This window comes from Chlamydotis macqueenii, chromosome 1 (assembly GCF_036417535.1).
Source record: "Chlamydotis macqueenii isolate bChlMac1 chromosome 1, bChlMac1.mat, whole genome shotgun sequence".
NCBI classification, from domain to species: domain Eukaryota; kingdom Metazoa; phylum Chordata; class Aves; order Otidiformes; family Otididae; genus Chlamydotis; species Chlamydotis macqueenii.
The window spans coordinates 160,892,096-161,924,014 of NC_141556.1; the positions used below are offsets into that span (position 1 = coordinate 160,892,096).

A 1,031,919-nucleotide genomic window follows, 5' to 3' on the forward strand; every position below is an offset into this window, starting at 1 on the left:
GAACAAGAGGGGGAAAGAAGTAATATTTTCCTTGATAAAAATGCACAAAAGGGAAGATGAACTTTGTTCTTTTTCTCTTTCTACTCTCCTCTCTCTTTCTGCTTTTCGCCTCGCAGCACGCCAGCCTAAGCTGAGAGCTGTAATGTCATTAAATTGCAAATGCTTTTTCATTTCCGACACACACTGTTTACTTATCTGGCAAAAACATATGTTGGAAGGAATCCGTTAAATTCTGCCCATTGCCTTGGGTAAAAGTGCAATGGAAACGGACCCACTGAGCTTCTTCTTTCTTCTTCTTTTAGCACTTCCCTTATCTACAAGACTGCTTCGCAGAAAACTGGCTAGTTCAATGAAAAATGAAGATACAGCAGGAGATTAGAGAAGAACACTGAGCAAAAAATTCCTGGAGAGAGGGTCACTCCATTGCAAATGATTTCACTCCTCTAGATCTGCATAAATTACTATTTTTAAGGCATCTCCAAAGTCTGTATATTTTTCTCACTCTGTCAAACATTTAATTTCACGCCCCGTGTTCTGAATATGCTAAAATGCATATCTCTGATGCACCTTTAAGCCAGAAAAACGAATGCAAAATTGAAGATAAAATGATGTGATTTGCACTACAAGCCTATTACTTGAGGTATTTACATATAGTTTACCTCTGCAGTTCTGAGAATGATTTATTAAAAAAAAAATCTGGATTAAGCTCATATAAATATGTATAAATCTTTGTTTAGAAAATAGATTTTGCAGCTGTTGTGTCAAAAAGTTCTTTAAGATTCTGTGAAGAATTTTCTTTTTAGCTTGCTTAAAAAAAAAAAAGGGGGGGGGGGGGAAGGACAGTATTTGACATCCTGCTTTGGCAGGAAGGAAAACACACACGCGCGCATTCAGGATTTTTCTAAAGGCTCGTGGTTTGTTGTTTTTTTTTTTTTTTAATTTTAATTTTATTTTTTCTTTATTTCACACTTTTCGTCCCAAACTTCTCCGGTTCCCTTCCTCTCTCCCTCGGCTCGTTCGCTGGGACTCGACACCAGCCGCACTCCGGGTTTTCCCGAGCGTGCCACGCAGCGGGGCAGCTGCATCAGCACTGCTGTAGGCTGGGGGGGGGGGGGGGGCGGGGGGGCGACGACGACACGGGACCCAAACCCGAGTCCTAGGGGGAAGGAACAGGAACTCGGGTGGGGTGGGGGCTGCTCGCCCAGCCCGGCTGGGCCCGTGTCCCGTGCCACGGCCCGGAGGAGGCTCAGCCCACTCCGCGCCGGGCCGGGCACAGGAGCTGCGGCAAGGCCAGGCCAGGGCGGGCCGGCCCAAGCCGAGTCAGGCCAGGTCGGGTCGGCTCGGGTCAGGCCGGGTCGGGCCAAGCAGGGCCGAACCGAGCTGAGCCGTGCCGTGCCGTGCCGTGCCGTGCCAAGCCGAGCCGAGCCGTGCCGTGCCGTGCCGTGCCGAGCCGGGCAGGCCCGGGTCGGGTCAAGCCGGGCCAGGCTGGGCCGGGCCGGGCGGAGCCGACCCCGAGCGGAACCCTCGATGCCCGGCCGGTGCGCGTCCCCCCACCACGTCCCGGGGGCCGGTGGTGCCGGGCCCGCGCGCAGCCCTTTGCGCGGGGCGGGGCGGTGCGCAGCGGGCCAAGTGCCCCCTCTGGCGGCGCCGCCCCTGCCCCGCGTCCCTCCGCGGCTTCCCCGCCATGGAGAAGTCGGAGCAGTGCTGGCGCCCGCAGCTTCTCGTCCCGGCCCCCGGTCTACTTCCCCGAAGGAGAGGCGGGGGTCCGGCCGCAGAGAGGAAGCGCTGCCGGTGCAGCCCGGCGCAGCGCGGCCCGGGTCGGCAGTCGCCAGCCCCGACGGGGCACGGCCCCGTCTCTCCCCGCCGTCGTCGCGCCGAGGAGGGGTGCGGATCCTTAGGGGCCCTCCGCTGTCACGGTCGCGCTTCACGAATGGAGCCAAGTGCGCTGCTAAAAGCACTTCCGACGGCGCTGCTTGGCGTCCCTTCCTGTAAGAGCCGCGGCTGGCGGGTGAGGGTCGGCCGTAAGGGCACTCGCCCGGGACAACCACACGCGCAACGGGGAAGAGGAAACTTCCCAGATAACTTCAAGGCTGATTCAAGACCAGGCTGCAAAATCTCGACTTTGAATAATACATTAATTGCAACGATTCCACCAGGATACGGTGCCCGGGAGGCAATTTTTTCCCTCCCTGCTCTGGTCCTATCATCCTACCTTCATCTCCAGAACAGAAGCCCCAGATCTGCCGCTGCCCCTGTCAAAGAAACACGTTATCGCATGATGTGACAAAGTCACTCGCCATGGTGCGATCCGTGTATACACGCCGCTGGTAACAGACCTCAGAGATAAGAAATCGAAACTCACAGTCTACATGGCACAAACTCAAGTGGTAGAAAACTCTCTTTTAATTTTTTTTTTTAATTTTTTTTTTCTTTTAAGGCGGTCAACTCTTCAGGTAACCACACGTCTGTTCCCATCTTGCAGAAATAGATCGAGCTGATGGCAGCTGTCAGCTCCTCTCCTGTTGCTGGTTCAAGGCTTCGTGCTTCGTCCGTCTGTCAGCCCCGGGGTGACTCAGGCCATCGGCAGAGTGCCAGCACCAACACAGCTTGCTGCCTTGGAGGGGTGGGGACCAGGGTCTGAGCTCGCCCCTTGCCCCACAAAAGGTAAGAAGGAAGGAAAAATTAAATTCTTCTTGAGGATAAGCAGCAACGATCCTCATGCACTGATGACATCAGTGACAATGGCGTGGCAGTGGAGATTCCTGACGGCCATCACTTTGCATTTAAACAGGAGAAAAGTGGAGACGTGAGGTAAATTAAGCCAGCCTTGGGAAGAGCTTTATTTTGGACAACAGAAGCTCATCTCACAGATTTCTCAGAAGCAGGCCCGCCAACAATCAGGCTGCAAAATCTGTTGCTTGTGACAGGCAGCAGGATGAAGCCAAGACGTACAGAGGGCAACCAAGCCTCACATGCTGTGTAACTCTTAAAATACTTTGTGGAGGACAGAAGCAGGGTCTCCCCGCTGCGACAGCAGAACAATTGCCCCTCTGCAACAGGCGTTGCATGAAGGACATCTGGGCAGGGACCTCTCTTCAGACAGGGCCAGTTTGCCAAATCTCGACAGGCTGGACAGCCCAGTGAAACCTTGTATTCCATCACCTCCACACCGTTTCAAAGGCATTAATTCCCTTCTAACAACTCGCTGGCATATTCTGCTTTTCATGCACCACGACTTGGGGTCTGCACCATCATTACAACACTGAGATTTGTGTTCTGAGGGTCCTAACCCTAAGCTGGTCTAAAACCAACTGGGAGAGCTACAGTTTGTCAGGGCAGGGGTGTAAGTAAGTAAGGTTGTTGTTTGAAATTGCTGTTTATTCCATCAAAACTCACCACCACGCAAGCTGCCTTTGCGCTGGAGGAACAGGCGCAGATGCTGGCGCTCTGCACTGAAGGGACAGCTGCACACGTGCGTATGGAGAAACTTCCAAGAACCAAAGCAGCTCTACAGGAAAGGACAGGCAAGTGACCAGATCATGGTACCAAACGTACATTTGTAAAACTGTTGCATGTACCAGAGACCCGAAAGGCACAAATACAGCTCCGGGCACTCCAAGGGGACGCATCAGGGACAGATGCTCTCTGTCCCCCTACCACTTGGCTAATGAAAACAGAGTGACGGATGACCGTGATGATTGTCAGTTTAAGGCACAGTCTCATTCCATCCCTCACCAGGTGGAGGATCAGAGCTGATTTACTCTAGGGAGCTTGTCACTGCTTCCCTGCTCTTCCAGGAAAGAGCAGAGGCTTCTTCCCGTTGGCATGAAGGCTAGGGACGAGAAGCTACCAGGGAAAGGCTGGAGACATGATAGCATGGGAACCAAGGGTCAGGAGGAAGGGGTAGTGAAGGTCAAGTATCCATAGCTCTAGGTGATGAAATATTTTAAAAGTATCTGTTGGTACTGCTCACCTTTACGTCTTGTACAATATAGATCCCATATAAATTGTCTCCCTTCCCCAAATTCCAGGCCCGGAACTACCTCCAAGCAATTTTATTTCCTTTCTACAAAAAAGGAGCAATGCAGCCCCATCACTGTGAACTTCCCATATCTTACACACCAAACACGTTACCCTGCATTGTTTCTACACAGTTACTATCCGAATGCGTACGTTAAAATTCCTGACCTGACTGGATCCTGCGTAGCTAGTGTAGTCTGTCGCAGGAATACGTATCTGGGTGCTGGGTAGCGTTGCCATATGCAGCGCAGGGAACCTTCCATATGTTTTCTGAAAAGTGGTTACAGCACACGTGCACCAGGCACTTTTCAAAGTAAAACAGATCTGTTCATTTTTTATTTTCAAAATACCAAAGCAGTAAAATCATGTAATTGAGTAATCACTTGCCAAATTTCCTTTTTTAATCTAATCTATTTTGAGTTACATCAGAGCCAAAATGCAAATTAAACTGGTAAGGTTCCAAGATTTTTTTTTTCTCCCTTTTAAAAAACACAATTTAAGGTACTCATAAGTAAGGAAATTTTAAAAACCATTTGTTTTGTATGCTGTAAACTTTGGAAAACAAGTTTCAGCCTGAAGTAAATTTTCATAGGCAATAGGTTAAATAGAAGTCTTATGTAAATTTTGATCTCTTCTTAACAATGCCAATGTTCATTTTATAAAATTTGATTTGAAAACAATGCCATTGTTTTAAAAGAGGCTCAAAGGGTCAGAAACCAGGCAAAAAAAGTTATCTACTGTAATGAGGCACATGTACAGTCTTTGGGCTCTAACTACTGTATAAAAAAAAGGAGAGATTCCTCAGATTGCTCGTTTGTAGTCTCCATCAGTCAAAGGGATTTTTTGGGGGGGCAGGGGTGGGGAGGTGTTGTGGAACCAGCATTAAAAGCCAAACTCACTCACCAGCCTGGGCAAAACTCCTCAGCACTTGACCGTGAGGCGAGACAGATCCTGGCCATCCTACCACCGCCTCACGAAGTCACAGGTCTCAGCAGATTAACAAACCGATAGATAAAAACGGCCTTCCAGGGCACCCGCTGCTGGAAACCTTTGCTTTTTGGGTTGCAGTTGTTCTGATGGAGTCTCTCCCTGCTCGCAGGCAGACCCTGTCAAAAGCTGGGTGACCTCCTTGGGTGCCTTCTGCCATCTTGTGAAGAACTGGCACCCACTGTCGGTCATGGCTGTTTTCATGGTGCTTGTCTTTCTCTCCCCTCAAAACTCCTTCCTCAACTGGGGGCTGCTTGTGATGCCTCCTGGTCCCTTTTGTAAGGCTGCAAAGGCACAACTGACTCTGTTCATTTTAAAAAACTTTAAAGTCTTTTTTTTTTTTTTAAATTCCTCTGACACTAGTTTTGCAAAAGAGCTGTTAAGGGAAGGGACAGGCCAATCCTTAGTATGCAAAGTGCAGCAGAAGACGTACAGGAGAGAGCGCGATGGAGGAGTTACAACGCTCATCAATGGTTTGTAGAAGATGTACTGACCTTGCAGCTGCCCTTCTGAAGGGGGTCTTGACCCTCTTTGATGTGCCTTTTCTACCCCCTCCCCAGTGGTGCCACCAGTACTCATCAGATCCTGATGATCTGGTTTGGTGAGCTAAAACCACTGAGAACTGTTTTTTCTTCTTCTGCTGCTAAAGGCTGAGTTTTCTACCAGTTTAATGCCTCAGCTCCACCTCACTCAAACTGCTAGGTGACAGCCAGTTTCAGTTAAAGGGAAGCAAGAACAGCGTGCAGCCAGGGGAACAGGGACACTTTTTTGGCAGCTAACAGTTGGCCCAAATTAGCTGCCATGTCAAACCACACCCTCAGGTCTCTGATGGCTAGGGAGACTAAAGACATGGTAGAGAGGGCAAAGGAGAGACAGGAAAAGCGTGAAATCAAAACAGACCGAGGATAAAGAGAATACGCATACTAGATGCAAAGTAGGGGCTGGACTGCGAGTGTTGATCGTGGGAACAGATGGAGAGATAGAGAGAGAAATGACACCCATTACACTAAAAATCATACGTGTGAGAGAGGGGGAGAGGAGAGGGGAGAGAGACAGAGCACAGTGGGAGAGATGGAATTTGCAACACAGGAAAAAGATGTGCAGAAAATTATGTTCTAAAAAAAAATTGAATCGGAACTTACTGTTCACCGGAAAATCACAGTCTAGTTGTATCAGTGCGGTTAGAAAAGAACAATCCTTTGAAAATAGCTCAGGATTTTCAACGTTTTGACACTTACCCTTTGTACATTACATAGTCACACAAACAGGGTTAAAAGCATAACATCAGCTTGGCCAGTCCAATAAACATTTACTGTATTCTCTAAAAAGTATCAGCTAGAGGCATAACATTGCACAGAATAAACTAGAGCCAAATCAAATAAAATGTTCTTCCAGCTATGTCGAGGACGGAGATGCAAACAGAGTTTGATACTTCCATGCTCTCCATTGGCATAGGAACCAGAAAGGAATATTCGTTAGATCCGACTAGAAATGTTTGTCTCGTGTGGGAGGTCTTAGTATAGTAATATGTATTAGAAACTTGATATTTTTCCAATCAAGCCTTTCCACTTCCATTTACATATACTTAATTGTAAATATTCATTTTCCTACCTGAAGCACTTTAAATAAATGTACAATAAATGCATTCTACGCAGCAGGGCAGCGAATAGCTTAGGGGACTTGTGTTCCAGCCTCCGCATTGCTGGTTGGGAGCAATGCAAGATGATTCCCTCCTCACAGCTTGTGGGGGGTCTCGTAGACAGAGTTGGTGATCTCACCCTAATTTCTCCTAAACTGGGATCCTCCCCCACAACCAATACATCATAATTGACGCAAACTGGCATCTGTGCCAGTAGAAAAGGCGATGGCTGGCAAGGAGATGCCCTCTCACACAGAGAAGAGGATTTCTGTAGAGCACAGCTGACTTCAGTTTGCAGTCGTGTCAATATACACTTATCTTTTTCGAGCACCGAAATACACGGGGAATAGAATCAGTATACTCTGTAATTGCAGCTTTATTTAAAAGAGAACTGCCTGATGCACAGAAACTCTCAAGTGAGATGTCACCATTTGACCTCAACTAAACAGTGCTGTTGAGGTGGCAGCGCTGGCTTCAGGGGGAACATGCTTCAGCCCCTTGCAGCAGTGAGGCGGCAGGGAGCCTGGGGCTGCTGTAGCCCTCCCCAAGAATTCCCCAGGTACGCAACAGCTTCCAGCGGGCAAACTCACACTGCTTACACACCAGGGCTACGGGCGTACCGAAGGAGTGCTTTTGTCAATGGCTGTCACTTCATGCATAACTGATGTAGGGTGCATCGTGAGTTCCTCAGATGTATGCAAGATCCCCACTTTGTCACAGAAAACTTTTTTTTTTTTTGGTAATGGAAAGCATGTTTTAGAAGAAGAGAAAGAAAGTTTTCCAGGCAGGATGCACTGATCAAAGACAACTGAAAGAAGGCTGGAAGCTATTCTTTAAAAATGAGGTTATGAAATCAAATTGATAAAATGGGTAACTGTGAGTAAGCATGAAAAAAGCAAGGTCTTATCAGCTGGTCTCACAGAAGATGTAAGTTAGCATGAAGAGAGGCTTTCATATAGTCAAACCACTCTTCAGGCATGATCCAGAGGCCGTGAGCTGCAAGCTGGAGTACAGGCAAGTACAAAGCTTTGTAAGTTAGTCATACTTGGAGACTTCCCCCAAAGATATCCTGTCCCAAATTAACTGACATCTTGAATGTTACTGCAGTCATACTCACCTACTGCTGCAGTACACATTAATGATCTAATAACAGAAAATTGGTGAGTGTTGGTTATAAAACAATGCTTATACCTGGGCAGAAATGCATGTCCTTTATACTGCTTACCATGAGAAAGAGCTATTGCATCGCTACACTTAAATTAATAGCAAAATTAAAATTTTATTTTCAAATCATTGGATTTGATGCCAAACTGAGAGGCTAATGGTACCTGTTGATTTACAGAGTAATCTGGAAAAGATTAAGAGACAACATCTTAATCTTCATATTTACACTCAGATTGACTATGAATTCATTTTATGAATTGTTGTAGGGTATATTTATATGGTGAAATGAAGGCATAATTTACCTTAATACTGACAGACTGAAGCCAGAGGACTACAGGAAGGAAGAAAATACTTCCGGAGAATAAAAGAGTGCCTCTTCCCAAAGTCACATACAGTTTTTTCTACATAAATTAGAACTTTTATCATGATGGATCATAAACTGTAAAATAGTTCTTGTGTTTATCAGAAAATTCTATTTTATGCATGAATTTCATGTCTTATACATGAGGACAGATAGAACTCCTTTACAGCATTATTGGAGACTTATCAAAACCAGGATGCTTTTTTCTTGAGAAGATGAAAAGTACAGAGATAAGCAGGGAAATAAAGACTGAAGTTTTAACCAATAATATTTTTGTGTGGTTATCAGAGGAATGTAATAATTAATCTTTTAATCATTATGAAGATTGTGTGAAATCATAATATCTCATCTTTTCCAGCCTCAACCTGCCATTCTTGATCTGAATTACAAACAATAAGAAAGGAGATGATTTAATGAGCAACTTTGTCATGTTGCCATTTTGCCTTAGTCAAAGGCAAATGACTAGTTTTGCCTCTAAACTAAAATGGAATAGGCTTGTGTTTTAACTATGCTCACAACTGAGGCAAATGTGAATGGAAAAGTTAGGGCTACTTTAAAGCTAGAACCCTGGTATCTTGACATTTTTGTAGATAAATAATTAAATAAAAACTGCTAAGAAGCAGCAAACATTTCTTTTCTAGAAAATAAAATCCTTGTTGTGAAGAAACACACATGTATGAAAATAAGTCTAAAATTCAACAAAGAGTAAACTAAATGCAAAAAGAAATATTTCAGTCACAATGGCAATAGGTATGTTCTTTTTACGAAGGAAAAAAAAAACCGTCAGCATGATTTAATCATACTCAATAAATAGGCACTTCAGTAAAGTATATATTTACACTGGCTTTCTGAATGTTAGGGCATCACAAAGTAGTATGGCTTTATTACAATGGATGGAAGATGGCAACTACTTAGAACCCAGTGCCAACATGGATTATAACAAATCCAGTGAGTATTTTGTTTTTCAATTATTCATAGAAAATTTAATCCTGATTAAGTATCCTTGGGCAGGAATTCATGGGTAGTTGATGACTGAAACCAACATTTATTTGAAATGCTTCTGTTAATTTAATCTGTGTATATGGCTTAATTATGATTGAATCCTCAATGTAACAGAAATGAATTATATCAGGATTAAAATTCTAGTACCACATCACCCATTCCATTTTCTTTGCCTTTTTTTTCCCCCTTTAAAAGATGTGAGCCTGCTGTTTTAATTACCTTTATGTTGCTATGTTTTCTAAGCCTCAAATACTGGTTTAGACCTTCATTACTGGACGAAATTTTTAGTTACATTTATTTCAAAAAAAGGCAGATATAAACCCTATTTTCATTCCCATTAAAATTTTAACCAGTATGAACATTAGTTACAAAAAAGGTTTTTCTTTTACACCAATAATAAAGGAAAGTTTCTCGCAGTCAGTTGTGAACATTTTACATGTGTTTTCTAGAGGAATCTCCCTCTTTTGTTTCCCCTTCTTTTATACTTATACTTAAAATGCATTTTCACTAAAGCATGAAAATAAAAGAACTTGCACTCATCGTTATGCATCACACTAATTTCACAACTGGCCTATTTCAGACTTGTTTGAGCTTGTAGATGTTTTAACAACTGCATTTTATAAGACCTTCAAATTTAGTATTGATAGAAATTAAAGACTTTTTTATGGCTGTGAGTGGGAGAGAAAAGATTCATTGTATTTTTCTGTGATACAGCTCAGCATCACATGCCATACAAACAATATTTATAAAATAATTCAAGTTATGGATTTTTCTACTCCACAATACTTTTAATAGATTAATCTAGGGACCTTGTCAGACCAAAGGTCTGTGAAGTGCTCTGATATTATAATTGTTTTCCAGTGAAACCAATGTATCACACACCTGTGACAAAAATACCTGTATATTTAGGTCATTATTGCACATTTATTACATAATGTATTCATCCTAAACATCTCAGAAGTGATGTCGAGTTTTATGTCCAGAGGATACTGTTAGCGGTAATGTCACCGATGACAGTGAAGATACTTCCCAGTATAGACTATGAGATAAAAAAAGTCTGTAGAGGATAACCATGGAGATGCACTGACAGAGGATAACACCTATGGTAACAATCTAGAGACAAAAAAAAGAGAGAAAAGGAAAAGTAAGTAAAAAACTCTGCACCAAACAGCTCAAAATACATTTATATCAGCATACTGTGCAAGTGCTTGAGGTTTAACTTTAAGCCTTTTAATATTGCTGCAGCTACAAAAGATTTGAACATGAATCTCAAGTCCAAGACTCAGACTCTCACACCTGGGTGTTTTTAAATCAGTAGATAGCCCTGGGCAAGTCACATAACCCTCCTGGCGGTCTCTGTTCTGGGGAATTTCAGACTTGCAATTCACCACCCATGCAGCTTCACAAGCAGAGGTGATGTTTAGATATTCTTTCTTACAACAGACACAACAAGAAAAAAGAACAAAACAACAAAACCAGTAATGCTTTCCACTAGCACAACCATGGAGCTGTGAGGATAGTGATTTATCAGTCTCACTTAGCCAGACCTCTTTTCAGTGCAAGCCTCTTCATCTGTAAAAAGATGCGTAAGGCAAATGCATAAAGGTAACTACCATTTCTGAGAAAGCAAAAGTCAAAGTTTTTTGTACAAAAGAGTCTTAAAATAGCTGTTTTTTTCTTAAACAAATATGGTATTTCTTGATCATTCATTTTGTTATTATACTGAAGTGCATTTAAAGAAGGAGACACAGCTAGATTAACATAATGTAGGAACTGCAGCTGCACACAATGGTTAAACTTGCCCAAACACAAGACCAGAGCAACTGTAGTCTCCCTTCAGTAAGCTAAAAATCTCAAAATATTGCAAGTTTCCTTTTGCAATATTGATCCTACCTCTAGAGACTGTCCCCCTGCCCTGACGATGTTTTCATCAAGCAACAACAAAAAGTGTCTAGCTTTAGAGGAGTCTTTTTTTCCTCCCTCAATTTCTTTTTCAAGTCAAACGTCGTATTTGGTTTACTATATGTTTTTAGTGGAACCTTTTTTTCCCCCTAACATATTCGCTGCACAAATAAAAGCTTAATTTCCAGAAGTGCACAGGTAGTTATAACCACAAAGAAAAGAAGGAAACTCTACCCTGGAATGAGGTAGTCAATCTCCTGAGAACAGCAGTGCACTTCATCTGAACGTGGCAGGCCCCACACACTAGTTCTCTAGTTCTCAATATGTTTAAGCAACTGAGAAAACCAAGTGAGTCCAACTTTGTTTTCAACTGTTTAGAGCTTACAAACCAAAATACATATTTGGACAGAATCCTTAATCTAAAGAATACAGTTCAGCTACAGGTTCCCTGACCTATTTAGCCACAAAAAGCTTTTAAACGAAGACTAAAAAGCAAACAACAAAAAAGAAATTCACTGATTTATCTTTCTACTAGCTTTGTTAAAAGAATCCCCAAGGTGTTTTTAATTAAAAAACAAACAAGCAAACAATAAAACAAAACACCCCCTCCACATTTTCCTTTGACTTAACAGTCCCGTCCCCCCCGCCCTTAACCTAGGAATGATTATTATCCTTAGATGATTCAAACCCTATATGCCTTTGTAAAATATGACTCACAGTAGCATCAATGAGAGCTGTGTGACTAAGACTTTTCAAGTTGCTTTGGGGTCATAAGATTAACAGCCTAAGAGCATGAGTTTGCTAACAAACACTGAACATGAAGAACAACTACTATTCAAATTCCATCTCTTTTATCTTGTCTGTACATACCTTTTCTCTTTGATATTCTCTGAATATTACCGAAATGGTTGCAAGACATGGGTGGCACAAAAACCAGAGAATGCAGGCCTGAAAGAGAAGATGAGTGTAAGTTATACAATTACTACATGCCAGTTTAGAAGAAAGAGATGACAGTTAGAGGAACTGCATTTGCATTTCTGTCTATTTTATGAACCCATTGTTTAATTTTCAATCAACAGAACAAAAACCACACAATGAAAGGTGGGATTTCTGTTTAAAAAAGCTCTATACTCCTTGTAAAATTAAAATGACTACTCAGAGTATGATGACAGGGTGCAATTTAATCAAATCAGACACTTAAACATTAGCTTTCTTATGGAGGAAAATAGTTTAGCACTTCAGTCAACTGCATGCCACAATGATATTTACAGCAGAAGGGATTAGATTCCTTGATGTAACTCATACTTTGGAAAAGGTGATATAGAACTCCCTTTTCAGCGTGCTTCTCTCCACTGTGATGATCTGGTAAAGACCACCAGCCAGTGACAAAGCTAGGCAAACTCTGAGGCCAATGAGCAGTCCACTTGCTAAGCCATGGTGTGAATGGTAGCTGTGGTGGTTCGTATCTTCAAACTGCTCCCAAATTAATAAAAAGCTCTGGAAAGGAACAACAACAGCAAAGTACATTTAGAATAAACAAGGTTATGCTAAACCTCAATTAATCTTCCCATCACAGATTAAATTATCCGCACCAATGATCATGCTCCACTCTGCTTGTTGGAGACCGCCATGTTACACACAAAAAAAACCACCCTAGCCTGAACTGCTTTTTGGCACTACCTATTACTCCAAGTGCAACTGGCAGGAACAGAGTCTCACCTCTTGCATTCCATAACTTTTAGAAAGTTTGAAAAGTAAAGCTTCCTCTGATTTGGATAGCAGGAATGTGGCACCTTAGCATAAGATACAAAATAATCACCTAGTTAAACAGTTGGCCTACTCAGCAGGAAGCCCACAGAAATGATTCTGCAGAGCTACAGGGAGGTGTCTGCTTCCACTTGGGATCCACAACCTGTAAAGCTTGTTTCAAAGGCAGGCGACTACGCCTTTTCTTTCAAAATCCTAACAGGATTCACTTTTATTTTTAAAGATGGGGAAGTAAGAGGGTGTTGCTGCTGCCCCTTTTATACAATAGCCTAAAGGCTCACACATTCACCCAGGTTGAACTTGCATCTCCCAGAATTCCCTTCTTTGCCTAAAGGATATCACATCTCCCACCTCCTTGGAGAGTGCCCCAACTGCCAGGCTATAGGCTGCTCTTGGGTGGGCCACTCTCCACCCCTTCTATTGAAGCTGTGCCATTGCGGAGAAAGGAATTCAAACATCAGCTAGGTCAGGAACTGTGAGTGAGCTTGACTCTGCAAGCAACTGGCTCGGAAACCTCCTAGGGTCTGGGAAACAGAGCATCACGGGTTCCAAATGCTGTTCCAACATCTGGACAAATGCTCTAGCCAACAGATAACTACACAAAACACAGTAATCCTCTGTAACGCTCAGCACTGTATCCATTTGCTGGAGAATCCAGTCTTCTAGGAGCACTGCGAGAAAGAATATTGATAGATTCTCTAAGGAAAAACACATGAAGTAGTGCCTAGTTTCTGAACCTTTGTTGGGTAGAAGGCAGGCGCCTACTTGTTGCATAAAAACTGGGTCTTGCTGAAGAACACCTTTTTAAGACTTTGGGAATATTAACGTTATAAATTAGAATACCCATAAAGTTTAGATTCTCCCAGCATCATGTAGCAGCTGAATGTCATTTTAAGACTTGCATATACACTGAAATCCGGTCCACCTACTGCACACATCTAACTTGCACTTAGGTCTCAGGTGTCTAATGAAGCAGGCTTTCTGAAGAAAGGTAGGCAAATTTGATTTATGAGTGAGGTAGGTCTGAAGGTCTTCAGAAGCAGACATTGTATACCTCAATTTAGAAACCTCATTTAGTCAGATTCCTTTCTGAACACATTCAAAGGCTTTCTCAGTACATTAACTACATAAAGACAGGTTACTGACACTAAATTTTTTTTTTTAAATGTGTAATCCACCTGTGCCTTCCAAAGGTGGGTGTCCTTGGGTCTCTCAGTCCAGATAAGGATCATTTTTTTTGCTTAGAATATCATTAGAGAGCACTCTCGCTTTTCCCCTCCCTTACCCAGACCATGACATTGCAGACATGACTGCTGTCATTTCAGTCACTCCTCAACTACCTGGATGGAAAATGGAAGGATGGATGGGAGAGGGACAGACATGAAGCATGCAGGTCTGGAACATCACCAAAATGCTTCAAAAGTTCCCAAAATAACACTTGACTTCTGAGTAACTCCAAGCAAACATCTTCAAATTACCAAATTACTTGCCTGAGAATTCTGTCAAGGAGTAAGACTGAAATAAGACTAAATGGCTCCCAAAACCCCGAGATACAGCACAGTGTTTGGTAAAATTGTGTCTACAGCACTAGTTTTGGCATGAAATCGATGAATTCCTATCACAGGTTTTTCAGTCCAGGTAGAACATGCTCAGGCAACAAACAAGGGTTCTACCAGTTACAAAAATCACTGCAGTCTTGTACAGTGCATTTTCCTTTTTGATATTTACACTTGGGAATAATCAAAGTATTTAACTTTTCTGGACTGGACATACAAAAATCCACTTATGTATAGGATCTTCCTGACTAAAGCAGGCATCTGGGGGAAAGAAATACAGGCTGATAGAGATGGAACTGTGATACTGCTTTAAGAAGAAACTAGGTAGATTCCAAGGATAGCTTAAACCTTAAAGAATACAGCTCACGAGGGTTTGAATTTTCCTTGATCTACACCAACAGTAACAGCAATGAAGGAAGTCACTTTCATGAGAAGATGAGAAAGAGCTGGAGTAAAGGAATAATGAGAATAAAGTCCAAATCCTCATGGGAAAATAATGTCTGACAGTAGGGTATGCTCCGGACCAGCCCTTTAAAGAGTGTAAACTGTGTCAACAACACAGGAATCAGTTGATCAAAGACTATGTAGTGACAGCAATGTAAGATCACAGAAGTGATCCAGCTTCCTTCAGTTTCATTAGATTATTCCAAAATAAGCAGAAGGCAGAGGCATCAGAGGCAGAGGTGGAACTGTCAGTGCAATGCACTGGAAACTCGGACAAGGTGCATATGTGTCATTACTCTTACTGTGAGCCAGGACTGCTCTCACTCACCAGAGAATAGCAGAATCCTATAAAAGAAATCTGTGCTGCAGAGTGCTTCTAGGTTACAATGGATTAGGCAATCTGCTCACAAAATAGGAAGAGCTTTCATAGACAAGCATGACCTTGAAGTAAAAATCTCTTCGGCTGGCTATGCCTGAGAGATTAAGGTAAATAAACCCTGAACCCTTACCTTGACCACAGAAAGGCATACATCAGCTCACTTAGCTGCGATATCAGGAACAAGCTGAAAAATCACCCAAATGTCAACTTGCTGAAGTGGATGTCAGAGACATTGTTTTGTTGGCAGTGAGCAGAACTATGTTTCAGCTCTGAGAAGAATTCAGGGGGAAAATCCTAATTGGTATACAGAAGAACTACTCTGCTTAGGCTGTAGACAAAAGAACTGGATGAGCTAGGCAGCTAAAGAGCTGACTTGCACTAAAGTCACAACTGCTTCTTTGTAAAGTAAAGGAGAATGGCCATCTCCCTGTTTACATAACACACTGTTCAAAATGCCTGACTTCACCTGCACATACTTCTGACCTATCTTGGTTCACAGTGGACGTGAACCACTGTCCAGTACTGGTCATCTTTTTCAACTGCTAGAAGAGTGTTTGCCATGGACACCATCCTGATGTTCCAGATAAACAAGCTGAACCTCCATATCCATACAATGACTCCTTTTTTGTCATGAGGAAAGAATTATAGTAGAACCCCTCCTCCCTTTTGCTATGCCAACACTGACTTATAGTAAGCCAAGATAACGTATCAATCTCCAGTAAAGGCAAGTTCTCATGGGACAGATAATCTTTGGGAGGCAAGGGGAAGGGGGAAGCAAAAGCAAAATAAAAAGTAGGAGCAAGGCAATGTGGATTAACTAACTGCTTCTAATCGTATCTACAACTTGGGCATCTGATGTCATGCAATGCCAGAACAATAAAAAATGGTTTAGATCTAAGGTCAGAGGCAGAGCTCACTCTGAGCACACCTTTGGCGTGTACCTAAAAACCCCTGTGAAGCATGCTGTCTAATGCAGTGAGGCTCTAGTCATTTTGATCAAATTCAGTGATCACCTGTCTTTCTAGAATCACTGCCTCCACTCAGATCAGCCCTGAAAGCTGAAGCTGCTCAGGTCTATGTGATGGGAAAGGCCTGCAATCAAGAAAAAGTTTTGAAGAAGGCTTGTGTCTCAGCAGCCAAGTGGAACCTTTCATGAATACAGAGTGGCCTGGGAATCTTTTGTTCTAGGCTTAAATAAAGAACAAGTTAAGGCAAAGGAAGACGCTGAGTGGCAGACTTGTCCCTCCTTTGAGATGCTACCTCTTTGCAGCTGCAAAGACCACAAGAGATTTGCTGACTGGGAGACTGTGTCCACCCTACACTGATGGCAACCTGTAAACACAGACTGGGAAATTGCTGGTGTTTCTGAAAGAACAAAAAGAAAGAATTCACAGCATCAGTACAAAGAGGAGAAAAAACTCTGAAAATTTGCTGAGTAATTTGAACTAGTAGCAGGCAAATAGGGTTACACAGTTTGCCAGTCAAAACCGCAGTTAAGTTGAAGAATAACATTTTCCCAGGCTCTCCACTTGCTTGACTTCCCTGAAGATAGGTAGTGCAGAACATCAATAAAACTAACGTGGTTCAATCTCTATCTGCTGTGTTAGGGTAATGCATGTGGTTTCTAGCACCCTTTGCAGCAAGTCCTCAGAACATCTGATTATCCACATAAGTCTCTGCAGCCTCTGTCATGGAAGGAAGCTGGCTCTCCCACAAGAATCTCTGTCACAAACAGCAAGACAGAAAGGAGGTAATTCTAGGATTTTAATCATTAAAACTGCTCATCGATTGCCCTGTTACAGCAGGTCCAACACCCACATCAATCTAGACAGACCAGTGAACAACAGACTAATCCAGAGAATGAAGTTTTGAGCTCACCACCCTTGACAGAGGTGATGCACTCTGGATCCTGCTCTGCTGAGCTCAACAGCCACATTCTCCATTAAGGAGAAGAATTCTGGCAGAAGGTATATTTTGTGTGTACCGAACTATGAGATAGAAAACATCCTCTCCAGAAAAGGCAAGGATACTCTTGGTGTCAGGGAACTTTTGCTGGAGACAGTAGATAGGGGTGAGAGATAGGGGTGCAAAACCACCCAGACAATGACATGCTCTGATATCTGTATTCTGTTCCTACAAGACTCCTACCAAGCTTAACACTCACAATGGTACCAGAAGGAGAGATGTGGTAGGGCTATGCCTTCATGGTGAAAAGTAAGATAGCCAACTTTGTGCCAGTGCTCCGGTGGTGCTCGAAGAGCGAACACAACTGTGTAATAGACCAGCATTGCGGGAAGCAGCATACATATGTGATACCTGTCCCAATTTTTACCACAAGTAACAACAACAACAAAAAAAAAGATCAAGCTGATGACACTGAGTGTTCTTTCTATGTATAATAAACAGGAAACAACAACAAAAAACTTTCCAGTCTCAAGTGACAGAGTACTAACACACCCATACATATGTACAAGTAGAGAAGCACGAATAAAATTAAACACTTCAGAAGTCTTCTTTACTACCAGCATGTAAAATTTCTGGTGCTAGGTGGGTGTTAAAGTAAGGTGGAATGAACCTATCTTTAAATTTCAACAGTCCCATTGACCTCAATAGCCTTTGGTTTATATTCTTAATTAGCAAGAAATGTCAGCTTCAAACTACTCTAAAAGTTTTAGCAGTCCACTTAGTTTGGAAGCAGCACTAATTACAGATACTAATCAAAAGGCACAAAATCTTCAGTATAATCTCTTCCTCGTTACCGTCTCCAGTTTCTCTCTGCTCTTCTCTTTCTCAATGGCTTTCAGATTCTCTTGTCTTTATGCTGTGATTTAAAAAAATTTGTTTACAAAAGGCACCACCAAGGTTGGATGATCTCCATTACAATTTACTTTTAAGGTACTGGTTTACTTGACTTTCTAATTTATACTAATGGAAACTATTTGAATTAAATTATGTGTCAGACCATTTGTATATTTGCAAGACCAATCCTGCACATGAACCTTTCAAGAATTCCCTTACATCAATTGAAGAGACCATTAGACATCCTATTTCAGTGGTTCTAAAAGGACACTGAGGATTTTTTTTTTTTTGGTGACAGAAAGAATTTCTCACAGCAGTTTTTCTTGTCTTTCCTCTTATGCTGCTTGTTGTCACTCTCCACAAGGTAGTTCACAACCCTTCAGTTCTACTGATTACAACTATTTATAGGACCACAATATAAAGCCGATCAGTGAAAAGACTGTACTGAAATTCCCCCCCCACCGCCCTCCAATGTGGATCATCCCACTGATCTAGTTTAGAGTATAACGCTACAAACAATTGGTACAATCAGGAGTTTGGAAAACTGTGGGAACTTCTTAAGTGGTTTTACTGCTGAACAAAAACATACTGTGGAGCTGCACCTTAAGCTGTTAAAGTAAAGTGAAGGTGTTACCTATTAGCCATACTGGGTGCACATTATGCTGTGGAGTTTTTTTTTTTTTCAGTCTTGATACTTCCTCCCTCATAAAATATTGAAATTAGTTGGTTCTTGGTTCTGTCATACTTAATAGCAGCTGTATATTTCAGTATAAGAATGAATATAAGATACAAACCTGTGTAACAACAACTACTACAGCAATGCCAGTAGACGTTGGGGTGGAATCCCACTGAAGAGGTCTGCTATGAGATTTCTTCATTCTTCCTATTGTCCAACCCATACACAGACTCAACAATAAATACAGCATTTGTATCTGTGACACTATATCACACACTATTGAAAATAAAAAGAAAATAAATAGTCAAAACAAAAATAGAGTTTTTTTCCAAAGCAAAACCAAATGTTGCATATACCCACAAATGAAGGATAGACATATATGCCTCTGTATCACCTTTTGTCATAATTTTGATGATAGTTTGACTAGCTGAGGTTGCTTTGCCACTAAATGTGAATATTTTGAGTAGTTTCCAATGACTAAACAGATTACTATCAGCTTTCCTCTAGTTATGCTGCAGTTCTGCAACAAGAACATGGTGCCACATCCTTCCAGATCCACTCTTGTGTCAAAGTCATCTGGGCTCAGGAGTCCATCTGCATAAATAGGCTTATAAACACTGAAGAAAATCACACTGCAAATATGAAACATGATGAAAAAAAAAAAAAAAAAACAAAAAACTTTCTTTGCTCTGAAAACCTTTTGTTCAAAAATCAGATAGTTGCATTGTACTTTAAATTAATTGCACTTTGTCTTAAGGATGCAGTAGCTTGCAACAGAAAGCACAAATATTTGGGACAAATTCCACTCTCAGATACTTAAAGGGGAAAATATAATGAATAACCCTAACATAAACTTCATTTGGAGCAACAACTTGTCTGTATTTCATTTTAATAAATGCAAACTACCTTTGCCTCATTTTGCTATGCCCATTTTTTTCCCTGTTTGGGGACAATTAACACAAACTCCATAAAGTTACATCATTAATCAGTGTCTCAAACCTGTGTTTGAAGCTGTATCTGAATAAAGAAAACTTCAAGCTAGAATATATTAAAGCATTTACTAGTTAGCCTTGCTGAAGTACTACTGACAGCAGAAAGAACTGAAGATTTCTTTCTGGATGATTGTTAGCTTTAGACGCTGTATGTTTTTGACTGAAACTTACTGAACAATTTTTAAGTTGGTGTTTGGACTTGAGAGTAAACTGGCTCATTGTACTAGCGTAGCAGAGATGTACAAGAAAAAAAATGATTCTTACATTATGTAAACTGCAAATTTCATTCAGAAACTAAACTGCGCACTACACACAACATCACCTTTTTCACTCGACGAATATTTTAGTTCAATTAAATTTGTTACTTATTTGTAATTTTCACTTACACTATCAGGTACAAGAAAAATATTTTTATGTCACAAAAGCAAACTTCTATTTTTATACAGCTGAACTGTATTACAAAAGATAAATGTACTTCCACATTTACTAAAAATATTGGCACAGAAAACCTTGCCACTGTACAGATTAATATGCACACAAATGAAGCGTGGCAAATGAAGATCAGCTACAATACTTCCCTGACACTCAGCAATACTAGCAAAATATGGACACAAACCATACTTCAACATGCTATTCCTGGGATATATTTGGTATTCTCACAGTTTACATGCTTAAATGCTTCATAATGTATTCAGACACCTTTGCTGTTCAAGAAGTGTCAAGAGCTTCTGGTAAATACAAACTTGCTCATTCTGTAATGAAATAAACTGGCACTGATTTTGGGCAAAATAATCTTGGAATTATTTTAGAATGCTAGCTATGGAGACATAGTACACATCAGAAAAAATCGTTATGTGAACTCAAGGCATGCCAAACCAGTGTCACAAATCCAAGCTAGAGAAACGACTGAACAAATCTGGATGTTCTAGAGAACATTTTATTTTCTGTCACTCCTTAAGATAACTTGCCCTATAAGGTATAGCCAGATATCATCTCTCAATTACATCTTGGATATAGATATTGCTCTGCTTCGGTGTGGCAACAATTCAAGTGGCTTCCCACACAAAACAGTATAAGACAAAAATTCAGTACCAGTTTTAATCTTTGAAATCTCATACACCTTGCCAGAAAGTAAGAAGGTCAAGAGAAATTTCTAAAATTACAATAATCCCATGATATCCAGGGTCAGTGTAAAGTCATATGCTACTGAGCTGATACTACGTTTGTCTGATTTCACCACAATTAATCTTTTTTTTAACTGTTCAACAGGCATAATATTCTCTGACTTTTCACATTTTGATCTTATGAAAAGTTAAGAGATCACTATTTGCGGTGCTTTTGAGTAATAGCATTATTTATCGGATTTATGTGATAAATTTAGGTAATAAATTAGACTGTGGGTCAGGTCTTTATGGTAGGAAAAGTATAGTTGCTTGGGATAGTATCTGAACAGGTTTCTAGACAGAAATTCTGGCCCCACTGAAGTCAACGGAAATTCTATGGTTTACTTTTAATTTGGATTTCTGTTCTGATAATAGGAAAAATGGTAGCACCTTCCAAACTATACTACTTGCTATCAGCCATTCTTCAGAATTGTAATTGACACTGAAGCTTTCCACGCTCCTATTACTTCTGCTCTTTTACTGTTTTAGGAACCATGAATCTTAAGAACAGGAGGAAAGGAAAACTCTTAGCTGAATTTGTTAAATTCAGATATTGATTCAAAACCTATTATTTTACTCTTAATAACCTTTGCTTTAAGCAAATAAAAGTGGGCTCTTCACTGTACTACCTACACAAAAAAATCTAACATGCAGCTCTGAAGTTCTGGCTGTGTAGTTAACACTGGGTTTCTCACTGTGGAGGAGTTACGACTGCCTCCATATTCTCTATTTAATTTCATTTCAGGAGATGAGTTTAATCTCCTGAATTAAACTGTTTAATAATACAGTTGCTGGACAGGCTGCAAGAAGCTGCCGAGTCAAATGGTTAAAACAAGAAAGATGCAATTACTGTGGTGCCAAGTGCCATCAAGAGGCTGTTAATTCCAACTGCAAGCTTCTAAGTGAACTCTAGGAAAGGAAATATTTTTATATATAGGCTGTTACTCTCCAGTGCTATCCCACTACCACAGTACTACTTTCTTGGGGTGCTTCAAGCCAATCAAAAGGCAATGTATTCACTTAGAAAGAACCCTCAATGCTTCAAATGTGAACTACAGAAAAACACTCCAACAATGTTTAACCCTAAACAAACCAGTAGGAGTACATTATTACATTTTGGGAAAGGATGATACAGGAAGTAAGTTCCAATGAGAACTCAGAATATCTATACAGAGTGGAGAAAAATGCTTTGTTAAATAAATTCTTTACAGAAGCATTTTTTTGGCATCACTCTAATTGCATTACTTACGCTGTAAAACACTTTTTCATTATAATAAATGTTAAATTTGCTAGTGAAATTACATATTCCACAATTATGATTGTTTCCTAAAAAGCTCCGCTAGTCTAGATCACGTAAAATCTGCAAAACCTTTCAATGTATTGAAACATTTACTCATATGATAAACATGTATTTAAGTGTTCGTAGGATGGACTCTTCAGACAAGAAAATATTTTTTAAAATTGTAAACAATATCACAACTGTATAACTTAAAACACAGTTATTGTAAACATCCAGAATAAAACCTGGTTTTCAGAAGAGCAACTTTTACAATTTTCTATTTAAAATCTAGTAGTATGGTCCAAGATCATAATACAATCCAACAGCAGCATTTGCTAATGTATTATATAGATTAATGTGTAGGAATATGTAAGAAACAGTAGACAAGCATACTCACGTTCTGCCAGACTTCCCATAAAAGGTGCTCCTATTCCATCTCTAGAATAACTGATAAAAGAATAAAAGGTGATATTTTAAAGTGAGTGAGTCTTAAATGTGTGTTCTCTCTTAAAAGTACATTTAGGCAATGACATAGTTCTAAAAAGTCCGTCCTATGTTTTGTCACAATCACCACAGGAAAGATCATGTACTGATCTTTACAACACAGTGTTCTTCAAGTCTTAAGACTGAAAGCAAAAATAAGCAAAGATACCTTGAGAAATGCAGGTAGTTGGCAAAAGCTGAACCAGCTTGCAACAGCAAGGCAACTGTCAACACCTTTAATACAGTATGCATAGGTCCACGCTTCTTAATTGTTTGCCATAGGGACTGTGCATATATGCAAGCGGTTACGAAGTATGCTAGGACAAGCAGGAAAAAGAATTCATGTAATCCTGTGAAAAAAAGAAATACAGCTTAGTTTTTACAAAGAAACGTTGCCACTAGCAGTAAATAACTAAAACAAAATATGTTTATGTTATCACAGGGAAATACTTAGTAACTGTGACCCAAAAGTGGTAGTAATGAGTAAATCAGAACCTATTTTATCCAAGAAAGTAAGTGAATTTTTTCAGAGAGCTGATTATTGTTTGATCTGACAAAGTGTTTTTTTTTTATTCAACAATACCTTTTCTGAGGGTAGAAGACATTCTGTTCAAATATGACTAGTTTTGTAGCAATTACTGAAATTTTATGAAGTGGTATACAGTTCCTTGATAAAAAGAAAATAATTATAGCCCATTTGATAAGTCAGAAGCATATTTATTAAATAACTCATTTTTAGCTTTTTTTTTGCTTCAATTTTTAAAGCCACTATCTGAGAGGAGACAAACCCAGGACAGACTTCTGTTGAATCTATTTAACCACTGGGTGTCACTCTTCCTCCACCTAAAGGAGTCAGCCCAAGAAGCACAGTTGACCAAAACAGAGAACTTTTAGATAAAGGAAAAATTGAAAGAAAAATAGCACAGAGAACAACAGTAAGTTTGCAAAGTGGATTTTTTTTTTCTTTCTGTACCAATCTGAAAAAATGCCCAAAGTTTTATTTACAAAACAGAAGTCCTCTAATTTTCAGTTTAGCAGTAGCCTGGTGAAATGCTTCCCTGAAGATGTGGATTCTGGAAGTCTTTTCTATTGCCCAGAAGCTTTGGAACCCATCATACGAGCTCCCAAAGGGTCAAAGTCAGTGAGCTATAAACAAAACTGAGTAAACAGAAATTTCTTACAAAAAACCTTATGTTTTTCTGCTCCAACCTTCCTTGAAACTAAGTGGTGCCCACAGAATCAGTTTCTAAACAATGTTTTTCCTCCAGCAGCAAACGAATTCTGCTAAAAACTTCAACCAGCTCCACCCAGAAATTAGAAACAGAGCAATTACACACATTTCAATATCCAAGTCGAAAACATTAGAACTAGATGAGTTCTGAATAGTTGCTAGTACTATAGTTTCTATGGCTAAAATTAATCAGCTTGGACATACATACAGTGAAACAGGAGAAAGAGCACAGGGTAGTAAAGATCCATAAAACAAAAATTTCAGGGCCACTCTGCTTCTCTTATATACCTACAGAAAAGTATGATTTATGACTGACAAAAATACACATTTTAGATCAAATCTCTTACTCTTCCTTTCACTCTTTATCTTTCTGCTTCAAAAGACACCCATTGAAGTTGGCAAGTATTCTGTACATAAATTATTTCCCACCATGACAAGTACACATGGAAAACTCCTTAGGAAGATCCCCTAGCTTTTAATAAATACTAAAACACTTAGGATAGAGAACTCCTTCCAACCAAAGACAGATATTGTATGATTGGCTTGAGACCAAAAGGATTTAAGAGAAAGTCACACTGAAATACAACTATTAAAGAAACCCAGAAGAGTAATTTTCAACTAGTCTTTTTGAAGTTTCCTGACTTTCAAGTAATCTAGAGTTGACAGAGAAAATAAAACATATCTACCTTAATCTGAAATACGTAACTTCAAAGATCTTCAAAATGCTGTCTACCTGGTCAGCGGCCCTTAGAAACTAGTGTTAGGTTAATGGCTGGACTTGATCTTGGAGGTATTTTCCAACCTTAAAGATTCTATGATTCTGTGAAGTCCTACATTCCAGTAGTACCATGTCTTCCATAAAAAAAAAAAAAAACCCTAACATATAAAGTGATAAAACATTATTTGCTAGGGTTCAGAAGCCAGAGATGCATTAAAAAAGGAAAAAAAAAAAAAAAAAAGAAAAAAAGAAAGAAAGAAGGAGAAGAAATGCTCATCAGTTCTTTGAAAGTAGACACAGACAGGTAACTTCAGGATTCACAGTAGTGTTGCAGGTTTTAATTATGAATAAACAGGGGTGTTCCTCTGCAACCATGGAAGATATGGCATATAAAGCTCATCCTGTTTCCTACTCATTAGCTCTAAATATGTGCATCCAACACATTTACACACCTCCTTACTCAACATGCAAGCTGTTCAGAGTCTGCTTCCAAGTGCTCAAAAGTCTTCCGACAAAATTAAAATAGAGCTGAGATGTGTCTCTAGGAGGTCCGTACACCACTTTTAAGGGCCACATGATATCTTACAGCTGCTTTGCCCCTTGATTTAGCAAAAGTATGCTGCTACTACTGCTTTTTGAGAATAAGTAAATTAACTTAGAATTCACTTCTGGATACGAAATTCACCAAATAAAAACTGCCAACTAAGTGTGTAGCACAATTAAGAAGTTAAAAAGACAGGTAGGTCAACTTATAAGCCTTGAGAAACACATGATTTACAGATTCTGCTACATGTTTCAGCGAATATTCTCTTCCCTTCAAAAAGAAAGTGCCTTTGTTCCTCTCAAGACCAAGAACGACAGCAGGGCATATGATTCTGAGCATAGCAATTAGGCTCATTTTGGGTGTGTAGGTTAAATCTATATAGGAAGGCAGACTAAACCCATCGGGCTCTTCCCTTGCAACAGGCCTAGGTCAGAGATATGTTGATGAGGCCTCCCAGAGCAGTGATGCTAAGCACTGCCATGAAGCACACATTATGCTGGTTTGGATTGTCCAAAGCATATAGTTTTATGTAGGCATTTCTTCAGCTGCTGTCTTGAGTTACTTCTAGAAGTTTTTCTTTGCAGGTTTAAAGACTTAAAACTGCATTTCTTAAACAAAATAAAATCAAGACTGACAAATATCTCACCTAATCTATGGCCTGTGACTAAGATACTTAGAAAGACCTAAACATCGAAGTGAAATTGTATTGGCAAAAATGTTATATTGTGCATGTAGTCGTGTTGCACAGAGTCAAGTTTTACACAGCTAAGGAATTACACAAATTAAATAAGCAAATTCATTAAAATTAGGGATTAAATTCACATTCAAGTGGAATCTTACAATTTCAACAGGGGAAAAATACCTATCAGCAAAGATGTCAACACTATCTTTCCTTGTGCATCTATGCTTCCAGTTAGGCAAGTTTTGGAAAGTCAGTCTAGAGAAAGGGAAGGATTTTTTTATGTAATGGCATGAAAACAAAGTAAAGTTTACTCTCTGTGAGAAAGTAGAATCTGAAATATAAGAGACTGCTATCCATTCCCCAGTGCCACACTTTTCCAAGCATAATAAGTACTGATTTCTTTGGGTGATCAGATCCTTAACTTATAAATCTAATTTTAAGGAAAAAAAAAAAAAAAATCTTACCAGATTCCCCTGCGCTAAAGTGATCTAATGGATTCCCTTCTGCATCTGGGTTTAGTAAGACCATTTCAAACTGAATATCCTCGGATTCAGAATAATTCTCCTCGCAGGTAAATTTGTCTACATAAAACACATACCATGTTTCCGGATAAGGAATCTGCGAGACTGTCAGATTTTGCTCTGTGTGGTTCACAGTCACTTTGGAAGAAAACAAACAAACATAAAAAGGAGTAAATACCCAACTAGTTTGTTTTTAGAAAAGTAATCTTTGAATGAAGATAAAATTTAAATCCACAACATCATATACTAGTTATAAACTACATACAGTACAAAACAGTCTTTGTTTTCAAAGTTAGCCATAACACCAGAGACCAGACTTCCAACCTCATCTTTTGTTTCAAACAGGTGCAGGCAAAAGTTGGTGAGGATGCGTACCATGCTCCATTTCTCAGCTTTTGGATTCGCTGGGAAGCTCCCCTTCTGCCAGAAGCCAGTAACTGTATCTCTTAAGCTTAGCACATTTCCATCCTCTAGCACCACATTGATGGGACTAGCTATTTTGTATTAGCCAACAGATACTTCTACAGTGTGAAAAATACTTTTGTGAAATTTATCCTACTCTATTTTCAAAGACATTTAGAGCACTGAACTTGAACAGCCACATGTGAGATTGATAAACAATAGCGTGCATGCTTTCAAGATGTAACTTAGCATATTTTACAACATCTTCCCCAAACCATAATAGATTGGATTTCAATTGACAGCTAAGGCTAGAGACCATTGTCTAATGAAATTCTGTATTTCAAATCAGATTACATTTAAAACCAACTATGTAACAGACAAGTTTCACCTGCTCACTGGTCTTACTGCTATTTTTCCTAAGAGCAACTGTTAAACAAGCACAATCCCTCCAAAATAAACATTTCCTGCAAACGAAATCTGTGGCTCTATATGTTTGGGTGAAACTGCAAGAACTGTAAGTACTCTTACATGGATTACTGAACTTGAGTGCTAATAAGCTCAACCATAAATGAAAACCATCTCTGTAGAAAAAAACCCAGCAATATAATGACTAGACTGAAGACTAATGCACCGTAACAGTTTAAGATGACAATGGCTAAGGATGAGGAAAGAGAGAAGTTTCATTAAAAAAAAAAGTCTACAAAACAAGCTGTATCTGTTTTTTATGCAAAGGCCTTTCTAAATGAAAAACCTGCAAACATACATACAAAACAACCCTTAGCAAACTCATTATCCCTAAATATTTTGTAGACAAAATTTAGAACTCATTTCTACCTTTAAGCCTACTTGTGAAAAACATTTATGCAATTTAAATACTTGTTTCAGTGCAAAGAAGTTATTTTTCTGTCCTCTTAAGGCATGAACTGATCAGCATCAGGAGCCAGGAAGAAACATACAATACATTTCTTTGCAGCAATTGTAATGAAGTTCAGATTCAGACAAAACACATAAATCAGAAACAAGTGTTCTAACACTTGTAGCTAACGGTAAGCGTGCCTTCCACTCTGGAGCTACAATCAAATGGACACAGTGCGACAGCTCCCTTAAACTGAGATTTTTTAAAACATGGTTTTAGTATTTCATATGTGCTTAATCTAAATGAAAGGCAAACTGCAGCTGACAGCAGTGGCTTTACTCTCCAACTGGATTCTCAAATGAGTTCTGACAGTGTGATTTGCACGAAAACTAAGGATCACACAGAGCACGCTTAATCAGTTTTCCATCAAATCTGCAAGCTAACTCACAGGAAATGAAGTAAAATAAAAGTGTAATTGATTTTGCCCAAGATCAGCAAACAGATCCAACTCATCCTGCAGTCATATGATTCCTAACCACTGTAGAAAACAGGGAGTACACTGCTGGGACAGACAGGAGTGATGGACCAGCTGCTAGTTATTTCAGCAGCACTTCATGTTCAGCTCAGCTCAAGTGTAAGGGAACTACATCCTTAGAAGTGACATCTGTATAAGATTTTGTTATGACAATGTTCCAGGGGATCAATTTGTTACTCTAGCTATTCTGGCCGCACAGAGGAAATGTATTTTAAAAAGAAGCTGTATTCACTTAAGATCTACTTGAATGAAGTTTCTAATAGTAATTGAATTTCTTAAAGGGAAATGTACGCTGTAAGTATGTTTTGTAATATTATGATCAATAAACAGTGCAAAAATTATTTCAGTTTGTTTGTCTTCCAGTTACGTAACGCTTCAGTGTTTTACTGTTCTTTTACATTTAGACAGATACTCAAATTAAGCTTTCTCCTCATTAGCGCATCTTTGACACTGTATCAAAAATTTTCTAACATGTTTTGTACATCAAAGCATGACAGGTTTGTGCTACCATGTAAATGAAAATATAATTTTATTTTTGTTTTCTCATCTTTCAAAAATGCCATTTCCACAGAACCGGAGAGCAGGAGCCTCCTGACAAATGAGAAATGTTCCTCCATAAACAAAAGACAACAAGATAACCTACATATTCTCTACTGGTATAATTCTCAGCTCAAATATTAAAAACGTTTGAACGTGAGATTCAGCAAGGAATACCAAATCACAAAACTAAAGGGTGAAAGAACATTAACTGAGAATACAGGCAAGTTATAAAGTAAGGCAGCAGAATTAGATTAATTTTTGCAGATGACCTCACAGCCAGAACAAACAAATAAAAAAAACAAAAAAAAAAACAAAAAAAAAAAAAAAGGGAAAACTAATGATTATGAGCTTCTGAAAGAGAAAAAAAACCAAACAGAGACAAGAGCTTTGCAGGTACAAAATTACCCTTTTACTGTGTACTTGGACTACACAGTCTCATCTTACAAGCATTCACTTCAGAAGTTTAGGGGTAACTGCAGCAGGCTCCACCAATTTGCCTCTAATTTTCTTCATTCCACTGCAATAAAAGTCACAATTCAAACTGTACATTTGACTGTCCCAAACATTTAAATTCTCAAGTTCTTCAGTTACAAATTACAATGGTATTCTCTGTAAATTATTTGAAATACTCAACAATCTTTTTTATGGAAAAGTTTGAGGTATAAAAAGGAAGACTTTCAGTCCAAGCAGAGTTAAAGAAAATCTCTGTACTGAATGACAAAATGAAAACTTCAGCCAAACGTGTGCCCTTTCTGAGCTGTGTACAAGTGAGAGCATGAGAATAGAACTGGTCATAAAGTTTGGCTGTTGGCATTAAAGTCATTATTTGTCAAGGATTGTTCATTTTCCAGCAGTATACTAAATCATAACTTGCAGACAAAGTCTTCTGAAGTGATGCAAACAAAGCAATTTTATTCCCTTGTAATAATTTTTAATTACAGAAGGCCAAAGTCCTACTTTTACTTAAGTTGATGCAAAGTCCAAATTCACGGAAATAAATATTCTAAATACAGAGATAACCTAACAGGGTTATAAATACACAGATAACAATTTATAAGGGGAAAAAAGTAGCAACTCACTTGTCAGTTGAGCTTTAGAGAACTTCTCGGTACAGCTGTGATCTTGTATAGTATTCTGCAGCTTCTGCCATTCCTGTGCTTGAAACAGGTGAAGTCTAGCTGCTTTTCTCACAGCTACTGCTACATTCTTGATTCTGACACACAGAACAGCATGGTCACCTTGATATTTAAAAAATAAAATCAACTACTCTGCGTTGATATCAGTTACAAATAAAAAGCTAGTGTGGCACAGATTTTTTTATTAGCAGCACTAAAGCTTCACTTTGTTTCTTGAATTTTCAGCACTACTTCCTATAAAAGTCTTTACACTCTTTCAGAAACAATTTCTATACATCTTATTAACACAATACTGCATGCACAATTCTCCATGATGGTACTTAGATCTTCACCATAACCCAAATGTCATTAGCCTTCCCTACTACAAATAGCCTTCCTCTCCCCTTTTTTTTAACTAGACTTCCAGATAACCTTTTTTTTTTCCTTGGCTTCCTCCTACTCCAAAATTTTATCTTCTCAAGTTCAAGTAAAGAGAGTGCCTCAATCAGTCTCAATAACTAGTTCAAAATCTAGTATTTTATGATCTTTGTAGCATGATTATGAGCATCATAGTGTAGCTCTTCAGTCTAATACCAGAAGAACTTACATAAATGGACCTTCATGTTATGGATTGATTAGAGCTAAACCATTCAATTACAGATGACAGACATCAGACTGATACAAAGAAAATCAAACTTCAAAAGTGCTCTCTAATGTATCAGTCTACCTACAGGCTGCATCTTGACATAGAGAAATACTTTAGCCATTTCAGAACTAGCTCATTTGACACAATTTATCTTGTCTGGGTAATTCTACAATCTTCAAACTTATTTTGATAAATTCTTTCATTACATATTGCCATAGACATCTTTAATGTAACAGTATCCTAAATTAAAAGATAGGATTTCATAGAGAAGAGAAATAAATCAGTACTGCAAGAGCACAAACTCATTCAAATTTAAGCAAGATTTTACGTGGTGTTTTTTTTTTTTTTTAAACTGTTACAGCAATTTCCTTTCCCACCTAACCTAAGCACCAGTTGGATGTGAGTCAATAGACTACTACCAGCTTAAAACAAAGCTTTGTCAGGAAGGTTTGCCTGTTCAGAGCCAGCTGCGTGATAGCAGTCCTACAATAAAACCTCAAAAAATGTAACCTCCTGGGATCTGTAAAATGTTATACGGACTACAGTTTACCTAAGTTGGTAATAAAATATTTTGAAATTAACAAAAAGTTCTTAAAAAGCCCATATGGTTTCACTAAGACTCAAAATACGTACAGCTGTGAGTATTCATGCAGAAAGAGAAATATTTCCAACGAAACACGCAACAGCAACTTGTAGAATAAATTATATCTGAACACCTAAACCACTCATCTTGAATCTTAACATTCTTTTCTCAGATTTAAGCATTGCACTTTTTTTTCCCCCTTTAGATCTATTTAGAGTGCTTCTACAATTATCTTCTGGGACAGTGATAATGAACCATTTTCAAGTCACACCACAAGCTATCCCTACCTTATCATCTCTCATTCAGTGCTGGAAGGTCACATTCCAACTCTTCTTGGCTTATGTCACATTTTCCTTCATCCCATTACATTTTTTTCTTGAAAACATTTTTGTTTTCCTCTCACGCTACTCCTCCATTCTGGGAAGAAGCCTGCGTGTGTATTATCTTCACGGCTGTCTTTTGAAATATTTTGCAGAACTCTTCTGCCATGAGGCTAACTCAGAAAGAAAATAGTCTAAGCTACCAAAATGCTGAGCAAATAGGAAACACTTAAGGTCAGGCTGAATGAGGCTCTGAGCAACCGGATCTAGTTGAGGATGTCCCTGGTCCTTGCAGGGGGGTTGGACTAGATGGCCTTTAAAGATCCCTTCCAACCCAAAATATTCTAAGATTCTATGAAAAGCAGAGTGACCAGCACAGCCTCATTGTATATGGCACTCACCATGCTCACATCTATCTCTTTTTGCAAAGTAAAACTTCTTGTAGCAAGCAGAGTAATTTCCAACCTGTATTTCTGCAGAGGCCATTCTAACAGGATTCTAGCACATTGCTAGGCCTCTTAGCTACCAGGCAGGAATTATCACTAACCAGGAATTAAGAACACAGGGAAGAAAAGCCACTGGGAATAACCAGGTGAGAATTTCCATCCTGATGCACGGTGACACCGAAAGCACCCAGTGACGTGGAAAAGACACGCACAACGTCAAGCATCCTTCCCATTCGGTGGAGCTCCGTGAGCGATGCACGTGGAAGTTACAACGCCTCTGCTCTCCCAGACACCCCTGCCATGTCAGGATGCGGGACACGAGTCGGGGGGCGGACACAGCGCCGAGCACCCCCCCGCAGCACGTCACCGTTCTCTGATCCGTACCCACGGCGTTCCTATCGCGGGACGGGCTGCTACTGGCTCCCCGCTCCCGTCTCCACCGCCCCGCCCCGGCCCGGCCCGGCCCAGCCCAGCGGGGTCCCTCTTTCGGCCGATCTCCCCGTTACCCCTCCGGCCGCCGCCCTAACGGCTCCCCCCGCGCACCGCCCCGAGGCGCCCCAACGGCTCCTCGCGCGCCCCTCCCCGCGCCGTTTCAGGACGGCGGACAGGGACGGCGCGGCCGGGCCGTGTTCCCGCTCCCTCCCACTCTTCCCTCGGGCACCCACCGTGGAACTGGAATCGTGCCACGGGCCGCCACGGCTCCAGCCGGGCGGCGGCGCTGGAGAAGCCGCCCCGCAGCGTCTTGCCCCCGGCGCCCCACCAGCCAGCGGCGCAGAGCAGCCACAGCAGCCGCCACCTCATCCCCGCTGCCCCGCCAGCGCCGCCCCGGGTCCGGGCCCAGGCCCACGCCGCCGCCTCACGTGACCCTCCCCCCCCAGCCCCCGCCCCGGGTTTACAAGCGGGCGCGGGACAGCCGGAGCGGAAAAACAGCCAATGGGAGCCGCGCGCGAGGGAGCCCGCCCACCCTGGGGAGGCGGGACCGAAACAGCCGGCCCCGCCCCTGCCACCGTGCCGCGCTGGTCTGAGCCCCCCCCAGCTACGTGTCCGTTGCTCGGTTCGGCCGTAAGTTGAGACCCCAGCGTCGTAAAAGACGACGGTCTCCGTTGAAGCGGGAGGCAAAGCCTTGGTCTCTTCGCGCGGTGTGCCCGTGCCGCTCGCTTCAGAGGCGGCGAGCTCCGTTGTTCGGGCGCGCGGGGAAGGGGGAAGGCGTGTTTTCACGCAGGCTCGTGCAGTCCCTGCGGTTCCGGCTGTGAAACCGCCGGGAGAACAAGGGCTTCGGTCCTGTGCTGTGCGCATGCGCACCGTGAGGTCGCGGCGCAAGGCAGCGGAGGCGGTGAGTGCTGCCGCCGTAAAGCGCGGACGATGTCGGGGCTGCCGGGTCCCGCGGAGCAGTCGGTCTTCGAGAAGCGGCTGCTGGTGACGGGCGGCGCGGGGTTCATGTGAGTGGCGGCCGCCGCCGTGCCCCGAGCGCGACCTCGCCTCTCCGCTGGGCCGGGCGAGGGCTGCCGGCCTCCTCCCTTGGGGTGCGGCTGACACGGTGGGGGACCAGGCCAGGTCCTGCGGTGCCGCCCCGCTTGCCCGGCCTGTCCCGGGCCGGTTCCGAGCCCTCAGGCGCAGGCTGCGGCGGGCGCGGGCGTTTCTGCAGAAGCAGGTTCGCCTCGGAGGCTGCCTGTGGCTCCCCCATGTCGTAGAATTTGAGGTGGGGAGCGAGCTGGGCCACCGCCCGGCTGTCCTCCGGAGAAGGTCCTCGGGGAAGGGACCTCCCAGCGCAGACGGCGGCAGTCGGTGCTCAGCCTCACCCGGCGTGGGGTAGGGGGGCGGCCGTGCTTTGAACCAGCTGCTGTTTCTCGCCTCCGCTCCCCCAGTGCTGTCGGCCCTGCTTGGGGTAGGGAAAGATCTGGTCCATCTTAAGCTTCAGCCCGTCTGCGTGCCCAGAGGCTGAAGCTGTGAGAGGACTAGATTTCTGTGTGCACTCCCTAGCTTAGGGGCTGGAGGTGTGAATGAGCCCTGCTAAACCTGGACTCTCAGGGGGAGCTTCTCTTACGCAAGACTCTACCAAAGAGAAATGCCACCTGGTAGTCAGCCTGTCATTTCCTCTTACGCGTAGCAGCAGTGTCAGAGAATTGAGTGTCAGTTTTGCAAATTAGGAGAGATTACTGTCTAGTTCTCCCTAATACGTGATGTGTAATCTTAAGAGTATTTTAGAAAGGCAGTTGAATATAGCATATAATAGTTGGTTTAGGTTTTTTTAGGTGGCTGTGAGCAGTACTGCTTTCTTTTGTTATAGCATGAACTTTTAATCTGATTTTCAGTTTCATAACAGTATGTAGTTATGGGCATTATCAATAGACTAATATTGTCGTATCTTAAAATATATCTGTGAATTCCTTTTTCTCTTGAGTACAGCCCCTTTTTCCCCCAAAGCTTTTTGATCTTGCTAAACATATTTGTAATTTGTCATCTCTTTATTACCTCAAAGCTAACTATGTAATTGTAAAATGTGTTTTTCTTCTGTCCTACAGTGCTTCACATGTAGTTGTTTCCCTTGTGAAAAACTATCCAAACTATTTGATTATAAATCTAGATAAGGTAAGTAGCTTGTTTTCTTTCTTGGCATGGAAAACTGTTTTAAATTAGTGTCTTGAAATTTCTATGGCTTATTGTTATTTATTAAACTTTTGTTTGATTATCAGTTTGTTCCTACGCAAAAAAATAAATTCTACTGTTGTTCGTGCTTACAGTCCTGTTCTCATCACAAATAATTATTTGAAAGAAAAAAACCAGCAAAATGAAGGAAGCTTTAGAAGCTCTAAATGTATGTTTAAGAATTTTTGCAGTTAGAATCTCTTTCAGAGTTATGTGTTTTTAAAGCTTCATCATGTATGCTTGCAAAATAGCTTTTTTTTAAAAGAAGTTTTTACTTTGTTCTCAGACTTTCTAATGATTAGGTTGGATCTGAGTTAGCTTATTTTACTTTCATGAAGCCCACTTAATGATATTGTGTGGATGTTTCTCTTTAGCTTGACTACTGTGCAAGCCTGAAGAATCTTGAAACTGTCTCTGAGAAGGAAAACTACAAGTTCATCCAGGTGATAAAGCCTTCTCTTATAGGAAACTTGACTTTAACTGATTCTTATGCATTTATATCATGGTAATGTGGTCTCCAGAGCTCCCCAAACTAGAAGCCACTGCTTTAATTTATGGTAAAGTTGAAACTACTTCTACTAATTCATTGTCAAGAATGAGTCAGTGTATGTAATATGCCAATGTATGTGACAATCAGATGGACATAATAGCATTTACTTCATCTGTTTCCCTTATTAATAGACTTCATATTTCACCCATAGAGGTCTGTGACAGTATGCAGTATGTTCTGTCTCTTATTTGAAGTAGTCTTTTGAAAGTTGATGTATTTTATTGTATAATAAAGGTACAGAATTAGTAAAAGCCTAATTATGGAGATGATTGTTTCACTTTTCATAGGTGGTATGGAAAAGATGGACTCGGATTCGGCTCCTCCATGCTTCTCTGATGCTATTTTACATTTTGCACCTTCAAACCCTGTTGCTTGTTGTATTCCGTGGTGTGCAACACGTGCTTTCTCCTTCTGTTAGCACTAGTCATCAGGCTACATTCTTGCTTTTGCTGCTGTTGATACTCTGTAGTTCATAGTTGTTTTGGAACAGGGTCTCATTGTGTGACTTTTCTTTTTAAAACTTTGCCAATTAAATTAGCTTACTGTTTCCACAGTTTCACTTTCGGACAGGAGACGGATTTGCATTTATTATTCAGATAAACATCATAACTGCGGGCTTTGTGTGCTGAGGTTTTTCCCCCGTATGAAAGTCAGTACTGATGCTGATCTCTCTGTCTAGCTGGGCTTCCCAAGGTTGCATCAAAGAAATGCGTGTAGTTTAATTTTCTGAAATAGCAACTTCGGGGCAACTTTGTCAGAAGTAGTAGATGTAAGTTAAACATACATCTTACATTCAGGCAGGGTTGGGAATTGAACTTGTCGTCACCTGTTTGGTGACCCCCGTGGCTGTTTACTTTTTTGTGAACCTGTCTCTCTATTTCAGTAAGTGATTATCTCCCAGCTGTTGGGATAAAAGTTGTATGAGGGGAAAGGTGTTATCTACTAAGCAAATGCCCAAACTGAGTTTTTTGTTATTTTTCCAAATGTTTTTGACAGTTTCCAGTATGTGATATGAAATATATGAATGCTGTAGAAAAGCCTCGTTACCTGGATGTATATTAACATTTAGTTGCTGGGGACAGCATGGAGTTCTAGAAGGCATCCTGTAAACAAGCAGATCCCTATGTGAAGCAGAGGGATAGTAACAGGGAATGATGTAGCTGTACTGCTTCTGAACTAGAGTAGGAATATGTTCTCACCAAACTTACACTAGTAGAATGAATTCCAACTTTTCTGTTTGTTTTTCTGTTTTGTTTTTTTGGAAGGAAGGTTGATCAGAGCTTATATGCAGTTGGTATGCAGCTGAGCAGTTTACACTGGAAAGACAGACTCTCTGATGGACAGCCCCTATGATTAGAACTGTAACACTATTACTGATCTTAAGAGAGTGCAGGAGGGATAAAAGTTCTAGTGGTGCTGTAGAAAAGAAGCCCATTTTGAAAGGCAGAGAAGTAAAAGTTTAGAAAATTTGCATACAGGGCTGTAAGAAAGATACAGTTTTATCACAATTTCTATTGTTGTTCAGCATAGATGTATCAAGTTTCAATTTCAGTTTTAGAAAAGAGTCAATAATTGTAACTGTTCAGTTCAAAATAATGTATGAGCCTGAAGTGTATTTACTGGCATGTTTCAGTTTTGTTCTGGTGTGAGAAACAGGAAAATCAGTTAATCTTCCTCGCGTTTCTGACATACAGTACTACTTTGAAGCTGCTGTTCAGAATTGTTGCTTGAGAACTTCTTAAAATGTAGGTGCATTTGAACTGTTTTTAGTTAATTGCCTAGTTATTGAAAAGACAAAAGTCTTCCTGCCAAAGACACCTGTTCTCAGATGCTATCTTGTTTAAGTTGAGACAACAGATAAATATCAAAAGCTTTTTCTCAGCTTGCACTTAACTTTTGGTAGCTGCTGTTGCCCCTATGTCAAACTAAAGGATGGCTTGTTTGTTGATGCCTGACCTTTTTTTTTTTTTTTTTTTTTTAATTTTTCAATGGATGTGTTTAGAAACAGAAAAAGTTACCAGAACAAAACCCAAAAGTCTTGCAAGACATTCAACCATCTGTTTTGACAGAAGTGAAAATCCACTTCACCTTTTATAATGCCACTAGATGTCACTGTCTGTTAGCCGGATTCCAGTAGCTCTTATTCGCTGTGAGAACTTGTCGTTTCAACCTCAGTGTTCAAGCTACACGCTATACTTCTGTTATGCATATTCTGGGGGTGATGCTGTTTCTGATGTTAAATAATAATATAAATCGTGGAATAAGTTTCATTGAGGCTGTTGCTCAAAATGTGTGAAGTCTATATCTGGTCTTATTTTAGACGTGGCATTGATAATTGCCCAAAACTCAGTTGGTAGTGCTGTTTGTATCCCGTGCTTCCTTTGTAATGGTTTGTTATGTGACATTTGGTACAAATGAAAGCTTACTATTTTCTATCAAAAATAAGTTGTTAATGTGTTTTTTTTTTTTTTTTTTTCTCTCTCCTGTTTAGGGAGATATTTGTGAACCTGATTTTATAAAACAGCTCTTTGAAACTGAGAAAATAGATATAGTACTTCATTTTGCAGCCCAAACGCATGTAGGTGAGCACTGTTGCATGTTTTGGTAATATTTTCCGTAAGTTTATTTGTTTGAAATGTATAGTGATATTTTTTTGTGTTTTCCCTTTGTACAAACTACACTATTTGATATCTAATGGCGTTTTTAACTTAAAGGCTTTCACAGCCTTAATTTAAATAAGTGTGTCATCTGACTTGCATATTTTCATTGCACATAACTGGTAATGCCCTTTTTTAAACTATATTTTTGAATTTTGTTGAGACACACATGTAACTGACAGTGTACTGGTGGAGTTGCGAACACAATAGAAAAAGAGTTTATACATTGTCTTAAGTTTTTACTTGATTGACGCCAGCTTTGCAGGAAAAAACACAGTGTGGAAGCTGAAGGATTAGGCATAGCACCCTTCAGAATATTGTCTGGATTGTAAAAAGAGAGAATGAATTACACCTTAAAAGTGCTTATTTCAGTTTACCACTCTTTCCGTAACACTGTTAATGAGAACGATCCCTAACATACTCCTTTCATCATGAGAAGAAAGCCTCAAAGAATTCTCAAGGAAAACACTTCTCAAAATTGTCAAATTTAATATGCACAAAGTCATTAGGTCAGTGGGACAATTCTAAGGATTAAAACAGGTACTAATTAATTAACAGTAATAGGTATATATTAATGCATGTTGCAACTGTCTTTGAATGATACTTTTCTTACTGAACTTGGCCTTTCCTAGTAGAGAGGGAAAGCAATTATGCTGCTGCTTAAATAAAGGTAGATAATGCTATTTCAAATGGAACAATCCATAGCCAATAAGTTTTTGATCCTGATTCCTGCCTCTTGTTGAGAGCAAGGATTTTGTCTTCAGGTAAGTGTAGAAGATGGCAGAAGTGTAGATGATCTGACAATCAAAGAACTGGTCATAAAGTCCCAGTCCCTACTGCAGCCTCTAATATTATGGTTCGATACGAAGCAATGTCTTGCCTCAATTTAATCATAGTTGTCTGATTTTTTTCATGTAGATCTTTCATTTTGGCATGCTCTGGAATTCACCTATGTGAATGTTTATGGCACTAATGTGCTGGTTGCTGCTGCGTATGAAGCCAATGTGGAGAAATTTGTCTATGTTAGTACAGATGAAGTATATGGAGGTAGCACTGATGAGGTGAGTTTGAAAGTGCAGGAGGATTTCTCTATCTTTACTTGCTTTTAACAGTGAAAACCAGATGAGTCTAACTTTCCTTGGCCTCTGTAAGTGTATGACTTTCGAACTTTTTCTGACAATACTGGAACTTGTAAATGAGCATTGGTTGTTTCTAGAAAGCCAAATATCAAAACTGTCCTGAATTTTCTCTCTAGTGTGTTTTGTACTGAATGTGTATTTGTGGTGGGTTGACCCTGTCTGGATGCCAGATGCCCACCAAAGCTGCTCTATATCACTCCCCCTCCTCAACTGGGCAGGGGAGAGAAAATATTACGAAAGGCTTATGGGTTGAGATAAGGACAGGGAGAGACCACTCACCAATTACTATTGTGAATGAAATGGACTCGACTTGGGGAAATTAGTTTAATTTATTACCAATCAAATCAGAGTAAGATAATGAGAAATAAAGCCAAATCTTAAAACACCTTCTCCCCACCTCTTCCTTCTTCCTGTGCGCAATTTCACTCCCAAATTCTCTAACTCTTTCCCACCAGTGGCAAAGGGGGACAGGGAATGATGATTGCGGTCAGTTCATCACATGCTGTCTCTGCTGCACCCTCCTCCTCAGAGGAAGGACACTTCACACTCTTCCCCTGCTCCAGCCAGAGACAGTCCTCCATGAACTTATCCAGTATGAGTCCTTTCCCGTGGGCTGCTCTTCTTCATGAACTGCTCCAGCGTGCATCCTTTCCGTGGAGTGCAGTCCTTCAGGAACAGACCGCTCCAGTGCGGGTCTCCCATGGGGTCAAAAGCTCAGCTAGCAAACCTGCTCCAGTGTGGGCCCTTTCCACAGGGTGCAGTCCTTCAGGAGCAGGCTGCCTTAGTGTCGGCTTCCTATGGAGCCACAGCCTCCTTTCAGGTGCATCCGCCTGTCCCAGCATGGGGTCCTCCATGGGCTGCAGGGGGACAGCCTGCCTCACCATGGGCTGCACCATGGGCTGCAGGGGAAACTCTGCTTTGGCACCTGGAGCAACCTCCTTTCTCTCCTTCACTGACCTTGATGTCTGCAGAGTTGTTTTTCTCACGTATTCTCACTCCTCTCTTCTGCCTGCAGTTGCTGTTGCACAGCAACTTTCCCCCCATCTTAACTATGTTATCCCAGGGGTGCTACCGCTGTCACTGACGGGCTCGGCCTTGGCCAGTGGCAGTTCCGTCTTGGAGCTGGCTGGCATTGGCTCTGTCAGACAGGGGGAAGCTTCTACCTGCTTCTTGCAGAAGCCACCCCTGTAGCCCCTTTCACTACCAAAACCTGGCCATGCAAACCAAATATAGTATTACCGAAAGCAGAGAAATTGTGGTCATTAACCACATGTGAATATCAAAGGAATGTGAATATTCCTCAGAGATAGTATCAAAGGACTGTATTCTACAAATTGTGGTTTGGAGCATTCAATACTTCAGCAATGCACACAGTATGTTGTCTTTTTTTTTTTTTTTTTTTCTTTTACTTTTTAAATTTTTTTCTGCTCTGCCTTGACTGTGAACTTGACAGGCAGAGAACTGTTTTATACTCTAGCTAAGATACTAAGAGAAGTGTAGATACTGACAGTTCAAACAGGAAACAGCTCCTGTACTACTGGAAGAAATATGCAGATGTTTGTTGTTGTTCTGTGGAAATCCTTTTGATTCTTGCCAATTTATGCCTGACCTTAATTCAGAAAATGTATTTTAGCACAGTAAAAGACAAATTATGCATGTGCAAGGCGTAAATAATGGCCAAGGAATCTTGTACCATAATCCATGAAAATACTAATGTATTTCAGAAAAGTAATGTGCACTTATTGTTGCAATGTCTTTATCAGTTCCTTCAACACAACTTCAATCTGTAGACTTTTATGATACCCAGCGATGTTGTTTTCCTGGATATAGACCAGTGGTTTGGCTGAGATGACTTCAAGTGAACTTCTGCCTCTGGGCCTTGAAAAGAGCACTTTCATTCAGTCTGTTTTTTGTTCTCTTTGTTAATGATAGCAGAAATTCTTGAAGACATGGGTTTTTTTTTCTGGGGGTGAAGGGGGGGTGAGAGGTCAAATAGTAAACTGAGGTCAGTTAATTGCATTGAGTCTTTTAATCGTGTGTTAAGGTGATTGTTATCAGTTGCACTTCTGGCGGGTGTAGAATCTCCTCTTTCTTTGGTTCGTTATTCTGGTGTTGGTTGTTTTTTGGCTGTGTATGTCGGGTTTTTTTTGTGTGTGGTGGGTGCTGGGCTTTTTGGTGTGGGTTGGTTTTTTTTTTTTTTTTTTTTTCTTCTCTCTCCTCTCCCCCATCTCCCCCTCCCCGCCCAAGTGAGAGGTGTAAGAGTTGATGTTCTTCTTTTCTTGTAGAAATAAAAATTATAGGAAAGGGAGAATGGACTCCTTTTATGTAGGACTGAAAAGTCAATTTGCTAGCTGTTGGTGTAATAGCACTCTGAGAGACTACAAGCCTGAAAAGGATTGCACCTCCCTGTGGTAACAGTGATTATTTTACAAGATAAAAATCTAGGCATCTGCTACTGTGAGGTACTCTGCTAGAAGTATAAAAATATTACCGCTGGTATTCTAGCTGCCTCCTGTGTTTGATAAATAGACTGTCTTTTGCTATTGATCTTCTGCTGTAAGTGGAAGGGTGACTTTCTCAGACTGGTGTGCTTGGATATTTAGGGATTTTTATTTCGGGTGCAACTGCAGCTTTTGTAACTTTAAGACTTACCTGAGCAAAAGAAATTGAGTAATGCAAATTTTAATTTTCATTTTAGGAATTTGATGAATCCTCACCAAAACGTCCAACAAATCCCTATGCCTCCTCCAAAGCAGCTGCAGAGTGTTTTGTTCAGTCTTACTGGGAAAGGTACCAAGTAAGTTAACGTAGGCTTCAAAAACTTGGAAACCCATACTTAAGTGTCTGTATTATGTATATAAGAGTATAAGAGAAGAATCGGTACTAGTCCACACAGTACCACCTCTTTTCGTGATTGTTGATCTTATCAGAGATACATTTGACTTCTCCCCACTGTCTTGTAGTGTATTTAAACTTTTTTGGAAAATCTGAATTGCAATGTCTGAAACTGTTCTTTGATAAATGGTCAAAGAGAACATTAGCAATTTAAAAAAACAGTGTTAAGCTTGAAGGAAATCCGTTTATACAGAAGTAGAGTGTGCAAAGTTCAAATTGTATTAAGATGAGGATTATAGTGAAAGCAAAAAAAAAAAAACCACCCCAAAAAACCCCACTCCTATTACTTTAAGCAAAAATATTTTAAATTTTGAATACTTGAGTCTTTTGTTCTTGCCATGGCTTTCTGCAGTGTTGTTTTTGACATAAAGCTGGCTTGAATAAGATGTTAAAGACTGTAAAACATTTTATTGGAATAAGTAGTACTAAGCCGCTCTTTAGTCAACCAGATACATGTATGTAATGTCCTATATTGATTCCATGGCAAGACTGAGAGATTACAAACATTTGTCACTTGTGCTTTGAGCAGACTGAGAAAGCTGGAGGGCCTTGCCTATTTGATAGAAGTATGGTTAACTTGGTTCATTAGTGTCTGTAAGGCTTGCAGATTTTTGAATAAGCACTGTGAGTGTGTCAGTTTGTTTATTGATCACCAAGAAGCCTACAGACTTCTACTGATATGTATTTTCTTACATAATCACATGCATATTTTTTGTTCTTTTAAGTTCCCCGTTGTTATCACACGAAGCAGTAATGTTTATGGACCACACCAGTACCCAGAAAAAGTAAGTTAAACTTATACTTCACTCTGAGCTTCAGTGTGCCATAGTTCAGGGTTGTAGTGCTGTTACTTTTTTCTAGTAAGAGTGGACTGACTTCTGTACAAAAGCACTGTTTTGCAAGTATATTTGTCCACACTTACCTGTGATTATATATTTTGATCTCACACTAACACATGTTATCAACACAATGAACACATGTTTTTTGGTTGTCAGTAAAGCATCTGTTACAGATTTCTAGTTATTTGCATGAATTTTGCTACGGTGACTTTGTTTTGTAGTTTTTTCCATTTTTCAAAATATAGTTAACTGCCCTGTGTCTGGGAGGGTTCCCCTATAAATTACGTTAACTCACATGTCATGTGCTGTAATGAGGAATGTTTAATAACTAAGGTAAACTTTGCAAAAAGTGAACTGTGAGAAAGCAGTATGTCTGATATAGAAAGATGTTCCAACCTGTGCAGAAAATAGGCAAGATGAAAATATAGCAGTCAAATATAAGAGACAGGTAGCGCAAAGTGACTTGTTCTTTGCGTGTGTCCATCCGTACCTTGTGGGGTAACTATTTAAAACAGTTTTTAGTAAGAGGGAGTTGCCTTTCTAGGCAGTACCAAGATCTGCTGTGCTAGTGAATGGAAATACACTGATGCAACAACAGTGATAATCATAGGTACTCTTTGGAGTTCAGAGCTTGTGTGAAACATAGCTGTATTTTGCAGTTCTAGTGAGGTATTTTAAAATTTGAATTGCTTTTTACATGTTGGGATTTTCTGCAAATAAATTTATTTTTTGATACATTATTGCAGATTAAGCAGTGTTTTTTGAAATACATTTTTCACAGATCTATGGCTTGGGAAATGTCTGGCTACAGGTGGCATGATATTGGGAGTATATTCAGAGGATGTATCACTATTTACTTGTTTTCGGCTTATATATATTATTCCTTCAAGTATCCACTTTTAGTTACTGCTAAGAACACAATACTAGGCTAGATGGATCTTTAATTTTACCTTGTATGTCTACTCTTGTGCTTAGAATAGTGAGTTAACAAAACTAAAAGAATTGGAATAGTTTTCTATTGGCTTCAGTTTAAAAACTTTAACAGTGGGGCCAACTGTTACGAAATTTCTGGGCCATTATGAATGGATCTAAGCTTGTAGCTGAATGTAATATTGTAAATCTTTATGCTACAAACTAGTGGCTGTCACTTCATTCATGTTTAGTTATCTTGAAATTCTCTATTGGGTCTCTTCCAAAATTTAGCTGTTTGAATGACTCTTACTTTTCGACTAGAGATTTACTGCAACTTACTGGATGCCTAAACCATGTTCTAAACTGTTTGCCATAGTTATCCCTAGCTAGACTGTAGTGCAGTTCTGTGTGCAAAATGTAATGGCACCATCTTCTTTTGTAAAAAATGTTACATTTGTAACTACTGATTTGTAATGGTTGACCAGAAAGATAAGATTTACGACACAATAGAGGCATCTATTCTTAAGAAAGGAAGAAAGAAAGAAGACTTAAGGAAACTTAAAACTATTCAAAGGATCTTAATAAAATACTTAATGATGCTTACTGATGAAGCCCCATGTTCTTTGCAGAATAACAGCTTCTAAAATAGTGGAGTAATAGTTTTTGTTCAATTCTTTAGGTTATTCCGAAGTTTATATCTTTGTTGCAACAGAACAGAAAATGGTATGTAATTTGTTTTATTGTTTGTGGTATTTGTGCTGTGAAACTGTAATTAGCTATAAATGTGTGGTATAGTTTCTAAAATGATAATTTCGTAACTAAATTGTTAATGGCTTATTTTAATAAAAGGATTTCCTTAAACTAAAGGATTGTTTGCATGTCAGCTACTTAAGGTACTTAAGCTAATGGACAACAGTGAAACTGCTTAAAACACAGTCTAATAAATTGAATGCTTCTGTTTAAGGATTAACAAAAATTTATTGCATTTTTCCTGGTTTTAAGCTGTATTCATGGTTCTGGACTTCAAAGAAGGAATTTCCTTTATGCAACTGATGTGGTAGAAGCATTCCTTACTGTCCTGAAGGAGGGGAAGCCAGGTGAAATTTATAACATTGGAACTAACTTTGAGATGTCCATTGCCCAGCTTGCTAAGGAGTTAATCCGTTTAGTGAGTAAACAGTTACGATGCTTTTCTTTACTTGTCATTGCACGTATGAACATTTCTAATACAAACCTTTTGTAGCTCCAAGAGAGCTTAGGCTTGCAGAGGATCTTAGAAGAGAATTGTAGCAGAACGATGTGCTACCCTTTCTGTGGCAGCTGTACTATGTAAGTTTGCAGTACAGGCTATTGTGCATTGCATGGCTGCATTGGTTTTCCTGATTCAGACATAACTGGCATAATGATTAAATGGTGGGTTTTTTTTTTTTTTTTTTTTTTTCATGCTGGCTGCTTCAGGTTTGGTCTGAGAATGTGGCACTGTTAAAATCTAACAGTTTGATTGTGAATGGTTGGGCAGTGCTCAGATGAAGGAGAAGTGTTGGAACTGTTTTAAATAGTTTTGATAATTTCAGTAGTTTGAAAACTCAGTTTAGACAAAAGACCACTTCTGTTAAAAAATCTGTTCAAAAATGTGTGTTAAGACTGCAAAATGTGTGGGGGTGATCTTTGTTTCTCTTCTTGCAGATAAAGAAGACCAGTTCGGAATCTGAAATGGAGCACTGGATGGATTATGTCAAAGACAGGTAAGAAAACAGTGAAGCACATGCAGGATAGTTTTATTCTGAAGGTTTCTGGGAATCTTCCTAAATAGTTTTTTTTTTTTTTTTTTTTTTTGTGAAAGTGCTTTTACTCTGTAGGCAAGAAAACTTTTGAGAGAGCAAGACCTGTTTTGCTTTCTAAATTTTTTTTTTTTTTTTTTGCTAGTGGGTTTGACATCTGATTTGTACAGAACACTGTATAGAAAAAGAGAATTTCCATTTATTATTTGGATCTTTAGGTCAGAATATCTGTCTTGAAAGAGAATGTGCAATGCTAATCTACCTGTCTTCAAACTTGCTTCAGACTTCTCTCTACTGAGGTGTGCTCTGGGAAAAGGCCAGGTTTTACACAGTAGCTAAATCTTTTCTTAAGGGTAGTTTAGATAGTTTATTCAGTACTTTGTATTCAGCGTCACTTGAGTGAGATGAATCCCATCGTCTCTCATCTAGTTCTAGTATTTTGACGTTAATGTGACTAGTTCAGTCTTAAATGTGCTTTGTAGGTAAGACCCACTCTCTATGGGAAGAAATGCGCACCTATGGAGCGTAGTTAACTTTAGATTCCTATCTTAAACTGAAATTGCTGTCTCAAAAGTAGAAGTAAAACTCTGAGGTGCCAAAATAAGGGCGGTGGCAGAAATTGATAGCTTTTATAAATATGCTTTTGCTTTTGTGTTTCCGTCCTTAATTTCAGGCTTGGTTTGGCTCTGTTCTTTTATCCCCACTTCTTTTCTGCAGCAACAATGAGTCTCTGCTTGCTTTAGATATCACTCTCTGCAGAGTGATTAGAAATGACGTATCTGCTGATAGCAGTTAAGTATTATTATGACCTTTAGAATTCTCACTTTCTGTTCACATTTGGATTGTTATCATGGCAACTGAAGTGTCTTTAAATATACTACTTTTTGTTTCTAAAAGGAAGTGTTCTTCAGAATCCTATCTGAGCGTATCACAGGATTTTGAAGAAATTGCCTTTGGCTCACATGATGTGAGTCTTTGCTAGATCTCAGTGTAATTCAGATGGATTCGTGTGTATTGGGCCCTGTCTGCTAATGTTTAAACATAAATGGGCTTGGGAAAACTAACCACACAGGAATACATGTTTCAAAGAATGTTGAGGTCTTATAAAAGATTCTTAAGGTACCAAACTAATGATTATTTAATTCCATAATGAGTGACTTAAAGGTCATGGGGGTTACATGCCGTGGAAAAATTAGTTCTGCTTCTGCTTGAGATTAGCATGTTTTAATAACAGTGATAAGTAGCTGGTTTCTGTCTGCACATGTAACTTAACTATTCAGTATGCTAGTGCCAGTAATTCAGGAGTGCTAGACTGGACTACCTAACTATCAGATTATGGAAGTAAAAATTTGTGCCATGCTTAGATGTAGGGAATCTTTTCCTGTGTTTTCTTGCAGCCTGGGATTCTACATATTCAGTGTTACGAAGTTTGTGTAGCTAATGAGGCACTGTAATGACAATGCTTTGGAAGTCTATGTATTTCAGATCTGAAATATGTGAAAATTTGTGAGCTTTCAGGATGAAAAATTTGAATGCTGATATTAGAAAACACTGGCTTGTGTAGTGACTATCTAAAGAGTTGAAAGTGTACTGATTTGCACAATTGCATTGGCAGTGGTTTGAGTTTTGCATTCATTTTTGTGCCAATAAGATATTAATTCATATTTATTATAGTCAATTTCAGGTAGTTGACTGTACAAACTGAATTGTATTGTTGTAGCTGCACTCAGCTGGTGCATATTTTTGAATGCAGCTTAATCTGGTAATTTTGATGGGATTTTCAAAATAGAAGCATGGCTAAAATTGGTTTGAAGACATTGGGGGATACTGCATCTCTAATGAAAAAGTCTAATCAAATTGTTTTCCATGTGCATTTTATACTTCATCAGACCCACCAATGACCTGAGATACCCAATGAATTCAGAAAAAATGCACAATTTAGGATGGAGACCTAAAGTGCCTTGGAAAGAAGGAATAAAGAAAACAAGTAAGATTGATTGTCTTTTGTACTAGTTGATTTAGAAGTGATGGGAGGAGGAAAAGGGAAGGGAGTGACATTGAGTATATGGGTTAGTTAATGAGAAGCTAAAGAGAACGAATTTAACACTTCAATTTTACAGAAAATTGGCTGCTTTTTAAATGGTGAATTTACCTGACTAAAAAAAAAAGTTAATCACAATAAAGTAGCATCAGCTACTAGAATGAATTACTTTTTAAAGCTAGAATAAGTCTTGCATAAAGAATTTATGAAATCTAAACTATATTTTTAAAATATTATAGGTTAAAATTTTACATAATGTACTATTAGCATGTTGTTAGTCTTATGATATCTGTGGAATATTTGAGTTTCCTTGTTATCTCTGGTCAGCTTGACTCATCAACATTCTCTTCATATGTAGTTGAATGGTACAAAGAAAACTTTCACAACTGGAAAAACTCAGAGAAAGCTTTGGAGCCCTTTCCTGTGCCAGAGCCGTTTGCACAGCTCAGTGGTCCATAGGGTGGTGGAGAACCTGAAGGAGTTTATTCTACCTCATACAGTCTTTTCTTCGAAGACTGCGATCACGTGGCCACACTGAACTCTTGATGTATTCAAGATACGTGAACCATGATGAATACAGAACGACAGTACAGCACAACTTCGGAAGGGTTTCAGCACTTTATTAGTTGAACCTGTTAATTTCAGCTTCTGGTGCAATACTATATTCTCACTAGGTATTGATTTTAAAGAACTGTACAGGGTGAAGAATATTTATAATACTATAAATTAGTGTAACTGAAGTCAAATCTGCCTTATTAATGAAGAATAATTAATTGCAGTTACAGCTTTTGGACTTTCAATTAAATTTGTTTTAGTTCTGGAATCATTCATCTGTATTAATTTGTTCTTACAGTGTAATATATAATTTTTGTCACTTTTAAAGAGTTGCATTTTATTTTTAATCAAGGGGAAAAATGCTATATTTTCTGGAGAGTTGATAAATCAGTTGATAAAAGCTAGATATGGCACCCATATGGTTCAGTTCTTTTATCTGTTGGTGCATTATTAACCTGTTGGTGACTGATTAAACTGTTACCTACTCGTAACTTTAAATGCCCCTTTTTTAAGGGAGGTGAGTGGGGAAAAGGTATCAAGAAGTAGCAGGTGTTCTTGCTGAGATTTCCAGAAGCATTTTCTTAAACTTTGCTCTTTTTTAGATGTCATATTTTTACTGTATTAGTCTCTTACATGTTAATTTGCTTTACTTAACTGTAATTGGAACAAACTTGAAATACTTGTAACACAGTTAACATTCCAGTGATGGTATTTCCTGTGAGATGAAGGTATTTATGGAGAAAAATTTTAAACACTTGTTTTCCTATGAATTGTGGGTTGGCAGACCTTATTCAATGCAGTGTTTCACAGTTTTTTGTGACAAATATGTTAAAGATGAAACAATATTTGAATTTTAATGTAAAGTTTGTGAGGAAACTTCAATTCTAGAAATATGTCAATGAGTCTTTTTCAAAATTGATTTAGTAATAAAAGTTACAGTGTAACTGGTTTCTCGTAATGAAGTAAACATGATGCAAAAGTAGATTATGGTGGTTTGTGTGGTGGTGTTGTGTTGTTTGGTTTTGGTTTTTTTTTTCTTTTTTTTTTTTTTTTTTTGAAGTATTTCATATTTTTTTCAGGATACAGGAAGAACTATCTTAACTTTTTTGGCTTTGAGGTGGCAAACACAGAAGGGAAGCAAACATAGAAGGGAAAACTCTTCTTGGGTACTTGGCACAATCCCAGACCCTTCTGTTGCCCCTGGGTGGAGCTGCAGAAGTATAGAACTGGGATACTATGGTGTACTCAAATTGATGCAACTTGTAGACTTTCTCAGAAATTGGGAGTTAACAGAAGTCCTTTCCTCATCACCTTAAGTGCAGGAAGAATGGACCTTGGGACATTTGCCTTAGCTTTGCCCCTGCTAGAGTTTCAGTAGTGAGTGAACATACAGCTTAACGGTACTGACCCTGATAGCCTACAGGTAGTGCTGCCTTTGGACCCACAATGCTCCCAACTTCATAACACCTCTTGTATGTTGCGTGGTGCTGTTGATAAAATACCACTCTTGGTAAGAGTAATCCTGAAAGAAGGCTAACCAGTAAGCATCTAGGCTTGCCTTAGCACCAAGTATGTGTTCTAAAGTCTAAGAATGTGTGACTGAAGGTGAGTTTTCTGTGACAAACCGGGATAATAATACTGTGCTAGAATTGTGTTGCACTTTGTATTTTTTTGCATTTCCGATACTTGATTTGGTAGTCAAAACCTCCATTTGGGAAGGACAGAAGTGACAGCACTTAGTATGTACTAGTCTATTGGAATATTTGGTTTACCAGATATTTAAAGTTAAACTTCTACTGATGAATCACTTAAATTTAATTGTCAAACACACATTGCTGGTAATATTAAAATATTTTCTTATTTTTTAGTATTTTCTTGAGATACAGTTTCCTTACAATATACAGAGTTACTTGTCATTCTTGCTGTTATGTATTTTACAAAAATCAATACCAGAAATAGCTGAAGTACTGCAAAGATCTGTTTTAGCTGTAGTTATGCTTACTGTGGCAGATGCTCTGAGTGAGTTGCATGAAAGTAAGCATCCTTCACATCTGCTTATGCTGGAATCCTGGTTATGTGGTGTGCCTTTAATTTTAGGAATAGAGATTATAGATTACTAAATTATTATTTTAAACCTTACAAATAGGTACAGTGTCTTTGGAATTAAAATTTGGGATTTAAAAATCAATTAACTTGTGATAGTGTTACTTCATCAGAAATACACAGAAGAAAGCCGTCGTGTGTGATTGGTTTACTGAATAGTTCTTTTGAAAGTTGTATTGGATGTTTAGATGCTGAAGATGCAAGCTTTGACATTTATGTGACTGTCCAAGCAAGTGATGTTACTGGGAGTGGATTGTCGGAGGGCTGGAGCACCTCTCCTCTGAGGACTGGCTGAGAGAGTTGGGGCTGTTCAGCCTGGAGGAGAGAAGGCTCCGAGGAGACCTTACTGCAACCTTTCAGTACTGAAAGGGAGCTTATAGCAAAGATAAGGAGAAACTCTTTAGCAGGGCCTGTTGTCACAGGACAAGGGGTCATGGTTTTAAAATAGAGGGAGGTAGATTCAGACTGGACATAAGGAAAAATTTTTTTACACTGAGGGTGGTGGAACACTGGAACAGGTTACCCAGAGAGGTGGCGGATGCCTCATCCCTGGAAACATTCCAGACCAGGTTGGATGGGGCTCTGAGCAACCTGATCTGGTTGGAGATGTCCCCGCTCCTTGCAGTGGGGGATTGAACTAGATGTCCTTAAAGGTCCCTTCCAACCCTAACCATTCTGTGATTCTATGATTTCTCAAAAGGATCTACGAATTTTTAGTGGAAGCTGTTCTAGTTTATTTAAATGCTTTTTAAGATTTAATCCTTTCAAGTGTTTGAGATTTTTGTCTTAGTGTTCCTACTTTTATTTTTTATATATATAAATAAATATATACATGCACATTTAAAAATATATGAATGTATTTGTATTAAAAAAAATAATCTGGGAGGCTTTTGCTTTGAGCTATTTTGCTGTAGACCAAGTTGCCTTAGCAGGTGAGTGCTCTGGTAGGAGCATTCCTTTCACAGGGAAAAGTCTTTTTACTGTTAAAGAAAAGAGCTTATTTTGCCATTATCCACCTGGCTTCTGGAGGAGGAGGAGGACAAAAGAGCAGCTAGTGTACTGTTAATGTGGAGAAGTGTAACACTTTTTATTTCTCACTGTTTTTACTTGGAAGGCATGAAGAAGCATTTCTGCAGAAGGCAAAGGCAGTGATGTAAAATACTGTGAAGACAACAATCTTTCAGTCCACTTTTCTCAAGGTTTGTGTCACAGAACAAATTGAGGTTACACCTGTAAAAGAACAAATGAAGTAAATGTGTATGTCACTTAAATTGCTAAAGCTTTCTAAAGAAGGGCAGGCCTCTGGCAAAGGGTTTGTATCCAGCTTTGATGGTTGGATGAGAGGCTCAGACTTGGGAAATTATTTGGGGATACCTGTCAGTTCTGGGGTTACGGTTGTGGGTTGGACTAGATATTCAGGAAGCAGCTCCTGAAATCCCCTGTGTATTGGGGAAAACCAATGTTGCTACCCCATTGGCTTGGTGTACCAGGCCTGCCGTTCAGCACATCCCTTGCAAGCAGCAAGTGAAAGAATTTGGAAGGTGGTGAAGCGGGCAGCTGAGGCAGGGCTGTCCCCAGTCCATCTGCCCTGAGAGTTATGGGCTTTGTGTGTGTATCTGTCCCAGTTTGTGTGGTGGAGATAACTCTGGATTTCTCCGAGGCTTTCTCTGGTTTGAACTTGGCACCTGCTTGCTTACATTTGCGTGCTGCTTGGCAGTAAAGGGTGCCAGCTCTCAATGAGGCTGGTTTAGATTATCGTAGTATGATAGACTAGAAAGTAGCTTTTCTTTGTCCACCCTGTCCTTTATTAGATATAGGAGGAGGTTATGGGAGAAAAAAAGTGAGGTTTTTAGGTGGTTTTTTTTTTTTTTTTTTGGTTGTTGTTGTTGTTTTCTTTTTTTTCCTCCCCTTTCCAATCCCTATTCTGGATGGGTACAAAATAGCATAGATTTGGTTTCCCATTAGGAGAAAGCTGTGAATATCTTCAGCTGGACTCAGAATGCTCCATTTTGTTAAAAGTGTGTTTTAGTGCTTTTTAAATAGCTATGAAATGCTAATATGTTTCTACTTTTCAGTAAGAGGAACTTTTGTACAAATCCCCAAATTTTGTTGGGGGAAAACTGGCTGTTTTATTAAATACAGTATATCTGAGACTGAATCATCCTTTTCTTTTCTTTTTGTTTCATTTTGTTTTGCATTACCTTTAGTTTTTATTTCCATTTCACCTGGCAAAACAAATGTTTCTAGGAATAATAAAAATCAGAATAACCTGTTGGTCCATAGCAGCTCTGATTGTGTGGTAATGTATGAAAACTCTAAAGTCAATAGTGTTTTGACTTCTACACATGTCATCACGCATTTGGAGCTTATCTGCCCCAAAGATCACAAGATTATGTTAGCTGCATCAGTAGGAGACACGCTCATTAAGTGATTACATTCATCATTTTGCAGCAGAACAGTGCCAGTCACAATGGAAAATCATGAGAATATGAGATTTTGTATCAGTATGGTGTTAGCACACCTTTTCAGTACAATGGTGTGGATTTTTTTCTTTAACCTTTTCCTAACTGAAACTTTTTGTTAAAGATTTTTTTAAATTTCAGTCCCTAGATTGCTGGATCAGTCAGCAGCATTTTGACTTCCAAAAACGTCTTTGACTTGTGAAAATATGAACTGTGATTGTTCACAAAAGACTTTCCACAACTGGAGCACCTTGAGGAAAAATATACTCTGAAAGTAAATGGCAATATGGGGGTGTATGTCACCTGTTCACAGGGCTAGTTTGGGAAAAGGGTGCTGCTTCTGCCCTAGAAAAAAGAGGGATTTGTTGAACTTCTCTGTTATTGTGGAAGACAGAGAGAGGTTTGTTTGCCTTTTTTTGATTAAGAGGAGGGAGAAGCAGTGGACAATCTTGCAAAACAGCATTTCTCCCCACAGAGCATGCAGGGGGCATGAATAGGGGATGCTCTCACAGACAGCTTTTTCTAGAGCCATGGGATGTACAAAAAAAGACAAACTTGAGCTGTGAGTGTCTAGCACTAGTGCCCAATATGCTTCTGTGTGCACTTGGGTGCATCCTTTACCTTCAACCTGTGGCCACAGGAGTGTGGTAGCAGTCGCCTGTTGAAATAAATGCCTGATCGACCATGTGAGAAAAACCTATTTTTTCTTATAACTGTGCTTAACCAGGGTTTGCGGTTTACGCAGACACAGAGAGCTTCTCCTGTGGAACGTGCATCTCCGAGCAAGACCACAGAAGAATGAGGATGGAGGTGCTGGTTCTGTTGACGTCTATTTGTGGTACAGCAGCTCTGCATGGAATTTGTCAGACTTCATTTTAAAGTCCCTGAAAACTGAAGCAAAAATACTACCAATTTAACACTCCTGAATCCCACAGGATACTCGAGTTCCTGTTACCCTCCAGATAATCTGGGGAGCTGCAGCTGAAGCCCTTTTATCCTGATACTAAATGCATGTAGGTTATGTATTGTGCGTAGAGGCACACATACAGTTTTGTGTTATTGCTGCATTTGTCTTTGCCTTAAGGAAGAATTTTGTTGGCAAAGACCCGTCATCTTTCGTTCATCGTGTTGATGGTATCCAGCAACGTGGGACGAGTAGCATCTGCCTCATTTTAAATCATCATACACAAATACCGGGTGGAGGAAAACGATTTAGGAGGCCACCGGAAAAGCTGCTACACGCCAGCCGAAATAGCTCAGTTGGGAGAGCGTTAGACTGAAGATCTAAAGGTCCCTGGTTCGATCCCGGGTTTCGGCAGTAGCATTTTTTTTTTTTCTTCCCCTTTTCTTTTTCTTCTTCCTTTTCTCCGTCCCTTTCTCGCTGTGGCGGGCGTCTCCTGCCGCCGCCCCGCGGGCTCTGACCGCTGCGAACGGCCCGGCCCGACGTGGCCCGGCTCTGCCTCTTCCTGCCCGTTCGGCTCGGCACCCAGGCGTTGTACGGGGCAGCAGGCCCCGGAGCTGCTGTGTGGAGCTGATAGCAGCCGAGCCGCCGATGACGCAACGTTTGTGAGGGTTCTCGTCACATCAGAAGTGTCATTCGTGGCACAACGTGTCATTCGTTGCCATTCGGGCCGAGCTGGTGGCAGGGTACTGTGTCAGTGGCCCCACCCGGGTGGCTCTGCCAGGGCTTTCAGCTGCTGGGCCTGAAAGCTCCCGCTGCCTTCGTCAGCTGGCTTGTTTGGTTTATTTTAAAAAGCGGTGGGGGCATTTCCAGTGGTGAGATTCATGGAAACGATGCCATTATACCTCTGCTAAAAGTGTGTGCGTTGACGCTTGCCAGGCCGTGGCATGAATGCCCAGGCACCGCTCTGCAGAGCCGCGGGTACAAACAATCCATAGCAGCCTGGCAAAGCGGTGGCCTTTGGCACGCCCGTGTTTCGTATGTGTGGCCTGCACAGTGAAAAGTCCACACAGAGGCGATTTGCAAGGGAGGTGGGAATGAGCTTCCCCGTCTTCTCTTCTAGCACTTCGTGCTGCAGAAGAGAGTAGGCCGTGCTGCAAAGCAAACCATGGAATCGCAGAAACGTCACGCAGCTCACACCAACCCAAAGCTGCTCACATCGACCCAAAGCTGCGTGTGCCTGCCATCCTCCTTGGCAACTGGAAGTGGAGCATCTGGGAGGGTTTGCCTGCTGGTTTATCTTTTTAGCTCTTCTAAGTTTAAGCTTTTTACTTAGGATGGAAGAACTGAAAGCAATAAGCTTTATTCCTGGTCCCTTCTCTGCCTTCCAGTGCCTCCCGCTATAGATGAAGGGAGGAGCACTAAAAGGAAGATGGCAACAGAGGCAGAGGCAGAAGGATTAGAGATTGCTTCTTGCCAAAATCTGCAGCAGAGTTTAAAATTCCTGGACCTCATTATTCCTCTGCTTGTCAACAGATAGCTGAAACTACTTCTGGTTCACAGGAAGGTGAAGGAATAGCTTCAAGGCCAGAAACTCTGGTAATTCACGTCATCTAGTCTATACCATTCATGTATTTCCTCCTAATCCTTTACTTTTAAGCTGGGAAAAATCACTTGGATTTTTACTAAGCATATTTTTAAGGAGGGCATCTGTTTTTGGTTTGAAGACATGAAGAGGTGGAAAATTAATTCGTTCTCTTTGTAATTTGTTGCAACTGTTCCAAATATATTCCTGACTTTAATTTGCACCTGTCCTGTGTTAAATTCTAGCTATTATTTCTTTTAAGCCTTTTCTCTATTAAATCAAAGATCTTCTCAGTACCTGGCATTTGGTCATCATGAAGCAGTCAAGTCAACACCCAGCTTTGTTTTGATAAACCAAAGAAATCAAAGTCTTTGAGTCTCTGATGTTAAGACATTTTCTTCTGCTTTCAGGTAATTTTTGGTAACCTTTTTAATACACTGACACCAGAACAACACACAGAAAAAAGGCCTTTCAGTATTGGTGTCACCAGTGCAAAACACAGCAGTAAATCAGCTCCTTTCTTCTATTCAGCATCTTTCATCTGTTAGTGAAAAGGGATCACTGGTCCTTTTTTAATTACAGCATCACATCAAGCATTGCTGTTGAATGGCTTGTCTGACACACGGAGCGCTCGCTGCTGATGAATATCCTATTAGTACAAGCAGGAGAAGCGTTACTTAGACTCCTACTAATAAGACAGGTAAGGGATAGTATAACTGCTTATATTACTATTTTTCCTAAAGATTTTTTAAGCTTTTGAAATGATATTAAAGCTGCACACTCGAGTACTGAGGGATAGTAAGAAGTGTGAAAATGAAGATTACTTGTGACTTCTCATCTGTACTTTTGAGCACGTGATATCAGAAATGAATACTTTTTTTTTTTTTCTAAAATACTTTTAATTATTAATCAAACACTTTAACGGTGCTTTGGAAGTTGATTAGGAAGGTCTTAATTTTCTGCAAATGTGTAATCAAAGAGGCAAAAGAGAGAATGACTACTTACTTTTTTACCTTTTCCATACTGCTGAATAAAAGTCATGGAGCAAGCTTGGATGTTGGACCTCTGACTACTTGGCTTGTGCATTAGGGCCCTGATAGCCAACTCTTTCCAAGACTTGCTATGGAGGGGCCAGCCCCACACAGTGCAGACACCAGCCAGTCAGTGCCACTCAGCTGGGGGGCCAGGATGTGGCCCCAAGACTGCTTTTAGGCAGCAGTCTGGCCATATGATATCAATGCTGCACCAGAGTTTTGGGTTCCCTCTGTTGTGGAGTTCCTCAAGGACCAGGGAAGGTGTGGGTCACTCTTGGCCTCTCCAAGTGTCTGATTTTCAGTTGGGGTACCCAGGCACTCGGATGTATGACAGTTATGTGCTGTGGTAGTGTCTGAAATGTCTATTTTTAAATGAAGGATAATATTACTGTTAACAGCCATTCCTTTCTCAGAGCTTTTGTGATGTTCAACAGAAATTTTGTGGAGCACTGAAATACTAAGGGTGATAGCCATGGGGACATTAAAAAGACAATCTAATTTTTGTCCATTACAGGATTTGGATAGCATGCATTGAATAAGGCCTGAGGTCTTATGTGGACAAAGAGGATAAAATTAAGAGATAACCTTAATTCTGATTTTTTTTTAAACTTCCGTCTGTTTCATTTACATGCTTGGTGCAGGTTTCTAATGTGATTTGGCAGGTTGGGGGAAAATAACCCCGAGTGTTGTTGCTTTATTGCTTTTATGTCACCCAGCATTCAGGCATTTTTCATTCAGCTTTGTCATCTTTACACTATCTTTTTGCTAACATTGCTGCTTTTTAGGTTTCTTCTTTCCAGCAAACATCTCCATTTCCATTTATTTTTCTATTAGCTTGCTCCCTCAAGATGAACCCCTTGCTAGGAAGCAGATCCAGGTTACTTTCATCTCTGTCTAACTAAGCCTTTATGTGTTAGACTCAAGGCTTCTCTGCAACTGGGAAACTTCTCTGCCACTACCAATGTGGTTACATGTGTTTTTTCAAATGACCATCGAATACTGAAGTTGATGCCTCACAGGGATTTAGAAGAAAAAAAATTGCATCTTACAGTGTTGTTTCAGCCTTACTCAAATATTCAAAATCCAATGGATTTGGTTCACATGCTTTTTCCGTGACCGTACTTGGCTACTGAGTCGCTGTTTTAAGTGAAGGAAAACTGGAGCAGAAGAAGCGGCTCAGTGAGAGGTGTACCCCACATCCTAGCTCTGCTGCAAGCTGCAACAACTTGCAACCACAGAACACGACAAATAATAAAGAAGCTTAAAGCTTTACTTTGAAATACATCTATTTGGTATTTCTAACAGTGGTGGGACTAACTTGCTGTGACTGCCATTTTCTGCAGGCTTTCTAAGGGATTTTACAAGTTTAGGTGTTCCTTGGATGAGATGCTCCTCCTCCTCCTTCATGTCCCCAGAAGTCCTGTCCTTGTCGCTGCAGGCAGTTTCTGCACCTGATGTTTGTTAGTGTCTTGCCTGCCTCTCAGCAGGGAATAAATGTTCCACAATCTTACACGTAGTAAAATTTCCTTCTCTTTGGACTGAAAATTTGGTTTGCTGATAGAAAAGATTTGTTTCTTTCTCTTGATTAAAAGATTTCTGACTTTGTCTGCTGCACATTCAGTAAACCTCATTTAGTTATGCAATATGATCAACACAAAGGATTTAGAACACCTAAGTCAGAACTCACATTTAATTTTTATGATTTATGGATATTTTTAATAGCAAATCTTAGTTATTTTCTATGTGGTGTCTGGTCCTGTAGAAGAAACTATAATTGTGTTTTTCAACTTCCTGGGAAAGAAATACATTTGAAAAGAAAACCAGAATTTTCAGCTGATGATGCATTTCTAGAATCTAGCACTCCACATTCAAGTTTTCCCTGTGAGTAAGGAAGTTAGGAGAGCTTTATCCTGTTTGAGTTCAGCACAGGAACCCCCTGTAAGGAGGCTTTTCCTGATCCAGTTCCTTGGGAGTTGTTTTTTTTTTTTAATTTTTTATTTTTCTCCAGCAATATATCCCAGGGTTCCTGCTTTGTGCTTTTGTAGGAATATAGAACTCATATTCCATAGCAGTGCAGAAATATAGAATTTATAGTATAGTTAACAAGACAGATTTGTGTCAGTTAAGTGAAACCTTAACCTTCAGTCCTGCTATGGTTATCAATGTTTTCTTTGTTCCTCAGTGAACCTCGGGGAATACATATTTTTGTTTGGATGTACATACACATACTTGCTTAAAGCAAGGGAGCATTCATGACTTTGCCCAACAATGTGCTTGGGATTCAGCCCACATGACATGAGGGATTAATATCTTTTGTTCCATTTTGTATTTTCCATTTGGCTAAGTAGTAGCTGTAGTATTTTGAATAAAAATTGTGAGAGAAGAGTACCTTCTGAAACTGTCTCTTGAAGGACTAATGTAAGGTCAAGGCTTCAGAGTTCAAATACTGTGTTTGTACTGTCTTTCAGATTTTTTTTTCTTTTAATGTGGTACAGAGCCAGGTCTGGATTTCCTTCTTCGTATTTCTTTCCCTGTAACTGGGACAATTTGTTTCATTGCTGAATTGTCGAGGTGAGTGCCTCTGTCTTACCCCTTCCATGCTGCTCATGAGGTCCTTGGCTCACACCTTCCTGACCGTGTCCTGAATGATGAGCTCCAAAGGCAGCCTGCATACTAGCGGGGCTGCAGGCTTCTTAGAGGTTTTGCACAACAACTGTAAAGCTCCGCATGTGACAAAACTAGGGTATTAAAACTGCTTACATCTCACTTCACTTTTTTGTCAACCAGTATGAGTCTTTTCTGCGTGAATCAGGCCCCCTCCTACCGCAGCCATTTGGAGTCGGATTGATCTCACTTTACTTTAGACATTTAAAAGTTCGTTGCCTGTCTTAAGTTTGAACTAGTCACTCTCACTTCCTTTTTAGGTCAGGCAGAGAAATTAAGACAGAGAGAGGTCATCTGACCTTGCCAAGATGCCTGTCTGACGATGGAATGAGTCATCCTGTGGAGGTGCTTCTTTCCCTTCATAGACTGTTGGGGAACCACAGGGTAACTGAGGTCTGGATTCCTTAAAGGAATCATACCTTATATTCTAATACTGCCTTTATAGTTAGCCCAGGCTAATAAATTTCATCAGCCCTAGCTGATGAAACAACTCCAGAGAGAAAGTTGTCTTTGGACCACTTGTGGGCAGATGGTCGCCACAGCAGTAGTGCAGAGGCAGATACAGAGAGGCTCAGGAGTGGAAGATCTCTTTGACATTATTTACACATCTTTTGCCAGCTGAAGATGCTGAGATAAATGGTGTTGCTCACTCAGGCTGGTTTCATCTGCCAGTCAGGATTGTAGTTATCTAAAGTATAAGTAGCTTAAGGTTTCATCCATGTTCCTGCATATAATAGACACTGGATAAAATATGCTTGTTTAAGTATAAAGTGACATGGTGCTGAGTCTCGTTAGCCTAATGATGATAACATTTTGTTTCCTCTGGAGAGGTTTCTCAGACATGTTAAATGAGGGAATAGGACAGAAGAAAGATCTTACAAAGGAAATGGAAGTGCTTATACATTATCTCTGACAGAAATGAATAAAACTACACAGAGGCAATACCTGACTTAAAACTATGAAAATGTGTCAGCAGTTTCTAAATGAAGGCTGTGGAAAGATCTAGCAGAGTTGACACAGGCATCCACTGTACTAAAGCAGTGTGTGATTTTAGGACCTTTCTAAACAATTTGTGTATATGACATGCTTCAGCTAATGTGTTCTTGGAGAGGTGAGAAACAAAGTGCCATCAGATTTGGAGCTTTGGAAGTGGATGTCTTTAAGCAATGGGGATTTCCGATTGCAGTTTACTCCAGGTTTGTGGGAGGTAAGTTAAGCCGGACCACAAGGTCCAGTGAGGAATCAGTGAGGAATCCAAGGGGGTTTCATCTGTCTAAATGTGGACCTCTCATACGTATTGAGTACCACTGAACCCTCGGCTTCCCTTACAATAAGTAAATGGAGAAGGCTGGGCCTTTGTGTGATGCAATTCATCCCCTCTTAATGTGGGTACAGAAAACAGGCCAAATGAATTGCAACTTAAAAATATCTCTTTCTCTCCATTAAGAGACGACCTATAAGGGAATCCCTGGTTGACCAGTTAAGTGTATCTACCTGCGATCAATAGATGTCTAACATCAGATGAGATATATTTCATCCTCTGTCACAAGGAAGCCTGCAGGTAAAGCCATGGAAAGACTGAGGAGTGGAATTGGTGACATGAGGAAAGCTTGAGTAATCCAGTGTCCAGACTGATGGGGGGTGAGCACGGCAGACTTGCGGCTGTCAAGGAAACAAAACTCGCCTTAGACTGTGAAGCTGTCTTTGACTCCGGCTGAATTCCTGGCTGCAGTCTTGTGTGTTTTCTGTGAGACCTGACTAGATTACTCTTGCCTGAGTTGCTCTTCTGTTCTAACAAAGTGAATATGTTGTAGCATGTAAATTGGTTTTCAGGAAAAGAAGTCAACAAATCAGAAAGGAACTGGATAAATAATGTAAATATGAGAAAATAGGAGCTGATGAGACTGTTCATATGAAGAGGGATATTGTGCAAGGACAGGATCATGAGATCTCCAGAGCTCCTGCGTATGCCCAAAATGTGGCCTCATTCTCCCCACTACAGGACAGGGAGACAAAGAGTAATGTGGTGAAAGGGCAGTGGTCTGTGTTGGAGGAAAGAAGAGAGAAGACATGAATGAATAAGAGTCTGTGTAAGAAGGGAAAAGCAGAATGGGATGGGAGGAGAAAGAAAGGAGAAAAGATTCAAGAGAGTCTACTCTTAAGGAGGGTGGGAGAGAGCAGAGATGAGCAGGTAAGTAGCAATGTAAAAAAGAAGGAAATTCCAGCATAGAGGTAGGAATCAAAAAGCCTAAGTAGAAGGATGCCAAAGTTTGAAGAATTATCATCGCACTTACTAGAAATTAAAGATAATCTTGCAAGCATAAGGAAACCTACATGGGTAGCGGATGAACAAAGGAGACAACAGAGTGGCAACTACTTTTTTCTTTTTAGGTCATCCTCTATTGCAATTTATGGAAAATTTAAAAATACTAGATAAACTTTTTCTGAGATGTACTGCTTTGAGATGTAAGCCTAAGAGAGCAAAGATCATTTCTGCAACTGTTGAGGCTTTTTTCCAGATCTAAGGACTTAAAAGATTTTGTATAGATCTGGTTGCACTTGGGTAACTCAGAGTCTCAAGTGAAAACAAGATCAACAGATGCAGGTAACCCTTTCATCCCATGGATTTCTGTTTGGTGGCTGTTTTTAGTATTTAGGAGTTTTTTTTTTTTTCAGGTGCAAGTTTTTATTTTGTCAGGTCAATTAAAATGGCTCACTGTGGAGCCAAATGGCTTACTTGTGTAGCCTCTGATGTCTAGTAATGCATAATCTCACACTAAAGTCTTTACTTCTACTGGGACACTTAACAGTGCTCTCTTCTACTTGCCATCTAGTGTATTCTAGGTTTCCTGAATCTCTTAGGAAATGTATGTCTTTGAGATCTCTCTCTTCCAGGTGAGTTACTCTTTACACTCCATCAACAATAGTGATTAAGATGTCTATTTGCCATTATGGGAACTTTAAAGACATGTAGCTCCTAGATAGATGCATGTGTAGTTGATGCATAATGATATCTTTATCTTAGTCTTGAATTGACTTCCACCTTGTATAATGAATAGCTTTGCTTTACACATTTTCCAACAAGAGACTTCCGTAAGTGTTCAAGTAGTACATTCCTGGTGGCAGTGTTGGAAAAACACGCCTTAGATCATGCTTCTTACTCTATGAAATCTGTAGCACATAAATTCACAACAGTTAAAATCAGCAGCCAAAGTATTTTCCTGTCACTTAAAATAGAAACAAAAAGGTGGTTTTGTTTAAGCTTTGGGTAAAGGCTAGCATGAGTTCATTTCCATTCAGAATGTTCTTATTGTTGCCAGTTTCATGTCATGCGTAAGATAAAGTTATATTACATGATCTCTGGAGCAGTGAAAAATGTACTAGAGTAGTATAATTTGAATTTTTTGCTAAGTCCTTTTTGCCCAGCCTTGAAATTTTGCTTGACAGAAGTAGAATCTGTTCTTTCTCAGATGAGGTTTATGACAATGTAAATAGCCCTAAGCTAATGTAAAGGTAGTTTGGCAGAACAAGGAACCAGAGGTATAATATTTTCTTAAAAAAAAAGAAAGAGAAAAATAATCACAATGGCCAAAATTTCCAGAAGTGCTCATCACTTTTGGGTACTCAACTTGAGGTAGCATGGATTCACTTGGCTAGGAGTTTACTTTTTATCATATGGTGAGGTTTGTTTTTTTTTTTTTAATTTGAAAATTCTTTTGTCTATGGAGCAGATGCTTGGGTATTGCTCATCCTGTCTCTTTTCTTTTCATTATGACCTTGATCTTTTACTAGTTTGCAGTTTTCCTTGTAGAATTATCTTTTTTCTTGTTATCTCCAGAATTATCACCTGTTGTTATGGATTATCATGTGGTTTATTCTTTCTATTGATATATTGATTTCTGTATACATTTATATGTAGAATGTTGTCTTTTGGCCAAAATTATTTCCAGAATTCCAAAGGCTAAATACTTTTCTGGCTTGATTCTAATCTGTGCTTGAGTACAGTAGGAGGAGCCTGAGAAACAATACTGTCATTGAGAAAAAACATGTGAACCCACTGCTTATGTACTGCTCAGGAATTCTGTATTACTCGGGTGAGTGGTGTTTAGTGATTTCTTTGCCTGTATCTTTGAGTATTCTTTTTCTTTACTCCCTCTCTTGACAAAAAAAATTTACGTGAATGTGTTAAGCCCAAAAAGGCGTTGGCATCCGTATATATATATTTGTTTGCCGCCCTTTAATAGGCTGGGGAAGTTTGGTATTAGGGGTGAACCTGGGCATGAATCCATACTACAAGGTAGCTGAAATACTGTGTTCTTCTACTTTCAGAGTAAAGCCTAAATACTTCAACTAATAAATTTAACACAGTTTCAGGTGTGGCAGCCTGACCTGGTAGCTCAGAAGTGTAGACAAGGCAGCGTGGTCACAGTTTGGATCAAGGGGTATTTGGCCACTGCTTGTGTGCTCAGATTTGCTGCCTGAAAAGTCCTTTGATAGCTGCAGGCAAGGAGTTCTGGGCGGTAGTGCCAACACACAGCACTACACATTTTTCAACAGATAGTAAAACCTCGTAGTAAATCAAAAGTCATTCAGCATGCTATTTTGTAAACTGATATAGTGCTAATATTGTGCAGCCCTGACAACGCTCCTTTATTTGAGCGCAGTAGCCAAGAGGAAGCTGCAGGAATCTCTGAACAGCGAGACACTAGGGAACGGACGGTGCCTGCCCTTTTCCTGATGACTAATTGAAAGACAACTGTCTTTTTGTGATTTTTTTTTGTGTCTTCCACACAGTGTGTCATGCAGCGGCATGCGGCTGCTGATACTGGTAGGTCTGCAACAGGCACTGACACAGGGACGCCAGGATGTGGAATTTGTCCGTCCTTTTTTCTGTCCATCCCGGTGCTCCCCTCTGGCCCTGGAGGGCACTCCTATAATGTTGATGTGTTACTGAGGAACAGAGGCTAGCGCTACATCTATACTAGTACTGCATGCTGTAGCATGCTCCCAGTTGTGTAAAATTATGTAGTTGTAATGGAGGGAAGCAATCATAAGAAAAGCCACTCTTTCACTCACAGTTTTTTTTCCCCCTGCTAGCTAGATAATCTCCATATTATCATCTATCCACTCTTCCTTTTCTGCACACTCTGACCTCTCTGGAAACGACAGATTTCTCCTTCCTCATTATTAGAAGCAGTTTCCCTTGCCTTACCTCGCCTTGCCTGTCTCAGCACCTCACCTTAGTCTGTGCTTTCTCTTTCTGTCTCTTATAGGCTCTCAGATGGCAGTCGCTGCCTTCCTCTGGGTGTCTCAATTGAGCTGGCTTTGATTGTAATGGTTGCATAGGCACACGTTTTACATATATTTGATAGCATAAGGGATAATGGTTTTAAAATAGAGGGAGGTAGATTTAGACTGGACATAAGGAAAAATTTTTCTACACTGAGGGATGGTGGAACACTGGAACAGGTTGCCCAGAGAGGTGATGGATGCCTCATCCCTGGAAACATTCAAGGCCAGGTTGGATGAGGCTCTGAGCAACCTGATCTGGTTGGAGATGTCCCTGCTCCTTGCAGGGGGGTTGGACTAGATGACCTTTGAAGGTCCCTTCCAACCCAGACAATTCCATGATTCTATGACAGAGACACCTCCATTCAGGGGTTTAGTCAGCTAGCTGAATCCTGTTCATATTTTTTGGTGTTTTTTTTTTTTTTGTTGATGCTGATAAATGTATATTCACTTTAATTGGTCTCAGATGGTATGTTGGTAACTTTGGGTCAAGACATTGTCTAACCTAGATTCAAGGACTGATCTTTTCCCACACAAGGGAGGTGGGTTCAAGTGCTGCGTAGTGTAGAGAGGTGCATTGTTCAGAGTGTTTTTGAATTACTTCCTCCATATATAACTCCTGAGCTTCTTCAATATATTTTTCCAGCAACTAGTCTTACTTTCTCTCTTTTTCACATGTTGTGTTGAGAGCAGCAGGCAAAAGCCGGTTCCAAGTAAATTGAATCCTAAGGGAGATGAGTTGAAACCCATTTCAGACTATGTGGTATTACTAATTGGCCTTGTGCTTCCATAAATGAAGTACAATCATATTTTAGTTTGCCTGACAAGTAATAATTTTTTTTATATATAAAGACTGAAGAACCTGAAAGTGCTGATGATAGTGTCTGCAGTGCGGATGAACTCCTTAGCTGCATGACGGCAATAAGTTTGCTGCATAGATAATAGACTTCTTGTGCCAGAATGGCATGGTTGAACATCCATGGAAATATTGAACAGCAGAGACACAACCACAGCTGTTTTCATTATATATACTTACAAAAATGGCTAAACAATAGAGGTGTGCGGGAGGGAGGTAGAGAAAGCTTTCAGTGAAGCAGAGGGAGTTGCCACTTTTTGTTCAGTATGGTGGAACTGAACTGATAGCTACTGCTCCAGTCTCCTCGCATGACCTATCACTATTTTATTTTGATTTATTCCTTTTACTCCTCTAGCCCATAGGAGTTGCACTGTGGGCAAGAACTGCTGCATGCTAGGAGCTTCTTAAAGTAATTTTTGTTGATGTCCTGAACAAAACCACTTGTCTGCATGTCTGGTGAGTGTATTGATCTTACAGACTGTCTCCTGCCAGGTGGGCAATAAATGCTCAACTCTGACAGTTCTGAAAGCCTAGAAGCCAGACCAGTCCCAAAACAATCTCTGGTGTAATGATGAGGAAAGGATTAGAGAGAAAACAAGAACCACTCACCCTTTAAAAACAATTAAATAATTTATTTTGCATGCAAAAAGGCTATTAAAAAGGGTACCCTTCTCCACTTGCCACTCAGATGTCTATAGTACAAGCACTGGAGTTCTTCAGTCAGCAGGTGGAGTCTCCATCCCAAACTGTTACTACCAGGTTTATTAATTTTTGTTAATGATGCACTTATATCCTCCGCTCTTCCAGTTCATTTTTTTTTTACCGCTACTGCTTTAGTGCAAAGTATTACCTTGCAGTGAATGAACTGAAAAGAGAAGGGATTTCCTCTTCTATTTGTCATCTGTTTACAGGGTTTTGATTAAAAGAAGAAACCTGTTTCTCCAGCAACCTCAGCTAAAATAAGACCATCAGTTTCTCAAAGCTCATGAAAGGCCTGGAGAAATAAATCCGAGGCATTCACCCTCCTGACAAGCGGCCAGAGCTCACCGAACTTGCTCTCACACTGGTGTCTTTTCTACCCTTGATGTCATGTGCAAAACACGAGGATTTGTGCTGTGCTAATCCCGCTAATGAGGGCTTCTCCCAACCTCTATATAAACCCTGCTGAAAGCCGTGGCTGCTGGGCAGGCACCGCAAAGCCAAAGCTCTTGTCTTTTGAACCGCATTCAAGGCAATTAGAGAGCAGGATTAAACAAACACCCCACACCAGCATCCTCAGCAGTGAGAGGGATTATCCCGGTCAGTCGGGGCATGAAGCCGTGACGAGGCCAGGTTGTCCCACGGTGGAGAACTCCAAGCTCTCCTCACTCAAGTCCAACAGAGAGGCAGAGCCTGCACCCAGCCGTAATGGGTGCCTTGAGGTGGCTCTTCTGGGCTGGGCTGGGCTACCTGAGCTGCTGCTGTCCCCCCGGCGTGCAGGCGCAATTCCCCCGTGCCTGCATGACAGTGGAGGCCCTTCGCTTGAAGCGCTGCTGCCCAGCCTTGGGGATGGAGCCAGGCAACGTCTGCGGGTCCCTGCAGGGCAGAGGACAGTGTCAGGAGGTGCAGGTGGACACTCAGCCCTGGAGCGGCCCCTACACCCTTCGAAATGTGGATGACCGGGAACGATGGCCCCTCAAGTTCTTCAACCAAAGTTGTCGGTGCACAGGTGAGAGGGGTGCTAGGGATTGGGAATGGATGGGTTTGCTTACCTTGCTACAAAGGCCAGAAACATCCTTGATGGCATAAGGCATCAAGAAGGCTTCAAATATTATCAGTTTCCTAAAAATACTATCATGTTCATGATGCTTTCTGCACTTTTTCAGAGCATCAGAGTTCTGTCATGCAAACTTTTGAGTTTTCCTCTTTGCCCTGGAATTGTCCCTGTAAGCCACCCGTCACCTTTCTCCAGAGGGTTTTGGACATTTGAGTGCTGCATCCAAACCTCTGTTACTGCTAATCGTGGTGCAGTGAACCTGGATCAGTTTGCATTGATCAGAGAGTTATTCCTCCTGGAGTCGTACCTTGCAGCATGATATACCCCTGTGCATTTAAAATGTGTGGATATCTGACCAGGGTGTTTCCCAGGGTCATTAACTACGTCTATAACTCACTCTGATCTGAAATGGGTCTGTACAACCACCATCCTGTTCTTTTCCTCCCTATATCCAGCCACTCCTTCCCATGGTGACTTTACGTGGGCCTCTGTGTTCACCTGCTGGAGGCAAAATGAATCAGGCAGGAGATGTGCTTGAAGACTAACCAGGCTAAAAGGATCAGGTTTTAATAAGACCAGTTCACTAGTGCTGGCAGGAGGGAGGGAGGGAGTAGGAAGATGAAGGTCAGGGCAGGGTAAGGCAGCAGCAGGCCTGGTTGAAGAAGGGGTGAAATGAGGAGGAAATGCAGCCTCAGCCCAGGCTGCTTTGCAGCGCTGGCAGGAGATGGTACCAGCAGCCTGGCAAAAGGCGTATCTCAAGCACTGAAGTCACTTGCTTGGCAGATTTAAAATGCAGCCTGGGATTTCTTGTTGGAAACATCAAGTTGTTTGGATTTTCTAACATGGAAAGAATAGCCTGCTTTCCTTCAACTTGATTCTTAGAACTAGCTGAACCATTTTGTCTAGAATACACCTTGGCTCTTACCATCAAAAAAGATCAACCAGATCAACCTTGAGAAAGAAGCATTGCAGAAAATTTCAGCCCACGAGGTTAAGTTTTGCAACGCTGTTATCAACTGAAGGCAGAGAGGTAGTGGCAGATGAGTCAAATGGATACCTGGCATTACTGAAGCTCCTCAAAATAATAACAATAGACTTCAGGGTATAAATAAATTTTTATCTCTTTCTTTGACTAGCTTTCAAATGCTTGTGTGGAAGTGCTTTTCCAGACACTTTACCAAAAAAAAAAAAAAAAGGATGTATTTTTTTTTCATTTTTAAGGTTCTTATATACTTCTAAAACTAAAGTTGAGTATCAGAGGCAAGCACAGACCCTCAGTCAGAAGAGCACTGAAGCACATGGGCATACCTCAATATTTATGCAGTCTGAGTAATTAGGGCATTGAAACCTGGGAGTAGATTGAAGAGCAGTATAGACAGATGTGGTCTGCATTGGCAGACGTTAATTTGCTTTTCCAAGTAGAGGTAAGTGCTGGTATTTGATATTTGCAGGGCTGGGTCCCAAGTTACGTGACCAGAATGTAATGTCATTTCATTCGGCCTTCCTTCTGCTGAGCTGTCCGCTCTCCTCGGCTCTTTAAATCTGGCTTCTTGCTCTGTGTTTTTATTTCACTTGCATTCCTGTTTCTCCTTGCAGTCTTTGTTATCTAAATATACGTGTGATAAAACATTAAGGTGGCAGGCATCCTTAAGGATGATTTTTCAGAAAGATTTTCTGGACTCTGCTCTGCTGTGGTCAGTTTGGTGCTGCATGCAAAGGCATTTCTAGAACACCAAGAAGTTCACAGCTGCATGGGATTTTAATTAAATTTGATGCTTTTACAATGCTGGTGATCACGTGTCTATGTCTATTAGTATTTTGCTGTATTTTTTTACTCTGTTTTATAGATTGGTTGGTGGTCTGCACACTAGAGTTTTAGGTGATGTGATCTTTATTAGGCATCTAGGGCTGTGGTACCTATAGTAGTAAATTAAATATGGTCATTCAAAGGGACGTGGAAGAGTGCACATCTCTACTATTAAGGTATCTTATTTTCCAAATGAGTGTTATGTTCAAACTGCCTATTTGAAATGGTTCCTGGCTTGTGTAAACTCCAATCCATGCCAAGGCTCTTTCTGGTCGTGTTCCAGTGCCATCTTGGCACTGTTTAATTTATAGATTAGACATGGCATAAACGATAGCTATGGGAACCCTAACTGCCAAGTAGCTGATTATCTTCGGTTAGACAGTGCCATTTAAATGTGTCGTGTAGCTGATGGCTGCACAGTATGAAACCTGGAGGAGCTGTGAGGAACAGGGGCCAGAATTTTCCAAAGGGGGGATTCTGGACTTCTTGCAATAAAGGACTCCATTTGAGCTTTCTGCTAAAAAACTTAATGGCTAAGGATAAAAGGAACTCTGATTATTTGGCCTTTGTTGTCGCTGTTCACTGAGGAAAAATGTCTTAAAATCGTATCAATATAGGTCTGGGTGCTCAACATTTCTGAAAAAAAAAAGGGAAAAAAAAGAAAAAAAAGGAGAAAATCCCAAACATAAACAAATATTGATGATTGGTTATTGTGGGGTCAGATTATTTTAATATTTTTTTTTCTCAAATTCATGTAATTTTTCTAAGGAAAAGAAAAAAAAACCATATTTCTTTTCCATTTCTGGGCTTTAGCAGATAATATGCATTAGTCTAGCTGAGGACAAATACAACAGAATAAGATTAGTACAACAGAAAACCCAACTTTACTTCCTACTTTTTGTAAAAAGAGCCATGGTCAAAAAGACAATTCCAAGTCTGTTGTCAGGATGCTGCTTGCTGCATGTTTCACTCAATGTGTGGTGGCAGCAAAAATATAATCTCTCTCAAAAAAAGAGATATGCTTATGGCTTGAATGTAGCTGGGAAGTACCAAAGAGTTTTTAGTTCCTGCTTAATTTCAGTTTTGAATCCATTGTATGTGTTCTACAATTGGTTTGAGTTCACCTACTATTAATTTAATTTATATAAATTCATAAACTGAAATGACCTGATGACAGTTCCTGACAGCATGCAGTACTATGTGAAGGGGAAATGGTCATTTGTATTTCAATAAGGCGTATGTGTTGGATTAGACAAAATGTTGGATGCACTAGTCTAACTCTGAAAATTGACACTTGTAGTTAATTATACAACAAAGTAGTATTTCAGTGGGACAGTTAAATTTTGTTTAGAAGAATACTGTTTTAGAAGATTTATGAACTAAATGCTATTTTGAGTTCTAAAGGATAAAATTGTTCTAATGGGATACAGATCTAGTATAGCATTAAAAAAAATCAGTACAGAAGATTATTGTGAAAAAACCACTGCAGTCGATCATGTGGTTGCTAGTATAGATTGTGACAGTAATGAAACAAAGACGTATTTTGAGTTTACAGAGGAGTTAAAAATAATTATAATTCATTTTTTTTTCCTGCCACTTTCCAAGGTTGACATGTGGACATGTGCTGAACATTACTCTATTTTATTTTTCCATAGAAGTTTTTTGAGGAAAAAAAATTATTAAATCTTTTCACATTCCTGTGCAATATATAATCAAGCTGAGGACAGAAGATTAAATTTTATTGTTTCGGTGTAAGCAAATTCCCAGTTAAGCCATGTTGCTGATATGACGGCCCTCCCATCAGGTAAAAAATGAGCTTTTGAAGTAGTTATAAAATACAGTTACTTTAGTTATTGTAAGGTGATATGGCTGCAGGATAATACCTTGATGACCCTGTTAGAGCCTGTGCTAGGTACAGATCTTCCACATCCTACAGCCTAGCAGTTATGTCCAAATGAAGAGCTAGAAGAGACAGAAGAGCTAATCATTTGTCTCACATGGTAGCAATCCTGATCCTATCCTTAGGATCCTGTTTTAATGCAATGGCTCAAGAAGTCTGAAAAGGGGTCCTTTCTCCCCTTCTGATAAATAATGTGTATTAAGCTGGTCTCTGTGGAAGGAAGAGGCATGGCAGCTGCTCTTTTTTCATCTTGGTACAACAAAACAAGGCAGAAGATGATGAGTGTTGAATGGGCTCATTTTACTGAGGAAAAGACACTGAGTTGATAGAGTTGGTAATTTGTGTTATGCTCAGTGTCTGAAGGCTAACCACATGGTATGACTCTGTTCATAGAGTATGATTCTGTTCATTTTTTCAGGTAGAAAAATCCCTATCTGTGAGCTCAGGCAATCACTGGGGTTGAGAAGGAGCTACAGTGGTACATCATAACTGGTGTTAGCATACACCAGTGAGGTGTATGAACACATACCAAGTGTCATGTCATAAGACATGTCACTTTCTCAGTGCCATGCCCATGGATTGACCCAACGGGAGAAGTAGCATGGCCATAGTGCTTACAGAAACAGCCAGATTCACCTAACTTGACTGGGAAAGAGCACCATTAATGATGATGAGATTAGGCATGGAAGAAGATGGCTCCCAAGGGATGTGATCCCATCTCCAGAAAAAAAGTTTAGTGGGGAAGACAGTCTAGATGATTTTTTTTTTGCCCACCAGCAGTATGATGGCTGTTCCTGAAAGCAGTGGAACAAGCAGGGAGCATCTGGACCCCATTCATGACATGATCTCCCATCTGTGTGCCAGAATGACCTTCCACACTATGTTTTCTAGGAACCAGAAGAAGTGAGAATAACCTCTGTTGTCCCTGGCATAGCCTCAGAGAGCTAGTACACTGAGTACTGAAGTAAAAAAAAGTAATTTAGTCACTGAAGGAAAAAAAATGCTAAGGCTTGAATCCTTATGTGTTCCTATGGTCCCTGTGTTCAAAAGGATCTTGAAAGTGTCTCTCTGTCTACTGTGTGCTATATCCTGGTAATAGGAGATTACTTTTCTTGCTCTCCTAGAGCTGTACCATTGAAGTCCACCATCACTAGCGTAGCAGATATTGAAGTTAAGTTGTAAGAGAATGGGACATATATTTCACAGTGCTATCATGTGGGACGTCCACAAGGCAGTAAAAGAACTTTCTGAAAACATCAATGCATCATTTCCAGACGAGTGGCGTGGTAGAGAGCTTTACAAACAAAAGCTGAAAAAGTGGCTTGAGTGGAACATAAAAAATCCGGGTCCGTTTACTGCAGTCATTCCTGTTTGCAGTGTGGGAAATCCCACAGACCTCCATCAGCTTCTCACCATTTCAGCTACTGCATAGCGACAGTCCTGTGATGCATGGAGATGACAAAAGAAAAATGACAAAAAGCAGCTTTCAATTTCATGAAGTGTTGTTATTGTGTGCATTTCTGGCAAGAGAACATTGCCAAATAGACCTGAGGACATTACAAAAATGTCCAACACAATCAGCAGGAACACTGCAGTATGAAATACGACTTTCCCTGGAGACTGGCTCCTCCTGTTTGCCAGTCTCTTCTTCACTGCAGTGCTCTTTCTCACTCAGTAAAACCTCATGTACCATTGAAAAGTGTCTGATAAAGTGGTGGAAAGAGTAGACCCCTTGGATCACTTCATAGATTGGGCAGTTAAGGGTGAAAATCCTGCAGAGCACCAGTTGGGTATAATTAGCACCTGCCCAGGGGAAGCAGGTGAGGATTCACGCTGGAAGGGAGGGATGCCATCCAGAGGGACCTTGACAGGCTGGAGAGGTGGGCCCATGCCAACCTCATGAAGTTCAACCAGGCCAAGTGCAAGGTCCTGCACCGGGGTCGTGGCAATCCCAGGCACAAATACAGGCTGGGCGGAGAATGGATTGAGAGCAGCCCTGAGGAGAAGGACTTGGGAGTGCTGGTGGACGAGAAGCTCAACATGAGCTGGCAATGTGCTCTTGCAGCCCAGAAAGCCAACCGCATCCTGGGCTGCATCAAGAGAAGTGTGGCCAGCAGGTCGAGGGAGGTGATTCTCCCCCTCTACTCTGCCCTGGTGAGACCCCACCTGGAGTACTGTGTCCAGTTCTGGAGCCCCCAACAGAATAAGGACATGGACCAGTTGGAGAAGGTCCAGAGGAGGGCCACAAAGATGATCAGAGGGCTGGAGCACCTTTCCTGTGAGGACAGGCTGAGAGAGTTGGGGCTGTTCAGCCTGGAGAAGAGGAGGCTCCAGGGAGACCTGATAGTGGTCTTCCAGTACCTCAAGGGGGCCTACAAGAAAGATGGGGAGAGGCTGTTTAGTAGGGCCTGTTGTGATAGGACGAGGGGTAATGGGTTTAAAATAGAGGGAGGTAGATTTAGATTGGATATTAGGAAAACATTTTTTACAATGCGAGTTATAGGACACTGGAACAGGTTGCCCAGAGAGGTGATGGATGCCCCATCCCTGGAAACATTCAAGGCCAGGCTGGATGAGGCTCTGAGCAACCGGATCAAGCTGGAGATGTCCCTGCTTCTTGCAGGGGGGTTAGACTAGATGACCTTTGAAGGTCCTTTCCTACTGTAACCATTCTATGATTCTATGATTCATTGGTCCACCTGGCTCCAGATGCCATACAGGTGGAGAACAGCTTTTTTTCCCACCAAGGTGACTCATCATTTCAGGCTTTTGCAGATCTCTTTTCATAGCCTGAGGAGGTGCATAAAATATACCTAAAACAGGGATGTTGTCTGATAAAATGATCTCAGGCATCAAGAGCTGTGTAGATTCAAAGAGCCCTCACTGAGAGAGCAATAGGCGTGATCAGAGTCTCAACAAGTGACTGGTGGAATCTTGTTCTGCTACCAAGACCAGACAGGACAAACCTGGTCCTACACCAACTCTGTTTCTGTTAGTGCTATATTTCTATGTGATGCTTACCCAGCGCTGTGGGTTATTTGACTTACTGGAAGGGTCACCATCAATCTCACAAAAGGTTATTGACAGATCTTTTCACGGTTAATTCCTGCTTTGCCGCTCTTCTCTTATAAAGGATTGAACTGTGCCTTTGGATGGGAGGGGGCAAGAGCTGCTTTCCAGAACTTCATGGTCCAGGTACTGAAACTTGTCCAATATATGTGGCATAATAAGGCAGTGTTGCAAGATATTCCTGATATTTGTCATCTGGTCAGTACAGGCTTGAGTACGTGATGGGCCCTAATAGCTAGGCTGAGTTGTGAAGAATAAGCAAGTATACAGGTAGTGGAGTACACCAAACTCACAACAGCAATTGTGTTCTTCTGATGGGATTTTCAGGATATCAGATAAAATCAACCTTCCATGTTGATTCCCTCCCATCTTAATCTTTGCCCTTATCAATAATAACATATCCATGCAATCTTCTTTCTTTCATAAAACTATAAACTATTTGCTTTTTCTGACATAAGTCTTCATCCGCATAAACCAATGCAGACCTCTGGTTTTGGGTGCCTTCTGTCCTAGCTGGAACATGGTGGCTGAGCCCAGATGCTCGTACCTGCATTGGGATGAAACGCAAGCCATACACCTGGAAACTGTCCTCATGGTATGCTGTCGGGCTGTGCATGATCCAAAACCTAACTGAGGTCTTTACCCTTGTGGTCCCTAACCTTAGCACTGGTCCTAAGCTTCATGATAGCAAATAAACCTATAGATCTTGGAGCCTCTGAAATAACCATAAGCTCTCCAAACCTACAGTTATGAGTCCTCATGCCCTCTTGGCAAGTCTCACAGGAGTCTGTCACAAATGTTTAGAGCTCAGTAGCCCTTATCCTAGAGCTCGCCATAACTACACAGCCTTCTTGGTAACAGCCCTTGTAACCCTGGGGGTCTTAGAAGCTGGTAATAAGCCCTGTAGCCCCTGGCAATCTCAAATCTTGCTTCAGTGTTAACTGTTGTTCTGCTCATAGACTCAACCGTACATCTTAGGAATGTCTGCCTAGCCAGGACACTTCATAAGCCACTTCCCCTTCTCTGTGTTAGCCAGAAGCCTGTCCTGGGTCTAGCAGCACCGATATGTGCGGGAGCAGTGAGATTTTGTGGCCGTTTGGAAAAAACTTCTTGTGGAGTGAGCGTGTACCTGGGGTTGGAGGGCCAATGGGGTTAGGGAGTCTCAGTCCAGATTTTGAGAACTGAGGGGAGATCCCAGAGAAGCCCTGCTTGCCCCTCCACTCCCTCCTTCCCCTGGCAGCCGTGCCCACTGCCCTACACGCCGCTAGGCCAGCAGCCTGCCTGCCTGCGGGCGGGAGGCGGATCTCCGCTGCAGGAGATCCCCGTCTCCCCCGGCAAAGGCAGAGCAAGCTACAGCGGGGCTTTTCTGCTGCTGCTGGCAGTCTGCCACGGTGGGCGAGAGGCCACGCTTACGGCAAGCTCTGCTTTCCTGGGCTCTTCCACCCCGTTAGAGAGTTTGAGCTAATAGCCTAGAGCAGACCTTGTTGCTTGCCTTAGGAACAATGCTAGCGGGGAACGATGGTACTACTGCATTTCTCAGGCTGTTATTGCAGCACCATTTAATAATGCTTAAAGCATGACCTGCAGGACCCCTGGTGCTTGTCCTGGATCGTGTTGGGCCCCAGATACACTGTTAACAGGCGTTAGTTTTTCCTAAGTTTTGTCCTTAAGAGAACTGTTTTGTTTGGGGATTTTTTTTTTCTGTGCTTAAGGATTCATGTGAGCTGACTTTTTTTTGGGTTTGATCCTGGAAGTCTGGAAGTACTTGAGAGCCAGCTGAGCAAAGCACTTCATCACATGCTTAACCTGAAGTGCTCAGCCCTCTGTTTGGTGGGACTCCTCATCTGCCTGAGGGCTTCACAGAGCTCTGGGCACCCTGGGGCATCACCTCCATTACCCAGTGCTTCACCTCCCCAACCGGCTGAGTGTGATTCTTGGCCCTGCCGTGACTCTGGACGTGAGCCGTCCTTCTGCTTAGGCAATTGGCAAAGCTGCCAGTCTGCTCAGCTGCTGTCTCTTCTAGGAACTGGTGTCTCTGGGGAAAAAGAGCGCTAATTCTTAATTCTTCTGCATTTCACTGTTAGTTTCCCCTGGTTCATAATGCCATGACTGCTTTTTCTCTCTTAATGCAGGAAACTTTGCTGGCTATAACTGTGGCGACTGCAAGTTTGGCTGGACCGGTCCCGACTGCAATGTGAGGAAGCCACTGGTTGTCAGGAAGGATGTCCACTCCCTGACGGCAGAGGAGAGGGAGCAGTTCTTCGATGCTCTAGACCGTGCAAAGACAACCATTCACCCAGACTATGTAATTGCAACTCAGCACTGGCTAAGTCTGCTTGGTCCCACCGGAGAGGAACCGCAAATTGCCAACTGCAGTATTTATAACTACTTTGTTTGGCTTCATTACTACTCAGTCAGAGACACGCTATTAGGTTAGTGCTTTTCTTACCCAAGGGGCTCTGCAGGTAAAGGGAAGGGTGAAAAGTATCATTGCTGAAGAAAAGTAAGTGTGCTTAACACAGTTGCGTTACTTTAGTGAGCAGTGAGTCCCAGTAGGAATGGATCTGTGGAGTGAAACAGTTGGTGGTGACAAGCCAGTGGCCGCTTGCAGCTGAGGGAGGCCTGCATCAGACCTGCTGCAGCCTGGTCCCTGTGACTGAACATCCTGTGGTGGCTGGAGCACACCAGCCGCACTCCTGGTACATCTTCCGTCTGACAGGGAGACAGTTCATGGGCTCCACTGTTGGGTGAACTGAAGAGTGGTCAGGTAGTGATTCACTTCAAAAAGATGTTCCTAGCCCACAGGACAAGGCAGATGCAGCAGCAGTGGGAAAGGGGCTCTGCAGTTGGGAAAGCAGAGTCCATGCAGAGGTGTTAGGGACCAGAGGGCTACTGCTTTCTGCTCCCTTCAGCAAGTCACTAAGGATGGGATTTGCCTGAATAACCACATCCAGCTTTTAAAACCAAACCAGGTTAGAGGCTTGGGTGTCTAACTCCATGTGGGAAGGTAAAGAGGCAACTTCCAGTGCTGCTGCAGTGATAAATAAATTTGATTCTGGGTTGAAGTTTGTTTCAGTGATAAACAAATCCATATGTGGTTTGAAGCCCCTAGCCTTTGAGTGTCTTAGTTCTCATATTTGATAAAAAGGGCACAATACAAGAAATAACAAGCACAATTTGAAGAAAATTTACTGATTTACTGTTGGTAGGTTGTGGAAAATGCTCAGGTTCTCTTAATAGATACACAGTGTAACTCCTGCCACTGAGCAAGAGAATGAGATAATATGATACACAGTGTCCAGCTTTTGGGGGAATGTGAAGTTTTGAGGAGCACCGAAGTGAACATCCACAGAGGAGTTTGTTTCACTTGTCCCGTGTAAGTGTTGTAGCTTCTGTTATGTGCGGTCTTTCCAAAGGTGCAGAGCTGCAGGTTTTTGTTTAACTCCACTCCAGGCAATAGAAGAAGGTGCTCTCTTTCTCTTGAGCCTCATTTGTTGCCTAAGTGCTTATTTTATCTTCCCTTTGTAGGACCTGGCCGCCCCTTCACAGGTATCGATTTCTCCCATCAAGGACCTGCCTTTGTTACATGGCATAGGTACCATTTGCTGTTGCTGGAGAGAGACCTGCAGGTTAGCTGAACAGCCTTTCTCTTTCCTCATGCAGCTTCTCTGTTTTGCTGTGTGACTTTGTCGAGGCAGCCAAGGGTAAGCTATTTCCTAGGATAGGTTCTTACCCAAACTCCCAGGAGTGTTTGCTCATTGATCCTTTTTTCTTTAAAGTGAAATAAGTGCTTTCAAGATACTGAGGACTGAACGGTTTCTGACTGTGAACAATGATGTGAAGGTTATCATGGAGATTTTTTTTCTTCATCTCCACAAGAGAGGACAGAAGATGTGAAGTAACAGTATTTATTAATAAAATCAAAGCAACACTTAGACGTAAAACTTGGTAACAGATATTGTCTGCTAGTGTTGAAAATAACCATCTTAAAGAAAGCAACTCTCAATATTGCCCCCTTTAAATGTCCCTTGCTGTACATTTAATACATGCATATATTTAGCAATAATACATCTTTTAAAGAAACATATGTTAACGTGTGCCCGACAGTCAGTTGCTGAAGCATGGACTCATTTCAATGCGCATTACTTCTCCATTGGCAATGTTACTGTATTTTGACCTGGCAGATCTCTGATGAAAATGGTTGGTATCAAAATAGCTGCAGGACTGCTAGCATGAAATCGTATGTAACAAGCCAGCACAAGCAAATGCACTGTGTTGCTCTGTTAATACAAGTTCAGATTCTTCCCCAGGGCTAGCCTTTCTGGAGCGAAAGCAAACCACATGCTCCATTTTACCCATTACCCACTTACGTCAGTCAGAAAGCCTCTTAGTTCCTTAAGGCTTGATTCGTCTCTGCTCCTGCTCTTCTATCTGGTCTCTGAGTTAGTAGAAAGCCTAACATGAACAAAAGAAGTGCAGGCAAACAGCCGAGTAACTAGTGACGGTGTCTTTGCTAGGACTGACCTAATACCCCAATCTTTTGAAAGGAGTTGGAGCAGCACTGTGAAGTGCGTGCAGTTGAAATGCAGAATGAAAACCAGAATATCCAGTGAAATAGCCAGTGAATAGCCAGTGAACCAACTTGCAGGAGTCCCTTTCTGTCTCTTTCCTTTGAAGGTGATTCCCTACTAATGCGTTTCTGTCCCTTGCAGCGACTGATGGGCAACGACTCCTTCGCGCTGCCCTACTGGAACTTTGCCACGGGTAGAAATGAGTGCGACATCTGCACGGACCAGCTCTTTGGAGCATCGCGGCCGGAGGACCCGGGGCTGATCAGCCTGAGCTCCAGGTTCTCCCGGTGGCAAATAGTTTGCAACAGGTATGAGAATATCTAGGGCAAACTTGCACACTGACCAAACCTTGTTTTCATTCAGTATTGACAGCGCAGTCTGCTCTCTCAGTGTGAGTGAGTGGCAGGAAAAGAGCTGAGACATCTTTTTTAAAACTGGGAATCACAGTCGGTTTGTGTGTAGATGGTGTGGTGTAAACCTTCCCCCCCTGGTATTATGGAAGTATATTTTTAAAATATGATTCTTTTGGTACAGGATTTTTAGTCAATTCAGCCATTGAGACTGCCAACAGTCTGAAGGGTTTGCACATTGGCAAGTATCTTTTTAAAGAAGAAATGCCTGCGTGTCAGTTCTTTGTAATGTCAACTAATCACCCAGCTGATTTTGGCAGCAGAAACATAAAACTGTTTTGGCATCTAGGAAGCTAGAGATAGGCTGAAAAATCTGTTCCCTCGTATTCGGTGAGATCTTAACCCTGATATATTTAGTGCAGTTTGGGGATTGGCTTCAAAGTGGCTGAGATTTCTCATGGAAAACAACACAGAGACAGCCCTGTGCTTGCTGCCAGCTGTCTGTAGGCATGTACTGATTGGGGTGAGGGCAGGACTTTGACGTGCAGGATTGGGGCGCTACGACATGAGGTGCTGCTAGTCACAGTACTGATAAAATCTTTTGTCAGCTCCGGGGCAGCGTGCAGCCAGTCAGACGGAGGTACTGAGAGCTCAGGGCTTTTCAAAAGACTCTTTTCTCTGTATACCTAAAGAACTACTTGAAATTCTAGCTTTAGGCACCCATTGTCTTTAAATCTCACCCCTTCTTTTTCTCTATGATAAATAGGATTTTGTTTTTTCTTGGAAAATGAAATGACTAAACTTTTGCCTCGACGAGGTCAAGCAGAGAAGGGCTTTTGTTTACTTCAGGAGTTTCTGAAAATTCTGTTTCTTTTTATAGTGAATACCCCAGATTTTTTTCAGAAGTGTTACACTGTTTTTCTCCTTCTCCTTCCCTCTTTCTCTCCCAGATATAAAGGACTTGCTTCCCATTAGCTAGTGGGTAACCCCTGCAAAAGCAGGATGTCCTCCAGACCCTGAAAAAGAGGATGCAATGCATTGCAGTTGCTTTTCTTCTAAAGGGGATGAGGGATGGAAAATGAAATCCTGTTTACTGTCATTCCTTGCATTTTCTTAGCCCACCCTGCAGTGAGACTTTCCTGGTTTTTTTTCCTCTTTGTTAAGAGTAAAAAAAATTAGTCCTTACTCAGGACTGAAAATTTTTCAATTCAAAATTCAGATGCTCTTAGATTGTCTGGCAAAACCTGTTCTTCCAAAGCCCTCGGGAGGGGAGAAGGTGTGAAGGGAGTTGTGCTTGCCTCTCGGTGGAGTCTTAGTCCACATGACTGATGGTCCGCAGAGGCCACAAAGCCACAGAAAGTCATGGCATGGTGGCAGTCCTGCAATAACTTCAGCTCCCAGGCAATGGGAGGTGAACCAAGATGCCCCAGGAGGTGTCAGTCCCTGAACCTCTGCTCTCTCTCACATGCAGCCAAGGCCTCTTTTATACTACAGGAGAAAAAGCCAACAAGCCAGGTGTCATCACTTTCTTCTAACTTGTGCCTGTTTGTGTTTCATGTTCAGCTTGGATGACTACAACCGCCTGGTCACACTGTGCAATGGGAGTGATGAAGGGCCACTGCAGCGGAGGCCGCCCAGGGATTCCAGTGAGCAGCTGCCCACCATGGAGGACGTCAGGAGGTGCCTTTCCATGCAGGAGTTTGATAGCCCCCCTTTTTTCCGTAATTCCAGTTTCAGCTTCAGGTTTGTGCTCCTCCAGAGCCAGCTGAGTCACGGGTTTTCTTTACATGCACATTTATCAGCAAAATATAGTTACTTGATGCTGCTTTTACCCATCCACAGGAATGCACTGGAGGGCTTTGATAAACCAGGTGGAGCCCGTAACTCGCCAATGCTGAGCCTTCATAATTTGGCTCACTCTTTCCTGAATGGGACCAGTGTTCTCCCTCACGCAGCCGCCAACGATCCCATCTTTGTGGTATGTCTTTTTCCCCCAGCCTGAGTGGCAGTGGCTGTAGCTCAAAGGCAGCTGTGTCACCAGATACTTGCAGAACAGAAGTAAAGTGAATTCCCTAAAAATAAGTCCTTTAAATAGAAAAGGATAAATCTTTTTTTTTTTTTTTCCACGAACACTGCCACCCCTGCATAATGGTCAAATAAAGAGAGAAGAAAGCTCAGGGTGATTTGTAAATATAAAATAAGTTTCTAGAGAGAAGAGCTGTTATTCTAAGTCATGTTGTCCTGAATCCATTCACTAGGTGGTACCTGAATTTGATGGCTTGTACCAGGCAATTTTACAGCAACAAGAAAGTGGGCTAGTTGTTTTAGAGTAGTAGACTGAGTAGTTTGTTTCTTTGTTTCAAAATTCACAAGATAAAAGGAAGCGCATCTAATTTCAGAGTCTTGGGGAATAGAAATAATGTGATTTTGCTGGTGCGTTGGTACAGTGCTGCACTGCAATGAGGAGCACAAACAGTAATGTGCCAATAAAAAGCTAACAATTGACTCTACTTACATATCTTTCTCTCATAATAAATTTATTCCAATTTCTTTTCTTTTTTGTTAGATTAAGCCACAGTGAATATATAGAGAAATTCTAATACAATTAATTTCTTTCTTACCTTTATTTTAAGTTTGCAATCTTTTGTTGGAGAAAGTAGTCCAAATACATATGTAGTGGTTCTACAGCCTATTTCCTTAATAATTCTTGGATTTCTACATTAATTTCTTTCTTATACAATGAAATCTTAATTTCACTATGCAAGATTATTTTCTATAGGATATTTTCTAAGTTTTTCTAAGTTTTTTAGGTTGTAATTTAAAAACATGAGTACATCAGAAATTAGTTTGAATTAACACAGACGTTTGTAATAGTTGTCTGAAACAACTTTCCTGTATTAGTGCTTTATAGACAGATAAACTCACTGAACAAGACCTGATCAAATTCATGGGTACCTGGAGCTCTAAATTGAACATGAAGGAATCCAATTTCCCGCAATTTTCCATACCTGTTCAGACGGGAGAGATTAAAATACCTCTGAGAGGCACATTCAGCAAAATGAGCTCAGTGGGTCCTCACCTGAGAGGACAGAACTGCCCATTCAGTGCCAGCTGATATTAAATTGTCTGGAGAAAGAGCTTATTATGAACAAGCAGCAACAAGGACATGTACAGCAAACTATCCCATGCAGGAGATCAATTTACTGCATTCTCATGAGTTTTCCATTCTGTAAATCTCACCTACATTATACTACCCTCTTCCCTTTCTTTCAAAAGCTGCTGCCACCTTAGGTATGAGTGTTTTAAATGCTGTTGAGTTCTGAAAGAGCTTAATAAATGTGCGTGCCCATGCCTGGATTTGCAGGTTCTTCACTCCTTTACTGATGCCATCTTTGATGAGTGGATGAAGCGGTTTAGCCCCCATGCTGATGCTTGGCCTGAGGAGCTGGCCCCCATCGGTCACAACAGACTGTACAACATGGTCCCTTTTTTCCCTCCTGTGACCAATGATGAGCTCTTCCAAACTGCGGAGCAGCTCGGCTACAGCTATGCCATTGACCTGCCAGGTACGTCTCAGAGGTGTGGATGCTGTTCCAGGCCAAGAGATGAGACAGTTCACATTTTCAATGACAGAAACATTTGGAAAATAAGGCAGTTTTCACAAAACACTTGAGTCTATTCACCTGCTCGCTAGCAATCACATATTGTAACACAGGTAGTTACAACTCACCAGGTAAGCCATGGTTAACTGCAAGTATGCAGATACTTAGTTTGTTCTGCTGCAACGTGGATCAACTTGAACTGCTCTGGCATTGGCAGTGGTGCTCCTTTGGGGTTGAGCAGTCTTTGATTTTGGCTCCTGCACCCTGCACTGTTTATGCCTGTTATAGGGTCCTGTAAACTGACAGAGGTCAAGCGCTCTGCCAGGGATCTCATCTGGCTAATGCTGGTCATTAGAAAATACTTGTTTTGCACAGGGCCCCGAATCTGCACTGTGAATCTCATTAGAGATGAACTCCATTAATCTTCCTGTACCCTGTAGAGATGTACCTGGGTGTTCTGCGTTATAAAACCCCTATTTTAAAGATTTTCCATGTGCATAGGTGTGATGTGCCTTAGGGTTTTGCCTATTCGTTTGAAATTACCTTTGACACAAATCAGATAAAGACAAAAAAAACAAGAAAGCAAAGTATTTATGGATAAAATAAAATAAAAAATTTGCAACAGGAGTCACAAATATTTGTCGACGGCGCAAGAGTAAGAAATGCAGGAAAGACACGCTTCAGATGCTTTACCACAGATAAATCTGGGCAGTTGTTTTCTCCACCTCAGTATTCCTTAGAGAGGCAGTAGGTGCTTATCTAACCTATGTGGCCAAGAATTTTTTCTAAATGCTTACCATGTATCTGTGGTATTAATCTGTGGAGACTGTTTAAAAGTCTGTATACTGCAAAAGATTGAAACCCTCGTCCCCAGGCTGCATTCATGCCGGGGAGCCCTGACTTATGGAGGCATGCTAGCTGCTTCTGCAGTGCTTTTCTCAAGGGTGTCCCTAGAATTTTCAATACAATTTAAACTTCCCATTTTATGGAGTTTAAGTTCTCCTCCCTCTGGACCACTGTGCCTGCTTCTCCTTTGGAAATGCTGCTGCCACTTGGGCATGAGGTACCCAGAGAAGAAAAAAGGCAACTTGTGATTCTGCAGCTTCTCAACTCCCATTTAAATAAGTTGTTAGCTCGCTGTGAAGCAGCATATCTAACCCTGTCTGCATGGTCAGTGTTCAGATAATAAAGTTTTTACATTCAAACTCTTCTCTTTTATCTAAATTCATAATTCACTAATGCTACTTCATGTAACCACATTAGAAATCAACATATGTAATACATTGCTGGCTCTTACTTGAGAGATGGTAAAGTGGTAAACAATTCATTCTGGGACCTTACTGAACTTGGGCGTGATTGCCCTCAACTCTTTTGTTGATAGAGACCGCAGATTGGGGCACACAACTTTTCATTGCTTTTATAGTCAGCGTGACATCTCCTTGAGCCATCTGCATTTAAGACCATTAGTCTAAGTACCTTCTAAATATCTTAAGCTTTTTGAGATTTTTTTTTCTGAATATTTAAGCAAATGTAGTTATTGCCGTCTTGGTATATGCCGCATTTTTCAGAACAGGACAGCAGGCAATTTTTGCTTCCGAAAGCATAAATCAAAACACAAAGTTATTCAGTCAAGTGGAGCAGCGTTACTGTAAGAATGCGCAACATTATCTTAGAAAACCTCAGAAGTGATTCAAAATCAGAAAATGTGATCTGAAGTCGGTCGGCAGAACCATACTAAGTAGTGTTTTCAATTAAAAGTTTAACAATAGGCTGCTTTATGGTCTATGAGAATATTTGAGGGTTTTCTCTTGACCAAAATAGCTTGGAAACAGCTATGTTGAAATGTCATTATAGAAAGAATTGCTTAACTCATTCATAATTTTGGCCAAATTAAATAAGAGAATGATCATTTTATCTTACCACTAGTAAATCTTTCCCATTCTCCACACTTTAATTTGTATGAAAAGTTGAAGTTTAAATTCAGCTGTAGACTTCTCTGGCAGGAAACGTATCTGGCTCTGGTATGTCTGTTGCTTACATGATGCATTACCTGCTTCCCTTGTGGCCAGTGGGTTACACAAGTAATCATAATTACCAGGCTGTGTGATATTTTCTTTCTTCCCTGTGATTTGAGAAACAAAATTATGGGCTGTCTTTACTTCAGACATTTTGTATTTCCAGATTCACTTGAGGAAACCCAAGCGTGGGCTGCCATGGTTGGATCCACAATTGGAGGAGCACTCATAGCTCTGGCTGTGCTTGTTCTGCTGCTTGTACTTTTCCAGCACCGAAGGCAGAGAAGAGGTTTTGAACCACTGATGAATGTGAGCTTCAGCTCCAAAAAGTACATGGAAGAGGCCTAACGACCTTGCTTTGTTTCTTTGCTTATTCTTGTAGGAAGTGACCTTGATTGCCTTATTGAGATCTTAGCTGAGACTTTATCACACACTCCTTCGGCAGCTGACTACATTGCTCTCATTCAGGTTTTCCTGTTATCTTGTGAATTGTAATATATGAAGTCTCTGGGTGCATATGTGCACGGCCCAAGACAGGCCAGACTTTTCTCCTTACCAAATATTATCTGGAGTGTGTGACACTTGTAAGTCATCCTCTATAGATTTAGATCAAGACAGCTGAGAATCCAAATAGAAGAAAACCAACTTGAATAACCAAGATAATTTTTCACCTCACTGTGTTTTTTATTTCATTTAGCAGCTCAGAGATGTGCTAAAAGTTATTAACTCTACATACATATTTGAATAACATATTATTTTACAGTTATCAATAAATATGCTGAATAACATAGTCTTTTTTTAAGGTTCAAAATGTTTAATACTGTTTGACAAAATACTATAGGAACTCCATGGTTGATCAATTGATCAAAGCATGATCAAGTCCATATGTTATTTACAATCAAGCTGATGTTAGCACTCCAAACTCAAATTCTCCTAAAATTTAAGAGCAAGAGTTCCTTGACACCTAGGTATACACTTGTGTTTTACCTCTGTGTTAGAGACCTGTGACAGAAGTTGAAAATGATGCTTGTCCTTCACTATTTTGGCTCTGCTGCCAAATGTAGACTTAAATTTCCAAAGTCTGGGACCCAGGACTCAAAGTAACATGACTGAGATTTTACCCAGGTCTGCAGGTGGGTGATCAGGTTTGGATGTGGCACTTCCTAGACCCGATCTTAAGTATTCCTTTATATATTCCATATTTATTCCTTTACTTAGACATAGATTTGGACCATATTTAGGTGGCTCTCCTATGTTATTGTCACACAGCAAATGAAGTCCTGAAAAGATTGTGTCAGCTTTGGTGCTTATATATTACATTAATGGAGTGCTCAGATTTTGCTTTTTGTGAAGCCCCAAGTCTTAGAAAATCTCTGCTTTTGTAACCTTGAATAAAAAACTCCAGTTAGTAACAGTTTCTGATGTTTCTTCTAGGCCTGCTCAATACTAGCCATGTGGACTAGAAAGAAGATCTCAATAGGTCTTCACATATACTTAGCTTTGAACACGTGTAACTCACAAACCTCTAAAATGTGGACTTTTTGGAGCAAAGAAAAGCTCACCACACATTCAGATAGCTCTTGCTGCCTCAGGTGGACAATGATCTGCTGCCAATCTGTGTTCCGCTTTGGGGGGTCCCAGCGTACTTATTCCTGGCTCGTGCCCAGGATGCCAATGATTGGAGCACTTTTTGTACAACCGCTCAGCCCAGTACCCTAGATCCCAGTTCAGGTTGCCTTTTGGGGGATTTTTACCATGTAGGGACCAGTGTTACTCAGTGCTAAGGATATCAGCTGAGGTCTCCAGAGACCTGGCTTGGGCATGTATCAGATCAGTTGGACCCTGATCAGTCTCAGTTTGTGGTGAGGTCGGAGGTGTCCGCCTGCCCTTCTCAAGGAGGAGATGGCAGCCAATTTCCAGCACTGCAAGACTATGAGTCTTCACATGCCTTCTCTCTAAATCTCTAGCATCTTCCTGCTAAATACTGGTGTAGAGAGATGCTGTTGGATGGAGACTGACACCTTTTTGTCCTTCATGTAACGTGAATGCTAAAATTTAGGAGACAGGCTAGCTGCTCCTTCCCAGGGTGAATGAGATTTTTCCTTTGCCTCACAGGGCATAGTATGTGCCTAACTAGCTTCACCCCCTCGGAGGTTTGGAGACTGCTGTCCCAAGTGTTTGTTTGCAAGCCGCTCTGCTTATAGGCAAGTGGCAGTGGCGATGGAGTACAGGAAGGAGAGAGCCTTACCACCTGTAGCATAGCACCTGACTCATTAGAGCTGATTTTGCCTAAGAGCGGATGGGTAAAACAGGGGAGAGTTGCTCGGTTCTCACTTGTAAATAGAGTAGAAAGGTATTTTCCTTTCCAGAAGAAAAGCAGCGAGGGCATTAGGTTGATACTAAGCACGTAAAAAAAATGCTAGCATCAAAGATCCGCGTGTTGCTTTTTTTCCCCCCCCGCTCTCTGGGCCTTAGTTTGATAATTGGGGCTGTAAAACTGTGACGGCTCTGCACAGTTGCGTGTGAGTCTGGCTGAGGCAAGCTGTAGAGAGAGCACGGCCCGCCCTCTCGCGGCTCGCTGGAGAATTGCCTGGTGACACCAAAAAGCCGTTTTCCTCCCTTTTTTAAAAAGCACAGCCTCGGTCCAGCAACCAAGGGAAGTCGTGTCCTTGGTGAAAGGAAGAAGTACGGGTAAACTTTATGTGAAATGGTTAAAAAGGAAGAAAGTTGAGCACAGGCACATTACAAAACTGTTGGAGGAAATCCTGTAGCAAGTCTGATTGTAAAGGTTGGTTTTACATGTTTTAACGTTCCACTTACCCCAAACTGTAGAAAAGGCATTTTTTATTGCTGGTTTATAGAGGTGTTAGTAAATACCTGCAACCTATTGTTGGATAAAGTGTACTGAAGCTGTTACTGCCAGGGTGAGATGAAAAGGGACTCTTCTGTCTCATAACCAGAGGCAAAGACTCCCACAGACTCTGAAACTGAAGGAAACAGTGCTGAAAACACACCATCCCCAATCTCCACAGAGTCCTACAAATCAGTGCGAAGGGTGACCTCAGCTCCTGGACTCAGTGTGGAGTGGGAGCATGGAGTGGTGCCTGCTGGGGTGCCCTGCCTTTGCCCTGCTGGCAGTGCTGGGCTCAGTGCAGGCACCGAAATGAGACAAGGAGGGCAGTGCCCACCTGGGACAGGGGTCACTGGTGCCCATGGACCACCTCTGCCCATCACTTTTTCCTCTTACGTTCATAACTGAGCAGTCACCCAGCCCAGGGAGGAAGGATGAGAGACCAGCACATCCATCTCTGTGGTCACTTTTTACTCAAGACACTTTGCTGGCGGATGGGAAGTGCACTCCTGATTGACTTCAATCTAAGATGAATGTAATCATCATTATTCCCCTTCCCTTAAAAATATTTCCTGCTAAATTGTTGCTTTCCTAGAATCATAGAATCGTAGAATGGTTAGGGTTGGAAGGGACATTCAAAGGTCATCTAGTCCAACCCCCCTGCAAGGAGCAGGGACATCTCCAACTGGATCAGGTTGCTCAGAGACCCCTCCAACCTGGCCTTGAATGTTTCCAGGGATGGGGCATTTACCACCTCTCTGGGCAACCTGCTCCAGTGGTCCATCACCCTAATTGTAAAAAATTTCTTATGTCTAGTCTAAATCTACCCTTTTTTATTTTAAAACCATTAGCCCTCATCCTATCACAACAGGCCCTGCTAAAGAATTTCCTCTTCGTCTTTCCTATAAGCCCCCTTTAGGTACTGGAAGGCTGCTTTAAGGTCTTAAGGTTTTCCTGGAGCCTCCTCTTCTCCAGGCTGAAAAGCCCCAACTCTCTCAGTCTGTCCTCACAGGAGAGGTGACAAGGCTCAGAATCACACAGGAGCATGTAATACACAGCTGCAAATGAGATGTTTAAGCTCCAGAGAGGGAGAAGTGCTCGAAAAATCCCTTTCTCAGTCTTTTTATTAGCTAGACCTATACAGCTTCCAGCTCTGCGTGTAGGGCTTGTGTGTGGATTATCTTTCTGAGGAGTTTAATTCTCTCTAGTCACTAGTTAATTGCTCTCTCAATTGGCTGTACTGGATCCGTGGGCAGCTAATACCTCTTTCTGAGTCACCCAGCAGGTCAGGAGCCTAATTTTTTTTGACTCCAGTAAGCTGGTGGCAGCCACATCACCTCTGTCAGTCATGGCCTGTGCCTTTGTGCAAATGATTATCATGAAAATTCTCTGAAGGAATTAGTGAGAACCTGTTTTCGGGATTAAATGAAATCTCATTGCTGGCTGTTTGGCTGAATGCTTGAAAAGGAGCCTGTTCTGATTCTGCCTCTGATTTAGGAAAGAAGCAATGTAAAGCTACCACATCTCATGGCTATTATTGTAGAATTGGAAGTTGCAATCCCGTTAGTAACCTTCTGCTTCTATTGACTGCTTGCTTTGCTTTTGGGAGAGATGTTGTGTGCCTGTGCTTGTGATGGGAAGAGAAGTGAATAGAAGCAGATTCAAAGATTATCAGCTAAATTCAGCAGTGAAGATGCATGCTTGCAGAACCAGGCATGTAGGCTGATGGCAACTAGGAAGGAAACTGAGTTTCCTGAAATACCCCCTGCTTGGGCCCTTTACGCTGTGCTTGAAGCCAGTTAAGTGACCTACTCACCACTGTCTGGAGAAAGTCATGTTACGAACAAGGCTGCGTCTATGATCCTGCTCTGCTTCAGCACTCCTGGAGCTGGGACCCAGCAGATATCCACTGCTCAGAGCTCTTTGCTAAAGCTAGGCTTTCCAAGACCTGGGTGGGCCAGATGCAATGGTACTAGTGCTGGCCATCTTTTTACATACCAGGGCTCTCTTTTTGTGAGGGGGCATCTGCCTCCTCTCCTAAAGGCTGAAGAACCATGGATACCAGCAGTTACCTCTGCACTGGGTTTCAGATTAAGCAAATGTACAAGCAATTATATAGAATTAAAATTGTACTCTGATACTAGCAGGAGGGCCTACAAGGAAAAAACATGAAAAGAAAATGTGACCCTCAACCTATCACTTAATAGGGCTCCGGGTATGCACTGAACTGCAGTGCCCACAGGCCTGGTTCACTTTGCCTGTCCTGATCATCTTCACCGATCCTGTTTGCACTCATGGTCATGTCACCATCTCCATGTATTTCCCATGCAAAGAGTCCTGAGGCCACCCTTGTGCCAGGACAGATGGGATTTGCAGATAGCAACTAAGCTAATAAGTGAGAAACCTGAACATACCAAGCTATTCAGCAGAGAGGGAACACATGGTCAGGTCTCTTCCACAACAGATGATGCCTCCCTGTTTGTCTCTCTGCCTTACTGTCTCTGGCCTGTTGACAAACCCATGAACCCTGGAGCAACCTCAGCAGGCAGGATGGAAGGAAAGCCGTGGGCTGACTCCAAGCATTGCCCTTGGCAGCACTTCCAAGTGCCTGGATAAAGGAGGTGCTCACTTGATCTCCAGCTCAAACGAAGTCTTTTCAGCCCTTATCTCTGCCCGCAGGCTTTCTCAGAAACTGGACTACAAAGTTCCTTTTCAGCACGGTGGTTCTGCCTGTGGTAGGTCTCCTTCTGTGGTTCCTGATTTTCTTCTGTCACATAGCAGAGAGCTCAGCTGTCTGTTTTGGATATGATGAATGGATGCTTGGGAGACAGGTGCTTAAACATTCAGTAGTGTGCCCACAAATTCCCCTGTTGCAGCTTCCTTCCTGTGGTGATTTCGTTGCTGCATCCCAGGCTGCTTCCAGGCCCGTTTCCCTGCCATCCATCTCTGAGAGTTTGGTCTGTCTTGTCTCTTCGCACATTTTTTTTTTCATTTCTGCCTTAGATGAAGGTCTCCTGAGGTTTCACCAGGTTTTTTTTTTTTTTTTTTTGGTGCCTTTTGCTTGAAAATGTCTTTCAGCAGCTTCATTTTTATGTGGAGGCGTTACTGCTCAAATATCTGTAACATTTTCACAGCTGACTCCTCTGCATGAGTTAACTGAAAAGCTACTAAACACATTAAATGCTCAGAAGCTTTTATTGATGGGAATAAGGCTGATGACTGGCTTCTTTTGGGCTAGTTGCCACCAATTTCAGATAAAGCCTGAAGTGCTTATTAAACCCTTTTCCTTGGGTTTCTTTTTCATTTTAACAGGTCACTTTCAAACTCCACCCTGGCTTTTATCAACAAATTCTTCCACTTTCTTTCATGCTGCCATGTCCTACCACCCCATGGTCAGTAACTGCTCAGGAGACCTTGCCAAAAGGCTGCTTCTTTCTTTGTTGCTCTAGTTGGCTGCACACAGCAAGAGCATTGCGAGGAGAGCTGGTGTGCTCTGCCCTTCAGGTGCACGTCAAATTTACTTGCAGTCCTTAGGATCTACATCAACAACTGGCACGTGCACTCTTGCTTGGTGTGCTATGCTCTCGCTGGTCCCCTTGACATAGCTGTCCAGCCAAGATGCGAACAAGTGGCACCTCTGAGACCGTTCCGATTCATGTCACATCCCAAGGTGGCTGCATCTCCTCCCCATGCCTGGAGACAGGAGCTTCGATGAGATGTAGGAAGCCTGCTTCTTCTGCAGATGTGTACGCCCACTCAGTGTGCCAAACCCTATGGATTTAGAATTCAGCTCAGAGCTTTGAAAAATACCATTTGTGAAGGCAAAGCACAATCTTTCCTGAGAAAAGGAAAAGCTGGATTTTTAACAGAGGGAAAAATCATCCTTTTATTCGGGCCTCCTTTTATTCCTACCTCCTTTTCTTTTCTCTCCAACTCTTTCCATATGTAATCTTAGGATAAGACCTTCGGTTTTGCAAAAACAATGAAGGCATGTTTTTAATGTAGCATTTGTTGTTTTTAAATACAACCTCCCAGCTAAAAAAAAACTGATCAGGGACATGACATATGGAGAGGAGACGACAGAGCTCAGTGCTCATTTATGCTGTGTCTATCTGCTGGTAAGAAAGCAGTATACCCTGATGGCTTTTCTAGGACAGACAAGCAGGAAGATAAAAGGTATATTTTTACTTAAAACTGAACAGGGAAGGAAAAAAAGATACTTTTCATTTCACTCTTGCCTGTATCTAAATTTTTTAGTTTGGTCTGCGGGGATTGCCTAGTCATGTTTTTCTGATGTATAGTTAATTGCGTGATTCAGACAGATGAATTTGTGTCAGCTCATCACAACAGCCTGTCTCATGCTCATTTTTGCTTAGTTGCTGTCAGTCCTTCAATATCAGTATAGCTGCTATCCAGAAAACACATCTCTAGTAGCACAGTGCAAAATTGCTCCCTCTTCTTTTCTCTAATATTCCACGATTTATTTCACTTGGAAGAAAAGTAAGGGCAGGTTTTACAGAGCAAGGTGAATGGGAATGGAAATTTATTGAACAACAAAATGACTATTTGGAATATTGCCTTTGCCTGACAAGTTGCAGTAAATTCATTTTGCAGCCAGGGAATGTCAGACTTTTTTCCTTCCACGTTTCACAGAGTGTGTAGCAGAGCAGCTTTCTCTAATAGAAATCCCTTAGTTTTCAGTTGTGGCTGTGGCATGGTTAAGGAACTTTGAAATTGTTTTAGGGAGGGGTCCCCCAAACATTTCAACATTTCAGGGCACTGTAACTGCACATACAGCAAGAATTACCAAATTGGGAAACAAAGTTTTCCAAGCTTCACAACAGCTGGGAAAAGAAAAAAAAGTCTGTCTGAATTTCCTATGTGTTTCCGTTGCAGTGCAGAGTTGTCCCAGCTCTATGTTTTCTGCTGGGAGGTGCCCAGAGATTTCACATCTTTTGGTTCCTCTGGAGACTTCTCCAGTTTCCCTCCTCTTTTCCACATTGCTTGCCTTGTCCTTTTGGGTCTTTCTGCCTTGCTGTACAAATATATCTATTTCATCCTCCTCTAACTTACCTATTAATATTTATAATAGTGGGAGAAGTTAGAATGAGGCTTCAACTTAGCTGTATTTTTAAAAAGCACTATAAAATGTGGTGGTTACTACATGTTCTCCCATGTAGTAACCATTTGTATTGTATGTACTCTCAGCTGTTTCAAGTATAGTCAGGGTTACAGTTAAAAGATTGATGTTTTTAACACCTAATTAAGATTTTGTGAGGAATTTCTGTATTTATATTAATTTTCTTGATTGTTTTGTATTGCTTAATGTCTGTGTCAAAACTGAATAAATACATAATTGATGAAAATCATTAACCAGAAAAAAAAAAGCCAAGAAAGAGAAACTTAATCCCAAAAAATAAAATCAGAAGCCGTACTTGGCATCTTTATCTATTTCACATGCCCCATCCCTGGAAACGTTCAAGGCCAGGTTGGATGAGGCTCTGAGCAACCTGATCCAGTTGGAGATGTCCCTGCTTCTTGCAGGGGGTTTTGACTAGATGACCTTTGAAGGTCCCTTCCAACCCTAACCATTCTATGATTAAGGATATTTTTTTACTGATACTCAGCTCAAATTTTGCCTCTTAATTTTATTCTTTTGTGGCTCCTGGATTTCTCCTGTTTTCATCTCCCCTCTCCCTTACTCACCATCTTATCAAATAATTTTTTTACAGCAATTAAAAGCACCAAAGCTGGCTTGTTGCAGTAGGCTAGTCCCTTCTCCAAGCCCCTGATATTTTTAATGCTCTCTCATTGCCCCGTCCCCAGAGCCCCTGGCTGTGTGGGCTGCCCAGCCCTGTGCTCCCTCCCGTGGGTCGCGCGTGGTCAGGTAAAGCTGATCTCAGAAGTGAGCCTCCATCACGTGCAGCTGCACAAAACTGGGCTATTGTCTCCCTGCTTATAAGACAACATCATTCCTCATGCAGATCCCGATTCCAGGGGAGATTTTTCTTGCGTTTACATCATATTGCAAATACTTGACACCTGCACACTTTTTATATTAGGTTGACATCTGTATTTGATGGCTCTCTGTATGGCTGAGCTTAGCAATGCAACATTTTCTTAGGCCACAGTTTTTCTTGGATTAGTGACAATGGTTGATTTGATTTATTAATGTTTGCCGTCAATACTATCCAAACATTCAAGTGAGTGCATACGTGTCTCACAGATGCAAATATGGCATTACATTCAATAGTGTATTAAAACAAGCGTGTGCTAATAAATTCAGCAAAGCCCCAGACTTTAGTATACCAATATAATCTCAGTACTAAAGCTGGTTTCCAAATATAATCTCTAACAGGTAAAAGAACAGACCTGAACCTTTACTTGCCATTCAAATAAAAGCAATCTGTTGTTTTCAAACAGTTAGCTAGTTATATTGTCACTTTTAAAATACTTTCTCACATTTCATTCTCCTTGAATTTTATTTGCATTCTGATGAGACAAAAAAATCATAATGGATGGCGGTATTTCATAGAGTCACAAAACAAATATCAGAAATCTGGCAGAGAAAATGATCATCCTAGTATTTCTAGAATAGAGGGATTCAGTGGTGTTTGAACAGGCAGCTAGATTTTGGACACTTAACTGAATCAAATCTCTAGCAATTCACATTTTCATTCTGTTCCAGCAGGATTTAAAGCAAGGCACCATTAATTAATAGAACCTTATGGCAGGTGCTGGAGAAAAGAATAATAATTAAAAGGAGTTATTAATTGTTAGATTTTCCATGATTCACAGAAGACTGTATGCACCGTTGCAGGTAATGTCTCTTCAGGCAAGTAGCAGAATTTTAAACCGGTAGTTCCACTAAGCTCTTCTATGATATGCATTTTTTTTGGCCTCCTTGTAGAGCATGAAGCATGCACAGAAGGTTTGCCTTGCTTTAAGAAAGTACAGAATACTGCAAAATTAGTAGAACCTGGAAATAATTTTTTCAGAGGCTTAAAGTGGTAAAATATTATTTTTGAAATATTTCAAATATTATTTTCAAAACTAATTTTTTTTTGGTCTAGAATGGGGAGCACAGCAGTCCACTCTAATTAAGTGAGTGCGTTCCCAACCCTGCTCAAACAATTTGTTCGCAAATACTGTTTTAAAGTGAGCTGATCTCTCTCAATTCAGCGACAGACACTCCCAGAAGGTAGCAGGCTTCATCCATCTCAGCCACCTAGAGTGGGGACCCATGGAGAGGTAATATAGTGCCATTGGAGATGCTTAGCGGTGCCATGCATTGGTTCCAGCCTCTACCCCAGAAAGGTGTGAGTTTCTTGCTGCTCTGTGTATTTGCCAGCTACACACAGATTTCTTGGATGCAATACAAACTGTGACTCAAGGAGCCCCACGAAAGTGTCCAATGCCATTTGAGATAGCCTAGAAAATCCAAGGTATAATGAGTAGAACTAGAAGATGTAGACACAAGATATACAACAGATCCGGGGGGCAGCTGAACCGAACCCTGCAGTGCCCAGAATGGCAATGATGCCTCTGTTTAGACAACCAAAACCTGCCTCAGGATGAGATTCAGTTTGCTGAAGTCTAGGCTTGTACCAGGTAAGGGTGGGATTCAGCTCACCTAAATTTAGGAAATTTATTCTGTTGTCTAAACTTAGGCTGTTAGTTTCATTTGAGGCTCTTGAGACCATCCCACCTGGACATTCAGCTGCAAATCTGGATGGGTGCAGGGGCCCTGCAGGTCCTGTGTCACTGCTGGCTCTGGGCAGATGTCTTGGCTAACCTAAGCCGTTACAAGTGATGCCAGACAGCAACATGTAGGCAGCTGAACAAAACCCTTAAACTTAGAACTGAATTAATAGAAGAATTTTAAGGAGGCTGTATTGGCAGTTTAAAGACCTAGTATGAAATCTTTGACTCCACGGCAGAAATTAGAATAAGTCAAATTAAAATGGAGAAACAGACCCCTCTTGTTCACCAGATCCCACATTTTTTAAAGAACGAGATTGATTTACATTTTAAGACTCCTATCTCATGGGCAGTCTTGTGTAAAACAGAAAAGTGGTGTTCAATAATTGCAATAAAATGCTACCATTAAATTAGCTCTCAATTTGATTGACTCAGAACGAATAAATAAGTCAGAATAACAATTGAGTATCATTTTTAAAACTATCTTACTTATAGTCATGGAAAGCTCTCACCTTTTGCAAGAGAATAAATAAATAACTCCTGCCTGAAATGTCATCCTTAGATATCATGACTTTTGACACTTCCACAATGTTCTTCACTCCTCTGACAGATTTTAGGGGAACATTGCTGGCACATAAATATAGCTGGAAAAAGAATGCTGTAGAATGAACTCTCATAAATTATTTTAAAGATTAATTTTAACCTCGCTATTCTCCAGTAGCTGACAATCATGGGATTAACATTGCTGGCCTGCAGAGAGCACTTTTCATTTTGCAGCCAAGAAACCACAAGACACGAGGCAGGTACTTACTTCAGATATTTATTGTAGTCCATCAGAGAATATCAAATCCCTGTTTTCAAACCACCAATATACATTGCCTTCATGGTGTGAGTGAAGGGTGATGAGAATGAGAAGAACTGATGAACATGATTTAGATTTGTTAACATATCTTGGATAAAAATTAATTGGACAATTTTAAGTCAGAGCAGTTATAGTTTTATTCTTTATATGGTAAAGCAATCTAACAAAACCAATACCATAAAAATAACTAGAATGAATAAGGCATGTCAAAGTCTTCACTGAGGTGTCAAGTATATATATATACATACAGTACTGAATATTAAGCAACAGTGTAAAATATCGCCCCACACTTTATTACTGTTGTAATTATGAACTAATAAAGTAAGTGTCATAGGTGTTGTTTGAGAGACAGACACTGAGGATAGAAGCGCAAATTTAAATGGTTAGTATCAGACTTGTTAGATAGGCTTCTCCTGGTACTGGAGCTGATGGCAAACTCTCACTAGCTTCAGTGGGAGGAGGACCAGAGCAGCTGGGGAATGTGTTTCTGGTCCTCCTTTGCATAGTCCTCACACAGCATAGATTACATTGTCCAGATTGCTATAACACTTTTACACTTTGGATTGACAGGAGAAGTCACATTAAGGAGTCCTTATCCATAAACCTTGGGGGTAGTTACCAAAAATGACTAGTTCTGATCACTTATCTTTAATACTTGGGCTAACGATCTGTGTGCAAATCACCCACGATGGCATTGTGCATGTCTACAATGGTTGCTAAGCTGAAGATGGTCATGAATCATTCACGCAGCTTATTACACCATTGATGCCAGACCAAGGATCCTCTGTACTGTCAACAGAGAGAAGTAGGAGCAACATATCCTATATGCACCTACCGCAGGTGGAAAGAATGTTTCCCTATTTCTGTCCGTTCATAGCGTAGACAGTCGAGATCTCATGGCATTGGGTGGCAGGTTGTCTGACTCCCTCACTGCTTTCTTGACGCTGCATGCCATGGTAGCTGCTGCAATGGGATACCTATAGTAGGCGGTCTGCATATGACTCTGTGTGTTGCATCAGTAAGACTTTCCTGACAAGCAATCCAGTTTTTTTTTAGCTGAGATACTGCGCTCTCTGCGCAGTGGATTCCGTATTTGAATGCTTTACTATTCCAATTACAGCAAGATTAATATAAAGGTCAATATATCTTCTTGTTTAACTGAGAAAAATATCTTTATTTCTCATTAAGAAGATAACTGGAAAAACTGTGTTTTCTAACATTTTTAAACACAGCGCTTTTGTAGAGATTCACTGATAAAGAGTTTGCTGTGATTTTGAAAAGAATATCCTTAAGATCTAAAATCAGAATTAAACTTTCATGTAATGATCAGACTTTTATGTAATGGTGTCTTAACAAAAAGAAAACTTTGGCTAGTAATCAGTGACAATCAATTAGACTTACCAACAAGCCATTGCAAATTTAAAATATGCACATGAATAAACAGTAGAATAACACTATGAGAGAAATAACTTGCCTTACACTGTCGTCGATGAAAATACGTATTCATTAATATATGCATACTGTGAAGCAGGGAAACTAACAAGATACAATCTGTCTGAAAAGCATTATGTAGATAACATTTGCAGGCAAAAGGCAGGGCAATAAAATTAATCTTCAAGAATGCTAGCTATTGTCTCAGTCTGTTACCAAACATTGCAATCTTATCCTAACTCTCAAATGTGTTGTAAGCACTAAAAAAATGATTTTTCGGTAGGCAGCAAAAGAAAGTATTGATTTAGAAAATAAAATGTATGGCCTTTTTCAAATGCCTTTGTCTAGTAACATAATATTGCACCAGGCAAAATTGCCTTGGCTGAGCAGCAAGGTCTTATGCCTATATTTCAGGAAGATGCATTACAAAAAATGAGTTTAATAGGAGGTCATTCATTACCTGGCAGTAATTTTAAGGTACACGAAAGAAGCAGGCGCAGCACTACAAATATATATATATATATATGTAAATTACTGTTAGTACAACCCTTCCAACAAAATATCCCTGCAGTCAAACTTTTCTTACTAATGGACAGGAACACAGCAGTTTATGGTTTAACTGTTCTCTTATATCCAATATCATCTTTAACATCCTTGACATGACAAATTGTGAAAGAAACAAGCTTAAGAAACACAGAATTCATTATAAGTCTTAAGGGAAGAAATGGTATTTACATTACTGATCACTGCTTTGTGAAAACCACATTAACTGTTGTGCACTGGACTTAGGAAAGACTCAAGTGCAAATGGAAAAGCAATGGGCCGAACAGTACCGTCTGAGATTGTCTTGAAAATGTCAGACACTTCCCTTTTTATCCACAGGGAAATCTGAATGCATTTCTACTAATCAAAACTTTCTGCAGGAAAGTGTGTGGAAGGGAAAGACGTGATGAAAAAGACCCAGTGGCTATGGGGGTAATCCATTGGGTATTGTTGTGTCATGTAATTCTTGGGTGATGGAGAGTGGCAGTATGATTATAAATCTGTAATTCAGTTAAGAGAAGGAGTATCAGATGGTACTATTAGAAGTAAGAACAACTTTATGTGGATTGTGAACTTCATTTTTTAAAAAAACACCAAATAGGATCACAGTTTTGATCATCAGTGTTTTACCCAATTCATTTTTAAAGAATATATTTTCATAAATATAGAAAAGTTATCATTTAACAATTATTGTAGCCTCAAAGGAAGATGGTAGGGGTTCTGAAAAGCTTGGTGAGCTTTGATAAGTTTTTTTTGTCTTCAAATAAAAACCAAGAAAGTATGAAATTCATAACAGTAAAGCCCCAAAATACTGTGAACGAGATACCATCTAGGTTGCTATTTTAATCTGGATAGTTGTCTTTTTTTTTCACATTTTCCTTTGTAGTACCAGCAAATGTTGCCAAATAATATCTGCATATTCACCCTTTTCCACAATTATTTCAGAAAATTGCAACAATGCTTACAAAGACACAAGCTATAATCATCTCTAAAGCAGAAGTCCTTGCCTGGGACTCTCGTTGTGTCAAGTATTGTGGTAAATTGAGTCCTTCCAGTACTCTTTTATAGCATATGCACTTGAAATTTACTGGCCTGTGTTTATATAGATATATAGGTGCGTATACATGTAAATAAATGTGTATACAGGGAGAGTGATGCACACTCACATATGCTATGTGAGTGTGCCATTCTCAGAAATGCAAAAAGGAAAACAAAGTGTAAGAGCAGGAGACCTAGAAATTCAGACACTGAATGGGTGCTTTACAGCTAGGGCTTTTGGTTTCTGCCACATTTCAAGTATCAACCCCCAGAAAGCAGGCTGGGCAATGGAAAAGGATTTCCTCATTATGGAGTCCCAAGAGAGGGCAGGGGATATAGAGGAAGCTGCACATAATTATTTTCAGTCATAACAATCACCTATTTTGCAAGAGATGTGTTAGCTGTTTGTCAGCATTATCCTGTGTATATTAACCTTGCTGTCTCTACTGACCTCTTAGAAAATGTGTATTATCCTTTCATTGATGCAGCAAGAGCTGAGACTGACAAACGAGTAAGTGCATTAATGATTAGACCCGAAGGGTATCTTTATCGCAGCTTTCACTCTTGAGGCACTGTATTAATCTGCTTTCTGCCCTTTGGTGATGTGCACCTTACTCCTCGCTAACCCTCTGAGCTGACTTGAGCCCTTCACACTGCTTTCACCAGCCTTGGAAAAGCATCTAGGATTTCAGGAGAGATCTGTTGAGCTCCGTCCCTTGTGCATATGTGCATTGAAGGCAGTCACATTGCATGTTCGTGGCTAGGGTAGTTGACAGATTCGAATGTCTTATGAGGAAGAATATAAACATGACAGCATTGGGAAGCGTTCAGAACAACAAATGTTGGTTGCATGTCTAGTTACATCAGGGATGGTTTGGCCCAGAAATGAAGTCATTATACTATGACTTTCCCAAATGGGTTGCCTCTCCAGGCCCCTCACTCCTGCATTGACATAAAGAAGAGGCACCATTGCGCCGATAAGGAGAAGGACAAGAAAGAGTCTGGGTGAAGCCTGGATCCCTCTGGCCTCTGTAGTGACATCTACCTCCAGGCACTTAAGTGAGGTGCCTAAATGACAAGCCTTGTCATCCCAGGTTGTCTGTGCAGGGAAGAGAGGTAAGACCCTTCCCAGATATGGAGGTGCCTGTCTCTTTTGACTAACTGCAGAGACCTAGAAAGACAACCCTTCTGAGCAGCCTGCTCCCTGAAGCCCCTAATGCTAGGTGGGATGACCCGAGGCCCTAAGACACAGCCAGTTTTCATGAAGACAGATGGAGTGAGAGGAAAAAGAGTTGGTGGGAAAGGATTTCAAGCCTGAGACAATGTAGGGATTGCCCATCAAGAAGGTCTCAGTGCTCTTGGCATTGTCACCTCTTCTTGCATCCAAGCTCTAAGTCTACAAGTGGACCAAAAGTGCATTTACAGCTAATAAAGCAGAGCTTTCATTGTCTAGTGTAGTCATAAGGCTGTATATGATTGCAGTGGAAAGAAAAGTCTAGTGTTGCATCCGAAGTTGTTATTACAAAAGGCTATATACAGAAACGAATTCAATTGCGTTAGCCCTACAGAAAGTGTTTTAAGGCATTTGACACAAAAAATACCGGGCTCTGTGAAACCTGTTTCACAAATGTATCAAAACAATGGTATATATTTTTCTATTTCTGTCCATGGTACATTACTTCTCTGAAGTTATAAAGCTATAAAGAATCTTTTCCTTAGAAGTTCAAACTCTGCCGTGCTACATTGCTATATATATATACACACTGCCATATGCTGCTAAATACTGTATCTTTGTAAGTAGCGTTTGGAGATCGGAGAACTTGGGATTTTTCTTTAAATTTCATTTTGATGGGAACTCTCCCAAAAGTGAACCTGTACCATTTAGTATCAGATATTATCTATAGACAGGGTTGTTTTTTTTTTTTTTTTGTGTCAGATTAGGTTGGAATACTAAAATCAGATCTGTAGAAAAGCAGGTTTAATGTTTAATGAGATTTTTTTTCAACCCAACGCTATTTCTGGCTAAAAGGAAATTTATTCTAAACTTAACTTGCATTCAAATACTGCCCCTATCAATTCACATTTAACTATGCCAAATACTAATCTAGAATTACAGCATCAAACCCAGAGCTAACAATTTGCATGCTTTCAAGCAATGTTCATACGTCTGGAGTCGTAAAAGTTTAACAAGCAAGTGTAAATGTCAATTGATACCCAAATCAAGACATCTGACCTACTTAAACAACACACTTTCTTTGCATTTGCTAACTGTAACAAAATTGCTGTTGGAAATTAAATGATATTGCTTACCAACAGAACAAAGTAACCTGGGAGGAGTTGGTATATAAATGTCCATCAGTTTACGTAGTTTGACAGCCCTGAACATCTGAATGCAAACCCTTCATTTGTAAAATTGTGTTCAGATTAGGTAGAAGTTGAAAACAAGCTTCAAAATACTTTGGAGATGCAACTGCTCCCTTCTCCCCCCTCAAGTACATGCGCATATTCACAAATTATTTACAAAACATTTTCGCAGCCTCAAACTCAACTAATAGCATAAAGCTGAAATCTGAACTCCTCCAACTTCTCTTTGGGCAGATTTTAAAGAATGATTACCATTCCGTAGCTCTTAGAAGCAGACTGAGATTGACTGACTACTTAAAGTTAGTCTGCGTTATCTAAAGACTGAAACAGTGCATCTGTAATTACGTTACATGCATATAATGTAATACACATATGGCCAATGTGAAAGCCAATAAAACGAAGCTCAGAATGTTAAAATAAAAAAAAAAAACAAACGTCAAAATAATCAGTTACAGAACTGATGTGAAATGTTTCTTGATGTTGTTACCTGTTTAGTTAACCTTGGCATTGCTGGCTCATCAGCATTGCAAACGATAACAAAACACAAACTCTATGCAATAGTTACGAAGAAGAATCAGAATTTTGCCACAACCAAATGAATGAGCCAAAACATAGTCTATAAGCTCTGATAATACACTAGATTGAAAAAAAGGGTCATCAGAATTTTTGTCAGATGATCAAGAACGTACACCTGGCAGAATATGTTTAGAATAGAGAATAAAAGCTAAAGGTAGGGTCTGATAAAACCTGGAGAAAAACGAAAAATAAGTGGACCAAATCTCTTTGCTGCTACGTCCCTGTCTGCAAAGAGAAGCATTAAGTGCTACCAAAGGCACAGAGATCTGAGGAAAGGAGACAGAAAATCCAGTGAGCTAAAAATGTCTGAAAAGCCTGGAGAAGCAAACGGTCATAGGGACACTGGTGACTCAAAGACAGATGGGATGTGTAGCATACAGAAGGAGGAGAGGCAGAGAGGAAGCTTTAGTTAGAAATGTTCATAATCCGGAAATTCTGGAATGACCTAGCTTTGACAAAACTTTAGTTTTGGAAGATTTTTCAGGCCCAGGGTGATACTTTGAGGTGAGGAGTAAGGAAAGGAGTGGAGAGAAAGAGCACAGCCCACTTCTAACCTGGTATTTGGGATATTTAGCAGAATGTGGGAGACCTCTATGAAAGCTTGGCTGAATGACTGGGGTTTGGGCTTTCTCCAAAGTCCCTGCGTGTGACCTCTTCAGGCTTGAGAAGAAAATTCACTAGATGTGTAGTGGAACTGAGTAATTTCTGTGAGAGATATGAAGGACTTTTATACTTAAATAATGCATATTCTTAGGAAAGAGAACACCCAGAAATCTGGTTTAGGTAGTAAGTTCTTCCTCGCACATTGAAAGATACAGAATTAGCCAGAGTACCTGGAAACCAAGAGGAGAGGGAGAAACCTTGCAGCAGACAACAGAAACGTCACTGACTTGTGAAGCAATATTTGGGCCTTTCCCATGTACAGGAGTGGATGGTTATAATTAGATTATGCAGGAAATTCACAGACAGTAGGTTGAAAGGAGGAGCTGGACAGCAGTGAGAAGCACCAGCAGTCCCTTGTGTGATTTTATTGTTAATCCCTCATGGTCATACACCTGCTGGGTCACACTGTGAAGTTGCTGCTCCCCTCACCCATTCCTCAATTGTCTCTCTGACCATCTTGGAAGAGCAAGCTCCACCATCGGCAGGGACAACTTGAGTGCCCAGGAGGCTCCTTGCTTCAAGTGACCTGCATGGGAGCTGAGCAGAGCCCTGGAGAGGTGTAAAAGCAGTTGCAAGAGTTGAGAGCAGCAGAACTGTCTAAATGGCTGCAGAAGGAAAATTTCTTTCCAACTTCCTCAACACCTGGAATTGAAAGCCATATACTTTGTATTTTTTTTTTTTAAGGAAGAAAATCATACTGATTTCTATTTTAGAAGAAGTAGTTTTGTCTTCCCTGGAAATTTGGCTTTAAAAAGTCTTCAGAGATACTGACCCCACTATACCTAAGATACCCCACTATATCTAAGATAAATAGTTGCCATTCTGTACCTTTTTTTTTTCACTAATGATAAATGGATACTCCCTTTCCCTAATCCCTCTCAAGAAAAAAGACAACTTCTGTTGGTAATGCAGCTCTTCTTAGTTTAATAAACAAACTACACCACTGGATGCTGCTTAGTGCTTAAAGTAGTAAGCCTCACAGATTTCCTGGTGCCAGAATAAAGGAGCAAAAGCGAGAAGAAATCTTTTTTCTAGTGCACCATGAGAAAAAAAAAAGCCTATAATGCATGTTGGTCTGTTAAATATCCACACTACATAATTAAAAATAAAGGTGAAATGAGAAACTCTTGGACAGTTCAGAGACCTCAGCGGTGGGAAGCCTGGCAGAAAGACTGCAACTGCTTTGGAGTAAAATTTTGAAACTTACAGGTGAGGATGCTAATGTAATTTCTTTTATGGATGATGTTGCTGTTCTGTTGAGAGTCAGAAAGAAATAAAATATGAACAACTTCCAGAAAAAAGGACTTACTTTTTTCCCCCTGATCATAGTCAAAATCCTTGTTAATGACGAAGTTCTCATTTGCTTTGTCTCGAGGACAGGATTTCACTCAGGTGCAATGCACAGGTTTGTTACATGCACAGATGTGATGCACAAACAGAATTGTAAACTACGTAGTCAGTTCAGTAGAAAAAGTAGTAAGTACTGTAAGCGAACACTTCATGTTATATTGGCAAATCACCCTCAAGTTTGGTTGTATTTGTCAGCAGATTTAATAGGATAGACTGTTGGAAAATGTTCTGACTGAATTCATTTGAGACTCTCTCTCTTGCTGGCTGCTAGAAGTCTATTTTAAAAGCCATTTTCAAAGTTCTTGGTTTTCCATTAGATGTCCTATGCTGTTTAACAAATGAGAAAATGTTTATTATCATATTGTTTATCTTTCATGTACCCTATTACCATAGTAGTCTGGTCTTTATAATCATTTTATCAAAAAAGAGTCATAATTACACATGTTAATATGATTCTCACAGTCCATGTGAGTAGCTTTAATGGAAACATTGCCCTGTTCAGTGCATCACTTGCCCTAATTTTCTTTGAAGCATTCATTGCTGCGTCTATTGTGTTTTGGCAACATATTTTCAGCCTCACAGCCACGTCTTAAGCCTTTGACTGTTAACTTTCCCTTTGAAATTGGGGTTTTTACAACTCTATATGGCATTCCACTCTATTAACTCTATTTTTTCTCATCCAGCAGGTTTGAAAATTTATAGGTTAATATAGTAAGTATAGCTTTGTGATCTTTGAAATGTGGATTTCTTCTTAGTATCTGAAGTCTGTCCAGACACTTGTTTCCATAATGAGATCTGTAGAAACCTGATTTTCCTGGTAGAATCATTCCATAATTTTCTGTACTCAATTTTAATGGATTATCTTTGGATATAAATTAAAAACAAAACCACAACTTGCATCAGTGCTGTAATTTATTTTTCATGTTGAAGTAATAAAAAATCTTGGTGAATAAGTATAGTTACATTTGATAATGATTCAGGGTTGGTTAGTAAACTTAAGACAGCTGCTGCCTGCTGAGACACTGCACGCGCAGCCCACCTCCCAAGAACAGTTCTAGCTCACAGACATTTTGCATGGAAGCAGCTCAAACTGGATCACACAGCTGTGGGATGCACAGGTGTTTGTTGTCCTTCCTAAAAATCATGCAGAATTGGGGTGATTTGTATGAGTGCGACTCAGATTTTGGGAGCTTTCCATAGAGAGAGCTCTGCAATGCCTCTTAGGGAATTGGGATAGATCAACCCATACCAGAGCCCTGAGGAACAGGTTTCTCTGCTCTTCCTCTTTAGGAGGCAAGCTCTACCCCCTCTTTTCAATTCTTTCTGATTCTCCTTTTGGAATGCCCAAGTTTAGCCAGAGTTCGTATAGTCCGCACTGCAGTTACAATAGCGTATACCGAGTCGTCAGTAGAAGAATCTGAGGTATGATGAACACTAAAAATTTGGGGACAATGTAAAATCAATTTAATTAATACTAAAATTTAAAACCTCACAGGGGTCTACAGCACTGGTGATGTTATTCATTGCATCTAATTTTTTAAGAGCCTCCACTGTAAAAGGACATAAAATAGCAAGAACTTCCAGACTGCAGAGCATAAAGGGTTTACACAATCAAAGGATTTTTTCCTTAGGACTTAAGTCCTCTTTCTTGAATGGGCAATTGTCTTCTTTATCATTTCTTACTTTACCAGCTGCTAATAGAAGAGAAATATTTAAATTGTGTTGTACCAAAAAAATTACCTTAGAAGAAGAGTTATTGGATGTAAAGGATGTGCAAATAGAAGCATTGGAAATTATGTAGATTCTCGCATTTATGAACATGAATGCTCTTTCTTTTCTTTCCTTCATTCCCAATTTCATTTGCTCTGTCAATTTAATACCTCTCTTAATCTCAGAAAAATGCAATGTATGAAGAAACTATTCAACCTTTAGGGACTACTAAAGAAATGTATGCCTAATACCTCACACAAAGGCATCTCCATCTCCTGACAAGAGATCACCATGCATAGTAGGGAAATAAGAGGAGAAATAATATGAAGAACACAAATTTCTGGCAGAACTCGCACAAGATAATAACATTTTGTCAAAGATTAGTCTGGTTTGTTGTTTCACTAGCAGTTTGTAAGATCCAGTCCAAGCAGAGCAGGGCCCCTCCTGCAGCCTTCAGCAAACCCCATAGTTGTTAGGCATCCTTCCTACTCCTTGCCTGCGAGTCCATGGAGGTCTACAAATAGCTGAGAACACCCTGGACACCCAGTTTGGCTGCACCAGCTGAAAACAGCAATCATATCACCTAAATGGGGGCTGAGGCTAGCACAAAGACCCTAGGAGTCCATCAGCTCCTTAATGAGCAGTGTGGAGCAGGGACAACAGAAGACCTGCCTCAGAGGGCTTGGGCTTTGTTACCCATCAATAAGCTTCCAGACCCAGAATAACCTGGTGGAAATAGTATCAGTTACCACTGAATAAATGCACAATGGGATAAATCAAAATGACACTCAATTTGTCCTGAAACAAGGTTGCTGAAGAGGAGACGCATAAAAAGGTGTGTGTATATGGGTAGAAAGAGATGGACTGGGGAGAATTTTAAAGGGCTCTCCTTACAGGAAGCTGCATATGCAAGTTCAGGAAAAAAAATAATCAAAGAAAAGATCCTCTGCTTGGTACCTGCTGTACCAAGGCCAGTGAAAAGCCCTGTGAGAACTGGCTTAAACTCTGAAGCCATTAAGTGCTGAATCGCAAGATCCGCTCTAGAGTGACCCATCCGAGCAGCAGGAAGCACTGCTGGTGTGAGAGGTGTGTGATCTGAACACCTACCTAGCAGCTCCTGCACACCAGGCTGGGCCCAGAAGAATAGATCATTACACTTTGAAGTAAACAAACAAATGGGAAAAAAAAAAAGAACAGAATACAAGCGGCTCAAAACCTATGCTTTTTCTTATTAGACATACTATATAGATAGTTTGTAAATACTTTTTGGTAAAAGTGCTTAAGTATACTTTATCCTAACGTGCTGTGTGTTTTCTACTTTAATTTCATGCCTAAATTGATAGCTAATTATAATTTGACAAGAAAAAGAGATTGCAATGGATATGATCTACCTGCTCTGCTGTTAAATTGTAATGTGGTTGGCTGGCTTTACAGTGTCTCCACAATTTGTCTGTACCATTTCCAGAGTCACTGTAAGAATCAGGAAATAAATTTCAACACCACACAGAACTGTCCCAGAAGCCCTTTGTCTGTGGCTGATGGAAGAGGGAAGATTTTGATGTCTAATTGTTGACACTCATTTGTCCAGGATTTAAACAGCTTCCATCTTGGGTCTTACGACCAGATGCAAATTAGGGAAATTCTATCCAGGACCATGGTCATTTAGTCAATGATTATTAAAGCAATGTATCCTTGAAGAATCTGAGAGTACAATTGTCCTCACAAATAACATCCGTGTCCTTCTCTAAGCCTATCACACAAACCCACATGCCCCCCACAAATACACACATATGAGAGAGATTTTCTCCCCCCGTCCTGCAAACCTGTTAAGAAATGGACAACTGGATATGTAAAAAAAGTCTCTTCTTTGATTTTCATGCTCACCAGTCATTAAAGGATTACTTTTCAGAGCAGCACAAAAAAAAGAAGAGCTGGTTGACCAAATATTTTTTTTTCTTACAAAGAAGTGTCAACCCTGAGCTTGTAATTAAGAAGTTAAAATCTGTGATTTATATATATTTATATATATAAAAATAGATGATCATACTAAGACTAAAAAAGTGAAAGAAATCTCCATGTCGGTACTATATATTTGTTTGTTCTGAAATTTTGTAGAAGAAATCCTTGTGATACTGAAATTAACTGATATGAGAGATGTAGTTAGATGTGAAACACACTATTGATCCAGTCAGTGTTAGTCCATTAGAGAATTGCCATCTTGGTAGGATAACGAACATAGTAGCAGAAAATCCTAATGGATGTCAGACCAGTGACAAAAGGAAAGAGATTATATCACAAGAGATTATTTTCTGTCCAAACCCTTGAGGAGAGATTTGTCAGGAGCGTTGTTTAGCATTACCACCATGGCTGATGGCGAGCTAAGTGGAAATCTGTGCCAATTGTATAACATGGATAAATACTAAAAGAAGCTAGGTGAAATCATGCTACTACTCAATTTTTTACTGGGCATTAAGATTTAAATCCTAAACAACTGTAATATGATATTCTGAAGCTAGTGGAGTTACTATCATACTAAAAAATAAACTTAGTTTTCAGCTTCTCTACCTTCATACCAATCTGATGTGGTTGATAGGTGGAGTGCAAGACATTCACCGTTGAGACATACTTTTGTGTTGGAAAAAAATCCAGACTTCCTCCCTACAGCAATGATCATTCTGATGACCTGAATCACTCTACAGAAGTTCCTAAAGGAAACCTGGCTGTCAGTGAATAACGGTTGCATTATTTCGTTCCTTTCTTGTCTTTTTATTTTGTTTTGTTGATATTCTGTTGAGATGCAGCAGCCTTGAGTCAGGCCTGATTCAGAAAGAAAACTGTTTTCTTGGTTTCTCCCCCCCTTCTCTTTTCTCATTAGGGAAAAACACACACTGTAAGATCCTTTTACTTTTGCAGCATAAAAGGAAATGAAGCTCAGAAAGTGTTTTGTAATAAAGGTTTGAGAAAGAATTCTCTCAGGAGTGGACATCATCTTCAGAGATATCTGAAAAAAGGAAGCAGTTCAGTCTGGCACCTGGTACTCTTTGGGAAAACAAAAAAGGGAAGCAGGTTGCAGTACTGCTCTCTTCTCATAGAAAACTGCAAGTGTTTGTGGCATGGTCCGTTGTCCAAGAGTATAAGAAAAGAAGCAAGTTGGCTGTTTCTGTAGCTAAAACACAGTTTCTCTGACCAGATCCAGGATTATCTCCACTGTCTCTGCAGTACGAGAGTGATGAAGACGACAAGCAACGTCTGCAATGATGGGCCAGGTTGCGTGGCTGAAGCGTCCACCTCCCTCCTGTTGGAGTCAACTGGTGGTGCTTCGGTGGTGACGAAATCAAACTCGGTGGGACAGATGTCATCGGTACAGCCGCTTCCACTGCCCGAGCCACTGGTTTCGTCACCTGGCACAAGGGAGTGAGGGAGACAATGTGAGGGTCACTTGTTACAGCGCTTGTCCCTTTTCTCCATTCCCGTTCCACCCAGCACCCTGGTGGGGATGAACACTTTGGGAATGGAAAAGTGTTGGTGGTGCTAACTTTCATTCAGTAAAACATCCAAATGAAAGCCACTGTGATTTAATTAGGTTCTTAAATGCCCTTCTGAAAAAGGAGTAGACTGCTGGCATTATGGAAATCCGTCAGTGTCTTGTTGCATTTGACGTGAAGATAAGAAAGAGAAGCAATAGAAACAAATATGCAACCGGAATTTCATGGGACAGAAAAAGACTGATTTTTATGTTGTCAGCAGCACAGAGCACAAAGACCAGGGAAAGCCATTCCAATGGAACCGATTTATAAATGTGTTCCAAAAAATATACTTATTTAATGACAGTTAATGGTTTCTTACTTGTATCCTGGAAGTTGACATCATTTCCATTATACGCATTCTTCAGTTTGTTAGTCATGACACGTAAGGCCATGATTTGTTGTCGAATGAAGGTGTCTGGCCTCGTGATGTCCACATCTACTTCTGGATTGTTGATCTGGTTGGTCAAGCCATCGTTCATAATCTCAGGCAAGTACCTGTGTAGCAGGATAAATGATAAGTTTAAAATGCAATAAGTTTCAGAAATAAAAGACTGTACAGTAAGTGCTGTGCTAAGCAATTTGACACTGATAAAGATTACACAGTCCTTAAACAGCTCCAGTGAAAGCATTTAAAAAATACAGTTTTTAATTTTACAGACTCTAAAGGCTCTTTTTTAGTAGCTCAGCTGCATGGAGAGCAGAAAGGATTTATGCTCTCCAAGCTCCTAACTCTCCACACGTACACTGGCTCTGTGAGCTATGGAATATGTTCACCAGCCAAGAGTAAGTCACTGCATGTTCAGATCCTCTACTGAGGAATGTATTCTTCAATTTTTGTTTCTTTCTGCTTAAAAACTATGAACTCCTTTGTTATGTGTAGCATATTTGCTTTTATGAGATAGTTTAAAAGGCTATCTTGAGGCATTATGGCTCTCCTTGTTTAAAGGAAGCACTTAATTAATTTTCTTCTCCAGTTCTTCCTTGCATCCCTTTTTTGACCATTGTGAACAACGTCTCCAGCCCGTCTGACATCCAGGCTCATAAACGACATTGTGAGTTTACCAGACTCCAGTATTCTCTTTGATTTGGTCCTTATTCCTTACAAACAGGCTATACTTGCATCTCCCATGTGCTTTGTGCATAACATGTTTAAGGTATGGCATTTCCTGTCCCTCCACATATCTGATTTTTTTTTTCAGGCTCTTAGCTTATAATTTCTTGATTACTGCAACATTCCCTTCTTTGACCTTGGCAAATGCAGTCTTAGGCTACTCACAGGCAGCAAGTGTGCTTTTGCAGGTACCTCTTCCCTACAAAAGTCAGTCCATGCCTCCAATCATCCTATGGTAAAAGTCTTCATCGTCTTTTGTTAAATATGCACACTTTGTCCCCTGCTGTTCTTTGTCCTCAGGAAACTCTCCTTATAGGCATCTGCGAAGCCATCTTTTTGCCTGCTTCAAATCTCCGTTAAAAATTATCTGTGCATTTTACAGCTGCTAGGCTGATAAAGGGCTGACATTATTTCTCCATGCTGGCATGGTATCCTCAGAAAATAGTGTATCACTGCTTCCCCGTTCTCTCTCATATGTCTTTATTTACCTACTATCTTGGTCTCATATTTAAACTGCAAGGGATTCGGGGCAGATCTAGCCTTTGTTCATGTTCTTTATCACAATATGATCTATTTTGTAATTAGTTTGCACACCAGGCTGTCCTACTGATGTTTGTGGGACTCCTCGTGTGGGTATGTGCTCAGCCAGCAATAATAGCACAGTCTACGGTAAACTTTTATAATGTCTGGTACCAAATATAGTTTAAGAGTATTTTACTTCACTCTTACTTGTGCCAGCCCAATTCTCTATCAATATTCAAATTTGGTGCTGGTGCCAGTGTTATGTTCATATTGGTCTGTAAAATAAATCCATCCCTTAAAAATAAATGCGAAAGTAAGGAAGAAAAAAGGACTTTCTCTGCTGAAGTCTTGGATAAGGGAAAATAAGTTTTGCATTGCTTCTGGAGGTTCACAAATGATGACTGCTTTACTGCACCAGAGAAGGCTTTAGTCTCATCATAATAGGTACTCATTTTACAAGATGAGACTTATTTGTCATCAGTGGCCTTTGAGAGGTTACATGAGAATAATCCTGGGGGAGTGTGTACATATGAGAACAAAGCATGACTGCCAAAAATACCCAGCCTCAGTCTGCGTGTCCTCTTGTTTCACCAGTACCATAACAAGAAACAAAAACGCTGCAGGGATCCCATCCAGACTCCTGTGGTCCAGGCTTAACTACAGTGAGAACAGACCCCCCCTCCCCTAGTACGGAAGACTGCAGACCACGGTGTTATGAATCACCAAAGATAGAAATTGGAAATAATTCTGCAGATCTGCCTGGAGGCAGCAGGACAGAGACCTTGGCAGGCAAGGAAGCTCTGGGCTGCAAAGGAACAGCACCTCCATCTGTCACACGTCTCTACAAATGAAATGGCTGCTGTGGATAAATTACTCAGTCTAGAAGTAAATCAGCAATTTCAAGGTGCAGTTGATTAAAAGAAAAGTAAGAATGTAAGAATCGCCCTACTGGCTTAGAGAGGATGTCCATCTTGCCCAGGATCTTGTCCATGACAATGGCCATAGCTGTTAGCATCTAGAAGGGATTTGAAATTGCTGAGCATTCACATGGATTGTGCTCCTTGTTTATGAAGGGTTAGCTGCTCTTTATTGCAAGCCATCCATGAGAAGCTATGGCTAGCTCTGAGCAGCAGTTCACAGGCTTTCTTTGACTGATTTATGTTTGATTTAATCTTGTCTTATTGTCAATAATAAAATAAGAATGTACTGACTTCTTAGTGAGCTTTTATATGGAGAGAATATGAGTTAGTTTGGAGATTTAAAGCAGTTAGAGTGCTCTAGTGTGGGCTTTTTATTGAGGTTCATATTCTGCTCTGTGATCAGTGGGGATCTAATGTCCTCCTGAAGACCATCTAACTTAAAATGGGCCAGTCCACTCAGTTGTAGGAAGTGATTCAGTCAATCTGTCACATGCCCCCAAGTATCTGCCTCAGAATCTGGTGATCCCCAAACCATTCCTGGCATGGAGGGGTTAACGTCTCAGGAGAATGGTCCAGTGCACCTCACCTAAACGTGTAAGGGAGCCATACTGGATGTGGGTCACAAGAAATCCATTACCTTATGATCGCCTAAAGGTTAGGTGGATACTTAAATTCCCAGACGAATAAGCCTCTTGGCATTTAGGGCATGAGAGTAAAAGCACTGGAGAGGCTGAGGATTCATCTTCGGGTTTATACAGACACCAAAAATTGCATGTCAAAATGCAGAGTCCCACTCTCGCCAGATCTAGTCAACACAAGATCTAGCCAAAACTAGTCAGGAGCTTATTTGTCAGTGGAGCAGGGACAGCTGTTGAAGTCCCACGTGCCTTTGGCCAGATGATTAGTTCATTAGGTTTCATCTGCTGGGGTTTAGTTGCACAAACATAGACATCTGGTGCCATTTGAATGCTCTTAGTTATTCCTTCTCTTCTCATTACTAGCCCAGTGGCTTCCCCATAGGTCTGGCATCACGTCTACAAGCTTGAGGGGAAGATCTTGTACATCTGGGGCACCTAAAATTATATGTCTTTCTCTAGGCAGCTGAATTGAGTCCTGAGTGCCATTTTTTGCCACCACGGGACATGCTGCTTGGTGTCCTGCTGCCACTCCAGTATGGTTTGAATATCCCGTAGATCCAGTGTCTTGCCAGCTCCAAGAATGTGTCTTGACTATTCAGACCATCTTCCATATCAGTAGGTAAGCGTGTTTAGGCAGATGAAAATTGCCTCATTGACTACACTGACAGGATATTTGGGCTCTCTTCAGACACCTTAACATTGGTGATTTTTAAAATACTCTAGGAGTTCTTGCCCAGGCTCTGGCCCAGATGGGAGGTAGTGTCCTGTGTTATACTCATCTCAGATATGCCGGAGAGTCTCAAATGACCCTACTCTTGCGTGGGCAGCACAAATGACTTCTTATTGTCTTACCCATAGACATCGATATTTAAATGCGTGAATTTAGGTGTCTGAATGTGAAGCTGAATTCTGCCCTCATTGCCGAACAAGTTCACCTGCTTCCTCGGAGTGGAGTAAAAAAAGGCAGAAAAGCCTATATTGAATGTAAGTATCTTTGAATTGTTTTCCTCTCTTTAAAGGACTGGTACAGATATAGGAACACGCAGCCCAAGGTGTTTTGTGAGTGACAGCTTCTGAGAGGCAGCCCAGCACATGTTCTGACAAATGTGTTTTGATGTGTGTGGGCTAGGGTTAAGTCACACCGAATGGGAAGCCATGTCTTGGGACCACTTTTTGACAGAAGATTTGTTGCCGGCTGGGCAAAGTTGTTGAACACAGCTGCTTTTGCTGCAGTTCTGTTAAGTGGAGACACCCCTGTGAATTTTAAGCTTTGCTGCTGCTTCTGCTCTCGTTAATGATCTCTTTGTATGCCTGACCATTACAAGAACTATACGCCCATTATAAATGAAAAGAAGTGCCAACCTGAATCACTCTCTGTTCTTTGCATCCTCTGAGCAAAAATAAAAAATCAACTTTCTTAGCCCTCTGAGTATAGAGAAACTGAACAACGCTGTTTGCTTTCTGCTGTTTGCTCCTTGCTCAGCTATGTCAGGATTTTAGTGTAATTTACATTGTTTTCTAAAATATTAATGCCTTCTGTTCTTCTTAGCCTTTCTACAGTTCTTGCTTGTCTCAGCAGACACAACAAAGATGTCTTTTGGTACATCATAGCCAAGCACCACAAAGCCTATTTAAAACCACGTTTTTTTTTTTTTTTTTTTTTTTTTTAAAGTATCCAGTTAATGTTCCAGGGTGTCTGCTTTGTTTTTCAAGTCTGAAAAGGACTGATGAATCTTTCAGGTCATTTATAAAAAGGCTATATCTATGAAATAAAAAACAACAAAAAAGGAGGAATCTTTCGGTTTTTAAAAGATATCTGCCTTAAAGGGCAGCGTTCTCCGTATTTTGCTGCCGTAGCAGCAGCTGCTTACAGTATAACTGGAGCATCCTACCTAGGCAGTACTGGAGTTTTTCCAGGTGCACGGAATTGTAGGCAATGGAGTACAAAGTACAGTCTAGGCTTACTCAGGCTGTGCTGAGGGTAGGTAGTCACATCTTGTGCAGAAAGATAAGTGCAGTGGAAAATTGGCTTGTTTGGCTAACTAGATCTCCATGTCTGATTCTCTTTGCTCAGGAGGTAATCCCCAAAGCATATGGGGATTACCCCATAGCTTGGGTTTTTTTTTTTTTTTGCTCTATCTTGGAGAAATGCTTGAGGAGACAGAAGGAGAGGGAGAAAATGGCTCATCTGCCAGTTTATTGGAAGGAAGAAGCTGAAAAAATAGACCAGAGCCATCAATTAAGAATAGGCAGTTTTTGCATTTATTGAGAAATGGTTTATTCACACTTTCACTGGTGGTGCTAAATAGTTATCTTCGCCCACCTCCAGGTGAAGGACATTCAACTCATTCTCATTGCAAGCCTTGTTGGTCTGCAATGAACCACCTTCCCAGGGCAAGCACTCATCTGATGAGTCTTTCTTCCCTGAATTTTACTAGGAATTAAAGGCTCTCTGCTGGGGAAGCAGGCACTCATCTCCCTATGGCAAGACAAGAAAATTTCAAGCCAGCTGCGACTCTATCCTCTGTTCGTTTTGGTTGAATACCTTGTAGTTTTGAGTTAGATGTTGAAAATTACAGTGTTTATTTTTCCTTTTATTCCTTACCTTTCTCTAATTTTTTTCCCCTGTTCATAATTACTGTCTCATATGTAATTCTATTTCTTTTTTATTGTACTCAGAGGAGTGATAGGTTCCTCATGGAAAGGAATGCAGGTCTCATCTCTTCCATAGATCACAGCCTTCCAGAGCTAAGACGTGTTAGTAGGTCTACAGTCCTAGTGAACATGAGCACCAGGATGACAGTGCATGAACATAGTGAATATGAGTTGGTTGAAATGAGTTGGCTGAGTTGACTGGAGCAATACTAGGTTCTTCTGACCACCAGAGTGGCTGCAGATTTGGCTACGGTTCTCATTTCAGTAGAAGTCAAGGGCTAATACCTTGGATTTGGTTTAACTCCTAAAGCCTGAATTCCATCAGTCTTGGGAGAATTACTTAATTTCTGGAGAACAGTGAAAAAGTTATCAGCTGTTGCTACAAATTTGTCTGCAGATAGGGAAGGAGCTAAACTTTTGAAGTTTGGTCTTAATGATGTTTTTTAGATCCTAAAAATCTTTAAAAAATCTATCTCTGTCCATCTGGCAGATGACATTGATTCTTTAAGCACAAAATTATGTGCAAGTTCTTTTGTGAATACCGATATGATGAGGAAGTCCTGTTGGGGAACTCTCTAAAGGGCACTTTCTCTGAAGTAGCTATTATTATTATTATTTTTAATATGGATTAAAAAAAAAAAGAGATTCATCCACCTAATAAATGTTTTCCCATTTCCACAGCACTTGGTTTCTACCTGATGTGACCTGATTAAAACCATTCTTCATACAGGATCAGCAACGAGTCAAGTGCACCCTTCCAGAACACCAAATGGATGACTCTGTTACCCCATGAGTATTCGCGAATTGGTGACCTTCATTTGGCGACCTAGTGTCACTGTAAATTAATCATGGTAGCAAAGCGATATCTGGGGAGTGTAATAACCACAAGTGACCTTGGTGTAATACCTCTCTCAGGAGAAAGCCTAGCTTTCATTTTCTGTGATCTCAGATTTGTAACTCTTTTCCTCTGTAAAAGCAGCACCGAAAGGTGATGTGTAAAATGAAACATGAGGCGTAATGTTTGTCTGGCAGTTAAAAGTTTTTAAGTCTTTATATCACCACAGGATCTGATCAAAACCCAGCAACAATCTCCTTTCCCAACAGTAGCCAACACCATGATGTCTTCTTATTTGTAGGATTAATGTCTAGGAAAGCAGGAGGTGGCTAAATTTCTTTTTTTTTTTCTGCCATGAGCTGTTGTCATAGTCTCGAATTCAAAATGCAACTCCTCATATAGCACAGGGGTTCTTATGACGAGTGACACAGTGAACACAAATAGATACATGTATATTGACCAGATTTTGGCACCTTTGCCTTGTGAACTAGCATTTATATCAGATACTAATCAGTATGATTAAGGAAATATTTATGTTTTTTCTTTATGCTGCAGTAAATGTCCTTGTTCACCAGCCAAGAGGTCATCTTGCATCTAAAGCTAGTTATTTTCAATATCTTCAATATTATTTCATAGACAGGCCGTGGCATTCTATGACATCTCTCTCATTTATTACCATTTTCTTCCCCTGAAGCATTTATTGAATTAAGTCTATGACTATACATTTCCTTTGTGAATGGATATGAAATAGAAACTGGATGGAGGAGCAGTGGCTGGGCCTGCTGAGATCGTATTTTCAGGTGATTCTTTAAAGTTGTGATTTCACATCCAGTGAAATGTCTGTGTCAAATTAATCAAGGACATTACCAGCAGAGGATAGCTTTTCTCAATGGCTCCAGAACATTAATCTCACAAGGCATCATGAAAATAACCAGGCTTCTCATAAGATAAATACTGCAAAAGGAGAGGGAAAAACAATGTGCATAAAACGCAACTCCATAACTCCCAACAGATATAGAATTTGTGCCAGATCCTTCAGTGCAGGAGCAGAAGGCAGCTGAAAAGTATTGCCCAGACGTGGTACAAACCCTAGCATTGGTGGTGGAAACTGGGAAGGGTATTAGCAGGTTTGTTTGACTGCTCTTTTGTAGAAAGAGGAGCATAGATCTCTTATTAATGCTGCATCCTAATGTGATGCATGGCATCCAGCTGGGAGGCCTGTAAACTCCTTTTAACTGCTGCAGCATATCGACCTGGGGTCACATCTTCCAAAGTCCATCAACAAGAAGAGATATTATAGAGGAAAAGAAAACCACATTTTTATTTCTCTCTTCATGCTGTTCCCTTGTGATGAGTCCTGTAATAGCCAGATGCTCCTCCTAGCTGCCTTTCTCAGAGTCCCAGGGGCTTTCTCTGGATCTGGGACTTAAGGACTGAGTGGTGACCCATGCTTTTGGACAGATTTGTTCATGTGCATCTCAAAGAGGGTTCAGTGGGCTAGCAGCATCCCCAACAGCCCTCTGCTCTCATCTGTAAAATTAATTCTTTTGAGCATTATGTAGTAAGGCTAGGAGAAAGGGCGTGCATTCAGCTCATAATCTACCCCTGTAAAGTGTGTGCCTTATAAAAATGGTTAGATGATGGGGTGGGTGTAATCTATCTATGTATCTGTCTGTCCATCCATGCAAAATGACATTTAACAGATTTGTAAGTTGTCTTACATTCACTGAGTTTTTATATTTTATAGGCTTGTCTCACTTTTTTTTTTTTTATTGTGAGGGGTTTTTTTTTTTTTTTTCTTTTTTTTTTTTTTTGTTATCAGCTGATTTTTTAATTCTGGCTTCATTTGTATCATCAGGTAAAAGGAAAATAGAGATTCCCATCCCTGAGTGCCAGAACATATCACTGCTCTTCAGGTTCAGCACTCACCAGACACTCAACCTCTCCACTCCTGTCTCTGCAAAAGCACAGGCTTCTGCTGCAGACCTGAAACCTGACTGCCCCTGGTGCAGTCCTTGAGCCAATTCCTCTCTCTCTTTCTCAGCAGTGATAATCAGATCCTCTCCTCTGTCAGCTGATGAATCTACACGGGGACCTTTGGAGACACCTGCTCATCTGCCAGCTCCAGCCCTGCCACAGCCAGAGCCAAGCAAACTTCAAAATTAAAACTCTCAGAAAACTCATCACAAACAAGGGCAGATGACCACAGTATCTCTGATGAAGTAACATAAGGTCAAGCCTTCTACACAAGATAAGTAGGAGTGTTACGTTTATTCTCTGCTGGCTATTTTTCAGGGTTGTTTTTTTTTTTCTCCAGCAAATAGCCCTAAGCTTTTCCAGCCAATAGCAAAAAGAGCTGAAATTCCAATTTCTGTTTCATCCCAGTATGATATCCCGAGAGTGCAATTGCTTCACAAGCTGTCAGTCCCAACACAGGGATGCTAAATGGAGCTAAAGAGCTCTTTTAAATCTCGGTATAAATTATCCTTCTGGAGCTGAACCAATGAACATTTTCTGTGTTCACAAGCTGACATGCTGTGCACATTTACCCTAACTCACACTCTGGCTTTAATGGCACCTTGATAGTAAGTAATCTCGGCTACAAGCACGGACAATTATTTGTTCTCCCCATTTCCATTTCACTCTTATAAACAGGGTTGTGAAATGCCTCCGGTTTCATGATTGCTTCAGGCCGGATGGGGATTTGGACTGAGTGCAGTGGAGAGGGGCCCACCTCACCTCGCCTTGGTGTGGCCATTCCAGCAGTCCTCCTCAACTGATGGACCGGCTGTCACTCGCTCGTCCTTGCAGATGGTGTAGGGTAATGTTGACCAGAACTTTTTAGAGAGCTTTAGTTTTTCTTTAATGTCTGTTACCTGATTAAGAGACAACCAAAGGGAAAAAAGGTTAAAAACACCAGCCATGCCAACTATCCTGTTAAATAATAGGTTGCTGAATTCCATAATGGTGATGATGGCGAAGGTTAAAAGGGCTGAAGGTACTAGAACCTAAATTCCTGTATTTACAAGCAAGGCATTCAGCATTTGGGTTCAGAGAGTACAAATAAGCAAAGTCACCTTTTTTTCCACAGGCAAGACATTAATAAGAAGTGTGTTACATCTTGCTCTAATCTCCATTCGTCTAAGGTTTTCTAAATATACATCTTTCTGAGAATTAATATGCCTCACAGTCTGCTGAATGTAAATTATGTTAAACAGTGTACATCAGACAAAATGTCTCACCCACCAACTTGGTCATGCCTTAGATAAACATTATATTTAGAGCTACATGTGCAGGTTTCGAAAAAAAAACTCTGCAGTGCTGAGCTGATGTTGGACTGATTTAAGATACACAGGCTGAATACATTGCAGTACATTTGGATCTCAGTAAAAGCAAGACGTTTGTGTATATACATACATGCAGAGACTATATCCATCTTTGCTCTTAGGTGTGGATAAATATCTGTAGCTGGATACAGACTTCACGTTCAAGAAATGTTGGGACAGTATTGAAACAGTTTCTTTATGTTATAAACTCCTTGAACAATAATTTATTTTGGCATGATTCAGGCAGCAAGCAGGAACAAACTGAATTTCCAGCATCAACTTAATAAATAAATGGCTAAAATGTTATCAGTTCTTGTTTTGCGCTTGGTTTACTAGAGTGGAAAAATCTACAAGAATAGACAGAAAACACAACAAAGGACAGACTACAAAAGATGAACGGTGCCACTGTTGTTCTTATGGAAACAGACGCATTTCACATTAAGTTGTAATAGGATTTAGGGGAGCTTGTTGAATAGCTTTCAAAGGAAATCGCTGAGCTTTATTCTTTAAAAAACCAAGAAATAAAAGCTCTCCATTCTTCCATTCAGTTCTGAGATTGGCTTTCAGGTTGTTGAGGTACAATATTGTACTTGGCTATTTATCTCTTTTATCTTTTGTTCTGAAGACATGATAGCTCTCTGAGCAAATGGTCCACGCTGCTTTGCTGTGCTTAAACTCTGTGGAATGTCACTTTATAAGCCAGGAGATAGAAACAGCCAAGGATGTTATTTCAGAAGCACCGTCTGCATTTTTGTCCCTAAGAAATAAGTAGGGCAGTATTTGGCTACATGAGTTGTTGACAGTGTTTCTTGCCATGATAGACACCTTATAAATCTCCTCCACACCCCTGGCCAAGCCCTAGCTGCTTTGTTTTCATATGAGATACTAGCAGCATTTGCAAGCCTTTAAAGTCTCAATAGGGGAGCCCTGTCAAGCCAAAAATTAAATTCCAGTTTACAGACCGTGGGCAAACCTTCCACAGAAGTAGGGATGGTCTCAGGATGCTTGCCCTTTCTGATGTCTTTGGTCCATGGGACGAGGGTCTTTGGACAGACAGCAGCCTCTCCTCTTCCCCTTCTGCCCACGGACCCCCGGGTCCGTACTGGTACAGGTAACCAGCACAAGTGACTCAGTTAAACAGCCCAGTGTTCACGGAGAGAGGTGTGTGAATTCCTGTTAGGTCACTGTGCAGTAATTAGATAGAGAAATCCCATAGGAAATGTAGGTGGGGGATGTTATAGGGAGGAGGGTCCATTCATGTTATTGGGGAACACGAGAGTCAACGGGACAGATTTTCTCCTTTATTGCTTGTGCCTGCGTAATTATTTACACAAGCAATCTGATTGATACTGGTGATGAGTAATTCGTTTTCAGAGCAGTAACTTCATTGCAATCTGGAAGTTATTTTAAGCTATTCAAAACTCAGATGTTTAGAGTTATATTCAGGTTCCTACCATAATCAAATTACAGCTGGTTCTCAAGGACTGCAGACTTCTGTTTTGAACCACAAGTGAGTCAACACCCCTTGTGAGGGCTGTAATTTGGAGTACAAACCTTGTGTTTTCATAGAAGTCCACAAAAGAATGGAGAGAAGTTCTCACAGCTCACACAGGCTCTCCAGATACTCCCTGAAAATCAAAACGAGGACTCCCATGCCCCAGTCACTTCTGAAGATATTAAATGATGTTTTTATACTCTATATATGTATTGCATCTAGACAACAAATAATTAATTTCCTAACAATAAAGTTTTGGGTTTTTTTTTTGCATTCCAGAAGTGTACCTGGTAAAGTAAGATGCTCTTGCTTTACCCAGGATTGTTGATAAATGACAGCTAATTAAATCTCACAGACATCCCCCTGAGGTGTCATTCCCATTTTTAGAACCTGGTGGGGAGGGAGACATTTACATAACTCACGAAAAGCAGCAACAGCAAAAACGAATACAGCTTAGGGACAGGTTACCATTTGCAGCCCTCTCTAGACGCCTCCGGTTCAGGTGCATTTTAACACTTTTTATCTCTCTCAGATATTTCCTTTCATAGCTATCCTTCCCTCCCCATTGCATTATTTAACCTTTAAACAACTTGGGGACTCAGCCTATGAAGTCTTGGTCTTTTCTGCTGTGCGACAGGACCTCTGTTAACCCTCTCAGCTTTTGGCAGTGGAGGTTACACATCTACCTAAAGAGTTCCTTGAACCTGACCCTGAAACTGGTCTTCTGGAAGTGCAGTGTGGTTTCTGACAGCCTCGAAAGAGGAATTAGGAATACCAAGTGATTCACCTCCTCTTTCAGGGAGCAGCCTGATGGCCACATTCACTTCTGCATGATGGATGTTCAGGCAGGCAACGACTTTGGAGTGCTTTTAATGTAACTTTAAATGCAGAATAGAATTAGGTGATGTAATGCCTGCCGTGACATGTAAAACTTTTGCCTGTGGGTTTCATTTGCTTCAGTTCTGGGATCTCCTCAAGCAGGACCACAGAAAGTCTCTTATTAGTCCTCATGGTTGTGCATGTTCCCCCATACATCATTTTGATCACTGCCAGCATTTAAAAAAAAGTGTAACAGATGTGCAGTCCCTTGAAAACGAGATAAAAGCCACTAAGAATTCAGTTAAAATCACTTGCTTGTGATTTACAAAGTCAGACTACTGTATCCCTCTAATGACCTGTGGCCTTGTAAATGATTCCTTGGTATTTCCTATTCTTTGAATTAAGGATTAACTTTCAAGCTCAATTAGACTTCTGTGGAAATATTTAAACACGAGACATATGCAATTTTGATATTTTACATATTTCCTTTCCACTTTCTCTAGCAGAGATTTATTTGGATTAAGTCAGTCAGATCTCTTTGGCTGTAGTGAGCCTGACTTTCTCTAGCTGTCTTCCTGACGTAGCCCTGATATTATACTGAACTACTTTTTTTCAGCTGCTTTGAAGGCACTGAATTTGTTTTGAATTGCAATACTTTCTCTCTCATAAGAAAAAGGATATAGCAAAAGCCATGCAAAAAGTTACATTTTTAATTTATTGAGGGATATATAGAAATGAATATTAAAATAACCTGGCCTTCATCTGTAATTGCTAACAGAAGAAAGACATTACTGTGTAAGTGAGAAAAGTTAAATATTTGCATCATAAAGATGCAAAGAGAAATTAATATTCAGAGTTATGGAAATGGTATAGTTACATGCCCTGCATTGAGAAAGACAGTTCATTTCTTATTTCTGCCACTGACTTCTTGTGTGACGGAGGCAGTCACTTATGTCATGCAGTTCCTCAGCAGAACTTGGAACAGCTCAGTTCCAGTCCTACCAGCGTAGGCTCGGTTATAAAGCAGGTAAATAAAGCTGACCAAAGTTTCTATCATCTTCTATACTCACCTTGCAATCCAAAGTAATGAAGTGAGCCAAAATGCAAGCCCATTAGTTCAGCAGGAATTAGAGCTTAGCATTCCTTGTTTTAATGCAGGACATCTGGATAAATCAAAAGACTCACTAGGATAATCCAAAAAAGCATTGAAAATTCCATGCAAAACTAAAAGTGAGATGACTACCTTTTATAAGGTATGAAAGATCCCAAAAAGATGCTTGTGAAGTGGGCAACCAATTGCCCATGGAATCCACTTTGGTTTAATTTCTGATGGAAATGCACTTTTTTGGCAGAGGGATAATGTGTGCTTAGAAGCAATGGGGCAATGCTTAGAAGCAAAAAATAATTTTTAAAAAGTAAACTCCCCTTTTTCCTCCTCCTCCTCTGTCAAGTCCTCCCCTGGTAAGTCCATCTTATAGTCCTTCTAGATTTATCTTCCCCACCAATATAATCGCTACTTTCGCAAATAGAGAAATATCAGAAGATGCTAAAATAGTGTTCAAAGATGGAATGCATCCAAAACTGACCCAGATTGAATGCAATAAATGAAACAAAATAATACAGAGTCTTACTTATGTTAAGAAGAAATGGTTTTCATTAATCTTCTTTTCTTCTTCCTGATGTTTTTGCATAACATTTTTTTTCCTTGTTTATTCTGCATTTTAGGAAGTTTTTCCTTTTGAAATGCAAGCTGAATATTCAGCTTGCCTTTCTGTCGATACCTTCTCCCTGAGGATGCTCAGAAACACCTCAATGTAAAGTCCCATTGAGACCTAAGATGGAAAAAATGTACAAATGTTTCTGGCTGCTCACTGGACCAGGGTGCCATTCTGGATGTGGGTTGGTACATGGCAGCGTAGCCACTTGGAAGATGTTTTAAGTGGATGCTTGTGATGAGGTGCAGAAATTTCAGGGACTTCAGGCTGGGTAAGTACAGTGTATTCCATCGCTGAGCTGCACTTACAGAATAGCTACAGACCGTGAGTAGCAAGAGGACTGGGGTTTTGTCTTAGAGAACAGACATGAAAGTAGCCATCACAAGCCACGCTGCTGTCTGTGTAGTTTCTTTAGTCATGTACTCCTTTGCCCTTTAATTCACAAGCAACATTTAACTAATGCCACTTCTTCATGCTACATTATTTCCAGGTGAAAAGACAGACAGTTTTCTGCTGCCTACTGCTTGCTTTCCCCTAGACGTGCCTAACATATCCAGCCACCCACCCAACACCCTTGCAGTCTTTATTAAAAATGATGTAGGCCTTGTGTAATGACGGGCAGCTTGATAACAGATTTATGGACATGGTGCTTGACCACCTGAGCCGCGCGTGGGATTGTGAAGAGCATGCCCTTCATCACGGGCACGGCCAGGTACAAACAGATCATCACCATCTGATTTGTGTTTTGCCGTACCAGCGGAAAACTGCGCCAGGCTTTCATACATCCATCACTATTTATGTCCATTAAGGATTTAATCTGAAAGCATTCTAGGACTAATGGCCAACAGTTTGTTTAAAAGGGCTAGGCCAGCACGTGTTATATACTGCTTCTAGCTGGTTGCTGTGTTTATGTCTGTGCTACCTGTGGGTGTCACATTCAGCGCAAGAATCCCATGTCAAAAGCAGGTAGTACGGGACAGCTGGGTATTTTAATCGACACACAGTTTTCCTTGTGAACTGGGCTTAATGAAAAGCAGTTAACTCGGACCCCTAAGCTTTAGGGGCTACCCCTCAAGAAAGATGTGTCTCCCATATGTCCTTTCGCACATCTGACAGCATCTTATAGGTGTCTCAGAGGCACTAGGCATTTCTGTATAAGCAACTGAAACAGGGTCCCTCTATCTCACCCAGATGTTTGAATTTAGCTAAAGAGGATCTCTTTCTCTCAAAGGCTTTTTTTTTTTTTTTTGTTTTAAGGCACTTTCATTTCTCCACTGATTAGAAATAGGGCACGTAGGTGCAAATTTTTGGTTAAAGCACTCATTAGGTGCCCAGAATATCAATGCACATTAGGTACCTCAGTGAGGATGCCCTGCTTTGATTCGGAGCAAGCGCCGCAGAACTTTATTTGCTCCATATGGAGAACATTTTTTTCATACATTATGCATTCCCGCACTTTCTCTCAAAATAAATTTAAACTCCAAGCCGCTGCCGGACTGCTGCACACTTGACCGTGCCTTATTTTTCAGCCTTTTTTTACAAAGCGAAGTGTGCAGGGGCCGGATTCGGCGGGGTTCGAGCGTCGCTTGGCCAGCTGCCGGGGAGCACCCCGGATGTGGGGGCTCCTCGAGATGGCGGTGTTGCCCAGGCGGTGCTGAGCTGCTGCCAGCCCCATGATGCGCACCCGCCGTGGTTCCCAGAGAACAAGACCGTAGATTGTTCCACTGAATATAAAGCTGACAAGCCTGTTATTTTAAACGGGAAAGTGACAGGCTGTTATTTTAATGAGGTCTGCTGGTGCCAAGGTTAACCAAAGCTTTATTTCCCCTACAAAATGTTAAGGCTGCGCTTCTAAAAAAGGAGGGGCTCTGAAATTTTACAGTTATTGATACTTTCTCAGCACAGATAAGTGCTAAGAATTTCACCCGACCCTTTTTGAGCAACAAATGCTTTTGTTTTTCCACCTCTCTTTTTTCTTTTTTTCCTAAATTTGACTTTGCGACTTTAAATGGTCCACAGCTCTGCCCATAACCGCCTGCTCGTGATTCATGTTTCTGCACAGAAAAGCAGATGACAGCTCTTCTAATCGAGAACTAACACCGAATCCCAGTTATAAAGCACAAATGGGCGCTTGGGTAATTTGTGAACAAATGAGCTAGGCGACTTTCCAAAGCAAGACTTTTCTCACCAGAGTATTTTAAAATGAAATGAAAGGATTTTTTTTTTTTTTTCTGTCATTGTCTCTAAGGGCTATCCACATCTTTGACAAGTGAAAAGTTAAGGCCTTTAATAACAGTAAGTAAAGAACGACTATTGGCCCTACTGAATTCCCTGACTAACAGATATATATAACTTTGGAGAGTTAGAGTGTATTCAGCTCCCATACTAACTCTCCTACACTTATGTATCTCCATTTGCAGTATGGTCCACAGCAACGTGGTGTTAACCTTTAACTCACTTAAGTTTCTAGTGCCATTTGAGATGCCTGCAGAGAGCTGGGCAAATCTCCTATAGGTATTATGTGACCTCCCAGTGTACTGTCTTGGATGACCTACTTGCATTTTGTTTCATCCAGCTTTGATCTGAAACGGGCGTTGTAAAGCAAGCCAGGTTGCCTATTGCATGTGTTTTAAGGAAAATAGTTTACAGGTCTGCATGAGTGCTGACATGCGCTTGCAGAAGTCTCCTTGACATCTGTGGCCTGGCAATGTTTGTGCCACAACGTCGCACATTGGCTGGCTCCAGGGACAAGTGCCATTGCTGATCTAAGGGGCTGGACTCTCACTGCTTGGAGCTGTTCAAAAACAATACGAGCAAAACGAGCGTGTTCCTTATGAGACTGCCATATTTTTGTCTTAACCTTCACCTGTAGGTCCTACCTCCAGCACTCTCCAAAGCTCTGCAGAGAGCTTAGCACTGCCTTACATCATCAAATGGAGACTTTTTAAAATAAAAGTATTGACATTATTGCTTACAGGCAGGTAGATCCTGACACCAAACTCTTCCCACATTCAACATTCCTTTTGGCTGGGGAGAGAGGAAAGGGAGAAGTCTGTCAAATAGTGGAGCAGCTTGGGCTAAACTTCTGCTCCTTTCCGTAAATGTGTCCATTTACCCTCGTCCTTGCTCTTGGCTTGATTTGCACAACCAATACACCTCCTGAAGTAGGTTTGTCAGGCCAAGTTCACTGCACTTGGCTCCCCAGTAAACAAAAACATTGCTTTTGGAAAGTGGAAGTTACTGGAAATGTCAGTGCCCTGAAATCTGTAGGAACTTGAAGCAGCTTTCCCCTTTCATGTAATACCTGGGAACAGCACTAAAAACTGGCCTATAAATCTGATTCAAGCAAATCCAAAGCACTTGGAGGAATCAGCTTTTTATTGCAGATAAGTATAGAAGTAGCACCAGAAATATGCTGGAATCTTAAAGATAAAATGCCAGAGGCTTTTCTGTGGCAAGGCTTAGCTGTTAAGCACTGATTCTCTGTGAACAGTCCTTCATCTCTCCAAGCAAAATTGTTAATAGCTCATGTAAACAATTACTGATAGGGTATTTCAAGCTTCTACAGACTTTCATTTGTCCTGGAAATGTTCATCGGGTACCAGCAGTGAAGTGGCTGTTTCTTCTCTTAAAACTCAAGGGTTTACAGGGAACCACACGTGTTATAATAGACAAGTAGTTCAAGCCTCCCAACAGCTGTGAGAAGCGTATGATTTCTAAGGGCAGTGAGAGCTGGGATACATCCTTTCATAACAGAACCAGAAGGATAATTGTACTTCATACTTGAAGTAGCCTTACATTTAACTTCATTTTTTCTAGTGGTTACTTCTTGACATAGCTCCATTGCCTTCCAAGCTGAAGAAGCTCTCAGTGGGCTCTCAATGCCTTGAAAGAACTCAAAATTCAGCAATAAGATGATGGCTACCTTGGCAGCAACTTCTGGACTTCTGACCTTCCTCTCCCTCAACCATGAGTGGCATATCCAGCTGTTTACCCAGAGTAGAGCGAGCCGCAGAGAAAAGGCTGTGCTAAGGTGGCCAAAAATGCACAAAGCAAAGAAATAAGTAAAACCTGAGTGTGCAAATGAGAGTTTTGATGAAGGATCCACCTTAAGATTACTGTACACTGTCATAAAATATCTGAGACGTCTTCTATACAATGTAAAAACCAGTACAGTTTCGTGGCCTGGTAACCATCACAATATTCAAACCCTCTCATATTGGCGGGAACGTCAGGCCCCACAGGCTCAGCCCAAGTGAGGGCGGTTGCGACGAGTAAGAAATTAGAGCTGACAAAATGCATTTCTCTGCATCATAACCTGTAGTGGTGTTTTACCAGAACGCCTCAAACTTGCAACCATGGCATGCAAACTCCCGCTTCCTTTGATACTACATTTTCATTTCATCCAGAATCAATGTTTGTTAGGTTTCCTTCCCCTCGGGGTTCTGATTGCCAATCATTCAGTTTAACTGAAACTAGAGCTTGATTTCAATGGCCTGGATGTTTGCATTCTGCATTTTTTTAATCCTGATGCACAAATCTCAATTATCATATCCAGTTGAGAGAGAATTAAAAGTCAGCGTACAGGCTTTGTGGCCTTGCATGTGGTGATGTGGAGTTCCGTATTTATTTATTGCTAAATTTTCTTTACAGACTCTCTGAGGAAGATGCACCATTTCATTTTCAGAGTGGCTTCAGAGGGGAGAGAGGATACAACAAATTGGTGTTATAACACATGCAAATATAATTTGTTAAAATCTGTCCTGGTTTTGGCTAGGATGGAGTTAACCTTCACCTGAGCTGGGAGAACAGGAGCTGGTGGCCCCTGTGGCTGGGGCACCAGCTGGGATAGTTTACTAATTAGCCAACATTGGGGATAGTTTACCCAAATTAGCCCGAGGGCTATTCCATACCCTGTGACATCATGCTCAGTATGTAAGTGAGGAGGGTAGTAAGAGGAGCCTCCTGCTACTTGGGAGGAAACTGGGCATTGGGATTTGCTGTGAGCTATTGTACTGTATTTGTTTTCCCTCTCTGTTTTGTTTTCTTCTGTTATCTCTCTTAAATTTTTTTTTTTTGTTTCATCTTTTGATTACCAATTCTCCCTTCCGTCCCACTGGAGGGCAGGGGGAAATGAGTGAGAGAGAGACTGCGTAGCTTGGTCCTGAGCAGGGCTAAACTACAACAACATCTAAGCCCAAAATAAAAATCACAAAAGATTTAGAATGAAAACAATAATATTGTTAGAGGCACAAAGGCTTATCAAAGGATGTTTCTAGTGAGGCAAGTAGGCTCAGCAGTAAAAGCACTTATCAGGAAAACAATCTGAGTCAGAGAGAGCCTTGTACTGTAAATCTACTGTGTCAATATACTAATGACTTTCATTACCTTCCTACTGAGGAGAGGGTGGGTTATCCTCCGCTGATGTGGAGTTGCACTCTCTTGTCCTTTCATGATAGGGTTAAGTGCTCCAATTACTGGACCCTAACAGAACAACCGCACAGCTTCCTCAGGGCTGCCGGAGACTCAGACAGATGTTGGCGGGAGACACAGAGGCTGTGTATGGGTCCAGCTACTGCTAATGCTTAAGGATCACTCCAGAAGAGGGGAAAAAAAAAATTAAGTCCAGTTTGAAGTACAGGAAAGTAATGAGGCGTTCTCATAAGATTTTATCCTAAAGCAGTGAAAATCCGATGAGACTAATTGATTTCCTATTTTCTGCCATGGCCAGGTGGAAAGTAATGAGTTGAGATATTCCTGCAAGATTAGTGTTCAATCTAATCCCGAATTAGGAAATGGACCCCTTCTAGTTTTTGATTCACTTTGAAGCTAAAAGTGCTAGGACATGCTTCTGTCTGGAGCCTGAGCCCCGTGACTGGGTGAGCAGCACGAATTCAAGGTGCACTGCTCACCTCTGCCATAAACTTGATGTGCTCTGCAAGACCCGTTTGTGGAATCTAATCTGGACAATCTAAAGAGCAAACACTGAGAGAGAAATTTTGTATGGGTAAGAATGAGCAGAGTAGCAAGCACTTGAGGCATACTGTGTGAATCTGAATGAGAAAGTGTCTGTCTGAAAGAGTTTTCATTCCAAATAGGAAAAAAAAGAGCAGAAAGGAATATCCCTATTTTATATATATATATATATATATATGAAACATAATTGTATGTGAAGAAAATTACTTGAAATCAAACACGGAGTCACTGGATAAACAAAGCATTACTCCTACATCTCTAGCATCTTCTTCATAATGAAAAGTCTGTTTTCCCTCTGTGGGTATTGCTTTGGGTAAAAAGCCTCCCCACTGCTCCAGGAATATGTCTACCTAACAGTCATGACAATATAGTATAGTTCAAGCTGTATTTAAATCAAGCAGGTAAATACAGCATGCAACTAGACTTGGTGTTACTGCTGGAGGATTTATTGTGGCTCTTGGGCCAGGTTTGTAGGTTGCCATCCATCTCCCTGCCACCGCAAGTGTGCTGCTGGCATCTGGACACTCTTTCGTTGCTGCATTGCTGAGGGGCATATGCTGCTTTCTAGGCTCTGCCAAGTGAATGGGCCTGAGTCAGGCAGCTGCGTGTGTGAAGCTAATTTTGCCTCCCAAGAACGAAAGGCGAGCACCAACCCAGGGCCGGATGGGAAGGCAAACAAGAGAGAGCTGGGAAGAGCTGGAGGAGGTGAAGGTGTGGCTGCTGCTTCTGACGGCCTGGGAAAGGAGAGGCAGCTCTGGCTACTGCCCCGCATGTGCTGGGCAGTGACACGAGGCCAAGCCTGCCTTCTACTACAGGCACAGGAGGCAACAGGCACTGACCATCTTGCTGTGCCTGCCCCTTCCTCTTACTTTTAGTGCTAACGCAAGAGGCCCCTGCGTCACAGAGGCTATAGAGGGAGTGCAGGCACACGATCCCAGCCGGCTGCGTGGCTCTCTGGTGTCAAGGATGCTGTCACTAGGTTACGCGGGGCCCTAATGGGACCTCGGAAGAAGGTGATCTGCATCTTCTGGTGAGGGCAGAGTGGGTGGGGAAAGCAAAGCTACAGGACCTGAAGCAATTGTGCTGCAATGGGTACCTAGGGAGTCACTTCCCAAAGAACAGTAAAATATTCTTGTCTCATTCTTCCCTCAAAGCCTGGGCCATCCCTTGCCTGCTGTCTGTGAGCACAAACAGGTAAAGCTGAGTGTTGCCTGCTGCAGAGCTGCCTACAGTTGGCAGGCAGCATCCTGTCAGCTGCCCCTCTTGATGGAGGCGTGTAGCTGGACAGAAGATCGATGCTTGCTCCTCGCGCTTCGGCAGCTTAAAAGCAGCCTAGCCTCTGTGCCAGCACCCCCAGGACTGAGGCTGCTGCACACTCGTTATTTATTTGTCTCTTTTTCAAAGTGCTTTCCCCGCCTTAGCCCACTGCTGCATTTCAGGAAGGATTCATACAAGGCCACGCCAGGCATTCGGTGATCACAGGCTGTGTTCCCACGGTCGTGAGCCTATCATGAAAATAATGACATCAGAAAAGTAATAAGTGCTGCAGTTTGTTTTCCTCCAAAATCCAGAAGCTTTAGAATTCATGTTTTGGGGGATTTAGTAATAGTCACAAAGGCTGGAAAATTTGATTTATTTTACCATAATAGTGAAGACTGCAGATATTAAGAAAAGCAGTTTCGCATGACAGGGGGTGAAAATCTAGAAAATTTGCAGTTTACAAAAACTAAATCCAAACTTATTTACAAGGTAGAAGAAACTCAAAATGGAAAAAATACAACCTCAAAAAGGGTAGAGTCACAAATGAGATAAAGATAATAATAGAAACATTAATATTTTCTGTCTATTTTAGCTATAAAAACAGTGATATTTTCCAGTCAGGAACTCTTCACCAGACAGAAGAGATTACCCTCACTGAGTCAAAGCTACCGCTGACACTGAATGCATAAAATGTAGGCCACTGCCTGAAGTATATTTTCAGGAGCATCCCATAAGGATGCTGAGCTTCACAAATGCTTTCATTTCTTATCCTCTTAATTGGAGTATTTCAAGAATGCCATTTGGAAAGCCTGGAATTTGGTGACACGGAGTAGAAAAGGACCAGCAAGGTACTGACACAGGGTACCAGAGTCCTAGCTAACCCTCCCACCCCCACCCATAGGAGTTGATATGGATATGTGATGAAAGACCAAAACCTGCCGTCTCTGAATTACCTGTGAGAGAAAAGGCACAACATTGACAGAAAATAAATGTGATTTTCAGCATGGGAGTTGGAAAATTCCCCTTCTGACATCTTTTCCTCCAAAGGTCTCAGAGCAGTTTGAGAAGCTAAACTATAAGGAAAAATTATGAAGACTCACCTGAAATATAAACTCAGTTAATTGTTTTAGCATGAAATTGTTAAGCAGCAGTGATTATGCTGTAATTTATAACTCATTTTTTAGTCACTGCAAATTTACTTCAGTACTTCCCTGAAAATTCCCTGACAGTAATTTATGCAGGCCAAAGTCATATTCTGTCAAGCGTGTCTCTGGCTATCATACTTCATCTGTCCATCAAAGCCAATAACTGTAGATGCAGGGAATTTCAGGAAAAAAAAAGTAAAAGAAAAAAAAGAAGTAGAGGAACAGAAATCTTTTACAATGAGTGAGATAATGCTTGACATTAAAAAAAAAAGGATGAGAATGGGTTTCAGAAACACTGTGCTGCTGCTATCCACTGCTCTTAAATCTTTGCATACAAGAACAGAAGGTTCCTAGAGGGGACCTGACGTTTGCGGAGGAAAGGGAGCAAATGTACTGTTGTTCTCAACTATACAAATGCTCAGAGAGGGGTAGCTTGAAAAAAATTAAAAGCCCTGTAGAAAGAACAGACCAGCACCATTTTTTCTTTATTTAATTCCTATGTACAATAGAAGAAAGAACATGAAGCAAATACAATGTTCAAGGGAAAAAAAAAAGGAAAATTATACTTATTAGCATGCCTTTTTATTCTGCGCTGTTAACATCTTGCTGTTGTGTAAAAAGATTGCCACAAGGAAGAACAAGAAGCAGGAGAAGCATAGAATCCTAATTGAGATTTCCATCCTAAGCAAACACCGTGATGATTGCTCATTCATCTGGCATTCCTCCTCTCCCTTAGTCAGCACTCTGAATGGCGATGTCCTCCTGTGATATTTCTGATTAATGGCCTGACCTACTGGTCACTTGCCAGCAGAACTAACAGTTGTTGACTACTCAGCCCTAAATATCAAGCAAGTAGTTACATTCTCTCTAGTTCATATTCTCAGTCACAAAAGGGCACATACAAGGAGGAACAGTCATGCAGCGTTGGTCATATGAATTCAGCAGCTATGGGATAGGGTGATGAGGTTCAACATTTTTGTCACAGCAGTAATAATTTGCCATTAAGTACAATGAAAAATCCATTACTTCTCATTTAATTGGCTCTCTTCTTTTTTTTTTTTCTCCTATTTCATCTCTCTCTCTCCTTTACTTTCTCCTTTATGCAGAACAGAATCTCCCTCTTCAGCTCTCTCAGAGCTCATGGCTGGGATACGCTGAGGTTGTGATCTGGCTTGCTAACCACCTCCCAGGGTTATGGTAGCTCCAACTTTTGTCTGTAAACACTTGCAGGGGAGCTTGACCCACTGGGTGAGACAGGATAGCCTCCCATGCTCTATGAGTCTGGAGGACGATCCCCTGCACTGTGGCTGGGCACAAGAGAAGGGAAACAGGAACAAGTTCCACCACCACCCTTCAGCCAGTGAGTGCTGCCTCCTGTTTGTACCCAGCCACTTGCATGTGCACCCGCTGTTCCTGTGAGATCTTAAAGAGGTTGTCTCAATACCAGTGAATTCATGCAGGCACAAAGAGATGGGATGTGGCTTAAGAAACTCTTCCTTGGCACCTCCAAGCTATGAGCCTGCTAGTGTGAGCACAACTACGGGGCAGGAGATTCGTTGGGTCAAAACACTGTGTACAGGGCTAAACCAAGCGTGCAATGTAAACATGTGTTTTTGTTGGGCTATTGTTTTAGCATACTGTCCTGGTTTCAGCAGGGATGGAGTTAATTTTCCTCCCAGTAGCCAGTGTGTTTTGGGTTTTGGATGTGAAGAATGTTGATAAACACACTGATGATATGAGTTTTTGCTAATGAGACCAAGGACACTGTCCAGCTTTCTAGGTCTTGCTAACATGCAGGTGCAGGAAGCTGGGAGGGGTATAGCCAGAACAGATGACCCAAACTGGCCAAAGAGAGTATTCCACGCCATAAACATCATGCTCAGTATGTAAGTGGAGGTTACCTGGAGGTGCATAGCTCTCTCTCTCTTGGTCCTTTGCTTGCTGCTCGGTTTCATTTCTGTGATCACTGCTCGGTACGGGCTGTATCAGTCATTGGGACATCAGGTGGTGAGAAATTGTGCGTTGTTCATTTTGTATATTTTAGTATCCTTGTATTTTGTTATTATCGTAATTTTCCTTTGCTCTTCCAGTAAACTGTCTTCATCTCAACCCATGAGTTTTCCTTTCTTCCCAATTCTCTCTCCCATTCCGCTGGGGAGCACGAGCGAGAAACTATGTGGTGACTAGGGCTAAACCACAACACATAACCATTTCTGAAGACCACCAGGTCATTCTAGATATGTACATAAACATATACCTCCCTACAATTAACTACTGCTGCATGCCACGGTGTGTCCTGTGACCCCTAAATCAGGTACTACTGGAGACCTATGATTCCCATCCAGTCCTTATACCTGAATTTCCTTTCCCAGAAACCAGGAATTACACACGTTTTGGGTGGTGTGTACTTGAGTCTTGACAGTCTGGAGCTGGGACTCAAGCCAGAGGAGTTACCCCAGCCTGAGGATCCAGAGCAGCTGGAAGCTGTCATATAGTCTCCACTTTGCTGGTGGAGACTAAGTGGAGCAACGCACTTCTAGATATATCAAGTCAGCATGCAAGAGGTTAAAGCATATTAAAAAAGGTTTCAAGAAACTTTCCCTAGAAACTAATGTTGCCTGTAGTCATAGAGCAGATGTACTTCTGTGGAGAAGCTATAAATCCTGTGAGTACCCTAATAAAAACACGACACATTCATTGGAACAATGTGCCCCATGGATTTAAACTGCATCTTATAACTTTTTCCTGAAAATAATTATCACACCTATTAGAGGCTATATTTGGGATTTTTAGCTTTATACATACATCTGCTTTCCTCTCTCTAGACAGATATTCTGCCATGAAGGACATGTGCACTAGCAGCCTGATTTTCTCCCCAAAGAACAGAAATAACCCTGTGACTATACACTGGGGCACCGGTTACAGTTTAAATCAAGGTGCCCTTGAATACGGCTTGAAGATACAGGCACTGAAAATCCTACTTTTAAACTGTTCCAGGAGCAACATAAACCTTTTTGCACAAAATACATTTAAAAGTGTCTATGTTCATATCAGTCCATTGGATGATCATGCTGTATTCATAAAAAAAAAAGCAGAGGAACAAGAATTTCAGAGCAATGTAATCTTGGTGATATTTCTCTTAAGTGGTTTTCCAAAACACCATGGTTGTCACAGTTGTTGCTTTGGAATAACCTTCTGAAAAAATATCTTCATTGCAAAACAAAGCCAAATGAAACCTCTATAACTTCATTCTTTTTAAGGAGTTGACAAGTTAGATTCAATGATGCTGCCTAGGCTGGCTTCAGATTCTAGGCGTGTTTTGTAGCTTATTTCATTTTTCCTTCAAAATCAGACAACAGGCAAGTATCAGTGCTAGGATCTTATTTTTCTGTGAAATTCAAAAGGAATTCAGTAGGTAGAAAGCACAAAAAAAAAAACCAACCCAGAAAAATAGACTGAACGACTCCCTCTGAGGATAGCACAGATTTAAGAAAAACCTACAGAGCATTCTTACCAGAAAGAGAAACAAGAAGTTATAATAATGAGGAGGGGGCAAACAATGCACAGGGACAAGTCAAGCGAGCCCAATAGGCAAACTGAAAATAAATTCAATTACAGAAAGAAAGACATGCTTGATAACTCCAGGAATAGAACTAAAATTTCATTTTGTTGAATGTACAGTGGATACATGTAGTCCTATACAATGAATAACAAAATTATTTTGTGCAGATTAAGCTGACAGTGTGCTGAAGTGACTCCTTCTCACATTAATTTGACTCCAAACACCAAAAGCTGGTCTTGCTCTAACATGATGAGTGGTAGCCTGCATTACAGCTCTAACCAACCTTATTTTCATCACAAACAGAATTTGGCCAATACAGTACTGGGAGCAGATAGCTCTGGTTGTCATCCTTAGGGACAGCAAGCTAACCTACTTTCTCTCAGTAGACGGATGATTTCTAGGTGTTTACCTCAGCAAAGAAAAAGTACTACTGAAAAAAAAAACAATGCACACTTGGGGACTAAAGTATCCTAGAAAATCCAGGTGATATTTCCTCATAACATGTGCAAAATACTCACAATGCACACTGAAGTCCTGGAGACATTTGTGGATGAGATGCTTCACATGCAAAAGTAATGGTACTGGGAAAGCCACAAATACTCAGGTTTGCTGACGGGAGCTTGCCGTACAGTAGTCACAAAATGATCTGTATATCCACTTATAAAAAGAAAACTTATTTATGAGAAGCAAAGCCTTATGAAATCATGGCTTCTCTACCAGCAGCAATATTAATGAAATTTATTTTGAGCTGATATGGAAATGCATCATATATGAATTACCTATGATTTTCAATGTTTAACATTTAAAAAATAACAGCAAATGTAAGGCATATTCCCCCCTCGTCCTGCCCTGAGAAATCAAAACAGAAGTGCTAACAACTTTCTAATGAACCACTGTTTTGTTTGTCTAGAATCCCAACAACAACACACACCGGCTGAGAGTCAGCATAACCCACTTTGTTGCAAGAAACCTAAATAAGAACTGATATTAAATCAATGTCCGGCTAATTTGCTTCCCCAGAGCCCTCTCATTCCCCACAACAGGAAAGCCACTAAAACTTAAAGTAGTGGTGCCTTGCAGTGCTGATTTGGATTAGCTTTATTGCAGCCAGGAGCAGATTTTGGCCAGTATTAAGTGCTTAATTCTCATTGACTATTGTTTTTTTGGGGGCATACCCATTATCCACAGACCATCTACTCTCTGTGGGATGTGGGTTACATCAGTGACTATACTGATCTCACACATCTTAGGCAGGAATGCTATTGAACGTGGTGCTTTGTATGGTGAACTAAGGGAGCTGGCATGCAAAGCTACAGGAAGACCCAGCAGAATTGCTCATCCAGATCCTTTTGTCCAAGCCAGACACAGTCATTTTAGTGCAAAACAATATCAAATTTTCAAGCACACCCTACTTATGTTTCTCCTATATTTGAAAAGTTGTAAATGTTAGTATATTTGTAAAGGCATGCGTTTTTAACCCTGGAGTCAAGGATATTAACCGCTAGACACTGAAGGTAGATCTACATTGCTAAATAAAAGCAGGAGAAGGCACAAGCATGAAACCTCAAATGGTTCATGGTACTAAATTGTTAAATTGTTCCCTGGTACTGCGTTGGATCACTCCAAGTGCTTAGTCCATCACAGTGTCCTAGAATGGCTTGGGAAGAGTTCATTCCAGGGACTGTTCCGAGCAGGCAATGCACGTGAGATTGTGTATTTGTGATACCTTCTGCCTTCTACAGCTCTCTCATGCCATCCTGGCAGGCTTTGCTTTCTCTTGTACAATCATATACCTGCGTGCCATATTCAAGGACATACAACACATATGCTCAGTTTCATGGTTCCACACTGATGGACTGCAGGACAGCTCTCACATGATTTCAGATTGTTTGAACTGGAAACACACACACACACAGTGTTTTCTAAGACTACAGCGACACAGTGTGAGACCTACAGGAGATCCAAGACCAAGTGGTGTGGTCCGTGGATGCAGGCAGTTGCTTCTGTGGAAACTAGTCCTCAGCAATGTGAACAAGGCACAGTTTACATTGTAGAGCCTCAAGATGCCAGGATCATATCCTAGCTCTCTTCCTATTTAGTGGTATTGATGTACCCTTATAGCCTAGGCTGCCATTTCCACTACCTGTGGAAACTCCTTTGCCTAACTTGATGGACATGGTCCAATTGCCCAAAGGTAGGCTGCCATTGATGTTGGAGAACTCTGCCTGACTTTAAGCTGTCGTTTCCAAACGGTGTGTGCCTGCTATCATGCTGAAGCACTGCTGTGACACATATCTTGTGTTATGTGTGCTAGCCCCATGCATATGCCTCATGTAATCTACATAATTTCAAATGGAGGTAGGTACCATACCTAGGCAAATGCATTGAGCTCTGACAGCTAAAACATTAGGTGCATACTAAATGCTAGAACATCCCTTTGTAGTTGAAAGAAGAATTGAACCTACGTATCTCATGCTTATCTGACATTGATGTACAGCATCTGGGAGGTGTTCCTCTTCCAGGAACTCAGAAGAGATGGTCTATCAGTTGGATACAGACTACAGAAGGGCACACTTAGGAGACCTGTATCCCTAGGCAGCCATGGAGTTCAGAGAGAGTTGGAAATTGTAAATGGTACATAAATCATGCTTACTTAAGGCAAAGTTGGATGAAAATTTAATTGCTGGTATATTTTAAGTTGAAAGGGCTAGTGCTAGGGAAAAAAAGTATCTGTGAACAGAATGCATTTATTATTTTTGTTTATGCCTTGGAGGGGTTCACATTTAGACTGGAACTAGTTCTAAGCTATGACTTTATCCTCTGAACACCTACAGAATTTGCCTCATGACTCTCACTCAAGACCTAAGAAAATGAACAGAAATTTTCCCATTTACTTCACCGGACTTCACTATTTTCTATATACAGTTTGATTTGTGAACATTATGCCCAGGTTTGGTTTAAGAGGGTATTTGAGTTAGTCTGTTATGTCCACACTTAGGCTTTTTGGAGTAATGAGCAGATGCTTCCTGCAAAATCACTGGAACAGTCTGGGTGCTCAGACCTGAAGAAAAACAAGGCCACTTGCTGAAAAAGCTCAGTATGGTGTTATTAGTCTAACTGAGGGCTCTAGTAAAGGAACATGATGTCTTGTATTAAAACTTATTCTGTACTTCCTATTTACCTGGGACAAGAGTTTCCTAGTTTGCTCACTGTGATTCCAAACTCAGCTAACATCATTCTAGAAAAGACAGTCCAAACTAGCTGAAAAGATTTCAAGTATATAGACCAAAAAAGATGCTTGCTCTAACATGAGTGTAGTTTCGTTGTCTTCAGTGAAACTACTGTTCCAAGCAACATGAGAATCAGAGAAGTTACTGCGTCATTAGAGGCAACCATGAAAGAGACCACACATCTGGTGTCACTGCTATAAAACAGCAGGCTGTCCTTATTACAGAAAGCAATTTATAGTTCAAAGCTCCTCATGGAGGGTTAAATGCTTTAAATACTTATCAGTGATGCCATAATGGCAGAATCAGTAATAGTCTAAATGACCTCATCTTAGTGTTCCTCAAAACTGAAGGCATTCCAAAATGACAGGTACTGTAAAATTACAATTTGTCAAAAATGATGATTGAATTTTTATGCTGCAGTTCTGCATCTTTTCTACCTATCATTAGTTCTAATAGAATAGACAACACTGATGATGCATTCACAATTTAGTAACATATTTCAGCTTCCCTCCAAGTCCAAACAAATAAGAAACTTTATAGGCAAGATTTAATATCCTTTAATTACAACACTGAAACAATTGGTGTTCCACAGATAAAAAGTAAAAGACTGCTGTGTTGACAGTCAAAGGATGACTTGCCATGTGAGACTGAAAAGTTCTTTACTCAGAGATGTGGAAGAAAAAACCAGAAGTAAACCTTCAGCAGAGAAGAAGAAGAACAGCTGCCCAAATACCCCGAGGTGAGACTCACTAGGAAAGAGACATCAATTCAAAGAGAGGAACAATCTCTGTTTTCATGTTGTCTCTGAAACTCCTTGGTAAAACTCAGCATTCAGATTTGTCTCTCTTGCTGTGCTGTATTTTTCCATACCGCATCTGAAAGGAGTGGTAGTAAAATATGTATAATCTGCCTCTAAGGATTGCTTGAGCCATCAGTTCTTACATCAAGTGCAAACAAAGCTGTTGGCACAGAGACCAGCAACCAATGTACAGTGGTAAATTGAAATGAGGGGAAGTCACCTCAGTGACACACTAACGGGCACTGGGAAGGTTGTGAGATTTCTAATCACTGCACTTCACAGCCAGGCTCAGTCACACTCCCCTAAGACATTTTGATGTCTTTCCTGCACGCTACTGAATTCAGCCGGAAGGATGTTCTTGTGCCAGGATGGACAATAGGTGATGAATAAGACCCTTTCTAGGAAGGTGGGAGGTTGGAGTCTCTTCAGCCAGGGAAAGGAATTAAACCCAGATTTTCCATGTGCCAGTGAATGCTGTGACAATGAGCTCTGTGACGCTTGATGTCCATTTTGGAAGACGACATTTGCTTGGTGGTTCAAGGTGATAGCTGTGCCAAACATACATAGATATATGATCCTGGCTATATGTGGAGGTGTTTCCTGGTACTGATGAGTAAATTACAGAACATGTCAAGAAAGTAAAGATCTAAAATGTCTGCCCTAAGCGTTGACTGGCTATCTCTAGGCTAGTGGCTCCCAAACTTTTTGGCCAACAAATCACTGCTAAGTTTTAAACTTTCCCCTGGGTAACTCTGCTTCCTAAAAAACACTTTACTGAAAACACTATAAATAGTACTGCTTTATATGTTTCCAAGACCAAGCCTGCACAGTGCTGGTTTAAGTTCTGGAATTTGTTTTGCCTCTCACAACGAGCCACAAAACTGTCCCCTGATATGATACAAGTAGCACTAAGTGCCTGACTCAAAGATTTGAATGCAGCTCGGGGCTCACTCAATGCATCCATTCTTTTTGCATCTAGCCCTAAAAGACCCGATTCAAAATTCACTGACAGCAGCAGGAAGATTGCTATTGATACTGGGCCATGTCCTAATGAAGAGATAGATACACACAGCCCAAAATTGTCATTCAAATTTGTATCACTGGTGTTTCCATTGAACTGCACTGATGAGCTAAATTACAAAAAGGATAAACATTTACTTTTCATAACAAAGACTTCAATACCTCATTGTTTGAGAGGAAAAGAAAGAATATAAATTGGGAGAGAGAGGACATAACCTCAGTAAAGGAGGAGTTTCAGCTAAGAGTTAAATAAAAGATGTGATTTGTTTTTAAAACTTGCTATTTGTATTTGCCCTCTTTTTAGTTAAAAGGAAAGGCATTACTGTGAAGACTTTTTTTTTTTTAATAAGGGAATATTTAGGCCTCATCCCCTGGCCTTCTGCCAAGCAGCTGTCTGCGTTGGGCCCTGCCTGGCCTGGTGGAGCAGAGAGAAGAGAAGAGAGGAGCGGGGATATGTGAGAAAAAACAGCTCTGCAAATTCCCAGGTCACTGAAGAAGGAGGGGGAGGAGGTGCTCCAGCCATTGGAGCAGAGATTCCCCTGCAGCCCGTGGAGGACCCCACGTCGGGGCAGCCCATGGTGGAACAGGCTGTCTCCCTGCAGCCCATGGAGGACCCCACGTCGGGGCAGGTGGATGCCTGAAGGAGGCTGTGACCCCATAGGAAGCCAGCAATGAGGCAGCTTGCTCCTGAAGGACTGCACTCTGCGGAAAAGGACACAGACTGGAGCTGTTCATGAAGAACTGCAGCCTGTGGGAAGAAGTTAACTGCAGAAGTTAACGGACAACTGACTCTCGTGGGAGGGACCCCATGCTGGAGCAGGGGAAGAGTGTGAGGAGTCCTCCCCTTGAGGAGGAAGGAGCGTCAGCGACAACGTGTGATGAACTGACTGCAATCCCCATTCCCTGTCCCCCTGTGCCACTGGTGGGAAGGAGATAGAGAATTTAGGAGTAAAGTTAAGCCCAGGAAGAGGGGAGAGATGGGGGAAAGGTGTTCTTAAGATTTGGTTTTGTCTCTCAGTGTCTACTCTGGTTGGATTGTTAATAAATTGAATTAGGTTTCTCGAAGTTGAGTCTGTTTTGCCCATGACAATAACTGCTGAATGATCTCTCCCTGTCCTTATCTCGACCCTTGAGCTTTTTGTTGTATTTTCTCTCCCCCTTCGGGGAGGATGCGTGAGCAGCTGTGTAGTGTTTAGCTCCCAGTTGGGGCTAAACCATGACACCTCCCCACCTCCAAACCCAACACTAGAGACAGATGAAGATATGACGGTGACAAAGACAGCTAATGTTTTTCTGAATATTTTGTGCCTGATGTTTGTCTCCTTTGTGAGGAAGCAAGAGACTGAGAAAATAGCTCCTCTGCCACCTTTCATGTCAGTATGAAAAGTGATATCATTGAAGTGAGAGCTAATGGTCAGAATCCTTTAAATAGCTCTGTCAGGCATGCTTGAGCTATCTGACTGATTTTTATTTTGGCTTTTTGACTCATTTGTCCATAATGGTTTGCTTTTGCATCCAGGAGGAATGTGATGCTCAATTAGGACTCAATCATGCAGTGTGCTAAGAGGAAAGTTACTTACCTGTTCGGTAATTGGAGGTCTTTGACATGTGTTATCTCTGTACTCATTTTGCTCTGCACGTGGGGCTGTGCATGCACCTACTCACTGGAGACTCCTTCCCAGCAGTGCCTGCTTGGCAGAGGAGAGCAACAGCAGTAGTGACGTATGAATAGCAGTGAGTGAAATGGGTTTCACGTTCCTCTTGTTTTAAGCAAGAAACAGTTAATTTGAATGGGAGTTGGTTCCCCTGCATATCCATTCGGAAGCAGAGAAGGCATATTTTGGGGCCTCACAGGACCAACTGAGGGGTCAGGCGCTTTGTGGGCAAGATGGTTTTGAGTTCCACACTGGAGGAACTGGTTGTTCTGTCCCATCTGATTTTCCCAAGAGCTCTCAGCAGTGTGGAAACCACTGAGGATGCAGACATTAATTGACCTGACAGAGCGTTAAAAAGACATTCTGGCTCTGATGTTCCTTGAGCAAAATTTGACACATCTTGCTTGTGCTGCCAACTGAGAGGTTCACAGCTAAACACCCCCATGTCTGAAAAACGAACAGAATAAATCAAACTTCAGAGCTCCCATTCACGATCTGTGGAGAAAATGCTTCTGGAGATTTCCAGCTGGCGTTCTCCATGGGCAGCATGTCCACTACTGAGAGAGTGCTCTTCCAGTCCATATGCTGTTATTAAAGCATTGGCTTTGGTGTAAAACTAAGAAGATTGGGTTTTGCTTTTGCTTTTGTCTATGAATACACTATTTCCATGCAGTCCAGTGTTAAGATAAGGGCTGATTTGATGGATGAGGAGGGAAATCTGCTTGTGCTGGGTACTGAAATGCTGCTGTGAGACAATGACTCTTGGGGAATTTGTGGTCTTTTTCACATGCCCAGCCAAATGGGTTCTCTGTCCTAGTAGCAATCCATTCATTGACTGCTGTTTTCACTGGCATGGGAAGGAAGAAGGGAGTTCCTATACAAACCTCTAACTACTTCTAACTACAAGATAGTCAAGGGGTTGGAGCATATGATGTATGAGGAGAGGAGAGCTCCATTTTTTCAAACTAAAGAAAATAAAGCAAAGAGGGGATCTTAATTCTGCCTTAAACTGCCTAATGGGAGGTTACAAAGAAGATGGAACCAGACTCTTGAAGGTTCACAGCCTAAGAATGAGAAACAGCAGACACAAGCATCAACATAGGAAAATCCAAGTAGATGTTAGGAAATTTTTTTTGCACAGTGAAAGTGGCTCAACAGACTGTTGACACAGTCTGTGGTATCTCCATCTCTGGAAATATTCAAAACTTGACTGAGGCAAGGCCCTGAGCAACCTGATCTAACTCGAAGACAGGCCTGTGTATTTGAAGTTGTCCCTACTTTGAACCGAATAGGGATATGAAGGGGAGGTGGGGGGTGGACCAGATGACCTGCAGAAGTTCCTTCTAATCTAAATTATTCTATAAGTATGCAATTCTACTTTCCATCTGCTGTGAGTTATTTAGATCTTTTAAGGAACAAAGACTGGCATCTCTGAGCTGTGCCTAGATGATGTAAATATCCTCAGGCATGCCTACAAACAATAAAGGTCAGTTCTCACGTTGTGTGTGATGTTATGTGACCCAGAAGAAACAGAAGAGCGGCTGGTGACATTTAAGGATTTGATCAAAGTCTTTGTAGAGGTTAATATATGCACAGTGTCCAAGGATTAAGCATTGCTCCAATGCCTTTTAGAGTTTTACAAACTTTTCGTTTACCATGAGGGAAAATTTGAAAATGTCTATTTATTTATTGCTAATGCTCCTTATATGGACCCTTTTAAATGATAAAAGAATTCTAAGTCTTGTGAAGTACCGGTGGGCCACAAGCACCAGCAGACACAAGTGCAGATGTCTACACAAATAATACCAAAAGCATTTACATCTATCTGAAAACGTGCACCTTTGAGGTCAAGAGCTCCAAATCAAACTCTTTGATCTGGCAGAAGAATTGCTTAGTGAGTAATCTGAATCTCAAACAGTGAATCAAAGTACTTAGTGTCTGAAATACAAAGTGGTGTCAACTCCTCTTTCTTCCTGAGGAGAAGGAAATTGGTGGGTAACGGGGACAGATGACAAGGATGTAGCTCAGTTATATCCTTTTAGAGGAAAGACCACACTCTCCATGTCAGAAACCTAAAAACGGCATAGGAAAATTAAAGGAATAGATATTACTCGATATTGCTTTCTGAAATTTGATGCAAATATACTTACTATGGAGTGAAAATGCAGGGAATGAGAGCTGTATCTCAGAATTTTTTTTCACAAATTTTTCTGACAAAATTCTGGAGTGATTCTGACAAAAAGGAGGTCCAGTGCATGAGCTTGCAATGCCAGAAGAGCTGGATAAACATTAAAGACCACCTATCTCTTGCACTTCCTGACATTTTCATCTTAGTGCATGAAAGTTAAAGGCAAATCATGGAGTGAAGAGTTTTCTGTCACTAGCATGATCATACACTGCCTGACAATTTTTCATGTAGACATAGAATCCTCTTAAAAAGGATGCACAGTTTTTAACATGTAGTAGGAACTGTCTGACTTCTCTCTGAAAAGATTTGCTATTGGCAAGTATGTATTCTTCTTGTCACCTGTACTTCTGATGATGTCTTAATATGGTCACTGTTACATAGTCTATGTCAGTGAGAAATTAGTGTTGAAGAAATTCAAAGCTATTTGGCATGAAGATCTCACCAACAGCTTTTAGTGTGATTGTGATGATTTTGTTCACTGTTCTCCTAAGGTTGTTGTAACTGAGATTGTTAATTTGTCATACTTAATGAATTTACATTTGGCCATGAGCAAATTGGTAATTTGAAACAGGAACTTGAAAATCCACTAACAAGTCATATGTGTTTCCAAAGCAGTCCAAGTACTAGAAGATTATAATGTTTGAGTGGTACTTATATTTCCTATACCTGTATGTAGCCACTATGATGATAAAAAATATGGTACAGAAGAAGTGTGTAGAGGCTTTATGTCCTCACACAGAGTTATAGTTTTCTTTGATGTGGGAATAGTAATGGTATAATAATCATCCTCTTGTCTTTTACCCCCCTGGAAATTAAATATGAAAAGAAAAAAAAAAAATCATCTAACTTACTGTTGTCAGTATTTTTCAACTAGACCCATGAATGAAATGGATTTCATGTGTGGAGGTAATGCCTTCTGGAGAATTACAGCACCCAGGTGCTTTATAAACATGAAAAGTTGACAATTTTCTATTCTCTGTGTAAGCTATTTTTTTGAAGCCTTGGAAGAGGGAAGAGGCTGGGCCGCAGTGCTTGCAGGGCTGGGAGAGAGCTCCCTGAGAGCAATTAGTGAGTCTGTAGGCTTCTGTCCTAGACAAGACAAGATGTGTTAATGCCTTAGTGGCAACTGAGGCATTTAGGGGCAGAAACAGAGCTGCAGCAGCCCATGCGTTTAGAAACATAGTGGCAGCCAAACCAAGCCAAATGCACCTTAATATATACTGCCATATCCTGCATTAATCACTAGGATGAGACAGGCATTGTTAGAAGGGTTTAGAGTCTGTAGCTTTTTTTTTTTTATTAAAAAGGGCAAAGGAAGTTTCTCTTTTGTTGTGAATCTTACATGAAAATTCTGCTGCTAATGATCCCGTTCTGAGAGAACTGAAGCCCTGTGGGGGAGTTGCTGGGTAGAGATAGCTCAGCAGGGTGGTGGTTGTGACCAGCAGATTGTACAGCAAACACAGCTGGTGGCAGCAGCTATAAAAAATAAATCCAGCCCAAATCTGCAATATTTATTCTTCTGTGATGTACACAAGATTGCCTAGATGTGTAAGAAGATTGTTGGGACAAGGTAGAGGGTAAAGAACAGGAAAAAACTCTCTCTCTGGTACAAGATGTCTGTGTGCCCATGCAGAAGCCTCAGTGTCATGGGTCCTGAGGAGCAGGTCAGGCTGGAGCCTCCAGAAACCCTCCACTCTCTCTGTATGGGGGCAGTTGGACTGCCGCTGGATAGGAGTCCTCCTGCCTCTTCTGAAACGTGCTACCAATAGGACTGGGAGGGAGTAGCTTTGCCCTAGGTATCTGTGCGTGTTATCAGTGTGATGGATCTTCATATGTTGCTTGGTGTGCTTCGAAATATGATGATTAAGCATTGTGTTTGGTTCTGATGATAAATCATTGAAAAGAAGAGCTCAGAGTCTCTCTCAGCTTTACAAAAATAAAGATTTGTAAGTCATTCCCTTCTCCTAAAGCACTAATGGTGCATCTTTTTTTTTTTGTCAGCTGCTGATGAATTTATTTTTAAAAAGCAGTGGGGCTGATTACTGCTGGGACCAGCCCAAATACCTGCCAGCAGCAAACATTGCATAAGTGTCAGTGGTTGCCATCACTACCCTAAGCTGTTCAAACACAGAGCTTACTAAATGCTATCCTACTGCTTATAGAAGAAATTCTTAATTACACCCCTTTAGCCCTCATTTTCTTTTCAGTGCATAGAGTTATGACGACCTTCTCTTCTCAGATGGCCGCTATATAAAACCTGAGTCTTCATTCATATTTAGCTGAAAGGATTTTCATCTAGCACTGTGCAACAAATCAAAACCCAGCAGCAACCTGCAGATATTTTATAGTCAATCTAGCAAGACTCTGCAGTTTTCATATGGAGCAATAATATATGACCTAGACAAGACCCAGACAAGGGCTTGTGAGAAAGACCGTGCTGCTTTAAAATGATTGCTTTGAATGTAGGAAAGAAATACGGGTAATCACTGGCATCCCCTGACCCAGGGTAGTCTTCTGAGAGATAAGTATGCAGCAGGAGACAAAGAACATCTGGGAGTTGGCAGGTTTTGCAGCTAGGTCATACCACTTGAAACTGAGATTTAAGCTGATGTACATATAAATAAAACTTCTGAACGTTGCCCTGAGTGGGGATGGGGGGGGGGGTGGGGTGGGTGGCTTGTTGTCCCTCCTGGGACAAAGAATTTTAAGTGTTGCCAGAAGAGAAGTGTCAGGAGACAGTGTCTACCTTTCAGGCTCCACTTAGCCTAAATAGCTTCAAAAGTAAAGTCTTTAAAAATCAAAAGAAAGCTTTGGATTGTTCCAAGGTGTTACAGCATGCTGTAACTGGGAGAAATTTACCTCATTGCCCAGATTTTTTGAGACCTTACATGGAGGAAAGCTGACTTTGCATGGGGTATGTGTGACAGGAGGCTACTGATGGCCAAAATAACCTGTGAGATACAGTACAACCACCCTGTATGTCCTGCACTTATATCCCTTCTGCTGCTCATGGGTGAATGGAAAGTGGGTCCTGGGCCTGGAGTTGAGGTGTGAGGGAGAATAATCTTCAGCAAGACACTAATCTATCTTGTATTGTTTAGTACTGCTGTTCAGAAATAGTTCAAGGTCGGGTTAAAAAGAGGCATAGTCACCCTAGAAGGAACTTTTACATGCATCTGGATGAGGATCAGCGTGGCTGCATTGCTGTTTCCATTGTAACACTACAAACCCTGATAGTTGCCTGACCCCAGAAGGTGAGTGAAAGAGCTGGACTGAGGCAGTGTGATTGCAGTACACAAATCAGCACAGTCAGGTGCATCTCAAGGGCTACCCTAAAATCCTGTCTGTGAAAGGGGGAGCCACCTAAACCTAACCAACTAGAAATGTGGGCACAGTGGGTATGTTTCCACTCAAGGCATGCTTGAGCAGTTGTTAGTATATTTTTATATACTGAGGTGTGTGGTCACTACGACAAAGTGGCACTTGTATTTGGAGCAGAAACAGTGGGCCCTGATGTACATTTCTGCCCTAGGAAGATATAAAGTAAGGTAGGCTTGGATATACTCCAGTGCTTAAATTTTCTGTTACTTGTTAATGCACTTTCACCACCTACCCAGCACACATATTTTAAATCATACTTCTGAGCTTCTTTGCCTTCCTATGCCAATCCATTTGCCTCCATGTTTTGGTGTCAACAGTGGGATCCAGCTGCTTGGAAGTTTAGTGTAGTGCGACATAACTTGCAAGTACCCGAGTCCCTGATTTGAATCAGCCCTTGGTGACCACAGAGGAGATGACTTTTTCAGATGGCATCTGATTTCCCTGCACTTAGTTGGTATTCCTATATGCCCACAACACTGCAGGTGGTTTGTATAAAATTAGGCCATAAATAAAGCATGAAAAACATCTCTTTAACAATGACATCATAAAGTTCTGTGGTTATTGCTTCTCAGTGGTTTCAAAATCAGATTTGCTTTCTATATAAATAAACTGGTGTGAGATTTTTACCTAATTAGCAGCCCTCCCTTGAAATATGAAAGTCAAGTACTTTATTTCTAGCTTGGGGATTTTTTCCAGCTCCGAATGAATTGCATTACAAGCACAATAAAGAACTGCGCTAGCTCAAAGTGAAACTGTGGGAGTCTGTAGATGGCATGGGGGGGCTGCACACAGCATGTTGATGAAACTTTATGTATCTGATCCATTGGTTCCAGTTGGTGCAATGAGCCAACTGAGTACCCCCGTGAACGAGACAGCCAGAAGACAATTAGCTGTCTGCAGATATATCGCAGATCACCTGAGACAATCTGAGTGAACTGGGAAGAGCAGATGTGAATGCTATCAAATATTACATCAGCATCAAAACTGAAAGAGTGTGACTGCACTCTGGGAGGTGGCAAGTGGCCATTCAGATGTGTTGTAAGATCTTAAGAATCTTCTGCATGACTAACTGGCAACTATAGCCCCAAATAATATTTCCATCTTTGCCTGAAAAGGCAAACACAACCTCTTCACTCCAATAAAACCTTGCCACATACCTTTGTCAACTCAAGACTAGATGACTGTAATGCGCTCTATCTGGAGTGACCTATTGAATTAGCTTGGAAAATGGAGTAGGCATGGACTATAGCCAGTAAGCTTCACTGCTTACTAAGCTGTATGCTATGCCAAGAACACATTACACCTCTCTTATGAGGACAGGCTGAGAGAGTTGGGGTTGTTCAGCCTGGAGAAGAGGAGGCTCTGGGGAGACCCGATAGCGGTCTTCCAGTACCTCAAGGGGGCCTACAAGAAAGATGGGGAAAGGCTGTTTAGTAGGGCCTGTTGCAATAGGACGAGGGGTAATGGTTTTAAAATAGAGGGGGGTAGATTTAGATTAGAAATTAGGAAAACATTTTTTACGATGCGAGTTATAGAACACTGGAACAGGTTGCCCAGAAAGGTGGTGGAGGCCCCATCTCTGGAAACGTTCAAGGCCAGGCTGGATGAGGCTCTGAGCAACCTGATCTAGTGGGGGATGTCCCTGCTCCTTGCAGGGGGGTTGGACTAGATGGCCTTTGAAGGTCCCTTCCAACCCTAACCATTCTATGATTCTATGATTCTATGATTCTACACATTGCTTTGGGATCTGCTGTACTAATATATAAGCAGTGAACCTTTCATTGAGATATATTTTAAAAGTTTTATTCATTCTACTGGAAGGAATATATTTGGTTAACTCTTTATTTACTGAATTAACAGCCCTAGTTTTGTTGATGTTGCGGACAGACAGAACCCAGTCTTAATCTCTTGCAAAAGGACTTTCACCCATTGCCCCTGCATTTGACTAAAGATGCAAAATGACCAGAAAATGATAGAGGGAGAACCCACTGTTCCCTGCTAGAGTCTGCTCATGTAGTTAGTCATCCTCACTGTTAAACCAAATGCCTCTTTCCAAAGGTACATTTTTCTAACTTCACCATCCAACCACAGGCCCGTATTATTTCTTGTTTAGATTATTTTTTTTAGTATTTGGGCTTTTTCCATTGAAGACACATACATACAAACACCAAGTCACTTGATCTTTTCTGATAACCTAAGAGGAGAAGTTTTAAGTCTTTTGTTGCAAGGTATTTTTCTAGCCTTTAAGTATGGTTCATACTGTTCTGAGTTTTCATCATCCTTGTTAAAACCTGCATTTAAAAATATATATACCTCTTTCTAGAAATTATCTCAGGAGTTTGGCCCTGATACCAAGAAGCAGAAACTCCCCGCATCTGTTCTACACAGCACTTGGCCCAGGGTTTCCCGTGGCCCATGTGTTACATGCCCTGAGGTGTGCCAGGTATCTGGGCAAAGTATTCTCAGGGTGATACTGTGCTAGCAGATGCAAGATAGTGTTGGAGGAATATGCTGGACTGAGGAGGTCAAAAGTGGGTTGCCTTTATGGCGCAATTACTGCCTTTTGGGAATCGTTCCTGATATCCTTCAAACTGTGTCTGTGTTCTGGAGGGTATTTATTGATGTGGGCCAAAACTGTGACAGGGAATGAATTAACATGTAAGCAGTGTGGCTGATCAATGGTCCAGCCCTTGATCAGACCCTAGTCCTTTCTTATTCAGTGACATAAGTAGATCCATCCGTTCCATATTCAGATAAAGACAAAAATCCTTAGTATTCCTCACCATTGGATGTGTGATGGCTAGTCTTTTTTGCTGCAGCAACTGGAAGTTTTTGCCTCATCTTTTCCTTTTATCTCCTCAGTTCTCTTAAGTCTATCCTTTGCAGGATAGACTTTGCAATCTTATATTTTTTTTTAGGTCTGGCAAGTGGTCATTGTTCCCGCATACATGACCTTGTATAGGGCTCTATAAAAACATGTTTTATCTAAATGAACTAAAATAATAAATGACTTAGATCACTCTCTTGGGCTGTCCTATTCTAGAAAATATTTATTATGTGACCAATCTGTACTACCTGCAAAACTCATACTGAATTCTACCAGTAAAATCACTGAATGCTGCAAGACCTCTCACTGGTATGCACAGAGTCCCTCGGGAAGATATGGTTATATAGAGGACCACCTTGTGTGGAAACACACTATTCTGATGGGGAATCCCTCTATTTGCTGAGATCAGTCAGCCAGCTAGTCAGGCCAGATACTTGTTCTGGAAACTAAAGGACAGGAAGAGCCAATATATAATTAAAAATCTGTCTCCATTCTTAATGTTTTTAATGTCAGTTTTCTCTCTGTAAGTTTTACAGAGGAAGATTTTAAAACAGGATGTTGATTATTGTCGCTTCAAATAACAGGGATGTGTTACTAAGCTATGTTTGGTAACTGATTGATTACCTCTGTGAAAAACAATAGCAGGTAGAGATCTTCTGTGTTGTCACCTGCAAACTATTGCCTTCACAGCATCATTCTTATGGGCTTTTTTAGTAGTGACTTGCACAAGATTTTTGCATTTTCTACCAGGTTGTCCTTGAACTGTAAGTTCTGTATAGGGATTCTGACTATGGAAGTAACTCTGTTGCTTAAATGGCATCACACTATTGCTGTACTGTTGCTGTATTTCTTTTTTAGAAGTGACTTCTAATGACGCAGTAATTTCTAGTACATATTTCAATGTCAAATCAGCCTCTGTCAATAACTATTTTGGGTTACTTAATTTCATAAGTTTAATACTGTAATTTTAGTTTCTTGTCCATGTCAATCCTCTTTGGATTTACATAATTGAGCCATATATTCAGAAATAATTTAATTTTAATTTTTATTTTAGCAGTCAAAACTCTTAGTTGCCTACTTTAGCTTGGGAGAAAATTCAGTGACTTTTTCAAAAGTTCCCAGTACATTTACTTTTCTCACTCTTTATCTGATAACCTATTATATGCTCTCCACTACTTTGATAGAACTGGGCTAAACCTGCTTTTTCAAAATCACCAGATATCTGACCCTCTGCAATTTTATTTTTTGAGTGACTCCGATACTGTTCACACTAGAGAGAGCATTGCTGCTCTCTCCTCATTTCACTACAACTGTGGACTAAGATCCCTGGATACTGTCTGCATCTACAGATAGTTGTTTTGTTGGGTTTCTTGCTTGCTTGTTTGGTCTTTTTTTTTTTTTAAGAAGAGGAAACACGAGACAGAGAAAGCATCACTGATGCATGAGTGTCCTGGTTCTGGCCGGGATAGAGTTAATATTTACCTGAGCTTGGTGGAGAACTGAAGCTGGTAGCCCCTATGGCTGGGATAGCTAACTAATTAGCTAACAGCTGGGGTTAATTTACCCAAATTAGCCAAAGGGCTATTCCATCCCATCTGACATCATGCTCAGTATATAAGTGAGGAGGGTGCTGAAGGGAGGCTCCCTGCTACTTGGAAGAGACTGGATGTGGAGATCTGTTGTGAGCTATTGTACTGTATTTGTGTTCCATCACTGTCTTGTTTTCTTCTGTCATTACTGTTAAATTTACTTTTTGTTCAATCTCAACCCGCGTGTTTGTTTTTTTTTCTGGTTTTCTTTTGTTTGTCAAATCTCCTCCTATTCTCTTGGAGAGTGGGGGGAGTGAGAGAGAGACTGCGTAGTCTGGTCCCCGTTGGGGCTGAACTACGACAATGAGGGATCCAACAACACGCTTCACTGCACCTACATGCTGTGGCATAGCCTATTAGGGCTTTTTTTTTTGCAATAAGTGGAGAACACCAGTAACACTCCTGGACCCACTGGAAATTTATTGTCCATACAGCTAAACTGTGAGATCAGCCCCAGGAAGAGTTTTGGCATGGGCCAACTCCCCAGAACAATTTTTTGGCATAGTTCAGGAATTATGATAGACCGGGCACCATGCCTAAAACCAGTTTTCACAAGGTCACCAAGCTTGGGAAGATAAGATATTTATCATGGTTGCTCCAACTCCTCAGCTCATTACATTTCTACAGGGGTCTTCCCAAGTCAGCAACTCATATTTCAGACTATGGAAAGAGCCAGCCTGTTGATGATGCCCACACCATGGCAAGTGGAGGCAGCTGGCTGCAGTACCAGTGAAGAGTCCCAACTGTCATGAAGACAGCAACACAGCTGCAGCCATCCTACCTCTACAGGCACTGTTTAGAGGACTAAGGCATTTAAAGAACCAATATTTGGTTTTGTATGCTATTGCTATTCACTACAAGCAGCATTCATCTCACCTAAGTCTACTCACCCAAAAAGTAAAAATTTAGGCTAGCCTACTTGTCTGGATTCACACTGTCTTCATTTCTAGAGGACAGTTCAACCTATCCCAAGAAAGTACATGGACTGGATAGGTGTGGGATATGCCTTCGCTGACTTTACAGGGAGTCTAGCTGCCTAGCTTGGGCTTAACTTTATGTTTTATGTTGCTGAAGTGATGTTCATTTGTAGTTTACACATCAAACTGGATGTGACAAAACCAGGCCCTGGACAATACAGATTGGGGTGCGGATCCGCCCGCTAACAGACAACCTCAACAGGAGAGACAAAAGCCATAAACAGGAGAAAGAATTGACACAGAAAGCCCTGTGCTATCTGGAGAGGAATGAATGGCGAAGAAGACGGACAAGGGGAGCAGCTACGTCACGGCAGTCAGAGATCCTTGAGCTAACTGCAGCCAAGCTCATTACAAACCAGGGGACTGGATGGCAGTGCCAGGCAGGTCAAGAGATGCAGAATGGTGCTAAAATATCTCTGTTGCCTCTAGGACCCAAGCTGGCAGCTTCTCACGGTGAGGCACAGTGCTGGGTGGTGGAGATACACCAGCTCACCCAGAGCTGCCTTCTGAATTTTTAGCCTGTGTTACTGCAGAGCACAGAGCTGACCTATAACATATTTTTAATTGTAGAGTTCAAAGCTGGAGGGAAAAGAGCAGCGGTATCTCCTTGAGTGATCAGAAAGTATTAAAGACTTTGCATAAGGAGAGGGGGAAAAAAAAAGAGACTTGAAAGGGATGGCAACTTGCCACTGGGTTACTCATGGGCAGTAATAACAAGTAGGCCCACAGGGATAAAACAGTGGCCACAGGGTGAAGTCTTGTCTTAGAAAGACTCTGCTTTACTCAGATGAGAGCCTCGGGGTCTGCCCCTCTTCTACACTGTGCAGCTTTTAGGCATATTCTTATTTCAATAAGGTATCATGGAAATGAACTGGAAATTAGTCAGTCTCATTCTTTCTTCTCAGCTCTCCCTGTTTCACAGTACAATGAACTGTGCAAATTCCCAAGGCAGACAAGTCTTCTCCTTGTTTTTTTTTTTTTTTTTGCTCCCTGGCAGTTATAAGCCTCTTAATTAGCTGGTGGCCACAGGCATACCACGGTTCCCGGAGGGCAGCTCCCCCAGCCACCATTTGGGAACACATACCCTGAAGGATGGAGCCTGTCTTCCCATCAGAAATCAGGGTGATTCTGATCCTGCCGAGACAAAAGCTCCTGATGCAATTTTTATGAGTGACTATGAATCCTGGGATTTCAGCCCTCAAGTGCAGGGTGATGTGGTTGAGTACTGACAATGAGATGATACACAGCTTTGGCCTTAAGTGAGATTTATGGCTAGGGCTGTTCATGATCCAAAGAGTTTACCACTGTCAAAAGAAAGAGAGAAAACAGGCTCTGTCCATTTTAAACAGTTGATTGTAGAGGTTGTTCTCTGTTGAATGGAGGTACAGGCATGGGATGTTCAAAATTTCCTTTCCTGGGTGCTCAAAACATCTCTGTTTAGATTGTGAGGTTTTGAGTCTAGAAGTCTGAAAAGCTCAGCTATATGTATACATGACATACCTACATGATATAAATATACATATAAATGTATACCTTTATCACATGAAAACATTCAGATAAAGACATCCCAGCTGCTCCAGATGCCTTTGATTTAACATAACATCTTGCATAAAAATAATGCTCCAGCACAGAGGTGGTGGTGCATCACAAATGAAGAGCTTGTATTAATCCCTCAATGCTGATCTCCCAGACAACGTATTTCAGTTTTTATTAGTACAGGTAGACAGGAACTTAAATTTGCAGAGGGTGATATGTTAAATATACTTTTTCTCTGGAAAAAAATTCAAGAGATAACAGACTTTTTGATGTGCCATATATGCTATTCGCCCACACTAGATCACTTTTTTTTTCTCAGTTCAAGTACAATTTAATGGGAAAATTCCTCAATTGTTAGATAATGATTTTGAATAAAAATGTGTTCAAGCCAGTTTGAATGTAAATGTTTGGTGTGTGAAAAAATGTACACTTTTGGTAAAATGAAGTACTCACAACTTTTGTATCTGTAGAGGAATGAGTACAGATGGATTTAATCTTAGTACTAGCCCTTTCACTTTGACACATCACTTACACCCTCTGTATAACAACAACCAGGAAATCTAGATACTACTAACGAGGAAATGCTAGCATCACTTTTCTAGCATTCCATGACAGGTGGCATAGAAAAATGTTTTCATTTAAAATACGATTTGCACCAGTTTCCTTTTGCACAAATCAGCTAAGTTCTCTAAGTGAGAAAAAACTTGGATTTTATTTTAACCAGATTCATAACCCTTGAATAAATTACTACCTTGTAACACTGTAAGAAATCAATCTCGTTCTGTGTCAACCAGCTGCTCATATACAGAGAGCTCCCTGTGCAAACACACTCCAGTGAAGTCGATGTCTACTTGCAGCGTGAAATCCAGAAGAGCCATGGGCTGGCAGTTGAGCACCCTTGTGCTTCAGAGAAACAATAATAAGAAAATGTTGTTGAATTTCTTGAGGTGTGTGGTGAATAACAGCACACAGTGCTGCTTTTCTTTGGGGAATATGACAAGATTCAGAGTTGCCTTGCCCCAGCAGAGAGATAATTGCTATAATTCATTAGAGAGGCTCATTTCCATTTTTCATTACTGGAGCAAAACTTTATAAACTGTGTTGAAGGGAACGGGAGCTTTTATTTCCTGAGGCTGCATATACAATCATTTTAATTCAAATAAACATTCGAAAGCCTATACTGGTCATTACATTTCCTGTCTTCTTCCTGTCATTTTGTAGTTTAATTTCTTCATCAACTTGCTCCTAGTTTTACATGCTCTTTCAATTTCTCTGTCTCGAGGCATACATTCTGTCTCGAATGAACTAAACTCAATCGCGGTGATAAGTTAGCACAGTTTCTACGGGCTCCTTTTTAGAATAATCTAGCCAACATCTAACATCAATCCTACATCATTTATGTTTCAGCTGTACAAAGAGAATACTTTCACACTGGGAATGACTTTAAACTATGTCCTATTTTAAGATAAGACTATTTATTTTCCCTCTGCCCTTGCCACATTTGCTGATCAAAGGCACTTACATCTAAACAAGTTTTGTTTCTTGCAGATGCTTTGCCTGTCTTATTTTATTCTACAGTACAACTGCTCATGAAGCTGGATTTATAACTCAGCTATGGTATGCATAGCTACAGCCTGTGATGGAAGAAACAAATGGTTTGAACTCCACTGCAGGTTCAAGAGGAAGGCAAAGCTGTGTCAAAAGACATACAAAAGGGAAAAAAAAAAAAAACAATGAAGAAGACCACAGGTTACATCATTAAAATCCAGGAGAACTTTACCATTGTGACTACAACTTCTTTAAGATTTGGCTTACAGTATGCAAGAAGACAAACTGAAAGCTGTTATTCAAACAGTAGAAATACAGAAGAACTGGAAAAGTGCAAAGCACCACAGTAATCAGTAGCCTGCTCTCAGAGCAACCCTTCTGCAGGTTTGTCTCTAACTGGGAGTGATCTCCTCCAGGACTCTTGCCTGGGCTATGCAGACCTACAGATGTGTTCCAGCTTCTGCAGTGTTATGCATCAAAACAAAGAGACACCTAGCTATGATTTTTTTTTCTCTTTTTTCAAGCTCCACATCAGAATGCAGTTCAGAACCACCCCAAACTGGAGTACTTAATTTTTCTGAACCTTTGAAATCTGTAAAATACAGCTGTGATAGGAGATTAGGTCAGAATCTTACGGTACTTAATTTATTTGCTTATTTCTGTTTCTAGTCCTGACCAAAACTGGATAAAGAAGAAACAGACAAGAATTATCTACCTTATTCATATCTCCTGCTTGCTTTTCAAACGAAATGCGATTTGATGGCCAAGAGCTGGGGTGGTCAGGATCCGAATGAATTTCTGACTCAAGTTCTTGGTGCAAAAGATATGTATTTTACAGTTCTTAGATTAACAGATCCTTCATCTTGTCAGAAACCCTAAAAAGGATTGTATCCTTAAAAATAAATAAGAGCAAATTCCCATGATTTTTTCAATGCATGAAATGTTTGAATTCAGTCAGGTGTGGGAGTAAAGGTAGAATCACTTTTTGTTTTATCTGAACTGGCTTACCCATCCTCCTTTTATGTTGATATCCTTCTTGGGTTCAATTATTTTCAGAAGATATAACTTGCCTCACATTATCCCACAGATGGCTTCCAGCCCTTTAAGAAATGTACTATGCAAGCCAAATCTCTGCCATGTTTACACTTCCTTTCAAAGTGGTTTTAGTAATTTTATCTCATTTTATTTTCCTACTTAGTAAAACCTGGCAAAATACCAAAAGAAAAATGTGCAGATAAGTGCTCTTCATGGAAACTAGATGGTTGCTTAGTACCTTCCCAAGCCAGACTAACCTTGGGCTTTCTGATTAGCTTGTTGAAATTCAAATTTGTTTGATGCCCGTGGATCCTTTCAGGATTAGCACCTCTTCTGATGAAGAGCAAAGTTAGCTCAAGCTGTCTTGTATGATGCACCCCAAAGGCTAAAAGCTGGTGATTCTTTTGGTGAAAAGCACCTCTTGGCTTTCATTCTGTATTCATAAGTGAGCTACCCAGGGCTCATGATTTTGGCCTCCCTCCTCTGAATTTGCAGTGCAGAGTAGCAGCGTACGCCCACGGCGGCAGCCAGCATGGCGTGCTCCGCGCTCAAAGCTGTTGTGTATCTTTACCAGGCTGCAGCGTTATGCTGCCATCCCTTATCATGTAGGCCACTATAGCCGGGGCATTAGGCACCTTCTTGCACTGGCCGTATCGTCATGTCCTTTCACACACAAAGCCTACAGGTAAATTAAAGACTGTACATATAGGAAAAAGAAAAATCTTTACTGCTTGCCTACTTTGGCTGCTGGGGATAGGAGACAAGAACAAACTTTGCATTCCCAAGCAAAGACCTCAAGAGCTTTGATGTTCCCTGAATGTGCACATGAGCATATAGCCAATTCCTAGAACCAAAATTCCTGATCACCTCGAACCTCCCTGCCTGCATACTCACAACACAGGGAAACCTGTTCAGGCCTCTCCGTACTTTCCCCCTCCTCCCCATGCTCCAGGACACCCTCAGTTGAAAATCCAGCACTGTTCTCTGTATCACTTTCTTGGTTGCTGTCACACTCCATGAAACAAGTTTTTTGCTAGTCTAGCATGGGTCCCCACATCGGCCTGTGAAAATCATGTTACCTTTCTCATTCACAAATCACCACCCAGCCATAGACATGTACTGTAAAAGAAAGTGAGGGTAGGTTTCTGGAAGTTATAAGTGATGGCATATGAAATAGAATTAGGACAACTGGATTTTCTTACGCTGGGATGACCCCCATAAGACTGAATAGAGAATATAGAGCAAATTGGATAATGTAGTCACATAAGGAGTGGAGTAAACCATATGGAATATCAGAATCTTATTTAAATAAGCATACTTTCTAAACCAGAAAAACATTTAAATATTAGCAATAAAAATTTAAAACACTCTTTGCTCTGCCTCGTCTCCTCATTTTCCTCTGTAAATCTTTTATACCAACATATTATGCCAACGATTTCTGTCTGACACACCCTTTCCCTATTCACCTCTAGCTGAACTTCAATCTGACTTCTAACAGCTGCCTAAAGATCCATAGTTGGGATTCTTTGCTCTGTCTGGTTTCTGATAACAGGCAAAGCTTGATTAACTTATCCTGATAAGTTACTATGGCAACTTCTGCCAGTGCAGTGAGAATGAAGCATTCACAGGTATGTTCTTATCACTTGCACATTTCCCCTGACTGTGCAATTTAATCCATTAAAATTAAATGGTGAAGTTTGCAAATGAAGACTGAGCCTCGGAATTCTTGCTGGAAATTTGTCATTAGCCTGGATTATACTGTGAGTATTTATTTCTTTGTTAGAAAACACTTCAGCAAGCCAACAGCTAGTGGAATAAGGTGTCAGAACCAGATAACATTGCATTCAGAGGTGCAATAAATCCTAAAGAGAACCCTAGTGTTGATAATCCTGTTATTTGTCAGTATTAATAGTGAAAAATGACAAAAAAATCCTGGCTAGTTTAGGGCATGGCTACCTGAACAACTGCAAAGCAAACTTGGAGTTTCTAAGCATAAGACACTCTAGTGCTTCAAATGGGGAAAAAATACGTAGGTGTGGGTCTAAACTCAGCTGCGTGGTCAACATGCATCAGCTGAGCCCTTCCTAGAAGCCCAGTAAGTTCACTTGCATTTGCTGGAGAGCTTCCAGAGTGCGTGTGGGCAGCTGCTAGGGTGCAAAGTTCAGCAACTTGCTCGTGTCCTTAGCGTCCACTGAGTACTAGCAGGGTACGGCTTATGTCCCGGAGTAAGAGGGCAGCCTTGGTCATTTGGTCCAGGAGGCCAGAGTTAAATTTTTAGCTGGTTATAAGACACAGAAATATCTTGGTCACATCTTCTTTCTTACTATGATGCGCTTTTAATCTCTGTTTTCTCCCTGGTAAAGTGAAGAACTGAGAGAGGCAAAAGAATGTTTTAGCATGGAGATCAGTGGCCTTGAAGTGATTATGGTGCCTTTGCCGTGGGGAGACATTAAGGAACAAACGACATTGAAGAATATGTCCCTATATATCATTAACTATTTTCCAGGTTTCTGAAAGTGTTTGCCAGCCATGTTATTTCACATTTTAGCACAGAAATAAATCAGTATTACAACCTGTGGGAAATAGGATTTTTTAAAAAGTGCTTCCACAACTAGCTTGAGAATTCCAGGGGTTTTGTCCCAGGACATTACCAACTCAATTAGCAGCTGGTCACATTCCTGAGTAAGCTGCTGCACGTTTCACAGGCAGTATTTTTTCTCCCATCAACCCCTCTCCTATCTGTCTACATCCAGCTGATTTAATTACAAAAGACGTTTTTAAGGGACTCGGTTTTCCCGCACTGATTTTTATCAAGCAGGGGATGACTTGATGAAAAGTGTGATGACACCGGGCCTCTCTCTGCAGGCGACTAAGTATTTGGAGTAGTAATATGGGGGCATTTTCCATCCAACAGCAAAGGTCTTTACCTGGGTGAACTCAGACTGGCCTGGGAACAAGGAACTGTGCTAGTACGTGAGTGGCCTTTGTGACAGCCAGGTGGGATTCAAGCCAGGACCTGTCCTCCTCTTTCCCAACAAGGTAGGCATCGCAAGCCGGGAGAGACAGCTTGCAGATGAAGCCAGCCATGGTTTCCCTGTCCTGCCACTACTTGAGAAAGTGCTCTATACCTCATGAAAAGAAGGGTATTCACAATCTCCAGCAGACCTGTACCCTGGACAGCATTGCTCCTTTACTACTCTGCACTTGGAGGTGTAATCTGAACTGAATTGCCTGAGCAAAGTGACAAGAGGAAGACTACATCAACTTTCTCCTCTCTTCCTTGTGGGGCAAACAGATTACTGATTCAGACTTTGTTAACTTGGATATTATGAAGATCATGCTTTGCAGAAACAGGTGATTAATTCTTCTAGGTCACTCCATTCCCATAGTGCAAATGCATGGTTAGAAAATTGTATAGAGACAATAAACAATGACTGCAAACCCTGCATCTTCTGCCTCAGAAGAAAAGAACAACTGAAAAGAAGATCTCATTAAGGTATTCAAGACAGGAACATATTTTTAATACGTGTTCAATGCCTAGCACAGGGTGACCCCTTGTTGCCAAAACAAATGAAGTAGAAATACCGTCAAGGTGTATGATAGTAATTTCACAGTCTATCCAGGTTTGTAGACCGTGAGCTCCTTAAGAAAGAGTCTGAGAATTAAATTAATCTCATGGGACACCAGCATCCATGTCCGAGCTATGAACTCTTCTTCTGTAGTCAATAGTGAGAAACAGGAACTGAAGGGTGCAAGTGTGTCTTAATCCAGTAGAGATTTTAGAAGTAACTCAGATCAACTGTGCCCTGAAAGGGCCTATTTCTTTCAGTTGACAGTAAAGGATACATTATTTACCTAGCTCTAGGGTTAGATACCTCCATTTAGTCAACTAGTTTTCATCTGAATGAATGAATAACAGCTGAAAGGATTTTTATATACATATTAAGATTATAGATGTTCTCTGATTTTTAAGCTCATTAATGTTCATTGAAAGATCATGAAAAAAGGAAGTTTCTTTCAGGTTCATTTATTATGCACTGATTTTTTTTTTCTATAAGTGATCACTGCTTTTTTCAGCGTAACAGAGGCATTCCTGTTATTTCTGCATATATATCACACTTCTAATATATAAGCACTGTAGGTATGTTATATTAAAAAAGGCAATGCACTTCAAGCAATTAGCTTTCTACTTTAGTCACTGTAGCAGTTATTTAGGTAACACAATTATTATTATTTACAGGAAATTTTTATGAGCTTGAATGTTTAAGAAGAAAAACACTTTTCATTCCGATCTGTTTTCATTTGGGTTCCTATATAATATTTATGCTGTCCAAATATATAACGGGAAAGCAAAATTCCCAGCACTTTAAAGCAAAGGCAATGTGATTGGCTCCCATACGAACGAATAGCAATGTCAGCTGTCCATCAGGCTCTGGCAGTGAGTTAGTCTTGCCTGAATGTAAAAGTTCTCAGTGTGGGTGTTGACATGTGAGCTGGATGTCCAAGCCCCACTGCAGACAGTGGAGTCCTGGAGTGGGATTCAGTTGCCTGCACACAGGTATCCACTGCCTTTAGAGGCCTTTCCGCTCTTCCACAGGCCAGTACAGATCTCCACAGGTCCTGCACCATATCAGAGACCCTCATGTAAAGGCCCTAAATGCCTCTTCTCTCTTGACAGTCTGTTGACTGCTTGGTCAGTGGAGTCTAGGGAGTTATTCAGGTGGCCAGCTGCCTAATTTTGGTCTAATTTAGGATCTTTTGAGTAGCTCCTAGATCCCTCATTCAATACAGAAATAAATCAGTCTAACGGCATTTTGGACTCCTCTGGAGCATCCAGAAGAACTCCTGTAAGGCCCTTATCACATCTGTTAGCTCCTTGTAGATGTCTAGAGAATACAGAGCATCTCACTTAGCATGAGTCATTTGTGTTTCAGCAAGTTAATTCTGCCTGTTATTGACCACCTTTCCATTTCTACCATGTCAGATTAATAAACTTGGCTCCGCATAGCACCTGGACTTTAAACATTGAATAAGACACAGTGAATTCCACTTCTTATATAACAGAAATTACATGTACATGACATACATTCAGTGCAGAAGAAGCAAACCCCAAGAAAACCAACAAAGACATGTAGATGAAGGTCATTTATAATTGCTGCCACTGGATTGCAAAGCCACGAGAACATGGTGAACTTGTAAGCGTCTACTCTGTCCTCAGTAAATCATACACCTAAGTCCTAAATTCTAATAGCTTCAGTCATGTTCACTTTGGTAGGGCTATCTGTGGAGAAGTCAGGTATTGACTGCTCAGCAGGGCTTCACCTAACTCAGCTCTAGCCCTCTGTAAGCTAAATATCTTGTCAAGCCTCAAGTTCTTCGTAGTAGACAGAGAAACATTGGCGCTTCCAGGGAGCTATTAATATGAACTCTGGCAGATGTCTACATTAGACTGTGGGAATTACGCTCTGAAAATGCCTGTGTTTTAAACCAGCTGTGGAGGGAGTCCATACTACTAACTTCTACTCCTGTAGCTGGAATTCTCTGTTACTGTGTACCTCAGTACATGCCAGTGTCCGGAGTGGGATCTGCTGAAGAATCTTGCAGATGTTCTCCTATTTTCCATGGTGACTAAGTATCTGGAGTGGTAATATGGGGGCTATGTGTTTTTCCCTAGTGTGAAGCTGCGATGCTTGTAGGACCTTCACCTAGACCTAGGATCCAAAAAGTGCTGCTGGGTCTGCCAGCAGATGCACAACCTTAGACTACTCCTTAGTTGATGACGGATAAAATTATATAGAATGAATCCTTTCCTTCTCCCTTCCCCAGTATTATTAAAGATCTTGGCTTTCCCATCACTGAATATCTGTAACTAGCCACTCAAGCTTTGCTGTTTACTGGCGGCTGCATTATAGAAGTGTCCTGTAATGCTGTCCCAACACCTAGATTGATACATTGATATGATTGGGAGATGGGAAATAAAAGCAGGAGGAAACTATAGGAAATCTTTCAAAATGTAAAATATTTGTTTTTGACTGAAGAAAGTTCACAAAAGGGTCACTATTTGTATCAAGGTAAACCTTTTTAGTCCTTGTATTTTACCTCCCCTCTAACTACTAGTAATACACATAAAAGTCCATAAAGTGTCAATTTCTGTCTGTTACAACGAAAGAAAAATGTATGAGATGCTTGGCTTGGGAAATCAGTTTTCAGTCTGCTGCAACCTACTATTTGTTATAAGTGGAGTCCTGCATTGCACACTCCTGTTATGAGTTCACAATATATCTGTGTGCTGCAGTCTAGCAAAATAAAAACAACTGCAAAAGGCTGGAGAAAACTAATTGCCAGTAAAGTATAACATATATTTTTCTTTGGAGAGTGAGAATCACCATTTGCAATTAATTCAGAAATTACCCAAAACTTTAATTTCTCTATTGGTATCCACACTTGTACAAAACTAACTGTTGCTGAAAAGACATCTTATGGTCTGTAATCACAAAAGGACCCTCTAATTCTCTAGTGGTAAATGAACAGGTGATATATTACAAAATCTATTTTTTTTTATGGAAGCTTAGAACTTGTTGGTTGTCCTCATACTAACAATGCAAGAATTCATCACAGTGTAACACCTTCCAGGCAGGCGGTCATCATTGTTCCTGTCATGTTACTTGGAACCATCTAAATGAGCATGGTCTATGCACTGCAAGTGGGGACACACGCCCTGCTGCCAATTTCTAAACCTTATTTTTTCTTTTAATATCATGTCAAAATACTAAAATGCAGAGGATATTTATGTAGTCACTGTCTTTCTTTAGCATTAACAAGAACATTAAGAATTCACTTTTCCTTCTGCACAGATTCAAGCCCAAACACGTGAAATGTGATCTTTCAGCTGAAAGAGCACTGCTGATGTATTTCCTGCTTAGATTCATCTTCCAGAGGCTGACAAAACAAACTTTCTGTGTATTGGAAAAAAACTCTTGTCCTTACTGAGTAGAGGCTGAAACATCAAATGGAAGCATGTGGATTTTAATCCAGATTTAAAAGGGGGAATTGCCATTGAATAAAACTTGTGCAGCCTCTGGAATGAACTATTTTTGTTGGAGCTGAGCGATCCTTCTAGGTACATGATGACACCATGAAAATGAGTATGGTTAGAAGTATGATTAGAAGTATCTATCAATATATTTTATAGGCCAAAATCTCCTTTGTGTGCATTTGATTCATAGACCCCAACTCCAAAGTCCAGCATTACAGTTACATTTAGAAATCTATAAATTGGATGTCTGAGCTAATCATCCAGATTCTCTTCATACTCAGTGGAGAGAAATGGATAATTCAGAGGGTAATTCAGGTTCTTGTCATCTCCAAATGAGTATCTTAAGCAAGGTCTGGACGTGCCTAATTCTCTCCACTGATTAATAAAGGAATGAGGTGATAGGTCAGACTTTGATAGCAACATTAGAAACAAGAAAAAATAGGGCAAATAAATCCCACTTTATCTTTGTCTAGTTTGATATGGCACAGATCCGCAAACTTTAGCCTACTCATTTTGCTTTTTAAAATCCTAATATCCAAGCTCAGGAATCACATAATTTCTCAGTGTACAACAACTGAAGACCCATGACTATGCCATTTCTTCATCTTAATATGCGCAGACAAAGCTAGTAATTGTAGAATCATATAATAGTTTGGGTTGGAAGGGATCTTTAAAGGTCATCTAGTCCAACCCCCCTGCAAGAAGCAGGGACATCCCTGACTAGATCAGGTTGCTCAGAGCCTCATCCAGCCTGGCCTTGAACGTTTCCAGGGATGGGGCATCTACCACCTTTTTGGGCAACCTGTTCCAGTGTTCACCACCCTCAGTGTAAAAAATTTTTTCCTAATGTCCAGTCTGAATCTACCTCCCTTTAGTTTAAAACCATTATCCCTCATCCTATCACAACAGGCCCTGCTAAAGAGTTTCTCCCTGTCTTTCCTATAAGCCCCCTTTAGGTACTGGAAGGCTGCTATAAGGTCTCCCTGGAGCCTCTTCTTCTCCAGGCTGAACAGCTCCAACTCTCTCAGCCTATCCTCATAGGAGAGGAGCTCCATGAGTGGATTCCATCATGAGTGGATTCTGCATACACATTTTGTATTTCACATCTCTCTAACAGGGATATATACTACTGTTCATACCCCTAAGACATTCCTGGAAATGAGATGATGACTCTCTCTGGGTCTTCACACCCATCAGTTAAAGGAAGTTCAACCAGTACTAACAAGTACATTTTTAGAAGATGTTCAAGCAGGCACTGTGTTCAATGAGATAGGCAACACATCACTATTCAGGCAAGGCAGACACTGGATGGTAATCAAGACTGTGCTTTTTTTTTTACACTTAATTAAGATAGAGAGCTGTCTTTCCTGTTACTGCTGGAAAATGGTCTTTCCTTGCTCATACTAAGCAGGGTTTGAACAGCAGGCAGACCCATACCACCTGAAGACAGAGGCAACCAGAGTAATAAAGCTCATTCTTAGTAACTGCCTCACGCGCATTAGGAATGCAATGCATCAAATACCGCAGCATGCAGAATCGTTCAGCTGGGGGATGGAATAATATCGCTGTTTTTAAAAACAGGACTCTGGCAGGTCTGCCAGGAGGGTTCTGACAGCCACCATAAGTCATCTGCCTTTGCCACCTGAAACTAGTATTAACCATGAGGGAAAAAGTGATTGCACAGACTTAAACTTCCTTAGATATTGCTGTGACACAGAAACTGAGAATAAACAAAACCTGACACTAAGCAAACATCTGTTTTTGGAGAACCAAGCAAAACCTAAATCTGACACCAAATGACCACAACAAATGCTGTAAAATATATTTATTCATTGTGCACATTGTATCCAGACAGCTAATAAGAAACAAGACTCTCTTTAAACATGCAAACCCGAAAACTGGAGGAGCTGTACACCTTATGTTCTACAGGAGTTATGTGCTGATTAACATCACACAGGGTGAAACGGAGTGTCCAACAGCACAGCATCTAAGGGTTTGAGGAGAGTAGCCTGTGGGAAGTCAACAGGATTCTAAAACATATGCATGAGCCTGTCATCTTCACTTTTAAGAGTGTGGCAAATACCTTCCGAGCTATGAGGCCTTTTACAGGCTCATTGTTTGTATCTTCTCCTATGGCCTCTGTACGCAGAAGGTGTTTGAAAAATTGTCAGTATTTTAAACCCTCTAAGAGTTATACCTACTGGATTTTATTATAGGGCCTCTTGAGAAATAAAATGTTGAGAATAAACATCCTATCTCAGGAAAATTGTGCTATCATTGCATATATTTAACATTTCTAGACTCTGGACTAAAGGGATTCTAACAAAACTGAAACATGAACTCCACTTTCAGGAGTGCCCCAGAGGATTTCCTGGGCAATTCAGATCAATATCTTAATAGTATACTGTTCTGTTAATTTTAGTCTTTTTTAGCTAAAATGCAAAGCAGATTAATTTTTTTTTTAAATCATATTTTCTACTTCATGTAGTTTTGGAGCTCTGGGAAGGAATTGTTCACAACAGATTTGTTAGGTTACTATTGCAATTTTTTTTTATTGTAACAAAAATCATTACGCAATGGAATAAAAAAACCCATTAAAAATATGACTGAATTGACACTTAAAATACATCCCACTCTATTCCTAAAAAAAGTTTTTTCAGGATCTTTTGCTCATGGAAATGGAGACTTTATTTACTCATATTTTAAGGAAAGCAGGAGGGAAGATAAAAGAACATTTTCCTACAAAGTGTGACATAATATATTCCCCTCCTCAGGGTAAAGAGCATGAAGGGTTTTCTTTTGCAGACTGATGCACGCTCATCCACTTATCTATGCAGCCACTATACTGTAGTTGAATGTAAATCATTCGCAAAATGCCATGGCCAATTTCTCAGTTGCCTATCTCAGTAGTATGCATGTGCATTATGCATTATACAGTTAATAGTGCATCAGCTCCCTTATGGAAAATGAAGAAAGCTTCCCTGTTCTCCTGAGAGAAAATGTGGAATTATTTTACACACGTCCAGCCAGGTCAGGCTGCAGCACGTTCTCGGGAGAAATTTGGGCCAAATTAAGGCAGCACTGTGCTGTACGGTGATGCGGTGGATACAGAGGTACTTGAGGCAGCTCAAATGCAGGAGGTAGTACGTCTATATCAGCACGGTACTCTCTGTAGACTGATTAGTCCTGCTAAGAAGCAGGATATAATAGTCCAAGATAAATGCTTTGGCGTACTTCACAAGTGAGATGATGCAGATCTGCGCGGTGCTGTGCTCCTGCCTTTCCCTTGGGCTGCGCTGAACCCTGCTGAGATGGCCTTCTCTCTGAAAAGCAGGGACCTCTAACATTTACAAAGCTTAAAAAGCTGGAAAGCCTAAGGGAACTTACTTTATCAAACTCCTCTGGAGGAGCTCAGTGTTTTTTTCAAGACTGGATGGCAAGACAGGGTCAATCCTAGGGAGAGAGCCCAGGAGCCCTGGGAGCTTGCTTCCCTTGCTCCAGTGCTATCTCAAGGCACAGGTCCCAGAGCCAAATGCCACCGCAGTGTCTGCATTGCTGCACATGAATCTGTGGGGTCTGAGACCATGGGGATCCTTATGCCAGCTTTTAGCTCTCTGAGGGAATACATACACTCCTTTCCGAGCATGAGGCATAATTCTTGAAGTGGGAGAAAAATACTGGAAGGGAACATGCTCTGAGCATTGGGAAGAATTAAATCAGCCAGAATGCAAAATTTCAGAAAGAACTGCTATCATTTTAGCCTACAAGACACACACAAAGTAAAGATGGTGAAGATGAAACTTAAAGAAGTGTTTTGCCCAGCATTGTACAAAGACAAATGGGAATGAAGGTGAAGAATAAGAATACCAAAGCTTACACCATGTTGCATTGTCCTCCAGATAGTCCTCTGGGAAGCAAAAGGGAAACAGATTCAGGGAACAGAAAAACAAAACAAAACAAAATAAACCACAGGTTATACCAAACAGGCAACCACAGAGAAGATAACGAGTCTTTATAAGCAGTTGTTTTTAAATGAGAAATCTTAGATCATGCTCTACAGAAGCAGCTGAGCTCAGCGGTTAAAATTATTTAATTTCTGACAGTATTTATCTTACTGAACTTCAGGTATAATTGCTAGATGCCTAGACTAAAGTTGTCACTTCTGGGCACTTTGTAATAGAGGGATATGGAATGATTTATCTGAGCTGCTTAAACCTATACTTTAGGATGAGACGAGTCATGCTTTAGAAATACTTGGTCTCAATTCAATGGCCTAAACCTATGTTTAGACAACTGAACAAAGACTTTTATTTCTCTCTGTTAACAGTAAAAACTACAGTCACCTAGACTTCAAATCTAGATAGCTGGTTATAGCTATCTACACTATGGATCTCTAGGTTGAATCAGAAAAGTCCTCATTTTTGCTCCTGTTATAGTCAGTAGAGAAATAGGGTGGAATCCAGTTACCTAAATATAGGCATAGAAAGTGAATTTAGTAGCTCTGGGGTATTCCATCTTACTTCCAGCCAGGTCTCCTGTAACTTTGCTTTCACGTTTGGACATCTTGAAGACCATAAGCATCTCAAATAGCATCAGGTGACTATGTTTATGTAGCTGAATTTCATCGAGAGGGACCTGCAGAGAACAGCTGGGGCTCAGTTCTGTTCTCCAAGTTGGACACCACTTAGCAGGCCTCCTCTAGGGTGTTATACCCGGCCTCCAACTGCCAGTCCAGGGGGGCATGAGCATCCCAAATTACTGTCCTATCTGCCAGCTCAGTCAGATGTCTTAGGTACTCCGCGGCATCTCAGTGTTGCCTATTTGCATCTGGGTATTTCAGTTGAGCCTTTCATTTCCCAGTCTGTGGGAGGTGTCTGTGACAGATGGGGTGAATCGCTCTCCAAAGATGTGTGTCTCTCTCCATTGACTTCAGAAGGAGCCTGACTTCTAGGTCCTGTGCTGTGAAGACATGATTGAATTGCCTGAGCATAGGTATCTTGAATTGCTTGAGATGCTGCAGCACATTCTACCCAGCTTCCCACTGCTGCTCCAGAAGTATATTGGTCTCCTCTAGTCCTGTGCTGTATCTACTGGCTCCATGTCTCAGATACTCTGGGATGTCTCAGATGGTGCTTTACATCCGTGCTTAGACAACTCTTTCAAGCTCTGCATAACTTCCTAAAGACACCTGATGCATTTTTAAACAAGTTTTACCACTGCTTTTGGGGGATATTTAATTTTTTTTCACATTTCTCACAATTTATTTTGATGTAGTTCTTATTAGTAAGCCTTACTGGTTACAGCTATGACAATAACACAGGGAAACCACTTTCACTTCTCTTGGAATGGAGTGGCTGGATTAATCACACAAGTTCAGGCAAGGATGAAGGAGCACTTTCTCAGACGGGTTCAACACTCGGTGATTTCAGTGTAGGCTTCTTATATGGGCTGCTTTGTGCAACATACCTGATAAAATACGCTCAACTGAATTAAGTTTATAAATGGGGATATGAGCAGGAGTTAAAAAAAATTATTCAGCTATGCTACATGTTTGTATAAGATTGAGGTGCAGAGGAAATATTTTCTAAACTTGGTTCCTTCTGAGGACATGCTGTCAAAGACAGATGAAAGCAGAATTGTTTGTCACTTCTTTTGAAGTTTACATAGCCGCATGTTTGGACTTTGTGATGACAGTTTAAAATTAAGTGGTCTGGCAGCGTTTTATGAATACAAACTCCAGAACAGATTTCTAAAAGCACTAATGAAAGACTGAAGAGTCAGCTGACCCACAAGGAAAGATTTGTTTCTTATATCTATAATAATCAAAAGGGGCTTGAACTGCTTGACAGTGCTGTCAAAATACCAGTATTATTGCAGGTTTGTATTAAGCAAGCAATGGAAAATGATCAGTGTGCAGACTGGAAAACTGCTGGGAGTGGGGTCCTCCTTATGTCCTGTTAGCATTGCAAGGGTGAGGAGGATCTAACTGAAGCTGGTCCTCCAGGCTCTGTCTATAGTTAATGAAGAGAGATACGTGATTCAGAGAATGATTCAGCACATTGAACACTGAAGATCTCATGCAGGCAGCTTGAATGGTGTTCCTGGCGAGGCAGGAGTGCAGCATTTATATCCTTCTGGATATAATTACCCAAATTGGTGTGAGATGCAGGCAGTGACCTTTCCTAAGTGCTGCTAAGGGATTATAGCTCTGACACAAGGCCTTCTGCTCTAATCCACATAAACAGTCCTTCCTTGCTCCAGCTGAGGTCAGTGGCCATCTCTAACATGAGGGATTGTTGGTCTCAGCCCAAAAGGAGATAACTTGTGCATCACTGCCATTTGGAGATGGATTTGATACCAACACTCATCACCAACAGGCCATGAATAGTTATTGTTTTAAATATGAGCAGCAAGAAAAACAAATAGGTATTTGGCTCTAATGCTTTTTAAAGTAACAGTAGCGATGCTAAGCTCCTTGTTTTTTTTTCTGAAATAATGTGTGAACAAACCTAGCTAAATCATATGGAGACAAGCTCCCTTTTGAAAGTCTACAAGTTATTATGAGTTATAAAGGATTGTCTGCATTGGCAATTTTCATTAGTTAGAGCCTTTAAAGGCCAGCAGCATATGACATATTTCTGGTTTATTCAGGATGCTGCTCAGTATTTTGCAAGTTTGTAGTTTAAACAAGATATGAATGTGTTTAGAAGTATTCTTCTTATGTGAATATGAAATGTCCCTTAAACCTGTCTTTTCATTGCAAAAAAATACTTGAACTGTTCTTACAACATAAGAGTAATCCAAGCTGAACTATGCTACCAGCCTTCCTTCTTATCCTCTTCCTCCCACTACCTCTGTGTGTAACCTTTAACTTTGATGGAGCATGACTGAAACCTACAGGCTTTGGTGACCTTTGACTTCACCTTGGCCAATTCTAGATTAAAATCCAGGCCTCTGCACTGAGCGATGCACAATGGCTGGTTCTTTGAATCAAAAGCAGAAAGATAAAATTAAAATAAGGATTGAGTATTACCAGCCAGATTTTTAGCCTGAGATGCTACACTGAATCTGCTGTGTTAGAAAGACCTACGTCTACAATGGAGGTAAACATCTTATTTTCTGCTTCTCCTTTTGGATAACCAGGCTGCACTATTTCCAGAAGAACAGAGAACTAACACATTGCTTTTTGCTGCAGGGTAGTCCCATGTCTTGACTAGAAGACTATGTTATTTTCCAGTTGAATTGCCATGAAGATTGACAGAATACAGCAGATGGATAGAATACAGCATAGACAGAGGCAATTGGTAAGTCTTGGCACTGTGGAAGACAGCTGTGATCATCAGAGGAATTTGCAGAATGATGGTATCAAGGAGATACCCAGGTCCTTTTCTGAATTGGTGTATTTGGGTTCCTGCTCAGCTATATAAGCTGCATATCAGAGAAACGTCTAGACAACTTAGGCTTGTGATCAGAACTGTAGCAAGACATTTTGGTGTTTTTGTGCAGCCAGCACCTGCAGGAGTGCCGGTCACCAAAACCTCATACCCCAGCTAACAGTGGCTGTTCCCAGCCAAGCTCTCCTCTCCCCTCCCTCTTGCTACAGCCCTGAGCACAATTCTTTTCTGTAAGACACGCCAACGCTGTGCTGCAAGTGTTCAGCAATAAGCTCGGCAAGCGGAAGGTATGAGATCCAGTCTGTTTGGATTCAGATGCTTTACAACTCTTCAATTTAGCTCATTGGCTTTACCTCAAGATGATTGCTGAGGCAGTATTAACAGCTATAATAATTAGCCCACTATAAATCTATAGATGTATAAATAGCAAGAGTATTGAAGTCTGAAATGTGAATCCAATGACTGGTAGTAAAGAGAATAATCTTATGTTAAAGTCTTGTTTTCAAAACGATTGCATAAATAAAGCAAGATTAATGATCACTGAAGTTTTAGCTGATAAAAGTCAATTTTTGAGATGGATGGAAATAAAGTAGTGGTAATTTTATAATTAAGTAAAGAAGTGGAACAAATTGATGTGCCTTTGCAAGAGTATATGTTAAAGAACTAGCTGCTAAAAATTGCTCTAATACATAAAAGCATTTTAAATAAAATAAAAAAATATTGCTGTAGATTACTTTTCAAAGAGAATTTATACTGCAAAGCACCTGTCATGACTCATCTGTTTCTTAGCCTGCAGAAAAGAGCTTATTGTCTTCTAACGTTTCTAATACATAAAACCTGAGTCATATTGTTCTCCTACAATGCAATTCTGTACCATCTCCAATGGAGAAAAAAAAGATTTACTGAATGCTGGAATAGCTGGCATAGAAAAACTATATAAACTGACTATGAAATTATTAAGAAAAATTGTCAGGAGATTATAACTCTTCTACTATATTACCAAGCCATTTCTACTAATTTGAAAATGGAATATATTCTGCCTTACCAGCCTATCCAAACTTGTACCAGCAGCAGTTGTAGGTTGCTCCTCTGGGTTATATGGTCTAAACCGAGTATTAAAGTTTTCAGGGACAGAACGGGAAGATCTCAGGGCAGGTGCTGGTTTAGGTTGGCCACATCCTTGGAAAACCTGAAAGAGACATTGTAGGTTATATGACAATCATAGAAAAAGGGAAGATAGGATTTTACAGTCTGTTTATTATCTCTTTCATATATTTGAAACCAGCTTTGACTGAAATTTTGATAATAGTGCATTGAGCATTTGCCCTGCATTAAAACTCAAATTAAAAATTAAGCATTATAAATGACTCAGTGAAGGTATAAAAACATATAGAGACCTTAAGAAAATCTTAATTTAGGAAGGTGATTATTCTAATTAGTTAACATCTGAGAGCATCTTAATTGCTATCTTTCCAGACAGAGATATGAGCTAAAGGAAGTCCTTTGTGGCAGGACTTAGTCGGTAATTGTTTTAGTTTTTGATAAAATGTGGTATTTACCCAGAATCACAGCTCATTCATAATCCCTGCCCACATCCCTTCCTACCTGGTAATTTTGTTCGTAGTCTCAGAGAAAAAGGTCAATGATTAAATAGTCTTATAACTGGATTACTTTCTTATTCCCTAGCAAGTCTCTTCCCTGAAGAGGGGTGAGTGGGCAATAGCGAGAATTACTTTCTGCTAGTGTGTTTATTCTCTAGGTATAAAAAAATAATGTTCAGGGTTATGAAATTTTTCATATACTTCCATTTCAAAAAAAGTTTGAGTAGCATATCTTGTGGATACTAAAGTACACAGAGGATACTTTTGACTACTAGATATCAAGTATATATCCCAGAGGAACTCTCACAGAAGTTGCTCAGTTGAAAGGGGGTAGGATATTCACAGAGTTAAATCTTTCAAGTGCTCTGATGAAGTAGGAGGCTAGCGTTTGCCTTCATACCAACTTTTTCAGTTCTGGAATCATCTTTCTTCTTTGTGACCATTATATTTTGGCTACTTCAACATTTTGCCTCCATTTGGAAAAAAAAAAGAAAGTAAATGTCAAAATGTCTTGTAAGATACATTTTACAAAACCCTAATGCCAGGGTTCAGACAAACTATCTGTCTGAATCAGCTCTGTGGGGGTAAAAAGTCTTATGTGTGGGCTGTGTTTTGTTTGTAGGAACAGATTATTCCGTTTCATGTGGCAAATAAGATAACAGCTGTGTTGTGAGCCAGCGATCAAAAAGACTCATGTTTCATTTTCAGGCTTTTGGATTTTCTGCCTTGAGTGGTTCCCTCTGAAGTAGCTATGGATGTTGTGACTTTGGGTGCATTCAGGATACATTACAATTGGCTCAATTGGCTCTTAGTTAGATTTGCTGATGTTAATTTAAAGGCCCTGAATGATTAAAAATTTGCTGAAAGAAACTGATTCATTAAATTCACTAAATTTATGTCCAATTATCAGGTCTGTTTTGGCTCAAAGTCCAGCAATTCAGCTGTTGTATGGCCATGGGGATTTTCAATTTATGTTATGGAATACTGCTTGGTCTGGTTTGAGAATATCTGTAAGACTTTTTAATAGTTTCTAGCCTCCCTAGTCATGAGGAATGTTGGACAAAAAAATTTGTTTAATCAAATGGGAAAGATTATTTTAGCTTGTAAAGTTCTAAATTTTTCAGCAGGAAAGAATCTTATTTTTCCTCTATGATGAAAATTTGACTAAAATTAATGTTCAGTATTTATACATGATTGTGTATGATACTGTAAATTTTAAAGGACCAAATATATATGTTGGGAGCATCAGATATACTTACAAAATTTTACTTATATTTCTTTTGACTGAAGATAAATTATGTGCAGAAAACATAACAATTTATTTAGATATCTATGAAATCCCATTTAGTCAATGAAGCAATTAGGTATTTTCTTACAAAGACAAATGACAATTATCCAAAATATGCAACTTAACTCTCAGGGGAAAGGAAAGTGAGGGTACTGAATCTTCTCCTTAAGGTTTACAGTGTGTGACTGCTAGGCTACTTGTACAACCATGTGGTAACTGAGAGTCTACATAATTTATATTTCATTTTTCTTATGACAAACTAAAAAAAAAAACCCCAACATAGACTTTGTCGCATTTAGCTTCATACAGTAGTTGTAGCAATGAGTTTTATATGAACAAATTACATACAGTCAGACATAATAGAGATGGAAATTAGATAGCAATTTCTACCTCACAGAAGAAGAAATAATTAAAATGACCTGATAGAAATGCAGTAAGGATACAAGATTCAGTAACTGATTTTTGGGTGCAAAAGAGACATTTTCTATTTTGTGTCCAAGTATTAACTGAGAAAACATAAAATGTAAAGACGATACCTGAAATTAACAAATGCTTCCTAAGAAGCAGCACATGAAATACTTTCTTCACAATGCTAGTCAGAGATACTGAGCAATTTCTGGAAAAATATGCAAGTGTTTCATTAGGCATGCATGTGAATTGGCAGCAATAAGCCACTCTCTTAAAAAAAATGCATTTTATATAGAATTGGTGTAGGCCATTTCATCTAAATTTAGAGAAGGGGTTTAATTTGAAATTAAGAAACCTAAATTTAGATGTGTACATATAGGCATCTATATTTAAGCTAAACATCTAAGCTCCCATTTTAGACAGTGGAGATCAAAATTTCCCTTCAGTCGCTCTCACATCAGCATCTATAGTTTGTGATATCCTGGGATATCTGAGGCATCTGTTAAGACTGTCTTAACACAAGATCATTCCTCCTTGAACTGCAGCTAAAGCTCAAACGGGATATCCTACAGTGTCACAAAGAGCACCAGACCCTATGGTCAGGGATGTGAACCAAGCCAGGAGATCAAGTCAATAGAGCCAGTGAAGCTGGCTAGATGGAGGTATCTATGTCAGGACTGGAAAGCAGGTACTGTAAAAAAAGAGTCCTTTTCCCAGGAGAACTTGAGGTTTTGAATCCCAGCACATAGAGTTTGTTCTCTGTGAAGCCTTGAGTCATACTGTTATTTATACATGTGCTAGTGCTCAGTGTTTGTTTCCTATTGAGTGTCTCTATATGACTCTGCTCTGTTGACTTTCTCATCTTCAAATAGAATAGCATTGATTTTTTCCCGAAATACCATTATATTTTTCCTGCACTGGTCTCTGGAAAGAATACAGATAAATGAAGAGGTTTTGTTAATATGAAACTTGGGGGCTATTTTAAGAAGAACCTTGGATGTAGTTTTATGAAGATTTCCTCCTTATAAATAATGCATAGGTAGTCTGCTATGTCATGGAGCTCATTCATCCTTTTAGCTGAAGTAATTGCCGAAAAGGAACATATATCTATAGGTTAAAAAGGCATATCCATCAGCTTAGACAAAAGTGGATTTAAGACTTACTAAAGGGTGACTCAGTTATAGAATAGCCTTTATGAAGGGGGAAAAATCTTGGCATGGCAGCCAAATGACACTTACAGCAATCAAACATAACTGTACACAAGCAGACTCTTTAAAATGCAGAAAATAGCCCAGTACATTGTGTTTTGAGTGGCAATGAAGATAAAACTATGCTGATGCAACCAGATGAGGAATTTTCTAAATTTTGAAGAAAAATGGATGTTATAACATATTTTCTGCTTTTTTTTTTTTTTTTGAGTTTTCCTCCACTTCTTGTGAACGAGTAGTTTCTGCAGATGTCAACTACTAAACATCCATATTGTTAAAATGGAACAGATGTGGAATTTACTTTTTGACTTGAAGCAGGAATCAAAAGTAACGGTACTGACAATGTTACGGAAAGATTGTTAAAGCCCCCAAAACACTTTCATTTTGGACAGGATTGAAATGAGCATTTATACTTCATGGTTCTCTGAATATGATTCCCTGAATTACCTCAGAGGGGATGAGAATAAGAATAAGGTAAATATATGCTATGACTAAGTCTTGGATACCAACAGAGCCATGGGAAACAGTATACAGAATATGAAACGTTTACCTAAGAAATAATCAAGCTGTTTGAGCACTAAATTTGGCACTATAAAGTTCAAATACCAAAGAGGTGGCACTGGCAAATAGCAAAGATATTTCAATAATGAAGATAATGTGTCTCAGACATTATCAGGAGAAAATCAAGGTAAAAAGTGCCGATGTCTTCGGAGGCATCTCAAACAACCCAGACTGATTGTTTGTGCACATTATGTGGTTTGATTTGCAGAAGGTACTCTGTCAGAATGGCTGCAGGTGTTAGATGATGAAGCTATGGAGGCTGGTTTTGACGATCTTCAGTCCTTGCCTTTTTTTTGGAGAATGGAAACTCAGGTCTGATTCAGACCACGTAGATCCCTCTAGCAGAGAGGCCTTGGGACCTGACTTTCTAGACCATTGCTCCTTTTTCAAAAGCATCTCCAGATATTGCAGCTACCAGGAATGTGACTTTCCCTGAGGTAAAATAAGGACCTCATGTGGCTGTCATTCAGGGACATGACAGCCACAGAAGGTGAGCAGCATATGAAGCCTAGAGATTTGTGGGCAGCCTTTCTAGGCAGCCAGTGCTGAATATAGACTGCAGAGAAATATCAAGAAAACAGAGAAAGATTCCAGCCTCAGGATGAATTGAAGGATCTAAACATAATATTAGTACTTGCTAATATGAACTGTGCTAAAAGAATCACCGACAATCAGCACACAAACAAGAAAAGTTAATGGTCTAGGAGCAGAAATGCTCAATTTTATGCGGTGACAGGTAGTGGGATACGGCCAAGTCTGCATGTTCTTGGTTGGAAGTACAAAGATAGAAGAGGTACATGTAGCACCTCTATAATTCTCTGTCTCGATATTGATGTGCACCCATCAAGAGTGGAAGACAGAGGGTTTGTGTCTTCTAAGGAAATGAAAGACAAGGTGTGAACTTAAGCAATAAGTCCTGACTGTCTGAACTGATTAATTGTTAACTCATTGGCTTTTTCTTGGGCGGCTCCAACTTGCTCTTCACAGAATGAAACAGCTCCAGAGAAGGTAGCTCTCAGCACTACAGAAACGAATCAGGCTGTGACACTTTGGCATCAAGATCAAGCACTGGTCCTTGTCCCCCTTTTATTTATTAGTATAACTGTAACCATGAAGATTATTTCTCAGAAAAATAGTGCTGAACAGGAGGTGCATATTTATAGGAAAAAGATATTGGACAAAACCTTTAGTACTGTATCAAGTGAAGAATTGAGGAACAAACCATAAAAACAGAGGCTTAGGAAGTTCATGATGTATTTTTCTGCTGATGTCTAGAACTAAAGACTTTATAATTCACATAAGAGCATGCATTCTTACTTATTTTTATACACTTATATTGAAAAGTGTACATTGTTGCTCACTTAATTTTGCCTCCATATGCACAGTAATGTAGTCGATGTGTTATATCAAACATATTTCTATTTTTCTCAAATAAATTTCAATATATAATTGCAGCTTGTATAATACAAAACACCATTTTGTGATACAAAGACAAAATGATAGTGCAATTTAATGCAAATGACTTGTGGAATAGGGCAATTTTATATAAACATTTGAAACAGGAGAGGGATGGATTTTGGATTAAATGAACTCTGGGTCTTCCATCCACAAAGAAGATGAGATTAGTGAGAGATCCTTGAGGAAGAAACTGTTTGTTTTCATTTGTTCCACCGCTTTTAAAAGAGAAACAACATTATATGAAATGATCCAATATTCTACTGAATACAGCATAGAGCCTCCTCCCAAACATCAATCAGATTTTTAGGTAGAAAGAGCTACATGTCAGTGGTGAAGAACAATCTATGTGTATGTGGGTGTTGCAGGCATAACATTATTAGTGCATCATCATTTTCCCATTGTAAAAATGTGCTGACTGACTTGTGGAAAAATAGCTGTGATTCCTAGTCATCACATTTTCAGTGGGTACAGTCAAATGAAAGATACAAAATTGTTTGAAGAAAGGGAAAATAGCGTGATTTTGGCACCCTGCCTGAAGCTTTCCGAGTAGCGTCTCAGAATAATTGACAAGAGTGGCTTTTCTCCTACATTGGGTCTGCAATTGCATTCCATGCACCTCATTACATCCGGCAAGGTATCTGTCATTTTCACTGAAGCTCTAAGTGGTCAGTATGTATAAGAGGGAAAAAATTAGACAATAGATGACTGATTCAAAGTCCGCTCGTATATAATCTCTACAGATCTGACATTACATCAGAGAACACAGCACTAAACTCAAAGCCTTTGCCTTTGTATACTTTTCTTTAAGAATAAAGCATTTCCATGTGTTAGGATCTGAAAAAAAATTGATATAGCCTGGAAAAACAAGGAAATCACATTTCAGGAGAATAATGATCTACACAGAAATATACAAAGGCCTCTCAAGGATAGATAGCTCTGTTATCTATGAAAATATAATAAAATAAATTTCACTGATATAATCTGGTTTCTGTTTCTCAAGATTTAAAAAAAATATTGGCTAAGATTTCTCTTAGAACAAAAACTTTACATTGCAAATGTAATTGCTGTGATTTTTTAGTTTTTGCAGCAAATAAAATATTTCTGAGGAAGAGGAGAAACACTGCTTTTCTACAAACGAGCAGTGTGATAAGCTTGTGCCAAGGTGATGTCATTGGACTGTGGCAGGGGGTGCAGCTTCCTGACTAATGGAAAACTTGTGAGAATTAAGCAAGTAAAAAGGAAAAGGAAATACACCTGAGCCTTGGGTGAGTCTTCAGTGAAAATATTTTTGATTCTTTTTTGGTGGTAAGGGCTGAATTTGCTGAAGCTAGCCTTTAATTTCCCAAATATTTTAGAGAATTTGTCAGTTAAACGCCTTGATCACTCCTGCCAGAACAAAATATTGTGCAGGATGTAGACTGCTTTTAAAATCCAAGTAACTTCATGTAGGTTGAAAGTAAAAAGCATCTTGAAGGAAATCCTTTGCAACCTGCAGCACTGGGGCTATAAAAAGCATCTAATTTTGGGTTGGTGGGAAGAATATTAACCTCAGCCTCCTGCCTTTTGTCCCCACAATTTTCCAAGATACAGTACTTTCCTTCCAAGCAATGGAAATTCACTGGGTCGAATGGCAGTCTAGCCAGCACCTAACTGATTACTGAGAGATCAATGGGAGGTAGAAACTCCTAATGCAGAGAACCTGGCAAACTGTTGACTTGAGATTTTGAGCCACAGTGGATTGATGGAAAAGCCACTAATTGTTGCCCATTGGCTGAACAGCACCTGCTACTGAATTTGAAGGATCTTATTAACATGAGGTTCAGAGATGGTGGTGATCTACAGACTAAAAATGGAAAGGAGGAAGCTGGTGTCATTAACTCTGTTTATCTTCATGTCAGAATCCAGACAAAACTCTATCAAACTGAGATCTGGTCATCAGAGGCTGTCCAATGTAACGATATTGCCCTTGAGTGGCTGTTAAAGGAGGTTAAAAGGAACATTTTGTGTATTCACCTCAAACACATTGTACTTCTGTCTGACCTAGGCAGATCAAAACGTGTTTGGAAGTTAATATGGAGAATCACAGATGAGACACGAACGGAAGCTACCAAACGTACTTAGCAGGATATTGCTTACAGAGTTCCCACTAATTTTCAGCACTCTCTGTTTTCCTTAAATCTCTTACAGTGGGTAGTTTGGAGTTTACTAAATGGTGCATTTGTCCCTGCCACTCCCTTTTGAAAACTTGAAGCTTGAACTTGATGAAGGATTCAAAGGCAGTTCAGTGAATTGCTGAATGAGCAAAAGCAATTTCTAGTGGTTTGGACAATCTTTCTGAAAGTCTGGACAGAAGTATGGTGGAGGTTTTCTTCCCCCTGCTTGTGACATTCAGCAACAGAGAAGGCGCGACTCACACAGTACCTTTGCCGACACTTGCATGCTGTTTTCTTGCATGTTCATGATGGCTTCAGAAATCTTGACATCAATAGGATCCATGACTGATTCAATGTTGAATGGTCCCTCTAATCTCTCCGCTACCAGAAGCATAGCATCTGTTAAAACACAAAGCAGCCATTCCCTTAAAGAGGGGATACCTTCGGGTGCCTCAGGCGGACCAGCGTCGCCAGCCGGAGGAGTGGGTACCGAGTGCTCCCGAGCAGGAACCTGTGGGCACGTGTGGCAGTGGGACCGTGAAGCCTGCAGGGCAGCTTCCCAGCTGTCAAAAATATCTTCCTCTACTGCTGCCAGCACAGAAAGAGGACTAAAGACTGTAAAAGTCAGATTAATAATAGTTGCCATAGCATTATTGAGCTTGGGGTAGAATTATTTTACACAGCATCGCACCACTTGAAGCAGCCAGTGCTCTGGAGTGTACTTACATAGTTTCCTTCCCAAGAAAAAGCAGAATGATATAAATGAATCCCTGGAGTATGTTCTTAGAGTTTGTGTGAGATGATGAAAACTTTGATATGATGTATCAGGGTGTTATAATTAAAGCAGCTGTTCTTTCTGACCTTAATTATCTCATTTTCTTGCAATACGAACAGCAGATGAATATTGGATTTCTGCCATAGCATATAGGTATAAACCATGTTTGCCTTGCTACATTTTCAAAACATTCCTGAAAGTTGTATGCAGAAAAACAATGTATTCTTTGTATGTTTTGGATGTCAGAAACAATGATTTACTTAATTTATGTTGGAGCTCCTCTCCAAAATAATTTTAGATTTTTGTGCTCATTAACAAGTAAAAACCAAGCAACCCAACAGAAATTAATAACAGTAAAAAGGCTTTACCATAAACCACATACGTTTGTCTATGCACAGACACAGATTCATCACAGTTTCTGTGGCAAGAGCCGTGCAATAAACTGGATTTATACTATACCTTTGAATATCATATTTGATCCTTGTCTCATATGTTAGCATTTACAATTTTCAGCATCTAATTAGCCTTAAACAGATGCCACTTGCAATTTTAACATGATAAATATGTTCACACGCTCTCTTCTTTCTCACTCAGACTTAGGTTCCAAAAGGTACGAACCAGACTCCCTTTCAAAACAGACTCCACTCGTGCTTTGCTGTTGCAAGCACCAGTCCCACGGCAGCTCTGTGGAGAAGGCACGGAGCATCCCATAGCCCTGACGGCAGGGTTAGTGCCGCGCTTGGCTGTGGTGTCCTGGGGCTTCTTTCCAGCCTTCATTGCCATCTTCTCCCTCCTCACAGAAGCACGTGTGTGTGGATTTATGGGAAGAAGAGGCTGGCATTTCACCCCAGCAGTTGAGACACAGACTCCCATGCACAGCCTGACCTGAGGGCTACAGTATGTTTTTTTACAATTAGTCAATACATTTCTAAAAATCCCACTGAAGCTGAGATTACTTGGCATGTAGCACCTAACAACGTTTGGAAATTTGGGTCTAATATTTCAGGGTACTGTTAGGCTGCAAAGAGTGTGATGCTGGTTATTTGGAATGGGGTGTACAGCACTTGTTGCTAACTGTAAGAAGTGGTGAGATGATAGGAATGCAGTTTCAAACAGAGGTGTTATTTTGGCTGTGCATTATTTTAAAATTCTTTATTTTAAACCCTTTCCAGTGGGAAACTCAGTGGAAACAGGACCTAGCTCTGCTAGAGGAAACAAAACATTTTGCATACACACAAAGATACACACTCACACATGTACACATGCACTTAAAAATTCCTGCAATAAGTTAGCAATTTTTCCACATACAAAGAGAACTTACAAGTGTGGTCTAGTACAAAGGATTTTCTTCCTCATACATCTGGAATAGCTTCTATGAAACTTTCATACCTTTGTAATTTGTGAGTAATACGCTCAGCCTAAATCCTTGCCGCCACAACCAGTACTAGGCATTGTTAGGGTACAGGTCTTGGTGGCTGGGTTTTGGTGGTTTAATTCAGGATAAGGGTGAAGATTAGGGTTAATGCATAAAACAGTCATAAGGTTGTGGGTTTGGTTGTTGGGTTGTTTTTTTTTTCTTTTGGTAAAAGTAGCCCACAGCTAAAGTTAAGGACAGGGTGCCTCCTTGTATAAGCACACTTTAATTTGGGAACTGGCAGTTTGGACAAGCCTAGTGCTAAGCTCAAGTACATATTTGGGATAATGGACTGCGTTGAAGTGGATTTTGGTAAACAGGTAATTGCTGGAGAGCCCTCATGACAATGGGTGGTGGCTTGAGTCTACTTGTTTCTTCTGATGGCATGGGGCACTAGCTCTGAACTAAATCTTGAAGTGAGGACTCAGCTATGTGGCAGAAAAGTACATCATCCTTAACTGAACAAGAACCACAGCTTTAATTGTAAGAATGGCCTTTCCCTAAGCAAAGGACCTTCAAGTTCAAAATTAATAGTTCTTGGAGATGCAGACCGAAGATCTGTTCCTGGCTTAGACAGCTAGAATCTTTAGAAAAGAAACATCCTTTAGTTCATCACCTTCTGTTTTCTTAAACTTAGTCTTTTGTTAGTCTTTACACTGTGGGCAGAGGCTGAGAAATGTGGGCAATTCTTGGCTGCCAGAGGTCTCTTCTGTGAGTTTTTTGCCTTGTTGACCTTCCTTGTTTGATACAGGATGGCACAGGTCTGATGGTGGTTGGGTTCAAGTTTATGTTTCAATCACATGGGCTATAGTTTTATGCTAAAAAAAAAAGGAAAGAAAAGGAAAAAAAAAGTTTCCAGTTTGTCCTTATTCTTTAATTGCTATTCCCTTCTCTGGCTTGGAATGACTCTGAACCACTCCAGACAGCTATTCACAACACAAATCTGCAGAGCAGCTAGCCTGAAGCAATAAGGCTGTGAGCTAACAGTATCGCTTGACATTGGAGCCCTGCAATCTTTTATTTCGTTAACACTACAGGGATATGACTAGGGACCAACGGGGTAAGGAAAAAGCTTAATTTGAAATATCCACACCTTTATTGATGGCAGATACATCTTTATATCAGCAGTTTGTGTTTTTGTTATGGAGCTAGAATGCAGGGCAGGACTGGTGTTAAACTAGAGGCCTCTACAGGGACATACTTGAAGAGGAAGAGTTTGAGAAACGGATTAAATGCTGGGATGAGAGAAGCTTGAAGGGTTGAGGTAAAACAGATGCCTCCTGAAACATTATTTCTGAGGCTGAAACAAGTTGTGCTTCCAGTTAAGACTCATTTTAGGGCTCAGCTCAGACTAGAAGTCTTGGGCAATTGCACAGTTCAAATGAGCTCTTGCATAAGTGGAAAACTAATGTTGTTTGAGGCCTCATTTTATCTTCTTCAGTTTCAGCAGGTGTGTGGGGCCATGGCTGATTTAGCAGTGACTGGACTGCTGGGTTTCTCCTGTCTCCTTCTGGTAGAAGTACTAGAAGCTCAGTTGAGCAAAAGAGGATGAGCAAGTGCCACTTCTATGAACTCTAAAATGATTTTCTTAGCCTCTAACTGAGCTCTTCCTTCTACTTTTTCCCTAACTGTCCCTAATATTAAGTCAAACCTATCCATGCAATTGAATGAAATAAAAGCTGTTAGGTTGACTACAGTGAAAATCAGATGAAATTTAATGATCTGAGATTTATGATAGGGCAGTCACAACGACGTAATGGTCCTTCCCAGGCTGTAGCTCTTCAACTCAATAATTACATAACAACAAACACAACACTCTATTGTTCCAATTCTTTTTTTTTTTAATTCTAAAAATGTTATGAATATTACAGAAGATGGAAAGCTTTCACAATGAAGTTAAGAAAATCTATATGCCTCAGTCTTGAAATATTAATTCTCAAGAACAGACCTTTGAACTCAAAGAAAGCCCAATTTAGTTCAGTGGGACTCTGTGTGGGTTTAATTATTTCTCAGTCAGTTCAAATATTAGATATTGGGAGCTATAAAAAAAATGGAAAACTGATTGATTAATTCACTACCTGTTTTTTTTATGTTGTTAATACACTTGGACTGTATTGTTCAATTACATATGTTCTTTATTTTTCCCTCTTTTGTGTTTTTCAAAATCTGCTTTGCTTAGGCTAAGTACACGTCTTCCCCCTCCATATACTAGAGCACTTGGCAAAAAGCTGGCAGTAGCTGCCGGGTGAGTGGATCAAGAACTCAGTTTAGGTAAGCCATTCTTGCATTGCAGATTTGTTAGTGACTTGGAAACCGTAAACATGACTAACTGCTCACTTGAGGATGTGGGCTTGCAAAACAATTTTGAGAAAGTGAGGAGCATATGGCACGCTAGATTCACTGTCAGTGTGCTGCTGCTCTCGACCTCTCCTGTTAGATGCGTGTTGCTCAAAACAGGAGAGGGGACCTTCCTGATGCAGTAAAAAAGCCCAAGTCTACTGGAGTCCCAGAGTGTAGTCTCAGGGGCCCCAAAATGTCTCTGCTGGCTGAGCGCAGCAGCTCTGTTTAACTGCTTTATCTTCCTTTGGTCCACACCAAGAAATACCATAGATATTTTACAGCAGCTCTTAGAAGAACATTGTTTCATTTAAAGCAGTATATAAGAAAGAGATCCTGCAGAAATTTTTGGTTTAGTTCACAGATTTTTTTTTTTTTTAAGTTTTATAGGTGCCATTTTAACGAGAAGCACAAGACAAAACCGATCACCATGCTAAGTCATTTATTGTGTAACTTAAAAATTCAGAAGGCCACCTGTGAACTTCAATATACAATGATATTTTGTGAACCCTGAGCATCTTCAGACAAAATAATGGACAGACTAATAATATAAATAGACAAGAATGGGCCTTTGTTTCCTAGGAACTGCATCAAGCCAGTACCTTTTTTACTTATCTTGATACCACAAGCGATGTCTTCCTGTTTATGTTACCTTTCCTTCAGGGCAGGTTTCCAGAAAATTTCATAGTAAATCCCAGATCGAAACAAAAGGAGCAAGGACGAGGACACTGATTTATGAGACATTTGACAAGTGAAACCCCCCCAAAGTTGACTGAAATACAAAGTTCAAATTCAAAGTTTTACAAAGGTAAAAACAATCAGTGCCTCCTTTTTCTTGCCACCTTTGTATCATCAAGAAAAAGCAAGGAAAGTTTGATAAGGAAGACTCAGACAGCTGATAGAGAAGACTCATGGAGCTGATAAGGGAAGGTATTTTTCTGAGTCTGTGTTAGTTTGGCTGTGACATCAGTTTTTCCTTTCACGCACACTTTGTTGTTCTTCTGCTTTTAAATTATCAGCAGTAGCTGAGCTTTCCCCAGAGAAATCCAGAAAAAGCATATATGGATGAAGTCTTTGAAAATATTGTTTCTTCAGGGAGGCAAAGAATGGTAAAATACTAAATTGCATGTCCTCTGCAAAATCTTAAGGTATATTTTGTTTTGGGAAAAGAGGGAGGAAGATCTTATCTTAAATTTCCTATCAGTAGGTTTCTATTTTTTTTACTTCCATATATGTGGTCTAACACATATTTATGAAGAACTGTGAAGTGCCTCTTCACAGAGTTGCTTGTGAAAGAATGTAAAATTTTTATTTGGGAAGATTCAAAGGATTTGTCTACTGAGAAGTCTACGGATTGAAGAGAGATGAATCAGTTGTAAACAGATTTGTAGTTGACTATGACCTTGAGAGAGGCAATGATAGTTTTGGAAAATGATACAACTGTTAACATGCTGGGCTGCAAAGCACTGCTCATTTGGTAGCTTCCCAACCTTCTGACCAAGGGCAAGGGGACACGGGAGTTTGGGCTGTATTTACTACGTCAGGTAGGAAAATCTCAGTGAGTTTTCCATCATGACGCTAAATATAAACAGTGGTCATAAAATCTTGAGAGCATTAGATGGTAAATTAATGAAACAAAGTAAAAAATAAAAATTGAAAAGTGAAATATTGGTACATATTGACTTTTTAGAAATATAATAACAGTGGAAATGCATCCCTGTAATACTCTGCCAAAAATTTTACTGCTAGATTATGATTTACTTAAAAAATTCAAGAAGAGGAAAGTAAAACTCCCCCTCATGTTTAATGAGGTGCTGAGAACTCTTTTCTCAGGAAATCACAGTAAGGCATGGCAGTGACTCCAAAATTGCTGTTTTTCTTAGTGTCCATAGTCCTCTTTTCACATTATTATTCATATGAGAACACTGTACAGTTCTATTCTGATTATGCTTAATTGACAGATTTCCTCTCTGACTATCATTAAGGTCCATGTATTTATTGGCATAATAACATTATAATTCTCTACATCCTGCTCTTTTTTTTTTTTTTTTTTGTGAGGGAAGGTACTTTTCTTAAAACTTATATTTGCACCTGTGTAAAGTGGATCTCGGTACTCCTTATTTGGATATTCAGTTATCAATATCCAGTTAATATTACCTGTTAAGGTATGCAGGCAAATGACTAGTCCTTGCCTGAGGTTTAGGTAAGTGAGAAAAACATGAGAAATCGCTGGACATGGCGTGAGGTTTTCCTGGAGGTAACAGGTAACAGGTTAGGCAGCTGATCAAAAGTCACAGCACCATGAAGAACGGCAGGATTTCACAGATGGTTAACAAACCAGTGAGCAATGGGGGAAAAGTACCTGAGGTGGATATTTACATAGTAGAAAGAAAGGGCAAAGAAAGAGATGGATTAAGATGAGCTGGGGAACAAGCGTGGGAAAATGGTTAGAAGAAGACATATGAAAGAGGTCATCCATGTGGAAGCACTGCTGGTCAGAAAAATTGTTAGCTGCCTGATCCCTGCAGTCTGCTCTATATTCTTAGTAAACTCTATTCCTAACCATTTTCTGGTTGAGAATGATAGTAGGGGTGTGCAGCGTATTCTCTGTGTGTGTGCATGATATCCTGCTAGCAAACTTCAAGCTGGACTACCTGGTGAGTAGGAGGAGACCAGCAGCTGGAAAGATGCAAGGTGTAAGCTGGACATTTGGTGAAGCGTCCAGGTCTGGGTGCAGAGTCTGGATGATATCGAGGTCCAGGCTGTGGTTCAAGGAAGCTGGTTCAAAATCATAGAATCACAGCATAGTTTGGGTTGGAAGGGACCTTTAGAGGCCATCTAGTCCAACTCCCCTGCAAGGAGCAGGGACATCTCCAGCCAGATCAGGTTGCTCAGAGCCTCATCCAGACTGGCCTTGAATGTTTCCAGGGATGGGGCATCTACGTGTGCATGTGAATAAAGGGGTCTACATGCGTTCCTCTAGTGATCTGCCACAGTGGCAGAATGCCATCTTTATCTGTGTAATGGAGCTGTTTTCTGGTCAAACACTGGCAATGCCCACGGCAAAAGTCAGACACTATAGAAACTTCAGGTCAGTTTTAAATGCTTTCTAAAGCTTAATAACACTTCATGGCAGTATGACAGAGATCCGTTAGCCCTCTCAGCCCTCTGAGCCAATTGTTTCTGTAGCAATTGTTTCCTAGAGCATGGACTTCTTCAAAAGAGTAGTGAAGAAGAATTCAGTCCTGAAGGTGCCTCCCTTTACACAGTACAACCAAGATGTGGGAGACTCCATTTCCATTTTTTTTTTGCCTGCTGTGAGGAGGCTTAAAACTGTACCTGCTGGAAAAACACCCTAATCACCTCTGCTATTCTTATGTGCCTGACAGCTCTCCTTTCAAAGCAGTTTCTATGGAATACTTAGCTATTCACCTGGACAGAAAGATTGGTCTCTATCTTAGTGTTTAAGGCACACAGTTACGAAGGGGTGAATCCAGTTTTCTGGCTTATGCTTGTAGGGCTGATGTCCAGAGGCTGATGTAATGAAAAGTACATCATAAGTTCTCGCAGGAGACACTGGAATCCAGAATTGTCCCTGCTAGATTAATTACCAATTAATTAAAAAGGCAAACTTTAAAAACGTGTGTAGGTATCAGATCTAGTTATTAATTATCTGTGTTTAATTTCAATTGTAAGAATTTGCAGATTTAAGAATTATAATGTGTTTTTGATATTTCTGATCAGCTATGTAGCCATGTTGATTGATAACAATATCACTTACTCTTCCCTCAAAAAAAGGAAAAAAAAATTGTCAACTGTATGAATAAGCTACAGTTTTCCATATCCAATCCTGTAATAAAGGGGAATTTTTTATCACTCCTGCTGGGTTTGTCTCTATCCGTCTCCTTTATGTAAAGCAGCTCAAGAAATTGGTGTGATATCATGTACAATATATGTATGCAAAAGTCATTGACACACAGTTGTCATCTTATTGCAGCTGATAGCAACAAAATAAATTATTTTAGAGTGAACTGCAGCTTCACTAGAATTTTTTGAGCATTTCGTGTAGCATGCATTTTTGCTTTTCCATGTCTTTCTATAATTTTGAGCAATTCTAAATAATTTAGTGCACTGTTTTTAGATTATATCTTTTGTACACATATGCAAAAAGAAAGTCGCAAAGACTAGGTAAAATGCTAACCCTTGTCTGCTATTATTATTCTTCCACTACCTTATGGGAGCTAAATGCAAGATGTTCTTCTGGACTAGACTTTTAGCAAATGTTATTACCAAATGTTGAGGATTCTGCCTGAATGTTTAACATGAATCAATTAATAAAATGCAATACATGTGTAAAATCTTTGTCTTGTTGCTTTTTCCATATGCCAAAAGATGTTGAAACAGTCTCATCATCAGTCACAGAAAATACTGTTAGTAAATAAAATAGCCCTCATTGATGCATGCCTGTATGCTATCTGCTACAGTCTGTTTTTTTTTTTAAATTTGTATTAACTTAGACTAGTGTGCATAATTCTTTCAAGATATGTGGGATTTGGAACACTGAAAAAAGTCAATCTTTCTGACTCTTCTTTGATGAGATATGCTCAAATGGTTGAAAACAGCAAATTATATCCTGATATTTTGTATTTAATGCATCCTTTCCTCAGTAAAAATCTCCCAAGTACATAGCTCGCATTATCTTGGTACAGTCACAGATGTTAGAGCCCCATATACCTTTTCAGCCATTTCACTGCCCATGTAGAGTTACTACTCATGGTATACATTCCCTAGTGTATCTGTCCAGTCCAATTTTAAAATAGCTTAATTATGTTCTTCCCACTTTTTAAAAGAAAGCTATTTCATTATCTACTGTACATCCCTATTAGAAAATTCATCCAGCTATATGGTATATTTTTTCTGCTGCTTAATTTCACTCAACTATTTCTAATAAGCTACCTCATATAATCTTAAACAGTCCTACTCTTTTCTTTGTTTTTACATCCCTCAGAAATTTGTAGACATCTATCATACTCTCCTTTAGTTTGTGCTCAGTCACACTTTCCATGCTAATTTTATTACTCTGTTTTCATAAGTGATTTCCTTAAGCCTTTTGCTATTTTCTTTTATTTATTTTCAAAGAGTTCTCTGGTATTGTGGTGTCTAGAACTGACTAAACTTTTAAAATTGGATCTCATTAGTGTGGTTTTGCAGAGGCCCTTTTTGGCCTGTATTTCTGACTCAGAAAACTGTCTTGATTCCCTTGATGCATCTGATTTCCTTATCCTCTTCATCACAACTGATTTATAATTTGTATTTCCCATGTCAGTCCTAACATTTTTTCAAGTGTCTCTTCATATGCAGAATTTACAGCGATTATACTTTCTGCACTGGTTTTTATTTCATCCCCTAATTATATTTCTAATTTTTGTGCAAAGTTTTTCCAACTTTGATAGAATTTATGGCACACTTTTGTAAACGTAATTAATTGAGTTGTCCATTATCTCTTCTTGAGAAGTGATACATAATTTACTTTTATAGCAGTTTGTTTCAATAAATTCTTTGGTTATTTCAAGACTAACTTCACCCTTTAGCAGCATCTAATCTACACATAATCTTTCTACTAGTAAGTGTGGTGGTACCTATGAATTAATGTCATCTTCTGTAAAAATCCAGTTTAAACCTAACAAACAGACTTGCCATTCTTATTGGAAGTATACTGAGAATTACTTACAGAAGGACATAGGTCCTTCTTCAATTTTTTCTTTTCCTTGAATATTTTTTTCTGTTCCACAGTCTCTCTCTACTGCTGGATGTAGTGCATCTTCAGTACTGCACTAAGATTAATGACTAATTTTTAGCCCGTTCTTTGGGTTAAAAGGGTCCAGTGGATGGCCATCTAGATGATGAGAGAGTTGGAGAACTTAACAGATACAGAAAGGTTGAATGAACTGGGTTTGTTCAGCCTACAAAAGGCAGGCTTGGGGGAGATCTCATCAGTCTTCAGTGCTGAAAGAGTAGGCACAGAGAAGATGGGGAAACTGTCTTTGCAGGGATGCAGAGTGGCAGGACAAGACACAATGGGCACAGGTTCTGTTTGGGTATAAGAAAAAAAAAATCACCACATCAACAATTAAATGCTGGAATAGGTTGGCCAGGGATGTGGTGGAATCTCTCTCACTGAAAATATTCAGACTTGGTTTGGCAGACCAAATCTCATCTAAAGCCCTGCCTTCAGCTGAAGGTTGGACACTAGAGGCTCTCCACAGGTTCCTTCCTAATCTAGACATTTCCTGTGATTCTGCGGTTGGGCTTCAACTCATTTCACCTATCTAGAAGTTAGACTTACAATCTGACTTAGTTGTAGAAAGCTTAGGTTGGGGTAATTTTTGTTCCACAGACATTTTTAACAGATTCCACAGGACTCTGCTTAAGACTTTGCTGTTGTAACCTTTTCATAAATGATCTGCCAACGGGGTTAAACAGTGAGGTGAAAAAGCACACTGGTGTTACTGTTCAGGAGAGTAAAGATAAAGATTGTCCCAGAAAATCGGACAAGGAACTCATGATACTGAATGACTGAGACATAAAATGGAATCAAGTGACGCGTATAAGAAAAAATAATTCCAACATTTTTTAGGCCATGAAGGGCTCTGAGATGACTACTGTCACTCAAAATCAAGCTTTTCAGTTCATGCTACCATAACATTGGTTTAGCAATCATCAGAAAACCCCATACTGACTATTGGGAATAACTAGGGAAGGAACAGAGCACCAAAGAAGACATATTTAAATTTATTAATAAATCTACAGTGAAATAACATCTCTGATGCTGCATTGCAGAAGAAGTTATAAATGCAGGCTTTCAAATATGGCACAAGTTGTAATATGATATTCTACAGTCTTGAATTAGAAGAATTACTGGAGGAAGTAATAGAGGCCAGTCAAACTGTGGGTGATGTGGGAAAGTGTTAAGTTTCATTGTCTAGTCCAGTATTGGAAGGTGGATGTAGAATATGAAATTAGAGGATCACATTTTATTAATTTTTTAATGTTACAATATGGATACCTTGCTAATTCCAAGAGTATGTGGTAAATTTCTTAGTGTTACCATGACTATTAGGGGACATCTGGATGCTCCTTAGTTCCTTTGGTAAATTCAGCCTTTTTTTTTTCTTCTGAATCAAAGAAAAGAATTCCTGTTTTATGTGGGAACCCACAATTGTTATTAAGATCTGAAATACATATTTCCCAGGTTTTTGAACAGATATCCTATAAGTAACATCTTTCCTGCTACTTTGACACTAAGCTGACTTTATGCCTTTCCTTGCCATAAATAAACAAACAACCTACGGCCAGCTTGGCTGGCATGAATCCATCCCAATGGTATGGCTCTTAGGGAGGTGTCGCACACAGTTGCACAGACAAAATTGATTTTTGCCTTTCATCTTATTGATTAATATGGAAATGTACTGCAGATATCTCACTGTGTTTAAAAGCCTGCCACTATGCAGAGAATTGGAAAATGCCTAACAGCATTTTCTCCCAGTGAGCCCCAATGCAGCAAACAAAAACGATGGTTTTCTTTTTTCCCCTTAGATAAATGTTTGAATCCCAAACAATTGCACATGTCAAGGCTGTCACAATCAATACAGTTAGCATGAATGATCTATTTATTGTTTTGACATTCTTCTTGAAAGGAAAGAGCAATTTCTGTATGTTTGCCTAGTTGCACTAACTATATTATGGGGATGAAACAGAAAGAATCAATAGGATAGGGGCAATGTGGTATAATCCTACACTTGAGCTCCCTAATTCTTCTAAATTATCTGTGTCCTATCTTTTAAATGATTGGAAGATAAAGAGTAAAACTGTTCATCCAGTCTACAGAAGGTCAAAGTAATATAAAAAGCTCATGTTCATCACGGAAGGCCACTTGTCTGATATGTTGTAATTATTATAAATATTAATAACAACACACAGACCAGTGTAGGCCAGAAAATAAAACATCTATTCCCACTAAAACTTTCACAGCAGGAAAGAAATAGTTTTAACTGAGGGTGGAAAATTTAAAAATGGAACATTTTTCACAGCAAGACTGTTGGCTGGCTGCATATCGGTGAAGCCTCCAGGCCAGTGGCCAGGGAACCATTGTATTAATTTTGATTTTCTAAAATGACCATTTTCCAACAGAAGAAAAAAAAAATCCACTCAGCTCCAGCTTCATCCAAGAGACATTTATGAATATGTATTAACTATGTTTCCCCATGAGTGCTCAATGTCATAAAAACAGACTAGGGAACCTAGAGAGGTATGGGGATGCTTTGGGATCAGTTCTCCATTAACTTTGAGTTTTAACCTGTTCCTACAATTCTAATCACTTAATGGAACAGTCCTCCCTGATTCTCTGTACATTGAATGAAGAGATGTGGTCAGCTCTGGAGATCTCTAGAGGGAGATCCCATCCACCCATTTTATTTAAGGATTAAGTTTGTTGTGAAATCAAACCTCTTTACCAGCTGTCCTAAGAGCATCAGGTTCATGTCTCTGCATTGAAGCCTCTGCGCAGCTTTGTCCCACCTTCTTTACCCACCTGAGCGCCTCCTCTGCTACTGACCTGTACTTGAGGCTAGTTTTCATGCAATTCCTAAACTTTGTGCACATGCACTTAATCCAGCTCCTCTGCTTACCAGAATAACAAATGTTGGTGAACTTCTGCTGTCACTAACCTGGCTATAGCTCTGGGATAAACATATTTCTAAACTAAAACATATTTCATTGTATAGAATCACAGAATCATAGAATCATTAAGGCTGGAAAAGACCTCCAAGATCATCAAGTCCAACCATCGACCCAATACTACCATGCCTACTAAACCATGTCCCAAAGTGCCACGTCTGCACGTTTTTTGAACAACTTCAGGGATGGGGATTCCACCACTTCTCTGGGCAGCCTGTTCCAATACTTGACCACTCTTTCAGTAAAGAAATTTTTCCTAATAGCCAATCTAAACCTTCCCTGACACAACTTGAGGCCGTTTCATCTCGTCCTATTACTAGTCACTTGGGAGAAGAGACCAACACCCACCTCACTACAACCTCTTTTCAGATGTTACCAAGAGAATACCTGGCCTCATACGGCCTACAGACTATTATCTGTTACTGGTCTTTCATGTGGGGGCCAGCGACACAGCTAGCAGCAGCCTAAGAAACATCAAAAGGGATTTCAGAGCCCTGGGTTCTACAGTCAAAGACTCTGGGGCTCAAGTGGTATTCTCCTCTATCCTCCCGGTCGAAGGGCAGGGGCCTGAAAGGGCCAGGCGTATCTGGCAAGTCAACTCGTGGCTCAGGGAGTGGTGTTACAGCCAGGGCTTTGGGTATCTTGACCATGGGGCGTGCTTTGAGAAGCCCGGGCTGCTAGGGCCGGATGGCGTACACCTAAACGAGAATGGGAAGAGTGTGCTTGGACGTAGGCTTGCCAGACTTGTCCGGAGGGCTTTAAACTAGTGTTGCTGGGGGAGGGGGAGCACAGTTCAGCCCACGGCTATCGGCATGGTGCCAGTGCCAGCACCAAGCGCCCAGAAGTCAGGGAAGGATCGCAGGTAGGTGCAAATAAACCTAATCTGCGATACAAAAGAACACCTGTCACTCCAGCCAGCAAGTCCGTTTTATCGGGGGCCCTGCTGAAGTGTTTCTATGCCAACGCACGCAGCATGGGAAATAAACAGGAAGAACTGGAGATGCGTGCACACGAGCAGGGCTATGACCTTGTTGTCATCACGGAGACGTGGTGGGACGACTCTTACAACTGGAGCGTCAACATGGAGGGGTACAGGCTTTTTAGAAAAGACAGGCAGGGAAGACGAGGAGGGGGTGTCGCTCTCTATGTCAGCAACCGGCTGGAGTGCGTGGAGCTCTGCCTGGGGATGGGGGAGGAGCTGACAGAGAGCTAATGGGTTAAGATCAGAGGACAGGGACGGACGGGGGATGTTACGGTGGGGGTCTGTTACAGGCCGCCTGGCCAGGAAGACAGAGCGGACGAGGCGCTCTATAGCCAGATAGGAGCAGCCTCACAGCGGTCACGAGCCCTGGTCCTCATGGGGGACTTCAACCACCCTGACATCTGTTGGAGAGACAACACGGCAGGGCACAGGCAGTCCAGGAGGTCCCTGGAATGCGTGGATGATAACTTCCTCCTGCAGGCGATAGAGGAGCCGACAAGGAGGGGTGCCATGCTGGACCTTGTGCTCACCAACAGGGAGGGGCTGGTGGGGGACGTGAAACTAAAGGACAGCCTTGGCTGCAGTGACCATGACGCGGTGGAGTTCAAGATCCACGGGGCAGCAAGGAAACTGCACAGTAAGCTCTCTGCCCTAGATTTCAGGAAGGCGGACTTCGGCCTCTTCAGGAACCTCATGGGCAAAGTGCCATGGGAGGCGGCCCTGGAGGGAAGAGGGGCCCAGGAAAGTTGGTCCATATTTAAGGAGCACCTCCTCCAAGCTCAGCAGAGGTGCATCCCGATGAAGAAAAAGTCGGGCAAAAAGGCCAGGTGGCCAGCGTGGATGAGCAAGGAGATCCTGGACCAACTGAAAGTGAAGAGGAAAGCCTATAGAGGGTGGAAGCTGGGACAGGTAGCCTGGGAGGACTACCGAGTGACTGTGCGAGCGGCCAGGGATAGGGTGAGGAAGGCTAAAGCCCTGATGGAATCAAATCTGGCCAGGGATATAAAAAGTAACAAGAAAAGCTTTTACAGGTATGTAGGGGACAAAAGAAAATCCAAGGAGAATGTAGGCCCCCTCCGGAAGGTAACGGGTGTCGTGGTTACCCGGGATGTGGAGAAGGCTGAGGTACTCAATGACTTTTTTGCCTCAGTCTTCACTGATAAGAACTCTTGTCTCCCCACCCAAGCTGTGGAAGGCACAGGCAGGGACTGCAAGGATGAAGAACCGCCCACAGTGCTCGAAGAGCAGGTTCGAGATCATTTAAGGAACTTGAAGGTGCACAAGTCCATGGGGCCTGATGAGATCCATCCGCGCGTCCTGAGGGAACTGGCGGATGAAGTTGCCAAGCCACTGGCCATCATATTTGAGAAATTGTGGTGGTCTGGTGAGGTCCCCGATGACTGGAAGAGAGGAAACATAACCCCCATTTTTAAAAAGGGGAGTAAGGAAGACCTGGGCAACTACAGGCCGGTCAGCCTCACCTCCATGCCTGGCAAGGTCATGGAGCAGATTCTTCTGGAAACCATGCTAAGGCACATGGTGAGCAAGGAGGCGGTTGGTGACAGCCAACATGGCTTCACCAAGGGCAGATCGTGCCTGACCAATTTGATGGCCTTTTATGACGGGGTAACAGCATCGGTGGACAAGGGACGGGCAACGGATATCATTTACCTGGACTTGTGCAAGGCATTTGACACTGTCCCGCACAACATCCTTCTCTCTAAACTAGAGAGGCACGGGTTCGATGGATGGACCACTCGGTGGATAAGGAGTTGGCTGGATGGCCGCACTCAGAGAGTGGTGGTCAACGGCTCAATGTCCAAGTGGAGACCGGTCACCAGTGGCGTCCCTCAGGGGTCCGTGCTGGGCCTGGCCCTGTTCAACATCTTTGTCGGCGGCATGGACAGTGGGATAGAGTGCACCCTCAGCAAGTTCGCCGATGACACCAAGCTGTGTGGTGCTGTCGACTCGCTGGAAGGGAGGGATGCCATCCAGAGGGACCTGGACAGGCTGGAGAGGTGGGCCCGTGCCAACCTCATGAAGTTCAACCAGGCCAAGTGCAAGGTCCTGCATCTGGGTCGTGGCAATCCCAAGCACAAATACAGGCTGGGCGGGGATTGGATCGAGAGCAGCCCCGAGGAGAAAGACCTGGGAGTGTTGGTAGATGAGAGGTTCAACATGAGTGGGCAATGCGCCCTTGCGGCCCAGAAGGCCAACCGCATCCTGGGCTGCATCAAGAGGAGCGTGGCCAGCAGGTCGAGGGAGGTGATTCTGCCCCTCTACTCTGCCCTGGTGAGACCCCACCTGGAGTACTGCGTCCAGTTCTGGAGTCCCCAACACAAGAAGGACATGGACCAGTTGGAAAGGGTCCAGAGGAGGGCCACAGAGATGATCAGAGGGCTGGAGCACCTCTCCTATGAGGACAGGCTGAGAGAGTTGGGGCTGTTCAGCCTGGAGAAGAGGAGGCTCCGGGGAGACCTGATAGCAGTCTTCCAGTACCTCAAGGGGGCCTACAGGAAAGATGGGGAGAAGCTGTTCAGTAGGGCCTGTTGTGATAGAACAAGGGGTAATGGGTTTAAATTAGAAGGAGGTAGGTTTAGATTAGATATTAGAAAAAAATTTTTTACAATGAGAGTTGTAGAGCACTGGAACAGGTTGCCCAGAGAGGTGGTGGATGCCCCATCCCTGGAATCGTTCAAGGCCAGGCTGGATGAGGCTCTGAGCAACCTGATCTAGTGGGGGATGTCCCTGCTTCTTGCAGGGGGGTTGGACTAGATGACCGTTGAAGGTCCCTTCCAACTCTAACTATTCTATGATTCTATGATTCTATAGTTCTAGAGAGTGGCAAGGTCTCCTCTCAGCCTCCTCTTCTCCAGACTAAACAATCTCAGTTCCCTCAGCCACTCCTCATAAGACTTGCTCTCCAGACCCTTCACCAGCTTTGTTGCCTTTCTCTCGACATACTTCAGCAACTCAACGTCCTTCTTGTACTAAGGGGCCCAAAACCGAACACAGTATTGGAGGTGTGGCCTCACCAGTGCCAAACACAGGGATACGATCACATCCCTACTCCTACTGGCCTCACTATTCCTAATAGAAGGCAGGGTTGTGTTGGCCTTCTTGGCCCCTGAGCACACTGCTGGCTCACACTCAGCTGGCTATCAACCAGCACTTCCAGGTCCCTTTCCACTGGCCAGCTTTCCAGCCACTGTTCCCCAAGCTTGTAGTGTTGCATGGGGTTGTTGTGACGGAAGTGCAGGACTCGGCACATGGCCTTGTTAAATCTCTTAAAATTGACCTTGGCCCATCGATCCAGCCTGTCCAGATCCCTCTGCAGAGCCTTTCTACCCTCGAGCTGATTAGCACTCTGGCCGAGGTTGGTGCCATCTGCAAACTTGCTGAGGGAGCACTCAATCCCCTCATCCATGTCATTGATAAATACAATAAAGAAGAATGGCCCCAAAACTGAGCCCTGGGGAACACTGCTTGTGACCAGCCACAAACTGGATTTAACTCTGTTCACCACTACTCTCTGGGCTCAGACATCTAGCCAGATTTTTACCCAGGGAAGAGTAAACATGTCTAAGCCGTGAGCCACCAGCTTCTCTAGGAGAATACTGTGGGAGATAGTGTCAAAGGCTTTACTGAAGTCCAGGTAGATAACATCAACAGTTTTTTCCCTCATCCACTAGACGGGTCATCTGGTCACAGAAGGAGATCAGGTTGGTCAAGCAGGACCTGCCTTTCACATGCTGGCTGAGTCTGTTCCCCTGTTTTTCCTGCACATGCCTTATGAGCGCCCTCACAATGAACTGCTCCATAATCTTCACTGGTGCTGAGGTCAGGCTGACTGTAGTTCCCTGGATCCTCCTTCTGGCCCTTCTTGTAGATGGGCATCACATTGTAGCTCTTCCTGTTCCATACAGGCATAAGGAAGAACAGTGTGCATCCACTGGCACACGGAGGAAGAAGAAACATTAGGTTCTAACCTCTTCTGTTTTACCCATGGTTTATTGCTATCAAAAATAACACTGATTTCAGATTTTCTGAATGCGAAAGTGTAAAAGCAAAGATATAATCTTTAAACATTATAGCTTTTAATGAAGACACTAAGGTTATTATTAATACTTATATCTGCCAAGCAAATAGGATGTGATCCAAGGCCTAAAGTCATAAAGCATCTTTTTAACAATTTGGTTTGGAGGAGGCTGTCTGTTCCTATTCTCAGGTTTTGCAGAAAAGATCCAATTTTGTTTCCCCTTGTTTGAGTGGATGGCAACAAGTGAACAACTATTTCTGGTGCTGTACTGATATCTATGGACAGTGCTGTACAGAAATAAACATGTTTTGCCACGACAGGACTAGGTGGTAATTAAGTTGATATATTTGTTCCTATTAAACAAAATAAGCCATGTCAGTTTTGGCTCCACTCAAAACATGGGACAGAAAAAAATCAATGTTTGTCAAATGGAATAAGACTGCATCTATGGGGGAAATTGTTTTTCACATTTTCGAAATACAGTAAAAGTGAGGAGACAGAAAAAGAATAGTAAATACTATTCTAAAAATTGATACAGTGATGTCTACTTTCTTAAAATGCTGCTTACAGTTGTAATACATTTTTTCAAGGAGAAAAATAGGAAAAATGACATCATCTGACACTGATGTGCTGCACTGGATACTGGACCCTGTCTGCTAACAGGGGAAACCTGTTCACAGGCACTTAATATTGCTGACTTTCCGTATCTAAAAAAGATGTCTAAAGACATGTCAACTGAGTTCCACCTTAGTAAAGGAAAATTTAAGACACGTTTTTTTGTCCTTACCTTTTCCCACAAGCTCTACACAGAAAGATAACCGTTAATAATATAAATAATATGATTAACTTGGTAATGCTATGTTCCTCTCCCAAACAGGAAAGAATACCAAAAGGCTTTTGTAGTACTTACATATCAGCCTAGTAACATCCTTTCTCCTAAAGCAGATAGATACCATATATATTTTATTTTAGAAAAGCAAGTTAGAAAATCTACTCTTTCAAAGCCGAGTTGCACAAATGGAACTGGAACAAGTCTGTCCTTTTGGTGATATTCACTCAAACCATGGAACAGAAATACTTATTTTAATTATTTCAAACATTTCTCACTCTCTTTCGATATATATGAAAACATAACAGCCATTAAATTAAACTCATCCCTTGCACTGACTGTATTGCTTATTTTTTAAAAAATTGTCTATTTTTCCGCAAATACTTGTGTGCTGTGTTTACACAAATATCTGTAGAGGAGTTTTTATTCATGAACAAATTATTGTGTGTGTGTTTCAGTCGAGTTTGTTCAGCCTTGTCACACATCCCAGCCCACAATTTCTTGACAGACATATGACACAGAAAATGTTTCACTAGAACATCAGTTACTTACATGTAAAAAGGCAGTATGTGAAAATACAGTTCTTATTTTTCTCTTTCCGTTGATAAGAAGGAATCTCATTAATTTGAAATGAAAAGGCTCTAGCAAGGAAAGAATATGAAGTATGTACATACCTCTATTACACCTCTTACTACAAAGCTTTTCCTTCCTTCTTTCCTATGGGAAGGCTATAACAGCTAATCAAGGCCTGGAAATCCATTTTCTGTGAACTGAGTGGCTAGTTACAAAAAAAACATGCCAAATTGGCTATAATTCATACTTGTTTCCTTTTGTGTACATGGTTCCGTAGAACTGAAAATCCACCTATCATAGAATAGTTTGGGTTGGAAGGGACCTTTAAAGGTCATCTAGTCTAACCCTCCTGCAGCGAACAGGGACATTTTGAACTAGATCAGATTGCTCTGAGCCCCATCCCACCTGGCCTTGAATGTTTCCAGGGATGCGACATCTACCACCTCTCTGGGCAATCTGTTCCAGTGCTTCACCACCTTCATTGTAAAAAATTTATTCCTTATGTCTAGTGTAAGTCTATGCTCTTTTAGCTTAAAATCATTACCCCTTGTCTTGTTGCTACAGGCCCTGCTAAAAAGTTTGTCCCCATCTTTCTAAGCCCCCTTTAGGTACTGGAAGACCGCTATAAGGTCTCCCTGGAGACTCCTCCAGGCTGAACAACCCCAACTCTCTCAGCCTGTCTTTGTAGGAGAGGTGCTCCAGCCCTCTGATCACCTTCGTGGCCCTCCTCTGGATCCTCTCCAACAGGTCCACGTCTTTCCTGTGCTGAGGGCTCCAGAGCTGGATGCAGTACTCCAGGTGGGGTCTCATGAGAGCAGAGAAGAGTGGTAGAATCACCTCCCTCGACCTGCTGGCCACGCTTCTTTTGATGCAGCCCACGATGTGATTTGCCTTCCAGGCTGCAAGTGCACACTGCTGGCTCATGTCTGGCTTTTCATCCACCTGTATCCCCAAGTCTTTCTTGGCAAGGCTGCACTCAATCCCTTCATCCCCCATTTTGTATTGGTACCAGAGGCTGTCCTGGGCCAGGTGCAGGACCTTGCACTTGGCCTTGTTGAACCTTATGAGGTTCACATGGGCCCAATTCTTGAGCTTGTCCAGGCCCCTCTGGATGGTATCCTGTTCCTCAGGCATATTGGCTGCACCACTCAGGTTGGTGTCATCTGCAAACTTACTGAGGGTGCACTTGATACCACTGTCTATGTCATTGATGAAGATGTTAAATAGTGCTGGTCCCCATATGGACCCTTGAGGGACACAACTTGTCACTGGCTTCCATCTGGATATTGAGCCATTGACCACTATGCTTTTGATGTGACCATCCAACCAATTCCTCATCCACCGAACAGCCCACCTGTCGAATCCATACGTCTCCAATTTAGAGAGAAGGATGTTGTGGGAGACCATGTCAAAGGCCTTATATTTATAAAACTTGTTACTTGAAATGTAGCAAATAATGATTGCAGTCATGACATAACTGCATGCTTCTCAATAGCTGCCTGAAGGAACGATGAGGTACACAACAGTGTTAATGTGTCTCCTTAGGCACTTTCTCCTGTCCTCCTGCTATACTGGATGCATGATACAGCCTGAAAATCTACATGGAGTACTGAAAAGAGGACATAGGTGTAATGTATGGATGAAATAACTTCCAAGAGATAGTCTAGAAATGAGAAACCAGTGGCAGAAGACTGGCCAACTGTGCCTACCCAGCTCAGGGTGCAGTCACACAACCTGTTTAAGTCAATTGAAAAAGTTACTTCTTCTCTCCCACACCACTGAGGACGAAATGTTATCCTGCTCCATGCCAGCACTGGTGCTTAGGGAGTGCAGAGGCAGCTTCAGGGAAGGATGGAGCTGGTTGGAAACAGAATTCCTTTTTCAAGCGGGTTAATTTTCAGTAGGGTGTGACTGACTGCCAAGCAGCCAAAAATGATGATGGGAATCATTGCATTAGGGTGGCTTTTACAGATAATCAAACTAGTGCTGCCATCTGCTTCAGGATCTCAAGTGTTGCCCACCATCCTAGGTGTTTGCAGGAAGAGGTGACTGCAGGGCTAGACGATGGGTGCACCCAGAGGCAGGCTGTGTGGGTTGGAAGGTTGCGATCATGGCACGGAGGTACCAGTACCAGACCTTCTCTGTAGCAGCAGTAAGAGCTTCAGAACCGGATGTGCACACTGCAGGAAAAAATATTTCCGCAAGGATGGAGTGGGAACAGCTTATTGGTGAGAGGCTGCTTTGCTGAGGTCGAAATAGGGGACTGCCATGGTGCTCGAAACTGTAGCCAAAGCCCAAACTGCTACAGTGATCTGAAGCAGCAGCAAAAGGTGGGCACAAGGGCACTGTGAAAACAGCACCATGAACAAAGTTCTGCCCAACTTAGACCTTTTTTATTCTACAGTAACCACTATGTGCTTGGAAAGCACTTAGGAAGCTTTGAATGCCTCTGCAGAATACACTAAAAAGAAAACATCAACAGTTAAATGCCATCTTGATATGGCAAGACATATATGCCTTTTAGTGAATGCCTGATATAAAAATTAATTGTTCCTAAAACAGAAAGTGCCCATAAATCAATCTTGTTTTAAACAGTAAGTGGTTTTTAGTCCTTTGTATGTTCTGGAGAAGTGGGAAGGTGTAACAACAGGGACCCCACACTGAAATGGGGAATAAGTCTGAGAAGTTCTCCCTCTGAGGAGGAAGGAGTGGCAGAGACAACGTGTGATGAACTGATCACAACCCCTAACCCTGCACCAATTGGGGAAAGGAGGCAGAGAATTCAGGAGTGAAATTGAGCCAGAGAAAAAGTGTGTGTGTGTGGAGGGAGGTGTTTTAAGACTTGGTTTTATTTCTCATTACCCTACTCTGATTTGATTGGTAGTAAATTAAACTAATCTCCCCAAGTCAAATCTACTTTGCCCATGATGGTAACTGCTGAATGGTCTCTCCCTGTCCTTATCTCGACCCACAAGCTTTTTGTTCTATTTTCTCTCCACTTTCGGGAGGTTGAGAGAGTGGCTGCATAGCGTTTTGCTACTGACTTGGGCTAAACCACGACACTGTGGCTGAGAAAATGGTAAGCAGGTTGTGACAGCAGATTGAGAGATTCTTCTGGCTGATTAGAAAAAAAAAATCTGCTGTAGAAGGAAAGAATGGGGGATCTCAGTTCTTCCCACACTGAAGAACAGAACAATTATTCATGGGGTCAGAGGCCACATATTTGTTCTGAACACTTTTTAAAATTCATTTAAAGATGGATTTTTATTGTCATTTGATACATCTAAGGGCTTTTAAAGTGTGGTTGCTCATAGAGCTTTGTGTTATTTGAAAGAATCTAATCTGTTAGATAAACACTGTCATTACAGTTATTTATCCTTTTACCATTAGGGCATTCTCTTTGATTAGTAGTTTTGTGGATTTGCTTACAAAAGAGATTGCACTGTGTTGTGCGCATTCTTGACAATCAGATAAAATACTCTTGTTCACATTCAGCTTAGTTGTTTCGCACTTGGCTAGTCGGTTTATATCAATCGCTTGCTCACACTCGTCATGAACTCTTAGATGAGTCACCAATAAAAACACATGAGCCTTTGCATGATTTGTATTTCTTTCATTTCTCTCAAGAGCGGACAGTATTCTGTACGGATATCTCCAATCCCACCTTATCCAAAACAGTGCTTGATGGCACGGAAAATAAGATAATGACAGCCCAATCTGAAATGTACAGCACCTTGTCTGTTCCTACTGGTTTCCTGCAGTAAGCAGCAGATCGTGTCAGTGTAGCTTAGAGGAAAGAAAAAAGTCCCTGATGGCACTTGCATTTTTTTTTTCCTCTTGGTTCATGCATTGAAAAAATTCCCAGATATCACTGGAAGGTTTACAATGCATTTAATTTTGTTAGAAAATTAACTGTAATTTCCTTCACATCCCATTTTGCCCCAAGTATCATGCACAAATTGGATGCAGTCACCAGAAAGACATTTTATTTACCAAGAGTTTAACTGAGTTTGAAGTAAAAGAAAAAATAGACATTTCTTTTATTCCAGATAGTGGAGAAGTATAAGAGACCGCATATCCAAGGCTACTGAATTTCTAGCTTAACGTGTTTGTTTTCATACCAAATTGTCAGAAAAGACAGGTGTCTTCCACCCCTTAAGCTTTCTATAAAAGGCCTCTCTACAGCGCACTCCAAGGCCTGCGGATGACAAATCTTTCTCTACTGCAGCTAAAGCAGGATAAAGGCACATCCAAGAGAGGGAGGGCCACCCAAAGTGCCTCACATCAGCTTCATCTCCTGGAAAAGAGCCATTCCACTATTGTCAAGTATTGCCAGCAGAGGAGCCAAGGACTTAGCTGGAAAATGGAGCAGACTGCATACATCAGACTAGGAAAGAGAACATGGAGTAGGGCTGTGTTATGGGGATAAATGTCTTGCAGCTGTTAAGCAAGGCATCCCTCTAGCCAGAGCTGATGAATCCTGCAGGACAGAGCTGCAGAGCAGAGGGCTTCACCCAAGTAACGATCCATCTGTCTTGTAACGGTTTAAAAAAACCTAACGCCTTTGTTTGAACGCTTTTCTTGTTTCATGTTTCACGCTATCCCCAATGCACTATTAACGGCACATGTAATGAGATCCTTCCTCCAGCTGTCATTATTTTAGAATTTTAATTGCAAAGTCCTCTCTGATTCATCTGTTACTTAACGTTGAAATGCACATGGAGGTAGGGTAAAACAGTTCTTTCTTTGCATTGACTTCAGTGAGACCTATTTTTACCATTCAGATTACTGAGGATTTGGCTATTTCTATAAAGAAGATTGGCTTTTTACCGATTTGGAGGTAGATGCACTTGTATTTTGTAGGCCTGTCCTTTATGTGTGTGTGACTGTATACACACACGTGTGCGCACACACATACATCCGCCAGCATGCATACAAATTTCATAATTGAAAGTGCAAGTAAATAAACCTTTTAGACACACAGATACATATCTGGCTGCAAACACCAGTATCTATTTGCTACTTGCCAATACCAAGTTATGGCAAATAAGTTCAAAAGCTACAATACATTTACGAATTTTAGCAGAAACTTCCAAAATTGTGAAAATACAGGCCCAAAAAGCCACTTGGTGACTTTTTATTGCTGTTCACAGTTTGGCTTGGATCTATTTGATCTATTGGGTCGTTAGGAAATCTAATGAAATTTATTCTTCCATTCTTTTGCTAAATTTATGATAGAGACTGGATGAAGTCCTTCAAGGATGAAGGACAGGACAAGACAAGACAGTTTGATTCACACGAAATGTTAATGGCATATTCTGTGCATTTGCAGGGCCTGATTATTTACACTGCTTAAAACTGACCAGCACATGAGTCCAGCAAAGAAACTGGGCAGAGAGCTTGGCAAAATATAGTATTTCTATCCCTGAAAAATTCAAGCATTTTGCAATGCATTTTTTTTTTGCTTCTGCATTATTATGATTTACAACTGCTACCCACAAAAAGGGGAGAACATTACAGAAAATAACGAGATAAATTATTTAATGGTTTCAGCTTCATAATTTGTAAAATGGAGCAATTATCTGCTCCAGTTCCTGAGGACTCCACACATTACAGTATGGGGTGGTGAGAAATCTCTCCAGCTGAGTGGCAGAACATCCCCTACCTCATGATGGAGAAGCTGTAATATCTTGTCAACCACCTGCTTAGAGGTGGGAGATCCTAAGGTGTCTGGACCTGAGTAAAGATCAGGAGCTGCAGGAGTGTGGAGATCTCCATGTGAGTTGTTTGCGTGGCAGGGCTGAGCCAAATAAGCTGTATGAGATTTATGTGCAGGCTGGCAAATGTGCATGTGTGCATATATGTGTGCATATGTGTATGTGTGTATGAAAACTGTCCTGCACACATAAAGCAGAACCCCTCAGAATGAAATACATGTATATCTGCATCCAAATGGGTAAAACTTATGGAGATGAAATGGTGTGAAGCAGGTGATTAAAGGGTTTTGTTTTGACAAACTGATGTTTTCCATAGAGGCCCTTTTTGTCAACACTTTTGTGACTCAGTCTAGTTGGGAGCTGATCAACACTCTGCTGCCCAACGCATACCTCTTGAGAGACCATGTCCAAATGTGCATAAAAATTAAGCCACTCACTGAGTCCTTACGGATTTTAATCAGTGGGTACACTGGCAGGGAAGCAAGAATTCCTCACCTAACTTCTCCTGCTCACAGAAGTTTTCAGGATGCGGAGTTCTGCATTTTTTTTCCCCTTCAGGGGGTTTTCAATGAAAAAAATACTGTAATGTAAGTGGTGAGTCAAGCAATGAACCCTTGTGGCTGAGTTCTGGTATGTACCAGTGCATGGATGGACGGGCATGCATTTGTCTCCAACAGTCCTCCTCTGCTGCAGAGGGAATGCAGTGGTTGTTTTATGTGATAGCAAAATATCAGAACCTGAACTATATAGTATGACCTTGATTAAAAACTAGTTACAGGTCTGGTATATTGGAATAATTCCAGAAATAACTCCACAATTTTTTAGAAAAGCTGAGGACAAAACGTAATGCATCAATTCTGCCTATGATAAGCAATTTAGGGCCCTGAGAGTGCCCATACGGAATAGATTCAAGCACTGATGGATTGCTTGTGCATTATCCCTACTGATTACCGAATACTGCATCTGGATAAGCACTTTCTCTCTGATTGAAGATATAAGGTGCAGACTTTGATCAAAATGAATTAAATGGCCACTCTGCAACACTTTTCCAACCAGGCACATCGTTAACTGCAGGTAGTAGACAATGCAAGCAGGAGCTGAAATTGTGACCCACGTACAATGGGAAGGAAGAGTAGGACTCAATGATCTTAAGGGTCTTTTCCAACCTAAATGATTCTATGATTCTATAAAGACAAAAGAGGATCAGTGTCAACAACACAAATGTCAAACTGATTCAATGGTAATACAAGATTTCTTCTATTTGCACTTTAAAGTCACTAATATTAAATAAATACGTATTTTCTTCTAATGCTATGATGGTGTAGACACAGAGTAAGTAGACTTTCTTTAGGAACAAAATGAGAATTAGTATCTTGGGCCAGTACAAGCTGCTTATGGATGTTTCCCTGTGATGCACCACACTAGCGGCCCAGTTACAGGGCGGCATCCAAAAAGCCAGGAGACCTGGACAGTAGTTACTTCTGACTAATCCTGCCCACCGGCCTGAAAAGCAAGTGGCTTCCTGCTGCCAGTGGGCAATGTGTATAATGTTGGGCAATTCTTCACACCATCCTCTCCCTCATTGGCCTTCCCATGTGCATCGGGGCTGCAAGCTCAATCATGGCAGCTCTATCAGAGTGCTGGACGCAGTGAGATCCCAGCTCTTCCTTGGTGGGATCATGGGAACCGCTCAGCGTTTCTCACATTCTGCTTGTGACCCTCCTGGGCCCCAGAAGCTCAAGCACATCTCTGCACCTCTCCAGAGCGGCCCTTCCCCGCTGTGACTCGGAGCTTAGCAACACTGCAGCTTTGCAGTGGCCCCACGGCAATCGCCCATCCACGACATGGAGAGGACACAGTGAGCCTCCGCAAATCCCACACCGATAGCTGACATACAGTGCTTCCCTGCAAACGCCTGCTGAGTCCAGACCCATCACACTTCCTCCTCCCTTCCCTGTCATCTCTGGCTTTCTGTTCTGCTTCGATTATCCTGCTTAAACCTGTGCACTGGACTGAAGTACCTGGGTTTGAAGCTGGACTACCTCAGCGTGTGCATTCACTGTCACCAATGACTGCATGGAGCTATTTTCCTTTTATTTTAGTGGTCAACATTTATCACTCATGCCTGACTTCACAAATAAACCAAGTGCTGCACCTATTTGAGCTGCGTTGGCTGGAGAGAAGTACAGAGAGAGCGCTGTGACAATGGGCTGCTCAGGGAGGCAGTGGCAAGCAGAAAGTCAGCTGCCTTCTTGATGTTTTCCTCTTAAATCACATCTTTACTCATAGCCTAGTCAGTTCTGCAAATTGTCAAGTAAGACCCCAGTTTGAAAATAATATGTGCCCTCCTTTCATCAGGTTAGTTCCCTCTTAAAAAAAAACTACAGATTTTTTTTTTTGTTCAGAAGAAACAGCTGCTTCTGTGGAAGAGCTACACCCTCTGGGTTTCTAATATTTTCAGGTTTAACTCTCTTTCCTTCATTTTTCTCTCCTTCTGTTATCTGTTAATTAAACTGAGGCTAGGTAGAGAATAAAGAAAAAGTGTTGCAAAGTAATTTGTCACATACTACCTCGCTTTTCTGCTGTAGATTCAGCTGCCTCCTGAAACTCTTTGAAAGAGAGAAAGCTTCTGGTTTTTTTTCTTTTTTTTTCATGTTGTCCCCAGGAAAAGGACAAACATCATATATTATTATCTTTAAAAGTGTAAAATTGGCCTGCCTTGAACATGTTATTAGAATGATTGTTTTTGAAGGAGGATATAAGGAGCAGAGGCTTTGACTAGAAGAAATGGAGGGAACATAAGGACAACATAGTACAAGGATGTTTCCTTTCAAAATGGATGTACTGCAAAATGTAGGAGATAATTTCTAAAAAAAAATACATAAAACCACTACAGTAGCATACTGTAAAATGGGCATGGAAATTGTTCCATTGCTGACTGCAGGTAATTTTGTTTGATCAGACACTACATGCAATTTTGGTACTCCTTTCCTTAGACAATGAAATAAAGGCATCTGAAAAACGTTACAAAAAGAGAGAAGATTATATTCTAGGAAAAAAAAAATAATGAGAAGGAGAAGCCCAGTCTCTTTAGCTCTTTGAAATTTCAACCACAACAAGTTTAGTTTTGAACACATAAATGAAATGCTGTCCTAAGTTAGGTATCCAGCTTGCACAGAAAGTTTAGCTGTCCAACAAAACAGTTCAACTACAGTGTGTACTTATATATTAGCATTTTAGTTCAGATCAAGACGATTCTTTTTTAAGTGCATTCCTTGCCTGTCCTCACTTAGTGGTTCACTTTGCAGTGTGGGCTCACGGCACACAAACCGGATCCTTTTGGATGGAAGCTGCATGGGAAGATGTACTCCAGGATCACATCCACTGCCTTCTCAGAGTCACTGGGCATCGGTGCTCAGGACCAGAGGAGAGCTCTGAAATGCATACACTGTGGATGTCAGGTCCTCAGTAGCCACTGGTTTGCTTTGCAGACCTTCCCCTATTTCTTTCGTCAATGGTGAGTGGTAGCTGCAGCGCCCTCCAGAAGATCTCTGTCTTCCTAAGCCGAGGCAGCATAACCTGTCTGTCAAGATTTCTCCTGGGAAGTTTTCAGAGCTGCCTTCTCACCGTCTGGATAAGGAATATAATTGTTTACACTAGGAGCTAAGTCACTACCTGAAGTTTGGGTGCAAGTCCTAATAAAGCACAGCTCAGACTGACTGACTGTTGGCAGCCCTACTTTTGTACTCTCTTTAATCAATTAATTATTTTGACCAGACATGTAGATTGATCATTTTCTTAAAAATATTAATATGTTGATTTGCCCCGTAACTTTTCTTTTACATGTACAATGAAACAATATTATTACTGAGATTCTTTACTTTCTAAAAGAAAAAGTAATGAACTAGAACTTCCTTTAGTATGTATCAATGTTCATAAAACTATTTTCAAAGGGTGTAAGATCTGACTTTGATTTATACTTATTTTTTATAAAAAAATTAAATATGTTGCATTTTTAAAGTTTTCCTCAGATACTCTCTTTCTATTTCTGTAATGTCCTACTTCTCTCTCTCTCTCTGTCTCTCTCTTTTTTATATGTACATATAAATATTTTATAGAAAACAGATGGTCTGGTAAAGTTGCTATCCACTAAAAAGGCAGAAGATGAAACAGAATGGATCATATTATTCCCTAACTTATGCTCATAAAACAATTCTAATAACATCAAAGTGGGCATTCAAAGCTGAGGGACTTACCTCTATGTATTGAAGTGAATTTCCTACACACAGCCCAAAACATAATTATTTTCCCTGTACTTAACCATGGAAGCCCTGTAAGAAGAAAACAGTGTGCAGCCAAATGGTGTTTATACAGGATTAAAGGGAATAAATATCCATTGAAAGGGACACTATCTTTCTCTTCCTCAGCCTGTTCATCAAAAGATGGTGACCTTTCATTCTGCATATTGAAATGGCTTTCAAGTTGGTGAATCTTAGGAGTGCAGATCTGTGTTGCTCCTGCTTCGATCAGAGAATGATGGGGGCTTGCAAGCCAACTTTCAAGCTCCTGGCATTTCAATAAAAAATGGTCTAAGGTAATAAATGATCAAACATTTGTTTCTTTTCTCTATAAACAGCTAGTGTATCTTTTGTTGGTTCTAATCTGAGGAGCTACCCCGAGGGTGATTCAGTCTCTCTTTTCCCTGTGCAATACCAACTGGGTCCCCTAAAGACCAGGAGAAGTTTGATAATTCACTGTCAGAGAGGTGCCTCTGAAAGCAGGGCACATAACAAGAAATCATCACTATAATAAATTAAGTCAGTATTTATTCCATGGTCAACTCAATGTTGCTTAAATTTGAATTTTCCATCAACTAACTCTGCAGAAGTCCATCAGAAATGATCAGGGAAAGGATGGACATTGTTCTTTTAAACAAAAGAGTTTCTCACCATATCCTGATTTCAGCACAGAGACAAATGGAATTGACTTTTCAGATGGAATATTTTGAGTATTTTAGTATAACATCAGAAGCTGAGCAAACTCCTTTTTAATCCTTTTAAACTTCTGGATGAAACAATTTTTTTTTTTTTTAACTCTTGTGTGCTTTTCATACTGAAGTTGGTTTTCTCTTTTAACGAGGGAAAATATATGGGATGCTACTATTGTAACTCTTCCTAAAGTCCAGGAACTAAAGTTAGATGTATGTTTTCTGACCTATCTGTTGAGCTGGCAGACTGTACATTGCCAATTCTCTTTGTTTGTTTGTTCAATATATATAAAGATCCAGTTCAGTATGTATGGTAGCTATTTAAGATTTTGATTCAGACATGCTGTTGACAATTTACAACAGTACTGACCATACACATATTAAACAGCTGAGACTACAGTTTAATCTGGCTGCAAGTCATCTTTTACAGTCTTAGGCAGAAGTGGTTTTCTAACTTAAGATTATAATCTTTAAAAATAGGTGGTTATATGTTATTATGTTCATATGTTATTTCATAATTTAAAAATGTCTTTCTAATAAAAACCTGCAAGCACTTTAAATTTGTGTTCTAAATGCAAAAAAAAAAATGTAGTGCTTGCAGTGTTTTGAATCTATGATTCATTTCGTGCTGATTATTTGAATGCATTGCACTAGTGTTCCTCAGACATTTACAAGCTAGGAGTCCATAAAACTTTTAAAGTCAAGGCAATTTCTCTGCAAAATATGGATTTTTTGTGTCATTAAAAAATGCTTTACAAGCTCTCTCAGGCCACCACTGCTGGAAAAAAAGTCCTGTTGTTAATCTTAGTGTCAATGCCAACATATTTAGAGAGTCACAACATTGACTTCTGGGAGGGGAATTGTAAATGCAGATATATATTGGATGATGTGATGAGAATTGGTGATGTGTGTGTGCATGTACAACACTGGGGTGGGAAATATTTTATTTTAGTTGGACTGTAAGAAAATAAATAGGGAGAAATTCTGCCAGTTGCTGTTATAATTTAAATTGAGGTCTAAACGAAACATTGTCTTATGAAAGAGGTTTTTGAAGGATGAACGGGATAGTCAGTCCTCTATAAAAAAAGAGGTTAATAAGAAAAAAGCTGGTCTATCCAATCAAAGGAATCTGCTTGCACTAGAGATATTTTTCTGCCTTTAAAATGATGCTGTTTGAAGCTCTTCTGCACACATTTATCTGAACTGCTTGGCTCTCTACTTCCTCCCTGTGTACTCACTCATAAGCAAAAACAGTAATTTGTATAAGCATGCAATCATGTTTTTCTACGGAAACATCTGTATGCAAATAGTTTTGACTCACTTTGAAAAACACTTAAAAAAGTTATTTTTAATGAAAAGAACCTAGCAAGGGCTTCTTATTAGAACTAGCACTTTATGAAAAGGACAGGGCAACTTTACTTGAAAAAGTGCACATCATAAATACAACAAATAGCATAATTTTGTTTGGAATAGAGGGTTTCTTATAAAGTGTCAATATGACAAGTAGCATAATGGGAGAACACCAAGAACACAGGAGAAGAGACAAGATTTGAACTACTATCAGCAATAAGCTATGAAGGAGGTGAAGCAAAGGGCTGTTCTGCATGGCTGGAGAGGAAAAGGAAAAAGTTCTTGGAACAGGTCTGGGAAGATTGTACAAAAGGAGATTAGTAATACTGCATAATACTGCGTATGGAGCAAGTCAACAAGATAGCTTGGATGGGATTTGCTAAGGTCTGAAAAGAAGATGACAGTTCTGAAGAGAGATTTGATGGGAGTTACTTTTGATTCTGAGAAGCAGTAAAGCAAGAACAGAAATACAGTTTTTGGGGGTGACTGCTCTAACCTGCTCTATATTTACATCACAAAACAGCAGCTGCCACTGCAGATATTCTCCCAGAACGAAATCTGCCTCTGCTAAAACGAATAGCTAAACTCTTCTTGATTTCAAGAAAGTTAGTGTTTCAATTCTGGATAATATACGTGTGTAATAAGAGCAAGAGATTGTTATCCATATATCACAATTAACCACACAGGACTGTTTTTATTTATTTTGCCAGGCAATCTAGGATAAATTGTAAACTTTGGAAACAACAAAAAAAAAAAGAGTAAACCAGAATGTTCTTTATCCTGTAGCCTCTGCTTGTGTCATGAGATTAAAAACTACTATTTAAAATAATGAAGTCATATGTTATTATTTTGTTTGTCTTGCAGTTTAATTATCACAAGACATTTAAAAATCCTTTCACTACAAATGTAAATTTACATGACAGTGTGCATTTTATAAGAGTGAGATAAGCAAAACCCAAAGGTAAATAATGACACTAAGTACAGTTTTTTTAATTACCTAATGTCTTTTAAGCTTTCCTTTGTTTCTTTTAACAGACAGTTCATAATAAAAACAAATTAAAAAGTAAGATTAAAAAAATGTATTGCATCTAATACACTTATAATGCATTGTTACTATCATTTCATTCCACAATATTTTTTCTATGATTTAAAAAAATCCAAACAAACATTTTAGGAGAAAGGATGAACACTTTATAAAACCATATATATTAAAATAAAAATTCTTTCACATACTGTTTTCCAAACACGGGCTTAAAAGGTTTTTGAAAATATTTTTTAATGGCAAAACTGAAACAGACAATTTCTACTTTACTACTTTTAAAAACTGATATTTGAAAATCGTTTTCCCCTGTCTCTTAAATTATCAAGTAAAACATACACATCTTGAAAGTCTCAGTCTACCTACTCAATTCATGTTGAAGTCACCTGCCTAAATGATTAGCTATTTTATCTTTGTCTGGAAGATAACTGTTACATTCAGAGAAGGCTGATGCTAATTATAGGAAAAGACAAGACAACAAATTTGGTTTGAATAGTATCTAGGTCATTGAAAGTTAAATGTCCAATAAATGTCACAGATTGGCTACACTAAACCTGTATGTAAGGAAAAGGTATATTTTATTTGAGGAAATAACACACATCCTAATGTCAGTGTGCTTGGCTACCTCAGATACCTCCTGTATCAGTTTTTCCTTGCAGATGTCATGTTAAATGGCAGATGAAATACGAGCATTTTAAAAATTGTTCTCGGATTCTTTCTTCATTGTTGCACAGCTTGCTTTCCTACAGGAACACTTCAGATAATTTAGACCCACAAACTCCTCATCAAGTTTTCCTTTTATGTAAGTACTTTATTATAAAGTCAGTCTTTTTGACCTTGGCAAAGCTTTAAAAACAATACGTTGATTTCAGTTGGGGAATGGAGAAAAGCATAATGTTTCCTCCATTGGCTGTAAACCAGTGTTTTGCTAGAGCATTTTACTTTTGTACCAAAAAAAAAAAAAAAAAGAAATAATGTTGCCAGTATTAGAAAGAAAACCAAATGCTTTATATATATAGTAAAAATGATGAACTAAAATAACAAAGAACAAGATCTGCAAAAGGAACTGACATATGAATTTCATAATGTGAGATTTATAACTCTTTATTTAGTGTCTTTCCTCAGCCTAGATCCTGTCTAAAGTGTTTAAATTTATATGGATAACCACAGTGTGGTCTTTATATATGTATAAAGACATTGCCAATTAAGAAAACAAAAAAAAAAAAAAAAGAAAAAAGTCCTACTTAACTTACATGAGAATATGAAAAAATAAAAAAGTCTTTCATTCCTGGTGCCTATAAAATTAAGGTCATGTTGTTTTGCTTAAAGGGAGGTCTAGGACACCCTTACAGTTCTGATGTGGGCAGACCCAAGCTCCATCTGCCAGAACTACAAAACGAAGACAGGGTACACCAGCTCCATGCGGTGCCATGTTAGCACAGGCATGCATCACCAGATGGGCAAGCGCTCTGGTCAGTCTGCACCAGTCCGGGTAGGCATGCCTACAGGTGGCCTCTTGTTGCACAGGTTACAAAATACCTCTAATTCTTTGATTGAAAAGTAAGCCTTGCCTGAAATCAAGATGTTTCTCGGATTCTGCATCTTACTTCTGTAATTTTGGTTCTGCACCCTATGGCTGTACCCCAGGACAAACCTCAGACTTGCATTTGGCAAGTCTCTCTTTGCTAGTTTGCATGGAAAATAATTCAAAGATGTGGTGAAATGGGAGCCATGGTGCCTTCCCACAGGTCCCCAGTCAGGACGACCAACTAACTGAGACACCTGCTTGCACTGGCATGGTACGGCTTTGTTCAAGGGCTGATCCACAAGGTCAAGCTCCTGTGCAGCTGCCCAGGGTGCCTGCGTGCCACAGAAACTACCAAGAATGTCCTTGGAAAGCACAAGTTAGAACAGGTATTCCATAAAAGGTATTCCAGTCAAATACCTAGAAAATGGGACTTCGGTGTCTACTTTATTTCAATGGTTGCTAACAGAACTACTATGTTGCAATATTAACACGGCCGTCCATTTCACAGCAGCAAGAAACAGAAATATATGAAGTTCTGTACTGCTTACTTCCTTTGGTATGCTTCAGTACACCAACACAGGATGCTGATGAAGTTGTCTGTGTTTCACCTCACATTTCTTACTCTGAGAAGCTCTTGGTTTTCAGACTCATTTGAGAAACACTGTTAAAACAGAGAGTTTAAAAGCTCTCCTTGGTGCACTGCGCTCTTGACCTGCAGCAGACTTTACTCTTCCATCAAGGTTGTGTGGTACTTTTAGGATCCCCACTAACATTCACTATTGCACAGCTTGACACTGCTTATTCATGCCTGCATGGGACAAGTGGAATTTGAACCCATGTTTCTAGAGGTGAAGAGTTAAAGCACATTCTGCAGCTCCATTTGTGACCTCCCCTACTCTCTCCTTCTGCCATAATTTTCAAAAACTAGATAACACTAAGTGAAATCATTAATGCTGAATTCCAGCCAGACTAAATCAATCTGTAATTAACACTTTATAGGTTTACGTCACAGTTTGGTAATGCCATATTATTCTTCACAATAAGAGGCTGTGGGGGCCTATTATTCTATACACACACATAAGGATTTACATCGTTGTTTCCCACTATTATTAACGGAAGCAGCCACATCTGGTTAAGTAATACAGAAATAGAAAACAGGATTGAATATAATGGAAGAGAGTAACTAAGTTTCATGCAAGTGAAAGCTGATATAAAAATATTGTTTATCACTATATACAACACATATTTGCTACACTGATTTATGTAGCATTAAATAAATAAGTAGGTGGTTTAAATTTTGTGGATGTTTAAGGCATTTTTAGGAGCTATAAGTGGCTGTATCAGGTCAGACCAAAGGTTCACATAATTCACTAATATCTGACAGTGACTAGTAACAGATGTCTAGGAAAGCATGGAAGAGCAGGTCAGGCACATACTGAAATGCCTCTGAAGCACCATACAGCCAGAGGAGTATCTTTATGTTTGAAAGCCCTTACCCAATTTTTCTTTTGTGTGTTCACTTAACGCCTTTTCTAAATCCATGTAAACTTCTCTGGCAACCACACCACCATCTGGCACTGAGATTTGAGGCTTAACCATGCCATGTGCAGAAAAGCACTTCCTTCTGCTGAGTCCACAGAGTCATTCCTAGCACAGAAGAATTTCTATTTCTTTGTTCATCCTCTTTGCTCTGTTCTATATCACATTTAGTTTTACTCAAGCTTTTCCAAGATGGAGAAGCTAAAGCTTCACAGAGTATTTAACATCAGTCAATATTACAGTTTAAAGGGTGTCATGGTTTAACCCAGTAGGCAGCTAAACACCATACAGCTGTTTGCTCACTTCCCCTGCTCCAGTGGGATGGGGAAGAGAATCAGAAAAAAAAAAAAAAAAGTATAACTTATGCATTGAGATAAAGACAGTTTAATAGGACAGAAAAGGAAAGGAAAACAATAGTAATGATGATAAAAGAAAACAAAAAGCAAGTGATGCCCAGTGCAATTTTTCACTACCCACTGACTGATGCTCAGCCAGTCCTCAAGCAGTGATTCCCCCCTGCCTCAGCCAACTCCTTGCAATTTTTTTTTCATTCAGCATGATGTCATATGGTGTGGAATATTCCTTTGGCCAGTTTGGGTCAGCTGTCCTGGCTGTGTCCCTTCCCAGCTTCTTGTGCACCCCCAGCCTCCTCGCTGGTGCGGCAGTATGAGAAGCTAAAAAGTCCTTGACTTGGTGTAAGCACTGCCCAGCAGCAATGAAAGCATCAGTGTGTTATCAACATTATTCTCATCCTAAATCCAAAACATTGCTCTATACCAGCTACCAGGAAGAAAATTGACTCTATCCCAGCTAAAATCAGGATGGATGCAGAGCTGAGTGATAACTTCTGAACATGTATCTGCTTTAGCACGGAGAGCATAGAGACATAACGTAATTACTTTTTTTTTTGGCACTTGGGTAGCATTAGAGCTCTTAGAGTCATTTTATGTGAGTAGCTGTAGTTTGCATCTAAAGCTTTTTGTGGCCTGAGTCATGAATTATAAGTTTGATGAAACACATCACACCTTAAGTGTGGTTCAATATTTTATTTTTTATTTTATTCTTGATGTTTTATTTAACTACATATTATCAAAAAGATTTTATCCTGTGTGAAACAACTCAACATTGTCTGTTCATACTCTGAAAAGATGTTCTGTTATCCAGGTTCATAAGAGGGAGATGACATGCTTGTTCAGGAAATGTATGGCCATTACTCAGATATTTTCAGAAGACCTTTCACATGACAGATTTTTGTTTTTTTTTTTTTTTTTTTGTCATCCTTGAATGTGAAGGGATATAAGAGTGATAAAAACACAACTACATTTGATTCAGGCTGATGTTTAAATCTAGGGACAGCTAACCTGAATGCTCTGAATTATCTCGGTGACTGTACTACTACAGACACAGCCAGAATACAGAAAATGTGAATAAATAACATCTTGTGGCATATGATAGCCCTGTTTTCTCCAAGGGGACGCTGTGGGATTGTTCTGCAAGCGATATGCTACATTGTGTTGCACTTTAAGTTTTCTTTTGTCCAGAGAGCTTCTCTCATCTCACCTGCAACACTTCAGCTTGAGACCACACTGGAGAAGAACAAAACACAAAACTACCCCGGTCTAATAAAAATAGTGTATGCAGGTTGACCGCTTCCACACAGATTTAAATGATCTCCCAGTCTACTGGAGTGTTATTCACCAATTTCTTGATAGTTACAATTTCTGTTCAAATTGATTTTGATTTTTACATGTTTCAATGCCATGTATGCACATCAACACTTTGTATGCCATCTGTCTCACTGGGACTAGCACAGCCATGAGAACAGCTAGACCACTTAGATTGAAAGACCCTTGATTTGAGCACCAGGGAGTAGTATCAATGCTCAGGACATGTCTCTAGTTCTTTCAACTGATCTGAGAGCATTGGAGAGTGCAGGAATGATTAAAGCATAAAAGAGAGTCAGGCTTGCTTCCATGGGGAGAAGGAACTGGGAGGCTGCACACCACAGCCAAGGTGACTGATGTCCCAGGCTTTGAACTGACTGATCGAAGAAATGGGTAGCAACTATTTCTATTAACATTTCTTTAACTGGTGTTAGACTAACAACAGCAATGATGAATAGGTTTGATACTTATACATGTTAAAAAAAAAAGTGGAGGTCTTGATTATAGGTTCTACTCCAAAATTGTCATAGAATAAAAAAAGTCACATTGAATTTTTTAAAGAAAAATTGTTTCAATATGCACATGCATCTTACTATCCTATTTATTATTCATATAAAACAGACCTTAAAATACCATTAGCTGATGCTCAGTGGTATCAGACACAATTATGATTAACTGAGACTGATTTACCACCTAAGTTCCTCAGATTCAGATGTTTCACATTACCATATTTATTTACTTCAATTGAGCATTTATCTACTTAACATACAGCTACAGAAAAGTCAGACTATAAACTATATGAACATGAGTTTATCTGCCAGTATAATTTAACTCTCATAATCGCTATTTCTCTCTCTCTTTTTAAGAGCTAGTCATTACTTTTGTATATGATGTTCCACTCTCCAAACAGAGGCCATCATGAAGTGCGATATTCAGATGTTAGTCTCAGTTGGACTGTGTTCATGAGTACTTGAATCCTAGGGCTTGAGTCAAGCTTATCTACAAATGATCAAGTTCCTCTCCGGAAACTGAGATTCCTGCCTCCACGACAGGATGACTTGTCATTCTGATGATATTTACTAGGCTAATTTTACCAATACATTTCTTTGCATGGATGCTCTTATTTCTGAATAATTTCTGAATTTCTCCTGTTTTAGTGAGTTATGCTTTTCCTACGATGGCAGTGTAATTATGCTTCTGCATTTCACCACAGAAGCAAATGCTAAGCTTCATTACCAATCTGCAGTAAGTATGTGCTATTGTTTTTTCATGAATTTTTAAGAGGCAGTGAGACGTATCTGTATTTATTTAAGAAAAAGAAAGAACAATAAAACTTTTCAGACTTGGTTCTTTTGTGTAATATAGCCCTCTTTTACCATTCCAGTGACTATGAAGGTTGAACAAGTGGCTTTAAGCCGCTTTCCCAGAGTACTGCAGTAGAAGATAACGTTGTTATCTCTGTCCCGCCAAAGACTCTACATTAAATGAAAAGTCCTCATCAAGTGAGTGAGAAACTGTCCTATACCTGCAGAAATCACACGGTTTTTGAAATATTTGAGTCTTAAATAGCTCTGAATTGCAGTTGGGCTAGAAGTGCCACTAAAAAGGTGCAAGGGTGGTCCAAGCACAGGTCCAACCTGTGCTCTGGCTCCTTGAAAAAGAAGGCATGGTAAATCCGCATGGGTTTGGGTTTCCCCCCCATCCTCCCTCCCAAATTTTCAGATCTTTGCATAGATGAACACAACAGTTAAGAGCAAAATGCTGTCAAAGTAATTTCAGCAGATCCCTACTGGGATGTCTGAAATCTTTCATTCAAATTCAGCATTCAACATCTCTGCATGCTGAACAGACAATCTAACTAATGAGACTGAAGGATACCTTATAACCTTACTGTCAGTGGAGCTCTGCGGATTGATCAAAGACTGGCACACTCACACCTGGTAAGATGCTGGGTTGCAATTAGCACATGCATTCTCATTCATTTTTGTCTCTTTAATCCCCTTTCCTTATTTTTTTTTATTTTTTTAAATCAATATGAGGAGACTTTCAAAGATGAAAATTTTCTCTGTGTTTATTTCCCTACAGATGAAAATAAGCCTCTAACAGTAACCTGTGTTTAAATCCAGGAGAAATATGCTATTTCTAAAATACGAATAAGCTCTCCACGGTATTCTGTATCATGGAAACAGTGTCAGTATATAAGCAAAAGAAGAGAAAACATTCATGTTATTCAAGAAGCATCTACCTTCTCCTCCAACTGAGCCTGGACAGATTTGAAGAGACATGAAAGCACCACATGTTCAGCACTATTTAGGTTTGTTTGTTTATCCCTTTTGCCATTCGAAGGGATTCCCATGCTTATTATAAAAGTTTACTCTAGAGTATCCTAGCAAAAACCAACCTTACTCTGATTTTTCCTGGTATATACAAACACATAAAATCAGCAATCTAAAATCATAGAATAGTTTGGGTTGAAAGGGACCTTTAAAAGTCATCTAGTCCAACCTCCCTGCAAGAAGCAGGGACATCTCCAACCAGATCAGGTTGCTCAGAGCCTCATCCAGCCTGACCTTGAATGTTTCCAGGGATGGGGCATCCACCACCTCTCTGGGCAACCTGCTCCAGTGGTTGATCACTCTCACTCTTAAAACATTTTTTCCTTGTGTTCAGTCTTAATCTGCTTCCCTCTATTTTAAAACCATTACCTCTCATCCAATCACAACAGGCCCTGCTAAAGAGCTTCTCCCAATCTTTCCTATAAGACCCCTTCAGGTACTCGAAGACCACTAGAAGGTCTCCCCGGAGCCTCCTCTTCTCCAGGCTGAACAGCCCCAAATTCAAAACCTGTAAGGTCCATGCAAGCAATTAACCAAAATTCCTCTGGCCTTTCTTGCCCTACTGAGACAGACCATACACATATTTTTATCCTCACTTTCTCCTGCAATGAATAATTTTTAAATAGTGGTAGCCAAAACCTAGGCTATGGGGATTTAAACTCTCCTTGACTACCTTCCTGAATTCCCTCTTAGACAAATAGCACATGAAGGAAATTTTTACTTGGTCACCCAGCCATCTTTCAATGATTTCACTTGCAGTGCTGAGCTGTTTGGAGAACATTGTGAAAACAGGGCTGTTAAAGACAAACATTGACAATGATTTCATGCATTGTATAATAATATAAAAAAAAAAAAGGACTGGAAAAACGTAAGAATAAAATTTCAGTGAGAATTAATATTGTCATTTCTGTAACAACATGCATTTTAACACCAAATGGAAGATGCCTTGGTAGCAAGGAAAGAGATCTCTCTTTAAAGTTATATGGTTAACAAGTTATAAAGAATGGATGCTAACTAGGCAGAAAAGATGATTTCTATTAGCAAAGTAACAATCACCAATGAAATATAGCAATCCACATTTTTTTTTTCCTATAAGCAGTTCAGCAAGTTTTCTTGCTTATTCACCTTTGTTCACACAGTACACACAGTAACTACTTTATGAAGGCTAAATCAAAATTGACACAAGATCAAACCATTTCTGACTATTTTAGCAGCTTGGTAGAACGCGAAGAAATCACATTTTCTGAGCAGCACTTGACACGCACCCTCCACGAAACCACACGTACCCCCCGTTAAAGGTAAACCAGTACAGAATGAATACAACAGTTGTGCTACTCCTCTTTCCCCTTTCCAAAAACTGATGCCTTATTGCCTAAATGATATAATTGCCCAAGTGTTTCAAGAAGTTTAATTAAATGTATCACTTCCAATAAATTCCTTGGGCAAACAGACTACCATAGGGGCACATAAAGAATGTGAACATTAATTGCATTTGAGATTAGCTTTGTTGAATTGAATTCTCACACACTGATACTCTTTGTACTTAAGCTATAAATATCAGGCATTTATACATCCAGCTATTGGCAGGTTTACTGTAAAGTAATATTCCCACTAGACCTCAGCCTGCACAGGAAAATGTTCCCGCTAACAGGAGTACCTGCTTACAAATGACCAGTGAGACAGAACCTCTCTTTTGATACTCTTTATAAATGAGATGTTTCTGTTCAATATTATTTCATTAACAACCCCTGCATTAGAGAATTGTAGACGAAGAAAATCCTATAGTTATATAAACCGCCAAAAATTTCTGGTGGAAAAAAAAAAAAAAAAAAAACCTCCCCCAAAAAAAACCCCAAAGCAAGGACACCTAATGAAAAATCCAATTTGCTGATAAATTAATTAAATTCCCTACTGACCCAACCCTGACTGAACATGCCTCATGCAGGAGAGACTGAAAGACAAATTTGCTAATTAACGTTAATGCAGAGATTGTAACAATTAGAAGAACAGGCTCACAGCAGAGCATCGCTCCTTAACTCAGGGAGTACAGGCATGGTAACTAAATCTTCACATTTGCTAGAGCTATTGTGAATTTAACAATTCCGTTACACACAACACAAGTAATAATATCGCAGTCCCCTCGTGGAGGGAAATGTAAACCAAGGGAGGAATAGATGTTCTTTCTGGGTTTACATTTAATCACGTCCCAATATCTCGAGTACCATGTGAAAAGCTTAAGGGACTGGTACTGCTGTGGCACTTCAAATAGACTAAAAGATTATCACGTCTGAACATAGGCATGTTCTAATAGAGACTTTTAACTATTTGTAATTAATTGATGATTATAATTGTATTTCAGTGAATATAGCTGTAAAATAGAAAAGTGGATAAACTCACCTGTATGATATTACAGACTAATGAGAGACGGGAAAGCTCCAGATAGCTCAAATTAAAAGTGGCTGAATTCCTTTTACCAGTGCTTACTTTCAACACTGATAAAGTTCATTTTTACAACGAGTAGATGAAGACTGCATACATGGTGGTGACTTGCCTGACTCCTTCCTAGTTTTAATAGCTCTGTTTTAAAAATTAATTCTGGATGAAGTAAGCTTCTCAGCCTACACAAGGGAATCTCATAATATCAGTTACAATTTTATTGCGTTTATTGGTTTCTACATGAAAGCAAAAATAGTCCAAAAGACATTTCCCAGTTCCTGATGTTTTTACCATTTCTATAAATTACTTATTTAGGATTATTTTTGATATATTTCCATTTTGCCACGACACTATCTCTTAATTACTGATCAATATGACTCTAAATATAGATCTACTCAAATGGTAGACTACAAGGAGCCATAATGGACTACTGGGTAACTAATGCCTGTTTTAACAAGTCCATAACCATGTATTTGCTATCAGAGATACTTTACTATGGCTCCAAAGGAGCTATTACAAGCTATTGACTCCGAGCACATTCCTACCCATCTAATTATGTATTAATGCTGCTGCTGTTACTATCACAACAGAGAGAAAACTGAAGCAAGACAGAAAGTTGAGAAGTGAAGTAAATGCAAATTTATTTAGCATTGGAAATTCTAAATGAAATGTTTCTTTTCTGCTGTTTACATGTTTCTTGGTAGAAACATAAAATTGGTGAGCAGTTGAAAGGAAGAGGGATGACTATTAGAGCTTTCTAACACTCAGTGGATTTGGTTATTAGAAAGTTAGACAGTTGTTTTGTTTCATCCTGCATTCCTGAACAGAGGTATCCCACAAATCTATCTTTTAATACTGAGCCGAGTGAAAGAAACAAGTTTGGTTTCTTTTCACATCTGTACCATGGCTCTCCACATGATTTTCACGCTAAATCCTTACCAAGAAGGGAGATTCATTCATTTCTTTATCTGGATTCAATTTTCAATTATGTAACGAAACATCAAGCGAGGAAAATTCCATTTGTTTCTTCATTTTATAATGAAGAATATGCACAGCTTCAGTCCTGGCAGCATGGAAAAAGCAAAGAAATAGACGAGGGATGTAATGATGTCTTCTAACAGGGAAGCAAAGCTAAAATGCAGGAACAACTCTCTACAGATAAGCTAAGTGTCTTTCCACCTCCCCAAAGGACAGCAAGATCTTGAGCTACAGTCCTAGCCTTCCTCCATTCAGGGGTTTGACTGGATTCACATTTACAGAAAGAACAAGTATTGAAGACTGATAGCGGTAAAGAGAGTGGGTGTATCTGATGGTGCAATCAAAGACAAGCCAGGGGCAGTATCATTTTGGAAAACAGCCAGTTTCTAAGCCTGTCACATTAAGATTCTCTAAGGAGTCCCACAACTACATGCATAATACGCAATCAATCCATACCTGGACATCTTGCTTTTCAAACAGATAGCAGATATAACCCATTAAGTGAATCAAAAGCAGAGTCCTTTCCTAAATTCCTGCTGAAAAGCTTCATCAGAAGCCTGGAATGCAGAGTGCAGAATATTTTTCCTTTAAATAGAAAAAGTAAAAGTCTCTGACTCTGTTCTTCGGTAGTGTGTTCAGTCTTCAACACCTCTAAATCAAGACCTTTTCTCAAAACATGCAACAGCCCTTATGCCCCAGGTGAGAGAATGGGAAATAGAATTTTTCAGCAAAATTGCTCTTGGACATGATTTGCTATGGTCTCCAACCAAAGTCTTCCTGAACTCAGAATGAATCACCTTAGCAGTTACAGAAAACTAAGCAGTAGAGGCTTAGAAATGTCCACAGAATATATATTTTCCCAAGCCACATGATTCTAAACATTACCCAAAATCTTAGATAGAATCCATCTCACTTAACTTCAGGCATCTGTGCTGTAGATGTTTAGAGCTGAGTTAATCAATTACTCTAAGCAACTTCTGATGTAATTTGACAGAAGTGACTTTGAAAGCACAAATAATTTGATGTATTTCAGCCATCTCTACCAGAATGAGGTGATCTACACTCTAATATAATTATTAAAAACAAGCCTAAGACACTAAGCTTAGCTACGTAGTAATCCATATTTAGTTTGATTAATTCCCCTTCTTAAAACAAAGTTTAAGGAGCACAAGATGGCACAAGTTACATACCTGAAGGAAGTACACAAAGGAATGGGTAAGATCTAGAGCTTTTCAAGTCTCCTTCAGCAGCATCTCATCATTAATTACACTAAAAGTTACAGCCCACAGATAGTTTTTTTTTAAAAAAACCCCAAAACATATCCAAGTACAGTACACCTAAGAATAGTCCTGAACCATCACAGCTTGACTTTCCCTCAAATTTGAGAGTTTTAGCAAACCAGCTCTCCAGAGAAAGTTGCTTAAAGCACAAGCTATGTATATAGGATTAAGACTATCACCTGTTAATTTTAATGGAGGTCATTAGGGCTAACTTCGAGGACAGATTCCACTTCAAAGGTGGACCAGGTTGCTTAGGGCTAAGCCCCTTTTAGTTCTGAGTACCTCAAGAATGGAGAATCCACAGAATCTCTGGGCCACCTGTTCCAGTGTTTGACTATCCTCTGTGAAATTTTTTTCCTAAAAAGGTAAAAAATCCCTTGCAACTGCAAACATTACAAGATGTGGTGAAAAACTAATAACATTGCTGTTGGAAACAACAATAACAGTGCTGTTAGCAATAATATTCCTTCATTTAACAGTGTGGTGGTTTAGCTGAAACCAGGACAAACAGGTAGCATTCAACATGAGAAAGAAGGAGAGGAAGCATGTATGTACACTACCTCCTAGAGAGAAACCTAACAACCTGTTAATTATTTCCTTGGCCTAGTTTAGTAAACTACTTAATTAGATTTAGTGTTATAATATATTTAGTTTTTGCAGTTCTACTTTTTAAAGAAAAAAGATACTAAAAAGAAGAGATTTCTTCTTTCAAGAAATCCGAGGACAAGAGAGGCTACAGTCTTTTTTTTGATCGTTTTGCTAAAATAATCTGCTGAGCAATGGGTGCTACTGGTGCTCAATTATGCCTAATTGACAGCCAGTAGCTAGCAATAGCTAACAGCTCAGGTTATAGACATATATGCTGTCGTAGTTCAGCCCCGATCGGGACCAGACTACACAGTCTCTCTCTCGCTCCCCCCACCCTCCGAGAGAATAGGGGGAGATGATATAAGAAAAACAGCTCAAGGTTTGAGATAAGGACGGGGAGAAATCCTTAAAGTTACCGTCACGGGCAAAACAGACTCAACTTGGGGAAAACTGTTCATTTATTTCTAAAATTAGCAGGAGAATGAGACAGGGAACAAGATAACCTCCCCCCACCCCTCCCTCTTCCCGGGCTTAACATTATCTGTACTACCTTCCCCTCCCGAGCGGCACGGGGGGGGGAAAAGGGAATGGGGGTCGCGGTCAGTTCATCACGCGTTGTTTTTACGCCGCTGTATCATCGTCAGGGGAAGAACTCCTCACATTCCTCCTCTGCTCCAGCGTGGGGTCTCTCCCACGGGCCACAGTCCTTCGTGAAACTGCTCCGGCGTGGGTCATCTCTTCCACGGGGTGTAGTCCCTCTAGAACAGCTGTCCCAGCGGGCCCTCCACGGGCCACAGCCTCCTTCAGGCCTCCACCTGCTCTGGCGTGGGGTCCTCCACGGGCTGCAGGTGGATCTCTGCCCCTCCGTGGACCTCCATGGGCTGCAGGGGGACAACCCGCTCCACCATGGTCTTCACCACGAGTTGCAGAGGAATCTTGGCCAGAAGCCGTATTACTCCTCCCCCTCCTTCTTCACTGACCTTGGCGTCTGCAGCCGTTCCTCACAACAGGCTGGCAGACGTCTCTCAGGATCCTTTTTACATCTTATTCACTTCTCATCTCCTCTCCACTTCTTGCAGCCAGGCCGGGCCGAGTCGGGCCCAGTTGGCTGCCCGGCGGGAGGCCAGAGGGTGAGGCCTGCAAGGCCCATGAGGCTCGCGCCTCCCCCTCTCTGCCCCCCGCTCAGCTGCTTCACATCTTCTCCTCCTCTTTTTCCTGTTTTCCCCTACTTAAATACGTTATCGCAGAGGCGTTATCACGGGACATTCTGCTACCAATTGGCTCGGCCTTGGCCAGCAGCGGGTCCGCCCTAGGCCCGGCCGAGTCCACTGAACAAAGGGGAGCGACTTCTAGCAGTTTCCTACAGAAGCTACCACCTTAGGCCCCCCCTCACTAACAAAACCAGAACGTATGCTCTCTATTCTGGGTGTCCCCAGCTCAGTTTTAAGCCACCCTGGCTGCTATAACTATATTTTATTTTCATTTCATAGAAGAAGTCTGCATTGCAAGTGAAAGAACAGGAAAGAATGAGGAATCGTGGCTTAGCTGCATATCTGGAACAGCCTCAAAGAAATTCCAGACATTGTAAGCATAAAATCACTGACTGAATTAATTAACTAATGAAATGTCATTTCTCAGTTCTCTCCTTCTGCATTGTAATATTGTGTGCCCTTGAACTGCTGCCTGGACTCACTCACAAGTCTTTTTTTTTGGGAAAAAGGTCAATAAGACACACGAATATGTACTTTCTATTATATATGTTATGGACTATTCCAAATTATGCCAAATAGTCTGAATAGGGTTGCAAAAATGCTGCAAAAGCAACATTGATGTATATAATTCAGGAGCAGGAAGCATTTTTGCAGTACCATCAAAACTATCTCCAAGCTGGTGGGTATAGGTATAGTCATATCTTTATTCTATACAGTAGAACGCTCCATTGCAGCTCTTGCTTTCCGCTATATATTCTGAAGTGAAAATCAGGGCAGTTAGGCATGGGCTTACTAGGGCAGGTAATATCGCCAGCAAGCCAATCAAACCAGAAGGATTTGGCCTTCATTAAGACAACTGAACCTTGTAACTGCCCCTTTCAGAAGAGTAAGATAAAGACACCAAATAGTGGTAGATGTCCGTGTGCTTCATTTCCCCCCTCCTTTTAGCTCATAAGAAGCCATTTGAACAGTTACAGCTTTGAGGTGATGAGATGCTGTAGGCAGAGCGGAACAGTCCTACGCTGGAGCTTGTGACCCCCATTACACTGGAGCGTGCACGCTGTGGGGATTACGAAAGGCATCCTGGTTGCACAGGACTGCCACCTCATCTATTTTAGATACTAATGTTAGGATGTGATGCATCACACCCCTGAAGTGTATATTTCTCTTCCACTAACAGAAGGGCAGCGCAGTGAAAATGGCACTGCTGTTTGCACAGGAGACACCTGCCGTAACAGAAAGTGGAGGAAATCTCGGCCAGGCAGTGATGGGACCTACTTGAGAACCAGTGTTTCTGGGCTGGAAATTGTGTCTTTCCAGTGGCAGTGTCATGACCAGAACCTGCAGATGGCAATTATTAGCGGCTGTCGAGGAGCTGGCAGCTCTGGGACTGGGGAACGACCCTGCCTCACTTGGCGAGTGCATGGTGCAATGCTGGGGAGTGTGGGAATTGGGTTTGGAGTACAGGGAGGAAGTGGAGGTGGAATCTAAGGGGAAAAGGGAAACAAGGCTGGTTTCCTGGTCTAGAGAAGCTGAGGAAAAATGAAGGAAGTGTGTGCCTGTGGGATCCTGGGTTGAGGTGCTGAGAAGGACAAGGGCCATGGAGATGTCAGGTTGAAGATGGGCTTTGGGCAGCCTGTCAAGACGGTGAGGAGGCAGCTAATTATGCTGTGTTTGAAAAATGTGGGACCACTCTAAACTTTTTTTCTCATCTTCCCATTATTTTAGGCCGTATTTAATAATACATTTTTTTTCTACCCTGTGAGGATAGGATGTGAGACCAGGCCTCTGTCATGCTGTGAGCTGGAGTAGTCAACAGATCCTGGGATGTCATCCCTGTTGAAGGGCTGAGAGATAAATTCCTGAATAATGCTCCTGAAGTACAGGCAAATGCAAATACAGAAAAATAAGAGATGAAAATTAAACTGAAAGAGAAGACAATTTATAAAGAATGAGAGGATGGTTCAGAACCAAGGAATAAAATACATCCCCTGTGTGCATCTCACCCCCCGTTCCCCCACCCCATTTCTACTGCCTTCTGTTATATTTTCTGTTCAATTTAAGCCAGTATCAAGAATTCACAGAAGATTGAATTAAATCGCTTCCTTTAGAAAACAAATTACAAAGGACGACCTATTAAAAGCAGTGTCTTTAGAAATGGATAGTAAATGGCAAAATTAATATCCAGTCTGAACTGAGAATAATTCAAGTTTCTGTTTGAAGCAGTAGGAATTCAAGAGCCCAAAGGAATTTGGAAAAAATAACAGCAGCTAAACTCAATGAGGGCTTAGCAAAACTATTGAAGAAGTAGATAGAAGTTCTTAGAAATCAAATATTAAGGCTGCAAAGGCAGCTTTCTTTTTCAAATCCTTTCTCCTAATTCAAACCAAAGAGCTTTTTAAGACACTTGCCTTACTTCATACGCCTCCTTTCAAGTGCTGATGTTTTTTCTGATCAAGTAAAACTCCACAATGGCAAGGATCATGTTGTAAAGTGTTATAAGTCAGTGAAGTAACTCATCAGAACTGAATTTATAGTAATTCATGGTTGCATGTTGTTCTGTTCTTCCAGATCACCAAGATATCAGTAACAGTATTGCCAGTAGGTGTAAAAGTGCGAAGAGCTGTACATAAATGATGTTTCCCAGAGCTCATATGAAAGTTATTGTTGTGGTTTTGTTTAGTGAGGGGGGGCCTAAGGTGCTTCTGTAGGAAACTGCTAGAAGTTGCTCCCCTTTGTTCAGTGGACTCAGCCAGGCCTAGGGCGGACCCGCTGCTGGCCAAGGCTGAGCCAATTAGTAGCAGAATGTCCTGTGATAACGCCTCTGCGATAACGTATTTAAGAAGGGGAAAACAGGAAAAAAAAAAGAGATGTGAAGCAGCTGAGCGGGGGCAGAGAAGGGGAGGCGCTAGCCTTGTGGGCCTTGCAGGCCTCACCCTCTGGCCTCTCGCCGGATGGCCGACTGGGCCCAACTCAGCCCAGTTCGGCTGCAAGAAGTGGAGAGGAGATGAGAAGTGAATAAGACGTAAAAAGGATCCTGAGAGGCGTCTGCCAGCCTGTTGTGAGGAACGGCTGCAGACACCAAGGTCAGTGAAGAAGGAGGGGGAGGAGTAATGCGGCTCCTGGCCAAGATTCCCCTGCAGCCTGTGGTGATGACCATGGTGGAGCAGGTTGTCCCCCTGCAGCCCATGGAGGTCCACGGAGGAGCAGAGATTCACCTGCAGCCTGTGGAGGACCCCACGCCGGAGCAGGTGGAGGCCTGAAGGAGGATGTGGCCCGTGGAGGGCCCACTGGGGCAGCCATTCTGGAGAGACTGCACTCCATGGAAGAGATGACCCACACCGGAGCAGTTTCACAAAGGACTGTGGCCCATGGGAGGGACCCCACGAAGGAGCAGGGGAGGAATGTGAGGAGTTCTTCCCCTGATGATGAAGCAGCGGCATGAAACAACGTGTGATGAACTGACCGCGACCCCCATTCCCTCTTCCCCCTTGTTCCACTTGGGAGGTGGAGGGGCGTGGGGAAGGTAGTAGAGATAATATTAAGCCTGGGAAGAGGGAGGGGTGGGGGGAGGTTATCATGTTCCCTGTCTCATTATCCTGCTAGTTTTAGAAATAAATGAATAGTTTTCCCCAAGTTGAGTCTGTTTTGCCCGTGACAGTAACTTTAAGGATTTCTCCCCGTCCTTATCTCAAACCTTGAGACATTTTTCCTTATATCATCTCCCTCTATTCTCTCGGAGGGTGGGGGGAGCGAGAGAGAGACTGCGTAGTCTGGGGCTGAACTACAACAGTCATGACACCTTTGCTAGAGGAACTGCTGGGATAAAAAATGGCCCTTTCCTGGTTCTCATATTCAAACTGAAAAATAATTTTCTGGTGAGTCAAACTGGCTTTTCCCGATTATCTCTTAATCTAATTTTGTGTGGTTTCACAGAAACGTTCCCAGCCAGTGGCAGCATTTTCTAAACACAAAGCTGCATCATGCTGCTGTCTTGTACACAGAATCCAAAGGTTTAGCTTTTAGTGTCAGCATGTGTGAGAAAAAGAATTTTCACAGTTGCTTTGAGCTGTATTTCTTAAGAGATATGGTTTTGCTTGTTCATTATTGCTTTAAAATAACTACATCTTTTGTACATTAATACTGGGTTTTCACTGTGGTTTTTTTTCCCCTCCTGCACTGAAATGCTGAGCACTGCTTCATTTGCCAAAAACCAGATGCTTCTTCCTGCTACTCTTGTAGCCAAATGTTTGATTCGGATGGGGTTTTGCATCTGTTATATCAGTTATGGGAATTGCAGGAACTCATTAGCACTCAAGCCCTATGTCAGCAGACTTCCTTCGGGAAAGAGGAAAATGAGTACCCCACAAATAATCCACAGCAGGAGGTTCCATCCCTTCAGAGATATCAAGAGAGGTATCTCTAGTTCTGCAGCTATTTCTATAGATATTTCTACAATACCTACTTTTTCTTCATAAATATGCTTAAATTATCTGCTGCCAATGAGTGAGTCTGACCACTGACTTCACTGGGAATAGAAATACCGGAAAAAAAAAAAGAGTAATTTATTTTTAGGTGACCTCTTATGGATTGGATTTTCTTTAACATAAGCAATCCGTGTCCTGCAGATACTTCTAAAATAAACTTTGCATGCTGCTTTTCCAAGTTTTACCATATGTACTGGCAAAGCTCTACTTAGATTTATTTTTCCTTTTTATTGGCACCTTCACAGGACAACACCTTGCTGGCCTAAGAATACACTCAACTCCTCTCCCCCCTGCTAACAGTGGCTTTTTGTTAGAATGGATACTGTCCAGGAACATAATGTAATGGAATGCTTGTTTCAACTTTATCACTTCTTTTCAGGACAGATATTTTTAAGTAGCGTGGCAAAACGAGAAAAGGAATATGTTGTTTTCTTTAGCTTTCTCTGGAATTTCTTTAGGGCACAAAGGTGTTGCCATTTGGATGCTTTAAAGTATAAGCAATATCTTTGTGCTGAATGAACAGACCAAGCCCCTGTGAAATGTCAGATATATTCTTAGCAGCTGAGCTATTCCTCATGAAGGATCAGCAAACTTAAGGATTTTTTTTCTTATTTATAATTAGCAGTTTTGCCTTTCCAATCAATTATTTTCTGTATCTTAACATCCCAGAAGTTCTCTTCTATTCCCTTTGAGGTCTGTTGCCTGACACATACAAGATAATGTTTTCATTTCGGTACCATATCCCCATGGAAACAGGAATTAGACTGCCATTTATTGAGTGTTTTTGAGAACAGTTGCCCAGCCACCACCTCTTAAAAATCAGTTGGCTAGTTATGCCACACCAAGTCGGGCTTGCCAATGGGTACTATGAAAAGTATGCATGTTCCCTGTTCTAAGATGAAAGACGCTGCAAAGCACTTAAATACAGTATTGAGAATGGAAAACACCACCACTGAAGACTGATTGGTTATTTTCATATACATGCAAAAATGACATAACTGAGTGATTGTGTAAAGCAGCTCTGCTGAGCAGAGAAGGCTGTTCAGTAATAAATTCAAGAATTGTTTTCAGACTTCTGCTGTTAAATGAGTGGCAGCATTTGGTCAGATTATTTTTGGTTTGACAGTTGTGATAATTAATCCACTTTGTTCTAGTCCTTGTAGTAAGTTTCTTCCACTTATCCCAACCAAAGAAGCCGCACAGAAAATGACCAGATATAATTCATACCACAGCCTATGAGCACAGCTGCTTGTTTAATTTCCAAAACCATCCTGCTTCATGTATTATTCCTGCAATTTAATGTAATGGCTTTCTTAATGTTTCACTTGGATTCACTTCAGTAAAATGGCCTTTACCTTTCCTCCCTCCCCCCAGTTTCCTGCTTAGAAATTGCAGATTAATGAGAATTTACATGGACGAAATGAATTATTTGTGGGTGGTTTACAAGTTGCGGGTTAGTAGAACTGCAGATGCAGAGACATTGAACTGGCTCCTTGCAGAGCCAGGTCGGGTCTGGCAGGCCTTGTGTGCCAATGGGAAGATGACTCTAGAGTTTCCAGAATCAAGTTGGCCCAGAAGCGGTTCAGACACTTTACAGAGCATAAACTAATACCACTCAGTCTCCCTGCACTGTGGAGAATCAACCAAACGGCTCTGCATGGAGCTAGTCCAAGTCTGGCACGGCTGGCTTGGAGAGGAGGTAAAGAGTTTGACTGGTTGACTGGCACAGCGTGATAGCTCATAGAGCTTTCTTTCTCCATGTCTCTGTGGTGTTTTCCAGCAGCACTCCTGGTCCAAGGGATTATTGCTAAGAGGCAGAATGGAACTAATGTACAGAGCCAGCATGGGTCTTGTGCCGTGCCCGAGCGGATACACACTCCCACTGGAGTGGGAGCCTGGGACAGAGACAACTGAATGGCTCTGCCGAAGTCAGCTGGGGTCTACCTGCCTTGTTGGCTCTGCAAGCCATGCTGGTCATCACCTGTCTTTGTCTCATGCCCGTTCAATTCTTTTGGATATCTCAGGTATCCATGTCCTCCTTACGTGTGGCCAGCTGATGCTAAATTCCTTTCTGAAAGAAGGCTAGGTTTTGGGGATTCTTATCAACTAACATTTGGGAAAGAAATGCTTTTCCTCAGTGAAAAACCTCATTTCTGGGTAAAATATATCTATTTGCTCAATGGATGCATTGTTCTGGTGTAAGAATAACAAGAACATTTAGTTTTTCTTAAAACGGCTTTTAATCATGTTACAAATTTCCATTCCAACAGATGTAGATTAGAATAGAATAGACTTAACTATTTCAGTTGGAAGGGACCTATGATGATCATCTAGTCCAACTGCCTGACCATGTCAGGGCTGACCAAAAATTAAAACATATTATTAAGGGCATTGTCTAAATGCCTCTTAAACATTGATAGGCATGTCCCACAGGAATGTTTTAGCCCTTCTTCTGATTTTAACTGTGGAAATTTCCTAAAGAAGAAACACTTAATAAAACAAATTGTTGTGGAGAGACACTGATATCCCTCCTAAGGGAGGGAGTGCTTGCTTGCAGGCACTGCTCAGACCTATGCCTCTCCCTCTGGAGCTGGGCACTGCAGCAGTCATCTCCATGGGAGGTGCCTGCCTAAAGGATGAAGGAGGCTAGTACCTCCAGCAAGCACTCCTGACTGTGTAGCAGACGCCTGCCTGGAAGCACATAGGGGTCTGATTTTCCCCAAACTCCTGGACACCTGACTTAAGGGTCTGACTGCCAGGACATTGAAACACCCTCTTTATGTAACCGGGCAGTAGGACCAGCCAGCACAGCATGGGCTGCATCAAGGCTTTCCTTTATGGTCGCATGCAAATCGGGAAAAGTTTCTGGAGCTTATCACCCAAATCCTGCCAGGGAATTGCATGGGAGAGTGCTTGTTAGCACAGACCAAAGGGGTCCAGACTTACTACTGTAGACAGTGATGTTTCTTGCCTGGGAATATTTGCCTAGCATAAGGGTAACCTGAGAAGGGTTACATAAAATATCTGGCTTTCAAGGGAGCTAGTCATTACTGGTCTGGAGTCTCTACAAAGAGAGCCTCCTGGTTGCCAGCTCCACAGCAGGCAGCCTGCGTTCCTCCATCTCAGACATGCTGTACAGCAAGGCTGCTCAAGAGCCATTAAAATCTCTCTAAATTATAGTGTTCCTTTTCAACAATGATCTTGAAATGGTTTTGAAGAGAAGCATATGACAGGAGGTCCTTACTTTATACTGTTTCTGGAAATGAAAGGGTTGTAGCAGAGCGCCTGGTGCTCTCTGACTACCAATGAGCATTACTGCCCATTTAGGAGTACAGGAACCAAAGACAAACTAAATTATTTACTGCACATGCTTGAAAAGAATCTTAAAGATTACATCTTATTGCATGAAACTCTTTTTTTTTTTTTCAAACTCCACCTCAACAGCCATGAATGTATTAATTTTGAATTTGATGCAGCTTTTAATTGGGTCAGGGATCTGGCTTAGCTCCTGAGTGGACTTCTTGAGCTTTTGTATTGAGAAACTTGTTCTTGTGCTTCATTTTTCTAATGCTGTCTATTTTCTGATAGGTTCTTCTTGTTCCTGATGCAACACTGATCTCCCTACAAACTTCTTGAGAGATCTGAGATCTAAAATGTGCTGCAGGACATTATTTCTCTTTGTACCACATATATGTGACCTTAGAAAATATCTCTCTTTAAGAACATATCTTCTTTTTCTTTTCTTTTTTTAATTGAGGAAAGTTTCTTTTGTATTCATTCATGTTATGTATAGCAAGCTTTTTCCTTTGATGTGAGTATATCTTCAATTTTCTTTAGAGTAAAACTTATACGCCTTGAAACTGATGCATCCTAGTGCAAAGAAAAGACTTCTAGAAGCATTATCCACTCCTGATGATTTTAGGTTTCTGGAATTATCTGTTTTAGAGAAACAGAGATTCAGGGAAAACTCAAAATTAAGAAATGCCTTTGTAACTGATTTTTCAGCCTTATTCTTCCAGCTGTCGACAAAAGAGAGAGTGATCCCCTCTTAACATGTAATTCTCATGCTGATTGCGAAGAAGTAGCAAAATCAAAGCGAACATCTGCTCAAGGTACTCTCAATGAAAAGAAGAATGAATTGATTCTTTTGTCAGATGCTTCACCCAGTCTTTGTGCTCTGCAAAGGGGGGCACCAAAGGGTGCCAGGGTGCAAATTCCAGTTTCTCTCATTCCTTTCAGCACATATTTTCCAAAGCTGTGACGATACCTAGCACCTCAGAGCAGATAGAAGTATTAATCCAGGGAAAGCAACGAGGAGAATCTAATTCAGAGATATTTTATGTAGCTTTTTTTAAAGAAATATTTCTTGTGAGTACTTATCAAGCAGAAGGGAATCCCAGGGCAAAGATTGTTGTATTCCATTTCAATCAGAGTGATGATCTTATTGTCCTGTTTTTGAATACGGTAGGAATAGATTTTCTCTTGGTATTACAATGCCCTTTTCTAAGGAAGCAGCAGTAAGCTTTATCTGAAGCATATTAATGAAGCCTTTCGACAGAAGCCAGACTTCACAGGAAATTCCCACCTCACTTTAATTCAACTCTCAAAAACAAGGGGATGAAGAGCTGTACAGCCTTTTTTAACTTTGCAAAGTACTTTTTAAAATTTTACTTTTTAAAAATACAGAAAACATGAAAAATATGGACAACTCCTGCCATCTGTGGAGTTTGTTCAGTTTGGCTGTCAGGTTTTGCTCACAAAACAGCCCTTCCTCCAATTGTTCTCTTACAGTGTGATACCCCATTAGAACAGCTTATAAATTATATGTTTCATCACCTCCCTTTGAAAAGACAGAAAGGAGTCACTGAGGAATGAGGACACTGTCAGAGAGCTTAAGGAGTAGTTTAGAAGTGTCTCTCTCTGCAGTGAGGAGTGGGTATTTCAATCTTCTGCAGAAGAGACTCTAAATTGCTTCAGCCTATTGCAACTACTGTAAATAGATTGAGTGCACAGAATGAAGTTGTCTAGAACCACTGGAGACAAATTGCACACTTCAGAAGATAAAAGAAGCTGGTTTCCATCCCTGTTTTGAGATGGGAATCAAAGAGGAGATGTGACTGGGTGGACTATCTCAAGGAGCATCTTGCTCCATGCTATTTCTGCATCAGCTGCCTGGAAGTGGACTTCGCTCATGCACTGGCTAGGAAGGAAGTTCCTTTGCTCTTTTGCCTTTAGATGATATCTGACCTGCAGTCCTTGCAGAAATACCTAAACACATTTTAAATTATTGGCAGACTGTAGCAGCAGGGAGCCCAGTGCATGCTAACTGACAGACTATTATACTTTTCTTCATGGGTGGCTTTTCCCACACTTTCCTGAGCTGTGCTACCTCAGCTAAACAGCCACTAGTGTTTGAGATAACAGATATAAAGTAGCTTAGCTACTTCCAAAGTACTTGCAGACATTGTGTTTCAGATTTACTGTTTGTTTATCATTCTTGAAGAGAAAAGAGAGTAAAAGCAATTTTTGGATGTTAATATATTTCTTTTTTAAAAACCTTCTCCAAAAAAACAGAAACCAAAGGATTGGAAGAGATGTGGGTCACTGAGATTTGATATTTCAAGACTCTTATGATACAATGCTTTTCATAAAATTATCAGGCAGCACCTTAAAACCCATTAATTTTGTCCTGGCAGCATTCCCTGCCAGTTTCATTTCGGACTCTTTTTCCTGACTACAAACTGCCTTTTATGGGTTTGATATTTTTTTTTCCCCTAATGAAAATACTTCTACTGGTATATCCCAGGATGTAGTTTATTTTTCCATTGTGCTGATGGATCACACTTAGGTACACTAAGTTTCCCATTGCTTCATGCTGTGACTGTGAATAATACTCGCTAACCATTTCTTCTCTGACCAGCTCAGCTCAAAGAAAAGGAAAACATCGATTGTCTATGTCATCAGAGGTGTATTCACACTACTAAAAAAGTATGATAATAATTTACTATTATTATGTATTATAAAGACATACATTATTCAAGGAAAACTTTTACACTTTCTCACTTTTTTTTTAAAGACCTGTACAGTATGGTCACGATTCTTTTCTATAAAACATCAGTGGTACTTCAGGGAGAGTAGAGCACGAACTCTTAAACTGCGTGCTTCGGATTTTCAAATATGTCAAATTTTGTGAAAAATGTTAAGGTTAGAACAGATCATACAAATCTTAAAACAAAGGAAAAAATGTCATGTGGCTGTTACGGATAACAAAATGAAATACACTTGCTCAGTCAGGAGGTCTGAACATTTGCCCTGCCCAGAAGAAATTGGCTTGGGTACGTCATATCACAAAAATTTATGGTTGAGGTACCTCTGACAAAACACAGATTTATTTTGTCATCCTTTTCCTCCTTAGTCTATTGAGGGAAACAGGCATTGCTAAGGCAGCATTCATCTCACCCAAATGTTAGGTGCTCTTAATGTTAGGTGATATGAATACGTGGTTTGGATTCTTTTGTCATCTGGGAAGAGTTTCCTAAGTACCCTCCATTTCCACCTTACTTTCTATGAGCTTCATTAGATAATTTTATAAGCTCAATTCCATTTCTTTTTCAGCTCTGAAAAGAAATATGATTTTTTTGACACATTAACATGAAATGGCCAAAAAAGTGCAAGGACCAAGACGATTAGGTTCAAAATGGAAACATAAACTTAATTCCTTCTCATTCTTCCCCCAGCTAAAGAGATTTCTGAACAGTTGCTTCCTGGCACATGAAGTTTTCTTGCCTTATATTTTAGTTTTTAATTACTGTTTATCAAGGATGAACAGACTTTCTGTCAGGCCAAGATACTTTCTTACTTACTCAAAAAAAAAAAAAAAAGAGGGTTGTATACTTGGGAAAATTACAGAAAGACTGTTTATGGGCTGTAGCAAGTAAGACCTACTGGTGTAAAATGATTATCAATTACTCATTTTCAACCAGCTATCTCACTGGATTCACTCTACCTACTACATTGTAGTGCATTTGTCAACTTAATTAAGGCAGTTTGTCGTTAGATTTTCTCATTTCATTATTATGTATAGAGAACAATTGTTTTCGTAATTATGGTAATAGACTATATTTACATCTGATTTCCTCCTCCCCAGCCACAACTTTAGGCACCTCAGTTAAGTGTGTAAGTTGTGATCCTTTTTAGCCTTCCTGGTATAGATGCTTCCTTTATATTTGGTGGAAGGAGAAAAGGGGCTCTCAGGAAAATTAAGATTTTAAGTGGCCTCACTGAAAAACTTGAATCAGGCAGGCTGGGTTTTGGCTGTGCTGGTTACCACACAGAGAGGTAACTGATTCACTGTTTTGAACTCCAGTATGGTTTTGGCAAATCTGGCACTGTTTTCCTTTAACACTCTTGCTTGAAATGTAGTTTACATTTTTCTAAAGTTTTTCTCAATCTGCTGACTTGAATCTTTGGAATACTGTGAGCTTTCATAACTTCTCCTGATATTGGTCAGAATTACGTACACAGCAGGTACAGAGTGTATCTCTGAGGATTTGTGATACTTGGAAATTTTCTATTGCTGTTTTTCTAAGGAGGTGTTGGATCCAAAACCAGGAAGAAATCAGCGGTAACAAGAGGTCAATCTCCTAATAATGTATGTGCTACCTATAAAAGTACCCATAAATTGGCTGTTTAAATGGCTGGATTTACAAGAGGCATTTAGAACTACTTTTAGGATTTTCATATACTCCCTTGCAGTATGCTAATGAAGTATTGTAAAAAGTAAATATCAGAGTTGCAGTTCCCTTGCACTATAGTTTCTACTCTGAGTCCAAAAGATCTTTGATATTTTTTGTTATTTTTTTCAGCATTTTACACTTAATATAGCACTCCCTGTAATTATTTTGGTCTTGATCTTTTTCTGATTATTTCCACATCCAATAATATTTTATTTTCTGCCTTGAGAAATGTATATTTTTTTCATAAAAAATGTATTCTTGCTATTTGTTAAGTGTACTATTAGCTTCATCTCTGACCTTTTGGTTTTCAGCTGTATTCATTTTACGCATATTCCCTTGGATATAGCTAGTGTGTGTGTTTGCAGGTTTATGCTTCTTTGTTCATCAACATTAGCCTTCTTTATTTCTGGTGTATTTTTAGCTAGATTACATGCATAACCCTTGGGCATACATTAATTTGTCTTTGAATGTTTTCCATTTCCCTCTGTGTCCTTTATCTCTATTGATTTATCCTACTTGATTTCATCCTGTGCTTTCACATTCTTCTAAAATTCACTCTTTGAAATATAACATCCTTTTTTTTTTCCTTTTGTGGTTTTACCTGTGTCCTAATTACCACTCTAATTAGGTTATGAACACAATTGCAAAGAGCCCTACTCACATCTGCAATCCCGTTATATTTACCACACACAGACCTAGCCAAAGATTGATTTTTTTTTTCCTCTAAATTCTTCCTTTTTCCCTACTGGTTATATAGTATAATGCTGTGCCTTAAGCACAGAACTATTAAATCTCCTGATTTATTTCTCTTATGTAATGAGCCTAAATTTACTAATTCAGAACTTTAAAAATTTGCTTTAGATGACTCATCTTTTCTCACCTAATTTTATGTTTATAACTCCTGTATGTTGCCATGTTTTTTCATCCAGAGGCTATCAATTTGTTTGTTTCCTTTTTCATTTTTGCTCTAGTCTCATTTCAAAACATAATAAATGACCTCTGCTGTCACATTTTCAAATATAAACTACTTTCTTAAGAAAAGAACATTCCTTTTCAAGTTTCTGGGTTTTTTTTTTTAATTTGTCTTAGATTGTTATTCAAAATTTGCTCTTTGTTCCAAATGACATCTGCATGGTTTTTTTTTCTCCTCTCCTCCTTCTCTGACTTTCTAATTTATCTCAGTTTTTTTATATAAAACCACCTTTGTTGATAGACTTTTACAGCATTCGTCTGATCGGTCTTGAATTAATTGTATCAATCACACATCTTTTTTATTTGTATCACCTGACAGTTTTTGCCATGGTGACAATGCCACTGTAATCACCATGTACAGGATAAAATTAAAATTGTCCAGGAAGGCACTAGGCTATTGAACCGCTTTAGGGTAACGAATATTCAAGTTGCAGTCACTTGTGTAGTAGGAGTAGGTAGATCCAAATACTTGATGCTTCTACGAAAACTTACGTGTGGCAACAGTAAAAAAACCTCCCACATAGTTTTATCTTCCTATTTGTTTCTGCCTCCTTATTTAAGCAACTTTCTGTTGCTTACAGTAGATGGTTTCCACAAGCACACTCTCCTTCTTGCTGTTCAGCATCTTCCTACTGTTACCTCTGGCTAAAGCACTTAACCTACTGAGTTGTCAGTTCTTTCACCTATAATATTTTTGAGGACCAGAAAGCATTTAAAGAGACTCAACACTTCATGATTTCAAATCTCCATCATATTTGTGACTGTATGTTCAAAAAATTACTCTATTTCTTAGAAAATTATCCTATTTCATTTTTATTCACATTGCTTTCTAGCCACCAAGACGTACAGATCCTGAGGCAAAAGGTGAGATTGCTTTCATCCAACGGACACGACCTTTAACCTTACAGGTAAAGGTACGGTAACCTCAGAACTGTTCACCTGAAACTTCACTGCATTCTCAAGAAATACTAGGAATGTTTTGAAATCTTGTAGCCTCTTCATTTCAAAATCCAATCCAGTCCTGCAGTGTAACATATGAATATTTTATCTTTTCAGTGACAGCCTTGTTGTCTTTATTTCTCTTTAGCAATTCCCCCAGTAGCACTGGGGTCTGTGTGTGATGATGGCTACTTGTGCAGTGACCTCCTACAGGAGAGTGGGGGTAGCGTTAGGAGGTGGAGAGGTAAGGAAGGAATAGGATGCATGTGTGACTTCTTCCTTGAAATCTTGTGCCAAGAATTGGGATACAACATCTGCCCACAGCATGTGTCAGCTCTCCCCATTCATGTTCCCAGTGCCTGCTGCCTCCCAGTCCCAGATGTTTCTGCATCATGTTCTAAGACATTTAAATCTCTTACGATTGCATGTGAGTTAGCCTAAAAAAACCCCATCTTGCATACACTTCTTGCACAACTTTGTGATCCACATAATGTTTCACTTGTGGTTATTTCTAGAAGGCTTTAATTCTTCACCTCTTCAGGTTTTTCTCCCCAAGGAGCTCCTCTTCCACCACCAAATTGACAGGTGGTTGGAAGTTTCTGTGTGTGGCTTGGCATCTATTAAGCTCTTCTATCCTTAGTGTTTTCTGTCTTTTTCTCTTACGCTGTCCTCTCTTCCTAACTCTAAACTCAGATGCTCTTGGTCTTATTGTTGCTATGCTCATCTGTTCCAGTTATCCTTGTTATGAAGTACTTGCTCTAAACACCAGGCAGTGTGGTAACTCAGTTCGTAAGCTCAAAAGAATATACTGCTGTCAGATACTTCGGCTAATGTTGTAGGTACTGTGTGTATCTGCATTTCTCCTTTGCTATCTTCCCTCAGAAATCAGCACATCCTGCCCTAGTTGCAAACTTTATGTTTTACTAAGTCTTAAGACATAGAGTCTTTCACATTTTACAACCCACCAGGTCAAAGTAAAAGAGGATGAACACAATATGAAGCAATCAAGGGCCTGTGAAGAGGGCCCTTGTCACACCCAGTCAGACCCCTGGTGTAATCCAATTAAATTGAACAGTTCGCAGGGAAACCCAGAGGATTAAGCACACTTACCCAAGCAAACCCACTTCCTACTACTTGAGAGGCATAGATCTGAAAACATGCATCTCACTAAGTCGTGTTAGACTTCCTAAAATGGCAACTAAGGCTAAAAGGTTAGAGAAAGATTAAAAAACCCCCACATTATAGGGATTCGGCAAACTCCATCTCTCTACAACTCCCTTTTCCCCCCAGCCAGTGCCAGCTGTTTTCTAATTAACCCAATGGTAGCAAGGTGTCCACAAGAGTATATCTGCTGATTAGCTAAAGAACTCTCATTTGCTCAGTTCTATTAGGACTGTGCCTCTAATGCTCCCCGTTTTACAAAAGTCCTCAGACGTCATCAAAGTTATGTCTATGCAATATGCAACTACAATGGCTGTATACAAGCAAAGCCACACAAATTCAGCTAAAGCTATCAGCTCACACTGAGCATTAATAGTTACACAAGTGAGACCACGCCGACGCAGTGAAATTATCATATTCTCATTTCCACCTTTTCCTCAGCTTGATCCTCTCTTCTCACCTCCAAACATTCTTTTAAATTCCTTTTCCAACACTGGAGTGTCAGTCAGACTCTGTTCTTAAGGAGCGGCATGCCTCAGGGTGTCTGGGCATGACTAGGAGCACCTCAGCAGGCTGCCATCATCTGCTCCCCATCCTGACTACGATGTGCTACTGGGAAATCACTTGTAGATAACAATGAGGGTGGTAGAACACTGAAACAGGTTGCCCAGAGAGGTGGTTGATGCTCCATCCCCGGAAACATTCAAGGCCAGGTTGGATGGGGCTCTGAGCAACCTGATCTGGTTGGAGATGTCCCTGGACTAGATGACCTTTAAAGGTCCCTTCCAACCCAAACTATTCTATGATTCCATAAAAATTTTCAAATACACAAGCACTTGTCTGTCTTGCCATCGATTTTGGTAGTCTGGGGTTTAGAATTGGGTTAATTTAGGGGAGTAGTCAATGAAGCAACAGAATTTATGAGTGCAAAGAAACAGGTACTCCAGAAGACCATTTCACAAGTCAAGGTCTGGATTCCCCATTGGAAGTACCTGTGGCATGCCTTGAGTGGTTAGGCTCTCCACTTTGGAGTTTAAATTTAGGTGGGACAAATCAGATTCAGAATATAAGCATTAAAGCTGATGTCTTTTAACTAATATACCTTTACAGACTTAGGTAGAGTAAATTACAATAAACCTTTACGTGAAAGGGAGAGAAACTGATTTGCCTAGCTGTGGTATGTTAAGAGACATATTTGTAAGTCTAGCAATAAGATTGGTTCTGTTTCTCTTAATACTCTTTTTATTTCTGTGAATTTCAAGTACTAAAAGGAAACTTGCTTATGCTTTAGTAGAAGAGAACACAATCTGCAAAAATTTCTTATTATTACTAGAATATCAAAGCATATATTAAGACTTTTGTCGAGCTGACATCAACAAATGACCTTTTATGTATAGTTTAAATAGCTGATTTGACAGAGCATTTCTGCACCATATCTGTATTTCTGTCTTCTAAGATACCTTCTGAAAACCTACTCCACTTTCTCACACCATTCAGCTACAGAATTGTGGACAATCATTTTACAAATAATAATAGAGTTACTTTTCTATTTTAAGTTAATTTCTTTTTTTTTTTTTTTCTGTGCGTTCCATTGTATCATCCCCTGAAATTTCATATGCCACTTCTTAAAAATGTTTTTTTTTCTTCCTCAGAAGTGCTATGACAAATCCCGACCTGACCTTTTTTTTTCGAAAAGTGTAATGTCAAATTTGGTGTGTGCATAAGTCATCTGGGGTTGACAGTGATAGAGAAGTCATTTTATGAAATGCTGAAACGTACTCCTGCTATGAAACTTTCATTCGTTTGACAGTATTTAGGAGGCTGGGTAGTACAGTATCTTCTATTTTTTCAGTACTCACAGGCAGCTCTAAAGTTGAAAGGTTTATGTTGGTGTACAGCAGATGTTTTAAGTTGAGATTTTGTAACACTAAAATTAAACACCAAAACAGCAGAGCAATCACTATACCGGTTCAAGTGTAACTAGGATGTAAGAGAGAGAGCTGTATTTTTTTTTCATTCTTAATGATATTCATTACCTACTATGCTAAGATAATTTGTTATTTCCTATTTACACATCAGCCAGAACTGAAAGAACATGGTTTGTTCTATTTTCAGTGTGAAAATCAAGCTCCTATTACTGCTAATGACAGCTATAAATTAAACATAGATGGGAATACATATCCCTATGGTTGGGTTTTGTTTTAATTCTTCGTGCAGTATATTAATCTCCAGATTTAAAATGCAGGTGCTCCAAGACAAAAAAAAAATCAGTTATAATCTCTGTCCATTGCTTGTGTACATTTATTTAAGGATCACAACTGATTTGAAAAGTGGCAAAATTTTGCTTTTCTAATTTCTAACTAGAAAACATTTGTCATCTTCACAATTGACATTTAAAATCATAATACTGTAATGTGTTTTGCCTAATTTTATAGATACTTTAAATGAAAACTTTATTGAGAAATTAAAAACATTTAAACTAGGAATGTGAAATAAATAAGGCTATACAGGAGGATAATAAAGGAAGCGGGAAAGAAGTAGAGAAACAGTTCAGTAATTGGTACTTAATTTAAATTTATGCAGTTTTAAAGTAAGATGAAACATATGAAGAAAGCTAGTTTGAGAAATATTTCAGACACGATAATGGTGTGGGTGCTACAGACCTAGTAAGTAAAAAGCTAAAAAACTGTAATTGTTCAATCAGTACACGTTTATGGAGATAAAATTAAAATAGTTTCTTTATGAGTCATAAGATCAATGAAGATGGTAAAAGTGTGAATTAAACTTACGGAAGGCATTTGACTTGATGTTACATGGCACTTTAATTAACAAATTAAAATTATTTTAAAGCTCTGCAAGGGATATTTTAAAGCGATTAAAGATGACTAACTGATAGGTCTCAAATTAAAATAGTTCCTTTTCATCATCAAATCCTTCCAGCGAACTCCCTCAGAGATTGATTCTTGGCACTCAGATACATGATGTATTTATCCAAGATCTGTAAGAAGCTGTAAAATTTTTACTGGTATTGTGGAGGAAGACCCAGGGACAGAGCGATAGGGTGAGTGATAAAAAGGGAAGAGGCTAACTCCCAGAAGCAACAATTTGGAACCTGACACACAAGCAAGTAAGAGCTGCAGGGCAAGATGTGCTCTGGCACTTCCCACAGTCTTGGACCACCAAGGTCAAGGGACCCGCTCTAGCACTCGGTGAGCCCTTTCTTTCACTGAGAGCCAAGCAGCAGAAATGGAAAATTATTTTTCCTCTTGACCTGCACAGCTAGGATGTAAACCAACAACCAGAAACATGGAAAAGGTCCTAAAAGCCCTCATTTAAATGAAGCGTATTTGTATTTCTCAGACCTCACTTAGAAAATCCTATACCTGATCATAAGTGGAGGTATTAGTGATCCAAAACAAAAAAAACCTGGCATCTACAAGACAGATCCGCTCTCCAGCAAATGGGACAGATATATGAAAAGAATACTGAAGTGTATAAAAGTCCTTTGTCTCCACGTTTGTTATTAGCATGTATGTTACCGACATATTTTGTCAGGTGTTTTTTTTCTCTGCATTTCTTAAGAAAGATAAAATGGAGATGTCCCAGAAAGTCACAAGAAAATTTGAATTAGACTGAAAAACTCAAGCTCTATTTGTTGAAAAACAATTTGTTTTAGTTCAAAGCTAGTACTTGAGCTTTTATTTGGATTCTGAATCACAGCCAGATCTGTAGCCATCTGTGGTACATCCTCCAGGGTCCCAGTCCTATGATAATCTTGTCAGACCATAACGCATCTCAAGAGCTCAAGCCACCTCTTTGTCTTTCTTATTTGTTGGAAACAGGAGGCTCTAAGTATCTTAAACTGTCCATTTTGCCTGTGAATTTTGCTTGTGCCAAAAACATTGTTGTCACCATTTTGTTGAAGAGAAACAGGCTCTGAGAGGTTTGATACCTGGAAAGATACTGGTGTACTCTCTTTGGAGGCTGGAATTTTTTTTTTTCCTTTCATGACTTCTGTCCCCTAATGAAGAGTAATTAGAACAAACACCTTGTTAGTGCAATGCTGACCTAAGAAAAAAGGGGAAAAGATGTATAGCTTTCCTCTATGGGAATAGACTACTCAGTTTCGAATGCAGACATTTTCTAAAGACTGTAATGGACACATATAAGGGTTTATGGCAGAACATTACATCTATGTTTCCTGATTTTCTGGTATTTGCAATTGTGAGATTAACATAGAAATAAGGACTATGACTCTACACCAGCAAAGCTCAATTCATGTGAATATCAGCACTTAAGACTCGTGTTAAGCATGTGGCAGTTTGTTTTCTCAGCTGTATACATAGCTTCTCAAAAACCCTCCACAACATCTTTAATGAGAAAGCATTGTGGAATGCCATTTTTTTTTTTTTCATATTCTTGTATTTGCCACTTTTCCTTAAATTTCAACACAACCAATAATGTTCAATAATGCTTTCGCTATTATTTTAAACTAAGTCAATAAATCATGGAAATATAAAGACCAAAAGGAGGCCTGATGGAAATTGCAGTTGGAAGTATCTTTGACTGTTCAAAGCCAAAAAGATACCAATTAATGTGTCTGTCATTCTTTTCTTTCTAAACTGCCACTATCATTACTTCCTTTTCAATGTTTAGGAACTTGTCAGGGAACATGCTCACCGATAAAAACCATTTTGTCAGAGATCTTGTATGAAAGACAGTTGTGACAGAAAACGCAGCAGAGAACCACCATTTAGAAACATGACCGTTTCTGTAAACACTTTGGTTCAACTTTACAATAAAATAAAAGATGTGTTAAACCATCCTTCATTGTCTATGGGGGCAAAGAAAGATTTTGACCTCTGGAAAGCCAAACCGCATGGCTCAGCCCTGTCGTGTGCCTCTGTGGCAAGTTGCTCTGTGGGGCTCTGACGTCCTGGGAGCAGCGCTGCTCGCTTCGCACCGTTGGGAATTTGGGCACCATCGCTGCTGCCGGGACTCCCATCCTCTCAGAGCTGGGTCAGGGGGCACACACTGCCAGATAATGCGTGATGTACGTCTGCCTTATGGAAAAGGTGTATTTTCTATCTAAGTTCAAAACAGACCACAAACCCCATGCTACTAGCAAACTGATATAATTCACATGTGTCAGTGCAGACGCGTGTATGAAATAAGTATAATTGTGAGAAAGATATTAAGTAATTAATGTATGGACCACGTCTCTTTCTTGTCTTATTACCAGAGTCTCAGGAAAGATTTCAGGTCAACTATGAAAACAGCTGATTTCTTTATCTTTCATCACTTAGAGACTGATCTTTTTCTTTTTCAGCAGAAAGCAGCTCTCAGGTCATATTTCAAAAGTTCTCAGGACTAGCACAGTGCTGCTGGAGTGAAAGCTTCACAATTGTCAACAATGAGAGCACAGTCAGGTTAAAGCTGGCTGAGTATGCCTGAAAACTATGCCTGTAGCAAAACTATTATTTCCAGGAAGTTCATGATTTTATTCTCAGGATTAAAGAAAAAGAAAACCCTGAAAATCCCCAGACAACAATTTTCTCCTAGGAAAGACATACATATGCTTTGCTAGACTGACAAACATTAAGTGTGAAATTAATCAAGCAAAATTCAACAGTGACATATATATATAAAACATTGTATCTGATCTAAGCTTAATATTTACTTAGAAGCTTGCTTATCATGTTTAACTTTTGTAGTTTACTTTTAATTTATAACTGTGTTACAGCAGCCTTCCAAACATTACTTACAGTATATTGATATATTTGTGTCAGATATAACTCGATTATAAATAGCTTTCAAAAAGATTTAAAAATGTGCCTTTTGGATACAAAACCGTTTTGGTCTAAGAAATTTAATGTTTCACGTCTTTGAGGAGCTTAGAATATGTACTGCATTAACATGAATTATTGCTGAGGTCACCATGTACCCTATTCTTCCTTACAAAAAATGATCACACAATAGATTGCTATGAAAACTCTGCAGAGTTTATTAGCTCCCTTTAAATTTGTTTTCATAGATGGAAAATGAATTTGCAGAAATATGGTCTACAAAACAATATCAGAATTGAGTTATTCCAAAAGACAAAATGAAAATCTATATTATATTAAGGCATTTTACAATCTAGACACTTTGATCTTGTAAGTGCTTGATCAAGTGAAAAAGCTTGCTCCTGACTTATATAAGTAGAATCACTGAGTACTGCAGACAGTTTTAATATGAATAGAATTATTTGCATGCTCAAATATTCTCAGGATTAGGTTCATCTTTTGTGAAATGGAGACCAAGCAGAGATTGCTATATGAAGACGTATTTCAGCTACAATTTTTTTTTTTTTTAGATTTTTTTTAATATATATAATTCCTGGTTTTCTTTATAGAAAGGAAGTTCTGTGGCTCTAAGAAATACCATTAAGGCTCAGTGCTTTAAAGCCTATTTAGATGGTAAATGAACACAGGTCCTTTTTACTCTGAAATCAGAGATTATTTGAGATGTATTTACCTGAGGGATTATTTTCTATCTTTACCATCTGGATATATTTTAAAGTTAGATTCATCTGTTATTAAGTGTAAATTCACATAGCTCAGGATCAGGATGCAGAAGATGATAACAAACTGCTGCTTTAACAGATGATTCACAGAAATTCTAGTATCAACAGGCAGGTGTCACATTTGCATGCATTTCTCATACTCTGCTTGGATCTCAAATGAATAGCTGCCAAGTAGAAGAAATTTGCTTTCTTTTTCATCTAAGACCTTCTTGTTGGTACATAATATATTTTCATCTGGAAAGCATGAATATGTAAAACTCCTGAACAATATAAAATATGTATTTGTATAATCACTCATAGCCAGGTCATATTACTGCAATAAATTATACCGTTTGGTGTAATAGTGAGAATGAAATGATGATCATAATAAACAGAGAGGCTATCATTATTACTGCTCTCACTGTTCTGGCACCATGACCACATTATTCTCATTTCAGCCATATTTTTGTCAAGGCAGATGTTGTAAAAATCATAAACCTGATGATGTCTTGCACTTTAGAACGAACTCCAGAGAAAAACAAGATCCATGCATGGGTTATTAAAAGATGACCACTTTGCTTTCTGCTTTGAATGCTGAACCGTTGCTAACAACCAGACTTGCAGGTGTCTAGTGCCCCAGTGTTAAAAGTGTTACTGTAGTGACTGGACTTGGTACCTCCCAATGCCATGGAAGGACTGAGGACACTCCACATTCACAGGTGTCTGCATCAACCATTAAATCTTCTATTTTTCCTTCTTTTGGATTTTTGATTATAGAGCTTTAGATTTTTCCAGGCTGTATTAAAGACAATTTTGGTTTTAGTCTTACTTTTACTTTTATTACTTACTTCTTACTCTTCCTATTTATTTTAAAACCCACCAAAATGCTATTCCAAGAGTGGTAGCATGAAGGTTAGTAGTTAACAGACACAAGAAATGTAGGAAAGCCTAGGTTCATCCCACACTGACCTTATCCACCTCAAACTGGTCATCAAGTGAGAGAAAGACAGAGACTTCCAAAAGCAGAATCACGACTCCTAGAGTTCCCAAAAGACTCATTTGTACACATATTCTCTCTGGGTTTGCTTTTGTGAGAACCAAAGGCGATTATCATCTTGATGAAGGAGCCTCTAATTAGGTGAGACACGTCTGGTCTTCAGTGTATTTGGCAAGAATACACACAGAGGCTCCAACATTTCAGCCAGCTAATTTGGTGAAAACATTTTAAAGTGTAATTTTAAAGACTGATTAAATCACTAATTTTTAAGACAGTCTTTCTGAAAATTTAATAATTCTAGCCGTGCTGGTTCTAATTCAGCTATGGATTAAAATGAATTTATTAAAATATAATCTTACAAGCTTGCAGATTGCGTAATTCCCTTGCTATGGGGATAGGCAAGTATCTGCATAGATACTGGTCCAAAGTCTGGTTCAACCAAGCATAGGGTGAAGAACATGAATACAACCAATTGTGAGACACAAATGTCAAAGCTAGAACTGTGGATCAGCCTCTGAAAATTTTCAGTGAATAGCACATATTTGACTATCTGCATAAATTATTCCTGATATTATAGTTGTAGATATTGGTTCTATGCGAGACTGGAAAGCTGCTTTGCTAAGTGACTTATGAGCACACTGTGATAAAACCCCTTTGTTATAAGAACCTAAAACTAAAAAATAAAATATATCTGTGCAGTTTTTACAATGCAAGGATCCAAACTTCAAACACCGAGAACACCCACACATCCTACTGAACTAGTTTTAGATGGGAGGAGCTGTGAGTATGTATCTATGAAAAATCATTTCAGAAATTTGTTATGCAGATAATAGCGTGCCCAAAAGGTAATTTCAAGGTATTTACCAAGCACACAAAGTCTCATGCCCTTCTACTTGCTACCTGATTGGAATATAGATCTTATATTTATTGAGGCAGGGATTGTTTCTTTATCCTCTCAATCTTCATCTCAAATTGCATCAGCAGATGTTATATGGTCTGACTGCAAATACGGTTGCTTTACCACTTCACAAGCAGGGAAGGCAAAAAACAAGAAAATATAATAGTCGCTGAACATCTAACACTTATCCTAAGTCTTACCTTGTGAACGGATAGAGGCATGAGATAACTTCTGACTGCTGTTGGTGCCTATCCTCAGGCATAATTCCATCACTAATTATTTTTCTTATTATCAATAGTTGCAATTAAAATATTTGTAATTAGAACACTATGTTTTTAGAAAATAATTTGCATTAAGTTAATTTCTCATTATTTTATTTATTATCTCTCCTTCACTCCCTCCCACGAATCACAGTGAAATGGTCTCAGAATGTGGTTTCAGAAAAGATTAACTGGTCCTTCCCTTGAAACCAGTTAAGAACCATTGGCCTACAAGCCATCTAGAACATCTTGGGTATGCCTCTATGTGAATATAACATTAGTGAAAACATACCAAACTCACTCTTCAACAGTGTGATCCCTCTTTGCTTTACATTTTCAGGATATGACAAAAATTAGCTTTCACAAATAAAAAAGCAACTATTGCAATTATAGTTAAGGATAACTGTAGATAAACAGGAACAAATTAAGAACTTGCCAAGAAGTGAAAAGGAATTACATGGAAAAAAAATTATTCTACAGCTAGGAATACTGACATACCATTTGTAGTAAGCTGCAAAAGACAAGAGGACAGCTTGTGAAGATAATCTTAAACTGTAAATTTGGATTTGTATCCAACTCTCTGAAAGAGCAACATTTGTCCTTAAAAGTTTAGACCAAATAAAGGAGGAATCTGTACAGAACTCATTTCTGAAAGTTATTCAGCTGGTGCTGAATTGCCGTGTCATGTGCTGGCTATTAATACGGCGGCATGATCCCCAGTAGCTATCTCTGGAAACCTTCCTGTTGTGCTCGAGTCCACAAGGACACTGATGATTTTCTTGCATCCTGTTGATGCCATCTGTTGAGTGCAGAGGTCCACTGCATTGTATCTTCCCGTGCCATCTGCTTTGCTCCTAACCTGCTTCATGTGACATATTGGGCGGGCAGATAGCAGGCTAGCATGCTAAACTGCACTGCATGAGTATTTCTTTGCTTCCTCGTTCAGTGTGCTTTCCCATCTCAGTAATATGAATTGCTTCAGATGGCTGCAGTCAGCTGGTGAATCCCAGCAGTGGCCACCAAGCAGTTTAGAGTAATTGTTTTAGGACAAGTCATCACTCCTGGGATTTACTATGTATTGAATTGGTGTTGGCTATTGAAATTGGTGTATTTGAGAAAGGACATCATGTACTAACTTAGGCACTGTGCATTTCATGCAGTGTTAGGGAGCGACTTTAATTTGGTTTTGATATGCTGGACTTGCACTGGTTTAGTGGGAAGTAATTATTTGGTAAAATGACAGAATACATACATACAAATTTTATCTTCTGTGCCTAGATGGCATCTAAACTCCACTCAGATTTTGCTAAAAGTTTTTTATACCTCCTGGCTTATATTGTACATTTATTCTACCTGGATTCATAAAAGCCCATCAATGTTCATTGTCCCTGTTCCTCACACATCTCAGGTGGATGCCACTCCTTGCAGCTCTCCCCAGACTGCACATACTTACAGTACACAACAGAACTTTTTCAGTACCCTACTACTGAAAAGTAGTTGCTCTTCACCTTTTTTTTTACTCAAACAGTTCTCTTGTTTGATGATAGAAGTGTATCTTCCATATATACTGTCATTTTTATTACATTTAGCAAGAATGTACCATCTGATGACTTCCAGCAACAACCTACCAGATTTCTGACTGTGCAATGCTCTGGGATGCAAAACAAGTAGTCACTATCTGCACCAAAGTAACTCTGTGTTCAGTGTGCAGCGAATCAAACACAACCTGGACACTTTGAATTCGATGTAGATACAACACCAACCCACATGGAGACTCGCCTCATTTGGGACTTACACCAAGAGCTGATCTGTGCATGTACAGATCAGAAGCACGTGTACAGGCGGTTTTATGTACACTTTGGATTCCTACCTTTTTCTTCATCAGAATATTGGCAGGTATAAACTCTTCTTTTTCCTCTTCTTTTTACAGAAATATATTGAACGTACTGTCACATAAACCTCCCTTGACTCCAACTGCAAAGGATATTGAGGAAGACTTTTTAGGGCCATCTGATATTGCAATACTAAAAACGAATAGTGGTTATAACAACTGCCTATTTGGTGCTGTACATATTAACTGTTTACTCTTTCTGGTAAGATTAATTTTAATTTTCTAAAAGTTGTGTCTAGCACAAAAGCATCATTTATGCTTTCTCTTCACAGATAGTGAAGAAGTAGAGGAGCAGGCACTTCCAGAGGATGATTCATCCCACCAGTCTTATGCACCCATCTGTCTCCATTTACTATGAAAGCATCTCAGGTGGCCATCTTAGACTAGATATCCAAGTTTTAGATGGCTGAAGAAGTTCAAGGAAATGAACCCTTCTCTGGGTAGTGCCCGACTTTGTTCAGGTCTGAGGCAAAGGATGGAGAACTGGAATGTGCCATTCAAACAGTGAAAGAGATAAAGGGCAGAGCTTCTCCTCCTGGAGTATTTATTGTCCCAGTTCCTGGTCTGGAGCACAAGTCAAACAATGAAGTGGTTATGCAGTTGTTGTCAAAAGATGCTATGCACCATCTCTGAGTCTCTTTCACAAATACCATGCAGCTATAGTGCCTATGCTTTTTCACAGGATTAGTCTGAGTCCCTTCTTACAAGGTTTCTAGGAAAAACACTGTGACTGACCTGTGAAGTCAATCTACTTTGCCTGTGATACCTAAAAACTTGTATTATTTTTGTTCTACAGAGGAAACTACAGTAGACATTTTCCTTGCTCATTTGTTTGATTAAAAAAAAATCCTGCTATGAAACGTAAACCAATACTTGCTGACCATTGTGAAACAGCTTTGACTTCAGGTTTTGCAGTCTTTCTCCACTGTAAAAGAAAGTATACCTTTTTATGAGCTTGAAACTAAGTAGACAACTTTGTTTTGCATTTATTTCCAAAATGTCTACAAAAGGCTGATGTTATGCTTTCTTGAAGAAAAACTCCCTGGGAAAGTTTAAACATTTTGTGTGAAGCAAACAAACAGAAGAGATGTGGGTAAGTTTTATTTTTCTCCCTCTAAGACATTTCAATGACAGTAGAAATACCTTCATTTTGATCAAGCTTTTACTTGTCATTCAAGGGATTTGTGATTGAACAGGTCAAAAACCTGTTGAGAAAAAAATGAATTTCAGGCTTTTTATAGAATCCCTCAACTTCAAATGAAATTACTTTCCTTAGTACACATAAAACCCCCAAAACAACCAACCCTCTAAAGTATTGGAAAAAATATGCAATTTCCACAGCTAACCCAAGAAGACTGACGGCTGACAATCTTTCAGAGGTCACATGCCAGGTTATATTAGAGATTTGTTAGGCAGGGGCTAAGAGATGCAGCCTTCCAAAGGATCCATTCTCTTGGCATTAACTTATCATTCTGGTTTTGCTGATTTGGAAGCCTGGAGAGACTCACTGGTTTTCTCTCTCAGAGATTTTGCTTAGGAGGCTGTAGCTCCAAACTCCACCATCCAGAACCTGCCTGTGCCACCTTCTTAGTCTTAGGTGCAATTCGGTGATCTCCGCAGCAGGCAGTGGCAGTATGAAATGCGAGGAAATGTCAATCTTTCTGTTTAGAGTTGCTCTTTTTGAATCCAACTCATCGGGATGCATTGCTCGCTCAGATGTGAATAGATGAGCACATTTAACGCCAGATGCTAGACATCTGTGCCTGTGCAATCCACCTGTCTCTCCTGCAGAAACAAGGATAACGGGAAAAACTACTAAACCTAGAAGCTTTTGTGTTGGAAATGCAACCTCTGATGAAAAGCACTAATTGACTTGCCTATTTCTCTGGCTTCAGCAGGTCTACTGGTACACTAAAAAAGTCTTACATAGCTAAATTGTCAGAAAATACGGTTGCAAGGGCTTGCAAGGGAAGAGAAGCACTCACTGTTTTTCTCACATGGTGTACTTGCAGGAGAGAATCTGCAAATTCTGCTTTAGGTGAGGACCTAAAAGATACAGGGAGCAAAGATTCAGTGGTGGTCTCTCGCTGTTGTAAACTGGGAAAGGGCAGCATTAGATTTGTAAATCTGTTTGCAAATAATGACCAGCAGGGAGACAACTGGCTGAATACAAAATCTTGCAAATCAGCTTTCAAAGACTAGTGATTTCTGCACTTACTCGGTAGGACAGGAATTAAGCAGGCATTAGTGCAGACTGTCTGCCTGAAAAGATGCTAGTTCATGCCAGAAAGCAGATTATCCTTATTTCACATAAGTAACTCTTCTTTCTATCTTTTTTTTTTCCCCCTCCTGGTCAAGAAGTGCAACTCAAGGGTGTGGTTTGGATCGAACGAATAACAAGAGCTGGGTTGGGAGAGAGGCGAAGGCAGAAGCACCTTCTGTGATAATCCCCTTAGGAAAAAAAATTCTACTGAAGAGGTGGTAAATAGCTTATAGTAGTGGAGTTATCCTGTGATGGGATACAAATCGAGTGATTTCTCACAGCAGAGAGACGGTGAGGGGGAACTTCACTCTGGGGCGAATGCCCTAGCATTGCACTCCAGGAGTGGTGCAGCGATATGCTGTGCCTCTCCCTTCGGCTGAACAAATGTCTCTTACTGCCAGATCTGAGTGAGAAAATGAGCCGAGACATGAGGTAGTTTCCAGGTCGAATTCCTCTCAATAAGAAGGGAGAGAGAAAGGAAGGTAAGGAAAAAAAGAAATGTTGCCTGGACATCTCCTGAGGGAGATGGCAGCAGCTCCCTCCGTTGTGGAGGGAGAGGAGTCAGAGTAGAAAAAGGAAAGCTGGTGCAAGCTGGAAATTTTTACCATTTTGAGAGACTCAGAGTGAGACAAAAACAATTGAAACAGTTATGCTGCCAGACCCATGGCCATTGGGAGAGTGCACCTCTTCGCCACTGCCTGTAATGAAAGAGCAAATGAAACCAGCAGTGTTTATGTGCATCACTGTTAATGGACGATACTCGAAAACTAAGTCCACTTGCAATTATGGACCTCCCAGACTTGTCACTAATCTGTAGTATTTTCACTCCACTCAGCCCCAAGACACAGGCACTCATTGCTTTTCTATGTCTCAAGTACCTAAAAAATCACAGGCAAGCCAAAGCAATCATTGTTTATTATATGGCAAAGGTACACTAGTCACTTGAGCCCTCTCTAAGCACCAACCTTGGCAGTATTTATCTCATTTTCGAGAAAGAAAAGATTGGATGCAAGCTATCAAAAAACTCAGCACTATGGATCTTTGGGGAAAACAGATGTAGGAAGCTTTAATTTTCTTAAGTGCCCAGCTAAACAACCAGAGATAACAGAGAAGGCACGGCAGGTAAACATTTCCCTCAGTTGGGGATGACAGTCTTACCTTTCACACTGAACTCAGCAGCTGTTCCGGCCTTTTTGCATCCTTTCACCCGCCATGTTTCATTAAATGTGTACCCTGCCAAGCACACACTCTTTTCCTGCAGGCTGTACTTAGTCCTCAGTGGAAAAATGTGATGTGGAAGGCCAGGCTCCAGGATGAGAATGGTTGTCTACTGATCAAAGTCAAAACCACAAATTGCCGCTGTATTGATTTAGCATATGTATGTATCTATCCATCTATTACATGTATGCTAATCATATAAAAATGCACACATTCCTATATTTTTTTTAATTAATCCATAACATACTTATTTATAGAATCACAGAATAGTTTGGGTTGGAAGGGACCTTATTTTATAACACATATTTCATTTTGAAAAGGGGAATTCATAGCTGACATGTATTTGAAAGACAGAAGTATGTTTTATATATCACACACCTAAACGGGAGCCCTACAGAGCCCTAGTCAACCTGGTGTAATCTCACAGCTGACCATGCTTTGAGCAGGAGGCTGGACTAGACCTGAGGTCCTTCCCAGTCTGGGTGATCCTATGAAACCAGATAGAAGACAGCAGAGTAGTTCATATCTTTCAATAGCTCATTAATTTGGCATGGGTATTTTATAATTTCTGTGTTTCTAATTTAGTATGTATTGTCATTATTTCTCTTCAAATCAGTTTTCAAAAAGCTGAGATAACAGCATCTCAAGTTAAAATGCAGCAAAACACGATCAAGTATTTTGGCATTCTTGTCCCAAACAGATATTATTAACCCAGGTGAACCATTTTGTAAGTAATTTCAGTTTTCACCCAGGAGAATATGTTTACTTAAGGTTCTTTTTGTTATATTTACAAGTATCTTGGTCTGTTCAACTCTCCGTGAACACAGTCCTTAGGTGGAGGTGTCTGAAGATTTTAGAGCTTGGGCCTGGATCTGCCTCACTCAAAGCTAGGTACCTAATTAAGAGCAAAATCTGCTTGGGCTACTCGGATACCAAAGCGAGAAGGAAGCAGCTCAGACCTTGAGGTAGTAACACGGATATACTTCTACCCTGAAAACGGAGAGGGCCGACAGAGTCACCAGCGTATATGCTTACCATAAATCCGATCTGCAGGTGGGCATTTTTTAATGTGACAGAAGTAAGAGTAAGTAGATTTTTCTCTTGAGCCACTCAGCTAAATTTAGAAACAAATTGTAAGTACATCATAAAATAACATTGAATTAGTATGTTCATTTCATGGGCAGTTAACCTTTATGTCTCTTTAATAATTGATTGCTTTAATACTTTGTTAATATTATTAGTTTAATTAGTTTATGATCTTTTTTTTACCTTTGGCCTTTTACATTATTTTACATTAGGTCTATAAATTTTCATAGAATTGATTAGTTACAAGAAAGAAGTTGTTATGCTCTAATACCGTTCTGCTTTTCATGGAAGGGAAACACTCCTAATTTTGTTATGTATCTCTCTTCACAAGGATAATTGAAATACAGCAATTGCTAACTAAATTAGCATAGCTATGCTGGCTCTGCCAAAATATTATGATTTATAGTTTTGGTCAAAAAAAAAATTGAGTAAAACTAAGCTATATTTTTAGTTATGTCATTCATTTATAATGCTGCATCTTAATCTTTCCAGTAATATGTCATGACCTCTAAGTATCTCAAATTATATTACTTAATCATACAGGAATAAAGTCAACTTGATGCCATATAACATGTTATATTCTAGACAAGAAAAGACCCAAAGGGTCAGATCAAGCATTTCATACTCCATGTTCCATCAGAACTAAAAAGGGAATGAAACCCTGAAATATCTCTGTAGGAAGCATTAGTTAGTCCATTTAGTTTCCCAAATAAAGCGTGAATTTGTAAGTGTTTTGAGATGTGAATGAAATAAAAATTTCACATGAAAACAAAGGCACACTGAGATCAGCAACCAGATCTATGTTTCAATGGTTTCTTTGCTTGTTTGTTTTTGAATATTTTTTCCTATCATCCCAGGGGCCTGATTGGCTTCGTTAAAATTTGTCAACTGCCTTGACTGATTTAACATTGCTACTGTCTAACATTGCTCCCAAATTGCAAATAAGCTTGATCCAGCACCCACTAAATTGAATGGAAATGTTCCCAGTGGCTCTGACTGATGCTGGAGCAGTTCCACTGTTTGTATCATTTATTAGGGCATTTTGCTTGGCATGGTTTGAGAATTCCTTTGGTAAGACTCACACCTTTTTATCTGCATTAGGTTTGCTTTCCAAAATTCTGTCATTACTAGAAAGCTTTATGAATGACCTGTAGAAACCTAGCATTACTCGAAGCCTCATAACACAATAGTCTTTAAAAAATATTTGCACTGCAGATATAAATCGAGAACACGCTGTTAATAAATCTAATTTCAGAGCATGCTCTTTCTTATTGATCTCTTCAGCTTCAGTGGACAATTTTCAAATCATCTTACATTTACAGAGTAATCACTCAACTTGCTGCAACAACTGGGTTTGGATTGAAATTGTCACTCATCTGCACATTACTAGTCTATTGCTGTATTGGTCATCACAGAATGGTCTCCACAGATATATTAATTGAATTTCATTTATTTTATGTAAGGTAACATTTTGATGTTGCTTTTTGTACCCCAAATAACCTAGTAAATAAGATGTTTCTTGTACTGTATTTTCTTGGAAAAAAAATGTGTTATATAAATGCACCCAGTCCAAGGCAATTTGTGGTAATGGCTAGTAACCATATTTGAAATATGACTGGTTTAATTGCCAAAATTAAACCAATTTCTTCCGTATGTCAGCAAAGGTAGCTGCTCCAAGAACGTCAGATTCCGTGTGTATACCATTTAGAGCCTGCTCCTTAAAATTTAATTTAGAGTCATTTCTATACCTTTACAAGGGAAAAAAGTCTTAAATGTAAATATTAAGATGTTTGGACAGTGGCCAATATAGTGCACAGTCGCTGTCAATATATATGCCATGGTTAGGGAAAACACTTTCAAGTTCATGCTTGTCGAATAACGTTTCACTTAGGGAGCTTAAGCAGCAAGTCAGCTCTGCTGAGCTAAACTGCTCTGCATGAAGCTTTACCTTTTCATTCAGATTCAAGGAGTGATTAAACATTTCCAGATGTTATTCATGTGAAGCTTCCTTTTCTTAAATTTAAATTTTTATCTCGTGGAGATTACTGATGCAATTTAGCATGAATTGATTCTACAGTGAATGTGGCGAAGTGGAGAGCAAAACTAAACTGATTTAATCTGCACTAGATTTCCTTTTGTGACACTTCACTGCCTTCAGTAGACTCACTTCTTGCCCATAAAAGTAGGATGAAAATAAGACTCAGAAATAGAATATATATTTCATTTGCTAATATTCAAGGAATAGGTTCACAAACTATTAAACTGATTTACATAATAAGAAAAGTATAAAATATCCAGTCTTAGATGTCTGGATTTCCTTTTTTCCTAATCTCTATAAACGTATAGAATAGGGGTGTATTTTTTTAATAAATCTCAGAAATGTTCCAGTTTATCTATGCTACATCTTCTAGCATGAATGCCTACACTTAGGTCATAGTGTTTGCTAAAAGAACAAGTAAGAAAATAAAAACAGGGGAGTTCTTTTCAGAAGAAACAATATAAAGCTTTTACTGTTAATTGAGAAAACTCTATATTTACTTTCATCTGATTAAAAAATGGTTCACTCTTAGGAGCAAATAGGAGATGCTAAACCTAAACTTACTACAGTGACTTGGGAACAAGGCAATCAGTGTCACTGAGAGTTGATTGGCAAGGACGGAAAAAATGAGAAGATGCTGGAGGAAGCTGGGTTTCTTTGCACTAGAAATACATCTATTATGGCTTGGGGTGATGAAAGGGTGACTGTTTTTTGTATGAAAAATTCCCTTTAAAAATCACATGCTGCTTTGTTTGAAGATACATTTTTCAGTCACTATTTTAATTAGCTGTTGATCCCGAGGGGAAAGGGCTTATAGGTGTCTGCACAGTGGGACCACTTAACACAGATGGTTAATGGGATTGGAAACCTAGCCAAAAAAAGTGCTAGGACTGCAGTTACATACCCAGGCTTGTAGGTAATCAAGCATCCCCCTAATTTTTGGGCCAGATCACCAGACCCAAACCCGCTAACGCTATCTAGGTGCTTCCATGAACACAAAGAGAGCCCCTAACACACGAGTTAAGTTTGTAACGGTAAAGTTATGTTCATGTTGTTAGCTTTTTCTTAAAAAAAAAAAACAGATAAAACCCCTCAAAAAATACAAACCCAGGGAAAAAAATGAGTAAAAATAGACTTAATTCATGACCATTTCTGAACTTTTTTTTTTGTCATTGCTTACAACTTGCATGACCTCAGCATTTTTAAATGGCACGCACTACATTCCCTTTCAACAAGTGTGCTTCTGTATGCTCTTTAACCTCATCTTTAGATCAGGATGCATGGCTCATGTTACTGATTAAATTTTCGTGGAAGATCATGCATGCACGTGGAAAATCTCAATACAGGCTCTTAATGAGATGGATGCAGTCCCATTTTGAGCTGGTGTTTTTCAAGACAATTTCTGTTTCTCATAACGCTACAGACATCTCAGAAAATAGGTCAGTTAGTTTTAGTTACTAAGTGAAAGTTAGCTCAGGTAAAGCTTTCTTACCTTTTACAGACCAAAATGCTGGATTATATATACTAGCTACAGCATCTGTTCCTTAGCATGGTATGACACATTGATAGACTGACCTTCAATCACGTTGCAAAGCATTGTTGGTGTCCTAGGTATTTGCAATTGAGGAAGAACAAAAACAGGGTTAGATTTACTTGCTGGTTTGGTGTTCTACTGAATGATACTGCTACTTTTGGTATTTTAGAGTGTCACAATATGGTAAGATGTAAATGAAGCCAAGTGTGCCTAGAAATTACAGATAGATGTCCTTTTTGGAGCATGCGTGGTGGATTTCCTAGTGTGCCTAAATGCCATGAAGCTCATAAGTCTTAAAGATTTCCAGTAGAACTTATAAATCTAAAAAAATGGACTTTTTACCAAATATTGAGGTACATGCATAAAATCAAAATAAAACGTCTGCTTTGACTTTGTATCAAAAGCCTTCCAAAGAAGACACTTAAAACAACTTATTGATGAAATCAGAAAGGGCAAAAGATATCCTGTAATGACATTTTAAGTCTTCCCTGGTAATTTGTGACATATTGTACAAATCTTCTCTGCTGTGCTTTGCGTATACACATATGTTCTGTAACATCTGGAATAAAGCGGCTTTTGCTGGGAATGTATCAGCCAAGGGATTTCTGAGACATCATAGTTTTGTTTCTGACTAAGTGAATAATTTCTGCTTTCCAAATGCGAACACCAGGAACGATATTTAGTATTCACTAATCATTAAGTCAAATGGTCCGTTACTGGAATATCTGAGATAACTATCAAAGCTGGTAGAAAACAGTCCTGTTATGGGAAGTACTATTTGTACCAATGTATGTATGAATATTATTTTATGATTCTATGTTCTTGTGATTCTACCTGCAGAAGAAAAACAGATCTGAGCTGATCCAGAGACCTTCCATGTGAAAAACTCTTTGAGAGTGTTTGATAACACTCCTAAAACACACTTAAATAAGTATCAGGATGTTAAGGGAGAAGAGAAAGACTAATAAGTTTCACATTATTCTGTACATTGAAGTGTTTATCATCTTAAGGGACATTACTGGTCACAGTAATGTTTTCTTGGTCACAAAAGTTTTCCTGATAATAAAGAATAGATTTTTCCATTATATCACTCCATAACAAGCTCTGAAGAACAGCTAAACTGCGGTAACTTAAATTGAGATCCCTGTTGTCCTGTCCCTGTTTTACTGCTCATGACAGGCAGTTATCTGACAGGTGTGTTCAGCTGGAAAGGCATTTCTTGGGCCACCAAATCCTTTCCTGTCATCCTGTGCCTCCCCCCAGCCCCAATTAAGACAACACTGTAATACATCAACTCCATTTACCTTCCAAACCACAACCTCACAACTCTTCCAAACACCCTATTATAAATCTGTAAATCTATATGGCAGGGGAGAGCAGAAGCCACAAGCTATAATGAGGCATAGGGGAACTCAAGGTCATCACCCACGTCTGAGAGGTCTTCAATACAAGAGACTTTGTTTGCTGACAGAAGTGGATTTGGGAGAATGCATCCCCTAGAGAAGGCAAGAAAGGAGATGAGCTCTTATTGTCTGATATAATCTTCTTTTCTCAGTCTGTTAACCTTAAAATTGGAAATAAGGTAAGGTGTTTTCGGAACAGGCTAGCTGTGAAAGGACACGGGGCAGTGGGCTGCAAGCAGACATCTGAGCTCCACCAGCTGAAAGCCAGTCAGAAAGGAACTGCACTGGAAAATTTATTTCTTGGTGGACTGCAAATTAATTAAATACTAATGTTGTGATACAATTAAACTTTGTCCCTTGCATTCTGTCCAGGCACCCATGTACCTGGGATAACAAATTCAAGAAAACCAGAAGAACTGGTTATCTTAGTAGACACAGAAAAAAAGCATAAATAGAAAATATGTCAGCACTACATTTCAGCTGAAAAAAGGAGTATGAAGCAAGTTTTACATAATGACTTCTCAAAGGAGCAGCAGTAGGAGCTGTAAAACCAGCTGCTGCAGCAGCCTCTTTACCTGGCGTGACTGTCCAAACACTTCAGCCTGCGTTTGAAAGCAGATGGACAGCTCTGGTTTGCAGGATTCCTTTTATACATTTTTATGCTAATGCATTCACATTTTCCTTCAGGAATTTTTCTGTTTTTTTCATTATCAGTGCCAGCTTAAAGTTTTAAGAACTTTCTTTTGCTGGAAAAAAAAAGATGTTTGTGTCAGCTCAGGCAAGGGGGGATGTGACTAAGGAATATCCAGTTCAAGCTAGCCTTCAGCTGCTTTCCACTGCTTTATCTTTACATTGTCTACTCTGGAACATAAACACACACACACAAAAAAAAAGACTCTCGGAGGAGATGTCCTTCTGATTCTGCACTGAAATGCCACTAAAACAGCCTGCAATCAGCACTAGGGAAAAAAGGGATCATCAATGCAGAAAAACAGAGTCATGTTTCACAGACTGACAGCATACCTAAATCTGGATACCACAAAGCAAAGGCCAAGTCCCGCTGAAGCTAACAGCAAACCTCTCTTAATTTAAATGAGGTACGGAGGTTTATCTGAGCCTAGTTACTCTCTGAGGAAGAACAGTAGAGGGGGTAGAAAAGGTGACCAACAAATAAACTCTACTATTTAGATCCTGGAAAACAATAGCAGCAACTTTACAGACCATATTAACTAGAGGTCTGGGAGCTGTATTACCACTTATTTGGGGGAACAAATAACTTTGGACCTGATTTTGAAATTATTAGCTTTATTTAGTCAGTCAGCTGAGGACCCTGGTTCACGCAGTAGTTATACACACCAGTAGAACTACGCCTGCTCAAATATCTGCCTTAACAGAGGTCTTAATCCGCTGAAGCGGCAGGAATTTAATGTGACTTAAGATCAGGATTCCATTTTCACAACAGTTAAACACTTATACATACTCTGATTCACAAAAGATTGAGAATGAAGCTTACTTTTTTTTTTTCAGCACTCTATGATTTTATTTACATAAAACAGCATTTGTTCATCAGAAAACTAATGTACCTCTCTGTACTTTGGATTTATCATAGGGGCTGGAAGGCACAAGCACTCTCATGAAATTCATTTCATTAAGGTAATCCAGCTTTTTAGGTGCCAGCAGAATTTCTTATGTGTGACAGTCTCCGAAATGAAGAATAAAGTAAGAGGGAAAGTAAAACAACAAAAAAAGAGACCAATGCAAATGCTAGAATGAAAGTACAATAAAAAAGTTTCACAAATCCAGACAATCAAGATTCTGTACTTAGTGTAGTTCCAACAAAACCAGCAAAAACCCATTGCTTATAGAAAGGAATTAGATGGTTGAGATAAAGAAGGGACATAACAGTTATAGTCAAAGATACATTAAGTGAGCATTGTATCCTAAGGGCATAAAGATTTATAGTCTCCTAAAGATCCCACTACACATTCTGATTTTGACGGGGCACTATTAAATGCTATGGCAGGTGAAGACTTCCATCAATACATGTGTTAATCTGGCCCTTGGGATGTCTGAGGAATTCCTTTGGAGAGAACTACAAAATGCTCAAACTCACAAGGAACAATTATGAAGTGCTAATCTGGGTGTTAAAGATTTCTGAAGTTGTCTGATATCACATAATAAAGCTGAAACAGAGAGTTTAAATAACACTTTGTCAGAATACTGTCTTTCCCGATCACAGGATCTGGGGGAAAGTTTCTAGGTGGACGCTGAACTGAATTTCAGTGATGGTAAAAAGCAGAGAAGACAGACTGCTCCGTGGGTGGACAGTGATGTCTTTTTATCTTATTAATTAGTAATGACAAAAAAAAATCACTCTTAGTTTATACAAAGTTATTTAACTTACAGAAGAAATAACCCCTGGCTGTCTGCAGAAGAATTAAAGTGTTTTCCTCTGAACATTGAAGTGTGCCCATAAATACACATCTAATCTACATGTATCTGTGCTCAATTGCCACACTTACATCATATAGCATATAATACACGCATAATCTGTTCAATTATCATGAGCTTATCAACAAGTGCACAGTTCCTAAGGAAGAATTTAGGAGTACATTGTGAACTCATCTCAAACAAGTAAGTGTAAAACTTTCTTGCCGCATTAATTCATCGTATAGTCTTTACCAGATGATACTTTACAGAAAAAAAAATTGAATATTTTAGGGACACTTCATGTTTTATCAGAAATACCTTTTCTCTCCTCTCAGTCAGAAGCTGGAGTGCATTTTCAGTCTAGCAGCATATGAATCAAAGGCAGAAAATAATACATTATTTAAGAATCCACCTCTTGTCAATACAAATGAAAGTGGTATTTTTCTGTAAGTGAAAATATAGCCAATCTAGAATCTAATGGTTTTATAATTCCCAAATATTTCATATTTGGGGGAGACTCTTCAGTAGGGCCTGTTGTGACAGGACTAGGGGTAATGGTTTTAAAATAGAGGGAGGAAGATTTAGATTAGATATTAGGAAAAATTTTTTTTACACTGAGGGTTGTAGAACACTGGAACAGGTTGTCCAGAGAGGTGGTGGAAGCCCCATCCCTGGAAATGTTCAAGGCCAGGTTGGATGAGGCTCTGAGCAACCTGATCTAGTTGAAGATGTCCCTGCTCCTTGCAGGGGGGTTGGACTAGATGACCTTTGCAGGTCCCTTCCAACCCTAACCATTCTATGATTCTATGATTCTATTCCTATTTTTCAATGATCGGAATCTTTCTTGAATGGTAATAAACTGAGCTGATACGAACAAGGTAGTATGGCACTCAGACTGGTAACTACAACAGATGTCTTAAAATACTTCATTTCACTGTAACACCTCTAGCATTGAAGACACTTTTCCTTACATTGTTAGTCTGTACCACTGAGGTACACTTTTGGATGTCTTAGTTGGAATTTATATATACGTACACATCTATAACATAGATGTGCCAATGCGAATTGGTGACTGTGACTAAACTCCTGCTGCCTTCAACAAGAGATCTCAGGTGGGATTCAGCTCTTCTTCCTTCTAGGTCTGTAAGCACTGGATATCACGTGTGAGTTACACAACTTGGATTTCTTTCATGATGGATGGCAGAAAGAAATAAATGTTTGCTAAAAGGGATTCACCTGACCTATCTCAGACCTCTATTTCAAGAAGAATTTAACCACCCTCTGAAGCTAGCTGTTTATCTCCATTGACAGCAAAGACAAATGACTACTTTGAACATAATGATCTACCTTCGAGACCAATAGGTTATAAAGGATGATTCCTTTCTGTATAACAATCAGTTACACAGAAATCTAGCAATGCCTGCAGAGCTTCCTTTCATTTTCTGCGACTGGTCCCCAAAACATCAACAAATACAAACTGCTGGAAGCAGCTAATTAGCAATACAGGCATCTGGCATCTTTACCTCTCAATGACACAATATTTTGTACTGGAAGCCCAGAGAAAGAGCATTGCCCCAACTGACACCCATTATCATTTTTTTCCCCCAAATCTCTTAATATAATTTTGCACCTCATTTTTGAGTAGTATGTGGTTGGGTTTGCACAGCATAGTTTACTTTTCCGATTCGCATTCAGTCACAGTGAGTCTTCTCTAACTTCGTGGATCAGGTTGTGTGTTGCAGTGAACAGCCGAGTGAGCGTGGCAAATTTTGATGGAGCCTGGGCAGGGAGACCCTTTGGCACCCAGCTGCCTGCCTGCCTATAAGCACTATGCGATGGATGGCTTGTAGACTGGTATGGGGATTCTCACCCTGCATTGATGGAAATTCTGCAAACAGCCACAGCCTTGCTAAATCTACATAGACAGATGATTTTTCTCTCTGGCAATAGCTGTCTTTCTGTGGAGTATGAATGCTTGCAAGGAACATCATTGATGTGGAAACATTCTTTGACTTGCTACTTCTGTGCAGAGTTACCAGAAAAAAAGAGAATGAGATTCATACCAGACTATGCAAAGACCCAGGTGGTCAGGGGAACACACATTTAGAAACTGCAGATTACTAGTGCCTTATATTTCTCTGTTGATTTCAGACAAGAAAATAAAGTCCTATACTGTACACGAGTAAACATTGTTACCATAAATTCCCTTTTTTTAAAAAAAAATAACATCAATGATATTCCTAGAATAGGATTCATAACTAAGAATTTGGCATTGCACTGAAGCACAGACACAGTTTATTAAACTTGTCAGCAATAGCTATTTTTGGCTTCTCAGTAGTGAACATTTTAATGGAAAGTTAAATTACTACTCACAGCCATAGAAAGAAACTCTTTACTTTATTATTTGAATTTTTAAAGCCTTACTATAAATTGCTAGAGGTGAATTGTACACTAACACTATAAAAATAAAATGGAAAATCTCTAAAGTGCTGCAATCCAGAAAATATATGCACTGTTATCACAGATCATAAATGCAACTACAGATAATTTTTAACATATGGTAAGCTTCTCCTTAAGTACTTATATTTTAGGGAGCATAACTGTGCTCTAAATCTTATGGAAGTCACAGAATAATTTTGCTTTAAGCATTTGTGTAGGTAAGCCTAGTGCTGCTCATAATGATATTTATTGAAGCTGGATTGGTTTACAATTTGCAACTCATTAATTCAGTATATAATTCCAAATAAACAAGGAGTTTCTTGTGTAGCTATTTAACTCAACAGCCATACATTACTGTAAAATATTAGCTATCAACAGTTTTTTCATGAGTAGCAGAACCAATGATGTCCAGCCTGTCTAGCAGGTACTTTCTGGCATTTCTCTGTACACCAGTGCGTCTTGCTGTTGTGTTCCACATCCTTAGCCTCTGTCTCTCTTCTTTTCACATCACTACCTGTCTGGTGAATTTAGTTGAAACTGGTCAACGAATTTTCCATCGAAGTACTGCTGAGGGCTGACCCTGATCTGATAATGAAACAGTCAGGAACCTCAAGGGAATCAGGCATCACTAAATTTGTGCTTATTTAGTTGCATATAAGAAACATTGTCCACCTAATTCTAATACTGAAAACAGAGGAATGAATCATAAAAAGTCTGAATAATCATGACTTTGTGTATTACCAAATACAAATTTATTTAGCTGTATTGACCATATCTGATATTAAACAGAAGTATAAATACAGATAGAAGGTTTCCATTCTAGGTTAGACTGGTAACTATGAACCATAATGTTAAACCGCAGTGCTTAACGCCGTGGCATGAAGCAAATAAAAGTCAATATATCTTTAGGATATATTGTTTTACAAGCAAATAAAATAGAAGTGCTGCTGTTTTGTGTCTTTCTTTTATTTCAAATGTCTTTTCATAAACTATATCTTACAGATATCAGAGCAAAGGCTAGCGGTAGAAACCAACGCAAAAAGTTTTATATGAAGAAAGCACAATAGCTCATACGTCAAGAAAGAAAATTGTGGGGCATAGAAAATAAAGTCATAAAATTGCACAACTGACATGGGGAATAAATTGTAGATCCTCATTAACAAAGACTTTGGAATGTTCTTGAATGAAGGTCATTATTTACTGTCAAAGATCCAATCCAATTTCAGCAAAATCACACGGTGCTAACAAAACCTGAGGTCACAGCTGCCTGACAAGGGAATCATTATTATCTTGATACTTTAATTACAGGAAAGAATGATAAGGTTGCTAAATCTTAAGTCAGTAATCTGAATTTTCTTTTGGAATCTGACTCAACTGCTAGAATGGAAATGTGGTTTGAAAAAGGGTAGTACGCAAATTTGAAAATGTAAAGCATGAATCATATTTGAGTAACTGGATATATATAAATTAGTTATTTCATAAACTTTTTATAGGCAGCATAATTTGAATTAATAAATTAAATGCAAGATAAAAGCTAAACTGTATGTTTGAAGTTCAGAGAAGGCTGGGATTAAGCTGAAAAGGAAACATCACACCATTATGCTTTTGTAAATTTCTGTCTCACAAATCACTTTTTAGATGAACTTTCACATTGTGATGAATTTTTTTCCTAAATGCATTACTCCGGTTTAGATAATTTCCAAGTAAAAGCTACCGTGTAGCACAGAAGGACCGTCTGTGGCAATTTTGGATGCTCGAGTCTGATTTAAGAAAGTTACCCCAAACTTTAATAAAGGTATCTCTCCAGACTTGGAGGAGAAGCAATTGTGTATAGATCACAACAGAGGTCAGTCTCCAGGTTTTTTAATTTTAAAGTGACTTTCTGAAACTCAGAGATTAGCTAGGATTTGCAAATGTAGTTTAAGACAATTGGTCCCGAATTGATTGCCACTAAATTTATGGAATGAGTTGTAGCCTGTCTGTGGGAAGCTACTGAATTTAGGAATACAGTTGCCTTCCATAGTCAGCCTAGGAACACAACTATCTCTAGAGGTGACTCACATTTTAAAAAGACTTGTGGCTCCCAATTCAGGAGCCTCATCAGATGTTCAATTCTGCATAAATAAATTCAGATCTTCAAGAATTTGTCCCATTTCTGCTGGATAGCTTTGGAAATACAGATTTGCTAGGCACAACAGGGGTTTGCAGTGTTAATCAAAAGTGCAAAAACTGCAAGGTAAGGTAGAACATTTGAAGATTGATTATCCTTGTTTTTTTGCTTCCTAAGGAAGCCTCTGATTAATTGCTATATTTATTATTCAGCATAATTTGTCCCAATTCAAATGCCAGATCACTGCAACGCTCTACTTACGGTGAGTAAAAATGCAACATATGAAACATCCTTTCTGAGTACAGACATGGCTAAGCTTCTCCAACTGGATACACAAGCTGATAGGACAAATCCCTCCAAACCCAAAAGGCAATTGAGCTCGATATATTGGGGCAGGAAAAAGGGCAGCTCTTTAAAAAAAGATTGAGTGATTTCACTATTTCCTGAGTGATTTCACTATTATTTACACTAAAACTAGATTATAATACTCTCTTAAAAGTATACTTCCTCTGCTGCTGGGGAATACAGAGAAGAAAACATTGCTTGCTGACTTTGGCTTATTTCTGAGCAGAACAGATTTTGCTTTGATTAGTCAACATTAACCAGACAAAACCAGCTTTTCTGTATTCAGTGATGACATTCAGAATCCACAAACCAAACTGAAATATGAATAATTATAATAAAAATAAACTGATTTGACATACTGGATAAAAACAATGCATTTTTTTTTAACTTTCCTTTTACAAAGATGCATTCTTTTATATAAAAGTAATCTGTGTGAAGGAGATACTGTTTTTCTTTTATGGCATCTTAAGACCTACTGTCAAATAGCGTTCTGTATTTAGATCTGCACAATCAAATGAATAAAGAAATCAGAGTACCAGAAGCCAGACTATTTTAACACCCATCATCCAAACCTAACAAACAAAACCCCAAGCAAAACAAGAAAATGGTCTAAAAACACTGTTGTGAACTTAAAGACTAGTATTCCATAAATGTCATTGCTATTTATTTCATGTTCTTCTTTGGCAAAATAGTCATTGACTCGTTTTTTAATGGATTTAAATAGTTGTGGCTGTCTGTGAGTAATGACTCTAAGCAATGTACCTCAGCTACAGTCTTGACTCAGCTGAAGTCAATGGGAAAAAATCCTTTGATTCAGTAGTGCTAGGACTTTCCTCATGATTTGTAAGAAAAATGATGTTCAGATTATTTCATGACACTACCAAATACCTATGAATGCTGGTTTTTTATATGCTGTTTTAAGTGACTCAGCCCTGGGGTACAAAGAGCAGTGGGGGCAGCATTTCCTTTGCAGCAAGAAGCAAGGGATAAACTGTGAAGGAGGCAGTTGCGGGAGAGGCGAATGAAGAAGGCTGATACTGTTGGCAAAAGAATAAGAGGACTCAACAGCAAAGATAAAAAAGCGTCCTGGAAAGTCAAGATGAGGTCACAAAGTGGGTGGATTAAATGCTTCTCCTTTCCCAGTTTGCTCATTATATGAAGAATTTGCGACAAGCCAGTTACTTTGTAAATAACAGCCAGTTCTCAGAAATAACATTAGATTCCTTGCCTTACTAAATACATGTTTGTAAACAGTGGCATGAACTCAAAAAGAGAGCCATACTCCTACCCTTGTACATACCTGGAACAGCACTGAACTACTTATTGATAAAGTAATTTCCCTGTGACATATAAAGTCTTGTCAGTGATTTTGTTTCAGAAGATGAGATTACCATGGTTATGTCAAATCAAGAATATTTCAATAAAGTGAAGATTATCAAGGAGTTTTCTGTACATCATTCTGAAAGGATTGCTTTTCATGGGTCTCAGGAGGCCTTGTTCTGCAAACCTTTACCTCAGTGCAATGCCTTTGACACACAGGTAGCTCTGCTGCTACTGGTACGACAGCTTGCGTGAGCAAAGATTTCAGCATCCCATCACTGAGATTTCTACCAGGGAACACTTAAATCTATAAAGAATATTCAAAAAATATCTCAGGCCCTTCCAGCACATACAATTGAGACATAGGAAAGACTTATTTAAGAGGCTTGAAAATCTGAAAGCTTTTTTCCTTAGAAAAGGTTGTGATAGCAATTTAAAAACGAAATAATTCTCGTGTCCCAGAATGTTTATTGCTGAATTAGCCTTTTAGGATTCTGCTCGATCCTGCTGTGCCATTTATCTCTCTGAGAAGCAATTTCTTAAAGATTTCGCTATTACCTGCTTACTGTAACAAAAGTGTGTTTGCTTTTTACAACTTGAAAACATATGTATGTGCAGAACATCTACACATGTAGTGTTTTTCTTCTGGGGCAGAGATTTGGAGCAGAAAGAGGGAAATAGTGTATCCCATGTCACTGCTTTCTTCCTAGCATCAAATATTTACAGATTGGTTCTGTGAAGAGCAACAGCCTTCCTCTGGGAAACAGCAGGTCGGGGTGTTCTCGGACCCCGTCTGCAGGTTTTGCTCTTTAGTTCAAACTGCTCCACTTTGCAGCACCTGGGGTATGTGCCTGTGTACCCACCACCTTTCTTTCCTTGCTGCTACATGCTTACTCTGTCCTCCCATTGAAGCCTGTCCGTAACAGAGCAGAGTGGGGAGGCTGGCCGCCCTCCTGCAGAGGACCCCTGTTTGAAGTGGAGCGTGCTCCCCCAAATCACAGAGGATCGGTCAGCGGGCAGATGACTCTGGAGATTCCCTCCAGAGGGGAGCAGGGTCAGAGCAGGGCCAGCTGCAGCAGGCTGCCCGGCACCTTGCCCAGCTGGGTTTTGAATATATCTCCAAGCATGGACACTCCGCAGCCTCTCTGCATAACCTGTTCCAGTGTTTGACCACTCTCACAGTAAATTAGTTCTTTGCTATTCTTAAGCAAACTTCTTGTATTTCAGTTTGTTCCTCTTTCCTCTTATTGTCTCACTGAGTACCAATGAGAAGAGCCTGGCTCCATCTTCTTTAATCTCCCCTATCAGGTACTTATATACATTGAGGAGATCCCTCCAGAGCTTTCTCTTCTCCAGGCTGAACAGTCCCAACTCTCTCAGCCTCTCCTCATATGAGAGATGCTACAGTCCCTTAACCTTCCTACCAGCCTTTTCCTGGACTCGCTCCAGTATGTTCATGTCTCTCCTGTACTCTGCATTGCGGTCCCAGCACGTGGGATCACTGAGTGGGGCTGACCAACACGTGGGCCAACACAGACCCAGCAGGAGCTGCCTTCCTCACAACCGATCCCTTCTGCTGGGTTATTCCCCAGAGCAGCAGCTGGGGCAAGGATCCCCCACACTGTGCCCCTGATGAGCGTAGGCAATCAATCTGACTGTCTCGCAGTGCCTGCAGTTATCTCTCATGACATTTTTTTAAAGTACAAATGGCAGCTCATTTATATTGTTCCAAATAGTGAAGGACCTGAACTTTCAAAGCTGCCAAAGTCTAAGGGGAATCCAAAGTACTTACGGTCAGATACTGCTCACTAAGGACCTTCTGTTTGTTTGTTTGACTTAGATTACTGGCACATAATCTTAATTTCAAGTCAAAGACAGTAAACTCTTCTTCAGCACATTGAAGGCTCATCCTGATCTAAGTAACTCAAATTGTGACAGTTAATGGATTACACAAATTTAGGCTGAATTTTATCAGGCATTTCTTAACACTATATGTCTTTGGCTACTCTGAGATACATCCACACTCTCAGAAGATATGGTAATTTGCCTTTCTGCTCAGGCATCCTTGCTGCAGATGTTGTGAGACTGACAAGTGCTTCTCAGTATATTCTCTCAAGACCCTTTAAGTTAAAACTGAATCTCAAAGATAATTTTCAGTCTCCTACTTCATATATGCGGAGTTCAAGTTCACATAATTATATTCAGCGCCCTGTCACAAAAGGGAATCAATCTAGCCATACTCTGTTAACTCCACCTTTTTATGCTCAGCACCCAAAATACATTTCATGGAATTTTATAGACACAAAGATTAGAAATGGCAGGAAACATTGGAAATGGCCAGTGACCCAAAATCTCCCGGAGAACTGAAGTGCAAAAAGCACTTGCATCCTTTTATCTTGGAGAAATGCTTTCAGACTTCTTTGCTTTGATGATTTGGGATTCTACCAATGTACAATTTATGTGATTTAGTCAACTGTATAAAAGTATTGTGAAAAGTCTGTGGTTTTTTTTTTTATTTCAATCTACGGATGGGGAATTCGTCATTTTCTGAAAAGCTCTGTACCACTCACCAGATTAGGCACGATGAAGAGTCATTAACCTTAATGACCACCCTGTCTGCACAGGAGGCATGCTCAGGAGGCCAGTTAAAGGCAGAAAAGCATTTTTTTTCCTCCTCCTTCTCTGTAAAAGGGAGCAAAAGATAAAAATGCAAACTTTCCATTTGGGGCACCAAGATAAAGTGACAAAGCAGGGAACTAAACATTGTTCACAGAAGGAATAAAAAGTGCCACAGGGAGACTTCTGGCAAAAAAGGAGCATGTGTGGCTCATTTTCTACCAGCTGTGTTCATTGCTGGCCTGGGGAGGCCCTAGGAGATGCTCTGGGGCAGCACAGGGGACACAGACCTCAGCCCAGCCAGCAAAACACAAGCAAGATTTCTTACATCGTCCAGGCTTTTTTATCACTCAGCCAGTCAGGTGAAGAACAGGAGTGAATGTCCACTGATCTACGCCTGGGCAGCTATATAAAGCAAGCTTGAAAGACTAAAGTGATGCATGTTGGATTCCAGCCTGCTTTGCCCACATGTCAAGCGTCAGCCCGAGAAGGCAGGCAGAAAATCGGGCTCTGCATACTCCTGCAGTGCAGTCATAAGGGCAGCTCCTGTCCCTTTTCAGTTCAGCCTATTGTCGTAGTTCAGCCCCGATCGGACCAGACTACGCAGTCTCTCTCTCACTCCCCCCACGCTCCGAGAGAACAGGGAGAGAAAATATAAGGAAAAACGGCTCAAGGTTTGAGATAAGGACAGGGAGAAATCCTTAAAGTTACCGTCACGGGCAAAACAGACTCAACTTGGGGAAAACTATTCATTTATTACTACAAACAGCAGGATAATGAGACAGAGAACAAGATAACCTCCATCCACCCCTCCCTCTTCCCAAGCTTAACGTTATCTCTACTACCGTCCCCCCCCGAACGGCACAGGGGGGAAGAGGGAATGGGGGTTGCAGTCAGTTCATCATATGTTGTTTTACGCTGCTGCTTCATGGTCGGGGGAAGAACTCCTCACATTCCTCCCCTGCTCCATTGTGGGGTCCCTCCCATGTGCCACAGTCCTTCGTGGAACTGCTCCAGCGTGGGTCATCTCTTCCACGGAGTTCAGTCCCTTCAGAACAGCTGTCCCAGCGGGCCCTCCATGGGCCACAGCTGCCTTCAGGCATCCACCTCCCCCGGTATGGGGTCCTTCATGGGCTCCAAGTGGATCTCTGCCCCTCCGTGGACCTCCATGGGCTGCAGGGGGACAACCTGCTTCACCATGGTCGTCACCACAGGCTGCAGGGGAATCTTGGCCAGGAGCCGCATTACTCCTCCCCCTCCTTCTGAACTGACCTTGGCGTCTGCAGCCGTTCCTCACAACAGGCTGGTAGATGTCTCTCAGGATCTTTTTTTACATCTTATTCACTTCTCATCTCCTCTCCACTTCTTGCAGCCGGGCTGGACCGAGTCGGGCCCAGTCGGCTGCCTGGCGAGAGGCCAGAGGGTGAGGCCTGCAAGGCCCATGAGGCCTGCGCCTCCCCCCTGCACCTCTGCCCCCACTCAGCTTCTTCACATCTTCTCTCCTCTCTCTTTTTTTCTGTTTTCCCATTCTTAAATACGTTATCGCAGAGGCGTTATCACGAGACATTCTGCTACCAATCGACTCGGCCTTGGCCAGCAGTAGGTCCGCCCTAGGCCTGGCCAAGTCCCCTGAACAAAGGGGAGCAACTTCTAGCAGTTTCCTACAGAAGCTACCACCTTAGGCCCCCCCCTACTAAACAAAACCACGACACCTATTCAAATCAGCTTCATCCTTGAGTGAAAAGCAGAATATCCCACCAAATTAAGAAATCACTGCTCCAGATAGCGTGCAATCTGCAAGACTAGAAGCAAAAGGCAGCACCTGACTTCAACAGGGCAAATATATTTGATGAACTCCTTAGTGCTGCTCACTGCTTCGCACAATTTCCTGATGTTTTCATGTAGGTTTTATTACAATGGATGTACATTGATATGGCAGACACTAGAATAATTTCAAATGCTTATCTTTCCTTACTACTTCAGCCTTTTTATTTTATAAGGGAGCATTATACTTTCATACTTGATACCATTGTAATTAATACTTTTTTTTTCTATTTAATCGCCAGCTCTGGTGAAATTATTCATGTTAAAACAGTAATTAATTAAAAGCATACATGAAACTGAAGGAAATTTGAAGATTTACCCTAAATTTGTTTTTTTTTCAAAACTAGAATGCACAATTTTTTTTTTGTAAATATTAAAGCCCTCAAGATTAACATAGAGAGTATGTGCGTAAAGAAAAAAGAAAAGTAGAACAAGCTAAGAGAGTGTGATTTGATGTGATACGACAGGAAAACAAAACAAAACCAAACCACCAGCACAAATGAGGGCTCCAAAATCAAATGTTAGTTCCATATTACCATCAAAGCCAAATTGCAAAGGCAAATAGTTTTCATACTGTCATCGTTTTACAGCTATCAAAAGATGCAGTACAAAACAACAGCCTTGCACTTAGGCCTAGGTGAAAAAAATGATACCAAGATGCCCATATCTAATTGAAATTAATGGTCCATTTAAAGCAAAGGGAGGAGGGAGGAATCTCAAATGTGATGCAACATTGGGACTTGAAGCACTATTCATACAGAGAGAAATCTCTCTCAAGCAATTCAGAAATCTAGATATTGGCATGCTGGCTGATGAGTAATACATTTCCATGTGTCTTTTTCTATATACTCTGTATAGGTGGTGGCACTCTGGGAGCCAGACACCGAAAATCAGATATAATGATGCCCGCTGTATTTAAGTTATTTGTGTATCTTAAATTCCGTATGCTCAAGAGAAACACACTGAGAATCCCAACTTAATGATGCCTGAGTGCTTTGGTGAGACTCACAGTTACCTTCCCAAAACATTGTGAATACTGTCCTCTATTACAAAACTTCTGGGAATGGGAAGAACCATTACCAAAGAACTGCAGGACTATCACAATCTTGATAATAAAAATTAATAAAAAATGAATTAGAAAGGAAATTCTTGAATGTACTACTTTCCAGATTGAATATCAGGTTTGTATCAGACATAAGGAGCTCCGGAAAAAGAGAAAAAGAAATAGACAAGAGATGAAGCATAACAGAGTGTTAAAATTGGAACATTGCCCATGAGATTGCTTTTTCTTTAAAGTATTTCAATTATCCTGACAATAAAAGAAAGAAGAGCTGTGTTAGTATCATACTATTTCCATAACAGTTATCTTCAGTCACTTCTGATCTGACAAATTTCTACATATATTCCACCTAATAAGCTTGTTTCATTTTTTTCCAATAACCCTTGATGATGTAAATCACGCCACAATTGTTTCACTTGCTATATGCACCATTTTGCAGAGCCTGTTGCTAAGACAGAGCACGTGGTGAGGCTCCACCATGGCAACAACTACCAGCCCACACCAGCCCTCAACTCCTCAATGTTAAAGACCATTGCGTCCTAAATAGGGATTCTGTAGCCTGAACAAACAGAAATCCCCTCCTCTTTTTGCTAGGAGTGCAATATCAGCAATTAGCTGCTGAGCCCCAGACTGCATCCCAGAAGATGAGAAGAACAGCTGCTTTGGCTTATTAAGGGCCACTGGCTTCATATCATTACGTTTTTAATTTGGGCAGTGTATTGTTCTTAATTCCCCTCCAAGAGACAGAGGAATCTATGAAGATCATCAAGAAAGTTTAGTCATCTTCACGAGTCCTCCTGAGGAGGTTTTTTTTTTAATCTCATCAAACTCTACCAGGAGTTTTCTGCAAGGAGTCTTCCCAAAGCCGCAGGCTGCGCTTGCAGAAAGCTGGTTTTATTAAGATTCAGTCAGGCAGCATTGTACATGCCACTCTGTAAGGAGTCCTGGGTATATATCTCCCAAAACAAATGATTCCCAGAAGAATGATAAGAGTGTCCGCATGGAAGCATTATGTCAGAAGACTCTATTATAAATGAGGTAAAACTGATGTCGCGTAACAATCAATACACACAGTTAAAGAGATCTGCGCAGGTTTATAATTGTTACAAATTCAATTATTTCAGCAAATGTAAATACAAGAGATATAAATATGCTAAGCAGTTCAAAACTCTTTGATGAAAGCTAAAACTAATTTGTGTGCTATAATATGTGGTCTTGTTGAATGCAATCTTACGAACTGTAGCAATCTTGACCAGAGTTTAAAGGTATCCAGTCACTGAAATGTTCATTAAGCATTATCTCAAGAGGCAGTTCTGTTTGCTAGAATGATCTTTTATAATTAGTGAATTACAGAACCACATAAAAAACCTTCAGCTGTCGTCGCCTTCTGCTTACACAACATCTTTCTACTGCCTAAGAACAAAATCGCTCTGTAATTGTATCCGCCACTGCAAATAAGCAAAAAGTGTACTCCAGGAAAGCTCTAGCAGTTCCTAAGATGAGTGGAAATAAAGATGAATAAGCAAACACATTATGGGTTAGAATGACCAAATTTTCTTTTTTTTTGTCTTTCAGAATCTTTTAATGGTAGCTATTTTGTTAAGAAAAAATAACATGATTGTTGATATCATATGATCTGTGTGAAACTGAGGTGGTCTTCACCAAACAAGAATATCACCCACATACAGCTGCGGTTCAAAATCATGCAAAAACCCCCTGACCTCCTGAAGATGGAGAAACAGCGATTCTGGCCAGAAATTGTGCAAATTCACCTGATCAAAATCTGGCCATAGACCTGTCCAAATACTTTCAGAACAAGAGTCACATATTCCAGATAGATTCTTACCATGTCTTGTTTGTGGTTAACTCTTCTTCTTACTTGATTAATTATAGCTTAGCATCAGAATGATTGTCTGTTGTACACTTTATGTCAGATGAGGAAGACTTGAAAGACCCTTCGTGGTTTTATTATAATACTGGTTCAGTTACCAGATACAAGGGTCTGAGCAAGTTGGGAGTATTTCACTGATAATTATCCATTCATCCAATTATTTCTGCCCACTTAGAAAACATGATGAAACTGAAAAAAAAATAGTAGCTCCTAGAAGAATATCGTTCCCATCTGATGGTCATAAAAGAGACTTATCTAAACCTGTGTATATTTGAAAATTCTGTCTGTAACAAGAGATCATAGGTAGGCATGACATGTAAAGATCTTGAGAGGGTGCACAAGGTTTACAGGAGAGGTTAGGAGTACCAGTTAAATATATGTAAATAGTCAGTGAGTGTGCAGTAAATAAGGGAGAACAAACTTCCAATATAGCCTGTAGTATAAACAAGTCCATACTTCTGAAATACTGTTAGCCTGCAGATAAGTAATAGATGTTTAGCTCAATAGGTTATCTGAATGCAAAAATCCGGCCTGTAATCTTGCCTGCACTACTGACTGTATGAAGCCTGAGCAGGGCTGTGAATACATCAATACATAGATGCCAGCTGCATCATAAAAACAAATATATGGACCAACCAAACAACCCCCCAGCTCAGATAACAGTCATTTTTTCCATCATTATCAGTATACACATGCCTTAACTGAGAAGATAGTGAAGGAAAATTGGTCACATCAAATTGTTTTCTGGATTACTTCACAATAAATGCACAGTGACTCCAGGAAAAAAAAAAACAACAAACCTCACACAACAGCAGAGCTGGTGAAGTAAAAGGAGAAGCTGATAAAAAAGTACATGATCCAATGATCCACAAAACACCCTGAGGAAAAGGTTAAGGGAAGAGGGAAACAGAGCTCCGGTGAAGGAGGAAACTGAAGAAGCTGAGGATCACACACACCTTTATCATCACCGTTCAGCACCTTCCTGGGGCTGAGCAACAACTTGCAGTGAGCTGTAAGCCTGAGTGTGCCCCACAGGGACACCAGTGCAGAGACAGTACCACCCTGAGCAAGTGGCACTTTCATTGCAACTTTGAATATTCCTCTGCCAAAGACACTTTGTGAAAGAACTGTGTTCTGTTTCTCCTCTTAGAAATTCAGCAACTCCTTGCAGAAGCAGTCAGCGCTAAGATTATGAGGCAAGGGCCTACGTTCACTTCAGCTGGTCGATCCCTAGATCAGAAACACATGCACACAGGCAGCTCTTCCTTCTGAGCATCATCTTCACTTTCATATTTTAATGAGTAATGACTACATGAAATTCTGAGGATGAAATGTAGATGATATTCTAATAAAATCCATGTCACAGGTCAATAGCTTCACGGACTTAGGAAAAAAAAATCATGAATTACTTGATGGCTAATGTTTGGTTTGAACTAAATGAGGTTATTTTTGAGGTCAGTTAAAATGCTGCTGCATCTTCACCTTACACATTCTTGAATTAGTAGCTACATAGCCTTATCACAAGTATTTTAAAAGCAGCTTTTTTTGGCAGTCTTAGATACTGTACTGTTATGCAGGGTTATGTAAAGGAAATTAGTTTTCCACACAAGATATAATTTCCAGATCTTTTGGGTTTTCTTATCTGCCACCACCTGCTGAAGATAATACAGTGAAAAACACAGGTTTACACTGCAAGTTCTCACCCACGCATCCCATTCCCCTAATTTTCAAGTCTTCAGAAACACCAAAGAAGAAAAATGGAAAAATCAGTACCTTTTCTGAATTAAAGGTTAAATGTGAAGATATTTTGGATAAGCATGGTCTTGAAAAATTATTGTGTGTTTACAGTCATAATAAAAATTGGAATATTTTCCTACTTTGTCCCAAGCACATTTATTGGATAGGAAAGGATTTTTTTTAAAGCTGCTTGAATGTTGGGAAGACTGCAATGACTTCAACAAATAAGAAATCAGAGAAAGGGATTGTACTAGTGAACTAGATTTCAGAACACATTCTCTTCCTCTCCTCCTTTATGGCAGTTGCCATGGTATTTCTGGTGTAGCTATGTACAGCTCTTAATTTTCTAAGAACTTAAAAAAAGGGTTTGTTTTTTTTTTTGTTTAGAACAACACATACAGCAATGATAATCTGAACCATTTGATCACCTAAGCTGCTGTTCACTTTGCTGTCTATGATCTGGATTACTCCAATAAGCTTTCCCTAAGACATTGCTGGAGCACTGCTCAAAGGACATTTCATTCTGCTATCCCTTCTGAAAAGCAATACTTTTTGAGACAAGACTGCACCACAGTTGAGTTTCATGCATTCCGCACTCCTCCAGTGAGCTTTATACCCTCAAACACCCCGATGTGCCAGTTGATATTCCACTGGTCACGCAAAGCAATCACTTTTCATGCTACAGACAACGTCTTTATCGAGTCCTCATATCACATCAGACACTTTGAATTGACACACACACAAACACGGTTTGTATCCTAAGGTCAGAGAAGCATCAAATGGAGTCCAGAGCCTAATAGTATGTCCTGAAGACAAGGCCTGTCTACTACAAATACAAACCCTCTTCAGCAGAGGAAATCCAAGCCAGTTCATGCCACTCGGCTTTTTATTTGGCAGTGATGCTGTGGCCTGAGATAACTCTGCCCCTATTTTAAGAGGTAGAAGTTGCTTAATGAGCAGTAACACAGCCCCAGTCAAAACCACAATGAAAACTTACAAGAACTTTGCCAGTACTTTTCTTTGAAGCAGCAGACCTATCACCTACAGCCAGGAGAGGTCTTGTATCAGTGGTTTACTCATGCAGCTTTCCTCTTCTGAGGGTTTATTGCTGTGGAGGTCAGATACAGCTTTATTCAATTCAGAGGGGGGGAAAATGAAGCGGCTTGCTGTTATTCTTGCTTTTCCCATAATTCTCACGGTTGGATCTTTTCAGTGAAACAAAAAATTTAATCAAGACAACTGTTACCTGATGAATCAAGAAGCGTGATCATTAGTAAAGGATGTTTGAAGACAGACATCTGCACAGAAAGGCAGTCATATTCCGTTTTCAGCCCCCTTTCTGCAAATACATTTATAGTATCTTTCTAGCACAGATTTAGTTACATTTCCTCAAATAACTTTTACTAGATACATTATACATGACTGGAAAAAAAAAAGACTCCAAGGAAAAAACTGGAATTTTTTTGAGTGCAACAGAAGGTCCTTCTAAGAGAATCAAGAAGATTTAAACTGCAGGCACAGAAACAACAGCCTTAGTCCCTACCAATTTAGCAGCATATCCCATCCAATAAATTCTATTTAAACTCAAGCCAGACTTAATAAAAAAGGTAAATAGTAGTTTAGTACAGATATTTTAATGGAGCTCTACAATGATTACACTTTAAAGGAGTGATTATTTTTGTTTTTATAGTCACAGGAATTGCATTTCTTAGTTTATTACAGTAAGTCAAAAAAATTAGGAGACAAAGACATTACTTCCAACAGCTAGCATCCTATGTCTGGAAAGAATCAGCATCCCATTAAGGTAATTACTGTTCTCATTTGGGATCCTGATAAGCTCTTAAATAGTGTGTCATTAAGATATACAGCACATCTCTTTAATAAGATCTCTTGATTTGATGAAACCCTTTTTATTAATACCATCGAAGGTCCCAGAAGAACACCTCCATTTTTTTGTGAGTTTTCTGTTCAAGATTACTCTGGTGTCATTGACACTGCTTTTGGTATAATTAGGCTTGAATGCTGAGTCCTCTTCTTGAATTTTCAAGACAGTTTAGCAATAGTGTGTATGTACCAATGTCATCTATCGCCCTTTACAGAAGCAGCTGCTAGCATTAAAATAATGCATTTATTTTTTATTTCATGTTTAAGAAAAAAATACTATAGATTCTGATTCATCTACAATTATCCAATGAGGGGAAATTGTATCCAGTGTTTTTACAGCAAAACCACGCCACATATTAAAAATCTCTGCTCTGAAATAACTTATTTCCAATAGGCATATTCTTTTGTTCCTCCTGTTATACAGTGATTGCACTGCACTGATATTTTGTAATGAGAATAATAAAATGCACTAATACTCATTCATCAGGCTGGAGTTTTGATTAAGAACAGGAGGACACCTGCTTTGTTATCCGTTGGGAGAAACAGAATCTATCCCAGATACAGCTCTATTTACCCCAAGTTAAAAATGATTGTTTGATTCAGAGGGGGAAGGAAAAAGTAAAAGCTTGAATGGATAAACATAGGCCACTTCCAGAGTTCTAAAAAGAGAAGGAACCCTCTGATCCACTGCCACAGCTGTGACGCACAGGAGTGGCGATCTGTCTGAAAGCTGTCAGACGGACTTGACAGGGGCCCTGAATGTTGGTCTGTCCTGAAAATCAGCCTGCTGATGCAGGTCCTACATGCATGTCTCAGTAGCTAAGCAGGCACCAAAATTCTCCCAGCCCTCCCATCCACATGAACTCATCGCCTTTAGAATTGCTATTGTTTCAATTCACACATCCAGCACTCAGCAAGTCCTAAAGAGATTACTAAGAACAGCATGCCGAGCACTGTTGAAAACCTGGCCACTTATTTGTATACTTTAACAAGACCAGAACTGTTCTAAACAGTTCTTGTCCCACCACCCAAGCTGTAGAAGGTGCAAGCAGGGACTGTGAGGATGAAGAACTGCCCATTGTACTCGAAGAGCAGGTTCGGGATCATCTGAGGAACCTAAAGGTGCACAAGTCCATGGGACCTGATGAGATCCATCCATGGGTCCTCAGGGAACTGGCGGATGAAGTTGCCAAGCCACTGGCCATCATATTTGAGAAGTCATGGCGGTCTGGTGAGGTCCCCGATGACTGGAAGAGAGGGAACATAACCCCCATTTTTAAAAAGGGGAATAAGGAAGACCCAGGTAACTACAGGCCGGTCAGCCTCACCTCTGTGCCTGGCAAGGCCATGGAGCAGATTCTCCTGGAAACCATGCTAAGGCACATGGAGAGCAAAGAGGTGGTTGGTGACAGCCAACATGGCTTCACCAAGGGCCGATCGTGCCTGACCAATTTGGTGGCCTTCTATGACGGGGTGATGGCATCGGTGGACAAGGGACGAGCAACTGACATCATCTACCTGGACTTGTGCAAAACCTTTGACACTGTCCCGCATGACATCCTTCTCTCTAAACTAGAGAGGCATGGGTTTGATGGACGGACCACTCGGTGGATAAGGACTTGGCTGGATGGCCGCACTCAGAGAGTGGTGGTCAGCAGCTCAATGTCCATGTGGAGACCGGTCACGAGTGGTGTCCCTCAGGGGTCCATGTTGGGCCCGGCCCTGTTCAACATCTTTGTCGGCGACATGGACAGTGGGATAGAGTGCACCCTCAGCAAGTTCGCTGATGACACCAAGTTGTGTGGTGCCGTCGACATGCTGGAAGGGAGGGATGCCATCCAGAGGGACCTTGACAGGCTGGAGAGGTGGGCCCGTGCAAACCTCATGAAGTTCAACCACGCCAAGTGCAAGGTCCTGCACCTGGGTCCTGGCAATCCCAGGCACAAATACAGGCTGGGTGGGGAATGGATTGAGAGCAGCCCTGAGGAGAAGGACTTGGGAGTGCTGGTGGATGAGAAGCTTAACATGAGCAGGCAATGCACCCTTGAGGCCCAGAAGGCCAACCGCATCCTGGGCTGCATCAAGAGGAGCGTGGCCAGCAGGTCAAGGGAGGTGATTCTCTCCCTCTACTCTGCCCTGGTGAGACCCCACCTGGAGTACTGTGTCCAGTTCTGGAGCCCCCAACACAAGAAGGACATGGACCAGTTGGAGAAGGTCCAGAGGAGGACCACGAAGATGATAAAAGGGCTGGAGCACCTTTCCTACGAGGACAGGCTGAGAGAGTTGGGGCTGTTCAGCCTGGAGAAGAGGAGGCTCCAGGGAGACCTGATAGTGGTCTTCCAGTACCTCAAGGGGGCCTACAAGAAAGATGGGGAAAGGCTGTTTAGTAGGGCCTATTGTGATAGGACGAGGGGTAATGGTTTTAAAATAGAGGGGGGTAGATTTAGATTGGAAATTAGGAAAAAAATTTTTACGATGCGAGTTATAGAACACTGGAACAGGTTGCCCAGAAAGGTGGTGGAGGACCCATCCCTGGAATCGTTCAAGGCCAGGCTGGATGAGGCTTTGAGCAAACTGATCTAGTGGGGGATGTCCCTGCTCCTTGCAGGGGGGTTGGACTAGATGACCGTTGAAGGTCCCTTCCAACCCTAACCATTCTATGATTCTATGATTCTATGATTCTAAACACCTCTTTATACTCACCTTGTGAATCAGACTGCCGTGTTATATACACATTAAAATGCCACTGAAAATCGGGGGAACGTGAGAATTTACAATACCTCTAGGTTATTTGATGACAAAAATCTCTCTGGGAAAATACGAGGGAAAAGTGTTCATTTTAGGATAGTTCACATGGTCTAAGAAGTTTTTATAGTGACTGATTTGAAAATGAATTAAAAGTTACAATGTATTCCAAGTAATTTTAGACACCATTAGTCCAGACAATATTTGTGGAGTTCTGCATGGAAAGGTCCCATTTTCTTATTGCCTGTGATTCAGAGGTATCTTTGCGTGCACTGAAAATTTTCCTTATCCTTTCCTTCCTTTTTTTTTTCACCCAAAAAAAAGTTTGCCACCAAGAAGAAAAATGCGTCCAATATTTTATTAATACACTTCGGATGAGACACTTTTGCAATTTGTTCTGTTCATTCTGCATAGCTTCAGAGGGTTAAGACTCATGCAAAAATAGGTAGATAGTTCAGAATGTGAAGGAGAAAGACAATCTGACACAAGTAAGAAGTACTGTGTAACTAGGTCACTGCCAACACAGCTGTTCATCACTTCTGTAGCCAAGCAAATACATTTCACAAGCTGAGTGGCAATATCCCCATTCCCATTGAGGGATCTTCTAGGATTCATTGCAAATAGATGCGATGGAAGTTTGCTTTAATTGCAGAGTAGGACCAGTGGCAATCACCACAGTACTGTTGAAACCATTATGAAGGATGGGTTTAGATTATTTCACTAACCCTGAGGCAAGCAAATTACGCTAGATATTCTGATTTCTAAAAGAGTTCCCAGAGGATGAGTGCCTTAGCTTGTTTTCTCAGCTCTCTAGGTGCCTCTCAAATGAAGAAAAATCCATTCAAATGTTTTAGCTGGCAACTGATTAGGGTAGGTCATTGTATATCAACTGGTTCAACTTTTCTACTATTCATTGCTACTTGAATTCTTCACTATTCCTAAAAATATTGCCACAATATAGAAGAAAAAATAAAAGAGGCAAATGGATACAACTAGTAAGAGAAACAATCTTTGTGATGGAGCTTTTTCCCCAGTAATTAATCTGAAAAATCTTCTACTAAATCAGGATGGGATTACTCAGTTGTTTAGGAAAACCTTATGTGCTTTCATGTTGCTGGGCTTAATCTGAGCATTTGACATTTTCCTGTTGTACTTCTGGGTTCTCTTTTTACTTCCACCAGCCATACCAAAACAGCATCAAAGACATAAAAAAAAGTTGCATTTTTAAATGAAAGCTCCAGTATACCTTTTTCCTCTCAATTAATGCAAACCATATGAAAATGTAAATAGTGCATGTGATAGGAAAAAGCCACATCTAAACATTTTGATACCTCATTTTTTAAAACATTGTATGACTTTCCGAATTTGTTAAGGACATGTCTTTTACCTCTGTGATTAATGCATGGACAAGAAATGGTATACAATCAGTGCATATATATATATATATATATATATATAAAATTCACATTGTGGTGTACAGATTTCCTCTCCTTTGCTGAGGCTGCAGATTGGACTGCAGGTACACTGTTCTGACTGCTGAAGCAAATTAGTAAATTAGTCTGGTACAAATTTGTCTTGGAACTGCACAGCTTTTAAAAGAAAAAAAAAACCAAAAGAAATGCAGGAGTGACTCTACCAAAGGACTATCAGGAAACAGTAATAAATATATTTCCTTCTTATTTATTTAAATAGCTAATTGTACTGGGCCTGGCTGGGATAGAGCTGACTTTCTTAACAGCAGCCTGCATGATGCCGCATTTTGGATCTGAGATTAAAGGAGTATTGACAACACACCAGTGTTTTGGCTGTTCCTGAACAGTGCCTGCACAGCGTTGAGGCTTTCTCCATTGCTCAGTCTGCCCCTCAGCAAGTAGGCTGGAGGTTAGCAAGAAATTAGGATGGGACACAGCCAGGACAGCTGATCTGTACATATCAAAGGGATATCCCATAGCGTATGACATTGTGCTCAGCAATACAACTGGGAGGTTTTGTCTTCCAAGGTGGCCATTGCTTGGAGACTGGCTGGCACCAGTGTGCCCATGGGAGGTGGTGAGTGATTGTCATTGCAATAATTGTGGGTTTTTTCCCCTCTTTCCTTCACTGTCTTTAATCTGATGCAAATATTTTCTTGTTCTGGCTCTTCTGATTCTCTCCCGTCTCACTGTGGAGGGAGTGAATGAGCTGCTGTGTGGATGCTCAGCTGCTGGCCAGGGTTAACCCACAACATGAATTAATATTAGACTAGGGATCCAACAAATGAAAATCATGGTTTTTATTGAAATCACAAAATTTCTTAAGGGATAGCTCTTTTTTTCAAACACTTTTAGCCTATAAATTTTAGGACTCTAAAAGTAAAATAAACACAGTTAAAACTCCTGCATCTTGAGAACAGTAAAGGAAATTAAAAGTTCAAGTCCAGTTTGACAAACCATTTACAATTTGCAGTACTAGATCTGTGAATCCACTTCTTTTTAATTAAAACGAGCATTTCAACATTCAGTGAAAGCTCTACTGGGAAGAGTTCATGGAGTGCTGACAGTACACCTTTGAAAAGGACTAATTTACAGGCGAAAGGATAAATATGTATTAGAACTAAGGAAAGGGAGTCAGGGATGGAAAGAGAAGGGTTGCCAAAGCTATACTGTGTTGTGATTATAGTAACCTAACAACTCTACTCCCTTTAGTCCAACTCTCTGTGCTAGAGTTAGTTTATTCCTACTGGAAAAATGAGTATTACAGTTTCTAGTGTTACAAGGTGGTGTCATGCTACTAGGAACTTTATAAACATTACAGTACTTTATTTCATTTTTAACTGTACTTTTAAACAAACTTCTCCATGTTGGTCAGAGGCCCCTAGCAAATATTAGTTGACAGTCATGAAGCACCAGATGTTACCAGAGCTTTGATTTTCAACAGTTTGTCAACATACTTTGATGTTGCTAATACTCCTTTTTCCAGCAATTCAAAAACATTTATGACTACTGGCACTACAAAATAATATGCACAGCCATGGCTACAATTAGGTTTGAGGAAAGTACTGATCAGCATACTGGCCACTTTTCTAAGTTAAGAAACACTGTTTGCTTTTAGAAAACTTGGAAGCATTAGGCCTCCTTCCCCCAGGAGTGAAACTTTGTTTTCTAGCTTGAAGTGTGATTGATTAATGCATGTCAACAAACACATATTTTAATCTGTTAAGCCATTATACAGATGTTTCCACCTGAAGAAAACATTCTTTGAACCCATCTTGATTAAGATATAGAAACTATCCCAATGATTGTCTTTATGTAATTAAATATTAGAAACAGATGTCAAGTTTGTCACCTAGAGCCTGTGAGTGTTTTACAGTCAGAGAAAGAATAGGAGGAATTTTCTACCAAAAATCTTTTCTTTCTTCAGTTTTTCCATATTAAGACAGTCTAAGAATTTAAGTTGGACAATGATTTTAATTTCTGTGACTGTGAAAGGAAATATGAGCTATGTTTGCCAGTGACTATAGGAGAGTGGTTCCGTAACTCAGCGGTCCCTTCCAAAATGTATTCAAAATTAATTTTATTTGTTTTAAAGATATGAAAGCAGTGAGTGGAGACAGTTGTGGAACATCCGCAAGCAAAGTGAAAATGAAAAAAAAAAAAAAAAAGAGTGACCATTCTGGAGAGGATAGTAAGTAGAGAACTAGTAGCAATACAAAGGAGGTATGAAACACCAGCAGAACTGTAAAGAGGGGTTTACAACTTTCCAAAGGAATGAAGACAAATGAGCTGGAGAGGATCTGTTTGAAGAAAAGAGCAGCTTGATCTAACAAACCATTTCACAGAATCATTTAGCTTGGAAAAGCCTTTAAGATCATAAAGTTCAACTGTATATGTAACACTGCCAAGTCCACCACTAAGCCATGCCCCTAAGTGCCACGTCTACACAGCTCTGAAATACCTCCAGGGATGGTGACTCAACCACTTCCCTGGGCAGCCTGTTCCAATGCTTGGTAATCTTTTCAGTGAAGGAATTTCTCCTAATAGTCAATCTAAACCTACCCTGTTGCAACTTGAGGCTGTTTTCTCTCATCCTATCACTTGTTACTTAGCAGAAGAGACTGACACCCACCTCACTACAACTTCCTTTCAGGTAGCTGTAGAGAGACATAAAGTTTCTCCTGAGCCTCCTTCACTCCAGACTAAACAACCCCAGTTCCCTCAGCTGCTCCTTATATGATTTGTTCTCTAGACCCTTCACCAGCTTTGTTGCCCTTCTTTGGACACACTCGCCCTTCTTTGGACACCCTTAAACATAAGGCCCAGCTTTGTGACCTTGCTAGAAGGATACTTACATTTACTGCTCAGGTCTATGCTTGACCTAGGAAACTGGTAGCACCTGAAGGATCCAGCCCCTCTTAAGCTGCATCAAAGAGCAGCACAGCCCCAAATAATGAAATCCTTTTGCCTTTCTCTTTCTGAGCCCTTCCATCCACATTTGTGTCTAACACTTCTCAGTGCTTCCCCTTCATGATCAGTACTCCTTCTTCCCAATTTACTGTCTGTCATTTATTGGTAGCACCAGAGAAAACAGCTTGGTGTGAGTTTTGCTTATATCATAATTTAATTTTACTTTTCCCTACTTGTTCTAGAGGTAGCGTCAAGCATCTGCAGAATATAAGATACAGTTGTAGCTTTCACACAAGTGGATGAAAAACATAAACGAAAGTACACCATCAGCTCAAGTTGTGACGTACTGACCTGCACTGCCATACCTGAAAAAAAAGGTTTTCCTCCCTGTATTCACATGTGTGTGTGTTGGTTCTAAAATCTCTCTGCAGCTCTCCAAAGGCATGGTTCTGTGTGTTTATTTTCTGTTTATGTAGGATTACATTGTAAAGTATAAAGTATTAAAGCTGCAAAGGCAAAAACTTGAAAATCAGGATATTTCATAATTTAAGCTACACATAAAACTTTAAATCTACTTCTGCCCCCTGTGCACATATGGTATGACTACTTTTAATGCTGCACCCACATATTATTTTTCCCAAAGGAGGCCTGTTTCACCTAATGTGCACAATGGATAATGCTCAAGATATTCCCTCAGGAAGTGATTTAATATTTTTGTGAAATTATAACTCAGTTTTTTTTCATACTTTTCAGTACATCACTCAAGAACCTCGAAGCTTGTAACCAAGCATTTAATCTCAATGTTACACTATATATTTCACAGCTGAAGAAACAGAGGTGAAGTTTTTCAAGGGCAACATACGGGCTCAGCAGCAAATGAAGGGTTATGATTCAGGATAATCTAACTGCCAGGCAAGTGTGCAGACATGATAAGTTTGTGATACATGATAAAAATGTGATGAATATGAGGATGTTCAAACCAGGTCAGCCTATAAGCCCGCATCCTGTCTCTGACCTTGCGGAGCCAACAGGACAGTCTAAGGATAAGTCAAGCCTGTACTGACAGAAATACATCGCATTTGCAAGTATTGTAATATTTTCTGGATAATTTTTCAGTCTCAAGTGACATCTGACTCTGAGACTTTCCAATCTATAAGTGGTGGGGTTTTTAATTGATAGCCATTAATTTTCTTCTGTGAATTGATCCTGGTGTTTTTTTGATAACATGCAGTATCTCAGGCTTCAGTAAGGTGAGCTGAATTAGTGCATGCCCTTTATTTCTGTTGTAAAACCCTGGAGATATCAAAATAAGTACCTGGGACCTAAGGACACAATGGGACAACCTGTAAAAATGCTGGTTTACATGAATTCAGGGCAGAATGATGGGGAAATTGTCACCTGCAGATAAACAAAAATTTTCACTGAGTTTCAAGAGCTGACTGGAAAGAAAGACCTTGGTGAACCTAAGATCAAACTCTGTATTAACCCAAAAAACATGTGTGCTGAATCTTTTTTTAAATGACAGACTTGATCCAATGTTCTGGCACCTTGCACAGGGAACATCCAGGTAAAGTCACTGGGATAGAAACAAACACCTAAAAAGGTATCAACCTCGAACCTATACTTAAGACTGCTTTCTGTCATTTGGTGCCTCTTTATCTGCGACCGTGAGATCAGTTTGAGTCTGGACATTAGGTATCAACATTCATTCAGCATCAAGTCATGCTTTTGGTTGGGGATTATTAGCGGGGACATTACTGAAGGCAAATAACTGCCATCACATAAGTGCATAGAATCATAGAATAATTTAGGTTGGAAGAGACCCTTAACATCATCAACTCCAACCATAAACCTAACACTGCTAAGTCCACCACTAAACCATGTCCCTAAGCACCACATCTACACGCCTTTTAAACCTCCAGGGATGGTGACTCAACCACTTCCCTGGGCAGCCTGTTCCAATGCTTGATAACCCAACTCGAATTATAATATTTTTCAGTATTCAGCTGGCTAAATCCTTTCAGAACAGCTTTAATGCACCAAAATCTGTGAGCTAGTGCAACTATTGCAACACTAATACATTTAACACACCTGTTACATTACTTACTGAGTTGTTTATTGAACCTTTCCCAACTGCTAAAGCAAATGAAGCAGGGCTGCTACAGACTCTCACTGGTCATACTGGCTCCTAGAATCTCCTTTTTTGGAGCATCCTCTGAACAGGAAGACATGCTCCTTTGGAAAAAATATGTGATGAAAAAAGGTAAGAAAATTCAAGTGGTATGAATAACTTACATTCTGACAACTACTGCCTGATACTTCTCATTTTGCAACTTGCAAAATCTTTAATGTTTTTTTTTTATGTTAAATTGCTTCTTTTTCAAATAGGAAGAATAAAGGTGAATGCGAAGTCTCTTATGTTCAATCACAACAGCATTCCATTGTGTATCAGTTGAAAAATGTTTGGACTGTAAGCCACAGACCTGTCACTATTGTATTTTCAGTATTGCAGACAATGACTTCCTCATCTTGTTTCCCAGTTTCCTTTTCTGGGAAACTGAAACACACAACAAAATGTTTTTATTTTCATGCAATACTTATTTTGTACTGCTGAAAAAATAAGCAATGCAATAAGGGATGATGTGCCAAGCGCTTATAATACTTCCTGCCATGGGTTTTCAAACAAATGTGTTAATCCATGCTAATCTGGTTCAATGCTTTGAAAACTATTATATGTTTTTTACAGCCCACTTGCCATCCCTGCTAGTATTACAAATGTCCTCCACTGCACACATGCTTTTATTTTATTGCACCTGTAGGCAAATTTAAAGGAAATAAAAAGATATAATTATGTTTGATTAAGGTAGCTCAGTGGTAGGTATATTTGTGTCATCCAGTTCAGTGTTTAGAATTTTTTTTTTTTCAATTTCATTTAAGTATGTACAAAGGATAAATAGATCTCAGAAGGTGCTATGTGCTCTACTCTGGAGATGTACTTTGTTCAATTTAAAATAAAATGATTCAGTATTATAGAAAAATGGGAAAGACATGAACACCTCAGGTGGGAGATTCCCTGAGACTTGAATTACCCCTCAGAGATGGCCATCTGTCTCCATTGATTACACAGAACATTTAGGAAGGCTACAAGCTAAAGCAGACTCATCAGCTTTGTACCTCTATTAGGTGTACGTGTTAAGGTGTTGGTTGTGGTGGGGGCAGCAGAGGTGGCCTCCGTGGGAACTGGCCAGGGGCTGCCCCACACCAGATGCAGCCGTCTCCAACTGACCCATCACAGGGCACAGCTGAACCCCTCAGCCACGGTGGTGGCACCTTAGTGAAAGTGTATTTAAGAAAGGGCAAAAATGCCACATGAGCAGATGAAAAGGGAAAACCAGAGTGAGAAACAGCCCTGCAAACACCACAGCTGGAGAAGGACGATGAGGAGGAGGTACTCCAGGCACAGAGTGTCTCCTGCAGCCTGTGAGGAACCCATGCTGGAGCAGGCTTTTTCCTGAAGGACTGCAGCCCATGGAGAGCCCACACGTGAGCAGGGGAAACCCTTGAGAGGGAAGCAGGCGCAGAGATAAATCATTTTGCACTGACCATACCCCCTCCTCCCTCCCCTTGTGCTGCTCAGGGAGGAATAAAGGAGTTTGGAGTCTGGAGTGAAGCTGAACACAGGAAAGTGGGAAAGAAAGCCACTGTTTTAATGTTTGTCTTTGTTTCTCATTACTCAAATCTATTTTAATCGAAAATAAATTAATTTAATTTTCTACAACTGTAGTCTGTTTTGCCCATGAGAGTAACTGGTAAGCAATCTGTCTTTATCTCGACCCATGAGCTTTCTCATCCTATTTTCTCCCCTGTCCTTCTTAGGAGAGGGAGTGAGAAAGTGGCTGGGTGGTGGTCAGGCTGCTGGTCGAAGTTAACTGACTACAGTGCGTAAACTTAAAAGGAATGATATTAAGTTGGAAATAAAGGAGAGGAGGCATGCCAGCATCCAATTTACGGAAAGCATTGGCATTATTTGTCTGAAAAGAAAAACTGTGCCTAAGACTAAGGCACGCACTCCATCATTTTACTGTATTTCTGATTCAACTATGACTAGGAAATACGGCAATTCTTTACTTCTGATAAGATTTATATTTTCCAGTAAAGCCCTTCTTGTGACATCCCACTGAACATCAGATACACCATAGACCAAAGCTGCAATACAGATTTGCACGAAATCATAAAGCTAGAAGATGGACTTTGTCATTTCCCTAGTGTTTGAATTTTCTTGAAAAACATGATTCTGACTACTAGTACATAAACATTAGTTATAGTATATTAGCAGAAGAAGCCAAAAAAGAGTCTGTGGCATGGTTGGGCACATTCTATTTAGAATATATGCTAATCTTGAAATTTTACAATCTAAATACTAAGACCAAACCAGCAGGACAGCAAAGATCACTAATGTAACACAGACTTAAATCAAGAAGGCTGGAAAACCATAACAAGACCCTAGCTGTAGTCTAGGTCACTGTTGCTCTACAGATTTCCAAATTAGCTGTCTCTGTTTTCCCTTTATAATGATATATGCTCTTCTACCAATATTTGTACAAGATAAAAGGCAGAGTGTCTTTGGAACTGCAGTGCATTAACAGATGCACAATTAATCTAGTCATGTTTCCTTTCCCTAACTTTTCTTGATGACCTTGACGAAACATATTGCCACTGCTACGTTCCTCTGATCGTCTGTCTCATTAAGTAAGTACTGAGTAACAACCGACAGCACAGTGCTACCTAAGATATGCTTTACGGTATAAACACACGAGCATTGAAACAAGTCATTTTAAGTGCTCCAGAAACAGTTATTTCCTTCACATATTTACTTTTAATTAAAGATGCATCCCTTTGTAGGGGCATTTATCATCATGATCATCATGCTACTGGCAAGGAAATCTCTCACTGTGAGAACTGTATCCTCTCTAATTGATTCCTCTCTGGAAAAATTGAGGAGAGATTAGTAGAAATAGACAGAAAATTAATTCCTTATCACATGTAAATTTTAATGATTTTAAAAAATTAAACACTCCATATTCAGATAATCCTGAAACTTCATGTCACTTTTCATCAACAAAGAAAAAGAACAAAATCACAATGTTATTAAGTGCCTCCTACAAATGGTGGACTTCAGTTCAGTCCCCCATATCTGAGTGCCCTGACTAGGCACATATGAGTGCCCTGACTAGAACAGATACAGTACAGTTTAATGGAAGCTTGCATCTTCCCCCAAAAGATTTCAGTTGTGATGACCTAACATACCTTGATTATAAAAAAAAAAAAAAAAAAGGTGTTCCAGCTGTCTGAATTTTCCACCCAGTTCTCAACTGTGTATAGTGAGAAATGAGGATGTGGAGTGCTATGTTGGACAAGATGGTGTAGCGTGTGTTCTGCCTCGCTGCGGATTCACTTTCTGAGGAAGGCGGGTCTTCTTCCTGCAGTCCTTTCTTTGGCAAGGATGGAGAATTAAAGATCTTTACTCCTTGGTATTTCCTCAAGCCTAGCTTTAGGTCAGCACTTCTAATGCCTGATCTTCCTGGGACCAGTTTTGCCCTGAGAATGGAAACAGGACTGCTAATATTTGAAATCTTTAAAAATAGTAATCTATCTGCAATGGCATAAGGCTTTATAAGAGAAGCAAGTGCAGATAAAATGTTTCTTAAGATAGTCTACCTAAATCCATCCAAGGGCTAGACTGATCTTAGCTATTTGTTCTCAGCCAGGTTTCCAGTTGGCTTCATACTGTTAAGCTAAATTTTACAGATTTTGTGTCGGTAAAGTTTGTTGCTATTGTTAAGTTACATTGACATTTGTCTTATTAAGCAGTATGCTAAAGCATAGCCTGTGCTTTACGATATACATAAGTGCATGTATCGACATACGGTTAGCATCGGTAATTGTGTAGACTGCTATAAAGGTTTTATTGCCAGTACCCTGCCTATGAGTTATGCAGGTCATCCCAAACAAGTGGCAAAACAACTTTTACAGCAACGTGCGCTATTATTTTTCAGTCATGCCACACAGAGTATACCGCAGCAATAGCGTCAAAGAAAAAAATTTAGCAAGCTTTTAAAATAAAATGTTGTTACTGAAACTGCTTTTATGTGACCCTCCACCTGCAAAGTGAGTTGCCTTGGTTGCCCATAAATCCCAAAGATTTAGGGAAGTCTTTGCCTTGGGTACACTATGCGCATATTTAGTGCACATATTTAGTGAAACTATAATGCTGTCTACTTCATTTTATGTTCACTACCTTATCTTCGTTACACAGTTTAGCTTTTAAGATGTGTAATTATTTATCCATCTTCTTAATGAGAGAAAATTCTACTTTGATCCCTCACAAATCAAAATTACTTCTTCTGCCACACTGTTATTTGTAGTCGGGCTTTAAATTTCACTTGCTGTCTTGAGCTAAAATATATGTGAAAGGAGGTGCAAGGTCATCTACACAGGATATTAACATTTATACAAAACGGGAACCAGTTCTACCCATATCACACTATGCTTCTAGTCCTATGGTATTAATAAACCTTGCTTACACACTATAGTTATATCAAAACCTATTAAAATGCCAATGATCTCTTATTCAAACAGAACTTTATGGTTAATCAGGAAATTTGACATTGATTATACTGCATCTGCTTTTAAATACATGAAATTTGCCCACTTAAGAGTCATGTTCAATCCCTTTGGGACAGAGAGGGGAATTAACATATTTAATTACCCTGTGATGGATTCTTTTTTCCCTTGCTTAATATCTAAGACACATTGTATTACTGCAAACAGTAACTACCTGCTTTATGAACTGCACAAGAATCCTGGTGCTCCTGTGAGGAGGGGGACTACTTTTATTTTGCACTGCTATAGAATCATAGAATGGTTAGGGTTGGAAGGGACCTTCAAAGGTCATCTAGTCCAAGCCCCATGCAAGGAGCAGGGACATCCCCACCGGCCTTGAATGTTTCCAGGGATGGGGCATCCACCACCTCTCTGGGCAACCTGTTCCAGTGTTCTACCACCCTCAGTGTAAAAATTTTTTTCCTAATATCCAATCTAAATCTACCTCCCTCTATTTTAAAACTATTACCCCTTGTCCTGTCACAACAGGCCCTATTGAACAGTCTCTCCCCATCTTTCCTGTAGGCCCCCTTGAGGTACTGGAAGACCGCCATAAGGTCTCCCCTGAGCCTCCTCTTCTCCAGGCTGAACAGCCCCAACTCTCTCAGCCTGAGATGATAGGCTGAGATGATGATGATGAATATCATAATGAGATGAGGATGATGCATATTTTCTTCCATCTGTTCAAAACCATTTGATAGCTACCTTATACACTTCAAGTGGAAACATCCAAAAATACATTGTCACTAGTAGGCAGTGAGGTGCAAGGTTGATTAAGGAATGGGCACGCTCTTAAGTACCCAGTTCTAGGCTTCTAGTTTTATCCTCCCTCCCCAATTCCAATTCCCATTGGGATTTTTGGTAAAGCTGCAGCTGTACTGTGGGAGTGTCTTCAGGGCTGCCTTTGGGACAGTTGGGATAGTTCTTGCAAAAGAGTTCATGCATCCCCTAAAACCCACATCCAGTAAGAATGTGGGTGATTGCAGAGCACTGAGCAGCATCTGTCTATTCACTTTTGCAGTGGTCTTACGTGATTGGTACTGGGCAGAATGATGGTCCACAGTCCTTCCTAGAAAGGCAGAAAGGAAGAAGCTGAGAACCTGTAATGCAGTCTGCACACTAGGAATGGGCTTTAATCCAGCCCAGGAATCAGCAGCTCAGTTACATTGTAGAACACAGCCCTGAGACATGCGAATCTGCCAATTCAGCCCATGACCTCTGGATCCCACTGCAGACCTTGCTCCTTCAGAGAGCTTTCTGGGTTGAGCTTCTGGTCACAGCTTCTGGTATCTCCTGATTTCAACTGAGATAGAGTCAATTTTCTTCCTGGTAGCTGATATAATGCTGTGTTTTGGATTTAGGATGAGAATAATGTTGCTAACACACTGATGATTTAGTTGCTGCTGAGCAGTGCTTACACCAAGTCAAGGACTTTTCGGCTTCTCATACTGCCCTGTTAGCGAGGAGGCTGGGGATGAAGTTGAGAGGCGCACAGCCAAGACAACTGACCCAAAGTGGCCAAAGGGATATTCCATACCATATGACATCATGCTGAACAAAAAAACTGGAGGCAGTTTGCCAGAGCAGGGGGGATCACTGCTCGGGGACAGGCTGGGCACCAATCAGTGGGTGGTGAGCAATTGCACTGTGCATCACTTGTTTTGTATATTCTATTATCATTATTATGACTATTTTCCTTTCCTTTTCTGTCCTATTAAACTGTCTTTATCTCAATCCATGAGTTTTATCTTTTTTTTTTTTTTTTTCCAATTCTCTCTCTCCCATCCCACTGTGGGAGGGGAGTGAGCAAGAGGCTGTGTGGTGTTTGGATACTTGGTGGGTTGAACCACAACAGATCCTACTCAGTTTTTTCCCTTCACTATGATTCAAAATGAGGGAAACTCTCTTCTCCCTTTTATGAACTTTTCTGTTATGTTAATACCTCATCTATACTCTGTATAGAATTTCTTAAACAAGGAGAAGAGATTGGAGTTTTTTTTTTGGTGGTGATTATTCTGGATTATTAATTACCTTTAATTACCATGTAACATCAAGATTAAAATGCATTCTAAAACTTGACACTTCAACCTTATTATCTTACAACAAGAGCACGGTAGCTTCTAACAATACTATTTATCAAAGGTAAACCGCTTATTAAGACCTTCTAATTATTAAGCTAGTGTAATCAGTCTTCAGTAAAATTCCATTAGAGAGATATAAGCCCTCGAGAAAACTACTTGTGACTCTCATGAACTTGACCAATTCTGAAATGTATAAAAAAAAAATCTCTTTTCTCCCACGGTGAGTTACCTATATTCAAATTTGCTACCTTGATACTTTAGAAAGAAAGGCTTTTGGTTGGTTGTCAATATGCCACTGGAGTGTTTTAATCATCTTGTAAATGCTGATGTTCTTATTATTCATTTTTGATAACAATTTTACTCCACAAGCAGGTAATTCAATGATAGGGAAGATAACTCATAAATCCATTAAGGGGCATAATCTTTTCCCAGACGTGTTTACTGCCTAAGTAGTTTAGAAATACTATTCTCCCTCCAGTTTGCCTCTTCACTGCATCACCTGGATGTCATCCTCCTCATGTTACTTATTCTGTTCCTGTTTTCAGTACGCAGATGGACTTTGCATTTCTTGGGTCCATTCACACATTCTGTATAAGCCTTGATCTTGTCTGTATTTTGAAATTTTCCACAAATATGTGAAATGAACCCTATATGTTCATTTTGGCTATGTCTACATCTTGGGACTGGAAATGCTTTCCATCTCCACGTATGTAACTTAGTTGGTAATTCTGTAACGAGACGCAATCTGGGCTTACACCACTTTCCTTTCCACATCCTCCTTTCCACGGGAATGAACTCCAGGCTGGCAGCTGCCCTGTGCTCTGACCTGCCTCCCAGGCTGTTCATGGGCTCCTGGCTACAGGACACGTGTGTATTCGCCCTCCCCACAGTACAGACATAGATTCGATGACTTAGCTCACCTCCTCTCTTCTTTTCCCATGTGCCAGACAAGGGCATTGCTCATCTGAACATGCACAAAGAGAGCAAAGATCATCACTGTCACCAAAAAGAGATCCCATCTTTGAATGTGTTTCAAGCTCAAGGCAAGGTTGCTCTTTATGAACTTGCTCTACTTTGCCTAGTTGACTCTCTCAGGGCCATATTGCAGCCCAAGATAATAGAGATACACAAAGGTAAAAAGACATCCCACTAGGTTTCTTGGTTGATGCATTATTGCTCATCTGTGTCACAGAGAGACAAGTGAAGCTCCTTTGATAGTCTTTCCCAGGTGAAAAGAAAGTAGCAGACTCTTTGCTCTTAAAAAATTCTATCTGTTAGAAAAAGTAGAAGTAACCTGTTCTGCCTAGAACTGATGGATATAAGCAGAGTTAATTCCAAACAAAGCGGCGAGTTCCTTTATCCCAGATGAACTGTGACCTTCAGAGTCACAGCTATTCTTTCACAGCTACTCAGCATGGTGACAGGTTATTCAACAGTAAGCTAAAATGTTTGCTTTCAATTTCTGTTGTTTTTCTCCCATTATGCAAATCAGACTATTTCACTTTACACCATCATTCAGAGCATGTCCTCATCTATACCTGCTAGCATTTACCACAGCACTATGCATTTCTCCATCTCATCAACCTCATACCTTTCTAAACCTCATCAGATTTTTTTTCCCCTTCATATATATCTCCTAATATCGTGACTCAATTTATTCCTTATAACTTATCCTACAAATGAATGTTTGTTTACTCATCCCAAACTAAATATACAACAGCTTCCTGCAAGTTTTTGTACACGCTTTTCTGCATTGTTAAGAAAATATATTTTTTTATAAAGTTGAATTTAAAATTATACAAAGCTATATTACTTGCTCTTTGTGAAATTGTCTTTATTTTAATAGTTCTTTTGATAAGATTTTACAGAATTAGTTTCTTGCTCAGAGAAGAAATAGAAAATTGAAATAAACTATTTTCTAATTCTAAGACCTTGCATCTTATTTTTCAGTTGACTTAAAACACATCGGGGTTTTATGTGAGAACATAGTTCTCAAAAGCAATACACAACAATCCTTTTCATTTGCTTCCATCACAGAAATCTGTTGATAAAAAACACTATCAACATTAGAAGAAGATTTCAATAATGAGATTGTTTTTAAGGTTCCTCAAATGGAATTCAAACTCTATTTTATTATGGATACCTTTAGTCTGTTGAGCCCTAGACATCTGGAAAACATTCAGTGTTTTTTTCATAATACTTGGGCAGGGTATTCTTAAAAGAACAATAAAATTTTTGGATATGAAAAGAGATTTGTTTATGCTTTTTCTGTTTTTCTGAAAGCATAAGATCATTTCTACTATAGAGTTGGGTTTATCTTCCTGGTGCATATTTTTGAGTTATATTTTATTTAATCAGAAGACTGTTTTTGCAGAAGAGTAGTTTTTATTTGAATGAAGTTACTTTAAAGCAAATAATCTAAAGAACACAAATATATGTTAAAGACAATACCATAATTTCCATTCTGGAGTAGTCATAAATGCTTTGAGTCATCCTATATATTTTTAAAACCTCATTTATACCTTTCACAGTGTAGAATTTAAATCTAGTTAAAGCTAGATAGTTAAAGTCAGTGACATTATATTGTAGATGTCATTAACTAGGATCTTTCAGAACTGCATACAAATGTCTGCTAGATTTTTGCAGAGCCCTGGTACTTCCTTCCACATCTACTCAGTTCTTCAGGACTACTTCAGAAACATGCAATTAAGAAATCAGATGTATTCAATGGGAATTGTTAATAAGGTACAAATAGGTATCTTTTTTATTTTTTTCCTTTTGCTCAGCTTTACTGGGTTACAAACAGGAGTGAAAAATTCTGGACATGCTACAAAATAAAAGACCAAGGGTTATGGTATTTCATCCCTTCACAAACTCTTGCTTCATTTTATGAGCCCCCACTGATATCTGTGTTCTTTCCCACTGACAAAGTGATGTATTCTTCCTATCGCATACAGCCCTCTTCAGCTTTGTCATTCATGTAGGGTTTTCTTATAAGCCATTTTCTGCCAAGTTAATACACCAAAGCTTGAAAGCTGGGATACAAGAGCTTTTTAAAATGTTTCAGGGTACCTTTCTTCATACAGTCAAGAGTAACTGCGATCCATTTAAGTCAAATGCTTCATATAAAAAGAGGCATTTACAGCAGCAGGGGTGTTTTAAAAGCAGTTTATTTTCTATAACGGTTTTGGCCCAGCCCTTTAGTTTTCAATAGCATTTAACTCATAGACAGAAATCTTAATTTTCTCTTCGCAAAGCGTAAGTGACAATTTCTTATGTAACAGCCCTCAAAGCTTGAATGACCGTAAATAGTTATTCAGGCCTTGTTATTTGCTTCTGACTTGTTTGTAATGGCTCAGTATTGTGATAATGCAATTAAATGCTGTGACTTGCTACAAAGCAATGGAACATAGGATTGCCATGTGGTTTAGTTTGACTGCAGAATACGGTTAGTGCTCGTAATGGATGCTATTAATCAGAGACAAATGTGAATATAAAATCAAAATGTGCAGGTAATAGGCAACTGATAATCAGACCATCCACTTTCAGGCATCAGATCAAAGAAAGATTATTATCATTATCCAATCAATTACATGAGGTTTTGAGCTGCTCTGGCTTGATGGATAAGCAAGACCTAAATGCTGCCATTCTTACCGTAAGTAAACCATTTGAGCTTTGTTTAAGCATACGATACTGGAATGTCCCTCAGACCCTGGGGGTGCATCTGGGCCATGTTCCATCTCCACCTCGGATGAAGTTGAGGTGTGAAGCTCTCCTCCCTAACTTCCAACTTTCATAGGAAGGCTGGAGGCACAGAGATGTACAGTGCACTTTGGTCAGGAGGGCAGGATGCTGGGGTGTGCTGCAGAGCACAGCTACACACAACATGACCCTAGATTTTACCACTGTGAAAATGGGCCTGATTTGATAAAAATCTTAGCTAAAACACTGTTTTCATCCTTCTGTCTATATACTCTTTAAAATTTGTGTACTCCATGTGGTGAAGTTGCAAACCTCTTTAGAAATTTTGTACGGGATATATGGACTTGCCTTCCTTAATCTCATTTTGTGGAGTCTTCAGAAACGGCTGACAAACCTCAGCTGTTCTCTTGACCAAGTACTGAAAACTTAAGGTTGAATATTCTTGGGCCAGAACTGTTTACATGTAGATTTGGCTTCTGAGCCATCCAAATGTAGTGTAAGGCTGCCTCTACATTTTAGGAGAAGTATTTGGATTAAATTTCTCTTTAGATACCTCTACTCTTTATCATGTGCTTTGGCACTAACCTATTGATTTTCTTTTAAAGAAATTATTGTTTTCCCTGTTTCAAAATGTAAAAGGTTGAGTTTTGTTCTTTTTCCCCGAAGACATGTAAGTTCAGCTGTATTTATTTGTTTCTTTAGTAAGTCCTGGGTATATACCAGATGGGAAATGACAGATCTGCATATCTCTCTATAATTCTGACATCTTTAAGTCTTTTTATAAAAACACAAACTTATATTTATAAGGGCCTCCAAAATGGAAAAACACGCACTTTAGGCAAACTGTTTATAGTTTGCTTACCCACATAACAACCATTTCACAGATCCCAAAATATTTATTTTCAATATTGAAATTCTTTTTTATGGTTGATCCACTATCTTTCAAAGCTGTTCAGTTTATACAACCAGTAAATTACTTTTCCATAATTGCTGTAATTACAGTCCTCACTCTTATCACAGAACTGTGCGACTGTTGAACATTCTGGTAACAGAAAACCTCATGTTTATTTAGAAGATAATATAGAACTCTCTGTTAACTAAAATATCTATTTGGGAAGCTCTCTCTGGTTAACGTAATGTGATATTACTCTGATTTTAAAGGCTGTAGCAATATACCAGCCATACAAAAAGCATTTAAAGACAACACATAGCTCAATGAAACCTTGAAATGTTAAAAATTTTGCTATTAAAAATCAGGCTGAAACCATGGCTTTATTATGTAAAAGGAAAATATGCTAATTTTAAGAGAAAAAATATATGACACCAATATAGTCTAGGTCATTCCTACAGAACGTGGGAAATTCCCATTTCCTGCTTAACCATCTCTGAAGAAACAGTTATTGGAATAACTCAGGAGTGTGCATTGAGTACTTTGACAAGAAATTGTGTTTTACACTTCTCGGGTAAGTTTCATCAAAAGCAATACTTCCTCACGTGCACAAATTCTTCTTTCTCATTGTGTTCTTGCTCTTGCTAATATCTATACAAAAAACAACCCAGTTATTTAAGGCACAGCTATGAGGAAACATTTCATTACTTGAAATGGCAATAATCTGGAAGATGGAGAGACTTCTTCCTAAATTATAACTTTTTTTTTTGTGAATTTGATCGTAGTTTTCATCTTCAGCTCCTTTAGCAATGCCTTCGCTGAGTTTTACTGTTAGTGCTGATTACTCAAACCTGCTATTACAGTTCTGATTTCCTCACTAAAACACCTCAAAAACACAAGGAAAGAAGAGGATTGTCAACACCATTTTGAAATGGGCTAAAGAAGTATTTCTCAGAGCTTTCTGCACTGTTGGCGTATATTGACAAGTACTTTGCTATTCTCTCATGGATACAATGAAACACAAATATATTAAAAATGGCATTAATTTCAGAATTGGGATTAAAGCTGACCTCTTGTAATACTCTGACACATTTATCACAAGGTACCACCCAGACTTTGTATGTGCTTCATATTTCACCACTCCTTCTGTCTAATACCATCTTCTTCTCTGTTGTTTTTCATTTTGTGTTACCATTATTCATGCAGGAGCCTTCTTAAACTGAGCTTTTGCCATCTGTCAGCTTTCCTAAGTATCCCTGCTTAGCAGCACACTATTCCAAACCACATCAGAATGTTTTTATCCTTTTCCACTACTTTAATTGTTCTTTTTTCTCATTTATTTTGTCATTATTTCCAGTTCATAAACATATTTAGGTGTCTAAAACATTTTGTTCTATTGCATATAAAAGGATACAGTATATATCACAATTGCATCCATCAGTATGGTACAATGCGATGTCTTTTATAAGATTACTTGAAAATTAAAATAAAGCAAAATCACAGTTTCTTCATACCAGAGCATGAAACAGTATGAATGGCACAAATGCAAAAGTAGAAAATTGTACATATCTAATTTTCTCCTTTTTAAAAGGAAACTTGGGAACTAATCTAACAATTATTAAAGCCAGAAAAATAAACTGGCATATATGGCCTGGCAATCCCAGGCACAAATACAGGCTGGGCGGGGAATGGATTGAGAGCAGCCCTGAGGAGAAGGACTTGGGAGTGATGGTGGACGAGAAGCTCAACATGAGCTGGCAATGTGCCCTTGCAGCCCAGAAGGCAACTGCATCCTGGGCTGCATCAAGAGGAGCGTGGTCAGCAGGTCAAGGGAGGTGATTCTCCCCGTCTACTCTGCCCTGGTGAGACCCCACCTGGAGTACTGTGTCCAGTTCTGGAGCCCCCAACATAAGAAGGACATGGACCAGCTGGAAAAGGTTCAGAGGAGGGCCAGGAGGAGGATCAGAGGGGTGGAGCACCTTTCCTATGAGGACAGGCTGAGAGAGTTGGGGCTGTTCAGCCTGGAGAAGAAGAGGCTCAGGGGAGACCTGATAGCAGTCTTCCAGTACCTCAAGGGGGCCTACAAGAAAGATGGGGAGAGGCTGTTCAGCAGGGCCTGTTGTGATAGGACGAGGGGTAATGGTTTTAAAATAGAGGGAGGAAGGTTTAGATTGGATATTAGGAAAAAATTTTTTACAATGCGAGTTGTAGAACACTGGAACAGGTTGCCCAGAGAGGTGGTGGAAGCCCCATCCCTGGAATCGTTCAAGGCCAGGCTGGATGAGGCTCTGAGCAACCTGGTCTAGTCGGAGATGTCCCTGCTCCTTGCAGGGCAGTTGGACTAGATGACCTTTGAAGGTCCCTTCCAACCCAAACTATTCTATGATTCTATATAGAGTAATTGACAGTTTACTTTCTTTAAGGAGATGCATGCTTTTCAGCATTGAGCTGCATATAACTCTGATGAAGAGCTGAAAGCAGAACCTTAAGATAGAGTGACAGGTAAGAGCTTTTACCAACCTAGTAGCACTAAAAGGACAGAGAAAGATCCCACTCTTTCACCCCATATCTCATGTGCTCCTTGTTACGAGCACCCACAGCTTATTTTGCAACAGCTCTAGCATGCAGTGGTTGATGCTCCAATGGGACAATAAGCCAAGACAACTTAGTAATCAACCAGAAAACTAAATCAGTTAAAAGGAAGAAAAAAGAAATGGGGGAAGATTGGTTATTTCATGCTTGGGCAATGGTCCTGTTCTCAAAAACATACTATTAACATCAAAGTGAGTGCTAAGAAATCAGTGCAAATACACAGCCATATGAGGTCACAGGGATTCAGAACAAATAAGTGACAAAATACCTTTTCAGCAATGGTGACACCATCTATCTCATGTAAAGTTAGGGTTTTCATTTCTACTTGAGATGGCCACTCCTTGAGTTGATGCTGCTCACTAGTCTGTCTGAGAATTTCAATTTTTTTTTCCCTCATAGTTCATTTTCTGCCAGGTTACTAGGCTGGAGAAAGCTTGTAAATAAGGTCAGGAGAAAGGAAGCAGAAGGAGCACATGGCTGGGAACTGGTTCTCTGCTTTGGGTAGCTTCCCGCTCTTAGAATGGGTCAGCCTTCTCAGGACACTTCACCTGAGATGTTAGGGATGTTACTGCTAAATGCACCTAAAGATCTACTGATGAAGATGAAACTATTATTCCACCTCTTGTCCTGAATTATTTCCTTATGCCATAAGGTGACATTGTCACATACGAGTTAATTCCAGTAGCTGAGGAAGCAGAAATCCTATGCCAGTTTTGTGCCTGAGTTAGCTTCCTGCTGGTTCTGGTCTCAGTCAGCTCTCTGCAGGGTGAGTGCTCCACTGCTGCTGGAAAAGACGCAGCAGAAACACGTGGTGAGGACAGAAATGTGACTGACCTGTTTACAGCAGTTGCCTACAGCTTCATCTCCTTCTAACATCAAACTAATCTCTTAAATCACAACCTGGCTTGTATTTCTATTGACATCACTGGCCTAGGGAGCTTTTTTTTTCTCATTGCCACCCTCTTCTCCCACCAGCTCATTCCCACCATGCTGCCTGTTTCTGCTCTGTATCGGTGGTGCTGTTTGTCTATGTGGAGGATCACAAGATCAGGAGACCACTGATGTACTGATGGTACAAACACACAGCTGGCCACTGTGTAGGGACTGCCCTAACCAGCCTAAGCAGGACGGGTGCCAAATGTGAAATCATGGCCAGACAGCGATTCCCAAATGTAGCTTGCTCAGATGCTGCCTTCATAGGACTAGAAGTGTTTTCTCACACCTTCCCACTCCGTGCCAGACCATATGCTTAGGAGAACACATGGCATTGCCCTCACTCACCCTTCCCATACGAGACAGTAGTAACAGCAGTGTCAGATCCTTGCTCCTTCACACAGGAGAAGCCACAGGAGGAGGCTTTCAGGCTCTCCTTGTCTCCTCTGAGGAAGAGGAGGGAGATCAGTTTATGGGTATTGTGCTGACTCCTGAATATCAAAAGGTGATGGGGCTACAATTATAAGTCGCTCTAGTGAATCCCTGAGGAGGGTCTGGCTAGACCCTTTGCTATTGTGAGGAAAAAGGGTTAAAAAGTTTTAAACTAAGAATCTAGGGGGGTTTTGGTTATAAACTAGTATAACTAATGCAAAGAAATTAGAACACAGAGTATATTAGGGTGTTGTTTCATTGTTTATTGAGGTCTCCTAGCTCAACACACATACCTTCCCTTGCCATGGTGCCAGAACTCACTAAGTCACAGGGAGATGCAAACCAGAGAACAAACTCAGCTAAACACAGTCATTGAAAAAAAAAAAAAAAGAAAAGAAAAGAAAGAAGAAGTGATTTCAGAGAGATCAGCTCGCTGGCCCCCAGTGCTGGGACTGGAACACAGGAAAGTGCAAGGATGCGTGTCTGGCATCACTCTTCTGAAGCAGCACTGGCTTAGATGAACTTAGGTCAGCTAATGATGAAGCCACACCTTCAGGCAACATTCAGAATTCTGCATAAAAAGCATGTAGAGTGCACATCTACTCTGACGCCTGGGTGCAATCTGCATTGGTCAGCAGCTGCTCAGAGCCCCTGAGATCTGGATTGTTTGCTTCCTATGCTCTTACGGATCATTGCTACATATATTATGTACACAGTGAGTCTCTGCAGAGAAACAAATAATTTCAGCTGTCTTAGGTTAGAGCTTCCTAAAGGCACTATTCTCTACATTTCTGTGAAAATTCAGATAGTCACGATAACTTATCTGGAAGTACATTGAAATCTAAAAATTATGGCCTTAAAAACTGGTAATTGAATAAGCCTTTTCAGATTGAAAGTCATTGATGTAGAGACAGAGTCTTAATCATTCTGGGAATTTTGAGATGCCTTAGTAGCAGTTTATGAGTACATAAGCTCTAAAGTGTGATAATTAATCTCTTTTCAGGTTTATACCTGCAGGAATTGTACATATTGGAAATCAAAAAGATTAAGACTGTTATTCAACATTTCTTCTTGCCTGTGCATTTCTTTCCTCAAAAAAAAAAGGCAATTAACCCATTCCTTCAGCCTCTGTAGCAAGAGGGAAGATGGCATCCTACTTGGGAATATCCACTCTAGCTTCACAGGTACCAATAAACGTGGCTGGGCCATCACCAAGCTCAATACAGATTACAAGACTCAGTTGGGAGCTCAGGGGAATAAAGACAGCAAGCCTAGGCTCAATTCTGTGCTGCCATTTTATATTGTAATTAGTAAGTAAACCAGATACTAGTACCAAAACTAAATAAGGCTCAAGCTGCACCTTAACTGCAGCAAAAACACGTGGCATCGCATGTTATCAATGTCAGTGTTTTACTCCTCATTTAGTAATAATGCTTTTTTTTTGGTGTGACCTGAATTTCCAACCCATATAAACTCCCCTACACCATCAAGCTGTTTTGGGAATAGACATGTCCTGATAAAAGAAGGTGCGGCTCTCACTGGGCAGACAATCTTTCATTTAATTATGATACTTAAGCTTAATTGTTCAAATAGCAGGAAGGGATGTGTAGCTCATCACAGTGCTCCTAGGTGACCCAAGTGACAGCAATTCACCCCACAATTTACTGCAATAATTAAAAAATAGTTTATGTTAATCCAGGTGCTCCGTCTGGGTTAATGATCATCCACATGACTCCATGAATTTTGTGAAAATTTTCTAGTTTACATATTAGGTAAACAGGAAGAAACCTGTTGTTCTGCTGGCCTATGGTCAAGTAAAGAAAAAACTGAAACTCCTAAAGGCCTGGGTTTTTTTTTATCTCTCTGTGTTTCTTTAACTCACTGAAAGGTGACATGTACATTTGCAGAGTGTTGAATCATTATTTCTTTCAAATAGTAATATTGCAAAAAGATGTTTTGGTTGGGATGGTGCCCATTCATATTCTTGGCACTTCTCTAAAGCCTATGAAGGCATTTACTCCATTTCCCCCAAATAAACTACACCTGCTATTCTTCAAGCAGCAGCTTGCTACCTCTGCTAAAACACAGGGTTTTAATGTAAGAACTTTTAAATATTCTTACATTTTGTTTATTAAAAAGTCTCATAACATACTCCTGGGTACTCACTCAACTCCCATACCCTTTCATTCACCCTAAATAAGAACAAGAAATAAAATACATCCACATATACAACACGGAATAGTACAACTCTATACCTTTTCTCTTATCTTTCACTTACACTAACTTCTCCAAATTTGTCTCTAATGAGGTCACCTATGATAGTCTGGAGTTGGTGAGATTGTTTTATATACTTCAGTAACATATCCACTAGTCAAAGAGAAATCAAACAGAAGGAATTTTCTCTTATCTGTATCTGTTTAAATTTAAGGCATCTGACAGATAACCAAAGCTCTTTACAGATGAATAGCTATGGAATTCAGACTAAAATGAAAGAAATTAAATAGCTACCTAGTTTCCATGGAAAATAATGATATTTTATAACTAACCCATTTGCCTTGAATTCTAACTCTTCTGCAAGGAGTTCTATGGCAATATAATAGCTTTTTATTTTATTAATTTCAATAGAATTTCAGTAAAAAGTAATGAAAAGCAGAGTGCACATCCAGTAACTAATTCAATAACCATTTCTACTTTTTATTTTTTTTATTTTAAAGGGTATATTTTTACAAGTATTGAAAAGCAATTTGGTCTACAGGAAAAGCTAATTATTTTTTTTTCATGTTTGCATTAGGGATCTTCAACACCTGGAATAATAATACTTTTACACGTGAAGGACTTTCAGTCTACCCTATGCTCTATTCTGAACTGAAGGGAAAATTCCAGAAAATGTACCCTTCTCCCCTCAAAAAATCGTCTTCTGAAACACAGCAAATCAGAGATCTGAGTGTCTTTCATCTCTTTTCCAACAGCTTAGCATATGTAGGATATATTGAGAGGCAGATTTCCCAAGAAAAAAGATGTCAGGGTAACATCTGCAAATAAACTGAGCTGGAATACTAAAACATCACATGAAATAAATGAAGACTGATTTTAGGCAGAACTACTTACTTTGTACGGTATTCCCAGATCTGCCAAACTTTGTGTAGGTTTATGGACAAGCATTCAAAAATTTGAATAAAAAATGTCTTTTGATAACACATAGATTTTGTGACCAAGTTAAAAACGAAAAAAACAGATTATCCTTCTTCATAAATGGTTATTATTTTCATTGATAGCAAATGCAATGTTCTTCAGTTTAAACATTTGTTTCAGAAGTCCACAGACATGAAAGCTATGTGAAATAGTATGCTTTCAGAAAAAGTAAGTGAAGAACTGTGGCAAGTAGAAATACATTTCCTACAGTGCTGATTAAGCTATAGTATAAGACTCCTGCATGGAACATATTTTGCTTATTTATATGGAACACTAAAAAACTAAGAGGTGTGCACAACTGGAAAAAAACCCACAAACAACAACAATGAAACTACCTATACTTGCATGAGTTGAAAAGGATTGCATTTTTTGTCACTTGCAGAGTACTTAAAGTCACAAGACTTTACACAATTTGGACCTATATCACTCTTTTGGGCAAATGAGATGAGTGTTAAACAAGGACAAAATGAAAATTGTACTTCAGTGTCACGTTATTTGGAAAAAGCTATTTGTAACCTGTTGTTTCCCTCTGAGACTGTTTAGTCTTCAAAAAGTGCAAGTTATGTTTACTTGGTGGTTTCTTTTCCTGTAAAGACTAGCTGTCTAGAGGTTGCGTCTTGTAGCCTGTTCTGCTTGGACAATAGCAACATGGCAGACTGGAACAGAAGTGTCTTCACATAAACTCTATCTGGGCTTATGCTTAGGTTTAATATCGCCAAATTTCAAACAAATGCGAATCCAACTTGAAATGTTATACAAGACTACCCTTACCCTACCCATCGGACTTTATGCAACAGCTTTTGACTTCATGGTCTGTATAACTAGATATTCAAATTATCACATTCCTTTTTGTAAGGGGAGAACATTCTCCTCAAGTTTTAGATTCAATAGACTTTTCTCTTCCTGAACTGAATGGGAGCCAGGGAGCTTGAAGGTGCTTTCACAGAAAGAAAAATAAGTACTAGCCTTCCTCATCTGTCAGTAACAATTAACTTGACAAAAGGAATTAATTTTGGAATTTTTTTTTTAGAGGTACATTCAATATCAATGGAATTAGATCTTCATGTATTGTTCACCATCATATTTCCATTAGTAAATGATTTGCATCAGCTGAAGTTCTGCCACGCTGTTCCTCCTGATATCAACCTGATTAATTTACTATACTTTTATTAAACTTTCATAGAAAATTTTCATGCAACTGAAATGTCAGAGGCTTCTTAAATAGGCACTAACATAGCATTACCATAGTTTTGCTTTCTTGTAATTTTAAAAATATTACTTTATATATACACTTTCCAAAACATACATCAGTCAGACGACTAGATTCTATATGTATTTTTCTGGCAGCTGCATTTGAACAAACAAAATACAATATGCACGTATATCAGTAAAAGATTGAAACATACTGTAAGAATATATTAGTCATATGTGGAGAAGACAGTCAAACTAAATATTATGAAAGGACTCCAAACTGTCTAATAATTTAGAAGTGATTATCTGAGTGCAGTAAACGTGCTAAAATGAGAATGTCAGTCATTAATTCCTGGAGTAGAAGATTTATGTATTACTAAAACGTGTTTCTAGCCATCAGCGTAGCTTGGAGCAGCCATCTTTCACACCTCCCACAGAAAGGTTTTTCTGACAGAAAATCTCCCAGGATAAAGTAGAAAGGAAACACAACCATTTCATTTTCTAATTGGTATGAAAAGGTAATCAAAGAGTAAGTGCAGTACAAAGCGGAGGACCTGATTTAGAGCGTATTTCCAGCACTGCAGATATCGGTGAAGTTTCAACTAACAAACTATTCACGGATTCATTTGTAGTTTGTCATAAGAAATACATAAACCCCTTATTTTGAGTGTATAAATGAAACAGAAATCACAAACTGTAGCTATATGTGTCAGAACTGTCACTCTTATGTTCCTATAGTAGAGACAGCCTATAACCTGTTTATCAGCTTCCTTTAGCTAGTGTATTAAAATAAGGATGCTGATGTATAATTAAATGCTGGTGAGTATCAGCCTACATGTTTTATTAGAAGAGTCAAATCTACTGGAAGACTTTCTGTATAATTTCATCTATGAAATTCAAGTTAGCCACTTGTGAGTGCTCTATGTTTTATTGGCTCATGCTCAGGATAACTTCTTGCCCTTTTGTCACTGTCCGTTTACATAATTCGGTTTAGTGATAGTTTATGTCTCATCCTACAGTTGAGCTAAGCGTAAGATGCTGTAACCGGTACACTGAAAGCAAAGACTGACCTTCATTTCATTTTACAACATCACTGTGAGATGCAAAGTTGGGTTGAAAAATTGGATTCTTTTTTGAGGTCAGCAGCAAATATCCAGTGGAACCAAAATTGCATTCTTTATTTTTCAAGCTGCTATTTTTTTTTCCTACACAGTTATCTGTATTTTAAGAGTTAACAAGACAAGACAGATAGAAAGGTTCTTTACTGCTGCTGCAAATTGAAGTGTGATATTATGAAGGTGAGTTTCTACTGATATGGAAAGTTCAGCATATGCTTCTGGTGGCTAAATGAAAAATATATGTCATGGGAGTTTAAACTCCCATAGGTTAACTTGCAATATAAATGACATTAAGGGATGTTGAATATTATATCACAGGGCAGGTGACACTGAGAAATAAGAAATATAAGAGCTGAGTTTTTCCTGTTACCTTCATATTACCTTCTAAACACATTGGAGTCTCCCAACTGCATCAGTACACTTTTAGATTTAACTGTTTCAAAAATGCTTAATGGATTTTGGCCATACCAGCTCTGTCATAGCACTCTGGGACAAACCAGTGCTCTTGACTATAGAAACGATTGGACTTTCTGATAGTAAGGCAGAGACAAAGGAGGAAAAAAAAATCTCTGATGTTTTCCCAGTAATTCCTGCATCTGAAAAAAATTTAATTACAAGAGGAAATAGAAGGTTGACACATTGCAAAAATGGAGTACATAGGACGCTTCTCAGAAAGAAATAATTATTTCCTTAATATTTTGTTTTACTGAAATTCTGATCTTTCAAATGGTTTTAAGTTTTTGCTCCACTAAATCTGGCACTGCTATGTCATGAGAAATTTATACCTCAGTCACCCACTTTTCACCCTTTTCTATCAGCTTATCCTTAAAAAGTCTTTCTGAAACAAGAATGTTGACTGAGTGTAATCCATATCCTTGTACATCTATGTGGCTGCTTTAGAGAAAAAAAAAGAACATTTTGTTTACATTAAGGAACATATGTACTTAATATAATATCCATACAAAATTATATATTTGAGTAGGTTTTGTCATATCACTATTAATGTTTGGTGCTTTTGGCAATATGGAGTCATTTACGTATGGCTTAGAAAAGACCTGCATAAGCAGTTAAAAAGTAAAGAAAATTTAGTGATTTAGAGTGAGATACATGTTTGTATTCTTTTACTGAGTCTTGGGTTGTGTTTTTATTCTTCAAGAAACAGCAAATTGAAACTTGCTCTGAAATTCAAGGACCCAAAAAGGATAAAGAAATGAGACTAAGAAACCCCTAAACATTTCATTAATGGAATTTGGCAGATTATTTACAACCAAAAATCTCTTTTTTTTTGTGTGTGTGTATTGTTCATGTACAGCATTAGGATTTATTTGTAAGGAGAAATTAAGGCTGGTTGCCAACATTACTTTGTTTCTGTATTTCGAAAAGAAATACATGCAGTTTCCTTTTGAGGTCATAGGACATGACTGTAAAAAGATAATGTACTACTTAAGACATTACCATGAACAGATTAGCCTTCATCAGGCAATGGCTCAAAATTACAATACAAATCAAACCAATGTCAATTTCTCTTTGACATCATTGCAGTAAGGGATTTGCACCTATCACCTTTTATTGATATTGTATAATAACCTCAGCAAAGTATTTTCAGATATAACCCAGTGTTTTGATAGCAGTAAGGTAGGGAGGCTTCTTACTGTAGAAAAAATTTGCTGTGACTTACACGCATCTCTCCTTTACATTTACCTGAATAATGGAGAACATAATTTGACATTTATTTCTAACAAGAAGTTCAGAGAATCTGAAATAGTTGGTAAATCAATCTGCCAGAAAGAACAGCTAATTTAAAATATTACAGTTTCAAGTTCTAATTTCAGTGTACGAAAACTGGTTCTTAATTATGCAGTTTTCTAAATTAGATGCAGATTCGAAGACAAAAATATTTTAAAAGTAGAAAATGACATCACAGTGCAACAAAATACTTTTCTGAGGTATATGGTCTTAAATACAGCTGCATACAAGCAGAAATGAAGTGCAGAAAAATGTACACAGAGACAAAAGTTGAAATGTCACCTTCGGTATCCCTCTGGGAAAAAGTCATTATTGCATCATTATGTTTTCCCTTAAAAAGAGGAGATAAACAAAAAACATAAAATTCAGATCATCTGAAGTTTGTCAATACTGACCAAGCCAAATGATGATGTAACTGAAGACATGTCTATAGGGAGGACATACTTTTCACACTTCCTAGTGCAACACAGCATTATGTCAATTAGGTACAGCCAAAGTAGTAAGTTCAAACAAATTTAATTGACATTTAACCCCTCCCGCTTACAATATTGAAATCTCTTTACATGATTCAGAATAACACACATTATATGTTAACCAAACATCTCTTAAAACAGACTTATCTTTATTTCTGCTTAGGAAAAAAGGAAAAAAAAAGTCACAAATTCTTCATTTGGATTTGTACTCCTTGAAAAAACAACTGCATTGATGTAGCTCTTTCAGGTAACTGAATGGTAGAAGCATGTTCTGGAGCCTGGGTGTGTGCTCCAGTCACACTCTTATTTCATATGCCAGAGAAACTGGGTGCCCCAAACCCCCAAACCAGAAGGGAAATCAGACCAGGTAAGAGGCACAACGTTTTCCAGCTTATCCCTGGCCTGTGAAACAGGGAGCTCAGCACAGTGAAGTGCCTGAGGGATGCCCCTACAGGCAAACAGAGATTCAGCCCTCCATAACCATAATTAAGATCAATTCCTCCACTGAAGAGAAAACTCTTTTGAGGTGTTAATGTACATGGTAACCTAGGACAGAAAGAGCAGTGCTGTTTACTGCACTCCTGGAAGCAAGAAGTCCCTTGAGAGAGTATAGCTATGGACTTGGAAAAGTACAAAATAACGCTTAGTTCACACGGTATTCAAGCAATAAATAATTAACATATTCTCCTGTTCCTAAAGATGTCTCATGTAACACCCCTGTGTTCCTTCATAGCATTTTGAAGGGCAGTGGCAAAGCAGCTGCCCCAGCACTTCCCTTGAATGTAAACACAGAGAAACTTGCTATTCTATGCAACTTTCACACTGCACTCATGTGTAGTAGCCAGGCATTTCACTTTGATGTAAAATGATGTGAAGGAGTTGGAGATGAGGAATGAAAATGGAACTAAGAAGTCATCATTTGGGCCCAATGGCTTCATTATAAAATCTTTTAAACTTTTTTGACAATGCTGATCAGCCTTGTTATTTTCAAAAGATGCTGTAGCATCTAAATGCTGCAGTCAACTTAGGGCTCCGTTGTGCCTGGTGAAAATGCTGAGTATGTGGCTCCTGTTACCACTTCAAGTTTTGAGAAGCTTTTTACTGAAATCATACAGTTTAAGAGTATTGTGTATGGATGGCAAAGACAGAATTCTAGAATTGCCGAATTCGATCCTGTATTTGTAACTGTCACATGATATGATGATGGGTGATGTGTTTCACATGCACTAATATCTTTCTATACTTCACAAAAATGGCATAGTTAATCACCACACTTCATTTCCACAAGTCATGTCAAAGCTGAGGAGCCCAAGATGTTTACTGCTATCCTTCAACTAAGGTCTGCATCTTCAGAAATCCACATCTCCCCTTCAGTAGCTGCAGTTTTCGAGAGTCAAGTGTAACTTTGCAGTGAAGCCATTAGCATCCTTCCAGGATGCATCCTCCTAGTAAGGAGCTGCCAATGGTGTCAGGACAGATGAGTCCTGGCCCTCCTGAGCCTGTAACTGGAGCAGAAGATCCCCATAGTCCCACAGAAGGGAACCTCCTTCTTCAGTGATACAACCCAAAGCAAATACACAGGGCAACGGATGCTGTGAGCTGCGTGCATGCAAGAAACTGTATTGCCCCGGGGAGAGGCACAGAGATTTAGTAGGGTAAGTAGAGTTTAAGCAGCAGGCAAGTGCTGATGCTATTTCCACGCTGCTGGCAGTCCCATAATTTCAGAGCACTTCTCTCAGCCTGAATTCATTACCGGCTGAGGAATTACATGCCCAGGTTGTGTATCTTGTATAATTCAGTGGGAAGAGAAACAGTGGGGAAAGAACAAATACAGTTCCCCTCTTCTACACATTATTTAGCTCACTCAATGGTGACGTGCTCTTTGTTTCAGGGGTGCTGCTATATACTCTGACTAAGCCATCAGGTCTCGGTATCATGTTTAAATTGTAGGCAGAAATTCTACTATTTCTGGAAAACAATGGGAAAACACAGGATCATGGAGGCTACTGCTTATTAGAGAATTAAAATATTATAATAGCGTAATCCTTTAATTAGGTATCATCAAGTTGAGTTCACTTTCCATTTGTGCAACTACATATTTTAATCCTAAACTGAAATAAACATTTTATGATGTTAAGTCTGTGTTTTTAATAACATTGCAAATTCCTTTGTATAGGCTACCTATGCATTGTGGGCCTGAAGCACACTAAAGGTTTTTTTTCATAAAATTAGATTTACACACATAAATCTGGTTGTTCTTAACTTTTCAGCAACTGAATGTGCAGTTGTATCACACAACAGAGTACTAATTTTCCCTTGCTTTCGGGAAAGATAAGCTACACCGGGAAAAAATAAGTCTAAGCTACAGATGAAATTTTTCCAAACATAATAAGGATGGGTCTCCACAACCCCTATAGCCATCTGCCAAACCCTGCCACTTCAACTAAAGGAATAGACATTGGTGTATCATAACAGCTACTATAGTCTGTACAGACAAGACACTTAAAGATTACTTCTCCAAACTCAGGAGGCACTAAAGTTTCTCTAAGAAATGGATAGAAAAGATGAAAAGCATTAGGTTAAGATAATTTTCTCTGTTCTCATCCTGATGGGTGGCAAAGATGGTTTCACTACAGGTGTCATGATGCATTTCATTCAGGAAGAAAGCAAGAAAGGATGATTTTAGCCTGAATCATTAAATGTTTTCTAAGTTGACACTAACTGAAAATAAGGCTTTATATATAGGTTTTGATTTTTAGGTTGCTTTGACTATCTTCATATGAGCACAAGGTGTACATTATGAAATGTTAACGTTTGCATTCAAGTATCCATTCTATGCTCATCAAACCAAAATTCATTAATTTCTGCCAGAAACTCTGAATTTGAAGTAACGGCATCCCAGGACTGCAAGAACCTTCTGCAGTGCCTCTCCTGGCACTGGGGCAAATAGTATAACTTACTTTTTCTCCCAGAGTCCTTACAAAAGGCTAACACATAATAAATATCACAGCATACTTTCCTGTAATGATTAAGAAGGAGGATGGCAGAAAGAAGAAATCTGAGTGTCAGGTAACCAAGGTTGCTAACATCCCTGTTTTTAGCTCTACCTTACCATGATCAAGCAGAAGTAAGATTTTTGCCTACTGAGAGTTACAACAGATTGCCTGCCTTTGGTCTGTGGTGTGTAAGGGTAAATAGAAGTGACAGATGCTGTACACTTCAGAGAAAGAAGGGGTAAAAAACCTGATTTGTTTTGAACACACTCAATACACTTCAGAGGTTCCCTATTTTCATCCTAATATGTAGTTGCCTACACAGCTATGGCTGTGTTTATTTACAGTAGCTGCACACAGAGGAACAAGAAAATTGTAAAGGATTACTATTACAATTACAGGACTGATTTTTCCACGAACCAAAGTGAGTCTTGAAGAGCACAGCTATTCTTGTAAAAGGCCATTATAAAAAAGACAAACCTAGGTGGTCTCTTGAAGCATTAAAAGGAAAATATTTATCCTTGTGCTTGCATATGGAACAGAGAAAACACAGAGTCCTGAGGGCTTTTTTAAAGCAGTAAATAAAACTGATGGCATATTTTCATCACTCTAAAGCTTTCATTAGGAGTAAGCACTTAAGGTTTTGATGGGAATTTTACTTAAAATGATCAAGTTGCTATGAGTGAGTCTGCATGGTATGCTTTACCTCAAGAGGTCTCCTAAGGTAAGTGTCTGAGTCATACTGATGGGAAGAAAAAAGAGGGATTCTTAAAGCACAATGACAAGAAAGTTCATTGGCAGTGCAGAGCTGCTGTAATGACAGTAAATGAAGTAACTTCAAGCCTGGAAGGAGAAGCTTTTGCTGAAACCTTGCAGATATGATTTTCTCCTGTGGCTGAAGCCTAGCAAGGTGGTGGCAGTAAGAGGTGGCTCTGGCTCTCTGAGCCTGGATGCCAGCTTTGATGGCCTTGAACACAACGGTGCGAACCCACCACATGCTGATCTGCCTTGATACACTACAGAGCTTGTCAAATGTTGGATACACTGTTAGCAAAGCCACTTGCTCTCCAGCCTGAGTAGAAGGACGGGTATGGACACGCAATACTGAGGAGCCCCTTGGCTCCTTTTCACATACAGGGATGTGATCCCGAGCTGGCAGAATCATTCATTTGCACATCTCCGTTACTGCGCAACTTCTGATGCATTTTCTGCAATCTCTCACCTACTAAAACATGACAGTAAGATCAAGGTGTGTCTGATTTACCGTTGACTAATTCCTAGGGGGAAAAACAAATTACTTGTAATTTCTGCTGCTATAAATAGCCATGCAGTGGCAAACCTCAATGGACTGCAGCAAAGCAATGGCTACACAGGCACTACACTAGCGTACTTTTTGCCATCAAATACAGCAACAAAGCATTTATGATTTACTTTAGATGTCCACAAAAAAAAGTCCAGGTGCAGTCATTGCTGTGATTAAAGCAACTACCTGGATTTTTATTCTTCCACTGTTCTGAATTATTTAAGTAACGACTGTCATAGCTGACTCACAATGTTGCTTGACAATTAGATGTAGTATTTTCTATGTTTTTGTCTCAAGACAGAAAAAAGTTAAACCCACCGCTAACTGTGAAAGAATTTCTGAAAAAAAAAAACAAATGGGTTATGGCCACTTTGCCATCCTGAACCTGTGAGTAAGGCAGTGGTCAGAATAAGATGCACTTGCTTTCATGGAAATAATCTTTTTGTGGGTGCTGATTCTGAAGCTGAACGAGGGCACTAAGGGAAAGTGTGGTGCCCACTAAGGGGAGCTCAGTCCTTGACTGACATTCCTGCTTGAGAAAAAGTGCAGTTAAAGGGAAATAAATGATCAACTGTAGAGAAAATTAATCTTAGGGAAAGTCAAAGAATCTCAAGATAGAAACAGGGACTGAAATATAGGATGGTTAGAGAAAGAGGAGTAATAGTATTGCTAAAATTGAATGTAATTCCCTAAGATACATGTGGTTTGAATCTTTGTAAGTGGGAATATCTTACTCCATCTCTTCTGTGTTTCTGCGGCAGAATAAACAGTGAGATCCCTGATCCTTATCATTGTTAATTGGTATAGCTCCATGGAGAGAAGCATAATTTTGACTATATCTGTTGGGCCACGAGACAGAGAAAAATCCCCTTTTCCCCATTCCACAGAATCCATCAGTTCCTCCCCTGAGGCAATCTCTATCCTCAGCAGTACAGTTCCTCTACTCATTCTTTTTATCTTTCATTTGCTAACTTTGCTAGAAACTGGTGCAAAGGAGATTCTGAGGGGTAACTAACAGGCAAAACATCAGAAGCAAGCTTTGTCAAAATACACATTTTTCAAAGTCAGTGTGGCTGGTTTACTTTTAAATACCTCTTAAATATTTTATATAGATACCTAGAAGAACCATTTATTAATTATATTTTCATAATTATAGTTACTAAAGACTGTCTTCCTTTATCAGGCAAAATTCTGAGTTTCAGAGGAATTCTGCTAGAATGAGATGTACCACATTTGTCTTTTATTGTGCAATAATGAAGGCAACAAAATACAGAAAGCCTATAATGAAACATTACACAAAAAGGACAGAGACCTTAAGGTGACACAACAGGAAAAATATAATAAACCATGTGTCATGCTGCTGCAGCTGTTTCATCTCTTACCAATTTTCACAGTCTATAAAATCTTGGAAAGCACCAGATGTTTAGGGGAAGCTGTCCCACTCTCCCTAGCTTTGAAAGTAGATGCAAGATTTATTAGTGCTATATAAATGTGATTTCAGTCCTGACTTTTATATTTATAAACTAGGTGGAACATGTAACACATCCTGTTGTCAGAGAGCCCATTTACTTTCCTCTGCTCCTCCTCACTTGCAGATCTTGGGTGTTGCTGGACAATTATAGTAACTACAGAACAATACCAGAACATGGAGTCTAAACCACAGTATTTCCTTGTTTACTGACAAACACATCTGAGAGGTTTTTTTTCCTAATATCAACTTTTGCCAAAACAACCTTGCAATACACAGATTATGAGCTAAGCAATACTATCGTGTTGCAAATGAATATGCACTAACATTTGGGATTCTTGCCTACGCAGAGACTGTTAGTGCACAAAATTATCCTTCTTTTTTTGTTTGTTTTTTTTTTCCTAGTGCATGGTTCCTAGTATCGGAACAGGGATCAAAACTACTCATGCATAATTTCCAATCTTTCATAGCTCAGCGGTGCTGTAAAGTGCTGCCGTTCGTTTTAATTCAGTGAGTAGAAGTTTTGTTGTGTTTGGTACTAAGGGAATTGCATGTGTTATCAGAAAGCCTCTGACAGCTGTCAGAAACAGAGACAACTTGCTGCATTTCCGTCTTTCATAAAGGAAGGACTAAGGACCCTCATCCTCAGCAAAGCTGTCAGAGGCCTCAAAAATGGGATAAAACAGAATACCTTTTCCAAACACAGGAAAATCTCTGTCTCTCCTTCTCTATTCCGTTCCCCATCAAGTTGCAGAGGGGAAGCTGTATAGGTAGAAGAAAGAGGAGATGTATCTTGATATATTTGTTCTTTTTACCGCCTTGTCATCACTGACCTGAAGGGATAATTGCACAGCAGCCTATTTTCCTTTAAGGAAGCACACAGTGTATTACATAGTATTTAATAAATTAGCACTATGTTTTAACATAATGTACAAGCTTTCACGCAGTTTTTCTTTTCTGAGAGCAGGAACAATCAAAATCTGAAAGACATTGATGAAGACAAGGACTTTGCATCAAAGACTCAGTCTGAATCTGTAAGCACTTCCACACATTCCACCACACACCTCACTCTGCCCAGCACTCTTACTGAATTTAAAGCACCAGAAAAGGAAATCTTCTCTTCAGACCTGAAATCTTACCTTCTACCTTTTGATTTGAATAGGTGCTGCCTTAAAAGCTCTGTTATTTATTTTAGTTAAATTTTTTTCTTTTCTTTTTTTTTTTCTAAAAGCCAACATTATTTTCTTTGATCAGAATTAGTGACAATTTAGATCTTTTTTTTACTGTTTAGTGACAAAGGGAAAGTACCTTAGGTAATGTCTTTAACAGGTTAGCATTGTTTTCCCACTGGTTTCTAATTAGCTTTCTGATGATGAACTGATTCTTCTTTTCACACCAGTAATTCTATAGGTATCCCTCCATACAGCACTGTCTCCGAAGTCAGCTCCTTTAAGCAGTATAAGGGACTGAGAAGGCATGTTTATTTGCATCATTTGTTTATTATTGTTGTTTGCATTTTTGGCTGAGGCTATTTTTATAGCACACTCAATGCTGTTTTTCACTTTTCATACTCTGATTCATTTTTCATCCTGTTTTCTTCTCCCTATTCATCTTGCACCACCTCTGTGCTGAGTAAAGCGAAGATCTGTGAATGAGTCAGAGTCAAATTTTCAAAGTCACATTGGTCACTGGGGTTTGAAATTAAGCAAAATGAGACTGCTCATATTTTGTCTTTCCAAAAGTAGAAAATAAGATTTCCCATCTTTAGTTGCAATAAAGAGAGCTTTATCTTACTTTTTCCAGCAGCTGCCTTTATTTTCCTGAAATCCAGTCTAGGCTATGATGCTTATTAGTGACTGGTGTAACTAGCTGTTTCTGTTCTTTCTATATTATCATCAGCCTTGTCTAATTCCTCATCCTACCCTGTTTATCATCAAAAGCATCTCAAAGCTCTTCTTTCTTGTTAAATGTTACTCTTCTGGGAGTTTTATTTGCTATAGGGTATCTGAATGGCTGTTTCAAGGAGATTTCTTTCTTGTTTTTTTGTAGTTTACTTGAGTGAAGAATTATGTGAACAAAACTGTAATAGCAGTTTTCCTTAAATACATATTCCGTGCTCCATTTTAACATTTTGGTTGCATGTTTGGTACTTTCTATTCAGCACACTGAAAGGAATACATTAACATATTTTAATCAAGAACAATGAATTAATAATTTCCCATGTATGTAACTTTTTAAAGCTTTTTGCCTATATACTGCCAGAATTAAGAACAGCAGCTGTTATGATTTATGTTGACTGGATGTTATACAATGCTATTATCTTCTCAGTCTGCAAGAGCCTAGTTTTCAGTTGTAATACATACTATTTCTGCCATGTTAAGCTTGTTATCAAATCCTCAACCAAAGCTTTCTCAACATTTCACTTATCATGTAATAATTCAGCTCAGAAGCTGTAACACCACACCATTCCTTTTGAAATATGAAATACGAAATGTGACTGGCTTGGGGTGGGAAGAAAAATTTCTTACTGCAAGCCAATAAGGTCAATTAGAAAGTGAGGTGCATTTGCAGTTGCTTTGTTACGAATATTGGCCAACAATGTCTTCTAACCTCACAAAACTCTACAGATGTTTGCTATTACCAGTATTTCCTTCCGCTAATATTTAAACTCTTCTTACCTATGAACAGATTCCACTCAGTATCCAAATCAGCCTGATTTGCTAGGCAACCCTTCATTACATTGAGGCAATAGTTGTTGCAAGGTTTCACAGTGGGAAGTCCTCTGCAGTAAGGGCAGTACAACATCTTCATTAACGCCCGGATGCACCCTGGGGTGGGACTGACCTGCAGAGTTTAAGGAGGGGAAAGAAAAAGAAAAAGGAGGAAATCAATCTCCTGTTCTGTGAATTTCGGGATTGCTGAGATTATGCCTCTCAAGCAACAAGTGTAGAAGGGGCAATTTGTGAAAAGAGCTCAACCCTTAATAACACCCTCCTATAAGACTAATTGATTCCTGCCAATTATCTTCATTTCGCACAGCCAGCGATTTTCAGGAATGCAAAAATCAACACTCACTGATGGCAGTGCTTACCTCCCCAGCCCTCCCGCACAAAGTCTACTGGAAAGCAAAGGAAAAACATCCAGGGAATCAGCTGGACAGCAACTGACTGATCCTAACATGGAGGATCCCGAGGAGAACCTACACTCTTCCTACTCAATCTAGAATTGTCAGTCACACTGTCACTGGATCAGATTCTCCTCTTTATTAAAGCACAGTAAATCCAGGATAATCTTAATGATTTCTATATAATTATTCAGAACTGCACCATGACAAAGGGATATCATTCTCTTTTCAGATAAAAATATTCTTTTATCTTCTGAGACAATTTCATAAAGAGATCAGACAAAGAGGGGTTTTTTTTTTGTGACAAAAAGCATTGTGTGCATGACAAAAGCATTACAGACAACAGTCTCATCCATTTCAATTTACATATCGGCACGGCACAACGTGGCTGCACACAGTGAACTTAAAACAGCCAACAGAGTCAATGGAAAGATACCCAATGAGTTTAGTCAAAGTCGTTAACACTGGACACGGCTGACAGAAGAAAGTGGTGTGCAGATACAAGTTTTTAGTGGTATGTGTTACAGGTGGCACTAGAAGGGTATGGGTTTCCTGGAGAAGGAGCATGGAGGTTAGGGAAAGGATTTAGCACAAGGCTTTTCCATTATTTCTAATGATTCTTCACCTCATCTTTTTCAGTCACCAAAATGCTGGGCATCTATTCAGCCCTCCATGTTCAATTGAGAGAAACAGGTCCTTTTTGGATCATTTCTTTATTCCACCTCTTGAAGGGCAGGATAAATCATCTTCTGGAGGACATCCACCGAATCCTCCATATCTAAATTTAAACTGCACAAATTGGTCGCATTTGACAATCATAGGAAGTCCCTTGGGTAAATATTATCACCCTCTCATTTCCATATTTAATTGTTTAATCTCATACTTTTAAAATTGTATGCACCACTTCAATGTACATTTTCAGGCCAGAAATTCTGTCTTGCATTAAAAGTGCACGTTAGGCACTACTTGCAATAGCATCTTGTCATGGTGCAGTGGAGCATAAGCTTCTCATGCTGTAGTGACAATCTCAAGGAATGACAAAGAGCTACAGGTTCCCCAGTGATTTCACAATTCCTAGACAGGAGAGTGCAAAGCAATGGCACTCCTTTCACTCATTCTATTAGTTTATGAATAAATGCAACACTTCTAATATGAATTTGAAGGGATTAAACTGTTTTTCTATATTCATGCTAACTTGTGCTGAAAGCATGGATCTGACTTTGCCCTATAACCGTACATGCTAAGCTGACTGATGTGGTTTGTATTGTCAGGATTGTACTAAAATGGCACTTCTTTTCCTCTTTTTCTGGAATTCTTTCTCTCTTTTTGATAATAAATCACCGATTCTTAGAAAACTATGTAGAACCTACTCTTTAAAGTGGATATTTTTACATGAAAATGGCTCTGTTAAGAGTTATAGCAGATGCTTCTGAGTATGCTCAGGGGTGATTTTTGCCTCTTTTTTTCCTAGGGAAATGCACTTTACAAGCACAACACCTTGTATGAAGGTATATATATATATATCTATCTATCTCCATCTTTTTCCAATAGCTTTTGAACCATCAGCCAATTTCAATCAAATCTGACTGAGGACTTCAAGTCTCAGTAGATTAAGATCCTATAAGTTTTTTGAAAACAGACAGCTGGGAGAAAGAAAAAAGATAGGCTCTATTACTACCTTTATTGAGGAAAAGGCTCAAGCATGAGGTCAGTTCCTCACAGATATCAAAGAATGCACGTGGAGGAATGATGCTATGAATGACCCATGGGTTAAAAAAGCACCAGAGGGAACTTTCACCTTATTAAACAGCAGAAAAAACAAATGCAAGGAAAGCTGGACTTCATTATTTCCACTGCTCTGAACTAATTTTTAGAGTCACTTATCCAACTGTTTTATCATTATACTTCCAAACCTAGAACATGCCCATTTTGACAAAAAGCTTAGTACCAAAAGTAGGATGTAAGAAGGATACATATATTTATGGTCAACAATGGAATCCTCAAAATTACTTTGTAATTGCTGCTTAAAGATAGAGATATTTCTATCTGTGGGCACTGAGAGTTTTATCAGCAACGTCACTTTCATGCTTAAAATTATGTTTCTTCCCAGGCCCAGAAGTCTTGTCAATGCAAAGTTGTCAGCAGCTGACTGACCCCTAAGATCAGCTGGAACCCACATGTTCTCCCATCTGCACCTTCCCAAGCCCACTTTGGAACCTGTGCTGACAGTACATACACCTATAGGATCTTGACCGTGCACAAAAACTTCCTGGGAATTTCATTCTTGAAGAGCATAGCCAGAGAAGAGATAACAGTCCCTGTCTTTATATTATATTTATATAAATCAAATATCATAAATACTTATGTGAGTCTTATTTTGTCACAAGTGTAGTCTGAGAGGTAACTAGCTATCACGTCTTTCTCTGCCAGAGGTACAGATAATATCCTCAACCTGCAAGGACAGGACTCTATTGGCCAGTTAGAATATCTATTTACACTGGCCCAGTGAATCTTAACTTCTTGTGCCATTACAGAACAGCTTTGATCAGAGTACTCCCAGACACAGTCCACCATGAACTAGTCAGGATAAGTTCTTACCACTCAAAAAGAATGAGCAGGACCCAGGTGTCTCATATCTTCTCTGAACGTTTTAATATCTTTCATACAAATTGGTGGCATCATCATAGAATAGAATCATAGAATCATAGTTGCAACTAGTCACAGAATCACAGAATCATTTAGGTTGGAAAAGACGCTTAAGATCATCGAGTCCAAACGTTAACCTAACACTACCAAGTCTACCACTAAACCATGTCCCTAAGTGCCACATCTACATATCCTTTAAACACCTCCAGGGATGGTGACTCCACTGCCTGCCTGGGCAGCCTGTTCCAATGCTTCTGGTGAAGAAATTTTTCCTAACATCCTATCTAAAACTCCCTTGGCATAAATTGAAGCCATTTCCTCTCATCCTATCACTTGTTCCTTGGGAGAAGAGATTGACACCTACCTCACTACAACCTCCTTTCAGGCAGTTGTAGAGAGCAATAAGGTCTCCCCTGAGCCTCCTTTTCTCCAGACTAAAAAATCCCAGTTCCCTCAGCCACTCCTCATGAGACTTGCTCTTCAGACTCTTCAGCAGCTTTATTGCTCTTCTCCGGACATGCTCTAGCATCTCAATGTCTTTCTCGTAGTGAGGAGCCCCAAACTGAACGCAGTATTCGAGGTGTGGCCTCACCAGTGTCAAGTACAGGGGGACGATCACTTCCCTACTTGTGCTGACCACACCATTTCTGATAGAAGCCAGGATGCCATTGGCCTTCTTGGCCACCTGGGCACACTGCTGACTCAAGTGCTGCTGCGACTCAAGTGCAGGACCCAGCAACTGGACTTGTTAAACATCATACAGTTAGCCTCGACCCATCGATCCAACCTGTCCAGATCCCTCTGTAGAGCCTTCCTACTCTCAAGCAGATCGTCACTCCTGCCCAACTGGGTGTCATCTGCAAACTTACTGAGGGTGCCCTTGATCCCCTCATCAACAGCATTTTCCAAGAAAGGAAGGTGCCTTCCTTTTGTTTAGAAAGAGAAGTAATTGAGTTTTTAAGATAAGAGGCCAAGCTGTGTCTCCAAGCAGAAAGGAGATGGAGAAAGTTTCTACAGAAGCCTCTGACATATCTATACCAGCCTCTGGCAAAAACCAACACAAGCAGCTTCTTGCTGATCAAGCTGGATGTTGCAGACCTGTTTCAGAAGATGCTATACTGGTGAAATAAAATATGAGCACACATCAGTTACTGTCTCTGAGGTCAAGTGGCAGTGACTTGCTTTCATTCGCATTGCTTAGTGCTGTCACCTTCTGCTCCAAGCTGGTCACATCTCATACTAGTATGTATTATTCGACACAACTCCTCTGGGTCCCACCTGGTGCCTGAGTGACTAAAATACATAATAATTCAGCTCAAAGTGTTTAGAATAATAGAAGGCAGTACTGCAGGCAATAGGAGTAAAAGGAAGTTAAATATAATGTTGCATGTTTTGAAGTGAAGCAGGAGATTATGTTTGATAGTGCTTAGACTACACTTGGGTTAGTGTTGGAAAGAAGGGAAGGGACCAAAACAAACCAGATGGAGAGGTCCAAAACACATCCAGGAAGAGGGCTAACAATTAAGCTGTGACCTGAGCACACAATAAGTCCCATTCTCAAGCTTGCTTTCTATTCCTCTGTCACTTAGCAGTACCAATAAACCTTTAGATGACCAGCCCTTCCCACTTGTGACACAGGGAAATATTAAAGTAACTCAGCTACTTTGGAAATTTGAAGGCTAAAAGTTAAATGCTATGTTACAGCAGTTAAGTGCCTTTGTGAATCTAGCCTTCAGCGAGCAGCCAAGTTTCGGTTCTGAGGTTCAGCTGTTTTTTTCTGTACCTTTATTTTCAAAGAATAGTCAGATCTTTTTCCTCTCTCAACAACAGCTGAAGTATCTTTAACACAAAAAAAAAATCGAATTTTGCTCTAACATTCTGAAATGTTGGTAAAAAAAAACAAATAGAAAAAATATTCAGCTTAGAGTATACTTCAGAAAGCTATGAACATGTGAAATCTGGAGATTATCACAGAAAGTTGTTTTACAACCACTTATAACTGGCTTGCTACATCTTGCTGCTGGCAAATTCTGTGAAAGGTATTTTCAAAGCCCATGTTTCATTCCAATCTTAAAAAAAAATAGAGTCTCCCACACCTAATAATACTTTTCTGAAGAGCAGTCAAAAGGCAGATATTAATTTCATTCAGAAGTATTTAAAACCTCCATTTGCTGAGGAGAGATATTCCTTAGCTCAGGAGTTTCAACAATTTTTCTGTAACTAATATTTGTGGATGGATATGGCTTGTTTTTTTTTTTTCTTTTTTGTCTTTCACAATACTTTACAATTGGCTCTATGCTAACTGCAGCAAAGAAATTTGCATAGACTTCAAAGTTTAGAAATAACTAGTCCTTATGTAAATCATATATTATAAACCAGATCGCACTGAATGACATAACTGGGGAAACTACTATAGAGGAGTCACTAATTATATCACGCTGTCTCCCTAACTGACTAGGACATCTTCGTTTTATATAAGCGTATGTGGAGTGCAGCGCATCAGAAGAGTGCCTTTCTGAGCTTTGATTGAGCCTAGTAGCTGCAGGACATGTTCCATTACTGCATTTTATAACATTTTCTGACAGCTTCAGCTTTACCTAAATGTATGTTTTTGCATACATGCAAAAAAAAGCAAGAAGCATGATTCTTAAGGGTTTAATTACCGAACACTTGTTTTCCCACTCAGAAACTCTAGGAGGAATATTATTTCATCTAGAAGACAGATTTTGCAATAGTGGACTTGCAAATATAAATAATTGAGAACTTCTTTGGGTAAAAGCCATTAAATTGTACTTTTTTTTTGTAACACTGCATTTGTAAAGGCTACTTTGTTATGTATTTGACCTGTTTTTATAATCAAAAGCCTTGGCTTTGTCAGGTACTCAAACATAAATCTTTTTTTCTGATACAAAAAAAAAATCAGACAAACTGATTAAACTGGTCACCTTTAGAAGGATCAAAAGCACTGACATGCAGTTTCTCTGCTTGTATTTACAGGAGATTTCTTACTGAAGTAGTTGGTATATGTTGTCTGGTAATAAAGTAGAGGCATTCTTCCAAAGTAATTTGAAGGTACCTAAACTCACAGCATAAGGCCATACTTAAGTCCAGATCCTGTAATTTCTTGGCATATAATAAAATCTGTCAAATATGAGCAAAATGAACCAAAACGGAGTGCCACCCCAGGTACCACAACAGGCCACACAACTCCTTCCCACATTTCCTATGCAGCCAAAGGAAATTCATTTGGAATCACACGGAGTCACTCCTCAGCATGAAGACCTTCGAGGGAAACTGTCAGGACAATCTAGTCAATTTCTAGCCAACTGGCCCAGGAAGCTTCTGCACCAGAAGAACCCATAGTCTGGGAAGGAGAAGAGGATTGCATTTTATTTCTCACAAGGTTTATCAATGCATTAACAACCAGGCTGCTGGATAAAAAGGGGAAACTTCTACTTCCTTCCCATTTGGTGTTCAAGATTAGGTATCAAATGCTTTGTCTTATACAAGAGGGTGAGGTATATTCCTGCAATTGTATGTAAATGGTCCATAATTTGAGAGAGTTTTGAAATTAATCCCTGTCTTTATCACTTGTATGCTGATTAAAACATCCATCTCCCTACCAGCAAGCTGGTGTTGTGTATCCTGCACAGGCATGATGCAGCACTGACATCCTTACGTCACTTTTTGGATATCTGTGTAGTCCATCTACAACTTAATGATGGAAAAATGAGCCAAGTTTCCCAATTTTGTTCATAGCGCAGTTATCTCAAGAGTTTCAAACAGGACTAGGGCAATAATAAAAAAATGTTTACGTATGTGGCCAGGTAAGAGTTTGTTCTTGAATACATTGGCATGTCTTGACCAACTCCAAGAGAAATGCAGACTCCACTAAGAGTAGCAGTCCCTCCATGTTCTTCAACCAAAAATTTAATATATCTGTGGACAACACCATAGCCCAATTCTAGCACTTCCTGTCCAAAAACCTCTACAGTATAATTGTAGCATTTCCATCCAAAATTATATTTAAAATCAAATGGGACATAAGGATTAGAAGTGCATGCTTGTGATTTCAAGAGAGAAGGAAGAAGAAAAACTTCGAATTAAGAATTGCTGATTTTTGCATTCAGCCTGATAGAACTGAGGAAACTTTTTCTAAGCACAAAAGCATTGTTTCTGAACTATGAAATGGGTGTAAATCCTTAGTAACAGTGATGTAACTGGGGTCAGACAGAGATGTATCACAAAGTACACTTTACAGGGTACACAGGATTGCTGCAAACCTTTGGATCACCCATCCTAAGAGCTACAGATCCTTTTTCCTTGTCTTTCACCTTTAATTAACTTACATCAGTACAAAGACTAAATGCCAGTCCCGCCACTCACTACTTTTCATCATATATCTTTGACACTATCTTCTCAACACGTTACAGTTACTCCTTATTGATTTTTGTTGTTGTTTTTTTTTTGTTTTTAATACTGGCAAAAGTGTTAAAGCTTAGCTGGCATTCATGTTTTTCTTCCTTTTGCTCTTTCTTTTCTTCAAACAAGATTTGCTCACAGTTGGATCCAAGTGATTAATTTTCCTGCTTGTCCATATTTTGGCTATTTTCATGAAAACTGTGTTACTGCTGATTTCGTTTAATAACCTAGATATCAAGCAAGTTATTTTCAGCAGGTTTCAGCTGAAAATATGTCTGTGTGCATCTAATTAGAACTACACAGAAATATTCATAAGGTATATGAATGCTTTATTGAAATAGTTCTCATTATTTCAGTCTGACTTTTAGATGCTAAGATCGCAGTTCACTGCTTCCGTAGCACAATATGATATAAAAATGGAAATACTGCATCAGCCACACTCAATTGGGAATTTATGTTGTAGAAGGTCAATTTGAGAATACTTACATCAAGCAAAAGTCTAGTCTAATACCAACGTCCTAAAGATAAAAATAGCTATATTTTTAACAATTCATAGCATCCCAGATGACTGAAAGGTAGAAGACCTGGTTTGAGTACTAAAGCTTTGTACTAGTGTCTTTGACATTGTGCTTGAGTTACACCAAAATAAAAGTAAAACACTACAGCCAGTTAAACAGCTGCGAGATTCCATAATTCTAGGATAGTATATATTGAAAATACAGTGAGTTAAAACATGCTAAATTTAATTTTAATATTTTCATGTACAATAAAGTATTTTTCTAGAAAACAATGTATAGTTCAATATGCTCATTAAATTATTATAAACAATTTTGGGACAATATAGTTGAACCCTAGAAAAGTTTTATAATGTAAAAAAGAAATTACACATTTACTATCTATCTGATACAAACTGTGCAGCATAAAGCACTCATCCTACTGCTCAGTTCTCCACAGAGGAATAATCTCTTTTTTTTTTTTCTAAAAGAACAGCAATATTTAGCCATTGTTCTTGTTCAACTGAGAGGTCCTTTTCCATTATCTATGATTTTGAAATTGTGAGAAATATGGCAACTGGATTTCTAAAACCTATTAAAAGTTGAAGCATTTTTCATTCTTATTTGGTCATCTCAGTATGTCTATAATTGTGTTCCAGTACGTGTATAGTTCTGGAAGGTGGAAAATATTGCTCCTCCATTTTACAGATGGAAAAAAAAAAAGAAACAAGCAACTTTTAAAGGTATTTAGATGGATAAACCCCTAAATGCTATGCATTGGAATTTTTCAACACTGCTCATAAGTATCACTCTCATCTGCGATTTGCCTAAGTTACCATAACATCTAATTCTGAACTGGCTATAGGAAAATAAGGACTGGAAGTCTCTAAGCGATTACATCAGGAGGTTGTACATCAAATAATAAATCATTGTTGGAGAGATGAATTGTGGAATTTCACAAATTTCCCACAGAAGTCAAGGGCAAAAAAACACAAGGACAAAATGTTCAGATGTTTACTTCAGTGAGACTGAATCTCTATTTAGAGAGGAAAAGAATAGCTTCTCCTATTTTTAGGAAACTAGGAAAATTACTTATCAGATTATCCAAATACAGAAAATTCGAATTTAGAAAACCACTTGAAAGCTACAGTCACAAGGATATTTTTGTAAGGCTATTTTTTTAAACTCTTGAAACACTTCTGAGTGATAATTTAAAGCAATTTTTTTTTAATACAACTTCAGTTTTTACAAAATAAAATGTTTAAATGCTCAGATGTAAATATTAAAATGTTCTTAAATCTCATTTTACCTGTGAGAAGCATAATCAATTTCAAGCAAACTGAGTGGAAAAATGCTGTTTGATTACAAATATGTTTACACAATAATTTCTTAGACTGAAATAGTGCAAGCTGAGAAAATACTCCAGGATATGGGGGTTTATGTCCCATTAGATATTATTGAGCTGAAAAATCTGTCCTGCAAATTTTCTGGGAAAAAAACTTATTTTTCTCATCTGTTGTTAGAGTAAGCCCACCTTAAATAGAAGTTGAGGTAAGGATTCTATCTGTTATTTTCACAGCATTTCAAGGGCAAAGCTAAGGTGAAAAATCTTTGAAATAATTTCTTCCTTCCACTCCCAGGAGATGAGAAGTTTTCTGTTACACGGAAGAAAGGAAAGAATCTCACCGCTGTTAGGCTTTTCAAATCCCACCATCTCTTCTGGAGCATAAACTTAAAGATACTCCCATAACAAAAAGTAGTTCCTCTGGTTTCTTCCCAGAGAAAAACTGGATCCCACTGCATCTCACTTAAAAGAGAGTGTGCTCATTTCTTCCAGCTTTGTGTAGAAATGTCTACAGCCTTCATGAGATAAGAGTGCCTTAGTTTAAGAGGACAGCATGTGCTAAATTCTCCAAGGCTGAAAATAGAATAGATGTAACTATAAGTTACAGGGTCAGAAAACTCCCTGAAAGTGGCTACCTCAAATAATTTGAGGAGCAAAAAGGAAAATCCATAAAGTCCAGCATTTTAGAAGAGGTTCTTAGTATGATTTGCCTGACGAGACACGGATATCAAAATCTGACCTATACTCCCTTACAATACAGATTCACTTCAATCTAGAAACAGGCATCAAAAATAAGTGATTATTACTCTCTCTTGTGGTGCTATAATGACTAATCCACGTGCAAATATCTTCATGTGTCTGTTTAAAGTTAAGCAAGAAGAATCCATTGTTTTTTTCCAACTAGAGAAGCAGGAGGATGCTACTGAGGAATGATGTACAGCTGCCTTGTAGAACAGTGAGAGGAACAGCCAGGTTGAAACAGGCACTAAGAAAGGATGGTGAGGAAAAAAAATGCTAAACTAGGCTCTGCAGAATCAAGCAAAAGTGGCTTTGTGCTTACTGGGAGGAAAAAAATGTTGCAGAGAAGTAGGTTAAGTATTGACCAGGTACAAATCAGAAATAGAAGGGGAGGCCTTGATAATCTGGAAATCAAACCCCCAGATAAGCAGGAGGGAAACCTCTGAGAAAGGTTTGAGACAGAAAAAGAGAAGAGCTGCCACAGTAGGAGATAATAATCAAATGGAGCAGTTAGGCATGGTGTGCAGCGGTATCTGGATACGAAAGTCATGTGAAGAATAGTGAAAGTCAGTCCTACTTACAACAGCCAAGAAGCTTGAAATGCAGACTACACACTTGAGAGCAGTCTTGCTGACTGCCTGCCTATGATTCACAGTGCAAAACAGAAAAGCACTTGAGAAGAAAATAGAGAAAGAAAGCAGCAAAACTGTTCTGATCACTTGTAAGTACTCACAACTATTCACAAGCAAACCTTGTTCACTGTTCACTGACCTGTGAATTGTTTTACTGACTTAAAAAGGGCATGAAGCTCAGAGTGGTGCAGAGGGCTGTGGCGTGTCTTAGTTGTGCGGTGTCAGCAAGAACACCCTAGCCCTGATGAGAAAGAAATAAATGCATGCATAATATTGGCAGTCTTGGTCAATGATAAGTTATGCAATAATTTGAGGTGACAAGTGACAACAGATTGTCCCAACATGTTCCAGCTCCTTCCTGCTCTAAGAATTATGGACAGAGTCAGTTTATAATAAGATGATCACTATCTGAATCACAGTAGCAATTTCCTATACATAGCAAATAAGGCTATACAGATTCCTTACAGGTGCCTTCCCACATGGCTGATGAATGGTCTGGGCTGCATATTAGCAGTGACTAAAGGGTAGGGACGGGTGGACTAGTACTAAAACAAAGATATTGTACTAGAGAGAGAAATAAAATTGTAGGGTGTCCTGGTTTTGGCTGGGATAGAGTTAATTTTCCTTTCAGTAGCCAATGAGTTTTGCATTTTGGATGTGAAGAATGCTGATAAACACCCTGATGATATGAGTTGTTGCTCATGAGACCAAGGACACTGTCTGACTTTCCAGGTCTCACTAATGTGCAGGTGCAGAAAGCTGGGAGGGATATAGCCAGAATAATTGAGCCAAACTGGCCAAAGAGAGTATTCCATGCCATAAATGTCACGCTCAGTATATAAGTGGAGGTTGCCCGTGGAGGGCATCCTCCCATCTTTTGCTTGCTCGTTGGCACTGCTCCCTCTACCTTGCTGGCTCCCTCTCCCTCCTTTGCATGCTGCTCAGGATGGACTGTATTGGTCATTGGGACATTGAGTAGTGAGAAATTGTGCATTGTTCATTTTGTATATTTTAGTATCCTTATATTCTGTTGTCATACAATGACTTGTTATTCTAGTAAGCTGTCTTCATCTCAACTTCACAAGTTTTCCTTTCTTCCCAATTCTCTCGCACATCCTGCTTAGGATGGGGAGGAGAGCGAGCAACTGTGTGGTCACTAGGGCTAAACCACAACACAGGGATAGCGAAGCAGGCAACTCCAAGGTTGACAGGTTTGTCTACTTATAACCTTTAGCATAACCCTACACTGAACAATTTTCAAGTGAGTTCAAAGGGCAAAATCCCATAAGTAGCACTGGGCTAGCTGGAAGAAAAGCAAAGGAATTTCCATAGAAACAAAACATGATTTTTCAAGTTGTCCATATTCTTGGTCCTTCTCCATGACATTCAAAAAGCCAAATAACGAAGAGTACTGGGTTTTGAAATGAAACATTAAATCTGATTGTTAGCAATAAGCAGGTCACACTTTGTTAGATACAAGATCGGTACAAAAATACAGCCATCACTTCACCAAGGAAAGCAAAGCCTCCTTTAAAGACTGCCTATTTGCTGAAGACCCTCCAACCCAGGAGAAAGAACGATGTTCGTTATCTGGGACACAACAGACTATAATGCTTTGTTTGTGCTCCTGTTTCGTTTCATGATGTGAATGAAGCACAAAATGGAGCACAATGACAGAACAGTAAAACAAAGTCTATGTGGATCATATGCAAGTACAGAGATCGAAAGGGAACATCTTAAACTATTTTCCTGACTTCTAAACTGAAGAAGGATGTCAGCTCTTTAAGGTATCCCAGCAAGGATCTAGTCAGATTAATTGCTGAGTTGTAACAATCAACCACAGGCTCCTCAATACAATACACAATGTCTTGGTAATATATTCAGGGTAGCACGGAAGCAGAGGGATGCTTTATAAATAGCTCACCATCTATTTATAGGATCCATAAATGCCCACTGCATTATGTGGGCCCAAATCACTTGAGATCACCTTATAACTCCATATTAACATTTCCTTTTTTTATGGTCTTTCAAATGCTTTTGTTAGATTTTCACAAAGCTACTTGTAAATATAAATACCATACATAAAATATTTAACAGATGCTCAAGTGCACCTTGGGATGATGACTATGGTCTGGAATGACCTGTTTATGGGATGTGTGCCCACATTTCTGCTGAGCATTGTACTTGCAGCTTTTGGAACTGCATAGTAGAAAGTAAATTTGCATCTTCATCCCATCATTTAAGCATTATATTTTTATTTTATTTTGTTTTATTTTATTTTATTGAAATTTATTTTATATGCCTTCCTGATAACTCCTTCCCTATAGACAAAAAATGTAACAACAGAGGGGTCCTCACTAGTCTCTGTGTGTCCTACTTCCAAGTCACTACAAGAGAAAAATAGGAAAGTGATTAAATCGGTAACAGTTAGAGGAATTAATGTCTGTACAGTAAGAACAGGGATTCTTCTCAGTGTTTTGTTTCTGATCATCTCTGTTTTGTCTCTCATGGTCCAAAGTACTAGCACTGGATGAGTATATCACATGAAGTCAAATATATAATTGCCCTGAGAATGTTTTATTGGATTTCATTAAAAGAAACTAGTCCTGTGTAAAGGATCCAACCTTCTTCCTCCTTCACACTCCTGTCCACATAAACATATAAAAACTAAAATTGTGTACATACATATATATAGTAAAATTAAACGCATTGTCTTGTTCTCTGATAATGAACAGAAGGGTGAGCTCCAGTAGCAAAATGTCTCTATTATACTTAGTATTATAAAATCACAGCTTAGGTACAATAATTTTTGGAAAATATTCTAACGGAAAATAAGCACATTGTACCATTGGTTTGAAATAAGCAAACACCCAATAAAAGAAAATTTATTGAGTTTAAACTGGTTATTTGTTTAGACTTGCAGGAAGCAGACCAAAACCTACACTATAAAAATATATCTGACAGTCAGATTTGCTTTTTCCTTTTATGCAGAGATAGACAAAATGTGACATTTACTATTAAATCTTCATTTGATCTACCATGAATTTTAGGCTGATGTACAAAACAGAAGGAGAGTTTATGAGCATTTGAAAACATTTCTTTTAATATTTTGTTCCTCCTAAATCCTCAACAGGTTAGCTGTTGCTTGATTTTTTTTTCTTTATCCAAAACGGAGCAACAAAATGCATTCTGTATTGCACTGGCTGGACCTAAAAGGCAGCAGACCTTTAAATGCGGAAATTAAAAGAAGATACCAAACTGGGAAAAAAAAATGTAGCCTAAGATTATTTTATTTTGCTCAGACATTTTGCCACAGCAATTTAAAATTCAACAATTTCAATTATCACCACAAACTACCGTAATTGTATTGATTTACAGTTCTCACTTTTTCAAGTGCAGAAATCACTCATTTATGTGTTATAGTGTAGATCTGTCAACAGCCCTTGAAAGCACTGGTCCTATTTCACCCTCAGAGGTATGAAAGTGCTCTGCAGTACACACTGAAGTCCCTGTCCCAGATGCACACTTTCGAGCCATTAGCTAAGATCAAGTGCATCATCTTTTCTTATCACTTTAATATCTGATACATCCTCAGCTTGAAGATTTTATACTAAACGTATTTGGAGGGCATGGGAAGGAATAGCTGCTTCTTCCATCCACTCCAATATTAAATGGATTTGGAGGGCATGGGAAAGAGTAACCGCTTCCTCCATCCACTCCACGCATCAACCTGAAACTGCAGTGCTTCTTCCAGGCATGGTGTGTCAGGATGTGATATCTGCACATAAAACCACCCTGTGTGGTGCTTTGGTCTTTTTTTTAGTTGGAATGTGGTTCCATGGTGCTTCCACAGATCTTCTGGTGGTGCAACCAAAGCCACTCTCCTCACTGAGCCTATGTTCTCCACGGGGTTTATGCAGCTGCTGCAGCTATGCTCTTCATGGAGAACTCCTGAAATCTCGAGTCAGAGACACAGTGTACCTTGTAACTGTGACCGCCCTTGTCCCTGCTGGTGTCACTCTTCCCAACAGACTTTCCCCGACTTTCCAAAAGAAGTTAGAACAGACATAATTGTGCTGTGGACTGAACTGGCACTGAATACACCTGCAGCAAGACAAGGGCAAGGATTTTCCTATTTCTCCCCCAGCATGCCAAGTTCTCCCTTAACAAAGTGAAAGATGTTCTATAGCTTGTTAAATAAGATGTCAGTCCCTGCTAGATCGCAAAACTCCATTCATACTGAACCTGAAAGGACCACACAGATTGGACTGAATAACAATTTGACCCATGTTTCTAAGTGGCAAATGACTGAATTGTAATCTAAGTCAGAAAATCCAGTATAAGTAAAATATAGCACTGCATAATGGCTACTTGGCAGTAAATCTGTATTTAAGCTATTTCATTGCCATTTGTCTTTATCTGATTAAGCCACCTGATTTATAAAACATGCTGGAATAGAATTTATATACAGCAATGCAATCCACCTAGTGGTCTGGTTTCCAGAACCACAAGAATAAACTTGCACAAACCATAAAGGCACTCTGAATGCCAGATATCCATTTATAATGCCTGCTGAAAGATGTCTCGTCATTACCATCTCCGGTATGGATGAACTGTCAGCTATGCTACCACAACCTCTTTCCAACCTTTTAAAAGTAAGAAGAGCCTCAGTGACGTCCAAAACACAAAGGCATTTCACAAGTTGGGAGAGATTTTCTCATCAGTGCAGTAACGTCACTCACCTTCAGTGAAGAAGAAAACAGGGATGTCACTGTGAAGTTAGCACTGCTGTAAACCTTTGACAGAGAGGTCAAATTTTCCAGTGGATGTGAGAAATGCCACAAACTTGAAAGTGTCCTGTATATCTGAAGGTGGGTATTGGAACAGATTCTGAACCTGATATCTTTGATGTGGGTACAACAAATCATTGTAAAAAAGTACAATTTCACTGTGCTTGTCTATTCAGCAAAAAGTACATTGTTTCCAACAGTATCTCTAAAAATAAATGTCCTAAGGTGAATACTAGTTCTTAAAGATCTTTGTCTTATAAGGCTGATGAAAGATTTCTAATGAAAAATTAGAGTGTAGAAGATACCTGGTTTTCTTCCTTAAACAGCAGTAGAATGAATGGAATAGATGCTGCACTGACAACCACCAAGGTTCAAGTTTTTATTTATATGGGCAAGTGCAGTTAAGGTTCAAAGCTGTACAAGCTCTCCTGGACATCCCACCCACTGTCTGGATTTAAAGGACTGCATCCAGAGCAAGACAAAGAGCAGACCTGCTTATGCTTACTTGATTTTCAGAATCCCTACATAAGATACTTTAAACGTAACAGCCAATTAAAGCCAACAGTAACTGGATTCTGCAGCACAAGTATCTCTGGCCCAAGAAGCAAATTAGAATCACCTGCTGATTCCTCTTGTGAGTAAAATGCTACTTGATAGATGGCCTCAAAATTAATTATTGAGATCAATTTCAACTGTGTACATCCAGTTTGCACCTCTCTCATCAAAATACAGTTTTTCAGTTCACAGAGAAAAATCATGGTATAAAAGTAGTACTTTTTCACTATCATTACTTATTTTACATATAATTTTGCCACCACCACTCTGCACCTCAATCTGCAGTCCCACAAACCTATACCATGAACAGCCCACAGACAAGTAATCAGATAAAATAAGCTGAGACTTGTCAAAATTTTGTTTGATGGACACTGTTCTATTGTCTCGATGGGCCTTAAATAAGTGAAATTTAAAAAGAAACAGGCTAAAGGAAAATAGATGAGAACTTCAATAGGTTTTAGAGCTTATAAAACAATATTTCTAATGTGAAGTTTTCTATACTAGCAAACCTTCCAGAATAAACAGCATAGGTTGCTATCAGCTGAAACGCTAAACTTTCTTTCTGAGTTACTATGGCAAGTGTAAAATTGGTTTCTAGTTGCAACTAATCACAGAATCATGGAATCATTTAGTTTGGAAAAGATCCTTGAGATCACTGAGACCAACCACTAACCTAAAACTGCCCAGTCCACCACTAAATCATGTCCCAAAGTGCCACATGTACACATCTTTTAAATATTTCCAGGGATGGTGACTCAAACACTTCCCTGGGAAGCCAGTTCCAATGCTTGACAACCCTTTCAGTAAAGAAATTTGTCCTAATATCCAATCTTCCTAAATCTCCCCTAATGCAACTTGAGGCCATTTCCTCTCCTATCAGTTGTTACTCAGGAGAAGACACCAACACTCATCTCACTCCAACCTCCTTTCAGGTAGTTGTAGAGAGCTATAAGGTCTCCCCTTAGTCTGTAGGAAAACTTTCCCTTGCTGTATCCATTTTTGCAACATCCTTCCCCATCTTGCTGAGTGTCTCCCATTTCTCTGTTCCCCCAGTGCTGGAAACCTTTTGCCCTGAGCATGCTCAGATGCTTTTCTGCAACCAGAGCAGCCAGAATGGAGGAACAAAACATACAATGCGCAGGAAAAAGTCAAAAGCAAAAGACACCATGTCATCTGCCACAGAACTTTACAAATGCTCATCATGGGGCCGGGTCCTTCAGTCACCAAAATAACCTGAAAATATTCAACACTTGAAGCACCTTTCATAAATGAGACAGTCTGGTTATGCTGGGCCATGCCCCAGAACACTTTGTTCACTGTGCATATGGTCCTGTGGTTCACAAGAGATGAATAAGCTGTTCCTGCCTTCAGTTTTGAGCTAGATAGATGTGGGGTTAATCTCACTTAAGTGTATAAATCTACACTTTAGCCATCAACATCTGATGAGGTTATTTGGAACCCTTTTAGAGATACTGGAAAGAAACAAACACAAGGCTTAGTCAGTCTTAGATTTAAGTAGGTGTATGTCTCAGATTTTAGTTAGAACAATCAGGAAATTATTATAAAAGACACAAATGAAAAAGCTTGGAGTTGTTTTAATGTCAACACCAAACACTATATATATTTGCGTTCACTTTTCCTGTATTATTCTTTGCTGTCTTGGTCAGTGCGTTGTTGACTATGCTCCAGTCTCATAAATACATTTCACCCAGGATGTGTTCCTTTTCCCTTTGTGTAAGAGAACATCTGGACTTTCAAGACTAACAGAAAATGGAGCTGTGAGAGTGGCTGATTTTTTTTTCTTAGTTTAGAAAGGTCAGTTTTTAGTAACAAGATTCGCATATGTCAGGTGGCCCAGACCTGCCCTTTGCTATGTGCCAAACACCAGAGTTGATCATGCCATTCTTCTGTTCATTGGCTGCAACTGCACGTACAAAACCCAGACAGCTCTGGCAAATAACACTGGAATAACAAAGTACAGAAGCATTTCCTTGTACAAAATGACTCGGGGAAGTGGTTTCCTACAACAGTCAGCCCTTTACAACCTATGTTTCCATTTCCCCTTCTACCCACCACGTGTCTGACTGGCTATGTGAACACACTTACAAAATGGTGAGATCAGTGACATTGCTGCTGCTAGAGACTGGGTGAAAACAACTGCTGGGCAAAGACTTGATAAAGAGAAACACACTGGGCCAAGACTGAAACCTTGAAGCACAGAAAGCAATCTCTCTCTCTCAAACCCTACAGTTGTCAAGGGCACTGAAAGACAATCTGAATCAGAATAATTTCACGATAGCTGAATTTCTTAATTTGAGGAAAAGCATTAACAAAACCTTGTATATTATTTTGCCAACTTAGATGTATATATTCCCTTAATAGCAGTTGAAAATAGATGTGAAAATTTCAACACTATTACTTATGATCATAGGTGCACAAGAGAGAAAAGAATTTTTTTTAATCTTCTGTTTTTTAATGTAATGATCTTGCTATATTAGCACTTAATGGCTAATCACATGATACTGAATTATCAAGCAAAGTGTGCACTGCATTTTATTTGTTTATTTTTTGAATGTCTGATTAGTAAGTGGCAACTAGAGATGGTTATTACAGGGAGTTATTACTTTACTTACTCATCTAATATGCTGAATTTTTATGTCTCTCTCTCAGGAAAAGTTTTTAAATTGAAACAACATTTGCAGGAGAAAAGTCCACACTATGGACTAAATAGCACTTCGCTACCTCACTAAGAGTATCGTACAGTATCTTGCAGAAGGCTGTGTTTGTTTCATGCATTACACTTATTATCATTTATATTCTGTGAACTATATGGTTTTATTTTTATTTTGTTTAAAAACAATATAAAAATACAGTATACAAGACAAAAAAGAGGCTGTGGAGGTGAAGCTTTCATAAATATGGTAGGACACAATGAGCACCAGATTAAACTCTGCAGATTGGTTTTCCTTATTACTCTGATCTAAAACAAAAAAGTTAGTTTTACTCCCTTTATTTGATTAATTGTAATTAAAATATCTCATAAACTTTTTATGAAACTTGAGTCCCACTGAGTTGTTTCCCTCCATACAGTTATTATATATTTAAGATTTTTGTCCTCAGCAAGACTGTTTGCACTGTACTATGTATTATACAAGCACAGAATTAGATTCTTCCATGTTCTAAAACAACAACATAATCCTGCATTTTAAATGTGAATTCTGCCCATTTTTACACTTTATTTTCTCAGAAAATAACATTATAATGACAACCAGTTACATTTTCTTAATCATTGAGTATTCAAATCTGTGTAATTTGACAAAATATGGGGCTTGGTCCACAAGACATCTAAATTGGAATTAATTATAATTTTTTATTAGTCACGAATTTGCAAAATAAATCTGATTCAGAATTAAGACAATTAAGGATACTATTGGGAAACAATGTAATCTTCATTGTTCAGCAAATGTCAGTGTCATTTTATAGATACTTGAGCTTTCCTAATAGATCCCTATGGCAAAGTCCTTGCTGTTGTATCTTAAGTTCCAATAAAGTACTTGTTAACTTCTTGTAGGTCCCAATTAAGTTATTTGCTTTAGTATGAACAGCAACTTTAGAGCTGACTTCTAGAGATAATGAAAAAAAAAATTAAACCACTCGAGAAGAGCAAGAAAACTATTCAAACATTGATTTGTTTGAATTAAATTTAGAGAAATTTTGATCTGAAAATACTCAGAGGTTTCAAGACATATTTCCTGTACTCAGAATTATTTGAGATCACAGACTGTTCTGAGTGGAAGAACGAAAACATCTGCTTGCTTGCATTTCGTGGGAAAATGACAACATGTGAAGCATAATAAATGAAAATTTTCTTGAGTGCTTATTCCCATTCCCTGCTTGCTTATGAACACAAAGAAAAGTGAAGATGGAGCTGCAGACATGAAAATTGAGTGCAGTCTATTCTAGGAACCACTTATAGTGTAAGTAAAAGTGTAATTAAATAATGACTTCATTTCAGCAGGATCCCACGATAAGAATCAATAGTCAGGCCACTGATCTTGCATTAATTTGCCCTTGCATCTTCACTAAATCTTGTCAGAGTCACATTTTTGTGAAACCCTGAATTAACCTTGACTATAACCTTGGCTTTAAAACAGAAGCTTCTTTTTTTTTTTTTTTTCCTTCCCCTCTCTAAAGGCTTCAGTGGCTGCTTTCTGGGATTAAACATATTCAGCAGAATTCACATATACAAGACATGATCTTCAATTCTAAAAGGTGCAACAGGTGTAACAATTCTTGCCCAAAAATGTCTTCCACAACATAATGAAAACTGTTACATGTTTAACTAATCTGAGTCTTTGCTGAAGAACAATTTCCTTTTACTTTAAGCCTGGTGTATTCCTTGGAAGTAAATACTACATTTAGATCTTAGTCACAAATCAAAAAATCTGTTAGAAAAAACAACATACAAAGATACAAAAAACCAAAACTGAACATGACTAAAATGTTACAATATTATTTATAAGGTTTTGGGCCTATTGTTGATATTAATCTTTCTTTTTTTTTTTTTTTTTTTTTTTTTTTTTTAGTGTGCAAAGAACCTTCTGATCTTCTGCAAGTTGGTGATCAGCACCTGCAATATATCTTCATTTTGTCTGAATCGTATTTGCTGGCTGAGATTTTGTGCTTCTGCAAATACAAAAGGCTTCCTGTTTCTTACACCACTTTACAGATCTACTAAAAAAATAATTTCTTAAAAAAATATGTTGTGGATACAGCTTTAAAACCATATGAATGCAAACATAAAGCATTTCCCTGTCCAGATTGATAAACTGGGATTTATGGAAAGACAGCATTTTCACTTCAGGGTTTGTTAAGAAATGAGAAGCCGCAATGAATCTTTACTGTTCTGGAAATACAAAATGTGCTCTTTCAATCCTCTCTAAAGATTTCATACGATGTAATTTCTTCTCTGTGATACTTCATTAAGTTGCACAGAAATCTTATTATCCTTCCTCTCAGAAAAACTCAATACAATAACTGGATCTTTTTATTAGAAGAATCACTTTCAGATTCTTTGCTTAACTAGAGGCTTAGAAGCACCCCAGCCTTCGGAGCTCAGTGGCTCCTCACCTTCTTCTCGGTCTGAGGTCCGTGGAAGGCCCCATCCTACATATCACAGCCCACCTTGATCCTGCCGCCAGACATGGCCAGATTGATTTAAGCAAAACACTGGCTTGTTTTCTGCCTTTGACTAGGAAATGGGATAGCCAGCTGTTTACCTAAAAGAGGCCTTAGTTTTCAGAGTCAGCATTGGTCCCTGAAGCTTCGCGTTCAGGCTGTAAAGGTGGCACCAGCAGAACAGAGAGAACGGGAGATTGAAGAGCTTAGTATCGTTCAGTGTTTCACGCTCCTGTATCTATGTGTCGTGAAACACGGAAGTGCAAAACGTGTTGACACAATTTTTCACATTATAATATCCACAATGAGGAACTCAGTTATGAGGAGTCAAAGGAAGTTTAGTGTCAAAGGAAGTTTAGTGTTTAGTTTAGGCTGCCTTCATCAGTTTTTTTTTATAGCATTTTTATGTTGTAATATATTGTGCTACTGTTTCAGGCAGTTTGGAAATATAAATACCAGTAAAAATAAATGAAGGAACAGCACTTAGAGACTCAAGAGCTTGGTGATACCCAGGTATTGGTAGCCATCACCACTCCAATGTGCACTGCTGTGTTGACATCCAAACAGTATCACACACAAGCCTATGTCATACTAACTCTAAAAGTCCAGTCTGTTTTATTTTGCAGAGCTTCCCAACACTCATTTTTCATTTCCTTTTCTAAATTTAAACTTGCAAACATAAGCAAATAAGAATTCAGTTGACCAGGATCTACTGAATACTCCAAATTACACAGAGTCCTAAGGGCATATGAACATGTTTTTGAAAGGCTATGTTTCATCCAGCATAATTTACATTTTTAATACAATCTTCTAATTAGTAGTACTATTTTCCTTGTTAACCATTTGTTTTGCTTTCCTGTATTCAAGGGCACTCAGACAGGAGAGGAGATAACAGCTCAACAAGAAACTGGTACAAAACACACAACATTCTTCTTCTAAATGTGTTTTTAAATCGAGGAGCTGTTGGGAGAGTTTGAGCTGACAAGTCAGCATTACATGTGCTTTGTCTGTTCTCTTACTGCCAAATATTCAGACACAAAAAGTTCGTCTTCCAGCACCCTCAGTACTTAGCTGACATTAGCTTCTTGTATCAGCCCAGAAAGGGCAACTAAACAAAGAAACCCAAGTAACATAAACATAATGTTGATAAGCTAGTGCCTGCCATTTCGTCTGCACAGAGGTCAGGGTACCCAGTAGCACCAAGGAGAATCAAGCAAGAACAAAATATATTTATTGCCACTACTGAGGGACCACAAGAGTGTTCCAAAAGGTGCATCGTATCCCCATTTTCTTTTTGTTTGTTTCATTATTATATGGTAGAGACGACACAGACAGAGGGGTCTGCTTGTACATGGGATGAGCTAAGAGTTAAAGAAAAAAACATTGCATGTTCCATACTGCCAAACTAGCTACAATTTTTTTTTTTTCCTGGAAGCTAATGAGACAAAGCTAATATCTGCTTGTCCTTCATCTCATAACACACTTATTACGAAAGCACTATTCAAATTACAGTCACATCTTATTAGACAACAGATGGTCTTATCTAAATTGGTTAGTTAATTCAGGTTCATGATTTCTTATTAATAAAGTCACAACAATGAATCAAGCTTTCCTAGAACTCCTCATGAAGCCAGCCATGTCTAGCAGTTAATGACTACTATTCAGCAAGAAGCAACAAACTTATGGCAAGGCCATTTGTATAAAATGTGTTACTGCGGTTCCTTATGAATCTTTGTTATTTCCTCCTCCTGTTTCTTCTACCACTGATAGGTGCCAGAGTCTATTTTCCTATTGTGATGTATACACTAACTCTGTGAAAAGTAAATGAAGATAATCATAATAGAAAAATCTATTAAACTGACATGACATTCAACTTGAATTTTATAGAAAAGATTTATTTTCCCAAATGAGACTTCAGGTCAAACAAGCTTTTCTAAACATATAATAATTCTTCTGCTATAAACTTTCAGCTAGTAAAATATATTTTTTTTTAAAGATGAACAGTAGAAATATGACTACAAGAATATTCTGATTATCATATATGGAAACATAAATTCTATCTTTGTTACATGCTTTTATTTTTCATCTAAGCATTTATGCAGAATTGAGTGCTATAGCTTCCGCCTCACAAACTCTAAATTAAAATTCACATTGTTACCTCCATTATCCTAATCCTGCAGATACAAAAGTGAACTGCTCACTGAAGACAACACAGTGTAAATCTGTCCTTTTTCAGGAAATGTTAAGGGAAGGTTAAATTTCCAACGACTGAAAAGCTCTCCTTCCCGCAATGCTTTTTGGCTTGTGGCGTGAAGATCAGGTTCATTGACAGAAATGTACCACTCTCTTCACAGGGCTTATCTACCTCTGGGTTCCCTTACAAGAGCTAGAGCTCACCTGCCAGCTAACGTGCACTTACAAAGCCTGGAAGGTATTTAATGAGAGGTTTCCCTCTGAAGAAAATGCGGTGGCTGTATAAGCAGTCTAACCCATGACAGCAGCAGATTTTAAAAAGGTGCAAGCTCATGACGGAAAACCTAGGACAAACTCTACCAGATGTTGAAATGCCCCAGATGCACAGCTGGGTCACTTTGTACACAGCTGCCAGTGTCTAACTTGCCCTAGGTTTATGACATGAATTTGACGGACACACTCAAACAAGAAGATTAGCAATAAGGCTGGACTTTTCACACCTGAAGTGAAAAACTAGGTTAGTTCTTAATACCAGTCTGTACTTTATTTGCACTTAGGGAGATCACTGAGACTGAGCCAGTTGTGCTCAGAGCAATCTGCGCTGTGGCAGAGCCATCAGACAGTCTGCTTTGCTGGCAACAGACCACTGTTTTGAGTGAGCTCTTTTTCTATGATTGGCACAAACTACTGCTGAAAGCTTGAGGTTGAGCACAGATAGAAGTTAATGCCAAAAGTGGCAATGCAACAGAAGTCTTCATTGTGTCTGGAAGCTAAAAGAGATGTGACTGAAATCACACCTTCAACATCCAGTAATATTTCTTGATTCAGAGATAATTAACCTGGAAGTAGTTGCAAAAAATAATCGACATTTCCTGAGAGAAGAATTAGAAAAACACCTGATAGTTGACTGACCCAGCTCTTTTATGGGTTAGAAGTACTAAATTCCCAAGTGACAATACCTTCCCAGCCATTAAACTAGCAGGTATACTATACATACCAACACATATCATAAGCATCCTGTGTAGAACAGAAACAGTTGTAAAGAGAGAGGACATGGGTTTTTTAAAGATAAACACAGCCCTGCTGGTAGTATTTGCATGCTACAGATGTAACATGAAGTCCTCGTACTCACAGAAGATGAAAATAATCAGAAGCAACAAACAGCTGCTAGGAATGAAATCCTGACCCGTGTGAATTTGATAGGAAGACATCACTGGCCTCAAGGGACAGACTGCCACCTCCATTTGGAAATTCACCTAAGCTATTAAAAAGAGCTTTGAAGGTAAATAATTAAAGCAGAAGTCCCTCCTGAGCCAAACAGGAATAGATCCTCAGTATTGGACAAAGCAGTCCTGTTGTTTCTTAAAGTCATGAAGATGCCTTTTCTCACACAGATTCTAACCACCTACCCTCCCCCCTCCCCCGCCTTTTTTTTTTGTTTTTCTGATTGCTCTTTTTCATTGTTATCCTTATTTATTTGCATTAGATTTCAGAAGCAAAGATGTCAAGGAAAAGGAATTTTGAACCCACTCGGTACAATTTTTCATATACATTAGACAATGCATATGACACCTCGTAAAGAAGATAAAAAGGCATATCTCTGTTGAAGTGAAATAAACTTATATTTCAAAGAAGAGAAAAGGATTTGCAAAATTTCAGTGTTATCTGGAGAGTACTACTGTATATATTTAGTTCATCTCACTTAACAGAGTCAATTTCTTTCAATTCTCTGGCATGATAACAGTTTCCCTCTAGTGCTATTTAATTTAAATTTTATTTTCTTTATACTCGATGCCAAATTTTGTGCTTTTTGGATTATCATTTGTAAATGATGAGCACAAGGTGGGCATTAAGAGAAAGAGATGATAAATTACAAGCTATCTGTAAAATTATAACTCCTAATTTATGTTAAAAATTCAGCTAAGTATGTGGGACGAGGTTTCAGAAAAACCCCCAAAACAACTAAAAACCTGTAACAAAGTTGAGTAATTTCAAAATGACCAGGCATCTAACAAATCCTGTTAACTCGCATGGAACGGACTGCTCAGCCCTTCTGAAAACTTGGTGATTAAACTTAAGAATCTAAATATGGGGTTAAGACCTTATAATCAGGCTCCTATAATCAATCAATCAAACAGCAAACTAGAGAAAAAAAGAACATTTTCTAGTAAGATATTTATATCTATTGAAAAATAAATGTAATGTTTTATAGAATTTCAAAATAGGAGTATTATTTAAACGTGCAAGAAAACCACAACAAAGAATGACACATAGAAACTCCTCTAGACAACGGACAAAACATTCAATAGAAATATCACATAAAGTTAGAGAAAGAGGAAGACCACTTCAGTCTAAACGCTGATCTGCTTTATCCTGTAAGTGTACAATGTCCAATGCAATAGGCAATGCAACCTTAACAGAGTCAACTGCCTTGAAAGCTTTTATGCTTTTAGAGTGCAATGAACTGCAATATAATAGAGGCTACTGTAATGCACAGAGGCACAGTGTTTTTGAGAGTGATATAACCATCTGTGATGCCAAAAAACTTCATAAAAATTCCCTGAAAAAGGAGAGAAGTAAAGCAGTAGAAGAAGTGATTGCATATATAAGAGGTAAGCGATCAATGACGATCATATGGGAATGCAACAAGAACTAAAAAATGGTTTGCAGAAAAGTGAAAATGTTTTACAGTTGTAGGGGTGAATAGTTTGTCTGCAGCGTGTGCAGACTCACAGAGTTAGCTATTTTTGACTAGAACCTCTTTCACCTATCTTTATCTAAATGAAAGAACCCCATCCCTCTTGCCCATCCCAGTCCAAAAAGCCAAGAGGATCTCCTGAGAAAAGCCCTCTTTAAGTCCAGTAGCACAACTGAAACTTCTGAATGCTCTTTTGACAACTCTTTCCTTGCTGTTTTCACATCTCTTGTACATACATAAGGAGGTTTTGGGGTGGGGAATGGAGAAGTTAGTGCTCATTATGTTTTAAGATGGCAGTAAGCCCATCAGGATCCAGGAAACGAGCAAGGGAACAATTTAAGAACTTACCTTGAACTATAACGATTTTTAGAATTATTTTCAAACAGCTCAAACAACTGTACAGAAATGTATTCCTGAGCACAAAGAAGTTAAACTCAAATGACAAAATTATTGCAAATAGTAATTTTCGTATTTTCAATCCATCCTCTGGTGCCACAATATCTCTTACCAAGCATCTCTTACCTGTCTTTGCCTTGTCTCTTCACTTTTGTTACATGATTGTTCCTACCCTTTGTAGGATTTCCTCATTCCTGTCAATGTCTCATGCAGATAAACCACTCAATCAACTTTCTTAACTTCAAAGAATTCAATTTTTTAACCGATAATTCTCTTACATTAATGTAGTTTTCATAAAGTGAAATTTCATTTCATAATTCAATACTGGAGGGATCTATGATAACTCACTCCACACACACTCTGATGTTATCAATAGTTAGAGAACAAAAATCAGGATGATTGATCCATGACAACAATTTTTTCCTCTCAAAATGTTCGCAGTTTTGTGTCTTTACAAGGCTATTGGCTGAAAGACAATTAATCTTCAAATACATATTTGTCGCTTTATATATGTCATGCAGTAATGAAAATAATAGTGAAAGATAAAACAAAAAGAGACTGCTATCATTTCTTATTTTTTTCTTCTACTTCTTCTACCTTGAAGTTCTATGATATTATGGCCCTTCTAAAAGTGGAGATTTTAGAATAAAAGATGAAGTAATTCAATGAAATGAAGACCACTAAAATAATTAAAAATAAGGTAGCAATGTGAAAATAATACAGAACGAAATCTTTCTTTACCCTTTTTCAGAGTTACAAAATACTGGTACTTCCTAGTAAATAAAAAAATAGGAGTATCAGCTTGACAAAATTCCCTAAACATTGACCATTTAAAAGACTAATGAAGAGATCAACTTCTTTATTCCTCATTCTTGTATGATTTACAAGAAACAAACAAAATCTTCCTGCAAGCAGCCTTGACATCTTGGGCTGGGATAAGAAAATAAAGGTTATAACATTTTCAGTCTCCAATCTAAACGCAGACTGATAATGGCTATCTTATAGCCCCAGTCCTGCAAAGTCCTTCTCTCCATGTAGAGATCACTGCAGGATTCTGGCTTCTGTTCATATCGTCTGATGGCTAGCCAGCATGAGACAAGGAGACAAGTTATTGAGCTCTGTCCATCACACCACCACCATTATGTTTTGCATTAAGTGATGTTCCTGCTGGAAAACTAAACTGAAACTCTATATTGTGGATGCTGAATCAGCCTGTTACCTGAATCAGCCAGTCTCCAGAAAAAAAAAAAGGATAAAAACTTTCACTGCTGCCTTCATTCTTTGGCTAAACCCAGCATTTAATTCTCTGTGATATTAATATAGCACTATTCGTAAGTATGTCATTCTCTAAATACCTATAAAAGCTTTGTTAAAATTATATTGGTTGTTGGCCATAAATAGAAACAAGCACAAGGCACATTCCATTCCCAGGGAAGAGTTATGTTGCACTGCAAAGAAAATATAACTGACACTAAGTAATTCTGAAGAGTTTTACCTTTCTGTCCAGAAGACAGACTGATGAGCTCTCTTTCACAGTGGGAATGTAAGTCTGAATTGCACTGCATGAAATTACACTTGCCTAAGCTTATCAGACAAACCACCTGAAAATGACTTATAACTCAATTTGTTGGGAAAAAAATAGCAAAGAATTCTGGGATGGTGAAATGCATCTTTCCTGCTTTGAAGTTTCTGGGTAGTTTTTTACAATAACTGTAAAATAAAATAAAAGGAACTACAGATTAACCTTCTCTGTAAAGCAGAAATTTATTGATAGATGGTTGTTTTCTACTATTTCCAAATTATAACTTACTGAATATATATTTAGAGTATTTTATTGAAAACACATTTTTGCATGAAAACTACTAAAGCTAAAGAAAAAAAAACCTTTGGTCTTCTAGTGCATATTCTCCAGAGTCTAGATTTTCCTTCTCAGTACAAATTGCCTCCATCCCTCTCCTGCTTGAAGAAATTATTTCCTCACCATGCTTGGAATTCTAGTACAAAGCTAGATATGAAGTCTTAGTTAATGTGTGAACCAAAGTTTCCTTTTCTGAATTATATTTTTCTACCTAGTTTTTGTATCCTTTTGACAATTATGAAATACATCCTCTTTCTACTTGAAATTTAATTCTTCACATTAGATATTTCTGTCTAAGACAGCGAGTAAGCTCATGCTCATTTAGCTTGCTCTTTTTTTTCTTTAATAAATATTACTTTACATCTTTCTATTTTTCATTAAATAACTCTAATTTCAACATTTTTGCCTGGGAACTTAATTTCTTTGCTTTCTTTGGCTGTGTGATTGTTCATTTTCCCCATGAACCCTTAGAAAAGGACTTTTTTACCATCTTTTCAGTCTCTTTCTATTACCTCTAATTGTTTCTCAGCCTTTTTCCCAGGCTATGACACAGAGATTTCACTAACACAGTGTTAACTCTGTCTTTGAGATAATTTAGAAAAATACTTTTGTCATAGAACTACTTTGTTGTCATAATACTGTCTTCTTGTCCATCCCTTCTTCATTTCCAATCTATGAACTGATTACAAATAGGATGTCTAAGACTAATAAATAAAACCTTTTCATCTTCAAGAATGTATTGACATTTTTCCTAATATCCCATCTAAATCTCCCCTGATGCAACTTGAGGCCATTTCCTCTTGTCCTATCACTAGTTCCTTGGGAGAAGAGACCAACACCCACTTCACTACAACCTCTTTTCAGGTAGTTGTAGAGAGTGATAAGGTCCCCCTTGAGCCTCCTTTTCTCCAGACTAAACAATCCCAGTTCCCATAGCCACTCCTCATAAGACTTGTTCTCCAGACCCCTCACCAGCTTTGTTGCCCTTCTCTGGATGCACTCCAGCAACCAAATGTCTTGTACCAGGGAGCCCAAAACTGAACACAATATTCAAGGTGTGGCCTCACCAGTGCTGAGTACAGGGGCACGATCACTTCCCTACTTCTGCTGGTCACCTGGGCACACTGCTGGCTCAGTGTTCAGCCGGCTGTCTATCAGTACCCCCAGGTTCTTTTACACCAGTCAGCTTTCCAGTCACTCTTCCCCAAGTAAGTTTGCAGAATGATCCCTTATAGGCAAATATGTCATTTGCTGCTTCAGTGGAAGAGGTGAGGCAATTTTGACTGTTTTACCAAGTAGACTTGGGCATTCTGGGACACTATTTCTTCGCTGTCATGGTAAAGGCAGTTGTATGCATTTTGTCTGTAGACCAAAGCATCTGGTACGTCATGTAAAATAACTAGATAATAATAATCTCCATCTTCTCATATAAAAGAAATTAGTGTTTTTGTGGCAATCTTTGTCTCTTTATTCAACCATATTGTATTGGAATAGGACACTTGCTATATAATTAAGATAACTTGTTTTATCCATCAAGTCTTTGTCATGTTTAAGCAAACCAACATATTTTGAAAAGTTTAAATAAGAAAGAGAGGAAAAAATAATGAGCTGGTGTCCCCTGCACAATCGAATACATTTGGAGTAAAAAATGTTTCTTCTCTACAGGGCAAAGATACAAATGACAAAGTCAATTGAATTGCAAAAAGAAAACACTTCTTTACAAAAAGCACTAACTAAAATAAGCTTAAATAACAAATCCTTAAGAGTAGGGGGAAAAAAAATGAAGCTTTATTTTTATCAAGTTATAGCACATTTTGCACCAGCTTGAGCTTTCTTTTTGTGACACCAAAGCCAAGACCTTTTGTCTGTGTACGCAATACTTTTGCAGGCTGGTACATCACCACTGCCCCGTATGAATGCTTCCCTGATACAAATGTGACCTTGTGCTCCAAAGCTGCCATCTCCTGAAAGCAAAGCTTCACTGCTTCCTTAAGGATCATCACGAACCATGTAAATCAAATAAAATGTAAAAAAGATGTGTATATTTCATTGCTCTAAACTTGCATGTGTTGCTCCATCTGAAAATGTGAGCTGCTATGCTTGTATCACAAGGCCAAGGGAACCTACACATTATTGTTTGACAAAGCAGATGAGACCGGGAAAAATAATAGCAAAGCCACTATGTATGGTAACATCAGCTGTTTTTTGTCTTGATCTTAGTAGAAGTGCCAATTAAAACAATGCAAAATAATGTTTAGATGTTAATCCTAATTAGTGGCAAAACAACTGAAAAGTAACCTCATTATAAAGGTCGGTGCTATCGATGTTTTGATCTCTTCTTCCAAGTGTCAGAAGCTTCTTGGCAGTACTGCAACATGGGGAATAATACACATTGTTTTTAAGAAAACTATTTATCATCCTATTTTTCTACTTCAACCAGAGAAGCAGTGAAATTCACTACTACACTACTTCTGGAAGGCTGAACTGTGTTCACTTAGTAACAGGAGCCTTGATGCTGTAGAACACCAACTTTGGTCATGCTTTATGATCTTAAGAATGACTTATCTGCTTCCTTATACTAATCAGGGTTGCCCTTCCAAAACATGAGCAGTTTATTCAAAATTTAAAGCAGTATTAAACTCCAACCAACGAAGGGCAAACTTCTATAAATATGAACACTTTGAAAGGAAAAAAAAGAAAGATATAACAGTTTTAAATTTATTTACTTGTACATAGAGTAACTATTTCCATGGTTATTTTCACTTTGAAAAATCTAACTCATCTTTCAGACCATTGCAAATCAGAAAGCAATCAGATCAAATTTCTATCGATCAAACAAAATGAACTATCTGCTTACACAACTTCGATTGCAGGACTACCATGGAAAGAAGTAAAATGAATTAATTTCTATACTTAATGAAGTTTAAATGACAATGAAGAAAAAGCTGAATAGGCTTCAATCAGGAGCAGTAATCCTAAGAGGGCCACCTGACAATTACATTTAATATGCTAATGCTATTACAGTACATGGAATTTTCTATTCTGCCCATAAAGGTCTTGTTAAGAGTAATTAAATGTTAAGACATTCAGCCCTGTAAAGAAAAGAGATACAGTAAAATTATTATCACTAGAATCAGTGGAAGGCTTTTTTTTTAATTAATATTTGAATAGCAAAAGATTGAATTCTCACTACCCAGGGACAGCAAGGCTGATCAGGTCTCTGTTAAATTACATGCATTCATACCTTCTTCATTAAAATTGCAAACATTTGTGTAAACCACTTGTTTTGCTACTCAACAGATGACAGGAGCTGATGCTAGTCCTCACCCCTTCCTACCCTCAGCATGTTTGACACCCAGGAGCAGTGAACTGCACTGCTAGCTTTGGAGATCTGTGCTTCAGCCTCCAGTGCTGGCCATCAGGCAGTCTCCTGAGTGGGAGATCACCTGGGAGCAAGTCAGCAGTAGATCTCAAGTGCTGAGAAAACACTGCTTGAGCAGATAAAAAGATGACCCACTGGAGAGTGTGCACTGCTGCTGTGGGTTCGTCTGCATGAGATACAAGGCATGACTGTCCTCAGTATTAAGGCCTGTAATAGTTTATGGTTTTCAGTCCTGAAGGTCCCTGGCATTTTGTCAACATGACAGGCAAGATGTTCACAACAACAGTTCTCCAGTTCTGTAAATAATATTTTGATAACCTCTTAAAATGTTTTCTTCTTCTTTTTTTTTTTCAATACTGAAGTAGACTCTTTAGCAAGAGTGAGCACTGGAATTACACAGCACGGCTTCCAATAAAGAATAATTGGATTTAGTCTATAAAACTAATTAAGATTGCCACAGTTTCTTTAGGATCCTAATGCTGCTTTTAATACTCACTCATAGGATTTCACAAAACATCCATTTTGCAATGAAATTTATTTGCATAGACAAATGTATATCAGCTAATTTAAACACATAAAGAAAAATGAGGTCCACTTATGACTTAAATTTGGTAAAAACTTAAGAGCAAATTCATTCAGATTAATATTTAATGAGATCTTAAATCAAAACTGATGTGATGAGAATATAAGTAGGAATAATCACCCATACAGCATTTCAGTGATCACTGTTCCTTAACATCTTGGCCCCAATTACATAGCATCTACCACTGTGCAGAAATACTTGCCAAATATTTGAAGCAAAACTCCAAGAAGTTAAGAAGATGAAGTGCTAAATAAATACTGTAAATCTTTGCATTTGCAATGTATCAGCCCAAAAGCTTATAATTTCAAATTGTGGTGACGGCAGACAATTTAATCAAGCAATGGACACCGATGCACAGTTTCAAATGTAAAAAGAAGGATATACCATGGGAAAACTGCTAAACAGTAACTATATTTTAATTCTTTACGTATATATTTTACTGTTCTAATGCCTGGGCATAGCAACATGGTGTTGCTTTCTATTGTGTGCAGATGTACAATAGGAAGCTTTGGTCCACTGCTAAAAATGTGCCTGTTGCTTGCTTCCTTAGGCGTCTCCAGTTTCCAATGTGGTAATAGAATGGTTACATTTGAGAGAAAAGAAAAATGAACATACACTGGCAAAGTCTTTGTGAATCTGTAGGTAAACTTCTTGTAACTCACTCTTTCTGAGCAAACATGGAACCAGCGTGGGTGACTGCAATCAAAATATAATTTCTTCATCTGACTTACAGTCAGTAATGATAATCAGGATCTCATGGAACAGAAATGCCACTGAATGCCAGTGACCTACTTACCCTAAAACTATCTTATATATCCTACAACTTCATTTAGAAAGGGAGCTGAAATAGCATTTCCGCAATGATGGGAGAAACACCCTTTCCTCTCTTTCTTCCCACTCCATCTTATCTTTTCATGTTTAAATCTGGGCAAAAAAAAACCCCTATGGTTGCTGTAACTATTGGATCGCTTGCAACCAGAAAAAAGAAAAAAAAGAGAGAGAGAGATAAAAAGCTGGCCAAGTTTTTACAACATATGTTCCTTCCAGTCAGCACTCCTTTAATAATTTCTGCATTCAGTTTGCACAGCTGTTTGCCAAGACATCTCTAATGTCCCCCATCTGCAGTCATGCCAGGTATCAGAGCCACCTCATGTAGATAAGCAGGAACTTGGCGACATCTCCAATGACAGAAGGTGCACTACGTCACATGCTAATGTTTTCAGAGTTACTTTGTGGAGCAGCTGAATATACTAAGTCTCCTATAATGCATTTCAATCAATGTTTTATTTCAAGTTGGTAGAGATTTGGTGGGAAACGATTAAGAAGCAGTAAAATAGCACTTTCGGGTTACTTGACTAGTAATTATAGAGAAAATTGTGAAAGCTGTCTCCTTTTCAAGTTGGAATTAAAATATGACCATTTATAACAAAGGTGAGGTGGATGTTGGGAAAACCAGTGAGTGCTTATGTCTCAGCCTCCAAGTCCGGGGGGAAATGTACAAATGTACATTATATACAAAATACAGTAATATCGAGGCTGTTAAACTTGTTTTAAAATAAATAACTTCCTCTGGCTCAAGTCACATATTTGCCCACACAGAGATCTAATGTTCCTGCTTGCTTCTGGATCCAGAATTTTGACTATGGTCCAGTTCAAACAGTAACACAACTTTCTTTTAAGTGAAGATGAATGGAGCTCGAAGAAAACGGGAACTGCAATTTCCCTTTATAAGCGAATCCAGGCTGCTATACATCTTGGAACAATACTGACTTCATTCTGTCTTACTCCTCTGATCTTTCACTCTGTCTGAGCATTTGCTTTAGATCAAACTGATCCACACCACAGGAAATACCTACTATATAGCTGATACACATAATTTGCCTCACAATCTCCAAGAAAACAAATGCAACAGTAATTCCTCTCCCCTTCTTATTTTTAATATTATGTTTAAATAACAAATTTCTAAGCCACATCTAACCCACTAAAAATTAACCTGTGATTATAACACATCAGCTACCCAGAAGTCCTATGCCAGTCTCCACAAATAACAGTACTTCTGACCCCACTACGTAATAGAAAAATTCAAGTCATGTTTCCTTTTATGTTTTTTTTTTCTTTATCTTTTTCCTCAAAACCTAGGAGAATAGGAAATGCAAAGGAAAACTTCAGCCAGAATGATATCCATTTTGATATCCTTGGAAAATCCAACTGATGTTTGAAAATGAATTAAAAAAACCCTGAAGCTACTGTAGTCAATAACTTGAAATTTGTACAGAAGTTCTTCAGACATCTGAGAGATTTCTTAAAAAGGTTTTGTTAAAAATAAATGAGTAGTTTAAAACAGACATTAAGAAATACGAAAAATTGTCAAACTCAGAAATTAGACTAATGTAAATAGTGTGTGCTGAAAGATCTACCTTTCACATTTGTAGTAAAATACAATTTCTCACAGACTAATTACATAGCAAAATGTTCCCGAAAATTTTCAAGGTTTGAATCACTAATGTAACTTCTATTAATTTAAATCACTCACTCAAGACCAAGTTTCATCTGGACTAAATTGCATTTCAGTTTTGTGTCTAATTTTTCTCAAAGTATAGGCCTAGAGACAGCAGATAATGAACAACCACAAGTCTTCTCTACAACTGAGACATTTGATATCAGAGATGTGTGTGGGTGAGCAATTCCTGTTGCTAACAATAAAATACAAGCCTGAAGTTTTTATATTTTAAAATCTCACTTTATATGGGTAAGAAAATATTGATCTTCCATATAACAATCATCAAGTTGGAGGTGTCCCTGCTCACTGCAGGGGAGCTGGACTAGATGATCTTTAAAGGTCCCTTCCAACCCAAACCATTCTATGATTCTGTGATCAAGCTAAGATTGTGTGGAGAAGTAATTTACACTGCTGGAGAGTCTGTGCCTTACCATCATATCTGGTTTTATTTTTAAATGAAAAACCTTAAGATTTATATCACCTTTTCCCCTTAGTTTTAATATACATGGATTCATCTAGTTACTGACACATAAAAGTGCTCTCAATTTATAGTACTGATCTGAAAAAAATCTAGACAAACATTTTTTTTAATGCAGTCTTTGGCCATTAATATCACAAATGTCTGCTGTTATTTGACATCTCTATCACTGATTCCAGGAGCACATCCCATTTCTAAAGAAACTCAGGCATGGAGGTAGGAAGGGAATCTGGATGCCTGGGAGATCAGGTCTCCTGAGCACATCAGCCTGGCACATCCCAAGGAGGGCTCTGGCAGAGCAGCACAACCTGTACTGTCACCTGACCCCAGCCAGGATGAGGGTCGGTACAAGTTTCAGTATGCCCAACTATTAATACAGTTGGTGTGTGGCAAACATAACTATGGCTTGTACTGCCTGGAGCTTTGCCAGAGAGCATCTATTCAGACAAGGCACCTTTGAAATGGCCAGCCTATTTTGGGATGGAAAAGAATTTAGCCCTTATGACATGAGCTATGCAATGCCACCAACCCCTACGGGCTGGAGAATAGTTCCTGAGCCTGTTTCCTGGTATATGTGTAGTCTATCCTACATCTGTTGACCATCTCAGAAGACTTGCCAATAAATTAATATGAAAAGTAAGTAATTTAACCTTCTAGTGAAAAAAAAAATAAAATCACCATATATGGTCTGAAGGAAAATGACATTGGTTTTACAGACTAATCTTTATAATGGTCAAATTACCGCCTGTGGAGGTTACCCAACCCTTGACATTGTAAACATATTTCTGGCTTTTAAAAATCCTCAAAGCAGTCTTTAGCAGACTTCTATCATTTGTGGATAGTATCTGAAATTTGGAAGATATTAGAAAAATGTCTGTAGCTATCCTTGGGAAAATCAATTCAGATTTGACCAAGGTACGAACAGGGCAATGTTATGTCATTTGTATTGTCCTCAGTAGAGCTTGCTAAACTACTGGGGATAGAAATGGTGAAAATGCTGTCTGAACGAGACATGTTCAGTCCCATTGAGACTTCTGTTGCCATACATACGTAGGATACATATAACCGATAAACGTTATTACACCAAGAGCCTGGATATCTTAATTGAAATTCTCTGCTGTACCGTAATAAAGACTAATGTGTACCATCATTTCATTGCATATTGAAACGCTAAGACAATGCAACAGATGTATTTGAAAATTACTTGAAAATTCAGTCACAAATCACATTCTATTACTTTGGGAAAAATAGGTGGATACATGATAATCCTTACAGAGATCAGAGTCTATCTTTGTTTTCAAGAAAAAGGGAGAACTTGAGTCTAGTATGTAGGTAATAAAACGTCCTTATATTAACATTGGATAAGTAATTTGCTGACACATTGGTGCTTGTGCATTATTATATGTTTTGGATCATAGCTCTTTCCTTCCAAACTAACAAAAAAATACTCCTTACACATGCTATTTCTGGAGAGTGATGAAGCCATTATAAGCATATTTTTCAGGACTTTGAAAAGCCTCAGATTTTTTTTGGTATTCAAGTGAGTTTGAGACAAAGTACAATCAATCAATTTTGACAATACCAGTTCTGAGCCAGATTCTGTTATCCTAGATTCAGGTGGAATGGTGCCTTTTTTAGCAAGTGGTGCAATTGATTTTAATGGTGTCAGTTGCCAAATAAGAATCTATTCAAACTAAATAGGATATCAGAAGTCACCTTCCATAACTGAAAACAAAAAATATGATGACTAGTAGACATTTCATCTACACTGAAATACAAAATGAAGGGTTTTTTTAAACATAAATGCTCTTGTGTAAAGACGAATTTATTTTTTTTAAAGGAGTCTTTTAGTCATTTTATTGCTTTTTTTTTCTTCTAAGGACCTCAATAAACATGTACGAAATGACTTTTCAAAAGTCTACAACAGGGAAAAAGGAAAAAAAATCCCCATAACTTACACTTCTAAGTGAGAGTACATTCAAAATATACTTCACATGGATTAGTATTTAAAAAAAAAAAACTTTGATCTTTGCTTTCACCTGGGAAAGCCCCTAAATTTTTTCTTGCATTCCTTACAGAGATGTTTCTTACAGAGGAATTGCTATCAATGGCGTTATTACCTAAAATAACATCTCTGTAAGCTGGCATCAGAGTGTGAACCAATTAGCACTATGAGATGCTGTGGAAGCTAAAAATCAAATGTGGCAATAACCATATGGGTAGACAAAATATTATTTTTACCTGTGGGTCCTTGAACACAGCAATAAACATATGGCAGAGAGAGCTGGGTTTATTCAGTGAATTTCTAATAAGAATCTAGGTGACATAAATATGCCATGATAGGTGTCATAGAAACTAGTGCAATGACCTTTCACATCTGCATACCTCATTTCTAATTAGGAATGAATAAGACATAACAAGGTCAGGTGACAATGTCTAACAGAGCATATTACTTGTATATGGATGAGGCATTTTGATGAAAAACTTCCAAAGCGTTTTTACCAATTATCTTACCTAGCTCAGTATGACACCAGACTGTGTTCCCTCAAAAGAGCTTCCAGATGCGAAAGGCCAGAATTTTTATCTTGGAGTATGCAGTTTTTTTCCTTTTCCACTTCTTTCTTATCTTTTTATTAATGTAAAATGAAACCCAAATTTGTTCCCTCTGCTTCATACTCCTTTCAAAATGTTGTTTTCAAAACACACCACTTGCACAAGCTGCTCACGCCCCTCCAACAGCATGTGCACGTTTCACCAGTCACAACAACAGATGGCCAGATCCTGGCTCCCTTACTCTGCAGCTACTTGTGCAGTTAGCCTCACCGAAACCGTACCTTCTCATCATCAACTAGTCTGCTCCCTCAGTTTATAACCTCTCCCAAATATTATGAGGAAAAAAGGCATTTCTAGACCTTTGCAAATCACCTGAGTGGTGTGAATTCCCCAATAAGAGAAGCAATTCTGCAGCACTGCACACTCAAATCAAGGAGTTTAGCTCTACCTCCTACACCAAGCTCAAGCACAGGAAGGGAAACGGCTGCTTTTTTTTTGCAAAATTTGGCACCCAGGAGTCCAATGCTGGCCATAGAGAGCATGCTGGGGCCACCTATAGCTGTTCCTGGTAGCCAGCAAGCATCCCCCGCAGTGGCCCTCGCACAGGGAGAGGGGAAAGAGGGACGTCTGTGACAGCTCCTGACCCCAGGCACCTGCAGGCGACTGCCAGCAGTGTCTGGTTTTACATGTTGCGTGTCGTTCCCGGGATTCTGGGGACATATCACATTCTGCTTCGTGTTTGTCCTCAAGTGGCAATGTAAGTGCTACCGGGGGAGTGCTTCATGAGCTATTTCCTCTGATTTGGTGTCATCTGAAGGTGTCCTGATTTTATGGATCTGTTGCACTGGGAGGTTTGCAAGCAGCTTTCAGTCACTTTTTGCTCTGAAATGTCAATTAAAAAAAAAAAAAAGAAAGAAAAAAGAAGAGACAAAGAGATGGAAATGGTGCTCTGAATAACCCAGCAGTTTGTCTTACAGGTCACTCAAACAAGGTCATTATTGACTGAAAATGATCATTCTTGCTCTTTCCAGGCACATGTAGAATAAAACAAATCATAATATTGCTATGCTCAACTCTACCTTATTTCCCAGTTAGACTAATTTATCACATGCTTCTAAATTACTGCTTCCTTCTTTGTATTTCAAGACGAAGGAATAAGAAAATTTCTATTACATTTTAAGATTAAACACAAGCCAGCTTAATAGAGAGCTGAAAAGTAAACAGATGTTTTGGTGGTGAAAGAAATAACAGAAGAAAAGAGAGGCAATGTAACACATGATGACGCTCACAGTACGTTCAGGATAAGATGCAGACCATTGTAAAGGGTTCGTGATGTTTAGTGAATCAGTCTAGGGAGAAATATTAGCAATTGTTCACCTGATCTTTACTGGATCTAAAAGTCATAACTGGTTATAACCAAGCTAAGCTTTCTCGGGGAGAGCAGAATTCAGCAGCTGGCTTTACAGCAATTTAATTTTAGTACTTCCTGGATAATCTTCATGAATAGTGTACTCCAAAGGGCTGCATCTTCTCTTGTGACTTGGGAATCCACTGAACTTGCAGTTCTGCTTTTGCTAACATGTGCTGATTGCTTAGGTATATGCTTGAAGTAAATAGTAATGGAGACTCTTGAGCCGGAAGATAATTCAACTCTGGAACTGATCGCAGTGTAGTACTATTGGCTAAGCTAAATAGCCTTTGAAAAGACACTGCACACTCATAATCTGGTCAAGGATATCCCTGCAGCTCATTTACACACATTTACAATATAAGCAGCATAGAACTGGAATACATCTGTTTTTCAGATCTTCAGTATTCTAAGTAGGCTTATGCACAGGAATATTGAGTCACTAAAGGCAGCTATTCCTAAATCAGTCTTGGTTTTTGTTTTTAGGACTTCTAATATGAAGTTAAGGCTTTGGAAAAAATACAGACTGATGTATCCTTCTCTCCTTTACATTCCTTCCTGTCCTGCTGCAGCCTACCTATCTCTGCTTCATCCTTTCCATCTTTTCACTGAGTAATAGCTGACTTTTTAAAAAAGTTTTACAGGACCAGGGATTCTGATTTATTGTGAGGACAGTAAGGTGCCTGGCATATCACATGTACTGTAGAAATAACAATAAATGCAATCACTAGCATTTTGTGTTGAAATCCTCCTCTACTTCAAGCTCTCAGTCACTGCAAACCTGCATTTTGTATATTTGCTTTTAACATATCTCAATCTGTATTTCTTTCAAATTTTTTTGATTTGAGATGGAAGGTTACTAATCACACAGTGCTGCTGGCATGATTTTCCTGCAAATGAGTCTGCATGTCTCAAAAGATTTGCCTGCGCTGACTACATAAATACAGATTAGTAAAGAACTAAGAAAAGGTAGGTAAGTTCACTGCCCGTGGCTTTGGCGAATATGTCCCTTTGGTATGTCTATTACTGTAAATGTTATCTTTGCAGAGCAACCTTGTGTTTTAGATACATGGCAAAAGATGGAACTACTCAAGGTCAGATTTGAGCCCTGGTCTGTGGTGGGGCCCGAAGGTCAATCAGGAGTCAGTCAAAGTTCCCCCCTCAATGTCACCAGTACTCTGACCTGTTTCACTTTGTTCTGAGCAATCATACTCACTTCAAGGATTAGCCAACAAGGGAAGACTTCTAATTTCACACAGTCAGCACCCCAAGGAGGAGAGGTCATGATCCAGCCACTTTCCTCCTCCCTCCTCCCAGCTCTACCATGCAGGGAAAGAGCATCCTTAGCCGGTCTCAGACCATCATCTCTATTACGAAGATTTTCCTTCTGACATAAATGAAATTCAAGAGACCATGCGTGAGTTTTACCTTAGCTCTCTATTTAAACTTTATCTTCTGCAACATAACATCACCTTGCAGTTAAATGATCATGATCATGAGTAAGATTAAAGATGGAGTTAAAAAAAAGTCATTAAAAAAGCCCTCAACATAAATATAGAGAGCAACTGTTGTTTTCTGATGAAGACGAAAAGGAAAAAGAAAACTGACACATGAAGCCTGATGGTTTCCTGCAGATCTTTAAAGAACGCTGCTAAAAAGAAAATATTTATTTTTACCTAGAGGAAACACAATACAGACTTCTGTTTGTGCTTCATGAGACCAGAACAGCAGGTTCTGTGAGTCAACGTGATTCACACAAGTCTTTACCTCTTTTTAATAATGATTAAAGCTTTCAAAATGCCATAATCCACTGCATTTTAGCACTGCATCAGCTAGAGTATAATGAAATGGATACTATAGATTTCAATCCTGCAAATGTATGAATTCTTAAACTAACTCTTCCAAGCCAGAATGAATCTGTTAGATAAAATGCTAGACTATTTGTTTTTATAAGATTTCTTTCACATAAAAACCATAAAACGACATATATTGCAAACAATTGTTACACTATGTAACTGGAAGACCTTCTGCAAATTACTGGATTTTGGAAAATATTTTTGAAAAGTTCATTTGAAAACAGAGAAGGAAAATAAATCCTTGTACTGTACTGCACAAATATACTTAGTTCCTCAGATGCCTCATAACAGAAGAAAACCCCCCACTAATATCCAATTACCTGTGATCACATAATCTGCACTTAGAAGAAAATGTCCTCTTCTGCAATGAAGGAAGGGTCTAGGGATCTAAGGAGTGATAATCTGCACCAGAAGAGAAAACAGAGAAAGAATCTAGCTCTAATCCATACCAAATTCAGAATTAAAAATCGGACTCTTTATCTTGCCAGGAGGAAGCGCTTTTCATTCTACATATCTTTATTTTCCTATAAAAAAAAATAGAACTCATTGCTCCCAAGACAAGTTTTTTTTTTTTTTTTTTTTTTACAAACTCTATAACAATCTATAGGCTATGCATGTGTAATTCTTTCTGTTTGTCATTTTTCGGGCATTTTGCAGAACTAATGCAGTAGCTGACTGGAAGCCAACAAACTATTTCTTTCCAAAGACTGAGGTTCTAGTCCTTGAACTCCAGCGAAGGTGCACTCTCACTGCAATTGCTATTAAGTTGCTCTTAATGGCTTGTCTGTGATCTCTCTGTCTGCATGGACAGAGGGGGTGAAGAGCAAGAAAAAAAAGAAAGGAGAAAATGTTCGAAAGTGTCCAATGAGAAAATCTACAAAGCCATTCAGGAGCTTAACTGTTCTCACTCAACGTAATTTAGAAATCTAAAGCCCATTAAATTTTGATTGATTAAACTTCCACTCACTGGAACACTTTTGGAAATTTTATTCAAGGCCCAGACTGTGTTTGAGCATCTTCACCAGCACCAGGCTATTTCTAGATTCTCCATCAAGCTGCTGCTCAAAGACAGCACAAACAGCACAAAACTCCAGCGCTGGACTTGCTCTTCTCTTCAGCTTTTGGAAGTGCTTGGAGACAGGGGTAATACTGCACACAGTGCCATCTGTGACTGTGGTAAAAGACTAATATGACTTGAATTCAGGATCTAATTTTGACCCAAACTACTACTTCTTGTATTTTTTTTTTAAATAAAAGAATATTTCATTTACAAATATTGTAATCAGTATATCTGACATGTTTCAAATTACATTTTCAAATTAATATTAAAAAATAAGGGAAGGGGGCTGAATAAGTAAAGAATTAAAGTCTTTATTTTGGATCAGGACAATTATTTCAGAAGACTAATTTTTTTTTCCTAATTTAATCCTTCCTTTCCCCCTCAGTTTTGTTAGTATGATACCCCTAGTTGACTGTCATCACACAACAGTCATGACCACACTGACTTCAGTTGGTCAGGGGATGTTGTACAGAAAAGGGTATGCTGTCATGACATTTAGAGGTGCCAGACCCCTGTAAATGACATTTTTGAAGTTACCCAGTGTGCTGTAGAAAGGCAAGTATCAGATCTGTTTTAAATCTTCCTTAGTATTTTATATACAAAACGGTTCTTTCACAAAGTAATAAATTGTTAGCTGTGAGGGCTAGCTTTTTATTTGTTTACAGAAAATATGCTGCATACTAAACAAGTTCACAGTCCTTTTTACTCTTGATTTGGATGGTCAATTTCTCTACCTGCTTACATTTTCTTCATATTCCCTTCTTACATCATCTGAGTGCAGAACAATGATATTAAAATTCACATGAAGTTCTTCATAGCATACTTTTTGCCTCATTCAGATTTGTCAACATTACTTTCTGATTTCTCTAAAATTCTGCATTCAGTTTTTACTGCTGCAAAATGGTGACTCAGTCAATATACGCTGAAAATCAGGCTACTGCTATGGTTGTGACATAGGAATGGCTATTTAGCCCTTAACCTTTCTAAAGAGCGTGATAACAAATGTACCAATTAGTGTCATTTCTGATCTTGATGTTTATTCACGGAGACGTGGACTGACAGCAGAATAGTTATAGACTACCAGAATGAATTCATATAAATACGTTCTGAGTTTACTAAATTGCAAAATACTTTTGTAAATACAGCAGTCTCTTTCAAAAAGTAAATTACATTGGACAAAGAATCCAGACAACACATCAGGCTGCAGGCTAACATTTGGATTATTTTACCTACAAGTAACAAATTTCACACTGAAATCTTAAAACAATATGTGCAGAGAAAAAAAAGAAATTAAGAAAAGCTCTGTTCTCTTTCCAATATAAGGATCAAGCTTCATAATTTGAAGTGCCTTATTGATTAGTTACCCAGAGAGGTGGTGGATGCCCCATCCCTGGAAACATTCAAGGCCAGGTTGGACGGAGCTCTGAGCAACCTGATCTGATTGGAGATGTCCCTGCTCCTTGCAGGGGAGTTGGACTAGATGACCTTTAAAGGTCCCTTCCAACTCAAACCATTCTATGATTCTATGATTAATTAATGGTACTTTATGTGGGGAGTTTTGGTTGATTTGTATCCTTTTAGGCATTTAAACATGCTAGCTGTTGTGAACTTGCACACTCACAGTGCATTCATGACCCTTGAATTCACACTGTCGACAATCTAGAGGATTCAGCAATTGTACAACACCACACAGAGAAAGTGAGTCTGTAAAAAACTGAAGAGCTCCCTGAGAAGCAGAGATACAGAGCCTGGAAGGCTAAGGTTTAAATAATTTTTCTGCATGACCACCAGTTTTATGAAGTAAACGGTTTTTTTTTGCCTCTGCTCAATGACTGTTTAATCTCTGATGTAACAGAAACAGCTACAAAGCTGAGAAGTAGACTATATAAGCAGTGAATATATTGCAAATATCTTATTTGGGTAGTGGTCAGTGAGATTTTCATGTTTCTGTGTTCAGATTCAGCCACAGCAGGGATCTTTATACTTATTTTTCAAAGAATCCATCCGTCTTTTTCATTTCTACATACTCGCTTATGTCATTTCAGCAAAATCTTTGTCAAAATCAGCTCTATTCAGGGAAGAAAGGAAAAAGGTTCAGAAAAAAATTCTCATTGTGGAGCCACGAGAATATTTTTACATAGGAAAGCTTGGTGGAGTGAGCAAAATAACTTCTCTCACTTACCATATTTGGTTAGATGCTATAGCCAGACTGCATTCCCAAAGATCAGTTTGGCATTTTTCAAGTGTGAGACTGCAGTGCTGCAGGTGTTGGGTATTTTTGGTCTTGCTATTCCCAGTTATACTTTGGCAAATAGCCCAAATAGGAAAATTGCCTCCTAAAGCTTAGTTTCCTTCATAGCCTGACCTCAGATTTTAAGCTCCTATGCTTATCATTTCCTTATTTTTTCTTGCCAGTTGGGGATCAGGGAACACTTTTTTACCTTTGGTAATATTTATTTGTAAAAAATACCAGAGAAAATAGCATACAGTAAAAAAAGCAAGGCATGGGAAAGGACAAAAAAAATTGACAATGTGCCACCTAAAATGATCAAGTTGTCAAAGATGACACTGATATAAATTCCCTTGTTATTGCAGATGAACCAGTATAATACCAGGGGACTGAACATGAGCCAGATTTGATTTGTCAACTTGTTGCTATTATTTTGAAAACATTTCAGAAAAATTGTCACATCTGTTGAAATTCTGTTAGAAAATTAGATGTAGCAAAGAACACCAAACAGCCTTATTTTCTCCTACTGAGTGTGCTGGGATTTTCCTTCGGTGAGTCATCACCCGGCAGCAACAATGAAGTGTCACAACAATCGCAAAGATACCATCTGTTTAAGGGAGATGATCCAAAAGCAAACATGTATCTTTCTAAACATAAAATTCATCAGCACAAAAAACTACATGCATACACACACACACAAGTGGGTTTGCATACTTATGTATAATTTCCGCAACTGCTGACACCCAGATAGTAACAATTACAAAATTTCCTGTATGGATTTCCATCATCAGCCACAGATGATACTACTTGAACTTTGTATCATGGGAGCTCATGACATTTGGAAAGATGGAATATGTTTTTCATCACATGGTGCCTCTTGCACCTGGTGCTTGCAGAAATTAGGCTTTAATGATTAGAGTGCTTCCACTTCTTTCAAAGTATTTCTAACATATACAGGCACAATGTATAGCTCTGCATTGCCAAGAACACCTCCAGCAAACTAGCAGACTACAGATGATTACTGCAACAGGACTCATCTAGATAACCTCTTTTTTTTTCCTTTTCTAACACTATGCATGTGGAAGTCCTTGTTCCATTTGAAAGAAAACTGTTTAAAAAAAATAGTTCTCGTTGCCAATCCTGGCAGCAATAGTAAATATCCACAGATGTAAAATTTTGATCAGTATAGCTCTTATGTGATAGAAAAATATCTCTGATGCATTTGCTAAAGTAAAAATGACAATGAATAAATTGGGAGAAAAGTCAACAATATTTTCCAAGCATGCAAAATAAAGGTAAAGGAAACATTTGCAATTAATGAAAATATTGACAATAAAAAGACTATTATTAAAGAGCCAAAAAGGAGAACTGATTGCCAATATAGCTCCCTCACTCTTGTTTAAAACTTAAAGTTAATTGATACAATAAATGAACAGCAATACAATCTAGTGTTCAGAGAGAGGCTTAAACTTCTTTTTCTTTCACTTATACCATCTAGACCTTTTAAAACAAAGCATGATGAAAAATAATGGTCATTGGGTGACACAAATGTTGCTTTGTTTCTTACAAATACTCAAACTACTAGCCATTACAGATTACCACAGTGGACCTCATGAAGTAATTCCAGCAGCGTGCAGACAGCTACGTTCTCTGCTTGACTGATGTTTAGACTGTGTATCCCTTCTTTTGCCTTCCTTTAGAAAGCAAAATGTAGTGTAAGTAACAGGTAACACACTGGGGGATCCAAAAGGAGTTCATCCAACAGCAAAAATCCCAAGAGGAGTGGTCTATTGATGATACAATAATCATCAATATTTTACTTAACTAACTCTTGTGTTTATATTTAAACAAAGGGCTTAAATATGCGCAAGACCAGGGATAACAAAGTTTTTCTTAAACATTTACTGTGTTTCCCTGATTACGTTCTCACGCAACAGGAAATAAGTGCTACTGTTTTCTGCTTAAATTGTCTAAAACATCTGTCTGCTTTTCTGTCTTTCTTCTAGAATTCAAGTGACCTGTGGCACAGGAGTGGAGAAATTACACTTGCCTTCACTTGAAAGTAAATGAAGTATAAATATACATGTCCACACGACATCATAGCAGAAAGTTCAACTTTACTGAAAAAAAAATCAACAAAACTAAACTTGTTGCAAAGGAATCTTCCTACTGTATGCCATTCTCCACCCTTAATAATGTAACCACGTCAACTTGTCTTTAAGCTACTTCTTATGACATATTATAACCTCTTCCTGGGTGTACACCCTGCCTGATATGATAACATAATGCTATACTATGAATGACTAATACAATATAATGTCACAAACTAGTAATTTTAGATCTAGTATAGAGATTTTCACTAATACAGAGATTGATTACTAATGACTGATACTAATACAACCTAAATTTTGAGAATATACCTGATGATTTAGTGATGACCAATTTAATTCTGTATGTGCCCATGTTAATAAACAAAAAAGATAAAACTATAAATTTGAATCTGCCTTTGTGAATACATGGAGTAGGAACAAATGGCAAAATTTAAGGCTGTTTTAAAATCATATTAAAGTCTTACTTGGTCTTGCTGAATTCTCTGCAAAGGTTCCTACAAACAGTACCGAAGAACATGATGATTTTAGTGTCATAAAAGAAAATATCTTCACTGATAAGATATTTAGGTGGAATAGTTAACTTATAATCAGTGGGGCATAGTGCATAGCAAGTTGAGTTTCTTGCGCTCTGCCACACAAACACACACAAATATGCAGTTAGGCATCATTCTGTTCTGAAAGTTCAGCCTTAAAAACTGTAGGTATAAAAAGGAAATAACCATTAAGTACAATGAAACATATAACAACTCCTTCAAATATATAACAATGACTTCAACAATAGGCAACAACTGTAACAATTCACCTGACATAAACAGACTGACATCAAAGCCAAAAATCCATGAATGGGTAGTCTTTAAGTCTTTAAGTAAGCACACTGGAAATGAAACACATTTAGAAAAAAAATAATTTAAAATCGAACTCCAATCATGTTTTCAAATGTGTTTCATCGTTTGAGCTAGATGGGGCATAACTGACGACAAAACTTAGTTTTCTGCATTCTTCAGAGAACTATTGCATTATGTGTATCTCTTCACTGGGAGTGAAGATGAGTGCGGAATGAAAACAAAGTGACAGATCAAAATGAAAGAGAAGTGATATCACACAGATAAACTTGTCTCGGACATGTCAGTACTTGCTATTTTATTTCTTTGATATGAAGGATGGATGAAGTAAAACCAATTTTGGTTGTCAAGGGCTGCTGCAAAATGGAGAGAAACAACATGAACAACAAAAAGATATCAATAAAAAGTCTATCAATAACACTAACTTATTTTACACACACACAGTAAAAAGTCATCCGGCTTCCAATTTCACATAAATAAAATACCATTCCATTTCTACAGGTTACCATAGTTCCAGAAGACACTGACTGCATCATCCACCTTCTCAAACTACAAAAGTCGCTTATCTGAATATCTTAATGTTCAGATACATCATCTGTACAGTGTTGAAATTTTAAATAACTTGTACTAAAACACTTTTTCTACTAAGACTCTATTGACACATTTTTCAAAGATCCTGCACAAAGCTTCTGTTGAAAGCAATAGAAACTTTGACTGCTCAGCACTTTTCTCCCTTCAGTATCCATTTAAACATAAGCCCTGAAAAAAGTAAGATGACTGTCCAGACAAGAGTGTAAATAATCTAAACAAACTTGTACAAAGTTTGGGAATTTATAGAAAATACATTTAAATTTAACACACAATAAGAAATATAGCTATAAATACTGAACACATTCCTGAACTAAGCTATAAGAATGAGTGAAGTTATGATAAAAGAAAAATTAAAGAGCCTATAACAGAAAAAAACAGGAAGGTAGGGAAACGAAGAAAACCCTTACGATGTGGAAAATCTGCTGAAACACTAAGTTTTCCATAGAAATTCTAGTGTCATAAAATATTGTTCTTTTATGTTCACTGTAAATCTTATTTTTGGAAGAAGATATAAGCAAGTTCTTATTGTATAAGCCAAGATTCTCTTAATTCTGGTTTCATCGACAATTGACTAATATTGAATTGATTCTTGTATTAAATGTCTGTGGAATAGCTCCTCAGTATCAGTAAAAGATCCTACAAGTTACAACACAGAACACAAAACTGAAATAACAAGGAGTGTGGAATTAAGCATGTGATTTAAATTGAATCACAATAAAAGGAATTGAAATGCTAGAGATAGCGATATGCAATCTGACCTTCTACCTCCTCATACTATGTAATCAGACTGAATTTCCCAGCAAAAGCAGTATGAACAGCTCCATTCAGTACCTGCCAAAGTGATTCTGCTGAGGATTGAATGCTCGCCTACAATGGTTTGATCCAGTAGAGCTGACAGGAGTGATGGATGGCCTGGCATTTTCCTTCTATGAAATGCTGCGGAAAACTGAGCAACTCTTTCAAGGGCTTTGCTTTCTCTGGTTTGATAAGATGTTTTCTTCAGAAAATAAAAATAAGTTTATTAAATCAACTGCTTTCAGAATAGATACAGTGAATGACTGTATATCAGAAGCAAATGTATGTGAAATAAAGTTCAACTTGAAAACAACTTGATTTCTAAAAAAAAAACCCATCATTCTTATACAGAAAATAGTTGTCCTTTCAACAAAGCAATGTAACTTAAGAGATACATCTAAAGGGATAAGCATTTATGTTGTCCTTAAAAATCACCAAGTGACGCTGGTTTAAAATCTCACTACTACAAGAGTGATAAGTTACATCATAAGGAAGAAGCATACACTTAATCACTGATGCTGTTTGCTCTTTCTGACTAAGTTACAATGAGTGTATCCATCCCATGTTACTCAGAGAACTTAAATGAAGAAGGTTCCCTATCCATTTGAGTGAGTGAACAGAGTATTTTATCTTTCTTTTATACAAGGAGAATGACTATCACACTAGAGACCAAATAAAATAGCGCTGTTGGAAAAATGCCCACTACTCCAACAAACACAATGTATTGAGCTGCCTCATCTTTCCCTAAGGCAACATGTGCAGCCCCCTCAAATTTGAAGCCATGTGAACTTGCCATAGTAGAACATTTGGAAGGTATTTAGAAGCTTAGGGTAACGTAAAAAGCTATTAAGACCATTTTATTCTTTTTTTTTTTTTTCCCATTTTCTTGAAATAAGGCTGTATAATAGCTGTCAAGACTCCATCTAACTCACAGGATCAAATATGAATATTTAACATGTGACCAGGCACAATGGTCTTGGATTTTTTTCTTCTTTATCATAATCTTATTCTCATTATCTTCTACATTCTTGTTTAGATAAATGGAACAAATACAATTATAGATGAAAACTAATTACATTCTTCAAGAAACACACACAATTTGGAATGGAATTAGTAAATACGACAACACCTACTTTAATGTGAATCTTGATTAACCCTCTCTGTCCTTGCATGTCTCCCTTTTCATAGATGCTACTCCTTTCACTCTTTGAAGGAACTCTTCTAGGAACATCAGTGTTTCTTTTTATCAACAAAATTTCACAGAATAATCAAGAACAATTTAAAAGCAATTTCCATTGAAAAACTGGTTCAGGGAAATACAATGACTCTCCTACTTGAAAAGCAGCTTGGAGGAGATATTGAAATAGATAATAGATACTTCAGAGTAGACAACTTAAAGATGGAAATGAGGGAACTCCACAGGAGAACAAAGTGGAAGTTATTTGAACATCACTTTGCAAAACCAACGTGCTGATTCTGGAGCAGAATTGAAAATGTTGATTTAGGCACTTGAGACCCTCTAAAACTGAAACAGGAGAGACAGAGATATCCAGGTTTGTCATTGGTGGGATGCTAGGACGTCTAAACCAACTGAGAGAAAAATCTCAGAGAAGAATCTTCTCTGGGCTAAGGACTATTTCAGATCAGCGATTTATTTGGCTCTATGATATGGAACTTAAAAGTGTTTGAAAATTTATCCTGTCTTTTATTGTTGCATTAGTACATTTTGTTCGCCTAATGACAAAAATCTAGCCTAGGAACTCACCACAGCTCACAGCTCTCCCATCTCAGAGGCACCACAGTATTTTCGAAAACAGCTTAAAAAGGAATACCACTTACAAAACATCTTTAGATACTGAAGTGCTTACCTTTTACTGAATTTCAGTGGGACTGAAACCTTACCAAGTTGTCTGGGAATGTTTGGACATCTTATTCAAAATCCAGAGAGAGGCAAAGCAAACAGTACAATTGCATTAGACTCAAGGGGGAAAAAAAAAAGGCAAGTGTTACAAGGAAGGATATCACAGATAAGTTTCTCTTGTATGAAGAGTAGGATTTGAAGATGCCATAGAAAGGTCCTCTGTGATTCAAATATCTGAACAACTAAAACAAGTTGTGTCTTTCAGCAAATGCACAGAGCGAATATGCAGTGCCCAGGGCTCTTGTGAAAGGCCAATGAAACACAGGGGATGCAGCAGGTGAAGTGAAGAGAAAGAGAAGGCAGATCCACAGTGAAACTATTTGGGAGGAAGAGAAAAGACCAGCTGTTAAATTAAGGAAGATGGAGGCCTGCTCTGTTTTGGTATTGATGTTACATTGCTTACATATTCTGTGTAATGTTTCCCTTTTACATCAGTTGTAACTGATGTAACAAGAGTGTAACTCTACCAGCTTCCAAACCTCTAAGCACAGCCCAGAGGGCAGCTATAAATTTGACCCTTCCTGGATCTGAATGCTACTGTAGCTCCTTCAATTTGATTTCCAGTTTAATTATCGTGGCACATTATCTTTCCTTACATAGCTCCAAATCACTAATTTGAAAATGCTGTTTCCAACTTAATTTCTACATCTGGTGCTTATTTTTTATTTATAATATATTCCTTTTGTATCCTCCCAAAGCTATTTGAGCATGAGAGATTTATTTTCCTTTTCTTTTCTTTAAAAAAATATTATCTTCTGTAATATATCTACCAAAATAACATGCTGATCATACTGAGTTTGCAGAACACTGAGTTATAGAGTGAAGAATATAGCAACAAATAACAGAAGGATAGGAAATAATCAAAATACCCTGTCAAGCTAGGCAACCTACTAATTTAAATGCATTTATTCTAAATATATAATCCAGTGTTTTATATTTTCCTCATTTTTTTTTCCTTAGTTTTCATGTCCATTTATTGAAGATACAACACTATGAGAAACATCCTAAAGGCAATAATTTAGTAACATAGTCTACAAATTTTGGAAACCTAGATTCTAGGGAATGATGATTTTCAATCTAAGTGAACTGAACTCAGTAATTTTGTCCCTTCAAAGTAAATAAATTAAGTTCTACAGACTTTATGTGGTTTCCCTGGAAGGAAATCAAGGTTCATTCTCACATACACAGAATTTTTTACAACAGATGTATTAGCATACTGGTGGTTGGGAATTGGGGAATTTTTCCAAGTAAACCAGCTTTTCCATTGGGAAATGCTGAATTATCGAAATTGAGATCTCTTATTATACTGAGCCTGGCTGGGATGAACTTAACATTCTTCACAGTGGCCTGTATGGTGCTGTGTTTTAAATTTGAGACTAAAACAGTGTTGATAACACATCAGTTTCAGCTGTTGCTGTATAGTGCCTGCAAAACATTGAGACTTTCTCTGTTTCTGATGCTGCCTCCCCAGCAAGTAGGCTGGGGGTGTGCAAAAGACTGGGAGGGGACAGAGCCAGGACAGTTGACCTCAGAAATATCTGGAGACTGGCTGGGCATCAGTCTGCTTGTGGGCATGGGGAATGATTGCCTTTTCAACCTTTGTGGTTCTTATTCTTTCCTTCACTTATTAAATTGTCTTTATCTTGACCCAAAAGTTTTCTTGCTTTCGTGCTTCCAGCTCTCTCCCCTATCCTGGTGGGGGACAAGTGGATGAGCAACTGGGTGGGTGGTTAGTTGCTGGCCAGAGTCAGCTCACCACACTGATAAACCAGTTATAGTAAGAAAATTTTAAAGTCAAAGATTAGGTTTTAAATAAAAATAAGAGCAAGAGAAGTGAGGGATACCTCAATTTCCAATAAGTTCTGAAAATATCTCTTGTTGATATGTACAGTTAAACAATCAATAGCGCCAAGAAAGCATGAGATATAGATTCATTCTAACTCTCAGCAGCTACAGCCTTGTCCTGGGCTACGAATACAACCAAAGGCTCAAGTGCCTTTTCACGGGAAGTGTTCATTTCTTATACAAGGTGTGCAACCTCTGTTGGAACCGTAAATTCCTTTCCTCTCAGAGTAGTAACAAAACATTTGGTCATGGATTTTGTTTGGGATGAAGACGACTTAGCCTCCGTTTGATTAATGTTATGTGTACTTTAGCCTTTCTCATTCATACAAGTTCTTTGGTTACTAACCTAATGAGAAGAAAGGACTGAAGAAACCGTTTTTAAATCCTGAAACTTTGACTTGACAGAAAATATTTGCTCTCCAGCTATATTCTGGTATCCTTCAGCAAAGTATCTCACAGTTCCTTTGTAGGGATATTGAAGTTTCATGGTTTTCTTCAGAATGAAAGATGTTCTAAAGCAAAATAATTACATAACTGTACAAACATGAAATATTCTTTCTCAATTCTTATTCAGCTGAACTTCAAAAACTGCAAAAGACAGAAAGATAGATGTCCTTGAATGTGGACAGTCCTTACATTAAAATTTAATTTTCTTTCCAAGTCTCTCTTTTCCCTCAATCTCCCACTATTCAAAGTTAATTTAAGACATACTCAGGTGAAATTTCTAATGGTGTCTTCAGAGATTATGAAACTCTGCATAGCTCTCAGAAGTCTTCGGCAAATGTATTTTATCATGTTCTTTGTAAGATTTACCATGTTTCATATTGACTAAATAGGTAGCTGAAAAGCTGAAACATATACGTGTAAGACCTTAAAACTTTATCTCCTCTTGAAATAAAATTTTGGAGACTAATAGTTCAGGCAAGTATGGGGAGCTTGCTCAACATGCCCAGGTAAACAACTCAGACTGAAAATAAACCAACAAAAGCAAGAAAATTTTTACTGGTGTCATAGTTTAGCCCTGCTCAGTACCAAGCTATGCAGTCTCTCACTCACTGTCTCCCACCCTCCAGTGGGACAGAGAGAGGAGAATTTGTAAACAAAAGTCAGCAAAACTCATGGGTTGAGATGAAACAAACAAACAAAAAAAATTAAGAGAAAGAACAGAAGAAAACAACACAAAGATGGAAAACAAATATAGCACAACAGCTCACAACAAATCCCAGTACCCAGTTTCCTCCCACATGGTAGGAGGCTCCCCTCACCACTTTCCTCACTTACATACTGAGCATGATGTCGCAGGGTATGGAATAGCCCTTTGGCTAATTTGGGTAAACTATCCCAGCTGTTGGCTAATTAGTAACCTATCCCAGCTCTGTGCCCCAGCCATAGGGGCCACCAGCTCCAGTTCTCCTCCCAGCTCAGGTGAATGTTAACTCCACCCAGGCCAGAATGAGGACAACTGGATATCCCTGAATCAAAACTTTCATTTTGAGAGTTAAAATTCCACTAAGGAGACAAACTTACATAGATGGGTACAAAACAGTTTTTGTTTGTAGCTAAAGTTAGGTAAGGCTTCTTAGGAAGGATGAATATTTGTGGTTACAAAGGCAGTTTAAGGCTATTTGTATAAATGGGATTCAAAACTAATTTATGTCTTTGGAAATTCATATACACGCTATCCCCATTGTACATTTAGGCTATATTCATATTTTAGTAATACAAGTGTCCAATCCTGAATATCACTATCTTTAGCAGTAGGGAAGATCTGAGCTGATGTTAAATGAAAATGCAACCTTGGGCAGCAGTTTCGAAGTGATCTAAATAATATTCTGACAGCTGACAGTCAGCCTTTGGATAGAGATCAAACAGTCAGTGTTTTCTGGGTTTAATGGTTGTGTAAAGCATGATTAGAGTACCCAGGTTCTCCCTTGATTTTTCATACTATCTTATCCTTCATTGCAAGAAAAATATTCAGATTCAAAATTTTATCTGATTATCCAAACTCCAGATTGTTCTACTTTGTTTTTTTTCTCTTCTTGGATATCTTGTCTCATCAGAAGAGAAAAGAAATACCACAAGTCATATCAGATATTAGTATTGAAATTATTATAAATCAATTGAAATATTTTATCTTGATAGGGTGTACGTTGTACAACACCAGTAAAATGCTTTTGGGAAGAACACTGGATTACATTTAAAGGGCTTGAGAACAGTGCTTGTAATAACGGGGAATTCTCATTGCCTAATGCAGTGATATAATTTCTTCATTAAAACATACTATCTGTATACAAATATCATAGTTTGAAATAAAACTAAAAATGTGCCTTAAGAATTAACTTTGTGCTTAAAGTTTAGATTTAAGCACATAGGAAAATTTATGATACTTTCCTTATTACTATTTTTCTCATCACCTTTGGTGATCCACAATCACCTTTGCATAGTTAGTTACACAGGAAAGCTAAACACTGGTCTTTTGAATTCAAATCAAAATACTGTAAAGTGACTAGCTGTATTTCTGACTCTACTTAATGTCACCCCATCCCTTTAGTAAAAACAATATTGTACTGTAGAGTTTCTAAATGGAGTGCTCAGCTGGAAAAGGATGTTCAGTGTGGTGGGGAGGGAACGGAGTGAAGCAGCAGCTTTTGGGTCTCCTGATAAGTGAATAGCATTTGTACCATGGCAATAACTTCACAATACAAGGCATGTTTTATTCATACAGCTGGACAGCATCTGCTCTCTTATTTTTGTCCTTTCCCTCTTCCTTCTGGGCCTGAGGAAATGGCTAAGCTGCAGCTCTTGGGCTGACTGGGCAGAAGTCTGCTGGGCCTTCATTCAGCTTCTGCAAGGGAGAAAAGGAAGGAAAAAAGCTTCTTTTTTTTCCACATCACTCCATTTGTGGATAAAGGAAAAGTAGAGCTAGGTCACATTTACTGCTCTCTTTCTTCATGCAGTACAGAAGAGGTGCTGGCCTGCATTTCTTTTTAAACGGCTCTGTTGAATACAGCTGTGAGTTCGTGGATGTAAATGACGAAGCACCATCAGGAGGCTTTTGCCACTGTCAGTGGTGACCTGTACATAGGAAAACTGTAAGCACAGATAATGCCCTGGACTTGCTATTCCAGACAGCAATGTTAATACAAATATGGAATGTTTCTGAAGGCTAATAAAAACATAAAATGAAATAATGCAGCAGACTTCTGGCAACATCTCTGTCCTGTGCAATTTACCACAGGAAATAAATCACTGAGACGGGAAACATATGCAGTGGCAAAAATGGGATTTGTCACATCAGTTCAGTGTCAATCCATTTTTGTCTAGTTAATTCAGACTTATATTCACCTTTCCTCACCGCAAACTGTTTCTGACTGAGAATTTTTATTGACTTTTCAGAACGCATAGCTAGCTTTATATTTTGAATAACAAAACTGGTAGACATCTTGTTTATCTAGTAACATGAGAATATGTTATGATTTCTTAAACATGTAAAATATCGGAATGTTTCAGGCTGTAAACTTACCTATAAAATTATACACATGGTTTTTTTAAGTATACTGTGTTGTCTGGAGCATGGAGATACTACCGAGTCAGCGCTGGTGAATCATTCATGTGAAAATTTCTTTCAGATTTCTATTGACTGTGAAGACTCTTAGGCAGTACTTTCCCCCTGATGGCTTTTTCATGATTTCCCCACTGAATTTTGTTTTTAATACATTGGGATAAGTAAATAAGCCATTTCATTTTTATTTTCCCTTCTGTGAAATGCTTCCCAAGTAACTTGATTAATGTTCAAAACCAATATTTGAGCAGCCACATAATGTAATTAAAATTTCATAAAATAGCTATAATCATCCTAGCTTGGTAATAAGCAACCTTATTTATCACACAAATGATTTCTTTGGATTTTCAACAAGCACTTTATTTAGCTAACTAAATAATCTTTTTTCTGCAGGAGGTTTGTGTTTCAAAACAGACGACTGAAGTCACAGCCAGAATGCCTTGCAACGCAGAGCCAATATTTAATCACAGGAGGTTTCAGCTACGTGTGCATTGAAGTTAGCCTGATTTATCCAGGAAAGTGTGCTTCACTGAGTTCCATTTTAAACCTGTCTGCTCAAACTGCTTTTTTTTTATCTTGAAGTGATACTAAGTGCACAATGAGCCAGTTTAAAGGTAGAATGTTAGGTGAATAGCATTTTTTTTTGTGTGTGTGCAATGTGCAGCACTGTGCTGGTATCTTTAATGCCGTATGGGTCTTTGCTGTCAATAACAATAACTGTGAAATCTGCTAGTTGCTAGAGAACCTTAAAGCTAAAGAGAAAGGCATTTTATTTTTTTTTCTACTGCTCTTTATATAATCTCTACCTCCATACTGTCCCTATAGTCCAATTCTATTTGAGATCGAATGACTTAAAGTGCAGTTCTACTTTAAAAGTGCTTTTTAAAAAAACAGTAGCATAAAGAATCACATTTGTTATATCCCAATGATTTCCAGATCAAATTTTCTTAGCTTACTGACTGAAAGGTCATTTTTATCTATGCGTCTCTTCTACAAACCCTCCTGGAGTCTGGAAACTAAATTATGTTGTTTCTTCCATGCACAGCATCATCCAAAAAACTTTCCGCTGGGCAAATGCTTCCTTTGGGTACAACTGGGAAAGACAAAGCATTGCTTTCAAATCCTGCCCTCATTTACCTCCCTCCATGTAGCCTAGGGCCCATGGTGGGGCTGGAAGGTGCATCTTGGTACTCATTTGAAGTTATAACAGAGAGGGCTCCTTGTGTTTAACTGTTCATAGCTATGCTGATAATACAAACAGTAGAAAAATATCGCACTTTCTATCGCTGAACACAGTTCTGAAGGGATGACAAGATTGGAAAGGAAAGAGGAAAATAAATAGTTCATTTTCCAGAAGTATAAGCAGAAAAAGCTGTTTGCTGAATGAAATGATCACTGTATACTGTCAGCTTTTAGAGAAAAAGCAGAGCTAAATATTATTGCAAGGTTCAGTACTACCACTAGGAAGCTTTTCCTCTGTGAAAATACCAGTTGCAGCAGCTGATGATTTGTGACATTGTGGTGTTGTAATCCAGGAGGAACCTGGAATATGACCAAAGGGTGTTACTAATATTCTGCATGACTAATTATTGAACCTTCCTCTGGGTTCAAACATCCCAGTGTTTGCACAGATGATGCTTTTGTTCATCCATCATTTAAAATGTCTTGTAGCTGGAAAGCTAACAACATTCATAAAAGTCCATTCATAAAGCCCTGTGGTGGGAAGGGGAGGCGGGGTGACAGTTTGCATTTTTCTGGTCTTTTAACTTCTTTGCTGCTGACCATGATTACAAATACCATGTCACTGGGAAGGTGATTTATCATATTTTTTAGACAGAAAAACTGAAATATATTAAATTAAGGTAACAGTCAACAGACAAACCTGGTTCTGCTAAACAAACCTTTTAGATCTGTGCTCCTGACAAGCTGGAACTTGTTGGATCACACTGCTGCTTTCACCAGGTCTTTACAAATGGAAACTGGACAGGTAGGAAATGGAGGAAGGAGTGAAGAATGTCCAAAATTTACCTTGGTATGGACCCAGGGTGCAGACCAGGTGTGCAGAGTTGGAAGTTGATAGTTTCTGTACTTGAGATTTTTTTTTCATTGATTATCATCGCATGAAGAAAAAATTTAGGTTTGGAGGGACCTCTGGAAGTCACCTGAAATAACATCCTGCTCATCAGGACTCTGTTCATCACAAACTGCAAATTCTACAGCAGTTTGATTCCATGACTAAACCCCGTTGATCTTAGTGGTCCTTTCTCTCTCTGACCTCTGAAAATTGCCTACATCTTTTTCCAGTATTAAACAAGAAGTCCCAGTATTTTCCAGGTCTTATTCAAAGCTCCTGGAAAAAGGAGATTTGATTTAAGGATTGGCCTTAAATCTAATAAAAACATTAATGTATCCAACAGTTACAATAGTCACTGTACTTTGAGGTACATTACTACTACAAAGCCTAGATAGCAAGAAAAGTGTCCAAAATTTCAGTGTTTATTTTCATAGACTTTGCTTGAACAGAATCTTGGACATCAAACTCAAAGCTTCAAAAAGCATACACCTCTTCAGGAAAATAGGAGGCACTAAATATCCTATCTTCTTTCACAGAGCCTCTCTTCTATACTCAATTTCCTTTCCTTTGTCAGGAGCATTCTTAGTAGAATTTCTCTGCAGAAAATCAATACTTATTAAATAAGAATGAGGCTGACTTTGAATTTGATATGGAAATTGAACCTGTCAACCATTCTGACTTACAAATATTTGATTCCTCAAACATGAATCTGTTAAATGGACCCCAAAAAGCCTATTTCTTCCCCATTTTAAAGAATGGATCTGCACCAAAACATAGAGGGAAATTACTGGAGAATCAACACACTTGCAAAGTATATGAGAATTATCCATGAGCAAGCTCTGGGAAAGCCTAGTGCAGTGTTCAATAATAGCTAATTATTGAGAGACAGCCCTGCTGATGTTCTTTTCTGTTTTATATTTCAATGACAAAAATTTGTATGTGGTGCGCATAGCGTGTGTTAAGAGCATGTATGCATGCATGCGTAAGTGCACAGGTGTCTGCACCTGTCAGATGGAGAGTCTTTATGATCTCTGTGTTGAAATTCTATATCTGAAAGGAGAAAAGAATAGCCTGCTAAAAATAAAATACCACTCAATGAAAGACAGATATTGGACACACAAGTCCTTGCTATCTGTGTAGCTATCTCAAAATGTTTGCTAATTTTGAAAATGCAGGTGCCGACTGCAAAGGCTGAACGCATGTGAAAAGGCTGAATTACTGGCTGCAGAAAAATGAGTGTTAGGATTTAACTCCATCATCTGAGGATTAAACACACTCAGTGTGTGTACAGTCCTTGCTCCTGCATACAGCCTCACTGGTGAAAGGTTACTTACAAATCAAGGGGAAAAGCTCCCAGCCCTTGTTTATGAAATTTTTAGTAACAGGATATCATGAAGCAGAAATTACAGGGAGTGGAGTGCTTCATTGAAAGAACAGGAGCAATACAGCCCCTCTCTGTGTTGACTGTGTGATTACAAAGTGTTGCATTAAGCTTTTTCTTTCATAACTTTTTTTTTTTCCCCTGGGGAATGCAAGTATGATCTGATCTCTTGACATATGATGAACTTTTCTCCAGCATAGTACAAAAGAGTTTCTTCATATGAAAAATGCCTAAGTGGAGCAAGGTGATAAGGCTAAAGAGAAGAGAGAGCTGAAAGAGAAGTATCTATAAGAAGGAAATATTTTTAGTCCCTAGAGAGCCAGTAAAGCTGGTTTTCCCACTGGAGAGGGTCAGGCGAAGCACTGAGGTGGCTAAGGTTATGGTTCCATGCACATTAACACCAAGTCTGAGCATTGCTGACTCACTAGAGCAGTACAAAATAGGTCTGGACCAGGCACGAACCAACCAATCAACCAACCGCATTTTTGTCTAACTAGTCTGAAATATCCCCAATTGCTTCTGTGCCTTAGAGACCACTGAAGTCAGTTCCAACTGATCAGTTCTGGAGAAATCCCTTGCACCTGATGTCCACTGCATCCAACAGTCTCTAAAAGTTGGCAAATTGCACTACTCAGTAGTAGTTGCCTTAATTTGGAAATGCATCCACAAAGGCAAACCCTGGGGAACTCTCAAGGCAGAGAGGCAAAGCATAGTCACACTGCAGGCCATCGGAGATCACCATAAACCTCTTCCTGATGACAGTTTTGAGCTCATCTGGCAGAGTACAGGATGCCCTGTTCTTGCTTTATATAACTTTCCTGATCAGAGATCTATGAGCAGCTCCCGATCCAGAGTCCATTATGACGAATTGACTTCAGTTCTATCACCCTGATTTGGTCTGTCTGATGTTGCCCTCGTGGAACTATGGTCTAGATCTCCCTCAGTTTAAAAGTAATAAAGAACATGAATAGTTTTCTCTACTTAGAGCATGAGTATTTTACCTAATTTGCTGTTAATAACAACAGTTACTGAGGAAGGATATTGTCAAATGGACCAGTAGAATGATAGTATCACTGAATCATTTAGGTTGGAAAAGACGCTTAAGATTGTCAACTCCAACTGTAAAGCCAGCACTGCCAAGTCTACCACTAAACCATGTCAGTAAGTGCCACATCTACATGTCTTTTAAATACCTCCAGGGATGGTGACTCCCTGCCTGGGCAGCCTGTTCCAATCCTTGACAACCCTATTGGTGAAGAAATTTTTCCTAATATCCAATCTAAAGCTCCCTTGGCACAACTTGAGGCCATTTCCTCTCATCCTATCACGTGTTCCTTGGGAGAAGAGATTGAAACCCACTTCACTACAACCTCCTTTCAGGTAGTTGTGGAGAGCCATAGGGTCTCCCCTCAGCCTCCTTTTCTCCAGACTAAAAAAAACCTAGTTTCTTCAGCTGGTCCTCATAAGACTTGCTCTCCAGACCCTTCACCAGCTTCATTGCTCTTCTCTGCACACACTCCAGCACCTCAATGTCTTTCTTGTACTGAGGGTCTCAAAACTGATCACAGTATTCAAGGTGTGGTCTCACCAGGGCTGAATACAGGGGGATGATCACATCCCTAATCCTGTTGGACACACTATTTTTTACACAAGCCAGTATATTGCTGGCCCTCTTGGCCATCTGAGCACACTGCTGGCTCATATTCAACTGGCTGTTGACCAACATCCCCAGGTCCTTTTCCGCCAATCAGCTTTCCAGCCACTCTTCCCCAAGCCTGTACCATTGAATGGGGTTGTTGTGACCCAAGTGCAGGACCCAGCATTTGGCCTTGTTAAATCTCATACAATTGGCCTTGGCCCATCAATTCAGCCTGTCAAGATCCCTCTGTAGACCCTTCCTACCCTCGAGCAGATCAACACTCCTGCCCAACTTGGTGTCATCTTCAAAATTACTGCGGGTGCACTTGATCTCCTTGTCCAGATCATTGCTAAAGCTATTAAACAGAACTGGCCCCAAAACTGAGCCCTAGGGAACACCACTTGTGACCAGCTGCCAAGTGGATTTAACTCCATTCAGCACAACTCTTTGGGCCCAGCAACCCAGTCAGTTTTTACCTAGCAAAGAGTACGCCTGCCCAGGCCATGATCAGCCAGATTTTCCAGGAGAATACTGTGGCAAATAGTGTCAAAGGCTTTACTAAAATCCAGGTAGATAACATCTACAGCCTTTCCCTCATCCTCTAGGTGGGTCACCTTGTCATAGAAGGAGATCAGATTAGTCAAGCAGGACCTACCTTTCATAAACTCATGCTGATTGGGCCTGATCACCTGATTGTCCTGTACATGCCATGTGATGGCACTTTAGGTGATTTACTCCATAACCTTCCCTGGCACTGAGGTCAGACTGACAGGCCTATAGTTCCTCAGATCCTCCTTCTGGCCCTTCTTGTAGATGGATGCCACATTTGCTAACCTTCAGTTAACTGGGACCTCCCCGGTGAGCCAGAACTGCTGATAAATGATGGAAAGTGGCTTAGTGAGCACTTCTGTCAGCTCCCTCAGTGCTCTTGGGCAGATTCCATCCAGCCCCATAGACTTGTGTGTGTCTAAGTGATGTAGCAGGTCGCTAACCATTTTCCCTTGGACTATTGGGACTTCATTCTGCTCCCCGTCCCTGTTTTACAGCTCAGGGGGCTGGGTACCCTGAGAACAACAGGTCTTACTATTAAAGACTGAGGTAAAGAAGGCATTAAGTACCTCAGCCTTTTCCTCAGCCTTTGTCATTATGTTTCCTCTCACATCCAATACAGGTTGGAGATTCTCCTTAGAACCTCCTTTTGTTGCTAATGTATTTACAGAAACATTTTAAATTGTCTTTTATAGCAGTAGCCAGATTAAGTTCTAGTTGGGCTTTATCTCTTCCAATTTTCTCCCTGCATAAACTTACGACATTCTTGTAAGTTGTAGTCCTTACGACATCCTTGTAGTCCTCCTGAGTTGCCTGCCCCTTCTTCCAAAGGTTATAAATGCTCCTTTTTTTTCCAGAGTGCCAGCCAAAGCTCTCTGTTCACCCAGGTCAGTCTTCTTCCTTGCCAGCTTGTCTTTTGGCACATGGTGATGGCCTGCTCCTGTGCCTTTAAATTTTCTTATTGAAGAACATCCAGCCTTCCTGGACTTTTTTGCCCTTCAGGACTGACTCCCAAGGGACTCTGTCAACCAGGCTCCTAAATAGGCCAAAGTCTGCCCTCTGGAATTCCAAGGTGGTAGTTCTGCTGACTCTCCTCCTTACTTCTCCAAGAATTGAAAACTCTATCATTTCATGATCACTAGGCCCAATATGGCCTCCAATCATCACATCACCAAGTTCTTTCTCTGTTCACAAATGACAGGTCCAGCTGGGTGCCTTCCCTAGTTGGCTCACTCACCAGCTGTGTCAGAAAGTTGTCTTCCACACACTCCAGGAACCTCCTAGACTGTTTCCTTTCCGCTGTATTGTATTTCCAGCAGCCATCTGGTAAGTTGATGTTCCCCATGAGAAGCTGCCCATGTTGAAGTTCCCCATGAGAAGAAGGGCTAGTGATTGTGAGACTTCTCCCAGCTGCTTATCTCTTAATCTTGATTGGGTGGTCTATAATAGAGTTCCCTTCCCCTCTACTCCTACCCTTTCCCTCTACTCCTAATTTTATGTAAAGGAAGAAAATGAGTCAAGAGGGAAGTAAATTTTAAGAACTACACTTTTCCTCTCAATTTTGAGTACAAAATCAAGTTTTTATTCCATGCCTTCCTCTTAACTGTTTTTTTTTCTATCATCTGTCTGAAATATTCAGCATTTCCATTATTTCTATCACATTTGCTAAAGAAGCGTAACTCAAACTATAATATTCAATGAATTATCTCCTTCACCTTCCTCACATCTGTATAAACATTAATCAGTTTCTCAAACACCACTTCCAGACTATCCATTTTGATTCTGATACAACTGCTTTCCTCTATGCTAAACATAGAGCTGACAGTACCTAAGAAGTAACCAAATAAAAAACCTGGCAGATAACCATATGGTCATTTTTTGCAAATGACAAAATCATGAACCTTGCTACGTCACTAGTGATACAATCGTCGGTCTTTTGATAGTACAAATACAGAAACCTATGTGTTCATTTGCATGGAAGTAACAAACACATACTCTTGTCTAAGCAATTTGACAGTATCTGACCTGCAGAGGGGAAAACTTGTGTATGAACCAATAATTCTGGCTATTAAAAAGCAAAAAAAAAAAAAAAAAGCTGAAGTGAAGCTGGAATTTTATAATTTCATTTAATTAGGTCATTAAAGTTGAGTTATAGCCCATAACAAACCAAAAGGATGAAATGATGAAATGCTGGTTCTTTGCCAAAAAAAATTTAAAGCACTATAGGTTTATTTTTTATCTCAGAAAGCCAATGTTCGTTCATTTAGCAGCTTTCCCAGGTGCAATGAAAATTTAAATGGAAAGCTCTAGGCAGTATTATTAAATGATTTCCTCACTCTTTGATAGAAAAACATGCAGAACACAGATATCTTAATACAGAATATGTACAGATAACGGACCCACATAACCTCAGTGGGGTAGAAATGGGCTGAAGTGAGGAGAAACAGATCTTGCCTGTTGCAAGAAACTTAGTTTCTGCCATTTGGGTTTTTGAAAGAAAACTGTGTCTGTAAATCTCACTTATAGTTAGCTTCTGTTTCTTGAAAACAGACTAAAACCAGTCACTTTTACTTTATGTTTTCATTGGAACTTCTCTAGTGAGACTTTCATCTTTAAATCTTGCAAAGTATCACAGTATCTTCAAACATATATGAGAAAATACACATGATTAAACATGAAAAAGAATATTTTCCCCCTTTATGAATACCACAGTCTTTTGTTAGACAGAGTTTTGGTGCACTACTGCATGGGATGCATTGTAGAGGGGAAAGTAGGTAGGAAACTGTGGAAACTTTGCCTTGCAGTAGCTATTCTTAGTAGCCCCCAAGCCTTACTTCGTGAGAAAAGAAATTTACTGCACCTGGACATGTGATTGCAGTGTTATCTACCAGGAAAATTACTTAGAAGAAGTACTTCCAGAAATGTTCTTCTTTAGACATGGCAAGTAACAGTGAACTTGAGGCCAAAAATCCTCTTTGCTCTAAAGTGAACTGATAAACCAATCAAACTCATGGCACTTAGCAGTGTAAAGATCATATCACACTGATCGTATTCAACCCGTGCTCAAAATCAGGAGGGAGCTGTACCCCAAACTGAGTCGTTACATCCTAAGTCCCAAGATCACGCACCCAAGCTGGAAAGCCCGAAAGCTTAGGGATTATCCATATTAACAAGAGAGCACGAATAATGAACTGTGAACTACTTGTGCAGTTCATAGGAATGGGTTACACTAGCAATATCGGTTTTGTTGGGTTTTTAACCAAAAAGGCGAGGTGAGGCGAGGCGAGGCAAGGCGGGGCGGGGCAGGGCGAGCAGAGGAGAGGCGAGGAGAGGAGAGAAGAGCGATCTTTTTCCATTTATAGAAGTATTTTTTGTTTGCAGTTCATGTACGGACTGTAGTTTAGTACTGTGCATGTCCCAGTAAGACAAGCAGTGGATAGACACTGGCCCAAGGTACATTTTTAACGATGCTTACTTACATGTCAAAGATTCAGTGCAACTGCACAGAGCACATGTACCTTACTCCTTAATGCACTGGGCAACACAATTCAGAGATAAAAAACTACCACTGAGAGAACTGAAAAAAATATTTTAGCAAATCTCACATGCTTATACTAAGCAGAAATTCTATTCCCTTGCTCAAAACTGAGGATTTAATTTCCACATATAAGGTTTTTCCCCAGTCTTTTAAATTCTGAAAAAATAATCCTCTGCTAGAGAAACAAAAATAAATCTGTTGAAACAAGGGCAGAAAAAGGAAAGAAGATTTTTTTTTTCTTTTTTAATTGACAAGTCTCTAACACAGTCATTTTCTGGTTCATTTTTCTGTGGCTGAAATATAACAAAACATCTCAAAGGGTTTTCAGTGACCCGTTAGAATAAGATTATAGAGTTTAATAGGCACAGTGTAATATTCTGTCACCCAGCAGGGCAATTTCAGAAAGAGACAGTTATCCTTGTTCTTATGGAATGTATAGCAACTGTTATAATTCCTCCTTAAAATGATTTCTCTTCCCGTGATTGATTGATCCCTGGGCAAGATAGCTGGTAGAAACATTACATCAGCCTCCTTTTGTTTATACCCTTGTACAAAATTTAAAAACCTCCTTTTTCTTTAGGACGTAAGTCTGTGAATAATTTTCAACAGGTTCATAATTTCTATGCACACAATTTAGTAAATAATATCAATAGTCCAATTACAACACAGAAAGATTTTAGAAAATATTAAATTTAGGGATTTTCTTCTGCATCATAGCAAAGGCTTGTTTGTGGGGTTTTTATTTATTTGTTTGCTTCTTTAGGAACTAATTTTAAATTAATTGAAAAATGAAACATTTTGGATTAAAAAGTTTTCCTTATAAAGAAGAAAAATTATAACTCTAAAACGGGTTCATAAGAAGAATCAGTTTGAATTAACACTCGGTGTTTGCTCTTTTGGTTTAGTTGCTTTATTTGTTTCTCTATAACATTTGTTCTATAAAATATGAACAATCTAAGTTTAAAACTACCCAATGTAGTCCTCAAAGTAGAGGAATGTCCTTGAATATTCAGGGTTGTTAGCAGTGGTTAGTTGTTACGGTAAGAATTGCAGAACTCAAGTATGGACAGTTCAATTCAAAACACCTCTCTTATTGGGAAAGAAAAAGACAGAGCATATATATTCTTTAGAAATAATTTTTCACTGCTTTTGCTTGTTTGTAGTTTAACATTTTCATGCACCTTTAAGACCTCCAGGCATAAGCCTCAGGCAGACTAAACACACAAAACATACCAAAGTCGGTGTTTTGTGATTTCCTGACTGCTTTCAGGGTATTGGAATTAATTAAATCTGAAGCTTCTCTAAAGCAAACATCCTAACCCAAATGTAAGATCTCTATTTTTATATTTGCTTGGAATATTCCTCCCAACACATTTGCTCACTACTATTTGCAATGGGCTAACATGCCAGTGAAGAGGACAGGTCATATTCCTGGTGTTTCACAGGCCCACAGCAGTAGAGAAATACAAAGTATATTTGAAGCCTCTTAAATGGTTTACGCACTGATAGGTTAAAACTGCTGTCCCTGTGATTCTCAATACTTCGTCTGCTCTCCCCATTTCCACCTTATGCCATGATGTGCTCACTGAAAATGCTCTCTGCCCCTAAAAACCTGACCAGCTCTGCTGGTCTCTGCTCTCTGCTAGGAGAACAGCAGCTCTCTGGTTTGTAAAATAAAAGAGGTCTAGGGATTGATCTTCCATGAGGCCAGTGGCTCCAGCTATCTTCCCAGCTCCCTGACAAGGACTTCTCTCAGGAGGAGCATCTTTTGTGGACCAGTGTGCAGCTGAGGAGACAGGGCATGGAGCTGGGAGAGGCAAAAAGGAAACAGGCACACTGGAATAGGGTGTCTGCAAGAACACAGCCTTTATGGCACGTGCTGTTTCCTTGCATTTTGTTGCTAGCTCATTATGAACACTTAGATGGATGAGTAACTGCAATTGCTATAAAGTGCTTGTAATAATAAGATACATTAGAAAACGGTAATCTAGAATCATACATTGGACATACATTACCAATGATGACTTTTAATCTTCAGTGCATGTATTTTTTTTCCCCTAGAGAATGCAGCTACACATGTTTCTTCAAAGAATCCTCAGATATCAGAGAGGGCTCAATGCAAAGAAATCTTCCGATGGGCAAGTAAAATGATTGTAGCAGAGAATTTAGCTTTAGTTACCACACAGTGCAGTAAGGAGATAACAAGATTCATTTCATTGACATCTCTTTTTCTAATATACTGAATTAGACATTGCAATATTCTGAGAGAGATGTGATTCTGTGAGATATGACTTTATGTAAACAACCCTATAGCATAAATATAGTATATAAAAAGAGACTTATTTAAAATGCTTAAAATAGTTTGTAAGATTTTATTTAGAGTATGGCTAAATCAGCTACTGTTTTACGAGATTTAGAGAATTTCCTGCCTTCATCATAGAATCATAGAATCATTACTGGTGGAAAAGACCTCTAAGATCATCAAGTCCAACCATCGACCCAATACCACCATGCCTACTAAACCATGTCCCAAAGTGCCATGCCTACATGTTCTTTGAACACCTCCAGGGATGGTAACTCCACCACTTCCTTGGGCAGCCTCTTCCAGTGCCTGATCACTCTTTCGGTAAAGGAATGTTTTCTAATATCCAATCTAAACCTTCCCTGATGCAAATTGAGGCCATTTCCTCTCATACTATCACTAGTTATTTGGGAGAAGAGACCAACACCCACTTCACTACAACTTCATTTCAGGTAGTTGTAGAGAGTGATAAGGTCACCCCTGAGCCTCCTTTTCTCCAGACTAAACAATCCCAGTTCCCTCAGCCACTCCTCATAAGACTTGTTCTCTAGACCCTTCACCAGCTTCGTTGCCCTTCTCTGGATGCACTCTAGCAATTAAATGTCCTTCTTGTACCACGGGGCCCAAAACTGAACACAATATTCAAGGTGTGGCCTCACCAGTGCTGAGTACAGGGGCATGATCACTTCCCTACTCCTGATGGCCACACTACTCCTGACAGAAGCCAGGATGCTGTTGGACTTCTTGGCCACCTGGGCACAGTGTTGCCTCATGTTCAGACGCTTGTCACCCAGTACCCCCAGGTCCTTTTTCACCAGCCAGCTTTCCAGCCACTCTTTCCCAAGCTTGTAGTGTTGCATGGGGTTGTTGTGACCCAAGTGCAGTATCCGGCACTTGGTCTTGTTAAACCTCATAAAATTGACCTCAGCCCATAGATTCAGCCTGTCTAGGTCCCTTTGTAGAGCCTTCCTACCCTCAAGCAGATCGGCACTCCTGCCTAAATTGGTGTCATTTGCAACTTACTGTGGGTGCACTCAATCCCCTTGTCCAGATCATTGCTAAAAATATTAAACAGAACTGGCCCCAATACTGAGCCCTGGGGAACACCATTAGGTTTTTCAGTCTGCATGTGAGATTTTTCAGTTTGCATGTGCCAGAATTATTGTTCATAGGCAGTTTGTAAAATAAACAAATTAACTTGTTTTGCCTTATTTCAAGGCTATTTAAATTCTATTGTTTGACAACTTGACTCCAATACAAAGCGGCTTCTCATGGGTATTAAAAATGCCTGTGGAAAAAAAGTAGTGGGAAAGAAGGAATGCTAATCAAAAGATAATACAGCAAGGAGCCGTGATCTAAAGGAATCTATCTGTTTCAAATTAGGAAAAAAAAAAAGGGAAAGTTGAATTATGCTTGTAAATCAGATGGAGAGAAAAACAGTTTGTGCATTCCAAGAAATGACCAAACTATGATCTAGGTATCCAAGTCCTACAGGTTTGTGTCTCAGAATTTCAAGTTAGTTTGACATCTTCCCATCCAAATTTTGAGGAGTGAAAAAATCCCTCTCTAATCTGGTGGACTAACCCATCTCTGTAAAGCAGGTTCAATTATGCAATCCTTCCCTATACGTCACAAAATGTAATGTTTTTGAATTTATATCTTCACCTCCTAGAAATGATTTTAAATTAGCTAGTACTGTTACTCTGAAGAAATAGAACATACAATTGATAAGATCATATTGTTATGAAAATCCCTTTATAAGCACAATATAAGAGTGATTGTATAGCTTGCATGGATTCTCACATCTGAGCAATTCAAATATTGAGAAATATATTTCTCATCTCTATGGACTATTGGTTTTATGCTTTCTTTTCTAAAGTTTTGATTTAATAAGCATGGTTGCTGAATTCAGTTATTGGAAAGTGGTAATTCAGAAATAACATTTTTCTTGAGTGAAGGAGTTCTTGTTTCGCTATGTATTAATGTACACAGAAATCTCATATAAGTTTAAAGTTACTAATAATATAGCACAATACAGCTGAACTGTATAGAATTAAATCATGAATCCACTGTCAACCAGTTTGAGTGGATACTGGCCTTCCAAGAGCTATGAGTGACATGATAAATCTATGATGCTCATCAAAATGCCATGTTCAAAGGAAAATATTTTCACTTCTGACTTTGTATGCTTATTTTCAAGATTATGGATATGCATACACTCATTTTTTTTTGCATTATTTTATTTTTCCTGGCAGTAAAATTGTTCACAAGATTTTTTAATTGAGAAAAATTTACCTACAGTGTTGCAATATCATTAAATATTCCTTGGTCATCCAAAGTACATAATTGTAAGTTGTTATGTAAAATAAACACAAACTAGTTTCTAGTACTTCCTGCAAAAAGTACCTCCCTGTTAACAGTATACCAATATACAGTACATCAAATCCTGCAATTGTCCCTTATTTTTCTTTCTTTTAATTACTATTAATATAATGAACTCCAGTCATAAATCTGTTGTAAAAAAAGACTGTGAGAAAAAAAAAAAACCAGAAAAAAAGAAAGCATACAGACTGAGCATAATAGGGAAACTGAGACAACCAGGTGTTCACAAGGAGTGAACCAAAAATGGAAAGCATAATAGGCAATAGAAATACGTAGCACATGAATAGCACAGATGATGACAATTGTGCTGTTACATTGTGACCATAATTTCAGCAGATTTGAAAGAGGTTTACTCCAGGATATTCTTAATAAGAATCAGGGGCAGAACAACGATGGAGCCTGGTTGCGAGCCAGCTGTATGTTTGAAGTGACCTGATGAGAGGAGGGTATAAGCTGTGAAGGTCACAGAAAGCTTACGTGTAATACAATTAAAAATGAGATCCAACAGATGACTGGAGGATATTTTTTTTTAAAAAAAACAAAACAAAACAAAACAAAAGGTTGGAAGAACAATCTTTACAGCATTCTGGAAACATTAGCAAGATTGCTGAACAAAAGCAAGATTGCATTGGTCAAGGTCAGAAAAGGATGACACATTATGCTGGGAGCCTGGCTAAAAGCATGTGAATGAACAAAAAAGGTGTATATTTGATATAATGTACAATTAGTCTACAATACTTAGGTGTAAACTGGAGGAAATTCCAAATGGAGACTAATGTGTGCAGTTCATAGAACTGCAGAAATGATGGTGGTGCTGTTTAAAATCCTACAAAGAAAGGCAATAGAGAAATATCTTGCAGGTAAATTTAAGAACAGGTAACCTGGAGGTATCAAAGAAACAAGGTTTCAGCTTGAGCGAAAGGGAACAGGATTGATATTGATAGTAAATTACATACCATCCCAGTAGAAAAAAAATAGTAAATTAGATTGCTGTTAGACGAGATTACCCCAAGGTATGGCATAGTGGAAGGAGGGAATGGACCAAGACAGACCCTAGAGGGCCTTCAGCTAAAACTAGTATATTGGAAGGGAAATAAAGAAGCAGAGGATCAGAAAAGAACAGAGGCCTGGGAGCAGAGATTGAAAAGATTTCAAGAAGAAGACAGAGGTGCTGAAAGCGAGGCAAAGATAGAAGACAGTAAAAATAAAGTCATTACAGCATAATTCAGCTCTGAAAAATCATTTTAATGAGGGTTGTTTCATTAGAGTGGGATTACAGGTTACAGGAAAGAATTGGCCAATAGCTCAGCACGGCGATTGGAAAGCATGTACTCTGTGATCTTCACTGTCAGCATAAAGTGAGGTTCAGCTGCTCAAAAATTAGACATCTAAGTGTGAGAGACTTACCTTAGGCTCCCTTTCTAGCTAATTGATCTGATCTACCTTAACAGATGATGAATCCAACTCTGGAAGGAGCTTCAATTGACTCGAAGGGGAACATAGATACAGAACAATTATATGCCCAAATTAAGGAAGGAATTCTGTCAAAAAGATCTGTGTAAAACTGGCTTCAGGTCATTGTTCTGTCCTCTTTTATGCTCTTCCATGAATTCACTTTGACCACACTGTCTATAGGAAGACAATCAAGGACTCTTATTTCTTTTTGGTATTAAAAATATATTTTTTAAAAGCTTAATCACTGGTCTTAATAGCTACATTATTTGTTTCTGTATCCTTGGTCCATCTCTCCACAAATCTTTTCCAATACGTCTACCTGCCTCTCCTCTTCATATAAGGATATCTACTCTATGGGGCAGAAGGATGAAATGTCTGCTGTACAGAAGAAACACATTTAAATCCTGAATAATAATAATAGAATTCATAGCAACATCTATGTTAAGCTAATATTATTCTTACAGTTTGTTTAAAAAAAATATCTGATCATCTGATATTACAAAATTCACCCAAGTCTGCTTTGGGTGCACTGATCTGACCTGTTTTGTGCACTCAAAGCACCCTTGCTGTGCACAGCACACTGAACAGTGGCTCTTGCAGTGCCTGCAATTTTCGTATACACTTAGAGTCTTTTTCTTACATTATGTTTTCATTATATACCATTTTTTGTACAGGACTGCAATGATTTTACTGGCACAGCACAAGTCTGACACCTGATTACCACCATATCAACATTGTTTCACTGTGCAAAGTATCCACTTCTGTTCTTAACCAAAAATGTCATATCTGTCCTGCTTTTATCTCTGCTTGATACACAATATGCCCCTGTACATAAAGAAGAAAAAGAAAGACCCAAGAATTGCCCCTGTGACAAAGGAAGGGCTAAGCTCCAGTGTTCCTATTCCTGGTTCTGCTGAAAGGTTCGTCCACGTGAATGAGAAGCCATTCAAACATTTCCCTTTTTTTTACCAAGTAGAGGGGTGTTTTTTTTAGTAGTACGTTTCTATGCTAACAATTTTTAATTGTTGTGGTATAACACATTCTTATCATTTTGTTCATAGCACCAGAACTTCACCCAACCAAATCTTTTTCTTTGCTTGGTTTAGTCAATCTAGAATTTTCAAAACTATATTAAACAAAAAATTAATTTACTTCTGGATATGACAGTTTCCATATATGCTTGAAACTATTTGCCTCCCAATGAAAAACAAAATATTGTCCTTGTATTTTTCAAAAAATTGTCACGTTTAGTTAGAAAGTGAATCATGTCAATCATGTCAATCTACCACAACTTCACAGCAGGGGTAGATTACACTGATGCAACTACTCATTGATACCACTTTATGTTATGAAGTATTTGAAGCAATCTTGTTTCTAAAGAAGTTTTCAAACCACCAGTACTTTGAAGTGTGAAGGCTATCAAAATGTAGCTGAGATATACCTGTAAACTTGTGACTTGAAAAGTTAAGAGTTTCTTTCTTGTTATGACTGTCTTTTGGTAAAGATCTAAAGAATTTCATTTTTTGTTGTTTAAACTTCATACACAGTTACTGTTCCTTGTATTCTCCTAAGATCATTTTGGAGATTTTTTCCATATTTCATATTTATCTGATACAAAAAATAATTTGCAGCACTATTTCAGGACTTCTGGGAAAAAAAAAAAAAAACAAAACAAACAACCCACTTCTAAACAATGACATTTCATTTGGCACTGTTTCTAGCTTCTCAGAGTTCAGATATCTAATTCTACTTCTGGACATTTCAAGCTCAGTTTATTTTTTTTTTCCTAGCAGCAATATATTCCAAGTTTGAAATTTTGTCTTCTATGTCTACAAATACACTTTCTATGTGTTCCAGTCCTTGTTAGATTTTATTAACAGTAAACTAACTGATGGTCTTTTACTTTTTGAAAAAAAAAGCAAAAGTTGTGAAACTGTTTGGGTACAGTAAAAACACAAAGCCATTTGAAACTTATTTGTAAAATCAAGTAGGTAAAAAGTATATATGTAAAAATTAAATAGGTAAACTCTAAATTTGTTCCTTTACTCATATTCAGTGTACTTGTCACTCGTGGTAGTGTGTACTATTTTAACTGATAATAGAATAAGAGCAACAGAAGCCTCATCCACACAAATCCTTTAAGTATTTTTTAAACTGTTGCTTGTTCCTTGAATGGCAAGTTTGTATATAAATATGGTACAAAGGATAAAGCAGGACTATTTCTGGAGGGTGCACTTGGAGGAACCATTGCTAACAACTGCAGTGGACTAGGCATCTACACACTGGCAAGCTATCATTTTTCTCATGCAAGAGTGACAGAATAAAAACATATTTCACATGGTTTTATGTTGTATTTGCAAGGTCGATAGGCTTCATTGTGAATGAAGAACTATCAAATTTTCTGCAGCTGATATATAAATGAAAACAGGAATAATTTCTAAAATATTGTAATAGACTAGATTCTACTGGCAGGGAAAGGAAACCAAGCACGTGAACCAAACGATAGCGGATTGCTTTCTGTGCCTCTGATTTCTACAACTCCTTCTCAAACTAATTTCGGACTACTCTCAGTCTCAATATACCATATGTACAACATGTAGGCATGCATGCACAAACCTTTCTGGCTGAAGAGCAAGCTTCATGTAGCAAGCTGCTTTTTGAGAGACTGAAAGCACATCGTATGTCAAGATCAAACGTGTAACAGGAAACTTAACCATAGGTTTGCTTCCAGAAAACTAGGGAGACTTAGTAGGTAAACAATAAAAAACAATGTTGATCATACTCAATGTCTACCTATTTACATGGGCACCTGAAGTGATTGCTGGCTTGCAAGATTAAGTAGTAAGAACATACGACATTATTTTAAAACAGTCTTAAGATGATAGTATTTTGTCCACATATGAGTGAGCATTCCTAATGTGAAATGGTAAGAGGCACTGGCTAGCAGTTACCTCACCTCTACTTTCTAAAAACCCTGTAAATTTTAACCAAAACACTAGGGTGAAAATAGGTTTCTGTCACAGTAATCTCAAGGATATCAAAGTCTCGCATGTGTGGAGAAGAGACCTTTAAGCCACATAAATGTGGCTTCAGCTGTTTTCCAACCAAAATGTGAAACACTTTGGAGGATACAAGTGGTTATCCACCCAGGCAGCGGGGTGGAAGAAAGATCATGGTGACTCAAATGTTGAGTCAGCTCGCCTCATGCATTCCTACAATCCATCCACATGTTCAGGAAGTCAAAAAACCGCCAGGGAACGATTCCTAGGAATATTTCATTTTCTGTGACGTTATGAAATGTACAGTTTGACCGCGGAAGTCCTAGTGAGTCACATATATGAGCACAGCACCTCAGTAAATTGACATCCTAAGTGCTCATTTGCAACTATCCCGAGGAACAATCAAATCTACAGCAAAAATATTATCTGAGTATAAGAATATGCTTAGGAAATACCAGGCCATCCATTCTTGTGAATTATAAACTAAAAAGTGACAACAAAAAAATTAAGCATTTGATTTCTACTGATAAGATTTGCAAAGATCAGAAATGTCTCTAACTTGCCTTGGCCTGCTTTTTGTTTTCTTCTGTTGCTGAATGGCACATTTGCCACGATATGTTCTTTCTTCCCAGGTTTCATCCTGGGATGAACCCTCTCCACTCTGACTTTCTTTCCTCCCTCACATCATCTGGGGAACATGCCACTTCTTTCCTGTTTTTACACATTCAAGATTGTACAGCAATTTGGTTTGCTGACTTTATTTTATTACATGCAGCATTTTTTTCCATTAAAATGTTGCCCTCAATTACATAGAAGATACCCATATTTCACCTGTCAGGTGCCAGCCTCTCAGCAGATGCCATCGTGCCCCGTCACTAATGATGATTATACCAGAGGTCATTGTCAAAGCTTACTGTTATTTCACTGACACAACAGAAAATGCTCATAAAAGCTCTTCATTTATGCACCATGAATTTTCTCCTAATCTCACTAGTAATTCCACTGCACATTTGTAAAAGGAAAGCATCAATAAATTTGTTGACTGCAAAGCTAATTTCTCATCGTCAGCAGGGATTTCAGCCCATGTATGCTCTAGTGACAGTGCCTTTTTGCAGAATGTGATATTTCACCCCCGCGATTCAGCAGGTGGCCTCATTTTCGCTTTAATCATACAGTATCAGTATCTATTCAATTTTTATCCTGAATCATATCTATTCAGGCTCTTGTCCTTATCTGACCTTGATAAACTGATTTTATTCGTGAAGCTTACAATTCGCTCTTTCGACTCTTTTTTCAGATGAGTTATTGGCTGAGCAGTTGGATATACTTGGTTAATCTTCCTGTGCCTTTGGGCAAGAAATCATCTCTGCTGAAAGTTCCTGTGATGAAACTTGGAAAATGTTCTGCTTTACTAGGGGAGGGAGAAAAGGCAGGGGGTGGGGAATATTTCAATGTACTACTATTCATTTTTATTTTCTGGCATTGTTATATCTTCTAAAGAATTTAGAGTGTATTGTTCCCTTCTGAATAGCAGCTTATAGGAATATATAGGGTAGGTTCTTTACAAGGTTTTTCTGTCCCAAAGGGAAAAAGGCTGCAACTTGCTGCTCATAATATTTAAGTTACTGCTGAAAAAGGTTCTCTCAGCTGCAACACTAGATGAGAAACAAAATATTTGACTATGCTAACAACTAACTTCTGCACTTGACATAATAAATTATTGTTTCTTATCTCTATTTAAATTGTCAACAGAAAATTTTGGTTTGATTTTCACTGAACATCACTATAAACATTTTTTATAAGACTGAGAAGAACAGGAAGAGGGAAGAAGATGCCAAACCTTGTAGCAGCTTCCCACCAAAACAGTACTAGACGCCAATGATGAACAGGCACAGGACAAAATCCAGACATCCTGGGAAACCATATTGTGACCAGACTGTACCTCCACCCAGACACTGGAGTGGTTTGCTCTCTTCTGCGTTTTGGCAACACTTGTTTAGCTTGCCAATGAAAAGTATTACCAGATGGTAGGCGAATCAAAGTTATTTATGTGTTTTGTCATTCAGGAGCTAAGACTCATGGATGAGGTGTTGAACATCTGTAAAATCCCTCAACTGGAGTTTCAGAGTCATGGACATCTTTGTACATCACCTAGGACTTAGACAGCTCTCACTATTGTGCTACAAAGGTGGGTCTGTAAATTCCTGGTTGACCAGACAAAGTGAGTTTGTTACTGTGGATTCACTGGGCATCTGAGAAAAAGAACACAAATAATTTGTATTCACATCTTAGAGCACTGCAGAGAAAGAAGGCTGCATCACCACCAAACAAAACACGAAGGAAAAACAAGCACTCTTTAACAGTTCTTTCAGCAATCTCCTTCAGAATTAAGGTGGAAACAGGATTTGTTAGCAGAGCAGAGGAGGTCCTGCTAACCTGCAATCCTTTCTTCAGAAGAAGGAAGTATCCTCACAGGATACTTTTTGTTGCTGGTTTGAAAAAAAAAAAGTCTTAGATACGAAGCTCTGTGACATGGGACGTATTATTTGCTAGCAAAGAGACAGAGCTGACTAATGAATCAAGGAAGGCAGGACTACCTTCAAAATAGCCTCTTTCAAATATTGAAATAAAAGAGCTAAAAAAAGAAAGAAGCAGACAATCAGCAAACGGAGGGCAGTGTCGTACCTCTGCCATGCTGCAAGGCTTGGTCTGCTACACTGGTTAAAAAATGTAGTAAGAAATTGGTATTTGAGATAAATGGGTGATTTCTGCCATCCACAAGGAAAAATGCGTCAGGGAAGAAACTCCATCACTGCCAGTATCACCAGTATCTTATTATAGCAAATTGTTTTGTGTAAATATTACATAATCATAATTTTAACTATATGTGCACACATGCATTATAATTAATACTGCTTTATGGAAAAAAAATAGGCCTACTCTGCAACCGAAAAATGCAAGAATTCCAACTGCAAGTTGATCTTCAGCAGGGGATAGCCTGATGCCTCCTCTGCAGGGAAGGTCTTTCTGTTTCAGGCACTGTGGTTATTACCTTTATTTCAGAAGCACAACGCTACTATTTACAAACAACTGCGGACCTTGACCTCCATTGTGCTAGGCATTGCAGTATTAGTGCTTGACTTTTACCAGTGATTACCCTAAAGAAGGCTGACGTGGCTGGGCTCACAGGACTACCAGAAAATGGAGGAAGATGCAGAAGTTAAACAGAGAGGTAACTGAAGAGGAAAGAAGGGGCAGGTTTCAAGAAGAAACAGGTTAGCTATGTGAAAGCCAACAAGTTACATCAGTTTGTTTCTCAAGAATATCTGATTGTGGCAAATCAAATGATTATATGCATTAATATTTATTATGCTTTTCCTTGGATTGTTAAGATAAAAATGAATATCCCTTTACATTTTTTAAAAATAGAATATATATGCTTTTCCCTCTAAACTTCAAAACATGTCATCACATTGGACCATAGCTGATTTTCCTAAAAATACTTTCAAGAATGTTTTTGATCAATTAATTTAGATGAAGGTATGAATACCGGCAAATATTTCAAGTAATAAACTTGAAGCTTTAAGACTACTTTAAGACTACGGGTTACCTGCTCATACATGAGTGGTAGCACGTCCTTTCATTGGGCGTAACTATGACCTTGCTAACAAATGTATGCAATAAAACGCTGATTGCTTGGGAAAACCAGCAAGACAATAGTAACAAAAATTATCAGCTTTGTCATTTGTGAAAATACAGTGAACATTTGTCCATCTTACATTTAAAGATAAAATATTTTTTAAAAAAACTCACACCTTTTGATTGTAAGCTTTCCAGTAAAATATTAGAAAAATACTCAAAGTATCTTGCTTAAACATACAGACAGCTTTTCCTCCATCAACTATAGGCCAGTCAGCCTCACCTCTGTGCCTGGCAAGGCCATGGAGCAGATTCTCCCTGAAACCATGCTAAGGCACATGGAGAGCAAGGAGGTGGTTGGTGACAGCCAACATGGCTTCACCAAGCGCAGATTGTGCCTGACCAACTTGGTGGCCTTCTATGACGGGGTGACGGCATCGGTGGACAAGGGACGAGCAACGGATATCATCTACCTGGACTTGTGCAAAGCTTTTGACACTGTCCTGCACGATACCCTTCTCTCCAAACTAGAGAGGCATGGGTTTGATGGATGGACCACTCGGTGGATAAGGAGTTGGCTGGATGGCCGCACTCAGAGAGTGGTGGTCAACGGCTCAATGTCCATGTGGAGACCGGTCACGAGTGGTGTCCCTCAGGGGTCCATGTTGGGCCCAGCCATGTTCAACATCTTTGTTGGCAACATGGACAGTGGGATAAAGTGCACTCTCAGCAAGTTTGCCAATGACACCAAGCTGTGTGGTGCCGTCGACACGGTGGAAGGGAGGGATGCCATCCAGAGGGACCTTGACAGGCTGGAGAGGTGGGCCCATGCCAACCTCATGAAGTTCAACCAGGCCAAGTGCAAGGTCCTGCACCTGGGTCATGGCAATCCCAGGCACAAATACAGGCTGGGCGGGGAATGGATTGAGAGCAGCCCTGAGGAGAAGGACTTGGGAGTGCTGGTGGATGAGAAGCTCAACATGAGCAGGCAATGCACCCTTGCGGCCCAGAAGGCCAACAGCATCCTGGGCTGCATCAAGAGGAGTGTGAGGGAGGTGATTCTCCCTCTCTACTCTGCCCTGGTGAGACCCCACCTGGAGTACTGTGTCCAGTTCTGGAGCCCCCAACATAAGAAGGACATGAACCAACTGGAGAAGATCCAGAGGAGGGCCATGAAGATGATCAGAAGGCTGGAGCACCTTTCCTATGAGGACAGGCTGAGAGAGTTGGGGCTGTTCAGCCTGGAGAAGAGGAGGCTCCGGGGAGACCTGATAGCGGTCTTCCACGGGCCTACAAGAAAGATGGGGAGAGGTTGTTCAGTAGGGTCTGTTGTGGTAGGACAAGGGGTAATGGTTTTAAAATACAGGGAGGTAGATTTAGATTGGATATTAGGAAAAAATTTTTTACAATACAAGTTGTAGAACACTGGAACAGATTGCCCAGAGAGGTGGTGGAGGCCCCATCCCTGGAAACGTTCAAGGCCGGGTTGGATGAGGCTCTGAGCAACCTGATCTAGTCAGGGATGTCTCTGCTCCTTGCAGAGGGGTTGGACTAGATGACCTTTGAAGGTCCCTTCCAACCCTAACCATTCTATGATTCTATGATTCATCAGTTTTTCTCTGCTGCTCAACAACTCCACAGCCAAGCACAGTAAAGAAACACAAAGGAAAAGCATGGAGATCTCAGTTAGCATGAAAGCAAGATGAAAAATGAAGCATTAGAACAGGCAAACTAGATAACAAGAAGGTCTGTTGAATGTCTAGCTTTCTGCTTGCCAAAAGAAGTGGAAGCCTTAATTATGATTCATGGAGTCATTAATTCTTTTTAGCCATGAAAGTTAATGGAATAATGATTTTTAATTGCTATGGGATGATTCCTGATGTTCCTAAACAAAAATAGTACTGATGACATATAATGCATAAAGAACATTTCAAGAAAACGAGTCTCGCTGAAATGAAAGGATGCTTAAGGATTAAGTGTTCACAGAGTGCCTTTTAGCGTTTCAGTTCAGGGCACAAGCACTCAGGAGCCCGTGCTTCCAGAACCACAACCAAAGTGCAGCTGAAAGTGAAGGGCCACTTTTGCTTCTGCCTGCTTTACATGAAAATAACAATTTCCAGCGATTCTTTGGATGGTCTTTCTTCTCAACAGCCACCTGAAATGTGATTGTTGCAGGGCTTTCTGTGATAGAGATGAAAATCATTAGGGGCAGCCTCTGCTTAGCTGCAGACTGCCTTTGGACTGCAGAACACTAGCAGCAACTTACTGGTGAAGTTTGGTGGGATTGATTCATTTCAGTAGTCATCTTGTGTTCTTCCTGTTCTCATTCAATTAAAGCTACAGATAATCACTGTAGCTAAATAAACAAACCCAAAAGTGTTGGTTTTATTTTGATGTAAGGCATAACATTTTCCAAAATGAGATATGATTAAAACGCATGAGCCAGCGATGAAGATTGTACAGAATGGCTCTCCAGCCTGCTTGTACTTCTCTGCATTGTAAAATACAAATCTAAGCTGACTCCTCTTCTACCTTATTTTTTATTCCTGTCTATCCTGAGGAGCTTGTGATATATATAACTTTCTACTGTTTGCTCCTGTAGTTTTAAGTCCATTCTCCCCTACCTCTGCTCTGTCCTCTCCCTCCAACCCTTTTTTTGGTTGGCTTTATGGATCAAAACAGGCTGCTTCACACAATATTATTTGACTGCTGTTTCAAGAGTTGCTAAAGCACTTATCTATTTATTTCCTTTGACTGCCAGACCATCGCTTATCATTTCTTATGTCTCCAGCATAGGAGCCAGTATCTGGACTAGTCTGTGGTAAGTCCAAGGCACCTCTGCCTCATCGTTTGTTTTTCTGCTTGAACTACCTACTTCAGGATGAGACAGATGGCATAGGGGAAGAGGAGGAAGGATTGGCAAGGCTTCATTACAGACCCCCCTGTGCTCAGCATCGATGCAGAATCAATGCAAGCTGCACAGGAGCAAGCGTAACGCTGGGATCAGCTCATGCCAAGGCTTGGCCACCGCAAGCAGATTTGAAGTCTTAGAGAAAGACTCCAGCAAAGCTTTTGAGACCAGTATTACCAATACTACAAGAAAAAACTTGGTTACTTCAGGCGCAGTTTTAAAGTAGGCAATAGTCAGACACACACAAAAAAATAATGCTGGTTCTTAAGCTCGGTTCACTTTCACATCAAAAGCAGAGTTGCCATCAGCACTCTCTGCCTCTTGTGTATCGAGTTATGAGGACCCGTTAAAATTGCCATTACAGATCTAGAGAAATCCCACTAACAGTGTCTGTCATGTATTGCACTAAGACTTCCACTACTGATGTGCAATGGTGCTCAGCATACTCAGTGACTCCTAATTTGGCTGGCAAGCTACAGACCCTCACCTCTTCTGTAAACCAGGTACTGAAGTTAAAGGAGATAAAGCATAAAAAGTATGATTTAATCACAATGTACTGTTTGTTTATTTACAGTGACATGAAGATAATCACTGAGCAGCAATCAGTGAACTACTTAATTTCCAGAACACCTATAAATAAAATCTAATTTAGTTTGGTTCCACATCCCCTCAACTAATGATAATTTTGAAATACAGCTACTTTAACTATCGTATGTAGAATAAAGTGTGCCAAAATATAGCTGACTGTTATAAAATATCACCCAGAAAACTGAACATACAGTTGTTATGTCAGTCAGGGTATTACTACTCAATTGAGGCAAGTTTTTTATTTTTATTTTGAATATTTCCAAGGATGGAGATTCCACAGCCTCCCTGGACAATGCGTTCTGGTACCTGGCCTCTCTCATGGGAAAAGAGAAAAAATCTTCATGTTTAATGAAAATTTCTGACGTTGCAACTGGGGTTTTTGGCCTCTCATTCTACTGTGTACTTTTAAGAAAAGTTTGGCTCCCTCCTGCTAGCTCCCATTGGATATCTGTAGGCAGGAACAGGATCCTCACAAAGCCCTCTCTTCTCAAGATTGAACAAACACTGTTCTCTCAGCCTCTTCTTCTGCATCACAGCAACAAACACAGCTGGGTGAAACAGGCAAATAAAAAAAGTGAATATTTATTGTTATGCACTCATGGATTACAAAAGTGATCAGCTGGAAAAACTACTCTTTCTTGTATGCCCAATGCAGAGAATATACAACCATAAGCATTTTTAGAATCAAATTTGTCTCTTAAGTGAAATACATTTCAATTTTTAACCATGAAGAAGAAGAAAATCTTCAAAAATAAGTGGAAATTCTTTGCTGTCTACTAATCTTGTAGACCCAATACTGCTTGTAGGTCCAGTCACTTTGCTCCTACTCATAGGTTTTGCTTTATTTCAGGATAAATGGTAATAGAAAAAAAAAAAAAATTATCCAAATTTTTTTTTCATTGCCACTCTGAAACATTTGTGGGCAGTTTAAAGAGATTGTGACTACTTTACTTTTATCTCTTTGGTCTAGGCACAGAGCTTATCAGTGCTTGTCTGAAAGGGAGGAAATAAAAGGTTTTTCTTTTTTTTTAATTGCAGCTAGAGCAACCTGCCAGGTGGTATGTGACATTTACGGAATACATGTAAGTTAGCACTGACATGATCAAGGGGTTCAACAGATGGATTGATGCTGATAAGAAGCTTCCAATATGACCACCATATACAGGCTAAGACTAATACTGAAAAGAATTCTGGCATTCCCCCATGTGCTTCTTCAAGAAAGAAAGAAAGTATTTGTGCTTCTCTTGGATTTGTGTTACAGCTGGCTAGGGGGTTAAATGATCTGGCTTTCCTACCTCTAGCAAAAGTAGCATCCCCTCAGTAGTGTGTCAATAAGAGTAGGGAAATAACTGATCATCCAAACTCAACTGCAGTGCAAAGATTTCCTTTTGGGATTAACAGTAAGGAAGAAAAAGAAAACCCAGAGATGACAGAAAACACTATTAAGAGAGAAGTATAGACGTTTGATGGATTGGCGAGCACACAGATGGACTCAAACACATGAAAAACATGAATCCAGAAAAGAAAGGAAATTTTCTTCAGGAAATTTAAATGGAATCACAGAATCATAGAATGGTTTGGGTTGGAAAGGACCTTAAAGATCATCCAGTTCCAACCTCCCTGCCCTTGGCAAGGACACTTTCCACTAGACCAGTTTACTCAAAGCCCCATCCAACCTGTCCTTGAACACTTCCAGGGATGGGGCATCCACAACTTCTCCGGGCAACCTGTTCCAGTGCTTGTATCTAATCTAAATCTATCCACCACTTACATCTAATCTAAATCAACCCTCTTTCAGTTTAAAGCCATTAGCCCTTGTCCTATCACTACATGCTCTTGTAAAAAGTCCGTCTCCAGGAATATTCTAAACTAAAAACTGAAAATCCCATTAGGTATTACATATTTTATTTTGTTGTCCACTAGTTAAGGCTTGCAAATGCAAGCTTGCAAGTAGCAGCAGCCTTTGAGGAAGGCTCCTCAATCTCCACTCATACAGCAGTATTATTCTTATTTACTCTTTGTATTATTTTGCTATTTATGTATGCCACTTATTCACTGCCACACAATGTTGCCCAAACATTCATAAGAATAAATTGTTTCATAAACAGTTTCTTACGAAAGTAATGTCATAGTTTACTGACAGCAGTTATAGAAGCCTTCCTGCAGGATTTCTTCGAAATCTGCTTCTCACTTCCATAGACTGGACTTGTCAACCCTCATCTTCCACTGTAAAGTGTATCAGTTATTAACTTGTGATTGGGGACTGAAGTGACTTTTTAGTATGGAGATGTCTACTGGTTTTGAATTACAAGATTTTGTGTGTGTGTGTGTGAGAGAGAGAGTATTAAGGATAATTCTTTGATTTTTTTTTTTTCCCCTCAAAGCAGACTAGTGTCCTCTGCATTGTTTTCACTCTACCCTGGTGTAATTAGACCTTCCAGGTCATCAAGAGAAAGTTTGTGTGTCCATAGGCATCTGTGAAGGAAATGATCCACGTCTTTAAGGCTGTCCTCGTTCTCTCTCTGCTCTTACTGCTGCTTACTGAATGTCTGAGATGCAATGAGAGCACAGACAAGATCGATCTTATTAACACCAAGAGAGGCAAACAGAAGGGAAAAGCATTCCCAGACCTTTTATCAGAGCTATGATATAGAGAATACAATGGGGAATCGACTCCAGCCCTTGTGGAACTGCATATATAAGCACTAACAAAGAATGTCTGCCCAAGTTAAAAAAAAAAAGCAAACTTTATCAATATTTTACGTATTTAGAAAATGATATATGTATGAGACACTACAACAAACAAGAGCAGCAGTGTTTCCCTAACTGATGCTATGCCTTCCTCTCAAACAAGCTCTCCTTTCCACAGGTTAATTGTCTCAGAGTGGGGTGCAGCTACTCCGTGCAGCTCCTGGCTCTGGAGGTAACTTAGATGAGGCCAGCTTTCCTATCTGCTCCAGGCTTCATCGTGTGATACAGACTTAACACTTGCTTTTACTCTTTCTTTCCTTACCCAAAGAGTCAATCCAGACAATTTACAGAGTAGTCACAATCCTAGAGTGCATGTACAATACATGAGAAAAGATATTTTGACTTTGACATATGGGAAATATAAATTCACTTATCTGGGAATGTGATTGACTATCCAAGCAGATACAATAGAATGGTTAAACTATTTAAGGTATATATTAGGTGACACTACCACGTCTGAGATGGAAAAACAAGACAGCAACTAAAGTGATTCTGGATTCCCTGTTCTCTCATATTTCCCATGCTTGGTTTAATAAAAAGGGCATAGCCCCAGAATTTTGCAGCTCTGTGCACTGCAGAGACTCTCTGCTGACTGATTTCTTTGTTCAAGGCAAGAGAACAGAGAAAAGCAGCCAATGATGATATTTCATTCTCATTCATGTTCTATATGCCTCAGTATCTCTCACCTTTTGACCTGACTGATCCATGTCTGTTAAGAAAATCCTTCAGTCAGTAATGAGGACAGCCAACTCCTTTTTCTGAAAGGTCAAGCTCAGACACAAATCCAGCTCCTAGTTTTCTAAAGCGCTAGAAAAAAAACCCATTCCCTTCACTTTACTCTGACCCCAGGGCACATCTGATATGGAGAGAATAACTGCAAGTTAGGATCAGTGCAAGAGACTTCCAGCAATCTTGATACAAGGGGTCTACATATAGCCTCAAATAGGAATCCTCGTTTGAACATTTAAAATTATTGAGAGAAGCACTGATTCAGTGATACCACCAGCTATGAATTTAAATGCTGTAGTTTAAAGCTTAACTTGCATCTGCACGCTTTCTTTTTTGAGGGACGTTTCTTCCTTTATGGGTAGGGCTGTGTGATAAATATCTTCTGAAAATAGAAAATAGAATATACGTTTTGCCTGCAATGGTTATATATTTTCATATCCTAGGGTACAGAGATCCAGGAAGGAAATCTGAATTAGCTTGCCCTGAGGTCTACAGCACATCCTTTGGGAATAGGAATAGGAGTAGAAAGAATCTTTGCAATAAGCAATGTTAATGCAGAGGCCAAAGTCTGTAGAGGCTGTCTCCTCACTTCTACCCTAGTAGAAGTGGTACAGCTGGTGCCTATCATCTCATCCAGGGCAGGTTTTAGCCTCAAGTTAGGTTACGGGTATTCTATAATATAACACTTCCAGAATTCTTGAAGATTTTGGGTCCGCTTTGTCTGTTTGCAATCATGATCTGACTTTTCTTTTTATTACTAAGTGGGAGCAAAAGGCAAAATATTCTGCGGAAAAATATTTTTCAAAATCCAGAGATAAGCGAAGAAGTTTCAGAAGAAGAAATTGTATTCTCTTCAAGCACCTCAGTCCAACTGAGATGGACAAGGACAGAACACAGGATTACTGTTTTGTTCCACAATAAAAAAATGTATTATTTGATGATATCCATTAGAAAAAAATAAGATTCATCTCCCCTTAAGGAATTAAGATAACCTTTGAACTTTTACAGTCTGCATACATATACCTGTGCATATAGCACCTTGTGAAAATGTTCACATATGGGCAAATGAGCATGCTATTTTCAGCAAGGCAGCAATACGTCAGGTTAAATCTAAAACTAGGCATCTGAGAAAACAGTCTTTGCTCTATATCTGGAGGTATAATCTTCTAGTGCATGACCAAATCAAAATGGCTCAATTTTATTGGTTTTCCAGCTCTATATTGATCTTTTAAATAAGGATATATGGAAGTAGACCAAATTCTTATTTATACTGGTAATTCTTAATATAAGAGCAAACCTGATGTTGACTGAGACTAGAGACCAGGTGGAAAGTTTGCTTAAAAGCATCTTTGTGGGACTCGGACCAAACTTTCACTGGCCCTAGGGCATCATATAGATACTGTACACATACAAACTATTGATTATATTCCCAGATATGTGCTTTCTGAACATAATTTCTTCAGAGCTGAAAAACACTGAATCACATAAAGTTACATTTCAGCAGTTAACTCACTGCACGTCTTCTGAATTCTTTTAGGAGGAAGAAGGTTGCACAGTTGCACCCGCTTCTCTGAACAGATTGCAATACTAAAAAATACTCAGTTTATACCAACAGTTCTTTTTTTTTCCTGTGGTCCCTCTCCTCATTGAGGAATTAGAGCTCCTTTAGACTGAAATATAAAGTTAATGGATGAAACTTGAATAATTAATGACTTGAAACAGAAGGAGTCAGTGTTTTTACAAACCACCTGGCACTAATTTTAAACAGAAAGAATGCTAATACTTGGAGAAAAAAAAAAAAAGAATTTCTAAGGTCCTCCAAGTGTTTCAAGCCAATAATTTGAACATCTGGCTAGGAAAGCTCATGTTTGAGCACTGGAGGATTAGGTTAAACAAACCCATCTCTGGGGTATGGCAGACTTGAACAGAGTCAGCACATTGCACACCTGAGCCACAACACATCTTGGGAAAGAAATTCCTGGAGAAACTCATATGCTAATACATATATGTAAAGCTAAAAATAAAATATAAAATTTATGAAATCCACATTAAAGAGGAGTACGTCTATTATTATCAGTATGTAGCTGCCTGTTACTAAGTGCAACAACAGACTTCTTGCTCCTGCCAGTCAGCATTCAGAAGCCTCCTCCAGACAGAAATGAATGGTCCACAGGCAGTCAGGGGAATTGTGGACACTGAGGGGATCCAGCTAATCATGTTCAGCCTGCTGGAAACAACTGAGAGCAAATCCCATGTGACAGCAAAAGTACCAGAGAAACTGTAAAGTAGTAAGGAAAAAACAACCCCCAGAAAGAAAACCTTACACTGACAAATACTTTGGTATACATCTATCTCCATGGTTTTTACATACATTTCTTTTCATCTATTTCTCAACCTCCTCCTTTTTTTTTTCCTTTTTTTTTTTTCCTTTACAGGAAAATGGGTTGTCTACAAAAGTTTACAACATATATTCTTAAAATAAAGTTTGGCTCCCTACCCCTCTCTCTTTTTCGCCAAATGTCTGAAAATCCATGTCTACAACTCAGTGGTGTACTTACAAAAAGTTTATGCCTTTTGGATATACTGATAATAGGTTTTGAAGGGTTTATTCTGTCCTGTATGCAGGGGCAATATTGTTTCGCTTCACTGTTGTGAGCTTTCCCTTATTGTCTTCTGTGTTCCAAACAAAATTGAGGTAAGAGATGTTCAACAACAACAATAAAAAAAATCCAAGCAGAAGAGCAATTACTCTGAAATACTTTCATTAAAAATAGGAAAACCAAAAGCCAAATCAAAAGCAACAAGAAAACATCTTTCCCTTCCCAAATCCATTTACAATTACTTGCTGTATTGGTACCACAAGAATCCAAGGAGAAAAAGATGTGGCCCATCCAAGCTTTACATTGAATTATTTTGTAGGGAAAAAAAAAAAATCATAACTACTGTCTAATGCATTGAAAATAATTCAAATCAATCCTGTGGAACAAGGCCTTAAGGTTACAGATGTAAATTGTTTGCAATAAACCTAATACATCTCTCCCAGCCTTTTTATTGTAGATATCACTGACTGACTGGGTGTACTAAAGTGCAGTAGACATTGTTATGATATGAATTAATATTAACCAGTGAATAACATGTATATAAATGTGTCATAAGCCATTTAAATCAATGCTAACCCTTCTCCCTTAGTTAGATATGGATATCTCCAAACACATTTTTTATATGAGAAAGCTATAAGCAATGTACAAAATTAATATCCAAATTTATTTAATGTCATTTTAATGGCTTCAATTTACTTTTTTTTCTTAAACAAATGTCAAGTTCAGTTAAAGCTGATAAGTCTTGGCTATTGTTGTAAGTACATCTTTTGTGCTCAAAGTTACTATCAAAATATTAATCAGGCTTGTTTCCTGCCCAGTGTTATTAGCTGTCGTTTTGAAGCAGAGCTCATAAGATTTAAAGGCAGTTTTTGAACAGTCAAGACCTCCCTGTGGCATTAGAAATTAAAGTCACTTTTTCTTCTCCCTTTTCTCAGATTGCTTATTCCATCAGGAGTAATTTACCCTAATAAAGGCTCTGTGTTCCGAAACTGTAACTATATCTCCAGGACAAGGTAAATGATATTGCGTCGCTAGTTGCTATGCCCCTATCAACTTCATAAGCAAACTTTAAACTTGAATAAATTAAACCTGGAAACACAGCATTTGTCACATTGGATGAGACAACTGGTCTATCACAGTGCCCCGCCTGTCACTGGCGATGATCAAACACTTCATGCTCTAGAGCAAGACAAAATATGCCTACTGCACCCAAGGCAATATTCTTCATAGGGGAGAGAAACTGCTTTCCTGACCTCTGCAGGTGATGGATTATCTCCCTGAAGCTTAAGATTTTATTATGGTTTTTGTTTTGCTTCTTTAAGTAGAGAGATAATGGATATCAAGTCAGGATTACTTACACCTAAAACCAGACACGTGCTCTTTATCCAACTTGATTCTTCTTTCCCAACATGGAAAAAAGCATCTCAAAGTGGCTCATGCATAAATGCTTGATTTCAGAGAAATCAAAACAGCTTCTATCAACGAGTGCAGTATCTGAAGACAGTATGGGGCAAACTGTCTCCGTGTCTCCTTCTGTAGCCTCCAGTGTGTCCTAGTCTTCCCAGTCAAGTTTACCAAAGAGTTTCTTGTTCTTTCAGTAGTGTAACATCCCTATATCCCACGCCACAATATAAGTAAAATTCCACCCCCCTCCCTCATTTTCCATAGCTCTGATTGCTTTTATTATGTGATGGGTTTTTTGTTTGGTTGGTTTTGTTTTTTGATACTGGTTTGTTTTTTTTTCTTTTTTTTTTTTTCCATTTAAGCTATATGATAGCTCATCATTACACTAGGACATTCCTAGGTGATGCCTTCTATTTTATACACATCTTTGTGAGACAGTTGTTTCAATCACAGTAACATTATCCTTAAACTTATAGGACCAAAGATATAAGACATAATGAAGCAAGAGAGTAACATTATTTGGTTCACAATGTCATCATCATGACTTTTATCGCTGTCTGGCTTTTTTATTTTCTTATTTCAGAGGATCCTCTGCGGGTTACCTTAGTGAAACTGTCACAAACAGCACAAATAATATCAAACAGAAAACTCCCATGAGAAAAGTTTTTCTTTAGAAGAACCATTCTCTCTATCCTTCTCTCACAACTTCTCATCTTTCAGATACAAAAAATAAATAAATAAATTAAAAATCAGTTATTTCAGGTATTTTCACTCATGAACATGATACTCAGCTTGGTTGAATTTCACAGGGGACATCAGGGACAGAGGTGTCTATATCTGTATAGCTTTGGTTTTTAATTGCCCATTCATGTTAATTAAGTAAAATAACTTACAGCACTGTTATTAATAAACACCTGAATCATTGCCTACTTTCTCATCCAGATCATCAGCCTATATGTTACTCAGTACTGCCCTTAGCTACATCATCGATTTTTCTCCAAGATGAAGATTCCAAATTGCCTGGTTCTCTCTTTCAGTTAAGTTGTCTTCCTTCTTAAAAGACAATTTATTCTCTTTTCCTTTTTTTTTCTTTTCCCCTCAGTCAATAGTGCTTTACAACAGGCTTTATGCTCTTATTCAGAAAAAAAAAAAAAGATCAGAAGTAATTATATTTTTTTTTCAGCTCACCTTTAGTTTTCCTTTAAAGTAGAAGACCAAGGAAAACCATGACCTCTTTAATTAATTTAAAAGCTATTTTTTGTTACATAAACTTAGCATATTATTATACTACATGTCTAAAATTTCAGTTAGTATGCAATGATCAAAAGAGAAGCAATACCTCTTATCTTTAATTTTTTGCTAATTTCCTGAGCTTCTTAAATGTTGAGTTTGATTTCAAGGTTTATGTTTCTGATCTTTTTTTTTTTTTTCTGGTGAAGCTGCTTATCACAGAGCTGTGGAAAAGAACTCTGCTTTTAAAACAAGAGTTGCTACTTCCCTATTTTTTCTTGAATAGCACACGTAAAGGTAGGAGGTTTAAACATTTGGTTAAGAAAATGAGAAACAGCTTTTAAAGATGAAAGCATCTCAATAATAGTTGTAATCATTCTGTGAAAGAGAGATGTAATTATGGCTTGTCCAGAAAAGAAGATGGCAATGGAAAGGCCATGAATGGCATATTTGTAAAGAAAAAAAATAATATTTCAGAATGAAGAAGTAGTACACTGAAACAGTTGCAATGCTCCATAAAATCACTGGAATTGAGCAACACATTAAGAGTGCCATGTATCTCTTTTTCTTATGACACGAAAATACACCTAACTTACTTTGCAGGATAATGGATCTTTTACAATACATCCTTGGTGTATGCTGTTCCATCACCTTCAAAAGTGCACAAATTCCCTTCCAAAAGTTCATGCAGTGTCCAGGGCCTTGAAAAACATAACACATTCAGTGCAGCTGTTGTCATTCTGAAAGTGGCCAGCAAATAATGTGTAGCATTGCTGGATGAGGCTAGAACCATCTGAACTTAATAAGGAGGAGTTATACTATGCATTAAAAAGCTTGAACTGTCTGTCCTTGGTGACCCCAGGACTGCATTACTCAGTCTTTCCCTTGCCTAGAAAGAACAGTGAGTGCCCACACTGCAATGTTCACAGGCTCTTAATAAGAAATGAACTCCATAGTGGTGTGAATCACAAAACAGAGCAACAAAGATAAAATTCACAAATCTAATTTTGCAAAGTTTTAGAACACCCAAAATTTTTAAAAGATAATACCCAGGGAAGGAAATATTCAGCATGTTTGAATGCAATTCAGCTTGCTTGGTATCTCTAGTTGTTAGTTTGACGGAAAGCTGATGTTTGTTAGCATCAAAGCTGTTTGGGAGTTTATGCTGTAGCACTGAACCAGAGAGAACATTAATTCACATGGTGACTTTTGGAGCCAGACTACAATAACTCATAAATATTATATATTGCATTATTTGTTTCTTATAAAGGGGATTACCATATGAAAACCCAAATATTATCTGCATGTAGGAAAAAGGAATCAGATTACTCAAAAGAAACCAGTTTGTAAATTTAGAAGACTAAACAGGGAAGAACACATAGAGGTCACATTTCATGATTTGCTGAAGACAATTCATACCCAGGCAGAAAGCAACAGCCATGCCTTGGTGGCCAGTTCCTGTCATTTGATTTGATCCATCATCCTGGCTGATGTGATTGCATGACCACAGAGCTAGTCTGTCTGAAAAGCAGAAAAAAGCTCAGAAAAGCTCGGTTTTCAAGTGGGTCTGCTGCCCATTGTGGCACACACTTCAGCCTTGCAAATGCTAAAATGTGTGCAGCAGGATCTGAGCAGAGGACTGCTGGCTTTGAGCACCCAGCCTCAAGGGAGTGGCAGAAGGCTGCCCAAGGCAAGTGGTGAGGACCAGTTCTCATTAAGGAGGCACTCCAGTGATTGTTGGGAGAGGATGTACTTATTCAGATGAAGGAAAGCAATGCATACGTATTGTGTGCATGCCTGCAGGGCTACAGCATCACGGAGAAATGGGATAGCTCCTATCACTGGGGAGTAGAAACGGAGGGATACAGGCTCTTTAGGAAGGACAGGCAAGGGAGACAAGAAGGGGGTGTCGCACTCTATGTCAACGACCAGCTGGAGTGTGTAGAACTCTACCTGGGGATGGATGAGGAGCTGACAGAGAGCTTATGGGTCAGGATTAAAGGGAGGGTAGGAACAGGTGACATTACAGTACAGGTCTGCTACAGGTCACCTGACCGGGAGGACCAAGCGAATGAAACCCTCTATAGACGGATAGGTGCAGCTTCATGGTCACAAGACCTGGTCCTTGTGGGGGACTTCAACCACCCCAAAATCTGTTGGAAAGACAACACAGCAGGTTCCTGGAATGCGTGGAGGATAATTTCCTTCTCCAGGTGATAGAGGAGTCAATGAGGAGAGGTGCTATGCTGGACCTTGTTCTCACCATCAAGGAGGGGCTGGTGGGGAATGTGGAGCTCAAGGGCAGCCTTGGCTGCAGTGACCATGAGATGGTAGAGTTCAAGATCCTTAGGGCAGTGAGCAGGGGGCACAGCTAGCTCTCTACCCTGGACTTCAGGAGAGCAGACTTTGGCCTCTTAAGGGATCTACTGGGCAAAGTACCATGAGGTAAAGCTCTGGGGGGAAGAGGGGCCCAAGAAACTGGTTAATATTCAAGGAGCACCTCCTCCAAGCTCAGCAGTGATGCATCCTAACAAAGAGGAAGTTGGGCAAAAATGCCAGACAACCTGCATAGATGAACAAGGAGCTCCTGGACCAACTAGAAAACAAAAAAGAGGCCTACAGAGGGTGGAAGCAAGGACAGATAACCTGGGAGGAATACAGAGAAATTGTCCAAGCAGCCAGGGATCAGGTAATGAAGGCTAAGGCCCTGACAGAATTAAATCTGGCCAGGGATGTAAAAGGCAAAAATAAAAGCTTCTTTAGCTCCATCAGGGATAAAAGGAAGACCAGGGAGAATGTGAGTGTTCTCCAGAAGGAAATGGGAGATCTGATTACCCAGGACATGGAGAAGCCCAAGTTACTCGATGACTTTTTGCCTCAGTCTTCGCCAGCAAGAGCTCTAGCCACATTGCCCAAGTCGCAGAAGGCAAAAGTAGGGACTGGGAGAATTAAGAACCACACCGTAGAAGAAGAGCAGATTTGAAGCCATCAAAGGAACCTGAAGGTGCACAAGTCCATGGGACCTGATGAGATGCATCTGCAGATTCTGAGGGAACTGGCAGATGAAGTTGCTAAGCTGCTGTCCATCATATTTGAAAAGTTGTAGCAGTCTGATGAGGTTCCACTGACCCAAAAAGGAAAAACATAACTCCTATTTTTAAAAAGGGAAACAAGGAAGACCTAGGGAACTACAGGCCAGTCAGTTTCACCTCTGTGCCTGGCAAGGTCATGGAGAAGAACCTCCTGGAAACCATGCCAAGAGACACGGAAAACAAGGAGGTGATTGGTGAAAGTTAACATGGCTTCACTAATGGAAAATTGTACCTGATCAATTTGGTGGCCTTCTATGACAGGGTTACAGCATCTGTGGATACGGGACAACCAACTGATGTCATCTACCTGGACTCGTGTGAAGTATTTGACACTGTCCCGCACAAAAACCTTGTCTCTAAACTGGAGAGACATGGATTTGATGGACAGACCACTCGGTGGATAAGGAATTAGCTGGACGGCGACACTCAGAGAGTGGTGGTCAACGGCTTGATGTCCAAATGGAGACTGGTGATGAGCAGTTTTCTTCCAGGGTTGGTACTGGGACCAGCCTTGTTTAACATCTTTGTCAGCAACATGGACAGTGTGATTGAGTGTACCCTCAGCAAGTATGACGACAACACCAAACTGTGCGGTGCAGTCAACACACTGGAGGGAAGGGATGCCATTCAGAGGGACCTTGATAAGCTGGAGAGGTGGGCCCGTGCAAACCTTGTGAATTTCAACAAGGCCAACTGCACAGTCCTGCACATGGGTTGGGGCAATCCCAGGCACAAATACAGGCTGGGCAGAGTATGGATCAAGAGCAGCTCTGACGAAAACCACTAGTGGGTATTGGCAGACGAGAAGCTCAACATGCGCTGGCAATGCGCGTTTGCAGCCCAGAAAGCTGCATCAAAAGAAGCATGGCCAGCAGGTCGAGGGAGGTGATTCTGCCCCTCTACTCTGCTCTCACCTGGAGTACTGTATCCAGCTCTGGAGCCCCCAACATAAGAAGGACATAGACCTGTTGGAGTGAATCAAGAGGAGGTTCAGTAAAATGATCAGGGGTCTGGAGCATCTCTCATATAAAGAAAGGATGAGACAGTTGGAACTGTTCAGCCTGGAGAAGAGAAGGCTCCGGGGAGACCTTATAGCAGCTATCTAGTACCTAAAGGGGCCTTAAAAGAAAGACGAGATAAACTCTTTAGCAGGGCCTGTTGTCGTAGGATGAGGGGTACTGTTTTTAAAATAGGAGGAGGTAGATTCAGACTGGATATAAGGAAAAAAAATTTTACAATGACTGTGGTGAAACACTGGAACAGGTTGCCCAGAGAGGTGGTGGATGCCCCATCCCTGGAAACATTCAAGGCCAGGTTGGACGGGGCTCTGAGCAGCCTGATCTCGTTGGAGATGTCCCTGCTCCTTGCAGGGGGGTTCGACTAGAAGACCTTTAAAGGTCCCTTCCAACTCAAACTATTCTATGATTCTATGGTATATACGGGAGTCCTTTCTGTAGCTTCATTAGTGATTTAGGCACTACTTGCCTCTAACAACTTTTATACCTGCTTGGATGTTTAATGCTTGCAGTCGCATAATCATTCCTCTTTCTGTTCTTTCTTTCAAAATTCATACCCTTTAGTAGATAAATTGTCATTAAACTAGTAAGATTCTGAGAAGTCGAATAAATCAATCTGCAAATTACCTTGCTATTAGAGTGAAGCATCTCTCTAAATGTTATACAATCACTTAACTATTAATTCAGGAGTGAACTCAGCCTTATGCCTTCAGTTTCAAATACAGGCAAGATGTCTATGTAAGTGTGTGTGCATATCTGTGCATGCATATCTATCTCTGTATATTTAAATTCATAAAATGACTCATGTTCTACTGTTCATTGATTATTCTCAAATCTAAGAAATTAATAATAGAACATGAATTATTTTAAAATAGAATACATCAGTCTCATCATTCATTTGGTTCAAATTATACTAATGACTTTTAGAACCACCCATTTAAGGAATTTCCTTTTTGGCATGTTTATTTAAGCATACATATTTTCCTTATAATTTCAAGCATCACTGAGTTCTTTGGTTGTCCTTTCCTGAGCTGTATATAGAGCATCATTATCCTCTCATACGACAATTCCCTGCTTAGCTGCCTGTATCACCTTCAAAACTTTATTTTAGAACGTACCTAATTAGCCTTTGATCCACTAATTGGCTATTATCTGCAGATCTCTTTGTTCTTTCTTGCACATATGATTTTGTTCCTTTCATTATGGGAACATTGAAATTGTCATACTGAGACAAAACAATGGGTCACCTAGTCTCATATCCTCTCTCTTACCAGGGCTAAAGACAAGACATCTCAAGGAGGCGTTCAGCACCTTGAGTCTGCTCCTGTCATCCTCTCTTATGTAAAGCTTCTGCTGAAATAAAAGGCACATAACATTTTCCATTTGACTGCAGGTGTGCACTGAACAGATGTCTTCATTGAACTGTCCACAGTGACATTTAAATCTTTTTTTTTTCTTTTCCCTCAGAGATTACAGCTAATTCAGAACTTAATCACATGTACAAATAGAGTAGATGACATTTCCAAACAGCTTTTATGTATTGATTTGGGTACCGTCCTCCTACTACTGCTAATTACAGATTGTTTATCCAGAGGTAGTATCTTCTTGCGAAAGAAGTAAATTTAAGTTCTAAACTTCTGTAACCGGTTCGTAGGATTCCTATGCACAAAGTTCACCAAATACATGATATTTAAAAGCACAACAGTATTTATTGCTCTATTACAGCCTTCCACAAACAGTTCCTAGCATAAGCAGTTACCAGCGTATTGTTTTCCCTTTGTGAGAGTCTTACCACCCCAACTAAGCCGGAGACACCGCCGAGCAGAAGGATGATGATCAGCGGGGTCAGAGCAGAGAAGGGAGGTAGGTGCAGCGCCCTCAGAGCGTCCCCTGTTGTTTGTAGAGTGAGGTCTGGGTCCTTTCTGTCTCCCTCCGTTCCGAGCCACCTCTGTTTATACCCTCAGCAGATTCAGTGGCAGAGTACTGACCAGGTGTTGATGCATGCGTGGCCAGCACATGCAACAAGGCCTGACCAGTACGTGCCGTGCTGGCTAACGGCGGTTCCCAGATAGCAGCAACATCCTGCTCAGTAACAACCCTCTGAGCTCCCCTCTCTGAGATAACAACCCTCCTAGCTCCCCTCTCCAAGGTCGCGTTCTCACAGCTGTGTGCAGCTTGTAATTTCCCACAGTGGCCCTACACAGACCATCACTGAAATCCCTCACACATGCACCGCATGGTCCGTAGTTGGGACACTGTGGCATCCCACAACCTGCACTCTTAAGCTTGTAATTTCCCACAGTGGCCTACACGGACCGTCACTGAAATCCCTCCCACAACTTCTTCACAGCCCAATCTTTATAGATTTCAATGCAAAATGTATCGGCACCTTTTAGGCTTGAAAGAAGATAAGTATCATTCTTTTATTATAACAGTCTGATTCATTTTGCTTTATTTTGAAAAAAAATTCTATCTTATTTTTTCAAAGATAGACTTTAAGAAATGAAGAATCATCCTCTTTGAAACATGTCAAAAGCTTGATTCCAGTATTACCAGTCTTATTCATTTAAAGTTTGTGAACTAGGCTCCAGAGACTCACAACTCATGGAAAAAAAAAAGTAAGACTCTTAACAAGACTTCAACAGTCTGCCGAAATAGTGAGTGAATGGCCTTACTTGTTATCCACTTTCAGATGCCTTAAAAGGTCAAGTTTTCACTCTCTTTTGAAAAAAAAAAAAAAAAGAGACTAAGAAAAGCACAAGAAGATAAAACTAAAGAATGAGAATTAAGCAGAGCTTTTTATTTCAGTAATGAAGAGAAGGAAAGGGAAAGAGGAAAGAAGAACAGGAGTGCACCTGGAGCACTGTGTCCTGTTCTGGTCCCCACAATTCAAGAAAGATATGAACAGACTTGGAGAGGGTCAAAAGGAGAGCCATGAAGATGATCAAAGGGCTGGAGAACCTGCCCTATGAAGAAAGACTGAAGGAGTTAGGTCTGTTCTCCATGGAGAAGGGTCAGTTGGGACCTCATCACAGTAGTCCAGTACTTAAGGGGAGCTACAAAGAGAATGGAGGCTCTCTTTTTATAAGGAGCACACGGAGAAGACAAGGAGCAACATGTATAAGTTGCACCAGGAGAGGTTTCATCTCAGCATGAGAAAGAAATTTTTTACAGTGAGAACAATTATTCAACCTTCCCAAGGACATAGTGGAGTCCACATCACCGTAGGTTTTCAAGATATTATTGGACAAAGTGCTTTACAATCTCATCTAGGCTCCCCTTCCCATGCAAGTCTGGATGAGATGATCTGTTGGGATTCCTTTCAACCTGGGCTGTTCTGTGATTGATTGTATGATTCTATGATTCTAACAAAGAAGAAAGAGAAAAAAAAGAAATTAAAATTGAGGAAAAAAATAGAGCAATGCTATTTTCCAACACCACAAAGTGGAGAATTGCAACAAGCACTGCTCAGAAAAACAAAGTTCTCCGCAGTGCTTCCTGCATGCGAAGGGTGAAATGACTGTTAGCAGTACTTGTGCTTAACTTGAATTGTAAATAAAACAAAATCTGAACACTTTCTTGTGGCCAGGGCTGAATAATTCCAGAGACCTTGCCATAGTTTCTGTAGGTCATTATACTAATTTAAATTCACAATGCTTTCATCTCTGCTTTGAATGTAAAGTACCTCACACTCATCTGCGCTGCATTTCCTTTTCTACGTTTTTAATAGTTAATTTCAGCTATTTCCCTCTCAAAAGCATCAGAATTCATTCTCTCCTTGACTACCATTTTGTTCTCAAAAGAAAGATGAGCTACCCCAATTTAAGATTCTAAACAACCAAAGTCACTAAATGTGTATCTTTTGGCTTAAACTGAATTTGTTTCCATTTATGACAAAGGAAAAGTTGAACTTAATGCAAAACAAATTACTTTCACAGGAAAATTAGATAGCTGTTTCAGTTGAGTCACTGTCACCCTGTGCATATGTGTGGGTGTATACTCTGGAACCCTAAAAATATATAAAGCTATATGCCTTGGTTTGAATAAAGGTTAATTCAGCTCAGCTGAACTACCCAGTAGGCAAGAAGTATCTTAAACTGATGAAACTTTGGCCAAAAGAAGCAGCTTTTTGTATGTGCTCTTCTTCTCTTCTTACAAAGATGTTCAAGTGTAGCTCCCATGCTCTCATTATGCCACATCTTGCTGAGTGAAGTTGTTCACACTTGTGGGAGGATACAAGAAAGTGAGGGCTTCTGATGATGGTGTTGTGGGTTGGTCATCCTGGGAACCAAATAGCCCCCGTGCAGCCCTCAACCCCTGTTGCAATATTGCGGTATGATGACCTGAGAATTACTGTCTGGCTTAGAAATGCTTCTGGAGCTCTCTTTTCCCTAACTGCCCCATGCAGGTTGTGCCCATGGTATTTAACTATGCCTGAATCCAAAGACAGGCTTCAACTTTTTCAGTATGTGGCTTCCAGAGAAGGAATGTTGACACTTGTTTCCTAAATCCTCTTCAGAATTAGTAAGAAGACCAGTAGGACTGGAAAGACAACAACCTTAAATCAGCCTGAACACAAAACAAGGTGCCATACTGGCAATAACAGAACCTGAGGCCTCAGAAAACATTCAGAGTGAAAGTATGTTGGAAATGGGGTAGAAAACTAGGCATGGAAACAACTGGGTTTAGTTATCAGAACTTCTAAGAAGCCACCTTTTCATTATCAGAATCCTGAAAAACAAGTGAAGAAATACCCTCAGGAGCCACATATTTTCTTCAGAAAAGAGAATACAAATGTGAAGAAAAAGGAATAAGAAAAATGGAGAAAAGCATCTCTAAGCTATTTGAACAGCCAAGAAAGAGAACTGTCACAGAGAAAGTCCATTGAAAAAAAGCATCAAAGCCAAATGAAGATTAGAAATGACCATTGCAGAAGTGAAGACTTGAAATAGCTTTCAATAAAACATTTCCTTTATTTTCCTTTTACTTTGCTTTATTTTACTTTCACTCTTCCACCTTTTTACAAATTTCTTCTCACGCTTCTTTTCTACTTTTATTTTTGCTCCAAATTCCCTTCTCATATCTGCATTTCATAACGGCATGTGTTAATTTCAGATGTGTATTCCTTCGTTACACTACTCACGGGTTCCCACACTTTATTCCTAGTGAACAATGAGACATTTATCTACCAAGCCTAAATAGAAAAATAAAATGTAAAATGACATAACTTTATGCTACTTGCAGCCTCTTATGCCACTGAATATGGACAGGCTAAACCTATAAATTATTTACTTAGAATACCTTTTTTACTCAGAGCATTCTTTAAAAAAAAAAGCTCATCTACTTCTGTACTTTTTGAACTGGGGTTTTCCTTTTAGAATAATTTCTCAGAGTATATACAGGAATCATAAATATCAAGCATATAAATGAGTTTTGAAAATAGTTCCAGATACAATTTCCCATAAGCATTATTTGGATTGGCAAACCTCTCCCTATGAATTGTTTCTGAATACTCCACTGCTGCGGAGTGGAGTACTGGAATATCTTCCATTGGTTTTAACTAGACAAATACAAGCTGCCTACTTTTCCCATCACCAGAACATAACTCTGTCATCAAGATTTCCTCACGTCATGAAATTCTGTGAATAAGTAGATGCATGTTTTCCATTACTTCATTCTTTTAAATATTGCAATTGAACAATTTTCTTTAAAGGTTTTCATAACCATTTTTTTTTCAATTCCTGAAACAAAGAAAGCTATAATTTTATACCTCTTTTCTTAAGTGATCTCCATAGTAACATATACTACAATAATTCTCATTGTGAATAGTTTTATTTACAATTTACCAAACTACAGTCCTTAGAGGAGTTTTTTTTTTTTTGTTAAAATATACAGGTTAAGACAAATGGAACATTTTTGCTTGACTGAACTTCAGCATTTTTTAACCCTCTCATATGGAAACAAGATTAAGCTTTTATTTTTCATTTTTGCACTGTGTGGTTTTCTGTAAGCACTCTGTTTTTAATTTCTGCTTACATGTGCAAAGTTTTGAGCAGAGTTCTTCTGAAACCTACCAGAACTTTTTGAGGGAATGCAAAAGGTTTTAAGATGGCTGCCAGCTGTTTCATACCAAATACCTAACCGTATTTGGATGTTCCATTTTTTTAAAGCCACAAAATAACACCGGAACACATATTCCGATGCGTATGTTCTTAGTAACTAAAACTCCTCACATTTTCTGATGCTAGAATACAGGGAAACAAATTTGCTTAGGAAAAATCTGAATTCATTCTATTCTAGTAAGCATTTCTGCAAACTTCAGAAGACTATGTTCCTTCCTACAGGTTTCTTGTAGTCTTGTAATAATTTCTCAATTTACTTTTGTGGTCTGCAACTTTTACTCTACTTAAAGGAAGGAGAAAGAAGGTGTGTGCGAGTCCTGCAACTGCCACACAGCAAGGTGAAAGGGTAAATTGCCAGAAACACAATAAAATGCAAAGACCCATCTTGTGGGTCACCTGTGAAGCTAAATAATTTCATTTTAACGAGGCAACTTATAGTTATGACATCCTTTGAAAGGGATGTTGGACAAAGTCATTATGAAACCAGACATGTTAATGAAACTCTCCTTATATTTCTAAAACTTGGTTCCTAATTTCAGAAATATAAAAACCCCACCAAAACAAAAGATGTCTGCAACAGACTCTGAAATGTGCTCTAATTGTATTCTGCTCGCATGAATGCTGAGCTGTTTTTAAGGCTGTATTTCAACTGAATGAAAGCTTGAGAATCAATCAAAGGGGTAGCAGTGCTATGATGTTTAAGCTGCATCCATTCTTCCTCTGTATGGGAAAACACTTCCCATTGAGTTTTGAGGGGCTGTCCCCTCCTATTTACTATTTGGGGTCTTCTGGTCTGCCTTGCATAATGTCCCAGTGCCAGTGTTGCTCAAAGCTGGTATTTAGTGAACACAAAGGAAATTTGTTTGCAGAAAACCAGAGGATTACTGCATTTTTCACAGAAGCTCTTTCCCTTCCTCACTCCCACCTGTCCCTGTTGTTCTCAAGTTATTTACAAATAAGGTGAAAAAGCACTTTCCCTGAAGTATTTAACGTTGCAGCTTATTTGCATGCAGAACACAGGGTACTGAACAAGGTGCAGAAAACATTACTCAATACAAAAAATATGCTATGGGAATTATGGTGTCATCTTCAGAATCTGACAAATTGCGCAGTGTATGAAATGTTTAGACATTGGTGGCTTACTTGGGATGCACATGAGTGGCACTAAAATCACAGGGTCTCCAAGACAAAGTTTGAATTTTTATTTGATTGCAGAGAAATTCTGGCAGGACCCTTTTCAAGCTGCAGATGATTTCTTTAGTGAGAATTTGGCATATAAACAAAGAGAAGATCTAGCCATTTATTTCATTCCATATTTTCGGATTTCTGTGCCATCTCCCTGATGATAACTTTTCTTTTTTCTTCACTCACAAACTGCTCATTTCTGCAGTGGCACCTGGGATGGATGGCAAACTAACAACACAAATGCAAGTGCTAGAGGGAAAACAAACCCACAAAGCCTGCTGCAATGTAAGGGTGCACAGTGTTCCTTGCATCTTGGTGTATAACCCCCTCAACTGTTATTTTTACTCCAACATGATTAATCTTCTTTCTTTTTTTTTGGAGTAAAGACTACAAAATAAGCCAACTGGTTGTTGTGCTTGTATGTGGTGAACTTTCTTCCTATTATAGCTGCAAAGTACAGTGAATTTGAAGCTGACCAGAGTGAAGGGTGTTGAGTTTCCATGCACACCCCTCACATCAACGCTCAGACATACCTGGGATGCTTACTTCTTTTACAGCGTCCCTTAATGATCTTGGAGACATCTTTTAATGAACATGCCTGGGATGCAAGGTGCTCACAAAAATTTCCTTCCTATATCCTGCTCAGGAGTTCCTCAGACATTCTCAATTTTGACTCAAAGTAATAAATTACATAGCGCCATACTAAACCTGTCAAGTTAAAGAGCTTGTTTAATCTTATTAATGGGAATAAGATTATGGACAAAATATTCTTTGGACTGAGGCTGGAGTTGGACTCCACCAAAAACCCCAAAACATCTGTCTGTAGTGGTGCTAAAATACGACTTTCTATTTTTAAATAAAAATGGAATCTTAAGAGGAAACTAGTCTCAGTTTTATGAGTGTAAACTGAGAGATATTCTGCCTAAGGATCCATACTCTTTCTCTTTGTGTTTATGGCAGCTGAATGGAACCAAGATATGGTTCTCAGGCTATCTTCTTTTTTAAATAGTTTTTCTCCTTCTTTTTTAAATAGTTTTTCTCACATTTCATGGATTTAGTCACCTACTTCACATGAGGAGAAAATGAGTTTTCATAGGGCAGAGGAGGGCTTAGCTTTCAGTTTAGTGGAAAAAGCATCAAAGTAATCCTTTTGCATCTTTTGAATGAAAACTGCAACCTTAATTTGGGGTGTGGTAGTTTTGATCTTTTTTTCTGTCTTAGAAAATACCTTAGGCAAAACAAAATGTTTGCATAGGCATCTAGAAATGTTCTTCACTCCCCAGAAATGTCCATAAAAGTTAATAACTTTTTAAAAAAAATGTTAAGTATGTAGAATGTATCTCAGTCCAATCTATATGCCAAATACAGCAATCCACTCTAGTCTCAATCCAGAAAACAACGAATCTTTGCATTATCTTACTGAAATCAGTAAGATAATGTTGGCTCTTACTATTAGACTCCTATCAACGGGAGTTTTATTGGATCAGGTCCATTAAGATTTTCTTTAACATGCATGTTTATGCCACCCAATCACAAACCCTGCCAGTGTCATTGCAAACACTGGAACATCCACTGAGCAGTCAATGCCTTTTGTTCATTTAAACTGAAGCACATTCACAAAACAGTCACTCAAAATAACAGAGTTGCAAACTCCCCAATTGTTACCAAACATAAAATCAGAGAGGCTAATGACAAATGACAACACTTCTGCACAGTCACCCACAAAACAGGCTCTGCCCGTCTGAGATATGTAAGGAAGTTTTCTTTTTGGTCAGACACCGAGTTGTCCAAATGATGGTCAGAAATGTTCTGCTACACTCCAAGGAAAGAAGTATTTTGGAGTGTAAGATAAAAGCCTGAGTGTTGCAGGCACCTACAGATTTCTCATGAACAGATAAAACAGCTATTATCTTACAGTTTTATCACATTTTCCTGAACCTTTGGGATTCTGTAAAGTTAGCATGGTTTTATAAAGGACCCAGTGGGATGTCCTGTTTTCTCCATTTCACTGGGGGACCACAGTCCTGGGAAGAGAGAATGTAATTACTGGGATTTATAACTTTATTCCTGTTGAGTGACTTAAGAGTTTTTGCCTTAACGTGATTTTGAATTAGGATCTTTCGGGGAGTGCAAACAGGAAAGGCAGTCTCTTCCTGGATTAAAAGAATAGCTATTAAAGATGAAATGAAAAAGCTGAATCGGGATGTAGACTGGGAATATGCTAACAATCATGCTGTCCTTTTCAGATTCTTCTTTTAGAAAGGTTACAAACATGGCAACATGAAAAATATTTGATCTGCTGAAGGAGAGTGATAAATAACGTTTTGATTTATGCCTTCACAATGTCAGTTCTCTCATGACATTTGTGAGCAAGTTTTGTTTGAGGGCATACATGAAATGAGTTGATGGTCTCAGTTCAATGAATCAGCTTCTTTTGTTTCACACACAAAAAATACAAGTGCAGATTGCTGCAGATTCCAAGTTGAATGACCAGCAGGTTATGGGTCACGGGACTGAAAAACTCCGTTCACTGTAGATGCCGTGTTTTTCAAGTGTAAAAAGCCAAACTAAAACCACAACTAGATATATGTTTTAGCAAACATGTTGTGACACTGATTCCACAGAACCTGTTTTGTGGATAAGCAAACGAGTTCAGCTTCTACTGCTGTCAGTCTACCACCCTTTCAGAAGCAGTACATTTCACTCTAAGAGTGTTAGCAGAAAGCTAACACAATCTGTAACCCTAAATGAGGCCATTCACTTCTACTGAGTGAGAAAAAAAAATGTTCTTGAATAACTACAGAACTGATTTTGAAAAACAAACACAACGCAGATTTCAGCCCTATCTAACACGAGTGGTGCCCTCCAGACCCAAAGCAGGTAGGTATTAACCAGAATTTCTAATGTGCCAGTCCAGTGAACTATCTATGAGCATGGCAAAACACGAGTTCTTCACAGCAGCTGACAGAGAGTGAAAGAAGTATGTTTTTCAATCTACATCCTTCCAGACCTCCTAAATTATAGCAATGTCAGACCTGTTTCAGTTGTTTTCAGGAATGCATGAGTCCTACCTGGTTTGCCTAAGTTCTTTCACAGACCACTAAGCACACATTTTCTGGCACCCATTGCAGGTGGCACTGTCAAACAGGGGCCCTGTTATTTCACATACAACTGTGTCACAAGGTACATGGCAACACATGCACCGCACTTTGCTTCCAAAAAAGAGTAAGACTACTCACAGTTGCACAGCTTCTTCCCAAGAGTTTATATTTCAGTTAGAGTATCACATTCTAAGCATCATGTTATTTAAAATTATAATGCTCCACGGTTGACAAACATAGAGGTATTAACCTTAATAAGGATTGATCTCACAGTTAATTATCAGTTGCAACTGTGCTACATCATGTATTACAATAACAGCAATGCCAGCCATTTTGTGTTGTGATTCTCTTCCCAATCTGTTAATGCTGTAAGTTAACGATTTGATAAAGTTCAGATTGCTGATATAATCTGATCACAGCTGCTCTGGTAACAAGTGCTATAGAGATGTCTATAAGTAGGTTATCTAATTAAATATTAACATATCCATTGCAATATCCATCATTATGCTCTACTGCTGTCCTTCCCAAATACCCATTTTGGGAATCCTTATTAGTATAATTTGCTCTGGGGCTCACCTGCAAAATGAAATACATTGACACTTCCCTAGCAGGAATCCCACTGGAGCATTTGCAGGTTCTGCTGCTACCACCACATGGGAAAAAGCTGGCAGGAGGCTAACTCCACAGCAGGGATGGCGCTGCATGTGCTCCCACTGCTGCCTTGCCAGTCAGGGGCCTTCAGCAATTGTGAGTCAGTTCCTCCAAAATCAGGCTCATTTTTATTCAATAGCTTTTTGAATTTTGCATTTGGGTAATACACTGGTGGCTTTGGGATCTTTCTCTTTGGGTTTTGGAATCTCTGGGGCTGAAGTAGGCCACAGTTTGTGTTTTTGGGTTGTTTCCTCCCCCCATTAACTATGAAGGTTAAAAAATATATTATTTTTAGGTGAAAGCTAATATTCTGACACATAGGTCAACAAACACTGGATTTTGAGAAAGAACATAGAGGAGTAAAATAGAATTCAGAGCACTATAGGAACCAGAATTTGAACAAATAATGGTGGGATAAGCCAAAGGAGAAAGAATGTGGATACAGGAATGACATGGCACTCTGAGTCTTCAAGTGGAAAGAATTTTAGGTTTTATAATGCCTTTATCAAGTAGTATCTCAGAGGTTTGGTTCTTGACTGAATAAAAAAATGTCATACCAGTGTCTAGGACAAGAGCTACCATGGGCATCTCAACATATTATGAAGCTTTAGAAGAGTGAAGTCCTTAAATGAGTGTTACACCCTCACTGAAACACAAAGGTTGGTTATTAAAGCTGTAAGTGAGCAATACCTATCCATAATGAATGGCACAGGATCTAGATCAAACCCCAAGTTTCTATCAAAAACGTAACTGGACAGTGACATTACTGGAGACGTTTACAGAGTATGTGAAGTATGAACCCTGAGTTCTGCCATACACAAGTGGTACAAAACAGAGAAGGCTTTAAATTCCCCTTTTTCAACAGTAAACTTCACTGGATTAGAGAAAGCACTACTCTTTTTCTTTTTTTTCTCTTCATTCTTTTTCCTCTTTCTATAGTTTTCCTGCCTTCATCAGTTTACCAGGTTGGTTGCCACCAAGAATTAAAAGAATAGTACACAAAGGCTCACAAGCAGAATCTGTCAACAAAGTACACAAGGCAGTATAATGCCACAGAACAAGACAACAACTGTCGTCGATATGTATGGGTGACATCTAAGAAAAGACTAAGAGATCTAGCAATGTGTTTAGTATCCTTGAAATGCAGAGTAAGGAAGATCAGAAAATAGGGAGGTGGTCTCCAAGCCTAAAGATGAGACAGAGCCATGGCTACTTTCCAAACGAGGAAGAAGATAAATAGGTGAGAATACCACAGATGCAAGGCAATTTTTAAAATAGATTTGCTCTTTGCAGTGTTTCTGAAAATTTGGTGGTAGAGCATAATAAGATGTGATATGAAAAAACATTCCTTGGCTATTTCATATTCTCTGCCTTCTGATTTACCACCCAAATGGCCTGGTTTGTCTGCATTTTTGTTGCATGTTAAATAATGAATATAGAAAATATTTAGCAATACAAAATAGCATTGAAACCCTGGAGACTGGTGAATTTCATTAGTCCTATGTTTCCTTTTTATTACATAACATGCTCAATAGCTGGATGAAGAATACAACAGTGCATGACTCTTTCTTAATAATGAAGTCAAGGGAATGAAGGGAAAAGCTAGAGTAAAATAAATTAATGTTTCTGCATTTACAATGACTGTTCTTGCATCAGAAGAATTTCTTAACAGTGAGTGTGTTTAGCCACAGCTACGCATAAAAAACAACTTGCCTGCATGCTTTGTACCTCCAGTGTAGACATCTGATGCTAGGGAGAGCTAAATTCCTTCGACTTAAGCTTTGACTTATGATGATGTGGCCATCCGGATGCATTTGATGTGTTGTTTGTTATCTCAGCCATATCTGGCATCGCAACACCTTTTCCTCCGAGTCTTTCACTTAGTGAGAAAATGGTACATTCAAGGAAGTTTTAAAGTTTTATTTTCCACTTCTGCTGATCAGTATATTCATTGTACTTCCGTATTGGATATTTACAACCTACATCTGTACCTAGGTACTTATATAAGGACCAGACTGTCTCCTTGTACTAATCTTCTAATATAAATTATGCTGTCTTCATCAGACATCAACATTTTTCAAGGGTTAAAGATGCAAAGGATGAAAACTACTATGCAAATAACATTTACTGAGGGGAAAAACAGGTCCAGACACTCAACCATCCAATAATTGTCACCGCATACAATATACAGATGTTTCCATCTGCTTTGTTACTTCTAGCTAAATTTGTATTATTTAGGCTATTACAAGTCCAGCATGGATATGATTTCTAATAACAAGACACAGGTGTTCCCTTTAATTCCCTCTTTCACTATTTGCTTGACAATACATTTTACTTCAGCTGTTGGGTGTGATTGCTTTAGGCAGCCTAATACTATAAAGTGAACATAACGTATAAATTATATTTTGGACCCACTGAAGCAAACCACATTTTAAGATGTGCCATTTAAATAACAAATTAATAAAATATGTATTTTCTGGTTTCTCTTTTTCTTATTATGTAAGTTGATCCTGGAACACTAAGTTCTTATGTATGGCAGTACTTTGACTGCTACGTAACTAATGAAACATTGTACTTTTCTATTATTATTATTTTGAAGCCAAACTGTCCTGAACTCTGGAGACTTGTCAATTATTTAAATAATGGAGATAAAATAGAGACATTAACTTAACCCAAGAGGGCAAACAGTCTCTGAGATCTTAACTACATCTCAAAGAAAAAGGAAATAAACCATATAGAGAGCGGCAAACAGACTGCTTTGCTCTTTTTTTTTTTTTTTTTTTTTTCCTGAATTCTGTCCACAACAAAGTAATTCATAGCCAGTTCCCATTATAGCCACTGTTTTCTTCCATGTAGCTCATTCACTCCACGGTCATTCCTCCCACAATCTTACTGACCAAATTGCTTGCAACTAATTGGTTGACAAACTGCAATTGCTCTATTTACAAGTAACGGCATAATAATTCCATCATTTGGAGAAGTCTTTGCCTAAACTGAGACAAAATTTCAATACGAGAGATAAAATTAGAGGAAAAATAAAATAAACTACTTCTATTCTCCTTGACCTGCCAGTTTTAAATATGGCTAGAAAACGTTGGCAGCCTTTTTCTAAAGGGCAATTAAAAACAAGAAAGAAGATGAAAACTAACAAGAGATGTTGCTGAAAAACTGAGTGTGGGAAGTTGATGGTAAAACTGCCATTCCTGAGAGTATAATAAAGGTTCTGTTGTGGAGGTACAGAGCAGAGCCAAATCTCACACTGTTGCAAGAAAAAATAAACTTCAGTCCATTTCCTTCTCAGAATCACTTTCCTCCTTTTCTCTACATTTTTTAATCATTACCATGCTCAAACCAGGTCTCAAACACAGCTGTACAGAGACAGCTCTGCTTATAAAAGGCAATCCATCTTTGGATCTGAAGCCTCAGTTTCTTTCTCGTGTAAACCAAAGGTCATCTCTAGCAAATGCAGGCATTTCCTGAGGCTTACTTTTACTTCATTGTAATGGGTAAAATGTAAATATGCCCTTCTGTCACATAAAAAGGATCAGAAGGTATCATAATCGTAGAACAGGGCTCATTTTCAGTTGTAAAAATGGAAGAAATGTAAGCTGCATTGTTAAATCTATAATGATGGCACTATTTCTTTCTGTGCTATCTCCACATATTTGAAAAATAATGCAACATTATTTTCAAATCTCAAAGATATTATTCAAGGGACTACTGCATATATGAAGGTAATAATAAATTCTCAGGTATCCATAATATCTGGCAAGAGGTCTGAAATATCCATTAAATACCTTAAATGAAACCACTTCCTGGCAAAGAAGTTAATATTCCTATTAACTAGCACTGACTGTACAGTAAGCACCATTAAAGGGAGATTATCAAATTAAAATGGAATCAGTTTCACGAGATGAGTTAAAAATAGTTTCAAGGACTACATCTGCCCATTCATTACCCTGGCAGTGGGCCTGATCTAGTGGAGAACTTTACAGAAATGTTATTTTTTAAAGCATACAAATAATACCATTTTCTTCAGCTTTTTCATGCTTACATTGAAAGCCTTGTTTAAAAATATTCCTGGATTGGGGACAGGCAGTAAAGAGAGAAAGGCAGATAAATTTTCCCCTTGAGAATGATTTTTCTGTTTGTTCTCAACAAGATCTCTACAACTAAAGGTGACACAGTAGCTGGGGAAACTCACCATGTGTGAAATGCTGTCAAATACTCTGAATAAACAGAACAAGAGGTAAAATATTTCAACCTCTATTACCTTACAGTTATCATAACTTTATGTATGCCTTGAAACAGCACAAGTACAGTCAGATGCAAGTGAGATGTCAAATTGATGATGTCCTCATAATATTCAAATCTATTAACATACCAAGAAGTCATGTCAGTAACGCAGTACTCCCCCCTATTTAACATAACACTGTTAAACTTTTGGTAACCATACAAACAATTTATGGTTACCACACATGTGGTACCACACATGTGCATGTTTGTATATATAATACATGCGTACATGCACACACATGCACAAGAAAATGTCTGCAGTAAAGTCCGTTAGGACTACTTAGATGGTTACCAACAGCTACCGTGCCTGAATCTCTTCTCACATGCTGCAGATGTGTCCTGGCTTTTGCAGGTGACCAGAACAACGTGAGCCTGCATGCGGGTGCAGCTGCGGTTACACGCCTCAGCCCTTCCCCAGAAAACCGTGCTCGGAGCCACCCCTGCTATTCCTCAGAAAAACCTCCCGAGACCGTGTTTCCTCAAGTTTGTTTTTAGCTGGAGCTCCTTTCTTTGTCACTGTGTCAGTCACTGACTCCTCTGTGTATCTTTGATACTCTACTGTGGTTTTTCTTTATTTATGTTATTCCATGAAGTGTGAAGAATTCATTGTCTTCTAGGAGATGATGTTCCTACCCAGCTGTGTTTTTATTTTCATTAAATCTGAGGGAGAGCCTCTAGCTTCAGGGGAAGCTGAAAAGTAAATAAAGAAATAATATTCCAGCAGAAATGTATCTTGGAGGTACAATTCCACCTATGTGGTGGCCACAGCAGTGTAACTTCAGATATTGTGGCAGCTTTTACTCGTTACATCCCAATACTCTCTGCTAGAAATAATTTTCAGGCTTATTTTGTGGGTCTAGTGCTCCTTTTGCTTTATCCCAGCTCTTCTGCTTGCAGAGTTTCATGGATTTGAAATTAGTATTGCTGTACAGAAGCTTCTCAAGAGAAGATTTTAAACACTTCTACGTATTTGCCACATCACATTTCCCGGCTTTATGTGATTCAATGTAAACCAGAGCTAAACACAGCAGGCCAAAATCTCAGCTGGTGTCAATCATATCAGGTCCTTTAAAATCAATGGAGCTGGGCTGATTTATCTCAGCACCCAGATTTTTACTGATGGAAAATAGTGGTTTTATAAATATGCATAATATGTAAATGACTAAGCTTGCTTTGTTTAGTTTTGATTCCACATGAACACTGGTTCCAAAGACAGCTGGGGCTAGTGTTCCAGATGTCATAACACAGGATCCAATCAACACATTATTTCAGATAAAATTTGCAAAAAATTCTTTAAAACTGGGTGATTGAGATTCCCTACAGACTGCAGAAGCTTGACACTCAGTGAGCAGAAATACAAGTGACAATACACATATGTTAAAAGTAACTATCTCTAGAGTTGTTTAATGTCCATTGTGGACATTAACAATGCAGACTCAACATTTTTTTTGCCTGAGTCTTCACTGGCAAGTGCTCTAGCCACATTGCCCTATTCACAGAGTCCAAAGGGGGGACTGGGAGAATTAAGAACTGCCCACCATAGGACAAGATCAGGTTCAAGACCATCTAAGGAACCTGAACGTGTGCAAATCCATGGGACCCGCTGAAATGCATCCGCAGGTCCTGAGGGAACTGGCAGATGAAGTTGCTAAGTTACTATCCATTATTTTTTAAAAGTTGTGGCGGACTGGTGAAGTTCCCAGTGACTGGAAAAGGGGAAACATAACACCCCTGTTGAAAAACAGGGAAAAAAAAGGAAGATCTGGGGAACTACAGGCCAGCCAGTCTCACCTCTGTGGCTGGCAAGGTCATGGAGCAGATTCACCTGGAAACCATGCTAAGGCACATAGAAAACAAGGAGGTGATTGGCAACAGCCAACACGGCTTCACTAAGGGAAAATCACGCCTGACAAATTTGGAGGCCTTCTATGTCGAGCTTATAGCATTTGTGAATAAGGGAAGGGCGACTGACATAATTTGCCTGGACTAGTGCAAAGCATTTGATGCTGTCCCACACAACATCCTTGTCTCTAAACTGGAGAGACATGGATTTGATGAACGGACCACTCAGTGCGCTACCCCTGCACTATGGAACCTCCCATACTGAAATTCCCTTGTCTGACCACGAATCCAGGGAGGAAAGACCTGTCTGTGCACCACTTGACCTCTCCCTTTGTGCTCCCCTCCCTCCATTCCTCTCCATAGAAAGAGAAAGAGGCAGAGAGTGCCTCAGCGAGATTTTACTGTATGCTCTAAATGGTGACAAATCCTGATGACCATTCACCATGTCCCAGGTACCATGGTAGATGAGTTTATCTGCCCATTACGTACAGATCTAGCCTTATAAAAAAAAAAAAAAAAACAACACTGATACAAAAAAATAACAAAGATGTAAAGACTTGCTCTGCCATTCCCAGAACCCTAATGTGTGAAAGTTAGCTTTCTACAGAAGGAGGAATGGTATAGTCACAAATGCATAAAAACAAACAGGAAGATTAATGAGATTCTGTAAGAGTCGCTCTTTGGCTCCATCATTTGCTTAGATGGAGAAAGACAGACATTTAATTTGTACTTGTATTCCTAAATAAGTATGTCTAGTTTTTAAAAAATGCTGAGTCCTGCCAGCTTCTATGATCATCAGAGGTGAAAACTTTTCGATTCCTCTGAAAACCAAGTCATATTTACTTTGCTTTATGACTGCTTTTATTTTTCTTCTAACTTTAGACACTAAAGTTGGAAAAGTGGTGCCTTATCTACTATTTGTAGTTTTGTTATATTATTTTTACAGATATTTTCTTAGTTTCCTAACCTTACTGTATATCTGGTTTTGAACATACAATTCACCAGTAATGAATTTGAAATTAAATAGTTTAATTTATAAATATTAATAAGGGAAAATTCTTATCTGAATGGACTGTGATAATTTTACATAAACATCTAACTAGAAGATTAAAATATGAATGGAAGGATTTATATGTATATATGCTTAACATACCTTATAATCTGTAGGTAAAAAGAAATTAACAGTTTATTTTTGTAAGGATATCTTCAGTGACATCTAACATCAATATTTCAGTAGTTACGTTAAAAAAATACACAACGCAGACTTTCAAATCTAAATATCCACTCGAAATATTGGAGGAGAAACTATGTTTTGTTTCCTTAACATTTACTGAACAGAAAAACCTCTTTGTTCTCACTCATTAAGTAACTTAGAAAATTTGAAGACTAGCTAATATTAATAATTTCTAGCAAGTTAGGTTTTGACCTGTTTGGCAATACTAGGAGGTGATTTGTTTGGCTTTTAGTTTTTTTACCACAGAACCACAGAATAATTTGGGTTGGAAGAGATCTTTAAAGGTCATCTAGCCCAACGCCCCTGCAAGGAGCAGGGACATCCCCGACTAGATCAGGTTGCTCAGAGACCACTTCAACCCGGCCTTGAATGTTTCCAGGGATGGGGCATCTACCACCTCCCTGGGCAACCTGTTCCAGTGTTCTACCACCATCATCGTAAAAAAAAACTTCTTCCTTATATCTAGTCTGAATCTACCCTCCTTTAGTTTAAAACCATTACCCCTTGTCCTATTGCAACAGGCCCTGCTGAAGAGTTTCTCCCCATCTTTCCTGTAGGCCTCCTTTAGGTACTGGAAGGCCACTATAAGGTCTCTCCAGAGCCTTCTCTTCTCCAGACTGAATAACCCCAACTCTCTCAGCCTGTCCTCATAGGAGAGGTGCTCCAGCCCTCTGATCATTTATCTGAGTAAGCTCCTTTCATTAGTTCATTGTGCATCTACTATTACTTAGTAGAAGGTTTGTTTTAATGGAGTTGTGATGACCAGGATATATTTCCCATTCTGCAGATAACATTTCATATTCTGCCACCCCTCTTCAGGCAATCTGCTTTGCAAGTAGCACTAATAATTTAACTAAGAGCGGTAGAATTTTACTATAATGATTTACTGTTCTTCATCAAAAAGTCAAACCGAAAAAAAAAAAAAAGGACAAGCAGACTCAATTTGCTCCTGATTTTCTTCCCTTCCAAGAAACGAGATTTTGAACTGCATTAGGGTAGTGGACAAAGACATTATCTAACAATCAGGCAGTCCCATTAACCTTCAAGAGGAGGAAAGAAAGCATGTTATAACTTCTAGTGCAACCCACTCACTAGCCTAATAGAGAAAGAGACTATATACACATCAGCTCCCCAGGACACATGATTTCCTCCCACTACTTTAATCGAGATCAAGTGGGACAAACATTGTTAACTGCCACCTGCAGTAGAAATAGTTGCTTCGTAGGAGGAAGGAATAACAGGATGGTAATACTGTGTTACTTGCCTTTTCTCCCAGTGAAGAAAGGCAGAAAATGATAAAGTGACCACAAGTGTTTCACACTGATGCTGTAAAATTGAAGTTAAGAAAAATTATCTTCACTGTTCTTCTGACTGAAATGTAGTAGCTCCAGTTTTGTTAACCTTAAAAAAAAAAAGGCACTAGACAGGAACCTGTAAATACCACAGTGGTTTTCAACACAGGACAACTGCAAACAATAGCCCCTCTCAAAACACTTGCACAAAATGTCAGGGAGGACAGTAGGACTAGTTTTCTGGAAAGAGAATCTATTGACAATGGACCAGATGAAATTCAAAGAAGCAAAGTCCACAGGGTATCTAAGGATAACAGCAATTGCTTCTAATTTCTTTACCAACACCTTGACAATCTATACAGTGTGAGGAGAATGCATTTGGAGCCCTGAAAACTGATACTGATTTGAACTCTGAAGTGATTTCTAGTGTTTGAAATTAAGAGTAGAATACAACACTTGAGAGTAATTCCTGAGAAGTCCACAAGAAAGGAATTAAAACAGTCAAACTTCTCAATGTGAAAGTACATGTAGACAATAGGAAAAGAATAATATTCATAGCTTGCAAAGTGAATGGGGAAACATTGATTTAAGAATGATGCCAGTGGTACAAACAGTGGAAGAACTGAAACCAGATAATCTGTTACTGACTTTAGGATGTCCTACTTGTCACACAGGCCACAGTGATACTTATTTAGATAAATGCAATAATGATCAATTACTGGATTGAAAGAAACAAACAGGATAGAGTGCATAAAATCTTAATTAAGGAGGGATAGTATCATAGCAGAAAGGAACCAGAGAGGTGGGCAAGGAAGCACTCCAGGAATATAAAATAATGCCAGTGTCATAGGACATTATGCTGGAAAAATAATTCATGTAAGACAGCTTATTCACAGTGTGAAAGCTACTTCCCAAAATACTCTGCAGTTGCAGAGGGTTTGCAGTCAAGGTCGAGAGAGAAGAATACAGTGGCAGAGAAAATAACAGATGAACAAAACTGTTAAAAAAATAGAGCTGGAGATAAGGCTAGACATACAGTTGAATAAATGGGTAAGGGAAAGGGAATACTTAGAGGATTCAATATCCAATAAAATGCACATAAGAGGAAGAAAATACATGAAGGATGAGGAGGTAACAAGAAAAAAAAAGAAAATAATATTAGAAAAGAGAAAAGCCCTGGCTGAGAATGAAAGGCTATCTGACTATTGCAGTGTTATAATTTAGATAACTATTCATATATATGTATAGTTTTACAATATTTGCCACAGTACAATGTATTTACAGTGGGCTTAAATCCCAATTTGTTAAGCATGCACATCTTTTGACTGCTAAGGTCTTTAGCATCCATTTTGAAAATTTCTGGAGTCATCAAGGCAAACCTGCTACACACATCGAGCTCTGATGGACATGGTTGATGGAAAGTCTCAGCTCTCATCTGTCCTTTCCCAACAGAGAAGAGGACATGGCTACAGGAGAGCTTTCCATCCTTTCCATTCATGGGAGAAAATTGCTAATTGCCTCTTTTCTACTCTCAGACCATTGCTGAAACAGAAGGGTCTTCCAGGCACAGAGCAGAGGAAGAGGACAAGTGTCCTGGCTCCTGTTCTAGCTGGGAACTAATTTTACAGGATCCAAGCTGACACCTAAGCCCTGTCATGCAAAGGTTTGGTTCTTATACTGCTCCTGAGAACTAACTAGCAACCTCTGTGATCAAGAATAAGGGCTAACCCCAAAAGCTTAAATGAAGCCACCTGGAACCAGAAAACTATGCAGGTCTGAGGTGAAAAGTGACAGTTACTAATGGTTTCCCCAGCCTGGAGAGTCTGCTGCCATCTGCCTCCCTGCTGACTTTGGATGCGTTTCTGCCTGGTAGGGCGACAGCCCACAGCTGAATCTTCACTCAAAAGCAGGATGTAAAAACAGCCACAGATTAGGATAATGAAACAAAATTGATGCTCCTCTCCAGAGACAGCTTGGGAGTGAAGGGTCCCAAGGATATATAAGAAATTCAGCTTGCGTCTCGGTAAGGACCAGTGCAATCACATCTTGCAGTATTAAAGGTTATCTCATAGCGTCTCCTTTTCCTGTGGCGGACAAGTGGATAGCATGTTGCAATTCTGTCTTTTAAGGTGCTTGTGTTGAACATGAGACTCCATAGCTTGCAAATAGCACAGGCTCTGTGAAAAGTACAGGTCAAAATTGTAAGCGTTACTGTGAAGAGCTGGATGCTCTGAGGGATTTACATCAAATCAACCAGTGTCTCTTCCCTTAGCAATGTACCCTAGTATTTATTTAGTAGAACTATTTTTTCAAACTTACAAATGCAGAATAAAATAAATAAATATATATCAATTATGAATGTTTCTGAAATTACGTTATCTGATTACTTAAACATAGTTACCTGTTTGCTTTTTTTTTCTTATTGTGTTTCTCTTTGGATTACTTAAGAAAGGCTCTGTAAGGAACAGCTGAGTTTCTACTTTCCTAATATTTAATGACATTTCAAACATTTGTCTTTTAAATGCATTGAACTGTTATGAAGCCAACTGCATATTTTTCAACAATTTCAACCTTTTGTTCCTTTTTGTAATAAGGAATGCAAATGCTGTTCTATGTTGCACCTAGAGCATTCACAAAAGCTTTATAGAAGCCTGCACACAAGCGATTGAGTATTTCCAAATATATGATAATTCAGTGTCTACAGCCTCCCCCAGAGCCTTGTCTCAGTCTTGCTCTTGCTTTCAACAGGAAAAAAAAAATCCTACTTCTTCTCAGCAAACAGTCCATATACAATCATCATTTATTATGATATACTTTTTGTACTAAAAAGGATAAGCAAAGACTGAAAGTTTTACATGCTTCCTACTCCAGGCAAATCCAATAAGATGTTAAATGTGATACAAGCTCACACGTTATTGTATGGAGTACATGGCTTTAATATCCAAATGTATTTGCAAATGCTATTTATATGAGTAATTTTAGTATCCTGTGCAAGCTTTTTAATAACAAATGCCTCATTCAAATCTCCTATATCATTACTGGTGCTGAAATAAGTGACCTGATTTTTCTGAAGTACCAAGGAGGATGTCATTTATTTAAACGCTCATAAGGACTTTTGGCACACATTTAGGTTCATATTTGTTTAAACCTTGGTGTCATAAATGATATTCAAATTATTTATGCAATCTAACATTCATAAATAACGAATTGTTCCTCTGATTCAAATATCCATGTTTGCCCTGTCACCAATGCTAAATGCATATTTAAAATATCTTTTAAACTAATCTGCACTGCATGGAGACACCTTTCTAGCCTAGTTCATTCCGTAATCATTTTACCTTTTTGAAATCCAAAATGCAATTTTTGTACCTAACATTGCAAGAACTGACTCACTGAACCAGAAATATATGTACCTCACTAGATAATAAAGGGGTTTTTTTAAATAGCAAGGTGATTTTTTTCCAAAGAAAGGTTAACTAGTCCCCTTGAAGAGGGGGGTGGAATTTGAATAAAGACATTTCCCATTTGACTAAACTGTTGAAAAGGTTCAGCTGAAAAAAAAAAAGAGGAGAAGTTGTTCTACCTTTTCATTCAAGCAAACGTCATATCAAAGTTAAGAAGTGTTTATTTTTCTAATGCTTTCTTTGTGAATACAGAGGCATACCCCGCATGCCTTACCTTCTGCATGGTACACCTTCCCCAAATCCTATTTCCGAATTTGCATAGGATTTGAAACTCCCAACAGTGCACTCTGCTGCATTAATCTAGGTTATGCTCTTCAGTACAGCTCCACAGCTCCTGTTTGCTAAACAGGAAGGCCCTACATCTCATCACCAGGCTTACCCTGGAGATGAGGTCCTGGAGATCAGGCCTTTCATGATCTACAGATCTGTTTTACATTATGAAATTAAAAACAGTAGGAAGGGATTTTTCTCTTTCATGGGCCCTGGAAACAGCTGATAAAATCCGCTTAGCCTGGATGGGAAACAATCTCACTGACTCAGAAACAATATGAAGCCTATGGCTTTGCTTTGCAGAGACTTGGTTTGTCCTGGTATGGTTATGTGGACAAAGCAAGATGGAGATTTGTTCCTTCACACACACAGTTTGTGAAAGGAAAAATCTGCATTTGCATAGCACCCAGCACATAGGGTCTGCAGTCTAGGACTGAGGGCTTATATATTTTATAAAATTACAACCCACATAGATCACATACCTTCTACTAAATTACAGGCAGTTAAATTATTCTGTGAGGGTTTCCTTGAGCATTGGATCAAAATATTACAAAAATTACTTCAAGACAAATCTCACTCAGCCTATTCTGTGCTGTCTTATCTAGGTGCTTGAAGTGCGGCCCTAATATTTAGTAAATGAGTGTGATCAGGCTAAGTTTTCACATACAGTTATTAAAGTAGTTCTGTTCAGTTCTTTCCCTTTTTACTGATAGCATTTTAAATCCAGAAAGGGTCATTGCAGTCATCTGTTTTAAAGACTAGCAAAACACAGCCAATACATCTTCTTGGAATGAATTCCTACTTCAAGTCAAGTAACTAGGTTAAAAACACAGTAGAGCTTTTTGAAAAAGCTATTTTGAAAAAATGTCCAATTTAATATTCAAAATTTCAAGTGCTAAGGAGGCCATCATAACCTTTGAATAGCTGTTTCTATGGATAATTACCATTGCAATTAAAAATGTGTGTAGTGAATAGAGACTGAATTTGCCTAGTTTCAGCTTCCAGCCAGAGGATCTTCATGTATCTTAGTCAATTAAAAGCAAGCCTCTTCCATCATTAAACTGCTGTTCCACACGTACGTGTGTACAAGCCATGGTTAAATCACCTTTCACACTGTTTTTTTTTTCTTAAAGAAATAGACTTAATGCCTTCAGCCTCTTCTTATGGGGTATATTTTAATCACTTCCAAATATTATTATGGCATTCCTCTGAGTCTTCATCACTGTTTCAATAGTTTTCTTGGACTGTTGACACATGGACTCCAGGAACACTTTTGCAATTCAAAATAGGCTATGGTCAAATCTTTTTCAGACTGAACTAAATACAACTCAGTAACATTCACTTGAATTTGAGCAATTTTATCCTTTTGTTTTATGATCAATTCATGTTAATTTGTTGATATTCAATCATTTTTCATCCAGTGTAACCTTTTTGAGTCAGGAAGGTGCAACCTGCTTTTCTTTAGAAATAAAACACTTACATCTGCACTTTTAATATATTTCAAAGGAGTCCCCTGTGTTCCTTCTTTATTTCCCCCTATATTTTACAGATAAACATCTGAAAAGCCATGTTTCTATCACTACCTGTGATGTCATAAACCTTCTATTGTACAGAGACCTGACTCTGTTCTTCTAAGGCCACTAGCCCAATTTTTACAGATAGGACAATTCATAATTAATCAATAATAATTCAATGTTTTTAGCTTGGGTTGATGTAGGAAAAACAAATTAAAGAAAAAGAATCCAGAAAGGAAAAATCAGTAGAAACAAGCTTTATTCTAAGATCCTTCCCCTCTAACCACCAAGCTGCTGGCTTTGAAAACACCCTGACCTGGTGCTCATGCTACCAAAGTCCTCTGGAAAAAAAAAAAAATGTTCCGAGACTGTTATGTGTAAACGTGCAAATGCTTTCAAAATAAGAAGAATGAGAACTTTCCAAAACTATCTGGTCAGCTCGCAAAGCCTACTGAAACAAATATAGATCAGAAGTCTAGGTATGCCTGTATTCTAGATATCCTGGAGTTTCCTGAAGCAAGATTCACCTGTTCTAGAAAAAAAATCACCTCTGTCTCAGCTAGTAATTTAGAGCAATTTCTTTGGTATCTGCTTTCTATTAAACATAAGCCAAGATTACGAAAAGTAATTACAGGATCAAGATGCCCAGATAATGAACATTTCAGAGTCCAAATTTTCAGAAACTGCGCAGTAGTTTTGGAATTCAGGAATCCCACTTCTGTGGCGTCTCAACTGCACAAATCTCTAGCTGCTTATAAAACTCTTAGTCTTAATGGCATCTATGCAATATGCAAAAGTGAATCTTAATTTAGTGATTGCAGTGAAAGAGTAAGAAGTTGCATTACAGAGATTCACTTTTCTCTCAAAAACTAGAATAATTTCATTTTTAGCACAACATCAGTTTGGATAATTCAATCATAATTTTTTTCAATCAGTTTATTGTAAATATCGTATTAGTCCCAATTCTTGACCATATTAGCCTCAAAAAGAACCATTGCTTTTATTTAAAACAGGAAAGATTTAGGCCGAACAATTTTTTTTCTTTTTCTTTTTTAAAAAATTAAATGAAATAAGTTTTATCTTTAATCCCTACTAATGGTGCCGTAACAATGAGTATGACAATACCCTGTGGGCAGTAATTATTTAATGTTAATTCTGATAAGGATGTCATCTTGCACTGGTGTGCTAGGAGCCATGAATGGGTTGTAGAATGGGTTGTAGAAAAAATATATATTCTTTTTACGTGTTTTCTGCCAAATAGTAGCTAGGCACTCCAAAACCACTGTGTGGAAGCATTAACAAAACTTATTCACTTTAAAAAAAGAGAAAGATATTTCTGCAAATTCAATATACATATTACATTTTATTTGTAGACCCTCATTCAGAAAAGTGTTTAAGTGATGTTCATAGTTTTGAATTAGTACCTCAAATTTAAAGCTGAGTGTGTTTTTAGGTCTTTTGCCAGGTCAGAACTAATATACAAAGAACTAATATACTGAGATGTTACAAAACATCTCAGTAACAGAACAGCAAGTACAAGATACATTAAATGCTCACTTGATAGATCCACAAAAGATGCTTTTGAATTTCATATTCAGAGAAAAAGTTTATGAACAGATTTTTCTGTTTCTTTTAAGTAATAAGAGCGTCTCAGACATCCACCTGAGATTCATAATACTGTTTTGCATTGATTGTCATGCCTCTCTGTGTGTAATATATTAGTTCCTCCTATGAATCATAACATCATCAAGATCTCTTGTATACAAGTTCAATTCCCCAGGGGAAAAGAAACCCTATAAAAAGAAATTTACATAGCCACTGTATACAAATAGGATTAGTGCACAGTTAACAAGAACTGCATTCAAGAGGAGTCAACAGCATTTGCAAGATGTTTAACAGCCAGCATACGAAGTAATTCTGAGATGCAGCTGCATCTGGATCGTTTTACAGTTTCTTTGTTCTTAACAGGATGCTCTCTCATATTATTATTTTATGTGCAGTTAATCAGCCTTCGAGGTCTTGTAAACTCACGGCAACAGCATTTCCATATATGCAGTGGATCAGGAAATATATGGAAAACATAATCTCTCTCTTTAAATGATAAAATAATTGTAATCTATAAACCTTTCTGTGCGAAGACAGTGTGGAAAACACCATGAAGCCAAACTCTAATTAACTTTAAAATGTTGCCAGAATTATTCATAGGCATGACGTCTCTTGGAGGAGCAGCTCAGTGGCCCAGACAGACAAGGATTTATCACGATGGGAGCAGAGAAAGTTTAACCTTCCCATTAGTATGTGGAATAAGTACCCATGCACAATATCACTCCCACATCATTTTAGGTGCACCACCCCCTCCCTGCGATTAGCACCATCTCCACTCCCCGAAATAAAGGCCTGGAAAACTTGGCAAACAGTGAATGCTAATTCTCATAGCGAGTTCACCTTGTCGGCTTAGGAATACGGGTTGACTTTATAAAACAAAGAGGCATAAACTTGGACACCTCCACCTCCTGACATTACAGTTATTTTCAAAAAATACCAGTTCTATGTTTTTCAAGGCTGAATTCTGATAACCTTACAATGGGCTGTGAGCAAAGTGCTGACAGCATATTCTTTCCCTTTTGTAAATTTGTCACTTGCTGGAACGCCCAAAGATTTCATACTGTTTGCACTGTGTTTGCGAGAAACCTGCAGCTGGAGAGATTGCGCTCCAGGGACTCTCAGAGTGGCTGGACGAGAGCCGTGTTTTGGATGCATCCTTTCACGTGGGGTTCTGGTGTACTTGCCCACCCCGCTGTGAGTCTTCTCAGCCCAGTTGGCAGCTACCTTATTACATACCAGTACTGTGCTGGCAATTACAACACAGAGCCCAGCTGAAACGTGACACGATGCTCATGATAACACACTTTCCTGTGAAAGGAGGAAAGGTGCTGAAAACCAGCAAATAACATTCCCCCCCCCCTTTTTTTTGCCAGGATGCAAGCTTACTCATCCCAGTTTGAAAAAAGAAATTTTGTTTGTGCATGAATGTGGAAGGCATCGTTCACTCTGCAAGGTGACAGAAGCAGGCAAATGCGTCGGTGCCACTTAACCTTGAAGCCAGGGTTCAGTCCCCTACCCCTTTGTCTTATCCATGTAGCTGGGACTGACTGGTTAAAAGTGCCTGGAAAAAGTGCTAGAGAGGCAATTAAAATGTTCCAACAATATTGGAATGAATTTAGGGGGGCAGTTCATTAGTCTGCTTAACAAGGCTACGGCTGACTCAAATTTTTCATAATATAACTAAATGTGTGAGGCCAGTAATTTAAAACCAACCTTGACTTTCATATTTTCTAACAAATACCATGTCACAGGGAAAAGAAACTTTGTCAGCTGCCCAGGGATAAATGGAGGTAGTATTTAGAAAAGGTCAGATAAAATTGCCCTAAAAAATATGTGATAAATCAAAATTCATTTCCAGTCTGAGAATACAGTATGCAAAAAAAGTCATCATGTTATTAACATTCTAGCTAGCTACATGCATCCAGAATTGTATTTGTCTGGCAAGAAAAATCAAAGACCAGTATTTTTCACTCTTCTTAGCACAATAAACTGCACAGAATTATGGGAAAGTGAACTCAATTTTTTTCTTGCTTCTAAGTCTCCAGAACTGTTCAGTGCAGCATCCTGCTCCTCATTACAGATGTCCCTTCCAGCTGGAGACAAAATAGAACTATGTAGGGACACTGGCTCAGTGAATCTTCATAAGAGCCAAACTGAGCTTATTTTAACATTCAAGTTTACTACTTCAAAGTTCCTTCTTTTTTTCTTTTACTCTTTCTTTTTTTTTTTTTAAGAAATCTGTTAAAATGGATGAAATATGATCAATAAATCCATGAAGAAATGGATCAAAATGGCTCCACACACATTTTTCTCATCAAAATCACATCTTAAAATGGTACCTAAGTTTGCCTGACATATGCTTTTTATTGCATTATTTTATTGCATTATCTGATTTCCTGATTATGAAGCCATGGTTTGTACCCATGACTATGGCCAAGACTCAGATCATTCACTTCTTTCCTATCTTTTGTTCTGAAAAGACAGTGGTATGAAACATTCATTTATTAATCCTGATAACTGTCTATTTCACTACTGACCACAGACTGCTTCTCAGAAGCCTGGATAAGACACGAAAGCCGAACATGTTTAACATATTTTCTGATTTTTCAGCTCAACATATTCCTGAAAACTGCATCCCTCCATCTATTAATGAAAGAGCACAGATATCTGTGCTGTAAATATTGTATGGAGAATTGTGTGCAATAGAGACTTCTGCATTTAGCAATAAAGAGAATAAAGACTTCATGCTTCTAGCCAAACCCAATGACTTGGAATCAGCTCTTGAACATTAACAGCTGATACTCATTTGCGATAATTTTGCTGCCGAGATTCCTGATTGTCTATGGATGGCAATATGCCCCTTGCAAGTTAATACGCCAGTTTTCCAGGACACAGCTGCCAGTCAACTGTGGGTTGAGGTGGGGATAGTACATTGCACTGCCAAGGCCATTCCATCTGCATGAAGAGCATTGTTTTTTGAGAGAGTGGCATACCAATGCCAAATGCCCAAGCCAAAAAAGAGATATATGAACAACAGAAGAGAGGATGACATAGTGGTTTCAGGCACTTGAGTCTCTCAGAGAGAGGTGGAACTGTTGAAGTTATCCTGGGCAGCCTACGGAGAAGGTGTCCGGCATACGCAGCAAAGGGTACAATCTTCAAGTGCTTATACAACATAGATTTATGGGAGAAAACTGTCTCAAGCACTGATATGCTACAGTAACAGGGCACAGGATTCACATATGACATTTGCCTTGAGAAAACAGTTAGTCCAAGCACATGCTGTGACTGATTATGGGATACTAGTTATCGGAAAAGCAACTTCAATAGGTATGCTATTCACACCTTAGTGCCGTTTCCAGTTCCTGTTTGTGACTTTTTCTGCCAACCAAAGCTATGTATCCTTTTATGTACTTACATAACTTTTTATATAACTCTTTAAAGTTATGTTTTAAAAACCTTTCCAGCAATATAAATTCTTAAGTTGTACAGACACGAACTGTGTTCCCAGGATAGTTAACACTCATGCTAATGTTATGCTTTTAATGTAAGTGCTACAGAGACCGCTGTGCTAATTGCAGAATGTTAACCACAAACACACTAAAAGTCAAAAGTAAAAAGACGAAAAAAATCTAAGCACTTCCAATGTGATCAACAAGTGGGGTACTGCAGTAGTACTGCATAAATCCATGTCTTGAGCTTGATCCATTTCATGACTTTCCTGCAGCTGTTGCTCCAACATGCCATTCATATCTATACTGCTCATTGGAAGTCACTGAGCTCCTAATCAATAAGCCATCTAAATTTTGTGGAGTCAACAAGTCCTTTTTCAAAAAAGAAAAGAAAAAAATGCAGCTTAATTAATGACAATTAATTAATTAACGTTTGAGTTATCTGGGATGTAGTAGAACAACAAGGACAATGTGAGATACAGACCATGATAAAACCAGAAAATTACTCAACAAGTTTCATGGCTAAAACCACATAGATACTCTATGTCATAATCCTAATCAGTATATCTGATGAAATATCATTGCAAATTGTACAGATTATGAGATTCAGGATCTTTTTCTAGTGATGATCAATTTCTATTTCTGTTGATGTCTTCATTATTCAATAGTATTTGCACACTAGAATTTAAGAAATCATGTTTACCATCGACTTATCTACAGAAGGTGTATTTTAATTGGATAATTGTATGCCTGACTAGTTAGCATGTATTTAGATTGTTAATTGAAAAACAAAATTCTTCAGCTGCTGACCAACTAACAGCAGGTTCTTCCCATAAATACTGCTATTAATTCATTTACAATTTACAAAACTGAGGCTTTCAAAGCATTTTCAGAAATACTCATTTGAATAAAGCAAAATTTGTCTGCTTTTACTCAAACATAGTCAACAATCTACTTTTTATTATTCAGTCAAATCTACTAATACATCAGAACACTGAACTGCACTAAAATTGTATTTGTTGCCTTTAAATCAGCTGATTTCTATGGAAAATCATTATCTTGGTCTGTTCTCTTTTCAGAAATACTTTCCACAATGACTAACTAACCAATACTAAATAAAATGTCATTAAGAATTCTATTTAAGTTATTTAATTAAGAGGGAGTAGCTAAATATAAGAATTTATTATAAAAGCCTAACAATCTCTAACTTAATTGTTACAAAATACTGTATTGCATACTAATATTGACAGGCTGGAATTTTTCCCACCTAATGTCATGTTCATAATCAAAGAATCTAAAGGAAGAAAATACTATTTCTAAGAGTTGTTTTCTCCTCTACAGTTGCTAAAGAAAGACAGTAACATCCTGAGGTCAACTGATGTGACTAAAGATGGGAGCCGCTTTGTAGAGATGCTTATCTCTTTTCATTGCTTATTGAAGAAGCCTATGGCAAATATGCTACAAACCTGCATAGCTTGGTTAACCTAAAGTTAGGATCATCTGAAATTCTGTTGAAGAAAATAACACTCTTGCTTAATGAACCAGACTAGCTGAGCTAACCCAAGGGGCCTGCTTGTTTGGAGAAATGTGATTCTGAATAAATCTCAGTAAAAATAAATAAGTCAGTAGAAGTCAGCTTTCATTTACAATTCTTAACTTCTGAGTTAATTAAGACTTCTGAGATATTTTTCCTCTGATGAGAGATACATACTAAAACTTGTGTAAAGAGTATAGAACTTGTATAAGAGAAACAGGAAAATTTTTTTTTTCATCTCATGAAAACAAAGATGTAAGAAATCTTTCAATTTGTGTAATTAATCTCTATCTCAGAAAGTAGTTTTTGACACTACGTAAAGTTTTAGTCTCTTGAGTGCAAAGTTGAAACTTTATTACTAGACTTCTATAATGCCAGACTGATAAAACTTTTTTTTAAAGTACTCTTAAGGCCACCACATCATGAAGCAGGGTGACTGATAAGCATGCAGAGAAGAGACTATCTGATCAAACAGCTCCTGCCCCCTCACAGTATGGCCAGGCTACTGTAGGCTGTTACGTCCAACTACAGCTCCCCTTTGAACCTCTTGAAAAGGAGCCTGAAATTACACAGCCTACCATCTCCACAGCTTCCAGAGGCAGAAGAGATTTCTCTCACAGTAAATCAGTTTATACCTTTCTGACTACACCATAAAACAATTTATGGAACCATCTGAAGTCAACTCTCTCATTAGCTAAACCACATGCATTAAAATGCTCAGGCACATCCCGAAAATGGTTCTTTGTATTTACTGAGGCACTAACTCCTTTGCCAGGTTCACTTCATGTTCTCTAACAAAATGGAAAACCCAGTAACCTATCAAGTCTTAAAGAAAAAAAAACAACACCCGAATGAAAATTATGGTCCCAGGGTAAAAAACCAGCCACTCCTCTTCTCCAAATTAATAAAACTCAAAGGCAAATCTCCCTGGTTAAATGGAACATAACTATTTGGGAACTACAAAATATCAAGGCAGAACTAATATTCAAGTAACACATTTATCTGCACATTATTTTAGTGGGGATATTTGCTTTAAATAATCTGACACTTGGGAAAAAAACTCTTTTACAAATAGCTCAGCTTTATTCTCCTGAAATTACATCTGTTTTCAAATCCTACTAGCAGCAAACCCTACCGTTGGAATACTGACAGGAGTAGTTCTTGGATGCTTTGGCCTGATACCTGCTAATGTCTACTCCTGACCCACTTCACTCGCAGTTAAGAGACAGAGACGTGAAAATTTTCACTTCCCCCACCCCACTTATGGCTCTCTAACAACCATTTCACTTGAGGCAGCAGTTCAAAAAGGCTCACCTTTACATTGTGCCAAAAAATTAGGAAATACCTTTAACAGCAATCAGAACAAAATTAGTTGCATTGGGACATAGATTCCTATCTTGGGAAAATAGTAAGTCAATAATATTAATACTGACAGAAATTTAAAGAGGCAGACTGAAATTTCTCTAATCAGGCATTTCTTGTCTCAGAAGGTACTAGCCAACAGCTGTAAGTTTCTTACCTATTACATTTGTAGTTATGTTGTAATGTCACTAATTTAAAGGTTCCTTTCCCTAATGATTGCCAAGAAAATCAAATTGCAATTCTAAGTATGCACAGCAGCTGAACTCTATAAACCATAGACTTCCTCTCCTTTTTTTTGTCATGTCATCTGTTCTTTAATTTATAAGGTCTCCTTATTCTAATAATGAATAATCTACATACACCTGGAGCAACAGATTAAAGAGGACATTTTCCATTTCAGTTCAACAGCTATTCCACTTTTCATTGTCTGGCATCAGGAAAACGAATTATGAAGTACCACATTTTACACATAAAGGTAATTAAGGTTGATTCTGTCTTATTTTAATCTTCATCCATCATCTGCAAAATTAGCTTTTGCTCATTGAGATATTGTATACTTGGATGAATACAAGTTAGAAAAGAAGGAACCGTAATTGTGAGTTTAATTCGATTTTTTTTTTTTTTGTAAGAAATAACTACTACAGATCTATGTGGGAGGCAAAAAAAGTAATCTTCTGGGCTCTTAAGGAGTGCATCATCACTATTCTTGACTTCTCTAATGAAATACTAGCCATAATAAATAAAGATCCACTTAAAGAGTCATTTAAAAATGTGAACTAGGAGTTTACTTAAAAAAAATTAAACATTACAAGCAAAATACAGACGTATGTTTTCTGCAGTTGAGTGAAAAGGAAAGAAAAGAATGTAAGACTTTTATTACAAGCGTTGGCAAGAACACTTTAGGTAATTCACGTCTTTGGGTATAGAGGAAGTTTCATTACGTTTGTGGGTTGTCCACATTATCACATCATTTGGACTAGTTATAGGCTGGTCCATGCATTGAACGGCCACTACTGTTCTCTCTGTCCCCTCTCCTTTGCTGGAGAGAGACTGTCATCTCTAGAATGTGATTCAACCTGCATAAGATGTTAATTCCCCGAAGAGATGGCTATTTTTCTCCAGGGATCAGGTCACTCTATTTTTTTAACTTGGTCACCTCAGATAAGTGCCTATCTTAAGCCAGATAAATTTCTCGTTACTAAATGTCACTCTTGATCTCTGCTTCCAAAACCACCTTTCCTCTACTTTTTACACAGCAAGCATTCTGCTTTTTAGCAGCTTCTCAACTTATTTAATACTCTCTGCAGTATAAGCCCTTAACTTTTCTAGCTAATAAAAACATTTCTAAGCATTTTCATCTCCCAAAACTTCCATTCTTCTTCTCACTCCTGTCCATTTGCCACTTACACTTTAAACATAGTATTATATTTGAGTATCTTAGAGCACTTAGGAAACATTTTACTTCTGAAGCTTTTTTGGATCACACTGCAAATACATGTAAGTGAAAGCATTATAGTGAAAAATGGCTCTATTAGAATGCATTTGTTTATTCTCACTGTTTTTAAAGGATGTCAACTTTACAGCATAGCAGACTCGAGTTCTTACTCACTGATAAAAATGAGCAAGAAAATGTGACTCTCAGCATTGGTTCAGCTTTGACCCAAAAAGACAAAATTAAAGCTATGAAAGTTAAATCTACACGGTACAGAAAACATAGAGTAATTTTCTGTACTTGTTGACTGAATGTTTTCCTCTGTGTTAAGATTGCCTTCAAAGACACTCAACCAAAGAACGCTTTCTGTGATCTATGTTCATACATAAAAACATTTCACATACTGCAGTAAATATCCATCAGATGGTAACAACACATAGTCATTACAACCTTAAATAGCAAAATTTGTATGCTATTACCTGCAGTTAGATTGTGTGCCCATATGCATATATATGCTCTAGTCCTCTCTTTCTGTTTGTGTGCTGAAATATACGTGAACATAAACACAGGTGAGTGGACCTCAACAACTATTAATTTGTGCAAAGGAAGATAGTCCAGTTCACCCCTCGTACAACACGATCAGTTCTCCCACTACTTTAGTTGCCAGTAGGGCAGTCTGTGAATCTGTGTGTGTAAGAACACCGTAGTGCTCTACACACCCCACTGCGTAGGTCCTACCTCACTACGTCAGCACTATTAACGCAATATATCTGTCAAGGCTTATTAAAATTCTTTTTGATGTGTATCTTGGCTCATAAACCTCCACACTGTATTGATATTGCCTAAGGGAACGTCCTTGTAGCACAGAATCTCTGCAGATGGGATGATAAAAGAGAAATGTTCAAAACTTTTAAAAGTTCAGTCTCTAGCAAAGCTTTCTCTTCCAGCACCTCTTTTAAATAGTGTTTTGTGTTGTCACTCTATAGCTATTGTTCAAAAAATGGCTTACAGAGTGTTTTAACTTAGAGAGAAAAAACTTTCTTACAAATAAATAACTGATGGATGAAAAGCAGATGATGGATCTCAATCCACTTTCAGAGATATACCTTCTTCAGTGTTTTGTATACCTGTTGTGCCTGTTCTAATCCTCAGGTAGCAAACAAACCCTGGCAGCCAGTTCACTCACTAGAGTGAGCAAGAATTTACCGTACCGGTTGGAGAAGTGAATTTTGTTCACGTTCTTCTTCATGTATGCAATCTCTTCTGCTTTTCTATTTGTAATGAATTGCCCCAGGGCACAGAAATTGCCCTTAGGGACTGCAAGCACTGTGGTCCCCAGTTTGGAACATGTCTCTGGTGGCAGGTGATGCTATATGCTTCAGAAACGTATTAAACTTTACAGTGTATTTAAACTAAATCACATGGGTGAAATTTCACTGATGATTATTTAATGTGAATGTAACTACATATACTGATAGTCTATAAACGTTTTATCTATGTTCACTCATAGTGTGCTTTTTATACCTTTAAATGGTCATTTCTTCACTGAAAATCTGTTATTCCACTCAAATTTCCTCAGAAATAAGTTTCCATCAGTAAGTTCTTTCGTCTCCCTGTAAAGGCCTTTGCCTTAATAAACTTTGTTTTCTACCCGATTTTGTGCAGATTTGAGCAATCAGACCCTAATCAAGTTCAGATCGAAGTCAATGGCTAAGGTACTTTTTACTGATTCAGGAAGGAAAGCGGGAGGAGGGAGGGAGAGGTAGAAACTGAATCTTAAATTGAGAATCGACCTTTACATATGAAAATACACACTCTACTGATATAGGTACACTCACAGTGCCTCACTACTAGGCTAAGTCTGAGAGACATTGCTCCCCCCCCGCCCTTTTTGTATGTTTAATAAACAGTATCGTATTAATTATTTTTTCACATTTTTGACACTTTTTTATTTTCCTGTAACTATGCATAGAAGACTGTATGATAAGAGAATAAATTAATCTGCAAGCATTCTTCATCCAAAATTTTAGTTCTGATTTAAGTGAAAACCTGAATTGCATTCATTTCTAGTTGGTACATTCTGTCTTACTTTTAATTGCTGAATGCTACATACAATGAATTATATAGCAGTAAAAAAAAAAGTTGTATCAAATTAACAGATTCCTTTAAGCTCATACTTACGGCCAGGAAACATCCTGAGGGCTCCCAAAAGAACTTCAGTTTCGAGGACCAGTGTGGAATTTTCAGACAGCAGTTTGACCTGTGGTTTAGTTTCTGTACATTTTTCTTGAAAAGCAGATGTGCACTGTTCTTTACAAACAGATATGTGGTGATGAAAGATACACAGGTGCTTATCTTTCCTACAAAATTACATCTTACATGTGATGAATACGTTGCCAGGAAGGATAGCTTGGCAGGAGCTTTTTGAACATCTTTCGGTTCTATCTTCCTATGCTCTATGGGGTAGCAGGTTACTCCCTTGAAGTTTACCTTAAGATCTCCAAGCCTAAAGGCCACAGTGTGCCTTGAGCCATCTCTGTGCTGAATTTCAAACTAATAGTTAAAATAGTCACTACTTATCCAAAGAAAATGTCAGTGTAAATTAAAAACTAACACTCAGATTGGAAGAAAACTGTTTTGGTTTGGTTTTGTTTTTTTTTTTCATTCAGGCTATCCTTTGCATCGTAATGTACAAAATTAAATTGTTTTTTTCAAATAAACAATGAATTGATTGGCATTCTAATATTAATATAATCGGGGAAAGCCAACAACAACAAAATAATAGATTTAGTCTGAAGAAATGAGATGCTTAAATGCCTCTAACAACTCTCTCTTCCACTGTGAAATAGGCAAGTATAAAAGGCACTGTGGCCAGATCTGAAAAGAATATAGCAATCTGATAGGGAAAACTGCAAACATGGCAAGAGGCTACCAGTTTTGTGTGTGGAATTAACAAGGAGCAGTTTGTCATCTAATAGGGGTTTGGTTTCTGGCATAGTGAAAGGTGAAAGTTAGGCACTGATGGCCACATCTATATGGGTGAAAATTAGGTCAGACTTGCTCCAACCTAATTCCCTGTTCCACCAACACTGAAGACCATAGAGCTAAATGAAGATGGTGCTTGAGCTGAGAAGCTTTTCCTTATATGTTTCCATGGCTCCAAGGCTTGAGGTGGTTTGAGTTCATACAGCTTAGATGCCACAGACCAAAGTTGGTCAATTATTGCATTCCTCGACAGAGAAGACCAAGTGATTAGATCCATATGCATTCACTTATTTTGGGTCATGTCTGGAAAACAGAGTTTATAACAGCTGCCACAGTGTGCCGTAACATCAGAGTGAGTGGTGGTACTGTTGAGCCAGCAAATTGCTGAAGAGAAGAATGCAGTTTGTAATTTCTTTCTTTCTTGTGCTTAAAGACTGAAGGCTACTTTTGTGAAATTCAGATCCATATCTTTGGTGGCTCAGACTTCCCTCTACTAACTAGATGCATAAAACCTCCACTTGAAATAGAACAATTAGATCATTGTCTTCTGTTGTGGAGAGAACCACTGATGCTTTGGCATAACAACTCAGCATGCAGAGCACTTACTCAGGAAATGTGAATTAAGTGTACTAGCCCTGCTTGGCTTTGTCAGCTTGCCAAATATTGCCTTATACACATTCGCTTTTGGATCCATGGATAATGCCAACATATGGATGTGAATGAAAGAATCATGGGATGAACAGTACGAAAGGCAAGTGTAGATGCAATTCTGTTGCTTGGCGATACTGAAATCTGAAAGCCTGTATGTGCTTCCTGAATAAATCCAGTAATTTCTCCAGTGATGCGTTCATGCAAAATTGATAAGCCTTCTGAAATCAAAGACCAGAAGTCAAACTTGCACAGTACTGGGGCAGACCTGAACATCAAGACATCTCTGGCAGTTTTAAAAGCAAAACCATTTTCAAGAATGGGGAAGTTGTTTGCAGGCTAAAAATGTGCTGAGGTATTGGGGAAAGGCAGAACTTTGTACTCCAGCTGCCAAAGGATGGTAAATCATTATGAAGGACAAGCAGGCATTTCTTGTATTAAAATCCTCTCTCTATACACTTAGTTTCTGCTCTTGGCCATGTAATGGTGACAGATGTGTAGAGCTGAGGTCAACTAAATCCTCCTAATCTTATTCAAAGCTCTACTTTTCCATTGTTTTGTCTGGTACATCTAGTTTTTACTCAAGAAATGAATTCTTCCTAAGGGCTTTGGGAAAAAAAAAAAAAGGAGGAAAGGAGAAGAAAGAACAATGATAGCCGCAGACATGCAGACTGAACAAAAGTGACATTTTCTCTTCAGAAAAGATTATGGAAAAAAAATCAACAAACTTATGGCATAAAAAATCTCCCATAAGAAGCAGACACTGGAGGATGGGGATAAGTTTAAAATTTACAGATGACCAGAACTGTTGCTTTGCCGACAATGAAATGCTTCATTGTGTATTCCTATGTTCATACCATCTTTCTTGGTTTGAGATACATTTTGAGATGCAAGACTTAAGCAAAAAAATAAAGTCAACTGTTACTGACCTCAGAATAACTGAGAATTGAACTTAGATTCATAATCTTAATTTCAGACTTCATTATTTTCAAGTCTTAAAGAAATTGACTTGTTCAATGTGTTGCTGATGATTTTGTTGACTATAACACTTAAGCAGATGTGCATTTAAATTCCAGTTAGTATTCCAAATTAGTTTTAGGTAAATCAGATATTTCCTTGACTACTGTTTTCTTTAGAAACCTGAAGGCAAAAGAACCTATTAGTTTTTTGTGCTTCTGGCTCACATGAGAGATAAAATGAATTGCTTTTATCAAATCATGTTTGGAAAACAGTGCTTCCATAGGCTGCCTTTGAAACAGGTTGAAGACAATCTGTAAAAAAGAGTCATTCCAAAAAGTCAGCATGTTGCAAGATGATATAGATTTCCTCCATTGCTTAACCTTCAGACTTTTAAATCTCCTTCCTATTTCCTTTTGATTCCTCTGAATTTTCTTTTACTCTCCCGTGCTAAAACAGCAAAAATGTAAAACCTCCCGTAAGATTAATTACAGAGAAGGTCTAAATCTAGCAGGGTCAGCAAGCTCCTAGGTGAGCTTTGCTTCTTCACCATTATTTTTATCATGACTTGGCTGTGTATCATGACATGCATTAGGATATATCCTTTGTTCTAGGAATTCTTTTGAAAATGTTTTATCTTTACTTTCTACGTAGCTTCTGCAGGTGCCATAACAACATCTGTTATAGGTGGGAAATACAACTGGCATGAAAACTTTGAAGGATTGTGTGTAAAATGTGCTTTTTGGCAATTCTTAAGAAAACCTTGATTTAAATAATTATTTGTTTAATATGTCATGACAGTGTTTATTTACATTGATAAACTAAAATACTTTCATTTTGGTTCTTAATATATAGGTACAAGTTTCATGTAAAGCTGAAGCATTTTCTGTGCCATGGGCATTTAAAAAAAAAAACCACAAAGTGAGCAAAAGCACTGTAATCAGAAGGTCATTGCTTATGGATGATTCAAAGAATCCAGGAAGACAAGACTACTGCAAATTTTGAGATGTGAAGCAGCACACAGTAGGAATAAAACAGGTTGATAGACCTACTTAAGGGATACAGAGCAAGACTGAAAGTCTTACTGAACAGTATGACTCAGTTAAACTTGGGTTATTAAGGTCAATACAAAGCTAGCTGAATGAAATTCCTAAGAAATGGAGAGGCCAGGCTGGATTATAGCTGACAATTCTAATAGATAGGACATAGACAACAGCTTTTGCAGACCTCCTACCTCTGTTTTTCTATCATTGTACTTGCTGATTCATTTTAAGCCTTTTCTCCTGAGCTGCTCTTCTGGGACATCTGATGTCCCAGTGCACACAAAATGGAAAATAGATCAATGCACCTGCAGTAAGTTTGGGATATCTGGAAGGCATCTGGTTTATTTTCCCGTGAAATGTCTGCAAATTAACTAGATTGGTTTACGTCCCTTTTCTTTCCAAGAAAGGAGGAAAGATTTCCTGCATAGCTGGAGAACCTCAATTCAAAGGTACTTCCCACAAAGCACTCCAGTGTAGACACCATTCACTCTTGCTTCAATGCCACAGACATCCCTGAGCCCTGAAACACCCCTGGCTGGATAATCCCTGGACTCCCTGCCTGAGGAACACCAAGGGACAGAAAGAGGAAAAAAAGAATGTGGCTCATTTGTGACATGATATGGGCCAGTTCTTGGAAAGATATATTAATTCAATTAAAACTCAAAGAATGAGTGAATGAAAAAACGCCTAAAACAATAGACAGAGAAGCTATCATAACAGCTGCGCTTGTTCAGCTGGGCTGTTACTGAACTAACAATTTAAACTAAGGATTAAAGGTTAGTCATTTTTAGATCTCCTTTCCTTCTGTGACTTTAACAAGACAAATCTCTTCAGCCAATGAAGTTAAAATATACAGGACACGTAGCTCCTTATCTGTCACACCCCGCAAATCACATTTTCCACCACTAAAGTACTATTCGTTTTGGCTTTTAATTACCTGACTTATCAGCATGTCAGATTTCCCCCCTATCTGCCATAATTACATTCTGAATCACTGTGACATTCAATATTGACCTTTATTTATAGCTCTCACAAACTGTCGAATGTTTATTTATAAACCATGAAAAGAAGAATTTGTAAGAATATTGATTCAGCGTATTAGAAAAGCAGTGGCCTGGCATTCTGTGAGTAGAAGTAATCACAGGCAATTACTAGAGACTGCTTTTCACTACTAATCTTGGGTTTAACCTTATAATTGTATTACTGAATTTGTTTCATTTTGCCCATATGTCACCAGGTTCCTAATAAGAAGTCCGATATTAACATAATTTAATAATTTTCAGGGGAAGAATGGTTTTAATTGGTTTAAAAAAAGGGAAGACATATAGCCTATGCCACACAGTAAGAAAAGTATTGTAACAGCCTTTTTTATTTTGTAATAAATGATAATTAATATTTAAATGCAGTAATGAAATAAGTTGTTAGTGGCTGGGTCACAAATCTTTGATGTTTATGCCACTATAAAATCACTAGCTGCTCCTAATGATGCCCCTGAGCTAAGCTTCACTTTACTCCTGTTATAAAAACTACTTTGGCTGCCACTAGCACGAATTTGCAAGTGTGAAAGGGAAAGTAAAACTAAGAACAATTCTTATTGTCCTTATCGTGGTATATAATGGGAAGAAAATGGTCAAATTCAGTTAAAAACAAACCACAGAACAGTCAGACTTAGAGAAAAGCAAAACCAGCAAACAATAACAAAACCCCCAGATCTATGCAAACAGGAGGACTCTGCACCAACTTGCTGTTCCTAGGGAGCCAGGTTCAGAGCAAGAGCCAATGAAGATGTAACTGTCTGCCTGGGATTAAATTAGAACTCTGAGAAGCGGTGGGATAATGACAGCTGGATAACAACTGTGCTTTTGGATAGGACTGAGCAGTGATACCTCATTATTTGTTTTTTTTTCTACTAAATTCGTATTTTCTCAATGTGAATTTACTCAGGTTAAAATACGATATTGGCACAAGTCACATTTGAGAAGTCATGCTCCTGAAACGTAAAAATTTGGAACTTTTTATGCCCTGATTGGCACAGCTTCTAATGAAAAGCATACTGAAAGAAAATGCTTCCAGGAAAGATTTTATTTGAGTGGAATGCTATCCTGACAGGGTGACACCCTGTTAGGGAAACAGTACTGCCTGTGCAACTAGTCCTTTTTTTTTTTTGTTTTGGCAAATTTGCATCCAGTTAGGGATTTACACTATCTTTTGAAATACCCTTAGTTTCAGTCTTAATCTTTTATTGGGAATAAGTTCTGTTTTGTAGGTGCTGTGTGCGGTGCAGAACTCTTCCTTATTTAATGAAAAAAAATCTCCAGTGCAACTGGATTTGTAATTGTTGTAATTCAGTTATTAATAAATTTGTGAAAAGTATTTCAGGAATCATAAGCTCCTGGAAAATCATAAAGACCATCCCTTTTCAAAAGTTTAATTGATTTATCCTCCTCATTTTTTTTATCTGCTTACATTTTCCACCACTCAGTGGCAGTTCAAAGAGAGTATTATGATCACTGGGAATGTTTTGTTTAGAATCAGAGAGAATAACTTATCATTATTTACTTGTAAAATATCCAGAGCTCAGACACAGTAAAAGATGAACGTGAAAAAAATGCATACATATTTTCTGTCATATTGAAAATCACAGCTGACAGCAACTTCAGAAATATTTTCAGTAGTTTCTTTAGTTTCACATGAAATACTAAATCACAGTTGGTCAGGAAGGTTTAGGGTTTGTTTCTTGTTTTTTTTTTTTTCTCCAGGAAAACACCGAGAAAAACAAAGTACATTTTAAAACATTGACATTGGAATATGCTACATTTTTATAGGGGAAAAGAAAAGCAGAGCACATTTTTTTTCCCACCAAATGGTAACAAAGCAGAAAAGCCTATTCTACAGTTTTTTTAGGATCTGATAAATTCGTAGAAAAACAGGTGGCATAAAATTTTACCAATTATTTCTGAGACTGTAGCTCAGAAAGTCCATAAACTTCTACTAGCTACAGCTCAAGAAAGTATACTAGGCGAGAAGCTCTGCTTCTGTACTGACCTTTAAACTACTGGGCATTGAGGTAAAAATCAACTAAAAAAGACCTTTGGTTTGCCCAGAATTGCAGTTCTTATGTTCTATATTGAATATTATATATTGAAGCTATATCAGGGGAAGTTCAGATTGGACATTAGGAAAAGGTTCTTCACTGAGAGGGTGGTCAGTCACTGGAACAGACTCCCCAGGGAAGTGGTCATGGCACCAAGCCTGTCAGAGTTCAAGGAGCATCTGGACGAAGCTCTTAGTCATGTGGTTTAGTTCAAGGTAATCCTCCTGCAAGGAGCTGGGAGTTGGATTCGATGATCCTTATGAGTTCCTTCCAACTTGATATATTCTAGGATTCTATGATTCTTCTGTATTAATGAATAATTTTAATTTTTCTCACTTTAAGAAATACCATAATTACATTTTGTTCACATGCATAAGCAGCTTTACAAAGCCTATGTAGAATTTGGTGAGCTGAAGTCTACTAAAGCCAGTGGAAATACACTGCATCAAGTGGAGAATTAACAAGCCCTTACCAAATATATACTGACAAATTTTTAATGCATTAGTATGAGAAATAAAAAGATTTTAAAATCTCTGAAAATTAAAAAGTGCAATTGGACTTTGAGATTAGGAAAACATTGTTCAACTAAAACTGCACAACTGCAGACAGATGGAACCAAGTATGTCTGCTTACAATTGAAATACAATATTAGAAAAAAATTACAAAAAAAAAATCTATCCTAACTGTCATCCCTCCCCATTGTCCCTCCCTATTTATCTAAATGGACTTATGTAAGTTATAATCTCACTGACATAAGAAAATCGCAAAATACTACTGTAACAGGAAAATGTTTGTGGTATCTATTGCCTATTTCGAGTGTGCTTGACTGCATACTTCATTGGAAAAAGAGGGGAGTATATCTCTTTTGCAAGGAACACACTGACTGCATCATTTTCAGTCAGTACCAATCTTACACCTTCTCTGAAAAGAAATCTTCAGAAAGGATGTATCCCTGACATTAGATAGGGAACAAATTCTTCTAAGTGTGTGACCCAACTCCTTTACAGAAATGGGCCAGAAGAGGCTGACAAAGTAAATTAAAGGCCCAAAGGAGATGTTGTTACCAACTTTCTCATTAATAAATCTCTTTCTCATGGTGTTTAAGGTGTAGGCTCAGCTTTTTTTCTATGCTAGTGGCCTTTGCCAATGGCAGTTAAGTGAGATAATGGGTCCACAAATTGAAAGCAAAAAATCTTTTTAGCTTGTGATGCTACAGCTAGGAGATCCCCCCCCTGTTCCCAGCCAGTGCAGACAATGGACAAAGATTTCTGTAAAAGACTGAAACATTTCTTATTTTCATTATCTCTTTTTTTTTTTTTTTCATTTCTCTTGACTTACCCAGATGTGGCATTCTTATCACAGACCTCTTAGTATTAGAGTACAATGAAAATGAAATCCATGCTGAATCTGGATGACTTCCAAAACAGCAACAAAAAATATTTGCCTGCCTCCTTTTTGATTACAAAGTTATGCTATAACTCTAAGGAATGGTTGTAGTCTTTTAAAATTATATTTAAAGAAAAGGATTTGCAATTTTCTACAGTAGATAGACCAGCATAAAAATACACAATTTTGATATGATCACAAAAGGTTGTATTTCAGATGAATCACAGCCTTTCCACAGGATATTTATTATTCTTGAACATTTGGCGTCACTTGGGGTTCTTTGCATCTGCCTCACCAGGCTGCATATGACACAAAGTCCCTAAAACCAGCAATTGTTTACCATTTGCTATGGGTATGAATATAGCCACTGGGATTTTAATACCAAAGTCAGTCTTGCAATCAAACTATATTCTACATTTAAATAAAAATGTTCATGTCATTAATCTTTTAATAGGATCATAGGATAATTTTGGCCGGAAAGGTGCTCAGGAGATCCCCAGTCTAACCCTTCTCAAAGCAGGGTCAGCTCTGGACCCAGACTAGCATGGTTATCTCAAAGGGCTTTGTACAACCAGGACCTTCATGGATGGAGCCTGCGCAGGCTCTCTGGGCAACTTATCCACTGCTTGAGCTTCCTCATGGTGAAGTTCCTCCTTATATCCAGTCTGAACCGGCCCTTGTTGCAACTCATGCCCACCATATCCCACCACACGAAGAGCTTTTCTGCATCTCTTTAATGACCTCCCTACAGGCACCAGGAGCTGCTGATAGGTGCCCCTGAAGTTGCCTCTTCTCCAGGCTGAACAGGCTCCTCCTCACAGGGCAAGTACTTTAGTCCTGACTTTGCTGGTGGCCTCCACTGAACTTGCTTCACTTTGTCAATGCCTTTCTTGTATGGGAAGCGCCCAAAACCAAACACAGTATTCTAGATGTAGTCTAATAGAGTATCACTATTTATGTACATATAAAGCGAGGACCCTGTACTGTATCTTGTACCAACCACCAAGCACTTTAAAAGATTTTAAAGTGTCATTTTCATGTTAAAAGAAAAAACAGAAGCCTTATTGAGCTATTGTTATCATCTTCAAGTGACACTACAAAAAGGCTCACTTTGCGGTTACAGAGCTAGTAGTTCTCATTACAGGATCACAGGATTATTTAGCGATCTTGTGATAAGCCCTATTCGTGAAAGGGGCTTATGTGTCCAAAGCCCAGCAGGTGAGATGAAGACGTTTCCTGGGTATGTGAGAGGGGAGACACTCGCACATTCTGTACAGTCATGTACATACACAGGAAAGGCGACATCTCAGCAGACAATTCATACCTTCATCTGTTTGGGATTCACAAATTACACATCTGTTACATGAATGACATAGTCCCTACATTCTGATCCAGTTGATGCAGCAAGACCTAACGTCTACAGACAACAGTAATATCAGAGCTCAGCACTTTCACTTAAAATATGACCCACGAGGAAATCATTGCTCTTCAGTGGAAATCTGGGGCTGCAATATGCATTCTGCACACTTGGAGGCTAAACAGCCACATCTGTCCCCAAACAGACTAGGTGGGCTGGATTTCATGCCAATGTCCTGCCACTGTTCAGAAAGGACTGCGAGAATTGACAGCGCCAGAAAAAAATGGAAGGTAACCCTGTAACCTAGGAAGGCACTTGGCACTATTACATCATACAGGATAAGAAAAGTTTAGAAGCCTCATCTTCAGCTCTTGAACTGCAACTTACTATACAATCTATCAGCTCTACCTCACCTTCTGTCCGTAATTTAAATGAAGCAAGAGAGCTATTCCTGCTGTTGAAGGGGAATGGCTTAGGCTTGTAAATGCAGGAAAGTATTGCAAGGGGCAAGCATCAAAACCATGCATGCACTGATTGTCCAGAAGTGAGTATCTGGACATTCCACAGCAGATCTCACTAGAACACTTCAGAATTCAGAATATATTTAAGATCCAAATGCAGTACAGACTAGGACTGCGAAATAGCCAAATCACAGAACAAGTATGCAGTTGGAACAGCAATGCAGAAAAGTATACCTGAGTTTGAAACACCATGTAAGAGAAAGTCACTCAGGCACATTTCTGGGACCCAGACGGGCTATTTCTGTGTGTGTTTTTTTCTTACACAGCTTTAATTGTGTGAAGCCCTCAAGGATTATAATCTTCCTAAATATTTGCATAGATAAATAATTAAAACCAAAATAAATGCGAGTCAAACCGTCCTTTGGGAAAGCTCAAGCTCCAGAGGTGTCACTACTTGTCTATTTTCTCATCAAAAACATGACTAGACATTTCTAGCAAAATCCATCACCCAGCTGCATGATGAATGAATGCTGTGAGGGCTGTACTGCCCTAATGAACAGCAGCATAAATTTACTCAAAATATTTAAATTCTGATAATAATCATCATCTTTTATATATGTAGCCAGTTTTGAACTACTAATTACAATCACTACTATGCTGTAACATTGATGTATATTGGTATTTCGTTTTGTCCTAAGCACAGAGAAATGCTTTCCAGTCAATATTGCCTTAATATCTCCAGAAGGAATAAAAACAACTGTTGCTCTTATTTATAAACTTAAGATTGGAATATCATTAGACAAAAACAATCAAGCAAACAACCCCTCATATTAAAAAGAAGCATATGATCAGCTTTCAATTGTCCAGTAAATTTGAAAAAAAAAAAACAAGCTTAACCCCTCCCGTGATTTTAGATTACCTTGGATACTCTGTTTGCAACCTCTCTGCCTACTGTCAGCCCCTGAACAAAGGTCCGTGCAGCAATGAACGCTCTAGTCACTTGAACCTTCAACTTCCTGGGTACATCTCCAAATGGCTTCAGCTGGTCTGTGTACTTGCTTACACACTCCAAGTAGTCCTCAGTGAAATGGTACTGGGGGTTTATGAGCTGGAACATCCGCTCCAGCAGCCGAGCCCAGAAATCGTTCAGCATTTCCTCCAAGTTCACATTGCCTCCTGTGTAATACCGCTTCAGCTCTGTGAAGAGGTCCTGGAACACCTCTGAGTTCTGCATGTACAGCATGCCGTATGTCCGGACAAACATATCGTTTAAGGATCTTTCCGCGTTCTCCAGAAGTTCTCGGAAAAATTCTGCAGGGAAAACAAGTAGGTGTTAACGGATATATTAGTAAGGCACCAAGGGTTTTCTGATTTTATTCCTATGTTACCATTAGTAAAGTTTGTCCTACTATGTTGTTACCACAGAACATTACTAGTGAAATTAATCTATTTGGATAGGAAATATCTTTATTTACAGGTAAAGAAAAATAGACTATAACCTGAATTCCCCAACAAGGTAGAAGGATGTAGACCCTAGAACACTAAACATGAAAAACCCGTTTAACAGAACTTCAGTGAGAGTAGTTCTACTTCTTCTTCAGGTACTATTTGAACATAGCAACCCTTGTTCCTTGCAATATCCTCCATAGCCAGTATATGACATCTTCTAAACTAAAAGTAAAGTCATTAACATGATGATTTAACTGAAAACTTAATGATTTTAGAATAGCTAGAAAATTATAAGTTCCATTTTGCTGAAGCTCTTACAATGTAAAAGAACACCATGGAAATAAATCTGAAAACTTATTTGCAAATATTCTTGAAGAGAACTTGAAAGAGACCTGAGTGTAAGTGAGCAGAATCCCTCTTAAAAAGTATTGCATGTCTAGGTAATACAAAGAAAATTTTAGTATTTTCAATAATTTGCTACTGTACTGAAGAACAGTACTAGAACCCTCCACTAGTCATGTCACATGCAGCCTGCTAATTCTAGTTTCTGCTGGTTACTCGTTTTTAAACAACAGACCTTACTTTTTTTGTTGTTTTTAAAGGATTTCAGACTTTACAGTTTCTGTGCTTTTTACGTACTCAGGCCCAATATCTATTTCTAAATTTGGGCTTGTGGAATTTATTCTTACTGGAAACCAAGCCCATGGGATATTTAAATAAATTTACTCAGCACATACAGTAGTTCTTTAAATACATCTGACGAAAGCAGGCGTAGCATCTTTTGGTTTTTAGAGGATCTCATCTTCCTACAGGGTCTGCTTGTAAATCTTCTTAAATCTCCTTTGGAAAACAGTTCAGTGACTGCTGTGGCCTGCAAATGGGGCATTGCAGATAATAAGGCAGAGATGGCGATGCCTTTGGCAAAACACGTGTATTTGTTGCACTTAAATGATTTGCACTGATGCAGGAGTCATCATGCAGCCAACTCTCGGATACCAGATTCTAAATACGTGGTCATTGCCCATCAACACATCTGCGTGTGCTAACTGCAGGGATGTGCTGAATTCTTACAGTCTTGGCTAATGCTAAACAGTGAACACCCTTTTAAATAGAGCCCTGCTGTGCTTACAGCGCTGTGCTTACAGTGACTGGCATTGCCAGTGCAATGCTAAGGACAGGATGCCAATTACGACTATGTAAGAAAAAAAGCTACACAAAATTTGAGGATTTGCAACTGTGATAAGCTGAAAGCAGAATCCACTGAACACTGGACCAGTCTACAAGAACACAGTAAGAAAAGAGCCTCTTCTTTTTGGCAGACATTGTGCAGAGCTGCAGTCTTTGATCCCCCAGATAACTGCAGAGGGGTTATCAGGAAAATGTATACACACAGCACTGAGAACATACTTGCTACATCAAAGCATTTATTAAAGGGCAATATATATTCTAATAAATGTTTCAATGTCCAAACTGTCATTAAAACCACAGCTTTTCACATGGAATAATTTATATCTGGAAAATAATATGCTTTTGCAAAATAGTTTATGTAGGAAAAAGCAAAAAAAAAAAAAAAAGAAAAACAAAACACCTACAAAACCCACAACCAAAAAGAAACTCTTATTTTTCTTTGCTGCCAAAAAGGAATAACTTGAGGTCCACAGCATACAGTCTTCTCTGTTGTTTTTCCAAACTATCCATGAATTCTGACAAAGCTGTTTTTAAGGAAAAGCAAAACAAAGCTGTATTTCACCCCTAACCCTGACCTGGCGGTATCCTTGACATCCGAATCATCCTGATTAATATTTTACACATTCAGTATTTCTTCTAAAAAATAATGCATGCTGGCTGTACTGGTGAACACATCTAGCTCTCTAGCCACAGGATATGGAAGGGAAAAAGGTGGAAGAGAACTTGGGGCTCAAATTCGTTTGAAGGTTGAAGCCAGGCTTTCAGATCAGTGTGACTGAATGACAACTGGGAAAGATAATTACGAAAGCAGTGAATCCAGGCCCCTCAAATTCTCTTCCATAAGGCTCCGTATGCTGGAGGGCTGCTGTAAGCAATTCACATGCTGGGTCCTCCCAGTCCATAGCTATACTGGGAATCCCACTATTTATCTTAAGAGATTATGCTGTTGCATAAATTAGTCACAGCAAAGCATAACCGAGCTTACTAACAGCTCATCTTGTCTGAGATTGTTAGCCTATTATTTCTTTGTGCAGAAGTATTATTTAGCAATCTCATAGTAAGTCTGTTGAAAGCCAAACAAACTTTTCAGGGAAGGGTAGACATTTATTCTGTGCTTGCACAGCATCTAGCACAATGTGGTCTATGCTGGTCGCAATCTTTATTTATACTACGGTAAAAACATTACCAGTGACTCCACAAGCTTAAATTTCAAATGTGACACCATACACATGCATTCTATAGGAAAGCTAATGTCCTCTAAATAGTACTACATTTATTTAATTTTTAGTCTTCTCATAGGTCTCTAGTCTTTGAGTGCTATTGATTAGAGTAAGCTATTATGCCATTAAAAAGTTAGACTCTTAGTCTTCTGTATGCTTTGATATAAAAGACAGTTATTTAAAGAGAGTTATCTGCATCAGTAACCCTATGCAGGACCAGGATAATAAAGCAGTAACAACTACAAAATTGGATACCTTTTTGTGACAGAGAGAAAGCAATCTCCTCTGTTGTAATAATTAGAAAAATTCTCAGTCAACTCTCATCCAGCAAAATGAATGCTGCTGTGAAGAATCACTTGCTTTTTTGGTTCACAACTCCTACATACATCAAGAAAGTAGACTGCCTTGCGATGCTTCTGTACAAAAACTGTGTCCTGGCATAACTGGGCACTTGTCCAGTTACATCAAGAGAAACTGTACTTGCTTCCAAAAAGGTTGAAGTTTTCCACGGTCTTCACAGTAATTTAAAGATTTTATATTAATTGCAAAGATGATATTTCATCGGCTTGCAGGTAGCTTTTGAAAAATAATATAATATTTCAACTCAAAGTAAAAGAATGAAGATGAGGCAGACATTGGTCATGTTGCTTAATGTGCTTCTGGAAGGCACTCAAGTACTAGGGTAGGAGAGGAGAATCTATAAAAGACAGAGTTGCACAGTGTTTTAAAATATATATCTCATTAAATTTTTTTTGGCCAAAATAGGCTGTCATGAGTAGTGTCAATGCTGGTATTAATTTTTCCTAATTTTAATGGTGATTTGTTTGTATGACAGAACATGTCTTGGATACGTCTTATATTGCAAGCACATTTTTACACAGCTTTCATTTATTAGCCAGATGGTCTCAGGAAGCCAGTTCAGTTCTGCTTACGTTGAAAAGGATAAGGTCTAAGGTACCTTGAGCTACTAAACAGAGGGAGAGAAGATTGCTATTTCAAATAGTTACATGCTCTATGGAGGCTTAAATGGTGGGTTTCCATCAATGTATAACACAAGTTAGTTTTTATTTTAAATACTATTTGTAAATTTAGGATGTAAGATTGATAATAACAGTCTCTGCAAATGAAGTCTGAATTGTTATTAAACATTTTGTCTATGATAAAACAACTCAGTTACAAAGTGAAAGGACACAATGCATTGCTAGAATCTCTTACAGAATGGTAGGTATGGCTCTCAGATTAAAAACAGGGTCTTGTTAGCTCTCACACTACTTACTTACAACTGAAAGCTGACTTTCTCACTCTATTTTAACATAAGTAATACAGTGTTATAATGCATTCAGCCTGGGAGCTAGCCTAATTCCAAACTGACGACTTGTTATCACTGATACGCCGGTGGATCAGGATCAGGGATAATATTGCAGCATGACAGGATGTAATAAGTGCCTTCAACAAAATACAATCACAACCATCTAAAGGCAATTATTAGATAAACAAAGTTGTATTATGCTGGAGCTGATGTTCTGTGATCATTCCCAGCCTGATAAATTCTCTTGTATTTTTTTTTCTCCATCTGTAACTTAAGCAAAACAAACATATGACTGTAGGACAAAATGCAAAGCTAGAAAGTTTGTTTCCCCAAACCAAAAAGATATGCATGAGCTTTGAGTCCAAAAAGATGAAAAGGAAGTGTCATTTAATTACCATATATTCTGCTCAGCTTTCCTTTCTAGCAGAACTGGAGATCTGAATGCTGTACTATGGTGCATCTGATACACTGGAGATGCAGTCTCACTGCTACCCAAGAAAAAACAGCACAGCTGCACAGAGCTCTTCAGAGGTTCTGGACAGGGATATACATCTGATTTCACATCAGCCTTTATGGAAAACATCGCTCAGGGTGGCATACTGATTTAATCCATCGCTGACTAACACCACCCAAAACATACAGGCAGCTCCCCATTACAGTTTTGTTCTCCGCCTTGTGGGCATGGATTTTCAAAGAGATCTGAGAATTTAGAGATACAAATTCTAGTGATCTACCATTTACTGTGAAGATGTGCCTGCATCTATACCCTATGTGGACTTTAGGTACTAATTTAATTTCACGTCTTTGAATTTCTGAGTCCTGATAAGGCCGATGGTAAGAAGAATATTAGAACGGTTCTTTGTCAGTTGGTTTAGGTACAGATACTTACATTCATGACATACATCAATTACAGCCTTTTTTTTGTTTGTTTGTTTGTTTTTTTCACTGCCCTATTTATGTCTGTCTTTGTTCATTAAGTCATTAATGAAAAAAATGTTTTGGTGAATTCTTCATATTTTTGCAGAATTCTTGAAAAGGCTTTTTTCTTCTTTTTCTTTTTTAAAAGATATTCCACAATGGTATAAATTAGTGAATGTTGTGATTTATCTCAAGGAAATTCAAATGAAATTAACCTCTGTGGTTTCTCTGCTTTTTCATTTTCCAGCTAATTTTTTAGGTTTCTAGAGATTTTCTTCTAACAATAACTAACCTTACAAAACAGAAAGAACTCAATTTAACTTCCTGATTGAGAATAAAATTGCTATATGGAGAATACTTACAGCTGATGACTTTTTTTTCCCCCTGTTTTTGACATTACATTTGTATTTATATTCAAGAATGAACAAATCGTATCCGTAAGGCTACCAGTGCATTGATATTACTTTTTAGTGAGCCTGAATAACTAATTTTAAAATTCCCTTATAGCTTTGACCTTTAGAAACACTCAACAGTCACAACTGAGAAATGAATTTCAGCTCCCACTAGGAAAAACAAAACCTGCAGTGTGATGAGATCTGTTGAAAACTGCTCTCTTTTTAAAACTTATTTTGAATAGAATCATAGAATGGTTAGGGTTGGAAGGGACCTTCCAAGGTCATCTAGTCTAACCCCACTGCAAGGAGCAGGGACACCTCCAACCAGATCAGGTTGCTCAGAGCCCCATCCAACCTGACCTTGAATGTTTCCAGGGATGGGGCTTCCACTACCTCTCTGGGCAACCTGCTCCAGTGTTCCATCACCCTCAGTGTAAAAAATTTTTTCCTTGTATCCAGTGTGAATCTGTTTCCTTCTATTTTAAAATCATTACCCCTTGTCCTATCACAACAGGCTCAGCTAAAGGGTTTCTCCCTGTCTTTCTTAAAAGCCGCCATTAGGTACTGGAAGACCACTATAAGGTGTCCCTGGAGCCTTCTCTTCTCCAGGCTGAACAGCATCAACTCTTTCAGCCTGTCCTCACAGGAGAGGTGCTCCAGCCCTCTTATCGTCTTTGTGGCCCTCCTCTGGACTCACTCCAACAGGTCCCCATCCTTCTTATGATGGGAGCTCCAGAGCTGGATGCAGTACTCCAGGTGAGGTCTACACACAAATTGCATTTAAAGCTAAGAAATACAAATTAGATAATTAAAAGTGTCATATAATTACAAATTTCAGAGTAGGTGATTTACATCCTCTACTTATGTTTTGGGTAAAATCACCTATGGGGAAAATTATTTAGCTGTTAATGGATATCGATACCTTTCTAGAATGTCCTCTACCTGTAAATATCACGACATTATGAAATCTTTTGGATGCTACTAAATTTTTTTTTTGGAAGCCAGTGCAGTCTCAAAAGTTGTGAGTAAAGATGAGAGTCTCTCTCTCCTCTTTATCTTTCCATTTCTTAGACTACTGCAGGACTTGATAACAGAATATATTTAACTATGATCTTTTTAATGCCTCCTGTCCAGACTCCATGACTTCTTTGCCACTTATGGGTCAGGCTCTTGCAAGGAAGGAAGGAGACCCAGGGGAAGGGGAGACCACTGAGGCTCTGTCTTTAAACACTCCTCACTGTGGAGCATGGAGAGAATGTAAACAGCACTGCTTTGCACTAAAATGAGGGACATGAAGATGAGGAGGAAACACAAACACATCTGTCATGAGCTGGGTTGTACAAGTTACATCAGGTCCAGATAAATGGAAAAAAAGCTAGGCTGATATTTGTACATTAAATACGATTATCAGAATGTGAACCTAATCTGACAAATAATTGAAGGCACTATTTAATGCTGATGTACAAAGAAGTTATTGTACAAATGAACACTATAGAGTTAAAGGACCTGTCACCTACTCAAAGCTGATTACATGTGTTGATAAAGATCTATAAGACTTTATTCTGCAACACTGAAATAAATGAGAACACTTATCAACAACTTCAGGGGATGCAGGTGCAACCTTTAAATGCTAAACTTATTGTTTCTTCACTACAAAAGGTCATTTACTAACACTTGAGTATGTCTAAAAGGAACCTTTGATCCTACCATTGATTCTATATAGATAATCTTGCAACTAGTGAAACATCACTTTCACATAAGAACTATTAAATTAGATATTAACACATACATTTTGAAATATTTACCACTCTCTAGAATCTCAATTCATATTCTATTGCATCTGGTACTTTGTACTGATGATGTATCCTTGATTATAAATATGAAACACGGTATTCTGAAGATCCCCTCTGCCGCAGTTTAGCCCCACTTGGGACCAAGCTACACAGTTTTTCACTCACTCTCACCACCCTCCAAGGGAAAGGGGGAGAGATAATATAACAAAGAGCTTGAGGTTTGAGATAAGAACAGGGAGAGTCATTCAAGTTACCGTTATGGGCAAAACCAAGTTGACTTGGGGAAAACTATTTCAATTTATTATTAATAAAACCAAAGCAGGATAATAAGAGAGAACAAAAAGAACTTCCCCCCCACCTGTCCCTGTTCCCGGGCTTAAGTTCATTTTCAAATTACCTCCAGGTCTTTCTAGCCCCTGAGCAGCACAGTGGGGAATAGGGAATGGGGGTTATGGTCAGCTCATCAAACATTGTTTTCTGCCGCTCCTTCCTCCTCGGGGGAAGAACTCCTCACATTCCTCCCCTGCTCCAGTGTGGGGTCCCTCCAGTGGGCTGCAGTCCTTCATGAACTGCTCCAGCGTGGGTCGTTTTTCCACGGGGTGCAGTTCCTCCAGAATGGCTGCCCCAGCGGGCCCTCCACGGGCCACAGCCTCCTTTGGGCATTTGCCTGCCCCAGCCTGGGGTCCTCCACGGGCTGCAGGTGGATCTCTGCTCCTCCGTGGGCCTCCATGGGCTGCAGGGGGACAGCCTGCCTCACCAGGGGCTGCACCACCGGCTGCAGGGGAATCCCTGGCAGGAGCAGCATTGCTCCTCCCCCTCCTTCTTCACTGACTTTGGCATCTGCAGCCATTCCGCTCACCAGAAATTTTTCACAACAGGCTGGCAGATGCTTCTCAGGATCTCTTCACATCTCACCTCCTCTCCACTTCTTGCAGCTGGGCCAGGCCAAATCAGGCCCAGTCAGCTGCCCGGTGAGAGGCCAGAGGGTGAGGGCCACAAGGCCCACAAGACTTGTGCCTCCCCCTCTCTGCCCCCGCTTCAGCTTTTTCACATCTTCTTCCTTTTTTTTTTTTTTTTTTTTTCTTTTTCCCCCTGTTTTTCCCCTTCTTAAATACACTATCGCAGAGGCATTATCAGGGAACATTCTGCCACCAAATGGCTCAGCCCTGGCCAGCAGTGGGTCTGCCCTAGGCCCAGCCAGTTCACTAGACAAAGGGGAAACTTCTAGCAGCTTCTTACACTGTAGCCTCCCCAACTCTGCCACCACTACACAAAACCAGGACACTTTGAAAGAATTCACTGAACTTATAGCAATAGCCAAGAAAGAAAATGTCAGGAATAGAAACAAAGAAATGGGATAGCTTTACACATAATTTATATATACACTACCAACTGTCCCTGAAGGTCCTACTTTCATTATCAAGTGGAAAGTGCCCAAGTGAAGTACTCATAAAACGTAAGCAAAATGTTACATGGCATCAGAAGGCGACATTCTGGAATATTTATGAATGGGCATTTAAACACTTACAGCAGTAGTACTGTCATGAATATCCACGACCAAAGAGAGACATGTAGCATTTCATGGATATCTGTGAATTTCAGAATGATGAATTTTACATCGTATGTTCATAAAAATGCATAGTGCCTCATGAAAAATTAATGAGACACCACAGTTTCTTCTGAAAAACATTTAAAGCTTTCATGAAAATGATATTAACAATATATAAACTATGGGACTCAGTGCAACAATTGTTTTAAAATATAGAGACTCTTCTGGTTTTCCCTATGCACCACTAGAGGCTATTAAATATCCATTTCAATAGTTAAGGAGATTTACATCTAACATTTTGTATGAAAATCCTTTGCCATGCTTATAATCTACAACAATCTTTTAAACATATTAAAAGTTTGTTGTCTCTTAATACAGGGAAGTGTAAGGTGGACCAAAAGATATAGGGGAAAATTAACAACAACCTGCAGTGCTGCAAGCCAGTTAAAACTTATTTAAGCCAGAATCATTTATTTACTCTGCCTGAAGAAGGAAAAAAAAAAAAAAAAGTAGGCAATTTTTTTTGACAGGCAGGTCCCAAACCAGAGGTTGTATTTGGTGTTGTTAGATGCAGTCCTGTAGCATTCAGAGGTCAGGCGGTGTGCTGGGGAGGAACGTGGCACTGAGGTCACCACATGCCTTCATGCCTATTCTCAGAGTAGACAGCTTGAATTGACTAAGGGCAGGAGTCATTTGTCTGGAAGGAGGCTCTGGCTGATCAGAGGAAAACACTGAAATCTTCATTGACTTCTATTTACAATGTGGTGATTAACCACAACCTGACAGCAGTGACATTTTGGAACTGGGCTTCGGAGGCAGAAATCTCAACCTGGATTTAGGCACATATGGGATTCAGATGGGCTTCTTCGCCTCTTTTAGAATAGTGTCTTCTTTTGTTTCTTCCTCCCATTTTAAACAAAACAGACCGTTGTGAAGACCTGTCACTGAGGAGTTTGAAAATCAGTTATTGGGCCCTATTCAGCCTCAAGAAGGAGACGTTTTCTGAAGCATCTACTTGATCACACCCATTCAGTGAAGTACCCAGTAGGAAGTGCAGTTCCTGAATCCCAGTGTGGAAAGATGGGTATCAAACAAATCAGACTGGTTGCATCACAATATGTTTAAAATTAGAACTGCAGCTACTTTCATGTCACACTTGTGAGTATAGAGAGCTAAGACAAATTTGCCCAGTTGTATTTATTTAATGTAACTGCTGTAAATCCATTGCATTTTTCCTTTCCATCTCATTTCACCTTTCTCTCTCTCTGAAGCAAGCTCATTTTAGTATTTATAGAAAAATCAGTATATTACAACAAAAAAAAAATCTCTAAGATGTAAGACCTGAGACAGATGCTACTGCAATAACTTCTATTTGAGCTAACTGGCAGAAGCCTGCTGTAAGAGCAGTTTGAAGTTTGACTTCCTATTGAAAATATTATATACAAAAAAAATCAATTTTGTCTATAAGTCTGCAGTTTAAAAGGCAATAAAGTCATGTTGATGGTTTTTCCAGACACCTCTGAATGCAGCTAATAACTTCTGTAATGGTTTAACACCACTAACCAATGAAGATAAAACTACCTCAAAGATAATTTACTTATTTTTGAGCTTATCCCATTTCCCTACATCCATACTCAAAGGAACCCCATGCACCATTAAGGCCAAGCAGTATAAAATCCAGGCTGGTTTCCCAGTTGTTTCTTGACTTCTTGGACACTGCACACAGTACTATTTGTTACTGTAATAATATAGATGTATGATTGAATTTCTTGCTTGTAAATTGAGCTACACAGTCAAATTTCACTGAAGTGGCAAATTTTCTTTTTCTTTTGTGACACCAAACTAAGTTAACTTAAATGTCAGGAAGCCAGCTTAAATGTTTGCAGTTTGTTAGAGGGATGACATTTTTTTTCTAAGGTAATAGCTTGAAAGTTGAGGAGCAACAATGGTCCTAGAGATCAGATTTGGGCAATCAGTGACTTAAAACAAGGCCATGCATAAAATCATAGATTAAGGATATAGTTAAGGATCAAGGTTAAGGATAATACAGTTGGCTTCAAAGAAATTACAAATGTAGGAAAAGATCTATTACTTTTGAAGAAAACAGTCTTTTCAGATCCTGGATCTGCATTCATGTACTGGTAGAAAGACCTTGGGTCCCCTATGGGGCTTTGTGAAGTCAATGTGTTTTCCTACCCGGACATTTCAAAGATCAGGGATTAAAAAACGAAGTTTTTATTTGAATAGTTTTAAAGTCAACACAAATCTTCATCTGCAGACACTGGATCAAGATGCTGCATGATTGATTTTTATCTGACCTATCTTCTCAGCAAAAGCCTTTTTTTCTCCTAGGAGTTTTCCAGTCAAAAGGAAACTTAGATATAAGGTACGGTACAATGAACTGAAAAACTGTCTTTGCAAGATTGGTATATATTTAGGGCTACATTAGATTTCAAACAGTAAAATCTACTTTTTCTTTGACTGAACTACCCAAGAGTGGCCTTAAAGCTCCTAGGACAAATTTATTCTGGGACTTGTTTGCATTTATTAGCTGCTGTATTGCATATGATGTTTCCATCTAAATAGATGTGTCACGTAGTGATACCAAAGTTTGGTGCTTCTGTGCTGGTCTGATGATTAATTGATGAATCTATTGAACATATTGACAAGAATATTTCAATGAACTCACAAGCTGTTGACTCTGTAAGCAAACAAACAATAGCTTTGCCTCCTTCCTTTGATTGTGTCATGAAATGAAGAAGTGAGGCTCAGTAGGACCTAGGACCTATTTCTGGATTTTTGCATGGGTTTTTTTGTTTGTCTATTTGTTGGGATTTTTTTTTTGTGCAGAAGCCACCAGACTTCCAGGCCTTCTGCCATTTACTGCTTCTTCCAGCTTCTATGCAATCTTGAGACCTAATTTCCTGCCTTCCCTACTATACAATCTCCATCCCTCTCTTTCAGATGGATGTAATTCCTCACATTACATTGTTTTTATCTGATAGCTTGATGGGGGAATCTAGGCATAGGGCATGTTTTCCTCATTGGTGTCCAATGCTTCCTCCTGAGTCTAGTGGAGTGGAGATCCTGGGTCACTTTTGGTGGCAAAGTCTTTCCATTCAGTGCCTAGAATTAGTACTAGACACCATTTCCTTGTGTAATATTCTGGTATTCCACCAGCTTTTTTTTGGTCATAGCATTAATGCTGTGTCATATTTGAGCAGAAACTCCTACTGACTGTTCTTCTCATATATATCTTGCCAGCTGAGAGTCACAGCCCCCTGAGATGGGGTTTAAGGAAAAAGCTGAAAAGCTGATTGGTTCTACTGAGCAGCAGGCAGTGAGGTGTCCAGGGTGACCCATGCTGACTAGAGGCCTTGTATTTGTTTTTCTGCACTTTACTACTGCAGAAACATTCAAATGTGGGAGGATAAACAAGCACAAATGAGGCAGTACAGGTGAAACAGGAAAGCAAAAGCTAAAGAGGCCAAAAATAGTGTGACAGAAGATAGAAGAAACATGGAAATGGCAACTGAGTAAAAGGGAGAAAGTGATAAGAAGAGAGTTAAGTTTCAGTTTTCCAGAGGTTTCTCAGACACAGTCTCTCAATACTGCTAAAACCATCTCCTATGAACACACAGGCAAAATAAGGGTCCCAAAAATCATATATTTAGTCAAGCATAGGAGGACCTGCAGTCCAGGCTACATGTTGCTTCACTCCAGATAGCCGACCGAGGAACGTCAGTGTGAAGCCTGGCTCCAGCTCTGCCTTTAGCTTCTCCACATGGAAAGAAAGAAAACTTTATATCAGAAGTCTGGCTTGGGCTCTAAAATGGGGGCTCCCCTTCACACCCTGCAGGAGCCTGACTCTTCATAACAACCCTGCTACATCACTGCTAGTATTTTATTTCATACACATACAAGTATATGTATTATTGCTTGATAAAGTGATTTTAAGGCTTCCACTACTGCATTATCTGAAAGACTAAAGTTTTTAGCAGTCTGGTGATACACAGGAGTAAAATGAATACTTCCTGTAAGATATCATTGTAAACTTTTTATCCAATAGCTTCTTTATTTATGTTTTCCAAATGTATATACATCTAGTCACTTGGGAGAAACATTCAGCCATATAACACAGTAAGGGGCAGTAGTATAGCTAGAAAAAAATAGGGATTTATGTGAAAAGGATACAAGAAAGAACACATCTTCTGGTTTTAAATTGAGATAACATACTTCCTTGAATGAGGACCTAAATAATTGTGAGAAAACTTTAAAACTCACACTAAAACAGTGCTTCTGAAAAATGGAAACATTAGATATGTTACATATAGTTGACACTAATTACACTGTTCCTTTTCCATAATAAGAAACTTCATAAGTACATTATAATTTTATGTAGCCTAGATGGCCTTATACTTTAAGTGCTTTTACATTTACAAACCATATAATTAGAATTGTGTTTCCAATAGGTGACTTTTATATTAGGGTTCAGCATTAAATTATATTGCTCATTCAACCCATTATCTAGAAAATATTCTCCACTTTCACTGAAGAAGCATTATTTTATTAGTCACGCGTTCCTCTCTTGTAAAGACCACATGTTCACTCCAACTTGCCCATAATATGTGTACATACAATGCATTTCAATTGAAATTTTTATGGTTAATGTCACAATAATCACAATAGGTGCCATACAGTCTACTTAATGTGTATTTAGTCAATAAGCTCTTTAATTAGTGTTACATATCCATGTACAGTTTATAGTTTTAGTCCCTTAATACAGTAAAAATTAGCTAAGTAGCTGAAAATGTAACTATATATGGTACTGAAAAATCTTTTTTTTTTTTTGATTACACAAAATTTTTCTCTGGAATCAAGCAGCTTTTGTCTCTGGAATCAAAAGCTGTATATAAATGCTTCATAACACTATAAATACACTGGATTTTTTGTTGTTGTTACTACCTGTTTTTGCTTTAAAATTGGCCTCTTCTAAACATCTTTTTTTTACTTCTTCTGAGGAGCCATCAAAGTTTGTACATTCTGTCACAGGCTCTGATTTGATTTAGCCAAAAGTAATGATTTCTTATACTCAGTGCATCAGTATCATCGATCACAAATTGAAATTTATTTTGGCATTGGTTTACTTTGGGTTGTTTGTTTGTTTGTTTAATTTTGTGACTACACTGTGTGTACTACCTAAGAACTAAACAAGTTCCTACTTTGCATACAACCATTTCTACTGCTTTAACATACCTCTGCCTCTGGAAAATCTCAGACCTACCCTCTATTTCTTTTTCCTTTGTGATGTTATGAAGTTTGACAGCAGATAAAAAATTCAGTCTCATGTTGTTTTGCTGCTGGCTGATACATTGGCATCAGGTCCGAAGGGCCTCTTGTTATCCTTCAAAGCCAAATGTGAGATCATAAATACCTGGTGTGCTCTGGATGGATAGAAAAGCCAGAGGCACAAATCCAGACCCACCAGGAGGAACTAAAGGATTAGAAAAATATACACATTTTAATCCTTTGGATTACTCCTGTATTCTTGAAGAAATCCATAGGGCTGGAGCTGACATTGCCACAGAACAATGAAGAACTTTTAAAACGAGAAGTAAGGTCACCACTGTTATTAACTTAATCATATATATGATTCAGTGCATAATATAAAATTTAGAAAATTCAGGCAAACAAGGACATGGAAAAATGATGCCTGTTCACTATAGCTCTCCTCAAAATGTCAGGTAAACTTTAAAAAGACATAACACTTGAGAAATGATTTTTACCTGAGGTAGGAGAGGGAGAAGTTCTGAATTGATAAAATAAGAGCAGTCTTTTTTAACATCACAGAATCTAAATTCTTCAGTTCTGTCTATGCATGTCAGGTGGACATAAATCTGGTCATGAGTTGTGGACTTAGTTTTTATTATTTTCTCAATAATTCCTTCAGTATTAGCTCTTTCTTGATAGATATCTAGCGGAAGTGACTAGCATTTCAGCCTAGTAGGCAGCAGACATTTGGGTCTGCTAATCTGCGACATGAAATAAAAAGGATGGGAATAAGGTAGCATTGCTTTGCTTGGATTATTGTTAAAAGGTTTAAATCTTCGCTGACATTCTGCTCCTTTGATTTCCGCTATCCTGACTTGGAATATATGTGGTCTATATGGCAAACCTGCTTCCCTGAGCGCCTGTTTACCCAATCTTTCTTTGAACTGCTGATGGTAATGAATCTCCTTCCTCCAGCCCCAACTGCTGCATTCAGTTATCATCAAGCGCAGGCATCAACTAGAGCTCTAATCTTGCTCTGATGGATGGAATACTAACCTTTCACAAGATTAGAGACACAAGGTGCTCTAGAGATAATAAAATTCAAATAGGTTTATTTCAAAGGGCAACTCAATCTCGATTTTGTTCATGGGTCACTTGACAGATCATTTGCCAATGTAGTTTTTGTGTCCTTCTGCGTCTGGCTTCTGTGCAGTGCTCCAACTATTTCAAATTAAGTGGGCCCCAACAGACAGAGTTCGGCAAGGGTCTAGCTTCAGTGAAAATAGCAAGATATTCATTCAGCGTGGAGCTGGCAACTTTGCTAAAAGTGCATCTTAGGTGAGTGGTGCCTGCATGGTGGAAAAGTTTTTCTTAGCGTTTTTATGAAGGCATAGAAATGACAATAATGATAAGCACCTTGAATGCTTTGAATTTTAAAATCCTGTTTGATCATGGAGCAAAAATCTTGCTAGCATCATGACATCCAGCTGTGCAATATATGCAGTAAGGTGAGAGATTTGTAGCTCATGAGTGACAATTTTTAATGTGCCTGTCAAGCACAACTATGCAAAACTGTTTATAAATCAAATATTTAAGTCACGTATCTACAAACATGGAAATAAGGCTCTTACAGATTCCTCTAGCTAACAGTTTTGGAGTTCGGTGATACACACATCAGTTAGGATCCTATGCAGATAAAACAGGTAAAATCTCCTGCAACCTCTAAGGTTGTAGTTTGCACCTATTAAAAAATACCAATGGACCTTGCTCTGTGTTTTAATAAAGCAAAATTAAATGATTGTAACCAGTCTGCTTAGAGAGAAAATATTATCGAAGCTAGCGAGTGTAATGTCTGGCCTTCATTTAGAAGAAAGATCAAAATAATTAAAAGGCTTGTATAGACCAGACAGCTAAAGTTGCAGGTGTAGCAATTGGATGCAAACTACAGTACTTCCATGAGTTAGCCAGGAGGCTGGACGCCGGGGTTGGCTTGTGTGTGCGGATGCTAGCAGCTGGACCCCTCTCCAGGACAGAGAGAGAGGGGACAAAATGCAAATGAAGCCCTTCAGAACTGCACAGAAACAGAAGCCAGGAAAGCTCAGCGAAAAGTCAGAAGGATATTGTATGCTCAGATCCAGGAAAACACTGAAAACCAGTATGCTCTAGAATTTTTTTTTTTTTAATCAAAACTGTGAAACCCTGTCTTTCTTCTACAGAACTTGCTTCTTGCATATTTATAGGGGTGAGAGTTCAGAATAACCAACCCTTTGGAGGTAAGATTGCATTATTTTAGCTTCCCTAAACAAGGATGATTACATCATCTTTAAAATTCAGTGGTTGATGAGTTTGCATGATAACTAAGTAGGACAGATTTGATGGAATATGCATCTAAAATGTGTACTGGACTAAGTCTGAAGTCTGGAAACTGAAAAACAAAGATTTTTTTTTACTGTTTTTAAAGCCTTAGAACTAGATGAAAAATATATTCTCATTTTGAATGTTTTAGCTGTGGCAGCTCACAAACTAGTCTGTTCTGAGAATTGCAATCATATCTCTGGAGTTCATTTACATTGTTTAAATTTCATAATTGAGTGAGTTCTTAATATTTCAAAAACTGTTTCTGTTTTCATAAAGTTTTAATATACACAGTTCACTTGTCATTATTGCCCTTTATAGTAAGAAGCTCTTGAAACTAATTTTATGGTACATGTTTTTAAAAATGCCAAGAAATAACTCATTACACATGACTCTTGCAGCTGATTCAGGAACTTGTGTACTTACCTATTTCTTTCTCTGTTTTCAGTACTAAGCATTGGACATTAATTTTCTGTAAATATATGTGAAAGTAATCTCTAATAGAAGGTGGGAAGATACCTGTACCTAAGGAGTTCAGTCTTTTTGTTAAAGGATGTGAATTTTTCAGATAATCATCTGTCTTTGCCACTTCCCTGCAAACTCTATCAACCTCTGTGTAATTTTCTACCCATGATAGATGCAAAATGGGCTAGGAAATTGCCACAGGATCACACAGGCAGGAGAATAGAGAATTAAGTCCTGTGTTACCTAAATTGTTCACAGAAAAGGGGACTACATCAAATCAAGACCTTTCAGGAATATCAAAGCTCCCAGTCAGCTGCCGTGGAGAAGGGTATGACAACTAACCCAGGCTGCAGGCAGGTGCTGTAACTCTCCAGAAGTCAAGGACTGGGATGGAGGAAGAAGAGATGGGGAAGCAGTCACTGCGATCAGCCTGCCAGACTAATCACTGACTTACATCAAATGTTTAACTACGCAGATTTTAGTGGAATGTTTCATTCCCACAGTATGTCTGCATAGACTTTTCTACAAGGTTCGAAACCTTCAGTCAGTATATACAGGTGAGATAAAAATGCTGAAGACACATGAAGTAAGACAAGGAAGTATGACCACAGAAATAATTTAAAATTATCTCCAGAACAGAGTGGGTATTGAAACTCAGAAGATTTTTACCCTCTAGAAAAGCACTTCTTCAAATAAACCAAGTGCCACTTCCAAATTATACAAGTAAAGAAATAGTGTTTTACTGCAAATCAAAATATGCCACATAAATGTACTAATACTGGTCTGGTAGGCTTTCAGGAAATACACTCGCAAATAAAAGAATTACTGAGAAGTTCATCCTCTGGTTTAAAGCCAAAACTAGTTACCTGAAACTATGAAATCTAGCGTCAGACCTAGCTCCAAATGTAACTGCTGAGTTGAGCAATTAATGATCTTTTTTTATAAAGCCTGATCTGCAAGCACACACAAAGAAAAGTCAAATGACTTAATTTGATTTAAATGCAGCTGCCCTAATCACACACAGAAACAACCACAATAGTCAGACTAAGCTCTTTTCCGCTGAACAGCACTTGGCCTAGAACACGTAACATTACGCTCTTCATCGTTAACTTTGAATTTTCTTGCTTTTGTGGGATTAAGTCAGACCCTTAACATTATGTTAATGTAGCTTTTTGTGGTTTAATTACAAGGTTTCCTCTAGAGTGTAACATAATAACAATTAATCAGCTAGTTCTTAACTTCCACAAAAGGAACTGTCATCTGTTATTATCTGCACTGCTAACCCGCCACAATGTCAGCAGAACTGAAAACAAACAATTAGACCACAAAAGCTACATGCAAATAGTGTCTGTAGCTTAAACAAATGAAAGTAAAAATTATAAAATCATAGAATAGTTTGAGTTGGAAGGGACCTTTAAAGGTCATCTAGTCCAACCCCTTCTGCAAGGAGCAGGGACATCTCCAACCAGATCAGGTTGCTCAGAGACACATCCAACCTGGCCTTGAATGTTTTCAGGGATGGGGCATCCACCACCTCTCTGGGCAACCTGTTCCAGTGTTCCACCACCCTCAGTGTAAACATTTTTTCCTTACGGCTAGTCTGAATCTACCTCACTTTATTTTAGAACCATTACCCCTCGTCCTACAGCAACAGGGCCTGCAAAAGAGTTTCTCCCTATCTTTCTTACAAGCGTCCTTTAGGTACTAGAAGGCCATTATAAAGTGTCCCTGGAGCCTTCTCTTCTCCAGGCTGAACAGCCCCAACTCTCTCAGACTGTCCTCATAGGAAAGGTGCTCCAACCCTCTAATCATCTTCGTGGCCCTTCTCTGGACCCTCTCCAACTGGTCCATGTCATTCTTGTGTTGGGGGCTGCAGAACTGGATGCAGTACTCCAGGTGGGGTCTCACAAGAATGGAGCAGAGGGGCAGAATCACCTCCCTCGACCTGCTGGCCATGCTTCTTTTGATGCAGCCCAGGATGCGGTTGGCCTTCTGGGCTGCAAGGGCGCATTGCCAGTTCACGTTGAGCTTCTCGTTCACCAGCACTCCCAAGTCCTTCTCCTCAGGGCCGCTCTTGATCCATTCTCCGCCCAGCCTGTGTTTGTGCTTGGGATTGCCTCAACTCATGTGCAGGACCTTGCACTTGGCCTTTTTGAGCCCTGAAATTCTCCTTTGTTCATTCCATTTAACATAAACAACACAGAACTAAAAGTACTTAATACCATACAGTAGGAATACACAAGCAACACACAGACTAGCTGACACGAGTTGTCTATGGAAAACCATATAAAAAGGCAGAATTTGAAGCTGATGCTATTTCAGGATTTACTGCCTTCTTCCATGATATCTAGATGTTAATTCTCTGGTTTATTTTTAGGTCTGGCTTATTTGCAGAGCTATGCTGATTATATTTGGCAGAAAAAAATCATTAATGGATGTAGATAGTAATTGTTGTGATAGAGTAAGATAATGCATTTAAAATACATAAATGTGAAATTCAATAAATGCTTTAATAAAAAATATGAAGGCAGGATGTTGGAAATTAAAAGCAAAGGAAGAATCAAAAAGTCACTGAGGACATTTAGCATTTAAAAATATGAAAGTCTTATTCCTATCAGCATAGAAACACTCCCAGGTTGCAGTTCTCTCCTGGCTGTGGCCTGGGTACAGAGATGGATAATATTTCCAAGCAGGTGGACTGCTATGGGAAATGTGAAGTGAAATTCTGCTGTTGTTATTACTTTTCTTCTTCCAGAGAGGAGTTTTCTCTAGGGTGCTGTTTGACTCTCAGAAGTCACCACATAAAAAATGGCAGTTTGAGTCAACAGATTTGTTCAATGACAAAATACGTTCTTAGCACTCTTTAGTTCTGTTAGCCCTGAAGCAATAACATGACAGAGCGGGGCAGAGAGGGTCCTACTAATGTTTTCAGGCATGAAAAGTGTCTCTCTCTCTCTCAGTCTCTCAAAAAAAGTTGATCGTAAGACATAGCTTGAGAACTTGGAAATAATTGGGGATTTCCAGAAACTGCTTCCCAATCTTGAGTGTAGCTACTGCTATCAATGCCTGTTACAGCACATGTGTAGGCAGTTTTATAGAGCGTTCAATTATTTTACAGCCATTACAGTATTTATCATTCATTGTGCTGCATTTTCTTAATGATGTATATCTAAGTATTAGGTGGGGTTTTTTAAAAAAATGTTCAGAACATTAGCAGGTACCTGTAGTGGATGGACCACAACACCTCTTGTCATATTTTTTTTTTATTTGTAGCTACAGCAAGCTTCAAAAATCACAACCTATGTAACCAATATAGTTAACTTTTTCCTAAAAAATAATTCTAGTATTACAGATATAAACTCTAGCTACAGCCTTTCTGTGATTCTGTACAGTTTATAGCAGCTTTTCAAAGGTATCCCACCCACTCCCTGCTGCACAAGTCACAAAGAAATATAAATCTTACATTCCAACAACAGCTTTCACTTCATTCACTAGTAACAAACACCTGTAGCAGCAGGATCCACATACAGTTCAACTTATTTTTTGCACCTCTAAATTGCTCGTCATCATAAAGAAGTGGCAGCAGTTCAATAACAGAAGAGTAATGCAGCAAGAAGACTGGAGCCACAGGAGTGTTTAATTGCCATTTAAAAAAAAGCTAACAAGTGATTAAAAAGATAAATCAAAAGTTTGCAGAAGGACTAAAGCGCCCACTCAGTTTTATGGTTTCATTTGAGCTACAAAGACGTTATTATACATTCATTTACAAAACAATGAGCTCTTACTGTTTATGAAAGTTTAATCTCTTGGTTTATTGCTTTAATGTATCTAACATCACTAAGGTTTACTTTAAAATGGAATCTCTGACTATATGATGTGTATGTTATTTTTTTTTTACATTTAGTCTGCAAACAGAATGAATAACATAATAATTGTACTCATCTATGAAACAATTAAAGTAGAGGTAATTGCTTCTTCTCTCATATCTGCATATAAAGTATAAGAATGAATATTTTATCTTTTGGCAATGCTTCTTGTTAGCACAACATTCTGACATCAGTTTTTTGTTTGGCCACAGGCATTTGAGCAAACGCTGGAAAACGTTCTGCAGAGCCAAAATGCAGGTTGCTGGTAAACTTGTGCTTAAGGAACATATCTTCTCAGGCTCACGTGTCTGATAAAACTCAAATAACATCATCAACCACAAAAACCAACCAACCAACCAACCAAAGATTTCTTAAACTGCTAAACCCAGAATTTAAGAAAATAAACAAATGAACAAACATGGATTTGATGACAAATTGCTGCCCCTCAAACGATATGTTTATCCTACACTGAACTACAAAATGACAACAATTCATTATGATAACAAGTAATTGTAGCAGTTGTTATTAAAGAGGATTTTAAACACAGGTTTAAAAAGCTCAGAAAATAAACAGTGTGCGTGTGCTTTCACTGTTGTAAACTGTTATATCATTTCTAAGAGAAGCCAAAAAGCATCCAGAAAACTATTTCCTTTTCTTTCCTACTTTGCCCAAGATGATATTGATAGTGAAATTGATTTTTATTTTATTTTTTAATCCACTATTTCAGGAAACTGCTAATGACATGCTTTTAAATTCCTGAGGTGAGTCTTAACAATGTGATGTGGGACATTGTCTCTCACGCACTTTGAGGATTAGCTTGGGGAGGAAAAGCTTAGGGAAAAGGAAGCTGCTGGTCCTCTGAAGTTCCAGAAATGTTTCCTACTTTCAAAGTTATCAGGTCTTTTACTCATTTGCTGTCTCATTCCACTTCTCATTTGCACATCAAGTCCTGTGGCCTGAGTTTAGTTATCTTTAACACACATGCTACAAGGTCAGCAATACAATCCAAAACCTCAGTGGTCTCTTCACTTTGCCATGCGAACACAAAGCAAGCATTATAGACCTCTGCCAAGATTTACACTCTATAGACTACAGAGTTTCAGTTCCCCGTGCTTCTTCACCAGAAATGACAGAATGCTTATACGAGTTTTTCAGACTAAGGGCTACAACCAGCGCAGTAACTCACATACGCATATAGTATAATAACCTAAGCACGGTTGATCAGATATGGGTTGGGGATGTAGCTGCTGATATTGAAGGCTGGCCCTCTTGTTGTCTAATTAGACTTTGCATTGAAGACATAGGGTCAATAAAAGTGTGAGGAGAATGAAAGTGAACTTATTGTGCCTATGGTTAAAAAAGACTGTCATGTATCAAAAGAGATTTTAAAAAGCACCAAAACCCAACACTTGGACATATCCATCCATAACCTCAAGTTTTCTTAGCAGTTTTACTGTTTTTTCACATTTGGCCATTAATAAAATACACATAATAATACACACTTTGGATAACCTTTTAAAGAAGTTGGATTGTGTTAGCAACTCCTGTCTGGCCACAGAACTAATGTAATTCTCTTCCCTCTTCCTATGTATTACCATCTTGCTCCGGCAAGCTCTAAAGGCAGTGTCTGTGAGTGTCTGAATGGTGAGAACTAACAAATACTGTAGCAGACAATTCTTGTCAAACGTGCTTAACTGCTTGCATTGCTAGCGTGATCATTTTCAAATGTGATATAAAAACCAGATTCTCTTAATTTTGAGTAGAGCACAAGTTTTCTTTTCCACGCAAGTTTGATACAAATGTTCATAACACAAGATGTGACATGACATCTATGACAGAAGGAAAAAGAAAAGCATTAAGAAAATAAAATGCAAATTTTTATACCAAATTGCAGCAAGAAGGTAATTCACATAGTCCTTTTGGAGCTGGAAGTCTGGAACCTTGAAGGACAGGTTATACTCATCACTCTCCAAAACAGTGATCACCATCAAGTAAGAAGAACCATGCTTAGTTTTTTAAAAAAGCATGTGATTGACCCTTTCCACACACACAAAATAAACCCTCAAAACCCCCATACCCCAAAGAAACAAACAAAAAACCAGGAGCTCAGGAAGAGGCCCAACCTGATCTGTGCAGAGTCATAGAAATCAAAGCAGTTGACTCTTTCTCATTTCCCTCTCTGCATGACTTCTAACATATCACTTACATCATTAAAGAAGACAGTGGTATGAGATGATGTGGCTCTGAAACTTTGGGGAAAACAAATAAGCTCCTGGTCACCCTAACATTATTATACACCTTCCATGTTACCCCATCTCTCATGTGTGGATGTTTATGCATGTGCCAGGGATGTAAATTTAAAGTCAGTATTATACATTTTTATACACGCTAATGTACTTAGCCACAGCAATCTTTAGTAAGTGTGCATAAAATACAGAACTGTGCATCAATCAGAATATTTCTAGATCTTTCTCATAAAACCTCAGAAAGTAATAAATCGATGACTGTTAAAAATAGATGTGATTACTGATTCATTGCCATCTTTTTAGACTGCCATGCCTTAGATCCACATTTGTAAACTTTAAGTGCAAATCTATTCATGCCGCAATAAAAATAATGTTAAAAATATTGAATTAAACTCACGACCTTGGAATAGTATGCATTTTAGGCCTCTTCTAACTGTATAGACTAAAAAGTTAAAAAAATACATTCCTTTCCATAAAAGTACCTAGTTGGCAAGAAAATGTTTAATTCTACAAATACATGGTCAGAATTTCTGACTGATCCATTATTTCTAGATAGCTATTTTTCTTCATTTATCATCATCGATAGTACTTTAAATATTTATAGTCAGTGACTGAATGTTAAATTTTTATTAAGGTCTTAATCTCTTCTGAGTCTCTTCTCATTTTTTTTTTGTTCTAAATGTTTATTTCTCTAATATAGCACTTCTAAACTGTCTCTGGAGAAATACCTAATGAGCGTGATAGGAGCATTTCCCTAAGCTGCTATTTATTATAGCTATGAAGTGTCCAGGTTACAATGACCAGTTTGTAAACAAGAAAATAATCTCTGATAAAACTAGTAGGGATAAAAACCTGGGTTTTTTTTAAACTGATAAAACTAGTAGAAAACCCCACAAACTTTCTTTTTTTTCTTTTTTATTTTTTTCCTTTCATAGTAGAATTTACCCATGGTCAGATATGTTCAGCTTGCATGAACTGTGCTGCACAGGAGAGAAGTGTGCATGGGTGTCCATGTGTGCGTCCTTTCATTGACAAGCTATAAAGGTGAGTGAAGATTGTGCTAATTCTGTACAGCTCATTAAAGACATAGTTGCTCTCTGACTGGTCTGAAAATGCTGTTTTTACTATTTTGTCACAATTTATGACACAGAAGGACAGGTAATACAGTATCCACTTTCACAACTCTGTTTAGACTGTAAGGTAACGAATGAGTTTGGGAAAACATTTGATTTGTATCGTAATTATTTAAAAGTTTGGATTCATGTCATCTAACTTTGGATGCTGTCAGTGCTGATATCTGTATCCAAATTGGTCACAGAAGGGTCACTTTTTAGTTAGTGAATAGGATTAGTGCTTCTTAGAAGACAGATGTGGAGTGCACATTAAGGACATATAAACTGCACCCTGAAGTGGTTGTTTGTCTTAATTGACTACAAAAATACCAAAAATGACCAGTGCAGACGAAGATGTCTACAATGTACATGGTCATGTGAATTGCACTCAGTGTTTACCCTCCCTCGTTGAAAAGCTAAGTTTGTAATTATCTGCCAGTTAGCTTCTTCAGCCCCTTTAATTACTTGATCTATCCACATTGCTCAGACAAAACTTGTGCTGATGTTAAAGGACCAATTGTCTCCAAATTTTACTCTCCAAGAGGGTTCTGGAGCTTCAAGCCAATTATATAAATTAGAACAGAAAATAAGTGGTAGGCTACTAAAACTGTATTTTGGTCCACACATTGCCATTTCTTATTATCTGTATCGGTCCCATAGTATTTATAAGATATTTAGTCTGCATATTGTACTGAAATTCTTCTTCTGCATCTTAAATAAGTATAGTATTATCATGAATGATTCCAGACCAAAGAAAAGTGACTAATATTTTACATTCATTTACTGTTCTTTATCCAAAGATCTCAAAGCACTTTAAAAGCTGTTTTCATTCTGAGAAATTTCTATAAAGGAAAAAACCAAAACAAAACAAATAAAACCCAAAAACCAACCACCAAACCAAAACAACAGCAGTTCTGTATGTAGTTTTTATGCCAGTGCCACTGGAGCTGGATTCTGGCAAACACATTGCTGGTAAATATTTCTAAAGATGACAGGATGCATTGCAAACCCTTGGACATGAGAAAGGCAAGTAGGCATGTGCTAATTGGTTTGATTGACCAGTGAGTCTACTTCTATGATATAAGTCATTCCCTCCAGTGAGCAGAAGCATTACTTTTAACTTCAGGGTAACTATTAGATTTGAGATTTTCCACAGAACAGACCTTGTTGACATGTAGCTGGAAAAGTGTAGTGGGTGACAGCAACTTGGGAAACAAACTGTCAAGCAAGTGTTGTGCTGGGGCTGGCTTAAAATAAGGTGGAACTTAGTGTACGGATTTACATTTGTGTGAACCGCTCTAGTAGTTGCTGGTTTGATGGCTGATAAAGAGCAAAGGGTCCCAGTGGGCAGCAACAAGCTGGTGAATCATAGCTGCCTCCTGATAATTCATTTGATTATAACCACAGCTTATGAACGTCATAATTGCATTTAGGGACTATTTGCTAGTAGGTGAATCTGGTTTTCTATTAAAATAAGGACAGACCGAAAGGACCATTAGAAGGAATGGGCAATGAATGGATTTCATTTGTTTATCGTTGTCTTCTCAGCACTTTGAAAAGAAATACAATAAAAAATTAAATATATCAACAAGGGATAAATTGGTCACTTTAATGTGACCATTAAGATAATCAAAATAACAGAGAACTTGTCATACCACAGGACTCTAAAAGAGCATGTTATGCTTAACCTAACATTGTGAAGGTTGGGTTGGGGCCAGATGTGATTACTCTCTAGTACATATAAGTGTTAAACACCAGGGAGAAAAGAGAGCTATTTAAGATGATGGATAAAATAGGCATAGGAACAAAAGGCCATTAATACAGTTTGTCTAGAAATTAGATGATTTCTACTACACAGAATAGAGAGTTTCTGCAACAAATGTCCAATAAAAATAACTGGGCAATAAAGCTGAGGAAGGCTTTTAAGAAGAGAAGTTTATGCTGTAGACAGGGAAGACCTATGCTCTTTTGATTTACACTGAAAGCTGACGAATATTATCTATGCAAAATATTCAATTACAAATGACTGAAAAAAAGAATTATCCTTACCCATAAATACAGTAATGACTTGAAAATACCAGCAACACTAAAAGCTCACACACACAAAAGACATAATATTTAGTAGTTTGGTTGCCTTCCCTTAAGTTAGTAGAAGACAGTGATCCCTTAGAAGACAAAAACTGATAGTAGAATATATATATATTTTTTTTTGATACTCAAGTGATCTCATCCATATCTGGTAAGTGACATAGGGATCTCACTTACTTTTCCATCCATCCAAAACCATCATTACTTGTAAGAGTTAACACTTGGGATGAGTTAACAGATTCCACAAGGGGGAAGTTTGTGTCTGTCTGGGGACGCAATTCTTTACACTTCAGGAGTAAATCTAGACTAGACATTTTAGTTTGGATCAGCTATACACTTTTGGCACACTTAACCATGATTTCTTTCACGTGGCAGGCTGGTCTTGGGCTGTGTGACTAGATTCCTTTGAAATGAAACCAAACCAGAAGATGTTCTTGGTGAGCATAGCTAACATGCTCCAACTGGTAATGGGACCTCAGCCAAGAAAAAAAAGCCTTTTACGTTGCTTTAGCTATGCAACTAAATCTGTATTTTTCAAGTACAATTTCTCTGGAAGATGTTAAGTTACCACAGTATGCAAGAAAGAAAGATACAAAGAAGTTCTAGTAGGAAAAAATCATCATTTAGCTTCAGGAACTGTGAAAAACGTGTAATTAGGATTTTACAACAGTCTGACACCCTATGAGAAATCAACAGCAATTGTGATGCAACATCTGGTTATTTCAAAGACATACATCTCAAAACAAAAGCTACTAAGAATGAAAATGTAGACAGAATAGCAATGAACAAGAAGGAAAAGAGACCGGGATTAGTTCCTGCATTCTACATTTTTAAGAAAGTTTGTCTTTTTACTTCTATAGCACAAAGTCAAAGCTTAGCACAAGACATGCCTAACAGTATAAAAATTTTCTGTCTTTTAAAATATTTTTTAAACTTTGTGATGCATGTTGCAGATACCTATTTATCACTACTAACTGTCTGTGACATACTATCATGAGAAGCCAAAAAGTCCGGATCTCTGACTGTGTGGTTAAAACCAGAAGCACTTAGGCAGCCCATATAAGCAATGGTGGTTTAAAATTTAAGGAAATGGTGATGAGCAGTGATTTTGTCAGAGAAATACGCTGTAACTATGGAAAGGCCTTTTATGCTGGAATTCCATGTATTATTTCGATTACCATTGAGTCATTGTCTTTGGAGAAGATAGTGATTTGCCACCATACATAACAAGAGTAACTGACATCACAGTAACCAGATAGGAAGAGGATGTTTCTGTACACTTCCAGAGCATGTACTGACCATGAAAAATCACGACTCAGCACTTCAACACATGTACATATGGGAATCCCATTATATGCAGCATTTCATATCACTGCCTTTCAGTACTAAACAACTACTGCTACTACAGTGTGTGCAGTAGGGAGTAAGCAGCTCTGTCATGTTTTAAGCAAGACCAGAGAAAAACAATCTCAGGTGTGTATGTAGCCTCAAATGCAAGTGCTCAAGGCTTGAAATCCTAGCTCTTACTCTGATTTTCTTTGCAGTTGTGCACACGACCTCCTGCAAGCAGAGTCAAGTGATGCCTGTCTGCATTCTGGTTCAGCAAATGCTGAAGTGAAGTACATTAACTTTTCACAAAAATCCAACTGAGGCAGCTATTTGTACGTCTGGCAGTGAGGTGTTTGCTTGCAAAAGATCTACACATAACTTTATGCTTCAGTTCCTCATTGGAAAAATGGAGCTCATCAGACTTCGCGTGCCTCAGAGAGAGAGAGGATTTGAAAGCCTTAACAACATACCCAACCAATCTATGAAGTACTTACACATTATGGTGACAGAAGTAATAAAGTATATTTCAGGAAGCTAAATGTTAAGCACTATACAAACATTTAATTTAGCCAAGCTTTAATATTTTTAATATAGCTTGGGGAAGGAACAGCAAACAAATTTGGACATTGGAGTAAAATGCAGCAGCAGATTTATATTGCTTATGTGTTTCTTCTGATGTAAAAATCTAACAGAATTAGATTAAACATTATCACTTGCTGTTTAATCCTGGTTTTACAAGGTGTTGGTTGCTTGACCTGATTTTAAAGGATTTAAAACTCAAACCTCTTATCCTTAATAGTGATTCTAAACTTCATAGCTTTAAAAGAGGGAGAGGAAATGATATCTGCTGCATAGTCATTGAGATTAGCGGTCTCAGTAGCAATTCATTCCTGTCATGTTCAGAAAGACCTATATGGCTACACACTGGGAAACATTACATGCTATTTGTGCAATTGAAAACTGAGAATTGAAGAGGCAATTAGGAACTGAAGCTGTCCTAGTTGGAATTAGATGTATACAACAACAATAACAGACAGATCTCAAGGTTTAGGTTAGATAACTGAGAGAGAATAAACTAGAATACTTAGCTCAGTGTTTTCTGAAATGCTAGTTGAAAATACTGTGGGGAAATAACAACCCTATCTTGGTAGAAACCTTACTTTTTCATTTTACTCCTACTCAGAAATCAGAAGCTGAAAGCAGTTATTTAGGACTTTTGTTCTTAATAAAAGGGGTTAACTGGTACTCAGAGATGGGGGGCATTGTTTGCATTAGCGAAAGAAAGACATAATGACTAGTGCTTCTTTCAAGAGTCGTGTTTATTTATCAAAAAATGCAGGAGCTTCTGCAAGCACTACAGGGCTCAAAAAGCACAGAAAATCACTTTGCTTACAGAGCTAAGTGTCTTTATCCAGTCACCATCTCCACCTGGAAACCTCTTCCTCAGTTTTTCCTTTCGACTGTGTTAAACATGCTTCTCTACAACTCTTAGTACTGTCTTTCCTGAGTGAATTTGTTTTAAAACAGGTTGCTTTTCCAAGTTAATATCACTGTCCTGTAAGGATTTCCCAATCCCTCTGAAAAGCAATGTGTTGCAAGCAGCTCATGATAGGTATAAAACGGGCATTGCTATTTCCACTTCAAAGTTTGAGTTGGTAACCAATCCCAGGCATGTTCCCTGTTAAGTACAAGTCCAACACTAACCCCTAGCTCTTAAATATGCAGAGTATTAATCCTCCCCTCAGATTTAGGAGTATAAATACCGGATAAGGTCCGTCCCAGGTTTTCAGTAATGAATGATCATAATTTCACTATGAAGTTGAAAGAAACTGTAAAGTTTTGAGGAGTGGGCTAGGGAGTGTAACTGCAGTACCATCACAAGGACAACTTGAACTGGGTTATTATCAATCCTTAGCAAGAATCACTTCCAGTTAAGGATCAGATTAATCTTGGAAAAGATAAGTGCTTCTCTGGGATTTGCTAGCCAGAAATTGATGAAGAACTGAAATCCAAGCTAGCAGCAGCAAAGAACAGCGAGTCCTCTCCCTCTGGGCAGGGTGGTGGTGGCAGAAGGCAGCAGGAGCTGGCTTCTTGCGAGGATATTACCTGGGAAAACTACTGCCATTCCCATTTAGGTATCTGACTTTGGCTGCTGTTCAAATTCTCCAGTTACTAGGCAGAGAGGCATCCAGCCTTTCCCATGAATGCTTCATGTGAAGGATAAGAAAAAGAAAGGAGGGAGAGGGGGAGATGATGGGTGAGAAGAGAGGAGACAATTGGAAGGGCAATATGCCATGTAGGATAAGAAGCTGCTGAAAAGAAGCAAGAATTACAGGAAATTTAAAACCTAGAAACCAAGAAAGCAAAATATTAAAAATATTTCTTTGAAAATACACATAAAGCCCCTGACTGGTATGGGACACTTCGTGGCTGTCTCAGTCCTTTCATATGAAGAGGAACTGGCCCAGACGAAGCAGCTTTGCTGGTGCATTTCTCTTGAGACCCCTGCAACGGCTCATCTTCTGTGAACCTGCTGCAGCCAGGCTGCAAGGCTGCTCCTCGCTTGCTAGAGCTGGGTTCTGCTTTCCTCCCTTGAGGGAGAGAAAGTCCTTGATGGAAGCCACCATTTGCTCTTAGCAATCATCAAGTAGCAAAATTTGCTCATTGCCCATTCAAAGGTACTTAACACTTCACTGTGAACTGAATTTCTGGCCAGGCCAAAAAGCGATGCAGTATTCGCTAAATCCTTAATCACTGCCTTTTTGAAAGAAGGTGATTGCTGTAAGGAGAGACAGAGGAGGGGAGAAAAGGCTTTTCCTAATGGTTAAGCCAGAGAAACTTTAGCTGTACAGTGAGCGATCTTTTTTTATTTATTTATTTTTTTTAGTAACATAAAATTTCTTAGCTCTTTTTAAACCTAGCAAATCTACAGCGTGGTACCAAAAGAGGTAACAGGATTTGACACATGTTCTTAAAGTGAGAGTAGGGAAAGATTATGTCCTCCAGTAAGGAAGAAAAGGGGTTGCTAGTCTGTTGGATATTGTTTCTTTATTTTTCAAGGAACAGAGGATTGGTGCTGGGATATCAGTTTTTCTGTACCATACCCTCTGAACCATCTTCTGTACTTCACAATACGTTGTTTTGCAGAGACACATTCCACATCCCTAAATTTAGAAATGTTTTGGAAAATACCAACAAAAAAAAATAAGTTTGAGAGCTTTGTTTTTCAGTTGGCAACATATCCAGAACACATGTATTAAACATTAACATATATTATAAAAAGAAAGAATGATCCTAAAACTTCACAGAAAACAAAATGCTATTCACTGCAAACTTAACCAGTATTGAAATATCTTCCTCCCAGGTCCCGAAAACTCACAAGCAAGAAAGCCTCTGAACTTCTACTTTTGTAAAAGTTCTAAAACTTGAGGCCCATTGTTTTAACAACAAATTTCCATGTCTTTTATGGAAACATGTTTTTCTAAATGTTTTTGGTTTTTTTATAATTTCATATTATATAATTTTGTTTTTGAGCTTCTTCAGCAGTCAACAAAATATAATTTGCATTACGCCTCTTCCCTCAAATTTCTGAAAGCTAACCTTTTCCTTTAAAAAAAAAATTATATGTAAATTATCACATATCTTTCTATAGCCCTAAATATTTCTCCATGCAAATCTTTTGAGCACAGATCCTCAATGTACCTGAACCCTCTCAGCATGCATTATTTTTGCAAGACTTCCCAAGTGAGGGAAACCAGTAAATTTACCAAGGCAGGGAAAAAACCAGAAATTTTTTCTTTAGTGTAAATGCTGCTGAAATGCATGTACATTAAGAAATGAAATGGACACCAAGCCCTCCTAGCTATTGATATAGAATCTTATGAAAGAGGCAGCACAAAAGGATCCCCAGTTGCACATTGTATCCCGTATCAAACGCTGAATAACAGTCAAACTTCATAGTGTACCATCTAACCAAGTTCCTCTGAAATGGGCTCCCATGGCAGTGTATTCAGAGATGTTCTCTTCTTTTACTATGAGTAAAAGTCTAGATTTCTTTGATTGCAAGTGTTCAGACTCTGGTTTCTAAGACTGTTATCTCATCTTTTTCAGAACTCTTGAAACATAAATGTGCTGCTCCTATTGCTCTGCTGTAGACACAGCCAGGCATAGACAATCTCTACTCCTATCAGGAATAATTTATTTTTTTTCTATTCCTATTTATCTGCCCCTATGTTAGGAACATCTGTAGCTCAACCACATAGTATCTCAGATTATCTACTCACTACTGTAATTCTGGACACGAATTACAGGTCACAGCTACTGTGCTATACATAGCTCTAGCTATTCTGTCACACCTGCCAATCTTGTGGGTACCCTACGGCACCTCAAATGGGCATCAATGGCAAGAAGGTCACTCAAATCAAGGCCCAGGTCTCTCTTGACTAAAATGGGGCCATAAATACAATATTGCGTATAGGCACCTTTTAAATATCTAAATGCAGACACCCACAGTCTGGGATTGAAGACTGTCATAAGAACACACTGAAACTGTGTTGAATTGCTCTAGCCTAGGGAAGGTCTTTTCCAGCTCATGTAAAGACTGTGCTACAGCTTAAGCAACAGATGATGGTCAGAAGTGTGAGGTCTGTTAAAACCCTGAAGTGGCCCCTAGTATTTTTATATTACTAATGTAATCAATTAAGCCTAATTAATCCCTTCTATGAATTATACCTTAGTTATTTGAAACATCTCTGTAAACCCGTGCTGCACATCAAACAAAATACAAAGCTATCTTTATTACATGAAAAAAAATCCCCAGTCAGTAAAGATACGTACTATAAAATGTGTTTATGAACTGTGTTCCTTTCCTTTCCTTTCCCAAAGGCAGACCCAACCTGTGTTTCCCTCAGTCATGATGGTTACAGAGCAATAGCCATGGGCAGCAGTACCGTTAACGTTAAAGGGATTTTGTAAGGAATCACGTATTATTTTTCAAGGGCTCTGTGATCCTCCTCTACTAAAGACACTACAGTAGTTATTAAAAAAAAAAATCTATATTCTACAGATTTCTTACTTGAGGATGTCCTCCTTTGAAAGCAACCTTATTTGCAGAGTTCTCAAGATGATCTCCCTTTTGATATAGGCCTCCAAAATGCATCAACCTCAGATGTCCTCCCTTCTTTTACACACATTTACAGAATGTGTGGACCAATAGTGATAATAATGCACAACTTACAAACCCTGATGCTGGTGGAGCAGCAAGTTATCTGAAATTTGTATAAGCTGGGTGGTCAGCGCTTGAGATGAACCCCACTCCGCACAGACCCAGCCATACATTTCCTGCCTAAGGAGTGTCCCAGGTGACAAGAGCCTCAGAAGAGGAGGACTCTCTTGGCTTCTGGTGGAGAGAAAGGAGATCAATGGAAAAAAACAAACCCCTAAGGTGTGGCTATTTTGTATGCCCTCTTTACAGAGTTGGAAAAACATGTTTGTAAAAAGGGAGATGAGGTATATATTGTTGCTCTTGTCTTGTGGAAAGATGTCTACTACAAAGGAGGAACATTTGCAGTCACCAGCACACGATCTTCATCAGCTGGAAGTGAGTGCTCAGCCTGCTCTAATGCAGCAGTTTTCAGCACTGGAGTGCAAAGCTTAGAGAGAAATAGCAGTGAGACAAAAGTTGCGAAAGGTGTTCTGTAACCTGAAAAACTGATTTTCCACACTAGATATATTCTTAAAAGAGCTGTTGTAAAAGAAAGTTTTAAGGTTTACTGGTGCAGGGAGAAGAGCAAGAGAAGCAGAGCAAGGCATGGTCAGCACGCTGAGGAATGGAGTGTGGGCAGCAGAAGGCACCAACAGGGACGACGTGTTGAGGGACAAGCAGTGCAAGGCATGGCAAGTGGGAGCCACTGGTGAAGCGATGGGAAGAGCCAGCAAAACCAGATCACACGAAAAGGTCTCTGTTCAGTTTAAACCACACTTTGCTAAACACCAAAACTGAAAAATCTTAAACAAAGGGACAAAGGGAATGCAACCAGCTAGCTCAGAGGGAAGGACTGAAAAACTGTCACAGTTCTGCTTTAAGGGCTAATCCTCTAAGAGCTCATTAGAATTTCCTTCTTTAATGAAAATATTGTTTGTTAAGCCATTTCATTGATATTTTTGAGTGGGCAAAAGTATTTCACTTGTCACCAAGAAAAGTGTATGGCTGTAAGCTGATGTTTTAAGGAAATACTCATCAATTTGAATGTTTGGTTCACCACTGTGAATCTAGCTCAGCAGAGAGGAGCTCGTAGATGCAAGGTGCTTTGTACAGACAAGAGCTGATATGAGCTGCAAGAGCAACATCAATTTCTATTATATTAATGTTAATATTAGGTGATACCACACTGTAAGTACATTAGTTTAATGGGTTCAGTCTTGGATGTCATTGTGTTTGTCTGCCCTAGAGTATTGAAACAATTATTAAATATTCCTTCTTGAAACATGCTTGGCAACATTAGAAAATATTTATAGTGTCAAAAGATAAAGACATAGAACAATATTTCTTCTTTTCAAGGTTCAAAACAACTGTTCTAAAGGAGAGCATGATAACAGAAACTGCTTGGCAGTGGCCTTTTTCAGCCTGCATCTTCATTTCATATTCTCCTTAAAAATACATTTAAGGGGATGGGAAGCACAGTGAAATGAACTTTGAAGAGGTAACCTACTTAAAAACAAAAGGAAGTTGTTTTACCTGGAAGCATTTCCATGTCCTCTCTTCCCTATAAGTGGTTCTTCACTGTCAACACACAAAAAAGTTTTTAGTACCAAAGCTAGTTTGATCTACATCCAAAAGTAACTCTGAGTGACCTCTACCTTAAAAAAAATCTAAGTAATCAGCAGCATGTCTCCAAGTCAAAAGGGATTTTCATATTCTGATTAGTAAAGTGGACAAAAGAGGAAGAAATTAATTTTAGTAACATCTTTTCACATCCTAATAAATATATGATGTAAAACCACAACAGACTGAGATATCCAGGGACAGTATCCAAAGAATAATTCTTGTATGTTTATCATGGCAAAGCATTTTTGAAAGATAAGAAAGGGTGCTAAGTACTACTTTTGGTTACAGTGTGGTCAAGTTCCTCTCAATACAAAGCAAGCCTGTTTCTAATGTTTTATTTGAAAAGGATGACAGCTACTCAGGCTCAAGTGCAATTAGCTTTTAAAATATACTTACCAAGTAGGAACTACTACTCTTTCTCAAAAAAAAAAAAAACAAAAACTGCTTATCTGTATTCCTGAAACATAATTTTCAGCAGAGGAGTTGAGATAATTTTTAATGAAAAATTAAGATCTTTTACATAACTCATAGGATTTCTTTCCTCTATTAACAGGGCTGTCCATATGCTTGCACTCTCTCCCACATCACCATACCTATCCTAAGATTGAAATGACTACTTTGGTTTACATAAAGACTTCTATAATAGAAGAATCATTTTTATACAATCTGTTGTTATTTACAAACCTGAAAGCACCTTCCAGTACTTCCTAACAATGTACCACAGCAGGAAGTCGATTTGCTGAATTGAAAGTATTTTCCCTCGACTTAGTCCAAATGTCTCAGAGGCATACCAGAGCCTAAGAAGATACAAATTTCTGAAGCTAAACAGGATGAAAGCAATACTGTGTTTACACACAATAGGTAATTTTGAAGTGCCACCCATGAACACCAAGTACAGGTAAGACTCCCTTCTGCATAAGCTATTTCACCAGCTAACAGTAAATTGTTAGCTGCAGACTAATTTCTAGCTGTGATTCAGACTCCAAAAATGCAAATACTGCACAGGTTTTAAATCCCTGATTTCTCAAATGTAAAAACAGTTCGCTACCTTGAAATGTTTGGTGCATTTTTGTGCTTTACACTACACATAAGTACAATATATATCCACATACTATCTATGTAGAAAGTAGCACATTTACAGTTTTATGGCTCTGCAACTTTTCCAAGAGGGATGGAAAAGAACTATTTAAGCTTAAGTTCCATATTGCTGCAAAACCAGGTGAGTATCAACTGAACATAAATTGATTTGGAAACAAAAACACACTTAATAGCAAATGTAACCAAGGAGTGAGGCTCTGTAAGGGTCTTCCATCAGAATACAGAGTGTGAAAGGGAAGGGGACATCCTGCTAGCAGTTGCTGAAATTGCTGTTTGCTGAGGCTGGAGACTGCATTTCAGGCCCTGGGCCTCAAGCTTTTGTCTTTTTTAGGATGTGGCCATGAGCAGACAGAATGAATTCTTTTAGGAAATGTTTGTATAGCTACAACAAGTACTTTTTTTTTGTTTTAATTCAGTGGAAAATTTTACTCACACAATGGAAAATATTATGAAGTATTAACCAAAACTTGCAGTTCTTTGCTATCAGCATCAGCGTAGGCTCAGTCTGACTAAAGAAGAAAAAAAAAGGCAACACTAAAATAATTTCCATTGTGGTCTAGTCCTATCTTCTAGAGAAAAGAAGGGTCTTTTTTTTTTTTTTCCTTATCATGTGAACACTCACATACCATTCCTCACTAACTGATTTTGAATTCCTAATAGAGCTACTGCTCTTTTTAATTATTTGGCATTAGAGGTCTCACTTACTTTAGTTCTGAATGAAATAACACTGGCTTGACTTTACCTCAATATTATACTTTGCATCTGATATGTGATACTTACTTTATTGCAATGAAGCCCTAAATTATGTTTACAATCTCTGCTAGAAAGAGTCTGATTACCAGACTAGTCTTAAATGTCCTCTCCCATGAAATCAGAGTGTAAATGGAAAATGTGCTATAAGTCTCAAGAATCATGAGGTATTTTTCAGGACAGGAAAGACTTTTCTCATGGAGAAAAGGCATCCAATGCTCAATTTTAGTTTTATTTTTTCCTTCTCTCACCTTCCAAAGAAATTCCTGCAGTCTAGTTTCTTACAATGAAAAGTCAAGACTGAAAAATACTCAAAATACGCAATTTTGTCAAAACTTGCATCTTAAGTCAGTGATGCAAATTACAGGCTATTTCCCCAAAAGTTAAACAGCTGTCTCTGAGCAACTAGATCCAAATTAGTTATTTGTAGTATAAAGATCAAACACAAAGCTTCCTATCTTCCTATCAGCTTTAATGGGATTGAATGCCTTAAAAATCACACTATTCACATTATTCTCTCCTTTCCCTAAAAAAAACCCCACAAAACCACAAAAAACTACTGCTATCTTGGAAAGAATGAAACTGCCTCTCTTGAAAAATTAAGCATTCATGCAAAATTTTGCTTTCTTCCTTGATAGAAGGTTTTTTTTTTTATTTTTTTCCTTTGTTTCAATCTTCTCTACATCCTGGCCAAAACCTTTGTGTACAGAACCCTTGTGCCAATGATAGACTACACAAGCCTGTTAGCTGGAGGGTTCCTGACTTTTCAGTGGGAAGGTTGTATTTTTAATTCCTTCCACAATCATAACCCAAGGAGTTTAAAAAACAAGTAATTACTGATTTTCTGGACAATTTTGATTTTAATACTATATTTTCACCATCTTAGCTACTAGGTCAAATAGTGAAAGTTCCCTGAAAATAATGTAATTTCACAGTATTTGAAGAGCTGCTTTAACTGTGCCTTCCAAGTCAAAGGTCACCTCCAGAAGATGTCTCTGAAAGGAGATTCTGAACACTTCCTCTCAACTATTTCAAACTGAAATCTGAGAAGTGGAAAACAAAAGATTCTGCGGGTAGCCTCAATGTGAAAAATTTACTGTGTATGCAGGTCAGAAAATCAATGTAGCCCACAATTTACTGCTCTGAGCTTTTACTCATTTAACTGTTTTGTGTTGAGATTGAACATTCATTAGGGATGTTTCACTGCATATAAAGATTCCTGAAAACCAATGGAAAACAAATCTATTGTTTCAGCATCTTCTATTTTTTACCAGTTGTTTATGTAGAAACATATTCATTTGCAGGTGAAATACAGTCAGATATTATCAATGTTCTAATGACACATTTAATTTCTCCTTGAAGTTTCATCTTAGTCTCATCCTGGAGGGCAGAGAAACATTTATTGTTTACAATTTCAGGACCAGACTTTAAATTTGTTCCTTATCCTGCAAAACATAATGATGTCATAACCAAAAATCTGCAAACACTTCTTTGCCATTTGAATCCTACAAAGCCTCCTACCATTCCACCAGCATATATGGTCTATTAAAAAAGGGATAATTCTGACACTAACATCATCAGATTTTCTGTGCAAGTCTCTGCTGGCCTCAGCGTTGCTGAATTCCTAAGCAGGGTGAGAGCAATCAAAATGCTTCCATGGACCTACCACACCAAGCCATACGCTTTTGTGAATACATGCAGTTGCTCTCGTTTCACTCCTTTCTCTCACCCAAATCTAAGGATTACCCAAGATGCTTTTAACGTTATGTATTGCCCAGGGAAAAAGCACTGTGGTTGTGACTCATTCAGCATCCGAGTTCTTACACAATGCTCTGCTAATACCCACTGTTATCTCCTGTGTTAGAAGTCTCTCTGCTAGCACTACTCTTACACATACTGTTGCATCAACCAGCGTGCCAGTCTGGTTCTCTCACCAAGCCCAGTGCTGTGCTATTACAACTTTTCCCTTTTTATTAAGTAAAGTCAGGAACAAAACATAGACCCATGACTTTCTTGTACAGAATGACATTTTACTGCATTGGAGTTACTCAGTCACAGGCATACAAAATCCAAGGATTTAAGTTCTCTCTGCTAATCTTTTTTTTTTTTTTTTTTTCCTGAGCCTGTGCTTCCATTAAAAATGCTGCAGATCAGCAAAGCTCCTACGGTGTCTAGCCGTGAAGGTGGTCAGTGCAGTTACTGCAGAGATCACAGCTCAATAAAACAACTGAAACCATCTCAGGTGTATAATTTCTCCATTTAGCTTCATAATAATATAGGTAAAAAACAAGGGGAGACAACCGCAACAAAGAAACATGCACAGCTTCTGAGCTTATCTTTTTCCTCAGCTGTATTGTGTTTCTGTGAAGGCTGCAGTTTAGGTTAAAAACTTACTTCACTTTATAATGTGTGAAAGAGAAGGATTTTAATCCTCCTTTCTGTGAAAATGCCACCTCAACTCCAGAGTCATGGCCTAACTTCTATAATCCTTTGGTTTTATATACTTCAACTTTTTCTAAAAAAAAAAAAAAAAAAAAAAAAAAAAAAAAAATCCCCTTCAGCAAAAAAAAAAAAAAACAAAAAAACCTGAAAAATTCCCCTAAATTGGAACATAAGAAAGTAGGAAGAAGATAGAGTTTGAAGAAAATATTGAGTTACTGGAAAAAGAAAACCCCCAAACGTTTATGGTATCTTTTGCTAACAACAAACTATAAAATGCTAGCAAGGAGACAAAATGCAGTATATATAGAAAATGAAGCTAGTCTTCAGTGAGTGAGTCTTCATTGTGACTAGTGTCTGATTATGTTTCTGTGTTGCCTGAACACCTCTGTTGCTACCATTTATTTAGAAAGCAATTAAGAATACATTTACATGATTAGGTGACTTGTCTGTCTATCCTGAACTCATTCACAATGTGCTGGTTAATACGCCAGACTGACACGCATGCCCACCCATTCTGTTACAGTTACACACTGCTTTCTTGATGGGAAATGCTTTCTGAAGTATTTCTGATTATAGCTGGTGCATGTGATGTATTCCAGACCCCTTCGGTGCAAAGGCGAACTGCTTACTTTAAATGGTGTCCCGTTTAAATTTTCTAACTTTTGGAAATGGCTAGAATCAGCCCCCTAAATCTTCAGTTATCACTCAAAATAACCAGTTTGATTCAGCACCAAATGGGATTGAAGCACTCTTAAGTCACTTACTGGAGATGGGATTGATCTCATCCACTTGTAGATCTCTGTAGACACCTACCACAGATTTAGTTTTCTAGAGCGCTTTTGTTTAGTGGTAGTGAGAAGTAGGAACTTTCAGAGATCTATATCAGATCTCTGCCTAAGAAATGAGGGAAATGACACTGTAGAAGTGCCTATTATTTATCTATAAAGGAAGCTTGAATTACCACTTCAGATACAGCCAACACATTATTGACAGATGAGAGGCCTCCTTCCATGGATTTTTGCTGAAAGAAGAGACATGGCTTTCAAAATTTCCTCCCACTCTTTCCTGAGTGAAAGAGTATTTACTGTACCTTTCAGAGCAGAGTCAGGCAGGTTAATTTGAACAACTGGTTTCGGAAGCTGCACTCACTTCAGTAGCAGCTCACTACCAGCTCACCTCAGCTGACACCAGTGAGTGGAAATTTTCAAAGTTACTGAGTCTCTGGAATTGATTTCTCATCTGCTGCCTTTACTCTTCAGGCATTTGTCTTCAGCCTTAGTATGAACCTGAATGTTATACCAGCATATACAAAAAAATCTTAGTGCATCTCAGTATCATCCATGACTGTCTGGATACACACCTCCTAAGCCTCTTTTATTTTTAACAAAATTTCTAGAACCAAATGGAGATGTCAGTGTCTATTCTCCTGTGTCACTACATCCTCTTTTATTACTACAGCATCAGTTCTACCTGTTAAATTAGACCTGAATAAAGGGTCAACCTCACTGTAAAATAAATAGGACATGGGGAATATGATTATTCTCATTAAAAAAAAAAAAAAAAAGAAAAAGAGTAATTTCTCTTTAAACTTCTGGTTCTGGCTCTGCATCTATGTCTAGTCTCGTACTAAACATGCACAGACAGAATGTATTTCAAAATCACATGCAAGGAGCCAGTTCATTCCACCAATATAATACTATATTGGCAACTTGGGAATCAAAGGAGGTCTAAGGCAATGATCATTTAGCATTACTTTTCTTTCAGAAACACATCTCTTGCTTCAACAAGAAAAAACAGACAAAATGTGATGAATCTCTAGGTTGCTTTTATTTGGCTTATTTATTTTTTTTATGCAGCCTTCGAGTTGATTTATAGCATTACATTAAAATAACTTGGTGGTGGCAGTCTTTTTTGCAAAACAAATGGATCAAATTAACCGTCCTGTGTACTACAATTCTGGACAACAAAGTGCCAAACAGTACATGGGTAGGTTCAGCACTTTTAAAATGCTCTGTATGTATCTTAATGCTTACTCCAGCCATTGATTGATTAGACTTTAGTTATCATGTAAAAGGATCAGTCCCATTACAAGGAAAAAGAAGAAAAAAAAGAAGCTATCAAGTACTTGGACCTCTATTAATATCGCCTGAGAAACACTCATTATAAATGAGAGCCTGGAATGAGGGACAAAGGTGAACTTTTTCAATGCTAGTAATTAATTCTTGCTTTGCATAGGGTAATTGAGGGCAATCATAGAATATTGCATGTCATTTCATTACCAGGCCATCAGATGGACTTCTACTTTCATATCCTGGTAAATGTATTAACCCATGAGTACCTTGGCTGCTGGACCCATGTTGAAGATAAAAGCCTCCTTAACCTTCCCATCGGTCCCATCTTCCTTTTAAACGTTGTCATTTCCCTTTCGCTAGCTATAATTTCTGCAGACTAAACAAACAAACAAACAAACAAAACACAAAATCCCATGCTTTCTTTTACTGTAGGATGAAAAAGAGCAGGAATAACTAAAATAAAAACATTCTGGAAGAGCACTAAATATGATATAACATTATAATTAAATTTCCTGCCAGGGAATTTCATGCTCTTATGGTCATTGCTGTCATAACCCTTTGCTTCCTTTCCTGTGCCTGGGCAAATCCCTTACCCAGCTGCCCAACCCTCAGAGGCAGGCTGTAAAGAAAGCCAAAGGCAGCTGCCAATGGCACAGAAAATAGAAAAATATCAGGTCTGTGGCAGAAATCAGCAACCAGGTTCCTTGTTTCTTCATTAATGCCATGAACCTCCCTGCAATGTGAATTACAGCTTCAATGAAGTTTAATCAACTTGTCCTGCAAAATTTGACGTACACTTTTTTTCACAGACCTTTCTGTTAGTGATTCACTCACTAGTGATACCATACATTGCTTGACTGAGCACACACGTAAATTAGCAAGAGAGTTTAATCTTCTCTCTGCAGGATAGTTTGTGGGGCGTAGAAATATGCCTGCTTCTTCAGAATTTTGACACAAACCCCATGCTCAGTGTGATTCAAAATAACAATTCCTTTGGTTAATTCCTACAAATTATTCCAGTGATCACAAGTGATATAAATACGAGTTGTCAAAATAGATCAATGTACACTGGTACCAGATACACATAACTTCCCTTTAGGAGTTTAAATGAAGATAGTATCTTCTGTAGACTTCTTGTACAATATGAAGTTTTCTGCAATTTGTTGAAATTTAAGATCTGAATCTCTGGAAGTGGAGCTCTTTCTCCTCATTGACTTTGTGAGATACTAGGGAAAATGTTTTCTACCTTAGATATTTTGGTCAGATGCCTAAATTATATGGAGTAAACCTAGGCTTCAGTGCGTCAAAGAAGAGGATATGGATTCCTAAGAGTAAAGTCCTAAAATAAATATGGCGTAAGTCAAGCACTTTGAAGTTTCCATACTGTTTGTAATATCTTGCAGTGATGCTTTACATTATCACTCTGTCAGGCAGCAAATAGCGGTAGGATCAGAGCCTTAGAGCTGAGATCATACATGAGTGAACAGCAAAATGTGTATAAAGTATGCCCTGACTCACCATTATAAGACAGGATTTTGTGTCACATTATTTTTAAATAAAATGAGTGATATTCCAGCCTATGCTTGCTTTGTGCCACACAGACACAAGGCACAGCCTTGATCACCCGAGATGTACATGTTTGTCAAAGCAGAGAGGAAATTCTCACCTGGGAAGGAATTAAAACTGCTGTACTCCTGAGAGAGCCATAACCACAAAATTATATTGTAAACTCTTTGGCTACCCTCCTGCCACTAGCTACTGACAGTGACACCTTTCTGCTTCTGCAGCAACATATGGCAGCCTTTGTACTAGGCAGCAGTCCTTCTCACCAAGGCTGAGTGGTTGACGCCTTCAGTTTGGTCAAGAGCGGGCAAAAGAAAATTTAATCAGGAACAGTCACAAGACACAGCCAACGTGAGGTGGGCCAAGCCACCGGCTATCGTATTTGAGAAGTCATGGCGGTCTGGTGAGGTCCCTGATGACTGGAAGAGAGGGAACATAACCCCAATTTTTAAAAAGAGGAATAAGGAAGACCCAGGTAACTACAGGCCGGTCAGCCTCACCTCTGTGCCTGGCAAGGTCATGGAGCAGATTCTCCTGGAAACCATGCTAAGGCACATGGAGAGCAAGGAGGTGGTTGGTGACAGCCAACATGGCTTCACTAAGGGCAGATCGTGCCTGACCAATTTGGTGGCCTTCTATGACAGGGTGACGGCACCAGTGGACAAGGGACAAGCAACTGACATCATCTACCTGGACTTGTGCAAAGCTTTTGACACTGTCCCATATGACATCCTTCTCTCTAAACTAGAGAGACATGGGTTTGATGGACGGACCACTCGGTGGATAAGGAGTTGGCTGGATGGCTGCACTCAGAGAGTGGTGGTCAACGGCTCAGTGTCCATGTGGAGACTGGTCAGGAGTGGTGTCCCTCAGGGGTCCGTGCTGGGCCCAGCCCTGTTCAACATCTTTGTCGGCGACATGGACAGTGGGATAGAGTGCACCCTCAGCAAGTTCGCCGATGACACCAAGTTGTGTGGTGCCGTCGACACGCTGGAAGGGAGGGATGCCATCCAGAGGGACCTTGACAGGCTGGAGAGGTGGGCCCGTGCCAACCTCATTAAGTTCAAGCAGGCCAAGTGCAAGGTCCTGCACCTGGGTCATGGCAATCCCAGGCACAAATACAGGCTGGGCGGGGATTGGATTGAGAGCAGCCCTGAGGAGAAGGACTTGGGAGTGCTGGTGGATGAGAAGCTTAACATGAGCAGGCAATGCGCCCTTGCGGCCCAGAAGGCCAACCGCATCCTGGGCTGCATCAAGAGGAGCGTGGCCAGCAGGTCGAGGGAGGTGATTCTCTCCCTCTACTCTGCCCTGGTGAGACCCCACCTGCAGTACTGTGTCCAGTTCTGGAGCCCCCAACAGAAGAAGGACATGGACCAGTTGGAGAAGGTCCAGAGGAGGGCCACAGAGATGATAAGAGGGCTGGAGCACCTTTCTTATGAGGACAGGCTGAGAGAGTTGGGGCTGTTCAGCCTGGAGAAGAGGAGGCTCCGGGGAGACCTGATAGCGGTCTTCCAGTACCTCAAGGGGGCCTACAAGAAAGATGGGGATAGGCTGTTTAGTAGGGCCTGTTGCAATAGGACGAGAGGTAATGGTTTTAAAATAGAGGGGGGTAGATTTAGATTAGAAATTAGGAAAAAATTTTTTACGATGCGAGTTATAGAACACTGGAACAGGTTGCCCAGAAAGGTGGTGGAAGCCCCATCCCTGGAAACGTTCAAGGCCAGGCTGGATGAGGCTCTGAGCAACCTGATCTAGTGGGGGATGTCCCTGCTCCTTGCAGGGGGGTTGGACTAGATGACCTATGAAGGTCCCTTCCAACCCTAACCATTCTATGATTCTATGATTTTTTGCGCATACTGCATCTTTGCTGAAAATGTATCATTTTTCCTGCTGAAAATGTCAGCTCTACAGACCACAGTAAATGTATCTCTGTTCTCAGTGGGTTTGGATGGCTGCCTTGCATACTGCATTCTGATTTCATCTTGTATATACAGCTGGGTATTTACCTGCTGTTTCTGTGATATTGTGTATTATGCTGTACGGAAGATGAGTAGTTTGACACGTATTAGCAAAACAGCAGGATACGGGTACTGATGCATTCAGCTTGATATCTGATGACAAAAACACCCAAGCAAACAAATCAAATCAACCCCAAACTAGTTTATTCCTGTATTCTTTTTGTGTTCCACAAGGCAGCTTGCCAATTCAAAAAAACCTCCAGAATATGAGCTCATTGTTTTTAGTATTATCAGCAGCACATTTGCTTGATCTTCAGTTAAACTTGTGTCCACTTTTTTCTGTATAATGTTACAGGGGTTTTTGTTTTCTTATGGTTCGGCTTCATGTAAATAATTTCATTATTCAAATGAAACAAAATAATTAAATAACTATATGTTAGCTAATTTCCCAAGGGGAATGATTTCTGCAAAATGATTAACATATCTTACACTTTGATGATTTCAATAGTAAGAAAGGGAAGTGAATTTATTTCATTTTCACCACAGATCTTTTCTATATGCTTAAAAAAAAATCTTCACCATTTTGAAGATGTCAGGGAAGATTAACCCACTATTAAAACAGTCATTTATCACAATTAACAGAAAGGAACATTTTCTTGCTATAGCAGACTCACTATTTTTTTCCATGCACTAAAGGCTATTATCCTTAGGCGTCATTAAACCTTCCAACTGTTTGTCTGATATTTCCAAATGTAAGGTATTATGCAAAAAATAGTGGTTCCATGACTTCCATGTCTTCTAACTGTACACCCTGATATAGTACCTTTTTTTCAGCCATAAGAATGCTATTGAATTTAATGGAAAATACAGTTTTTAAAAAAGAAAACTGAAATTAACGCTATATATTTTCCCAGGAAAGAAAACATTATTATTTCTAATATATGACCATAACATGCATTTATTTTATCAAATGGCACTATTTATTTCCTTAGTTATGCTGACCAAAAAAGGGTTTTGTTTGAACAGATAACAAAGCAAATCATGCCTTGATTTCTCGGCCCTTGAGACGGTGAGGCCTTGTAAAACCAGAAAACATGCAATAACAAGGGACTAGTACCTTATGTTGCTGTTGTGGTTTTGTTTAGTGAGGGGGGGCCTAAGGTGGTAGCTTCTGTAGGAAACTGCTAGAAGTTGCTCCCCTTTGTTCAGGGGACTCGGCCTAGGGTGGACCAGCTGCTGTCCAAGGCCGAGCCAATAGGTAGCAGAATGTTCCGTGATAACGCCTCTGCGATAACATATTTAAGAAGGGGAAAACAGAAAAAAAAAGAGAGAAAAGAAGATGTGAAGAAGCTGAGCTGGGGCAGAGGTGGAGAGGGGGAGGCGCAGGCCTCATGGGCCTTGCAGGCCTCACCCTCTGGCCTCTCGCCAGGCAGCCGACTGGGCCCGACTCAGCCCAGCCTGGCTGCAAGAAGTGGAGAGGAGATGAGATGGATGATGTGAAGAGATTCTGTTGTGAAGAACTTTTCTTGTGAGCGGAACGGCTGCAGATGCCAAGGTCAGTTCAGAAGGAGGGGGAGGAGTAATGCAGCTCCTGGCCAAGATTCCCCTGCAGCCTGTGGTGCAGCCCATGGTGGAGCAGGTTGTCCCCCTGCAGCCCATGGAGGTCCACGGAGGAGCAGAGATCCACTTGGAGCCCTTGAAGGACCCCACATCGGGGGAGGTGGATGCCTGAAGGAGGCTGTGGCCCATGGAGGGCCCGCTGGGGCAGCTGTTCTGGAGGGACTGCACCCTGTGGAAGAGATGACCCACGCCGGAGCAGTTTTACGAAGGACTGTGGCCTGTGGGAGGGACTCCACACTGGAGCAGGGGAGGAATGTCAGTTCTTCCCCCAACGATGAAGCAGTGGTGTAAAACAACACGTGATGAACTGACTGCAACCCCCATTCCCTCTTCCCCCTGTGCCACTTGGGGTGGGGGGAAGGTAGTAGAGATAATGTTAAGCTTGGGAAGAGGGAGGGGTGGAGGGAGGTTATCTTGTTCTCTGTCTCATTATCCTGCTGTTTGTAGTAATAAATGAATAGTTTTCCCCAAGTCAAGTCTATTTTGCCTGTAACGGTAACTTTAAGGATTTTCTCCCTGTCCTTATCTCAAACCTCAAGCTGTTTTTTCTTATGTTATCTCCCCCTGTTCTCTCAGGGGGTGGGGGAAGTGAGAGAGAGACTGCGTAGTCTGGTCCCAGTCGGGGCTGAACTACGACATTTGCTGGGACAGACTCTTGTTAATACTCTGATGAAAGATTTACTTATTTAATTATAAATTGAATTTAAATCCATCATCAATGAAAGACAGAGGAAACGAAATAAAATTGTTCCCAGGCAGGGGTAAGACTATTTGATTCACCTGAACTTTATACCACAGAGTTTTTTCTTATGTGTCTGTGTGTGTGGGAGGGGGGGTTGTCTACAAGAAGGATGCAAACAACACCTTCCAAAGCATCATCATATCTGGTATGCCTCTCTTTTGTAAATTACACAAGAAATCGATACTTAAAGTAAGGCTGTCGAAACTGCCTAGTGCTAACATATGAGTGACTCTAAATTAATCACAGATTATCGATCATCCTATCGCTAGAGCAGCATCGGTGGGGAATAACCAACAAGTTCACTTTGTTGTCAGTTCTGAGAAATGAAAAACGGGAAAACACACCTACCAAATGGACCTTGAATATAAATCCTTTCTGAGGACCTGCACATTATTCTCAGCCTGACAAGCCCACCTCAGCTGAAGGATTTATGTAGTGTCTGCGTGCAGCAGAGGCAATGGACCGTAATTAGCTGGATTGAGTGTTGCTCTAAAACAGCACAATGAGGGGATAATATTTATGAATCGCAATTAGCATGGTCCTTGCACGCAGGCAGTTCATGGAGCTGCTCTTCATCAGTGCCCCACACCGAAGTAACAAAATGATTCATAGAGTATTGCAGGCCCTCACCCCAATCTGAGAGAAATAAGAATAAATTAACACAATTTTAGTTGAAACCCATCTCTAAACTACAGCATTTATCAAATGGCAGCATTAATCATACGCTAGTGTTGATTGTTATTTTAAAAATTTGTTTAGGAGAAAAGGGATAGTGCCTATTCCAAAACATTTGTTTCCTTGATATCAATGCAGCTTCTCAGGTATATGTATAGATATGTATACGTGCACACATATATTTATTCACACAGATATGGATGTATAAGCACCATTTAGTAATTTAGGAACCGCAGTTCAGTCATTATAACTGGAACTAAGAATCTCTCCAAGGGTCTTACAGAGTTCTTTGAGATGATATGGCAGAAACATATCAGACATCTTTTTTTTTTTTTTTCTTTCCTTGCATAAGAAGCAGTGACAAAAATAGCCCTGGGGGAAATATTTTGTGTCCCTCAGCAATGGCCACTGGAAAGATGGTACTGGCAGCAACTCAGTCCCTCATTTGCTAGAGGCTTGGTGTCTCTTTCAGATAATAAATAATATTACTGTAAAGATTGCATATACTTAGTCATCTGTGAGAGCCAAAAAAAGCTATAATCTGTTCCCAATTCCACACAAATTATCTAAGAAAAAGCTTTACCTCCTTTTTGTTCTCTGTAAGTAATGATTTCATACATAGAAGCAAGAGGTGTCACAGGAAAGAGATTATTTTCAGGAAACTTCAAGAAAACCACTTAGAAATCTTAGGACAGGGCACAGCTGCACATTAGTAAACAGACACATAAACAGTCTAATAAAGTGATTACAAAACTTCTGTCAGTTAACTTATCCTAAATATCAGTGTTCGAAAAGAAAAGAAAGAGAAACAAGTTTTTGCTCATGAGGCTTGTGGCCACAATTCATAGGACTATCAGAGAGAGTTGGTTAGAGAGGTCCAAAACAGATCAGAAGACTGACCTAAAAAGTAAATGGTGTGGATGAACAGGGGCTGAATACTCAAGCTGATTTTCTGGGTCTCTTTTATTTAGCAACATTGTTATCTTTGATCATCAGGTCGATGTCTAACAGCATTTATCACCAGTATGTAGTAGTGTGGAACAGAAATACTAAATAATATTTCCCATTTATATAAAGTTGATATTTCCCAAACAAAACAACAACAAAAAAAAAGCCCACCACTAAAGAAAACCAAACCGTATTTTAGTGCAAATTTGATCAGAAATTAGCTTTAGTATTAGTCATGGAAAAAAAAAATATGTAAGAGAAACTTAAATTATTTTTTAAAGAAATTAGCTCCATTAATTCCTTTTTTATTAAACAACATTGCTTTATGTTTGCATAATGTTCTGGTTTTGTTAGTGGGGGGGGGGCCTAAGGTGGTTGCTTCTGTAGGAAACTGCTAGAAGTCGCTCCCCTTTGTTCAGTGGACTCGGCCGGGCCTAGGGCGGACCTGCTGCTGGCCAAGGCCAAGCCAATTGGTAGCAGAATGTCCCGTGATAACGCCTCTGTGATAACGTATTTAAGTAGGGGAAAACAGGAAAAAGAGGAGGAGAAGATATGAAGCAGCTGAGCGGGGGGCAGAGAGGGGGAGGCGCGAGCCTCATGGGCCTTGCAGGCCTCACCCTCTGGCCTCCCGCCGGGCAGCCGACCGGGCTCAACTCGGCCCGGCCCGGCTGCAAGAAGTGGAGAGGAGATGAGAAGTGAATAAGATGTAAAAAGGATCCTGAGAGACGTCTGCCAGCCTGTTGTGAGGAACGGCTGCAGATGCCAAGGTCAGTTTAGAAGGAGGGGGAGGAGTAATATGGCTCCTGGCCAAGATTCCTCTGCAACTCGTGGTGAAGACCATGGTGGAGCGGGTTGTCCCCCTGCAGTCCATGGAGGTCCACGGAGGGGCAGAGATCCACCTGCAGCCCGTGGAGGACCCCACGCCAGAGCAGGTGGAGGCCTGAAGGAGGCTGTGGCCCGTGGAGGGCCCGCTGGGGCAGCTGTTCTGGAGGGACTACACCCCGTGGAAGAGATGACCCACGCCGGAGCAGTTTCACAAAGGACTGTGGCCCGTGGGAGGGACCCCACGCTGGAGCAGAGGAGGAATGCGAGGAGTTCTTCCCCTGACGATGATACAGCGGCGTAAAACAACGCGTGATGAACTGACCGCGACCCCCATTCCCTTTTCCCCCTGTGCCGCTCGGGAGGGGAAGGTAGTAGAGATAATGTTAAGCCCGGGAAGAGGGAGGGGTGGGGGGAGGTTATCTTGTTCCCTGTCTCATTCTCCTGCTAATTTTAGAAATAAATGAATAGTTTTCCCCAAGTCGAGTCTGTTTTGCCCGTGACGGTAACTTTAAGGATTTCTCCCTGTCCTTATCTCAAACCTTGAGCCGTTTTTCTTATATCATCTCCCCCTATTCTCTTGGAGGGTGGGGGGAGCGAGAGAGAGACTGCGTAGTCTGGTCCCGATCGGGGCTGAACTACGACAGTTTGCATGGAGAAAAATAAATAAACACCTTCCAATGTAATATGAGTTAAGAAATTTTAATTTCATTTGAAAAGTTTTTTCTTTTTCTCTTAATTTTTTTTTTTTTTAAGTCTAGAGAGCAGAGCTAAATTCATAACAAAAAAAAAAAAGAAAATTAAACTGTTTGAACCTTTTTGGCACTTACCACTGTTAACTACACAGAGAGTCTTCCATGTGATATTTCAAAGGGCCAAAGCTTTCAGAATTTAAAATCATCTTCCACAAGAACCTGCAATGCTCTAGGACTTCCTGCTGCCATCACTCTTCCACAGCAGTCTAGCTTCAAGAACCATAAAGTACTCACTTTGAAGGTGGCAGTAGTAGCTTTAGGTCTCAGAATTAACAGTTGTCCCTCATCACACCTATAGTGAGCTGTACTAGTAAGTCACTATTTGGGTTAGCCTGAGCCATCTTCCACTAAAGAAGACTGAAATTAATACGGCTGGTTTCCACCGAAACAGAGTGGGAAGATTCCCACAAGCTGTTATTGGGCCTCAGCTGCGGGGGCTGTAACGATTACCTAGAGAAGCAGAAATAAGCAGCTGTGAAAAGCAAATTCAGACTGTTCTAGCTAGATCTTGTTTGTCTCTGCACTAACTTAATCAGCATCCTAAGCACAGATGAGTTCTCAGGATTTCATTCACCCAAAGACTGAGGAGGCTGGCCTGACCTTTCTGAGCTTATGAAGCACAATGAGACCACAGTCTACTGCTTCAGGGAAAAACAGCAAAATGTTAGTTTCAGGATAGACATTTAATAGTTTTGACATGGCCATAGGGAAAATCTTGTTTCTAAAGTGTTTCCAGCACGTTCTTTTGTTTACCTTACTAGTGTGCAGCTATAAAACTCAAATTTATTTGCTATTTAAACTAAAGAAAGATGTGAATAGCAACAAGCTGATGGAAGTCCATGGAGAAGGTTTTGGAAAGAAATGTGAATTCTTTAAAGCATACCCTAGAGAAATCCCAAAGTTTCAAAACCTTATTTGTTAAATACCCAGAGAAACAATAAACTTCAGTAGGGATGAAGCAGCAAGTTGTGAGACTTTAACAAGAACTCCAAGGAAACTTAGACAAAAAGGTAAAGAAACAATGTTGCTAAAAGTTTTAAAAAAATAGCTAAGGTCAAGTTTCACTTTCATGAGCTTCATCTGAACCCTGGATAACCTGGCCAAACTCTGAGTTCTCCACAAAATACTTTTCTTAGTTGAAGGCAAGTCTTAAAACATCTGGCATTTTTCTAGAAGGTCTATTAATCAGAACCTAGAAAAGTAGAACAGAAGAAGATGCTATAAACTGAAATAACTGAATTTTGTATACCACTGTATTTTGTTGATCATTATGACTTTAGTTGATTTTTTTTTCACAATTATCTGTTGTTATCTGCTATTTTACCATTATCTATGACTTTAGGAAGACTAAGACTAGAACCATTTGATCATTCAATTAAAAATAATTTTTATTTGTTTAAAATAATTTTTTTTTTAAAAAGTGTAATTGTCTAAGGTCTGGGAATGTATCCTTTCCTCCTTTCCCCCACCCTCCCCAACCCAACCCACACCTATCAGTACCCGGTAATTTGTTAGCATTAGTATAGCTAGCAAGATCATGAAATTCGAATGAGGGAAACAAAAGACAAAAATATCTATTCCTTATAAGAGTATTTTACATACACTTAAGCTGTTGGAACCACTTGCTTGGGATATAAAGACTAATTCATTCAGAATCAAGTTTATGAAAAAGTAGAGATCACGTTGTACTATTTCTGTATGATGCACTAAATATTTTGTGACTAGAGCTTGGCAAACAAGATTTTTGTGCTTTGCTAGCAAATTATGAGAAAAAAAAGAAAAAATAAATTTGGACCAAATATTTTATTAATTTTTAATCAAGTAAAAAACCATAAAGATATTTCACGTTGAAAGCTAGATCTCATTTGAAAAAAACCCTCAAACTTTTCAGTTAATAATAATAAATGAAAAATAATCTGGAACAGAAACTTGAAAACAATTCAAAGTGAAAATTCACAGTTTAGGACCAGCCCCAGCTTCTAAGTCAACTTAATGGTGTATTATCTACAAAGCAGAGAATTAAATCAATCCCTTTTCTGCCATGCATGCTTAACTTGAATGATCTTTTTTTTTTTTTTTAATGATACTTGTCTTGAAACTCCGTATGGAAAATCCTATTTACTCAGACAGGAGGGCTGATTTAGAAAACACTAGATTTCTGTTCAAACTCCCATAGATACGAAGAAGACTTCTGGATGCATTCAAGGTCTAGAAGACAAGAAGGCAGAAGAACTTTCCTCTGACTTGAGCTCCTGAATTTTTCCTCATGCATTTAAATCCATATGGAAGTCCTACTGGGCTTATGAAGAGTTAAAGAGAATTTTAATGTAAGATGGTCGATACAGTGTGTCCACTCAGGATAAAGGAGGGAGGCTCTGATTTGCCACATCCCCTTAAGACTTTCAGACAGAGGGAAAGATCTGCCACTCGCTGTGAACACACTTCAAGGGGTAGCTATGCCTCATCCTTGGGACAGAGCAATAGCTAGAGATTAAAAAAAAAAACCCACCATCTTTTCTCTTCTTAGTCACATCTGGCTGCTTACAGCACGTAAGGAGCTGTAACAGGGGCCCAAACCAGTAATTCCCACACCCACAAATTACTTTCCCCACGTAAGACTGAAGCATTGGGAGCACAAGAAACAACACTTGAGAGACTTCCTCCTGCACTTGCTTCTTGTGAAGAATTGGCTGAATCAATATTGCTTACTGCCCTGTCAAAATGTGTATCCTTGTGCACATTAGACATTCTCAGGATACTGGATTTATGTGCCATTTAAAAGACTTGAAATGATGGAATTTAAATGCACAGAGAGAAGCAACAGTAAGAAAATACATTACTGGAGCTGTAACAGGTTTTGTATATTTTTCTTTAAAAATCGTCTTACAAGGAAACTATTTTTACATAACCATCTTATCAATTTTAAGGCAGGAAAATGTTTCTCCTTTTAGTATTCAATATCTACCTTCTAAACAGTGCAAATAGTATTTTTCTCCATATAGTAGATCTTAATCAATCCAACATTTTAGGTTGTTATTTAGAAAACACTTTGTTCAGCTACTCTGTAAGGGAAGCAAAGGAATGCAGTGTTTTCTTTCCCTGCGTGGTCTTGCATTCATGACTGTAGAAGACCTCTATCCTTTCTCATCCTGCATCTTCCTGTGCCAATTTTTTTGGTGACTCAGAACAGTTCTAGCTGATCTCTCAAAGCTCCAACTACACAGTCAATATCCTGAGTGGGTGAAAGATTAATTATTCCCACTGAGATCATCTATGTCAGGATAGCAAAGGCCAATTACAGACAAAAGCTATCAGGAAGCGGTCACTTCCAACCTCCTGCCAACACCAATCCCAAAGGCAAAGGGAAACAGTTTCCTGCTGAACTGAAAAGGCACTAGTTTAAGTACATCTTATGTAGCCAGCATGCTGGTGTCACTTTTATTCTTTTTTCCACAGCTGAAGTATAGACTTTGCTGAGCTGCGTGACTCATCTTGCAAGCAGCAGCAGGCACGTACCGTGCCCAAAGCAGTGGCAATGCTAGGTGGGAGGGCAACAGACGGCACATCAAACATGCTTCTGGTACGCGAGGGGAACAGAGGTTGTCAAGTAATTGTGACTTCAAAAAACTCTTTTGCACGCTGCTTGTTGACAGCTGTTATTATGACACCTAATCTGTAGTCATTATTTGGGGAAGCAGCTCAGCGAGGATCCAGCAGTCATTCTGCTAAACCCACTTAGTGGATTACCTTCAGCTGTAGTTCCCAGCAATTCAAGTTCTCTTATATTCGGTTGCACGAGAACAAAGTAAAAATCTTGATTAGTCAATGGCAGCAAAAACGTACAAAAATCTTGAGAAAGGAAGGAAGAGAAATAAAGTTGTGGGCATAATATACGCCAGCAATCCTCATCTTAGGGATTGCTGAAGGTTAGCAGGGTAGCGCCTAGGGATCCTTACCAAATGGACTAATTTTTTCACAGAATTATTATCAAGATTGGAAAAGACCTAAAAGATCATCCAGTCCAACCATCACCAATACTTCTCAGCTAAATCATATCCCTCAACACAACATCCAAACGTTTCTTGAACACCCCCATGGTCAGTGACTCCACCACCTCCCTGGGCAGTGCATTCCAGTGCCTGACTACCCTTTCCGAGAAGTAATATTTCCTAATGTCCAGCCTGAATCTCCCCTGGCGCAGCTTGAAACCATTGCCTCTAGTTCTATCACTGTCTACACGAGAGAAAAGGCCGACCCCTAGCTCACTACAACCTCCCTTCAGGAAGTTATAGAGAGCTATAAGGTCTCCCCTGAGCCTCCTCTTCTCCAGACTGAACAATCCCAGCTCCCTCAGCCGCTCCTCATAAGGCCTGTGCTCCAGACCCCTCACCAGCTTTGTAGCCCTCCTCTGAACGCGTTCCAGGGCCTCAATGTCTTTCTTGCAGTGAGGGGCCCAAAACTGAACACAGTATTCGAGGTGCGGCCTCACCAGTGCCGAGTACAGGGGGACAATTACCTCCCTGTTCCTGCTAGTAACACTGTTTTTGACGCAAGCCAGGATGCCGTTGGCCTTCTTGGCCACCCGGGCACACTGTCGGCTCATGCTCAGCCGAGCATCAATCAGTACCCCCAGGTCCGTTTCCTCCACACAGTCCTCCAGCCACTCCGCCCCAAGCCTATAGCGCTGCCTGGGGTTGTTGTGGCCGAAGTGCAGGACTCGGCATTTGGTCTTGTTGAACCTCATCCCATTGGCTTCAGCCCAGCTCTCCAGCCTGTCCAGATCCCTCTGTAGGGCCTCGCTACCCCCAGGCAGATCCACACTCCCAGCCAATTTGGTGTCATCTGCGAACTTACTCAGGGTGCACTCAATGCCCTCATCCAGATCATCAATAAAGATATTGAAGAAGACAGGCCCCAGCCTGGGGGAACACCACTTGTGACCGGTAGCCAGCTGGATTTAACTCCATTCACCACCACTCTCTGAGCCCGGCCCTCCAGCCAGCTCCTTACCCAGCCAAGAGTGTACCCATCCAAGCCATGGGCTGCCAGCTTCTGCAGGAGAATACCGTGGGAGACAGTGTCAAAGGCTTTGCTGAAGTCTAGGTAGACCACATCAACACCTTTCCCTCATCCAGCAGATGGGTCACTTGATCATAAAAGGAGATCAGGTTGGTCAAACAGGACCTGCCCTTCATGAACCCATGCTGGCTAGGCCTGATCCCCCGGCCATCCCGCACATGCCGCATGATCTCCCTCAAGACTATCTGTTCCATAACCTTCCCTGTAACCGAGGTCAGGCTAACAGGCCTGTAGTTCCCCGGATCCTCCTTACAACCTTTCTTGTAAATGGAAGTCACGTTGGCAATCCTCCAGTCTTCCGGGACCTCACCAGTCAACAAGGAGCGCTGATAGATGATGGAAAGCGGCTCGGCTATCACCTCCGCCAGTTCCCTCAGCACTCTTGGGTGGATCTCATCCACCCATAGTGGAATAGTGTCAAATCAAGTTGAGTTTAATTCTTTGCCATCTCAGGTGGCATACAGTATTATCTCCACATGAGTTAACTTTTCTGCTTCAGTCCTACTGCCATCACTGCTTTGATGACCGGGGGACATGTGATGTCCAGCCTTCAACATGCTCTGAGTTACACCAGCGTTTCCTGTTGGCTCTGGCTGGCTCACGTCCATTTTTGTTTCCCCATTCAGAGATGCTCCGTTGGATGAAGTTATTGGATTTGCGTCTTATTTATTATGCCTGTCCCTTTTTGAAGAACTTGTACCTTGGATAAAATTATCAAGGGTAAATTCAGTAGGCAGGGGAGTTACTTGGGACATTGCTGATACCGATTCATCAATTAGTACATAATTAGACACATGAAGTGGAACAGCTCCAGCAGGAAAACCTGAAAAAAAGCTAATCCAGAATAATGAATATCCTGTTCACTCTCCTCTCATGCTGGAGACCACAACCCTACACATTAAATCCAGTTTCTCTCTCACTACTGGTTTTGATCAGGAACTCCATTAGGGAGCTAAGAAGGCTCTGCCAGCAAAAGCCTTCTACTGGCACAAACCAGTAATGAGCTTCTGTTTCAATTAATTGGATTTTTCCAGCTAAAATAAAACAAACAAAAGATTGTCAGGAAGTTTTTGGCCACTTCTAATATGCACAAAACAACTCCTGGACCAATTCCATCTCTAACATTAAGACCAGTTACAAGTTAATGTATTACAGTTTGCTGAATTGATTTGAACATTAATTCACAAACTTCAGTAGCAGGTTTGACAGGTACATTGCTCAGTCATGCTGTAACATTACCCCGATAACTGTGTCACTGCAAGTATGTATTTAGCCAGTAATTGTCGTGGTCCTTGATGGGACTGGGAATTACCTGTCTTTCTATTCTGGATCCTGAGAAGAGAGTAAAAGTAATCTACAATTCCTTTTCAAAACTGATGTGTTCTTTTTTGTAACATCAAGACTTGGAATGAAAAAACTACTTGATTAAGGATTCTTCAGCAGTGCAAGTCAGGCCATCCACTGAATATCAAGTACTTGAAGAAAATTCAGTTTCTGTAAGATTAACCTTAAAATACCATTGCTAGAATGAAGTTTCAAGATGCAAATACTGTATGTTAGTGTTGGCCTTCTCAAAAAAAAAAAAAAAAAGCCCACAAGATCTTGCACAGCTACAGGCTGTCTCTTTTGTGAATAATGTGAGGTTTGTTTAACATGAAACCTGTGACCTTACAGCCTTGACTTTCTCAAAGAGCGCCCAAGTGAGATTTTTAATATATGTCTAATAGAATGTAAGATGACTACAGTGTAAATGAACATTAGTAAATTCTTCATGCTTATCATAATGTGTGATAATTTACAGAAGTTCTGAATCACAGAAGATTTACACTTAAGCTCTGTAGGAGAGCCTGTAAACAAGGAACCCATTGATTCACAAATATTTACAAAATCAGGATGATGAGACCAGGTAAACAAGTGAAAAGCAAACAGAATTCTGTCTTTCAGCAACTGGAATGCTATATTGTAAGAAGCAGGTATATGTGGTTTAGGGAAGAAATATCTGATTAGAACTAATTACTGGAAATAGCACCTCTATTTTACAATGCTAGCATGGTGAATTTCTATCAGCGGTATAATAGAAACCCAAGCCTCATGTCAATTCAGAGAATAATTAGACAAGCTCCCTATCGATAGTCACAGCAGTGACTCAAACACAAGTTAGAAAACAGAATTACAGTTATTCAACGACAAGAACAAACACCAAGCCTGATGCTATGGGCACATTCATGCACGCTATTTCAACTTTGAGCATTACAATTTTATTCACTGCATGCAGTTCTAGAAAGTCACATCATATGGTAAAATGCAATTTCAAGAAGTGTAAATATTTTAAACTTACGTAAATAACACTTTATTTTATGTGAAACAGACAAAATGGCAAAAGGCCTGTAAATAAAGTCAGTATTTCAGGGGTATATTTTGGTAGAAACTGGGGAAAACAAATTGGCAACAAAATGACAAATATTTGGATATGTAATTCAATCCAAACAATGGTTTGATCCAGCAAGCGCTTCAGCCAACACAGAACTTGTATGTGTGGGTAGCTGAGCTGAATTCAATTAAACATTTTTGGGCATTAGAGATTACAGACATTAGATAAAGTCCAAAATACATATGTCACCATTTGCAAGAGAATATTTCTATTTTAAGGCAGCTTTTCAAATCCATCACAATCTGTAATGCTTAATACTTTATTCAATTAATGAAGCAATATGGAAAGATTCTGTTGGGAGTCAGTTTCCATTAATACACATTTATTTGCCTTGGTTTAGCTCAGTGACAAAATGAGTGTAATTTCTAATGCCCCAAAACATTTAATTGCATTTTAAAGAAGATAATCCCAGTCTAGAAACTAAAGGGAAGCAGAATAACATTGTTCTGATGCGTTTAACTCCCAGCTGAGAATAATTTTATATTAACAAATATATCAGTGTTTATAAATTACTGACACATAATATGTGAACTACACAATACTACTAAAAATGTATGATTTGAAAGATTTTTTTTTTTTAAAGTGCAGTTGTACAAAGACAATGTTCTTATACTGAACTTTTTTTACATTACTTCCATCTGAGACCACGTTATGGTATTCATTATATGAAGACAACACCAAGATACTATCCCTCAAAAAAAAAAACCAACCAACCAATAAACAAAGAGCCGTGATGTTAGCTATGAGTAGCTATGCATTTATACAACTGAATATGCATTTATACTGAAATATGTGGAAAGATACTGCTCTACACCAATCGTGCACAATGTAATTCTTTCAAAGAAATAACAGAAATATTAAAAATGTTGATTTTTGTTTTCAATCTATTTATAACACTGAACAAGCATCCAGTATAAGTCTTTGACACCTTTGCAAAGTGTTTAAAATTGACAATGAAAAGTAAATTATGCATTTTGGTTTGGATTCTGTTGAAATTGTGAGACACTTATAAGTTTAAAGATATAGCCCTTAGTACGTCAGAAGATGTAAGCTGAGGCTAGTATGCTAAGCTAGAGCTATGAAAAACATACGCTGAATAATTTTTTTTTGCTTTATTATAATTCTGAGTGTTAATCATTCACAGCAGGAGGTGGTTTAGAGGTCTGACGGTTTGTTCTGATCAAAACTGTCACAGAAAAAGATGATCTCTTCCAAGCAAAACGAGCAAATTAATTATACATTCCATTCACTACTGGACACAGAATTGACAGCTTTTCCAGTGGCTCTTCTAGAAACAGGAATAAGCTATTACTGATTTTTACTTTTTTTTCCCCCTAAATCTGCTTTTGTCTGTTTACTGGGGTAATAAAACTTGTAGTGAGTCAGGTGTTCAATTATTTCATTCATTTCTCAGTAACCAGAAAATTTGGAATTTGCTTTAATACTAAATCTTTTTCTTTATGATCTGACTTCTCCCTTTTACATTTTCAACCTTAGGGATTCTCAGACTTTTTTTTTTTAATAGAGATCACTTTCTCTCTCAAAATCCCATAATTTTTTTTTTTTTTTTCCCAACAGTTAGGAATCCCTATTTATCATTGTTGTCAGAAAGATTTTTTTCATGAAGAAATCTCTGCTTATAGAGCTCACCTCTTTGTTCACAGATCTTACATGTCTTCAGGAAAAGGAAGGAGTCAGATACCTTAATGACAAGGCATTTCAAGTTGTTGAGATTTAAGGCAGCAATGCACAGGAAAATAGAAGCATAGAGTGCTTCAACGGCATGCAACTTGGATTGTACAGTTTTGCATGCTTCCTTTATTGCTATTGATTTTAAAAAGGGAATTTAATACAGCTTGCAATTGGAGACGTAATATCAATGAGAGTAGAAAGAAAAAGTATGTTCCTAAGCAAGTCTCAGGCTTGGCTACAGAGGAATTTGATAAACTGGGGTTTGAAGCAGAACAGGCTGAGAGTCTGGGGAACAGGTAAAAGCTACATTTAATCCCAGCGGACTCTTAGTCTCAAGAAGTTCTTAAACAGGTCATGAAACACCCTGTCCAGAAATAATGGACTTTTTCTTTCTTTTCTTTCTTTAATATTAAATGTACTAATGTAATGTCTAGGAGCATACTATATACCCACTTCATAAAATGTTTACAAGTGATAGAAACAAAAATTAAAACTGCCATAATAATTAAAAAAAAAATTAAGCATGTTGATGCTCAATTTCAGTCTCTTTCATTGCCTATTAGTTGGAGGGGAACGGCAATTAACCTGCCTCTTCTACATTACAATTACAATTCTCCATCTAATAGTTTTTTATAACCCTTCCAGGTTTCTATTAGTTTTTTTTTTCTTTTCAGGAAACAGTACTTTATCCTTTCTCTACATTTTAGCAAGTCCTCTGTTTGGACTTGGTTGCAAATAACCTCTTTGGGGTCCAGCGAGGTATTTCATATAAAGTCACTGAAGAATTTGTCATCAGTCTACCTCTGTCTCCCATTGACATGGGCTCTTCTTTCACCTTTCTTAAGGAGAATTCCCTGCTGTTTTCAGGAGGGGAATTATAATGGCAAGGTTTTTTTTTCTGGCCTTTTCTCCTGTCAAGACAACCAGACCTCCTGCAGGATTTGATGGCTAGGTGCCTTGAAGTACCATCACGATATTCTTCTAGCTGTCTTCTCATCTTTCTCTCAGGTTTACCAAACATCCTCCTGGTGGCATACTGCTCCATCTTGAACTCAATACCTAGGGGCTATCATTATGCTGGGTTTGTGTCAATTTTACATTAAAATACATTAACCTTACATTAAACTTGAGCTTATTTTTTCTTCAGTAGTTATATCTCGGATTTGATTGGATTCTTTTTTTCAGAGTCTTTTAGAGAGACTACAAAGGAAATTATGTCTAATCTAACTTTCTTCCAATGAAGTTGTAGACAAATTCACAGTGGAGAACTAATGGACACCATATTTTTTGACAATTATTATTTTAGTTGTCTAAGGTAACAAAAAAATCATCTACTTGCATGAAGTGACTTAGAAAGTCAGTCAGCAATCATAATATGAAACGAGAATATTTCAAAGCTATTTTTTTCTACATCTATCACCTAATAACTATGAAACATATGTACTATAGATCAGAAGTTATTTACTTTAAATTGATATAAAATAAGGGACCTAACTAGTTAACAAAATTAAAAGGGGGAGAGAGTGTCCCAGTCATCAGGATCCATAGTCTGGCAGTAATAGAATGAGAATTACCCACAAACTGTGTCATGTCCTGGAGTTTGCTCTCCTCTCTTTCCTCCTCCCAACCAAATACCACTCTTCCTCATCCTGACTGTCAAAAATGACCTAACCAGACCAAAACTGAAAAGCCATATAGAGGATAGCACTTCTTTCCCTGGCCTCAGTCAGATATCAAGCTTTATTTGAAATGTGACACTTATGTTCCTAACATCACTGGCTTTCATGTATCCTTTTCATCTTTCCCCTCATATTTCTTCTCTTCAAACCTTTCCCATTGCAGAGCCACACTAGGAACCCCTAGCCTGTTTTCCATCAACATGAAAAACACTGCAGTGGAAAACAGACATAAAATTAAGTGCAAATAAAACAGAGAGGCAGAGAGAGATGACCAGAGCTGTATTTGTACAATTGCGTTCAGCAACTCAGTGACTTTTTGATGTGACGAGCTCTACCCCAGAGCAGGGCTCTTCTTCACAGTCTTGGAAGATTGAAACACTCAACATGTTAGGTTTTGGTTCTTGCTAATGGCTGAAGTATGTCTTTTACAGCTACCACAGCTGCAGGATGAGTGGTCACGCTTTGTTAACAGGGAACGTCCAAACAGATGTTTTTAGCAGATTATGATTTCTAATCCATTTCATTGCAAGTCTGCTAGCCTTGGCTGCTCAAAATGTTCTATTTTTGTTCGATTGCAATAAGCTTATCACTAGAAAGGCAGCTAATGATAATATCTCAAACAGCTTGACACTGCCACAAGTTTGCTGAGTGTCAGACTAGCTGACTAGATTGTGTGTAATACTTGTCTTTTTTTAAAAAAAGCAATGATGTGCAATTCAGCCTTCATCACTGATGTTGTATTTTCTGCTCTGGCTATCTGTTCCTCTCACTTCTGCATGTGTTTGATTTATTTTGTCTTCAGGGAAACGAGACAGAACTGGAGTAGCGAAAGTTGCAGTCCTTCTCAGCTAACCTTTTTCAGTAATGACTACCAGCATTACTATCTAAAAACTGTTGAGCAGAAAGGATTTTTTTTTCCATAGAAACTCTTGAGGTCATTAGAATTGCAAGACTTACTGAATATCATGCATTTTCAGCCACTCGAGATTTATTTCTTTCCTTTTTTTTTTTTTGCATGTTTAATAAAAGTGAAAAGGTGGTTTCTATGGTGGCAGCTTATCGCACACACTCGGGTCCTAGTATTTGAATCTGAAGTGCGTGTAGCTGTTCAATTGTGTGGACACAGCTGTGTGAAAAAAAAAGAAAAAAAAAAGGATGCTGAGCCTATTCTTGCTATCAGAAAGTATATGACATCTTATCTTGTACTGGGGAATTCTGCTCTCTGCGTAATGACAACTTTGCTGCCTGTAATGCTATTCAGTGTGCTGCAATATATTAGCATGCTGAAGGCTGTAAATGCCTTAGGAAAATCTCCACTGGCTACATTGGGCTTAGGCTTTTGATGTTAAGACCCTGCAGCCTTAGCCAGAATGCTTTCTGCCTGGAGTCCACAGGTGAGTTATGCTCCTGTATTTGTGGTGGCTCAGGCAGCGCACCCAAAAGGAAAGCAAACCTTGTCTGGCAAATGCAAACTCACAATAAGTGTTCTGAAAGATTTTCACATTGTTACCTAGATATTTAATTATATACATCAACTAATAAGCTCAACTTCCTCTTTCGAGTTTAGATGTGGAGAGAGCAAGCCCTAGCTCAATATGGAAAAAATATTTCAACCCACTATAATATAAGGCTGGTTTCAAAGCCAAACCAGACCAAACAAACCAATAAACAGAGATATATGGAAAATTCTTGATGGCTGGAATGCTTTGTGTACAATGTACCAAGACAGACAACAATTAAGAAATCAAACATTTTAGCCTGACATATGCTATTGTGTTCTGCTGTGGTGGCATTCCTCACATGAGAACTCCAAGGGTAGAAGTGTAGGATGTAAGACCCAGCCTCCACTTACAATATGATTATATGAAAAGAAGCAATGAAAATATTTATAATTACATAAAATCCTGTCATATCTACTAGAATTAAAGGCAATCTGTGCCTAGCTTTTGCTGCTCATGGTTCTACATGTGGTTTTGAATTTCTCTATTTAATTTCAAAATAGAAAATGAAAGATGTTTTTGCTTTATGGACTTAAAGAATATGAAATCATTTTAGGAGGGAAATGAAGATGAGGGAACTGCTAGTTGCAGGTGAAGGGACTGTGTGACCACTTCTGAGAGGCAGTGGGTTGAAAATGGTGTCTGAAGGTTTTAGCATGTGAGAATGTTAACGCTGTATTAGCTGATACACAGCAACTGTTTTCCAAACCTATGGCAAAAGGCAGGTAGTTCAGCATCCTGTTTCTGATATCACTGAGAGTAAAAGGCATTCAACCTTGAAGAGCCAACTCATGCATTAGCAGTGAGGCGTTGGTCCTGATTGCTTCGTAGTCATTTTATAAGCTGTAATACAAAATATTCCAAATAATTGCAATGCTGATTTCTCTCCCTTTGTTTGATGTTCCTCCAGACTATGGCTGTGTGAGCTGAAGGCTAAAAATTGCCAGATAAGCTGTAAGATCTAAAGAATGGATTTTTTTCTGTCTCATTTTTCTTCAAGGTTTGCCTTGCTACTGGGGCACATACAGTGCACATTTTAATAGCTTCTTCCTGCAAACACTTATGCACATGATTAACCTTTTATGTGAGAATAATCTGCAGTAAGTATCTGGCAATAAGTATCAGGTCCTACGGATATGATGATGTTCTAAAAAGATATGCAGGTCACTTTAGCAGCTAATGGTCACAAATTTCCTCTTATGGAGGAAATGACAAGGAAAATGTGAAGAAATGTCATTACTTTCTCTTGTCATTTTGCCCTGCACTTCATCAAACCATAAAAACATTCTGTAGTTGTATACGATTAGCACAAATTTCAGCTAAAAATTCAAAGGCCTACCAAGGTGGGGTTTTTTCCCATATATATCTCATAAATGGTATTGCAATTCATTGTTAAAATGCAATGTTTGAAAAATTTTTGATTAAAGGTATGGTTTAATCTACTATATACTAAAATGATGCAGTTTGTCTCCGTGATTATTTGCAGAGTTTCACATATATGGAAGACTGCATTTTATCTCAATAAATAAATTTCTCAGATGAATATAGCCATAGGGTCAGACTTTCTTCTACCTTAATGCGTCTGGGTTGGATAACATGAGAGTGTCATGTTCTCCCTACTTTCATATTTCTACCTCACCCATTTCTTGCTGACATTCAACTCAGTTCCTAAATTCAGCATATCAATCTGCATGCTTAAATGCACTGCTCTTTGTTTTCTGCTGAGAGTCAAGAAATATGATCAGACGACTCTTATCTCAAAGGATCTGCACTGTATTCTGTCTCCAATGCACAACATCCCACTGGAGTATTGGATCGTTTATCTACTTGCACTCAGGCTTATCTTTCTCATCTCGTAATGTAGTACATTAAAACAAGGCTGTTGCCCCATTTGTTTGCTTACTGCTTTACTGCCGGCAGTCCCCTTGTCATATGTTGTGCGATTGTTGCACCGTGTTTAAGAAGCATACACCTTCTATAATTATCCTGATTAATTATGTTAATTCTTGCGGTGCTTACAGACCTAGAGTAGGTGCTCAAATTGTTCTAGACACTGTAAAAATGGTGACAGTTGAAATATTAGTAGTTGTCATAACTAGACTTCTTTCAGAAGGAGCCCTGTATTTTAACTATAATGTATTAAAAAAAAAACAATTTTAGAAGTATCCTACAGATTTTTAAAGTATATTAAAATTTTTGTAACTTTAAATTAAAAAAATATATTAATACATATATCTTGAGTGCATTGTATTGTTCTGTCCCTTACCTGTTGGCACCCAGATGGATTTTAAAATTTCCAAGACAGAATCATTACTGCATGCCTATGTAGTCCCTCATATACTTTGAAGGCATTATAAAAATATACAAATGTTAATGATAAAATGTAAGTTACTAGAGACTTTGAGGACTAAATTACACTAAAGACTGATATCTTCTTGGTAGCAGCTAATACATGTCCCCTTATCAAAACCAGGAAAGATACATTTCTATTGTTTAATAGTAGTCCCAGAAAAACTGTTTTCTGAAGTCCTATTTTGCAGAAAATTTCTCCTGCAAAATTATCATCTGGGATATGAGTGTCTTCCTACAAGCTTTACTGAATAAAGAAACACATAAGCATGAGCTCTAATTCTTTCCCAATTAAGCACTTTGATGAAAAATAAAAAGCCTCAAAACCACTCATTTGCTTTTTTCATCATCAGCAATACCATACAAGCTCCAGGAAGATAATTTAGACAGGTTTTCATAGAAGGTCATGCTTTCATACAATCACCGAACTCTCTATTGACAATAACGGGACTGGTGTACCTGGCATTTCATTAAGGTGGCTATATTGGATTAAAGCACTTCTGAAAAGTGCATTCTCCATCTTTGCACATCGTATCTAAATCCCAAAGTGCAATTAGAAAAAGAAAAAGCTGCCAAGTAGTGCAGAACTGTGTTGCTTATCTAGGAGCTTGGTGGGATGTGTGATACTCTACGGGGTACAGGAAGGGTGCAGCCCGTACCAGAGAGCTCGAAGATGTAGCAAACAGTTCACGGTTACAAGTTAATGGGGTCTCATATCCTTCTTTTCTCAGCAAGCCCAAGCTTTTCAATCTCTGGGACTCAATACAAAATAAGTGAAAGAAAGCTACTAGCAGACATAGTTTATGTGCAAACATGGTTCAGCTTTGAATGACAGATTTAGAAATTTCTCTGGTGGTGGTAAGTATTTTGTTTCTGTGTTGTGGCCATTCACAGTACATGCTAACTGATAGGTTTAGAAGCGTGGGCAGCTACTTACATAGCACAAGGCGTGCATTGCATCAGTGGGAGGGTCAGGACTGGGAACACCAGTCATGGGGCAAGTGAGCAGTGACAGCACTAACACATGAGGACTGGACAAATAAAATACCAAGCTCACCAAAACAACAGCATTTTCATACACAGAAGTTGTATAATCAAAATGATAGCAGGGTAGGTGTACTCTAGAGCCATCGAAGGTCCACTTGGCAGGTAACCTGCAGCATCACTAAGGGCTTCTCTTGCCCAGAGAATGCATAATTCTGTTCTCAATAGATTGAGAAACTGTTTCCTGGAGTCAAAATTCAACTGTGGTCATGATATATAACTACAAATAGCAGCACTGTTAGATCCAAGTCCTAACTCAACCCCTTCTCAAAACTGAACAAAATTCATTACAAGCCTACACAAGAGCCAATACAGAAATCTTTACAAACCTCTGCTTACGTGAGGTACAGACATTTCTCCCTTATCAGGCACAGCATTGCATAGTTTGAATATTAGAAAGCTTACGCTTAATTATTTGCAGCCCTCTGTTACACATACGCCATCTACAGAAAATATATTAACATCAAGGGATAAAAATGCTTTGCTGACATCCAGGTGTGAATTGTGGTTGGTTTTAACTCATGCTAAAATGACAGTTATTTCATCCACATTCTGCATATTTTTACACTTCCAGAACTGTGGAGCTCACAGAATTTCAACCCAGACTCATGACTCTGCTCGCAGTTACAGAACTCTTCTCCTGTCCTTACTGCTTCTCCCTTTGGAGGAACCAGCAAAGCACACTGGCAAATTTTTTAGTGAAGTGGAGAACTACCATTTGGGTATGGCTTCTGTTGTATTGGCTCCTTTTTTTGCTGTGAGGCCACTCTTTTCATAAACAGAGCTGGAGGTATTTGTGTGGAAGGAGGGACTGCATGGCACTTGTCCATTCTGTACACTGTAGGTTATGACTAGTTTATGCTTTAAGATACTATTAGTAAAAAAAATATCAGACAGCAAATGATAGATTGCTGGCTTGTTAATATTCCCATTGTGTAGTCTCCTGTCTGAAAATGATTCCTTCACACTTGTTTTAACAAGCTGCATAAAAATCTCCCCTATGCAAATTGCCCTAGCAGTAGGCAGCGGCAAATTGTGACTCGACTGACCCACATGCAATCCAACTCCTCAAAAGCCCTTCTGCGAACAAGAGCACTCATCTGCTCTGCTCTGTAAAGGCTATCACTTCCATCTTTCTCCCAGTGGATTGCGGCACTTGTGAGAGGTGAATCAAAGTAGAGGTCAGAGATTCGACTCCTTATGCAAGTTAATTCTCTTTATCCATTCCTGGCAGTGTCATTTTCTAAGGCCCATTTATACCATCCAGGGATAAAGTGTAGTAATGTCATGGAAGGGCATTAATTCTATTGAATTTGCTAGAACTCTTGGCAGATACCAAACAAGATACTTTTTTCCAAAAGCTCATCTTTAGTATTTTTATATAACTCTGCCCAAAACAAAGTGTAAACAAAAATAACCTGTTATTAGTATTAAACACTGAATTTCAAACAAATTTTTTGAGGGTTACACTTTTTTTTTCTTTCATTTATAAGACCACCTAGAACTTTTGAAATGGACTTTTCAAAATTTTACATTTAAAAAATTTGGAAACACATATTTGTATATATATGTTTGTTCATACCTTGTTTGACACAAAGTAAAGACAGAATCTCTGATCTCCACCTGGCATAAGAACACCTTATCTTTGGAGCTTGTGGCTGCTCCCCTTCTCACTCAGACATTTGTTCCTTGACTGACCCAATCTGGTTACTGAGACAGTCTTGATTTCAAAACGTCAGCATCCTCTTTTGAAGCCTGTTCTTATGACAACAGACATTTTGTGTTGCAGCAAGCTTACCATAAAAGTTTACAGCAAGTTTAAAGAAAAAAGTCAAGAGAGGACAATGCCTTTCTATGAGAGGCACAGAAAGCTTTTCTGGGCAGCAGAGAGGTCTGGAAAGAGACTGTTAAAACTACATATATATATATATATAGTGTTTTTTGGTTTGTTTTTTTTTTTTTCCCTTCAATCTTCATTTGAACCACGTACAGTTCAGCAAAGAGGCTGGTTAGAGCAGGTGTAACCCATTACAGGACATTTACACATCATTTAGTAAAAATGCATGATGCTGATAGAACACTTTCAGAGTGGGAAGTGTACTCAGGGAAGAGATATGAGGACAGTATTGCAGCAAACTTTTGAGCTCAGATAGCCGGTTACATCTGCCATGGATGTAAGTACATCTACTTTTTAATTCTTACATCCTTGACAACTTCCAGGTGAACACTAGGGTTCTTTACTACAGGGACATTTGCTGCAAAGTAAGTGTACAGTAGAGGAAGGAAAAAAAATACAAAACATTTTTGCTCTAACAAATACTTATTTTTAATGCAAAAATGTAAGCCTTTTAATTTGATAAATGGTGAAATTAAGGAAATGTAGACAGTTTTGTTTGGTTTTGCTGTTTTTCTGTGGCCTCATGACAAATTACTACTACATATTTGCACAAAATATAATGAAGCTCATTCAGCAGACAAATAACATTAAGGAGTAGTGTTTCATAAAAAGATATACAAAATGTATTTATTAGAAAGCTCTTTTCACATTTTTTTAGCCTACCTTCTAGCATATACATCTGTACGCTCAGGCATACCTTGTTATCCATCTCCTAAAATTGTAACAACTGGTTTGATTGCCTCAACATTGGGGATCTAATGACTAAATTAGACTGTTGGCAATAACAGAGCCATCTTTTTAAATCATGTCAATTAGCATTAGAGTTTCTTCCCTCAAGTGTCCCAGGGGTCCCTTTTGGCTGCCTCTTTTTTTTTTTTTGCTCGAGATGAACCAAATCATTGTTTTTACCTATATCCCTGATACTTACTTCCCTTCTTTATTTTTTTTTCCCCACCCTGTTACTGTTATTGTTGTCTTAATGAGCTGGGCTTGTTGATAGCACTGTCAGCTGCAAACAGTCTTGGAAGAGAGACTCTTATCCCAGTGGTAGATGGAGTATCGAGTTCCTAAGCCTGTGAAGTACTGCTACCCTTCCTCCTGACCTCAATTTACACTCAGCGTAATGCTATGCTATTTAATAAAGTGTTCTGGAGTGTGTTAAAACACTGTGCTGTACTTTCTTCTTTGATATTAAAATTTGACAGTAAAATTATTAATAGTAAAGTTCCTGAGACATAAATTTGATGCATAGTCTGGCTTGGTCACTGCCCATCTATCTACACATTGCAGGCAGCTCCTTATGTGTGTTTTTTTTTTTACAATGGGAGGCAGAGATTGTTTTCTAAACAATTGGCGCTTCACTCAGCATGGCAAATCAAAGCATCTCAGAAACAACATATTAGTGTGCACTAGAAACAACACATGTTGTTTAACAAAGTGCATGTTTTTAAACAAAGACAAGGGAGCATTAGAAGACAGATTGGTGACTCAGTTAACTGTGGGTTATTAAAAACTGAAACCAGTGTTACTGAAACCAATGTTGCAGAAACTGTGTGACAAAAGTAAGTATTAACAGATACAGCCATTGAAAATATGACATGCATGGATTTCAAATGGGGATAGGAAAAGACATAATGTCACTCTTATTCCCCCGCTCACCTGAGATTAGAATGGATGTGTGACTTGCTGACGTCAGTTATGCCATCTAATATGTGATGTTTCACCAGGATAATGCACTCCTTCCATGTTGACAAATTGTTCCCTATTTTTTTATCTATTCCAAAAAACCACTGAGCACAAAGGATCCCTTTGAATTTACAGAATCATAATGAGAACTTGGAAGGAATAGGATCTGATCCAGTGCTCTACATAGAAAAATTTACTTAGACATACGGTAATCTTATATGAACTTTGAAATACATTCAAGAGGAAAAAGTAGGAATGGAAACATTAAGTAGTATAGTGCTGTCACTATAAGTTATTTAAGCTTCTGCCAAATTCAGGTGGGATATCCAGCATTGAAGAAAGATGCCACTGTATATAAAGCTGTGTGGTTAGGGAAATCTAACAAAAAGCAGGAGGCACAGCTATGAAGTTGATGCTTTAAGAAATATGTCATAATTAATACAGATATTTCCAAAAGAGGAATGAGAGAGTCTTTTATAAGAATGTCCATAAAGTCAGGGATATGACTGGGATATTGGGAAATATAAATGCAAGCTCTCAACAGCCAAGAAATAAGAGATTTGAATTTAAGTTGCCCACTGTCTCAGTAAATGCTGGACTTTGGTTATTTCTTGTTTTCCTTTCTCCAGAAAGTTCTTTTTGCAGAAACACATACACAATCTGCCTGCTAAACCTTTCTTATCAGTTTTATCTGACACAGAAGAAAGCCCAACAGTACTGTGTATGAAGCATCAGCTTAGCCCATATGTAGTCTGGCCTCAAGTTAAATCCCAGTAGAGAACAGAAAAGCACCCACCAAGCCCAACAGCTTGCAAAGCATAGCTTGCTTGTTGCATGCCACTTTTCTACAGGAACTCAGTGGTGTCTTGTTAAATTGAATGCATACCAGTTAAAAAGACTGAAAGAACCCAAAATGAAGATTTTTTTTTTTTTTAATCTAACTACATGATATTAATATCCTCTACCTCACTTTCACAAAGTTTTTCTAAGATAAAAAAATGAAAAAGGAAAGTGCTAAAAGCTGCTCAACTGATTTTAAGCCTGGTTATTTTAAGCCTCTGTAGCTAATTGAAATTTATTGATCTGTATTGAGAGTGCTGGCTGCTACAGAAAGAAAGCAAGCGTGAAAGATTCACGTACTACCATAGAATCCATACGTGTGGCCATCAGATCTGTGAAGGGACTTTTTTAAGTCATGGCTAGCCTGGCAAAATCCTCTAACCCGCAACACTGAGGTGGTGATCAAATACCTTGCAGGAAGTGAGTATGAGGGCTGGAGCTTTCTGCTGCCTGTTGCCCCTCCTTGATCTGGTCTCTGAAGACCTAGCAAACAACCAGGACTCAGGATGCTGCTCAGGCTGCATATTCCAAACACAGAGGGCTCCCCATGATCATGCAGAGGAAATAAAAACCCGCTATATGATTTGTTTCAAAGGTGTCAGTTCTGAAGGAATTAGGAATAAGGGTCAGCCAGGCTGACCCAACTCGCTATGCGTGCACACAGGGGAAGGCTATGCCACAGGGGAAGGCAAAAGAGGTAAAGGCAAAAGAGGTAAACTGGGGAAGGCAGAACACAGTGGCCAGACCTGTACCGGGGAGCTGGGGAAGAGTAGCGCTGGCAGGAGAAAAAATTTTTTGGTCTGGTGCAGCTGTGTCAGAAAAAACGTGAAAGAGATTCTGCACTGCAGATTATTTTTTTCATTAAGAGTATTCACCTCCTGTTATCTTGCTCTTCCTTGAGGAAAAAAAAAATAATTAAAAATCAGTAAGTCTCACTGTGTAGCAAACCTCTTCAAGGTCATCTTTACGGACCATTTCTTTAAAATTAGCCTTCCTTACTGATTCTGGTTCTAGTCCACTGATGCTATCAGTGCTGGAAGTCAATGCCCCTGCACAGGTTTCTTGCTAGCTGCTGCCATGGTTTTAAGTTAATTGGATCTGACCCTGAAAGTCTGCTAAGTGTTAAACATGTAGGCGTTCTTTGCAGGACTAATATCCATCTTGTCCAGGTGTACTCAGACAACAGCTAATGAACAGGATAAGATACCCAAGCTGGGCAGTCAACATATTGTCACAGAGCTACAGCACCCAAATTTCTCCCTTTCGGAAAAAGAAGCTTCCACTTGGACACAGCTGTACAGTCATCACCTGAACTGTGCTTATCCACTGCCTTTACAATCTTGCAAGTATTATGATAATCAAATATACATAATACATGCAAAAAATTAGAGTACTTAAATCTTTTTTTCTGTATGCAGAGTTGTCCTAGAACAGCTCCAATTAAGTTGCCAGATAACAGACAGGAGGTCAGATTGCTGCTGTGGTCTATTCACAGGATGACAAATATTAAGATGTATGCTTTCCACATAAGTATTAAGTTGTATGCTTTCAACATGAGTGGAAAACGGAAAGTGAAATGCAAGTTATAAATATTTCATGTAAGTAAAATCAAAGGAGGCAATTGCTTTGCATTCTGTTATTCTCTTTTACTTCTTCCAAATTTATTGTCTTTGGTGGAAAATCAGATCACACTCTGGTTTTACTTGGGCAAGTGAGGACAAATGATAAAGTTCAGATATATCAGAGTCAGACTAATTTTCCCTTAATACCTTCTTAGATGGTATGCTTTACAGTCATTCACTGTAGAAGAGATCCTGACACTACCTATAGGCAGTCACCACTAAATCGATTTGACCTCTGGATCAAGTTTTACAAGTAACATGCTACAGGAGCTGACAACAAATGCTTGTCCTAGTACAACATTTTTGTTTCTTTAATTTTTCCTTTGTTCTTACTTTCTGGAGTAAGTTACTTTTCTGGCAGTCTTTTTGTACTGATTTCTGTAGAAACCTTCACTGGCAGAATTTTCTCCCCAGATTGACAGGCTGCAGTTTTTGCACTGTGAACTGCACATTCAAATCAGGGCATTAGATCTTTTTCTTCACCTTCCTGTCTGTGAAAAGACCTTGCAAAAGAGCCTGGATCTAGTTATTCACCCTCAGGCTGTTGACTTTTAAGACACTTTGCCTACACAGGCAGGAGGTGAAATAATTTTTCAAATACAAAGGGCAGTATTCTCGTCTGCCAAAGCTCCACAGAGGGTCATGGTAGTTTCTTCTCTGTTCCCTATTGACACAGTGCAAAGGAGTCTGAGAGACAGAGAGCACAACCCTGATTTCAGGGGTTCCCTAGATTTCCCTAATTATGGATTACTTCTGCCTTAAGTCTAGAAAATAGTCAAGAATTAACACAAAAATGTTCCAGGAATTAAAGGAAGAAAAAGTGTTAGGCGTGCTTTGTAATATTTTAATGTGTGCATTCACCCACAGAGACCATCATGAACTTCATTAAATAAACAAGCTTATGTACACTGTGTGCCAATTAATGCATTAATCTGCAGAAAGGATATGGTATTTAGGCTGCGGTCCCTAGGCTTCTAGGGTTTGGACGGTGCAAGCTAATGATAAATTTATACTCAATGTAAACTCATTTACACTCATTGTAGAAATGTTACGCATAACTTCTTGTAACGTCACAGACAAAACATATTTTACAATTATTATGGAAGCAACAGATGAATCAACTTGATTTCAGATTTTTAAATATCTTTTAAATCAACTTGAAAATGTACACTAGAGGTACCTGGAATACTTTTTGATCCATTTACATTTTGCACCCTCTAATTCCAGCTTCCATGACTGTTATCTGTTTCTATTAGCAAACATTTTAGTTATAATTAAGTCATTTGCTTATTTAATGCAGGAGAGGTTCTACAAGATGCCATAATTCCTTTAATGGTAAGAAGATCTAGTGTTACAGTACTATATTACAATAAACAGAATGCATTCTCCATTAATCTTATTTTTGAATATTCAGTTCCTACACTCAATAATATGCAAATGATAGATGCATGTAATTTTAATAGGCACACAGTTTCCAGCAGTAAACAACACAAAAAACATAGGTATATCGGAAATTTCAGGAAATCTCTAGTCTAATTTCCTGCTCAAAGTAGGGTCAGCCATGAGGTCAGAGGAAGTACTGGGCTCTGGGATTTATCCAGTCTGGTTTTGAAAATCTCCATGGATGGAGATGCTATCTAGATTTATTTAAATTTGTTTAAGTTAGACCCAGGAAGAACTATGGAAGGAGGTTCAATTTTTTTGACAATTCAAAACTCCATCTTGAAATTCATTTGAATTTTCAGGGGATGATTGGAAAAGCAGAACTCAAACATTTTCACACTGAAAATATGCCACAGTAATATCTTTTTATGATAGGAGTGAACAGTACTATACAGAAGCCTTTGTTCGACTCTGGCCCTATAAATTATTATGTCTCAAAATATTATGCCCGTTGGAGAAAATCATCAGTCCTCTGTGCACCTGAATTTCTTCTATCTATAATGCAGAATAAAGTTACCTAATTATCTTGCAGGGGTGTTGGGACTCCTACTTCATTAGCATCTTCAAGGCATTTTGTCACCTTCAGGAGAAAAGCACTGATATTGGCAACAGCAGCAGCACCATCTCAATGTACAATGAGGTCACATTATAAGGGAGGATTAATGGCCTAGTTTTACTTTTGCAAATGATAGTAAATATACCTTGATGAGAGTTGGCAGACAGTCACTGCACTGCGGGTAGGAATGGCCCCAAAAGCTGATTTCGAACACAAAATGTTAAAGAGCAGAAATAATTTTGAAAGTTAGAGGAAAAAAGTTGAAAATTGAGACACTGACCTCACTTCCAAAACCTAGGACAAGAATATCAAGTGTCATCTGCACAGCCTCTGTGCCAGTGAGTAATTCCTGTCATTCCTAACACAGATCTGCCCACATTCAGTCAACATTACAGGGTTTGGAAAAACTACATTTCATGTACATTCAGAAGATGCTTAGATTTTGACTCCTAAATTCTCAGAATATTTTATCTATAATGGCATAGTAGAATGCAGAGTTCCTCAGGACTTTTTCTCCAGCTGAATTTCAGGGCTGCTGCGGGTAGGTCAGATTGACTTCAGACATCTCCTCCGTCTAATGTTCTCAAGCATGCAGTAACATGCCAGTTAAGGTTTGTCTCTTTACACATTACAAAAATAATTAAATGTGCAAGCACACAATTTTTCACAGAACCCATGCACCAAAAAAGGATAATTTATAAAAAAGAAAGAGTCCCATGGAAAATTGCCATGCTACATTATGATCCGCGTTGCAGGCATCCCTTATTCTTTTCTGTGAAGGTTCACAGAGTGAAAGGCAATCTTGGTACCTGCCTACAGTGCTACCAAGTCAGGCTTCCTGAGACTTCACTTCATGGCCTCATGTGCTTTATATTTTTGGCAACACAAAGACCCAGCTTCAAGAAGACCTGGGAAATATGAAACTAAATCCCCATACAATAAGCAGATAAGAGAATCCTGGTCTGCTACTTGTTGCCACACATCCTAAATGCTAGATTCCTGGACTCAATAATCTTAAGGGTCTTCTCCAAACTAAATGATTCCATGATTCTATGATAAAAGAGATCGGGCACTTCAACTGATATAACAGCTTTTTGAAAGAAAAGAGTGAGGCAGTCATTTTGAAAGGCAAAGATTATGTCAAATTAAATGATTGCAGGGAGGTGAACTTTGGGAGATGTCTGTAGTCAGCTTGCATTTATTTAAAACAAAATGAGATCCTATGTTTTCCTTTAATGCCATTTGGTTAATATTTAATAATTATTATTTAACAATGATTTCATAAAAAAACTCAAGACAAACAAAAATTGTGTTTCACAAAAATGACAGACGTTAACTTAGATTCTCAATCTGCTTGCACTTAAACAACAAAACATGAATTTCAAAGAAATAGGTAAATCAAACACTATCCTTAAAAGGGTGAAATATTACCTTTCTGTTAATTGCAGTCTTATGTTGAGGTTTTCTTTCAATTCATGAAGACATGATTTCTGGATAGGCAGTAAAATTATGCACGCAGAAGAAGATAGAAAAAAAACCCTTCAGATTCTGCTACAGTGTTTGCTATTAATATTTTTGTTTTAGCAGATGTCGTGGTTTTGCTAGTGAGGGGGGGGCCTAAGGTGGTAGCTTCTGTAGGAAACTGCTAGAAGTCACTCCCCTTTGTTCAGTGGACTTGGCCAGGCCTAGGGCGGACCCACTGCTGGCCAAGGCCAAGCCGATTGGTAGCAGAATGTCTCGTGATAACGCCTCTGCGATAATGTATTTAAGAATGGGAAAACAGAAAAAAAAAGAGAGAGAGGAGAGAAGATGTGAAGAAGCTGAGTAGGGGCAGAGGCGCAGAGGGGGAGGCGCAGGCCTCATGGGCCTTGCAGGCCTCACCCTCTGGCCTTTTGCCAGGCAGCCGACTGGGCCCAACTAGGTCCAGCCCGGCTGCAAGAAGTGGAGAGGAGATGAGAAGTGAATAAGATGTAAAAAAGATCCTGAGAGACATCTACCAGCCTGTTGTGAGGAACGGCTGCAGATGCCAAGGTCAGTTAAGAAGGAGCGGGAGGAGTAATGCGGCTCCTGGCCAAGATTCCCCTGCAGCCTGTGGTGACGACCATGGTGGAGCATGTTGTCCCCCTGCAGCCCATGGAGGTCCACGGAGGAGCAGAGATCCACTTGGAGCTCGTGAAGGACCCCGTACCGGGGGAGGTGGATGCCTGAAGGCAGCTGTGGCCTGTGGAGGGCCCGCTGGGACAGCTGTTCTGGAGAGACTGCACCCGTGGAAGAGATGACCCATGCCGGAGCAGTTCCACGAAGGACTGTGGCATAGGGGTGGGACCCCACAACGGAGCAGGGGAGGAATGCGAGGAGTTCTTCCCCCAACCATGAAGCAGCGGCGTGAAACAACATGTGATGAACTGACCACAACCCCCATTCCCTCTTCCCTCCTGTGCCGCTCGGGAGGGGAAGGTAGTAGAGATAATGTTAAGCTCGGGAAGAGGGAGGGGTGGGGGGAGGTTATCTTGTTCTCTGTCTCATTATCCTGCTGTTTGTAGTAATAAATGAATAGTTTTCCCCAAGTCGAGTCTGTTTTGCCCGTGACGGTAACTTTAAGGAATTCTCCCTGTCCTTATCTCAAACCTCGAGCCATTTTTCCTTATATTTTCTCTCCCTGTTCTCTCAGAAGGTGGGGGGAGTGAGAGAGAGACTGCGTAGTCTGGTCCCGATCGGGGCTGAACTACGACAGCAGAATATTCAAACCTTGCAGGTCTTGTGGGATTTGCAATATATGCACAATCCACAAACTTGGTGCCTTCACAGATAACCAACTATCTCAATTCTCTCCTCTCCATTTTTGAAATCACAGCTATAGAGTAGAGACACAATGACACGGCTTTCAATGCCCTCTCTCAAAGCTGCTCAAAAGGGATCATTTTTCTCTAGGAAAGTTAGCCTGGGTTAGCTGCGGTTTTCTATCCTTTTTTCTTTTTAAATCCCAAAGATAGTATGAGAAGGGAACACACAATAAAGGGCATGCAATGAGCAGAAATATGCTCAAGCCTTTCCATTGCCCCCTTCCAGGCACCAAGTTGAGCAACAGTGGGAGCAACTGTAAGAAGTGAGAAGAGGGTATAAGGAGTAGAAGGGAGCTGAGGAGAGAGCCAAAAGTGTCATTACAGATGAAAGTGTCACTTGCTACAGAGAACACTTCCTACAAAATCCTATCTCCACATTTCTCTGCTTCAGCCAAAACTTAATACACACATTTTCTTTCACAGACTTGAAACCACGTGCCCAAATCAATGCATTTTAAAACAGAAGGGAGTGAGAAACATAGAGGAACATTTCTTCAAAGACAGAAAAAGAGAATTAACAAATTGGGAAATTCAAGTCAGTCTCCCTACGGTGACTACAGAAAAATAAGAGGAGTCTAATAGAAACTTTCAGTTTTGAAGAGTTTCTTGAAATACTGTTTCAGTTTTCACCTGTTTACCCTTCTTAAAAATTTCTAGTCTAAATCACTTAGAATTTTGAAATGAAGAATTATTTTATATTGAAAACCCCAAGGCTTTACACTGAAAAAACAGCCCCACTGTGAAGTAAACATGCAGATATTCTAAAGATGTACTTGATATACAGTCATTGTCATTAAACTGCTGATAAGCTAACATTAGGTATAATTCAATGCAACTGTTTCCATCATACAGGTGATCACTATTCCCACCGCTGCAAACAGGAAATGACTTCACAGAATCAATTGGTGACTGCTGACATCTTAATGGAGATGACTATAATGCAATTTGGTTTCTACACAGCACAACTGTTCCCTGAAGTATATCTTCTAGTGATATTTTGTAAAAATGCTTTCCATCCAGTATATTTCAGGATCTGCAAAGCATGCTTTTGCAAGCTGACAGCTTCATTATGAAGTTGTATGGTGTCTTACATAGTATTTCTTCATGGTTAGGAGGACACACAGGCAAACAGAGAAATGAAACCGAATTTTTTAATAAACGTCTCTTGGTAGCATGTCTCTATCCCCAACAGTAGTATCTGCTGTTTTCATTTCTCATAGTTTCATTTGTTATAGATTCTTCATTATCTCTATACTTCTTATATAATCTACTTAGAAATTAATACATATTTGGCCAAAGGATATAAATATGAAGACAACCAATAAAAAGTGTGACTTAGGAGATAATTCCATTACCTATGCAACAATACTAAATAACAATACAACTTAAATACAGAGTTCTATTTAGTCATGTGTATGCATATGTTTATATATATATATATATGTATTTTTGTAAGTAATTATTTGCAGAATTGGAAATCAAAAGATTATAAAAGCATTGCAATCAACCAAAGCTGATTTAAAGAGGATATAGTGTGAAAAAAATTTGTTAATTATACTGACAGAATGTGTGGGCTGGGGAGCCAGGTAGGAATGGAGAAAAGTGCTTCAACACTGTAATTTAAAAAGAAGAAAAGACAGAAGCACCTGAGGATGTCTCCTGAGGATATATCAACCCAATAAACTGCTTGGATTCCCTTGAAAAAATTTGCCTCTGTCCATGACTAGTACTTTCATTAACTAGGAATAGCACAGCAAAAAAGGAAGTTTCCAAGTGATTCAGGATAAATTCCACATCATATTCTAGTTCTGTCACAGAAAACTTACAACAGCTTTCAGTTGCTGCTTTGCTAAAAATAATAATAATAAAAAGAACCCCGGTATTTTATTCAAAGACGAAAACTAATGTACTGTGAAAAAGGATTTCAGTACAGTATTATATTAAAGGACATTTGCCTTTTCAATCTTAATTTTACAGGCTGTTAAATGTTTTGTTAAATGAAAACTGACCCTGGGAAAAAAAAACACAACATGTCCTAAACTAAATTAAGATAGATGTAACATAGCATACAACCCTGTTCCTGTTCTCTGATGTTACCATGGAAATAATACATAAAGTACAAATTAGTCCCATGGGAAATCACTAAAGAATATTTTTGGAGCAGTTCTAAAAGCATTTAAAGATACTGAAAATACAAACTTCTTTTCTAAAATGAGCCATAAGTGAAACAAAAAGTGATGAGGTAATAACTACTTAATTGATGGAATGTATTATCTATCTATCTATCAAGAATTCCTGCAAGCAGTCACGATTGCTGTGTAGAAGAGAAGGGTATGGTATGAAATTTAGAAGATGGAGTTAATAACTTTTTCACTGTCTGAACTTCTCCCTAGCAGCTCTCATTCAGCAAAACACTTTTTTAACATTAAGAGTCAAATTCTTTCAAATGAAAGCTTCTAATATGGAATATATTTTGCCTCCAGCCTATATCTAATCTGATAGAGTCAAAGGATGCTCAGAATCATAGAATGATAGAATGGTTAAGGTTGGAAGGGACCTTTAAAGGTAATCTAGTCAAACCCCCCTGCGAGTAGCAGGGACATCTTTGACTAGATCAGGTTGCTCAGAGCCTCATCCAACCTCACCTTGAATGTTTCCAGGGATGTGACATCCACCATCTCTCTGGGCAACCTGTTCCAGTGTTCCACCACCCTCATTGTAAAAATTTTTTTCCTATTATCTAATCTAAATCTATCTCCCTCTATTTTGAAACCAGTCTTAATTTTATCCCTAGCTTAAATGTCTTATAGAATTGGGACTATGGTAGAGAATAGAAAGAAACTGATCAAGTTTTATGGCAGGCAGATGAGAGCATTTCTATGAGAAGGGGTGTACGTATGCATATTTTACTCAAGCAGCAATATATATCCAGGTGGTGATGAAAGCCAACACGTCAACCATTATTAGACAGCACTTGGCCATCTGTGCAAAGCTATGGTTTTCTTTAGTTAATTTTATGCTTCTTACATATAGTGATCGATGACAGGAATTAAATTTTCTGAAATTCTGTTATTTATGGATAAAATTAAAGAACAATAAAAGATAAATGGGGTAGCTGTTTCCTAAATGCCAACCATATGGATAATAAGATTTAGCACATGATATGGAAAATTTTCAGTGGGGTGAAATGTAGTCTGATGTCTATTAACAAGGTATATTTTTGTCACTCTCTGATTTCCAAAGCAAGACAAAGAAGCTTAAAAGAAATTCACTCGCAGTGTGGGCTGATCTCCAACTGCTAAGCTCTGTGGGGCATATGTGGGGCTAAATTACCTTCTAATTACTTTTGTTCTATTCTGCGTTTTTTTTTTTTTTTGCTATAACTTGCTACTTAATGAGGTTTTTGTAAATGAACATGTTTCTTGACTTGAGGGCATGACGTGTATTTTTTATTTGCTTCTGACCTCATTTCTGAACTGTTTTACCTGAAATGGGACCAGCTGTTCAAGGAACCATGAAGTTTTGCTGCGTTAACTGCTACTGAACTAATTATGAATATGTTTTAACTATTTTCTTACTGAAGAATTTCTAGCAGCTGGAAAGTATTGTGTTTTCCTAACTTTTTAAAAATATACACTGTCTTAGAAAAAATACAGGGGCTCAGACCTGAACCAAGAATTCATCCTAGTTGTGGGGACTGTAGATTCCCAAAACCCTAGTCTAGAGGGCATCCTGTAGTTGTTTTTTTCTTTTATTTTTCTGTGTTAAATTCCATTAAAAGTATATATAATGCCATTTCCATACTACTTTTGCACATAACCATTAACTTTGATTTTCAAACACAATCATAAATACAATAAAATGACTCTAGGTGCACAGGCACATTCTTTGTAGTAAAAGCTAGTCTGCATGAAAAGATTTTAATATCACTACTTATTGAAATTTATCAATTGAATTATTGAGTTTCAACACAATATTGATAAGCCAAGTATAAAAAAAACCTTAGAAACCCAGAGATTCTTTAAGAACTTCCAGTAGAAGTCAGGCCTAGTAACATACACAACATTTTGGTGGACTTCGCACTGTTAGGTTTACGGTTGAACTCAGCCTTAACAGTCTTTTCCAACCTAAATGATTCTATGATTCTGTGATTCCTTTTATTTCACAGGCTACTTATGGTTCACCTGCTATTGTTTTCCTTCAGTGCCATTCCCTTCCATCATTGCCAACTACCGTGCCTGCAAAGGCTATAATCTAAAATGTAAAATGTAGCCCTATTGCTTGAGCTGTCTACTGAGTTTTGGATCAAAGAACATAATTTTTGGTTTTGGTCTGAATTAGGTCTCTGATCAGTCCCAAATCATTCTTTATGAATGTAGAACTTGTACCACTTGTTTTTCTGCAGCACTCATTCTGTTGCAAGTTTAAAAGCTGAAGCTGTACATCACGATATTTTTCTGTAAAAAGCATTGTGCTTGATTAAGTGCACTTTTAAAATTATGACATATTATAAAAGAAAGCTTATGAATGATTAATGACTCTTCATCGCTATCAAGGTTAAGAATAGAGTTGCAGATCTAGCTATCTTAAGAAAGCATGCTATCATGTATTTGGCAGTTAGATACAGTGCCCCTGAGCTTATGTAAGCTGGACTAAAAGACATAATATGTGTCTCTCATGACATCAGGAGCTTTACAACTGGTAAAAAGGATGCAAGAAGGCAGGGAAAGTGAAAGCATGCCGTCATGCCTAATTAATTCTATGGGTAGCAGATATTGTTTTAATCTAACTCTAGTCATTGATGGCTAGAAATTTATTTTATGACAAAGTATGTACAAGGCAACTGTCATGAAAATCTACAATTTATTTATTTTTATTATTGTTCCTTATAATTTATTATTTGCTGTTTATTAAATTTGAAAATGCATTGAGTAGTATGAACACAGCTTAGTATGCAAAGGCTAATAAGGAAACATGATTAAAGGTACATTCAAGGAAGTTCCCTACTCAAAGGGGAATGATGCATTTGCACTTTCCTTTTTAAAGACCAGTGCCAAAAGAACCCTGAGTTGGGGAAAACTTTGAATTATACTTATTTAAGAGGCATAGTCTAGTAATGTTAAATTCTGATTGAATTATAGAATAAAGATGAACTAGAAGAAATTTCTTAAGAAGAAATTTCTTAAGATAGTAGAGGAGATTTATATCCTGAACAATTTCACTAAGAAAATACAGTTTCAGAAAACTGTAGGTGCCAACTCTCACAAAGTTATCAGGAATGTGAAAGCAACAAAGAAAGATCTTCAGTGAATTCAGTGAGAACATAGAGAGATTAATGTTATTTTATTTCTCCTCTTTACAATTGTATTCCAAACTTAGCAATTACTTAGATATTTGTTTTACAGTCAAGTTTGTGTTCACTTTTTAAAACTTGTTCAAGGGGCATACAAGGCCATCTGAACACAGAAGGAAATCTATTTTCTCAGATTCCAAATAAAGCCATGTTGCAGCCTGGGTTTCTGAAACTCAAAATGGGCCTGGGAATTATTGGAATCAGGTTTTGTTTCCCACTAAACTCCAAGAATTGGTTTGAGGTCTTGCCATAGCAAATCCATTGATAATGGATACTTTTTTGGGAAGGGGCAGTCAGAGGGTGAGACAGGGTGAACCTATTTAAAAAATATTTAATGCCCATTCTTTTTTTTTTAGGCAATGCAGAAAAAGTTTGTTGTAGCTACATTTTGATTCTGTTGCAGTGAGGAAGATAAGCAGTATGGAGATCTACTATCAATAAATTCCAGCAAAAACTGGAATTTTCTTTCTTATTGCTTGGAAAAAACCCTGCTTTCCAGTTGTGAGGATACAATGTTTGTTCTATTTCTAGTCGGACTGTGTTTGCCATATGGTGTAAATAGGATTAACAAAACTGGAAAGATCACCTTGCTATTTTGATGTTATGATTAATGTTATTGGACCCATGAGGAAAAACACTTATATGAATAATATTAAGTAGTTTAAAGCTGATTATCTGTCTGATTACAAAAGCGACTAAAACACTGCAGAGTAGTTCAACTGTAAAGATAACTGTAAGTAAAAATTGTCTTAACTATATTTTTGTTATCAGAAAAGTAAAACAGGTGTGTTTTCTTGGAGTAGGGCTGTCTTAGCAAACACATGTGCTGATTTTTATCCTGATACTTCCAGTCACATAAAGACCATCTGTTCATTTTTAAAAATTCCAATTAGTGCTATTGACTGATTTATTTCATTATCTTTCCTACAAGCGTTTCTTCTAAGCTCTGCCTGCATGAGTATTCTCCTTTGACAGAATAAACCTGGAGGAAATATGGCTGCTACCCTTAAGTAGCAAACTGCTCTTCCCACTCAAGTGTCCTTTTCAGCATCCCAAGGCATACAGTATTAAGATACTGTTCTGAAACCTGTGTACTCCTTCTGCAAATATTTAGTAGCTGTTCTTAAGCATTCTTAAAAGCTGCATCAATAAACGGATGGTTTGTTCCAGGGCACAGCTAAGCACCATAAATAAATAATTTATGAGATCAAGGACTCATATACCTTCAACTGTACTTCTAGTTTAAAGCCTTTCTCCACACCTCCATGCCCCATTTCTTATGGGACTGAACTAAATTAACAAAAGGTCCCAGGAAAAGATCACGTTATAATGGAAAGAATGGCATGCATACTATGAGTAATATGCCAAGGAATGATGCACGGAAAAAAAAAAATTAGCTGTAAAATCATTACCTTTCTTTTAAAGTACATGTCCATAACTGGTCAGCTTGGTCCACAGTTTAGGAAAACAGAGTGTGCCTTAGTAAGAAGATTTCATAAATGAATGAAGAATATCCTCTTCCTTGATGAGAAGAATCTATTCTGTTCTTGGTAGATGATGGCCCAACATCATCTGATTGTTCTGAAATTATCTCTCCACTGTACTACAGCAACACAAATTATCTAGACAGGAAGCCTCTGTCACTAAAGCAAATCTATCAAGAACTAAAAAGTGGCAAGTTATGTCTCCGGCACTCAAGAACAATAAAACAGATCTCTCATATCTTCCTTATTTCATCAATGAAATAAAGTTTAAAGCCTTGGTTTCTGACTTCGGAATACCAAGTGGTCTGGGTAAGTGTAAGTAAATCACTTAAAACTCTTAGACAAAGTCTGTAGTCAAACTTTGATTCCTCTAGAACTGTCAGAGACAAGCATAAGGATAATCTGGGCAGCTAAGAAGGCTTTCTCAAGGATTAGTCAGGCCCTGAAGTGAAATGCCAGAGGATCTAGGGATTATCACATACCCCCCCAGCCCCCGAGAAAATAACTGATAGTTATCAATGATAATTAGACAAATTCAGAGTTTGCAAACACAACCAGGACACATGCTCTGATTAGAACCAACATGTATGCAGTTGTTTTAGTTATCAGCCTCTTTTATCTTGGCACATAAGGGTTATATCTATATATTATTTAATAAAAAAAAATCCCATTCAGTAAATAAAATATCAGACAATACTGTTGAACAGTTTGAACTCCTGAAGGGGGAGGCTACAAGGCGAGAAAAGGAAATTATCCAGATTTTAGTAAAAAAGCTATTTTTCTTCCTCCCTTCCTCAATTTTTTTTCAATGTTCTGCTTAATGCAAACTCTAATTATTGAAGATTCCTGTATCTTCTAGTGGTCATTAACTAGAAACTTATATACATTGGTACAGAATAATATTTACTAACCTTCTTGTGAAAAATCCTAATTAGAGCAGTTGACTTCATTATGAAAGGATCCAAGATTTTCTAAGTGGGTGTAGGAAGTTTTCACTCTCTACATTTTTGTATGATTATGGCATTTAACAAAAGCCTTCTGTCTCTCTCTTTTTTTTTTAATTTTAAGGGAAGGATTCATAGCTTCTTTTTGCCTTATACATAAATTACATAACACTGGACATTCTATTTAATACGTTTTCTGTCAAATGTATTTTCTGTCTATTCACAGTAACTGTAGTGTTGAAAAAAGAAAGTATATTCAGACAGACAATCCCTATTCTTAGATATATATGCATAAATATATATCCTTACACCCAAAGCCTTGTCCTTTTTTTGATTGTTGCAAAAAGAAAGAATAAAAGCTCTTCTCTGAGATGATGATTGTTTGCAAATAAAGAGAAAAGATGTATCTATTGTTCTCATTCCACTGGGAGGAGAAAGAAATTACCTTGATGGATTTCTAAAGAAACTTCCGATAAGCAAAGTATAAATCTGTACTGGGATTATTCTCTCTTTACTTACTTTGTGTTGATTACTTGTGTTAAACATCATTTATAGAGGAGCTGCTTCAATATATCTTTTAATTTACTTAGCAACATTCATAAAGTATTAAACTGCTTTGGAAACAAATACGTGCTATAAATTTCACACTGACAAACAGAATAGTAAAACCCTCCTACTAGCAAATATTTTCTTATTTCCACAATTGCAATGTCACACCTTCACGGAATGAACGAGATGGTGAGATTATCTATAGAACTAACCCACATATGTTGAACCATCCTTACACAATACCAATACACATGCTAAGAGAACATACATATAAAAAGACAGAACATCAGGTTATTGAAGTTATCGGACCAATTATTTTTTTGTAGTTCTGTCTTTTTGTGTGGAATTACAGCCTCAAATAACTCTGATTTATAGTATTTATGGCTGTGTTGCTGGGAGAGTCCCAAAGCCATTATATTCTGCATAGCATGTGGTGGATGCTTGCTCCCCTAAGAGTAATGCTAGCATCGCGTATAGATTCGGAAACAGGGCTACTACAGTTCATTCACTTGCATCCTCAATCTGATGTTACAATCATCAGAACAAATTAGTTAATGTCTCTGCTTAGAAGTCTGGTAATTTAGGTCAAAATACACTTTGCCAGAGTGCATACTTAAGGCTGATGATGAATTGAAATAAAACAGCATAATCTTTTCTGTCTTTATTGACTTCAATATTGTCACTTTGATTTACATCAAGTGAGAACCAGTTTCACCACGTTTCCCAGGTCTCAGCATTGAGATTTTACGGCAGTTTCTGGGGACACAAGTCTTAAACAGAGTTTTAAACCTTAAAATGAACTTTCTCGTACTTTCTGGACATTAGAGGTTCTCATTTGGCACAAAAAAAAAAATGCAGAATTTGCAAATGAAAATGCATCATATTACCCAGTTCCATACATTCCCACATGATCTGAGAACCAAACCTGATATTTTTCATCCCATCCATCTTTCCAGCAGGAGAGACTCTTCAGTTACATGATGCCTAACTTACAGCTAAGCAACAGTTGTCTGCAACCTATGTCCTGCGTGAAACTTGTGCAACTGCTCTGCTGCTTTCTGGCAACAGATGCATGGCAGGAAGGCAGTTCACTTCGATGACCAGAGTCAAGTTATTCTGCAGCTCTAACAATTACAAAACCATGTCTTCTTATGCGAAAAGACCAATTTGTTTAGAAAAACAGTAAGATAAGACAATTGCTGACCTCCCTCATGCTGTTTTTGCAAACGACTTTTCAACCTATATCCAGTCTTTACACAACTGAAGATTTGGTTGCTCTTCAGTGATTTATCCTGTTATTTCTCCAGGCCAGGGGAGTTATTTACTTCATTAGACATTAAAAGTTTGCCACATAATTCCTTTTAGCCAAGAATAATTTAAAGAAAGACTTATTACCTAAAATAATGCTATTCAAATATTAAATTTATGAATATTTCTTAGACTGTAGCTATGTTTTCTACAATAAGATACATCATAACATTATGTTAAAAGTTTTTAAATACTTGTCTTTTACCTGCTGCAATAGCTTTGCTTTGGGTTTATCTACCACTACTGACACAGCAAAAGTATTAGGAAACCTTTTACTTTTTACAACAGATTCCATATTTAAATCTTTTCAATTTTAAATCAATGCCTTATTTAAACTACATTAACTGTTAATTCAATTCATACCTTGAACTTATGCCAGTATTTAAGTGTACTACATTTTCAATACTAGAGGAAAAATCACTTTTTTCTTTGGTCGGAAATGTAGTCCTTGCAAAGAATCACTTCTAATGAAGCTGTACATTTTTCATTATTTATTTGGAGTAAGAAAAAAGTACAAGACATTTTAATTACTAAGTAAAATGCAGCCAAGTTTTAACAATTTGCTTAAAGGATATTTGCTACATAAACCTTTTTAAAAAATAATTTCTCAAAAGATGCTTTTCCTTTGCAGTGCTAGATCTAATCGTTAATCATCCCTATGTGAGCCATTCCACCCAAGTGTGCCTTCAGACTGCAAAACTGTTCAAACTATGTTTGTTAAAAACAAGGTGAACATTAGCATATCTCTCAGCAGCACTGTTTAACCTTAATAACTAAGCTGTTTATTGAACCTGAGATCACACTGTAGGGGTTTATCTGTACACTTGTTCCAATAAGATAAGATTCAACACCTGTGACAGTGCAATTTGAAATTTGTTTTTTTGCATTTCCCTTTCTCAAGCAAGGGCAAACTCTCTTCTGCTGCACAAACACAGAAATACGGCAGTTAGCAGCAGACTCTCAGTATATCACGTACTTTCTGAAGGAACACTTCCAAACCAGCACAATTCTCCCAACGGCGGAAATCCAGCTAGCCATTGTAAAAGACTATATGTAAAAGCCCCTGGGAATCCCACCTCCCACAAAACAAAAAATAGACAAAAAAGTGTGTAGCAACAGAACTGGAGGGCCTAGGGTGAGACTGATCTCACCTAAATCTAACTAATTGCCTCTTCTACAGCAGAATTCAGCAAATCCAAATTAGTCTTTTACAAGAAAATGAGACTAATTCCACATAAGGAGTGCCTGTTTTTCCATAGTGAGTGTAAAGAAGGTCACAGAGAGTCCTCTGGCCTTCAGGCCAAGAGACATAAGTTGGTACACTGCACGTCTCTAGATACTGGTTTCCTTTGAATCCCCTTGTTGTCTTGGTGGCCCTTATACATTACTGCTATTTGATGTGTGTGGGTTTTTTCACTTCAAACTGTATGATATAGCATTGAGGTGCAACCCATTAGAGTGACATTTTTATAGCATGCAACTGAGGATTAGTTTTGCAAGTGCCAGAAGGCAGCGTGAGGGCAGATGGGACATTACTGGCATTGCTGTGAGGCTCAGGAATTGCGTAGGCCTATGGAAAGCCAGGCCTGGTGCAGTCCTTTTCACGTCCCATATTGGGAATGGCCCCTCAGATGTCCTCCACAAACAACTCTTGGGCACTGTCCTCCAAAGAAAAGACTAGGTGATGTGTGTCAAAACCATACCAGGAATGTGCAGTAAGGATGAGCAACACTCCAGTTCTGAAGCCCAGCCTATGGCTATGCTTTATTAAGGAGTACAGATATAGCCAGTGACTAGGTCAAAAGAAGATACTTGTCTAATTCTGATGGCTCAATGAAAAAGTAGGAAGAAGTTAGAACTTCTCTAAGAAAGGAGCAGATATGGGACGCCTGAAGACAAAGAGCGAAATAAAAAGGCAGAGATATTTAGGAAAACATATGCAAAGCCAATAAATCAACTCACAACATTAATCAGACTCTCCAAATCAATTTATCTCTTCTATGGGAGTCTCACATGTGGAATACATAATAAAGATGGGTGCAACCAAGCCATTTACTTGAAAATGACACAGGGTCGGCCTGTGCACCATCACTAGCATTTATAATATTTTGAAATGCAGACAATGGTTTGGGTCAGACCTTATTATTTCTTACGCTTACTATGGCTGTCCTGTCCTCAGTCTTTATTGTTTGAAGTGGCTATTTAAGTAAGTGTCTGATACCAATGTTTTTCCTGCTTTTGATTCTGAAAAAAATGGAAAAAGATATGAGATTATAGACTTCTGTCCCTCTTTGGTTAAATGGAAATCCTAGTAGATGGGGCACCTTTTTTTAAGAAAAAGAAAAGTTGATCTGGTTTTGGTTTGTTTTGATTTTTTCTGGTTTACACAGTAATAAGAATCTTGCAGGTGGAACACAACTGACTGCATATTTTCAAATATGAAGACTCAAGACCCTAAATATATTAAAAGTCCAAAATATATGAAGAAATAATAAAATACAGAATATTTTTCATTTCAGTTTTCAGCACTGCTGACCTGCTTTCTTAGCAGTCCCCTTCTCTATCACCCTCAGTCATGGACCTGTGCACAGCAGGCTTACAGATGTTTTTGCATATAGATCCAAATAAAAATCAGAAAGTACAAATTCTCCAGACAAGAGCAGCTTAAAAACTTGGTTTTTAACAGGAAATATTGATGCTTTTGTGGTGTCCATGCAGTTAATTTCTTCAAAGATCGTGACACATAGAAAGCATGAGAAAGCTATGCACAAATTGCCACAGGTAAATATACAAACGTACACCTGGCAGAATTCACGGATGTGCATATGTATGCATGTGTTTACACATCTCTCTACCTATCTGTCTGTCTGCCTGTCATATATTCGTCCTCAGAGTCTCTAAACAAATTATCCGCTCAACTCTGTCCAATCTTATCTTAAATTCTATTTTTATTTATTAGTTTTATAGTGCTGATACTATGTTGGGTAGATCAATTTTTAGAAGCCTTTGTAGTGGCACTTCAAAGACATTTAATACTCTTCATGAAATGTTAACAATCACCTTTTACTATGTCCTTATACTTGAAGTCTTGGTTGCTAGTTTCAAAACAATGCACAGATAAATTCAAATCAACGCCGAAATGACAAAACAGAAATGGATCTAGAAGCCTCCCAAATGCCACTTCATATTGACTCAGCAGCAAGGGGGTATCCCATCTGATGTGCACAATCAAAGGCAGTGGACATGATATCTGCTACATAAAATGTCACATTCTGAGCATGCCAGCTTGATAAGCACACCTTTCACCTTTCAACAATTTGTTTATAAAGTAACCTTCAAAGCTGATCTAAGAAAAAAAATCTTCTATTTGATTTAACTGAGGATTACTTGTTCCATCATGTCTATCAAAAAAATTTTCATGGCTGTCAGTACAGCCACGCATTTGGGAGTACTCATTTGGGAACAATATTTGTGGGTATAAAAATTGATGGAAGTCAAATGACCTCCCAAAATTCATAGGGTAGTAACTCATTTTTGTAGTATTACCTAACAGAAAATGAAGCATTTGGCAATTGTCAGGACTGGAAAAGGAAATGGAACAAGTTTAGTCAAAGAAAAGATAAATGCTCCTTACATCATTATATGACTTATGATGGCATAACATGGTTTGGAACTGAGTTTAGCGCTACCCTGCTGGAAGTCACACCTGAGAACTTTATGCCTTTTGGCAATTTGGATCATTGTCACGCATGGTTTCAGTCCTTAAAAACAGCAGTAAAATAAATTTAGTTATGTCTATAATGCCATACACTATGGTGTGTGTATAGACAGAAGTTCCTGGTTTAGACACATGACAGCTCAGATACGCTGTTTGCGAAAGAACTTCATGGTGTATTTTAGTGTAAAGCAGAGGTCCCTAAAACTGAGATTTTACTGACATGTTTCCACTTAAATTACTTCTAATTAAACTTCAGAGTCAACTTTATTTTAAGCACCTTTGCATGTGCTTTCCTCAGTGGGAATATTTTTCTTCATCAGGATATGTATAAGTACTGTGCTTCCAGCGTGTATGTAAAAAGGTCATTTGTGAATATAAACTTTTAACTTCTTAAAATGTGTCCTTTCCACAAAGTTATTCCAGGTAGTTAATAAACACATTCTGAGAGTTAAGCTGCATATAAAAGATGAGTTCACGACTTTCCATCTATTCCATTAATCCTTAATTACTCAAAGTTTTCCCAGTCTCAGTGAGAGAAACATTTATATCTGAGGGAAATAATAATTTCTGTCCTTTCAAGTACACTCACTATATTCTGGAAGTTACAAAAATGTATTAAAAAAACCTGTGCTTAAGAATGAATAATTTTCCTGGATTACATTCTCATTACAGAATATTCAGAAACTCTTTTACCTTAAGCTTAACAGCAAACTGCTGCATGCTTTTGAATACATTTTCACAGACAAAAATACCTCAGCCTCAGCTATTAGAATATTAATAGCATAAGATTAACATTTTTGAATATAAATTTTAATAATAACAGGAAACTTTTTTTCCTAAACTTGACCTATTTTAACAAATAGTTCACGAAAAAACTAAGATCTACAACATAAAGAAAAATAATTGTGTAATGAATCTAAAAGGAATTTTAATTGTGTTGTACTGTGCATACAGCAGATGGACATAGTAAATTAATATTTATCTAACAAATAAACTCTTGAAAAATACATGTTTGTTTTTTTTAATTGTTGATGAGATACAAATCTGTTAGTGTGATTTACAAAGAAGTCTGTATCATTCAGGAGGGTGCTATCCAGGAGGTTCCTGCAATACGTGGATGGTAACTTCCTTCTCCAGGTGACAGAGGAGTAAATGAGCAGAGGTGCTATGCTGGACCTTGTTCTTACCAACAGGGAGGGGTTGTTGTGGAATGTGGAGCTCAAGAGCAGCCTTGGCTGCCATTGGACCTGTTGCAGCAAGTCCAGAGGGCCACGAAGGTGATCAGAGGGCTGGAGCACCTCTCCTATGAGGACAGGCTGAGAGAGTTGGCACTGTTCAGCCTGGAGAAGAGGAGGCTCCAGGGAGACCTTATAGTGACCTTCCAGTACCTAAAGGAGGCTTATAAAAAGGATTGTTAGAACCTGAACCACTGAGAATATTTAAAGGAAATACTAAAAATAAATAGTTTCCTCATCATAGATGACCTGTCTTTTTTTAAAAAAAATAAACATAGTCCAGTTTCAATGACAAATGCAATAGACAATAATGAAAGCTCATTGTCCCATATTCAGCGAACCACCCTGATTATATTTAGCTCTTCTGATGTCTAAAAAGCAGGTAAACACCGAATAATTTTTTTTACTGAAATTATGTGAGAAGTTATTCTGCTAATTAACATTTACCTGTAAATGTTTCACATCTAATGACAAGAAATCCTGTTATTTTGAGTTAGACCTCTCAGAAGTTTGGTTCAGACAAGCCCATGGTAACAAAAACAGGTTTATGGCAGTGTAGTTATAATTTCTCAATCTTATTTTCCCCAAGACAGAAATATTACTTTTTTTTTTAAAAAAAAAAAGTTTCTCTCTCACTCTATAAATATTTTGCTCCTGATGTGGACCTGGCCTTTGATAGCTCTAAGTTTTTTGTGTTTGTAGTGATCTTTCTATAAGTTTCTTCTGCCTTTTTCTCCACCTTGTGCCTTACAGTGAAGAGTAAATTGAAGACTTGGAGATTGTGCACTGGGTAAATTTGCAGAATATAAAGCAATGCGATATGAAGTCTTCTGTTATTTCTACAAAATGAAGGTAGAGAACAATGCATATAAATCTTCAGATATGACATCAAATTTCATTCCTCCTATATATAAAGGCTTATTTTAAACAAATCCAGCTCTCATAAAATTAAACACACCTTCCATTAAAATTAATAGAACACAAATGTCCTTCAGGCTTTTCTGAAAAAAACTCACCTTAGTCCACCAGTTTTACAGTTCCTAAACCACAATGAAACAATGGAAAAATAACATTCCTAAATAATACATCAGTCTAGCTGGAGAGACATTACAATTCCATAACACTGTAAGCTTTAAAAAAAAATTACTGTTTCTGTATGTAAAATGTATATTCATTCATATTAGTATAGTATTAATAAAAAATTCCCAGTGCAGTGATGGGCATCATGCACATGTATGTAGAAAGTACATATATATATACATTATATATAGTGAATTTCATAATTCCACTGGTAGATTATTATCACACATTACACTACAGTTCATAGCTGGAGTCTGCTCCCTGAACTGCATTTTTAGGTGTAATGAAGAAGATACATAAAGGGTTCCTTTCCAGCAAAAAAATTTCCTTGTGTCTACAGTTGATCTATAGCCTTGTAGCGCATGCTTGCACACAAAACTTATTTATTCAAGTGTTTTCCCTGCTCGTGGAAATCCAGACTGAAGTCCCATCATACTCAGCTGCAGAGCGGACGCAGGGTCCCCCGGCAGCAGGCTTTGCACTTGTGCATGATATGTGCCAGGGAGCAGGAAAGGGTGCAAATGCCCCAAAGATGTGGCTGTACAGTCCTGGGGCTACAAGGGCAAATTGAATTGCAGGTCTTCCCTCTAGGGTCCAAGGTGTTTAACAGAAAAGTAAATCTGTGCTTTCAAATACATAATAAACCAAGAAGAGGATATATCTTCTCATAGTCCACCTTGATTCATAAGGAAGACAAAGGAAAGAATGAGTGCATCATGGCAACAATTTTCATGTTTATATGTAAAGGAGAAGGGAATAAATGACTTAAAACACAACCTGATGAAGATATTTGTAGCTAAAAACATTTTCCTGTTCATAGACAGAATAAACCTACTTTATCCTAACTTCTTATTTAAACTTTTTAAAATAAGGTCTTTTGTTCTTTACCAACCACACAGAGACTGCCAACATCTTCCTAAAACAGAAATAGTAAAGCATTTCAACTCAGGCACGATCGAAGTAGGAGGTAAAAAGCAAAGCTGGGGATTCAGCTATCTATCTTTCTTTATTATTCTTATTATAGTTAAAGTCCCCGTGGAAACTTAAAAATAAATCAATTAGTATAAAGTGATATACAGATTTATGCAAACTCCTTTTATATGACTTTAAATATTTATACATCTACTTGTGCTCTTGCACCTTGTTTAAGATTTTTTTAAGTGAAACAAAAAAAGCAGGAATTATACAAAGAACTTAATACCATCATTTGGTACTTTATTTATTGAGAGTTATTAATATAAGTGTGGAAGATATCACCACATTCCACATTTACTGCTGGTGTGCGAAAGCCTTTCTTCCTCTGTGGAAATGGGAAGAAAGAAACAGAAGAAGGGGAAAATAATATGGTAAATACAAAGTCATAAAAAACATAATTGTGAAGCAGGAAATTTTAGCAGTTTCTCACTCATATAAAAATATTTTCAGTTCATGTGCAGTTTCAGTAAATACATGCTAGGAAGGTCATGTACTGTTAAAGAATTCTTCTCATTTAAAACGACCAGCTTATTTAATAAATGCAACTTCTCTTTCAGTTTGCATTTACCTGCAAATAAAGTTCATCTTTTTAAGCTGATTTATCTATATGCATCATGTGCTTGCACATTTATGGAAAAAAAGAATGTCTGCCTACTAAATTCTGAACTTTTCTCTGTGGTATGCAATGAAAGTCTGCTGTTCTTTCTACTTGTTTGGTCATGAACATCACAAAAGATTGCTACAGTTCCCAGGCTGACCAGCAAAAGAGACAGAGAGAATAATTTAGGTAAATATCACACTTCTGGTGTGATATCTGCCAGAATTTACACACTTTTTTTTTTCTTTTCAGTTTTAAATTCAACTTCCTTGGGAGAACTTGAAAGAAAATGTACCTACACAGCTTATAGGTTGAAATAATCTTTACTTCTTCTTGTACCAAATGTTAATCTCCTGTTGCTTGCAACTTCTATTGTACCTTGTCCACAGTGTCCGACCAACTTTCTGTATTCTCCCTGTCTTTATCACTTCTCCCCTTCCATTTGCAGTTTTAATCCTTTCATATGTACATTTGTATGATCCCAGTGAGAAGTCTTATTCTTATTTTCTTTTTTAGCTTTATGAGGTCTTGCCCATTCTATTATTCTCTCTGATTTCTTCACAGAAGTTATTAAGTCTTTTTGGTCTCCTCTTTCTCCAGAATCTACATAATTAAGTTTGAGACAGTTAAACACCTCACATCTTCTTTAAATAGATTTCCTATCATTTCTCAACAGTGAACTTATCTGAAATCATGATCCCATTTTCTTAATCTCTTTAGCTTTCTTTGAGGTTCTACACATTTCTTTTTTTTTTTCCCTTGAATAACCTGAATAATTTTGTATCACCTTCAAACATGGAGATTTTTCTTCTAAACTACTAGTCAGACATCACTGAGACTAATTCTGAATTTTGTCCTTGACACCCTTCTGCTAACAGCCACTTATGAAGGACTTCATTGGAGTCTCTTTCAAAGTGAAAATGGATTATGCCATCAAATTTCACTTCATCCACCACTTTAATCTGTTAAAGGTCTTTAAACAAGAAATGAGAGAATGTTTGGTTTTGTTTTTTTTTTTTCTCCAGACACTACTGATAGCACTCCATAATATAATGTTTATCTTTTTCGTAATTTCACTCTCCTTTAGCATTTCAACTATTTAACTAGTGCTTAATTAAGATTCACTAATCTGTTCCCAGAAAAAAAAAATACAAGGTTCATATACAAAATCTTATGAAAGAAATCTTTTTTGACATAGCAAAGAGAAGACCTACATGCATACAAAACAGGAAAAAGAATACACTGAGACAGTCACCTCAGGAAGACGTTTATTTTGTGAGCTCATGCTTTGTTTAGTGAAATTTGAAGAATGGCAATAAATAAGACATTTCAGTCAGGACACTAAGCTAGGCATACGTACATATTCAGTAGCATAAGGATATAAGGCAATAGAGTAGCACCTGAGAATAATATTGCCTCAGCAATTAGAGCTAGGCAGCTACTGTCCAGGCATGTTTTAAGGAAAGTCTGTGCAGCCTTTCCCTCATTGTTTTCCTCCCAATTTCAAAAATATTTTTCTATACAATGGGTTTTAATTGTTAGTACTGAATATCAAAACAGTTTTGTGTTATTCAGATGCAATACATAGTGCTGTTGCTTAGCGCTGTACTTTAAAGAGTAGTATTAATAATCTGCTAAGACTTACTGGAGCTCTAATGTTACCTTTATGTAGTTAAAAAGAAGTGTATAATTTCACATGAATTTTGAAGCTTTTGTCAAAAGCTTTTGTTTTCATTCCCAGAGAGACTATTTTCTGTCTGGATATCTGGAGGCTGGTTCTGGTCCAGCTTACATAGGTAAAATGACTATGTCATCATAAATTAAGTTAATGAATCTGATGTAACTTCCATTGTTACCTTTCATAAGCAAATTAACACTATTAACAGCAAAATAGCAGGTGAAGGGGAAAATATCTAAAGGTTCTCTAAGGACGTAATCACATTTACATGATGACTTTTACAGATGTCTGTAAAACTGACACCTCAGTCCTACTGAAAGAAAAAGAACGATTCACTCTCTCATGCCTGCAACTAGGCCACATTTTCAGATTTTCAAAACCAAACTTCACCTTTCTGTCTATATGCATATCCATATATAGAGATGTATGTACACATTTGGGTTATGGGGTCTCTGTGATACACTTCAGGAAGTGACCCTTCCCTTAACTAAATGAGTCCTGAATGATTCAAGCCCATCCTGTGCTTTCTAAATTAGTCTGGATGCATCTTCAGGCTATATATAATTTGGATGTAATAGCTATTTAACAAGCCTTTGCAACATACTCAGCACACCATACGTAGTGCTTCTCTCACTGTGTGACACCAGCTCTCATCCAGGACTCAACAGAGGTCACTTTAATTTTAGGGTATGAAACATTGAAGCAGTATTTTTACAATTCTTTAAAAATTAATATTTCTATATGAAATGGACAAGCTAAATGGCTTCCTTGGTGCCTGTCAAGTTTTCAGTTCCATGGCAGGAAGCTGAAAGCGTGTTCTGTGTGCCGAAAGGCATGGCAACCTTCCCGTCTGTTGGAGCAATCCTTGGACCCGTCTGCCCAGAGCCCCTACTGACTCTTATCTGCTGACAGACACAGTTGGTCCACTCCAAAAGGGATTCCAGGAGTGATCCTGCATGCATGAAGTGTGTACAATCAGGAAGAACAGGTTTCTGGACTGAAAATTTGAATGATTCAAACTGACAGTGTAGGTGCAGCCTTTATTGGAGCAGCATAAATCCATAGCACTGGCATAACAGACTCCTTTCACCACATATCACTCCTGTCTGAGCTTGAAGGACGGCTATATCATGTAACTTCAATCAGAATTAAAAAAATGTGAAGTCCTCCTCAAAACTTCACTAGAATATGCATTATAAATACATATTTAGCTATCATTGTCCTGCTCTTTGCAGCAATTCCAAGATCTTCTCCTATGGAATCTATAAGGATAGACAGAATACTTGAAAATTAGCTAGCCCTGTTTTAAAAATATGGCATTATAAATATAATTACAACAATATTTGACATTTACCCATCTTATAAATGAGGGTTGATATTTAATTTCAAGCAATTTTTTTATTCTTTCACTTATGGTTATTCAAGGTACATCAATGTCCGCAGCACTCAGCTTTTTACACTTTTCTAAATGCTTCCTTCTCAGAAGCAGGATAATGATGAACTAGAACTGTAGTGTAATCATGAAAAGAAAAGAGGAATTCAGGCACCTGCTGTAGAAATACACAGCAATCACTCTGAGCAGCTAGGTAGTGCATATTAAGTAAAAGACAGGCAACTAAAATAAAATATTTTTAATATTTTTGAAATGTTGAAGTGTTTTCACAGCTTGTGTGTAAACTATTGATCCTGCACAGTGAAATATGTCTAAGAAGCAAAATGTAAGCTTAATTAAATTGTCCTGACAGTTTCTTTACCTTAGAAGCAGATATAGATTAGAAAGATATGTTTACATCTCCCATTTTGTCTTGATCTCCAACAGCTTTATGAGCATCTTGGAGCATGCACAAATTTTCGCACATCAAAGTAAAGGTACCATTTAAAAATCACCAGGAAAAAAAAAACTTTATTCAGGCAAAGAACAGAAAATGTGTTCTTCTAAAATTATTGACTAAAAAAAAAAAATCAATGCAATTAACTGGATTTAAGTGAATATAAAAGTATCAAAAGCAATTATAAGAAAATAGAGCACACAAAAATAGCCTGGAAGTCACTGAAAAATACAAAGATTATCAATGTATGAGAAAGCGAAATGCTCTAAAATCTGAAAAGATTTACCATAAAACTCTGGGACTACAAGAATGTAATTCTTTAACAAAAACTTTGAAAACCAAGAAAGAAATATTGTATTGCTTTGATTCTACTGAGACATAGCTTGCTTTTTTTTTTCTATACTCATATCATGGATCATAAATGACAGACTTTTGAAGACTTAAAAAGAAATGCTAAAGGAACAAAGAGAAATGAATCCTGCCAAAGGAGGAGGTCTGAAATACTTATTTTCCATTCAGTTAAAATCTGAAGAATATCCTTTCTAAAACCACACCTCTGGAATAAAATAACAAAGCTATCATTCAGAACAATTTACAAAAATTTTAAAGAATTTCAAAATGTCTTCCTGTGATTAAAGTTTAAATTAACTTTCCAATGAGTTGGCAATAAAAACTTTGGGTCCTTTTCATGTTAATTTGGCAAATATAAATCATCTAAGTAGTAAATGTCACTATTTCGTACAGCAACTGAATCTCTAACGTTCCAATGGTTAATTTATTTTCAAAAGAGCACAAACATGGATCCTCACCCAAGGATTTTGAATACCATAAAAACCTTTATGTTAGCATCTTCAGTTGCTCTATTCATTTTACTTTAGGGGATGATATAATATATATGCAATAATAATTTACAACAATAACAAGAAGAACTTGGATGGGTGGGTAGGGTTACAGAAAAGTTAATGGATTCTAGAAGATGCTTAACTTGATTTGAGTGAATCAAGAAGGATATGTGTCTGGTGGGGTCAGATCATTTGTCCTGCTCTATGCAACAGAACTGGCTGTTAAGTAGAGATACAGAAGGCAATGTTGTCATATTGACGGAGGACCTAGATGGCCTGGGAACAATGACATCTTCACATAGAATCATGGAATGGTTAGAGTTGGAAAGAACCTTCAAAGGTCATCTAGTCCAACCCCCCTGCAAGGAGCAAGGACATCCCTGACTAAATCAGGTTTCTCAGAGCCTCTTCCAACCCAGCCTTGAATGTCTCCAGGGATGGGGCATCCACCATCTCTCTGGGCAACTTGATCCGGTGTTCTACAACCCTCCGTGTAAAAAATTTTTTCCTAATTTCCAATCTAAATCTACCTCCCTCTATTTTAAAACCATGTCCTGGTTTTGGCAGGGATGGAGTTAATTTTTCCTCTCAGTAGCTGGTATGTTTTGGATTTTGTGTGTGAAGAATGTTCATAAACACCCTGATGATACCAGTTGTTGTGAATGAGACCAAGGACACCGTCCTGCTTTCCAAGTCTCGCTAATTTGCAGATGCAGGAAGCTGGGAGAAAGACAGACAGCATAATTGATCCAAACTGGCCAAAGAGAGTATTCCATGCCATAAACGTCATGCTCAGTATATAAGTGGGGGCAGGCGAGGGTGGGTATCTGCCTTCCTGGCATCCATCCTTCCTGCTTGTTTTTGCTGGCATCGTTCCCCCTACCTTGCTGGCTCCCTTTTGCTCCTTTGCTTGCTGCTTGGGTTTGTTTCCGTGATCGCTGCTCGGGACGGGCTGTATCGGTCATTGGGACATCGGGTGGTGACAAAACACATATTGTTCACTTTGTATATTTTTTAATATCCTTATATTCTGTTATTATTGTAGTTTTCCCTTTTATTTTAGTAAATTGTCTTCATCTCAACCCACGAGTTCTCCTTCCTTCCCAATTCTCTCCCCCATCCCCCTGGGGAGGGGGAGAGTGAGCGAGAAGCTGTGTGGTGATTTGGGCTAAACCATCACAGTCATTTTGGCGCCCAACGTGGGGCTCGAAGGGTTGAGGTAAGGACAGATCTGACTAGAGTGTGTTAAAGTTGTTACAAGTGCTCATTATTTTATTTGAATCCCTGGTCACAATGTTGTACTACGTGTTCACATGGTTGTGTTATGTCTCTCCTAAGTTGCATCACATATTTCCTTTGGTGCTGTTTATCACTTCTCGGAAATGGATGAGAATTCTCATTTTGATTTACTGGGCACTACTGGCTTATGATATGGTATCATCACTGGTCATTAAACTAATCTGGTCCTTGTTTTCGGCATTGCTGGCAACTCCGTACTTTGGATGCCATTTGGTAAGAATTATTAATAATCACACATTTTTCTTTTTCTCCCCGGAGATCTACCTTGAGGTTGGAGGGGCAGGGGTGGCATGGTATGTGGGAGAAGACAGGCAGGTACCTAGAAAACTTCTCACCTCCAATGGTCTGGAACTTCATTCCCGAACAACTACAGAATCCAGATGAAGTGATTGAATATTTGAAAGAAAAATGCCATAGCTATTCTAAAGAGGCAAAGCTTACCGCTTTGTGCTGGGCACTGGCTAGTATCTACCAAACACTGCTTAACGTGCAGCACCCTCAGGAAGAAGGGAGAAAAAAATCAACCGACCGATACCCTGGCTACTCCAGCCCCGGCTACTGGCACTGCAGCTACTCCAGCACCAGCTACCGGCCCTGCGGCTACTCCAGCCCCGGCTACCGGCCCTGCAGCTGCTCCAGCCCCAGCTACCGGCACTGTGGCTACACCAGCCCCGGCTACTGGCACTGCAGCTGCTCCAGCCCTGGCTACCGGCCCTGTGGCTACTCCAGCCCCAATGACAGGCACTGCGGCTACTCCAACTCTAGCTACTGGCACTGCAGCCGAATCAGAGAACCAACCTGTGTCAGTATCAGTCGCCCCTGTACAGAAGAAGAAATCTTGGAAGCGAAAGTCAGCTCGTTTAGTAAGGGATGAGGGAAAACCAGGACCATCACGAACAGAGGAAGAAGAAGAGGAACTCATGAGAGAGGAACTCATAAATGAGACTGAAACCACCCGATCCTTATCCCTGAATGAGTTGCGAGACATACGAAAAGATTTTGGCCGCCGTCCAGGCGAGCACTTTCTCACCTGGTTGCTTCGATGCTGGGATAAGGGGCCAGTAGCCTGGAATTAGAAGGTAAGGAAGCTAAACAGCTGGGATCCCTTTCTAGGGAAGCAGGCATTGACAAAGTAATTGGAAGAGGTGCACAAGCTCTCAGCCTCTGGAGGCGGCTCCTGTCAAGTATGAAGGAAAGATATCCCTTCAAGGAAGATATTACTTATCATCCAGGCAAGTGGACCACTATAGAGAGAGGTATCCAGTACCTAAGGGAATTAGCTGTGCTGGAAGCCATTTATAGTGACCTAGACAGCGAGGAGTCACCCCAAGATCCAGATGAAGTCCGGTGCACACGGCTCATGTGGCGGAAGTTTCTACGGAGTGTACCATCATCGTATGCCAATTCATTGGCAATTATGCTCTGGAAAGAGGGAGAGGGACCAACAATAGATGAATTGGCTACTCAGCTCCGGCAATATGAAGACACTCTCTCTTCTTCCCTCGTCTCAGCTGTGGAGAAACTGTCTCGGGAGGTCCAGCAGTTAAAAGAGGATAGGTCCTACTCCCCGCCCATACAGAGCAGTATTTCAGCTATTAGGAGTAAACGTTTCCCTGCTCAAGAGAGACGGTACACACGGCGAGGTATCCTGTGGTTTACCTTGCGTGACCAAGGAGAGGACATGAGAAAGTGGGATGGGAAACCTACCTCAGACCTAGAGGCACGGGTACGTGAGCTGCGGGGAAAGACATTTGCAAATAGAGGTTCTCCCCGGAAAACTGCTGCTCCGGTCTCCAGTGGACAGTTCCCCAGACGGAATAGAAGGGCTGATCTTACCTATGATCCTATGGAAGGGAATTCTGATTCATATTCACAGGAAGTGAGCGATGAATATTATGAACAGGATTAGAGGGGCCCTGCCTCCAGCCAGGCGGAGGAGAGGGACAACAGAGTTTATTGGACTGTATGGATTAAATGGCCTGGCACATCAGACCCACGAGAGTATAAGGCTCTAGTAGACACTGGTGCACAGTGTACCCTAATGCCACCAAGCTATAAAGGGGCAGAACCCATTTGTATTTCTGGAGTGACAGGAGGATCCCAAGAGCTGACTGTATTGGAGGCTGAAGTAAGTTTGACTGGAAATGAGTGGCAAAAGCACCCCATAGTGACTGGCCCAGATGCTCCATGCATTCTTGGTATAGATTACCTCAGGAGTGGGTATTTCAAAGACCCAAGAGGGTACCGGTGGGCTTTTGGTATAGCCACTGTGGAGACGGAGGAAAATAAACAGCTGGCCACCTTGCCCAAGCTCTCAAAGGACCCTTCTGTTGTGGGATTACTGAAGGTTGAGGAACAACAGGTACCAATTGCTACCACCACAGTGCACCGGCGGCAATACCGCACCAACCGAGACTCCACAATCCCCATCCTCAAGCTGATTCGTCGACTGGAGAGCCAGGGAGTGATCAGCAAGTCCCGCTCACCCTTTAACAGTCCCATATGGCCAGTGAGAAAATCTAACGGAGAATGGAGATTAACAGTGGACTATCGTGGCCTGAATGAGGTAACACCACCACTGAGTGCTGCCGTGCCGGACATGCTAGAACTTCAGTATGAACTGGAGTCAAAAGCAGCCAAGTGGTATGCCACCATCGATATTGCCAATGCGTTCTTCTCCATCCCTTTGGCACCAGAATGCAGGCCACAGTTTGCTTTCACTTGGAGGGGTGTCCAGTACACCTGGAATCGACTGCCCCAGGGGTGGAAACACAGCCCCACCATTTGCCATGGACTGATCCAGACTGTACTAGAAAAGGGTGGAGCTCCAGAGCACCTGCAATACATTGATGACATCATCGTATGGGGCAACACAGCAGCAGAAGTTTTTCAAAAAGGAGAGAAAATAATCCAAATCCTTCTGAAAGCCGGTTTTGCCATAAAACAAAGCAAAGTCAAGGGGCCTGCACAAGAGATCCAGTTTTTAGGAGTAAAATGGCAAGATGGACGTCGTCACATTCCAATGGATGTGGTCAACAAAATAACAGCTATGGCTCCACCAGCTAACAAAAAGGAAACACAGGCTTTCTTGGGCGTTGTGGGTTTCTGGAGAATGCATATTCCAAATTACAGTATGATTGTAAGCCCTCTCTATGAAGTGACTCGAAAGAGGAATGATTTTAAATGGGGCCCTGAACAACGACAAGCCTTTGAACAAATTAAACAGGAGATTGTTCATGCAGTAGCCCTTGGGCCAGTCCGGACAGGGCAAGATGTTAAAAACATCCTCTACACCGCAGCCGGGGAGAATGGCCCTACCTGGAGTCTTTGGCAGAGAACACCAGGGGAGACTCGAGGTCGACCCCTAGGCTTTTGGAGCCGGGGATATAGAGGATCTGAGGCCTGCTATACTCCAACTGAAAAAGAGATACTGGCAGCATACGAAGGAGTTCGAGCTGCTTCAGAAGTGATGGGTACTGAAGCACAGCTCCTCCTGGCACCCCGACTGCCAGTGCTGGGCTGGATGTTCAAAGGGAAGGTCCCCTCTACACATCATGCAACTGATGCCACATGGAGTAAATGGGTTGCACTGATCACACAGCGAGCCCGAATAGGAAACCCCAATCGCCCAGGAATCTTGGAAGTAATCACAGATTGGCCAGAAGGCAAAGATTTTGGAATGCCACCGGAGGAAGAGGTGACACGTGCTGAAGAAGCCCCACCATATAATAATTTACCAGAAGATGAGAAGAGATACGCCCTGTTCACTGATGGGTCCTGTTGTATTGTAGGAAAACATCGGAAGTGGAAAGCTGCTGTGTGGAGTCCTACACGACGAGTTGCAGAAGCTACTGATGGCCAAGGTGAATCGAGTCAGTTTGCAGAGGTGAAGGCCATCCAGTTGGCTTTGGACATCGCTGAACGGGAAAAATGGCCAAAACTCTATCTCTACACTGACTCATGGATGGTGGCAAATGCTCTGTGGGGGTGGTTAAAGCAGTGGAAGCAGAGCAACTGGCAGCGCAGAGGCAAGCCCATCTGGGCTGCTGCACTGTGGCAAGATATTGCTGCCCGGTTAGAGAATCTCATTGTAAAAGTACGTCACATAGATGCCCACATACCCAAGAGTCGAGCCACAGAAGAACACCAAAATAACCACAGGGTGGATCAGGCTGCTAAGATTAAAGTTTCCCAAGTGGACCTAGACTGGCAACACAGAAGTGAACTATTTTTAGCTCAGTGGGCTCATGACACCTCGGGCCATCAAGGTAGAGATGCAACATACAAATGGGCTCGTGATCGAGGGGTGGACTTGACCATGGATACCATTGCACAGGTTATCCATGAATGTGAAACATGTGCTGCAATTAAGCAGGCCAAGCGGTTAAAGCCTCTTTGGTATGGGGAACGATGGCTGAAGTATAAGTATGGAGAGGCCTGGCAAATTGATTACATCACACTCCCACAAACCCGTCAAGGTAAGCGCCATGTGCTTACAATGGTGGAAGCCACCACTGGCTGGCTAGAGACCTATCCTGTACCCCATGCCACTGCCCGAAACACCATCTTGGGCCTTGAGAAGCAAGTTCTCTGGCGACATGGTACTCCAGAAAGAATTGAGTCAGACAACGGGACTCATTTCCGAAACAATCTCATAGATACCTGGGCCAAAGAGCACGGCATTGAGTGGGTATATCACATCCCCTATCACGCACCAGCCTCTGGAAAGATTGAACGGTACAATGGACTGCTGAAAACTACACTGAAAGCAATGGGTGGTGGGACCTTCAAAAATTGGGATAAACATTTAGGAAAAGCTACCTGGTTAGTTAACACTCGGGGATCCACCAATCGAGCTGGCCCTGCCCAGTCAGAACTGTTACATATTGTAGAGGGTGATAAAGTCCCTGTAGTGCATCTAAGGAATATGTTAGGAAAGACGGTCTGGGTTATTCCTCCCCTGGGCAAAGGCAAACCCACCCGAGGGATTGCTTTTGCTCAGGGACCTGGATGTACTTGGTGGGTGATGCGGGAGGATGGGGAAGTCCGATGTGTACCTCAAGGAGATCTGATTTTAGGTGAGAACAGCCAATAATTTGAACTGTATATAATCATTTCCATAGTTCTTATATGTCATATCAAAGGTATTGCAGCAAGAACACCCTGATCAGTGAAGAATGAGTTTCAATAAAACCAAGAGAGATGCAACGATGATGGAACAGGAACTGGCGCCCAACAATTCCCTCAAGATCAACATCTTCAATTTGCAGACCATGGACATGATACACCAGCCATGCCAGATGTACCAACTGCGAGTTCCAGATGCAGCATGCAACAGTCCCATGCTACATACCATCTCTCTTGTCCTGAAAGACTGTATGACATATGGAACCCAAAGTCATGGACTAAATGAACTCAACAGACTTTGGAGGGATAGCCCATAGATTGAAGGAGTTACATCTGTGTGTGTGTATATGTATACGCATGACGTAGATGGTATGGAATAAGGGGTGGATACTGTCCTGGTTTTGGCAGGGATGGAGTTAATTTTTCCTCTCAGTAGCTGGTATGTTTTGGATTTTGTGTGTGAAGAATGTTCATAAACACCCTGATGATACCAGTTGTTGTGAATGAGACCAAGGACACCGTCCTGCTTTCCAAGTCTCGCTAATTTGCAGATGCAGGAAGCTGGGAGAAAGACAGACAGCATAATTGATCCAAACTGGCCAAAGAGAGTATTCCATGCCATAAACGTCATGCTCAGTATATAAGTGGGGGCAGGCGAGGGTGGGTATCTGCCTTCCTGGCATCCATCCTTCCTGCTTGTTTTTGCTGGCATCGTTCCCCCTACCTTGCTGGCTCCCTTTTGCTCCTTTGCTTGCTGCTCGGGTTTGTTTCCGTGATCGCTGCTCGGGACGGGCTGTATCGGTCATTGGGACATCGGGTGGTGAGAAAACACATATTGTTCACTTTGTATATTTTTTAATATCCTTATATTCTGTTATTATTGTAGTTTTCCCTTTTATTTTAGTAAATTGTCTTCATCTCAACCCACGAGTTCTCCTTCCTTCCCAATTCTCTCCCCCATCCCCCTGGGGAGGGGGAGAGTGAGCGAGAAGCTGTGTGGTGATTTGGGCTAAACCATCACAAACCATTACCCCTCATCCTGTCACAACAGGCCCTACTGAACAGTCTCTCCCCATCTTTCTTGTAGGCCCCCTTGAGGTACTGGAAGACCGCTAATAAGATCTCCCTGGAGCCTTCTCTTCTCCAGGCTGAACCGCCCCAACTCTCTCAGCCTGTCCTCATAGGAAAGGTGCTCCAGCCCTCTTACCACCTTTGTGGCCCTCCTCTGGACCCTCTCCAACTGGTCCATGTCCTTCTTGTGTTAGGGGCTCCAGAATTGGACACAGTGTTGTCCAGTCTCTGTAATGGAAACAATTTTATGTTCCTCTTTGAATATTAGGTGTGATCTCACTTGACTCACTTTGTAAGTTATATTGATTTAATCAGTTCCAAAGTTCCCAATAAGTATACGGACACAAGAAGTATTTTGTAAATGTAATATCTCCCAGTGGACATGAAGAAAACATGGACGAGTCGTATTCAGGACGCCCTATAGGCTCCATTATGTAGGATCTCACTCCTGTTCAAGTAAAGGTTCAAAGCCACCTAGAAATCCTATGGTAGTACCCATTTATAATTTTTATTTTGTGATCAGGCTGGAATCTCAGTGATTCGTCTTTCATGGCCCTCAAGTACTCTGAAACAATGACTGAGTGGCTTTCATTCCTACGGCATGCCAAAACCAGGACGCAGAGAAAGTCTGGATGGTTACAGGTAAGGGTCACTGACTAGAGCTAGATGGTCACACCAGTGGTGATCATGTCAATAAACCTGTTTCTTTCTGGCTTGGACCCTATTCTGACTTCAGATCACCCAAGGTACTTCCAGAGTATATGTTCAAAGGAAAGACAGATATTGAAAACAAGTCTGCCATTGCCCTTTCAAATTTTGTTGATGTATTTTTTTTCCCCCAGACTTACATCTACTGCAAGTCTTTACAATAGCCTGAGATCCCAGTTCCTGGCATGTCAGAGTTTCCTGGCTCCTAAATATAATCACTTTAAGCTGAGCATGTTCTTACCTGAGCTATAGCAGTTTGTGAATGTCATAGGAATGAAAAATTCAGTGTGGTTAAAAAGTGGTATTATTTTTAGAAATATGTTCCTATTGGTTTTCTGACATAGAGTCACTGAAAACTGTAATTTGAGAATTGATGGTCAACTTTTTGTTCCAAACTTGTAACTCAGCAAGTTGTGCCTGTCTCTCTTTTTATATTATACATGTACACATATGAGCCTGTCTTGCAGTAAGTTAAATAGTTAACATGACTATTTCAAGAGAAAAACACTATATTGCATTGATTTTTCTGACACATGGCATATTTGGTTTTCAGACTTCATTTTCATGTTGAGATATGATATTAAAATAATGTAGGGCTGATACCAAACTGAAATTCTCACACCCTGTACCTAATGGGGATCAGGAAAAATACCAGTGTCTTCCTGAATCTGCTTCAGCAGCTGTCTACTCAGCAGGAGGAACAAGCTTCCACATTCCAGCAACTGCTAATTACCACTGATGCACAGCCGTTCCATACTGCACCAGCAGGTCTTTTCAGGAAAATGCGGGAATAGCTGCGGAGAGTACCCAAGTGGGTGTTATCTCTGCCTTTGGGTAAGTATTGTACGTCCACGGAGTCTCAGCTGAGGACATATCTTTTGCTCTTTTGCTGAAATTCAGGAGCTTTACCTAGTATGGATAACAGGGTTTGCCTTTAGATTTCTACTTGATATTTTAGGAGTATGTCATCCGATCTCTTCATGGCTTTATAGTTCTTTTTAATACAAATGTATTTTTTCACTCCTCTAAACCCTATATTGAGGTTTAATGTTTAGTACTTTATATTTAATATATTTACTAGCAGCCACATGCTTTGGTAGAAAACCACCTTCTACAATCTGGAGTGACAGACTATCAGTGTGTAAAAGTCCATTCTGCACCGTCTTTCTTTTCAAACTGATCCAACATGAAGCAGTCAAAAGTTATTTAGCAATTGACATTGACATAACTTTGCCACAAGCAACCAAAGCAATTACGGGGCCTGGGTTGGGTGCAGCTGAAACACCTTGATAAGAAAGCAATGAAAAATGACATATCACACAAACAGAATGGTTTCATCAGCGCAACACTAAATCAACATGTATGTTTCTGGCACTCCCCGTTCTTTCGATAATAGAATAATCAAACAGAGAGGAGGACTGATATCTCCAGTTTTTCCTGACAGGCTGGAAATGAACTAAAATAAAGCATGTTTCCGCACTGTCATTTGATTGTATTTTAACCAAGATGGTTTCAATTTAGTGCTCCATAAACCACTTCTGGCTTGCCTGTGGTTGTTATAATAAGATAGTATCTTTGTTGGATTTTTCCTTCATTCCCTAAAAAATATCAGTATTTACTATAACCGTTGAAATCAGGTATGATATCTCAACAATGTCAAAAGAACAAATAACATTTGGAAAATAGGTTACCTGATGTTCTGGTGCCTTGTGCAGGCAGTATGTCTGACGAGAGGTAAGAGTTAATGACAGGAACAAAATACTCTGGCAACTGAGGAGAAAAGGTATCTCTATACCACAGAATTAGCACTTTCCCCCTTCCTATTGAAAGAATGAGATTAATCCACAAGAAAGTATTTATTTCTGGGACATTTCAGTTTACAGAAAAATTTGGTATTTGTTAATTTATTTCTCTTTCCAAGGTTAATGACAAGTATTTTAGATGAGTAAGCTGATTTTATATTTCTCAGAAGAAACCTAGCATTTGTAATATTTCACTGTAATTTTCCTTTCCTTTTTACTTACAAGTCCCTTTGATAACATGTCTGAATGACATGTCTTCTTACCCCTCAAATGCTACCGCATATGAGAATTACAGGAGTTTTTGTGAAGCAGTAAGGTATTTTATTCCAACACAAAAGGCAAGCCTTACTTCTTTCAATATTTCCATCTCTAGCCAGGCAAAAAGATCTTCCTATTTATGCATTTCTATTACTGTATCATTATACAATGATATATCAGCTGCAATAAATAATGAAAACCCTATATTCAAGGAGGTTTCCAAAGCTGTGAGTAGTAGAAGCAATGCAGCATGGCCCTTGCAAAGTCGTCCTTCCAAGCTGCAAGGATAGAGCCTTGGAGCTCTAAATAGAGGAAATGGAGAAAAATCTAAATAAGTCTACAGAATCTGTATACTGAAGACAAGCACTTAAAGAGAGAGTGCAAGTGAAGACCAAAGTAAAGTCATTTTATTAAGAAAAGTGAAAATTTTCCATTTGATCCAAAGTCTTAATAGTGCTACCACACAAATCTTCAAGAAAGAATCCAGAAAATATAGCAATATATTCTGATATTACAAATTTCTTCATAATAATATTTTTAATTTTTTTTTCTTTTGAAATCAAGTGTGCCAATATTGTTGGTATTGCAATAGAGAAGTACATAATAAACACTCCACATGTTCTGATAGTTACCTCTAACAAGGTGTTTTCCTGCTTATTGAGTTATGCTGCTATACAAAATGAGAAAACCTCCAACCCTCTTAAAAGGAGAGTAATACTTCAAATTCAAGAACGTAAGGCTTAGAAAGTGCTATATATAAAGCTGAATAAAACTTTTAAAAGACTAATAACTGTTTTTAGTAGAAACCAAATGGTTGATGTCTCACAGCTACTCAGCCTACAGAAAACACTGATTGTAATAGGAAGCTTTAGCATCAGTGTTAACTCTGTATACAATAAAAGCAGCCAGCAACCCTATAATTCCTAGTACTCAGTTTATTTATATATAACCTCTTTATATTTACCTCTCTGTACATAAGCAGCTATTGATTTCTGCTGAAGATTCACTGAACTGACATGCCCATTGCTTGGGCACTAAACAATATAAATATTACATCTTGAGATTGGACAAGAGTAAGAGACAATTTCTGTCACTGTTTATTACATTATCAGTTACGACGGAAGGACTTTTTCCTTTTTTAAAGTGCTCTTGCCTCACTGCATCAATGTGGTGTACAGGATTTATGAAAAAGAGGGTTAAAAGGGGGGCTGAGAGAATACCTGACATCTGAGATGAAAATAATTTCAGCTATCATTTATTCCAGAGGATTCTTTTATTATCATTATTATGATCTTTCCCTTTTATGCAATGATTATGGTAACATGCCATAGTTAAAGTTCAGTCGTCTGAGATTTACAGTCACCACAAAGACAGCTTGTTTATATTTTCAGTGTTAATGACTTCGCCAGTATGTTGAGCACGGTTTAAAATGCCCATTTACGCTTTATCTACCAAAAAAATTCTCGTGACAGACAATAATACAAGATATCAAGATATTTAGATTCAAGAGTACAAAATCATTACTGGACTGTATATTGAAGAGCAATGTAGATTTCCTTCATAGAAAAAGATCCCAGGGAATGATGATAACTAGACTCAGCACAACAAAAGTAGCTCACAGCAAGACGTAGCTAGATATTTCTAAGCTTGAAAAGGGCACAGAACAGGAGAAAGAAAGAACATGGATTCCATCCTATGATGGAGGAGCAGAGGAAACTCTCTAATATCAACAATAGCTTCAAGGGGTAGCCCAGGGTCTATTCTGGCTAATTTATAACCTTGACTGCTATGGGTCTGATCACTTTGCTCTTGGCACAATTTTTGTGGCAGCCCAACTCGGTTTTGGAGAGAAAAGTGACAATATATCTGAAAATTAGTCTGGACCTGACTCCTACTGATCTGAGTGGCCCTTAGTCACCTGAATTCTTCTCTGGGCATGCCATTTCCAACATATGGGGAGAAGTAAGCTAGTCACTTAAAACTGAACTGGTAACCTAAACTCTCCTCATAGTCTCTGAAGACAAACAGATTGATCTAAAAGGCAAATAATTTATTCTAAAATAAGAGTCCAAAAGATGGAAGTCTTTTAGAGATGCCTACTGTAAAACTTACAGTCATTAGCTGAAGTTCAGACATCAAACTTTTAGGTGTCTGTTAGGGTTGATGACTGCTACTGTTAGGCCTAGGCAATACCCTTAAATACTCCCTACACGCTGGCTGCCTCACCCTCTACCATCCTTATGCAGGACATTTCTTTACAGGACAGTTTATATTTGTGTATACTTATATATTTATATAAGGACCAGAAACAGATGTTTGGCACTGAAACTGTAGATCTCAGATTTTCTTCCAAAACCTCATTCTCCCACAAATCTGGAAGAATACCTTCAAGTCAGATAATTCTGCATACTGGAAAAATGATCAGTACATTCATAAACACTATTAGGTAATTTGGGAAGAGTCTTCCTTGTTCTCTTCTGATAAAAATATGCTGTTATTTATAAAGATGATCCCCTGAATCAAGTACTTCAAGACTAGAAAGGTATGTGAGAGATAAAAAAAAATGGGCTAAATAGTAGGAAGTGGCCTAGTGCTAGGTTGCTTTAGTATAGCCAGAAATCTCTCTTACTAACAAAGAAGCCATCCTTTGGTCCAGACACTTAGAAGATAAATAGAAAAATTACACAGTCCATTACCACACATTTGTATAACAATTCCTTTAATTTTCTTGTCCATTATTACTTCTTAGTGCTATTATTAATATTATCATTGTAGGCACTCAGATTCACCCAAGCTGACCCACTGGAATTGTTTGAATGCAATACCACATTGACAGAATGTAGTACAGTCATTTTGCTTGGAAACTTCTTAATACAATTTGAAGAAAACCTACCATATATTTTAAGAAAATGTTAAAAGTATTTATAATATTCATAAGCACTTTGACAAATATAAAGGAGATTATTACCATTATAGAGTTAATTAGGTATTTTAATGCCTACACTGATTATTCATTATCATGGATAATATTTCCAGGGAAACTTAGATTCTTATACTATGTGCTAAGAGAGTATTTATTTTGGTCATTTAGCACGGAATTTCTGACTTAAGATATCTGCAATATAGTTTATATCTGTGCTAGTCACTGTAGAACTCTTGTATAGTTGATGGGGAGAAACAAGCACTGTAATCCTATAGTCAGATTTAGAAATCTATTTTAGGATGCAGTGCATCACACTCTAGAAGTTCTGTTGTTCTCCACTGATTGTAAGTGGAAGTAAGTATGATTAACTCAGATGAAGACATCTATATTTTAGATATCTGTGTTCAGTTACAGGAATTCACCGACAAATCGTGCGCATACACATTTACACATCTGGATATTATTCTAGAGAACTGTATAAATCAACCAAAAACATTTCACGTCTTATTTAATGAACAGAGGGAGCTCTTGTTACTTTTCTTAAAGCGATATTTCATCATGCATTGATACCTTAATCTATGACAAACATATTTGTGAGCACTCAGTTGATACAGTTTTCTTTAGCATATCTGTATTTTTCAATGGAGCATGGTACAGAAGCATGCAAAACATCCCTAAAGGAGCCAGATTATATAAAGTTGGAGCTGCACCAGGCCGAAAAACCACCTGAGGTCCCAAAAGCACTCTAAATTCATTACGTCCTAATTAACTTTGCTGCCTAGAAGGAGTTTTGATGAGTTCAGATTCAGTTCTACACCAGCACAACTATATTGCTTCCAGTTGTGGAATGAGTTAAATCAGAGCTACTTCGCAGCTTCCGGCTCCGCGTTTAATTCCATGGCAGAAAAAAGCTTAGTGTCAAGCGTAGCAAAACAGCCCACTGCACCGAAACCTAGCAACAGACAAATATTTCAGATGATACAGTCTGTGTTCATCAAACCTTTCTAGGGTCTTAAACTAAAGATTTGCATATGGTAGTCCTATACTTTTATTTCTCCCATATTTATTTCATCTTAGAAATGACTGAGAGAACACAGTTTCAACTGGAAGTTCTTCAGCTAGAAAATTCATATTGCTGTGAGTCAAGATCTATCTGAAGGAAGTTAACTGAAAGGGAGAAGAAATGATTCCTCTGTTATTATGAAGCCATCAACTGGTATGATTCTAGTATAGGTCTAGAAAACTTAGCTGTAGCCAGATGGAGGATAAAGGGTCAGATAGGATGGTGCCACAGAAGGGGGAAAGGGCATTGTTTGAATAAGAGGAAAGGGAGTAGCAACTCTGCTTTGCTCTTCACTTTGTTATAAAGGTATGTATGCACTCTGCATCTATACGGATACAACATCCACAAGCCAGTCATTACTGTGCTAAGCCTGACTTATCTCTTATTCATGCAGATAATAACTTTTTCTCACCAGGACACATACTCATGCTCATGTCTATCACAACCCAAAAGCATGGGAGGAAAGAAACTATGAGATTCCCCTCAGTAAATGAAAAGCTAAACTCTGTAAACAGTAATAAAATGAAAGTTATTGCTATAATGAGACCTTTTGAAAGGAATAGTTTCAGTTCAAACTGCTTATACAGACTTATATAGAATTCTTTGTCTTTTCAGAGAATATTTTCATGATTTACAGTAGATCTGTATCTAACTTGCATGTTCTATTGTATTTTGACAAAAACATTGAAGTTTTCTTTATATTATACAATTCCAAATTTAATTCGAACTGAGCAATCTGTATAAGCAGATTTACAGAGAGACCTGAGCTCTTAAAACCTACTGTAAAGTCTATACATTAGAGCAATTAGGAAGACTTTTCTCAGAATAAGCAACAAAATAATTTTGACAAGTAGAAACGAATTAAAATTCATAAACTCATGCTTTTATATTTTATTAAAAAGACTTTTCTTCCAAATGTCATTACATTCAACAAACACCCTACTTAGCCTAGAAATATTTGCAGAAGGATTGTATAATTGAGGCCTGCATGAACTTCAGTATAAGACTGTTTAAAGGCTTCAATTACTTGTAGCATATTTTCTGATCTCTTTTGAAAACTTCATTACATTTATTAGATATTTTCCTATACTTTAAGTTATTGCACATACAGTTGCTTTGACAGTCGCTCTACCCAGAGTGACTTTGTACATCATCTCAAGACAAAAAGAAGCCCAGAAGACTTCCAGGAGACTCTATTTTGGAAAAATAGATTGAGTTCTAAAATTGCATGTTTTATCAAATAAAGAAACATCTTTATTTGCAGAAAGGCCAGGGAAACCTTGTCTCCCTTCTTACCTCTGAGAAGTTTTAGATCAGAAAAAGGGAAACTCTTAGCTCAGAAAAGTGATTTGTCCCCTTCTCTCTCTTTGTGATGATTCTGTTTGTATTCTCAGTAGCTAAACGCCTTATGATTGATGGTCCAACTTCAAATTCCCTTTGACTTTTTTTTTCTTATTGGAATTTCACAACAGTGCATCATGATTTAAATATTTATTTATCTATAGTAGAGTTACAAATGAAAGCCACACAAATGAAACCAGGTATAAAGTGAAAGTGAGTCGCATAAAAATATATTTTTTTTAATCAAAGGAATTTGATAATCATTAAAAAACCCCTCCATTGTACAAAAACTTCACTAGATGTGAACTCTTCTTTCAAGAATCATACCGTTTTCTATAACACAAGTTGGATAACAAGTTATTAGGTCAGGGCCATGTTATCTACTGTTACGAAAATGTTTGAGGCAGAGACAAAAGCAAAAGGGATTTGCTACATCTCCTCAAATCTTATCTGTCCAAGATGTAGGCCTGTGTGTAGGTTTGTCATGTATGTTACCCATCTCTTGCCATTGATTTTAGAAGTATTTCCAGGGATCATTTCTCCTATTATCAAGTAGATGAGTCACTCTCTTGATTATAAAGGCAGCACACAGGCTTCCAATGCCATATGAGAAGCCCTGTTGTACCCAGAATAGTCACATAGGACTAGTAGATATGATGCAAGATCTATAAAAACACCACAGAGAAATATCTAGTGTGAAAGGCAGTATCAGAGGACAGATCATGTGGCATTGGATCTTGTGGTTTGGCAACAGAATTGACCATAGATTTTAATGAACTATGACAAAATTTAAAGATTTAATTCAAATGTTTGCATTTATTTTTAGACACCCCCATCCAGTCCAGGGTAGTGATTCATTGTAAGACTGCAGAAGCTGTTTTTCAGGATTTTAGAAGCAGGCTGCATTGTCATAGAGGTGCATACATAGCTGCCTTCCATTAGAGCACTGAAGCTCTATCAGTATGCTTTGCCTCTAAAAAGCAGTGTATCAATATCACGTGATACAACTCACAGAACATATATCAAGGCTGACTGGACTTCTTCCATTTATCAGGACAGATTTTAAATGATCCTTGAATAAGAAAAAAAAATAATCCCCAAATGTACTAATGTACAACATATTTTTATATGCGTTTTGAAGTAAGGTGAAGTCTGATGAAAAACATATATTTTGGACTTTTTTTTTTATGTCATGTTTCAACAAAACTCAAGGCTTTAATTTGCAGACATGGAATTTAATTTTGAAGGCATAGAATTTCTGCTGGGTTTATGAACAATCTGGTATTGTGATAACAAACTTCTAATATATGGCTTCATTCAGAATTGTTATCACCATTTATGTAAAACAATATATTTCATATACATTTAAAGTCAGTCTCCTGAAAGCAGGGTGGGCTATGATTCAATGTGAACAACAAATTATAGTATTCAAGAATAACAATGAAGTGAATATTCACAAAATAGGAGTTGCTCTGTATTAGCAAAGCATATAACGACAACATATACAGCTCCTATAATTTTTCAATCTACAGTGTAACTGGATATAACACGAAAGGTCAAATACATAGTCATTTACTCTCCTTAACAAGAATGACATAGTAGCTGCAAGGTCTCATCAACCTAAATGCCCATGACATGTCCGTTTGAGTCCTGGCAGTATAAAGGCAAATGCTGATTAAATTAAAAGCCTACTGTTATTTAGAGCACATGCTTTTAATCTGAATAAAGAGGTCATACAGAACTGTCCCAAAACATACTTAGTGATGTAGTAATCATCTATACATCATCATCTCCTTATCGTAGTCAACATCTGTCTCTTGTATTCCCTTCTTTGTAAACTGAAAAACACCACACCTGTTTCTCCCTCCAAAATTTTTAAAAAAACAAACAACCACCTCCTCCAGCAAACCACCTTCACAAAGACCTGCAGCATGGTTCTTGTATAATATCTGTACTATTTCAAACAGGTTCAGAAAGCACACAGTTCTGTAGGGATGGTTTTATGTAACCAGATTAGTGGACCATATACCGTACCTTTTAATAAAAATGAATCCCACAGTGCCTACTTTGAATACCTGCTTCCTGTTTTAGAGAACACACCATTCAGTTACAGACCATTGAAAATATAATATCAGAAAATAAAATCTGATTCTCACTTTTTTAAGAAATTCAAAACTCAATTTAGTCCTTATTTTCATAAGGCAGCCACTTTTCTTGTGGCTGTGAAACATTTTATGCTCAAACTTATCTCTGCAACTTAATTATAAACCCTTCTGGATAATGTTTCATTTTGATACTCCATGATGATCATGAGTTCTAGCACAGCTACTGGAAAAGTCTGTCAATAGAACAGATCTTGTAATTCCTTAAGATTCTGTATTATTTTTCACACTGGAGAAAAAGTCTGGGCTGCTGAATGACACTGGTTCACATTTCAGCTGGCTTAATTAGCAAAAGCATCCCAAAAGAATGAAATTGTATCCAACAAGGAATGTCTTATTTCAGTCAAAAACATTCAAGGGGCTGAAATATCTAAATCAGAAATACTTTTTCTTAATACTATTAAAAGTTCTTTCCATTTTAGAATCTTTTCACAAACAAATCTTTAAACTTAGACTGTATGCTCACTTCCTACATTGGCTGAAAGCAAAACAGCAATACATATTTTAAGGCTTTAATAATTTCCAGACCACTTAGTGTACCAATTAGCATATTAATGCAATGGTTCATTGGTCTTATCCAAGAAGTTAAACTTCTAAATGACTAAACAAAAAGCTTTTATTGCATGACTATGTGAAGACTGGTATTACTTGCAAAGGAACAGGGAGAGGAGAGGAAAAAAATACAACCCCTATATTTGATAAATTGTTCAGACAAATAATTTCAAAGGTCTCTTGTCTTTCTGTAATTAGTCTAGCAATTAAAACTTGATCTATATCCTGAAAATTATATTTGACTTCATAATTATATTTTAAATTGCTAGCATGCTATTCAGAAGCATCAAGTAGTCGACAAGGAGGGGTGCCATACTCGACCTTGTGCTCACCAACAGGGAGGGACTGGAGGCAGATATGAAACTGAAGGACAGCCTTGGCTGCAGCGACCACGACACGGTGGAGTTCAAGATCCACGGGGCAGCGAGGAAACTACACAGCAAGCTCTCTGCCCTAGACTTCAAGAAGGCAGACTTTGGCCACTTCAGGGACCAGATGGGCAAAGTGCCATGGGAGGCGGCCCTGGAGGGAAGAGGGGCCCAGGAAAGTTGGTCCACATTCAAGGAGCACCTCCTCCAAGCTCAGCAGAGGTGCATCCCGATGAACAACAAGTTGGGCAAAAAGGCCAGGAGGCCCACGTGGATGAGCAACGAGCTCCTGGACCAACTGAAAGTGAAGAGGAAAGCCTACAGAGGGTGGAAGTGGGGACAGGTAGCCTGGGAGGACTACAAAGAGGCTGTGTGAGTGGCCAGGGATCAGGTGAGGAAGGCTAAAGCCCTGACGGAATTGAATCTGGCCAGGGATATAAAAAGCAACAAGAAAAGCTTCTATAGGTATGTAGGGGACAAAAGAAAGTCCAAGGAAAATGTAGGCCCCCTCCGGAAGGTAACGGGTGTCCTGGTTACCTGGGACATGGAGAAGGCTGAGGTACTCAATGACTTTTTTGCCTCAGTCTTTACCGATAAGGGCTCTTGTCTCACCACCCAAGCTGTGGAAGGCATAAGCAGGGACTGCGAGGATGAAGAATGGCCCACTGTACTTGAAGAGCAGGTTTGGGAACATCTGAGGAACCTAAAGGTGCACAAGTCCATGGTACCTGATGAGATCCATCCATGGGTCCTCAAGGAACTGGCGGATGAAGTTGCCAAGCCACTGGCCATTGTATTTGAGAAGTCGTGGCGGTCTGGTGACGTCCCTGATGACTGGAAGAAAGGGAACATAACCCCAATTTTTAAAAAGAGGAACAAGGAGGACCCGGGCAACTACAGGCCGGTCAGCCTCACCTCTGTGCCTGGCAAGGTCATGGAGCAGATTCTCCTGGAAACCATGCTAAGGCACATGGAGAGCAAGGAGGTGGTTGGTGACAGCCAACATGGCTTCACCAAGGGCAGATTGTGCCTGACCAACTTGGTGGCCTTCTATGATGGGGTGACAGCATCGGTGGACAAGGGACGAGCAACTGACATCATCTACCTGGACTTGTGCAAAGCTTTTGACACTGTCCCGCACGACATCCTTCTCTCCAAACTAGAGAGGCATGGGTTTGATGGATGGACCACTTGGTGGATAAGGAGTTGTTGGCTGGATGGCCGCACTCAGAGAGTGGTGGTGGACGGCTCGATGTGCAAGTGGAGACCGGTCACAAGTGGCATCCCTCAGGGGTCCGGGTTGGGCCCGGCCCTGTTCAGAATCTTTGTTGGCAACATGGACAGTGGGATAGAGTGCACCCTCAGCAAGTTCGCCGATGACACCAAGCTGTGCGGTGCCCTCGACACGGTGGAAGGGAGGGATGCCGTCCAGAGGGACCTTGACAGGCTGGAGAGGTGGGCCTGTGCCAACCTCATGAAGTTCAACCACGCCAAGTGCAAGGTCCTGCACCTGGGTCATGGCAATCCCAGGCACAAATACAGGCTGGGCGGGGAATGGATTGAGAGCAGCCCTGAGGAGAAGGACTTGGGAGTGCTGGTGGATGAGAAGCTTAACATGAGCAGGCAATGCGCCCTTGCGGCCCAGAAGGCCAACCGCATCCTGGGCTGCATCAAGAGGAGCGTGGCCAGCAGGTCGAGGGAGGTGATTCTCCCCCTCTACTCTGCCCTGGTGAGACCCCACCTGGAGTACTGTGTCCAGTTCTGGAGCCCCCAACACAAGAAGGACATGGACGAGTTGGAGAAGGTCCAGAGGAGGGCCACGAAGATGATAAAAGGGCTGGAGTACCTTTCCTATGAGGACAGACTGAGAGAGTTGGGGCTGTTCAGCCTGGAGAAGAGAAGGCTCCGGGGAGACCTGATAGTGGTCTTCCAGTACCTCAAGGGGGCGTACAAGAAAGATGGGGAGAGGCTGTTTAGTAGGGCCTGTTGCAATAAGACAAGGAGTAATGGTTTTAAAATAGAGGGGGGTAGATTTAGATTGGAAATTAGGAAAAAATTTTTTACAATGCGAGTTATAGAACATTGAAACAGGTTGCCCAGAGAGGTGGTAGAATCCCCATCCCTGGAAACATTCAAGGCCAGGCTGGATGAGGCTCTGAGCAACCTGATCTGGTTGGAGATGTCCCTGCTCCTTGCAAGGGGGTTGGACTAGATGACCTTTGAAGGTCCCTTCCAACTCTATCTGTTTTATGATTCTATGATTTTATGATTCTACGATTCTACGTAATGAATTTCTATGTATACTCATTATTATGTGTGTCTAAAAACATTCAGCATATTTTCACTGATTTCTCTCAGGAAAAAAAAAATAACAACAAAGACCAAGCAAACAACTGTACTTGTTCAGATTTGGTGGGCGAGAGGTTTTACTGGTACATGAGCTCAGTGCTGGAAAATAAAACAGCTGGCAATAAGAGAGAACTGTTAGAAGTTTCTTGATTTACTGGCCAACACAAATTGGTTACAGTACCCATAAAAAGAAACAGTGTTGCTTAAACTCTTAAGTTCCAGAAACCCTCCTGAAACTGAAGACTCTTTAGATGAAGAGTCTGAAACTTGGCTGTCTTTGGTCATACAAACTGCTCTACATGTCACCATTACTCTATAGGCAGGAAGAGTGCTGGCCAGTTTTCTGAGCACAGCTGTGATTTCCCCGAAAAGGTCTGCCTTGGCCAGATCTAGCAGCTTTCAGTGTCATTCAGGGCTACAACGCTGTGCATAAGAGAGGCTCTAAATCCTGCAGATTAATCAACTGCAGTATAACTTTTGTGCCCCAGGTTACAAAGGAGAGATCAGGAACAGTGCTGCTAGTTGCAAGAAAATTTCCTAGGGCACGTGCTGTTCCAAGCACAGTACAGACACTGCTGTGATGAGTATCTGTTAGCAACACAGAAGAGTAACGGGGAATGTCAATGTTCAAAGCTTAGGAGTTCATCTCTTGTAGCAAATGAAGAGATGTAGTAGAGGAGGGAATTTTTCTTTACATGCATGTACCTGCAGATAATAAAATAAGACTAGTGCTGCTACTGAAGCTGTAGAAGGTCCTTTTGCAGGCAGACCTACATAATGAGATTTCTTCCCAACGGAAACACTTCATTCTGCCCTGACTCTTTATTATAATATTCTTGTCATTGATGATTGATAAACTTTTTTTTTGAGGCAAAGCAGGGTGCATATACAGGTCCTCATTCTCAGCAAAGGAGAACAAAATCTTGTAGCTGCAGAAAATGGTTATTTCACTTTGCTTTTTAATAATCAGATCTCTTTTCTCTTTCTCTTAAGGAAAATTAGGAGGTCTGCTTCACTGGTTCATTTTTTCATTGAGTGGTCTTCTTATTTTCATTTCAAGATATTACGTCTTATCTAAGTACAGCTTTGGAAAAATGAAGAGTTAATATTTCCACATTGGTCAATAACAGCAGAATGGATACTATCTTCTCTACGGATTGTTTTAACGCATATGAGTCTACTGGAAATAAACACTATCTACCAGGACCTGTAGGTTACCAAATCCAGATAGTTTTTCTAATCTGATGAAGTCTCCTCATGGTTTTAGGAAGAGGTCCGTATTATTAGTCCTCAAGACACAATAGCCACAAAATGTGCACATAAGATGTAAATGCACACAGGCACATGTATGTATAGTAAGCACACAAGGTGAAATATATATCCTCACAAACTGAAGTTGCATTTGGTGTAGAATCAAGCCATTGTGGTAGGAACAACCAAACTTCATCTGTTGAAAGGTGTCCAAGTACTTGAAGTAGGGGTGTGTACTGTGGAATGGCAAAGAGAACAGCTGGAAGGAAGACGAGGTTCTGGGTAGGCCTGGGAAGATGAGCAAGCTGAGGCTGCTGATATGGACATCGATGGCCATCTGAGGATAGGTTTAAGGGCATAAATAAAGGGTCAAGCAAATAATATAATCAGAAATCAGACTGTCTTGTCATTAGTCTACTTTCTAATTCCATTTTGAACTGTTCCAAATAGATTTTTTTTTTCAAGAGAGGAACAATGTGGGAGGTAGTGAAGTCTTAGGTAGTATAGCTGTGAGGCAGTCCATGCCACCTGCTCTCAGGGACAAGAAGTGATTCTCTTTGTTTTACTAGTATTGGCCTCTCTGTAAGGCCTAACCTACCTCTTCCTCAGGACAGGGTGATACAGGATGGCCCATATCTGTAATTTCGGAGTAGCACACTACTCATGCTCTGGCTCTGAGGCCATAAATCTGATGAAGAAGGGTCTCAATGTGACTTTGATTGAAAGTTCACCAACTTCTCATTTGATTTTCATTTTACAGCTTTAAGAAGACATCAGTGCAAGATTGCTTATGTTTCCAAACAGCTTCTGAGGGAATGTATGATTCACTGTTGGAAATCAAAGAATAAAGCTGCTGGAATTGCTCTTCCTCCTACTCTTCTCCGTTACTAGCAGCGATGAAGCTCAGATTTCTTAATACAATCATTCGCTGAAATTAGAAACCTATGGTCTCTGTCTTCACACCTTTCCTAAGGATGAAGATAATTTTTGTCTAAATGACCACCCTTCTTTTAAGTCAAAAAAACACTCACAAGTCTTTGGCCAGCACAATGCACTTTAAATATTTCTCTAGTTAAGTATGGAGAGCTCTTATGCTAGGGGGAGAGCTGCATTAGCCAGGAAGGGAAAAAAAAAGATAAATATAAAAGTATATTGCCTCTGCGACAGCTTAGTTTACCATGAAAGTTCAGCTCCTCAAAAGCCTGTGACCATAGAAAAAGAACAGCTGGCAGTTAAATAAACTAGAAAATAGTTATTCAAAGAGTAATAGTTATGTCAAGAGTGGCTACAGCTCATCAGAAAAGGAACCTGTCACAGGTACTCATTAACACAAAAAAATTCATGAAACTGCTAAAGAGCAATGATTTCCAATATCTCTATGAAGTTAAGAAATCTTTGAATTGTTAGGGATCTTTAAGTTCTTTCTGTAAGAGAGTTCAAATAAGACACAAACTAAATTTTCCTTTTTTTTCTTCTTTTTTAATTTTCAAGCACTTTTTTTTCCCCTCAAAACAATGAACATAAACCCAGGTTCATTTTTTTTTTTCAGATGCTACTTACATAAATTGAGTCCTGAGGGAGCTAACCAGTTTTCTGTTAGTACCTGATCCTAAACTTAATGGGATCAGATTCTTAAATAATAAAGACTAATCAAATACAGTCACCAGAATAAACCATTTCAAAGTACCAGATTATAAAATAATACAGGATTACATGTTTAAAATAAACATATGCCAGATATATAGATCATACCTGATTAGTCAGCACCAATTTGTTCTCTGTTTCAAATAAATAGCCTTTCAATGTTAACCTTTATAAAATCTTAAATGTATTTTGGCAGCCCCTATCTGTCTTTCCAAATGTTAAAGAATAGCAGAGCATGGAGAATACTTCCAAAAAACCCAGCATTTCTAGGCCAAGTTAATCTACTTCAGAAACTGCCCAGCACAATAACGTACCATAGTCAAAAATGTTGGCGTATGAGATGATTTGTTCATGTATACTAATATTCCCCAGAACCTTGTCATGTTACTTCCATCAGTATCCAATTTGTTTGATGTATAATTTCAACAAGCATAGTAAAAAGCTTCAGGAAACATTTAGTAATCTAATGTATTCCATGAGGAGATTACATTTTAACTTTCACAGTGTCTTTTCTTGGTTTCAAAGGAGTTTGGCATTTGGTGTTTGAAGGTAGCTATAACATAGAAACAGCTGTACCACTCTATTTCAAGAGGGACATTAATTTTTATATTCCTTGCATCCTGCAAGAATACCCTGCTAGAGCTCAATGTGCTTGCTCAGCAAATATAACTCAGTTGGCCAAAAGTCTGAGCTGTCTTCTATGTTTGGCTGCCTAATATTCCAGGTATATAGCATAAACAATAGTGAAGAGCAATGTAAAGACAGGAGCAAGACATCTGTAAATGGTACTGGCTTTTACAAATCTTGACAGCATCCACTGACCTACAGCATTAACATATTATCTTTTCACTTTTTAAGACTTGAAGTGTAAAGAGCAGTTTCCAAACTCCATTTTGCAAAATGATAGACTCTAGTCAGCCCACAGGGGGAAAATGACAGTTATCCAAAATGAAGGTCAGTGCTTAATTCTGTCATTTTTGCATGCAAGCAGCTCAGCTACTGAATAGTTGCCTATTCCTGTTTTCTTATATTTAGAGTCAAAGCACAAGAATTAAAAAAAATAGCATAAACACTTGATTTTTCTATCTGCTGCAGTCTATACTTCTGACTGATTAATACTCTGCACTGCTGTAATACAGAACTGCACTGTGTCAAAACTAGCATTCCACATTTAATTGACTCACCTGCACCTAACCCTGTTTGTCCACCTGTGAGATTTTCCAATACACAACTTCAAGTTTTCTTCTTCTCTCCAAACATCTGATGAACTACGGGGACGAGGCCATGCGGGAAACCTCCATTGCCTGGCACTTGCTACTAATAACATTAACAGCAGCTAGACTTCAGCCAGCTTGACCAATCTGAACCTTCGAAACAATGTGGATTTGAGAGATACTTCTGGGATACCATGTGCAGCACAAGAGATTTGCTTTCTTCTTGTTCCTCTGCCAACAGAAAAATTCCTGCTGCTGACTACTGTATAAGGCAAATGCTGTAGTGGGGTTAACACACAAAATAGGTAGGTTTTCCCCAACTTATTTAAGGAAGAGGATAACAATGACTATTGTCATGCAGCTGGTATGCACCATCATACTTCATGCTCTCAGTCTGATGATGCTGTTCTTGGTCAGCAGGAAAAAATACAGGCTCACAGTTGCATCCAAATAAAGAGAACATGAAAACAAATGTGAAAAATATTTTGGATGCTGGTGTGTATATGTTGGGCAGGAACAGGAAGAAGGGAGTGCTTTAAGTCGCTTGATTTTTAAATTCATGAGGTCAAATTGCACATAGATGCGCAAAAACCCTGTCATTCCTCCTTGGGTGAATGTGTCTCACTCGGTATGGCTTTCTCAATATACCAGCTCACTGACTTTAATTTCTTAGTTTCGGAGGGGAAAAAAAGTTGCACAAGTTTGTAATTTCTCATAAAGAACATAAAGTTTAATATGTTAAAAGCCTTTGGTCAAAACTATCCTTCATTTCACGTTGTCTAGGCATATGCATGTCCCCATTTTCCACTAGGTGATGTATTTTCAAGGAAAACGGCATGATACTATGTAAATTTACTACATCCGCGTTGATCTGTGCTCAAGGTCATGTTGGTTCTTTCCGACTCAGGGGACTATTGGTACAAAAGGACTGAGTACAGGAAGAAAGAGAGAAATGCATTCAAAAGGGAAAGTTAAAATAGGAGAAAAAAATGGTAAGAGGGATTTTGAATTATCAGGTCACATCTGCAATAAAAAAAAAAATGGAAGTAAAAATCTGTCAGAATATTTCATTTTAAGATCTCTCACAATACAAATCAACATAAAGGTTTGGTTCTTCATTAATCTTCAGCAATAACTGAATTGAATAAGGTCTTTTAGTTCTCTGTTTTCTGTCTGACTGTACACTGCAAATATGCACACATCCATACAAATAGACAGCACAAATGTATGGGCGCACTCTTAGGAAAAAGAGCACATGAGCTGAAAATATAAGTATCTTCTTTTTGATAGAGGGAAAAGGGAATCTATCTTCTATCAATATTTAGCGTAACTAAATGTCCTTAGAACAGAGTAAAAAGTGAGGAGGCTGAAACCAAAGGTAAATGTTTCCCTGCGACAGAATTTTGAAGAGACTGGGTGATGGCAAAGCCCTATGCTATTTTGAAGGGAAACAACAGAAAGTGTCTTGACATTGGCAAGACACAAAAATTTCCTGTAAATAAAGTGTAGGGCACATTATTACATTTTCACAAAAGAAAATAAGACTGACAGAAGGGTAGTTCGGGAAAAATGCTGTTAATTATTTTGAATATGCCATTCCTAGCAGAGCAGAATTTACTAGAGGTTGGTGGAAACATTCAAAGCCAGGTTGGACAGGGCTCTGAGCAACCTGATCTGGTTGGAGATGTCCCAGCTCCTTGCAGGGGGGTTGGACTAGGTGACCTTTGAAGGTCCCTTCCAACCCAAACTATTCTATGATTCTGTTCTATGTGGTTTTGAGCATCATTAAAGGATGCTGCTACCTTTTGTTACTCTGCCATGGAAAGTAACAGACTTCAGTGTATTTCTTGCACTTGACATCTAAATCTGCTGATACTGATAACAGCGTGATCACACTTTGCCTCATGCATTACAGAGTATGCGACTAGGAGAGTGTGAGGTTTTGCTAGCTGCTGAAGATCAGCTGTGATCTGGATAGAGCGTGCATGTCGTTAACGGGCAGCATAAGTCAAAAGGGCTTCAGGAACATAGTACTTAGCCCAGGCGTCTACCTTCTTTCTCCTCTCTCTTACTATTTCTTTCTTCTCTCTAAGGCAAAATTCTTACAAAATAAGGTGTGAGCTAAAATGCTATGTGCCTTTTGATATAACTTTAAAGCAACTTACTTTTGCCCTTTTCCAGCCTGCTAAAAATCAGTCCTTGTGTTCTTATCACTTTTGACTTCATAGTTTGTTTCATTGTGCTTTGTTTGTATTGTTGAGTGCTGGGTTTTTCTTCTTATTTGTAATGAAGAAGATAAGAGTAGCTCCTTTTTTTTTTTCAAACTAGGTTATCACCGTATAATCGGAGATATTGATTTAACTGTAAACTTCTTATGTTTTCTCCACAGGCATGGAGGAAATCAAAGGATACCATCATCTTTCTGCTGATGATTTAAAAACTGTTGCTAATGGACAGGGCAGTGAAATTACATTTTCTCTCGCTCTTTGTCTAAATACTATTAACAGGTGCTGGATTTCTCCAGTAGGGAGAAAAAAAATGAATGCATTAATTTTTCATCACCTGATTTGTTTTCTTCTTGTAAAGCTATGGTTTTGGCAATGATAAAAACATTCCTAGCAGTAGAGCACAGTTAGAAAGCATTGGTAAATACAAAGTTGAGTATCAAGAATTTAGATTTATTTGCTATATGCAAACATAGATCTACATCACATATTTTCCTTATATTCATATGTAGTAGTGATGCTTTTTAAAGATGTTATGTGGAAGTAAGTCATATGAACGTGAAATACAGTAGTCCAGCACAGGACTTGTCAGTCCTTTATCTCCTTGCCTGTTCTGGAGACAGATGCCCATTTCACTGAGAGAATTACACTGATCTGAAATCAGCACAACAAAAAACTATTGTATCAAGGTTCTAAGGTCCTAAAATCTCACCTATTAGTTCTTTTAAACTCCGATTTGACTACTCAAGTTGCAAACTAAACTTCAATTTCACATTAGTCTGTAGTCCATTTATACCGCTGAATAAATATAGCTGCTTGGTATCAAAAGGGAACTCACAAATCAAATAGAAAATAGAAGAGTTAATTGCCACTTTCCACAGCTGAGAAACACATACACTGAGTCATGTTACAGCAAATTTGCTATATCAGTTAGTCTTTCTGATTTTTACCATATCTCCACTGATTCCAGCATAAAGTTGGAATTTTGAAAAATTATCAGGTAGTATAGTAGACTGCTTAAAAGTTACGCAAGTGTTGACTTTCTGATTTACTGTAACACAAATGCCAGTTTTTGAAATTAATAGGTGAGGCTGCAAATCTGTACATGTTCATACATCAACAAACAACTCTACTCCACCTCTATTAACGACATATAGTACTATACAGCTTGTTGAAAACAGTACTCCACTGCATACACTCTTTCCTCCTGACTGATAAGAAAACATTTCAGAAGCCACGTAAAAGCTATGAGTCCACAGATATTCAGTAGATAGATAACCTTGCATATTCTAAAACCAGCCATCAAATGTTTCCAAGGGAGCCAATAGCACCCATGGGAAAAGAATTGGCGTTACACCACAACTGACCCCATTCATCACTTCCTGACAGTGGCCTAGATAGTTTGGAGTTTTTCCTGTAAAAGTTGCTTTCTGACGTGTAATTGCACCAGGTGCAGTGCCTCAATTTCAGACTAATACATTCTTTCAAACCAACATGTAAAGTATATTACTTTCACTAACTGCATGCGATCCATATGACTGTATAAAAATCACATGAAAAAAGCTATGGTTAACATAGGTGATGGTACTTACTTTGCTTTGGATTCATAGCATATGATTATACCCTTTCATTACACATTTTACCTGTATCGTGCCCTAGATCTGTGCCCTAAGAGCTTCTCCTAACTAACCAGTATGCTCTTGGATGCTCTGATTTTCTCAGAAGCTTACACTACTTAATTACTTGGCTATCACCAACAACTACAATATAAAGAATGCGTAATTACATATTTACAAATGACAACAAGAACAAAATGTGCATTTTTGCCCAGTTCCCTAGAACAACCACAACCCTGTCTGATAGAAGCAGGGTTTTTTTCCTCTTTTCTCTTACCTCCTTATCATCCCAGAAACTGCTCACAGGTTGTTCCTTATGTAAGTGAAATGGAGTCCTGCCCACACTGATGCATTTTAGGAGCAATTATACTCATATTCTCACGCTAATGCCCATCATGATGGTATCTGAGTATTCTTCAAAGATTCAAAGTGATGTATGACAAGAAGTATAATTTCCACTTTGCTGACCGAATATCTTCTTTGCTGCTGAAGTATTTTTAACTCGCTTTCTCTTCTCCTTGTTCCTTTTACTTCTATTTTTTACATATTTATATTTAGAGTGTTTTAAAGGAATAAAAATAGAAGAGAGCAGTACCCATTTTACAAAGATATCTTTGTGCATAAATGTTCTCCACGCACAGCTAAAAACACTTAGAGCACAGAAAAAATGTGACTGCAAAGGATGCGAAGGCAGCTTGCCGAACAGAATGTATTCAGTCAGAGGTGAGCTCTGCATGTGTTATAATTTTAGCATGTTTAACCACTAATTGGTGCTAAAGGTAGATAAGCAGATAAAAACCTTTTTATTCTGAAAAAGAAATGTGAAGACAACTTTGTGTATGAAATGAGTTGAGACTTCCTCCTTGTATCCTTTCATGCCTCCTTACAGACTATTTTGAAATACAGAATCATATGGAGCACAAATTATATACATTTTCTCCCATGCAATCTCCTACGTTCAGGTAGTAGTCCTAGAGTGAAAGATAAAGTAAAATACTAGCCACATTTTCTTTAGGATTTTGCCATAGAAGAACATGAAGATAGAAACTGTAGCTTGACTGTACAGTTTCTCCTTCTGTGGAAAGTACAAAAAGTGCGATCCTAATCACTGCTTTTCTATGCAGCCTTGACCACATCCCTTCCACCACATAGTGCAAACAGTTCTGACAGCTGAATCATCGCTGTGGCAGGACTGCTATTTCTGAAAAACCCTATCCCGTAAATTAGCATAAACTCAGCACACATGAGCCGTATTCTGAAAATGGTAAAAGAAAACACCACTTCTCTGAGGGCGAATGGCTTTTTCTGATAACCTCCAGCACATATTTTACAGTATTCTAGTTTGAACTGAGCATTCCTCTGAAACTTCAGTATGGTGCCACTGGGTTCATTCACCTTCGCTGCTTTACTGGATTACAGAACAGTGTTGGGATTTTGTTTCCAAACTGTTTGATTCTGGGGTATGTTCTTTTTATGGGGTTTTTGTTGTTGTTTTCCACTTTTCAAGTTAATTTATACTTACCTGCATTTGAACATGTGGTAATAACAACAAACAAACAAACAAATCTTTCTTTAACTTCATTTTGCAAAATATTTTTTCCAATAAGCGCATCTAGAAATGCATCACTTTTGCCTACTTACTCATGATTCATTTAGGTGACATTTCTCATGTGAAACTACTATTTTTATTTTGGTTACCTTTAGCCTTGTTAATCAGTTTGATTTCATAGCTGTTCATAATCTTCTGTTTCTGAAACAGGATACCACCTAGCTCTTTGTACATTCATCTTGTGTACAGCAGGTTGGAACTTACACTTTTCTGTTCTTCAAACATTCAAGAAGTCACACAGCCATTAAACTCATCATGCAATAGTAAAATGTTTTTCTTGCACTTTTTTTTTTTTTTAAGATGTAAAACCTCAGAATACTTAAACAGTACTAGAAAGCTACTTCTTCAATATATGGCATGATATTGAACCATTACGTCCAAACTAAATGTGCAGGTTTATGAAAGAAAAAAAAAATCTCCAGACAAAATACCCTAAAAGAATCTCAATGAAACTCAAATATGAACATTATCATAAATGGTAGGCGATAAATCTTCTCTATAATTAAGTTACCCTTAAAAACAGAGCTGTAAAAAATTCTAATAAGATACTAACTAAAGATCTTATATACGGATATGTTTATACCAATATGAATCACTCCTTTCAAAACTTTATTTCTATGTGAGATTCAAGTTTCAAAGGCAGCATATTGTTGCACATAGATTAACATCACAGATTTGGATTAACCTTTGCTAATTACACTTGTTCGATAACTGGCAGTAGTCACCCAAAACTGATCATGTAAGCTCCATTTTCAGTCAACAGAGAAAGACTGACACCTTTGGAGTGCTTTCATTATAAAATGCATACAGTACTAGTTTTACACTACATTACACCAAATTAGAAGACAAGTCAGTAAAAATACAAACTGTAATGTACAAGGATAAAAATTATGATTAGAAATTACTAGAAAAATATGGTTTGGAATCATATAAAATGGCTATGGGCCAAGACATAGTTCTGGTGGAATAGGTTAAAGATAACTTTGGTGACAAGAGACCCATGGTTCCCTGTAACGGCACCCCACCTGCACTACACTTTGGCAGCATTAGAGAATCTGCTTTGGAGCAACAGAAAGGCTTTAACAATATTTAGTGTTCATTTCTTAAAACAGTGGGATTGGAAGCATTCCCTGGCATTTCAGATGAAAATCTTTTCTTGATCTTTCGCCACTGACTTACTTGATTAAATGTCTACGACAATCTGATGCTGAAATGTTCCTCATATAAAATATAATCAACAAAATTGCTGTTAAATATCCCCATAGTCACTTTTCTATAGAAGAAAGGTTTACAAAAGCCAACAACTCTTAAAAGCATGCATTGCATCAGACTCTAATTATACTCAGCAACACTAAGTGTGATATGCTGTCGTGTCAAATGTTCCTTCTCACTGCTTTCTCTCACTGCTCTTAGCAGGTACTGCAATGAAGATAAATTCCTGCTTCCATTATTTAAAGAGATTTTCACTCATTGTGTGTCACATGTTTTGATGCTTCTGTGTTATAACTATTTTGCAGTTAAATAGAAAACTTCACTCTTTAAGACTATCACTTGAAGTCTCAGGAGCACCAGGTTTACCAAAGTCTGTAAATGTGTGTGTGTGTGGGGGGGTGGAATACTTGCACAGTAATTGAATTCGCTGTGAATTTCTCTTCTGATGAAGCTACAACTACATCTTTATCTCCAGTCTTTTGTTTCAATAACCATTGCTAAACTCAGTTGGAAAAGAGATATGAAGACATAGGATTCAGAAAAGAAAAAAAAAAACAACTTACTTCTATTAGAGCTTGAAATGTGATCTGCACATATTTTACATAACAGTGGAGGAAATATGGTTGTTAAAAGTTGCCTTCTATTCAGAAAGTCAAGATACAGAATACACAACTTGAACCCCTTTGTTCACTTCTCAGTTGATTTTTACCAGCTCAGGTTTGTCAGTGATACACAAGTGGTGTCTGCAGGCAACTTTGTGTCACAAAAGGTAAAATATGCCAAGAGGAAAATACATTTACATAGAACCTTCTTGCTTGCAGATAGACCTTTTTCTCACTACAATGGCTATGATTTTCAGTCTTTTCAATAATTTCCAACCTATACTAATAAATAGACCTTTCAAAAGCATTGATGGTAGCAATGGAAATGCGTGTCCAGTAACAAATGATCATTATACTGCTGTTAGATTATTTTAAATGTCAGCTTGTAAGTATTGTGCAACAACTTCAAATAAAATAAAAGTGTGTATTAAAAAGCAAAAAACTTAATCTAAGTCCCAAACCTTCTCAGTTAAGCCAGAGAGAGACATATATTAAAAAAATTGCTCTGCTTCCAGCTAGAGATGCTCATAAAAATATCATACGCTAAACCTTTGGAGGTCATCTTTAAATGCCAGAAACAGCAATATTCCAACCTGATGATATTCTCTACGCTTCTCTTGGTATGTATAACACTACAATATAATTAATCCTTATTATTTCAGTGAGATGGATCTTGTTCTTCTTATTTTGATGTTATAAAAAGGAAAATAATAATTGCATTTTAACAAGTTGTAGCTACTGATAGTGGTATTGCAACAAAGTTTTGTATAACTGGAGAATGCCATTTTAGCAACAGACTTCCTCTGAGTTACATAAACACTTGACTTCCATAGCCAGTAATTTTTATAATCCTCAAGATGTTAATAACATTTTTCTTTCTTGTTTTGCTGTATATGAACCCTACAGCTTATTTACACTTTCTGGTTCAGTGAAAGAATGTGAGTATCTCAAAGTGACTGCAGAGAGAAAGAATGCAGCATCATCTATTTTTTGATACTGAGAAAAATTCCCCAACTTCTTCATATTCTGTATTAGCTTCCTTTTCAGAACCAAGGTCATGAGATTATTTTCAGAACAGCAAGTAGAGTGCCTGTAAACATCGTCTTCAAAACTGTCTTCTGTGTCATGATGGTCAAAGAAGATTTTGTGATCTTTAAAATCAGTGTAGTTACAGAAATTCATAAATACTTCTTTACTTTTGGAGAATGTCCTGGGTCTTAAAACAATATAATGTATCCGGTTCTGCTTAGTAGTATTCCATTAGCTGAAAGGGAGATTGTGTCTCCCTTTCAGAAAAAATTCAGCCTAATCAAGTTATCTTTGCACCTTCAAAAGTCAATATCACACCTTCAGCTCACTGGGAAGAAATATTTCACTTTGCTATAAGCCCATCATCAACTGACAATTCATGTAAGGCAAGCAATTCCTGGGGGTTGTTTCACTGCTTTTAATCTCTGGATATTATGGCAGCCTTATCTGTGAATTTTCCTACATTGCCTAGTTCCTTAAAACCTTTATCATGATTTCAGCATAGATTTTGATTGATATTTTAATTTCCTTTATTAAAATATAATATATAAAAGGAAAGGAATCTTTTAAGCTCCCAATTGACAATGAAATAGTACTTACATTGTCATAGGGAGCTAACTTCCTATTAATACAATTGTATTTGACATTTCCATTAAAAAATCTTCCACTCATATTATATTATTATGTCTGTGACAGCTCACTGTGGGTTCTATGGTTACATACTGATTTTAGATTATCGCTTTACTGCATTTTTTTTCAATGTACCTAAGAAGTCCACTTTAGAAAAACATTAATTTGCTTTTGTTCTAAAAGAGAAACAAGAAGATATTTACTGAGTTCAATTAATTTTTTGCATAATAACTGTATGTAATGCTCTTAATTTAAAGCAATTTAAAGAATATCTTGCTTCAGGGAGAGTTGAAATTAAGCTCTGGAAGTAGTATAAAAGACTTAGCTAATTTTATGTCAGTTAAATGTAAAATTTTGGACAATGTAAAGGAATATCTCTCAAGAGACACTATAAAACACAGGAAGCCAGACATAAGTGAAAAAGGAATATGCAAGGGAAGGCAGTAGACAGACTAGACAAAATCCCAGAACCATCTAAGTTTAGCTTAAATTCTGAACAAGATGATTTCTGTCATGTTCCCATCATAAGACACTTCTACAGATACATAGCAGCTTATGAAGCACAGAAAACCCAGCCTTCATGCTTTCAAAATGATTAGACCTTTAAACATATGTGTATAACAATATAAATGCGAATATAGTAGCAACATATGATTTCAAGTACTAGTTCATAATGCAATTCAGACAACAATTTAAAGAGTGTTAACAGCAACATCACAAGGTCAGGCAGGTATCTCAATAGCAAAAATTAGTTTCCACAGAGTATCATTTATAAACAAATTATTTATTCAGGTACATGATATATTCTGTCTGGGAGCTTGACCTCTGCATTGCCATCTGCTGATTGTAAATTTTGTGAAAAACATTGCGCCAACCTCAGATTTTTGCTTGTTCAGAAGATTATCCTTTCTACATTATTTAACTACCTGTCATTTGACCTTGTCTTGAAAATCATTGTATGCTTCTCATGTCACTGCATTCATTGTTGACAGCTGGTGTTTATCACCAGAATCTGTGGGGGGAAAATTACTCAGCGTACAGCCCAGCCCACTTACAAAAGCATTTTGAATAAAAAATAAATAGAAGTGAGGTGTCACTAAATACCAGCAGCTAGCACTTCAACAAATACGGGGAATGCACAATGGTTATATCAGGTTTCATTGTACAGCTGCTATCAGCATTCCCACTGCTCAAGAAAACAGCTGAAGTGATACCTGAGGTTTCTAATATCGGAAAGCACTAGCTTTAAAATATGTCAAAATGCCACACGTTAGTCTGCAGTAGTGCTGTTTTCTACAATAGGCTAAAACCTAAACAAGGTAGTGACTGATCACTATTTGCCCCACTCCTGTAATCATCCATTACTGGCAACTGTCAGAGATAAATTCTGGACTAGACGGACCTCTACGCTCAGCCAGTATGGCTGCTCCTCTCTTTTGATGAAACACCTGTCAGATGCAGAAAGCAGTATCAGGACGGTGATGAGAGGGACATAATATTTCAGGTATGAAATACAATCCCAGTCCTGGCTAAGCTTGGTTAGTAAAACTACACTAGGCATCTTCATTTAAAGGCATCGGTTCTTCTATCACAGACAAACACAAGAATTTACTCTTTGGTAACTGAAAATACACTCCGTTGCAGCTTGAAGTGTTAATCCAGCTGAGTTCCTTCCAGTACTTTTGTACTGACGATGTGAGCTGCTGGAATAGCCACAGTTAAGCAAAGGGACGATAGACGTTTTATTTAGTTTTCATATTTATATGTTTAGTTTCTTTTGAAAGCTCATTAGTGTTGTGTAGAAACAGAAGGGGTACACATACAAAGCACTGTTAATATATTTTTCCTAAATTCTACTTTCTACACTTGGGAGTCCCTCTCCTTCGTTTGGATGAATTGATGTACATTAGCTCCTTTAAAACCCATTTTCCTCTTCTTACCTTTCTATAATCTGAAAGCTGTGAGTGCACAGGGCCAAAAACAGTCATAGAATCATAGAAGAGTTTGCGTTGGAGGGGAGCTTTAAAGGTCTTCTAGTCCAACCCCCCTGCAAGGAGCAGGGGCACCTTCAACTAGATCAGTTTGCTCAGAGCCCCATCCAACCTATCCTTGAATGTTTCCAGGAATGGGGCTTCTACCACCTCTCTGGGCAACCTGGTCCTATTGATGGAGATGAAAATCCACCAAGAGACTTGTACAGACAATACCCCTAGCTCATGAAGTACCTGATTATGGATCATGGGGTTTGTTTTTACACACTAAAGCTTTTGACACATTAAAAAGAATATGAAATTCTATTGTCTCCAACAAGCTTTAGTTCCACTTTCTTGACTCATCTTATTTGTTCGTATTACATCTTTATGATTTAGACTTGCAAACTGTTTATGACAGTGAAGCCTGCCTTGCTTATAAAGAGATATGTGCACTGCATCTACTGAACAACAAAAGACTAATTCTATATCAAGCCATAAAATTAATTAGTCTTTATGACAATTTCCTGGACTATCACAGAATTAATTAAGCTGGGATGGTCACACATTACTTTCGACATGAAAAGCTGCAAAACCGCAAAAGGGTTTTACATTGCACAGCTTTCATATATCAGTATTAACGTTAAGGGGCTCAGCCACTGAAACATGTAAACCTATGTCTAATAATACTCATGTACCACTCACTAGTAGTTGGTGAGTAAAACTAGAGCAAAAAAGGGATAGAGAAATGACTGATGACTATTCTTGCACATTAAAGGCTAGTGGGTTCACTCACATGTGACTCTTAATAGATTTTTCAATCTTGTGGATTGTGGGCTTGTGGAAAGTGAAAAAGTGGCACAGAATGTAATTCCTGTTGTAGGAAATAAATAATAGGTTTAATTGTTTGTTTAAAGTGTGGTCATCCAAATACAATGATCTTTAGGATGGTCCTGTGTATTTGGTTCTGTCCTTAAATATGCTAAAATGATTACTTAAAAGAGAAAATAACTATTAATTAACATGGTTTTAAAAAGATCATTGACAAAAATGTCCCACTGTGTTTTCATTTGCTCACAGCAAAGAAATTTTGGAAACCTGCGTCACTAGCAAAAAATTTGCATTTCATACAATGCTTCAAACATACTTTTAAACCAGGAAATAACACTTGTATGTTTCCTTGAAATGAATTTAAGTCTTCTCAAATAACATTTTGATTAATTACATGTAAATGAATTCTAAGAAGCCTATAAAGGGATTTCTCTAGTTGTCAAGGTGATTTTTAATTAACATAAAATGGGAGTCTCTCTCCTGGTTTCCATCAGTACTTATGCTGCTACTGCAAGAGCTATAGCTCATCTTCATAAGGCTTAGTTCATGCTTTAAGTGTTTATGTAGCTTAGTCACACATATAGATTAGCAAAAGAAATACTGCAGCACTGGTCTGTTTTTACATGAGAACTAGTACTATCAGTTCACAGCATCTAACTTCAGCTTGGATGGATCATGAGCAACATAATTCTAAAACACGTAATCGCTGTTCCTAGACAAACCATGGCTAGACACAGTAGCAAAGCCATCTGAAACGTGCAAGTTTGATCAGACAGCTACAGCTTCCTGACAAAACCTTCAAATATGCCAGCTCGTCTTCCTATGAAATTTTCAAGATGAACTTATTTAATTCAACTTAACAAAACACATCAAACATCTGATAACTTTGGCTATGGCATTTTCTTACAAGTATGAATCCAATATTTTTTTTTTTTGTAATGAACACAAGGAATAAAGGCAGATCTAGAAACTGATTTAATTACATGACAATATTACATACTGCTAAGTTCTGACAATCAAGAAAAATCAGTCTTTGTATGCATTTGGTCTATAATTTAAAAGCTTAGGCATGTGGGATGAAATTAGTGAATACAACAGAATGTTCATCTTCTCCAGTGGACCAATATTTCATTCACTTTGTTTCACGGGGTTTAGATTCCAGTGTCAGCTCCAATTTCAGCGAACTCTTTTTTTCAGTGTCCTCTTCACAGAGGTTTAGATTTAAAGGCCAGAAGGAACTCTTACAGTCATTTGGTCTTTTCATAACACAGGTTATAAAAAAGTCGTGCAATAATTCAGGAATTAAGCCCTTAATTTCTTTTGGGTTATCATATATGTCTGAGAGAAATGTGGTGGCTTGAATTTAAAGTCACAGAGCAACTACCATATCACTGAACACATTTCCCCAATGATTACGTATGAAAGCATACTGCCTTCATCTAGACCCATATTTTATCTAGTTTCAGTTTCCATGTACAGGTTATTTTTACTTCTTCTATACTATAGAACTTCTTATTGCCAGAAATAATTTATTCATTTGGAGCCTTAGAATGAGCCACCCTTCACTTCTACTTGTTAAACTAGACAACTACTTTAAATTCATAATACGAGAGATAAATCTGAATTTAGCTATTCTTTTAATCCTCTAGTAATTCATCTCCATCAACAGCTTTTAAAGCATCATCACCAGAACTGAATGTAGTACTTAGTAACAATATCACTGATGCTGCATACTAAGTAATACTTCTTCCCTAGTCCCATTTATTGTCCTGGTTACTGGAAATCACTCCCAGTAGCTACAATCTATTTGTTGATCTGCAGCACTGGTAACTTCAAGATTCTTTTCAGTGTCACTGCACTTGAGGCTACGTCTATCAGGTACAATATTCAGTGTTGATTTCAAGAAATATTTTTTTTTTATATTTAACTGTACTACAGCAGATACTCCTCAAATGAAACTGTAGTTTTAAATGATTGAAGATAACTGACCATCCCATGATAATTTTTTTTTCTTTTGTATTTTCTCTCTTTTTTTTTTTTTCTGTCTAATTTTCTTTCAGGTTAGTAAAAGATATTGAATAAGGTAGAGTCACACAAGTCTTGTTTTATAAGACACCACTATTGTAACCTCTCAGTCACCCAACTTCTAATCAACAATTTATTAATAAAAAAAAAATTTGTTGTTGCTTTTTGGAATAAACTGCCTTTTTAGGAGGAGTGCTATAGCCCTTCTAGTTGTCCACTTCTTAGAAATAATTTGACAGGAATCTCCATTCATGCTTTTCCTTTGTCAAAGCAATCTTTACTCTAAAAATCCTCCTGCTACTGCAACACTTTCTCATCCCGCAGAGGAAGCCACAAGCCACAGTGACCTCAATCCCTCCTAAACGTGGGAAGGCCACTTCAAGAGCAAAATGGGCTTGAAGCATTCTTCATCTGCACTGATTCCACACACGAAAACCATCAGAGCAAGACAAGTTTAGAAGCACATGCTACTCCCCCAAATTCAGAGAAAGAAGATATTATTCCTACGTGGAATAATATTCAATGGTGGACTGAGAGGTGCTTGAGAGACCAGATATAGATGACAATCAGATTCAAAATGAGTATAAATAGTTAAGCATATTAGTCTGCCATTATTCTGGTTGATTTCTTCTTATGGAAACTAAGCCTATGCCCTATAAACAATTTGTCTGACTTCTGTTTTTTTAAAGAACTGGGCAACAATTCAGGCTCTTTAAAACTATCTTAATTTTTTTTTTTAAATATTTTTCTATTGGTCATTTTCAATGGCACTAAGATCTATTTGGTACATTCGACACTTTGTCACATTAGACACTGTCTAATTAAGGATAAAATTTGTTTCTTTAAAAAAATAAGTTGACACCTTTTAGTTCTATCATGCTGAATCACCGTTTGTACAGCAGTGTCTGTAGAGGGGGATCTACGTAGCCATGAAAATCTAACTGCAGGATTATCGTCCAATTCCACTATCAAAGTCCTTTTTTTTTTTGTATTTTCTTGATTTTTGTGTAAACTTCTGATCTCCAGATTTTTGGAGATCCTTCCACAAAGGCAAATTAAAGAAATAATTGTCCTGTCTGTAGGAATAACTTTTCAGACATGTGGCCTGCTCTAGGAAATGTTAGGTATCAAACAATGATAAGATGGCAGTCTAACAGGATATTTTGCTACCTAAATATTATTTGCATCATGTTTTATTTCCAAAGGAGAAATTTAGGAGTTTTAATTCCTGTTACTAGAGTATTAAGAGCCAAGGAGATCCAAACCAACCAGCACGCTGAAGCTCAGCCTGAGCAAGCCTGTAGGAAACATTGTGCAGCGGTCATCTCTGCAACCCTTTCTTATCCTTTCCCGCATGGGACTCAGGTATCATGGTCTGAATGTTATGCAAAACTGTTTGTTCATTTGCTACCACCAGCCTACAAATATATCTTGAGCAAATCTTCCAGAGAACTTATTTTGCTTTTAAACAAGTCAGAAAAGTTTATTCCTTTTTATAGTTTCTCCTGTTAATGTTTGATGTAAAGCACTGAAGTTAATCCTTGCATCAGGGACCGCTAAAGGTCCCTTCTTTATAGATGCTTCCCTTAATTGCCAGGTCACAGATTCATGGGTCTTTTTATACTCTTTCCTTAGCTTAGCAACACTTGAATACATATTTTTTTAAACAATGGAAGTATTTTATGAGGAGGAGTGGAAAGTTTCCACACTCAGCCTACATTCCACTCAGCTTTTGTTCCCTCCTGAGTACCGCACGTGCTCTGACACCCTCATTCTTGGGTAAGCTTCACTATGTTACATAAAAGTTGCTGTCACACGTTATACAGCACCAATCATACCTACCTGAGTTTGAAATATATTCTGAGAATTTCTAAAGGCAGAAGGAGTATAGAGTCTCTGGAAAATATTTTGTTTCTTCATCACACATAGAGGCGGACAGCACTTAGGGAGCAGATCTGTGCCTATAAAGTTCTACGTCTACACAGGCTGTAAGAAACTTAAGGAAATTAAACAGCTTCAGCCTAGGGACACAACTGAAAGAAGGCTTTCTGGTCACTGACACTGAGTTTCCTTCAGCTTGCTGTATTTGATCGGAAGCTCTCCCATGTGTCTATGATACCAATAGAATCTCTCGGTAAGGTAGATCTCAGAAAGAGATACTCAATATACCTTCCAATAAGTCATCTTCTTTTGAAATTATGCTAAAGGAGCATAATTTTCTATATTTTTGGGGTGACTGGAGAAAAATATATCTTTTCATTGAAGTAGTTATGTATTAAGAAAAACAGAAAAGTGAACAAAAATAAAAATATTTTTCTTGAACTTTGTTTCAAATACTAGAATATCTGTATGTTACAGTCCATAAGAGCAGTAGTTCATTTCAGAACCTAATTTCAAATACAACATTTTATGATGCAGTTGGAAAACTTGAGCAAAGGATTCTATACATAAATGGAAAGAAAATAAAACCTTCAATAAATGAACTGCTAATGCTTATTCTGTTAAATATAAAAAAGCTGTTTAGAGATAGTGAGGATGCAGATGCATTCTCAGAACATTGAGGAACACACATTCCTCAAAATTACATTCAGATTCTTTATCTTTGAGTTAAGATGGCACTAAACTGTAAAAAATGATACACAGAGGTATGTCTAAAAAGTAATGTAGTTTTTCTGAAAGGAATGGTAAGAACTTCCAAATATTATATAATATTTGGGGAAAAAAATTATATGCCAAGCACAGAAAATTGTGGAATATTTTTCCTCTGAATAATCCTTTTTCCCTTCCCTTCCCTTCCCTTCCCTTCCCTTCCCTTCCCTTCCCTTCCCTTCCCTTCCCTTCCCTTCCCTTCCCTTCCCTTCCCTTCCCTTCCCTTCCTTCCCCATTTCTATAAGAAAACAGATATTTCACTGCCCTCACAAAGACAACAAGTCACAAGGCTAAAAAAGCTTTGAAAAATCCAACTACATATGATGCCTAGGAAAATACGACAATTTAAGAGACACTAATGTCTGCTGAGGTTTGGAAACCAAAATTATGTCTTCTGCAAATAAAAACAGCTTCGTGCTACTCCAGATCTCCCAATTAAGTTGTGAAAGCTGTACGTTCAATGTTATAAATCAAGTAAAGAAAAATGCATTACATATGTATTATTATATCACCCCTGTTTTTATTCTGAGTTGTTATGAACAGAATCTGTCTTATGGAGAATAGTGGTGCATTAACTTTAATTCATTTTTAAACATAAAGAATTTTAAGGTCATTCTTAATTAGAGAAAGGTCCAAACTCTTCCTAACTGTGGCTAAGCAAATTTACCTGTTTGGATTAATATAAACACGTGAGAATTAGATTAGCTTATCCCACGGGGTTTCTATCATTTGATAGCACTTATTTCTGGGCAGGAAACAAGATAACCTTGTTTCATCCAAATAAGAAGCAATCTTGCCAATAAAAACATAATACTGAATGAAACTAAGAGGAGGAATCTGTTCATCTGTTAATTTCTCACAGAATTACAGAACTACTGAAGGGAGTAATATAATTGTCAAAGAAGGAATGTCAACAGTAGCATTATATGGACAGAATCAAGAAGAAAGAAAATGTCAAGGGAATGTTGTACTTAATATACTCCCCTTTAAATTGCTTCACATCTAGAAATTAGGCAATTCAACAATAGCCTTAAGTTATTTGCAAGAAGCTTGACTTTGGGCAATTTTGCTCACTAGATATACATTCAGCACCATTTGCAGAGTTTGATTTAGCTTATTGAGCAATATCTATAATACTACAGATCAGCAACTATCACCTAATCATTACCTTTCCACCCTGTAAAGTCACAGAATTCTGTGGAGTCTGTCCTTCCTTCAATGAACTCCATTTGGTTTGTGATAATACGTTTTCATATTTCCTTATTCTTCAGTGTCATGATTGTCTTTGTAAATTGCAAACCTATTTAGATTGGTCAGTGCTAACCAGCCACGGAGAACGGGTTTTACCTTGATTTTGCTTTCAGTACTGCAGTGAAAACAGACATACAGCTTAGCAAATATTTTCCTGTGCAACCTCATTTTCAATGCTCAGTGACAAGGTTTACTTCATAAAATAAATCAAAATTCAAGTATAATAGCAAAATACTAATTCAGCTCTGATACCAAAGCCTTTCTTGCAAATATTCACCCAGTCTAGCATATATATTTGAATGAATTTCCTGTTAGTCCTTGTCATTGCTACTTGTTGAAAAACAAAAGTGATCAAGTAAAAGATGTGAGCTTATGCAACGGAAAAAATATAGCAAGACTAACGATACACCTCTAGCTGTTATGTCCAAAATGGAACATGCAATGGCCCTCTCAACCTTATTCCTAAGAGGTGTTGAGCCAATATACATTTAACAGCAGGAACTTAAAATACAAGAAATACAAGGAAATGTCAGTTGGAAGTCTGTGGTGCAAAATTATGAAGGAGAAGGAAAATTAATGTAATATTCTTACTCCAGATATTTCTCATGGATAACAGACCTATATATTCTCGTGCTCTGAATGACTGCACACTTTTGCTTTGACATTTTTACACTTTCGAAAATACAGGTTTACAGTTCCTCTTGGTTTAATGAGGCATATATGGAAACTGGATTTTATCTGACTACACTAAAGCTTGCATTAACTTGCAGAGAAATGTCAGGTAGATTTTCCTCTCCAAGCCATTTCACGAATGAAACTATTTGGATCAACTTCTATAGAGGACTGTCGAGTGAATTTCCTTCCACGGTATTACGCATAAATTAAAAGCAAATGCTTTGTGTTGAAGAAAGAAACAAAGAATATCGAAAAAATATAGTGTAGATCTTTTTCTGAAACCTCAGAAAGATTATTTAAATATTCACTGCTGTGGATGCTAAACCATGTATTTAAATATAGTTCTTCAACAGAAATAATATATTTCTTCTTCTCTGTGGTCTATGTTTTAGCACAGTGGTCATACTACTGACCAAGTTGATTGCTACAGTCCATAACTTGAATTAGTGAGAAGGAAGTGAGTAGTGTAGCCATGACAATTTTTACATTAATGTTATATAATTACTGGCAAAAAAGTATGAATCTATAGAGAAGAAGAACTTCTAAAATGTCCCTCACTTCTCCATAGTGTTTTAAGATGCACTACTGGTTTCTTCACATATTAGTCAACGACAAGACAATAGGTAAAATGATTATGAAACTCCTTTAAAATAAAGTGCTCTCTTAAAACACTTTTTATGAACACCTAGAGACCAAGAGCCATAAACCACAGTTCCCACAGTCAATCTGAATTTGTTTTTATGATACATTGTTCAGTAAAAGCTGAAATTTGCAAGAACTTTCAAGTCCATTAAGTTTATCCCCACTCTCCTACATAATTTGCTTTCATAAATCATTATTATTTTACCAAAAGAATCAAAATTATTCTTTGACAAGGAAACTTTCTGAATTCGATATATAGTCTTTTTATCAATCAAAACTTTTATTTTCATCTATGTGACCTGTTAAGACACCTTTTATAGTTGTAAAATAATGAAAAAATAAAAAATACTTTTTTTTTCCTATTTTAACAGTGTTATTTTATGTGAATAACAATTGACTCAGTTCAGTTAGTAAATGCGCATGGACTATTTTGTGTGTAAGGGTGTTTAAGCAAATAAGAGTTTTAGCTTTATTAGGAATGAATGCTAAAAGTTTAAGCCATTTTTATCTTAAAACCCAGGAACATTATTCTGAACTGGCTCAGACAGTCAAGGTCTGAGCTGCAAGTCTTCAGCTGCAGTGGCTTATCATATGTTTCATATCCAAAGGCAAAGTTAAGATTTGGAGTTCTCATGCCCTAAAGAAATATGGAGGATTTTACAGCTGACATATTTCCTTCGATTTCCTGCAACATTTAAAACGAAAAAAAAAAAAAAAAGTCCTTTTTACCCCCCTTTCCAACAACAAAAACCACTCATTGCCTTACCTCTAGGTTTTCAATGTGCACTGAAGCAATGCTATCCTTGCCAAAATTAATATAGAAGCATATGGCTGCCCAGCCCCGGCGTTGCCAGAATACACATAGGAGGAGGCACTGAATTAGTCCCAGACATTGTCAAAAGTCCAGATGAGCCAACACACACTCGCACATTTACACCTGGATTCAGAGACCATAGCAGTAAATGTCAGGGGTTTGGAAACCTTCCTGAAACCTCATCAGACTTACCCAACTTTACCGTTCTGAAATGAAATGAAAACATGAAAGGTTCATAAAGGTACTGAAGAGCTGTCTTAAATCACATTTTTTAACCTCCTTTATTTAATTCTCCACCACATGCATGTTCCCTGAACAGTTACTTTCAAATTTGGACTAGCAATCTCTTAATTTTCAAAATTCCTTCTCTTATTGCATAACTACGGTCCCCAACATGATTAACTTCATCCAGCAGAACATAATGGTACACTAAAATGCGTGCAGCATGGGAGGTCAGGAACAGGCACACAGACTTAACGCATGTCTGCAAATGACATTCCAATACAGCATTTGGGAACATCTTGCTACCACCTACTCCTCGTGCTAGATAAACAGAGGGAATCATGAGGCTGCCTCAGGTTCTTTTTGGAAATATTGGGTGGCTTGTACAAGCAATTGCCAAAAGAATAGTTTTTCAATACAATATTGCTGTCTTATCATAATTAGGATGCTTAACACTTCATATAAATACCCTAAAAAAAATAAAGATCATACTGATTGCTAATCTGGGGTGTGGAAGGTTTTTTCTTCCTCTCTTTAAGCAAACAATTTAGATTTTTTTTTCTTTTTTGCACCTTTCTTCCAAAAGGCACGATTTGCCACAATCAGATCTTGCACATCTCATCTAAATAATCTTCTTTTGCTGCACTTCTGATTGTCCACTATTTTCTTCCTCTGGTACACTGCCTAGTCTCCTGAAGTTTCAAGTGGTTTTATCTAACTAATGACTTGTATAGGTATTCTATTGTCAAAGATAGCTTTATAGATTAACATCTGTGTTGCGTTTGAGGTCTTGAGATCTTCTCAATGCTCAGATATTGCCAAGACAAAGATCTAAAGGCCAGATTGGATATTTTATTGTGTTGACTGGGCTTAAGCTCTGTGATTCTGTAACTAGTAATAGTTACCATCTCTCTTTTTTAATTGAATTTACATGCCTACTGTTGGCAGCACACCTCTACTCCATACTAGAGATAACCCTCTTGCCTCACAGTTCCAGTGACTTTTGGAATTTGTGGCACTTTGCTATGCTGATGGAAACAGACCTATTGTAGGAGTCAGTTAAGCAGCCCTTAAATAATGTTTACATGTTACCTTGTCAACGAAAGACATAACAGTTGGTTTAAAAGTGGATTTAACATAATAGTTACTTTTTTTTTTTTTTCTGTTTTGATGTAATATTTCCTCCAGGTATCTTAGTCCTATTGGCTACTTTCCCTCTTTATATTATTCCTTCAACCAAGAGTGTATCACTGCAGAAGATGTAACTCAAATATGACAAAGATTTGGAAATTACTTTAGGTAACTTAATATATTTAACAATTCTCTGAATTAAATTCTCTCTCTGTTTGATTGTATTGTGACTTACATTTCAATATATAGGGGATATAGCTCAGCACACAGTAAAAAAATAAACATTAATAAATTCTCTGCTTACATATAGTAAAACAAACACAGATTGGATTTAAAGGCAGTGGGAAGAGACTTAATGGAGTACAACTTCCTCCTCCCGTAAAACAATCCAAACAAAATGCTTATGAATCTATATTTATCTCCTGCATTAACAGGAGAGAGAGAGATGCTTTCTATGATTAAAAAGGGGGAAAAAAAGATTTCCCAGAATGACTGGATAGTACCAAATACTATGTAAAATAAAATGTACAGCGTTCCAAGCTTATAAATAGTAACAGAAACATTATAACATATCCCATATTCAGGAGTCAAAGACCAGGGCTTCAGACTGAGAATTTAGTCTACCAGATGTTTGAGCAGGATTAACACAAGGAAGTATCTGATTTTGGTTGACAAGAGGTGTGAAATACACAGGGACAACACAATCCATAGGATCAGCAGTAGCTTAAAAAATTACTTAGGAATTTACAATACTGCTTTGAGTACTTATAAACTATTTCTTTAAAAAGGGAAGAATGGAAGAATGAAAAATAAAGGATGAATCCTGAACAATGCATCACCTTTCAACTGTTGCTTTCAAGAGCGTCACATCAAGTTAAAGGCATTTTTTTTAATTTTTTTTTAACTATAGTATAATGGACCATATATCAGCAGTGAGCCAGTCTTTATGTTGACATCCTGCTGCCTCTGAAAACTGACAACATTTTGAACACTGATAAAACCACGATAAAAAAGTATGGTGGTTCAGAGATCTAAACTGCATTCTAATTCAATGTCTCTTCATTACCTGTCCAAGGTGAACAAACTTTAATTGTGATGGGGATAAAAGAATACTGCCATAGATGATGACTGGGCAGCTGCATGCCACAGTCTTAGGACTACTTTTGACATGGATGACATGGAATTCAGAACACTGCTTTCACTCTGCCTTAATTTTCTCTCCCTGCACTCTCCTATATGCTTTAATCAACCACCATATTGCTAAGCCTAAGGTAACAGAATGGTTATGAAAATATTGACATTGTTATTATCTCTTTATCTCAGAATTTGTGATTACACAAATATATTAAATTCCTTTTTATTTTTTTTTCCTTCTGCACCACCCCTACTTCCTGTTTCTACTAGTATGGAGTCTGGCAACCTTAAATCCCTATTTTTCATAATAATTAAATATTCACACAAAATATGCCAAATCTATATGGTATATCCCCAGAATACACACAAGTTATAAGATGAGACATATTTATCCTTGACCTTATCTCCTGTGATTTTCCTCAATCCATGGATTTGCATAGTATTATGTGACAATATTAGGAGAGTTTTAATAGCAAACTTCTATATATTATCAACCTTCACAACATGTTACAATACAGTGTGTGATTTAATTGACAGGTCCTCTATTTTGAAGTTAAATGAATGAATATATACATTCAAGCAGACAAAGTAGCGACTACTCAACATACTTTATAATAGTAATGATCCAACAGTTTAAATCATATCTGTTAACTTCCTTGTTGGGGGGGATTTATGACCCCTCAAAGATGCAATATTTATAGCTAGTCTTCTGCCCCATTACTGACATACTAATTCATTAGAGATTTTTTTAATTAAATGTGAAAACTGATTTTTTATTTATTTAGAGAGTGGCTTTCAATTACCATTAAGTGCATTCTACCTTTTAATAAAGCTCAAATCTTTAAGCCTATACTATTGACCAACTGAAAAAGTAAGAGACTGACTGATGTCCTCATTTGCTCCGTGGCTTTCCAAAGTGACTGCTGACTCCCTAAAGTACTGTAACTTTTTCATTACAGGATTTTCATCTGATTGCATCTGGGGCTGCCCTAACAGCCACTGAGTTGCAAAAGTACTCTAAAAAAGGCTGTGTTATTGATGGGAATTACCAATGAAATGATGCCACGTGCTGCAAGGAAGTGCAATAACTGAGCTCGCACCAGTGGACGGGAGCTGCAACGAGTGGACACAGGCTGTTCAGGAAAGACCAGCTGGGAAAGTGAGGAGGAGAGGTGAGCTCTGTGCAAAGGACTGCACTGAACATCTAGCGCTTGGCCTTGGGACTGGTGATGAGCCAGTCCAGAGCTTACAGGTAAGGATCAGAGGACAGACTGACACAGCTGACACTGTGATATGTTTTTGGTACAGACCACCTGACCGAGCAGAGGAAACAGATGAAGCTTTCTTTATAAAGCTGGAGGAAGCCTCATAATAGGCCCCATTGCTTATGGTACATAACAACTGTCATATTTGCTGGAAGGAAAAATAGCTGAGAATAGAATAGAATAGAATAGAATAGAATAGAATAGAATAGAATAGAATAGAATAGAATAGAATAGAATAGAATAGAATAGAATAGAATAGAATAGAATAGAATAGAATAGAATGATTGTGCATGCTAAGTAAACCCTTGAGACTTCTGAAACGTGCTGATGCTAATTTCCTGACACAGATGATGGACAACCTGACAGTCTATTGGAATTGGTATTCAAAAGCAAGCAAGAAATGTTGGTGGGACAAATGAGGTGAGGCAATCAAGGATTGCCTTGATTGCAGTAAACATGAGATTGTGGAGCTTAAAATGCTCACAGGAGTGACCAGGACAAATAATTACAACACTGAACTTCAAAAGAGTTTGTCTCGCTCTGGGATCTGAGCAAGGGCTCAGGACAGCTGGTTCATCTCCGAGGATGATCTCCTCAGAGCACAAGAATGGTCCATTCCAATGTGCAGAAAGTCAAGCAAGCAAGGCAGAAGGCCAGCATGGATGGGCAGGAAAAACCTGAATAAGTTCAAAAGCAAAAACAAAGTACAGAGAAGGTGGAAGTGGGGATGAGCTACCCATGAAGAATACAAGGGCACTGCCCAAGCAAGAAAGCATGGTGTTAGGAAAGGCAGAGCTCAGCTGGAGTTGAAACAAAGTAGGAAGGTGAAGGGCAACAAGAAGAGTTTCTATATGTATATTGGCATCAAAAGGAAGGCTAAGGGAAGTTTGCAGCTAAGTGAAGCAGGAAAACTAGTGAGAAAAGACATGGAAAAAGTCAAGGTAGTCAATGACTTATTTTTCACAGCTTCCATTGGCCAGGTTTGCTCTCAGGTGTCCCAGTCGGTGAGAATGAAGGAGTACCCACAGGACAAAATTGCCACACTTAACTTCCAAAAGAGCAACAAGGACCTGGTAAACAACAGGCTGGTCAGCATCATTCAGTATTTGGGAAGGTTATGGAGCAAATCCTCCTGGAAGCCATTTCCAAGTACATGAAGGACAAGAAGGGGTCTGGGAACAGCCAGCTTGGGATCACAAAGAGTGAGTTGTGTCTGACCAAGCTGACTGTGTTCCATTATGAGAGGACTGGCTATGACTGGAAGCTCAGCTGTTAATCTAAAATTATTTATTATAACTCCCTGACATGAATATAAAATGAGAGAAGAGGCAATTGCATGAATACTCTACAGAAGCATGAAAAATTAGAGTTGTGATAAAGAAAAAAAGATATGTGGGAATATAGAAATAGAGGACCAGATTAGCTGATGTTATATAGACAGAAGTGCCTCTAATCTGTAAGGTACATTTCCTTAAAGAAATTGTAATTGAACTTCAAAGGTCCCCAATATTTTTATACTTCGGATTCCTTATGTTGCATTAACCATAGCAGCTGGTACACAGATGATGCATAGTCTACTACTGCTACTTGTTACTCCACTGCCTGAAGCTGAAACAGTTTGTGGCACTGATTGGAAAACTGTTGATTATTCTAATTCATTATCAACACAGTTATAGCTGATCAGATGGCAGATTGTTTTCTAAGAAGTTAGAAATATGCAGAATTCTATTAATCTGGAGTACACATATCCCTTTATGAGCAGAATGTCATGGTTATGTATGCAAGTACTCAGAAGTTTGTCAGAAAAAAATGGCTATGCATATGCAACTTTATAGCCTCTTTGACACATCCATCATAATATTTTAGTTACATGACTCATTACATTTCTTCCGCAAAGCTTCTAGTTGCATTTATTGTTATTCAAGGTGGTACTTTTTGTTGTTTTCCTTTTTCAGTGTTTGACCCTATGCCTTACTTAGCACACATTATTCAAACCTTGTATTGAAAGTAAAATTATTTTCTTCAGCCCTGTTTCCATGGTGTTTTTGCTATAGTGAATGAATGCTTTATAAATAAAAGTTCCTAAGATTCAAGTTATTACAGCCATTTTTCAGTTTGAAAATTAATCACAGTTGTACTAAGATGCCTACTAGTTTTGGGTATGCAGTTTTGATCACTTGAGACCTGACTTCTTCATACACTAATTTATAACATTGTCCTCTTTCAGAAAAGTCTTAATTGATTTTATCTACAACTGGAAACACAACATTTCTGCAAATCTGACCCCATGTATTTCATGGTGTATCCAGAAAGTAAAAAATACAGTTTCAAGGGTATTTCAGGCACTAGATGAAAGACATATTTTTGAAATTCAGGTGTAGGTTCTAGGAATTTCCTTTTCCTTCCCTTCAGACCCTGCCATGTTTTACAGCTTTCTCTCTCTCTTTCCCCTAGGAGATAACTAGTCTACCACCTCTCACTTCCTCCTCTTGTGGCTCTCTGTTCTGTGGGCTACCTCTTCCTAGCAGAGATGGGCTAACTGATAGATATCTGAGCACTTCTTCTCAACAGGGGTATTCAACTTTAAAAATCTGCTGCTTCAATTTAAGAATGGAAAAGGGACATAGGTTCCTGAAAGCTTGTCTCATTTTTCCACTTACAAAGACACTACTTTTAACATGGCTGCACTAATGATGGTATCATCCTGTTTCACAGCCATCAATCCCATTTCTGGTGTTACATATCTTCAGACCAGAAACAAATTAATCCGGCGTCCTACAGACAGGATTTTCTTTCAATGTAGCCTGAGAGAATGAGGCACTGGGTTAAGGCTTCTGTTAAAAATGTATGTGACCATAAAAGCAAGGACTGCATTATCATTCATGTGCACAGACTTTAATTTTAGCATTCCCTAATGCTAGTTATTCTAAGTTCTAATTCTAAGTAAAATTTCAGTAATGTCCTCTATCATCGATTTTTAAAAGTGTTTACATATTTACGTGCAAAACACATATGTACCACAAAGTATATGTACACTTGTACACTCATTCATATGTTTGTACTGGCTAGATATGAACATAAGCAAATCTCACTGAATCATCTAGAGTTACATTTTTTAAAGATATTTTAGTTTTGTCATTCCCATTGGTTATTATGAAGCACATCATTGTTTTTTTGAATGAATATTAGTACATAAACAGGAAATGGATGAAGCTAGAAAGAAAGTCAAAGTACACTGACTGGTAGAACTAGGGAACTGCTGTGTCAAGGAAAATAACCAAGCTTCCTACTTGTACCAGGTACTTGTATTCCTGCTAAATAAGAACTAGAGCAGCTGACAGCCAGCCTCCTGCTAACTCATCTGAATTTGTATGTTATTCACCTGCCTCTTTACCCTTCTCCACATACTTGTGATTCTGCTGCACATGTAGCTGTTTGGACTTCTTAGACTTCTGAAGGTACACAGGCCTGTCAGATTCCAATTTCTAAATTTCTCATTTAATCATATGCAAATCTTTGTTTCTTCTCCATAACCATGCATCTACTTTTCCCACCGGTGCCCCAGCCACTGCCGGTGAGAAGGACGAGCTGCTGCCCAAGCCAAGAGCCTTCTATTCCCAGGTGCCACAGGAAATCCACTCTCCCACCCTGGGACAGTTGCTAATGTGACTTCTGATCAACTGATATATTTCTTACTTTATGTCAGAATAAATAGACCAGAGCTTGATTAAAAGGGAAAGAGGAAAAAACAATAACTAACATTAAGATATGGAAAAGGCTGAAAAGGAGGAGGTTTTCTTCATTAAATGCTTCCTTCTTGTCTCCTGCAATACTCACATAAACCTCATCTGCAGTGCTTAAGTCTGTCAGAAATCTGAGCCCTGATGAAGCCCATGACTCTGAATGTGTTTAGATGCTGATACTTATCAAGTGCAATAGCATCCAGGGGTCTATAAATACCACTGTATTACTGTGTATACATGTGATAGTAATGGTTGATGAGGCTGGGAAAGAGTAAGCTGCTCTGCGAAAGGTGAGCAAGCCAGAAGAGGAGGAGGCTAAATAAGGCCACGTAAATCCCAGTTATGCAAAACAAGAATGTATTTTTTTTGAGATTTGCATAGATGGCTGGAAGTAGCTTGTGTCCCTTAGGCATTCTGGTGATGAAACTCTGGTTTGAGGAGTCAGAAGTTGAATTAAATTAGTCTGATAGGAAAAAAAGCTTATTCCAATACTTGCAGATCAGTATGAAAATACGTCAAACAATGAGAAAAAAAGGCTAATCTTCGGGCATAGGAAGCCTGTCAACTGTGAAACTGAGAAATACTTCCAGATGTATTGCAACTGTTGCATATTTTAAATTATCCTATATTTTGAGACAAAGATACTAGATAATCAGTCAATCTTTTGAATTTCCCTCATCTCAGAAACCAGGCAAAATCAGTGATTTACTGAAACATCACAAATTAAATCCTAGATGGTCTGAGTACTAAAATCACAGACATCAAGGGCTTTCTTCACAGTAGACAAAATGTGCTTGACAGGCTAAAAACTCATTAAAAATCTCCAGCATACCTGTGTTCCTTAAATGTGGACTTGAAAGACAGCATGGTGTCAGTTGGCTGAATTTGGATCATAGGGTAACTCTACAGTCAGAGCTATAACTCCTGAAGACTAAATCCAGCTGATAATGAGGACATTTCAAATAACATTCTGATGCATACATGCCTAGATAGAGAAATAATAGCATGCGATAAAAGGCGGTAAGAGCACCACAGCATACTGGACCACTATTGTGGAAGCATTTGTAAAGGGAGAGAAAATCACTTTTAAGTCTATAATAAATTTTATAGAAAGCTAGTAAAGAGATTTTTTTTGAAGAGGTGTAATGCAATGAGACAGACTGGAATCAGAGAGGATTTAAGCTGCTGCATTTTGGTATTAAGTGAGTCTCAATATGGCAATATTTTGAAGGTGGGAAAATGAAACCTAAGATACAGCAAGCACCAGATTCTCAAAAATAGATTGGAAACCATAGCATTCAGAGGAATTTTTTCACACCTAATACATGGAAATGCTGTTTTGAGAGGTTACGGAAAGTTATTGCCTAGGAGGGAACAGTCACTGCATGTGAAATGAACAAAAATCTGTTTGAAGCAAAGCAATGATTTGCAACAATTATTTAATGTCTGGAATCAGGCCATAGGCGGGCAAGATAATGAACTAGAATGAAACAGTGTCTTAGTAGCTGGAACTCTGTATTCATAATTTGCAATCAGTAAACCTGGCTCACTTGCATAGGAGATAGATTTTGTTGCAGCTCAGCATCAGAGAGGGAAAAACAGGAGGCTGAGAGTTTACCCATCCACTTTCTTGCAGAGGCGCATGTTCCAACACAGGGTTTGGACTTCAGATTGGCACATGATGACAAGAACCTCTGCGATAGATGAGCTAAAGCTGACCTTAATATTGGCTCAGCTTCATGTCAGCTTTAGCTGAAGTTGCTGGATTCAGCCCTTGAGTGAAATGTGACATATAGAAATTCAGGCTAGATGGTCTAATAGCGCCTTTTGCTTTAAATGATGGGACAGATTAGTTGGCTCCAGTTTAGGCATCTCCAGATTGGGCATTTATGTCTGAACTAATCAGTCTAGGCTCCCTTTACAATCCACGTAGGGAAATTAATCTCATGCTAAGAAACACATCTAAGAAGAGTAAGATGAATTACTCTCTGGAATACTTATCTCTGCTGACTTTAAAAGAAGCCCAGGGAACTGGCTGAGATTTACACATCTATGCTTTGGATGTGTCAAGGCTGGTCAGATTAATCTCTCTTTTCAAGTTTGGTTTTTTGCCCCCCCCCCCCAAGTTTTTGTTTAAAAACATAAGGAAGTGTTGCCATTTTCTTTTTTGGTACTGAATCCTGTATATTCTTAGAGAAGTTAAAAATAAGTGAAAAGTCCGTTCCTGTTTCCTGTTTTCTAAATACATCATTTTGCTGTATCTGTCCATCGTTACAATATATAAAAATTGTAAATATATTATATAATTCTAGTAGCTGAGAGAGGAGCGTACTATTGTCACACAGAAACATGGCAAAAGTATAAACCACAACAATGAAAAGTTAAGAGTTCAATAGAAGAAATGCAAAAAAAAACCAAGCAGGTTTGAGAGAGAAACCTTTGACAGATGTCTCTTGATGAGCCTGGAATTCTTCATGAGAAGGCAGAACAATTTGTGGTTTACGTGGTGTCAGCAATACCCAAATCAGAAACTTTATTTTGAGGGAAATCTCCAGATACCTCCATATAGTTTGAAATTATTCATTTGAAGATGTTCCTGCTCCTTGCAGGGGGGGTTGGGCTAGACGACCTTTAAAGGTCCCTTCCAATCCAAACTATTCTATAATTCTACGATTTTTCTTCTTCCCTTTTTCTTGTTTTAAATTATTTGTTAACTATTTTTAATATATCCTTGGTACTGTTATACTATCTCATACAGTGATGTATTTAACTGGGATGTCTTTCATCCAGAAAACCACCACACAGCCTGCAAATGCACACATATTACATATTAACAAGTGATATGCCTCTGCCTACATTAGAAAATAAATAATTCCAAGGAAGAAAGATTTGTGATAGCATTTTATTTGGTCCAGTTCTTTACAAATCTAACAATAAAACAGACTCACAAAGGAAAACACTGCCCCAGCAACAGCTTAGTTACACAAAACCTCTCTGCTCACTCCTGTAACTCATCTGCCAGTTAACAGTTTCTATTGCTCAATGGATGAGTTTGAGATGGGTTTCAGTGTGCCTTGTCATGTTCTGTATCCTTGTACACTTCTGATACAAGTCACATTGTTGGAAGGACTAACTACAAGTATTTTTTGCTTTTCGATACAGATACTGCATATTTTAAAGCCCTCTTGCTGCTTCTGTGACCATCAAAACCAAACCTCCTTATTTTTACAAGAGATGATCATCACTAGACATTGATGGACTTAACATTGATATAATTATCTAAAGATTATGTTACAGGAAGAATAGTAATAATATAAATATAGCATAACTGCGCACTAACATGTAACAGCGGACTATAGAATTACTAGATAAATAACCAAAGCCAAGACTCAAATACCAGATCTCAGTATTCTTCCAAAAGTGCTATAGAGTCCTATGGGTAATGAATACAAAGAAGGGATCTGTTCTCATAAAGAATGGGTACATACCACTCTTTAAGGCTAGACAGACTGTAGATAATTTTCCCATGGTAACCAACTAAAGTAACATAAATAGTTCTAACAGACGGAGGATTATTAACTTGTCAAAAATAGGGACCCTCAATTAAAGTTTGTGTCATAATCAAAACTGAAAAAAAAAAAGGAAAATTATTTTTAAGTAAATCAATCAAGTTGGCAAAACATGAAGTAAGAAAGCACATACAAAAGGTCATGCTTTGGAAGAAGCGCCCCTTCAACCACCATTGTATCTCATCTTCTGAGGTCTTCCCAGAAGGCAATTGTGTAAGTAACATAGATTCTGTTTGGACTGCATTTCTATTATTTGTTAGTTTATAATTATTAGTTTAAATCTTAGACAATCTTTAATATAATGTTAAGTTATGCAAACAGAACCTACTTGGGAGACCAAAAATCTGTATCTGCTTCTTGAACAGAATCTTATTCTGAGTGTACCTGAACTTATTTTTTTTCTGCATCTGCAGCTCTGATCACATAGAACTGCATCCTCCTTAACTACTGGCAAACTAACCTATTACAGTGAGTTTCGTTTAAAAAAAAATATTGACATTTCAGCCTGTAATCAGATCAACTTGCATAATTCCTTATTCATGCACCCAGATCATTTATCACTAAAGGACTTTGTGGAAATTACAATGGAAAAACAACTTTAAAAATAGAACAAAATTACTCAAGTGTAGAAGAAATGATCTGATATTTTTATACAACTTGAGATCACTTGTTTGTTTGTTTATCCAAGGAATTATCAGTACATGCAACACCCCCCTGATTATTACTGAGCATATTCTGAAATATTACATGATAATCCACATTTTCGACTCATTTTTTGTTACAGAATGGAAATGCAACATACAAAATTCCAACAACATACATAACAAGCTCCTCAATTGTAGAAGTCTTTTTATCCTGTGTATTTATGAAACAAGCTGAGTAATATTTAACAACATTTAAGTTTAAATATTTTAAAGACTTAGAATTGTTTTTTAGTATTGCCACATTCCATATACTAAGTTAACTTTTTTTACTGCACAAATAAAATACTGCATTTGTGTGATTACTACACAGCACGTGCAGGAGCTAAAAGTCAGCACTTTAAAGCACTTTGGTGGGTTTATCTCACAGAGACTTAATATATTAGTATGTGTGGGCGACTGTCAAACTTTATGGCATTTTGTTACATCCAAGTAAAAGGACAGAAAGCAAGATTCTGAAATGTAAATTTGACAACCCATTGGAAATTACCACTACTGCTTTGATTTTTCAAAGTATGTGTCTTGTTACAAATGTAAAACCATCAGGAAGATTTGAAAAACACTAAAGAGAATGCTGTATGGTTTTGACATTTGAGTTCTCCACAGTCTAATCTAAAGATACCATCCTATGCCTTATTGTTGTCTGTTTAAATCTTTCATAAAAGACTAACTTGCAGTGTCAAGGCCACTGGCTAACATCCATTTCGACACTGATGAAATTACCTGGAGTGATGCAGAGTTTCCCAAGGCACAGTCTGTCACAACTAATGAAATATGAAGGGACCAAAAAAAAAAAATTCTGGCTCTGCACAACAGAGCAGAGGAAGAAAAATGTAAAATGAAAAAAGAAAAGAAAAGGAAAAAAAAAAAAAGAAAACACTTTGAAAAGTATAAGCAAAGATATATTTGCCTGCAAAATAATCTTCAAATTCCGCAGAAGCAAGACAGATTTGCCCACAGTCATGGTCTGGAACAGTATGCAAACAGTGATTTGGCATTACAGTCATGGTATAATATTCTACAAAGGCAGAGCAATAGATGTTAAATGATTCTTGCTGAGTTAAAGAAGGAAAAGAATAATGTTCAAGACTACTTCTCTTTGCCAATACCTGAGTAAGTCCATCTGGCTTTCTCAAATCTCTCTACCAAAACAGTCTTCCCTTATAATGAAGCTGAGCATGTCAACAGGCATACAGTCACACATACAAACAGTATGCCAACACTTGCAAAAATGATAGATAACCCATCGTTCTAATTTTGTCACACAGGGGCTCATAATTGCATTTGAGTCAGGTGGAAATTACACTGAAATCAACAGGCTTCCAGTAACTCCAGAGGACTTCATACCAAGCCCTATGAACCAGCATCCTCAGGAGCCCTGAAGCCCCAGTCTCAGAAGTGCCTCAGTTATTAAGGAATTTAAGGGACTTTCCCAGGTAGGAAAGTTGCATGCATATAAAATGAGATGTGGATACAAATTTTTGCAATGATACCAGCATAACCTCAATGCTACAGACGACTCTATTTCACCTTTTTTTTTTTTTTTTTTTTTTTAATGCAGTTCAGGAGGCAAGAATGCAACGTCAAAGTTGCCCTTGCACTAGAATATATAAGGAGGAAGGGAAGGTGTGATACCTGTCCAATTAGCCAAGCTTTCCTGGGACAAGAATGACTAAATCTGTGCTGTTGACTTTCAGTTCAACTGCTGAAAATTCTACCCAGCCATCACATATATATATAAGAATGGACTGAAAAATACAAGGTACTTTTTAATGCAGTCCTACCTCTTCCATAGCCATTTATCTATTGCATTTAAAGAATTAGTACCATTATCATTTCAAAGGCCTACATCAGGCCTTTATCACCACTTTGATAGTTTACAGACATCCAGTGCCTGAAGTATCCCGGTTGCTACTTACTGGGTACAGATCTCGCTGTGACCTCCCAGAGCTCACCTTGCAGCACCTCATTCATTCGGTTCCTTTTGAACATGGCATTGGCTCTCTTCACTTCCAGCACCTTCACCACAGTAGATTTGTCATATTGAAATATTAATTTTTGTCAATTTAGGGTTCAAATGCTTGGTGGGTTTTTTAATTTTTTTTTAATAATTAAACTTATTTTCATGCTTTTGGTACTAATATACTCATTCATTCCCTCAAATCCTTTAAAATAATTGTGGCCAATTGGAAGCATAACAGAAAGTGTTAAGCAGAGCAAGTCTTCAGTTGTTGATACAGTGTAATTCAGACATACATTAGTACACTGTGAGACTACTGGAAAAAAAAAATCAGTTTCACTCTCCTTGTTCATAACCCTTACAGGAAACAGATTTTATACTGTCACTTCAAAAAGCAGAACTAATCAGCAATATTCAGAGGGATCAAGGATAAAATATAAGCAAATTTAGAACACGAAAGAAGAATTTCACACTATATTTCTATATATTCACTTCTAAAGAAACTCTGATAAATTAATGATGACCAAGATGTTATGTTTCACAGAGGATCGATAATTTTAGATGTCTTCATTTTAAAGTGCTCCAAGTTAAGTATATGTTATGAGGTCTTTCTTCATCATTAGTAGGATGTCTGAAAGTTTCTTAAATCCAATGACCGGTTGAATGTCTGTAAGTCTCTCTTGCAGTATTATGCATGTACAGCACAACCACCCAGACAAATAAAATAAAAAGTGACATAAAATTAGGTTTTCAAACACAAGAGCATTTGATTCGAGGAGAACGCTACCTTAATAACTGAAAGATGACCTCCACTCAATACTCCTCTGGCAAAAGAGAGTCTTCTCTTAGAAGAGACAAGAACTATCCATGAATTCTACGTATCCTTGTTATACTACCAACCTCTGCCATGAAAAAGACCTTCCAATCTTGCTCAACTGAGCATTTTTAGTGTTACATATCATTCTACTGTGAAATCTGTGTTTAAAAAAAGTCATTAACCTGTTGCAATCTATACAGAACTGAAGATAAAATATCAGAAGAAAATTTCCTGGCACACTGCTTTTTCCTAGCCTAGAAAGCATCTTCTAACTTCACCTAACACTGTTAGAGGAAGAATTCCCCCAAATTGAAAAACATCAGTGACATGAAACCAAAAAATTGTAAAGCTTTTAAATTGATGTCCTAAGCTACCATAGTTAATTAGTTGGACAACTGAATCATCAAAAGCTACACGCCCTGTAACTGTTCATCCCAGGCTCTAATACATTTCAGTCACTGGGCACAATGTCCTTGTAGAAGCCACATAGCTGAAACCAAACAAATGCCGCATCTCGAAAACGAAAAGCCAGTTGGCAGAGGACAGAAACATCCAGCCATCGGAGGAAACCATTTTTCACAGAACAGTCTTTCTATCACCGTTCTCTCTGTCCTGAGCCTCAAGTGAGACCTATAAAATACCTTCAACAGATGAGCCTGGAAACTAAAACACATTATTATACCGGACAGTAAAAGTTATGGACTGAATAAAGATATTGCACATTCCATTTTTTTTTCCCTGTGACACCCTGCCAACTACCCCTGAATGTTTCATAGGCATTCACCACCCACTTCTGTCAGCTCTGTGCAGAATAATGATCTTCCCACCTCTGCTTTATTAATAACCCCTTCTTTCACCAAGTGCCAACCTCCCCTTTTCTCTCAAATTGCTTTACTGATTAGCAGAATGACATCAAATACAACTGTTTCTAACCAGCAGCTATTTTTTCACTTTTCTCTTTCTGGTCCACATCTAAACAAAGTACTTTAGTGCCCTGTTTCTCTTCAGCTCAGTCAGTCAATATAATAAAAGACACTAATTCTATTTTTTTTTCCCCCAGATTTGTAAATTGTGATGCTATATGGACACAGAGTCTCACAGAATCTTCCTGATTTGATAATATAAGCTAAAACTCCGCAGTCAGCTTTGTTCAGTGTAAAGAGTAAATGGAGTTGAGGATATGACATTAAGTACCGTGCAGGAAGTACAGAACTATCTTATTTTCATTATTTTGATGTATCAAAAATAATCTCCTTTGCAAAACATATGGGCACTATGCCTAACTATGTTTATATTGATTAGTCTGGACTCAGGTGCAAATACAGAAATATATTTCAAACAAAATACTTCCATTTTATTTTTTGACTGGGGGCCTCAATTTGAAAAAATGTACTGAAATCACTGGGAGTTGTGAATACTTGGCAACTCTGAAAATCAAGTCCTTCTTTATTTATTACAGCTGGTATAGTAATCTTCAGAACCATTTAACTGTTATGAAAGTGACATCAGATGAGAATGAATAAAATGCCCAAATCCTTATTATAAAAAAAAGAAAAAGAAAAAAAGATGTAGCACCAGCTGTCTCCAGACAAAGTCAGATACAAAGTAATAACTTTCTCTTTGCAGCACCTGTACTCAATTTCTAAGGTACATCTGTCATTTTATTTTAACAAACGCTAACAAGATCAGTTCACAGCCATCTGTGTCTCTCTACCTTGTAAGCAACTCGGGTTGCTTTGCTTTAAAAAACACCATTCAAAGCAAAGCAAAACAAAGCAAAGCAAAACAATTGAAAAAGATTAAAGATGACATTTTGAAGTTCATTACAGCTTACAATAGGTATCCCCATGTACTTATTATTGTAAGTCCCATGTGCTCAAGTGTAGGTGAGTTCGGAAATGATGCAGAGCCTGCAGAGGACCCCCAATCCCTCTTCAGCAGCAGCTCTATTGTGTTACCACAGCGCTAAACCTACTGGAAGGGGTTACAAGTTTTTAACATCTCATAGTGCTTCTCTTTAGTCATCCCCTACTATGAAAGAGATCAAGAAGGGTCAATATAATGACACCTTATACTTCCTAAGAATCCATGTAATGGAAAGTTAGTGGACAGAGGAATCAGTCTTTCCATCCCAATGTAGCGCCAACCCCCAAACAATGAGACTACAGCCACAGGTAACTGGGCTATGGTTCCTAACCAGTACAGGTAAAGAAAAAGCTGAAAATGTACATACCACAAGAGTTGCCTAGGCATGGTTTATAAATAGCATAATTATTTAACTAAAAAGAAATTAATAAGGATAAGCCTCTGAGGCTCGCTGGACACAGCCTCCCAGTCTTGTATAAATAGAAGTCTACTTTGATCCAAGTCCTCCACACATGGTATCGAATCACATCGCCCAGAACAGCAGCAGTTTGGAAAAACAATAATGTGTGGCATTAGAAGCAGAATTTCTGATGCAGAAATTAGGACCGAGGGAGAGACAGTACATTAATTCAGTATTAAATGGAGCCAATTTAGGGAAATGAAAGCAAAACAAAATGAAAAACCCAGAAAATTATCAGATCAGAGCCAAGCACTGTGGATTTATTTTAGTCCCTCTGTAGTAAAATAAAGTATTTATTTTCCCTCATTTGTAGAACCAAAACTTTGCTATTAGTGAAGAATATGAGTTGTGGTCTAATTATAGAAAAAAGAGATATTTCTGTCTAAAGACAGAAGTACAGTTTGTAAACCAGGCAATATTCTGTTCCAGTTTATGGTTGATTATGAATGTTGGTCAGTCAGAGCCTCAAGCCACCTACAGATAAGCAGCCATGTATAACTACATCCTATCTATATAATGGAGGAAGCTGCAGTTAGGACTCAAGCTTTGCCAGAAATCTACGGATAGACCATAAAGATAAAAAGTCCAAATTGTTACTACAGAGTCAGTCTGCAAGAAGATGGCAGATTCAAAGAAACAAAACCTACAGGGACAAGGGATTATGGAAAATCTTTAGCAAATCAATCAAAGTCAACAAACGTGGCAAAGGCAAGAGACTGTCAAGAATCTAAGACACTTAGTGCCAGGTTAATTGCAGTAAAATAGACAGGAATTTGAAATTATGAGTAATGGATGGGTTATAAAAACATTCCAGCAGCTCTGCTCTGGAATGTAATGAAACTGTAGAGCCTTCCAAGTAGCAGCAAGGACTAGAGATGGGACAGGACTCTCACGCTTACTGAGGTTAATACTGTGCTCAAGAACTTTGCAAAGCAAAAAAGAAGAGCATCTGAGGTTACAATTCATGCTGCCAGTGACTTGGCATCTTGTCAGTTCTTCATGGCAACAAGTACTTACAAAGTAAATGACATAAAGCTCTAACTGTAACAGAGCAGTGTCCTTAAAGACTAATCTACTTTTATGAATACCAACATCTGATTTTTTTTTCTCCTTTCACAAAGACTACACTTCAACTTTTAAAGCCAAAAATACCTCTTCGCCAGTTTGTTTACCCTCTCTGACTGGCAAAAAAGATATACTCTTGATCAGATTATACCATATAACTGATAATGCTACCATTAAGGCCACCGATATCACAGGAGACAGGTGAAAAAACAGCATGTGCACTACAAAGCATGCATGGGTGTCAATTTTTAGTACAAACACAAACCCTTTTATTTTCTCTATAAAACTTAGTAGTATCAATGATTTTTATTTTCAATACCTCCTAAGAAAGTCACAGTTCATTTCTCAAATGTTCCCAGAGGAGATTCAAGTCTTTGCTTAAGTACTTTGATGGAGAATGCCTACAGTAAATACAGTGAAGAAGGAAGCTGGCAGCATTCGACATCTCGGTGGGAAAACAATTACCTGTCCTTCCACTCCTTCCACACTTCACCTCTTTAAGTCTTCTAGATTATCACTCAACTTCAAAAATAACAACATTTCTGTGATAAACAACAGTTTTGTTCCTTTTGTGTCCTTAGTGTTTTGATTTGATTGTTTCCAAGATAACACAAAATATTGGGTTGTTTACATAGTAAACAACTATGAGTATTGCACATATATTAAATGGTATGCCTATTTTCATTGTGAAAATCTTAGTAAATCTTACTTAGGGGATATGTGACTTATCTAATTTATTGGAAGGATAACACTTTAAAAACGTAATTATTATTTTTAATGTATAGATACGTAAGATTGATTTTCTTTTTTTCCCACCCTGTTTCCAAATGCTCTGAGGTCTTAACAAACTTACTTACACTTACAAACTACTTGCCATTATACTTCAATTCAGGGTCAGTTTCAGATTCTGAAGATCTTCAAGCGTTATCATTTCATTGATATTTATATTAAGGATTTCCCACAGTTGCCCAACCTAAAGTGTCTAAGGCCCTTCAACATGCTCTATTTTATCTGCGATATTGGCATGATCCTGGTCAAAGCGATGCAAGATCTATGAGAGATTCATGCCCCTCTGGGCTAGAAGATAGGCAGAATACCACAGGTGTCTCAAATGGCATGGACAACTACATCTCATCCAGACATGCAGGATGAGATTCAGCTCTCAGGTAAAGGCACTTATATTTATTTACATGCCCCTGCTCCCACTATCATCAACAGGGATGAAAACTTTAATTAAGTTGCCTGAACGTAAGTATCTAGCACCATTTGAAATAATCTAGGATATCCTCCTGCCCGCCCTTCAGCTGCTACTCCAGAAGCACGTGCTGTCTCATGTCTGCCAACCCTGGAAAAATGCCCCAGAAAGTCCGTAGTGGCTCAGGTACCACTAAGCACCTATGTGCAGGAACCAGAAGGTGTCCTTGGCCAATTCAGTCAGGGCCTTGAAAGCTGATCCCTGATCTTGGTTCAATTACCTAAGCAGTGTCTACGTCCTTCTGAGGTGTCAAGCATGGACAATGAATTGAGACCAATAAACAGTCAGACTCCATCATCTTTATTTACTAGATCTCCATTGCCTATTATAAGAATTTAGACACTTTACTCACTGGTACACATATGTACAGTACACAACTAAATTTAAGCAGTCTAGTTTGAAACCAAGTCCCATCCAAATATAAGTTCCTTAAATATAAGTTTCTAATGACCTTGTACATACAATACCACGCACCTTGAATGATATTAACCACCTATGTTTAAGAAGCTGTATCCTTCTACAAGAGCATAATATAACTTTGGTGTGAATTCAGGCACCTAAACAAAGATGTCTAGTGTTATTTGGGATGTTCTAGGATACTCAAGACATAAGGCATTATGCCATGGGATATAGCAAGGGTTCTACTTTTCTGAAGTGACAGCTGGAGGTCAAAACCAGTATCTCATGGCACTTAAAATGGCACTGGATTACTATATATGGGTACTTTAATTAAGTAATCTACTATTTTCTTTTCCAGCATTATCACAGACATTTCAGTTTACAAACCTCCCCAAAATCATGCATGGCTAAATGCTGAGAAGCCAAATGTTCCAAGCCAAAGAGACAAAGTCTATAGAGAAGATCAGTAAAGAAATTTATATTTTCTCTGTCTTGTACTTTCAAACAAAACTACTTTAAGAATATAAGCTCACTTCATAAAAATACAAGAAACAGAACCTCAAAATTTCCCATTTATTATAAATTAATTGATCTACAACCATTGGTTATCCGTTCTGAATGAAATGTTGGGACCTAACTGTAAACACCTATTGAGATTAAATCTACAGTTGGGTGATCTCTCTCCAACTGTCACCATACTCATTTCCTACCTTGTATCACTTCACACAGATGCATTTTGTTCAGACACTCTAAAATTGTTTCTTTCAAAAAACATGAGTTAATTAATTTTTTTTGCATGGTCTAGCTGAGCTGCAGTGATACGCCTAGTAGGCAAGGAACTGTTCAAAGTTCTATGAAACAACTTGTAAGTACTACTTTTGAACTGCCTTAAAGAATTAAAGCAAGGCAGCACTAATAATAGTGAAGAATTTTACTAGTAATAGAAGTTAATCTATTAAAAAAATAACAAAACAACAAAAAACCACCAGCTAAAACTAAATTGCAGTAAAGTTTTTGATGCACTCACTTCATATCACTATAACCTTTTATGGCTAGAATAGTTTCTCCCTTGGCCATGCATTTTACTGGCTCCCAACATTATAACCTTCTAAGAAGTTAAAGGGTCTGCATAATGGGCACTTCTTGATGCCTTATCCCATTTCACCCCATTTTGAAGACAAATCACCCAACCAAGAGTGTCAAACGTGGCAGAAGCACTAGCTTCCTCCATTCCCAGAGGCTTCAAGAACTCTCTCAATTTCATGCTTCCTTGCACAACTTTATTTACACTAAAACCATTCTGCTATGTGCTTTAGAGCAAATACTTGGTCTTGATCTCCTAGCAAATCTTGACTATATTATCTGAACACTCTGTGAAGCCTTGAGTCTTTACTATAGACTGTGGCTGACATATCAGGTGAAATACAAGTGAACTGCATAATGGAAGTTAATGTTCCATCAAAATGGGGTCAACAGAATACAATCAAATGTGTATATCATCTACTCACAGTGTGCAAGCTTTTCTTTGAAACAGAATTTAGGTTTGAAGTGGATGCTGTAACACAGATATTTGGTATACTTTGGTGAGGTGCTGCTAATTATCTTTTTGAAATTCAAGTTGATGTTTCAGAGAGATTCTTTCAACAACTGTTCAGATTAATAATAATTTAATTTTAAAATTTATAATACTTATCGTTTCTCAGCAACATTTCCACGAATAAATACAGCTACAAATACAACCTCAAATACTACTGAGGCTGCATTTGACAAGCTTAATTACATAGGCTTTTTAAAAAATTACTTTTATACTGTTTGATTGTCTCTGTAAATTATCACCTCAAACTCGAGCATTTAGCATAGTGTCTTAATAAAAAAAGCTTCATGCATTATGTGAAGAAATAGATTTCTTCTTGAAAGACACTCTCTTTAACACTCAAAGCCTTAAAAAATGCAGTAAACACTGCTGAATACCTATCTTTTATGCAGAACATAAAGCTTCTCTTCAAAGCTCTTATTTAAATATGTTAACTACTTAGACACTTTTCTAATGCAAATTGGCATGAACTGAAAGACACACTGAAAAGCATTTTTTGCCGCATGCCATTCAAAGTTAAATGTACCTGTTTTGTACTTCTGTAGAAGTACAGCTATTTCCTACTTCCCTGGAACTTTTCTCACAAGAATTTAAATTGTAAGATGAAAGAGAATACTTGTGTTTCGCAGCGTGACGGAAAGGACCTGGTTCAGTTTCTGACTTCGGTTGTTCTGACAAGCTATTTCATTCATATTAAACAGACAGAAATCTCAGCTATATAGAAAACAACAGTAAAAAATGACAATTCTATTACAAAATAGTGTTAAGTAATTTCCATTGCTATCCATACAACTGCATTTTCCTAAGTTGCTCATCTAAATTGAAAATGCTGATGAAACTCAAACTCAGTCTTCTAAGTACTGAAAGATAATTAGATTATTATACACTCCCATCTATATAGAGATTATACTTGAAATTTCATATCTCTTACAGCAACTTTTTTCTTATTTTCACAATCACAGAACACTTTGTAAAACAAGCGGCAAAAACTTTTACTTGTGGAGATAATAGTATTTTACATTAGAAGTTATCTCATAAAAAATCTTCCAGTTCCTTGTTGAGATGCAGGAATTTTATTCTAAATCAGGTGTCTACAATTGGCAAAGACTTCTTACAAAGCCTTTCAAAAACTTTTCAGAAATTTTACTGTTTTTTTTTTTAAATGACAGAAGAGGCTACTTCAGCAGTGTCAGACAGACTTTTTTTTTGTATAGCTTTTGAATATCTCCAAGGATGGAGACTCCACAACCTCTCTGGGCATCCTGTGCCAGTGCTCTGCTATTCTCACAGTCAAAAAATGTTTCCTGATGTTCAGAGGGAACCTCCCATGCCTCTTGTTCTGTCCCTGAGCAGAGCCTGGCTCTGTCCCCTTTGCACCCTCCCTTCAGGTATTTTTACACATTGATAAGATCCACCTCGCCTGGCCTTCTCTAATCCAGGCCAAAGAGTCCCAGCTCTCTTAGCGTCTTCCTGTATGTCCAGTGCACCAGTCCTTTAGTCATCTTAAGGACTCTTCACTGGACTTGCTCCAGTATGCCCATGTCTTATACCTCCAGGTGCTTTTCTGCAAAGCTGCTTTCCAGTCAGTCGAACCCCTGAGATTGTTCCTCCCCAGGTACAGGACTTTGTACTTACTTCCATTGGTTGAACTACATCAGGTTCCTGTTTTCCTTTATTCTTCTTAAAACAAATTACATTGGGATAACACTCTGGAGAGATACAATCGAAAGGTCAAAACTGTAAGAAAGCTTCTTGGAGTTTAAAGTACTATGGCCTTTAGAAAGAGTTTAAGGGATTTTGCTTTGTAAACTTTGTATGTTTGTGAAATTTCTTTCTTCAGTATTAAACCCATGCTTTCCTCCTACTCTTATCCAAAAGTGAGACTGTTTAAAGGTGAGCCTAAATAATGAAAATCTTGAGTTAAGTAATGGAAAAAGAATCAAAATCCAATATCTGAGATAGTGCAAATATTTGCCCTTTTAATTTTGTCTTAAACCATTTTTTTAAGAAAAAAAGCCTTTTCTCTACAAGCCCGTGTGACATTTTAAAAAGTCATTCCATGCATTTTGATTTTGTTTTCCTAAACTCAAAATTTTCTATTTTCTTTTTTTTACCTTCTATATGAAGCCATGCAATCATCATGTTATTGTGTCACATAGTGCCACATAACAGTAAGACATATTCATCATGTAATAGATTTGTGTCCAATCATATTAAGAAGAGAGAAGGCATATTACAAATCTTCAGTATTTATGTAAGATAGATAAACTGTGGGCAGAATTGTTATACTCCTTCACATCTTCTTTAAAACAATCTAACTCAATGCTCTTACTTCACCACCTTGATCTAGTAAACACCAACTCTGAAAACAGACTTCTCCATATCTCTGAAATAACTTTTTCCAACATTTGCTCTTAGTTCTCTCTTAACCATCTGGTAATTTGACATTTGTTAGTGGAATTTTTTCTTTCTTTTTTTTTTTTTCCCTCTGTCTGTACTGACACAAAAATACAAAAATAAGATAAATTCTTCAAAACTGGACAACAATCTGTTAACTTGTTTATCTGGAAGCCGAGGATTAGATTACAATTACAAATTAAGTTTTTTTATTTAGCAAAGTGACTCTGCTCTATATTCTTGGGAGCAGGGTAAAGCTGGGTTTAGTTCAAGGGCAACAAAAAGCAAAGACCAAGCATACTTATGTAGAACCTCATATACAGCTTTGCCTTCGGAACTAGCGAAGAAAGAACAAGCAAGTAGACTCAACAGAAGATTTAGGAAAATTTGCAAGCAAATCCTTCCAAGGAAACCCAGAAACAGCGAGGAAGAAAGGAAGAATTGTCCAGCATCATCAGTGTCCTACTGCTAGCACAGAGCTGGGATGCTGAGACCTCGCCAAACACCCCCTCCACCACCATGTGTTGATGGCCATAAGACCCAGAGGAACAGAGGAAAGGTGAGCATAACCCCAGGGAAAAGAGGTACATACGTACACATACTGGGAGTGCAAGTGTAACATTTTAATTGTATCACTATTGGGACATTTTTCTATGATTATGTTCTTTTCTGTAATTAGAACCTGGACTAGCAAAAAAGTTGTACTAGACTCACAATATATTGTTGGCTGTATAAAATGTATGTTCCTTTTTTGATCATAACAAAACTTTACATGCAACACTGCATGTGTTTAAAAGTAAAAACAGAGCTGCCATTCTGCAAAAGGCTGTAAGTTCACTTTTAAAGAATAATGTTTTTCACATAGGGTTTGGTGTAGACAGAGTGCCCTTCCATATGTTTTTTTCAAACCTCCAGTGAGATGTTGCCCTACCAAAACAAACTAAAACCAAATCCTTAACTATGATTTTTGTTGGAAGAGATTATTATCTTTAATTATTTTTATAATTACAAATTATTCCTATATGCTATATTCCAAAGATGAATTTATATCATATTAATTCAACATTCATATTAATTTCCATATAAATAGCTAGATTACCTCATATTTGACACTACCATTTTTACTATTAAATTATATTTCACCGTTTTATGTCTTTCTTTCCAGCCGGAGTTTCTAATGACTCATTTATCTGCAAATGAGAAATCATATCAAATAAAGCATATATGATTGGACAAAATGACTATGCAATTACTGTTATTCTCTTGCTTTAAGTATGTTTCTACTATGATTTTCTGCACCAACTTGTTCTGCTCATCGGTCTTCTATTTCAACTTTTGGATAATATGCAATGACAACACAAATTTCACATTTTTTTTCTTTCCCAGTGAAACTCTGAATTTCCTTCATAATGTCTTACTATGCAAATATCTGGAAAATTTACTTTGCGATTCATTACTGAGATATTTGAAACATTGACCCATAAAGTCAGCAAACTAGTTCAGCACGTGCTTACTTGATATCCCCATCTAAAAGTGGCAAAATATAAACATCAGATTCAGCTTTTTTTTTTTAGTGAAGAATATAGGGTTCACCTAAAACAAAAGATTTTGTGAATTTCAGGCAGTTTAAATGAGTTGATTCAGAAAAAAAAAATCAAATAGAGTGGGATATTATTTTTTAAAATTGAGATTACTTTGTGCTTTGTCATTTCTCTAAAATGCTACTTGAAACATACTAAAATGCCCAAATTCTCCACAAAATGTTTACTTTTAATTGAAATTGTCATTCTAAAGCCATGAATTCTCAGATTCATTTAAATTTGCAGAAAATATATTGCATATTTAACTGATACATCCTCCTCTCATCTATTCTGATTTGTCTAATCAACCTTCAAATAAAAGGAAAACTATACACCTGATTAGGATAGGACAAGACCAGGATTATATTTAACAAAGGCACACAAGCAATGCTTTAACTTTAGCCACGTTTCTATATCTCACTGATTCCAGGGAGATAAAAATGCATCCTTAATAAACAAACCCAGATGCATTCTGTCCTAGATATTTTCGTCCTTGGGTAAACCAAAATATCTTTAAGTATCCTCATTTCCCCAACTCTGAAAGTTATCTGGATGTCTATATAAAATATTCTACATTGATTGATTAAAACAAACAAACAAACAAGAATGATCATAATATCATCACAATCATTATGAAAATATTACAAATAATTTCCATCATAGTAAAATATTTAATTTCTATTAATTTTCATTCCACTCTTCACGGAGAGGAAGAATGTCCTCTCCCAGTGGTGAAAGAAAAAATAAAAGACATCAATGAGTTAAAGAAGTAGGCCAGAAAAAAATATTTTAATAAATTATTTCCATCAGATTCTGAAACAATCCTCTCATTTTCTGAAAGAAAGTTATTTAATGCACCTGTTTATCATAATTTCATAGCCAGTGGGTTACTTGTTGGAAAACTTTTAATTTGGCAATATTTTAATTTGCTTATATGCAGGTAATACGCAGGCAAGTTTATAAAAAAATGAACAAATAATATATCAGTTCTTGCTACATCTAGCAAGAATGTAATCTTATATGCTGGCATTTGGTGCAATCTTCCCAGCTCTTTCTTTCAAAAGACAAATAAGAGTCCTCCCCTGTCTGGAGAAAATGTCTGTAGAGACATTTCATGCATAGTTAGAGGAATGTGATTAGGACTGCACTTACTTATCCAGGAGCTAGCATATGGAGGAATATTGACCTGTGGAGGACTTAGTTGCCCAAACTCAGCATTATTTCAGGCAGTATGCTATCCTTCTTGGCCTCCAGCTACCTCCCCAAAAGAAGAGACCTTGCACTCAGTTCTGTAATGCTCAGCCCAGGCAGTCTGCCCTTGGTGAGCCAAGCCTGGTTTGGCTCAACCTGATGGAGAAAATTATTATGAAGGTGTGAGAAAGTTGATTAGCTACATCATGCAATATAAGAAAAGCAAAACCAGAGACAGATGAGCAATTGCTTAGCAGATCAAGGATTCAATAAAAAGAATACTGACATAGGAAGCTATGAAACCTAAAGGAAAAAAGCAGAAACAGAAACTCAGCAATGCTGAACATCAGCCTGTTTCTCACCTGACTGTTGTGTGGTCACCCAGTTGAGATGTTTTGGGTATCTCATTGCAGGATCATACTAGAGCTTAGCCTAGAAGGTCATTAGTCCCAGTTATCTGTTGTGTGTATTAGCCAGAAAAAAATTACTTTGCACTTTTAACTTGTGTATGTCTTTCTTGGCTGAGTCTCTCTGTGCACAATAGAATTGGCTCATACAAGAAGAAATGATGCCTGGACATAATGTCTCAAGGACTTCGAGATGCCTCAAAATATTATGCCTGGCTTCTAGCTGCCATGCCAGAATGCTGTGGATCTCCAGTGTATCTGGGGTTTATCTGCCAGTTCCATGATGATGTAACCCAGGGAATTTCAAATGGCTCAAATGTACAACTCATTCTGACCATCCTAGCTGTAGTTTACCTGCATGACAGGGAGGGGAAATATCTGTTTTATGCTCCTACTCTGAAATTATCTTTGGAAGACCCTACTTTCCTCACTGATTATGTTGAATTTTAGGGAACATCAAGTCCTGCATTAAGTTCCCAGATTAGGTCACCAAATGCAAGCTCATATCAAGCATTAGCTTCAGACAGGAAAAATCTAAATGTAGATGCCTCCATAGCAAGTGTCTAATATAGCGTCTAATGGAAAACATCATAATATATCTGAGACATCTTCTGGGAATGGGAAAGCCTCCTGTCATATTGACTGAAGATGTGGGAAGCTGATGGGTCTCAATTTAATTGCTGAAAACCAGTTGCTAAAAACTAATGCCACTGAAATAATCGAGGATGTATCTTGGATCATACAGGACACCTCACATAGAATTTGACACAAGCAACTAGATAATTATCTAATGTTTGTACGTGTGTTTAAATAACTCTGTTCAGGCAAGGGAATCAGTAGATCTGGAGAGCTACTTAGTTCATCCGATTGGACAGCTGAAGAAATGTCAGCATCCACCAATGATTTTGGCTTGATTGCAAGCACTCAGTTCAACTTCTTTATCACAGGCGTCTCATGTCATTTGAAATGCATTACTGTAATCTCCCTGATCTCAAACTGTCACAGCAGAAGAATGTGGTTCTCCAAAATGTTGTGTGTCATATCTTTCTATTGCAATTAATGGACAAATTCCTGCCGATTGCAACAAGCCTGGATCAGAGTTCTTGTGAAAAAGACCAACATAAAACAAAGCAGACTCATCAATGACTCTAGTAAGTCTTGTGACATGCCTGCTAATCTGGTAGACACATTTTGAATATTCTGGGTTTTCTCCAATGAAACTAGACACTGATGCTTACGTAACTGATTTGTGCCTCCTTTGACTTTAACAGAATTTCAGATAGCTAAAACACTACTGCTTGTGTGGTTGAATAAGATGGTTTTCAACAACTAATGTAGTTTCCTCTAACTATATGATAAAAGATTTTTTTTTCTAGAGAGGCAGGAGGGGAACCCCCAAAACCCCCAAAAAATTCAACCTACCATATTGGGCCAGTTGAATAGCAAACTAACACTGCACATTCCTAGATATGCTGTCTTCTGCATGCTTTCCAGAAGAATGTTGGCACCACTTCTTTGCAAATTAGTCTCTAAAAAATGTCTAGTCTACATGTTGACTCACGGAAAAGAAAACTTCTGAGAGTAGAGAGGAGTTTAGTACATTCCATGTTTGAGCTTACAATCACAACATCAGCATTTGGAAAAAAGGAGATTCTCTCACACTCAAAAGAGAACCAAGACTTGTAAGGCTTGGTTATGAAACTAGATAATTTTGGTTTACGTGAATTGTTCTGCTCTGTCTCCCCTACTCCCATAGCTTTGTACAGGTTTCTGAAGTAGAAACTACCTACATAAAATTAATCTCGATGACATCATGTGGAGCTAGTTAGTCAGAACACTTAAGGAGGATAAAGCACTTTAGCCTTAAGGACTCTTAAAATGAGAATCATTTATTCTCTGTTGTCTTCCATGAAATGGATTCTCGCTGTTACTAATGTAAAAACCTGCTGCTAAATGTTTTGACTGTACATATTAGCCAGCTGGTGGTTCAATTCTTACTATTGAGTTGCCCAGAACTGAAATAATTAATTTAGCTAAGGAAAGTATATCGTGTTGTACCTTTTGGATTTGTGACTGTAATCCGTAATCACCAGGGCGTTTATCTGGGTTTGCAATAATACTGGAGTTGGTAATTTATAAAAGGAGAGCAGGGGCTTGCTAAGCACAGCTTATGAAGCTTGGAGTTTTTCAAGAATAAGTTGCAGAACTTTTTATAATATGGATGCTGTTAGCAGCTTACAATTGGATAAAATATTAATCTATGTTACCCTAATAAGCTGAAAGCAAAACTTGCAGATTTGAAAGGTCTCTTTCTAAGCACTGACATCCTTACTGTTGTCTCTTCATACCTGTATAGCAAGAAATAAATCAAAACTCACTGCAGCCTGTGGAAAGGCTTCTGTTGACTGTAAAAAGATTGGACTAGAGTTCTCAACAAAAAGACTACTTAAACCTGAAGAGATACATTAATGCCAATTTATATGATTTTTCACTGCATATTTGTTATTTCTGTTAACTTTGCTCATTCCTTTTGTTACAATAGGCCTCTAAGAAATGTAATATGTCAAGACTACCTGATACTTGAAAATTGTAGTCAGGCAAATATTGCTATTCAAATAGATTAATTTATTATTTGGTCTAAACACTGTTTTAGATTTTTAAAAGGAAGAAAAGAAAAGGAAAGGATATTTAAAAAAAAAAAAAGGAAAGAATCATACGATACTGCAGTTCTCCAAAACATTGCTAGTAAGAAGATGAATATTTGCCAGGCAGCATTCATCATGTCAGGCATTGTGTTTGTCTAATTGTATTTTTTTGGTTTTGTAAAATCTCCCTCCATGGTCCAATGAGACATTTATTTAACTTTCTTGCATAAGGACTCCTAGAGAATGAGCCTTCTCAGATATCTACTGGAGCCAGATGCTGATCCTTACACCCTTAAAGAATACAGAAAAACTGGAGGGTACTCCAAGGCTCTCAAAGCCATCTTTTGAAGACTCTGTTTCTTCAATAAAAAATACCTCTACTTGCAGGAATGGGTGTTTGACCTGATGATTTGTTGATTTTACATTAAAAGGATTTGCATTAGTCAGGTTCGGTATATGACAGATTTCAGTACTGCAGACAGATGAAGAGTTAAAGAGAGTGGACCATCCTGACGGGGCAGCAAGGAAACTACATGGCAAGCTCTCTGCCCTAGACTTCAGGAAGGCGGACTTCGGCCTCTTCAGGGACCTGATGGACCAAGTGCCATGGGAGGCGGCCCTGGAGGGAAGAGGGGCCCAGGAAAGTTGGTCCATATTCAAGGAGCACCTCCTCCAAGCTCAGCAGAGGTGCATCCCGATGAAAAACAAGTCGGGCAAAAAGGCCAGAAGGCCAGCGTGGATGAGCAAGGAGCTCCTGGACCAACTGAAAGTGAAAAAGGAAGCCTATAGAGGGTGGAAGTGGGGGCAGGTAGTCTGGGAGGACTACAAAGAGGCTGTGCGAGTGGCCAGGGATAAGGTAAGGAAGGCCAAAGCCCTGGCAGAACTGAATCTGGCCAGGGATATAAAATACAACAAGAAGAGCTTTTATAGGTACGTAGGGGACAAAAGAAAGTCCAGGGTAAATGTAGGCCCCCTCCGGAAGGTAACGGGTGTCCTGGTTACCCAGGACATGGAGAAGGCTGAGGTTCTCAATGACTTTTTTGCCTCAGTCTTCACCGACAAGAGTTCCTGTCCCACCGCCCAAGCTGTAGAAGGTGCAAGCAGGGACTGCGAGAATGAAGAACTGCCCATTGTACTCGAAGAGAAGGTTCGGGATCATCTGAGGAACCTGAAGGTGCACAAGTCCATGGGACCTGATGAGATCCATCCATGGGTCCTCAGGAAACTGGCGGATGAAGTTGCCAAGCCACTGGCTATCGTATTTGAGAAGTCGTGGCGGTCTGGTGAGGTCCCCGATGACTGGAAGAGAGGGAACATAACCCCAATTTTTAAAAAGGGGAATAAGGAAGACCCAGGTAACTACAGGCCGGTCAGCCTCACCTCTGTGCCTGGCAAGGTCATGGAGCAGATTCTCCTGGAAACCATGCTAAGGCACATGGAGAGCAAGAAGGTGGTTGGTGACAGCCAACATGGCTTCACTAAGGGCAGATCGTGCCTGACCAATTTGGTGGCCTTCTGTGACAGGGTGACGGCACCAGTGGACAAGGGACGAGCAACTGACATCATCTACCTGGACTTGTGCAAAGCTTTTGACACTGTCCCGCACGACATCCTTCTCTCTAAACTAGAGAGACATGGGTTTGACGGACAGACCACTCGGTGGATAAGGAATTGGCTGGATGGCCGCACTCAGAGAGTGGTGGTCAGCGGCTCAATGTCCATGTGGAGACCGGTCACGAGTGGCGTCCCTCAGGGGTCCGTGCTGGGCCCGGCCCTGCTCAACATCTTTGTCGGCGACATGGACAGTGGGATAGAGTGCACCCTCAGCAAGTTCGCCGACGACACCAAGTTGTGTGGTGCCATCGACACGCTGGAAGGGAGGGATGCCATCCAGAGGGACCTTGACAGGCTGGAGAGGTGGGCCCGTGCCAACCTCATGAAGTTCCACCAGGCCAAGTGCAAGGTCCTGCACCTGGGTCATGGCAATCCCAGGCACAAATACAGGCTGGGCGGGGAATGGATTGAGAGCAGCCCTGAGGAGAAGGACTTGGGAGTGCTGGTGGATGAGAAGCTTAACATGAGCAGGCAATGCACCCTTGCAGCCCAGAAGGCCAACCACATCCTGGGCTGCATCAAGAGAAGCGTGGCCAGCAGGTCAAGGGAGGTGATTCTCCCCCTCTACTCTGCCCTGGTGAGACCCCACCTGGAGTACTGTGTCCAGTTCTGGAGCCCCCAACACAAGAAGAACATGGACCAGTTGGAGAAGGTCCAGAGGAGAGCCACGAAGATGATAAAAGGGCTCGAGCATCTCTCTTATGAGGACAGGCTGAGACAGTTGGGGCTGTTCAGCCTGGAGAAGAGGAGGCTCCGCGGAGACCTGATAGCGGTCTTCCAGTACCTCAAGGGGGCCTACCAGAAAGATGGGGAAAGGCTGTTTAGTAGGGCCTGTTGTGATAGGACGAGGGGTAATGGTTTTAAAATAGAGGGGGGTAGATTTAGATTAGATATTAGGAAAAAATTTTTTACGATGCGAGTTATAGAACACTGGAACAGGTTGCCCAGAAAGGTGGTGGAGGCCCCATCTCTGGAAACATTCAAGGCCAGGCTGGATGAGGCTCTGAGCAACCTGACCTAGTCAGGGATGTCCCTGCTCCTTGCAGGGGGGTTGGACTAGATGATCTTTGAAGGTCCCTTCCAACCCTAACCATTCTATGATTCTATGATTCTATGATTCTAATATCCAATCTAAACCTCCCCTGGTGCAACTTGAGGCCATTTCCTCTTGCCCTATCACTTGTTCCTTGGGAGAAGAGATCGACACCCATCTCGCTAGAAGCTGCTTTCAGGTAGTTGTAGAGAGCAATAAGGTCTCTTCTCAGCTTGCTTTTCTCCAGACTAAACAACCCCAGTTTCCTCAGTTACTTCTCACAGGACTTGTTCTCTAGACCCTTCACCAGCTTTATTGCTCTTCTTTGGATGCAAGAAGAGAGAATCTTAAAAACAGTACCTTACTTCAATGTTAACATACCGGAAACTGTTATTGAATCAGATTTTTTTTTATGGCAAAAGAAAACAAGGAAGAGAGTGGGGCACTACCATTTTATTGCTCTTGGGTGAATTCTCTTCTGGATTCAACAAGCCAGAGTAGTTCTTTCTCTAAATAAAAACATGAGAAAAAAAAACAAACCACGAAACAAACAACAAACATAAAAGGTTTGTCTAGTTCAATGTATTGCTCCAACAGCAAGTGTCCAGAACAAGGAAAGTATGTAGTAATACTTAATTGGAGGGAAATTGGGATTAAGACAAGCAGAGTCCTTGGACCATACCAGCAGCCACATCAATAGAAGTTTCCTTCATAAATATCTTATGTGAGAAAGGCACTGAAAGTTCTTGCTTTTTCTTTTCAAACAGAAGCCAGAGGCAAACTAAAGAGTTACAGATTTATGCACTACCTGTCACAAATTGCTTTTCATAAATAAAAATGTCTTTAGTAGCATTGCTTTTAGAACCGTTCAAAAAACTTTATATTAAAAGATATATAGAAAGAAGCTGAAGTATAGATTGTTTAAGTGTTTATTCATTTTGCCCAATAACAACATTTTGATGCTGAATGAACTTAGAGATACCTTTGCATTCATTTTTCAAAATTTACATTTAAATAAAATATTCTGTTTTACACTTCATTCAGTATTAAGAAGTGTATATAACAACATTATCCTTGCACGAGAAAATAAAATTTTCCTGTGATGGTGTTGAAGGATTTCCATTTATATGCAGATTCTGACTTTTACCTCAGTGAAAGTGCATTCTTTGAAATAAGAACAGGAAAATAAACATTGCTTCAAAAAAAAAAAAATCTCAGCAAGAAAAAAACGTCAGCTCTAATCAAGCATGAATTACCTTCCTACTGATGAGCAACCCCACCTTCCTAAGAGGATTTCTTTTATTGCAAATTTTTTTTTACTGACAGGCAAAAAAGTCTCCAAACATCAAAATTGTCTTCTTCTCATTACTTTCCCTCTACCTTATCACTATTGCTTATTGCTCTAAGCCATATATCCTCCTGACCTCTAAGGCTTGCGACTTTGAGATCATACTTTACTCTCTCTATATTTAAAAGTGTTATCTAATTTTCCTGTCACCATCCTCCAGAATATAGCAGGAGGCCAAATGTCCCTGGCTGCTTTAGCTCTTGACCGTAGCCTAGACAACCCCAGCTTTGATTCACTGTAACATCGTCATCACTGGAGTACTTGGTATTCACGTAATTATTCCACAGATATCGGCTGAATCTGTCACACCTTTTGTGGTCATCAAGTCAAAATATAAATGTCAATCAAGTTCTACTCTGCTGTGTCTGCCATCCACTGGTAAAGTGACCTGACACATCTTACTGCTCCACAGACATCTCACAAACTCTGTCTACTGTGTTTTGAGCTGCTGTGTCTTTTCTTTTTTTTGCATTTGATCAGAGAAACACTGCCTTTTCCCTTTCTCCTAAAGAAAACCATTGCTCCTTGTTGTGGTTTTGTTTAGTGAGGAGGGGCCTAAGGTGGTAGCTTCTGTAGGAAACTGCTAGAAGTCGCTCCCCTTTGTTCAATGGACTCGGCCAGGCCTAGGGCGGACCTGCGGCTGGCCAAGGCCGAGCCAATTGGGAGCAGAATATCCCGTGATAACGCCTCTGCGATAACGTCTTTAAGAAGGGGAAAACAAAAAAAAAAAAAAAGAGAGAAGAGAAGATGTGGAGAAGCTGAGCAGGGGCAGAGGTGCAGAGGGGGAGGCGCAGGCCTCATGGGCCTTGCAGGCCTCACCCTCTGGCCTCTCGCCAGGCAGCGACTCGCTCCAGCCCGGCTGCAAGAAGTGGAGAGGAGATGAGAAGTGAATAAGATGTAAAAAGATCCTGAGAGACATCTGCCAGCTTGTTGTGAGGAACAGCTGCAGACGCCAAGGTCAGTTCAGAAGGAGGGGGAGGAGTAATGTGGCTTCTGGCCAAGATTCCCCTGCAGCCTGTGGTAACAACCATGGTGGAGCATTTTGCCCCCTGCAGCCCATGGAGGTCCACGGAGGAGCAGAGATCCACTTGGAGCCCATGAAGGACCCCGTACCGGGGCAGGTGGATGCCTGAAGGCAGCTGTGGCCCGTGGAGGGCCCGCTGGGGCAGCCGTTCTGGAGGGACTGCACTCCGTGGAAGAGATGACCCACACCGGAGCAGTTTCAGGAAGGACTGTGGCATAGGCGTGGGACCCCACAACGGAGCAGGGGAGGAATGTGAGGAGTTCTTCCCCCGACCATGAAGCAGCAGCGTAAAACAACGTGTGATGAACTGACCGCGACCCCCATTCCCTCTTCCCCTGTGTGCCGCTCGGGAGGGGAAGGTAGTAGAGATAATGTTAAGCTTGGGAAGAGGGACGGGTGGGGGGAGGTTATCTTGTTCTCTGTCTCATTATCCTGCTGTTTGTAGTAATAAATGAATAGTTTTCCCCAAGTCGAGTCTGTTTTGCCCGTAACGGTAACTTTAAGGATTTCTCCCTGTCCTTATCTCAAACCTCGAGCCGTTTTTCCTTATATTGTCTCTCCCTATTCTCTCGGAGGGTGGGGCGAGTGAGAGAGAGACTGCGTAGTCTGGTCCCGATCAGGGCTGAACTACGACACTCCTAGGTTTCCAGTCCACATCTCTTTGCCTTAGCCTTATTCTGCCCTTGAAAAAGCCGATGACTCACTTCAGTTATCTGTGTAGAGGGGTCTAGTGCCATTTGAGGTGTTTTAGAATCATAGAATCATTAGGCTTGGAAGGGACCTTCAAAAGTCACCTAGTCTAACCCCATTGCAAGGAGCAAGGACATCTCCAACTAGATTAGGTTGCTCAGAGCCCTGTCCAACCTGGGCTTGCATGTTTCTAGGGATGGAGCATCTACCACCTCTTTGGGCAACATGATCCAGTGTTCTACCACACTCATTGTAAAAAAGTTTTTTCCTAATATCTAATCTAAATCTACCTCCTTCTATTTTAAAACCATTACCCCTAGTCCTGTCACAACGGGCCCTGCTGAAGAGTTTTTTTCCCCATCTTTCCTGTAGGTCCCCTTGAGGTACTGGAAGGCCACTATATGGTCTCCCTAGAGCCTTCTCTCCTCCAGGCTGAGGAGATGTGAAGATGTCTTGCATACCTCTTTTAGGGTATGCAAGACATCTTCACATAGCTAACAAAGCTAGCATATGATATCTGGGTCAATCATGCCCTTTTGAAGGGGCAGCTGAAGGCCAGGCACGAAAACTGAGGGCATTTAATAAGGCATTAGGTGTATTTAGGAGGAAACGTTACTCATAAGGAGACATTCAGCATGTAAATCAGTTGCTGAAATATTAAGGATGTCGTCGTATTATTTTGAACACTGCGAAATGAGTTCTTCTGGTGTCCAGGTGCCCATCCCAGTCTCCCACACATACTGTATCATATTTGATAAATCTCTGCATATGTCTTGGGAACTCTGAAACATCTCAAATGGCAGACACATTTATTTTTAGGTCAGTGAATCCCTGCCCTGCAATTTGGTGTGTGCAATCTGGAGGTGAAATACCACTCTGAGAATCTGAAAGAAAAAAAAGCTGACCATAGGCACATTTTTCTCAACAAAATAGTTTAAATATATTTGATTAACTTTGATAACCTTTTAGAATAACAGAAAACAACAGATAACAATGCAATGTAATTACAGTGTATTTTTCCTAAATCCACATTTTCATTAAAAAACCAAAGAATTTGGTTTAAGGCCAAATAACGTAAATTTCCAATGTATTCATAACAATTTTTAGAAATAAAAGAAGGATTTGGGGGCTCAAATGAGTTAAAATGGCATAGTCTTGTTTTCAATTTTATTATGACAAAAACCTGTTATGTTAATTTTGGAGAAGAGAAGAGAGGTAATCAATAAACTCCTCTAACCTCATAATCACAAAGGAACAAATGGTGGATATAATCATAGGTAAACATATTATCTCTGCCCTTAAGCAAATTTTGCTTCCTAATAAATTTAATTCATTCTTCATCAGCATATCATTATTCTTGAAGGAGAACAATCACATGTGATGCCATAATGAGCAATGTAAAGCAACCTGAGGCTGACCATAGAAAGACGTTACTGGGTATGTTCACAGCAAAGTATAATCTCTCTAATACTAGATGTTTGCCATGCAAATACAAATTTTTGAAAAGACCAAACTATTTTTTACCCATGGTGAATATGCTGGAAAGGCATTTTGGCTGAAGGCAGAAACAATGTAGTGATTTGGTTTTTATTACGTTCTTACATATTGAAAAGGAAAAAACAAAGTGAGGGCTAAGAGACCAGAGTAAAGAAAGTTTTTGTTCTGCTTTTCAAGGGGAAAGAGACAAAAGTACCATTTTCAAAAGTACGCTAAAATCCCCACTTGTGTGTGCTGTAAAGGAATATCTGTTTGTAGTTAAGCAATAACTTCTAGTAAAACTACCTACAATAGTATGTAATAGTTGGAAAGGGAAGGGAAAATGGGCTTCAAACTGGAGTGCTAGTCATATAAAGCACCCCAGCTATTTAAGAAGTGGTAAGGAGATAGCACCTTGGTTAACTCAAGTTATAATATCTTTGTTATTAATACTGACTTATCGCTTTGCCTATTATAAAATACTGACTTATCGCTTTGTCTATTATAATGTCTGTTCTTGAGCACAAAGCTTGTGCAGCATTGTCTTGCATTTCCACAATGCCAACCACCCTAAAAAATGAACAAGGAAGCTCTCCTAGACAGAATGGGCTGGAGAAACCTCAGCAATAATGTTTAAATTCTACAACATTTGCCACCACCACTGCTTGGGGGCATCACATTTGACTGAAAGCAGAAAAGTTAAAATACCACAGAATAGGCTTACTCAGTGGATTTTACAGAACATGAAAAAAACTCACAAATCTATGAATCTAGGTGACACCAGCATGCAAGAGATAGATGACATGGATTCCTGTACGCATGCTGCAGATAGGGACCCAGTGAAGAAGTATTTTATCCACCAGTGAAAATGAAAGATAAGACACATGTAGATGCTTCCTGACTATCCAAAACCAAAACATGGGGCTAACCCAAAGATACCACTGCATCTTTGCTCCTGAGAAAGGTACAGATCAAATATCTCCAGTATGGCTCATCTAGCACTATGCTAGAGCAGCATTATATTCTTTCTACTGTCATACTCAAACTTCTTGATCAAGTAACTTAAATGCAAAATAGGAAGGCTTGTGGCAGGATGAGTATCATCCGACCCTTTAGTCCTATGATCTCAGTGAGATAAACAGGAATAAGACATCGAGAACGGTGTTTTCTGAGAGGTAAAGTTATTATCATTTACTAAAAAAAAGATGAGAAATTTTCCATTATGGGAAAATGTCCTGTATTTTCTGTGACTTGCAATTGTCTCTGACTGTGCTGCTCACATGCAATTCAAAAAAGGCAGAAAAAAACTGCTTTTATCAGACTGTTTTGTGAAATGCAGTGTGAAGAGAGCTGCAAGTTGCTGCTTCACTTTTAACTTCACATTTAACTTTATTCACACTGTCACTGAAAGTAACTTTAATTTCAGTTATCTGAAACATCCAATAATTTGCAGGCCAAGAATTGCTCCAAGTTTACTTTTTCAATTTTATACTTTTCAATACAAATGAAAGACAAATGTGGCCATATTTGTGCAATATTACTTAACAATACATAAGTTTATGCTCACATATGCGTGCAAATCTCTTGCACTGTATTTTTGTACTACATGAATGATTATCAAAGGATGAAAACATGCCTGTAATAAGAAATTAGAAAAAAAAAAGTCCGTCTCTGAATTATTAAAAAAAAATTTAGGTAATTCTTTCCTTTTTTATATCATAGTTTTAGTGAAATCTGAAAACGTAGGAAACCTGATACCTGCTGATCTTACATGTCTAAAGCAGATGGCTTCATTATTGCATGCGACTGGAAAAGCTCATTTTGTAAGAGTCACCAGAGATTTCACAAATTTCTGGAAATAAAAAATTTGGAGGTTTGCTGCTATGTCTGTAAAATTAGCCTAATATTGATTTTCTGGTACATTAACATCTGAAGTGAGCCAAGGTTAAATCTGAGGAGACTGAAAATAGTGCTACAGCATTGGCTACTTTATCAAAATCAAAATATTCTAATTATATTTCCCATGTATTTGGATTCCTCAATGTCCTCAGTCACATACAAGGAGAATGTAAGTGCTTGAAGTCTTGATGCATTTATTACTATAGTTCAGCTGTGATAAAGACCCATTAAAATCTCATTGGCCGTATATTGCTGTACTTAAAACACAGCAGAAGCATTTTGTACCAGCCAGTAACATTATAATATTTCTCAGATTGGGGAACATTTATGGTATTCAACATAACAGAGGCCAATAAGTTAATTGGAATGTAAAAGATGGAAAGGAAATATCCAGGAAAAAGAAAGTATCTAATCCATTCTGTTTCTGTTGGGTGAATTCTGCATCTACAGATCCAACAGTGAACTATGCAGTGCTGTGATCCTTCAGTCATTTTTGTGAGTGTGAAAAGCTACCTCAGAGCCTGAAACCTTCTGATAAATGCACACACAAGATGCTGTACAAAAAATCAGGGGAGTAATGTCTCTGTACACTGTGTCTGTAAATAGAAAGCTTAAAAATATGGGCAAACGCAAAAGCCAGCACAGAAATTTGGGTAGAGGAAACTGAACATGGAAAGGATGACAAGTCCTTAAGACACAAAGAAGGAATAGCTCCTATTACCATGGAATAGTGGCAGCTTTGTTCTTTCTGGCTCTGATCATTCTGATTTATTGTGATATCATCTTACCTAACTTCAGATACGCATCTGAGAGGGTTAATCTTCATTTCTCATGCAGTCAATAGAGAAAAGGAGCCACATATAAGATGTATTAATCTAACCTATTCTAAAGTAGGAAATATGTTGTGCCCTGAGAGTTCCTATTTCTTTCCACTGACTATCAAGGGAATTGAGACAATTTATTCAGATGAAGTCATCTACACATGGGCTGACATCCCCATTCAAAAAAAAGAGAGAGAGGGAGAGAGAAAGGGAGGGAGAGTGGAACAGGAAGGGAGAAGTACCAAAGATGCAGAGCACAAGGAACTAAGTTGAATGGAAAAGGAGGGTGACTAACCTTTAATACTTAAGTCCTATGTACAAAAAAAATTAAAATCATCAGGAACTGGGAACAACAGCAATGATTATAAATATCTAAATTAACAGAAAATGAGAAGACAGTGTTTGAAATGCTATTGGGAAAAGTATGGTCAGATTGGCATTGGGACATAATTAGGAACCAACAAGATGAATAGATTTCACTGTCAAAGGCAGAGGGGAAAACACTCTGAACAACTGGATCACCAAGCCTGAGGAAAGCAAGAAAAAAGAGGTATAAATCTGCTCAGAGCACTGAAGCTAGAACACAACAGGAAAGGAAACTTCCCCAGCTTTCTACACAAAGCTAACACTCCTGGGCCCATACAACTCTACTATATATTTGGTTAAGAATATCCTGCTTCCTTTTTAATTTGCTTGTTACTCCTATTTAAGGTTTTTAAATCTTTAAAATATCTGAACTTTTGTTGTTCTGGCTACTCCAGATATTGCTGCCAGACAAGCCAGAGAATCTCAGAAATTATGGTTGGAAGGGACCTCTTGAGGTCATTTAAGCCAAACTCCCACTCAAATCATGGCCAACTGAGGCCTTGTCTAGCCAGACAAGGAATATCTCCATGGATGGAGATCCCCTGGCTTCTCTGGGCAACCTGCACCAGGCCTGTGCTGCCTCCTAGATTTTTTTTTTTTTTTTTTTTTAACTTGAAGCTTTCAAGCTGCAATCTGTGGCCATTGTCCTTTGTTATATCATCTGGCACTTTTGAAGAGTGCTGGGTTCTATTATCTTTGGAACGAGATATCCTTTAAGGAATTATACGCAGCTATACATGCTCCTCTTTTCATCCTCTTTGTCAGATTAAGGAAACCAAATTCTCTCTGATTTTCTTTGTATAACATGTACTATAGGTCTCTGACCATTCTGTAACACTCTACTGGACCCTCTTCTGTTTCTACACACCTCTTTTGAAGTGGGAGCCTAAAATGGATTAAATATCCTAGATGTAGCCTCAGCAGCACCAAAAAAAAAAAAAAGGGGTTTATAACTTTTCTCCACTGGGTATGCTTGTCCTCATATATCCCAGTACATGTTTGTTGCAATAAGGCAAAAACCAAACGGTTCATATTCAACTCGACATCCACTTTGACTCCTAGGTCCCTTCAGTAGTGCTACCTCTCAGGCAATTGCTTTCCAGTCTGCACGTGGCTTGCTATCCCTAGGAGCAGAGCTTTTGCCTGCTTTCCAGCCTGCATATGGCTTGTCATCCCTAGGTGCAGAGCTTTTGCCTTCTCCTCATTGAACTTGATGAGGTTCCTGTTGACTCAGTCCTGAAATTAATCCAGATTTACCTTGATAAGCCTCTGGACCAAAGTTCAGATGCCTCACACCAGCCACTTCCCCTAACTTTGTGCCATATAAGAAGTTTGTTCGGTGTAACTATTGAGGTCACAGACGATGATGCTGAACACTATTGGCCCCAGTACTAGTCCCCCAGTGTGCTGGGTACCCTCTGTTCAGCAGCTGCCCGCTGCGCATCTAGCCACTGATCACTGCCCTTTGAGCCTGACAGCCCAGACAATTTTCTACCCACACAGCAGTCAGATTAGGCAGCCAGGGTGTCCTCAGATACCAAATGAGAACACCGTGGGAGATGGTGTCAAAAGCCTTACCAAAGTCAAGGTATATTACTTGCACGGCTCTTCTCTCACCTGCAGAGCCAGTTATTTTGTCGGAGAGGCAATCAGGTTGTTCAAGCATGATTTGCCCTTGAATGCCTGCCGTGAACACTCACAATGCCTGAATGCAGCTGGCCTCACAGTCTTTTAATTTTAACACCTGCAAACTGACAATATTAGTCCTGCAAGGCTGTTGAACCCCAAACTGATGTTGAAATGACACAGCCAGCACCTGCTGCACTTCAGGACATCATAGATTTGTATTCATTTTTTCAGAGTGCTGTTTCTAGGGATGGCAATAGACTCTGTAAGATCATACTTGCAAATTAACAGGCAGTAATAGAAACATCAAGTTTGTAAATACCTCCATATCTCATTCTTTGAGGGTGTCTTATTTCCCAAATCAAGCCTAAAAATACAACAAATTACATTGAAACTACTGAGTAATAAAAAGAGAAAGTGTTTTCAGAGTCATTCAGATATTCTAAACATTAGTTATGAGACATTCGATTAAAATAATTCCTTACTGCAATCTTCTGTGAATAAATGACAACACCTATTCATGTTTACAAGGTTATACAGCTATACACAATACATGTACATCTTAGGTTTCCAGGTCACATAAAAGTATATTCACAGTAATTACTGTTAGTATTTTTGTCATCTCTACTAAAATGTTCCACGTGCAGCATTCTCAAATACCAGGTTTCATTGTTTCCATTCAAAATAGCACATTTTGAAATCATGGCAGGGCTACCTTATAAGACATGCATTTCTGTCTTTCAGAGGCAAAGACAAACAGATCACTTACTGAACAGCAAAGGTCAAAGCATAAATCAATCATTTCCCTAATAAGCTGTCCTGAAGCAATAGCTGTATAAAGGAATAGAAGAACATTTAGCTCAGTATTGTCTGCACAAATATTTCAAGAGAAAAGGCTCAAGATGACAGCCTGATTCCCATCAGTCCTCTGAGAACAGAGCTTTAAGATGCTGGATGCCTCAGAGCTAAGTGCTGTTACAGGCAGGTGCTAGGACAGCCAGCAAGCTCATTACATGTATTGTATGCTGTCAGTTGTAGTATTTGCAAACAAATTTCCTATCATCTTGTCATCTATTGAAGACATAGAATATACCTTTTCTTCCAGCTTTCTAACTGTTTCTATTTTTTCTTCCTAAATACTTCTGTCCATAGGACTATGCTAGGTACACCTGTGCTTTCGTCTCTGGACTCACTTCTGGACCTGAGGAGATGCAATGGTTAGGCTCATATTTTTGTTTGCTGGTTTGTCTGTTTGTTTATTTTATACAGGTATGCTAATATTCTGGGTATGCATTCATACTATTTATACTACATCAAGTAAACAGTAATTGTAATACTTACTTCTATCAGAAAGTATACTTATCATTAAAACACCATTATTCAGCAACAGCTGCAACCTTTCAGCACCTGTGATATGAAAACACATTTCTGGAGGACAAATAATATGGCATAGCTGAAAAGGAGGAAGAAAGAGTAAAAGCCAGAAGCTGCCACAAAATGAATTTGCACTTTACTAAGTGCATGTTTTGGTAAGCAATACCTTTCTTCCTCTTCTGAAAGTTATGAGCAAAGCTGACTCTTGGAAATCATGGACATGCCAGAAGAAAACAGCATAAAATCCCTAAAAGGATTCCCTAAAGGCAGTATTGTCCTGCCTTTGTGAAGAAGACATAGTCCTAAGAGGAAGAATAAGTACATATCACTGAGATGAACTCTTGTTCACTGTTAGATATGACATGAGGATTAACATTTGTTTTCCAATTCTGTATAGAAATACATAAATAGAAAGTATTTGGCAACTGAAACAAAACTTCTAATAGAGAAACTGTATTTGAAGTCCTTACCTACAGAGTCTATAGTGAGAAGGTTCTGCTTAACAGCTAAGAAGTGTGGCAGAATATGCTGAAGTTTAATATTCATGATTTATAGTTCGCTTACTACAGAAAAGCGCCTTGGTGACTTGGACCTTTACTAGCTACAATCAAAACCCAGCGAGGCCTAGTGAAATAACATATTTATTTGTTCATTTTGGAGAAAATTTGAGGAAAACAAGGATAAGAAGTTATTTAATATTTTAGAGATATACTAGGCACTTTAATATGCAGTGAGATACAGAAAATGGAGTGGTGAATGCAGTAATGGTACTCAGGGAAACAATTTTCATGCCAGCCACCCTTAAATGTTGTTATGAACACTGAATTTAAGAAGGCCACAAGTCTACCTCAATTTGGTAACAGACCTGAAGAAAAAGACTTGCTTTGTTTGATAAATAACTGGGTTCAATCACCCACTCCAGCTGTGGGAAACTCTCATGAAGTTGCACAGCAGAAATTCGATACAAGGAGAGCACCATTGTTCCAAAAGATCAATGATGAGAGGAGGTGATGGTAGAATTTCAGCAGTTTAATTAGTTATCTTAGTAGTACATCCCAAAGAACTTGTGTCAGATAAAGAATGGGTGTTCTTTTCAAATGAATCATGTATTAATCACCTGGGAGAAGGAGTAAACAGCACATTAATTAAATTTGTATATGATTCCAGAATGGATATGCTGCAACAACGAATACAGAGGTAAGACAAAAAGCCCGTAGTGACTGAAAAAAAAAAAAGTATGGTCTAGCTAGAAAAATAAAAGTGAATGAATTTAAGACAGATAAGAAAAAAAATCAACAGGAATATCTGGGGAAAAATGACCTGAGGGTAAGAAATGTAATGTGAATGTGCAACACAGTGTTGCAGCAAGTAAAAAAATCAGTTTCATTTCATAAGGCAAAGGATGTTGTAAACCAGAAACCTCTTCTACGGCAACATGGTGCATTCACTAAATGTTGTGTCTAGGCCTGAAAGCTTCTACACTAAAAACCTGAACTGAAAGGAATTTTTAAAAAGTAACAAAATGTGACTATAAGAGAAAATTAAACTTATGAGAAACAATAAAAACAATTCTTGTTTACAGGAAAAGCTTGGATCAATGAAAAAATCAAGAGAAACTGTGATTTTCTCTAAAAACTTTATTAACATAAAGAAAGGTGAGCTTATATCTAAGGGTCCAAGATGATGCAGATGAAAAGCAGCCTTTGTTCCATTTGCAATTTTGTCACTACTGAATTGTGTGACCTCAGGAAAGTCAGACTTGTCTTTATGTGCCTCAGTTTCCTCATCATCATTATAGGCACATGAATATTATAAGAACAGGGAGAATGTGGGCCCTCTCCATGAGGAAACAGGAGAGCTGGTTACCTGGGATACGGACAAGGCTGAAGTACTCAATGACTTTTTTGCCTCAGTCTTCACCGATAAGGGCTCATCCGGTCACGTCACCCAAGTTTGCAGAAGGTAAAAGCAGGGAGTGGGAGAATGAAGAACTGCCCACTGTATCACAAGAGCAGATCTGAAGCCATCTAAGGAACCCGAACGTGCATAAGGCCATGGGACCTGATGAGATGCATCGCGGGACCTGAGGGAACTGGCAGACAAAATTGCTAAGCTGCTGTCCATCATATCTGGGAAGTCGTGGCGGTCTGGTGAGGTCCCCGATGACTGGAAGAGGGGTAATATAACGCCCATTTTTACAAAGGAAAGCAAGGAAGACCCGGGGAACTACAGGTCATTCAGTCTTACCTCTGTGCCAGGTCATGGAGCAGATCCTCCTGGAAACCGTGCTAAGGCACATGGAATATAAGGAGGTGACTGGTTTCACTAAGGGCAAATCGTACCTGACCAATGTGGTGGCCTTCTATGATGGGGTTACAGCATTAGTGGACATGGGATGACCAACTGACGTCATCTACCTGGACTTGTGCAAAGCATTTGACACTGTCCCACACAACATCCTTGTCTCCAAACTGGAGAGACGTGGATTTGATGGACGGAACACTTGGTGGGTAAGGAACTGGATGGATGGCTGCACTCAAAGAGTGGTGGTCAACGGCTCACTGTCCAAATGGAGACCAGTGATGAGTGGCGTTCCTCAGGGGTCAGTATATGGACCGGTGCTGTTTAACATATAAATAGTAGAATGAAAATATATGGGGTGAAAACCAAAATAAGTCTGAGATACTTTCATATACAGAAGAACTGTCACGATCTGGATAGATTAAACTGCTTGAAAGAATGAGTTAGCAACCTGGTGGTTCACAGGTTCAGGGATATATGATTTACATTCTCATTTAACATCTATGATTTCCATCTCTATCATTCTGGGACAATGATCCATTGCATATTCATTCCCCTGTGAATAATATGTGTGAAGCCTTTCTGTGTGGCTGGAGAGAATTATGTATTTTTTTAAAAATATGACAATACAGGACAACTCTGCAAAATCAGATGACAAGTTTTCTTTTCAGCAAAGTGTCTTGAGTCTAATTTCAGAAATATTTGAAGCAGATGCGGATTTGAAAACAAGCCTTTTCACTTGGAGAATGTATATGTAACTCATAATTGTCTTTTTTTTTTTGGTAGCAGATGGGATAAGGGATAGTATTTTCAGACCATGTTAAATTATCTACTGAATTCTAATTGCTAAATCTGTGTCCAGCCTTTCTTCATTTCTTACCTAAGGAGAGATGTCAACATTAATAGGAAAGTTTGACAAGCTGTAAGCATGTTCTGTGTTCAACAGTTAAAATATGACAGATAGATTGGCACCAGCACAAGAAAAAGTTCTTTATATTAATTATCTGTGCGACTGATATGAGAATCATGCTTTCACAAGGAATGTGGCCTTAGAAATCCTCCACTCTCCACGCATTTCTAAATCATTCCCCAAATTCCTTCCCAAATGGCACAAAACCAGATTATTTTCTTTCTCCTAGCCATACAAACTGGGATTGTTACTGTAAACTTTTAGCTGCCCTACTTTACTCAATTATTAAGTTGGCAAACACAGACAAATGAGACATACTTGGAAGATAACTTTCCTCCAAGAAGGAACAACATAGTACTGTACAGATGGTCGGGATTCAGGCATAGAAAAGTTGTCATCCACCTTTATTATTTAATGAACAAATAACACTATCATCTCATTAGAAAATGTGAGCTGTTTCCATTGTAAAACACAGTATGTCGAGGTAAAATCTAGATCTATTTCCTGAAGAGACTTCAGGTCAATGCCCCAGCACTATATAAATGTGATACTCCATTAACTCACACATGTTTTGCAAACAGAAGCTGAGAAGAAACCTTTTAGCTGTTGCAGAACTTGCTGCACTTGATTGTAGATGGCCTATTAGTGAATTTGATAGTGTGCTGTTTCGCTGAGTAGTCTGATAAAGTCTTTTAAATAGACTAAGTGGTAAGGCACTGGTGGGAGCAGGGTCTGGCCCTTTCCTCGGAGTCTGAAATCTACATTGATACTTTGATGTTTTTATGTCACAGCTGAACATAAGCAGCCAGTCAAGCACTAGATTATCAAGTTCCTCCTTCTCAAAATTTCTACCTCCTCATTTTGTTACTCTCTTGACAGTAGTTTGTTCTTATCATCAAGAATTACTTGCCATAATATACAGCCAAGCCACTGAATTTTCACCCCTCTTTCTCTTTCTATCCCTTCCTGCCTTTTCTTTTATCTGAAGAAACTACAGCACATTTTTGCTGATTTAACAAGCTACACCAGTTTAGTTGGTTTAAAGTTGGCTGATGGTATGCATCACCATGAGAGTAAGGTGACCTTGCGGTTGGTCCTAAACTTTGACATCTGAAATTCTTGAACAACAGGAGTTCAAATATAACCAGCCTAAACATTTTCATCGTATTAATGAAGGAAATTTCAAGTGAGAAGGATATGTAAGGTCTGAGTAGTAAAACAAAATTTTTAAAAAGACAGAAGGAAAGAAACGACACCTAGCAATATTCAGGTCCTGTATACAAGTTGTAAGCAAGGAAAACAAAGACCACTCATCCAAACAAGAATAACTTCAGGCAGTATCTTTTAAATCCTTGCAAGTAGAAGTAATTTAAATTTTTCCTTTTTCATTGGTAATTTATTCCTTTAAAGGACATTTAATATTTTGATCTAAAAAATGTGCTTATTGCAAAGATGCCTTGTTTTGCTCTTTTATCAGTGCACCCTATAGCCATCAGAAAATTATCTTGCTACCAGTGTGTCCAGTAATGGTACAACACTTAAAATGCAAGATATTTGTCTCCTTATCTAAAAACAAAACAAACCAGAAATATATATATATTTTTTTGGTAAGCCATAAGCAAAAATACTGGGCAAGCAACAAACAAGAAATAACACATGGCCACAGTATAAACTTTTTGATTTCACATGGGCATGAACAACATCGCACAAATTCAGAAGCAGTATTATCACCTGAGTCTTAGTTTGAGACTGACCGATAGACTGTCCAGGGATATCTTCCTTTCCACACCTATAGCATTGCACTACAGATGCAAAAGTTACTCCCTTAAATGGTGACTGGGTCTGTGCTTTTCCCCCCGCTAATGTTGTATTGTTTTTATTTCAGAGATTACATAAAAAGTATCTCACATCACTGCTAGTCCTAACTAAAATATGCATTATAGCTTTCCTGGCTATGCTTAATGTAGAAATAAATAAATAAATAAATACAACATAGATTATCAATAAGGGCATTACCAGTCTGCATAGTAACACATTTTCTATTTAGGGAATTTATAAAAAGCAACATTAGAGAAGAAAATTAAAGAGATTAAGACATTTGGAAATTTTAGTCAAACCAGGAAACTGCCATTGTTTTTATACTATGCCAAGACTGTTACCTTTCAAGCTGTGCATTTGAAGGCCTAATTAGAAATACTCCTTGCATTCTGAAGTCTCTTTTGAGTTGAAGAGGAAAAGTAGGTGCCAGGAGGAGGGCAGATTTACATACTACATAATACTCAAAACCAACAAAAACTTCCTGCTGGTAAACAATCCTCAGGTAACAGCCACCTTCTCCTGCTCATACCTTTAGATGATTTACCAGATCCTGCAACCTTTGGCAAACAAAACTGTTCACTGCAATGGCAATAAAGCCCCATGTGTTGTCCAGTGATACACCCTTGCCGAGGTGGCCTTCCTCGGGCCACCAACTTTTAACACTCAACCATCCTTTCGTAGGACTAAGGCCACCATACAAGTACAGTCAGTTCTCATCTGTCCTCCTCTTGCTTCTAATCTTCCCTTCCTCTTCTGCATGGCTCTTCTTCCATACACCTCTTTAGAAATGGATGAACAAAATAATTTCCTCCTAGGCACACCGCTACAACAACGATAAAGTTGTAGCCAGCAATCTACTGATGCATAAGTAGAAAAACATGGATCATGCTGGAGAAACACGTCTCTCGGCAATGTAACTACATAAATCACGAGCATAGCACAGGTGAAGGTGAGGATAAGGAGTTTTATTTCTAAGTGCTTTATTAAAAATGGTGGGTACAACATCGCTCTGGCTTGCTGCATTTTATTTTATGCATTAGCTGAAAATGCAAATTGATCCCCATGCAAAGGCCTGGCATTACGCCTGTACAAGTAGAGGTTCAGCACAGACTTATCCTTGGGCACGGATTTTTCTAGTTTTATGTATTGTCACGGATTCAGTGCATATGAAAGAAAGCAGTTAAAAAAACCAGTCACATTAAGAAAGAAAATGTAAGAATGTAAGATGCTAGAAAATCCAAATAAATCCCTATGCTTTTAGGTTTCCCTGTGAATACTTAAGCATTATATTATCCTGGCAAGAACAGTCTTGCGTCTCTAGCTCTGTTTTTAGAACTGGCCAATTATTACTTTGAATTGACATTAATTTTGTTTTGTTTTGTTTTTAAGAACTATGTAACCTCAGAGCAAACCAGGTACACTCAGATTCCTGAGACCAGCAGTACCTTCCTTCCACAAGGAGCATTTATTGAAGGACCATTTGAAAACTTTATCCTGTTTCACTTTCCAAAGCCTTTCCTATTTTCTTTTTTTTTTTTTTTGGCATAAAAAGAAGTATTTATACAAAGATATGCAGATTTAATAGGTAGGTCCTGATCCAATGATCACATCTGTACAGAGACCGCATGACACTGAAACTGCTAAAAATACTATTCAAGAAGTGTAATACTGTGACTATAAAATGTGGAAAAAAAGTCTGTTGTAAGGTAATTTCCAGTCTAAGAACTGTACAAATTCTTAATTTAAATTTCCTTAATGATCAGTTGATATTTAGCATCTCATTTTTTGTTTAACAGAGAAGCTGTCATGTAGGGATCCCTACCCTGCAAGGCATTTTATTTTATCCCTGTCTTTAATTATGTCACCATATAACTTGCTTGAGAAGCTAGTCTCTGGCAGTGGACTGCTGAAAAAATATAACTGATATTTAAACAGTACAACTGTGTATCTGCTAAATAATATCTTTAAGTCAATAGAATGAACAGAACAAAATTGCATCTTTACAATGTCTTAATAATTGGTATTGATAAAATGACAGCTATGCCAAAATATTAGAAGAGTGGTTAAGGACTTCCATTTATTATTAACATGTCAAGAACAAATCCTAGGAAGCATCCTAGAGACAAGTATGTGTGATAGTGGGTATTCCTCATTAGCCTATTTGGAAAACTACTACAAGCACCACTCAGCTCCATTTCTTCTGCCTGGTCTCCAAACTGTTCTCATGCAGCTGTGGTTTTCCAGATATGGTACTTCAAGGTCCACGTTGGCACAGAAGAATGCCACGTGTGGTATAGGTGCACTATACAAATGGGGAATAGTTAAGAAGGTTGTATGATTTAGCGGCATCTTGCCTCTGTCCAAAATGTCACCATTCCCATTGACTGCATTGCTAGAAGAGTCTAAAGAAGTAAAACTCCAAGAATGATCGGAGTCTGGGTTAATGTGGCAAAACTGGACCAAGTAGGATGTGGCAATGTAATGAACATCACTAAACATGGAATTTTCACTGGTTCACATTTCCAGCTATTTGAAAAAAACAAACAAACAAACAAAATCTCCTCCCTTATTGATATAAAATTGGATTAGCATGATCAAGCCTATACACCTTTACTTAGACTTAAAATCTAATGTGTGAATAAGTAAGTAATAACTTCTAGGAGCTGAATATGAACATGTTTACAAGTGCACAGTGGCCTTTTAAACACCAGGTCATGTATGTTTTGGTATCAAAATAGGAAACCGATTCTCAAATACAGACCATATACAGGAAAAAGATGGCTTCTGGGCATCGCTTTAAAAAGAGGCAAATTTCACAGCTATAGCTCTCCACTGGCTGCAACTCTCTTCAGTAGGCAGCAGATCCCAGCTAGCTGGGTTTGGTAGAGTCCAAAATATCCTGAGGTATCTGAGACTCCGGGATCCACCTCAGAGCCCAGAAGCATCTTCAGCTCACGGCCAGTACTGAAACTTCATTAGGCACCAGAGAAGGTGAGACAGGTTCCCTCTGCAAGTTATTTAATGAAAGTTTAAATTACTATGTTATTTACTTGTAGGAGTGCCAGCAAGTTATGGAGCTATATGCAACAGTAGACACTGAGAAAATACCACTTTTCTGGGAGTGTTTGAGATTTGCTCATAAAGCTGACCAAATTGTTAATATCAGAAACTCATAAAAATTAAAAATGCAGTGCTGATGCTTTTCACAAATTCATAGAACTTTACTGTGCCATAAGATATACTATTGGAATAAAGTTTATTATTTTTTTCCCAATTTTTAAATGCAAATGTTGGATTTTTCAGCATTCAGCATTTATTTGAAATCCTTCAAAACACCTGAATTTACTGAAATCCAAAACTAAATCTGTATAGCATTTTGTTGACATGAAATACACATTTCAACTTCAAATCTTGCTTCTTGCTTTGTGTGGTGATTTAAACAAGGTGTTTTCTTCAAGCAATTGTTTCTAGCTTTTAAAAATTAAAAAATCCAAATAATCATTACTTACTTAGTCTTAATAGTTAATTGCTCTGAGAAAATAGTAAATTTCCAGGTCTGAATTCCTTCACGGGCATCCATTTATTGTTATGCTTTAAAAGCTTGTCATATTTTTTCCCCCCTCTCGAGATTTTACACGCTCCAAAAACTAGTTCACATCAAGCAGAGATCACCTTGTCTTCCAGTGGTAACTCCATGATGCTACCAAGCTTTGATTCAACTTTGATAAAACAAGTGTGTATAAATTGATGCCTTCCTTAAGCTGCACACCACTGTGAAAATGCTTCAATGTCAGAAGAAGGAAAAATCAGACAACAACAGAATCTATTTCCTCAGCACGGTTTTAGTACTTGCATTGTCAAGTTGCTCTTACTGGAGTAAAAATTAAATTGCATACGTTGTACCCACTCACCGAAGTTAGTACTCAAAAACTACCTCCTGTTGTCTTTTTTTGGCCATGATCTTGCCGAGATTTCATTGACTGAAAATGTCCTGTGTTACTGAAATGAGCTGTTTTCACCTCCTTCCTGCTTCACATATGTCTACTTTTTTCACTATGAGTATAGCTCTTCAAGAGCAAGGATAGCCTTTTAGCTGTGTGTTGATGAATTTCCTAACTCAGAAATAGTGAATGGCTTCTAGACGCTCCCATGATACCACAAAAATTATCAATACATAATAAATAATTTCACCAAAGAATGTTTAATTAATAACTTGCCATATATTAAAGAAGGTATATTATAGGCCTTAAGGTTTGTTGTTCATTTTATTAAAATTCTTGGTGTAGCCTCAAAGCACACTTCAAGTAGCAATGGTGTCCACCATCTGTCTCTCCACTAATATGAAGACTCTCTTCCACAAAAGCTGCACCAAATTACCCAACTAAGATTGCTCCTGTAAGCTATATACTGTCCTTTACATGATTATAGCCATAACAGCTTATGACATAGTATTTTTGGTCCTACCTCTCTTTCTCTCTCTCCTCCTTTTCCACTTAATCTCCTGCTCTGTGCATTGCCCTTACAATGTCACTGCTGTTAATCATAGGCAATAGACCTGCACATTGGTGAAACAGTCAGCTGATGTTTCAGTGAAATATCATTCTGAACGTATAAAGCACATAGGTTATAGCTAGAAGAAAATGAAAGAGTTTATTTCTCATAACGCTTGTAAATGAATCTATGCATAACCTAGGGTAAACTGACCAGGTGATGCACATAAAATAAACACATTAAGCAAAACTATTTCAGTATAATTTGGAAAAGTTGAAAATAAAGATCCGAATTTATGTAAATATCTTGAGAAGTGACCAAGTGGGAACTGCATCAGTAATATTCAGAAAAAGAACCCATGAAAAACATTATAGAGAATCAGTAAAATTTAGTGTTTCAATATATTTAGGAAAATGGGAACATTTCAATAACATAGGTGCTATCTATTGAGCCATGCGACTTTGAAGTCCCAAGATTTCAGAAATGACACCTGAATGTTCATGCAGAGTACCAACAAGTAAGAAATACCGCAGTATGGATAAGCTAGTAGGGTTTTTATCTTGGTGATCCACTTTTATTTTGTTTGTAGCAGTTTCTCCAGCAGCAACCACACTATAGTTATGGTGGTGTCACATCTAACAACAGTTGGGTTGTGAGCATGGTGTTACGCTAACCAGCTTGCCTGCACAGCGTTTATCAGCCCTCACCAGCACCGAGTGGGGCTGCCCACACAGAAACCAACTGCTACTCCTCTCTACCAGCATTTACACAGACAAGCAGCTAGATTGCACTACGGGAGTGTAGGCAGCATGTGTTTATTTTTACCTCTCAGCTATGAGTACGGAATGAGAGCTAATGTAAAGTGAGAAGGGAAGACTTCACAAGCAGTACCCATGTGGCACATCTTTCCTATTTTCTTCCTGAAGATCTGGTAGCTCTGATTTAAATATCTGATTTAAATATAATTTTATAAAATTATAAAATTGTTCATAATTACCACTTGATATAGCACAAGTGGACCTTAATATGTCTGTTTTTAAGCTATCTCTAAAAGTATTCTTATGGCACGTAGGCATATTGTTCCCTTCTCTCCCTAAAGGATCTGTCTTACTGATAAAAGTGACATTCCTATGATACTCCTCCCAGAAAAAGAGCCATTTCCACATAATTATGGTAAACCACAGAGCAGAGGTAAAAGGAAAAAAAGGGAAGCTTTAATTTTAAATAAACTCTATTAAAAGTCTTTTAGATATGAAGAGATTCAGAAAATATTTTTTTCAAATATTCCAGGACCCTTTTCATGGTACACTATTTAAGTCTGCTTTTAATTTCCCAGTTATTTGGACAACCGGCAAAAGAATTAAGAAAAGAAGGGCAGCAAAAAAAAAGAACAATGTCTGTGTATTACAGTCAAGAGATTCATTAAAAAAAAACCCCAAGATTTCTGTATTTAATGACAGTTTAAGATAACAAATGAGAAATTATAAAGCAAGAGTTCCTATTATCCAGAGTGCTAACACTATGTATGAAGACTCTTGTTTTGTGGCTTCATTTTTTATATACAGTCCTTATTTTTTATTTTTGCAGCACGGTTTTGTCCTTGCTGTGTGTCAGGTGAGCACTTACCATCAGAGTAAGAATCAGGTATGGGTAACCAAGCCTCTGACAGCTGATCATCAGAAGACTGATGTCTTTCATCAGTGTTATGGACTTGAGGCTGAGTCCTTTATTAGTTGTCCATATGCCTTTGAAGCATTTTTAGTATTTGTAAATCAGCAATTTTACTTATGTGTTAGTATTTTTAAGGCTTGGAAGCTAAGTTCAAAAAACAATTTCCATCATAAAATATTAAAAACATACACTATTCCGAGCTTCAGTGAAGATTAAATGTCATTTGAATTCAACAGGACAGTGGTTTTTTCCAACTAGCATAAGATAATAACTGACCGCCGTGGTGCTTACTTGCTTCAATATATTTAATGTCTTTTTCCCCACAAAATACTACTGAAAAAAACCCCAGAGAATTACTTTTGTAAAGGAGGAAAAAAAAACACACAAAGAGAGCCTCAAAAAATGTTTTAGATGTTTCACTCTTTTATTCAGTTCCTTGGGGTGGAATTTATCTGAACAAATGTGTAAGTCCACAGTATAGGCATCTATGTCTGAACTAAATGCCCTCTCTAATCAATGTAGAGAAAAAGCACTTCAGGGAGAGATTTTTCATGACCTATTTGAGACGTAAATGTTAGAGCAGCATGACTTGCACGTATCATTCTTTCTCGACTACAGAATGAACCTACAGGAGTACTCTATACCATGGACATCTAATATTCAGCAAGGCAAATTCTGCTTTCTGTTTAACAGGAAAATACTGGATCCCTGCCCTCTCAAAGCCTGTTTGCATTTAGCTATATCTGGACAACATGCTTTCTAACGAGATCCATTTGAGAGTGGATCATGTCCGCCTGTTCCATCACAGGGTAGCAGCTTGTCCTTTGCTTTGCAGCTTCATAAACCTGATGCAGCTGGTTAGAAGATTACATGCTCCACTGACCAGCTGCACTTACAAATGAAGCTGTGGAAGAGCAGAGAGAACAAGCCATCCAAATGCACAAAGTTAATTTCCAGCTGCAGGGAGCGTGCAGAAGACACCAGTTCCCACAGCAGTGCCATGAGACTTGACCAGGTTACAGGAATTTGCACTCCTGGTTGGAAACTGTTCTACTGGTCCAATACTTCATTTCCAAGTCTGTAGGCTTGCCGCCTCACCTCTTTGGGTTAACTTTTTGAAAAATAATTTATTTTTATTTAATGTAATTTATAAACAAATTTTGACTTAATATGTGAAACAATGATAAACAGTAATCTCAGTGCAAATCTTGCAGATTAGACTCTAAAATCACTTGTAGGCAATAGAGATTTCTCTTAGGCTATTATCAACTTTGATAGGATTTGGATTGGGTATAGAATATTTTATTTTCAAATTAATGTTTCCTGTCAAATATAAGGTGAGAGATCTTTTATCAAGAATCTCTGTAAAGTTTAGAAACTTGCACCAGATGTCCAATGAAGGCTTGCAAGCAGTTACATACTACAAGCCAGCAGATGTTACCTCTTCTTAAGGCTTCTAACTGCTCTAAGGCCTGTATTTTGGCAAGTGCAGAAGTTACCTATTGTGTTAAAACAGTAGATGAATTATATGGAAACTGTGGCCCTGCTAGCACTGTTACAGCCGAACAGTTGTGGAGTTTTAAAAAGCCACCTGCCCTGCAATGGCTTTTGCATTTGATGAGAAACACATTGCAAAGCAACACTGAAATCTTGTAACAGAAACAAAGAAAACTAAACAGAACACCACCACCTTGCACAGAACTAAAAATGGAAGTATTTGGTATCACAGCTTTAGTATGTTAGAGCCTATGTTCTGCAGCAGCACTAGAATAATAAGAGTAGGTGCATAAAGTACACAGATTATGCTGTATCCGTTTGACTTTCTCACAGTCCTTAGAAGACTCCTGCCTCCCAATCAGCTCTGATTCCCTGCTTCAGAAAAATAAAGGAAGAAAACAAAAATCTTCCTATGAAAACCATACCCTTTCATGTTCAAAGTAAGCAGAGCATGAAAAAAATATCCTGCTGAAAAGTCTGTCCTTCACCTGCCAACCATGACAGCACCAGTGCGCAAGTGGGCTCCTGTGCTGTTGCGCTCCCTCTCCTCTGCTGAAGCCCACGGAGGTCAGTGCAGCTCCAGGCATGAGCTGGGGCTCAAGTTGAGCTGGGAGGCTGGGCAGCAAGGGTGGGAGGAAGTGGGAGGAGAGGGCAGAAGACTTCCATTGACCATGCAACGGAACCTCAGTGTATTCTGACTTCCAGCATCTCCCTTATTTTCCTTTCCACACTTCTTTTGCCAAGTTTAATGAGATACTTATACCTGGCTACAAGAGTTCATCTCATTGAAGAGTTCTTACTTGATTGGCAAGTAGCTTCACAAAATATATTTTTTTGCAAGCTCCAGTATCAAGGAAAGATTCAAACCACTATTTTTCTTCAAGTTCTTTCATAAATTGAAAAAGAGAATACAGAGCGTCTGAGATGCCAGCTATTTTTGCAGGTATTGTTTTGGGGAATTAGCTTTGAAACTTTCTTTCCTGCCCTGTAATTTACTCGGCTACTGCTGGTAATGACTGTAAGAAATATAAGCAGCACTAATGGGTATGGATCATTGTTCTCCTAGACTGTAAAAAAAGGGAGCATAGGGAATGATGACCCTGTAAGACAGATCAATGCAGCTGCAGATTGGTTCTTAAGCTATTCAGGTTATTTTCCTTAAATGGCATCATGCCTCACACGTTCTGCTGAAGGCTATCCATATCCATTCAAGTTCATGACAGCTATTCTTAGATATTCTTTCATTTTTCACACCATTACCAAGACTACTACTGTACTTTTTAAAATGAGAATGAGGGACACAGTGTCTCATTTATCAGCTTCAGATCTATTTAGCCTAAATTAAAATTATTTGCTATAATTTTTCTATAGTTATTCAAAGAATTAGTGAGAAAATGTCACTGAACAGCTCTTGTCTCCTCATTAGCATTAATGACAAAACCTTTCGGTAGGGCTGGTTTCGGCTGCTGATGGAGCAATGCTTAAAAGAAATTGGCTTGTCTGTGAAACAGCTGCTCAGCAATGCCACCATGCAAGGGAATCGGTGATAATCAGACGATAGTATTACAGCTACACTGGGAGCATAATATATTTTAAGTTGTTTTGAGGCATGCAATGGGGGCGCAAGAATTGGAGCACGATAGCTTGTCTGTTGTGAGGAACAAGAAACAGCTGATCATTACATGTGTGCTTATTTGGATTAGTTCTATGCAAAGCCCTGAGGAAAAAGAAAAATCCATATCCACTAGAAATCTTAACTTCCTGTGTGCTTCCTGTCTGCCTGAAGGGCTTTTTGTTCCTTTTCCTAGTTTTTAGAAGGGTTTGTGAGTCCCATTGCTGAAACAGGTATTGCGTTCTTTGCTAGGAACATTGAGCAGCCACTGTTTCAAGGGAATTTTTCTCATTTCAAGGCTTTCTCCCTTAGACAAGATTCTCAGGAGAAGATTCTCTGGATCCTCATGTACCCATTAGTGAAATTCCAGATACTGATTTTTTTGAAATGACCATACAGTATAGCAATGCAATAGCAAATATTCTGACATGGGCAATACAGATGTAAACCTCTGCACATAAAGTTCAGCCAAGAAACAATTGGCAGCTGCTATTATGTTGTGTAGTGACTCATGCTAATTCACATTGATTGTCTAGAATATGGAAACCAAATGAAAAATACTACTGTTAGACATCTGGCTCTGAGACATCTTTGAACCTTGCATTCTATGATGAATAAAACACTTAGGAAAAAAATGAATCCAGAAGAATGGAGCAGTTAAAAGTCCCAACACAGTGACAGCCCCTTAGAAATGTGAAGGACAAATGAATAAGAAATAAGTAAGATTGTACAGGGCGTTAGAATGCAAGAACTGATTGCCAGTTAAAAGAAAGGCATCATTTATTCTGATTATAGCTGGTTCCAAAATGCTTAATATTTCTAAAGTTCTCTGTTAGAAATTTCATATTTAGCTTCTCCTGTTTGTATTTTTTTTTTACAGAAATTAGTTCTTGTAGACATTCGGAAAGTACTGCACTTCAGGTAAAATGAAATATAAAACTGACGTAGAAATTATGTAGGAACATTGCCAGGAGAACATTGCCTTTCAGCTCAGCACTGGTAAGGCCACCTTTGGAGTACTGGGTGCAGGTCTGGGCTCCCCACTGCAGGAGAGATGTGGACATGCCTGGTACAGCAGAAAAATATTGCAGAAATCTACAAGACCTTCCATGTCTCCCAAGGAAGAAATTTTTTACGGTGAAGGTGGTGGAACACTGGAACAGGTTGTCCAGAGAGGTGGTAGACGCCCCATCCCTGGAAACATTCGAGCCCAGGTTGGACAGGCTCAGAGCAATCTGATCTAGTAGATTTCCCTGCTTCCTGCAGAAGAGTTGGACTAAATGACTCTTAAAAGTCCCTTCCAACTCTACATGTTCTATGATACTATGTAACTTTCAATAATGTGTAAAATGATATAAAGGCCTACACGAACAAGTGTAGTTTTCCTGCACCTGTTTGCGGGCTTTCTACCTACATGCAAAGATATAGCTCTGCAATCCTCTTTGCAATGCCAATTTATACGTTTTAGTGCCAGAATCTTTCCTACTTACACATATACAGACATGCTCATGGGGCACATTCAACGCAAACACAGATTTCATATTTAAATAAAGTCAACACCGAATATTCTGAAGCTCTTTTACCCTTTGCATTTTGCAAATTGTGACACAAAGTGATCTAACAAAGGTCTTACAAAGGCTGAAGAGTTTGCAGCACTGATTAGAGACAAACAAAAATCCCAAACTGTCCTTGTCAATTTTTTTCTAGATATAAAACATGTGTTCGATACTGCTTAAGTGGCTTGCATGACAATTCCTCTCAACTGAGGATGGAGTGTTTGGAAGCTAGAAGCCCTCTAAGAGGCTCCGTACATCACTAGAAATCATGCAGGGAAAAAATGCAGTCTTAAGGCTACAAAAAGGCAGACTGAAAAAAAATACTGCTTTGCAGTAACAAAAATTATGGGAGATCCACAGTTCATCTTGGAACAGTGAACATAATTGCAAACCTAAATTTTGCATTTGAAACTAGGAGACAAAAATTATAAACCTCTCTATGCATATCTAATATCTTTTTTCAACATTAGCCAAGCCTGCAGGCGCTTAACAGTCCAATTCTTGATGTTATTGTAATTAAAGGCAATACTCACAAGGCTGATAAGCATACCAGCTGTAAGTTAACCCTTATCTTAGCCAAACTGACAACTGCAATATGGTATCTAAGCATAAAATAAAAAACCACTGGAATTCATTCTGGATAACTGACTTTTAAATCCCATAACCTTGAAAATAAGTAAATTATATCCAGCCTACCGTCAAACTTCTTGTGCCGGGATACAAAAGTGGTGCGTACAAAGTGACTTGTCTCCTCCACTAAGTTTTCAAACTCCAGTTTGCTCTGTTGGCTTAATTTGTCCTCCATTTCTGAGGTGCAACATGTATATTCCTGAGGGCAGATTCTCAAATGTTCCCCTGGAATCACAAGAAAAAAAGGAATTAGAAATATTTGAGTACAGACGGAAATGGGTCAGAACCAAATATACATACCCAAAGAGCTCTTTAAGGCTTGCCCACTTGATTGGGAACACTTTGAATCTATATCAACAACTTTGCCATAGTTGGACATTTCTCAGACAGGAGGGGAGATACACTTTGCAGAGTTGTTTTGGTACAAAAAAGGTAGAACTATCTCACATCAAAAGTGAGTCCTCACGCTGAAGAAGCCTTTGTCATAAACGGACATAGACTTAAAAATTCAAAGACAATTGCTTGCTTTCTATTTGTTTCAAAATGCCTGGAGAAACACCTAGAGAGATGACCTGTTCCAAGTCATCTGAGCTGTCTTACTGTCAAAACCTGAAACACAAAAATTATGTATTTCTGTAAATAGGTCCCACTTGCCCAAATGCAACAAAACATTTCTCCCCCTTTACCCTTCCTTCCCTTCTGCTGGACTAAGTGTATTTTAATGACTCTGTTTGGGTGCCACATGTTTTCTTGGGCAGCACTTCTTGTCAGACCGAGCAACTGCTCTGCTGAGTAGGAGAAAGCAATGAAGAGTTTAATTAACGCTTATGTTATATGAAAATGCAATGTAAAAGGTAATGAAAGCCTCTTATTTAATTCAATAGATTTATCTCTTGAAGCACTGTGCCAGTTCTTCTGACAATATTGCTTTCTTCAGTACAATTTGCAAGTGGAAACCAATTCTTTAGCTCATGAAATTAAAATGGTCTGTTATTACATGAAATGTGAATTTCCAATTGACACCGTACTATGGGTGTCAGAAACATTTAGCTCAGTTTGTACAAAGGCAGGAAATTCTACCATTCCCTCTTGAGAACTAAAAAGAATGATCTGTCTCTATGATTAAAGTTACTTGTAAGGCAATGAAAACATTTAGCTTTCTGTACACCGAACCCTGATTAAAAATCCCTCTGCAAATCTCTTAAAGGTGAAAATAAAATGATATACAAAGCCCAAGGGTTAAATAAATACTGGGGACCTGATTCTCATTTATATTGAGGCTTCTTTCTACCACTGCTGAGCCATAAAGAAGATTTAAATGCAATTTATACCTACTTTAAGGCTACTTTTCACCATTCTTATTATATAGTGAGGAGAATCAGGCCCTAAGGTTTACGATTCCCACAGGTATAATACATTTAGCTGCTGCATCATTTTGGAAACAGCATCAAAAAGAGGTTTGCACGTGCTTAGAATAAACATCATCTGGAGTTTGGCCTCACCTTATTCAAATTTCTGTTTCAGTTTTTGAATGAAGTCTTTTAATTTGAAATCTAGTCATTCCTCAACCTGGACCCATCACCTCTGTCTTAATTTGTTTTTTTTTTTTTTTTTTTTTTCCTGCAAGAGTTCATAATTTATAAACTGTAATGCCATGAGATTTCTTTTAGCAGTCTCAAGACTTTTTAAAAGCTCACAGCTATACATCTTCAGGAATGATAATTTCCTTATTATCAGTTACTGTTTGGCAGTAGTACCTACAAGTCCCAGCCATGTCCAAAAGCACCATGATATAAAACATCGTACAAACCTGGAAAAATAGATACCCCATGACCATCAAAATATTGTAAAGATTGTGTCCCATGTCTAGTACACCCTCCCAACACAATAAATTAATTCCTCTCCATTCCCAAAATCACTGAACTAAGCTATAAACAACACATACAGGGACTGGTGAGCCAGCTGCTGTTAAACATAAATGATAGTGGCAAAATAATGATTGCCTTGCCCTCTACATTGCTGTCACATTAAACTGAAACTATACAACAGCTAACGTGACTGTGGAGGTACCATAAGACACAATATGAATTATTTTAGTAATAGTAATATTATGAGTTTTTGATAGATATCAGAAACACAAGGAAAGATGAAGTATTGTGTCATTAGAAGCAGTGCTGTGTGCTTGATTAAATTAAAAAAAAAAGCAAAACCCAACTCATCCATAATGTCTGTAACCCCCTTCCTCGATAAACCCAGGGGTTTTTTTTCTCATTGAAAAGCACTAGGTAGACCTGCCATCCCAGTTCCAGCCACAGTGGTGGTTTATGCCTTCTATAATATTAATGTCGTCTAGTGGTGTGGCAGTCAAGAATTTTTATAAAATTCCATTTTCTTTCCTCTATTGATTTCAAGGGTTTTTTCTTTCTCTTCTATCTGTCTCTGTTTTTCAGAATTGCCAGACTATCAGCTGAACCAATGCTAATCATGATGGCACTGTGCTTAGTTAGTAACAGCCATAGGTCTAGATTTTTAAGACATTATCTTATGCTAAGTATTATGACAAATTAAAGCATATTGAACTCAGTCTAGCAGTCATTTTTGTAGCAATATTAATTTCTCTCTTGGTTATTTATTTACAGTCTTACTTTCTCTTTGCTACAAAAAAATGACTTCCCACCTTGGCTGCTACAAATTCATTCAGACTCCTACTGCACTTATTTCTAACACATATATTTTCTTTAAGCTTCTTTTCTTTTTTAATTCACTGGATCTTCATTCACTCGTTAAGGTCTTGACTGCTGAAATATGAAAGTCATATTTATGAGAAAGGCTCACAACTTCTACACTACCTCATTGCTTTCCTCTACTAATGATATATCTTCCGAAATCATCTATACTAACCATTTTGGTAGAAAGAATTAATAATGTAAATACTGTGCTACTCTTCATATTCTGCTTCAAGATTTTTTTCCTCCACCTCTTTCCTGCACTGGATGCTCAGGTCAGATTATAGATAAAGCAAAAGCATTTCCCATTGCTCTGTGCCAATGGAGCATTCACAGACCTAAGAGGTTCAAGTATACTCTGCGAAGATGAAGTCTTTAGAAATTGTGGCTCATAAGCCCTAGCATGTTTGTGCTGGCCACAGCTGGCTGCAGCTCCCAAAGGCTCATAACTCGGACATAAACTTGGGCCCTTTCCTGGGAATGCCGAATGAAGACTCTTTGACAAACAGTCATTTCTGTATGCTTAATCTTAATTTCCTTTTTAAAAGCAGTGATTACCATTTTGTGTTTCTTCTTATTAAACCTCCAACTCATGTTAGAACTTCCAGGTCATTAATTCACTCCTTGGACAAAAAAAAGTGGACACGATTTTCTCAAAACAAAAGTAGACTTTTTTTTTTAATTAATTGGTGTGTGCTTTGTTTTGTTTTGTTTTGTTTTGTTTTTTTTTTTCTTTTGTGCAACTCTGTGATGTAACAGACTGCTTGGACTGGAAATAACTCTGCAGGCTATATTTGATTGCACTTCCTCTATTTCCCTGAACAGGATCATTTACCATTTGCATTTTCTAATATATTGTTCTGTTAGTCTAAAAGGAGCTTAATTACTGATTTGTGTATTTACACACCTTAAGTATTTTGCAGGCTGAAAATGTGCTCATAGCTAATGTACCAATTCTTGCCCTGGGAAACTCCATATGGTCTACGTTCTTATGCTAATTTTAGCAAAGATTTTAATGGCACAAGTGGCATTGCGTACAACTGACTCGTTTTTCCTTGTTGCACATGGTGTCTCCCCAGACAAGTTTGACAGAATGCAGTTACGCCGCACTAGCAGTTTGCCAGACTACACGCGTATTAACTCAGCAGCTCCCAGCGACCTACCACAACTCTTCTAACCACCGTTTCCAGCTGAAGATGCTGACCTGCATATGTCTCCTCATGTGGCTTATGTTATATAAATCAAATCAATCGCCTACAACAAATTCAGCTACCAGTATCCAATTTCAGTTTTATTACAGCTGTAATCTCACACCTGCCTTCACATGATCCAAATTGGCAAGTTTTGCAGTGGAATTTGGCAATCCTGCTAGCATGTTGCTTTGAAGTGTGATAAAACAATTTATAAAGCACTTGGTTTATATTCAGATATATTGCAGTTTCGTGTCCCCAGAACATGCTACAAACCTCACAAGCGTCTTCAGAACTTTCAAGCTGAAGAAATGCTTCCACTGTGTATCAAAATGCCAGAACTGATTTGAGCGTGGTAACTACTCGCAGAAGATACAATCTGAAGGAGCAGTAAACCCTATGGAATATAACACTACCCTTAACAATTTCAGTACCAGATTTCTTGAACACCTGATGCAAGTATGTGTTACATTATTAGAACCGGAAGCATGATCACAGAAAATATTTCACATTAGCCAGAAATTTTTACGGGTCATGTTGCAAGTCTAACAATTTCAGAAACATTCTTTCCGAGGTAGTCGATATTTTATAGTTTCTATTCTAATAATAAATTTAACAACCTGATATTGTTCTGTTGACAGAATGGTAGGACTAACTGTATGACTGGTGAGAAGAGAAACATACAGTCATCACACTGCTTTGTAAATCCAGCAATGAATAAATGTTAATAAATAAAAGAGGTAAATTTAAGGTGTACTCTCAAACTTGGTCACCCTGTATTCATCAACAGAGCCTAAAGGAACAGCAGACAGCTCTTCATCCTTCGTTCTGCAGATCAGATTAATGTGATTGCACTTTGCCATTAACCATATTCTTTAAAATTAGAAATACTTGCTTCAGACCTGCTCATATTCAGCCATTTGTGGAGAAGGCAGTGTACTTTAATAAGAATATGACATTTAACAAAGCAAAGTACAAAGTCCTGCACCTGGGAGGAACAAGCAAAGAGCCCAGTACTGTCTAGGATATATGCAGCTGTGGAGCAGCCTTGCTGAAAAGGACCTGGGCTCCTGGTGGACAACAAGGTCAACACGAGTCAGCCGTGCACCACAGCAGCAGCAAAGGCAAATTAGATTCTGGGCTGCATCTTCAGGGGAATTACTAGCAGAGACAGAGACACAATCATCCCGTTGGCAGGCTGCACCTGGAGCACTGTGTCCTCTTCTGGTCCCCACAGTTCAAGGAAGATGTGGACAGACTGGAGAGTGTCCAAAGGAGGGCCATGAAGGTGATCAAAGGGATGGAGAACCTGCCCTGTTTGTAAAGACTGAAGGAGTTAGGAGTTCTTGGAGAAGAGAAGACTCAGGGGGGACCTCATCACAGTATTCCAGTAATTAAAGGGCAGGTACAAAGAGGAGAGAGGCTCTCTCTTCAAAAGGAGCTACATGGGCAACAGGTAGAAGCTGCACCAGAAGAGATTTCACCTCAAGATACGAAAGCCATTTTTTACAGTGAGAACAATCAATCACTGGAACAACCTTCCCAGGGATGTGGTGGAGTCCCCATTGCTGAAGGTTTTTAAGATGTGAGTGGACAGGGTGCTAGTTAATCCCATCTAGGCTCCTATTCCCACAATGCCTTGGACCAGATGGTCTCTCAGGATCCCTTCCAGCCTGGGCTGTTCTATGGCACTTCAGAGCTTCCTACCTCTCAGAATTATAAAGGACTGGAACAGTTGGAGTTTTGTTTCTAAATTAACATTTTCCACCTCATTTTCTACATATTTTAAAAACTATTTTAAACAATATTTTAAATTCTTTTAAAAATATGATTAATGGAGTTAAAACAAAAATCTCATTCAGCTTTAACCCTTGCCCACTGCTTTGAGATTTGGATCATTTTCTATATGGGTGATGATGTTTCTGAAAACTTGCTTTTTGAGGTTTTCAATTTAAGTGCTCTATTGGTGAAATCAGGAGCATGGGAGAACCCTTAATGATCACATTACCAATTTCCTATTATAGAAAACTATTTTCCTCCAATACACTTATATCCTTCTGTCACTCATATAACAAAGAGAAAAGAGTGCAGTAGAAAAATTTGACTCACAACCATCTTTAACTTAAAACAAAAACCCGAACAGCAGTATCATGTTTTCTGCACTAACTTATTTAGCAGTTAAAATTAAATTAGAAACATGAGTTTCATCATTTCAGCCAATATTCAAATAGTGGAAATTAAAATATCATTTTGTTGGACAAAACCTGTTCCCTAACCAAAAAGTCCTAAGGCTTTTTCTGACTTTGTAATTATCTTCTCTGTGGGGTATAACAGCCCTGCAAGCAGCCTCTGTAAAATTGCACCTGACATTCAAGTCGCAGAATTGAACTTTTCTACTCAAACTAAAAGGAAACAGATTATGTTTTAAATTAATTTCATTGTAATATTGGCCTGGCAAGTGATGACGGGAGCAATATTTGCACAGAGAATTACAGTTGAAGGAAGGGAGGGAAAGCTGCCTGTAACATACAGATCATGTCATCAGACGCAGCTCTCCTAAATGTAATCAACGTAATATTGAACTTGAAAAATTTGTGTGTCCAGTGGACTCCAATAAACCTGCACAACTACACCATGAAAGAATATGACTCGTTTGTTTGCCTTGGACCCAAATCATCTTTGCTCAGATTTCTTTTGTTCCTTGAGTGCTTTGAGGTCAATTAAAAACCGAATGCCTTCCAAACAGACTGATAATTAGTTAACAGTCTCTTCATCACGGGTCCCATAGGGAACATTCATTTACAAGAAGCCCTGACCCTGTTGTCCTTGGGAAGCCCTCAGTAATAAGTTACAGAAGCGGAGGCCAAGGCAAACCTGTTCAGACTAGGACTGTACAGATGCTAAAGAAAGAGCTGAAATCCCTAGAGTCTTCCTAACTAAACTCCTAGAAGCAGTACCACTACTCCAACACTCAAGCTCATTTTATTTTCCAAGCATACACAGTCAGACAATTGGTTTTTGATAGCGCAGTTTGTGAGAAGAATCTTTAGTTACCTCTTGGGGGGTGTATTACTGGTGCTGTGCTCAGTGCCTTGTGGAAAGCAAACGGTAAGGCTGTGATTCAGCACTGTGTAGCTTCATCATCTTGCTGGGTACATGGCTGCAATTTTCTGCTTTCAAAGCATGTTTCCACCTGGGAATGACAACCAACTTCCCCTCCCCGCCCTTGCAGCTGATTTTCGCTGTTTATTATGTCCCCTACTATAATAGTAGAAATATCTTCTACAGCATTACAGTGTGAAGTAGAATACAAGGAGCACATCACTTTATCATGACCATAAAACAAACTGCAAGCAGGTTTTGTATTTCAGCTGCTCTCAGAACAATTTTATTATGAAAATAACAGGATGAAATTGTACACGTTCATGCATTTATAAAGATTTTAATCAACATTTGTCACATAACACTGAAATCCAAAGATGTAACAGCAGCACATGATGTATAGGAGACAGATTTACATCACTTCATTCATGTACCCACAGAAGTACAATCACAGCGTGAGGCTAACTCCTAAAACAAACCCTTAAGATAGTTGCACCATTACTAATATACACGCAGCAAAAGTTAAAGCTCCATGAGCTACAGTCGTGCCATTTGATTGCGCTGTCAAGTGTACTTTAAAGCCTTTTAGATCCCTTCCTGATCAGTGCATTGTCATGTAGAAAATCCATGTTTCTAAAACATTAAACTTAGCAACAACTGCTTAAAAGTCTTCAATCACAGTGCTCTGCTCTTATTCATAAGGCTTCAGTATGGAAGTTTTGAGTCACCATCCCTGGAGATATTTAAAAGATGTTTAGACATGGCGCTTAGGGACATGGCTTAGTGGTGGACTTGGCAGTGTTAAGTTAATGGTTGCACTCGATGATCTTAAGGATCTTTCCAAACCAAAATTATTCTATGATTCTAACAATCAATTATAGCAGGGCTCTTCAAAGGTCAAAGGACTCTGGGTTCAGGGAGCCTGGCCAAGCAGGCATTACATTGTCCTTGACTTTAAGAGGTCCCCTGACCTGAAGGAGAACACAGGGCAGGTGTGCCCTGCACTGCTGATGCTGCAAGCCTGGGGGCATAGGCAGTCCTGCAGTCTAACAAAAAAAAAAAAAAACCTGCTTACAATATAATGATATTTCTTTAAGTCAATATTTTCTAACAGAAAACTTTTAGCTCACAGTAATTAACAGAAACGATGCTTCCATGATATCAGCCAGCCACAGTAATCGCTGCCAAAAGGAAAATGAAAGCTTTTTAGAGCAGAGGATAGTAGCTTAGCTGCAACAATTGTAGATTTCCACTCTTCCCAATAGTGCTTGAGATATGAATCTGAATTGTTAGTCCTATGCAGTGGGGGTTTTTGTTTGTGTTTTTTTTTTTTCTATTGGATTTAGACACACACACAAAAAGACTAAACAAGTTTTTAATGTCTTTTTATTTACTTTTCTCAATGCCCTCTATGGCCTGTGATACTTGGCAAGAGTCAGGATCTTTAAAAATCAATAATTGAATGTAACAGAGTTTCTTGCCCTTCAAGTGTTTTAATATTAAAGGTTTGACCTTTATGATTAAAGATCGGCTTGGAAGGAAATCCCTGTCTATATCTGAAGTCTTCTCTTACATAACTGTATTTCTGAATGGATATTTTTGACTGCAAAAATAAAAGACTTCTGTGCACTTTTATAGACTTAATCAAAGCATTTAAATATAGAAGGATACAGTAATAAGCTAGACAGGTTCCATCAGTCTCTTAGAGAATTACTGTTGCCTTATTAATATGCATTTTTGGCACATTTATCCAGTAAAATCACAGCTTTTGACTGGCTGCTTACAGCAGTGACCTCTGGTTAACTTGTGATTACCTTGCATCCCAGACTTCTGGAAAAAAAAAAACCAAAACAACCACCAACTTTTTTCTTTATTTATTTACTGAAAGAACATTACATTCTGGGTCTGATAGGCACTGTATTTTCCTTGAAGACGCTTGATAATCCTTCATTAAGGTTAAATGGGCTACTTCCTATAACGATGATGACAAGGCTCTCTTTAGTCCTATTTACTCTGTGCACTTCAGCTGACATAATATGGACAGATACCACCCAAAGAGAATCTTTGTCTCATGGAGGAAACTCTCTGCAGATCCATAGCAGATGGCGCCAGGAATAAAGCAGGCAAAGACTATGTCATAGTTGTTTGTGCTTACTTTCTGTAGTATGAGGAGGAATCTAAGGTATCTGTCTAAATTCAGAGCCCCTTGAATACATTCGCTCTTGGTTTCTTCTTTCAGTAACTGCTCAAAATAAGGCATTCCCTGGCCTCTGCTGCATGGATGGAGCCACAGTAAGATGTATCACAGTAACGACAGGTGGACATTCAAAGAAATCTCCAAGTACGTCTGTGCAAATCTCAAATGATTTTGCCCACCTTACCCCAAAAAATGGTCAAAAACCAACTCTAAAACATAAAAATGTGCAAGCCTGCTTTGCAGATGCAGCTACAGTTCTTCCAAGTCTTACTATTATCTCCGGAGGTCTAAATCCAAGGACATCTCATTCCCTGTGGAGTGTCTATTGCCTTCCCTGGGTGCCTTGGGTTAAACAGGTTGAATTTGCCTTGCTTTCTTGCCCTCCCTTCCCCTCCCCTCCCATCTCCTCCAGCAAGGCTGTCCTTGGAGGGAGCCCTGCAGCCTTCACTGCCAAGGGGGGGCTGTGCAGTGTGCTGCTGTCCCTGTCCCAAAACAAAAGTGCTTTCTGAGTGATAGCAGTGACCATTCACACCCATAACAGGGAGTAGCTATGGTTACCTACAGAAATCTCTGCAAACAGCATGAATAAATCTGTAAAATAAGAGCTAGGTCAACACACACATAATTCCAATATGAATCATGTATATTTGTGAAAGAGTTTTTTTTTTTTTTAATTTTTGAATGGATTGTATAGTTCTACTCTAGGCCCAACAGCAGCAGTAGTAAATATATTAAAGTACCTTTTTTTGGTACTGTGTTGGGCTAATGCATGCCTAAAATCTTTTGCCTGGAATATTTTTCTTTTGTTACTTTGGCAAAAAACATGAAAAGAGGAAAAAAAAGTACCAGACAATACCCTGAAGTTTTTCTTTAAATATGATTTACTAGTAATTGCTAAATTCTAGTAATATTGATATCTTCAGTCAACAGTATTGACTTTTACTGTCATTAAAATTATTTTTAATAGAAAATGTCCTAATAAAACCCTCATTATGCTTTTCCTTATAACTCTTATTATTGACTAGCAAAAGAAGGTCATGTATATATTTTATTTTCCTTGTATATCACAAATATAGGTATAAAAGATGGCATAAAAGTATAGATATAGATATATAGGTATAAAAGTTTCAGTTAAGGAATATATCTAGTAAACTATATGTGTAAATGACATTAAATTGTCTTTTCCAGTCTTTCCCAAGTATCTGTCTCCTTAGGAAGTAAAGCTAATGTCTGTAATTACAGAGAAGGGAAAAAAAAAGAGTTATCTGGTAAACTGTATAAAGCAACTAACGCAAGGTCTCCACCAACGGTCACAGGAATGGCTCTTCTATTTTCATATGACGTTAAGCCAGACAACCATGTCTCATTTCTCGAATATCTGTCTACCTAGACTCTCTTTCCTGGTTTGATTTATGGGCAATAAGGAGATATCAGAAGGTAGAACTTCACTCTGGGATGGTGATTTAAAAAATCAGGCTGGAAATAGTATGTACAAAAGAAGAAAACTTGTACAAAACTATATATGGAATCATAGAACCATAGAATCCTTTCGGTTGGAAAAGACCCTTAAGATCATCAAGTCCAACCATTAACAATTAACCATTAATGAAAAGCTCAGCAGGAAAAAATATAGTTCTTGTAAATCTGTTGAAAGCCATTCTCAGAAAATTTGGAGTCAAGTTTGGTTGCTTCTGTAATGAAAAAAAATACCAAGACTGGACTGCTTACAATGCATTTATGAGCTAAGGTAACAAATCACGTTCTCTAAAAGCTAAGACTCAGTCATCAACAAAACAAGTCAGAATGGTTTATGAAAAAGATATCGTCGTAGTTCAGCCCCAACGGGGACCAGACCACGCAGTCTCTCTCTCACTCCCCCCACTCTCCGAGAGAATAGGAGGAGATTTGACAAACAAAAGAAAACCAGAAAAAAAAACAAACACGCGGGTTGAGATTGAACAAAAAATAAATTTAACAGTAATGTCAGAAGAAAACAAGACAGTGATGGAACACAAATACAGTACAATAGCTCACAACAGATCTCCACATCCAGTCTCTTCCAAGTAGCAGGGGGCCTCCCTTCAGCACCCTCCTCACTTATATACTGAGCATGATGTCAGATGGGATGGAATAGCCCTTTGGCTAATTTGGGTAAATTAACCCCAGCTGTTAGCTAATTAGTTAACTATCCCAGCCATAGGGGCTACCAGCTTCAGTTCTCCACCCAGCTCAGGTAAATATTAACTCTACCCTGGCCAGAACCAGGACAAATATACACAAAAATACACACATCTGCCAGTAAATAACCTCTTCACTAAGCTGGTGCTTTTCTAAGTTACAAATTAGGGATTCGTGATCCTGATAAAAACAATATACTACTGGTTAATAGCTTTCATGGCATTTTGTGTTTTAAAAAGAGATTTATAGGTTTATAATGAGGAATGTTATAGTGCAGGTGCTATTAATGTCACTCAAAGCTATGCATAAAAAAAGTAAAAGCAAATCCTGTACATCTTCCATTAAATAGAAAGTACAAAAGGATTCTGTTAAAGTTTTTCCTCATGTACTGTTTTCTAAGGAAAAAAAAAGTCTGTATTTCGAGGTGACTTCTAAGCAGTGTAATTAATTTAGTGGAGTTCACAAATTGCCTAATGAGTACTGTGTTTAATGAATATTCCCTGAAACTTCATGGCTATTTTCTACATCCATTTAGCACAACAGCAGTTTGGAGCACTTGTTGCAGATGTTTCCAACCATTTTCTGCCAAATGCAAATTCAAGTCTTGAGTGACTGAATCATCAATGCCAATTTTAGCTGATACTACTGTTGAAAAATTAATGTCCTAAAGGGAGAATCAGATTACTACTTGTGTTCTTTTAACATCACTTTAGGAACACTCTCAATCCCCTTCTACCTGGACAGTATGTTTTTTGAAAATAATAGCACGGTTGAATAGGTTTAGCCTTCTCACAATATGGTTACAGACAAAGAATCTAAAGATAAAATTGTATCTTAATGGAGTTATCATCCAAAATTAATGCTGCATAGTCTCATGCAGTTCTAAAATTCTAAAACTTTACATAAAATCTACTAAAAACAAGTCATAAACCAGCCATCTAGGCTACTCCTTGCTGTCATTTAATAATTCGCTATTATATGACAACTCATAAAGTAACTATCTCAGATTAACATTACTTCCTAAAATATGAAAAGTTACCCACAGTGTTCAAAATAAACTTCTGAAATGACGATGATGATGATGATGATGATAATAATAATAATAATAATTCTGCAATAATTTCTGCACCTGAAAGTTCCACTAAGCTCTATGGGATGACTTACACACCTGAAGCTGCTCCTCCATAAATATTGTCAGAAATAACATTCAGCAGCACAATCTGCTGGAGCACATTACTTTTATTGATCTCTAGATTTTAAATTTATATTTGAATTATTATTGAGCCATTTATTCATTATCGAATTATTGATTTCCTTTTTTTTTAATAGCTTCTCTAAAATATAGGAAGCTCCAGGGATGATCATGAGCTCCATGCAAGAATCCGAGACTGTCCCTACGTTTAGCCAAACAGGATCTAAGATGATTCAAACCTACTAGCTTTTAGGTAAAGTTTTATTTGGTATACAATTAACTAAAATGGTTTATGTATCACATTATCAAAGTCCTAGCTTCAACCTTTCCCTATTATAACCTATAAATGTGCCATCACTGGATTTATACATAATCTGATGATAAATTCAGCTGAGACAACCTTACTGGACTGATATCTAAGATATTTAAGAAAACATCAAATTAAGCACCTGCACTGCCCTTTTATTTCCAGTGATACTTAAGGCAAGCTTCTGGTGCAAGAAACTGGAAATTCTGTGCAGTAAAGAGTTTAAGTTCCTATAATAATCTGAAACTACTATTATTATTATTAATGTAAAATTCTGTTAAAAAGCTAAAAAAAAAAAAGGTAATAATAAGACTTAGGCGCATGTGCTAGTGACAGAATCTGGTAAGGTTCCACAATAATAACTCTAAGCTGATTTGCAGTTTACTATAGCGATGAAGATGAAATAAGTAATACAAAAAGAGATTCAAAGCTTTAGCCAAACTGTCTCCTTCAGGAATGAATTCTAGAGTAAAGATGTGAGCTGAGGTCCCTGCATTTTTAAAGGCAGATACTGCATACTTCATGTCAAGCTGCAGATCTGTGAGTACAGACTTTGAAAAGAGAATCAGCAAGCAGTGATTTAATGCTTATTTGATGTATCATTCAGAGTCAAGACACCATCTAAGACTGATTTGACAAGACACATTCGAAGTACAAAATGATCAAACTGAAACTATGTCAGTTATTTCATGAGCAAATCAGATTTCTGAATGTTGCAGAATTTCCTTTACAAGGGGCTGTATCATCAGAACAGATTAATTAGATGAAAGGTGGAAGTAATACAGTGTGCGACGTCCACACTGGTGAAAGTGTGATTGATCAAAGAAATACAAGGGAATCACGTTGTCTCTGAGTGACTACATCTTACTTCATTAAATGCTCCTATAGCATTGCATGATCATTTCTGCACTCTAATTCTGCTACTCAGAAATGAACAAAGTTCACCTATTTCATTTCACGGAGTCAAGCTAATATTATCTTCAATTTTGATCTGCCCAAGTTGCCCTTTTCCAAGTTTGAATGAACCCACATATCTCAAAAAGAAAATTCAGTCGAACTTGTCATATCTTCCTTACTTACCCACTTAGTCAATGAATAAGTTTGCATAACTATAAGGCTCAATTTTGACCCAAGATTGGACCACAACCCTTAGATAGTCTCAGTTTGATTTTAGATAGTGTAATTAAATTGTCAAACAAAAGCCTAATGCTTATGAAATATGAGAAGGAAAGGGGGACTGAAAGAAAGGGAAACAAAAAAAAGGAGAGAGACAGACAAAGAATATTAATAATTAAGGATATAAATAATGTAACATTTGTCCAAAAAGAACCATGTCACTGCTCCTTCAATTTTCATAAGCTCTCAACTAAAGTAGAATATAAAAGCAAATCACACTAATTCTTTAGACAGAACAAAACCTCACATTATTTCAGATACTTTGAACTGAATAAATGAACCAATAATGCCACTTGAATAAATGCACCAATAATGCCACAGTAGTACCCTATTATGGGACCAGAGGAGAATCAAGGTTGAGGAATATGAAGTGTGGGGTCAGGTAGGCAGCTTCTCCTCCCGAAGAGGCCCAGTAATGTGGGTATGAGCTTGCCACATGCTTTGAGGATACAAATCGGCCCCTTTTGTTAGCAGTTTTCTGGTTAAACCAGGTTGACAAGCAGAAAACATCTCCAGATCTTCTACATTTTCCTAATTTGGGCATGGTTCTTAAAAAAAGCAAGATCCAATGTCAGACTGAAGCCGGCCGTCATCCTTCCTGAAGGTGCACTCCCCAGCACACACACTGCAGCTGATAACTCTGTTCTGCTTTCACAAGTTTGCCCAACATGCTTTACTGTGAATGCAATACCTTGATATTTTTTTTCTTAGAACCCTTGTTTCCACAGTAACTTTGAGGAGGTTATGTTGATTAGCATATTTTTTCATGCCAAAACCCATCCAAAAGAGGGTAACAGCAAGGAGCTCATATAGCTGTGTATGGGTGACAAACCAAGCATATGGAGTGTGAAAAGCAAGAGTGAAATCATTGAAGAAGAGCTAGCAGATAACTCTTCATACAAAGTTTAGCCTTTTTTTTGAAACACTGAAAAGTAAAAAAATGTGGTGCTATTTTTCTAGATGTAATCTGTAGCATTCTAGACCTCTGGAATTTGTTTAAACAATCTAATTCACATCTTTTTACTTTACTGGCTCATGTTTCTGCCTCAAAGTTACATTTTAAACTGTATTGGTATTTGCTAGTGTACCACAATAAAAAAACAAACACATACAAATTTAGATATATGATAAATATAAGGTCTTAATATACACAGTCTTCCTCATTCCTATGGTCCTGCCTATACATGACTTTAGCCTTCAGAACTGACTAGTCAGTCTCACTGAAATCTACTACACGGGCTAGATTCAAGGACAATCATTCTTTTAAAATTATAAATTATCTAAGGGCAGCAGGCTGGAACTTTAAAAACATGAATGAAAGCTCAGTTTTAGACAGAAACTCGAAAAAAAAAGAAAAAAAACCAGGCAACTCAGCTGTTAAACTAAAGCTAAGGCAAGTAAGGCTTTGAAAAAGCTGTGGGTAAAAAACACAGCAGTTCATCATACAGTTTTTAAAAATAATACACTTAAATACTGCTGCAGGCTAAAAACATTTTCCCATGTTCATAATCTTATACCTCTAAGAAATTAAAATGGGGACAAGAGTTTTCATTGTCAAACCATGCTAAGGATAGTGTCTTAAGATGCAAAGATTTACATGCTGAGTGTATTGTGTTGTTGTAGATGCCTTCAAGGGAGAAATTTACCTAGGATGCTTCACTCACAAAATAATTGAAGATGCTTTTCAGTTTCTTCACGGGTTGATGAGGGAAAATAGAACAATATTTTTCTTCTCAGTACACCTCCTTTTTTACCTACTAATATTTAATGCAAACAGAAATAAAAGATATTTTTCTAGTCTATACCTTCAGTTCAATTCTCTAGAACACACTGCAGATATGATGATTGGGACGACTCATCAGACTGAAAATCTTTTTCTCTTACCAGTTTTCAAGATCTATAACTTTATGAAACCTCTTCTGAACAAATATTTTCCATATGCATTTTGCTTCTTATGACACTTTAGAAAAGCTACCTTTCTGACTCCTGGTCCTCTGTTTCCCTTTTTCTTTCAGAAAACAACCAACAGCTTGTATATTTACTCGGGATCAGTCTGTAATTCAGTCTAATACATTTAAATAATAGGAAGATCGGACTATTTTCAATTCTTTTACAACTTTTTTTTACATCTGACTAAAATGAGCTGTCTATTAAAGTGATAGTCTACTGGGTATACTACTCCCCCTGTTACATCTCTTATAAATATTCAGAAACTCGTTTTGATGTTGAAAATTATTTTATTGTTTTCCTGTTATCTCACTGTCCTTGAAAATAACAACAACAAAAAAAGACTGCATAGTACTTGGAAAGATGTTTTCATATCCCGTCTTCATAAAGTGTCAACATTTACTACACAGAATAAGATTTATATGATGTCAATTTATTGCACAGATAATCCTCACAAGTGTGCAGACAGAAGATCAGTAATTTTGCTGGAATCAAAGTCTTAAACTATAAACTTACATGTGTGAGTATTTACATCTCTGCAGAGCAAAGTGCAAAGATTTCTATCAAACCATTTATGTCAAGGACAGAAATACAAGAAATTACAGGCTAATACTGGTCCAAACTTAATTTTCAAAAAATTTAGAACGTCTAAGATATTTCCAGTTCACAGTGTATATAATGAGTATTTAAATGATCTTTTAAAAAAAAATTTTTTTCAATATAATTTCTTTCAGGTCTTGTTGTGGTTTTGTTTAGTGAGGAGGGGCCTAAGGTGGTAGCTTCTGTAGGAAACTGCTAGAAGTTTCCCCTTTGTTCAGTGGACTCGGCCGGGCCTAGGGCGGACCTGCTGCTGGCCAAGGCCGAGACGATTGGTAGCAGAATGTTCCGTGATAACACCTCTGCGATAACGTATTTAAGAAGGGGAAAACAGAAAAAAAAAGAGAGAAGAGAAGATGTGAGGAAGCTGAGCAGGGGCAGAGGTGCAGAGGGGGAGGCGCAGGCCTCATGGGCCTTGCAGGCCTCACCCTCTGGCCTCTCGCCAGGCAGCTGACTGGGCCCGAATCGGTCTGGCCCGGCTGCAAGAAGTGGAGAGGAGATGAGAAGTGAATAAGATGTAAAAAGGATCCTGAGAGATATCTGCCAGCCTGTTGTGAGGAACGGCTGCAGACGCCAAGGTCAGTGAAGAAGGAGGGGGAGGAGTAACGCAGCTCCTGGCCAAGATTCCCCTGCAGCTCGTGGTGATGACCATGGTGGAGCAGGTTGTCCCCCTGCAGTCCATGGAGGTCCACGGAGGAGCAGAGATCCACCTGCAGCCTGTGGAGGACCCCACGCCGGAGCAGGTGGAGGCCTGAAGGCAGCTGTGGCCCGTGGAGGGCCCGCTGGGACAGCTGTTCTGGAGGGACTGCACCCCGTGGAAGAGATGACCCATGCCGGAGCAGTTCCACGAAGGACTGTGGCCCGTGGGAGGGACCCCACGCTGGAGCAGGGGAGGAATGCGAGGAGTTCTTCCCCCAACGATGATACAGCAGCATAAAACAACATGTGATGAACTGACTGCAACCCCCATTCCCTCTTCCCCCCTGTGCCGCTTGGAGGGAAAGGTAGTAGAGATAATGTTAAGCTTGGGAAGAGGGAGGGGTGGAGGGAGGTTATCTTGTTCTCTGTCTCATCATCCTGCTGTTTGTAGTAATAAATGAATAGTTTTCCCCAAGTCGAGTCTGTTTTTCCTGTGACGGTAACTTTAAGGATTTCTCCCTGTCCTTACCTCAAACCTTGAGCCGTTTTTCTTATATCATCTCCTCCTATTCTCTCGGAGGGTGGGGGGAGCGAGAGAGAGACTGCGTAGTCTGGTCCCGATCGGGGCTGAACTACGACAGGTCCTTAAATGCATTATAATAAAGTTTATTTACTACTTACTTACTGCAAATTCCTTTATTGGCAGGAGGAGTTAGATAAACAAGCAGGAAGGAAGGAATGGTAGGATGAAAATGCCCCTAAATATACTCAAACTTCAATTTACAAAACGCAAAATACGCTAATGGAGGGCTATTCTTTTTATTTCATTTAAAATATATTTTGAAAGAAACTTATATTGCCCAGCTTGAATATACACCACTTTAGAAGGCTATGAATTAATTTCACTATGGTTTGGGAGCCTATGTAATCCAACACATGCTAAATTACAATTTTCCTCTATGAACACTCTCAACATACACTCAAAAGATGCAACTTCTACTGCTTAGAAGATGAGCAAGAACATCTCCTGAACTACAACTGAAATACAACTGATTGAATACATTTGGGATCCCCCCTACAGTTTAGGAAGTTCTTAAAGTGTCCCTGACGTTCCAAAACCTCCCTGGTTTGGGAATCCTACTAGATCACCAGTTAGTATCTAACTACTAATTTTTTTTCTCAGTGACCACAGAAGAAAGATACATTAGCGTTGTCCTTTTGACAACCAGTTTTGTAACAAATCTCAAAGTTAGGCAATATTTTTCTTTTCATTTGTTTCTCCCTGTAAATTAAATATGTTAATATTGATCTAAAGCCTAGCAGAAAAGTAGAAACTTGCAGTTAGAGTCGCATAGAAATAAGAAAATTTATTTTCTGAGATGCTACTCTTTTCCAGAAATTAGATGATTGTTCATGTATTTATTTATATTGGTATTGTAAAAATACAGCATTACAAATGTAAAAATTTAATGTGAGTAAATTTGCACTACAAATGCAAAGAATTGGCAGCTGGGAGAAACCTACATATGCTCTTCTTTCAGTTCATAAGTGTTTACATGCAAACCTGGATATTCTCAGAGGAACAGAAAGTTCTATCAGCGGTAAACTGTTGACATTTCCTAGGCACAGTGGTGCATAGCTGGCTCGTCATCTAAGACTAGAGAAAGAAACAGTGAAGGCCAAGGATCTATTTATTCATTTATTCAGTAGATGATAAAAAAAACAAAAGAGACAATAACATAAGGCAAATACATCTGTGGCAATAAATAGAACTGTATTGACATGTTTATATTTTGGTCCTGAAGAATGTACTCACTGTTTTGACAATATAGGATAAATTGTATAACTGAAAATGCTGCAAGAAAATTAAGACACATGGGAAAAATGCTAATAAATAATTCCTCCTAAAGAAATAATTTTAAGGTAGATGTCAGTTTCTACATGCTGTTCCAATGGAAATGTAAAAAAATCCTCTTGAGACTTTTGTGAAATTATATTTAGATAGCCATAAAAAATTGAGACTAATATTTTGCCTCCACTCATCTGCTTATAAGCGTCACTAAAATAATTTAAAATGGTTTTATTTATATTGATAATTAGTTAAGCTCTTAAAATAAGTTTGTTAAGATAGTTAAACTCAATATTAAGCAGTACTTCTTACATTTATTCTAGAGTGTGTCTACATCTGTAGCTGTGTCTGATTTACCCCTTATTAGAAAGCAGAAGGAAAAGCTGTAACTACGATGGCATACTGGACCCTCATACACTGTCCTAATATATATGTTTAACTACAGACAATAATACTTCTGTTGGGCAGAGATACAACAATACTCTCTCCCAGGCCAGTAACTGGAGTCTACCACACTAAGTATCTGCAATAGCAACTACACGTATAGGTCACAGATAATGCTAAATCATGAAATAGTTACTGCCAATTGCCATCATATGTTATACATGTTGTGTAATCACTCATAAAGAATGTATGATTCAAAATACTTATTGCAAATTTCAATATTAATCTAATCCTTCACAATTCAGATTGCTTGAAAAGAAAAAAATAAGACAAGTTTTCTACCATGCGTCTAAGAGAGCAATACTATGATCTGTCACAGCTGTTTTTAAAGGAATCTATTGAAACTAGACCTATGGATTACACCTTTATTTTAGTTTGAAAGGTGCTACAACTTTCTTTTTGGGTTGCCTTTGTCTTCTGAGCATATTCCATCCTCTGGTTTCACAGGTTACTGCTCTAATTTTACACTGGAAAAAAACAAAAAAAAAAACAAAAAAACAAAAAAAAACCCCTTTATATTTGCCTTGATTTTTTTTTAAGGAAACGTTCTTTTACTTGGCACAACACAACTCCAAAGACAGATCTCTTATTGATATTGTTTAATTTAGTCTAATTAACTTGCTTTTGCTTTACAGATGTGAGGCCAAGTTTGCTTCTGTTAAAGTCAATGGTACTTTTCAATGAATCCAACATCAATATTAAGACTTATATTGTAACTTAAAGCAACTGTTGAGAACAATTTGAAATTCTTTATATTTTGTAATTTCTTGGTACACGGTCATTTTTCCCCCATTAAATATGCTATTTCCTTTTCAAAGCTTAACAACTTCATCTTATTTTATGTAAAAATGGTAATTTATAAATATATACACATAGTATTATAGAGAGAAAAGGCAGTCTCATGTAAAATTGTAATTTTCTTAAGCTCTAGCTTAAAATAGTATGCATGATGATATGTTAAAATTCTAACTCATAGCTTTTTAGTACATCTCACTGTCAATACTCTCTAAAAATATAAATAAATTTCCTTACATATAATAAGACTTCCTTATGCTAGATCAGTGCATAGTAATATGTACTCAGTACTTCATTGAAAATTAAATGTTCTTATCTACAAATCTGTCCTATCCTAACAAAAGCAAACAGATTTCTGTTGTTATAGATTAGGACTTTGATTTGAGTGTTGATGATCGAACTTCATAGCCACACTTTCTGCAAAATGCTGGAGGAACTTCTATTTTTTTGATAGAATGTTTTGAAAACTTACGACTAATTGTATAATTGATGTCTGAATATTTAAAGGATGTGTGATCAAAAAGTTTGTGAAATATCAAGGTTAGTGCAACAATATTTTAAAATTAAAAACCATACACACAATCTGAAACTACTTTTATATAGCTGTCAGTTGCCTTCTAAAACTTCCTTCTCCTCTGCCTGCTAAGAAATAAAATACCATCCCTGTTAACCAAAGGTATCGCCTAACAGTGTTGTTCCTGATTATTGATTATTAGTTAGAGATAAATAATGAAATGTAGTATATGATGCAAGAGTTTTTTTAAAAAAAAAGATCGTGAGATTTAAGAGCAGAAAAACAAAAAAAAAGAGATTCCCAAGTGTGTCTATGTCAAAAAAAAAATAAAACTAATTCTCCATTGGGTGAAGAAAAAACCTACTTCGGACAATACAACAAACTGAGATTTTACACCTTTTACTAAATATGTCATTAAGTGGCACTGGTTATTACATTGGGAAACAAAATAGTTCTCTTATCCCAGAAACAGTTGCTCTGAACCTGCATATTTAATACTGTCTTTGCAATATGATTTTTCTTCTTTATGAAGCATGCATCTACAATGTCTTTAAAAAGTTAACTAAGAAAAGAAAGTGTCTTTTTATGCAGCGTAAATATGGAAAGCATGTTTTTACATCTATCAGGTTTGTGCTTTGATTTTTCAGGTAAAAGAGAAAGTTCTACATGCTTAGGAATCGAACCCTCTGTTTCACATTTGCCCAATTTTTTTTTGTTGTTGTAACAACAGAACAACAAATTTGCAAAATATTTTTTTTCTTTTCCTGACCTAGTTCTAAGTACATATAGAAAAAGAACAAATGAAAAATTCTCAGTGTTTTCCTCCATGATCTATAAGGGTGCAGAATATATATGTATGATTATAGTATTAAACCTCATCTACACTTTAATGGATTGTTCAGATTAAATATATTTTTTTCTGAGAACAATGAGATATATATAGACTCTTCCTCAGAACATCAAAATTGCCATAACAGCTGAGATTAGTGCATCGAAGCACTCAGTTTTTATTAAATACATACTTTAAAAACCTCCCTAACCCCAAGAGAAGGGTAACCCTGCAAGCAGTAGGTATGTGCAACTTTCCCTTTCTTGTTTTCATTATATTGAAGGATATAAGTTATCAATTCAGAGACCTTTTTTTTAATCACACACGGCAGAGTAATAGTTACAAATTAAGAAAATAAACATAGCCTTTTATGAATGGCAGGGAAGAGGCCAGTAGTAGTTAAAACAGAGAAGCAGTAGCATTGTCAAAAATACCACTATCCATGCTGATGCCCTTGAAATGGTATAGCAGAATCAGCGACTGTCCTTAAAAAAAGATCACTCCCTATTTATTAGTTAGACCTGTGAATACTTCTTCAATATGCTTCGTTCGTGCTTTCAACATTTCTCCAGGAATAGGACAACTGAATAACTGCAAGCTTTTAACTCTGATCTCTGCTCTTCAGAAGTTCATGAAGTTGTAAGTGTTTGGGTTTGATGTTGTTAGTGTTGTTTTTAAAACACACATCACTTGTGGGCTGGATAGGTCAAGGAGGAGCTGCAAGAAATGTGTAGGCAGGCTCAAATGCTTTTTTACATGGATTGCTCACTACCTCTGATATGTATATTCTCCACTGACACAAATTCAGTGGACTTCAACATGATTTATTGTTCTGATTTACAGCCAGGAAATTCTCAACTAGTTTTCAAGCTGAGCTCCACACATATTGAAGCCTGATCTACAAACAGAGCTTGCACAGTCTTCTAACCTTTTAAAAATTTAGTTAATAACAATACTTTTCTGTATTCCCCGTTGCAAAAGACCAGCCTTTATTTATGTAATATCATTATCTGCCACACTGATGTTTACTAGCAGAGAAGGAACTTTAAGTTTTGGGGAAATTTGGCAGAGGTTGAGTTAATGGTGTTCAACTTCACAGCATCAATCTCAATTCTGAGTGCCTCATATGAATTTCAGGGATTTAACAGATTGTGAGCTAATTGTTTTGACTTTATTTATAAATTTTCCATGGAAGTTTTCCTACATGCATCTTGCTGCTTTGAGGATACTGAACTAAAAACAATACATTGGCACAGTCATTTAACTCTTCCCATCAATAAGAAGTGCTCTTCCAAGTAACGTGAATTTTGCTTTCACCATTATCCAAACTAATTTGTATACTACAAGCACTATTTCCTTCACATCCAGTCTTTTATTATAATCTTCAACTTCAGCTGACGATGATATCATAGATGTAAACTAAATTCTTCATGTTTTTCCTCTTTGATCGCAGATACGTGTGTGTGTTGAGCGGTGTGTGGGTGTACACATATACACGTGTGTGAGCACTTGTGTCTGTATGTATGTGTGTATTCTCTAATTAAACTAGCAGTTCATATACAAGTTTCTGGGAATTCTATCATTCTTGGTTTTAAGGCAGCCTGAAATGAGTAAGTTTTCTAGCAGAAGAAGGAAGAAAACTGAAGCAAAACCGGTCCATTAAACATTGCTTCTAGAGGATAATCAGTTCACCATATCATCAATTCCTCATTTCCACCGTTAGAAGTTTGTAGGTCTAATTATGGCAATAATAAGCACACTGAAAAATACTTAATTATTATACATTTCTGACATGCTACTAAAAGAATAAAATACCATTCCATGAAGGGTTTGAGCACATTACCAATTATTTTTCTGTACTGATGCTGTCAAAAGTCAATTTAAGTTACAGCATTTTGACTATCAAAAAGACTGAGTAATAGTATTGAAGACTCAAAAGTACCCAAGAGACAAACAGAATGAAATGAAATATGTTTATATATAAAAGGACTTGATTGCTCGTTACTGAGAATATCTCTCTCTACCCAAAAGGAAATGCTACTGGTAGCATTTTAGTCCTCATCCTAAAATGCAGAATTTAAATTATATCTGCTCTTTAACTTATCAGCTGTAACCATCAGTAGGCTTTGTCAGACTAAGTGAAACCTCAGTTTCATACTCCTGAAACAGGGCTTTCCTTTCAAATATTGATTAAAGTTTTGGGGTTGTTTCTTCAGTAAGATTCAATTACTTTAAATTTAAAAAGGAGTTCAGCTAAAAGGAACAAAAGAAGTGTTTGCCAATTATAAAAACAGGTCCTTCATTTTAAACTTTTTCTCAGAAGAAACAATTTCCCAAGGTACTGGAAGCATCTTTCACTACTGGGATTTTGTGGGGTTTTTTTTCCAAATAATGTGTTTTTCAAGCAGTTGAAAACAATTAGTACAGACGATTGGTTTGTTTTATAGTTCTTGACTGACAGCTACAGTAAATTACTCAGAACAGTTTTGTTAAGGCTTTTTTTTTTTTTTTTTTTCACTTAAAGGATTTGCTTTCACTTTTTCTCTCCTTCCTAGTTCTTTGGACTTCCATTGTGAGACTACTGAAAGAAACAGTTTTTTTCTTCAAGAATAAAACATGTTATGCAAAACGTTAAAGGCCAAACTACGCACTCTCCTGTTCTCATTAGCACTATATTAACCAGAAAACTGCAGGACAGGTTCCCAAGCAGTCTGTATTCCATTTAAATGGAAAAACAAGCTGCTGGGAGTTTACCATTAGTACTTTATCTGTAGAGTGTCTAAAGAATATTAGCTATATGAAAGATCATGCTCTAATGTGGGAACACCGTATTTTTTTATTTGGTAGACAAATGATAAAAAATAGTAATTTTTTTTTCTGTTCTTCATTTCATCACTTTGATTTTTTTTTTTCACAGCATAATTGATTCCCAGTTTAGATCAAATCTGTCATACAGTTTTCACTGACCTACATATCTCCTTTTACTGAAGTAAATGTTTGACAACAGCAACAACAATCATAATCATAATAATCATTTAGGTATTGGACAGATTGTTATCCAGCCTAAGTTTCAGTGGGCTCCCTTTGGCATTGTGAGCCTTTCATTTGTCATTCTTTGCCACAGAAAACAGGAAATATAGATGTCCTGTCACATTAATATTGTAATGTTTGTATGGCGCAGCTCATTTTTAGGTATCAACTCATTCACAGGAGCGTGCATTAAAAAAAAAAATAATTTCTTCATTTCCAGTGATCAACAACTCATCACTAACTCTTCTCCAGTTATTTGCAAATGATAAGGTTCCTAACACAGGTCCCATCTGAGAAGTTTGTATGGGATATGGTGATTTGGTTTATTTTCTTTATGAGGGGATTTATCTCTTTGCACAATATGTCATGCAAGTTAACTCCCTCTAAAAGAGTCAAGGAATGAGACTACTCCCTCAGGTTTATACTGAAATACTCTTTTAAAATGTTACCTGAAGACTACCCTTCTGAAAATTGCCATCAATAAAGAAAGCAGAAAAAATAAAACTGAGATCACAGGTAAATTGGATTAAAAATTACAAATATTAATAACTACGCCTTTTTTTTGGCCATTTGGATTAGAGTTTGAGAAATTATTTTAGTTATTACTTATATCTTAGATTTTTGAGACACCAATTATCATCAAACTTTCTCAACTTCCTGCTGCTCCCACATTTAGAACAAAGCTACAACCTTGCGTGTTTCAAATCTCATATGTATTATACAATGGAGATTTCAATCCAAATCATAATTTCCTTTCCAATCTTTAATTACAAAGTTTGCTTGAATGGAGATGTAATAAGGCTACGTAGCAAAGTAGCAAAGTAGTAGTAAGAAACATTCATCCACACTAATCGCTTGCTGTAAATGTTTGTCAGCTGTGAACATGGTATGAAATACAGTAGTTGGTAGGAACAAAAATAAGAAGATGTGACTGCAGGGGTTTGAGTCTTGTCTACCCATCAAGTCAGCAAGCTCATCTGCTAGTGGGCTGTTTTGGAACTGCTCTAAAGCATCACTGTTTGAGAACAGCATTGCATTGCTACACTTCCAAAGCAGGAGTGAATGACCAGAAATGTATCACTGAGTAAGAGAAAGAGTAAACTATTTCATGATTTTGAGTGCTGGCAATGCTTCAAGTTTTGCCGCAAACTTGACCCTCCCGAAAGAGATTTTTTTTTAAGTAATTATATAAACCCAAAAGTTTTAAAAGATGAAAGAATGAAGCTGTGGCAAGGGTCTCTCTGCTTGCAGAATCGGTAAGAAATCAAAACAAAATGCATCTATACAGTTTCACATCCAGATTTTGTAGGCATTTTGTATTTTTGAGGCAACGAAAACTATCATAGAATCATAGAATGGTTAGGGTTGGATGAGACCTTCAAAGGTCATCTAGTCCAACCCCCATGCAAGGAGCAGGGACATCTTTGAGTAATTATTCTTGAAATCTTGAAATTCTGAAAATACTGAACTTCAAAAGGAATTTTGCTTATGCATACACCATGTGATATTTTTAATGAGGATAAATATGTAATTGTGCAACACAATGACTTCATATTTTGTAATTAAAAGGTCCACTCCTCTGCTTGCTTACACTTAAACTTAACACCTAGTTAGATGTAATATAATTGATTACATAAAATATCAAGAACTGAAAAAAAAATAGATTAATGTCGAAAAGTGGATAAAATTTAAAAATTAAAATACTTATTTGAAACTACACTGCTTTTTGAAAAAGAATAGTTTTGGTGGTTATTCTAAGATTTACATAGGATGCACATTGAAGTATATATTTAACGTTTCTTTTGTACAGTGAGATAATTCCTTCATCACAGCATGAATTTTTTCTTTGTATCAGATGATGTTAGGCTATCCCCTCATTGACCCCCTTCTCTTTTGCCATACTGTAGCTCTCAAAATACTTCAGCTATCCACCTAAGATGATAGCCTGACTATTACAAGTATATTTTTCCCATTACACGAGTAGGGATCAAAGGCATCTGCTGCACACAGGCCCCCTTCAGACATGGATTTCAAAGGTAGACAAAGACTTAGTCTCCCTGTCACTCTGTTAGGTGAACATTTACACATTGCAACAGCAAATACTACTCTTCTACACTTCTGGACAGTGAACATGTGTCCATTAAGGATGCTTTCCCTAATGGTGGGTTATTCTATATCCTAAAGTGGTGACAGTTGTGGATGTCTCTGTGGCAGCAGAAGAGCTAGTGTCTCTGTAGATCTTCTCCAAGACATCCATCTACTCCTACTGCTCCCTCAACTCTAAATTTCCTCCCACCCTACCACATATATTTTTTCCATAGTCACTTTTCTGTAAACAAATGAGGTTTACCTCCTGAGCTCTGGGGTACCACTGTCTTCCTAAAAAGCTACCTATTTGGGCCTAACTTGACATCCTGCTCTTCTCTTTTGGGAAGATTTGCCAGTCTCAGATAATAATAGTCCTTCACTTAATTCTACCAGAGATTACTGAATCTTTATAATATAAATACAGGTGATTCTGGCCCACAGTATAATAGTACATGACTTGTTTTATGGGTATTGGTTGATTGTTATTGATTTTAAGAGTATGAGAAAAAAGCAATGCACACCAAAATATGACGTGACTTGGACCTATGTCAGGTTCTGTTGGTAAACTTTGTATATACAAGTGTTGTGAAGATAAAGAGGTTGATTTAGAATTATACATAGGACAGAATCAGTGGAGGTAGTAATAAATTGCTATTCAAGTGGCAGTGTAGTCCCTAGTGGCAGGAGGACAATCCACACTGGGAACATGAAATCTTTGGATCAAGAGTGAACGAGGTTGGAAAACACTAGGAGGAAATAACTTGGGGGTGTTTTGTTCTTTTTCAGCTTACTTTTTTGCACAAACAAGGAAGCAGCGATTTGGTAGGAGATTTACTTCAAATGACAAGAAGACAAGAGAGGTTTTCCTGTTGTGTTAGCATAGGCAGATGGCTGTACTTCACGTCTTTCATTGGGAACGTATTTGGTGCATGGCAGAGGCATACAAAGAAATGACAAAAGTGACAGAAAAAGCAGCTGGGCTTTAGGATTGGTGTCACTGATGAAACTCGGGTGGCATGGCTTAAGATTTAAGTGAAGGCCAAATGGTAAAGGATGTGAAGAAAAGAGGCATCTTAAAAAAAAAAAAAAAAAGCATGTGTATAACAAAGCAGACTTAAGTGGCATTTTTATGTTTTAGAAGATTTTTAATTAGACCTTTTTTTTAACAAATAAATAAATATTTCAAAACACAAATAGACAGAAAACAGTTGTTCAAGAATATTTGTGCAATTCCTGACATACCAAGTATTTCTTGTTAGATAACTTCTTATAGCATCTTGTTAAAATACAATCTGACATCGGGATTATGTATTGCTGTACCAACATATGTAACATATTTTTCTATGAATCTGCTTTCCTTTCAACGTGGAATGCTGATCTTATTCACAGAGTGGATTAAAATGGGAAGAAAGCTCCCTGAATCAAAACATGGGTTTTTTAATTATTACAGATAAACACTCTCAATGACAGGGCAATTAAGATTGTCATCTCTTCCAAAGAAACCTGATATTTCAGCATGAGTATGTTTACCACCATGTTATCTTTAAGTCACCTTTTTATGAAGGGAATTCAGTTTATACATTGTCAAAAAGCAACAGGCTTATACCATCTGCAAACCCTCCTTAGAAGAGGAAAACTGTTTAAGCAGAAGTAACTATCATGCAAATCAGAAACAAATAACAAAGGAGTCAATTTACTAAGGCAAATTAAAATGGGGTAGCAGATATTTCTTAAATATTTGAAAGAATCTTCTCTACATAAAAAGTATTTAGATGTCTTTTACTTGAGTTGCAAAGATATTCTGAATCAGTTGACTTATATTTCTGTTCCAAAACTACATAAAGAGATAAAAACTACACAAAAGGAGATTTATTTAAACATCTTTTTAGAAGTGTCTCTGAAAAAGCACATTATCTGTCTGAATTGTTTTAAAATTCTCATTAAAAGACCTTTCATAACCTAACTTACATTGTATTTTACTACGCAAAGAAAAACCATTAGAGACAAATAAGTACTCAGTTAAATTTGGATGTGTGTATTTTCAATTTGTGTGCGCTATAGCACGGTCATTCATGGGAACATTAGAGCCAATAGCACATTACAGACAACAGGAGAATTGCAAGCCAATATATTTGACTCACTTAGCCATGTTTAATCTCACTGCTAGGCAACATTAAGAGGAATTCCACATTATGCCTGTAAACATAGACTGAAAACTTCACATGATGATACTTTTAGTTCACCTAATATTAGCGCTGGAAAAAATATCAGGACATAAGAGAGAATTTGAGAATGTCATATTCTTGTCCGATTCTCTCTTCTCTCCCCCTCGTCCCAGCTAGAATATGAAATTAGACGCAGAAGCAACCCTCTTCCAGTGTTAGTGCACTGCTCCATTTGGAAGGCAGACACGATCACAGCAAGACGTCAGTACAGCTCGATTTCTATTTAGGGCTATTGTTAGTCCTGCAATAGTTTGGCTGTAATTCAAAAATGCTCTGATTGCTATTTGGTATAGATTACCACTGACTAAGACAAGTAAAACTCACAGAGCTATATGTCTATGTCTATGTCACAATACATGCACACATCCCTGGCAGCAGACTTGCTCCAAAAGTGATAGAGAGCTAACAGTAATAAGCACTTTGTTAAAGAGAAAAGAAAGCCATGCAAATGATATACTACATTTTTCTGAAAGTTACACAGAACCTGAGTTTTAATAGCATTAACACTTAATCTATATCATAATTCTCTAATTGACTTGACTTGCAGTTGTGACTGCTGGGCACCTCTGCAACCATAATACTGACATTTCCTAACGTTTGAGCACATGGTTTTCCAGCCTTTCCCAACCCTGTTTACAGGGGTCTAGGGTCTATTGCTCTTTTAAAAGTTACTTTTTCGCTATATATAAACAAAGGAAAGTAAATGTCACAAATACTTTGTGAAACCATAATGAGCTCTGCACTAAATGTTAGACGCGCTGGAGGTTCAAGCTAATTATCAGTTAATTTTGCAGGCTATGTATACGTTAGCAAGTAATTTGGAGCAACAGAAGAGGATCAGCAGATCAAAACAGATGGTGCTGAGGCTCCTGCAATGATATATGTACAGGAGTTTTACCTCAGATGAGATTTAATCTAGTCCTCTGGACTGAGTGTTCCCACCAGGCATGCGGGAACTGATTGATCCAAAGGACTGGGCATCTGTAAGGACTCTACAAGAAGGGTTGGAGTGTATTTGGCTTGCACTTGGAGAGAACCTGTTTTGGAGGGAGCACATTTTGAAGATTTTATTGGTTTCCTCTGGAAATGCAAACAGCTCTGTGACCCAGCTCTCCGATGTGCAGCAAGTGGAGATGACCTGGAGGCTCTGCCCAGAACTTGAGCTCTGCCTCAAAGCAAACAATGAATGCAGACACAACCTAACAGAACCAGTTATGCAAACAAGATGTTATTTTACCAGTCTATTTGACAGATATTTGCAGAGGAATATTGACTTTTCTTCCAAATTCTGAAGCAAATGTTTGACTTCAGACCTCCCTGTTCTGTCTTTCCCATTTCCCCTTAATTTACTCAAATTTCCCCTTTCCAGCTTTTTATTCCTTTAGTGTTGCAAATTGCCAGTTTGTTGACTGCCTCCTCCCACTTCTCCTCCACTTTGTCCCTGTATTTGAATGAGGCTTCTCCTCCACAGTGACTGTGTGCCATCTGAGGAACAAGAACACAACAAGCCTTCAGTTCCAGGGACTGCCCTCGGGGTCCCAGGAGGGGGGCAGAGCAATTTCCTCGTTTAGCCCTGTGATAGCACACTCAGAGAGCTCTCTTAGCAGTGAAGGTTTTGAATTTTGCAGTTCAGTTCCCAGGGTGATAATAAACTTAAGGCAGCAACATGGATGACAGAAACTATGGAATACTTTCATACAAGGAGGAAATAGATAAACTAGGGCTCTTCAGCCAGGAAAATAGATTACTGAGAAAATGTGAAGGAGATCTGTAAAATGATGTATAGCAGAGAGAAGACTGGGAACTCTTTACTAGCAATGTGAATCCACATCAGTGTTTTGTTTCGATCTGGAGAACACTTGAAGCAAATATCTACTTTGGTTCACACTGTGGAGTAGCTTCAGTGCACATAAAATAGATTCCTTTAAAAGGAAAAATAAACTGAAAGATGCACTCCAGATACTCTCCTAAAACGACTGAGCCACTAATAGGTGTTCATGGAACCAGACTACAGTTAGCTCGAAGTAAAACCCCTTCAAATGCATGTCATAGGGTATCAGGTCATCAGCATGAACCCTTTCATTCTACATAGTCACTTCCATTGCACTGTATTACTTGCTAAGGAAGGTATATACTGTGTTGCAAAAAAAAAAAAAAAACAACAGAAGGCATCAAAGCAAGTAGTGACTTTAAAAAGTAGACATTCGATATTTGATTCTGCCACATATTCCATTTGGGTGGTAAAATTCTAAATGGGTTCAGGAGTTGCTGGACAAATAAGATGTCTATGGAATATATTGACACAGACGCCATTTCCTGCTCAGAAACCACCCAGACCACAGATTATCAAAAAAATCAAACTGGTAGACAGGTCATTCCATGCTTGTCACATTATCGTACCTTTTTTTTTTTGTCAAACACAACACAAAGTCATTTTCTATTTCAAGCTGAGCATCCTGAATTCAGTTTCAGTAGATCTCGGAGATTCAGATATGCATTCTGAAATGCGTATTATACAGACATCACACCCTCAGCAGCAGCTATTTCACTCTACAGATCTACTCTTACTGCACGATTTGTTAACATAGCCGTAACTCTTATTTTGTAACCATTGATGAATTGGCTTGTTTCAGTTTGACTTTGATAAAATTAAACAAAAAAAAAAGAGAAACAAAAAGAAGGCTCAAAATGAAAGCAGTGATAGGAGATTTAATGATAAATGTTCTCTTGGCAGTGCTAGAAGTCACATATTTGAAAGGCACCATCGACTGTCAGGGACAGCAACTGCAAATCAGAGACACCCTAACATCCCAAGGGAGCAATTAAAATATATGTGAACAAGCTGGCTGCAACAAACAAGTATTTCTTAAGCTTGAAATAAAATTTGGTGTAGAATTTAAAAAATAAAACATCGTATTTCATCTGTACTAATTCAATTTAAAACGTGTTAAGTTTGACCCAGTAATTTCATGTTATCGTACCAGGAAGTGAGAAATCAAGATCGACTATGGACTCAGACTGTTACAAATTTCAGATGAAAATTAGTTCAGATTATAACTTCTCTGTAAGTGTTCCACAGCCAAAATATTCTCCTAATAAAGATGTGGCACTATTAATTGACTGACAATGCAGGCAACAGGCTGAAATTTGTTCTGCATTTTAACTTCCTTACTGATTTGCACACAGATTTCATGAAAGAAATCTGTTAAAATTTGCATTTTTTTCTATACCACTGCTAGGGATGTTTTATGGCACTGTTAAAAAGTTTGAGGAAGGGAGATTGATCACTATTGTTTCATGAGTATTAGAAATTTTGCATTGCCTGTATGCATTGGTAGGGATGCTGAGGTTCATTCCTCTTAAATAAATCTACAAAACTTGTAATTTATACTGGAACTTGGAGAGATATTTAATATAATTTGGGTTTAAGGGTGCAGATTTATAGCGTTTAGGTACTGCTACACGAACTCTTTGTTGCAGGTAGATTCTAGAAATACAGCCTGGTGCTTGTGGTGTAGCCAGCAACAGGGGAGGGAGTCCAGAATGTCTTAAGAGTCGCAATGATTTCAGGAAGTTTGTCTTTAACACTTTGTCCAGAATATGAATTTGCACAGATGAAACACAAGTGGTTCATAACAGCCCTCTTTCTTTTAGAAAGAGGTTTTAGAAACTTTTTAGATTCTGTTTCTTTTCCCTGCCTTCACATTTTGCTTTTGTTTTGTATTCTTGGATCCCTGGGATTTGTTCTTTGTGCATGTCTGCAAAACATCTCCTGCAGCTGGAGCAGTACTGACATAGAAGAGGCAGGCAGTAACAGCGGTACAGAGGAGGAAAGATACTGACAACTGAAAAGAGCAAAGATTCTGACGACTGAAAGGAACAAAGAAACGGGAACAAGTTAACCTGACTGCAATGTAAATTCCTCCGTGTTGGGAACAAACTCCTTTCGCTGTTCAGTGGAGTGCTGAATACAGCTCTCTCTCAAATAACAAATGTGATCTTGCTTTACAGCAAGAGGATGCAGGGTATTTAAAGCTGTATTCCACCTACAACACAAGATACATTAATTACACTTGATCGGCCAGTTCAGCTAAGTGTTGAAGATTGTTTCTGCCAGCTTTGATTCTCTAACATTTGTTTGCTAAGCACATCTGATCAAACAAAACCTCAGACTTTATCTCCTCTTGGCTTACCCATTTAGCCAAAGTAATGCACAGGACATCAACATGATTTACTTTTTAAGCACAAATAAATCATATGCACTTAGGAGTCTGGATGTCAGGCTTCACAATTAGGGTGTACGTCTACTACAGAAACTACCCGCAATGCTTTCAGGTATCTGGTAGTTACATTTAATTTAGTAGCTTTGTCTCCTCTTACTGTTTCAGCTTGGTCGCTGCTTTTCATGCACCAGAGTCATTAGTGGTCACACAGAGATGCTCGTCTCTGGTTTAAAATGTCTGCGAGCTGTCAAAGGGTTTTAATGTAAACCTCTGTGACTGAATGTTTAGTGGTGCTCTCAGCATGCAAGAGATAGGCTTGCCAATGTTATTTACATATGATGATAAATGGGCAGCATTACTCACTTTACCCTAAAGTAAGCAGTTCTTTTGGGATGCTATTTAAGAAATCTTCTTATTTATTGCAATTTGTTGTTAAAGTCATCTAGTTTATTTTGTTTCACTTTTTTTTCCCCAGATTAATTTCAGGCTTATCATACATAAATTAAAACCATATGCTTTCTCAAAAAAAAAAATGCCACTAACCTGAAAAAAGGGATTAAAAGAATACTTTTGGATGTTTTAATCTGCAGCAAAAGAAGAAGGAATAATGCATGCTAGCAGCAGCTGTAGCTTAGGGATTTTTTTCTTCTGCCACTTCAGAATATATATTAGAAACATTTTTGTTGACTGTATTTTATCTATTCATGTATGTATTTTGTTTCATTTTCTCTTATTGAAGATATTTACATACAAATATGGGGGAAAAAGAATTTTGATAATGGCTGAAAAAAACAGTCATACACCTTCAAGAATTCTGGAAAAAACAATTCTATTTAGAAACAGTTTTGCTTTAATACTGTATTCATTACCAAGGATACTAACATTAAAGTAGAGTCTTTAATTCTATGAATTTGTTTGTTTCTCCAGCTGCTTCTCTACCTGAACTCTTAATCAGGTTTGGTAACACTGCAATTATTTCCACAGCAACCAGTTTTGGTGTCACAAATAAAGGATTATGACTTTAGTATACAAAAGAGCAGCAAGAAGATTAACTCTTAGAAACAGCCTGGAGGAGGGGTGCTCTTGTTTAATGTCCTTAGAACTAAAGAATAGAGGAAAAAAGAATCAAATATATACAAGCATGGAACTGTTTCTGAAGAACAGGGCATGCAAGCACTTTTCATGAGAAGCAGGATTATTTCCAACCAGTAATAATTATATTATTCTGAAATCTGAGGTAGGATTTAAGTTATAAATGAGATACTTAATTTACAGGTTATAGGTGTCTATATATATATATATATAAAAAATGGTGAGGGGGAATCAGTTGCTTAAACATCATTTGCCAAGCTCCATCTAAGCTGCTCTGGTGTACCTGGGATATCTGCATGAGCTATCAGATAAGCCAGAAGACATATGTGAGATGTGTAACTTTCTGAATTTGCACTTGAAAGCCAAGTAGGATGTTGTAGGACATTTAGATGAGGCCAGACACCTGAACTGAACTGACACGTGAAGGTCCTGTTGTGTTGGTCCTGTGGTATAAGAACGTTCTGACACTGTAGCATATATCAGAAAGACTTCTGCATTTGTGTTCAGACAGGTGCATTTAGCCCCTCAATTACAGTCTGAATCCTACCTTTATTAAAAATTTAGAGACATAAGGGTGGTTTGTCTGTTTGTTTGTTTGTTTTCCTGTGGTGAAATTTCAGTTAAAAAAAAAAAAAAGAAGAAGATAAAAAACAAAACAAACAAACAAAAAACCAAACCAGCAACACTTCATATCAGGGACCGTAAGTAAGTTTCTGACTGCCTTTAGAAAGTTTTGTGATGAATACCTGGAGAGAGATTAGTTCTGTCTGAGGGTGAAAAGTATCTGCAAGCAGAGGTTAGAATTTGGTTTAAGAAGGCACAAGAACATTGAAGACCAGTCTGTATTGATTTCCTAAGCTCAAGCCTGTCTCACTAGTACTGGAAAAATCAGAGGGCAGTTACTGCATTTACCAGGTAGGTATCAGGCAGCTAAAAATTTTAACAGAGAGGCAAGAAATGAGGTGAGAACAGAGAAACAACTGAGGAGGGAATATCTGGCTTAATTAGATGTTGTCAAATCAACTGAATCTCAGGAAAATTGCCTTAGAGTACATGAAACACTGACTACAACATCAGAAGCATTCATGGTTATCTTTTAGAATTTGGAGAGGACGATGACATTTCAGAAGATTTTAAAAGGTCACGCACAACCTTTATCTCTAGAAAGTAGGAAAAGACACGGAATTATAAACTGTTCCGCTTACATTCAGTTCCTGAAACAATACTGGAAGAAATTAAGAATTTTAGAAACTTGGAAGACAACACGAAGATGAATAGCAGCCAACATGTATTTGTCAAGAACAGATCCAATTCAATCTCCTTCTAAGAACAAGGCCTTATGAAAAACAGAGTCGCAGAAGATATACTAACTTAAAAAATACCTTTGACATTGCCTCACAAGACATTTTTATAAGCAAGCAATGTTACAGACAAAACTATTCTAAGACACGTGTAATACTGGTTTAAGAACTGCATTCAGGGAGTATTTATCAATAGTTCATTGTAAGACTGGAAGGATATATGATGATCAGCAGATGTAGATGCAGTAATACATCAATAGTCATCATACTTCATTGACAATCTGGGTGACAGAATAGACAATATATCTATTGAACTCATAGACAGCAAAATTTAAAAATGGTTTACAAAACAGGACCAACAAATTGACAAAGCGGTCAGAGAAAAACAGGATAGGATTCATTACGAAAAAAAAACACCCCACGATTGTCTTCAGTAAGGCAGAATAATCAGCTACAAAAATACTAAATAGGAAAGAACTGGTAGGCTGGCACTTATAAAGGGAAAAGTCTAAGGTAAATATTGAATTCTCAGCTGATAGTAAGCTGACAATGCCAGGTGACTGGAAAATGGCTATCATACTGAGACACATAAAAAGAAATATTTTTTACAAGCCACACAGAATAACCTTTTGGGATTGGCAAAGCCTTCTCTGTCTACTGAGTCTAGTTTTGGGTCTTACATTTCCAAGAAAAATTGGTCAATTGGAGACATTCTACAGGGGTGCAACCAGATGTGTAATAGTCATAACCTACAGAAAGAGCCAGATTTATTGTTCATAGAAGAAAAATGACTGAAGCTGGAATATAAAAATGGTCTCCAGTATTAAGAAGCAGTTTTAAAGAGAAAGGAAATAAGCCACTTTCCATGTCCTCAGTATATAAGAAAAGAAAAAATGATATTACATTCCAACAAGGAAAATTTAGTTAAGAAATATGAACACTGTAATAGTGAAGCTAATTGAACACAAGAATCTGTGAAAATTGTGAAATAGTCAGTCTCAGTGAAAAGTTAAATCTGAAGTGTTGTATGTATAGGATTCTGTCTTGGATCAAAATGGGGAACATAAACCTTTGAAGTTCCTTCTAGACTTTTTTGTTTAATTTCTAATTCTTTTGATCTTCATCTCTTCAGCCCAACAGCTGTAAAGTAAGGACTTGCACTTTTATAATGTTAGTTCCCTATTTTGAGTTTTAAAAGGATTTTTTTTTCAACTCCAAATTTTATCTAGTAGTTTAGTTTATTATTATTTTCTTTTCTTGCTTATAGCATCAGTTTGGTACAGTCATAAGGCTGTAAGTATGGCCTTAGAAGAATGTTTAGTGCATCACCTGTGGCTTGCATTAAGATAAAAGGCCTCTTAGAAACAAAGCAGCTGATATTTTCTGAAGCATCTTACGGCACAGAGAAAGAGATCAGAATTTGATGGAATTTATCACATTCACTGAAAATGGGAAGTACAGATGAGAATATGAACACTGCAGTCCCACTGCCAGTTTGAGAAATATATATGACAATGCCATGTTCATATGGCAGGAATCCTATCATCCTTTCACGGCACATACTTATATTCTAAAACTGTTGCATACCTAAAATTCATCATTGTACTAGTTTTAAATCCAACTTCAAAATGCACTGGAATTTTATTTAAATTCCTTCCTCCTTCAGAAACACACAGGTGGCTAAATATATTTAAATTGTACATCTCAGATCTCTTTTGAAAGCCCATTTTAAAATATTTTCACCTCTATTTATTAGATCACAGTTTTACAACTTCAGTTACTATTAGTTATTAGTACTATTATTAGTACTATTACAGTTATCGGGCACAGTGTTACCTTTCCTGTTACTCTGGTACCATGTTACTTCAGTGTTTTCACATTTCCCAGTTTAATGTTATGATACACGTGCTGGTTTTGTTTAGTGGGGGGGCTACAGCCGCAGCTTCTGCAAGCTCCTAGAAGTTTCCCCTTTGTCCGTTGGACTTGGCTGGATCTAGGGCGCACCCGATGCTGGCCAGGGCCGAGCCAATTAGAGATAGAATGTTCAGTTATAATGCCTCTGTGACAACGTATTTAAGAAGGGGAAAAATAAAAAGAAGAGGTGAAGAAGCAGAAGTGGGAGGCAGAGAAAGGGAGGCATGAGTCTTCTGGGCCTTGGGGCCAGCCAGGCAGCTGTCTGGGCTCGACTCGGCCCACTGCAGTCGAGAGAAGCGAAAAGAGGAGATGTGAAGAGAATCTGAGAGACATCTGCCTGAAGCGATTGTGAAGAATTTCTTGTGAGAGGAACGGCTGCAGACGCCAAGGTGAGTGAAGAAGGAGGGGGAGGAGTAATGCTGCTCCTGGTAGAGATTCCCCTGCAGCCCGTGGTGCAGCCCACGGTGGAGCAGGTTGTCCCCCTGCAGCCCATGGAGGCCCATGGAGGAGCAGAGATCCACCTGCAGCCTGGGGAGAACCCCACGCTGGGGCAGGTGGATGCCTGAAGGAGGCTGTGGCCCATGGAGGGCCTGCACTGGGGCAGCCAGTTCCCGAGGGACTGCACCCCGTGGAAAAACAACCCACACTGGAGCAGTTCATGAAGGACTGTAGCCCGTGGGAGGGACCTCATGCTTGGAGCAGGGGGGGAATGTGAGGAGTTCTTCCCCCTGGAAGGAAGGAGCAGCAGAAAGCGACATGCAATGAATTGACTGCAACCTCCATTCCCTCGAAGGGTAGGGAGAGTGAGTGAGATTGCGTAGCTTGGTCCTGAGTGGGGCTAAACTACGAGATACACATGCTTTATTGAGTATTTATTTGTTGCTTCCCATTTACTCTTTCCTCTAGAAGAAAAGATAGAAAGAACAGGGGACTAGCTGTATTTTATTCAAATGTCTGTACATTTGTAAAGTAAAATGACTTAGCCCATAAATATCCATAAAGTTTGAAGATTATTGGGCATTTAATTCAGCAACTATTTATGAAATTGTAAATGAAGTTTTCCTTGGGGCAAATAAGAACTCCACCCAATGCTTCTACTGATAGTCTAGGAAGGGAAGCATAATAGTTGCACACAAAATACTGCCAAAGCAGTTCTCTGCTCCATTTCAGTATCATCAGCTGTTTAATGATCTGAGAGAGAAGATAATGGCATCAAATATTGACATCTGAACTGCTCCACTAGATATTAGTTTTCTGTATGCTATTTTGTTCTTTATCATTCACCCTCCCATACATACTTTTTTATTATTATTATTGGCTCCTAGGGTCTAGGACTAAAGAGAATGTAGCCAAGGAAAATAGTCCTTTGCTTGGCCAAAGAGACTAAAATTAATGTCAGAGATCAGAATCATCTGGGGAATTGCTACCTTTCTGAATATTCAGCATGAAATGATTTGAGGGGAGAAGAAAATGTACGGATCATTAATGAGGCTGTTACGACATTCTGTAAATTTGAGGATCGAGAATCTATGTTAAATGACTCTTCTCAGCCTCCCTTCTCCAAAACCATCACTGAGGACTAAAGCATAAGAGATGCAATAGTAAGTGTTAGCTGATGTATTCCAATTTTCAGGTGACGAATTCAAATGCACCATCCAAAAGCAGCTTCTTAGGTTTCCTGTACCGTGCAGAGATGCTTATATACCTCAGAGCATAAAGGTAACTGCGAAAAGCACACAGAAGTACATAGTATATGAAGAATATTAATAGGATTTCAATGATTAAAACAGAATTGTTGCTTTTAGTGGCTAAAGGAAAGAGCTGTCCTGTTGAGTATTTCTTTTTTAAGGACATACTTAAATATACTCATAGTGTCTGGATATACTTCCTTAAAAAAAGAAAGAAAGAAGCTTTTGCTTTTTTTTTTCCCTAGAAACTAAAGCACATAGTTTCTTCTGATCATCCTTTGGGAATACAATAAGGCATGGCAAGTATCCCTCTGCTAATAGATCAGAAATAATATGCAAAACAACAACTTTATATTCCCACTTGACTGAAGAAAGAACTAGAATAGATTTATTTCATTTACACTAAATTCCCAAATGGGACACAAGCATTCTGTTGCCATTTTCAGATGCCTAAATTGAAAATTAAGCTCCTCAAAACCCACACAGCACTGTTGCCTAACACTGGCAGTACATGGCTTCCTCAGGTACCTAAACTACTACAGGTCTGTTTCCAGAGCCAGAGTCTCCCATTTTGAGCACACTCAGATGGGATGCGTACTGACCAAAGTAAGCAGGCAGGTTTCTGGCACACATCTACCTACTGTTAGGCTCACAAACTGAGTATTCCTCCACTTGTCTTCCGTAAGTGATGGAGTGAGTAGGTGCTTGAAGAGACATCAGAGTTTATGTGGTGCAGAGACAATCCTTACTCATCAGAGTAAGAGCTGTGGTGCTGGTCATGCTTCTCTGCCAGTATTTCACTGGATGGAAACTTTACTCTAGACGAAAGAGAATCAAGTTCAGTTCTCTACCTCTGCCTGAAGGAACCCGATCCAAATTTTTCTGGTACTCAAATTATTCATTGTAGACTGGCTGGATACATCTCAACAATATCTAGCTGTATAAATGTAATTAGTTGCCAATGTCAGTACCTACAATAGCAATCTATTCTTGATGACCATTTTAGGATGGAGTCTGTGGTGGTTTAGCCCAGATCACCACTCACCAATTTCTCACTCACCCTCCCCCTACCCAGCGGGATGGGGAAGAGAAATTGGGAAGAAAGGAAAACTCGTGGGTTGAGATAAAAACAGTTTACTAAAAATACTGAAAACTACAAAAACAACAGAATATAAGAATATTAATATATACAGAATATACAAAATGAACAATGTACGATTTCTCACCACCCGATGTCCGAATGACCGACGCAGCCCGTCCCAAGCAGCGATCATGGATACAACACCGAGCAGCAAGCAAAGGGGGGAGAGCAAGCTAGCAAGGTAGAGGGAATGATGACAGCAAGCAAGAGAGAAGAAAAGGATGCCAAGGGTGCCCGAATGGGTGCCAGAAAGGAATGGAATGCAATGGATGCAATGCCCCCTCCCATGGGCAACCCCCACTTATATACTGAGCATGACATTTATGGCATGGAATACTCTCTTTGGCCAGTTTGGATCAATTATTCTGTTTGTCCTTCGCCCAGCTTTCCGCATCTGCACGTTAACGAGACTTTTAACGAGACTTGGAAAGCCAGACAGTGTCCTTGGTCTCGTTAACAACAACTCATATCATCAGAGTGTTTTTATCAACATTCTTCACACACGAAATCCAAAACACACCGGCTACTGAGAAGAAAATTAACTCCATCCCTGCCAAAACCAGGACAAGTCATTTAACTTATGGCTATTTCAATTTACTTTTTTCCCATCACCCAAGTCTTCCAATTAACTAAACTCCTGCTTCAGACTACAATTTTTAATAGTTCTTCAGTGGCTAAAGTTTCATGAGATGAATTCCTGTCAGAGTATTTAATGCCAAAGGTTGGTTCTCTCAGTCTCAATTGTCTGTGGAAGAGCTTAGCCTATGTAAGACACGTAAGATATGTTAAATATCTTACGTAAGATGGATACCCACAGCATGATTCTACAGTTCAGAAGATCAGCATGCAGGCATTTGTGCTGCAACTGTGCATTTATAATACACAGTTAATCCTATGGGGAAAGGCTACTGACTTGAAAATATTTAGATAATTTTAGAAGATTAGAATTTTTGTTTAAATAAGTGTTTACAGGCAGTTCTTTGCTTTTTATCTTATGCTGAAAGTGTTTTATTTCTTTCTACAAAAAACTACTGTGAAATCCATTTCTGCCTTTTACACATAACTATTTTTGCATGCTATGCTGTGCCTACTGAAAATCCTTTAAAATAATTTAAAAGCAAAAGAAACGTTGACAATTAAGCTACATTTCTCATTTCCATACTGCTTTTAAATAAAATGTGGGAAAAGATTTCTTAAACCCTATTCTTTTTCAGTATTGTTCTAGTAGCATAATATACAGAGTTCATCTGAAGTGGTGGTAAAAAAAAGTTCAAGATTTAACTATGTTTATATACTCTCTCATAATCAATTACTTCATTACTGCTTTACTTAGGAAGAGAATGAAAGATGAACCTGTACAAGAGCTGATGTTGGCAGAAAGGTTATAGCATACTTATGATATAAATCAGGAGAGCTAAGCACATTTATCCCTTAAGACCTTTACTTAAGATCTGGATTAGCAGGTTTTTTGATACTTTTCCCAAAACAAATCACAGTTCATGTCTTGTTAGTCTTTATAATCCATGAGACAAGTAAAAGTAAATATGAGGACAACCTGCTTAAAAATTATTTCCCTTCTTTGGAATATTTCTCTAGAAGATACCTGTTATCCTTTTAGTGAGGACAGAGAGGACAGAGGACAAAGATTCTATAATAATTTCCTACTGTCACATTAGATCTTAATAGAAGAGTCAGTGCCTGACTTGAAAATTTCCAGGTATTTGCTCAGTCTTTTTGTTTGGTTACCTGTGGAAAAATTGAAGAGTGCAATGCTCCACCATTCATAAGAGAGAGCCGTAAGTTTCCCTGTTATGTACCATGTGTATTTGACTCAGTTGTATGTTAGCTTCCCCCTGTGCTTGTGCAGATTTACACACAAGAGTCAAATCAAGGAAGCAGTGTTTACACTTGGGTAAGATGGGTATTAAGTTGCAGAAAGATTAAAATCAATGGTGTAATTTACTATGAAAATTACTGTCATAAAAGAATGAAATGAACCCACAAGAACTTCTTAAAAACAGAAGGTCTGCTTGCATACATTTTTGCTATATCTATAGATGTCAATTTAAATGAACAGAGGACAAGTTCTAAAATCAAAACTCAATGATTATTATATTTAAAAACATCACCAGTAATTCACACTGTTGTGAATCTTTCAATTCTAAAGACCAACTGATGACAGATATGCCTATTTATTTCTATTTATTTGTGACACCTATGGTTACAAGATCACTTTCAATGACAAGGAAAACTGTACCTTCATGCTGAAGAAAAATTATAGATGCTGCGAAATTTTCAATGCTGGCTGCTGTTGTTTTGTTTGTTGGTTTTTTTTTTTCTCTGTCTTCAAAATGAGAAATTCCATCACAGTCTGATAACACATTAGGTCATAAGATACTGTGCAGTTTTGGGCTTTAAGGAGGTAGCAGGGTGCTGTGGGGGATATACAGCATTCAAGATTTTTCTGAGTCTCTCCCTGACAAGCAAACTATTGGTACTAGATTGAAGGACTGTTATGACTCTGCTATAGAAGAAAATTATACTTATATATTTTAAGATAAATTAGTAAAAACTGGATTTCTAAAAAATCATATCTTAAAAAAAATGCATAGATTTTCAATGGTGAGAGAAATCTTTTGGATCAAAACAGCAAAATCATATACTTCTAAAATATCATTAAACTCTGTTTTTGAAGATAAATGGGCAACAGATAAGGGGCCTTGTTAGTTGATAGAAAGGTATGAAAGTTAACATGTTTGGGAGGCTGTTAATCTTTATTATATAAGGCTGGATCTATATTTGAGACCCTTAGATTTCTTCTTTTGTATGCTGCTAATAGACATATGAATAACCATAGAGACATACAAAACATATTCTATTTAAAAAGACTAACACATGAGAACCAAAAATTAATCTTGATGTCAAAGTTAATTAATGCCTAACACTATTTAGGAGTAAAGTTAAAAGCAATGTCAAATATTTCTTGAAAGGAAATAAATATTCTAATATTATCTGTACCTTAAGTATCACTCTTTCTAATATCAGCAGTTTTCAGGTCTTACTTTTGCTATTTACATATCATAAGAGCACTTACTGCTACTATAGTAAGATTTTCATCAGCATGAACACAGATTTCTGTTCCAACAGCTCTTCATATGTGTTTGAACTTGAGAATGTGGTTACTTTCCAGAAAAAAAAAAAATCCCTACTATATGTGTAAAGAGTTATATTCACTGCTTATTATGAAAGCACTTATAATGTTGGATTAAAGCTGAAAACAACTTGACGAAGAAAAGGATGAAGGGGCAGTAATCTGCATTTACACTTAGATTATTTGAATTGATTGCCCTTCTAATAAATTTCAAATAAACAAACTACGCAATAAAGTGAAGCAGTAACAAACTGAAAAACTAGATTTTGTGAACTCTGCATAGGCTATTCAAGGATGGACATATTCTAAAGGTAATATGTCTTACAGTTACATCTTGAGAAGCTCATGTAGACCTAACTGAATATCAAACTCAGTATTTTTATAAAAACATTTATATGTAGCTAGTTACGTTACTTACACAAATTCAGGTTTGGAAGGGACAGTAAGCAAATGTCTAAATGTCAAACTTCTGTTTCACTAGTAATCTGATAAATACACCGCTGATTTCTAGTTTCATCTACAAGGACTTGAAAGTCTTATTCATGCTCAATTTAAAATCCTGGATTTAGCTGCTTTAGGGTGGCTTGCCGTGATTACCTAGCCTACCAACTACCAGTCCATCTTTCTCTTTCTGAAATGCATTTTCCTTTTGGCTCTCTGCCCAAATACTGTTAAGAAGCATTAGTTCCCAAGGCAGGCCTCATCCTTTTCCAGTTAAATAGAGTAAGAAGTGCTGATTCTACTATTTTACTGATATCCTCACTATATTATTCTTTATTTTATGGCTTGTCTCTGAATGCTCCCTGACCTAAGAACTTGCTGTTCATAAAGTGACGTGATTGCTCCTTTCACAAAATTATAAAAGAACCCAACAAACCTGTTACTTTTACTTCCACTTCACTGATCCAAACACTGTTTGAATGTAAATGTTACAAGCTAGTGTTTTGTCTGAAAGGAAAGCAAGATAACACTCTTTTAGCCCCAAGAAAATGTTTTTATATTTTCTCTGACTTTCTTTATAAATGAAAATGAATAAAGACATCTGGGAAGGGTAGGCAAGGCAATTCTCTCATACATTTTCTATTTCTTATCACCTTTTAATGATTCTTGATTAATAATTCCAGAAAATTAAAGTGTTAATATTTGAATGCCAGGTGAGTTTTTCAAAATCACACTGTGTTTTCGCTGCTGAATTCAATGCTAAAACTCACACTGATTTAATGAAAGACAAAATGCTATTGCTGGTATACCTGCACCTGCACCATGGTTTTTGCTACTACAGCCATGCTATATATGGGATGCCAAACTAACTAACGTAGTTAGCTTGGCTAAGTCTGGATCAAGATCCTGTTAAGTCGCAGGTGTTGAGCCTGGGCGAGATATCCCAGGCATCCCTACAGACCACAAATTTGCAATACAGTAACCTCTCTTCTCCTCCGTGATTCTACCTGCCCTGTGAGGGCAGTGGTACCTGTAATATCTTTGTGCTGTGTTGGGTTTCAGTGGTGGGGAGGCTGCAGAGGTGGCTTCTGTGAGAAGCTGCTAGAAGTTTTCCCTTTGTTTGGTGGAGCTGGCCAGCTCCTTGGGTGGACTCGCTGCTGGCTGGGGCCAAGTCAACTGGCAACAGTGGTAACACCTCTATGGTAACATATTTAAGATGCAGAAAACAGAAGCAGCAGTGTGGGGAGAGAAGGGAGAGGTGTGGGCCTCACCTATGGCCTCCCACCAGGCAGCTGTCTGTGTCAAGCCTGGCCTGGCGGAGAGAAGAGAGAGGAGTGAGAAGATACTGAAAGAGGAAAACCCTGCAGACACAAAGGTCCATGGAGGAGGGAGAGGAGGTGCTCCAGGTGCCAGAGCATGGTGCAGCCCATGGTGAAGCAGGCTGTCCCCCTGCAGCCCATGGAAGACTATGGAGGAGCAGAGATCCACCTGCGGCCCGTGGAGGACCCCATGCTGGAGCAGGTGGATGCCTGAAGGAGGCTGTGGCCCCATGGGAACCCCGGACTGGAGCAGGGTCCTGGCAGGACCCGTGGCCTCATGGAGAGAGGAGCCCACACTGGAGCAGGTTTGCTGGCAGGGCCTGTGACCCCATGGGGGACCCACTCTGGAGCAGTTCGTGAAGAACTGCAGCCCATGGGAAGGAGTCACACTGGAGAAGTTTGTGGAGGACTGTCTCCCATGGCAGGGACCCCACACTGGAGCAGGGGAAGAGTGTGAGGAGTCCTCCCCCAGAGGGGGAAGGAGTGGCAGAAACGACATGTGATGAACTGACCACAACACCTATTCCCCATTCCTCTGCACTGCTGGGGTTGAGGAGACAGAGAAATTGAGAGTGAACTTAAGCCCAGGAAGAATGGAGGGATGGAGAGAAAGTGCTCTTAAGATCTGGTTTTATCTCTCATTATCCTGCTTTGGTTTTGTTGTTTATAAATTGAATTAAGTTTTCCCCAGGTTGAGCCAGTTTTGCCTGTGACAGTAACTGCTGAGAGATCTCTCCCCATCCTTATCTCAACCCTTGAGCCTTTCATTATATTTTCTCTCCCCCATTCCACTGGGGAGGTGGAGGGTGAGTGAGCGGCTGTGTGGTGATTAGCTGGAGCTAAACGACGACAGCTGGGTACAGTCATAGCTTATACCCTGCAGATGTGCAGCTACAACCACAACACACTACCATGCTGTATTTGGAGAAAAGCTAGACCTTTCTTCACACTCTCTTTTTCCCCTAACTTAGTTCTGGGGTCTGGCAAGTAGGTGCACACATCACACAGATTAAAAAGAAGGCAGGATAATTCTCAGCCTTTCAAGGCAAGTGAAAACAAGCCAAGTAACCTTAACAGATCTGACATGTCTGTTGACTGGGAGCAGACTCATCACTTTTTGTTGATGCTATCTGAGACAAGCTGTCCCACTGATTTTTTCCTGTCTAATCCCATTTTTTTGTAGGAAGATACTTTGTTATTCCCTAGGTTTTTGTCTCACTTGTCTAGCAAGAAACACCAGCATCTTCCACAGGGCTTCATATGACTAGACATTAGCAAATGTAAAACCTATGAGAAAGAGAAAACAAGACTTATAAAAATGTGCATTCCTTTAGGATGATTATTAAAAAATTACATAGTTTAGAGTAATTTTTGAAAGAAATAATATTTTAAAAGAATGTGGAGAAAGAAAAAAATATATAAAGGTATGCACTAAGCATAGCTGCCAGACTGGCTTTATATCTAGAAAATAAATTATTTAGAAAATATGAAGTATCATGGACATATTTTTTCTGACTTCCACAAACATTAGATATGATAACGCTTCAAAAGTTGTTAGTTTATATAAAAATGTTTAACACTTATTGCTACAATTATTGAAGTGGAGACAAAACTAGTTAAAAGAAAGAAAGCAACATATTTCCCTGGAAGGAAGTTACTCACAGAGTTCCTTAAGAATGTTTTCATTAGTGACTTTGGCACAAAGAGCAAGGGTACACTAAGAGAGTTTATTCAAGACACAAGACAGGAGGATAAGAATACCATATATGTACATATGGATCTTCAGGAATAATAGAATTAGAAAAAAGGCCACACAGAAAATAAGGTTACTAAGGGAGGGAATAGCACAAGATATGGCAGAACTGAGGATAACTGAGATGCCAGTATAACAAAGGCTACAACATGCCTGTTATGTGTCATACTATGTATTTGCAGAATTGAAGGTAAGTATTACTACAGCTCTATAAGAAAGAATATTAAATCTTATCTAGAATACTCTATGCTAAATCCATCATTCACCAAAATAGCCAAATGCAAACTAGAATAAATCTAAAGCAGTGCTACAGGGATAAAAGAATAATTTTTAGAAGAGAACTTTTACTTTGGTTTATACTTCATTTTGCTTAACCAGAAAATATGAAAGCCTTGTGAAGCTTGGTGGAGCAATTCCCCATGGATCTGTTTCCAAGCACATTAAGGATAAGAGGTGACTGCGAACAGCCATCACAGATTTACCAAGGGCAAACTGCAGTTGACCAACCTGACTGCTTTCTGTGAGGAGTTAGATGCCTCTGTGGATGGTAGAATTGGAGGGGAGGAAGCACTGGAAGATATTTCTTTTGATTTTAGTAGAGCTTTTGACAAAGTCTCCTATAGCATCCTTGTAGCCAAACTGGGGATGGATGAATTACATGGTAGGTAAAAAACTGGCTGTGCAAATTAGAGTAAAGGATAATGGTTCAAAGTCTAACAATCTGGCATACAATTTCTGAAGAGTTGATTCTGAGGCTAATGAATCAATTAAATAAGTCAATTAATCTCTGTCAGTGATGTGAATGATAGTTCAGAATGGACCTCCAGTAAGTTAACGAGTGACATGTAGGGGAACATCTGATATGCTTGAGGTCAGAGCTACTACTCAGAAAGACTTTGAGAGGTGGAGAAATGGGTCATCATAAACCTTGTGAAACTCAACAAAGACAAATACCAAGCCCTGCATCTGGGATGGAACAACAGGTGACTGCAGCAGCTCTGAAGATGGCTCCAAGGTCCTGATAGACAACGTCAACATATGACAATGTCTGTTCTATACTGAGTATAATAAAAGTGGATGCAATATTCCAGATGTGGCCTAATGGTTGCTGAGAAGAGGGAATAATAACTTCCCTATGCCTGCTGGCATGCAACTCAGCCTCCACAACATACTAGAAGAGACTGTTCTGGTAGGCTGAAACACAGTCTTCACATTATTTCAGGAACACTTAGTAAAAAAATCACACACACAGACACAAAATAAGAATTGTGTGCCGGGGCTGTAGGAGCACCACATGAGGCTGAGAAGACACTCAGCACTATGTAGCCAGATTTAACCAATCTGGTCTGGAAGCACTACTGCAAAAATGGACAGAAGCCAGTCCATGAGCTGCCTAACCTCCAGACCCTAAGGGCCCCAGACCTCTTTCATTCAGCATCGCAGATCTAATGATTACAGTAAATATCAGACACCTACACAAGCAGCATAATAACAGGGAAATAGTTCAGTGATACTTTCCTCGAACATGTTTCCAGCTGCCCGCAGTCTGTGGTTTAAGGATAACCTGTATATAACTGCATTTAGAAGCTTTCATAGAATCATAGAATCATAGAATTATAGAATGGTTAGGGTTGGAAGGGACCTTCAAAGGTCATTTAGTCCAACCCCCCTGCAAGGAGCAGGGACATCCCTTACTAGATCAGGTTGCTCAGAGCCTCATCCAACCTGGCCTTGAACGTTTCCAGGGATGGGACTTCCACCACCTCTCTGGGCAACCTGTTCCAGTGTTCTACAACTCGCATTGTAAAAATTTTTTTCCTAATATCTAATCTAAATCTACCCCCCTCTATTTTAAAACCATTACTCCTTGTGCTATCACAACAGGCCCTGCTGAACAGCCTCTCCCTGAACAGCCTCTCCCCATCTTTCTTGTAGGCCCCCTTGAGGTACTGGAAGAAACAGTTTTAACAGACAGTTTCCTACAGTTTTAACAGATTTTGTGCTGATAACTTGGGCAATTGCTCTTTGAATACTTTCATACATCTGGCCACAGCAACATCCTGTGAATTCCACCCTTGTTGCATAATTGTGGGTCATCTGAAAAAAGTGCTTACTTAGGTTTCTCCTAAACTTAGTGCCTGATAAGTTAATTGAATGCCAATGAGTTTTCCTTGTACAATAAAACATGGTGACCCATCATGACCTGGCCATTTTCTCCCTATCTTATGGAGATCTCCAGTTATCTCCTTTGACCTCAATCAATCATCTCCTTTCAATGTTGAAGACTCTTAGTCTATTTAATAAGCCTTCCTATGGTTGTATGGAAGTCTGTATTTCTGATGATCTTTTTGTGATTAGCTTTGCGTATTTCCAAGCTCTTCTAATCTTTTCTATTAGAGGTGAAGAGAATTGAATGCAATGTTCAAGATGAAGGCAAAACATTTATTTGGACATTAGTATAATTGTGCTTCTTTTTCACTGGTCATTCTTAAAAATTCCTGAAGTTTTATTTGTCTTTTTCATAGCTGTTGAGAAGTGAGATTTAATAATTGTCCTCTAAGAACTCTTTCCTGAAAAGTAATATCTAATCTGTAGATCATCATTGTGCACCCACATACTTATTATTACATATTTTAATTTCATCACCCCTAGTAATTTGATAGGACCAACAACTTAATCACTTCAATTTTATCTCCCCTCTGCTACCTTTTTATTTTTCTTTAGGTCATTCATAAAGAGGTTAAAGAGCACAAGTTTCATCTCACGCTTAACCAAAACCTTTCTCCTTTGAAGGAACTGGCCATTTATTTCTAACTTTAGTCTCCTACCCTTTAAACAGTTACTACTCCCCTAGAAAACCCAAGGAGGACTAAGTAAAGTTTCTCCTTGAAAATCAAGTATATTTAACACCTTTATAAGTCCCTTTTCTGTGATCTGCTGTAAACAACAGAGGAATAATTCTCTTCTCTTCTCTTACCCCATCCCTCTGTCATAATTGCCCCATCCCTGGAAACATTCAAGGCCAAGTTGGATGGAGCTCTGAGCAACCTGATCTAGTTGAAGATGTCCCTGCTCCTTGCAGGGGGGTGCTGGACTAGATGACCTTGAAGGTCCCTTCCAACCCTAACCATTCTATGATTCTATGAATCTATGAACTATATATATGTGTACAACTTATTTTCCCGTAGAGAAGTCAAACTAACAGGTCTATATTCCCCTCAGTCTTTTAAGGTCACCTTTAAACAGTCATTTTCCAGTTGTCATCTCCCATTACTCTGAAACTGAGGTAATTTAAACAACAGAGTATGGAATTACTATTAGTTTTTAACAGTACTTTTTGCCAGCATGTATATTTGAGGCAGTTCCTTCCAACTATGTGCCTAGAAAGAAAGCAGTAGAATTGAAAAAAAAAAAAGGAGAGTTATTTAGCCCCATGCTGGTCTTTTGCCTGTGCTTTATTTTATGTACTTTCTGTTTCTGTTTCTTTTTTTTTTTTAATATGTCACCACTCAATTGTAATTCAAGTTCTTGCACTTCTGATTGTATTTCCCTCTGGAGCGTTTTTCAAAACTGTGTAGAGGAATACTCTTAAACAGAAAGTAGTAAAACCGTAATATATCCAATTCTAAATATAAAGCTTTTTCACCTTTCACTTCGTATTTCCCAGGTCTTTTTCATCTATTGGGCTTCTATCTGAAGCTGCTACCACCTGCTTATCAGTCAGTAGAGTTAAATGAACTCACTGCGCATCAAAGAGTTTGACCGTACCCACAGATAAGACAGGACCGTTGTGTTACAGCAGTACCATACTATTAGCAAAATTATTTTCCTGTTCTTAGCCTGGAAGTCTGATTTATTTGCAAAGAGAATTTCTTGAGTCAGCTGTATCTCATCTTACTGATGATGGCTATGCCATCTCTCCTTGATCCCAGCAGAGTACTCTGTTCCACTACATCAACTCCCAGGCACACAGGAGGGTAAAGCTGAATATCTGTTTTCCCTCCACAGTCCTCATTCTTTCTAAACAACTGCTTATAGTCATAGCTCAGGTTTCCTAATATCCTGCTGTCCCCTGAATACAGCTTCCATATCTCAGGGTGATATTGCTGCATTAACTAGACTGCAACTGTTTTCTTGTGATGTTGATATCATCACTGTCTTCAGCTCTTTTTTTTTTTTGCGGAAATATTGTTTCCGAAATACTTTCACTTATTTAAACAAACCTCAAATGAAAGTGAAAAATACTCTCGTTACAGAGATAACACATTTTTAGTGCTGAAAACCTGAATACTGTAGTAGATGTAGCATTTAAATAAAATCTCCACTTCAACACACAGTGCCATTTGAATGGACTCCCTTTAAAGAAATAAGACTTACAAATATACAAGGTAAGTTAATCAGCTCTCTGTAGAAACATGTGTAGAAATGATCACTTTCAAGTGGATAAACATAGGAATTATTAACACTGACATAACACCAAAATCAGGTTTCAGGCTACAGAGAACAAAATTAAATTATGAAATATTAACAACATTCCCCCTCATATACATAAATATTCAATTCTGTCCCCATCCCTTTACACATTGGAAAAAGATGCACCGCAGTTACCACTTTATCCAAGTATCTTATTTTCTGGATTAAAAGTGCACCTGAATTTGTTGCCACAAAACTGTATTTGTTAGAGAAACATTTTTTTCAAACAGCTCTCAGCCTAAAGGGATGGAATTCCTTGTAAATTGTCTTTTGAAAACTGAGATTGGTTGGCTTGAGCTAGACAAGTTTGTTTTATTTTTGCTTCCAATTATAAGTCCTGATCCATAATTATATCCCTAAAATTGCACTATGCCTACAGCCCTTTAATTTGAACACATCTCACATGGGAGTACAGTTATAGTATATATAATTTCTATTTAGGATTTGGCTCTGGGTACGTGATTTTCAGATCAAGATTCTGATAGAAATATAAATGCAAATTCACATATAAGTTTATAGTTCTCTTCTCATTCCACATAGCTGCAATGTTTTAGCAGATAGTAAGTGAATTCATTTCCTACACTATACAAAACTGAAAGAGCTGGAAAAGGCTGAGGAATTAAGCTAAAATTACTCTGATTTTGGATTTTATTTTTTTAATTTTTTTTGTCCCCAAAGTAACAACTATTTCTCTAGAATATAATCACTGGTATCTTTTTCAAGTCGAAGTCACAGTAAAATGTCCCTTGCTATTTACAGAGACTGAAAAATCAGCTGCTGACAGTCATAGCGGTTTTGCATCAAGTGCCTTCTACCAGGCAGTCAAGGAACTTGGTACCAAACTCCTGACTCACTACCGTAACATAATCAGTGGGCCCTTGTGAATATAATTTAACTTCAGAGACAGAGAAGGTAGGATTTATTTACTCCATTGATATATATATCTCTACATTGTAGGCGTCTACATTTGAGCAAGCCACATTTACACCTAAGCTATGGTACTTTCAAAGTCAGAGGAGATTACAAGTGACATTATGCAGAGGGATTCATCTGACGTTGAGAAGTCCACACCAGGTAAAATGAGTATGATTGTGACCAGCTGGAGAGGGTTCAGAGGAGGGCCACAAAGATGATCAGAGGGCTGGAGTACCTCTCCTATGAGGACAGGCTGAGAGAGTTGGGGCTGTTCAGCCTGGAGAAGAGGAGGCTCTGGGGAGACCTTATAGCGGTCTTCCAGTACCTCAAGGAGGCCTACAGGAAAGAGGGGGAGAGACTGTTCAGGAGGGCCTGTTGTGACAGGACTAGGGGTAACGGTTTCAAAATAGAGGGAGGTAGATTTAGATTAGATATTCGGAAGAAATTTTTTACACTGAGGGTGCCCAGAGAGGTGGTGGATGGCCCATCCCTGGAAACATTCAAGGCCAGGCTGGATGAGGCTCTGAGCAACCTGATCTAGTCGGGGATGTCCCTGCTCCTTGCAGGGGGGTTGGACTAGATGACCTTCGAAGGTCCCTTCCAACCCAAACTATTCTATGATTCTATGACCTGACTGAAAGAAATGTTGACAGTCTTCCAAGCCACATGTGATCGCATCTCTTGTTTCTCTTCTACCAGATGTACATGTGTGCGCATTCACCATTGTAATTTCTCTGCAGTTAATGGAGATAATTTAGCTGCCTTCTAGAAATTAACTGTCTCTCTTACCTACAAATATATCCTAGTTGACAACTTGGATAAAATGACTAATTTAAATGGATTAGGAATGAGATGAGATGAATTGTAGTGCTCACTTTTAGCTAAGCTGAGAAAAAAAATGTCTTTTGAACATATGCTAGTGTGTGTTTGAATCTTTCCCAACAGCTCCAGGCACAAATTCAATACTGCAACAAATAGTAAAGACCTCTGCTGATCTCACTGATATTTCAACCAAGGGTTTTTACTGTGTAAAATGACATAATAATTTTAGATTCAATTGCTGTGTTATCATGTTTATCACAGCTTCAGCATTATTCTGAATTTTCACTAACCTTTCCTGTAGTGACTTAGATTGGGAAGAACCTAGTACAAGGAGTACCAGAGCCTGTTTCTAAGAAGAAGATAGCAAGGTCAAAGTCTTAAATTGTTGTCTCCATTAAAAATCCTAATGCTGACTCAATTAGCTCAGAATATAAAATTCAAATATTAATGCACTTGTGGATTAAGTTTGGCCTGAACAGTATAATGTAAAAACAGGCCATTATGCTCCATGATGTCACTATAGATGGACAACAATTTTTAATGAATAAATTATTGATTAATTTTGTCCTTTTCTCTCATCATGAAGACTTCATACTCTTCTCAAAGGTAACAGTCAAGTCTGAGCAACAGAAAATTCATAATACATTTTTCTTTGCACTCTGAAAAAGTGTCTTATTTGATATTTTAGTATTTCTGATTTGAAAAAATTTTGAGCAAAACTTTACTTTATTGTATTTTATGAGTGAAGGGAAGAGTTTGTGAAAAAAAAATTAAAATTGCAGTGTTTTGTTTTCTGCAAATACTATGTAACATTTGTACACAATTCACAATTTGCATTAAGGTTCTTTTCAGTTCAGTTGCAGCAATAGTCTAATACGAGAAATATCATTAGAGAAAATATTTTTTGTTTTGTTATAGAAAACCTGAATAAATATTATAAATACAATAGTAATATATGCCACTATATTCTAGTTATTAACAATATGAAATAAAGCTGATAATGGTAAGCAATCTTCTCATTCCTATGTTATAACATAAAATGAGCTGTTTCCTCTTGAATATGCAGTTTTGTTTGCAAAGCTAATGAGAAAAAAATTGTACAAAGTCATAGAAATTAATAATCAGGCTTCTGAAAACTATTTCATCATTGAAGTGAAACACTAAATGATACTTAACAATGAATACTACTCAATGGCAATTTCTGTAACAACTCTTACTTTACCTTATGCTATTGTCTTACAGAAGCAGTGCCAGTGTCTGCACAGAGAACTAAAGATCACCTAGAATATTCACACGAGTGTCCCAGGTTGGTTTCTAATATTTTGCAATCTTTGAGAACCAGATTGCATACCAAAAAAATGCCAGGGTGATCAGTAGCAATATTCAGCAAGTGCTGATTCTCAGTAGGTACTTACTGACACATTTCTGGACACTTAAATAAAATCACAGAGTGTTAATAAAAAAAGGAGACTCATCAGAAAATGCCATGATCACAATGTGCATGACTTTCTAGCAACTAAATAGATCTACAGAAAAAAAGAAAAACTTATGTGAATGACCGCCAACAAAAAGCCTTATGCACCATCAGAAAATGGTAAATATTTTGACAATGTTTTAATAGAGTGCTTTATTTTGTGAATTAACATATTCTGAATTTCTCACTTTTCACAAAACAAAAATCTCACAAACTGAAAATATTTAATATATGTCTGAATTGCAACAGAAAAAAATATTCTCTGAGTTCTCTGCCTTCAGTTATAGCTATTGACAAAGTACTCTTCTCATCTCCCTGTAAATTGCTATTTACTGTTGCTATTAGGTTGTAATCAATAGGACTAATATCGCCAACACTCTAATCCACAACACACCATGTGTTTCACGAGCACACGAGTATGTAATGTTATATAAGGTGTTTAATAATCAGTTGTTGAGTTGCTGTTTCCACATTACAAATTGAATTACAGCTATTTAAATTTAAAATTAATTCCATGACATTTACTTACATGCAAACTTTTGGGATATATATGGTGTTGGTAGATACTTAAGCTTTCTGTTGTGATATACATCTGCTCCTGTACTTGGAAAACATTGTCTACAATAGGCTCCTAAGTCACTAAGTTTCCAACAACATTAACCTAAACGAGTAACTCCCTCCATGAGACCTATTTTTCAAGAGCAGGGAGGTCACATTTCAAGGACAAGGAACGGTTACTTCTTGCTACACCAGCAATCTGTCAGGCAGTCAAATGCTCAGTTCTACTGTCTGCACTAATTTTTAGAGTTTATTTTCTTTCAGGCCTCTGAAATCTGTGACATATATGGAATAGGATCACATTTCTTTTCAGTTTGTTTGAATGGTTAATAGAATTTACAGACATAATATGTTTATGTTTACTCACTCATATTAAATATATACAGTCGCAGGTGTATATACACTAATACACATACATAAACACACACACACCCACATGTATGCTAACGTATTTTGCGTAAACTTTTTCCCCTAAAAAGTTTAGCTGATCTAAAATTAAGCCATATTTGTCTGGGAAAGCCAAAGGCCACCTGAAGCTGAATCTGGCGATGACAGGAAAGGCAACAAGGAGTTCTACAAACATAACAGACAGCAAATGGAAAACTATGGAAAGTGTAGGCTCACTGGTGAATGGGAATGGGGACCTGGTGACACACAGCATGGAAAAGGCTGAGATGCTCAACACTTTCCTCGCCTTTATCTTTACTAGCAAGACTGGCCTTCAGCAATTTCTGTCCTGAGACCTGTGACACAGCCTGGAACAAGGAAGACTTAACCTCAGTGGAGGAGGATCAGGTTAAGGAACATGTAAAGCAAGTGGACATATACAATCTAGACCTGGATGGGATGCACCCATGAGTGCTGAGGGAGGTGGTTGCCATCATTGCAACACCACTCTTGAATATCTTTGAAAGGTCACAGCAAGACAGGGAGGTTTCTGATGCCTGGAAGAAAGCAAATGTCACTCCTGTGTTCAAGAAGGCAAGAAGGACCCCAGGCACCATAGGCCAGTCAGTTCCACCTCAATCCCTGGGAAGGCGATAAAGCAAATAATCCTGAAAGCCATTTCTGAACATACAAAGGACAAGAAGGTGATTGGGTGTAGTCAGCATGGATTTATGGAGGGGAAATCATGCTTGACCAAACCAATAGCTTTCTACAGTGAAATGATTAGCTTGGTGGACAAAGAAAGAACAGTAGATGTATTTTATCTTGACTTCAGTAAGGACATGACCTGGATAATGGGACAGAGTGCAGCCTCAGTGAATTTGCAGGTTACACAAAACAAAGAGGAGTGGCTGATACACCAGAGGGTTGTCCTACCATCCAGAGGGACATCAACAGGATGGATAATTGGACTAAAAGGACTCTCATGAAGTTCAGCAAAGAGTAAAGGGAAGTCCTGCATCTGGGGAGGAATAATGCCATGGACCAGGTGGACAAGAAGTTGAATATGAACAAGCAATGTGCCACTGCAGGAAGGAAAAAAAAAAAAAAAACCAAACCGAAAGCCAGCAGCTTCCTGGGCTGCATTAGGAGGAGTGTCATCAGCAGGTTGAGCGAGGTGAACCCTTCCCTCGGCTCAGCACTGATGAGGCCACACCTGGAGTATTGTGTCCAGCTCTGGGCAACTCAGTACAACAGAGACATGGAAACACCAGAGAGAGTCCAGCAAAGAGCCAGAAAGATGACTAAGGGACTGGAACATCTCTCATATGAGTAGATGCTGAGAGAGGCAGGACTGTTCAATGGGAGAAGAGAAGGCTTAGGGTGATCTTCTCAGTGTGCACCTGATGAGAGTAAAGAAGACTGAGCTAGACACTTTTCAGTGGTGTCCAGTGGCAGGACAAGAGGCAATGGGCACAAACTCATACACAGGAAATTCTATCTAAACAGAAGAAAAAAACTTTTTTTTACTGTAAGGGTAATTGGACACTGGCAGAGGTTGCCCAGAGAGGTTGTGGAGAGTCCAGTCTTGGAGTTATTCAAAACCCATCCCGACTCCATCCTTGGCAACTTACTATAGTTGACTCTGTTTTGAGGGGAAGGGTTGGACTAGATGGTCTTCAGAAACTCTTTGTAACCTCAATCATTCTGCAATTCTGCAATATATTGAAGTAATCAATAATCCAACCCAGGGAACAGCTGCTGCCACCAGTGGTGTAGTTTCCCTGCCTTGACTTCTTTGCCACATTGAGTGCATCAGCAAGAAAATAAACTTATAGCCTGAAAAATAGTTCCCAGTACACACACATACATACATACATAGGAACGTGTATTTGTTTTCTTCTGTGTGTTAACATGAGTAAACATCTGAATAAAACCTAACAACATTCCTTGTACAAAACTTTTCAAAAGTTACTGTTTTTCCTGACTTAGGACTATCGGGACTTTGAAATGCGGTTACATAAATCAAGGTAATTCACAACAGAAATCATTCACAACTATATTTTGAAAAGGGTTTTAGCTATTTTCTGTATGTCTGAATTGTAATATTCTCAAAGCTCTCATAATAATTTTCTATTTTCTATAACTCAAGGCTATTTTTTTTCCCCTTGTTAATCAAATATCCCCTGATCTAAAGCAGCAATCCTAACTGGCATTTTTAAACCTAATTGTATTATTTTAACAGACTTGAATATATAGATGCTTCAGTAATTTAGCGTAATTCTCTCAGGCTTGGTTAGGAATAAAGAAAAGAAAAGGAAACAAAGCTTACCTCAAAATTTTGTTATGCTGCCTCAAGAAGAAACAATAGAGAGTGATCAAATTTATGTATAGTCTTGTTACAACTGAATATGTTAATTACTGTTTATCAAAACAATTTGATGTTACTAGGAAACAGAGTGACAAAGGCCACAGGTGGTAAGGAAAGAAGGATGCCTTATCAGAAGTGACTAATAATGCTGGAGTTGCCAAAGTAACCAGCTTGTCTCCTAAAAACTATGCTTTGACATTTGCTTATCAATGCTACTGAAATGCAACTCTTATCATGTCCGCATAGCAAATTTCATTTCCGTATAAGTGATGAATATGCAGATTCTTCTATTATTTGAATGTCTCATTTATTTCTTTTTTTTTCATGCATACAGGAAAATAAATGCTTCTTGTGGGTAGATTTCACTCCCTGAAAGGGATAGGCAGCGGCTTCACTGATATGTTTTTGTTACAGTTTTGCTTTTGAGTGTTGGGTGATTATGCAGTAGTTTCTCTTTGGATTAAGGAGTAATAATTTACCAAATTCTTTGTTATGTCGTCATACATCACTTTGCCTCTTCTACCCATGTACTGCTACTTACATATGACAAAATATATTGAATATGCTGTATCATAGAGAATCAAAGAATTTTGTTTAACATTTGCTTTATATCTGTATTGCCATAAAACCTCAGAAAATTGATGTGATCTGAGTCACAAGTTGCCATTTCCATCTCTGCAGTAAAGACAATTTTACATGTTTCTTAGCTTTCTTCTAAGGTATTATAGAAAACTTCTGATCTTTTGTTCTGTATGTTATAATGACTGCTACATGACTGCACACAGGGCTGCGAAAAAGGGACAGTGCCTTGTACGTGTCCTTTGAAGCAAGACCAAGCTACAAGAAATGCCATGGCAGCAATACAGCACTGTTGGTATTTTATTTATTTCTTTATATTGTATGCACAGCTCGTCAGCTGACGTTAGACAAGGCAGTGCAGCACTTCTTGCACAGGAATTCATGGAGAGAGACCATGGCACTGTATGGCAAATATACAGGTACAGCGGTAAAGAAGCATGAGACAGGAATCAAAAGAGGAGAAGGGCAAGAATCTCATGTTCAGCACGTGAGATTAGATAGATCTGAATTACATAAAGACAACTATTTTGACTTGCTGAAGTTTTATTCTTGGCACACAAGTAAATGATTACCAATTGAAAGACAGTACAAAATAAAATCCTACTCTCTTTGTTGACAGGGAACAAAAGTATGACTTTCTCATCTTTGGAAACTGGCCATGAAAAACGTTTGTATGATTTTCACCAACACAGGCATACAATATCATCTTGGGAATAAGTGATTTCAGATAATTCAAAGCAGGAAATCAAAGTGTTTCTCAGCTGTTGAATACTGCAGGCTGCTTTCATTACAAGGTATGTGACAAATATAAACAGATCTCACTGGAAAATCAACCAATGAATTATGAAATCTATCAAGAACAATATTTGACATTCCAGGTAACACTTTTCTATTAATTTTTTTCTATGTGCATTACTGATTGTCTAATGGGATAAAATTTATCTCCTCTAATTTCAGACATCTAAAAATTAAATGTCTAAATTTGAGTGTTAGGACACATAGAATGATGGAGAAAAATAGACTTCACTAGAAGGAAATTTGTTTGACTAATGTAGATACCTATATCACGATGAGATTAATTGCTCTCTGGAAATACCTCTTCCTTGACTGTAAAGGGAAGCTGGGAGTTCAAGCTTGGACACTGAAGTTTCAGTTACTTTAATTATGGTCTAAAGCTATCCATGGTAACTGCAAGATACAAAAGACTGTTCAAACAACTGGCACTTGATGTGCATGTAAAAGCACCAAGTTGAAAGTCTATAGTGCATGGTTATCACAGAAAGTAAACATTAATTTTGAGAAATGTAACTGAGAAATCTTTTTGAAAAACAAAAATGTATTAAAATGCTTGAGAATCATTAAAATGGCTAAAACATGTTGTGAGCCTGTTCTGGAAATTAAACTTTCTTCATGAGAAATCATGAGCAGATTGAAGGCTGCAAGACAAACTAGGCCTAGCTAGGACTTCAGATCTCCAGGTGCTGACGCATTAGCAGTAGAAAATATTTAATTAAGTGTTAGTAAAGATTTCATACTTTCCATTCATCGTCATCCCATCATCCCATGTATCCATATTACTATTTTTTGGACTGAAAGAAATGAAAACATACTAATTTACATGCAAGTACTAAAAGTTATAATTTATTCTTCTGGAGTTCTCCACCTCTTGCCCCCCTCCAAATGCTACATGCTATAAAAGCTAAAAGATTTATTTACTTTTTTTACTATAGTTCAGATCTAATTAGACCTTTCTTCTTAAAAAGTTAATACAGTCTTACAAGCTTTAATTTTCTTCTTGAATAGTTTATTCTAATGTTTTCCAGTTAAGCTAGTGGTCAAGAGTGTACCAGAATCCAGAATATTTTTGATTCCCATAAAGTCATAAGTGTCGTTGAATCTGAAAATCCTGACTGTGACTCACAATAGGCTCCAGAGTGGACCACTTAAATCAGCAAAACTGATTAGATTGGAGGCATTAGTGTACTGAAATAATTCAAAAAAGCTATTCTAACTGACACTGAGGTAACTCTGTTACCTAAAAATGGCCTCAGGGGACCTAATCCTTTTCACAGGCAGCCAAAGATTTCACTTACAGTGCTTGCAAATAAAGGATTACTGGAAAGTTTACATCTATTATGAACTGTAGACTTTAAAATTAATGAGTTATAAAATTACAACATCAACACTTCTGACTCAGAACAAAAATGCATGCAAGATGTAAATAGAAACCTGTATGGATAAAATGGTCTACCTTTTTTGCGCGATCACATACAATGTCCAACATTAATATTTATAGTATTAAGTATATCTCTTAATTGAAGTACTTATTGAAAAAGAGTTTTTTAATACTAGAAGAGATTAAATACAACAGGATTGCTTGGGATTACGCAAGGAATATATGCAGACTACTCGAGTGACTATGATGAATTTTTTTTTACTCAGTTCCTTTTATTGCTGTTGCTGTGAATAACACAGTAAGTGATGAATATTAATATTTTTAAGAGAGTAAGCAGGAAAGCAGATTCTGGCTGAACAGTACTACTCTCTCATTGCAAGGCCTCATGTGTCTAACCAGACAAGATGTGTGCTGTGCATATGAACCTTACTTACAACCTTTCCTTTTTTGTCTTACAGTGTTGTTGTTATTAAATAATAATAGTTCCCTAAAGTACCCAATGGAACAAGGGTGGCCATGTTACTAAACACACAGTGAGAGGCACGCATTGCACTCCTTTCCAAATAATTAACTTACATAAGGCAAGCGGGACCAAGGGGAAAAGAAAGAGGAGACAAAGTGATCTGCTCAAAGCCAGTGGCAAGTCAAGGGCAAAAACTGAATCCAGGTCCTTCCAATCTGATGTCCCTTGCTCTCAAGTCATTTAGCTCCATTTTATCATATGGTTTTATTTGAAGTCTCTCACTTTCCCATAATAGTGAATATTTATTATTTAATGTTGGGTGACAACGTTACTGTACTTGCTCATAAGCCATATCATTGCATGCTATCACCAAGACAAACCAAACCAAGCAAACAAAAACCAGACTTTCACATATAGTGTTAAGCACACAGTAACAAATGCGTTATTCCTATCTGCTTCACATCCCTAATTATTTGGTCTGAAAGCTTTCTGATGCCTTGGGAATTTGCTTAAAAGAAATACTTGCATAGATAAAAAGTGTGTTAGTCTGTCTATTTGGATACAAATTCAAAGTCACATCCCAAAAGCTCTCACAGTTAGACTACTTAGTTTTTATCAACACACAACTTCTACCACAAAAAAAAAATCATAGGAAAGTTTAAATATCACTGATTTATAAGGTCAAAGGTTTGGGTGCTCTATCAATCCCAAGTCCATCCGGAAGTGAGACCGTGGTTTACTAGTAGTCTTCTGACGGATGAAGATTGGTATTTGTGCTGGACAAGAACTGCTCTTTGCGCTGAGGAAATCTCTCTCAGAACTGAAAACTCAGCTCTTGTGTCATCCACTTTTCAGCATCTCTGCCATCGTTGAAAGATTTTTATCCTAATCTGCTCTTGAATTCTTATTCCAGTGCTTCAGTGGCCTTAGTGTTTGAAAGTTTATTATGTCGAATACCTTTTTTGGTTTTTTGTTTTCATAGATCTGGAGAACTTATAATTTAATTGTTTAGTTGTTTTTTTAATAGTTACTTTTTTCCCTTTTCAAGACATTTTCTTTACTGAAAAACTTCAGTTTCCTCCACCTTTTCTCCAAGGTTATATTGTCTCATAATTCTTATTACTGTGGCTGGACTACCTGCAATTGCTCTTTCTCAGTTGTGTCTAAACCTGGACAAAAAGCCCCTGCATCACAGCACAGAGTATATTCATATATCTTTCAAAAAATGCTCCTGCCTATCCATCTCACTGTGTACTTTGGCTTCTTTTGGCAATATCATGCCATTTTTAACTTCTGCTCAGTTTGTAACGCCTTATGGCCATAGAAACCTTTTTCTTTATAATGTTACATAATCAACCATTCCCTAGTATGTACTTAAACTGCTATTTCTCTTGGATTATTTTTTTTTTCATTGAAATTCAGCCTATTTTCTTCCCAATGGTTTCTCCAAGATATCAGAATCTATTCTTTTAATGCTGCAAGTTCAACCATGAACAGGTTGGTGTCATTGGAAAACTGAATAAGCATTGTTCTTATTGTCTCATCCAAATCAATACCATGAATATTAAATAACACTAGACATAGAACAGACCCCGCAGAACCCTTCCAACACATTCATCTAAGCCAACACTGGAGTGCTGATAAGTACTCTGAGAATGACTTTTCAGTCAAGGTTATGTACAGTGTGCTAACAGAGCAGATAACCAGTAAATATACAAAAAATAGGATAAAAGCCCAGAATGGACCTCATATGACTCAGAATGTATTGCAAATTTATAATCGCGTGCAGTTTGACACCACTGTTATAGATATGTTAAGAGAACATGAACAGAGAAAGAATCTTTCTTATTCAAAACACTAGTCACTCTTACAGCGTGAAAAATGATTTTCCAAGACTCTCTTATTAGCAACATCATGTATTATACAACAGCACTGCTTGTTCAAACTGTTTTCCTGATAAGAAACACTGCATTTTAAAAAGCAACCTCTATTTTAATATTTAATACCTCAGAATATCTAGATCTCCAAAAGTAGCAAGCTATTTAGGCAAGTAGTGCACTTCATGTAATGTTAAAAGCATTTCTGGCATTTTATGTTATCTGCTTTTTAATGACTGTATTTTCCTAACATTAAAAATGAATTAATATCTCTCTCCTTAAGTAGTCTGCTGAATGCTGAAAGAGTAAATCTGACAGGGTTACTCATACTTTGCATATACTGTAGAGACCTGCACATCAGTTTGTTTTTCATACTTTTGAAAGGAAAGGGGTTTACTTCAAAACTCAGTATCTCCAAAGCTCACTACATTTATGCCTGGGCACCAAGGAGAAAACATACACTTGTTATCTTCAAATTTCTTTAAACTAGACTGTTGAATGCTAAGCCACTACTGGTCTTACTGTCATTTAAATACAGTGATTAGGGAGCCATAACAATTCTTCAAAATTGCATATGGTCTAAAATTTGCAGAAAAGAAACCCTCAGAGATGTACGGTGAAGTCTTAGGAAGACTTTCAACAACACTAAAACAAAGACAACCCTTTATTTTATCCTCATCTCTAATTTAAGTTACTTTGTTGCCCATGTTTCCATCATAGTAGAAAATACGTACTTATGTATGCATAGTTAGACATGTAATATTTTTTCTGAGGCTTTTGTCTGTCCCTAGTAATGACTGCAAATGTTTTATTAATTATAACACAGAAGCAAAAATGACCATTCATAACATTCCTAAAGTAATATAGGAATTCTGGGACTATAATCAAATATTGTGCACCATATTTCTGTGGTTCTCCTTTTTTTTGGCGCATTTTTTTTCTCCTCATATTCACTTCAGGTTATGTATTGCATTTGAAAAGCAGCCTTTCATTTCATTCTGTGAATGGCCTTATATTTTATCAGCCTTTTCTCTTTATAGCCTCCGATAAGAAGTAAAAGAGACAGAAACACATACATCTTGAAGGTCCAATTTTGCAACATTTTGTTAGACGAAAGAAAGTCAAAACTTCTCCAATCATCTATAACAATTAGAAAGTAAAGTCAAATAACTTGTTCTAAGAAATAGTTCTTAATGACAAAAGATGTAACACAACAATAAGAGAGAAAAATATGCATGATTCTATCAGAACCGAACTAATAGTATGAAATAAATTCCCTGACACTTTTTTTTTGTATATTGGGAAGATCTTGCTATTTTCCCACAATTTTTGACTGACTTCTTAAATTAATTAGAAATAAGGGTGGAGCTTCGACATAAAAGATGTTAGAAAGATCCATATGACCTAATCCCGTTACAAGCCGTGCACATTCATTTAACCACCGTGTCAACACCGTAGTTGTAGAACTACAATGAACTGCAACTGATGTTAGAAAACCACATACCAGTATTTTTTCATTAACTTTACACTCTGTACCTCAAATTTTGGCAGTGCTTAATGGGAAACAAATGCTTCACTGAGAGCACTATATTAAGCTATTCCCTAAACTAAAACTAAACCAGACTAGATGCAGTGGCAACAAAAAAAACCATGGAAAATAACTTCAGAACCCAGACTCAGAGACTTTAATCAATAGTGAAGAATTGAAACACAGATCTGCTTGCTTCTTCCTCATCTGAGACCACATAAATATACGTCTTCACTCCAGAAAAAGAGCAAGCTAAAATCTTCCCTCGCCTTGGTATGCAACATGCTAATAGCTATGTACATTTAAGGCCTCAGTCCAAAGCCTGATTGTCCTAATATTCTCTAATACATATAATTCAGGTTTCTCCAACATGATTCTTACCCTAGATCCAGAGATTCTAACTGTTTTTCTGTTCCTTTCTTACAATATAGGCACAAAAGTAAAATTAATGTCTATTTTTGTACAGGTACAAAAATTCTGCTTTCCTCTGTATCTACAGAGTTACAACTCAGTTATAACTCACTGTGTAAACCCCAGAAATGTAAGGCACAAACTGGGTATTATGATGCATGAATGGCAAGATCAGTTATAACATCTATTATTGGAGAGCTAAGTGAATGTTCCATGCAGGAATATTGCAGGCTCTTCATTGTCCTCCATTTACACTGAATAGAGGCTTGATATTAGTGGTTATTATATATTGATTTCCTTTTAGAAGCAATGGTTCGTTCACCCACATGATATGTTATTCACATGCATGCTGACATCTGCAATGTAGTATCTTAAATAAAGTACAGCAGCCTATTTTTCCTACTCACTGCAATTACTCTCTGAAAGCAATGGTAAGTATTTCACAGAATTTCACAAATTTCATCAAAATCATCTACATCAACTTCTAAGAAAAGCAACTGTTATTTGCAATTTTCCAGACTAGCAAACAGTGCTTCATTATCTTGACCTAGTAGTCCACAGAAATTTTCCCATAAGGGAAAGCAACTATTTTCCATACTAGTAGCACCACTATAATTAGCCCTCTACCGAGCTGGCCTTAGCCCAGGGCTCAGTCAAGAAATTATATCTGGAAAACAGTATTTGATTAGGATAAACTTATAAATTCATTACACACTTCTCCTAGCTATCATTTGATGTGGATAATTCAAACTCCTGTTCATGAGTTATTTAATGAGACAATAAGTATTTGTGGGACAGGATATTTGAAGTTCGTAGTAATGTATTTGCGCCTTTATATGTCATATATATGCCTTGGCTCTGTGTTCAAAAGCAGGTGTCTGAAGAAAGACGAGGAAGTAAAAGCCACTGGAGAGTGTGAGTTTCTATATAACTGTATCAACAAGGTTAATTTTAATCATGGAGCAGTACTTCAGTGATTCACATAAAAAAATCAAATGAAAATGACTGAGGCTTGCTTCCAAGTATAATCTTTTCCTTATAAAATAAAAAATAAATAAAAATAAAAAGGAAGACTTTCTGCCTCTGACAGATTTACTACCAACTCCCTCAAGAAGATTTCAATTAGCATTAATAAGGAGCAAACCTCAGGCAATTCAGAAAACTGTTAGGGCTTAGTTCTGCATCTCAGAAAGTCTGAGAAATACTGTGAAGCGTATCCTGCTGAAGCAATTTCTGAGGCACCATGCATGGGCCTGCATTGATTCATCTCTCACAAAAGGCCAAGACTGCTTCACTATCGTCTTGGATAGCTCATCTTGGTTATTCAAGATGTAGGTGTGGAGAGAAACAATATTTTTTTTCCTCCTTATCAAGGCTGGTTCTCCTTCCACTCTGCAGCAGACATCTCTGCTTTTATGCACTCTTTCCTTATTGCCATCCCATATTCCTGATTTGGAGATGGACACTAGGAAGACAGCCCTCTCCCGGGGCACAGAAGTGGTGGCTCCCTTGCCGATCAGGTATTTGCCACATCCGTACCTCTCCGACAGCTGGCGATTCCCCGCTGGCACAAGCAGGAGTACCAAGGCAGTCCGTGAGGACCTATACTGCTTGACTTCTCCTCATCGGTGACATTCTCACCACCTCCGTGCTCCTCTACAAACAGCATTTGCCAGTCTAAACCTTTGGATAGACTAGAAGGGGGCATTTTTCACCACAGTGGGTGGTGTTCATGCCTGGAAGTTTGGTTTCAAGATGCTGCACTACAGTGGCCCCTGTGTGAGAGAGCGAGAGTATCTCAGGCAGGTTTGACAGCTCTGTTTCAAAACATTCGTGTTGCTCCTACCACTCAGCAATAATAGTGCAAGCAGATGGGAGGGTTGGTGGGTTTATGCAAATTTATGCAAATCAAAACTTTAAAATACAGCCTGAGGGTTAGGAAGGTCTTGCTGCCAGGAAAGCAAAGATTCTGTCAGGAGGAATAGAGCTCTGTGGAAAGTTTGGGGCACTTGAAGAAAGAATAAACCAGGTAAAAACATTATCAGAAAAAAAAACCCTGAAGTAGGGGAATTATGGCCCATTTTCCCTCCTGCAGTGGCAAATCTGGAAAAATGAGCTCAGAGTGGCACACAGCAGCCACTGTGCAAGTTGCATGGAGTAACACCTGGAGGCAAAGAGAGCTGAACAGACATGTCTGCCAGCCCCACTGCCAAAGGACGGCTCTGGTCAGGTCTAGTTTGCTGCCACTTGTGTAGTCAGAACCTTCCAGCAGATTTATGAAGGAGATTCTGTTTTGTCTCAGGTGGTGAACAGATGCTGGAACGAGTGGTTTTATTTTTATGTAATCCTGGTTGAGCTTTCATCCAGCCTGGAAACTGAGTTATTTGGATACTCTTCCTCCCCGCAAAGGGTGCAGAAAATTTCAGTTACAACATTAGTGAAGTAAGGGAGTAACAAAACTCCCTGGCCAAGTCTGTCTTCCCCTTAATGCTCTTTGCTTGAATCCCTGTGCACCGAGAAGCCCTGACAAAAATGTATTTACACATCTTCTTCACTTGTCACTACTACTGGATCAGCTTCTTCATGGTCCTCACAAGGCCATCATGAAAGCATACAACGCTTGCACGGTGCCTTTTGCCTCCTCCCATTATAAGCCAGTGGGGCACTAATGTGACCGCCATCTCCTGTCCTCCTCCTGCTTGTGACGGCTCTGCTCTAACCCCAGCGAGGAGACAGTGAGAAGTTTTACATATGTAGATGATTCATTTCCCGCTTATGTGATATATTATTGTTATTCAGGAAACAACCAAGGACACTGAATCTGAAAGTAACTATAATTCTACCCTGCAAGCACCATAACTTTATACTGTGTAGCAACCTTTAAAAATATGATTGGAGTATTATGTTTCTGTTATTTTCTTACTGGAACACAATAAATTCTTGTCAGGCCTGCTGAAATTGGAAGATTTTATTCATCTAAAGCTTAAATCAGCCTGACTTATGCAAAATTTAAGAGGGATAGAAAGGTGCCCTTTGCCATATCTCACCGGTACCTTGTATACCTTGAGATCAATGTGCCTTTCAATATTAATCGCGACGGGCTTTGCTCTAAATTCCCACAGGTGCAGCAGTCAGTGGAAGTGAGAGCAGGCACAGTATTGTTCCACGGAGCTTCAGCTTGGAAAAATGGAGCTACAGAAGATCTGTTCATTACCATTTTAGGATGCACAGTTGGGGCTGGTTTTGGTTCTAAGTATGTTTATGCTCAGGCAATTGTCTTCCCTTTGCCATCAGCCTTTACTTTGCTTGGTCAGGCGGCCTGTCATTTGGTACCTTCCTGTCACTTTCTTGGCCTCACAAGTTTTGACAGGGTTTTATGAGTGAAAAGGGCTCATCATGCCTTCAAAATGTGAAATCCACATCTGCTAACTATGAGGGGAGGGAGTTCCAGACAAAATGGATAGCTGTAATTGCATGGAGAAGCTTTATGCCTCCAAATCACAACTGAATGACCCTGTGATGTGTAGTGTGCACAGTTTGCACCTGAATTTGAATTAACTGGGTAAGGAACAACCTGCCATTCATGCATACGATGAAATGGTGTCATGTAAAAAACTGGACTGCAAGTGAAAAATAAGGTTAACTTTTACCATAAATATTTCTTTCACTTCATCTGGAAACCCTGCTTACTGCCTTCCTTAAAAAAAAAAAAAAAAAAAAAAAAAAAAAAAAAAAAAAAATTACGAAAAGAATCTCAGGCTCGTTATTCTCTGTCTGCTTTCTGTATGCTTTACAATTTCTGAAGGATTTTTCCAAGGATGATGAGGGACAAGATCCTTGTTAAAGAACACTTTGAATCTCATCCAAGAAAGATGATAATAAATCTTCATACCATTTCTGACCATATGTCACAACTCCTGAAGGCAAATGAAGGCTTTTACAGCTTTTAAATAATCTTTGGCAATGACAGCTGTTAAGACACTTGTCCTCCTCCCCACTCTTTCCTTTCTCACAAACGAGAGGGAAAGGTTGTGCTTTCATTCACCCTGCTTCCAGCGTCACACATCATGACCTGGGTTACTGTAAACTAAACATTAAAAACAACATGAAATGTTGTTAACGTGTGCAGATTAAGAAACCTGTTCTCCACACAACTCATGCAGTTTTCAAAATAAAGAAACTGCCTTACATTCCTAAACTATATTACTGTTCAAGGGCAAACTGTATTTGCTTTGAGGTTTCCAGTGCTACATCAGCTCCAGACACAGAGAAATAAATAATTCTGCTAACCTCTGTATAGAAAGTGTGCAAGGGTTGAATTCTATAAATCACTGCATTTACCACACTTAATAGTATGATTTTTGCATCTGTTTTCTCCTGTTGAAAGGCTCAGATGAGTACATCACAGTGTAAAGCAGGATCTGAATTTTAAGAAAACAGTAGTGCTTGTGACTTCTATAAAGCATTTATATCCTTACAGAGAATCTTGAGATTTATGCAGCTCTGTTTAACAAACCTGGGAGAAGGCTGCACTGAGAGAGAATGCATTTATCCATAGGAACATTTTTTTTTATATAGAATCATAGGATCATAGAATGGTTAGGGTTGGAAGGGACCTTCAAAGGTCATCTAGTCCAACCCCCCTGCAAAGAGCAGGGACTTCCCTGACTAGATCAGCTTGCTCAGAGCCTCATCCAACCTGGCCTTGAATGTTTCAAGACAGAAGCAAAATGTATGTAGTACATTTTAAATGATTTGTTGTGGAAAACAATATATACAAGTGTCCCAAATAAGACTGGCCAGTCTTCAGTCACTGGAAGTGGGTGATTTCTAGAAGCTGAGGACTTCATCAGTAGTGATACGCTATGTTTACTGGATTTTACTTGTCTAGAAACTACATAGGGAATCCAAATACAAAGCGTATCCTGTGTTCAACAATATAACTTAGTTTTTTATATTTCTTGCAGAATTCTTAGTCTACAAATCAGCTAATAAATTTCATACACACACATACGCATATACACTTTCCCTCAATATGGCTAATAATACATGTGACAGCCAGGAGTAAGGAATCTAATTATAATGGTCTAAATATTATTTATCACATTTATCTGTCTGAAAAATCGGCTTTAAAAAAAAAAACAACAAACAAAACCAACAACCAACATTTGTTATATTTTTTAAATATTGCTTGCCATCCAGGCTTATTTTTATTATAATCTAACAAATATCTGCAATTTACTGTCATGAATGGATGTACAAATCAATGGTTTTCAATGCTGCCTGCATATTTAGGAGCCAAAGTTCCACAGACATGAAATGGTAGAGTTGCAGAACCTCAGCTGTGCGAAGTCTGATATTTAAAACACTCTTTGACTCAAATATACCTTTAAAAGTCTAGCCTCTGATTTTTCCAAGTCCTACTTTCACAAGGTTGATGCCAAGTTAGTTCGGAGCATGGGCAGTGTGAGCTTGTAGCTATCAGTTCCCATCTGGGCATTTCCCTTGGTGGGGAAAAGAGTGTGTCTAGGAATAAGGCATCTGTTGACTGGTTGATTATGCCAAGCTAACAAAAACCAAAAGCAGAAGAGGATCTGGAATCTATTTAAGGATTTCTGAAGGACTGGGATGAACAACTTGCAATCTCCTCAATAACACTGAGGTATGTTAAAACACTCCTGATGATTTTCCATAACACATTTGAGGCAATCAGTTGGTTTCTTAATTGTTTTTTTTTTTAACAAACAGAGACAAAGAAGCAGACGAAGAATGCAGTGGCGGTTCTCACCTTAGAGTCTACCCTTTAAATGGAATATTGTCGTGGTTTTGTTAGTGAGGGGGAGCCTAAGGTGGTAGCTTCTGTAGGAAACTGCTAGAAGTCGCTCCCCTTTGTTCAGTGGATTCGGCCGGGCCTAGGGCGGACCTGCTGCTGGCCAAGGCCAAGCCGATTGGTAGCAGAATGTCCCGTGATAACGCCTCTGCGATAACGTATTTAAGAAGGGGAAAACAGAAAAAAAAAGAGAGAGAAGAGAAGATGTGAAGAAGATGAGCAGGGGCAGAGGCGCAGAGGGGGAGGCGCAGGCCTCATGGGCCTTGCAGGCCTCACCCTCTGGCCTCTCGCCAGGCAGCCGACTGGGCCCGACTCGGTCCAGCCCGGCTGCAAGAAGTGGAGAGGAGATGAGAAGTGAATGAGATGTAAAAAAGATCCTGAGAGACATCTACCAGCCTGTTGTGAGGAACGGCTGCAGACACCAAGGTCAGTTCAGAAGGAGGGGGAGGAGTAATGCGGCTCCTGGCCAAGATTCCCCTGCAGCCTGTGGTGACGACCATGGTGGAGCAGGTTGTCCCCCTGCAGCCCATGGAGGTCCACGGAGGAGCAGAGATCCACTTGGAGCCCGTGAAGGACCCCACACCGGGGGAGGTGGATGCCTGAAGGCAGCTGTGGCCCGTGGAGGGCCCGCTGGGACAGCTGTTCTGGAGAGACTGCACCCTGTGGAAGAGATGACCCATGCCGGAGCAGTTCCACAAAGGACTGTGGCCCGTGGGAGGGACCCCACAATGGAGCAGGGGAGGAATGTGAGGAGTTCTTCCCCCGACCATGAAGCAGCGGCGTAAAACAACATATGATGAACTGACTGCAACCCCCATTCCCTCTTTCCCCCTGTGCCGCTCGGGGAGGGAAGGTAGTAGAGATAATGTTAAGCTTGGGAAGAGGGAGGGGTGGATGGAGGTTATCTTGTTCTCTGTCTCATTATCCTGCTGTTTGTAGTAATAAATGAATAGTTTTCCCCAAGTCGAGTCTGTTTTGCCCGTGACGGTAACTTTAAGGATTTCTCCCTGTCCTTATCTCAAACCTCGAGCCGTTTTTCCTTATATTTTCTCTCCCTGTTCTCTCAGAAGGTGGGGGGAGTGAGAGAGAGACTGCGTAGTCTGGTCCGATCGGGGCTGAACTACGACAGGTTCAATAGGTTCAATATTCTCCTCAGTCAGGATAATATACCTAAACCTTTTACCTTCCAAGAACATACTCTCATCCCTTCTGTAATTTAGAGTGAAGATTTCCATCCCTGTTGTAAAACACTGTCTACAGTGAGTAAACAAATAGGAATATGTAGCTTTCTGAGGTCTATCTATCTCAGTACCAAGTGAAAAAACATGGTTTACACATAAAAAAAAAAAATCCAAATACATCTACTTATACATTTATAAACACACTTTATACATCTATGCTGTTTCTTCGTGCAAAGTATAATTACAACTAATCTGGCAAAACAGGTGTCTTCACTTTCAGCACATAGTGAAACACATGACATATAACGTGTATTCACTGAACAAATAAGGAGAAATTGGTATGCATATGCCTACGTACTCTCTGTGATGAATGAAAGAAATGACATGCATACATGCTTTCAAATCCAGCCAAGTTTCTCTGAGTTGTGTTTTATACTTCCCATTAATTATATAGGAGAAATGGGAAGATCTAGAACTGAAGCAGTCTTTAAGGAGAGACACAAATAAATAATTGAACACTGCATTGCTTTAGATAGCTTCCACATTCTTTTGCCCTAAGATATCTCTTTCAAGCTCCAGGGAATTAATAAATGAGACCACTGATCTGACTATTACACCTGCTTTGAGGGAACCACAAAAAAAAAAGGAAAAGAAAAATATAATGGTGGAAATATTTCATCTTGTAATTTATTCTGCTTTTCTATAGCTTAAGTCTTCATCTTCTCAACTGAAAAAAAAAAACTGTGAAAAACTCAATTAAAAAAATGGATTTAAAAGTAGGTTTACTTATTTGTTTAGTGGATTACATGAAAATACAAAAATCTACTAACAAGCATTCACAGAAAATACCTTATAGCCATAGCTAATTTGTCTTAAATATACATATTTGTTTTCTAGAAAACTTTTTTTTTTCCTAATCTAAGGTATGCTAAATTTGATGAGTTATAAATCATAAAAGTTATAGGAAGAAACAATATGAGAAATTATGAGGCTGCATTCTTGAATTTACTCTATGAGAAATGACACTTCAATCTAAACCTAGTCAAAATTAATGAACTGTGTTGTTTCCAAACTGAGCTCCCACTCAGGGTCCCCCATACCCCTCTGGCTGTGCAGTCCCTGTTCCCCATTAAAACCAGAGCCTGACAAGGAGGCGCGAATGCCTCAACCATTACCCAGTCCTTCAGAGGTTCAAGCCCCTCTCACAGGCTGGGAGATTAAAGTTCAACTTCCTTCTCTTCTAAGAGGAGGTAGGCTAAGGAACAGCAGAGGGGACTGTCTTGTAATTTTGGCATTTATTTCTGATTAACACCCTAATTTAGTAAAAGAGAGTCCCTAGATGTGAAAGTAGAACCTGAAGATTGTCCCTCTCTTCCTCTTTACAATCTTCACAGCCAACAGCTGTCTTCTTGAGTGTTTTCTTCAAACTTATATGCTGAAAATTCATGCCCCTGGCTTCAAATATACTTTGTAATATATATTCCTGCAAAAATGTTTAGACTGCTCTTGCAGTGCCACAATTTTTTTCCCCTAGCCAGGAAAACACAGTGTACCCAAGAAAACACTGTGCAGGAGCTGCTATTACCTTTTCCCTGCCTCATGATAAAAACCACCAAGAATGCCCCTTAAATGCCACAGTGCAATATGGAGCAGACTTAAACATCGTCATTAAGCTTTCAAACTGTCTAGTTCCAGATTTAGCTGGTTTCTTTCTGCCGATTTCATTTAATTACAAATGCTGAAGCTTTCAGCAGCAAAGAATCAGATGTGTTTGGTTATGAGTGATGAAGTGTGCATGAAGTTTTTACCAGCACATTAATCATCAGATATAGAAGGAAGCATGACACTGGTTAAAAATTTGCCGCTTCACTGCCCATGGGAAGTGTAAAGTTTTAGCAGGCAATCAGAGATTGCTTACCTTTATGACAGGCCAAGCACTGAGTAAGATTCGTTGAATTTGCGTTCCCCTTATCAGCACTTTCCTTTGGTTAATAAGAGCAGCTGTCCTTTGACAGTATGAGTGGCAGCAGCGGCAACAACAGCAGTGGCAAAACCAGATTAGGAGTTTTAATTATTCCTTATTGGATGCCTACTAGGTCAGGGGAGCCCAGGTATCTCAGTACATCCTTGTATTTACCTGCCTAGCTCTGCCCGTGTTCACTGTTGTGTGATCCAGCAGAAATGGTTTGATACAGCAGAACAGCAGCACACAGAGCCAATGCACAAAGTGTGGCCCCTCTGTGGTAAGTTTTGAAAATACACCTAGTAAGGGCTGTCTTTCTGTTTTCAAGTATGTACAACTGTAAGTGCCTTTGGGACTCGGGATGCTCATGTGAACTTTCTATTACTTTCACACTAAAAAGCCTCCCTAAATGTCATTCATCTCTGAATGGGAAGTCCCTTTCCTGGCTTCTGTGGGGCTAACTTTCAGACTGGGCCAAATTACTTCTATGCATTAAGCCTGAAAATAACTTGTTGCAAAGCTAGGTGATTGTAAAAGTGTCTCCAGCAGTCCAGGTTTTGTATTTAGGTCTTCTTTCTCCCCTAAATGTGTGAGGAGTGTTTTAACATACCTCAACATTTCCTTTAACTCAGTTAGGGTAGAATAAAAAGCTCTTAAAAGTAAATGTAAACCAGAAAACGTTTGCAAATGTTTATAGTTATCTATACTTAAACTAGATGTGTGAACATCAAACCCACAAGATTTCGCTATGTATCCAGCTCCCAGAGACACCCTCAGGAATCCTGCTGTCCTGCACTCCTGTTGCACATCCTTAATGAGCATCTGTTCCTACTGAAACATATCGGGCTTTATAGACTATTTCTCTAGGTGCTCTCTGGGAGTTATACACACATTCAATTCTTCCCAATTCCCGAATTTATTTACCGCTTTGACTTACTGGGGAGATGATTTAGACAGCCCACCTACACAAAGGAAGGTTGTCCTGCTGCTGCTGTAGAGATGCAAGCACTGATGTGGCAGAACAGTGCTGCTTCCTGCACTTCACTGATCAACTACAATCTCTGCGATTTATGCATAATTCCATTTCCAGTTTTTTGTAAAAATGTCAGAGCAGAAATTTCAATGATTCCATTTACATTTATAAAACTAGATGTATTTTTTTTAGGGTAACTTGGAGATTATCAACTATACTCGTTACTAATATGAAAACGAGATAAATGTGTTTAGCTCATTACATGACCTCACAGGTAAATATCCAACATTTGCATTAAACCTGCTGGGAGGGCAATTGTTTTGGAGTGACTGTCCCCTAAACCTATCTTTGGTAGGTACTGTAGTAACTTGTAAACTGGAAAATTCCAGTAGTGCCAGCATCTAGTTAAGTAAGAAACACTGGAATAACCTCAATATGGCAGCAGGAATTTGACAGAAACTCTGAACTGCAGAAATCCAGACTGGGGTTTTGCAAGATGCAAGCCTCAAATGCAGTGGGAAGCATATCTTAGCACTCCAAAAACTCTGAAACAAATAAGACATATATAAGAAACCATGTAGATTTTCAGTTTGTTTCTTGGCACCTGCATTTGTAACTTGGATACTGCAGATGCAGAAACTACCTCTCAAGAGATTGCTATTTCTTTTTTATGTGGGAAGACTAAATGGGAGAGTACAGAAATCACCAGTCATGGCTATAATCTGCACCAGCTCTTTTTTTTTTTTTTTTGATAGGCTTACTATTAAAGAAAAATCACATTTCAGTTTCAAAGGTTCATCATGTTTGAGTTTGTTCATAAAACATCAGACTAAGTCTGCACAGAAAAATATTAAGAGAAAACATGGAAACTAAAGTAAATAACAACAATAATCTTATATATCTTTACACAAACTAACTGATGACTTAAAAGACATCATTCACATACTGTATTAAAAGATATCCAATACTACTCTTGATTATTAAACTTCAATGGATTTGCGATGGGATTTGAGGGATCGTTACTGATTTGCTTATTTGGATAAAGATACTTTTTTTTTCCTGCAAGAAAATATGCTAAAGTATGACTATTAAGCAATTTCAGTACAAATAACATTCATATTCTATCCAAGTAATCATCTGATGAATAATATAATCTAAGAAAATTTACAATAATACAAAATAAATACGGTATGTGTAATGACGTTGAAATTGAAGCTACCCAGCAGAAAGCATTTACTTTTTTTCTAACATTAGCATTAACATAAAACCCAACTGAGATCTCTTCTAGCCTCTCCCTGCAGGACCAGCTATTCCTCCTTTAAAGTGAACTTTCAGGATAATAAAGCAATGGCATGATGAATATTCTAAAAGGTCAATACTAATTAACTGCATTAATGTATTTTACATAGAAACAGCTGTTTGAAGACACTTTTTTTTTTTTCACATGTACCACCAAAAGCTCCTTCAGCAAGATTCCGGTGAGAAATAACTCAAAAGCAGGCAGTTAGAGTACAGGGCTTTCCGAACACCACAGTACATTTGATGTGCATGTGTATATGTGTACGCGCGTGTGTGTGTGTGTGTATACACGTAAACATGTTACAATATTTTGCTCAGATCATTAGTTTAACAGTGTCAACATTGGCAAAGAAAACAAATCATATCCCCCTACAGACAATGCCAGCATTGAAAGAAATCAAACATCCGCCCAGATGCTGTGAAGTTAGCTCCTGTGCTGGCTGAACTCCCAACTTGCAAACTTCATCTAAACACTTTGTATGAGTTCAGCTACAAAGAAGCTGTTACTACAAATGATCTATCATGCTGTCAATTTCTCTCTTAAAAAGATGGGACTTTCCACTTCAAAACGGTCTGGCTGTCTGTAAAAAATGAAAATCAGTTCCTGGGCTTGTATTTGTGCTTGCATTGTGGGTTATGCACTGCAACAGGGGGTTCAGTAGAACAAAGCGCTTTTTTGCTGAGTTTTTGGGAGTTTTTACTACAAACTCGTTCTAGCTCATTCTTGTGGTGCGCATGAGATTTGCAGAAACACATCTGGTTAAATTTCATCAAAAATCTTTCACTTCCTACACTACAGCACTGTTTCCATAATGTTAATGAAAACATTGAAAGGTGGGATGGATAAGAACATCTGCTTCAAAATACTACTTTCCATCCTAAATAAAATGCTAATATACATGCACTTGTTGTCAAGACACTATATTCTGTCATTCTTCACCTTTACCTGTCTCAAGGCCCTTAAAAGATGCAAGAAGCTATGAACTTTTCTGTTAATATGAGTCTTACACACCTCCATCCATGCACCCTTCACAACTCATTCCAAAACTCACTACTACTTGAAAACAAAGGAAGAAATGGTTTGAAATAGCTTCAAAAGCACTAAGTTTGGGCCCCACCTTCTTTTGCAGCTAATCAGATGAGTTAATAGTTTTTGCTTTGCTTCATCCCAGCTACAAAAGATTCTCAGACAAATTCCTCCATCATTATTTTGTCCTTCCAAGTGACAAGAGACTGGTTAATAGCACCAAAAGTCTATCCATACATTAAAACTTAATGAACATATTGTTTGATTCCTGAAGAAGCAAGTGTAATTTACCTTACTTCTCTTATGGTAAATTTTTTAGAGTGGCTTTGACTATTATTTATACACACAACCCTGAAAGAAACAGCCGTTTGAAAGCTGAGAGCCCAGAAAAGGTCTACCAAAATGATGCTGGGACTGGAGCATCTCTCCTGTAAGGAAAAGCTGAGAGCTGGGACTGTATGGTCTGAAGAAGAGAAGGCCCAGGAGGGTTCTCATCAATATGCACGTATCTATGAAGGGAGGTTGCAAAGAAGAAAAAGCCAGGCTCTTCTCACTGGTGCCCAGGGATAGGATCAGAGGCAATGGGCACAACCTGAAACTCAGGAGGTTCCCTCTGAACATCAGGAAACACCTTTTCACTGTGAGGGTGATCGAGCACCAGCACACGTTGCCCAGAGATTGTTGTGGAGTCTCCATTCTCAAAGATATTCAAAATCCAACTGGAAAGAGACATGAACAACCTGCTGTAGCTGACTCTGGTTTGAGAAGTGAGGTTGGACTAGAAAATCTCCAGAGGCTCCTTCCAATCTCCAATATTCTGTGATTTCCCAAAGAATCTACTGTGATTCATGTGAACTTTGGTCATTTCTCTCTTCCTCCATTCCCATTATCTTGCTAATGGGTGTGAATTTTCCTTCTTCAGCAGAATAAGGCATGTCCTGGCTCAGGAAATAATTTTGATTGATAATCCTTATTTGCAGCAACGTAACTTGGGCCTCACAGTCTCAGCTGTAGGGTAGTCGCTGTCGTGAGTTTATGACAAGTTTTATAGTATTTAATGTTTTCCTTAGACCCGCAGACACCTGCAGTCAGATGACTCCATAATCACTACAGCTTTCCTTGAAAAAAAGATCAGTCAACCCAAATGCACACAAAAACTGATAGTGTCTTAAATGCCTAAAAATGAAAATTGGTCCACCTTTCAAAAATGTCTTACTGGTTGCCTGGTATTCTGATTTTGGAGACAGCAGCCAAGTGCGCAGTTTCACCAACACTGGGTCACTGCAGCTGTAAACTCTTCTAGTGAGACCTTCAATACTCCAAAATATATTCTTCTGCACATAAAGTGCACCTAACTTCCATCTGCAAATAAATGTATTTACAGTAGTCTTCAAGCCTTTTAGCACGAGTTCCTTTTCCTTAGCTGGAAAATCTTTTCCTCACTTTGCTATCCTAAGGGTGACTACAGTGGTTACAAGTCTAGAGATACGGTAGTTCAAAGGTTAGAACAAGCTTAGCATGCTGGGCATTTGGAGGCTGCTTTTATTTCCTTAGCATTTGCATGTAACTAGTCAGTTTAAGGGGTACTTTTAGAGAAGGAAAACAAATTGACGCAAACAGTCAATATTAATTCTTGCTATACCATGAGGATATATACACTAAGGAAGAATGGATTTCCCTTCTGCAGTCCCATGCCTTTTTCAGATTACTAGAGGAAGAGTCATCTAAAAAACTGCTTACAAAATGGAAGGAATGAACTATTCTTTCAATCAAAGTAACAAATATTTTTTTTCCTAAAATATTGCTTTTTCTCCCCAGATGTGAATTTTTTATACTTCTTCAGTTTGCTTCTGGCAATAAATGCAAACAAAACCAAGAAGTTACATTGCTATAGTTTCTTCAGAGACTAAATGAGCTTTCTCTTTAAATGATCACAATAGGGACTTCATATTTTTTCAGACATCTAGTTGGCAAAATAACAATCAACATATTTAACTCATATATAATATTTACCACTGTATTTTAGGTTGACTAGTCAATAAAGCCTCCATTCCATGAAAACTGCAGGAACCATTAAAATGATACAAAAAGGATAGGCATGACATTAAAAAAGGCCTAAAAATCTTTTTTTTTTTTTTTCCTTTGAATGGAGTATATGCCTCTGCATTCTTTAAACAGACAGAACATGAATCACTTTCTAGAAAGCTTCTCTTTATTGGATGAAAGTATAAATAATGCCAGTGCCAAATCTTAAGGCAAAAGGAAAATAAGAGTCACATTCTTCTTCGGAAATAGTACCTTTGTCCTAATGATAAGTATTGAATGTAACATCTAAATGTCAAAGAACACAGAAAGAAGAAGAGAAATAAGATCTAGCATTAACATCTGCGGACAAAAAAAAGACATTTTCATCATTCGTTTGAGCAAAGTTCCTTTACTGTTTTCATAAATTTTTACTTTGCTAGAAGAGATTATTTTTATTTATGTATCACTATAGTGGTCAATATAGTAGAAAAAGGAGAATATAGTAGAAGATGGAGCAAAAATCAACTGTTCAGTGTCAGGGAAAGTAATTGTTCTATAGTTCTTCTTTTCTGTTCTCAGTACAGAATAAAATAAGAAAAGCAGGGAAAACAGAATAAATGCCAACCCAAAATACTGCTGAGTGATTCACCTCAAGAGATAGATCAGAGGCTACTGGCTAAAAAACTTACACTTCAGAGTGTAAATAGCCACATCTAGCTCATTTTTGTGAGCTGATAATGTCCTGAATAATTTTTCTCTTGTATGTATTGACCAGCTTCATTCATTTGACATCTCTTCATCTGTATGCGGTTGTATGGGGTTTAGTGATCTTTTTTTTTCCTAACTAAAATTATAACTCTAAGAACCTTTTGATATCTGTAACTGTCATGTGAAGACACTTGTATGTACAGTATGTATGCATAGTTCTTCTTAGATCTCTTTCTACCCATCCTTCAGCACAGAAAACCCACTTGGTCATTTACTTCTGTGGCTGAGTAAAAAACAGTGCAAAGCCTCAACTTCCATAGGACTCAGACGTTAGGAAGCAGAGTGTCCGCCCCTAAATGGTCTCCTGACATTATAACTGAGATCTGCAAAGTGAGAACATCAAACTCATCCTTTTGGATGAGAAGTTTAGGCTTTGAGGAAAAAGTGCACTTGATTGATAGTACCCTGATTGCTTCAAGTTTGACAGACCACAAAACACCACTCCCATAACCAGACTTTGCACAAAAGCAGCTTAGAATAGTAGTAATGGGAACACTGGTAAAGCTGATGGGGAGATCTGTAAGGACCATTTCAAGGCTGTGCTATTTATTAATCTCTCAAATTCAGAAGTGTTAAATTCAACTACAATTTTAAAAATAAGAATAGAAAATACAATATTTCTTGATAGCAGAATGTTCAACCTCATGGACTTCTCTCATATTATAAAGTCAACAAAGACTACAAAAATCTTTAAAAGCTGCAACTGTGTTATTCATGTTTTCAGGTATATTTCTACAGGAAACCAAATTGAGATTTTTAAATGAACCGTTAAAGTACAATATCAACTGTAAAAATAACTTTTAAATAAAATCAAATTAGCATTGTTTAAGGCTGAGGTGATTCTTACTCATATTTCATCAGAAGACATTGTCTTAAAACTATCTGTTAAACAATCTTTCCTACTGTTTTTCAGAATCTGTCTGGTATAGTGACTCCAATGTCAGTATTTGTGATAGGTAACAGATTTTCTATGAATATTATTACAGAATTGTTTGGTTCCTAATCTATCTGAATGACATTAAAAACACTTGCTGAATGTAACAGACACAATAATCATGGTCTTTGGCCTGAATGTAAACCCCAAAACCTTGAAAATGTGCCGAAAACATTCAGATAAAAGACTAAAAAGTAAACAAAAAAAAAAAACCCTTTTAAGATAAAAATAACTCCATACTTAAGTTACCTAGGGTAATAAAGCCAAGGAAATGTAGTATTTGGATGTTTTTTCCTCCTTGGTGCATTCAACAGGGTTTGAGTTTTGCTACAAACAATAAATAATATTTTATAATACCTAGTAGTACTGTATGTATTTTTTTTTTAGAATCTGTCCTTATGCCTCGATAGAAAGGAAAATTCAGTGGCTTGATGTAAATTCTAGACACACTGATGTCACTGACAATTTTGTGTTGCTTCAACTCTAGCAATTACTTTTATTTTGGAAAATTAAAGATACAATGTCACTTAACTGATGATTTTGAGAAATTAATAAATAAATAAAAATATTTAATGAATGAACAGTTATCAGAGTTTACAGGCCATATAATCTCTAATTTTAACCAAGGACACAGCAAATCTGAAAATTTAGAAGTCTGTGTTAGCACACCCAGCAAATGGAAAAACAGAAAATACTGTACCATCCTTAAGCATGCTACAGGCATTTTACCACTTGTTATCTCACCATGAATTTTTATTTTAAAAAACTGTATTTCTGAGGTATAGTGGATGACATTTGCTGCTTATTATTACTAGGTCATATTTATGTGCCCTCCAGACACGGCATGTTTACCTATTCCCTGTATTTGTAAATCGCCCCAACTGAAATCAAGAATGAGGCTGCATTTGTCCAGTTGCAATATTCCACTCCTCTAGCAAAATGAGGATGTCTTGAGAGATAGTAGTAATTTTATGATGCTGCTCACATCTTTCATTTCTAGCAGCTATCTAATCAGGTCTTCAGAGTGAAGTCTCATGAGTGGCAGGCTTGAGAACTTCTCCAGGCTCAGGTGAGTAGACAAATATCCTCAATAAGAAAAGATGTGAAGAAGCTGAGCAGGGGCAGAGGCGCAGAGAGAGAGGTGCAGGCCTCATGGGCCTTGCAGGCCTCACCCTCTGGCCTCTTGCCAGGCGGCTGACTGGGCCCGACTCGGCCCAGCCCTGCTGCAAGAAGTGGAGAGGAGATGAGATGGATGATGTGAAGAGATTCTGAGAGGCGTCTGCCAGCCTGTTGTGAAGAACTTTTCTTGTGAGAGAAACAGCTGCAGACGCCAAGGTCAGTTCAGAAGGAGGGGGAGGAGTAATGCGGCTCCTGGCCAAGATTCCCCTGCAGCCTGTGGTGATGACCATGGTGGAGCGGGTTGTCCCCCTGCAGCCAATGGAGGTCCATGGAGGAGCAGAGATCCGCTTGGAGCCCATGAAGGACCCCACACCTGGGGAGGTGGATGCCTGAAGGAAGCTGTGGCCCGTGGAGGGCCCGCTGGGGCAGCCGTTCTGGAGAGACTGCACCCTGTGGAAGAGATGACCCACGCCGGAGCAGTTTCAGGAAGGACTGTGGCCCATGGGTGGGACCCCACAACACAGCAGGGGAAGAATGTGAGGAGTTCTTCCCCCGACCATGAAGCAGCGGCGTTAAACAACACATGATGAACTGACTGCAATCCCCATTCCCTCTTCCCCCCTGTGCTGCTTGGGGTGGGGGGAAGGTAGTAGAGATAATGTTAAGCTTGGGAAGAGGGAGGGGTGGAGGGAGGTTATCTTGTTCTCTGTCTCATTATCCTGCTGTTTGTAGTAACAAATGAATAGTTTTCCCCAAGTCAAGTCTGTTTTGCCCGTGACGGTAACTTTAAGGATTTTCTCCCCGTCCTTATCTCAAACCTCGAGCCGTTTTTCCTTGTATTATCTCCCCCTATTCTCTCGGAGGGTGGGGGGAGTGAGAGAGAGACTGCGTAGTGTGGTCCGGATCAGGGCTGAACTACGACAGACACATAGAATTACCATTTAACAAGACAGATTTTCTTTAAATAAACTTTTTATATTACAGTCTAGAATAAAAAGCGAGAAAAAAAGAAAAAACCAAAAATAAAAAGATAGACCATTTTGGAGAGCTGATAATGGGAATATCTCTGTTTTTTAACTTTCAAGGCAAGGAAAGGTAATTAAATAAATAACCTCTGACTGATTTAGGAAAAAAAAAATGTAAAATCAGTTTGCCTAATATTATGCAGAGTACACAGCTGCTGTGGACCCATATGTTTTATTATACTTCTGTAGTGACTCTAACATGTCAGTAGCCTTGAGGTGCTAGACTACATAAGTGAGCAGTAGACATCTCCTTACATAAATGAGATGGGAAAAAAATAAAGCAGCAATAAACATGAGTTCATTTGATTAACACCATGGCCAGAAGGCGTTAGGGACAAACACACACACGATGAAGTTCTGAAGCAGCTCTCTATATTTAAGAGTTCGTACAATATTTATGACATTTACTGTAAGGAAGAAAAATATTCTTAGAATATTTAATAATTTACATTCACGTAATTCACAGAGTTTAAATATTACTTCTATGTCTTTTCCTTATCAATATATGTTTGAACTTTTTTTTTTATATGACCTTTGCTGGCCCATTTTTTTGGAACTAAGGAGAAATGACTTACTACATAAAGGTGCCTGATTTCCCTAAATAGGCAAAAAAAAAGAGACAGGAACTGGATATTCTGCATCAGTTTTCAATGTCCTTTGGAGCTCCTTTATATTTCTGTTAATGACTGGAGGAATCCAAATTCCTTCAAAATCATGATGTTGAGGCTACATATCTCTGTCTCTCAGATGCTACACTTAGCAGAAAAATAGAAACAATACTACTGGTCATGTTTAAAACTGATGTGCATCAGGATGAAATAATCTAAACCAGTTAGAACCACCATAGGCCTAAATTAGGCAACCTGAATGAACCCAGCTGCAACAAGAAACCCCAGTTCTTTTCAAAGCAGTTGTATCTATTCAATATTTCTGTAGTTTAGCTGCCATACAATTTTCTTAGTTTTTCCAAGCATGATGTAACTGTATGCCCTTTCCTTAGCTGCTTGAGTTCTTACATTGTGCATATCACTGTGTATTATATAAAAAAGCCATACAAACAATACAGAAAAAAACAATATAAAACTGCATCTCTGACTGCGGCAGAAAGCCTGACCACAAATCTGCTTCTGGTGAAGACTAATGAAATGTGTGTCAAATTAATGCCATCTTGGGTGCAATTCAGCTCCAGCTTACAAACCCTAGTGCTTGACTCATCTACCTAAACACAGGTGTGAAGTGCCATTTGAGAGACCCTGGAGTACCTGAGTCAGCCACAGATATAACAGAGGTGCGACGTGAACACCAAGATTTTCTGGACTGGCAGCTGGAGGCCAGCTGTAATGCCCCAGGAAATCAAAATGGCATTAGACTACTGTCTGCTCACATGAGTCACTGATCAACATACTCAGAGGAGACTGGACATCTATCCAGTTTACCCCAAAGTAGACAGCTCCACACAGGTAGCTGTAATCTGTCTCTGAATCCCATTTCTAATACAGGAAAATAACATGCTTGAAAAGAAATCTAGAATACTTTGTGGGTGTTACTTTTTTTCTGCTTTGATATGAACACAGTGCTGCTCAATGATACATATTCTATCAATGCAGTATGCACAAATAATACTTTGGTAGAACTTACATAGATAATCCTATATAATCTGCTAAAGTTTAGATAGATACATGACACATATCATGGATATATCAACACCAAGGCAAATAATAACAACAGTAGGTCTATGACGGTAGTTTGACATGGATATTGGTTTCAACTAATAGTATTAGTCTGACTTGGAAAGACAACTCTGTTGAGACTGATACAGGCCTTATAGCTGAGACTCATCTCCACTTATGTACCTGGAAAATATGTTTTTCATATTGATCTCTACTGCTGATATCAATTACTATTACAATATTTGAAAATAAAAAAGCAACTTAAGGTTCGTACCCATGTGATGAACACTTCTAACATGTTAACCCTGAAAAAACCCACAACTGACATACAATTTTCTACTGTTATCTAAACAAACTTGGGTCATCATCAAAACAAGGACAATGTGATACATAATTTCATAGCACTTATGTCACTATTTAACTTATATAATTGCATTGGGATTTGGCTGGGATAGAGTTAATTTTCTTCATAGTAGCTTGTATGGGGCTATGATTTGGATTTGTGACCAAAACAGTGCTGATAGCACACCCATGTTTTAGCTATTGCTAAGCAGTGCTTGCACAGAATCAAAGCCTTTCACGTTCCTCACACTACCCTGCAAGCAAGCAGGCTGGGGGGTGCACGAGAAGCTGGGAGGGGACACAGCTGGGACAGATGACTCCAACTGATCAAAGGGGTATTCCATATCATATAATGCCATGCTCAGCATAAAAAGCTGGGGGAAGAAGAAGAAAGGAGGGGGGATGGGGTTCAGAGTGATGGTGTTTGTCTTCCAAGTAATCGTTATGCATGATGGAGCCCTGCTTTCCTGGAGATGGCTGAACATCTGCCTGCTGATGGGGAGCAGTGAATGAATTCCTTGCTTTGCTTTGCTTGTGCACACAGCTTTTGCTTTACCTGTTAAACTGTCTTTATCTCAACTCACAAATTTTTGCACCTTTACCCTTCCGATTGTCTCCCCCATCCCACTGTAGGGGAGTGAGCAAGGGGTTCCGTGGGGCTCAGCTGCCTTCCAGGGTCAAAGCACAATAGTAACACATTCATCTTATTTTTACAGAGAGAGAATTAAATTTGGAACCAATTTTATGTTGCATTTATTTATTAGTTGTGTCAGAAGTAAAGTTCATTCTAAATATTTTAAAAAATCGGAAAAAAAAACGCACTTTAAAAAGATGTACGTAACAAAATGGGTTTATGTTTCCTATCTGTCACAGAAAAAAAGTACTTAGTTCTTAATTACTGCTTATTTTCAGTTTAGATCTGGGACTGTCTGATATTTTGGGATAATATTTTGGCTCTAACGAAGACAAAGGCAAGAAATGTCTGTCAATTTCCAGCGTGCACAAGTTTTACTTATGAGGTTTCCTTTTTGAAAAACAAACCTCAGACATTTCTAACCCTGGCATGTTGTGAGATATTTACCACAGTATTCAAACTATCTTACACACATACACACATTATACTTATACATGTACATTTTATAGATGCGCATATGTATATATTTTACAGATATTAAAATATGGATATATTTTATACAAATATATAAGTATTTAACTTGCCTTTCCATTAGCCATTTTATCTAAGTGAAAGAAACTTGAATTATTGGTTTCAGCAGACTGAGGAAAGCAAAAATTTTAGAAATATTCTTGACCATTGTCATAAAAAGTTCTATGAAAAATTATTTGATGTTATGTTATAGCAGGTGCATGTAATTTCATCTGACATATGAATCACTGAGGCATAAAAATATTGAAGGTATTTTCAAAGAACTTATTGCATTGGCAGTTCTGTAACAATACTACAAGGCAAGAGGTCGTCTTTGTGAAGTAATATCAATAGCTGAGGTGGCATTTTTGTGTCAAGGCATTTTAATACAATTATGTTTGCAGAGCTCCTGCAGTTTCTGTGAAATCAGAGTGTATAGATTAGAGCACTTCCTCGTCTCTAGTTGTCATGCTTATATTTTACCTGATTGGTCAACTGTGAGAACAAAACATTTCAGCTTCCATTTAATGAGTCTTACTTCTAGGTAAGCATGTGTGTGTGTGTGTGTGTGTGTTTTTCTTACATATTTTAAAAGTGGGCGAGATTGTTGTATAAAGATTGAATACTGATATCACATTGGATTTTTGTTGTTTTTTTTTTTTCTGATGAACAACCTGTACTTTCAGAATGTGATCCACCAATCTATCATAAGGTGAAAGGAAACCTAGGCTTTTCAAGGCATTTTTATTCTTCTCAAGGATTTGCTTGCTATATATCTAGTTACACTATCACTTGATGACTTACAAAAGGAATATGATAATCAGTGTTACATATTTAGTGATCTCAAATATGTTGCACATTTCTTTGTCATGTATTTAGATTACAGCTGGTAATACAGCCACAGTTAGAATTTGTCATGAACCTAGTCAAATTCTATCAAGAGTCTTGACTTTTTGCTAAGCTTTTTTTTAAACTGCCAAATGTAGGCAATGCTGATAATAGTTAATCCACAGTGACAGATACTACATTCTACTTTCATCCTCCAAAATAAAATACAAGTCTGATTATGTTAGCAGCACAGATGTAAAGGTGTTGAACATCTGGATTCGGACACTGACCATTAGGCTAGCACAAAATGGAAATGGTGATTCAGAGTCTGGGTCCGCATCAGAATTAATGGAAGTCCATAACTGGATGACTCAAAACCTTGTATGAGGTCATCAGCTGAATTATCTGTCTTACCTAGAACATTGCACCTAGGCAAAAATGATAAAATGTGTTATTACTTTTTAAAGATATATGCTAGAGGGAAAAATATCCCAAGTTTTCTGAAACCAATACAAGATGTATGAAAACTATGAAACAAAGTTAATGAACAATTAAGCCCTGATAATAGGAAGTTGCAAATCATCTCAGGTCTTTTGAACTCTCTTGGTTATACATAATGGTAAATATTCTGTAACCTCCTTCAATATTCACAGATATGGCTTCATTAAATAAGTAAACAATACTGAGTTTATAGAACAGACTTGTGTTATCATGAATACATTTAGCCTTTCTCTTTATAAAGTCAGTTTCTTATAGAACTCCTTTTGTCACTAAGTCACTCCTTCCATTAGGGATGTTTTTGCCCTTCTATTGTAAATTTTATGACTGAAAGAAGTTAGAAAAAAAACACAAAAAATTACAGAATATGAATTTTAAGATCTTTTTTAATACCTCTTTATCTTAGAAATACCAAAACTTCTTTAATATATCAAATTGTGAGCACAATAGTACATTATACAGTTATTATGATTTAATGTCCATTTTTCTGGAAATATACTTCAAGATCTTGTTTGTCTTTTTCAGTTTACGATCATGAGCAGAGAATGTTTGAAAAGCTTTTATCATAAGCCTTTTTCCACTGCAATACGTGTCGTAGTGTGTTTTTTTCCAAAAACAATCACTATTATTCAAGTAGATGACTCCTAATTTCATTATCTTGCAATTTATGTATTAAACAGACTATGTCATTTTCTATAATTATAGCAAATTTGTTTTTAGTCTTCATCTGGTTTTGCTATAATTCCATTTTCAGATTAATGGTTTGGTGTTACACAAATCTCTGATGCTTTCCTAATTAAAACCTTTTCAGGTAAAATACACTTCATTACACTTACAGCAAACATGCTAATCCATCAGAATTACCTGACAGTCCAGTGTTCCTGGATGACTGACAATTTGTTCAGAGTATTTTTTAAGTATTAATATGGGTCATTACAACTGAGGTTAACAAAGACTGTTTAAAAATACAATATGCAGTAATTTAATTGGTACAATATGACCTGAAATAGTTTTTAGGGGTTACTCCTATAGTTGTTTTGATGGAAAAAAAAGTTTGCAGCTGGGCAACTGATGTACACTAATCACTGATAAAAGGTACGGCAGTTGAGTTGGCTGAACTGACAACAAAAAGGTTTATTTTTAAGCACAGCTACTACTAATTCTCTTTTTCAGAGAAAGGAATGCTATTGCTGTTGGTAAGACATGGCACTACTTTCCAGTTATTTATGTCAGTGGTCCAAGTTTCTCTCTTTAAGTAGGGTGCAGCCTAGAGAGAGAGAGAAAAGAGTCAGGCGGCTACCTGGCCCCGGGGAACTCAAAGCTTTTCTAATCCGCATGGCTACCATCCTTCAGGGAAAATGTGTTTTGTTTTTTTTTTCTGGGGATTACTGGAGAACCAAATATTCGCCTACATATTGCACCCTGCTCCAGTTAATGACAGGAATCAGTAAGAGATACTCCTTCATAATGCCCAACTCTCTCTGACCTCCCTATGGGACCACAGGCATCGCCAGGGCTCTGGGGGTCCTGCCAGGACAGCACCACCATCAGCGTATGGGGACAGGCTGGTATGCTGGCTGCTGTAGTATGTGTTTGTAAACTTACCCAGCAAACACGACTTAAAGGTATGAATATCAGAGAAGCAGTTTACAACTTCTTTTCTGAGGCAGAGAAAAAGCTGGCAACCGAATGATAAAAAGCTCTTCACTGAGTGAAGCCTATGAGGCAAGCAGCACCGAATGCAAGGTAAAAGCACGTCATCCAACACGTTGCATATTCAGGAATGCAATTTTTAAGGTATCTCTGACTTTTTCCTTTAAAATTTCTCTAATATGTACCAATATTTAAAAATCCATGGGTTAATTTAATGACATTAACAGTTTGAGCTTGGGAGGCACTATATAGGCTTTCTTGCCACTGGTAATCTGCTCTGGCTATTACTGACCTCTCTGCTGGCACCAACTGGAACAGTCATCCATGAAAGCACACCACATAATCTAACAACTGCTCAGAATAGTCAGGGATGCCCACAGAACAGTTGCAACCTCATTTATTCCAGAAAAGAAAGAAAGGAGCACAATATGCAAGCAGCAGGGTATTTTTTTCTCCCATTAAAATATATATTGCTCTCAGAGTCTGAATAATAATTTATCATTTTCTTTGTATTTTGGATTTGTTAATAACAAGTTTAAAAGAGAATAATGGAGATAAATATCTTTAATTTTCTACTTCATTTTGCCTTCAGAATACTCAGGCAACCTGCACCTTTCTTCTATTTACTACTAATTTCTGCCATGTGATAAATTTAATATAAAACTTGAGCAAGGGATCCATTTAAACAATTAGAAAGGCCACAGAAACTTACAAAGTAGAAATTTTAAAACAGCACACACACAATCTTTGAACAGTAAAATTGCCTCCAGATTCACTGGCCTAACCCTGAGACTCACTAAAACCCAATCAACTGCACTTCCCAATTAGAAACAAACTTTCATCTGAATTCACTGTCTAATCCAAGAGTGGACTGAAACCACTGCCAGCAACATGTACTTGCATTGGCTAACTCATTCCTTGTATCCCTCAACTGAAATTTGTCCATCTGGTCGTTCTTATCTTCTGCATATTTTGGGGACCTTCTTTTTCTATCTGTGTTTTTACAGCACTGATTAAATTTAGATCATGCTATTAAACACTATGAAAATACAGTTTACAAATTTACTATATTAAATAGCCTTAGACAACAAGATCAAGTTTCTCAATAGGTTTTTCAGGAAGAAAAAAAAGGTTTCTTGGACTTCTGTGAATAACAATTTCCAAAAAACCCCCAATTTTGAACAAACATTTGAACAAACGTGTGCTAAATGAGCAAAGCATCCTAACTACCTTAAAACACTAAATGAGTAGCAATTTCACCTAAAATATCCAAACTGCCAGGATTTAAGAACAGAAATGACTACTCCAAAGCAAAGGTGGGAGGGAAAGGGTGAAGCTTACACTTCAATGTATTGGCACCATGAGATCTTTTGGATTCCAACAGAGACCTTCCTCCTTCCGAGCCTTCATAAGGTGGTGGGGGGGTCATCCCAGTTTGGGAAGACATGAACAGAGGGTTTAACGTGATGTGAGAACAAGTGGACATTTCATATACACTAACTCCTGTGTCTTTTTCAGGCAGGCACTTTCCAAATTCATCTGCATTGCAGTGCTGGAAGGAAGATGGAGAACCTGCGTCTGAATATGAGGGGTTTTATTTGACCTTACTAAAGCTGATAATTTATGATATCAGCCTCTGGTATATGAAATTATTACCTAGCCTTTCCTCTTCTGATGTCAGAGAAAAACTATCCGGATGGATTTTAAATTACATTACTCAAAATAAAGTAAAATGGAAACATAAAAACAACCTTAGATAAATTGCTTCAATGGCCAGCTAAACTTGACAGCATAGGAAGTAGTGTGCAGCCAGTTTTGATTCTTTGTCTCACTGCCTCAGAGCATCTTTCTTGCATGCTCGATCTTCTAATTTTCAAATCCACATTTTTAATATTTACAGAAAAACAACATTAAAAAAAGTACAACTTCTAGAAAAGTGCTGAGGACTGGAACTGGCTTAAAAGGATTGGAAGCATTGCTTGTAAAGAGCTTTCCTGACCTATACGTATAACTGTATTCTCAGAAGTCAGTTTTTCTTTTTTTAAAAAAAAATTTTTCCTAATAAATATGTGCTATTGTATTTAAATTGCCCAATAATCTCTTGCCCTTTATACATCTATGTTTTTCTTTTAAATACACAAATAAATTACTACTTTAAAAGCACCATAATTTATCATTTTGGTAAGGCTTCAGTAAAATTGTATTAACTTATCTGAACATCTACATTACCTAAAGTGAGCTATAACTATATCCTCTAAATATTAAAAGCAAAGCAAAGCAGCTCATTTATAAGGCACTAAATTAAAGTTAGTTCCAGTCCTTCTCAGTTCACGTTTTTCAAAGCATGTACTCCCCCTGACAGTCTACTTGGTGTTTACTGTTATGCTCCGGAAACTGCACGTATACTTCTGCTTTACTTTCCCCCAGATCCATGGTTAATTGTATCTATTCATCTTCTTGTCTGTCGCCATCATCTTCTGGCTCCTGCTTTCTAGTGAAGCAGCTTTCTCGGAAATTTTCATTGCATGAAATGTGTTCTTAGAATTATAATCTGGAAGCTTCTTTTTCTCTTTTTCCTTCATTTTTTTTCCACAGCTCCCATGACTACCATATTTGAACAGGCTTTCCAAAAGCAAGACCATATATTTTCATTGTGGACATATGAAATGTCAACTGCTATCACAATTTGTTGAAAATGTTTGTACTGTGACTGTATTGATTACTTTACACTCTACATCGTGATTTCTTTAACTCTCAAGAGTATTTCAAAGTTCTTTATGTAGGATGACTGTTATGATTATTTAATTGCTGCAGTGGCCAACTGCAGCTACAAAAACATATCTAGATGCATGACTAGTATAGAAATCTTTGAAGAAAATTATTTCACTAATCTTCCTGATGTGAGCTCTGTCACATTAAAAAACAAGCAAACAAACAAATTAACTGTTCGTGTTCTCTGCTGAAAAAAAATTTTACAAAAGTCTTCAATAAGAAACTTGAATTTTAGGTGTGCTGTGCACTCACAAAATTCGCACAGTGTTATGGAAAATTATAATTACTCAAGATATTTGAAAATCCATGGATATAAGGTACTTTGCTTAATATTTTAATCAATACTGAACATTATGTAAAACTACAAACACTATTTAAATCACCAGCTACCACACTGAATGTATATAAAGCATAAGTTTGTTAGTAAATATTGTGAGTTAAGGGATGTCCTGTACTTCTCACATTGTAATTAAAACACTTGATTTAAAAATAAAAGATATATGAAGACATCTTTTATTGAAATGCAATAGGAAGAAGAAGATTGCTACTTGTTCCACGTTCTGTAAAGTTCCTGTCCCTTTCACTCTCTTCTCCTTAACACTTGCTTTCTATCTCATGAGAAAGTAGATTTTCACTAATGTTGTCCAAAATGCTTATGAGAGTTGCTGCTGGCCAACTGTTGTTTTCCCAGTTTCTGCTCCTTGCTTAACTCCCCACAGAGATGTGTTTTGACTAATTTAAGCACCCCTCCATTCCCAGTGAAAATTGAGTAACACAGTTTCAGGAGTCTGTAGCCTTTTTAGTGTAGCTGTCAGGCTTGCCCTTTTTCCTAAATAATAATGACAGTATCCTCTTCTTGATGATGTAGGTAAGTAACTTCCTCTTAAAGCCAGCAAAAAACGAACACAGATAACACAGGGCACTTCCACACAGAGAACGAAAAAGACACAGGAGGAAATCTTGGCTCTGTTGAGCACAATAACAATGTAAACCACTCTATTTAGTCCTATAACCTGTTTCTAATAATGGCCAAAATCAAAGCATATGAATAAGGTAAGCATATAGGGAGACACTTTATAACACTCAGTTGGTCCTCTGTTTCTGCAGTACACAGATTTCCTGAGTCGAGGATGACACCTCTTCATTTAGGAAATCTTGATGGCATTTATTTCATTAACTTTTGAGATTGCCCCTTGGACTCCTGTACAGTTTTAGAATGCACAATGGCCTATGGCAAACAGTTTTACAGGTTACAATGGACTGCACAGAGAATCACATCTTTTATATATGTATACTGATTATTTACTTGGATTTTTTATATTGTTTTTATTTGAATTTTTTAATAATTATTTTTTTTTTAATCTTAAAGTTCCACTGAGGCCACTATTGCCGGTGAAGTCAATGGGCTCTCCCTTCCCCTAGTCCTGGAGGAAGGATGCTCAGAATCCTCCCAAGAACTGGACGTAAGCTCCACAACGGCTGAGGGACAGGAATGTTTCAAGAAGACTGTGTTCAGCTCTGCCAGAAACTTCTGATGTGGGAAAGGAGGAACAGAAGCCAAAGGCTTAACTTCATTAGCCAGCTGACACAAAAATTACAGGTCTGTTTTGTCTTCATGAAGAATTTACATCAGGTTAACTCAAGTGAATGCCCTGTCTGCAGCTAGACAGGCTGTCAGGTGCACCCTGCCCTGTGCCACAAAATACTGTGCCGCACGCTCACCGGCTCGCTGTGTCCCACGGGGAAGCACATGCACTCGGCAAGGCACCAGCCCCTCCATTTACTGGGTCACATCCTGGCTCCCTCGCTGCCCACACCGCACAAACTCCTGAAGAAAATCAGGGTACATTTGGAGGCACTGAATACTTTGCTCTTGCACAGCTGGAGTGCAAGGATGTTGCCTATCAAGGAACCAAGACTTTGGGCTCACTGATTAAGCGCAGACATGGTCTTTTTTGCTTTCTTTCTTCTAATTTCTTGAAGACGAACCCACTGAAGACCACATACCCTGTGGTCATCTTGCAGGCATTTACCGATGCAAAATCATTTATGTGAAACAGTTTAGGTATAATCAGTGTTTAAAGGTCCCAGACTACCCAAAATCACTCATAGGACATACAAATTATATTGAAGAAGCTTTTCAGAGGAAACTGAGCATATTACCATGATGTAAGAAAATGATCAAAACACTGATTACATATTCTAATGCATTTTATTTTTACTGGGCTTTAAAAAGTAAATTTATTTCTATTATCTTTGTTCGATAAATCCCAAATCCATTTTACAGACAAAAAGATTGGGTCATGGCAAGATTCAGTAATGGAAATAAGATTTGATGTCAAAGTTCTTATGTTAATTCTCACAGTTATCGGACTGCTAAAATAAAAATCAAAAGAGAAAAAGTACTGGCAAGTGAAAAATGAGAAATAGTTCTTCCTTCTAGTTAAGGGAAGATAATCATATGTTGAGGACTTTGACTCCCACTGAGCTCTCTTTGAGAAAAGCTCTTAACAGTGGGTGTTTGGATCATTTTTAATTAAAATGTGAATTTTCTTTGTAGCCCTGCTCTACCTTCATGATTGGTTTTGCTTCTTACAATCACTTACATAATTTGAACACACTGGCAAGGTTCTTCTACAAAACGTGATGCATGCCCATTTATTTTAAAAAGGTTTCTTAAAGAATAGACTTGAATCTCACACTGAGTTGTTTATAACATCCATTCTTAGTCAAGTCAGGAGGATTTAATTTCATGTAGTTGAAAGACTGTCTACATGCAATGTCTGATTGTTTTACTAACTGAATTTTCAAAAATTCACTCAATTGTTCAAATGTTGGTTTATTGTTTTATTGAATATTTATCCTAAAAGGGAGAGAATGATATTATAGTGGTGTGTAGGCATAAGAATAATAACGTATCTGACATCAAATCAATAAGTGATCCATCTCATACTACAAAAAACAATACCTGATTGCTTGAAAACTCTTACAACTCTTGCAGTACTATTTTTTCCTTGCATATAAAAATACTCTGTCATTTTAGAATATTCAACCACAAAAGTCCACATCAGACACATCAAAAAGACTGTTAAGAAAACTGTAAAAGAAACCTCAGAAGCCTGGCTATGATGTACTTGCATGAATTTAAAATTAATGCAATTACAGAAATTGGTGAAGTTGTTCTTCCCTTTCATCAGCATCACAGCAGAACCGGACCCCACAACTGTTTTGGTGTGCTCAGAAACACCAAGTGCCACAGCACAGCAACATTTCTCATCACTGCAAGCAGCTTATCACCCACCACCTATCAGCTTTCCCCAGAAGTAACAGTGACATTGAGTCTCTTAAAAAATATCTCAACAGGCATCACGCCTGAAGAAAGATACAACTGAGAAGAGACGGAAGCGGGCGGCTCCTCTTTATTCCACAGGCTATTGACTGGGATCAGTATGTCAAGCTCATGTCTCCTGTTTCTGCTGCAAACCAGCAGACATTCATGATAACAGTATTTTGCTAAAGTGACTCTGACCTGTACATTGTCAAGTGACAGCATCCTAGCATCACGGGGTCTAACAATTCAATATAACGACAAAACTAGAGATGCATATTGTCAGTGTTCTAAAATAGTTTCATGTGGCGCTTCCTTCCTATGCATCAAATTAAACTTTAATTAATCTTTCAGGAATTGGAACAATTTCTGATGTCTTTGCTGACTATACATTTATCAAAGTCCTTAAAAAAATTCAGAGCAGCTTCTGATTTTGCATAAACATAAAAACCCAAGTTCGCACTACAAAACACACTTGGATTTTGTTGTTTCACGCTTATTCATCATCTCAGATACACACACTCCATCTCAATCAGACCCCCCCAAATTATTTTTATGTAATTGGTTTATCATAAATCACTAGCCTGAGTCTGACAATAACATCTTGTATTAATGATCTATAGTTGAATCTGAATCTGTTTTAGGGATTAGCATAATCTTTAATGACATGTTATGCATGTAATGTTAAAAAAATTCTTTAAACTTTTACCAGATCCCCCAAAGTACTTAACAGTTTGCAAAAATAAGTTGTCATAACGAAAAGTCTTCTCTTAGATTCACCTCTTCTGTGGTGCAGGGAAATTTTCCAGATCAAGTAAGAGAGGCAGAAAGAGAGAGAAGGAGACAGAGATTCAGGTGCTAGAGCCCTTCACAAGAAATCACCTGTGAAACTATGACTTAGTATTAATGGCGATCTCACTGTCATAAACACTGCAAGGATCCACTTGGTCAAATAACTTCACTCCTCAATTCACTTTTGGATTCTTGTCGTGTGGTAATTAGCAGTGTAAATATCTATCTATCTATCTAATCTATCTTTTATAGTGAACCGAGTAGCTCCCTCCAAGACCAAAATCCAGACATCATCCTCGGTACACTCCACTTAGAAGGAGAGTGTCCTATTGGAAGTACAGATGTGGCTCCATTGCTCTATACACTGCACTTTGACATGATACCATCAGACCTTGAACCACTGTCCTTCTCAGGCCACATCCCAAGATACGCAAGGCAACACCAACCATCCTACTAAGAAAATAGGACTTTGCTGGGCTGCAATTTGGCCCTCACTTTGTTTCAGGGACTTTGAGTAACACCCATGTGATAGTCACAGCACCCAAGGGCACAGGTCCCAGCGCACAGTTCCTCCTTCTATCATTATACAGATATATTTGGACAAGGAATCCAAATAATTTTTAGGTTTGATTGACACACGATCACCAAAAAACTGCATCAACTTTTTTTTTTGCTTTTGATATTTTTATTCACATTAAGCTTTCTGAAACTGCATCATGCAGATGCAACTTTTTTGCATTAAAAGATTAAATTCCTTTTCCTTAATTACTTTTCAAGCTGATAACCTTCTTGTAATTTTCAACACCTTCAAATACAATGTGTAAATACACACAAAGACAGTCTTGAGATTTAGCAGCTGGGGAGCAGACCCAAATACTTTTTTGCTGCTTCTTCTGGCAAATGTAAAGCTGATTATTAGTCTTTTGCACCAGGCGCATAACTTATATGATACAGACTATTCCCCCGTGTACTTACATGGCTTCTTTTTACAGTCATCCTTTCTGCCCAATTACCTGAAAAGAAAATAGGAGCTACTTCCAGCTATTGTAAAAATTTCCATGTAAAAACACATTCTTTTTGTTTTGTTTTGTTTTTACCTTCTTCCATTTGATTGTGTCAGGATCAACAGTGTGAAGCGCAAGACTTTTTCTTTAGTACATGATAGTCTTCTGTGATCATTTGTACTTCTTGCACAAACGAGTCCATAACCTGTATTCACTCTGAAGAGCTGATCTTCAGTTTGTGCTCACATTCCCCTCTCATTCAGCATTTTCTTGTCTTTCGCGGATTATAAACCACAGAGATCAAGTGACTCCAAAGGAGACACTGTGTTCTTTCACCATGCAGAGCGTACCAGTCGTGCTTTGGATCTTAATGACGTTACAGATAGCACCTCTAGATCTGGCTTCGCTTCATGATGCCAACGTATTGACCCACACACCTCCAATTTTATTTAGAAGTGTTCTTCAAGTAGAAGTAGAAAATAAAAATAAAAATGCTATTTCAATATTATTTCACTGGATTAATTACAATGCATCACTTTGAGTACTCTGGCTTTTAATACTTTGTATTAAAAGAATTGATTGACCCTTAGCAAGAATACCATATATGAAATACTGACGTAACGACAGAATTTTTTTTCTGCCACATTTTCAGTACACAAATATGCACGTACTTGTCCAGCTGTATGTACCTGATTATACAACATGACTGACCAATCAGGCTTGCTTTCTCTTCTCCCCATTCATATGTGTCTGATTTTTCAGAGTTAACAACATCACATGCAGCATTGCTAATTTTTTAATCAGTCTGAAATGATTTCTTTTTGTTTGGACTTTTGTATCTTTCTGTTAGGGATCAGTCTGATTCATGCTATTTCAAATAAAAGCCTTTTCAGGAGAACTGTTAAAAACAAACACTATTTGTTCAATGTCTGTGGTTCACTTAAATAACATGACAAAATATGTTCTCATTATAAATTGTGATATAAACATGCAGACTTCTAACCTCACTTAAAATGGTAGAGAGGTATTATCCTATTTTTTTTCTTCATAAAGCATTTCCATTGATAAATTATATGACTGAGTTTAAGCCACTTAGGCATTTTCTTTTTTGAAATACCTGCCACCATGAAAGCATTGATTATCCTTTTGAGATCAGTCAGTTGAGGGGGTGGGAACACAAAAAAAAGCAGTTTTTCTTCCAAAGAATAAAGAGTGAAATTTTCCATATTGAGATTTCTAGATTCAATTAAATCTAAGTTTACGAGCAACAAAAGAGACTCAAAAATTCTATTAAAACCATAATATCAGAAAAAAAAACCTAAGAATGCTCTAATAGCAGTGTAATTGCAGAACTGAAGAAAACTATTCTATTAGCCTGACTGTGAAAATCAATCATCAGCATCATGTATGAACGAAGCTGAATGAACTTCATTTAGCATTCACTTTAATGACAGTTCTACACCAGGTCTTCAGGCTACGAGCTCCCTAATATATAACTACCTCTTTCACCAATAATGCTTGCTTTGTGAATAGCACAATAGGTATATCTCCACTAATCAACAGAGGCACAGGCACTTTTTCATTGTTTTCTTTTGCTTTCCTTTCATTGTTTCTCCAGCACATTAAATTACATGAACTAGCTATCAGAATAATTGTGGATATATTTGTGTATGAAGGTTGTTTCATCCCCAACTATGCCACAGTTTTTATTTAATAGAAAATATCATTGTGAAACAAAGACATTTATTTTCTTGCTCATTTCTTCATTAGCCTTTTTTCCTTGGAGGAAATGTATTTCTGTCCTTACTATTGATTTCAACTGGTGCTCACCTGTGGAAGACCTGCAGAATGTAACCTACACATTATCTCTAAAGAGGCCTTCAGTCAACTGCCCAAAGAAGACGTTAAAATTGGCAGATGATAACAGAAATAGTATTTGAGCATAGTGTTTTGGTGCTCCCACAATCAATGACGTGGTCAGGAACCTATTGATCTTCCTGAATTGCCTAGTCCTGAATTAATAAACTTCTGCCAAGTGCATTCTCCAATCAGAACGGCTCTATGTCCACCATACAGTTAACATTCCAATGGATATACTCCATACAACTACTAGAGCTAGATGCCAGCTACACCTCTGTGACACATCTGAAAAAGAGCAGCAGAAGAGCGACATGCTGTTTGTAAGCCTAGAAACTAAAGAGTATTTGTCCTTTTCTTTTGTCTCTCACCACAGTAAGCTTCCCTTCCTTCTCTATGTCCACTGGCAAGGAAGACCGGTCCTGCAGTGATCACAAAATTACACAGTCAGACACTGTCAAGCTGAATTCTCTTGAATATTGTATCAAGAAAATAAATTTTGGTTCCTCTCCTATTCTCTAACAATGATTTCACCTCAAGTTTGTGAATTCGTCTGTGACATTCCTACTGTCCTTTAACCTCGAGTGGAAATAAGCCAGTGGGCTCCAGACACAAGTGGGAAGACTGTGCGATCGCATAAACCTCCTTCCAGAGTTCTCGAAAATCAGGTTATCTTAAAACAAAACCACCATGATTTTACTACGAAGAAGCAACAAATGCATCACCAAGTTAGGTTTTTTTGAAGGTGGTTATCTGAGGCTTCTCACATACACAAAAAAAAACCCCACTGTTGGTACTAATATCTGAAGAATACTGTGAAGGAATCTGTCTAGATATTGATTTTTTTTTTTTTTATTGGTAATGAAACAAAGGAACACATTAGCTAGCTGAGGTGTAATTGCATCAGACTGTTATCCTGAAAAGCTAAATAGTGCACCATGGGTATTACTCAAAGATATAGGTCAGAAAAAACTTCAAAAATAAATATAAGTTAGCCCTTGAGTGGCCTAAAAGAGAAAAAAAATATTAACCATAAACTGAATGTTTCCCATTACTTTTATTTGCCTTAGTCTTCACACACTACTAAAGTCCAGAATATGACAGCAGAGGAGATGATTTAATTGTTTTGTCCCTTATATGACAGTTGGGAGAAATACCTCTAGAAAGAATATTTACAAGCAGAAATATAGTTTGCTTAACCAAACTATTCTCAGAGTAGAACACAGTTTACAAGTTTCTTCAACCCTGTAGCAATATTTTATATGTGTTATGCTTTTGGAGTCAATTTGCTCTCTTCCCTTTGACAACATGATGTGCCAACAGACCACATACTCAAGCAGGGTGTCTGTATTAGCGATAAGATAAATGATAGCTTTTATCTACAAGCATTAAGTGTAATTGGTACACAGGATGAATAAGAAGTATGGAAAACAAACAGCGCGTTATCTCCAGCAGAGAAGAACCGAGAACGGTGAGCAATGCAACATGGGCAGCAGTCAGTTACCTCTACATATGCAACTTATGATCAACGCCTTAAAGACCAAATGTCTGCTCATAGATATTCTGATGTACATGCCTTTGCCCGAGGACACTGATAAAATAAGTTTAAAAAGACAAAATACTTTTTTTTTTTTTTTCCTTCTCAGAGTTCTGGGGAAAAAAAAAAAAAAACTCCTCCGCACAAAACTTGTCACAGGCAGAAGTTTCCCTCAGGAGGGAGACCTAATGTCTCATTAGACATTTCCTTGATTTCTTTTCTGTTTTCAGATTTTTAATACTTGATCATTTTCAAAGGCCTTGGGTGAAATGAATATAAGTGCAATTAAATCCTTTCTAGATGCTTTGAGATCTACTAATTGAATGTTCTGGGTAACAGCTCAATGCTATTAAGTATTGTGATTTTAAAACTATGAAAAAAAAATAAACAAGCATTGTTTAATTTTCATTGTAGTGAGAATAGCTTTTTCTTCAGTTTCACAGTTAAAATTCTTTCCTGCATATTTCATTTCCAATCAACATCTGCTGTAATTTATTTCCCTAAAAAGCTTTGTGTAAAGATTTTTTAATGAAATAAACTAGCTAGTTAGTGGCACAAAATATTTTGATATGGAAATTCAAGGTGCCTTTAGAAAATGAGATTTTTTAAAATTTTATTTTATTATTTTATATATGTCTTGGGGAAAACTGTTCACCAATTTTGGCCCAAATTAATGAATCCTTTCAGCTCTAAATTGCATACTGAAAAAGAATTATTTACCCATCCAAAAAAGTTTGGCTTAGCTACAGATATTACGACCATTTACCTTTACTAAAATAATTTTCTATTTCAATATATATTTTATGGTATAATGAAACCCTGAAGTCCACAAGAACAGGATTATATTAACAATTAGTTATTTTTTTAAATATATCCTTATAACTAATGTAATGAGAAAGCTTACTTCTTAGAATAAACCAAAACGAAGCGCAAAATAAGTGTCTCACAAATAACAACGTATGAATAAAAATTGTCAATATTTGCTAGAATGAGTGTGTTACGTTCTGTTGGTTTTTTGAGAGTGTTCAAGCAGGAATGTCTTCCATAAATGTATTTGTCTTACACCATAGCATGAAATTTCCTAGAGTAGTAACTAAAGGAAACTTATACACGGATCATATCACACTCTTATCTTAAACTTTTACCACACAGTAGTAAAGCTGTATGATTTGGGACGGGCAGTTATATATTTCCTTTAAGAGTTGTCAATAAAAAGGAATATTCAGCTCTACTTTAGTTGAAAGCTGAGAATGTAAATAGTCTATTTAATTAAATAACTATTTTAAAGTATTCTCCCAAGTTACAAGAATGTTTTCATCAAGGTCTATGATCTCAAATACAACAACCGGTGGTTTAGAGCTTATTTTTTTCTTGATGTTCCCCTATACAAATAATCAACATCTCATCACAGATTTCCATAATGCCGCTTTAGAACTTATTTTTAATGGTGATGGCAATTATTTATTTTATAACCCACCATTCCCTGAAGATAAGAAGGAATCTCTTAAGATAGTAGCCATGGCATTAAAATAACCCCAGATAATCTTTTCAGTCTTCTGAGATCTTTGCATGGTGATCCCTACAGTCTTTCTGTGCATGTCTTGGCCGACTGGATAATGTCACAAATGACGAGTAGTCTGAAATCTCTCAATTATTTGTAGTGATATGACGTGTATTTTTTTTACAGAAATAAGGTTACACTTTAGCCGCACATCAATTACGGGAAATTCAGGTGTGTGTTTTTGAAAATATATATCTTCTATTGACCACATTCTTTCTCAGCTAAAAATAAATGAACAGAAGGATGCCATTCAGCAAGTGACGATTAATTATCCAAGTATATCTGACTGCGCATATTGGCTGGTTTTTTCATGATATAAACACAGTTCAATTCAGTTTATTGTGGTTTTGTTCCAAGTAGTTTTTCAGCTGTATGACTGCAATCTTCCTCTAGACGCGTAAAAGAATTTGAGTGAGCAAGCTGCTTATCTGAGATAACTTTCTGTAGCAGTGGGAAGAAATCATATTGGCCGACTAGGAGGTCTTTCTTGCATTTTTTGTGGTGCCTGGGTGGACTTTCCAACAGTGACAGGAAGGACTGTAATGTATAATTCTGGTCTCAGCGGAAAAGCACAAACCCTTCGTTTCAGTTTCCCAGCAGAAGGGATACAAGCAATATAGAATCCATGTATAATCTCAGAGTAACTAATTTCATTTACGCATAAACATGAGTACTAAAATAAGACAGTCAGGCTGAAGGACAGTCTCCTCTAGCAATCTTGATTTAACACTAATACCCAAGTCTCGGGAGCATCTCCACCCTAGAAATATTTTGTAGTCAGAAACCAGTGCAAAAGCAAAATTTAACTTCTTTTCATAGGTTCCCACAATAATTCAGTTTGGAAGGAACATCAGAGGTTTCCAGTCCAACCTCCTGCCCAAAGCAGTGTAAACCACAAGGTGAGTACTCCCAGGCCTCAAGGGTCTTTCTTTTTCCCCAGCATTAATCAAGTGTTCAATTGACTTGTTTGCATGCATGCCTCTGGTGCCATCCCACATGTTCCAGGGAACCAACCCCTCATGGCTTTCAGCTGCTAATACCAGAACAGTGGGATCCTAAATCATAGAATCACAGAATAGTTTGGATTTGAAGGGCTCTTTAAAGGTCATCTAGCCCAACCTCCCCTGCAAGGAGCAGGGACATCTCCAACCAGATCAGGTTGCTCAGAGCCCCGTCCCACCTGGCCTTGAACGTTTCCAGGGATGGGGCATCCACCACTTCTCTGGGCAACCTGTTCCACCACCCCTATTGTAAAAAAAAAAAATCTTCCTTAATGTCACCAGTGACTTTCCTAAATGTCCAAGACAAATCCGCAAGACTACAAATTGTTGCACATGGAGTCCAACACCTCTGGGTGAGATGAGCTGGGAATGCTCGGTGTGCAAGGTGTATGTGGGAAGGGTGTGCATGGGGAGCGAGTGCTCAGTCAGCGTGGACAACAGATGGGACACCTGCCTCCCTCATTTGAAAGAGTAATAAACAATCCAATGACTAAATAAACAAATGAAATATTTTTGAGACAAGATGGGAGGGAGGGGGTGCCAGCAGAAGATTGATTTCTAATTGGCCAGAACAACTCTTTTTTTTTTTTTCTCAGAAACACATTACATACCATACCAATCAATACCTGGATGCCTAAATATTAGAAGAGGATACTTCTATTAATTATTGTAATCACTTATTGCATTCCTTATTTCTTATTCTCTCTTCCTTCTTCCTTATGTACACCTTTTCAGTTACTGTATCTATTACTTATTGCATGGTAGCTTCAGTATGGCAAGTCAATACTTCCTTTACTGATTCTAATCACCTTCCTCACACAAAGGAGCAAATATGCTTACTGAGACTCAACTCAATAAAGCATTTATTAACAGTGTCCTACTGTCACAGCTCAGCAAATTTGCCTTCATCCGCTTTCAGGATATAACCACCGCATTTATGATATACATGCAGCATTTCCAGATAAGTATTACCTGTACCTTTTAACACACTGATGTTAGCAGTTTCTGCAACATTGGACGTAGACTCACTACGTAAAATGCAGTAGAGATACCAACAGAAGAAAAATCTGTACTTGTGTCTTCAATCTAACTCACTATTCAACAAAGCAACGTGCAAGCCCTCCCTCTACATGCTACCATAGACTCCATGAACAGAGGTGTTGGGGTTTTTTTTCTGAATATGGATATTTTTGGATTAATATCATTTTGTAATTCTCACACATCTCTTCAGTCTATAAATGAGTCTGCATGCATATCTGGAAAGAGCTGTGAAGAGAAGAAGAGCTGTGAAGGAGAGACCAGAGGAATTTTATCAACCACTGGATGCCTCAAACAAATAAATATGTCAGCAGGAAAAGCAGTGGGAGGGCAAAGCAGGCTGTGATAGCAGCTGAATAGTCCCTTTGTCTCAACACAATCTCCACAGATTTTTGTCCCCAACTCACATAAACAGCTTCTCTGCAGCGTGACCAAATTCTGAGACAGAAGGATTGGTTACACTGATTTTTCTTAGCACAGAAGTGATGAGGGAAAAGGCTGGCTACCCTGGTACTATCACTAGGGAGAATCTGGGAAGGACTAGTAAAACAGTTGGTCCTGAATTCTACATGGAAATATTTTTATTTCCTAAATAGTAGGCTAATAAAATTAAAATAAGATGTTTTACCTCAAAGTACAAAACCACCCCAAACAAATATCTGAGACATTTGAAAAATTTCAATAATTTTCTTAAAAATTCTGAGAAATGTATTTGCAAAATATTTGCGATTCTTGGTTAGAAAAGTAACTGTTAAAGGAAATATGAACATATTCCTATATTTCATAATTATTTAAGAACTTCTATGATTCTATGATTCTAACTCAATTTCGTATTTTTACATTTAAAAAGTAGAAATGTTTTAAAAGTGGGAAATGAGATTTTAATTTACCGAAACACAAGAGAATAACCAATTTCCTTTTTAAACCTCCTAGTCTTTTTCCATAGGTCATTTCAAAATTTCCTGATAATCTTAATTAAAAAAAAAAAAACCTGGATTTTCTAATGATATCTGGTTAACTTTAGACAGTAATTGGTAGCACTATGCAGAAAAGGAATACAGCCAATTATATTTTCCTCTAAGAATATTTTATTTAAACAATTTGTAATCTATCACTTTTCTTCATTTTTACATCTTTATACAATATCATTATTCAGTTGGTAGAAACTCACTTCTAATGTTTGCTTTATGAAACCTTTATACTCAGTCAGCCAAAAAATAAGGCATGTTGCACTGCATTTTTCCTAAAATGATAACAATAAAAACCAATTAGTAAAATTCACCAGTACTTGTGCAAGTCTGGAAGGTAGAATTATTTAATTTCTCACAGTATAATAATGCTAACATTTTCAATTTCATTTAATTTAAAGTAAATTAGAGTTCAGCTCTCTAATGTCATTGTTTTACTTAATGGCCTCAATTCAGGCCTGATGTTCAGATTAGTAGCTTTGATTATTTTGTTTATATCAGCAACTTCCGTTTACATACAAAGGACTCCAGAGCTTGGGGAAATAAAGTCCTGATTTACTAGACTTATCACATTAGATTATTACAAATAGGGAAATGATGTAATTAGCATCAAAGCAAATGAACACATATTTAAATAGATAGCAGATGCAAAAGATAAAGACTGCAGTCCAAAAAATAATTTGCTTTGGAATACATTTTAAAAGAAGAAATAACCATAGAAGGTTTCAAGTTTCTTGCTTTGTTTTCCATCAAGCTTCATGAACATGCATATTCAGAGTTGAAGTATTTTTTTAAGAAAAGCTTTTCTGTTGACTATAACATCAAAACAAGAAAACTAACCTGAAGATGCCCCAGAAAAAGCTTTCCTGTTTCTTTTTTGCCTAGCAGACAACTTCTTTTTCTATGTATTAAAACCCATACACTTCTGTTCATTGCCTTCATTCTTAATAGCTGCTTTACGTCGAAACTTCAGGACTTAGCCTAGTAAGCGGGATTGTGTTCACGCTCAGCAAATTCACCAACCACACCAAGCTGTGTGGTGCAGTCAACATGCTGGAGGGAAGGCATGCCATCCAGAGGGACCTTGACAGGCTGGAGAGGTGGGCCAATGCAAACCTCATGAAGTTCAGCCAGGCCAAGTGTGAGGTCCTGCGCATGGGTTGGGGCAATCCTAAGCAGAAACACAGGCTGGGCAGAGAATGGATTGAGAGCGGTCCTGAGGAGAAGGACTTGGGAGTGCTGGTGGACGAGAAGCTCAACATGAGCTGGCAATTTGTGCTTGCAGCCCAGAAAGCAAACCACATCCTGGGCTGCATCAAGAGGAGCGTGGCCAGCAGGTCAAGGGAGGTGATTCTCTCCCCGTCTACTCTGCTCTAGTGAGACCCCACCTGGAACACTGCATCCAGCCCTGGAGCCCCCAACACAAAAAGGATGTGGACTTCTTGGAGTGAGTGCAGAGGAGGCCCACAAAGATGAGGGGGGGAAGGCTGGAGCACCTCCCCTATGAAGACAGGCTGAGAGAGTTGGGGCTGTTCAGCCTGGAGAAGAGAAGGCTCCGGGAACACCTTATGGCAGTCTTCCAGTACCTAAAGGAAGCTTATAAGAAAAATGAGGAAAAACTCTTTAGCAGGGCCTGTTGTGATAAGACAAAGGGTAATGGTTTTAAAATAGAAGGCGGCAGATTTAGGCTGGACATCAGGAAAAAGTAATTTACACAAGGGTGGTGGAACACTGGGACAGGTTGTCCAGAGAGGTGGTGGATGCCCCATCCCTGGAAACATTCAAGGCCAGGTTGGATGGGGCTGAGCAACCTGACCTAGTTGGAGCTGTCCATGCTCCTTGCAGAGAGGTTGGACTAGATGGCCTTTGAAGGTCCCTTCCAACCTAAACTCTTCTATGATTCTATGATTCTGTGATTCTATAAACAGAACTAAAAAGTCTGAGAGGTCATTACTGATTACTAAAAGAGAACAAGTGCAAATGCATATGCCCTTAGTGGCTCTAAAACACCACATTAAACAAGCTTCACCATCCAAAGAAGAGCTTTTTCAAGATACTACTTTAGCAAAGGACCACCTACAATTTCCAGAAAAATATGACAGACCAGCTTGTAGTTCACTGCTGCCTAGTAGTTTAAAAATTGTTGGTACATCACTACAGAAAATAAAGTATTTCACAAATGATTAGCTTAGTATTATAGTTAACATCAAAACTAAAAATACTGAAAATGCCTGGTGAAAAGTACTGGCAGAATTCAGGAACTAGCAGTCATTCTGAAGATCAACCTTTAACATCCTGAGTACCGCTTCTGATTCTCTGATCCTATTTTAAGCAGCAGTGCAGAGTCAGTGGCTTTTTCCTCTTTGGAGTTGTAATCGAAAGCCAGCCAGTCCATTTCTCACCAGTCTTTGGAGGTTACCAGACTACTATGTTCCTGTAACAATTGCTAATTCTAGTACTCCAGATCATATTCCAGCAACTGCAAATCAGATTCAGGAGTATATACACAAATGAACTGGCATCACCAACCTGACTAGTCAGCTGGGAAAAGTAATTCAAGCCGTAGTTGACAGAAGGTTGAAAGGTTGTCTTGGTATTTTGCAATGAGGTTTTAAAATCATGTAGCAAATGGTATTATCTAGATACCTGTAGTAGAATCTATACTACGCAAGTTAAGAGATCATTTTCTTGACTGGTAAGTATAGCCTAGAAAGCCAAAAATGAACCTGCCTTTTGAAATATCCATCAGAAATATCTGCACATTTTACAACAGAATTCCAAGTCACATCATTTTGTGGAAATGAGGGGACAGCTGTATCCTGAATATGACACATTAGGAGCTGTCTGAGTGGGTGATGCCGTACCTCTTATAGGAAACAAAAGCTGAGGCTACAAGGCTGAAATGCATGTAGTTTGAATATAGAGAAACAAAACAAAAAAACCCTAGAAAGATAATTATCATTAATGACTGTCTGTTTTCTTTTGCCTTGTCTGCTTTTACAGGTTGCTGTATGGTAAAATAGATTCTGCAAACCACTTATTTGAACATGGACTTCCCTCTAATCATAAAAAAAAAGTCTAAAGTAAGCTAGATGCAAATGTCTATAGGGCACATTTAAAGCAGAAAAGTCTTCAAACCTCTCCAAAGTATAAAAGAAGATATAAAGGTACACCTAGGGCTCATCTCCTTTATAAGGTGAGTCAAAAGTGGCTTCTCGCAGTGGTGACTTCCCAAGAGCAAAGATATAGAACATAAACACAAAAATATTACAGACATAGGAGGAGGTATTACCTGGCAGAGGTACAGGGCAAGAGAAGAAAAAGGTTAAAAGCAAACGAGATGTTTCTATTTCTAAAATTCAGGTAGCACTCACTGAAGCATACACAAAATGATGACAACTTTAATACGTCTGCTACTTGTTAGACAAATAAAGCTGAGTTTGAAAAATTATGCATGCATATAGTTTGCAAAAGGCATTGCACTATTGATGTAGTAGGAGCAAAAGGACAGTAACCTTCATTAAAACCAGGTTACGTGGTAATCTGCACAGCTCTTGGCTGCAATGCAATGTGTATTTTCTGCAAAAAAAAAGATTTCTGAGAGAGCATGACCTTTCTGAAGAATAGACTAGTATCCTGCAGAGCCAGGATCTGTGGTCAAGAATCAATACAGCCTTCTGGAGGTGTCTTGTTTGGTTTAATGGAGAGTGAGGAAAACAGCACGATGTGCGGTATAAATCCATAACACTATTCAAATGTCATCTGAGGTGCCTTCAAGGTTAACAATCGTTGCTATCAAATAAGCTGTCAGAATGGCAGGAAGCTTTTGTTCACTGAGAGGTCTAAGGTCTAAAGCGGTAATTAAACCCAGAATACAAAATAAACTGTTCTCATACAGTGTAGCGGAGAATCCTAATGAATAGTTAGCATTGCTGCTGCTAATGGTAATGAAACCTTTACTCCTGCTCAGGTGGCTTTGCCTTCTTGTAAGCATCAGGTGCATTAAGTGCTTTGTCACGTTTCTAGGACCACTCCTTTGCAGTTTTCAAATTTAAAAAAAATCACTAAAATCAAAATATAAGTATGTCGTATTTTTTTCCACTTTTCAACCAACTCACAGTGGTTTAGATGTAACACTGATATGGAGAGAGACAGCTGTTACAGAGCAGATGTTCTCAATCGACTTGCAATCTCTTTTTGGTTCTGAGTTTAGAAATGCTGGGGCCCTTTGAATCTATAGGCCTGCACAACCCTGAAGATACCTCAAGTGCCTTCTCTACCCTGGAAATCCTTTTGGTCACTTATGGAAAGGCTATGGAATAGCTTAAAAGCTACTACTGTTTTTACCTCTACTAAAACTTTCCTGCGGGGTAGGGGGGTGGGGGTGGGAACCAAACAACCCAAAAACACCAACAAAAAAAAAAAAAAAAAGCACTTGCTATATAGGACACTGTGTAGGGGAATTAGAAGATTATGAGTAGGATGGTTGGAGCATTCCCAAATTTAAAGCTGCTGGCTATAAAGAGGGATATCTTCTGTAAAGGCAAGTCCTCTGCTTGAAGGAAGCCAAACATTGCTGGCTGCCCAACAGGCTTCTATAAAAGCAAGGGCTGGCAGGAGTTACCTCTGCCCAAACTCCAAACATCACACTCACTGAAGGGCCAGCATCAAAAGGATATGGGATATTTTGAAATGTCTAATGTTTTAAGGGCAAAGTCATGGTGAGTAGGCCTTTGCGGGGCCTTCTTTTACCACCTATCATCTCTAAATGGATAAATCAGACCGGATTTTCAGAGTGCCAAAAGGCTGGCTGCAATGCCTAGGAGTATCAAGAAGCATTAGACATTATTTTTCAGAGCTGAGGCAGTGCTATTCAATGATAGTTAGAACTAGAAAGGATCTCTGAAAGGATTTCCAAACCTGAGATTCGGCCTCATGGACCTAAAAATGCAGACTGTATCCAGATACAATTAGCTTAAAAGCTTCTGTGATTGAATAATTGAGTATATCCATATTGCAAACTAAAAGAGGGCAAGGAGAAAGCTCAGGCATAGGATCTCTCATCACCCATTTAATTGCTTAATTGTTAGTTCATTCCTGGCTCTGGTCACATCCAGGGGACTTGATACAGCACTTGGTTTTAGTCACAGGACTGATGGATAGCAGGCCACAGTCTAACAAATACCCTGGAAATGCAGCACTCCAAGAGAAAAAGAAGAGCTTTCACATTTCTGTTCTTTGGCCTAATAAACTGTATTTGCCTTAGGTCCTAAACCAACGGCGGCATTATTAATTCTTTAGTTCTTCAAGAATTTATTAAAAAACAACTGGAAAAAATTTACATTATGCTGGACTAGAGTTTCTATTTCCTTGAAAAAAGCAAAGTCTCAAAGTTGGAGAATGTTAAGCTTTTAGAGTAAATGATTTAATAGTGTCTTAACTGTGGAATATACAGAGCAATAATTCTGACAAAAGGTGACTTATCTTTCTGGGACAGCTATCAAATTGCTTGTGCAGATTAAATACGTGCTCCAAACTCTATGCATACACGTACTAAAATCACAAAGTACTGCTGAAAATGTCCAAAATCATCCCTTGTGTAACTCTATTGAAGCCAGGGGAATTACGCCTGGGACACATTTGTCACATTTATAGACAGATTTCAATCTCTGTGACAGCAGAACAAAGGCCTCTGGCAGCAGGAACTCTGCCAAAAGTTCTCATACAGAGAGAGCGCAAGACGTAGGCGCATGAGCCCCATTAGTGACTAGTTCAAGCCCAAAAAGAGATTGAACATGGGCTGGTAGAAAAGGTTCCATCTACTGCCTCTTCCCTACATGCACAAATTAGATGCCTGTGTAATCCCAGGCGGGTTTTAAGGCTGCTCTCCCAATGGGACTCAGAACCATTAGTGCAACCTACAATACTTCATCAACATGATAAATGCAAATTCCACGTCTCAGATCAGATCAGCAATGTACTGGCAGAGAAAGAAGAACCAGCTCAAGACATTAAACTGTCCAATATTTTTCATACAGTTCCCCTCTTTCATCCACATTAAATAGAAAATGCAAACTAAAAAAATGGAGGGGTGAGTAGAGGAAAGCAGATATGAATTTTTTTTTCATAACATACGTGCAGTGGGCTTGTGATTTCCATCTAAAGATTTCTGATGATGCCTGATTTTGAACGATCATTAGGACGTTAATAATAACAGAATGCATACACATTCAGCATTTCTTCCATTCTAAGAGAAGACACTGTTCCAATGGGAGGAAATTATTTCCCAAACAAAATCATACCTTAAAAAAACGGATGGAAGTATGATGACAGCAACTACTACACTTTCTTTGGCCTTGCTCTGCTCTTGTCTTAATAAGGAGATTGTTGTTGAGCACTGACACAACTGGTCCCTCTTCCTACCTCCTTCACCTTAAAATTACTGCACAGACTGAAAATCTTAATGGATCCAGCAGCGGAAAGGAGAAAATAAAAGTGTACAGACATACAGCTTCATCAAGAGCAACGGAGATAAAAGAAAACGAGCATCACACATTACTGTATTTAATAAGACACACAATAAAAGGAAACTAATGGCAAAATAAGTATTTTTTTTAATACACCTAGGAAAATATGCTAAATGCAATTCAAAGGGAGAGATACTAACTAAAAAAAAAGATGGTTAACAAGCACAGTAGCTAATTTTTTCCTATTGGTCTTAAACAGGGAGAGAGGAGTTGCTATGGTCTCCTAAAGGCCTTTTTCAGGAGCTGATACTTAGAAATGGAAATCTCTAAGGAGAGCCCTAAGTGCAGCAAATCACTGAGTGCAAATCAGATACTTGGACAGCTCTGTAAAAACGTTATTCACTATAGATTCAGTTATGTCATGAAGACACAAATTATGGAAGGAATATAACAGTAACATCACTATAAAGGACAATTGCCCATAGTTCCTGAGACAGGACATTGGGACAAATTGGAGCAGTCCTTGCACGTACAGTTGCAAAAAAAAAAAACCCAAATCAAACCCCTATTTCTTGACCTGTGCAAATAACATGCATTAATGGCCCTAATTCATTGAAAAACTTTTTTGACTATGTATTCAGCACCAGGAAAAAGATCTTTTTTTTCCATAGCCATCACGACATAGAGTACTGTAGACGACACAATCAATAGTAGAGTGTCTGCTTCTTTTTAGAAAAGGATGCAAACAAAATATGGCCTAGCATGCAAAATAATATTAAAAATCACAATCTTGTGCAAGGATCACTTATCAAATTAATTAATTAATTAATTAAAATCTTGGGTTATGTTAACTCCAGGCACTGTATAAAAGATAGCTCTTCTGAAAGAGAGACAGTTAATGTCAATATGCTGAGCAGATTTATTAATTAGTGGACTGGAAGAGAAAGTTGACCAAATAGTTGAAGTCTGCAGATGATCATTTCAGTTAATGATGTATGGAAGATTGTGAATAACTTCACACAGATTTGCACAGGTTAGGAGACGGAATGAGAAACACTGATTTCTGGTAAAGTAAATGATCATTTCTATAAGGAACAAAATACCTAAGACTTCTGGTTTGAAATTGGACATTTGTCTAGATTTTAAATTAAGCTTGTCAGTAAACAATATATGTAAGTTTAAAAGAAAAATGATATTTTGTGTAATTTAGAGGTAGTGGTATATAATGTTATTATTTGCTATACAAAACTGGAACTTCAGATTTCAACAATTTTTAAAAAATGCAATAGAGAAGAATCTGAAAGATCCAAATTTCATATTGATTTGCCTTCCAATTTTTAACTATTTAACAAGCCTTTCACTGACAATGTTTACAATAGAATTTTTGTCAAAATGAAAATTGCATACTCACTTTTTATGTAGCTTGTTTTGGTTCTTATTTATCTAAACAGTGTAAGCTAAGGCAAATGGCATTGGAATAAAATCCTCTTAGCTTCCATGCTTTTATTAAGAGAATCACTTTTTTTTTTTTCCTGAAATCCTTTTAAGAAGCTTTTGTCAAACATTCATACTATGTTAACTTGAAGCATTGGATGTCCCAGAAGGACACATGCCAGTCATATGAAAGCTATCAACTCTGCACCAACCAAAAAGTAGATCTTCTCCACTACTTCTAGTTGTCTGAATCCCACACTCTTGAGGGACTACATGGATTTGAAAAAGCAAGAGGTAACTAAGTAGAAATTCAGTACAAGAAAAGAAAGTTTCAGGTATAAATAAATACTCTGGGCTGTATAGTCCACATATGAGGAGATCAAGCTGTCACATGCAAAACATTCAGCTAAAATCTGGAAAGGTTACAAACACAGAGATTACCAGCAGGCATAAACATTTTCTTCTTACTAAATGTACATAAAGGAAAACTGTTCATTAAGAATGTGGGAGGCTTCTTTTGATAATAAACACCAATATTGCAAATGTAAGTTCCAAACATCCAGTGTATACAATGCTAATGAAACCCCTACTGTTCCCATACTTAAAAAAAAAACCAATGGATTAGAACATCACATATACAGGTGTATGTGAGTTTAGGTATTTAAATACAGCAACTATGTTTTACTAGTGCAGTGAATGTTAAAAACCCACACTGATAAAACAGCCATTCATATATTATGAGTTATTTTACTAATATTCAGAGGGATCTAGCTAAGTCAGAAGACTCATATTTCTGTGTCTTCGAGAATTCAAACACAAAGATGATGCAGCACACTGAGTCTTAGCATTAGTCTCTGGGGCACACGTATGTTTAGATACCTACTGTAAAATCACTTCTATTCTTTCTCTGCAGTGATAAAGAAAATGTAAGATTTAATATTTGCATTTAAGCATGAAGAACTTTGATGCCTGATCTGTCTGTTAGAAATGCCTATTTCCCTCAGCTATTATTATAGAAGCCTAGGGCAAATAACCTGCTAGTTTAGCAACATCAAGAATGTTTCCTAAAGCTAGGTGTGATGAAAATTGCTGCTAAGACAATACATAGAGAAGACAGGTAAGTACACCAAGTCATATATTTTCAAGGCTTATCTCTAGGTACTGTAAACTCCAATACCACTTGTGATCTAGAGAGTCTCCCATATGGTTTTATCTTGGTGGGTGATCCTGCATTTATGACAAGTGATCCAAGGACTTAGAACTTGATGCCTAGATGTCCCATCAAGACATTTTACAAACACCGCCTGCACATAGCAGTACAGAAAATTCTAAACTGTAGCAGAAAGTGAAAGCAGAAACAATTGAGCACTTAACAACAGGGGAAGGAAATTAGGGAGCTAGAATATTCTTCCCCCAAACCAGGGTTTAGACAAAACTACTCTAAGTCAGCTCTTATATTGACTGCTACAGAAACCAGGACTTCAGACTGAACAGGAATATATCCATCTCTTCCTATTTTTACTGTCAAGTAATCAAAGCTCTATTTTTTTTTCCTTACTAAATGGATGCATATGGGTTGCATGCCAGGACAGACCAAATTGTGCCCTCAATCTAGCCTGCACAGAAGGAAACAATTCCAGACAGATTGCTCATGTCATGCGTTGCAATCACTATCACCTTGATGTTGCCCTTCAATCTATACATTCCCAGAACCTGCTAGCGCTACGCATGGCATGTATAAAATCTGTTATTCTCATGCCCACCCATTGAAAGCAGTGAAAGCATGATCACAGCCTTCTGGTGGGCTTTTGCAGGACTTGCAGAAAATAACTGCTTAGGTGAAAGTTACACATGAGTGAGTGGTGGTGAGTAGTAGAACCCTTACTGCTAAAGTGGCTTACGCCAGAGAGAGCTCGGCTTGAATGCTAGAGCTGAAACAGGGTCAGTAGGGATGGCAGGTCCAACATTGCTTCACTCTCCATCTAAGCAAGTTTTAGCTGAAAAATCTGAGAGATACATTAAATACGGAGGTCTACAGTGCCATTTTTGCAAAGTCACTGCTGAGGTCAAAATCATACTTTCAATAATCTTGACTGTGCTCTGTCCTTTATGTCATTACTATGCAGGTTCTTTTTTACCCTGAGGAAATACCACTCTTTTTCTCTATGATCCGGGACACCTCAAGGAGAGCTGGAACCTCACTATTTCCCTAATATATTACTGTATGGATAAAACATTAAGAAAGAAAACAGTGGGATTCAGGAACAGGGGAGGCTCTCCCACTGATGTGATAGACTCAAAAGGTTAATCTTCAGCTACATCTTGTTCATTAGTCTAAATATACATTTAAAATATCAATGTGCTTAAAAGTACTTTGTCAGTACCCATTAAGAATGTGCATTGCATACTTCAGACATGTCCTGATAGTAATAGGCGCTGAAAAGCAGGCACTGTTCATCTTTTTAATGAGTGGTTTTCCCTCTGAGTGCACAGTGAAGCTATGATGCACCATAAAGTGACACTGGTATGCCCTGTGGACATGCAAGAGCAACCCATTCTGTGAAAATCAGGCAATTAAAAGGCATAATGTGTGAGCACGACTTCAAAGTAGCTATTCTCTCAGGTCTTGATTGCAAGTCCTACTTCTTCACACTGATATAAGGGAGGTGAAGAGGTCTAAGAAGACCTTTCTGATACTGGCCACCTACACCGGAATGTGGACAGCTGAAAAAAAGGGGCCACTGTAAGGTTATTATTCCACCTTTGATTCATGATACACTTTTTTACATCATTCTGCTAATGTAGCTACACTGTGGAAGTAAATATCCTGCAGCAGATAGATTAATTGCATCTGCCAGTTAAGGACAAAACTATGTCTATACCGCTAATCATCCCTAGGCCATGCAGTGAAAAAACTCCCTCCCGGCTGGACCAGCAGTGCAGTGGCCCACCGTTCAGTCTCACTCCCTCACGCGGTGCTTTGTGGACGTCAGACATAATTGTTTGATTTTTTTTAAAAGCTGTTTCAGTTCTAACACCTGAAATAACAGGAAGGCTGTCGTGCAATCTGTCAGCGCAGAGTGGTGTGTACATAGCATGCTGTTAAGGGAATGAAGGCCATCACATCAGAACATATGGTGTGTTTGAAAGTACACAGCCTGTTGGGATAGCATAGAGGACTGTGTAGGGCAGAAGAAACCAAATCTGGGATGGTCCTCACTGAGGAAAAATTTGTCCTCAGAATGAAGCATCTTCTGAACCGCAGCTGGGTTCACCTTGGAGGCAGGGAACAATTTGGTTTGCTTCACTGGAGAGCTGAGAATTAACTAACGTATCTACAACTGCACAAAGAAGCAGCTGACTTATTTGACATTGCCAACACATCCAAAGCATCCTTTTCCACCGAAGCTGCAGAAACCAGTTGTGTAAGCAATATTTATTGTGCCAGCAGTTCTGTAAAACGCGAAGGTAGCAACTGAGGGACACACAGCAAAGGATAGGGCCAGCAGCAAGGGAATGGTGCCATGGCAGTTAAGATTGTGGTCACTGGTAATGATGGAAGTAGATGTGCTTCACCTGGCAGCTCTTCTGACACTGCTCACAATGCTGCTGAGGAAGTGCAGTCTCCTGTTGCTCTTAGCCATGCCAGATGGGAGTAAGTGTATGTAAAGTACTGCTCCCCTCGGGGCAGCAGCCTCACTGGGAACTATGAGCATGACTACCAGTAGCGAAGGTCCAGTACCACTTATTTAAAACCATAAAGACCATGAAGGCAACTTTGTGCATCTAACAGGGATGTAGCATACTCTCAGCTCTTGCACAATGGGCAATAACACATGAGCAACAGGATCCTACTTACAACCTGGGGAACAAGAGGGCTGCCAGGCTCTGAGCGTGACGTACCTTCTACACCATGCTGTAAAAATACTGGAATGCAAAATAACCATCACATAATTTTAAATACTTTGAACTGAAAAGAGCTTTTGCTTCCCCCCACCACTGACAAGCACACGTGCTTGTACACATGCCAGTAAAAGTCATGTATCAGGATCACATGGGAACTATGTGGAGCTCTGAGGACCCCCCTCACAGCCAAGTGCTATGTCATGGGACACAGTTGCTCCCCTTCAGTGGCCGTGACCAGAGTGGGCCAAACCACTTGGCATTACTCCACTGAGTAGTTGGAGAACGCTTCGGGAATCCATGCATTTAGCCTTGTAGATGTAGCCTACAAATGCCAACAGCTGAATAAATGAGTATGCAAAAGGTAAGTTCAGACTCCTAATGACTTGGGAGTGTCAAATATTGCTTGTTCATATGTTTAGAAATTTCTCTTTTCTTCTCCTAGAACTGATTTAATCATTTACCACTAGGTGAGTGCATTGCTTACAGAGGAATAGCTGTTCCCCAGAACTAAACAGAGAGGGTAGCAGCTACATAGCTACACTTTCACAGCTGTTTGCTACAGAGTTTAGAGTAGAATTAAAAAAAAAAAAAAAAAAAAGAACCTTTTCACCAATAACTGATGGTTAGTAAATGACTACTGCTTGTCCTATGCAAGATCATGTAATTTCAATTTTGAAATATTTACCATCTTCAACTTTGTTCCAATCTTTTTTCCTACCCGAGGCTGTTCCTACTATTGATATTCCATAAATTATCCTTTAGGCTATCAAGAAACCTCTGCTAGTGGTTTAGAAATTGTCTAGAAATTGTTTAAAACCTTGCAGATGATGGAAGGAAAAGCATAAGAAATGCAGAATGAAAATGTATGCCTTAAAAGCCAGTGGTTCAAATAAATGCTTTAAATAATGTCTACATATTTATAAAAGGAAGCAGTCTATGCCTCATGGAAATATCCAATTGAAAAGTTCATATTCATTATTTTTTCTTAATAAAGTAACTAAGAAGAAAAAATAATTAGTGCCAGAGTATTTGTAATTGATTGGAGCTCAGCAGTTAATAAAGTACTCGGGACTGTTCTTCTGTCTGGACTAGAACATTTGATATATCAACGTTATTAAGAGTTCATGCTATAATTATGGAGCATTACTGGGCAGGAAATATATCTACGGACAGGAATTATTTTGTGTATCTGTAAACATTTTTTTCAGATTAATGACAGCAAAGACTTAGTTTAGCTACAGTTTTTAGATAATTTAGATTCATTCAGCAGTATTTCAACAACACCGGACTTTTCAGGAAACAAAAGAGTGTTTAAATTCAGAGAGTAAGCCTGATAGTGAATGTGCAGACATTCACTTAAAAATCCCCATTTTGATAAAGTATTAAGACGAATGGGTAAATTAGTCTGTATAAATCCACACAGATGCACTGCAACTGTCAATTTAAATTTACTTGAGTAAATGATATCAATGCCACAATAGGATCCTATAAATTGTGAATACTGAGTGGTAACCAAAGCAACGTTACCTAGGGAAGAGAAATACACAGGACTCAAACTTAGCCCTAGATGACCATGAACTTACGGCCTTTGAACTCACTGGCTGACTTTGTATCTGAAAAAGGACTTTTCAGAGACTTTCATATTCATTTATGTTTTCTTAATTTTATTTCTTGGAGACATTTGCAAGAGGAACCTGGTAAGGAAATTGCATACGTATAAAGTGGCTCAAACCCCAAGGACTGATTTCAGTTAGAATAAATAAAATTCCTCCAATTCTCATTCATTCCTCAAATATTCCTGTAACAGAGCACATCCACAGAATATGTGAATTACATATAGTCCTGGTAACATGAGCTTTGGAAATTGAATCTTTACTTACAGATATCTTTCATATCTAATACACAGTGTCTGTTAAAAAAAGGATCTCCCTCTCTCCCATCCTTACCCTCAAAACACAGTTGGAGCAAAATTGTTGGTTCCACTTCCTGAGTAGCACAGTTCTTCGAGGAAGTCTTGGGTCTTTTTAGTTGGAGGGGGAGGGAACTACAGTGGCAGCTTCTGCAAGAAGCTGATAGAAGTTGCTCCCCTTTGTCTGGTGGGCTCAGCTGGGCCTAGGGCGGACCCAGTGCTGGCTAGGGCCAAGGCAGTTGGTGGCAGGATGTTCCCTGATAATGCCTCTGCAATAACATATCTAAGAAGGGGGGAAAAAAAAAAAAAAAAAAAAAGGAAGAAGATGTGAAGAAGCTGAAACAGGGGGCAGAGAGGGGGAGGCGCGAGCCTTGTGGGTCTGCGGTCCTCACCCTCTAGCCACCCTCTGGGCCCGACTCAGCCCGGCCCGACTGCAAGAAATGAAGAGAGGAGATGAGATGTGAAAAGAACCTGAGAGGCGTCTGCCTGATCTGATTGTGAAGAATTTCTTGTGAGAGGAACGGCCGCAGATGCCAAGGTCAGTGAAGAAGGAGGGGGAGGATTAATGCGGCTCCTGGCCAAGATTCCCCTGCAGCCCGTGGTGCAGCCCATGGTGGAGCAGGCTGTCCCCCTGCAGCCCATGGAGGCCCACGGAGGAGCAGAGATCCACCTGCAGCCCGTGGAGGGCCCACGCTGGGGCAGCCAGTTCTGAGAGACTGCACTCCATGGAAAAATGACCCATGCCAGAGCAGTTCATGAAGGACTGTAGCCCACGGGAGGGACCCCACACTGGAGCAGGGAAGGAATGTGAGGAGGAAGCAGCTGTGTAAAGTGACAAGTGATGATCATAAGCTCCATTTTTTATTTCCCTCTGTGCCGCTCGGGAAGGAGAAGGAGGTAGAGATAATTTACATTAAGTTAAGCCTGGGAAGAGGGAGGGGTGGGGGGAAGTTACTTTGTTCTCTTTCTCATTATCCTGCTTTGGTTTTAGTAATAAATGAAAGTTTTCCCCAAGTCAAGTCTGTTTTGCCTCTAATGGTACCTTTAAGGATCCCTCCCTGTCCTTATCTCAAACCTCGAGCCTTTTTTTTCTTATATTATCTCTCCCCATTCCCTTGGCGGGTAGGGGAAGTGAGTGAGAGGCTTCGTAGCTTGGTCCCAAGCGGAGCTAAACTACGACACAAGATAAATGTCCCCTATGTTTGCAACTGGATGAACTTACTGCTGTCAGTCTCTTCTCTACATTAACATATCTTCTTATGCCTTTTAAGTTCATATAATGCATTATTTAAAGCAAGGACTGGATTTTGCTCTTATGTTCAAGATGTCTATTACACTTCAGGGAACACAAGAGCAGCAACTGCTTTTGTAGCAAGTCTTACACTGTTCAATTAGGATGCAAAAACTTAACTGACTTAATTTGCTTTTACGAACTTTGATGAGATTTGCTCTGGAGTTAAATCACTGTAAGAAAGAGTCTATTTTACCACAACTACCTGTATTATACAGCAGTGAAGAAAAAAAAAAATGTCACCAGACCTTTAGCTCCTGAAAAAAAGTGTGGATTTTTACTGTTTTCTGCAAGTTTCCAGTAAGACTCACTGTGGGCTGCTAACGTAGTCACTACACAAAATAAGATTGGCTCTCCTGAGCCACACTGCTATAAATTTTATTCCTGACAAGAGCAGCAAAAGCAACAAAGAACAGTCTAGGGAGACATAGTAGGAAACAATAAACATAGTATTAAAAAGCTTGCAAAAGGAGAATTATCCACTTTGAAGCAGCACAGCTTCTGCCGTACTGCTTCCACCTTCATTCAAAGGCAAATAAATTTTCCATGACAGTTCCTAATAGCCTCCACAGTTGTTCACTGAACTTGCCCTCAAATTACAGGGTAATAAAGGGATATAACAACCCTTGACTGACTAAATGAGGAGGTGGGTCCTCCCAGTAAAAGCATGTCTTTCATGACTTGCCCTTTTCTTTTGCTCGTCCAGTGAAGTAATATCTCACAACTAAAACTAAATTGCTAACAGTTAACAGATTATCTGTCTAATCTTTATTGCACTTAAAGCAATCCCTGGAGTATCACTGTGGTAGTGCTTCAGAGCTGGGTTATAGTTTGTTTGTTTAAAAGTTAGCAATGTAGTAATAACAGCATCAGCCCTTACTTCAAGCAAGCATATCAGGGTACTTGGTATTAATATCACTTTAGCAATACGCTGTCAGGTTTCTTCTTCCAGATTATTAAAATTTTTTGCACAACACATAATTGCATTTCTGTTGAATACCACTTTTCCTATTCATCTGTTATTAGCTTGTTTAATTTTGGTCCCCGTCATAGGAGGCCACCTACATATATCCTGAAAATTTGAGAATTACGTCTGTGAATACATCTGTATTGACCCGCTTTCAGCTTTACATCCCTACAAAGAGGAATATAATCTAAATGTAGCTGATATAAACAGACAAGAATTTGCCTGGATAACCACATTGCTACAGGTAGATTTCTGCCAAAATTAACTATTAAATTCAGATGAAAGTCTGTCTTATTCTGTCCTATTTTCACACATGTACACTTCTTTAAAGGAACTTTTGTGTAATGAAACTTGGGGCCTGATCTTCCTAAATTCTGAGATAAAAGATTATGTGACCAACTTTCAGGGGTACTGATGTCCACTGCACTTCAACATCACTTGGAAAAGGCTCTCTGCAGTGAGCGCCAGACAAAAACCCAAGAGTTTTTCTAGGCAACCACACAACCTTTAATCTCACTGAATACGACAATATTCTTACCTCAGCTGACTTAAACCAGCTGTCCAAAAGCGGTGCAACTCTTACATAAAATGGTTATTATACAACCTTATGTTGTTATTGCCTTACAGTGCATAGGACCTGGCTTACTGTACACCAAAAACAAGACAAGTTTAAGCTAAACTCAGTGGTAGATGAAGTTGAAAAAACAGATTTAAAATCATTTCAGATTCCTTATATGAAGAAAGGAAACTCCTTATGCACAACTACTCCTTGACACAGAAAAATAATGGAGATGCCCACCTCCCTCTCTCTCTCACCAGGCATCCACTAGCTGGAATTCTTCTATTTTATGGAGTTAGCAGCTTGGCACAAATTTTAGAAAAGGAAAGACCAAGTACCATGATTTCTCAAATGGAAAACAACCTGAGAAACCAAGGTAATTTCCAAAACTGTTTCACTAAGCAGCACTGATGTTGATTTTGTTTTCATGTTGATGAAGTCAACATGTTGATGCTGATTTCATTTTCTCATGCAGATCATTGATTTTACCTCATCCTCTGCACATAAATGGAAATGAGATAAATTAAAAAATAAACATATGCTCTATATAACAACTTTTGCATTTTTTTCCTAATTAGTATGTGAATAAAGATATTTTCTATGCTTTCTACAATTGATACTCCAGTACCAGTTCTCCCTTCTGAAAGGTAAAAACTAGAACTGTTTATAGTTTGGGATAGGAAGATTTTCACACATTCACGGCTCCTTTCACCTAGACAATTCAACTCAAGGAATTTACAAAGTTATTCATTAAGCTGGCACATGAACCATGATTCATTTATTCTATGTTCATCAAATATATGATGTATGTTGTAAAAATAATTTTATGAGAGCAGGCCTTTCAATTTCCTTTTTCACTTCCAGAGTTTATTGTCCTCATCTTTGAAAATACCAGTGAGTCCTTTTTTTTTGTACAAGAGTAACAGGGCTTGTTTTATCAACATTATGAGGAAATTCAAATTTCAGGTGAAGTAATTTTTTACATTGGTAGATGTTGATCAGCTTCATCACATAAATTGAAGTATGGATACATATTTTCCCAGTGAGTTGTTAAACAGAATCTCTGACACATTTTGTAGCCAGGATAGTATGATGGGACATTCCTTTCTAATTTACAGTTCTTTTCTGCTGAATTTGTAACTGTTTATCATGCCACAAATGTTTCAAAACAATACTTGCAACTAAAATACCATTGCCATCCTACCTTTTGTCACATCAAGTCACATGAACAAAGATAAAAATATTGCCTTACATTTTCCACACGCTCCTCTTACTAAAAACATCCTTGTCTTTAACTGGACAGACATGGGTTTATGGATGGACCACTCAGTGGATAAGGAAGTGACTGGATGATCACACTCAAAGAGTTGTGGTCAATGGCTCAATGTCCAAGTGCAGATCAATGACGAGTGGTATTCGTCAGGAGTCAGTATAGGGACCAGCCCTGTGTAACATCTTTGCTGGGGGCATGGACAGTGGGATTGAGTGCACCTTCAGCAAGTTTGCCAAAGACACCAAGCAGTGTGGTGCGGTTGACATGCTGGAGGGAAGGGATGTCATCCAGAGGGACCTTGACAGGCTGGAGAGGTGAGGCCATGCAAACCTCATGAAGTTCAACCAGGCCAAGTGCAAGGTCCTGCACATGGGTCGGGGCAATCTTGAGCACAAATACAAGTTGAGTGGAGAATGGATAGAGAGCAGCCCAGAGGAGAAGGACTTGGGTGTGCTGGTGGATGAGAAGCTCAATATGAGCAAGCAGTGTGCGCTCGCAGCCCAGAAAGCCAACTGCATCCTGGGCTGCATCAAAAGAAGCATGGCCAGTAGGCTGAGGGAAGTGATTCTGCCCCTCTGCTCCTCTGAGATCCCATCTGGAATACTGCGTCCAGCCCTGGAGCCCCCATCATAAGAAGGATGTGGACCTGTTGGAGCGAGTCCAGGAGGGCCACAAAGATGATTAGAGGGCTAGAGCGCCTCTCATATGAAGAAAGACTGAGAGAGTTGGGGCTGCTCAGTCTGGTGAAGAGAAGGCTCCGGTGAGACCTTATAGCGGCCTTCCAGTACCTAAAGGGCACCTGCAAGACATCTGGAGAGGGTCTTTTGACAAGGGCATGTAATGACAGGGCAAGGGGTTATGGCTTTAAACTGGAAGAAGATAGATTTAGACTAGATAGAAAGAAGAAATTTTTTTTTACTGGGAGCGTGATGAGGCACTGAAACAGGTTGCCCAGAGAAGCTATGGATGCCCCATCCCTGGAAGTGTTCAAGGCCAGGTTGGACGTTGCTTTCAGTGACCTGGTCTAGTGGAAGGTGTACCTGCCCGTGGCAGAGGGGTTGGAACTAGATTATCTTTAAGGTCCCTTCCAACTCAAATCATTCTATGATTCTATTAAAATGGTGTTCAAGAGTATAGACTGGATTATATGTCCTGGCTGATCTTGTTTTACTGATTCTAGAATAGTGTTGTAAAATGTACATGTTAGTTATTACGATATTGTGACAAGCTCTAGATACACAGCAAAGTTTAAAAAAAGAAAACAAAAATCAACAGAAAATATAACTCTGAGTCATTAGGTGGCATTTTTGAGTCTGTACTGAGGAAATACCCAGACTGATGCTCTATGTTGCTGGAGGCAGAGTCTTTCATGTCAGATATGGAACTGTGGCCCCAATCACTTATAATTAGAGGGTCCCATGACACTTTTTTTTGAGGAATTCAGGGAAATAAGGTCCAGTATCCTGGCGAGATTCCAGTGCTGGTAATTACATTATAATCCTAATTTTTTTTTCCCGTTAAATTGCAGCTGGGGAAAAGAGTTCATCTCCATTTTAACAGTTACAAGGAGAAAAACTCAAACCTCACCATTCTGCTACTGATGGGAAGGGCTGTAGTGCTTCTAATCCAAAAAACACTGTGTGAAGTGCCTCCAATTGCACTTTGGGGCAGTGCAGGACAAATGAAGTATTGTTTTTAACCAAAAAGAAAAAAAAAACGGGTTTTTTTTTCTATAACATAGTTATATTACTCATTTTCTTTAACAAAAACCCAGCATATATTTCTCATAACATACCAAAGCAGCAGAAATACATAGGATTTTGCAGATTCGTCACAAAAATAATTTACAGATTCTAGATCTGGTGATTCGTCCAGAAGATATTCTATTTTATTATATTTTTTAGTGTATTTACCAGCTCTTAGAAGTATATTCCTTCGGTTCAGATTATGCAGTCTTCACCGATCTTAATGTAGTGAGAATGCTGCGGATGGTCACCTTAAGAGAGCTAGCAAAACTAAATTTCAGCAGGAGATGGAAATCTTCCTTTGTTCAGCTCTTCTTATGTCTACCATATTTGGTGGTCATTTTTCTGTATCACTTGTATTACATCAGCACTTCTGCTGACGCACCTTGTGCTTTCCACTAATCTAGATTTCTGATACAATTCTCCAGAAACTACAGAGACAATTACAATGCACCACTTCAAGCAGCCAACACAACATTTTCAGGTAAAAATTTGGGCATTTTCCCCTGAGGACTACAATGGAAAAGGAGAAAGGGAATCGGAAGGCAGAGCTATACTACAGCTTGGGATTGAGGGTTAAGGGACCTGCCCTGTCCTGAGAAGGACTTTAGTGCTGCTCAGTAAATCATAGAATCGTAGAATCATAGAATGGTTAGGGTTGGAAGGGACCTTCAAAGGTCATCTAGTCCAACCCCCCTGCAAGGAGCAGGGACATCCCTGACTAGATCAGGTTGCTCAGAGCCTCATCCAGCCTGGCCTTGAACGATTCCAGGGATGGGGCATCTACCACCTCTCTGGACAACCTGTTCCAGTGTTCTACAACTCGCATTGTAAAAAATTTTTTCCTAATATCTAATCTAAATCTACCTCCCTCTGTTTTGAAACCATTACCCCTTGTCCTATCACAACAGACCCTGCTAAAGAGTTTCTCCCCTTCTTTCTTGTAGGCCCCCTTGAGGTACTGGAAGACCGCTATAAGGTCTCCCCGGAGCCTCCTCTTCTCCAGGCTGAACAGCCCCAAATCTCTCAGCCTGTCCTCATAAGAGAGGTGCTCCAGCCCTTTTATCATCTTCGTGGCCCTCCTCTGGATCTTCTCCAACTGGTCCATGTCCTTCTTGTGTTGGGGGCTCCAGAACTGGACACAGTACTCCAGGCGGGGTCTCACCAGGGCAGAGTAGAGGGGGAGAATCACCTCCCTTGACCTGCTGGCCACGCTTCTCTTGATGCAGCCCAGGATGCGGTTGGCCTTCTGGGCCACAAGAGCACATTGCCTGCTCATGTTGAGCTTCTCGTCCACCAGCACTCCCAATTCCTTCTCCTCAGGGCTGCTCTCAATCCATTCCCCGCCCAGCCTGTATTTGTGCCTGGGATTGCCATGACCCAGGTGCAGGACCTTGCACTTGGCCTGGTGGAACTTCATGAGGTTTGCACGGGCCCACCTCTCCAGCCTGTCAAGGTCCCTCTGGATGACATCCCTCCCTTCCAGCGTGTCGACGGCACCACACAACTTGGTGTCATCAACAAACTTGCTGAGGGTGCACTCTATAAATGATTCACACTGCACTATATAAATGATCCACATTGTCCACGCTAATGAAGGATCTTGATCAGTTTTCATTCTGGCTAACTTTGGTACCTTCTAGTGTGCTAGATGGTATTACCCCAAATCCCAGAATTACAGAGAGATGGTGTGTCCCTCCTTTATATATGTGTTAGTAATTAAATACCCCAAAATCTCTTTTCACCCTCTGGGGGTGGAAGAGTGGGTGTAGCAGGGAGAGCCCTCTCCCCTATCTTGCTACAAGAGATACTGCTACTAGAATCAGCACAAAATCTCTGCAAAATACGTAAGTCCACAGACAGAAAATGTTGCTTTGTCACCTCTAGTTAGCTATTTCTGTCCTGAATTATTTCAAATGGGTACAACTCCCACCTTTTTGCTTGTTGATTGGTGTATGTCTCAGTATTATTTGAGAGCTGTAAGGATAAAAAAGTCGCCTAAATAGTTTCCAGTACTCAAGAAGATAACAAATGCAGTTTTAAAGCAGAACAATCTGAAGCTTGTTATTCTAGAGGCAAATTGTTAACCTTTTCACTATGTAATGGTCTGTGGACCTGAAGAAAAGAACAGGATGTGGATCACAGTTTGTTTTATTTTCTCACTTTATTCTTTAGAGATTTACTTCACCTCAGATTAAATGGCAGCTCTTTCTTTGCCATTAAGTTTTCCGAAAATAGCGCCTAGGGTTTAAATATAATTTACATCACAGTCAAAAGAATAATCACATAAATAAGAATTTATGAATAATTAATCGCAACTGCTATTACATTAGTACAATGCTATTTTTAATTTATGGGGACTACAATGGCATCTTTACCAACCTGACAAGGGACAAGTAGAATTAAATTAGCACACTGTTCAACTGATGAATCATTGTATAGGCATAGAGAGACTGATTGATTGATTGATTAATATTTTTACTGTGCTCATGCTACCGCGTACCTGAACAACAAGGAAAATCTGATGTTACAAACAGTGTCCTCAACCACAAAAGGATGATAAAAGTCCCACTAACACAGAGAAGTATTGTTAATGGTGTTTTCACTGAAAAGGAATTATTCTGCTCTCAATAAAAGAAGGGATGAAATCGAAACTCTACTGCAGCTGCCATAATCTGCTGAATGCTTACAATTCAATGGGGGGAAAAGAGCTCTGCTGAAGTGCTCCAGTAATGATACTCCTGCCTGAAAAGTAACTGAAACTTTCAAAACACTCAAAATGTGCCCATTTTTACATTCCTGATAGTGAAAGAAAACACAGCGTTTTTCTTCTGAAAAATGTCAGATAAGATACACACTCTAGTTTTGTGCCTTTTTTCTCCTATTTCCCTACCCAGATGTCTACTAATTCGTACAGCTCCATGGAAACAGAACAACTGAAAACGTAGTGAAAGATTGAGGAGCAGTTACAAAAGTGAATTTGAAGAAAAGGCTTTTTTGGTTTTGTGTTTCTTTCAGGTAGTAACATGTGGAACTGATACTTTAAAAGTATTTAAAGCAGCGAAAGATAAAAGCATAGATCTCCATTTTTCTATGATAAATTACATTGGTATTTCAAAGGAAAGTATTGCAGATGAAGGTGGCTGGAATTTTCAGACAAAATTATTTCTCATTTGGCTTGCAGAACAGAAGTTTTCCAGAGAAAAGTGGTGCTGCTTTTAGCAAAGATGGAATTACTGGTCATCATCTGTGAAAAGGGATGTTTGAGAGACAGGTTCACACTGCTTTTTTCCTTGATTCAGATGTATGATTTCATCTTTATACTCTTAATTTCATCCAAAAGATGCTGGTTTTACTCCAGTACAGTACTAGGAGAAGCTCTGAAATACAAGAGGTGTCTTAAGAGCAAAAAAAATTATTTCCTTTCTTGCTCTGCCTTCAAGACCTAAATATTGCCTATAGATAGAGAAAAATTTGTATCACTTCCAATCTCTTTTCTACTCCCAAATTATTCAGATAGGGATATTATGAAAGAGAAATTCATGCTACAAAAGTTTATCAAACTCTATATAAATTTATACCCTAAATTGTCTATTAAAGATAGAATATATCTTTATCATACAGTTTAGATTTTAGTCACTGTCTTTATTTTGTTCCAATACTCAAACTGATTAAGACAATTTCTTAATATCAAAACGTGTAGAATACAACAAAAAGTGCTCTAGTAGGAAAAAGTTCTATTATGAAGGAAGGGATGGAAACGTGTTTATTTAGTCATCAGATCAAAAGAAGATGAATTAATACAGACAGCTTCTAGGTCCTTCACTCAAACATACATGTTGTTGAAAATAAGATATCCCTTCAAATTCATGCAAACTGTTCTGCTCCAATATCTACTTCTATATCTGGGGATCAAGGGACAGTCATACAACCCAAGTGTCAGCAGAGAGGTAGTCGGGACATTTCCACTATTGTAAACAAGGAGGAAGGTCGTGTTTCACAGATAGCAATTAGGTCTTTGGTGGGTCAGTCTGGAGAGGTGCATCTAGTTCCACTTTTTATATGGATAGCTGAGGGTCATCGCTTTCCTACCTGGGAATTTCCATACAGAGTTTGTTCACAGTCACGGAATCAATCAGAGATTTGTTGAGGTTGGAAGGGATCTCTGCAGGACATCTTACCCAACCCCAGCTCTGTTTCATACATAGTTTCTCAGATAGGTTATTCTTTGGTTAAATGACTTGGAAATCATGAGATGTTGCCAACACTCTGTTTCCCTGATGGCTGGGATAACCTCAGAGCAGTTCCAGGGAAGGAGACTGACAAAACAGGAGTTTCAGGACAGAAGAAACCCAGGCAACTTCCCTGCCCAAAGGCCAGCACCAGACAGACTTTGGCACCGTGTTTTGCAAGTTGGCTACCTTGAACAAGGGCCTGCCTTTCCGAGGCAGGATGATTAAAAAAAATGCAGACAGAAGCAGAGGCAGCAGGCAACAAAGCAGCCAGGTGGAAGAACTGAATCTGCGAACAAAAGCACATCTCGTTACCATACTGTGCTTCAGGAATGGTACTTTGACACAATCCTACTTATTTCACAAAGGAAGTACAAAGAGGGATTCAACCTCATTGTCATTTTCTCCTCTAACACAAAGGGTCCTCGGGACTCTAATTACTAGCTAACTTCTCAGATCAAGAAAGGGAAATGCTGGTAGGAGTCACGGAATTTATTTTTAAGAAGACAAAAATGTGAGCAGGTTTTTCTGATGAACCACAAAAGAGCAAGCATGAGCATGTTTAAAAAAGTCCAAAATGGACACAGTAATTTTAAATAATACTAAAAGATAAGAGGTGCTAAAGGGGATCAAAGCAGCATCTGGTGGTTTCTGAGAAAATGAGAAGCTGACTTTAAAAACAATATTAAACCTTTGTTGGATTAGCAGTTATCAAAGGCTTCAGTAGAAAAGCATCAGAGGAACTGATGAAGTGACCATCAGCCTGCTGGTGATAATTTAAAAAGTTTTCCATGAAATAATCAATGCTAGTCAAACTTTTGTTCTGAATTCACCTATAACTTAAAGGTTATAGTGACCTATAACTTAAAGTTAAAAGCTCAGAAATCATGTTTCACAAATACAGTGTAAATCATCCATCTGGATACAAAATCGAGCTTGCTGTAATACTTTAACAGATTTTATATATAAAGGACATCTATTCATAATATATAGTGACACTCAAGGGAAGAGATACGAGGCTGTTCCAGCCAAAAAAAATCTTTTTTTTTTTTCCTCTTTTGCTGGAGGAAGAGCTTTATTTGAATTACAGCCAGATGAATGGTTGTAGGGACAGGAATGGGGTTCCTAACAGTCACTCCAAATTGGCTAGACCTATTAGACTGCTGGGGCACCTGTCTTTCTCCAAAAACTTGACAATACTATGCAGATCCAGCACAATTCTTGTAATACAAGCTGCAGTCTAAGTAGTTAATTTGAGCTGGTTGAGGTCCAGGCAGGACAGGTTGCTGCTGTCAGGCAAGAGAAATGATTGCAGAGGCCGTACTGACAAATTCAGCGTGGTATACTCACTACCAGTCTATGTGCATTTAAATAATTGAACAAAGAATTACAGGATGATTTGCTACTTTTAGCCTGATTATTACACCTAGACATAGCTAATGTACGAAGCAACATATTTAAATATTGTGGGAGGCTATTTATCTGTCTTCAAACTGAATGGAAATAAACCTACTTTTTTTCAAAGTAGTAATTCACATTGACTTTATGCTCGTAAAATGAACACCGAGGTGGTACAGAATGACTAGATCCAGCAGATCCTTGTAGAAATGAAGAGCTTTATATTATTCTAGTCTTACTAGTGCATATTTGGGTTTGCCATACATCAGTTTCTGCAGAGACTGAGAAGAAATCACTTCTGTTATCAGCAGGGAAAATTAATTCCTGAAGAGAACTCTTGCAGGTGCCTGTGTTTTAGCATTCCTGCTTTTGAGACCTTTCTAGAGCTGAACAAATATACTTGAGAAGACAACACAAGAATGAAAAAGGGCATGAGAAGGCAATGGTTCTTCACAATAAAAATCTGTATTAGAGGTTTTTTTTTCCTTTTTCTTTTTTTTTTTTTTTAAGGAGGAAAAAATCCAACACAAGGTGATTGTAATGTCTATGTTACTAAATGGCTTTCAGTGTTATCTACACTGGAAGAAGCTTGGGGCTAGGGTGAGCTTTATTCCCTTTCAAGAACTCTCTTAAGTCAGGAATCTCAGAAGGAACTTAACAGATGGTTTAAAGTTTTGCAGTATTGCAGTAATGTAACAGACTTGAGTTCAAGTAAGGTAATGCTAAAGCCTTAATCCTTCAATAGTTCCCCCTTTGGACAATTGTAAATACTGCCCTAAGCAGAAGAACAAATACTTCATAACTGAAAGGAACACCTGTGCTCCAGAAGACATGGCTACTGATCTCAGCAATCACAGAATAGAAAATTCTTCCAAAACAAATGCAAGGTTGCTGCAAAGTAGGCATGAAACAAACAAATAGACAAAAACAAAACAAAAAACCCAACAACTCTAATAGACTTGTTAGTAAACGACCAAAAAGAAAAAATGCTTGGAAAACACAGTCATTTTGAAATCTACCATGAGTAACACAATCAAACATTTCCAACTGTGACAGGAGAGTAGAGCAAGAACATCTACATGAACTGCTTAATCCACTCTCAGACTCCCTGAAGCGTCTTAAAATTTGGTTTGCATTGCCGTAAAAGGTCTCTATCTGACTTTGATATGGAGATCAGTTTTCTGGCATTCCAGAAATATTGAACCAACACTCAAGATTATTCCTGGCATATCATGCTGAAGTCTCATTTTCTCAAAGGCCTTTTCATTTTAACTGCTATGGATATATATTTCTTCCACAGCATATTTTACTTTTACAGTACCATCAAGACACATCAGCAAGTTCTTGTGGAAACAGGACAGAAGTAGATTGTTAACAACATAATATTGTCTGTCTTCTCAAAGGGCTTAACATGCGATAAATTGTAAGATTTGAATGCAAATTTTTAGTGCTTCATCACGTATCAAGAGAAAGCTTAAAATAAAGCAGATCTGAGCATACAGAACTGTCATCTAGGATAAAGTGAGATGAAGCTCTGTTTACGGGTACTGCTTGAATGCAGTGAAAAAATGTTTATGTGAACAAAGAAAGTTATGAATTTGTATTTTGATTTAAAAATCACTGGTGACTTAGTCCTTCCAAAAGCTATACCCAAGCTTTAGAATAAAAGTATTTTTCTGTTGAGTGAAATGTTAACATAAAGTAGATTATGAAGACACAGACTGTAAGCATTAAAATGTATGCTGTATTTAAGGGTAAGGTTATCGAACACTAATTTACACAACAAGCGTTCAGACACCTTAATCTAGTCAGTCATCCCTATGCTACTTTATAATCAATAGAGAGGAATTAACTTCTCCAGAGGGTTATTAATTTTATTCTATCTGAGAAATGTGAAATGACTAACTGCTCAGGAGAGAACTGATGCAAGAAGAGTGATCTAGATCTTTCTACAACATGGCTCACAATAAAATAAGTGTGAACAGAATTGCTACATTTGCACAATAACTGAGAAAGGTGGACATTTTACGAAGGCTATTGAAGGCCTTCTGTGCTTCCAAACTTATGTCATGTCCCAGAATATCAAGTCTCAGTTTAGAGCATGATTCTCAGGGGTGCAAGGCACCCACTGGGTGTTGGGATTCAAAGCAGGATTTCGCAAGAGAAATGAGTTAGACTTCATGTCTAAGAACAAAATGACTGATCTTTAGTCTATTGATGATCCTTGGCAAAGATGAGGTCTTTTTGTGCACATATCAGACTAAGGTATTTAATCAAACCCATCTATTGTTCAATTAAAGCAATCTACCCAGCAAGCTCATAACAGATAGTTAGACACCTATTGGTGTAGCTAAGGTCACAAAGAATTTCAGGGAAATCTTCCAGGTTGAAATAAATACTAAATTTAACAGTAGAGTGTATTTCTCTTTTCTATATAAAGGACATTCAAGATGAGTCTACTACTGACTTCAGTCCTTACTGGTGTTTAACCACAATGTCAATCTCCACTGTGAAGCCATTACATCTCAATGAGAAGCTTTTGAAGAAATTGTTTTTTCAGTGAAGTTGTATATCAGTGTATGTGGTTCATTACAAAGTGAAATGTGCTCTTTTGCATTTAAATGTGCAAGGAGATGAAAACATTAAATTGTGGTTCATTACAAATAAACATAAGACTGTCCATTCATTATACTCTCTCCCCGACTCAGCTGGTGAGCAATCAAATCACTACTACAAGCTGGGTATATGTGAAAATCTGGTATCTTGATACCATTTGATAGGTTTGTGCCTTTACTACATTTACAGAAAGATGTTGATTTGCATCCTGCAGAGTAACTAATATTCTGTAGCTAATTGTGTGCACTGCCATGACAGAATGTCTAAAGAAGGACATTACCGCATATGTCTCAGAGGGAATAGGAAGATACTTCATTTATAGCCACCCATCTGTCTAGTCACAGCAGAATTACATACAAGCACAATGCACAAATTGGTATGTCCTTCAGGAGCAGCTCTCCCAGCGCTACAGCCTGGATCTCTGCACAACTCGATTCACACACCAGTTTGTTGTGTTACAAGATTCTGTACATTGTATGCTTGGTGACAGGCACGGAAATTAGAGAATTGGAGGGGAGAAAACAAATGCATAGCTTAATATCAACAATTACATGAGAAGCAACAATTACATTTTAATTTTTTCCCAGTACAGTATTTATGTTGCTGATGTCTCCCAGTGGGACATTATCCTTTAAGTGAAAAACACTGCAGTTTTCAGCTTCAAGAGGTCTTGCCCAAATATAGCTAACCAAAGATGAATATTCTGCTGGAGCATAGAAAATAAGTTTCCTTGCAGATTTAGATGACTCAGAGATTTTTAATATCAATTAATTGTTGAGAATATTGATAACTTATAATTCATCATAAATATCAAAGTAAAGGGGACTAATTATTGCACAGACTTCTCAGTGGCACACTAGATAAACCCATGTTTTTTTAAAGAGTCAGAGAAAGTACTCTTCTGATGTGTAAGCAAGGGACTCCACAGGGCATCCTTCCACCACACTGCAGATCACAGAGGTCCTGAACCTAAGGTTGACCAAGCTCCGGTGTCGGCATGAGGCAGCTCAGTATGATGCACATGTCCTAAAAAAATGCAACATTTCATCCAAGACAGAACATTTCTCAGCAGGAATACAGTTTGGATATGGCATCATATAAATGCAGATGCATTGCTTTAAATTGTAAACTGTATTCCATTATTCCAGAGTCAGTGTGAGTTGTTGCCAGCTCCAGCGTTTCTGCAGTGGCTACCATGGTGCCGTACAGTTGTACAGTGCTGTCAATGCAAGATTAGATTAGCCTTGGAAAAATGTCTTTATTGCGCTTTCAGATAATCTGTATTCTGAGCAACTGCCCTTCCATCAATTAAAAAAAAAAAATATTCATTCTGTACTATATGCTGACATATTTGCTTTGGTGTATTTGCAAGTACAGATGTGTCTGTGGGAGGCATTTCCATGTTTATGTTTCTGGCAATAAGTGTCTGATCAATTCCTGTCACCCTATATGGATTTCTGCTTCATACAGTTTTAATCTACTCTGTCTCCTCTTCTGACTGCTCAATCCAGACCAGACTTCCTCAACTTCTTTATGAAAAAAAAAAAATTGCAATTTCATTCAAATATTATTACTCCCATGATGTTAGTCAGTGAAAACAGTTTAACCAACATATGCATAGTTGGAAAATAAAGCCCTCATTTTTACTCACATTTCTGATATTTCGATGACTTTTAAGAAGTTATTGTATAGATTAATCAGGAATATCTTAAATTTTGTATATATAATGTGAGCCTTGTAACTATTTTTTGCTTAGAGAAAAAAGTTCCATTCAGGAAGGAAAACCGTGTCTTAGTTAAAAACAGAAGTAAGGCACTAACGCTTCAGCCTAACTAAGGCTAACTAAGGCACTAACTAAGGCTTCAGCCTTCCCTTCCCATTGAACAAAAGAGGGGAAGAGTGACAGAAAAGGAGTTGTCTGAAGAAAATCCTTTTGCCTTTTGTTGAATGAATATCAAAAGGCTACCCTGTGTGGCCACGATCACTAGAGAGGTGTGGAATAGGAGATTTCCGTATGTCCTGGGTGAGGGAGACTCAGGAATCCGCATCAGGGAAAGCTGCCATCAGGAGGCACATCCAAGTTTTGTGGACGTCCCGATACTGGAGCAAAGAAGACCCCTGAAAAGAGCTGGAGAGGATGAAAATCAAAGGGAAGGGGTTTAAACAGCACCGTAGGGATGGATGCTCGTCTTGGTGAAGGAACAAACACCACCAGCGCCGGAGGGAGAGGTGGGAAATGAGGAGATGCTGCACTTCTGCAGGATAAAAACTGGTGAGTGAGAAGGATGGCGACACGAGGGCCGCAATGATATGGAGCAGAGGAGGAGGAGGCCGGGAGCAAATGAATGCAAGGAGTTTTGGCTGCTGGCAGTGAGCTTGAACCTGCTTATGAGAAGTTACGAGCCAAGTTATGAAATGTGGGACACTCTAGAAACATTTTGTATAAAATGTTCTATAACTGGGCCACCAAGATTTATATTTCTACACCACAAGTCATTAGAAGTACATACGCAAAAAAAAAATCAGTCATGGAAAAAGCCCTACAGACCAGTGAATATATTTTGCACTAATTCAAAAGATTTTGGCAATTAAAGTAAAGGTCTGTAGAGGTTTAAAAAACTAAAAGAGAGTATGTCCCCAGCAATAGTGAAGCATATGTGAGAGGTCCTTATTTCAAGTACAGAATGTTTTACTTTTAGATCATGCTACTTCAGCAACAAAACCAATTAGTGACACAACAGCAAGAGTGGAATCATGTATTAAAAAAAAAAAATAAAAAGAGACTGGTCAGACAAAACAACACAAAGCACAACAAAAAAAGGACAAATCTATAAAGGCCTTTGGACCAGAAACTGAGAGATATAGTTAATTGCTTAAATATATCACAGACGTGCTCTTAATCTAGGCAAATGTATGGTAGTTCATATCACTTTATATTCATATTCACTGGCAGCTTTTGTGTCCTTTCTCTGGCATACAAGCTACAGCATTTTGCAGGCATATCTGCCAATTAGGAAGGGGTCAACTTTCCAGGTTATGTTAAACTTAAATTTTGCTCAGATTAAAAAAAAAAAAAAAAAAAAAAAAAAAAGGCCAGTTACCTTATCAACTACAATCGTTGACAGCAAGGCATGCACTTCACCAGCCTGAAGATAATTCAGCTGTGGCATGTTCCTAGCTGTTTCTGAAGCTCAGCGTAGTAAACAGGAGCTAACGTTCCCAGAGGGGTAGAAGGTTTGCAAAATATTTTTTTTAGATACCAAATATTCCATCTGTGGCATCTTGTCACCAATCTAACAGTTAAAGAACTGTCATTTTAAGAAGTATCCTCAATGAAACAGGGATTCAGAGGTTTTCATAAAATCCCAGATAAAACCAGGCTCAAATTTCAGTAGGGAGACAATTGTCTGGAAGAATGTATTTCAACGTGCACCACCTGTGCAAGAACTTTAAAGGAGCCACATTGATATTTTGTGCATTACTGAAAGGCGGGCAGACAAGGACAAAATAATGTGTAACACTCGAATAAAAAAAAAAAAAATCTATCTATTTATTTATTTACTTATTATTTGCAGGAATGGTAGAGGTGGGAAAGAAAAATCTAACGATATTGCTAAAGTATAATAATTACAGTGTAAATGGCAATCTATCTGGGCCAGTAAAAGTCAAAGAAAAAAAAAAAGCTCTCCAAAACAGAGGTGACCCTATGCTTTAATTTTAAAATCATGACATTAGCAAACCAAATGATATATTTTTAAAATATTTATTCTGATGGGACAACATTTCATTTCAGATGTCAAGCTGTCATTCCAGGCAGATGATTCAAAACGAAGCTTCCCTTGATGGCTGAAGGATCCTCAGTAACACAGGAGGACACAGAAGAGTAGGTCTATCTGTTGCAGGGCTCTTTGGGGATATTTCAAATTTATGAAAGCAAACCAGACAGACTGGTGATTGACCCGAGAACTGTGTTGCTGTCAGCTCTCACTAGTAAGAAAGATATACTATGAGATTTTCTGAGTGATGTTGTGTGCATATTTTAATCTAAATTTTATTTAAAGACAAACCAGGAGGCATGCTCTTAATGACATAATAGCAGTAAAAGACTTTACTGCTGTTTCTCATATGCACAGTTTTCTGAACCCCCTAGGCCCAGTCCCACTACTAATAAGTGGCAAAACTCACATAATTTAGCAAAAAGAACTGCAGGCCATTATCTAATTAATTCCCTAAACCTGAAGATAGTCCTCCAATAATGCCAGTGCAAGTATTATCAGGAATCTAGAATTTTTCCTTATGCCACAGAGTCCTAAAGCAAGAATTTGGTGGGATACTAAGACTTTTTATGACAGTTAAGAATAAAAACACTGTTACATCAGTAAGTGGAAGAAGGCAAAATATTTGGGGTTTGCGGGTGGAGGGGCAATTTGGTTGCAGATACTAAGTAACAGTTTGCAGGAGGTAACAGAGTTTGGGGGAGCAGGAGTGCCCGTGATTGTTGTCTTTCCATGCCCCTTCCTGCTGAGGCACCTCCCCTGTTGTTCTTCTGTGGCACGGGCTATGGAAGGTAAACTCCAAGTATGAAGCTCAAGTTCACCCACAATTGCAACAATGGTGCAGCTGAATATCACGGCTGTGCTTGTGTGCACACCCAATAATAAATTCCCTGAGTGGCCCAGGACTTTCCCAGGCCAGTCTTCTGCACAGATGAGCTAATGGACTGTCTGGAGGCAAGGGACTGACTTGAAGCTAAGTGACTGACTGAACTTTGAGCCACCTTCCATCACGTTTAATTATTTCACTGAGGAGCTACAGTTACAGGAGCTCTCCAGGTGGGAATTTCAGATAGTTGTAGAAATTACCCCAGGCAGGTCCTGCCGTGCCTGGTTCGATTTGTGAGCTTAAATGTCTTGATTAACGTCCTCAGTAGAGTGTCCCAGTCAACTCCTACTGAGGAACTGATGAAATGGTATGTAGGTAGGTTGCTTGAAAATAGCCTGTAGAAACTTGCTGCAGATGCAGAAGTCTTCATCTTTCACATGTACTTTTAAGATGGTTAGAAGATGTTTTCTCTGTCATTTAAGACAGATACTGAAAATGGTCGGTGCATGCACTGGAGTGGTCAAGTAGTACCACAAGCCAGGAGAAGAGTGGTTTGGGGAGTCTTGTCCAATCTAACAATACCATTGCAAAGACCCTTGCAAGGAAGACTCCCATTTCCATCCAGATAGTGATCAATTATTTGGGTGATTTCATTCCCAACACCATATGCCAAGGTCCAAAGTTGTGGGTTGTTTTTTTTTTTTAAACAAGTACTCTGTCCATAATTTTCCATGCAAAATTACTTAGCATTAGAGAAGCATCATTCAGAGAAGGTGTGGATCTGGCTAAGCTCTGCAAACAGCTGGGGGAGGGTGTTAATGCTATTTCTTCCACCTCACACTCAAGAAAGATGTGTTGTGGTAAGGAATCACAGCAAGACGGGAACTGCAAAATGACTAACTCTATTTCTCACCTTCCCATAGTTTGGGTTTCCACAGAATCCATAAAACTGTAAGATTATATATAGAAAGAGTTGACAACAATGTACTTAAAATCCAGCTCAAAATGGCAAACTGAGAGCTAAGTAGTATTTGTTTAACAAGATTCAGCACAATGCTAGGAGTTGGGAAATCACAAATCCTGCGACATCTGTCAACAAATGTAATCTCCCTAATTCTGCTATACTATGTCTTCTAAAAAACCACAAATGTTAAAAGTCAGTAAAGTTCACTTTTTCACTCCTTCCAGTCTTATCATTAATTTCCATCTACATTTTCATACGAACACAGACAACAGTTTCCAAAAATCAAGCCTCAACAACTGCATTACGTAATAAAACCCCTGCCAGTAACATCAAGTTCAGAAGTGTCATTGTTAACAGCATACCACGTCAGTTAATAAAATTCAGTGTATGTAAGGTAATCTTACCCTATCTGGATACGTGCATGTAAAAAAACACCGTTAAGCAACTCTGATTTTTTTTTAAACTTAAATTACCACAAAGATCATATTTAAATAATTTAGATTTGCTGTTTCTTACTATCAAACCTATATTTCTAGGAAGGATTATACAGGGTAGACTCAAAGATGTATACACTGTCTAAATGAGCAACAAAGTATTGAGTAAACTTCAAATGAGCAAAATCAGCTTATGCTTGGGAGAAGTCCACAGAGACCTATTTCTATTCAGCTGTTTAAAATATGCAGTTTTGCCTTTTTTTTGGATTATTAAACTGTACCTACCAGGCTTCTTTACAGGCTTTCTGCTCCTGGAACTACAAAACATTCAAGGATATTTCAGCCTGGATGAGAAATAAATAGAGGAGAGAGATATACTACAGGTCTATTAAATTCTCAGTGGTCTGAAGAAGGTGCATATAGACTGTTCAATCTCTTTTCTGATACAGGGAGTAAGAGAATGACTTACATCCTGGTTCCAGCTACAACAGAGTTAGTTTTCACAGGAAGCTGGGAGAGGACACAGCTGGGATAGCTTACCAACTAGCCAGCAGCTGAGACAGCTTACCCAAATTAGCCAAAGGGCTATTCCATACCATGTGACATCATGCTCAGTATATAAAGTGGGGATGGCAGAGAGGGGTGGGATTTGTTACTTGGGGGGTTGGGGTTTGCTGTGAGCTGTTGTACCATGAATTCTGTGCTTAGTATATTCTGTTATTGTTACTGGGGTCTGTCCCCCCCCCCCCCCCCCGTTTTCTCTTCCTTTGTTGTTCTGTTAAACTCTTTTTATCCTAATTCATGAGTTTTGCCTTTCTTTTTTTCCCAATTCTCTGCCCCATGTCATTGGGAAGAGTGGGGAAGATGATAGTGAGTGAGTGGCTGCATGGTATGTCAGCTGCTGACTGGATAAATTTATGGGGAAAAAAAAGCTCATTTGGGAATCATTAAATACAAACCTACCATTATGGCTTACAAGTCCTGGGAAAAATTCTGTGCAATATTGCTTTCAGCTGAGACTTTTCCCTAGGCGGCCAATACCCTATCATTAATCTGTTTTAGTGAAGATATGAATAGGGTGGACCTTTGGTTTAATCTGATATGCCCCTACATATACTCTTATGTCACTGTCTTGGGCTTTGAAATCTCCAAGTATTGTAAAACAATATCTTCTGGTTTTTGCTATTCTTTAACAGTTATTTTGCTTAATACATACAGAAACCAAAATAAAAATATGTAATATTTCTGTATTTCTGTTCCAGAACTTACATGTGAAAAATTTCAAAGAGATAACAGGTGCACCCTATAGCCACCACGAACCCCTGTATTGAAAAAAAAAAAAATCAGTCTCAAGCATTAGATGTCATCTTTAATATGTGTCTCTTCAGCAACTGTTGTAGCATCATTAGCTTGTCTCCTCTGTGGCCACTGAATAAGGAACCTTTCCTGAGAAGTACTTTACTGAAAATTATAGAAAGATATTAATGTGCAAACAAACAGAGATACTGTTTTGAAGTACTCTCCTCCACAGCTCAAGTAAGCGCTGTTAAATTCCCACAAGCTGCTGGCTACTCCAGGAAAAGCAAAGTCGACACATATCAATCAGTAAAATTGAGTATCTTAATTTGATATGAGGAAAATTTATATTTTGTATTTCTAGCAGTGGACTCCCCAGTCTACCACTTTCTCCTTCCTACATAGGATACGCTCACCTTCTTAGCAACAAAGCAGTGACAGTACATGTTCCCTTAAGCCTTTTTTTTTTTCCCCACTCCCTTGTATTTCCATTTGGATTATTTTCTCATTTCCACTTCTCAATTACTTCTATATTAAAACCAGCCTTTTAATAAACCATCCGCTTACCCTGGCAATCCTGCAGTATTGCATCGAGTACAGCGCTTGCATTTGTACTTAACAAGCATCCTGACATCTTTATAGGATTAAAAGAATAAACTTTGAAGAATGTTGCATTCAAAGTAGCAATGTCTAAGAAGGAGAAAAGGCTTACATATACTTATTAGATTGCTTCTTCCAGATGTTATTTGAAAAAAAACCAAACCCACATAACAGTAATGTTTTCAAGCTAATGGATTAACAACAAACACGTGCAATAGATGAATGATAAATATTTTAAACCACTGGCAATTATTTCCATTTATTTATGGAAGTAGTGTGGATAGGGAGCAGTGACCTGCAGAGAGACACATTAAACACTGCAGATTTGCAAAAATCTGCAGAGCAAGAGTGTTTCTAGTGAGACAGACTGTGAAAGAACATTTCAGTAAGAAATTATGTTATGCATTTACTCCCATTTGTTAACATGCACCAACTGTAACAGTGCAATCACACTTCATTGTTGCCTTTATGTATTTACTAGTATGCTGAAGGCAAAGTATTTACAAAGCATTTCCATACACACCGCATTAAAAAAAAAAAAGTATGAAAAACTGTATCCCAGTATTTCCACTCCAAATCTCCACGTCAAATGAGAGACTGGGGTACAGCCGGGAGATGCTGAGCCTGTGTACAATTTCTCATCTGTGAACTTCGGTCTATGTAATCAAAAGCTACACAACTCATTCCTGCACCTGTAACCATCCCTGTGGCCCCTCAGGAAGTCAATTCCATGTGCTGGTCTCAACACGATTATTTTATTGACATTTTTCAGCTGAAAGACTTGTGCAAATACCATCCAATTTTCCAGCCTTTTCTAAAAGATCAAAAGATGCACCTTGCATAGTAGAGAGGAATTTACACTGATGAGTGCCTATTGTCTTGAATACAAATGCTGCTCATGGTGTTTGCCCAAAGCTAAATGTGTATGTCTCTGTAACAGTGAACTGCAGTTAGTCCACAAAAGCATACTTGTATTTGAGGTAAAATATGTTTGTCCTGGAAAATACCTTTTGCTTGAACAACCCCCAAGCTAAGATCTTGAAGGCCTCCTAATTAGGGAAGATGGCACTGAGCTCAAAACCTGTCAATCCAAATAAAACAGCTGGAAAGCACACATTATTTCTGCTTAGAAATGATAACAACTGTGTTAGGTTATTGCCGCAGGTAACAGGTCCTGCAGGTTGAGATCCACTTCTGGCAGAGATCTGTAGGTAGCAAACCGCTCCAGTCTCTGGGCTGATTCATGCCATGGGAGGTAACGTAATGGACTTCACAACCAGAGGACAACCTGGGCAAGGCAGCGACCTACATTTTTTCTAAGACTTTCTTTCACGTATAGAAATAAGTTCATATTTAGCTAAACCTCTCAGATAGTGTCCCTTTCTCAAATTGCCCTACTATATAGTCTTTACTATTTTAGCTGTCCACATTTGCTCCGCTGTTGCTCTTTCTGCTAAAAGTCACATATTGAGGTTAGCAATAAAGCTCCTTTTATCATCTTACTCACTTGAACAATACGTTTAGAAGATGTGAAATTAATTTATAGCACTTTTTTTGAAAACATTGCTAGGGAATACAGCATTTTCAGATATCCCTCAGAAACTCTCATATTTTTGATGACCTAAAGGATGACATTAATTTTAAAACCAGTCAAAAATAAAAGTTATAGGACCTTCAGCTACCATATGCTCACTAAATTATGAATTATATACAGAAAATGAATCATAAAAGTTACTTTGAAAAGGAAAAAAAAAACTGTATTATGATCTCTGTGCTGCATAACACATACAGTTGAGGGGATTAATTTTATCTTATTGGACACTTACACCAAGAAGAAAAGGGTGAAAAAAGATTTTAACAGCAGATGACTAGCAAACAAGATACTTAATTCTTTCAAGTGGTGATGCAAAGCATGTCCTTCCTTAATAACTTACTGAAAATACCATCTGCTTCACAGTGTATGCATAATAGTATTAAATGTACTCTCATGTAGACATGTATCTGTAGTGTTTTTAAGATTGTGTTGTACATGTCAGATCAGAAAGCAGAATTACTAGAAATAAAATTTAAGCATGTGTCTAACAATGTCCCTAAAGTAATCCTAACAGCACCACAAACATGAAAATAAATTGTAGGCACTGTAATGTTTTGAGGCCATGTTAGAGGCTTGTTTATCCTTATTTCTGATGCAAATACTTTTACACCAATACTTTGGATATTGAAATGCCTCCTTGTACTGAACTCAACTTTACAGCGATCGCAAGAAATATATATTTTTTTAACATTCAGAAAATCAGAATATATGCAGATATTGTAAAACTAGACATTTATTTCAGCACAGATAGAGTGCAATAAAATAAGTTCTTTTTCTATTATTGTTATTAAACCACACAATCCAATACAGAAGTATTTTGCTTTTCATTCAAAGTTCTGATTAATTCATCTTAAAGATATTAATCCAGAAAAAAGAAATTACATCTGAAAATTCATACAGGAGAGTATGTTTAAAATGTTTTTCAAATGGATATTCGTTCATGGCACTTGGAAAAAAATATATATTAATATATTTAGCAGCTCGTGAATATGTAGAAATGTAATAATCATTACGTTTTCTTAACGGAAATTAGAACTGAAGTAAGTCACCTCACAAGAAAATTTCAGTGTCTTGTCTGCTGCCCCATAGCTATATTTTTTCCTTTTTTTTCAGATCATTTGTTTTAATAGCACTCAATAGTTTTTATGACTGCAAGACAAATTATTTTGGCTTGTCTAGATCCCTACTGAAAGATTTTCAGTGCTTTAAATGCTTCACACTTGTCATGGTCACATATTTATGCCACATCCTATAGTTTCAACCAGAAAGAATAAGATGGCAGACAATCTTCTCAAACCATTTCTTCTGTTTTAAGATGGAGATACAGAAATACAAGTAATTTCTAACACTTCAACACCTCTGTGATTCTTCAATAATGAGATTTTACACTGTTCAGGAAATCTATAGAAGCAACTAAACTCACCACTTAGAAGATTTTTTTTGTACTTTAAAAGCCAAAATTCATTAATGAATTGAAAAAAACAGAGCACAACTATGGTGGCATGAACTCTAAAAAGTTTATACTAAGTACTTTTATTTGAAAGAGAATTTGGGGTAAGTTTTCCATGAGTTCTAGAAAATGGAAAACTCCAGATATTTTTAAATGTCTCATTATAGTAGTCTGAACATATGCTACAGAATGAGATTCCACCTAGTCCTACATTTTATCCTTCCGTTTATAATCAGCAGTCTTTATCCAATCTGTGAGATTGCTCCAGTTCCTGAAGAATCCCCAGAAAGAGCTCCTAACCTAACAGCAGATATAGGTGGACAAGGATGTCTTCTTATTGCACATCTAACTGCTCTTTCCAACCTGCTCTGCCTCCTGTGCAGAGATGAAAAATGGCAGCAACCAAAGGAATTAGCTCCAATGTTTAATATTCCTCGTTATATGGTAGAAAAAATGTTGATTTCATTTTTAGAATATTAGTTTAAGGGGAAAAAAGCCTGAAGTTAAGACTTCTCTGAGTATATATATTTCTATTTTTATACATATAATGATATTTATATATATATAAAATAAATAGATATGTATATTTTAAATATATGTATGTGTATATATATATTTACTTCTATACACATATGAAATGTCACATATATAGTTGTGTTTGTAAAAAATATACATATACACACTGCAGGGAAGGGATGCCATCCAGAGGGACCTGGACAGGCTGGAGAGGTGGGCCTGTGCAAACCTCATGAAGATCAACAAGGCCAAGTGCAAGGTCCTGCACCGGGGTCGTGGCAATCCCAGGCACAAATACAGCCTGAATGGAGAATGGATTGAGAGCAGCCCTGAGGAGAAGGAATTGGGAGTGCTGGTGGACGAGAAGCTCAACATGAGCAGGCAATGTGCACCTGCGACCCAGAAAGTCAACTGCATCCTGGGCTGCATCAAGAGGAGCGTGGCCAGCAGGTTGAGGAAGGTGATTCTGCCCCTCTACTCCACTCTGGTGAGACCCCGCCTGGAGTACTGTGTCCAGCTCTGGAGCCCCCAACAGAAGAAGGACATGGACGTGCTGGAGAGAATCCAGAAAGGGCCACAAAAATGATCAGAGGGCAGATGATCAGAGCCTCTCCTATGAGGACAGGCTGAGAGATTTGGGGCTGTTCAGCCTGGAGAAGAGAAGGCTCAAGGGAGACCTCATAGCAGCCTTCCAGTACCTATAGGGGGCTTGTAACTCTTTAGCAGGGCCTGTTGTGAAAGGATAAGGGGTAATGGTTTTAAAATAGAAGGAAACAGATTCAGACTGGATATCAGGAAAGAAGTTTTTACAATGAGGGTAGTGGAACACTGGAACAGGTTGCCCAGAGAGGTGGTGGAGGCCCCATCCCTGGAAACATTCAAGGCCAGGTTGGATGAGGCTCTGAGCAACCTGATCTGGGGAGATATCCCTGCTTCTTGCAGGGGGGTTGGACTAGAGGGCCTTTGAAGGTCCCTTTCAACCCAAACTGTTCTATGATTCTATGATTCTCTATATATTAAAATGTTTATCAAGAAACAGTAAGAGAGAAGAAAATAACTGTCACCAACAATGTTCCCTGTTTCTCATAGGAACTGAAGGGACAAGAGAAGAGGGAGGAAGGCAGGAAGGGAAGAAGGGAGGAAGGAAGGAGATGCTCTTACAAATAGAGAAAGACCTAGTCACTACAGCATCCATACTGAATAGCTGAAGGCCAATTTTTAGCACCTGAAACAAACAAAATGCCTCTTAAAAACTTTCAAGCCAGGGACTCCGGAGCAGAAAGCAGAGTGTTATTTAACCTGTTACCTGCCAGGACCCTGAAATAAGCAAGGAAAGACTGCATTGTTATGTCTTTTGGGTGTAGCTTGTTTGTTTGTTTGTTTGTTTTTTACCTTGAACAGTTCCTCCAAATATATTCTTAAAAAAACACATTTTGGCTAAAGGCTGTTAGTAAAAGGGAAAAAAAAAAGAAAGAAAGAAAAAAAAAGAAGGCAAAATAATAATTTGTGGTGACTGAACAATGTGATAGGCAACAAGACTTCACCCTTACAGGCTTGCCAACTTTTAAAGACAGCTCTCAGTGCCCCATATGTTACTCTGAGGTATGCAGTAGGTGATAGGGTGCACAGATTCTACTCCACTAGTATACTCATGTAATATATAACGCAAAGGTAAAGTTTAGAAATTATTGGTAATAACTATTAGGTGAGACTCGGGTCCTGAAATTATCAAAGAATTGATCATTTGATTGTCCATACTGTGAAATGGTGAGGATGGCTTTCCCCTCTGCCAGCCAGCATCCTTCCAATCACTTCCCCCGGGAGCATGATCAACTGCAGAACCGGGCTGTGATGCCCTGGACATAGTCTTCCTCTCCCAGTGGCCCCAGTGCCACAGAATGACCCTCAATGTACATTTACTAGAGTAGAGAGAGCCTGAGAATTCAGCATCCTTCAAAACCATAGGAGTCTTTTAGGGAGTTAAAAACTAGGATCCAGGCTTGCATGGTGAATGCTTGCAAATGGGACATGTTGAAACTGCTGAAGCGGTCACCATCCCAGCTGTACGCTCTTCTCTCTGCTGGAAGTTAGACAAGGAACAGCAGAAATGGAAACTTTGCTGTGCCACTGCTGTTCACAGCCTTGCGCATTTTCTACACTGAAAACAACAGCACCTTACATCAGTAAAGCCGAGCGTTAGGAATGGCAGCAAAGGAGAAAATAAAGTTCTTCTTTAGTCATCCTGCAAAATGTCTGCAAACATCAGCCCGGGGCTTTTGTAGCCTCCTACAGTCCATTTTGGCTTCCACAGGTTAGAAAATAATGCAAAAGGGGCATGAGTAAACATGAAATCACAATTACAGTTTCAGATAATTTTCACGAAACTGGAAAGCTGCTTGCCTTCTGGAAACAATTTCCATGTGTGGTAAGACTCTTCACTGGCTTTGGAAGTTTCTGATGTCTGTAAGGAGTTTCCTAATGATTTCAAGATTTCATCAACTTGTAGGTTAGTAGTTTTACAGTTTCTGTACATAGTAGAGTAAAATAATTGTTATATGTTACTAAAACAAGAATTCATCATAAATACAGGCTATATCTGCCATGGTGTTCATAACAAAGCTATTTATAAATCAAACATATTCTGTAAATAAAATACAACCAAATATTATCAACTTGTATAAACTAATTTAAAGTGTTGTCTGGCAGCTAACATAAAAAATGCCCTAAAACAGGCTGAATATAGTGAAACTACAAAATGATTCAATATCATCAAAGAATGATCTTAAGACATATGGAAATAAACGGACCCAAATTCCATTTTTCTTGTAAATACAAACATTCACTAGAGGCATTTCAAGGAACTTATGCACATGTTAGAAATTATCCTTCCTTTGTTTATGACAGCTTCAAGAATTATTTTGCAATGACTGTTACATTAGATTGCGGCACTGATTTTTACTTCTGCTATTGGTAATGTATTTTTCCAGCTGCATAACCTGTTTTGTATTCTAGTGAGTGCAAAATCTGAAAGTCACATTTTTCATGTTCACTTAAAGAAGGTCATGTTAGTCACATAGTAATCTTTAGTCCCTAAGGTATCTCCACGCCCCATTATATTTGCTTTCTCCTTACTTCTACTGTTAAGAACTTTTTGTATCAGAAATAAAGATTCTTAAACTGAAGTTACAGAAAGAAGGTTTGGGTTGTTGGTTTTTTTTTTTTTTTTTGCAAAAGAATGAATCCCAGAGCATTTTAAGATTTTCTGCTTTAGTAATATTCTAATTCCCTGTTCCACATTACAGCTGGCCATTTGGGCCTTGGCAGCTTAAGACGTATATTTTTCAAACAGATTTACTGTTCAACATGGTGCTTCTCTGCATCAGCTAACTTGGGCCAAATAGCGTATATGTGGATATAACTCATTTAAAGTCATCCCTCTTATTCCATAACCGAATTAGTATTTATGGGAGTTAAAAATCAAAGCAAACCAAGTCAAAGCAATCTTCCTCTGACTGTGTTAGCCATATTGCTTCTTTGAAGTAGTGGGAATAAAGTAAAAATTGCAAGTGTATGGCTTCAAAAACATTTCATACTCAATGTGACTAGGTTTATCAATACCAAAATGAATGTCTGAACTTCACTCAAGTACAGGCATATCTGCTATCAATGACATGGATTACTGCTGTTTCTGTCACATCTTGCTCAAAAGGGATTCAGCAGTTTTATGGACTTACCTTTTTTTTTTTATTTAGGCCACTTCAACCTTCATTGACAAAATGCAGAAGGTCCTAAGCAATCCTTTAGATACTAAGTCGGACTGTCAGTAAATCCTGATTTTTTTTTGGGCAAGGGATACATATTCATTATGACTAAGCAAAGACAACAGAGCAGACTTCCAAAAGTAGGCTTTACTCTCCACCCCTCCTAGTCTTTACCATGTAACACTTTCAATGAACTACACTAAATTTCCCTATTAAAAAAAAAAAACAACAAAACCAAAAACAACTGCATCAAAATAAGACAGAAATAAGAATTTGCTCTTACATGACATTCAAGAGCCATGTGCTCAGAAGGCACATTAGATGCGTTATACAGTAGAGTATTATATAGTAGAATATCAATTCTTGGAAAGCCAGTTGGTTGAAGAAAAAATAGTGGGTTTGCTTCTCAAAAAGACACTCAGAAAGTTGCTAGTGAGAAATGCCACAGCTTAAGTTTTAACAGATCTTTCAAAAATAAAACTAACTAACTAAAATTGAAAAAAAAAAGTTACAATGACACACTCAAAATCCCTTTAAAAAAAAAAGATTCATAGCATTTCAAGACAGGAGCAATATGATGTGCCTTATGTCATACAACTTTTTATGAGTTTTATTCTAAGACCTGAGCTTTGAGGAATAGGTTTGAGTCCAACACTAAAATACTGATTCTCAGACCAAATCCTTGGAATCTGAGAGGTATTTATCTGTGTAACCACACAGTTACTAAAGTTCAAAGCTATAAAGCTATCAAAAAAAAACCCCATGTGGTGACAGAATATTTTCCAAAAAGAACTATCCCTTACTTTCTCACCTTTCACAAAACAAAGGCAAAAAATCCTAATCTTTTGTCACCCTTTGAAATCTTGCCATCCCTCCTGCCGTTTTTGATCACGGCAAATCACAGTAAGTAAAAAAAAAAAGAGTACTTTATACAAGGACATCATGCAAAGAGAAATAAACTGTGTCAAGCATCTGTAAGAGAAAGCTCTCTGCTATAAGAAGAGGTTAGGTAGGATCACAGCTGAGGTAGATGCCAGCACCAGTAATTTCTATCGGCAGAGTACCTCGGTCCAAACCCTCAGTCATTTCTGTTTTACAAAAACCACAACAGAAACAAGTCATAATCAACCACCTAACATTCCCTGACACTACCATTTTAAATATTCTCTTACAGTTATCTCTAAGTTCACATTTTTTCTCTAATTATACTTTGTGTCTGGAGTTCCTCTGCTACAGCATGATCTCTGTCCTTGTATTCCACGGATACAACTTTCCCAGAAAGATTCCCTATGCTTTTTCTTAGCTAAAAGCAGAATCAAGACTTAATTTTCTCCCTCCTATTTTTCAAATACTTCTGACACAAGATATTTCTTGAAATACAATCATCTTACAACTTCTGAGATCACTCCTTTCTGCTTGTATTCCTGCTTCTCTAATTTTGCTTTAACATAACGCTCCGATACGTTTCAAGAAGTTCGTAAGTACTGGCTTAAGATAATAATGGCTCAACGAGAACTCTGAATTTTACTGTTCAGCCTGAGAACTCTTTACTCCTTCTCTTCTGTATGTCTGTGAATAATTTCATCCTCCTCCTCAGATACAAAACCTTAGACTAATATAAAGCAATAGCTCTAGTTCCTTATATTCAGGATGTATCTCCACCTCGCAGACTCTTTCAGCAGATCTTTTAAAAGACAAAGCCTTTCATAGCCAAATACACAGCCCCTGCGCTCCCCAGATTCTGAACCTGTGTCTTCATTGTTGCAACATCCTTTTCTCCATCCTTTATAAATGCTTTTTCACCTGCTTATTCACTTCTGTGTAACATAACACTCTTCTCTATAATAAGGAAAGAGATATTAAAATAATTGTATGCACTTTGCACTAGGGAAGGAAGAGTTTGAACACTCCTTTTCATATATCTCAAAGTTCCTTATACTAAAGTCCATACGTCAATTTGACAGGAGACCAAGATGCAGCAAAAATGATCCTGAAACAGATTTTTTTTTTCAGCTTTAGTAATCAGTCCATAAAATTCTAAAATACTGCAGAGGGGAAGGGTCCCTGAGAAAACTCTCTGAAAAGATGTACAACATAAAATATATCACTCCCATTACAGGCAATCAGAATGTTTATAGTCTTCCTTTACGTACAACTTCATTCCTCTACTTAGAGCATAAAGTAAAAAGTACAGATTGAAAACACGGTTGGAATATGATTGATTGACTTCCTAAAATATGTAATTTAAGTACTTGGGCACCTGATGGCATTCAGAAAAATTCAAACTAACTTTAAGAATTCAGTGAACTTTTTCCCCCTCGGATTGCCAGAACCGTTTATTCCATCCTTGCTCTTCTCATGTATAAATTTGAAGCAATCATGTTTCCAATTAGTTCTGGGAGAGCTCAATCACTTTCCAGCTTCACAGATTATAAGGGCACAGCAAAGGACAAAGAGTACCTTCCCAAACTTGTAGTCAGACATGATCTTTGACTGCAGTCCCCATAGGTAATAACTAAATTGTCCTCAGCAAATCCAAATTGAATTCACGTCTGCTACTTAGGAACAAGTACATGATAGCATTCCTTGAAGAAACTGTAGTTTCATTACTAAACTAACTTTTGAAATAGACTAGACATCCTTTCAAAAAATCCATACACGTGTCTAGCTCCTGTGCTTCTATAAGACTTTTCCATTCTCCAGATGACTGGGGAAGTCTCATCTTTCTTCAGTCACCTTGCTGATGTACCATCTCTTTTCCAATGTCACTGGAGTTTCATTCTTAGGCATTCTTTGGTCACTTGAGACCTTAGAAATACAATTATATTACTATAGCATCTGGAAAAATGATGCTGCATAGTTGATTGGGAGAGTATTTTCACAGAACTGTGCTATCACACCTATTTTACCAACTAAGCCATGTTAAATTGAAGCATTACATTGATTGAAAAATTTGGTCTAACTAGTTATTGTCACTCTTAACCTTTCTATTAATTAAAATAATAATTTTTAATATTTTTATTATATAGTATTTCTGTATCTGCCATTCAACATCTTTGAAGCCATCTACCTTCCCTATATCAATGCACATTTTTTTACTGTGTCCTGTACCTGGAATGATGAAAGAAGATGAAATCTACCTCAGCATGCTTATTAGAAAATATGCTGGAGGAAAAAAAAAAAACAAAACCAAAAAACCCAAAACACACACACACACACACACACAGAAAAAACCCCACTATGGAAATAATACTGGATTTAACACTCTTATACCATTTACAGAAGAATTAATTCCAGTAATATAGTTAAGGTATAACTTTTTAAAAGCTCTTTATGACAAGATTCCAAGGTACAGATCCATCACATACAGAAACAATGAAAATCAGTTTAAAGTAGATTTCGGTTCCAATAATTTTCTCTCTGATACATTTAAATAGACTAAGATAGGATTCTTGATTTACCACCAGACATAAGTATCAGTTATCATCTGCTTGTTACAAAGATTCAGAATCATATATAAAGTCATTAATTAGAGTCTCTTGACCAATAATTTTTTTTTAAAGGATAAGAACCAGATGGAAAATTTGAGAAAATTTCATCCCTAATAAATTTAAGCATCATCTTCTCAAAAGCTCTACTTAAAAGTAGTCTTCATTTTCAGAGTCTAAGGGCATATAAAATCTCATTTTGCCTTTGTAAAACTTTTATCCTAATGAAAAAAGTATTAATCTGATAGTAACTCTGTCAACACAAACAGTAAAGTCATTAATTTTACTATTATGCCCTACTGACTGGAACGCAGTGTTTCCCATTCAACAGATTACGAAAGAAAAATTACAGATGCCAGAATTTACCCAGCTACAGAACTAACTGAGTGGGAAATACAGGGCCTCACAGTACACTACATGCACGCTCCCATTTTACCTGGCTTGCAGAGAAAAAGGCAAAAAGGAAAGAAGGAACAGTAGAAGCAAAAGATGCTGTAATCTCTTTCAGTCTCCAGCTGAATTTTACTGTATTTAGTGCTGTCATTCAGCATTACTCTACCTCATCTGTCTTGTTGAGACCTTTCTTCATGCTCTTACTGCTCAAGTGAAACTACGGCTTTATTTCATGTCTAAACATTTGTGATACCTTTAGCCTGAATTATGTTATTCACATTAGCAGTACGGAAAGCGCAGTATGTTGTGCTGACCCACACCTCAGTGTTATGAGCCTTATAGCTTTCTCATAGGTTTCAGATTCATTACTAGCTTATGGGATTCAGAAGTGGTATATTTAGAAAAAATATGGTGGAGAACGACAAGGATATAAATTCCTTGTCCTTTCAAAGCGGTTAGTTACCACTATGTCTAGGAACAGTCATGACTCACTAATGACTACATACATTATTCCATATATATATGTTAGCATCAAATGTATTCTTAGTATGTATACTGATACAAGACGTAAGTGGATGTTTGTTGGATGGAGTCACTTCTCAGCAGGTCACCAGACAGGAGGGCAATGTGATATCCCACCTCATTCACTCAGAGGTGACCGTCAAATGCAGGAATTGATACCTGATCCATCAAAGTTACATTTGCTCGCTTAAGGAAATGTCTATTTCTGTTGGAGGAACAGTAAAACTAAGTCCTAACAAAAGTAGGAGTTAATAAGGCAGAAAGAACTGAAGGAGAACAAGTAAATCTATCCAAAGTCCTACTGACGTTCAAGAAAGGAGATTAGTTATAAAGCTAACACTCCTGCCAAGAAGCACTTCTTTCCCAAAATGAACCTGACTGACATGTGGAAAATATAATGCTCTACGTAATGGATACAGACATAGAGACACCTTTCAGTTTTAATCTTGATGTCAGAAAATACAGCATTTTTTAATTTCACTTATTGATCTGTTTTTAGAAACATTTACAATATGCAAAATAGGCAGCATGGTAACAAACCTTTTCTTTTTTTTCCTTTTTTATTTTCAAGATATTTGAGCTAGGAGTGATTGTCAGGATTTTTCATTCAGGACTGCTTAGCAGATTTATAAGTGAGTATTGCGATGCGCTAATGAGTGCTTTATCTCCTTGGCACAACTTCCAGAATATCCAAAGCGCAATAAACCATTCTCACCTTAGAAAATACCAGTGTCAGCTTCAGAGCTTGCAATGATAAGGCTGAGGGATGAAGACATGCCCTTCAGTGACTATAAAACACAGCTTTGCACTGGGGAATCCAAAGTATTCCCAAGGAGCTGGTTTTAGAGATCTGTCCTGACAGATGGATAAAGATCTGTTCACTGCATTTCTATAATTACTGGTTTAATGAACATATCCAGTAGTTCTGACTGGTTAATTCTCCTGACGCCATCAACATTTAAGAAACATAGTGAATCATGCAAGGGATTCAACACACCAACTTGTAGTACAGATCTAGCACATCTGTCAGAACAAATGTGACCTATCTAGAAATACCAGAAAACAGACAGTTGTGGGAGACTGCATGAGTAAAAGAATAGTGGATGACATGCAGAACAGACATGGAGAATATTTTGTTATATTATGTAGTATATTAATCTATTCACAATCATGGAAGAAGCAGGATATTTATGGTAGTTATGGAGTGCCTGGAAAACAGAAGGTTTAGGGAGGAAAGCTGAAAAGGTAGGAAGCAAAAGTCTGTTTTGTTAAGGGTCAATAAAATGACTCCCATTGAGTTTAATAGGCTTTGGATTAAGCAGTTTTCCAAGACAAAGCATGACTTATTTTCGTCCTTGAAATAAGATTATATATTTGTTGGCATGTTTAGCAAACTATCTGATAGTGTTGTGAATTCATTTCCACAAATCCCTAGAAAAAAAGGATTAATCTCACAACACAAAACACCACCTTTTCATATTTTATAAATAAGACAAAATTTAACCCTTAGTTAACATATTTATAAGCAGCTCCCGCTGTGATCACTGAATTTTTATATGAAATTGTTTATCTCTGCTGTAAGAACTCTGCAGAAATTGAAGTTTTCTAGCAGCAGCAGCAAAAACAGGCCAATTATTTACCAATGACTGTCAATAACACTTAATCAAAATTTACCTACTACTACTGCAATAGTTCTTCCACACAATCCCTATAGCTGCTTCAAATGTCTGACCTTGAAGATACTAGATGTGAATTTCTGGTTTTAGACAGCAAGTCCAGTAGACATAAGTCCAGTAGTCAGACAATTCCAACAAGGATTTCCAGCATTATCGTTGCTCAAAAACATATTCTTATTAAAAAATTATAATTCTACTATCAGAGCTAAACTGCAGACTACGTGAAGGGCAAAAATCTGCTTGAGAACCAAAAGCTACAGATTTTGAGATAGTAATGAAATGCAACCCTGACATGAAAATGAGCAGAAAAGCAGCATGGGTTTTGTGGCTTATTAGTGCAATCCCATGTCTAGCTGCAATGCAACAAGATGGCATGCCCCTTAACAGGACTAAATTTAAATTGTAAGTGCAAGGCCGGCCCTTCAGCTTCTCCTCACAACCTGCTCAAAATCCTGGACATCTATCTATGAGTGACACAGGCTTCTGTTTCCATTCAATATTTCCAGCTGAAGAGAGGATCAGAGTTTTTGTCTGATCTGCAAGGTTTTCGTCGGGTAGCAAGAATTCAGAGGGCAAATAAATAAACAGACTGCATTTATAAAGCTTCAAAAAGTGTCAAGTATTTGAGAACACAAGCCCTTATTAAGAAAAGCTACTGCATCTTTTTTGGTGTGTCATCACACACTACACAGTTTATAGGCCCTAATTCAACTCCCCACAGTACAAGCTTGCCTCAAAATTGGATTTGAAGCCTCAAAATTAATGTCAGCATTTTTTGAGAGATTCAGCTCTCACACAGGCATGTCCTGTGAAAATGAAAGTCAAAACAGGAAACCAAATTCCAGACACAGTCCTGAGATATTAATTAGGACACATTTTTATAAACAGACTCCAAAATAAATCCTCTTCCTTCCTAGCAGACCTCAGCAGTACCTTAGTTAACATGGAATTGTGCATACATTTTTCTTGAAATTGCACTGCTAGATTATTTCTCCCAAAGAGACTGAATGACTGGCGAAGGAAAAGAAATGTATATTGTAGATTTCCGTTATCTACTTCCAAACCATAGGATTGTTGCATATCCCTCTTTTCAGCTAACTACACTGCTTGTAGTTGAATGTATAAAACAGGAGAAACCACAGACTGACAACAAAGTATTTGAAACTGCAGTGGGCTTTTGTTTGTTTGTTCATTTATTTGTTTGGTTTTTAAAATAATGATGTTTCACCTGTATGCAGCCAAAAGCAATCTAACAAGGATTTCTTAAACAATTAGCATGGTAGCCTTTAATAAAGAGATTCGTTACAGTTCTCAGAGGACAGAGCTCTCCTGTGTTTGTACCTCTTCCCCACACTTTTGAGATTGTTATTTGATCTGGATTTAGACCCCCTAGCATTACTTTTTTTTTCCAGGGCCATCCTCAGATTTCCAGCAAATCTCTTCCTTTTGTGGCCAGCAAGCTGTTTGATTTTATTCCTGCAGCTAAAGATCATGTGAGATCTACTTGAAAAAAAAGGAATCCAATGATAACTTTATGAACACAATGCAAACTCTACAAAAGCATCCCTGCTGTTCTGGAAAAGATTTAATGTATTGGTGCGGGAAGATAAGGTGAGAAATGTTCCAGAGATTTTACGCAAACGTAATGAAATACCAAGAAGAGCCTCCATGTACAAATATCTTCACTGATATTAACACTCATTTGCTGTTCCTTTACAGCAGATGCAATCTTCAATGAAAATGCTTCTGTTTAGCACTGAGAATCTTCTCCAAAAACTAAAAGCTGCTCAAAGTAAGTGTAAATGTTTATAAGTCCAATTCAGAACTTTTAACAAACTAGACCCAAAACTTATGGAAAGTATGGATAAACATTATTTTGGAACAGAAGTACAATTACATAATTATAAAGAAAAAGATTTCATCTTCCGAACTGTTTTATGGTACATTGTATCTAAATGTTTTCTGCATTTTTTTTAAATAGCCATGAGGATCAGATGACAAAAATGTTGGTCCTATCCCCAGTGGTATGAAAACTTATTACAGCATATGAACCTTTTACATTCTATCTGCCTGATGGGCACTATTTTTGATAATTTGATTTGGGCCATTTTTCATTTAGACGTTCAAAATGAGGTATTTCAGGTAAAAGGTTATAAGTAACTATCAAAAATGTATTTTATTTCCAAAAAACCAAATCAGTTTGGCATTTTAGAAAGTGTCTTTCAAACACTACCTAGGAAGAAGACCTAGAAATTACATTACGTGTGCCCAATTTTTTCTCAGAAGCTGCACAAAGTGTAGCTAGTTAAAACTTCTGATATCTCTATGACATCAGAAGCACAGCTACTGGAAATTACTGGGTCTTGCATAAAATTCTCAGCACTAACACAACTGTGCTAAATCCCATAGCTCAGGGAAACAGGAAACCCTTGGCCCATAGTATAATAAACATTTTATGAGGAAGAACATAGTTATTATGCAGTAACGGCACTCAATTTACCTTGGTCCCCTGATCTAAAGGGCTGTACATTCAACCATCACTGGCATTTCACAGACACGGAAAGGAAAAATGGAGATCAGATTCTTGAAAAACCTGTATCTTATTGTACTGTATGTCATCAAAATGCACAAAATTTCAGAGTTGTCTCAAACATTATTTCAGGAACGGAGCCGTTTGGAAGTGTTTCAAATGAAGTGGGAGTTTCCTGTATCTTTCCCTTTTGATTGCTCCCTCCTCTCATTTTCCCCGTGTCTCAACTAACACAGTGCTCGTATTGAGGCTTGCTGTAGCACGAGCCTGATTTTGATGCACAGTCCTCCTTCCCCGGGATATAGAGTAGGACTGTTTCTCAAGGGACTGTATAGCGCTGCTCTGTCCTCCTTTTGACTCTGTGCAATTTTTCAAGTATAAAAGGAAGACAATTCCCCCCTTTGTGAGTTTCTACATCTCTTTATGGTTTAGCTTTTTTCTTGCTCTGAAGCCTTATTTCTAGGTCTGCGTATCTTGTGAAAAGTAGCAAGAAATATGGATTTGAACCCACAATTGTCATAAGAAAAGTCTTTACTTCTTTTCCCTCCTTTTTAATCACTATGATATTCCAGCCATTCCTTAGAGCATAAAGGAAAACAATTATCTTTAAAGAATTACTTTTCCCCACTCATTAGCCACATATCACAGAAAGGCTACAACTTAGTTTATATTGGAAAGGGGAATGAAAAGTAACTCTCAATGAAAGATCCTTAATTTATTTCCAGCCTTTTTTTTTTTTTTTTGTCACTTCTGGACTGCATGAAAACAGAAGATTCTATCTAAAGAGCCTAATAACTCTTTGCTCCAGCTCAAACCAAGGGACGTCATTAATTTGATAATTATTTCCTGTAAACTAGTTGAAATTAGACACAGTTGTTTCTTTCTTCCCCTTCACACCCAACTCCACTTTGCAATCTAGGAAATCTGGTGAAGTTACAGGCTCCCGCTGAGGCGCAGAGAATAAAATGAGTGCACTTCCCATATAAAATGAAAACTATTACTTCCTTTTATCAGGCTTACTGATAAGTAAAATCCTAACCGTAAGGCTTACAAGCAAAAACACTATTAGTTCTAGGATACTAAAAAAAATAATGTTATCATCCACCAGGTCTACCTGAAGTGCATTCAGCAAAGCAGGCAGCTGGATAAGTACGACACTACAGCATAGCTTTGTGCCATGAGGCATGAAGGGGGTTACCTTGTGGTAAATTATGGAACTGAGGTTGCAATAAAAATAAAGTGGGAAGGAAGCTGCCTACAGAAGCGCACACCATCCTACCTCCTTCTTCAGTGTGTCCTCTTGCTTCTTCCTGGCTCTAACTGCCCGTGAAAGCTTTACAAAAATGGAGGGCAGATGGTCAAAGCCAGCTTGACCATTTGTGTAATCCGAAAGTCATTGCAGCACAAATAATGTATCTTTATTACACTCCCAACTGCTGAAACCGTAAAATTGATGTATGTTCCCAAAAAGCTTTCATGTTTTATTTTTCTCCTGTTAACAAATTTGGACAGTTTTAGGTTTCATCTTTTCCTTCCCAGAAAACAGAGCAGTGGAATGACCCTTTTCTTGAACATCTTCACATGACCGTTCACCTTACACAAAACCACTACACGTCATGTACCTTCATTTGTCCTATTTTTGCATGCTATTCTGCATCATATGCAGCTGCAAGTACATGTATGACTATAAATGCCTGTAGAATGTCAGCACATCTGGCCTTCAGGAGATATTTGTCATTCCATCATATTTGATATATGTAGGTTGTCGCTGTAACAGCAATGTATATTGCATAGGAACAACAACTGACTACTGAGTGAAAGGTTAGGCTGCACAACAAAGCCCTTAATGTTCATATCTGCTCCATGTTTTAACACAGCTGAAACCATGGTGAAACTAAGTGCAAGCATACAGGCTCTGACTTACCATAGATACGCCAATATCTGGTTATTGATTTTTAGAGACTTTCTGTACCATGAACTAATGGACTAATTGGTTTGTTAAATAAAATAATCAACATATGTTTTGACAGAATTCAAACTAATGATAATACAGTAAATGTATCAAAAAAATCTTTGCAAAGAAAGAGCGTTGACAACATTTGTCAGTTTAAACACTTTCTGGCAATAGCTCAGCTTGTTAACAGGCAATGAAAGACTGCTCTATTAAGCTCAGGGTGATGCTAAAATGGTTTCATACAAGACGACAGCAATTTTCCTTACCACCAAGTGAGGCTGCCTGTTGAGAAAGGCCATGGCACGCTGCAGGCCTTTGCTATTCATAGGTATTGATTGTAATAAGGAAGACATTTTATTGCTATCCAGCGTTATACTGAGTTACACAAACAGCTATGTTTTATTGAGAGCTAGGAGTCATATAGAAATGACTTAGACTACTGCTTAGTTTAATAGCATTTCCTTTTAATTTAAACTGAAGTGATGTCCCATACAAATAATAAAATAGATTACAGAATCCTTTGGTTTTAATTTAAAACCAGCCTTTGAAAAGGAGAGGGTTTAATAAATGCTACCTTTTAGAATTTACCTGACTATCACTTCCATCAATAAAATATTTTTCCTGATCAGAACTAGATTAATTTTTGGTGCTAAGTGAAATTCTGAGTTCTTGGCACTCACCCAAGTGTGTGGGAACCTGGCCTCAGTAAATATTGCAAGAAAACCTTAATGAGGCATAAAAGAATAAAAAAAGAACAACAGAAAAGAGTGTCCACCAACAGAGAGGGAAATGTAATCCTGGTTAGTGTCCAGAGGAGAAGATAAAATAACAGCCGCGGCTCTTTGAACTCATTCTGCATTCTGCAGGCTCCAGACATCATGCTGCACAGTAGTATTTTTTATTTGGGTATCAGGGTTGCCAGTCTAACATAAATCTCTGTTGGAGGGATGTTTTAAACTCCCCAGTTTAAATATCCTGCTAGTCAAAACCTGGTAAATGCAGGACATGGGAACGAGTTTTATTTTATTTCATATGGCAGTTATATTTTAGTGCAGTCCCTCCTGCTAGAGGTGGGATGAAAGCACACCTCTGAAAGAAGTTCCTGGTGGAACTCCTTCATAATCAGCCTGTTAAAAGACCTCGAATGCTAGCTGTCCTACCTGACGGCATGGCTGCAGCTTTGCCCTCTCCCAGTGCTAGAAGATCTGAGAGAGATCTCTGCTTTAACATCGCATTGTCCCCATAATTTCCTCCTTCCAGATTTTAGAAAGGAAGCATGCAATGAACTCTGGTCTAGGTTATTTGTCCTCGGCATACACATTTCTGAGACCTTGTCAGGAGCGCTTTCACCCTCTACATCAAACATTCTCCCTCTATCACAGTGCCAATTTCTGGCTCAAATCCACAAAGAAAGGAAGCCCTTTCCAGAGAAAGCTACAACATCCACAGGTGCAGAGAATTATGCTAAAAGACAAGCCGTTCTTGGTCACTAAATAATGATGCCTGTTTATCTGCATGTTTAATAAAAAGTGACCTGTTTGAGTAAGTACCTTTGTACGACTTTGAAGGACTGTGTTGGATTGTATGAGTGCTGCTGCAGTTTCACTTCAGTCAAATTCCATATGATTTAATAGAATCAGATCAGTGTAAGACTGTTGCAAGGATAATGTGAAAGGGGATCCAGCAGTCTACATAGACTAATGAGTTTCATAGTCAATCTCCGTCTTTATTTGTCTGGATGTATGTGCTGGATTCTCCATTCATATGGGAGCAAGGTGACACTTTGCACTCAGGACTACTTGCATAATTTTCATTAAGTCATCAATGAATATAAACATGAATAGTCTTCAGATCAGTAAATAAGATTTTTCTCCACTTATATATCCTTGTATTCTCTCTTCCTTGTTCCTTGAATGTTACTTATCACTACATAGGAAAACTTTGGGAAAAGAGTCAGAGAAGACTAGGTTTCAATACAGGGCCACAGACTCCAGTGCCCCAAATGTGGCTACCATGTCCAATGTTAATGAACTCTGAAATATCTAAATTTGAAGCTTAATGACCTGAAGTTCCCTCTAGAGCCAATGAAGAAGGATATACACAGTCTTCCTCAGAGCACTTCAGGTCTCAACACTCCTCTAATGGTTAGTGGGCTCTTACCCAACCACCCTTCCAGCTCCAGTGTCTCAAGCAGGTGCCTAAAGTAATATTAAGGATGAGTCTAGCATGTGTTCCCAACAATTAAGATGCCCCATCCCTTGAAACATACTAGGCCAGGTTGGACAGGGCTCTAAGCAACCTCATCTAGTTGAAGATGTCCCTGCTCCTTGCAGGAAGGTTGGACCAGATGACTTTCAAAGTCCATTCCAATCCTATGATGAAACTAATCTATGATTCTATGATTGTATGTTTCTGTATGCATATAGGTTTTGTATTAAAATTAGATTTTTAATATTAATTCATATACACAAAGGAGTAACAATATTTTCCCATTGTTAAAGAACAAGACTAAAAGCCACAATTCCTGAAAGACAGATCTCAATTTACGGTTCATTATGGGTCTTCCTTTATTTCCTTGCTGCAAAAATAACTTAGTTCCAGCCTTCATCAATGAGGATCTATGTAAATTTCACCATGTGGCCTCTTAGACAGGATCATGTGTTTCCATTTCCAACCCCAAGCATCTCTTACTCCAGGAGAGTAGCAGCTGTCCCCACCCAGCCCCTGCCTGGAGCAGAGCTGGGATAAAGGACAATTTCTCTAAAAGTCCCTTTTTCTTAATGCACAGACACCTCTGGTGAAAAGACTTTTCAAATATCCCTAGCTACACAAAAGAAGTTCCTTCCAGCTTCGTGTACACTGTAGCCCATTGTACTAAACCCCTCAGTGCTATCTTCTAGTAAGTACCCCTTCAGCACTGTCACCACCAGAAAGCTGCCTATACAACAGCAGCTTTTCTTCTTGCGGTGTTATTTTCTATACATGCTTGCACAATTGCTTTAATTTGAATCTGTGGAAATACAGACTGCAGAGCAGAGGGCAGATCAACCTCTGGTTTTTAATAAACGATCACACTGACAATTAAAATTCCTAGTGACAGGTGAATTATTGTTAAAATATATGATTGACTTCTAGCAGAAAGATCTGGAGCAGCAGGGAGTAGATCAGCTAGCATAAAATCTTAATAAAAATCAAGGTAATAAACCTTTTGCAAATATCAATTTTAATTATTTTTTAAATTGCCTTTTCCTCTTCCATCTTTTTCATACGGCCCAATCATGTGAAAAGTTAATCATATTTTATAATAAAAACATTTACTATTCTCTTTTTTCATCATCTTTAGTGGAGTTTTTCAACAATATAAGCCATTACACTAAAATGGGAATTTCTTCAGCCATCAGAGCACACAGCTGTTTTACAGTTAGTGTTTCACATCAGTAAAGTATTTTTACACAAGTATTGCAGCTTCCAGAGCATGATTTTGCCACAAGTTTTTTATTTCTAAAATCCTGTATTTAATTTTTAATATCTACACAATGACTAGCCAATCTCTGTGTTCTGATAGGCTGCTTTACTCAGCATTTTTTGAGCTATCCGCAAACAATAAAAGAAGTAAATCAGCTTCGAAGTCCTTACAGTTAAAGCACAGCAGTTTCTGAAACATGCATAAAGAAGTTCTGGAAATGAAGTGCACAGCAAAAAGATAGCCAAAGAGGAAGGCTTCTCTCAAATTCTTAGAAGACCAATGACATGGAACATTTACTTTCATCTCATACTCTTCCTCTCACACAGGTTGAAAGGGATATTGTCAAAAATAAACTTTCAAGGTACTTTTATGTGAGCCAAGGGATATAGAGCACTGCATCTTCATTTGTAGAGGTGAAAGATGTAGCAAATTTTTAGTAGTGATTTGTTTAATGGAAGAAAAAGTGCCACAAGGGCCACTAAAATTGGCACACAGCAGGGAAACATAAAAACCTCTGCGTGCTTACCATTCTGAGTTTCTTTCATTCCTCTTTGTTTCCAAAAGTGCTTTTTACTTACACTGTAGTGATCTTTAAATGGATGGTAATGAAGAATAATGAACTCTGTGATGACTGGAATTGGTCAGCTCTAACTTGTGACTTGCTATGAACAGAGTGTATATTAAACAGTGTATCACAGACAGGTATTTAATTCCAGCTCCTCTTATTTATTTGCCTAGAGTATGTCCTGACCTTCTCCAAGTTTTACTGCCATCAGTATGACCACTGTAGTTTAACTGCAGAAGAGACTGACCTGCTTACAGGCAGATAAAAGAGTAATTCCAAAGAATTGCTTTATGATTGCTCTGATCTTCGCAGGGGCTTAAAGAAATAATTGAGCAATCTGATATTCTATATTGTTTCTTTTCCACAACAAATATTTTTTTCTAGATGAGACATGAAGCCAATTGACCAAAAGTGGATCTTTAATATGTATTAAATATATGCTGTGTACATCCGACCACACAGATGTAAACCAGTTTCTTTTGAAGAAAGACCACTTAATTTACCAAAATATCCAAAGAGTGATTTAGCATTCCCCAACTAATGCATTTTAAATTCTTACTCTCGGTTCAGCTGGTTTGGCTTTCAGAGTCACATATCAATCTTCCGGTACCTAAAGGGGGCTTATAGGAAAGACGAGGAGAAACTCTTTAGCAGGGCCTGTTACGACAGGACAAGGGGTAATGTTTTAAAATAGAGGGAAGCAAATTCAGACTAGACATAAGGAAAAAATTTTTTACAATGAGGGTTGTAGAGCACTGGAACAGGTTGCCCAGAGAGGTGGTGGATGCCCCATCCCTGGAAACGTTCAAGGCCACGTTGGATGAGGCACTGAGCAACCTGATCTAGTCGGGGATGTTCCTGCTCCTTGAAGGGGGGTTGGACTAGATGACCTTTGAAGGTCCCTTCCAACCCAAACTCTTTATGACTCTATGATATCTTCTTAGCAGCAGCTGAGGATCGTGGGTTATAGCCTCCTTCCTCACAGCTGACCAAGGCTGCAGCATAGGTGCAGTACTGGAGCTGTTAGGACTGATGCCTACACCAAGTGTGTGCTACCCACAGTGTATGCGGGCTGCTGAGAGGCCCATGTGTAAGAGGGCATTCAGTGGGGTGCCACAGCCAGCACAATTCAGCTGGACAACAGCATCTTCCCTCCCCACCTCAGGCAGCTCCCAGGAACTGGACATGACTGGTTTGATGGGCTACATTAAATATCTTGGCAGACCTCAAAAACTGATGAACTTGGAGGCAAAATCCTGTGCAACACACTCAAAGAGTGAAAAGAAAAACAACTTGAGATTGCATGAAGGAGAAAAAACTTGCTATTTACAGAATGAGTTTATCAGAACTGATGTTTTTTTCTAGTAAAAGCTGTTGTACATATGAGCTCAATTTGATACTGCATTGTTTAGTGGCAGACAGAGATAATACAAAACATAATGCAATTTACCGCGTCATTTCTTCATAAAGTCTACCCAGAAACATTTACTGCTCCATGTTACAGTAGAGATGAAGTTTAGCAAAATGAATAAAGTAGGGAGTCTGAAAAACTGTAAATAATGCTCTCTGTTTTCCTAAATAATATTTCACACTCTAGTGAAATAACATAAGAAATTTTATTTTTAATACCATATCTGACCTGAATTATTTTTCTAAAATTTCTAAACTCGAGTAGTCACCTTGGACTAGATTTGTATTCTTTGTTTTGTCTATTGACAAAGTGGTCAGCTCGGTCTGCTCTGCCTGTGGACTTTCAAAACTGAGAAACACTTGAGCAAGGTAATTTTCAGCTTCTGATTTTGTTTTTAATTAGAACATTGCAAGTGCTGAATTTTCCTCAAGTTTCTTCTCAGTTGTCACTCACAAGGGGTATGATTAAAACTAAGAGATTTTATAACAAAACAATGATAATGCTTTATGCTATTAGTTGGTTCTCTAGCCTTTTCACTTATAAAAGCAAGATTCTGTTCCTTTAGCTCCAAAACGTAGAATATCATATATATTCTCACTCACACACAAACTGTAGAGCTCCTTTCAGACACTGAAGAGAGAGAACACGACCCTTCTGGCTTCTGGGCAACATGGCTGATAACTTCTTCTGTTTGCTTCTCTAGCACCCTCCAGCAATCCCCTTCATCACTTGACAGGCATGAATTTTGAGGTTGAAACTTTTCATCTTTTTTTCCCCCCTTTTCAACATCGGTTCTGGAAAACTCATTTCTTTTTCAATATATCTGTTAGAAAGGGTAGCTATTTTAACAGTTTCAGTTAATATGCATTTTGGGATATCAGCGAATGTCTCTGTGGAGCACTGCACTGTGACACATAGTAGACGCAAGTCAGACTAAGGTTAGCAACCTCTATTCTGTATTCGGCTGCATAGTGTAGACCTACCTTTAGCTATTCTTATAAAAATCGATCGAATTCAGACAAAAGTATATATTTCCCAATTCAGTAGAGACTGTAAAAGACAGAAGAAAAGGAACGATAACCTCAGAGTCAAAGTTGTCACTTCACAGGAAGACCTCAAACTTCACTGAACATTTTCCAAAACAGAAATTCAAAACATATTTTCAGGAAGACCTAGACTTGGGCAGTCCAAAAGATGGACTTTCCAAAAGGTGGATTATCAGAATTTATCATTAGGTCCTTTGTATTTTGAGTTGAGATTGCAGAATTCCTAGTTTGAAAGTTTTCCTAGTTCACTCATCTTAGAGTAAGGTTAGCTTAGCTTCAATAAAATTTAAGAGCACCAACAAATCGTATAATTTTATTTGATGCACCTTGTTCCATTTAGATGAACTTAATATGTATTTTTTACTCTCCCTTCTGTATTTTATACAAGACATCTCTTGGAAATACACTTTGTTAACCTATGGTAAAAATGCCTATAGTACAAAAATTAGGAAAAATGAATGCAAAAAAACCCCAAACATTTAGAAATGGAAAAATTGAGGCAATGTTAACAAAAACGTAAACCATGGTCTACGAAACCACATCTATAAAAATGCCATTTTAACACCATTAATACTGATTTCTTTCCAATGGGTTTGTAACTCATAGAGAAGATCATTACAGCCTTTAACTAATGGTGAAAATCCATACCCTAAAATTCAGGCTTGCATCCACTAGAGAGAATTTCTAGAGCATCTATGAGGATTTGATAAAAATACTGGGCCCTTTAACATTCCTCAGGAATATATTCCAGAAAACTCTTGGCTGAAAACAGTATAAAAGTTGCATGATTTTTTTGTTTAGTTATCAAAAATAGCATTATGACATTGTAGTCTAAATTCATGATCATGGACTATAAACCAGGCACAACTGTTTCAGAGGACATATGAAAAATTGTAATTATTATCTTGAAATCAAGAAGTTATGAAGGTAGAATCAAAATTTACTGGAGTCTACATTTTGGAAAGTGGCAAAATAAACATTCCTAAAATTTAAAAGTGTAAGCTCTACCTTTCTTACTAGCCACAACTTTGTAATGAAATCAAAGTTAAGGATGTTGGAAGATCTATATGAAATTTGTACATATTTACTTTCATAATGAACTATGTACTGTAAAAGCATCTAATTTACATTATTTGAAGCTTTTCTTAAAAAAAGAAATAAGATCAAGAATTCTTATTACAATCATAGAAATAGTATGAATGATCATAAAGGACAAATGCAGGTCATCTAAGGTTCAATTTTAAACATGTTTCTCCTTGTATTTCTATCAGGATTTTTTTTCACCTAAAAGAAAATCTTACCTTTGTCATCACAGACTTTTGTTGTCTGATTTTTATTTTTTTTTTACTTACTAGTTTTTGAGTTCTCATCCTGCTTGCTGATTCAGCTCATCCTTCACTCCCACTCATTCTTCTGGAAATTTAATTAGACTAGTCTTTATTCCATTGTCCATGTCATCACTAAAAATGTGCAATCGTATAAGATCGAGGACAGATTCCTACAGAGCACACGTCAGTTTGACAGGGAACAATACACTCCGCACAGTTTCCCTACTAATTACATACTCACATAACAGTAGTGTAATTTTTTTTTTTAAAAATGTTTTCTTATGAAAATGTCATGTGAGATACTGCCAGAAGATTTATTTGTCAAAATAGATGACAACTCCTGGTTTACCTTCTTCTCAAGAACTGTTATTCTGTCACAAAAGGATATTAGACTGGTGTTAGATAATTTCTCCTTGCTAAATTCATTTTGGCTATTACTCATCTCCCTGCTATTCAGCAGGTGCTTACAGTTCATTTGATTTGATTATTTGTTCCAGCATTTTTTTTTCTACATAATTGAAATTATGCTGATGGGTCTATGATTCCCCAGCTCTTCCTTCCTCTCCTTTATAAAGGCAGGCACTGAGTCAGCTCTTTTTTTAGTTTCCTGAAACTTCCTCCATTCTCCACAATAGAGAACTGCTAATGGATCTTGCGAATGTTTCATCTAGTTACTTAAATACTATATAATAAACTTCATTAAACACAGCTCATTTAAAACTATCTAATTTACCTATGTGCTCTTTTATCATTCCAATCTGACATCTTAGTAATCTGTTAGGCTTAGTAGTTGTGTTAGCTGAGCAAAGTAGCTCTAGTTATGGAAAACTGAAAATAATATTAAACTTTTTTTTTTGCAGGTTTAATACCATTTTTCAATTTCTTTCCTTCCCTGCTTAATAGCATATCAACCTTCTTTTTTGTCTTGCTCTTATTATTAATGTGTTTATAAAATGACTTTTCGTTGCCTTTGATGTCATTTTTTATGCCATGCATAATTCTGTGTCTTGGCTTTCCAGTTTTGTCACCCTTCATGTTAGTGGTGCTTCATTTACACTAATTTGGTAGTTTGACCTCGTTCCTACTTTCTGCGGGATTTTTTTTTTCCTGGGCCTTAGGAAGTCACTAGGCCACTGAAGTCAAGGCTTCCTTAAGGGAGCTGCTTCCTAGGCTTCACGAGTATTGAGGTGGCTTGTGCTCCTCTCTTAAATATAATTTCTAGGCGGAACTGCCAGTGCTTGTAAACATTTTCCCCTTAGATTTATTTGCAATGAGATCTGACTCATCAGCCCTACTAGTTTGTTCTCTTATAATTTACTGGTTTTATTATGATCTGCACTTTCTGTTCCTCGACATAATAAATCATTTTATGTCCTCACTAAGCAGGTTAAAGAAAGTGAGAGTAAACTCCCTTTGTGTTTTCAACTGCGTTTTTTTTTTTTCTAGAGGCTTCCTGCTAGTTGCCTTCATAGAACCACAGAGCAACTGAGGTTGGGAGGGACTTCTAGAGGCAATTAGTCCAAGCTTCTGCTCAAGACTAATTGCAAAGCTGGATCAGATTGCTCAGGGCTTGAAGTCAGGGGACTTTCAAAACTCTCCAAGAAAGAGGCTGAAGTTGACTTCACCACCTCTCTGGGTAGCTTTTTCTTATCATAAACCACTTCTGCTCTGAATTAGTGTTATTCCTTATACTCAGTTGAAACAGTTTCTCTTCTGAAGGAGTCTAACTTAATTTTCTCTATAACGTTCTACAGGTAGTGGCAAACTGCAGTTAGATCTCCCTCAGCCTTTTTTTGCCCAGGCTAAACAAACTATTTCTCTGCTTATCCTTGTACACCATTCTCCAGCCTCCCAGCAGTCTCGATGGCCCTCCCTTGGACACTGTCCAGTTTGCCAGCATTCATTACCATAGGGCCCCAAATTGGACACAATTTCCCAGATGTAGTTTGATCAGTGTCAAGCAGAGGGATCGATCAGTCCCTCCCAACAGCAGGCTATGCACTCCCTACTCTTACTGATGAGGACGTTAAACAGTACCAGCCCCAGTCTCAGCCCACAAATACATCCTTCAGACAGCGGACAGGGGGACTTGGCACTGCTAATCGCAGACTGTAGCCTCACAGCTCAGGCGATTTTCCCCCCACCCCGAAGTCTACCCCTCCAATCCACGCTGCCCTGATTCGGCTACTGGCACATGCCTTAGACCACCTTGCTAAAGTTAAGGTAAACGACAACTGTTGCTTTCCTTTTGCACAAAGATACAGCCATTCCATCATATAAAGCAATCAGGCTGATGCAATGTGATTTTTGCTTGGCAAATCCATGCTGGCTCCCAATCATCTTCTTGCCTTCATGTATCTGTAAATGGTTTCCGCAACGGCCTCTTCTATATTTTCTCCAGGGGCTCAGGTGAAGCTGATTGGTTTATCGCTCCCCAGATACTCTTTCGTATTTTTTTTTTAACAGATATGACATTTACCTTTCTGTCATGGGGATGTCCTTCCGTTGCTATAACCTTTCAAAAATACTGTGACCTCACAATAACACCAACCAGCTGCCCTCCATAGATTTGTGCCTGTCCAGCTCAGCTGAATAGTCCTTAATTTGATCCCAATCTACGGTGGACTGTAGTTTCCTCAAAAAACTTTGCTCCTACACCAGATAGACCTGAGATAAGCCTTGCCAGCACAGATCCAGCACAAGGAAGGCACTAAACACTCCAGTCTCTTCCCTGCTCTGCATCACCGTGTTGCCTAACTTGGTTTTCTGCAAGACTTCCGCATCTTGCTGTGTTCCTCTCCTAGCCAGTGGCTGGAGTTTGCCAGTAGCTAAAAATTTACGCTTTGGATAATTCAAATAGTTGTTCACAAAACATCCTCATCCCCACGGACAGGGAGGTCACATTCATCAACTTCTAAATTTCCATGTACAGGTAATGGTATTAAAACTGTAAACCTAATTAAATTTTTGTTACTATTATTTGTAACTCACTGTACAAAACTTAGTTTCAGAGTTTGTTTCTATTATGAGAAGATCACTCTTCCTTTATTCTTCTTGTTTTTCCTCTGTGTTCCAAACACTTCTACAAAGTTCCTAGTTGTCGCTCTGAATTTTTTGCTTAACTCGTTCTACATAACCTCATTTGCTTTAGAGGGAAACTGGCATATATTCTTGTGCATAATGACTGAGCATTGTACATTTCTGAGTCAGTCTTAAAAGGGAAACTGCGATACAGCAAACCATCTACTGATAACACTGCACTTTAAAAAGCTTTTAAAATTTCCTCCAGGCAGCTGCATTACCTGCCAGAGGCTAGTATGTTAAATATTCATCACAAAAATGTTCCTGTTATGACAAAGAGAAACTTAATTTTCTAAATTTCATCCAAAACCTAAACCAATAGTAAAACACCATAAAGAAGACTTTACTATTGAAATATCTTTGTTAAAACATAATCTCTATGGCATCATCTCACATGAAGGGTGTATAGCTAAGGCACCCGTGCGTAAAATGCAAATTGCCTTTGCTACAAAAAGATGCTTTATTTTCTTTGCAAAACTGAATATTCACTTCAGCACTAGAACCAGAATAAAGGGTCTGTAAGGCCATAATATAGTGGAGGTTTTTTTTAGGAAGCATCACATGAAGTTACTTTTTTCCTCATCCATATACAGCTTTAGATATTTAGCAAGAGTTTTGCCAACCACTGGAAATAAATGAGTAAATAATTGTCCTGGTTTCAGCAGGGATGGAGTTAATTTTCTTCTCAGTAGCCGGTGTGTTTTGGATTTTGTGTGTGAAGAATGTTGATAAAAACATTCTGATGATACGAGTTGTTGTTAATGAGACCAAGGACACTGTCTGGCTTTCCAAGTCTCGTTAACGTGTAGATGCGGGAAGCTGGGCGAAAGACAGACAGAATAATTGATCCAAACTGGCCAAAGAGAGTATTCCATGCCATAAACGTCATGCTCAGTATATAAGTGGGGGTTGCCCATGGGAGGGGGTATTCCTTTCCTTTTCTGGCATTCTTTTCGGGTATCCATTCGGACACTCTCGGCATCCTTTTCTCCTCTCTTGCTTGCTGGCATCGTTCCCTCTACCTTGCTAGCTTGCTCTCCCCTCTTTGCTTGCTGCTCGGTGTTGTTCCTGTGATCGCTGCTCAGGACGGGCTGCGTCGGTCATTCGGACATCGGGTGGTGAGAAATTGTACATTGTTCATTTTTCATATTTTGTATATATTAATATCCTTATATCCTGTTAGCTTTGTAGTTTTTTAGTATTTTTAGTAAACTGTTTTTATCTCAACTCACGAGTTTTCCTTTCTTCCCAATTTCTCTCCCCTGTCCCACTGGGTAGGGGGAGGGTGAATAAGAAACTGTGTGGTGATCCGGGCTAAACCACCACAATAATTCAAGTCAAAGTAAATGACAGGGGAGTGAGGGCGGACCCAGCAACCTGAAGACAGCCTGTGAGGCTGCTTAACTCTCCATCAGGACAAGGCTCATCCCAGAGGCTCTCTACCCAGCTGCCAACAGCAATTGTCTGACTGTGCAGTTCAATATCTCCACAGACAAAATGATTGTTGGATTCCTCTGGGTACAGCAGCATTAATCCATTTTCATCAGTCATAAATCACACTTTTCCATTGCAGCTCACAGAGTTCAAATCAGGACTGGAGCCTGCCAAGGCAGCTAGAAGTTGTCTTGAATGACATCTGGTCCCCTCTTTTTTTTTTTCATTAAGGCTTTCTCAGTATATTGTGGAGAGGTCCTCAAAATTTGCTAATTTACAACAATATAGATGTGTTGATTTGTGTCTGCTGTACAGGGGCTTTAAAATGTCTCAGAAATTTCATCAGAAATGATAAAGATACCGCAAACAAAATTCAGCCATCACTTAAAACACACAAAAGAGCAAACATGCTTTTTCCTTCAGATTTTCCTCCGATTATTTATTTTTCTCTTAGTTTACATGTAGGTTTATCTCTTGAATACAAAGGACAAGTAAGGTAAAGGGAAGGTAAAAATTTATTTATGCAGATAGCAAATCCTAGTGTCTGACAAAGATTTCTCAGGTTCAATAACAGGAGTTCATTTAAATGTTTAAAGGAATCCATATCCAATTTCTAAGTCTCAGTAGTATCTACCCAATCTATAGCTACTTCATTTAATCCCAAACATAATTTAGAAACACTACTAAGTGAGAAGGAATTAATTTAATCAGAACTTAACCAATGATTTCCATTGAAAAAAAATGGAGAAAAACTGAAGACATAGTAAGCAAAGTACTGTTTTTCTTTTTTTAAAAAAACTTTGTTTTTTCAAGCTTTATTCTGCTACATAAGGCAAATGCAATAATAAAGACTAATTTCCTGTGGCAATCTTCTTCAAAGGGAACTAAAATGAACGCATATATTCTGGAGCCATACTGATAAAAAAGGTTCAAACAATCCCCATGATTTCAAATAATGTTGAAAAATGATACCCAAGAAGGGTTTTCAACTTATTTTCAGCTATCCATTTGGGATTAACATAAAATATGCTACTTCCAAGTGCTACTCTATCCTTGTGCAATGTATTTATATCAATATGATTACTACCTTCAGTGAAAGGTTTACTATCAACATATATGTCATTACTGGAAATGTTTCAATTTATATTAAAAAATGAAACTGTAAGATCAGCAACAACTGCCTCAACTAAATCAAATGGTTCTTCCCGCAAGCAAAATAGAAGTGTTCTCATTTATTGAAGTTACGCATCTCTTTCATAGCAGAAGCTGAGCCACGCAGCTTTATTTCTAAAATTATCCTTATCAACATAGCTGACTGTTTTTACAAGGGGCTTATATGTAGTTTGGAAGGATCTGTTCAGAAAGCACTTGATCCTTTTTAAAGGTAAAAAAAAAACCCCTAAAACTGGAAAAACAGAAATTTATATAATATCAATGATTTCAAACCTTTACTTATGTATGACATCTTGGCATATATTGACATTGCTGTCTAACAACATTCCAGTCAAGTTACTGTCATGTTTTGGACATGATGATTTCCTTTACAGCTGAGGAGATAAAAATAAAAAGTATATTTCTAATTGCTAGACCAAATTGTTTTTATTTTGAACTAATGTGACTCTAACAAATCAATTGAATAATGTCTTTGGAAAATCTTTGCTGATGGATCTTAATAAAAAGGCATAAGAAAAGAAACCTGGAGAGGATGGACTCCTTCTCTATCCACTTCTGAGGGACGTAAGAAAACATGCCAAATCTTCCAAAATCAGTAATGAAGACCACATTCTGAAGAAATCTAGTAAGAAGAATCTGCAGGAAAATTTTACATATTTATGTATATTTCGACACTGAGAAATCAAAAGTCTGTCTGGCCATACCAAAGATCAGTGTTTGAAATAGGGTCAGAGGCAAAAGGAAGAATAAGGTAGCAGTCTACAATAACTTCTGAAAAGCCATGGAGAATAAGAGAGAGATCCAGGTATGTGTACATCTCCCGACACAAGGCTCATATATACGACACAGACCTTTTGGGAGCATCTCACCCTGCCTGACCATGAGTCCTAGCAGCTGGAAGCCAGGCAGAAAACACAGGACGTCTCATACGGATCTAACCTCTACACGGGAGACGTGAGTTGAGCCATTGAAAAACAACACACAGAATACTGCTGATGTTTCTTTAATAACTTGTGGGACAATGGGCAACTGTAACTTTACAGAAGTTTGTCCCAGACTCAGGTTCATCCAGTGCCTGCAGAGTGGCACAGAATAGACTTTACTTACAGCACTCGCAGGGCATAGCATGAGTCTAGGGAAGTTTCTTAATAATCATGCAGACAACCAGAACACCACATGAACCTGGCAAGCCAAAGAAATCTACTGACGTAGTCCTAAGTGTAGTACTTAAAAAGGGGAGTTAAATATAATACCAAAATAAAAACAGCCTGGAAACTCAGAAGTATGACGGAAAGGGTCTGGGGGTTTATAACGGATCCCTAAATGTACCTGAGTCGTCACTAACTGTACATGACACTGCTGAGGGAAAAAAAAAAAGCAGTATCCCTTTGGATTTGCTGACAAATATTTTATATGAGATGTTGGAAGTATTTACTTTCTTCTATTTAGCACTAGTGGACCTTTTTCAGAGAACTTTCAGTGTTCTGGGGCAAGTTAGTGTAGACAAACTGGAGACCTCAAGTGAAAACAAGAAGATACTAAAAGACCAAAATATGTAATTTTAATCAAGGAAAGCTGAAAGGAACCCACGAGGTGCAGTCATGAGGAAGCATCAGTGGGAAGGGGCAAGGGGAGAGGTGCTTGACTAAAGTAGGCAGAAGTTGGTGTAGAAAGCATGGTGATGAATTGTTCCTTGTGGCCATGGCGGATAAGTAGAGATTATCTTAATTTGAAGCAAAGAAGATTTATGTCTGATCTCAGGAAAAGCTTTCTCACTTTAAGAACAGAATATACACCAGCATCTGTCACATATGGATGTACTTGAGCCTGCTTTCAGCGTAGGTGATGAATTAGATGATCTCTTCAAGTCAATTCGAGCTTTACATTTCCATGATTTAATGACCTCAGCTGTCAGAGAAACTTATGAGTTGTGATATGAATATATGCTTATAAAATATAACTTCTACTGCAAATTAGCCATGACATCAAATTCTAGGATACCAATTAATAGGCGTTCCTTAATTAGGAATGCAAAGCTTACTGTTCTTTATCCCTTTTCTAATCCTGTGAACCATCCAGCCTTATGTCTGGCTGGTTGTATTAAAGCAGGATTTCTGTTGACAAACATTGTCAGCACTGTCATCACAAATGCTCAACTCATAATTTTAAAAAAATAACACCACTACAAAGTTTATTATGCAAGGCTAATAAACTATGGTTATTCCATTGTTGGAGCTGCACATAATTTCTGATGTGCTTTCTCGCATCTATTCATTACTGTGATAAGTTTTTTTTTTTTTTCAATGTAGAATTTCTGTGGAAGTAGCTTAAAAATTAGAACAGTATCAAATAAAAAACATGTATCTTCCTATTCCAAATGCATTCCTCTAAGAAAAAGAAGATGGGAGATTCACAGCAGTACAGTTCCTTGAATTTAGTGGGAGCAGTGCTTGAGGTTAGTGGCTTGAGGACTCCTGATGGAGAAAAGTTTTTTAGGAGTTACTGGCGTAAATTAGGAGCACTCTGATTTTGACAAACCAGAGTGGAGTAGCTTCCGAAAAAGGCATAAAACTTTGGGAAGGCCAAGATTTACAGTGTAGATTAACTCAATATTCAGGCAAGTGAGTGGTTTTTCATAAGTGCCACTGAACTAGAGACCTGTAATAATACCAGAGGCTGGATGCAGACATGCTTGCAGGTTCTGCTCCCTGTCCTTAAAGTTCATTTTGTAGTCCCTTTATAGATCAGTGTTGACTAAATGGACTCTATTCTCCTTTCTTCTCAGGGCTGAGTGTGTTTTAACTCTTCTTCTCATGTGTGATCTCAGAAGAGAAATAATAGTAATAAAAAACCCATGCTAAGTTCTCTGTCTCACACTCACACACTCACACATTCTCTACTTCGAAGGGAATAAATACTGTTTCTGTGTTGCCTTTTCCTCCCACCAGTGTTTCTATGCTTACCAGGTGTTGGGGCTGGCACCAGTACCGCTGCCCCGGCACTCCCGAGGATGAGACAGTCACTGGTACAGAGGACACTCTTCTGCCAGTGGATAAGCACATTTCCTCTGCAATAAGCTAAATTTAATTCCGAAATTCATTCCCATATGGAAAGGAGAGTATGTAATAGCCATTTTACGGCCCACCGCCAGCAGCTAATTGCACAAATATACATGCAAAGCATATATATATGCACCAGTAAAATCTGTTAAAAGATGTATGGTTTATTGCTTTTTTACAAAACATTTGGAGAATTAGAGTAATAAGTATAAAACAAATTATATATTGTCATCTTATCAGGCAAAACTAAGGTCTGCTTTCTAACATGTTTGCCATTTTCTTTCAGGAGGAAAGCCCATTCATTTCAGTAAAATGGCCCGAGAATTAAGGCAGCATTCATGTGAAGCAGCTGAAGTATTCAGCTGTTAATAAAAGCAAGCTTTTATCAATGAGATCAGATGCCCCTTTCCTTCCTTAAACCAATTTACTGTTAGGCCATATATGAACAAGATCCATGCTAGAAACCTTCAAAGAAACCAAGTGAGAAAATGCTCAGCTACATGCAAATGATTATTAGGAAGTAGGTCTGACTGAAAACTATACTAACTCTTTAAAAAATGTTCAGTCTTTTATTGGTGGTAGAGTTAGAATAATCCCTAAGAAGCACATTTTTCATTAACTACCCCAGACTGCATAAAGAAAACATTTGTATTCTCTTCATTAATGGCATAATCAGGAAATAAAATTAAAAGTAAACATATATTTAATATTCTATAAATTTCTCCTCCATCAGAGAGCACCAGCCTTTTCATTTCAGTTCCCAGGCAGTTTTGTGGCTGAATATTTTTATTTGCACTAAGGATTTAGGAAACTTCCTGTTTAGCAGGCATAAGTGTTCCACAATGATTTCTAGGTAAACAATACTGATAAAATCGGATATTTTTCATAATCTAATATAATTGTTCAATTTGCAACTTAATCAATGCAGGAAAAGCACCTACCTTATTCATAGTTTAGTCACCACAAAACAAATGTTGTTAATCTTTTGTTTATTATTCTGTAATCCATTTTATATAAATATTTGGATTGTATAATGACACACTATAATCTCAAATGTCAGTAAATTTATTCTTATGCCATACATAAAAGCACACAAAAATGAATAAAATACATAAGAAAGAGGACCCGAATAATCTCTAAAAGCTACTTTCATATGATATTGTTTTGCATTTTATATATTCTACACAAATATTCCCTAAAACAATGTACAGAGCATAGTATAGTTATTACAGGCAACAGAATGTCACATTAATCATATGAAACCACACTATTACAGACCATTACTTACCCTATAGACTTTCTCTTGCTGTATCATAATCCTGCACTTTTATTGTAAACATAAGCTTAATAATGAGTTTTCTCTTCTACAGCTTTCTGATTATGACTACTACGTTATTGCCTATTTCAAAGTTCATATGTCGGAATAGTCAGCTGCAATTTGGTTTTATATCTATTTTAAAATATATATTTTGTAAGGGATTTCAAATCTGTTAGTTTGTCTCTGGTCTTTCACTTGAGTAGAAAACTTATCTGGGATGCATTATAACTGTTTCCTGGGTTAACTGGATCCTAGATGTAGGTCTGTCAGAGACCTGCAGTGTCGTGTCCCCTTGGACAAAGCACTTAATCTTTCTAAACTTCTGCTCATTGTATTTAAAATTATACAATATTTTTATCGACTAGTGCTGTTTCAAAGGAAGTTAAAACATATGTAGTTACATTTAGCAACTTATCCTTTTGTTAAAATTTATGTAATTGGCAGCTTACAGTACATAACTGTTAATTAACACAATTGTGGAAGATGATACATCCACCAGCAGTAAAGGCAACATGCAAAATAAAAGAAATAAAGAGACAGATAAATAAATGTTTGAGGATACTACAAATGAGGGGATCTCTAAGAGCTGTAGACATACATGAGCTAAAGGTACCACTATCAAGGAAAACACAATGGCCAGCACAAGCCAACTGCCACAGTAGTTACATGAGGTGCAGAGTCAGAAGTAGCACGGTTTTATTATCACAGTGCTACAACTGCAACAATTTGCCTGATGAGACTGACAATGAAGAACTAATGATTGTAAGCTGGAGCACAAAACTGACCCAATGAAGGCTTTAGATAAAAGGTAATATGGCCACCTGCTACCACACAATCTTGTATGATGCTACCAACTCATGTTGGGTCAGCTTGGGTACCACAGACTTCAGAGGGCCATGCTTCCACATTCTCAGGTGGAAAAATCACCATTCTGTGAAAACATCCTCGATGCTGCCCTAGAAAGAGTCTTGGTCTTTTCAACAAATAGTAGGAAAATATCAGTCAGTAGAAGTGTTTTTTATAAGGATCAGTACTGCAGGTCTATAGAGATCAAGTGGAGTAATCTCAGATTCTACTAAAAATGTTGGACAAGATGGCCTTTCGAGGTCCCTTCGAACCTGGGCTGTTGTATGATTCTGTGATTCTAAAAAGACAAAATCAAATACAAACCATAAATGGCAGGTTTGAACTAGATAACTATGCTCCTTCCTAACACAGAACCTAGCCAGCTGACAAACAGAAAGCCAAGGAAGGTCCAAAGGAAGTAGAGAAGGAAGAATCTACATTCATCTATTATCCCCTTTTTCCAAAACCAGACACATGTCACAGTCTGACAAGAAAACCAGTGCCTCTGTCAGCACGATGACCATTTTGCTCGGCCTGGAAATAGCTCTTGAAAGATGAATAGCTCAGTATGATTTGGACAGCAAAGCAGGCCCGCCCACAGAAGTAATATCGTTATTTTCTCTTCTTCATCGCACAGAAGGGGCTCTTGCCATTGAACAAACCTTAATTAAAATACGCAACTAGTTCTGAGGAGTTAAGGGGCAGCAAGCCAAATCCAGGGTGCTGAGGTATACGGGAATCCTTCTGATAACCTCCATGGCCTTTGGGTCATACCCTGTTTATCCTGGACATTTAGGAAGGCCTGGGAGAAGCTATGCATTTTTTTTCCTGCAGTAGAGGTTCTGATTATTCCTAATAGATTAGAAATACTCTATAAATAGCATTTGATCATTGACATATATATAAGGCTTTACCATAACTTCATACTTACCCAGAAGATATTTTGAAATTGCTGTTCTTGGCAATTGTTAATTCAGAACGCAAAAATAAACTGAACAATTTGTTGAAGAAATTGCAAATTATTGGACCTGTCTGCTAAATTAAACTTACTTTAAAAACATGACCTCTTTGGTATCTATTATGTACACATGAATTATCTACACAATAATAGCTTTCCTAAAACATGTTTCAGTTGACAGTCCCTGTTTGAAGAGTAGTATTATTACCTTTGGTAAGTGTCAGATAGTATCATGGAATTTAATTTGTTGTACTTGATTCAAACATCCTAATTTAAAATTATTCCATGTCAAAACCACTTGTTTCTCTCAAAAAAAAAAAGTGTTGAAAAAGGAAAGTGATTAAAAAAAAAAATCACAATCTGCTGACATGTCTTTTAGAATTCAAAGTTAAATATGTATTTTTCTTGGCATATACTTGACACATGGCCTTAAGTTTTCATAAGATGCAAGTCGTACAAACTTTGCTGATTTGTTTACACTTATACTACATTTAACTCAATATCTAGATGTTTGAAAATGAAGAGCTTGCAATGTTTAACATATCCTGAAAAACAGCTTGGATCTTGGTTTAGTTCCCTAAAAATACTCAGTCACTTAGTAACTAGTGCTTCTGTGTCAGTAAAGCATTTCCATTTCATTTAATAATACCTTCCTTCTGCATTCCAATCATATTTTAAACATTTTACCAAGGAAGCTTACACTGGAATTAAAATATTACAACTTTACGTTATTTTGTCATTAAATGCAGAATCTGCTCAACTCAATCAATCCTCCCATAAACAAGCTGAAAACTGATTTTCAGAAGTACTTATGTTTAAATAGAGTTTTTAGTTAGAGGAAAAATACCTCCTTACCTACCAAAAAATGTAGGTTATGTATGTATATTTGCCTCTATTCATGCAAAATATCAGTTAGCATTAATGAAGTGTTGTGTTTTCATCACTGTAAAATAACAGATGTTCTGAATGGCAATTTATCTGTCCTAATGTTTATGCCATAGACATCTACCTCTAAGGAATTCATCCTAGTCACTTTTTCTAGTCATTGGAGAGAAGCAGGCATCTCATCCTAATGCTCACCAAATTAACTGTGTTTGAGAAGTGTTTATTTCTTTCCGTTAAATGGCATTTAGTTACCACCCTGTTCATCTACAATGCGGTTATCTGAAGTCAAGAGAGAAGGGCTCTTTTTTGTGTCTCTGCTTCTTTGTCACCATTACTCCTTAGCCAACACAAGCTGAGCTTCTGGCAAAGGCAGTGTACTTCTGAAGAGCACTGTATAAACGAATACATCGAGAATATTTTGGGAAGATACAATTTAAAATTTAACCCACTTATCAAGTTATACAAAGAAAAAACAAATCTTTGACTTACTGTTAGTGTCCAGTGGATTTCTATCTCTGCTAAAAATGCTTACATTATCTGAGGAGTTTAGCCCTTTTATTGCAAGCTTTACAATGTAGAATATAAAGAGGGTAACAAAGGCATTCAGCAAACAACATTTAATGGATCTAGCGTTTTCAGGGGCAAAAAGGAAAAAAAAAAAGCATATCACCAACTCAGAAAAATCAAATCCAATAAAATAGTTCTTCTTTGTTGACAAGGATGCATAGGAATTACTCTCATGGGACACAACTCAGATGGACCAGCAAGCAGATTAAGCAATAGTTTCACTGATCCCTCTTTTTCCTATAGAGTTTGTAATAGGGAAAAGTGCAAGCTGCGTTCTTATTTTCCAGTGACTCTTGTAGCATCAAAAGACCTCCCAGTACTGTGTCCTTGGGAAGTCCAGGGATTCTCTGCTGTGCTATTCTTTAAAAAAGCCAAAAGACTAAGTCATAATTAATTTCAAAATATTGTCTTTGGAGAGCTTCCTGTGAAACGTATACATTACACTGGAGGGAGCGTAGTGAATAAATGGGATGAAATGGTAGTTAACAAGTACACTTCTTTCTCATTGGTGCTTATAAAACATAATTAAACCCATCTTATCTTACAAAACATCATCATGAATAGTGCTTCCAATTTCACTTCTGGCAGAAGTTGTCTGACTATAGGCTTTCAGTATACAACAATGACCACATCACTAGATTTTATTACCCTACTTAAAAACCTTGTAACAAAATATAAAGACAATCTTTACAAGAAGACTCAACATTAGTGTTAAGAGCAAAATGCTCAAGAAGTGAGGAAGGATTATAAACAGATAACCTTGTAAAGCTCCTGATGGGAAAATCTTGCTTGTGTGAAAAGTAAATGACTGAAGTTCCCTGTATTATCTCTGAGAGTATGCAGAAAATGCCAGCTATCACCTGAGACCTCAGACCACGGGCTATATCCCCAGCTGGTATAAATTACTAACTTAGTGATGCTGAAATACTCCAGTGAAAGATGTAATAGAAAGTATCTATTTTAAGGCTGAACTAGCAAAAATGCAAAAGCTGTACTCACGTGTTTTCTCCTCTAGATTGAAATTGAAGACTTTTATTCCTTTTCCCACAGGTACATAAATATACTGTTGTTCTCAGCAAGACAACCTAATGTAGCATAGATGATTAAACATGCAAACTATGCTAGTACTCAGTGTTGCATACATATTCAAGTATCTGAAATTTCAAATTTTAAACAACTGATTAAAAAAATCTGGATTTGTCTTATGATTTTTAATTTTTTTTCTCGTAAGTTATTTTCTACATAAAGTACTTTGACAGCCAAACTACATGAATATAGGAATATTTTTAAATAAACACACCTAAAAGGCACACCATAAATAGAGAAAATCTATTTATTTGGAAAAATAAAATCATTTCTTTCTACTTCACTATAATTTATTTTAGTCTTTCTCAACTTGGATGTTTTTCTACATATTTATGACAGTGCAATATCAGAAATCATCCCAGTAGTTCCTGGATAAGAACAAATGTTTACTAGTTAAAAAAATCTGCACAGAAAACATTTGTAGATAATCCAAAATTGCTGGAGACATAAAGCAAGGAATAAATAGGTCAACTATAAAGAAAACTTAGATTCCTGGGTAATCTAGAATATCTACAGCAATGTGAATTTCAGAGGTTTAAATTAAAAGTTGCATCTTAAAACAGATAATGCAGATTATACTCACATGACAAGAATTTCAATGGAATTCAAGGGAGAAGGATTTAAAATTATCATAAATGACCAACTAAACATGTACTTCAAGCATGATGCTGCAGCTAAGACAGCAAATACTACTTCTGGATGTATTAAGATATTTACAACATTACTGAAATGTTACATTAATTTTGTTGTTCACATTTTGGAAAGTAGCTCAAAATCTGTTTGTTTTTTTTTTTTTTTCATTTAAAAGACTGAAGTTCAAGATTTAAGTTCAAAGGTTTAAAGCTCTTTCAAAAGAGATCATTAATAATAATTTTCCACCGCCACATGGATAATAATACTGATACAGCAACATTATACTCTTCTGTCAATGTGAACCTGACTTATGACTCCCCCCGATGCTGTGAGGCAAGGTTCAAAAGTACTTGCATTAGGGATATTCCTTGTTATGTTGTTGAGAATACAATATGGTTATTATAGCTTAAGTTAAGAAACAAGTTTTCACAAATATTGTTATTTCTAGGACCCATCAATGAATAGAGGCCTGAAACGGCCTTCACTTTCTAGGAATTCTGGCAGAGGAGATTACTATATTAGGAAAGAGATGAGAGATTTAGTTTCATCCATTAGCAAACTCCTTTACAAATACTATTTTTCTGTAATTCCTTTTTTTTTATTTCAGCATTTGCTTCAGTTTCTCATGTGAGTATCCTTCATTGCTCAATGATTAGAGGAAAGAACCCCACATTTCTCTTTCTCTTCCTAATCGCTAGTGAACATACTTCTAGGGATAAGGGTCCCGCCAGCACAACACAGGACTATAAAGAGGAGAGTAAGTCTGCACATGTGGGGTGTGCATGTCACAATGATCTCCTTTTCCCTTCCACTCTTGCAAATAGTAAGTCACCACTGATCTCACTCAGTCTCTCTGAATTTCCCTGTCTTTTTTGCTAAGCTCATCAAACCCTACATACTCACACCACTTCCTCACCTCAAAACAGGAAGGTCAAACAAGAACTAGAGGCAAAAGAATAAGTAGGAACATTGTTAATTCTGGCCAGCAGAACGCTCTTCAAACAACTACAGAACATAGAAGGAAAGAATGGATATTTCATTCATTGGCACAAAAAGGAAATTAGTGTTTCTGACTACATTGGGTGTAGGTGTTTTCGGTAGATGTCAGGGGCTGCACGGGTGGCCTCTGTGGCAAGAGGCTAGGATGGGCATGTGGCTGCCGGCCAAGGTTAACCCACCAGCTCATGCATAGTCAGGGTCACCTGCTAGTGTCACTGTCTGAACAAAAATATCCCTAAGTCCCTAAAAAAATCAAAGAAAGAAGATTTAACAATGTTAACCCCAGCTCTGCCCTCTTTAAGAATGGGGTCATACATTTCCACTACAGATGTTACAGAACAGTACAGAGGAATCATGGGAAAAGAAACCATTATGTGAAAGCAAGGTGAGTCCATTAGGGATAAGCTAAAAGGAAACCACTTAAATATGGTTTCCACTCTATGTGAATCTACTACTCATCAAACAGCCCTTGCAAACTTCATCACTTCTCCTTTGTACAAGAACATTTTTCCTAAAATTGCCTTTATATACATGTTGTTATTGCACTGATCTCTATCATCTATATTACTATTTTGTTATCCATCATGATGACAAAATGCCACCCTATTTTTCTCAGTGATACTGAATCTTAGTACTGAAAGTGAGATATGCTCAGTTCTTCTTTGATATACATTTAGATGGCTAAATGTAAGCAAGTTCCCACCGTTGTAAACAGAGAGTTATGTATAGAATTGATTACTTCAATACAGGCATCTAAAATCATTTCAGAAGCTGTGAGGTACCCATAACACATGCATGGAGATAATACCACACAAGGTCTAAGGAATACCTGTAAGCTTCACTAGTATTTATTAGTTTCCCATCAGTAGGCTGCAGTAGGACACCTCAACTGACACTCAGGAAACAAATTCTGCCCCTGATGTTCTTGAAGACACAGGGAACAATTTGGCTCCACTGCTCCAATCTCTGTCCAAGCCTGGGTGCCATTCACTAGCCCTACAAGCCTGCCTCAGATATGCCAGGACACTCCAAATAGCATCAGACACCTAAGTTGAAGTAACTGAGTCCAAATCCACCCTTACTCATAAAGTTCAGTTGCACATACTTACATTTTGGTGACAATAACTGGAAGCCTCAAGCTTCCAGTATCTTTCATGATACTGACAACCTCCTTCAAACAATCCCCTGCTATTCATTACATTTGTACTTAACACTCTGAATGGAAGATGAAGAACCAACAAGGCATATGCTGTAAAATCAAATACTTGGCATACAACACAAGTAATTCCACTGTTACTTAGGTGTAGTATTGTACAATTATTATCATTTCCAGTAACTATGGACTGGGCAGTGTTAGAATATTTTGTGGCATACCTGCAAGTGGTTTTCATAATCTGAAGTCAGCATTACTTTAATTCATCACTTTCTGGTGTTCTAAAATGCACTACTATATTGTATGAGAATTTAAAGTAGTTGAACTCAAGAGCTAAAAGTGCCCTTGGCAACCCTAACTCTGGTGTAGACATTTGGACAGCTAATGTACGCTTGCTAAGAATCACAAATCAACATTACCACCAGACTGTAAAAGTGCAACTTTGCCAAAAGGTAGGCACGTGCAGAGACCAGGACACACTCAGTTGCTGCTTTTATGCTTTCTTTTTCCCATCGCTGCCTGCACATAGTCCCAAATAACATCTCAGTTGACAATTATGCAGCTTGCCAGCTCAAAACCCAGAACATCCTTTACAAGGAGGAAGAGGACCTCAAAAAAATATTCATTACCATAATGTCCTAAGACTCATATAGGGTGGTTTTCCAAATCAGCCAGCCATCTGGAATCACCCACGCTTTTATATAAATTCTGATCCTTCTCTTGCTGGTCATCTGTTGGTTTAGTTTTTAATCAACAGGGTTTTGGTCAACAGTTAGAGCTATCTGTGGCGAAACACTTTAAATCTTGATAATTACGCAAGAGCAAAATGTTACACAGGAGAGAAACTATGCAACATGGAAGGGGGAAAATGAGGTTTCAGGAAAGAGACTGGCAAGTGGAAGTACAGACAGAAGGGATGAAGTGGAATGAGCATGAGAGAAAGAAAAGACACAGCAGGAAGGGAGACTGATGAAGAAGGAAGAAAGAACTATGAGGGACTTCTAGGATGGCAGAAATTACAAAGTTGGACAGAAAGGGTGTATTTCATTTCACCAGTGAAACAGTATAGATGCAGCTATCCTACCAGCAAAACTCTTAGCATCTGGGTAACTGAGAAACTGGCAGCACCTAGAATGGCAGCTGAAAACTGGCTGACAACCGGTAAACCCAACATATCTGAGATTCTTGAAGACTGATAACAGCATGTGAAAATGTTATTGGAAGTACTGAGTGTATGAATAACAAATCAATACAAGAAAACTTGATAGAAACTTTGCAAATTGAAACAAATTTGTTGATCATATCATTGTCTATGAATTACGTTTGCAACTCTACTTGTAATAGAAACATTCGGAGAGACGTAAACTACAGTACCAAAGGGAGCAGGGACAAGAAATAGAAAGATGAATCCTTCCTACAGAAAGATGTAGATCCTTTTTATTATAGGCATACGTATTTATTATTTCTCTCCTCGATACTTTTCAAGGTGTACTACACTGCTATCATTTTATTGATTTTTAGCTGGCACAGGCACTTTGTAATGGAAGTAATGACCCCAATACATATTTGGAGAATTCGTTGCACTTTGTAAGCCAGCTACTTCATGTTACTACTGTCAAACATACATTATTCAGGGGTCAGTATATCTAAGTGCAATGTTACTGTTGATGTTTAATTAATTAACTATGAGTGATATCACTCTGACTAATATCCTCGGTTTTATTACTTTTCAAAACTTCAACAGGCTATTAGAAACATCAGATATATTATTTAGTTGTGTGGTAACAGTTCAGAGATTTAATTTAAGCCCTGAAGTACAGAATTCAGGTTGATAATGTTAATTTGCCATCATTTACATTATCCTCATGTATCTCCACAAGAAAAATTGAACTTTTAAAATATTACTGTGGGTGACATACATATTTTTTGTCTGAAAAATTAAGGAAACAGAAGGAAAATATTGGCCCACTGTTAAACAGGAGACACAAGAGGACAATTTTTCACAAGGCGATCAATTAGTCATTAGAATTATCTCCCCAGGGAAGTGGTGGATTCCCCAACACTGGACTTTTCAGATTTGACTGGACAAAGTGCTGGGCCATCTAATCTAGACTGTGCTTTTGTCAAGAAAGGTTGGACCAGATGATCCTTGAGGTCCCTTCCAAACTGATATTCTACAATTCCATGAGTCTATGAAAATGTAAAATTTAAAAAAAAACAAACCTAGGGAAAAGCAATTATTTTATGAAAATAAAACTTATTTTAATGCATGTCTTAATTAATAAAATTGTTTATTTAGGCAAATAGAAAGTACTGTAACCTTAATATTTTCACTTTCTTTTTTTTTAATAAAGCGGAAGGCATGAAGATCAACATGTCAAAAAAAAGACATTTCACTGCAAACATTTTGAAAGACAAAGAGAGCTCAGGATGTCAGGACTCAAGCTCCAGCCTGCAAAGCACTTCAATATCTGCCTTATTTTAACCCCTTGCTTCGGCTCCACCTGCTCCAAAGACACGCTTATATGCATTGTTGCAAAGAACTAGCCTAAAGTACACAGTTAAAAATTAATATGTTAATCATAGATTATAAAGCCATAAAGATCTGTGATCCTCTAATCTGACCTGCTGGCATAATAAAGGACAGAGGATTATCCTGACTTCATTATAGTTTGAGCTATGCGCTTTCAAACGCTTTTTCAGGGCTTGGTAATAATTTTCTTCCTCAAGTGGAAATTGTTGAGAAGATATTTAAGAAGACAGACTGTTTCCTCCTAAGTACACAGCAGCCACTTGTAAAATAAAAGCTTTAAAAAATGAAAATAGTATCATTAGTACCAATCGGAACAAACTAATGATGGCTCATTGTCTCACTTTGGTATTTGCATTGTAGTACCTTTCTGTATGAGATGCTATATATAGCAAGGTTTAGATACTTATCAACATTTATAGCTTTTCCAAACACTCATATTTAATTTTTCAGATAGACAGAAGCAGAGGATTATTGATGACCTTGACATATTCTGGTAATACTGGTTTTAAAATAGTTATTCAAAGGATATACAGGGCATTCCTGGTTACAAAAGAAGCTCCTTCTTTTCAAGAGAGCCAAACCATGCTGATATAAAACGCAAGGGTACTAGGGTATTGGTCAGTCCCGATGAGCCCACTGCACTTGTATTATGGATAGCCACCACGAATGAAATAGGAAGTCTTCTCCAAAGAATTGCTAATCTTCATCCTGGCCCTGTGTGGAAGACAGCTCAGCATAGGCAGGATAAGGACCTCCAGTCCTCTCACCCTATCAGCAGTAATTTTTGCTTTGATAATACACGAAGATTGAATTATACCAAGCATACTTATAAATTAAGCACGTGTATCATTTATTCTCTGTGGAAAGCAAGAGGGGAGCAGAAATCAATTATTAGAAATTGCTTTGGCTTTAGTTAAAAACTGTATGCATACTGAGATAAGATGTTCTGCTAATGATAATGGCCTAGAAATTTGTAACTTGCTCTCGATTGAGAGGTACTCAGCTGACCAAAGGTGATTAATTTAGCTGCTTGCACAGGAGCCTTGTGCCATCTGAGGTTTTTCAGTACATCCAAACCACTCCAGTGGGGCTGGCAGACAGGATGCCTGTAACCTTCTGAAGCAGCATCTGTAAACCAGCAGGGCATCTATCTCAACCGAGACCATTACAGCCAACTGAATCATATTCAAAGTGTCAGCCACATAGTGCTCCTGGCCATGCGACTGTTTTGCCTAAAATGATGTTGTCTGTATGGGGAGCCCATACACCTAGTTCACACCTAGGAGTATATATTTCTCTTTAGATGTTTATTCTGAAGCTGAATCCAATCTTTATTGAATTTTCAGTCATGTGCTAGGAGGCAGAGAAAACTAAGCTGTTCCTGGCAAATGAAAATGCGCATGTCCTATGAGGACAGGCTGAGAGAGCTGGGGCTGTTCAGCCTGGAGAAGAGGAGGCACGACCGAGACTTCATAGCGGTCTTCCAGTACCTCAAGGGGGCCTACAGGAAAGATGAGGAGAAACTGTTCAGTACGCCCTGTTATGATAGGACTAGGGGGTGATGGTTTCAAAACAGAGGGAGGTAGATTTAGATTAGATATTAGGGAAAAAAAATTACAATGAGGGTAGTAGAACACTGGAACAGGTTGCCTAGAGAGGTGGTGGATGCCCCATCCCTGGAAACATTCAAGGCCAGGTTGGATGAGGCTCTGAGCAACCTGATCTGGTTGGAGATGTCCCTGCTGCTTGCAGGGAGGCTGGACTAGATGAGCTTTGAAGGTCCCTTCCAACCCTAACCATTCTATGATTCTACGATTCTATATGCACAAGTATGTGCAGAATCTGGTTCTTAGGGAGCGTCGTTTGTACAAGGGTACCACAGAAGTTTGGTACATACACTAAAGTATTGGGCATTTGCAGACGATAATAATCCTTAAAGCCATTTGAGAGCTCTCTGCTTATACTCACTACACTTCCATTCCAGATGCTAGCAGGCACCTTCCAGGCCCACTCACTGTCTGGTCCTGCAGGAAAGAAGGCAGTGTAGGAAAACTCAGTGCCTTCAGTTTGTGAGCCCTCTAGTGGGCTTCAGTGCCTTCTCTGTGTGGAAGGCATCCCAACTGTAACAGACCAGCCATGGAGACCATCCATCGTCTCGGCCCTGCGTTTTGGTGCACCATTTTGCTAAGCGTGACAGCTTGAAATCTAGTGTACAAAGTCCAATGTCCATTTCAACAAGTGTGCGTCTTTGCAGTTGGGAAAAAAAGAAAAAGCTGCAACAACAACTTCAAGCAATTCAAGAGTCAGTGTTTAATTTATTTTTATATAACCGATCCAAACAAGCTTTTTTTCAAGAGGTTAAATCCTTCAGTAGAGTTCTCAGTGACTGAAATTATGAAAGGGAAGGTTTTAATTTCCCTCCACTTACCTGAAGTAACAGCTGTGTTCTCAGCCTTACATCAAACCAAGAGAGATGTTGGCAGATCACTGTCTATTGCCTAAGAGCACTAACCGTAACCAATAACTACTGTTATTGTAGTACACAATGAAAGTAATTGAACTTGCAGTTATAGGCTTTCTTGTTGTTCTTGTTAGGGCTTTTTTTTTGATGTGGCTTTGTGGGTTTTTGGTTTTTTTTTGAAACTGTAAGACACAAATCATGAAGCAGTGAACACTAGTGGGAGAAAAAAAAAAAAAAATCAGAAGTGTGTTTATTTACCTTGGTACCACTCCAAGTAATATAATCCTCCCCCAATGTAATTTCCTCATAGTCATGTTATAAAATCTGTTTTGTGTTGTTCAGGTCAAATTGAGTCTGAGGTAAAAATAAGTAGAAGGGTCAGCAAGGGATGGACCAGTGCAATAGGTTGATACTTTCAGAGAAATTGCTTGTCAGAGAATGCAGTCTAAATTCCTGGAAAATTAGTACAATCTCCAAAAAAGTTTGCTTTCATATAACTGAATAGAAAATATATTTTAAAAAATATAGGGCATCAGTCTTGACACTAGATTTCCTCCATTTTACTTGTTCACCTTTCCCAGATAACATTATTTAACGCAATAACATCTGTATAATACCAGGTTTGAAATCTTTTGAGAAAGTATTTTTTCAGAGTTGTAAGTTAAGGTTTAAAAAATAATATTTGTACACATATACCAAAGAGGATTTTGAATCATTCCAGTTTTTTGGCTTAAATTGCACACATTAAAAAATACTGTTTAATTATATATTTAAAGTACATAGTCAGTTTGAGTAAATGCAATAAATCAAATGCAAAAGGTTTAATTTTACAGTAAACTAGTAATACAATTTATGTAAGTAGTATTATTTATGCAAAGAAACCCCACAAAATTTAGCCCAGCATATAATTAGAGAACATTTTTAGCAATTATGCTATGCCTATATAAAAAATACTCACTGTAATTTGTTGAAACTAAATTGATGATGGTATGCCACAAAATAACAAATTCAAAATTTTAGATCTTATCTTGGCTTCTTCCCTTTATAGTATGAAAAAATGAATCTCTTTATTACCGTAAAGGAGCCTTTAAGAAAACACTGGCCTTTGTTGCCAACAGATCTTTAACCCTCTCCTTAACAGATAAAAACATCTACTTTTTTTTCCCACTATGCCTTATATACCATAGATGTTGTTCCTCCTCAAAGGACAGAAATGAAAAGAGAAAACATTCCAGCATTGGAGGGCCAAAACACACAAGCAACATTTTGAGTCAGTCAGGAAATTGCTCTGGACCCAATGGTCTAACAGAGGAAGTCCAGTCTTTCCCTTTTTCATTGATCAGGTGACTGAATATTTTTACATTACCTGAATTCTTATGAATATCCAAATTAAAAATAATTTGATTAAGAGAAGAGTCTTGTCTGCAAACCTTAAACTTTCACTCATATCCATTATTTTTATTCTGTTACATAAATACAGCAAATTTGCAGACTGCAGAAGTAAAATATACTTCAAAAAGATCATTAAATCAGATAATGAAATATCATCAGTGGTTTAAGCTTATACAGTGTCATCAGAAGTCTTACATTATTTAGTATTTTCTTAGATATCCATTTAAACATAATTATTCAAGACTCAACTTTAATCTGAAAAAAGAACTACTCTTATTATAAGGAAAAAAACCTTATAAGGTTTAAGGTATAAGGAAAAAAAAAGCATACATAAAAAAAGACCCACTACAAACATTAAAGTTGTTTTTAGTAAATTTTCATAATTACATGATTTTGATTTATAACTTTTGACTATCCCATTAGATCCCAAAACCTACAATCTAAGAAAATACAAAAATTTAAAAGAATTTTAAAAATTTTAAAGAATTATAAATCAGAAAACGAAACCATGAAAGGATTAATGTTGCAATGAAAGATTTTATGAATCTTGTCTTGGATTTGAAGAAGATAATTTAAAGTGCAAAAGATCCTGCACAGTGTAAAGGAAGATATATTTTTTTTCCTGTTAGATACTGTTCTGAAGGCGCAATAACATAAGGAAAGATACTTTTGCATAAAGACAAGTACAGCTAACAATACAGATGAGAACTGGAAATACAAGAACATCATTATCCTTCAGGCTGGTCAAGATTAATCCCAGCTCAGATATGATATAAGACCTATATAGGGAATAACATAAAATTTAGAAACACTGCATTTATGGTATCAGATCTGCTAGGATTTGCTTCAACAAAGAGGAGTTTCTCTACTGGTGACTGGAGAAGAATGGATCTCGGTAACTTTTCCCATGCCACCTCTATGCAGGTACAAGAAGAAGAGCAGCGATATACTAGCTGCACTGGAAGCCATTGCCTTTTTGCCTGTGGGACCAAAAAAAACTTGTACTTTGCTGAAATCTGAAGCCATGGCTCGACAGTACACTGCCATACGAAGACAGAAGAGAACACTCCTTGGACCCTTATCCCCACTGACCCGGTATTTTACATTTAAAATCATGATAATTTATTACCAGAAGTAACTACATAAAATTTTAACAAAAAGTATTTCCAAATATTTGAAGCAGCATATGAAGACAGTTAAGCTATTAGTATTCTACTCCTGCATTCCACTCTGTTATCGTTAATGCAAAGCTCAGCACGAGGACAGGACTGTATATGTATCACTTTATCTCTGCCCAGAGTAAGTGAAAGACATCTCTGCATTTTCACATTGCTTAATTTACATCACTGAGTTACTTTGCTCCAGATGAGCTCCTAGCAAAGTCCATAGGCCTGCCTGCAAGTGATACAAGACGCACTGTGAGACTTCTCTTTGTTCATTACTAGCGTTGCAAAAACTTGTCTAATATTAACCCATGATAAGATCTGCCTGAAGTGCCTCTGCAGGTACAGAAGAACTAGGGAAGGTACAGCAAGGATGGAGATGGCAAAGATAAGGTGTGCATCAGCTTCTGTTTGAGAGGAGATTAGATAAATAAAGGCACTTAACTGGAAAAGAAAAATGTAAAATCAATCCCATTATAGAGATGGTGAATAGTAAACACTGCGCCTGAAGCACTACACGCCATAGTATGAGCAGTAGAGGGACAGCAAGTGAAATTATCCGGTCATTCATCCAAAACAAGAAAAAGAAGATACTTTTGCATAGCATCTGGGCAATGCTGAACTTCATTGCAACAGCAGGTTATAGATGCCAAAACTGTAAGTTCTAAACTAATTAGATATATTTAGAGTAAGAAAACCAAACAGCAGGGTTTTGCTTTTCTTTTTTTTAAAAAAAAAAAAAAAAGATAAAAGCTCATGTTTAGAAAATCTCCGAGGCACAGATTGCAGGCAACAGAGTGTATAGGAGTGTAAGCATAACTGTGTGCTGGTGCAAACCTTAAACCCTTTTCTAAGCATTCCCTGCTGGGCTTTGACACAAGAGATTGGGGCAGGTGGACACTAGGTTTGATCTGGTACTCGAGGGTTATCACACTTGTTAAAAGCATGGAAAATAAGCAGCTAGATGAGGCTGTAAGATTGTATGAGCAAAAGTACTGGGCCAAAACAAAGATCCTTCAAGGCATCCTGTATCTGAAACAGTATAATGAATATAACCATGGTTGCAAATTTGCTAAATGCAGAACAATCCTACAGTAAAACTTCCACAATATCTGCTCTCAGTTCCCAGAAATGTGTGATTTCAGGACTTTGTAAACTAGAGTTCCATCTTAGGGTTCAGCACTTGTTCAGCACTTCTTCCATTAACTGAGTCACTCTTTGATCCTCTGTGTACTTTTGGACTCCAGAACTTTCTATGGAAACTAAATCTATTAATTCATTATGCACTGTATAAAAAATATTTCCTTTTCCCCATTTTATACCTGCTCCCTGATAATTTGATTTTATGATCCATTATACTTATGAAAAAACGTGAATAATCATTTTTCTACTCAACTCTGGCATGATTTCATACACTTTTACCTTATTCACTTTCAGTGACTTCTTTTTTCTTACTGAAGCCTTAGCCTAGTTAGATGTCCTTGCCCAGACACCACTCCATACCTACAATCAAGCCTGTCATCCCTCTCCAATGTTTTATAGAACTATCAAGCTTGAAAATGCATTTCCATAGTTTTAACAGCCAGTTTACAGACTATATCTAAATATGCATAGGTAAGATTGGTCTTCCCCAGCATGCCTGTGTTTGGATTTATCATTACTGAATTTCATTTGCTGTTTAATCACCTACTTACTCAGTATCTTAAAATCTGAGTCCACTCCTGAGTGTCCCACCCTGAATAGGTCAGTGCCACTAGAAAATGTTGTTGTGTCCCTATATTGGGATAAATAGCTGTGGAATTCCACTATCCTACTATTGCAAATATGGTCCATTTTTTATTATTCAATTTCATTATTATTCTTTCCTTCCTATCCTTAAACACAGAACTATGGGAAGATCTTCCCTCTTATTACATGAAAACTTAATTTCTTATTAAAGATTTAATGAGGAATTTTGCTGAAAGATTTTTGAAAATCCAAGCAGACTATATTAACTACATGAGGCTCGGTCCATATGCTCCTTTACTTCTTTCAGAAGACTTTTAGCAGACAGTGACATAACTTCCTTCCACAAAAGTCACGTTGAACGATCCCCACTGTACAGTGTTTCTCCATGTGTCCCTCAGTTCCATATCACACTTTCCAGTAATTTGCCTGCTCATCCACTGGTAGCAAAGCACAAACAAGTACTATGTGCATTTACTCCAACGTCAGTCAGTGTCTAGAACTTTCCTTTATAGGTTTGTTTCTGCATTTTTCTCTATCAGTACAGTGTTTATCTTCATCTTCGTTAGTTTTTAAACTGTCTCAAATGGGTCTCCTGGGAACACTCTCCGTCACCTGGGCAGATACTCTAGATGATTTAAAAAACTCAACACTTTGGCCTTTTAAGCAAACAAATTTGTGGTTCTATTTGCATGATTATATTCATACTTTTTTTTTCTCTAAAAAAGAAGTCCAAACAGAACTTAATTATTATTCTTCCTAAAAATACATGCAACATCTCTTTACGAAGATTTCTAGCTTCACCCAAGGGCTCAAATGGATGAAGAAAAAAAAAAAGCAGAGTCAAATGAATCAAGTTCTTTTACTGTGTGTAATATAAGTGATGACTGAGTAGCTGATTATTCAAAGTAGGATTGCTCTCACATTTCCATGAAACAGCAATATTGAATAAGAAATCTGAAGGACATGTTCTAAAGTGAATACAACAGCAATAAAAAAAGATCATTAGTACATAAAACACACCAGTTATTTTTTTTCTAAGAACAAAAGAAATTAGGACTTTGAAAATATTTTTTTTTAGAAAAGAAGACCAAAACCATGTAAAACCACAGCTTTTTAATTGCACAAGGCAAAGGTCAGTTACAACAGAAAAATTCTAAACTTGCATAAAAGTTAAATAAATAATTTCCAATGCAGAAAGTGGAGAGCAGTTTACGATCACATCCTATGAATACCAACAAACCATGTACTAATATGATTCTCCCCACCACAGTGCTATGAAAGACAAGCTGATGACCCACAACCAGGCACAGAGCATTGTACACAGTGTACACAGCTGTACTTACAATCGGGACAGGAGCGCTCACATTAGCTTTAATCCAGGTGGCCCCGTAGCAATAGCAGTGAAGAAATGGTAACCAGGAGATCAGCACTGGCAGGAAAGCCCAGCAGGCAGAGATCCCACCACCCTTGCACAGCACACACTGAAACTCATGTCATCACTTTTTACCTGTGCTAGTAAGACTAAGATCTGCATGACTCTTTTTACTGTTTATTTTAATGAACAGCAAAAGATAACACGTGAAAAAGTCTGGCAGTAGAAGCCACTACCCAGCAAACTGCTGGGAAGTCAGAAGAAATTAATTTACTCAGGTATCAAACTTAAAAGCTAAAACTGACACCACCTGCTCCAAGGGGATATAAGCAAATGCTTGGCTCATCAAAAAATTTACCACGTTTTATGGCCATCAGGATGTCTCCAGCACTTCCGCCTTATTTTGTCCTAGTTTCTACTAATGTTGTTCATCTAACGGATGCCTCTTGACGGAAGTCAGTAGGGCCTTATAATAAGCATTGTCCACTCAGTTAGGTTTAAGCTCATGTATTTTACTTCACAGATGCAGATGGCTACAGTTACAGAGTCATCATAGAATAGTTTCAGTTGGAAGGGACCTTTAAAGGTCATCTAGTACAACCCCCCATGCAAGGAGCAGGGACATCTCCAACTAGATCAGGTTGCTCAGAGTCCCATCCAACCTGGACTTGAATGTTTCCAGGGATGGGGCATCTACCACCCCTCTGGGCAACCTGTTCCACTGTTCCAGCACCCCCATTGTAAAATTTTTTTTCCTGATGTCCAATCTGAATTTGCTTCCTTCTATTTTAAAACCATTACCCTTCATACTATGACAACAGGCCCTGCAGTTGTGATCGGACAAATCATCAGTTCCCGTAGCTCATTTGAGAGGCAATAATCACAAAGCTTTGGTGTCTTAATTTCCTGACATCAGCTAAGCATAAAAGATTCAAGAAACATAGCTATGGTTTCTTTAAACTATGTGCTTTTATTCAAGTATTTGAATTATATTTACCCAATTCAGATATGTAAAAGATGTCTACTCTAAGCTAGTAGCTGAGGATTTCTCTGCGGTTAGTGGAGAATATCTTTAGCTCATGATTCATATCAAACTAAAATTGATATCTTAGGTGGGATGAATCACACACAATAGATGCCTGTTTTTTTCTCTCCACTTCAACAACTATCTTAAGCTGGATGCTCACCTTTTAGGTGACTCAAATTAGACATTATGAACTCCAATCCAGAAGATTAAGGTGTCAACAAGATGATGAAGTCAAAAAAATAAAGGGCATACAGTACTATCCTAGGAGTATATGAAGCAGAAATCCAGAAAAGAAAGAGAAAAGAGCCTGTACTATTTTGTAATGCACCCTGTCTGGAAGACTTTTGCCCGATACCCATGCAAGGTGAAGTGAAAATGGAACATTGCATGGGTGAAAGGAGTAAGCAGAAGGATAAAAACCGTAAGTGGGCAAAATGTGCTCATTATTTTTAAAATACGATTGAGTACATTTACAAAAAGGGACTGTAAGATGTTCTGACTGTGGTAGACACTGGACATGATTATCCAGGATGCATAATCCAGCATTACAGCATTTTTAGCAAATGATTAAAATTCTCTTTGCTCCCCACATACATTCCCTATATCCCTCTTAATTACAACAAACTATTAACAACAAAAACTCTGTGAAGGACTGTATTTTTTGTTTATAACTGGTTTTACATGAGAAACATGGTGTCTTCTTACTAAAGAATTACCAGTTTATTATACTTTTTCATATGAAGTATCACTTTGGTGGAGACGTCTCTATGTAAAAATTAATTGTATTGTACAGTACTAGTTTTTCAATGAGGCCATTTAAATTTTTTGTGGGTTTCTGGACTTCCCTGAAAAAACACAGGAATCTGAAGACAAACTAGTAGAGATCAATGGTGGCTGAAAATGTACTGGTTTCTAAAGAACTCAGGGGATTATGAATAACTAAATTAAAATTCTGCAAAAAAACATCTGAGGAAAGGACATTAAAAGCATTTCCATGTGTATTTAGCAGCATCTACTCTGCATTATGCTGAATATATTAAAAAATTATATCCCAGATCTGCGCTGGAGGGTATGTGACCATCAAACACAAACTGTGCGATGTTAAAGCCACCTGTCTGTCCACCTTTCTGTCTGTCTCTCTCACTCCTGCTCTCTTTCCAGGCAATGCTTAGAAAACAGTAAAGATTCTTCTGGTACCAATTTATATGCATATCCACATGTTAAAAGCAAGTTCAAAGGAGCTGGAAGGTGGACTATTCATTAATAGTAGCCTTTTAATAGTCTTGTTAAGCCTTGTATATGGAGTTATTAGAGGAACTTGACATGCAGTAATTTTACAAATGTCTTTAAAATGTAAGATAGAAAATATTTTTTCTTGCTCTACTACTCTGACACTATTACAAGTGTATAAACAGAATATCAAATAACAGCAGTCTGTATAAAGGAAGAGCTTTTTTTTTCAGTTCTATCTGTTAAATCTTGGTAAAGCTATACAAAAAAATCTGTCACAGAAAGCAAATAACTACTATGGTAAACGTTTGTAAGATTCAAAACCTCTAAACCTACAATAATCCTAATCTGAACAGCTAATCACAGTGTGAAGCTATTATAATGTGTATCCAATTATAATCAGCATTATGATAATGGCTCTGTCATTAATCGTCTGCACTATTTTTCATTATTTCTAGAAACATTGCTAAAAGCAAAACCCTGAAGCTATTTACAGGAGATGGGAAATTTCAGCACTGGTATTGCTCAAAATTTTCTACAACATTCCCTGCTTTCAGGAATTTCCAATTTTGCCAGTAATACTTCCACAAAAATAATCTTTCACCTGCTACCTGGCTGAAGTTTGTTGGGTTTTTTAAGTATGCAAAAAGTTTTCAGCTCTTCCATTCCAGACTGAAATTAGACAGGGAAAGGCAGGAAAAGATTTGCTTTGCCAAAGCTTTATGAATTCCTTCTCCAGTCTCATCAGATAACTTGTCACTTCACACTCTGGAGCAGCAAACTGAAATGTGTAAACAAAGATGCTTTTTGTGGTTCCTAGAAAAAGAGTACTGACTCTGAACAAAACAAAGACTCTTCTGGAAGACTTCTCTCCCGACATACACTGTGGAAATGAATTTGGCAACTAGATGCTCCAAGAAATCCCTCAATGCCTGAATGTGCCCTGGTTCAAGGCTACCATGGCTAAGCAGGACATTAGTAGGGCCTGTAGTGATAGGACAAGGGGTAATGTTTTTAAACTAAAAGAGATTAAATTCAGATTAGATACAAGGAAGAATATTTTACAATGAGAGTGGTGAAACCAGGTTGCCCAGATAGGTGGTTGATGCCCCATCCCTGGAAACATTCAATGCCAGGTTGGACGGGGCTCTGAGCAACCTGATCTAGTTGGAGATGTCCCTGCTCCTTGCAGGAGGGTTGGACTAGATGACCTCTAAAGGTCCCTTCCAACCTAAACCACTCTATGCTTCTCTGATCCTCTAGGGTACACCTTCTCACCACTCAGCCTCTCCGAAATGTAAGCAATGCGTGACACTATGAGAAAAACCCAAGCATCCATCATTGGGCCCAGTTTTTCAGCTTGGAATGAAACATTGGAGTGGAAAGTCTGACATGGACCTAGTAAACTGGAGAGAGGTCTAGGAGGGAAGAAAGGTATGTAGGGCCAACACAGATAGCTTATTATTGGAAACCACACCTAAGAAAAAGATGGAAAACAGAGTGGGAAGACAGGGTAAGAGAAGTGGAAGATGAGGAACATTAAACATATTAGGCAGGAGTGGAGAGCCTTGCATCAGGAAGGTAAGGGGAAGAAAGTAGGTAGCTGATGCACAGAAACCTCCTGAGTAGCTCTGTTCCTTCAGTACATCCATCGTCATCCATACCCAGTGCATCCATCTTCATCCACATCCATCCTGGGTCTTTTCTTAGGCATGGAGGGGAGGTGGCTCAAAATGGTCTTAATTATCCTTTTCCAGGCACGGAGAGCCAAGGATAGGGATGAGAATGAACTCAAAATACTAACAAGTTTTCAAAAAGAAAAAATAAAAGGGCAATGGGAAAAAAACGAGCCACCACAAAAACTGCAAGGCTTTTGCTGGTCTCATAGCTTTCTGTTGCATTGGTACTGGTTGATCCCTTTCCTTTGCCCTGTATCCAACATCTCCTGAGGAGAGGGGATGACTGCTGCTTGGCCTCTGCGGCAGGTCAGGCTGGTAACTTTGATTCAGAGAAGAAACCACTAGAAGAGGCTGAAATAAATAGAATAATCCTGTAACAATGGCTGGTACGCTCCCTAAGGACAGAAATCTTCCAACGCCTTGTTACTTGTGGTCCCATGAAAATCAGTGAGAGGCAAGTTTAATAGAAACAGCAGTGACAGCCTGGCTCTACACTGGAAGATAGTCTTTCAGGAGACATCTTTGAAGATTTAAATCCAGTCAATGTGGCATTAACTTAACGGAATTCTTTAATATGTAAAAAACAGATTTCAGAATGGGAATATAATGTAATTGTTTTGAATCGGTGCTGAAACAGTTAACGTTCTGCATTACAGTATGTCATCTGAAGAAAATAGGTGAAGGAAACAGTTGTTGTCCTTCATTTATCAATATGAATTATTTTAAACGTTTTTTTTTAATTTGATCTCCACACTACAACTGGCATTTGAGGGGAAAACAACATACATTAAAAAATATCTACCTGAAATACATTTTAAAAACAAAAGTATAAAGATGAGTTACTGAGAAAGAAAAATGCCAGGTCCAGGTGATGGAAAAAACATTGGATAAGGAGATTGTGACTGCCCTAGAAGACAGAGAGACATAGTATGAGGAAGACAATAAATAATAAAATACTATGTTTAAAACTATAAGAAATAATTTTAATTACAGACAAATATGGGTGGATGTGACATTAACAGTGTTATGACTTGGAGAAATCTCAAGCCTGCGGTTTTCGTTTTTTTTTAAATTGTTCTTATTATAACTATTAAGACTGAAAGTTCAGTACTTAGTTTTAATATAAAGAGAAACTACTGTTAACTAAATAAAATTAATTTCTGGTCTTGTTGTTCATTGGATTTGGAAGACATGAATGAAACAACCATTATGTCAGGACTAGTAGACTAGACTTCTTGGGTAGCCATTACATTCCATGAATAAATGCAGAATTAAAAAAAAATATATATCTTTGTCTTTAATTTTTTTTTAGTTTGTTTTACCCTACACAATAAAGCTGAATTGCAACTCTTGTAGCTGTGATTAATTTCACAGACTGTTTTCCACCCCATAGAAGAAGTGGTTTGAAGGAAGGTACCACAAGAAGGGTTGTTTTAAGACAGTAATGTACATCTGTGGTTCTACTGCAAATTATTACAGTCTAAAGTGTATGTATTAACATATCAATAGCTGGTATGCAAGCCCCTTGGAAACTGCAAACCAGGAGTGCAGTCCTGTAAAAAACAAGTGATATACCTGAAAAGTCAACATAGGTATGGATTTGGTATGTGAACACACTTGTCTCGTAATGAATACAAACAAGTATCCTCAGTCTTCACTGGTAACCCCTCTTTCCACACATCTTGAGCTCATGGACTGCAAGACAGGGACTGGGGGAGCAAAGTCTCTCCCACTGTAAGAGAAGATCAGGTTTCTGACCACCTGAGAAACCTGAGTCTATGGGACCTGACGAGATGCACCCCAGAGTCTTAAGGGAATTGGCTGATGTAGTTGCCAAGCCACTCTCCATGATATTTGAAAAGTCATGGCAGTCAGGTGAAGTCCCTGCAGACTGGAAAAAGGGAAACATCGCACCCATCTTTAAAAAGGATAAAAAGGAGGATCCTGGGAACTACCGATCTGCCAGCCTCACCTCCAGAACAGATCCTGCTAAAAGCTATGCTGAGGCACATAGAGGACAGGGAGGTGGTTAGAGACAGCCAGCACGGCTTCACCAAGGGCAAGTCCTTGGTGAATGGGTGGAATGTTCAGTGGATGAGGAATTGGTTGGATGGGATGGTCACATGCAGAGGGCAGTCCTCAACGGCTCAATGTCCAGATAGAGATCAGTGACAAATGGTGTCCCTCAAAGGTCCATATTTGGGCCAGTACTGTTTAACATCTTAATCAATGACATAGACAGTGGGATCGACTGCACCATCACCAAGCTTGCAGATGACCCCAAGCAGTCAACACATCTGAGGGACGGGATACCATCCAGAGGGACCTGAACCAGCTCGAGAAGTGGGCTCATGCGAAACTCATGAGGTTCAACAAGACCAAGTGCAAGGTCCCGCACATGGGTTGGGGCATGTATCAAAACAGGCTGGGGCATGAAGGGATTGAGTGCAGCCCTGAGGAGAAGGACTTAGGGGTGTTAGTTGATGAGAAGCTCAATATAAGCCATCAGTGCTCACAGCCCAGAAAGCCAATAGTATCCTGGGCTGCATCAAAAGAAGTGTGGCCAGCAGGTTGAGGGAGGTGATTCCCCCCCTCTACTCTGCTCTCCTGAGATCCCACCTGGAGTACTGTGTCCAGCTCTGGAGCCCTCAGCACAGGAAAGACATGGACCTGTTGGAGCAGGTCCAGAGGAGGGCCACAAAGATGATCAGAGGGCTGGAGCAGCTCTCCTATGAAGACAGGCTGAGAGAACTGGGGCTGTTCAGCCTGGAGGCTCTGGGGAGACCTTATAGCAGCCTTTCTGTATCTACAGGGGACTTACAAGAAAGATGGGGAGAAACATTTTAGCAGACCCTGTAGCAATAGGACAAGGGGTAATGGTTTTCAACTTAAAGAGGGTAGATTTAGACTAGATATAAGGAAGAAATTTTTTACAATGAGCTAGGTGGAACACTGGAACAGGTTGCCCAGAGAGGTGGTAGAAGCCCCATCCCTGGAAACATTCAAGGTCAGGCTGGACAGGGCTCTGAGCAACCTGATCTAGTTGGAGATGTCCCTGCTCTTTGCAGGGGGGTTGGACTAGATGACCTTTGAAGGTCTCTTCCAACCCAAATCATTCTATGATTCTATGAAACTTTGAACAGCAATTTAAAACGGCATAAGAACACAGACAAATAACCAAATAAAAGCATGCACGAGAGACTGTTGCACAGAGCTAGTTTCCATGGCTTTTCTCCCCCAGTACTGGAAGCCTCCTGCTCTCAGTTGTCCTTCTAGGAGTATTTCCTACCTCTTCAATCACACTGTAAATTAGACTGTAACTCTAATCAGCATTTCTCTCCTGATCTGCATCTCCACAGGTCTTCACACAGTGGACCCCTGACCGTACACAACGCAGCCTGTCAGCAACAGCAAACTCCATAAACATGTGTTTCTGTGTACATACCTTCCTCCAGTGACAACGGCAAATAATTTCTGGCTGCAAGCCAACGTGGCATTGGAGCCTCAAGTCACTGCGCTACAACTCCTTAATCAACCATAATTTAAACCTTCAACCCTTTATGCTATTAGAATGATTAACAGATTCAAAACATATTACTATGATCTTGCTATTTCTGTAGCTTTTAGAAATTATGTACTTCTTTCAGATGGTTTGCTTTTCTGTATTTTTCCTACTGCACAGTATGTGTCTATACTACAAGACGTGAAAAAAGCTTTCATATCACACAGCTCATTAGAGGCTTAAATGAACCAGTTTTAGATGTATGATTTTGACCTCATTACTGTCCTCAATCAATGAAATAAAAATGGCGGTTGTCATAACACCATATCTTGGATACATTACTCTGGGAATCTGCAATCAGAGGCTGCTCCTTAGATGGTAAAACTGCTATTGAATATATTTGCTAGTGCTAAGCCTGATTAAATAATAATAGAGAAAAAAAGGATTTTTAGAACTCAATAAGCCAATCAAAGTATCTCTGAGCCAACTAGAGGGGAAGATATATCCTACCTTCATCTTGTCATAACCTTGGTCCATTTGCAAAATGCTGTAGAAAAAAAAATTCCTCACCTGGCACAGTTCCTATGCCACTGCCTAAAAACATGCTTGTACGTCACATGCTGCAAATGTCACAACAAAAATCAGCATGTTTCTGAAGTGCTGCTCTGAAACATGCTTTATGATAATTTTTTTAAACACTCTTTATCTTCAGAACGATAATATTTCTTCATTTTCCTCCACCTTTATGCCAGTCATACACTTAGAGAATCATAGAACAGTTTGGGTTGGAAGGGACCTTCAAAGGTCATCTAGTCCAACCCCCCTGCAAGATGCAGGGACATCTCCAACCAGATCAGGTTACTCAGAGCCCCGTCCAACCTGGCCTTGAATGTTTCCAGGGATGGGGCTTCCACCACCTCTCTGGGCAACCTGTTCCAGTGCTTCACCACTCTCACTGTAAAAATTTATTTCCTGATGTTCAGTCTGAATCTACCTCCCTCTATTTTAAAAATATTATCCCTCGTCCTATCACAACAGGGCCTACTAAAAAGTTTCTCCCCATCCTTCTTATAAGCCCCCTTTAGGTATTGGAAAGCCACTGTAAGGTCTCCCCAGAGCCTTCTCTTTTCCAGGCTGAACAGCCCCAACTCTCTCAGCCTGTCTTCATAGGAGAGCTGCTCCAGCCCTCTGATCATCTTTGTGGCCCTCCTCTGGACTTGCTCCAGCACATCCACATCCTTCTTATGTTGGGCGCTCCAGAGCTGGATGCAGTACTCCAGGTGGGGTCTCATGAGAGTGGAGTAGAGGGGGAGAATCACCTCCCTCAGCCTGCTGGCCATGCTTCTTTTGATGCAGACCAGGGTGTGGCTGGCTTTCTGGGCTGCTTAGCATGGGATGAGCTGAGGTAACTAACTCAAGGCTCAATGCTTAACCCTTAAACAACTTAGTGCATCCTGTGTATCTAATACAAATTAGATGGATCATCTATGGCTGCATTCAACTTAATAGAGTTTTCACTTACATGTACTAGGTCATTTCCAAAACTTTACACTTCCCAGTATATTACTATATAAGCAATCATTATTTGGATTTCTAAAAATATACAGATGTTTTCTGTTGACTAAGCCTTTAGTTTGTGCATATTTGTGAAGGTAGTAAGCTGCTATATGTATACCTTGCCTGTTACATGTGCTGGACATACAATGTATGTTGTTTTTGAGAGACCTGAGTGACCAGTACTTACTCCAAAAGTTCAAAAATTCATGAGTAGTTCAGAGATGACATATTTTCCCTTGTCATATGTGTTAAATACTTTAGCATACAGAACAAATTAGCAAACACTTTGTCAAGTTTCTCACAAATCTGCCAAGCCAAGATTCTTAATATTTTGTGCTGTTCAAGTTAAGCTATTCTTATCTATCGCACTAATTCTATTTGATGAATAGACTCGGACCACTTTTTCATTTAGTTTCATTTTTATAACTGAAATAGTGGTGGTTTTATTTTTTCCTGACAATTCAATATTTTCTGAGATGCGAGAAGTCATGCTATTAACCAATTTAGTAGTATTTTGTGTATAATATTGCAGGTGAATCTATTATTAAAAAGTTCTGTTTTCTGAATCATGTAGCTCTACGGGATGCTAGGTTTTGATACTTCTTTTAGGATTTAGCCAAATATTCTTTCTTTCACTTTGTCATATGCCAGTTAAACTCTACAAGCAAGGCTTCTTCTTGGTGCAATATACAATTGGAAGGTTGTACCTCCAATTTCTTTCATAATGCACTTCCAATTAGTTTCATAATGTTCCCTGTAGAGAAAATTAATTTCTCTGCACCTGTAGAGAAAATGAAGCTTTGAACAGAGAGGCAGAGTGCAGTCAGAAGAAAAGACTTATCTGGATCTTCAACAGCAGGCAGGGAAGAAACAACATTTTACTCGTCTGTAGTCCTCTTCTTCCTTCCTCCATCTCCTTTCTTCCCATGGAACAAGATGTCAGCCCTCATCCACAGGAGACAGCGTGGGAAGGGTTGGGCAGAGAAGGCTCTCCGTAGCTGAATGACTCCTATCTACACCTCCTCAGGTGAAAAGCTTCTTTCTAACAGAAGGTGAGTATTCGGCATTGCCACATGTGTCCTTACGCATAGTATCTTAGTTAGAAGTAATTGCTTCAGAGTATCCTCAACTATGTTATGTGTCTATAGCATACAAACTGGGAGGGGATTTTTTTTTTTTTTTTGGCAGAAGATGAAGCTGACTCTTACCAGTCTGTTTTTAGCCTGGTTTCCTATGGAAACAAGACTGCGTATCAATATAATACAGTCTGTGTGTCCTCTCCTTTTAATTTTTGAACTAAGTAGCCCAATTTCAACCAAATGTGACTGAGAAGATAGAAATCTCAAAGACAGCTACGCTCTTATAAATTTTGAAAGCGGCAGCTGCTGGAGAGAAGAGAGACCAGGATCCTAGCATTAACATGCAGGGTGCTAACAATCTTATCAGCCCATTTCTGCTGTCAAGTGCGGCAGTCTGCATAGCATTACCAGAATATATGCATATTCAGAGATAAAAGAAGATCTCTATAATTCAATTATTAACCAAGAGACATAAATCCATAAGAAACTGGTCCTCTTCACTTCTGGTTCTTTTAGTGCTTCTCTCTTTTTAACTAGACAGCCAAGATACCAGGCTGATGAGAGAAAAAAAAAATGAAAAAAATAGGAGAAATGGTTTAAATTAAAATCAAAATCGTACAAAATCCATATTGCAGCAAAAGAGAAGACTAAATAGGTGGACTAAGGAGTTTATCAGCCACTATGGTACAAGGATGGACAGCTTTTAAAGTTCTGTACTAAGGTGCATTTAAATCTCTTTCTGATTTTACCAGGTTCAGAACCTCTACACACAAACACAGACACAAACACACATGCAGGAGATTGCGAGCTTCACTTTTTAGCTGTGACCAAGTAAACATACTGAATGACCCAACTTTTTCATGCAGATGAAAAGCTGAAAATTATTTTCTTTTCATTTCCACAGCCAAGTAGCAACACAATAGTTAAAGAACAGGAATTCCCCCACCAAGCCCATTTTTACAGTGCTTTGCTGATTAGTTTGAGACGGTCTGCTGTAATAATCTATGCCATAATTACTCCTTGCCTCGTTCAAAAATACTTCAAAAACACCACCAAAGGCTCACTGATTCATTGTTGAAATGCACGCATTGACTAAGGGAAGTGGTATGACAAGTTATTTGTTACTCAAAGAAGTAGCATAATTCTTCATTATATGTCCAATATTCTGCCAGTATTTACTATAAATAAGACTGTTCTGTTCCAAGATTTCTCAAGACAGAAGATACAGTTTCCAAGCTCTCAGCCAAAAAAAAAATCAGAATCTAAAAAGTATTTCTCAGCTAGGAGTTCCTGAAATATAACTGATGTTTGATCTGTACCTGTTAACTCTCAAGGAAAAAAAAAAAAAAGAAAAAAAAAAGTTAAAAGATGAGCTTTGCTTTCACTCATATTTGCAGCAATGTCTCTGTCTCTTTTATTTTTTTGTCCATAGTGTCAGATATCTTTTCCCTCGCATCCTGTCTGCTCACGCTGGGAATCAGGTGCGTGCTGCCAGTGGGACTTGTTAATTCAAGGAGCTGCCGCTGTCCAATTAAACTTCGTGCCAGATCACAGACAGCCAGACACTAAGGGAGCTACTCTCCTTCCTAGTTCAGCAGTAAATGCCACGCCATTAGCAGCATAGCCTGGGTATTAACTCACTCATTTTTAGGCACACTGTAAAGTTAATCTATATTGTTCCAAAAGGAAAAAACTCCAAGAAGTAAAGAAGGAAATCAGGCACTTAAAGTAGGCTGAGCAAAAACCAGAGATGCCTATATCCAAGAACATAATCCTGAAGACCTGAACTCAGATGAAAGCTTACTTTTACTATTTCAGGAGTTCCTAGGTGCCTAAAATGTTCCTTTACCACATACACAGATTTTCTCCTGGTTTTGGAATACAGAGAAGTCAGCATTTAGTTAAATCCAAACATATAAATCAGGTTGATAATCTCCTGCCTACCTTCCATGAAGAACTGCATTCATTAGATGTTCTTATGACACACCAGACCAGGATCAAGCACCTCCGACGCACAGTGTTAACCAAAACTTTTAAAAATCCAACATTTAGCTGAATGGATCTTAACCTATTTACAATTAGTCTGCAGGCATTAGACAAGAACAGACTATCTCATTGTAATCCATAAAAAAGAACTAAGAAGAGCACATCTATTATCAATAGGCTTAAGTTTGCTATGGATACACAGCACAGCCAGAACAGTATTAAAAAAAAGGAAAAAAAAAAGGTTACAAACTTTTGATTCAGTGGGTCAAGGATATAGAATGTTTTCAAGATATGATGGTTCGGCCCCTTTCTTCTTCTTCTACTGAATTCAAGCCCCTGTCTCCCACTACCCGGCAGGTTACGCAAAGCATCAGGCGATGCGATTTGAGTAAGAAATGAGGTATCGGCAGCACAGCTCCTTACACTGTACAGTATTATCACAGAAGTAGATACTCAATCGAGGCTGATGGAGGATCCTATTAACCTCAGAGAACAGTGCTGAAACTAGCCTTGAAGTAGCCAGCAACTAGCTAAGCAGACCCATGTATACCCTAACCGCTATCTCTGCAGACATACACAATGCAAAAATATTTCCTAAGAAGAAGAAAACTCTTCTTTCAAAAATGTACTTGGGATCACTCTTTTCTTTCAGGCTGCACCGGTAAAAATCCACCTGATGTTTCCTGTTCTCCTATATACGCTTGTCTAACGGATGCAGTGCTTCTTTGAGGTGGGAGAGCTGAAGCTTTACGCCCGACATCCAACTTCCCTGAAAAGTGTCTGTACAAGTGGGTTGTACACTACTCTGGCTGGAAAAGAGCCCCCTCCAGCCTTTTCCTTCGTCAAGAGGAGAAAGAAAAAGCAAAGAGCATGATTGTGTAGCTTCGAGGGCAGAGCAGCCAGGTGAGAGACAAGTGTGCTGCAGTTCTTTCTGCGATAACTGTTTATGACATTTATTCAGCAATGGGTTAACATCAGGACGTAGACCACTCCAGAGGCAGGTTAGAGACCCTGGACTCCCTGTTTGCCCCGCAGCAGTTAAGCTGTTTCCTACCCGCTTCTCACCTCTGCAGCCTATACTATTCTCATGCACGAGATAAAGAGCTGCAATGCCTAACATGATTTCCAATCTTGGCATTTAAAGATTAGTCAGTGGCTATGCTCAGCATTCAGTAGCTAAATCTTACTTTTATTAGTGTTTAAATTTTTCTCGTGACTGCAAAGGCAACTTTATTTCCAGACTCCTTAAAAAGGCCATCCAAAGAAACAGATGACATAACAACATTATAAAAGAGACAAAATTAGCAGTCATGAAAAGTACAGAAGGCTTGGAAAGAAATATACAGGGGTGATAAGGATATAAAAGCAGTGACATTGACAATGGCATCTGAAAGAGGAATCTGCAGAGAGGGTTTTTACAGACACTGAGGTCCGTAAGATGCTGTACTTAACTCGCTGCATGCTCGATTTGACCTTTCTTAGGAAGGAAGGATAGGATGGGTGCTCATGGGCAGTCCACAGCCAGTACCCTTTCCCCATGATTAAGCAACAGGTTTGCTAAGCTCCGGGGAACCTCCTGCATTTTGTGGACCCCATTTGAGCACTGGAGCCCATGTGTCTAATCTGAAGAGTTATACTGTCCTCAGATCTAGAAAGAACGAGCAATATATGTCAACTAGCAGAAACAGTGGGCATAATATTAACTATAAAACTCGTACTTTTAGAAAATATTAAATTACTTATTAATATAGTATTTAAAACCCAATATGCAACGCAGGAGATAAAAGACATCAGATATTGTAAGAAGGACTTAAGAGATAAGCAGGAAGTGTCTAGCAATGAAATGAATGAGCTGATCCTCACCAAAAGTGATGTCACCTCTGTGAAATCTGTGCAACAGTTAGCGATTACTCCTTTCAAGTGTGCAACACATTTAGTATCTGTATCTTGATAAAATCTAGCGCCACACATCAGGGCATGAGGCTTCATCAGCCTGGGAGAAACAGCAACACATTCATGTAGCTTTTATGATGGGTATAGAAAAAGAGAGACAACATTTGGTCGGGAAAACAGAATTTAAGCACTGACTCAGAGCTACTGCACTCTCCTAAGTATGTCTCTCTACATAGTATTTTAATCAATTGGTCTTGAATTTGAGCAATTTATCTGCTGTATTTCCCAAGCTATTATATACAATGCATTTCAAGCTGTTATAATTTATAAAATGGACCTCACGTTGTCCTCCCAGTTATTATTAAATCCAACCACAAGTGACCATTCCACTATGTACTCTAGTGTCTCTATAGCAATGACCACACTTCAAGTTTGAAAAAGGATACTGAGAAGTTTTAAACAGAAAAAAAAAATTAAAAAAAAAAAAAGAAAAAAAGTATCTCATAAATACAGCCCAGGGCTGTACAGGAGATGAGGAGATGAGCTGAGGAAGCAGGAAAGACAGTTTGCAGTCTTTTGAGTAGGCACAGTGAGTTTTGTGTAATGACAGTAATAATAAATCCCAATTTAGAAAAGATCACAATTTCAACTTTTGCCCAGGGTCTTTGGAATGTCTGCATGCCCCTGAATGTCTAATTTAGCAGTGTTTTTATCCTATATCAGTACCTATCTAGTACCATTTAATAAAAGGAATTACAGGGGAAATACATTCTCATGAAGGAATAACACATTTTATTGTTAGGCAGAAGCAGACAACCAAACTAAATAAAGGAAAATGGAGTTGATTCCACATGAACTCAATTGCTAGTTTTTAATTTCATGGCAGCCCTTGGATGCTACAGCAGCTCCCATTTCTGCACTGCCTGCACCCCCATGACAGAGTAGCAGCATACCAGTAGTGGTCACAGGGGCTTTTCTCGGGGACAGGACAGCCCAATTTGCATTCTCATGTAGCACTTGGAGAGCTCACACATTTAGGGCAGATTTTCAAAATAGCACAGAATTATCTTTGGTTGTTCGCACAAGTTTTATGGGGGTCCCTCAATAAAAGCTTTTGAAAACTCCATCCTGAAAGTGCAGCTTCTAGGTCACCAGTGATGGTACATCAACCATTCCTTTCTAAGCCTCTCAGTATCTGAAAACCTTTTCAAAAAACCACTTCTTGTAGAGCCATTGCTTTCTTTGGGAATGGCACATGTATATGAAAACATAGAGTTTGTTCCCATTTAGAAGAGGGAGTGCAGTCTACTCACAGCAAGCAATAGCAGAAAATACTATTGAAATTACATATATTCTTCAGTGGGTTTGAAAGGGATCTAAACATACCTCTAGGGTATGTTTTATCCCGTCTTGTAAAAACTACCATTAGATCATCACTCCCATTTTGTGAGAAATCTATGTTCCTAGATGGTTTTTGTTGGTGGAAAAGGAAGTTTGGTTTTTTTGTCTTGTTTTAATATTGCTTGTTTGGTGACATTCCCATTTAGAGACCCGCTGGCTGAAATAAAAACCTTTACAGCAGTCATGCAACTCTTCTGAATCTACTGTGATAAGCTAAACTACACCAGCATGTACCTAACCTAAATGGCTTATTATGACATGAATTACATTTGTAGGACCAACAACCAGACTCTCTCCCATATTCTTGTGATTGTGGACTTGCTGTTTCTGAAGAATTGCCAGACAAAAATGGATGAATTTTTATGACCTCATTTACTGAATCTCTCCCAAGCAATACACAGGAACAAAACAGTGTTTGAAGGTAGAGTTCCCAATTGCTAAAATGATTTATTGATATTCAGAAATAAGGTATGGAAAACAGCAGTTGCAACACCTGCATCACTGATAGTTTATCAGGATTAAAAATTGTTTCTGCATTTATGTACACTGCCCAAATCTTTACACCTATTGTGCTTCAGAATTTTTTTTTTGATGTTACATTACTCTGTTTTATTTTTCCAGTCTGATATTTTGCACTTGCTTTACTATTTTGTTGTCTAAGATACAACAAAAGCTAAAGCTGTATATTCTGAGCATCCTAAAAAAACCTCACATATTATGCCCAAAGCTTGAAACACCTGTTGAGTCATTATATTTCTAATACAAAAGAAAAGGCACAAAACTCACTTTTCTGTAAATGAGAGGCATATTATAAAGTCTGTTGATCCCAGACAAATCCTTATAAGTCTCCTTAGGAATGGTTCTCATACGAATTAAACACACACGTCTCCATCAGGCACGGCTCTGTTCACCACTTTGAAGTAAGCAGCCACTGAAGCATTACTCCAAGAGCCTTGGGGAGGAAGTAAAGTAATCCCTTCACCTCTTCCTCAGTGCCAGGGATAGTCATCACCAGGAGTGCTCAGCAAAGAGGAACAAAAAAAAAAAGAGCCTTTCTTACAAAATGAGTAAACAGGAGCATTCTAGCTCAGGGACAGTAGAGGAGGAATGCACTAGCTTTTACTTGGAGACATTTTTTTTCAGTGTAAGCAAACTAAAAAGGGCCTGCAGATAAGCTTCAATTAATTGAGGGGGTGTCTGTCTTGATAGAAAAGCAAGAGAGATGAAACCTTTCAGAGAGGCTGGAGCAGCCAAGGAAGGTTGCTTTAATTAAGCAGTCTTAATCCTGCTGTTGAGTCATTCTGTATTCAGGTCTTACCACTACAAATTTATATTGTAAAGACATACTATTTAGTTCTTAAATAGGGAACACTGCCTAGATGACCTGACAAATAAGAAGGCATTGCTGATGAAAGTACATGGCAAATCTTTAAAAACAGATACTGAAACACTTAAAAGTGCCCAGCCCCTCACAGACTATTGCTAAGGCATCCAGGGAATAACAAATATATTTCTTCAGAATGGGATATTTTAAGAATCAGCACAACAAACAACAGGAAAGGAAGAGGCATTTTCCAATGGTTTCCTGGCAATAGTGAGGAAAAATCCTCTGGCACATTGCATAGCAGTAGAGAGCATACTTGAAAACTAAGCTAGTGTACTACTGAAGGATTAAAACAAAAAAAAAAAAACTAATAAAATTCTGAGACATGCACAGCTTTTTTTTAGCCCCACCAAAGACTTTTAAGTCCTGTCCAGCCTTTTAGTGCGCAACATAATAATGTCTGCTCTAACTAGACTCAACTTTTCTGACCTCAGTTCCGTTACCAGACCTCTAACATTTTACTTGATTTCAAATCTCACACTTTTCTGTAGTCACCAGCTGTAGCATCCGTGCTGCTCCACGCCCTGAAATACTGTTACACTCAGAGCACCACACATCTGTATTCGAATGCTCTGCCTGCACAGTCCCTATCACATGTATGCATTATGCTGCTCTCAAAAACACGGCAGCTTAAAACCATTTCTCTCAAGGAATTTACATACTCGAAAACTGGCAATTTCATTACCGAGGAAGACTCAGTCTTCTCAGTTAACTTGCTTTTAGTAATGGTCAGCGCCGCAGTGCACGTGTGGCAGTGCACATGCATCCCTCAAAGATGTCTGGCAAACACCAGCTTTGATCCTGCAGCAAACCATCTGCGGGTTTTGGGAATGAGCGAGGAACTGTGATTGCCTGCTAAGGAGCTGCAAGGGACCCGCGTCAGAGAAAGAGGCAGACTAGCCGCCTATGTAAGGAAGTTAAGTTAGGGAAAACAGGGTCTAGAAAAAAACAATGAGGAATTTCTTGGGCTTTTTCCCTACCTTAAAAAAAAATTATTCATAGCCATTTATTTTCCCAGTCTGGTGAGGGAGACCTTCCTAATGTGTTTCAGCTGTGGCCAGAGGAATCCCATGTGCAAACGTTATCCTTTGATGAAGTATATACCTATAGGATATGTACATACTTAGATATACAAGTGTATATAGCTACATACATATATAGCTCTATCTATCTATTTATATGCAAACACAAACGTACCTATGCCTAAGCCTCAGAGACTGGTTGGGAGCATCTTAACCACAGAGTCATGTGGTTCTGTTGGTTAGGACTAGAGATAGGATGTTTTGCTTCAGGACAGGTGTTTATACAAGGGCAATCTTGTGGTCCCAAGAACCTACAAGTTGGGGGTGAGTAGTGAGCTCCCACTCACTACGGATATCTTGTCCCACACCAAGACACCTTTTACTCCCACAGTGTGGGGGAAATGAGCATGATCCTTTTACAGTACCTGGAGAGTAATTTTAGAGTGATTTTAGACTATGAATAAGGCACACTGAGCTATCGTTGGAAGCTGATGTTAAAGAAGTTGCTGAGAACTAAGCCAAGGGTAATCTCTTTGGAAATGAGCTGACTGGATGCTGATCAAGGTTATATTTACTGGCGGATGCAGGTAGAAAGAAGAGACTGCAAGGGAAGAGTTAATACTGATACCCACCGAAAACGAACCCAGAGAGACTGATGTCCTCTCCAGGCAGGAGCGCTCAGCTGACTGTCACAGAGAGGAGAGGGGGAGCATTATCACAGGGTTGAGCAAGGAGGATATTTTTCAGTGCTGGTACTTTGAGAAAGGACATGAGGGCCTCTAAATCACCTAATAGTATTCTCTAAGTATTTGGGATTTAACATTTATAGTGGGAAAAAAAAAAAATAGAAGGCTATGTCATAAGCTCAAGCACCAATTCTACAGTGCTTAATTATCATCTTGCTCCAAGAATATTTTAAACTGCCTTAACTAGACATCTCCAAGATACATCTTTCAGAGTTAGCCTAAGACCCATCCCTGACCGTTGTACTAGCATATAGGCAAGACACAGCTATCTCTTTTCAGTAATCCCTGGTGAGCACAGTAGTTTTTCAACTGGCTTGTGCTGAAATACCCCTGAAGAAGGCTCATCTAGAGCCCAGATCACCATGTTAGTTGTTCTAGTACCTACAGTGATAAGTTTCATTTTTATTATTTTCTTACAATATATACAGGTATTTAAAAACCCCTGGTAGGTGATGACCAGGTGAAAATATTTCGTCTGTCCCATCTGTCAGAATTACTTTGAGAAACATTCCTTAAGGATACTGGGGTTTATGGCACATAATGATAGTGTCCTTGATTCAGGTAATACTGTGGTTAAAAGACTATGAGGTAGGGGATTGAATTTTGCATCTTTTATGTCCTCATCTTGTGAGACTCATAACTTTTTATTGGCACTTCAAATGTGGTCGCAAAAACACACTGAAAGCAGGCTATCGGTGATGTTGGCTAACAAAACCCACAGCGTAACATACTGCATTATGGGGTGAGGATAGAAGGGGAAAGTCCAGGGAAAAAAATACTGTATATGCAAACCATATCATAAAAACTGAAACAACTCAAACACACCATAATTGGATATTGTAATAAAATGCTTCAGCTGAGATGAAGACCTGGGGTTGGGCAAAATGGGAACAGAGAAAGTAGGTCTAGGTATGTTTGAAAGTTTCATACATCTTCTGGTGCCAACATTTGAGCCACTCAAAAAAAAAAAAATCAGAATATTCTAGGCCTATTTAATGGGCCTCATATATATCTGAGGGGTTTTTTTAATAAATGGGTTTAAGAATATAAATCCCCATCCTTCTGACCTTAAGTCACAGTAAACTGCCGAAATTTCCCTTTCTTAAAAAGATCACAAGTCTGCTAAGACTGGCACAGATTTGTCCCTGCAACAAGAGTGAAAAATCAAACAAGTGATACTGCATCTCATTCCCTGAAGTTTCAATCCATATCAGCAAACTTTCACAACCAAATTAATTCAATGTTACATTCCTAAGAAGAAACTATTTCAAATAAACGAACTGAGGAAAAAGGAAAAAAAGATTTCTAGTACTGCAGAGCATAAGAATTCACCATAAAGACATTAATCTCCATTTTTCTATGCAGCATTTCTAGAATATTCTGATCTGAGTACTTTTATCACTGAAGAAAGGAAATCTCCAGGTAAGCACGGTTACACTTTTGTACCTTCCATCACACTAAGGTCCATAAATCAACTACTGTGCAATTTTTCACTGTTATGAGCTTGGAAGGATCTATCTTGCTTGGAAAACAAGATCATACTCTAAACATGGAAATTGAAAAAAAACACCTTATATATAATTCCTATTTTCCTCTACTTTGTATGACCAATAGCTGAAATGGTAAATTTATGTACTGATAGCCATGCATTCATTCCCATAGATCTCAAAACAGAAGTCATGATGTCTCTGCCTCAGATTGACAGTGCTGTTATAAAAGCTCCGATGCTCACCTGAAAGGAAGAATGCTGTTTGGATTTATTTTGAAAAGGAATGCGAAGCGAGTTGTAACAAGTACTCGTCTGAATTAATAATGTGATCCTATATCTTACGGGTAAGAGCTCCCAGCTTCAAAAAAAATATGTTTGCTTGAAGATTGTGGTTACACTTCTCTTGTCAAACACATCTCCTTACAGTGGTATCTCGGGAAAGCGCGCTCTCTCTCTCTCTCCGATCTTCATGGGTCTGTAAGAATAATGTTCCAAGGTCTTACCTTTTCTGGTCTGAAATAAAAGAAGCAACCCTAAGAAAGAACTTAATGTTGGCATTTCTAGGAATTTGGGCTTTTCTTTGAATATGCTGATAACACAGTATAGTAACTTCACTGACTGCTTTTGTGCTGACTCCTGTAAGCACAACACGTCCTTCTTACTGTTCTTCTAAAAACTATGCTCCTGTTTATTTATCGTGGCAATTGGTGCACTGTTCTGGGTCTTCTATAAAGAGTTGCATTGCTTATGTCTTTCTAAGTCAGGAAGAGTTCAGTTTCCTCTTTGAATGAAGATGACTCTGAATGAAGAATTTCTCTTTGTAGCGTGAGACCTCTGGTAATGATCAGGTAGTCCAGAAAATGGTGGTTTCATAATTCTTCAGGCATCTCTGGTTCTCTCTTTCCTATAACTTGCATTGCACTCCAAACTAGTCTAGAACATGGGAAAGCACATAACACCTTGTTTTGCCAGTTAAATCAAGCTCTATGCCAGAAGAAGGCTGAAGTTGGAACAGAGATTTATTATTTTTAACTCTTACAGGATTTAAGAAATAGCAAAAAAGGAATCCCAATCTTTGTATCAGATTTATAAACAGAAGTTTGTCTAACAAATAAAATGAATAGAAAATTGTTGAATGCATTATAAGAAGAAAAGTCATGTCTCAAAAATTACTAGTTCTCTGAAAGAATAAACAAAGTGGGTATATGATGCAACTGATTTACAAAGAGTGGCTGGATTTCCAAAAGCTTTCTTTCTGATAACGTCCTTCAAAGGGCCTTAGACCCAACTGTTATGGGAGGAGAGGGAAGAGTCTCTTTTGGTTTAGTAACTGGTCAGCAGATAGCAAGCATGTTAGAAATAAATAGTCAGAATTTACAGCAGAGAAGGAAGAATTCCCAACAATCTCTCACGGGTTCTCGTGCCGCTGAACTTCCTTTCTCAGCATTTGAGAATGCTGAGGATGATGAGTGAAGAGAAAGTCTGATGATAAAAAAAATAACCAGAAAGGGAAGAATTAAAGCTGCCTTTGAAGAGCTGTACACAGATCTCACAATACTGAATCACTTGGCAAAAAAAATGACAGATGCAATTCAAAGCAGCTTTTTACAAAGTACTGCATATGCAAAGCAAGAAGGGACAGCCCTAACAGGAGACAAACAGTCATAAACTCCTATAACTTTCATTAGTATTAATAGTCAATTTAAACCCCTTGATTATTGTTCATCGTGTCCAGTAACAGTTAAAAACAAAATGCAGTTTTAGGAATTATTAAGTAACAGGAAACAAGACCAAAATAGAAAATTATTTACTATACAACCTTATGATGCACAGCAGCTGCACAACAATTTCAACAAGATGGTATACTTAGCAAAGGTATAGAGAAGGAAGAGCAGAATAAATCAACACAAGGAAAAGCTTCTGTACTTAATCTCTGTAAAGACTAAATAGATTAAGAAACTTTAATTCAAAAAAAACAGATAGATCTAGATTTTATTTTAGGAATACTGTCTACTGTGTGCGTGCCTTGGAGTAGACCATCTAGTTCCATCTGACTTAGTCCTGCCTTTTCAGGATGATGATGCAGGCTGTGCTTATATTCAGTTATATGTGATTGTAGGGACTGAGGATGGGAGTTAAATAGGAGAAAAACATATTAGGATGGTTATTTTGTTTTGGTTTGGTTTGCTTTCCTTTTTTGTTTGTTTGAGGTTTTGCCTTTAGTATGCTCCTTCAAATCTGAGGGACTAGCTACTACAATTATGTCAGAAGACAGGAGAAGGAGAAGAGGGAAGATGAATTTTTTTCAGCACACAGGCAAAGCACAAATGGAATTAGATGTGGGCAGCACACACATTTTAGAATTAGAATTTAAAATTAAGCCTTGAAATTAAGCCTTCAACAAGAAAGATCTGCTTCTGGGAAATCCATCTGAGCTGTCAGTTGCTGTGGAGACAGGTAAAATTACAGAGAAGGAGGAGCATTTGTTGCCAATGAGTGACATCTCTTACTGACACCATGCTGCCGGCTGGTACAAGGTCATGGAGCTGCAGATAGAAGCTGCATTACGTGTTGCAAACTTCAGCGTAATGAAAAATGTTCCCGAGATGTATGAAAAGAAAATCTTCACAGGGTCGAAATAACACTATTATTATTTGTGAAAATAAATATGAAAAAAAGTTTTTTTATGCAAATAAACTTCTCAAGGCAGATACGTGAAATGGGAAAAATGGCAATCTGGTAACGCAGGAGAGGCTTGTACCAAGTGAAATGCATTGAGTGAGGGGTACCCCAATATGGTATCTCTCCCAAACCTTGCCACTTGCTCATCTCGTGTAATTCCATCGTAGCTATAACCTCACTAACTAGAGAGGAGAAAGAGATAAGCCAGGATTCTTTCTCTCCTGGACTTTTCAGGGAGGTCCTGAACTTTGCAGTACAAAATACAAAGTAGCTCTCAAAAGGAAACAGAAACAATAATAAACTACTCAACAGTAAACTAAGAGTCTAGTCTATGAAAAGTAAATCATTCTAAGAGAAACATTTGAAATAAACGAGTGCTTTAGCTTTCAGCTTTGAAGAACTGTTCTCATTTTTGTGGAGTGTTTAAAATAAGTCTGCGTCCCATATGAACCTGGCGCTTCAATACTCTTACGGCAGCACTTCAGCATTTGATCTGCCATTTCATCTGAATAAACTGTGTTATTCCCCTCTCTGGAAGAGCTCGAGCATAAACCAAACATTCGTTCTTCAACTGTGCCTTCCCCAGCCTTTCCGCTGACAAGTCTGCTCCACTTGAAAAAATCTGCTTTCTCATTAGTTGTCTCTCTCGGTCCCTCAGTGACGAACGGTCTTGGAGCAGAACAGGCTTCACAAAGAAGACGACTTGTGAGTCCAATCCCAAACCACCCTCTTCTTGCATGTCTGGACCTGAATTCGACTCAGATGCTCAAAAGAATCAAACTGTACATCATCAGTTTATTCCCTTCCCCCCCACCTCGCACCTCCCCCCATTTTCCAAAGGTTCCTCCTCACCTTGCTAAGACAAGAGTGCCATAGTGTATCCACTGGTGCTGTTCTGGGTGTCATTTGAAGCAAATCTCCCAATCTTATCAACTGGTCAAAGTCACACAATATTTAAGTGTGCAGCTGATCTCACATTTTTCGATGGATGTCATCATATTCCCTGTCCATTTTGATACAATTTTTGCTAAGCCACTACTGTATGAATATCAGGAAAATTTATCACAATACAAAGGGTCTATAAAGGACTTTTCTTTCAATGAACTGAGATGTGATTTGGGCAGAACAAAGACCACAGGGAGACAGATGTGGAGTGAATTTTATACAGAAAGATTACATGGCACTAAGAAAGTCTCAATTCAAGCACCTTCACTGTAACTGTTGAATGCATCTAAGCAGTCCTGTTTAGAGATCATTATGAAAGTTAGAAAATGAAACATTCATGCAATAAAACTGCACTTCTGTCCCGCGTGCATATGCATCACAATGGTGAAAGGTATAGGGCTAAACTAGTTTTAGAATGAGTGAGATTGTGTATTATTCAGTCTGTAGGACAAAAGTCTTTTTTATTTTGCCAAACTTGGAAAGTGTTTAGTGAATGGAGATGAGAGTGGCAGCTACAGAACGGATAATCTCATGAGTATGACGGCGAGAGGATTTCCATGGAGAAATTGTACAAATTGCATTGTACCATTCTTCCTGCTATAGTTCCCTGCATCTCAGCCAAACTTTCACAAACGATTCTCCATTTACATTAATCATTTTCTGGTGTCCAAAACCAAACACAATGGAGCCTGATGCAGAAGATCGACTCAGGCTGCAGCTGAACCAGTGTTAGTGATGCTCTGAAAATATAAAGTCCTAAGTACTCTTGCAACACAAGCTGAGCATCTGAAACTTAAAAAATACCTTTCTTTCTCACCTGTAAAAGGAAAATAACATCTCAGAATGTATTGTGAAAATAAAGAGGTTTAATTAAATTTCCAGATATAGTAGTTATAAGAGAAGAGGCTATGAGAATATTTACAGTCTTGTCTTGGGAATAAAATTTGAATAAAATCTAGTATAAGACAAAGAAAATAATTAATTGTATAAGCACCATTGATCATGTATGAGGATTTGTGCACAATTATATTGCCAGAACTATCTTTACTCATACATACAAGGGAGCTAAACTGAAGCTCCTGCAACAACCTTAATTCTCTAAATTTTTAATGATTGATGTTACAATCTAAATTTCTAATACCTTTTTTTCTGGTCCTACATGTGAGCTAATGTAGTACTTTTAAGTGTTTTAAGTACAAATACATGCTACAAACGCTTATGAGAATCATTAAGTTATAGAAAAGTACATCACTAAAACCTGTACCCTTCCGCATTTGATTTATTATGGCCCTGACATGAGAAATGTGTACTTGTAAACTATTATTTGAATGAATTGAGAGGTCTGTGTTTTCTGGGAGGGAGAAACAATATCTAAACTGACAGTGAAACAAGATTTACCAAACAACTTTCGAGAGAACAAGCTAGGAAACAAGAGTTAACGCTAGTAACAATTTAGATGTTTTACTTAATAGTCCTAGTACAAGACTAAACTATTTGTTTCACACCAGCCAAGAGATTACAAGAAGCTGAACACAAGTGTGGAGAAGGATGTATCTCAAACAAAAAGGGCTTCTTTGCCTATTTTCTATTGGCTCATATTTTCTTTTGTAGTAGTATCCTGCCTCTCTAAAACAACAAATAGTCAAGAAGTGGATTAGCACAGATTGGGTGCGATCCCTGTCGCGTTCTCCCCCAGGGAGGATCACTCACTGAAGGGGACTGAAGGAAGAAGTGATAAACAGCTGCTGCCTGCACTGCCTTGCTCTGTTTTATGATACGAATAGTATGAAATGTATTTATATAACTTACTTTTAGACAGCTAACGTAAATGTTTCCGTGCCTCTAATTTAGGCACCTCACTGCAGCAGAATGCTTCAGACTGCCTGTGCTGAGGACCTAGACTTGCTCTGCAGCTAAGAGAGAAACCTTTGAAGAAATCTGTCCTTATATCTACATGAGTACCAGTGCACTGCAATAGGAGCAAATCCTTAGGGCAAAACACTGGTGATGAGAAACTGACATCCACAGTAAACACATTAAAGGCTTTGGATCTATTCTGATCTACACCTGGGGATTTGAATAGCTGCTAACCATTGGAGCACATCTTCTGGTTATCTAAAATAAAGTCCGTCTTGTGTTCTCCAAGACCGCTCTGTGATGTGAATCCAAGCACAGCAAGTGGAGACAATGGGCAACTTTACTTCAAAAGCACATTCCTACTTCGTACCAAAACACCAAGGCAGGTACATTCTTTGAATGCTCCCAGGGAATGATGCAGAACATCTTAATTAAAAGTCTTTCCTTCTCCATTGACTGCAAAAAACTACAACAGAAAAAAAAACCCACCATATATTTTCTTTTCATATACTATAAAACGACAAAAAAAAAGAAACAAACATACAGCCCATAGAGACCTATATACTTCCAAAAGAAACTGCAAGGTATCCATATGCCAAAACACCAGGCACAGGAGTGCACACAAACCTGATTAAGCAGATGCCTAAATCCAGTTGTTCAAAGTGCCGAACACTTCTTTTTGGGTGATAAACATACACAGGAAAACAGCACTCCACTGTCTCAGTAGCCTAATATCTAGCAAGTTGAAGTTTCTGCTCCAAAACAGACAATGCAGTTATTTGGGGCAGGGGGACTGGGTTTTGTGTTTTTACAGAGGTCATGGTGTTCTTGAGAAGAAGCTGCCTCAACTGCTTTCTGAGGTTTTATTATCTAAATTCTGCATAAAGATCTTTTAAATTCCAATTTAGGAGGTCTGCACGTGTTCCTGATAAGTAGACTACAGGATTTGCATGCAACAAAACATTTTTAATACAGCCTCCACTCTAGCCTTCATTTACTGATGGAACAACACCTTTCATCGTGCTTGCTTTTCTGTTTGCTAGTATCACACATCATTTCATTTGCTAAGACCCTCTGATCTCACAAGCATAGTAAAAAACACTTGTTTCACAAACGTCAGCAAATGAACAGCTTTGCTTTAAGCACCTATATAGAGCTACACATACATATATATGCACCTCACAAATACTGAATTCCATCTTTAATAAATCAATTCCAGGATTTTGCAGGTATTTGGAAACTGACTGGCACATTAACACATTCCCTAATGTGTTAAAAAAAATCCCCTAATCTATCCTTAAATGGAGAGTATCTTGGAACTTGGCTCTTTGTTCTTAGAATCATAGAATGGTTAGGGTTGGAAGGGACCTTCAAAGGTCATCTAGTCCAACCCCCCGCCACAAGAAGCAGGGACATCTCCAACTAGGTCAGGTTGCTCAGAGCCCCATCCAACCTGGCCTTGAACGTTTCCAGGGATGGGGCATCCACCACCTCTCTAGGCAACCTGTTCTTCTTCAGGTAGTCATGTTCTTTTCATAGTAGGAACACATATTGAGAATCAAAACCTTTAAAATTGCCTTTTCTTTATGGGATCATGAACAACTTATATTTAACAATTTCAGTCTTTGAAATCTGTATTTGATTGAATGAGAGTGATTAATTAGGAGAAGAAAAGCAAATGCATGGAAGATTTGTTGAAGTAACTAATCACAACTATGAAGTTCAGAGAGTAGGAATACTGTCAGAAATGCTCCAACAAGCACTCATGCCTGATGGGATTTTGAAAGCAAATACAGTTTGAGAGAATTCACGTGCAAAACACACCAAAACAAATTAAAGTCTCACGTCCAAAGGGAAGGTACTACATGCCACTTCCTTCACCTTCACCTCCCTCCGCATGCTGCTGTACGTTGTTGTGGAGTGCCTCTTCTCCTTCCTCGCGCTCTTCAGTTCCCATTTGCTTTCCCTTTGATCCTACTGCCAAAGGGCTTTCAAGTACATTTCTCTTAGGATCCGCCTCTCTTACTTGTCCATAGCATCATACGGAAATAAAAAATTAAACCATCACCTCAGTACAATTCACAGACAGCCCTCTCCTATTTTTTTTGTATCTCTGTTTCTGTTCAGAGTAAAGCTTTTTCTACCAATGTCTGCTCATGAGCCGTAGCATAAAAATTAGTTTTAAACAACAACTGAACAGTACCTGGTCCAGTAAATGTATATGTATCATTTGTGCCCAAAATCTGAATCAGTAATAACTACCAATATTCTGCAAGGAATTACTAAGTGAATTTTGCATTTTTAAATAAACTGTTTCCTTGCTCTACAGATATATAACACAATGTCAAAAAGCAGAACTCCAGGCTGTTCTGCCTACCTGAGTTACTAAAATAGCTGTACCTTGACCATGTATTTTTTATATCATGATTATAAAGGCAAATTAGTCACTGCTAAACAAGGTGGTATGGAATACCAGCACAATTTAATGTTAACCTCAGAATATAACATAAGAATAATTTTGCTGATGCAATACTTTTCACATTGCATGGATTCAGGTTACAATCACAATATGCTACCACGTTAAATTCTTTTTTTTTTTTTTTTACACAACTAAAAAACTTGTTTTGGCATGTCTCTCCTAAAAGCTGGATTTATCTGCTGTTACTAAAAACACAGTTAACATAAAACATGTCAACAAATAAAGTTCACACCTCTTGGCTATGTGCAGGCCAGGAGGGGAGATTAAAGGAGCAGTAAGCAAATCAGTTAGTCCTGTGGTGCCACACACTGTGTGCTTGCACAGTCCTTATTTAAACTAAAGGTGAATCTGCCTGCGGTGTTCCACACTTTTAGGTAGCAATGGCTTATTTCATGAATTATTCTGAAACTGTCTCCTTTGGGTCAAAACTGTACTTTTTTCCTTTCGGTAAAAAAAAAAAAAGAAAGCATTTATACTTTTTTTTTTAATTAAGCTTTTTTTAAAAGCTCTTGTCTCTGTCTAAAACAAAAAGTCAAAGCTTTGGCAATTTCATATTCATTTTACATTTGAATTTGATAACACTGATTATTTTTCACTGTTATCCAACAGAACGAAAAAGCTATTGGCAATGCTAGATGTCTCTGCTCCAAACTCGGTGGAGTAATTATGAAATAATGGCATTACAAATTGCCATGCGAATGAAAAAATTAATTTTCCACTCCCCAAATATGGTATCATACTTTTTATCTTAAAAGCCAACATCATGGTAAACGCTAGATGAGCAGCGTTTTGCTTGGAGCTAGCTTATTTTCACGGCAATTTTGTCAGGCTTCAGTCTAGCAGTCTGTCATTATTTATTGCTGCATTCTGGAGTGGATTTTGACTTTTCTGACTACAGCAGGATGACAATGTCTTTGCCTTTTCAACACATCCCACTGCTTCTGTCTTGCTACTGCCTTTTTCTTGTTTTGTCCTTCATTTATATTCTTCCCAAAGTGCTGATGATTGAGAAGTAAAAATACATCTGTAATGCTGTTTACTAATAATACTTCTCCCTCCTTCAAACATGAGGGGGAAAAAAAAATGCAATAAACCTCTCATTCCTAACGTCTTCATTTGCTGTCCTATCCTAATTCAGACCAATCCTAACACCCTCTTCTACTTCACACAGCATCATTCTCCACACAGTATCAAACTACTGCATAAAGCAAAAGCTGCAATTAGTCAACCTACGTAAAGATATCCTGCCACAAGAGTGGTTAAGGGCATTTTTAAAGTTAAATTCCTGACATTCTGTGAAGTTCAGAAACACACTTATGTATGCATGTATACCAGGTCGACCAGCCTGGGGCTCCTGAGGTGCAGGTCAGGTGGGACATCCCTACCTGGGCTACACCACATCATTTGCAACTGGGCTGCACAGCTTTTCAGAGCTCTTTTGACAAAGGATGGGAACTTATTGGTTTTAAGTCACGGTCTAAGAACAAAATACAGGGAATAAGTATAGCGTGGTCATAAAATCGGAGTTTGGAAACAAGATTCTGCTACTGTAAGAATTTAAGCAAAACTAGTATAGCAACACACATGCCAAAGTTACAAAAGATTACTGTAATTATTGCTTCTTTTGCTCCTGCAGATATTGCTGGAGTTGGACTGTGTTCCTCTGCTTTCACACAGCTCTGCAGAGAAGCAAACTTGTATGCCTCATGCTGTTGCTACACAACACTTTGTTCCTTCACAAAGACTAAATGATTCTATGATTCTATGATTCTAAATGGACTCCTCTCCATATCCCCAAGGGTAAAAATTTTCTTACATATTGGTTTAACCATTGAGCAAACAGTTAACATTTCTCAAAACAAAAAGTTCAGGAAAGACAATTCTGGGCAAAGAAAGAAGTCCTGGGCCTACTAAAATCTAACACAGTTTTGACATAGACCTTGGTAAAACCAGCGTATCCAAGTGTCAGGAAAAACTACAATAACGGACCGTATCCTGATGTGAAGTGATTTCTGAAATACAGATAAAACCAAGCTTGTCTCTGACAAGTTGAAAAAGTACTCCCAACAGAGGCTGATAGAAAATGCACTGAAAGGAGGCTAAATCATGAATGTATGAAGACAACACTAAATTATACTTTTTTTTTTCTTAGTAACTGGCAGATAAAACTAGTTTGGAGTTGCAGAAGGAAAATATCGAAATAATTTGAAAACAGAGAAAAAACAGTAAAAGACGAGCAACTGAAAAAAAAAGCGGCATGGAGTGAAGCTGCTGAATTTTTACTATCAGGTTATCCTTATAATAAAGGCAACACGAATGAAATACTAAGTCCTGGCAAGGATCAGGGAAACAATATAAGTGGGGTAACTCTAGCAGTGAGGAATTCTAGTCAGTGAAAACCAGAGGACACTGACACTACTGAGTCAGTCTGAGGAGAATGATCAGCTGATGAGACTTTTGTATCTAATACGAAACCAAAAACAAGTCAAGGACAGAAACTCCCCAGAATGCTGTGCACACGAAACAGGGTAATTGTCTACAGAGGTAAAAGACACCTTAGAAGATGGGTGCAGTGGGAAGAGCATTTTGAGACTGTGTCGAATCTTTTGAGGTGTGCTAAGGGGGCTGTGGAGATGTTGAAAACTTACAGGACATTTAGAGAAGGACCAAAGGAAGGAAAAGGGAAAAGACTAAGGGGAGGGACTGTCAGAAAGACATCACGCAAGACTGATGCAGTTGTTAGTCACTCAGAAACACATAGTCAAAGATATGTGATAACTGTGTCATTCATTTTTCAGTTGAGTACTAACTAAGCTCCTACCAAATGACTACAAAACTCTTGGTAAGGGAGGTTTGATTCCAGTTTTACTTTGAGGATTGACGGCAATAAGGAGGGAATTCACACTTAAAATGAAAGTAAAAAAACAATCTCAGAAAGCCTTTAAGTCCACCCATCAGCATTCCACCAAAGATCCACCTCCTCAGTCACGGTTACATCCATGCAACTGCATGAGAAACGCTTCTTTAGTTCCCACATCTGCCTACACCACAGTTCTGCAGCAAGCTGAATGTAGATGCACCCCAGTCCTCCCAGCCCACTCTGCATCCTACTTTCTCAGAAAATCAAATCTGTTATTAATCCTATGTCTTTTATTGCTTTTCTCATTCTGTTGTTACAAAGCTCCTCTGAAAATTGCTGTGTAAGTCCTGAATGAATATAATATCCTGAATGAATGAGAATATAATGGTGTTAATGACAAAGGAAAGCTGTTCTCATTTATTTTAACTGCTCCAAGAAATAATCTTGCCAAAATGTTTTTGGTCTTCTTAAAGTTTCATCTTAAGTACTTACTTCAGTTCATATTTATATACTGCTTAAATTCATCTTCGTGTTGTTTTCCACATGAGAAGACATTTGAAGATGTAAGAAAACTATCCAGTAAAGGTCAGCAGTGTACAATCAATAGATTCATCATGTCAGGTATATAGCATTCATCAGAACTTAATTTCCTTAAACTTGATGATATTTGGAACACCTCTTGCATTTTAATGAGCAGCCCCTGGATTTCTTGAAAAGCAGCCCAATTAAAAAATAATGAACCTATTTTTTTTCCGAAACTGACTCATTATCCTGGTGGTTTCCAACAGCAACTTAGAGCTCAGTTTTATATCAAATTATTTTGTGCCTGGTGGCCAGCAATAGCTTTGCAACCTTCTAAGGTGCTTCTGAAGTCAAGCAATTTCCCCGGGAGAAAATTTTGAAGTGGCTGTTATTCCTACTGCCAAGTTAGTATCTAGGCTCAGAAAGCAAATAAAACTTCTAGTGGAAACAGACAGAACCCATGGGATGTTCAAGACCTCTCTCTTCTACCTTGACCTTAGTGGAACACCTTAAAATGAGAATTCCTTCATCTTCAGTAGAGAACACTAAGATTTCTGCTGCTGACTCTCCATGGAATATTGTTTGTTTGTTTGTTTTTACAGTTTTATTCTTAAAAAGCATATTTATAGGATGCAAAGCATTAAACTCTTCGGAAGGAGTCTATGAGGAATCGCTCTGCCCCACCACCCACTCCCACTAACAGGAAAATAAAAATATCTTCCAAGAATGCTTTTTTTCGTGCGCATGTTTGAGGAGTAATCAATCCACTTTTGGAACTACAACTTACTCAAAACTTACCTTTAACATTATTCATGTGCACTCCCAATAGGTACACCTACTGCTTTTCATAAATAACATAAAAGACTCAGTCTTGCTGAAAACAGAAAATATTTCTGCGCAGGCTCTCATGCCGACTTGGCATCACGTTTTGAGGATCCTGCCCAGTGGGAGCAGGCAATATGTACCTTCTGAGGCTGTGTGCTTGCTTGGAACAAAACCGATATATCAAAAGGCATTGGGTTGCCTGGGAATCCACGAGCTAAAGAGCCAGCTACACTGAGAACTGTGTTAATCCAAATTGGCCCCTACAGAACCTCACAGTTCAAGGTGTAGATGCTTCTTTTCACTGTGGTTTGTTCCTTTACAGTACTTAAAGAAAAAAGGCCTGCTATTACTAATGACAAATCATACTGAAGTGACAAGAGCACATAATTCATTGTACTTTGTCTAATTTAAGACACAATGGCCCAAGCAATGAGTTTCCCATCCAATCCTTTGGAAGATTATGCCACAAACCAAAGTGTTTGTCAAACATATTTTAGATTATTACCGACTGCTTGCAATCTAGTATTTGATTACGAATAATTTAAATAATATTATCAGCACAGGAAGAAAATTGGAATTGTTTAAATATTTCTCAGGAGGGAAAAAAAAAGAGGGAAAAAACCTTTTATGCCAACTAATTTTCAAGCTTTTTATTAAAAAAAAACCTTCAAGATCAAGTAGCAATACCAGCTTACTTGAGAGCTATCTTATGTTTATACAGATTTACTATAGACAGGGTTCTCCTTGGCAAAGAAAAATAATTTTGACAACCTACTCTCAACCTTTTCTGTTGCAATACTTTTGCATTGCATGCAATAATTATTTCTTGGGCAGAAAAAGAGTGAAGAAACTATTTAGCCAAGTGCAGCCTGTCCTCACCTCACAGACAGATTCCAGATTCAAGATGCTGGTTTTGGTCTGTTTTCCACCTCACACAAAAATATTGATGCATTTGTTGGACTGGAGCCTCAGAGAATGTTTCGGCTCTTTCAGAACAGTGTCCTCGGGTATGCTAGCAAACAGGCACACAACCAAACAGCCTCTCTGACTTAGTAAATATGCTGTTATTTCTGCACAGTGGAATCACTTCAAAAGGAAAGTAGGTGTGCATCCCTCCATAAAGGGTCTTGGAGGTGTTCTCCCAAAATGTAAGGAGTGAGGACTCAAATCTCACTCATGAGCATCACACGCAGGACTTTTCTCCTAGGTTAGGTTCACTGGCTGATTACTTGGTTGGTGTGACTAACTCTCCTGGCACATTGTATCCTGTAGCCTTAAGCACCTACACAAAAACTTTTATCCTGCAAGGATAAAAAATAAGGGGCTGTAACAGTAAATACAGCGATGGCCTAACTCTCTGTGGAAGCAGTAAGTATTCCAGCAAATGCAAGTAATGTTAAAAAAATTAATTCTCTGGGATTTTTTTTTCTTTCAGAATTTGGAGCTGTGTAAGTGTCCATTTAGCAAAAAAAAAAAAAAAAATTAAATATTCTGGGCAGAACAGAAAAAGAATGATTTAGAAAAAAAGGAAGAAGAGGAGTCCCACACAAGCAACTGAGAAAATATTCAGAATATATTCTTTAGTTTGCCTTTGCAAATTAACTCCTCACTGTTGAAAGGCAGGAATGCAGCTCTCTAGTAAAATTAGACCAAGATGTTTTTTCAACAAAAATTTGCTTGAATATTGAGTTTCTGCTATATCTAACACAACTGAGTAAGTACCTTTGCTCCAAAGGGGCCTAAATGATTAGCACTTGTAGATCACAGTGTGGGAAAATTAAAATGAGACAAATATTTGTGGAATAAATAGTAGTGATGTTTATAATTTGCTTTTCATATGAGAGTATCAAAAATACAAATATCTACTAATCAGAAAATGTAGCTGCTAGCTGTTGCTATCATCTTCCCAAGATGCTTATTGTTGAAAATTGTAGATAATTTATTTCATATTTGCCAATTTAAACTAATTGAGATTGTATCTCTGTATCTCTATCTAGAATTAACACAAAGGTACAGGAAAAAGTATCATTTTGAGAAGTTTTATTCTGTTATATCAGGTCCTCTCCCCATGACTCATCTGAACAGCCATTGCATGCAACAGTTTGATCAGCTCCGAACATCAGGCAAGCCACAGAATGGAACAAAAAAAGATCAGCACTTCTGTATCAGCCATTAAAATGATGGTGATGATACTAATTTGCCAACTCCATTAGTCTTTCTAGAAAGGTTTATGGTCTGTGTTGTACAATAACTGTAATAATGATGTTGGAAGGACTATAAAAATAGCCTAAAAGTATATAAATCAATACCAAAGTTACATGTATGATTCTTTAGCCCAACTGGAGTTTATGGACCTGCATAGCATTTGTTCAGCTTTACAGACTAAAATCTGGATGAATCTGCTCTCAACTATATAATTTTGTCGGAAATAAGGTAACTGCAATGACAGCCCTGCCACTAGAAAAAAAATGGAAATTACTCTAGAATACTCAACAAAGTAAAAACTAACAATGAAAGAAAAACTATGCAAATATTACGAGAAAAACTGGACGTCACTTACAATCCAAAAGTTATCCACAGTGTTATAAGATACCTTGGAAAAAAGTTGTCTGGTATAAGAAACTATTTCATCAGACTTTTTGACTGTAAGGGGCTGTTCGAGTACATGGGTATATGAAAGTATGTACATACATCCACACAATGTGGACATAACACTTCAGTGCCTTCTTGTTAGGTGAAAAGAAGGCATTTTTCTCTTAGGCAAATCGTGAGAGAAGAGCAATTTAAATCCATTATCAGATATGGAAAAGCTCCACTTGAGCAATCTGAAGCTCCACTTGATCTGTATTTACGTGTTTAACTACTCGTCAGCAACCAGATTTTGGTATACAAGGTGCAAAAAGTTTGTGGTTTGGCCAGTTTCTGTACTGAGCATAGATTTTGCTCTAGACAATGATGTACAGTGTCCAGCTGGAGCTGCTTTAAAAAGCAAACTCAGACTCTAAATTACTAATTAACAAGGTACAAAGTTGCTCCCACAAAGGATCCATCAAATATTTTAGTAATCTCAGTGGAATATGAAGCTGGTGTCCTTTAAAAGGACAATTAAAAAAATAAGTAGCAAAAGGTTTAAACAATATGTACACGACTGTGATTAAGTTTGTGTAAGTCTCATGAAGAAACATTGGCATAAACATAAAATGGCAGCTCTTTGCAGACAGGACTGTCCTTTTTTTCAGTGCTTCACACAATTACATTCTAATTTTGAATTTTGATCATTTACTGCTTTACTTTCTCTTGTAGCAAAACTGCAATTAACTCTCAATCAAATTCTGCCCTCAGCTGCATTTGATGGAGATAGGCAGAAATCGGGTTTGGGGGTCTTTAACTCAAAAAACTAGTAACAGAAGTGTGCACATGCCCCACAACCAATCTGATTAAAGTCAATTTATACACAGCTTTTAGTATGCTGGCTCAGTAATTAAAGAAGAAAGAGGCTTTGGAGTTCTCATTCAAAGAACAGTACGGGACTTCTGAAGATCAGCTGTAAGAACAAGCTAATCACTGTTGCAATGTTCAATTTCAGGAAAGCCGTTTCTGGGAGTCCTTTCACTTCATCAGCCATGCTACAGTGCAGAAACAGGTGCTTGTATTTAATCAATGCATTTTAGTTACGTTCCAGGTATTGAATTAACAGTGCTCATTGCCAGCCCATAGCTAGCACGATGGACCATCTTGGAACAGCACCAATCAAGGAATATTGCTCCTGGCTTTTCACCAATCCACCAATAAATCTCCCCTGCACCATTCTTTTCAAATATATCTTCATTTTTAAATTACATGTTGATTTTCTGCTCAGAAACACCTAAATCTCCGTTGAGCCAACAAAACCTATTTTGCAATTTTGATTAGCATGATCTGTCCTCCGTGTTGTTTTTTTTTTTTGGTTTTTTTTGCAGCTGGACTGCTAGCAGTGTATAGGCTCCTTCACAAAAATAAAAAACAAAAAAAAAAGAGGATTTTATTAAGGAAGTTTTTACTGTCAGCCAGCTTTGGCATCTTCTTTTACATTTTTGAAACTGCTCTAAGTGTATGCATTTAATGCAATACTTAGACCAGATAAGAATACTGTAAATTGCAACGACTCTAACCGGTTAAAGAGAACGTAATCTGAGTCTAAAGCTGTTCAACAGGTATTTTCCATATTTTTCTACAACACAGATAATACTGACAGACAAAATGATATATAGCTATTTTCATCTAAGGAATCTAAATTGCTCATACGCAGTATTATCTTATATGTTAAAGTTGTAAAGCCAAAAGCTAATATCAGAGAAACAAATATTTATATTACGTGTTTATATTATAAATCAGTTTTGTGTAACTAAACAAGATGCAGTCACTGTTTGTACTTACAGCTCCTTTCCTTGTGAAACATTATTTTAATTTAAGAGAAAAGATGGAAAACACTTCAGGTTTAGCCGCTGGACACTGGGTGCTCATCATCCTTTGCCTTTGATTCACCGCTGAATTGTTTAAGCTTCTTAGGGACTAGCACACATTTAAAAATGAGGGTACTCAGAAATTAGAAGACATGTAAAAATTGTGCAACAGTTTTGGAAGTCTGCTGGCTGACGACTGCAGACTTATGACATGCGGAGAATCGTCCTGCCACTGCTTTTAACAATTTATATTTCAGCACTACTGTGAGCTCAGTTTTATTTTACTTGTCAAAGCTGCATATAGCTGGGAATGGGTACCCTCAGGTGTAAGAAAGATTTGAAACATGAAGACAACAATAAATAGCAGTATATAAACCTGCAGCCTAATAATCCAATCCATTTGCCTCATAAACCCCAAATTTCAATGCGCCATAAAATCAGCAGACACCCACTGAACTGACCACATTAACTATCACACACCGACACGATAACACGCAGAGAGTTTCCCTAAGGTAGCGAAGCTCTCTCAGCATTATCCGTCATCCCAGGCAGATGTTCAGCTCCTTCAGTTTTGGAGAACAGGTGACTTTGCTAGTATGGCTTTTCAAATTTTGGTGATGCAGTTAGACAGTCAAGTATAAAAGCGGGGATAATAGCCAAGAATGCTCAGCTGCTGCTAGTTTCTTCTCAATTCTACCATAAGAGCATTCTACTACTGTTGCATCGCATTTTGCTGCCATGTGGGAAAATACAGACAGTCTTCCTCTTGCAGTTTCATGATAATTCTAAGACATCTAACCAAAAGCCATCATCAAATGGCGAGCCCCATTTTCTCGTCATGACCTCAGGCACACATTCCTACATACTCTTGAGTAACTTTAAGATCTTTTTTGATGGGCTGGCTAGCTACCAGAGGTTAGCGTGTCAGACAGCTAAACCTAATGCAAGGGAAGCAGTCAGAGGTAGGAACAGGGAACACACAACTTTGCTGACAGTCAACTCCCATACAATAGCATTAGGTGCAAATAAAAATATACTTCGATAGTCTGGACTCAAGACTTTTACAACTTTTCTTAGGTTTAAAGGAAGTGTAAGCCAGAAACTCATAGCCTACTCTCTCGGGTTATGAAGCACAGTTACATAAACTGACAACTAGAGACAGAACCATGCAAAAACTGTATTGTTCACTCTACAACGAGACAATTACTTATTAGATACTGAGCTTGAATTTATTAAGAACTGTTCACTTAGCAGAGCAACAAGCTTTGAAGGAACGATTCAACAATAGAAACACCAATACGTCTTGATTAGAACTTTTTCCATTCTGGGACATGATCAGTCAGGCTGCCACAATCTGTTTGAGATGAGATGTTTAACCACTTAGATGGTGAGAAAAAGGAGAACTCTATGGACTGTATGGACCAAGACCAAGTGGTGCACTCAAAAAAAAAAAAAAAAAAAAAAAAAAGAAAAGAAATGCAGCATCTCTGCTCACTCTCCTTCTTTGCACCCTATTCATCCAAATCCTCATATGAAAGCACTTTTCCAGTCTTTTTCCCTTCTCTTAGACAGGGTTTTAACTGCATGAAGGGTCTTAATACCTACCACAATGAATGCAAAGTGACTCAAGCAATGAGAGAAGGAAGTACTCCTATTCATGTTTTATTAATCTATCGGTAACAGTCCCTTCCCCAACAGTTTATCCTACCCTACACTTTCTCTCCGGTTCTCTGAGTCAGGTTTTTGCTAGCCTCACTACCTCTATCCAGAGCTGCATGTTCGGATTCCAAAGCCACAGATTGCTACACTTACAGAGGACTATCCAAACCCAAACCACAGATCAATGTGGCATCTTCTAGGCAAGAGAAATGGTTGTTCCAGATTCAAACGCTGCAACCATAAATACTAACACTTTGTGCAAAATGTTACCTCTACTGCTTGATTGATACCACCAGAAAAAAATAAAATTTAGACAAGAGCAAACATTTCCTGAAGACAGGAAACCGAATCCTGAACTGAAAAGAACTGACAGGAATTGTACACAGGACACGACGGGAGCCTACCTGGCCATGACCATCAACCAGCACCATCGGACTTTTAGCAGAATAACTGTGCATAAAGCTCCTTTTCCTAATGTTATGCTTCACTTCTTAAAAAAAAAAAAATGTTTAAGAAAATAATTTTAGTTTGCTGTACTAATTACTGCTTATGGGTTCTCAAAGGAAAACTCCCAGGTCATAAGGGATACCATAAACCAAAAGCCAACCATAGACATATAACATGAGAACTGTGGTGAGGCATTCACAGACATTCACTTCTAGCATCAGGCTTGAACTAACTGGACTCCTCAAACAGTAGGATTAGCGTGGCTCACTTCGCCTTTGATCTTTGTGACATATATGAACTGAGCCCTGTGTAGTTTTTTATCACGCATATGTTTGCATTCATGTGTGTTTGCACATGTGTTTTTCAGATGGGGCCCACGAAACAAAGTTTCACTCTGTTTTGCAAATACCTACCCTGCTGATGTCCAGCTTCTCTAGCTCTTTCAGTGCTTAAATGTGACTTTGAGGCCACCTGAGGTAAAAAAAAATCATTCATTGTTTCACCCCTGCACCCACGCACACACACACACAGATATGACTGTGTTATTCTGTAAGGGTACCTAATTTAATGTCGCAGTCCTGCAAGGCATCTGTTAAAAGCAGCCGAGACTTCCACTTATTTCTGGAGATTTGCCCTGCTATTTTAAACCTGACAAGTCAGCGAGCAGGTCCGAGGCTCCATTGTTAGTCGAGTGACTGTAGAAATGCTTCTTTCACGAGGGGAAAAAAGAAAAAAAAAAAAAAAAAAAAAAAGCCCAGCTCGGGATGCTCAGTACCCTGTACATCTGCTGCTCAGCTGGAGCCGTGGTTAAAAGGCCGTTAGAAGCGCAAGGTGACAGACCTCGCAGGCTAGGCCAGCCAGAGAGCAATTTGCTGTTTGCATGAGGAGTATCAGCCCTCGCCACTTCTTTTTGGCAGATGGAAAGCAGCTCTTGTCCCAGACACATCAATGCCAGGATGGACGGACAGACGGCGGTTCTCCATCCCAGGGCTGGCGCTGCACTGCAGAGCCTTCTCCTGGACACCTGGACATCCACAGCGGGTTGGCGGGGCACGAACCCTCCCGGCGCTATTAATAACCCCTGACTTTGCTCACGGCAGACGCTCTCCGCCGGGCGTAGCAGCAGGGCCCGAATCGCTGTCGCCCTCGCAGGCAGCGGGAGCGCGGGCGTCTCTTTCCCACTGCAGCACCTGCCTTCAAACGCCTTGCACCTTCTGTGTTTTGCAATCACTCAACAGAATAAAGTACTATTGTTTCACTATGCTGGAAGGAAAAGGTCACGTTCGCCGAAAGCAGCTCATCAGAGGGAGCTGGTGGTCTTTGCAACAGCCTCCGATAACGAGAGCTAAAAGATTTCTTATTAGGAAAGCTTATTTTTTGGATGTGTGCAGGAGCTCTGTAGCAATGAGCAGTGAAGAAAGCAAACCTTAGATTCAGGAGGTTTTAGGCTGTTTTTACTTACAGAGGAATAAAGTGCTAAGAATGTTACCAGGCATATGTTTTCCTGTCATCTGCAACACATTTTAAATTCCTTTTGCATCTTGTAACGTATTCTCTCTGTTTCGCATAATAATTATTCTGCCTTTAAACACCAACCTTTATATGCTGTTCTTAGGAATTTGTGGAGAAGTCTTAATTCTTCTACACATATTTAAGCTGCTAAAATCATTATGCCTGGTAGTATGAACAGTCAAAACCACAGAATGAAGGTTCCCTTCCCAGGGAGATAGCACCCATTAACCAGGTATGAAGGGGAGCATGCAGTCATAGTTCATTGAAAATGTAATTTCATTTTGCTAGTAATGGGAGTGCTGATACTTTGATACCATAATGGACTTTTAAGCACCATGCCTGTTATTTCAACTAGAAACTTTAATGTAATTACGCATTTTTACTTTACTAAGCAGAAAGGAAGATTAGTATGCATAGTTTTCTGACATGTATCGCAGGGAACAAGACAGAGATCTCCGAGTGATACTGCAAGATGCTCAAGTCATTCAAAAGAAATGGCAGGTGGTAATTTTAAAGACAAATTACCCAGAAAAGCTTTTATTGTTGATCACTTGTTATAAGATTTGCCATTTGCAAGTAATTGTACATTCAGCTGAAACTGACCTTTTATGAGAGCCAAGTGGTAGTATAAATGAAATGAATATATTCTTTATTGCAGTAATATAAAAAGAATGGCCCGAGCTTTTAACATCAGTGCTTGACCTCTCTGGTGTGTGAACACCACCTAATCTCACGAGTATTTCACAATAGCATATGATGAAACAAGTACTAATACAGCATTGCAACAGTTTAACACATTAGCACTTAGAAGTGTAGAAAATAGTATAGCTTTAGGTATACTTTTTGATTATAAATCAGACTGACGACAGAAAGGAAAAAGATAATTAGAGTACGATACACTGAAATTCATCATTACACTAATTATGGAAGCATCGCCTTTTCTATTTTGAAGTCCCTCTTTCCAAGATACTCTACTACAAAGTCACATCAGGAATCTCCAGATGCTGAGATTTAAAATTCTCAGTCAAAAAAATGAATTACTTATAAGCATTAAAACCATGCTATTTCTCCTCAAAGGCCCTGATCTTACAAACAGCACTGTCAGGTTTAGATGTGCATACGTAAGTTGTATTCCCTTTAAGAGCATCACTCACATACAAACCAACAAATAGGTACAAAAGTGAGAGCAAAGCCAGGTCTTAGCAAAGCTATACTTCCTCCTAGCTAAATGCATGCACAGGTTTATTAGTGTGCACCATGCACTCACAATGGGAAAAGAAGTGAGGCTGCAAGGGAGGCTGACCAGAAAGTCTCTTCCCACTGCAGTTACTGAAATCACAGAGGTGAGGAGCAGTCGTACCCAGTGCAGAGGATCCTACTACTGCAGTGCTAAAACAAGAAAAGTGCAAAGTTTACATGAAAATCCGTGTCCATCTTCATCGTCACCCCTGAGACCAGGAATGAATTAATCTCTAATGGCCCAATTCAGATCTCACAGATTTGCATCTATTATATTACCGATATCAGTAAGGCTATTCCTACTTTACACTCCCGAGACAACCACACAAGGTGGCTGTGAATCCCCACTGGCCTCCTGGTCTACCAGCACTTTCTTCACACAGCTCCCGGTGACAGCAGCAGAGAAACAGTAAAAGAAGACATTAATTAAGAAGTGCTTTGATATAGACTTAGTCAAGAGGATTTTCCGCTGCTCTCCTGTCAATCTATCATTACATTTTAGAGCTACTCAAAAGAAAGCAAAACATTCAGAAAGAGTATCTTGGGAACATCTGACATGGACTAATAGCTCCATTGCATGACTGACTACTGAGTTTATTTTTATTATTATTGCCACTTTAAAGCTACAAGCAACTATGTTATGTCTGCTAGCTTTCTTCAGTCAACGCCTCTGTATTATGCCAGTATTCATCAAAGCACAATTTCAAGTGACTCCTGACCTTCAAAATGAAGGGTTTGCTTCTGCTTTCATTTCAGTTACTTTCACTACAGTGTCTCTGTGTTGCCAGATTCTCACCTCATTCATCATCTGCACAGGAGAACAAAGCTCACTACCTTCTTACACAGTATTTAGATTTCAACATCTCTACTACAGTTGGATGCTTTACCAGAACACTTCTAGTCTTTCTCTAAACAAACTATTATTCAGTACCTAGTAAAAAACAAAACAAAACAAAACACAAAACCCACAAAACCCACAAAACCCCCACACGCTTCACCTTCCAAAATCTCTAAATCAACTGCAAGTGGAAAGGCATAAATCAGACACATCCATTACTTCTAAATAGTCAGACATTTGCTTTAATTCAGAAAACTTTGTGGCAAGGACCTTAAACTTCGATGCTTCATTTTCACGGCTTCCCCCAACATGCCGCAAGTTATTGAAATCACAGTTGAAGTTAAAACAAGTAATGCTAACAGATACGTGCTGTGACTTTTCTCTTTTATACTGACTTTCAAGTGACAGATTTTCCTACAGCAAAACATTTCCTGCGAAGTCCTTAGGAGCTCCACTCAGTGGTCACGAATGCTGGGTCACGGCAGCATGAGTCTTAGAGTTCAGCTCCTCTTTACGCGGAGGATCCACCACAGCAGCTTTACAAGACGGCAGATTTTACACGGATAGCCCAGTTACACCATCACCTACTGCTACCCACCCACATGTGGCTGATGCACAGAATCAAGCCCACAGTAGCAGATTATGTATACTTCAAATTTCCTGCCTTCCTCCACTCCCCGACAAAGTTCCTTTATTGAGGACTTGTTTCGACAACCTATGTTGGAAACCAACTTCATACACTAGACTCCGAGGTAGGTCCCAGTACCAGAATTTGGTGATCAGACAAGACGTCAGGTGCAGCAAGTTGATTACAAGTAAGTACAATTACACTGAACAATTCAGCATCGTTGTAAAAGCATAGCTAGACGACTGTAATCACATTATTACCAACTTCAACACATTCCACCTGGAACAAAATACCCTAAGAAAACCTTGCCTTATGGCACAAAACCAGATAGCTTTTTAAATCCGTAACTTCTACCTTCACTGTTCAAAAGTCAGTGCCAGTACAAACAATTTTACAGAAGTTATCTAACAAGCCTGGCTTTGCAGCTCCATTCAACAGAGGGGTACCTCTGCATCTACAGCTTCTCGGATTTAAACAGCTTCTTCAGCTCTCTGCATCAGTGCATACACACTGCCTCTTCAGTTCAGAGTTTCAACAGTCCTGGCTAGAAGGTAGCTTTTTAACAAATGACAAGTGAAAACATATGACTACTGTTAAATCAAAACACATAAACCATGCTAAACCAAACACATAAAACTGCATACTACTCTATTCCATCCTATTATCAAGCCACTGATGCAGAATCTTTTGAAAACACAGTGATTGTTCAAAAACACTACTATAACTAAAGTTATTTGAAGTCTTTAAAACATGAGGCATTTGACAGGCTGCGCTTCTTTCTTAACAGTAACAAATTGCTTCCTTAACCAAGACAGTACAGTGGGAAAAGACAGAATGAAAAATATATATACTCTGAAACCTGTATGCTGATTGCTTTAATCAATCTTCCAACATCGCACCAGGTTGCAAATAGGCAGCTTTCACATTAAGGAGAGCACATGCAGCATGAACAGTTATCACACAACCTCTTAGCCCCATGCAAGAAGAGCATAGCCCAAAACACCCCCCAAAGCAATGCTAGCCTTCCCACAACTGAGTAGCTTCACTAGCTACACACAGACCTGCTCCAAAGTCGATACACCAACTCGTAACAAGGCAGATAAACCACAAAGAAAACAAACGACTTGCAATAGGAAGCTCAGAAAATATAACTAATCTTCATATAAATCACATACTTCTTAACCATAAAAGCAGATATTACTTATCAAGCTTAGCAGGAAGCTGAAGAGTAACTGGAGTTAACTACTACTAAATATTTAGTTACCATGAGTCTTTCTGTACTGACACGTTAGCAGAAACTTGCAAATGCCAGGGTTCCTTAAAAAACGCATGGCAACTTTGCACTGTACATTTAGAAAACAAATGAGACAATAAAACTTCTCCATGAGCTGAAAGCAACAAGTGTTTTCCAAAGTTACTAGAAGTCTGAAATTCAATGGTAATTTTTTTTTTTTTTCTTAAATGGGACAGGGTGTGTTCTCCCACCCTGTCTCACAGCAGATGGAGTAACAGTAAGCAAAGGGAAAGCACGACTGCATATTTAAAGGGTCCGTGGCTCACAGGGGAGATGTGATGATTTGGTATAACTGAGCAATCTAAGGAGAATTTTTTTTTTAAAGTGCACAATGACCAGAGAACCAGTGAGCCTGAGTGACGAAGGTGCCTGTGGAATAGTTACACCCACAGGCCCTTTACTCTTCTGCCTTGCCCTAAAGCACGTCAGTGGGTCAGACCTGTGTGTCCGAAGGAACCAACGTGGCTACGCAGAGATCTGGTCTGTTCTGCATTAGCAACGTGGAACAACCTTCCCCGTGTTTTCCTGAACTACATCCTCGCCGTCCTGAGATTTTCCACATTTGTCATTCCTCATGTAAAGTGCTAAATACTGCACAGCGAGTAACTGTGGCTTTATTTCACCTCAAGGAAGATAAATCTACTGCCTCCAACTTTAAAAAGGAAGCAAGCAAACCGAGGGGCATCTAATTCACTCTACAAACAGCAGAACCTGACAGCAAAGTGCCAGTGGCAAAGCAGAAATCTTTCTTGAGGGCTCGAGCAGTCCAATTTAAGCAGCCCAAGCTCATGCCTTCCCATATAATTTCTCTCTTTTTGTCGTGCTTTCCAATTGCTAAAGGATTATCTGCCCCGGACACATTTTTATTCATTCAGTCCCAAAGATACCATATGGATAAGGTTTGTACGGAAAGGCAGGAAAATGAAATTACGACCAAAAAAAAAAAAAAAACCACCAACCCCAACACCTTCGCAGGCAGATTGAGATGTAACCTGTTGTAGGCATGTTTCAGCAGAAGTAACAGGCTGCCTTGCTGTCTCCGGCGGCGGAGCCGGGGGTGTGTGTGGGTTTGGGGGCTGGAGGGAGGCTGCCTCTCCCCAGCAGCCGAAGCCGCTGCTCGATCTGCGCTACAGCGGAGGCGCCCGGCTGCGCCTCCGAGGGGCGAGAGCTGGGCGGCCCGGGGGTGCGCGGCGCGGCTGGACCCCTCGGAGGGGGCGGCGGCGGGGGTTTGGGGGTGAGGGGGGCAGGACTGCCTTCCTCACCCTCCTCCTCCGCCTCCCTCTCCCCCCGTCCCCGCTGGCAGAGGGCAAAGTTGCTCCCCCGCACACGGCGGCAGCGGGGGCAGCAGCCACTGCGGAACCGCTTGCTGCCTCTCGCAGCCCGGCTGCAACTCTCAAGAAGTTTCTGCCGGCGAACAGAACCGCGGCGGAGGCTCGCCCGCGCAACTCTTCCTTTTTTTCTTTTTATTTTTTTTTTTTCTGTCAATCCCCTCTCCCTAGTTTTTACGTTTATTCAGTCATTTCTTTACGCGCACACACACCACGCCGAGAAGCTCCCCGGCAAACCAGCTCTCTGCGCTGTGCATTTCACGGCTCCGCTTCCGCGGGGAGTGCGCGCAGCCGGGCGGCGGCGCTCCTCCCGCTCCGCGTCCCCCGCCCCCCGCGCCCCGCTCCCCCTGGCCCCTTACCTGCGATCTCCTGGTAGGGCACGCTGGCCAGGCTGAAGCCCTTGGCGCTGTACGCCTGCCGCACCTCGCCGCAGCTCCGCGCCTTGCCCTCGGCCCCCGCGGCCACCGGCAGCAGCAGCAGCAGCAGACCCGCCAGGGCGCAGCGCCGCGCAGCCCCCTGCGCCGCCGGCATGGCGCGGCGCGCAAGTCCCGCGCGGCGCGCAAGTCCCGCGACGCCGCCGCCGCCCCGCTGCGCCGCCGGCGCGCCCCCTGGTTGCGGGGGAGGCGGCCCGGGAGCCCCTCGGTTGCCGAGGCAAACTTTTGCGAGGCGGGGGGGAGATGGGCGCGCACACGCAGACATGCGTGCACGGCGAGGGGCAGGAGAGCGGCAGCCTCGTCGTCTCCCCCGCCCCGGGCTGCTTCTTCAAATGCAAAGCGCTCTCGCCCCTCCGCCAAAAAAAAAAAAAATAAAATAAAATAAAAAGAGGGGTAAAAATCTGGCTGTCGGTTGTGAGGACTGAAAGCGCGGGCGCGGTGCTGCGCGCAGAGTCCCGCGGCAGCGGCAGGGAGATCCGCGGGAAGCGGTGGCTGCCGCCTCTGCGAGGCTGGAGGTGGTGGGGAAAGCAGCCGGCGTGGGGATGGACTGGGCAGCGGCTCCGTGCCTGCCGGTCTGTCTGTCTGTCCGTCTGTGTGCGCGCGTCTGTGTGTATGCGTGTGTGTGTGTGCATGCGTGTGGCGCACGGGATGCGTGTGCCTGTATTTACGGGATGCGGGGAAACCTCTGCTCCGCGCAGCGCCGGAGCAGCCTCCCGAGCCAGGCAGGGAGAAATCCTGGAGACAGACACGGCGAGGGAGAGCCACACGCACGGACACACACACGCACACACACACACACACAGGGAAACGTGCTACCCATTGCATCGCCGAAATACGGGAGCAGAAAGTAAATCCTGGCGTGGATCGCTGTTTGCTGGAGGAAGGAAGGAAAAGCACCCACAGCCCCGAAAGCTACCTCCTCACCGCAAATCCGGCCGCTCCTAGCCCCAAAATTACAAATTGCCTGCTAGCGAGATGTCAAAAATACTATTTTTCGGCGATGTTGCTCTGTAATGCCAGGTTTGAAGTGGGCCCCGTAAATACTTTTTTTTTTCTTTAACTATTATTTGTTACACACATAAATACCCGAGCTGAAGAGCTGGAACAAGGATGAGTCCATCGTCTCAAGGAGAGATAAGGAAGGATGCTTCTATGCATCAGACAGAGAAGGATGAGGAGGAAAGAAGAAAGGCAGTCCTTGACCTGGGTAATTTGTGCCACCCTAGAAGAGGAGAGCAGGGGACAAAACCATAAATTCTCTCCTGCAAATGAGCATCTGTGAAGAACTGAATGGGGGAAGTGAAGAAAATTCCTGCAAGGTGAACTCAGTCTCCGCTTAGGGAGATAGAAAAAATATTCTGTTCTTAAGTATTTGATAGTAAAATCCAAAGTTACAGTTTGAAAGGATTTATTGCAGCGCTTTTTATGAGTACTGTAGAGAAGTGTGATATTTTGTCAAAATTATACAGTGATGTCAGGCCCAGGAAGAAGTGAAGAAGACCAGCAGAAGAGATAAAAGAGCATCAACTTGGAGACTCACTTATCAGTGAGGAGCCATAGACCAGTATTGTGACACTATCGTAATTCACGATGCGTTCAAATTAGACCAAAATTATTAAGTGCCAGTACTGCTGCGGTGTCACGTTAACTGCGGTGTTCATCTTGGGTCTGGGCCAGCGTATGCAGCCTGGTCCCACCTGACGTTGCGTGTTCCCTTCGCCTCCCTTACCATCTTCTCTCTCCCACATTGCCACTCCTTCTTCTTCTCTCCCGTTTTCCTCACCAAGCAAGTAATGATGGTCTGACACTGCTTGTGTAGGCAGCAGTTGTCTGCACAGCCCTTGTCCTACCTCTTCCTAGCAAAGTTCCCGCGTGCACAGGGCCAAGGGCAGCTGGGAAAAGGTGGATGAGCGGTGGATTTTATGAAAGTCCTGCAATTGGGTCAGAAAGATGGGGTTAGCGCCTGTCCCTACAATCTCCCCGTAAGGTGAGATGTCTCGCGGGGACAGGTGCCAAACCCCAGGGAGATCAAGTTGGAAAGCAAAGGATTGGGAAGGAAGTTAGTGAGAGAGAGATTTCCATCCTTTCTCCCAGTCCACAAGCCATGTAAAGTTCCATGGACTTGCTAGCTTGAAAGGTTTAATTACATACCACAATCCTTGCTGGCACTGTTTTTGGGAGAGTGGTGGACAGGTGTTGTAACAGTGTCAAGTGCTATCACCCAGCCTCATCTCCTGGAGGACCGGGTGGAAGTCACAGCTTTAGCAACCCACAGATAGAGAACTCCATGTTACCAGCCCACTACAAATAATAAGTTCTTAGTACATGAGAGTGACCCCTATTGAGGGGTCATATAGATTAACTATATAAAATATATTCAATAAATATATTTAATTTTCAATTAAATACTAGGCAAGGTCCATATATTTACTACATGGAAAAGTTCTGACAGATCCATATGTAAGATCTCACTGTATGTAAGACACATATGGCTCACTCCAAGGTAGGATTGGGAGGGTGTTACGAATGTTACGCATACCTCATGGCTTCTAGATTGCTCCAGCTTTCTTCTACTTTGTGGTCAAAGCAGAGAATTAGCTTACCATATACCAAGCATGACAGACTCCCCCACAATCCAAGCTTCTTCAACATCTCTTCAACCCACAGGAAAGTTACTTGACACAAATTCAAAGATGCAAATGAGAGAATCAGCAAACTGGTTTGAAGTGCACAAATCATCATAAAATAGCAAAAGAGATTCAGTGATTAAATCAGGAATACATCTACGTAATCGTTTCTAAGAAAATTGTACATTTGCTAGGAAAAATGGGGCTTATTCACCCCTGCATTTCTTGCAAATAGCAGTTGAATTCATCCAATTGGTAATATGACAGCACTTTTACATAAGGCGATGACAGCATGATATAACCTTTATATAACATGGGAAATGTGCTATGGGAAAATCGGGCTCATTTGCACCCTTGAATCCTGCTTCAGACGTAAATAGCCTAGACAGCCGGTTGCATTGTAGTCCTGCGTGTTGAAGGAACGCCTTACTCTCCCAAGAGCTCGCGTTTAAACACAGATATTTCTACCGCTTCAACAAATCTCCTCCTCATCACATGGGAGAATCGTTTTGTGTTCTCAGTACACATGTAATTAATTTTGAACAAAGTGGAAGAGCTCCAGAGAAAGTCCAGGTCGGAACGTGCTCTAAGCCAGTGGCTTTAGCAGTCCCTGGGAAACATAACACCTTCTGCCAGGCGCGTCATCGGCGTGAGCTAAAAGCTCTCCTATTTTAGGATCCACACTCTTAGGCTATTTGAGGTGGTCACACCATACCCGTTCTTTTTCAGCTGTCCTACCTCATAAAAACTCACAACTAGTCAAAATACCGCTTTAATTCGTTCTTTCAGACGGAGGCACAAGCAACCATCGGTTGCTGAATTAGAAACAATTTGATGTGTGTAAGATGGTGAATAAAGTCCTTCACCCTCCTCCTGGACATGGTGATTAGCATCTTGCAAAGATGGACTTGGTTCTGTGTTGCTGCGTGTCAGTGGCTGCTCCAACTTCTAAGTTGTTGGGTAAAAGAGTTACTTTTGGGAAGCAACACATTCAATTCATTTGCATAACCGCCAAAATGGAACATTTTGTTTTAGTTAAATGGAACATTTTAATCACCAGGGAATGTTTTTGCTTCTTTTGCGTTTCTGTGTAAAGAAATAATAGCACTTTAAAAAAAACCCCTATTTTTAATATTTTTGCTTGCTTGGCAGTCAGAGTGAAAACCAATCATTTAGCCTCTTGGGCAGCCCCCTCCACCAAACACATTCAGTGTAGTAGCATAGATGATTACTTAGAATGAAAACTTTGCAATGCATCTACTGGCCAGCGGGCTTTTTTTTCAAGTTTGTCCAAATAGGTGTTCATTCATATCAAGTTCTTCTGGTTGATTTATTTGCAAAATTTTTCCTCAAGTTTTGCCACAAATGATTTTTAACCTTTGTTTCCAAATACTTGTATAAAAAGTGGATTAAAAGTAATCATTCACACCCCATCATAATAAAAATGCTAATGCAAAGTGGAGCAGCAGCCAGCGGTAATTCCTCCAGCCACTGGAACACTCTGCCCCACATGGCTGAGGCAGTTTTGTGGTATGCAGTAAAGGAGCTATGGAATCTCTAAACAATAAGGACAAAAATAAATATTGAATTGCTGCGTCATTTGCCAAGCAGCCATCATCTTCAGTTCTGGGCAGTTCAAGGATACGGTGGGAAAACACGATTATGGATTTTAAACATTATAAAGGAGAGAGACTGAGATTGTACAACAATGCTTTTCTCTTTTTTTTTTCTTTTTTTTTTTTTTTTTGAGCTATTTCACTTTAGGAACAGGATAAATGATGTTATGTTGAAAGATACACTGATTTATTATCAGGTGTTATCAAAAAATTCTCATTGATGTCATGGGTATTAAGGGGACTGCATAGACAAAAGCATCTTTCACCTAACTTGACAATAAAGCTTTGGCAAATGTCAAAACGCTCTATAACTCAACTTCACAAAAAAAAAAAAAAGAAAAAGAAAGTAGCTGACTTCTAGATTCACCGTTAAATCTCTGTGCTTCGCAGATTTGCAGCTTTCATATAATGGATTTCTAGCAAGAAGGTTTCACGGATTGAGGCAATAATCGTTGAGATTCTCGGATGTCCAATAGAATTACTTTTGGTGAAGTGGCTCTGATGCTTCAGTTGATTTCCCCAGGAGAAGGGCTGCTTCTGTGCAATTAGCCGTCGTCGGCACTACCAGACCCTGAAGCACCGAAGAACCTGTAGCTCTGTCTGTGGGGGCTGGCAGGATCCTGACTTCATCTTAGGGGGAGATCCATCCCCACACAGGTTTCCAATGCATTTTTTTTTGGAGTACCGAACACATCCTTAATGTTGAAGACCAAGTCACCCACACTCCAGGCTGTACATCCCAACAGGGAAATCTGAACTTGCTTCTGTGTCTGCAAAACTCTGTGGACAAATATGAAGAAATTACATGAAGAAAATGTTCTTATTCTAGGTCTACAGTGTCTACTTCAGGTGGACATGGTTCTTCAAAAGCCCAGAAATTGTTAACTGTAATGAGGTAACACTCTGTGTATGAAATTGAGCTAGAAATTTGTCCCAATAAATCTTTCCAAAGAGCAGTTCAATGAAGGCATACATTGCAACATCAAAAGGACCCTTTCAACTGATTTTTCATATTGTGTCCAAAGCCTTCATAAAAAAAAACCTTCCTCCATATAGCACTAACTGCTCTTTCTTATCACTCTGTGCTAGAAGGAGAAAGTTTTGGTTTTTTTTTTTTCTTTGTGCTGTATCGTATTTGCTGCAAAATTAATGCAAAGCCCAGTTCTTTCCAAAAAGTAAGCTCTAGAGACACAGGTGTGAAGAACTCATCTCACTCTTGAAGTTGCACTCAAAAATAGAATTGTCAACACAGCTGCTAGATAAGTCCTCTTAGAAAAGGTTTTCAGACTCATGGCCAAGAAAACAGACCTGCTAAATATACAGAATAATGAAATACAACTGCTTTCTTTCCTCTGAAAATTTTTAGAGACAGAAGGTAAAAAAATGATCTAAGATTCCATATGCTCTGTTACGCATAATATAGAAGGCTTAAGCTCCCGTAAAAAAGGTTTATAAGTGGTAATCAGTGATATCATATTAATTATAAGCAGTAGTGGTTGCTCTTGAAATCTGCAGGCTATGCTATTTTGGGCAAATAGCAGCATTTTACTTTAGCTGTTCATTTTATGGAACCTTTTGTGAACAAATGCTAGAAGTTTATGCATAGCAACTGAACGGGTAAGTTGAAATGCCTGGGCTTTGCAGCAACAGTACACGAAGGCTGGACAGAACCATTGCTCTTTTAGGTGCGGGTTGCAGCAAACAGTCCAGGGCTGTTGTTCATAGTAATTAAAAAAAAATATTTTTTTTCTATCTGTTTATATATTTGAGGTAGTGTCATTTAATCTTCCCATTTGTAATAAAAACAAAGGACCACAATGTCATTATCTCCTAAATAAAATGCCAACAGTTTGTATTTCCTTAGAAAATGCCAATTCTAAAAAAAAAAAAGGAGGGAAAATGTATTTTTAAGACCATAACTTTTCATTACAAGAAACAGTGAATCCATCAGACTCAAGTGTACATACATAGACGAATTCTGATCTTACGCTCAATTTCACTAAAGTTCAAAACATTTTTAGTGCTTGAATAAGCTTTGGCAAAGTTCCAAAATCCAACTATTTGTGTAGATCTTACACTCACCAAGTGATAGCATTTTAGATATTATGTACTCCTTTTGTGCTGTTATGACGCTTTCCTCCTAACTGATGGGTTCCAGCTCAGGCAGGATTTTGACTTTATACTAGATCTTGCAAGAGCAAATGCCATTTTTAATGAGAAAAAATATATACAAAATCAGGTTCATTTTCAAACATATACTTTTACGAATCCGCTCCTCTCTAGTTAATCCATGGATAAGATGCAACATCTGTTCTGATTCTTAACTTTACAAGAAGATTACTTTAAAGATTCCTAAAAATATCTAAGCACCTTTTTATCATTGTTTTCCTGCACCATCTTTCTATCATTAGAAAGTAACAATTAAAACAAAAAAGCACTTGATACACAAAGTCGAAGAAAATGTTATTTTCCAGAAAGATTTTCCAAATTTAGATCATAGGCCTGAGTAATGCAAAAGCCAAAAATTGTCCATTGGTGACAGTTTTCATTCATGTCTTATCAATTTGCAGTACTGGTTTATTTTTCTGTTCAGCTAAAAGTTGAGGCAATGTTATGTAATAGACAGAACACAGACATTATTTTTTTTTTGTGGAAAAGTACAGTTTAATATATGCACTAAAGCTGTGAATGTAAGGTTTATAGTTTTTAAATTACAATTTCCGAGCAATGTGTTTAAAAGTATATGATATGTTCTCTGACAAAGATCAAAAGGCTTAATATATTTTGTAAATTACAGCTATAATGATTCCATTTGCGAAAGATGTAATTTACTGGTCTATTTTCATAATGAATGGAAGCCTAACGAATCACACAAGCTTATACATCCAGCAAAAATACGGGATGTCTTACACTTGACTTGGAATGTGCAGTATGGTAACAGTTGAGATTTTATTGGAGACTAAATTTTCTTTTTATTCCTTGGCATGCTCACCTTGGCAGCTTTCTTGGGTGTTTTGGTTTTTTTTTAAACAAAATATCTTTTAGGAATATCAGCGAATGAAGTGCAGGGGGAGATTGCAATGATGCAATTGTTCTTGTGCGCATGCACGTGTATTGGAAGGCTGTGAGAAAAGAAAGGCCAGCTTCTTAGGTATAGATAGGCCAGAAACCTCTTGCAAGGATTAAAAGAAAATACACCTCAGACACAGTTATATAACTTCATTTTCACTTATAATAGAATGATGTCATTGCCTTCTTGTTATGGGGCGGGCATGACATACCTAATAATAAAAATAGAATATTGTATAGAATGTAAAAGAATAAATAATTTCCCATGGATGTTTAATACAGATTTACATGGATTCATGCAGAGACTAGACAAGCTAACAGAAAATAAATTAACTGAAAATTGTTAAATACACTGAGTTGACTTCTGTCTCAGCAGTAATTTGAGCAACCAGTTGCTCAAGGTGACAGATTATCTCTATGAATTGGTCCTTTTCTGTACTTTCTATTGGCATGTGCTTTGGGCCACTGTTGGAGAAGGAACAGCCTGTTAGGTCTAGAAGGAACTTACTGTTTTGGTCAAAGCCAGTATGGCCATTCATATGTTATATTCTTCATTTGGATTTGATCTTATGTACCTAGAACAGATGATAATCCAAATATAAAGTAAATGCTTATCTCTTTGGGTCTGGAAAAACATACCAGTTTCTGAAGTGCATTCCATGAATGCAGACTTCCAGCAGGAAGCAGTGCAGACCCCCCATCAACATGCATGCCTTGTAAATCCCTCATAAAACTCTAATTTACCAACTGCACCCTGCAAGTGTTACAGGTTGTCAAAAACTGACTTTTTTTTCCACTTCGCACAGTCAGGACAGTTCACACGAATTACTGTATTCAACAAGAACACTGGCTGGACAAATACACTATCACCCTTCTAAAAACAAGGTTCTGCTTCACAGGAAAGTGTGAAAGCCCCTCCCGTCCTTCTGTCCCAGTAAGTCCCCCTGACTTGCAACTTGCATAGTGTTCCATGGCAGGGAAACTATCTAGTTTGATTGAGCACAGCTCATGTCCATTTGGCATTTAAATGGCAAAACTACTAAGATTTTATTAATATCAGTGTAAAAGTCTTAGTTTGTTTTATTCTCAGGACACTAAATTCCACACATTTTATTTAATAAAAGGATCACTCCTCCTGGGGAGAGGACAGCTCAAAGAACCTCTCTTCTATATTTACCTGCCTACTGTTCAGATAAATACCTGTCTGCTACAGCCTTCTGTTCATGTTCAGGAAGCCACAAATCCAAGCTTAGGGGAAAAAAAAAAGGTTTTTTTTTTTATGAGATGTTTACCCCACTTCCTTCAGGACACTTTTTGCAGATATACCGAAGAAAATACTGTATTCTTTTAACAATACTCATTTTTAGGGAGTTCTGTTGATTTACAATTTAGATACAGAAAAAACAGATACGGGTATTGATCTGTCCTTATTCAATTCTTTGTTGGTTAGTTTAGTGGCAGCTACCCTTTCCTGTACTGCTTCAGAACTTCTTTGTAGTTCCCAGCATTACCTTTAACTCTTCTGCAAACGTATTCAGTCTCCTTCCAAGCTTCAGACAGTAACTGGCTTTAATTATAGAACGTGTGTTTGTTAAGTAGCTCAGATGCTTTATTTTTATTTCCAGGCTCACAGGTGTCAGGAGAATGCTTCTTTCTCCTGGAGATTGTTTTCATTACCCCCTTATGAATGCTTTGTCAAGATGCTTCAGTGTGTCTTCCTTTGATACTTTTAACTTCTGTCAGCAAAATTATCATTAGTGCAATCATATCATCATCCTTCTCTTTTTGCAAAGCTCAGTCTTAATGTTAGGATTTCAAAAAGTGCTGGAGGGGGGAATGGCAGGAGTTTATTTGCAGAAAGCAAGAGTGGGACATCTTCTGTTCCCACTGGAAATACTTTGCAGTTTCCTCTGCAGCAACCACAATTGTGACCCTTAAAAAATAAATCAGTTCCAAAGCAGATAAAACACAGCAGAGAGACTGTGCGAACCCAGAAGATAAAGGTGTGTGTATTTGTATAGGATCCGGCAGTCTGCTTGATCCTTATGCATGGCTTGTTCCGAGGTGATACCAAAGGAGCGTATGACCCCATGGGCATGTAACACAGCATGGCAGGTGGCCAGCTGCCTCCAGGCAGCCTTTGAAAGACCCTTTGCCTAACCTGGCAAGCTGCAGATAATTGGCTAAAACATTTCTGTTATCGGGTGAAGTCTTAGGGTGATGTCTTTGTGAAGACAGCGGGCTTGTGCCTTGTCTTCCCTAGGAGAGAGAAGGTGCTGAGGTGAGAAAGCCTGGAAATTGGTGGCTGGAGAGTCACTTTAAGCCTTGAATCTTTGAAGATAAGTTTCTCTGCAGAGTCATAATATCAAACTAGACATCCTTTAGAATAAACAGAAGAAATGTAAAAGATTTGTTTTCTGTGTTATCTGTGATTCCAGTGGGAATTTTGTATACAAAGATTGCTGAATATGCAGAAGGTCATTTATAAGCCTGTTCATACTGTTCTCTGTGATTACTAGAAAAAACCTTGAAATTCTTGCACATTAGTATTGCTATTTTCAGTGGTGGGACCAGATGACTTTCTGAGGTCACTTCTAACATAAATTACTCTATGTCTCTGTGATCTCAATGTGATGTGCTGGTTTTTGAGTGAGAAATAAAGTTATACAAAGAAAAACCAGAAATACCTCTGAAAAACCAGAGATATTATCAGCACCAAGCTCCATCTTTCTTTGTGGTTCCATAGGACAGATCTCAGCTACAGCAGTTATGAGCATGACTATTGACAGCAACAACTCCGTTCTTGCTGCTTGTCAAAATGGAGCAACAAAGCTGCCTTGGGAGGACTGAAACTGGGACATACTTCTTTGAGGCACAGTAAAACAGAAACTCCGCGATGTCTATGCCTTGGATGCAATCTTCTGTATTATTTTCTTCCTGGACATTTTGATTAGCTCCTCTTGTCTTTCAGTGCATGTGTAGTGACTGAACTCATCTCATCTCCAGAGCGAGCATTAGCTCATACCCTTTCTATGTTTCTTTAATTAGCGTGTTCTTCTGCCCAGCTAAAATGGTTTCCTGCTGCTTGTTTTCAAGCTTAAACATGTATAAATCCTATCATAATAAATATTTACAAAATACCCATCTGACAAAAGTCGCAATTGCTAGAGTGCCTTTAGAGACCTTCTTAGAAACCACAGGTATCTTAATGTCAATTTAAATGAGCCTTGGTTTCTTGGCATATACACTGTGCAGATCCTTTTGTAAATCTGATTTCCCATTTTTCCAAGGAAGAGCTGCAAAACCAGTCTCTTGATGCTTTTCATACATCATGTACTTATTTTTAAATGCGAAGCTCAAAGAACTAAGCCAAGCTCTTCCAAAAACCATGAGTTAAAAAAAAATAGGTATTAAATTACTCTGATCTGAATAGAACTACTGCAATTGATTTCTCCACACATACTGTCCTTGCTTCTGCCTAACTAGATGTATGCAGATTGCATATGTTTAAATGAGTATGCTGAATGTTGTATAGTCTGTCTAGCAATGTGCAGTAGACTGCATTTAGACCTGCAGAGTCTATCCACGTGAAAAGTTCTTTTGTCTGGATTTCAGGTTAGATTTACTGGAGTCTCATGACTGTAGCTGTTGAAAAATTCCAGATGAATAGCCAGAAAAATCAATTCAGGTCACTGATAACATCCAAAAAAACACTGCCAAACAGTGGATGCTAAAAGCCAGAACAATTGATACATTATGGACTAATGCACCTTTGATATCTTACCAGACAGTAGAATATGTGAAGATAAAAAGTAAAGGAAAATCCCAAAAGATTTCTTGCTATTGCTAGAATTTGCATATTCCTCTTTCTCATAAGTCCATGCACCCTTTCATGTTGTTTAAGATTAGTGTTGCAAACCAGTCCAGAAGGCAGCCCTTGTTTCTGGCAGGGAAGAAGAATGATGCCCTGAGTACCCAGTGCTACAGCCCAAGATCTTCAAGGAGCCCCTGAAGTCGTGCTTGTCTGCGTCCTAGTGATTCCTCTCTATGCATCTACCCAATGACTTGATCTGCATGTGAGCTAAAAGCTCATGATGATCGTGTCAGAGAAGTTTGGGGCAGAGCTCTGCTGCATCATATCTGTAATCTACAGGTTTGAACACCACCTGAATACTAAACCAGACACATCTCGCAAAAATGTAAGGATTAAGCAGGAGACTCAAGAATTTAAGTCTTAGTGTAGGGGACACATAAGGCATATGCAAATATATAGCTGAAGAGCACATTTCCATACCCCATATGCAATGCAAGCATCACATGATCCTCTCGTTTTTGTCGGTTTGTAATAAAGTTTCACTGGCATTTTGAAATACAGTGTGATTACTGGAGTGAAAGAGAGCAGGATGAATACCGTGCAGTGTACATTTTCTGCTGTGGTGGGTAAGAAAGATTTCACTCACTAACTCTATTGTCATCTTGAATTCAGCCCTGAAATACCTTTGCAAAGCTTCTAGAAATATGTTTATGCACTCTCATAAAAGTGGCAGATCACCTGAATTTGAAAACCACAACTTAGGTAATATTTTTCAAAGTATATGTGGAGGTAAGCACTGATAACACGTGAAAGAAACCTGCTCTGCACTTGCAGAAACAGTGTAAGATTTTTGAACATAAAAATAAGATATTGTTTTAAAGATAATTAATGATAAGATATTGAATACTGCAAATAAGCATATAAGTGTCTTTGTAGGAACTATGCTCATCCCCAAGAAGTTTATGCTCAAGTTGCTAGCTTAAATTTATGAGTGATAAATTGGTTTTGAAACAGAATGACAGTTTATCATGAATTTATGGGATAGTAGACGTATTTATCATAGTTCTATCCTATTTGATCAAAGAATCAAGAAAATATTGTATCTGTTCCTTGACCATCAAGAGCAATGGTGCCATTCCTTGCTTTGAAAGGAGATTTGAATGATAAACTTACTTCTTTAAAATGATGGTTTATGTTTAGAGTTTTCAAACACGTATTCTATAGATGGTGCATATACACTGTGGATTATGACCTTAGTTTAGGCATTTGTTACATAGAGAGATTTATTACTAAATTTATGAGTAATAAAGAAGTAGAACTTAAGACAGATGCTCTTTCTCTTTCCCGGAAGATCCTTGACAGTAGTATGCAACTTCTACAAAAAGAAACATAACAATTTTAACTCTAAATCTCATTTATCACATTTAATACTTTGGGGTTTTGTTTGACTTTTTTGTTGTTTGAGTTTGGGAATTTTTTCCTCCAAGCTTTATAAAAAGTGGAGGGGAAAAAGAGAAAATTTAGGCTTAAGAATTCTACTTAACATAAGGGAATTGGATTGTGGTTTTATAAAAAGGTTATATACTGTAACATTCAGAATAAAAATAATTTTATCTATTTATTGGAAAGCAAAACAAAGATGTGATCCTTCTGTTAAATGAAAATATTTGATCACTTTCTAGAAATGCTTAAGTTATTTGGTTACCCAGAAGGTTAAGTTACAATAAAATTATAATGAAGAATGATGCAAACTTCAAATTAGTGTGCATAAATTATTTGTATGCCAAATAATCACACATAAGAAATAGTTAAAGAAAAAAAAATAAATCAAATAAATAGAAGTAAAGTTTAAGAAACACCTGAGAGGAACTTCTTAATTTCTTTTTTCTTTACAACGTTTATTAATAATTGGCCACTCAGTTCTGCCAAATTGTGGTATAAGTAAAGAAGATAACAGACTAAAGTCTCAATGGGAAATAATCACCAGATTTTGTCAATAGACTTTCAGTCTCCTTCTATATTTCTTTCTTGTATCTGCAATTTTATTGATTACATTTCTCTATTTATTGCAGGGTCTGTGATTAAAGATACAGCTAGCAAAGGTGACCAGTGTTAATCAGACCCTACCTCTCCTGACAGTGATCACTGCAAAAATATCCTCAGTGTAAAATAACCATCAGACCTGTACCAGGGATGTATTTATGGAGGTATTAGTTTAGCAGTAGGTGAAATGTTCTGCATCTAACAAGTCTTGGCCAAAGTATTAGCACCTGAAAATTTTACAAGACAGTGACTTTCCAAAGGAAAGAGACTATTTAAGCTCAACATGGAAGAATGATGTTTACAAAGTCTCTAAATAGAAAGATGGTGACCTCAGCTTAAATGATTGTTAACAAAACATTAGTGACCCATTCAGTGACCCCATATATTTCTGCTTTACCTTATCTGTTTAGCCGCTAAATACATCTTAATCTCCAAAAGGGCAAATCCAGAATGTTAGTGGTTGCAGTGGATGAGTGAAGCCAGACATTTTCAGCTAAAAGATCTCACAAAACACACACACACACAAAAAAAATTGAAAAGTGTTTCAACCTGTGAAGCCACCAGTATCGATTATCCGATCTGCTACTTTGGGAAGGAGAAGACTGCACATGATATATGTGGAACTAATATTCCTCCTGGGGACCACCCCTCATTGTGTTAGTATTTTCTCCTTTCTGATTTTCCTATATACAGTATTCTGTGAATGTCACAAACCATACCTACAGGGGCATACCTACACAAATTTAGTCCACATCAACTTAAAGAAAACAAAGCTAGCTGCTCTTTTTCAGAAGAAAAAACCCTTATAAAACTAACTGGTTTGAATTCTCCCAAGGCACTATTTCTCACTAAGGAGTATGCTGATGGAAGGAAATGTTGACAGAGTAATAACAATATTCATTTTAATATTACAATTGAAAATATATAGAATGAATATTCACAGCAAGTGATCAAAACCTTGGGTAACAAGAGGAAAATGGGGAAAAGAACATTTATTCCACAACAATAATACTGTACAGGATGAATAAATCCTTTTCTTCACTAGAGCTTTATGGATAATAAGGAAGGAAACAATCTTCTTTGAAAAAAATCTTAAAGTAGATGTTGTTTTGATTCAACTTTTAGCATTCTTGTAATAGAAATATTCCTCTAAAACATTCATTGCTAGAATATTTTTTTATCATCTCAATCTCTCTATGAACTCTGAGGAAAAATATTCTGTGGGTGGTAGAATAATGCCATTTGAGTCACAGTGTAATTCTCCAGATGCTGGAAAAGGACAGAGTTTTACTGACAAATATTTACCTATTTTAAAAAGCTAACAAAAGTAGATAGTATTTAATAATCTCAGTTTTGTTACTTATCTTAGATGGTTTAATATACTGAATCCCAGCTTACAAAGCATTTAGAATTTCAACGCAGGAACAAGTCTCCAAGATTACATCCAAACCCTGTGATAGAGGAGATACCATATGTAAATTTTACGGTGGCATCACTCTTTCTGCTTTCACCATTATTCAAAGGTCTTCTAAGTCATCCCTGAAAAAAAAGTAGAGAACAGGAAAATAAGAAGATTCTAAAAGCATAAATTAGCATTCGTATTATCAGGAAAACTATTCCTTATCCTTCGTTTAAACAAAAAAAACCCACACTTGCTCTGCTATGCCCACTCTCCTGTACCTATTTACTTTTATTGGATTGAAAAAAAATTTCAAACCGTATATAGGGTATAAAGGAAATGGAAATACACTCAAAGTATGTTAACACAAGTTTTAAGGCCCCTTTTCATAAAATAAATAGACTTCAGTAGAAATGCAAGACTGCAGTTTTTAAACATCAGTAACAAATTTTGTGTCTTCTAACCATGCAGGGTAATTTATGACAATGCTTGATCCAGCCATTTACAAACCTATCTTATGCAATTAAGCTCTGGTAAGAGTTACCAACAGCTATTACTGGGAATAAATGACTCTGGCTGGAATACCACCTGCAATTCTGGTATTGACCCGTCATGGTATCTATAGAATCATTAAAGGATTGAGGGGGGACATGAAAAAAAATCTCCCATAATAAGAGATTTAAGAAGCTCCGTTGCTTCAGTTTACCTAAGAGAAACTGAAGACAGTGTTGGATTACAGTCTACTTATACCCATATAAGAAAAGATTTCAGATCGATTGCTCGAAGAGACAAAGGCATTACACGGTGCAATGCTAGGGAACTGAAGTTGGACAAATCTAAAACAGAGAATATAGATTTTCTTTTACAATGAGGTTATTTAACCCTTGGAAACTTACAATGGGAGGTGGTCAATTTCTTATAATTTGAAAATCTTTAAATCAGTTGTATATGTTTAAAAATAAGATGGAAGTTATAGACTGGATACAGAGATTATTAGGTGGGATCTTAAGCAGTTATGAGATTAAGCTGGGGTCAGGATGTTGATAGTTTAATGTGTCATCTATTTTTAAGCATTCATTTGCTTACAATTGAGCTGGGGCAGAAACTGTCAGTGAACCTGGTAGTCCTCTTTACATGCAGAAGACATAATTCATCACATACAAGTGATTTATCAGGCTGAATGTAAACCCATTCTCTTTCCCTGATACCTCTACCACAGTGAGGTTTTCTGATGTGCTTATAGTGAACAAGTGGGAGCATCAGTGACTGGAAACACACCCCCAGCAGTAGAAGGCTCTCAACCGTTGTTTTTTTTTTTGTACCTGTTCAATCCAGCATGATGCAAAGTGATTGTTATGCAAAAAAAACCAGTTCAATGTCCTTTCTTATACTTTTGCCTGAGAGACAGAACATGGCTTATTCTGGGAAATGTCCCAATTTTTTTTAATTGTCTTTTAGAAGAGGTGGGTTTTATTTTTGACATATTGTGTACACTTTAGAGAACTTGGTAGATATGGCTTTTTAGATATTTAAATCTCCCTGAAGTGTCTCTTTTTCATCCTTCCTGAGGATGTAGTCGTGTAGCTCTCTCTACCTCAAGGTGAAAATTAACAGAGGGAGTTTTCATTACTTTCATCCTATTTGCTCTCATGCTTTTTCCCACTCTATGGGTCAGCAGCACAACTTGCCCTACCCACTGATGTCCTCCAGTTCCATAAAATCACCAATCAAAATCTAAAATGACGCAAACTTTGACCGTGCTTTGGGAAAAGAAGTGATGACAACCCAACAATGCAGGAGGAAGGAAAAGGGTTATTAAAATAACAGAGAATGGGGCTGCATCCTATTTTTCTGTCCAGGAAACCTTGGATGAAAATATGGGGGCACGCATACACCCCACTGCAGTGGATGCATCGATCCTCTTTTGTCACCAAATGCCAAGCAGAAGGAAAACATGGTAGACAGTAGGCATTATAATGGGAGAGGAGATAACTCCCCTTCCCACCCAAAGCTCTGTAGCACACATTACCCTCTCCTGGCCTGGATGGTCTGGCGAAGGGAGTGTGCTTTTGACATGGATGCCCTTCCTTCCTAACCTGTTCCCCAATGGGCAGCATCTGTCCCCGCAGTAACCTCAGTGGCTGCAGCTTGCACTATCAGAATGTATTGATGTATCACATGTTCATGTACAGAATTAAAGATAATAGGTTAAAAAAGCAAGTACTTATGCTTTGCAAAACAGATTTTATCGCATTAGTCAGTTCATGGAATGTAGTTTTACAAAGAGGTCCAGTAGTTGAGTGGAAGTGAGATAATCAGTGTATTAAGAATTTATAGGAAAGATTTTTTAGACTGACCAGTAATTCCAAATCAGAAACCTTCATATACATCTTTCCACATCCACTCCTCATTATCCTAAACAGTACTGCATCCCCTTTGTCTGCAGAGAAGAGACAGATCTGGACCGCTCCCTCAGCCTCAGATTCCCTACTTTTTGAGGCCACACATTTTTTTTTCAGACTATATTCCATATTCTTTCAGAATAAGATTTCTTTATCCTCTTCTCACCATTTTGGGTTCAAATATGTGGCCAATACAAGAAAAACAACACAGAGACTATTAATTCACCTGATGCAGTCTGACATGATAAAATTTTAACTCAGCCCTTGCTATGTTTCAGTCAGTAATAAAAAGATAACAGAAAAGAAAACAACTCACTGGGCAGTATGTAATGTAAAAATACATCAGTAGCATAAGACAACGTACAGAAACAAAGCCTTGAGAGAAACACCAGTAACTCATTCTTGCCATAACAGAACAATATTTCAGATCAATTTACTTTATATCCATGCAACTTGTTATCTTTGACGGTATTGTGAGGTTGTAAAGACTGTCACTTGTTGACATAATATACATTGTGGGTTCAGTTAAACGGACTAGGGAGATTTAAAAGATATAACCAGAATACTTTGAAATATTTCCTTTTACTAGCAGTTTGGGGTTGATTTAGTAAATGGAGAGATAGAATATTAATCAAGCAACACCAAAATTACAAGCTGATCTTAAAAAAATAATCAGAAGGTGAAGTTATAAATTAGTTTAATTAATAGAAATTTAATATTAGCTGACTCAGGTAATTTACCCTACTGACCATTCAAGATTATTTCACTAATGGAGAGGGAGTATAAAAAAAAAAAAAAAAAAAGGATGCAGTACAGCACAATACTTTGGTATAATTTCATAATTTTCTCCAAACTCCTTTAGCAAATTTTGTATAAATGAAATTCCATTTTGCATTTACACAGCAGCACTTAAACAGCACAGAAACTTTGAGGTTATCAGTGACCTACTTGCATAATGCAAATTCTGTAAAAATACACAGGATCTGTAGCCAGCAAAACCAAGGATTTGATTTTTCATAGGGACAGGTAGGATTTTGGAAACACAGAACTATGTTTTTCATGCTTATAATTGCAAACATACGATGTTAAATCATTATTAAATAATATTTACCAAGTAAAGCCTCTCAAGCTTTGTAAATCAAACACCCCAATGATTTTGCTCTAAAGCTCAAGGTTCACTCTGGCTGACAAACTTGCCACCACCTCAGCGTATACCAAGTTGTAGAAAAATAACTTGTCAACAGCTGACAACGTGTTTTCTGACTAATTTCCAAGCAAATGTATGTGTATGTGTACACATTGCATGCATGAAATTATCATACTGTACTCGGTAAATAAGGCACTAATGGATGCCTCAAGTTTTTTTAGACTAGGAGAGTATTCATAGAGTGATCTTCTGTCTTTTTTTCTCTTAAAAGAGTACTTAATAGATATGTTTTAAAAGCTTACATATGCTTTATTTCTCACGGTCTAAGCAGCCTTCAAGTTCTATAGAATTCATTTGAATCTGAAATTTCCAGACCTTTTCTCACTTGTTCTGTTTTCTTCTTTTAAATAAATGAAATTAAACTTTAGGCAGTATAAAATGTAAAATTAACATTGTCAGTCTTGTTTTACTAGCTTTGACCATGCTTCTCATTCAAGGATCGTAAGCATTTTTTCTGTCTTTCAGACCACGTAGCTCCTGTTTCACGCTTGGGAATTTCAGCATCTCAAAGCCTCCTAGTCATTCTCCTTGCAGCTGCTCCTCAGGTATGGCTGTAACCGTACTGTCCACATTCAAAAGCAGAGCATTATTTGGTAGCATAATGTATATACATTCTTGAGAGCATCTGCAGCCCAACTGACATGGATAATGACAAGTTCCCACGAGTGTCTGACAACATCAGGATTGTCAGGGAGATTTTTAGAGAGCAGACTGAAGGTCTGCCCTGTGCTGCTCTATACTATCTTGCAGCAACCTTAAGGCTCAAAACAAGACAAAACTCTGAAAGCATTATAATTTACTATTAAAAAACCTCCAAAGGTCCCTGACTACAACATTCATAGTTCCTCCAAGGAGTCAGGAACCGTGGTGGTTTGGTTTTTGTTTGTTTATTTTTTTCAGATATTACCATTTAAAATTGTGATAAACATAGGATTCTTTCTTTTGGTTCTTTCATTTTAGCATATAATGTAGACAAGGACCAAAATTTAAAAGTTCTAATCAATTAAAGCATGACTAAAATTGTAGTTAAAAAAAAACAGGAGAAAATCAATCTTATTGAAGTCGAATCTTATTCTGCCCTGTATTTGACAATGTATTATTCATCTTCATATTTTATGAAAGTTTTGGCTTCAAATGCTGTGGCTTTTTCATGTAGTGCAGGCTGAAACTTCACAGAAGCGCTTAAAACAAGAAACAAAAATGGCAGACCAATAAGCAAACTGAGATAACTTTTCAGAGAGAAGTCTTTGTACAACACACGAATGTTAAAATGTATCTGCTGCTTGAAAAAGCATTGCTTATAAATACAGGGAATCTTACAGCATTTCAAAATCCTAGCTTCATTTTTATTCTAATAAAATAATCTGTATTTATTCCAAAACAAATTAATTTTAGCTGTTATCATTCAACATTAAACTAAATTAAAAAAATTACTAATTTTTACTGAGAAGACAAGAGACATGGACCTATGCCACAATGCCATGTGGAAAAAATATTAACTAGAGAACTGGTTTATTTGCAACGTAATTGCCAAAACCTGATCATTCTTTCATCACCTCCTACCTCTTTGTGCATTAGTCCATCAGAAATAATGCAGCATGCCTATTTATTCAGGGACCTGTTCCTGATGAAAACTGATTTCTTCACCTTCCTTCTGAAAAAAAAAAAATACCTGCAAAAGGGAAGAGTCTAGGAAGATTTGGGGCAGTGGGGAGAGGGAATAGGTAGAAGAGTGCAGCATTTCTGAAGGACCAAAACTGGAATGCCATCGTACTTCACACGGTATTGGAGCGAGTGCACAGGAGGTTCAGGAAAACAGCAGGAATTATAAGTTGCAGGTTGAAGAAAGCTGTACAAGAAAATACCTTTGATGCATTTAAAGGCAAAAGAAAAGCCAAAGACTGAGGAGATTTACTCTTAAAGCCACATGAACCAGTTTGGGCAAACAAGAACACTGTCTAAAGAAATAAGTTCACCTTTAAGGAAAGGTAAGATAGGCATGCACTTTGATATTCTAAGTTTTTTCCTTCTTTTCATGTCCTTAGGAAACCTTGTTTCTACTGGCATTAGGAAAGTTGCCTCATCAGTCTGCTCCGGCACCCTTGCAGAATCCAGGTGCCAGAACTGACCATCACAGTAACCACAGGAATATGCAGTGCAACACAAGGTCTGACCCAAAAGAAAGGGAACTGGGAGATTTGTCCTGGTAGGCAAAAGCAGAAAATCTGACACCAAGGAAAGTCTAGCTTGTGCACTGCAAATAGTACTGCCTGCAGCTAGCCCTGTGCAATTGTTTTGCCTCTACGTCATGATAAAACAGGACGATTGCTTCATACCTATGAGACGCAGCAATAGCAAAAAAAATCAGGAAAATTTGCTTATTCAATCATAGTGATTCTATTATACGAGGAAAGACAATATGACCTGTATACCACATGGAGAAAAAAAAAAAATACCACAGGTAACAGAAGAATTGAGTTATATGAATTTATGCTTGCATTTATACCTCAAGTAACTACTCACAAACAATCTTTGGAAATTCTGTCCTTGCCACCCTCCTTTCAATTTGGATGCCAATAGGAGAGTAGAGCAAAGTATGCTGTTATTCCCTTTTGTGTTATTTTATTGACACATCATACCCTCTGAAAAAAATACTTTCCTGTTTTAATGTTTAATAGTTGTAAATTATTTATGTACTCCTTTTTTTCATGTGTGTTGCCTAAGGATAAAACTCAGGGTTATTATTGCTGGTACTGGGAGATGCAATCCTTTGGGTATGATCTTTGTTTTCACTCTCTCTGAAACCCTTTAGCTCACTGACTACAATGATCCTGAATGCAAAGAATGTACCTGTCAATCTTATAGGGATTTAAATCCTTCAAACACTGCTAGCCACTCAAGTAAGCAAATGCTTTTTCACTCACACAAATTTTAAAATAGCCTTGCATCTCCTTTTTGGAAAAGAAAACCTGCATATAGATATGTCCAGAAGCACAAAGGTGGAAAAAAAAAAAAAATGAGGACTTCAGTGTTCAGAGGCAAACACAGCAGTGCTGTTAACCTGTTGCACAAATTCCTCATTTATGAACATGCATGTGAGAACATAAGACTTAAGAGGAGGCTATTTATAGTGCTCAGAGTGCTCAGGTCTCCAAGATTTCATTTTCAGCTGAATGGGTATCAGTTAATATCCAGGGAATATAATCACAGCATAATTCATTTAAATGGAATTGAGCCCTATCTTTGAAAACTTCAAACAACAGTATTTAGAGGAACATAGTTCTACAAGGGTACAGTGTGAATTTTTAGAAAAAAATAGCATTTTACTATGGTAAAAAAAGAAAAAATAATAGGAAATGAGATCAAGTAACTATCTTTATCCTCATGTAAATTAGATTAATTAGTATTTTTGTAATCTTTAGGGAAAAGCTGATAATAGTAATTGCATTGTTTATGCAAATAGCATCCAAATATGCAAAATGGACATAACCAGATTATAAATTAAACTCTGGATAAATGATTAGCCTGAGTCTATCTCTAGAAAGCAGAAAACCTCGTTAAAAGCATTGACTCTACTTTAAAAAAAAAAAAAAGGAGAGAAAACTTTCTGATTTTCTTTTGTAATGTGCAGGAATAGTATATGCAGAAAGTTAATCTTAACATCACCTTAAATCTTCATTTTCCTCCCATTTTGAACTGATTTTGAATCAATGCAATTTCTTTGAAAAAAAACCCCATGTTCTGAAGGAACAAGCACAGTTTACTCTTTAAGTAAAATAAACCTGATCTTTACAGAAGCTAGAACTTGTCAGAATTCAGAGTTCAGTATGCAGCAATATCCTCTTTCCTGAAGAAAAAAAGATGAAAAAATACCTATATTGAATTAATTCCCTGGCTTAAGAGAACAAACATTTTATCAGGGAATATTCACAGAAATTTGTCAGGCTTGTTTACTCATCATTGCATTTAGTTGGAAGTGCAGAAAAAGTAGGAGATAATATTTTACTCAAATATAAATTTTCATGCTTATGTGCTAAATTTCATAAAGAGTAATTACTTTGGTTGCTGAATCTTGAACTTTCTAAAAGCAGACTACCCTTCAGAAAATACAGAATCAGTATTTTGAAAGTGTAATTCCTTTGAAGATTTGGATCAAAAACTCAAATCAAAACACACTATTGAAACTTGAAATGACCATAAGATTGACCTTAAAAATCAAACTTACTGTCCTGCTCCCTTTTATCTATTACTTTACCTTAATAAATTCCCCATTTATAAAAAAAAAAATATGAAATACGTAGGAGTAAATGCATCACGTCATGATTTGAAAGAGCTGGAAAAAAATAAGCATGATAAAGGATGTGCAAATTCAGTGAGCAATCAACGTGCTACCCAAGCTTTCATTAGTAATGTCCTACAACTACTTGCAAAATTCAGTTTGAGTTCCAGTATCAGTTCTGTGTTTGTGGAGAAACTGTTGATCCCAACTTTGGGTACTGGCAAAACCCTTAAACAGGAGAAGTACAAGACATAGCATGATCCCCTTCATCTCAGGTGTACAGTCTCATAAATTCCCTAGGAATTTTGTTTGAATTTTCATGAGCAAATAGAATTTTTTTTTTCACTTAGCTATAAATAGAAAGAAGGATAAACTAGTATACCGACTATGAAGTTGTTCCTTCCTGTGTCTGACAGCTTTATGTTTCCAAATACAGCCCTAGTTTCAGTGAATACCACTTTCTTGTCCAAAAAGTTACTTCAAAAAGTGTGCGTAACAGAAGCAGTCTGCTGTAATGAGCTTCTGAGGTCAGCAGATCTAAAATAGAGTGGAAGAGTTTTTTATCCCAGAAAAGAAAAATGAAAAAAAAATAAAAGCAAGTTTGTGTCTATGAGAGGCTATCCTTTATTTCAGCTTTCCATTTTCCTCAGCTCTGGAAAAAAAAATTAGTTCTGAGCTTCTGGGTTTTTGCTACTCACAGTTCTGTATTGATTTTCCCCCTAACTAATACATAAACAATTTTAGCTTGAAAGTAACTTATTTTTTGTTTGTCAACCTAACAAGAATTTAAATCAAGTTTTTCGTTCATTTTTGTGGAGTCTATATATGCACATTCCTTTTTTCGAATAAGAGTGTTTTATTTAGACATCCATGAAATGTTGAATTTTTTGGTTTTTTTTTTTTCCTATTTTGAACTGGGAAAAAAATCCCAGACTACCTGCCCCCAAATCAAATCAAGGAGCGGCAGAGATCTTTTCCTATCTTAACACATTTCTTAGAACGATCATGAAATTTTACTATTTGGGAAAGAGGATCAACATGACAGCCATTATGCTTACATGTATCTTTGGAAAATGTGGCTGCTTTGAAGGACACGATAGGCAAAAAGATAGTAAAGAAGAGAGTTATGTCTAGTTTCTGTGAGTGATTATGTGATGTAAGTGGTAGGAACCTCTGTTCAATGCTGCTAACCATTTCACTACTGTCTACAAATACAATAACAAAATAGGCGTTTAAAAAACAATGTGGGAAGTAATGATACTCCAGCAATTAAAGTTCTCAGATGTAAGAATATGCAAGTGTTTCTCAGCATAAATACAAGTTATATTTTCTGACTTAGAGCTGCATGACTTGAGATGAGTCTATCTGACTGCTTTTCCATAACTCAAGTGCTATGTGGTTGTGTTGTCCAAGGCACATAGCATATAAAAGTATAAACAGTGAAAGGATATTAAACAGTAAAGATCAGCTTGCACTCTGGAAAGACAGCTAAGCCAAATATACTGGAGTTTATAGTAAGATCATATTTATCCACCATAAGCAAAACTAGCAAGGATCAATAGCTACATTATACTCTGACTTACAGGCAAGGAAAGAAATAGCAGACCCATAGCCCAGTAGCAGCTTTTGGAAATTCACAGTACCGAAGTCTCCAAGCACTAGTCCAGCTGTATCTAACATTACTAACTTCAGTTATGTTTCAGGAAAGCAAATAATATACAAAGGTCTGCTAATGACTCCCTCATGACACAGCTTCTGGCCTCTTCAGGCTATATTTCTGATCTGCATCTCTCTCTCTTACTGCCCAGCCTACTATCCTTCATCATTTTTAATAGCGGGCTTGTTAGCTAGACTTGAGGCTACCTGGTCTACCTGCCTGCCTGATTTAGTAATGAGGCTCAGTTGCTCTCTGTAAATGTGTACCAGCTGCGGAGAGATTGATAAAACCTACCAATGCCTGTGAGGTGTTAAAAAGCTTCTCTTGAGACCTTGGTGTCAGTCACAAATCTATACAACTGTATCTAAGGACTTCAGACTGAAAAAAAAAAAAAAAAAAAAAGCTTTCCTTTGTGCTGAAGATGGCTAGATTAACTTAACCAACCCACAAGACTGTTCACATGACTGACCAGAAGGACAGAATCAGCCCCTGATTCTTCAGGAGAACGTTGGCACATGCAAATGTAGGATATCTAAACATTGTGGGAAGCTTTTAGCATTTTGGAGACTCCTCCAGGTAGGTTTGTGAGGAGCAAGTGACAAGAAAGTGATGTACAGGATCGCTCAGCCCATCTGTAGGGTAGGTAGCTTGTACTTAGGGGTTTTGTGTTTACATACAGCATTGTATACTTTCTCAGGGTACAGGGGCTTGCGTTTTGGGTTGTTGAGGTTTTTTTTAAGCAGTGTCTTGTAAAGGTTCCAACTAGACTCCTTGTTGTCAGACTTTGTCCCTGTGTCAAGAGGGTGAAGCAAATGCCCTCCCTGAGCACATTACAGTTTTGATCCCTTTGTCCAGATCCGGGGACTCACCTGAATGCAGTGCAACTCCCTCTTTCCATCAAAAAAAACAGGCTGAGGGGAAGGGAGATGGCATGCATTTCTGAGATGAGCTCAGGGTGTAGCTGGGGTGGACTAAGAAGAGGTTCCAAATGTCACAGATTGGGACAGATGTGCATGCGGTGGCCTACTGATTTTAACATGTATGTTAGTTACAGAGACAGGCTAAAGCGAAGTTCCCTTTCATTCAGAAAGACTGTTAGTCGTACTATCAGGTACTGTATTACCACTGAATACTCCTTGAAAAAGAGATGGAGGCCAAACCCCATGAAGGCCTGTTCTCTCCTCTGCTGGAGAGGAACTCAGAAGGAGAATTCTAATAAAATCAAGAGGAGAAAATGCACTCTGTCAAAAACAAAGAAGAAAAATGTCAATGTTTAATGCAGCGGCAGGCCTAAAGGTAGCCAACCTCAAATCTCAATTCTTTTAGAAATAGTGGTTTCTTAGAAAATAAAAATAAGATTAAAAAACACAAACAGCTTTGCCGTTTAGGATCCAGATCCTGGAAGCCAGGTATATGGCTATGCATGGAAGGACTCAACTGAGAACATGGCAGTGAGACATTTTCCACTTTTCAGGACTTATTTACAAAATTAGTAAAGCATTCAACCACAAAATAAAAAGCCTAGATTCTATTCCCTGTTCAGCTAGAATGAAATCGGAGCTTCATCTCCCAGTGGACACATTGATTTACTTGTTTTCTGGCCCCTGAAACTTTGTATTTATCAACACATGCTGCCACAGTCTCATCGCATAGAAACGAAACTAGTTTCTATCTTGATGCTCTAACAGTAGCCTTAAGATGTGGATTGACGACTCCATATTCTGAGGAGGGGCAAGAATCTACATCACCTACATCTATTTGATAAGATACTGGGCATATTCATCCTCAGTATTTTAAAAAGAAAATAATTTGCCTTTAGTAAAGCCTGTGTACTAGACATGTTTAAAGCACACCTACTTTATCAGGCTTGAGGGGATCTAAAGCGCTGCTGCTGCTGCAGAGCAAACTTGATGGTGAAACTGTCTGATGTAAACAAAGAAGTGCCCAGCTGTAAATGTTTCTAGAGATGGCCATCTGTTAATTTTGCACCTGGGCTTTTAAAATGCAGACTTAAGAAGCATAAGCCTTTCTTGAAGCTGGTGCAGATTTGTCCTTTTACTCAACTGTTCCTAGTCTTGCACCTCAGATATTTGTCAAAGACAAACATAGATTGAACAGACAGGTCAATGCTTTGTTTGACCAATGCAAGATCATTTTACACTACTCCAGTTTTGCCAATGGAGCAGTAAAAAGGCAGATTTTTCTGGGCTATGTGCATTCTGATTCAAAAGCTTACTGGAATTGTATATAAAATCCAATGAGAATTGTTTCAAATATGCAGAAATAAACAGAGTTAAAATGCTTTAGAAAATTCTACTGTTTCTTTGGGAATAATCTGCATAGAAAGAAGGAATTAAAATCTGAAAAAAAGCATTCATCATGGAATTATTAGCCAACTAAGTCAGACTACAGGCAGTGGTGAGAAGAGCTGGGTAGTCACTGGTAGTCGTTTACTAATAGTCATTTATTTTTCTCAGTTTCATGACAACTAAGATAATGAAAAAGAAATGATTCTCAGTCTTTGAACATTCAGATTCTGTTGGAAAGATGTTTTTATTTGAAAAGTAACAGCACAAGCATCTATTAGTAGCATAACAAATCATACATGTGAATTTGAAGAAGAGTTGAAGACCTAATGAGGGGAAATTATAATGAATATTACAAATTTTATTTCAAATGTAGCTCCAACTTTGATGAAAATTGAGACCAAGTTTGAATTAAGAACTTGACCCTTCTAGTACATATCCTGTCACTGACAAGCTAGTTGACTTCTAAGCCCTTAGCCACCTGGAAAAGGGAACTTTCATGAGGAAGTTGCATGACTACATGAAATTCTTAAATACTGTAAGGTTCCTGCATAGAAAACCTCTGTAAATGAAAAATAATTTAATTTTTTTTTTTAATGACAGTCCCCTTTCTACCTTTCCTTTGCCCAGAAGAAAGAGAGAGGTAACGAACCTTTCCATAGATCTAATATTATCAGTCTCCCTTTAGAGTATCCAGTTCTTGCCAGCCGAAGATTTCAGTGGTCTCACTGTCAAGACCAGAGTCTGTAGTAAGTAAAAGAGAAACAAGTGGTTGTTTAATTATTATAATAAGTTATTATAATAATTAAAGAGGACCTCAAAGTCATGTGAAGCAGACTGTCTTGCCCCCAGACTGCTTGGTTCTATCTGTCTGTACAGCAGCTTTGCCAAAGTTTAGACCAGTGTGACATTCAGCATGATACCAATCTTCGAAGTGCCAACCTTGCAGTAGAATTGAGACTCTGAAGTATGGTAGGGCCTAAATCCAGTAACAGGCCTAGTGTTAGATAATTTGACACCTGAATGTCAAGTATTTGGCATCTTCAGTAGAATCTACATCTTTCTACATAAGCAGCTCTTCACAGGAACATAAAATCAGGACTATAAGAGGGCATGGCAATATGGACAGCTTTTGTCCAGCTACCTAGAAATTCAAAACTCTGGTTTGTCCTATCTGGCCTTTAATGAAGTAGTGTGGCTGGTTTTCTACTTGACATTAGCCACATGTTGTGTCTGTAGGCAGTATGAGAAATGTAGAAATAGAGTGTCTCAATTAGGTCCTTGATGCACTGTTCTGAGGGGTCTTTGGAGCTCAAACTCCCCTCTCTCCCCCACACACTATGTTTTGAAGCTTGCTCAAAAGCCTGAATACAGGCAAATTTTAGCTTGAGCACAGGAGGCTAAAAAGTGGAGGTAGTCATAGCGACAGAATATGAGAAGAATTAAACTAAGATTTCTTGGCAGGTTAAGGCTGCATAGATAATGTCTGACACTATCTTCCTACCTCTTTTCTTGAGCCCTTGTTCTTGTGTGGCCAGACAATGAATTTTGGGGAGTTGATTTTGTTTAAAACGTAGGGTTTTGTCAGGTTAGCTTTTGACTGGCCGTTGAAAAATTCAGATGGCAAGAATCCCAAGGATGCACTTCTTTTCACTGTAATGACTAACAAAAGAGTATAACACTTCTCTGTATGGTGTGCACAGTCTCTGGACAGAAAGATCTTTTTATTGCATCAAACTTTTTTTTTTTCTGAAAACTGATTTTGAGGTAACAGACCTAGGAAAATGAAAGGATCAGTTTTGACATCTGAAGGTAAATTGTTAAAATACCAATATATGGAACACTACGCAGCTAATTAACTTTTACAGCCAATATATAGCCAATTAACTTTTTCACATTTACCATATGTTTATCTTCCTGCAGGGAGTATCTCCAGGAGGAAATCATAATGGGAAATAGTTCTGCCTTTTATATGGGAATAAGATCTGTTGATGATAGCTACAAATTCTTACATAGCTCATGGTAGGTTCAAAAGAGGGTGCTGTTGAAATCTGAGAAGTGAAATGTAGGAAGTCAGCAATTAATTTCACGGTTTCACAATGTTCATTTCTGTAAGTGGTTAACTATAAATGGTCCTTTGTCTTTTTTTCCTGACAACAACCCAAAGCATTCAGTATCAGCAGTACTCAGAAAAGAACAGGATATCAATTCAGACAAGACACTAGCTGAATAAATTATTGTCACACAGTGGTACAGTGTGTCTCCAAGCTCCCTGACTGCTCCTCTTGGGAATAACCATATATTACTCTCTATAATACAGTAACTATACAGTCCTAGGTCAAGTCTCAGCCTGTGTTGTTCCAGTGAAAGCCTTTGCTCAAGCTTTTATGTGAGGATTTGTCCACTCGGATCTTGGTAAACAAATTGTGGTAAATTTTTCAGTTCTGCACGATAGTGGTAGTACAGGCTGGTGCTCCTGCAGTCTTCCTCTCTTCACTCTCACCAGAGAGAAACACTGCAATCATCTTGCAAACATCTGAAACTATTAAATGTGGATAAACTTGGCTGGAATTTCAAAATGCTGTCCTGAAATTGTAAAACTAAAATACATAAATAAATACATTGACCAACTCCAAAGTCTGTGATTGCTTTTGAACTGTTCACCATGCAGTCCTGGCCTCTCTCCAAAAGAACTGTTAGAGCACACTGAAGTCTCTTTTTTGCACCTGCAGTTGCAAAAGATGACCCTCCAATGGCAATCGTAGGGACCAAGGCCAATGAATGTGCCTAACTCTTGCCCAGACATGTAATTGGAATATTCTGGACTCCTGGGTCTCACAGCGGGATTGTAGCCTACATGGCTGGGTCACCAGTGTGACTGTGCTTGGGTAAGGGAAAAGCGCTGTTGTCATTTGTAAGCTGAAGGAGCCCTCACTCCTCTAACAGTAATAGTGGAAGGAGAGATAGTTGCTTGGGTGTTCAGGCAGTTAAGTTCTCAGAGCAGAGGAAATGGAATGAAAGGAACTAATGAGGAGGAATTAACTACTGCTGTGGAGAATCGGTTGTTGTTTATCACTGTCCAGAGTTGAATAGTCAGTCCATAATTACATAAGACTTGCCAGAACAGGTACAGCAGTGGTTGCACACTGGGCTGATTTTATTATATTTTTTCAATTTATTTCAATACAATTGCTTATACATTTATTTGATTAACAATGAAGATGTCCCTGCTCCTTGCAGGGGAGCTGGACTAGATGACCTTTAAAGATCCCTTCCAACCCTAACCATTCTGTGATTCTATGATTTATCCTGGTGTACCAGTGGCAGAATAGTTATTGCGAGAGCTGAGGAGAAGAATATAAAGGATTATCTTAGTTATGTCTGGCTTAATCTTTGATCCTAGTATTGAACTGTGTTATTAAAAATGTTATTTAAAGCATCTAACATGTTTTTAACATATGTATGTAAATAACTATTAAGAGACTAATTTTACAGTTATCTGTATTTTAAATATGTGAAAGAAAATATTCTTATTTCAACATTGATCTGAAAATGAAAGTAGAAGATCTAACAAAAATAAGATAGGAAAAAAATTATTTACTACTAAATATTTTCCCCAAATAGCTGTGGGAAATACACTTGTGGGTCAAACTACCACACCTCCTCCCTTTTCTTTTTGAAACATAAAAACTCTGTCAATCTGACTAATTTAAAACACTGTCTTTTGTCCTATGAAAATACTAGTTTCATTTTCAAGTTATTGAGCCCTTTCTGGTTTTAATGGAGATAAATATCCAAAAGAAAGAATATATTTAAAAGTCTAATTTAAAAATATCAAAGAGAAATGAACTTTCATTTTGAAGACAGAACAACTCATTCTCAAAATATATCTTTTAATATTTTTATTTAAACTGTTCACTAGATTTGCAAATTATTTTGATTACTCCAAAATATCCCTTCTTGCTGAATTTAGTATGTTTTGAAAAAAATGTCAGCTAGCACTGAAAATGATCATACATCCACACTATAATCCACTAGTTAAGCAAAGTTCTTTTTAATTAATTTCTACCTCTGTAACTGAGAATCTTATCTTCATATTTCATTTTCAAAAAATAAATTCTCAGTCCCATGTGTTTAAATTTTAATGCCTTGAAACACTTGGTGATAGAAGAGCATATATCTTTATCACCTAGGAGGTACTCCAAGCACACTGTTGGTTAAGATTAAAATTCAAAATTGTTTTGATAAACTGGATAAATAATCTGGAAAAAGATCCTCAATCCAGACAGGATGCATTTCTCCAAACACTCTGCAAAGTTCTGCACTACTTTACAAAGATAAGAATGATAGGCTTGGAAGAATTATGCAAAAAAAAAAAAAAAGGATAAGGATCAAAGCAAAACAACAGTGTTTAATGTAATGCAAAAACTGTAATTATAATTATTATCAGGCTATATGAATAGGAACACTGTCTCAAAGGCACAGGATGTACCTCTTTCTGCTTTGTTTGGTAGAGTTCCTTCTTGTATGGTCTTGACTGAAATGCTTTCACCTGCAATTCAGAGTAAGATAAACACCAGGTAGAGAGTGTCCAGGAGGTTGAAGTTGTAATACTTCTGTAATGAAATGCTCCTGTAATGCAATAAAAACATGGTAAGGTACAATTGTCAATGCTGGATGTGAAGAAAAACATTCGCCATGTTTGTTGTACACAGACTATGTGGGGTTTAATTTCAGGAAGGAAAGATTTATTTTCTGTATTATGAAGATATGCCAATTTAAATACTGAAGAGACTAAAGAGTGTCCATTCTGGAAATTTCAAAGGACATATGTTGGTCAGGAATTATAGGTAGAGTTTATAGAAACTGCAATCTATTTTAATGATAATCAAGAACAAAAACTGAAATATTTCTGGTTATTTGTAACCAAATTTATTGCTACACTTTTCTTCTGTGAATATCTTTTCTAAGGCAGCACATTAATCACATTAACAAAAAGCAGGCATTTGAAACTGCCTTGAGACACACTGGGAATAATTTTTGACATTTAAGTATGTGCTTACCCTTTTATTCCATAACATTTACAATAAACTTATGGTTTTGTCCTCAAGTTCTCTACCTACAGTCACATAAAAGGCAACACATTTATTAATTATGCATTTGTTATATGTATTTGTTAATTAATCTTCGAAATGAAATGGTAAAGAAATAATGTCTGCAATAAGGATGTTTGCAAATTAGAATTACAACCGTCAGAGAACAACTGTCTATACGACAGTCAAGAGCATTATTTTTTTTCAGTTTTCTAAGTTGATTTTAATGTCTGTGTTAGAATAAAACCTATTCAACTGTCAAAAGTGCTTGTAAGAGAACTGAATTAGTCTTTTGTCCTCAATTTTCTGAAATGAACTGAATGAGCACTCAGCAGTCATGGATGTTAAGGCCCAGACAGCAACTACAATGCTTGACTTCCAAGTTCAGGAGTTGACTGCTGTTCACATGTCAAATAACTTTGTGCAAACCCTTATTTAATTCTTCGTACATTTTGTCATGAAGGGATTAAACTCTCTTGCAGTCCTCTGTTGTGGCAATTTATTTGGCTCAAAGGTTCTTGATGTCTATTGTCTCAAATAGCAATGCAAGACTTTGCACTAATAAAGCAAAATTAAATGAAAGAAAAATTATATTTTTCTACTTTTTTATGCAAAAAAAAATATTTTACAGAAGACAGGAATATAACTGCAGATGACCAGTCATTTTGTTTTGACTGGTGTAATCTTTAGTCTTTCAGCACAAAGTCATCTGCTCTGTAGAATGTGGAACAAGTGAAGATTCATTTTAATTATGTATGTAGCAAGTGTCCACATCCATACAGTCAAAATGTCGTTAATAGAGACTTAGCTTCATTAAATAATTATTCCTGTTTACTTGTAGGTGCTGTACAACCTGGGACATTCAGTTGCATCAACAGCTTTTGTTCTGGAAGCCTTATTCCCGCTTTTATTTCAAACCAACTAATGATGAAGTACCTTAAATGTTGGCAACCTTTCTCACTACGTTGCTTTAGCAACAATTGAGGAAAACTTATCACTGAATAAATGTTTGTTATTAATAATAATCAAACACACCAGCAAAATGCATCTTTTTCTTTTCTGTTGTGTGGAAGATACACACAACACATGTACAACTTTATTTGAGAAAGCAAATGGCTAACTTGATTTTGGAATGAAATTAAATAGAATCCCTAAAGGCCATAGAGTAATCCTACTGCTAGATTTCTTTCTTGATACATGAAGCTGAAATACGCATCTATCACGGTCTGCATTTTTCTCTTCAGCACTTGGCTTGACAAAACGAAGAGATTTTTACTTGTTGTTGTACATCCTGTTTTCTTCAACCCCCAACATTATAAACTTTGAAGACTCTGAGTACTGCCACTCTTCTTTACATTTATTTCTCTAATTCTTCCATCAACATGTCACACTCTTTATATGACTTCTGCTTACAATACTTCTCAAAAACAAATATCTTGATTTTATATTACCTCCTGTTGACTCATTCATCACTACAGATGTGACTGTAGAGAGGAGTCATTGAAAAAGGTAGAGGTACATAGTTTTTTTGCACCCAGATTTTGCTATTTTTTGTTTTACTGGGGAAAGTTATTGTTTTAAATCCATGCATATTATATTTGTCAATTTAAATTAAAAACTAACGAGCAACTAATGTTGTATGTCTAATCCTTTTTTATCTTGATTTTCTCTCTTTTAAATTCTTTTAAATTCATTCTTACATATTAGCTTGATCACTATTTATATTCTATGACTTTATAACAGTTTACTAGTTAGAGATTTTATAAATCAGAATTATATTTTCATATTTAATTTATTTTGCTGTAATTTAAATGTGGTTATTTATAAGTGTGCTACTATTAAAACTGAGGTGCAATTAGTACAAATGATTTTATACCAAAGATTATGCAGCATTCTTTTTTTTCATGTAAAAAGGGCATGTCAATGTTGTTTATTTTTACAATAGGTAGTGCACCACAAGAGCTAAAAATCTTTGCATTTTACTTCTTCTCAGTTCTCTTGTCTTCTAAACTCTCCTCCTCCCAATTTTACTTTATTTTTCTTATTCATTTTTTAATTAGTTGTGTTTCAACAATAATTAACTGTTGTAAGGGTCTTTATTTTATGAATATGAGCGGAAGATGTGGAGGGAGGAGTATTATTCTCACTTGACTATAAACATCCAAAATGTTATTTAAGTCTGTCATCATCGATTTTTATTGATAACAGAGAGAAAGAGAGCTCCAAAGAACAATTTAGCTCATCCTAACACAGATACCTAAGGCAAGCTAGATTAATCTGAAGGTGCCTGCTTCTTTCCATCAACACCTAATCAACACCAAAAATAATTTAGGATGGCTACTTCCAACTTAAAGATCTAACTTTCAGGTTATAAAAGAGGCAAATGTTGCCTTTAGAATTATTCAGCCCTACTGAACTGATTAATTGCATGCTGCTGAGGGTAATATGCAACCACGTAAGAACCACTCCCTTTCACAAGCATTCTATAACGTATATGCTCCCAGTACTTTAGCTAGACCATTGCTTTCATAATTTATTTAGACAAGCCACCCAGTTACTTTTTAGACTGATTCCTACAGCTTCCCTTTCTTGCCCCATAAATGCAGTCTTTTTTTTTTCTACCAGACTATTACATCTGAAATAACTTTCGATATATAGCATCCTCCTCTTAGCATCCCTCAATTAAAATGCAATCTGTCTTCATATCCCATTTGAAAAGGGCATTCTCTCTGCAATAATCTTAAACTGGTGTCTATCAGCTACCCGAAGAATTTTGGAATTTTCCCATCATAACTGAACTATTAAAAGATGTCAATTAGCACTAAGTTAACTATATTTTAAATACATATTATTTTAACTACTTCCTGTTATGATATCAAGAACTACATTTTAAAGATAATGGTGCTTTAGTGTTACTTCTGTAGAACATTTCTGTAGCTATTCCTTTAAGTAAAATGGACACCAACCAAATGAAAATATTTATGTGCAAGCAAGACCTCACAGAAATATATTATATATGACTAGGAAAGGAAAAATGAGCAGGGCTCGGAAGAATAACAGCAACAAGAGATATCACTATCAGAAATAAAATTAAACGCAGACAGGAACATCAAACAAGAATGTTGTATTATAAATAACTATGTCCCTAACTGAAACCATAAATCAGACTTTACTTATCTTTAATCTCTCTCTTGAGCATTGTAGATGTAGCTTCAGCTGCCTAACTACAGCCCTGACTGGCATTTGATCCCTGGGACAGACCAGTCAGCCTTGAAGTAGTGCATTCCACCTCACATTAATCCATGTTCTGGACTAGATCTAGGCTTCATTTCTACTCTAAGCCATATCTCTTCCCAGGCTGCTTTCAAATTACTTCCCTGGTTCACCTCAAGGAAAATTTTGAGAATATGCATTCTGCACAATTCCTTGGCAATTGTCATGCAGCCAGCGTAATGCAGCCTGGCACCGGCCCATTAAGGCTCCAGTCCTGCCTCCAAGGTCTGCCTCTGCCTGCATTTCATCTTCAGCTCCCACTTCAGCCCAACCGTCTCTGCCAGTTCCATGAGCCTTGAAGGTCATCTGGTCAATAAAAAGATCAAAAGCAAATATTTTAAGACTGGTAAAAATCAAGAAGTAAATGTACAAAAAGGCAGTGGAAGAAAGCAATACGATTATACTACTGGAAATAACTGACACAACTTTTGCAAAAGAAGGGATATAATGTCAGCTATAGCTAATAAATATATGACTGCCTTTATGACTTACAGATTTTTTATGTATAACATTTCTAAGTTAAAGACTTTCCTATCCACCTGCAAAAGAAAACAAGTAAACAACTTTATTTCATTTTTTTTTAATCTCTCACTTTGATTAATCCTCTTTTTTTTTTTTTTTTTGCCTAGAAAATTGCAATATTGGTCAAAAACACCTGTTCAGAATGCTCTTGCAAAGATCACTCTCCTTGTGCTCAGCTTGATCGTATTGCCTGCTCCTCTAAGTCCCTTATCTGACTTCCCAGTCTTAGCTCAACTGTAAGCTATTTGTCTTTAAAAGGTTTACATATGTACACTTAACTGCATTTTGTGGGGTTTTTTTTAATACCTACCCATCAATACATTCAAGTGATTCAAAATAAACTTTTAAAGATATTTCTATTTGTTCATTTCTAAACATCACTGACCTTTCAAACGGCTTACAACAGTTAATTATTGTTGAAACACAACCAATTCAAAAATGAATAAGAAAAACAAAGTAAAATTGGGAGGAGGAGAGTTTAGAAGACAAGAGAGCTGAGAAGAAGTAAAATGCAAAGATTTGCTTCGAAGTGGGATATTATCCCTCACCAAGTACATTTCTACTTTCAACTCTTCCAAAGCTGGTTGCACAATGAAGCACAGAGGAGCAGAACTGTCAACAAAGAGCTTTAACAGGACTCAGAAGAGGCAGTTTCTAGTTCCTCCATGAACCAGATAAAAGGAGTAGAACTTGGAAAAAAAAGGTAAGTCGTCTGTGAAAGTGGGAAGCAGGGAGCAGGAAATAACTTATTTTGAGGGAATATTAAAAAGTAGAAATGTTTGTAAAGTATTTAATACAAATGAAAGTACAAGTATTGGGTTCATTAGGAAAAAGCTTTTATCCGCTCTCTCCTAATGTGAACAATATCTTTTTTTACTTAATTATTTTTTTTAACTTATTATTATTATTGTTGTTGTTTTCAGTCATTTTTTACAAAAGACTATGAAGGCATCAGCAGGAAAGGGTTCTCAATACATCAGTCAGCTAGACAATGATTAAGAGCTGCTATGTCCTTGAAGACAGCTTCATAAGGTGAAGGAGTTTTAACAGTGTTAGAGAGCACTGCTCTTACTAATCTATGCCTTGGTTTGGTAAAATATGCATACTATATGCATCTGGATTTTTTTTTTTCACTTTCTTTCAGATATTTCACTTTGTAGTAAGGCTTGATTATGTTCTTCAGATACAAAGAAAATCGTGTGATCCTGAGAAGTCTTCCTTCCACCAGTGTAGGTTAAAATGATGTGCACATTTTCAAATCCAGATAGGCTTTTGTACCAGTCTGGCTGTGATGTTTCAATGTTGTGCATTAGTCTGCAGGTTGGGTGTCAGCCAGAGAGTTTAAATACATGAAAAAGTTCCCACAGGGTAAGAAGTTAGTGAAAGAAGGATAAGCTAGCTCAAATTACTCTACCACAAGCTAAAAGCTTGGCTACAGGCAGCTGCCGCAAATCAGTTGAGGTGTGTGAAGCTGTTACACCACAATGACTTGTTCATTTGTATAAGCCCTTGACTGCACTTTGAAATCTTCTTCATTTTGATATAGTAAGAATCTTATGTTGTAAATGCATAGTTAATAGACTATTTCTCTGCTTACTTTTTACTCTTCAGTTTCCTCTAGCTGAACTGCATTAAACTACTGCATTTAAAAAAATAAAAAACACTGACATGACTGAGTTATGTTCATTTCACTTAAAGTCTTAAATGATTTATATTATTTATTTTGTTTAGTGTAGATTACTATTGTGAATATAGAATGATACATAGTAGTGATATAACATTAATTATTAACAATGAGTCAGGTTAGGAGAAGTTAATTTAATACTCTTTAGATTGTACACAACTGGCATTTTCAATTTATTCTTTCCTTAGTACACAACCCAGTAATGTTCCATGCACAAGTTGTATGTAGGAGGTCACTGGTGGAAGAGTGAATTATTCCTTAACTCCAAGCTTGCTGCCTGAACAGAGTTTAGATCTTTAGGATGTGCCTTCCTCACACAGCTGTGACCCTGTTTACTCAGTGACTGCAGAGTCACTTGTGCCTTTTGTGCTGCCTGGCTGTGTTAGACTTCATGTGAGCATGCTTTGTGCCTGCCAGTTTTACCTTGCCAGAGACTCAGGAGTAGTTTAGGCTCCTACACTTGCACCGCTGGACTGCATCATAGCTCAGGCAAGCCCATTTTCCTCAAGTGCGGCATATTCATTTGTTTTAAATGCTCCAGACACAGTTAGCATTTTGAAAGGGAAGACTGGACTCCCCAGTAAAATATGGTCCTACAGTCTATATGTACGAGTCTGCACATACAGTCTGCGCTGCTCCCACTTCTGCTTCCATTAGAAGTATTTGCAATAATGCAGGACTGTGATGCGACTCACCAGAATGGTGTCTTAGCGTGAAACTAATGGTGTTGGTTGCATGCCTTGGGGAAGGGGTGAGGGTCTTCAGGTATGCTTGGGACTGCAAGATGTCCTTGGATTGTGCTGGAGGATGTGGAGAGTGGAGGAAATCAATCCTGGTATAGTCTTATCCTTCTGCTTTTGAGAATTGACTATATCACTCATTCAGCTTGGGTTTAATCTTGCAAAAAGCTAGCTGGGACAGGTGAATAGTGAGCTAGTGCGGGAGTTGCAATCATGTGGCGTGATAATCAGGGGCCAGGGCTTGAGTGTTCTCCCTAGCCTTTTTTATTTTGCAATGCAGACAACCTGCAGCTCTTCTTTAGGACTTGGGTGAACATAGGTGCCCTGAATCATGGTATTAATGTAGTACCCATTTGTAAAAAGGTCTACAACCCTTCTAGGCCAACATAATGATTAGCTGATAGCTTTAGCATACACTTTCACACTACCACAGGGATTATTATCACTTGTCCCTCTGAGGGTGTAAGTGAGACATGGTTAACGGAACACTATGAATTCAGTGCAGCAAACTGCTGCTGTCATGAACAAAAAATAACCTACCCCAAGCAACAGCTGCCACAGTTTCTTTAAGATTTGGAAAAACTCTCCAATGTTTAAGTAAATATGCTTCAAGGAGCTCAAGATCCTGCTCTGCTGCCAGAGTTGGTCATTAAAACCACAAAGCCTATCTCTTCTCCTTCCTCTTTCTCTTCCTTCTTCTCCTCTATTTCTTTTTCTTTCTCTTCCAGAAACTGTGAGGTTTCTGGAAGACACTATTAGCCACTCAGTTACTTTGTCAAACCCTAAGAGATTTTCTCCAACCTGCCACACCTGCAAAGAGGCTGGAGGAAGCTGTTTTGTCTGCCTTCAGCCAGAGTAAGTTATCGTCAAAATTTGACTGGCATTGTCCTTGTCTAGTAAATACAGCACTGACAGCCTATGGTGCATCACACTGCGCTCCCTTCTTCCCCTGTAAAACAGATGGCTTTTAAACACCAAATGAACACATAACCTTTCAAAGGCAGATTCCCTTCACAACACAGTGTATGTTGCCCTCATCACCCCCTCTGATATCACTTCACTGAGAGACATATATATAATATAGTTAAATTGCAGTAAAAAAAAAAAAATACTTCAAAATTTTTGTTATGGGTATGGGTTACACCCATAAATTCAGCGGACTCTGGGATCTCTCAGGAGAGACTGAGGTCAGCTGTAGTGTGCAGCGTTAGGAAGGATGAATCACTCCCATCCTTCCATTTATCAAGGCTGATATCCATGACAGGCCTAAGGAGAACCAACAGTCGTAGAAGAATATTTAGCTTCTGAATTAAAATAACATTTTAAATGTTTGCTATCCATGCCTAAGCCTACCCAAAACTGCCTTTCCCCTGCTCTGTCTTTTGTCAAATACCGATGAAGCACCAGCCCAGGTCTGTAGCACCAGTCCGGGTTTGTTTTCACATAATATCAGCATTACAAACATGCTTTCTGTTTAGACAGTTGAGACTTTTTCAGTTAATCTCAGAACTGCATGTCTGAATTATGTCTATAAATCTTAGAATTCAAAAATGAGGAAGCCTGGAGCTTAAATATTATAATGAAAGAAATTTTGGTTGGTCCTATCCAGTGCAAAGAGACCAAGTGGTCAAATTCTCAACTGCAGTTACACTCGATCTCGACCCAGGATAGAATTACAGGTACTGTTGAATGCAGCCTGAAATCTCTGTAAGCATTCAACTGCTGGGCAAGGGAACACCTTGTACCATTAAAACTGTGGAGTCATGCTATGTGTGAACCTTAAAAAAAATCCACAGAGCAGGAAATACATTTCAGACTTGAATCCTTGGATCTTGTTGAAAGACAGGCTATGTTGAATATGGTACAGTTGCAGGTGAATAAAGCAACAGATAAATCGTTAAAAGATTCTTTGTTTCTTTTAACTTCAGCTTCCCTAGTTTAGATTAGGGGAAGGTCCTTCTGGGGGAAACAGGTCAAGAGTCATCAGATTAAAACAGGTCAAGAGTCATCAGATTAAAAAGATACTATAGGCAAACATGGCATAATTATTATGTTACCAGTCACAGAGTAACCCTCCCTCAAAGGAGAATACATTGCAGTATTCATTTACAAGATCTTTTAAGTCTTGTATGACAAATGTCATTTTGATTTGGTCTGGTATCCTGTTTTGTTTTGAGATGATACTTCTTTGCAGCTTAATTTTATAAATGTAGCAAGTTAGAGAATGATGTTCTGGATCCCCATAGTGAATTATTCATTACATTTCAAATATTAAGTTGCCATCAAATGCTTTCTGATCTGCATTACATAAAGTCATGCTTAATCTCTAATGTCTGGACTGCCTGTGTAATGAAGAACCTCTCAGACAGTGTTCAATCAAAATACACTTGAGAGAAAGCAGACACAGTATTTTGATAAGCATCGTGAGTACCCCATGGTTTTGTTTTCTTTGGGTTTTTGCTTCCTAAGCAGGAAGAATCCTCAGAGATGACCACATCTCTTCTTCTTAGAAGTGCCTGCTTAGGCACAAAAGTTTTGATTTTTAAAGTTATTATAATTACATTATTTTGTGACTTTCTAGGGCTACTGTTACTGGTAAAGCTGTTAACATACAGATCTCTGATTTCTGAGACAAAGACCAGACTCTCACTATTCTATGTAAGAAATGTGATGCTGTGTTCAAAAAATAAAAAAAACCCCAAAACTCTGTAACATGGCCTTAGCTTGCAGTCAGAAAGATGCACTCTTTTCCACTTTCCCTGTTCTTTTAGAAAATGAAAATACAAAACCCCAGAATGCATATGAATGGAAGTATGACTTGCAAAAAGTTGAAAATATGCTGAAATGAATAGAATCATAGAATCATAGAATCATAGAATGGTTAGGGTTGGAAGGGACCTTCAAAGGTCATCTAGTCCAACCCCCCTGCAAGGAGCAGGGACATCCCTGACTAGATCAGGTTGCTCAGAGCCTCATCCAGCCTGGCCTTGAACATTTCCAGGGATGGGGCCTCCACCACCTTTCTGGGCAACCTGTTCCAGTGTTCTATAACTTGCATCGTAAAAAATCTTTTCCTAATTTCTAATCTAAATCTACCCCCCTCTATTTTAAAACCATTACCTCTCATCCTATTGCAACAGGCCCTACTGAACAGTCTCTCCCCATCTTTCTTGTAGGCCCCCTTGAGGTACTGGAAGACTGCTATCAGGTCTCCCCGGGGCCTCCTCTTCTGCAGGCTGAACAGCCCCAACTCTCTCAGCCTGTCCTCATAAGAGAGGTGCTCCAGCCCTTTTGTCATCTTCGTGGCCCTCCTCTGGACCCTCTCCGAACTGGTCCATGTCCTTCTTGTGTTGGGGGCTCCAGAACTGGACACAGTACTCCAGGTGGGGTCTCACCAGTGCAGAGTAGAGGGGCAGAATCACCTCCCTCGACCTGCTGGCCACGCTTCTCTTGATGCAGCCCAGGATGCGGTTGGCCTTCTGGGCCGCAAGGGCTCATTGCCTGCTCATGTTAAGCTTCTCATCCACCAGCACTCCCAAGTCCTTCTCCTCAGGGCTGCTCTCAATCCATTCCCCGCCCAGCCTGTATTTGTGCCTGGGATTGCCATGACCCAGGTAAAGGACCTTGCACTTGGCCTGGTTGAACTTCATGAGGTTGGCACGGGCCCACCTCTCCAGCCTGTCAAGGTCCCTCTGGATGGCATCCCTCCCTTCCAGCTTGTTGACGGCACCACACAACTTGGTGTCATCGGCAAACTTGCTGAGGGTGCACTCTATCCCACTGTCTGTGTTGCCGACAAAGATGTTGAACAGGGCCGGGCCCAGCACGGAGCCCTGAGGGATGCCACTCGTGACCGGTCTCCACATGGACATTGAGCCATTGACCACCACTCTCTGAGTGCGGCCATCCAGCCAACTCCTTATCCACCGAGTGGTCCGTCCATCAAACCCATGTCTCTCTAGTTTAGAGAGAAGGATGTCGTGCGGGACAGTGTCAAAAGCTTTGCACAAGTCCAGGTAGATGATGTCAGTTGCTTGTCCCTTGTCCACCGATGCCGTCACCCCTTCATAGAAAGCCACCAAATTGGTCAGGCACGATCTGCCCTTAGTGAAGCCATGTTGGCTGTCACCAACCACCTCCTTGCTCTCCATGTGCCTTAGCATGGTTTCCAGGAGAATATGCTCTATGACCTTGCCAGGCACAGAGGTGAGGCTGACCGGCTTGTAGTTACCTGGGTCTTCCTTATTCCCCTTTTTAAAAATTGGGGTTATGTTCCCTCTCTTCCAGTCATTGGGGACCTCACCAGACCGCCACGACTTCTCAAATATGATAGCCAGTGGCTTGGCAACTTCATCCACCAGTTCCCTCAGGACCCGCGGATGGATCTCATCAGGTCCCATGGACTTGTGCACCTTTAGGTTCCTCAGATAATCCCGAACCTTCTCTTCGAGTACAATGGGCAGTTCTTCATTTTCGCAGTCCCTGCTTGCACCTTCTACAGCTTGGGTGGTGGAACAGGAACTCTTGTCGGTGAAGACTGAGGCAAAAAAGTCATTGAGAACCTCAGCCTTCTCCATGTCCTGGGTAACCAGGACACCAGTTCCCTTTCGGAGGGGGCCTACATTTTCCCTGGACTTTCTTTTGTCCCCTACGTACCTATAAAAGCTCTTTTTGTTGTATTTTATATCCCTGGCCAGATTCAGTTCTGCCAGGGCTTTGGCCTTCCTTACCTTATCCCTGGCCACTCGCACAGCCTCTTTGTAGTCCTCCCAGGCTACCTGCCCCCACTTCCACCCTCTATAGGCTTCCTTTTTCACTTTCAGTTGGTCCAGGAGCTCCTTGCTCATCCACGCCGGCCTCCTGGCCTTTTTGCCCAACTTGTTTTTCATCGGGATGCACCTCTGCTGAGCTTGGAGGAGGTGCTCCTTGAATATAGACCAACTTTCCTGGGCCCCTCTTCCCTCCAGGGCCGCCTCCCATGGCACTTGGTCCATCAGGTCCCTGAAGAGGCCGAAGTCCGCCTTCCTGAAGTCTAGGGCAGAGAATAAGAAAGTAAAGTAAAATGTTTAAGAAGTCTAAGTGAGATGGTGGCAATGTTTTTTTTTTTATTTTTATACATTAACCTAATTTATTGTTTGATCCTTTAGGAACCACACTGTGTTACAGTTGTTTGGTTGGGTTTTTTTTTTATTTTAACATCCGAATGACCTAATATCTATTTTAGTATTTCAGTTTCAGAGGCACAAATTGTGGAAGATAAAATTTGGATCATTCAGATATATCTGATTTTTTTTTGTTGTTTTTTTTTTTGTTTTGTTTTGTTTTCCTTCTTTGTCCTTGGAGGTCTGAGAGAGAACTTGCACTCAGAAGGAACTCTGTGCTTCATGGTGTGCCTTTAGCTGTTTCCATGGCAGGTTTCACATCCTTAAGCCTTCAGAAACAAGGCTCTCCTCGTGATACGTTGTAATTCCCCGTCAGTCTTAATAGCTTTTAAGCTGTGATTCGGCGTTAAGTCACTAGGTGGCATGTGGCAATGAAGGAGAAGGAAGTCAGTACTGGGAAGTTCTGGTGAGCGCAGCTGGCACTGGGCGCCTTGGAATAAACGTGTTAGAGCTAATGTATTGCCATCTGCCTCTGTTTTATTCGCTTGTTGGACAACAGACCACAGTTGTCTATTGCTCAACATGCTTTTATTCATAAATGATAGTAAAATGTGCTCAAATAGTTCCTTTTGGTAACTTTATGAAAAATCATTCAGCGTGCCTTATTGCTGTAGAAATTGAGTCTTTTCCACCTCTCCCAAGCTGTGCCTACTAAAAGCAGAGACAGTCTGCTTCTTGGTAACAACATAACCGAAAGATACAGAAATAAAGGTATAAATTAGGGAGATGCTGGGGGCAGGGGGGAGGGAGGGAAGGAGATGCCAGCATTCTAGTGCATATATGGCCACATTGTTCTGCGAGTCTGCTATGATTCAAATAAGATATTGTTATTCCAAGCATTAAACTTACAAAACTTACCAGCTGTACATAAGTTTGAAAGGAAACGAGTGCACCAGCTAACACAGCTCTATATCATGGAAATCTGTGTAAAAGTGGTAGTTCTGCAGGTAGAAGCACAGGTAGGATCTCCCTATAGAAATAAGTTATAGGAACAGCAGTCAGGTACAAAAAAAACCCCTCACTTCTTTTCCACCTGTCACCCTTTAAAAGTTTCTACACATGTTCTAGGATAACAACCTTTGATTATACAAAGGTCACAGACAAAAATGTGGCTTTTTTTCAACTTTGCCTTAGTTTATTTAAAAGTGTCAGAGCTGTGGAAATATTTGACAAAATATGTGGGGAAGTTGTCGAGTAAAATTTTTGGTCATATATGCCATCCATTATCTTTAGAAAAAACCAGCTTTCTTATCTCTAAATTTTATGCGATACCTGTCTGCAGGTAGCCTATGGCAGTCAGTTGTTTAGCATTTTTGATATCCTGCCCTGTGAGCAGTGTTCCCTTCTCCTGCTACCCCTGAACACCCTTTCTTTGAAAAGGTTTACAGGCATGAGAATATCAAACGGTGTCTGGGTTGCACAACAGAGATACTTCTCCTGATTTTCGTTTCTACATTTGCTATCAAATCTAGTTGCAGATGTAGAATTTGCAAGGCTTTGAGGTACACAGGAGATGAGAATTTGGGGAAATTAAATTTGGCAGTACCAAATGCAGAGAAATTATGAATTCCCAAAACACAAGAGAAAATGCCTGTGATAGATGTATATAATGCTTTGTCTCACACAAAATGCCAAAACAATTACAAAAAACTAATCTCCTTTGTGGCCGTTTGAAATCTCAAGTCCTATGCAATGGTAGCAAAATCATGGGCCATTAGACAGCCCTGGAGGACCTTAGCACTGATACCATCCGTATGTGTTTCTGTACCTTAAGTCTCTGTTAGCAGTACTTCTAGATACATGGCACTGAAATGCACACGTTCTGACTTTATTACACACAAAGGAAATGAGCATCTGCACATTGAGGTGCATGTAAGTGCTCTGAACATGCAGCAAGAAAGGCCACAAGGATGTTTTAATCAAAAGAGACTCTTAACATGCAGCTCTGAACATGCAGCAAGAAAGGATGTTTTCATCAAAAGAGACTCTTAGTATGAGCTAAATCACTAAGGTAGACACAAGAAGAACACATGGGAAATACTGCATTTTTAAAATCTACATTCACTTGCATACTCAATTTGTGCATAAATGGCATACTTAATCTCAGAAAATGGCAGAGGTGACTCTTTTACCTTCTGCCTATGAAGCCCATCCCTCCTCTAGGATTCTCTCTGATTTTGGCTCAGCCGGGAACTCCTCAGTTAGCCAAGCTGACTTCCGGCTCTGTCTTCCTTTCTGCTTGCAAATGTAAGTGAACCATTCTTGTGCTTTCGGGATCCTGTTCTTGAGGACTAACCGACTCTCCAGGGCTCCTTTGCCCTTCAAGATATCCTCCAATTGCTACCACTGCCTACCAGTTAACTGAAGAAGTCACTCAGCTCACCCAAAGTCCAGCTTTTTAGTCAGCTACTTGGTTTCCTTATTCTTCCCAGGATCTTAAACTCCTCCATTTCATAGTGACCACAGCCACTAGGCTTCTAGTGACTACTACACATCGAGACAACTCTTCATCATTTGTGACAACCAAGGCCTATGATGGGACACTTTTTCTGCTGGTTTAAGAAGACATTATCCACCTTTCTTCTTGATTTGCTTAGATGATGTGAGATGCAACACTACAGTGTCTTGCCTTTTGGCTCTGCAGTGAGTTAACCTTGGTTGGCTGCCAGGTGCCCACCAAATGATTCTATCACTGCCCCTCTTCAGCAGGACAGGAAGAGAAAATAAGATGAGAAACTTATGGATCGAGATAAATACAGTTTAATAAAGAAAAGCAAAAGCTGGACAGTGAAGCAAAGAAAGGGAAGGGATTTATTCTCTACTTCCAACAGCAGGCGATGTCCAACCATTTCCTGGGAAGCAGGGCCTCGATACACATAGCAGTTGCTCAGGCTGCCTTAATAATGAACAGACAATGCCTTAATAGTGAATGCTTCTCCCTCCTTTCTCTTAGCTTTTATTGCTGAGCACAACTTCATTAGAATGGAATATCTTTTTGGTCAGTTTGGGTCAGCTGTCTTGGCTGTGTCCCCTCCCACCCTCATGCCCACCCCAGCCTACCGGCCTTTCGGGTGGGGCTGTTGGAGAGGCAGCCTTCATGCTATGTAGCGCTGCTCAGCAGAAGCCCAGCCATTGGTGTGTTACCAGCACCATTCTAGCTGCAAATACAGAGCACAGCACTATGAGTGCTAATATGGGGAAAGTTAACTCCCTCCCAGCCAGATCCAAAAGAGGCTCTACTCTGATGCTGAACCATAAGGTCTCAATAGGCTACTCGACAGCGGAGATCCATGCTCCATAGTTGCTCCTTTGTGTCTGGAGCAGTCCACACTGCACATGTTTTCCACCTATGTTCATTTAACAGTCTGTCCATGTCCATTTATTGCCACACTCCAGGTGATGGATCTATCCTGCCACATCTCCCTCTTATCCCAGTGGTATCAGAGATCAGTGACTGTGTACAAGCTTCTAATTTCTTTTATTTGCTTTATAGGCTACTGGTACTTGACATGAGTTCACAGCCACCTTGCCCTCTGAAGAGGAGTGTGAGACCCTTTTCCATCATGCCATCCCCATTAACATAGCCAAAACCCATCCCTCTTACAACGAAGTAAAAGTTCTTTATTTCTGGATAATTTAAATGCAGAGTCAAGAGGTCATTTAAGGTTAAGCAAAAGATTCATAAAACATAGTCCTGCTCTGCCTATGTTGAGACATAAATTACCCCTACATGACTTTTACTTTTACTTGGACTGTTTGTGTGTAGTTATTTATGCTCTTGTTTGATCTGATACATTTGTGTCTTCTGTTTCTAACCTTGATGAACTGCCCTGAGTTTTTATTCTATACTATGTCCCAGTTTTTGGAGATGGCTAAAATTAAATTTCTCTTTAATAAGGTGATCTGTCTTACCAGACATTGATTATCTACTTAAACTAGTATTTAATCACTTTTAATAGGACTGCAAAGTATCTTCATAATATAATGAGGAATAAGAATAAGAATTGTGAGGGGAGAGAAAAGGGAAAAAGAGAGATGTCTTTGGTTGTCATGGAAAACGTATCTACAATTAGCAATGTATTTTAGGATTCAAGTAAGTGAATTAGGATGTCTACATGTGATTAGCTGTCAAGATGGGGTTAAACCACGACAATAGACAATGAATCTCATTCAAGATGCCTATTTATCTCTATTAACTCTTAAGGGAGCATCGCAAACTAGTTCAATTGTAGTTGTCTAAAGTTAAGTGAGATGTATCCTACCCATGAGGACAAAATGTTCCACTACTGAAGAAAGCTTTCTTTGTTGGTCGAAACTCAGCAACAGGGCCAGCCTAAACAGAACCTGTTTCAAAATCACACAGGATGAGAAATATCTTTTCTAATTTTGGATGTCTAAGTCCAAGCTGGACACTTTTAGAATGAATTCACTTCACCTGGTTTTGACATTTGTGTTAGGATGAGTTGAATCATAGCTTGGACATGTGAACAGAGATTCATGCCATTATTGTCTTCCCTTATAAGAACACTGCGGCTTGTTGTGCATACGAGTGGTTGCTCGCAAATGGCTTATCTTCATGTCAGCAATAGTCCTGCTTATTTTCACTCCAGTTGTATGAGAATCAGTACCCTACAGTAATACCAAAGGGAGTATTTCTGCCATTATCCAGGGTGGTTCAGTAGAGACTGGATATGACTAAAGTACCTCTCGAGTGTATTTCCAAGTGTTTCCAGCATGCAACCACTTGAATTTGTACTTAATTCAATATAATATTTGCTGGTTTAGCTTAACTTTTACTCATCTCCATTGAGATATGCTCAGGTTTTATTCTACTTATTTCTTTTTTTCTGCTCGTAAATTCTTAAAAAGTGGCTTGTGGCTGAAGTGAAAAGAGAAGGTAGTCCAGAAAGATTTTAAAGTCTTTTTAAAGTTTGTTAAAAATATACTATAAAACACTTAATATTTAGAAATAATGTGATTGTCTGTAATACAAATGTTAACATGTGAATTTACAAATTGGCCAGACTGCTACTTTTCATATGGTCAATGTCACAGCTCCTTTTTTGGCTTAGGGATATATCTGATAAAATAGCCAAGAAAGAAATGTCAAATTATATTCCTCCTTTCTACATATATTATTTCTAAACTTATTGTATTTTTTTTTCCCCAGTTACACTCATACAAACACATCCAGATTTCAATGAGCATCTTCTGTATCAAGAAAACAGGAATTTAGCCCACTGTTTTCCTTTTCATAGTCTAAAAATTACTTCCTTTATTCAAATACTGTTTAACTACTTAAAAAATGAGTGGTCATTAAATATTTGAAAGAGATAAACAAATCAATGTCCGTAAATAAACTTGGAAAATGTCATCGTGCTAAATTTCAATGAACTGATCTTAGTTAATCAGTTAATCATGAGTATTTTCTCTTTAGAGGATGACTATTTTTTTATGTGCAAGGCTTCCCAGTTTTATCCATGGTTATACACTTAGATTAACTGATCAGCTCCAGTCAAATTGAGGGATTAACAGGGAAAGTTCACAATACTGCTCTAAGTATAAGCATTACTAATAACTGAAATTTTAACTTGAGATGTAGGAGTATGTTTACTGTTGGACTAAATAACACACACACATCATTCAACACAACAATGTTTGGTTTTGAGTTCCAGCCATGACTTTAATTTTAAAATAATAATTTTCTAGTTTGCTACAATGTTTTTCCTACTGGTGAAAGTACAAACATCCTACTATGAGTAAATTACGGATGTATTGAGAAAGATAAAGAACTACATACTATAAAGTCACCCACGAGTGAAATAATTGTAATTAAGTTTTAGCAATATTAGTTATATCCTTTACACATTTTAAGAGTGAAGTGTGATTTACTTGGTCTTTTGTTAGATAATTAATATCAAAAGTATATAAATCATAATTTTGTAGTGTATATATAACTCCTGTACAATTAAGAGTTTTAAAAGGTATAAATGTGTTCTAAATAACTGTGAATGCAACTTATATTGTGAGAGTTTATTCTCTTGGCACATAATTACCTTTCTAATAGAGCTGAGAAGAAAAGAGCAATGCGAGCACCTTAGGATGTCAGAATACGACCCTGTTCCTAATCAGAAAGAGAAGCTCACTTTTGGGCAGCGGGGAGTCCCACCTCGTGCAGAACCATGAGTCTAAAACAGGATCCTCACTCAAGTGCTGTGGGCTTGACACTTAACTTCTGCTTCTGTCAGCGGGTGGCTAGAAGCCATAGCCTGATATGATAAGACACCCAACTAAAGCTTGGCTAGTTTTGGCATCTGTTTGGCAAGAAAAACTTTCCAAATTTTTCCAGTAATGATGCAATTCCGCAGGACATTTTGGCTGGTAAATCATGGATACAATGATCTGCTGAATTTGTTTTACTCTAAATCTTGCCTACAGTAGTATCAATCAACTAAATATGGACAATTCTATGCCAGTGACCTTGCTGTTAGTGAAATGCTTATTTTCTAAAAGTAAGTCATTAGTGAGTGTCTTGACAGGATATACTAACAGAGAAAAATATGTATACAAAGTTTTGTATCTGTCTCAGAGACACAGAAGATTAATGAGACTGGTTATGGACATAAAACATTTATCTTTGTGTTTTCATATGAATGCAGAATTGAGTGCCACTGGAGAAAAATTACTTCCATCCGAAAGCTGCTTTTACCTCTGTGCAATGGAGTGCATGTTCAGTTCATTTCAAACTGTCTGTGTCACTGACTAGCAGTGCCTCTGATTCCAGCTGTCTCAGAAGAAAACAACCTCCAAAGCAGAGCTTTTTAAACTTCCCATACATGTAGGAAAACAAAACCTACCTCTACACAGCTCCAAGTTCATAAAATCTTATTGAACACAAATTTAAGATTATTAAAGCCATCTTGAAAATACTGGCCATAAGCCTATGCAATTAATTTCTATTTGATTTGATCCATTGGAAATAGAAATTGTGTATTTCTTCAGTACAGTACTGGTTATTTAGAAAAAATATGTTCACAGTCCTGCTTCTCTCTACACAGCTAGAATAAAATTGCAGAAAGGCTTGACAATCTGGAGCAAGAAAATTCCTGTGTTTCTAAATGAGTCCCATGTTCCAAAGAACTCTGTTGTTCTCCTTACTCTGAAATATCCTGGGTTTTTCCTTTGCTTTCTATCCGTGATATAGCTTGCTAACTGTTCCCTCTAGCCTTTGCAGCTACGTCCCTAGAGCCAGCTATCACACTGGGCTGCCTGCATTGAGGAACTACTGAAGAACCATCCTGCAATGTGACATTCTCTACAGGCATGATTCAATTAAGTGAAAGATGTTCTTAAGGATTAATTCGTGCTTAGAGAAGAAATGATCTTCATTTCTCTTTAACAGTCAATGGGGAGAGACAAAGGCTTCTCAGCTGCTAATTTAGTCTATAAAGTTAGGTTCTTCCAGAGAATGATTCAAAGCAGGATCCTGCCTTTTTCTCAATCAATTATACAAGGGACTGAACTTTGTTAGCACCATTGAGGTACTCCCTGAAGACCTGGCTTTTAAGAAAAGAAAACACACAGTAAAATATGTAAGAGGCTTGTCCAAAACTTTCCCCTAATTCCACTCTTTATGTATGACTCAAGCTTTTGTTTTTTCACCTCTTATTTCCTGAGACATTACTTCCATGTAGACAGTTGTCATCACTGTACATACTCATTCATTCAGTACAAAAAGACACCTACACTTCATTGGAGATTTTCATTTCAAGTTATGGAAATCAAGGCAGAAAAAATATATAAGGGAAAAAAAGACTTAGTGTATACTGGGAAATTTCAGACAGCCACCTTAGCCCTCACAACTCCTCCTCTCTTGCACTGGCAAAAATATTTTCATAGAGTAGGACCAGCTATTAAGGGAAGCAAGCTTATGTTAATAAACCATCTTAGTTTCATCTCCTTGTCCATTTTCTTTATCTGCTTTCTTTTTTTTTTTTTTTTTGTCATATCTAAAAGTTAACTGAGGGAAGATTTTTATCTTTTTACTGTCTTTTTACTGGTTCTATACTTTACAGAAATGCAAATATACAGCTTATACTATCAAAGCAGGTACACAGAACTTAGATGCCAGCTGAAGTGAAAATGTAAATGATAAATCACAGTGTCAATACAGAGTGTTTAGATACAGTTTCTCATTATAAATTACCGAGGAGTCAAAACGTGTCATTTTTGTTTAAACCAGATGTCAATTTGCTAGCGCATAATTACGTTACCACTGTTCTTTATTTCTGGTCTTCCCAATAAACAGAGGAATACAATTTTGTTACAAAAGGTCAGAAGTTTATAACATGCTGCCTCTGCAATTGACGGAAATATCTAACTCTTCTTAATCTAAAAATTAATGTTACTTTTAAAAGGTCAAATTATATTAGTTTATTTTTTTTTTCAGCCTGGCAGTACCAGCTGGATCACTTGAAGTAATAGAGGTCACAGTATACATACACAGTTAAAAATTAAAGGAATGGAGAGCTAAAAGTTTTAATTGCAAGGAATCACATTAGACTCTTCATAATAAGGCATAGATTTTTCAGAAGTGATTAACAATTATTTTAAATGTCCATAATGCTTTTTTTTTTTAGAAATCAAAGCCATTCATCGTGATTCAATGTCAACACAAACCGAAAACAGGGATTCTTTCACAGTTGTCAGTCTGTGCACCTCTCTTGTTACTACCAATATTATGAACAACATGAAAAACCCTACAATTTTTTTATTATTCTCTCATTTAAGTCTTGCTAAGATAGCAAGGTGATAAGTTCAAAGGTGCCCTAAGTGAACAGCTAATTGCACATCAACTGCTCTTTCTGCCAGCAAAGACTGTTTAAATGGAGCTCAAAGGGAAAACAGATGATCTGAAGTTTCAGTGGAAAAGTTTGTTAAATAATTTGTTATTAAAACAAAGAAGCACACTTATATTATACCAATATCACCTAGCTGGCATATCATACCAAATATAGTTTTTAAACAAGTACCTTATGGATATTATTATGTTTAATTAAATTAAGAGATTTTTTTTTGCCTTAAGAAAAAATAATTGCCATCGAAATTGTCAGAATTGCATGATTGAATAATTTATTGTGTGTTGGAGATAGAACAAACTCCCAGACTTAATTAACCCTTTAAAAACCAGCTATCTAAACCCCTAAGGTTAATCACTAAATTAAAAAGCAAAGATTTAGGTATTCTACTTCTAAAGAGATAAGCACCCAAAGGAAATAATCTCTTTAAAAGCTCTAGTACAGTCTTGTCACAATCACTGACTGCCAGTCGAAGCTTTAGAAGGGAAATGAGTTAGATAATTTAATGGAAAAAATAGTAACATTTATTTTACAAGTCATTCATGATAGGAAAAAAAAATGGGTCAAGTTAAAAATACATGGAAAGTGAATGGAAAGGACTAATTTTAGGATTATGATAAGGATTGAAGAAGGTTTAAAATCTGAAGGTAAAGAGGAAATCTAGCAGTTTACATCTACTAATCTCATTATTCACATACATTTGCTCAGATAAAATAGTTCATGTCTTTGTTCATGAAGACAGGAAAACCTTTCAGTTTCCCATATGAGTGTATTTGCAGCTTAAGAAAATAATTTGGGGCTATTTTGGGGCGGTTTTGGGGTGGGATGTTGGTTTTGGTTTTTTTTTTTTTTTTAGTGCTTCTGCACAGTTTGAAATTACTTTTAATAAGTAAGGGAGTTACAGGGTAAGTGGAAAATTACCTTTTACAGATGGCATCATTGGACTCTTAATCTTCTTTGAAAGAAAGAAATCAAGATATAATGTTTTAAGCTTCTTAAAAATTGTTAATGGAAATGTAAAAGGAAAGCTGGAAAAATTTACAAATATCAAATTAATCTATAAAGGCGCAATCCATCTCACTTAGTTTTAACCTGCTGAAAATGATGTATTTATTTTAAGCTGTATACACAGGCTTACCTTGATAAGTGATGCAAAGAGAGAGGCCATCCAGAATGATGCATCCCACCTATGGGATCTGAAAATCATGGAATACTTTGTGACCATTTTCACCTATGTTATGAATAGAATTTGATCTGCTTCTAATAAATATGAAGGACAAAGCAATTACAGGTAAAAAAAAACAAATGAAAAAATAATAGTTACATTCTATTAAACAGTTCATCTCGGTGGCTTTGTTGCCTAAGGTGATATAGACAACTTAAAAGAAGTGGACAGTTTCATTTATTTTTTAGGGCCTAAACATCCACTGTATTTACAGACACCCTATTTTCTAAAATATACTTTCAGCCTTAAAAAGCATCAGGTGTCTTGTTGAGACTGTTGGCTGGAATGTATCTTAAATTAAATCTGCACTAATTTCTGTCTTCCAGCCAGATGTCTCCACCAGACTACAGAATCCTTAAATATTTTCCCTTATGCTGACTTCAAAGCTTGAGGTAATAATTGCTTTATCACAGTGAGTTAAGAAATCTATGTCCAACACAGAGGTTGAGTCCTGAAAATAGTACACGCTTATGTTTTATGCATCTTTTGAAGACAAATTAGTTTGTTTGAGGAATTTTGATCTTGAAAGATTTAGCTCTGGAAAATACGGATGTTTCTTTATCACCTATCCCAGCTGATGCTTCTGTTAAATATTTCTTTTCCTTTTATCAGAAACTCTTTTGTAGAAATTCTATTTGCTGTAGAAACATCAGCACACAGAAGGGGTGGATAGTGGACAACCTTTTAGGGGCAAAACAGAAACAAATAATGAAGGAGATTTTACTGGTTTGTTTTGGGAATCTTCTCTTGTCGCTTGAGCCAGATCTGGATACGATGACCAACATGACAATCATACACACCACAGCCATTCTGATACTCTTTTTGTGTGTTGCAACAGCAGTAAAAATGTTCCACACCTTAGACAGCTGGGAGATCCCACCCCAAAATGAGCTGGATGCAGATGTGCCAGATCTCTAGAACCTGCCTTTCTCACATAAGCCTGCAAGAACACAAAGAAATGAATTAGGAAAAGATGCTTGAGCGGTGTGTCAGTCCTCTACTGGAGAATGAGTTCACTGCTTACCCAGCCACCATTCTTCATTTCCTCAGTTACTGTTGTCAGATCTCCCCTCAAAAAAATTGCTTTCTACCTGACACGGATTAAAACTAAAAAATATCATTATGTTAGGGAAAACATTACAAAAGAAATCTTAGGGTAAGAAAATACAAAAGTACTTCCTGAAATGTCTTAGTTTCTCTTAGCTAGTTTAGGATACTGGTTGTCTCTCTTTTTCTTTCTAACATGTTTAAGCTAAAGTCTTCAACTTGCTATTACAAGAATTTGATTCCTAGTTCTTTGTGATTAGGCTGTGCCATAGTTCAGCCCTGATCGGGACCAGACTACGCAGCCTCTCTCTCACTCCCCCCACCCTCCGAGAGAATAGGGAGAGATAATATAAGAAGGCTGTTGGATAATCCTACTTGGTTTCTTGTTTGTTGTTTTTTTTAGGCTGGATCTTTTAGGTTTTTCACCAGCATTTTCCAATTTACATTTTCTGTTGTACTCTTCAATTTGTTTACAATCTTCTTAAAGGTTTCAGGCTGTTTTCTTACTCTTGTCTTTTCAAAAAGACACATTTTTGAAACTGTATAGCTGATGTCTCAAGAAACAGTAATTTTTTAATCACCAGAGAAGACTTCAATATTAATTTTGCTGTAAGTGTTGTATAAAGCCCAATCACCATTCAACAGATGGTGAATTGGGAATGGTATCATTATGGACTTAAATACAGTGTTGGAGAACAAATGCGACTGATAATGATATTAATACTGAATAGCCTCAGCTATTCAGCTTTGTGACAGCTGGCAGATTTCTTCCCTTAGTCATTATAAATCAACAAGGAGTGGTGCTAAATTTATACTGATCTAGATATCCTTGTAAGGATTTAATAGAAAATAACCCTAAATCATTCTACTTATTTATTTATTTATTTTTAAAAAGGAGTTCTGTAACCAATGTTCTTGGTTTGAAGTGGTCAGATTTCAATGAATTTAGGGATTAGTGATGCTGTATAGAGGAGCTAAGGGTATTGATTCACAGAAATTCCAAGACTTCTTCACATTCAAAAGAATGATCAGTATCCTGGAAAAATCAATGTGGAAAGGCATTGTGGCTTTTCCTGACTGAAAAACTATAAAGTTATCAGGAGTAAACTTGGAGGAAGGAAGAAAAAAAAATACTAGATAGGAAAGAAAAGTTATAAGTGTAAATATAGATTTCCCTAAGTAAGTCTGAGTTAGACTACTGCAAGTGAAATGAGAACAAAACCCCAAAAATCATTTTCGCTTTATAAATATATGTGATGCAAGACAATATATAGCTCAAAAAAGCTATCTCATACATCGGAAACAGTCCAAGGGCATTAACGCTGCACTCTGACAAAGCCAATATACGGTTCTCCTCCATTTGCTCTCAGGAAAATGGTACAAAACATGCAGGGAACAGCATATGGAAATGTGAGCATGTACATATGCAAAGGGAAAGTAAAACTCAAAGATGCAATGTCTGAAGTCAGAAACATTTAATCATTTCTGTCACAGGGCCCTGGAAATCCCAGATCTGGAAATAGATATCTTACATGGATCTACAGGATCAGGAGAGAAATTCCTGAAAAACAATTTAAAAATCTGGGAAAAAAAAAAAGAAAAAAAAAACAACCACAAAACCCACTGGTCAAATGCAAGCCTATTCAACTGATCTAACCATTCTATGATTCTATGAAATAGAGATGTATAAATACAGTCATCCAGAGGATGATTATTTGCAACAATGACCATTATTACATTTGCTGTACACATTTTGATCTGTGTTGCTACTTATTTTAACTGTTTATCTATTTATTTTATATAAAACAGGGATTTTTAGGGCAAAGTGGAAAGATACTGAAATGATATAAATCTTATACCTGAATTTGGACATGAAGATTTTGAAAAGACACATCTTCACTGGTAACTTGTAGAAATGGGAGAGCTGCTTTATCTTTTATTGTATCCACATTGCAGTCAGAATAATTTTCAAAGATTTTTGTCTTGACCAGTATATTTAAGTAACATACCTCCTGGATACAGTCCAAACGGAACATGCATTATATAGAGATTAATGATTTTAATTCGTATCTACTGTCATCAACTGATTTGTAAGGAAGTAAATCGTTAAAGATTTCCAGGTAAAAAAAAGAGATTAAATTATACTTAAACTTTTTGTTGTATCAAAGCAACTTCTCTGGTAATAAAAATAAATTTAAGAGATCAAAGAAAACTAGGAATATTGCTTATAAAGACTATGTTTTTTTAAAAAAAGTCACAGGGTCGGAAAATTTCTGGCATCTATTTAAGTGAGATTTACATTTATTAGGAATCTTACCATTGGCTTTACTTTTATTAAGGAAAAAAGAGTTCAAGCATTAATTATATGGAAGAAATATTCCAATCTTTTCCCAATTGTACTTCCACATTAGTATTATATTGCTTTTAGATAATTTCTACAGGAAAATAAATAAAGTTTAAAATGCAGTATAAAATAGTCTCACAGAAAATGGAAAAATTCTCCCATAAAGAAAAACAAAAGATAGTATTTCATAAATAACTCTAATATTTAGCTATTTTGGATCATTCAACACAAAAAAAAATCCCCCAAATAAGAAAAGAACCTATTCCCCTCCAAAAAAACCCACACTCCCTAATCAAGTAACCCCATAAAGATTATAAAAAAAAAAAAACAAACAGAAAACAAAGCAGCTTAAACAGATGCAAGCTTTTGCTGGAATACCTTTTGCACCTCAGAAAAAGTTACATAGGTAGCAAGCAAGGAGACTCACATTTTTCATTAAAAAAAAAAAAAAAAGAAACAAAACAAAATCACCTGAGTCAGGAAATTCAATGATCTGGAACAGTGTGTGAAAATTTGGTATTGCCTGGAGAGGGTTGCAGTGATAAAAAAAATCATGGAAAGAATGCACGGCAATCTAAATACTTTGTTTTAAATCATGGCACATTGTTTTCATCCTTATAATACATAAGGCTTTATTTTTTAGGATTACAGTTACTGACTTTTTTTTTGTTGTTGTTGTCTACACGGATTTATACCCTTTCGGTAGTGAATCTCAGTGACAAGTCCTTTAGGACTTGATCTATGGCATCAATTTCTGATGTTCAATAGTACACAGGCAGATACAGCCTTGACTTTAATGCAGGGGTGAGAAAATCGGAGAACGTTCATGCAGCCACAGGCTGTATTGGCATTGCAGCAGATGGGTGCACCAGCAGACCGTGATGGGAAGCTCCTCTGTTCTCCCCTCAGTTCAGTCCTTACTCAGTGTGGACTTGGTGTGGGGCTCCGAGCCCGCTGTGTGCCTTGAACATTTGAACCCAGCTCTCCCAAAGCAGTCCAGGATCCTGGATTATTGTTACCGGTAAAAGTAAAATACAAGTGAGCAGATTTGCTGTTGCTTTTGCTGGGCATTTTTAGGATAAGGGAGAAGTTTCTAGATGTTGTGGGAGACATGCTGTTTTCCCTGTTAATTTTCCCAGTTCTTCATGATCAAGTAAAAGTTTAACTATTTATTTGCTCATAAAAACAAAATTAGGAAAACATGAACCTATGTGTTGAATGTATGCCTTTATTGTAAAAAACAAAAGAAAAAGAGATGTGAATGCTTTGTTCAGGATGACATGTTCATAATGGATAATAATAGTGTGTGCAAAGCCGAGTAATTATATCTATGCTGTTTGTCTGAGTTTTAAAACTATTTTATGTTTTCTTTGTATACTGCTCCAGGGAGATAAAACTGATACATTGTATGCTCAATGAAATGTAATGGCAGGTATTTAATACCTCATTTCTCTATGTGTCTTTTCTTGCTTGCAGAAGGACATTTTTAAGGCAACTTTTGTTGTAAAAATTGCCAGTTTTACACTCCAAGACTCTGTATTGGCTGGCAGAGCTGCTGCTACCTCATGTATGAGGTGAGGTTGAAAGCCAAAATAAGTTCCTTTGTACCAACGTCTTCCACCGGTCTGTATGAATGTGATCTACTCAACTGGTTTGGCTTCAAACTGCATTGCAGAGGCATAAGGAATCATTTGCAATGCCAGCCGTTGTAAGAGATCAATGCCAGTGTGTAGGAGAGCCAAGTTACTTAAAATAAAGTTTTTTTAAAGCTTCTTAAGCTTTTGTTCATAATGTTAACAACATAACATAGAAGAGATGGGGAATCATTGTATAACTGCAGGTAAAGTATTTTTCCGAACTCACTATACCAGCAGCATTGGTTCAGATGACAGTCCATGAAACCATTGCTCAGAGTCGCTAGATTTCACAGAGTCAATTATTTTCTCTTCATATGTCCTAACTTCTGTATAACCAACCTGAGAATTTGAGCTTTTAATTAAAAAAGAGGCAAAGAAATGTGAAATTATAAAATTATTAGACAGAAAAGCTTTAATACATAAATCGAGAAGGCTGAAGGCAAAAGGAGGAATAATAGAGCTGATTTTAAACTTACCTTGTGATTCAGAATGATTTTTGAGTCCCAGTGGATAACAATCCTGTATTAACAATAATAACTGATTCTTTCATCCTGAGTTGAGAAAACAAGTACAAATCTTCACTGAAGGGTTACAAGAAAAAGTAGTATCTCTCGTAAATCATTATGGAGAGACAAGATGGTCCCCAGTTTTGGACAGTAGCCAGGTAGCCTGTCAGGGACTCCCCATTTCTTTACTCAGAAGCTGCATTTAAGCCCCTGCCCCTTGTTCTTTGCCTGTGCGATGTTGCAGTTGTACATGTACCTTACCTTCATCCGAGGAGCTCCTTTGCTCCAGGAGAGGAGTCCTGATCCAGCCCATGCTGCCCTGAGGAAGCTCAGCAGCAGTGATGTCTCCCTCTGAAAGTCAGTAGCTCCACTCCCCCCCACATAGCACTGAAGGTGACAACACAGCGGACAGAGCAGTGGGATCTTGCTGGGAATGGCACTGCCTTGCCGTATGTGAGCAAGAAGAGCAGAGCAGGACCACTGGTGGTCACCATGGTCAACCAAGAGTCCTGCAATCACTGGGCAAGTCTGCAGTAGCCTATCAAGTTTGAGGTGGAGCCAAGAAGTTGAGTCAGCAGGTTGGGATCAAGTTGGACACCGCTGTACCTTCAGTGCAGCTCAGGCAAGAGCCAGGGCTGTGAGTCTGAGCATAAGTGCAACTCTGGAGCAATAGGGCAGAGGCCTCCAGCAAGGCCTCTGTGAGGTCCTTCTGCCACCCAAGCTGTTTTCTCAGTGGTTTGTTGCCAGGTTAGGTGGCTGTGCCATATCAACACTGGCTTTGAGCACAGGCAGCCTGACCTCCAGGAGGGAGGGGGGCTGTAGAGCCCCTGTGCCAATTCAGGCCCACGACATCAACCCTGGCCTTTCCCCAATAATGCTATTAATGAAAAAATGGGACATATTCCTGTAAGCAGCAATGGACTCAGGGTGGCATTAAAGCACAGGAAGGGCACTTAACACCAATAAGCAGCCAGTAGGTACCTTCTGCCTTTGTTCTATGAAATCTCCAAGAAAAGCCAAGCAAAAAACTCAGAAAAAAATCTATAGATGAAAAAAATATTATGATTTTACTTTAAAAAAAATAATTTTAAAATTGAACTTTATAAGAGGAGGGCCATGAAGATGACCAGAGGGCCGGAGCACCTCTCCTATGAGGACTGGCTGAGAGAGTTGGGACTGTTCAGCCTGGAGAAGAGAAGGCTCTGAGGAGACCTTATAGCGGCCTTCCAGTACCTCAACGGGACCTACAGGAAAGACAGGGAGAAACTCTTCATCAGGGCCTGTTGCAATAGAACGAGGGATAATGGTTTTAAAATAGAGGGACGTAGATTCAGATTAGACATTAGGAAAAAAAATTTTTTACGATGAGGGTGGTGGAACAATGGGACAGGTTCCCCAGAGAGGTGGTGGATGCCCCATCCCTGGAAACATTCAAGGCCAGGTTGGATGAGGCTCTGAGCAAGCTGATCTGGTAGGAGATGTCCCTGATCCTTCCGGGGGGGGGGGGGGTTGGACTAGATGACCTTTAAAGGTCCCTTCCAACCCAAACTATTCTATGTTTCTATGATTCTGTAATAGAAATTAGACATGTCAAGTCAGAAATTGAACTCTGTAAGACATTCAGTATACCTACAGTTATACCTACAGGTTAGTTCAAAATTATTATAAATCCCATGTCACTACTAAGAGGTGTATGAACCATTAAAAAACCATCCTATGTATTAGCAAATAAAACAGATGACATAACGTTGTCAAATCAGATGCCAAATTCAAACCATTGCTCATCTCTGCATTGATATTTTTAGGTCAGAAGTGTTTATCTATCTACCTAAGACAAGACAGACGAAGTTCACCTTTCCTGTTAGGAATGTAAAAATATTGCGATGCATTTACAGTAAGTTCTCAAATGGCTGCTAAACTTCACTGATCTTCACATTGCAAACCTATTAATTTAGAAGCCCATTGGTTTACAATTGTTTTCATGTGTTTATTTTAGTGTTGGCTAATAACTCTTTTGGCCATAGTGAAGAGTTTTAATTACTCTCCTGAACCTTTCTGTAAAGCATATAATAGAGATCATGGAATAGCTTAATTACAGACAGTTGTTGCAGGTATAAATGGTGTTAATTTCAGAAGTGCTAAGTGACCCATAAGTTTAATTCAGAGCAGTATTGGGACAGAAAAATCAAATACTGAATTTATTGTGGCAAGGAATTTCTTCTTGTTGGCGCTGAGAGCTGTACTTTTATATCAGCAAAGACAAAGAAAGATCTCAGCTTTTTTTTTTTTTTTCCTGGAGGCTTCTTTTTAATTTATGGAAAACTTTAATAATTATTATTAAATCCATAAAGCATCTCATCACCTTCCGACTAATATTCACAGGAAAGACTTTATTCTCAGTTGTCTCTGTACAAGTACAGTTGCACAGACCTAAGTGGTTACTAAGTCTGATATGTAATTTTTATCTCTAATTTTCAAAGAGGCCTTAGTTCTGTGTCCTTTCAGATGTGTAATTTTTTTGGCAGAAGTAGTCTGTGCATGTTTTTCCATGAACAAGATCCTGCTACACATTGCCCTGCATATTTGAATAAAGTCTGTAGGAAATAAAAGTGTTAAATGCATTAAAAATGCCCATAATATTTCTTTCGTGGTGATGCTTTTGAATCCATGAGATTGTGAGAGATTTAAACTTTAAATCTTTTTTTTTTTAAACGGCAGTTATTCCAGTACTTTATATGCACGACAAAACTTCAACTAGGGACTGTTTCGGGTGCTTAAAGATAGGTATCTGAAGCTGTTTTTATAATCCTGGAGCATGCTGCCCAGCCTGTAATTGCCACTCCAGAGAGGCACAGGTCTGCTATACATCCTCTACCTTCCTATCCTTCTGTCTGCCAACTCTGCAAATGTTTCACCTAGTCTCAAACGGTAGTAGTCAATGTTTAGACATATTAAAAGAGATTTAGCTTCCTGAAAAACATTCATTTAAACATGGTACTGCATGGCATTCTAAAAAAAATAATTGGGGAACTCTTATGAAGGTTTTAGTAGCTGCTAAACTATTTATTATCTGAAATTATGCACACAAAAATCTATCACATGATCATCAGTATCATATTCTTAGATTACATGTAGAAATTCCAGCTGCTGGAGCTAAAAGCTGTGAAATATGTTTCAAATACTAGCGGAACAAGAATAATAGTCCATCAGGGTGAAAAATAAATAAAAAAACCACAGATAACTCTAGAAAGTGAAGATTACATTTGTTTCAGTAATTGTTATAAGAAATAATGCCTGAGGGAGAGTCTTGAAAATGAACCATCTGAAATATTGTTGTTGTAATTCAAGACGATACTGACTGTCTCATATACAGAGATGGTAACAAGGATACCATCCAGAAAACTGTGATTAGAAGAAACAAATCAAAATATTCTTCTCAATGCTGAGATTGTAACTGGCCAGAACAGATAGAACTGAGTCTAACAAAGTGATAAATTTCAAGAAATAGAATAGACATCTTGGAGCTGCAGGCATATGAAAAAGAGGAGACAATCTGCATGTTCTTGAGAAATTACGAAAATGGATTTTAAAACGTGCTTGATCTTAGACATAGGGAAGTGTCATAGTTCAGCCCTGATTGGGACCAGACTACGCAGTCTCTCTCTCACTCCCCCCACCCTCCGAGAGAATAGGGGGAGATAATACAAAAAAAACCAACGGCTCGAGGTTTGAGATAAGGACAGAGAGAAAATCCTTAAAGTTACCGTTACGGGCAAAACAGACTCGACTTGGGGAAAACTATTCATTTATTACTACAAACAGCAGGATGATGAGACAGAGAACAAGATAACCTCCCCCCACCCTTCCCTCTTCCCAAGCTTAACATTATCTCTATTAACTTCCCGCCACTCCGAGCGGCACAAGGGGGAAGAGGGAACGGGGGTTGTGGTCAGTTCATCACATGTTGTTTTACGCTGCTTCATGGTCGGGGGAAGAACTCCTCACATTCCTCCCCTGCTCTGTTGTGGGGTACCACCCATATGCCACAGTCCTTCATGAAACTGCTCTGGTGTGGGTCATCTTTTCCACGGAGTGCAGTCTCTCCAGAACAGCTGTCCCAGTGGGCCCTCCACGGGCCACAGCCGCCTTCAGGCATCCACCTCCCCTGATGTGGGGTCCTTCACGGGCTGCAGGTGGATCTCTGCTACTCCGTGGACCTCCATGGGCTGCAGGGGGACAACCTGCTCCACCATGGTTGTTACCACAGGCTGCAGGGGAATCTTGGCCAGGAGCAGCATTACTCCTCCCCCTCCTTCTGAACTGACCTTGGCGTCTGCAGCCGTTCCTCTCAGAAGAAAAGTTCTTCACAACAGGCTGGCAGATGCCTCTCAGAATCTCTTCACATCATCCAGCTCATCTCTCCACTTCTTGCAGCCAGGCTGGGCCGAGTTGGGCCCAGTCGGCTGCCTGGCGAGAGGCCAGAGGGTGAGGCCTGCAAGGCCCATGAGGCCTGCCCCTCCACCTCTGTGCCTCTGCCCCCACTCAGCTTCTTCACATCTTCTCTTCTCTCTTTTTTTTTCTGTTTTCCCCTTCTTAAATACGTTATCGCAGAGGCGTTATCATGGAACATTCTGCTACCAATTGGCTCGGCGTTGGCCATCAGCAGGTCCACCCTAGGCCTGGCCGAGTCCACTGAATAAAGGGGACGACTTCTAGCAGTTTCCTACAGAAGCTACCACCTTAGTCCCCCCATCACTAAACAAAACCACAACAGGAAGTTAGTAGCTTAGTTCTGCTTTTCAAATCCTTGTTGCAAAGTCTGGAAACCACACTTGCACTGACAGTCCTTGATTTTGAAGATTTGTCCTAATTTGGTGCATGTTCCTTTGGGAACCAAAGAGCGATGTCCATCCACAGAACTGCTATTTCTGCTTTCTAGGAAAAAAAAATGCATTCAGCAATACCATAACCACTATAGCATAACATTGTCATTGTAGCCAATAGAGGCATCAAGTATCTCAGATGAATTGATTTCAGTTCGAGCTCTTAGGACTTTAAGGACATGGTACAAGAAGTAATACCACAGTCTGTTAGAAACACCTCACCTAGCTCTAAATGATGCACTGTGGCTGCACAGGGCAGTACAATACTACATTTACAGGTTTATGCTCCATTAGACCTTGGAAGCAACATAAAGAGGCTAAGGTAACCCCTGGCAGGTACAGGCACAGCAGGAGAGTACCTTCACTTTCGGAACTAGCTGGGACGCAGCCTCTGCCTGTACTATGCTGTGCTGTCCAAATATAAATTATAAATTCTCACATATGGGAAGCTCTTCAGGAGGACCCTCCTATTCAACTTTGTTTCAGGGGGTGTGAAATATATAATATATGCCATTTGTGCTCACGTGCCTAAAAGCTGTAGCAGCAGTGTCCACCGTCTTCAAACACCAGGAGCTCCTGATCTCATGATAGCTGTTCCCTGTTCTTTCTGTCCCCAGGTTCTGAAAAGACTAACTCAACTCTTCCCTTCTTTTCCTGTAGCTTCAAAACTGAACACGAAATGCAGACCCCAGTAACTTAATGTTAGTCTTGGAACACTTGAGATTTTATTGACATTAAAATCATTGATAAGTCTCATAAAAAGAAAGCACCCATACATCCCTAAAGAAGGTCTGAACTGTGCAAGCGCTGAGTCTTTGCTAATATAATTAGTTTTGATTAGCATTTCATTAAAATAATTATATATTAACAATAAAAGGAGTACTATCTAAACTACTATGCTAGTTAATTATAGATGAGAACTAAAAAAAATTAAGTCAAGTGTTTTAATCTAGGAATACAACACAGAAAATAATGTAAGGAAAGTAACAGATTGAATAGTTGCTACAGTAAATTAAAAATTTTACCCAAGACTACTAGGTATTGTATTCAACACCGTACATGTTTCCTGAAATGCAATAATTTCTCGACAACAATACATTAATTTAACGGCATGAATACTACAATTAAGCCTTATAATATGACACTATATAGTATATTCTATCAGCTAAACACGAAATTCATTTATCTAACCAGGCACAGGCATGAGGAACCTGTCACTAGGTGATGTTCAGACCTCAGAGGTTCAGTATTTAGACTCTCATCTGCAGGCCAGGGATGAACCAGGGAGTGCCCCTCAGAGGATGCTGGAACTTCTCCAGCTGAGGAAGGCCCTCCCACACCCAACAGGCTGGTGGAGTACAGGCTTGTCCCAAATTCAGTATTCTGAGTCAGAGATGTCTATTAAGCAGCATTCATGCTCCAGAGAATTAGGCCTGCGCTGTGTCTGAAATAACTCTCAGAAAAGATTGTAAGTTCCCCCCTTTTGAATAACAGCTTTCCCTAGAGGAATCTCCATCTCTTCTTTCACCCCCTAAGGCAGTGCCCTAACTATTAGAGTATTTTGGAGAAGGAACTTTCCTTTTCCACTTTTGAAAACATGTGTTCCCCTCTGTAACCAGTGATACAAAAGACATTGAGTCAGAAGGACAGACAGCACGGGGAGAAGCCCTGGTTATATGGTCTGACTGAAGTATTAAAACAGAACTGGTGAAAATAACTTCTATACACCTGGGCACTGTCTGAAGCGAGGAGTGCCTAGTGAACAGGAATCAGAAGCCAGATATGCATATAAACGTACCTTTGCTAGTAGTGTCAGAAGACTGTTAAGAGAATAGCAATGAAGATTAACAACTACTCAGGCAATAAATATGCAGTCCAGAAGAAAACATTCAAAGAAAAAAATATTCAGGCCAGAAAAATCTCTGTTACTGCCTACGTGATTAGTTCAAGTTCGTTAAGTACAGTTACCTAGTTGCAGTAATAAAGGGTATATGAATTGCAAATAAAGCAGCCATGCCAAATTAAATAAATACAAATAGTTAATAGGAGGCACCTGAAGTCAAACACAAATATTGGAGAGAACTGAAATTTGGAATGAATGCTGTGAATAAAGCCATGCCTTATAATAGAACCATTAATTGTGAACTATAATTGCAAACAATGGGGGCAAAATGCTTGAACTTTGCTAGAATTATTCCAGGGATAATTTACAGGTTTAAAATTAAATGTAACAGTCAGATGAGAAGAAGTTGTCCTGAACTTAGGCCTTGCCTTCATAAAGAAATCTTGAATATTCTGGTAGAAGACTGTATATCTCTGTATAATGGTAATGATAAACAGACATTTCAGTGACATGCACAGATTTTGTGGATCAGACCTTAAAGTATCTTTAATGGCCTCAGAAGCTGTTACTGGAGGGAGTGGAATATCAGGGCTTTTCCAGTAAAGTTGCATTTTATGCTTCACTAAGTAAGTCTAAACAATCAGCTAAAACTTAGCATCTCAAGGCATAAGTTGGATACAATATGAATATATATATATATGTTTATAAATACTATATATGATGTAGTGGTATATACTATATCTAGACACGTCTGTACCTGTATGCATGGTATATAATGTACATTATTTGCCTATATAGTTACGTACCCATTAGAGTAGCACGTTTCTGGTAACTGAGAAGGGAAAGGTATGAAATATTATAATTTCTGACATTATTCATAATAAATTCAGTTTATATTATAGAGCAATCGCAACAGGTTCAGTAATATTCTATAGAAAGCAAAGGAAAATAACCTCCATTACGTGGCCTATTTCCTAGAAACATCCTTCCAGTATATCACTGCACAGAAAGTGGCGTCTTGATAACCCCATCACAGATTAACATCACTACAGTCCCCAAACACTACTTAGTTCTCCCCAAACTCCTTGACATAATCTTTGAACGAGGGTGACATGAACATTTAATTTTACAGCCCCACATCAAACTCATCCTGATGTTATCCTTCTGTGGCTCACAAATTGTGCTCCTGCCATCTCAGCTCTTCTTCCACACAGACACAAAGGAGAGAGGGTTTTTAGGGGTTTTTATGTTGATTTCTTAGTCTTGCAGTCTTAGTCTAAATTATACTCAAAATTTGTATCAGTAGAGCTTTCATAGCTGAGGATGTAGAAAAAAATCTGACCCCTTACTGACAGTGTTATGTCAGAAAAATACCCTATGCAGAGACATTTATGCTGACAGAGAAGAGTCTTTGTCAGCCTTAGTTTATGTCACTCAGAGGATTAGCGAGACTATGATGGCAAAAAAGCACTTTCTGCTGCCACGCTCTGCATATACACTAGGGGCTCTGCTGACAAAGCACTTGGAGTAGCAAACCAGCGATGAAGACATCAGCTCATGTTTGTTGATGTCTGTCGCCTGCTCACATTTGATACACTGCCATCATCACCTCGAGTTTTTACCCTGCTGTGGGTGCTGAGGAGTCTCACACAGCTAAGGAGATGTACAGAAACTTAAAGGGTGTAAAAACTCATACAGGAGAAGTAAGACATCGTGCTGGACTAGCCTGCCATCTCTTAATCCCTTTTTTTTTTAAAGATGTATTTGTTTTCTTAATCTCATCTTTGTCCAGATCTTGACAATTTATGCATAATTATCTCTATATAAAAAGTCAGGAAAACAGAAAGGACACAAGATATCTTTAAGTCTCTAAACCATGTTCATGGTACACACTATTGAAGGTGAAAGTTATATTTTAATATAATTTGTTTACTCACTGAGAAAATAATGAATCTGATAACCTTTATCTAAACAGTGGATTAGCAGAGACATTATAATACATCCTTAGCAGTATCTAAAACACATTCTATTTTGACTACTGCCAGGATTCTGGGTTAGCATCTTCAGCACATTCATTTAGTTGTGATGAAATCATGCCCACAAAATTCTGGAAGACATCTTATTTACTTCCCGAACTTCTTGCTTATATCTCTCAATTTCTGTGATCATGTTTTCATTAAATGAAAACTATTTGTGGGATTAAATACTTGGGCTCTTCAGATATATCAGGAGACTATGACTTCTGACTGTCCATTGAAGCTTTGCCATTATTATTTGCCTTTGACAATTCATTTGAAGGCAACTGTTTTAATAAACTGATTCACTTGAATACTTCAAGCTTGACATGTAAGCATTTGATCATCTGCACCTTTCCCAAAATGACACAATTGAAATGCCAGTTAAGGTAAACAGACATTCTCTTTCTCCCCAGACTTTCATGTGTGTTCTACCCTGGTCATTTGTTCCCAGATAATCCTCCATGGTTTTTCTTTTTTGATGGGAAACTTTGATAAAATCAGAAGAATATACATACATGACATATATAAGATTATATACATACATATGTACATATGTATATTTATTTATTAATCTGATGAGCTCCAGAACTCCAAATGACTGTGTTGTAGTTCAGCCCCGATCGAGACCAGACTACGCAGTCTCTCTCCCGCTCCCCCTACCCCTCCCTCTTCCCGGGCTTAACGTTATCTCTACTACCTTCCAAGCCCGGGCAGCACAGGGTAGGGAAGAGGGAATGGGGGTTGCAGTCAGTTCATCATGCGTTGTTTTACGCCACTGCATCATCGTCAGGGGAAGAACTCCTCACATTCCTCCTCTGCTCCATTGTGGGGTCCCTCCCACATGTCGCAGTCCTTCGTGAAACTGCTCCGGCATGGGTCATCTCTTCCACGGAGTGCAGTCCCTCCAGAACTGCTGCCCCAGCAGGGCCTCCATGAGCCACAGCCGCCTTCAGGCCTCCACCTGCTCCGGCATGGGGTCCTCCACGGGCTGCAGGTGGATCTCTGCCCCTCCGTGGACCTCCATGGGCTGCAGGGGGACAACCTGCTCCACCATGGTCATCACCACAGGCTGCAGGGGAATCTTGGCCAGGAGCCGCATTACTCCTCCCACTCCTTCTGAACTGACCTTGGCGTCTGCAGCCGTTCCTCACAACAGGCTGGCAGATGCCTCTCAGGATCCTTTTTACATCTTATTCACTTCTCATCTCTTCTCCACTTCTTGCAGCCAGGCTGGGCCGAGTTGGGCCCAGTCGGCTGCCTGGCGAGAGGCCAGAGGGTGAGGCCTACAAGGCCCACAAGGCTCGTGCCTCCCCCTCTCTGCCCCAACTCAGCTGCTTCACATCTTCTTCTCCATTTTTTTTTCTGTTTTCCCCTTCTTAAATACCTTATAGCAGAGGCGCTATCACGGAACATTCTGCTACCAATCGGCTTGGCCTTGGCCAGCAGCGGGTCCGCCCTAGGCCTGGCCGAGTCCACTGAACAAAGGGGCGCGACTTCTAGCAGTTTCCTACAGAAGCTACCACGTTCGCTGCCCCCCCCGCCCCCAAACAAAACCAGAACAGACTGTAAGCCCAGTCCTACATTTTTTGAAATTAATTTGAGGATAGCAGTTCTTCTGAATATTCAGTTTACATTTGTGTCAAAAAAGGCTTTCATAGGGATTATATAACTGACTGATAGGAGTTCCTTTCTAACAAAGTACTAATTGAGCATTTGATGTACCTAATAACCTCAAAACAAACTTAGATTATGAACTTTGAAGAAAGCACGCAAAAGATCCCATATAAGAGCACATTTTACTTCTGAAGCTGTCAGTATGTCCTATTGCTTTCTTAAGCTCATACACGCTAGCATACGCAGGCTTCATGAAGAGTTCCTTCCGGAGACCAGTCAGGAGGAAAACAAGCATCCTTTGAACTGGCTTGCAACTAACTTCTCTCTGACTACAACAGAGCTGGAGGGGCCAATGAAAGTTAGAGGAAGAAATTACCCAGGAGAATAAGCATTAACCCATCCAAAAGTTAGTATTCCGTTTATACAGCAGTACAGCAGCAGTTTAGAGCCTATCCTAGCAGACCATAACTACCTTGAGTGATCTGAATAAAGTCAGTGAAGAACCTTATAGGAAGGTGCCAATAATTTGGGGCAGTTCACGTAGTTTGTGGTCACCGAGTGAAGCTCAGCACCTGAAAAGAAAGTCTTCTCTATAGGCATAGAGTACTTTCAGTGGCAATATAAGCTCTACTCACCTCTTTGCAATATCTCATCTCTCAACAGTCTGAACATTTTCCAGATCAATACATTTCAGAGAACTGGTTGCACTACTCTGTGTGAACACGAATGCACATCCACATATGCATGAAAATTACAAATACATTGTAAATGGGAATTTTGTTATATACTTGCTAATTCACTAGAGACTGTCTTGAAACCATGCATGCACCTTACTTCTGTCAGCAGCTAAAGGGGGATTGTAGGGACTGTCTACCAGAGACATTTTTTTTGGTTTTATGTTTTCTATCTTCTACTCTTAACTATCCAACTCACTTTTACACATGGTAGAAACTTTGTGAGGAAAGGTTAAAAATAGTACTTCACAGATGCAGATATTCAAGGGAAATGCAGTTTCACAGAGAGTTATCAGCACACTTGAGGCTCTGGGCTGTGTTGCTTAGAAGAAAAGAGAGGAGGATTTAGATCACATGCCAGTCCTAAAAATTGGCTGTTATTGCTAGATAGCAAAGGTAAACACCTGTGAGCTAGCTCAATGCACAAATGCAAATCAGACTACATATGAATTTCTCTGTTATGATGGGCCTCAAAGGGGATCTATTAGAGCTCAATTAAGAAGCAGCTTGATGTAAATTTTATTTTTCCACTTACTTGTTTATGTTTTCCACACATGCTGCATAGGAGAAAAAGAGGTATCTGTGAATTTTAGAAGCAATCATAGTCTCCCTTTGACCATTTCATTTTTATAGAGCTTTCTGTTTATTTTTCTCTTGCACATTTTTCTTACAAGGGATGTACTTTGCCTACTAGATCTTTCTGGGAGTTTGGTTAAAAAAAAAAAAAACAAAAAACAACCCCAAAAACCACGGCCACCAACTCATTCCTTTCCTCAGACCTTGTGAGTATTAAAAAGCAGGCAAAAGTGAATGTTATGAAGACTTCCTAGAAGGCCTAACAACAAAAGAATAGAAACGCATTTTTGGGGTCTAAACAATGTTAAAGGTGAACAACAAACAATATTTGAAGATAAATAAAAGAATTCATAAACTGAAGTTTCAGATGTTTTAGAAGCATAATCTTCTTTTCACTCATGTATCTTTTGTGACCTCTTATAAAGCAGCAGCTCAGTGCCTTCGAAGCAGGGTGGTGAAAACTGGCTGTAATTACTGGTGACAAGCGTTATTTGCTTTACTTTGTCCTGAAGTATTTGAACTGTAGTTTGCAATTAAAGGTACTGAATAGTAATTAACTTCTATCTCGTCTGTTAGTATTAAACCCTAAGTCAATATACTTCAACAAAAGAGTTTAATATGACAACAAAAACCTTTCTTTCTTATAATCAAAGCTAAATTAACTCTGAAATGAAAACAGGTCTGCAAGACTTCTATGAAATAGTAAGTCATCAACATCAGATGTAGTTGTTTCTTTTAAACTTCATAGGTTGAGTTTTTCTTCCCAGAGTTAATTTAATTTTTAAGCACATCATGTGGGATATTATGTAGAGTAAACCCAAGAACATTAAGTTTTGAAGGAGTTTATGCATCTGAGGTTAAGGGAAATGTTTGAGGCACACTTTTATACTGGACACAGGACAAGCACAAGCTTTTTCATTTTAGCAACAAGGCTTTTGGTCTGACAGTGTTGATTGTTGTAGTTAAAGTGAGCAAGTATCCTAACTGGAAATTTTGAGTTCTATGCACAAACATGTAAAGAATGGCCCCTGTGGTTGTGGAAAATTAATCTCATCAAACAAAGCAAAAAAACCCCTAAACCCAGTATGCCACAAATATGCAATTTAAATGGAGGGTGAATGCACAGATGTACTGTAGGGTGAGCTCAGGAGACCAACTGAAAGGAGGTAGAACAGCAACAGCAATGTCTCCTGGGCATTCAATTAATCCTGCCTGCTTCATCATTTTCCAGTTCTTATTTAAGGTGCCATAAAAAGCTGAACTTTCCATTAGTGTTGTGGAAGACAGTAGTAATAGAAAGAGATTTATATCCTCAATTTAATATGCTGTATTACTTTCTATATTCTGTTCATTATTAGAGTGTAGGTAGGTCATCCAATCAGTTATCACTCAAGCACCCATAATAATTTCAGGAAGCATGTTCAAATAACAGTCTGTTCCTACAGAATGAAATTATTTGGTGTACTCTTAACGAGACAGTCATGGGGAGATACAATGCAAGCAGATCAATGTGGTTTAGTGCTGTTGTGTAAGATAGTAAACTATGCCCTTTACATTAGAACAGCATAACTACGATAGGTGCTTTAAAGGAAAAAATATTTCTATTACATTCTCATGTTTTGAAATTCCAAGGGCAGACTAAAACCTAAGCATAGGCCTTACTTTCTGGATCTGAAGGATTTTTTTCAAATGTCTACCTTTGATTAAAGAAGACAAAAGAAAGGTACAAAGAGAAAGGAAAATTTCCTTTTACCATGCTCAGTTTCTAACCCCCACAACAGTAAAGAGTGCACTACAAACCTGTATCAAGGACAGCCACTGCAGTGATGTCTGCCAGGGTACTTACGTATTTAGAAGCAGTAGTCTTGTGTTCAGGTGGACTTATCAGTGAAGTAACAAGCCTGACACCTCTCAGTAGTCCTGTCACAAGATGTTGCAATCAAGTCTGCCCTTCTTTCAGCTACGCATAAGTCCTGAATTAAGTAGAGGACACAGTTAGTGACATATTTTTCCAGTTAGACAAATTAATGTTATAGCTCACTCTCCTTGTAACCATTTCTCCTGGTTTGCGTGTGAGGGCCATTGCATGATATAGCAGACTGGCAGTTTGTCTTGTTTTACTCTGATCCTTACTTTCTTTCGAGGATGGGCTGTTGTGATCTGTCTGTAGTTAAGCCACAAACTCCTGGAAAAATGAAACAGGCTTTAGAATCACAGGTTCATAGGATTATTTACTTGGAAGGGACCTCTGGAGACCATCTTCTCCAAAACCTCACTCAAAGCATGGCCAAGTTTCCCCAAGTGATTGTATGACAATTGTCATTTGAAGCAGCTCTTCCCAAATGGTGTTACAGTATCTTTCATAATGGAGTCCTGATCTTGCTTTCTCCATATGTTAGGTTAGTTCATCTGCTGGGTGGGAGTGAGGAGGAATAAGAATAATTCAATTCTCCAAACATCTTTAAAATTACTATAAAATATTATGTTGAAACTAGGGAGGTAGAATTAAGATACTTTGGTTTTCCAGCTATCAATATATTATTCTATTTAATAGTCTACATGGGAGAACAGGTATTAAAGCAAGCACTTCACCTGGTATTTTACTTAGTATGGTTTATAGATCTTATAACTTCCTCTCCTTTACGATTTTCTTCCAATCTTAATTCTGTGTTTATCAGACTCTCTACTTCTGTGTGCTACAGACTAGCTGCAGAATTTTCATTTGGAGTTGCTCCTTTCACTGTCCTTTCTCGTGACACTCAGACTGGCTTAGACTGCATTAGAATGAGTTGTAAAGTAAAGTACAAATGTGAAAGGGAAAATACTGCTTGCAAGGGTGGCAACAGCAAGCCTAAGGCTGCCCGATGTATCTGCCAGTCAACCTGCAAAGTATGAGTGGGTTCTAAGATACTTCCAAGTAATTTCTCAGATAATTCCCAATTTATCCTAGAATGAATTATTCTAGAATCAAGTAGACAGTGGATTAACTAAACTCTGATTAACAGAAACTGTATGTTAATCAGAGATCCAGTAAGACTTCACTAGCATGTCCCTTTGGGATACACTAACTTTGCTCTTATTAAGACCCTAAAATTTGCAGAGGCAGAACTTAGCTTTTCAGAAGTAGTTATCTTAGTTGTCTCCTTGTACTTGATATGACTCCTGGATGCAAAGCCTTCAATAGTTCCTTCTTCAGTACAGTACAGAAATTGCTGACCTTCAGCAAAACTTTAGAAATTCAGAGTGCCAGACCTGAGCAGTTCCAGTTAAAGATTCTTAATGACTTGCATACGTATGCAATCGTATATACAATTCTATAGGCAGTTGTGTATCATACTTCATTGGGTGAGGGGAAAGCAGTTATGAGGACAATATTGTTCTGATCTGCTTTAAATGTCATTGCTAATCAGCAGTGGACTACAGACTATAGCATAAGAAACCTGTAGAGTAACCCTCATAATCTCTGAGTCCCTCCTCTTTTCCAAGAGGAATGAGCTAGAAGTTGTCTAAGGTAGCTTGGACTAATTTGTCTCATTTTCTGGTGTTTCAGACCAAGCACATAATTTTTAGGTTTGTAGTGTGCTTGGAAAAATCTCACCTGATTATTACCTTCCTAATTCCCAGCCCTTCTCCAAACAAGACTGAAATATTTGTAAGTTTCTTGAAACTGAAAAAGTCTTAAGACTATCAGCATGTTTCCTTCAGAGGAGAGTTTGTCTGCAGGGGGTACAGACAAAGCTAATTTTAAAACTATCAAGCAGGAGTCTTGAAAAATACCAAACCCCCCAAAAAAAAAAAAAGTAACCAAGCTGTGGAAATAGTATGATGAAGCTATATGGCAATTACAAGGAAAAAAGAGATAAAGGACAAATTGTCCCTGCTAAAGTGGTCAGTGGGGTTTTGGTGTTGTTTTTGTTTTGTTGTTTTGTTGTTTTTTTTTTTTAATTGAGCCATTTAATCAAGTACTGTGCACTTGATAGCAGTAAACAAAAAATCAGACACTGACTATAGCCATCTGCTACAAAACAGCTGCAAGTACTTACTATACTTAAGCTTTTGTGGTGCATATAAAGTGGTGACTGTCTAGCATAATAAATAAGAGAATTCAGATTCCTATCTACTTTCAGTTACACAAGAAATTTATAATGTGAATTGATGAATTTTCTATTTTAATTATTTAGAATAAAAAAAAAGGAAACAAGTATTTTTTCTCTTAATCCAACAGATACAAGACATTGTTAAGCACAAATGACATAAGCTACAAATGGGAACTTCAAGGCAAAGTGAGAAATTTAATGCAAAGTAATTGAGAGGGTCTCTATGTTTAATGTTTCTTGTAATCTCAGATCTGTAATCAACAGTATCTCAATTTAAATTGCATTACAAGGAAAATTCTTCTGCAAAAGAGACTCTTTTATTAACAGTTTTGATTATCTTTTATTTTTGATACTGCTATATTTTTATCTTTTAGATAATTTTGTGCAGTGTCACCTGATGATCACTTGTCAATTAATAGTGTCTTGATAGCCAATGGCTACATGAAAGTAACACAAACACCATGTACTGTAGAGAAATTAAATGTAACATCCTCAAATTTAAAACAGCTGTTTTGTGTGTTGTCCTTTATAGTGAAAGTGAGACGATTCTCAATGTGGACAAATTGCAAAGAAGATTTAGAAATCTACCTTTAGGTGTCCTCTTGTAAACTAGTATCCAAGATGCTACTGTATTTGTGGAATATTTTAGACTTCATTCAAGTGCCCACTCAAAGGCTTTTGGTGCCTTTTGAGATGTCACACATTGGCAGATCTTACACAAAATCTATGGAAGTCCCATGTCCTTCTGGAAGAGTATGGGTTAAATAGAATAACATATGGTATTTCAAATGACGTCAGTTACCAATGTCTTATCCACTGCTTTATAGCTGATAGCGTCTACAGAGTGATGCAACCGAAGAAATGACACCAGCTCTCATTTGATTGTAATGGGAAGGTGGGCACTTAGGTGAATAATAACTTTGGAGCAAGATTTGACTGCCTTTACACGGTCACTAAGAACCATTTTGGATACCCATGGACATTTCAGCTATTTACACAGGGCTGGCTGATATAAGATCTATGCATAGCCCATGCACTTTTAAAGAAGTGTTCTGTAGACCAGGAGGAATGTCTCAAAGCATCTCAAACGGCATTTGAGATCTATGTTTGGTCAACTGCATCTGACCCTAAGAGTTTGCATTCTGCCCTTATATAAAATCTTTCAATACCTAGATTTAGAACAAGAGCTAATACTCTACTATATTAAACAGAATACATTCTTAGTGAGTTAGTATGAACTGATCTTATTTATCATCAGTTCCCTTAGTGATTATAGAGAATTAATTTTGAAATAAAAAGTAAAAAGTATACTTAGATATGGCTGAGCATATTAAAATCTTCATCCATAACCAGGTAACTGTAATGTAATGTAAAAAATACAATTTTAAAAACAATGAATGAATCATTTAAAATTAAGCAAAATATTCCCATAGCTGATTTGAAAAAGTAATCTTATAAGAAGAAAACTCATCATTTGAGTCAAAACATTTTTTTTACTTTTTTTTTTCCACATGTTGCTTGAGTGCTTATATATGTATTGAATATAAATATTCACTATCATATTAGCTTGAGAAATTATTATGTTAACAGCAGCAGCACAGTGTGTGGATTGGTTGAGCCTACAAAAATTGACACAAATTTAGAGGAAAGCAGCTGAGAGTTATGCTTGCCTTCCAAAGATCATACAGATGCATTGTAAGATCAATTTTAATCTCTTCTACACTGCTGCAATTCAGGAATCTCTTTATGTAAAGTCATTATAAGGGTTTGAAGCAAGGAAATGGGATAGGGAAATTCTGGCATTCGTAAACCATTTCACTTTGCTAAGCAATACTTTAGTACTCTACCAGAATGAAAGCACTATGCTTGTACTCTACCAAGCTCCATCTCTTATGGACTTGAGCAGCATCTTCAAAATAAGCTCAACTACACTGCCTGTGTACTCACTTCTTCCTGAAGAAACAAAGTGAATGATATCAATCTGATTTCCTTCTGAATTGTCCTTAAAGTTAACTTAAAGAGAAATAAACCAAAATTTATTCTGTAGTTCATTGACTTGTAGCAAATACAGACAGTAAAATTTTAAACCATAGAATCACAGAATAGTTGAGGTTGGAAGGGGCCTCCTAAGGTCATCTGGTCTAACCTCTCTGCTCAAGCATGGTCACCTGAAGCCAGTTGCCTAAGACTTCATAACCAAAGTTATAAACAAAAAAAAATTCTGTAGGATCTTTATTTTATTTTTCTCTTTTTTTTTTCCTCATATTTTGACATTGTGACTGCAAGGATCATATTGTGTAGAACTACCAAATGACACTTTTGCTGAAAAGCAAGAAAATCCTTTTTTTTTTTTCCCCGCCCAAAAATATCAATTCAAGTCTTTATCTTCTATTACACTTGTCTCAGCCCTTCTGCTGCTTTCCAAATCCTCTCTGGCCCCACAAATAGATTTTCAATGGTGGTGAAGTAACAAAAATGTCAGAATACAATGAAAGAAGAGCATACTAAAAAAAGCCCAAGAACATAAGACCAATACCCATGTGATACTCACTTTTGTTTTCAATCTAATTTTTCATTCTTTTTTTTTCAGTATTGAAATAAATTCATCTTTATAATGAGTTCCATGTGGATTTTAACAGCAAATATTTCCCTCATCTCATGCTATTTCTTTCATACTAGTTAAAACAGTACAAAACCCCATCTCATAATATATTAAGAGTGTAGAATGAAATAATTATTAGTTTCTAGTCATCTATGAATTCACATGAATGTCAGTCTTTCCGCTAACCCTGTTTTCTTAGATATAAAGGTACAGTCCAGTTTCCAACGAAGTCAGCAGGGAAAATCACAGATTTCACAGCTGCAGAAATACACTTCTAGAACAAGACTTACCACAGGATCAGGTGTCATATGATGTGAATGCATTTTACAGCTTTTAAGCCCTTGACACCTTCAGAGAGACCATTAATGTCTTAGGATCAAGCCACAGAGAACACCTTTTTGACTAACCAACTACCATCAAAGAACCAACTACCTCCTCAAGAGAAAACATCATAAAATATGTGCACGTGTGCATGTGTCTTTCTGTATGTGTGTGAAGTTGGGCAGTATATATTAATGATGTAACAGAATGCTGATCTTGGTCCCTTTCAGACAGCTTCTAGCAAAAAAAAAAAAGATTAACTCTTAAAGATTCATAGCAGCCGGTGTTACTCTTGACGCTTCATCTGAGTAGAAGGACTAATCAAAGATGCTCTTGGAGCAGCCAAATCTAAGGCTGTTTCTCAGCCGATGATGTTCGGATTATCAGTGATCTGTAGGATCTAAGCAAGTGGTTCATTATACCTGTTCACATACAGGCAAGGAAACCAAATGGGAAAATACAAAAATAACTGAGCATTCCGTGCTTAGTTTAGCTTTTTAATAGGCTGTAGATGAAAATAATACTGCCAACATTGCACAAGATAACATTTGTATTTTTAGAAGCGTAGACTGCTTTCTGTGGTTGTGAGGCACTGGTCTAACAACTAAAGTGTAGTGTTTCTATATTGTCGTCTTTTTAATCCCTTTTAATCTCTTATTGCCTTTCTGTTAACAGAATTGCATCCTGGAAGTTTTATATTGTTTGTATTGAATTCCTCAATGTATAGCTTTTATAGGAAAAATCTTGCATTTCTGCACCATTTTTACATATTTAGTTTACAGGAGGTTCAGATTTGTATCATAACCTCTGTTCAGATGATAGCAACTCCTAGACAGTTTCATGTCTCTCTCCCTTACCTATCCTAATTTGTATACATGAGTGCAAGGACCATAATGAATTGACAAAAGAAAAGTACATATTTAACATATGAGCGAGATAAATAAATGCCAAATGTGCATAACTTTATTCATTATCTGAGAAACAACAGAGAGAAAAAAAAAATCCAGCAGAATAGACATCTTGATGGAGTAGAAAAGGAAGTGAGCTAAAAAATACCAAGAAAAAGATATCTAGAGCTTTTTTAAGTGATATATTACATCCCTCTTCCCCATCCCTGAATGCCCTTGTGAATCAAGGTCCTGCAGAATATTGACTGAAATTACTTTATAAAAGTTATAATCATGAGTGCTGAGTTAAGGGGAAAATGAAATGAAGTGCATGACAATAACAAAGATTATGACTCTCATAAATTATTATCTTTGTAGGACTGAGTCATGTAGGATCCAAGTTTAAAACTTAAAGAATCTATACTGTTATTAAACAACAGTCCCAGAATGCTCCATTGCCTGTCTTCAGGGCTAAAGGCCTAACGCATTACTAACTAGCCCAGTGGCTAGGAAACCCACACAGGAATCAGTCCTTTATACTGCTGCTGGTGGTTTAAGATCAATGACTTTTAAATGTCAAACACAAAACAGGGAGCATAATCCAGGACTCGACAGCCTGATCGGGCCCTTTAAGCACTACACTGTGAAGTCAAGATCCCTCTGATCTTGTAAATCTCCTCTGCTTAGTAGCTGAGTGCTCAGTTTTCAGCAGGAGACTTCCGTATGCTTGTGTTTCCACTCTCCCTTCTCATATAGCCTTCCAAATGTGGGGCGGGTGGACGACAGGACACAAAATGACAGTAGAGGAAAGAGAAAGTTATTTGAAGGGATTTGAGTTCGACTTTGTCACAAGAACACATGAAACACCCTCCCAAGTCAAACCGATAGTTTGTCTTGCCTGGTGCTTTTCTCCAACAGCAGTAGAAATTGCCATTTAGGAAGACCGTGCAAACTGAGACGTTTTGTGCAACCAGTGGACTCCCTCATACTCCTCCAGGATCCCACTGTTGTATTAAAGATGCTGGAGGACACATCCTTGCCTAAATGCTCCAAAGAGTAGCTATTCCTGATGAATGCCACTTTGTTCAGGAACTCTAGTAACACTCTGACATTACTGACTAAAGGCAGCAGGAATGTTGTCTTAGATATGATCTAGCAGAGGCCTCAGCCAGGACTGATCCTTCCTTCTTTCAAAAATGAAAAACTCGGTAACAGCAATGCAGAATATTCAGGTAAAACAACGTTAGTGTCACTGGAACTCTATGATGGACCTGTAATCCCTATATTCTCCATCATTTTCTCAGCTGCTATCTGTCATTATCTATTACTTACATTGTGAGTAGTGCCTATGGATTCCAATGTACCTTAGACTCTGATTATGTAAGCCAGCACAGACAAGGTAAGGAAGGCAAACACTGGAAGAAATTTTTGTCTAACAAGTCATAACAGGAGGTTGAAAAGACAGAGTAATGTAAGGGAGAGGGAAAGGAGAATAATAAATTCAGAAATGTTTGCATAAATTAAACAACAGAAGTAATACATTCCTTCTGCAGCCATTTCAAGTGACTTGCAAGTTGTCGTAGTTCAGCCCCGATCGGACCAGACTACGCAGTCTCTCTCTCACTCCCCCCACCTTCTGAGAGAACAGGGAGAGAAAATATAAGAAAAACGGCTCGAGGTTTGAGATAAGGACAGGGAGAAATCCTTAAAGTTACCGTCACGGGCAAAACAGACTCGACTTGGGGAAAACTATTCATTTATTACTACAAACAGCAGGATGATGAGACAGGGAACAAGATAACCTCCCCCCACCCCTCCCTCTTCCCAAGCTTAACATTATCTCTACTACCTTCCCCCCCACCGAGCGGCACAGGGGGGAAGAGGGAATGGGGGTTGCAGTCAGTTCATCATATGTTGTTCTACGCCGCTGCTTCATGGTTGGGGGAAGAACTCCTTGCATTCCTCCTCTGCTCCATCGTGGGGTCCCTCCCATGGGCCACAGTCCTTCATGGAACTGCTCCGGCATGGGTCATCTCTTCCACGGGGTGCAGTCCCTCCAGAACAGCTGTCCCAGCGGGCCCTCCACGGGCCACAGCTGCCTTTAGGCATCCACCTCCCCCGGTATGGGGTCCTTCACGGGCTCCAAGTGGATCTCTGCCCCTCCGTGGACCTCCATGGGCTGCAGGGGGACAACCTGCTCCACCATGGTCATCACCACAGGCTGCAGGGGAATCTTGGCCAGGAGCCGCATTACTCCTCCCCCTCCTTCTTCACTGACCTTGGCATCTGCAGCCGTTCCTCACAACAGGCTGGTAGATGTCTCTCAGGATCTTTTTTTACATCTTATTCACTTCTCATCTCCTTTCCACTTCTTGCAGCTGGGCTGGACCGAGTCGGGCCCAATCGGCTGCCTGGCGAGAGGCCAGAGGGTGAGGCCTGCAAGGCCCATGAGGCCTGCGCCTCGCCCTCTGTGCCTCTGCCCCCGCTCAGCTTCTTCACATCTTCTCTCCTATCTCTTTTTTTTTCTGTTTTCCCATTCTTAAATACGTTATCACAGAGGCGTTATCACGGGACATTCTGCTACCAATCGGCTCGGCCTTGGCCAGCAGTGGGTCCACCCTAGGCCTGGCCAAGTCCCCTGAACAAAGGGGAGCGACTTCTAGCAGTTTCCTACAGAAGCTCCCACCTTAGGCCCCCCCTCACTAAACAAAACCACAACACAAGTACATCAAAAATGATTATAACATAATGAAGCCAGCTGAAATAGTGAGAGCTGTACATTTATTTTGTAACATATTCTAAAGTGGGTAGATGTATTGTGACATTGTCATGCAGTCATTTTGGGTTTTGCTTCATTTCCAGCATTAATTTCATTAAGTGGTACAATCCAGTATAGTTGTCCACACATAATGAGACATGAAGACAGAATAGCAGCTCTAACAAAATGTGGCACTTCTGCAGGTTGCTCAGCAGAACTTGCTCTGTGAAGACACATACCAGTATGCACTTTTAATAGAGCATGTCACATTCCTGACAAATCAAGAATGCATTGTGTTGGAAAGGAACTGTCTGAGTCAGTTCTGGAAGCAAATACTTCATAGGACAGGGCAGCTCTGTGGGCAATGTGACTTATTCCATTTACCAGGTCACTTGTCTCAACTAACCTTCAAGTCCTTCAACAAGTTAGTTCTGTTACAGTACATTTTCAGGAGCATTTGTTTGTCATTACAGACATAACTGTGCATATTGCCAAGCATTTAGAATCATAGAATTATAGAATGGTTAGGGTTGGAAGGGACCTTCAAAGGTCATCTAGTCCAACCCCCCTGCAAGGAGCAGGGACATCCCCAACTAGATCAGGTTGCTCAGAGCCTCATCCAACCTGGCACTGAATGTTTCCAGGGATGGGGCATCCACCACCTTTCTGGGCAACCTGTTCCAGTGTTCTACAACCCTCATGGTAAAATTTTTTTTCGTAAAGTCTAGTCTGAATCTACCTCCCTCTATTTTAAAACCATTATCCCTCGTCCTATCACAACAGGGCCTACTGAACAGCCTTTCCCCATCTTTCTTGTAGGCCACCTTGAGGTACCGGAAGACGGCTATCAGGTCTCCCCGGAGCCTCCTCTTCTCCAGGCTGAACAGCTCCAACTCTCTCAGCCTGTCCTCATAGGAAAGGTGCTCCAGCCCTCTTAGCATCTTCGTGGCCCTCCTCTGGACCCTCTCCGAACTGGTCCATGTCCTTCTTGTGTTGGGGGCTCCAGAACTGGACACAGTACTCCAGGTGGGGTCTCACCAGGGCAGAGTAGACGGGGAGAATCACCTCCCTCGACCTGCTGGCCACGCTCCTCTTGATGCAGCCCAGGATATGGTTGGCCTTCTGGGCCGCAAGGGTGCATTGCTGGCTCATGTTGAGCTTCTCATCCACCAGCACTCCCAAGTCCTTCTCCTCAGGGCTGCTCTCAATACATTCTCCGCCTAGCCTGTATTTGTGCCTGGGATTGCCATGACCCAGGTGCAGGACCTTGCACTTGGCCTTGTTGATCTTCATGAGGTTGGCACGGGCCCACCTCTCCAGCCTGTCAAGGTCCCTCTGGATGGCATTCCTCCCTTCCAGCGTCTCGATGGCATCACACAGCTTGGTGTTGTCAGCGAACTTGCTGAGGGTGCACTCTATCCCACTGTCCATGTTGCCAACAAAGATGTTGAACAGGGCTGGGCCCAACACGGACCCCTGAGGGACACCACTCATGACCGGTCTCCACTTGGGCATTGAGCAGTTGACCACCACTCTCTGAGTGCGGCCATCCAGCCAACTCCTTATCCACCGAATGGTCCGTCCATCAAACCCATGTCTCTCTAGTTTAGAGAGAAGGATATTGTGCGGGACAGTGTCAAAAGCTTTGCACAAGTCCAGGTAGATGATATCCGTTGCTCATCCTTTGTCCACCAATGCTGTCACCCCATCATAGAAGGCCACCAAACTGGTCAAGCACGATCTGCCCTTGGTGAAGCCACGTTGGCTGTCACCAACCACCTCCTTGCTCTTCATGTGCCTTAGCATGGTTTCCAGGAGAATCTGCTCCATGACCTTGCCAGGCACAAGAGGTGAGGTTGACCAGCCTGTAGTCTTTACCCTTCTAGTGTTCACAGTCAAGATTTTTCATTATTTTTGTTAATATGTAAAACCTGTTACAAATGCTACTAGGGTTGAAACTATGTTCTTCTGACTAGAAAAATGCCTGTATTTGCCAGAAAAAAAATTTAAAAAAAAGTTTATTTGTTTGGAAAATGTATATTTCTTTTTGTTAGTTTAAAACTAGTGAAGATCTGTGAATATATCACTACTGCAAAGTTTGCAAATGGAGTTAGACCTTTGAAGTTGTGCTGTGTCCCCATTTGTCCAAAGCTGGTAAGAGCTGAGATACAGAACTTTGTGTTGGACCATGATAGAAACTTGAAACTATGTTGTGAAGTTGCAAATCTATGTAAAGTAAAAGCAAACATGTATTAAGATCTGGGATTTTGTTTGAGAGGAATCATTAATTTGAACGAAAGAAATCTGGAGGAAGCATTTAATTTTTTTTTAGTGCATAATTCACTGGATCTCCTCAAACTGTTCAGGAAAAAAAAAAAAAGAGAATAACAGTTACAAAAATTTAGTATTTTCTTCCAAGCAGTGTGAAGAAAAAAATTAACAACTTCTTCATATTTTGTCCATGGTTTTCCTAATTTATGTAGCTCTAAGGCACTATAATGCTGGTCTCTGCAACTACATTATTCTCCTGAGTGATCCGAATACTCTGGGGATACTGTTGTAACTGTTTCTTATGGCACTGGCTATAAATGTTGTACCGAGACAGTATATGTGTGTCCATGTCTGTATTTGAAACACACATATATATATATATCCAAGAAGAAAGAAAGAATATGTTTAGAATTAGGTTTAGAAAAAAACCTTGAAGATAAGCTACTTGAAACAAAGTAGCTTTAAGCATAAAATGAAAACAAGTTTGAATGTTTATGTTGTATTTATGTTATGTTTTGCTTTGCTATGGCTGAAATATGAGTATTGGTCTCAGATAATCTTGATTTGTAGCAAGTATGGATGTAAGCATAAAATCAAAATCTTTTAAAATGTCAGAATTTTTGTTTCAGATACTTATAAGGAAAATCTGGTTTATGAACCAAGGATCAGAATGTTAATCACTAAACACAGAAATGCTAGCTATTTTGGTGGGTTTTTAAACTTGATTTAGTGCAAATATTTCTACTACTTTTTCTCCCTATGAACACCAAAGAAAGGTCCTTATTTTCTTGTGCATTCAGATTTTATATTTAATAATATCAGATTATGGATAGATATGAAACGTAAATCAGGCAACACTCTCCAGAAGAGATTAGCTTCTTTCTGCTTAAATCCTGTTTACACTCTTACTTTACAAAGAACAATACTGTGACATGTGAAAGTTTCTATTTGCAAATTCTACCTATCAAAACCTGGGATCAATAAAATGAACTAAAAACAAACAAACAGCTGAAACTTTCTTGTAAGTTATATGATCAGAGTAGAAGTAGGCAATCTTTTTTTTTTGCGAATTCTCTTGTTTATTTTAAGTTAGACTTCAGGAGCTGAGTTTTTCACTTGGTTTCTGGCAAGAAGCAAAAAGAAGTTAGAAGAAGTGTCATACTTGAATGTGAAGATATGTCTACATACATTCACCAAACAATTTCAGCTTACAGGGTCACAAAATGCAGGATTCAGTTGCCTCAATGTAGACATGCAGATCTCTTTGAGGTACCCATCTGCTGCCCATCTGTCAGACATGCTAACTCTATGCAACGGTCTGAAAAAATATTAAAGCATCTATAATGGCATTGGTTGCCCGTTTTTAATAACTAAATTGCTTCTTTCTAAGTTGGAAAGAAACACTGAATATATGAGAAATGTATCTTAATGAAAATTCAAGAAAGAAAAACGTCTGTAAAGATTAATCAAAACATTCTGCTGCAGTAATTTCTAAAATATTTCATCTCAATTTAGTCTTTTATTTTTCACTTTATAAAAGTATTTATATTTTGACATTAAAAATATTTTTCTTCTGAAGAACAGAAAATAGATTTAATAAAGCTACAAAAGCTTTGATAGTTATAAATTTATTTTTACCCAGAAAACTCAATGACACTCTCTTGCTAAGAGATTGTTTCAATAAATCATGACTTTTAAAGGTGTGACATAAATGTGTTACCATTTATGCTATTTCTTTCAAATGTCACAGTGTACAGTACTTCTGTGAGATGCAGAGAAGGAACTTTTATGTCTTTGAGTTGACATGTGCTATATTAACCGGGACATCAACTGCTTCTCATGAATGTAAACGTAGCATGTGTGTAAGTATACATTGCTAACGCAGTGTTTTTCTAATGGCATAATTATTATTATTTAGTTTAATTATTTACTCAGCCAAAGAAAATAGGTTTTATCCTAAAAACTGATGCTTGCTTCCTGGCTTCCTGCTGTGCTTTTCTAACTGCTGTGGGCAGAGCAACTCCCTGATATGCTACTTCGCAAGGCAATTTGTTGTATTTGTCTTCTGTAGTTCTCTATAACAAGTTGTTTGATCTTTCTTGACAGGAAATAATTTTTTCAACATGCCAGAAAGTGAGTCATGTAAACAAGTCTAGGTATTCATAGTACACATCACAATAGTCATCATTCTTTGAAAGTCTTACTGTCCCAAGCTTGTGGTTTAAAGAAAGATTATCTCATCTCCTATCCTTTCTCTTTCAACAACAGAGGAAAAAAAAAAAGCAAATAGTGGAGCCCAGCTCTACTATAGCTGTCACTTTCTCCCAAAAATACCTCGAAGCTGAGCCGTATGATTACTTACTACATGTATAAGAGAGTTTTAAGTTCCTGAAGAGCACATCATAAGTTCTCAGAGTGAAGAGCACTTCCCAAATACTTTGACATTGTCAGTAGTCATATATATATAACAACCGTATATTAAAATAACAATGGAGGAAGCACACTGTTCCATGCTGTTCTTCAGATGGAAAACAAACATGCGTACAGAGAAGGAGACACAGGACTTCTAGTGACTTGGTGTACAAGACTTAAATAACCTTTACAGCCTGGATAAGGAAACACTGTTCACCATTTGAAATACTTTCTCCTTTTGTTACAATAGTTATGTGATTTCTGAGAATCTGTCAGATATTATGCATTTTTTCAGCCCTTAAGAGAGGGCAATATTATTGTTCTGCATTTTCCAGACAGAGGACTGGGGCAAGGGGAGGTAAATGGCTCCTTCCAGACAGTTTTATCAGCTGCGACAAGCTTTGCTGCCTTCATCATGTGCCTCAGGGAGCCAGTCTCATTCCCTGAGCCATTTGGTCCAGAGTACCTTGCTTCCACTCTTTTTCTCTTAGGCCCTTTTTAAAATGAGCCATGAGAATGGTTCCTACCTCGCAGCTAAAGGACTGGCCCTAGCTGACCTTCCTGCTCCCAAGCTTCCCAAGCACGTTGCTCACACCCTGAGTGCCCCGTGCTTCCAATGTGACCAAATTATCTTTCAATTTTTAGTATTTTGAATACTACTTGGACCATATTAGGTTGCTATATCACCACAGCCACTAAGGTCTGGTGAGGAGCGGAGGAACAACAACAGGCTAAGGACCTCAGAAACTCCATGAGTGCAAGAAGACTCTGCTTGTCTCTGGGATGCTCAAGAAGAACAGCGAGCCCAGTGACTGGGTGTTCATCGCTGAAGATAAGTCAAGGAAAAGCTTCTTTCTCAAACGTCTTGTGGAGAAAACGGGGGTATTGGTGAAGAGTAGGTTGGCATTAATTAGGGATGCAGGGGAAAGAACATTTTAGGACTGTCTTAAAACTTATTGTAGAATATATTCAGGAGACTGTGAGAATGTGCAAGGCTTGTTGTAGAACCTTATATGGAAGGATCAAAGGCAACGAAAGGGATGGAACATGACAAGGAAAACAGAGAGAAATTGAGATAAAAGGTAGAAGTGTAAACAAGTGATTTGTGCCCTGCACTTTATCACCAGCTTTTGTGGTAGCTCTCAAGATCAAACAAAACACGCCAGAAATTCCTGCTTTATTGAAAGCTATAGACCACAGGCTCTAATGTTGAAATGGAATCGAAGATGTCCCTGCTCCTTGCAGGAGGGGTTGGACTAGATGACCTTTGAAGGTCCCTTCCAACCCTAACCATTCCATGGTTGTGTGACTCTATAAGAATTTAATTATGTTCATTGCTAAGAATTATCTCAAATTTAATTATAGTTCAAATCCATGTTTAATCTTGAAAGATGAGGAAAGGGATTTTCCACAAAATGTTTCTCCATGAAAGGGTTTTGTCAAGACTAGCATACCGTAGGAGACTTCGTAATATCAGGCAGACGAAAGAGGGGCTTTCCTTTCACCTTTACTATTGACTGCAGAAAAAAGAGAGGGAAATAAAACTTTTTTATTTTATTATTTTTTAGCTTGGAAACAGTTTTTGAAAGGGCTTTGTTCTTCCAGAATTTGAAATGGCTTCTGAACTTTTAGGAGGTTTTAATAAAGAAGAACTTTATAACATTAGAGCAGTGATCAATACAGGGCATTGGGGGCTTCCAATACAGATTCCCAGATAGCTGAAATATGACCTCTGTGGTTATTGGGTCTTGTAAACCAGAAATATAAGCTTGCAAATCAAGTTTCTATTTTCTCTTTTTTTTTTTTTTACTTCAGTATAAACTGCTTGAGAGACTGGACTGCTTACTCAGTTAGAAATATTTGTTGTCCTTATTCAGCCTTTTATATTCACAGATTTTCTACCTGCTGGTCATAGGATCTTTAAGTAGAATAGCAAATCCCAAATTTGCCAGAGATGCGGTAGCCCTTATATTTTAGCAGACACTGGTGCAGAGAGAAGACAGAATAAATCACACAGATCAGTGTTTTGTTTTGTCATATCTACGGTGTTACCAGATTTTTCAAAGTGTTGTTGCCCACAGTGGAAGACAATCCAGTTAGGGACCACTACAGAAAACCTGTGGACTGGAGGGGATGGAGCTGAGGGTGCTGAGGGACCTGGCTGCCATCGCAAGGTGGCTATCATCATCTTCAAGGGTAACTGGTAATCTTCTGAAGGTCTTTCATGACTGGGAAAAGGCAGATATCACTCACACTCCTTTTTAAGACGGATGAGGAGGCCACCAGCCCCACCTCCCATCACCTGGGAAGGATATGGACTAAATTCTCTGGGAAACCTTGCCCAGGCACATGAAGAACTAGAAGGTATTAGGAACAGCCCATGTGGCTTTACCAAGGGCAAACCATGCCTGTGCAGCTGTTTGGCAGGGCCAAGTTCAATTAAAACCCTGTACCTCCAACCACTCCTCAGTAATGAAGCTGAAAATAGCCATGTGAGAGCCTTCCAAGGGGTGGGCAATGACCAACCATGGTGACAGCCAATCACCAGGCACTGTGGGGTCCTCAGCCAATCAGAATCGGCTGCCATCTGTCCTGCCCACAGTGTTGAAGCACCAGCTTTTGCGCGTCTAATTAAAAATCAGGGAAGGGACTTTCAGCATCCTGGCCCAGCTGCCACAGCCTCTTCGTGCAAACAACGGTTCCTCTGAAATTGTTTGGGGAAAAAAGTCTCATGAGGGAGAAAATATTTCCTTTTCCTAAAGCAAATGAAAGAAAATTAATCAAAGCACAGACTAAAAAGGTTTTAGTTTTTTTTTTTTAATGTTCTATATAAAACTGTTTAACTTATATGATAACTTATATAATTCTATATATAGTTATAGTATTTATAATTATATGAACTAGATTATGATAGAATAAAAATTTATTGAACATAAATAAAACATTCTGTATGGAGATACTTAGTAACTTTCGTTCAGCTCTGCAAACATATTTTGTAATTTTTTGAAGCCCATTATTTTTTAGTTTGGATATTAATATCAGCTTCGCTTCCTAACTGAAGACTGCTGCAATGAGTATCAAGTTCATTTGTTAGCTGGGGATCTGGATAGTTGTAAATGTCTTCTTTAAAAAAGGGAATTGAAAATTAGAGGGCAATTTAAATACATTCTACTTTTAAAACGGCTTTAAATTACTATGTTATGGGTTTTTTAAAAAATAATTTTCTTACTACTTCAGCCAATTATTAGAATTATTTGGTATACTTTGGCTCATTTCCTCTGCTCTTCACCTGGTTGATCCTATATAGAAATATTTATAGTATAAATATATGACATCCTATTTTAAAAACACAGAGTACCCCTGCTGTTGAATGCCTAAGATTTTTAAAGCTTCACTCTTTCAAAAAAAAAACCAACATCAGTGTCTTAGGCAGCTTTTGCATCAAACTGTAAGTCTCTTGCTATAGATGCATTAACAATATCTTGTAAAAAGAGTAATCAGAGTTATGGTTAAAAGTTCAGATCACTCATTTAAACAAACACTGTTTGTAATAATTGAAGAGACAGAAACATACAAGAAGAAGAAGAAGAAAGGTGACTGTAACAATAATGTTTTAAAATATTGGATTGAATTGTGAGTTTTCTTGGATGCTTACAAGCATAGAAGCTATGAAAATGCATGAGGAACACATAGTGCATATCTTCATTTTTTAATCATTTAATCAAATTGCTTGTTCTGTATTGACCTCTTATCTCCTTATCATCTACCTCCCAGTCATCTTCATATATATTTAATTGAAACAGCTGTAGGTAGGAAGATTTTATGGAAAAAAAAGCTTTTGAATTAAATTTGTAAATGAATTTATGTTTAAAAAAATGTGACTGCATAGATATTTACTCATACTTAAGTCACATGCTGTAAATAGAACAAGTTGCAATCAATACTACTGATCTCAGCATGTACAGCTGTACATAATCATAAAACTGAGATTATTATGGGTTTTACAATGGACAGAAAGAAGCAATATTGCATGAATTACTTGCATTCATTTTAGGAGGGGAAAAATATCTCTTAGTGGCTCTTTCCTGTCAAAACCTAGTCAGCAAGGCGCAAATTCTTAAAAAGGCCTCTTCGCATGTAATCTACAGACTAATACCTGTTTACATGAATTAGTCTAGAATTAATTTGAATTAATTCGAAATCATGAACTTTCAGTTGATACTTATTTTGCAATATTTCAGTATTCAAGTAGGAAACACTTATTTGCTTAGGGAGCCTCACATAGATCCTGAAAATGGGAAAATGCTATGTTTCTAAACTGAAGAAAGCTGCCTTCTTGTTCCGAGAAATCACAAAACTGATTTTAACCAGTGTTATTTGCAGTCTACAATCAGTGCCACAGTAGCCAGCTTATATATAAGATCGCAGTCCTATATGATTACTTCACTGCAAGACTGAGCACAATAAGAGCAAGCAGGTAGTGTGGTAAGATAGAATGCTCTTAAAAACAGATATTTCTAGAAAGAAAAAATGGGAATAAAAACTGAACAGCTACTTCATTTGTCTAATCACTTTTACAAATTTCCTTCTTAGTACTAATCTCTCTTTACTTATATTTTCCCTCAAAATTTTAAGATGGCAATTTCTGCAGAATAAAAGGGTGATCCAGTGTTTTATTAAATAAAATAGACATAATCATATTAAAAACAAAATAACATTCCATAAAACACTAGTAAACTTAAATACTTTTCTTTATTTTTTTACTTTTATATCTCAAAATACATCTGTCAATAAACCAAAAAGCACTGAATTTCCATGAAGTCTCTGAAATAGAGCTACAAAGAAAGTGGCATTCATAAATAAAGCAGACTGATTAATTTATATTTCTTTTACCATACTTTATTAGTAATTAGATATATAAACAATCATTTCAGTATGAATGTTATTTAAGCCACCTCATAGCAACAGTTATCATAGTTTTAATAGATATATGTATTAAGTGCACAATATGTGTTTAATTAAATATATATTTTCTACCATGACTCATGATAACCTAATATTTAGTTATGTCAAGCATTCAACTTTCTCATTGACTTCAATTAACTAAGGTCTTCAAAGGTCAAATACTGGGCTTTAGTACTGCGCAACTAGCTTTAGATATTTTTCCAGTGGGAGTAACTGCAATATAATCTCTATGGAGTAGCTGCAATACAATCTCTTCCTTCTGTTCTTAATGACCTGTCCTTTCTATACCTGAGATGAAGAAACAGGTGGTAAAAAGAATGAAAGGTTTGCTTCTCTCAAAGGGATTTCTGACTCGTCTGAGAATTACTGCTTTGAACTGCTGTGTATCCGATATTATTCCATTGTTTATTATCATGCTTTCTTTCATTTCTTGGTTTTGTGAAATACTGAGTTTTTCTTTGAATTAGAGATTTTTCATTTTGAACTTAAAAGCAAGCAGAAGATTTGAAGATGCTTGCTTTTATTATATGAACTATACTCTTGAAAAAACTTTTGAAGAAAAGTTGAGTTGACATGTCCTTTGATATGCAAGACCATCAGGTTCTTGTGACAAGACCCTACATTTCTATTACATTTAATTTTGTTTTTCATATTGTTTTCCTAAATTCATTTCCTGAAAATTGAACTTACTTGAGCTCTCTTGGCCAGGTCTTGTCTACCTGGACTTTTGCAAAGCATTTGACACTATCCCACATGATATTCTTCTCTCTAAACTGGAGAGACACAGATTTGATGAACAGACCACTCTGTGCACAAGGAATTGGCTGGATGGCCACACTCAAAGAGTAGTGGTCAATGACTCGATGTCTGCGTGGAAACTTTGTGATGAGTGGTGTTCCTCAGTGGTCGGTATTGGGCCTGGCCATGTTTAATATCTTTGTCAGCAACATGGACAGTGAGATAAAGTGCACCTTCAGCAAGTTTGCTGACAACACCAAGCTGTGTGGTGCAGTCGACACGCTGGATGGAATGAATGCCATCCAGAAGGACCTTGATAGGCTGGAAAGGTGAGCCCATGCAAACTGCATTAAGTTCAACAAGGCCAAGTGCAAGGTCCTGTACATGGGTCAGGGCAATCACAAGCACAAACACAAGCTGAGTGGACAATGGATCGAAAGCAGCCCTGAGGAGAAGGATTTGGGGGTGATGCTGGATAAAAAGCTCAGCATGAGCCAGCAATGTGTGCTTGCAGCCCAGAAAGCCAACCGCATCCTGGGCTACATCAAAAGGAGAGTGGCCAGCAGGTTGAGGGAGGTGATTCTCCCCCTCTACTCCGCTCTCATAAGACCCCACCTGGAGTACTGCATCCAGCTCTGGAGCCCCCAACATAAGAAGGATGTGGACCTGTTGGAGCGAGTCCAGAGGAGGGCCACAAAGATGATCAGAGAGCTGGAGCACCTCTCCTATGAAAACAGGCTGAGAGAGTTGGGGCTGTTCAACCTGGAGAAGAGAAGGCTCCAGGGACACATTACAGAGGCCTTCCAGTACCTAAAGGGGGCTTATAGGAAAGATGGGGAGAAACTCTTTAGCAGGGCCTGTTGCCATAGAATGAGTGTTAATGGTTTTTAAATAGAGGGAGGTAGATTCAGACTGGATATAAGGAAGAATTTTTTTTTTACAATGACGGTCGTGGAATACTGAAACAGGTTGCCCAGAGAGGTTGTAGATACCCCATCCCTGGAAAAATTCAAGGCCAGGTTGGACGGGGCTCTGAGCAACCTGATCTGGTTGGGGATGTCCCTGCTCCTTGCAGGGGGGTTGGACTAGATGACCTTTGAAGGTCCTTTCCAACCCAAACTATTCTATGATTCTATCATCATACTGTTGAGTTTAGTGATATGGGCTCCACCTCTCTGTCCAGACCACTGAATAAGAGCCAAAGATAGTTAACATTTTCTGTTAGCATCAGGTTTGTGCTCCCTTCATGTACAGTCGTGAAAGTGATTGTTATCAACTAAGGGGAGTACCTTGATTACCTGCCCAAAATAAGATGGGATGTATCCCAGCCTAACCATCTGGAATGACTGGATAGATATTTCTTTTGCACAAAATGATCAAGCTATCACTTGGCAGTGCTTCAAGTTTCTGTCCAGTGAAGAGTATAGCAAACTAAAAAGAAATGTTGCCATTATAGATTATCCAAAGCTTGAGCAAGTAGATAGATACAAGGTTTTTTTTTCTTTTTTTTTTTTTTGTAGTCTATAAACAATGTTTTCAGCATTGTTAACTTTTTTTTCTAATATTTCATTTTGCTGGTGAATCATTTATGTTCCTTTTTTTTTTTTTTTTTTTAGGAATAAAACCTTATACTGTATGTGCCCTTAACTAATATTTAGATCTAAATCAAGCTTTTGGATTTTCTACAATTTTCTGAACTCTGGAGATCTTCTGTTATGATGAATGATACATTTAGTATTATCAATAAAATATTTAATTTTAGTCAATACTTAGAGATTTACATTATAACCAGTGATCAAACTGGAGTGTTGTCTGAGATACAGAATTGCAATGAAAATCTCATGGGGTGATGATACTGTTACAGTGACTCAAACTTTGAAAGGAATATGACAGATTTTAACAAAATGCTTTTTTAAAAAAAAACTTTCATGGAGATATCAATGACAGAAACAGAGACAGCTAACAAAAAGACATAAACAACCAGACTTGCAAATTCAGAACAAATTTTAAGCATCACTTTAAAGACAGTAACACATTGATCACAACAGAGAGTAGATAAAAGCTTCAACAGAAACTGTACAGTAAAAGTAAAATAAAGTACTATGAAAATGATGTTCTACAGTCTAGCTATGTTTAAAAAAGAAAACCAACAACAAATATATTTTTAAAAAACCCTCCATTTCCTGCTGCGTTTTAGTGGAGTAATAGGTAACTGTGATATTGTTCATAGGAAAGTTGTACAAACTCTACAGGAGAACTATATGACAGGCCTGACTGTTTAGGGGGATATGTGTAAGAACATGGCTCATTTAATTTGTCACAAGAACAACAGATGATGAGAAAGCGGTGAACAGAGAGATAGATGTGTCAAAGAGGAGTCAGGTTTGTTGCATTTACTTTAAGGTGTTTAACTGAAGTAACTATATTAGAAGCTTATAACACTGTGTATGTTAACTATCTGAGTGACTTTTAATGCAATTTACATTATTACTTAAGCTGCTATGCATAATGTTAATAAATTTCATTTATTTTATGTATTCAAAGAAAACATAAAATATTTAAGAGAGTGCAAGCAGAAAACAAGCCTGGACATAGATTTTAGTCATCTAGGTGTCTCATGTTATTTTAGGGCTTAGGCACCCCCCTTAGTCTCCAGCAACTCTTCCAGCAAGACATAGATCTCCGGGAAGTCCAAGAACCCGGTTGCCAGTCCTGCTCTCACAACTTGGATACCTGTGGCACCTCAGACGACAATAAGTGCTTAGTGTTAAGCAAGTGAAGCCAACCCAGAATGGCCACTAGAGTAGAAATAAAATGTTCTGTGCAAATCAAATCCTTAGTCATCAAAATAAAAATTATATTTTAACATGAGTTTACTGTACTCTTTTTATCCTTCCAAAACCAAATTGTATGAATACCTAGAGGGAGGCATGCAAACCTCATGAAGTTCAACAAGGTCAAGTGTAAGATCCTGCATCTGGGTCCAGGCAATTCCCAGTATCAATAGAGACTGGGGGATTAGTTGGTTGAGAGTAACGCTGAAGAAAGGAACTTGAGGATAGTGGTGCACAAAAAAAATTGGATATGAGCCATCTGTGTGTGCTTGCAGGCCAGAAAGCCAGTCGTATCCTGGGCTGCATCAAAAGAAGCACGGCCAGCAGGTGAAGTCTGCCCTCTACTCTGCTCTCATGAGACCTCACCTAGAGTACTGCATCCAGCTCTGGGGTCCCCCATACAAGAAAGACATGGACCTGTTGGAGCGAGTTCAGAGGAGGACCACAAAGATGATCAGAGGGCTGGAGCACATGTCCTGTGAAGAATGGCTAAGAGAGTTGGGGTTGTTCAGCCTGGAGAAGAGAAGGTTCCACGGAGACCTTATTGTGGCCTTTCAATATATAAAGAGGGCTTATAAGAGAGACAGAGAGAGACTTTTTACTAGGACCTATAGTGACAGGACAAAGAGCAATGGCTTTAAACTGCAAGAGGGTAGATCTAGATTGGATGTAAGGAAGAAATTGTTTACAATGAGGGTCTTGAGATGCTGGAACAGGTTGCCCAGTGAATTTGTGGATGTCATATCCCTGGAAGTGTTCAAAGTCAGATTGGATGCAGTTTCGAGCAACCTAGTCTAGTGGAAGGTGGCCCTGCCCATGGCAGGGGAGTTGGTCTAGATGATCTTTAAGGTCCCTTCCAACCCACATCATTCTGTCATTGTATGGTTCCATTTTATAATTTATGAATTCTCATCACTCATTAAATAAGCCAAGTACTCACAATAGAGATATCTTCCAAAATAGGAGTACAATCTTGATTTAAAGAAATGTGGTCATTAAAATAAATTCCGACTTGTAAAAATGAGCCTTTTCCAATTTTTTTTCTGTTTTGCATTCTGAGTAGACTTGTACAAATAAAGTTTGTAAGAATTAAGATACAATGCTATGAAGAAACCCCATAGCTTCAGTGTTTAGTTTAATACCACGGCTAAATTTAGAATTAATGAACAAACTAGCCTAAATGATAGTCCTTCATTAAACCCTGGCTCCAAGGAGTCTGAGCTATTCTAGCTTACTTGCACTGAAAACAAAGGAAAGTGCAAATTAAAGTTGTCTATATATGTGTATATGTAGGGAATAATGTATTCTGCTCTATACACGTAGCAACTGGAGGATTAAAGGTATGCAACATTAAGAGAAGTTACTAATTCATCACAATTTGTTCAAAATACTTTGTGAAGTGATTGTTCTAAGAGTTTTCTGTGACGTTTGTTGCTTATATAATAATCGAGCATGTGTGACCTCTGTTCTGTTAGAGGGAGTGGTGAGTAGAGTATCTTTCTGGTAAATAACCCAGGACGCAAAAGAAAAGTGTGTATTTTTTTTTCCTATGTGAATTAAGAAAAGGGAACTGCAGATGCATACATAGAATAGGCCAATGACACATACCAGGTTCTATTAATAGAGCCGGCACAAGGAAAGACATTTTGGAGTGAGATCAGCAGGGGGACACCAAGATCGTAGAGGGGGCTGATCCACATGTCCTGTGAGGAAATATTGAAAGAATGAGGCTTGTTTACCCTGGAGAAGAGAAGCTAAGGAGGATCTTAATTGACCACTTACAAGCAACTAATGTGACAAAGTAGAGAAAACAGAGCCAAACTTCTCAGAGTTGCAGAGTGGAAAGCAAGAGGTAGCAGACACAAGTTGGAGCATAGGATAAGGAAATGAAAGAAAACCCTTTTATATAACAAAAAAAATGCCATAAAGGTGGTCAAGCACTCTAACATACTGCCCAGAGAGGCTATGGGACCGGCATCTTCAGAGATATTTAAAAATGAACTGGACATGGCCTTGAGCAATCTGCTGGATGTGTTCTGAGTAGGAGGTTGGACTATATGACCTGTGGAGGTATTTTCTGACCTATAAGAGTCTGTAATTCTATCTTCAGTATAAGGAGAATCCTTCAGAGACATGGAAGATTTTAATTTTATTTCCTTTCCTGTTGCACTCGGTACATAAGGAAAACAATGCATTGTAGAAATATCAAGCCAAAATGAGACATCAGCTACTCTTTTGCTCATAATTCCAGTTTCTCAAAAGACAATAGTACAAATCAGATTCCATGTAAATTGATGGAGACCTTAAAAAAGGTTCAGAGCAACTCCAGATTAGCAGAAGGATTCTGAATTGTCAATCGCTTCAGGATCAAATCGATTAATTCCAGTAGGCTAGATCAAGGCAAATGAATTCTGACTGCACTGAGGTCAAATGTAGAAGGCTCAGCCCTACTTAGCAACATAGACTGTTTCCTCTTCAGACATAGTCTGCTCTGCCTTAAAATCTTCTTGTTGCTATGGGCATTTTAAGAAGTGCTCAAGTCAACTGCCAGTGTAGGTTTTCTCAGGTGGTGACATGACTAGCAGTCTGTAGAGCAACAGAATCAGAGTATGCCTTATATGCCATGCATTGAAGCAGCGTGACTGTCTATCCCAAAATATAAGCTTATAGCATCAGAAAGAGAGCAAGATGCAATCCTTGGTGAAGGAATAACATGTCCCTCATTGGTGCTTTAACTACTAAGTAATATGAAAGGATCTCTTTTCCAACCATAAAGAAGTGAGCAAACCATTTTTACCAAAAGGCATTATTTCAGTTTGCAATTTTAATAATTTTTATGATTTCTATGTTTTAACTTCTTAACTTCTTAAATGCCTTTTTACCAAAAGGCATTATTTCAGTTTGTAATTTTAATAATTTTTATGATTTCTATGTTTTAACTTCTTAAAGGTATTACTCAGGTCACACTGTTTGAGCAATCTAACTTAGGTGCCTAGGCTCCTGAAAAAAATCAATCATCAAAGCTTTTTTTTTTCTGCATATTGACTCTATGAGGAACCTAGGCAGCAGAGTTAGATTGTCAGAATCACCACACCTCACACTAAATCTACTTTTCAAATATGGTAGTATCTAACTTAGGAACATAAAATGGGCTACATTAAGATTTCATCATCTTGGCCCATTCTTACAAGCAGAAAGAAAGAGGTTTTAAATAAGGAGTATTTTTACCAATGACATGCACTGGAATTTACAGCAGCCGGAGTGCTAAATGTAGAGCCCAAATTAATTAATAGGAAATACTGATGAGAAGAATATGTCTTAAACCTTTCTCTTTTCAGGGCTGTGAATGCTCTCTGAACTGTTATCTGAATAGATTGTTAACACAGGGTGGAGGACAAGACGAACTGGACAGAAAGGGGAAAAATGCAATTCAATTGCAAAACATGGTTTTAAGCCTTGATTTTGAGATTGAACCCCAAATTTAGCTCAGATAATCTAGTGTACAACCTGAATTACATCATTTTACATTCCTTCCATAGCTGATAGACTGATTTAAGCACTTTCAGAAGACAGTTCTCCCTACTTGTCTTAGGCTTTGGTTTTACAGCTCCTTATGCTGAACTAGGACAATGCTCCTACTGAGAGAAACGATTCAGCTTTCTTTTTTGCCTGTAGCCACATTTCCTTCTGTGTGCTAGCGCTAGTCATTGTAATGCTTTGCAAGGCATGGGAACAGTATACCCACTTAATCCAACTGCTTTCAGGAAAAAGAAAGAACATTTTTGCAGTGATTTTTGAGCAAGCTCAGCTGCTTTTGAATCTACTCCCTAAAACACATCTCCTAGAATATAACAACTTCAGTCCCATTAAAACTTTTCAACAGACAAATATCAATGAGATTGGTAGCGTGATTAATACTATGGCCTTAAGTGTACTTTGATGGTTATTTCTGTATATCTGAAGTTACTGTTCACTCTCAGATTATCCAGAAGTTTGTGGCCAGGCCAAACTTGTGCAGCAGGGTTACAGAGAAATGACAGTTTTGGCTCTTTTGTTTGTAAATTATTTCCACATTGCTAACAAACCACTTCATTGTCTTTTTCTTCTGTATTCCTGAGCAACATCTGGAGAAAACAGGAGTCTAGATGTCTTGTAATTGTTTTTTTTTCCATATGCTTGTCATGTTTTCTTCTTCAGAACACAAACAAATGCAAACAAAAGGAAACAAAGTTTTCTATATTGGGTCAGATTCTCAGGTACTTAAATCAATAAAATTGGCAAATGAGGTCTTATATCTTTTGCTTTAGTCATGTTGCCCTTTCAAATGCAACAGTTTCTCATTACCTGTCCATCATTTTAATAGTTTGAATTACATTTATTTGTGGGAGATAAAATTTAGTAGAAAAGTGACATGCCTGAAGAACAGCAAAGTATACAGTACACAACAAAATTGTTTTGTGTATCAGGAACATTGACTTATTTATACAAATTAATAGTCTGGACTACTGTAATTGCATCTAGAAGTTCTTTCCAGAAGAAAAGTTTGAAACTTCTCTTTCAACATCTTGAAACTGTACATATGAGTGTTCGATAAAGACAAGTTTGGAAGAGATAGGGAGAGAAGAGGGAGTTCTGATGTAAAATAGCAGCTGGGACGTCATTTATGTTTTTTTAACATTAACATGTTCAGTTCATGTGCTACCTTGCTTATGTCATTCTGCAGTGTTTCTGAGGTATACACACCTTGTCTCATTTTCTTTCTATATTGTAACTTTAATTGACATTTATCTTTAGTGATGTATGTATCTTCCACATGATAATCTATATTTTTGCTAATATATACATTTATTTCTTCTATCATTACTAAAAATGACATATGTATTTATATATAATAATTAGTTACCATCTCTACCTTGCTTATCAGGATATGTATTGATTCATAATACAGGATTCAGTATCCTATATTCATGCACACCCCCTGCAGTGTGCAGATAGCTACTCAGAAATTAATGTGGAAATAAAGTCTTCAGGTTCAGCTTCTTTCTGTCCCTTTCAAATTGTAACTGGCATACTTAACTTTCCATTTGGCTGTAATATCTGCAGCTTTAATTATATTGCTAAAATAATATTCTATTCATGTTATGCTGTATAGGATCTGCCACAGTTTTCTTCAACCATGTAATTCACCATACAGATGTGTAATTCATGATTTTTCCTCTCTAATGAGGTCAGAGTGTCTTGTATAGTCTCAAATAGTACATGAAATGACTTCATTAGATGCACCTTCTTATGTGCAGAATTTAACTGAAGTAGAATTGAAAGCAATAGATGTTCTCACTTAGAAAAGATGCCTTGCCTTGCCTTGCCTTGCCTTGCCTTGCTTTGCCTTTCCTTTCCTTGTCTTGCCTTGCCTTTCCTCGCCTTTCTTTTCCTTTCTTTTCCTTTCTTTCCTATTCTTTCCCTTTCGTTTTCCTTTTCCCGGCCTTGCTCCGCTTCACCTCATTTGCTTTAGTCATATTGCCCTTTCAGCTGGCACAGTTTCCCATTATAGAATCATAGAATGGTTAGGGTTGGAAGGGATCTCCAAAGGTCATCTAGTCCAACCCCCCTGCAAGGAGAAGGGACATCCCCCACTAGATCAGGTTGCTCAGAGCCTCATCCAACCTGGCATTGAACGTTTCCAGGGATGGGGAATCCATCACCTTTCTGGGCAACCTGTTCCAGTGCTCTACAACCCTCATTGTAAAAATTTTTTTTCCTAATATCCAATCTAAATCTACCTCCCTCTATTTTAAAACCATTACCCCTAGTCCTATCACAACGGGCCCTACTGAACAGCCTCTCCCCATCTTTCTTGTAGGCCCCCTTGAGGTGCTGGAAGATGGCTATAAGGTCTCGGTGGTGCCTCCTCTTCCCCAGGCTGAACAGCCCCAACTCTCTCAGCCTGTCATCATTATCTGTCCATCATTTCAATATTTTGAATGACATTTATTTATGGGAGATGAAATTTAATATGAAACCAACATTCCTTAAGAACAGCAAAGTACACAGCTTTTCGCCCTGCTGCCACTTTTCTCCTATCTGTCTCTGGTCGTAGCCCTATTTCTTTTTATTGTTTTGATATCCAGGAGGCTTCTTAAAGGTAAGGCAGGTTGTTTTACAAATTATTGGTTTCATCAATTTTAGCCTCAGGTTTGAAATATCCGTACAAAATGTGATCGGCAGAAGAGATCAGAAGATGATTTGAATTTAATTTAAACTTCATGACATGGAGTGAAGGATGTTTTGAATCAAGTTCATCTAACTAGTTTATTCTTTTCTATTCTATTAAAAGTCTCCATAGACTGTCTTCAGATTTTATCTTTTTTTGAGGTTATTGTTTTTTTTAATATTTGTGTGTGTGTGGTGTGTGTGTGTGTTTATTATGCTCAATCTATTGTTTAAAAATATTTTGAATAGACAACCTCTGTTTTTCACTCCTTTAAAATTCTGGAGGACTTTATTCTCTGTAATTAAGCCAGAAATTTGTCATTCGATCTTTAGCAAAAATAATAAGATTTGTGTGGCACATTTCAGCTTTCGATAACATTTGGGATGATCTGAACAGAACAAGTTGTACTTGAGAAAAATAAATGAGCATTTTCTTCCACCTTATTAAAATAATGAACATTGCTCTGGAAATGACCCATTTATTTGCAAGAAATAGCTTAAATGTTAAAGAGGCATTTTTAAGAGAACCATTGCCAATCAATGTGAGTTATGCCTAAAACTAAGTATATTATTTAAGACGATTCCTTGATAAAGACTCCATAAATGGTAATATAACCTGAAATGCAAGACTCTGTTCTGGGTATCCTACAAGCCCCAAAATCACAAAGGTGGAAAGCCCAACAGCAAGAAAACCTGACTTTTAGGTTATTTCCCATGACAAGTAACTTGCTATAGACCTATGAAAGAAGAGCTGCACATTGCTACTTTCCTCAGTCATTACAAATCTGTGATTTTGAAGTTCTGAGATTTCTGGGTACTGCTCTACTTACCAGGTGTTTTTGCTGTCATTTCTTGACTCCCTCTTGGAGCTGCCATGTTTATTAGCTGACACTCATCATCCTGCACTACATGTTCTTGAAGCCACAGAGCACAGCACTGGAAAACAATTTCCAATATTATTTTAGACACTCAGCTCTGCTACTTCCAGAGTTCATCCTTTCTAAACTGTTTCCCTAATCTACTCCTCCTGCAAAGACAAATTGTCTGTCTGTTTCTTTTAAAATAACCTTCAGGTTCCAGGATGAAACCAGCAAACTACTGAAGAAGAAAGACTGTTAGACTGGAAAGATTTTGCAAGTAATGAGACATTGTTTAATTGCAGCTTTGCTATGGTAGATTTTAAACAGTAGACAACACCACTCTGTTTTGTGGTTCTGTCTGCAAATCTTTAATATTCTTGGCTGCATAAAAGATATTTGAACTATATTGCCTGTTACTAAAACAACTGTAAATGGAAAAAGGTCTTTCAAAGAATACAAACTCTGGCACTCTTAGTAGAGAAACAGGAAAATATCTTGCATAATTTTTATAAAATAGAAAATCTCAGCTTCAAACTCTTTGGTTGTATGCTTTTCTTAGTTGACTATGAGATGAGTTATCTATCCATTTTTGATGTGCTGATCATAAAAAAGCATTCCCAGATTTGGATGACTTCCCAGAATTGCATTATACTGAGACAGTGTAGCTCAGTTTTAATATACTTATGTGGGCCAAAAAATGGGTTGATGTACTGGAAAGCAAAACCTTATAAATTGAGGTATTAAGATTGTTTGGTATAATTTTTATTATTATTTCAACAAAAGCCAAGAATGAAAAAAATCAGCTTCATTAATTTTGGGTGCAAAATTCATGTCAGGATTATCTAAATACTTCCACATATGTTAGTGACACCAAAAAAAAACCCTTAGATTAACAGTTGTGTAGCAGCAAAAAGGATGTTTATTCATACCAGAAAATAAGACTACAAGAGTTTGTTGGGGAGATAGTACTTATAAAAACTGTGATATTTTGTTTATTTGAAAAATAAATTTCTGTTATGATGTTTCTTGTACCATTTCAGTAAGATTCCTTCACTTACCTTGTCAAGAGCTATTGACATAATATTTAAATACTTTGCAATAGATTGTCACTTCCTCCTTTAAGATTATTTTTTGTTACCTGTTGTTTTTTTTCAAACAAGATTTAAATTTTCTGTATGTTCATAACCTTTCAACATATCCTTTTCAAAGATCAGGCTCAATTAGAAGTGATTTATAACTACTTACTTGTTTTCCTCTTCCCCTTTCACCTGTCCCAGCAGCACAATGCAGCCCCAAAACAGGCAATAGCTCTTTCAAAACAACTCTGTGGACTGCAGCAGAGCAATGTAACATATTATTGTAAACATTTCCTCTGATCAGGTTTGAAGATGCAGCAGTAAGTTAATAAGTTGTATATAATGTGAAATATTTAGCTCCAGGTGGACTATAGCAACAGTCCCTAAACACGGTGTACATGGCAAAGTTGTGTTCTGCTAACATTGTTATGTGTTGTAATGGTCCCTACTGAAGAGTGAGGGCTTATCATTATCTACTATACAGGGGTGTACTGGTGTTGGCCAACAGAGTTTGGATAGAGGTAATTTTCTTTATAGCAGGTCATATGGTGCTAATTTTTGGATTTGTGATGAAAACAATTTTGGCAGCACCTTGGTGTTTTAGCTACTGCTAAGCAGTGCTTACACAGTGTCAAGGCCTTCTCTGTTTCCCACACATCCCGCCAGTGAGTAGGCTGGAGGTGCACAAGAACTTGAGAGGGTACACAGCTGGGACAGCTGACCTCAACTGACCAAAGGAGAACTCCATACCACATGATGCTATGCTCAGCAATAAAATCTGAGGGAAGAAGGAGGGGGGGGGATGTTCATAGTTAGGACACCTGTCTTCCAAAGTAACCGTTATGCATGGTGTAGCCCTGCTTTCCTGCAAACGGCTGAACACCTGCCTGCCAAAGTAGTGAATGAATTTCTTGGTTTGCTTTGCTTGCATGTACAGATTTTACTTTAGCTAATAAACTGTCTTTATCTCAACACACAAGTTTTTCTCACTTTTACCCTTCCTATTCTCTCCTTCATCCTCCTGTAGGCAAGAGTGGCTTAGCTGCCTACCAAGATTAAACCACAGCAAGTGGTGTTTGGAATGCTATGACTACTTTTAAGAACAAGAAGAGTCCCAAAATAGTCTGAAATAAGTTAGGTACAAGCAGGAATTTCCTTCCATGATTCCTGTAGTGGTGAGAAATTGCAATTTTTTTTCTATATAAATACTATAAAATCCAAGGAATATGAGAACAAAAAAAAAGTAACAGCAGTGTTTTGACAGCTGATGTTTGTTAAACAGCTGATAAATATTAGGTTAAAAAAGATGACTACTGTACTTCATTATATAGGACAAATTTGGACTAGGACACTTTGATTTTTCAACTAACCATGTTACAGCAAAATTAGTGATATGACATTCACACAGTGAATCCTCTTGGAAATAGTTTCTTACTTGACAAAAAGCATCAGAATATTTTCCACTTTCATAAGGGAGACCTTCAGTATAGGAATCTACACTGCGGAAATACCACAGAAATTTTTGACACAGTCTGTATAAATTATTAGTTTATTAACTGGAAAACCTTTGGCCCATAGTCATCGACTTCATTGTAGCATAGATTAACTTTTGCTCTTTGTACCCCTATATCCATTCCTTGTTTACTTTCACACTGAACCTAATTAAATCTGGAGTTCTGAAGAGCTTCCGCTCTCGCTCTGTCTTACAATAGACTCATATATAGAAATCCTGAAAAAGAAGAAAGCTTGGTATTTTTTTCAGCATTGATCCTTGTCTTTAGCTTTCTATGGCTGTCACTAGCCTTGTCGTTGATGTGTTCCTGGGACTTGTATCCTAGACATCCAGACTTGTACTCATTTAACAAAAGTGATGGCTCCTGTGCTTCAGAGGTTCACTTTTGTGTAACTGGGAGTACAGGAAAGGGCTGTTACATACTGACAACTTGTCCTAATGTATACCTGGGATGTGGCTTGGGCATTCATAGATGTAAGAAGCACAGAAAAGATGTCTTGTACAGCAGTCTAGACACGGCCTCTATTTGCTTGACATAGATGGAATTTAGTGATGAAAAAATTGTAGTTCAAGGTCTTTATCACTATAACATGGGCAGAGGTATTTACAGTACAAATAATAAGGGACATTTGCCAAATGATCTCAATCTTGAATCAGAGCAGCAAACTTTCCAAATTATTATGTCATTCTGTTTAGCTTTTAGCTTTTCTTTTGTGATTACCATCAATAGTGTTGATTGTGTTTGTTACTTTATAACACATATTCTTTCTGGCTTTTGTAGAACATCATTATAGATCACACAGCTCACAGCTCCATTAACTCACAACTTCTGCTTCTTTAGAGTTTTCCTCACTGAATATCTGCTGCAACCTTCTGCAATGTTTCAGCAGAAGGGGACTACCTTGTGTGTATCCCACTCAAGGATTCTTTATCTTCAGCACATTCTACATGACATTGACCAATTTGTTTTAAGTAAATTGCCTAAAGGATTTAACAAATGAAGGAAAACAAATAAATAGTTTTCAGTAACATATGGCTTAGAACAGGAGTCACTGTTTCTTCATATACAGCCTTGTCAAAGTTTTGTGGAGCAAATCAAGCATAAATAGAAAAAATGAAGATGTACCTATCCAGCAATGAAATCCTAGGTGAACAATGTAGTCTGAAATTGTCCTTCATTTTATGGTTTTGTTGTTTTGTTTTTTTTTTTTTGTTTTTTTTTTTTAAACTGGATGATTTATTTTTGAAATAGTAGAATATTAGCCACTGGAAATGACTGTAAAAAAGCTATAGTAAGTGAAGTTGCATCAGAATTTCTACAAAATAAATAAATAAATATGTATTTGTCCTTCATACTAGGAAGACTGTCTTCTCACCTTTCTGTCCCCAAACGCAGTGTTTCACATGTCATTTTGATCTCTATCATCCTAGATATAATCAGTTTTCAAGGTGATTTACAGAGATCACAAGTATTTCTCAAATCCTTTTTGCTGTGCAATATGAATTATTGACATGCCCTAGGCCCACCATGCTGACTATTTCATTCAGAATAAATAGGTGATGATGATGCGCTCATGTGTATAAAGAGCAGAATAACAGAAATGGGAACAAAACAACATTTTTTTCTCATGTTTGTGACATCCATTATTATTTTCCAGAGAGATTATAGAAACCTTCGTAGTATATAGCAAAATTAATATAAATTGCCTCTGTGTCTTTTTTTCTCCCTATCTGCATAAAGTTCCCCTATTTGCATAAAGGACAAGAGTCTCCTGTACATCTTTTGTCATAGCTGTTAAACCCGTATAGAAGTCTCAGATTCCATTAGAGCAAAAGGTGATATGTTTGTTTTTGGACAAATCTATTTCCATTAAGTCTTTGGTTTCATTTTTAAGTTTGTGTTGTGTTTCTTTCCGGGGGTAAGTTTCTTTTAGAGTAGCTCTTGAGAATGGTATCTTCCAGATGCTAAATTTCTCAGACATGGAAGCTGGCAAATACAGAGGATCTTGTTCAGGTTTGAGTCCAGAGGGATTACTGGGTACCAAGCAAAACCCAGTCTGTACGTATGAAGACTTATAAGACTTTTTCTTCATTTTCTGCTGTGGTTGCTTATAATGACCAAGTTAGCTGCCATTCACTTTGGTTGGTGTACGACCATTTCCAGCCATTCCTTCTGCTACCAAACTCGGATATTATAATTGCATCTCTTAATTAAATAGGTCTTGCATATTGATCCCTCCTCCCTTTCATGTCATCATAGTTCTGTTCTTTAGACATTTCTCAGTGCTCTCATTAAGTTTATTATCACAAATGAAGTTTGTACAATCCCTGTTTTGAATGTTGTGTTGACTCACACACAAGAGAGTAAGAAGCGTCTAATAGTGATATAATCCCACAGGAACCATCTTTTTTTTACTTTTGAAGTAATGCAAATAATATTCTGTGTTGCATTAAATTAGCATGAAGCTGATAAAGGGTAAAACCTATCAGCTGCATTGTTCTCAATTTCGCTGTTCACTGGTAGTGCTAACAGTTGCGACAGGAAGTTCAGAACGATAAACCTGATGAAAAAACTCTTTAATAGAAGCTCTATATCTAACAACAGTCAAGCCAAGCCACAAGACCAAGAAAATGTAAATAATCAAATAAGTCATTGTGATTAAATGAAATGTTAAATGTGGAAAGACTGTCAATCTTTAAACAATATCTATTGTAAGCCATGTCTATCTTTGGTTGGCTTTTGTAGAACTACTTTGTGTTAGTTTTTTGGTTTTTTTTTTTGGTTTTTTTTTTTTTTAATAAGTTGTAGAGGTTGAGGTATAATAAAGGACATCCTTAGATTAAACAAATTAATTATGTGTATGGATCACAACCAGCATTCAATGTTGGAAGAAGGTAGCATCTATATCAAAACTAAAATCAGTCACCCCATTATTCTTGACTAATCTTGACTAATCATGAACTTATTGTTCAAGTACAGCTTATGCTTATAGATTTTATATTTTCTGTCTGCCTGGAATAAAGTACTGTGCATTGCCCTTCCCAGTTTTCCCACGTGTTTTGGGTAAGAATAAATGAGATTGTCCTTTCCTGGACTAGTTTACTTTCTTTAAACAGTGTACCAGCTACACCTTCTAGCATTTATAAGGTTGGTTCCTAGCCCCTTCCCATCCACTCTCTGTCAAACCCGTATCACCTTTATCACAGTGGAAAGGGGAGAACTCTTTTCTCAATATTCCAGACCAAGCACAGGAGTGTAAATAAGCCCTCCTTTCCTTAAATATCCATAAGAAAGTGTATATTTATTCCCACATGCTTTCATAAATGTAAGTTATGTTATTAATTTCACCTGTAAGTATAAATACCATCAGAAATCTCCCAGGAATTTTCACTTTAAGCCCACTTATAAGGTCTGAATATTTTCCTTCTTCTCACCATCCTCAATACTCATTATATCTCTCCGTTTCATTAAGTACACTTTCCTTAATCTTTGTGAACAAATAATCTATTCAGAATGTTTACTTTTGCACCACCATGCTAGCAAATCGACTGCAAGAGCAAGGGACTGGAATATTCTTGTTTTATATTCCTATCTAATGTGAGAATTGATAATATGATGGATGGATGCAAGAGATTAATCCTTTATTTACAAAATTGGATTATCAAATAAATCCCTGTCATAGTTTGGTCCTGTTTGGGACCAGACTACGCAGTGTCTCTCTCACTCCCTCCACCCTCTGAGAGAATAGGGAGAGATAATATAAGAAAAAAAGCTCGAGGTTTGAGATAAGGACAAGGAGAAATCCTTAAAGTTACCGTTATGGGCAAAAGAAACTCGACTTGGGGAAAACTGTTACTAAAAACAAACCAGGATAATGAGACAGAGAAGAAGGTAACCTGCCCCCACCCCTCCCTCTTCCCGGGCTTAACATTATTTCTACCACCTTGCCCTCCCTGAACAGCACAGGGCGGGAAGAGGGAATGGGGGTTACGGTCAGTTCATCACACATCGCTTTACGCCACTGCTTTGTCATCAGGGGAAGAACTCCTCACATTCCTCTACTGCTTCATTGTGGGTTCCCACTTATGGGCCACAGTCCTTTGTGAAACTGCTCCAGTGTGGGTCATATCTTCCACGAGGTGCAGTCCCTCCAGAACAGCTGCCTCAGCGGGCCCTCCATGGGACACAGCCTCCTTTAGGCATCCACCTGCCCCGGCATGGAGTCCTCCACAGGCTGCAGGTGGATCTCTGCTCCTCCATGGCCCTCCATGGGCTGCAAAGGGACAGCCTGCTTCACCATGGGCTGCACCACAGGCTGCAGGGGAATTCTGTCCAGAAGCAGCATTACTCCTCCCCCTCCTTCTTCACTGACCTTGGCATCTGCAGCCATTCCTCTCACCAGAAATTCTTCACAACTGGCTCAGGCAAATGCCTCTCAGGTTCTCTTCACATCACATCTCCTCTCCACTTCTTGCAGCCGGGCTGGGCCGAGTCAGGCCCAGACGGCCACTTGGCAGGAGACCAGACGGTGAGGGCTGCAAGGCCCACAAGGCTCATGCCTCCCCCTCTCTGCCCCCTGCTTCAGCCTCTTCACATCTTCTTTTTTTTTTCTTTTTTTTTCCCCCTTCTTAAATAGGTTATCACAGATGCGTTATCACGGAATATTCTGTCACTGATTGGCTCGGCCCTGGCCAGCAATGGATCCACCCTAGGCCTGGCCAAGTCCACCAGACAAAGGGGAAATTACTTCTAAAAGCTTCTTAAAGAAGCTACCACCATAGCTTCCCCTCACTAAATAAAACCAGAACAATCCCTCTTGGATTTAGTTCCTGTAATGATTTTACTTTTTTTTTTTAAAGTATTCTAGTAATTTTATTTATCACCCCAAAATACACAATTTAAACCTTTTACATGTTTGTGTTAAAAGAACGCTGTAGTTACAAACCCAAGAACTCAAGAAGATACAAATGGTTAGAGTTAAAGCCTCCTGTGGGTCATAATTTGGTCCTCTACATTAAGGTATATACTTTAATTGTTGGATCATACATGGAGTCTTCTATTATTCAGAAAATTTACCTCTCACAAAGATGCTTAAAGTGAAATACAGAAATTTAAAAGTGTATGTTGTGGTTTTGTTTAGTGAGGGGGGGCCTAAGGTGGTAGCTTCTGTAGGAAACTACTGGAAGTTGCTCCCCTTTGTTCAGTGGACTCGGCCGGGCCTAGGGCGGACCTGCTGCTGGCCAAGGACGAGCCGATTGGTAGCAGAATGTCCGTGATAACGCCTCTGCGATAACGTATTTAAGTAGGGGAAAACAGAAAAAAAAAAGAGAAGAGAAGATGTGAAGCAGCTGAGCGGGGGCAGAGGCGCAGAGGGGGAGGCGCAGGCCTCATGGGCCTTGCAGGCCTCACCCTCTGGCCTCTTGCCAGGCAGCCGACTGGGCCCAACTCGGCCCGGCCCAGCTGCAAGAAGTGGAGAGGAGATGAGCTGGATGATGTGAAGAGATTCTGAGAGGCATCTGCCAGCCTGTTGTGAAGAACTTGTCTTGTGAGAGGAACGGCTGCAGACGCCAAGGTCAGTTCAGAAGGAGGGGGAGGAATAATGTGGCTTCTGGCGAAGACTCCCCTGCAGCCTGTGGTGATGACCATGGTGGAGCAGGTTGTACCCCTGCAGCCCATGGAGGTCCACAGAGGAGCAGAGATCCACTTGGAGCCCATGAAGGACCCCATACCGGGGGAGGTGGATGCCTGAAGGCAGCTGTGGCCCATGGAGGGCCCGCTGGGGCAGCCGTTCTGGAGAGACTGCACTCTGTGGAAGAGGTGACCCACGCCAGAGCAGTTTCACGAAGGACTGTGGCGTATGGGTGGGACCCCACAACAGAGCAGGGGAGGAATGCGAGGACTTCTTCCCCCGACCATGAAGTAGTGGCGTAAAACAACACATGATGAACTGACCACAACCCCCATTCCCTCTTCCCCCCTGTGCCGCTCGGAGTTGGGGGAAGGTAGTAGAGATAATGTTAAGCTTGGGAAGAGGGAGGGGTGGAGGGAGGTTATCTTGTTCTCTGTCTCATTATCCTGCTGTTTGTAGTAATAAATAAATAGTTTTCCCCAAGTTGAGTCTGTTTTGCCCGTAACGGTAACTTTAAAGATTTTCCCCCTGTCCTTATCTCAAACCTCGAGCTGTTTTTCCTTATATTATCTCTCCCTATTCTCTCGGAGGGTGGGGGGAGTGAGAGAGAGGCTGCATAGTCTGGTCCCGATCAGGGCTGAACTATGACAGTGTAATATAATGCCTAAATTCCAATAAAAAATCCCACTAAAAATCTCCAGATCCTTGTGTTCAGGTAGCAGATCTTTAAATCATTTGGAGAAATGTGCTTATGGGCTTGAACATGCATGGCAGGCAGAGGTTTGGTCTTTGCTTTTGAGGTATAACTGTATTGCATGCAGGGACGGTCTACTATAAAATATGTAGCAACCTTGAGGGCAGGACCAAGATACTCAGTGAGAATCAGTTGCTTTTTGAATCTGAATTTTATTCTGTACTCATAAATTTTGCACTCCTCAGTCCACCACAGCTTGACCTCGGTAGCAGAGATGGCAGATGGTGTGGAATAAAACTGAAGTTTGGGAGAAAAAGTGATCTACTCAAACTTCTCGAATGAATTCTCCAATCTTATAATGTTCATTGCTGTCTCTTAATCCTTCCTTATTGGCCATACTTTTAGAGAAAATTCATGAAAACTGATTTTTACAAAGGTATTGATGCCAGAACTCTGGATAAGCACCTGCAACACCTACCAAGTTTTCTCTGTCCTTCGCACTTCCTCTCATCTGTCATAGACGTAATAATATTATATAACTGCAACAGAAATAAATCTTCCACAGAACTCTGATGACCATTTGATAATTTATCTTACTCACTGTTCTTTAGCCTGTGCCCTATTCCTTACTTTCTACTTATTTAAACTTTGTTCCGAAAACAAGGTAATTACTTTCTGGTAGGATTTATTTCTGTGGTTACTTCATTATTAGTCTGTCAGCTGAGATATTATAATCTCTGTCTCAAAATGCAGAACTAAAAATCAGTGTCTTATGGTCAGCATTATCTATTTATATGGAATATTCATGATGAACCCTAAAGAGGTACAAGTGAAGTGAGGTTGTGTTCCTGCCCCTTGTACTGTGTAGCCATATCAGTTACTGATGCTAAAAAACAAAGCAGCATAATCCAATAAAATGGTTCAAAGATTGTTCTTATCACAAATGGATGAAAATCTGGGATCAAATCTCACATTGATCTCTTGTGAAGAAAGATGTTCTCTTTCTTCAGGAACTGGCTCAGCTCGTGGTTGGGTTTAGCTCATTGATTGCAAGCTTCTTAGAGCATGAATCGTGGTCTCTTTCATACATAGCTAAGGACAGAGTAAATATATAACAAATTATAATGTTTTATTTACATTCTACCCTTTTAGTTTAAAACTAGATTTTTAAACAGAGTTCAGGTGCAGGTATGTGCAGGTGCCACACAGGTCAAGTTTTGTCACTGGCATAATCACATTTTAACCTTGTTTTAAATAATATAAATTAAAATTAGACTTTGTTGTGAAGCATGAAAGACAGAGTATTATAGATCTCAGAATATATATATTTTTCTTGCCAATGAAACTAAAGAATATATGAAACCAAATTTTGTAAAAACACATTTGTAAGTTCAACTGTCTGTTGTTTCAGCATTCCAAGAGCTCAGCAATTTCCTCTTCACATCCAAAACCAAATCACATGACATGCTAAGTCTCTTGACAGTTGTCTAATGAAAGAATGGAATGAATTAGAGTTGTTTACAAATAGTCCAAGTGGACTATTTCTCACCTAGTCAGTCTGACATATAAAATACTGCTTCCAAAACTGAGTGAACAGTTTGGCAAAAGGTAGAGCTAATTTATCTGACACCAACGTTATTTCAAATAAAACCAAATGCGATGTGTCCTTCCTTCCATGTAACCTGCAAGATTTAGAAGTTGTCTTTCATTTTTATTATTTCATTCTCTTCTGCTCATATAGCCTGACAATCATTGAGTTATTTATCATCAGTTTAGTACTTCTCAGTTGCTGGAACCAGTCTGCTTTTTGTAACAAAATGGAAAACTGTATTGGAATTGTTTAGATTAGATAGATGGCATGCACCTGACTATGTACAGAATAATTTCATTGTGGCTTTACTTGATCTAGGTGAAGTGAATACTTCCCTTGATCAGCCAGACTGAATAATAACGATGCACTTCACAGTGAGTAAAATCAGTTTTCCCAGGACAGCACCATGTGATTTCATCCTCCAAACCAGACTAGCAAAATGCTCCACTGCTCTTACACCTGACAACTTTATTTTCGCATGTTCAATTCAGCAAAACTCAAAAGGAATTCTGAAAGTTGTCTGTCTCATAAAATGTTAACTAGATCTCTCTCCAGGAAAATTGTTCCACTATAATGTTCCAAAAGAATGGAAAATAAAATGGACAAGGAAAACATAGTGATTTGGGTAAACAATCATATTCACTAGAGATTGCTTATAGGCACACAAGGTAGAAGAAATTTTACTTTATAGTAAATTTAAATAAATGATTGCTATTGCAAATGAGGAAGAAACTGTGTTATGGTATTGATTGATTGAGTGCTTAATTCTGATCTTAAATTGTTCTGAAGTATAGTTTGCTTTGAGGCTTACTTTAAATTGTATTATGGCAAAACATCAAATAAAATCTCTTTTTCTAGTAAGAAAGGTTTCAAGGAACAAAGGTTAACCAGGTGCCAGTCCAAACCTTGTTAAAATGTGTGTAGTAAACCAAGCAAAACTATAATATAAAATAAAATTTTCACAAAAAAAAAGCACTTAAAATAATTTATAAATATTCAAAATTGATGGGCATATGCTAGGAATAGATACCAGGCATAACTCCTTTGTATATTGTAGAAAATTCTAGATACTGTAAGCAGATATAGTTAAAATAATGATGATGACTAAGTCACTCATGTAAGGAATTATTTAGTTACTGAATATTTATTAACATTTTCACTAAACATTCTTGCTCCTTCCTGTTTTTTAATCCTTTCAGTCTTCTCCTGATGAACATCTCTGTTTTCATGGTGCAATGTTACAAACAGTAACATTTACAGTAATACCATCAGTACTAACACTTAAAATAATAGCATCATTTCAATGAGCAGCTGAAAAAACCCAATGGTACCAGGCTGGTATATCAATAAGATGCTTAACTTTTACACAAACTGTTCTCTTCTAAAGGATCTGCTGTTAACTTGTCTGATGTTAAATTTCATCATCAATCATTCTTACTAAATATGCAGTACTTTTTCATACTCTAAGACCTTTACAGACCTCCTGCAAGTTAAGTCATTTCTTTAACAGAGTTTCATTCAAATGTGGAGAGAATAATTCCCTTTCCTTCTCTTTTATTGAGATGACCTACCCTTCCGACACTGGTGATATGCCCAGTGTTTAAAAGCATATTGAGTGCAAATGTCATGTCCAAAAGACAAAGTCTCTGTTCATGAAAACGCAATATAGGGTCCTAATTCAAAGCCCATTGAAGCACTGAAATCCCTGGAGGGGAAAAAAACAAAACAAAACAAAACAACAAAACAAAACCTGATTTCAGTGACCACAAAGAAAATAAAGAAATGAAAAAAAAAAAAAAGTGTTCATTACAATAGTGCTGTATACAACATTAAGGTACATTCCTTGCAATGAATGCAAGTAATTGCAAGTAATGGATAATGGAAACCCATAACAATGTAGTTAGCAGTGAGAATACTTCTCACAGTGTAAGTGGGGTTGAGGGATCAATTTGACAAAGAAGGTCATATAACAGATGATTATCAGCTTGCTTTTCCAACACAGAGGGTTATTTAATAGAAAGTAAATGGTGGATTGTGTCAAGAGGAAGATTCTCTACTGTTAATAGACAGGAAAAATAAGAGATAGCAGAGAAGGTGGAGTTACGGAGTGCTTTGCAGAGGGTGAATGTGAAATTAAATTGGAGGAGTCAGTGACCAGATTGCAGAAAGGTAGAAAACAAGTTCTGAGTGACAAAATATAAGATAATTTTGGTGGCAGCATGTTAGTCCTCAAAAGATGGATGCTGATAAAAAGATCACAATTCCTGGGACAGAAAATAGCTACAGTTTCACTGAGACCTTTACCTGTGATGTGTTTTTCCCTCAGGTTTTGAAGGAACTCTAAAAGAAAATTGTATCATGTTCTAGTAAGGGACTGATATGAAGAATAATAAATTAAATAACTCAAAGATAACACAAAGTTCTTGAGTCTGGGAGTAAAATATTCAATTAAGGATTTAAAAGTTCTCTATAAGGGCTGGCATTTAAGACTGCGGGTTTTGTGAAGTAGCTAATTTCCCCATGCAATATACATGAAGACCTCAGATCCTGCACACTGCGCAAGAAACTACCTGATAGGACTGATCACAGTAGCGATTTGTCAGAAATCACAGTGTCCTGTAGGGCTGTAGATGTATACGTTTGTGCGTGTATGTGTGCACTTTTATCTCTTCATGAGCCACAGATGATAGGTGAATTTTTGCACCACTTGCCTAAACACCCTGTAGTGATGGCAGACCTGTTCTCTCTTATGTCACAGTGAAGTGGTTAGAATGATTGATCAGTGAAGGATCAAGGATTGACCTTTACAGGCCAATAAGTTGCAATTTCACCTTTTAAGATCTGAGAGAGTGTCCTCATCACCCTAAGTTTCAAGCTACAACCACTTCTAAGATGGGCATACTGTGCATTTCTTGATCTGAAGTGCTAGAGAAAGTGGCACTGATATTGAAAAAAAAATATATTTTTTTTTTCTGCATAAATTTCCAGCAGGATCAACAGATTGATCTATCTCACTGCATGGTTAGCTGAAATGCAGGAGGCAGTGGGAATGTGCTGTTACAGACATAAAAGGAGGTTGGCATTCTCAGCATAGCACTGTCCCACATGGGCTTGTGGCACTCAGGAAGCCTCACTGCCAGTGGGGACAGGAAAAGATCAGATCATGTTTTATCATTTTGAACAAGCAGGGAAAGGAAAAGAGAAAAGAACAAATGAGGCAAATAGTCAAACAGAAGTAAAACAACAAAGTAAATTCTAAAAGTTGGCGTATTTTGAACAATATATTTAAAAATAGATTTTGTGTTATGCTTTATTGAAGAGTAACAGAATTATATGAGGAAGCACATGTGGTAGGTTCTGCACATGGGCTGGGGCAATCCCAGGCACAAATACAGGCTGGGCAGAGAATGGATCAAGAGTAGCCCTGGGGACATGGACTTGGGGGTGTTGGTGGATGAGAAGCCCAACATGAGTCGGCAATGTGCACCTGCAGCCCAGAAAGCCAACCGCATCCTGGGCTGCACCGAAAGAAGCATGATCAGCAGGTCAAAGGAGGTGATTCTCCCTCTCTACTCTGCTCTCATTAGACCCCACTTGAAGTGCTGTGTCCACCTCTGGAGCCCCCAACAGAAGAAAGACGTGGGCCTGTTGGAGAGAATCCAGAGGACAGCCATGAAGATGATCAGAAGGCTGGAACACCTTTCCTATGATGACAGGCTGAGAGAGTTGGGGTTGTTCAGCGTGGAGAAGAGAAGTCCCTGTGGAGACCTTATAGCAGCCTTCCAGTACCTAATGGGAGCCTACAAAAAAACTGGAGTGGGACTTCTGACAAGGGCATGTAGTGGCAGGACAAGAAGTAATGGTTTTAAACTGGAAGAAGGTAGATGTAGATAAGATATAAGGAAGAAATTCTTTAGTCTGAAGGTGCTGAGGCACTGACCCATGTTGCCCAGATTGCCAGAGTGATCAAGGCCAGGCTGGATGGTGCTTTGAGTGACCTGGTCTAGTGGAAAGTGTCCTTGGCCAGGGCAGGGAGGTTGGAACTAGATGATCCTTAAGGTTCCTTCCAACCTAGACCATTATATGATTCTATGAAACAGGAAAAATAAAAAAAAAATATTCAGAGGTTTTTATGTTTTTGCATCAGAAACTGAGAAATATCTGCAGAAATATATACCTTGCTGTATTCTGATAGGCGAATAAAAGAACTGCCAGAGAATAGAGATTTTAATTTACAGTATAACAGAGACACCCAGAACCAAAGTGTAGGGAAATCTATTAATGTAAAGACATGCAAGTATGTGGCAGTATTTGTACCAGACCCATGAACTCTTACTACCCAGGTGCCTTGTGTTTAATTATTATTTGAAAATCAATTTTATTTGATTTACTGTGCTTGATTTATGTCTTCTATTAAAGAATAAAATCACATAGAGTTCATTTTGCGTATTGTATTGATAACATTCATGTCTTAAATCCTAAAGAAATAAAGATTTACTTTTAGCAACCAAAGTGTTGAGCTATAATTTTTCCACATAAGATGGACACTCTATGACTGCCTAGAGGCCATTTAGTTTTTATGAAATGGGTGCATGCACATAATTTGAATATATGACAAATTGAAATTCATAGAATAAATTATTTTTCAGGTGTTATATGAAGAGGCACCTGTCCTGGAAATCCTAAGTGTGATATCTGTTTAGTTTTGACAGAAGACTTAGAGTGTATCCTCTCTAATAATCTTTTTCTTTTTAATATGTCACTTGCTTTTAACTTCCAGTTTTATAATCAGAATGCAAATTTTCCTTCTGCATGAGACTTGAAAGAGAAAAAAAATCAAAACAGAAAAGGAAAAAAGCAAACAAACACTACATACCTTCATTACTTGCCAATATCACATTTTGTTTTGCATTTCTTTTTTTTCAGGATCTCATAAAGACATATATGTATGAGCAGAAAAATCTAGTTCCTAACAGTGAAAGTCAATGGTGCAGATAATAGAGATTCAGAATCTCTTTGCAAAATATACATTGTCCTCTTTGTCAGACCCAGATGTTTGCAAAACCAGGAAACTGTATTATAAAAAAAACCCAAACAAACAAATAAACAGATAGCTTGAAGGAAAGGTCTTCTTAGCTAGATTTATTAAGCAAGATCTTCAATATGCCATATGGCAGCTTGCCTTTTCCAAGAAGCACGTATCTGTGGATGAATGTACTGAGATTTACTGACCAGCACTAGTGGAAAAATAGATGCCACCCAGGAAAAAGAGGTGCTTTCAGCAGTGTTTTTCACTGGTTGTCACTTGTGATGCATTTCCAAGTAGTCCATTTTGCCCCAGTATGCTTTCAATCAAACCAGTGATCTCCATTTAGCCTGCTGTTTAGAGGAATCTCTAGATATCTCAGTTACAAGAAATGGAGGGCATTTATAAGATTCATCATGTTATCTAACACAGCTTGCTTGTATCAGAATATTCTGTGCATGAAATGCAAACAAAAGGATGTACAAAGATTTTAAAAGTCATTATTCAAGTAAATGGAAAACAGGCAAACCACATGTTTCAAGTGTTGGGCAACTCAACAGACATTTTTATTTTACCTGAAAAAAAAAGTGAATATAGTTATTCTTTGCTTATCATCAAGGGATAAATGCTTTTATTGCAGTCATTTCTGGCAGAGATTTGTTTCCCTTTCATCAGGAACTGTAGTATTTTATAGTTGCTTTTTACAGGAGTTTGGAATATGAACTGTAATACAAATGCTAAATTCATCCTCAAAAATATTAAATACAGCCTTATCCTCTCTCTACAAATTGCTTATTTTGTATTATCTAAATGCCTTTTTTTTTAATACAATATTTTATCTCAGTGATATGTTACTTGACATCTTGCAACATTAGCCAGCCAGTGAAGACACAAAAGGGAAATACTTAACAGATGCCAGGACATGCTCATTAAGAGGCTTATCCTGCCTGAGAAGGCAGCAGAAAAAGGAAAATGGAGGTTTAACTCCCTTCTCTGGCAGTGTAAAAAATGTAAAAAAAAAAAAAAGTTACTATTGTGTATAAAATTTCATTAGCTTTAAGCTCAAGGAAATAATTATTTTAATCAAATGCACTATCAACCAATGGAATTTATTGTCCATAATACTGCCAAGGTTAAATCTTAGCAAAATTCAGAGAGTGGGACATTTATATGAACAACCATATTAAGAGTTCTGAAATAGATGGTCAAGATAAAAAAAAAGGTCCTTTCTTTCCTTCACTCTTCCTTCCTTCCTTCCTCCTTCCCTCATTCCTTCTTTCCTTTCTTTCCCTCTTTCTTTTTTCTTTTTCTTTTTTTTTGCTTTTCTTCTTCTCTTCTCTTCTCTTCTTTTTTCTCTTCTCTTCTTTTTCTTCTTTTTTTTTTCTCTCTTTTTCCTTCCTCTTTTCCTCCCTTCACTCATCCCTTTTCTTCATCCTTCCCTTTCCCTCTTTCCTTCTCTGCCCCATCCTTCCTCTCTTCCTCCTTCTCCCTCCCTCTCTCCTCTCCTTTCCACCCCCTACACCTCCTGGCCCCATCCCCACCTCTCTTCAATTTGTCAAAAGCTGTTAATACATGTTACAAAGAAAATTTCCCTGGAGAAATGGTAACTTTTATGGTAAGAATGAAAATACATTGTCAATGTACTTTTTGGCGAAGATATTTCTCTAGATTTAGACTTTAACCAAGCTGTTTTGTTAAAAAAAAAAAAAAAAATCTGTGCCTGACTAAGCATCATTAAATTAACATCATATTTGTTATCCAAGCTGATCTTGACTGTTTCCAGAGAAAACTTTTTTTTGGAGATGAAACACAAGTGTCAGAGACTGAAAAGGTTAATTAATGTCTCAACATCGCTAGACGATGGAAAGAACCGAGCAAAACACCGACGAACCACAGATGTCTCATTTTACCAAAAAAGTCTCTATTTTTTGCTAAAAGCTCCAATAACTGTGAGACAGGGTATCCTGTTTTTGTACACCTCCCCCGGAACAGAGCCAGACCCTGTGCATGAGCTCAGGCCCTGGACGATACTAAGCATGCACAGCGCTGCCAAGTGACTGCACAATGGAGGCCAGCTCTGGTGGATGCAAAATGACTTCGTAGACACTGTCTTGCTGGACATTAGGTAACAAGATGCTTCAGATAACCGCATGGCTTACAAAGAACAAGCGGGCCTTGCATTTGCAGAGAGCTAACAACCACCACCATGGAGACAGATCAACAGGATGCAGCAACCACAAGCTAAACTAGAGGTGGAAAGCACCTGTCCTCCTAAGATGGAAGGACCGGTGAAGGCCCCCAAAACATCAGGAAGGAGGGGCTGATACAAAGGACTACAAAAAGGGTTGCTGCACGAATCCATGTGTGGACCTCTACCCCACCCACTCAGACAGACCTTCGGGACACCGATTCTCCGTGGTGGCATTTTCACTCTTTTGAGATGCCCACCCCACCCACTCTGTAAAACGGACTTTCAGGACGCTGACTCTCCGTGGTGGTATCTCCTCCCCTCTCTTTCTCTTTTTCTCTCTCTCCTCTCTTTCCTTTCTCTCTCCCCCCCATTACCCTTTGTGTGTGAATGAAATAAAGAACCAACATCTGCTTTTGACACTGTTGTGTCTTAATTCTGTAACCGAGAAATTCGTACCTCTCATGACCAGACCTTTATTGGTTCATGACAACAAGCTAATATGAATAGCTATAGGGCTCCCTTTGCTCACTTCTTCTCTGTCATAGTAAAACAAGAATTATTCAATGTAGTCAAAACTTCCTGCCATTAACTTTGTATTTTCTTTTTTAAGAGGGCTTCTCCATCAATAAAAAAAAAAAAATAGTTAACAAAAATATGTCCCAGAGAAATAAATATTTTATTTACCCTTTGAGTGTTATTAGAGGATATTTGTATAGCAATATTTTCAGGAAAACTGTTGTGTTTACAAGTTGTCAAGCCATTAGCTCTTCTTCCCCTCAAGAAACTAAACTAGAAATCATCTGAACATATTATAACAAACTTGGATTGTTTATTGCTATGTAGTCCTCTTTACCATTCATTTCTAAATCCAAGCAAACAGATTTCCTTGACTTAATATTTTAGAAAAGTTTAACTTTCATATCTTCAGTGATATATGTGAATTGCAAATATCAATAATCCTGTCACAAAAGCACTTAGAGTTATGACATATTTACATGTCTTTTTCATAGCAATTGATATTTCCCTAGAAGCAACACTGTTGGAGTTTATGAGCTAGTGAATGAAGAAAAATAGCCAGCAAATTAGTGGTAATATAGACTTACTCTTAGTTTTGCCACTGGCAAATAGTGTTTTCAGTACCGGCAACAGGCTCATTAGCCTTTGTATAAGGCATCTGTGATACTGAGTCATATCCGAAGGCAGCATTTCTCTGTAGTCTTGCCTTCAAGCAGAGCTTTACCAGGAAAAGCCTTTTCTTATTGCTGTTTTGTTGTTGTTGCTGTTGGTTGCGGTGGATTTGGTCCTTTTTATATTGTGGGTTTTTTTTTTTTTTGCAAACAAAATAGGAGGTGCTCGGGTCTTCAGATTGCTAGCCAGTCTTACTTGTCAGTTTTAAATACAATCTGAAACAAGCAAAGAACTCATCAATCCTTTGGAAATGGACTGCTAATGTAATATTTAATCCATTAGACATTATGGCTTTGTTAATAAATTTCATTAGCAAAGTTCTAAAATGCACCAACCTTTCCCTTTAGGTCCAGGCTATCTCCATTAATATCCCTTGGAAATTACTTTGTTGTTTTTGAAGTTTACAGCTAGTAGCAGAAAGCTGAATTTGTGTATGCTCCTGCCAAACTGAGTTTGTGGCGATGTTAATTGTTAGATGGAAGGCCGGGTTATGATTCTTTCTGCTCTCTAAGAAATTTTTTTCTTTGACTGGCCTAATTATGGGCCTATGAATACAATTAATCCAAAGTCCTATTGCCAGTAAAGTCCTGCCACGGGGCTGATATAGCTGCAGTTGGTTAGAATCAACACACTGGAAAAATAACTGTACTGATCGATACGGTTAAGCCTATGCTTTTTATTTAGTCTCTAGACCTTGGAAAGACATCACAATTTTTAATCTATATTTAACATCAACTTAATTTCCTTATATAATAATAATCAACCTTTATTAAAGATTTTAATAATCATAACTGTATTAGGATTCCTTTAGTTGAAGGAAAGAGTTGATTAAAGCAATGTTACTTGTCTCCTGCTGGACACTTGTGGTGGGGATGAGTCTTGTTATTTGCTATCTAAAACCTCAAGTACCTTATGTAATTTAGTCATCTAAGCTCTTTTTTTTTTTTACAGAGTTGAGGAAGACATGCATCTCCAGAGGGCACTTCCCTTTTCCTGTCATAGAAGCTTGTATTAAAATCAGATGTACTGCAAATGTCTCACAGAAGACTAAGAGAGTGTCTGGACAGGCTTGGAACAAACACTTTTCTGTTAGAAGACGGGGCTTAGGTGACACGACTTCTGTCTCTTCCATTCATAAGATGAATGTATTTTTACAATCCCAGCAAGGCCTTTGACTAGATATTCATTCAAAGATTTCAAAATACAAAGTTCATTGTAGTAGTCTTCCATGAACTGGTATGTTTCCCCTGAGCATACATGTACCCTAAAAAAAACCATACAAGTACAAACCACATTTTTTGATATTTGGTGGAAAAGAACTATGACTTCTTCTTTCAGAATTGATTTCTCAAAGTTTTTATTCAATAGCTCTAAGTTTTTATCCAGGGAATGGATCTTCCAAGATCTTCCAATCTTCCAAGATACTAATAGATTCCAATATACTACTTAGGTTTTTTTTTTTTTTTTATGAAAACCTCATAGAATTTAGTCAGCTTTTTTTTTTCTTGCAGAGGTTTTTTTACAAAATAATTGACAAAGGCTTGAATCTCTACACTAGGAGTTCCCCATAAAGGATGCAGAGACTGCTGTTACTTCTAGAATTAATGACAAAATATGTAATTTGATCTCAAATGATGCTACTTATCATGTATAGTCTTGGGGAAGATATGTTATTGAAAATAAATTGTTACTTCCTTTATGTCAGAATCTGCGGAAGTGCAACAAGTGAATCTTTGAGGTTACAGCAGAATATCTGTCTATTTTGTGTCGCACATTTATCAGATAATTTCTTTTATACTATGATTGCATCTTTTAAATTAAGATTTAGCAACTAAAGAAAGCACGTTAGAAGGATATTTTGATCTATACTTATGTCGTAGTTCAGCCCCAACGGGGACCAGACTGCGCAGTCTCTCTCTCACTCCCCCCACTCTCCAAGAGAATAGGAGGAGATTTGACAAACAAAAGAAAACCAGGAAAAAAAAAACCAAACACGCGGGTTGAGACTGAACAAAAAATAAATTTAACAGTAATGACAGAAGAAAACAAGACAGTGATGGAACACAAATACAGTACAATAGCTCACAACAGATCTCCACATCCAGTCTCTTCCAAGTAGCAGGGAGCCTCCCTTCAGCACCCTCCTCACTTATATACTGAGCATGATGTCAGATGGGATGGAATAGCCCTTTGGCTAATTTGGGTAAATTAACCCCAGCTGTTAGCTAATTAGTTAACTATCCCAGCCATAAGGGCTACCAGCTTCAGTTCTCCACCCAGCTCAGGTAAATATTAACTCTATCCTGGCCAGAACCAGGACAATTTACCTCTTCTTAGGGATTTGCTTGTGAATGTGACATGTTCCAGTTCACAGCAGTCTCCTAGTGCATGGACTTAGAGATACCTAGACCTCCATTAATTAATGGCCATTTCCATTTTTTAATAGATGAAGATTAGCTAGAAGAATTAAAAGCTTTTACCTAATTCCACCTGGCCCATCTTTTTAAAGCTTATTATCCTAGAATGAGGCATTTCTTCAGTCCTAGAGGCCGAGACTTTTTTTTTTCCTAGAAACTCAAAATTAAGAGTCATTGTAACTTAAATTTTAGCTAGGGCATTACTCATTCATTTTTCAGGTATTTTGATGGAAACTCATATGCCTTTGATAGTTTATACACACTGCTGATAGAACAGACAGAAGGTTCAAACTGAACTGGGCTGCACCTTGTACATTAGAGGAAGTCTAGACTTCATAATATCTAGAAAGATTTGGAGTAGTACGATCTAGTGCACATAGGCCTGGAAACTGGAAACTTTTTACATTGATCCTGTTACTGTACATTATATATAAAGTTATTTTCAAAGGAAGTAGTGGATAAAGGGTTTTAAAAAATATTTTTCTTTTTAAAAACCCCTTTAATTGTAGGTGGGATTAGGGGAATAATCTGATATTCTAAAGCGTGCACTCATTCACACTGTCCTAACATAAATGTAAATCAGTATGCAAAGGTAGAGAAAATCCTTAGCATACTTTCAAAATTTTAATATAACATGAAACATAAAACAGACCAAGAGTTATGGTACAAATCTTGAGTACTGACTACATGGACTCAGTGTTAGGGATTAAATATGGTCTCCAACTCAGGGGCACAAATAACACATTTTCAATCTTTCCATGCGAGGAAACACCAGATATTACTTACCTACCTCTAAAGACTTAATTAGTCAAGTAAAATCTCAGATCCCACATGGAGCATTTCAGTAACTTCATACTTCCTGAAATTAATAGGACCTTATACAAGGCTTTGCAAGTTATTGGTACAACCATTTTCAATCTGTGGAAAAAAAATCTGCTACAACATTCTGTGTGGCCTTCTGGATGCTTGACTGGAGTAATTTTCTAGGTAAGTCTTTTCATCATCTAAACCTGGACCATCTACCTGCACAGCATCTGAGAGTGGACTTCTGATAGTTTTTTCCCTTAGACGGGTATAAGATGGAGTCTTTTAGGGATTTTTATCTACTAATTGTTCTCTGGACAAGAAACTGGTCATTGTTTACACTGCACTGTGTATTTTCTATTTCAAGTTGTTTGATTCTTACTATGAAAGAAAGAATATAAGATCTCAAAATGTACTTACTGTGTTGTAAAGGGTAGGGCAACATTTAGATGGGATATTTGAATTTGGCAAATTCATGGGATATTTGAATTTGGCAAGTTCATTTTCATTCAAAACCTCACTGTTTTCAAGGTTTTTGAATAAATGAGATATAGCCTGAAGGGTGGAGAAATAAAGTGCAGAGCTAGGTCTGCAAGCAAGAGTTTTGTTTTTAACCTCACAATTTGAGAGATTCTTCATGTACATACATCATATAGCAAAGATATAATTGGATGGAAAGCCAATGCCAGGCTTTGATGTAAAGCTATTTCAATTCAATGCACCATAGATCACAAATCCTCAAGAAAAGTTTATTTAAACTAGCTAGCAATGTTTGAGAAATTATAATTACTAACCTTCATGAAATGCAGACTTAATTTTGCCTTAACATTTCATAGCTTTATGGGTCTTTCCTACAAGTCATTTTTGTGTTTCTGAAATGTGTCAGAGTGACAGTGCAAGAATCTACCAACTTTTATCTAGACACTGAACAAATAATATCTGCAGCAGCACTGCAAGCTTCTTGACATGGCCCTGTCAAAGCATCATCTTCAGCTCCATTTTGGAAGAATCAGTGATAGAGGCTGGTGCAGTTCAGCTTCTGCTTGTTCAAACCTCAACCTCTTTGCGGAAACTGACAATCAAATGTACTAGTTGCAACACGCCTAAAATTGTAGTCCTCTTCAATATAGCTCAACAAAAAACTAGCAAATAATGCAAATGGTGTTGCTACTAATTTGCCTAAAATTGTACAACAATCTAAAACTGAAACATCTCATAAGCACCTTATGTGTTCCTTAACTTATCCAGCTCCTGTGATAACTGGGCTAAATTCCCTGGAAATGTCTGGCATAGGATAGAATTAAATTTGTCCTTTTGGATGGTAGGGTCTCTGATAAGATATGTCTTATCACCCTAATAAATGAAAGTAGAAGAAAAGTGGAAAAGGTGACTGTGATGAAGAAGATAGTGTATGTAAACGGAAATACCAAACATTACTACTTACAAAGATTTGTCTGATCGATATATATAGAGGGATATATCTATATATATGCTAGCCATTGTTATTTTCCTTCTGGGACTGAAGTGTCTGTATTCATTGGAATTCCTCAGCCTTACTGGATCTACCCTTGAGGGTTTGATACCTATTTAATGATGTTTTTTTAGCACTTACGAGTAATAAAATATCTTGTGATAGTCATTGTAAGAGGATCAGAAATTGCAAAATGGATGCTGCATCATGGAGTGGAAAAGTAGTTGTGAATATAGGACTGAGAGAGACCTCTTGATTAATGAAATGCAGTTACCCACTACCTCAGGCACTACAAATCACATAATTACTTCCCTAAACATATCGAGGTCTATCTGAAAAGCAGGAAGTTCAGTTTTTAGGTTTCATTGTTTTTCCCAATTGTCTCATCAGGAAATATGATGAAGAAATTCACAGTCTTATGAATTTAGGGGATTCTTCTAATTACTGGTCTGAAGTCTGTTAAAATTACTAACCGATGCCAAATGAAAAGGGCATGTCTGGAAGTAAAGACTGAATTTGCATACCAACAATAATTTCCTGTACATGATGTCTGGATTGACTTTCCCTCATATCAATAATGTTTTAAGCACAAGTTTTTGAAGAAGTTTCTACAGACCTCAATAACATTGGGATTCCCCTTCAGTAGGCCATGAACAAATCTGAAAAAAAACCCAGATCTGCTCTGAAAATCAACAAAGTAGAAATAAAATGCTAAAATTGACCAATATACAAAATTCTAACTAAAATTAACATGCAAAAAGAGCAATTTGGTGTAATGTGAGAGAGAAAACAAAATTATTATGTAGTGGGGATGAACTGTATCCATACTAGTCAATGGTTTTACATTTGTGTTTTTATCTGTATTGCCAGAGAACTAAATAGAGTTTATAGTTATTCGGTGTGTTGGTTTTAGTGAGGCTGTGGTGGCAGCTTCTGCAAGAAGCTGCTAGAAGTTTCCCCTTTGTCCAGTGGACTTGGCCAGGCCTAGGGCGGACTCACTGCTGGCCAGGGCCGAGCCAATTGGTGGCAGAATGTTCTCTGATAACGCCTCTGTGATAACCTATTTAAGAAGGGGGAAAAAATTTTTAAAAAAGGAAGAAGATGTGATGAAGCTGAAGCGGGGGCAGAGAGAGGGGGAGGTGCGAGCCTTGTGGGCCCTGTAGGCCTCACCCTCTGGCCTCCCGTAGGGCAGCCATCTGAGCTCGACTTGGCCCAGCCCGGCTGCAAGAAGTGGAGAGGAGATGAGATGTGAAGAGATCCTGAGAGACATCTGCCTGAGCCAATTGTGAACAATTTCTGGTGAGCGGAATGGCTGCAGATGCCAAGGTCAGTGAAGAAGGACAGGGAGGAGTAATACTGCTCCTGGACAGAATTCCCCTGCAGCCCACTGTGCCGCCCGTGGTGGAGCAGGCTGCCCCTCTGCAGCCCATGGAGGCCCACAGAGTAGCAGAGATCTGCCTGCAGCCCACGGAGGACCCCACGCTGGGGCAGGCGGATGTCTAAAGGAGGAGGGCCCACTGGGGCAGCCTGAGGGACTGGACCCTGTGGAAAAATGACCCACGCTGGAGCAGTTCATGAAGGACTGCAGCCCATGGGAGGGACCCCACACTGAAGCAGGGGATGAATGTGAGGAGTTCTTCCCCCAAGGACGAAAGAGCCATGTAAAGTCATGTCTCAAATCTCGAGCGTTTTTGTTGTATTATCT

At 38.7% G+C, this 1,031,919-nt stretch overlaps 4 protein-coding genes and 2 non-coding genes across 9 annotated transcripts; 4 read left to right on the forward strand and 2 right to left on the reverse strand.

Moving 5' to 3' along the window:
- Positions 1–6,212: 6,212 nt before the first annotated feature.
- Positions 6,213–32,573, reverse strand: GPR180 (G protein-coupled receptor 180). Of its 2 annotated transcripts, XM_086771400.1 has the most exons (9): positions 32,418–32,573; positions 29,722–29,880; positions 26,253–26,447; positions 22,783–22,963; positions 22,528–22,577; positions 18,815–18,972; positions 12,381–12,572; positions 11,946–12,023; positions 6,213–10,286 (listed from the first exon to the last, which is right to left on the reverse strand). In XM_086771400.1, exons 1-9 carry the CDS (start codon positions 32,551–32,553, stop codon positions 10,128–10,130), a joined length of 1,308 nt encoding a protein of 435 aa, XP_086627526.1. In that variant the 5' UTR covers positions 32,554–32,573; the 3' UTR covers positions 6,213–10,127. The 2 variants fall into 2 exon arrangements, with proteins under 2 accessions (XP_086627526.1, XP_086627532.1); XM_086771406.1 differs by lacking the exon at positions 26,253–26,447.
- A 532-nt stretch (positions 32,574–33,105) lies between these two features.
- On the forward strand, positions 33,106–48,749 carry TGDS (TDP-glucose 4,6-dehydratase). Of its 2 annotated transcripts, XM_086771423.1 has the most exons (12): positions 33,106–33,191; positions 34,275–34,341; positions 34,773–34,841; positions 37,440–37,530; positions 38,524–38,666; positions 41,443–41,541; positions 42,365–42,424; positions 44,070–44,113; positions 44,393–44,558; positions 45,077–45,135; positions 47,061–47,158; positions 47,571–48,749. In XM_086771423.1, the coding sequence occupies exons 1-12, from the start codon at positions 33,115–33,117 to the stop codon at positions 47,669–47,671; spliced, it is 1,074 nt and encodes a 357-aa protein (XP_086627549.1). In that variant the 5' UTR covers positions 33,106–33,114; the 3' UTR covers positions 47,672–48,749. The 2 variants fall into 2 exon arrangements, with proteins under 2 accessions (XP_086627549.1, XP_086627541.1); XM_086771415.1 differs by lacking the exons at positions 33,106–33,191; positions 34,275–34,341 and having other exon boundaries at positions 34,837–34,955.
- Positions 48,750–53,577: 4,828 nt separating this feature from the next.
- On the forward strand, positions 53,578–53,650 carry TRNAF-GAA (transfer RNA phenylalanine (anticodon GAA)). Its single transcript has one exon. It is a non-coding gene; the product is annotated as a tRNA-Phe (tRNA).
- A 12,418-nt stretch (positions 53,651–66,068) lies between these two features.
- On the forward strand, positions 66,069–84,377 carry DCT (dopachrome tautomerase). Its single transcript, XM_086741463.1, has 8 exons — positions 66,069–66,369; positions 75,326–75,625; positions 76,722–76,822; positions 77,906–78,072; positions 79,678–79,857; positions 79,957–80,092; positions 81,479–81,680; positions 83,898–84,377. Exons 1-8 carry the CDS (start codon positions 66,069–66,071, stop codon positions 84,077–84,079), a joined length of 1,569 nt encoding a protein of 522 aa, XP_086597589.1. The 3' UTR covers positions 84,080–84,377.
- Positions 84,378–108,018: 23,641 nt separating this feature from the next.
- GPC6 (glypican 6) lies at positions 108,019–905,745 on the reverse strand. Of its 2 annotated transcripts, XM_086771435.1 has the most exons (10): positions 905,406–905,745; positions 665,108–665,266; positions 462,814–463,205; positions 321,221–321,386; positions 179,487–179,617; positions 171,587–171,730; positions 167,025–167,054; positions 117,768–117,904; positions 108,667–108,842; positions 108,019–108,221 (listed from the first exon to the last, which is right to left on the reverse strand). In XM_086771435.1, exons 1-10 carry the CDS (start codon positions 905,743–905,745, stop codon positions 108,019–108,021), a joined length of 1,878 nt encoding a protein of 625 aa, XP_086627561.1. The 2 variants fall into 2 exon arrangements, with proteins under 2 accessions (XP_086627561.1, XP_086627569.1); XM_086771443.1 differs by lacking the exon at positions 167,025–167,054.
- On the forward strand, positions 335,466–335,649 carry LOC147602332 (U2 spliceosomal RNA). The gene has a single exon (XR_015257609.1). It is a non-coding gene; the product is annotated as a U2 spliceosomal RNA (small nuclear RNA).
- Positions 905,746–1,031,919: the final 126,174 nt, after the last annotated feature.

Coding starts and splice junctions, on each gene's coding strand:
- TGDS (XM_086771423.1), top strand. CDS start 33,115: ATGTCGGGGCTGCCGGGTCCCGCGGAGCAGTCGGTCTTCGAGAAGCGG. Junction 34,842..37,439: donor AAAACTACAAGTTCATCCAG/GTGATAAAGCCT, acceptor TCTCCTGTTTAG/GGAGATATTTGTGAACCTGA. Junction 42,425..44,069: donor CACACCAGTACCCAGAAAAA/GTAAGTTAAACT, acceptor TCAATTCTTTAG/GTTATTCCGAAGTTTATATC.
- GPC6 (XM_086771435.1), bottom strand. CDS start 905,745: ATGTCTGCGTGTGCGCGCCCATCTCCCCCCCGCCTCGCAAAAGTTTGC. Junction 665,267..905,405: donor GCCCTACCAGGAGATCGCAG/GTAAGGGGCCAG, acceptor TTGTGATTCCAG/GGGAACATTTGAGAATCTGC. Junction 117,905..167,024: donor GGAGGACAATGCAACATGGT/GTAAGCTTTGGT, acceptor TCTCTTAATCAG/GTAACAGACATTAAAGAAAA.
- DCT (XM_086741463.1), top strand. CDS start 66,069: ATGGGTGCCTTGAGGTGGCTCTTCTGGGCTGGGCTGGGCTACCTGAGC. Junction 66,370..75,325: donor CCAAAGTTGTCGGTGCACAG/GTGAGAGGGGTG, acceptor CTCTTAATGCAG/GAAACTTTGCTGGCTATAAC. Junction 78,073..79,677: donor TGGCAAATAGTTTGCAACAG/GTATGAGAATAT, acceptor TTTCATGTTCAG/CTTGGATGACTACAACCGCC.
- GPR180 (XM_086771400.1), bottom strand. CDS start 32,553: ATGAGGTGGCGGCTGCTGTGGCTGCTCTGCGCCGCTGGCTGGTGGGGC. Junction 29,881..32,417: donor GGCACGATTCCAGTTCCACG/GTGGGTGCCCGA, acceptor TTAAATATCAAG/GTGACCATGCTGTTCTGTGT. Junction 26,448..29,721: donor CTCTAAAGCTCAACTGACAA/GTGAGTTGCTAC, acceptor TTTCTTCCAAAG/TGACTGTGAACCACACAGAG.